Source organism: Schistocerca gregaria, chromosome 7 (assembly GCF_023897955.1).
Source record: "Schistocerca gregaria isolate iqSchGreg1 chromosome 7, iqSchGreg1.2, whole genome shotgun sequence".
Lineage (NCBI taxonomy): Eukaryota > Metazoa > Arthropoda > Insecta > Orthoptera > Acrididae > Schistocerca > Schistocerca gregaria.
Window position 1 is genome coordinate 543,298,289 of NC_064926.1, and position 1,018,569 is coordinate 544,316,857.

At 42.9% G+C, this 1,018,569-nt stretch overlaps 6 protein-coding genes and 1 non-coding gene across 11 annotated transcripts; 4 read left to right on the forward strand and 3 right to left on the reverse strand.

Moving 5' to 3' along the window:
* Positions 1-36,653: 36,653 nt before the first annotated feature.
* On the forward strand, positions 36,654-530,275 carry LOC126281351 (synaptic vesicle glycoprotein 2B). Of its 2 annotated transcripts, none has more exons than XM_049980258.1 (13): positions 36,654-36,956; positions 428,535-428,613; positions 453,105-453,158; positions 461,644-461,724; positions 479,479-479,640; positions 491,094-491,256; positions 497,728-497,849; positions 502,755-502,993; positions 505,183-505,370; positions 509,672-509,934; positions 522,905-523,064; positions 524,823-524,950; positions 525,965-530,275. In XM_049980258.1, exons 2-13 carry the CDS (start codon positions 428,580-428,582, stop codon positions 526,018-526,020), a joined length of 1,650 nt encoding a protein of 549 aa, XP_049836215.1. In that variant the 5' UTR covers positions 36,654-36,956; positions 428,535-428,579; the 3' UTR covers positions 526,021-530,275. The 2 variants fall into 2 exon arrangements, with proteins under 2 accessions (XP_049836215.1, XP_049836214.1); XM_049980257.1 differs by lacking the exon at positions 36,654-36,956 and adding an exon at positions 194,333-194,648.
* Positions 530,276-598,343: 68,068 nt separating this feature from the next.
* On the reverse strand, positions 598,344-608,085 carry LOC126281831 (60S ribosomal protein L17). Of its 2 annotated transcripts, none has more exons than XM_049981065.1 (5): positions 607,979-608,085; positions 607,701-607,789; positions 606,648-606,782; positions 599,882-600,077; positions 598,344-598,533 (listed from the first exon to the last, which is right to left on the reverse strand). In XM_049981065.1, exons 2-5 carry the CDS (start codon positions 607,779-607,781, stop codon positions 598,388-598,390), a joined length of 558 nt encoding a protein of 185 aa, XP_049837022.1. In that variant the 5' UTR covers positions 607,782-607,789; positions 607,979-608,085; the 3' UTR covers positions 598,344-598,387. The 2 variants fall into 2 exon arrangements, with proteins under 2 accessions (XP_049837022.1, XP_049837023.1); XM_049981066.1 differs by lacking the exon at positions 607,979-608,085 and adding an exon at positions 607,899-607,960.
* A 47,685-nt stretch (positions 608,086-655,770) lies between these two features.
* On the forward strand, positions 655,771-712,116 carry LOC126281445 (uncharacterized). 2 transcript variants are annotated; one of them, XM_049980415.1, is made up of 5 exons: positions 655,771-655,946; positions 656,052-656,233; positions 684,941-685,156; positions 709,158-709,369; positions 710,389-712,116. In XM_049980415.1, the coding sequence occupies exons 2-5, from the start codon at positions 656,072-656,074 to the stop codon at positions 710,483-710,485; spliced, it is 687 nt and encodes a 228-aa protein (XP_049836372.1). In that variant the 5' UTR covers positions 655,771-655,946; positions 656,052-656,071; the 3' UTR covers positions 710,486-712,116. The 2 variants fall into 2 exon arrangements, with proteins under 2 accessions (XP_049836372.1, XP_049836371.1); XM_049980414.1 differs by having other exon boundaries at positions 655,771-655,979; positions 710,389-711,895.
* Positions 712,117-741,279: 29,163 nt separating this feature from the next.
* LOC126281726 (uncharacterized) lies at positions 741,280-782,368 on the reverse strand. Of its 2 annotated transcripts, XM_049980906.1 has the most exons (6): positions 782,251-782,367; positions 757,053-757,137; positions 742,383-742,516; positions 742,058-742,303; positions 741,751-741,976; positions 741,280-741,625 (listed from the first exon to the last, which is right to left on the reverse strand). In XM_049980906.1, the coding sequence occupies exons 3-6, from the start codon at positions 742,451-742,453 to the stop codon at positions 741,491-741,493; spliced, it is 678 nt and encodes a 225-aa protein (XP_049836863.1). In that variant the 5' UTR covers positions 742,454-742,516; positions 757,053-757,137; positions 782,251-782,367; the 3' UTR covers positions 741,280-741,490. The 2 variants fall into 2 exon arrangements, with proteins under 2 accessions (XP_049836863.1, XP_049836862.1); XM_049980905.1 differs by lacking the exon at positions 757,053-757,137 and having other exon boundaries at positions 782,251-782,368.
* A 335-nt stretch (positions 782,369-782,703) lies between these two features.
* LOC126281727 (proteasome maturation protein) lies at positions 782,704-809,445 on the forward strand. The gene is made up of 4 exons (XM_049980907.1): positions 782,704-782,876; positions 783,049-783,146; positions 808,943-809,003; positions 809,095-809,445. The coding sequence occupies exons 1-4, from the start codon at positions 782,874-782,876 to the stop codon at positions 809,353-809,355; spliced, it is 423 nt and encodes a 140-aa protein (XP_049836864.1). The 5' UTR covers positions 782,704-782,873; the 3' UTR covers positions 809,356-809,445.
* Positions 809,446-829,412: 19,967 nt separating this feature from the next.
* On the reverse strand, positions 829,413-881,710 carry LOC126281325 (2-oxo-4-hydroxy-4-carboxy-5-ureidoimidazoline decarboxylase-like). The gene is made up of 4 exons (XM_049980181.1): positions 881,607-881,710; positions 855,764-856,000; positions 842,909-843,050; positions 829,413-829,696 (listed from the first exon to the last, which is right to left on the reverse strand). The coding sequence occupies exons 2-4, from the start codon at positions 855,981-855,983 to the stop codon at positions 829,519-829,521; spliced, it is 540 nt and encodes a 179-aa protein (XP_049836138.1). The 5' UTR covers positions 855,984-856,000; positions 881,607-881,710; the 3' UTR covers positions 829,413-829,518.
* Positions 881,711-936,929: 55,219 nt separating this feature from the next.
* Positions 936,930-937,004, forward strand: Trnat-ugu (transfer RNA threonine (anticodon UGU)). The gene has a single exon. It is a non-coding gene; the product is annotated as a tRNA-Thr (tRNA).
* Positions 937,005-1,018,569: the final 81,565 nt, after the last annotated feature.

The window sequence follows — 1,018,569 nt, forward strand, 5'->3', positions numbered from 1 at the left end:
GCCAGACAAACGTGTCGTTCCTGAAGAGGGGCAGCAGCCTTTTCAGTAGTTGCAGGGGCAACAGTTTGGATGATTGACTGATCTGGCCTTGCAACATTAACCAAAACGGCCTTGCTGTGCTGGTACTGCGAACGGCTGAAAGCAAGGGGAAACTACAGCCGTAATTTTTCCCGAGGACATGCAGCTTTACTGTATGATTAAAGATGATGGCATCCTCTTGGGTAAAATATTCCGGAGGTAAAATAGTCCCCCATTCGGATCTCCGGGCGGGGACTACTCAGGAGGATGTCGTTATCAGGAGGAAGAAAACTGGCGTTCTACGGATCGGAGCGTGGAATGTCAGATCCCTTAATCGGGCAGGTAGGTTAGAAAATTTAAAAAAGGAAATGGATAGGTTAAAGTTAGATATAGTGGGGATTAGTGAAGTTCGGTGGCAGGAGGAACAAGACTTCTGGTCAGGTGACTACAGGGTTATAAACACAAAATCAAATAGGGGTAATGCAGGAGTAGGTTTAATAATGAATAGGAAAATAGGAATGCGGGTAAGCTACTACAAACAGCATAGTGAACGCATTATTGTGGTCAAGATAGATACGAAGCCCACACCTACTACAGTAGTACAAGTTTATATGCCAACTAGCTCTGCAGATGATGAAGAAATTGAAGAAATGTACGATGAAATAAAAGAAATTGTTCAGATAGTGAAGGGAGACGAAAATTTAATAGTAATGGGTAACTGGAATTCGAGTGTAGGAAAAGGGAGAGAAGGAAACAAGTAGGTGAATATGGATTGGGGCTAAGAAATGAAAGAGGAAGCCGCCTAGTAGAATTTTGCACAGAGCACAATTTAATCATAGCTAACACTTGGTTTAAGAATCATGAAAGAAGGTTGTATACGTGGAAGAACCCTGGAGATACTAAAAGGTATCAAATAGATTATATAATGGTAAGACAGAGATTTAGGAACCAGGTTTTAAATTGTAAGACATTTCCAGGGGCAGATGTGGACTCGGACCACAATCTATTGGTTATGACCTGTAGATTAAAGCTGAAGAAACTGCAAAAATGTGGGAAATTAAGGATATGGGACCTGGATAAACTGAAAGAACCAGAGGTTGTACAGAGTTTCAGGGAGAGCATAAGGGGGCAATTGACAGGAATAGGGGAAAGAAATACAGTAGAAGAAGAATGGGTAGCTCTGAGGAATGAAGTAGTGAAGGCAGCAGAGGATAAAGTAGGTAAAAAGACGAGGGCTGCTAGAAATCCTTGGGTAACAGAAGAAATATTGAATTTAATTGATGAAAGGAGAAAATATAAAAATGCAGTAAATGAAGCAGGCAAAAAGGAATATAGACGTCTCAAAAATGAGATCGACAGGAAGTGCAAAATGGCTAAACAGGGATGGCTAGAGGACAAATGTAAGGATGTAGAGGCTTATCTCACTAGGGGTAAGATAGATACTGCCTACAGGAAAATTAAAGAGACCTTTGGAGAGAAGAGAACCACGTATATGAATAGCAAGAGCTCAGATGGCAACCCAGTTCTAAGCAAAGAAGGGAAGATAGAAAGGTGGAAGGAGTATATAGAAGGTTTATACAAGGGTGATGTCCTTGAGGACAATATTATGGAAATGGAAGAGGATGTAGATGAAGACGAAATGGGAGATACGATACTGCGTGAAGAGTTTGACAGAGCACTGAAAGACCTGTGTCGAAACAAGGCCCGCGGAGTAGACAACATTCCATTAGAACTACTGACGGCCTTGGGAGAGCCAGTCATGACAAAACTCTACCAGCTGATGAGCAAGATGTATGAGACAGGCGAAATACCCTCAGACTTCAAGAAGAATATAATAATTTCAATCCCAAAGAAAGCAGGTGCTGACAGATGTGAAAATTACCGAACTATCAGCTTAATAAGCCACGGCTGCAAAATACTAACGCGAATTCTTTACAGACGAATGGAAAAACTGGTAGATGCGGACCTCGGGGAAGATGAGTTTGGATTCCGTTCTTTTTCAAATTCTAAAGGTGGCAGGGGTAAAATACAGGGAGCGAAAGGCTATTTACAATTTGTACAGAAACCAGATGGCAGTCATAAGAGTCGAGGGGCATGAAAGGGAAGCAGTGGTTGGGAAAGGAGTGAGACAGGGTTGTAGCCTCTCCCCGATGCTATTCAATCTGTATATTGAGCAAGCAGTAAAGGAAACAAAAGAAAAATTTGGAGTAGGTATTAAAATTCATGGAGAAGAAGTAAAAAGTTTGAGGTTCGCCGATGACATTGTAATTCTGTCAGAGACGGCAAAGGACTTGGAAGAGCAGTTGAACGGAATGGACAGTGTTTTGAAAGGAGGATATAAGATGAACATCAACAAAAGCAAAACGAGGATAATGGAATGTAGTCAAATTAAATCGGGTGATGCTGAGGGAATTAGATTAGGAAATGAGACACTTCAAGTAGTAAAGGAGTTTTGCTATTTAGGAAGTAAAATAACTGATGATGGTCGAAGTAGAGAGGATATAAAATGTAGACTGGCAATGGCAAGGAAAGCGTTTCTGAAGAAGAGAAATTTGTTAACATCGAATATAGATTTATGTATCAGGAAGTCGTTTCTGAAAGTATTTGTTTGGAATGTAGCCATGTATGGAAGTGAAACATGGACGATAACTAGTTTGGACAAGAATAGAATAGAAGCTTTCGAAATGTGGTGCTACAGAAGAATACTGAAGATAAGGTGGATAGATCACGTAACTAATGAGGAGGTATTGAATAGGATTGGGGAGAAGAGAAGTTTGTGGCACAACTTGACTAGAAGAAGGGATCGGTTGGTAGGACATGTTTTGAGACATCAAGGGATCACAAATTTAGCGTTGGAGGGCAGCGTGGAGGGTAAAAATCGTAGAGGGAGACCGAGAGATGAGTACACTAAGCAGATTCAGAAGGATGTAGGTTGTAGTAGGTACTGGGAGATGAAGCAGCTTGCACAGGATAGAGTAGCATGGAGAACTGCATCAAACCAGTCTCAGGACTGAAGACAACAACAACAACATGAGATCTTAAAATAAAAAAAACAATTATAGTTTAAAATTAATGAATTTATTACATATCATTATATACAGTCATATCACCAACTGTTTTAAATACTATTATACACATTCGTATCACTAACTATTTTACATTTCATATCAACACCTCTACCCAACCCGGCCGGGAATCGAACGCCGGATCCTGTGATCCAGAGGCAGCAATGAGAGCCACTAGACCACGAGCTGCGGACTGAAACTTAAACATACCAACAAGATCATTCAGGGATAAGAAAGTAATTATCCCTTTCGCCACAACAGCGACATTACGCGCTTAAAGCATTTTTATGACACGCTTAAAAATAGGGACATGGAAATAATAAAGAGCACTAGTTTATTAATTTAGGATCCTCTGCCACCTCTATAACTCTGACCTTGAAGATTTTGGCCGCTTTGTGTGTAGGTATTCTAATTAGGTTGGTTAGTTATTTATAAGTTATTTTATCGAAATGAGGAGGAATGAGTCAGTTTATGGGATATATACAACTGATTAGTGTTAACATTTACGAGTACATTATATCTGGTCCTGCCCATTCAACTATGCTTAGGAACTAGATGCTAGTTTAAAAACTAACAGTTTCTAAATAAAAATTCGCCTATGGACTAGAACGAGTTGTCAAGGATGAATAATTTTAGGTTAGATTACCAACTTGCTTTGCTGCCTGTTAGTCATTTTATGTTATTGGGCAAATGATCAAAATTTTTTGTTGCTACATCATGGAAAGGGACGCGTCACAGCATTTTAGTATTTTCAGAGACACTCTGTAAGCACATGCGGAAACTACTGTTCGTTCTAGGGCGGCTCCCACCTTGGCCAGCGTATCTATTTAGAAACTGTGCAAGAAAGCGAATCACTGGAACCGGTCATGCGAGTGCCTTCTATTAACTAAGGTCAATTATATAAGCAACTACTTCCACATGTGTCCAGTAACAAGCACGGACGCGGTTATTGGTGGCGTACACACAAGGTATAGAGACACTACTGTCTGCGTCGTGGCTTCCTCGTCGACGCCTTGCTCGTGACTAGCTGCACTGGCAGCTGCCTTAATGTACGAGCTGTCACAGGGATGTAGGAAACGTCTTTAACCAGCCTAAAATATGCTGGAACAAGATACACATGTGTGAAATAGGATTTGTCCAGCAGTGATGGTTCGCTGCCTCCAACGCCATACTCGAACCTCAACCAGCATAAAGTTCGACGATAGCGACAACCGACTTCGTAAATGTGCACTTCGTTGGCCTAATCATGGTAGGGAAGAAAACTTCAGATATTCGACCGCCCGAATCTGTTACGATTGGACGTCAGACATAGCACGCCATCCATTAACGCTTAAAAGACCCGGGCAAAGATTCGCCAGCCACTTGCGTAATCATTCAGAATCCAATTTTGACCACGTTTGTCAGACCATCTTGGTAGTCGGTGGGGACAGAAGGAGTAGTAACGGCGGAAGGAAAATGCAGCTGACTACTAGCAGCGCAACGAATGCAAGGTCACAGGTTCCGTCTTTCCTCTGTTCTTATGCAAAAACTCGTTTTGTGTCTGGAACTAAAATGGAGAAAGATGGCTATGGCAAATTACGCATCACCTCAAATGCTCCATGCAAAAGACGTCTTTCAAGGGAATTTTAAACTACTATGTGTTCTAGCACAAGCAAGAGGTGTTGTCTCCAACTGTCACGATACTTTTAAATCTTATCAGTCATGATGAAAATATTTAATGCTGCTGTAATATCTTCATTTCTAATCATGTTTCTTCTTGTGCAACCCTTCGTCGTCCTTAAGAACGAAATTCTGCTTGTCTTTTCTTTTTGTGGTAACCCAGCTTTCGCACAGGAACCAGCATTTTATAGAATTTTACGATGCTCCCTTTTTTGTGTTTTTTGGTCGAATGTTCTGCTAATGGTACCAGAGACAGCTTGGAATTTGTGCATTTTATTTTCAATATCAGAGTCAAACTCAAAACTTATAGCACAGCTTAAATAAGAGATCTGAGAGATATGTTCTAAAACTCAATTATCTAAAACAAATTTTGATCTGAGTGAGTACTTTCCTCGGAACGTTATTATTTTCGTTTTTTTAATAGATACTGTTGAGTTGTGTTTATTGCCTACTTCGTTCAGTTGGAATACTGATTTTTGGAGTTCATATTCATTCTTTTGAATAATAACGACATCATCTTCAAACAGAAACACATTCAGATATTCTTCATTCGCTATCTTAACATCTTTGTTTACTTTAGATTTCTATTTACGAAGAACAAAACAAATGTAAAAATAAAAAAAAAAGGTAGGCCGTAGTCCACACTCTTGTCTTACAGCTTGCTTGGTAATTATTTCTTGTAACTGATGCCTTCCTGTGTTTATTAAAATGCGTGTATTTTTGTATAGACTTTTCACGACATGTATTAGGTGATCAGGATTGGACATTCAGACAAAACGTTCCGTAGGCTGTCACGATTCAGACGGTCGAAAGCCTTCGCAAGGTCGATAAAGGCCATATGGGTTTCTGTATTAAATTCCTTTGCTTTTCTACAATGTTCTTAGTGCGTGTGGGACCTTATCTAAATGCATTATGTTCCGCGTTATTGATTATCTTTAAGTGTAGTTTGTATCGAGTGTTAAAAAGCATGATACCGTGACAGTATTTACATTCGTTGCGTTTCCATCTCTCGAAGACAGAGATTACTTCCGCTGCATACCAAGGGTCTGGGGTCTTGCAATTTAACCAACAAACATTAGTAACGGTAGAAGTCTTTTGTCCAGTGATAAGCCTCCTTTTAGTTCAGCAATTATTCCATCTATTCTGCTTTCGTGTTTTACCTGCCTCTTGTAGCTCCTCCACAGTAACTGGCTCTACCTTTTTCCTTGTGTAGACTTTCCCCAGTGTAATCTTCGGCCTTCTGTGTACACCGTAGGTCTGTACAATGATCGATTCATTGTTCGTTGGGTATAATGTTCAGTGAGGCACTGACTGTCCTTTTCCTCCTTTTTCAGCGCTTTTATGGCTCTGTACGCGGATTGCTGTCTAATATGTACGTCGTATTATAAGACGCTTGTGAACGTGTCCCATGAGTCTTGGTTTCCCTAGCGCACTATTCGTTGCGCGGCGTTCCTCTTTAGTATTACTTGATAATCGGTTGCGTAAGGTTAATTTACGCACAGTGGATTGTAATGTCAAAATCTATTTATCATATCCTTTGTCGGAAAGTGTTACTGAATTACAGTAATAAAAATCAACGATGAAATTCGAGTAAACTTTGATGAATGCTTCGATCACGGAGGATTTTTCCAGACTTGCGAATTACTGTTCAATCTTCTTCCGACGCGGTCGCTACTCGTCTTTCTTTCGAACACTTCCCCCTCTACCGAATGCACGTGACCGACCACATCTGTATGCAGAATCTCCACGCGAACGACTTCTGCTCTTGCGCGCGCCCAAAAACGAGCGTCAGGGAAACTCGTCGTTGAGCCGTAACGCGTTGTCGCAATTCTCAGAGGTTGTACTCGTTCTCACAGGTGTCGAGATGCAGCGAGGTGACCTCACAAGTGTCAGTCCAAGCAGGAAAAATGTGGCGAGAGAATCGAAGGGACGAGGAGAGAGAGGGAGTCACTGTAAGAGTACTATTTATTAGTAGGAAACAAAAGGTATCTGCTAGTTACTGACACGGAGTTCCTGGGTTCGATTGTTGTCTGCCGCGACGGGTTTCGCTGCTGCGGGACGGTCTGGGGTCGACTCAGCCTCGTCACGCCAGATGAAAATCTGTGCAATGACAGACATAATGAAAGTGACACTCAACCCAGTCGCACAGCAATTACTTATCTGACGAAGTGCTTTAGTAGCCGTTCGCCTTTCGCCCCGGCGTTGTTTCTTCTCGAAAAGGACAGTCCATACCTCACCGAATTAAAGCAGGAACATTGTAGCTTAATTCTATATTTTCCTAAGTATTACATGAGCGAATATGACTGAAGCGTGAACTGAACTATCGTCTCACCTCTCTACAAATCTTCTATGAGTGGCCTCTGGTCAAACGACACACGTTCAACCGGTAGTCATGTTACTTCCCCTTACAAAAATTTATTCAAGACTGTGCTTAAACTGACACACAATATTTTTAGCGCAACGCAATCTGACTTCCAAAAATCCCTACGAAAGAATGGCCCTGACTATCATTAACCTATACGTTTCACAAATCACTTACCTCGCAAAAATCTTCGTTACTCAAGCTACTGCAATACAGCGAGCGCCACTACTGCCAGCTAAATAAAAGATTCAAACTACTGAAGGCACTAACTACTGATAGGCATAGTTAGCAAATGAAAGATTTTAATAGAGAACAAACAATGTATTTACCTCACTAGTCATAATATATATAGCAGTTCATGACACAAATTCTTACAAATTTCAAAACTCCGCCATCTCTCTCCCCACGTCCACCACTGCTGGCGGCTCACCTCCAACTGCGCAACGCTACGCGCTGTTAGCATCCAGCTGCCGCTGCCCGACACTACAATGGCGAGTATTACAACAATGCCAACCAGCCACAGACTGCACACGGCACAGCCAGTGATTTTCATACAGAGCGCTACGTGGCGGCGGCGTTACCAATAAAAAAACCTAAACAGCCTACTTACATAGCCCCCATGCTCCCCACAAAAAATTTTTACAAATTGTTTTGGGCAGTGGCCAATAATGATTTGATAAAATTTTTCATAATTACTATAACAAAGATATCAAATGCACACACTTATTGATACAATGTTGGTCAGAAGCTAAAATTCTCTCACAGTCCATAAAGACAGTCCTGATCGTTCATCATAGTAAAATTGCAGTGTTTTTTTTTTTCAAAGTCTGAGCAATAAAAGAAATTGCACTTGTAAGTAGTGGATTTCTAAGCAGTCTTGAAGAAGTAGTGTTGTCCTTCCAACGAAAGACAGTGCTGACTCTTGACATGCAGACAGGTAATGGGCCACAGCAGAGTCAGTCGACGTTGAAGACTATCGGTAGGTAGGTCATCACAGAGCAGACCCACTGTAGTCCTGGCAGAGATTACTATTGGTGGGCCACCAGAGGTGCAGACCCACTGCAGTCCTTGTAGAAATAATGGTACCGGTGGGTCGTCAAAGGTGTAGACCCACTGTAGTCCTTGTAGAGATGGCCAGCAGCCATCTGTTTGACTGTGCATGCGCACAATCACCATTGATGAGTCTTGCGGATAACATAGCAAGTCCATAACCCAGCACTTGTCCACTCACAAAGTTTTTGGAATTGTCCTTAGAACCAGCAATGCTGTTAACCAGTCCCTTACTGAACTATTAACACACGTGCAAACACTATCAGTCCCTACTTCTCACATATTGTCCATATACTATGACCAACAGAAACGTGTACAGTGAAATGTAATTTACAAGTTACTTAATTTGATGAACTGGTGTCAATTACAATTTTATAACATAAGAATGCAATAACAAAGGTACAAAATACATCTTTAAAGAACATAACAATACAGATAACATTTGCAGTAGTATAGGATTTACAAAAGAATCGAAATAGCAAATACATCAGTGTTACAAAAATTACGACATAAGTACATACATAAAAGATCAGAATAAGTTTTGAAACATCAACTTCACACATGAGCATTAAAACAGAACAGAATAAATAATGTGTCAACATCTTTACAAAGTAAATAACATGTTATTAATGCAAATTACATTTGAGGATAACAGTATTCCTCATCATAGTGAATGTAGCTTAGTATTAGAAAAATTCTGCAACATAAGTCTTATCAGATAAACATATAAAGACAGGAAGAACATAAATACACAAGGGTACACAAACACATAGTGGGATAACACAAGGAAAGGGCAGGGTTTGTTTTACTGCAGTATTTTGCAAACAAAACTTTCTTTACTTCTCGGAGATCTCACTTCGTTCTTCATTATTTCCAAAAAGTCCTATCTATACCTGCTTTCTGTACTTTTCTCATCCTCTTTCAAAAATAGTTTTTCTCCACTATACACTACTTTTTTTGGCCAAATCATTTTCATATAGCTTCTCAATGCTTCTCTTCCAATTCATCATAGTTAGTTTCTCATATAGTCTACCCCCTCTTAAGCTAACTTAAATCTACTGAGCTCATATACTAAACTAAGGGACGAGGCAATGCAGCAGCACAAAACAATTAACACAAACAGCAATGACAAAAAAATGCAAGTAAGCATAGCGAGCAGCAATAAATGTAATAATTTATATCTAAACATAACAAAGCTGAAGCAGAAAAAATATTACGCTAAAGACAACAATGCAGATAAGGACAATGTCTATTCACATCTTAATGTCTATGCAATTAAAGTGGTGCACCACAAAAACTTATTGTAAAAAAAATATTACCATGTACTTGAAAAGAAAATGTTGTATTCAGTTACTGTAATTAATCCCTTCTTATTGTTCTTTCTATTCAAAGTGCTCCTTTTTCGAAGAATATGGATCATAAAATTATTATTTAATAGATCTGTTGGCAGAAAGTGTTCACATTAGCAAATGCATTTAATTTTATTTTATAAAATCAATTATGCAACACAGCTGGAAAACAGATATTAAATGAAATAAGAAACCATGAAAAGCAAAGCACAAAAATATCATTCAATAGTCATGTGACATTTCATTCTCTCAACTCTCGTAGAAAGACGCTTGTCATAATCAAGTGTGGAGAGGTAAGTATCTTTCCAAGTAATGAGCGTGTCGTTTTTGCGATGCTTTCTACAAAGGAATGTCAATAGCGAGGACAAAGGCCTCCCTTTTTTTTTTTTTGTGCCTCTGAAAGGCACACACTAATGGCTTTCTTTTGTCAGGTGGTTGTCGCGCAGCTGGGTGCCCACGACGCATTACGTGCAGGTGGTCACTTAACTTTCTTAACGAAATATTTACGACAGCAGTTTCCGCTACAGTGGCAGTCTCATATAAATAATTTCACAGGTCAAGAATTTGCGTTATTCATCTGTAGAAACAAAATCCTATTGATATAACAGTGTCCAAAAAATGTTAGTCGGCATTGTAATACATTCAAGCATTTACATACATTTCATAACTCTTAAAGTACGATTCTTGGTTTCCAACATCCTTTTTCACAAACCAGAGTCCCTAACCACTACTCATTATTACTTGCTTTATTACACATATACATATTTGTCGACACTTCTTCAATATTTCATAATAAGAAATACGTAGCATAACCAAATAACTCATATAGCATCAGCTTAAGCATACTTCAGCAGCATAATTCACATCGTCGACGTAATAATAACATCATAACACCACAGTCAAATTCTCAAAATCTCCGTAGCTTCCTCCAATAATTTCAAAACCTAAAAAAAATTCTCTGCTCATGTCAAAAGTGTCATCTGCCTCAAACGTACTTTAAAAATCATGATCCCATACCAAATACGTCATTCAAAGCTCTCATAGTATCACAATGGTTCTGGAAAAATATGAACAGTTCACAAAGTACAGAAAAGAATACAATTTCGTAAGTGTGAAGTTATCCAACTGTGTAATTACGTAAACATCTGTCACTGTTGTAGTAAAAAAAAGTTTGTCTCTCAGTTAAATTATCAGATAGCTGTGTAATTTATGTGTTAGAGAAATATGGTACCGATGTGTAAAGTTGTATAAGTAAATACCATATTAGCTAGGGCTCCTTGTGCTTGCCAAACACATGGTACACAAAGTGAGCGTGTACCCCCCTGAGGATTAATGTAATTATATCCTCAGGTGTTACAGATTACAGCAATGGAATGAAATGTATAACGGAAAACTTTCTTTGTAATTCAAATATGTTGAAAAATAAATAGTTTAATGCGTGTCCTGTAGCGCTAAATGTGCGTCTTGCTGTAAGACAATCTCTGTGGAAGAGTCGTAGTTATTGTCCTCCGAAAGCTAAGTTCTGCAGAAGTCAATGTACTTACCTCATGATAAGCGAAATTGAAATGCTTTGCATATATATATCTTAGTTATTACTCTTATTGCCGTGATGAAGTAAGTACTGTACTGTACATATTGTTGGGCTACAGAAAAGGCTGTCTCATTGTAGCTATACCACAAACGTTACTACTAAAACATGTTTTACTTTCCAGAAAAATTCAGAAAAACTGTGCAGATATAAAACAGATAAACTGCAAAAGCAACATTGTAAATTGTCACTCATTAGTAGCGACGTGATAAAATCGTGTAGCTGTCACATAAACTAACCACTGTATCATCTAGTATCTCACAGAAAGTACTTTAAATCCAGAATGTATTTTCAAGTAAACCAAAATGTTGCATTAAAATCTCATTAGCAATACTGGTAAATGTTCTAAGTATGTGAGCCTTATAGTCGTTACGTAATCGTGCAACTAACAAACAAGAATGTACACACGAAATAACACAGTGATGTCTGTTCATTATAACAATGCACTCGTAAATACTGTCTAAATATGTTCCGTAGGTTCTAGACTGGATAGTGAACTTCAAACATTGTTGCATGTTAAGTTTCTCAGTGTGACAAAGTATACTAGAAATGTGAAGTGAAATGTTTTATGGCAAAGACAAAGTTAAAAAGCAGATTATCTTTCAATAAACGGTTTTACATGTGAAATGTGGTGCCATCATTTACCCTTTCTAGTTCGCAGAGTTTTAACTTCAAAGCAATTATCACGCGGTAAACGTCGGTAAAGAATACTGGAGTTTTTCTCAAGGTTAGCGCCTATGTTATTTTTCTCTGAGCCAGCCGGCGCACGCGGTGCGAGTCATTGTCTGTCTCTTTGTTGGCGCGCGCCGTTATTGGGATTAGGAGACCTAACTTCTACAAATTCATCTTGACGAGAAGGCCCTGCCCTGTTTGAAGCTCGCCAGTTCTGATGGAATTCCGGTCTGTCATGATTATATCGTCTGTCGTCATGTCGGTAGTTCCAGTAATTTATTGTTTGTCGGTCATGTGGTGGAGAATTTCTCCCTGAATTATCACTGCGCGGTGGACCCTTGCGTCTGAAGTTATTCTGTCTCCCGTGATAATAATAGTTCTGGTTGCCATATTGTCTGTTTCTATGATTGTCTCTGTCATGTTCATTACTACAGAAATACGATCTTTCTCTGTAACTATTACTCTGCCAGTGGTTGTCATACGGGTGGTGTCTGTTTTGGTCACGATTTGTGTTGTGAGAATAGCCTTGTCGTGTCCAGTAGTTATTTCTTTCATCGCGGAATTGCGACGGATATGACCTGTAATTGTTGTGGTTCTGTTTTTGCGTTCCGCGATTGTCAGTGTCAATTTCCAGTTCTTGTAAGAGTCGCTGAAAAGCTTCAGTGTCGTCTTTGCAACGTCCTACCAAAATAATATGCCGTAAATGTTCAGGCAATTTGATTAAGCAAATGCGGATGAGTTCTGACGGGCTGTATGGGTTTGACAGGTACTGATTCTTGTGCAACATGTCTTCAAAATATTTGACAAGACTGGAAAATTCAGATTGTTCAAAGTGTTTCATCATCATGATGCTATGTTTTACTCGGTCTTGCGTGGCTTGAGACCAATATGATGAGAGGAAGGCATGATAAAATTCTCCTTCACTGTGGCAGTCGTGAATGACCGATCGCATTCTTACAGCTGGTTCATTCTCTAAATAGCCACACATAAATTCTAATCTGTGCTCTAGTGACCAGTTGGGAGGAAAACAATGGAGAATTGATGGATCCACGCTTGTGGATGAATGTCGTTGCCAGAATTCTTAAATGTTTTGAATTTACGTGTAGTAATGAACAGCTTATAGTCAAAATCATCGTGTCAGCGGGTCGCATATCGGTCATTATTACGTCGTTTCGGCGGTTCCATCTCAAAATTCGGTGTACTTTGCCAATTACTTTCATGATTTCCGAAATGCCCTGTGTTATTATTTTGCGGTTGTTCTGTATTGCTATGTCCCTCTTCCCATACTGGGGCGCGAGTGTCCTCTGAAATATGTAATTCTTGTATTACTTGAGACAACTGATCTTGTACTTCCCGCATTTCTCTTTTGTACTATGTGTTGATTTGATTTTGATTCTGTTTGAATTTCCTAATTTGTTCATACTCTTCAGTGTCAGTGAAGGCTACAGGTTTTGTGTCATTCAGATCATCATCTACCTTCGTAGATAAGTTAGTGAACTGATCTGAAAGTTCGGCTACTTTCTCCGATAGTGAACACATTTCCTCAGTATGTTTTTCTGAACCAAGTTTCAGAGTGTCCATTTGTGTTGAAATCGAATCTACTGTGACCTTTAAGTTTTCCTGAGTTCTTGCAAGTTGCGTAACCGAATCGGTGGATGCAACTGAGTCAATTTTAGCTTGCAAGGTCTCATGATTTTCATGAACAATTGTTTGCAGTTCTTTTATGGCTGCTTCGTGATTCTGTAATGCATTTTCATGCCGCGAAAAAATAGGTTGGAAATGCTCACAAATTTGTGTTTTAAGTCATTACAGATTTTTTGACATTTCGATTCGATTTTATGTAATTCAGTAGTTAAATCTTCACGTGTTTGTTCAAGCATATGTTCCACTGTGTCTAACTTTTGAAGCTTTTGCTGTGTTTGTCTCTGATTTTGTTCCATTGTGTCCAACTTTTGCTGTATTTGTCTCTGATTTTGTTCCATTGTGTCTAACTTCCGAAGATTTTGTTCCATTGTGTCTAACTTTTGAAGATTATGTTCCATTGTGTCTAACTTTTGAAGCTTTTGCTGTGTTTGTCTCTGATTTTGTTCCATTGTGTCTAACTTTTGAAGCTTTTGTCCCATTTGTTGCATTAATTGTAATAACAATGCACTGGTGTCTGAAACATGTTCCTCAGTGCTTTTCGGCAGTGCATTTGAACCGGCAATATTCGCATTTTGAAAAACAGAAAATGTGTCTTGACTTATTTGAGAAAACGGTGAGGACGCAAAACCTGAATCTACAGTATTTGCAATATTGTGTCCTGTCATTTCGGAATCCTGAGGCGAACTGTTGCCGACCGATCGATCGATAACGCTTTCCTGTTCACTAATTGTTTCACTGCCTACACCATTGTTGGCAGCCCGCTCCATTTCCCTATGCACAATTACCAAATTACTACTTTGAACATTAGTTAATTCATTACTCGGTGGCGCTAACACACTGCTTTCGTCTTCACTGTCATTTCTCAGTTTACTTTGGAGCCTAGTATTACGTTTTTCACACGCCATTATTGTCACAATATTTCATACGACAACACAAAAACACACAATTTGAAGAACAAAAATAAGAGAACACATTAACATGACACTGAAAATAATATCTAGTTAATTGCAAGCGCAGCTGCGAAATACTTTGTGCAAAACTACATGCATGCCACAACTGTTTTACTGTACAACAATGAAAGACTGCAACTACAAAGGAAATTCTATGATTACGCGCTAGCAATAAACAAAAGCTACACTAATTACACAAACTACAAGAAAAAAATCAGAAGATTCCAGTGAGGTATCCTTGGCTAAGGGTCGACATATGAAACTTCCCCTTACAAAAATTTATTCAAGACTGTGCTTAAACTGACACACAATATTTTTAGCGCAACGCAATCTGACTTCCAAAAATCCCTACGAAAGAATGGCCCTGACTATCATTAACCTATACGTTTCACAAATCACTTACCTCGCAAAAATCTTCGTTACTCAAGCTACTGCAATACAGCGAGCGCCACTACTGCCAGCTAAATAAAAGATTCAAACTACTGAAGGCACTAACTACTGATAGGCATAGTTAGCAAATGAAAGATTTTAATAGAGAACAAACAATGTATTTACCTCACTAGTCATAATATATATAGCAGTTCATGACACAAATTCTTACAAATTTCAAAACTCCGCCATCTCTCTCCCCACGTCCACCACTGCTGGCGGCTCACCTCCAACTGCGCAACGCTACGCGCTGTTAGCATCCAGCTGCCGCTGCCCGACACTACAATGGCGAGTATTACAACAATGCCAACCAGCCACAGACTGCACACGGCACAGCCAGTGATTTTCATACAGAGCGCTACGTGGCGGCGGCGTTACCAATAAAAAAAACCTAAACAGCCTACTTACAACCTCTCTACAAATCTTCTATGAGTGGCCTCTGGTCAAACGACACACGTTCAACCGGTAGTCATGTTCATTCCATACTTACGTAGCAACATCCTGTCAATGGCCATCATAGTAGCATTGGTGCGTTCTCTGAGCTGTTCCAGTGTTCTTAGCAGTGGGGGTACGTAAACACGGTCCCTGCTGTGCCTCCAAATGAAAATGTCAGAAGGTGCTGGAGGGGGGGGGGGGGGAGGGGCAAGAGAACAGAGTCACATCATCTTCACCCCTAAGCGCAATGCAGCGATGCAGAAATTCGTTGTTTGGCTAGCTAGCGATGCTCCAATGAAGGGGTGCGCCGTCTTGTTGGAAGACCAAATTCTTGGTATGAGCAATAAGTAGCGTATAAAGCAACAACTGCAACGTACCCGTCACAGTTTTCTCACTGAAGAAAAACGTCCAGTACAGCATCGTCTGTCAAAACGCACAGAAAACATTAACCTTTGGCGAGCCTCGTTCATGAGATTTTTCAGAGTCCCACATTGGCACATTGTGGGGATTAAACCTTCTACACTACTGGCCATTAAAATTGCTACACCAAGATGAAATGCAGATGATAAAATGGAATTCATTACACAAATATATTATACTAGAACTAACATCTGATTAAATTTTCACGCAATTTGGGTGCATAGATTCTGAGAAATCAGTACCCAGAACAACCAACTCTGGCCGTAATAACGGCATTGATACGCCTGGGCATTGAGTCAAACAGAGCTTGGATGGCGTGTACAGGTACAGCTGCCCATGCAGCTTCAACACGATACCACAGTTCATCAAGAGTAGTGACTGGCGTATTGTGACAAGCCAGTTGGTCGGCCACCATTGACCAGACGTTTTCAGTTGGTGAGAGATGTGGAGAATGTGCTGGCCAGGGCAGCAGCCGAACATTTTCTGTATCCAGAAAGGACCGTACAGGACCTGCAACATGCGGTCGTGCATTATCCTGCTGAAATGTAGTGTCTCGCAGGGATCGAATGAAGAGTAGAGCCAGGAGTCGTAACACATCTGAAATGTAACGTCCATTGTTCAAAGTGCTGTCACTGCGAACAAGAGGTGACCGAGACATGTAACCAATGGCACCCTACACCATCACGCCGGGTGATACGACAGTATGGCGATGACGAATACACGTTTCCAATATGCGTTCACCGCGATGTCGCCAAACACGGATGCGACCATCTTGATGCTGTAAACGGAACGTGGATTCATCCGAAAAAATGACGTTTTGCCAACGTCCCCATCTGTTGAATCAGGGATCGAGACGTGGCTGCACGATCCGTTACAGCCATGCGGGTAAGATGCCTGTTATCTCGACTGCTAGTGATACGATGCCGTTGGGATCCAGCACGGCGTTCCGTATTACTCTCCTGAACCCACCGATTCCATATTCTGCAAACAGACATCGGATCTCAACCAAGACGAGCAGCAGTGTCGCGGTACGGTAAACCGCAATCGCGATAGGCTACAATCCGACTTTTATCTAAGTTGGAAACGTGATGGTACACATTTCTCCTCCTTACACGAGACATCACAACAACGTATCACCAAGCAACGCCGGTCAACTGCTGGTTGTGTATGAGAAATAGGTTGGAAAGTTTCCTCATGTCAGCAAGTTTTAGGTGTCACCACCGGCGCCAACCTTGTGTGAATGCTCTGAAAAGCTAATCATTTGCATATCACAGCAACTTCTTCCTGCCGGTTAAATTTCGCGTCTGTAGCACGTCATCTTCTTGGTGTAGCAATTTTAATGGCCAGTTGTGTACATGTGCGAATATGACTGAAGCGTGAATTGAACTATCAACTCATCAAGACCGCATTTTGCTCTCTACAAATGTTCTATGGGTGCCCTCTGGTCACACGACACACGTTCAATCGGTAACCAAGTTCATTCCATACTTATGTAGCAACATTCTGTCAACGGCCATCATAGTAGCACTGGTGTGTTCTCTGAGCTGTTCTAGTGCTCGTGGCAGCGGGGGTACGTAAACACGGCCCGTGCTGCGCCCTCAAATGAAAAACTTCTCGCTGCGACATAGGCGGCTGATGAAGGGTGGCTGCAGTCTTTGGCTTGAGGATCCGTTGGACTGGTTGGGGCACATGGTCGGTCAACCGCCGGAGGTTCCAAGCCGTTGTGAGATCGAACGGGCATGAAGAACTTTATGGAGGGGCCCCGCTGGAAGTGCTAGATACAGTCATTCCCTGAATTGTAGACTCTGAGCGACGTTAAACAGCCACTCGGATAAAAGGCGATGTTGGTCGAGACGGTCTTTTGCAGCCGTTAGCCTGTGTGGATTCGTGTGGCCGTTACAGCTTGTAAAGTCGCAACAACTGCTCACACGATGGTGCGCCTTGGCTGTAGCGAGGTACGTTACTGGTGCACATCGTGGTTATTGAATCCGCGTGGTTTTGGATGCGCGTGTTTGTCTTGTCAAGATCAATTTTTATTACATTATGTTAAGTACTATGTATCCTGTTTTCCGTCTGATTATTGCTGAAGAAAGTCTCGTTCAATTTTGGAAGGAGGGCTGTGTATGGGTAATGTTAACGTGTTAGCTATCAGTTCAAAGCACTAATGGACGTGTCTGTTGTGTAATGACTACCTTTTATCATTTTAATATCATTTATTCTGGATTGCAGGACGGTGAACTCAGTAGTTGCTGGTGACACCTGTGCGATTTCCGTCTCGCATGTTAGTTAATGAGATTTGTTTTTTCTGTAATTATTATCTGTGAAGGCTTTAACATTGTTTATTCTACATGCACGAAAATGAACCCAGTACATATTTTGAAAGTTGTTTTGGTTGATTTCAAATATGTTTGTCATGCAGGTTCATTAGCTGCTGTATTAGTATTAGTTGTGTCTTAAAGTTAAAAGGGGAATTAAAGTTTAAATTCAAATTTCCCAGTTCTCTGATCTTAAAAGTTTTATTTAAAGAAAAAACATTGTGCGATAAAATTGTTTTATCAATTTTCTTGTAAGGCTAACTGGGTGTTCACCTCTTGAGTTTTGTTTAAATATTTGTGTGTAATAAAAACTTGAAACTTTGTTGATTGGGATGTCATTGCGTATGCCTGTAAACCCCAGCACCACCACACCATTGCTACGTCAAAAATGTAATCATTGATGGAATTACTTACAAAGAAACGTGTGATGGACTCTGCTCTTAAGTTGGCCACATTTTTTAAGCTTGAACGGTATCTTCCTTCTGCGTTCAGTAGTTACTTTCCTATTTTGTGCGCGGATCAGCTTTTCCAAGTCTTAATTTTAGTTTTAATAATCCAAAGTCTCAGTTGTACCGTTTACCTAGAATTTATCTAGGTTTCAGTCGGGATAGCCCAAGAAGGTTAGGTAAATTGTACGTAAACGGTGCAACTGAGGCTGTTGATTATTGAAATTAAAGTTAATATTTATACAGTTGCTGACAGGGCTGCGAAATGCTGGAAATATTTATTTTCCAAGTCTCCCATCGTTCCGTATGCGCTACTAAAGTAAATAAATAAAAGAAACAGAATGTCCGGCAACACGCGGAACGATGACAACTTACAACTAAAGCACTGTCATCCTGTACCTGAATCGTCGCGAAAAATAGCTGTACAGCAGATGAGACCAGCGACTGTAACAGTCGACGTCTAACTGAACTCAACAATCAATCAATCGCTGCTGTAGCTACAATGCTGCTACCCATCCTTTTTTTTGCTTAAAATTTCCTTCCACACCAGGCAAACGGAAAATACAATAACCGTCAGAGGTCTCTCTCTAAGCTCGATCTACCTGTCCTTTACGTCATTCCGGCCACGTGTCATTGGCTGATACTCGTGACCCAGGGAGGCCTAGAAGGACGAGGACACCGCAAAGGGACGCTGCAATTCATCATGCAGACGACGACGACGACGACCCTAGTCTCAGTACAAGACAACTAGCTGCAACACTGAATGTTGAACACATGACTATCTGGAGAGTGTTACACAAGGACCAGCTGTATCCATACCATTTACAGCGTGTGCAGGCACTATCAGCAACTGACTTTGCTGCACGAGAACCCTTCTGGAAATTGTTTATTCAACAAAATGTTAACCCTAATTTTAGTGCGACTGTGCTGTCCACATATGAGGCGGCGTTTCAAAGAGATCAGATTGTGAATTTTCACAGTCGGTATGTGTGACCAGAAGTCAATTCTCAAGCAGCTGTTGAAACAAGCCATCGACGAATATTTTCTGTCACTGTTTGGGTCGCCATTGTTAGTAATTGTTTTCTAGGACCTCACTTCCTTCCACCACGGCTCGACGCACAAAGTTATCACAATTTCGTAGAGAATATTCTACCTGTTCTGTTGGGAATGCGACTTCAGCTGTGCGACAAAGCGTGTACGGAGGGGGACAAATAAAAGTGTTCAGACGAGTGGCAGCACTGACAGAGGAGGAAAATACCTGCAGTTACTCAAACAGGATGAAGCAACTGCCTATGCAGCCGGCCGAATCTTGGAGCACGTTCACACAGCGAAAAAAAAAAATCATTCAAATGTGTGTGAAATCTTATGGGACTTAACTGCTAAGGTCATCAGTCCCTAAGCTTACACACTGCTTAACCTAAATTATCCTAAGGACGAACACATATACCCATGCCCGAGGGAGGACTCGAAACTCCGCCGGGACCAGCCGCACAGTCCATGACTGCAGCGCCCCTAACCGTTCGGCTAATCCCGCGCAGCTTCACACAGTCTTCACCCCTGACAGAGTTGTTAGCAGAGGTCACTCTGGTCGCAGCCCTAGCTGGCCACCCAGGTCACCTGATCTGTCAGAGTGCGATTAATTTGAGTCGCGAGTCCTTAAGACTAAGGTGTATCGCAACCACCCTAAGAGTCTTGAACAACTGCAGCAGAACATTTCGGATAAGATGGCAGCAATTCCAGCAGTACATCTTCGATCCATCTTCAGCAACCTGCTGACCAAGATGAATGGTGGCCACTTTCAGCACCAACAATAATCAGGTCAGTAGAGTATTTCCTTTCCTCTGCTGTATTTCTTTTTACCCTGTAACTCTGTTCTACGTGAATCGGTGACAGGTGGATAGTTAGTGATGCCATTTGAAAGTTCTTGTGTAGTGAATCCTATTACAAGATGTTCAGAGTCTCCGTGCCCGTATTATGGATGATTGCAAAACAATAAGCAATTCTCCAAGGACACATCAGCGCATCCGAGATTCACCACGTAGGCGGGTTGATGCATGTACAATGCCCTTGGAGGGCATATTGAACATCTCCTCTGTGAAAGAGTTGCGCGTGGTACGCTAGTGCACTCTGTTCGTGTTCTTTTCCCATGATTAATGAGCTGGAGAAAAAGAATTGTCAACATGGAGACTCCAAAATTGGTTCAATTGGCTCTAAGCACTATGGGACTTAACATATGTCATCAGTCCCCTAGAACTTAGAACTACTTAAACCTAATTAACCGAAGGACGTCACACACATCCACGCCCGAGGCAGGATTCGAACCTGCGACCGTAGCACCCGCGTGGTTCCGGACTGAAGAAAACGTTTCCAGACGCATATTCACGTAACATAATTTCTTCGTCTACTTGTGAGGAATGTGTCCTGCAATTTGTGCCGTACATTTTTGTTACACCCTGTATACACAAAGTGTTCATTTTAACTGAAGACAATGAAATATCTCGAAAACTACACATCCTATTAAAAAAAGTTAAATTCCGGTTGGTTTGTCTCAGAGTGCGACATCCAATGATACCATATTCGACCCCCCGCCACACCCCATGCGTGGGTGGCGTGGGATAACATTGAAATCTTCAGTGGGAACCACCGTTTTTATTGCAGATTACGATTCTACGGCAAAATCTACATATGTTTTGTCTGAAGCATTTTCTTCGTGTCGCCAAAGATGACGCTATAATAGGAGAAATAGAAATGGGTACACAATGGTAATTTACGACAAGCTACTCAACGGCCCTTGAATACCCAATAGCACGTGGGACCCAACCTTGATGCTGCGAGGGTAGGGCAGGCCAGTATTTCATAACCTCTAATTGGAAACCCCATCCGCAATGCGTTGTATTCCTCCAGCGTATCGAACAGGGGTCTAGTGGACGCTCCACTGTGGCCGGGGCGAACGCTACTCTACTTTTCCGATTACAGTGAGTCTTTCTAACATTCTGCGTGGTGTCTGTTTCTTCTGTATCGTGTCTCCCCACCACTTTCGCGCAACGACGCTCTGAGCGTGTTTTTTAGGGAATTGACTAGTTTGAACCTGGGACCTGTTGCTGGTAAGGAGACGCCAGACCATACATGACATGTAGAATTAAGAAGAGTTCAGTGAGACTAGCGATGATATGACCAAATACTTAATGATTTCAGCGTCAGCTCCACTGCACTCCCTGTAAAACAATCTTAATACTAACTAAATTTAGTGGAAGGGGTTCAAGGCTTTCCTATTTTTAGTTAGCTGGTAAAATAACGTCGAAAAATCAGTTAAGTTTACCATTGGAAATTTTATTCTACTCACAAAACATTGTTTATAAATTGCACTACTGATAAAAGTAAATGTTTTAATACAGGATGGTAAAAACCAACTGTGTTCAACAAAAATGTGAACGAATATTCCCTGAATGGGTTTCCAAGTTCTACACTCGATCGAAGGATGACCTATGCCATACCACATCTATAATCTAGGTTTAAATTAAGTTTCACAAGAGAGAAAACTATGAAAATGATCTACAGTGACCCTCAATTATCTTTAATTACTTATCTAACTTGTCGTAAATTACAGTGGCTGATGTGGCTTCTCAATAACTATATAACAGAAAAATCATCGCGTTTCAGATTTTTACTTCAAGTGGAAATGTGAACACCATGAGCTTTAATTGACGATCGACACTAGTATTACGCAAAAAGGGGGTGTAACAGATGAGACTTCTGTAGTTCTGAGTGAAGCTTTATGCGTTGTTATGCGGCATCATTACCTTGTCGGTGTTCGTCAGCGGGCGGCGAGCAGCACAGCTCCGCTCACCTGGCTGTCTCGGAAGCAACTCTCTCCTAACTTCCCCTTACTACAATTTACCGAAGTTGGTTTTAAAAAACTATCTGGCTGTGTTTTCATCTGATCCAGCAGGATCACAATGTTAACCTTTAGCTCCGCCTACAAAAATTCTGTCTATCCAATGAGAAACGTTATACTTTTCGTGATGGGGCAATGTTTTTAAAGTTTGCAACGTAACAGAGACGCGAAAAAGTCTCACGCTAAAACCTGCAGCTGGTGTGGTCCTTTTAATGTTATCGTAAGATCTATACTGTTCTTCTGGAGGGATCTATCTTTTAACATGGGCTGGGGGGTGGTTCTGACGTAACAGAGACGCGAAAAAGTCTCACGCTAAGGCTCTAGCTTTTAACATGGGCTGGGGGGTAGTCCTCACGGTTAGCTGGCTACGTGGGTGTCCGTCCCTTATCGTAGGGCATTCTAACTGAACAAGGTTCTGCTCTCGGCTTCTGTTCTCGTTTCTCCCCTCGGAACTGCGTCTGTCTCACGGTGGGAAGGTATGACATGCATTTAGGCATTCTTGTGTTAGTCTGTGGTATTCCATTTGCTCACTCGTTACTCGCATTACTTTAGTTAATTTAATGTCACGATTTATTCGGAGCTATGTTACATACTACTGGATTTCCTTATCATATCAGGGTTTTCATGGAAGGTGTTGGATTTGCCGTACATGTTCAAACGTAGTATCGCCAACTTCAGTACTTTTAGTAATCCACTTTTCAAGTGACCGAACACAGGAAAGGAGCACAGGCGTTTCTGATGCGGTCGAGCGAGTCTTCACGGACTGTTGGCACTTGGTGGTACACCTTATCTTTTTAATATTCCCACAGAAGGAAACCCGGTGACGTCAAATTCGGCGACCTCTCTCTCTTCTCAGCGATCAGAGGCCCTGTAGACCACGCGCTGCATCAACGACCTGCTTCCACTGCCTTCTATCTCTCGCAGCATCTCTTCACCCTGCGGAAGTTCCTAATGCTGCAATGTCCTTCTCTATGTCATCTTTCCACCATGTACGATGTCGGCCCAATGGTGTTGTTGCCTGGCGAGTTCCTTCAAATGCTTTCTTGGTGATTCTGTTGTTTTCCATTCTGGCCACATGTCCAGCCCACTGCAGGCTCCTACTTTTTCATTTCTGGATGATAGTGGGTTGCTTCATTAACCGATAAATTTCATTGTTCTTTCGAATTCTCCACACGCCATTCTCCAACACAGGTCCCCAAATTTTTCTCATTACTTTTCTTTCAAAAACATTCAGTTTTTCTCTTTCATTCTTTGTAAGCGTTCATCTTTCTGAACCGAACAGTACTATGGGGCAGATAATAGTGTTGTATATCTTCACCTTTGTGGTGATTGACAAAGCTTTACTTTTGAGTGGGTTGATTAGTGAGTACAGACATCTTGACCCTAAGGCTATTCTTTCATTTATATCCATTGTTATGATATTTTTACTGTTGAAACGTGACCAAAGATTTTTAACTGGAGAACTTTTCTGAATTTAGAATGTTGGTCAATTTCAAAGTAAGGATTTGGGTTTATGACTCGACCTATTTCTATATATTCGGTTTTCCCTTGGTTAATCAAAAACCCGATTTTGCTGTCAGTGGGCCTGAGAGATGTGTATATGTCTTCCAGTTCTTCTTCAGTTCCACTCAGCAACACTATATCATCTGCATAAGCCAGGAGGTTTACTTCAATGTGTTCGAATCGGAGAACATTGTATAGATGTAAATTGCTCTCCCGAACCACTTTCTCTAATGCAAGGTCGAAGAGGACACATGAAAGAGCTTCTCCCTGCCGTAAGCCTGTTTTAATTGGAAAGGTGGGGGATATGGAACCTCTGAACTTTACTGCTGCCTGGGAGCCATCCATGCACAGTTGTATCATCCGAATGATTTTACTGGGTATACTTAATTCTCTTAAGGTGTTGTAGAGGCTACTTTGTGGATGCTGTCGTAGGCTCGCTGGAAGTTAATGAAGAGGCAGTGGATGTTTTTGTTAAATTCCCAGTTAAATTCCAGTTGGTTTGTCTCGGAGGTCGACATCTAATGATACCATACTCGACCCCCACCTTACCCCCTGTGTGGGTGGCGTGGTGTTACATTGAAATCTTTAATGGGAACCACTGTTTGGCGACCTAGCGAGACAATTAATAGAGCCACCTCTGCCGATTCACTGACCGTGCTTCACTTGCGTAATGTGCTGGCCAACCGTCATGCTGAAACCGCATACCTTGTTGAACGTCCAGGGCAACATCCGGGAGTAGTGCAAACAGTTCCTGTTCCAAAACCGCTCGACATCTGCGTTCATTCAGCGTGCCGTCGATGAAATACGGACCAGTGCGTTTGTTCATCATGACGTCACACCATACGTCAACCGACCAAGGCCGTTGGTGGTCAACTTGCCGTAACCAATACATGATATGACGGTTAACGCTAGCATGGTTTGTGAATGTAGACTCATCGTAAAATAATACGTCGGCAGAGAACGTGGATGTTCTTGATGCAGTGACACTTGGTACGGCGATACTTACGAAGTTGTAGTATTGTGACAATACTAGCTACGGACATAACGGAATCGCGGTGTTATATCCTGGCGCTTATTCGTGAATTGTGGTGCACTGCCGTTGGTACAGCTATTTCATTAGCTCCTACTGTAACACGTTTGCTTCGTTTCCCTTTGCCGGACTGTACGCTGCCATCAGACATAAAGGCGTTCACAACCTCGTGAAAAAACGAACGAGAGCGAGATTTCTCTGGAAAACGCTCGGCATACAGGGCAACAGCAGCTTCAACATTTCTAAGAACGAATACGTTGTTCTTGTCATTCAACCTTAAATATGGAAATGTTCTAATAAATAAAGGAGGAATTGATAAAGAAGCTTACCGTTTCTCCTACATTCTCCGTAAATCAGGATCATTTCCATTTTTCCTTCAGTGGTTGCAACATTCATCGTCCACTACCACGTCTGTTCAAACGATAGGTAGGTGTGCAGGCAGTAATATTGCGCAAGTACTGTAGTGTTTAGAGCCCCTTTCTGTTCAACGTCTGCACGATTCGTGAGCTGCGATCGCAGAGTTCTGCTGTTATGAAACGCCGTAGTTCGCCACACGACAACGGTGGCGCACCGAGTAATCCACTGTTTGATATGTCAGAGGAATACGACGTTGCGGATGGGGTTTCCAATTAGAAGTTGTGAAGTGCTGGCCTGTCCTATCCTCGCAGCATGAAGGTGGGGGCCCACATTGCATTGGATATTTAAGAACCACTGAGTAGTATGTCGTAAATTACGACTGTGTACCCATTTCTATATCTCCGAATACAGCGCCATCTGTGGCGAAACGAAGAAAATGCTTCAGACAAAACGTATGTAGATTTTGCCGTAGTATCGTAATTGCAATAAAAAAAACGGTGTTTCCCATTGAAGATTTCAAAGCCGCCCCCCGCCACCCATGCAAGGGCGGAGTGGCGGAGTGGTGGGTCCAGTACTGTATTGCTGGATGTCCGCCTCCGAGACAAGCAAATTGGAATTACGACTTTTTTATCCGATGTGTAGTGTTAGAGATATTTCATTGTCTTCAGTTAAAATGAAAGCATTGTATATGTAGGCCTATGCGTGGATGTTCCACATCTCCTCCTAAACCACTGGACAGATTTCAAACAAATTCGATTCCTACACGAGGTGCGACAATAAAGTAATGAGAATGATTTTCTTTGCAAGATATGGCAACCCTGCAGGCTTGTGTAGGCGCAATATCTTTGACCTTGGTCTATAAGCTGCTTCTAGTCCAAGCGGCACATCGATGCAACTGCTCAGTCGTGAGTTGTACTGTAATTAAGTTAACACGTGTTTGTGTCTCTCGTCACGGAAATGGAACCGCATAATGTTGTGCAATGGTATGCCATTTCATTTTGCGTTAAATTGAGTGAAAACGCGACGACAACTTACGGTAAGCTTCAGAAGGCTTTTGGAGAGGAGGTTATACCAAGAGCTCAAGTTTTTCGTTGGCTTAAAATGTTTAATAAAGGCCGAACGAGTGTTGAATATGAAGACCGCAGTGGACGACCATCAACCCTACGGATGGATGTCAACCTGGCCAGGGTACGTGAACTCGTACGATCTGATCGAAGATTATCCGTGAAAATGATTGCAGAAGAACTGAATATCAATCGAGAAACGGTTCGTCTAAAAATAACTGAAGATTCTGCATCACGATACTGCGCCATCCCATACTGATCTGTCAGTACAGCAATTTTTAACCTCAAAACAAATTTCAGTACTACCATAGTCTCCTTATTCACCAGGTGGCTTTTTTTCTATTTCCAAGAGACAAAACGGCGGTCAAGGGACATCATTTTCAAACAACATAAGACATCTACATCTACATTTATACTCCGCAAGCCATCCAACGGCGTGTGGCGGAGGGCACTTTACGTGCCACTGTCATTATCTCCCTTTCCTGTTCCACTCGTGTATGGTTTGCAAGAAGAACGGCTGCGGGAAAGCCTCCGTGCGCGCTCGAATCTCTCTAATTTTACATTTGTGATCTCCTCGGGAGGTATAAGTATGGGGAAGCAATATATTCGATACCTCATCCAGAAACGCGCCCTCTTGAAACATGGACAGCAAGCTACACCGCGATGCAGAGCGCCTGTCTTGAAGAGTCTGCCACTTGAGTTTGCTAAACATCCCCGTAACGCTATCACGCTTACCACATAACCCTGTGACGAAACGTGCCACTCTTCTTTGGATCTTCTCTATCTCCTCTGTCAACCCGACCTGGTACGGATACCACACTGATGAGCAATACTCAAGTATAGGTGGAACGAGTGTTTTGTAAGCCACCTCCTTTGTTGGTGGACTACATTTTCTAAGGACTCTCCCAATGAACCTCAACCTGGCACCCGCCTTACCAACAATTAATTTTATATGATCATTCCACTTCAAATCCTTCCGTACGCATACTCCCAGATATTTTACAGAAGTAACTGCTACCAGTGTTTGTTCTGCTGTCATATAATCATACAATAAAGGATCCTTCTGTCTATGTATTCGCAGTGCATGACATTTGTCTATGTTAAGGGTCTTCTCCCCATGAACCATGGACCTTGCCGTTGGTGGGGAGGCTTGCGTGCCTCAGCGATACAGATAGCCGTACCGTAGGTGCAACCACAACGGAGGGGTATCTGTTGAGAGGCCAGACAAACGCGTGGTTCCTGAAGAGGGGCAGTAGCCTTTTCAGTAGTTGCAGAGGCAACAATGATTGACTGATCTGGCCTTGTAGCACTGACCAAAACGGCCTTGCTGTTCTGGTACTGCTAACATCAAGCTCCGAGCAGCAACGTCCGAAAAGCTGTGACGAGGGTATTGGAGGATATTACAGAAGATGAGTTCCAGAAATGTTACCATCAGTGGAAGAAGCGCTGGAAAAAGTGTGCGCAATCAGAACGGAACTGTTTTGCAGGAGACAACACTAAACTTGACTAAAACGGCAAGCAACATTTTTTTCACATCAGTCTCATTACTTTATTGTCGCACATCGTATCACCCGCGTCTAGAAAGAATAGCTGTGGGGAAGAACAGCTTACCCATCTGGAAAAGCACTTTAGCGACGACGCGTGAATATGTACCTGTCTATTATTGAGAATGAGAGCAGTTACTGACAACGCCACACAAAACAATGAAAGGGAAAAGATCATCGGTTACTATATTTTCACTGTTCATGCAGTGAAACTGCCGCATAAAGCACGACGTTTTAATTTATTACTTACTTACCGCTTCACTGTACTCGCATCACATTTCGCTGAATGTATCGTTGTACGACAAACAGTTCAGGAGATATGACATCAAATACTGAGATGCCTAATAAACTGCCGCGTGATACATGACGTTTTAATTTATTACTTCTTTACTATTAACTCTATTCGCAACACACTGAGCAGTCACCTGTGCCACTAGATGTACCTGCAAAATTATATCACTGTACGACACATAGTTCAGAAAATACAACGTCATAAACATGAAGCTGCGTGCAATTGGAACTGTAGAGCAAAATCCCCTAGAGATACAGGGAAAACGGTGCAAAAATACGCTTGAAATATTTTAAATATACGTGAAATAGACTACTGGCCATTAAAATTGCTACAGCATTGCTATGGCGAGCCAGTTGCTCGGCCACCATTCCCCAGAAGTTTTCAATTGGTGAGAGATCTGGAGAATGTACTGGCCAGGGCAGCAGTAGAAAATTTTCTGAATCCAGAAAGACCCGTACAGGACATACAACATGTGGTCGTGCATTATCCTGCTGAAATGTAGGGTTTCGCAGGCATCGAATGGAAGGTAGAGCCAAGGGTCGTAACACATCTGAAATGTTCAAAGTGCCGTCCATGCGAACAAGAGGTGACCGAGACGTGTGACCAATGGCACCCCATACCATCACGCCCGGTGATAGGCCAGTATTGCGATGACTAATACACGCTTCCAATGTGCGTTCACCGCGATGTCGCCAAACACGGATGCGACCATCGTGATGCTGTAAACAGAACCTGGATTCTTCCGAAAAAATGACGTGTTGCCATTCGTGTACCCAGGTTCGTCGATGAGTACACCATCGCAGGCGCTTCTGTATCTGATGCAGCGTCGAGGGTAACCGCCGCCTTGGTCTCCGAGCTGATAGTCCGTGGTGCTGCAAACGTAGTCGAACTGTTCGTGCAGGTGGTTGTTGTCTTGCAAACGTCCCCATGTGTTGACTCAGGGATCGATACGTGGCTGCATGATCCGTTACAGCCATGTCGGTAAGATGCCTGTCATCTGGACAATAAACCGCAACCATCTTGATGCTGTAAACGGAACGTGGATTCATCCGAAAAAATGACGTGTTGCCATTCGTGTACCCAGGTTCGTCGTTGAGTACACCATCGCAGGCGCTCCTGTATCTGATGCAGCGTCGAGGGTAACCGCCGCCTTGGTCTCCGAGCTGATAGTCTGTGGTGCTGCAAACGTCGTCGAACTGTTCGTGCACATGGTTGTTGTCTTGCAAACGTCCCCATCTGTTGGCTCATTGATCGAGACGCGACTGCACGATCCGTTACAGCCATGCGGATAAGGAGCCTGTCATCTCGACTGCCAGTGATACGAGGCCGTTGGGATCCAGCACGACGTTCCGTATTACCCTCCTGAACTCACCGACTCCATATTTTGCTAACAGTCATTGGATCTCGACCAACGCGAGTAGCAATGTCGCGATACGATAAACCGCAATCGCGATAGGCTAGAATCCGACCTCTATCAACGTCGGAAACGTGATGGTACGCATTTCTTCTCCTTACACGAAGCATCACAACAACTTTCCACCAGGCAATGCTGTTTGTGTATGAGAAATCAGTTGGAAACTTTCCTCATTTCAGCACTTTGTAGGTGTCGCCATCGGCGCCAACCTTGTGTGAATGCTCTGAAAATCTAATAATTTGCATATCACAGCATCTCGGTTAAATTTCGCGTCTATAGCACGTCATCTTCTTGGTGTAGAATTTTAATGGCCAGCAGTGTATTTTTGAAATGTGCGTACGTGTGCTAAAGGGATGGTCGAAAAGCTCATTTTAAGCCCCTGGAACGCTTTCAGTCAAATGTATACACATATTGTGAGTTACGATCTGGAAAGAAAAACTGTGGATCTAAGAACCAAGAACCACCAGCCTCCTATTGGGGTGGGGGTGACAAGATCGAGAGAGAACTGGGAGGAGTAAATGGACAGACACAGAAGGGGAAGTAGGAGATGACCAGACAGGGAAGGGGAAGTAGGAGATGGCCAGACACAGAAGGGGGAAGTAGGAGATGGCCAGACAGGGAGGGGGAAGTAAAAGAGGGGCAGAGGTGGGGGGAGGAAGGAGGAAACGGGCAGAGAGAGGGGAGAGGAGGAGATGGAAAGAGAAAGGGAAGAGGAAGAGATGGACAGAAACAGAGGGAAGAGGGCGGCGGGGGGGGGGGGGGGGGGGGGGACAGGAGGTGACCGATTGGAATAAATATGTAACCAGGCAACACTGGGTTCTCAGCCAGCTCACTTATAATATGATGGTTTAACGGGCCAGTTGTGTAGCGATAGGATGACTGAGCACCTGTCAGAGGAGAAAGGTAGCGTGCCGTGCTCTGAACACGACTGTTGCTATGCTGGAAGACGGAACTGTGCGAAGGATAGCCACCGGGAAGGTGTAGGAGACAGGGAGACACCAGGTCACTTAAAATGAACGTCCTTGTTCATGGGTGAGGTCAGGTCGTGGCACGAGAAACCCTCAAAATATCACAGCGGTACCTGCGCCGCGGTCTGAATTACACCCTCCACTCACTGCAGGCTACGCACTCACTACATGGTCAGTGCGCTCCTCTGCTTTTAGGATCCTTCGAAAGAAAAGGCAAAATCGCCACTAGTAGGATCACACTGGAGCCAGCTAGTGACTATTCCGTGAGCTGTTTGGTCCGCTGAAGACGTGTATCTTTATGCGCTACTGTGATCGAAGGTCTTTCGCGAGGCCACCCAATTGCAAACGTCCGCTGCATGCTTTTCCCTCCACAATGTTCGCTCGGAAAGTTTTTGAGATGGACCTGTATTCACTGACAAGGAGACTACACGTCAGTCGGATTAGTGTTTTTTTTATATATATTTATTTATGGTGTCTGAAGTTCAGAACTCAAATACCACTCTCCCAAAGCATTCGATGCAACTCTGAAAAATACTCGAGAAAATCGACTTTGGAGTATTCCTAATGCCTTAAATACACTGAAGCAAAGTGCATTTGTATCAACTGTTTGCGTGGCTCTGCGGTACAATACTTGACTGCTACGTGCGAGGCCACGATTCAATTCCTGGCTGTGGTAAAATTTTAAATAAACTGCACGTTCTACGAGAATTTCTGTGAAGTGTAAAACACATAGTTATGAAAAGAAAATTAAATTGCAAAGTTTTTTTTCAGTTTAAAGAATGTGTATTAACTATATTTTATAAAAGATCGGCAACAAATAATTTATATTTACATTCAAAGCTGTGTTTTTGTGTGCAATGACCAATTAGAAATGAGAAGAAGTGCATTTTTTGTAAAAATGACAGATATGTGTTAATTAGCATATATTTGTTGATGTCCAATTTTAAATTATGTAGGTATTCGAACTGACGGAAAAAAAACAAAAAAATAATAATAACCGAAACTTGACTCGAATCCGGCTATTACCAGTCTCGAGGGCCATCATTTTTTTCATCTTTATGTATCTTACTCTTCACTTGAATGCTCGTAGAACATGCACCTATGTTCAAAAATTTGCATTGGGTGGTGTCTACCAGACAACCACACTGACTCGACAAATCTACCTTATTTTAGTGTATGTATGAGAGTTGTATAAAACTGCCTTGGCTGACTGATTTATGAATTCTGAACTTCACACAACATAAATAAACAAATTCAGAAAAATCCGGTTGACGTGTGGCCTCCTCGTGAGAGCGGGAAATCTGATCGGGTTTGAGACCGACCGTAGTTGATTAGGAGCGACGCTCGTCGATCTTTCATCAGCTGTTCTTGCGCTGTGCTAAATGGCACAACAGAAGTAATATCCGGCGTTCCCCAAGGAAGTGTTATAGGCCCTCTATTGTTCCTTCTCTATATTAACGACATAGGAGACAATCTGAGTAGCCGTCTTAGATTGTTTGCAGATGATGTTGTCATTTACCGTCTTGTAAAGTCATCAGGTGATCAGAACGACTTGCAAAATGGTTTAGATAAGACATCTGTATGGTGCTAAAAGTGGCAATTGACCCTGATAAAGAAAAGTGCGAAGTTATTCACACGAGTACTAAAAGAAATCAGCTAAATTTTGATTAAGCGGTAAGTGTCACAAATCGGAGGGCTGCAAATTCAACTAAATACTTAGGGATTGCAGTTACAAATAACCTAAATTGGAACGTTCACATAGATAATATTGTGGGTAGAGCAAACCAAAGACTGCGATTCATTGGGAGAACACTTAGAAAGTGCAACAGGTCTACCAAAGAGAATGCTTACACTACGCTTGTCCGCCCTATTCTGGAGTACTGCTGTGCAGTGTGGGATCCGCATCAGGTGGGACTTGTAATGGTTCTTAAATTACGTAACCATTATGGTACCTTACCTGAACCTCTCGATACCAGTAATATTCTACTGTTTTTCTGTAAAGTAGTTGACATATTTCTGAGACAACATTCAGATTTGATTTCATTTGTGATACATCGATATGTTTATATTGCAATGATATTATTCTTATATGTATTCTTACTTTTGTCACTATGATCTTTGACGTAATTGTAACTCTGATTTTTGGGCGCGTAAGAGATAATTAGTTAGTTGTTGGGTTGTTAGAGACCTTGAAAAGGTCAAGTCTTGGACGTCATGTTGAAAAGATGCATTTTGGAGTTGGCTTATAAAATGTGAGGAAGATGTTTTCAAGTATGTTTTGTATTGTGAAGTGATGTTTGTGTGTCACGTGATATTGCAATTAAAAGGAAGTGTAACTTAAATTCGGAGTGCTGATTATTTTTTTTTAAATCATCATTGTCCAGTAAAAGTGTATTCTTCAAGAATGGTTTGTGAAGAGCATCTACAAAACTTTTGAATATAGCAGAATAAAACCTAGGCCTCTTTGCATCCGAGCTTGGAATCGTAACCACCTAGATTTTCAACGATTGAGCCTTGATTTTACTACGAGGCCAGCGTGGGAAACACACAAAGATGAGTGCCTAGTTTTTTGATTATTACATTAAATGACTTTAGTAACTGTGCTCTAATAACACCTGACACATAATAACTTAGTTGTTGCCGAAAATGCAGTGTTTATCAGCGTGAGCAACACCACAATCGTTATTAAATTCTGACCTTTGTTGTGGTAGGATTGTTAGAGACTGACGGATGACATCGAAAAAGTACAAAGAAGGGCAGCTCGTTTTGTATTATCGCGTAATAGGGGAGATAATGTCACAGACATGATACGTGGATTGGAGTGCAATCATTAAAACAAAGGCGATTTTCGTTGCGACGGGATCTTCTAATGAAATTTCAATCACCAGTTTTCTCCTCCGATTGTGAAAACATTCTGTTGGCACCCACCTACATGGGGAGAAATAATCATCACGATAAAATAAGAGAAATCAGGGCTTGCACAGAAAAATTTAAGTGCTCGTTTTTTCCGGCGTGCCGTCCGAGATTGAAACAGCAGAGAGACAGCATGGTTCATATAGCCCTCTGCGAGGCACTTTATTGTGAATAGCAGAGTAATCATGTACATGTAGATGTGGTACAGGTAGCTACGGTGGCCGAGCGGTTCTAGGTGCTACAGTCTGGGACAGTGCGACCGGTACAGTCGCAGGTTCGAATTCTGCCTCGGGCATGGGTGTTGTGTGATGTCCTTAGGTTAGCTGGGTTTAAGTAGTTCTAAGTTCTAGGGGACTGATGACCCCGGAAGTTAAGTCCCATAGTGCTCATAGCCATTTGAACCATTAGATGTGGTACAGCGGGCAGTCCGCGTCGACAGTCGGACAAACCGGGCAGCTTCATTTGCGGTGTGGTCGCGAGGACTCCTAAACACAGTAGCTTGTTTCTGCCACTCTGCCGACTCTCCACTGCGCTGGTCCCGTACAGCTGAGTGGCGCGTTCACACCGCTTCCCTAGCGTGACGTCAGCGGTGGAGGACGAGGCGCAGGAGAAAGACGGGCCTGTGGCGCCCACGTCACGTGACAGTAGAGGTCTTAGGAGTGGCAGCAGCCTCTCCTCCGGGAAGCGTGTAACTGTTTAGGACGAGTTCAATGACCACAAACTGCACGTTTAAACGCGTCAGAGATGTCGATAGGACGGGGCAAATTATAAGACCTGTAGCGAGCCCTGCACGGAAGCGAGCGTTCGCTAAAGCCGTTGGCACACGGACCCTGCACCCGTACGTTGAGCGTTGGGCGTTGGGCGTACCGAGTTTCTGACGTCATGGCGTGGAGTAGCACGTTCGGGGGTCTTTCCCAACGTGCAGAGCAATATCTGGCATGTCAGATATTCAGAGCGTGCGTCTGAGTGTTGACTGATAAGATGGCACAACGCCACCTACGTCACACGCACGCCGTCTCCCTTCAGTATAGAGTTGTGAGGGGCCATTTTGGCATTCATTTCAAGCCTATATGTATATATGCCGTTTCTGAGCACCAGCAAATTGAGAATCACTGGAAAACACGTTGTTAACTGTGTGATTCGTTCCAATAAAATAATGAGAAACATCATATTCATGGCAAAAGAATTATTGTAACGAGCGTATTATGAGAGTAGGCTATTTGAAGGCAGCGACACACTGAATATCCACCCAAAACGCAATGTTCTTGGTACAATTTGTTATAATTACATTTCATCTTATCTACGATAAGGTTTTCTGCAAGTGGTAACATACTGTGATTAGTTACAAGACGTGTGTTGTTGGATTAACGTAATGAGTTGCGTGACTGTCTTGTATTGAGTTGTAGGTTGGGGTGGTGGTTCGTGTCTTGATAATCGTAATTTTTATTAGGTTTTTATACTTTATTATTAGTTTAATATAAGTATATACTATAATATTTGATGTTATATAAATATAAGTTAACCTTTTTTTGAGGGGTGACTTTGTTCGATTGGGTTAACCTACAGGACATTTCGCTCAACTTGTATAAAGATATTTTGCTCCTTCTTCTTATAAGCTTCGTAATTCACATGTTGCAGAGATTCTGCTACTGGGTAGGAACAGTGATCAAGTAAGACTGACCTTGGAGTTTTACTAGAATGTGGGAATGATGAAATAATGTTTATCTTATGCGGAGAAGTGTTCCTAATTTGTACCGCACTGTTTGTAATGGAACTTTATAAACCTGTGTCCTTATTGATTGGAGATTGTACTTTCGTTTTCGTGGACGATGGAAGAAATGTGCGTTTTAATAGGGCTAACGTGGGAATTTTACGCGTTGAGTAAACAGTGTGTTTTACGAACTAGAAACATCCCCCAACTGCCGCTGGAGTGCGTTGCGATCGCATGTACCATGTTCGGGCCCATGTACCGTATGCACAAGTCGCATCGTTCCTGACAAGGGAACCTCCCCATCGCACCCCCCCCCCCTCCCCTCAGATTTAGTTATAAGTTGGCACAGTGGATAGGCCTTGAAAAACTGAACACAGATTAATCGAGAAAACAGGAAGAAATTGCGTGAAACTATGAAAAAATAAGAAAAATATACAAACTGAGTAGTCTATGTGCAAGATAAGCAACAAGGTTAATTCAAGCATAGGTGCGTTGTGGTCTCGTGGTTAGCGTGAGTAGCTGAGGAACCAGAGGTCCTTGGTTCAAGCCTCCCCTTGAGTGATAAGTTTACTTTTTTTATTTTCGTAAAGTTATGATCTGTCCGTTCGTTCATTGACGTCTCTGTTCACTGTAATAAGTTTAGTGTCTGTGTTTTGCGACAGCACCGCAAAACCGTGCGATTAGTCGACGAAAGGACGTGCCTCTTCAATGGGAACGGAAAACATATGATCGTAGGGTTATAGGTCAACCGATTCTTCCACAGGAAAACATGTCTGATATATTCTATACGACACTGGTGACGGCATGTGCGTCACTTGACAGGAATATGTTGTCGACCCACCTAACTTTTACACTTGGCGAATGGGTAAAAAGATTCTTCTACCTATCCCGATTTAGGTTTTCTTGTGGATGTGATAATCACTCCAAAAAAGGGATGAAAACATAAGAGTTTGTGACATACACTGAAAACAAAAAATTAAAATTTCCATTTAAGAGAAGACTTGAACCAAGGGCCTCGCATTCCGGAACTGCTCACGCTAACCACAGGACCAGGGAGCTCCTGATCTCACCTTCTCCTTAATATTGCTTATGTTGCGCATGGACTACTCAGTTTGTATATTTTGTTTATTTTTTCATAGTTCCACTCAACTTCTTCCTGTTTTCTCAGCTGATCTGTGTTCAGTTCTTCAAGGCCTATCCACTGTTCCAACTTAGAATTAAATCTGAGGGGGGTGCGATGTGGAGGTTCCCGTGTAAGTGTTCGCCAGCACGTTCAGCTTGGCACGCACAACGTCGGCGTTCGACAGCACGGTCCGTGTGCCGACGGCTTTAGTGTGGCGGACAAGACGACTAGCGTGACGTCACGAGGTCGTTGCGGGGCCCGCATTTCTCGTGGACCCCGGCGGAGGATGACGCGCGCCACCTACATCGACGGAAAGCGAGCAGCGCGCTGTCTGGAGGCGGTCAGGGCAGCAGACGGCGCCGCCTCGGGTTGACGGCCCTGTGGGAACGGCGGCGCAGCTGATGAGGATGTGGGCCTGCCGCCTCTCCGCGGCACTGCCCTTGTGCCGCTCCTGCTGCTGCTCGCCTCCTCGGTGACGCGGCTGTCCGTCAGACGCCGGCTGCCGCACGGAGGGCGCGTGGGCGGCGCTGCGCGCTGGATGGGATGATTGCCGAATGAGCGCCAATTGCGGCGAGAGAGCAGGGCCGGGGCCGGCAGCGCCCTGGAGCGCTGGAGCGCTGGAGCCAGTGTGAGGACATGCCCGGCGCCGCGAGCACGCGACCGCCGCCGCCACTGCCGCCACCGCCGCCGACGCCGCCGCCGCCGCCCCCGCCGTCCGCCACTGCACCCCACAGCGCCCGGTGAGTCCGGCGCCGCCGACCGCTGCCCGGCGTCTCCTCCACCTGTAGCGTGGATCGGCGAGAGCTGCGTCGTAATGAATACACCTTACGGTGTGTGGCGGAGGGTACTTTGTGTACCAGAGTGACTCCCCTCTCTGTTCCAGTCGCTGGCAGGCCTCCGCATGGGCTCCAACCTTTCTAATTTTATCTTAACGCTCTTTTCGCGAGAGGACCTAAGAGGACCCAATATATTGGTTCGCTCTCCTGGGAAGGTACGCTCTCGGAACTAACAACCGTCGTCGTGCAGAACGCTTTCTTACAGTGTCTGCCACTGGAACTCGCTACACGAACCTGTAACGGAACGCGATGCTCTTCTCTGGATTGTAGCCTTCCCGCTTACTACTCGGTTAACGCTATAATATGACCGTGCTCGCGTACGCCTAATGAACTTGATTTTGGATGAGACTACCGTCTCCGAAGAAAATTTGGCCTGAAGAGGTTGAGAAAATCAGCCAACTGTTTGCAAAGCAAAGGATTATTAGCCCTTGACCTAGGTTTCGATATTTCTAAAAATATCAAATATGTTTCCTTTAATTTACGTCTATGCTCACAAACTTTTTCTTAACAGATTACCGGTTTCGGTCTATAATTACCATCATCAGATCTGCAGCAAAAATGGGAAAAAACATAAATACACTCGCAGATTGTCTACAGTTTAAAACTATCTGCTTTAGGAGGGGGCCTAGTTACACCATATCCTTCTGAAGAAAATATTTTTAGAATTATGGACACCCAGGTCAAGGTCAGATAAACCTTTGTTTTGCAACTGGTTCGCTGATTTTTCAACCTCTTCAGATTCACAGAGTTGCTGCTTCGCAGCCATTTTCAAGATTTTAAAATTTGACCTGTTAGCGGACTGGCGTGTACAACAAGTCTTTCTAAAAATACAACATATTTCACTCCTGCACATTCTACTGATTTGGATTAAAACAATGCCATCACTCACATAAGATAAGAAACGAAACGAGGTAGTCCATCACGAGTCTAATTGAAATAATACACAAATTAATTAATGCTGTCGCCAGCCCAATTGAGGACTGTCTGTCCACTATCTGATCAATAACGCTGGCAGCAACGAATACGTCATCGTTTGACTGCATGTCTGAAACGTTTCCGACAGCACAATACGTTTAGGAAATAATAATGTTTAAAGAAAGCAACTGTCTGAGTCATCTAAAACTCAACTATGTTAATTTGGAGAAAGGTATCTGAACGCGTTATTAGAAGGTAAATGACTGATTGGTAGTAGGTGTTTAGTTTCGACAACAATTTACGTAACGTCTTAACGTTTACTGACGTGCACTAGTTTCCTGGACATGCCAAGCTAAGTATTTTGAATAAATTATAATTACTACGAAAATTTACTGGATCAAATACGCAACAACTGGCTTTCAACAGCTTGACAACGCCGAAATACGAATCAACAACTGCATTATTACAATGGACACAGATACGAAATATCTTAACTTAATTTATTCTTTTATTTAATTTCAGATTTCCAGAATTATTTTAATTTTAGTTTCTGTACTTTACTTTGCCATCAATCAATTCAAAGGAACGACTTTGCCTCTAAATATTATTAAACAACAGTGATAACTTCTTGAGGCTTCTTTATTCATTACTTTCAGTTAACATTTTAAAAAACAAACAAAACTGGCAATATTTTTAACACTTCTACTTCAGCTGTGTGAGCAACGACACTCGATTATTCAGCAACTGGAAAGGAATGCGACCCTAATTAGGTGACAATGACTGAGGATAATGAAAAGATCAGGTACCTACGTAGAGCACTTATTACGGCAATAAATTTCACTAATAAACTCACTGGACAATGTATCCCAATGTTTAAAACGCCAACGAAAATGAAACAACTGTACAGTTCGTTGCGGATGTTAAGCCGTCGTCTTCGCTGTCGTCTACAATGCTCCCATTGATCCATGTAACATACCGGCAAACTCTGACTCGCTGTGACCAGTTACGGGGGCGGGATCGTGATGTCGCTGAAGCCCCTCGCACCTGCCCACATCCGCCGCTTCCGTAAGCTACCTCATTTCTTGATGGACTACATATCCACAGGATTCTTCCAATGAATCTCAGTCTGGAATCTGCCTTACCTGTAATTAGTTTTATATCCTCGTTCCACTTCAAACCGTTCCGAATGCATACTACTAGACACTTTCTGCATGTGACTGCTTCGAATCATCGTTTTGCAATCTTGAAAAATAAAACAACAAACGTCGACCTTTTGCGGCCTTCCTGCGATCCCTTACAATTTTCTAGTGTTGCGATTTATGTGTACACAACAGCATCATCCGCGAAAAGCCTTCTTGGACTTCCCATGTTACCTACTATGCCATTTCAGTACACTGCGAAAATTGTTGGGCCTATAACACTGCCTTGAGGTACGTCCGAAGCTGCTTTTACATTTGAAGATATCTCTCCGTTCAGAATGAGAATCTGTGTTCCGTTTGCTAGAAACTCTTCGATCCAGTCACACAGCTGGTCTCATGTTCCGCATTCTCGTATTTTGTTCACTAGGCGGCAATTCGGTATTGTACCGAACGCCTTACGGAAGTCGAGGAACGCGGCAATCGACCTGGACGCCAGTGATTACTGCTTTCTGAGTCTCGTGGACGAACAGGCCGAACTGGGTTTCAACACGATCGTTGCTTTCTTAACCGATGTTGACTCCAATGGGCGAGAGGTTCGGTCTCCAAAAATGTCATAATACACGTGCCTGAAACATGGTATAGAATCCTACAACAGGCATCCGTCAGGGTGGTGGTGGTGGTTAGTGTTTAACGTCCCGTCGACAACGAGGTCATTAGAGACGGAGCGCAAGCTCGGGTTGGGGAAGGATTGGGAAGGAAATCGGCCGTGCCCTTTCGAAGAAACCATCCCGGCATTTGCCTTAAACGATTTAGGGAGCCGACCGCGGTGGTCTCGCGGTTCTAGGCGCGCAGTCCGGAACCGTGCGACTGCTACGGTCGCAGGTTCGAATCCTGCCTCGGGCATGGATGTGTGTGATGTCCTTAGGTTAGTTAGGTTTAAGTAGTTCTAAGTTCTAGGGGACTCCCATAGTGCTCAGAGCCATTTGAACCATTTTCTTTCGATTTAGGGAAATAACGGAAAACCTAAATCAGGATGGCTGGAGACGGGATTGAACCGTCGTCCTCCCGAATGCGAGTCGAGTGTGCTAACCATTACGCCACCTCGCTCGGTATACGTCAGGGATAAAGGCCTATAGTTTTGTGCGTCTGTTGACGACCTTTCTTGAAAACAGGAATGGGCTGTGCGTTTTTCCAATCGCTCTGAACGCTTCGGTTCTGGAGAGATCTACGCTACAGTTCAACTGGAAGAGCAGCAGCTTCTCCACGTAGACTCGTACTGGGTTTCGCCAGGTCCAACGGCCTTTCCTCTGCTTCCAGATTGCGGTATCTGTCATTCCGAAGTTCGTCTGACGACTTACAGAATTTATTTCCAGGCAAGTAACTTCCCGCAAGGGAGCATCTTCAGGTCACTGATGAACACCACGAATACAACAAGTTTGTGGAAGGTTCCTTGGCGTTAAATACGTAACAGATCCTCACTTGAATGTCTGCATCGTTACCGACGGTGGCATCTGCGCATCACAAAGTATTTTCTTAAGTGGAAGGTTACAGCCTTCCTCAAGGTGAACTTTATCAACGTTCATTACTCCTATGGTATAAGGGAAACCAACCACATGTACAAAGTAATTCTGGGATGATGTCACAATCTTTCAGCGATGGTGAAAAGAGTAAATATATCAGTTCGAGGTAAGGGGCCCTAGTCTAGAAACGCTCGAGCTGAAATACACAAGCGAAAATCGTTCTGATACCTCTGATAGCGGAATACATGTAACGCACTATTTTTGTTAAGACTGTAGGATAGGCAACTTTCAGAGGTGATAGTACGGACCAAAACAGGAAAAAAAGTTGTCTAGTAAATAAGGGCTCAAAATGAATACTTTAAGCACTATACGTATTCCTTCATTTTCGGTACTGTGAAACACTTCACTTCTACTGCAGGCTCTATGGTTTCCAAATTTTTGGAGGAGGTAGTGTGGACCAATGAAAGAAAAAAATTCCAGCGAACTTGGGCTCCAAAATGCAAGCCTTCAGAGCTATTGGAACTTGCTCAGTAGAAGAGAAGTGTGTCACAGTAGCGAAGATAAACAAGTGCTCATCGCTCTTAGTGTATGCGTTTTAGAGGTCGTGTTTACTACGCATTTATTTTTTTGTTTTGATCCATACTATCACCTCTGAAAAGTTGGCTAACCTACAGTCTTAACAGAAACAGTGCCGTTACGTGTATTCCGCTATCAGAGGTATCAGAACGATTTCCGCTTGCAAATTTCAACTCGATCGTTTCTAGACTAGGGCCTCTTACCTCAGATTGATACATTTACCCTTCTCCATCATCCCTGAAAGTTCGTAACGCCATCACGGATCACCCTAGATATCGATTTAGTCAAGTACGTCCGAGGGTGGCAAACCGATAACCAGCGCTGTCCCACCATACTACTTTACCCCATCGCTAAAATCGCAGTTACGCGAAGACATTGTTTTGTTTTTTCAACTGTCGCGAAACTTGAAACGACGGTAGAGCATACCAACTGAAGCCGAGTCCCTGTGGCAGTCAGCCGGTGCACCAGGGGTGGCCGATCAGACCTCGTACCTCGCACGTTACCTTCCCTCTGGTGCACCGCGTGCGACACGCCCACCTTCCGGAGGTTGGTGCGCTCCATCGGCAGTTCAAGTTTCGTGGCAGTTGTAAAAAACAAAGCGAAGTAGATTTTTTGCGTAACTTCATGTGGTTTTAGCAACGTGGTAAAGTGGTATGGCAGGATACTGGTGGTTATCGGCCTGCCACGCCTGGACGTACTTCACTGAACCGATAGAGATATCATCTGTTTGACGTAAAAAAATTAATTTTTCAGTTGAGCATCCGTCACACACACGTAGGGGAACTCGGGGCGGAACGGGATACTTGATGTTTAACAACGTGTATAAAATAAGGGAACACAACGAAACACCTTGTAGTGTAACCTAATGTACCTAATTTTAAAGTCACTTCATAAATTTTGCATTTTTTACAACTTTTCGAAGAAAGTCTATCGTATTTCCCGTTCCGCCCGACCCACGGGGCAGAATGGGATTGCATAAACATTGAATTTGAATTACGAATATCGTATTAAAATATGACAAAATGTTGTATAAAAGGCAATTCAGGCTAAGGAATGTGTAATTTAAATAATTAAAAAGTCATTCTTCAAAATAAGGAAATATTTTAATGTCATTCTGACAAAAGCACAATGCTTAATAACCACCAAACCACTAACTACTAGTCCTTTCGACCATAGCCACAAATCAGTATTTCCTCTTCATCTTCACTGTCTATGCCAGCACATGAATTGTGTGCCCGCTTGAAACACCTCTGGCATGCGACCCAGTCTTCATTAGAAACGGAGTAGAAGTCCCCACAGTAGAGACACTCAGCAACGTCTCTCTCTCTCTCTCTCTCTCTCTCTCTCTCTCTCAATCTCTCTTCTCCATCATCTTCTTCCTTTTATTTTTCTTAAGGTCTTTGATGTCCTCTGTTTTCGTTTTTTTTTGGTGTACAGTTTGATATTTTGGCCTTAAGCTGCGTTGCACCAGACATTGTCCTGACATTGTTCATATTTGTGCACCCTCCTCCTTTCTGTAGGCCTACTTTACGTGCGACAGCATCTGCAGTTCCTTCTTATAAGGAGAATCTGTTAATGCGACGGTTTTTCCTTTTCGTCTTTTAGTCCGCCGAATATTTTGACAGGTTACTGGGATTGCAATGACAGCCTCGATCGATATCTGGAAAGCTGAGTTGTTCATCGAACATATCTGGTTGGGAGAGTTAAACTGTGAAACTGCTACTTTGCTGAATTCCATTGCTCTAGCACCAGAAGTTTTTTTTCTGGCTTGCTAATAGACAGTGTAGGATGCCTCGTAATAAATCCTTTAACCCAGTCTTGTCCAGCTAGACAAGTTAGTTTGTCAAATCTGTGTGGTAAGTCAATTCATTCGGCTAGTTGATGGGCTTGTGATCTGAGATATTTCATTGTTAGACCAAAAAGTCTTTTTTCCATTGACCTGAGATATGTTACCAACTCATGTTCTTGTTCTGCAGTGAACACCTTTTTAAATTTCCCATCTGATTTGTCATTTATGTAGTCAGGATTATCTGTGGCTTTAGGCACATACCTTTCCAATGTTGATTTCGTTACGTTGAATCTACTCACACTACTGGAAATTGAAATAAGAACACCGTGAATTCATTGTCCCAGGAAGGGGAAACTTTATTGACACATTCCTGGGGTCAGATACATCACATGATCACACTGACAGAACCACAGGCACGTAGACACAGGCAACAGAGCATGCACAATGTCGGCACTAGTACAGTGTATATCCACCTTTCGCAGCAATGCAGGCTGCTATTCTCCCATGGAGACGATCGTAGAGATGCTGGATGTAGTCCTGCGGAACGGCTTGCCATGCCATTTCCACCTGGCGCCTCAGTTGGACCAGCGTTCGTGGTGGACGTGCAGACCGCGTGAGACGACGCTTCATCCAGTCCCAAACATGCTCAATGGGGGACAGATCCGGAGATCTTGCTGGCCAGGGTAGTTGACTTACACCTTCTAGAGCAAGTTGGGTGGCACGGGATACATGCGGACGTGCATTGTACTGTTGGAGCACCAAGTTCCCTTGCCGGTCTACGAATGGTAGAACGATGGGTTCGATGACGGTTTGGATGTACCATGCACTATTGAGTGTCCCTTCGACGATCACCAGAGGTGTACGGCCAGTGTAGGAGATCGCTCCCCACACCATGATGCCGGGTGTTGGCCCTGTGTGCCTCGGTCGTATGCAGTCCTGATTGTGGCGCTCACCTGCACGGCGCCAAACACACATACGACCATCATTGGCACCAAGGCAGAAGCGACTCTCATCGCTGAAGACGACACGTCTCCATTCGTCCCTCCATTCACGCCTGTCGCGACACCACTGGAGGCGGGCTGCACGATGTTGGGGCGTGAGCGGAAGACGGCCTAACGGTGTGTGGGACCGTAGCCCAGCTTCATGGAGACGGTTGCGAATGGTCCTCGCCGATACCCCAGGAGCAACAGTGTCCCTAATTTGCTGGGAAGTGGCGGTGCGGTCCCCTACGGCACTGCGTAGGAACCTACGGTCTTGGCGTGCATCCGTGCGTCGCTGCGGTCCGGTCCCAGGTCGACGGGCACATGCACCTTCCGCCGACCACTGGCGACAACATCGATGTACTGTGGAGACCTCACGCCCCACGTGTTGAGCAATTCGGTGGTACGTCCACCCGGCCTCCCGCATGCCCACTATACGCCCTCGCTCAAAGTCCGTCAACTGCACATACGGTTCACGTCCACGCTGTCGCGGCATGCTACCAGTGTTAAAGACTGCGATGGAGCTCCGTATGCCACGGCAAACTGGCTGGCACTGACGGCGGCGGTGCACAAATGCTGCGCAGCTAGCGCCATTCGACGGCCAACACCGCGGTTCCTGGTGTGTCCGCTGTGCCGTGCGTGTGATCATTGCTTGTACAGCCCTCTCGCAGTGTCCGGAGCAAGTATGGTGGGTCTGACACACCGGTGTCAATGTGTTCTTTTTTCCATTTCCAGGAGTGTAGATGCTTTTAAAAATCTCATTTGGGAGGATGAAACGGCTGAAACTGCCATTTCCATCGCTTTTACGTCCCATTGCTGTCTATCAGTCTTTTTCATGGACGTTAGCACCATCTCTAACAGCAAGAGGGAAAGAAAAAAGAATACAGTTTGCTTTCTACTTGCATCAAGATATGACGGGTCAGAACGGGACACTATCCCATTCTGCCCCGTGCCGTCCCGCCCCAAGAGCACTTCTGAGGCTTACAACTTTTATGGAGTGTTATAACTGACGTATTTAAACGCATTAAATAACTAAAATATAACAAATTCCATGCACTTTCAGGGAATGTGTCATTTTAGGGTATACAATTAACAATTAACAGCTTACCTGGCGTTGAAATTCACCAGACGTTAGCGGTAACGTGACGGACAACAATTCACTTAGATCTCGCACTTCAAACTAAATAAAAATGACTGCCCTAACCTCCCATCCACGCCCATATAACAGGTTGCAGCACTGTGTAGTCTAGAAAAGAGCAATTTCCCATTGTGCCCAGCTATCCCGTTCTGCCCCGAGTTCCACTATAGCGTTAATTTGTGACTTGAAGGTGGTCCCTCGGCCGGTTAAGGGGCGTAGGACGTCATACTGGCCGACTTGGAGCAGGAGAGGCACCACAGGACATTTTAATTTCCACTGTCTATATCTTTACAAACAAATTCATAAAACTTTGTCAGCATGACCAGGATGAATTCAGGATTCACACTCACAGCAGTGGAAACTCAAAAATATAACAAAATAATTTTTTTACATGTGAAATTTCATCATTTTTTGTCTTACTATTGGCTGCATTTCTTGCTCTAGGTACACTTTTCTTCATAAGTAAGAGAGATTCCTCGATGAATTTTGCACGGCATACAAACCACACTTACACGTGTATGGAACTCTACATTTATGAAAAAAATGAATGAGCTGTTGCATTTTAAACTTCATGTTTAGAAAAACTCAAATTACGTACTTAATTATTTCAATTTTTACCACAGTTTTTAAAAGATTCGGAAAATTCTATACTTTTGCATTAAAGAGTTTGTGTTTAATAAGCATAGCAAGTTTGAAAGTAATAGGATATTTATTTTCGATGTTACATGTACGTAAGTACAGAAATTTGTGTTTTGCGGAAAATGGCCGTTAAAGTTTCCGCTTGTATTTAGCATTCTTTTAGAACTGTACAGCACCATAAGCAGGTTCTTTTTCATTTTCTAAATCAGTTTTCTTCCTTTCCACATTACTATGATTCACTTTTCTTGATTTCATAACCTCCAAAAATTATTTCATTACATGCTCTCTATCTATCGCATATAAAGATTTGATGCAGTTGACTCCGGACTTAATTCTCATTTTCTCTAAAACATATTTCCTGCTTTGCTCACCATCATTAAAGCATGAAACTACATCATAGATACCAACAGCAAGTGCATTTCTTCTCACAAAAATGGTTTTTGGCAATCTTTCCCATGCACATTGGTTAAAACTTTCATTTGGGTTTTGGGTACCGCCATGAAGACATTTCTTCAATAAGTTTTCATTTGAAAAGTCTGTGAATATAGGTTTGACGGCTTCCATTGCAGCAGTTGGTAGAGAATTCCTGTGATGATATTCTTCACCACCAGCAATTGACCTTTGGCTGCAGTCTTGAGCCACTGGTGTAACATTTGTTGTAGCACCCTTTCCTGTCTATCTGATGCTCTGCAGACGTTATTTACAGTTGAAGCAACCAGTTCCAGGCATCTTGTGCGATAATATGCCACAAAAGAACACAGCCAAATGAAATTCATTTGGAAATGCACAACACCGCACTGCAAGCCTTTCAAAACAGAGAACAAACAAAATCAGCGAACAAAACAATGCACGTCGGTAGCAACAGAGAAAGTATGGATATCAATAGTCCTTTGTTTCACGTATTACAATCTCTGGCGCAAATATAAACATTCGAATTCTACAGAGCGAAACACACTTACGCATTACAGAAGAATGCTGTGCAAAGGAGTGCGGTGCTGCATCTTGGTACACTTAAGACCAAATAACGTGCCTTACAATCTCTCAGATATATATATGTTTTGTACATCTAACTATTGTTTTAAATTTTTGACGTCCTACCTCCCTTAACTAAAAACAAGTATTCATCGCAACAGCTTCCCTCTGCTCCATGATGCCATTCTTTAAATACGGTCGAGCTCTGCAGCACCACCTATAGAAATTATTTTGTATCTGATAGCATTTACTTTCCAGCGTCCGCCCCCGGTAGCTGAGTGGTCAGCGGGACAAAATGTCAATTGTAAGGGCCCGGGTTCGATTCCCGGCTGGGTTGGAGATTTTCTCCGCTCAGGACCTGGGTGTTATGTTCTCCTAATCATCATCATTTCATCCCAATCGACGCACAAGTCGCCGAAGTGGTGTCAAATCGAAAGACTTGCACCCCGCGAAAGGTCTACCTGACGGGAGGCCCTAGTCACACGACTTTCTAGCAGTGGCTGCTGAAGTCTGCTTTTTCCGGGTCGTTCTCGCGTGCCCTCTGGACTGTGTTTCTTCAGATGGCAGTGTCGCCGTCTTGTGGTAGCATCGAGCAAGGCTGCTTGCCGTTTGTGACGGTTTCAGTCGCACAGGAGCTGCAGACGCTCCTCGAATGTTTACAGCCCCTGAGATTCCCCCCGTATACGGACAGCTGTACACAGGCAGAGTTGTCTACACAGTTTGTTTCCAAATTTCACTGTGCTGTCTGTCAGACATTATTTGACTTATTTCATGTGCTGCTGGAAGGTGAACGTACCATAAAGGATAATCCGAAGGCGGAAGTCCCCTCTAATTGTCCAGATTCGTCGAGGGCCTCTCGTGCAGACAGCTGTACGAAACCTGGGTTCACAGTTCCGTCCGTGAAGTGCCTACATGCTGTCCCTGGAACAGGGGGATCTCGAGCTGAGAGAAACGCACTCCCGGTAACTTCCCGTATCGGTGAATAGTGGGGATCTGTAGTTGCGGCGAGAGACGAACGCGGAAAAGGATCATCTTCTGCAACGTGACTGATTAACAGAGGTTATTTTGCAAGAGGCCGTTCCAGATGCAGGGCGTCACTTTCTGCCTCTGCTACTGGTTTGGCAGTAAAGGGTCAAACGGCTCTGTGCACTATGGGACTTAACATCTGAGGTCATCAGTCCCCTAGAACTTACAACTACTTAAACCTAACTAACCTAAGGACATCACACACGCCCATGCCCTAGGCAGGATTCGAACCTACGACCGTAGCGGTCTCGTCGTTCCAGACTGTAGCGCCTAGAACCGCTCGGCCACTATGACTGGCGGTTGGGCTGTAAAGCAGCCAGATCGTTCCCTGGTATTCAAGTACGTAGCTGCCTTGAAACTGCACAGCTTTATAGGCCCTCGTAGAACAATAGCTGGTACGCCTCTATTTGCAATCAGTTTTTTCTTTACACACAAGAAAGAAGACCACAATCAGTGATTTAATAAAACAGGGAGTCTAACTAATTTCCATTTATTTTGGCGCAGGTTACACATATTTAACTTATTCGCCTCATGGCAGTTCATCGATTTTAACCTAAAGACAGATATTCTCTGTGTGTCTATCTGTTTAGATATGGTTGTGGGACTCTACTGTTCGAGAGAGGATGTCAAATTAAGCACCTTTCAGCGTTTTACTACGTCGGCAGATGATGGTTGAAATGATCACTATAGCAAAAATCTACTAATATCAGTATTGCTGGCCCTTGTTTTGATCACAATCGAGGTAGATTCTTCCTACACGTCGGTCAGGAGCCTAAAGATGGCGTAATAAAAGGCTGAAACTTGTTGCCAAATAAAATAAGGTTCGAAACTTGACGGCTGAATGGCGTTTAATTTGACATCCTCTAAAGACAGATATGTATGAATCATTCACCTGTTGGTGTACGCAACATACAAAAAAAAACTGATCGTTGTATAGCTCGCTTATTCACGTAGTTCTACAGAAATAACTGCACTGATCATGCTGATAGAAGCGTATGATCAGGAAGGAGAAATTAGTAGCGTACTACTGGCAATGAAGTGAGTGGTAGCCCTCATCTGTACCTGTGAATTATCACACAAAGAATACACGATGATAAATGCATTGAATTCATCTGTAATTTGTTGCAAGCGAGCTCTTACGAAAGGAACTAAATTCGGAAATGAGCAAAAGTACAAGCTCGATGTCTATAATCCATACTACTCAGAAACCTGCTTTCCACCACATGTGCTAGTTTGGTGAAGGTATTCAGTATAATATAAAATGTGAAAACATCTCTGGGAAACACTTACTTCGAAATACGAGTAGAAACCTTTCCATACGGACAGCGAACCGAATGGGGATCTACAAGGAACGCTGAGTGACTTGACTCGCTATTTGATGCCACGTGCAACACAGTACAAAAGGAAACCACACTTACTTTTACGAATTTACGGACGAAACTCAGTCTGGAAAGATAGCGTGCACCACTGTAATGGTTTAAAATGAACAGGGGAGCTCAGTTGAGTCGTTAAACTGACTTGAAACTACGTGAAACTACGCAAGGCTCTTAAATAGCATACGTGCACTCATACCACGACAAACGCTGGGTTATGAAGCACAAACTAACAGAACGACAATGCAAATGTCAGTATAGTGAAAATACCGAGTGTCGGACTCTGCCAAATACCTGGTCACACGTGCCTACTACCACAAAGGCACATACAAAATTAATGAAAAATGGCGAAACACCGAACATTGACTACGAAAACACTGATTAAAAAAATTAGTACGGAAAGAACCTCTGGAATCTTAACTGAACCTCACCGAGTTCACATCCTGTCATCCTCATTTGGAATAAGCGTTCGCAGCGGACCAGATCTCGTCCACGTGGTCTGGCACCGACCAGATAGACAACTGTCCCCTTTCCTCCCGCCCATCTTCCTCCGCCACACTGAAAGAGTCCACGAAATTTTTTTAACGGTCAGTGGATCTTTCTACATAGAAGAAAGCCACATTATCTCTCTGCCCAGAGAAACTCTCTAACTGAATCAGAGATCTTATCTGTTCTTATAGTCGCTGATACGCGGCGAGACTTTCATATTGCTTACCGACTACAGATTCTTCACTCTAAACAGCAGGGCGAAGGGCGGAAATGAAGGTACAAGCTATAATCATATATGAGTTCTCTATTTTTTGCATTTTGCTGTCTTTAGTCAAGTTGTTATTTAATCATAAGAAAGAGCATAAGAAAAATGAAACTAATAAGTCGAAAATCGCAGTTCATTGACCATGTATTGCTAGATGCCGGATTTCATTTAGGGTGGCATAAGTTGAACTTTGCTTAAACGGACACGCACATACAGAATAGCTGGGTGCTGTGGGTCGATTTCATTCACTCGGCCAGTGGAATACCAATGCTGCCATCAAAAAAGAATGGAAGAGAAATTTTAGTTATTGTGCATATACAACATACACTGCTGTCCACAATTAAAGCAGCAAACCGCTGTCTCCACGTCCTGTGTCTAATTCACGATATAATTATAAAGTGTGTCAACCAGATTTCTGTACGATCGTGTTGACATTCCGGTCAACGGACAACCATGTCAACGATGATGTTAAGGGCACCTTTGCCGGGTAAGTCGCAAACCCACAATCGCTGTGTACACACTGATGCAGTATGGCACAGAGAAGATGCCTACCAGACTTTCTCCGTTGGAGGGCCATAGAAAGACAGGAGTAAGGACAGTCGCAAACTGATTTTCGCTCTGAGTACTATGGGACTTAACTACTGTGGTCATCAGTCCCCTAGAACTTAGAACTACTTAAACCTAACTAACCTAAGGACATCACACACATCCATGCCCGAGGCAGGATTCGAACCTACGACCGTAGCAGTCGCGCGGTTCCGGACTGCGCGCCTCGAACCGGTAGACCACCGCGGCCGGCAACTGATTTTGTCCCAATGGCTTAATGTGAATCGTTCTGTTGTTTTTCGTATGTGGCGACAGTTTATAGAGACCAAAACTGTATCCCGAAGAGCAGGTTAGGGCCCACCACGTGTGACTTCAGAAGAGAGGAACGTTATTTGACTGTAAGAACATGACATTACCACTGTATTACTGCACGACAACTGTCATGTATGCTTGCAGCATCCACTGAACGTGTTATATCGACGCAAACGGTGCGCAGAAGGATTCGGCAGAGTGGCTTTTATTGTCAGAGACATGCTGTGTGTCTACCTATGACGCGTCTCCACAGAAAGAGACGTCTAGAGTGGAGACATCAACTCGTCACCTGGGCGGACGAACAGTGGGCCAATGTTGTTTTCACAAATAAGTCCCGATGTGGTCTGGAGAGTGATTCTCGATGGATTCCAATCTGGACGATATGGGACCCAAACATTGTGGAAAGAGACCGAGATCGAGGTGGATCCCAAATGGTGTCGGCAGGAATTATGTTTACCACTGGAACCGCTCTTCATGATATTGTACGGGTGAATCGGCAAGGTTTAACAACTGCCAAGTGTCGTTACGAGATCTTGGGACCTCATTTGCTGTTGTTGCGAGGTGCTGTGGGCCCAGACTTCGTACTGCTGGACGATTTGCTCGACCTCGTAGAGCACGAGTGGTTGATGTTTTCTTGTAAACGGAAGATATTGCATACATGACGTGGCCTGCTCGCTCTCTCTATTTGAATCCCATAGAGCATATCTGGGATTCACTATGGAGACGGGTTGCATCACGTCTATTTCCACCAACCACTCTCCAAGGCTGCTGGGCAGCCCTGCAGGAAGAATGGGCGTTATTGCCTCCACACGAGACTGATGACATCATTCACAACATGCCCCTTCGTTGTCAGGCCTGTATTGCTGCCAGAGATGGTCACATCCCATGCTGAGCACTTTCAACAACTACTTTTGTAACGCCTGTTCATACTGTTTTGTGGCAACATAAACGCAACCTTTCAAAATTTCCGTTTGTTGCTTTAATTTTGAACACCAGTGTAGCAGGGAAAATGTCGGGGTGGTTGTGGAGTATACAGGGTGCGAGATTCAGCAGATTGAGCTGTCATATATGGAAGCAACGAAGGCTCTAACCTGGCTAGGGATCGGGTCGAACTGAGCTTGGATGACAGATGCGGGTACGTCAGAGCACGCTGTTTCGGTGCTGTGCCAAATTTCGAGTAACGGTGTGCCAGTCTGTCGGTAAACCGTGACCGGACGTCTTCAGTGTGTGAATCTGGAGGAATTGCTGACCGAAGCAAGAGTCGAGTATCCTTTGTACGACAGCACGGGGTCTTGCATTATCTTGCTGGAAGATAACGTCACAAGCAGGGCACAGTTTCCTGCGTCAGCGCGTCAGAAATGTAACAGCTGATGTCCGAATTACTGGCTACGCGCACCAGTTGTTATTAAGTTGTATACCTAATAGCGCCCGATACCATTTTGCCAAGAGTCCGGTACATATGACGATGACGAATTTAATCTGTCGACGATGGTCCGCCTTGGAGCCTCCACACACGGAAACACCTCTCATGCAGCAACAGTTGCATTGTCCGTGATGCTCCACAAGTAGTCGTTCTGTCTGCGTGTGTACTCGTCTCGCTGCAAGCAAGCCCACGTGCTAACCCAAGGCACGTGATGTGGCTTTAAGATGCTGCACGGCAGACCTAACGATGTGCGTGTCCTCTCGGGCGCTAATCGAATGGAATCGTCGAGTTCCTAAATAATGTTGTTCACGGCCCTCCTGAACCCACCACTTCCACCCTGGCGGGATCGTGACCAGCGCGGGCAGTGAACTGTCCTCCCGAGAGCGGGCCACGGCGCCGATTCGCTTTGACAGGCGTCGTTCCTCCCAGACGGTCTCTCCCACACAGACAACACGAAGGGCTGGCCAGACCGACGTAGAATAAAAATCGATATAACCGAGGATCCCATGATCGCAGTTAAAGCTTAGTCGCAATTGTCGCTGCTGTGTTAAATGTGTGTGAAATCTTATGGGACTTAACTGCTAAGGTCATCAGTCCCTAAGCTCACACACTACTTAACCTAAATTATCTTAAGTACATACACACACCCATGCCCGAGGGAGGACTCGAACCTCCGCCGGGACCAGCCGCTGCTCTGTACCAACGTTAAATGCCAGTTAGCAAGATGCGCTCAGCTAACCGGGAATTTGACCGTGGCTTACTCGGTGTGTTACAAAGGAAAGCGCGCATTACACAAGATAATGCACGAATCTCCTCGGTACTTAGGAGTGATTTTCAGTTTGTTATTGTGAAACGTCCCTATAGGAAAATTATAAATTACTGTGCTGGTAAACTTCTACGTTTTTTGATACAGAGACAGCTGAGTAAAACTGAACGTCCTCAGACATTTCTCTCTTTACTTATTCTGCTGATCACTAAACTGACACACACTATTTTTTTATCGCAATGCAATCTGACTTTCAGTAATCCCTACAAAAGAATGGCCCTGACTAACAATAACCTATACCTTTCATGAATCACTTACCTCACAAAAATCTTCGTTACTAGAACTACTGCAATACAGTGAGGACCAACACTGCCAGCTAAATAAAAGATTCTAACTACTGAAGGCACTAACTACTGATAGGCATAGAAAGCAAATGAATGATTTTGATAAAGAACAAACAATGTATTAACCTCAATAATGTTCAAAAGTCATCATATGTATATCAATTCATGTCATCGACCTTTAGAAATTTACTCTTTTAGATGGACACATGTCCAGATCGTCCGCTCTTAAAACTCTGCCATCTCCTTCCCCACATCCACCACTGCTGGCGGCTCACCTCCGACTGCGCAACGCTACGCGCTGCTAACATCCAACTGCCCAACACTACAATAGCGAATATTCCAACAATGCCAACCAGCCACAGACTGCGCACAGCACAGTCAGTGACTTTCATACACAGCGCTACGTGGCGTTGCCAACATAAAAACCTAAACAGTCTACTGACAGTTGGAACGTGGATATTGTTAATGCGCTACGGAGGGCGAGAAAAGGGCGCCGAATTTTAATCGACGTCGGTGTAGTTGGCTGTCATATGCGATTTCAGAATGAGAAAACGGCTGCGTAATTTTTCATTATGTGCGGAATGTAGATTGAGTTACTGCTACCTATTCTGTGGGGTTCGCATATCTGAGGATGTTACACAGCCGTGCCAGTCTGAGGTTTTATGCCTGTCACGTTCATGCTGTTGCAGTTTTAATGGGCAGCTGCGTATATTTCACAGTCAGTCATGCACGCGGTGTGTCTGTCTGTAATAGCTCCCGACGTTCATGAGGCGGGCACCGTTTTGGATGTAACTGATTTCCTATCCCCGTTGTTAGTCGAGTAAAGATTTCCCCTCTCACAGTATTTTTTTTTTTTTTTTTTTTGCTTATTACTGTTACGTTCCTCAGTCTGAAGACTGGTGAGACACGCCCCTCCTTGCCCTGCCAGTAACTACACTACTGGCCTTTAAAACTGCTACACCACGAAGATGATGTGCTACAGACGCGAAATTTAACCGACAGGAAGAAGATGTTGTGATATGCAAATTATCAGCTTTTCAGAGCATTCACACGAGGTTAACGCCGGTGGCGACACCTACAACGTGCTGACATTGCTACACGAATGGCAAAACGTCATTTTTTCGGATGAACCCAGGTTCTGTTTACAGCATCATGATGGTCGCATCCGTGTTTGGCGACATCGCGGTGAACGCGCATTGAAGCGTGTCTTCGTCATCGCCATACTGGCGTACCACCCGGCGTGATGGTATGGGGTGGCGCTGGTTTCACGTCTCTGTCACCTCTTGTTCGCATTGACGGCACTTTGAACAGTGGACGTTACATTTCAGATGTGTTACGACACGTTGCTCTACCCTTCATTCGATCCCTGCGAAACCCTAAATTTCAGCAGGATAATGCACGACCGCATGTTGTAGGTTCTGTACGGGCCTTTCTGGATACAGAAAATGTTCGACTGCTGCCCTGGCCAGCACATTCTCCACATCTCTCACCAATTGAAAACGTCTGGTCAATGGTGGCCGAGCAACTGGCCCGTCACAATACGATAGTCACTACTCTTGATGAACTGTGGTATCGTGTTGAAGCTGCATGGGCAGCTGTACCTGTACAAGCCATCCAAGCTCTGTTCAACTCAATGCCGAAGCGTGTCAAGGCCGTTATTACGGCGAGAGGTGGTTGTTCTGGGTAATGATTTCTCAGGATCTATGCTCCTAAATTGCGTGAATATGTAATCATATGTTAGTTCTAGTATAATATATTTGTCCATTGAATACCCGTTTGTCATCTGCATTTCTTCTTAGTGTATCAATTTTAATAGCCAGTAGTGTAAAATATGTTAAAGTATACTTTAACATACTGAACTTTTTTGACATTGAAAATTACTTACCACCCGATGTCCCTTGGCCATGATGGACCAAAAGAGACCAGAATGATGTTTCCAAGCCAGGGACCCTCTCCTCAAATTGATACATTTGTCCGTACCCATCACCCCTGAAAGTCAGGAACGAGATCACGAAATCAGCCTGTGTATGCATACTTTTACATGCACCAATGCCTAAAACTTTGTCGTTCACTAGCGTCGTTGGATGACGTTTCCGGACATGGGCTCCTACGTAAAACTTGATCTACTAAGACCCCTGTACAACCGCTAGAAGTGTTAAACATGAATTGTCACTCATAGATGACGACGTCCTCAGCAGTACTGTGGTTTCTCGGTCCAGATGAGGGACTGACGAGCGCGGTTATCCTTGTGTCGTCACCTGCTGCGCAACCGCTCTCCGTCGCCACGCCGCCGTCATTGATATACGGGGGTGGGGAAGGGGGCGGTGGCGAACCGTGACCCGGCGCCGGTCACAGCGCCTTAACTCACGCGACGCGCAAACACCGCTCTAAATCTGCTGCGCCGCCCCCGCCATTACCTGACACGCCGACAAACACCTCCAGTCTGACCGCGTGCGTCGAGAAATTTACCCGAGAACATCCGGCTGGAGGCCACAAAACACGGATTGCGAGGCGTCGCGCTTATCTCGAAGTAGCCGATTTGTTTTGCTGTAGGATGACAAAGTTAGGAAACGAGGATAGGTAGAAATTTATGTTTCGTTGACAATACGGCTGTAATCATCAGCTGAGGGGAAGACTCGAAAGCAGCAATAATAACGACACTCTCACAATACACGACAAGTCATTGCAATGACGTGGAGTTGCAATCTCCCGTCGGAGTAATAACGCTAATGAACACGTATTTTCAATACGGCGACAATATTGAAAGACATCTCGATCACCTGATCACAGTAACCACGGCAGTGCAGGGACGGGAAATGATCATTACAGGCGACATCAATGCTAAATCCTCTCTATGGTACAGCGGTACAAGGGACACAAACAGGGAATAGGTTGAAGATTTTATCATGGCCTCGCAACTAGTGGTGGCAAACAACCCCGGCAACCCTCCTACCTACACTTGGGGGGGGGGGGGGGGGAGGGGAGAAGCAGGCACAAACATTGATGTAACAATCATAATGAAACAATCTTCCCCCTCATCTCATAAAACTACACTCCTGAAAATGGAAAAAAGAACACATTGACACCGGTGTGTCAGACCCACACGCACGGCACAGCGGACACACCAGGAACCGCGGTGTTGGCCGTCGAATGGCGCTAGCTGCGCAGCATTTGTGCACCGCCGCCGTCAGTGTCAGCCAGTTTGCCGTGGCATACGGAGCTCCATCGCAGTCTTTAGCACTGGTAGCATGCCGCGACAGCATGGACGTGAACCGTATGTGCAGTTGACGGACTTTGAGCGAGGGCGTATAGTGGGCATGTTGGAGGCCGGGTGGACGTACCGCCGAATTGCTCAACACGTGCGGCGTGAGGTCTCCACAGTACATCGATGTTGTCGCCAGTGGTCGGCGGAAGGTGCACGTGCCCGTCGACCTGGGACCGGACCGCAGCGACGCACGGATGCACGCCAAGACCGTAGGATCCTACGCAGTGCCGTAGGGGACCGCACCGCCACTTCCCAGCAAATTAGGGACACTGTTGCTCCTGGGGTATCGGCGAGGACCATTCGCAACCGTCTCCATGAAGCTGGGCTACGGTCCCGCACACCGTTAGGCCGTCTTCCGCTCACGCCCCAACATCGTGCAGCCCGTCTCCAGTGGTGTCGCGACAGGCGTGAATGGAGGGACGAATGGAGACGTGTCGTCTTCAGCGATGAGAGTCGCTTCTGCCTTGGTGCCAATGATGGTCGTATGTGTGTTTGGCGCCGTGCAGGTGAGCGCCACAATCAGGACTGCATACGACCGAGGCACACAGGGCCAACACCCGGCATCATGGTGTGGGTAGCGATCTCCTACACTGGCCGTACACCTCTGGTGATCGTCGAGGAGACACTGAATAGTGCACGGTACATCCAAACCGTCATCGAACCCATCGTTCTACCATTCCTAGACCGGCAAGGGAACTTGCTGTTCCAGCAGGACAATGCACGTCCGCATGTATCCCGTGCCACCCAACGTGCTCTAGAAGGTGTAAGTCAACTACCCTGGCCAGAAAGATCTCCGGATCTGTCCCCCATTGAGCATGTTTGGGACTGGATGAAGCGTCGTCTCACGCGGTCTGCACGTCCAGCACGAACGCTGGTCCATATGCATGGCAAGCCGTTCCACAGGACTACATCCAGCATCTCTACGATCGTCTCCATGGGAGAATAGCAGCGTGCATTGCTGCGAAAGGTGGATATACACTGTACTAGTGCCGACATTGTGCATGCTCTGTTGCCTGTGTCTATGTGCCTGTGGTTCTGTCAGTGTGATCATGTGATGTATCTGACCCCAGGAATGTGTCAATAAAGTTTCCCCTTCCTGGGACAATGAATGCACAGTGTTCTTATTTCAATTTCTGGGAGTGTATATCATAATAGTATTGTAGCATCAATTGTGGGTTACGACTCGGGAGTCTGGGCACACAGACTCACCTGGGTTGTGCCCGCCATGACAGTAAGGAGGGTGCATAGATATATGATACTGAGATCCGTAGGGGCCTAAAGAACTTCTCCTGGGGGAGCCCTATTAGTCATAATGGGGCTCTGCCCCCTGGGCATCACAATTCGAGAACAGGTTGCGTGGTTCTGGGTTAGGAAAGGGAATACCGCGGAGACAGAACAGATGTAAGGCATTGGGGTTGAGGATAAGGGCGAGATAAGGCAAAGAGGTGAGCAATTGTGGCAAGAACTATGGGAAGGTGAAGAAATAGGGCGTAGAAGTTTTGAATTTCTTCCTAGCGTCAGGTAACGACTGGACATGAGACACTTTGAACCTACTCGAGGTCTGATCCATTTTCTCACTGGTCTTGGGCCATACCCGGTTCGGGAAAAGGGCGAATCAGAGGGTACCTCCGATCATGTGGACTACGAGTGACCCCTTATCAATGATGTAGCATCCACATTACGTGACCAGTTACCTGATCATGACACATACCACCTGCTAAGACAAGAAGACACTTTCAAACTCTTAACCAATTGGCAGGTGAGGTATCACGAAAGTGTTAAAGGAATTCCTGTGGGACATAAACTAATCTAACAATTTGACACACACGAAAAACTGAATTTTGCGCCCTATTCCCATACCGCCTGTGAGTGAACAGGTCGACTTTCCGTGTAGTCTGGAATCCGCCGCGTACAGGACTAGGGGAAGTGAGGCACAACATCACCGATACAGGACAAAGCACCGGACTTGACTTAGGTTAGAACTAGTTAGTAGGACTTAGATTAGGAAATTAGCTCTTTAGGAACTTGCACCGAATAACATCCTGGCCTGCCTAGTGTCAAGGATTAGCTCGATGGGCAAGGCTCTAAAAGTAGGTTTATAAACTGCTGACACAACTGTGACTCTCCAGGCAGTAGACTCTAGTTAAGCGTAGGTCATATACATTTAATATTAATAATTTTAGTTGCCCATTGTTATTTAGTTAAAGTTGTAGCTCACAAGTTAATCATATATGTATCTAGCTGCAATTAATGTATTGATAAAATTAGGACCCACTAATCATTTAAGGAAGTGGATTAAGTTTGTATAATTATTAATAAGAATTTTTAAAAAATACGGTTGCAATAATAGGTGGAACACAAGGTAATGATTAACAGTCTCAGAAGAAGAAGTTGTAAGGTTACATTTCATTTCAGAGGAGGGTGTCGTTCTTTTCACATCTGCCTAACTTTCATGTTCATTTATTGTGGCTAACCGATTTTATTTGATTAAGAACTTGTAATTCCAAATATTTGCTTTTTATTGATAGATCTGTATTGAATAAAGTGGCAAAAAGAACAAATATTGATGCAATCTGCAATTGTTATTTTCAAGCACAAGAAATAAGCAAAACTGAAAACGGAGCATTCTGTAAGTAGGCTGTTTAGGTTTTCTATATTGGTAATGCCACGTAGCGCTTTGTATGAAAATCACTGGCTGCGCTGTGTGCAGTCAGTGGCTGGTTGGCATTGTTGTAATACTCGCCATTGTAGTGTTGGGCAGCTGGATGTTAACAGCGCGTAGCGTTGCGCAGTTGGAGGTGAGCCGCCAGCAGTGCTGGATGTGGGGAGAGAGATGGCGGAGTTTTGAAATTTGTAAGACTGAATGTCATGAACTGCTATATACAGTACATTATGACTTTTGAACACTATTAAGGTAAATACATTGTTTGTTCTCTATCAAAATCTTTCATTTGCTAACTGTGCCTATCAGTAGTTAGTGCCTTCAGTAGTTTGAATCTTTTATTTAGCTGGCAGTAGTGGCGCTCGCTGTATTACAGTAGTTCGAGTAACGAAGATTTTTGTGAGGTAAGTGATTTGTGAAAGGTATAGGTTAATGTTAGTCAGGACCATTCTTTTGTAGGGATTACTGAAAGTCACACTGCGTTGCGCTAAAAATATTGCGTGACAGTTTATTGATGATCAGACTAAGTAAAGAGAAAACTGTTTGACTACGTTGAGTTTTATTCAGCTGTGTCTGTATCAAATAACATAAGAGTTTTTTCCAGAACTGTTATTCATAATTTTTCAAAGGTGACGTTTCAATTCTTATGGCACTTGGAAGAACTATTCAGTCAGATATAATTCATTTTTTTTCTTCCAGCGCAATACTACACAGGTGTCCACAATTAAAGCATCAAACCGCTATTTCCCAGTCCTGTACCTAATTCACTACATAATCACATAAAATGTTAACAGAGGTCCGAACGATCGTGTTGTGCACGGAAGATAGCATTCCGGTGAAGGGAAAACCATGCCAACGATGACGTCACGGCACCTGTCAAATGGAGTAGTGTTTGCCAGTGTCGCTGTGTACAGAGTCACAGAAGGTGCAGCGTGGCACACAGAAGACGCCTACCAGATTCTCTGCTGTGGAGGACTGTAGAAAGAAAGGGAATAGGAGAGCCACAAGCTGATTTGGCCCTGCGGCTTGGTGTGAACCGTTCTGTAGTGTCTTGGGTATGGTGCCAATTTATACAGTCCGATACAGTATGTCGAAGGATAGGGGCCGGCCGCGGTGGTCTCGCGGTTCTAGGCGCGCACTCCGTAACCGTGCGACTGCTACGGTCGCAGGTTCGAATCCTGCCTCGAGCATGGATGTGTGTGATGTCCTTAGGTTAGTTAGGTTGAAGGAGTTCTAAGTTATAGGGGACTAATGACCACAGCAGTTGAGTCCCATAGTGCTCAGAGCCATTTGAACCATTTTTTGAAGGCTGGGGCAGGGCCGACCATGGGTGACATCACAAAGAGTGGACCTTTATTTGGCTGTAAGGGCGTCGCGGTACAGTCTTAGTACTGCACTGCAACTGGCATCTTATCTCGCAGCATCCCCTGGACGTATTGTATCGAGCTAAACAGCGTACAGAAGGATTCGGCAGAGTGGCTTTTACCGTCGGAGACCTTTTGTATGTCTACCTCTGACGTGTTTTCACAGAGCGGAACGTATACGGTGGAGCCGTCATGCCACCTGGACGGTCGAACAATGGTCCAATGTTCTTTTCACAAATGAGTCCCGATTTAGGCTAGAGAGTGATTAACAACGGATTCGTATCTACATGGAACGTGGAACATGAGTTCCGGACCTAAAGATTGTGGAAAGAGACTGATATAGAGGATGATCCCTAATGTTATGGACAGGTATTATGTTGACCACTTGAACACCTATTCATGAAATTGAACAGCTGAATCGGCAAGGTTTAACTGCTTTCAGGTATCGTGACGAGATCTTGGGACCTCATGTGCGGGCTTTCGATGTGCGTTGTGGGCGCAGACTACATGATGATGAACGATAATGCCCGACCTCGTAGAGTACAGTTGATTGATGTTTTCTTGTAAACGGACGATGCTGTCCTGTGCTGTGCGACTGGATTCGTGATTTCCTGTCAGGAAGGTCGCAGTTCGTAGTAATAGACGGCAAATCATCGAGTAAAACTGAAGTGATATCAGGTGTTCCCCAGGGAAGCGTCCTGGGACCTCTACTGTTCCTGATCTATATAAATGACCTGGGTGACAATCTGAGCAGTTCTCTTAGACTGTTCGCAGATGATGCTGTAATTTACCGTCTAGTAAGGTCATCCGAGGACCAGTATCAGCTGCAAAGCGATTTAGAAAAGATTGCTGTATGGTGTGTCAGGTGGCAGTTGGCGCTAAATAACGAAAAGTGTGAGATGATCCACATGAGTTCCAAAAGAACTCCGTTGGAATTCGATTACTCGATAAATAGTACAATTCTCAAGGCTGTCAATTCAACTAAGTACCTGGGTGTTAAAATTACGAACAACTTCAGTTGGAAGGACCACATAGATAATATTGTCGGGAAGGCGAGCCAAAGGTTGCGTTTCATTGGCAGGACACTTAGAAGATGCAACAAGTCCACTAAAGAGACAGCTTACACTACACTCGTTCGTCCTCTGTTAGAATATTGCTGCGCGGTGTGGGATCCTTACCAGGTGGGATTGACGGAGGACATCGAGAGGGTGCAAAGAAGGGCAGCTCGTTTTGTATTATCGCGTTATAGGGGAGAGAGTGTGGCAGATATGATACACGAGTTGGGATGGAAGTCATTACAGCATAGACGTTTTTCGTCGCGGCGAGACCTTTTTACGAAATTTCAGTCACCAACTTTCTCTTCCGAATGCGAAAATATTTTGTTGAGCCCAACCTACATAGGTAGGAATGATCATCAAAATAAAATAAGAGAAATCAGAGCTCGAACAGAAAGGTTTAGGTGTTCGTTTTTCCCGCTCGCTGTTCGGGAGTGGAATAGTAGAGAGATAGTATGATTGTGGTTCGATGAACCCTCTGCCAAGCACTTAAATGTGAATTGCAGAGTAGTCATGTAGATGTAGATGGCGTGGTCTGCTCGTTCTTCCGATTTGAGTCCCATAGAGCATGTCTGGGATGCAGTAGGGAGACGGGCTGCATCACGTGAACTTCAACCAGCCACTCTCCAATAATTGTGAGCAGCTCTGCAGGAAGAACGGGCGTTATTGTCTCAATTGGTAACATCGTTAACAGCATGTCCGACTTTTTCGGGCCTGTATTGCCGCCGGAGGTGATCACACCCTATACTGAGCACATTAACCAGTCACTGGAATGTGTAGGGAAATCTGTTACGTTGGAAAAAAAGAAGAACATTTTTGTCTGTCGTTATGCATATTGTAGTTCCTTAAGTTCTGTATTCTTTAAATTGTTTGCAGTTTACTGTCGCCTGTTTGTTCGGATTTGTGGGAAAAGAAAAGCAACCTTTCAACGTTTCCGTTTGTTGCTTTAATTTTGGACACCAGTGTAATTGGGTACTGTAATTTTTTTTAAAAAAATGACAAATATAGAAAGATAAAATTTAACTTTTGTCGGACAATACATATAGAGGATACATTCGTAAATGCACCTTCAGAGTCTAATTGTGACACATCTTCAGTTACTTTACTACGTATAACTGACAGCAAACCATTTGTTTGTATGAAAACCGGTAATTCAGTTCTTTAAGTAAGATCAGTGGCCATCATTTCTGCTAGATTTTTATATCTTCTTCAGGTATAAACTTGGCTGTGGTATCATATGTACTTCCGGTTACATCTCAAAGGACTGGGATAGTACACAACGGTTGTATATAAAAACGAAGCATTAAATGAAAGGCAGAGACTACTGCGAGCCTGACGCAAGAGCTACAAATCGCTGGCAATATCGCCTGCAGCCGACCTCTCGGTTGACTCCGCCACATACGAACGGTCTAAGCAGTGGTATTCGACCAGTATTTCGAAGGCCACTGTGGCGAGGTCCGCTACGGAAAACGAACTGTTACTTTACGCAGTGGTGGTAGTTCACCTCCGTTTGTCCACTAATACCTGGAAAAACAATGAGAATTGCAAATTGTTAATATTGACTTGCACCGCTTTTCCTTGAGAACTGTAGAACATGCTACAGAATAAGTTACTTTTTTGGGTGACGTCAAGTATGTGGTCTACGTCTCTACTGCCCGTACATTGTAAATATTCTTGAGCACTTCAATTTCTTTTTCAATTATCAGTGATTTAGTTTACCTGCAAGTAGTTCCGAAATGTCGATTTCTCTGTCTAAATGTTTTAAAAAGCAGCACTGCTGATATCAACTCTTGTTGCACAATGTATGAGAGACAATTCGAATATAAGAAATAACAAAGGAATTAAGTACACCTGTAGGTTAGGAGTGTCCTAAACATTTAAATTAAAATCTCCACTTAATATTCCCTCATTCAGTTTATTTGTTGAAAATATTTATAATCTGGTTTCATAAATAATCCAAAATCGCTAGACGGGACGTGTTATAGAAGGGTGAGTCAAGTGAAAACCTTAAATTTGTAGTAACAAAATGAAATTTCGTGGCATTATCCTGTAAGTTGGTAAGCGTGCTGCAAACAGCTTGCAGAATGGCCTGTAGTTGGCAGAATAGTGCAGATGCACACATACCGTCGCAGTATCAGTATAAAGATGGCCGACCCACTTGCGACTTTCACCAGGGAAGCACAGCGTTCTGTTATTTGGTTTCTGGGTAGTAATGGTGTGAAGCCTATTGAAATTATTCGACGCATGAAGGTTCACTACGGTGATGCATGTTTGTCACAGCAGCAAGTCTACGAATGGAGTAGGAAGTTCGCAAATGGTGTGCCTTTAGAGGAAGATGCTCCTCGTCCAGGTCAGGCACAACGAGTTGTGACTCCACAGAACATTGCAGTAGTTGAAGCCATAATGAAGGAAAACCGGCGATTGACACTGAATGCCATTGCAGTATGCTTACAGATTAGTCATGGGTCAGCACACCACATTGTGCATGATGTGCTCCAATTCCAAAAGTGTCTGAAATTTGAGTGCCAAGGCAGCTGACTCGTGAAATGAAAGAACGACGTGTTGATGCTTGAGAAGAACTTCCTCGGCGCTTTGAACGAGAAGGTGATGCTTCCTTCCAAGAATATTTACTGGGGACGAAACCTGGGTTCACTTCTTCCAACTGGAAACGAAGAGAGCGAGCAAGGAATGGCGCCATTCCTCATCACCAAAACCAAAGAAGTTCCGAACAGAACCGTCAGCAGGGAAGGTTATTCTGACTCTCTTTTGGGATGAAAAAGGCGTTTGGAGCATTACATGCCCAGAGGGACCACTGTCACCAGTGCATCATACACAGATCTCATAAAAAAATCATCTGCGGCCTGCAATCAAATCAAAGTGACGTGGATTGCTGTCAGCAGGTGTCCTTCTGCAACATGACATGCAAGGCTCCACACTGCGCCTACAACAGTTGCAACAATCACAGACCTGCATTTTGATTGTCTTCCTTATCCAAAATACTCACCAGACCTTGCCCCAAGTGATTTCCACATGTTAGGACCACTCAGAGACGCAATGGGAGTAAAGAAGTTCCGTTCTGATGAAGAGGTACGCCACGCTTTGCATGAGTGGTTGCACGGACTACCAAAAGAATTTTTTTCTAAAGGAATTTATGCACTTTGTAAGCGCTGGAGAACTTGCATTGAGTGTGGGGGAGATTATGTTGAAAAGCGATACAGCTTCGGCCGGCCGGGGTGGCCGAGCGGTTCTAGGCGCTTCAGTCTGGAACAGTGCGACCGCTACGGTCGCAGGTTCGAATCCTGCCTTGGGCCTGGATGTGTGTGAGGCCCTTAGGTTAGTTAGGTTTAAGTAGTTCTAAGTTCTAGGGGACTAATGACCTCAAAAGTTAAGTCCCATAGTGCTCAGAGCCATTTGAACCATTTGATACAGCTTTGTAGCACTTCTGCACAATAAATAATATTTTAAAAATATTTAAGGTTTTCATTTGACTCACCATCGTACCTTAACTTTTGCTGTGAAGCTCCCACGAATTTCTGTTTCTACAGCACAACCTTCAAGATGCTATCCACTCCAAATTCAAAGGCTATCAATGTTTCTATATTTTCATTCTTTCCTAATTTAAGGGGTTAGTTCAGCTTCAACCTCACATTTCACAGAGGTTTGTGCACCCTCCCTAAATAACGATAAATCATAACATCAAGTTCTTACTCAACGTAAATATAGCGAAATGAAACACATGCACACAGCCGCGCTCAGTAAGTAGACAAACGAGGCGCAGTCCTGCTGCCGCACTGTCACACTTCGCATACAATTCATGAGACAGCATGGGAGTTAAAAAGAGCCACCAGCGGCCGGCCGCTGCGATCTGCAGTTTGCCGACACACGTGCGATCTGCTGCCAACTGGCGACGGGCTGCTCGTGTGTCGGGGGGAGACTCCTACTGACTGTACTCGCTGGTAAAAGCAATTGCGAGATGTTAAATAATTCATGCAGAAATTAGTAGTTAAGAGCTGACATTTTGTGAGATATTCGTCTTCTTTTGAGCTCCATGTCAGAGTAAGCTGGTAAATGGCTAGGGGATGATTTGCATTTTCCTTAACGCGTATCTATGAACTGGAATTTTCAACCTTACTGCTTTTGTGGTAAAGATTGATACATACTACATGAAAAATATTTGAAGCAGATATAGGTAACGTTGAATATTATGTGAATGAACTCTAAGCTCAGGACACCTGAATGTTGAAGGAAGGAAGATTAGCGTCGCGTCGACGACGAGATAACTGGAGACGGAGTAAAAACTCGGGTTAAGAAAGGATGGTGAATGAAATCGGCAGCGCTCTTTTCAAAGGAACCGCCTGTGGCTCCTCCTGCTTTTTGCAGTCTTTAGTGGGTGCTAAATTGTAGTTTATTAAGTTGGCGGGTGACGGTGACTTCGAATTTCAGGATCGGGTTCAGGTTATTTTTATTTAAAGCTGAGAGGACGGGCCATGAACTTAATTAAAATCTCTAGAAACAGTAATGGCGAACATAACGGAGCTTCACACTGTCGTAAGTTGTTTATTCACAAGTCCCGTTACTAAGCTAGTTCGGTCTATTTCGGTGAACAAACACTATTTGTTTTCCATTAGAATTAATTTCAAACACTCACAATTGAAAATAAATGTCTTTACACCTTATATTCGTCGTAATTAAGTTTCACGTCAGATTATATGCCGAAAGTCAGAGATGTTGTTGCAATGTAGTCGGTGAAATTCTTCAAATAAATGATAGCCGATCGCTCTGTGGTGCGATCGGAAGTTAACTTTTTCATGAAAATTGTTTAACTGCTATGGAATTGAGACTGATTTAAGAATTGTAGTAAGTGCAGTGTAGTATTTTTAAACTAATCAGCTTCAGATGTGAAATCGTAACACTTCAATAATTGCACGTATTAAAATCCATAAATAACGAAGCTGAACCAGACATCGTAAACCATTCCACACGGATCACCTCAGTAGAAATGATAGCTCCAGCAGTGCACTGCCCGTTAATACCTTGTGTACGCTATATTGTTTTATTCGTAATTCGCACGAGACGAAACTTTCACAAATAACACTTTTCAACAACAAACATAAATATAACCGAAGTTATAACTGAGAGAGAGCTAACAGAACAGAAGCTATCGCTACCGTCTACAATATATACTTGTACTACAAAACATTGAAATATGCAACACCTACTTGTTATTCTGAAGCCTTAAGGTTGCTCGACAAATCTAAATTATTTTATTATATCAATAAACTTACAAATTACAAACAAAAATTGATATAATAACTTATCTAAGTAACTCAGATTAAATAAAAATAAATATTTCAATTGCTATACTACGAAAGAGTGGCTTCACGTCCTGGCAATTGCCTTATGCGATTCAGGTAAATGCCGGAAAACCTAAATCTGGGTGGTCGGACGGGGATTTTAACCGTCGTCCTCCCGAATGTTGACCACTGCGCCACCTCGCTAGGCCTCAATCGTAAATTTTGAACTTAGTTCGTTACTTTAGGGACATATTTCTTGCTTGAAATAACGGATGTGTTTTTCATTACTTCTTAATTGTCATGTATATTTTTTTTAAATTTATTTCTTCGTTTTTAAATCAAACAACATATTTTGAGTTTTACACTCATCAAGACAAATTACTATTTGTTTACAAAAAGATGTGGTATGTGATATTTTTGCATATTTGTTCACTATACTACGAAAAGTGCTACCTATTCGATTAATAGCATATTTTTTGTTTTTCATGAAAGGAAATTCGTCATAGAAAATTTATATTTCATTATAAAATGTGGAAATGTTCTTTCAATGTTTGCTATCAGCTATATCGGACACAAAATTATTATCAGTTGTTTGCCTTTTAGCCTTCGATCAGTCAGACCAAAAATTCTTTGAAATCACTGATTATACAAAACGAGGCAATTACCGATAACTAATATTTTAATATCTACTGAGAGACGCAAAACTATTTTGACGACTTACTCATTAGGTGACAGAGGCTAGATAAATAACAGCGGTCACTGCAGACAGCATTTCAACCGGTTCTACGATATTTTTTGTTAAATATATTTTTTTTATTTTCGCTAGATAGGCCGTATGCATAGAACTGCTGCACGTGTGACGAAGACAAAGGGAGAGACAGTTACTTTTTTCTATCCTTATTTAGCACTCACCATTTAAGGTGATGCGAGAAATTCTGTGATTGAAACACAAATAAAATTTACTACCACTGGTCGTACATCTGCTGTGCAAAAGTCTCTCAAACTGTGTTCCAGTGCTACTTTATACCGAAATTGCGGCTGAGTTATGCCTCTTTTATCATGATACACAGAAAATCTCTGGAACAAAAAGCTGTGCCTAGTAGTTGGCAGGAAGATCTGGTAACTACAGTACAAGAAAGATAGCAGAAGTGATCCATAAAACTACTGCCAAATTGTTTGACACCCATATGTTATAGAATCTCAGAACATTTTCTGAGCTCAAATGTCAAAAACCGGGCATCCCGAGAACATCACGAAGAGACGCGGTGTCACGGCTGCGCCCTAGTACTACGAAGGCACATGTAAACAGATGCACCCCCCTCTGTTTAGTTCTCGTGGATGTGTAGTTCAAAAAATGGCTCTTAGCACTATGGGACTTAACATCTGAGGTCACCAGTCCCCTAGAACTTAGAACTACTTGAACCTGACTAATCTAAGGACATCACACACATCCATGCCCTAGGCAGGATTCGAACCTGTGATCGTAGCAGTCGCGCGGTTCGGGACTGAAGCGCCTAAAACCGCTCGGCCACAGAAGCTGGCCGGACGTGTAGTTGTGACAGCAACAAAAATGTCTAGCCTTCCCGCTGCGTTGGAAGAAACGTGTTTCTTCAGTGACAGAGAAGGATGTCCACAGCGCCTGGTGTGCCGCAAAACGTTTATTTGTGCACAGGCACACAATCTACAGCGTCATTGCAGTCGCTTTCACGTAGCGGATTACAACTGCATAGGAGCGGATGCTCAGAATGAACTGGTTTCCAATTTGAAGGCCAACAAACAGGAAGATGTAAGTTTAAAAAAATACTGTGACTGAGGACTTTTTAGAGCTGTAATAAACTTCTTGTTTTACTACAATATGTTTATTCATTTCAGCCGAATGCTACTGAAGATAACCGAAGTGAAGCCGTAATTCGTGCAGATTACAAAGTAGCTCACATCATACCACTGACTGGCAATCCACTGCCTTTGGAACCTCTCGTTAAGTCATGTCTGGCAGCAGTAGCAGAATGTATAGTTCCAAGGTAATTAGCAACTCTTGAAGACGTTTGTCTTACATAGCAAACGGTGTCACGTCGAATACCCGACATGGAGCTGATTTGGAGGCACAGTTCAATAATAAAGCCCAAAGTTTCACAGGTTGTTCTTTCGCATTAGATGAGAACGCAAATATCTCCGACTGTGCTCAACTCGCCATTTTCGTACGTGGTGTGGAGGTGAAAGTTCCTGAGGAGGCCCTAGATATGGCACCAGTGGATTACACGGCAACGGGGCTCGATATTTTTTAATCCGTCTGTGAGTGGACAGCATGAACTTACCGTGGGAAAAGCATTCATTCTGTGGCCACCGACGATGCGCCACGGGTAGTTCGACGTCGACAAGGTTGTGTCTCCCGCTTAAAAAATAGGTTGAAGAGTGACTTTGCAAAGGACACATGCTGTAATACTTACATTTATCTGCAGGCATTGCGTGCTGTAACTTTGGAACTTCGTCATGTAATGAACGTTGTGGTGAAATGTGAGTTTTTTACGAGGGCACTGTGCGAAACCCCTGTCAGTTCATTTCATCGAGATACAGAAACCGTGATACACCTTAGCATCACCCTGCTCTGTGGATAAGGGTCTTGACGCTTTTTTTTCCTTTGCTTCTAGACATGAAAGGGGAAGAAATTAGAAATTTCTTGTCTCAGAGAATCAAAATCGATATCATATCTTCCTTTTCTAGCCGATATAACGATGCACCTACATACACTGAATGTGTCATTACACGAGAAAGATTCCTTGCTAGTACACTGCATGAAAAACTCAGGGCGTTCAGAAATACGTTCCGTTTCTTTTAGATGCAGATGGGACACGACAATCTGCGGTTCTTCACTCGCCTTGGTTCTCTACATTTACCTGCCGACATCTTCTTTATAAACTATAAAGTATAATTAATCAGCTAATAAATAGTTTCGAGCTGTGGTTCCAAAAACTTTTCAGAGAGGGAATTGCAGTTTTTCAGTACTGCTTTTTCAGTGATGGTTGATGATGTGTCATCTACAAAGCAATTAGAACTACCTGACTTAAAAATTCTACGTTTTTAAAGGTCAGGTACTACAGTTGTTTCAGTTTGTCTCAGTAGTATTCAGATGTAAAGAGACACATTCCCTAGGTTACTTACGAATTCAGCTGGGTTTATGTAAATATTCCGGTCAACCTACTGTTGTAAACAGCTATTCCGTGCATGAAGAGGATAAAAGCAAAGGAAAGTCATTTTACAGGACCCTACAATGAAGAATACGCTGCGTATCTAATAAACACAGAGGTGACAAAAATCAAGGGACGGCTCCTCGTATAGAGTCTGACAACCTTCTGCCCAGCTCAGTCCAGCAGCTCGACGTGGCATGGACCCAAAAGTCGTTGGAAGCCCCTGCAGAAATACTGAACCATGCCGCTGTCTCTACAACCGTCCAACATTACGAAAGTGTTGCTTGCCAGAGTCTTGTGCACGAACTGATCTATCGATTACGTCCCACGCCGGGCGATATGGATGGCCAAATCATTCGCTCAAATTGTTCAGAACACAATTCAAACCAATCGCGAACAATTGTCGCCCAGTGATATGGCGTACTATCATCCATACAAATTCCTTCGTTGTTTGAGAACATGAAGTCCATGAATAGGAGCAGATGATGGATGGGATGTTTAAGGGGGACTAAACAGCTAAGGTCATCAGTCAGCAGATGATCTCCAAGTAGCCGAACATAATCATTTCCAGTCAATGATCGGTTCAGTTGGACCAGAGTATCCAGTTCATTCCCCGTAAACGCAGTCCGCAAAATTCTGGGGCCACCATCAGCTTCAACAGTACCTTGTTGACAACTTGGGTCCATGGCTTCGTGGGGTCTGCGCCACACTCTAACCTTACCATCACCTATTATCACCTGAAATCGGAACTCATCTGACCTGGCCACGGTTTTCCAGCCGTCTAGGATCCAACCGATATCGTCACAAGCCCCTGAGAGAGGCTGCAGGCGATGTCGTGATGTTAGCAAAAGCACTCGCGTCGGTCGTCTGCTGCCGTAGCCCATTAACGCCAAATTTCGCCTCACTGTTCTAACGGAGACGTTCGCCCTACGTACCACATCGGTATTTGCGGTTATTTCGCGTAGAGTTGCTTGTCTGTTAACACTGACAACTCTACGTAAACGTCGCTTCTCTCGTCGTTAAGTAAGCCTGCCACTGCGTTGTCCATGATGAGAGGTATTGCCTGGAATTTGGTATTCTCAGCACACAATTGACGCTGTGGATCTCGAAATATTGAATTCCCAAACGCTTTCCGAAATGAAATGTCCCATGCGTCCAGCTCCAACTACCATTCCGCATTCAAAGGCTGTTAATCCCCGTTGTGTGACCATAATAACATCGTAAACCATTCCACACGGATCACCTCAGTAGAAATGATAGCTCCAGCAGTGCACTGCCCGTTAATACCTTGTGTACGCTATATTACCGCAATCTGTATATGTGAAAAAAAGGTTATAATCGCTCTAAGCACCATGGGACATCCGAGGTCATCAGTCCCCTTGACTTAGAACTACTTAAACCTAACTAACCTAAGGACATCACACACTTCCATGCCAGAGGCAGGATTCGAACCTGCGACCGTAGCAGCAGCGCGGTTCCGGACTGAAGCGCCTAGAACCGCTCGGCCACAGCGGCCGGCTATATATATGTGCATATCGCAATCGCATGACTTTTGTCGTCTCAATATAACTGCACTGTCTCGCAATACAACCGGTAAAATCAAAAATCAATGTTTTGTCAGTTGTACAAAGGTTACTCGTTAATTTGTTCTGCTCGCCACTGCCGCACAGAAGACTCATCTCTTACCGATTGATACATTTTTATGACCTTCGATTTGTGAGCTGACTAGTTTCACGTAGATTGAATTAGAATTAGAGTGAGTTCACAAAGAGCCGTGCCCTAGTCAGGAGTTGGAGTACAACTGCAGTTGGTGGTGACGTCATACCACGGCCAGCCCCTTCAGTTGGTCACATGACCGCCAGAGCCGCGTGCAAATACAGGCGGCACCACCTGGACTACAGGCCTGCGCGCACACTTGTGACGTCACATACTGATGGCCAGGTCTGTATTGGAACGCTCCTGTTAGGCACTCTGCAGCTATACGAACTATGCGAGTTTTAGAGCTGAGACTGCATAGGGATTCTCGTGCTTTCCTCTTCTATTTGTCCTTGTAATGAAAGTATGGAAATTTATGTCATTGCTTGGAGTGACTGAACAAAACTGCCTTATGTTATTTCAAGATGTAAAATTATTTTGACGATTTGCCTTACATACGCGTTTCTAGGCTTCAATAGAAACTGTAATTTAAAATTTTGTCTTTTTCCTTATGAGCTACGTTTCCTTGCAGTACAAAATCGGCAATATGCAATAACAAGCAGACGTTTTCGGTTTTAAATAAAGCAGCTGGAGCTCCTACAGAATTTAAGAATTTGTTTCCCTGGTTATTTTCGTGATTTTTCCTCTCCACTTCAAAATTGGCTGACCTCACACGAAACTCAGGTCATTCGACGAAATGGAGCACCTCCTGACATAATGTTTAATAAATCAAAAAACCCGAAAAAATATTTCATTTCCCTGTTTCTCCATAACTTCAGAACCTTAAACACGAAAAGATTGTTTCTCCTATATCCTTGACTGAAATTCGTGTCACAGAGTACTGATAATTTAATCACAATGCACTTATATCGAAATCCTGCTTTCTATACTGCTTAATCTGTCGAATACTGAATTCATTAAAGCAATTTTCTATGGTAGTTTACTCAAATTGAAATGATTTCCGAATAGCTGTGTATGTAAAACTGAACAAAATCATTCTGTTGCTCTTCCAAATAAAAGTACTGGAAACTCAATAATCTGGTATGAATGATAAGGAATACTAAACATTTTCGAGCCACACTAATTAGTATAACTATTCTGTGTGACAATAGTTGCTTCGTATTAACCTCGCAGCAATGGTCCAGAATTAAGAAACAAAGTATTCTGGTACATGATACATAACTACTTTTAAAAACAATTGGCAAATGTGGTGCAATGGAAACAAATAACACGCTATAAATTTTTTGTCATTTACTTTCCCCTGAATGATGCATAGGCATAAATTCCTGTCTGGGAATAGCTGCAATCCAGCGATTTCTCAACTTCACACATTTGGAAAATCGAAAAATTTGCACTTTCATGCCTTTTTGGGATTTATAATTTCCCTGGCAAAAGCGAACGCAGCACTTGTATCCCATACTTCGAAGAACTGTAGGCGAATATTGTATGAAATATATATATCACTTTCACGTGGCACACACTTTCAGCACAACATACACGCCAACAGGACTGCCGACTACAGATAAGATGGCAGACAGTTTGTGACGTCACGTGCCAATATGGCCGCTGTGCGTAGGCCTTGTAGGCTTTGATACAAGGCGGTGCCCCGCAGGCAAGCGAGCGCTCCCCAGGTGACCGGCGAGCGCACGAGCTGGGACAGCCTGGCCTAGAGCACAGCCCCTAGACTCCAGCTAGATGATAGCCCCTATACCCTGCCAGCCCCTGGCCCGAAGACCGTCCGCGCCGCGCCTTCCTGCTTCGAGCACTTCCTTATTACTTTACTTGTTAACACCGCGAGGGGCACACCGTCTGCGAGGTAGGCTGCCCGCGTCACACGCACTCGCTCTGCCCGAGGCCCACTACCTAGCCAATTCCCGGAGCTCTCCGCTAACTTTCGCCAGACTCGGTTTCTTTAATCCTACGTTTTGCTCGTACGATTTTATTCACACGTTTCTACAGGACTTTCCATATTCGCGAAGCTGAACGCACAGGATTTCGGCAAGTGCTGTCACAGTCACCATGTGTAACGTACCCCCTTCAGCTGGATCCTGTGACTGTACGCCTCAATAGATTCAGGCCATCGCTACTGAAACAAGCCCTATCGAGGTGGAGAACGCTTAAAACTTACTGTCGCAAGTGACGCTTATCGCTAACCTCCAAACTGTAACTAATAATTAATACTAATTGTGCCGTTGTCGTTTTAGCTGCGGTTCCCGATACCATGATCCATTTATTTGCACAGTGACTCTCTCTTCTTCCTATGGATTATCCCCTCGTATCGGCACAGCCGTTTTCACGATTTCGCAAATTTCTTTATTTCGATTTTGTGGTCGAATGCCCTTCCGGCGTCCACAGTCGTTGCATAAGCAAAGGGAAGCCAGTTAGATGCCAGTCCTTTCTGCGAGCCGCGTTGTCGTATTTTAACTGTACGTGAGTCGTATTTTCTGAGGCAGGGACTGAGGGGACAGCCCAGCATTTGCCTAATCGAGCGTGGACGACCGCCTAAAACCGTGACTCAAGTTTGCCCCTTATACCAGACTGAAGCCAGTTAATACCTAGAGGGGATTTCATGCGAGACTGTCTCACCTCCGTGTTTCACAGTTCAGCGTGGTAAACGTTACGGTACACGAGCAAATTACTCTGTCATGTGAAAACTAACCAGGCCGCTAAGGACCGATAACACCCTCTCAGCGAGTAGGTTATCGAACAGTTGATTTAGATATTTCGACTGGCGCTTGGAATACGAATTGCATAATCCAATACACGAATTTAAAATAATAATAATAATAATAATAAAAGCGCTACTACTATAAAAATTCCAAAGTTGTAAGGAGTTACTTTTCAGCTATCAATTACTGAAAGAATTATATGGTGTATCAAAAAGAATCATCCGATTTGGCACGTCTATATTTTTGAAACGAATAAACATATACAATGAATTTTGTTTTTTTTATGAACGGAACACTAAAAACAAAAATTTCATACCTTTTCATAGATGTTCAATATGTTCCCTTGAGTTGGCGGCATATGTCAATGCGGTATTCAAATTGTCCCCATCTCAGCGAGCACGTCTTGAATTTCAGTTTCCAGCGCTGCTGTTATACGATGTCTCAGTTCATTCATTGTTGTTGGTAACACAGGCACATAAACAGAGTATTTTACAAACCCCCATAAGAAATAATCACATACGGTTAGGTCCGGTGACCTTGGAGGCCAATAATGTAAGGCTGAATCATTAGGACCAGTGCGACTGATCCATCGTTCAGTAATCCTCTGATTTAAAAACTCCCGCACTTCCAGTTACCAGTGTGGCAGCGCCCCATCCACCTGGTAAATGAAATCGTTCGAACCAGTCTTCAGCTGTCGGAAAAGAAAGTTCCCAAGCATATCGAGATATCTGCTTCCTGTAACAGTGTTCTCGGCGAAGAAAAAAGGACCATACACATTTTCCCCTGAAACCTAACAAATCACATTAAATTTTGGAGAGTCCCTCTCATTTTGTACAACTCCATGTGGTTGTTCCGTACCCCGTATTCTCACATTATGACGGTTCACCTCTGCATTTAAATGGAATGTTGCGTCGTCACTAAACACTAAGCATGGGAGAGAAGTGTCATTCATCATGTTGCCAAGATCGCAATTACAGAACTCCACAAGTTGTTGTTTGTCACCTTCACGAAGAGCTTGCAGTAGCTTAATTTTGTATGGTTTCATATGTAAACGTCGACGCAACACACGCCAGACTGACATCGGGGGCGTTGTTCAACTGTCGAGCTGCACGGCAACCGGATTTCTGCCGACTCGGGAACGGTCCGGCGATTTGCCTGTAAACAGACAACCTGATTCTCGGAATTATCATGACACCGTCTAAAGTTCTGTGCTGTAAAGGATCCACACCATACCTAGTAATGAAATGACGCTGAACAGTTATTGCTAAACCGCACTGCGTAATAAGTGGAACACAAAACGCCTACTGTTGTCCCAACACCATTTTTACTAGATCTGAAGGGGGCGGACAATCATTCTACGCCGACCGCGGTGGTCTCGCGGTTCTAGGCGCGCAGTCCGGAACCGTGCGACTGCTACGGTCGCAGGTTCGAATCCTGCCTCGGGCATGGATGTGTGTGATGTCCTTAGGTTAGTTAGGTTTAAGTAGTTCTAAGTTCTAGGGGACTAATGACCACAGCAGTTGAGTCCCATAGTGCTCAGAGCCATTTGAACCAATCGTGCTACCTAGCGGGAACCATGTGAAACTTGAGAGTTTGCTCTTTCCAACAGTGCGTTGTTCACGCACATGTGTCAAATAACACCATAGTTAGGTGTTTTAAAAAATCGGATGGTTGTAATTCTTCATGCCTTCCCGGCGATCTGTTGACATCTTGGATATTCGGGAATCCAGCGGGATGTTCGCGTCGTTCTCGCACGATATTTCAACAGCGTGCCTCGCTGTCTTCTTCAGGTGCTACCTGAGACTGGTCCCTGGGTCGATCGAGTCCAGTATTTATGCCTGGGAGGAGCTGGGCGTTCCCTGATCGGTCCGCGCCGAGTCGAGTGTTCCATCTCCGGTCCGCGCCCGCCAGACTCGGCTTCAACGGACCCCTCCAGTCGCGGATGTTCCGACTGCCGTCGACGCCCGTTTTGGCCGTCCTCAACGGTTGTGGTTGTCATCTGAGGCGTGTCAGACCCGATCCAGAGTACCCAACATCTCAGATATTGGCCTCCCAAGCATAAATACTGGACTCGATCGACCAAAGTACCAGTCTCAGGTAGCACCTGAAGAAGACAGCGAGGGCGCTGTTGAAATATCGTGTGAGAACGACGCGAACATCGGGCTGGATTCCCGAATATCCAAGATGTCAATCGGATGGTTGTTTTTCATACACCCTGTTTATTCTGACAAAGTTAACCGCTTCATACTGTGTATGAACACTAACTCCCAGCAATGGATGAAGTGTCTCTACACATCAACGCAAGTCGCGAGAAAATGCACAGAAATAAGTAACCCAACAAAAACTGTGGAGCCATCGAACAGCGCAGCGCGGAATGAGCCGAGCGGTCTAAGGCTCTGTAGTCATGGACTGTGCGGCTGGTCCAGGCGGAGGTTCGAGTCCTCCCGCGGGCATGGGTGTTTGACCTTAGGATAATTTAGTTTAAGTAGTGTATAATCTTAGGGACGGACGACCTTAGCAGTTAAGTCCTATAAGATTTCACACACGTTTGAACACCGAACAGCGAGTAAGACGCGTACAGTATTATTACATCGCCACAAACAGGAGGTTCAGCGACCAGGCGCAGCGGACCGAACCGCGCTCTCCCCGTGGCGACATCGGTTCGCGAGGGCAGTGAGTGGGTGTGGGTGGAGTCTGCGAGGACCCTGCCGACCGCCAGTTGGCTTCCCAGCCGCCGCTTCTCACCGGAACAACCTCTCAGTCAGCTTCGCTAGGCTCACTGCACTCCTGTCCTTCCAGCGAGAAAAACTCATTGGCCGTAACGGGTAATGAAGCTGAGTCCTCCGAGTGACAAACCCACGATCTGATCGCACAACCGAGTCCATTACAACCTAAGAACATGTTGTTGTGTTGTTGTGGTCTTCAGTCCTGAGACTGGTTTGATGCAGCTCTCCATGCTACTCTATCCTGTGCAAGGTTCTTCATCTCCCAGTACCTACTGCAGCCTACATCCTTCTGAATCTGCTTACTGTATTCATCTCTTAGTCTCCCTCTACGATTTATACCCTCCACGCTGCTTTCCAATACTACATTGGTGATCCTTTGATGCCTCAGTACATGTTCTACCAACCGATTCCTTCTTCTAATCAAGGTGTGCCACACATTCCTCTTCTCCCCAATTCTATTCAATACCTATTCATTAGTTATGTGATCTACCCATCTAATCTTCACAATTCTTCTGTAGCACCACATTTCGAAAGCTTCTATTCTCTTCTTGTCCAAACTATCTATCGTCCATGTTTCACTTCCATACATGGCTACACTCCATACAAATACTTTCAGAAACGACTTCCTGACACTTAAATCTATATTCGATGTTAACAAATTCCTCTTCTTCAGAAACGCTTTCCTTGCCACTGCCATTCTACATTTTATATCCTCTCCACTTCGACCATCATCAGTTATTTTGCTCACCAAATAGCAAAACTCCTTTACTACTTTAAGTGTCTCTTTTTCTAATCTAATTCCCTCAGCATCACCCGACTTAATTCGACGACATTCCATTATCCTCGTTTTGCTTTTGTCGATGTTAATCTTATATCCTCCTTTCAAGACACTATCCATTCCGTTCAACTGTTCTTCCAAGTCCTTTGCTGTCTCTGACAGAATTACAATGTCATCGGCGAACCTCAAAGTTTTTATTTCTTCTCCATGGATTTTAATACCTACTCCGAATTTTTCTTTTGTTTACTTTACTACTTTCTCAATATACAGATCATATATATTAAAAAAGTTATTTATGGCTTCATCTTTTTTTAATTTTTAATGTTACTCTTTTCAGAGTTAGAAGCAGTCGAGAAGTTAGTTACTCTGCCAGACAAAAATTTGTATCTTCGTAAGAAATTAAGAATAAAACTGAAATAAGTCAAATCTTATCAGGCATCTTCCATTTGGATTTACTTTCCTGATATTTACACTCGGTCTTTTGCGAAGGCTAATAGAAAAAATGCCATATCTATCCAAGGTAACAATAAGGAAAATGATGGTTTGCATCTAAACAAAAATTAGACATAAGCATCTGCTGAAATAAAAATAAACCGAAAAAAACTGTCGCTGGGAAACTTATACAGTCGAAGCCGTTCTTATTACGCAGATGATGCCAATGTAGTAGTGATGCCGATGCAGTGGTGACGACACGTTGAATAAAAGAGAAATACGTTCCACCAGCCTCCCTTTAATCAGGCGACTCAAAACAAGTATGCTGTGGCAGTTACTGGAATACATCCCACTGGACATAAGTCAATCTAGGAGAAGGTAGAATCACGGATGTGCCGCCCATTCAGCGTAAACAATAGTTTACAGACCTTCTTAACGAGACAATCGAAGGTCACTGGATCGGTCGTTCGGGAACCACAAAATGGCCTGAACGGCCACCACTAAAAACAAGTCTGGATTTCTAACTGCGGGAAAAATAAAAACAAGAGGAAACAACGAGGACTCCCGAAGACATTGGGCTGTCTAGCAACGGCCTCTGGTGAGATAGGTCCAGCTGAAATTCGACGTCCAGCACTTGTCTGTATGGAATAACTTTGTAGCATAGATGAGGTGCTCAAGACTTGTTGCGACAGTTATAGTAACAAAAACACGAATCGCGGCTGAGTTACGCTTATATTTGGTAGAGTTTGGTTCAAATGGCTCTGAGCACTTTGGGACTTAACATCTGAGGTCATCAGTCCCCTAGAACCACTTAAACATAACTAACCTAAGGACATCAAACACATCCATGCCCGGCGGTTCTAGGCGCGCAGTCCGGAACCGTGCGACTGCTACGGTCGCAGGTTCGAATCCTGCCTCGGGCATGGATGTGTGTGGTGTCCTTAGGTTAGTTAGGTTTAAGTAGTTCTAAGTTCTAGGGGACTAATGACCACAGCAGTTGAGTTCCATAGTGCTCAGAGCCATTTTTGAACATCCATGCCCGAGGCAGGATTCGATTCTGCTACCGTAGCAGTCACGCGGTTCCCGACTGAAGCGCCTAGAACCGCTCTGCTACAACGGCCGGCTGGTAGAGTTTCTTGGATCTCCTTTCCTGAGGGCGGGATAGTGATTTGCGGCGCTTTTATCTTGTTGCTGTATGATCAAGCTGTACCCATACTGTGTCGCTGACGTTTTCTTCGAAGGCTGTGTCCATTGCCACATGAAAGTATATAGTCCCATAAATGACAGGTCTGTGTCATAATTCGGCAGCTATAAACCACGAGTATGAAAGTTAAAAATCACCTTCATATCTCAAAAAATTTGTCACAAGAGCAAACCGCTCTGCGATATACCGGGGCTGGAGAAAAATTTGTAAACGTTGTATCCTCATCTAATGTAGGACGCCTAGGAAACCTGCTTTCTCGGATCGCTATACAGTTCAAGCAAATCGTATTAATAAAGTTTATTACAAAAGGAAATGATTCCGATACTTAATTTTGTGACATACAGAAGTGTCGCAAGTAATGGGCGACAGACAAATAAGAATGCCTCCTCAGTGTATTCAATTCGTAATAGGAGTGAAACAATACATTTCCCAAGTCACTGGTGTAGAGTTCGTAGATAGGCTGGATTTCAATAGGGCCGCGACGAGGAGGCGAGGCGCTTATGTCCTCTTCGTCTAGATGGCGCTACTGTCTCGTTGTCATCCTAGAGACGGGTTGGTCAGCGTGCTATTGGCTGACGTCGTCTCACATACCTCTCTGCTTCTCCTAAAACTGATTGCAGTTGTGGGTCATTGCGAGGGACTGCCAAATCACATATGGCTAAAAGATGTCAGTGAAGAGGATGTACACCTTGACTGTTGATGACATGACCAAGATGGTGCAACTCAGGTTTAAAAAATTCGCACTTCCCCAGACTACACTTGATTCCTGCATCAGATGACACACAAAACAAGGCACGCAAATTTGAAATGTGTTATTCAGGTGCACGATCTGCTACGACAGTATCGTCCAAATAGTTTGTACAGTGACACTGAATACGACCACGTCACCCAACATCACATCTGAGTATAAAGCAGACAAGCACATTTGAATTTGTAGCCGGCCGCGGTGGCCGAGCGGTTCTAGGCGCTTCAGTCCGGAACCGCGCGACTGCTACGGTCGGAGGTTCGAATCCTGCCTCGGGCATGGATGTGTGTGATGTCCTTGGGTTAGTTAGGTTTTAGTAGTTCTAAGTTCTAGGGGACTGATGACCTCAGATGTTGTCCCATGGTGCTCAAAGCAATTGAATTTGCATATTGAATTTGCAGATCTGTTACCCACTCGCGATAGGTTTATCCTGACCGTTTCTTGCAATCAAAAAATCGATACCTAGCTGCTACCACATTCACTTGTTGATCATAACAGTTAGTTGGCGAAGCTACTACCTGATCATAGGGAAGTTCACTCGGAGTGGCGTTAGGAAATAGTTTCCGGACGAGTCAAATACCTGCACTTCCTACTGTGGACAATAAATAAGGCATTTTAACAGTACCAGGTACATTGTGAGCGAGTACGTGGGTTTCAAACTGTTGCAACCACTCGAAACATTCCTCCTTTTGTTCACGAAACTGGCGAAAAGGCGGTATAACAGGAAATACCAAAAGCACAACACATTACCGCACCTATTATGGACGACGGTTCAATCCCGCCTCCGGCCATCCTGATTTAACTTTTCCGTGATTTCCCTAAATCGCTCCAGGCAAATGCCGGGGTGGTTCCTTTGAAAGGGCACGGCCGACTTCGTTCCCCGTCCTTCCCTAATCCAATGAGACCGATGACCTCGCTGTTTGGTCTCCTCCCCCAAAACAATCCAATCCACACCTATTATGGCGTAGAAAAACCGTTGGCAGTGAAAATAGCTTCCTCACGTTTCGGAAAGATAAGTACAGGTCTTGTACGGTTTTCGAGAGAATCCTGTACCATTCTTCCTGCAAAATAGTGGTAACTTCACGTAACGATGATGGAGGTGAATAGCAATGACACACGTCACTCGCCCTTCTTCCCAAAGTAATCCATAAAGGCTCAATAATACTGAGATCTGGTAACTACGGTGGCCAGAGCAGATGTGACAATTCATCCTCGTGCTCACAAAACCACTCTTGGTTGTTGTGAACTGCGTGGACTGTGGCTGTGTCGTCTCGGAACACAGCATCACCACTGAGGAACAAACATTGCACTACCTACATCTACATGACTACTCTGCAACTCACACTTAACTGTGTGGCTGTGTGTTCATCGAACGAGTTTCACTCTACTTCTTTACCCTTCAACTCTCGCACAACGTGCGCGAAAAGCGGACACTTAAATCTTTTCTTGCATCCTCTCATTTCTCTTATTTTATGACAATCATCATCTCTTCCTATGTAGGTGAGCGCAGAAAATTATTTTTGCATTCAGAGGAGATTTTTTTGGACTTTTTCGACATCCTCCTTCAATAGTATCTGGTAAGGGTACATAACATTATCTATGTGCTTGTACCAAAGTAAGTTGTTCGTAATTGTGATTCCTGAGTATTTAGTTGCATTGACTGCCTTTAGGCCTGTGTCATTTATCGTGTAACCGAAACTGTGGGATGGACCTGATCACTCAGGATGGTTACATAATCTTTCGCAATAATGCGATCTTGCTGAGTAACTATTAGAGCTACGGAATATCCGTGTCATGTTTCACTCTTGGGACTCCCTTCGTGTTGTTTTGGTGCTGACAGGGTTCGTATCTGCGGCGTACTGTCCTGGAGTGACTTTCGCAGCTGTAGTCCTCTTATTTTTTGTCACAGTATTCTTCAGAGACCGCCTGTCAGGAACACTCAACACACACACTTCCGTCCACGTTGTGACTTGGCGAATCACATTTTCTTTCTTTTCTGTAAGCGGTATAAATCTTCGACACGTAGTCTCTCGAAACACCGAAAACTTCGGCTACCTCGGATACAGAAGCATTCGCCATACGGGACCGACAGCTTGCCCACTTAGCTCCGACATAATGCAATCACAGCTCCACAGGGTCCGCAGCTCGTGGTCTAGTGGCTAGCGTTGCTGCCTCTGGATCACGGGGTCCCGGGTCCGATTCCCGGCCTGGTTGAGGATTTTCTCTGTCCGGGGACTGAGTGTCTGTGTTGTCCTCATCATTTCATCATCATCATTCGTGACAGTGGCACGATTGGACTGGGTAAAAAAAATTGGACAGTGAAAAAAGTGGGACACTGTACGGGCGCTGATGACCGCGCAGTTGACCGCCCCACAAACCAAACATCAGCATCACCACAGCTACACAGAACACTTATCTGATAACGACCGACACTTGCAGCATATTGGAGACACTGTACGGGCGCCGTTCGTCGTCAAATACGAGAGCGCGACCTGCAGGCTCGGCTGGCATCTGAATTTATGTTCGAGCGTGCATTCCTCCCGGTGTTTCCACATGTTTTTCCAACCATTGTATCGCCTCGCTCTGCATGTATTTTCGATAGCCTGTCTTAGCTGCCTCATCGTCTGTACCAAAAGTAATTGAGCGCTTTGGGTATAAGTCCTGCTCTGAGATGAAGTAATTGACACAAAAGAGGAACTCGTAGCGGAATGTATCAAACCTGTAAGAAGGCAACAAAATGAGGGCGGCCTACACACAGTGCGATCGAGATCGAAGTAAAAAGTACAAATTCTCCTGTCTGAGATGGTGCTAATGTCAAGTACTCATTGGAAGTTCGGGTACGAGGGTGTCGCAGTCGCGCGTGGATCCTAGTGGCGGCGCCAGCGTCGCGACGTCCTCAACCAACACCGACTCAAAGGAAGGCCTGGGCGCTTGTTGGTGACGTCACGTGAGCCAGGCACGGCCAACGCCAGGTCTGTTGCAGGCAGAAACGCCTCGGCGTGCTTATCACTATAAATCTCGTACTTTTGGACAAAATGTTTGGTATTGTTTTGGATTCTGCAGCTTTATCTAGATTAAAGATTTTCTTCTATCGTAAAGCTACAAATGAAGATCATAGTTCTGTATTACTGAATCCTGTCGAAACAAACGTAGATCTCTATGAGAAGATGCTTTGCCCAATCGCAAGCTTCGGAAATTTTACATTCAAGTAACTATATTTACTTGATCCATTTTACTATCGAAACTTGCCCCAACCCCTTTACAGTGAACTCGTTTCTTTTATTTATTTATTTATTTATTTTCGTTTGACATCGTCACTGGAAATGTGAACTAATTTACAAGTGTAAATGTCCAACGGTTGCCAGTCATTAGATTACAGTCGTTTTCAACGAATAGCATTCTAAACAGGCCGAAGTGGCCGAACGGTTCTAGGCGCTAAAGTTTGGAACCGCGCGTCCGCTACGGTCGCAGGTTCGAATCCTGCCTTGGGCATGGATGTGTGTGATGTCCTTAGGTTAGTTAGGTTTAAGAAGTTGTAAGTTCTAGGGGACTGATGACCTCAGAAGTTAAGTCCCATAGTGCTCACAGCCACTTTAGCCAAATTCTAAACAGGAAACAAAACAGCTTCACACATCGAAAATACTGCTGTACTTAAACTTTTTTAAACATGCACATTAGAAAAGATAAATATTCCCCTCTTAGAACTGGAAGGAGAAACTTTATAAGGCAAAAAAAATTTGATGAAACAAGTATCTCTCTTTTGCCTCTTCTTCTGTCGCCCACCCCCTCCCTCAACGTGTACAATCGTAAGATATTTCATTAACATTCAGTGCTCCTCACCCCATAGTCAAACAAGATACCTAAAGAAGAGCACCAATATGTTCACAGTTTCTTGTAAAAGCAACCCAGTACAAACGTAACTTCGTCAGATTTACAAATAAGGTAAAGAAGCACGAATTCTGTTGCTGCTGGACCATGAAGTTGTTTTTGTATGTCAGTCCTTAAAACAGGTGGAATTTTAAGTTCAGGAGTACATACACTATTTGTTAAGAAGTGTAATGAATTGCCCAATTAATTGATTGCAGAAGTCTCTCAGAACAATTTGTGTTGGTCAACTACCGCCACTAATTTCACATTTTCCTGTGTCAGAGAGGGAGACACCACCGTTGTGAGTATGCCTGCAACAGACCTGGCGTTCGCCGTGCCTAGCTGACGTGACGTCACCAACAAGCGCCGGGGCCTTCCTTTGAGTCGGTGTTGCCTCAACACGCTGGTGCGCAGATCTGCCGGCCGTGACGTCACAGGGTCGCGGGCCTACGTGCCGGGGGTCACGGCTGGCGCAGCAGGGCCAGTCGACGTCTGCGTCGCGCGGGGCCGTCCGGCCGCTGACGCCCGCTTAAAGCTAGCGTGCTCGGCGGTCCGAACGGTTTAAAGCCACGCGCTCCACATCCGAGAACTACGTACGACGCGGACAGCGAAAGTGCTATCGCGTCCCAAGTCTCTGGTTGTTTTGTTTCCACTTCCTCATCGGATTTCTTCTGTTTCAGATCTGTGATAAATTTAGTTGTTCTCACTTTACGTTTTTTATTTCTTCTCGGCTTCTGTACAGTTTACCCGATATTACTCAATCATCGAACGAATCATTGCGCACATAATTTACGGGATGCTCTGCAAAAATTAAAAAAAATAATCTTGAGTATCAAATAGAGACAATAAAATGCAGCGGCCGAGCTCTGTTAGCCGAGCGGTCTAAGGCGCTGCAGTCATGGACTGTACGGCTGGTCCCGGCGGAGGTTCGAGTCTCCCTCGGGCATGGGTGTGTGTGTGTTTGTTCTTAGGATAATTTAGGTGAAGTAATGTGTAAGCTTGGGAACTGATGACCTTAACAGTTAAGTCCCATAAGATTTCACACACATTTGAACATTTTGAAAGGCTGTAAGGTGATTTAACCACTCCTTTGAGAGAACAACCGAGCGAGGTAGCGCATTGTGATGGCTGGCAGTTCAAATCCCCACCGCCCGTCCAGCTGTAGACTGTCCGTTGTCTCACTGAGCAGCTTGCGGCAAATGACGGGATGATTCTTTTCTGAAGGGCACTTCAGTTCCCTCTCTTATCAATTCTCTGCCCGAGTTTGTGCTCCTTCTCTCATGGCCCCATTACCAATGGGTCGTTATTGTCTCACAGTTAAGCCTTTCAACTGAAATATCATAACCCACAGTTGATTTTCTCACAAAAATTGCATTGGAGCGCAGTCCTATTAAGAGCAAACAAAGGACAATATATGTAGTCAAACAAGTGAAAATTCTTTTTCTATCAAGTCTTCAAATGTTTTTTTTATTTTTTTATTCCAGTATTTGATCACAATATGAATTCTTTAGACGATGATCGGTTTCAGTCCGTAATGACCACCCTCAAATCTTTTTTACACCATGTCCTAAAGTGATAAGGCCATAATGCCATCGTGAAAATATATAAATATAATCATCGTCATATAGATCTAAAATAAGGTGTAGAATAGGCCGCATCGTCCAGACAGTCATTATTGCAACTGATCTATTTGACGATGCTATACTGGTTATATTTATATGTTTTGACAATGCCATTATGGCCTTATCACTTTAGGACATGGTGTATAAAATATCTGAGGATGGTCATTACGGACTGAAACCGGTCATCGTGTAAATAATTCATATTCTGATAAAAGACTGGAATAAAAAACTGTTGATAGTATTGGATCACTGTTTGTGTATGCGACCATGTCGCAGTTGATGTATCTAGTCTTCACCCAGTACCTGCATCATCCACATCAACATTAAAACTCCACAAGTCACCTCACAGTGAATGGCGGAGGGTACTTCTGCTACCATTAACTGATCGCCTCTTCCCTGCTCCACTGAGGAACGGCGCGTGGGAACAATGATTGTCGCTAATTCTGTGTATTAGCTCTAATTTCTCGAATTCTCTTGTCGCGGTCATTACGTGTGACGTATATGGAAGGAAGCAATATGTTGTTCGACTCTTCCTACAACGTCCTCTCTCGAAATGTCAGTAGTAAACCTCTCTGTGATACACAACGCCTCTCTTGTAACGTATGCCAGTGGAGTCTATGGGACGAAAATGATAATGTTTGGTTTGTGGGACGCTCAACTGCTTGGTCATCAGCGCCCTTACAAAGTCCCAATTTTTACACAGTCCCATCTAGCCACTGTCACGAATGATGATGACGATGATGAAATGATGAAGGTAACACAAACATCCAGTCCCCGTGCAGAGGAAATCTGGCAGTGAATCGAGCCCGGCATCCCTTGATGCAGAGGCAGCAACGCCAGCCACTAGACCAGTTTGTTGAGCATCTCTGTAACGCTCCCGCGCCGGCTAAACGACCCCGTAACGAAACCGTGTCGCTCTTCGTTGGATGTTCTGTGTCTCATATTAATGTTGAAGTTCTTTTGTCTGTGTTTGCTTTAACAATAACATATGTTTTTGAGTGGGGTTGGCCTTTAGCAAACCACAATTTTGTTCTTGTCCCAAACATGTTTCACTGCAGTTGCAGCAGCATCAGTGGGTTTATCATTATTATGGCTGTTAAACGTAAGGAATGTTATTTACTATTTAAATACATATAAATATTAGTTTCTAAATCGTAATTACAGGTTTTTAAGAGCACATAAAATTGAGTATTTATACCTTCTTACCACATGGTGTGGTTTTCCTGCTGTATTACGTTTTTATAGTGTCTGTTTTTCTTTACAGTTTGTCACCTGCACCTATATACAACTTAATGTACACACAACATTTACGCAAAAATTACGATTTCTAAACTGCTACGGCTATGCCTTAGATTAACAATTCATGTGAAAGGCTGTGTGTGTGTGTGTGTGTGTGTATGTGTGTATCTATTTACGTTATGTTTCACTTACAGTTTCTTTTTTCGTCATCTTCTCCATTGTCAGGTTCTATGTATTGAGTGGTCACCGTCACTGTTTATCAGCTGTAATAACAAGATGGCGGACAGTGGAACAGTAGAAGGTGTGAAAACAAGATGGCAGCAGTAGAACAGTTGAAGATGTCATTGGCAGTTGTTTTGAATTTCTCAGAGAGGTGTGTGTGTGTGTGTGTGTGAAAAGAAAGAGAGAGGGAGAGAGAGAGAAGGGGTGTGGGAGAGATTAGGTTTGAGGATTTATCATTATTATTATAATTATATTTATTTACTTTTTGTTTTATGTGTATGTATGTATGTATGTATGTGTCTGTGTGTACGTGTTGGGGGGGAGGAGTTCTATAGGTTAGTATTATCTAATAATTATTTGATGGCAGAGAACAGAGTTTCATTGCAGAGAGCTGTGTATTCGTTTATTACTTGCTTTCCTTCAACGGTGGCTTTTTGTATTTGATCATTTTCTTCAATTATTAGTTTTTGTGGGGGACTGTTGCTGCATTTGAGAATTTTCAAATCAGTGTTGATATCCGTTGGGCTATGTTTATTGTCCATAAGGTGTTCAGCAAATGTGGAATGACAGCTGTAACTTTTTAATGCTCTTCTGTGTTCTGTGTATCTGGTATTAAAGTTTCTGCTTGTCTGTCCTATATAAACTGAATTGCAGTCCTGACACGTTAGTTGGTAAGTATCAGATGTGTTGTGTTTGTGGTCACTGAGAGAGTGTATAGATGATTTCGAAGCGCTTACTGATGTGGCATAAGACCAAAACAGAGTTTCTACTCAGATCGGCTGACAAAATTTTACTGTCGAAGTTACTGAACGCTTGTTTCACTGTTCTCCTTACTCTCATTCTCGCTTCAGCTTTTGTTTGTCAGTTTGGTTTTGACTTATCTTGAATCTGTGATGAAACTTTCTTTGTTTAAATAGCGAATATTAAACCATGGTCAATCTGTCCCATACCCTAAGGCCTCGCCCTGAACGTATTTGTCTAAGTCTTATTGAACGATGCTTTGGAATTTTCTGTATTTCTACTACACCTCTTCGTCCTCAGCACTGAATCATTGCTGTTGGCTACTCAGATACTCTGCAATTTGTACCCTGTCACTGTTGCTAAGCAAAAATATTTTCCTACCTTTCTTAACAATTCTTGTAAAACCCACAGTCGTAATTGCTATCACAGACTTATGATCACTGATACCTTCCTCTACGCCGCGAGTAGTAGCCATCAGTCTAGGACGACTGCCCTCGTCGGATGTTCGAGTCCTCCCTCGGGCATAGGTGTGTGTGTGTGTGTGTGTGTGTGTGTGTGTGTGTGTGTGTAAGTTAGTTTAATTAGTGTGTAAGCCTAGGGACCGATTACCTCAGCAGTTAGGTCCCATAGAACCTTACCACAAATTTCCAGTTTCCTCTACATTAATTGATGCAGTAAGTTCAGGTCTGTTTTTTACTAGAAGCTTTAAGACGTTACCTTCGCGAGTTGGTTCTCTAATTATCTGCTCGAAGTAATTTTCCGACAAGATATTCAGGATAATATCACACGAATGCCTGTCTCTAGCACAAATTGTGATTATACAACTCTCCAGATCTATACCTGGCAAGTCAAAGTCATCCCCTATCACAATGGCAGGATCACAGAACTTTTCAATGATATTCTGCAAGTTTTCTTTGAAGTGCTCTACCACTACAGGTCCTCACCCAATCGGTCTAGAAAAACTTACGATTACCATTTTTGACTCACATTCGATGCATCTCCCAGAATAATTCACATTCGAAACCCGTGATAATCTCGCTGGATATTATAGAACTCTTTACTGCCATAAATAGGCAGCCACCATTGGCGAGTAACCTATCCTTACGGTAAATGTGAAATTAGGATTTCATTGCTATTCGCTTCCGGTTTCAACCAACTTTCAGTTCCTGATAGTATTTGAGTATTACAACCTTCATCAAGCGATACTGATTATGTGGTCATTCTTTGGGTGCTTCTGCAGAGTATTGATATCATATTAGCCTTTTCTGTATGCGATCTGTGGCGACGAGCATTCTCGGACAACAATGTGGCTGATGAATTTTCATTTTGGCAGCACTTCGTCTCCTATGCCAAGGGTGAGGTGGGGGGGGGGGGAGGCTTCTCTAACCTAAATAACCCTCATGTGCATGCCATATGTTCCCCGCTATCCTAGTAGCCGCTCCCTGGCCTATTAAGGGGAACCCCTACAACTCTCCACCCGTACAGTACAGTACTATACCGTGCTGAATCGTCAGTCAAATAACTAGTTTTATTCAAGCGGTAAACAATGGATTGAATTGTCGCAGAAAACATAACAAAGCCGAAGAAAGTTCGAAGGCACGCCGCAAACGGTATTGCGCCTTCTCACTCAGCTTTGTCACTTCATGAACTCTGCCCCACAAATCAGATGCTGCTCTCTCCCAGCCACCCAACTCTAGCACCTTGTTCGATGGGGCTTGCTGTTGTTTCCAATAGCAAGATCAGCGTTGAAAGGCTGTTGTTTCGACACCACTGACGAAAATAAGGAAAATTCCTGACGAACACAGGGGAACATTATAACAAAAAGTAGTGTTTATATTACAGAAGTAATCGACATTACTGAAGGAATTAGGTTTAATAGACAAAAATGCATAAAGATAATTTCTGTCGACTGTAGATGTACTTTGGAGCAACCAGAGCATCGGAGAGCAGATCTCATGTCACTAGACATATTTATCATGTGATGAAATTAACAAGGAAAGTCAACAATTTCAAATTTAATGTCATTAAAGGGGCATTCAGTTTATCAGAACAATGAAGTATTACGCTAGAATTTAAGCCATTTTGACTATTTTTCGACCGTGACTGTCTCAAAAATATGTAAAAGTTTTTAACTACAGCTACCAGTCACAAAATTTGTTAACTAATGAATTATTTATTTATTGTGCGACATGTTTCGAGGGTATAGCTCATCATCAGGCTCTATGGCATTACAAAAACAATTTAATAATAGGATCATGCAGATGTTAAACAGTCTTTTCATAAATGCTGCGGTAATCCTGTGAAAGAAGAGAAAACCTAGTAAGAGGCGATGTCACTTTGTAAGCTGGACCGATGTTTGCATGAAAATGTTTTGTAACAGTCACTCACTTTCTTCTTATCGCGTGGCAGTCTCGTTGTGATAAACTAAGGTGCTTCCATTTCTTGGCTCTCTTGGTCTTCTTGATCACTGTCCACAAATTTTCACAGACGTACCATTAACTTGGAAACACGATCATAAAAACAAATCTGTAGTGCATTGGACAAGATGGCGGTCAAAATACAGCTGGTTTCGATTTGATTATCGGTCTGTCGATCTATATGGTGTCAGATGTTTACAGTGTCTTCTGCATGTCTTGATATCGTATTACAGTTGTAAGTTGACGAAATACATTACAAATTGAGCACCTGTAACAATATTATTGTACAAATGATGATATAAAAAGTATTTAATTTACACATTTCTAAGCTATTGCTGGGACTAAAGGGAAATGACTGTGATGTTATGTATCTTTTATTCTAAGAGTACTGTAGTGAAATTGGAAAAGAAATGTGAATTTTTAAAGTCTGTCATTTCATCCAGTATCCCGTCATTCCCCATGTGGCCATGGATAAATATTTTCATTCCTTCAAGTTGTCCATTTTTCCAGCTCCTTTTAAATTATGTAGTACTTTGAGATCGTTGTCTATTGTAACATTATGTCCTGTTTCATTTATGTGTTTTGCTATAACTAATGTATTCGGTTTGCCAAGTCTCAAGCAGTGAATGTGTTCTTTAAAGCAGATTTTAAAATTTATTCCCGTTTGGCCAATATAATATTTATTGCAATGACTGCATGTACTTTTACAAATTCTCTATTTGTTCAGTTTATCTGGATGTGAGAGGTCATGTATCAGTTTGTTGTTGGTGGTGAACTTCATCCCGATGTCTGTCTTTTTAAACAGCTTGGATATTTTGTCTGATATGACACCTAAATGTGGTAACGTTATACAGGGTGTTACAAAAAGGTACGGCCAAACTTTCAGGAAACATTCCTCACACACAAAGAAAGAAAATATGTTATGTGGACATGTGTCCGGAAACCCTTACTTTCCATGTTAAAGCTCATTTTATTACCTCTCTTCAAATCACTGTAATCATGGAATGGAAACACCCACCAACAGAACGTACCAGCGTGAATTCAAACATTTTGTTACAAGAAATGTTCAAAATGTCCTCCGTTAGCGAGGATACATGCATCCACCCTCCATCGCATGGAAACCCTGATGCGCTGATGCAGCCCTGGAGAATGGCGTATTGTATCACAGCCGTCCACAATACGAGCACGAAGAGTCTCTACATTTGGTACCGGGGTTGCGTAGACAAGAGCTTTCAGATGCCCCTGTAAATGAAAGTCAAGAGGGTTGAGGTCAGGAGAACGTGGAGGCCATGGAATTGGTCCGCCTCTACCAATCCATCGGTCACCGAATCTGTTGTTGAGAAGCGTGCGAACATTTCGACTGAAATGTGCAGGAGCCCCATCGTGCATGAACCACATCTTGTGTCGTACTTGTGAAGGCACATGTTGTAGCAGCACAGGTAGAGTATCCCGTATGAAATCATGATAACGTGCTCCACTGAGCGTAGGTGGAAGAACATGGGGCCCAATCAAGACATCACCAACAATGCCTTCCCAAACGTTCACAGAAAATCTGTGTCGATGACGTGATTGCACAATTGCGTGCGGATTCTCGTCAGCCCACACATGTTGATTGTGAAAATTTACAGTTTGATCACGTTGGAATGAAGTCTCATCCGTAAAGAGAACATTTGTACGGAAATGAGGATTGACACATTGTTGGATGAACCATTCGCAGAAGTGTACCCGTGGAGGCCAATCAGCTGCTGATAGTGCCTGCACACGCTGTACATGGTACAGAAAAACTGGTTCGCCCGTAGCACTCTCCATACAGTGACGTGGTCAACGTTACCTTGTACAGCAGCAACTTCTCTGACGCTGACATTAGGGTTATCGTCAACTGCCCAAAGAATTGCCTCGTCCATTGCCGGTATCCTCGTCGTTCTAGGTCTTCCCCAGTCGCGAGCCATAGGCTGGAATGTTCCGTCCTTCCTAAGACGCCGATCAATTGCTTAGAACGTCTTCCTGTCGGGACACCTTCGTTCTGGAAATCTGTCTCGATACAAACGTACCGCGCCACGGCTATTGCCCCGTGCTAATCCATACATCAAATGGGCATCTGCCAACTTCGCATTTGTAAACAGTGCACTGAGTGCAAAACCACGTTCGTGATGAACACTAACCTGTTGATGCTACGTACTGATGTGCTTGATGCTAGTACTGTACAGCAATGAGTCGCATGTCAACACAAGCACCAAAGTCAACATTACCTTCCTTCAATTGGGCCAACTGGCGGTGAATCGAGGAAGTACAGTACATATTGACGAAACTAAAATGAGCTCTAACATGGAAATTAAGCGTTTCCGGACACATGTCCACATAACATCTTTTCTTTATTTGTGTGTGAGGAATGTTTCCTGAAAGTTTGGCCGTACCTTTTTGTAACACCCTGTATACATGGGTTTTTCGATGCCGTGTAGGAAGCTGTGTCACATTGTGTGTTGTCATTTTTAGTTGTGCGTTGTGAAAGTGCATCTATTTCATGTTCGTGATAGCCGTTATTATGTGCAATGTATTTGATAGTGTTCATTTCTGTCTCATAGTCGACAGCATTAAGTGGAAATTTCCGTGCTCTGTGTAAGAAGGATCTGAATGCAGCTTGTTTATGTGAGTTGGCATGTGTGGATGACTTATTAATGACTGTGTCTGTGTGTGCTGGTTATCTGTATGCATTGATATTTAGGGTTTGGTCTATGTTAGTTATTGTCATGTCTAGAAAATTAATTTTCTTATCTTTCTCATGTTCTATGGTGAATTGGATGTTATTGTATAAATTATGGAATCTGTTTAATAGAGTTTCTATTTCTTCATCAGTTCCACTGTATACAATGAATGTGTCATCAACATATCTGCAGTAGTGTACAATTTTCTGTGTTATTACATCTTTGTTGTTGAGAAGTTTATTTTAAAGGTGGTTAATGAAAATTTCTGCAATGATTCCACTTAGAGGACTTTCCATTGCTAGGCCTATATCTTGTTCGTACATTTTATCATTAAACGCGAAATAATTGTGTAAAAGGACAAGTTCTAGCAATTCTATTAATGCAGCTACTTCAGCTGTGGACATAGTCTGACACTTTAATAAATTATATTTGATTATACCTGTAGGTTCTTTGATAGGTATGCTGCGATATAAGTCTGTTATATCAAGGGAGATGAGCTTTGCACTGGATGAGATATGAAGATCTTTAATACTCTGAATTGCTTGGTAGCTCTTTTTCACTGAAAAAGAGATTTTAAATTTCTATTGCTTTTGTAAAATTGAATGCAGGTTACGCATAACTTTGTAACCAGGATGATTTATAGCATTGACAACTTTTCTGAGAGGGATGTTAGGCTTATGGATCTTTGGCTGGGCTCTTAACTTTGGGGCTGCTGGGTTTATAATTTTTAATCTCTGTAATTGTATTGTGCTTCCCAGACAGAATGTTAGTCATATTCGATAGTCTGCAATAACATTTGACTAACGGAAACACCACCCAAAACAGCGTTAAAAAATGAGTGTTCATTTCTTAGCGCTGTGCAAATGAAATTTGTATGAAAATAAGCTGAAGAACAGCTATGACATCGGAATCAGAAACTATTATGAAAGCAGTATCTACGATATTTATGACTAGAAATTTAAATTATTATAACGTCAGAAAAATCAGAAAATGGTAGAACCGTTTATGAACTCTATGATTGTCTAGAATGTAAAATAAAATGGTATATACAGATAGACGTGTACACTTCAGGCCACTGAAGCTGCCTTTCAGATAACAAAGAGGAAAGTCGTACGGCACAATGAATCGTTTCATTCAGTTCTAATCAAGCGGACCCAAAGTGATAACCATCAAGATAATAAAGGAACTTTAGTCACTAACAAGGGAACCTCCCCATCTCACCCCCCTCAGATTTAGTTATAAGTTGGCACAGTGGATAGACCTTTAAAAACTGAAGACAGATCAATCGAGAAAACAGGAAGAAGTAATAAGTAACTAAGAAAAAAAAAGCAAAATATACAAACTGAGCAGTCCATGGCCAAGATAAGCAACATCAAGGAGAAGGTGAGCTCAGGAACGCCGTGGTCCCGTGGTTAGCGTGAGCAGCTGCGGTACTAGACGTCCTTGGTTCAAGTCTTCCCTCGAATGAAAAGTTTAATTTTTTATTTCAGACAATTATCAAAGTTCAGGCACTCACACATAATCAACTTAGCTCTCCAGAATTCCAGGATATGTTCAGATAAGCTTGAACATAAGCAGGATTTGGCGGTGTACACACGGAAACATTTGAAAACGTTAAAAACATGTTTTGAAAGAGCACAGGGAAAACTGTGCGACTGTGAAACTGTTGCATTCATTTGCAGCAGTTTATGTCACAAACCCTTTATGTTTTCATCACTTTTTTGGGAGTGATTATCACATCCACAAGAAAACCTAAATCTGGCAATGTAGAAGAATCTTTTTGCCCATTCACCAAGTGCACAAGTTAGGTGGGTCGACAATATATTCCTGTCATGTGACGCACATGCCGTCACTAGTGTCGTACAGAATACATCAGACGTGGTTTCCTGTTGAGGAATCGGTTGACCTATGACCTTGCGATCAAATGTTTTCGGTTCCCATTGGAGACGCTCGTCCTTTCGTCTACTAATCGCACGGTTTTGCGTTGCGATCGCAAAACACAGACACTAAACTTATTACAATGAACAGAGACGCCAATGAACGAACGGACAGATCATAAATTTGCGAAAATAAAAAACTTGACTTTTCACTCGAGGGAATTCTTGAACCAAGGACCTCTCGTACTACAGCTGCTCACGCTAACCACGCGACCTCAGCGCTCCTTTCCTCAGACCATGCTTGATGTTGCCTATCTTGAGCATGGACTACTCAGTTTGTATATTTTGCTTATTTTTTTCATAGTTCCACACAACTTCTTCCTGTTTTCTCGATTGATCTGTGCTCAGTTTTTCAAGGCCTATCCACTGTGCCAACTTATAACTAAATCTGAGGGGGGTGCAATGGGGAGGTTCCCTTGTAAGAATAACAATGAAGTCGATACACTTTTGGCGCAGGCGTCGGTGGCGCAACCAGCGCCAGCCAGATGCGCCGCGACACGACACACCACGTACACAGCTCGCCGGTCCCGTTGTTTGCTCTGCGTCGGCGTGTTTCCTCATCGAATCACGGCCGCCACGCCGCCGCCGCTACACACGTCTGCTGCTGCTGCTGCCTGCTGCTGGTGGTATAGCGCTCCACGCTCCACGTTGTTTCACCTTTGTTCATCCTCTAGAAACGCTAAACCTAATCTATACAGTAAATCGCAGCAAACGACGTTTGACGTGTTGTTTGGCAATATCTGTATTACAAAACGGATAAACACACGCGGTTCAAAGTACGTGTTGTTTGGTAGTATCTGTATTACTAAGAGGATGAAAACATTCGGTTCCCAGTCGCATGTTGGCTATGTAACGGCTTCCAGAAGAAACAAAAGTTTCATTTTCGGTATGTCATATAATTACTGACCGAATTTAAAAATTCAACATTCTGTAAAAATTTAATATTCTCTCTGTCTCATTAACAAGTATTATCTTAAGTTAATGGTTTAACACGATAAGTCACGTACTACACTAATAAAAGTTGTAAATGTCTTTAGGCACGCTAACTCACAGTGCGCAGAAATATTCAGACTACACGCATCTACTCTTTGAGACTCAGATAACTAAGCGACTTCCAACAACTTCACACTGCTTTAAAACTTTTTCTCGCTGTCACCTCTCACAAAACGACGAACGAAAGAAAAAGAAAATTTATCGCTTACTACATTTTGGACGTACATACAGCATAACCTCCCCCCATGAACCATGGACTTTGCCGTTGGTGGGGAGGCTTGCGTGCCTCAGCGATACAGATAGCCATACCGTAGGTGCAACCACAACGGAGGGGTATCTGTTGAGAGGCCAGACAAACGTGTGGTTCCTGAAGAGGGGCAGCAGCCTTTTCAGTAGTTACAGGGGAAAGAGTCTGGATGATTGACTGATCTGGCCTTGTAACACTAACCAAAACGGCCTTGCTGTGCTGGTACTGCGAACGACTGAAAGCAAGGGGAAACTACAGCCGTAATCTTTCCCGAGGGCATGCAGCTTTACTGTATGATTAAATGATGATGGCGTCCTCTTGGGTAAAATATTCCGGAGGTAAAATAGTCCCCCATTCGGATATCCGGGCGGGGACTACTCAAGAGGATGTCGTTATCAGGAGAAACAAAAGTGGCGTTCTACGAATCGGAGCGTGGAATGTCAGATCCCTTAATCGGGCAGGTAGGTTAGAAAATTTAAAAAGGAAAATGGATAGGTTAAAGTTAGATATAGTAGGAATTAGTGACGTTCGGTGGCAGGAGGAACAAAACTTCTGGTCAGGTGACTACAAGGTTATAAACACAAAATCAAATAGGGGTAATGCAGGAGTAGGTTTAATAATGAATAGGAAAATAGAAATGCGGGTAAGCTACTACAAACAGCATAGTGAACGCATTATTGTGGCAAAGATAGATACGAAGCCCACACCTACTACAGTAGTACAAGTTTATATGCCAACTAGCTCTGCAGATGACGAAGAAATTGAAGAAATGTATGACCAAATAAAAGAAATTATTCAGATAGCGAAGGGAGATGAAAATTTAATAGTCATGGGTGACTGGAATTCGGTAGTAGGGAAAGGGAGAGAAGGAAACGTAGTAGGTGAATATGGACTGGGGCAAAGAAATGAAAGAGGAAGTCGCCTGGTAGAATTTTGCACAGAGCATAACTTAATCATAGGTAACACTTGGTTCAAGAATCATAAAAGAAGGCTGTATACATGGAAGAACCCTGGAGATACTAAAATGTATCAGATAGATTATATAATGGTAAGACAGAGATTTAGGAACCAGGTTTTAAATTGTAAGACATTTCCAGGGGCAGATGTGGACTCTGACCACAATCTATTGGTTATGAACTGTAGATTAAAACTGAAGAAACTGCAAAAACGTTGGAATTTAAGGAGATGGGACCCGGATAAGCTGAAAGAACCAGAGGTTGTACAGAGTTTCAGGGAGAGCATAAGGGAACAATTGACAGGAATGGGGGAAAGAAATACAATAGAAGAAGAATGGGTAGCTTTGAGGGATGAAGTAGTGAAGGCAGCAGAGGATCAAGTAGGTAAAAAGACGAGGGCTAGTAGAAATCCTTGGGTAACAGAAGAAATATTGAATTTAATTGATGAAAGGAGAAAATATAAAAATGCAGTAAATGAAGCAGGCAAAAAGGAATACAGACGTCTCAAAAATGAGATCGACAGGAAGTGCAAAATGGCTAAGCAGGGATGGCTAGAGGACAAATGTAAGGAAGTAGAGGCTTATCTCACTAGGGGTAAGATAGATACTGCCTACAGGAAAAATAAAGAGACCTTTGGAGATAGGAGAACCACTTGTATGAACATCAAGAGCTCGGACGGAAACCCAGATCTAAGCAAAGAAGATAAAGCAGAAAGTTGTAAGGAGTATATAGAGGGTCTATACAAGGGCGATATACTTGAGGACAATATTATGGAATTGGAAGAGGATGTAGATGAAGATGAAATGGGAGAAACGATACTGCGTGTAGAGTTTGACAGAGCACTGAAAGACCTGAGTCGAAACAAGGCCCCCGGAGTAGAAAACATTCCATTGGAACTACTGACGGCCTTGGCAGAGCCAGTCCTTACAAAACTCTACCATCTGGTGAGCAAGATGTATGAGACAGGCGAAATACCCTCAGACTTCAAGAAGAATATAATAATTCCAATCCCAAAGAAAGCAGGTGCTGACAGATGTGAGAATTACCGAACTATCAGTTTAATAAGTCACAGCTGCAAAATACTAACACGAATTGTTTACAGACGAATGGAAAAACTAGTAGAAGCTGACCTCGGGGAAGATCGCTTTGGCTTCCGTAGAAATGTTGGAACACGTGAGGCAATACTGACCCTACGACTTATCTTAGAAGAAAGATTAAGGAAAGGCAAACCTACGTTTCTAGCATTTGTAGACTTAGAGAAAGCTTTTGACAATGTTGACTGGAATACTCTCCTTCAAATTTTTGAAGGTAGCAGGGGTAAAATACAGGGAGCGAAAGGCTATTTACAATTTGTACAGAAACCAGATGGCAGTTATAAGAGTCGAGGGGCATGAAAGGGAAGCAGTGGTGGGGAAGGGAGTGAGACAGGGTTTTAGTCTCTCCCCGATGTTATTCAATCTGTATATTGAGCAAGCAGTAAAGGAAACAAAAGAAAAATTCGGAGTAGGTATTAAAATCCATGGAGAAGAAATAAAAATGTTGAGGTTCGCCGATGACATCGTAATTCTGTCAGAGGCAGCAAAGGACTTGGAAGAGCAGTTGAACGGAATGACCGTAGATGACAATCGCCCTACAACCAGCGATGTACAAGTATGACGGAACGTGTTTTCGAAGTTGTCTGACGCCATTGAGGACAGGATACGTTTGGGAACTCACCCATTTTTCAGCCACTTGGGATAGGCGCAGGGCGTGTGTCACCAGTTCTTCTGGCGCTTCGAATGGAAGCTCGAAGACGCGGATCGTTCGTAGGCCCATACTGGCGTGTTCAACTGTAACCGCTCCAACATTCGCGTCCGAATGACAGAAGCGAAGCCCTTGTCGGTGTCGGGGTAGTAGTTCGTCACGTGCAGCTGACATAGACCAGGCTGCTGACTACAGATAAGTGTATCCCAACTAGAACGTCAGGTTCGATTTTTACCTCGTCCCGTAAATAACGTTCGACCTCGTAAACCTTCGGTCGAGCACATTCGTTAACAAAACTAAATTTCAGAGTCGATTTGCGGAACGACAAGGCCATGATTCGTTCTATGTATTACCGCGACACACCGCTACACACTTAACGTAAACACTTCTCGCGCAGACGTGGGGCAGGGACGTAAACACCGCTGAAGTCTGACTGAGCCACCGAAGACACAGAAGATAGTGCGACTGCAGAGACTTATCTCTGGCACGCTCCCCATGAGACCCACACTTTCCTACTTTCTGTCCACACACTACATCTGTAGTGCCCCTGCCCAACAGACTCATTACTCGCGGCAGTCAATCTACCGATTCCCTAAGAGTTCGCGCAATGTGAGTGCATCCACACTGAAGACGATCACTGGCCCGGTAAGCCTTAGCTATATGAATGTCGCATGGACGTTTGTCGTCCATCCGGTGGTGGATGGTTCAAATGGCTCTGAGCACTATGGGACTTAACATCTGTGGTCATCAGCCCCTAGAACTTAGAACTACTTAAACCTAACTAACCTAAGGACATCACACACATCCATGCCCGAGGCAGGATTCGAACCTGCGGCAGTAGCAGTCGCGCGGCTCCGGACTGCGCGCCTAGAACCGCGAGACCACCGCGGCCGGCCCGGTGGTGGACACACTGAAGATTTGTCGAAGAGAAATGAAAACTTGGATCGTAAAAGTAAATGTAAAAACCGCCCCGAGATCGTGTGTGCATGCGTGTGTAAGATATACTCCTGTAAAATCGGACGGTTCTTTTGCCAGTAAAAATTTGGCAGTCCTATGCGTAACCTAAAATTCGCCCCAAGTTTCTAGCGGCACTCATATGTGTAGTCAAAAGTATCCGGACACCATATGTAATGAGAAAGCGACCACCACATGATACGAGAGAGCTTCATGCTTGTGCATAACGATGAGTAGAGTACTGTGTTTGTAGCGCCGCAGCTATTACGCGACTGCAGATTTTTGCAGTAAGTTTTGTTACGTTATGGAAAGCTGTTTTGGAAGCCTGCAGTGTAGTAGCATTCGGCGCCGGCCGACTTGTATGCGTCACAGCCACACCTGTCGCTAAAGCGGTCTGTGACAAGGCTCACTGTGGCATGTACTAAAATCACTTATTCACCTCACCTAAGAGACTATATAACTATGTTAAATATTATTTGTTCTATTCCAAATTTGGTACATGATCTTTCGTTATTCAGACGAAATTTGTGTCAAAATTTGATACCGCTACCTATAATAGTTTCGGAGATATAAAAAAAAAACATTAAAAAGTACACCACTGGCCATTAAAATTACTACACCACGAAGATGACGTGCTACAGACGCGAAATTTAACCGACTGGAAGAAGATGCTACGATATGCAAAAGATTAGCTTTTCAGAGCATTCACACAAGGTTGGCGCCGGTGGCGACACCTACAACTTGCTGACATGAGGAAGCTTTCCAACCGATTTATCATACACAAACAGCAGTTGATCGGCGTTGCCTGGTGAAACGTTGTTGTGATGCCTCGTGTAAGGAGGAGAAATGCGTACCATCACGTTTCCGACCTAGATAAAGGACCGATTGTAGCCTATCGCGATTTCAGTTTATCGTATCGCGACAAGACTGCCACCATTGGTCGAGATCCAATCACTGTTAGCAGAATATGGAATCGATGGGTTCAAGAGGGTAATACGGAACGCCGTGCTGGATCCCAACGGCCTCGTATCACTAGCAGTCGCATCTTATTCGCATGGCTGTAACGGATCGTGCAGCCACGTCGCGATACCTGAGTCAACAGATGGGGACGTTTGCAAGAAAACAACCATCTGCACGAACAGTTCGACGACGTTTGCAGCAGCATGGACCATCAGCTCGGAAACCATGGCTGCGGTTACCCTTGACGCTGCATCACAGACAAGAGCGCCTGCGATGGTGTAATCAACGACGAACCTGGGTGCACGACTGGCAAAACGTCATTTTTTCGGATGAATCCAGGTTCTGTTTACAGCATCATGATGGTCGCATCCGTGTTTGGAGACATCGCGGTGAACGCACATTAGAGGCGTGTATTCGTCATCGCCATACTGGCGTATCAGCCCGCGTGATGGTATGGGGTGCCATTGGTTACACATCCCTGTCGCCTCTTGTTCGCATTGACGGCACTTTGAACAGTGGACGTTACATTTCAGATGTGTTACGACCCGTGGCTCTACCCTTCATTCGCTCCTTGCGAACCCTACCTTTTAGCAGGATAATGTAGGATCGCATATTGCAGGTCCTGTACGGGCCTTTCTAGATACAGAAAATGTTCGACTGCAGCCCTGACCAGCACATTCTCCAGATCTCTCACCAATTGAATACGTCGGGTCAATGGTGGCCGAGCAACTGGCTCGTCACAATACGCCAGTCACTATCCTTGATGAACTGTGGTATCGTGTTGAAGCTCCATGGGCATCTGTACCTGTACACGCCATCCAAGCTCTTTTTGACTCAATGACCAGGCGTATCAAGGCCGTTATTACAGCCAGAGGTGGTTGTTCTGGGTACTGATTTCTCAGGATCTATGCACCCAAATTGCGTGAAAATGTAATCACATGTCACTTCTAGTATAATATATTTGTCCAATGAATACTCGTTTATCATCTGCATTTCTGCTTGGTGTAGCAATTTTAATGGCCAGAAGTGTTCTTAACCGACACTTAAGCAAGTAAATTCAGATAGCAACAATAACAGTTTATATTTCTTTTGTTATTTGAAAGCAGTATCAGCACTCTCATTGTACTGATTTATTTTATAACGATTTTCAATTCTAAACTTCCAATAATTTTTCTTTCGTAATGAAAATAACAGTTGAAAAGTTAATATTTATGTTTTGTGTTAGGGTGAGAGTAAATAGAGTGAATCTGAGTGTGTATGTGGGACATACGTCAAATTTTAATTCTATATTGTATCGCACTTCACGTAACTAGCAAGTGTTACGCCACCAGGGTGTCATGAAAACTGTAAATCCCCCTAAGTGGCGGATGACGTATGTCTATGAGTGTTTGCTTTTGTAATAAGGCAGACAGAAAGGAAATAAGAGGATAACCAGTTCTAAAGTATATTTCAAGCATAGTTTTCTCTTAGTTTTTGTTTGGTTTGGTTGGGTGGAACATTTCGTTTATATTTGTACGATGAAATGACGTAAATGCATCTGCGAATGTTGATTGGAGTAAAACAGTTTAAGCGCGAATATCATCTTGAAAGATTGATCTGATTGAGTGTTCGATTTGATCAACCAAGCAGAGTAAAGTCTTTCCCACGCTTTGGAATGAGTTATATGCCCTGAAAGGAACGGCATTCAGGGAGTCGTAGCTACCAAACGACGTCATGTCAGACGTGTCCGAAAAAGTTATTTGTAAAATGAAGAATTAAAGGTCTTTACATGGATAGTCAGGCAGCAGTTAGAGTTGACGGTAAATTGAGTTCATGGTTCAGAGTAGTTTCAGGGGTAAGACAAGGCTGCAACCTGTCTCCACTGTTGTTCATATTATTTATGGATCATATGTTGAAAACAATAGACTGGCTGGGTGAGATCAAGATATGTGAACACAAAATAAGCAGTCTTGCATATACGGATGACTTAGTTGTGATGGCAGATTCGATTGAAAGTTTGCAAAGTAATATTTCAGAGCTAGATCAGAAATGTAAGGACTATGGTATGAAGATTAGCATCTCCAAAGCGAAAGTAATGTCAGTGGGAAAGAGATATAAACTGATTGAGTGCCAAATAGGAGGAACAAAGTTAGAACAGGTGGACAGTTTCAAGTACTTAGGATGCATATTCTCACAGGATGGCAACATAGTGAAAGAACTGGAAGCGAGGTGTAGCAAAGCTAATGCAGTGAGCGCTCAGCTACGATCTACTCTCTTCTGCAAGAAGGAAGTCAGTACCAAGTTATCTGTGCACCGTTCAATCTTTCGACCAACTTTGTTGTATGGGAGCGAAAGCTGGGTGGATTCAGGTTACCTTATCAACAAGGTTGAGGTTACGGATATGAAAGTAGCTAGGATGATTGCAGGTGCTAGTAGATGGGAATAATGGCAGGAGGGTGTCCACAATGACGAAATCAAAGAAAAACTGGGAATGAACTCTATAGATGTAGCAGTCACGGCGAACAGGCTTAGATGGTGCAATCATGTTACACGCATGGGAGAAGCAAGGTTACCCAAGAGACTCATGGGTTCAGCAGTAGAGGGTAGGAGGAGTCGGGGCAGACCAAGGAGAAGGTACCTGGATGCGGTTAAGAATGATTTTGAAGTAATAGGTTTAACATCAGAAGAGGCACCAATGTTAGCACTGAATAGGGGATCATGGAGGAATTTTATAAGGGGGCTATGCTCCAGACTGAACGCTGAAAGGCATAATCAGTCTTAAATGATGATGATGATGATAAAATGAAGAAGTGACTGTTATTTCGCGTTCGGTTTATATCGCCATGCAAGCAGATGAATTTACGGACAGTTCTGTGATGTTTGGAAGAGTTTAGAATGCTTGTTGTAGAGAAAACCGCGTGTAACTATCGATCATTGTGAAGAATTCTGCGTGGCGTGTTCAGTTATGCATTTACAGAACATATTTTGGCGAGCAACTTCCTTTGAAGAATCCACTGAAAAGGACCGAGTGTGAAACTCATTTTGTAGTAGATTATTGACAGTATTAATCTCGTAATATTTCGGGTTGGACTCGGTACATTTCTGGCTGTCTTGCGTGTGATATGAGCTGTATGAACTAGTAGTATCTATGTTATCGACGTAAATGTGGACTTGTTGACACCATATCTAAAAGACAATAAAAAACATTGGTATCGGAAAGCGGACATTTTCAATGAAGGAAGGAAACATCCACTTCTGTCCGTTTTTCAGGTTTATTTTGTTACTTGAGTTACGCGGACTATGCGATCGTAAGTATGGACGATGGTTTTCTTCAATGCTGCTTTTAACATCGTCTACATAGTACCTACGGATGCAGAGCAACAGATGGTGAACGAACGCTGTACTGAAGTAGGTGTACATTAATTTGCAGCTTGCTTCACTCAGTGGTACAGCTCCGCCGCATGTTGTCAGAGACAGTAACAGGAGCGTGAGTCGGTCACCAGAGCTCGGTAGCTTTCGACGTGCACTAGACGTTGGATATCGCCTGAGCAGTGAACCCATCCGGGACATTTCGACCTTTCTGAAGGTGACCAAATCGACTGCTGGTGATGTGATTGTGAAGTGGAAAAGCGAACGAAACACCGCAGCTAAACCAGGATCTGGCAGACTCGAGGGCAGGACAGGTACAGTCTAACATTCCGGAGGGTGGTTGTGGAAAACCGCATGAGGTCAGTGGAAGGAATCACCTGTGGGTTCCAAAGAGCTACCCGCAGACCAGCTAGTACAATGACTGTGGGTAGGGATTTAAAACGGATGGGGTTCAGTGCTCCAGCTGGTCCCCATAGCCACACTTTTCTCTACTCAATGCTGAGAGTCACTGGAGGTGGTGTAAGGAGGGACGCCACTGGGCTGCGGAAGAGAGGGAGCGAGTGATTTGGAGTGATGAACCACGCTACACCCTGTGGCAGTCCAACGAGAAGGTTTGGATGTGGGGAATGCCTGTAGAAAGTTACCTGCCGCCATGTGTAGTCCCAACAATGGAGTACTGAAGAGGTGCTGTCACGGTATGTAGGTGTGTTTTCGTTGCTTGTGGACAATAGCGCCTCCGAAATGGACTGATCTGCCCACAGACCCGACTTGAACCCCATGGAACACCTTTCATCTACATCTACATCCATATGATTACTTTGCAATTCACAATAAAGTCCCTTGCAGAGGAAACACCTTCAAGCTATTGCTGTACCGTTCCACCCTCTAACAGCGCGCGGGAAAACGAACACTTAAATTTTTCTATGCGAGCTCCTATTTCTCTTATTTTGTTATGATGATGATTCCTCTCTATGTATGTGGGCGCCAACAAAATATTTTCACACTTTGAGGAGAAAGTTGGTGATCGGAATTTAATGCGTGCTGCAACAAAAATGCCTTTGTGTTAATGATTGCCGCCCTAATTCACGTATCATAGCCGTGGCCGCTCTCTCCCCTATTTCGCGATGGTCCAAACAAGCTGCCATTCTTTCAACTTTTTCGTTGTCTTGTGTGAATCCCAACTACCCTCCAGAATAAGACGTACAAGCGTAGTGTAGGCCACCTCATTAGTTACACTGTTGCGTTTTCTCAGTGCCCTGCAAAAAAATCGCCCTTTGGTTTTCTGCCGGCCTGGGTGGCCGAGCGGTTCTATGCGCTACAGTCTGGAACCGCGCGACCGCTACGGTCGCAGGTTCGAATCCTGCCTGGGGCTTGGACGTGTGTGATATCCTTAGGTTAGCTAGGTTTAAGCAGTTCTAAGTTCGAGGGGACTTCTGACCTCAGACGTAAAGTCCCATAGTGCTCAGAGCCATTTGAACCATTTTTTGGTTTGCTTTGCCCACAACACTGCTTACGGGATCGATCCAATTTAAGATATCCGTAACCGTGGTCCTTAAGTATTTAGTCGAATTTGCAGCCTTTACAACTGTGTGATTTATCGTGTAACTGAAATTTAGTAGATTCCTTTTGGTACTTCTGTGTATGACTTTGCAGTTTTCATTATTTACAATTTCCATTTTTCGCATCCTGCAGATATCTTGTCTAAATCGTTTTGCAAATCGTTTTGTTCACCCGATGACTTTATAAGACGGTAGATGACAGCATCTTATGCAAATAAAATAGGGTGCTAATTAGATTGTTTCCTAAATCGTTTATGTAGATCAGGAACAGCAGATATCACTTCCATTTTACTCAATGACTTTCCGTCAATTATTACGAACCGTGACATTTCTGACAGCAAATCACGAATCATGCCGCACAACTGAAACGATAGTCCATAGGCACGCAATTTGCTTAGAAGCCGCTTGTGAGGTACGGTATCAAAAGCCATCTCGAAATCAAAAGATTGAATTCAGTTTGACATCTCCTCATTACTTGGTGAGAATCAAGCGCTAATTGTGTTTCACAAGAACGATATTTTTTATTTTGAATCCGTGTTAGCTGTTTGTCAATAAATCGTTTTCTTCGAGATAACTCATAATGTTCGAACACAATATACGTTCCAAAATCCTACTGCAAATCGACATTAGCGATATGGGTCTATGGGTCTGTAATTTAAAGGATTACTCCTATTTCCTTTCTTGGGTGTGACTTGTGCAACTTTCCGGTCTTTAGGTACGCATCTTTCAACGAGCGATCGATTGTATATGATTGCTATACATGGAGCTATTGAAATAGCGTACTGTAAAAGGCACGTGACCGGTATACAATCAGGTCTGGAGGCCTTGCCTCTATTAAGTGATTTAGGCTGCTTTGCTACACCGAGGATATTTACTAAGTTATTCATATTGGCAGTTATTCTTGATTCGAATTCTGGAATATTTACTTCGTCTTCTTTGGTGAAGGAATTTCTAAAAGCAGTATTCAGTAGCTGTGCCGTCAATGGCAGTGCCATTGTTATCGCGCAGTGAAGATGTTGACTGTGTCTTTGTGCTGGTGTACTTCACATACGATCAGAATCTCTGTGGATTTTCTGCCAGTTTTCGAGACAAGAGTTTCCTTGAGGAAAATAATAAAAGCATCTCGTATTGTAGTTCTCGCTTAGTGCCATTGTTATCGCGCAGTGAAGGTGTTGACTGTGTCTTTCTGCTGGTGTACTTCACATACGATCAGAATCTCTGTGGATTTTCTGCCAGTTTTCGAGACAAGAGTTTCCTTGTGGAAAATAAAAGCATCTCGCATTGTAGTTCTCGCTACATTTCGAGCTTCCGCGAAACTTCGCCACATCTTGGGGGTTCTGCCTTCTTTTAAATTTGAGATGATTTTTCTTCTACAACAGTGTTCTGAACTGTTTAGTGTACCATGGAGGATCAGTACCATCTCTTATTACCTTGTTTGGTATATATATATATATATATATATATATATATATATATATATATATATATATATATCAATAGGCGTCGATACTATTTTTTTAATTTAAACCACATCTGGTCTACGCTTACATATTCAGGTCGGGAGGAGGGAGACTGTCTCTTAGGAAAGCCTGAATCAAATTTTTATCGTTTTCTTTTTAAACGGATGTATTTTGCGTTTATTTTTGGTGGGTTTGGATGTTATGGTATTCAGTCTGAGTACAACAACCTTGTGGTCACTAATGCTTGTGTCCCGATTTGTCTAGAATTGTTTGTTGCTAAGTGGTCAAGCATGTTTTTGCAGTGATTTACACTTCGAGTTAGCTCCTGCATTAGTTGTTGAAAATAATTTTCTAAGAAGGATTCAGAAAGGTTTCGGACGGCGGCTTATACCTACCACTGACTTTAAACATGCATTTTTGCCAAAATATGGGCGGTAAATTGAAGTCACCACCAACTATAATTGTATGAATGGTTCACCTATTTGAAATGACACTCAAGTTTTCTCTGAACTGTTCAGCAACTGTGTCATCTGAGTGGGGGGTCAGTAAAATGAATCAATTGTGAATTTATTCGGGTTCACCATTATAAAATCTACCCCTACTAGTTTATGGGAACTATCTACAAAGTAACTAACTATTTCACTACAAGGTAAACTACTTCTGACAGCAGAAAAACTCTACCATCAATTGTGATTAATCTGTACTTTTTCAACACGGTTAAAATTTCGACTGAACTTATTTGAGGCTTGGCCAGCTCTCTGTACCTATAACGATTTGAACTTCAGTGCTTCCTACAAGCGCTTTGAGCTCTGGTCCATTCCCAACACAACTACGAGAATTTACGACTACAGCACCGATTGTTTCTAGGTCTACTTTCCTGTGTTTGAACTGCACACTTTTAAACTGACGCCCTTTCTGTAGCTTCCTGACACCCTCTAACCTTGCGACCAATTAGAAAGTCCTCGTCGCACCAGACTCCAGAGTCCAGCACACTACCTTATCTGGCTTCGGCTCTTGGGGAGGAATCCGCTGCCATTCCTCGAGAGACGTTCAGACACCTCACTGAAACCGTCCCCAGCAGCGCTGAAGCCGTCGTACATGACTAGGGCCGGATACGCCACCCCCACAGGTGGCCACGTACTTCTGGTCAGGCAGTGCAGGAGATGGACTCTTGTGAAATCGGACGAATGTGTTTGAAACAGATTCTGTAACGGAATTTGGAGGTCATTTTCGGCGTTTCAGCATGTGTGTTTAGGCCAAGTATGTCCCAGCACTGCGAGAAACAATCAGCATCGAGTATTCTTCGCTCTGCACCACCACAGAGCCGGGCTCTGACTGTATTCACACACAGTGGGAGGCGGCATTCACTTTCGGGAGGCCCGCAGATCGTGGTCTAGTGGCTAGCGTTGCTGCTTCTGGCTCACAGGGTCCCGGGTTCGATTCACGGCCCGATTGGGGATTCTTCTCCGTCTGGGGACTGGGTATTTGTGTTGTCCTCATCACTTCATGATCATTCGTGACAGTGACTAGAGTGGACTGTGTAAAAAGAATTGGACTGTGTAAAAATTGGGACTTTGTACGGGCGCTGGTGACCGCGCGGATGAGCACCCCCACAAACGAAACATCATCATCATCATCATCGCTTTCGGAAAGAAAATGTTTGCTGTGTTCATCCGGCTACCACCGACTTAGGTTTCCGGGGCCCCCGTAAGTCGTTTAAGGCTAATGGAGGGACGGTTCCTCCTATCCTCTCCCCCACGCTTTCCCTGCCCGAGTCCGTGGTCAGTCTCTTAACAGCCCAGTCGCCTAAGGTACGTTAAATCCTAGACTTCCTTTGCATATGTGCGCCTTATGCGTGTAAATTAATGTGGTAGGACACGAAGGAAAAAAGAAAGAAAAAAGGGAAACCATAGCGACTTCACCAAATATCAAACACGGCAATTTGATTGTTATACATGTCATTAGGTACAATGTTACTACTTGCACTTACAGTCTTTGGTCTGCAAAATCCTTGGTCTGTTAATTTCCTACATCGTTACCCGTGATCTGCACAGCCAGTTTATCGCTTGTCAGATTGAGTCACACTGCCTTATTCCTGGAAGCTCATAATCATTGTTTAATGCATTTTGATTAAGTTGTTCCTCGTTTGTGACAATGCGGAAATTTGGAAAGTTCCTATGGGACCAAACTGCTGAGGTCATCAGTCCCTAGGCTTACACACTACTTAATCTAACTTACGCTACAGACAAGACCCACGCCCATGCCCGAGGGAGGACTCAAACCTCCAACGGCGGCAGCCGCGCCAACCGTGGCAAGGCGCCCTAGACCGCCCGGCTATCCCGTGAGGCTGTGACGATATGTATGATACGTGATGTTCTGAGTACAGCCTTTTGTAACTACTTCAAATCTGCCGTTTAATTTTATAGAACTTTGTATTCTATTCTGATGGTATATTCCTTTTTATCTTTTTTTTCCATATGCAGTTACAAGATGTAGATGTACTGAATTTAGAGGGACGTGTACAGAGAAAAATTATCAAATGAAGAGGGAATACGATATGATGAGATGGTGAAAGACTATTTTAAACGCTGTATAAACTAAGAAACGGCACACACTTAAATTGCGGCATGTCTCCTTGGGACACTACGGAACGAAAATAAAAATGAAAAAAAATAGTGTTTACAGTTCGACCCTTTCCATTCCGCATGTTCCGGACTGGGTGCTGTGACGGCACTTTCAGGAATTGAGAGTAACGGGAAGACGGCAAGAACGCACTACATTGTACAGATGGGCAACCTTGGGCTGGTTTTCTAGCACGTACGTGCGTCACTTTAAGCGCGACTGCTTGTACACGTTATCGCAGTCTAGTCAGAGCGTCAGTTACCGAAATTCAGAATTTATAGCCTCGTCTGGTAAGTTTCTACACTCTTTCCCTCACCTGATAACACACGATAACACTACTGGTACACGTGGTTTTCCTATCAACCGCCAGATTTCCTGAAGTTAGTGAGACACGTTCAGGCTTTGTCCGATTACGGCTCAAGGACACACGTCGGAATGTTTACTTTCTCATTAGCATTTTCCACTTAATCTTTTGGGTTTCCCTCTAATATCTGGGCTATCGGAATCACGTATAGAGCACTACAGTGTGCACATACCTAAAACCTATGGAATGTTAACGTACGAGGGGCATTCGACAGATAATGAAACAAATTTTTAACGGCCAGTTTCGGTTGAAAAAATGCTGAATTTTTTGTGGGACATCGTAGAATATTCTCGCTTCCGCCCCTATAGTTTCATGAGGTTTTGATAGATTGTAGCGCTTTATGTAGCCTTCAAAATGGCATCTCTAACGAAGATGCCTTCCAGACAGAGAGCTGTCATTGTGTTTCTTTTGGCGGATAACCAGACCATCGCAGATAGTTATAGGCGCTTCGATGAAATGAAATGATCGTACGGCATTGTCGGCCGGGAGACCCCATGCGGGGTGTTCGGCCGCCGAAATTGCAAGTGCTTTATAGCTGACGCCACTGAGGCGACGTGCGAGTCAATGATGATGAAAGACACACAACACCCAGTCATTTCACGGCAGAGAAAAATCCCTGACCCCACCGTGAATCGAACCCGGGACCCCGTGCGCGGGAAGCGAGAACGCTACCGCAAGACCACGAGTTGCGGACGGCTCTTCGACACCTGCCAGTGAACAAAAACACGGCGAGTCGTTGGGTGACGCGTCTACCATCATCGCAACAAAGTCGCGCAAACCAGTCCGAAATTCCGCGTGGCGGTCGGCCGCACACACCTGTGACTCCAACAAGGTTGTAACGTGCTGACACTGTCAGTCGAGGTGATAGACAGGTCACGGTCAAACACCTCGCTGCGTAACTGGAAGGGTTTGCGGACCCGAGAGCAGCGCACTAAACCTCACTGGACTTCCTCATCCAGCCCACAGCCCTGATCTTGCACCTTCCGACTTCATCTGTTTGGCCCAATGAAGGATGCACTCCATGGGATATAGTAGGCAGATGACGGGGAGGTTTCTGATGCAACGAAACGTTGGCTTCGAGGTCGACCACCAGAGGGGTACCATGCAAACATACACGCCCTCCCAGTATGGTCACGTAAGGTCGTCGCACTGAATCGAGATTGTGTTGAAGTGGGGAATAAGAATTGGAATCCCGAATAAAACCAACCTGCTCTTAGAAAAAAAAAATGTTGCATTACTTTTTGAAGGCCTGTCGTGGTTCTAATGTTTCATTGCATTTAATTATAGTGACGTTATTTCGTCACTGAGAATATATAGTATCGAACACTTTAGCTTTTGGCTTCGTAACTGAAAAAAAAAAAAATGTGTGTGAAATCTTATGGAACTTAACTGCTAAGGTCATCAGTCCCTAAGCTTACACACTACTTAACCTAAGTTATCCTAAGGACAAACACACACACCCATGCCTGAGGGAGGACTAGAACCTCTGCTGGGACCAGCGGCATAGTCCACGACTGCAGTGCCGCAGACCGCTTGGCTAATCCCGCGCGGCACTTCGTAACTGACCACATTTCTTTGACACTGATTGCTTCACAAGCTTTTATACTTCGGTGTTCTTACGCTTCTCCCTGTCTCGGAGAATACGAGAACAGCCCCATAAGCAGAGGCACTACTGGAATGACTGTGTAATGAGAACGGAACGTAAATTCGGAAATGGAGCTGTCTGCTTACTGTTTATATTGCCTAACACAATACAGCCACGGATTCTCGCCATTTGAAGTTTCAAAATGTTGCTTTAATTGTTGCTCATCTAATTTTTGAATGTTTTGGAAAGTGCAACCTGTGTATGATGCTTTATCGCTTCGAAGAACATGTTTTAACACGGAAATACTCTCGCTTATGAGCATGTCCGCCTTGAGTCATCACGGACTACCACTTGTCAGCGAGTATAATGATTTTGTTAATGACTGCCAATGAACTTGTAAGAAGCGACTGTAGATAAGAATCGGTGAAAGCCGAACTTGTTCACGACGATCCTCGACATGTTTTTACATTATTTCCTTTTCTGCACACCTCTGCTATGTCCGCTTTGTGTTTTATCCTTTGTCTTCTTTCGTAGGTACGATCAGGCGGTACTAATCGCTCACCAGCTTACCGGGTATTAGTGTGTAATTGATAATTCGTGATAAGAAGTGAACTCCAGAACATCGTGGTATTGCTTCCGTTAAAGTCCAGGCCAATGATTAAAAAGGATAAGAAATAACATGAAAGGTATTTCTTTTCTCACATGAAACTATGAAACGTCCCCTTAGAACAATTATATAAGACTGGTCTATGTGAAACGTCCTCTTTGAACAATTATACTCGACTGTGCTTAAACTGACACACAATATTTTTTAGCGCAACGCAATCTGACTTCCAAAAATCCCTACAAAAGAATGGCCTGGACTAACATTAATCTATACCTTTCACAAATCACTTACCTCAGAAAAATCTTCGTTACTCGAACTACTGCAATACAGCGAACGCCACTACTGCCAGCTAAATAAAAGATTCAAACTACTGAAGGCACTAACTACTGATAGGCATAGTTAGCAAATGAAAGATTTTAATAGAGAACAAACAATGTATTTACCTCACTAGTCATAATATATATAGCAGTTCATGACACCAATTCTTACAAATTTCAAAACTCCGCCATCTGTCTCCCCACGTCCACCACTGCTGGCGGCTCACCTCCAACTGCGCAACGCTACGCGCTGTTAGCATCCAGCTGCCGCTGCCCAACACTACAATGGCAGACAACAATGGAAACTAAACACAGACTGCGCACAGCACACCCAGTGATTTTTCATACCGAGCGCTAAGCGGCGTTACCAATAAGAGAACCTAAACAGCCTACTTACAACTATATATTTAAGCCCTTTACGTATTTTCCAACAAGCAGCGCTGTGCTACAGAGCTAAAAATAGCTACTTCTGTTCAGTAAGTAGTGACTGGCATTTCTTTACGTGGTTTTTAACGACATATCTCTAGAGTCATATGATCCACTTAGCACGACAATTACGAGCCCCCTCCACAGCCAGCGAGAGTCTGCCAGTAAGCTACTGTCTACGCCGCTGCCACAACTACGAATACTTTGGCAACTCTACTGCCATACAACGCTTCGTTAACAAAGAATAAATTCACTACTGTTAAATTGAATCTACATCTATACTCCGCAAGGCACCGTACAGTGTGCAAAGGAGGGTACTTAGTGCATCGCTGTGAGGTCCCCGTCTTTCCTGTTCCAACTGGAAGTGGTACGGTAGAAGAATAACTGCTGGGAAACCCTCGTTTGAGCTCGAATCTCAGCAGTTTCATCTTCACTGTCTTATTGTGAGATATGTTAAGAGGAAGCAACACAAAAGAGGCAATACTAGTCACCCCTTTGAAAGGACACAGTGGACAGTGTGGAGAGCTGAAGACCAAACGGTGTGCAACTGGTAGCAGGAGGTCACGTGACCGCCCACCGCTGACGTAAGCCACGACAGTTAACTAGTGTGTGTGTGTGTGTGTGTGTGTGTGTGTGTGTGTATGTGTGTCCGCCAGCCGGCTGTACGGAATCAGCACAGAAGGATGGGTCACGTGGAGGGGTGGCAGAGCGCCAGAAGGGAGCTGGGCGCGCCCGTGACCACACGGTGAACAAAGCTGCCCGATTTGTTGGAGTGTCGACGGCGACTCTGCGGCTCTGCTGCACCACTCGTAGCTCTTTCACGCAGCCTCAGGACGGCGGCTGCACAAACATCCTAACGGAGAAGTATCGGGCACGGCTGGCACGCCGTGTCGAAGACAATCCGCTTTGAGCGTGACTACTACGGTCACAGGTTCGAGTCCAACCTCGGGCATGGATGTGTGTGATGTCCTTAGGTTAGTTAGGTTTAAGTAGTTCTAGGGGACTGATGACAACAGATGTTAAGTCCCATGGTGCTCAGACAAATTTGAACCAATCCGCTTTGAAACTCGGCAGAAAGCGCTACTCCTCTGTGAAAGCAACACTACCTCAGTCAGTTCCCGAGGGAACATTGAGAGCAGAACGGCAAACAGTGGACATGGGTACCTTGCTGCGCCATACAAAGCTACCCGTCTTCAGAGAGCCTAATAACACATAAACCCGCCATGTCTCATCGTTTCAGATGACGGGAGGCGTCCAGTGCAGCAACACCCCAGTGACACGTTAAACCGACATCATGTGGAGGGTGTGCTAGAGGTCACAGGTCACTGTGCGATGTTTCTGGTATGTTTTTCGCCCCATCACTTGGGCCAAACAATTCAGTTTACCGAGAACGCCTACAAGAATGTTTGTTACATTATCGCTGAGTTAAGTGCAACCGTTTCTTCTATATGCTCACGAGCGACAAGCAGTGGACACTCCCTCCTTCCAAGCCGAGGACAGCCGTCTTCACGGATCTGCACAGGCACGTTCCCGGTTTGACGAACACACTGGTACCGGGCGAGCTGGCACAGTGGTTAGCACACTGGGAGGACGATGGTTCAATCCCGCGTCCGGCCATCCTGATTTAGGTTTGCAGTGATTTCCCTAAATCGCTCCAGGCAAATGCCAGGATGGTTCCTTTGAAAGGGCACGGCCGACTTCCTTCCCCATCCTTCCCCAATCCGATGAGACCGATGACCCCACTGTTTGGTCTCTTCCCCCAAAACAATCCCGGAGGACGACGGTTCAATCCCGCTTCCGGCCATCCTGATTTAGGTTTGCCGTGATTTCCCTAAATCGCTCCAGGCAAATGCCAGGATGGATCCTTTGAAAGGGCACGGCCGACTTCCTTCCCCATCCTTCCCCAATCCAATGAGACTGATGACTCCGCTGTTTGGTCTCTTCCCCCAAAACAATCCCGGAGGACGACGGTTCAGTCCCGCGTCCGGCCATCCTGATTTAGGTTTGCCGTGATTTCCCTAAATCGCTCCAGGCAAATGCCAGGATGGTTCCTTTGAAAGGGCACGGCCGACTTCCTTCCCCATCCTTCCCCAATCCAATGAGACCGATGACTCCGCTGTTTGGTCTCTTCCCCCAAAACAATCCCGGAGGACGACGGTTCAGTCCCGCGTCCGGCCATCCTGATTTAGGTTTGCCGTGATTTCCCTAAATCGCTCCAGGCAAATGCCAGGATGGTTCCTTTGAAAGGGCACGGCCGACTTCCTTCCCCATCCTTCCCCAATCCGATGAGACCGATGACCCCGCTGTTTGGTCTCTTCCCCCAAAACAATCCCGGAGGACGACGGTTCAATCCCGCGTCCGGCCATCCTGATTTAGGTTTGCCGTGATTTCCCTAAATCGCCCCAGGCAAATGCCAGGATAGTTCCTTTGAAAGGGCACGGCCGACTTCCTTCCCCATCCTTCCCCAATCCAATGAGACCGATGACTCCGCTGTTTGGTCTCTTCCCCCAAAACAATCCCGGAGGATGACGGTTCAGTCCCGCGTCCGGCCATCCTGATTTAGGTTTGCCGTGATTTCCCTAAATCGCTCCAGGCAAATGCCAGGATGGTTCCTTTGAAAGGGCACGGCCGACTTCCTTCCCCATCCTTCCCCAATCCGATGAGACCGATGACTCCGCTGTTTGGTCTCTTCCCCCAAAACAATCCCGGAGGACGACGGTTCAATCCCGCGTCCGGCCATCCTGATTTAGGTTTGCCGTGATTTCCCTAAATCGCCCCAGGCAAATGCCAGGATAGTTCCTTTGAAAGGGCACGGCCGACTTCCTTCCCCATCCTTCCCCAATCCAATGAGACCGATGACTCCGCTGTTTGGTCTCTTCCCCCAAAACAATCCCGGAGGACGACGGTTCAGTCCCGCGTCCGGCCATCCTGATTTAGGTTTGCCGTGATTTCCCTAAATCGCTCCAGGCAAATGCCAGGATGGTTCCTTTGAAAGGGCACGGCCGACTTCCTTCCCCATCCTTCCCCAATCCGATGAGACCGATGACCCCGCTGTTTGGTCTCTTCCCCCAAAACAATCCCGGAGGACGACGGTTCAATCCCGCGTCCGGCCATCCTGATTTAGGTTTGCCGTGATTTCCCTAAATCGCCCCAGGCAAATGCCAGGATAGTTCCTTTGAAAGGGCACGGCCGACTTCCTTCCCCATCCTTCCCCAATCCAATGAGACCGATGACTCCGCTGTTTGGTCTCTTCCCCCAAAACAATCCCGGAGGATGACGGTTCAGTCCCGCGTCCGGCCATCCTGATTTAGGTTTGCCGTGATTTCCCTAAATCGCTCCAGGCAAATGCCAGGATGGTTCCTTTGAAAGGGCACGGCCGACTTCCTTCCCCATCCTTCCCCAATCCGATGAGACCGATGACTCCGCTGTTTGGTCTCTTCCCCCAAAACAATCCCGGAGGACGACGGTTCAATCCCGCGTCCGGCCATCCTGATTTAGGTTTGCCGTGATTTCCCTAAATCGCCCCAGGCAAATGCCAGGATAGTTCCTTTGAAAGGGCACGGCCGACTTCCTTCCCCATCCTTCCCCAATCCAATGAGACCGATGACTCCGCTGTTTGGTCTCTTCCCCCAAAACAATCCCGGAGGATGACGGTTCAGTCCCGCGTCCGGCCATCCTGATTTAGGTTTGCCGTGATTTCCCTAAATCGCTCCAGGCAAATGCCAGGATGGTTCCTTTGAAAGGGCACGGCCGACTTCCTTCCCCATCCTTCCCCAATCCGATGAGACCGATGACTCCGCTGTTTGGTCTCTTCCCCCAAAACAATCCCGGAGGATGACGGTTCAGTCCCGCGTCCGGCCATCCTGATTTAGGTTTGCCGTGATTTCCCTAAATCGCTCCAGGCAAATGCCAGGATGGTTCCTTTGAAAGGGCACGGCCGACTTCCTTCCCCATCCTTCCCCAATCCGATGAGACCGATGACTCCGCGCTGTTTGGTCTCTTCCCCCAAAACAATCCCGGAGGACGACGGTTCAATCCCGCGTCCGGCCATCCTGATTTAGGTTTGCCGTGATTTCCCTAAATCGCCCCAGGCAAATGCCAGGATAGTTCCTTTGAAAGGGCACGGCCGACTTCCTTCCCCATCCTTCCCCAATCCAATGAGACCGATGACTCCGCTGTTTGGTCTCTTCCCCCAAAACAATCCCGGAGGATGACGGTTCAGTCCCGCGTCCGGCCATCCTGATTTAGGTTTGCCGTGATTTCCCTAAATCGCTCCAGGCAAATGCCAGGATGGTTCCTTTGAAAGGGCACGGCCGACTTCCTTCCCCATCCTTCCCCAATCCGATGAGACCGATGACTCCGCTGTTTGGTCTCTTCCCCCAAAACAATCCCGGAGGACGACGGTTCAATCCCGCGTCCGGCCATCCTGATTTAGGTTTGCCGTGATTTCCCTAAATCGCCCCAGGCAAATGCCAGGATAGTTCCTTTGAAAGGGCACGGCCGACTTCCTTCGCCATCCTTCCCCAATCCAATGAGACCGATGACTCCGCTGTTTGGTCTCTTCCCCCAAAACAATCCCGGAGGATGACGGTTCAGTCCCGCGTCCGGCCATCCTGATTTAGGTTTGCCGTGATTTCCCTAAATCGCTCCAGGCAAATGCCAGGATGGTTCCTTTGAAAGGGCACGGCCGACTTCCTTCCCCATCCTTCCCCAATCCGATGAGACCGATGACTCCGCTGTTTGGTCTCTTCCCCCAAAACAATCCCGGAGGACGACGGTTCAATCCCGCGTCCGGCCATCCTGATTTAGGTTTGCCGTGATTTCCCTAAATCGCCCCAGGCAAATGCCAGGATAGTTCCTTTGAAAGGGCACGGCCGACTTCCTTCCCCATCCTTCCCCAATCCAATGAGACCGATGACTCCGCTGTTTGGTCTCTTCCCCCAAAACAATCCCGGAGGATGACGGTTCAGTCCCGCGTCCGGCCATCCTGATTTAGGTTTGCCGTGATTTCCCTAAATCGCTCCAGGCAAATGCCAGGATGGTTCCTTTGAAAGGGCACGGCCGACTTCCTTCCCCATCCTTCCCCAATCCGATGAGACCGATGACTCCGCTGTTTGGTCTCTTCCCCCAAAACAATCCCGGAGGACGACGGTTCAATCCCGCGTCCGGCCATCCTGATTTAGGTTTGCCGTGATTTCCCTAAATCGCCCCAGGCAAATGCCAGGATAGTTCCTTTGAAAGGGCACGGCCGACTTCCTTCCCCATCCTTCCCCAATCCAATGAGACCGATGACTCCGCTGTTTGGTCTCTTCCCCCAAAACAATCCCGGAGGATGACGGTTCAGTCCCGCGTCCGTCCATCCTGATTTAGGTTTGCCGTGATTTCCCTAAATCGCTCCAGGCAAATGCCAGGATGGTTCCTTTGAAAGGGCACGGCCGACTTCCTTCCCCATCCTTCCCCAATCCGATGAGACCGATGACCCCGCTGTTTGGTCTCTTCCCCCAAAACAATCCCGGAGGACGACGGTTCAATCCCGCGTCCGGCCATCCTGATTTAGGTTTGCCGTGATTTCCCTAAATCGCCCCAGGCAAATGCCAGGATAGTTCCTTTGAAAGGGCACGGCCGACTTCCTTCCCCATCCTTCCCCAATCCAATGAGACCGATGACTCCGCTGTTTGGTCTCTTCCCCCAAAACAATCCCGGAGGACGACGGTTCAGTCCCGCGTCCGGCCATCCTGATTTAGGTTTGCCGTGATTTCCCTAAATCGCCCCAGGCAAATGCCAGGATAGTTCCTTTGAAAGGGCACGGCCGACTTCCTTCCCCATCCTTCCCCAATCCGATGAGACCGATGACTCCGCTGTTTGGTCTCTTCCCCCAAAACAATCCCGGAGGACGACGGTTCAGTCCCGCGTCCGGCCATCCTGATTTAGGTTTGCCGTGATTTCCCTAAATCGCTCCAGGCAAATGCCAGGATGGTTCCTTTGAAAGGGCACGGCCGACTTCCTTCCCCATCCTTCCCCAATCCGATGAGACCGATGACCCCGCTGTTTGGTCTCTTCCCCCAAAACAATCCCGGAGGACGACGGTTCAATCCCGCGTCCGGCCATCCTGACTTAGGTTTGCCGTGATTTCCCTAAATCGCCCCAGGCAAATGCCAGGATAGTTCCTTTGAAAGGGCACGGCCGACTTCCTTCCCCATCCTTCCCCAATCCGATGAGACCGATGACCCCGCTGTTTGGTCTCTTCCCCCAAAACAATCCCTGAGGACGACGGTTCAATCCCGCTTCCGGCCATCCTGATTTAGGTTTGCCGTGATTTCCCTAAATCGCTCCAGGCAAATGCCAGGATGGTTCCTTTGAAAGGGCACGGCCGACTTCCTTCCCCATCCTTCCCCAATCCGATGAGACCGATGACCCCGCTGTTTGGTCTCTTCCCCCAAAACAATCCCGGAGGACGACGGTTCAATCCCGCGTCCGGCCATCCTGATTTAGGTTTGCCGTGATTTCCCTAAATCGCCCCAGGCAAATGCCAGGATAGTTCCTTTGAAAGGGCACGGCCGACTTCCTTCCCCATCCTTCCCCAATCCGATGAGACCGATGACTCCGCTGTTTGGTCTCTTCCCCCAAAACAATCCCGGAGGACGACGGTTCAGTCCCGCGTCCGGCCATCCTGATTTAGGTTTGCCGTGATTTCCCTAAATCGCTCCAGGCAAATGCCAGGATGGTTCCTTTGAAAGGGCACGGCCGACTTCCTTCCCCATCCTTCCCCAATCCGATGAGACCGATGACCCCGCTGTTTGGTCTCTTCCCCCAAAACAATCCCGGAGGACGACGGTTCAATCCCGCGTCCGGCCATCCTGATTTAGGTTTGCCGTGATTTCCCTAAATCGCCCCAGGCAAATGCCAGGATAGTTCCTTTGAAAGGGCACGGCCGACTTCCTTCCCCATCCTTCCCCAATCCGATGAGACCGATGACCCCGCTGTTTGGTCTCTTCCCCCAAAACAATCCCGGAGGACGACGGTTCAATCCCGCGTCCGGCCATCCTGATTTAGGTTTGCCGTGATTTCCCTAAATCGCCCCAGGCAAATGCCAGGATAGTTCCTTTGAAAGGGCACGGCCGACTTCCTTCCCCATCCTTCCCCAATCCGATGAGACCGATGACCCCGCTGTTTGGTCTCTTCCCCCAAAACAATCCCGGAGGACGACGGTTCAGTCCCGCGTCCGGCCATCCTGATTTAGGTTTGCCGTGATTTCCCTAAATCGCTCCAGGCAAATGCCAGGATGGTTCCTTTGAAAGGGCACGGCCGACTTCCTTCCCCATCCTTCCCCAATCCGATGAGACCGATGACCCCGCTGTTTGGTCTCTTCCCCCAAAACAATCCCGGAGGACGACGGTTCAATCCCGCTTCCGGCCATCCTGATTTAGGTTTGCCGTGATTTCCCTAAATCGCCCCAGGCAAATGCCAGGATGGTTCCTTTGAAAGGGCACGGCCGACTTCCTTCCCCATCCTTCCCCAATCCGATGAGACCGATGACCCCGCTGTTTGGTCTCTTCCCCCAAAACAATCCCGGAGGACGACGGTTCAATCCCGCGTCCGGCCATCCTGATTTAGGTTTGCCGTGATTTCCCTAAATCGCTCCAGGCAAATGCCAGGATAGTTCCTTTGAAAGGGCACGGCCGACTTCCTTCCCCATCCTTCCCCAATCCGATGAGACCGATGACCCCGCTGTTTGGTCTCTTCCCCCAAAACAATCCCTGAGGACGACGGTTCAATCCCGCTTCCGGCCATCCTGATTTAGGTTTGCCGTGATTTCCCTAAATCGCTCCAGGCAAATGCCAGGATGGTTCCTTTGAAAGGGCACGGCCGACTTCCTTCCCCATCCTTCCCCAATCCGATGAGACCGATGACCCCGCTGTTTGGTCTCTTCCCCCAAAACAATCCCGGAGGACGACGGTTCAATCCCGCGTCCGGCCATCCTGATTTAGGTTTGCCGTGATTTCCCTAAATCGCCCCAGGCAAATGCCAGGATAGTTCCTTTGAAAGGGCACGGCCGACTTCCTTCCCCATCCTTCCCCAATCCGATGAGACCGATGACTCCGCTGTTTGGTCTCTTCCCCCAAAACAATCCCGGAGGACGACGGTTCAGTCCCGCGTCCGGCCATCCTGATTTAGGTTTGCCGTGATTTCCCTAAATCGCTCCAGGCAAATGCCAGGATGGTTCCTTTGAAAGGGCACGGCCGACTTCCTTCCCCATCCTTCCCCAATCCGATGAGACCGATGACTCCGCTGTTTGGTCTCTTCCCCCAAAACAATCCCGGAGGACGACGGTTCAATCCCGCGTCCGGCCATCCTGATTTAGGTTTGCCGTGATTTCCCTAAATCGCCCCAGGCAAATGCCAGGATAGTTCCTTTGAAAGGGCACGGCCGACTTCCTTCCCCATCCTTCCCCAATCCGATGAGACCGATGACTCCGCTGTTTGGTCTCTTCCCCCAAAACAATCCCGGAGGACGACGGTTCAGTCCCGCGTCCGGCCATCCTGATTTAGGTTTGCCGTGATTTCCCTAAATCGCTCCAGGCAAATGCCAGGATGGTTCCTTTGAAAGGGCACGGCCGACTTCCTTCCCCATCCTTCCCCAATCCGATGAGACCGATGACCCCGCTGTTTGGTCTCTTCCCCCAAAACAATCCCGGAGGACGACGGTTCAATCCCGCGTCCGGCCATCCTGATTTAGGTTTGCCGTGATTTCCCTAAATCGCCCCAGGCAAATGCCAGGATAGTTCCTTTGAAAGGGCACGGCCGACTTCCTTCCCCATCCTTCCCCAATCCGATGAGACCGATGACTCCGCTGTTTGGTCTCTTCCCCCAAAACAATCCCGGAGGACGACGGTTCAATCCCGCTTCCGGCCATCCTGATTTAGGTTTGCCGTGATTTCCCTAAATCGCCCCAGGCAAATGCCAGGATGGTTCCTTTGAAAGGGCACGGCCGACTTCCTTCCCCATCCTTCCCCAATCCGATGAGACCGATGACTCCGCTGTTTGGTCTCTTCCCCCAAAACAATCCCGGAGGACGACGGTTCAGTCCCGCGTCCGGCCATCCTGATTTAGGTTTGCCGTGATTTCCCTAAATCGCTCCAGGCAAATGCCAGGATGGTTCCTTTGAAAGGGCACGGCCGACTTCCTTCCCCATCCTTCCCCAATCCGATGAGACCGATGACCCCGCTGTTTGGTCTCTTCCCCCAAAACAATCCCGGAGGACGACGGTTCAATCCCGCTTCCGGCCATCCTGATTTAGGTTTGCCGTGATTTCCCTAAATCGCCCCAGGCAAATGCCAGGATAGTTCCTTTGAAAGGGCACGGCCGACTTCCTTCCCCATCCTTCCCCAATCCAATGAGACCGATGACTCCGCTGTTTGGTCTCTTCCCCCAAAACAATCCCGGAGGATGACGGTTCAGTCCCGCGTCCGGCCATCCTGATTTAGGTTTGCCGTGATTTCCCTAAATCGCTCCAGGCAAATGCCAGGATGGTTCCTTTGAAAGGGCACGGCCGACTTCCTTCCCCATCCTTCCCCAATCCGATGAGACCGATGACCCCGCTGTTTGGTCTCTTCCCCCAAAACAATCCCGGAGGACGACGGTTCAATCCCGCGTCCGGCCATCCTGATTTAGGTTTGCCGTGATTTCCCTAAATCGCCCCAGGCAAATGCCAGGATAGTTCCTTTGAAAGGGCACGGCCGACTTCCTTCCCCATCCTTCCCCAATCCAATGAGACCGATGACTCCGCTGTTTGGTCTCTTCCCCCAAAACAATCCCGGAGGACGACGGTTCAGTCCCGCGTCCGGCCATCCTGATTTAGGTTTGCCGTGATTTCCCTAAATCGCCCCAGGCAAATGCCAGGATAGTTCCTTTGAAAGGGCACGGCCGACTTCCTTCCCCATCCTTCCCCAATCCGATGAGACCGATGACTCCGCTGTTTGGTCTCTTCCCCCAAAACAATCCCGGAGGACGACGGTTCAGTCCCGCGTCCGGCCATCCTGATTTAGGTTTGCCGTGATTTCCCTAAATCGCTCCAGGCAAATGCCAGGATGGTTCCTTTGAAAGGGCACGGCCGACTTCCTTCCCCATCCTTCCCCAATCCGATGAGACCGATGACCCCGCTGTTTGGTCTCTTCCCCCAAAACAATCCCGGAGGACGACGGTTCAATCCCGCGTCCGGCCATCCTGACTTAGGTTTGCCGTGATTTCCCTAAATCGCCCCAGGCAAATGCCAGGATAGTTCCTTTGAAAGGGCACGGCCGACTTCCTTCCCCATCCTTCCCCAATCCGATGAGACCGATGACCCCGCTGTTTGGTCTCTTCCCCCAAAACAATCCCTGAGGACGACGGTTCAATCCCGCTTCCGGCCATCCTGATTTAGGTTTGCCGTGATTTCCCTAAATCGCTCCAGGCAAATGCCAGGATGGTTCCTTTGAAAGGGCACGGCCGACTTCCTTCCCCATCCTTCCCCAATCCGATGAGACCGATGACCCCGCTGTTTGGTCTCTTCCCCCAAAACAATCCCGGAGGACGACGGTTCAATCCCGCGTCCGGCCATCCTGATTTAGGTTTGCCGTGATTTCCCTAAATCGCCCCAGGCAAATGCCAGGATAGTTCCTTTGAAAGGGCACGGCCGACTTCCTTCCCCATCCTTCCCCAATCCGATGAGACCGATGACTCCGCTGTTTGGTCTCTTCCCCCAAAACAATCCCGGAGGACGACGGTTCAGTCCCGCGTCCGGCCATCCTGATTTAGGTTTGCCGTGATTTCCCTAAATCGCTCCAGGCAAATGCCAGGATGGTTCCTTTGAAAGGGCACGGCCGACTTCCTTCCCCATCCTTCCCCAATCCGATGAGACCGATGACCCCGCTGTTTGGTCTCTTCCCCCAAAACAATCCCGGAGGACGACGGTTCAATCCCGCGTCCGGCCATCCTGATTTAGGTTTGCCGTGATTTCCCTAAATCGCCCCAGGCAAATGCCAGGATAGTTCCTTTGAAAGGGCACGGCCGACTTCCTTCCCCATCCTTCCCCAATCCGATGAGACCGATGACCCCGCTGTTTGGTCTCTTCCCCCAAAACAATCCCGGAGGACGACGGTTCAATCCCGCGTCCGGCCATCCTGATTTAGGTTTGCCGTGATTTCCCTAAATCGCCCCAGGCAAATGCCAGGATAGTTCCTTTGAAAGGGCACGGCCGACTTCCTTCCCCATCCTTCCCCAATCCGATGAGACCGATGACCCCGCTGTTTGGTCTCTTCCCCCAAAACAATCCCGGAGGACGACGGTTCAGTCCCGCGTCCGGCCATCCTGATTTAGGTTTGCCGTGATTTCCCTAAATCGCTCCAGGCAAATGCCAGGATGGTTCCTTTGAAAGGGCACGGCCGACTTCCTTCCCCATCCTTCCCCAATCCGATGAGACCGATGACCCCGCTGTTTGGTCTCTTCCCCCAAAACAATCCCGGAGGACGACGGTTCAATCCCGCTTCCGGCCATCCTGATTTAGGTTTGCCGTGATTTCCCTAAATCGCCCCAGGCAAATGCCAGGATGGTTCCTTTGAAAGGGCACGGCCGACTTCCTTCCCCATCCTTCCCCAATCCGATGAGACCGATGACCCCGCTGTTTGGTCTCTTCCCCCAAAACAATCCCGGAGGACGACGGTTCAATCCCGCGTCCGGCCATCCTGATTTAGGTTTGCCGTGATTTCCCTAAATCGCTCCAGGCAAATGCCAGGATAGTTCCTTTGAAAGGGCACGGCCGACTTCCTTCCCCATCCTTCCCCAATCCGATGAGACCGATGACCCCGCTGTTTGGTCTCTTCCCCCAAAACAATCCCTGAGGACGACGGTTCAATCCCGCTTCCGGCCATCCTGATTTAGGTTTGCCGTGATTTCCCTAAATCGCTCCAGGCAAATGCCAGGATGGTTCCTTTGAAAGGGCACGGCCGACTTCCTTCCCCATCCTTCCCCAATCCGATGAGACCGATGACCCCGCTGTTTGGTCTCTTCCCCCAAAACAATCCCGGAGGACGACGGTTCAATCCCGCGTCCGGCCATCCTGATTTAGGTTTGCCGTGATTTCCCTAAATCGCCCCAGGCAAATGCCAGGATAGTTCCTTTGAAAGGGCACGGCCGACTTCCTTCCCCATCCTTCCCCAATCCGATGAGACCGATGACTCCGCTGTTTGGTCTCTTCCCCCAAAACAATCCCGGAGGACGACGGTTCAGTCCCGCGTCCGGCCATCCTGATTTAGGTTTGCCGTGATTTCCCTAAATCGCTCCAGGCAAATGCCAGGATGGTTCCTTTGAAAGGGCACGGCCGACTTCCTTCCCCATCCTTCCCCAATCCGATGAGACCGATGACTCCGCTGTTTGGTCTCTTCCCCCAAAACAATCCCGGAGGACGACGGTTCAATCCCGCGTCCGGCCATCCTGATTTAGGTTTGCCGTGATTTCCCTAAATCGCCCCAGGCAAATGCCAGGATAGTTCCTTTGAAAGGGCACGGCCGACTTCCTTCCCCATCCTTCCCCAATCCGATGAGACCGATGACTCCGCTGTTTGGTCTCTTCCCCCAAAACAATCCCGGAGGACGACGGTTCAGTCCCGCGTCCGGCCATCCTGATTTAGGTTTGCCGTGATTTCCCTAAATCGCTCCAGGCAAATGCCAGGATGGTTCCTTTGAAAGGGCACGGCCGACTTCCTTCCCCATCCTTCCCCAATCCGATGAGACCGATGACCCCGCTGTTTGGTCTCTTCCCCCAAAACAATCCCGGAGGACGACGGTTCAATCCCGCGTCCGGCCATCCTGATTTAGGTTTGCCGTGATTTCCCTAAATCGCCCCAGGCAAATGCCAGGATAGTTCCTTTGAAAGGGCACGGCCGACTTCCTTCCCCATCCTTCCCCAATCCGATGAGACCGATGACTCCGCTGTTTGGTCTCTTCCCCCAAAACAATCCCGGAGGACGACGGTTCAATCCCGCTTCCGGCCATCCTGATTTAGGTTTGCCGTGATTTCCCTAAATCGCCCCAGGCAAATGCCAGGATGGTTCCTTTGAAAGGGCACGGCCGACTTCCTTCCCCATCCTTCCCCAATCCGATGAGACCGATGACTCCGCTGTTTGGTCTCTTCCCCCAAAACAATCCCGGAGGACGACGGTTCAGTCCCGCGTCCGGCCATCCTGATTTAGGTTTGCCGTGATTTCCCTAAATCGCTCCAGGCAAATGCCAGGATGGTTCCTTTGAAAGGGCACGGCCGACTTCCTTCCCCATCCTTCCCCAATCCGATGAGACCGATGACCCCGCTGTTTGGTCTCTTCCCCCAAAACAATCCCGGAGGACGACGGTTCAATCCCGCGTCCGGCCATCCTGATTTAGGTTTGCCGTGATTTCCCTAAATCGCCCCAGGCAAATGCCAGGATAGTTCCTTTGAAAGGGCACGGCCGACTTCCTTCCCCATCCTTCCCCAATCCGATGAGACCGATGACTCCGCTGTTTGGTCTCTTCCCCCAAAACAATCCCGGAGGACGACGGTTCAATCCCGCTTCCGGCCATCCTGATTTAGGTTTGCCGTGATTTCCCTAAATCGCCCCAGGCAAATGCCAGGATGGTTCCTTTGAAAGGGCACGGCCGACTTCCTTCCCCATCCTTCCCCAATCCGATGAGACCGATGACCCCGCTGTTTGGTCTCTTCCCCCAAAACAATCCCGGAGGACGACGGTTCAATCCCGCTTCCGGCCATCCTGATTTAGGTTTGCCGTGATTTCCCTAAATCGCCCCAGGCAAATGCCAGGATGGTTCCTTTGAAAGGGCACGGCCGACTTCCTTCCCCATCCTTCCCCAATCCGATGAGACCGATGACCCCGCTGTTTGGTCTCTTCCCCCAAAACAATCCCGGAGGACGACGGTTCAATCCCGCTTCCGGCCATCCTGATTTAGGTTTGCCGTGATTTCCCTAAATCGCCCCAGGCAAATGCCAGGATGGTTCCTTTGAAAGGGCACGGCCGACTTCCTTCCCCATCCTTCCCCAATCCGATGAGACCGATGACCCCGCTGTTTGGTCTCTTCCCCCAAAACAATCCCGGAGGACGACGGTTCAATCCCGCTTCCGGCCATCCTGATTTAGGTTTGCCGTGATTTCCCTAAATCGCCCCAGGCAAATGCCAGGATGGTTCCTTTGAAAGGGCAATGCCGACTTCCTTCCCCATCCTTCCCCAATCCGATGAGACCGATGACTCCGCTGTTTGGTCTCTTCCCCCAAAACAATCCCGGAGGACGACGGTTCAATCCCGCTTCCGGCCATCCTGATTTAGGTTTGCCGTGATTTCCCTAAATCGCTCCAGGCAAATGCCAGGATGGTTCCTTTGAAAGGGCACGGCCGACTTCCTTCCCCATCCTTCCCCAATCCGATGAGACCGATGACCCCGCTGTTTGGTCTCTTCCCCCAAAACAATCCCGGAGGACGACGGTTCAATCCCGCTTCCGGCCATCCTGATTTAGGTTTGCCGTGATTTCCCTAAATCGCCCCAGGCAAATGCCAGGATGGTTCCTTTGAAAGGGCACGGCCGACTTCCTTCCTCATCCTTCCCCAATCCGATGAGACCGATGACCCCGCTGTTTGGTCTCTTCCCCCAAAACAATCCCGGAGGACGACGGTTCAATCCCGCTTCCGGCCATCCTGATTTAGGTTTGCCGTGATTTCCCTAAATCGCCCCAGGCAAATGCCAGGATGGTTCCTTTGAAAGGGCACGGCCGACTTCCTTCCCCATCCTTCCCCAATCCGATGAGACCGATGACCCCGCTGTTTGGTCTCTTCCCCCAAAACAATCCCGGAGGACGACGGTTCAATCCCGCTTCCGGCCATCCTGATTTAGGTTTGCCGTGATTTCCCTAAATCGCCCCAGGCAAATGCCAGGATGGTTCCTTTGAAAGGGCACGGCCGACTTCCTTCCCCATCCTTCCCCAATCCGATGAGACCGATGACCCCGCTGTTTGGTCTCTTCCCCCAAAACAATCCCGGAGGACGACGGTTCAATCCCGCTTCCGGCCATCCTGATTTAGGTTTGCCGTGATTTCCCTAAATCGCCCCAGGCAAATGCCAGGATGGTTCCTTTGAAAGGGCACGGCCGACTTCCTTCCCCATCCTTCCCCAATCCGATGAGACCGATGACCCCGCTGTTTGGTCTCTTCCCCCAAAACAATCCCGGAGGACGACGGTTCAATCCCGCTTCCGGCCATCCTGATTTAGGTTTGCCGTGATTTCCCTAAATCGCCCCAGGCAAATGCCAGGATGGTTCCTTTGAAAGGGCACGGCCGACTTCCTTCCCCATCCTTCCCCAATCCGATGAGACCGATGACCCCGCTGTTTGGTCTCTTCCCCCAAAACAATCCCGGAGGACGACGGTTCAATCCCGCTTCCGGCCATCCTGATTTAGGTTTGCCGTGATTTCCCTAAATCGCCCCAGGCAAATGCCAGGATGGTTCCTTTGAAAGGGCACGGCCGACTTCCTTCCCCATCCTTCCCCAATCCGATGAGACCGATGACCCCGCTGTTTGGTCTCTTCCCCCAAAACAATCCCGGAGGACGACGGTTCAATCCCGCTTCCGGCCATCCTGATTTAGGTTTGCCGTGATTTCCCTAAATCGCCCCAGGCAAATGCCAGGATGGTTCCTTTGAAAGGGCACGGCCGACTTCCTTCCCCATCCTTCCCCAATCCGATGAGACCGATGACCCCGCTGTTTGGTCTCTTCCCCCAAAACAATCCCGGAGGACGACGGTTCAATCCCGCTTCCGGCCATCCTGATTTAGGTTTGCCGTGATTTCCCTAAATCGCTCCAGGCAAATGCCAGGATGGTTCCTTTGAAAGGGCACGGCCGACTTCCTTCCCCATCCTTCCCCAATCCGATGAGACCGATGACCCCGCTGTTTGGTCTCTTCCCCCAAAACAATCCCGGAGGACGACGGTTCAATCCCGCTTCCGGCCATCCTGATTTAGGTTTGCCGTGATTTCCCTAAATCGCCCCAGGCAAATGCCAGGATGGTTCCTTTGAAAGGGCACGGCCGACTTCCTTCCCCATCCTTCCCCAATCCGATGAGACCGATGACCCCGCTGTTTGGTCTCTTCCCCCAAAACAATCCCTGAGGACGACGGTTCAATCCCGCTTCCGGCCATCCTGATTTAGGTTTGCCGTGATTTCCCTAAATCGCTCCAGGCAAATGCCAGGATGGTTCCTTTGAAAGGGCACGGCCGACTTCCTTCCCCATCCTTCCCCAATCCGATGAGACCGATGACTCCGCTGTTTGGTCTCTTCCCCCAAAACAATCCCGGAGGACGACGGTTCAGTCCCGCGTCCGGCCATCCTGATTTAGGTTTGCCGTGATTTCCCTAAATCGCTCCAGGCAAATGCCAGGATGGTTCCTTTGAAAGGGCACGGCCGACTTCCTTCCCCATCCTTCCCCAATCCAATGAGACCGATGACTCCGCTGTTTGGTCTCTTCCCCCAAAACAATCCCGGAGGACGACGGTTCAGTCCCGCGTCCGGCCATCCTGATTTAGGTTTGCCGTGATTTCCCTAAATCGCTCCAGGCAAATGCCAGGATGGTTCCTTTGAAAGGGCACGGCCGACTTCCTTCCCCATCCTTCCCCAATCCGATGAGACCGATGACCCCACTGTTTGGTCTCTTCCCCCAAAACAATCCCGGAGGACGACGGTTCAATCCCGCGTCCGGCCATCCTGATTTAGGTTTGCCGTGATTTCCCTAAATCGCCCCAGGCAAATGCCAGGATAGTTCCTTTGAAAGGGCACGGCCGACTTCCTTCCCCATCCTTCCCCAATCCGATGAGACCGATGACCCCGCTGTTTGGTCTCTTCCCCCAAAACAATCCCGGAGGACGACGGTTCAATCCCGCGTCCGGCCATCCTGATTTAGGTTTGCCGTGATTTCCCTAAATCGCCCCAGGCAAATGCCAGGATAGTTCCTTTGAAAGGGCACGGCCGACTTCCTTCCCCATCCTTCCCCAATCCGATGAGACCGATGACTCCGCTGTTTGGTCTCTTCCCCCAAAACAATCCCGGAGGACGACGGTTCAATCCCGCTTCCGGCCATCCTGATTTAGGTTTGCCGTGATTTCCCTAAATCGCCCCAGGCAAATGCCAGGATGGTTCCTTTGAAAGGGCACGGCCGACTTCCTTCCCCATCCTTCCCCAATCCGATGAGACCGATGACCCCGCTGTTTGGTCTCTTCCCCCAAAACAATGCCGGAGGACGACGGTTCAATCCCGCGTCCGGCCATCCTGATTTAGGTTTGCCGTGATTTCCCTAAATCGCCCCAGGCAAATGCCAGGATGGTTCCTTTGAAAGGGCACGGCCGACTTCCTTCCCCATCCTTCCCCAATCCGATGAGACCGATGACTCCGCTGTTTGGTCTCTTCCCCCAAAACAATCCCGGAGGACGACGGTTCAATCCCGCGTCCGGCCATCCTGATTTAGGTTTGCCGTGATTTCCCTAAATCGCCCCAGGCAAATGCCAGGATAGTTCCTTTGAAAGGGCACGGCCGACTTCCTTCCCCATCCTTCCCCAATCCAATGAGACCGATGACTCCGCTGTTTGGTCTCTTCCCCCAAAACAATCCCGGAGGACGACGGTTCAGTCCCGCGTCCGGCCATCCTGATTTAGGTTTGCCGTGATTTCCCTAAATCGCTCCAGGCAAATGCCAGGATAGTTCCTTTGAAAGGGCACGGCCGACTTCCTTCCCCATCCTTCCCCAATCCGATGAGACCGATGACTCCGCTGTTTGGTCTCTTCCCCCAAAACAATCCCGGAGGACGACGGTTCAATCCCGCTTCCGGCCATCCTGATTTAGGTTTGCCGTGATTTCCCTAAATCGCTCCAGGCAAATGCCAGGATGGATCCTTTGAAAGGGCACGGCCGACTTCCTTCCCCATCCTTCCCCAATCCAATGAGACTGATGACTCTGCTGTTTGGTCTCTTCCCCCAAAACAATCCCGGAGGACGACGGTTCAGTCCCGCGTCCGGCCATCCTGATTTAGGTTTGCCGTGATTTCCCTAAATCGCTCCAGGCAAATGCCAGGATGGTTCCTTTGAAAGGGCACGGCCGACTTCCTTCCCCATCCTTCCCCAATCCCATGAGACCGATGACTCCGCTGTTTGGTCTCTTCCCCCAAAACAATCCCGGAGGACGACGGTTCAGTCCCGCGTCCGGCCATCCTGATTTAGGTTTGCCGTGATTTCCCTAAATCGCTCCAGGCAAATGCCAGGATGGTTCCTTTGAAAGGGCACGGCCGACTTCCTTCCCCATCCTTCCCCAATCCGATGAGACCGATGACCCCGCTGTTTGGTCTCTTCCCCCAAAACAATCCCGGAGGACGACGGTTCAATCCCGCGTCCGGCCATCCTGATTTAGGTTTGCCGTGATTTCCCTAAATCGCCCCAGGCAAATGCCAGGATAGTTCCTTTGAAAGGGCACGGCCGACTTCCTTCCCCATCCTTCCCCAATCCGATGAGACCGATGACCCCGCTGTTTGGTCTCTTCCCCCAAAACAATCCCGGAGGACGACGGTTCAATCCCGCGTCCGGCCATCCTGATTTAGGTTTGCCGTGATTTCCCTAAATCGCCCCAGGCAAATGCCAGGATAGTTCCTTTGAAAGGGCACGGCCGACTTCCTTCCCCATCCTTCCCCAATCCAATGAGACCGATGACTCCGCTGTTTGGTCTCTTCCCCCAAAACAATCCCGGAGGACGACGCTTCAGTCCCGCGTCCGGCCATCCTGATTTAGGTTTGCCGTGATTTCCCTAAATCGCTCCAGGCAAATGCCAGGATGGTTCCTTTGAAAGGGCACGGCCGACTTCCTTCCCCATCCTTCCCCAATCCGATGAGACCGATGACCCCGCTGTTTGGTCTCTTCCCCCAAAACAATCCCGGAGGACGACGGTTCAATCCCGCGTCCGGCCATCCTGATTTAGGTTTGCCGTGATTTCCCTAAATCGCCCCAGGCAAATGCCAGGATAGTTCCTTTGAAAGGGCACGGCCGACTTCCTTCCCCATCCTTCCCCAATCCGATGAGACCGATGACTCCGCTGTTTGGTCTCTTCCCCCAAAACAATCCCGGAGGACGACGGTTCAATCCCGCTTCCGGCCATCCTGATTTAGGTTTGCCGTGATTTCCCTAAATCGCCCCAGGCAAATGCCAGGATGGTTCCTTTGAAAGGGCACGGCCGACTTCCTTCCCCATCCTTCCCCAATCCGATGAGACCGATGACCCCGCTGTTTGGTCTCTTCCCCCAAAACAATCCCGGAGGACGACGGTTCAATTCCGCGTCCGGCCATCCTGATTTAGGTTTGCCGTGATTTCCCTAAATCGCCCCAGGCAAATGCCAGGATAGTTCCTTTGAAAGGGCACGGCCGACTTCCTTCCCCATCCTTCCCCAATCCCATGAGACCGATGACTCCGCTGTTTGGTCTCTTCCCCCAAAACAATCCCGGAGGACGACGGTTCAGTCCCGCGTCCGGCCATCCTGATTTAGGTTTGCCGTGATTTCCCTAAATCGCTCCAGGCAAATGCCAGGATGGTTCCTTTGAAAGGGCACGGCCGACTTCCTTCCCCATCCTTCCCCAATCCGATGAGACCGATGACCCCGCTGTTTGGTCTCTTCCCCCAAAACAATCCCGGAGGACGACGGTTCAATCCCGCGTCCGGCCATCCTGATTTAGGTTTGCCGTGATTTCCCTAAATCGCCCCAGGCAAATGCCAGGATAGTTCCTTTGAAAGGGCACGGCCGACTTCCTTCCCCATCCTTCCCCAATCCGATGAGACCGATGACCCCGCTGTTTGGTCTCTTCCCCCAAAACAATCCCGGAGGACGACGGTTCAATCCCGCGTCCGGCCATCCTGATTTAGGTTTGCCGTGATTTCCCTAAATCGCCCCAGGCAAATGCCAGGATAGTTCCTTTGAAAGGGCACGGCCGACTTCCTTCCCCATCCTTCCCCAATCCAATGAGACCGATGACTCCGCTGTTTGGTCTCTTCCCCCAAAACAATCCCGGAGGACGACGCTTCAGTCCCGCGTCCGGCCATCCTGATTTAGGTTTGCCGTGATTTCCCTAAATCGCTCCAGGCAAATGCCAGGATGGTTCCTTTGAAAGGGCACGGCCGACTTCCTTCCCCATCCTTCCCCAATCCGATGAGACCGATGACCCCGCTGTTTGGTCTCTTCCCCCAAAACAATCCCGGAGGACGACGGTTCAATCCCGCGTCCGGCCATCCTGATTTAGGTTTGCCGTGATTTCCCTAAATCGCCCCAGGCAAATGCCAGGATAGTTCCTTTGAAAGGGCACGGCCGACTTCCTTCCCCATCCTTCCCCAATCCGATGAGACCGATGACTCCGCTGTTTGGTCTCTTCCCCCAAAACAATCCCGGAGGACGACGGTTCAATCCCGCTTCCGGCCATCCTGATTTAGGTTTGCCGTGATTTCCCTAAATCGCCCCAGGCAAATGCCAGGATGGTTCCTTTGAAAGGGCACGGCCGACTTCCTTCCCCATCCTTCCCCAATCCGATGAGACCGATGACCCCGCTGTTTGGTCTCTTCCCCCAAAACAATCCCGGAGGACGACGGTTCAATTCCGCGTCCGGCCATCCTGATTTTGGTTTGCTGTGATTTCCCTAAATCGCCCCAGGCAAATGCCAGGATAGTTCCTTTGAAAGGGCACGGCCGACTTCCTTCCCCATCCTTCCCCAATCCGATGAGACCGATGACCCCGCTGTTTGGTCTCTTCCCCCAAAACAATCCCGGAGGACGACGGTTCAGTCCCGCGTCCGGCCATCCTGATTTAGGTTTGCCGTGATTTCCCTAAATCGCTCCAGGCAAATGCCAGGATGGTTCCTTTGAAAGGGCACGGCCGACTTCCTTCCCCATCCTTCCCCAATCCGATGAGACCGATGACCCCGCTGTTTGGTCTCTTCCCCCAAAACAATCCCGGAGGACGACGGTTCAATCCCGCGTCCGGCCATCCTGATTTAGGTTTGCCGTGATTTCCCTAAATCGCCCCAGGCAAATGCCAGGATAGTTCCTTTGAAAGGGCACGGCCGACTTCCTTCCCCATCCTTCCCCAATCCGATGAGACCGATGACTCCGCTGTTTGGTCTCTTCCCCCAAAACAATCCCGGAGGACGACGGTTCAATCCCGCTTCCGGCCATCCTGATTTAGGTTTGCCGTGATTTCCCTAAATCGCCCCAGGCAAATGCCAGGATGGTTCCTTTGAAAGGGCACGGCCGACTTCCTTCCCCATCCTTCCCCAATCCGATGAGACCGATGACCCCGCTGTTTGGTCTCTTCCCCCAAAACAATCCCGGAGGACGACGGTTCAATCCCGCTTCCGGCCATCCTGATTTAGGTTTGCCGTGATTTCCCTAAATCGCCCCAGGCAAATGCCAGGATGGTTCCTTTGAAAGGGCACGGCCGACTTCCTTCCCCATCCTTCCCCAATCCGATGAGACCGATGACCCCGCTGTTTGGTCTCTTCCCCCAAAACAATCCCGGAGGACGACGGTTCAATCCCGCTTCCGGCCATCCTGATTTAGGTTTGCCGTGATTTCCCTAAATCGCCCCAGGCAAATGCCAGGATGGTTCCTTTGAAAGGGCACGGCCGACTTCCTTCCCCATCCTTCCCCAATCCGATGAGACCGATGACCCCGCTGTTTGGTCTCTTCCCCCAAAACAATCCCGGAGGACGACGGTTCAATCCCGCTTCCGGCCATCCTGATTTAGGTTTGCCGTGATTTCCCTAAATCGCCCCAGGCAAATGCCAGGATGGTTCCTTTGAAAGGGCACGGCCGACTTCCTTCCCCATCCTTCCCCAATCCGATGAGACCGATGACTCCGCTGTTTGGTCTCTTCCCCCAAAACAATCCCGGAGGACGACGGTTCAATCCCGCTTCCGGCCATCCTGATTTAGGTTTGCCGTGATTTCCCTAAATCGCTCCAGGCAAATGCCAGGATGGTTCCTTTGAAAGGGCACGGCCGACTTCCTTCCCCATCCTTCCCCAATCCGATGAGACCGATGACCCCGCTGTTTGGTCTCTTCCCCCAAAACAATCCCTGAGGACGACGGTTCAATCCCGCTTCCGGCCATCCTGATTTAGGTTTGCCGTGATTTCCCTAAATCGCTCCAGGCAAATGCCAGGATGGTTCCTTTGAAAGGGCACGGCCGACTTCCTTCCCCATCCTTCCCCAATCCGATGAGACCGATGACTCCGCTGTTTGGTCTCTTCCCCCAAAACAATCCCGGAGGACGACGGTTCAGTCCCGCGTCCGGCCATCCTGATTTAGGTTTGCCGTGATTTCCCTAAATCGCTCCAGGCAAATGCCAGGATGGTTCCTTTGAAAGGGCACGGCCGACTTCCTTCCCCATCCTTCCCCAATCCAATGAGACCGATGACTCCGCTGTTTGGTCTCTTCCCCCAAAACAATCCCGGAGGACGACGGTTCAGTCCCGCGTCCGGCCATCCTGATTTAGGTTTGCCGTGATTTCCCTAAATCGCTCCAGGCAAATGCCAGGATGGTTCCTTTGAAAGGGCACGGCCGACTTCCTTCCCCATCCTTCCCCAATCCGATGAGACCGATGACCCCGCTGTTTGGTCTCTTCCCCCAAAACAATCCCGGAGGACGACGGTTCAATCCCGCGTCCGGCCATCCTGATTTAGGTTTGCCGTGATTTCCCTAAATCGCCCCAGGCAAATGCCAGGATAGTTCTTTTGAAAGGGCACGGCCGACTTCCTTCCCCATCCTTCCCCAATCCGATGAGACCGATGACCCCGCTGTTTGGTCTCTTCCCCCAAAACAATCCCGGAGGACGACGGTTCAATCCCGCGTCCGGCCATCCTGATTTAGGTTTGCCGTGATTTCCCTAAATCGCCCCAGGCAAATGCCAGGATAGTTCCTTTGAAAGGGCACGGCCGACTTCCTTCCCCATCCTTCCCCAATCCGATGAGACCGATGACTCCGCTGTTTGGTCTCTTCCCCCAAAACAATCCCGGAGGACGACGGTTCAATCCCGCTTCCGGCCATCCTGATTTAGGTTTGCCGTGATTTCCCTAAATCGCCCCAGGCAAATGCCAGGATGGTTCCTTTGAAAGGGCACGGCCAACTTCCTTCCCCATCCTTCCCCAATCCGATGAGACCGATGACCCCGCTGTTTGGTCTCTTCCCCAAAAACAATGCCGGAGGACGACGGTTCAATCCCGCGTCCGGCCATCCTGATTTAGGTTTGCCGTGATTTCCCTAAATCGCCCCAGGCAAATGCCAGGATGGTTCCTTTGAAAGGGCACGGCCGACTTCCTTCCCCATCCTTCCCCAATCCGATGAGACCGATGACCCCGCTGTTTGGTCTCTTCCCCCAAAACAATCCCGGAGGACGACGGTTCAATCCCGCGTCCGGCCATCCTGATTTAGGTTTGCCGTGATTTCCCTAAATCGCCCCAGGCAAATGCCAGGATAGTTCCTTTGAAAGGGCACGGCCGACTTCCTTCCCCATCCTTCCCCAATCCAATGAGACCGATGACTCCGCTGTTTGGTCTCTTCCCCCAAAACAATCCCGGAGGTCGACGGTTCAGTCCCGCGTCCGGCCATCCTGATTTAGGTTTGCCGTGATTTCCCTAAATCGCTCCAGGCAAATGCCAGGATAGTTCCTTTGAAAGGGCACGGCCGACTTCCTTCCCCATCCTTCCCCAATCCGATGAGACCGATGACTCCGCTGTTTGGTCTCTTCCCCCAAAACAATCCCGGAGGACGACGGTTCAATCCCGCTTCCGGCCATCCTGATTTAGGTTTGCCGTGATTTCCCTAAATCGCTCCAGGCAAATGCCAGGATGGATCCTTTGAAAGGGCACGGCCGACTTCCTTCCCCATCCTTCCCCAATCCAATGAGACTGATGACTCCGCTGTTTGGTCTCTTCCCCCAAAACAATCCCGGAGGACGACGGTTCAGTCCCGCGTCCGGCCATCCTGATTTAGGTTTGCCGTGATTTCCCTAAATCGCTCCAGGCAAATGCCAGGATGGTTCCTTTGAAAGGGCACGGCCGACTTCCTTCCCCATCCTTCCCCAATCCAATGAGACCGATGACTCCGCTGTTTGGTCTCTTCCCCCAAAACAATCCCGGAGGACGACGGTTCAGTCCCGCGTCCGGCCATCCTGATTTAGGTTTGCCGTGATTTCCCTAAATCGCTCCAGGCAAATGCCAGGATGGTTCCTTTGAAAGGGCACGGCCGACTTCCTTCCCCATCCTTCCCCAATCCGATGAGACCGATGACCCCGCTGTTTGGTCTCTTCCCCCAAAACAATCCCGGAGGACGACGGTTCAATCCCGCGTCCGGCCATCCTGATTTAGGTTTGCCGTGATTTCCCTAAATCGCCCCAGGCAAATGCCAGGATAGTTCCTTTGAAAGGGCACGGCCGACTTCCTTCCCCATCCTTCCCCAATCCGATGAGACCGATGACCCCGCTGTTTGGTCTCTTCCCCCAAAACAATCCCGGAGGACGACGGTTCAATTCCGCGTCCGGCCATCCTGATTTAGGTTTGCCGTGATTTCCCTAAATCGCCCCAGGCAAATGCCAGGATAGTTCCTTTGAAAGGGCACGGCCGACTTCCTTCCCCATCCTTCCCCAATCCAATGAGACCGATGACTCCGCTGTTTGGTCTCTTCCCCCAAAACAATCCCGGAGGACGACGCTTCAGTCCCGCGTCCGGCCATCCTGATTTAGGTTTGCCGTGATTTCCCTAAATCGCTCCAGGCAAATGCCAGGATGGTTCCTTTGAAAGGGCACGGCCGACTTCCTTCCCCATCCTTCCCCAATCCGATGAGACCGATGACCCCGCTGTTTGGTCTCTTCCCCCAAAACAATCCCGGAGGACGACGGTTCAATCCCGCGTCCGGCCATCCTGATTTAGGTTTGCCGTGATTTCCCTAAATCGCCCCAGGCAAATGCCAGGATAGTTCCTTTGAAAGGGCACGGCCGACTTCCTTCCCCATCCTTCCCCAATCCGATGAGACCGATGACTCCGCTGTTTGGTCTCTTCCCCCAAAACAATCCCGGAGGACGACGGTTCAATCCCGCTTCCGGCCATCCTGATTTAGGTTTGCCGTGATTTCCCTAAATCGCCCCAGGCAAATGCCAGGATGGTTCCTTTGAAAGGGCACGGCCGACTTCCTTCCCCATCCTTCCCCAATCCGATGAGACCGATGACCCCGCTGTTTGGTCTCTTCCCCCAAAACAATCCCGGAGGACGACGGTTCAATTCCGCGTCCGGCCATCCTGATTTAGGTTTGCCGTGATTTCCCTAAATCGCCCCAGGCAAATGCCAGGATAGTTCCTTTGAAAGGGCACGGCCGACTTCCTTCCCCATCCTTCCCCAATCCGATGAGACCGATGACCCCGCTTGTTTGGTCTCTTCCCCCAAAACAATCCCGGAGGACGACGGTTCAATCCCGCGTCCGGCCATCCTGATTTAGGTTTGCCGTGATTTCCCTAAATCGCCCCAGGCAAATGCCAGGATAGTTCCTTTGAAAGGGCACGGCCGACTTCCTTCCCCATCCTTCCCCAATCCAATGAGACCGATGACTCCGCTGTTTGGTCTCTTCCCCCAAAACAATCCCGGAGGACGACGGTTCAGTCCCGCGTCCGGCCATCCTGATTTAGGTTTGCCGTGATTTCCCTAAATCGCTCCAGGCAAATGCCAGGATAGTTCCTTTGAAAGGGCACGGCCGACTTCCTTCCCCATCCTTCCCCAATCCGATGAGACCGATGACTCCGCTGTTTGGTCTCTTCCCCCAAAACAATCCCGGAGGACGACGGTTCAGTCCCGCGTCCGGCCATCCTGATTTAGGTTTGCCGTGATTTCCCTAAATCGCTCCAGGCAAATGCCAGGATGGTTCCTTTGAAACGGCACGGCCGACTTCCTTCCCCATCCTTCCCCAATCCAATGAGACCGATGACTCCGCTGTTTGGTCTCTTCCCCCAAAACAATCCCGGAGGACGACGGTTCAGTCCCGCGTCCGGCCATCCTGATTTAGGTTTGCCGTGATTTCCCTAAATCGCTCCAGGCAAATGCCAGGATGGTTCCTTTGAAAGGGCACGGCCGACTTCCTTCCCCATCCTTCCCCAATCCGATGAGACCGATGACCCCGCTGTTTGGTCTCTTCCCCCAAAACAATCCCTGAGGACGACGGTTCAATCCCGCTTCCGGCCATCCTGATTTAGGTTTGCCGTGATTTCCCTAAATCGCCCCAGGCAAATGCCAGGATGGTTCCTTTGAAAGGGCACGGCCGACTTCCTTCCCCATCCTTCCCCAATCCGATGAGACCGATGACCCCGCTGTTTGGTCTCTTCCCCCAAAACAATCCCGGAGGACGACGGTTCAATCCCGCTTCCGGCCATCCTGATTTAGGTTTGCCGTGATTTCCCTAAATCGCCCCAGGCAAATGCCAGGATGGTTCCTTTGAAAGGGCACGGCCGACTTCCTTCCCCATCCTTCCCCAATCCGATGAGACCGATGACCCCGCTGTTTGGTCTCTTCCCCCAAAACAATCCCGGAGGACGACGGTTCAATCCCGCTTCCGGCCATGCTGATTTAGGTTTGCCGTGATTTCCCTAAATCGCCCCAGGCAAATGCCAGGATGGTTCCTTTGAAAGGGCACGGCCGACTTCCTTCCCCATCCTTCCCCAATCCGATGAGACCGATGACTCCGCTGTTTGGTCTCTTCCCCCAAAACAATCCCGGAGGACGACGGTTCAATCCCGCTTCCGGCCATCCTGATTTAGGTTTGCCGTGATTTCCCTAAATCGCCCCAGGCAAATGCCAGGATGGTTCCTTTGAAAGGGCACGGCCGACTTCCTTCCCCATCCTTCCCCAATCCGATGAGACCGATGACCCCGCTGTTTGGTCTCTTCCCCCAAAACAATCCCGGAGGACGACGGTTCAATTCCGCGTCCGGCCATCCTGATTTAGGTTTGCCGTGATTTCCCTAAATCGCCCCAGGCAAATGCCAGGATAGTTCCTTTGAAAGGGCACGGCCGACTTCCTTCCCCATCCTTCCCCAATCCGATGAGACCGATGACCCCGCTGTTTGGTCTCTTCCCCCAAAACAATCCCGGAGGACGACGGTTCAATCCCGCGTCCGGCCATCCTGATTTAGGTTTGCCGTGATTTCCCTAAATCGCCCCAGGCAAATGCCAGGATAGTTCCTTTGAAAGGGCACGGCCGACTTCCTTCCCCATCCTTCCCCAATCCAATGAGACCGATGACTCCGCTGTTTGGTCTCTTCCCCCAAAACAATCCCGGAGGACGACGGTTCAGTCCCGCGTCCGGCCATCCTGATTTAGGTTTGCCGTGATTTCCCTAAATCGCTCCAGGCAAATGCCAGGATAGTTCCTTTGAAAGGGCACGGCCGACTTCCTTCCCCATCCTTCCCCAATCCGATGAGACCGATGACTCCGCTGTTTGGTCTCTTCCCCCAAAACAATCCCGGAGGACGACGGTTCAGTCCCGCGTCCGGCCATCCTGATTTAGGTTTGCCGTGATTTCCCTAAATCGCTCCAGGCAAATGCCAGGATGGTTCCTTTGAAACGGCACGGCCGACTTCCTTCCCCATCCTTCCCCAATCCAATGAGATCGATGACTCCGCTGTTTGGTCTCTTCCCCCAAAACAATCCCGGAGGACGACGGTTCAGTCCCGCGTCCGGCCATCCTGATTTAGGTTTGCCGTGATTTCCCTAAATCGCTCCAGGCAAATGCCAGGATGGTTCCTTTGAAAGGGCACGGCCGACTTCCTTCCCCATCCTTCCCCAATCCGATGAGACCGATGACCCCGCTGTTTGGTCTCTTCCCCCAAAACAATCCCTGAGGACGACGGTTCAATCCCGCTTCCGGCCATCCTGATTTAGGTTTGCCGTGATTTCCCTAAATCGCCCCAGGCAAATGCCAGGATGGTTCCTTTGAAAGGGCACGGCCGACTTCCTTCCCCATCCTTCCCCAATCCGATGAGACCGATGACCCCGCTGTTTGGTCTCTTCCCCCAAAACAATCCCGGAGGACGACGGTTCAATCCCGCTTCCGGCCATCCTGATTTAGGTTTGCCGTGATTTCCCTAAATCGCCCCAGGCAAATGCCAGGATGGTTCCTTTGAAAGGGCACGGCCGACTTCCTTCCCCATCCTTCCCCAATCCGATGAGACCGATGACTCCGCTGTTTGGTCTCTTCCCCCAAAACAATCCCGGAGGACGACGGTTCAATCCCGCTTCCGGCCATCCTGATTTAGGTTTGCCGTGATTTCCCTAAATCGCTCCAGGCAAATGCCAGGATGGTTCCTTTGAAAGGGCACGGCCGACATCCTTCCCCATCCTTCCCCAATCCGATGAGACCGATGACTCCGCTGTTTGGTCTCTTCCCCCAAAACAATCCCTGAGGACGACGGTTCAATCCCGCTTCCGGCCATCCTGATTTAGGTTTGCCGTGATTTCCCTAAATCGCTCCAGGCAATTGCCAGGATGGTTCCTTTGAAAGGGCACGGCCGACTTCCTTCCCCATCCTTCCCCAATCCGATGAGACCGATGACTCCGCTGTTTGGTCTCTTCCCCCAAAACAATCCCGGAGGACGACGGTTCAATCCCGCTTCCGGCCATCCTGATTTAGGTTTGCCGTGATTTCCCTAAATCGCTCCAGGCAAATGCCAGGATGGTTCCTTTGAAAGGGCACGGCCGACTTCCTTCCCCATCCTTCCCCAATCCGATGAGACCGATGACTCCGCTGTTTGGTCTCTTCCCCCAAAACAATCCCTGAGGACGACGGTTCAATCCCGCTTCCGGCCATCCTGATTTAGGTTTGCCGTGATTTCCCTAAATCGCTCCAGGCAAATGCCAGGATGGTTCCTTTGAAAGGGCACGGCCGACTTCCTTCCCCATCCTTCCCCAATCCGATGAGACCGATGACCCCGCTGTTTGGTCTCTTCCCCCAAAACAATCCCGGAGGACGACGGTTCAATCCCGCTTCCGGCCATCCTGATTTAGGTTTGCCGTGATTTCCCTAAATCGCTCCAGGCAAATGCCAGGATGGTTCCTTTGAAAGGGCACGGCCGACTTCCTTCCCCATCCTTCCCCAATCCGATGAGACCGATGACTCCGCTGTTTGGTCTCTTCCCCCAAAACAATCCCGGAGGACGACGGTTCAATCCCGCTTCCGGCCATCCTGATTTAGGTTTGCCGTGATTTCCCTAAATCGCTCCAGGCAAATGCCAGGATGGTTCCTTTGAAAGGGCACGGCCGACTTCCTTCCCCATCCTTCCCCAATCCGATGAGACCGATGACTCCGCTGTTTGGTCTCTTCCCCCAAAACAATCCCTGAGGACGACGGTTCAATCCCGCTTCCGGCCATCCTGATTTAGGTTTGCCGTGATTTCCCTAAATCGCCCCAGGCAAATGCCAGGATGGTTCCTTTGAAAGGGCACGGCCGACTTCCTTCCCCATCCTTCCCCAATCCGATGAGACCGATGACTCCGCTGTTAGGTCTCTTCCCCCAAAACAATCCCGGAGGACGACGGTTCAATCCCGCTTCCGGCCATCCTGATTTAGGTTTGCCGTGATTTCCCTAAATCGCTCCAGGCAAATGCCAGGATGGTTCCTTTGAAAGGGCACGGCCGACTTCCTTCCCCATCCTTCCCCAATCCGATGAGACCGATGACCCCGCTGTTTGGTCTCTTCCCCCAAAACAATCCCTGAGGACGACGGTTCAATCCCGCTTCCGGCCATCCTGATTTAGGTTTGCCGTGATTTCCCTAAATCGCTCCAGGCAAATGCCAGGATGGTTCCTTTGAAAGGGCACGGCCGACTTCCTTCCCCATCCTTCCCCAATCCGATGAGACCGATGACTCCGCTGTTTGGTCTCTTCCCCCAAAACAATCCCTGAGGACGACGGTTCAATCCCGCTTCCGGCCATCCTGATTTAGGTTTGCCGTGATTTCCCTAAATCGCCCCAGGCAAATGCCAGGATGGTTCCTTTGAAAGGGCACGGCCGACTTCCTTCCCCATCCTTCCCCAATCCGATGAGACCGATGACCCCGCTGTTTGGTCTCTTCCCCCAAAACAATCCCGGAGGACGACGGTTCAATCCCGCTTCCGGCCATCCTGATTTAGGTTTGCCGTGATTTCCCTAAATCGCCCCAGGCAAATGCCAGGATGGTTCCTTTGAAAGGGCACGGCCGACTTCCTTCCCCATCCTTCCCCAATCCGATGAGACCGATGACTCCGCTGTTTGGTCTCTTCCCCCAAAACAATCCCGGAGGACGACGGTTCAATCCCGCTTCCGGCCATCCTGATTTAGGTTTGCCGTGATTTCCCTAAATCGCTCCAGGCAAATGCCAGGATGGTTCCTTTGAAAGGGCACGGCCGACTTCCTTCCCCATCCTTCCCCAATCCGATGAGACCGATGACCCCGCTGTTTGGTCTCTTCCCCCAAAACAATCCCTGAGGACGACGGTTCAATCCCGCTTCCGGCCATCCTGATTTAGGTTTGCAGTGATTTCCCTAAATCGCTCCAGGCAAATGCCAGGATGGTTCCTTTGAAAGGGCACGGCCGACTTCCTTCCCCATCCTTCCCCAATCCGATGAGACCGATGACTCCGCTGTTTGGTCTCTTCCCCCAAAACAATCCCTGAGGACGACGGTTCAATCCCGCTTCCGGCCATCCTGATTTAGGTTTGCCGTGATTCCCCTAAATCGCCCCAGGCAAATGCCAGGATGGTTCCTTTGAAAGGGCACGGCCGACTTCCTTCCCCATCCTTCCCCAATCCGATGAGACCGATGACTCCGCTGTTTGGTCTCTTCCCCCAAAACAATCCCGGAGGACGACGGTTCAATCCCGCTTCCGGCCATCCTGATTTAGGTTTGCCGTGATTTCCCTAAATCGCCCCAGGCAAATGCCAGGATGGTTCCTTTGAAAGGGCACGGCCGACTTCCTTCTCCATCCTTCCCCAATCCGATGAGACCGATGACCCCGCTGTTTGGTCTCTTCCCCCAAAACAATCCCTGAGGACGACGGTTCAATCCCGCGTCCGGCCATCCTGATTTAGGTTTGCCATGATTTCCCTAAATCGCCCCAGGCAAATGCCAGGATAGTTCCTTTGAAAGGGCATGGCCGACTTCCTTCCCCATCCTTCCCCAATCCGATGAGACCGATGACTCCGCTGTTTGGTCTCTTCCCCCAAAACAATCCCTGAGGACGACGGTTCAATCCCGCTTCCGGCCATCCTGATTTAGGTTTGCCGTGATTCCCCTAAATCGCCCCAGGCAAATGCCAGGATGGTTCCTTTGAAAGGGCACGGCCGACTTCCTTCTCCATCCTTCCCCAATCCGATGAGACCGATGACTCCGCTGTTTGGTCTCTTCCCCCAAAACAATCCCGGAGGACGACGGTTCAATCCCGCGTCCGGCCATCCTGATTTATTTTTGCCATGATTTCCCTAAATCGCCCCAGGCAAATGCCAGGATAGTTCCTTTGAAAGGGCACGGCCGACTTCCTTCCCCATCCTTCCCCAATCCGATGAGACCGATGACTCCGCTGTTTGGTCTCTTCCCCCAAAACAATCCCTGAGGACGACGGTTCAATCCCGCTTCCGGCCATCCTGATTTAGGTTTGCCGTGATTCCCCTAAATCGCCCCAGGCAAATGCCAGGATGGTTCCTTTGAAAGGGCACGGTCGACTTCCTTCCCCATCCTTCCCCAATCCGATGAGACCGATGACCCCCTGTCTGGTCTCTTCCCCCAAAACAATCCCAACCAACCCAGGAACACACTAGTGCCTCGCCGCAATTCGGCCGCCCCGCAAAATCACTCGAGCTCACTCTCATACAAAGTGTTTGGGGCTATCTGGAACGGAGGATGACGCGAAAGAATAACGTTCCCGCAACCTGTTCGCTCTACAGGTCCTAATCATCAACAATGAGTAGCTTCAGTCGGATGTGATGTACCTGAAGGAACTTGTGGACTTCTTCCTCCGAGGAAATGAGGCCAATATCAAAGGAGAGAGACGCTGAACTCTGCTGGGGTCACTAAAGTTTTGCCTGGTGTGCTTACCGACTGACTCTTCTAGGAAAGTTGTGTCTCGGAAGTTTAACGGTAAACAACACGTCTCCGTCGTAGCATCTAGCACCAGAGCTGGCGGTGCGTGTTCGTGCTCACTTTACGGATTGCGCTGCTCCACAGTGCATCTTCTCGACTTCCTGTATCAGTGGTAACCAGTATAGCTCCTCCCAGACTGACGAGGCGCACTCAAGAATCGGTTGAGAGAGTGTTTATGGAAGCTGCTACTGACGTCGAGGCCGCGAGGTTAGAGGCCGCTCCCGCAAGAGATTCGGGTCCTCCCTACGGCGTGGGTGTGTGCGTTGTTCTTTGCATAAGTTAGTGTAAGTAGAGTGTAAGTCTAGGGACCGATGACCTCAACAGTTCTCTCTCTCTCTCTCTCTCTCTCTCTCTCTCTCTCTCTCTCTCTCTCTCTCACACACACACACACACACACACACACACACACACACACACACACACACACACACACACTTACGTCGAGTCTTTACATTTCAGCCTTGTGCCTGCTTTACCTACAACTAGTTTTACTCGGTAATTTCACTATAGGCCGCTCCACACGGTAATGCTAGGCATTTTACTGTCGTTACTGCTACCAGTGATACCGTCATCAGCGCTTAGGTGGATGTTTCAAGAGTGAGATTTTCATTCTGCATTCCCGCGAAAGGCAAAGGTCCCGAGTTCGAGTCTCGGTCCAGCACACAGTTTTAATCTGCCAGGAAGTTTCAATAGGCGGATGTGTTCCCCTACTTACAGGCAACACGTTCCATTTGTTTCCGTCGAAGGTCAGCTGACGATCCCTGCACCGACCTTCAGTCCTCTGCAGATCTTCCTGTACTCCTCCACTATTTTCTCAATTCTGGACTTCTCTATATACAACAGCATCATCTGCGAACAGTGTCGTGACTTCGAACGTTATCCGCTACGTCTGATTATGTATATTGTGAACAGTGAAGGTCCTGTAACGCTCGAAGATATCATTTCCCTCTGTTAAGAACGACATGCTGTATTCCACTCGCTAGGAACCCTTCATTTCAGCCACAATACTGCCCTTATATTCCGCCCGCTCATAGGGTACTCAGTATATGACAGTGTGGAACCGTGTCTGGACGGTGGTATCCACAGCCTTCCGGGTCCCGTGGACGAAGAGAACTACTTGGCGTTCACACGACTAATACTGTGTGCGTACGGTCAGAAGGTTCAGAGGCAGCCATCAACAAAAGTTCCCCACTCTCGACTGCCACAGTTCTACATCTCGGCGGAACGGGGGAAAGTCCGCCTCTACCCTACCCCAACTCCTCCTTCACCCCAGTTTCGCTGTAGTTTCTCTGGCGCCTCTCCACTGCCTGGACGACATGATCGTGGCAGTCCGCATTTAATTTCTTAATGAGTGACGTTCGTGACCAACGCCATCATTTAGCCTAACAGGCGAGGTTTTTCTCAGCTTTCGTCCTCGTCTATGCTTCATTTATTTGTGTCCTGCTTATCGAAATCAGACACAGTACCCAGAGAACACTGGTATCTGTTTTTCGTCTTTCAATATATCTCGGACTAGAGATGTTAACGCCTGCCTCTGTGTTTCAGCAACTTCTGCGTCAGCTGGACCGACAAATATAATGTGATGTAGCGTCCTTCCTACGAGGGTTGGAACTTTAATAGCGGCAACTATTTATTTACAGCTCGTACAAAATACACTCCTGGAAATGGAAAAAAGAACACATTGACACCGGTGTGTCAGACCCACCATACTTGCTCCGGACACTGCGAGAGGGCTGTACAAGCAATGATCACACGCACGGCACAGCGGACACACCAGGAACCGCGGTGTTGGCCGTCGAATGGCGCTAGCTGCGCAGCATTTGTGCACCGCCGCCGTCAGTGTCAGACAGTTTGCCGTGGCATACGGAGCTCCATCGCAGTCTTTAACACTGGTAGCATGCTGCGACAGCATGGACGTGAACCGTATGTGCAGTTGACGGACTTTGAGCGAGGGCATATAGTGGGCATGCGGGAGGCCAGGTGGACGTACCACCGAATTGCTCAACACGTGCGGCGTGAGGTCTCCACAGTACATCGATGTTGTCGTCAGTGGTCGGCGGAAGGTGCAAGTGCCCGTCGACCTGGGACCGGACTGCAGCGACGCACAGATCCACGCCAAGACCGTAGGATCCTACGCAGTGCCGTAGGGGACCGCACCGCCACTTCCCAGCAAATTAGGGACACTGTTGCTCCTGGGGTATCGGCGAGGACCATTCGCAACCGTCTCCATGAAGCTGGGCTACGGTCCCGCACACCGTTAGGCCGTCTTCCGCTCACGCCCCAACATCGTGCAGCCCGCCTCCAGTGGTGTTGCGACAGGCGTGAATGGAGGGACGAATGGAGACGTGTCGTCTTCAGCGATGAGAGTCGCTTCTGCCTTGGTGCCAATGAAGGTCGTATGCGTGTTTGGCGCCGTGCAGGTGAGCGCCACAATCAGGACTGCATACGACCGAGGCACACAGGGCCAACACCCGGCATCATGGTGTGGGGAGGGATCTCCTACACTGGCCGTACACCTCTGGTGATCGTCGAGGGGACACTGAATAGTGCACGGTACATCCAAACCGTCATCGAACCCATCGTTCTACCATTCCTAGACCGGCAAGGGAACTTGCTGTTCCAACAGGACAACGCACGTCCGCATGTATCCCGTGACACCCAACGTCCTCTAGAAGGTGTAAGTCAACTACCCTGGCCAGCAAGATCTCCGGATCTGTCCCCCATTGAGCATGTTTGGGACTGGATGAAGCGTCGTCTCACGCGGTCTGCACGTCCAGCACGAACGCTGGTCCAACTGAGGCGCCAGGTGGAAATGGCATGGCAAGCCATTCCACAGGACTACATCCAGCATCTCTACGATCGTCTCCATGGGAGAATAGCAGCCTGCATTGCTGTGAAAGGTGGATATACCCCGTACTAGTGCCGACATTGTGCATGCTCTGTTGCCTGTGCCTATGTGCCTGTGGATCTGTCAGTGTGATCATGTGATGTATCTGACCCCAGGAATGTGTCAATAAAGTTTCCCCTTCCTGGGACAATGAATTCACGGTGTTCTTATTTCAATTTCCAGGAGTGTAGATACGTGTTTCAAAGTTTTACTGACCTTCAAAGTAGCCACCAGCATTGTGTATAACCCGTTGCCAGCGATGTGGAAGTCGTAGGATTCTCTTTGCAGTGCCAGTTGTGTTGACAGTTCGAGCGGCGCGGTTAATTGCCCGACGAATTTGTAGCAGTTCTGAAGCGAATGCTGTGAAATGTTTCCTTCAGTTTAGAAATCGAGTTGAACTCACTAGGGCTTAAGTCAGGGGAGTGCAGTAGGCGGTATAGCACTTAGCAGCCCCATCAATCAAACAAATCAGTAACAGCTTGCACTGTACGTGCTTGAGCATTGTCCTGCAAAATGATGGTCAGGTCCTGCAGAAAGTGTCATCACTTCGGTCTCTACGCTGATCGTAGGTTGGGTTCCAAAAAGGAACAGTATAGAGACATGGTATGATCTACAGTCCTCTGTTATTCTATCACACAAATATTTAGAGCTAGTGACTTGCTTCACGTTCTCTCCAAGCAGACGGAGGTTAACTCGTCATGGAACTTAACATACAAGGACTTTGCCTTCCTTCTTATTTATTCTCATGTTGTATCCTTGTAAAAATATCGTGTTCATTTCTTATTTGGTCTTTTGAAGACTGTTTTCAGATTCGATTAACAGTGCTACATCATCTGCAAACGTAAGCATTTACATACTTTCTGAGAGTACAGTTATTCCTTCAACACATGTATCTTTACATTCGTTTATGGCGCCTCAACGTACACGTTGATGAGTAATGCGCAGAGGCTGCTTTCCTGCTGAACACGTTCATTTACTCTTGCAAATTGTCCGTCACTTTCTTTATTTTGACTATTGTTCTTTGATTGCAATAAAGTTGCTATAATATTTTTCTGTTACGACGGTCCGACTGAATGTGTGTTAAAATTTGTATCATTTTAGGCCCGTCCACATTGTCGAAGGTCTTTTCTACCTAAATCAATAAAGCTTACAAACAGTGGTTCATTAATTTTGGGGATTTTTCCATATACTATTCTTAAGCAAATTATTGTTTCTCTAGTTCCCTCTATCTTCCGTAAATCCAAATTTATGTGTAGTGAAATTTCGATTGATTTCGTTTGATATGCCGTTGCTTTTGATTAGTATCATGTATGGGTTAGCAAGTGTCATGTGCGACAGTGTTCACACTTGTTCGATGCCGTTTTCTAAGGTATTGGTACAAGGGATGATCTTCGGAAATCTTTAGGGATTTCTCCTTTTTTATGAGTCTCAGTGATGGGCAAATAAAGAAAACTTTTTGCTTTTCCACTAGTGCTTGGAGCACTTCTCAATTTATTGCACCACAACCAGGAGCGTTTTTAGGCTTTAGTTCTTTAACTACTTGATCGAATTCTTCTCTGAGTATTTTTTTATCCAACTTCATCCCGCAATATATGTACTGTCCCTTTCATTAACTCATACTTCACCCCGGGTCCATCATACAACTTCTCTAGATATTTCTTCCAGTGTCATGCTCAGTCCTTATTGTTTGTGATATACAAACTTCATCTTTGTTTTTGGTTACAGCTCCTCTTGCCTTCGCTCTCCGAATTATGGGCTGACTAATTGGTAGGCTTATCCTACACTGCTCATCTTCATACTACCCTCAGGTTTAGTACATGTATCCTCAATCTAAGATTCTTTAGCTCTCTTCGATTCCCTGTTCACTAAATTTTTTGAGTCTGTTATATCATTTGGTTGATCTTCTTCACACCTAGATTTTTTTTAAATTAGTTTGTTTCCTAAGTTAGCTTGCAAATAACAAAGTGACAAAATTATTAAGAAATGAAAAGGGCAGCACTGAACGGAGATTTTGTGTAGTGATCTGGCACAGCTTTTAGAAGAAGAACAAAAAAATGATTGTGGTAGGTTTAGGTTCGCAGAATGTGGAGGCCGGGGAACAGATCCACTTCTTCCCGCCCATCTCCCACAGGATCTGTTGTTTAGGATCCGAGGGGCATTAACTCTAAAATGCGCAAGAACTGCACAGTTCACGTTTCGTGGCACCGATAATAACAACTCGTCTTCCAGCAGATCAGTTAGGATATTCCCTAGGAAAGCGCTACACCTTTCCACTTAGTGAAAAGCGCCACATGTCGGTGAAAATATAAATATTTTGGACTTTCATCATCAGTTACAAATTTGAAGTGTGTTGCTACAGAAAAATGTCGACGATTAGGTTGGTAGATCTTATAATTAATGAATAGGGACGCAATCGATTTTGAGGGAAAAGATATGGTACAACCGGACTAAAGGAAAGGGATTGGTTGATAGAACACACCCTGAAACATCAAGCAATTTTCCCTGTGAGTAATGGCAGGCGGAGGGGGGAATGACTACAGTATAAATGGATGCTGGTTTCAGTAGTCACATAGTTATGGGGTGGTTTGCACAGGACAGGTGGGCGTGGACAGCTGAATTGCAACTATCTCCTGAAGTCCACTAGAGCGACAAAAACAGCAGCAGCAACAACAACAGTTAACACCGACGTATTTTTATGGGTATCTATCGAAAGTGCAGAACGTTTGATGACTGGTGTTGGTTTTCGTAATCATTGCTGACATACGTTTTGTGTTACTTTTGGATCGCCGGATAAATGAAAAGGAGTCCATTGAATACTATAAGACTAGAGAACTAAATCTAGCATTTCTGGCCTCTTAAGGTAGGGACTTCCGTAGGCGAAATAAAAATGCGCGAATTCCAAAGTAATACACATCCTTATTACCTCCAACCGTCTTCAGCCAGGATAAATTGCGCAATGCCTATTCGGAATTTGTACGTGATCGTCAGTCCACGTGGCCGCATCACTTTTCCACATTACAAAGAATGGCGTAATCACCACACAAAAAGTTTAAAAAATGAGTTAAATAGCAGTATCTTTCAGGAAAATCCGGCATCGCAGAGGTCGATCAACCGGACCGGGAGCGCTATCAAGAGACGAGAAAATTGTCAGACTGACAGTAGATACTCCCTTCAAGGCATTATCACCGAACTTTGTGGTTGCGAAACTGGACGGAAATTAAGCAAGAGACGTGTTGGAATTCCTCTACAGCCAATCTCTATTAGGGTTCCTCTCGGCAACTTACACCGAATTTTGCCGAGACTTTCCTTAAAGGATTCTCTGTCTCATCCTTGTCCAACTGAGCTAGACATTCGCCTTTAATAACGTCGATATCGACGGGACGTTTTCTTGTTTGTAAGGACACTGTTCGATCTCAAAATGGTTATCGAAAGGCGAGAGAAATTTCCCTGGAAACAAGATCATAACTATATCTTTATTTATTATTCTATCCACCTTCAGCAACTGTAGTTGTATTTATTGAAATAATCAGCAACCACTTCCACAAAAGAAATTTTATTCCCTCAACCTGTTTCAGGCACCTGGTGCCTGCGAGCTAACATTAAAAAGATTTCGGCTCACATTGAAACGTCCCCTTAGAAAAATTGTACACGACTGTGGTTAAACTGACACACAATATTTTTTAGCGCAACGCAATCTGACTTTCAATAATCCCTACAAGAGAATGGCTCTGACTAACATTAACATATACATTTCACATCACTTACCTCACAAAAATCTTCGTTACTCAAGCTACTGCAATACAGCAGCTAAATAAAAGATTCAAACTACAGAAGGCACTAACTACTGATAGGCATAGTTAGCGAATGAAAGATTTTAATAGAGAACAAACAATGTATTTACCTTAATAGTCATAATATATACATCAGTTCATGACATCCATTCTTACAAATTACAAAACTTCGCCATCTCTCTCCCCACGTCCACCACTGCTGGTGGCTCACCTCCAACTGCGCTACGTGGCGTTACCAATAAGAAAACCTAAACAGCCTACTTACATAGCCCCCATACTCCCCACAAAAAAATTTACAAATTGTTTTGGGCAGTGGCCAATACAGATTTGAAAATTTTTTTCATAATTATGATTACAATAGCAAAGAAATCAAATGCACACACTTATTGATACAATGTTGGTCAAAAGCTAAAATTTTCTCACAGTCCACAATAGACAGTCCTGATCATTCATCACAGTAAAATAGCAGTGTCTTTCTCAAAGACTGAGCAATAAAAGAAAATGCACACAGAAGTAGTGGATTTCCATGCAGTCTTGAAGAAGTAGGGTTGTCCTTCGAACGGAAAGACAGTGCTGACTCTTGACATGCAGACAGGTAATGGGCCACAACAGAGCAAACCCACGGCAGAGTCAGTCGAAGTTTTGAAGAATATTGGTAGGTAGGTCAACACAGAGTAGACCCATTGTAGTCCTGGTAGAGATTACGGTATTGGTGGGCCACCAGAGGTGCAGACCCACTGCAGTCCTTGCAGAAATAATGGTATTGGTGAGTCATCAAAGGTGTAGACCCACTTCAGTCCTTGTAGAGATAGACAGTAGCCATCTGTTTCGACTGTGCAGGTGCACAATCACCATCGAAGAGTCTTGCAGAGAATATAGCAAGTCCATCAACCACCACTTGTGCACGCACAAAGTTTTTGCAATTGTCCTTAGATCCAGCAATGCTGTTAACCAGTCCCTTGCTGAATTGTAAACACACATGCAAACACTATCAGTCCCTACTTCTCACATAATGTCCATATACTATGACCAACAGAAACGTGGGAAGTGAAATGGAACTTGCAAGTTACTTAATTTGATGAACTGGTGTCAATTACAATTTTATAACATAAGAATACAATTACACAGATACAGAACATCATGAAAAAATAATAATACAGATAACATTTGTAGTAATACAGGCTTTACAAAAGAATCGAAATAACAAATACATCAGAGTTACAAAAATTACGACATAAGTACATACATAAAAGATCAGAATAACTTTTGAAACATCAACTTCACATATGAGCATTAAAATAAAACAGAATAAATAATTTCTAAGCGTCTTTACAAGGTACATAATATATTATCAGAAAAATTCTACAACATAACTCTCATTGGCTAAACACATAAAGACAGGAAAAACACAAATATACAAGTGTACACAAACACATAGCTGAATAACAGAAAGGGAAAGGACAGGGTTTGTTTTACTGCAGTATCGTGCAAATAAAACTTTCTTTACTTCTTGGAGATTTCCCTTCGTTCTTCATTATTTCAAAAAGTGCTACCTATACCTGCTTTCTGTACTTTTTTCGTAAAACTTCTCAATGCATTTCTTCCAATTCAACGCAACTCATTCTCTTATATAGTCTACCCCCTCTTAAACTAACTTAAATCTACTGAGCTCAGATGCTAAACTAACAGACGAGGCAATGCAGCAGCACAAAACAATTAATACAAGCAATGACAAAAAAGTTCAAGTAACCAAAGCAAGCAGCAATAAATGTAATAACTTATACCTAAACATGACAAACCCACAAGCAGAAAAAATAGTACACTAAAGACAACAATGCAGATAAGGGAAAGTTATAATCACATCTTAATGACTATGTAATTAAAGTGGTGCACCACAACTTATTCTATGAAATAAATTACCAAGTACTTGAAAAGAAAATTATGTATGCAGTTCCTGTTACTAGTCCCTTCTTATTGTTCTTTCCTTTCCAAGTGCTCCTTTTTTTTTTTTTGAAGAATGTGGATCATAAAATTATTATTTAACAGATCTGTTGACAGAAAGTTTTCACATTAGCAAATGCATTTACTTTTATTTTATAAAACCAATGTTATAACACAGCTGGAAAAGAGATATCAACTGAAATAAGCAATTATGCAAAGTAAAGAATAAAAACATCATTCAGTAGCTATGTGGTATTTCATAAGTCAGAAGAAGTTCTCCCAACTCTCGTAGAAAGACACTTGTCACAATCAGGTGCGCAAATGTAAGAATGTTTCGAAGAAATGAGCATGTCGTATTTGCGGTGCTTTCTACAAAGGAATGTCAATAGCGAGGATAATGGCCTCCCCTTTTTTTTTCACCTGTGCCTCTGAAAGGCACACACTAATGGCTTGTTTCCCAGTGGCTGTCGCCCAGCTGGGTGCCCACAACGCATTATGTGCAGGTGGTCACTTAACTGTCTTACCGAAATATTTACGACACCAGTTTCCGCTACAGTGGCAGTCTCACATAAAAAATTTCACAGGTCAAGAACTTGCGTTACAAATCTGTAGAAACAAAATCCTATTGATATAACAGTGTCCAAAAAAGTTCCGTCGGCATTGTAATACATTCACGCATTTACATACATTTCATAACTCTTAAAGTACGATTCTTGGTTTCCAACCACCTTTTTCATAAACCAGAGTCCCTAACCACTACTCATTATTCCTTACATTATTCGTCGACACTTCTTCAATATTTCATCACAAAGATATGTAGCATAATCAAATAACTCATATAGCATCAGCTTAAACATACCTCAGCAGCATAATTCACATCGTAGTCGTAATAATATCATAACACTTCAGTCAAATCTCAAAAACGTCATAGCTTTCTGCAATAATTTCAAAACCTAAAAAAAATTCTCTACTCATGTCAAAAGTGTCATCTACCTCAAACGTACTTTAAAAATTATGATCCCATACCAAATATGTCATTCAAAGCTCTCATAGTATCACAATGGTTCCGAAAATATATGAACAGTTCAAAAAGTACAGACAAATACAATTTCGTAAGAGTGAAGTAATCCAACTGTGTAATTACGTAAACGTCTGTCACTGATGTAGTAAAATGAATGTTTGTCTCTCCCAGTTAAATGATCAGATAGCTGTGTAATTTATGTGTTAGAGAAATATGGTACCAATGTGTAAAGTTGTATAAGCAAATACCATATTAGCAAGGGCTCCTTGTGCTTGCCAAACACATGGTACACAAAGTAAGCGTGTACCCCCCTGAGGATTAATGTAATTAATGTAATGTAATAGAGAAATATGGTACCAATGTGTAAAGTTGTATAAGCAAATACCATATTAGCTAGGGCTCCTTGTGCTTGCCAAACACATGGTACACAAAGTAAGCGTGTACCCCCCTGAGAATTAATGTAATTATACCCTCAGGTGTTACAGATTACAGCAATGGAATGAAATGAATCACGGAAATCTTTGATTCATTCTACTTCAAATATCTTTAAAAATAAATGTTTTAAGTACAAAATTAATCACTCAAATACGTGTACTGTAGCGCTAAACTATATGTCTTGTTGTAAGATAATCTCTGTGGAAGTCTCGTAGTTATCGTCCTCCGAAAGCTAAGTTCTGCAGAAGTCAATGTACTCACCTCATGATAATCAAAAGTGAAATGCTTTGCGTATAGATATCGTAGTTACTACGCTTATTGCCGTGATGAAGTAAGTACTGTACTGTAATGTATTGTTGTGCTAGAGAAAAGGCTGTCTCATTGTAGCTATACCACAAAGTTACTACTAAAACATGTTTTCATTTCCGGAAGAATTCAGAAAAACTGTGCAGATATAAAACAGAAATATCGCAAAAGCAACATTGTAAATTGTCACTCATTAGTAGCTTCGTGATATAATTGTGTAGCTGTGAAATAAACTAACCACTGTGTCATCTGATATCTTGCAGAAAGTACGTTAAATCTGGAATGTATTTTCAAGTAAACCAAAATGTTGCATTAAAATCTCATTAACAGTATATGTTCTAAGTATGTAAGGCTTATAGTCGTTACGTAATCGTGCAACTAACAAGCAAGAATGTACAAATAACAACACTGTGTCGTCTGTTCACTATAAAAATGCATTCGTAATTTCTGTTTAAAAATGTTCCCTAGGTTCTAGATTGGATAGTTAACTTCAAAACATTGTTGCATGTTAACAGTTTCTCAGTGTGACAAAGCGTACTAGAAATGTGAAGTGAAATGTTTTATGGCAAAGACAAAGTTAAAAAGCAGATTATCTTTCAATAAACGGTTTTACATGTGAAATGTAGTACAATCCTTTACTCTTCCTAGTACGCAGTCAACTGAAAAGCAATTATCATGTTTTATACGTCGATATGGAATGCTAAATCTTTTCTCAAAGTTAGTGTCTCTGTTATTTTTCTCTGAGCCAGCAGGCGCAGGTGGCTGCCTGCGGTGCGAGTCATTGTTTCTCTGTTGGCGCGCACCGTTATTGGGATTAGGAGACCTAACTTCTACAAATTCACCTTGTCGAGAGGGCCCAGCTCTGTTTGAATAGCGCCAGTTCTGATGAAATTTCGGTGTGTCGTTACGATCATATCGTCTGTCGTCATGTCGGTAATTTCTGTAATTTCTTTCTTGTTGGTCACGTGGTGGAGAATTTCTCCCTGAATCGTAACTGCGTGCTGGACCGTTGCGTCTGAAGTTATTCTGTCTCCCTTGATAGTAATTATTTTGGTTCCCATATTGTTTGTTTCTCTGATTGTCTCTGTGATAGTCACTACCGCGGAGAGGTGATCTTTCCCTGTAATTATTACTACTCTGCCAACGGTTGTCATACGGGTGGTGTCTGTTTTGGTCGCGATTTGTATTGTGAGAATAGCCTTGTCGTGTCCAGTTATTATTTCTTTCATCGCGGAATTGCGACGGATGTGACCTGTAATTGTTGTGTTCCTGTTTTCGCGTTCCGCGATTGTCAGTGTCAATTTCTAATTCTTGTAATATCCTCTGAAAAGCTTCAATGTCGTCTTTGCAACGTCCTGCCAAAATAATATGCCGTAAATGTTCAGATAATTTGCTTAAGCAAATGCGGATGAGTTCTGAAGGGCTGTAAGGGTTTGAAAGATACTGATTCTTATGTAACATGTCTTCGAAATATTTCACAAGACTGGAAAATTCAGATTGTTCGAAATGTTTCATCATTATGATGCCATGTTTTACTCAGTCTTGTGTAGCTTGAGACCAATATGCTGAGAGGAAGGCATTATAAAATTCTCCTTCACTGTGGCAATCGTGAATGACCGATCGCATTCTTACAGCTGGTTCATCCTCCAAGTAGCCACACATAAATTCTAATCTGTGTTCTAATGACCAGTTGGGAGGAAAACAATGAGAGAATTGATGAAGCCACGCTTGTGGATGAATGTCGTTGCCAGAATTCTTAAATGTTTTGAATTTACGTGTAGTAATGAACAGCTTATAGTCAAAATCATCATGTCGGCGAGTCGCATGTCGGTCATTGTTACGTCGTTTCGGCGGTTCCATCTCAAAATTCGGTGTACTTTGCCAATTTCTTTCATAATTTCCGAAGTTTCCTGTGTTATTATTTTGTGGTTGTTCTGTATTTCTATGTCCCTCTTCCCGTACTGGTGCGCGAGTGTCCTCTGAAATATGTAATTCTTGTATTACTTGAGCCAACTGATCTTGCACTTCCCGCATTTCTCTTTTGTGCTGTGTGTTGATTTGATTTTGATTCTGTTTGAATTTTCTAATTTGTTCATGCTCTGCGCTTCAGTGTCAGTGAAGGCTACAGGTTTTGTGTCATTCAGATCATCATCTACCTTTGTAGATAAGTTTGTGAACTGATCTGAAAGTTCGGCTACTTTATCAGATAGTGAAACTCTTCTGTATCATTCAGATCTTCATCTACCTTTGTAGTGCGTTTTTCTGAACCAAATTCAGAGTGTCCAATTGTGTTGAAATCGTATCTACTGTGTCCTTTAAGTTTTCCTGAGTTTTTGCAAGTTGCGTAACCGATTCGGTTGATGCAACTGAGTCAATTTTAGCTTGCAAGGTATCATGATTTTTATTAACAACAGTTTGCAGTTCTTTTATGGCTGCTTCGTGATTCTGTAATGCATTTTCATGCCGCGAAAAAATAGGTTAAAAATGCTCACAAATTTGTGTTTTTACGTCATTAAAGACTTTTTGACATTTCGATTCAATGTTATGTAACTCATTAGTTAAATCTTCACGTGTTTGTCCAAGCGTGGTGTCTAATTTCCGAAGATTTATTTCCATTGTGTCTAACTTTTGAAGATTTTGTCCCATTTGTTTCTGATTTTGTTCAAGCGTTGTGTCTAACTTCTGAAGATTTTGTTCCATTGTGTCTAACTTTTGAAGCTTTTGCTATGTTTGTCTCTGATTTTGTTCCATTGTGTCTAACTTTTGAAGCTTTTGTCCCATTTGTTGCATTAATTGTAATAACAATGCACTGGTGTCTGAAACATGTTCTTTAGTGCTATTCGGCAATGCATTTGAAGCGGGAATATTCGCAGTTTGAAAAACAGAAAATGTGTCTTGACTTATTTGAGAAAACGGTGAGGACGCAAAATCTGAATCTACAGTATTTGCAAGATTGTGTTCTGTCATTTCGGAGTCCTGAGGCGAGCTGTTGCCGACCGATCGATCGATAATGCTTCCCTATTCACTAATTGTTTCACTGCCTACACCATTATTTGCAACCAGCTCCATTTCCCTATGCACAATTACCAAATTACTCCTTTGAACATTAGTTAATTCATTACATGGTGGCGCTAACACACTGCTTTCGTCTTCACTGTCATTTCTCAGTTTACTTTGGAGCCTAGTATTACGTTTTTCACACGCCATTATTGTCACAATATTTCAGATGATAACACAGAAAAACACAATTTGAAGAGCAAAAATAAGAGAACACATTAACATAGCACTGAAAATAATATCTAGTTAATTGCAAGCGCAGCTGCGAAATACTTGGTGCAAATCTACATGCATGCCACAACTGTTTTACTGTACAACAATGAAAGACTACAACTACAAAGGAAATTCTCTCTATAATTACGTGCTAGCAATAAACAAAAGCTACACTAATTACACAAACTACAAGAAAAAAATCAGAAGATTCCAGTGAGGTATCCTCGGCTAAGGGTCGACATATGAAACGTCCCCTTAGAAAAATTATACACGACTGTGCTTAAACTGACACACAATATTTTTTAGCGCAACGCAATCTGACCTTCAATAATCCCTACAAGAGAATGGCTCTGACTAACATTAACCTATACGTTTCACATCACTTACCTCACAAAAATCTTCGATACTCAAGCTACTGCAATACAGCGAGCGCCACTACTGCCAGCTAAATAAAAGATTCAAACTACGGAAGGCACTAACTACTGATAGGCATAGTTAGCGAATGAAAGATTTTAATAGAGAACAAACAATGTATTTACCTTAATAGTCATTATATATATATATCAGTTCATGACATCCATTCTTACAAATTTCAAAACTCCGCCATCTCTCTCCCCACGTCCACCACTGCTGGTGGCTCACCTCCAACTGCGCAACGCTACGCGCTGCCCAACACTACAATGACAGACAACAATGCAAACCAGCCACAGACTGCAGACGGCACAGCCAGTGATTTTTCATACAGAGCGCTACGTGGCGTTACCAATAAGAAAACCTAAACAGCCTACTTACAACATGCGGTTCCTCTTCGTCGAAATGTGTTGGCTCAAACTCGTCTAGGCTTTAAACCGCACGTGCCGCATTACATGCCCCAAAATTAGACAATTGTGACCCTTTGGTTAGCTGGCCGGGGTGGCCGTGCGGTTCTAGGCGCTACAGTCTGGAACCGCGCGATCGCTATGGTCGCAGTTTCGAATCCTGCCTCAGGCTTGGATGTGTGTGATGTCCTTAGGTTAGTTAGATTTAAGTAGTTCTAAGTTCTAGGGGACTGATGACCTCAGATGCAAAGTCCCATAGTGCTCAGAGCCAACCCTTTGGTTAAATTGTCTGGCTGATGGCAAGTTTGCGAAAATGTATGAAACAAAGTTAATGTAACATATAATAACAGTAATAACAATATCGGGAAGTAAATTGACGAACCATAAATGACATAGGCCACACAATTACGATTTGGTTAGAATAATTATTATTCAGGAAGGAAACTAATAGTGGAACTGGCCGTATTTAGGGTTAGTGTTATACTCGAGGGCACATTTCGATCACTCACAGTCCCATAGCGAAACATAAGTCCAACACTCCAACTCGTTAACTAAGCGAAAAGTTAGAGTTCACATCAGCGGCACTGCTGCTCACTGCTCAGACACTAAGTCCCGCGATACCACACAACGCGAAATTTTCTAAGTCGTTTCACTTCCTAGCAGCCTAAAGACCGTCTCCATCCGAACTGTACCCTTTGGTGTCTCCAGCCAGACTGTCTGCTTTCGCGACTGCACCACAACTCCCTCTGCCCGTCCCCAGGCGCGCTTCCCCCGCGCCCAACACACTCGCTCAACTGACTACTACAGTGCCCTTTCCTGAAGCCGTCCATCTGATTGGCTACAGCTTATTCTACATTATTTACATTTTTACATATTTAAATAATCAAAACTTGACCACTTTCACGTTCTAAATAAAGTAACAATGATATCCATTGTTAAATTCTTTTACATAAAACCAATACAATTTCCTTCTCAAATTTGAATGTCACTGCCAGTAGCTTCCACCATTTGGCTTTCTGATGAATAAATAAAGAACGAAATTAACTATTATGCACTAAACTTTACAACAACTATTCTATTACCTAATGGTTCAATAAGGAGTCATGCTGTCATCGTTCAATCTGTTTTGTGTGGAGGAAATGATGACCTGATGCTTAACTGAAAATACTGATAATTTAAATTTACTATATCTTTTAAACAAATAAAGTTACAGAGTTGATATTCACAATATTTGTCATTTAATGATGTGCTTCTGTATGAAATGTCGATCATTAAGAGCAACCAAAGTGTTCAGATTTTAGCATTCAGGTCTTTGTTACAAAACTTGTTAATTTCACTTTAACAGTAAATGCTAAACTATTATAGATATGATCAACATTCGAGTTTTATCGAGGTTAGCCTGAAAATTGATGACGGATGGTAGATTAAAATTACTGTGGCTTCATTCCCTGCATCACTACAGAATTAAATAGTTTTGATAAATGTTTCTCTTCATGGCTAATTTAGGTCCGCCATATTTAACACTGCTACGTCTCTCTAGCCACAGACAGCTTCCACGGGTTTCCCTATGGCGTAGGTTCTCGTCTGTCTCACTCGCCCACTACAGCACAATGTGAATTTCCCCATCTCGTGGCTAATCTGCACATGGTCCTGGACGAAAAGGTTCGTTTCACAGTTCCTGAAGGCTGACTCTTTCGGCCATATACTTAAATGAGAGTGAAATGCTCGTTAACTCACATGCCCGTATTCAGAAGGTTATACCTATCGCATTATTTGTGAGTGTCAAAAGAAAGATGCATGCAGCATATTGGACAAAAATAGGCACTATGTGCACATGGCCCAGAAATATGATGGATGCTTCTTATTTTTGACACTCGCAAATAATGCGATAGTTGTAACCGGCTGAAGACGGGCACCAGGTGCCTGAAACTGGTTAAGCGAACAAAATTTCTTGTGCGGAGCTGGTTGCTGTTTATTGTGAGTTCATTACATTGCTGTCCCACTCGGTGTGTATTTTCGGTAATATACGTGGCCATGGGCATCCGCAGGAGTTTAACCAAGAGGACACAAAATTCCAAAAGTTTCATTTTGGTACAAGTGATTTGGCAAGTTTGAGAATGTGTCGTGCCCTAAGAAAGAAATTCCCACTAAATGCACTAAGCTGATAGTATCTTATGTGTTTGATGTTTAGTCACTCCATTTTTTTAAGGTAGATTACCGCTGTATGTTAATAGTAAGCATATTTCATTAGTACAGTATATCCCAAGTGTACCTTTCTATATTATTAACACGAATATGGATGAAAGAGACTTTTGGAAATAACCATCAAACTGAACGTTCAGATGGTTCAAATGGCTCTGAGCACTATGGGACTTAACATCTGAGGTCATGTCCCCTAGAACTTACAACTACTTAAACCTAACTAACCAAAGGACATCGCACCCATCCATGACCGAGGCAGGATTCGAACCTGCGACCGTAGCGGTCGCGTGGTTTCAGACTGAAACGCCTAGAACCGCTCGGCCACTTCGGCCGGCCAAACTGGACGGTAGGAGCTTTTCTTGACTGCCTAGGACTGAACCAAAATGGTCGTCATCTGCCTGGTTTAGCACAGTCTTGTGTAGACATAGGAACTGGATTACAGAACTCATAATGCTATGGCTGTAAGTCGCGCAGGGTTGCAGCGATACATAGTTTAAGAGCCATATAGTTGAAGAAGATCCAAAACCTTCTTATTTCATATTCCACCAGTATTTCCTCTCGACGAGCATAAAAAGTTGTGTTTTTTCTGTGTCTGGAGCTGCAGACGAGGTATGATTTTATACACCAACAGTATCGATTGACCGTGTTCTTCGTACTCTATTATAATCGTCCCACCGTGTAAGACAGCATGAATTCTGAGCGAGGCTTGGTGGATCAAATGCCTAATGTTAAGATTGTGAGCGTACAAGCTGTGGGGGAGAGTAGAGCGGCAGTTTCCCGGTACAGAGCACGTGGCTGGCGGTTGCTACGGGACCGTGGCGAGCGTCAACCGTTTACGCGGCCTTGGAAAAACCCGAGCGGAAACTTAGCAGGGGAGCGTATGGCTGTGTTTTCGCGCTTGGAGGAATTTATATTCCAGAGAAAAATTGATAAAAACAAAACTAAGAGTGACATGGAGGTGGGAGTTGGCACTCATGGACAGAAAAATATGAAAAGCTAAATTATCTAAAAAGTGTTGAAATGTGTGTGAAATCTTATTGGACTTAACTGATAAGGTCATCAGTCCCTAAGGTTACACACTAGTTAACCTAAATTATCCTAAGGACAAACACACACACCCATGCCCGAGAAAGGACTCGATCCTCCGCCGGGTCCAGCCGCACAGTCCATGGCTGCAGCGCCCTAGACCGTTCGGCTAAAACCGCGCGGCTAAATTGCCTAGGCGCGGTACAAAAATATGTAATATTTTAAAAGTTATTGTTGTCTAAACAATTGTAAATCTATGAAAGTTCAAAAGCTAATATCTGCACAATGCTTCGGCCGATTTACATAAACAAAGTGTCTAAGGATGCGGCTAGTAGGGCTGCATCGAGCAATCGTACCCAATTTAGGAGAATCTGTACCACTTTTTAATGATAGGTCGGTATATGGGATTCGATAGAGAGAAACTGTGTTTTTGGTAATAAATAAATGTAAAGAGACGAAACTAATGACAGCATTCTAAAGAGGTAGATGAGTAATTAAGTATGTATTTTTATTTGTTTATTTATGTGAAGTATCAAACATCTGGGAAAAACAATATCACACCACAAGAACATTATTTGTGAAAAACGGTGGCAGATACAGAAAATCTGACCTTAAATTGTTATTGCTTGGAAATTTTCCGTATTTTTCAATGTATCATATATGTTTTGTGTTTAATTTTAGAATATTCACAATTTTTGTTAAACATTGTTTTGCGTTAGACAGTCGTTCCGAGTGTGGATAGGGGAGCCATCTTTGAGGGAGTTGGTTCTGAGCGGCCGGCCGCGATGGCCGAGCGGTTCTAGGCGCTTCCGCCCGGAACCGCGCGGGTGTCGGGTTCGAGTCCTGCCTCGGGCATGGATGTGTGATGTCCTTAGGTTAGTTAGGTTTAAGTAGTTCTAAGTTCTAGGGGACTGATGACCTAAGAAGTTAAGTCCCATAGTGCTCAGAGCCATTTGAACCATTTTTGGTTCTGAGCGACGCTAAGAGCCGGACGTGCCGTCCATCTGGGGGTAGCAGTGGGTTGGTTGCCACGTTCGGGGACAAGAACGAGTATGTATGCAGCGACGTTCGAAAGCGATCAAGTGGAGCGCAACATAGTGGTTCAGGGCAGCAGAAGTGTGAACAGACTGTGGAGTGCCGTGATCGCGACATATGAATTTTGTAGCGAACTGTCGTACATCAGTTATAAACGGCCGCCCTTACCTAACAGCATCTCAACTGCATTTTAAGTGTTCAGTGAATACACTGAAGAAAAATGAATTTCTTGTTCAAATTATAAATCAACGTGAGTGACTCAGTATTTTAAATTTCACCACAGTACCTGCCTGTGTTGTTTTGATATATTTTATTTCAGCTTAAAATTGTGTTTACGACAGGTGTGAGCTGGCACCCTATGACGAAACACACAGCCAAACGTTGAGACCAGCCACATCTCTGGGCCACTCAATTAAGCTGAGTGTAACAAATATACATATTTTCGCGCCACAGCACGTGGGGACTCGAGCCAAACTATTCAAACTTCAGTTTGTAGTGACCAGTAGAGTCTTAAGATTAAGATATGTGCAGGCTGTTCTCGTGGGGATTGGGGACAGGTGTCAGACAGGTACACTGCGTAATGCGCCATGTTTGTAATGTGGCAGGTATTGGAACTGTCTGCTTCTGTAGCTTATAATGGGCTGTAAAAGGGAGCGACAAAGGAAAGATCAGGTACTCCTTATTTTGGCAGTGTTCTATAAATAATCATACACTCCAAGATTGAAAAACAACGCCGAAACAGTTACCACCATAAGATAGTGGAATAACTTCCAGCAAACAACATGAGAACCAAACAATGTACAATTTTCTGAGGTCTCTGTGTTACGCCTTCATGTGGTTGACTAGAATCGACACAAACATTTATAGGAATACATGAGTATTGGGGCAAGGAGGTTCCGCTCATCTCTCTATTGTTGCCAGATGTATTCAAGATGGCGGCGATGACGTAATCTGAGATGGCGGTGTGTAGATTTGCCAACAGCGCATGACGTCATTCAAGATGGCGGCGATGATGTCATTCAAGATGGCAGATATTGACGGGAAGCTGGAATTATGGAGGGACGGTCGGTCAATTGGACTACTTCCACTAACCTACCCCCTCCCCCAGAAAATGGTGGGAAGCTCAAATTACATCAGAATAATGCAGCCTCTACTAACCTAAGAAAATAGCGGGAAAGACAGAGCAGTTGGGCTATCTCCCCTAACCCAAGTCATCTGACTGCCACCGCTTCTTAGGGACTGGCGCGAAGTTTGAATTTTGACGGTAAAGGAAAGTCTGTTGGGCTATCTCTACTAACCTAAGAAAATGACGGGAAAGAAAGAACTCTTGGACTACCTCCACTAACCTAAGTCACACGACCGCCATCTCTTCGTAGGGACTGGCAGGGAGAGGACTCGACCTATGCTAGACATAAGTCTTTATTATTTTGCATGCACTATTTTATTCAAACAATTAGAGGCACTACCGCCATCCAGTGTGGTCGCCAAGGGGTCCGAACTCCAACTGACCTTCTACACAGTCCCACCACAGGGTGCTGTCATCCCTCCTGGATGTAATCCAAGATGGTGAGGGGAAATGGAGGGAAACAGTGGAGTCGCCATGCGGTGTGGGCTCTAACTGATCTAGTAAACAGTACCACCGCCATAGGGCGCTCTCACATGATGTAATCCAAGATGGCTGCCATGTTGTCAGCTGATGATGCAAGTATCGTTATCCAAGATGGTGGGAAACAGCGAGCTCGCCACGAGGTCCAAGTGGTCTAGAACACAGTTACACCACCAGACAGCGTTGTCGTCCAGTCCATGACGTAACCCAAGATGTCGGGGAAAAGATTATGGGAAAAAGACTCTACCTGTGCTGGTCATTAGCCTTTTATTTTGCAGGCAGTGTCTCCACCATGGGACCTATAGCTTGTACACAGTACTGGCACCAGAGAGCGCTTTCATCTGTGACATAACCCAAGATGACAGTGTGGAGGGGAAAATGACTCAGCCTGCCCAGGGCTGCTGGAGAGAGTAAGGAAGGAGTGTACTTTCTCTATTTTGGAAAAATTTCTTTAGGGACGGATTTTGAGATATAATATTTTTATCACACTAACACAAAACACTCGCCCTGATGGGCTTAAGGTCACAATAAACAGTCTGGAGACCTGCAAACTACTTGTAAATAATGCAACAGACACACTTGCTAATTGTAAACTGTCAAAATAATGCATTCCACAGCCTACACACATGCAAACTACTACACCGAAATAATTTCAATACACAGCACAGAGAACTGCAAACTGCTCCTAAATAATGCAGTACACCAATGTGCAGACACAATATCATCTCGTAAACTATCCAAATGACCCATAGCATAGCCTACAGACCTACTAGCAAAATAATGCAACAGTCACACAATGTCCATTGGACTGCAAAGGAGCCTACCGGCAGGCCCAAGAAGTGACATGGCCGTCAACTGTCAAACCAAGCACAGGACCTGTAAGCATGAAGCATGAGATGGCGACATCCCTTTCATACTTGACACCTAATAAATTCCTCTCTAAATACGTGTTCACCTAGGCACCATTGCTGATGTGACCGGATGGGAGACAAGACCTATTTGCAGAGCACGCAGATGCTGCCATGAGGCACCGCCAGACACAAGCCAGAGTAAGCCACCGCTCTCATGCTGATGCTACCTGCAGTGAGCAGGTGAAAGTTGTTTCTGTTTTCGGGTATCAGTTAAGAGTTCTCCAAGTGCTATACTAACATCACAGAACTCCAACACGCACTGACGCCGCTACCATACGTGAGACACCTCTGGGCGGCACATGTGTTTTACCATTGCTGATGCAATATTGGGGGATACTGACGTCACCAAATAGCACAGGGTGCATTGTTCAAATGGCTCTGAACACTATGGGACTTAACTTCTGAGGTCATCAGTCCCGTAGAACTTAGAACTACTTAAACCTAACTAACCTAAGGGCATCACACACATCCATGCCCGAGGCAGGATTCGAACCTGCGACTGTAGCAGTCGCGCAGTTCCAGACTGAAGTGCCGAGAACCACTCGGCCACCCTGGCCGGTGGTGCATTGTTCCTTGTGCGACATGCGAGATGTGTCGAACTGTGCTTAACAGCCCAGCATGAGTGATGTAATGCCGCGAAGTCGGAAATTATACAGTGTCCCAGAAATAGTTAATGCTTGCTTTCTTGATGTCTCAGCTTGTATGCACGGAAATTCTTGCCCTAACAGAACCTGTTTACGAAAATAGCGCAGATGAACCTCAAAAGCATTCTTCCTCGGGGTCCTAATGTAGCACCCAATCCATCACATGTTAGTCTTCCTGCTTTCATCATACGCAAACATTCTCACCGCTATGTAGAGACCCCTATATCTGATCACGAGGGATGTTGTGTGAATGAATCGAGCATTATGATTGGCTCTTACCGAATTTATACTCCGAATTATTGATGCCGCTGGTGAGTAAGCAACGTCCGCCTTTTCTTTCTTTCTGCAGACAAGACTTGCAGTGGGAAAAAAAATTTTGCACATGTAGCCAAATTGTACTGACAATTAAACCCTGGAAAGTGCCCCTACATATCGTCAGATATGGAAAGACTCTTTCTTACTCACTTACACTACTCTCCCACTGAGGACAGGAGCTTGAATATTAAAGCATGAAACCGATCTCCAACCCAGCAACATATCAACGCATACCATGTCGATGTAGTAAACATACAATTCCTATCCTGCACCATACAAAATCATCCGTTTACATCATTCATACATATACTGCGAAGACATACAGCTTCAGATACATCCCTCATAGCACTAGATAGTCCCCTGCGAGGTCGGTGGTCATCCATTATCGACAGGTGACCAGAGTGCCCTCAGCGGATCGAAGTCACTCTCAGAACTATTCTACAAATTCGGTCTCGCTTCCCCTTGGCACAAACACATTACTGTTTCTGGTTCAGACCTGCTTGCTTGCTCTCTTTTCTACACCCATCCCCAGACTCGGGGATTACAAGAACACATGTAATTCCGCATGGTTTGCCACAATATTATACCATTTCCGCAGTACTTCTCGATATCAAGCACACGGCTGCATCCTACAATTGTTCTACGTCAGATCTGTCCATGTGATCATGACATAACATCTCGTTCTGAGTTATAAAACTGCTTGTAAATGTAGCACAGCTGCCAACACCTAGCCCAAATGCACTGATCAGGGGATGTATTATAATACTGTACTATCCGGTCACCTCCACATTTGAAGAGCGTATGCTCTGTTTTCTGTATGTCTGTGTATATGCATATGTCACTGATGGCTCCGAGGACCCAGTCCCCTCTGCTGGTGGACCAAACTTCAAACATAGAGTACATGTTCGATATAACACATCGTTGGTCCACCTGCAAACCCTATTGCAGCCATGACGTGGGGTGAAGGTCCCTATATATAGTAGATGGAAGATCCACACTCAAAAGTTACTCGGATTTGGTAAATTGTGGATTATGTCACAGGAGGGATGACGGCACCCTCTGGTGGTTGTACTATGTACTAGGTCATTTGGTAGTGTCTCTAATTGTTTAAATAAAATAGTGCATGCAAAATAATAAAGACTTATGTCCAGCACAGATCAAGTCCCCTCCCTGTCAATCCCTAGGATGAGGTAGCGGTTGAGTGACTTAGGTTAGTGGAGATAGTCCAAGTACCCTTTCTTTCCCACCATTCTCTTAGGTTAGTAGAGGTAGCCCAAGTGACCTTCTTTACTGACAAAATTCAAACTTCACGTTAGTCCCTAGGAAGAGGTGGCGGTCAGATGACTTGGGTTAGTGGAGGTAGCCCAACTGCCCTTTCTTTCCCACCAGTCTCTTAGGTTAGTAGAGGCTGCATTATCCTGATGGAATCAGAACTTCCCAGCAATCCCTAGGATGAGATGGCGATTGGATGACTTGGGTTAGTGGAGGTGGCCCAACTGCCATTTGTTTCCTGCCATTTTATTATGTTAGTAGAGGCTGCATTATCCTGATGGAATTTGACCTTCCCACCATTTTCTGGGCGACAGGGTTAGGTTAGTGGAGGTAGCCCAATTGACCGATCTTCCTCCCTAAATTCAAACTTCCTGCTAATATCCGGCACCTTGAATGACGTCATGGCCGCCATCTTGGATGACATGTGCTGTTGCCAAGTCTACACACCGCCATCTTGTATGACGTCATCGCCGCCATCTTGGATACGTCTGGCAATAGTGGAGAGTGGGGCAGAACCCTCCTTTCCCCAACACTTACTTGAGAATTTTGAAGCCAGTAAAAAGTCTACCACAGATTGGCATACGCACATGGCATGTCTGTGCCATCTTCATACAGCTGCAACTGGGAAGAATTTTATATCGTGTACGAGGGTGTGAAGATTAAAGTTTTATGTCCTGTCAACGCTGACATCGTTAGAGACAGAGCCCAAGTTCAGACTGGGGAAGAGTGGAGAAGAAAATCAGCCGTTCCCTTTCAAAGGAACCATCCCGGAATTCGCCTTAAGCGATTTAGAGGGGTCCCAGAAAATCTTAATCTGGATGTCCGAACGAGGATAAGACTTGCAGGCCAGTGTGCCGACCACTGCCCTGCCACCTCTTACAGTATCATTGCAGTGATGTATCTAAAATATCTAGATAACAGATAAAGTTGCACGAAACATCTACGAACACACCAGTACTGCATCAGCGTACTCTGACTGGCCAGATGTCACGGGAGTGCACTGACGTCGATGTTACACGTGTGCTGCTGGCAGAGACGGCTGTCCGCGATGGCGCTCGTCTGGCTCAGTTGCAGAGCGCCTGCCGCCCATACGGCTCAGAAGACCCATCTGACACAGCCCACTTGTGGCCGCCCTGTGCAGCGCTTCATGCGTGTGCGGCGGTGAACCTCCACCCTGATACTGATCAACTCGGTAACCCGAATTCCTGTGTAACCTTCGATACGCTGTGGCCGATGCGTCCTGCACCGATTGCCATTCCAGGTTCAAGCAGTTAACTAGCGACGCCCTGCCATACGATATAATCTGCGAACACTACTAAATTACAGACCAACAAACCCAAACATGTATTAAAATCCAGGCATATATAAAATTCAATGTAAAGTACGTGATAAATTCTATATTAGTCAGACTTGACGAAATTCGATACCGAGAATACATTAGAGAGACTGACAGCAACCCATCAACTTTCTTCCACCACTCGAAAACAGAACGACATACAGAAAAAATGGCTCTGAGCACTATGGGACTTAACATCTATGGTCATCAGTCCCCTAGAATTTAGAACTACTTAAACCTAACTAACCTAAGGACATCACACAACGCCCAGCCATCACGAGGCAGAGAAAATCCCCGACTCCGCCAGGAATCGAACCCGGGAACCCGGGCGTGGGAAGCGAGAACGCCAACGCACGAGAACGACATACATAGGATGACAAGCTCTCGAGGTTTTTACACACTTCACAAAAAGGACAGCTAATGACTGTTCTTGAAAAAAATCGACAATGAAGCTCCAACCTAGATACTGTTCAACTAGGAAACCCGAATTCCTGTGTAGCCTTCAATATGCTGTGACCGATGCGTCCTGCACCAGTTGCCATTCTAGGTTCAAGTAGTTAACTAGCGACGCCCTGCCATACGACATAATCTGGGAACACTACTAAATTACAGACAAACAAACCCAAACATGTATTAAAATCCAGGCATATATAAAATTCAATGTAAAGTACGTGATAAATTCTATATTAGTCAGACTTGACGAAATTCGATACTGAGAACACATTAGAGAGACTGACAGCAACCCATCAACTTTCTTCCACCACTCGAAAACAGAACGACATACAGAGGATGATATTAATCGAGCTCTCGAGGTTTTTACACACTTCACAAAAAGGACAGCTAATGACTATTCTTGAAAAAAATCGAAATTATTCACAAACAGAATACTACCCCCAAGAAATTCTAAATGAAGAGATCGATTGAAACACAAATATTACACAGAAAATTTTATTGAAATTGTCCTTACAAACACAAGATAAATAGAAAAAAAAAAATCTGCGAACGTGTCAGAGATTATGTTTCCACGAAATTAAAAATAACCACTGGAAACCACACATTTAAGAAAACAAGATCGGGGAGTTGCAACAAACCTCACATAACAATTCCATAAAAAATTGTTGGATTAAATTAAATATAAGCGTAGAACTAGATACGCACGAATTATACAGCCTATGTACTGTAGATGCTAAGAACAAAGATATGATCTACGCAATATCATAGAAGCAAACAGCCTGTAACGATACACATCGCTCACTCAACTGTGAATACAGCTGTCGCGAAACGTCATTATGGAATAAACTTCCATAATTCGACAACTACGCTTCCCAAGCATGCATACACTCAATATCGCCTGTACTCCTATCTGTTACGTGTCCACAAACTTGAGCAATACCTTACGATGGCATAGACGAGTGTTTTGCAAGCACTTCTTGTAGTTTCCCAGAATACTATGAGTCAACTGAAGCAGCCCACCTACTATACCTATGTTATACCTAGGTACACTCCTGGAAATTGAAATAAGAACACCGTGAATTCATTGTCCCAGGAAGGGGAAACTTTATTGACACATTCCTGGGGTCAGATACATCACATGATCACACTGACAGAACCACAGGCACATAGACATAGGCAACAGAGCATGCACAATGTCGGCACTAGTACAGTGTATATCCACCTTTCGCAGTAATGCAGGCTGCTATTCTCCCATGGAGACGATCGTAGAGATGCTGGATGTAGTCCTGTGGAACGGCTTGCCATGCCATTTCCACCTGGCGCCTCAGCTGGACCAGCGTTCGTGCTGGACGTGCAGACCGCGTGAGACGACGCTTCATCCAGTCCCAAACATGCTCAATGGGGGACAGATCCGGAGATCTTGCTGGCCAGGGTAGTTGACTTACACCTTCTAGAGCACGTTGGGTGGCACGGGATACATGCGGACGTGCATTGTCCTGTTGGAACTGCAAGTTACCTTGCCGGTCTAGGAATGGTAGAACGATGGGTTCGATGACGGTTTGGATGTACCGTGCACTATTCAGTGTCCCCTCGACGATCACTAGAGGTGTACGGCCAGTGTAGGAGATCGCTCCCCACACCATGATGCCGGGTGTTGGCCCTGTGTGCCTCGGTCGTATGCAGTCCTGATTGTGGCGCTCACCTGCACGCCGCCAAACACGCATACGACCATCATTGGCACCAAGGCAGAAGCGACTCTCATCGCTGAAGACGACACGTCTCCATTCATCCCTCCATTCACGCCTGTCGCGACACCACTGGAGGCGGGCTGCACGATGTTGGGGCGTGAGCGGAAGACGGCCTAATGGTGTGCGGGACCGTAGCCCAGCTTCATGGAGACGGTTGCGAATGGTCCTCGCCGATACCCCAGGAGCAACAGTGTCCCTAATTTGCTGGGAAGTGGCGGTGCGGTCCCCTACGGCACTGCGTAGGATCCTACGGTCTTGGCGTGCATCCGTGCGTCGCTGCGGTCCGGTCTCAGGTCGACGGGCACGTGCACCTTCCGCCGACCACTGGCGACAACATCGATGTACTGTGGAGACCTCACGCCCCACGTGTTGAGCAATTCGGCGGTACGTCCACCCGGCCTCCCGGATGCCCACTATACGCCCTCGCTCAAAGTCCGTCAACTGCACATACGGTTCACGTCCACGCTGTCGCGGCATGCTACCAGTGTTAAAGACTGCGATGGAGCTCCGTATGCCACGGCAAACTGTCTGACACTGACGGCGGCGGTGCACAAATGCTGCGCAGCTAGCGCCATTCGACGGCCAACACCGCGGTTCCTGGTGTGTTCGCTGTGCCGTGCCTGTGATCATTGCTTGTACAGCCCTCTCGCAGTGTCCGGAGCAAGTATGGTGGGTCTGACACACCGGTGTCAATGTGTTCTTTTTTCCATTTCCAGGAGTGTATTTGGAGACGGTCTTAATTTTAATAAACGTTGGTGAACTCGGTAAGTAAAACTGGCCACTTACCCCAGAGGCAGAGGGGTAAGCAGCTCTTCCAATCTGGGGTTGGAGTATGTCAAAAGGGGGATGTTCTATTGTTTGTCTTCCAATACTAACAACTGTGTGTGTGTGTGTGTGTGTGTGTGTGTGTGTGTGTGTGTGTGTGTGTGTGAAATCCTATGGGACTTATCTGCTAAGGCCATCAGTCCCTAAGCTTACACACTACTTAACCGAAATTATTCCAAGGACAAACACATACAGCCATGCCCGAGTGAGGACTCGAACCTCCGTCGGGACCAGCCACGCAGTCAATGACTGCAGCGCCTCAGACCGCTCGGCTAATCTCGCGCGGCGTCACGGAAGTAACGTGGAATTATTAATGCGTATTACAGCGACGGTCATCTTCAAATGCGGTGCCAATTTGGAGCAAGGAATATGAAATTAAATTAAGTCTATCGTAATACAACGCAATGGGAAGAAAAAATATTCAGGACATTTATTATCGTGTCTCATATTGCATAACCCATTTAAATACAAGTTCAATACTATCGTCATTATTGAACTAATCATCTGCTCGCACGGACAACACAACGCTTTAGTCAGCCAATTACAATGCCACAACTTCGTAGTCACTGAGAGTAGCAGCAATCTGAAACCGTGAACGAACAGTCAGCACTCGTAGGTGTTACGAAAGGTGACGCCTTTCAACGATCAGTACTTGGCGGGCCCACGGGAGACTTAACCTGTCTATTTGGCGCGCGCGGGAAGGGGTGGGGGGGGGGGGGAGGGTGCACAACGTACTAAATTTGTGATGGTTACCAACTGAAGGGTTGAAATGGAAAACTTCCTTAAATGCTATTACTTCACAAAACGCATGATGCAGGAGGGTAGATATATCAATTTGAAGTCTGGAAACGACTCGGTCGAAATTTATGAGCGAAAATCGTTGAAACACACCTGGCAGCGGAACTCATCTACTACGAGCTCTTAGCTTTCCATACTTTGGGAGGACGTAGTGCGGACCAAAACAAGGGAAAAAAGTCCATTAAACATGAGCCCTTGTTCATCTTTGCTACAGTGAAGCACATCTCTAGTGCTGAAGAGGTGCTCGTAGCTGTTGCAGTAGGCAGTAGGTTAGACACCATGTCCACTATACTATTTTAGCTTGTTTTGGCCCACACTACCTCCACCCAAAATAAGGAAAGCAAAGATCCTGTAGCAGCAGAGGTCCACTGTCCGAGGTATGAGAACGATTTGGAATTACAATTTTCCACTTGATCGTTTCCTGATCGTGGTCCATTAACTCGGCATTATACATTTACCCTTATCCGTCATCCATCAAAGCTTGTGACATCGCCAAATTGTTAAAATTTCTTACTCTGAAATGGAAAAATTAAAAAAGTCAGTGTATTCAAAACAGGAGAGACAATGCCGTACTTCATCTGAAACACCAGCTGCAAAACGGACAGAGCTGTTGGCGATGTTTCCATTTCTTCCTCATTACCACAGGCAGATTCACTGTAAACTTTTCAATATCTGATCGCAAGAATGAAGTTGTGTGAGAAACAGAAGTTGATAGAGAGAGATTTTTTTCTTGAATTTAATTATGTTATTCATTTTTTAAAAAAAGATTTTAAAAAATGTGAAATGGTTTTTGTTGACAACTGTTCTAGTTCAGATGTGGAGTCTCTGTATTAATGGCATCTAGTCCGCCCCCGGTAGCCGAATAGTCAGCGTGACGGATTGTAAATCCGCTGGGTCTGGGTTCGATTCCCGGCTGGGCGGGGGAATTTTCTTCGAGCAGGGACTGGGTCTGTGATGTCCTGATCATCATCCTATCATCGCCATCGACTGCAGGTCGCCGAAGTGGCGTCACATTCAAAGACCGGCACCCGGCGAAGGGCCTGCTGAACGGGGGGCCCTAGCCATACGATTAAATAAATAAATGGCACTTTAGGTAAAAAGTTTCTAATTGGAGCTTAGAACCACTCAGTTTCCTGGAACAGCACTAGAACGTTCTTAATAAATGATGCTCTCATTTGTCTCATTTTTTGCAATGACAGCAGTGGACAGCATAATTTTGTGATATCAGAATACCTTCTCAATTCTTTGGATACAAATAAGTTATGCACAAAAAGAGATACACTATTTTTTTATCCTCCTGACAAATGTGCGATTTGGGACTTGGAACATTTTCCGTTTCGACTCCTCATTTAACAATAAGACGGGTACACACGCAGCACGAGGCGCCGGCCCACAACGTCAGTCCTGGCTCTTAAGTAAAAACATTTGACAACAGACCGCTACGCTAGTGCTTCCTGCATTGTGTTGCAAAACTGAATGCTCCGGCCATAATCTTCCGGTTTCAATTCTTTTACATCCACATCTACATATATATTCCCCCATCTGTGTTCCACTCGCGGATCGCGCTACAGAAAAACGACTATCTGAACACCTGAGTAAGAACTCTTATTTCCCTTATCTTTGAATGGTAATCATTCCGCGATTTGAAAGTTGGTGGTAATAATATATGCTCTACATCCTCGGTGAAGATCGGATTTCGGAATTTAATGAGCAGTCCCTTCAAATGGCTCTGAGCACTATGGGACTTAACTACTTTGATCATCAGTCCCCTAGAAAGTAGAACCGCTTAAACCTAACTAACCTAAGAACACCACACATCCATGCCCGAGGTAGGATTCGAACCTGCGACCGTAGCGGTCGCGCAGTTCCAGACTGTAGCGCCTAGAACCGCTCAGCCACTCAAGCCGGCGAGCAGCCCCTTCTGTTTAGCGCGCCGTCTATCTGCAAGTGTGTCCCACTTCGAACTTTCTATGAGATTTGTAACGCTCTCGCGATGGCTAAATGTACCAGTCACAAATCTTGCCGCTCTTCTTTGGACCTTCTCAATCTCTTGAATCAGACCCAAGTGGTAAGGATCCCATACAGACGAAGAATACTCCAAGACTGGACGAACTAACGTTTTGCAAGCTATTTCCTTTGTTGAAGCACTGCATCGCTTCAGGATTGTACCAATAAACCGCAATCTAGAGTTCGCCTTACCCGTACTTCTGTAATCTGATATTCCATTTGAGATCGTTTCGAATAGTGACACCCAGATACTTTGAAACGTCCCCTTAGAAAAATTATACACGACTGTGCTTAAACTGATACACAATATTTTTAGCGAAACACAATCTGACTTTCAATAATCCCTACAAAAGAATGGCCCTGACTAAAATTAACCTATACGTTTCACAAATCACTTACCTCACAAAAATCTTCGTTACTCGAACTACTGCAATACAGCGAGCGCCACTACTGCCAGCTAACTAAAAGATTCAAACTACGGAAGTCACTAACTACTGATAGGCACAGTTAGCAAATGAAAGATTTTAATAGAGAACAAACAATGTATTTACCTTAATAGTCATTTTATATATATATATATATATATCAGTTCATGACACCAATTCTTACAAATTTCAAAACTCCGCCATCTCCCTCCCCATGTCCACCACTGCTGGCGGCTCACCTCCAACTGCGCAACGCTATGCGCTGTTAGCATCCAGCTGCCGCTGCCCAACACTACAATGGCAGACAACAATGCAATCCAGCCACAGACTGCACACGGCACAGCCAGTGATTTTCATACAGAGCGCTACGTGGCGACGGCGTTACCAATAAAAAAAACCTATACAGCCTACTTACATAGCCCCCATGCTCCCCACAAAAAAATGTACAAATTGTTTTGGGCAGTGGCCAATACAGATTTGAAATTTTTTTCATAATTACAATAACAAAGGAATGAAATGCACACACTTATAGATACAATGTTGGTCAAAAGCTAAAATTTTCTCACAGTCCATAAAGACAGTCCTGATCATTCATCAAAGTAAAATTGCAGTGTCTTTCTCAAAGTCTGAGTAGTAAATGAAAATGCACACGGAAGTAGCGGATTTCCATGCAGTCTTGAAGAAGTAGTGTTGTCCTTCCAATGGAAAGACAGTGCTGACTCTTGACATGCTGACAGGTAATGGGCCACAACAACAGAGCAAACCCACAGCAGAGTCAGTCGAAGTTGAAGACAATTTGTAGGTAGGTCATCACAGAGCAGACCCACTGCAGTCCTTGTAGAGATAATGGTATTGGTGGGTCATCAAAGGTGCAGACGCAGTGCAGTCCTTGTAGAAATAATGGTATTGGTGGGCCATCAAAGATGCAGACCCACTATAGTCCTTGTAGAGACGACCAGCAGCCATCTGTTGCGACTGCACAGGTGCACAATTACCATCAAAGAGTCTTGCGGAGAATATAGCAAGTCCATGAACCACCACTTGTGCACTCACAAAAAAATTTTTGAAATGTCCTTAGAACCAGCAATGCTGTTATCCAGTCCCTTTCTGAATTATTAACACATGTGCAAACACTGTCAGTCCCTACTTCTCACATATTGTCCATATACTATGACCAACAGAAATGTGTGCAGTGAAATGATACTTAATTTGAAGAACTGGTGTCTATACAATTATAAATTTAAAACATAAAAATACAATTACAAAGGCACAAAATACATCATTAAAGAACATAACAATACAGATAACATTTGTAGTAAAACAGGCTTTACAAAAGAATAGAAATAAACATGTACATCAGTGTTACAAGAATTATGACATAAGTACATATATAAAAGATCAGAATAACTTTTGAAACATCAACTTCACACATGAGCATTAGAACAAAACAGAATAAATAATGTGTAAACATCTTTACGAAGTAAATAACATGTTGTTAGTGCAAAACTGGCTTAACAGAGTAATACAAAGTGAAATTCAGTTCCACTATGCCTGGCACACAGCAGAAGCAAATGCAACAGCTTATAACTAAACATGACAAAGGTCAAGCAGAAAAGATATTACAGTAAAGACAACAGTGCAGAAAAGGGGGATGTCGATTCACATCTTAATGTCTATATAATTAAAGTGGTGCACCACAACTTATTCTACCATAAAAATTACCAAGTACTTGAAAAGAAAATTATGTATGCAGTTCCTGTGAAGGAAAGTCTTTTTATGCTCCTTCGTTTTTTTTAAGTACATCATAAAGTTATTATTTACTGGATCCGTAGGCATAAAATATCTATATTAGTACATCCATTAAATTTTATTGTAACCCATGCTGCAGTGCAGCTAGCAACTAGATATTAAACAAAATAGGCAAAGCAAGGCATGAAACGTCATTCGCTAGCCATATGGCGTTTCACAATGCAGTAAACAATCTTCCAACTAGCAAAACAATAGACATGAAACGTTGCTCATCATTTCATTTCAGTAAATATCATAAATTAAGAACTCTGCAGTGTAATCATGTTTTCAAGTTTGAGGGTGTCGTATTTACTATGCTTTCTACAAAGGAATGTCAATAGCGAGGATAATGGCTTCTTTCTTTTTTACCTGTGCCTCTGAAAGGCACACACTAATGGCTTTTCTCCCAGGCGACTGTCACACAGCTGGGTGCCCACGATGCATTACGTGCAGGTGGTCACTTACCTTTCTTACTGAAAAATTTACGACAGCAGTTTCCGCTACAGTGACAGTCTCATATAAAAATATTTTCACAGGTTGAGAATTTGCGTTACAAATCTGTAGAAACAAAATCCTTTAAATATAATAGTGTCAAAAAAATTTGACCAGCATTGTAATACATTCATGCATATACATACATTTCACAACTCTTAAAGTACGATTCTTGGTTTCCAACCACCTTTTTCACAAACCAGAGTCCCTAACCACTACTCATTATTCCTTACCTTATTCGTCGACACTTCTTCAATATTTCATCATAACAGATATGTAGCATAATCAAATAACTCATATAGCAACAGCTTATTGATCATAAACATACCGCAACAGCATGATACACAGTCATCGTAATAATAACGTCATAACACCTCAGTCAAATTCTCAAAATCGTCGTAGCTTCCTCCAATAATTTCAAAACCTAAAAAAATTCTCTGCTCGTGTCAAAAGTGTCATCTACCTCAAACGTACTTTAAAAATCATGATCCCATACCAAATACGCCATTCAAAGCTCTCATAGTACCACAATGGTTCCGAAAAAGTATGAACAGTCCACAAAGTACAGACAAAATACAATTTCATAAGTTTGAAGTTATCCACCTGCGTAATTGTGTAAACATGTGTCACTGACGTAGTAAAAAGATGTTGGTTTCTCTGTCAAATGATCAGATAGCTGTGTAATAAATGTGTTAGAGAAATATGGTACCAATGTGTAAAGTTGTATAAGCAAATACCATATTAGCTGGGGCTCCTTGTGCTTGCCATACACATGGTACACAAAGTAAGTGTGTACCCCCCTGAGGATTAATGCAATAATATCCTCAGGTGTTGCAGATTACAGCAATGGAATGAAATGTATCACGGAAAACCTTTGTATCATTGTACTTCAAATATCTTTAAAAATAAATGTTTTAAGTACAAAATTAATCACTCAAATACGTGTACTGTAGCGCTAAACTGTGTGTCTTGTTGTAAGATAATCTCTGTGGAAGTGTCGTAGTTATCGTCCTCCGAAAGCTAAGTTCTGCAGAAGTCAATGTACTCACCTCATGATAATCAAAAGTGAAATGCTTTGCGTATAGATATCGTAGTTACTACGCTTATTGCCATGATGAAGTAAGTACTGTACTGTAACGTATTGTTGTGCTACGATGAAGGCTGTCTCATTGTAGCTATACGCCAAAAGTTACTACTAAAACATCTTTTCCTTTGCAGAAGAATTCAGAAAAACTGTGCAGATATAAAACAGATACACTGCAAAAGCACAATGTAAATTGTGTCACACATTAGTTGCGTCATGATATAATCGTGTAGCTATCAAAGAAACCAAATGCTAAGTCATCTTCAATTTCACAGAAAGTACTTCAAATAAAGAATGTCTTTTCAACTAAACCAAAATGTTCAATTAAAATCTCATTTACAGTGTATGTTCTAAGTATGAAAGCCTTATAGTCGTTACGTAATCGTGCAACTAACAAGCAAGAATGTACAAATAACAACACTGTGTCGTCTGTTCACTATAAAAATGCATTCGTAATTTCTGTTTAAAAATGTTCCCTAGGTTCTAGACTGGATAGTTAACTTCAAAACATTGTTGCATGTTACCAGTTTCTCAGTGTGACAAAGAATACTAGAAATGTGAAGTGAAATGTTTTATGGCAAAGAAAAAGTTAAAAAGCAGATTATCTTTCAATAAACAGTTTTACATGTGAAATGTAGTGTAAACCTTTACTCTTCCTCAGTATGCAGCAAATCAACTTGAAGTCAATCATCATGTGGTATACGGCGGTAAAGAACACTGGAATTTTTCTCAAGGTTAGCCTATGTCATTTTTCTCTGAGCCAGCCGGCGCACGCGGCTTCCTGCGGTGCGAGTCATTGTCTGTCTCTTTGTTGACGCGCGTCGTTATTGGGATTAGGAGACCTAACTTCTACAAATTCACCTTGTCGAGAGGGCCCTGCTCTGTTTGAATCCCGCCAGTTCTGATGCAATTCAGGTCTGTCGTTACGATCATATCGTCTGTCGTCATGTCGGTAATTTCTGTAATTAATTTCTTGTCGGTCAGGTGGTGGAGAATTTCTCCCTGAATCGTAACTGCGCGCTGGACCGTTGCGTCTGAAGTTATTCCGTCTCCCGCGATGATAATAGTTCTGGTTGCCATATTGTCTGTTTCTATGATTGTCTCTGTCATATTCATTACTACGGAAATGCGATCTTTCTCTGTAATTATTACTAACCTGCCAACGGTTGTCATACGGGTGGTGTCTTTTTGGTCACGATTTGCGTTGTAAGAATAGCCTTGTCGTGTCCAGTTATTATTTCTTTCATCGCGGAATTGCGACGGATGTGACCTGTAGTGATTGTTTTCCTGTTTTCGCATCCCGCGACTGTCTGTGTCGATTTCTAATTCTTGTAAGAGTCCCTGGAAAGCTTCAATGTCGTCTTTGCATCGTCCTGCTAAAATAGTCTGTCGTAAATGTTCAGGTAATTTGATTAAGCAAATGCGGATGAGTTCTGAGGGGCTGTATGGGTTTGAAAGATACTGATTCTTATGTAACATGTCCTCAAAATATTTGACAAGACTGGAAAATTCAGATTGTTCAAAATGTTTCATCGTTATGATGCTATGTTTTACTCGGTCTTGAGTAGCTTGAGACCAATATGCTGAGAGGAAGGCATGGTAAAATTCTCCTTCACTATGACAATCGTGAATGACCGATCGCATTCTTACAGCTGGTTCATTCTCCAAGTAGCCACACATAAATTCTAATCTGTGCTCTAATGACCAGTTGGGAGGAAAACAATGAGAGAATTGATGAAGCAACGCTTGTGGATGAATGTCGTTGCCAGAATTCTTAAATGTTTTGAATTTACGTGCAGTAATGAACAGCTTATAGTCAAAATCATCGTGTCGGCGGGTAGCATATCGTTCATTGTTACGTCGTGTCGGCGGTTCCATCTAAAAATTCGGTGCACCTTTCCAATTTCTTTCACAATTTCCGAAATGCCCTGTGTTATTATTTTGTGGCTTTTCCGTATTTCTAAGTCCCTCTTCCCGTGTTGGAGCGCGAGTGTCCTCTGAAATACGTAATTCTTGTATTACCTTTGTCAGCTGATCTTGCACTTCCCGGATTTCTCTTTGGTGTTGTGTATAAATTTGATCCTGATTTTGTTTGTTTTTCCTAATTTGTTCGCACTCTTCTGTATCATTCAGATCATCACCTACCTTTGTAGATAAGTTAGTGAACTGATCTGAAAGTTCGGCTACTTTCTCCGATAGTGAACACATTTCCTCAGTGTGTTTTTCTGAACCAAGTTTCAGAGTGTCCATTTGTGTTGAAATCGAATCTGCTGTGTCCTTTAAGTTTTCCTGAGTTCTTGCAAGTTGCGTAACCGAATCGGGGGATGCAACTGAGTCCATTTTAGCTTGCAAGGTGTCGTGATTTTCATGAACAATAGTTTGCAGTTCTTTTATGGCTGCTTCATGATTCTGTAATGCATTTTCATACCGCGAAAAAATAGGTTGAAAATGCTCACAAATTTGTGTTTTTACCTCATTACAGATTTTTTGGCATTTCGATTCAATGTTATGCAACTCAGTAGTTAAATCTTCAAGTGTTTGTTCAAGTGTGGTGTCTAACTTTTGAAGCTTTTGCTGTGTTTGTCTCTGATTTTGTTCCATTGTGTCTAACTGTTGCTGTATTTGTCTCTGGTGTTGTTCCATAGTGTCCAACTTTTGAAGATTTTGTTCCATTGTGTCCAACTTTTGAAGATTTTGTTCCATTGTGTCTAACTTTTGAAGATTTTGTCCCATTTGTTTCTGATTTTGTTCAAGCGCTGTGTCTAACTTTTGTAGCCTTTGTCTCATTTGTTGCATTAACTGTAATAACAGTGCACTGCTGTCTGAAACATGTTCCTCAGTGCTTTTCGGCAGTGCATTTGAACCGGCAATATTCGCATTTTGAAAAGCAGAAAATGTGTCTTGACTTATTTGAGAAAACGGTGAGGACGCAAAATCTGAATCTACAGTATTTGTAAGATTGTGTCCTGTCGTTTCGGAATCCTGAGGCGAGCTGTTGCCGACCGATCGATCGATAATGCTTCCCTGTTCACTAATTGTTTCACTGCCTACACCATTATTTGCAACCCGCTCCATTTCCCTATGCACAATTACCAAATTACTACTTTGAACATTAGTTAATTCATTACATTGTGGCGCTAGCGTACTGCTTTCGTCTTCACTATCATTTCTCAGTTTACTTTGGAGTCTAGTATTACGTTTTTCACACGCCATTATTGTCACAATATTTCACACGACAACACAGAAAAACACTATTTGAAGAACAAAAATAAGAGAACACATTAACATAGCACTGAAAATAATATCTAGTTAATTGCAAGCGCAGCTGCGAAATACTTGGTGCAAACCTACATGCATGCCACAACTGTTTCACTGTACAACAATGAAAAACTACAACTACAGAGGAAATTCTCTCTACAATTGCGCGCTAGCAATAAACAAAGGTTACACTAACCAGACAAACTACAAGAAAAAATCAGAATATTCCGGTGAGGTATCCTCGGCTAAGGGTCGACATATGATACGTCCCCTTAGAACAATAGTACACGACTGTGCTTAAACTGATACACAATATTTTTAGCGCAACGCAATCTGACTTTCAATAATCCCTACAAAAGAATGGCCCTGTCTAACATTAACCTATACGTTTCACAAATCACTTACCTCACAAAAATCTTCGTTACTCGAACTACTGCAATACAGCAAGCGCCACTACTGCCAGCTAACTGAAGGTTCAAACTACGGAAGTCACTAACTACTGATAGGCACAGTTAGCAAATGAAAGATTTTAATAGAGAACAAACAATGTATTTACCTTAATAGTCATAATATATATATATATCAGTTTATGACACCAATTCTTACAAATTTCAAAACTCCGCCATCTCTCTCCCCACGTCCACCACTGCTGGCGGCTCACCTCCAACTGCGCAACGCTACGCGCTGTTAGCATCCAGCTGCCGCTGCCCAACACTACAATGGCGAGTATTACAACAATGCCAACCAGCCACAGACTGCACATGGCACAGCCAGTGATTTTCATACAGAGCGCTACGTGGCGGCGGCGTTACCAATAAAAAGACCTATACAGCCTACTTACAATTTCACGGATGTTACCGCTTCCAAAGACTGGGCATTTATTATGTACTCGTACATTAATGGGGATTTTCGCCTTCTTATACGCAGTAAGTTACACTTGCTAATATTGAGAGATAACTGCCAGTCATCACACCATGCATTTATTTTCAGCAAATCCTCATTTGTTCACAACTTTCGTGTGATACTACTTTCCTGTAGACTACAGCATCATCAGCAAACAGTCTAATGCCGCTGTCAATACCATCAACCAGATCGTTTATGTAAATCGTAAAAAGCAGCGAACCTATTATGCTGCCCTGGGTTACACCTAAAGTTACGCTTGTTTCTGTTGAAGTCACCCCATTCAGGACGACCTGTCTGTTAGAAAACTTTTTTTGTGGGGGGTCCTCAGTCTACTGACTGGTTTGATGCGGCCTGCCACGAGTTCCTCCCCTGTGCTAACCTCTTCATCTCAGAGTAGCACTTGCAACCTACGTCCTCAGTTATTTGCTTGACGTATTCCAATCTCTGTCTTCCTCTACAATTTTTGCCCTCTACAGCTCCCTCTAGTACCATGGAAGTCATTCCCTCATGTCTTAGCAGATGTCCTATCATCCTGTCCCTTCTCTTTATCAGTGTTTTCCACATTTTCCTTTCCTCTCCGATTCTGCGTAGAACCTCCTCATTCCTTACCTTATCAGTCCACCTAATTTTCAACATTCGTCTATAGCACAACATCTCAAATGCTTCGATTCTCTTCTGTTCCGGTTTTCCCACAGTCCATGTTTCACTACCATAGAATTCTGTACTCCAGACGTACATCCTCAGAAATTTCTTCCTCAAATTAAGGCCGGTATTTGATATTAGTAGACATCTCTTGGCCACAAATGCCTTTTTTGCCATATAGAGTCTGCTTTTTATGTCGTCCTTGCTCCGTCCGTCATTGGCTATTTTACTGCCTAGGTAGCAGAATTCCTTAACTTCATTGACTTCGTGACCATCAATCCTGATGTTAAGTGTCTCGCTGTTCTCATTTCTACTACTTCTCATTACCTTCGTCTTTCTCTGATTTACTCTCAAACCATACTGTGTACTCATTAGACTGTTCATTCCGTTCAGCAGATCATTTAATTCTTCTTCACTTTCACTCAGGATAGCAATGTCATCAGCGAATCGTATCATTGATATCCTTTCACCTTGTATTTTAATTCCACTCCTGAACCTTTCTTTTATTTCTATCATTGCTTCCTCGATGTACAGATTGAAGAGTAGGGGTGAAAGGCTACAGCCTTGTCTTACACCCTTCTTAATACGAGCACTTCGTTCTTGATCGTCCACTCTTATTATTCCCTCTTGATTGTTGTACATATTGTATATGACCCGTCTCTCCCTATAGCTTACCCCTACTTTTTTCAGAATCTCGAACAGCTTGCACCATTTGATATTGTCGAACGCTTTTTCCAGGTCGACAAATCCTATGAACGTGTCTTGATTTTTCTTCAGCCTTGCTTCCATTATTAGCCGTAACGTCAGAATTGCCTCTCTCATGCCTTTACTTTTCATAAAGCCAAACTGATCGTCACCTACTGCATTCTCAATTTTCTTTTCCATTCTTCTGTATATTATTCTTGTAAGCAGAATCGATGCATGAGCTGTTAAGCTGATTGTGCGATAATTCTCGCACTTGTCAGCTCTTGCCGTCTGCGGAATTGTGTGGATGATGCTTTTCCGAAAGTCAGATGGTATGTCACCAGACTCATATATTCTACACACCAACGTGAATAGTCGTTTTGTTGCCACTTCCCCTAATGATTTTAGAAATTCTGATGGAATGTTATCCATCCCTTCTGCCTTATTTGACGGTAAGTCCTCCAAAGCTCTTTTAAATTCCGATTCTAATACTGGATCCCCTATCTCTTCTAAATCGACTCCTGTTTCTTCTTCTATCACATCAGACAAATCTTCATCCTCATAGAGGATTCTTTCCAACTATCTGCTCTCTCTCCTCTGCATTTAACAGTGGAATTCCCGTTGCACTCTTAATGTTACCACCGTTGCTTTTAATGTCACCAAAGGTTGTTTTGATTTTCCTGTATGCTGAGTCTGTCCTTCCGACAATCATATCTTTTTCGATGTCTCCACATTTTTCCTGCAGCCATTTCGTCTTAGCTTCCCTGCACTTCCTATTTATTTCATTCCTCAGCGACTTGCATTTCTGTATTCCTGATTTTCTCGGAACATGTTTGTACTTCCTCCTTTCATCAATCAACTGAAGTATTTCTCCTGTTACCCATGGTTTCTTCGCAGCTACCTTCTTTGTACCTATGTTTTCCTTCCCAACTTCTGTGATGCCCCTTTTTAGAGATGTCCATTCCTCTTCAACTGTGCTGCCTACTGTGCTATTCCTTATTGCTGTATCTATAGCGTTAGAGAACTTCAAACGTATCTCGTCATTCCTTAGAACTTCCGTATCCCACTTCTTTGCGTATTGATTCTTCCTGACTAATGTCTTGAACTTCAGCCTACTCTTCATCACTACTATATTGTGATCTGAGTCTATATCTGCTCCTGGGTACGCCTTACAATTCAGTATCTGATTTCGGAATCTCTGTCTGACCATGATGTAATCTAATTGAAATCTTCCCGTATCTCCCAGCCTTTTCCAAGTATACCTCCTCCTCTTGTGATTCTTGAACAAGGTATTCGCTATTACAAGCTGAAATTTGTTACAGAACTCAATTAGTCTTTCTCTTTCATTCCTTGTCCCAAGCCCATATTCTCCTGTAACCTTTTCTTCTACTCCTTCCCCTACAACAGCATTCCAGTCGCCCATGACAAATAGATTTTCGTCCCCCTTTACATACTGCATTACCCTTTCAATATCCTCATACACTTTCTCTATCTGTTCATCTTCACCTTGCGACGTCGGCATGTATACCTGAACTATCGTTGTCGGTGTTGGTCTGCTGTCGATTCTGATTAGAACAACCCGGTCACTGAACTGTTCACAGTAATACACCCTCTGCCCTACCTTCCTATTCATAACGAATCCTACACCTGTTATACCATTTTCTGCTGTTGTTGATATTACCCGATACTCATATGACCAGAAATCCTTGTCTTCCTTCCACTTTACTTCACTGACCCCTACTGTATCTAGATGGAGCCTTTGCATTTCCCTTTTCAGATTTTCTATTTTCCCTACCACGTTCAAGCTTCTGACATTCCACGCCCCGACTCGTAGAACATTATCCTTTCGTTGATTATTCAATCTTTTTCTCATGGTAACCTCCCCCTTGACAGTCCCCTCCCGGAGATCCGAATGGGGGACTATTCTGGAATCTTTTGCCAATGGAGAGATCATCATGACACTTCTTCAACTACAGGCCACATGTCCTGTGGATACACGTTACATGTCTTTAATGCAGTGGTTTCCATTGCCTTCTGCATCCTCATGTCGTTGATCATTGCTGATTCTTCCGCCTTTAGGGAACCTCTATCCGCTCCTCCGCCCTCTTTGACAAGGCCGTTGACAGAATGAGGCTGACTTCTTATGCCGGAAGTCTTCGGCCGCCAATGCTGACTATTTATCAAAATTTAGGCAGTGGCGGGGATCGAACCCGGGACCGAAGACGCTTTGATTATGAATCAAAGACGCTACCCCTTGACCACGGTATATCGACGTTCTGTCCAACTTTCTATCCAACCACATATGTCATTGGAAAGACCGTAAGAGCGCACTTTTTGTAGCAAGCGATAGTGCGGAACTGAGTCGAACGCCTTTCGAAACTCGAGATATATGGCATCAACCTGGGAGCAGGTACCTAGAGCCTGTTGCATATCATGCACAACGAGGGCCAGCTGTGTCTCGCATGACCGCTGTTTCCTAAAACCGTGCTGGTTTCTGCAGATGAGCTTCTCAGCGTCTAGAAAGGTCATTATGTCTGAACACAAAATATGTTCCACGATTCTACAACAAATCGATGTCAGTGAAATTGGCTGGTAATTATGTGCATCCGAGTTTCTACCCTTTTTATAGATTGCTATGACCTGGGCCTTCTTCCAGTTGTTCCAATGATCTTTGATAGATGATGGATACGAATGGTGCTACATTTGTAACATAGTCAACGTAAAGTCTTACGGGGATACCGTCTGGGCCAGATGCTTTCCTGCCGTCTAAGGATCTTAACTATATTACAATCCCATGTACACTAAACACTATGTCACCCATCCTTTCGTTTGTTCGATAATTGAAAGGGAGAATGGTGCTGCAGTCTTCTACCGTAAACGAGTTTTAGAAAGCTAGGTTTAGAATTCGGCCTTCTGTTTATCATCATCAGTTACATTACCCGTACTGTCAGCAAGAAAAGGTATTGAATTATTTGTAGCGTTCGTAGATTTTACGTACGATCAAAATTGTTGGGAGTTATATTTAGAATCTCCAGATAAAATATTGCTTTCAAATTCGTTAAAAGAATCTCTCATTGCCTTTGTGACAGCTGCTTTCATTTCACATAATTTCTGTTTGTCAGAGGGGCAGTGACTACGTTTCAAACGACTGTGCAACATTTTCTGCTTCCTCCTAATATGTTTGTTATACCAAGGTGGATCCTTTCCCTCCCCTATACTTTTGCTGGGCACATACTTCTCTAGAACAGGGTGGACAATTCTTGCTCGAGCTTTACGAGTAGAAGGGTCGACTTGGTACGTAACCGCTGACGCAGAATGTGCCACACAGTTTGCTTCTCTTTTCCAAGCCCGTGGTTCACGCGGACCGTTGATCTTTTTGGACTGCGTATCGAGGCTTTCCTCAGCCTCTCCACAGTTGCAACGGACACGTTTGGTCGACAGCGACTTTTCTGTTTACAGAGACAAACACTGTCGACACCAACGCACAATACTCTTTTTGCATGGCGGTTCTTTTCCATAATTCTTTCCGAATGCACGCCGCACTTTTGTAACATATAAACATCTTGCATATCCCAAAACACAAATCGCATTACTTGCTTTGCCACCCTTTCGTCAAACCCGTAAAGCCAGCTGGTGGACACAATGGAAAGTCGGTCACTTCACGATTCTATTCATGTGTCAATCAGCTTTGTAAACGAAATACTTCAGAAAATACGGAGTTTCGAAAACGAACAACTCATTTGCAGTGTCTCTGTATGTTGAGCCCCTTCCGTACAAGATGTTTTCGTTCTTTTGTTCCGTACTACCGCCACTTCCAGCAGCGAAGGTGAAGAAGTGCTCATAGCTGTTGTGCTACGCATTTTAGAGGCCAATGTTTACTGGTTTCTCTGGTTTTGTTCCATATCACCCCTCTCAAAATTTTATTTATTTGACAAGATTAGCCGCGTGGGATTAGCCGAGCGGTCTAAGGAGCTGCAATCATGGACTGTGCAGCTGGTCCCGGCGGAGGTTCGAGTCCTCCCTCGGGCATGGGTGTGTATCTGTTTGTCTTTAGGATAATTTAGGTTAAGTAGTGTGTGAACTTAGGGACTGATAACCTCAGCAGTTAAGTCCCATAAGATTTCACACATATTTGAACATTTTTTGACAAGATTAACGTTTTCAGACCTTCTCTTAGGCAAAGAAGCATTGGTTATGTAGTTTTTGGAGAAGACTGGAGGGAAAAATAGATCGCTGACAAAAGAAAATAAGGAAACTGAAGGACTGATTTTTAGTGACATCACAATTAACGCCATCGAAGTCAGAATCAGCAAGAGACCAGCAACGTACACTTGGCAAAGAAACTGACGAAACAACTGACCATTTCTTGAACTGTTCGAAAAAGATCGCTGAGACTGATTGCAAGCTGACGAACAATGATCCACTGTAACTTACGCCAAATTTACCATCTGCCGGCGGCAAGGGAGTGGTGTGAGCATGCCAAATTACCGTGTTTACGGTGAACATAGCAAGAGAGAGCACTTTTCTGTGTTCCCCTTTTTGCCACCAGTCGGACACTTCGCAAGCTGGTAATACTGCGCGTTGTACCGGCGGATGATTCACGCAGATCCTGTTAAAGTGGCCAGTGGCTGTGGCAACGGTCAGCTCCCAGTGTGGGACCGCGTCCACTGCTCTAGTGACTGTTGTTCGATTTTCTTCTCGTATCTGATAACTTGTTTCTCGCAGGTTCTGCAGCATGTGTACAACATTTGCAGCAAGTCGACTAAACATATGTGTATACAGGGTGGTCCAATGATAGTGACCGGGCCAAATATCTCACGAAATAAGCGTCAAAAGAAAAGACTACAAAGAACATAACTTGTCTTACATCAAGGGGGAAATCAGATGGCGCTATGGTTGGCCCGCTAGATGGCACTGCCATAGATCAGACGGATATCAACTGCGATTTTTAAATGAAACAACAAAATAGGGACCCTCATTTTTATTACATATTCATGTGGCACGTAAAGAAATATGAATGTTTTAGTTGGACCACTTTTTTCGCTTTGTGATAGATGGCGCTGTAATAGTCACAAACGTTTAAGTACGTGGTATCACGTAACATCACGCCAAGGACGGTATTAGCTTCGTGATACATTACCCGTGTTAAAACGGACCGTTTACCAATTCCGGAAAAGGTCGATATCATGTTGATGTATGGCTATTGTGATCAAAATGCCCAAGGGGCGTGTGCTATGTGTGCTGCTCGGTATCCTAGACGACATTCTAAACATTCATGGTGGTGTCTGTTTGTTCTATATCGTGTCTCCCTGCCACTTTCGCGCAACGACGCTCTGAGCATGTTTTTTAGGGAATTGACTAGTTTGAACCTGGGACCTGTTGCTGGTAAGGAGACGCCAGACCACACGTGACATGTAGAATTCAGAAGAGTTCAATGAGACTAGCGATGATATAACCAAATACTAAATGATCTCAGCGTCAGCTCCACTGCACTCCCTGTAAAAGAATCTTAATGCTAACTAAATTTAGTGGAAAGGGTTCAAGACTTTCCTATTTTTAGTTAGCTGGTAAAATAACGTCGAAAAAACAGTTAAGTTTACCATTGGAAATTTTATTCTACTCACAAAACATCATTTATTAATTGCACTATTGTTAAAAGGAAATGTTTTAATACAGGATGGTAAAAACCAACTGCGTTCAACAAAAATGTGAACGAATATTCCCTGAATGGCTTTCCAAGTTCTACAATCGATCGAAGGATGACCTATCCCATATCACATCTATAATCTAGGTTGAAATTAAGTTTCACAAAAGAGAAAACTATCAAAATGGTGTACAGTGACCCTCAATGATCTTTAATTACTTATCTAACTTGTCGTAAATTACAGTGGCTGATGTGGCTTCTCAATAACTATATAACAGAAAAATTATCGCGTTTCAGATTTTTACTTCAAGTGGCAAATGTGAACACCATGAGTTTTAATTAACGATCGACACTAGTATTACGCAAAAAAGGGGTGTAACAGATGAGTCTTCTGTAGTTCTGAGTGAAGCCTTATGCGCTCAAAAATGCGGCATCGCGTGCGTTCATTACCTTGTCGGTGTTTAAGCAGCATCAGGGCGGCAGCGGCCGGCGCAGCAGCCATCCAGCTCGCCGTCTCGGATCCAACTCTCCTCTAACTTCTCCTTACTACAATTTACCGAAGTTAGTTTAAAAAAACTATCTGGCTATGTTTTCATCTGACCAATCAGGGCCTCAATGTTAACCTTAAGCTCCGCCTACAAAAATTCTGTCTATCCAATGAGAAACGTTATACTTTTCGTGGTGGGGCAATGTTTTTTAAAGTTTGCAACGTAACAGAGACGCCAAAAAGTCTCACGCTAAAACCTGCAGCTGGTGTGGTCCTTTTAGCGTTATCGTGAGATCTATACTGTTCTTCTGGAGGGCTCTAGCTTTTAACATGAGGTGGGGGGTGGTCCTCGACGTACCTGAGACGCGAAAAAGCCTCACGCTAAAACGTGCGGGTGGTAGACTTAGAGGAAGGCTGCCGACGTGGGTGTCCGTCCCTTATCATAGGGCCTTCTAGCTTAACACGATTCTGCTCTCGGCTTCTGTCCTCGTTTCTCCCCTCGGAACTGCGACTGCCTCACGGTGGGAAGGTACAACATGCATTTAGGTATTCTTGTGTTAGTCTGTGGTATTCCATTTGCTCACTCGTTACTTGTATTACTTTGGTTAATTTAATGTCACGATTTATTCGGAGCTATGTGACATACAAGTAGATTTGCTTATTATGTCAGGGTTTTCGTGGAAGGTGTTGGATTTGCCTGACACCTTACAACATCATCCAAGTGTCGGGCCGTTCGCCGGATAGTTACGTTATTTAAGGAAACATGAAGTGTTCAGCCACATGTGAAACGTCAACCGCGACCTGCAACAAATGATCATGCCCAAGTAGGTGCTTTAGCTGCTGTCGCTGCTACTCCTCACATCAGTAGCAGGCAAACTGCGCAAGAATCGGGAATCTCAAAAACGTCGGTATTGAGAATGCTAAATCAACATCGTTTGCACCCGTATCACATCTCTATGCACCAGGAATTGCATGGCGACGACTTTGAACGTCGTGTACATTTCTGCCACTGGGCACAAGAGAAATTACGGGACGATGACAGATTTTTTGCACGCGTTCTATTTAGCGACGAAGCGTCATTCACCATCAGCGGTAACGTAAACCGGCATAATATGGCACTATTGGGCAACGGGAAATCCGCGATGGCTGCGACAAGTGGAACATCAGCGAGATTGGCGGGTTAATGTATGGTGCTGCAATATGGGAGGAAGGATAATTGGTCCCCATTTTAGCAATGGCAATATAAATGGTTCAATGTATGCTGATTTCCTACTTAATGGTTCAATTGGCTCTGAGCACTATGGGACTTAACATCTGAGGTCATCAGTCTCCTAGAACTTAGAACTACTTAAACCTAACTAACCTAACGACATCACACACACCCATGCCCGAGGCAGCATTCGAACCTGCGACTGTAGAGGTCGCGCGGCTCCAGACTGTAGCGCCAAGAACTGCTCGGCCACACCAGCCGGCCCAACGTAATGTTCTACCGATGTTACTACAAGATGTTTCACTGCATAACAGAATGGCCATGTACTTCCAACATGATGGATGTCCGGTCGCGTGCGGTTGAAGCGGTATTGAATAGCATATTTCATGACAGGTGGATTGGTCGTCGAAGCACCATACCGTGGTCCGCACGTTCACCGGATCTGACGTCCCCGGATTTGTTTCTTGGGGAAAGTTGAAGGATATTTGCCATCGTGATCCACCGACAACGCCTGACAACATGCGTCAGCGCATTCTCAATGCATGTGCGAACATTACGGAAGGCGAACTACTCGCTTTTGAGAGGAATGTCGTTACGCGTATTGCCAAATGCATTGAGGTTCACGGACATCATTTTGAGCATTTATTGCATTAATGTGGTATTTACAGGTAATCACGCTGTAACAGCATGCGTTCTCAGAAATGAGAAGTTCACAAAGGTACATGTATCACATTGGAACAACCGAAATAAAATGATCAAACGTACCTACGTTCTGTATTTTAATTTAAAAAAACCTAATGTTACCGACTGTTCGTCTAAAATTGTGGGCCACATGTTTGTGACTATTACGGAGCCATCTATCACAAATCGAAAAAAGTGGTCCAACTAAAACATTCATATTTCTTTACGTAAGGCATGAATATGTAGTAAGAAATGGGGGTTCCTATTTTAAAAAACACAGTTGATATCCGTTAGACCCATGGCAGCGGCATCTAGCGGGCCAACCATAACGCCATCTGGTTTCCCCCTTGAAGCTAGACAAGTTTCGTTCTTTGTAGTTTTTTCGTCTGACGCTTATTTCGTGAGATATCAGATCCGGTCACGATCAATGGACCACTATGTATATCTGCCTTTTCGAACAGATTGGCTTTATTTCCGTAATTGCCGAGCTTTTATTAATAGATTTTTTGGTTTTTAAGGTTTTATGTGACTTAGTTTCTCAGAGTGCGTGCATCCAGTGAATCAAGCATACACTTGTTTAGAGGTTCACAGGTGATCCAGATCTTTTTAAGTAGCCTAAATGCAGTGTAATGTGCAAAATTAGAGGAAGGGATCCGATATTGCTTGGCTTCGAGTAAATGACAAGGCTGGAACGTCTAAAGAGGAGCGACGATGTAAGTGACACATCCAGCCGCTGGCAGGGGGGGGGGGGGGGGGGAGGCGGCAAGCGCCACCTGTTGAGTGTGGTATAACACACTCCCCCCACCCCCCTTCCCCCACCCACGACAGCCCTCTCCAGCAGACGACGACCGACAGGCGTGCAGCCCCTTTCGCCCTTTCGCCCCTCCGCTAGCAGCGCTAGTGCAGTGCAGGGCAGCGCAGCGCGGTGTTTGCAGAGTGGAGTGGGCCCCGTATATAAGCGGCGGTGGGGAGCGCGCCGGCTGCGGTTGCTCCGAACGCAGCGCCACAGCGGCGACGCGGCCACACTCAGTACTCAGTAGCGGGCCCGACAGCGCGCCGAACACACGCGACTCCACTCGACGCAGCGCGCAGCCAATCACCTGACGAGACCGCCCGACGCTCCGTCCGCCACCGCCACCGCCCCCGCGCGCACAGACGCCACCGCCCGACGCGACGCCGGCGGCGCACACACGAGCATCCGACAGACGCCCTAGCGGGACGACGCCAGATCCCGACGACAACAGTCACCTCTGTAAGTCCCGCGAGAAAAGTACTTAGCGTAACGCCGTGCCGGCTGTGCGACTTAACATCAGGGTGGATTCGAGATCGCGATGTTCTCCTTCTGCTTCGACTACTACTGTGCCGATCAACACCTTTCTTTTTTCAATTGTTGTTTTGACGGTTATAGTCTTATTTGTAGGGTACTTCGAGGTCTGGGCTAGGTTGACACGTCGTATTGGCGCGTCAGTGAAACATGAAAGTGTTTGTGCTACGCATATAAATGCGAAAAAAAAACCTACAAGCTCCAGAACATTAGGTAGCTGATAAAAACGTTGTATAGGCGAAGACAAATGTGTAAAACGGCAATTGGAGATCGATGAAAGTGCGAAACGCGACTTGAGATAAATAAAGTCCCTGGTTGCTGTAATTTTACAAGGAATTTAATTCGCTGACACGAAGCTCAACCACCGTTAACACGAATGAATTAACGAATAGCCATAGTTTCGTTGTGTGGTGACCAAACCGTCGAAAGCGTCTTGACAATCTATTCCTTTTTAGATATACAGGGTGTTACAAAAAGGTACGGCCAAACTTTCAGGAAACATTCGTCACAAACAAAGAAAGAAAATATGTTATGTGGACATGTGTCCGGAAACGCTTAATTTCCGTGTTAGAGCTCATTTTATTACCTCTCTTCAAATCACTTTAATCATGGAATGAAAACACACACCAACAGAACGTACCAGAGTGACTTCAAACATTTTGTTACAGGAAATGTTCAAAATGTCCTCCGTTAGCAAGGATACATGCATCCACCCTCCATTGCATGGAATCCCTGATGCGCTGATGCAGCCCTGGAGAATGGCGTATTGTATCACAGCCGTCCACAATACGAGCACGAAGAGTCTCTACATTTGGTACCGGGGTTGCGTAGACAGGAGCTTTCAAATGCCCCCATTAATGAAAGTCAAGAGGGTTGAGGTCAGGAGAGCGTGGAGGCCACGGAATTGGTCCGCCTCTACCAATCCATCGGTCACCGAATCTGTTGCTGAGAAGCGTACGAACACTTCGACTGAAATGTGCTGGAGTTCCATCGTGCATGAACCACATGTTGTGTCGTACTTGCAAAGGAACATGTTCTAGCGACACACGTAGAGTATCCCGTATGAAATCGTGATAACGTGCTCCATTGAGCGTAGGTGGAAGAACCAAACTAAAATGAGCTCTAACATGGAAATTAAGCGTTTCCGGACACATGTCCACACAACATCTTTTCTTTATTTGTGTGTGAGGAATGTTTCCTGAAAGTTTGGCCGTGCCTTTTTGTAACACCCTGTGTAAGTCGCGTATTTCGTACTTATATTTACTTCTTCGATATAAACTCAAATTTTACCACTGCGGAATGGTGCTTTCTAGTTGCTGATATGTGTCACGGCGTTAACAGGAAGAACCCCCCCCCCCCCCCCATCAGGAACCCCCCCTTATTCGATCGGGGATATCGACACTTTTATAATGAAAATATACATCATTGTGTGACGCCGTAGTTACCATACCAATTAGCAGCGTCACTGGTCAGAGCTGACGGGCTGTATCGTATTCTTCAATACGTCCCCATCTTGCCAGTTTGTGTCTTCGCACGGATACGACGTACGAGTTATTCCTCGCCGTGGTGGAAGCTCTTTTTCCTACAGTCTAGCCGGTTAGCTATTCCATTTTCCGGGCGCTGTACCTTTGCATGACGTGCCTCCGCGCTGGCGCACGAGCCGAAGGTCTCCGCTTCGAATCTTGGAGAAAAATTCACTTAGAAAAAGTCTTGTAGAAAAAGCACATAGAAAAAAATCTTTTAGAAAAAGTCATTACGGTATGCCAGGAGAGGAAAATTTGTAGCGTACAGGCTGCGCGCAGTTGAACTGGCTTCGCTTCCAAATTAGTGTATGGGGTCCGACGTATAGTGAGCGTGTAAGTCACTGTTAACGGTATCCTCCTCGTGGGAAGCGGACGTTAGGTTCGGTCAGTATTTCATTGTTTTCTGCGTACCTGCGGGCAGCGGGCTTAACCTTTCCCCTTGCCATTTGCGTCTGCGTGTTTTACCAGAGAGCCATCGTTCGCTGAGACGAATCACGTTTCTCTCCTCTTCTTACGCTGGCCAAAGATGAGGGGGGTGGGGGGCGGGGGGTGAGAACGATTGTTCTTTGTGACATCGAATTTCTCTTATTTTGTCCTCGATCGAAGCTGTGCAGTGACTGAGACACCGGACTCGCATTCTGGGAACCGCGGTTCGTTTCCCACCACCCTGATTTAGCTTTTCGTCGGTTTCCAAAAATCGATTTAGGTGAAGGCGGTGATAGATTTTTTCAAAAAGTCTCGGGTGACCTCTTCTCCCTTTGTTCTTCGTACAAGTTTCTGCCTTGCGTCTAATGACATTGCCTTTGATGCACGTTAGGCCATAAATTCAATTTTTCCTTTTAATTTTACAGCCTCGGTCATTACGCGATATGAATGATATAGAAAGTGATATGTTTACAGACTGAGTTCGGATTTTGGACTTGAGCATTTTAAGACTAAGGCTCTGCCCTATGCGCAACTATTTGTGGCGCGTCACACTGGACACTATTTTCCTGCGCCTCTCTCTCGAGACGACAAAATAGTCCTCTGCAGAATCTGTAGATCTTCTTTTAATCTTCTGTCCCTAACACTGATACAAGATCTCAGACCGACGAGCTATACCCAGGACTCGGTCTCACGAGGGTTCTCTAAGTGTCTTCCCTTCGTGGAGATATAACAATTTTCAATATGCCCCCGACAAATCGCACTCTCGCATTTTCCTGTTTCTAGACTGGTTTAGAAACTTGGGGATTGAGATTTTGCTCCGTGGACGTTCCAACTCCAGACAAATACTCCTGGCTACTTGGCAACGTGACTGAGTACAGGTGCTGGACGCGTTACCATACGATGCCGACGCTTATTGTCTCTTTAGACAGACATTTAGTATTTAAATTTTGTGACATCGGCCAAGTTTTAGATAAGACTCACATCATCTCTACTCTTCCTCCAATGCGTAACCACTTCCTAGAGACATAGTGATATTCAAGCGTTCACAACAATAGGACCACGCTACTAAGCATCAAAGCTATTCGCCACAGCCGCACTACAAAGGTAAACACTCTAAACTTCTTAACTGGTCGGAAGAACGCATCAGAAATCTACCCCGCCAGCCTCTGGGATTGCACAGAATCTCTGACTTAGCTTCCTGATTAGTGGTTGAAGTGTAGGAAGCGAGCTCGTCTTCGATCGTCGCTAGCAGAAACTGACGAGAACGAATATAGTAGTCACCAGAAAATCTGAACAGTTAACACCAGTACAAAATCAGGAATCTACGAGTATCTACTACATGTGTCGCAGATTAGTCCAGTTTCCTAACGTCAACAAGCAAAGAACCATTTTAAAATTTCTTCCTTCAATGATAAAGGAACACAGGACACGTTGATGTTCAAGGTAAACCCGTACTTGCATATCTGCGACAGTGACAGCATATTGTTTTTAGTAAATGAAAAAAATGATTTTGTTGTATCACCTCCATTTTGTGGAACATACATGGTCTGCAGTATGTATAGCATCATGGCGATTTCTGTGCCTTAAGGATGCATTTTCTGTTGACACATCTTCATCTTTATCAAAGGTAAGAGTAATTATACTGCTAATCGTGTGAATTTCGCTGTGTTTGTTTTAGTGTTTTAACTGTTTATGTCTTTTCTTTCTGTGGTAAGACTCAGTCTGGAATTTAGACGAGTGTGGAAACCGCCTAAAATCCACAGGTGTCCAGGGTGCCAGAGTACGTTTCTTTTGCTAGCACGTTTATCTTTCCCTTACTTCGTCTTACATCACGGCCCGGTTCCCAGAGAACAGATGCCAACAGTTATTTAAACACCATAACTGACAAGCCTGCAACATATAAACAGAACGAAAATTCATTGACATTATGAAAGAGAAATTAGCAGACTCCACGCATTGTCTAAAGGTTGAAACTCCCTTTCCGGATGGTCAGATAGAGTGATGGTCGTAGTTTCACCGCTTTGCGTAACATGAAGTCACTGTGTGTCTGTGACTAATATCTGTACGCCGTCGTAATTTACATCACGACCGGCATATCTAAAGTGATCAGCCACTGCATACTCGTTCGGCTGAAGTACATGTGTTTACTGCTGTTTGACACATTGTTCCTGACACTGCGTATGGTTTGTCTTCTTCAGCATTTACCATACTGACACAGAATTTTATAAATCCTCGCTTTCCCTAAGGTATGTCGTTCTTATCGCTTGATAACTTGAGCCGGTGGGAGGGAAATCACTTCCACTACAATAAGCGCGCTGTAACTTGACACTTCGCGCAGGGTACGCTGGGCGCAGAGGATAGGCAGAATGCATTACACACGTTCCCAGCAGGAACTGCACGAGGATACAATAGTACGACTTTTTTCTTTCTATTCATCTTCATGATTCCTTTAAGCCGTCACCATAGACCCGGCGGAGAAGCTTCTACAATAATTTTGGTTACATTTATTTTTACCATATGGATAACTGTCAACTTGGACCCCGCAAGAGTATTAAGTTACCGTGTCTCGCTCATTGTAAATATTCCACTGGCTAATCCTTGAAAAGTCTTCACTTAGACGAAATGAGTTCGTTATAATGAACAGTAATCATATTTACGTAAAGTATTAATACACATAAAGTTGCAGAGATTAGTTTGAGAAACTGGGAATGCTAACAACACCCTCATTGTACGTTTAATTATTGTAGTTGACAAAATTAGTGGTCAGTCTTCCATTCTAGCATGAGGCTAGTTGATATTCACACGTGCACCACTACGGATTTGCTGTTATTTACATCACACCTGCAATGAATCAAATGTTTGTCACAGAAAGTGGCGACCAACAGAGAGTTGAAAACCTTTACTAATCCGGCAGCAGAAATCAAATGATCGGTAGACACCAGATATAAGGTCGAGTGTCATTAAAAAAAAAATGCTATGTCCGCGTATCCTCTATGAAACACGTCGAAACAGGCGTGACAAACAAATTACTCCACCAATGGACTGATTTGTATGTCGCATGTCTTGCGACGTGTTGCATAGCTGTCATATGAATGTCGCTCGTTAATGACAAAAAAATCGCAACTGATCAACGGCAAATTAACTAAAAATGACGAAAAATCGCTTCTCTTGAAACATATGTCAAGGCTGTGGAGCCACGTGCAAGCAGAATTACCTCTCTAAAACTCCTTAGATATAATTCATTAATTTTCAAGCATTCGAATCATCAGTATACAGTCATATTTTAGTAAATATGTCTAACACGTTGCAGAAGAAAGAACCAAGGACTCGACCGTCCTTGTAGATGTCCTCTACACTGTGCACTAGTTGTAGATGTCCTCTACATTGTGCACTAGAGTGGCTGCGCGGTAACAAAGTCAGGGTTGCGACTATCCACTGGCAGAAGACGAAGAAGGAAACCAGGTTGACGAGGTTACTTGTGCACGGCTTTCCCGTGGTTAAGAAGCTTTCAACACGCTGAACTTAAAGCGAGGACTATGTAAGGCACGGAAAGGACAGTGAGAAGAAGCAAGAGCGGCGTTTACCCAATAACATAAACTGTTTGACAGGTAGCAACAAAAATTTCAAATCTCACCTATTATCATTTCTTCTGGATAACGACTTATTTTCCGCAGGAGAATTTTTATTTGAAAACTGGTAGCACATGCAGCTAAAAAACCTAACTTTAAGTGTATCATTCGTTTACATGTGTAACACCAAAAACCAAATTCATTAAATTACAACCCGTAAACCATTTAGTAACCAGCATGCAGCCACACTCACAATCGAATAATTTATACATAGGCTGTAAACGGATTCGTTTCACACCATTCTAATATAAATCGTACAAATTGTCTACGGAACTTGTAACGACTAACTGACCAACTGGAAACTGGCTATCAGCTAATCGAGCTAAGCCTAGGTATTGCCTACACCTACATAGATACTCCGCGAGCCACCGTATGGCGCATGCCGGTGGCTCACTCCTTTTCCTGTTCCACTCGCAAATAGAGCGAGGGAAAACGACTGTCTGTATGCCTCCGTATGAAGCCTATTTTATCGTATCGTATCTTAGTGGTCCTTACGCTTGACGTACGTTGGCCGGAGAAGAATGGTTTGCCATTCAGCTTCAAATGCCGGTTCCCTAAATTTTCTCAATAGTCTTTCTCGAAAAGAACGTCGCCTTCTCTCGAAAGATTTCCATTTGAGTTCCTGAAGCATATCAAATTGTTCAAATGGCTCTGAGCACTATGGGACTTAACATCTGACATCATCAGTCCGCTAGAACTTAGAACTACTTAAACCTAACTAACCTACGGACATCACACACATCCATGCCCGAGGAAGGATTCGAACCTGAAGCATCTCCGTAAGACTTGCGTGAAGTAACAAATCTTACAGCCTGCCTCTGAATTGCGTCAATGTCTTCCTTCAATCCGAGCTGGTACGAATCCCAAACACTCGAGTAGTACGCAAGAACAGGTCGCACCAGCATCCTATATATTGTCTCCTTTATACACTCCTGGAAATGGAAAAAAGAACACATTGACACCGGTGGCTCAGACCCACCATACTTGCTCCGGACACTGCGAGAGGGCTGTACAAGCAATGATCACACGCACGGCACAGCGGACACACCAGGAACCGCGGTGTTGGCCGTCGAATGGCGCTAGCTGCGCAGCATTTGGGCACCGCCGCCGTCAGTGTCAGCCAGTTTGCCGTGGCATACGGAGCTCCATCGCAGTCTTTAACACTCGTAGCATGCCGCGACAGCGTGGACGTGAACCCTATGTGCAGTTGACGGACTTTGAGCGAGGGCGTATAGTGGGCATGCGGGAGGCCGGGTGGACGTACCGCCGAATTGCTCAACACGTGGGGCGTGAGGTCTCCACAGTACATCGATGTTGTCGCCAGTGGTCGGCGGAAGGTGCACGTGCCCGTCGACCTGGGACCGTACCGCAGCGACGCACGGATGCACGCCAAGACCGTAGGATCCTACGCAGTGCCGTAGGGGACCGCACCGCCACTTCCCAGCAAATTAGGGACACTGTTGCTCCTGGGGTATCGGCGAGGACCATTCGCAACCGTCTCCATGAAGCTGGGCTACGGTCCCGCACACCGTTAGGCCGTCTTCCGCTCACGCCCCAACATCGTGCAGCCCGCCTCCAGTGGTGTCGCGACAGGCGTGAATGGAGGGACGAATGGAGACGTGTCGTCTTCAGCGATGAGAGTCGCTTCTGCCTTGGTGCCAATGATGGTCGTATGCGTGTTTGGCGCCGTGCAGGTGAGCGCCACAATCAGGACTGCATACGACCGAGGCACACAGGGCCAACACCCGGCATCATGGTGTGGGGAGCGATCTCCTACACTGGCCGTACACCTCTGGTGATCGTCGAGGGGACACTGAATAGTGCACTGTACATCCAAACCGTCATCGAACCCATCGTTCTACCATTCCTAGACCGGCAAGGGAACTTGCTGTTCCAACAGGACAATGCACGTCCGCATGTATCCCGTGCCACCCAACGTGCTCTAGAAGGTGTAAGTCAACTACCCTGGCCAGCAACATCTCCGGATCTGTCCCCCATTGAGCATGTTTGGGACTGGATGAAGCGTCGTCTCAAGCGGTCTGCACGTCCAGCACGAACGCTGGTCCAACTGAGGCGCCAGGTGGAAATGGCATGGCAAGCCGTTCCACAGGACTACATCCAGCATCTCTACGATCGTCTCCATGGGAGAATAGCAGCCTGCATTGCTGCGAAATGTGGATATACAATGTACTAGTGCCGACATTGTGCATGCTCTGTTGCCTGTGTCTATGTGCCTGTGGTTCTGTCAGTGTGATCAAGTGATGTATCTGACCCCAGGAATGTGTCAATAAAGTTTCCCCTTCCTGGGACAATGAATTCACGGTGTTCTTATTTCAATTTCCAGGAGTGTAGATGAACCACTCTTTCCTAAAATTCTCCCAATAAACCGAAGCCGACCAATCGCCTCCCCTACCATAGTTCGCACATGCTCCTTCCACCTCATATCGCTTTGCAACGTTATGCCCAGACATTTAAACTACTTTACTTTGTCAAGCAGGACTCTAGTAGTACTGTACCCGAACATTAGTAGTTTGATCTTACCGCTCATCAGCATTAACTTACATTTTTACACATTTAGGGCTAGCTGCCGTTCATCACACCAACTGGAAATTTTGTCTAAGTCCTCTTTTATCTTCATACAGTCACTCAACTTCGACACCTTACCACACCCACGGCATCATCAGCAAACAACGCTGTCCACCAGATCATTTATGTATATAGAGAACAACAACAACGGTCCTATCACATTTCCCCGGGGTATTCCAGACGATACTGTTGTCTCTGATGAACAGTCGCCGCCGGCCGGAGTGACCGAGCGGTTCTAGGCGCTACAGTCTGGAATCGCGCGACCTCTACGGTCGCAGGTTCGAATCCTGCCTCGGGCATGGTTGTGTGTGACGTTCTTAGGTTAGTTAGGTTTAAGAAGTTCTAAGTTCTAGGGGACTGATGACCTCATAAGTTAAGTCCCATAGCGCTCAGAGCCATTTGAACCAATTTTTGAACAGTCTGTGGACTTATTCCATATGCTCGTACGTTCGTTATTGGCCTACAATGGGGCACCATGCCAAATGCTTACCGGAAATCTGGAAATATGGATTCTGCCTCTTGTCCTTCATCCATAGTTCGCAGTGCATCATGTGGGAAAAGGGCAAGCCGAGTTTCGCAAGAACGATGCTTTCTAAAACCATTCTGATTCATGGACATAAGCTTCTTACTCTCAAGAAAATTCATTATATTCGTACTGAGAAAGTGTAAGGATTCTGCAGCAAACAGAATTTAGGGATATTGGCCAGTAATTTTGCGGGTCCGTTCTTTTGCGCTTCTTATACGTAGTTGTCACTTGCGCCGTTTTCCAGTTGCTTGGGACTTTGTTCTGGGCGAGAGATTCACGATAAATGCAAGCTAGGTAAGGGGCCAATGCTGTTTTTGTAAATTCGAACTGTGATTCCATCTGGACCTTGCCATTAATTTACTTTCAAATCTTTTAATTGTTTTGCTGCGCCAGGGATGCTTATTACTATATCGTCCATACGGGATTCTGTCCGATGGTCAAATGACGGTATGGTTGTACGATTCTCCTGTGCGAACGATTTCTTGTACTGAAATTTAAAACTTCGGCTTTCGTTTTGCTATTGCGGCACCAGGCTGATCAACGAAGGACTGACTGGAACTCTTAGACCCGCTTAGCGGTTTTACATAAGACCAGAATTTGCTCAGGTTCTCTGTCAGATCTTTTGCTGAAGTGTGATGGTGGTGGTAGTTGTATGCTTCGCGCGTAGATCTTTTCACAGATGCCCGAATATCTATTAACCTTCGTTTGTGGTCATTTGTGCGTCCCATTTTGAACCGAGAGTGCGACAGCCCCTCCTTCCTCAGCATCCTTCGAATTTCGTTATTAAGCCATGATGGGTGTTTTCCATTCTTTACTAACTTACTAGGCACATAACTCTCCAGATCACGATTTTCAACCTGCTTCCACTTTGACCATAATTCCTTTACATCCATCTTAGTGGAACTGAGTGATACCAATTCAATGTCTAAGTGAGATGGTAATAACTGCTTATCTGCTCTACCTAGCAGAAACACCTAGTCTTCTTGACTGATTTATTAACTTTGGTAATCACAGTTGCTATAATGACATCATGATCGCTAATCCCCGTTTCCTCACTGACACTGTCGATAAGATCCGGCCTATTTGCAGCTACAAAGTTTAAGATATTTCCATAGCGTGTGGGCTGCCAAGCTAGCTGGTCAAAACAATTCCCCGAAAACGTGTTCGAAAGCATTTCGCATGACTGTGTGTATCCCCCGCAATGAATCCATAGACATCCCAGTCTATAGCCGGCAGGTTAAATTCCCCTCCAACTAATAGTCTGGGTATTTCCACCCTACTAACAGTAGACTTTCTTTGAATGACTCTGGAACTGTCACAGTGGAGTCGGCTGGCCGGTAAAAACTGCCAACAATTACCTTGGTTTCACCTATACCTGTTATACGCGACCAGAAGACTTCACTGTCACACTCAACTTCGACCTCAGTAGAAGCAATGTAACCTGTATTTCCGAAATACGTTCCACGACTTCCTAAGTACCTCCAAGCTTTTCACTTAAGATTTCAGCCAGCGCTCGATCCCAAGAATAATCTGAGCGCGAGAACTTTCCTGGGCGGCAGTAAATTCGGGAACTTTATCACGAATGCTTCGACAGTTTACCGATAAAACTGTGACAGTTAAAGTCTCTTTACTCTGAACGCCGTCTGACTCCCATTCCTACCTTGTGGAAATTATCTCACAAACAGGAAATAACGTCGCAGAATAACTACTTACCCATATTTTTTTATGATCTCTTTTCACCTACTACTTGCTCTGTAGGTACAAACAAATTTTTTTTTCAATCATCAGGTTTATCACGTATGTAATCCGATGGTTACTTGTTATAAGTCCATCAACCGCTAATTAAAGAAGTAAATATAAAACCAGCACGCACCCACGACCAGTCGGGACGATAGAACTTCTGTTTCTTTTGCATAGAATAGATATAGAGGGAAGTCGAAGTAAAACTAGAAAAATGTTTCCTAAAAACAATTGCTGTGCGGTCTACGCATAATGGTGTAATGAATATCGGAGGCTGTACATCGGTTACGCTTGAAATGGCTACAAATTTACGGCTTACGCAGTAGTGCCGGTAGTTCGGGAAAGAAAGCTGCGCCCTAGCCGGTTATACCGCTGCGTAGCTGTGCTGTTGCCAGCGACAAACGATGATCCTGGGAGTGCTCAACGAAGCGATACAACTTCCCAGAAGTCAGTCAGTCGGCTTCGGAGCGCGCCGGTGACTCACCCACTGCCTGCAGTCTATTGGTCGCCTCTTGACTACGGGCCATCAGCTCTGACACAAACGTTCTCGCCAGCTAGCCCTGAAATTCTGCCTGGCGCATGAGAATGTCAAACACAGACGCGGGACACCGTAGCAACGTTATCTGGCGTGCATCTCACACGTCTTTTAGGTGATAACATACACTACTGTCCATTAAAATTACTATATCACGAAGATGACGTGCTACAGACGCGAAATTTAACCAACGGGAAGAAGATGCTGTGATATGCAAATGATTAGCGTTTCAGAGCATTCACACAATGTTGGCGCCGGTGGCGACACCTAAAACGTGCTGACATGAGGAAAGTTTCCAACCGATTTCTCATACACGAACAGCAGTTGACCGGCGTTGCCTGGAGAAACAATGTTGTGATGCCTCGTGTAAGGGGGAGAAATGCGTACCATACGTTTCCGACTTTGATAAAGGTCGGATTGTACGCTATCGTAACAGTGCTGCTCTCGTTGGTCGAGATCCAATGACTGTTAGCTGAATATGGAATCGGCGGGTTCAGGAGGGTAATACGGAACGCCGTGCTGGATCCCAACGGCCTCGTATCACTAGCAGTCGAGATCACAAGCATCTTATCCGCATGGCTGTAAGGATCGTGCAGCCGCATCTCGATCCCTGAGTCAACAGATGGGGACGTTTGCAAGACAACAACCATCTGCACGTACAGTTCGACGACGTTTGCAGCAGCATGGACTATCAGCTCGGCGCTCACGGCTCCGGTTATCCTTGACGCTGCATCGCAGACAGGAGCGCCTGCAATGGTGTACTGAACGACCAACCTGAGTTCACGAATGGCAAAATGTCATTTTTTCCGATGAATCTAGGTTCTGTTTACAGCATCATGATGGTCACATCCGTGTTTGATGACATCGCGGTGAACGCACATTGGAAGCGTGTATTCGTCATCGCCATACTGGCGTATCACCCGGCGTTATGGTATGGGGGTGCCATTGGTGACACGTCTCGGTCACCTCTTGTTCTCATTGACGACACTTTGAACAGGGGACGTTTCATTTCGGAAGTGTTACGACCCGTGGCTCTACCCTGCATTGGACCCTGCGAAACCCTTAATTTCAGCAGGATAATTCACGACCGCATGTTGCAGGGCCTGTAGGGGCCTTTCAGGATACAAAAAATGTTCGACTTCTGCCCTAGCCGGCACATTCTCCAGAAATCTCACCAATTGAAAACGTCTGGTCAATGGTGGCCGAGCAACTGGCTCGTCACTACTCTTGATGAACCGTGGTATCGTGTTGAAGCTGCATGGGCAGCTGTACCTGTACACTCCATCCAAGCTCTTTTTGACTGAATTCACAGGCGTATGCAGGCCGTTATTACGGCCAGAGGTGGTTGTTCTGGGTACTGATTTCTCAGGACCGATGCACCCAAATTGCGTGAAAATGTAATCACAAGTCAGTTGTAGTATAATATATTTGTCCAATGAATACCCGTTTACCATTTGCATTTCTTCCTCGTGTATCAATTTTAATGGCCAGTAGTGTACTTTCCTCACCTATTTACTTTCCGGAATTTCTGCTTTGTAGTCATTGACAAGTGATTCTGTAACATCGTGTGTTCGATAACCATTTGTAATTGTGATCGCGTAGAAAATAACAGTGACATGGAGAAAGATTTTTCACTTAGACAGCACAGAAAGATATTCGTTTCAAATGGTTAAAATGACTGAGCACTATGGGACTTAACATCTGAGGTCATCAGTCCCCTAGAACTAAGAACTACTTAAACCTAACTAACCTAAGGACATCACACACATTCATGACCGAGGAAGGATTCGAACCTGCAGTCTCGCGGCTCCGGACTGCAGCGTCTAGAAGCGCTCGGCCACCGCGGCCGGCATATTCGTTTCCTTTGCGCGTTGATAGTTTTCCAAAATCGCGTTTCGCTATTGCCTTGTATGATCCGGCAGTGGAGATTTAGAGAATAACTGCTGAAAGCAGGTGCCGGTGTGGAGACTGCGTCACCCCAGAAACCCTGGTGTTCCACCCTTAAATATTTTCAACCAGTCTGGTAGTACGTGAGGTTAACGGCTGCTACTGCGCCGGCGTTAGGTGCGGTGGGAGCTGCGCAGCCTCCAGCAGGAGCAGAGCGTGTCGGCTACTCGCCGTTCGGCCTGGAAGGGCGTGGGTGGAGGAGGCGGGGCGGCTCGGCAAGTGAGAGAGACGTCCAAAGTGGCCGCCGAGGCCGGGGGGTCGCGCCAGAGGCGAGGGAGCGCGCTGCGGGCAGCGGCCCACGCCGTTGACTCTGAGCACGGCCCCGACCATCTGCAAGGGCGTCAGATATACTTCAAGTGTCACTTTTGGGCAACACGTAATTTAAGGTGTCTTCGAACTTCTTCTCGTGTTCCCCGTATGGATTTGACTTTGTAAGTGACGAGATACAATGTCCCCCTGAAACTGGATGCACATAAAATGAACCTGCACGCAGCAGATATTCAGTTTTACGCCCATAACTTCTCATAGTTGTAACCTTAATTGTTTTAAAGAAATGTTTTTCATTCTCTGTGTGTGTGTGGGTACGGGGTGACATTACATAAAATATTCCCTCACATACATCTTCCGGTAGAACATACTGTATCTCTCTGTAGTACATAAGATCGAACCCCCGCCCGGTTGGCCGTGCGGTCTAACGCACGGCTTTCCGGGCGGGAAGGAGCGCCTGGTCCCCGGCAAGAATCCGCCCGGAGGATTTGTGTCGAGGTCCGGTGAGCCGGCAAGCCTGTGGATGGTTTTTAGGCGGTTTTCCATCTGCCACTGCGAATTCGGGCTGGTTCCCCTTATTCCGCTTCAGCTACACTATGTCGTCCTCTTTCACTGTGGTGTGGGGCAGGAATCCTTCGTTCGGTCAGCCGCCAGTTGTGTTAGTTCATTTAGCGTTACCCAGGGTGCACCACGTGGAGGCGAACTAACTTTACACACACACACACACACACACACACACACACACACACACACACACACACACACATGGTAGATAGCCAACTTAACGCAACAATGCGTATTATACCAGGCACAATCAGGCCAACTCCTACAGTGTGGCTGCCCGTTCTCAGTAACATAGCCCCTCCTAACCTGCGCCGTGAACACGCTCTGGTTAGAGAATTTTAAAAAATCATGACCAACCCTCAATGACAAATCCGTGAAGATACGACATCCGAGGAAACCGACTCCGGTCTAGGCATCCTCCACTAAAGACCGCACAGGCTCTGCACCAAACCAACTTTAAAATAAATGACCGATGGAAAGAGAAATGGGAGAGCGGAACAGCAGTAAACTGCCACAGTATGCCATGCATCTTTAGTGAACCAAAAGGATTTGATTGCCCTCGCAAAGTTGGGTCAACTCTTAATCGCATCAGAAGCTACTGTGGGAGATGCGCCGACTCCTTACACAGATGGGTAAACTTCCTTCGGCCGCTTGCGACTGTGGCGCTGAGAGACAGGCGGTCAAACACATCGTGCAGGAATGCCCACTAAGGGCATACGAGGGTGACCCATAGGATTTCCTAGTGGCGACCCAAGAGGCAATCGACTATGTATTATCTAAGATGGACGTCTGCTTGTGATTGCTCTTCTGTGAGCGTAAATTTACAATTGGTGGTGTCCTTATATACAAACTGTTACTTATTGCTCTGCTTATAAATATGTGATTTTTTTTAAATCGTGTTGTTACTGTAACTTTTACTGTGATGTCATGAGCCATACGCTGAATAATAATAATACACGTTGTCGGCGATTGCTGCGCAAACAAGTTCTCCATATACGCGTACAGCACAATTACTGTACCTCGCGAACATAGGGGTTACACTCGTCTGATGTGAGTGGGGCGGCGGAGGGGTGAAGTGGACTGCGGTAGTCGTCGTGGGGTTGTGGACCACTGCGGCTGCGGCGGGGAGGGAGCCTCTCCGTCGTTTCTAGGTCCCCGGTTAACATACAATACAATACAAGCGACGAGGATACGTACCAGTTCTACACGGAGACTGGCACAGGAGGCGAGATCGCGGTGCATCGCACCAGATAAGTCAGCAAGCTGACGACAGGCAGACGAGATGGAGATTAAAGTACATCTAGGGCACGGCTCCCGTGTTACTGATCCGTATCGGATGCGCCTGATGCCAGTAGCCGAAGCAACCCACAGACGCAATCAACAATTTTCTATCGATCGGTACGTGACTGGAACTAACACAAAGTGGAGTTGAAGTGTCGATTCAAATGGTTCAAATGGCTATGAGCACTATGGGACTTAACTTCTGAGATCATAAGCCGCTAGAACTTACAACTACTTAAACCTAACTAACCTAAGGACATCACACACATCCATGCCCGAGGCAGGATTCGAACCTGCGACCGTAGCGGTCGCGCGGTTCTAGACTGTAGCGCCTAGAACCGCTCGGCCACCCCGGAGGCACAAAGATTGCCATCAGCGACGTGAGAGTAAATGACAACGTTGACGCGACAGTTTCTGATAGTGCAGCGTGTGGGAGAATCGAGTTTTTGCGAGCTGTTTTGAAACACATTTGTTTGTCGCCTGACGCGGACGGCGGCGGCGAATCGTGGCACGTGTCTTGGGATCTCGCCCAGCTGAAGAGGCGTTCTTGCAGCAATTACATCGCGATGCTGGGCGAGCGTCTTACCCCGAGAAACTATCGAGCAGGGACTAACAGCAGACGGAGAGCACGTCACAGTTAAGGGGACCACACCCTGCCTATCTAACCCATGTTAATTTAGGCAAGTATTTGACCCATTTCGGAAAAAAAACTATTTGATGCAGGACCTTAATATTTTTACTGTATGTTACATGACACTAATAGAGTCAACTGTACTAAAATCTACTTTATCCATTTCATAGTTTTTAAGAAATATGAATGTAGCACCAGAGGCGGCTTTCTTTGTTATGCAGAGTCTCTGAAAATTTCATTCGTTTATCTATGATAGTTTCTGATATAATGGGGCATATGAACTGAAAATATTTTTTTTGTGGGAAATTGACTTTAAAGAAAAAGCTTTTGGAATTTGTTACTTACAGTTAATTAAAACTGTCCTGCTGCATATGATGGCCCTTCTTTGGCCTCTGTCAGGACTTCCAGCTTCTTTTTCGCCTTCCTGGATGTTTGTCTTGCTTTCTAGTCCATATTAGACGCCGACCTGTCCGCATCGGCTATCCTCATTTTAACGCAATGTTGCAGCCCAGTGATCATATTTTCACCAAGATTAATTCCCAGCTTTTCCAGTACCCAACACTTTCCAATATTACCACAAATGAATGTAATAACAGCATCATGAACTCCTAGTTTTACTGTATGCCTGCCTACAAATACAGTTTTAGGAAGGCGGCTCCAAATTATGCTGTTGAAACATTCATTTGTGTTCTGTGTCTGCCCATGCAAACATTTCCTTAGAAGGCCAGGATGAGCCAAGTCTCTGAAAATAGGTTTAATTGCTGTAATAACGGCAGCAGGAAGAGAATGCTGGTGAGAATGAGATTCTCCAGTTGCCTGAGCCATATTGTATTTGCACCACGATTTTTCTTCTGATGGACACAATCCATGACATGGTTTATCATCAGTAGAGGACTTATGGAAGAATATGGTCCAAACATCTCTCTTCATTGCCCCCACATTTTCTTTATTTCCCCTAATTGCCTCCCCATAGTATACCTACAAGTTTTCTGTTTCAGTTTTAGTTAACCGACCCTATCCGATCAACAATTTTCCATCTTCTAATTGAAAGCGTGTTGTTTACAAACAGGAGAAACAAAAGAATACAGACCGTTGCGTTCCAAGGATAGCCAACACACTCGGGAGTAAAAAAAAATCCTTAACGTGCAGTGTAGGGGATATAAAGCTCTAAAATATATGCACAGAAGTGGGTGACAAAACTGGGCCTACCACAAGTGGTAGGAAAATGCTCTTTAAATGCTCGAAAAAAATTTTTTTAGAAAAATCCTTTTCAGAGTACTTAAATAAAACATTAATCTATCGAAATATGATGACAACCGAAAATCTTTTTTTTTCGACCTGAAGCACGGTGTGGTCCCCTACTTAATGCTTCTTTTGTTTTCCTCCTAACGGCTGGAGATCCAGCTTGCCACAGACGGCACATCTGCTTAATTACTGACAGGCACAATAAAAATTATCGACAATGGTGTCCTTAAACGATCGTTCCGATATGCAGCCATCAAAGCGCTCTTTGCTTCTTCCACAATGCTCCACTGTCGCAGAAAAGTGCCGCGAGTAAGCACTAACTGCAAAGAGGTTGGCACTAGTCACAGTGCAGCTTTCTAGAGCTGCGACCTGAGCACAGTTGAGGTAACAGCAATTCAGTTGCTCACAGCGCTTTTCAACTCTTAAAAAAGATACGACATATGTTAACGGGTATGTGGTCGCCGTGAAGAATTTTTTATTAACGCAATGCGGGCGACATACCACACCAGCAAACGCCACTGACCTTATTTTGTTATTTAATCAACAAAGATCTAGATCACGTTTTATTAAACGTGATGTAGATCCGTCGTTCACTAGAGATAGCATTACGCTACAGAGAATAGTAAACCATCAAAAGCTATTAAATTGATGTCGCGCAAACTCCAACGAAATGTTGGGCCGATCATATAGTCTGAACAGATAAACAATTTATCAGACAGGGTCAGCAACACAAATCGTTAGCTCACTATGCTGTTTGTTTATGGGAAGGTGTCTTTTCTGGATGGTCATAATGAATTGCAAAGAGACTTTGCATTTCTTTGTGGATAAGGTACTGCGCATAACAACGACAAAGAAACCAATAGTATCAGATTGAAACGTAAACGGTGAACTTCTGCAGTGCGTTACATCGTTTGAGTAATTGGAAATAATGCTGCGAATATGGAAGGAAGGAAGAAGACTTAAAATCCGTATGATGCTTTTTGTGTGAGGATTCTGTGGAAATCCGATGCACTAAAGACGCTAGTGCGGCCTGTTTGAGACCAGAATGTCGTTATCTGAACTCTTTACGAAGTAAGCTTGACAGGGGCACATACCGAAACAAGAAAAGCGCTTCTAGGATAGTAACATATCGCTATAGCCCACAGAAACTGTGACAGAGATGCTCGGGAAACTTAAAAATTGGAATCTTTGGAAGAAGCTCTGTTGGTGAAAATCAGACAACACATACTCGGAACAAAATTTGCAGTAACTCTGTTGACACCTTTTTATATCTCACTTAGTGATCAGACGAGAATGAGACGAGAGAAATCAGGATGTTTCATGCTTGCTCCATGAGCGAATGGAACAGGTCAGAAAATCGCTTGCATTTGCAGGAAGTACCCTCCACCACGCATTGTACAGTGGATTGCGTAGTATGTATGCAGATGTACAAGATCATTATTATAACGAAAACATTTTATTTGTAGATCTGTAATAATTTATTTTCCTTGTCACCGTAAAGGTTACTCGTCAGTTTGGGCCTTCATAAGGAGAAAAGGGAGAGTCGCGATTTCAGGAGAAATGTGCGTAGGACAAGGGGGATACTAAACTGTTACAAGATTTGTAGAAATTCCTGGAGTTATAAAAAGAATGGAATTTCCTGCCACGTTGCGATAGTGCATCTGCGTAAGCTAATTCCGCAAGTTGATCGGTTCGTCACATTACGTGTGGAGCGTTGTGAGTGGTAACCTAACAGTTTGCACTGGTCTCGGAGGTTTGCTGGTTGTTGGAAGAGAGGGCTGCTTCCTTCACCTCTTCTAAAGATGTCTCGCTGTCCTCACTGGCATTCCTCTCGGTAGCTGGTCGGGATCGCCACTGTTGTGGCGCCAGTAACGTCCACAGACTTAATTTATGAAAATCGGGTGCCACCTTATCTCTTGGCCAAAACACTTATACTTGGCAATGTGGTAAAATCACTGACGCATGAGAACCATTAAAAACCTGTAAGTCAGTGTTACGATGAAGATGTCTATTAACGAAATTGCGAACAGTAACTGTAATATCTAATACCACCGTCGCTTCTTGAATGTCATTAAGACAAGCTGCTTCTCAGGAACTTCAGACTCGGAGAGTGATTCAACTTTATATGTGGAGAAAATCCATTTAGTTATAGACATGGGTCTGAAAAAGATAAAAATAATATAAGAAACTTTCATTGTTATTTTAATATCATTGTACTTTTGTTTAAAAATGTTTACGACAGTCAAAAGGAAAATCTGCCTCATTGTTATTTTCAAAACTTATGTGCATTTACGTATTTTTGTCAGTATTCAAGGTGCGTAAATAGGGTGACAATATTTAATGTTCTGAGATAATGTTTAGTTCCAGTTTACTTCCCTCAAACGCAACGACACGTGAATCCAAATCATGATACAAAACACATAAAATCACATCCTTATTCCTCCCGAGGACTACTTCCAACCAACAACCTCCCGTTTCCTCTCCTGCTCTGTCGATACTCCAATCTCCCTATCGACATCTCGATAGTAAAAAGCCTGTCGTGTTTTACATCGACATCCAGTACTGCTACCCAGCGACAAAATGCAAGAGAGTCCTCCGTGCGACGCACGGACGCCTTCTGTTCCAGTCTGCGAGCTCAACAAACGGCGTTGTTGGTGGGAAAAGGACGTCTGCGAGCTTTCGACGATATCGATATTACGTAATGAACTCGAAGCTGACATAGCTCCATGTTATAAAACACGTAACGTCAAATTTCCTCGACCTCACGTAATGATTCAAATAACGCAATAAGAATTAGTCGAGTTTGCTGAAAGAAAATGTCGTGTAAAACTTCGGTGATTCGTTTCGTAACAAAAATTGAAAGCCATCCTATATAAAATAAATATCTGGAGCATTTCTGTCACCAAAAATTGTTTTCGGACACATGAACTACTGGTCAAAAATAGTGGCGGTCCGAGAACAACGGAACAGATAATTTACTACACCAAGAATAAATGCAGATTGTATTCATTCGACAAATCTGACACCTGATTACATTTTCACGCAATTTTGGTGCATAGATCCTGAGAAATCAGTACCCAGAACAACCACCTCTGGCTGTAATTACGGCCTTGACACGCCTGGGCATTGAGTCAAACAGAGCTTGGATGCCGTGTACAGGTACAGCTGCCCATGCAGCTTCAACACGATACCACAGTTCATCAAGAGTAGTGACTGGCATATTGTGACGATCCAGTTGCTCGGCCATCATTAACCAGACGTTTTCATTTGGTGAGAGATCTGGAGAATGTGCTGGCCAGGGCAGCAGTCGAACATTTTCTGTATCCAGAAAGACCCGTACAGGACCTGCAACTTGCGGTTGTGCATTATCATGCTGAAATGTAGGGTTTCGCTGGGACTGAATGAAGGGTAGAGACACGGGTCGTAACACATCTGAAACGTCCACTGTTCAAAGTGCCGTCAATGCGAACAAGAGGTGACCGAGACGTGTAACCGATAGCACCCCATACCATCACGCCGGGTGATACGCTGGTATGGCGATGACGAATACACGCTTCTAATGTGCGTTCACCGCGATGTCGCCAAACACGGATGCGACCATCATGATGCTGTACACAGAACCTGGATTCATCCGAAGAAATGACGTTTTGCCATTCGTGCACCCAGGTTCGTCGTCGAGTACACCATCGCAGGCGCTCCTGTCTGTGATGCAGCGTCAAGGGTAACCGCAGCCACGGTCTCCGAGCTGATAGTCCATGCTGCTGCAAACGTCTTCGAACTCTTCGTGTAGATGGTTGTTGTCTTGCAAACGTCCCGATCTGTTGTCTCACGCATCAAGACGTGGCTGCACGATCCGTTACAGCCATGCAGATAAGATGCTTGTCTTCTCGAGTGCTAGTGATACGAGGCCGTTGGGATCCAGCACGGCGTTCCGTATTACCCTCCTGAACCCACCGATTCCATATCCTGCTAACAGTCATTAGATCTCTACCAACGTGAGCAGCAGTGTCGCGATACGATAAACCGCAATCGTGATAGGATACAATTCGACCTTTATTAATGTCGGAAACGTGATGGTGTAAACACCAGCCATCACAACAACGTTTCACCAGGGAACGCCGGACAACTGCTGTTTGTGCATGAGAAGTCGTTTGGAAACTTTACTCATGTCAGCACGTTGTAGGTGTCGCCACTGGCGCCAACCTTGTGTGAATGCTCTGAAACGCTAATCATTTGCATATCACAGCATCTTTTTCCTGTCGGTTAAATTTCGTGTCTGTAGAACGTCATCTTCGTGGTGTAGCAATTTTAATGGCCAGTTGTGTAGTCAAACACCCGTCACCGCAGGGAGGGAGACAGTGTTAGCAAGCTTGTGAATCCCCGCACTTCATGTTCGCCGGCCGGTGTGACCGAGCGGTTGTAGGCGCTACAGTTTGGAACCTCGCGACCGCTACGGTCGCGGGTTCGAATCCTGCCTCATGCATGGATGTGTGTGATGTCCTTAGGTTCAAGTAGTTCTAAGTTCTTGGGAACTGATGACCTCAGAAGTTAAGTCCCGTAGTGCTCAGAGCCATTTGAATTCATGTTCTTCGCATGGGTGCACAGCTGCAGCCAGTTGAATCCAGTGTTTCCAGATAGAGGTAGGTTTCTCGCGGCATCGAATCTATGACTATTATTAAGACTGGCGGGAACTTGAAATCAAACGCTGGACATTTTTATATTAATTTCGGGTATAAAACACGCCTGAATTTTGGAAGTAATTTTTCGCAGAATAAAGTGCGTGTTATAGTCCATAAAATACGCTAGCAAATATGGCGAGTATTTTCGAAATTTGCTTACTCATATCTGTCTGGTTTTCATTTGACTGCGCCTAGATTTTAGTACGCAGTCTATCAGGTCCTGTGCCAGAAGTCGCGATTTTTGCAAATAAAAATTTACTTTCCAAATAGATAATATGGCTCTTCCATGGATGGTTAATTTATCACCCCGACATTGTTAAAGATTGCTATGATGTTGGTCTGACCAATGACATTTCACTTCTAGTTATTTCATGCTGGTAATACAGACGCAAGTATATATTATTTTCTGTAAACGAATTGAAAACGGAGACATTGCTCTTGTTTCCATTACGAACTTGCCTCTAAAATGAATGATGACTGGGGCTGCCCGCGGTGCGTCGCAGACAGTTACACCTTCCGTAGTCCGTACTTCCGTTCAGCCTGCTCTGGCGTGTCTCCCCCTGTCCTGTGGTAACTGGACAACCGCGTCAGCAGACTAATGCTGTGTTTTCTGAGAGGGCATCTGACTAAGGAAATCGAAGTAAACCACTTTTCCGCGTAGGTTAATCGATGAATTTAAAATGCAGGGGCTATACTTGAGTGTACTTCATACTTTTTCTGAAAATTTAAATAAAATGCATTTAGCATGCACAAATAGGTAAAAAAAAGGAACGGTGAACGAGTAAAAGTGAACGGTTCCCAAAAAAGGACAGTAAACAGTGAACAAGTTCCCCAAGGTGAACGAAATTGCCCACCTCTAGTGACAACCGGTGTTGTTGTTGTTGTCTTCAGTCCTGAGACTGGTTTGATGCAGCTTTCCATGCTACTCTATCCCGTGCAAGTTTCTTCATCTCCCAGTACCTACTGCAACCTACATCCTTCTGAATCTGCTTAGTGTATTCATCTCTTGGTCTCCCTCTACGATTTCTACCCTCCACGCTGCCCTCCAATACTAAATTGGTGATCCCTTGATGCCTCAGAACATGGCCTTCCAACCGATCCCTTCTTCTGGTCTAAGTTGTGCCACAAACTTCTCTTCTCCCCAATCCCATTCAATACTTCCTCATTAGTTATGTGATCTACCCATCTAATCTTCAGCATTCTTCTGTAGCACCACATTTCGAAAGCTTCTATTCTCTTCTTGTCCAAACTATTTATCGTCCATGTTTCACACATGGCTACACTCCATACAAATACTTTCAGGAATGACCTCCTGACAAACCTATACTCGATGTTAACAAATTTCTCTTCTTCAGAAACGCTTTCCTTCCCATTGCCAGTCTACATTTTATATCCTCTCTACTTCCACCATCATCAGTTATTTTGCTTCCCAAATAGCAAAACTCCTTTACTACTTTAAGTGTCTCATTTCCTAATCTAATTCCCTCAACATCACCCGACTTAATTCGACTACATTCCATTATTCTCGTTTTGCTTTTGTTGATGTTCATCTTATATCCTCCTTTCAAGACACTCTCCATCCCGTTCAATTGCTCTTCCAAGTCCTTTGCTATCTCTGACAGAATTACAATGTCATCGGCGAACCTGAAAAAATTTTTATTTCTTCTCCATGGATTTTAATACCTACTCCGAATTTTTCTTTTGTTTCCTTTACTGCTTGCTCAATATACAGATTGAATAACATCGGGGAGAGGCTGCAACCCTGTCTTACTCCCTTCCCAACCACTGCTTCCCTTTCATGTCCCTCGACTCTTATAACTGCGATCTGGTTTCTGTACAAATTGTAAATAGCCTTTCGCTCCCTGTATTTTACCCCTGCCACTTTTAAAATTTGAAAGAGAGTATTCCAGTCAAAACTGTCAAAAGCTTTCTCTAAGTCTACGAATGCTAGAAATGTTGGTTTGCCTTTCCTTAATCTTTCTTCTAAGATAAGTAGTAGGGTCAGTATTGCCTCACGTGTTCCAACATTTCGACGGAATCCAAACTGATCTTCCCCGAGGTCGACTTCTACTAGTTTTTCCATTTGTCTGTAAAGAATTTGCGTTAGTATTTTGCAGTTGTGACTTATTAAACTGATAGTTCGGTAATTTTCACATCTGTCAACACCTGCTTTCTTTGGGATTGGAATTATTATATTCTTCTTGAAGTCTGAGGGTATTTCCCCTGTTTCATACATCTTGCTCACTAGATGGTACAGTTTTGTCAGGACTGGCTCTCCCAAGGCTGTCAGTAGTTCCAATGGAATGTTGTCTACTCCCGAGGCCTTGTTTCGACTCAGGTCTTTCAGTGCTCTGTCAAACTCTTCATGCAGTATCGTATCTCCCATTTCATCTTCATCTACATCCTCTTCCATTTCCATAATATTGTCCTGTGCGTGTGATTATTTAAAGGCTGTACATTCAGAAGGTTATAAATGCGTAGTGTCAGAATCACTGGCCAAACTTTCACGCGGTATCGACTGCTGGGGCTGACATCTTGCTCTTTTCTCCTTACATTATGAGGTCAGGTTGGCGACGTTTCCTTGTCAGTTGTGTTCAGTGACCGTCGGTCATTTCCCACTGGTCGTGTTTACCTCCGCACTCGGTCCTCTGGCTGTGAGGCAGTTGTCAGGCGTCACACAACTCTCTGTTACCGGCACGCACTGTTTTGAGATTCGGATAGTATCGGAACAAGGTTAGCGATTTAGTGAAATGTGAACAACATAAACAGTGGAATAGGGTCCTATTATCTCACGCAAGAAGTGGCAGACAAGGTATCCCACTACGGTTTAGTCAATGGTGTTAATCGTCAAGTATGTACCACGTATTCCGAGCGAACATCCTCGGCACACCAGTGGGTCTGAGAAGCTGCTGAGCAGGCTGTCCCTCCGGCTCGCGGACGCCGATGGTGGAGCTGACACGGTTCGCACCCGGCCTGGGGGAGCAAACGTCAGGACGAATAGGAGACGATCACCAGAATCAAGTGTGCAAAGAAGGCGAAAGCAGCGCTCTGATTAGGTCAGTACGAGCTTTTGTTCCTACTTTGCACATTTCACATACGGCGTAAGCAAGATTTCAGACCACAAGACCTTCGTGCAAGATTAACACTCCTGCCGCTACATTCTGTCTACTAGAAACGTCTGATGACCGATGGATTGGTCGAGCAGGCACAGTAGCATGGCCTCCGCGTTCCTCAGCAATGAGAACATTTTCAGGCACTGTTGTACTCCAGGCGGACTGGTAACGTACAGTGTGACTAAATCCAAAAATAGATAGGTATGTTCACACGAGTTCGTGATTCCCAGAGAAGGAGAACTGAACGACGCGTAACAATGTGTCGTAAACACCACACCCGTAACCACCTTATTCTATAGGGCAGAAATACATGTGGCTGTCTTAGGACAGACTGACCCACCTCTGAATACGTATTTACTTCCGCACTGTGTTCGTCAAATTTTGACTACTATCTCTTTAAAGAATATGGGTCACTTTTGTTAAAAACACTGTTTAACAAGCAGTGGATTTCAGACATGTTCACAGTAAATGAAAGCGAAGGTAATTCTCCGGGATATTGACAGTGGTAGTGATGTTCAGTCCCAATGGGGCACTGTTAAGTGGGGCGTTCCCCAAGGGTCGGTGCTGGGGCCACTGCTGTTTCTTATTTATATAGATGATATGCCTTCTAGTATTACAGGTGATTCAAAAATATTTCTGTCTGCTGATGACACCAGCTTGGTAGTGAAAGATCTTGTGTGTAGTATTGAAACATTATCAAATAATGTAGTTCATGAAATAAGTTCGTGGCTTGTGGAAAATAGTTTGATGCTAAATCACAGTAAGACTAAGTTTTTACAGTTTCTAACTCACAATTCAAAAAGAACTGATATTTTGATCAGACAGAATGGGCATATTATAAGCGAGACGGAACAGTTCAAGTTCCTAGGCGTTCGGATAGATAGTAAGCTGTTGTGGAAAGCCCATGTTCAGGATCTTGTTCAGAAACTAAATGCTGCTTTATTTACCTTTAGAACAGTATCTGAAATAAGTGACAGTTCAACACGAAAAGTAGTCTACTTCGCATATTTTCATACGCTTATGTCATATGGTATTATTTTTTGGGATAATTCTTCTGATGCAAAAAGGGTATTTCATTTTATCTGTTTCTACTATCGTGTTATAGTTTCATGTATTGACTCGTTCCATGACCATGGAGACTTCTCCTTAATTTGGTCCCACGGAACAATAAATAAAAATAAATCGATTACGCACATAACATGACTAGTGTCTATTCGATCAGCACCACATCCTTGCTGCATGTTCTATAAAAATTCTTGTGAGAAACCTTGTCGAAGCATTCTTAGAGCGGCATTTAATTCGTACCAGCAGAACACTGTTACCAGTGTGTCACATCTGAGACAACTTTCACTTTGTACCAGACAAACAACACTTCATTATCCAACATTTATTGGCAGTAGCTCTAACTGCTTCACTAAGCTGTCAGCTGCCTTTAGGGACACTGTGTTTTAATTCTGAGAACCAAAAGTCGCCCTTACTTTACTCCAGTAAATACGTTGGGCCGCCGACGGTTTTGGAGGCACACGTTCCTCCCTCACCCACACGCTTCAAAGACCGCGTCTCACAGCGTCGCGGCCAGCTTGACTCATTCCGGCAGTCACGGCTGAAAACGGCCTTCAAACGATTAACGCGGCCCGCAGCCTTAAACAGTACAATGAGCTGATTTCACGGAACAGAGAGCCAGTGGAGCGGGAATCAAGTTCGTTTTTACCGTAGCATCGACGCTGAAGTGTTAAGTAACGAGCAGCACTATAGCCGCTTTGGTTTCGTAAGCGCCTCGGAGGCGCGGGAAGAGCGAACATCTGTCGCCTAGGTCAACTTCTCGGCTCGTACCCTTCTGACCGTTACGTCAGATGAAAGTGAGAGAAAGTAACGCGTACTTTAACTTGTCCAAGAACGTTAAGTTCCTGTAATTTTAAGACTGACGCTCTACATAATGCACGTCACTTTTTTTGTAATTTGTCGATAGTTCTCTGTGACGCCCTAGCGCACACGCAACGAGCACGTCTTCTTTGAATTTCCTATATCTCTTAATGAAGTCAGCTCACTAATCATTCCGGAAAGGCGATCGGCCTCCAGTTACCGGAATTAGTGCAGCAGTCAGAGACCTTGTAGGAACTGTCCTGGATCCGCCACACAAATCAAACCGCGGCAAACGCACATGACAGGCAGATTCGCCGAAAAAATCGTAATGGCAAGTCTCTCGCGCGGAAGATGCCCTTGCGACAACTGCTTAGGTTCTTTTCGTCGGTGTGAGATAACGGAAGAGGAAGAGAATATTCCAAAAACAGCAACGCGCTTCCTCACGGATTTGCTGGATTAACGCGACAGCGTCAAAAAACACTCAACAAATCCCCGTGGGAGAAACTACAAGAAAGATATTATACACCTCTGAGAACTTTCATCTCAAAAAATTCTGGAAGTCCAGTTTCCAGAAAGCCCAAAAAGTATTCCTTCGTGCAGCTGCTATTCCCGTATCGACGCGAGGACTAGATTAGAGAAACTGGGGCGTCTAAAGAGGTATTGATACGATTCCGACGTAACATCGGTGAATGAAAGACGATTTTCTTCGTATATACTACAGTGACTCGTGAAGGAGACCTGTAAAAGTAGCATCTTCCACTACAGCTTGTTGGCCAGATGTCTGAAGCTTTTGCTCTTGCTAGACAAATACTCGATAAATTAAACAACTCTTCTCTGAATATTCCCGGTCTGTTTCATTCCTGTTCCACCCAAACGTCTGTTTAAATTCCTACGTACTGGTGACAGAGATACGAAAAATACTTAAGAATGGGTACTGAGTTATTCTGCAGGTAAACTTCTTGGTGCAGGAATGAGTTTCTTAGGCTCCTTCCAGTAAATTTTAGTCTGGTACCTCCCTACTGTGGAACTAGATTTGTGTTTTCGTTCCGCCTTAAGCACTCGAGACCGATCCACCCAAATATTTGCCGGCCGCAGCTGAGTCCGGACGCTGGTCTACGATCGAGAAATTAAACAATATCGGACATGTTCGCAGCTTCAAATTACCGAAACATTTTGTTCGTCAAATCATACCGCATAAGACAGCTACATTTTCGCTGTGTTGTTAGTACTAAATATTTTATTTTGTTATGGAAAGTAAAGGGCGATCTCACTACTTTTCTACCCCTCGTCCGTGTTTATCGTTCTGTAATTTATTTACAATCAAGCTTCGAAGCTATTAGGGCTTCATCTTCTGGCACTTTAGTACTTTGATAGATGTGATAGACTAGCGCATGTATATTATATACATAAAAGTGGCTAGCTGCCTGAACACCATCCAGTAGTCTCTTAAAAAGGGATACAAAATAAATTAAAAAACAATAAATACAGCTGAATGGAATAAATGTTATAAGAGAACAGGCTTTATCCTCCATAACGAAATATTTCACAGCTGAGGTCCTTGCCTTCCAGGGCTATGGAAACTACACAGAACTCTGTTCAAATGTTCAGATGTGTGTGAAATCTTATAGGACTTAAGTGCTAAGGTCATCAGTCCCTAAGCTTACACACTACTTAACCTAAATTATCCTAAGGACAAACACACACACCCATGCCCGAGGGAGGACTCGAACCTCCGCAAGGACCAGCCGCACAGTCCATGACTGCAGGGCCTAAGACCGCTCGGCTGATCCCGCGCGGCTACGGAACTCTGTTATTTACAGAGATATTAAAGAACATAGTGAATGGAACAAAGTTTTTTTGACATCATTAGCCCCCATTTGTGCTCAGGTGATTCGTGTGAAAAGGTTTGCGACCTAATTATAGCTGCGCGACGAGGATTGACAGACTTTGGACGCAGAATGATAGAACTGGACACATGGGACATTCCATTTCGGAAATCCTTAGGGAACTCAATATACCGCAATCTGCGGTGTCAAGAGTGTGCCGAGAATACCAAATTTCAGGCGTTACCTCTCACCACGGACAACTTCACGACCGAGAGCAGTGGCTTTTGTGTAGAGTTGTCAGTGCTAACAGAGGAGCAAAGCTACGTGAAATAATAGCAGAAATCAATGTGGCACATACGACGAAACTATCCCTTAGGACAGTGCGGCGAATTTGAAGTTAATGGGGTATGGCAGCAGACGACCGACGTGAGCGCCTTTACTGACAGCACGACATCGCATGCAGAGCCTCTCCTGGGTTCGTCACCGCAGGGGCTGAACCCTATACGACTGGAAAACCGTGGCCCGTCAGATGAGTCCCAATTTCAGTTGGTAAGAGCTGATGGTAGGATCCAAGTGTCGCGCAGACTCCACGAAGTTGTGCATCCAAGTTGTCAACAAGGCAATGTGCAATCTGGTAGCGGTTATGTAATGGTGTGGTCTGCGTTTACGTAGAATGAACTGGGTCCTCCGGTCCAACTGCAGCTATCAATGACTGCAGCCATTCATGGACTCCATGTTGCCAAACATCTCACTGGACCACAATTGTTCGTGAATGGTCTGAAGACATTTCTGGGCCATTCGATCGAATGATCTGACCACCCTGATAGCCCGACATGAATCCCATCGAAGATTTATGGCACATGATCGAGAGGTCAGTTCGTTCACAACATCCTGCACCTCCAACACTTCCGCAATTATAGACGGCTGTAGAGGGAGCTTGGCTCAACATTTCTGCGGGGGGCTTCCAAGTACTTGAGTCCATGCCACGGTGCACTACGCCAGGATAAACGAGGTCCGAAACGATATTAGGAGGTATCCCCTGATTTTTTTTGTCACTCAGTGTGGTTTATACCGAAACTACGAATAACGTCATAGTTAGTAGCAGTCGTATTGACCCTTGAATATGATAAAGAATACATCTTTGTGTTCGCACGAAATTGGTGGCTAACTCTGCTTCCATTCGTTTCAGCTCCCCGAACAATGAATCTCGACGTCTGTCGAGTACTCCTGGACAATGCTCTGCCATGCTATCCACGCTGCGAAAAGAATGGAACTCTTTTTCATTTGAGAATAGTCCGCTCCAGAAAGCGAAGGCCATAGCCTCGCGAAACTGGCAAAATAAGAGTGAGTGGCAGCAGGAAGGAAGGTAGTCCAACCTGTCACTTCACGACGAATCAGCGAATGGGGCAGGCAGGACGATCCTACGTAACTGCAGAAAGAGATGGGAAAATTTTCGTCTTTTTGTAATCAACGGCAGGTCTCTTTAAATGTGGATAAAAACAACGTAATGCCTGTAAGAGAGAGAACGCTACAGCATCTGATTCCAAGATTAGCTGTGAAGATCTTAATACACGATACTTGCTTACAAATGCTAAGAACACGAGGCGACCACGTGAAATAAGTATTATAGAAGGCCAGTGGAAGAATCAGATTTGTTGTAGTTTCTAGGGAAGTGTGATCTATATGAAGAGGAAATCGCTTACAAGGCAGAGAAGCTCGCAGAACTTAGCGGAAAGCCTCTGAAGAAATTTGACGTAGTTCTTGTGAAAACCTGTTGGCTGTATCTAGCGAGCCTGTATTCGAGGGAGCGTTCTCCAGCCACCGCCGTATCATGATAGTCGTGTATTATGGGACAAACGATAGGGAAGAGTAGAGGACAATGAAACAACCAAATAATCCTAATAAAGATGGGTCCGGATCAATACGACATTTGCACGAGAGCAGTCACGTCAGTGTTACAATAAGCCTACTGTTCATTGTGAAACAAAGCAGGAGACGCGCAAAATTACAAACTGGTGAAATGCCCTCATTTGATTTAATCATCATTCCGGATACGTAAGTACTATTAGAAAGCGTATCGGCAATAACTGTATCAATCGTCAATACCACTGCCTTGGGAGGCCGTGGTCCCCAACTTGGACCCATTGGATTTTTTTATGTGGTGATATGCTAAAGCTTTGGCGTGGTGCACCCATGTTGTTAGGGTCTACGAATTCTGGGAACACGATGTGGATGGTTGTCAATGCGTTTGAAACGCGCCTGGGATTTTGATCAATACTGATTGCTTATTAGTATTGCACATCTGCCTGAAAGTGTTTAATGGTGAAGAACTGTCAGAGTAAGTGGTAAAACTTTATAGAAATACATGGTATAACGGGTGTAAGTGGAGATGTTTTTCTGTGTGGTACCGTACATGTACACACATTGATGTGATGGTTGTTTTCTCTGCGTCGAACAGTCTGCCCACAGACACGTCACAAACTTTAGGACGTCATCTTCTTTTGGACAGCCGTGCTGAAACACTAAGTGGACTTCGCCTGCCAGTACAGTCTGACCGTTTTGCGCCCACGTGTCCACACTTCAACACCTGACCTGTTGCGTTAATGGCTTGCTCCTGCCACACGTACTTGGAGGTACTAAACAGCCTAAAACCATACGACTTATAATGGCTATCATTGTTAGTCTCCAAATGAAGTAAATGTTGATGTGACGTTGTTCAGTACACCTCCTCAATCACCAAGAACTATATCTGCTTTAAACTCTTTATAATACATTTACATGTTAAATCTTACAACTGTTTATAATGTCGTTTGTTAGGAACAAATAGCGCCATTATCGATTTCGAAGCGACAGGTTCATCATCAGACGGCTGTTCACATTTAGACTTCCATACAGCCTATGCTGTACTTTCATATAGCTTATGCTGTAGAAGTGCAGTGTGCTGATGTTCGTTAGATTGGGGGAGGGGGGAGAGGGGAGAGCCGGGCTGGGGAAGGGAATCCCTTGGTGTGCTGGTGCCTTATAGCAAAAAAGGATGTATAGAAAAAGACTATTTTAATGTAATTCGACCAAACAATTAATTATACCATCTTTCTGAGTTAAGAAGTGAATTGCTTTTCTGTTACTTAAGAGCGTAAGTACTGCGTCTTTTTCTACGGTATTGGCAGCGTTCGAAGAAAGGCACGCAAGACTTAACGCTTTCGTGAACTCTGAAAAGACAGATAGCGTAGAGCAAAAACACACACACACACACACTCCTAGATATTTTCACTGCGCGGATGTTTAAATACGAAGCTGTGATTTATAAAGACAAAACTATGTCAGAGGAAGTTACAATCTGTGCATATACACAGATGTGACGGCAGAAAATTCGCAGGTCATTAATGTTACAGTAAGTACACTGGTGTGGAAAACGAAAGGAAGAAAATAACATTCAGATGTGTTACTGCCAAGTAACATACTTCGATGAAATTTGGACCACACATAGAAAGAACTGCTAGAGTATGGCACAGACGGGAACTGAAATAGATACTAAACGACACGAATAGAACTGACGCTTTTATTCGAAGACAGTAATCACACTGAAGTCTCCGCAACTTATAATGGTCCACTCAGCATTACAAAAGGCAGTACACGGTTCTCGATTGGTGTGTCATCACGACGGACATTAATGCGTTCTCGGCAGTGCGCTCCCATCCTGGCCAAGGGGTTGACAAGGACTTTCTGTGGCAGAGGGTCCCACGCCTCCACCAGCGCGGCTCACAACTGGAGGATGGTCGCTGGAGCACGTGGGCGTACTGCAGTACGTCTGTCCAGCGCATCCCAGACGTTTCCGATTGTGCTGAAGTCGGCAGGACAGCCAGCCCAGTCGATTTGCCGAGTATCGCCTCGTCCTAAGAGTGCACCACGAGCGCTGTTCAATGCGGTCGCACACTGTCAGCCTTAAAAATGAAGGCAAAGCCGACTGCAGCTCTGGAGGAGCCAAATGGGGCAGTAACACAGTGTCACAATGATGCTGGCCCGTGAGGGCATCTTCTGCGAAGATCTGCAGCCCGGTACACCCGTGCAGCGTTATGCCTCCCCACACAATAACGCCTGGACCACCAAACCGATCGTGTTCGACAATGCTCTTGGGTGCATTACGTTTTCCAGCCCCTCGCCATATGAGCATTGTCGAACATGATCGTTTCTGTCGTCCAGGTATTACCGTCCGGGAAGGCATACTGTTGCGCGAGTAGGTTACAGTACGCTTGTTCGCCCACTGCTTGAATACTGCTCAGCAGTGTGGGATCCGCACCAGATAGGGTTGATAGAAGAGATAGAGAAGATCCAACGGAGAGTAGCGCGCTTCGTTACAGGATCATTTAGTAATCGCGAAAGCGTTACGGAGATGATAGATAAACTCCAGTGGAAGACTCTGCAGGAGAGACGCTCAGTAGCTCGGTACGGGCTTTTGTTAAAGTTCCGAGAACATACCTTCACCGAAGAGTCAAGCAGTATATTGCTCCCTCCTACGTATATCTCGCGAAGAGATCATGAGGATAAAATCAGAGAGATTAGAGCCCACACAGAAGCACACCGACAATCCTTATTTCCACGTACAATACGAGACTGGAATAGAAGGGAGAACCGATAGAGGTACTCAGGGCACCCTCCGCCACACACCGTCAGGTGGCTTGCGGAGTATGGATGTAGATGTAGATGTAGATGTAGATATACTGTCCGCAAATGCTCTTGACACCTGTACTCTCACAAGTCAACGCTCTATTAACAATGTACTCCTTCCCCACATGCTTCTATTAAGGAGTGCATTCGGCCTTGACTTTATTTTCATGGATACAATGGAAATTCCATTAGAGCTACTAATAGCCTTGGGAGAGCCTGCCCTGACAAATAAAGATGTATGAGACAGACGAAAAACCCTCAGACTTTAAGAAGAATGTAATAATTCCAATCCCAAAGAAATCAGGTGTTGACAGATGTGAAAATTACCGAACTATCAGTTTAATAAGCCACGGCTGCAAAATACTAACACGAATTCTTTACAGACGAATGGAAAAACTGGTAGAAGCCGACCTCGGAGAAGATCAGCTTGGATTCCGTAGAAAAGTTGGAACACGTGAATCGATACTGACCTTATGACTTATCTTAGAAAATAGATAAAGGAAAGGAAAAACTTACATTTCTAGCATTAGTAGACTTAGAGAAACCTTCTGAAAATGTTGGCTGGAATACTCTATTTGAAATTCTGAAGGTGGCAGGGGTAAAATACAGGGAGCGAAAGGCTATTTACAATTTATACAGAAACCAGATGGCAGTTATAAGAGTCGAGGGACATGAAAGGGAAGCAGTGGTTGGGAAGGGAGTGAGTCAGGGTTGTAGCCTCTCCCCGATATTATTCAATGGCTCTGAGCACTATGGGACTTAACAGCTGTGGTCATCAGTCCGCTAGAACTTAGAACTACTTAAACCTAACTAACCTAAGGACATCACACACATCCATGCCCGAGGCAGGATTCGAACCTGCGACCGTAGCAGTCGCACGGTTCCGGACTGCGCGCCTAGAACCGCGAGACCACCGCGGCCGGCGATGTTATTCAATCTGTATATTGAGCAAGCAGTAAAGGAAACAAAACAAATATTCGGAGTAGGAAATAAATCCACGGAGAAAAAATAAAAACTTTGAGGTTCGCCGATGACATTGTAATTCTGTCAGAGATAGCAAAGGACTTGGAAGAGCAGTTGAACGGAACGGACAGTGTATTGAAGGGAGGATATAAGATGAACGTCAACAAAAGCAGAACGAGGATAAAGGAATGTAGTCGAATTAAGTCAGGTGATGCTGAGGGAATTAGATTAGGAAATGAGACACTTAAAGTAGTAAAGGAGTTTTGCTATTTGGGGAGCAAAGTAACTGATTATGGTCAAGGTAGAGAGAATGTAAAATGTAGACTGGCAATGGCAAGGAAAGCGTTTCTATAGAAAAGAAATTTGTTAACATCGAGTATACATTTAAGTGTCAGGAAGTCGTTTCTGAAAGTATTTTTTATGGAGTGTAGCCATGAATTGAAGTGAAACATGGACTATAAATAGTTTAGACAAGAAGAGAATAGAAGCTTTCGAAATGTGGTGCTACAGAAGAATACTGAAGATTAGATGGGTAGATCACATAACTAATGAGGAGGTATTGAATAGAATTGGAGAGAAGAGAAATTTGTGGCACAACTTGACCAGAAGAAGGAATCGGTTGGTAGGACATGTTCTCAGGCATCAAGGGATCACAAATTTAGCATTGGAGGGCAGCGTGGAGGGTAAAAATCATAGAGGGAGACCAAGAGACGAATACACTAAGCAGATTCAGAAGGATGTAGGTTGCAGCAGGTACTGGGAGATGAAGCTTGCACAGGATAGAGTAGCATGGAGAGCTGTATCAAACCAGTCCCTGGACTGAAGACTACAACAACAACAACAACAAATGGAAATTTCGTGTGGCTAGAACCTACCGTCGAGTAGATCGTTCGACAGATGCAAGTCTTTCGAGTTGACGCCACTTCGACAACTTGCTTGTCGATGGGGATGAAGTGATGATGGTAAGGACAACACAAAACCCAGTTCCTGAGCGGAGAAAATCTCCGACCCAGCCGGGAAATCAACCCGGGCCGTTAGGTATGACATTCCGTCGCACTGACCACTCAGCTACCAGGGGCGGAAATTTTCATGGAAGCCAGTGGACGACAGAATCGAAAAGCGCAGTTGGAGAAGCTGGTGGAACGAGCGCGTGTTACGCGAACAGACAGGTCTGGACATTTCCCCGACTGAGACCCCATAGAGTACTTGTGGGATGCGGTGGGGATAGCGGTATCGCAGCACGTCCACAGGAGTCAACGACCATCCATCAATGTCAACCGCGCTGGTGGAGAATGGAGCGTCGTGCTGCAGGAACTCCCTATCGACCTCGTGGGCAGCATGGGGGCAGGTTGCAGGGCAAGCGTTTCTGTCGGTGGTGCTGACGCACCCCATTGGGAACCACGTGTCGCCTTTTGTAAAGTCCACGGTACCGTCATGAATCGGCCTGACTTTACTGTAATTATTGTCTTTGAAGATAAGGGGCTGTCAAATTAGACAGATGAAAAAAGTAAGTAAACCGTTTACTGTTTAAAAAGTAATTGCCATAACTGTCAACACATTTATCCCACTGTGATACAAGACAATGTCGGCAAGATGTGGGCGGAAATTTTGTTGTCTGGTTGTTTCGGCTACGCTCCAGAAGTTTCGCTGAGGAGCCCTTATAAATCTTCCATAAAGTCTCGTTCTCTTCTCGTGCGTTTCCCATACTTTTGGACGTCTAAAGAAAAACATTCGCGGCCGTCGATTTGCAATCCTAGGAAAAATCACGGTTCCGCAGGCAACCGCAAGTATTTTTCCACTGAGGCATTGACCGTTTTGTCTGGCAGTAGGATAAATGTATTAACGGTTATAGCGATTGCTTCTGAAACAATAAACAGTTAACTTACTTTTTCTCCATCTGTCTCATTTCCATGTGAGTGCCCTTTATATGGCCGAGCCGTTCTAGGCGTTCCAGTGTGGAACCGCGCTGCTGCTACGGTCGCAGGTTCGAATCCTGCCTCGGGCATGGATGTGTGTGATGTCCTTAGGTTAGTTAGGTTTAAGTAGTTCTAAGGCCAGGGGACTGATGACCTCAGATGTTAAGTCCCATAGTGCTTAGAGCCATTTGAACCATTTGCCCCTTATAAAAGTGTCATTTCTATTCGCCTCATCGCTTATTTGCTCGAGTTACTTTGTGTACTATGCTGTAGCAGTTCTTTCCATGTGTGGTCCAAGTGTCATCGAGCTACGTTACTTGGCTGTGACACATCACGCGAAAGTTACTTTCAGTGTTAAGTTTTGCAGGCCAGTGAAATTATTTTCGAACTGGTTTTCTTATTTTGTTTGCTTAACGCTCGTTCAGATGTGTGTTGCATTTGTCGTCGTTAAAACTGCCCACATTGGCACAGTTCTTGCTACCCTTCCCGCAGCTGTCCCCGTGTAAAGGCAACTGCGACTCGCACGGCCGCCACTGCGGAAGCTGGCTAGCTGCTGAAGCCAAGCGTGAGAGCTACCATCCGCACACACTCTGCAGTCTTTATGTGCCTGCTCCTGGAGGCGCAACTGGAAAAGCTGAGTGGTAATAGGTTCTTAGTCATCGTACATCGGATGTTGCTGATGAACTGTACTAGGACTCAGGTATTCAAAAAGATTTCGGGCTTGCAGCCGGTCGTCGTTAGCTTGCATCCACGATATTTCGACTGGACACCTGCCAGCCATCCTCAGGTGAGCCATCGAAGACTGACAAAGACGCCCTCCGTTCCGCAACATATACTGTGGTGTGCGTACTGTAAGACCTTCGGTACACACACCATCAGATTATTTGACTTGTCGCGCTAACGAAGTAGGCGAGTGTCAGCAATATGTCTCGTGGTCTTATCGTGACGTGTTTATCTTCTGCCGTTAGGTCAGACGATAGAAATGCCACTTGCACGCTTAGGGTAGCAGATTGACGGTGACCAACTTTAAACAGAACTTGATTAATTTTCACACACATTTATTAAAATAAGCCGACCGCGGTGGCCGAGCGATTCTAGGCGCGTCAGTCCGGAACCGCGCGACTGCTACGGGCGCAGGTTCGAATCCTGCCTGGGGTTTGGATGTGTGTGATGTCCTTAGGTTAGTTAGGTTTAAGTAGTTCTAAGTTCTAAGATACCATCCTGATATAGGTTTTCCGTGATTTCCCTGAATCGCTCTAGGCAAATGCCGGGATGGTTCCTCTGAAAGGGCACGGCCGACTTCCTTCCCCGTCCTTCCCTAATCCAATGAGACCGAAGACCTCGCTGTTTAGTCTCTTCCCCCAAACAACCAACCAACCAACGCAACTGTGCGTGCAGCACATCGGCGTGGCTGCTGGCGCAACACCCCAGCCCAGCTCAGCCACTGTTGCTCCGAGGTCACTCTGCTGGCTGGTACAGTGACAGCGCTCAGACACTCTGCAGTAAGGCCCGCATCTGCTCGCGAAATTTCGGAAATCTTCGGCTGCTAACGAATAATAAACTGATGTCATCATTTTAAGTGTTTATCTAGACTTTCTCTTCGGCGTTCATGGTTTGATATCGATTTTTTCTTGTAAATTATCATTAAAAATGAGCCGAGAGAATCGACTGTAACGTGACGCAGTCATTCTCGCAGAGTGTCTTTTTAAAGTCATGCTCCTCACGTGAGCTTCATTCTTACGTCCAAGGTCACAACCAGCCTGTCCTGGAAACTCTTACAACGTTGTCTTCACCATTTCGGTACTGCCTCTGTTTTCATTTTTGGTAATCAGTTCTCTGTAGGTAGGATGCGGCCCGCCAAGAATTTCCTCTCCTGTGACGACCTCTTCATCTCAGAGTAGCACTTTCTCTCAGCGTTCTGGATTATTAGTTTGATTTATAACAATGTCTGTCCTTCGTTATAGACTTTGAAAGTCGTGTACAGTTCTGCCACTGGGCACAAGAGAAATTACGGGACGATGACAGATTTTTTGCACGCGTCTGTTTAGCGACGAAGCGTCATTCACCAACAGCGGTAACGTAAGCCGGCATAATATGCACTATTGGGCAACGGAAAAACCACGATGGCTGCGACAAGTGGAACATCAGCGACCTTGGCTCGATAATGTATGGTGCGGCATTATGGGAGGAGGGATAATTGGCCGCCATTTTATCGATGGCAATATAAATGGTGCAATGTATGCTGATTTCCTACGTAATGTTCTACCGATGTTACTGCAAGATGTTTCACTGCATGACAGAATGGCGCTGTACTTCCAACATGGTGGATGTCCGGCAGATAGCTCGAGTGCGGTTGAAGCGGTATTGAATTGCATATTTCATGACAGGTGGATTGGTCGTCGAAGCACCATACCATGGCCCACACGTTAATCGGATCTGACGTCCCCGGATTTCTTGCTGTGGGGAAAGTCGAAGGAGATTTGCTAACGTGATCCACCGACACCGGCTGACAACACGCGTCAGCGCATTGTCAATGCATGTGCGAACATTACGGAAGGCGAACTACTTGCTGTTGGGAGGAATGTCGTTATACGTATTGCTAAATGCATTGAGGTTGATTGACATTATTCTGAGAATTTATTGCATTAATGTGGTATTTACAGGTAATCATGCTGTAACAGCATGCGTTCTCAGAAATAAATTCACAAAGGTACATGTATCACATTGCAACAACCGAAATAAAGTGTTCAAACGTATCTACGTTCTCTATTTTAATTTAAAAAACGTACCTGTTAACTAAAATTGTGTGCCATATGTTTGTGACTATTACAGTGCCAACTATCAGAAAGCGAAAAACGTGGTCCAACTAAAACATTCATATTTCTTTACGTACTACACGAATATGTAATAAAAAATGTTGGTTCCTATTTAGAAAAACGCAGTTGATATCCGTCTGACCTATGGCAGCGCCATCTAGCGGGTCAACCATAGCGCCATCTGGTTTCCCACTTGAAGCTAGACAAGTTTCGTTCTTTGTAGTTTTTTCGTTTTGACGCTTATTTCGTGAGTTATTTGGCCCGGTCACGACCAATGGACCACCCTGTATTCAGTGTCCTTTACAGGTGAACCACATTTTCCTACAATTCTGTCAATAAACCAAAGTCGGCCATTCGCCTTCCCTAGTACAATCCTTACACGCTCGTTCCATTCCCCACTGTTTTGGGACGTTACGCCTGGATACTTAGTGGATGTGGCTGCGTCAAGCAGCACACTGCTAACATTGTATCCAAACATTACTAGTTCCCCCTTACGGCAAAGAACAGAAGTGCCCAGAGAGGTCCCAGAGACACAGGGGTCGGTCGGCAGCCCATGCGCCACGAGTCGCGACCGCAGACTTTTCGCCACTGTAAGGAAGTGCGCTGCCGGCCAAGGCGAGGGCTGACCTGCTGGGCAGAGGTGGGGCCTTCGTGAGCCCCTTGCCCGGCCTCGGGCACTCCAGAGCAGCGCCAGCCAGCCGGCCGGCCAGCCGCGCGCGTCCGGCGCCCTTTGTGATCCAATCAGGCGGCCGCCACAGCACAGCAGAGTGCGGTACAGCACGGCGCAGCAGACGCCGAGCTGCCTACAGGCCTGCCAGCACGTGAGCCGCGCCGGCGCCCTTGTTAATACAGCCAGCGCGCCGCGAGTACACTGCTGGCCGCCGAAACTGCACCATCAGTCGGGGCAGCGCCTACTCTGCGTGCTGTCTAACGTACCATTAACCGGCCGCCTTCGTGTTCGCTACTGATCCCTCCTCAGCCAGTTTCTGGCCGTAGGTGCAAGGAGTTTTCTCTAGTCCTAGAAAATTTGTGGTGTTCGGAGCAGACTAAGTGGATCTCGAGGACGAGTACTTCTCTCCCTCGGCTATCATCGTCGGTCGGACATAAAACTATTAATGACCCGCCGACAAGCAGTACACTGTGGTAACAAATGTCATGGGATAGCAGTACACACATTTACCAAGGTGGCAGTATCCGTACAAAAGGTATGAAAGGGTAGAACATTGGTGGAGCTGTCAGGTGATCATTGTAGGCCAGACACCACACTTGCTAGGTGGTAGCCTTTAAATCGGCCGCGTTCCGTTAGTATACGTCGTACCTGCGTGTCGCCACTGTCAGTGATTGCAGACCGAGCGCCGCCACACGGCAGGTCTAGTCTAGAGATACTCCCTAGCACTCGCCCCAGTTGGACAGCCGATGGTTCACTGTCTACATACGCTGTCATTTGCAGAGACGACAGTTTAGTACAGCCTTCAGCTACATTTGCTACGACCTAGCAAGGCGTCATACTCCGTTACTACTCTGAACTGATAATATTGTGAATCACGTACCGTCAAGAGCGACGTTCATCATCAATGGATTAAAGCAAAGTATCAAACTATTTACGTCTGCTTTCTGAATTCTAATTCGTTGTCATGTTCCAGACCTCACGTCAGTTTAGTTCGTCCTTCCTCACGCCAGCCTCCGTGAGCTAAACCGCGTGCATTTCGGCCTCCTCTAGTAACACGGTGGTGGCTCTTCTGCCGACACAACACTATATCACCATCTACGGCCATCCTATGAACCTCACCCCTGCCCTCAAGTGCCTTAACGTCACTCTTGAGCGTCGCCTCTCCTGGACGCATCCCCCCTCCTCCCCCAATTTCCGGGCAATCCAAGCCAAGGCAAACTCCTGACTCCGCCTCCTCAAGCTCCTTTCCGGCCGCACATGGGGTCTGGACCCCTCCACCATCCTACTCACCTATAAATCCCTCATCCACCCTATCCTCTGCTACGCCCATCCCGCATGGATCTCCACCCCTCCGACCTTTTACAAATCCCTTGAAATTCTGGAACGCCATGCACTCTGCCTCGCCTATCACATGCGCCTCCCCTCCCCTCCCCCACGTGCGTCCTGTATGACCGAATTCCGCTCCCACACCTCCTCCTTTCCATCGAACAGATATAGATCCTCCCACAATCTTGATCCCCCCTCACCCGCTTGTCTCCCCCATCCTTTCCCACACCCGTCTGCTGCCGCGCCTCTTTTCCCACATCCCAGCCGCTCTCCATCTCTCCACCCTCCATACCCTTGCCCAAGGTGGCTTCTGCCATTTCCCCTTCCCTGGTGATGCCCTCATCCCCTCCACCTACCCCTCCTACCAACTTTGTTCCTCCCCTTGTGTCTTTCCCAAGGGCACCCTCTCTCCCGTCTCTCCCTTCCTCCCTCCCTCCTCTCCCCCCTGGCCTCCCCTACCCCCTACCTTCTCTCCTCCCCCTCCCCTCTCCTCTGCCACTGGAAGCTACACCTTCCCCCTCTCCCTTCTCCCCCACCTTTTCCCCTCTGGCAAGTCCCTCGATTCGTACATGAACAGTGAACATTCGTGCACCGGAGATCATCGCCATCGTATTTTTTGTTCTTTTTTTTCCTTCGTGTTAGTGCCTTAGTGTTTCACCGTCCCTGCTCAATCAGTCACATGTGTCATTTCTGTCATCTATGTTCGTGTACAAGTGCTCAACGTTTTTTCTTTCACTACGCCTGTGAATGGCTCCATGTATTTTACTTTGTGTATCTACTGTTTTTTTTTATCTTCATCTGTACTAACTGTAATGTCTGTGACCGAAGAGCGGCGTAGTTTTGCCGCTGCCAGTCTACCTGTATAAGGTTTAAAAATGACAATAAAGAAAAAAAAAGTGGAGCTGTCATTTGTACTCGGTCGCTCATGTGAAACCATTTCTAATGGAATGGCAATTTGAGCTAGACGCATGGGACATTCCATTTCGGAAATCGTTAGGGACTACAATATTTCGAGATCCAGTGTCAAGAGTGTGCCGAGAATAGCAAATTTCAGGCATTACATCTCACGACGGACAAAGCAGTGGCCGACGGGCAGAAACCGAAGCAACAGTAGGTGAAATAACTGCAGAAATTCAATGTGGGACGTACGACAAACGTATCTGTTAGGAAAGTGTGGCGAAATTTGGCGTTAATGGGCTATGGCGGCAGACGACCAAATGGTTCAAATGGATGTGAGCACTGTGGGACTTAACATCTGAGGTCTTCAGTCCCCTAGAACTTAGAACTACTTAAACCTAACTAACCTAAGGACATCACACAGATGCATGCCCGAGGCAGGATTCGAACGTGCGATCATAGCGGTAGCGCGCCTCCAGCCGGAAGCGCCTAGAGCCGCTCGGTCACAGCGGCCAGCCGGCAGACGACCGACACGAGTGCCTTTGCTAACTGCACGACATCGCCTGCAGCGCCTCTCCTGGGCTCGTGACCATAACGGTTGCACCCTAGACGACTGGAAAACCGTGACCTGATCGGACGCGTCCCCATTTCAGTTGGTAAGAGATGATGGTAGAGTTGGAGTGTGGCACAAACTCCACGGAGCCAGGGACCCAAATTGTCAGCAAGGCACTGTGCAAACTACACTCCTGGAAATTGAAATAAGAACACCGTGAATTCATTGTCCCAGGAAGGGGAAACTTTATTGACACATTCCTGGGGTCAGATACATCACATGATCACACTGACAGAACCACAGGCACATAGACACAGGCAACAGAGCATGCACAATGTCGGCACTAGTACAGTGTATATCCACCTTTCGCAGCAATGCAGGCTGCTATTCTCCCATGGAGACGATCGTAGAGATGCTGGATGTAGTCCTGTGGAACGGCTTGCCATGCCATTTCCACCTGGCGCCTCAGTTGGACCAGCGTTCGTGCTGGACATGCAGACCGCGTGAGACGACGCTTCATCCAGTCCCAAACATGCTCAATGGGGGACAGATCCGGAGGTCTTGCTGGCCAGGGTAGTTGACTTACACCTTCTAGAGCACGTTGGGTGGCACGGGATACATGCGGACGTGCATTGTCCTGTTGGAAAAGCAAGTTCCCTTGCCGGTCTAGGAATGGTAGAACGATGGGTTCGATGACCGTTTGGATGTACCGTGCACTATTCAGTGTCCCCTCGACGATCACCAGAGTACAGAGTACAGAGTACAGAGTACCAGAGTACAGTGTGCGGCCAGTGTAGGAGATCGCTCCCCACACCATGATGCCGGGTGTCGGCCCTGTGTGCCTCCGTCGTATGCAGTCCTCATTGTGGCGCTCACCTGCACGGCGCCAAACACGAATACGACCATCACTGGCACCAAGGCAGAAGCGACTCTCATCGCTGAAGACGACACGTCTCCATTCGTCCCTCCATTCACGTCTGTCGCGACACCACTGGAGGCGGGCTGCACGATGTTGGGGCGTGAGCGGAAGACGGCCTAACGGTGTGCGGGACCGTAGCCCAGCTTCATGGAGACGGTTGCGAATGGTCCTCGCCGATACCCCAGGAGCAACAGTGTCCCTAATTTGCTGGGAAGTGGCGGTGCGGTCCCCTACGGCACTGCGTAGGATCCTACGGTCTTGGCGTGCATCCGTGCGTCGCTGCGGTCCGGTCCCAGGTCGACGGGCACGTGCACCTTCCGCCGACCACTGGCGACAACATCGATGTACTGTGGAGACCTCACGCCCCACGTGTTGAGCAATTCGGCGGTACGTCCACCCGGCCTCCCGCATGCCCACTATACGCCCTCGCTCAAAGTCCGTCAACTGCACATACGGTTCACGTCCACGCTGTCGCGGCATGCTACCAGTGTTAAAGACTGCGATGGAGCTCCGTATGCCACGGCAAACTGGCTGACACTGACGGCGGCGGTGCACAAATGCTGCGCAGCTAGCGCCATTCGACGGCCAACACCGCAGTTCCTGGTGTGTCCGCTGTGCCGTGCGTGTGATCATTGCTTGTACAGCCCTCTCGCAGTGTCCGGAGCAAGTATGGTGGGTCTGACACACCGGTGTCAATGTGTTCTTTTTTCCATTTCCAGGAGGGTATTTGTAGTTCCATAATTGTGTACGCTTTGTTCACTGGAAACTGTTATCTCCGCCTACTTTTGAGACCATTTGCAGTCATTCGTGGACTTCAAGTTTTATGGATGAGAATGCGCTCTTTCACCGGACCACGATTGTTCACGATTGGTTTGAAGAGCATTGTAGACAATTCGAGCGAATGATTTGGCCATCCTGTTTGCCCGACATGTGGCCCATTGAACACTTACGCTCATGGCTCAACATTTCTGCAGGAGACTTCCACCGACTTGTTGAGTCCATGCAACGTCGAGTTGCTGCATTATGCCGGGGAAAAGGTGGTGCGTCACGATACTAGAAGGTATACAGTGAGTTTTGTCACCTACACGTACGTTACAGAAGCGCTGTAAGCAGGAGTAGCAAGTGACCAATGAGAATGAACATATTCTGCTCATGATGCTGACTGGCTGAACCGGCCCCTCGTGGACCCGCTGGCACCTAGAGAAATTAAACAGTTGGCCGGAAACCGGAACCCTCGTGCGGTGGGCAACGTCATGTGCCCTGTGGGACAGACGTGGCGTTTTACACTGTGTGCAACACGAGTCGGGAGTAGATCATCCTTCGCCATCGACCGAGTTACTTAGCGCAGTATGCTAAAGTGAGAGAACCCGAAGTGGGCTCCCAGGCGTAGGCATCTTCCGGTTTCTGTCGACGAGCGTTGCGGATTACTGAGCGCGCGCTCTGTCAGTACACAGAAAGACCTCACAGCACGACGTTGACTAATTACCTTCCTGGAGATAGTACGGTATTACACCAGACGGACCTGGCTACGGTTAATTCGTCTCGATAAATTTCATTTATTTCCGTGCAAAACTGAGAGTGATGTTTTGGTGTGGCTCTTACCCTATTGACTTTGAACTGTGTCGCTGGTTCTTCTTCTGAATGTCAGTCCCAGTTACTAATACCAAATTCACGTTGGCGTACGAAACTGCAAGCGGTAAACAAATTACAGTGTGGTGCTCGGACTTCGGTATCTTTCCTGAAAGTAGACAGTTACTGGCCATTTCACTTTCGATGTTTGAGTCTGAAGTTTGTCCCTACCTCGCGGGTTAAAGAGAGGGTAACGACTCATATTTAAATTCATTTCGTAACAGCAGGGCAGAGTATTATTGCAGATCAGCCAATAAGCGTTTCCGCGGAGCAGAGCGTCGCGTCATTTGGTTCGCGCGCCGTACGTCGGAAAGAGAACGAGCATTCAGGCCGCAGGCGCAACTGTAGCTTGACTGGTCGCTACAGCGGCGCCTAGGCACGAACGGAACGAGCATATCGGCGCCTATACGGTCAACTATGAAGGATACAGGGCCAAATTTGTAACTGACGGGCGGTATACATGCTGCGAGATTTAGCTGCCACCTCCGGCAGCAACGAACACTGGACATCCAGTCGAGCTGAGCTCGAGACGGGTACGTAACACGGCGTTGCTCAACTCTGCGTCAGAGTTCGTCAGTGGTGGTGGCTGGCGCCTGGTGGTGTGTAGGTGTGCCACCCGCCCCCCCCCCCCCCCGCCCCTCTCACCCCCTTCGGCCTCTGACAGAGTGTTTTCAGAAAGAGGTCTGAAGAATGTACTGGCCAGAGCAACAGTCGACCACCCACTTGTGTCGATATACGTCAGGACAGCAGGTGCTACAGGGTCTTGCGTTATCTTGTTGAAAGATAACGTCGCACAGACTTCAAACGTAGCGCACAGCCAGTGCTCTTAACTACTGGAAAATATCATGGCTGCTTTCCAAATTGTGCGAACCGGAAGTGATCACGTTGTGCGCCCAATGGCACCGCATACCGTGACACGAGGTGTTGGGCCCTGGTGACGAAGACGAGACCAGTCTCACAGCGTTCAGTCTCCTCCGAGACTCGACACATGGATGTGCCCAATCCTGATGATGTACGCTCAACTGCGAGCCGTCTGAGAAGACGACATGGTGTGTCGCCTGTGCATACAGTGTTGTCGCTGCGGCCACGACTGTTACTGCCTCCCCCGCCCCTCCCCCCCCCCCTCTCTCTCTCTCTCTCTCTCTCTCTCTCACTCTCTCTCTCTGTCTGGTGTGGTGAGGGAAGCCACATCGGTGGCCGCCGTGACGATAGTCTCCGGTGCCCTACACGCGGTCGAATTCCCCTCCTGGACACTCGTGTTCTTGAATGCGAGTCCATGTCCTGAATCGAGGTACGTCACGAGACTGACCGCCCTCTCGAGTGCTTGTCAGCTGGGGCCGTTAAGAAACCCTGGACGGTATTGAGAATGTACGGCCTTCCTGAACACATCGCCTCCGTATTCACACGACAGTCTTCAGTTTCCTACTAACGCGACCAGCAATATCGCGCAACGACACACCGTAGGTCTGTTAGGCGACCATCGCGCCGCTGTCGAATTCCGATACGTACTGGAAGACATTTCTCTTTTCCAAACGAGGCATAACACGACCTCCTCACAAACAAACGACACTCAAATACTAAGGAAATGCAATCCGAAAACAAAGGAAGTAGGTTACAGTACGCGTGTTCGCCCACTGCTTGAATACGGCTCAGCAGTGTGGGACCAGTACGAGATAGAATTGATAGAAGAGATAGAGAAGATCCAACGGAGAGCAGCGCGCTTCGTTACAGGATCATTTAGTAATGGCGAAAGCGTTACGGAGATGATAAACTCCAGTGGAAGACTCTGCAGCAGAGACGCTCAGTAGCTCTGTACGAGCTTTTGTTGAAGTTTCGAGATCATACCTTTACCGAGGAGACGAGTAGTATACAGCTCCCTCCTACGTATATCTCGCGAAGAGACCGTGAGGATAAAATCAGAGAGATTAGAGCCGACACAGAGACATACTGACAATCTTTCTTCCCACGAACACTACGAGACTGGAATAGAAGGGAGAACCGATAGAGGTACTCAAGGTACCCTCCGCCACACACCGTTAGGTGGCTTGCGGAGTATGGGTGTGGATGTAGAATGAGTAACCCACTAGGAATTCGCACAGAATGTACGTGGCGTTGCTCCTAGTCACTTTGCACCTTTTCGCTAAAATGCCAGTTACTGCATATCCAACATGTACAATATTTTACGCCTATTTGACGTTGGCTTCGTGTAATCTTTTTAAGGCCAGCAGTGTACGAGGCACAATCTGTCGCGCGTTGCTGCAAGGTTTCTTCACATTACTCCGATCTTGACTACTGAGGCGCAGACCATCTGGTGGCGTACCCCCTGCTAACTTAATACCTAGGAGGGGCCGATAAGTTATCGTTTTAACACATGGACACAGATGCTGTGTGCCATACAAATATTGTATCAATTTGAGTGGCATACAATACGAAATCTGACCGTCCCTATATCTGCGTCCACATGTGAACTATTTTATAGTTCAAAAAAAAATATCCACAAAAAATATCCTGTTAGCAATGATTGGAAAAGTTCATTTATCAAGAATTAATAGCACGTCTGCACCAACGTGCACTGAAACAAAACATAAGTCCATCGAAGGATAGCAACGCAGTTATCAGTCGCCCTCCTATTTCTATTTTTTTATTATTCTTGCTTATTTACACTTAGCTATACTTCTTGAAACAGAACAATAAAACTCTTACCTCTGCTGGCTAAAAACCGGTTAGATCGTCACTAAGTTCATTAACCAGATGCTTTATAAAAGTCATAGTCCCACAGGACGCCCAGAGTTAATGTACCAGCTGAATGAACAATGTTTAGGTCCAGAAGGAAGCAAAATTGTCCAACTCGGGCGTATATTCGCTTGAAAAACAGGAATAAATTTAAAAGTCCACAAGTCTGGCACTATGACAGTCTCCACTTTCTTTAGCGAGGAGGCCACGAACAATTCACAGTTGGCACACCCCCAAGTGTCGCTGAGTCACAAGTGAATGGCAGCGACCTCGTGTAGGCGGCTCTCGAGCGAGAATCCTGACGTATGGCACGATAGGCAGCTGCCTCAGGAAACTCACGTGGAGCGAACTGGTGTGGTGTGGCCCGGGCGCTACCTCAATACCACTCGGCGCTAGGACACAGCCGGGCCTATTTCCGATCACACGCCTTGCGGAAGAGGAAGGGTCCACGTGGCCCACGGCATCTAGTGTCACTTGGGTCGCCTCCTGGTGGACGGTAGGAGCGTGGCCAGCTGTCTTCTGGAGAAGTGTCGCCGGTGTGTCAGGCACCTTCGAAGCACTGATGTGATGTTGGCTTCTGACACCGCAGCCGTTAAGCCTCAGTACAGCACTGTTGGTATTTAATATTTCATACTCTGACAGACAAACCCAGTAACCATCATTCAAGTCTATAATACGCTACTGACAATTAAAACTGCTACACCACGAAGATGGCGTGCTACAGACGCGAAATTTAACCGACAGGAAGAAGATGCTGTGATACGCAAATCATTAGCGTTTCAAAGCAATCACACAAGGCTGGCGCCGATGGCGACACCTACAACGTGCTGACATGACGAAAGTTTCCAACCGATTTCTCATACACAAATAGCAATTGACCGGCGTTGCCTGGTGAAACGTTGTGATGCCCCGTGTAAGGAGGAGAAATGCCTACCATCACGTTTCCGACTTTGATAAAGGGCGGATTCTAGCCTATAGTGATTGCGGTTTATCGTTTCGCGACATTGCTGCACGCGTTGGTCGAGATCCATTGACTTTAAGCTGAACATGGAATCGGTGCGTTCAGGAGCATAATACAGAACGCCGTGCTGGATCCCAACCTCCTCGTATCACTAGCAGTCGACATGACAGGCATCTTATCCGCATGGCTATAACGGATAGTGCAGCCACGTCTCGATCCCTGAGTCAGCTGATGGGGACGTTTGCAAGGCAAAAACCATCTGCACGAACAGTTCGACGACGTTTGCAGCAGCATAGATTATCAGCTCGGAGACCGTGGCTGCGGTTACCCTTGACGCTGCATCACAGGCAGGAGCGCCTGCGACGGTGTACTCAACGACGAACCTAGGTGCACGAATGGCAAAACGTCATTCTTTTTCGGATGAATCCAGGTTGTTTACAGCATCGTGATGGTCACATCCGTATTTGGCGACATCGCGCTGAACGCACATTACAAGCGTGTATAGGTCGTCGCCGTACTGGTGTATCACCCGGCGTGATGGTATGGGGTGCCATTGGTTACACGTCTCGGTCACCTCTTGTTCGCACTGACATCACTTTGAACAGTGGACGTTACATTTCAGATGTATTACGACCCGTGGCTCTACCCTTCATTCGATCCCTGCGAAACCCTACATTTCAGCAGGATAATGCTCGGCCGCGTGTTGCAGGTCCTGTACGGGCGTTTCTGAATACAGAAAAAGTTCTACTGCTGACCTAGCCAGCACATTCTCCAGATCTCTCACCAACTGAAAACGTCTGGTCAATGGTGGCCGACCAACTGGCCCGTCACAGTACGCCAGTCACTACTCTTGATGAACTGTGGTATCGTGTTGAAGCTGCATGGGCAGCTGTACCTGTACACGCCATCCAAGCTCTGTTTGACTCAATGCCCAGGGGTATCAAGGCCGTTATTACGACCAGAGGTGGTTGTCCTCCGTACTGACTTCTCAGGATCTATGCACTCATTGCGTGAAAATTTAATCACATGTCAGTTCTTGTATAATATATTTGTCCAATGAATACTCGTTTATGATCTGCATTTCTTCTTGGTGTAGCAGTTTTAATGGGCAGTAGTGTATGATTCCGCGAAAACCGCGGGAATCCCCGTTTGAGTCTTGTCTAGCTCACATTTTTGATTCCCACAAAACAATCATTAAGCTGCAGCTTTGGCATATTTGAGCGGTTTGCACTAGCATCGTCTCATTTCGTCTCATTTTCATTGATATCATCCGGAACCAGCTAGTTCAAGGGTTCGACAACTGCTTCGGGACACAGGAAGTGTTCGTCAGAGACGAATAAAAGGTCCGCCAAGAGTAAACGCTGGACAAGACCAAGGCTAAAGACACGACGAAATCCAGCGAAGTCTGCAGAGCTTACAGCACCCTCAGGAATTTACCGAAAGCTCGCTGCGCTGTCGAGTGTAGCAGACGTCCAGTCTCGTGTGTGTATGTGTGTGTGTGTGTGTGTGTGTGTGTGTGTGCGTGTGCGAGTGCGTGCGTGTCTGTGCGGCCCAGTAACGAGGACCGCTTTTTGCAGTATCCAGCGAGACCGCACCCTGAATAACTTGACGAATGCGCTATCCGCAGGGTGAACTCGCTTCAGATTTCAGAAGTACACTCGTTCCACATTCATCTGTAAAGCAAAGAACTTAATCTTCTTGCTGCAGTTCGAAACACCTGTTGAATTGTACCGTGTTTGCAAGTTAAATATGGGTTTTTAAACTCCGCCATCTGCAAGACGCAATGTATTTGTTTTTCCATTCACCCAAACATGTTTCGACACCTATTTCTCATGTTTTGAGGGTCACGATTTATTGCTGAAGCTACATTACTTGTGAAAAATTGTTTTCTACAAGTCGGCTGGTGTTTGTGCCTTTTACCGTTGACAGCATGTCATGTTTTTCGTCCAGTTGTGTATCTTCGTCGTGTTTCCTTTTTCTGTTGAAATTATTTACCCTGTTTTCTACACCTTTTCATATTTCACCCTCACCTATTTTCACAGGATTTTTACACTAAAACGAGATCGGAAAAACACTTACGTCAGCCTACTCGCTTAATGTAGAGAGATTGGTTTGTTAAGATCTGAGATGTACGATTGTGAAACATATAAACAGTTCGTTTTGGTTTCTAAAGATTCATGTAGAAAAGTTATAGAGTAAAAATATTACCAACTATCAGAAACTTTAGCTGTAATATTTTGTACGAAAGTTAAAAACATTTGCTAAAATGTACTGCGAAAGAACTTTTTGCACAACCTGCATGTTTGTGAACAAATGTGGAATTACCTTCAGTGAGAGAAAAGATTTAAAGAAGTTTAATTAAACTAAAAAGAATACTTTACTGTGAAATAAAAACAAAACAATAACCAGAATCTAAAGTGTTCATCTGTGAAATTTGCTTCCTAGTAACACTGAATATCGTGTTGTTCCACCCAAAGCGTTGTAGTATGTTTTGTCAGCTTTTCACACGGTAGCCCCCTCCTCCCCACACACACACAATAATTTGGTTAATCCTATTTCCTACTGGACAGACTCAAAGTGTCCTCGAAAGCGACGAGATTCGTCCGAAATCATTCCCTGATGCTGTTCCGAAACGTGGACCTCCTTTCAAAACCCGCGAGACTGCATCATGCCAGAGACACGCACTGATACATACCCCCCCCCCCCCCACACCTCTCTTACGGTTATCAACAAGGCAGCAGACAACCGGTGAAGAAACTCGACGTCATGGATACAGGTTCCATTAAGGTGTTCTCTTGCCCACTTTTTACGCTGGTGACTGGGAAAGGATTCTGGTCCGATTATCACTTGGGGTGAATTCCTTCTCAGTGGTACATCGTTGGATGACCCATTTCCTCAAGCTATCACATGACGTATGTTGTGAACGTTCGTAAGCTCTCGCGTCCTTGTGACTGAAGATGGTGCCTTGTAGTACTGAAATAGATAACATTTCAATCGGAACACAATAAACACAACTGACTGGATAAATAGAAATAAGAGGAAATGACAAGTATTTTTTCTCTGTGAGGCTCTTGTCGTGCCTTTGTAAGTGTGGATATTTCAGCAGATATTTCACGAATTTTGAAACTCCAAGGCTCCTTAAGGTGCATTTAACGACACTAATTCCGTCTCGAAAAATAATAACCGACCTGCACAACGTCCAAAGCGACGCCTTGAGAATAGTTACACATTTTTCTCTGCTTCGTGTATCTGTGATCTGTTACGTATCACTGTGAGCCGGCAGGTGTGGCCGTGCGGTTCTAGACGCTACAGTCTGGAGCCGAGCGACCGCTCCGTTCGCAGGTTCGAATCCTGCGTCGGGCATGGATGTGTGTGATGTCCTTAGGTTAGTTAGGTTTAATTAGTTCTAAGTTCTAGGCGACTGATGACCTCAGAAGTTAAGTCGCATAGTGCTTAGAGCCATTTGAACCATTTTTTTGATCACTGTGTTCGACGCGTCACTGGAAGCAGCCACCGTTCTTGCCTGCTTTGCACTGGACACGGCCCCGCCAGAACTGTAAACAAACCGAATTCAGAGCGAGAAGCGGAGCCTCGATAGCGGCCAGCCGCAAATTTCCCACCGACAGCGAACAATGCAGCAGTAACGACGCGGCGCTTTACTGCCGTTTCATGGCGCTTTGTGCTCCGCACCTACGAGGCCGGACATCGTTCACGAAACGCGCCGGCCGCCGCCTCGTAACACGCATGTCATTCTGCCTGAGAGCGCCGCTACTGGCTTGAAACACTGTACGTGTGCAGAACAGCCGTGGAACGCAACCTCTGCCACAAGGACCTGTTCCTTTGTAGGGCTGTAAGGTTGTTGTTTTTCACGGCTTCGGATTAAATTCGGGATCTTAAAAATCCAATTTCCGTGAAACAGTGTTTTTTTTTTCATTCTTTATCCAGAAATGTCTCGAGTCCTACGTGTCATCTTTAGTGGGTCTCGTTTTATCTCTGCAACTGTAATTGTATGTTTTCAATTGAAGACATAAAGTCTGAAAATGAGTCCGTGATCATATTTTTGGCACTTTTTTTTATAGGTCCATCTTGATCACATAAATTTTTACATTTCACTGTGACCGGTTTTGGCTACTGCCGTCTTCAGATCTGTTAGAAAAACGAAAACAGTGTGTAACCATGAAACTTCCTGGCAGATTAAAACTTTGTTGCGGACCGAGACTCAAAATCAGGACCTTTGCCTTTCGCGGGCAAGTGCTCTACCGACTGAGCTACCCAAGCACGACTCACGCCCCGTCCTCACAGCTTTACTTCTGCCAATACCTCGTCTCCTACCTTCCAAACTTCACAGAAGCTCTCCTGCAAACCAGATAGAAGCAGCACTCCTGAAAGGAAGGCTATTGCGAAGACGTGGCTTAGCCACAGCCTGGGGGATGTTTCTAGAATGAAATTTTCACTCTATAGCGAAGTGTGCGTTGATATGAAATTTCCTGGCAGATTAAAACGGTGTGCAGGTACGAGACTCGACGTCAGGACCTTTGCCATTCGCGGGCAAGTGCTCTACAAGGTTCGCAGGAGAGCTTCTGTGAAGTTTGGAAGGTAGGAGATGAGGTAATGGCTGTGGGGACGGGTCGTGAGTCGCACTTGGGTAGCTCAGTCGGTAGAGCACTTACCCGCGAAAGGCAAAGGTCCTGAGTTCGAGTCTCGGTCTGGCACACTGTTTTAATCTGCCAGGAAGTTTCATATCAGCGCACACTCCGCTGTAGAGTGAAAATTTCACTGTAGAGTGTGTAATAAACTAAGCTAATTTGCTGACGCTAAATCTATAAAAGTCCTTGTGCTACGTAAGAAAGATAAAATGTTTAACAGCCATGTATACCAGCCGTACATACCATAAAATATTCTGATATAGTATCAACGTCAAACTAAAACATGTAGGTACATAGTAAGTGGGGGTGACGATCAGAATGCGTCTGGTATTTATACAAGGAAACTGAGATCAGCATATGGCACTATAGCTAGGCTACCTGATTGACCAGTATCGCAATTGTGATGGTTAAAAGGTGGTATGCGTAGTCATTTAGACAGAGAAAAACATTGGGTGGGAAAATAGATAATAATATGAAAGTGTTGCATAGGGCGCCAAAGGGACAATTACTGAACCTACTCCAAGAAATGGAGCTTTATGTGCACAGAAAATGGCAACCGGGATTACTGCTGAATGAACAAACTGCCTTTAACCTATATGCTGCTTATTTTGGTGTATTCAGAAACTTACTGGTTTGAGTAGCGTCGACCGCCCCAGCGGATTGGCGTGTGATCGTTGTGTACGCCGCCCGCCGGCGCCGAAAAGACCGGGCCTCCTCAAGTTCCACCGTAGGAAAACAAGAACGTCACGATGTGCCGCCATTGAGACCACAATCCGGATGTATTATCGACTATCGATTTCAGACGGACCTGTAAAATAAAGTGCGCCGGTTATTCAGGCAGCATTTTATTTCCTCTGTCACATCGTATATTCTTTGTGTCTTTTTCTTGTGGCTATTGTTATAAAGGTTGTGTATAATTAAATCCCATGCCTAGCAAATAACTGTGGAGTTTAAACCACCCTTTGGGTCGACGACAGCTTTACAATTTTTATTACCTACTGACGAAACAACACCAACCGGAACTGAAGATACGTTGTAATCGCTAGAAGTGTTTATCATTTAGTTGCTCATAACCAAGATAAATTATAATTAACTTACACTGTATTACGCTGTGTTGGGCGCATATTGGTGACACAATATTTCCCTCTGATTTCCTGTTGTACTTTTTTAACTTATAAATTTACGTGTAGTATTACACTAGATCAAAACTTCTATCCTACAACTTGTAATGTTCGCAACATGTCCAAGTTGAACTATTACGAGAATAAGGTTCTTTAAATTTTAGGCATACTGTCTTACAGGTGCCATTTCCCGTGTGATCTGACTGACATTTTTACTTTCCTTTGTAAAACGTACAATATATGACGACACTTCCACGTTAAATATGTTCAGCTACTGCCACTTTCCTTTAACATTATTTCAATGTACTTGTTACTACTTTGAAAAGAATGTTCCAACTCAGCTTTGTTTATAGAAAGTTTCCATCTTATCCTCATTTTTTGGATTATTTTTTTGATCAAAATTGCTAACAACGACGCAGCTCGAGTATAGCGGAATACTTGGAAGAGAACATGATAAAAATCGCGTATCACCGTTTTGCGTCACAGATTTCCCGACAACAGAACGGCTGACGAACGTAAGTTGGCGAGCTGTTGATTTTACACTCCTAAGTGCCTGTCGAGGAGTATGGAAGCGCTGACGTCCATTCTGCTAAAGAAAGGTTACACGTAGTTCTTTGCTCTTCACTGTTATATCCTGCATTATGTGCTGGGTTATGTATGTACAGGTTTCTGCACCTGTTGAAAACGATTAATTCTTAATTTTTAGCACAGGGCTTAGCGGAAATATGTTCTTACTGCCAAATTTCTTTATGTGTCATCCGCAGAGATACTTCATCGCAATAGTTAATTGACCAGCAGGATCGGGATGCAACGCTCGTAACGTGACCAGAGCGGACGTCATTTGCAGTCGCGAATGTAAAGTTTTGGGAAGAATAGTTTGTGTGCTTTCGTTTTATGCGGAATTCATATATTCTCAAGGACCCTGAATTATACATTTCCTTGAGGATGACAGCAGCTTTAACTTCAGTTATTATTTTAGCTTAATTTTATCCACAGTGACTGTTGTAGCAGCCGTATTGCTGCAGTCATAAACGATTTGCACTCTTGAAATAAAATGGAAGGACGATCAGCCTTCAGTCAAAAATATGTTTCTGCTTAGAGTACGACGGGGAAATTTTTTTGTGGAAATTTGTGGTAAGTTCCCAGAGGACTGAAGGTCATCGGTCCCTAGGCTTACACACTACTTAATCTAACCTTACACACTACTTAATCTAACTTAAACCAAGTTACGCTAAGGACAACAGACTCACCCACGTCCGAGGAAGGACTCGAACCTCCGACGGGGAAAGCCGCCCGAACCGTAGCAAGGCGCCCAAAACCACGCGGCTAATGTGATGGGTTTAGACTCCTGACGGTCCAATTTCAACTACTTGGCATGTTATTTCGTCGTTATTTTTACACCGCACTTCCCACTGGTGCTCTTATACATGTACGTTTTAGCTTGATGACGGAGAAAAGTGGTTAAGATAAACAATTTTCAAAACTTAATTACTCCTTCCGTTAGAAGGTGCGCAGATCTGACGTATATACACTCAAAAGTGTAAAATTTTTTCACATGTTTTTCTGAACAGCTATAAACGTTGCAGAAACGTAATCGAGAAAATCACTACGGCGTGTATAAAACTATATTGCATTTTTTTTCTATTTCACGACGTATTTATATATAAACTGACTGCTTCCTGTAAATTTCAGAGTTTACATGCGTGCTGTGTATCGACACATACTGAGCGCTGTCCGGGGTAGCATCACAGATCTTCCACGGAAAGGAAAAGTATGGAACTGGGGCTGTTAGAACAACTTGAAGCGCTTTTGCGCAAGAAAAATTTTCCAAGAAACAGCATAAATGAAAAATCCAGTTTTTCCACTAGTTCCGTTCCCGCGTTAACAGGCAACGACAAAATCCACCAAAACGAGAACATAGAAAATACTTGCTTGTACCTGAACGTTATCTCCGCCAGTTAAATACATTAGACCTAGTGCGTGGCTGTTATAAAGCAGCAACATTTGTGCGACTCGTGGCTAATAAACATAGTTTTTCCAGTTGTTTCGAGATTTGTTTTGTAAGAACGCACCTGTCGTGTTAATTCTCTACAAAAATTAGAGTTTTCAACAATATCCTCCATCGTCTACGTCGGGAAGCCAAATTACTGTTTAAGAAATAACGGAATTACCACGACACGGGTTTCGAGATTCTCTCGGTGTCAAGTGAGTATTTCTGAGGGTTACTTATTGCGAATCCCGTGTTTCTATTAATGTTGTCGACAAACATTCTAATTTCTACAGCCTCCTTGATGACTTATTTCCAATAGTTAAAAGTGTGGGCTACAATCCATGTCTACTCAAAGAGGATTTTGTACGTATTTGTAAGACTGTGTTCGGCAACAGCAGATACTCCGTATAGCGTTGAGAAAGGGCTGCAACAGACCGCCTCAAACAGTTGCTGCCACATTGACTATCAGGGTTTGACTACCCTTTACGTGGCGCAGCGTCCTCCAACTAAAGTAATGCCAGATGGCCGCTGCTCTAGTGCAGATCCTCGGTAGGCTCTCGTACAGAACAACAGTTACCTCTGAAATCTACGGGGAGCTATTGTCGTAACTCACATCTCAGAGTAGAAAATAAGCAATATAATTGTATATGGCTATTTTTTTATATTTATAATTATCTGTTTGAAACTTACTCTGGTATTGTAATGGAAAATCCAGTTTAATGTGCAAAACCTCTGTAATCTCAACACGAATTACCTTCACTTCAAGTCTACACAACTGCTAAAAGAAGTCATAAGTAATTTTCGACAATTATTTATTGCAGTCGCATTTCTTTTGTCATCAGATTCAAATGAGCTACTTTAATGGGAACGCCGCGCGGGATTAGCCGAACGGTCTGAGGCGGTGCAGTCATGGACTGTCCGGCTGGTCCCGTCGGAGGTTCGAGTCCTCCCTCGGTCAAGGATGTGTGTGTTTGTCCTTAGGATAATTTAGGTTAAGTAGTGTGTAAGCTTGGGAACTGATGACCTTAGCAGTCAAGTCCCATAAGATTTCACACACATTTGGACATTTTAATGGAATCTATGGAAATTGCTGTGTAAAAACAATGATGGAATAAATACGTTCAGCATCTTAAGATGGTCCTTCAGTGCTTCAAATGTATCAATTTAAATATATACAACAGTTGTGGTTGAAGATTAATGTTCAGTCTTTCTACTTGCAGACGCATTGTAAGGTAATGAACATTGATAGTTGAGTCAGTATAGTCGAATCATATATCATAAAGGACCCTAAACGATCAGTACTACTCTATGTTATTCCTGGTCGATCGACAAAATTGAAAATTTCAGCAATATTGTAGCATGGATCAAAATCTTCTGATACAAATTCTACAACATCCGAAATATAGTACCTGTTGTTTTTGTTGTTATTATTGCTATGCAGCCTATTATCTGTTCTCTTAACCCAGTTACAGAACTTAGTTTTTGTTTGTAAAATCTTCAGATCTCGCTAGCTCGTTTACATGTCTGCCATTATTAGTACGTCAAGGAGAAAGCAAAATGGAGGAAGAGTATTCATTACGGAATCCACAGCTTTGTACCACGGTGAAGATCTGTATGGAATACCAAGGTCAGTGAGTACGAAAAGAGCTATGAGAAAAAAGTGCAAAGAATATAACGAGAGATACCTCACCAGTACGAGAAACAGTCTAATAACCTAGATTAACTGCGAGCAGGCAGTGAAACAGCTCAAAGAAAAGAGCCTGACAGTGGTCAAATATCGAGTAATACATTGAATGTTGCACCATCAATGCGGGAAAATAAAGCCGGTCGCGGTGGCCGAGCGGTTATAGGCGCTTCAGTCCGGATCTTCGGACCGCTACGGTCACAGGTTCGAATCCTGCCTCGGGCATGGATGTGTGTGATGTCCTTAGGTTAGTCAGGTTTAAGTAGTTCTAAGTTCTAGGGGACCGATGATCTCCGATGTTAAGTCCCATAGTGCTCAGAGGCATTTGAACCAGTTTTTGAAAAAAAATCCTAATAATCGTTTGGTTCATTCAAACCCAGCTCTCTCGGCATGTTTCCGTGAGTCAAGTTTTAGATTACCCGAATCATTTGTTATAAGAGAGTCATTCAATAAGTAAATGACCGTTTCTAGTAGATCTGGCGCAGTTGTTTGGTTCTGCAAGTTGTGGAGGCTTGCCACGGACTGTGCCGCTATTAACTCTTGTGAGCGTAACGAGCCAAGACAATGAAAGTGGCGATAACGACTCCTAAATGCAGCGAGTGGTCGACTGTTTTCGCACGGCGGTAATGTTAGACTTCATGGCATTTGTTATAGCCTTGTCGCAAACGTTGTGAATTTGCGGAGGTGAAGCTTTACATTTAATAATCTGCTACTGCAGATGTTGATGACACTGAGATAGTGATGCAGTTCTGCGTTATCGAGAATGCATTAAAAGAAAGGTACCGAATATTTAGCGTTTACGTACTTATACATTTACATATCCTGGTAACATTATGTTACATACGATGACTTCTTTCTTAATTTTTTAGCGTAGGAAACCTTGATGTATCTCTAACCGTGGGGCGAAGGTGAGAAGAAACCCGAATTTTCAGTTCAGTTCAGTACAATGCTGTGCGTCTGCGGTCGTGAACAAGACGGTCTCTACAGCCTATGGGCTGCCTGCAGAGAGAGTGTGTAACCTCAGGTCGTGTGGGCCACCCATCTTTGCGACAAGACGGGCGATCAGTTGTCCGGCGAACCGCCGTACACCCCAGCGGCGTCGTGCGGACATTCGGCCGCTGTCTACTCAAACACCTGTTCGGCAGTGCTTGTTCGCTGTTAACACCAGCCTGCGACCGTTGTCTGCGGACCGTAGTCCTTAGGTAATGCAACAAAGTTGTGCGGCGTCCCCAGGCGCCTCACGCCGGCTACAAACAACAGCGCGAACCCGCACCACCGGACAGGGGAACACCGCGGAAAGACCAGAGTCACAGGCGCCGTGATCTCTTCACAGGCGACGGCAGGGTTCCTCTGACGCCAGAGGAGCGTCGCGGGAAAGAGCGCAGGGGGCGCACTGAGCGATGCACGTTGCAGGGTTGCCGTCGCGCTCGCGCATTGGATGCGCAGCTGGGCCAGCCGTGTTTTGGGCCTGTGTCAGACGTGCGTTTAGGACTCTCTCGATCGCTACCGATGGTAGTATGAGAGCTGTGCGGGATCGGGATAGCGCTCTCCAGTCTTACTCTGCAGTTCTGCGGTGAACACTTCCGCACCGGGGTCGTTTTTGACGACGTTTCTAGCATTTGTTTACTTAGAGAAGGCTTTTGACAATGTTGACCGGAATACTCTCTTTCAAATTCTAAAGGTGGCACGGGTAAAATACAGGAAGCGAAAGGCTATTTCCAATTTGTACAGAAACCAGATGGCAATTATAAGAGTCGAGGAACATGAAAGGGAAGCAGTGGTTGGGAAGGGAGTGAGACAGTGTTGAAGCCTGTCCCCGATGTAATTCAGTCTGTGTATTGAGCAAGCAGTAAAGGAAACAAAAGAAAAATTCGGAGTAGTAAATAAAATCCATGGAGAATAAATAAAAACTTTCATGTTCGCCGATGACATTGTAATTCTGTCAGCGACAGCAAAGGACTTGGAAGAGCAGTTGAACGGAATGGACAGTGTCTTGAAAGGAGGACACAGGATGAACATCAACAAAAGCAAAACGAGAATAATAGAATGTAGTCGAATTAAGTCGGGCGACCTCGTTGAAATTTTCCCCAGCAGAACTAAAGCCGTCATAAAGGTGGAGGGCGGACACATAGACCCCACATTAATGTCCACTAACAGGGAAATGAAATGATCGTGTGGCATTGTTGGCCGGGAGGCCCCATCTGGGGGAGTTCGGCAGCCTGCTGCAAGTTTTATATCTGGCGACGCCACATTGGGCGACTTGCGTAGCAGTGATGATGAAGGCAACACAGCACCCAATGTAATGGCGGAGAAAGTTTTCAACCCAGCCGGGAATTGAACCCAAGCCCGCTGCAAGGTAGACAAGCATGTTACCACTGAGCTAAGCAGGCGGGCACTAACAGGTGCCTGGAGACTTTTCATCAGACAGTGTCTGTTCGCGTGTGAAACTTTCTCCACCAGAATCCCTCTACAAAGTCCACATGTGAGTACCTGGGATTGTGAAACATCCTGCATCGTTTGGTCCGCTGATGGCTGTAGCGTATGCTTGTGCAGAGTGGTGTTGCGCTTGTAGCGTTATTGATGAGAATGTACATCTACATCTGCAACATACTCTGCAAGGCACCTAATGGTGTGTGGCGGAGGGTACTTTCGGTACCACTATCTGGTCCTTCCAACCGCATTTCACTCGCGAACAGTGGATGGAAAGTATGATGTCGGTAAGCCTCTGTATTGGCTCTAATTTCTCGAATTTTCTCCTTGTGGTTAATATACGAGATGTATGTGGGGTGAGGGGGGGGGGGGGGGGGAGTAATATGTTGTCCGACTCCTCTTGCTGTTCTGAAATTTCGATAGCAAATCTCTCCGTGATACACAATGCCTCTCTTGTAACGTCTGCCAGTGGAGTTTGTTTAGCATCTCCGTAATGCTCTCTCGCCAGCTAAACGATCCCGTGACGAAACGCGTCGCTCTTCGTTGGATCTTCTCTATCTCCTCTATCAGTCCTACCTGATAGGGATCCCATACAGATGCACAATACTCAAGAGTCGTGCGAACAAGTGCATTATAAGCCACTTCTTATTTCCTTAATGTGAGTCTGGTGTCTGCTGTCTGCTTTTTCCACTATCTGTTTTATGTGGTCATTCCACTTAAGGTCGCTCTGGATAGTTACGCCTGGATATTTTACGGCAGACGACGCTGTCTCCAGCTCTTTGTCATCAATAGTGTAGCTGTACAGTAATGGATTTCTTTTCCAACGTATGGGCAATATCTTACACTTATTTACTTTCAGGATCAACTGCCAGAGCCCGCACCATTCATCAAGTCTCTGCAGGTCGTTCTGCAAATTGTTACTATCTTCTGGCGTTGCTACTTTGGTAAATGTAAGATAGGGAGACTGTGGAATGCAAAGCGGATTGGGAATGAAATCTGGACGTAGCTGATGTGGGACTGTACGTCTGGAACTCGGTGTCCCCGTCCTTGCCAATACTGAGCATGAAAAGTTGTTCAGCACCAGGATTGCAGACAGCTTGCAGGGGCGCTTATGGCCGTCTCCACCGAGAAAGGTAACTCTTAGCGCAGACTAGGAACCGCGGCACAGAGTGCCGACAGCGGGGCAGCGACTGGGGACGGGCCTGCCGCCTCGTGGTGCCTGCGGCACTTATTTATAAGGGCTGCGTCATTAGTGTCAGCGAGGAGCTCGTACATCACAGGCGGCGGGGCCGCCTGCCGACTACCTCAACAGGCGGGGGGCTCTGCCTCCCCTGCAATCTAGTTAAACAATTGAGGTCCCCACTTGCCTCATCTGATTTATGGCGCCACTGATAACGACCGCAAACAGTTGATACCGCAAACATTCAACCCGTCGACCTGATTTATACAACAAAGACGTGCGAGCTGAGTGAACAGAGTACAAAAACGACGATAATCAGATTTAGGATGTTCGCCTTCGTTTTCTTTAATGCCGTAGAAGCGTGACAGTGTTGAGCTCCTGCAGGGGCACAGAACGCCGTGGTAAGGTATAGGCTGAATACTGCGCGAAAGGCTTAAAACTGCGTAATACTGCGTTAATATCTACAGAGAGTGAGAAGTGTAAAACTTCACGTAATTATCGAAATATAGGTAGCACGGAAATATAGCAGAAGGTCAGAAAACGATGACTACGACGGTGACGATGCTCTAGTATTCGTTTGTCTCGAAGGTGGACAATCCAAAATGGTTGCAGTGACCGTTGGGATAGTCCAGACTTTAGGTGGCCTCGCTGAAAAAGTCATAGAAATCTTAGTCGTAATCATGGACGTTTGACAGCGATTTCTATTTCCCGTTTTCATTCGGAATGTGTGACCTCTGCTGCGTCCACTTACTTCGAGGCAATTACTACAGCGCAGGCGAAACACAATTCCATGGTCAACATCCCACGCGCCTTAAGATAGGCAACCTGCCCCAGGTGTCGATGAAGTGGGTTGCGTTGCCAATCTTCGCATGTAAGAAGGTATTTTTTGGTCTAGTTTTATTTTCCACGCCGTTCATAAATCATTTTTCTTCCGTGACCATCTGTACTCCGCAAGCAGCTGTTCGGTGTGTGACAGAGGCTACAAAATATACCAGAATCGCCTCACCTGTGGCTCACCCTTCATCCTTTCAGAGAAATTTGAGCTCATATGGCGCAGATGGTGATTGTGATGGTGGTGGTGGTGATGACGATCATGATGATGATGATGATGATGATGATGATGATGATTGATGCCCCGTCATGGATAAACCACATTCTTTTTCTTTGTGCAACAGTAGTTTTTCGCAATAGGCCTGGTAAATTGTCGTTCAGGAACTGGTGATAAATGGCACATGTTAAGTTGTCCTGTGAAGTTCATGGCCTCTGTGTCTGTGGACCACCTTTGATGCCGACATGTTGACAGTGTACTGAAGGTGATGCTTTGTTTCTGTGATCACTCAAGAATTTCCATCTACTTACACATGATTCCTGTGATAATTTATTATCTGAACCTAAATGAATCTGGCATAAACAGTAAATGAAGTGTAAGCTGTGGACTGCAGGTCTTCAACACCCCATCTTAAAATCCACTGGCAGACTTGTAATTCCGTTCCTGACAGTCTTGTGGCCTGCGAGCCCACACACACTGACACAGGGTGATAGGAATAAAGTAATTGCTCGGACAGAACTGTCTGCATAAGAGTGTTGTTTATGCTCCCTGTAGCTCAAGTTCTTCCCTGACCTGTCTCGCGGTCACCCTTCTACTAGTCATAGCACTAGCTCGTGTATAGCTGGCGTGCGAACCTGGAGAGGCCTATTGTGATTTCTTGGAATGTAGCGAATAATCCCATGTCTCCAACTCGCTGGAACAAAACTGCTCAACTTTTCTTCCAGGTGGACTGTGGCGCTGAGCAGTCCGTCACACGTGCCTGTCGATTAACGTGATTTGTTGAATCGTAGCAGAATACTGGGTTTGCGGTTTCCCCCTGAAATAATCAGGCATTGTTTCACAGTTTACATCACACTCCACAACACTTACGTGACGACGATGCAGTCGACGATATGCACAGAATGGCCGATGTAGGAGACAGTCGTACAGTTCGATCTCTGACAAAATCGTCACAGTGACAGGACTAGCTGCAGGCACAAACACAGCAAATAAGAAACGAGCAATGAACGTAAACACAGACTGTCTTCACCAATGAGTGCTCACCATAAAGCGCCCAAGCATAACTAACAGGCCCGTTCAATAAGGACTGCAACACTTTTTTTTTCCTGGTCAATTTCGGTTGAAAAAATATAGAATTTGTTGTGGGACATCATGTAGTATTACTGCTTCAACCCCTGAAGTTTCATAAAGTTTGTAGCTTTGCTCCTGAATGTATGCTTGTCCCTTAATGAATGCAACCTGCACAAACAAAATTCATCAGGATTGGCTTTGCCCTACTACTGCTTTCGGCTTGCAGGGTCTCATGGATGAACAGCACTATGTCCAATAACATTATATACCTGCGAACGCTTCTGGCGTCATCGCTTCACGACTAAAGCTGTTGCTGCTTCTGTCTGCGAGCTGATGCAGTCGCCAGGGCACAGGGACCTTTTCTGGAGCTGCAGGGTGCAAATCCCCGTCTGGCCATCCCAACTTAGGTTTCCAAGGTCCCTCCAAGTCATTTAAGTCTCTCCGGTGGACAAATAGAACTTCAACACCAATGCTCATGTCATTTTAATTACAGTTTCTCCTCCATCACCTCGTCGTCGGCCTAGCTTACTTTATTGCTCTATCCATACAATCGCACACCTGTACCGGTTATGTGGAAGCAGGTTTGTTGTTTACAAGTAGACGGTGCTGCACTGTATTGATGGTTTTCTCAGGTCTACAAGTTGCTGCAGAGTAAGGAACCGCAAAGATGACGTTCACGATTCGTGATAAAAGTAAACATAGGTGTATTTCAAGTCGATTACTAGGATATCAGCGGCGGAACACGAGATTGTACGAGTACAGGATTTGGACAGGGAGGGAATCAGCTGCGTTCATTTTTCATTAGGGAAAACTAAATTTGGAAGACGGGCGGAGTTTTAGACTGGAGACTCCCCGTTTGCATGGCCTCCTCGCATGGATGTGTAAAAAGAATCGGAATTGAAATTCCAGGGAATTCTTAACACTTAACTAATAAGCCACGACTCGAACATTCCGAAAATTAGGATATCGGCTGTGTTTAAGGTAAACCTGGGGTGTCCTTAAAACTTTAATCCGCCGTGCCCATGCTATTTCTGACATCGACAGTCTTGAAGCGGAACTGAAACACCTGCAAAAAGTATTCCTGATGAATGGGTTTTCAGCTAAGCAAGTGAACAGAGCTATGCAGTCCTACAAACGACGCAACAAGGAAGAAGAAGAGGTTTTGAGGTCAACGGCTTATCTACCCTTTATTGGGAACATCTCGTCACAGATAGGTAGAATATTGAGGAAGCATCAAGTTAGAGTAATCTTTCGCCCTCCTCCTAAAATATCATCACTGGTGAGATCCGTTAAGGGTGACCTGGGCCTAAGTAAATCAGGTGTCTACAAGATTCCGTGTGATTGCGGCAAGTCATATATTGGGCAGACAACAAGAACGGTGCAGGAACGTATTGTGGAACACCGGCGGCGTACTCGCCTTCTCCAACCCACCAAGTCCGCAATCGCTGAGCATTGCATTTCTACTGGCCATTCTATGAATTACAATGATACAAAAATTGTGGCTCAAACATCAAATGTCTGGAGTTCAATTATAAATGAATCCATAGAAATAGAATTGTCAGACAGCGAGACTCTTATCAATCGAGATAGCGGTCACCAGTTAAATCCCGCTTGGAATCCCATTGTAGAGAAACTTCGTAGTAAACGTAGTTACTGGTATAAAGATGAAGATCGATCTGATATCGGAATGCCAAGTTTTCACCGCGGAGGGCGCCAGGCGCAGCGCACGGAGTTGTGAACGCGCGCGCTAAACAGTACATGCGCAGCGCAAGCGCAATGCAGCCCCTTTGGCTTTAAATAGCAGAGTTCAGCGCGTATTCGCCAGTACTTTTCCAGCTGTACTCACCTGAAGATGGCCAAAAGACTTTGTGCCGAAATATCGTGTCAAGATGTTACTGACTTAGGCAGTTCTCCCGTGTTTTTATGGAACAAACAGTACGCCGGGAAAATTTCAAACATCACATCAAACCTCGAAAAGGCTAATTATTAACCGAGACTAGCAAGTTATTTGTTCCTGCATCCGAGCTTCACATTTAACTGTCCTACAGGCGTCGGGTGTTCTTGTAATGCTAAGGTTTTTCTACTGTTTTCATCACTCGGCAGAAGTTGCCCATTCCTGTTGCCGTGCATTTTTTATCCTCGCGGCGTTGTGTGTCTGCTTCTGACTGTTCATGGCAGGGCAAAGAAGTAGGTTCTTTTTCCACGTTTCAAGATTGTTTCCCCGTTTATGAAGCGATTATCTGTGTACTTTCCGCTTAAAACGGTCACAACAACAAATTTACTTACGCCAAGGTGAGTTTCGGATTGTCACTCATCTTCAGTTGGCGCAATACGGCTATAAATTCGTCGTTATTATGCTTACGTTAACTGAATTTCAAATGCTAGAGTCCACATAACCGTAGTAATGATGCACATATAATTGTATTACGCCAACTCAAGTAACTGGAAATGTGAAACACGTCTTGGCATAAGTAAAATTATGAAAGAAGTACGTTGTGGTTGTTATGATTTTTTAAAGTAAACTGAGTTATACTGTCATTGCGAATGATAGGCAATATGTGGAAAATCTCCTGGAAGGAGATTTTCTCAATTTTGAGTAACAGACAGACCTCGGACAGTAATGTGATATAATTCAGAAGCGCTCCAGGTCGTTAAGCGTTCCAGTGGACGTCCCCTGTAATACATAGAAGAAAAAAGAGTGACGCACGATAGTAAAGTGGTTTGTTTTCAACGGCAGAAACTAAGTATATTGTTTCAGAAAGGTGAACGACGGTCACGTTTATGTAATTTTCAGTCAGGCACGGTGAAGACGTTTAGAAGTACAAGCTGCGTGAGGGCAGTAAATAAGAGAGAGAATGGCAATAAAAAGCAATACAGAGAACGGTGCAGAAAGGCACGTGCTAACGAGGGCGCTTACATCACGTGGCAAGGCTAGTCGCTCTCAACAGATGTTTCTTCAGGATTTTAACGACCGCAGAGTTTACCTCGTGGATTCAGTATTCCCCTGACGTAAGGTCGCTGACAAGCAGCACTAAACGTCTGTGCAAAAGAAGAGTTACCCTCGCGATTCACTCTCAGGTGTACTTGCTGTATCAGTTCAGGGCTAACCCTACAAGATACACTACTGGCCATTAAAATTGCTACACCACGAAGATGACGTGCTACAGACGCGAAATTTAACCGACAAGAAGAAGATGCTGTGATATGCAAATGATTAGCTTTTCAGAGCATTCACACAAGGATGGCGCCGGTGGTGACACCTACAACGTGCTGACATCAGGAAAGTTTGCAACCGATTTCTCATACACAAACAGCAGTTGATCGGCGTTACCTGGTGAAACATCGTTGCGATGCCTCGTGTAAGGTGGAGAAATGCGTACAATCACGTTTCCGACTTTGATAAAGGTCGGAATGTAGCCTATTGCGATTACGGTTTATCGTATCGCGACATTGCTGCTCGCGTTGGTCGAGATCCAATGACTGTTAGCAGAATGTGGAATCGGTGGGTTCAGAAGGGTAATACGGAACGCCGTGCTGGATCCCAACGGCCTCGTATGTCGAGATGACAGGCATCTTATCCGCATGGCTGTAACGGATCGTGCAGCCACGTCTCGATCCCTGAGTCAACAGATGGGGACATTTGCAAGACAACAACCATCTTCACGAACAGTTCGACGACGTTTGCAGCAGCATGGACTATCAGCTCGGAGACCGTGGCTGCGGTTACCCTTCATGCTGCGTCACAGACAGGAGCGCCTGTGATAATGTACTCAAATACGAATCTGGGTGCACGAATGGCAAAAAGTCATTTTTTCCGATGAATCCAGGTTCTGTTTACAGCATCATGATGGTCGCATCCGTGTTTGGCGACATTGCGGTTAACGCACATTGGAAGCGTGTATTCGTCATCGGCGTACTGGCGTATCACCCGGCGTGACGGTATGGGGTGCCATTGGTTACATGTCTCGGTCACCTCTTGTTCGCATTGACGGCACTTTGAACAGTGGACGTTACATTTCAGATGTGTTACGACCCGTGGTTCTACCCTTCATTCGATCCCTGCGACACCCTACATTTCAGCAGGATAATGCACGACCGCATGTCGCTGGTAATGTACGGGCGTTTGTGGTTACAGAAAATGTTCGACTGCTGCCCTGGCCAGCACATTCTCCAGATTTCTCACCAATTGAAAACGTCTGGTCAAAGGTGGCCGAGCAACTGGCTCGTCAGAATACGCCAGTCATTACTCCTGGTGAACTGTGGTATCGTGTTGAAGCTGCATGGGCAGCTGTACGTGTACACGCCATCCAAGCTCTGTTTGACTCAATGCGCAGGCGTATCAAGGCCGTTATTACGGCCAGAGGTAGTTGTTCTGGCCACTGATTTCTCACGATCTGTGCACCAAAATTGCGTGAAAATGTAATCACATGTCAGTTCTAGTATAATATATTTGTCCAATGAATATCCGTTTATCGCCTGCATTTCTTCTTGGTGTAGCAATTTTAACGGCCAGTAGTGTTTAACAGGTTCTGTCACCGGAGCCGCGCCGCTTTCAAACATTGCTCTGCGGTTGACACTGTCGACTGAGTGAGCACGAGGCTTTGCCATCGCAGAGGTAGCGATGATATCAAAACTTCGTTGTTTTGGGGTGGAGCCGGGATCAAACCCATGTCCGGCCGTTCTGATGTAAGAACTCCCCTAGTTTTCACTCAAATCATCTTAGGCGAATTCCGGAATGCTTCCTTCAAAAAGAGCATGGCCAAATTCCTCTGCGCCCAAGCTATATGGCATCAAGTGGCTGAATAGGTAGTATTTTTTTGTATTGGATACTTTTAATTACGTGTATGTTCTGTATGACTGTGGACAACTGCGTTCTATTGTATCCTAGAGTGCCTTATTTAGGCCGCGCGGGATTAGCCGAGCGGTCTGGGGCGCTGCAGTCATGGACTGTGCGGCTGGTTCCGGCGGAGGTTTGAGTCCTCCCTCGGGCATGGGTGTGTGTGTTTGTCCTTAGCATAATTTAAGTTGTGTGTAAGCTTAGGCACTGATGACCTTAGCAGTTAAGTTCAAAATGGTTCAAATGGCTCTGAGCACTATGGGACTCAACTGCTGTGGTCATCAGTCCCCTAGAACTTAGAACTAATTAAACCTAACTAACCTAAGGACATCACACACATCCATGCCCGAGGCAGGATTCGAACCTGCGACCGTAGCAGTCCCGCAGTTCCGGACTGAGCGCCTAGAACCGCTAGACCACCGCGGCCGTCAGCAGTTAAGTCCCATAAGATTTCACACACATTTGAACATTTTTAGTGCCCTATTTGCAGCTGTTTGCCTAACTACAATCACAGCTCCTTAGACGACACAAATAACCACTAATCCATGAACCATGGACCTTGCCGTTGGTGGGGAGGCTTGCGTGCCTCAGCGATACAGATGGCCGTACCGTAGGTGCAACCACAACGGAGGGGTATCTGTTGAGAGGCCAGACAAACGTGTGGTTCCTGAAGAGGGGCAGCAGCCTTTTCAGTAGTTGCAGGGGCAACAGTCTGGATGATTGACTGATCTGGCCTTGTAACATTAACCAAAACGGCCTTGCTGTGCTGGTACTGCGAACGGCTGAAAGCAAGGGGAAACTACAGCCGTAATTTTTCCCGAGGACATGCAGCTTTACTGTATGATTAAATGATGATGGCATCCTCTTGGGTAAAATATTCCGGAGGTAAAATAGTCCCCCATTCGGATCTCCGGGCGGGGACTACTCAGGAGGATGTCGTTATCAGGAGAAAGATAACTGGCGTTCTACGGATCGGAGCGTGGAATGTCAGATCCCTCAATCGGGCAGGTAGGTTAGAAAATTTAAAAAGGGAAATGGATAGGTTAAAGTTAGATATAGTGGGAATTAGTGAAGTTCGGTGGCAGGAGGAACAAGACTTCTGGTCAGGTGACTACAGGGTTATAAACACAAAATCAAATAGGGGTAATGCAGGAGTAGGTTTAATAATGAATAGGAAAATAGGAATGCGGGTAAGCTACTACAAACAGCATAGTGAACGCATTATTGTGGCCAAGATAGATACGAAGCCCACACCTACTACAGTAGTACAAGTTTATATGCCAACTAGCTCTGCAGATGATGAAGAAATTGAAGAAATGTATGATGAAATAAAAGAAATTATTCAGATAGTGAAGGGAGACGAAAATTTAATAGTAATGGGTGACTGGAATTCGAGTGTAGGAAAAGGGAGAGAAGGAAACATAGTAGGTGAATATGGATTGGGGCTAAGAAATGAAAGAGGAAGCCGCCTAGTAGAATTTTGCACAGAGCATAACTTAATCATAGCTAACACTTGGTTTAAGAATCATGAAAGAAGGTTGTATACGTGGAAGAACCCTGGAGATACTAAAAGGTATCAGATAGATTATATAATGGTAAGACAGAGATTTAGGAACCAGGTTTTAAGTTGTAAGACATTTCCAGGGGCAGATGTGGACTCTGACCACAATCTATTGGTTATGACCTGTAGATTAAAACTGAAGAAACTGCAAAAATGTGGGAAATTAAGGAGATGGGACCTGGATAAACTGAAAGAACCAGAGGTTGTACAGAGTTTCAGAGAGAGCATAAGGGAACAATTGACAGGAATAGGGGAAAGAAATACAGTAGAAGAAAAATGGGTAGCTCTGAGGGATATAGTAGTGAAGGCAGCAGAGGATAAAGTAGGTACAAAGACGAGAGCTGCTAGAAATCCTTGGGTAACAGAAGAAATATTGAATTTAATTGATGAAAGGAGAAAATATAAAAATGCAGTAAATGAAGCAGGCAAAAAGGAATACAAACGTCTGAAAAATGAGATCGACAGGAAGTGCAAAATGGCTAAACAGGGATGGTTAGAGGACAAATGTAAGGATGTAGAAGCTTATCTCACTAGGGGTAAGATAGATACTGCCTACAGGAAAATTAAAGAGACCTTTGGAGAGAAGAGAACCACGTGTATGAATATCAAGAGCTCAGATGGCAGCCCAGTTCTAAGCAAAGAAGGGAAGGCAGAAAGGTGGAAGGAGTATATAGAAGGTTTATACAAGGGCGATGTACTTGAGGACAATATTATGGAAATAGAAGAGGATGTAGATGAAGACGAAATGGGAGATACGATACTGCGTGAAGAGTTTGACAGAGCACTGAAAGACCTGAGTCGAAACAGGGCCCCCGGAGTAGACAACATTCCATTAGAACTACTGACGGCCTTGGGAGAGCCAGTCATGACAAAACTCTACCAGCTGGTGAGCAAGATGTATGAGACAGGCGAAATACTCTCAGACTTCAAGAAGAATATAATAATTCCAATCCCAAAGAAAGCAGGTGCTGACAGATGTGAAAATTACCGAACTATCAGTTTAATAAGCCACGGCTGCAAAATACTAACACGAATTCTTTATAGACGAATGGAAAAACTGGTAGATGCAGACCTCGGGGAGGATCAGTTTGGATTCCGTCGAAATGTTGGAACACGTGAGGCAATACTGACGTTACGACTTATCTTAGAAAAAAGATTAAGAAAAGGCAAACCTACGTTTCTAGCATTTGTAGACTTAGAGAAAGCTTTTGACAATGTTGACTGGAATACTCTTTTTCAAATTCTAAAGGTGGCAGGGGTAAAATACAGGGAGCGAAAGGCTATTTATAATTTGTACAGAAACCAGATGGCAGTAATAAGAGTCGAGGGGCATGAAAGGGAAGCAGTGGTTGGGAAAGGAGTGAGACAGGGTTGTAGCCTCTCCCCGATGTTGTTCAATCTGTATATTGAGCAAGCAGTAAAGGAAACAAAAGAAAAATTTGGAGTAGGTATTAAAATTCATGGAGACGAAGTAAAAACTTTGAGGTTCGCCGATGACATTGTAATTCTGTCAGAGACAGCAAAGGACTTGGAAGAGCAGTTGAACGGAATGGACAGTGTCTTGAAAGGAGGATATAAGATGAACATTAACAAAAGCAAAACGAGGATAATGGAATGTAGTCGAATTAAGTCGGGTGATGCTGAGGGAATTAGATTAGGAAATGAGACACTTAAAGTAGTAAAGGAGTTTTGCTATTTAGGAAGTAAAATAACTGATGATGGTCGAAGTAGAGAGGATATAAAATGTAGACTGGCAATGGCAAGGAAAGCGTTTCTGAAGAAGAGAAATTTGTTAACATCGAATATAGATTTATGTATCAGGAAGTCGTTTCTGAAAGTATTTGTTTGGAGTGTAGCCATGTATGGAAGTGAAACATGGACGATAACTAGTTTGGACAAGAAGAGAATAGAAGCTTTCGAAATGTGGTGCTACAGAAGAATACTGAAGATAAGGTGGATAGATCACGTAACTAATGAGGAGGTATTGAATAGGATTGGGGAGAAGAGAAGTTTGTGGCACAACTTGACTAGAAGAAGGGATCGGTTGGTAGGACATGTTTTGAGGCATCAAGGGATCACAAATTTAGCATTGGAGGGCAGCGTGGAGGGTAAAAATCGTAGAGGGAGACCGAGAGATGAGTACACTAAGCAGATTCAGAAGGATGTAGGTTGCAGTAGGTACTGGGAGATGAAGCAGCTTGCACAGAATAGAGTAGCATGGAGAGCTGCATCAAACCAGTCTCAGGACTGAAGACAACAACAACAACAACAACATCGTTGTCGACGGTATGTTAAACTGCGTGTACCATTTTGTTCAGTCGGCTGCATTCTTTTCTTCGCCTACAGCACACCTCTACTTTCAGCAAGATCTCTCCCTTATTTGGTTTGATACTTTCAGGATACAGAGACCGAACCTACGACCCGACAGTATGGTCTCTTAAGCCCATCAGTTCAATTCTATCGCCTCGCTTCCCAGTCGTGTCAGAGTGGCGTGAGGAATCCTCTGCCGACAGGGGATGCTTCTGTGGGCCATCATGTTTCCTCGTCCTTACTGGTCGCACCAGGGAGGCTGTAGAGCGATATGAGGTAGAGTCGGGAGCCTTCCCGAACGATCGCCGCCGTGTTGCGAGCGGTGGTGCGACGATATTCGATCAGGATGAGCGCCGAACTCTACCGGAGCATGGCGACAGCCGTGCTGCGACGAGTCATTGGCGAAACTCGATGCTACGCTCTTCCTGGTGGCTGCGTCTCAGTCATCTGCTCAGCGGTCTAAATCAGGATGCCGTGCGAGCCCTGATTTCTCCCATCTCGTCTTCGCAGTCGTTGGGCGAGATGTATGTTTTTCGTGGTACGATCGTTCTGCAATCTGTACAAAAGCTCGCTCTCCAAATTTTCTCGACACTGTTTTGGCTAAAGAACGTCGTCTTCTCTCGACGGATTCCTATTTCAGTTCACTGATTATCTCCGTAACAGTCGGACGTTGACCGAACCTACCGGTAGCGTCTAATAAATCCAGCTGCATGCCGCTGATTTTTCTTCGATGTCTTCTTTTAGTCCGATCTGGTGGGGGGGTCACAAACAGCCGAGAGTACTCTAAAATGTGTGGCACAATTCTATACGCCGCCTCCTTAACATAAAAGGTACACGTTCCTAGAATATCCCCAATAAGCCGAAGTGGATCATTAGCCTTCCCCACTACCGTCCTTATGTGCTGGTTCCATTTTTGACGTTTTGGAACATTGCGTCTAAGTAATTAACCGACGTGGATCAATCAAGCAGTACACCACTAATACTGTATTCTAACATTACAGGATTGTTTTTCCTACTCAACTGCGTTAATATTTTGTAATTTTGAGCGACATTACAACTACCACTCCGGAAAGGAGACCCTTTAATAGTATAAACTTCGAGACAGGAAACCATTAACGATACTGACATCGGCTAGGGAGCTTAATTTGTAGCAGAATATCTACACGTTGGGCGATAGTGAAGCGGAAGGAGATGGAAGGCTGGCAGGAGAACGGGAAAGACACAAGCGAGGCAGACACGCCTGAGAGCTGAAGACAACAGCGCCCGTAAGCTCCTGGAAGCCCGAGGCGGGTGGACCGCGGCTTAGCGGGAGCCACGTGGCAGAGGACAAGGAGAAGACACAGGGGCTCGTTCACAAAACGTGTGGCGGCGTGTAGGTGGTTTTCCCAACGGCCAGAGCAGATGCTTCTGGAACAGTCTGGAAGCTTCTAGAAGCTTTGGCCGGTTGCAAAAATGAGATTGGTCGGCTCTCGGAAACGAACGCCTTCCAGCAACATGATTGGCCACGCACATTAAAGGGGGGAAGAATAAAGGAATAGGAGCGACGAAAAAGCATAGCGACTGAACACTTGTTCCTGGGGCGTCGAGGAGGGAGGTTGGTCCTGGCGAGGACAGAGGACTTGTAGCGAGAGCTTGAGGATCGTTTGGTGTTCCACGGCCGTGAATATATCACAGGACATTGCCAAGCATAGCGATTACCAAATGTGAATAGGCAGAACTATTATGTTGCTCCTACTGTGTAATCCTGTATAGAGTAAATTGCAGAAGAGTAAAGAATTTAACACTACTGAGTGTTTCTAGTTTCACAGCTAGTACTTTCCTTTGTCATTTTATCATCTCCTTATTTGTGTATTTCATGTTTGCAACCACCTGGTGGAGACAGTGTTTGTAGGTCAGCACATCCTAACATTCTAGCATATACGGATGATATGGTTAGAAACCAACCAGATTTGCATACGACTAGTTGATGTCACGTATAGAGCAAAGGACAAGCTTACCCTTCTGGAGAGCGTATAAGTGTCATGGCGACAAATTAGCGTTATAAAATCCGTTGTGCAAAATTTTTCACTTATACTTTCGGCTCGCAGGCTTAACCATGAGCAGAAAAGAGCAAAACAGAAGCGGTAGCTTACAATTTTCCCACGTCAGTCACACCGAACAGGAATTGTGTCCACTTTAGCCTACATGCTCCTACAGTCACTCAACGAGCCTCCCACAGAGTGGCTGCTTCGTGCCGCAAAAGGCTTGCTGAGCTTACAGGGCAGCTTTCCAGTGTATAAACAACGACAACTCGGCGAGTTTTTTCCCGGGTCCCCAGCTCGCAGTCGGGCCGTCCTCGCTAGCACGTGCCTTGAGCGCCGACCTTCTGCTGATGAGAAGGCAGTTTCGCGGGCGCTCGGCTTCTGTGCTGTGCCTCACGGGAGTACCAGTCGGTGTCGAATGTAAGCACCGAATACGTTCCAGGTTTCTTACAGCAGCAGCCACATGTGTACACAAGAGGACGCTTTGAGTCAGCTTCCATTCGCTATTGTAATATTAAATACTGCGACAGTTTGCATCGTCATCTACACCCACACTGTGCACAACACTCGGAAGGGCAACTCACGGGACGCCTGCCACTGTGTCACGCGTTAGTGTACAAGAACGACCTTTTGATAGCGCTGTACTTCGCCTGGTCCCGCCCTCGCTGTTTCTAGGCGGCTCAGGAAGACCTGCGGGCTCTTCACTTGATACTCAGTCTCGTAACTTGGTACATAGGGTAACTCATGACTACTACCTTCAAGAGTATATCATATCCGTGAACTTCACCGTAGTACACTGTACAGTCTGTGGCGTCTTGTACCAATATCAACGAATTTCTACCACATCCCACTCGTGTACTGAAGAAGTGAAAACGACTGTCTGTGTACGTGTCTCTGTATTTTATATTGTTATTAATTTAGGTTTTAGTGTATGATCACCACGTACACAAGGCACCCCACGACCCCATCGGCATCCATACCATTTCAAGTAAATGCACTCCTGGAAATTGAAATAAGAACACCGTGAATTCATTGTCCCAGGAAGGGGAAACTTTATTGACACATTCCTGGGGTCAGATACATCACATGATCACACTGACAGAATCACAGGCACATAGACACAGGCAACAGAGCATGCACAATGTCGGCACTAGTACAGTGTATATCCACCTTTCGCAGCAATGCAGGCTGCTATTCTCCCATGGAGACGATCGTAGACATGCTGGATGTAGTCCTGTGGAACGGCTTCCCATGCCATTTCCACCTGGCGCCTCAGTTGGACCAGCGTTCGTGCTGGACGTGCAGACCGCGTGAGACGACGCTTCATCCAGTCCCAAACATGCTCAGTGGGGGACAGATCCGAAGATCTTGCTGGCCAGGGTAGTTGACTTACACCTTCTAGAGCACGTTGGGTGGCACGGGATACATGCGGACGTGCATTGTCCTGTTGGAACACCAAGTTCCCTTGCCGGTCTACGAATGGTAGAACGATGGGTTCGATGACGGTTTGGATGTACCGTGCACTATTCAGTGTCCCCTCGACGATCACCAGAGGTATACGGCCAGTGTAGGAGATCGCTCCCCACACCATGATGCCGGGTGTTGGCCCTGTGTGCCTCGGTCGTATGCAGTCCTGATTGTGGCGCTCACCTGCACGGCGCCAAACACGCATACGACCATCATTGGCACCAAGGCAGAAGCGACTCTCATCGCTGAAGACGACACGTCTCCATTCGTCCCTCCATTCACGCCTGTCGCGACACCACTGAAGGCGGGCTGCACGATGTTGGGGCGTGAGCGGAAGACGGCCTAACGGTGTGCGGGACCGTAGCCCAGCTTCATGGAGACGGTTGCGAATGGTCCTCGCCGATACCCCAGGAGCAACAGTGTCCCTAATTTGCTGGGAAGTGGCGGTGCGGTCACCTACGGCACTGTGTAGGATCCCACGGTCTTGGCGTGCATCCGTGCGTCGCTGCGGTCCGGTCCCAGGTCGACGGGCACGTGCACCTTCCGCCGACCACTGGCGACAACATCGATGTACTGTGGAGACCTCACGCCCCACGTGTTGAGCAATTCGGCGGTACGTCCACCCGGCCTCCCGCTTGCCCACTATACGCCCTCGCTCAAAGTCCGTCAGCTGCACATACGTTTCACGTCCACGTTGTCGCGGCATGCTACCAGTGTTAAAGACTGCGATGGAGCTCCGTATGCCACGGCAAACTGGCTGACACTGATGGCGGCGGTGCACAAATGCTGCGCAGCTAGCGCCATTCGACGGCCAACACCGCGGTTCCTGGTGTGTCCGCTGTGCCGTGCCTGTGATCATTGCTTGTACAGCCCTCTCGCAGTGTCCGGAGCAAGTATGGTGGGTCTGACACACCGGTGTTAATGTGTTCTTTTTTTCCATTTCCAGGAGTGTAGCTGCTGTGAGTTAGTATGAGTAACGTTTACTCGAAATCCAATATAAATTAACTACTGAATCATTTTATCGACCCCTTGCATCAGATCAAATAGTTGTGAAAGTAAACTTTAGTCTCTTCTCGTATAGGTACCCTACACGTACAGTTAACAGTTGATGGCGACTTCAGTCCATCTTCAAAAAATGGTTCAAATGGCTCTGAGCACTATGGGACTCAACTGCTGTGGTCATCAGTCCCCTAGAACTTACAACTACTTAAACCTAACTAACCTAAGGACATCACACACATCCATACCGGAGGCAGGATTCGAACCTGAAACTGTAGCAGTCGCACGGTTCCGGACTGCGCGCCTAGAACCGCGAGACGACCGCGGCCAGCTAATCCATCTTCAAAATGTTGCCAAAAACACATTTTTAAAGTCTGTGCTGGACATAAAAATCATCCGAAATTGTTCTAAAGCTTTCTCCGAAAATTATTTTCAGCCATTAGTCAGGAGCCCATTCTAAGTGTAAATTCTTGAGCTCTTACCAACAAATAATCTTGAGCAAATACAGAGAAACATGACCACAAGGTCGTTATAGCAAGACTCAATATCGTAACATCCAATCTACCAAAATAAACGCAGATGAAAATTTTACCCCTTCCTACATGGCAGCCATCATTCCTTCCAAACAAAGTAAGTGCAGACCAAATGTAGGTTAAATCGAAACGAATAGCATTGAGGCAATTGATTCATACCAAATAAATTAAAGGCAGATCGGAAAGATCGTCCACATTACACGAAGCAGGTCAGCACACTGTTGCAGAAGCAGCGAGAAATGCAGCCAGATTTAAAACAAGCGAATATCTCCAAGATTGCGGTTGTTTTACAGAATCTCGAAATTCAGTGCGAACTTCAATGCGTAATTTTTTTTCAGTAATTTCAACAGCGAATCCATGGGAGAAAATCCAAGTGATCCTGGTCGTATGCAAAGTATACGAGCGGCAAGGCGTAATCAGTACCTCCACTGTGCAATAGAAACTATAATTTTATAGGTCACAGCATCATTAAAGCGAAGTTCTAAACACAAGGTTTTCCGAAATTCCTTTACCAAATAACATGCAATAAATATTCCCGAATTCGAAACAAGAACATTGTGTTCGAACATTATGAATTATCTCCGAAGAAAAGATTTGTATTCAGCACGGATTCAGAAATATGGTTCATAGGAAACACAACTAGCTCTTTGCTCACACGGAATGTTGAGCGCTATTGACAAGCTATTTCACATTTATTCCGTATTCCTAGATTTGTAGAAGGCTTTTGACGCTATAACTCACAAGCAGCGTGTAATCAAATTGGCGCTCATGGGATATCGTCTCAGTTATGCAACTGGATTCGTGATTTCCTTTCAGAGTGATCACAGTTCGTAGTTACTGACGGAAAGCCATCGAGTAAAACAGATGTGTTTTCTGGCGTTCCCCAAGGAAGTGTTACAGGCCCTCTGCTGTTGCTAACCTTCATAAACGATTTAGGAGACAATCTGAATAGCCCTGTTAGATTGTTTGCAGATGATTCCGTAAGTTATCGTACATAAAAGTAATCAGATGATCAAAACTAATTGCAAAAATGACTTAGACAAGATACCTGAATGACGCGAAAAGTGTCAATTGACGCCAAAAATGAAATGTGTGAGAACATCAACATGAGTATTAAAAGTAATCCATTAAATTGCGGTTACAAGATAAATCAATCTAATCTAAAGGCCGTAAATTCAACTAGATAGGTAGGGATAACAACTATGGACGACTTACAGCTTTAACGATCACATAGATAAGGTTGAGACGAAGGTGAACAAAAGACTGTATTTTATTGGCAGAACACTTAGAAGATTCAGAAGGTCTACTAAAGAGACTGCCTTCACTACGCTTCTGGGGTATTGCTGCACGGTATGGGATTCCTACGAGATAGAGTTGACGGAGGACGTTGGAAAACTTCAAAGAAAGCTGTTTATTTTGTATTGTTCCGACGCAGGAGAAAGGGAGTTGCGGAAATGGTAAGTGATTTCGGACTGTGATCTTTAAAACAAAGGCATTTTTCTATGCGAGTAGATCTTCTCACGAAATTTCAATCACCAACTTTCACCTCAGAATGGCAACTGTCTTGTTGACGCCGACCTACATAGGGAGAAATGACCATAGTAATAAAATAAGAGAAATCAGAGCTGTCACGGAAAGATGCGAGTGTAGGTGTTCATGTTTGCCACGTGGTTCAAAAAAAATGTGTGTGAAATCTTATGGGACTCTAGTGCTAAGGACAAACACACACACACCCATGCCCGAGGGAGGAGTCGAACCTCCGCCGGGACCAGCCGCACAGTCCATGACTGCAGCGCCTCAGACCGCTCAGCTAATACCTCGCGGCTGCCACGTGGTACTCTGGAGTGGAACTCCCTGCCAAGCAGTTAAGTGTGAACTGTAGAGTGCTCGTGTAGCTGTAGTTACTGATGCCTAGACAATAGTGGCGAAGGAGATGTCCATATTGAGTCGAATAAGTTCTGAGAGGCCAAATCTGCTCCGAAACATTTTATACACTACAGTAGACGTTGTAATTGAACACAAGTTTAGCTGACGTTATGGATGTAATTAATTCCTGATTCATTACGCGAGACAGGAGGTACTCCTCACACTGCTGTATTTGCCGTCTCCATCGAGTCCAGTGTGTTAGCTAACCATTGCGTCAACTCGGTTACCATTTACGACGTTACGCACAGAGACGCTAAGGTGGTGGTTCATGTGCTTAGCCGTTTGCAAGAGCATCTGCTAAATAAAGCCAGTCTCTTAGAAATTGTCTACAGTTATATTTTTTAATTTGTAAAAATATTTAGCAACTATGATTACCACTACGCGAGAAGGCGAGGCACAGTCAAAAACGAATGCAAATTACGATCTGGCAGGAATCAAGGTGCCGATGTCAGTTTTTCTCTGTACGTGTGCCCTTCAACGCGACTGCGTGACCGCTACGGTCGCAGGTTCGAATCCTGCCTCGGGCATGGATGTGCGTGATGTCCTTAGGTTAGTTAGGTTTAAGTAGTTGTAAGTTCTAGGGCACTGATGACCTCAGATGTTAAGTCGTATAGTGCTCAGAGCCATTTGAAGAATTGCTTGGGTGCCGTGTCGGGAGAATACGAGTCAGGCGAGGCTCCCGCCGCTTTTCGCCTCCCTAAACATTGTCAGGATGTTTCGTCTGCGTGCTCCTCTGACGGTTTTCCCCTGACAGGCATACTCTGTTATCGCCACACCGTGGCAGCCCCAAATGTTCTTAGCATCGTCTTGCACGACGGTGAATGATTCTTCGTCATTTCTGGCGGTGGTGACTCCACACGTTTCCAGCGCTTGCCTTGTTCTTTTGTCTCAGGACCACGGTGATACACCCACTATTCGTCGACGGCGATGAGAGGGCTAAGCGAGTGAAGTACACTACTGGCCATTAAAGTTGCTACACCACGAAGAAATGGAGATGATAAACGGGTATTCATTGGACAAATATATTATACGAGAACTCACATGTGATTACATTTTCATGTAATTTGAGTGCATAGATCCTGAGAAATCAGTACCCAGAACAACCACCTCTGGCCGTAATAACGGCCTTGATACGCCTGGTCATTGAGTCAAACAGAGCTTGGATGGCGTGAACAGGTACAGCTGCCCATGCAGTTTCAACACGATACCACAGTTCATCGAGAGTAGTGACTGGCGTATTGTTACCAGCCAGTTGCTTGGCCACCATTGACCAGACGTTTTCAGTTGGACAATGTGCTGGCCAGGGCAGCAGTCGAACATTTTCTGTACCCAGAAAGGCCCGTACAGGACCTGCAACGTGCGGTCGTGCATTATCCTGCTGAAATGTAGGGTTTCGCAGGGATCGAATGAAGGGTAGAGGCACATGTCATAACACATCTGAAATGTAACGTCCACTATTCAAAGTGCCGTCAATGCGAACAAGAGGTGACCGAGACGTTTAACCAATGGCACACCATACCATCAAGCCGGGTGATATGCCAGTATCGCGATGACGAATTCACGCTTCCAATGTGCGTTCATCGCCATGTCGCCAAACACGGATGCGACCATCATGATGCTGTAAAGAGAACCTGGATTCATCCGAAAAAATGACGTTGTGTCATTAGTGCACCCAGGTTCGTCGTTGAGTACACCATTTCAGGCGCTCCTGTCTGTGATGCAGCGTCAAGGGTAACCGCACCCGTTGTATCCTAGCCGATAGTCCATGCTGCTCCAAACGTCGTCGAACTGACCGTGCAGATGGTTGTTGTCTTGCAAAAGTCGCCATCTATAGACTCAGGGATCGAGATGTGACTGTACGATCCGTTACAGCCATGCGGATAAGATGCCTGTCATCTCGACTGCTAGTGATACGAGGCCGTTGGGATCCAGCAAGGCGTTCCGTATTACCCTCCTGAACGCACCGTTTCCATATTCTGCTAACAGTCATTGGATCTCGACCAACGCGAGCAGTAATGTTGCGATACGATAAATCGCAATCGCGACAGGGTACAATCCGACCTTTATCAAAGTCGGAAACGTGATGGTACGCATTTCTCCTCCTCACACGAGGCATCAGAATAACGTTTCACCAGGCAACGCCGGTCAACTGCTGTTTGAGTGTGAGAAATCGGTTGGAGACTTTCGTCATGTCAGCACGTTGTAGGTGTTGCCATCGGCGCCATGCTTGTGTGAATGCTCTGAAAAGCTAATCATTTGCATATCACAGCATCTTGTTCCTGTCTGAGCACTATGGGACTTAACATGTGCGGTCATCAGTCCCCTAGAACGTAGAACTGCTTAAACCTATCTAACCTAAGGACATCACACAACACCCAGTCATCACGAGGCACAGAAAATCCCTGACCCCGCCGGGAATCGATCCCGGGAACCCGAGCGCGGGAAGCGAGAACGCTGCCGCACGACCACAAGCTGCGGACTTGTTGTTCCTGTCGATTAAATTTCGCGTCTGTAGCACGTCATCTTCGTGGTGTAGGAATTTTAATGTCCAGTAGTGTAGATTTGTCTGCTACTTCCTCTATACGGCGGGTTTCTCGAGAGGTCGCGAGCACTCGCGGAACGCCGTGGTTGGCGACCTCGGTTGTATTCTAAATGACGTACGAAATACCGAAAATCGAGCCGCGACTGATTTTCGCTTTTTTCCATTGCCGCGGCGTTTGCGACGGGCCGACCGGCCAGGCTGCTTCTCCCGCTGTTCCCGGTTCTCCTCAGAGAGTCGGTCTGCCGCTTAGTTCTCCGTCAGGAAACTCGTTCGTCGACAACGGAAGCGCCGCTGTGCTGCCGTACGATGCGGCACTGTTGGTCTACACTTGGGAGCAACTCGGCGCGGGTAGCTGCAGCGCCGATCCACTTCGAATGCAAGAAAACCCTGTCAGTGGGTAGCGCCGCTCTGTTTTGACGCCCCTAGCGGCGTGCCGCGGAACTGCTGCTCGGCGTTCTATGCGTATCAGGACTGCAACCAAACGGTAAAATAATTACGCAGCTTTACGTCTTCGGTGCGGTAGTTAACACAAACAGGAGAGGCGAGGAGCAGCGAGCGTCGGTCGCCGGCAGCTCCCCGCACACAGGCCACGCAGGAAGCGGCCAGCGGCCCGCGGCCCCGGCTGTCACTCACTCACTCAGTGTCAGGCGCTGCGCTGCGCTCACCGCCGCCGCCGCCGCTGCCTCTGGCCGGACAGCAGGCTGGCGGCGCGCAGTGTGGCCACAGCTGCCCGTGTCGAAGATCGCGAATGCGAGAGACACACACAAATGGACGTAATGGACTACGAACGGTACATGCGCACAAAAGGTCAAACACGTGAGAAAGGCGTAACGTCGACTTCATTATTAACCGCCGCTTCCGCAATTTACTCAATACGAGAACTGGAGACGTCGACGAGATAGAGAGCCTGTATAGGGAGAGAGTGGTCAACCGGACGATACGGCGGCCATTTTTCTGCCAAACTGCGGGCGCCACTTTTGAGTGGCCAGTAGTGGAGTAGTGGAGTACACACTCACCGAATCAAAAGCTCGAGAAAATATCGCGAAATCATTCGTTAAATGCCTTTGTTTATAAGAATAAAGTGTTATAACAATTTTCACACTGACAATTTACAGGTCTGTTTTCAAATTTAACTATGTATATTGCAAGTAGTTCTATATGTAGTAAAAAGCAAAAACGACTTACTTCGCATAGATAAGAGTAGTTGGTTAGTTTCCACAAGACCCCTGTTTGATTTATGTCAGCCCTGTTGACTGCGACTGCCCACTGCTTTCGTCTTTCTTCATTGCGTGGATATGCTAACATGCGACATCCACCTTCGCCTCTATTGGAACAACCAAATGCAGCACAACCTGGCATCGTTTGCGGACGTCTGCAGAACGAATTACAGATGCCAAAAACAATACTGTACAATTACTAACGTGTTCACACATGTAGACCTACCGTCTTCATTACAACAGGCTTCATCATTTCAACTCGTATTTAAGATCGCAAACGCTAATTACGTACTAAAAACGATATACAACTAAATCGAATATGTATTCACAACGCATAACAAGTCTCTCAATAATTCAAATACCTTTTAATCGTTTGCAAAAGTCCTCTGAACTTCAACTCAAAAGCACGGCGAACATAGGAAGCGCGAGAGACGTTTGTCGCCATTTTCGTGCCAAAGCTAATCAACCAATCACGTGCACCTTCACCTATGGCCGCTCTCTGTATACAGGCGCTCTACGAAGAGAGGATGTACAGCGCCAGATTTGCACCTGGTGGCTAAAATGTGAACTATTTTTTTCCAACGTAAATCGGTTCCGTATTAACGCGTTACCATATTGACAGAGTTTCTCTGAGGTATGATAATTACAGCCCACGTTCGAACCCCGTGAGTGCATGCACATTAATTACAGCTACCCCATACCGTCCGTAAAAAATGGTTCAGATGGCTCTAACTACTATGGGACTTAACATCTGAGGTCCTCAGTCCCCTAGGCTTAAAACTACTTAAACCTAAGGACATCACATACATCCATGCCCGAGGCAGGATTCGAACCTGCAACCGTAGTGGTCGCGCGGTTCCAGACTCAAGCGCGCAGAACCGCTCGGCTACAGCGGCCGGCGGTACCGTCTGAAAAGCTGCACAAATATACGCACAGACTGTCATAACATTTCAGACTGGTGGAAAGATTTTTAGCTTACTTCAAATAATTAGAAATGTAAAATAGTGCTCTCCACAAAATTCAAAAAATATTATCCTAAGACTACGAGGTCAACGAGTTTGCAGATAAAGTTATTCGGTTCATACAAATACCCGGGTGTAGCAGCTTGTGAGTATATGAAGTGGAGTGATCACGTCTCAAGTAAATCAGCTCGTAGACTTCTGTTCACTGGTGGGTTACTCGGAAAATTCAGTCTAGAAAGGAAGTTACATTACCCTCAGGGGCCCCAATCTACAATAAAGTGTTTTCGTCCCATACTAAATGCGACTTACATGCGATATTCGACGCATACAGAAAAGCGCAGCACGAATGGTCACAGATTTGTTTCGCTGACGGAAATTCTGGAAAACCTGGACTGGAGACGCCTGAGACAGATGCAGACCATCCAGCGAGAGCCGTCTTACTAAGTTCCAAGTACTACAACTGAGTCAGGAATACAGAAATATACTACAGCCCGCTACCCGTCGTCTACGTAGGGACCGAGGAGACAAGTTAAGTAAAGCTTGTCCAGAGGTGTTTAAGCAACGGCCCTTCCCCTGCTCCCTTCCCGGAACAAATCCTGATAATTGGAGCAGAGGTAAGTACCTTCTCCGATGCTCTTCACATTGGGTTTGTAGGGCACGGATGTGGACGTAGATGTAGACACCGGCCCGCCTCATTTTGACGACATTCCACGAGCTGGACGCTCGTCCGACCTCACTCCTTTGGATTACTATCACTGGGTCCAGTTAAAGCAACTGGTTTATGCGCGAGACATTCCTAATGCCGCGAAATGTCATTATTCCGGGAGGCTACGAATGTTCAAATGTGTGTGAAATCTTATGGGGCTTAACTGCTAAGGTCATCAGTCCCTAAGCTTACACACTACTTAACCTAAATTATCCTAAGGACACACACACACACACACACACACACACACACACACACACACACACAGGCCCGAGGGAGGGCTCGAATCTCCACCAGGACCAGCCTCACAGTCCATGACTGCAGCGCCTGGGACCGCTCGGCTAATCCCGGGCGACACGTAAACAATCGACACTGTCCGTGGCTATTTAGATAGATAAGACAGGCCATATTGCGAGGAGCAGCTCTGTGCGTCTAAAAAGCATAGGGGGGCATTTTGAACCGAGTTTCTAACTTCGGAACAAAAGCGCGCACGCACACACACACACACACACACACACACACACACACACACACACACAGAAAACAGCCTAGTCGTCTTACCGAACTTGGTGGCGCAGTCGATTCCCATTCGGAGGGACTCCGGTTGAAACCCCCATCGAGATTTGAGTTTTCCGAGCTCTTCCCACATCGCCTCAGGGGCAAAATCTGGAGTGTTTCCTTTCAAAAGCACTGTCCACACGCCATCCGAGGTTGCGCTGCCTCGTCGACGGCACCTTACACTGTATTTTTCCTATTAGGTCGTTATCTTCAGGTGCTATGAGCGGTGGCTTTCCCTTTCTGCGACACATGCTGTACTTTTAGCTGAAAAGAGAATCATTACTGAAACGTCCCCTTAGAAAAATTATTACACGACTGGTCTATGTGAAACGTCCTCTTTGAACAAGTATACAAGACTGTGCTTAAACTGACACACAATATTTTTAGCGCAACGCAATGTGACTTCCAAAAATCCCTACGAAAGAATGGCCCTGACTAACATTAACCAATACGTTTCACATATCACTTACCTCACAAAAATCTTCGTTACTCAAGCTACTGCAATACAGCGAGCGCCACTACTGCCAGCTAAATAAAAGATTCAAACTACTGAAGGCACTAACTACTGATAGGCATAGTTAGCAAATGAAAGATTTTAATACAGAACAAACAATGTATTTACCTTAATAGTCATAATATATATATCAGTTCGTGCCACCAATTCTTACAAATTTCAAAACTCCGCCATCTCTCTACCCACGTCCACCACTGCTGGCGGCTCACCTCCAACTGCGCAACGCTACGCGCTGTTAACAGCCAGCTGCCGCTGCTCAACACTACAATGGCAGACAACAATGCAAACTAAACACAGACTGCGCACAGCACAGCCAGTGATTTTTTCATACCGAGCGCTAAGCGGCGTTACCAATAAGAAAACCTAAACAGCCTACTTACATTATAAACTAATCATAAGTACAGGATGATGAGAGGCTGTAGTGACTAAACTAGCAAATAAAACTTGTTCGCGAGCATCTGTCAGTACATCACGTAAGCTAAAACTATATATTTTCACAAAAGCACTCGGCAGCGCTTGCTAGCGCTGGACACAAATTTATCAACTAGCTACCCAAAGGTGTGGCTTTGATGACCTAATGCATAAGTGTTAGAATACGAAACTAAAAGTCCGGGTTTGTAACGCACCTGGTCCTGGGATACTTTTCCTGTCATTTACAGTTTTTTTCACCTCTGGGAATGATCTGCTCTAGTGAAATAATGCCAAATTTCGCAGAAGATAGGAATTCGTAATCCTATAACTGGTTTAGTGCGTTAGTTCCAAAGTAGAAGGAAGGCGGTGGCGTACCACTTTCAATAGTTGCGTACCTACTGAAGAACTTCTCGTGATAATAGTGTTTTCCATTTATTGCCGAGTCAAAAGATCAAACTGTTGTATCGAACGACAGCGCCAGTCTTATCCTAAAAATGACTTTTTTGCTGCGAAAGGAGTTGGACTTGAACAGCAAGTAAAATAAACTATTGAGACTGTAGGAGGCGGAAAATCACCCCCAACGTCAGCGATGTAACCACTAGGCAAGTCTCTATTGCGAGCAAAGATGGGTGCGCGGTCGATAGCATAAAACGCAGTACACAGCGGACATTACTACTGCAAGTAACTCGAGCTCAAATCAGTATCTGTAAATAATGAAACAATCATCTTCAAGAGAAACACACAGTCACACACACAGGGTTTGAAGTCAAAGTCCTATCTCAGAGAGTGAGGTAACGATTCTGTTCTAACATCAGCGCACTGGGGCCTTGGTAAAGAGAAGCGAACTGCCGATTTTATCCGTGAGAGTGGCTTTTATACTTCTGTATAGGTTTTAGCGCATGTCCTTTGTCCCTCCGTGTTCTCCAACCTAGTGCTTTTAGGGTGGAGGTTTTAATGTGTTACAGAGTGGCTGGCTTTCCCTTTTTATTCTCGTGGTTGGCCACCTACTGTAATCTGCTTACATGTTTTGCTCCCTTCTGTTTCTAGCGTCTCTCTCTTGTTTTCTTGTCCTCTTTTGTTCCTTTTAGTATTCATTAGCTTCCCTTGGTTCTTGGGGCTTTTCCTATCTTTCCGTTTTGTGTTATATGCTTCGTCCCTTTTTTTCTCACTCTTGTGGCATTTTTATTAGGAACGAGGGACCGATGATCTCGTAGTTTGCTTCCTTCAATCTCTTTAAACCAACCAATCAACCAACCAACGAACTGCTGATCCACCCACAAGACCGGTGGTGAATGAAGCAGTAAATGGAACTGTTGACAATATGCCTAGTAAGCACACAAGGTGTTTCGCGAGTAATGTGTAATAGTGAATATTACAGGAAGTGCTACAATCGACTAACTCGAAAACAACATTGAGTATAATATGTGTACAACTGTGCTTCGTTACCAGAGATACAGCTGGTTTTCAAATCGCTTGTAGTCACCGCAGATTTTATGAGTTAACTTGCCGAATGTCATTTTTGTTGTGAAGATCAAGTTGTGAAGTTGTGCTCTAATTCAGACACATTTCTCAAGTGATTAGGGTTGTGATTTGCTGGCTAGTTCCACTGGATTGTACAAGCATGCCGAGCGTATTTGCAAATGCAGAGTATGCCCACACGGCTTTGCGTCTGCGTTTTGTAACGGAAACACTGCTTGTGGATAATACGACGAATGACTTCCTAACCGCAGGGCATCAGATTCACGCGCATTTTCTCGTGCCTCCACTAAATTGCGTGCGACTGGTGCAGTGCCCAGCAATCACATCTCATCTGCGCGTGCGAACGAACAGAGCGTGGACGAAGTAAAGGACATTATTCAGTTGGCAGAACATAGTACCTCAACAGGCATACGCAGAGTTTCTGCTCGCATTCACGCATGCAAGAATGCGACGGACATTACGGACGTACGGCCTCTATCCTTATCAAGCGCAGTGGATGCAAAACCTTTGAGAAAGAGATCAAGGCAGACGACTGGAATCTCTCGCTGGCTGGCTGCAAATCGCTGAGGCATCCCATTAACACGCTTTACTGCTGAAGCCACCTACACTCGTGGCGGCATCAACAACACTAGTAACTCACATCCGTGATGCGACGAAAACCCGCGTGCCTTTGTGGAGACACAGTTCCCAGAACGCTTCTCTGTAGGCGTGTAATGTGATGTGATAGACAGTGACTTGATTGGGTATGTTGTTTTACTGCCCCATTCCCGAGACGTCCTTGAAAACGACCTTCCAACATCGTTGCAAGAGGTTTCTTTGGTCACAAGAATGGGTATGTTCTTCCAGGATGTCGACGTCCCTGCACATTCTAGGTGACTCACCGCCTAAACCTAACATTCCCCGGAACGTGGATCGAAAGAAATGTTCACGTTTCTTGCCCACCAATGTCCCCAGAACTTACCCGTACAGATGTTTGTCTGTGGGGACGGTTGATAGGCAAAGTCTACAAAGAAAACAAAAGTACAAGAGATGATTTGATCCTTCGGATTACGATTAGTGCCCAAAAAGGAAAGCAACGGTGACCTCAGAAGACCTAGGAGTGGTGTTGGAAACACAATTCTATATTTCATTGAAGTCGGAGGTGTAATTTATAAAAACCAACTCAGAAACTGATGATTTGCAACGGACATCTAGAAATTTACAGTCAAATTAGTCTGTACTCTTACCTACTCTTGCATCTGTAGATAGTTGTGAAAAACTCTTCCACCAGAAAGTAACACAAAATAGCTCGGATAATGCTCTTATGTATTGAAAAATACCAAGGAGTAAATCTATCCCCCAACATCCTTCAAGAGGTTTCTGCAAGATGTCGCGTCGTCTATTTTCCACACATTAAGGCTGCTGGATCGCGTCTGCAAACTTGATTTTAACTTCATTAGACCGTAAATAACCGAACTGTAAATAACCGAACTGTACTGCCCGCCTTACCTACAGCGGAGACTAATCGATCACTCCAGTTGATATCCTAACAACTGTTTCATTCATATATTCTTGGAACTGACTAACACCAATTGTGACTCATTCATAATGTAGTCATACTTTCCTGTGTTTTGTGAAGGACACCATTTTAAACTTCTATACGTTAAAGCAAGTTGAGCTTTGCATCACTTTGAAATCTTATCTAGATCTGCCTGGAAATATACACTGATGAGCCAAAACATTTCGACAACCTGCTTAATAGCTCGTTTCTCCGTCTTTCGAATGAAATACATCGCTGGTTCTCCATATCAGGGATCCGACAGTTTGTTGGTAGGCTTGTGGAGGTATGTGGCATTAGATGTCTACCCACACGTCATGTATTTCTCATAAATAACAGGCCACTGATTTGCGTTAGCGGTAGTGGCACCCGATAGCGATCCAGATGTCTTCCATACTATTTAGATCAGGCGAATGTGGCTATAGGGACATCAACGTGAATTCACTACAATGCTCCTCAAACCATTTGAGCATGGTTCAGACAAGTACACAGCTCAAAGATGACATCACCGTCGAGGAAGACATCAAGCATGAAGGGATTCAAGTGGTTCGCGCAGCTGTCAGCGTGTCTTAGATTACTTCCCCAGATCCCATGCAAGCGCAGGAGAATGCCTCCCATAGCATAATACTCCCCTCACCAGCCTGCGTCCGTTTCGCACTGCACGGTTCGAGCTGCCGTTTACCTCGATGATGGCGTTTGTGGAGACGACCAGCGATCTAGTGAAGCGAAAATGTGATTCATCCGAAGAGCCGACACGTTTCCACTGATCGATGGTCGAATCCCGAGAGTTGCGTACCGAATGCTGTCGCAACTGTAGATGTTGGATCAACATGTGAACACGTAGAGGTTGTCGCCTGCGGAGCTCCATGTTTAACAAGGTATGATGAACGGTGTGCTCCAAAACACTTGTGCGTCCACCAGCACTGCACTCTTTCTGAAAGATACCATAGATCACTACCTATCCTACTTTACAGAACAGACAAGCCCCCGAACCCCACGTTCTGTGTACAGTCATGGATGTACAACCATTTAGCACCTAGTGGTAGTTTCACTGTCCTCCTACCTCTTTCCTTAGATGCTCACGACGGTTGGGTGTGAATATTTCACCAGCTTCGCCGTTTTAGAGATACTCGTTCACAAGTTCTGCGCAGCAATAATCTACCCTTCGTCAAAGTCGCTTATCTCAATGGATTTCCCCGCCTGCAGCCCATACATATTTCTGTTACCACATCACGGGCCCGCGGTGGGCAGTGGTGATAATGTTTTGGCTGAGCAATGTATGCATTATACGTAATTGCATCATCTCTCTCCTAACGCAAGATTTGACTCCTTCCACACCAGAAGACGCATCGCGCTATTCCTACATACTCTTCATATATACACAAGTACTGTGCCAGCCCCTGTGAAGTGCATGACAGAGGGTACTTGTCTCATACTGGTGGACGTCAGAACCAGTTTCCGGTACCTGAAGGACGGGGGTTCATTGTCCCGCCTGGTTTTCAAGTGTGCGTCGTATTCCCAGAACAGAGCGGAGTTCTCTGAGACTTCTCACAGGAAGCGGCATTTTGCAGAGTAATGCTTGTTCTGTGAGCGGCAAACGGCCAACTGAAACGCCTGTAATCGTCTCCTGATCCATAGAAAAGCCTGCAGGCAAAACAATTTTGTGGAGCGGTTTGGAACTTGCGATACCGGAGCAGGTTCGCTGGCACTCTCGCACGCTTAGTAGCTTCGTGTCCTCTGTGGTGTTCCTGTTTTAAAGTGTTTAATCTTCTGAACTGGGAGTTAGCGACCATTCGTGGACAAGAATGTTACTTTATAAATACGTGGTCTTCAGTTTAGTTCAAATGGCTCTGAGCACTATGGGACTTAACATCTGAGGTCATCAGTCCCCTAGAACTTAGAACTACTTAAACCTAACTAACCTAAGGATATCACACACATCCATGCCAGAGGCAGGATTCGAACCTGCGACCGTAGCGGTCGCGCGGTTCCAGACTGAAGGGCCTAGAACCGCTCGGCCACACCGGCCGGCTTCAGTTTAGTCCTCCTCTGATTTTTCTAGAAGAGTGCAGCGCTTTAGGCAACCTGCAGTACCTAGGAAGACGCACGCCTTATGTCAGTAGGTAACTGGAGATGAGGTCCAATTGACGAAGCGGATTTAGCTAGGTTTAACTGAGATCAATGTATTCGATTAGTTTCCGTGGAAAGCGGAGTATAGTATCTGTGTGACTCTTTCCTTATTGACTTTCAGCTGTATTTCTCTTGTCGTGGCGATCATCAGCGGAAGTTTATGGCAGCCAGTTGGAGGCGGCGTATGAACTGTTAACGGTCTATGTATTCCAGTCCAGCGGTCGCACCTCGGAACCTTTCTGAGGGTGGTTGAACAGCTACAGGGCTTCTAGACAATGACGCTGGATTAGTCGCCTTAACCCAGGCTTGCGGCTCAAGGCAATGGTGGCGAGTCTTATTCAGACTGATTCATGACGTCACCAGTGCAGAAGATTAGCACCAGTGAGCGCTCCGAGGAACAGTATACCACGGATCTGTCTCGCGCCCCGCACTCCGCTTTCTGACAGTGCACCTGGGCCACACTTTGATTTTGTCTCCTTATCGCTGGAGTAGCGGGATATCAGACTCTCTGGTCATTAATTTTAAATTTTCACCTCGAAAAAAATTGACGTGTGATCAAGAAACTTGCTGATGCTGTTCGTCCTTGATTACGTATTCGCCCTTAAGGCGACACATTCTTCCCGACGATGTGGTGGAGGCGTTGAGTGTGGAAGTCAGCATTTTGGGTGTTCAGAAGACGTTCCACATCCAAAAATCATCACATCGTAGTTCTGGAAGCACGCAGTGGTTCCTTCATCCGAGAAGAAGCGAAGAAGTCACTGGTTGTCATGTCGGGAGAATACGAAAGGCTGAGGCAATATCTGGCAGCCCAAGAAACGGCACTCGTGTGACTGTGTCATGTCCAGAATGAGCTGGAACCAAAACACCCCCCCCCCCCCCCCCACCCTCCTTGGACAGCTCCACTTGGTGCTTCGCCTTCGCAAACTGCCATACAATCGCCAGGAGAATTAGGTAGTAGGATCATGTGAGACGCTTTGCGCCTTAAGAGCATCACCTGTCAGCAGCACACCATCGCATTGCCAAAAGAGGCTCACCATCACTTTGCCTGATGATGGCTGGGTCTTTGCGTCTTTCGTCGGTGGTGAATCCACACCTGTATCTCAGGACCACAACGATTAGCTCAGCACTATTAACACGCGATTAGGCGCCCAAACAAGTCATCTGGATTGACCTGATACAGGTGCAACATTTCCGTTCGTAATTCTGTTCTGCGGCTTTTTGAACGGAAGCGAGTATAAGACCCAGCGGGTGGCGATGTTTGACATGTTACAAATGTCGGTGCAAGACATGAGAACCTCATCCGTGACTAATGTTCACTGTTTGCCAGCACCAGAGCCTCCTCCGCTTCGTCCTCCGGCACTCAGACTTGTCTGACCACGCTGGAAGCATCTGTGCCACCTGACCATTGTGTCACATGGTGGTTCACTGGATGTTTCAGCGCTGGTCCCTTTCAGATGCAAACAAAGAAAAACTTACATACGTAAAGTAATTTTTCGAAATAATAATTAAAACTTAGTGACTACCCTGGTACTGGTTATCACTTAAGATCGGAAACTGAGGAAGAACGAGTGTTGTGTCTAGGGCGGCAGAGGCGAGAATTCGAGGCGGCGCTGTTACGTCAGCGGTGCACTGCATGCCCTGCTTACCGCTACAGTTTCGCGGGCCGAGGAGTTGGTGAGCGGTGCGCTGCGACGTTTTCCCACTGGTCCCCTCGTTCCAGGCGTGTGAGGCTAGTAGTGACTTAATACGCAAGTCGAGTGTACCGTCTTGTTGCTGTTAAGTGCCACTGACGGGGCGAAAAATGACCGACTCTCGGGATCAGGTGGTTTCTACGGAAGATTTATGTCCTGAGGCTGTGAAGGGGCCAAAATGAATGTTAAGTGACGCTGTGTGTATAACTGCACATGAGATCCGTAGGAGGGAGACTGATGTCTGGAACAAGTGCGATGCTGTAATCCACGCGACAGGCGGGAAACATTCGAATTACGTTCATTGCAAAAGGAAAGGTCGTATTCTTGTTCATTCCACCTCCACCGTAAGGGAACATGTGCCGTGTCAAACGAAAGCAGGACGCAGAGCAATGTCACTCTGTTGTTCCCGTGATCAAAAAGAGCGCTTTATGTGTTTTTGTCATGGAAACTGGCTATTACGAGCTGAAACGAATTGTGTAGCTTGTCATTCAGTTCTGCAAGTTTTTGGAAAACGGCAAAAAAAATTATTTCAATAATTAATCGCCATTTAGAGAACACATATCAATGTTGCGTCCAGTTTTCTCGTACCTCCGTCATAGACCCGGAAACAATCGAAGATTACGTAGTCGTGTGTCAAACGTAAGTGTTAGACACTCTCTGAATAGAGATTAAAAATTAAAATAAATTTTCAGCAACCTGTGAAACCGTTTTATAGATACAGATATAAAACAAATTTTGTTTACATACATATACATAGAGTGAAGTGCCAAAGAAACTGGTATAGGCTTGTGTATTCAAGTACAGAGACACATAAATAGCCAGAATACGGCACTGCCGTCGTCAATGCCTATATAAGACAACAAGTGTCTGCTGCAGTTGTCAGGTTGGTTACTATTGCTGCTATGACAGGTTACCAAGGTTTAAGTCAGTCTGAACGTGGTGTTACTGTCGGTGCACGAGCGATGGGGCACAGCATCTCCGAGGTAGCGTTGAAGTGAGGATTTTCCAGTGCGACTATTTCACGAGCGTACCGTGAATACCAGGAATCCGGTGAAACATCACATCTCCGACAACGCTGCGGCCGGAAAAAGATCCTGCAAGAACAGGACCGTGGACAACTGAAGAGAATCGTTCAACGTGCCAGAAGTGTAACCTTTTCTCAAACTGCTGAAGATTTCAGTGCTGGGCTATCAACAAGTGTCAGCGTGAGAACCATTCAACGAAACATTATCGGTATGGACTTCCGGAGCTGAAGGCCCACTCGTGTACCCTTGACGACTGCACGACACAAAGCTTTAGTCCTCGCCTGGGCCCCTGAACACCGGCATTGGACTGTTGATGAATGGAAACATGTCGCCTGATCGGACGAGCCTCGTTTCAAATTGTATCGAGCGGATGGACGTGTACGGGTATTAAGACACACTCACGAATCCAAGAACTCTGCATGTCAGCAGGGGACTGTTCAAGTCGGGGGAGGCTCTGTAATGGTGTGGGGCATGAGCAGTTGGAGTGATAGGGACCCCTGATACGTCTAGATACGACTGACAGGTGACATTTACGTAAGCTTTCTGTTGATTACCTGCATCCGTTCATGTCCACTGTGCAATCCGCCGGATTTGGGCGATTCCAGCGGGACAATGCGACGCCCCACACGTCCATAATTGCTACAGATTGGCTACAGGAACACTCTCCTGAGTTTAAACACTTCCGCTGCCCACCAAACTCCCCAGACATGAACATTACTGAGAATATCTGGGATGCTTTGCAACGTGCTGTTCAGAAGAGGTCTCAACCCCCTCGTACCGTTACTGATTTATGGACAGCCCTGCAAGGTTCTTGGTGTCAGTTGTCTCCAGCACTACTTCAGACATCAGTCGAGTCCATGCCAGGTCATGTTGCAGCACTTCTGTGCACACTTCTGTGTGATGTCGAGTTACAGCATCCGCGTCTCACTGCTAGCGACCGAGCGTGGCGGGGTCCAGTTAGTTACGTATTCCGCGGACCTTCTTGCACGATAAATTGTTAATTGAAGCGGAACCAGTCATTCTAGATTCACATCGCAAATTAATTTGCACGTATCTTTACACGCTGAACATTTCTAAGGTCTTTTTTTCGTAAATTAAAAAAATATACAGATGTGAATTAGTAATTTTTACCCACCACCTTTTACACATTACAATAACAGAAATTCTTCTATGGAACAGAAGTAGTTGTCAAGGACAAACTTCCTTAGTATGTTTTGAAATTTTACTTTTCTCTCTGTCAGACAATTTACATCACTGGGTAAGCGAACAAATTTTTTTTGTTGCACCATTTTACACCCGTTTTTGTGCTACAGACAACCTTACTGTGGAGTAATGAACGTCATTTTTTTCTGGTATTGTAATTCTGTACATCATGGTTCCTTTTGAATTGCAGTGGATTATTTACAACGAACTTCACTAGGGAACAAATATACTGCGAAACAGTTGCCAGAATGCCCAACACCTTAAACAGATGTTTACAATATGATCGTGTGTGAGCACCGCATATTATTTATTCTTACAGCATGTTTTTGCGTGATGAAGGCTTTGTTTCTCAAAGACGAGTTACCCCAGAGCATTATTCCATTTGACATTATTGAATGAAAAAATGCAAATAATATCATTTTACTGATTTGTCTCTCCTCACGATTTGCAATAATTATAAGTGCAAATGTGGCTGAAATAAGTTCTTTTAGCAGTTTCAAAATGCGCTTTTTTCAGTTTAAATTCTCATCGATACGGACACCTAAGAACTTTGAAGTTCTCACCCTATTTGTCATTTCCTCACTATAAGTCACACTTATCCTTGGTGTAGTACCCCTACATGTGAAGAACCGAATATGTTGCGTCTTTTTGAAACTGAGCGAGCGACCATTCGCAGAAAACCGGTTTTAAGAACTTTGTTTACATGTCTTCTGTTTCTGTATGTATGCTTGTATTCTGAGGTGTGGGGTTGACCTGTTATTCTGTTATTCTGCGCAACGGATTAATCTGAGATGTACCCTTTACCCTGTGGTTCCTGCAAGATGCAATTTCCACCCCCACACTACTACACAAGTCAGACAGACGCTCCTAACGTACTAAAGAGAAATGCCTGAAAAACTTTCAGCAATAAATATCTTCGGGAGTCGTCCGCTGTAACGAAATGACACAAAAATTCACAAAATTTCTTACGTAACTTGTGGGATACTTGGGTACTGGAGTAGTGCTAGTTAGTGTAAGAAAAACATGAAACTAAGGAAAGTTATTATTTATTTTGCAAAAATTCTGAGAAATCACAATGGCACTTTTAGTTATGAATTGAACAAGTTATATCCTGGTTCTTTTCGGAATGTGAAGTTACCTCTCAAGGATAGGATTCGCTAATGAAATTTCTATACAAAGATTAAGATTGTTATTGACTTGGCAGAATGGCTGAGAGGCGCGCCTACTCAACTTAAATAATTATCATTTAGAATGTTGCTAGGTATGGTCGAGGCTGTCATGTGTGAAATACAGTGAAGTGTACTGTTGTGGAGAAAATATGGGGCTCGCGATAGCTGCAGCGCACAATACCTTAAGCTCCGATGACTGCTGTCTGCGCCGTTCGCTGCTGACAAATAAGATAACTCTCGTTCTATCTGGATTGACATTCTCCAATCAAACTTTCCCTATGCCTTGATGAAGTCAAGGATTCCTATTCGCGCCTCGTCTAAGTATTGGCGTGGTACACCAGTCAGATAACCAGTCCACTGCGATGCTACTCAAAATTCGCTCGCAGCGCGTTTAACTATAACTCTGTCTGTTCACACAGCACAATAAGTGTGCTGGCCAACACAGTGAACAACGCTTAATCGCAAGGACTCAATATGGAGTCGCCCTTTGATTCGCTCTCGACATAGGTTCTTTCCCAGTGAAGTACTGAGCAGAGACTTGTTCCTCGCACCAAGAGCGACAACGGAACGGTGCCTCCCATGCCAGACGTGAAGGGGTATATCTTTCTGTCTCTTCCATTACTCCTTCAGCTCAAGGCGTCAGAAATGTAGTCTGCCAATCAGCATTGCTCTTCTAAAACGGGAGAATGACGTTTCGTTTAAGGCGACCAATCCGGAAACCTGTAGTATTGGTGTTTGGCGTTTGCTGTCTCCCTGTGAAAATCTCTGAAACTGCGTGCTATGTCTAAACAACGCGTAGGCTGGCCGCTCCCACACAATGTGGCGGAATTTGCTTTTAAGCCGCACACGGGGTCGTTCCCCCCTTTCACTCGGGCCCACGCTGTCCGCTCCACGGGCGATCACCGGCCGACATAGGCTGTGCCGTCCTCTGAAGGGCCTGGCGCCACGTTGTGCGGTTTCTCTCCCGAAGTAAAAGCTTCTGTGACCGTCTTGTCTGGAATGTATGTGTGTACGCCAGCCTCGAGTATTTCAACCACGGTGCACTTACTTGTTAACTGCATATCGTTTACATGAATTCATACAACACTGACTTTATCTTAACGAGTTTGGGTTCGAACGAAGCGTCTTAATGTGCGGAATATGATTGTGAGGGCGCAATATGTAAGGAGTGAAGGTCAGGAGACCACGAAGTCTTACAGTGTCGACTGCAATATTAGTTTCATCTGCAAAAAGAATTAAAGCCGTTTGTTGTACAACGAACGGAAGATAGTTTGCACGTCTGAAAAACAGTAGTGGACCTAAGACTGAGCCTTGGGGAACACCATACGTGATTGCTCGCCAGCCAGTATTATGTTGCTGGACTATATCGGTTGAGTTGATAAGTGCAACTTTCTGCATTGTTTCGCTTAGATACGGCGCTATACGTCGACTGGCTATACCGACAGTCAGGTAAAACTGCTGCAGATGTGAGCGACAACTCCGCGGACACAGCAGCAGCGACCTCCGCTCCTCGGCTCGGGCCTGGCGCTCTGCTCGCCGGGTTGGCCGCGGTCAGGGCGGTGCCGGCTGCGTCTGACAACCGGTCGTCCGCGAGAGGGCGAGCCGATGCACCTTGACCCGCTTCTCCCGCATCTGAATACCTAATGAAGCGCACAGGCCGGCTGGAGAGAGAGATCGGAACGAAGAGGACGAGAGGCGGCAAAACAAGTCGAGGGGCGAAGAGAGTGAACCGGGGGGGGGGGGGGGGGGCAGGGCAGGGGGCGGCGGAAAGAGTGCACAGAGCCCCACGTGTGACGAGCGAATGAAGCGTAACGTCAGGGGGCAACCGCGAACGGCGGGGTGGAAAACAGCGGCGCTCGGAATCTGTTCAGCTGTTCCGTTAACGGCCAGAGTGTTACGTAACGAGCCGCCTGATCTGGGTCACCTCCGCCTGCTCTCGCTGTCCGTCGTCGCCTCGCCGACGCGTTCTGCAGGATATGTGTAGGGCACAAACACGATACGGACAGGGGGGTAGAGAGGGGCGAGTCCACATCAGACGGCTAGGCACTGGCCGCGCTATCTGTGACCCGGCACTCACGAGACTACAGGTTCCTACGTCGCCCTGCTATGGATGATACTAACACCATACCACATTCTGAATGGAGAAAAATGACGGTTCTTTTTCGGTTCAAAAATGGTTCAAATGGCTCTGAGCACTATGGGACTCAACTGCTCTGGTCATTAGTCCCCTAGAACTTAGAACTACTTAAACCTAACTAACCTAAGGACATCACACACATCCATGCCCGAGGCAGGATTGGAACCTGCGACCGTAGCGGTCACGCGGTTCCAGACTGTAGCGCCTAGAACCGCACGACCACTCCGGCCGGCAAAAGATGTTGATGGAGTATAAACATCTCCAGAAATTTCCCAACTAATAACTATTTTCATCTCCACTGATAATGCAGAGGTGAAACCTGCGAAATGTTCTTTGAAGGCATGTGGCGAAACAAACGACAAGTCTAAAACCTTTGATCAACTTCTAAAATATTGACGAATATCGTATTTAGTTGTCCAGCGACCTAGAGAGACACCAGGTCTCTGTTCGATCCCTGGCTGTACAGACAATTTCAGTATCTTACAGATATTCAGATTCCCTTGTTCTTCTTCAAATCTGTTGAACGATTTTTTTTTTTTTTTTTTTCAAGGAGAAGGCAGAATATTTTTAGAGCTCTCTGTCCAACATGTTAAGTTTCTTCACTGTACTGATAGCTCCACAAACACCTTCGGGATTTTCTCCGAATATTTTCTACGATCACTAATAAAGCTAACGTATCCGTTCCACTAGAGCTCATTCGCGAATGTAAGAGTAAGAGCTGTGTGGCTGATGCGCCATATCTGGCCGACACGGTCAAATACGGGTAACCTTTTCATCCTTTCCGGTAGCACAAAAAAAAAAAAATGGTTCAAATGGCTCTGAGCACTATGGGACTCAACTGTTGTGGTCATCAGTCCACTAGAACTTAGAACTACTTAAACCTAACTAACCTAAGGACATCACACACATCCATGCCCGAGGAAGGATTCGAACCTGCGACCGTAGCAGTCGCACGGTTCCGGACTGCGCGCCTAGAACCGCGAGACCACCGCGGCCGGCTCCGCTAGCACACTTGGCGTCTTAAAACACATGAATTTACCGGTCAATATATTCGATGTCGGAGGATTGTGCCCAATTCTAACGCTTCTTCTTAAAAGTTTACGACTCAGCAATCAGAATTTTCGGCCTGCCTCCACAACGGAGCAGTCTGCCTGCCGTGCTGAAGACACGGGCTCAATTACCGGTATTGTTGGGGAGTTTCCGCTGGTGGGAAGAGAGCCGTAATAGCGTACACTCGGTCTCGTGGAGTCATGTGGGTAGCTGCCTGATTGAGATGTGTGCGGGAAGCCGACAACGGCACACAGAGCAGTCTACCCTCTATACCGCATCCAAATGACGCAACATGTCAGAGGATGACACGGCGGGCGGCCGGTCGACACTGACTGGGTGGTGTGTCAGGAGTTGGAACAGTTTGCAACTCGAAATATATATCTGTCGCAGTTTTTATCTGTAATATTGCGCCTGTACATTCGGTTTATATTGCCTTTGACCTAGAGCCACACGAGGAATAAGTGCAAATTATATGTACGTAAGTTACCCTGGAAAAGGTGACATGTTCCACAACAAAGTACAGCACCACCTCAGGCGACGTAGCCTTGGAGTTCCCCTTGTTGTCACAGGTGTGGCAGCCGCCACTGTCGCAGCTGCTTCCCTTGGAGAGACACGTCTGGTGGCTCTGTTGCGAGCCCTTCCACACCTTCAAAACCAGTGTTCGAATCTCTCTGCATTTGCTTGCGATACCCGCAGTTTCCAGCACTGATGTCAGCATCGGTACGCCAAGTCCACTCACGGCAGGCTTTGGCCTCATCAGAGCACAACCAGTTCACAGACTGTGCTATCTGGAGCGGGAGTCACTTACGACTTGGCAGTACAATTGGTCAGCGGAACCGGCTAACCAGCAACTAACTCTGTGGTTCCAAATAGTGCGCTCCGAACGGGTGACAGTAAGTAATGGTATAAACGGTTGCGCTCATTTCACGTCACAGAGCGAACGGACTTCCACGCCGTGTGTTGTAAACTTTGCGTGCCAAATACAACGTACACTACTGGCCATTAAAGTTGCTACACCAAGAAGAAATGCAGATGATAAACGGGTATTCATTGGACAAATATATTACACTAGAACTGACGTGTAATTACATTTTCACGCAATTTCGGTGCATAGATCCTGAGAAATCAGTACCCAGAACAACCACCTCTGGCCGTAATAACGGCCTCGATACGCCTGGGCATTGAGTCAAACAGAGCTTGGGTGGCGTGTAAAGGTACAGCTGCACATGCAGCTTCAACACGATACCACAGTTCATCAAGTGTAGTACAGGCGTATTGTTACCAGCCAGTTGCTTGGCCACCATTGACCAGACGATTTCAGTTGGTGAGAGATCTGGAGAATGTGCTGGCCAGGGCAGCAGTCGAATATTTTCTGTATCCAGAAAGGTCCGTACAGGACCTGTAACATGCGGTCGTGCATTATCCTGCTGAAATTTAAGGTTTCGCAGGGATCGAATGAAGGTTAGAGCCACGGGTCGTAACACATCTGAAATGTAACGTCCACTGTTCAAAGTGCCGTCAATGCGAACAAGAGGTGACCGAGACTTATAACCAGTGGCACCCCTTACCATCACGCCGGGTGATACGCCAGTATGGCGATGACGAATACACGCTTCCAATGTGCGTTCATCGCCATGTCGCCAAACACGGATGCGACCATCATTATGCTGTAAACAGAACCTGGATTCATCCGAAAAAATGACGTTGTGTCATTAGTGCACCCAAGTTCGTCGTTGAGTACAACATCGTAGGCGCTCCTGTCTGTGATGCAGTGTCAAGGGTAACCGCAGCCATGGTCTCCGAGCTGATAGTCCATGCTGCTGCAAACATCGTCGAACTGTTCGTGCAGATGGTTGTTGTCTTGCAAACGTCCCCATCTGTTGACTCAGGGATCGAGAGGTGGCTGCACGATCCGTAACAACCATGTGGATAAGATGCCTGTCATCTCGACTGCTAGTGATACCAGGCCGTCGGGATCCAGCACGGCGTTCCGTATTACCTTCCTGAACCCACCGATTCAGCATTCGGCTGACAGTCATTGGATCTCGACCAACGCGAGCAGCAATGTCGTGATACGATAAATCGCAATCGCGATAACCTACAATCCGACCTTTATCAAAGTACGAAACGTGATGGTACGCATTTCTCCTCCTTACACGAGGCATCACAACAAGGTTTCACCAGACAACACCGGTCAACTGCCGTTTGTGTATGAGAAATCGGTTGGAAACTTTCCTCATGTCAGCACGTTGTAGGTGTCGCCATCGGCGCCAACCTTGTGTGACTGCTCTGAGAAGCTAATCTTTTGCACGTCACAGCATCTTCTTCCTGTCGGTTAAATTTCGCGTCCGCAGCACGTCATCTTCGTGGTGTAGCAATTTTAATGGCCAGTAGTGAATTTTCCGACGCTATCAATGCATTTGCGATCGCGAAGATTACGGACAATCGTGGCTCTGTGGTAAAGTGTCAAGCTTCATCTACAAAGGCCTAAGGTTAGATATTGAGATTTTTTCCTGTCACTCAGTTCCGTTCACCTGTGGTAACGTTTAAGTGAAAAGATACTAAGTTTTACCGAGGTTCTGAGCCTGCATTTGACTGTGTGAAACAGTTCTAAGGACAACAGGCTCATGCCCAGCAAAGCTGTGTTCACGTAGATCACATGTGCAGCAGCAGCTTTAGATAGCGGAGACGCAACAAGTGTTTTTTACCTTGTGGAAATGACGATTATTCACGAGTCGTTTCAAGGTAAAACAACGGTATTCCCGTTACTATAAATTTAATCGCGATCTCCAAGCCTTTCCGTATCCTTCTGTTCCACCATCTTATAAAACAAAATCTGCATCTGCACCCACATTCATACTCTGCAGTGAAGGTCCGCTGCTCGTTAGTCGGTGCATGCCTCAGGTCACAGCCCCATGCCAGACTGGAGTCGCTCGGCGCCGTTGCTTGCACACGTTCAAGGCAACTGGCTGCCGCCCCACCAGCTGTGTCAACACGCTGCGCTCCTGGAAGTGTGTACCTCACTGGTGAGTTGGCGGGTGGGCATTGATGAATTTCCCAGCACCTTCTTCTCAAATCCTACAGCGTGAACAATTCTTTGTCCGGGTTACAGGCCCTCTCTCAGTATCTTTAACTGCCTAGTTTCTTTCCTCCAACGCGATTATCTTTTTCTTATTACCAATCCATATTCGTCTTTTTTCTTTTGATTTCCAATACTATCCGGCGTCGTAACTCCTTTCCGCAGGGTTTACGCCAGCCCTGGTTATACGAGTGCACAGAACTGCATAATACTCGTACCGTTTGTACGCCGGATTTCCGCAACGTACGTGACAAGTGCGCTGTTTTGTTGTCGACACTGCGGATGTTCGGTTCAGGTGGCAGACAGCAGCACAATTCTCTAGTTACGTAGAGCGAGACCTGAACACACTGGCCAAACTGGAAGATAAATTAGTAATGTGTCACGTCAAACAACTGTTGCTTCAAAATTAATGCAAGCTTTCCAGTGACAGCAACCGGTTCCAAAGAAACGTCCTCACTTTTCAGATAAACCTGCCAAGGAAAGGGCTGGTGTGCCCCAGCATTCGGACAATCCCCTCTACGGATTCAGAGAAACCATGAGAGACCGATGACAGCGACAGCCGCTGAGAGACATCGCCCAGTGCTGTCTATACGGTAGACTTGCCTGTCAGAGAAACAGAATGCATCGCGTACCATTGTTGGTTGGACGCACGGAGAGCAGATGTTTCCTCCCCCCGCATAAAAAGTGGGTCGGGAGGAAAGGTACATGGTTTCAGGGGTGATAGTAGTTGTGATTCTGAACAAAAAACTTCATATGAAGACCTATTCTGAATTTTTTCAGAGACACACATTTAATATCACTTCGTTTTTCCAGAATAACACGAAAACCGCACCCTCCAGCGAACATAGTACATTACAAAATTGAACAACTTTAAATTTCCTACGAAAAAGGGCCTATTCATTTTTACTCTAGGACTAAAAGTTTGGCGCAGAGAGCGGAGAATATTGAAAACCTCTCTCGATGCGCATCGCTGTAGCTTAGGTAAGCTTTGCAGGCCAGTTTGAGACAGTTTCCCGACTTGACTTGACTTGACTTGACAGATCACAAGTGTCCGGCATCAAATTGTTCGTCCCAACCTCTCCACGCTACTGTGGTACGTCTTAAACATTGACAATGTTATTCATTTTCTGTTTTGTTCAAACAATGTACATTAAATTATATGTGTTCTGTCTCCGATACTATTCGGAATATGGCATGTATCCATACGAAGTTTTCTTGTTCAGTATCGCTAATACTACAATATCACCCGTCAGAGCATGCACCTTTATTCCTGGTCCATTATAGACAGTGTATCAGTGTTGGATTTTAAGTTAGACAGTTATCTACTTGTTCCTTACATCATTTGAACTATTTTTCTTATCAATGATGGGGAACAAGTCAGTCGACAGGATAAACATACCAAATTAGTTCAGACATCAACGAAAATAATATTTTTCAGTCCTACTCATGCATCTACATTCTCAACTAGAAGTCTTTCTTTAGAGGTTACCATTATTTAAATAAAAATTCGACTGTGAAAAAAGACTTCTTCAGAAGAAATGATTTGAGATTAGGCGTACAACTTGCTTTAGTATCTGCCGCATGTTTTATTCTATTGGAGAAAATCATCATAAATTTTTTGTTCAGGCGCAATGAACTCGTTTCTGAGCCACTGACACCTTTAATAATCGGTAACAAAGGTAATTTTTTTCCTCTAGCGTTTTCGGTGTAGACATCACTATTCGTTTCAGATTGTATCGGATTGTTTATGTCAAATTTCATTAGTGAATCTCTCTGTTCTCCTTACATATATAATAAAAGTGTATGTATGTTTTAACTACTGGTTTGATTTCAACCAAACGTAATACACAAATCACTTTTTATGTAGGGGTCACAACCAACTACATCTTAAAAGAGTGGGGGTGAAAAATAACCACCGCGCAGATACCCGAGATACTCATCTAGTATCTGAGAAGCGATTTTCATCAAACCTTCATTTTCAAGCCTTTACGAAACTTTTTCTCACTAACCCCCCCCCCCCCCCCTCCTCCCTAAACACTCACACAATATGATGAAACGGAAAAACAAAATATCGCAGTGAAACTGACTCATCAGGCATCGCGTTTAATTTATTACTTATTTACTGATAATTTGATTCGCAACAGAAAGGAAGGAAGGATTATTGGAATTTTTCGGTTTAACGTCCCGTCGACATCGAGTTCTTCAAAGACGGAACAAAAGATCTATTCACAACATATTCTGCAGATAGTATTCATATGCCGTAGAATGTTTCTGCAATGTCACATCATTGTACGAGACATTGTTCAGGAGATATGACGTAATACACTCTGAGATGCTTGAAAAATTGGGTTTTGTTACAACGGAACAAAAATTATCCCCAGACTAGACCCATGCACTGTTTGATACTGACAGCACTTAGTGACCTCCAACAAACTTTCAAAAGGGGTCGCCCTCTACCACAATGCCAAATCCGATAATTAATACGCCGACCCCGTGAAAATAAGGGATAAAGGCTTGTTTCTATCAAGAACAGAGCGTTCTTTGGACCATATTAGTGAGATGCACGACAAGGAGAAGGGCAACATCGTTCGTAAATTTTTAATTTCTTGTGTCTGATCAATTTCTGACATTAAAGATAACAAACATCATTTAAACTGATTATGGAGAGGAAGTACGCAAAACATGTAAGGGAGGCGATTCATTACTTTCCAAGACTAGAAATTATACTAAGAGCAAAAGTAGGTGAAGTTAACTGTTTCAGTGGCTCAGTAATATGCTCCTTGCAGTTCAAGTTTTCATCAACATGTATATCAAAAGATATGAAGCATACTGCCCTATTTAGCGACTCCATGTCATGTTCTACAGTAATTGTTGGTGTAACTCTGTTTCACTGTGTGTTTACTCAAACTTAATGGAGCACCACTTCTTTGAAAACCGTCAATAACAACTTCTTCTGTTACTTTCTCTCAACGGAAATAATTACAGTGTTAGTATCGACTGCGAAAAGTAGAAATTCTGTTTGATGAATGTTACGTGGATGGTCACTCATACACTACTGGCTATTAAAATTGCTACACCAAGAAGAAATGCAGATGATAAACGGGTATTCATTGGACAAATATATTATACTAGAACTGACATGTGATTACATTTGCACGCAATTTGATGTATAGATCTTGAGAAATCAGTTCCCAGAACGATCACCTCTGGCCGCAATAACGATCTTGATACGCCTGGGCATTGAGTCAAACAGAGCTTGGATGGCGTGTACAGGTACAAATGCCCATGCAGCTTCAACACGATACCACAGTTCATCAAGAGTAGTGACTGGCGTATTGTGACGAGCCAGTTGTTCGGCCACCATTGACCAGACTTTTCAATTGGTGACAGATCTGGAGAATGTGCTGGCCAAGGCAGCAGTCGAACATTTTCTGTATCCAGAAAGGCCTGTACAGGACCTGCAACATGCGGTCGTGCTTTATCCTGCTGAAATGTAGGGTTTCGCAGGGATCGAATGGAGGGTAGAGCCACGAGTCGTAACACATCTGAAATGTAACGTCCATTGTTCAAAGTGCCGTTAATGCGAACAAAAGGTGACCGAGACATGTAACCAATGGCACCCCATACCATCAAGCCGGGTGATACGCCAGTATGGCGGTGACGAATACACGCTTCCATGGTGCATTCACCGCGATGTCGCCAAACACGGATGCGAGCCTCATGAGGCTGTAAACAGAATCTGGATTCATCCGAAAAACGACGTTTTGCCATTCGTGCACCCAGATTTTCTTTCTTGTTGTTGTTTCATTTATCTTTTATTTTTTTGTTTTCTGTATTTTTTTATTTATTGGCCCCCTACCTCCCCCATAGTCCTACCTTTTCCTCTCCAAAAAAAAAAAAAAAAAAAAAAAGCCGCCATCCTCTAGTGTCGACACAGCACGTAAAGCAGGGTGCTGTTAGGAGCAAGAATTTTTGCCATAAACCGAAAATAAGAGCGGAGGCATACTCTGCGATGCCTCAAGGGTCGACGACACACTATTCGGAAACACACCTTCCTCTGCAGGTGTGAAGCAAGTGTTGATTTTAGGAACTAATAAGAAAGAAATAAATAAAGACAGAATTGAAGGTAAAATAAAAATCAGGAACGGCAGCTCACTCAAATGAAACGAAACTGGCGAGATAATCCCATCGCCCATAAGAATTAACTAAGTAATAAGCCTCTAAGATTGATTACGGGTTTTCAAATTTTCCAACAATTTTTCATACAAGGTTTCGTCGTTGAGTGCACGATCGCATGCGCTCCTGTCTGTGATGCAGCGGCAAGGGTAACCGCAGCCACTGTCTACGAGCTGATAGTTCATGCTGCTGCAAACGTTGTCGAACTGTTCGTGCAGATGGTTGTTGTCTTGCAAAAGTTCCCATCTGATGACTCAGGGATCGAGACGTGGCTGCACGATCCGTTAGAGCCATGCGGATAAGATGCCTGTCATCTCAACTGCTAGTGATACCAGGCCGTTGGGATCCAGCACGGCGTTCAGTATTACCCTCCTGAACCCACCGATTCCGTATTCTGCTAACAGTCATTAGATCTCGACCAACGCGACCAGCAGTGTCGCGATACGATAAACCACAATCGCGATAGGATAGAATCCGACGTTTATAAAAGTCGGAAACGTGATGGTACGCATTTCTCCTCCTTACACGAGGCATCACAAGAACGTTTCACCAGGCAACGCCAGTCAACTGCTGTTTGGTTATGAGAAATCGGTTGGAAACTTTCCTCATGTCAGCACGTTGTAGGTGTCGCCACCTGAGCTAACCTTGTGTGAATGCTCTGAAAAGCTAATCATTTGCGTATCACAGCATCTTTTTGCTGTCGGTTAAATTTCGCGTATGTAGCACGTCGTCTTCGTGATGTAGCAATTTTAATGGCTAGTAGTGTATATAATATATAAGGAATACGAATGGACTCAAAACTGGACTGTTTACTGCTGTTGGCAGCAGGTGTAGCGTGCTGTCGTGCTTGTGTTGTGTGAAGATGAGGGAAGGGAGAGGGCGGAACCCTGTGTGTCGGTGCCGGAGCAGGCGTACAGACCTGTAATTGCTGCAAGGAGGCCGTCGGGCTTAGCGTCCACCCGGAGCGGACTGCTCACCCTCGCCAGAGCATCGTGGCCTCAATCCACGGGAAACTGACGAAACACATAGGCGGCTGTCAGCGAAATCGCCTACGCAGGAGGACTCTCGAACAAATAATCTCACATGGGGAGTGTACGGTGTAGCAGTTCAGACGATCTAGTCCCCTCTCCCTGCTCTACAGTGAGGAAAAGGTAGAAAAACGGGAAGTCTATCGCAACAGAAGCTGAAGTGAAGATTAAAAAAACAAAAAATTAAGTGCTGGAGGCCAGTGCAAATGGAAACAGCGTCCCGATAAAGGGCAAGATTGAGGTTGACACAGTAGAGTAACGAAAACAGTCGTGGGCAGCGAAAGGAAGACTTCCTAAGAGGCGATGAAAAGGTTTTTTCATGTATAGAGTTGTGTTCCTATCAGCAAAGATGAGTGATCGATGACGTAATTCATGAATCTGTGTATCTTTACACACAGGCACGATTTGTAAAGTAGCTTGCTCTGGTGTATACTGAGGTCGTCATCTTGCATACAACGCTTCATATAACCACCTCACTCATATGGTTCAGTTACTGTTTTTAATAATCTGTCGTAATTGAAACAGTGTCAACTTCCTTGATATCAAAAAATGGTCCAAATGGCTGCGAGCACTATGGGACTCAACATCTGAGGTCATCAGTGCCCTAGAACTTAGAACTACTTAAACCTAACTAACTTAAGGACATCACACACATCCATGTCCGAGGCAGGTTTCGAACCTGAGACCGTACCGGTCGCGCGGTTCCAGACTGAAGCGCCTGGAACCGCACGGCCACACCAACCGGCCCTTGTTATCAGTTCGAGAATTGTGACTTATCATGCCTTTAGGGTCTGTAACGTAATGACGTTGAAAACACACAATATTCGTATCCCATTTCGTCCACCTTAGCGTATTGCCTCGTCCACTCAGCCAGGCGCCCTAGCTCCGGCCCCTGGAAAAACCCGCGCGCGGCTCTCAGCCACCGGCGTTCGCCGCCGTGATCTGTCCAAACACTCACCACTGCCGGCTTCTCGTGGCACCGCTAGATTTGCCCTTCTTTTCCTCGCTCCACTTTCCGATCGTTGCGTTGCAAGTTCTCTGATTCCTCTGATTTTCTCGTCGTAGTAATTCCGTTAGGTACGAGTGGGAAGAGCTATACATGAAAATCTAGTCAAATACATAAGATAACATTTTGGCAACACGCGTTCACTCTCCAGGATGACTTTGCACCTCCTCTGGCTTGGAGGGGACACTGGTTCTGTCGGGAAAGATGCCCCAAACCTCGGTATCGTCTCTTGAGGCAGGCTGGAAGCGACACCGAGGCAGAGTTCACGTCCGAGGTGGCCTCACACATGTTGTATCGGGGACAGATCAGGAGATCTTGCTGCTCACGGAATTACACTAATGGCCATTAAAATCGCTACATCACGAAGATGACGTGCTACAGACGCGAAATTTAACCGACCTGCTGTGATATGCGAATGATTAGCTCTTCAGAGCATTCACACAAGGTTGGCGCCGGTGGCGACACCTACAACGTGCCGACATGAGGAAAGTTTCCAACCGATTTCTCATACACAAACTGCAGTTGACTGGCGTTGCCTGGTGAAACGTTGTTGTGATGCCTCGTGTAAGGAGGAGAAATGCGTACCATCACGTTTCCGACTTCGATAAAGGTCGGATTGTATCCTATCGCGATCGCGGTTTATCGTATCACGACATTCCTAATCACGTTGGTCGAGATCCAATACTGTTAACAGAATATGGAATCGGTGGGTTCAGGAGGGTAATACGGAACGGCGTGCTGGGTCCCAACGACATCGTATCACTAGCAGTCGAGATGACTGGCATCTTATGAGCATGGCTGTAACGGATCGTACAGCCACGTCTCGATCCCTGAGTGAACAAATGGGGGCGTTTGCAAGACAACAACCATCTGCACGAACAGTTCGACGTTTGCAGCAGCATGCACTATCGGCTCGGAGACCGTGGCTGCGGTTACCCTTGACGCTGCGTCACTGTCGAGGAGCGCCTGCGATGGTGTACTCAACGACGAACCTGGGTGCACGAATGGCAAAACGTCATTTTTCGGATGAATCCAGGTTCTGTTTACACCATCACGATGGACGCATCCGTGTTTGGCGACATCGCGGTGAAAGCAGATTGGAAGCGTGTATTCGTCATCGCCATACTGGCGTATCACCAGGCGTGATGGTATAGGTTGGCATTGGTTACACGTCTCGTTCACCTCTTGTTCGCATTGACGGCACTTTGAACAGTGGACGTTACATTTCAGATGTGTTACGACCCGTGGCTCTACCCTTCATTCGATCCCTGCAAAACCCTACATTTCAGCAGGATAATGCACGACCGCATGTTGTAGATCCTGTACAGGCCTTTGTGGATACGGAATACGTTCGACTGCCGCCCTGGCCAGCACATTCACCAGATCTCTCACCAATTGAAAGCGTCTGATCAATGGTGGCCGTGAAACTGGCTGGTAAGAATACGCCAATCACTACTCTTGATGAACTGCGGTATCGTGTTGAAGCTGCATGGACAGCTGTATCTGTACAATCCATCCAAGCTCTGTTTGACTCAATGCGTATGCGTATCGAGGCCATTATTACGGCCAGAGGTGGTTGTTCTGGGTACTGATTTGTCAGGATCTACGCACCGAAATTGCGTGAAAATGTAATCACGCGTCAGTTCTAGTATAATAAATTTGTCCAATGAATACCCGTTTATCATCTGCATTTCTTCTTGGTGTATCAATTTTAATGGCCAGTAGTGTACCTCAGTATCACGCAGACGGTTGACATGTGTGGACGAGTGTTGTCCTGCTGGAAATTACCACTTAGATACGTGAGGGGTCAGGATGTCAGTCGCGTACCACTGTGCTGTCGTAGGCCCCTCAGTGACCTGCAGTCATAGCTGATGGCTCTCTACTTCAGTCACTATTCGACATACTGCGAGACTGGGTCCTCTCCCGAGGTCACAGTCGTACTAGCTGACGACGTTCATGGGGCCCTACAGTTCATCAGCAGTCCGTGCTTCCCGGAATCTCCCCCCCCCCCCCCAAGCACAGCCGTTTGTGTCGTGGCGCTATCGGCAGCCTACACGCGGAACGGTAATTTCCTGGCCCGGCTGCCGCAGTGCAGGACGACACACAACGCCGAAGGGAGCCCGTTGCTTGTTCTCGAATGACACGCACAGATATTGTTTAAACGTGCTCGGTGCGCAATGCGCGATCCGTCCTCGTGGTAGTCAGGCGTTGTCGACCGGAATCGTAACGACGAGTACGCCAGCCTTGACCTCCCCTCGGGACTCCAGTGTCACATCAGAATATCACACAAATCTGGATACTGCAGCAGACTGTCAACATGAAGCGCAGTATTTCCCCCCCCCCCCCCCCCTTTCAAACTCTGTCAGGCGCCGATAACGCTGTGCCATGCGGGCTCCCGTTATTTCCGTCTCCTTCGCAGTCTTCTCTCGCCATCTGACCCGGCTTCGGGAACTCGCGTACCCTACCGGTCCTCGCAACAACACCGAACACGACCGACAGTAAAGCATTCTAGAGGCCGTCCTACCCGTCACAGAGCACTGCAGCTCTATTGGCTTACACACTTCGGTGGTGTGTACGTGTTAGAAAGCTACACTGACACCCGACCGAGTCTTCTTTCGTTAGCAAAACCTGTGAACAAGTCAGAAAGTCTTCGGTTGGACAAGTAAGGTGAGAGCTTCGCTGCTGCGCTCTGATGTCGTTTTCGGTGCGGGGGAAGAGGTGAGGGGAGGGGGCGTCGCGCAACTTCCTAAACCGGGACGAGGCCAGAAGGGGAGCGACCGGGCGGCACGGACGGCTACTGGCCGCTGCGGGCCCGTCGCAGCCCAGGAAGCGAGTGGGCGCCCCGAGGCTGCAGCACCACACTGCGCGCCAGCGCGAGTCAACGGCCCGGCGAGGGCCTTCAAAGCGCCACTGCCACTCTCTTGACAGCGGGCAGGCTACCTGCTGCTCACGCTGACGCACGTCTTCAGCGGGGGAACGCCCCCCCCCCCCCCTCCCCGCACCCCTCCCAGACAAACACACCTGGCTGCACGGCGCACCTCTCAGCTACTGGCGGCTCTCTACCGGTGCAAACCCTCGTTCTGCGCTGGCCAGACGTGTTTCGACTTTGCAATACACAACGCACGATGCGGGTTGATTGTTAGAAGAAAAATATACAAAGAGGGGCAGCAAACACGGACGCAGGTTTGTGTGACTCACTGGGGCGTCGTGGAGATACTGGAGTACCTGACTGTCAGACTCTTGAACAGTACTGAGTGAGGGACACGCTACACTTCCCTGTGCATCGCTCCCTTAGGGACCACGAATACAAGACAAGGTTAATTACGGCGTGCACGGACATCTGCGTGCTCAACAAGTCTGTCGATTTTCCGCAGCAACTGTAAACACGAAAAAAAGTTTTGCATCACCCCAGTTTCCAGAACTCCTGAAGACTTGTACCAACTATAAACAAAATACAGTAAAATACATAAAAGAACTCAAGAGAGATTGGCGTACCATACACTGGAGATTAAAGTGCTAATGTATTCGCTGAGAGTACACAAGATTTCATAAATGCATTTTACTGTTTCGTATAAAATCAAAAGGGGCTTTGTATACACTCCTGGAAATTGAAATAAGAACACCGTGAATTCATTGTCCCAGGAAGGGGAAACTTTATTGACACATTCCTGGGGTCAGATACATCACATGATCACACTGACAGAACCACAGGCACATAGACACAGGCAACAGAGCATGCACAATGTCGGCACTAGTACAGTGTATATCCACCTTTCGCAGCAATGCAGGCTGCTATTCTCCCATGGAGACGATCGTAGAGATGCTGGATGTAGTCCTGTGGAACGGCTTGCCATGCCATTTCCACCTGGCGCCTCAGTTGGACCAGCGTTCGTGCTGGACGTGCAGACCGCGTGAGACGACGCTTCATCCAGTCCCAAACATGCTCAATGGGGGACAGATCCGGAGATCTTGCTGGCCAGGGTAGTTGACTTACACCTTCTAGAGCACGTTGGGTGGCACGGGATACATGCGGACGTGCATTGTCCTGTTGGAACAACAAGTTCCCTTGCCGGTCTAGGAATGGTAGAACGTTGGGTTCGATGACGGTTTGGATGTACCGTGCACTATTCAGTGTCCCCTCGACGATCACCAGAGGTGTACGGCCAGTGTAGGAGATCGCTCCCCACACCATGATGCCGGGTGTTGGCCCTGTGTGCCTCGGTCGTATGCAGTCCTGATTGTGGCGCTCACCTACACGGCGCCAAACCATCATTGGCACCAAGGCAGAAGCGACTCTCATCGCTGAAGACGACACGTCTCCATTCGTCCCTCCATTCACGCCTGTCGCGACACCACTGGAGGCGGGCTGCACGATGTTGGGGCGTGAGCGGAAGACGGCCTAACGGTGTGCGGGACCGTAGCCCAGCTTCATGGAGACGGTTGCGAATGGTCCTCGCCGATACCCCAGGAGCAACAGTGTCCCTAATTTGCTGGGAAGTGGCGGTGCAGTCCCCTACGACACTGCATAGGATCCTACGGTCTTGGCGTGCATCCGTGCGTCGCTGCGGTCCGGTCCCAGGTCGACGGGCACGTGCACCTTCCGCCGACCACTGGCGACAACATCGATGTACTGTGGAGACCTCACGCCACACGTGTTGAGCATTTCGGCGGTACGTCCACCCGGCCTCCCGCATGCCCACTATACGCCCTCGCCCAAAGTCCGTCAACTGCACATACGGTTCACGTCCACGCTGTCGCGGCATGCTACCAGTGTTAAAGACTGCGATGGAGCTCCGTATGCCACGCCAAACTGGCTGACACTGACGGCGGCGATGCACAAATGCTGCGCAGCTAGCGCCATTCGACGGCCAACACCGCGGTTCCTGGTGTGTCCGCTGTGCCGTGCGTGTGATCATTGCTTGTACAGCCCTCTCGCAGTGTCCGGAGCAAGTATGGTGGGTCTGACACACCGGTGTCAATGTATTCTTTTTTCCATTTCCAGGAGTGTATTTCACTGACTTCATGACACAGTAAAAACGGAGCACTTGCTGTAAGGGGCACCTTCGCTTTTGCGAACTTTTGCAGTATGTGGTTTTGCTGTGCTTCAGAGAAACATTCTGGAAAACAGCATGTGGTTTAGACTGTCTCCCCCTTTCTTTCGACTTTCACAGAAGGCCTTACCGTTGACGCGAATCAGATGTAAGAGCGAAACAGTTGAATCGTGCTTGGTACGCCTTCGCATAAGGGCTACTATCAGCTTCCTGCTCGTGTGGAGTTTTCGAAACCATGGGCAGTTTCTAATTACTAACTGGATCGCAGAGTAGAATAGACTTTCACAGCAAACTGGAAGTTACCACTCGTCTACGCATCTTTTCTCTGCCAATCGGCGCATCCACAACTTGAAATCTGAGCGATCTTTCACCGAAAAGTAAATGTACGGTCTACGCTGGTGCTCGTGTTTGTGGAGAAGTCTAAGTTCGTCCGATGCACGGCGGACAGTTGTCGAGTTTCATATCCGTTTATTAATCCTACAGCAGTTAGAGGATCAACGACGTTACGGATGTCGCGACATACATTCTGGTCTTTCCACATACCTAAGATTCTCCTTCAAGGTGGACCTACTGAGGTCGATGAATGACTGAAACAGTCAGTGATGAGGAGTCGTGTGCTACTTTTGTTCAAGTCTTTCGAAATATGACACCGCGAGCGGTAGCGCAGTGGTTAGCACACTGGACTCGCATTCGGGAGGACGACGGTTCAAACTCATGTCCGGTCACCCTGATTTAGGTTTTTCGTGATTCCCTCAAATCGCTTGAGGCAAATGCCTGTATGGTTTCTTTGAAAGGGCACGGCCGCTTTTCCTCTCCCTTCCCTAATCCGAGCACGTACTCCGTCCTCTTATGATCTCGATGTCGACGAGACATTAAACACTAGTCTCCACCTCCCCTTCGAAGTATGTCTTGAAGAAGTGAGTTACGTGACGACGTCGCTAAGGCGGTGTGTGTCTGTGACCTTTCACCAACGAGATGCCCAACATTGCCACAACAGGAACAGCATCGGTTTGTCTGCAGAGAGATGAGTCCTCGTAGGAAGTGAGTGTTGTCTCCTCGTTGGGATAAATGTGTTTGCACGATCCCTCGCGAAGCTGCAGCTCACCACCACGGCACTGTGTAGGTGTAAATGGAGAGGGGAGATAATTGTCGCAAGTTAAACACCGACGGCGAAACCCGGTTTCCTTAAACGCCACAGTCGCGCAGTAGCCGAACCAATGGTCGGCCCTGACACGCATAAATTCTGTACTTTCGTTAACGAGAAACGACTGTTCTCCATATTCGCTCAAACCTACTCTGTGTAGGATTTAGTTTCGCGAACGTCGTCTGCCAACCTGGGAAGTTAGCGTATACGCGCACTATACTTGCTTTGTTTTTGTGGCATTGCGAGGATCGCATGAGGACACAGATATTTCTCCTGTGAGTATTTTTTTTTCTTTCACAAAAGACATAAACTATCAGAAAGTGAAAACTGATTTCAGGTTTACGACATGTAGACAGAAAATGTCTATGAGCGTTGGGAACAGCAGCCCCGCAATTTGGTAGTTCTACGAGGTCTAATCGTCAGTGAGTGGGTTCAGCTGGGTATGGAAAGGATGAAGACACTTGTGCACCGTTATCAAATATGGAGGTCATCGAAAAAGTTCGAAGAACAGCAGCTCGTTTTCTACTGCCGTGAAGTAGGGGGGAGAGTGTCACGGATATGGTACGTGCGTTGGGGTGTCGGTCATTAAAACAAAGCCGTCTTCGTTGCGGAGAAATCTTTCCACGAAATTTCAATCACCAACTTTCTCCTCCGAATGCGAAAATATTTTATTGACTAACATCTACACGGAAAAGACAATCGTAATAAAATACGAGAAATCAGAGCTCCTACGGAAAGATGGTGTCCGTGTATGCCAGGTACTATTTGAGAGACTAAACGGCGGAGAAAATGGTTCTGTGGAGTCTCTAAATTAGCCACGTAGATGTACAGGTAGATGGAGAGGTGGTGTTAAGTCGGTATGAACATGATGTCTCCTGGAGGTTGCTACTTGTCGGGCAAATGGTCCCACATTGACGACCTCCACCCTAACTGAGGTCTTCCGTCCTCCGTCCAATACTGGCGGACGACTCACGTGCACTTGGGCTGGTTCTCCGTTTTCTTCCTTGGCAGTGGTTCTTATTTTACGATGCAAAGTTTTAAATTACTTTCTGGGGAGGGACGGAGTGAGGAGGTTGGGGTTCGGGCGTGTCCTAGCCTCGACTCCACCTCCTCTACCCTCTTAATTCCTTTTAGATGCAGTTTTCTCTATATTTCGTTTGAGGGGGAGCACCCCGACGGACAGTGGCTGCTGTTGCCATCTTGAACACCGTGACTGCAACGGACCGGGTATAGGAAAGTTGTGGCAGACGCGTACAGAGCCTCGGGAGGCGCTCCCCTGGCGCCACCCGATTGCTCACCGGATTATTCCTCTCGCCCAATTTTAAAATTAATGGGCCAGGCGATGTCGATTTACGTTTTTAGCCGTCCCACGTTCATTATTATAAATCTCCCGGCCAGAGGGTATTCTTTACTCCGTATCTTTATTCAGAATGTCTCTGCTCTGGCATCAATATTGCTTTCGCGGCCTCGTTTCATCACTCCTGAATACCTTCATATTTTGATCAAATTTTTGAGTGACGTCAGATAAACTGTCTCTCAACTGAAGAACTAATGATCTCGCTGTTTAGTCCCTTAGCCCCCGACCGATTGAAACTTCCTGTCAGATTAAAACGGTGTGCCGGACCGAGACTCGAAGTCGGGACCTTTGCCTTTCGTGAGCAAGTGCTCTACCATCTGAGCTACGTAAGCACGACTCACGCCCCGTTTGGAAGGTAGGAGACGAGGTACTGGCGGAATTAAAGCTGTGAGGAGGGGGCGTGAGTCGTGCTTGGGTAGCTCAGTTGGTAGAGCACTTGCCCGCGAAAGGCAAAGGTCCCGAGTTCGAGTCTCGGTCCGGCACACAGTTTTAATCGGCCAGGAAGTTTCATATCAGCGCACACTCCGCTTCAGAATGAAAATTTCATTCTTGTAACCTACCGATTACTTGTCCTGTGCAGCACACCCGTTCTGTAATGTGGTAAGCGAAGTGACGTTCTGCTTGACGGCGAAGTCGCCCTGCGTTCCGCTCACGTCCAGCGTGAGTCGACGCGTGGCTGGCAGTTGACAGGAACTGCTGACGAGCTGCGGCCTAGAGCGACCCGGAAGAGGCCGCGCCGGCAGGGCCAGGCTGGAGCTGTGGCCGGCTCCTCAAGTCGGTCACTGCCAGGCGCGACGCCACCGAGGGCGGCCGTCCGGCCAACACCGACTCAAAGGAAGGCCTCGGCGCTTGTTCGTGACGTCACGTCAGCTAGGCGCGGCGAACGCCAGGTCTGTTGCAGGCATACTCACAATGGTGGTGCCTCCCTCCCTGACACAGGAAAATGCGAAACTATTGGCGGTAGTTGACCAACGCACATTGTTCCGAGAGATTTCTGCAATCAATTAATTGTGCAATTCTTTACACATCTTAACAAATAGTCTACTTCTGAACTTAAATTTCCACCTGTCGTCAGGATTGACATACAAAAACAACTTCATGGTCCAACAGCAACAGAATTCGTGCTTCTTTACCTTATTTGTAAATCTGTGGAAGTTACGTTCGTACTGGGTTGCTTCTACAAGAAACTGTGAAAACATTGGTGCTCTTCTTTAGGTATCTCGGTTGACTATGGGGTGAGGACCACTGAATGTTAATGAAATATCTTGCGATTGTACACGTTGGGGGAGAAGAGGCAAAAGAGAGATGCTTGTTTTATCAAATAATTTTTTTTATCTTATAAAGTTTCTCCTTTCAGTTGCAAGAGGGGAATATTTATCTTTTCTAATGTGCATGTTTAAAAAAGTTTAAGCTCAGCAGTATTTTCGATGTATGAAGCTATTTTGTTTCCTGTTTAGAATTCCTTTCGTTGAAAAGGGCTGTAATCTAATGTCTGGCAACAGCTGGACATTTACACATGTAAATTAGTTCACATTTCCAGTGACGATGTCAAAAGAAAATAAATAAATTAATTAAAGAAACGAGTTCATTGTAAGGAGGTTGGGGTAAGTTTCGATAACAAAATGGATCAAGTAAATACAGTTACTTGAATGTAAAATTTCCTAAGCTTGAAATGGACCAAAGCGTCTTCTCATACTGATCTACGTTTGTTTCGACACGATTCGATAATACAGAACTATCATCTTCATTTGCAGCTTTACGATAGTAAGAAAATCTTTCATCTAAATAAAACTGCAGAATCCAAAAGAATACCAAACATTTTGTCCAAAAATAAGAGATTTATAGTGATAAGCACGCAGAGGCGTTCCTGCCTGCAACAGACCTGGCGTTGGCCGTGCCTAGCTGACGTGACGTCACCAACAAGCGCCGAGCCCTTCCTTGGAGTCGGTGTTGGTCCGGCGCGCTCAGCTCCTCCCCACCGCCCCGCCTACAAACGGCACACTGGCCTAAGCACGTGCAGTGCGGGCAGAGGCATTTCAGCAGTCATTCTGGCCGCACTCCGGACGTGAATGGAACGGGACGAAACCCCCATGTTATTCCACACTGACTGTCAAAGAAAAAGTTATTTGTTGTTGACTGTGACTGGCAGGTTCGGCATTTGTGCCATTTTCAACATACCGAGAGGTGCAGTACACTAGTGCACACTGGTCTGCGGACTGTGTACGTACATCTACACAGGGGGTCCAAAAAAAACGTATCCACTGTTTAAAAGTCCATAACTTGCGAACTAATTGATGCAGTTGTCCCCTTTTTGGTAAAAGTGTAGCTTAAAAATCCAACCTGCAGATATCACTGTAGGTGTTCGAAATGGTCACCATTGACATCCACACACTAACGATGCCGCCAAACTGCAGCACGAACTGCTTACTGACTGCAACGTGTTCAGTACAATTCTCGAGGCTGTCAATTCAACTAAGTACCTGGGTGTTAAAATTACGAACAACTTCAGTTGGAAAGACCACATAGTTAATATCGTGGGGAAGGCGAGCCAAAGGTTGCCTTTCATTGGCAGGACACTTAGAAGATGCAACAAGTCCACTAAAGAGACAGCTTACACTACACTCGTCCGTCCTCTGTTAGAATATTGCTGCGCGGTGTGGGATCCTTACCAGTTGCGATTGACGGAGGACATCGAAAGGGTGCAAAAAATGGCAGCTCGTTTTGTATTATCACGTAATAGGGGAGAGAGTGCGGCAGATATGATACGCGAGTTGGGATGGAAGTCATTAAAGCAAAGACGTTTTTTGTCGCGGCGAGATCTATTTACGAAATTTCAGTCACCAACTTTCTCTTTCGAATGCGAAAATATTTTGTTGAGCCCAACCTACATAGGTAGGAATGATCATCAAAATAAAATAAGAGAAATCAGAGCTAGAACAGAAAGGTTTAGATGTTCGTTTTTCCCGCGCGCTTTTCGGGAGTGGAATGGTAGAGAGATAGTATGATTGTGGTTCGATGAACCCTCTGCCAAGCACTTACATGTGAATTGCAGAGTAATCATGTAGATGTAGATGCACATGAATGTACGATGGATTCTCCAAGTTCATCCAACGTGTGCGACTTTTGTTGATAAACGACGTCCTTTAGTGTTCCCCATCGGTAAAAGTTCAGAAGAGTTAGGTCTGGGAAACGTGGTGGATACTCCACAGCACCTCTACGGACTATCCATCTTCCTGGTAGATTTTCGTCGAGATATTCCCTAACACGATTTTGGTAGTGGGCTGGGGCAACAAGATGGTTGAAAGTAAACTCTTCCGTATCCATACAAGTCTCGGATGGCAGGTAAAATGAATGTCTCAAACTTCTGAAGGTACACCTCACCGGTAACTCTGCCGTCAAAGAAGAATGGCCCAATCAAGCCCCGGTAAGACAACCCACACCACACATTTACTCCTGGCAAATTCACGGCTTTGTCAATATGGACGTTCGGATTTTCGGCGGCCCAGTAGATGCAATTGTGGTGATTTACTGTACCATTGAGTTTGAACTGTGCCTCATCAGACCACACAGTCATCTCTGCAAACTCTTCATCGTTGCCGGCCCCGGTGACCAAGCGGTTCTAGGCGCTTCTGTCCGGAACCGCGTGACTGCTACGGTCACAGGTTCGAATCCTGCCTCTGGCATGGATATGTGTGATGTCCTTAGGTTAGTTACGTTTAAGTAGTTCTAGGGGACGGATGACCACAGATGTTAAGTCCCATAGTTCTCAGAGCCATATTTTTCTTCATCGTTGCGCACCATGTTACTAAACCACTCGCAGTATTCCATTCTACGATCTGCGTCGTCCTCGTTCATTGCGTGTACCGATCGTGCAATGTAGACTTCCATTTTGCTGTCTTCAAAATTCGCCGAGCACTTGAGCGACTCACTCCAGTTTCATGGGCACACTGTCTCACACGACGGGAGTTAGCTGGACTTGTTGCTGTTACAGGACGTCCTGATCGTTGTTTGTGTACATCTTTAATCCATCCTTCTGCTTTTTGTCTCGAATGAGACGAATCAGTAAACATGTCGGTGGCTCTGTTTGATAATCTTTTGCCATTACCGTTGAACCTCATTAATGTTTCCGTACTTAAAATACCACTTCAAAACTGACATCCTTTCATCGAATGTAAGCCTTGCGCCAGCCATGCTTATTCGAGTAACTAGGTGCAACTAAGAACAAAACACTGACTATCTGGCGACTGTCATCTGACAAAACAAAACAACGCAATACAACGCTTGTGTGGCGATTACCGGAACTACAAACTATTACTCTACCAGAGATGAGACAACTCGGTCAATTAGTTTGCCGGTTATGGACTATTCTCTATCCAATTTTCTACAACGGATGTGGAAATGTACTATCGTAGTATATCAAAGCAAGATGCTTCGTAAGACCACCTCGATTGATACTACGTACATTCTTGTTAAGATGTGTCTTGTATACATTTATTCGTGTGTTTCGTACGCTACATTCTCGGTGACTACCCAAACTGGCACACGTATTCCTCTGATGCGCAACAGAGCAAATGCATAAGAAAAATAACGCATACTTCAGTTGCTTGATGAAAATGTATCGTTACAGTATACATCTCCAAGAGATTACTGCGCAGATGGGAAGAAGAATGGCTGGGAGTGATGGACAATAAGCTGCGTGTAGTCAAGTCCACAACGCAGCCTTTGCGTACCTGATCCCAGCCTCGCAGGCGGCGTGAGGTACTCCTTACTCAGCGTAGGCCACAGCCGTATGAGGTATGGCTTTTTGGTCCTTCGATGCGAGCCTACAGTGTGTGGTGCTTGTGGTGTGCAGATAACTGTGCCCCGTTTTTTACTAGCTTTTTATTTACAGACCAGAGGTCAGCGACAGAGTTACCGACAGGTCGGCCCTCTTTTTGAAGTGCCATTTAAGCGAATCTGGTTAGAGTTTTAAGGTTTCGTGATATGCAACTTATTTCCTAAAATTTTAGGGAGACGTTCGTAACATGTTATCACAGTGACCGTCTCACCCATGTTTTTGTAAGTGGTCGGCCAGTCTGCCGGCCGGTGTGGCCGAGCGGTTCTAGGCGCTACAATCTGTAACCGCGCTGCTGCAACGGTCGCAGGTTTGAATCCTGCCTCGGACATGGATGTGTGTGATGTCCTTAGGTTAGTTAGGTTTAAGTAGTTCTAAGTCCTAGGGGACTTATGACCTCAGAAGTTAAGTCCCATTGTGCTCAGAGCCATTTGAACCTTTTTTTTTCTTTTTTTTGTCGTCCAGTCCCAAATCTCTACGGTGCTATTTTAGCTCTTCTCTCATATATTTCGTTTTTCTTTCAGTTTTAGCAGAAGTAAGGTATTTTACAGATTGGGTCACCCTGGTTTTTTGAAACTCGTTAGTCACGCTTTCCTGTGCTGTTATTTTAGCTGTGGTTTTCTTTCTTTTAATCCCAGGTACAGCACCTTTCATCCTTTCTCCGTTCTCTTACGGCGTATGAATGGAGTGACAGTATGCGTCAGATCGAGTGAGGTGGGAGCAAGGGAGGGAGTGAGTGGGTGGGTGAGTGAGTGAGCGTCACTTTGTACGTTTACTCCTCACGGTGAGACAAAATTTTAGCCCTTTCCTCCACATTCGTCTGTTAATGTTTGCAAGGACGCTGCTAACCTGGCCTTTGAGCGCCCTTAACGCCCCCCCCCCCCCCCCCCCCCATACACACACACCGTGTCATTACGTGCACGTCTGCAGGTCTGGAACTGACTGAGGTACCATCAGTCCGAAGAATGGCGTATTTCTTAACATATACTGATTTCGCCACTCTTGTGTAACAATTTTCTCAAAGAGACGAGACCGTCTGCGTTTCGTAACAAACTGCTCATTTCGGCCTACATGTTTACGTATCAGCAGGTAAGCAGAGCGGTCGCCAGACGCTGCCGACACTACTGGCTGACCTGTGGCGCAGCAGGTCACTCGAGCTGGTAGAGGACCGAAGTTCTGGAACAGGCTGGACTCGCATTCGGAAGAGCGGCGTCCTAACCCTCGCCCAGCCATCCACACTCGGCTTTTCTCTGGTGTCCCTGAATCATTTTGGGCGGCTATCCCTGCAGTTCCTGCACATCCACGGCCACTCTTTCTCCAATGCCAATTAATCCTCCATCCCTAACCACCTCGGACTGAACGGGATGTGGCACCCTAGCGTTTTATTTCTTTTTTTTTTTTAAGTATTGGCTTTCGGCGCCTGCTAATACAGCCACCTCAACACTGGAAATATGAGAGTACACCTTAATTTAACTCGTACCACGGTACGAAGTTATATAGGCTTACAGGACGTATTCTCACGTAAAACACACTTTACGTCCTCACACTAGCATAATCTCGTTTGTTCCACACACATCAAACTGGGCAACACAAGCACTCGTTCGATATTCATAGCTGCGGAGAGACGTTCGAAGAATCCTTGGAAGGCATTCACTGACAGTGCTGGCCATTAAACTTGCAACACCATCAAGGAGACACCAGACAATCCTCAGATAAACACGCTGCCTACTACGTGCTTGCATATGCAAACGATTAGCCTTTCAGTGCAACAGAACAGAGTACAAAGGAGTGAACGCAATGTACGTCACGCAGCGGCTTTCTCATTCAGAGATACCATTTGAGTATTGTTTGTTTGCGAGATCATCAAACTACGCCTCGTCTACGAGCACGTATCGGTAGAGGTAGCACCGTGACCTACCGGGACTGCGATTCATCGTTCTGCGACGTTCCTGCTCGCGACTGCCGAACGGATGATGTGGACTCGTTGGGTCAAGGAAATGGTTCAAATGGCTCTGAGCACTATGGGACTTAACATCTGAGGTCATCAGTCCCCTAGAACTCAGAACTACTTAAACCTAAATAACCTAAGGACATCACACACACATCCATGCTCGAGGCAGGACTCGAACCTGCGACCGTAGAGGTCACGCGGTTCCAGACTGAAGCGCCTAGAACCGCTCGACGCCGCACGCCAGCCGATGGGTCAAGGAAGGCCACTCTCAGCTCAGTGTGCGATCTCAGCGGCCACACGCGACTAGCGCCTAAGAGGGTAGACATATTGTCGACTCCGCCGTGCAGCAACATTCAGAAAATGGGCTCGCATGCGGCGACACGAATATCCACGCGAACAAGGCGACCACTGCGGCGGCTGCCTGCGACGCGGCAGTGGTGACGGATGTGGGGCGCCGGGCGACGAGGCTGGACTCGGGAGCGGCAGGCACTGCGCCGTCCCCTCAGACGAACCCCAGTTGTGCGTACTGCATCACGACGTGGAGGTTCCGACGGTAAGGAGCGTCGTCATACTGCACCGGTCATTCGTACGGGCCCAGTCCCTGGTGTGATACGGGGCGCCATCGCGTACACAGCACAACCAGCTCTGCTTCCCGTACTCGATACTTTGGACAGCAGGTGTTACATTTCTGATGTGTTACCACCGGTGTCCGTGACGTTACTTCTCAACAACGTAACGCAAGGCCGCATGTCGCCCGTCATATTCTGACCTCCGTCCAGACAGGGGTTGTCGGACTGTCGCCAGCCACTGTGGTCGTGCGGTTCTAGGCGCTTCAGTCTGGAACCGCGCTGCTGCTACGGTCGCAGGTTCGAATCCTGCATCTGGCATGGATGTGCGTGATGTCCTTAGGTTAGTTAGGTTTAATTAGTTCTACGTTCTAGGGGACTGATGACCTCAGATATTAAGTCCCATACTGCTTGGAGCTACACTCCTGGAAATCGAAAAAAGAACACATTGACACCGGTGTGTCGGACTCACCATACTTGCTCCGGACACTGCGAGAGGGCTTTACAAGCAATGATCACACGCACGGCACAGCGGACACACCAGGAACCGCGGTGTTGGCCGTCGAATGGCGCTAGCTGCGCAGCATTTGTGCACCGCCGCCGTCAGTGTCAGCCAGTTTGCCGTGGCATACGGAGCTCCATCGCAGTCTTTAACACTGGTAGCATGCCGCGACAGCGTGGACGTGAACCGTATGTGTAGTTGACGGACTTTGAGCGAGGGCGTATAGTGGGCATGCGGGAGGCCGGGTGGACGTACCACCGAATTGCTCAACACGTGGGGCGTGAGGTCTCCACAGTACATCGATGTTGTCACCAGCGGTCGGCGGAAGGTGCACGTGCCCGTCGACCTGGGACCGGACCGCAGCGACGCACGGATGCACGCCAAGACCGTAGGATCCTACGCAGTGCCGTAGGGGACTGCACCGCCACTTCCCAGCAAATTAGGGACACTGTTGCTCCTGGGGTATCGGCGAGGACCATTCGCAACCGTCTCCATGAAGCTGGGCTACGGTCCCGCACACCGTTAGGCCGTCTTCCGCTCACGCCCCAACATCGTGCAGCCCGCCTCCAGTGGTGTCTCGACAGGCGTGAATGGAGGGACGAATGGAGACGTGTCGTCTTCAGCGATGAGAGTCGCTTCTGCCTTGGTGCCAATGATGGTCGTATGCGTGTTTGGCGCCGTGCAGGTGAGCGCCACAATCAGGACTGTATACGACCGAGGGACACAGGGCCAACACCCGGCATCATGGTGTGGGGAGCGATCTCCTACACTGGCCGTACACCTCTGGTGATCGTCGAGGGGACACTGAATAGTGCACGGTACATCCAAACCGTCATCGAAGCCATCGTTCTACCATTCCTAGACCGGCAAGGGAACTTGCTGTTCCAACAGGACAATGCACGTCCGCATGTATCCCGTGCCACCCAACGTGCTCTAGAAGGTGTAAGTCAACTACCCTGGCCAGCAAGATCTCCGGATCTGTCCCCCACTGAGCATGTTTGGGACTGGATGAAGCGTCGTCTCACGCGGTCTGCACGTCCAGCACGAATGCTGGTCCAACTGAGGCGCCAGGTGGAAATGGCATGGCTAGCCGTTCCACAGGACTACATCCAGCATCTCTACGATCGTCTCCATGGGAGAATAGCAGCCTGCATTGCTGCGAAAGGTGGATATACACTGTACTAGTGCCGACATTGTGCATGCTCTGTTGCCTGTGTCTATGTGCCTGTGGTTCTGTCAGTGTGATCATGTGATGTATCTGACCCCAGGAATGTGTCAATAAAGTTTCCCCTTCCTGGGACAATGAATTCACGGTGTTCTTATTTCAATTTCCAGGAGTGTATATCCGTTCATGATATCCAGTATTACAAATTTACTCTTTCTTATGGACACACGTCCAGATGGTAAGCTCTCAAAACTCTGCCATCTCTCCCCCCACATCCACCACTGCTGGCGGCTCACCTGCGTGCAACGATTCGCGCTGTTCACATCCAGCTGTCCAACACTACAATAGTGAATATTCCAACAATGCAAACCAGCCACAGACTGCACACAGCACAGTCAGTGATTATCATACAGAGGGCTACGTGACGTTATCAACATAAAAACCTAAGCAGCCTACTTACAACTGCTTTTAGCTCCTAAGAACGTAGTGGCGTGATTATCAACAGAATTAATCTCTCTCAAATGGCGATGAAATCAGTGGAGATACAATATCAAGAAACGATGTTGGTGGAAAATGTCGGCGAAAACTATTCAGAACTGCCAAACCTGCAAGTTAATGTATACATTCTGACAGATGAATATTTATACTGACTTCCGCGAGTAGCTTCCAGGACAGGCTCAAACTTTCGCTGTTCTTCATGCTTTCAGTTACGATTTTCGAACGGTACTACCAGAGGTAGTATGTGGTTGGGGGAGGAGGGGGAACTCCGCTCCTCATCTCGATGTGTTTCTGGCGATGTGTCAGTGCCATAATAATCGGCGCGCTTGTGTCTTGCCAAGAAATAAGTGGAGGCCATCACAATGGTTTGGCGAAGGACATCCACGCTCAGAAAAAGCGTCGCAGTATCGATACGATGTCAATCTGTGAAATTCCACACTCGGTGGAATAATACAAGAGTATTGATACTGTTTAACACTCCCGTTGTGGAATAATACAAGCATAATGACGCGGTTTAATATTGCCTTTAATGAAACTTCCTGGCAGATTAAAACTGTGTGCCCGACCGAGACTCGAACTCGGGACCTTTGCCTTTCGCGGGCAAGTGCTCTACCATCTGAGCTACCGAAGCACGACTCACGCCCGGTACTCACAGCTGTACTTCTGCCAGTATCTGCCGCTAGCTACAGAGTGAAAATCTCATTCTGGAAACATCCCCCAGGCTGTGGCTAAGCCATGTCTCCGCTATATCCTTTCTTTCGGGAATGCTAGTTCTGCAAGGTTCGCAGGAGAGCTTCTGTAAAGTTTGGAAGGTAGGAGACGAGATACTGGCAGAAGTAAAGCTGTGAGTACCGGGCGTGAGTCGTGCTTTGGTAGCACAGATGGTAGAGCACTTGCCGGCGAAAGACAAAGGTCCCGACTTCGAGTCTCGGTCGGGAACACAGTTTTAATCTGCCAGGAAGTTTCATATCAGCGCACACTCCGCCGCAGAGTGAAAATCTCATTCTGGAAACATTGCCTTTAATGTCTAGCCAGTTCATCCGTTGCCACACACTACAGCCAGGTTACGATCAGCTTTCACTAGCTGTCCCACAGGATGTCGCTGCCAGAGCTCATAACTGCACTGGAACTGATTCTCAAAAACATCGGGAATGAAGACGTCGGAGAAAATTTGTGCCCGTAAATAATGATAACGAAGTTTTGGTGAATACTGGCTATATACGAGGGGCGTTTGAAAAGTCCGTGCAAAAATAAAAACTACTTACAAGTTTGGGATAAATCGTTTTCATTTTTCCACGTAGTCTCCTTTTAGACTTACACATTTCATCCAACGCTGTTCTAATTTGTCGATCCCTTCCGAATAATGGTAATTGTTCAAGTCTGCGAAATAGCTATTAGTTGCTGCAATCACCTCCTCGTTTGAATAAAATCTTTGTTCCGCCATCCATTTCTTCAAATTGGGGAATAAATAGTAGTCAGAGGGAGGCAAGTCTGGAGAATAGGGAGGATGTGAAACGAGTTGGAAAGCTATTTCCATTAATTTTGCGACCAAAACTGCTGAGGTGTGTGCTGGTGCATTGTCGTGATGGAAAAGGACTGTCAAATTGCCGGCGTTTTTCTTGCAGCTCCATTTTCAAACGGCCCAATAACGATGAATAATATGCACCTGTAATAGTTTTACCTTTTCCAGATAGTCGATGAGGATTATCGCTAGCGAATCCCAAAAGACAGTTGCCATAACCTTTCCGGCCGAAGAAATGGTCTTCGCCTTTTTTGGTGAAGATTCTCCCTTGGTAACCCATTGTTTAGATTGTTGTTTGGTCTCTGGAGTATAGTAATGTATCCATGTTTCATCTACAGTGACGGAACGATACATACAAGTCCTGCGGATTCTTCCTGAACAGCTGCAAACCATTCCGTTTTTGGTCAAGTGTGAGCAATCGCGGAACCCATCTTGCGGATGGGTGTTTCAGGTCCAAATGTTCATGCAAAATGTTATGTACCCGTTCATTCGAGATGCCCACAGCACTAGCAATCTCACGCACCTTAACTCTTTTGTCATCCATCACCACATCATGGATTTTATCAATGATTTCTGGAGTCATAACCTCCACAGGACATCCAGAGCGTTCAGCATCACTTGTGCCCATATGGCCACTCAGAAAATTTTGAAACCACTTTTAAACTGCTCTAATCGAAGGTGCAGACTCATTATAATCTTTATCAACCTTCTCTTTAGCCTCCTGAGGCGTTTTGCCTTTCGTAAAGTAATATTTAATCACCACACGAAATTCTTATAGTCCAATTTTTTACAATTACTCGACGAATGGCAAACATAAAGAAATAGACTAATATGGCTGAAAGTAGGTGTGCGTTCTTTCCAGAGATGCTACTAAGTAAACATACCTCGATACACGCCGGTGGTGCCATCTCTCGGACTTTGCACGGACTTTTCAAACGCCTCTCGTACTGGTACCAAAAACCTAAATTTGTGCCGCACTGTTCAGAGTATGAAAAATCTTTAGTATGCAGCCAAATAATTCTTCTGATAACAAATCTGTCGCCGGAATAGTTATGTCTAGTGAAGTATTGTTATAGCGCTCTAATTGAAATTGCGAACACACGCCTCTCTCAAATAAACTCGAACCTCACAGCAGACAAATGCAATTGCTTTGTAGAAGTGCTGTTTTTTACGGTAGTTTTAACCACGGAGTTCACTGCCTCTGCTCACAACTCACTTAACGGTTACACAACGTCGTTCATTCTTCAAACACTTCTGCATGTGGACGCTATTTCTTTACAATTAAACTTTTCCGCATTGCATAGACGAGTAGAGTAACGAGGACTGACCCGAGGCATCGCTTCGCACGTTTCACGGACAACGCGCTCGTCCAACTTTTCCCTCTGCCTCGGTGTCTATCGACACAGTGTGTACAAGCTTGCAAAACATCGCTGTATTCAAAATTGCGATAACTGGTACCCCAACGCTGCGGTGTACGAACTGCTTGGAGACCGTTGTTAGTATACGAGCGTTTTGAAAAGGTGTTGTTGTAGTCGTGGTCTTCAGTCCTGAGACTGGTTTGGTGCAGCTCTCCATCCTATTCTACCCTGAGCAAGCTTCTTCATCTCCCAGTACTTACTGCAACCTACATCCTTCTGAATCTGCTTAGTGTATTCATCTCTTGGTCTGCCTCTACGATTTTTACCCTCCACGCTGCCCTCCAGTACTAAATTGGTGATCCCTTGACGCCTCAGAACATGTCCTACCAACCGATCTCTTCTTCTAGTCAAGTTGTGCCACAAACTCCTCTTCTCCCCAATTCTATTCAATACCTCCTCATTACTTATGTGATTTACCCATCTAATCTTCAGCATTCTTCTGTAGCACCTCATTTCGAAAGCTTCTATTCTCTTCTTGTCTAAACTATTTATCGTCCACGTTTCACTTCCATACATGGCTACACTCCATACAAATACTTTCAGAAACAACTTCCTGACACTTAAATTTATACTCTATGTTAACAAATTTGTCTTCTTCAGAAACGCTTTCTTTGCCATTGCCAGTCTACATTTTATATCCCCTCTACTTCGACCATCATCAGTTATTTTGCTCCCCAAATTGCAAAACTCCTTCACTACTTTAAGTGTCTCATTTCCTAATCTAATTCCATCAGCATCACCCGACTTAATTCGACTACATTCCATTATCCTCGTTTTGCTTTTGTTTATGTTCATCTTATACCCTCCTTTCAAGACACAGTCCATTCTGTTCAACTCCTCTTCCACGTCGTTTGCTCTCTCTGACAGAATTACACTGTCATCGGCAAAACCTCAAACTTTGTATTTATTCTCCGTGGATTTTAACACCTACACCGAACTTTTCTTTCGTTTCCTTTACTGCTTGAAAAGGCGGCACGAGAAAATTCTCAAAATCGATCTACACTTGCGGTAGGACAACTTCGGTTCAGCGTGACAACGCACTCGTCCTCTCAGCTTTGTGAATTAGGGAGTTTTCCGGGAAGAAATCAGACGACTGCCCTCCCACAGCGCCGACGCATGGCTCCATTAGGCTGCTCCTCGTTTCCAGAGAGCGTAGCGGTCCTTCCGCGGTGTCGCGCCAGCTCGTACCCACACTGTGGGCGGCCACCATTCCACGGCGGCGCGCGAGGCAAATTGTGTGGAAGTGAATCGTGGGCTATCGACAAACCGGAGAAGGGGAAAGGTGTGGCGATCGATATCTGATGATGCAGGGCGACGCCGAACATTAGACGCACAGGTGAGATAGGATTTGCGGAGAGGAACTCTAGAAGAACGCCGACGTGACAGCCGACAGGAGCCGTGTTAGTGTAGTGTAGCGGCGTGGGAGCGGCCCCCGTGCCGCCTCCGCCTGCGGCCTTCACGCCCGCCCCCGCAGCTTCCGGCTCTCCACGCGACGCGACGCCGCCGCTGCACCGGAAGCCGCGCCATTCACTGCTCTCTTTTCGAGCGGCCGGGCGCGGCCACCGCGTTCGGGTCTCTCTATTGTCGGCTCCGCATTATCTGCTTATTTAATTACTCGTTCCGCGTTAAGGCGCTTCCGCCTCGTCCACTGCACCTGTCGGACCTTTAGCGGTAAACAAATAGTGCTCTGGAGCGACACTGGCTTTCCAGCAGCCGTTGTGCGAGCGCTAAGAGCCGCTGTGTCGCTGTCAGTCACGGCGTGCACAGTCCACCGGACACCTACTCGCATACCACGCAAGCCGCCTCACAGTGCGACAGCGGAGGGTTTGGTGGCGCACCAACACCACCACCACCACCACCACCACCACCACCACTTCACGCCTTCCCTGTTCTGTGCCGCAAATGGTGCGCGGCACGGGCGACCGGTGATAAGCTTCCATAGGAGTTCACATCCCTCAGACTTCACTTTGTCTTTCCGCGACGTTTATAGGACGACTCTTCTCAAAGTGTACGCTTTCGGAATTTCGACAGTAGACGCCTTTCTTTGGACCGTCTGCCAATGGCTTCGGGGCTACTAAACGATCCTGTGACGCATTCTTCGTTGGGTCTTCCCTATCTATTCTACTAACTCCGCTTGGTGTAAGGATCCTAGATTTATGGATAATTCTCGACAACAGGTCGAACGAGTGTCCTGTTGGCCACTTCAGTCGCAGACGCATAATGTTTCCTTAAGATTCCCCCAATGGCTTTCAGCCTGACATCCGTATTCCTTACAACATTAGTTTAAGTGCTCTTTTCACTTTAGCCGGCCGGAGTGGCCGTGCGGTTCTAGGCGCTACAGTCTGGAACCGAGCTACGGTCGCAGGTTTGAATCCTGCCTCGGGCATGGATGTGTGTGATGTCCTTAGGTTAGTTAGGTTTAATTACTTCTAAGTTCTAGGCGATTGATGACCTCAGAAGCTAAGTCGCATAGTGCTCAGAGCCATTGGAACCATTTTTTTTCACTTTAGATAATTCCGAACCGCTGCTCCTAGGAACTTTACGGTACTCATTGTTCAAAGTTATTCTTCGCCAGTAGCGTAATCGAACAGTAGTGAGTATCTTTTCTTATCTATGCAGGAACCCTTGCATTTATGAGCGCCGATCTAAAAGTTTCCATCACAGGGCATCGCTGCAGCGTATATGTAATCCAGCGCGACTCCCATGACGACATATAAGCGACATGTAGTCAAGGGATTGGTTTGTTCTTCGAATACTCAGGTCCAGCACCTCTGCCGGTCCCTGCACCATTACTCGACCCTCTGTAAATCTTTCTGAGTTATACTACAGCAGTCTGACGTTGCAACTTTCCCGCTGCATCGTCTGCGAACCCCCCCCCCCCCCCCCCCAATGCTATCCACTTGATCATTTATATACACGGAGTTAGGGGCATGGGCACAGATATTGTGATCATTGTAACTGAATATGTATCAACTTCAGAGTGTAAGTTGTTTTCTCTGCATCTGATAGTTTTCCTGCTAAAATAACATTTAATTTACTGCAAGACGGCTTCTGCGCAGCCGTAACCGCACCGCGAAGTGGCCTAATCCTGTCACTACAGGCTAATCTTTTGCCTCCAAATGAGAAACATCTGCACTTATACCTACAACAGCCTGCGTATTGTTAATATCAATGCACATATTACTCTTCTATGGGGCACTCCAGTAATTGCTTTTACATCTCCTGGAGAGACCCGAATGGAGCTGCAGATCTGTTCCGATACTCGGTAACGCTTATTTTATTCACTAAACAAACAGTGCGAAACTGTACAGAATGCCATCGAAAGTCGATCAAAACGCCATAGCTGTGATGCGGTCTCTTCCGTGTCGGTTTAGAAGTCACACATGTACGCAGCCCCCACTGTTAAGTGGTCTCACCAGTGTAGTAAAAGTACAAGGGGACGCAACATTTAAAACCACGGACGTGTTTCTCGAACCCACGATCTCTGTCTTACGAAGCAGTCAGGCGGTCAAGTGCACTGCGTCCCGCAGGTGGAGTGGAAGTTTCCGCGAAGACGAACACTGACCGTCACCCATCAATCTTACTAGTTACACGTGGACGAAACTGGGTGCCTGCAGAGACGCGATGATGCAGGGCACTCAAAAAAGCGAAGTTTGCGATAGGCGTCTGGCTCGATAAGTCTCCGATGACAAACGCTTGCGAAACAAAAAATTCTCCCGTCAGTTTCCAGGAATTCTTCTATCGGTTTTCCGATAATACCATGTGAGTGGCTTCGCTAACCTTGCAGTTACGCTGGCGCCTTTCCATTTGCTGTAGTTTAGCGTTAGCAACGTTTGCTATCGTGATGGAATATCAATGAAGATTCTAGCAGCTTCTCAAGAGAACAGCGTGTGGATTATATTGTAAATGGAAACTACATGAACAACTAAAACGTTTTACTGACGTTACCCCACTAATTTCTCTGTGGATTCTTTGCGGCTAGTTCCAATGTATAAAGAATATGCCTATTTGAATAGATGAAATGCGCCGTGGAAAAAAAGAAAAAGAAGAAAAAAAAATTTTTTCCTTGACAGACTTCCTAATGCTAGAGTAGTTTATAAAGCGAAATTCATAGATGTTAATTATTTTTTTTTTCTTTTTGGTTGCCGGCCGGAGTGGCCGAGCTACAGTCTGGAGCCGAGTGACCGCTACGGTCGCAGGTTCGAATCCTGCCTCGGGCATGGTTGTGTGTGACGTGCTTAGGTTAGTTAGGTTTAATTAGTTCTAAGTTCTAGGCGACTGATGACCTCAGAAGTTAAGTCGCATAGTGCTCAGAGCCATTTAAACCATTTTTTTTTCTTTTTGGTTGTGTTGCTTTAGCAACTGTGACCGTGAAATTACTATGATCACTTAAGAATTGCTCTTTCTTATGTAGATGATGGCAGCTATTGCTAGTCTTGCACAAATGAAATTTTGTTTTCTTTCCTAACTAAAATATGTCACCAAATTATTTAATGTATTTTTAGTGGTATACACAGGCAATCATCGTTGTAATCATTATGTACGTGTATTAAATATTTTGTTTTCATGTGCACAGCAAACAAAGTGGCTCTGAGCACTATGGGACTTAACTGCTGTGGTCATCAGTCCCCTAGAACTTAGAACTACTTAAACCTAACTAACCTAAGGACATCACGCACATCCATGCCCGAGGCAGGATTCGAACCTGCGACCGTAGCAGTCCCACGGTTCCGGACTGAGCGCCTAGAACCGCGAGACCACCGTGGCCGGCAAACAAAGTGTTTACAGTCTGAAAATAACTATTCTGTTAATCACTGCCTTTATAGACCAGTGACGATACCTAAAATAATTGCCGGCCGCGGTGGTCTTGCGGTTCTCGGCGCGCAGTCCGGAACCGTGCGACTGCTACGGTCGCAAGTTCGAATCCTGCCTCGGGCATGGATGTGTGTGATGTCCTTAGATTAGTTAGGTTTAAGTAGTTCTAAGTTCTAGGGGACTAATGACCACAGCAGTTGAGTCCCATAGTGCTCAGAGCCATTTGAACCATTTGAACCTAAAATAATTAAGTGAAACATGTTTGGCTTGGCTACTAAATGTATCAAATAAAATTCATGGTTCCATATAGGTTATTGCTTAATTAACGAGAATTTACTTTATTACATTTTGCACGACTGGCCAACTTCGGCCTTACAGAACATTGTCAGGAGCTATGGGTCCCGAAAACATATATCATATCCGACTATAAGCAACGGACTCAGTAGTTCCGAAAGTGAGAACACACAGACACAAGCGCCAAGTTTAAAATGCAACATTTATGGAATACAGCAATGATCATCGTGGAATCTATTAGCAAGTTCGTACACGCTGTAAGTACACACTTCCGTGGATTGTCGCTGCTGATCGGGAAGCGTTCGCCATCAGTTGTCACCCCTCCTCCTTATCTGACGCTGGGGACGAAAGTCTTTCACCACTATAATTCGATCCCCTAGTCTCCGAATACAGAGCTGTCGCACAAGCGAGCCTCAGCTGATGGCGCGGATACCTCGGCGGTGTGCGACTATAAGAGTTTCTAGGAATGGATTCACACTCCTTCTCTGCCAGAATTTGTTTGCTATTCTTCGTAATCTATACATTATGGAACATAGCTTCATAGGTAGGTGTCATCTTGACGAAAATTCTTGTGATAAAACTTCATACAATTAGGTAAACTAGACAAAGAGACCTGCCTGTTGTTTCTATTTTCCTGCAGAGGTGGAATTGCTGTTAATCTATAGATTGTACCCTCATACCGACAAATGAACTATAATTTAGAGCAACCGTTCTGTGTCATTTTTTATTATGCAAATAATGAGGTCGGGTTTCACAAAGTGACTGAAATTTTTTAAACAAACAGGTACTGTGTTCGAAGTGGAGCATTTTGAATTCCACTGCATTCAAATATGTCCTACAACTCTTTCACATCAATCCACGCTAAAAATTTTGTTGTCATGTGGCTGTCTACATTAGAGTACTTTAGGTAAAGGGACAGCATTACGTATCAGAAATTATTTCGAGTAATTTTTTATCCGCATGCTTTGAAACACACGATTATTTTACATGTAAGTCATTTTCTGAAGGTAGTGTTCTACATTTTCAGTAAATGTCTCCTAGTAGCTACGAGAGGCATGTTTGGCAGCAGGAATCTACATAAACTACAAATAAAAACTGATGAACTAGGTTACATTTCTTAGGAGTATTATTAAAGTTTGGGACTAGTCTTACTCAGTCGTTTGTGCAACGGCAGTTATTTTGCAGATAAGAGGACAGAGCCTGTGCGACACCCGACCACTTGCAGAGCCTGAGTTTCGTCACACAAACAGTACGTCAGAAGAAGCTAGAAATCGGGAGTACCTGGCAGATGACTCGTGGTGCCTGAATTAGTCTTATAAACAAGACAAACCTTCGTAAAATGAGCTCCAGCAGGGGGATTGGAGCTATTTTTATTTTGTTCAGTCTGTCGCAGACAGAAATACGAAAGAGTGATATGTGATTAAGTATCTGTCTGCAAGGGTGGAGTCGACAACTCGCCGGACTTCGGTGAAAGCTTTTACTTCATAGTCGCAACTGGAGGGTGTGTACCAAGCCCCGAGAACAGACCAACGATCGTTAATTCTGCGCATCGCTCCTTCGCTAAATCCGAGGGCCGAGCAGCCAGGCGACGACAAGGACTGCTGATATTTTTTAAAATTTAGGAAATCCGACATACCGATATTTAAAAGAATATCACCGTCAGATCTCTATATATTGATAAAACGTATAGATAAGCTGGCGGAAAACATATCGACTACCTGCCTATAAAAATATTGGCTGCATACTGTAAATATACTGCCAGTTTTAAATCTGTATATTGAAGCATTCATTTATTATTAGACGTACTGCAAATTAACAAGCTAGCAGCCTGTCAACCCCCCCCCCCCTCCCCCCCTCAGAACAATAATTGAAAAGAAAACGATGCACGTTGACGCTTGGCGATAAGCACTTTGCGAGCAATGTTAACTGCATGTAAGTGGCTCTATAAAAGGTGTCTGGTACGCCTATCTTTCGGTTCCGTCACGTATCGGATTTGATCAGAACACCTCATGTCCACAAAAAGAAAACCTATGGAAGTTAAATAAAAATCTCCAAAATATTACTGTAAAAGAAAGACCACATTAAAATACATTACATGAGTGAACTTCCGTTAAACACAGAGCAATAATACGACCGTGAGCTTAAGGCCCATGGTTGGTGACCCGGCCAAGGCACAAACGCAAAGTTCTTACTGAAATTTGACTAAATTATTAAAATAAACTCTCTTATGGGGGGGATTGGTGGTAATCTCACACTTGATTTCAACATCTGGACTTTATTAATGAGCAGTTTTCAGACATTAATGAGCAGTTTTTAAACATTCTGATACAGGGTGTTTCAAAAATGACCGGTATATTTGAAACGGCAATACAAACTAAACGAGCAGCGATAGAAATACACCGTTGGTTGCAATATGCTTGGGACAACAGTACTTTTTCAGGCAGACAAACTTTCGAAATTACAGTAGTTACAATTGTCAACAACAGATGGCGCTGCGGTCTGGGAAACTCTATAGTACGATATTTTCCACATATCCACCATGCGTAGCAATAATATGGCGTAGTCTCTCAATGAAATTACCCGAAACCTTTGACAACGTGTCTGGCGGAATAGCTTCACGTGCAGATGAGATGTACTGCTTCAGCTGTTCAATTGTTTCTGGATTCTGGCGGTACACCTGGTCTTTCAAGTGTCCCCACAGAAAGAAGTCACAGGGGTTCATGTCTGGCGAATAGGGAGGCCAATCCACGCCGCCTCCTGTATGTTTCGGATAGCCCAAAGCAATCACACGATCATCGAAATATTCATTCAGGAAATTAAAGACGTCGGCCGTGCGATGTGGCCGGGCACCATCTTGCATAAACCACGAGGTGTTCGCAGTGTCGTCTAAGGCAGTTTGTACCGCCACAAATTCACGAAGAATGTCCAGATAGCGTGATGCAGTAACCGTTTCGGATCTGAAAAATGGGCCAATGATTCCTTTGGAAGAAATGGCGGCCCAGACCAGTACTTTTTGAGGATGCACGGACGATGGGACTGCAACATGGGGCTTTTCGGTTCCCCATATGCGCCAGTTCCGTTTATTGACGAAGCCGTCCAGCTTCGTCAGTAAACCAAATGCTGCCCACATGCATATCGCCGTCATCAATCCTGTGCCCTATATCGTTAGCGAATGTCTCTCGTGCAGCAATGGTAGCGGCGCTGAAGGGTTGCCGCATTTGAATTTTGTATGGATAGAGGTGTAAACTCTGGCGCATGAGACGATACGTGGACGTTGGCGTCATTTGGACCGCAGCTGCAACACGGCGAACGGAAACCCGATGCCGCTGTTGGATCACCTGCTGCACTAGCTGCGCGTTGCCCTCTGTGGTTGCCATACGCGGTCGCCCTACCTTTCCAGCACGTTCATCCGTCACGTTCCCAGTCCGTTGAAATTTTTCAAACAGATCCTTTATTGTATCGCTTTTCAGTCCTTTGGTTACATTAAACCTCCGTTGAAAACTTCGTCTTGTTGCAACAGCACTGTGTTCTAGGCGGTGGAATTCCAACACCAGAAAAATCCTCTGTTCTAAGGAATAAACCATGTTGTCCACAGCACACTTGCACGTTGTGAACAGCACACGCTTACAGCAGAAAGACGACGTACAGAATGGCGCACCCACAGACTGCGTTGTCTTCTATATCTTTCACATCACTTGCAGCGCCATCTGTTGTTGAAAATTGTAACTACTGTAATTTCGAAAGTTTGTCCGCCTGAAAATGTACTGTTGTCCCAAGCATATTGCAACAAACGGTGTATTTCTATCGCTGCCCGTTTAGTTTTTATTGCCGTTTCAAATATACCGGTCATTTTTGAAACACCCTGTACGTTTGTTAACATCACCAAAATCGAGAGTTGCGTCTCCACGTCTGTCCAGTGCTGCTACCCAGGATCAGGTGGACCTGCGGCCACCTCGCCTAAGCGTTGTCCGTTCAAAAGCTGGTGGAAGGGACGGTTTGCCAACCTAACAGACACAATACTCGTGCCTCCGCGACCTCTCTCGCCTGACTTGCACACTATCTTTGCCAAACATGTCCACGTTTGGGGGTTGGTGCCATCATACCACAGAACCACTCTATTTATGCAATGCTACCACCTTTGACCAAAGCTTTCTGCTACTTCACATATTCATACAGAACAGATCGCATAAGGGAAAGGATGTAGGGAAACAGCACACAGGAAATAAAAAGTTAATGAATAAATAAACACTGCTTGGTCCATTCTCTCCTGCTCGTTACCCACTGATTATTTTCTGCCGAGTAAAAACACTCTCGCTGTAATTCTCGGCTAAATATGGAACAGGACAAGAAGTTCAGTTTGAACTGAAGGCCGAGTCTCGCAGGAGTTCATTTTTATAAGGGTGATTTTTCTTCCTCGACATCGTCAAAATCGTGAGGAAAGCAGTTTCTGAGAGACAGAGAGAGACCAGCACGCTCTTCCCGACAGACGCCAGACAGACGCTTGGAACTGGCGAACCGCGCTCGTTAGTAGGCTGGGGACGAGGTGACGTCAGCTTGGGGCGGAACAGCGGAAACACCTGTTAGGGGGAACAATTCCGACGATTTTGGAAACGCTCTGCGACATATTGTCGGGGCAACAGGAGGTGACGAGACAACCTGCATTTTGGTCTTCCGGGTTTTTGTGTTACATCCAGAAGGCGATTATTAGCGGACGCACGAGGTGTGTCCAGAAAGGAAGTTCCTCTCACCGCAGACAGCTAGCAGGTTACAAACGCGAACAATCGAGCACGTATATGTGTGGGGTGTGGGACACTTTCCGATCACTCTCGGTGTTGCCCTTGTACCAACTGTGATTTTTTTTTCTCCAGCCAACTGCGAGGTTAAGTATTTAATAACCTTCTGAGTACACAAAAAGTAGCGTCGTTTCAGCTTTGCCGTCATCTCTGTCTACCCTGTGGGCCGTAAGCCATCGTCAGGCAGACACAGCTTATTCATACAGGACACGGTTGGAGAACTGATGCAACCTTTTACAAATATTTTTGCAGAGCAGCCATGTAATGGTCAACGGATTTGTTTTTGTGTTCACGAATATATTTTCCATTATGTATGTGTATTCCTTGACAAATGAGTACGTGAATCCGACACGTTCTTGTATTGATGCTTGTGTACTCGTAGCACAGGGCGTCAAACGATCATACTCATTTATTACATTTTTGCTCTATGAAATTCCAGTGCTGCTAGCAGTACTGCAACGAACTGCCGAAAACCGGTAGTCTGAACTGATTTGCCTCCTGCACATTAAACGAGTAACATTTGGCTGTCGGTGAACAAGAAAAGCCGGCCGCGGTGGTCTCGCGGTTCTAGGCGCGCAGTCCGGAACCGTGTGACTGCTACGGTCGCAGGTTCGAATCCTACCTCGGGCATGGATGTGTGTGATGTCCTTAGGTTAGTTAGGTTTAAGTAGTTCTAAGTTCTAGGGGACTAATGACCACAGCAGTTGAGTCCCATAGTGCTCAGAGCCAATTGAACCATTTGAACAAGAAAAGTAAGCTTATTTGGATTAGGCTTATTAATTTGTGCAGTTATTTGGTTTGCGGTAAGTTACTCCTACAATTAAATACTGATTTTCATTAAAAGATGTATCACGTAACGATTATTAATTTATTTGAGCCCTTTGTATTCTGAATGTCTCTATAGAAAGCAAAAGATCAGAAAATTACAGACGAAGATCGAAATTTACAAAGGGAGTGGAAGTTAGACTATTTTCATACAGAAAATTCAAAACAGATCTGCATTTCTACCGAAAAATATAAGCTTAAGGTATTTTTAGCGACAGGAGGTAAACATCAATCTTATCGGCGTTCTTGCCACTTTAAGTTTTGTGCTTTCAAAATAAACCTGCAACAAATGATGGCGGTTTTTATTTTCGCCCCGCACGAACTAACGCCTGGTTTATTTGGCCCAGGCTAGCGTTTTAGTTTGACATGGTTCGTGTAGAGAAAACCAGATTTTTTATGGAAGTCTATTTTATGAAGTCGCAAAATGTGTGTGTTGAGATATACACTGACATTAGCAGCCGTTGTAACAATATTAAGAGCACAAATGATTAAAAATGAATGTTATCGTACAAGTTAGTTAAATGGCGCTTTATAAAACTGTACTTTATCTTGAACTGAAAATTCAGTACCACGTGAAATCCCGCCCTCGCTGTTCCCATGCGTGTCCACAATGGATCAACGGTGGTTACTGGAAGACAATGGGGGAACAGTTTACGCTGTACCACACGCTACAACTGTTCATAGGTGAAATGTCATGTGAGCGTACATCATAGGGAAACAAAGGCACACTTCATACTTCAATAAAGGTTTGTACGTTCCTCACCACATGTGACCATTCGTCATCCTTCTCAAATATCGCACGTGGAGTTGTCTGAAAGATGGACAGTACCTCTGGCACTAAATGGTCCTTTAAAAAAAGTCTTTTACAATCCAGCATCTTTAACTTCGGTACAATTTTTTTTTTCATTTGACCTGTCTTCGAGAAAAAGGCGAAAACTACGATACAATCACATCCAAGTGAACAGTACGTACATTCCTTAGTAACTGGTGAAGTTTTTATTTTTTATTTCTCCTTTTAAATAGGTATGAAATACAAGAAAAAGTAGTGAACAGCAGGAAGTGAAACCAAAGGGTCGTGCCACCTCCCATACGTTCCAATGCTGCACGATGCACGTACACGTAGTTCCCGTAATCAACGACTCAACACACGCACCCAATAAAAGTGTCATCGGTTGGAAACATAGACCCCCGATGTAGTGGATGCTGTTCAGAATACTCGTGATCACGTGTTGCACGAAGGGTAGAGTTCGAGTTATAATTATCATCTATAAAAATAATCCTCGTAATTAATATACTGTTTGTTTGCACTAACATGTCAGCAATATTTTTAGACAGGGAAATGCCGGTGCCATGATAACGTGGCACGTCGCTAGATGCGCCAAGACGAAACGGCGCAGTTCGTTGAAAAAGTGGGGTACAATGAAGGAAATGAGTTTTATGCACTATAAAGGGCGCAACAGTGCAATATTCCGTACTGAGCTGCTGGGAGTGCGATGTGGCGGTGCGCAGTCACGCGGAAGAGCGGCTGAGTGGCACACCGGTGCACCACAGTCGAGGCGAAAATCAGTCACGGGTCAGTTTTCGGCACGTTGAACCACTTTTCGAACATGCCAAATGTCGCCGCCCGCTGCGTTTTGCCACTGCCCTTACCCATTCAGAAAGCCCACCCAACCCAGGTAGCATGGAAGTGCTGCAGCTGTCTCAGGTCAACCCAAACTATTTGTTTTAGCCGTCTCACGACCACGGCGCGTTGCTATGTCCATATGACCCCGTGACAGAGGAGCAAACCGAGCAGTGGAAACTTGTGGAGGCACCACAGTCAGCCGAGAGGGGTGGCCGAGCGGTTCTAGCCGCTACAGTCTGGACCCGCGCGCCCGCTACGGTCGCAGGTTCGAATCCTGCCTCGGGCATGGATGTGTGTGATATCCTTAGGTTAGTCAGGTTTAAGTAGTTCTTAGCTCTAGGGGACTGATGACTTCTCCCATGGTGCTCAGAGCCATTTTGAACCACCACCGTCGCCGGCACGGTGCCACGACAGTTGGGAATTTCGAGGATTGCGCGGTGTTCTCCACACACTCCTAATTTACGTAAAAGAGAGAACGCTCTTGCGATGGCCGCTAACAGAACCCGGAGCGACTGCTTGGGAAGCAACCTTGAAAGGGTCTCAGGCGCACACTACCGAATTCTTGTCACGGTACACTAGGGTGTCAGGACGGAGCGTCCGAGGGCTGCTTTTACTCCACGACACGACAACGGCCCAGTTGATTCTGCACAGAACTCAGTCACACGCACTGTTTCTCTGGGCTATCAGATTTTGTCTCCCCCCCTCCCCCCTCCCTTCCCTCCCACTTTTTCATGTTATGGCACCCAGTTACTTCGTCCTCCACTGACGGAAAAATGCCGCAACATCAAAAAATAGTTAATATAGAGAAATAAAATTTTGAGAATACATTTGTGTAGATAACATATTAAGTGATTAACATTGCAATATCACAGGTTAATGTAACCGTGAGATAATATAATAATAATGTCGTGTGACTAGGGCCTCCCATCAGGTAGACCGTTCGCCGTGTGCAAGTCTTTCGAGTTGACGCCACTTCGGTGACTTGCGCGTCGATGGGCGTGAAACGATGATGATCAGGACAACACAACACCCAGTACCTGAGGAGAGAAAATCTCCGCCCCAGCCGGGAATCGAACCCGGGCCCTTAGGATTGACATTCTCTCGCGCCGACCACTCAGCTACCAGAGTGGACACTGTGAGATAAGACAATAGATATGTGAAATGCTGGTATATTAATAACCAGTGTAACCGTCACAATATCGAATGCAAGCATTCAAAGGTGCATGCACAGTGTTGTACAGGTGCCTGATGTTAGTTCCACGCCTGTTGCACTTGGTCGGTCAACACAGGGACGTTTATTGCTATTTGTGGATGGCGCTGGAGTGGCCGTCCAATTGTGTCCCGTATGTGTTCGATGGGAGACAGGTCTGGCGATCGAGCAGACCAAGACAGCATGTCCACACTCTGCAGAGCGTGGTGCGTTACAACAGCGATAAGTGGGCGAGCGTTATCTTGTTGGAAAACACCTCCTGGATTGCTGCTCATTAATGGAAGCACGACATGTCGAATCACCAGACTGACGAACACATTTTCAATTAGTGTGCGTGAAACAACAACGACAGTGTTCCTGATGTCATACAAAATAGCGCCCCACCGCAGGTGTAGGTCCAGTGTGTGCAGCACGCAGACAGGTTGGTTGCAGGACCACAGCTGGACCACTCCTAACCAACACACGGCCATCACTGGCACGGAGGCACAACCAGCTCTCACCAGGAAACACAATAAATTACTCGCGTGCTGATACTGACTGCAGCCTATCGCGTGCACGACTCACTCAATTGTCTTCACGTTTCCATTTCCTTTGAGTGCCCTTTGCAGGCCGACGTAAAACTGATCCCGATCACACGGGATTGCGTTGCTTGGCCTAGTTGTGCGCCATATTTCTTTATCACGTACAGTTGCCACGCACTTCTACGCATCCTGTGATTTCGCGACTCTCTTGCGTCTTTCGTTGTTCCTACTTTTTTTTAAGTGATTATACTCTACAGATGCGATTCGTCGCACATAAACACCTCTCCACGTTAGTCTACGTTTGGCCCGAATACCGAATCACGAGTCTCAGACGTTAATGTATGCTCGAGATGATTTGGCAAGGCTAGCGCTGTCGATGCAGCAGCGTGCGGATGGCAGAGCCGGTTCTGGTTCGGCCGGGATGACGACTTGTCGAGAAGTCGCAGGCGGCTAATGACCACGGCTTTCGCCTCCCGCCCCGTTCTTCCAGAACGATTTGCACACAGAGCTCGTCCGCCATCCAGCCTCGGGAGTTCCCACAGCGAATGGGAGGCGCAGACACCTCCCCTCCAGAGTCAGAGGTAGCTCATTAATTATTATACGAGGCGTCCGTGCCAGATAGCTTATCGTGACGCTGACTGGCCAATGATTTCACGTTACAGAGCTGCCTTACAAGGAGATGACCTCAGTAGTGAGTGTTAGGCAAATGGAAGCTACTACGACAAACTCTAACCATTCGGGTCACCACTTTAACCACTTTAATTCTCTGAGACGGCAGGGAACTGGGAAAGTCAGTTGTACGAAGTGCACAGTGTCTTGGAAAGTTATACGGTGAATGTTAATGGTTCAAATGGCTCTGAGCACTTGGGACTTATCTTCTGAGGTCATCAGTCCCCTAGAACGTAGAACTACTCAAGCCTAACTAACCTAAGGACATCACACACATCCATGCCCGAGGCACGATTCGAACCTGCGACCGTAGCGGTCACGCAGTTCCAGACTGTAGCGCCTAGAACTGATCGGCCACCCCGGCCGGCATACGGTGAATGTAAATACGAGTAAACAGATGTTTATGGATTGAAGTCCTATTAAGACGGGCGATGTTGACGGAGTTGAGGACTCTGAAAATAGTAGACGAGTTAGAGGAAAAGCTTTCTCGAAAAATTGCACTTTGTTTACATGGAACGTAAATTTTAAGTGTTAGAAAGTCGTTCGTGAAAGTACGTCTTGGGAGTCAAGCTTTTTACGGAAGCGAAACGTGGGCCATAAACGGAGCGGACAACGCGTGAAGAGAAGCTTTGCAGATGTGGTACTACTGAAAAATAGAGAAGATTAGGTGGGTAGGTCGTACAATCAGTAAACATCTGCGGAATCGAATGGGGGAGAAAACAGTTTTATGGCACAAGTTGATCAAAACAAAGGATGTGTTGATAGGACTCATCCTTAAAGAACATTACATTTGGTAATGCGGGGAAGCCTGGGGATAAAAATCCGAGAGACCAGTTCGAGTGAATGTAGTGTGGAGCAGTTATGGACAGATGAAGTGACTGACAGACTAAGATCTTTGACCAGGAAGGCGTTGTTGCCATGGTAAGAATGGGCATGTTTTGGCAAAAAGCATCTACTTAGATGGGACCACAGTCCCTAGTTTATGGAGAGACCTAATTTTTCCAGCTGACCATTTCCAATTTCTGAAAGAAGGCTGTACCCATAAAGTATGTTTCTGCCGCTCGCTAAAAAACGTGGCTACTTCCTGGCGCGAAGGGGGGGTCACAGCCTTGCCCCCACTATACACATGCGCCAGCCTCTCTGTCCTCGTCGTCCCAGCTTCTAACATGACAATGCACAGCGTTTTAAGACCTTCCCACAATCTGCACAAAGGCTCAGTTTACATCAGTCTCTCTTAAATGGCTTCCTCCACCCACTTTCTGCCGACTGGTGGCCTTAGAAATGGACTGCCACTTGGCCCAGGTAAAGCGTTTTGCCAACTATCTGTCTGGTCTCCCACAGTAAACAGGACGAGGAGAGTGCTCCGGCCAGAAGCCCCTCTGCAGGTACAGCCCACAGAGCGCTGCCTCCCAGAATCACTCACACACTCTGGTCACTTCACTCAGCATTTATGGCCCCAACTCATCTCTGTCGCCTGCACTTTGGCCCTTCAGGTACAAGTTCTCTATAGGTTACATACAGGGTGTTCCAAAGAGGTACGGCCAAACTTTCAGGAAACATTCCTCAGACACAAAGAAAGAAAATATGTTATGTGGACATGTGTCCGGAAACGCTTGCTTCCCACGTTACAGCTCATTTTATTACTTCTCTTCAATTCGCATTAGTCATGGAATGGAAACACACAGCAACAGAACGTACCAGCGTGACTTCAAACACTTTGTTACAGGAAATGTTCGAAATGTCCTCCGTTAGCGAGGATACATGCACCCACCCTCCGTCGCATAGAATCCCTGTGTGCTGATGCAGCCCTGGAGAATGGCGTATTGTATCACAGCCGTCCACAATACGAGCACGAAGAGTCTTTACATTTGGTACCGGGATTGCGTAGACAAGAGCTTTCAAATGCCCCCATAAATGAAAGTCAAGAGGGTTGAGGTCAGGGAAGCGTGGAGGCCATGGAATTGGTCCGCCTCTACCAATCCATCGGTCACCGAATCTGTTGTTGAGAAGCGTACGAACACTTCGACTGAAATGTGCAGGAGCTCCATCGTGCATGAACCACATGTTGTGCCGTACTTGTAAAGGCACATGTTCTAGCAGCACAGGTAGAGTATCCCGTATGAAATCGTGATAACGTTCTCCATTGAGCGTATGTGGAAGAACATGGGGCCCAATCAAGACATCACCAACAATGCCTGCCCAAACGTTCACAGAAAATCTGTGTCGATGACGTGATTGCACAATTGCGTGCGGATTCTCGTCAGCCCACACATGTTGATTGTGAAAATTTACAGTTTGATCACGTTGGAATGAAGTCTCATCCGTAAAGAGAACATTTGCACGGAAATGAGGATTGACACATTGTTGGATGAACCATTCGCAGAAGTGTACCCGTGGAAGCCAATCAGCTGCTGATAGTGCCTGCACACGCTGTACATGGTACGGAAAAACTGGTTCTCCCGTAGCACTCTCCATACAGTGGCGTGCTCAACGTTACCTTGTACAGGAGCAACTTCTCTGACGCTGACATTAGGGTTATCGTCAACTGGACGAAGAATTGCCTCGTCCATTGCAGGTGTCCTCGTCGTTCTAGGTCTTCCCCAGTCGCGAGTCATAGGCTGGAATGTTTCGTGCTACCTAAGACGCCGATCAACTGCTTCGAACGTCTTCCTGCCGGGACACCTTCGTTCTGGAAATCTGTCTCGATGCAAACGTACCGCGCCACGGCTACTGCCCCCTGCTAATCCATACATCAAATGGGCATCTGCCAACTCCGCATTTGTAAACATTGCACTGACTGCGAAACCACGTTCGTGATGAACACTAACGTGTTGATGCTACGTACTGATATGCTTGATGCTAGTACTGTACAGCAATGAGTCGCATGTCAACACAAGCACCAAAGTCAACATTACCTTCCTACAATTGGGCCAACTGGCGGTGAATCGAGGAGGTACAGTACAGTACATACTGGTGAAACTAAAATGAGCACTAACATGGAAATTAAGCGTTTAGGGACACATGTCGACGTAACATCGTTTCTTTATTTGTGTGTGAGGAATGTTTCCTGAAAGTCTGGCCGCACCTTTTGTAACACCCTGTATACAGTTATATGAACATTCTGCCCGTACCGAAGCCTTGCTGCGCTCCCTGTGAGAGACTACTGGGGCTCTGAAATCGTGGCCAGAGCGCGTGTGTCGAACGCCGGCGACTCGCCGCAGGGTTACATAAGTGGGCGCCCGCATTCGGAGCAGATCAGATCAGAGCAGAGTGCGTAGCGTTTTCCCCTGACATTTAGCGCTGCAGACCCAGGCCGGTGCACGTTCCGCCCCCCCCCCCCCCCCCCCACCTCTTTCCAGGCAGTACGCGTACCTCTAGCCACACACACACACGTGGACCGCGCACGCTCCCCTACCTGCCGCTGCTACGCCGAGTTCTGAACCGGCGTGGCGGGCGGCGCAAGGCGGAGCTCACGGCCGCAGTTTACGGCTGTAAGCGAGCTGTCACTCCGTCAACTGGGCAACCTGCCGCACGGCAGCGGTCCTTCGGCTGGTCACGGCTGCGCGCTAACCACCACCCACGCGAGAGACGCGACACGCGACGTCTTCCTCCCGGCATCAGCTGGCAGACTCGCACCAGTTCTCTGCACTGCTGCACCAACAAAACAGTCTTCATAAGGATCGCCGAACACTCAGAGACCCAAGTCAGTACAAAGCGCCTACACCGCGGAGTTACTGAGATCCTTGGAAGAACACGATATTCCACCTAGCAGGCGATATATATGAGACGGGGCAAATATCTTCAGACTTCAAAACGAATGTTGTTGTTGTTGCTGTGGTCTTCAGTCCTGAGACTGCTTTGATAAAGCTCTCCATGCTACTCTATCCTGCCGGCCGCGGTGGTCTCGCGGTTCTAGGCGCGCAGTCCGGAACCGTGCGATTGCTACGGTCGCAGGTTCGAATCCTGCCTCGGGCATGGATGTGTGTGATGTCCTAAGGTTAGTTAGGTTTAAGTAGCTCTAAGTTCTAGGGGACTAATGACCACAGCACTTGAGTCCCATAGTGCTCAGAGCCATTTCAACCATACTCTATCCCGTGCAAGCTTCTTCATCTCCCAGTACTTACTGCAGCCTACATCCTTCTGAATCTGCTTAGTGTAGTCATCTCTTGGTCTCCCTCTACGGTTTTTACCCTCCACGCTGCCCTCCAGTACTAAATTGGTGATTCCTTGATGCCTCAGAACATGTCCTACCAACCGATCTCTTCTTCTAGTCCAGTTGTGCCACAAACTCCTCTTCTCCCCAATTCTATTCAATACCTCCTCATTAGTTACGTGATCTACCCATCTAATCTTCAGCATTCTTCTGTAGCACCACATTTCGAAAGCTTCTATTCTCTTCTTGTCCAAACTATTTATCGTCCATGTTTCACTTCCATACATGGCTACACTCTATACAAATACTTTCAGAAACGACTTCCTGACACTTAAATCTATACTCGATGTTAACAAATTTCTCTTCTTCAGAAACACTTTCCTTGCCATTGCCAGTCTACATTTTATATCCTCTCTACTTCGACCATCATCAGTTATTTTGCTCCCCAAATAGCAAAACTCCTTTACTACTTTAAGTATCTCATTTCCTAATCTAATTCCCTCAGCATCACCCGACTTAATTCGACTACATTCCATTATCCTCGTTTTGCTTTTGTTGATGTTCATCTTAAATCCTTGTTTCAACACACTGTCCATTCCGTTCAACTGCTCTTCCAAGTCCTTTGCTGTCTCTGACGGAATTACAATGTCGTCGGCGAAACTCAAAGTTTTTATTTCTTCTCCATGGATTTTAATACCTACTCCGAACTTGTCTTTTGTTTCCTTTACTGTTTGCTCAATAATTCCAAGCCGGCCGGTGTGGCTGCGCGGTTCCTTGGCGCTTCAGTCTGGAACCGCGTGAGCGCTACGGTCGCAGATTCGAATCCTGCCTCGGTAATGGATGTGTGTGATGTCCGTAGGTTAGTTAGGTTTAAGTAGTTCTAAGTTCTAGGGGACTGATGACCACAGATGTGAAGTCCCATAGTGCTCAGAGATATTTGAACCAATAATTCCCATTACAATGAACTCAGCTGCTGACAACTGTCAATACGAATATCAGCTTAATGGCTTTACGGCCGCACTGCCTTTTCATCTTATAAAATTATGACAATGAACCGGCTTTTCGGCCGACTTCTAGCAGCACTGCATGTCTTTCCTGAGGAAGGCCGCTGAAACTCTGCCAAAACACCGGTTCGTTTTAATAATTTAGTATTATAAATCTTTCATAAGATGAAGAGGATTTTGAACCCAGAAGGATTTTGATGAGACACACTGCCTGCGGAAGCTCACGTACCTACAACAGTTCAGTAAGCCCTGGTCGTAAAATACTGGCACAAAATACTTACACAAGAATGGAAAAACTATAGAAGTCGACCTTGGGGAACGCGAGGTAATACCGACTCTACGACTTATCCAAGGAAAGGCAAACCTACGTTTATAGCATTTGTAAATTCAGAGAAACTTTTTGACAGTGTTGACTGAAATACGCTCTCAGAAATTAGGAATGTAGTACACGTGAAATACAGAGAGCGAAAGGCATTTACAACGTTTACAGAACCCAGACGGCAGCTACAGGAGTCGAAGGATATGAAAGGGAAGCAGTGTTTCGAGTGGGAGAGGGACAGGATTACAGCCTATCCTCGATGTTATTGAGCCTGCAAAACGAGCAAGCAGTAAAATAATCCAAAGAGAAATGTGAAAAGTGAGTTAAAATTCAGGGAGAAGAAAGCAAAATTTTTGGTTTGGTGATGACACTGTTATTCCACCTGGGACAGCAAAGGTCCTGGATCGGCATTTAAACGGAATTGTCAGTGTAATGAAAAGTGGCTATAAAATGAAAATCAATAAAACCAAAACAAGGGTAACGGGGATGTAGTCGAATTAAATGGGACAAGGCTGCGCGAATTTGTTATTCGCAAAGGAAAATAATTGAAACAGCCCGTAGTAGAAACTATGTAAGACGCATATGGGCAATACCATGATAAGCGTTTTTCATCATCATCATCATCATTTAAGACTGATTATGCCTTTCAGCGTTCAGTCTGGAGCGTAGTTCCCCTTATAAAATTCCTCCATGTTCCCCTATACAGTGATAACATTGGTGCCTCTTCTGATGTTAAACCTATTACTTCAAAATCATTCTTAACCGAATCCAGGTACCTTCTCCTTGGTCTGCCCCGACTCCTCCTACCCACTACTGCTGAACCCATGACTCTCTTGGCTAACCTTGCTTCTCCCATGCGTGTAACATTACCCCACCATCTAAGACTGTTCGCCCTGACTGCTACATCTATAGAGTTCATTCCCAGTTTTTCTTTGATTTCCTCATTGTGGACACCCTCCTGCCATTGTTCCCGTCTACTAGTACCTGCAGTCATCCTAGCTACTTTCATATCCGTAACCTCAACCTTGTTGATAAGGTAACCTGAATCCACCCAGCTTTCGCTCCCATACAACAAAGTTGGTCGAAAGATTGAACGGTGCACAGATAACTTGGTCTTGGTACTGACTTCCTTCTTGCAGAAGAGAGTAGATTGTAGCTGAGCGCTCACTGCATTAGCTTTGCTACACCTCGCTTCCAGTTCTTTCACTACGTTGCCATCCTGTGAGAATATGCATCCTAATTACTTGACACCGTCCACCTGTTCTAACTTTGTTCCTCCTAATTGGCACTCAATCAGTTTATATCTCTTTCCCACTGACTTTACTTTCGTTTTAGAGATGCTAATCTTCATACCATAGTCCTTACATTTCTGATCTAGCTCTGAAATATTACTTTGCAAACTTTCAATAGAATCTGCCATTAGAACTAAGTCATCCGCATTTGCGAGACTGCTTATTTTGTGTTCACATATCTTGATCTCACCCAGCCAGTCTATTGTTTTCAACATATGATCCATAAATAATATGAACAACAGTGGAGACAGGTTGCAGCCTTGTCTTACCCCTGAAACTACCCTGAACCATGGACTCAATTTACCGTCAACTCTAACTGCTGCCTGACTATCTATGTAAAGACCTTTAAAAATGCTTGCAAAAGTTTGCCTCCTATTCCATAATCACGTGGAACAGACAATAAGTTCTTCCTAGGAACCCGGTCATATGCCTTATCTAGAACTATAAAACATAGATACAATTCCCTGTTCCACTCGTAACACTTCTCCATTATTTGCCGTAAGCTAAAGATCTGGCCCTGACAACCTCTAAGAGGCCTAAACCCACACTGATTTTCATCCAATTTGTCCTCAACTAATACTCGCACTTTCCTTTCAACAATACCTGAGAAGATTTTGCCCACAATGCTGATCAAAGAGATACCTCTGTAGTTGTTACAATCTTTTCTGTGTCCATGTTTAAAGATTGGTGTGATTACTGCTTTCGTCCAGTCTGATGGAACCTGTCCCGACTCCCAAGCCCTTTCAGTTATCCTGTGTAGCCATTTAAGACCTGACATTCCACTGTATTTGACGAGTTCCGACTTAATTTCATCCACCCCAGCCGCTTTATTCCACTGCAATCTGTTGCCCATTTTCTCCACTTCCTCAAATGTGATCCTATTTCCATCATCATTCCTGTCCCACTGTACATCGAAATCTGAAACATTACTGATCGTATTTTCACTTACATTGAGAAACTCTTCAAAATATTCTCTCCATCTGCCCGAGGCATCCACAGGATTTACCAGCAGTTTTCCTGACCTGTCCAAAATACTTGTCAATTCCTTCTTACCTCCCTTTCGAAGACTGATAATTACACTCCTGAATGGTTTTCCAGCAGCTTGACCGAAGGTCTCCAACCTGTTTCCAAAGTCTTCCCAAGATTTCTTCTTGGATGCTGTAATTATCTGTTTGGCTTTGTTTCTTTCTTCAACATAACTTTCTCTGTCTACATGAGTTCTAGTATGTAGAAATTTTTGATATGCCTTCTTTCTCCTTTTACAAGCTGCCTTGACTGTGTCATTCCACCAAGCTGTTCGCTTCATCCTACCTTTACACACTACTGTTACAAGACATTCTTTGGCCACTTCTAATACCTTGTCCATTCCTCTTCCAGTGACTGCAATTGATTACATTCAACTAACTGGTACCTTTCTGAGATCACTGTTATGTACTTGTGCCTGATTTCCTTATCCTGAAGTTTCTCCACTCTTATCCTCCTACACATGGACCTGACCTCCTGCACTTTCGGCCCTACAATATCAATTTCACTTCAGATTAAATAGAATCCCCTGAATACACGTGTGTCCTTCACAGCCTTCCTGAATTCCTGATCTGTTATTATATAGTCAATGACAGATCTGGTTCCCCTGCCTTCCCAAGTATACCGGTGAATGTTCTTATGTTGAAAAAAGGAGTTTGTAATTACTAAGCCCATGCTGGCACAAAAATCCAAGAGTTGTTTCCCGTTCCTGTTGGCCTCCATATCCTCTCCAAATTTACCCATAGCCTTTTCATACCCTTCTGTTCGATTTCCAATCCTGGCATTAAATCACCCACGAGCAGAACACTGTCCTTGCCCTTTACTCTAACAACTACATCACTGAGTGCGTCATAAAAACTATCCATCTCATCTTGATCTGTCCCTTCACAATGCGAATACACTGACACAATCCTAATTTTCTTGTTAGACACTGTCAAGTCTATCCACATCAGTCGTTCGTTTACATACCTTATTGCAACTACGCTGGGTTCCATTTCTTTCCTGATGTAAAGCCCTACACCCCATTGTGCTATTCCTGCTTTGACTCCTGACAGGTAGACCTTGTATTCTCCCACATCCTCTTCTTTCTCACCCCTTACCCGAATGTCACTAATAGCTAAAACGTCCAACCCCATCTTACTTGCAGCCTCTGCCAGCTCTACCTTCTTCCCAGAGTAGCCCCATTGATATTAATAGCTCCCCATCTCGTTACCATTCGTTTGCCAAGTCGTATCTTAGGAGTCCCTGGTTTGTCAATTAGACGTGGGACTCCGTCACCTCCAAAGGTCCGAGGCATTTTGCTCTGATTGTTGCCAGTATCATATTTATAGTACCAGGGAAGCAGGTTGCTAGCCTTACTTACCCTGGGTCCGATTGAGTTTTCCCCTAACGGTTGAGGGACAAACCGGTGGATTTGGTAGTCTTTGCCGTCTGAGCACAAAGGTGACCACGACTCAGAATATGTCCGAGATGCCCAGCCTTATTCCAAAGTAACTGGTATCCCGACTGTTGGGACCACTTACTTGGCCACTCATACGTTGCCCGTGGTTCATGAACTAGGACATGATACCAGGAACCCACACCATGAACCAGCGATAAATTTTCTAACACTGAGAATAAATGTAGGTTTTATGTAGTCTATTCCGTATGTATTTATCTCGGGTTTAACTCTGTACAGAGCACAGACTTTAAAAGTTCCACAAGGAGAGAACGGAAGCTTTTGAAGGCGCTGCTACAAAGAGGCGTATCGCCAGTCGCTCTTTCAACGTACCTTTCGCGAGTGGAATCGCGAAGGGAGGGAAGTGGCCCGGTGCAGGAAGTACCCTCTGCCACACTCCTTAATGCGCGTTGCGAGTACAGATGTTGGTGCAGAAGCAAAAGAAACGGCCTCGACTGCCACAAGTCGCGGTCGAGGATACCAAACGTTTTGCAAGTTACCGATGCCTACTTTGTTGGGCACCCCTAATGTTGCCATTACCTACTAGTTCGTGCAAGTGAAAAATGCTTTACAGAAAAAGTAAAACTCTCCGTATTTTCCATATGCCCTACAACCATAGAAAACGTTCAAATATTTAATCGTAATGTACTGAATTATTCAAGTCAAGTCAGCAACATTCTTGAACAGTACTGTACAAAGTCCGCCAGAAAAATGTATACACTCTTTGTGGGGAGTACCGGCAGGCACTGTTTCTCTAATAAAAGCCCTTTTTTTAACCTTTAAAATTATTCAACTTTATTGACTTGGTTTTAAAAAAACTAAGTGAACATTCGTTATCCTGAACAACAAGATCCTCAATATAGTTTGTTAATGAAAGTTCCTCAAGTATTACTTTAACAGATCAAAGAACAGCTCTCAGAATCAATTTACAATGCTTAAAACTCAAAATCCCTTTTTAAGCAAAGGAAAAAATACAAATTGCATAATGCAATGTTAAATAAATATTATAATGTCACATGGCAATACTAAAATTTTCGTACATACCACCTGTGATCTCTAAAGGCAATAAAATATTGATTACAAAATTTTTAACTAAAACAACTTAAATGATATAAAATCTCGTTACTATAAACGTACACTCAAACCCCGTAGCCTCTGCGATGCGCACCGTATCACAAAATATTCTCCTTCCTTTTAAACACTTTACACCATAAATCTCCCAAAGTGTGGTGAATACTACATAAACCGCCCTAAATGTGATCAATACTGCACCCAACGGATTATGACAAATAATTAAGCATAGATTTTATAATTAACCAGGTATGTAATCTTGACCACTTAAAATAAAAATAACATAAATCAACCCTTAATCTCAATGATTACATCCGTTCAAAAAATATTCAATACACAGCTTTTGATTTCGTCGTGGTCGTGCGATGTTGTGCACCGTGCTCTCCTTCAGGATCACATGTGGCACAGGAAAGATTTTCTACGATGTAAAAAAACGTTAACAGGGCGCAACCGACTTACACAAATTGCACACTGAGATTACATGTCGATGTCGATGCGACTCGTAAATCTTAAAACGGGCGAGGGAGTAGATGCGGTACTCTGAATACTTCGACTATACCACACCTTACGCCGGCCGCTGTGGCCGGGGGGTTGTAGGCGCTTCAGTCCGGAACCGTGCTGCTGCTACGGCCGTAGGCTATAAACCTGCCTCAGGGATGGTTGTGTGTGATGTCCTTAGGTTAGTTAGGTTTAAGTAGTTCTAAGTCTAGGGGACTGATGACTTCAGATGTTAAGTCCCATAGTGCTCAGAGCCATTTGAACAGCACCGCACCAAACAACAGTACGGTGGGGTACACAGGAGACAAATCAACAACTGTTGCAAGGCAACCTCAGCAAGGCAGTAAGAAAATATTTGAGACTTTAAACTCTTGGGAGGGCCACAGCAAACCACAGAATAACGTCCCAAGCTAAATTATAAAAATACTGTCGGCGATTACGCCAAGACAAGTAGAATCGTAAAATACCATAAAAAGTGAACTGCAATTAAGCCGATTCATGAGCGTCCAACTGAAAAGCTCCACAGCCAACGTTTCCCTTACTACAAACACTTAACAGGATCTCCAAAGTTCACTCGTAGACACTACCAGAGTGCCAATTACTCGTTATAATTGCAGATAACAAGTTTAATACATTGAGGGCCGACTTAGGTTTTTTAATAAGATAAGCAATGATTCGGTCCTTCACTTGGTTCCACCTTTGATCCAAAACAGTCATTTACTTTAAAGCAGCTAAATAGATTATAATACCGATATCAACTCTCTCCTCCCAAGCGCTCTAACTGGAGAATGTAGAACCGAAACAAACCTTACACCACTCACATGTCTGATGTACGCGCGACTAACGTGCACTTTTTTAGACTTCTTATGTTTACTCATACACCAAACTTGCCGTAATTCTTCGTCGGATCCAAGGACAGAACCAAGGAATCACTTTTCAGCCGTTGAGTGAACACAGGATGATCAGCAGCGGGACAACACCGGCCCTCCAAATTAGCATCTTAAGCCGACGATGTGCCGTCCCCAAGCGACTGCTCCTGCGAGGCCCGCCGGCCAAGCGGCCCTGCCCTCCGACACCGACGTCGCTCCTCCCGCACAGTCCAGAGCTACCTTCCAGCATCCCCCTTCTTCCTGGTTCTCTCCGCCTCGAGGCGCGCTGGAAGCCAACTCGCCAAAGATATTCGGCGGCCAGAGACTCCAATCCGATCTCGATATTGACATCGCGGCGAATACTGAGAAGGCGGGTGGTCTCAAAAAACAAAAAAATTTAAATAGCGAGCCGTTCCGGCTCAGTTGTTAAGTACGATGAGGGTGTACGCCAGTCCGACGATCACCACTTATTCTGTTAGCAAGATCTCTAATTACCCGTCTACAATGGGCGGCACACCCGTCATGCAGGTAGCAAAGGACTGACTTGTGTCCAGTGGGATCTCTTCCAACAAGTGTGGGAGCACATGTCGTAGGTAGGATTATTCAGAGTGCCAGAAAACAACAATGCGATTTGTTCAAAATGTTCAAATGTGTGTGAAATCTTATGGGATTTAACTGCTAAGGTCATCAGTCCCTAAGCTTACACACTACTTGACCTAAATTATCCTAAGGACAAACACACACACCCATGCCCGAGGGAGGACTCGAACCTCCGCCGGGACCAGCCACACAGTACACGACACAAAGCGATTTTGTTATGTGTCTGCACCACACACTCACAGACCGGTATTGTTGTTTATCTACTTCTCTCAGGCAGACAGAGTTATCAGCTAACCGGTAATGAATACCGTAAAGATAGATTTGCTTGCGGTCTGTAAAAGATGCTTCATCCGGCTACAAGATCTTCCTTTGGAATGCCGCATAAATTTCTAGTGTTCGTTGACACAATTCGGAGAACGTACGTGTTGTGTCGTTGAAGTCCTCCTCGAATGCACTTTCTAGTGCCACAGACAAAAATATCGATTTCTATTTATAAAAAAAAAGTCGATCTAAAAATTTGCCAGTTAATAACTTTAAAAATCAGTTTCACACGTTAGAATTTATTTCACGTTGTCTACTATAAACTCGCAAAAATTTCACCTCGATTTATTTATTCGTTCTAGATATATTGGGGGTTGTCTGTCTCAGCAGCTTCTCCCACTATAAGAAATAACACGTCCAAACCCGCAGCCGAATTTCTCGAGATGACCTCGACACGACAATTTCGCGTGCAGCATCAATCCTCCACATACAAACAACAAAGTATCACTTGCGATTCAGACCGGGAAAGCCACAAAGAAAACTGCACAAATTAGAGTAATGGCACGAATCCTCTGAGACGAAGTCGTCTGAGGATCGTAGAGGCCCCAGAGTGCACGTCTGAGCCGGTCGGTGTGGCCGAGCGGTTGTAGGCGCTTCACTCTGGAACCGCGTGACTGCTACAGTCGCAGGTTCGATCCTGCCTCGGGCATGGATGTGTGTGATGTCCTTAGGTTAGTTAGGTTTAAGTAGTTCTAAGTTCTAGGCGACTGGTGACCTCAGAAGTTAAGTCCCGTAGTGGTCAGAGCCATTTGAACCATTTTTGCACGCCGGAAGACGCGACGCCTGCGCAGACACGTCGCCACGGCGTGTGGACCGGCCACGGCGAATGTGACGGAGCGCGCGCCTGCCGGCCCCCGGCACGCGCCTTCGGCTTAAAGCCGCGCCGATTTCTCCGAGACGAGCGCCGAGCTGCCCCGAGCTGCAGCTGTGACGGCACGCGTCCGCAGTGAGTCAGCGCCGAGGAACGGGTTGCCTGCCGGAGTGGAACAGTTAGGCCGCGCAGAGCCGCTTTCCTGCCGGCCCGCAAAACACCCCGTGACGTCACACCTGCCGGCGCGCACACAGTCCGAGGTCGGCCGCAGGGAAGACGAGGACGCAGGAGCTACAGGCCGGAATGGACAATCTGTGGGCGCTCGATGGCAAACTCAGAAGCTGTCTGCAGTCACACGTACACGCGGCACGGAGCTGTGCGCCGCAAGCGGCCAAAATCTTTCAGATCACGGTGTGTAGCTTATAGACTTTCCCAGGACGATTAACGCTCACGTTGGCGAGGCCGAGGTAACTGTTACATCCAGCCAATAGGACGAAAGAGCCGTTTATAAAACCACAAGGTTTAGTTAAGGGAAAGCGGAACACTCAAAGAAAAATGCCGCCTTCACCTATGAATGGAAGTTATCTCGCGTTTACGCTGAAGGTGGAGTGTCCCCGCCAGACACCACACTTGCTAGGTGGTAGCCTTTAAATCGGCCGCGGTCCGCTAGTATAGGTCGGACCCGCGTGTCGCCACTATCAGTGATTGCAGACCGAGCGCCGCCACACGGCAGGTCTAGCCTAGAGAGACTCCCTAGCAATCGCCCCAGTTGTACAGCCGACTTTGCTAGCGATGGTTCACTGTCAACATACGCTCTCATTAGCCGAGACGACAGTTTAGCATAGCTACGTCATTTGCTACGACCTAGCAAGGCGCCATATTCTTAAAGAATGTATTCTGAACATATAATATTGTGAATCATGTACCGTCAAGAGCGACGTCGATCATTAATGGACTAAAGTTAAATATTAAACTAATAACGTCCGCTTTCTGAATTCTAATTCCTAGTCATGTTCCAGACCTCACGTCAGTATACTTCTTCCCTCCTCACGCCAGCCTGCGTGACCTGAAACGCGTGCATTTCGGCCTCCTCTAGTATCACGGTGTTGACACTCCTGCCAACACAACAGAAGGAGCGGTGTTAGTGGTTAAAATTCTTCCGGCTACTGTTGGTGAACCGTCATCATTAGATAGGTAGCAATTCAGACAAAGCAAGACAGGGAGACTGCTTATCAAATCATTTTGTTGTGCCGCATTGGTGACTTCCTGGTTGTTGTTTATATTCCTCAACCACCATAACTGCGTATTTACTTCCTTGATGGCGGGAAGCCACGAACCAGTCTTCTGTATTGAAGTTAGGTTCCATCTTGGAAATCTCAATCGCTTCTCGAATTTTCCTTCTATAAATGTTAGTTTCTTTGGTTAGCGCACGTAAATTGTTGAAATCGATATTGTGGTTGCTGTTCTCCTCATGTTCCGCAACAACAGATTTCATATGTCGTTTTGACAGCGTGTGGCGTTCGTACTGTCTAATATTGTATTTTACAGTTCTTCCCGTTTTACCTGTATGCACTCTGCCACATGTCACTTCAAAGACTCCCGCAGTGTGAAGATAACCAGGTGCATTTATTTTGCATCCTTCATTTTTTACTTACTGAAGAATGTGGTCTGTGTACCTTTTTGGGAGGAATGCTGCTGATATGGTCAGTAGCTCCAGAAACTAGCGGTAACATAATGGACTGAGAAGGCGGTTCCTTGTGCTGCTTGTTAGTGTAATTACACTACTGGCCATTAAAATTGCTACACCACGAGAAATTTAACCGACAGGAAGAAGACGCTGTGATATGCAAATGATTAACTTTTTAGAGCATTCACACGAGGTTGGCGCCGGTGGCGACACCTACAGCGTGCCCACACGAGGAAAGTTTCCAACCAATTTCTCATACACAAACAGCAGTTGACCAGCATTACCTGAGGAAACGTTGTTGTGATGCCTCGTGTAAGGAGGAGAAATGCGTACCATCACGTTTCCGAGTTTGATAAAGGTCGGATTGCAGCCTATCGCGATTGTGGTTTATCGTATCTTGACATTGCTGCTCGCGTTGGTCGAGATTCAATGACTGTTAGCAGAATATGGAATCGGTGGATTCAGGAGGGTAATATGGAACGCTGTGCTGGATCCCAACGGCCTCGTATCAGTACCAGTCGAGATGACAGGCATCTTATGGGCATGGCTGTAATGGATCGTGCAACCACGTCTCGATCCCTGAGTCAACAGATGGGGACGTTTGCAAGACAACAACCATCTGCACGAACAGTTCGACGACGTTTGCAGCAGCATGGACTATCAGCTCGGAGACCATGGCTGCGGTTACCCTTGACGCTGCGTCACTGTCAAGGAGCGCCTGCGATGGTGTACTCGACGACGAACCTGGGTGCACGAATGGCAAAACGTCATTTTTTCGGATGAATCTAGGTTCTTTTTAGAAGCATCATGATGGTCGGATCCGTGTTTGGCGACATCGCGGTGAATGCACATTGGAAGCGTGTATTCGTCATCGCCATACTGGTGTATCACCCGGTGTGATGGTTTGGGGTGCCATTGGCTACACGTCTCGGTCACCTCTTGTTCGCGTTGACTGCACTCTGAACGGTGGACGTTAGATTACAGATGTGTTATGACCCGTGGTTCTACCCTTCATTCGATCCCTGCGAAACCCTACGTTTCAGCAAGGTAATGGACGACCGCATGTTGCAGGTCCTGTACGGGCCTTTCTGGATACAGAAAATGTTCGACTGCTGCCTTGGCCAGCACATTCTCCAGATCTCTCACCAATTGGAAACGTCTGGTCAATGGTGGCCGAGCAACTGGCTCGTCACAATACGCCAGTCACTGCTCTTGACGGGTATCGTGCTGAAGCTGCACGGCCAGCTGTATCTGTAAACACCATCCAAGCTCTGTTTGACTCAATTCCCAAGCGTATCGAGGCCGTTATTAAGGCCAGAGGCGGTTGTTCTGGGTACTGATGTCTCAGGATCTATGCACCCAAATTGCGTGGAAATGTAATCACATGTCAGTTTTAGTATAATATATTTGTCCAATGAATACCCGTTTATCATCTGCATTTCTTCTTGGTGTAGCAACTTTAATGGCCAGTAATGTGTAAATCCGTTTTTATCGGCCGGAGACTTGAACCGCATTGCTCCGGTTAGGAATCCAATTGCAGTGAAAGTAATATTTTGATCGGTCGCCAGATGGTTTGTCGTGTGATCCTGAAGCAGTGTTAGTAGGCACGTTTCCTTAAGATCTGTCAGCGACGTCAGGGAGACGACGGAGTAACAACGTGGCGCACATGTGGCGGCCCAAAGGTTACGGTTCCGAGCTCAGGAACTGAGAGCGAGGCCGTCAGTTTCGGACTCGTCCGAAAAGACAAGGCGGAGACACTGTCAGAGTGAGGCTTTGCCCAAAGTAGACCTCACCGGAAATCTTAACAGAGAGAATGACTTCTGTCTTTCTCGCGGGATGAGCGTGTCTGCAGCACCAGCCGGGTTGACACCTAGGAAGGTGCCGGCGCAGCAGATAATCTGAAGCCGAGGGAAGGCCATAGCAATGGAGATACTATCGAAGAGAGTGCTGCCAAAGCAGATTTACTAAACACAGCCTTCCGAAACGCCTTCACAAAAGAAGACGAAGTAAATATTCCAGAACTCGAATCGAGAATAGCTGTCAAAATGAGTAACGTAAATATCCTCGGAGTAGTGAAGCAACTCAAATCACTTAATAAAATCAAGTCTTCTGGTCCAGACTGTATACCAATTAGGTTCCTTTCGGAGTATGCTGATGCATTAGCTCCATACTTAACAATCATATACAACCGTTCGCTGGATGAAATATCCGTACCCAAAGACTGGAAAGATGCGCAGCTCACACCAATATTCAAGAAAGGTAGTAGGAGTAATCCAGTAAATTACAGGCCCATATCGTTAACGTCTATATGCAGCACGACTTTACAACATATATTGTGTTCCAACATTATGAATTACCTCGAAGAAAACGGTCTATTGACACACAGTCAACATAGGTTTAGAAAACATCGCTCCTGTGAAACACAAGTAACTCTTTATTCACATGAACTGTTGAGTGCTATTGACAAGGGATTTCAGATCGATTCCGTATTTCTGGATTTCCGGAAGGCTTTTGACACTGTACCACGCAAGCGGCTCGTAGTGAAATTGCGTGCTTATGGAATATCGTCTCAGTTATGTGACTGGATTTGTGATTTCCTGTCAGAGAGGTCACAGTTCGTAGAAATTGATGGAAAGTCATCGAGTAAAACAGAAGTGATTTCTGGCTTTCCCCAAGGTAGTGTTATAGGTCCTTTGTTGTTCTTTACCTACATAAACGATTTGGGAGACAATCTGAGCAGCCGTCTTCGGTTGTTTGCAGATGACGCTGTCGTTTATCGACTAATAAAGTCATCAGAATACCAAAACAAACTGCAAAACGATTTAGAAAAGATATCTGAGTGGTGCGAAAAGTGACAGTTGACCCTGAATAACGAAGAGTGTGAGGTCATCCACATCAGTGCTAAAAGGAACTCGTTAAACTTCGGTTACACGATAAACCAGTCTAATCTAAAAGCCGTAAATTCAACTAAATACCTATGAATTGCAATTACGAATAACTTAAATTGGGAGGAACATGTAGAAAATGTTGTGGGTAAGGCTAACCAAAGACTGCGTTTTATTGGCAGGACATTTAGAAAATGTAACAGACCTACTAAGGAGCCTGCCTACACTACGCTTGTCCGTCCTCTTTTAGAATACTGCTGCGCGGTGTGGGATCCTTACCATATAGGACCGACAGAGTACATCGAAAAAGTTCAAAGAAAGGCAGCACGTTTTGTATTATCGCGAAATATGAGGGAGAGTGTCACAGAAATGATACAGGATTTGGGCTGGAAATCATTAAAAGAAAGGGGTTTTTCGTTGCGACGGAATCTCCTCGCGAAATTCCAATCACCAACTTTCTCCTCCGAATGTGAAAATATTTTGTTGACACCGACCTACATAGGAAGGAACGATCACCACGACAAAATAAGGGAAATCAGAGCTCTTACGGAAAGATATAGGTGGTCGTTCTTTCCGCGCGCTATACGAGATTGGAATAATAGAGAATTGTGAAGGTGGTTCGCTGAACCCTCTGGTAGGCAGTTAAATGTGAGTTGCAGAGTACCCACGTGGATGCAGACAGTATGGGAGGGGAGACGCGTGGCGCCGCCTCTGTTCCCTGCCGCCGGGCCCGCGCGCCGCTGCCGCAGCGGCAAAACACGTCGCGATGCTGACGAGCAGACCAGTTCTTAACGTCCCGCCCACAACGGTGTCACTAGAGACGAAGCACACGCGCGGACTGGGGAAGAACGCAGAAGGAAGTCGGTCGTGCCCTTTCAAAGGAGCCACCCCGGCATTTGCCCGAAGCGATCTAGGGAAATCACAGAAAACCTAAATCTCGATGACCGAACGGGAGTTTGAACCGTCGTCCTTCCGAATGCGACACTGTGGCATCTCTCTCGGTACATCGCACTGCTAGAATGGAGGTAAAACACTCCGAGCGTACCAGAAAGTAGAGCAATTCTTCCTGCCACGGTCGCCAGGTTTTTGTGCCTTTTTATAATTGCAGCCGGTGTGTTGAAGTGCATCAAGAGTATACGCACTTCTAAGCATTCATGGTGGTGTCTGATTGTTCTATATCGTGTCTCCCTACCATTTTCATGCAACGACGCTCTGAGCGTGTTTTTTTAGGGAATTGACTAATTTGAACCTGGGACCTGCTGCTGGTAAGGAGACGCCAAACCACACATGACATGTAGAATTCAGAAGAGTTCAGTGAGACTAGCGATGATATAACCAAATACTAAATGATCTCAGCGTCAGCTCCACTGCACTCCCTGTAAAACAATCTTAATACTAACTAAATTTAGTGGAAGGGGTTCAAGGCTTCCCTATTTTTAGTTAGCTGGTAAAATAACGTCGAAAAAGCAGTTATGTTTACCATTGGAAATTTTATTCTACTCAAAAAACATCGTTTATAAATTGCACTATTGATAAAAGGAAATGTTTTAATACAGGATGGTAAAAACCAACTGCGTTCAACAAAAATGTGAACGAATATTCCCTGAATGGGTTTCCAAGTTCTACAAACGATCGAAGGATGACCTATGCCATATCACATCTATAATCTAGGTTTAATTTAAGTTTCACAAAAGAGAAAACTACCAAAATGGTCTACAGTGACTCTCAATTATCTTTAATTACTTAACTAACTTGTCGTTAATTACAGTGACTGATCTGGCTTCTCAATAACTATAAAATAGAAAAATCATCGCGTTTCAGATTTTTACTTCAAGTGGCAAATGTGAACACCATTAGTTTTAATTAAAGATCGACACTAGTTCTACGCAAAAAGGGGGTGTAACAGATGAGACTTCTGCAGTTCTGAGTGAAGCCTTATGCGCTCAAAAATGCGGCATCGCGTGCGTTCATTACCTTGTCGGTGTTTAAGCAGCGTCAGGGCAGCGGCCGGGAGCACAGCTCCGCTCACCTCGCCATCTCGGAAGCAACTCTCCTGACTTCTCCTTACTACAATTTAACGAAGTTGGTTTAAAAAAAACTATCTGGCTGTATTTTCATCTGACCAATCAGGGTCTCAATGTTAACATTAAGCTCCGCCTACAAAGATTCTGTCTATCCAATGAGAAACGTTATACTTTTCGTGGTGGGGCAATGTTTTTAAAGTTTGCAACGTAACAGAGACGCTAAAAAGTCTCACGCTAAAACCTGCAGCTGGTGTGGTCCTTTTAGCGTTATTGTGAGATCTATACTGTTCTTCTGGAGGGCTCTATCTTTTAACATGGGCTGGGGGGTGGTCCTTGACGTACCTGAGACGCGAAAAAGTCTCACGCTAAAACGTGCGGGTGGTAGTCTTAGGGGAAGGCTGGCGACGTGGGTGTCCAGTCCGTCCCTTATCGTAGGGCCTTCTAGCGTAACACGGTTCTGCTCTCGGCTTCTGTCCTCGTTTCTCCCCTCGGAACTGCGTCGGTATCTCGATGGGAAGGTACGAAATGCATTTAGGTATTCTTATGTTAGTCTGTGGTATTCCATTTGCTCACTCATTACTCGTATTACTTTGGTTAATTTAATGTCACGATTTATTCGGAGCTATATGACATACTACTGGATTTGCTTATCATGTCAGGGTTTTCATGGAATGTGTTGGATTTGCCTGACACCTTACAACTTTTCACCGGGATTTCTGTGTTTGTAAATTCTTTGGCACACCCAGCGAAAAAATAGATTTTGTGTTGCCGCCCCCAACCACGCTGCTACACGTGAGGAGTCGATCCACGGTGACAACATTGATCTCCAACCCTGCAGCCGGCCGGAGTGGCCGTGCGATTCTAGGCGCGACAGTCTGGAGCCGAGCGACCGCTCCGGTCGCAGGTTCGAATCCTGCCTGTGCGTGGATGTGTGTGATGTCCTTGGGTTAGTTAGGTTTAATTAGTTCTAAGTTACAGGCGACTGATGACCTCAGAAGTTTAGTGGCATAGTGCTCAGAGCCATTTGAACCATTTTTCCAACCCTGCACGTGGGATCCAGCCATTGTCCTTTCATCTAGAGAAAATGGTTCAAATGGCTTTGAGCACTATGGGACTTAACATCTATGGTCATCAGTCCCCTAGAACTTAGGGCTACTTAAACCTAACTAACCTAAGGACATCACACAACACCCAGTCATCACGAGGCAGAGAAAATCCCTGACCCCGCCGGGAATCGAACCCGGGATCCCGGGCGTAGGAAGCGAGAACGCTACCGCACGACCACGAGCTGCGGACTTCCATCTAGAACATCTGAATTTCGATTAATGTGTGCAGTTACTCCTTCAGAGAAATCGTCGAGTTGCATTAATCTGGAGGACGCATTTCATTCGACTTCTTCAGGTAGCCGCATAGACAGAGTGAGTGGAAGTAGTCCGGATACCGAAAGGGTAGCTCTGATACGGTGCCTCTAACTCGCGCAGCGCGACGCGTCCCTCTGGCGGCGCCCAACGCCAGGGGCCTCGAACGTGTCAGTGGCCTGGGCCGCACAATTGCTGCCGACAGACAGCCAGTCATTTCTCACCGGTATGTCGGCCGCTTTCTTGCTCCCGCTCCTGGCTGTGCTGCGGTCAGACACCTCTCACCGGCCCACCTCGTAATAGCAGCCAGTGGCTTAGCGGTCAGTCCACCGTGTCCGGAGGACAGGGTAAGACGCCAGCGCCACCGTGTACGAGTAAGCACTTCGTTGGGTGGAATGAGATTTTCACTCTGCAGCGGAGTGTGTGCTGATATGAAACTTCCTGGCAGATTAAAACTGTGTGCCGATCCGAGACTCGAACTCGGGACCTTTGCCTTTCTTCTACATCTTCCTTGTGGACACTTCCCCTCCCAAGGTGACAACACCAGCGGCACTCACAAACACACCAAATCACTCGATCTTAATCCCATACAAAATGTCTGGGAGGATGAGACGTAGCAAAGAACTTCCCCACACTTTGGTAGCTGTCCAGCGTCTGATCATCAGGCAGGGACGCTTATGGAATATTCTTCCTCCATGAACTGGGGCCACCGCAAGACCAGAGTGTCGTAGAGTATTGGTGTAATGAGTCCTCGTGGTGAGTATTCTTTGGAGCAGCGAGTTTATTTAATAATGTGAAGATTCTATTCTTACCATCTGCTACGGAGATTTGGCCAACAACCTATCTCCACACCGACTAACGAGCGCTGTTGTACTTCAATTGAGTGAAGGCGGTCGGACTCTTCAGTTAGCTGTTTAATTCAGCGTTTCTTGTATTGTCGAATTATACCGTTCAACAATTTTGTGACGGCCACACAAACCTGTAATGAAGGCCGACGCTCCGTTTTCAATCTTCTCTATTTCACCCATTAATCCAACTTACCAAGGCCATCAGACAGAAAAACAGTGCCGAAGAACCGATCCAGAAAAGGGGTAGGTGGCTACCTCCTCTGTTAATTTTAACAACAACAACATCTACATGTACACTTTGCAAACCTGTGAAGAGCGTGGAAGAGGCAACTTCCCACTGCAGAACGTGTCACGGATTCTTCCTGCTCAATTCGCCTATGGAACACGGGAGAAATGATTAAAGACCTCTGCGGTCGGTGAAGCTAATCTAATCTTGTCTTCACGATGCCAATAGGGCGATACGTACTTCTGGTTCTCGTAACTTTGTATGTAGGCTTTCCCGGGGAATTGACGTGTAGCTACAACCGTCTGCCGCTTCAGGCTCTTAAACATTTTCGTAATACTCTCCCGCGTATCAAGCAAGTGTACGACCATTCGCGCTGTCTTCCTTTGCGTTGTTGTTGTTGTCATTGTTTTTGTAGTCTTCAGTCCAAAGACTGGCTTGATACAACTTTCCATGCTACTTTATCCTGTGCAAACCTCTTCATCTCCGAATAAATATTGCAACTTACTCTCTTTCCTTTCTTTGTATACTCCAGTATCCCATTTTACTCCCACTTGATACCCATCCCACACACATGAGCATTAGGAAGCATCGCAAGGGAGTTTTGTAAGGACTTTCCTTTGTAGACTGACTGCATTATCGCAGTCTCCTACTACTGAACCGAAGTCCGCCATCTCGTTTACCAAACGCACTCCACTCCGTTTCATTCGCTGATGGGTAGGTTAGGAGAAAGACTGTCGGTACTGTTTCGCATACGTACGATATTCCCTAATAATACCGCCATGGGCATTACTCTGCGTCTAATTTGGAGGAGGTAATTTTCTTCTTGGTTCGTGTTGGAACGTCTGTTTCCGTAATTTTGAGACTCAACTGTGCGCTGCGCAAAACGCCTTTCGTCGCACCATCTCTCACTGGGGTTTGTTGAGCAATACTGCGACTGTTTTGTGCCGACGAGACAAAACCGTGGTGAAGGTTGCAACTCCGCTTTGAATCTTCTTTACTTCTTTCGTCAATTGAAATTGACAAGGCTCTCATGTCGACAATGAATACTGAACAACTGACCCAAAAAAGATGGCGCTAGCATGAATTAACCTTCTTTACGATGCAGCGAGTACCAAAGACAAAACGCAGGGAGCGAAATGTTATGCTCCACTTGCACGCAAACCAGACTGCAGTTAAAACAGTCGAAGGATATGAAAGTGAAGCAGTAGTTGAGAAGGGAGCGAGATAGGGCTCTAGCATCTCTCCGACGTTATTCAATCTGCACATTGAGCAACAGTGAAGGGAAGCGAAGAGAAATTTAGAAACGGAACTAATTTCGGGTAGAAGATATAAAAACTTCACAGTCTGCCAGTAACATTGTACTTCCGTAAGGGGAATTCGAACAGCAGTTGAACGGAGTAGACAGTTCCTTGAAACGAGGTTATTAGATGCATATCAGCAAAAGTGGAATAAATGTAGTGGAATGCAGTCGAATTAAAACAGGTGATACTGATAGAAACGGGTTAGGAAATGAGGAATGTAGTAGATAAGTATTGCTGTTTGGGCAGCGAAATAACTGACGATGGCGAAAGTAGAGAGGACGTAATACGCGTACTGGCAATAGCATGACAATAGCATATGAGTTTAAGTGTTAGGACGTCCTTTCTGAAGATATTTGTCGGGAGTGTAGCCTTGCACGGAAGTGAAACGTGTACGTTAAACAGTTCAGACTAGATAAAACGGAAGCTATTGAAATGTCGTGCTACAGAGGAATGTTCGAAATTAGATGCGTAGATCGAATAACTAATGAGAAGCCACTGAATCGTACTGAGGGAGAATCATTTTATGTTAAAAACGACAAAAAGAACTGATCGGTTGATGGGGCACAGGACAGACTAGTCCGGAGCGTAGCGCCGAACCGATCTTCGCACTGAAGACGACGACAACACGATTTCACCGAAAAATTTCAGTCTCTCACCTGCCTTTCTCCAGGCTAGATTTATATGCTGATTCCAGACAAATAATACCACATAATTGACTACCGATTTCACTCTTTGGTCAAAGACAGTATAGTAAAATAATGTCCAGTCTTTCGAAACTTGGAAATTTGTGGTAAAATCTTCTGGGACCAAACTGCTGAGGTCATCGGTCCCTAAGCTTACGCACTATGTAATCTAACCTAAACTAACTTACGCAAAGGACAAAACACACACACACACACACACACACACACACACACGACGACTCGAACCTCCGACGGAGGCAGCCGCACGGCCCGTGACAAGACGCCGCAGATCGTGCGGCAATCCCGCGCGGCCAATCTCGGTGAATTTACAGTTCTACTCATCAGTCATGTAACACTTTTGCAAGATATAGAGCTCTGAAAACGAGTGAGATGTTTATGGTAGCTCCCTAAAGAGCTGACACACACACACAAACCCATGCCCGAGGGAGGACTCGAACTTCCGACTGGAGGAACCACGCGAACCGTGACAGGACGCTTAGACCACGCGGCTACCAGCGCAGCTGTCCACTCTTCATGTCTATTTATGCCGGTTGTATTTTACGTAAAGTGTCAGTTGCCAACATTTGGACCAAGCTCTAATAATGATTAGATCTTTGTGCAGCTGGTGACAGTTACCTATGTACATCTCGTGGTCGTGCGGTGGCCTTCTCGCTTCCCACGCCCGGGTTCCCGGGTTCGATTCCCGGCGGGGTCAGGGATTTTCTCTGCCTCGTGATGGCTGGGTGTTGTGTGATGTCCTTAGGTTAGTTAGGTTTAAGTAGTTCTAAGTTCTAGAGGACTGATGACCATAGATGTTAAGTCCCATAGTGCTCAGAGCCATTTTTGAACAGTTACCTAGCTGAAACAAACAATAGCCAAGCTGGCGATCTCTTTCAGAAATGCAATTCAGTTCTCCAAATTAAAAAAAAGAGAGAGAAAGAGAGAGTTTAAATAACGATGTGAATGGAAATGCATAAAGTTGTGAGTTGGCTCTCGATAAAATCCCAGATGTGTTCCTTAGAGGAGATATCCGTAAAACCTGACTATAGATCCTCAACTACAAATAGTCGTTCAGCTCTGCTAAGCAATGAATTGCGACATGACATTTTGGCATCGACGACATCAGCTCGAAAAAAATGCACTACCTGCTAAGAGACGTCACGAAGGGTTATAAACGGTTAAACAATAGGATTCTCTGGGCATTCTGTGGCAACAACCAGTCTCAGAGACGCGCAATTTACCGCCCCCTATAGCGACGGCATCTACACCCCGTAATACCAGAGCAGAGATGGCGTTCTGGTAGGAAATATCTTCTAGCTGGAGCATTGGCGTAGTATAAGAGAAACCGAGGGCCACCTCAAAAGTCGTTTAATTACCGGCCAGCAAACCCCGCTTCTTTAAAAGTCAAACTCACGTGTACAAAACGGCTCCAGACTTCTGATTACAGATGAGTAATTTGTTAGATATTCGACGTTGAGCATGGAAGAGAGAAAAAAGTTTAGAAAAATCTGAAACTATTTTTAGAGTATGTTCTATGTCGCTAAGTGCTCATAGTGTGGGTAATTCGCACTCGACTTTAGGCAAAAACTATGTTCTGATGGTTAAGCAGTCTGTCTCCAGAGCTGTGTGAGTCGCATAATTGTATAACTCTGCAGGTGCATTAAGCGGCGTGTGTGGCTACTGCGTGTGCACAGTGCGTTGCGCACAGCTCTAATAGTAAAGAAGTAATAGAGTGGAACGATATGGCTGAAGTTTTACTCAACAAATAGTGAGAATGTAGTAAGCGATATACTTTTTTCCTGTCATCATTTTGTGGAAGGTGCCAATGAGAAAAGATCTCAAAAATTTTTGTGTTATGAGTAATAAATCTGTTCGAAGTCAGTAAGTTCTCTCAATCTTAAATACTAGATGAATATAGTCTGCCTCAAGATATACACACAGTTTCGAACTGCACCTCTTGTCTTATTGAGTTAATCTTTTAATATATGCTTATACCTCTTAATAAGTAGATTACGAGAGAACTTTAAATTCTTAAATTCGGCCGATAAGCGTGCGAAAGATTCAAGATCAAATTTTTGTTGCGCTGGAAATCGTTAGATGCGCAAGCTTCTGGTGGAACAGAGAGCCACGAACCATGCAGCGGGATAGCCGTTTACACAATAATACAGACTCGTCGCCACAGAAACTGTAGCTGGCAACGTCGTTGGATCAACAGTATCTGTGGTAGGGTCGCCTCTCGACGAACTCCAACGACGCTCTGTAAAGACCGCGACCCGGAGTACCGAATTATAAACAGCTGTGTCACAGTTTCGTCATTATTCTTCTTTACACAACACGTAAGCTTCCATTCTTGAGTGAACCACAGATTTTCAAAGTACTGGCGTTTGGTGACGCGTCCAGCGTCCTTCGGCCACTTCCGGTAGCTACTAATGACTCCATCACGTCATCATCCAACGAAACTCGCAGTTTCGGTGAAATGGTCACCCAGTCGCTAGGCCGCTACAATCTGCCTTTGTCAGAGTTGCTCGTCTAAGGTGTTTCCTCTGTCCCCCCCCCAAAAAAAAATGAGTTAATTGATTAACTTACCCGTGTTGTTGGGAACCGTAGTGAACCATGTGTACCGTATCACATGCCATCCGCTCCGCATTTATTATTGCAGTAGAGGAGTTGCAGTGTTTTGATGGATTAGTGAATGTTAGTGAATGACGTTAGTACTCCTACGACAGCCTAAAAATTTATTTAAATTTGCACAAATCTGTTTATAGACAACAGGATATGGATCTGTTTTCTTCTGTCTTTGCTGAAATGGCGTATCGATCAGAATCCCTCCGACATATTTATAAGGGCGACAGCCTGAGACCCAGGATTATTCTTTCTCGTGCAGCATACGCTTTTACCAGCTCGTCGTTTAAGAGTCACCTGCTTGAGAAGGACGTACTGGTGATGGAGCAAAACGAACCGTAATTTGTTAGTATCCTGTACTGAACTCTTCGGTGCACTGTACTATACCACACTATAACTAAACCCCCGGCGAGTTAGATCATGAGAATGGTTGAATCGATAGTAATCAAATCATCTGATCGGTACTGAGCACCTACATCTACATCTACGTGATTACTCTGCTATTCATAATAAAGTGCTTGGCAGAGGGTTCAATGAACCACCTTCAAGCTTTCTCTCTACCGTTCCACTCTCGAACGGCGCGCGGCAAAAACGAGCACTTAAATTTTTCTGTGCGAGCCCTAATTTCTCCTATTTTATCGTGATGATCATTTCTCCTTATGTATCTGGGTTCCAGCACAATGTTTTCGCAATCAGAGGAGAAAATTGGTGAAAAACGCCTTTGTTTTAATGACAGCAACTACAATTCACGTATCATGTCTGTGGCACTGTCTCCCCTATTTCGTGATAATACGAAACGAAGTGCCCATCTTTGTACTTTTTCGATGTCATCCGTCAGTCCCATCTGATGTGGATCTCACACCGCACAACAATACTCCAGATTAGGGTTGACAAGCGTGGTGTAAGCAGTCTCTTTAGTGTTCTGCAATGAATCGCAATCTTTGGTTTGCTCTGCCTACAACATTATCTATCTGATCGTCCCAATTCAGAGTATTTGTAATTGTAATCCCTAATTATTTAGTTGAATTTACAGCCTTCAGATTTGTGTCACTTACCGCGTGATCGAAATTTAGCGAATTTTTTTAGTACTCATGTGAATAACTTCACGCTTTGGTCAATTGCCACTTTTCGCACCATACAGATATCTCAATCATTTTGCAATTCCTTCTGGTCATCTGATGACTTTACAAGACGGTAAATGACAGCATCATCTGCAAACAATCTAAGACGGCTACTGAGATTGTCTCCTATGTCGTTAATGTAGATCAGGGACGATAGAGGGCATACAACACTTCCTTGCAGAACGCCGGATATAATTACTGTTTTACTCGATGACTTTCAGTCTATTACTACGAACAGTGACCTTTCTGACAGGAAATCACGAATCCAGTTGCACAAGTGAGGCCACACTCCATAGGCAGGCAGTTGGATTAGAAGACGCTTGTGAGGAACGGTGTCGAAAGCCTTCTGGAAATCTAAAAATATGGAATCAATTTGACATCCCCTGTCGATAGCACACATTACTTCATGAGTATAAAGGGCTAGCTGTGTTTCGCAAGAACGATATTTTCTGAATCCGTGCTGACTACGTGTCAATAAATCGTTTTCCTCGAGGTACGTCATAATGTTGGAATACAGTATCGATGTTAGTGATATGGGCCTGTAATTCAACGGATTACTCCTACTTCCCTTTTTGGGTATTGGTGTGACTTGAGCAAGTTTCCAGTATTTAGGTACAGATCTTTCTGTGAGCGAGCTGTTGTATATAATTGCTAAATATGGAGCTATTGTATCCGCATACTCTGAGAGCAACCTGACTGGTATACATTATGGACCGGAAGCCTTGCTTTTATTAAGTGATATAAGCTGCTTTGCGACACCGAGCGTAACTATTTCTAGGTTTCTCATCTTGGCGGTTGTTCTTGATTGGAATTGAGGAATATTTACTTCGGCGCCTTTGGTAAAGGAGTTTCGGAAAATCGTGTTTAATAACTCTGCTTTAGTGGCACTGTCATCAGTGACTTCATCGTTGTTATCGCGCAGCGAAGGTATTGATTGCGTCTTGCCACTGGTGTGCTTTATATATGACCAGAATCTCTTTGAGTTTTCTGCCAGATTTCGAGACAGAATTTCGTTTTGGAAATTACTGAAAGTATGTCGCATTGGAGTACGCGCTATATTTAGAACTTCTGCAAAACTTTACCAGTCTTGGGGATTTTGCGTTCTTTTAAATTTGGCATGCTTTTTTCGCTGCTTCTGCAAACGCGATCTGACCCGTTTAGTGTACCATGGGGGGTCAGTACCATAAATTACTAATTTATGTGGTACATATCTCTCAGTTGCTGTCGATGCTACGTCTTTGAAATCATTCCACAACTTTTCTACACTTACATGATCAGATCTGAAAGAGTGCAGACTGTCTCTTAAAATGGTGTTAAGAGCATTTTTAACAGCTTTTTTTAAAAATAGATATACTATGCGTTTCTTTTTGATGGTTGTAGGAGTTACGGTATTCATCCTAGCAGCTACTGCCCTGTGGACGCTAATCCCTGTATTCGTCACGATACTCACTATTTGTCCAGGATTATTTGTTGCTAAGATGTCATGTACGCTTTCGCAACCATTTACGTTTCGAGTGGGTTCATGAAGTAATTGTTCAAAATAATTTTCTGCGAAGGCATTCAGTACAACAGTTTCGGATGACGTTTTATGCCTGCCGCCGGCTTCAAACGAATAATTTTTCCAGCATATCGAGGGTAGATTAAAGTCACCCTGACTATAATTTTATGAGTGAGGTACCTACATGAAATGAGACTCAAGTTTTCTTTGAACTGACAGCAACTGTACCTCCTGAAACGGGGGGGGGGGGGGGCGGGGGGGAGGGGGAGGGGGGTAGGTAAAATGACCCAATTAATAGTTTAGTCCGATTGTCAAGTATAACCTCTACCCATACTATTTCGCAAGAACTATGTACTTCAATTTCGCTACAAGGCAAACTACTTCCGACAGCAATAAATACTCTACTACCAACACTGTTAGATAGTTTGAAAAAAATTTTGCTGACCTTATTTCCGGCTTTAGCCAGCTTTCTGTACCAATAACTATTTGAGCTTCAGTGCTTTCTACTAGGGCTTGGAGCTCTGGTTGTTTCCGAACACAGCTACGACAATTTACAACTACAATACTAATCGTTTCTACAACTAACTTACTGTGTTTTGCCTGCCCACTTTCTGACTGACGCCCCTTCTGTAGTTGTCTGAGACCCTCTAACCTAAAAAAAACCGCCCAGTCCCTTCCACACAGCCCCCGCTACCCGTGTAGCCGCCTCCTGTGTGTTGTCGACTCCTGAGCTATTAAGCGGAACCCGGAAACCCACCACCCGATGGCGCAAGTCAAGGAATCTTCAGCCTACACCGTCACAGAACCGCCTGAGCCTCTGATTCACGCCCTCCTCTCGGCTCTGCACCAAAAGACCATAGTGGGGGTCTATCGACGATGCTGCAGATGGTGAGCTCCGCCTTAATCTCGCAATCAAGACTGTCAGTCTTTAGAATTTCCGCTAGCCGCCCAAAACCAGGGAGAATCTCCTGCAATGCAAAGCGACATACGTCATTGGTACCGAGCCACCACCTGCAGTTGGCGGCTACACCTTGTACTTTTCCTGGCATCCGGAAGCACCCTTTCCACATGGGGAATGACTCCCCCCCTCCCCCCCACCCCCAGGGTATGCAAACGGAGTGCACATTGGTTTCCTTCCCCTCCTTGGCAGCCATGTTCCTAAGGCGCCCGATTACGTGTCTAACGTTAGAGCTCCCAACTACCAGCAAACCCACCCTCTGTCAACGCCGAGACCTTGCGAGCCGAGAAGCTTCCTCTGGAACAGGGTGGACGACTGCGTCTGGCTCAGAGACATCGTCAGCCACAGATAACGCCCGAAACCTGTTCGTCAGACGAACAGGGGAGACCCTACAATCGGCCCTTCGGACAGTTTTGTTGCCTGCCAGGCTCTGGAATGATCTCCACTCGACCGCAGGTGAGGGGTGAACATCAGTGCTGGCAGTACCCGGGGCGGCCACAGCAGTGCACCGATCGGAGGACACGTGGGACGTGCCCGACGTCTCTCGGATCCCCGCGTCCGATCCCCCACAGTGGCGCCCTTGGCAGCAGCCTCAAGCTGTGTGACAGAAGCCAACGCAGCCTGGAGCTATGAACAAAGGGTCGCCAACTCATCTCACATCCTTACACAGCAACCAGAATTCCTATCCATTACTGCAGTCGCTCCCGTTTGAAGTTCGTAAAAACAGACAACAAACGACCGGTGTACTCGCCTTCTTAGCAGCAGGAACAGGAGTTGCACTGTCACTGACGCTCTGTCCGACACTGAGCTATATTAGCCGAAACAAAGAAACGCCTGACTTGTATGTTTCTTTTAGGACATTCCACTATCAATCATATCTCTTAATTCTGTAAACGGAGCATCTTAATTCTGTAGGACAATAGAAAAATGTATGAAACCCAAATAGGCGCGGAGGCGAAAGCAAAGGATGGGAGCAGACTAGTGGTCGGCCTCGGCGCGTGTACCCCGGGCGCTGGTTCCCGAGCCCAGCGCCGCCCCCCCCCCCCCCCCCCCCCCCCCCAGATGCGCCTCCTGGATGCGACTGACCGTATCCGGAACGGATCCGGCGGTCTCCGGTTACGGTAGACGGTGACGCGTCCGTCCCGCCGATCTCAATTGCCCGCTTAACACCGGCCCGCCGCGCTGCGACCCCTTCATTGTAGGAACATTGAAGAACACTTTGCTACCCGCACAGCTGTTGTTTGTCAGCCGTTCCCAAATGGGCCGCTGACGCTATGTACGCTGATATTACGTAAACGCCGAGGTCGGCCCAGAAATTCCTCATCACGGCACCGCGATGTGGAGGAAGAAGAAAACGATTTCCAGGGTGCGAGACAACGAGGTGTCCCAACAAAACAAAGTAGACGACTGACACTACATTTATCTGATGTCTTCGACACAACAGTCTTGCCATAAATTATGGCAATACTGATCGATGACAGGCTCTGTTTTAATAGCTTTAAAAATAGGTGACAGTAGCTCAACTACTATTTTAAATGCCTGTTTTAATTTAGACGCGTTTTCCCTGGTGTTTCGACTGATATTAGCCATTTCTTTTTTACAACGTGTAGTAGGACTCGGTTCAAAGAAATTATTCTCATCACGTTTTTCGTACCGCTCAAGGCGTCGGTTTGTTTCCAGTTACAAACAAAATTATTTATAAAAATGCAGTAAATGAAGCAGGCAAAAAGGAATACAAACGTCTCAAAAATGAAATCGACAGGAAGTGCAAAATGGCTAAACAGGGATGGTTAGAGAACAAATGTAACGATGTAGAGGCTTATCTCACTAGCGGTAAGATAGATACTGCTTATACGAAAATTAAATAGACCTTTGGAGAAAAGAGAACCACTTGCTTAAATCAGGAGCTCAGATGGAAACCCAGTTCTAAGCAAAGAAGGGAAAGCACGAAGGTGGAAGGAGTATATAAAGGGACTATACAAGGGCTATATACTTGAGGACAATATTATGGAAATGGAAGAGGATGTAGATGAAGATTAAATGGGAGATACGATACTGCGTGAGGAGTTTGACAGAGCACTGAAAGACCTAAGTCGAAACAAGGCCCCGGGAATGGACAACATTCCATTAGAACTACTGACAGCCTTGGAAGAGCCAGGCCTGACAAAACTCTACCATCTGGTGAGCAAAATGTATGAGACAGGCGAAATATCCTCAGACTTCAAGAAGAATATAATAATTCCAATCCCAAAGAAAGGCGGTGTTGACAAATGTGAAAATTACCGAGCTATCAGTTTAATAAGTCACGGCTGCAAAATACTAACGCGAATTTTTTACAGATGAATGGAAAAACTGGTAGAAGCCGACCTCGGGGAAGATCAGTTTGGATTCCGTAGAAATGTTGGGACACGTGAGGCAACACTGACTGTACGGCTTATCTTAGAACAAAGATTAAGGAAAGGCAAACCTACGCTTCTAGCATTTGTAGACTTAGAGAAAGCTTTTGACAATGTTGACTGGAATACTCTCTTTCAAATTCTGAAGGTGGCAGGGGTAAAATACAGGGAGCGAAAGGCTATTTAAAATTTGTACAGAAACCAGATGGCAATTATAAGAGTCGAGGGGCATGAAAGGGAAGCAGTGGTTGGGATGGGAGTGAGACAGTGTTGTAGCCTCTCCCCGATGTTATTCAATCTGTATATTGAGCAAGCAGTAAAGGAAACAAAAGGAAAATTGCGAGTAGGACTCAAAATCCATGGAGAAGAAATAAAAACTTTGACGTTCGCCGATGACATTGTAATTCTGTCGGAGACAGCAAAGGACTTGGAAGAGCAATTGAACGGAATGGAGAGTGTCTTGAAAGGAGGATATAAGATGAACATCAACAAAAGCAAAACGAGGATAATGGAATGTAGTAGAGTTAAATCGGGTGATGCTGAGGGAATTAGATTAGGAAATGAGACACTTAAAGTAGTAAAGGAGTTTTGCTATTTGGGGAGCAAAATAACTGATGATGGACGCAGTAGAGAGGATATAAAATGTAGACTGGCAATTGGAAGGAAAGCGTTTCTGAAGAAGAGAGATTTGTTAACATCGAGTATATATTTACGTTTCAGGAAGTCGTTTCTGAAAGTATTTGTGTGGAGTGTAGCCATGCATGGAAGTGAAACGTGGACGATTTTGTTTGTGACTGCAAACAAACCGACACTTTGCGTCGTATGAAAGGCGTGACGAGAATCATTTGTGTGGGCCGACTGCAACTACACGTTGCAGAAATGAAATTGCGAGTAATTGCTGAAACACCATGGAAAGTGGGCCTGACGACACGTAGGAGAAAATGGTTCAAATGGCTCTGAGCACTATAGGACTTAACATCTATGGTCATCAGTCCCCTAGAACTTAGAACTACTTAAACCTAACTAACCTAAGGACAACACACAACACCCAGCCATCACGAGGCAGAGAAAATCCCTGACCCCGCCGGGAATCGAACCCGGGAACCCGGGCATGGGAAGCGAGAACGCTACCGCACGACCACGGAATGCGGGCACGTAGGAGACATACCCGGTATGTGTGAAGGCGGCGGGCTGAAAATGGCAAACTGTCACATCCGGATATTAAAGTGTTCGCCACAGCGCTACACTCCTCTGCGCAGGAGGCGGGGGTACCGCCATCTAGATTCCGTATTCGAGGAAAGATTTCGCGACACGTTTCCGGTTGTCTGAGAGGAGGGCGTGTGGGTGCCTCAAATGCCAAGCGGCACGTGGGGCGATGCTGCAGCCGCAAGGTGGCCTGTGATCCCCCGACTGGCGTGCGAGTGTTGAACGGACGGCTTCAAAATGGTTCAAATGGCTCTAAGCACTATGGGACTTAACATCTGAGGTCATCAGTCCCCTAGAATTTAGAACTACTTAAACCTATCTAACCTAAGGACATCACACACAGTCATGCCCGAGGCAGGATTCAAACGTGCGACCGTAGCAGCAGCACGGTTCCGGCTGAAGCGCCTCGAACCGCTCGGCCACAGCGGCCTGCGGCCGGCTTCGAGGTGGCCGTATTGAGGCCCGTGCACAAACTCAACACTGCCACACGACTAGCGGCCAAAGAAACACACGCACCCTTCGCTCTGTCGTGCAGGGGCGTGCAGGCACGTCACGCATCTCGAGCTAGCAAACTACTAGGAAGACAGACGGGTGCGATGTGCACGGGCAGTGTGGCACACGTCTGGACCGAGCGAGGTGGCGCAGTCGTCAGCACTATAGACCCGCATTCGAGAGGACGACGACTGAAAGCCGATCCGACCATCGAGATTTTCTTTTCCTGTAATTCCCGTGAATCGCTATAGGCAAATGCGGGGACACTTCCTTTAAAAAGGGCACGCCCTATTTCCTTCCTCACCCTTAAACACTCAGTACCAGCTCGTGGTCCGTCTATTGGTTCGTTGGCTGATTTGCGGGAAGGGACCAAACAGCGAGGTAATCGGTCCGGTCGGATTAGGAAAGGATGGGGAAAGAAATTTGCAGTGTCCTTTCGAAGGACCCAACACGAAATTTGCCTGAAGTGATTTAGGGAAATCACGGAAAACCTAAATAAGGAAAACCCCGGACGCGGGTTTGAACGGTCGTCCTCCCGAATGGGAGTCCAGTGTCCTAACCAATGCACCACCTTGTACAGTGTGTCCTTCGGCAATCGGCCCCTCCCGCCGGAGGTTCGAGTCCTCCCTCGGGCATGGGTGTGTGTGCTGCCCTTAGTATAAGTTACACTACTGGCCATTAAGATTGCTACACCACGAAGATGACGTGCTACAGACGCGACATTTAACCGACAGGAAGAAGACGCTGTGGTATGCAAATGATTAGCTTTTCAGAGCATTCACACAAGGTTGGCGCCGGTGGCGACACCTGCAACGTGCTGACATGAGGAAACTTTCCAACCGATTTCTCATACACAAACAGTAGTTGACCGGCGTTGCCTGGTGAAACGTTGTTGCGACGCCTCGTGTAAGGAGATAAATGTGTACCATCGCGTTTCCGACTTTGATAAAGGTCGGAGTGTAGCCTATCGCGATTGCGGTTTATCGTATCGCGACATTGCTGCTCGCGTTGGTTGAGATCCAGTAACTGTTAGGAGAATATGGAATCGGTGGGTTCAGGAGGGCAATACGGAACGCCGTGCTGGATCCCAACGGCCTCGTATCACTAGCAGTCTAGATGATAGGCATCTTATCCGCATAGCTGTAACGGATCGCGCAGCCACGTCTCGATCCCTGAGTCAACAGATGGGGACGTTTGCAAGACAACAACCATCTGCACGAACAGTTCGACGACGTTTGCAGCAGCACGGACTATCAGCTCGGAGACGATGGCTGCGGTTACCTTTGACGCTGCATCACAGACAGGAGTGCCTTCGATGGTGTACTCAACGACGAATCTGGTTGCACGAATGGCAAAAAGTCATTTTTTCGGATGAATCCAGGTTCTGTTTAGAGCATCATGATGGTCGCATCCGTGTTTGGCGACATCGCGGTGAACGCACGTTGGAAGCGTGTGTTCGTCATCGCCATACCGGCGTATCACCCGGCGTGATGGTATGGGGTGCCATTGCTTACACGTCTCGGTCACCTCTTGTTCGCATTGACGTTACATTTCAGATGTGTTACGACCCGTGGCTCTATCCTTCATTCGATCCCTGTGAAACCCTACGTTTCAGCAGGATGATGCACGACCACATGTTGCAGGTCCTGTACAGGCTTTTCTGGATGCAGAAAATGTTCGACTGCTGCCCTGGCCAGCACATTCTCCAGATCTCTCACCAATTGGAAACGTCTGGTCAATGGTGGCCCAGCAACTGGCTCGTCACAACACACCAGTCACTACTCTTGATGAACTGTGGTATCGTGTTGAAGCTGCATGGGTAGCTGTACCTGTACACGCCATCCATGCTCTGTTTCACTAAATGCCCAGGCATATCACGGCCGTTATTACGACCAGAGGTGGTTGTTTTGGGTACTGATTTCTCAGGATCTACGCACCCAAATTGCGTGAAAATGTAATGACATGTTAGTTCTAGTTTAATACATTTGTCCAATCAATACCCATTTATCATCTGCGTTTCTTCTTGGCGTAGCAATTGTAATGGCCAGTTGTGTTGAAAGGTGTAAGTGTAGGGAGCGGTGAGCTCAGCAGTTTGGTACCTTAGGAACTCACGAACATTTGAACATTTTGCCTTCTGCAAAACTGTCGTCGCATCACCGCGACGTAAAACCCTAGCGTTCGTTCCTTGCGAAGCCTGCGGTGGGGCGACCGCTGCCGCGTCTACTCGTGTCGGAGCAGCAGCGAGTGCTGGGCGCTGCCAGCGCTGCGCCCAGCCGCCACAACCAGCGGGCACCAGAGACGCGGCCCGCTCCTGAGCACACAGCACCACGTCGGACGTGTCCGCGGGTGGCCGTTACGTGTCTGACGCGTTTAATTCGAAGTTCCCGTGGCGTAACCTCCGAGGATACGCCGCAAGACAGCGCGTCGCCTGTGCTGCCCTCGCTACACTCTGTGGCCATAGTATCGGACTGCTGCGCACCCTCCACCTGCACACGCCGACGCCGCTGCCGCAAGCGCCGTCTCCACCACCAGCTGCCCACACACCATCGCACTCCCTCCCCGCGGTTCTCGTCTCTTCAAATCCAGCAGCAAAACTTTTAGGTGTGTCAGGCTTCGCCTCGCACGGCTACGTCTGACCTGCACATCGAGTTCGTTTTCATTACGGCCATAGTTATGTCTTCCACTCTAGTCTGTCCCTACATCCATCTGTATCTTTTTCGGTTTCATATTTATATTAGATGTCGACAAATTCCTCTTCTTCAGAAATGTTGTTTATTGTTATTGCCGCGCTGGATTTTACACCGTATCTACTTTCGCCATCGTCAGTTATTTTGCTGCGAGACACTTTTAGTGTGTCGTTTCTTAATCTATTTCCCTGAACATCTCGTGATTTAATTCGACTACATTCCATTACCCTCGTTCTACTATTGTTGATGTTGACTACGAGCTGCGAGTATAAAATAAAGGGACCGATGCTGTCGCAGAGTAAGAACGCTTGCGCCAAAAATTTACGGTCAGTAGCTGTGAAGCCTTCTCAGTCCAATGCGGCATCTGTGGTGTCCGTAGAAAAATCAGTGTGGACTTGGCCGTCCTTTATGTAACGGCTGTTATTTTGTTTTGCCGTAAAAACGTGTAATAACAGCAAGGATCTGTCTTGAAGTTCAACATGAAACTGCAAAAAACTGCTGCTGAAACCTTTCTTTTAACGAAAGAAGTATGTGACGAAGATTGTCTATCTCGTATGTGATATTCGGAATGGTGCAAGCATTTCCAAGATGGCCGAGAAGACGTTGTAGATGACTCACGCCCGGGAAGACTATCAACATTAAAAGCAGATCAAAATATCGAAAAAGTAGGCAACCTGATTCCAACAGGCCGTCGGTCGAGTATTCGATCGATTGGTAAAACTGTAGGAATTGACAAAGAATGCGTAAGGCAAATTTTACACAATCAGTTTGACGTGAGAAAAGCGTGTGCGAAACTGGTGCCGAAAATTTTCACTATCTTACAAAACGAAGCTCGTGAAAATGGTTCTAGTGACACTTCGAATACTACTGAAGATGGAAAGGGTGATAACGAGTGAAAAAAATGTGTCGCTTATGATCCGGAAACTAATCGCCATGCCTGTATTGCAGAGCCGAATTTCACCACGAGCGAGAAGAGTTCGAATGAGCAAATCAAGATTCAAAGCGATGATGATTTTTTTCGATATTCATGGAACTGTGTAATTTCACTAGGTTCCTGAAGGACAGAATATTAATCAACACTACTATCTTGAGGTTCTCGTTCAACTGCATGAGAAAATAAGAAAAAAAGGACGCGAATTGTGGAAGAACAAGTCACGGATTCTGCATTAAGACACATCAGGTCATACCTCATTGTCTCCTAAGAGGTTTCGAGCAAAGTAGAGCATCGCAGCGTTAGACCACCCACCCACCTAGCCTAGCACCGTGACCTTTACCTATTCTCGGAGGTGAAATGTGCATTCAAAGGAACAAGATTTCAGTCCCTTCAAGCACTGAAAGAAAAAGCGGCATGCGTCAGAAAGGAGATGACAGACGGAGACCTCCAGTACTGTTCCCATCAAAGGAAAATTTGCACGCAGTGTTGTGGGGATATGGGATGTTAGTACTGTTTCGAGGGTGACACTAACTAAACATTTAGGTTTCTGAAATAAAATGTTTTACAACAGTAGTAGTGGTATTTTATAGTCGCACCTCAAATAAGACGCTAGGCATTCCGTTCAATTGCTCTTTCACGTGCGTTGCTGTTTCTGACGGAATTTCAGTGGAACTGGAAAATGTCAAAGTTTCCATTTCTTCTCCCTGAACTTCAATGCTTCTTTTTCCTGGAGTCATTCCACACCTACCGACACGTTAATCTGGATGTGACAGTGTTAGTGGTAGAGTAGGACAGGGTGCCCTCCCTGTCGTCATTCCTTAATTTTAACTGCCTTTCCAAATTTCTCCTCGGTTTCATTTACTGCTTGCTCAGTGTACAGATTGAATAATATCGGGGATAGGCTACAGCCCCGTCTTACTGGCTTCTCAACTCCTGCTTCCCTTTCATGTGTTGTTCGCCTGTTCTAACTGCGTTCTGGTTTCTGTAAAGTAATAAATGACTTTTTCCTTTCTGTATCTTTGGCATCTTCAGAATTTCCAAGAGTGTATTCTAGTCAACATTGTCAAAAGCTTTCTCTACATTTGCAAGTTCTCTAAAAGGTACGTCTGCCTTTCTTCAGTGTGTCTTGTTACAGAGGCTACAAAGTCGTAAAAGCAGAGGATTAAGAACAGTGTACGAGAACATCTACTGAGTATGTGCGTCGCATTTCAGTACACTTACGGACGACGTGCGGGCCTAATCCAACCGTGCTGTTGACGGCGGCCCGTCCATTTCGTGGGGACATCAAAGCGGAGCGAACTCCTCGGTGCTAATCGAGAGGACTGCTCTGTGTGCCGGCACCGCGTTTCAAGTCTGTCCCTTACGTACATGTGTCTTCGCCAACGACTGAAGGATTTGTCTAACGCCCGAAGACTGGAGAAGAGTGCATAAGCGCCCAGGTAGCAATGCACACCTAAGCACTGCTGTTGCTTGATTCGGGGAACAGGACCAAACAGCGAGGTCATCGGTCCCATCGGATTAGGGAAGGACGGGGAAGGAAGTCGACGGGCCCTTTCAAAGGAACCATCCCGGCATTTGCCTTGAGCGATTTAGGGAAATCACGGAAAACCTAAATCAGGAAGACCGGAAGTCGGTTTGAACCGTCGTTCTCCATAATAAGAGTGCAGTGTGCTAACCACTGCGCCACCTCGCTCGGTCTCTGAGCCATAGGTTGAGCAGGTTGGTTGTCCAGTCGTGGCTTGAGCCGGTATCGTGTACGTTCAAATGGCTCTGAGCACTATGGGACTTAACGTCTGAGGTCATCAGTCCCCTAGAACTTAGAACTACTTAAACCTAACTAACCTAAGGACATCACATACACCCATGCCCGAGGCACGATTCGAACCTGCGACCGTAGCGGTCGCGCGGTTCCAGACTGTAGCGCCTAGAACCGCTCGGCCACCGCGGCCGGCAATCGTGTACGTATCTTTGACGCCTCTTATTGCTATAGAGGGTAATTTGAGAGGTGAGCAGTTTCGTCTAGCCCACTTTTTAGCCCGGAGTCAGCATCTCGGGGATGGGCTCATCTTTCGAGACCAAAACGTACGACGAGCAACGCCACTCCCGTGCACATCGTAAACACGTTCTTCCGACAGAGTTTGTGTCACTTCTGCGGAGAGATACTTGTGCGGAGATGGAATGTCCCGACATTTCTACAGCGCCCGAGACACTTCGCGTAATTTTTTTGTCTCACATTTGTTGCCTTCGCCGACTGACAATCAAACCGTCACTTTCCAACCAACCTAGACAACGGGCGAAGTTAAAGATCTGTCTGTCATCGCAACCGCCTGCGAAAAGCCGCCTATCTACATCTACATTTATACTCCGCAAGTCGGCTAACGGTGCGTGGCGGAGGGCACTTTATGTGCCACTGTCATTACCTCCCTTTCCTGTTCCAGTCGCGTATGGCTCGCGGAAAGAACGACTGCCGGAAAGCCTCCGTGCGCGCTCGAACCTCTCTAATTTTACATTCGTGATATCGTCGGGAGGTATAAGTAGTAGTTGTTGTTGTTGTGGTCTTCAGTCCTGAGACTGGTTTGATGCAGCTCTCCATGCTACTCTATCGTGTGCAAGTTGCTTCATCTCCCAGTACCTACTGCAACCTACATCCTTCTGAATCTGCTTAGTGTATTCATCTCTTGGTTTCCCTCTACGATTTTTACCCTACATCCTTCTGAATCTGCTTAGTGTATTCATCTCTTGGTCTCCGTCTACGATTTTTACCCTCCACACTGCCCTCCAATATTAAATTGGTGATCCCTTGATGCCTCAGAACATGTCCTACCAACCGATCCCATCTTCTTGTCAAGTTGTGCCACAAACTTCTCTTCTGCCCAATCCTGTTCAATACTTCCTCATTGGTTATGTGATCTACCCATCTAATCTTCAGCATTCTTCTGTAGCACCACATTTCGAAAGCTTCTATTCTCTTCTTGTCCAAACTATTTATCGTCCATGTTTCACTTCCATACATGGCTACACTCCATACAAATACTTTCAGAAAAGACTTCCTGACATTTAAATCTATATTCGATGTTAAAAATTTATAGTATATAGTAGATTTATATATTTATATATTTATAAGTAGTGGGAAGCAATATATTCGATACCTCATCCAGAAACGCACACTCTCGAAACCTGGACAGCAAGCTACACCGCGATGCAGAGCGCCTCTCTTGCAGAGTCTGCCACTTGAGTTTGCTAAAATCTCCGTAACGCTATCACTCTTACCAAATTATCTTGCGACGAAACGCATCGCAATTCTTTGGATCTTCTCTATCTCCTTTGTCAACCCGACCTGGTACGGATCCCACACTGATGAACAATACTCAAGTGTAGGCCGTACGAGTGTTTTGTAACCCACCCCCTTTGTTGATGGACTACATCTTCTAAGGACTCTTCCAATGAGTCTTAACCTGGCACCGGCGTTACCAACACTTAATTTTATATGATCATTTCACTTCAAATAGTTGCGTTCGTATACTCCGACATATTTGACAGAAGTAACTGCTACCAGTGTTTTTTCCGCTGTCATATAATCTTACAATAAAGGATCCTTCTTTCTATGTATTCGCAATACGTTACATTTGTCTATGTTAAGGGTGAGTTGCCACTCCCTGCACCAAGTGCCTATCCGCTGCAGATCTTCCTGCATTTTGCTGCAATTTTCTAATGCAGCACCTTCTCTGTATACTACAGCATCATCGCGAAAAGCAGCATGGAACTTTCGACACTATATACTAGGTCATTTATACATACTGTGAAAAGCAATAGTCCCATAACACTCCCCTGCGGCGCGCCAGAGGTTACTTTAACGTGTGTAGACGTCTCTCCGTTGCGAACAACATGCTGGGTTCTGTTTGCTAAAAACTCTTCAAACCAGCCACACAGCTGGGCTGATATTCGGTAGGCTCTTACTTTATCAGGCGACAGTGCGGAACTGTTCGAACGCCTACCGGAAGTCAAGGAAAATGGCATCTACCTGGGAGCCTGTGTCTAATATTTTCTGGGTCTCATGAACAAATAAAGCGAATAGAGTCTCACACGATCGCTCTTTCCGGGATCCATGTTGATTCCTACAGAGTAGATTCTGAGTTTCCAGAAACGACATGATACGCGAGCAAAAAACATGGGAGTGGCCGTGCGGTTCTAGGCGCTACAGTCTGGAGCCGAGAGACCGGTACGGTCGCACGTTCGAATCCTGTCTCCGGCACGGATGTGTGTGATGTCCTTGGGTTAGTCAGGTTTAATTAGTTCTAAATTCTAGGCGACTGATGACCTCAGAAGTTAAGTCGCACAGTGCTCAGAGCCATTTGAACCGAAAAACATGTTCTAAAATTGTACAGCAGATCGACGTCAGAGGTGTGTGTGTCTCCCAGCAATAGCCCCGGGCTCCGCAGAAACGTCCGCCCGAAGGTCAGTGCCGAGGGGCGAGCTGGGGTATGTGCCGACGTGAATCGGACTGCGCTCGCTGCTCGCACTGCGCCGCAGACTGGATGTCGCCAGGACGGCCACCCTCGGGCAGTGGGAGGGGTTCGACCGGCACACAGCAATGGAACACAAGTGGTCCGTAGCGGCAGCGTCCACGGCGCCTGCCTTTTGCCGGCCGGGGCGGCGAGCGGGCGGGCCGTGGCCTTAATTGCACGCGGCTCGGCATCGGCAGGGCGGCAAAGTTTCGCAATGGCGCGCGGCCGGCGGATAATTGCCGCTAATGGTGGCGGCCGTGCTCGCCGGACACCTCGGCCGGCCATTAGCAGGCCCAGCGCGCGGCGGTAACAGGCGGCGCGCTGTGGGAAGCGGCGGCAAGTAGCCGCGTCCTGAAGGCGCCCGCTGCCCACGCCCGCGCCTGCGCCTGCCTGCGCCCGGCCGCTCCTCCACCCACCCTCTCCGGGCTCTCATCTGCCGCTTCCTGCCTGCGCCGGCGCCGGCGAGCCCGCAGGTCGTCATCAGGCGCCGCCTGTCCAGAGGGGCAGCAGGAAGCAGGCCGCGCGATGAGCGGTGTGCCGGACCTTCAGGGGCAGAGTTACGCCGACTGTAGACAAGTCGCACTCGACACCGCAGGAACTTACGCTACTGGCCATTAAAATTTCTAGACCAAGAACAAATGCAGATGATAAACGGGTATTCATTGGACAAATTTATTATACTAGAACTGACACGTGAATACACTTTCACCCAAATTGGGTACATAGATCCTGAGAAATCAGTACCAAGGACAACCACCTCTGGCCGTAATAACGGCCGTGATACGCCTGGGCATTGAGTCAAACAGAGATTGGATGTCGTGTACAGGTACAGCTGCCCATGCAGCATCAACACGATACCCGTCAAGAACAGTGACTGGCGTATTGTGACGAGCCAGTTGCTCGGCCACCATTGACCAGACGTTTTCAGTTCGTGAGAGATCTGGAGAATGTGCTGGCCAGGGCAGCAGTCGAACATTTTCTGTATCCAGAAAGGCCAGTACAGGACCTGCAACATGCGGTCGTGCATTATCCTGCTGAAATGTAGGGTTTCGCAGGGATCGAATGAAGGGTAGAGCCACGGGTCGTAACACATCTGAAATGTAACGTCCACTGTTCAGAGTGCCGTCAATGCTAACGAGAGGTGACCGAGACGTGTAACCGATAGCATCCCATAGCATCACGCCGGGTGATACGCTGGTATGGCAATGACGAATACACGCTTCCAATGTGCGTTCACCGCGATGTCGCCAAACACGGATGCGACCATCATGATGGTGTAAACAGAACCTGGATTCATTCAACAAACGAGTTTTGCCATTTGTGCACACAGGTTCGTCGTTGAGTACACCATCGCAGGAGCTCCTGCTTGTGATGCAGAGTCAAGTGTAACCGCAGCTGATAGGCCATGCTGCTGCAAACGTCGTCAAACTGTTCGTGCACATGTTTGCTGTCTTGCAAACGTCCCCATCTGATGACTCAGGGATCGAGATGTGGCTGCACGATCCGTTACAGCCATGAGGTTAAGATACCTCTCATCACGACTGCTTGTGATACGAGGCCGTTGGGATCCAACACGGCGTTCCGTATTACTTTCCAGAACCCACCGATTCCATATTCTGCTAACAGTCATTGGATCTCGACCAACGCGAGACGCAATGTCGCGATACGATAATGCGCAATCGCGATATGCTACAATCCGACCTTTATCAAAGTCGGAAACGTGACGGTACGCATTTCTCCTCCTTACACGAGGCATCACAACAACGTTTCAACAGGCAACGCCGGTCAACTGCCGTTTGTGTATGAGAAATCGGTTGGAAACTTTCCTCATGTCAGCACGTTGCAGGTATCGCCACCGCCGCCAACCTTGTGTGAATGCTCTGAAAAGCTAATCATTTGCATATCAGAACAACTTCTTCCTGTCGGTTAAATCTCGTGACTGTAGCACGTCATCCTCGTGGTGTAGCAAACTTAATAGCCAGTAGTGTAATTACGCGAGGTCCTCTTCAGACGGAACGCCATGGCATTCCTCCGACCGTTAGCTGAGTCGGCCAGTCAGTTAACAACCGATGTATTCACAGTTTAAAGAGGATCCTAAACCGAGGTGCGACTTAGCATTTCTCACACTATCGTATCATTGTCAGAGGCGAAACAAGCGATATGTGACAGGAAGAAACAAACTGTCACCTCGAACTTTCTCAGCTTGCCAATGGCTAGCTGTCCGGAAGGTACAGTTCTCTACAAAATATATTTCGATGGCGTATCTTGCCGTCGCCTCGAAGTGATAACAGCAGAGTAACCGTCTTGGCTAAATTTGGTCTCCCCACCGTCGCCCCTTCTTCCCAATACAGACACCGCCGTTTTGCCGGCCGCGGTGGTTTCGCGGTTCTAGGCGCGCAGTCCGGAACCGTGCGACTGCTACCGTCGCAGGTTCGAATCCTGCCTCGGGCATGGACGTGTGTGATGTCCTTAGGTTAGTAAGGTTTAAGTAGTTATAAATTCTAGGGGACTGATGACCATAGCTGTTAAGTCCCATAGTGCTGAGAGCCTTTTGAACCATTTTTGAACCGCCGTTTTGCAATTGTGTTCTAAGCGACGCTTTGGAGATGCGAGTGGCAGACGGCCCGGTCAGTTCTGTGGCTTCACCTTCAGTAAGAGGTGACGCCCAGCTGTCTGCCGTTTGACGTCACAACATCGACTTACAGCGACTTCCGCGCCGACGTGGGCTGCAGAAGCGGAGCGCTGAGGGACCGGAGTTGGCGGCCAGCATTCGGCTTCGGTTCCCCCCATACTTCACCCGACGCGGATTGCGGGCGGTTGGTGGGGGTTAGGGGTGGGTAGCGACGGTACTACAAAGGAGGCGCGATGTAGCGCAGACACTCATTCTACAGGTATCACCTGAAGAGGACGGCAAGACACGCCGTCGACAAATTGTATTTGGTAAACGACTCCTCCCGGCTGGACACCCGAGAACAATAAAAACAAAAGCTATAATTGCCCGTGGAGGACGTAATCAGCCACAGATACATTTACAAAACTATATGTTAATGCTAGCACTGGTTTCGGCCCGTCGTTCCCATGTCCAGATGGTTAAAGTTACTGAAACGTCCCCTAAGAAAAATTATACACGAATGTGCTTAAACTGACACACAATATTTTTTGCGCAACGCAATCTGACTTTCAAAAAATCCCTACAAAAGAATGGCCCTGACTAACATTAACCTATACGTTTCACATATCACGTACCTCACAAAAATCTTGGTTACTCGAACTACTGTAATACAGCGAGCGCCACTACTGACAGCTAAATAAAAGATTCAAACTACTGAAGGCACTAACTACTGATAGGCATAGTTAGCAAATGAAAGATTTTGATAGAGAAGAAACAATATATTTACCTTAATAGTCATAATATATATAGCAGTTCATGACATCCAGTCTTACAAATTTCAAAACTCCGCCATCTCTCTCCCCACGTCCACCACTGCTGGCGGCTCACCTCCAACTGCACAACGCTACGCGCTGTTAGCATCCAGCTGCCGCTGCCCAACACTACAATGGCAGACAACAATGCAAACCAGCCACAGACTGCACACAACACAGCCAGTGATTTTCTTACAGAGCGCTACGTGGCGGCGGCGTTACCAATAAAAAAACCTAAACAGCCTACTTACATTACTAACCACAGAAATGTATTCATCAACAGTAAACCGTCCGCTCCCCAACCGCGCAAGAATATTTGAATATTCAGCGCCATTAATATGTTGTGGAATAACGAAAACATGATAATGAGGGCTCATTTGATGAGGTACGAAGTGGGAGTCTTATAGACACTTACATACAGGGTGTCCCAGAACCAATGGTCAATATTCGGGGATATGGCAGGAACGAAGCAAAAAAGTCCAGTAAACATGGGCTCCAAAATGCACACTTGTTCATCTTCGCTACTGTGAAACACATCCCTCCTACTGATCAAGTGCTCATAGCTTTTAAGGTATGTATTTTAGGGCCCATGTTCACTAGACCTATTTTAATTTTTCCTTCGAATGATCGTTCCTGTCACATCCCTGAATACTGACCATTCCTGTTGGGAAACCCTTCATGTTCCAGTAGACAACGTTTCATCTTGCTGAGGTTCTTATACCTTCTCAGAACGATACACAAAACGCTTAACTGTAAACGCTAAACACACTCTCCAGTTGCAGCCTCACACATTTCGTTCCCATTCGACGTTTACTTTAAAATGCAAAGAACATCCACTAAGAAGAGATATCACTCCTTTCGCATTAAGCAGTGATCTCATCTACTTTACGTTAACCAAAATATGTATGTCTGCGAGGTGCAACGCTTTAATAGCAGAAAAGGCTTTCTCTATAAAAGTGAACTTATTATTTAAGAACTATATAACAAGTTCTTTCTAATAAGGTCTTTTTTCTCGGTAACTAACAGTGGAATTCTGACAAAACTTGATATAGCTATCAGATTGCATATTATAAATTATATATGAGACACAGACATGATGATAGCTCGAAACCAGTTACGAAATTTAAATTAAGCATTTCAAAAGTATTTGTGGTTGGCTGCGTTCTTTACGAGAAATCGTTATCAGGGGGCAGGACGTGAAACGGGCCGGCTTGGAACAGGAGAGCCACCACAAGACATTTTAATTTCCAGTGTCTATACTTTTACAAAAAATATAAAAAAAATCGTAAACCTTTTCCAGCATGACCGGCAAGGATTCCGGATTCACACTCACAGCTGATGAAGTTCTAAAACATAACAAAATAATTTTTTTACATGTGATATTTCATCAGTTTTTCACGTACTAATTGGCTGGCTTTGTTGTTATAGATACACTTTTCTTCATAAGTAAGAGAGATTCTTCGATGAATTTTGCACAGCATACAAACCATACTTGCAGGTGTATGAAACTCTAGAATTTTCCAACCCTATTAAAACCGTGGTAAAAACTGAGATAATTAACTATAAAAATTGAGTTTTTTTCTAAATATGAAGTTTAAAAGGTAACAGCTCATTCATTTTTTCATACATCAAATAAATTCTAGAGTTTGATGCACCTGTAAGTATGTTTGTATGCTGTGCAAAATTCATCAAAGAATCTCTCTTACTTATGAAGAAAAGTGTACCTATAACAACAAATCCAGGCAATAGTATATGAAAAATGATGAAATTTCACATGTAAAAAAAATATTTTGTTACGTTTTAGAACGCTCACTGCTATGAGTGTGAATTCTGAATCCTTCCTGGTCATGCTGACAATATTTTATGCATTTTTTTGTAAAAGTATAGACAGTGGAAATTAAAATGTCCTGTGACGCCTCTCCTGCTCCAAGTCGGCCCGTTTGACGTCCTACCCCCCTTAACGGCCGTGTAGTCCAGAACGATTCAGCAAGCATAAAATAACACCAAAAGCTGTGATACCTAAATTTGACTTTGTGGTGGACTGGCAGTTGACACACAACTTAAACAAATGTAGCCTATTGCGGACAAGTAGAAGAAGAGATCCATTACGATTGGTTATGCTTTTGGCAGCGACCCAAGGGACACAACAGCAACTGTAATGTGCGGCTTGGTATCTAGGAGTTGCCATCCGAAACGAACGAAGGCGGAGCGAGGACATGAAATCAGCTGCAGTAAGAGCAGACGGCAAATTGAGTCGAAGCGGGAGCGTTAAAAAAATGGTTCAAATGGCTCTGAGCAGTATGGGACTTAACAGCTATGGTCACCAGTCCCCTAGAACTTAGAACTATTTAAACCTAACGAACCTAAGGACATCACACAACACCCAGTCATCACGAGGAAGAGAAAATCCCTGACCCCGCCGGGAATCGAACCCGGGAACCCGGGCGCGGGAAGAGAGAACGCTACCGCGGTAGCGTTAGAGAGATGCCGACGGTGTCCAGTGGCAGAGGCTACAAGACACGTGTTGTGCATCACGCTGAGGTCTACTGTTGAAATTACGAAGCACGCGCCCAAAAAGGCTCGGGAAGTCAACTACTTCCTTCCACATATACCTCGTGATGTGAGACCACGCAAGGTTGTCGACGGAATGGTTAAGACTCTGGATTGTTTGTCGTGCTTTCAGTGGGATAGATCGCCTGAGGCTGATACTGGGCCGGTATCTTTGAATATGGCCTGCTCCTTCCGCATCCTTCTTCAGTCTAGGCTTACTCTGGGTTTTTAATGACCTCGGGGCGTTACACCTTCCTTCGCTCGTTCCTTCCGTAGCGAAATCGGAATGACGAGAAAATCAGAGTAATTCCATCTCATTCTGAAGCCTACCATTACTCGTTTATCCCGCCCAATATTCCGAACGCAAGAGGGAAGCGGGTCGGGGGATTCTCTGTGGTACCTCACGTCTACGTCTACATCTACGTGATTACTCTGTTATTCACAAAAAAGTGCCTGGCATAGGACTCAATGAACCACCCTCATGCTGTCTCTCTACCGTCCACTCTCGAACAGTATGCGGGAAAAACTAGCACTTACATTTTTCTGTGCGAGCCCTGATTTCTCTTAATTTATCGTGATGATCATTTCTCCCTATGTAGGTGGGTGCCAACAGAATGTTTTCACAATCGGAGGAGAAAATTGATGATTGAAATTTCATAAGAAGATCCCGTCGAAACGAAAACGCCTTTGTTTTAATGATTGCAACTCCAGTTCATGTATCATGTCTGTCACACTATCTCCCCTACTTCGCGGTAGTACGAAACGAGTTGCCCTTCTTTGTACTTTTTCGATGTCATCCGTCAGTCCCACCTGATGCGGATCCCACACTGCACAGCAGTACTCCAGAATAGGGCGGACAAGCGTGGTGTAAGCAGTCTCTTTGGTAGGCCTGTTGCGCCTTCTAAGTATTCTACCAATAAATCGCAGTCTATGGTTTGCTCTACCCACAATATTATCTACATGATCGTTCCAGTTTAGGTTATTTGGAATTGTAATCCCTAAGTATTTAGTTTAATTTAACAGCCCTCAGATTTGTGTGACTTATAGCGCAATCGAAATTTAGCTGATTTCCTTTAGTACTCATGTGAATAACTTCGCAGTTTTCTTTATTCAGGGTCAATTGCCACTTTTCGCACCATACAGATATCTTATCTAAATCATTTTGCAATTCGTTTTGATCATCTAATGACTTTGCAAGACGGTAAATGACAGCATCATCTGCAAACAATCTAAGACGGCTACTCAGATTGTCTCCTATGTCGTTAATATACGGTAGATCAGGAACAATAGAGGGCCTAGAACACTTCCTTGGAGAACGCCGGATATTACTTCTGTTTTACTCGATGATTTTCCGTCTATTACTAAGAACTGTGACCTTTCTGAGAGGAAATCACGGCCGGCCGAAGTGGCCGTGCAGTTCTAGGCGCTGCAGTCTGGAACCGAGCGACCGCTACGGTCGCAGGTTCGATTGCTGCCTCGGGCATGGATGTGTGTGATGTCCTTAGGTTAGTTAGGTTTAATTAGTTCTAAGTTCTAGGCGACTGATGACCTCAAAAGTTAAGTCGCATAGTGCTAAGAGCCAACCAGGAAATCACGAATCCAGTCGCACAACTGAGGCCATACTCCGTAGGCACGCAGTTTGATTAGAAGACGCTTGCGACGAACGGTGTCGAAAGCCTCCTGGAAATCTAAAAATATGGAATCAATTTGACATCCCCTGTCGATATCACTTATTACTTCATTAGTATAAAGAGCCAGTTGTGTTTCACAAGAACGACATTTTTCTGAATCCGTGCTGAGTATACGTCAATAAATCGTTTTCTTCGAGGTACTTCATAATGTTCGAATACAGGATATGTTCTAAAACCCTACTGGAAATCGATATTACTGATAAGGGGCCTGTAATTCAGTGGATTAGTCCTACTTTCCTTTTTGGGGATTGGTGGAACTTGAGCAATTTTCCAGTCTTTAGGTACGGATGTCTCTGTGAGCGAATGGCTGTATATACACTCCTGGAAATGGAAAAAAGAACACATTGACACCGGTGTGTCAGACCCACCATACTTGCTCCGGACACTGCAAGAGGGCTGTACAAGCAATGATCACACGCACGGCACAGCGGACACACCAGGAACCGCGGTGTTGGCCGTCGAATGGCGCTAGCTGCGCAGCATTTGTGCACCGCCGCCGTCAGTGTCAGCCAGTTTGCCGTGCCATACGGAGCTCCATCGCAGTCTTTAACACTGGTAGCATGCCGCGACAGCGTGGACGTGAACCGATGTGCAGTTGACGGACTTTGAGCGAGGGCGTATAGTGGGCATGCGGGAGGCCGGGTGGACGTACCGCCGAATTGCTCAACACGTGGGGCGTGAGGTCTCCACAGTACATCGATGTTGTCGCCAGTGGTCGGCGGAAGGTGCACGTGCCCTTCGACCTGGGACCGGACCGCAGCGACGCACTGATGCACGCCAAGACCGTAGGATCCTACGCAGTGCCGTAGGGGACTGCACCGCCACTTCCCAGCAAATTAGGGACACTGTTGCTCCTGGGGTATCGGCGAGGACCATTCGCAACCGTCTCCATGAAGCTGAGCTACGGTCCCGCACACCGTTAGGCCGTCTTCCGCTCACGCCCCAACATCGTGCAGCCCGCCTCCGGTGGTGTCGCGACAGGCGTGAATGGAGGGACGAATGGAGACGTGTCGTCTTCAGCGATGAGAGTCGCTTCTGCCTTGGTGCCAATGATGGTCGTATGCGTGTTTGGCACCGTGCAGGTGAGCGCCACAATCAGGACTGCATACGACCGAGGCTCACGGGGCCAACACCCGGCATCATGGTGTGGGGAGCGATCTCCTACACTGGCCGTACACCTCTGGTGATCGTCGAGGGGACACTGAATAGTGCACGGTACATCCAAACCGTCATCGAACCCATCGTTCTACCATTCCTAGACCGGCAAGGGTACTTGGTGTTCCAAGAGGACAATGCACGTCCGCATGTATCCCGTGCCACCCAACGTGCTCTAGAAGGTGTAAGTCAACTACCCTGGCCAGCAAGATCTCCGGATCTGTCCCCCATTGAGCATGTTTGGGACTGGATGAAGCGTCGTCTCACGCGGTCTGCACGTCCAGCACGAGCGCTGGTCCAACTGAGGCGCCAGGTGGAAATGGCATGGCAAGCCGTTCCACAGGACTACATCCAGCATCTCTACGATCGTCTCCATGGGAGAAAAGCAGCCTGCATTGCTGCGAAAGGTGGATATACACTGTATTAGTGCCGACATTGTGCATGCTCTGTTGCCTGTGTCTATGTGCCTGTGGTTCTGTCAGTGTGATCATGTGATGTATCTGACCCCAGGAATGTGTCAATAAAGTTTCCCCTTCCTGGGACAATGAATTCACGGTGTTCTTATTTCAATTTCCAGGAGTGTAATTGCTAAATATGGAGCTATTTTATCACCATACTCTGAGAGGAACCTGACTGGTATATAATCTGGACCGAAGGCCTTGCCTTTATTAAGTGATTTTAGCTGCTTTGTTACACCGAGGATATCTGCTTCTATGTTTCTCATCTTGCCAGTTGTTGTTGATTGGAATTCAGGAATATTTACTTCGTCTTCTTTGGTGAAGGAGTTTCGGAAAACCGTGTTCCTTTCTGCCACTAGCAATAAGTTGGATTGTAGAATATACAAGTTTTTTTTTTTTTTAAGGTGGGTTTGAATATTGCCGGAGACACTACTGCTCGAAAGTAGAAATAAAATTCTACGAACACATGCCTAAAAACAAGTACTTTCAGAGTTCGGCGTCAGTCACTACAGGAAGTACTCACTGTGGTTACCAGTCATTCTTGCACGACCATCAGGTGTCCTTCTAACAGAATCGCGAACTCGTGGGTGCACACACGGCTGCCCTCGGATTTGGTCACATGCGTGAACGCGCGTCATTGATACGTGTGCACGTTGTCGCTGGGTGCGGCGTACAGCAGGCCCTTAAATGTGCCCGCAGCCATAAATCTGAGGGGCCTGAGATCGGGTGAACGGGGAGGCAATGCTAATGGACGTGCTCGTCACCCGACGTTTGTATCACCTAACGTTGTGCGAGGCGTAGAGAACTGGGTGGTGCCACGTCGCGCATAAACCGCATTCGTTCTCTTTCTACGAGGGTAACGGTCGCCAATAGTGGAGGTAGTTTGTCGCACACGAGTTGCTGATAAACAGCTCCTGTTAATTCTCCCGGTACTGTGCATGTCCCTACGAGCCCGCCGCCCATAATTTCTGCCCACACACTGATACTAAAACGAGTCCATAATTGAGACCTTAACTTCTCCGGCGAATTGAATGTTCAAATAACTTACGGGTTTGCTGCCGGATGACGTCGTCGGCCACCGCCGATATTTCGACAGGAGCATAGCCTGCGATTCTCAAGGCACAAATGCAAGGAGGAAGCAATGTGCAAGGGAATTTAATACCTCGGTTCACAGAGGAGAATCAAGGAAGATACCACACACAGAACAAGTAACCGCAGAGAAGGCTTCTGTGCAACGGATGAGTGACGATACCAACGAACGGGCACCTAAGTCTACGGCCTTTCTGTCTTACGCAGGAAGCATTTCCAACAGGATTGGCCGTATATTGCGGAAATATGATGTGAAATGTGTTTTTCGACCACCTCCTAAGATTAAGGCCCTGTTGGCGTCCGTAAAAGATGATCTTGGTTTGCGTAAGGCTGGGGTCTATCGTATTACTTCCAGTTGTGGCATGTCATATATTGGTCAGACAATCAGGATTGTGGAAGACCGGTGTATTGAACATAAGCGTCACCAACGCTTACAACAGCAGAGCGAACCCGCTATTGCAGAACATTGCCTTGACACCGTCCATCCTATGGAATACAACACGGAGATTCTGGCTTGCACGTCCAGCTATTGGGATAGTGTTATTAAGGAAGCTGTTGAAATCAAAACTATCAAGCAACCTTATAAACAGAGATGGTGGATTTTGTTTAAATGCTGCTTGGAATCCGGCTCTGTCTCTCATCAAAAAACAGAGGGACAGAATTAGTGCTACCTCACCTATCGATTAATAGTCACTATCGATATTTCCGATGTTGGTTATCTTTGCTTGTGTGTTGACTCTGCGGGTACTTGTTCTGTGTGTGGTATCTTCCTTGTTTCTCCTCTGTGAACCGAGGTATTAAATTCCCTGCACATTGCTTCCTCCTTGCAGTTGTGCCTTGAGAATGGCAGGGTGTCCTTCTGTCGAAACATCGGCGGTCACCCGCCAACAAACCCGTAAGTTATTTGAGACCAAAATTGTTCGAAGGTCTGTATCTGCCCTCAGATGGCTACTGTGGTGGTTTATTATCCCACGGCCTGGAGAATAACGCCGTTGGCTGAAAAGCTGTAGAATACCGCGATTTCATTATTCCGCCAAGAGTAACAGCAATCCATTGCAGTATATGTGTGTTGCTCACAGTCCACGGAATCACTAATGTTGTTAAGATGCGGGTACAGCCTCAGAACGACGATGTAGGAGAAGGCGGTAAGTTCTGGTCTGACAACAGGACCACACTCTGAGGACTTCCAGCGAGGATAGCCGACACAACCGAGTACTCACCGCTCTCGGCACTACTGAAACGGCCCGTGCCTCGACGAGTACTTGTTTTCGAACGTATCGTCAAGTAAACTGAAAGTGTTACAGACCAACATTCACCAGATTTTTTGCAGGTATTCATCACGTAACGGGTAATAGCTGAAAATACACTCGTTTTCAGTTTGACAATCGCAGTTTTATTACTTAAAAATATCCACTTTCGCACGTTCACTATCTATCACTACAGGCTTCTTAATTCAATGAAATTTCTTTTAAGTTTTAATACAGAGCGGCAACATGCAAGTTCGACTTTAGTACATGACAATAAAATGTTGGTGTTTACGTAACACTGCTTACTCTGCAACTACGAAAATGATATGTGGTACAATGTTTGTATTGTAAATACATAGAAATTTCTGTAGTACTGTAACTACAGGATTAGAGCCCAGCTGGCCGGCTGTTGTGGCCGAGCAGTTCTAGGCGCTAAACAGTGCAGAATGTCACCAACTGGCACTGGCTTCACACTGTGCAAGTCTCTGTTCTCTGTCGTACGGTTTCAGCAGTAAACTCGTGTTCCGAACCGAGCTTCCAGTAATCCCTTCATCTGGAGGAATTGTTTTTTTCTGTACTAAAGAAAAGCGGGCTTAAGGTTGAAATTTGAATCAACAAGGGACACAGGCGTGGAAATACCGGAGTACCAGTTTGGCAGGACTCGGTCAAGGCGTCCACAGTACAACACTTTCCATTTCACTCGCTGTATGTTTATCGGATTTTTATTTCTCCTACCTCTGAGCGGCGCTGTCTCGTGAAACAATACGGCACACTTGTTTTCTTTATCAAACAAGGTGCAGATGTAGATGTGGGCGGGTGCCGGACGCACGCAGCCAGGCAGTCAGCTGGTCCGGAAGCGGGCCACAGCAGCGGTGGCGCCAGTCAGCGCAGCGCCGATTCCGGGAGAAATCGCGATCGCCAGCTGGAATGCTGCCTGGTCACGTGACCCCGCGCTGCTGCTGGGTGAAGGCCTACCAGCTACGGCCCACTGTGTGTGCGCACGTGTGTGTGTGTGTGTGTCAGAGCAGAGGCGTCGCGCGACCCTCAGTCACGTGACTTCCCGGCACACCAGCTGCGGGTCTCCGTGTCCTCTCCGAGATCACGAGCGATGCCGCTAAGGATGCAGAAAGAGCACTAAAATACTACAACAGTATAAAACATCGGAAGGCGCCCCAGCTTCACCGAGAGCCGAATGACAGAAATATGCAGTCCAGCACTCGCCTCTGCAACTACGTATTCAGTAGCCTACATCTCCATCCTCACAACCGACTTCTAATCAAGCTACGGGCCTATGGGGTATCGTCTCAGTTGTGCGACTGGATTCGTGATTTCCTGACAGGAAGGTCGCAGTTCGTAGTAATAGACGGCAAATCATCGAGTAAAACTGCAGTTATATCTGGTGTTCCCCAGGGAAGCGTCCTGGGACCTCTGCTGTTCCTGATCTATATAAATGACCTGGGTGACAATCTGAGCAGTTCTCTTATGTTGTTCTCAGATGCTGCTGTAATTTACGATCTAGTAAGGTCATCCGAAGTTCAGTAATAGTTGCAAAGCGATTTTAAAAAGATTGCTGTATGGTGTGACAGGTGGCAGTTGACGCTAAATAACGAAAATTGAGAGTTGATCCATATGAGTTCCAAAAGAAATTCGTTGGAATTCGATTACTCGATAAATAGTACAATTCTCAAGGCTGTCAATTCAACTAAGTACCTCGGTGTTAAAATTACGAACAACTTCAGTTGGAAGGACCACATAGATAATATTGTGGGGAAGGCGAGGCAAAGGTTGCCTTTCATTGGCAGGACACTTAGAAGATGCAACAAGTCCACTAAAGAGACAGCTTACACTACACTCGTTCGTCCTCTGTTAGAATATTGCTGCGCGGTGTGGGATCCTTACCAGGTGGGACTGACGGAGGACATCGAAAGGGTGCAAAAAAGGCAGCTCGTTTTGCATTATCACGTACTAGTGTGTGTGGCAGATATGATACGCGAGTTGGGATGGAAGTCATTAAAGCAAAGACGTTTTCCGTCGCGGCGAGATCTATTTACGAAATTTCAGTCACCAACTTTCTCTTCCGAATGCGAAAATATTTTGTTGAGCCCAACCTACATAGGTAGGAATGACCATCAAAATAAAATAAGAGAAATCAGAGCTCGAACAGAAAGGTTTAGATGTTCGTTTTTCCCGCGATCTGTTCGGGAGTGGAATGGTAGAGAGATAGTATGATTGTGGTTCGATGAACCCTCTGCCTAGCACTTAAATGTGAATTGCAGAGTAATCATGTAGATGTAGATGTAGTGGAGGGCATGAAAGAGAGGACTTCCCATTTTACAACAAACGACACTTAACAACTGATCGACAACACGTGTTGCTATCGACCTCGACCAATACGTGGATTAACCTTCGTTAGTATTTTTCTGATAATGTCTTTCACATTTCCGTCTGTTGTTAATATTTAACAACAAAATCTGCACCTATATTCGTATCATGGCAACCATTCTTAATTCCATGGCCGAGGTTACGTCGGACACTAACACATCCTACTGTTTCTTCCCGTTGCATTCACAGAACGAGCGCCGGAAGGCTGGATGCTTAAATTCCTTCGTGCGGGCTGTAATCAGTCTGATCTCCTTTTACAGTCCCTATGCAAGCTGTAGCATACTCTTAGATTACTAAATACTGATTATGCCCGCCCGGTTGGCCGTGCGGTCTAACGCACGGCTTTCCGGGCGGGAAGGAGCGCCTGGTCCCCGGCACGAATCCGCCCGGCGGATTTGTGTCGAGGTCCGGTGAACCGGCCAGTCTGTGGATGGTTTTTAGGCGGTTTTCCATCTACCTCGGCGAATGCGGGCTGGTTCCCCTTATTCCGCCTCAGCTACACTATGTCGGCGATTGCTGCGCAAACAAGTTCTTCACGTACGCGTACACCACCATTACTCTATCACGCAAACATAAGGGTTACACTCATCTGGTGTGAGACGTTCCCTGGGGAGGGTCCACTGGGAGCCGAACCGCACAATAACCCTGGGTTCGGTGAAGTGGACTGCGGTAGTCGTCGTGGGGTTGTGGACCACTGCGGCTGCGGCGAGGACGGAGCCTCTGTCGTTTCTAGGTCCCCGGTTAACATACAATACAATACATACAAAACTGATTATTGTAACCTTCCGTCAGAAGGTATTCGCAGAGTAGTGGATGCCTTTCTTCAGGCCTCTATCCATATTTAAGCTATTTCAGCATTTCATCGACGCTCTCGCGTGAGTCACACTGATCTCTAACTCCTACAGTAGCGTGTCCGCAGCTCGTGGTCGTGCGGTAGCGTTCCCGGGTTCGATTCCCGGCGGGGTCAGAGATTTTCTCTGCCTCGTGATGACTGCGTGTTGTGTGCTGTCCTTAGGTTAGTTAGGTTTAAGTAGTTCTAAGTTCTAGAGGACTGATGACCATAGATGTTAAGTCCCATAGTGCTCAGAGCCATTTGAACCATTTTGAACCTATAGTCGCACTACGCGGAACTACCCGTGTCATTAGCGGAGGCCACTAATGTTCGCTTGTGCGACAGCGCTGTATTGGGAGACTGAGAGATCGAATTCTAGTGGTGAAAGACTTTCGTCCCCAATGTCAGATAAGAAGGCGAACGCTTTCCGATCAGCAGCGACAATCTACGGAAGTGAGCACATACAGCGTCTAGAAACTTGCTAATAGATTCGACGATGATCATTACTGTATTCAGTATACGCTGTATTTTAAACTTGACGCTTGTGTCTGTGTGTTCTTACTTTCGGAACTGCCGAGGCCGTTGCTTGTAGTCCGATATCATATGACATGTTTTCGGTACCCATAGCTCTTGCCAATGTCCGGTAACGCCGAGGTTGCCCCGTCGCGGAGATAAAGTAAATTGTCGTTGATTAAGCAACAGCCGACATGGAGCCATGAGCTGTATTAAATATATTTTGTATCCGAGCTAAACATGTTTCACCTAAATATTTTAGGCACCGTCATTGGTCTATCAAGGCAGTGACTATAAGAATAATTATTTTCATGTTATAAACACTTTGTATGCTTAAATATGTAAATCAGCGATCCAAAATATTTAATGCAAGTAAATAATTATTATAAAAATAATTGTTTTTCTACAGCATTAAAAAAATTTTAAATAATTTGGTGGAATATTTTAGTTAGGAAACGAAACAAAATTCATTTGCACAAGACTAGCAATAGCTGCGATCATGAGAAAGAGCAATTCTTAAGTGATCATGGTAATTTCACGGTCACAGTTACTGAAGCAACACAACCAAAAGGGAACGACACTAATTAAAAGCTATGAATTTCGTTCTACAAACTACTCTAGTATTAGGAAGTCTTTCAAGGAAAACAGAAATGTTTCTTGCAGCGCAACTGATGTATTCAGATAGACATATTATATTAAACTGGAACTTGCCACCAAGAAAGCACCGAGAAATTAGTGGGATAACGTCAGTAAAACGTTTTATATGTTCATTTAATTTGCATTTAAAATATCATCGGATGCTAGTCTCTTGGGAACCTCCTGGAATCTTTGTTGGTATGCCATCACGATAGCAAACGTTACTAACGCAAGACGAAAGGAAAAGGAAACGCGTCAGCGTAACTGCAAGGTTAGCGAAGTCGCTCACACGGTATTCACGGAAAACCAGTAGGAGAATTCCTGGAAATTGACGGGAGAATTTTTTGTTTTGTAAGCGGTTGTCAGCGAAGACTAATCGAGCCAGACAACTAGTGCAAACTCCGCTTTTCGGCTGCTCTGCGTCATCGCGTGTCTGCAGGCATCCAACTTCGTCCAATTGTGACCAGTAAGAGTGAAGGGTGGCGGTCATCAGTTCTCGCCTGCCTCCCCATCTGCGCTACGCTGCGTGACGGCTTCGTAAAATAGCGATCGTAGGTTCGAGAATCACGTCCATTTACGTGTGTTGGTTTCAAATATGACGTCCCCTTGTACTTTTACTACAGTGATAAGATACAAGAGACTACATACATGAGTGATTTCTTAACTAATACGGAAGAGACTACAAAACAGCAATGGCGTGTTCCTCGACTTTCGACGGCATTCCGTATAGTTTGGGATTGTCATTTAGTGAATACAGTACGAGTCTACCGATTATCGGACCAGATCTGTGACTCCATTTAGGTCTTTCTAGGAGATATATATCTCTATAAATTGTTCTTGAAAGGGGGAAATCGATAGACGTAAAGGTAGTTACTAGAGTACCCAATAGCAGTGCTATACGGCCATTGATATTAACAAAATGCAGGGCGTTGGAGGTAAAGTGCAGATATTTCTAGTGATGTCTGAGAATGGTGTATTGAACGACATTACACCAGTATTTATTCCATGTATAGACTAATAATTGAGACTATTCCGAGTAGTACGATTTTAGTTTGGTTGGTACCCCTAAGGTGTGTGGCACAAGACACCAATTAAATTTTATTTATCCCTCAGCAGCAGGCCGACTATTGAAGTATCGATGCTCGCAGGCAAAGGATAAGCCTGTAGTGACATTCGTAGCCCACTTTGCGGTGCAGTTACTGCTGTGCGTAACCCGTCATGTAGTAAATTAAGTGATACATTATGTGATCAAAAGTATCCGGACACCTAGCTGAAAATGACTAACAAGTTCGTGGCGCCCTCCATCGGTAATGCTCGAATTCAGTTATGGTGTTGGCCCACCCTTAGCCTTGATGACAGCTTCCACTCTCGCAGGCACACATTCAATCAGGTGCTGGAAGGTTTCTTGGGGAATGGCAGCCCATTCTTCACGGAGTGTTGCACTGAGGAGAGGTATCGATGTCGGTCGGTGAGGCCTGGCACGAATTCAGTGTTCCAAAACACCCCATAGGTGCTCTATAAGATTCAGGACAGGACTCTGTGCAGGTCAGTCCATTAAAGGGATGTTATTGTCGTGTAACCACAGGCTGTGCATTATGAACAGGTGCTCGATCGTGTTGAAAGATGCAGTCGACATCCCCAAATTGCTCTTGAACAGTGGGAAACAAGAAGGTGCTCAAAATATCAGTGTAGGCCTGTGCTGTGATAGCGCCACGCAAAACAACAAGGGGTGCGAGCCCCCTCCACGAAAAACACGACCACACCATAACACCACCGTCTACGAATTTTACTATTGGCACTACACACGCTGGAAGATGACGTTCTCCGGGCATTCGCCATACTCAAACCCAGCCATCACATCGCCACATTGTGTACCGTGATTCGTCACTCCACACAACGTTTTCCACTGTTCAATCGTCCAATGTCTACGCTCCTCACACCAAGCGAGGCGTCGTTTGGAATTTACCGGCGTGATGTGTGGCTTATCAGCAGCCGCTCGACTATGAAATCCAAGTTTCCTCACCTCCCGCCTAACTGTCATAGTACCTGTGTGATGGTCTTGGTAGATGTCTGCCTATTGCACATTACGTCTCTCTTCAACTGTCGGCTGTCTCTGTCAATCAACAGACGAGGTGGCCTGTACGCTTTTGTGCTGTACGTGTCCCTTCAAGTTTCCACTTCACTGTCACATCAGAAACAGTGGATCTAGGGATGTTTAGGAGCATGGAAATCTTGCAAACAGACGTATGACACAAATGATACCCAATCACTTGACCTAATTCGAAGTCCGTGAGCTCCGCGGAGCGTCCCATTCTTCTTTTTCACTATGTCTAATGACTATTGAAGTGGAGTACCTGGCAGTAGGTGGCAGCACAATGCACCTAATATGAAAAACGTATATTTTTGGGGTTGTCTGGATACTTTTGATCACATAGTGTATGTAGTGAGTTATTGATATGATTTCAGAGTGCAGTAATGATAGTAAACTTCGACATAAAAGTGTTCTGGGTATAGTACCGGGTCATAATGTAAAAACTACTGCTGCTGGAGAAAAACCAGCGTTTCGGCCACGATTGCAGCGGACTTCTTCTGAGTCTGGGTCTGGGTCTGGGGCTTCTGGGTCTCAGATCCCGAAGAAGTACGCTGCAATCGTGGCCGAAACGCTGATTTTTCTCCAGCAGCAGTAGTTTTTACATTATGACGCGGTACTATGCCCAGAAAACTTTTATGTCGATTGACTCTGGCCGCGGAAGCCTACGCAATTATAGGTAGTAAACTTGTTTTAAAGGATCAAAAATGTAAAATTGTGCGCTTCACAAAACGAAAAAACGTAGTATCCTATCAGTATACGAGGGGGTACCCAAAAAAACGGAATTATTTTTCAAAAGCTATATATTTTTAAATTGTTTACAAAACAGCCTTATCCCCTTAAATAGACTCCATTACAACTAAATACATTCGTCCCACCGGCGCTTCCAGTGTCCGAAATATTTTTTGCACTCTTCTTTAGAAATGCCTGACAGCTCTTCCCTCGTTTTTTTCTTGACTTCTTCAGTGTTGTCAAATCGGTGTCCTTTCACGCTCCTTTTCATACGTGGAAATGAAAAGTCGCACGGAACCAGCTCAGGCGAGTAAGGTGCGTGGGGCAGCGGAAGCGTGCCAGTTTTAGCCAGAAATTGCCTAACAGAGATGGCTGTCTGTGCAGGTGCGTTGTCAGAGTGGAGGAGCCAGTCTCCTATATGCCACAAATTTGCTGAACCGAGCTCCAGGATAACGCACTAATCTCTGACAGTTGACCAATTGTCTGTCGAGGGCCTGTGAGCACAAGCTCTCGACTTTTTTCATTATTTTCGTCAATTCGGGCAGTTGGTGGACGTCGAGAGCGACATTTGACATCAGTCGACATGTCAGCATTTTTAAATCGCAAAAACTACTCGTAAACTTGAGTTTTTTCCATAGCGGTAAGCTGTTTTCAACATTAAAACAGTTTCAGCAGAAATTTTACAGAGTAGAAAACAAAATTTCACAGATACACGTTGTTCACTTAAACTTGCCATCATAAAAAATGAAACACGAACAAAAGAGCGTGAAACCTTGTTTGCAGGTACTCAGAGAGCTGGTTCAAATGGCTCTGAGCACTATGGGACTCAACTGTTGTGGTCATTAGTCCCCTAGAACTTAGAACTACTTAAACCTAACTAACCTAAGGACATCACACACATCCATGCCCGAGGCAGGATTCGAACCTGCGACGGTAGCAGTCGCACGGTTCCGGACTGCGCGCCTAGAACCGCGAGACCACTTCGGCCAGCACTCAGAGAGCGCGCAGGATAAGGTTACGATTGTGGATGGGGCCGTAAACAGTTACTGTGAGTTGCACTATAAAACACACGACTTTATTTTTCTAAGAACCACTTATTTACAAATTGCTTTAAAAAATCACAATTAGACAATACGCCTGAAGCCCTAGTTAAAGAAAACTTGTGATTCTTTCTGGACTGAAGGCCCAAAACCACACCAAAAACAAGAACGGTTGAAGGCCTGGTTTAGAAATCAACAGCAATTAAAAGTAGAAGGTTAATTTAAAAAAAAAACATGCAATTGAAAACAATTAGCGGCTGAAGGCCTACAGTACACGTCTGTAGGACAACTATAATTAAAACATTTTTTTCTAACCAAGAAATTTCTTTTTGAAACGACAACCGAAGAACCGAAAGCCTAAATAAAGAAATATTAACTTATTGCACGGCTGAAGACCACAAACAAATTGAAACAACGGCTGAAGGCCTGAACAACAAGTCAGACAAACAATTTAAAATAAACCAATTCCTTCTTATATAAAAAAAAATCCTTTAAAGAATACGCACGGCTGAAGGCCTTATTAAAAGGGGTTCACGTAAATCTTCAGCTGAAGGCCACACGTAACACATCGAACAACTAACGGCTTAGGGCCTGGATTACAAACAAGTTCAGACAGAACAATTTTAAGGATGAAATTCTTTTTTTTTAAATAAAATCAATCTTCAACATTTTAATTTAACACTGCTGAAGACCTTTATGTAAAATTTAAAAGGAACTGAATTAATACACGGACGAAGGCCTCGCACAATACTTCAAACTAAAATGAAAATCACAATCTAAAACAAACAGAACAAATGGTGCTCAGAAGTGTTCCAAGGGCCGGCCTGGGAAGGTAGCTCAAACGTAAGGTGAGGTGAGACAGGCAGCCAAGAGTTGAAGTTAAATAATCGGATGGCAACACAAACTAGGGACGGCCCCAGTAACGACCAACAATTTAACCAATTCCCTTCCGTCCGACCAATGACACAACCACGGAAAGTATCGGCCGAGGACGAGGATACGAACAGCACTACGTCTTCAGAAATTGGCCTCTAAAAAGAGCCATGGGAACAATAACCACTCTAAGCGAAACATAAACCCAACCACTTAAAAGCTGTCGAACTACACACCGTGCTGAACAGCATCAACACAACGAGGAAAGGCACACTGCCGGAAAATAATGCTATCTCCCAGGGGAGGTAACTGACGCGTTAATGGCCACAGGGCAGAAGATACTGCTCGTGCGATCACTGGCAAGTAACAGTCAATTTAATAATTAACCACAATACAGGAAGACGGCTGCAAGATTTCGCCGACTCCAACACACCATACGTCGCTGCTAGCCCGAATGGCCCAGGGAGCAACAACCTGAAAATAAACGAAGAGGTGTCACAATAGTTGAGGTTTCATAACAGGTTAACTGATCAATCAACTTGAGCGTCCAGGTTCGGTGGGCAACGAACTTGGTCGCTCTCGCAGCTAGCGCCTCACGATCCGACAGCGCGTGCACGCCGCCAGTGGTCCCGGCCAGGCCTTGCACCGCGGAGACTTCTTCGTTACCCCGAGCCAACCGACTGACTATGTTCGCAAACCCTCACCAAATCCAGTACGGCAACAGCATTAAAATAGCTGTTCATTCAAAACCACAAGATACACACGGATCCAGAAAAACAGTTCCACCAACAACTCACAATACTAAAGCCAGTCACTGTGAAACAACACGCACGAAATTACAGGTCGGCACAAACACAGAGAAGCCAGAAGCACGTCGCCCACTGAGGCGAACGACCGAACGACCAACCAACGGTCGTCCTGACTCAAGTCAGGCACGGGAAGGATCCCGTTATAAATCATCTACTGACAACTTATTGACATAAGGGCACCTCGACGGGCAGACACAAACACAACAGGTGAAAATTGCAGTACACGAATATCGCGGTCCATTCATCTAAAAGTCGCTGAAGCCGGCGTTCCTGGACGTGGTCGGGCACTCTCGCGACCACGTGCTTCCGTTGGACAGTGCATGTGTGTCGCCAGCGGTCGGGCGATTACTAGCTGTCTGGCCTTCACTGCCGCTCCGTCCCAACTCAACTCGCTCGACACACGACGACCCGGAAATACTAGAAGCCCCTCCAAAGATGGTACCACAGTACGCGCTGTCGATAAGCGCTGCTGCTGCCACTCACGGACAGACAAGGCGAGCAAACGTAGTGGCGCCAGTGAACACACTAAGAAAACGAGACGCCACTGTCTTCATTACAAGATGCCAAGCTATGAACGGCATCAACGCGAGCCGCACACGGCTCACAGTAACAGAAAAAAAAGAGAGAGAAAAAAAACACTGGAGATAAACAGAACAAACCGGTCGACAACACGGGCGGCACTGACCTGGCAATGAGTTGCGCTATACACGCCTAGCGGCATAAATACGTACTACACAAGCTCTACCCACGGTAGTGTTTTTTTTTTTTTTATACGGCCTCGTAATATCAATGAATCACACTTGGAACAAGTAAACTGATACAAATGCCTGGGTGTAAACTTTTTAGGTATATGAAATGGAATGATCACATAGGGCAGTCGTGAGTAAAGCAGGCAGCACACTTTAGTTTACTGGTAGAATGCTACGGAAATGTAATCACTTTATAAAGAATGTTACCCACGAGCTGCTCGTGCGAGTCATCCTAGAATGTTCCCAAGTGTGTGGAACCAGTAGCGTATAGATTAATGCGGGATACTTAACGTTTAGAGAGAAGGATAGCAGGAATGGTGACAAGTTTGTTTGACCCCAGGGACCGTGCCACAGAGACGCTGAAGAAACGGAACTAGCAGACGCTAGAAGATACGCGCAAACTATCCAGAGAAAGGCCACTGAAAAAGTTTCATGAACTGGCTTTAAGTGATGACTCTACGGATACGTGCACTACATTGTTACATCGCCAGACGCTGCCTAATGTTGAGGTAGAACGCAAGCACCTTGCCGGCCTTTCTGCAGTCGTCCAAGTCGGCTCTCTCTCCGTTCTGCGCTCTCCGCAGCTGGCAGCGGAGTAGCGCCTGCGTATGCATGCCGCCGGCCGCGCCGCGGTGTTGGGCAGGTTGCCTATCTGGCGCCGAACCGCCCCACACCGGTTAGCGAGAGCAGCGGCCACCCACCTACCCATACATACATACATACGGGAAAACGGCGAAAGTCGCGGCCCAGCTGATGCCAGCACCAGCGAGCAAAGGGCGGCCACACGGGAAGCGCCCGCCGCACCACGGCCTCTCCTCACCTTCCGTACGATTCTAGAGCGAGCCTAACTAAGAAACGTTGCTCCTATTACGGTCTCCGCGTTTTGGTAAGTGTCGTTGCTCCGCAACTGTATATCCTTCAATTTTATTGCCGCTCCAGTCGCTAATATGATCTTTACTTAAGACCACGACCCTTTTTCCGCCATTTTGAAGTGCATCTGAAGCGATTATTTTAAAAGCACGATATAAACGTTGCATAAATATTATACCTAACCGGACATGAAGCACAAAGTTTACACATGTAGAGTCACTTACGCAAAAAATATATGTATATCATATCGCACAGCGGTGAAGGACCGTCAAATGACTAAGAAAGGCTGCGTGGAATTAGCCGAGCGGTCTAAGGCGCTGCAGTCATGGACTGTGCGGTCCCGGCTGGTCCCGGCGGAGGTTCGAGTCCTCCCTCGGGCATGGGTGTGTGTGTGTGTTTGTCCTTAGGATAATTTAGATTAAGTAGTGTGTAAGCTTAGGGACTGATAACCTTAGCAGTTAAGTCCCATAAGATCTCACACCATTTTTTTTTACTAATAAAATAAGAGTTAGGGATATTCAAAAGTGACATTCCCACTGGTAGCGTAGGAAAATTGGGCTTGTCATGACTGTAAACACTGTACATTAAAATTATCGTAATGCTTTACCTTTAAAGGAAGTAATATATTGATATGTTAGAAAACTAACTGCCTGTTGGCTTCTGCCTCGCGTTCTTCGGCCGACGCTCATCTGATGATTTTTCTGACGTTTCGCCACCACGAGCGGATGGCATTGTCAAAGCTGCCGCAGACTGTATGTACCTGGGGCGCCAACGTCCGAGGGCTTCTCCTCGGTCATTTCCGATGTGGTTCTCCTCTTGCTACCTGCGACGGTCGTTCGCTGCAGCACAGCAAGCCAGGATCCTTTTACCTTGAGGTTCTCCTCTTTCTTCTTGAAGCTGTTCTCGTGTTTGTCCATTTCTACAGCTTCTCTGAACAAGCGGGTGTGATAGTTCTTCTCTACAGCCAGAACTTTCGTGTCGGCTAATTTTACCAGGTGCTCCGTTCACACAGCGACTGGTCTGCCGCAGCCGTTTTCTCCACCTGCCCCAACCTGCAATGTCGTTTATGTTGTGTAATCCTGGTGTTGATCGACCGCCCAGTCATTCCAACATAAACTTTTCCACTTGTGCATGGTATGCGGTATATTCCTGACATTGCAAGTCGGTCCCTTTTCTCCTTTGCCGATCTGAGACACTCTTTGATTTTCTTTGACGGTTCGTAAATAGTCTTTACGATGTGTTTGCGCAATATACGGCCGATTCTGTCCGTCCCTCTGCGAATGTATGACAGGAAGGCCGTGCCCGACATTTCTTTTTCTGATTTCTCACTTCGCCGAGTGTTTGGCTCTGTTATACTTCTTATATCACGTCTGGAGTACCCGTTGCTCCTAAGAACACTTTTCAAGTGTTGTATTTCGCGTCTGAGGCGTAGTGGCTCACGTATTAGTCTTGCCCGCGTCACGAGCAACTTAATCATGCCTCATTTCTGGTTCGTGTAGTGATATGATAGTTTGTGCAGGTATCGGTCCGTGTGTGTCAAAAATGGTTCAAATGGCCCTGAGCACTATGGGACTTAACACCTGAGGTCATCAGTCCCCTAGAACGTAGAACTACTTAAAGCTAACTAACCTAAGGACCTCACACACACCCATGCCCGAGGCAGGATTCGAACCTGTGACCGTAGCACCCGTGCGGTTCCGGACTGAAGTGTCTAGAGCCTCTCGGCCACCGCGGCTGGCCCGTGTGTGACGGTTTTCGATACACGTTGTGTCCCAGGTTTTCGCCATCGCTTGTGACCAGCTCATCTAGAAAAGGTACTTTGTTTGTCCTTCTCTACTTCCATAGTAAATTTTATGTTGGCATTGAGACTGTCAAGTGTCTTAGGAAGTCACCGAACTGTTCTTCATCATGGCTCCACACAACGAAGATATGATTGACGTATCTGTAGCACCCTTTAGGTTTAAAAGGTGCTAAGTGCAGTGCCTGTCCTTCGCAATGTTCCATGAAGAAGTTGGCCACCGCTGGACTAAGAGGACTACCCATGATGACGCCTTCCAGCTGTTCGTAGAAGTTGCCATTCCACGTGAAATAGCTCATGGTGAGACATTCATGAAAGAGCTTTCTGATGTATTGCGGGAAGATGGAAACGATGTGCTCCCGAGAGTCCCTGAGTGGCACTTTTGTAGACAAAGAAAGAACATCAAATCTGACCAGGATGTCGCTTGGCGCAAGTTTTAGTTTCTACAGTTTCACGATGAAATGTCCTGAGTCCTTAATGTATGTGTCAGTCTACCCCACCTGCGGCTGGAGCAGAGAGGCCAAGCGTTATGCCAGTTTATACGTCGGTGAGCCAGAGGCGCCAACAATCGGTCTTAGTGGAACGTTTTTCTTGTGGATCTTAGGTAACCCATACAGCCGAGATGGTAGGGCTTCTGTGTTGCACAGGTTCCTTTGTATGTCCGTCGGCAGAGAAGACGTCTTGATCAATCGATTCGTATTCCGTGTGATACGCTGCGTCGGATCTGCGCTTTGTTTTCGGTACGTCGTCGGTTCTAACAGGTCCCGGATGTTCTGCCCATAACCTTCGGTCTTCATTACGACGGTCGCATTCCCCTTATCGGCAGGCAGTACCAATATGCTCTTATCGGCGTTAAGGTTCTTAATGGCTTGTACCTCTACTTTCTTCAAGTTTTGCTCGGCGCAGCATCCTGGCTGTTTCAGTGTGTATTTCCTCTGCTCTTTCACAAGGAAGGGTTCGAATGGCCGTTCCGTATTAGCAATGATGTCCTCCATAGGCATAGTTCTCGGGATGATAGAGAAATTCCCTCCTTTTTGAAGGACCGACATTTCCTCTTCGTTCAGTTGTAGTTTAATGAGGTTGACCACTGTGCGTGACATGTCGGGAATCGCCTTGTCGCTCTGCTTCCGGCATCTTGCAAGCTTTTTCTTCTGCCGACCAGTGCAGCGCTCGAGTTCGTTCTGATGCTGCTGTGGACGATGCTGTCGATCTGGTCCCTGTCGTCTCGATGCATTCTGCTGCTCAGTTGACAGAAAATGTCCAAAAGTTCCTCATCCGTTCTTGCCAAGTCTCTCCGTGTTGTGTGAATTCGCTCACGAAGAAAAGCTCGTTCCATTCTGTCATAGATACGATGTGCTTGGGCGGTGCTGAATAGGCGCTTCCATTTCAAGAATTTCGGTGTAGCACCTTCATCCCGGCACCGCGACAGAAAGGCGAGAGAGGACATCAATCGCGCTTTCTAATTCCGTCGTCGGTCAAGGCGTCGGTACAATCTGCAAATCTCCTCCCCTTAGAGGTGTAATAGAAAATTGGTAAGGCTTTCGTGGCCACTTGTTGACAAACTGCCTATTGGCTTCTGTCTAAGGTTCATCGGCCAACAGGCAGTTTGTCAACAAGTGGCCAAGAAAGCCTTACCAATTTGTGATATGTTGGAACTTTCATTTTGCGTTCTTTACCAATGAGAAGTTAAAAGTAATCTTTTAGGTTTAATGAAATTCTAAAATAGTTGCAATAGAAATTGTGATCAGATTGAGCGTAAAGTTGCGCTCTCTGGCGTGAGCTTGTAGAAGATAGAACACGGGGAACTGTAGAGGGCGGCATTGTGCCTTGGACACAATGCGGACAGCTTGCAGCGACAACTTACTAACGTTAGATGAAATTATGAAGCTGCAGAGTAACTTTAAAGGAAGGTGTCAATAAACCAGCTACCAGTACACACCGTCCACTGCAGTTATGTTAAGATTTTATTTATCTAAAAATAATACCTTTAAATTTTCACTGGTAAAGCGTGCCATCAAATGGCTCGAACATGTCAAAACATAACTCCTTTCAACATATCAAAATGTACAGTTTTTCTTTATAATCATGACGTGCATATTTCTGCTACGATAACAATGAGCATTCTACTTTGAAATCTACCTATTTTTCCTTTCTAAACAATTTGACGTTGTTTCATACAACAACACAAGGTAAGAAATGTATATTCTCCTTACTTACAGTATATATTTGTGGACTTAGATTTTCGTGTCCTATTACGTAAAATATTTACATAACCACTACCTCTTGTACTTAAAACCACTATGACTCTCATTATTATTACTATTATCGTTCCTTTACGAAGAAACATGGTTCCTTGCACCGAAACAAGTGTTTGGTGGAAAATTATGAAATAATACGACGGGTGTAATTCAATAAGTTGTAGGAAAAAGAATTACATAAGCTACTGTCGCAGCACTGGCCGCTGACCGCCCCACATATGAGCTATCCTGACACCTATTTTGTGCTACGATTCACAGAGGTGATGATCTATATACCAGCCGCCATTTACATTTTGCGAGTTGCAGCAGATCTATTTAGCAGTGGATGTCAAATGGTTAACGACGATGACAGTAGGATCACATCATCCTACTGCGTACGACGGTGGAAACTGGCAGGAAAGCCCCGCTTTACGGTGTTTACTCACCGCCTTACAACTGAGTTTCAGCTCTTCTCAGATACTGCGATGAAATATTTCAACGCTATGACTAACGAGATTTATATTACCACACTCATCAGGGCTTTTGGAGTGCACTAAAAAATTCATACGTACTGTTGAAAAGAGTTAATCTGCATCTACATGACCACTCAGCAATTCACAATTAAGTGCCTGGTAGACGGTCCATCGAACCAACTTCAAACTATTTCTCTACCGTTCCACTCTCGAACAGCGCGCGGGAAACACGATCACTTAAATCTTTCAGTACGAGCTCTGATTTCTCTTATTATACTATACTGATCATTTCTCCGTATAGATGGGCGTCAACAAAATATTTCCGCATTCATAGGAGAAGTTTTGTGACTGAAATTTCGTCGAAAATTCTCGACGCACAGAGAAAAACCCTTTACTTTAAAATTGCTACCCGAACTTGCGTATCCGTAGCACTCTCTCCCCTATTTCGCGATAGTACACAACGAGCTGCCCTTCTTTGAACGTTTTCAATGTCCTGCTTCAGTCCGATGTGATGCGGAACCCACACCGCGCAGCAATACTCCGCAAGAGGGCGAACAAGCAAAGGGTAAGCAGTTTCTTTAGTAGACCTGTTGCATCTTCTAAGCGTTATGCCAATAAATCGCACTCTTTTGTTTGTCTTCCCCCCAACATTGTCTATGTTACAGTTCTACTATAATTTACTCGTAATTCTTATCCCAAAGTAGTTAGTTAAATTGACAAGAGTTCATATTTGCATGATTTATCGTGTAACTGAAAATTAGCGTATTTCTTTTAGTACTCATGTGGATGACCTCACACTTTTCATTATTTATTAGGATCATTTGCTACTTTTCGCGCCATACATATATCTTGTCAAAACAATTTTACAATTGGTTTTTATCACCTGATAGCTTTGCAAACCGATAAATGACAGAATCATCTGAAGACAATCTAACAGGACTCCTCAGATTGTTTCCTAAATAGTTTGTACAGACCAGGAACAACAGAAGGACTATAACACTTCCTTGGGGAGAGACAGATATTACCTCTGTTTTACTCGATGACTTTCGGTCAGTTATTACGAACTGTGACCTTTCTAACAGCTAAACACGATTACAATCACACAACTGAGACAATACTCCATAGACACACAATTTGATTGGAAACGGGTTCAAAAGGCTTGTGGAAATCTGAGAATACGGAATCAATTTGACATCTCTTGTCGATAGCACTCACTACTTCGTGTGAATAAAGAGCTAGTAGTGTTTCAGAAGAACGATATTTTCTGAATCCGTGTTGGCTGTTTCTCAATACTGCGGTTTCTTCGAGGTAATTCATGATGTTCGAACATACTATATGTACAAAAATCCTATTACAGATCGGCTTTAGGGATACGGAGTTTCGTTGTGGAAACCACTTAAAGCATGTCGCATTCAAGTCAGCACATAATTTCGAGCTTTAGCAAAACATCGTCAGTTTTGGAGATTCTGAGTTCTTTTAAATTTGGCTTGTTTTTTGCGTGGTTTCTGCTACAGTGTTCTGATCTGTTTTGTGTACTGTCGGGGATCAGTACCATCTCTTATTAAGTATTTGGTGTATATCATCGTTAGGATTGGTTGATATAAGAACTACGATTGAACGATGAAAGTAAAACTACATGCAGCTCTGCCTATTATCACGTCCTCGTTCCGACAATTTGAAAGATTCACGAAATAAACGGCTTGTTACGTCTTACGCCTTTATTTTGGTGTACAGTTACCAGGAAAAAATATTACGAGCGCACGCTTTATAGCGTTTCAGTCCAAATTTGGACCTCAGTACAGCAGTGATTCTGTGGAGCGCAGATTCGACTGATCCTTGGAAGGTTAGAAGAGGGACCAGATGTCTGTGCACAGCTCACGCCACTGCCGGAGCTACGTGGGCTTGGAGCAGGCGTCCCATAGCGTCCCAGATGTGTTCCACAGGGTGCAGACCACGCGAGTGTGATGACCAAGGAACAGACGCTCACTAAGAAGCTCCTCATCGAGCACGGCGTTGTCTGCAGTAATGTTTCCGTAGTACACATCCGTCAAGGAGCCTTCGATTACTGCCACGGCTGCCGCGGAACCTCATGTAAACGTAACATAATACTGCCCCCACCAGCTTGTTTCCGTGCTGCGTTGCACGTGCCCACCGCAACTGGAATTGTTAATGTTGTTGAAACATGTAGAGGTCCCGTCTTCAACAAAGTACGCCGAGCGGTGTGATGCGAACCACTTTGCCTGCGCCAGCACTGCACTCCGTCGTCAGGCCTGCCACAAGACAGCCGCCTGCCCCGCTTTACAGAGCGGGCGATACCTCGAACACGACGTCGTGTGCTGAGCCGTGGACGTCCGCCGCCTTGTCGCCTCCTCGTTATTTCATCGTCCCGAAATGCTCGTTCCCAGACGCGAGGTCATAACACTGCGTCCTTTGTCAGAGTTTCTCATTTCAGTAGTGGATTTCCGCGTTCGGGACCGCATCTTCGTTAGAATGATTCCCCCTTCGCCTCTGCTCTGCTTACACACTTTCCTCGCCGCGTTTCGCGGAGGGCAAGTTTTGGCTCTGTGTGTGTGTGTGTGTGTGTGTGTGTGTGTGTGTGTGTGTGTGTGTGTATCGGCGGAGGCCTATCGAGGACAAACGTGGTAAAAATTCACCGGCGTCAGTGTGTGATTGGATTGATTGATTGACTGATTTTAACAGGGGAGCTAAAACAGCTTATGTCTGACCCGCCACTGCCCGCGCCGAAACTAGGTTTATTGTGCGTGTAACGCTCCCTCTTTCTGTTTATTTAGGTTTGATTGTTTGATTGTTATTCTTTATTTCTATTATTCGGAATCTTTTTTTTTTAAATTGAGCCTGAAACTTACGTAATAAATACTTCGCGTGAAGTACGATTTGCAGCATAAACAAAAATTAATTTCGGAAATGTAATCCACTGAATATTAAAAGTAAAGCTTTTCAACAACGCGCGTGACTGACTAGATAAATTCAGAGGGTACGTACATTCGCGTGCGAGTGGTTGCGGTCTAATGAGAAATTTTCATTGTGTAATAATTTCGTCGTGACACACTCGGAGATTGCGAACGTACATTCAGAGTAGAGGCACGTACGTTCTATCATTCCCCGTGCCCTGGGTAAAAGAATGACAATTATTTAAATCTAAGAGTATTTCTTTTGCATCGGACTAGTATTTTTATAAGAAAAAGAAGATTGCAGGTTCTGACTGTCTCGGCAAAACGAATCGGAAGTAATTTTAGCGGCCACGAAAGGAAAGTAGAGAGCACAATCACGTACCTCTATTGTTGAGCAGCGCCGTTTTGAAGATCTTCGGTTCCATCTAAAACTCGCCTTCTCTGCTTAACATAAATACTCCATAGGCATGGGAATAAGGCTTGTTGTGCGATGAAAATAATATAAAACACATCTTGCGTCTTTTAACTCATTCATTTACCACACACACACACACACACACACACACACACACACACACACACACACACACACACTAGTAATTAGACAGTACGACATCCCACCAGCCCATCAGAACAAAAAGTAGTCGTTCATACAAGAAATAAAAAACGAAGGGCGAAATTGTTCCTATGTCTCTCAAAGATAAAAAGTTTATCAGATATTTCTCTGGTGTGTCACTGGCACAATTTTTCAGCACCTCTGCGATTAAATCACAATATTTTCAGTTCCTTTACATGCGGTATCGCTCCCTGTATATGTAGTAAAGCCAACCAGTGCCCTTAAATAGTGATAGGAGTCCCTCTACCAGTTTTTTGCTAAACACAATTTCTTCAGGTCTAGTTGTCCCGAAGATTCTGTATCTTTTGCTCTCCAATAAGATGCATTCAAAGATTATGTGCGATGCAGTTTCCTCACCCTCATCACAGATCCTACATTTAGGGTCCTCTTCCATTATACCCATTGTGTGTAGGTGTTTTTTGAAGTTCCCATGGCAGGTCATCAGTCCAGTCATGAGTTTGATCTCTTTCCTGTTCAATCCCAGGATTACAGAGCTTCTTTGAAAACATAGCTTGGGCATCATTGCCTTACCATATTTTTGTTTATGGACCTTGGTCCAATATCCTACGTGCTGTTTCCTAAGCCAGTTCCGTAGTTCTAATTTGATCATAGCCTTGGTGATTGTCAAGGCAGGTTCCGGTCCAATAAATGGAGTTGTTGCCCCCATCCTAGCCAATCTATCGGTTTGTTCACTGCCACAGATCCCTGAGTGGCCAGGGACCCACACTAGGTACACCCTATTGCTTCCCCCTAGCTCCAACAGGGCCCTGTGGTAATCTGCAACAACCCTGGATCTTGTTGCAGGAGCTGCCAATGATTTCAGGGCTGTCTGGCTGTCTGAATAGATGTGGATGCTACGGTCATTGTAGCACCTACTTATATTCTCCTCCATCCATGCCCTGTTTGCAGTAATTTCGGCTTGGAATACAGAGGCCAGTTTCCCTAGAGAGATGCTGCTCTCCAGTCTTGGCTGCCCCAACACCTTGATCTGTTTTTGACCCATCGGTGAACCAAACGATGTCCCCCGTACGGTGTCGAACTGTTTTCTCCCACTGCTCCCTACATGCAATTATTATGATGTAAGGGTTGTCGAAGCAATTGGGAGTTATTATATAGTCGGCGGGCATTTCCCCAGCCATACCTATATTTACCTCACTCACTATGTTAGTGTGTGATTCCGGATATCCGAATGAGACCCAGTTTTGGCCAGTTTTAAGTCTGTATGCCCCAGCTGCTGCCTCCATCTTAACCAAAAGGTGAAGTGGGGACATATCCAGCACGGCTTCCATTCCAGCGGTTGGTGAGCTGCTAATTCTGCCTGTTATGGCTAAGCAGGCCAATCTCTGCGCCTTACAAGGGAACCTCCACATCGCACCCCCCCTCAGACTTAGTTATAAGTTGGCACAGTGGATAGGCCTTGAAAAACTAAACACAGATCAATCGAGAAAACAGGAAGTAGTTATGTGGAACTATGAAAAAAGTAAGCAAAATATACAAGCTGAGTAGTGCATGCGCAAGATAGACAACATCGAGGATAGGGTGAGCTCAGGAGCGCCGTGGTCCTATGGTCAGCGTGAGCAGTTGCGGAACGAGAGGTCCTTGGTTCAAGCCTTCCTTCGAGTGGGAAGTTTAATTTTTTATTTTCAGACAATTATCAAAGTTCAGGCACTCACACATAATCAACTTAGCTCTCCAAAATTCCAGGACATGTTCAGATTTTCTTGGATACATGTAGGATTTGACGGTCTACACACGGAAAGATTTGAAAACATTAAAAACATATGTTTTGACAGAGCACAGGGAAAACTGTGCGACTGTGAAACTGTTGCATTCATTTGTTCCAGTTTATGTGACAAACTCTTACGTTTTCATCACTTTTTGGGGAGTGGTTATCACATCCACAAGAAAACCTAAACCGGGCAAAGTAGAAGAATCTTTTTACCCATTCGCCAAGTCTACAAGTTAGGTGGGACGACAACATATTCCCGTCATGTGACGCACATGCCGTCACCAGTGTCGTATAGAATATATCAGACGTGTTTTCCTGTGGAGGAATCGGTTGACCTATGACCTTGCGATCAAATGTTTTCGGTTCCCATTGGAGAGGCACGTCCTTTCGTCTACTAATCGCACGGTTTTGCGGTGCGGTCGCAAAACACAGACACTAAACTTATTATAGTGAACAGAGACGTCAATGAACGAGCGGGCATAACATAACTTTGCGAAAATAAAGAACGTAAACTTTTCACTCGAGGGAAGAATTGAACCAAGGACCTCTCGTTCCGCAGCTGCTCGCACTAACCACGGGACCACGGCGCTCCTGACCTCCCACTACCTTGATGTTGCCTATCTTGCGCATGGACTACTCAGTTTGTATATTTTGCTTATCTTTTTCATAGTTCCACACAACTTCTTCCTGTTTTCTCGGTTGATCTGTGTTCAGTTTTTCAAGGTCTATCCACTGTGCCAACTTATAACTAAATCTGAGGGGGGGGGGGGGGGTGCGATGGGGAGGTTTCCTTGTTAGCAAGCTCTTTAGCAGCAACCCGCTGTTCTACCTTCTTCCACCACACTACGGCCCCATAGGAAATCCTAGGTCTAACCACTGTGGTGTATATCGAGTGCATACCCCTGGGGCTTAGGCCCCAGTTTTTGCCACAAGCCCTCCTAGTACTCACTAAAGTGTTTTTTGCCTTGGAGTGCGACTGGAAGTGGTAATCTCACGTGCCGACGGACGCAACACCTTGAACTGTCTGCAGTGCTGTAGAGTGCAGCACCAGCTGACCGCCGTCCCGTCCCAGTGGCTCAGTTACCGGCAGCGCGGAGCTGCTTACTCATCCGCCGCGGGCTCTGAGGAGGTCAGCTCCTGGCGGCTTCCTCCCACAATTAGTGTGTCCGCGATGGGGGCCAAGAGAGAGCACAGCGCTCGCTAACCGACACGACCGGAACTGACGAACTGGCGAGGCAGGCACAGCGCACACCCTGAGGCCTCGAGGGCTGGTTGTGTCGATAGTGGAGGCAAGAGTGAGTGAGTGAGTGTGTGTGTGTGTGTGTGTGTGTGTGTATGCTCGCGCGCCGGCAGGGTTCAGGACTATAGAGGGAGACAGGGGCAGATCCAAACGGATGCAGTCTGCAGTAGTTAGGCGGGTATGAACAGCCTTGCGCAGTGCGATAAAATTCTGTTCAAATGCTCAAATGCGTGTGAAATATTATGGGACTTGACTGCTAAGGTCATCAGTCTCTAAGCTTACACACTACTTAACCTAAATTATCCTAAGGACTCGAACCTCCGCCGGGACCAGCCGCACAGTCCATGACTGCAGCGCCCTAGACCGCTCGGCTAATCTCTCGCGGCTAAAAATCTGTTGGACGCGCCTTCGTATTCTTGAGTCCGAGATCGATTGCGACCTCTCAGTCCACTCCAAATCGATTGCTTCAGGCGGAAACTGCTTTTAAATTCTGCGTAACAAAAGCTAGTTCTGATGTAACACAACACACTCTTTCTGCCACGACATGAAACTGCTCGAAATGATCCGCCCCTTTCCGTATTACTTCATCGGCTCGGCTACGTCTTCGCATTTGGTTTCTCTTTTACAAATTATCCCCAGCTTTGCTGGAAGTCAGAACCTCATGTTACTGAGAGTGAGGCTGTGGGTTTTTCGGGCGACGGCTGCCACCAACCAGTCCTGCAAACCCCGGAATGAGATACTGCTCATCTCAATTTAGAAACTCCTTTCGAAGTAACTGACGCATTTCAGTCGTATCATGAGGTGAACATACGTCGCTTATCATAACTGTCTTTACTCCAGACAACGTTTTAATTAATATTAATCAGTTAAAACACAGATAACTTCAGTAATCCTGTGACAACACAGAATACGATCAAAGTTTCTTTGTCCTCTGATAATACAGAATTGTTTAATGTAGTTCACAACAACATTATGCTTCAGTTTCACTTGTCATTTTTCTAGTAATTCTTGCGTTTTTAAGGGTTTTAGCCCTCCAATCAGCATATCAGCTCGGTTAAATAGGCATGTTACAAACACGATTTCCGTGAAATCAGGACAGGCAGTTTGTGACGCACTCCCAGTCTCATTTGAATGCACTGTACGTTCTATATACTTGGCCATCAGTATAGCTTAAAATTAAGGGAAGCTTACATTCATTCAGAAGAGAAGACGCTTGTATAACGCCTTGAAAATAACGTCACAAGCCACTAGACTACAAGCACGAGTCTCAGCTGAACGTGCACAGGTCGGCAATAGCTTGGTGACGCGATGCCGGCAGCCGCACTGGCAAGTACACATGACACCGTCCCAGCAGACTGCAAGGACAGCATCGTGAAGTCAGGACAACGCACGAGCACTCACCGCCTTGGAGGCATAGCTCTCCCGCTTGGACTCCATCGAACAACAGGGGCCCCTGTGTCCCTGTCATGCAACAGCAGCAGCAGGCACGTACACGAGTGCGCGTATCTCCAAGACGTTGGACCAGCGTCAAACCACTTATCCGACTGAAGACCACAATAACAGACAGGCACTGCGTCTGAAGTTTCTTTCATTGGCGCTCGGGAAACCAGCTGCTCATTACAGTGCGTGAATAATAATGCGTTCCCAAAACATATGTGCCAGAATGAGATTGTGAGCACTTCTCCTGGAGAATATGACTTCTTAGCATTCCTGTCATATTTGCCCCAGTCCCTACATCCAGTATTGTAAAATATTTTTGGCGCCATAAGCAGATGAGGCGGCGTAGCTGAGTCTTCGAGAACTGTTGTTAGACCAAACACGTCGCCCCTACACACGAAAGCAATAGAATTAGAGATGCGTGTAAGTGCAACGTAGTGTGAAACTATAACTTGGATCAGAATAGCTGCCACAGCTTTGTTCACCGTTTCCACACCAGTCTCGTACGTCAGGCGCCGGTTTGTACAGTCAGATGGAGAAGACGCTTGCGGACGGTACCATGTAACAAGCGTGCTTCATTTTCGCTGCCTGCATTGTTTTTGTTTTACGCGGAGGAATAACATAAAGTAGTTGCGAAAATGCGCAACCTGCTAAGCAAACCCAGAGATGCTACCGTGTAACACCGCAGCTAGCCTCCAGGATGGCCTCAGTTCGACGAAGAAGAGTGTCCACTACCCTCTTCACGTAGCTATGCCATATCCAGCTAAAGCCAATTGTTTCTTACAGCCACCAAATTGCAGGGATGCACTCTCGCAGATATTTACTGTGGGATAAGGATTAGGTGATTTAGCCGGTGAGTCTAGATGCAGTCCTTCCCTGTGAGCACGGCTGTTCTCATCCTGTCGACAGCGTACTCATCATGAATATTCACAAGAAAGGGCAACGTTCGATAACAGAGAGAGTTGGAATAAACATCTTGGCTCATGTTCGCGGTAACCTGAATGAGTAGACTCCAGTCATGGTACGAAAAACATTACCCAAAACGTCAGTGCACCACCTCCAGGCTCAACTAAACCCTCCATGCACTGCGGGTGAAAGGACGCACTGGCACTTCTGAGCATTCGACTTCCGCATTATTTGAGAGAAGGCAAAATATCGTCTCCTGAAACCAGACCTCGCGTCTCCAGCCACCTACACTACTGGCCATTAAAATTGCTACACAAAGAAGAAATGCAGACGATAAACGGGTATTCATTGGACAAATATATTATATTAGAACTGATGTGATTACATTTTCAAGCAATTTGGGTGCAAAGATCCTGAGAAATCAGTACCCAGAACAACCACCTCTGGCCGTAATAACGGCCTTGATACGCCTGAGCATTGAGTCAGACAGAGCTTGGATGGCGTGTACAGGTACAGCTGCCCATGCAGCTTCAACACGATACCACAGTTCATCAAGAGTAGTGACTGGCGTATTGTGACGAACCGGTTGCGCAGTCACCATTCAGCAAACGTTTTCAATTGGTGAGAGATCTGGAGAACGCGCTGGCCAGGGCAGCAGTCGAACATTTTCTGTATGCAGAAAGACCCGGACAGGACCTGCAACATGCGATTGTGCATTATCCTGCTGAAATGTAGGGTGTCGCAGGGATCGAATTAAGGGTAGAGCCACGGGTCGTGACACATCTGTCCACTGTTCAAAGTGCCGTCCGTACGAACAAGAGATGACCGAGACGTGTAACCAATGGCAGCCCAAACCATCACACCGGGTGATAGCTAGTAGGGCGATGACGAATACACGCTTCCAATGTGCGTTCACCGCGATGTCGCCAAACACGGATGCGACCATCATGATGCTGTGAGCAGAACCTGGATTCATCCGAAAAAATGACGTTTTGCCATTCGTGCACCCAGGTTCGTCGTCGAGTACACCATCACAGGCGCTCCTGTCTGTGATGCAGCGTCAAGGGTAACCGCAGCCATGGTCTCCGAGCTGATAGTCCATGCTGCTGAAAACGTCGTCGAACTGTTCGTGCAGATGGTTGTTGTCTTGCAAACGTCCCCATCTATTGACTCAGGGATCGAGACATGGCTGAACGATCCGTTACAGCCATGCGCATAAGATGCTTGTCAACTCGACTGCTAGTGGTACGAGGCCGTTGGGATCCAGCACGGTGTTCCGTATTACCCTCCTGAACCCACCGATTCCGTATTCTGCTAACAGTCATTGGATCTCGACCAACGTGAGCAGCAGTGTCGCGATACGATAAATCGCAATCGCGATATGCTACAATCCGACCTTTATCAAAGTCGGAAACGTGATGGTACGCATTTTTCTAGACAGTGCACGATGATACGCCAACAAACCGGGCAGCTTCGTCCGCAGTGTTGCCATGGGCGCGTCTAAACACGATAGTTGCCTTCTGTCCCGTGTCCACCGATCTCGCTGCTCTGATTCGATACAGCCGACTGGCACGAGCACTGCGTTTGTCTGCTATTCTGGAGAGGTGGGTCACGTGACCGCCTGGGGCAGTTCTACACCGTCTACAGCGGTCCAGAGCGGTCAGTGGGCCCTCTTTCAAAGGGTGACTAACATCTTGTTCTTTTAGGTTACACGTTATCTGTCATCGGCGTACACCAACGTCTAGCGAGACCCAACGATCTGGACGCGGTCAGCTGCGCTGATATCGCTCGTTTCGTCGGCGCTTCGTTCGACGGTTTATGCAAACCCTGACGGCAGCCCAGTCAAGTGACAGCCCAAGCTACTTTATTTGCATTTGCTACAGGGGCGTTATTTCTTCGACACAGCAATTCCATTGCTCGTAGTCGTACTTGACAAGTTGTGCATTCAAAAGAGTGCTTTCGAAGTGAAGAGACTTCTGGTACTGATGAAAATTGTCTTGGTGTGCTCTACTCTACATTTTATATCTTCCTTACTTCTGCCACACTGTGTAATCTTGCTTCCTAAACAGAAGAATTCTTTCGCTTCTTTTACTCTTCGTTGTATACTCAGCGGAAACTTGTCTTCGTTCCACCAACATTTGATAGCTGTGGACCTAGCTATTTTCCTTGTTGGCACTGTTCACAACTTTCGTTGTAATATTTTCAGCAGCTGATGTCGTCACACTTTGTAGACTATTATGGAAAATCGTCAGCTGTTATTGATAATTTGTTAGCGCTGCCAGTTAAAAACGATGTTGACACATTGAATCTTGCGAACAACGTTTAAATGTTATGTATTGAGTTCTTATGCCTAGTTCGTGTTTTTGATGATATGTAGAGTGGGATGGAACCTCATATATGTATCTGCACAGATACTGTAACTGAAACATTTTTGGTGCCTGAAGCTTTGTACCAACCGAAACTGCCGGCAATAATAAAGGTTTCCACAGCAGCTGGCGGTGTACCATTTCGACAAAGTTTCCATTGCAGTTTTAGTTGTTATTAAACTGTACTCTGTTGTAAACACGCCTCCCAGTAGGTAATACCACGTGATCTGGCTGCCACCTCGCTAGTGGCCGCCACGAAATTCCCAAAGCAGAAAAAAAAACAGTAGGATAAGAGTCGTGGAGGCGATAAGTCGACATAAAGGGGCTGTAATTTTTTTTTCGCTTTCGTCATGACCGCCGGTTCCCCAAGCTGAGGACTGTGGAAAGCCCCGTGGCCGGTTCTCCGGAAGGACAAGTCAGCGCCTTTCATACATTGGCTGTTATTCGCGAGCTGTTAGAAACCCAAAAGTCATCATTGCATAATGAAGAGGCCTGAGAGTCTTGCGTCACTTTGACGCAGTTGCTGCTACTGTACGATTCGCAAATATTGACCTCTGCTTATTTTTGAGAATTGGCGGCTTCCCCATAGAACTCCATCTGTGTACAGAGTCGCTAGTTGCAAAATTTAATTTCTGCGGTAGCAGAACTGCTCGTATAGGAGGCGTTGCACGGCCTCATACACAAACTTCGAGGAAGCGCAGCTCACACACAGAGGACATCTTTTGTTAAGGAACATATTATCCTCTCTGCACTCCCCGGTTTCTGAGGCGTGGATGTGAGTCGTCCGGCAGGCAGACAGATGTGCTGCATTGATCAACACAGTGGAAAAGGTCCGGGATTCCGATCCGCCGTGCAACCACACAGTTTTATGGTTTTCCCTAAACTGTTTGAGCAAATGCCTGGGTTGCTGGTTTAAAAAGGCCGCGGGCGATTTCTGTTCCCCAGTCGAGGCTTGTGCTCCGTCTCTAATGAGCGTTTAATCCTTCCTGCCTTCCTTACCTCGTGACTTGTGGAGGAGAGTACTCCTGGTGACATTATATCTGTATCATTTGCCTCCTTCATACGCTAATGGTGCGTGGGAGAAGCGACTTTTGGTAAGACTTTGTACGGGCCTTCTCCAGTTTTTGTCGTGGCAACCATTTCGTGGGATGTTGCAACGAACACTCTCTGGATTCTGATAGTTTCTCCGTGACATAACGCTTCTAATACAGCGTCTATATTTTTTTTATTTTTCCAGCCACACATTTCTCGGTGATGTTCAGCATCACCAGTGGATCCCATATGTTTTTTTCTGTCTAAGAAACGCTACGTGCGAATACAAATAACTTTGAAATTTTCCTCATTATTCCAAAACGTTTTAACAAAAATATGCAGGGTGAACCTTAACTCCAACGACAAACTCTCTAAACAAGGGCTCTAAATTCCTTACGTTGGGAACTATGAGCCCTTGTTCAGTAGAAAAGATGTGTCTACACAGTGAAGACGAGCAAGTGCTCATAGCTCTTGAAGCACGCACTTAGTAGTCCATGTCCGCTGGTCATTTTTTTTTCTTGTTTTCATCCATATTACCACCTCTGAAAGTTTGTCGGTGAATTTCTGTCTCACCTTGCATATCTCAACAGCTCACGCTGTTTTCCATGTCGCTGTCTGTCAGCTCCGATTACAGCTTATATTTCAGTATAGTTTGTCGTCTGCAAGTAATGAGATTTCTCTTAAGTACTTAGCTATACACGGAAAGAAAACACTTTTACATTAATGTAGTTCGCTTTACTTCTAATATTTATTTGATAATTTATGCTGCCAGCACTGCTATATTAAGTATGTTTATCGTTTGTTTACTGGAATTTTAAAATTGTTTTCGAAAAATGTGTGTATTCGTTGGTTACTAGGCCCTGTTACTCATGACGGCTTTTGCACGGGTGAAAAACGAATAACTTACGCTCTGTTCTGGGCGGAAACTTTTCAAAACATATTTGTTGTTGAAGCAAACACGGACACAAAAAGCGTGTTTTCACCGCCAGATAAAAAGCTTTTATATTTCGACGTATATCAAATTTCAAGTCTTTCAGTTAATTTTAGTAAAATGATGTAACACAAAAGTGTCTCAAAAATGACGAGCTGCGTTTAATACAGACCACTTTTGAGCTGCTTGCGTGACGACCAGCCCACGTGGATGAGTTTGCGAACTAACCGTCTGCAAGAAACCTTTCAGCCAGGCAAAAAGCCGCTCATTGCGATCACGGGCTGAGCTGCCAGCGACGAACACAGCGCGTTCCGAGAGTCCACAGGTAGGACCGGCAAACCACAGGACACTGAGTGTGGCAATACTCAAGGAGAAAGGGCCTCGAACTGGCCAAACATAGGGCTATAATACAGAGATGCTGAATGAGACACTTTTGACAGTCAAGAGAGAAAAATGTGTGAATCCCTTAATGACTACCATCGCATAATATTGTCAAATAGTACTTCACAAAACCCAAAGAAATTCAGATCATATGTAAAGGCTGTTAAAGGCCCCAAAGTTAATCTCGTGACACTCATGGACGAAACTGGAACTGAAGTAGAGAGAAGCAAAGCAAAAGTAGAAATGCTTAACTCTGCTTTTCAAACGTTCCCTTACAAATAAAAACTCAGGACTATTGTCCCAACTTAGTTCCCGTGCCACTGAAAAGACAAGTGAAATAGATATTGGCGTTTTGGAACAACTGAAATCGTTAAAATTGAACGAAGCTCCAGGCCCCGATGGAATCCCTATCAAATAATGGCCATTATCAGTACCTCACTTAGCACTGACCAGAGCACTTTAATTACTCACGTCTGCAGACTATGCTATGGCGGGCGCGCACTTCCATTTTGTATCGTCTACGTTGTGGTGTTGCCAAAGTTATGGGAATTTTGTTTTTTTAAATCAGGTGCATTATTCATGCACTTTTCTAATTTTCGGACAAGTGCTTTTCTAATTTTCCCTGAACTGCTGCGTCTTGGTATAAAAACTTCATCTCGAAACATTTTACGTATTTAGTGTTACTGTCACTGCAAATAATTAAACAGGGTCCACCTTCTTGCAAGAACACAACTTTTATTTTTCAGTATTCCCCAAAAACGTTTCAGCATAGTTGTGGCATCTTCAGAAGGATTTTTTCTTTTATTGTTTCTGGAATACATACACACAAATATTATGTAGTTTAGTAATATGTTGACATTAGATTTTGTTGTTGTTTGGATTCCGTATGTACTTCACATTTTTTAAATTAGCTGACCTGTGACTTCTAACATAAATCGGCTAGAGTCTATGGTAATACAAAATATCTGCAACATAGGGGTGTTAGGGCACCGTCTCCTGATATCCTTTAAACTACATATACCGGTAACACAGTTGTATATAACCCTTTTCTTTTGACGCCTATCACTGCTGCAGTTTACTTGCACTGAGCTGCGCCTGGTTTCTACTTGCTTACAAAACGGTAAGAAAGCAATTTTCTTTTTCTGCTCGCCATCGGTGGTCTTGTGAGTCTTGCAAGAAATCATTTACATTGATGGACGTTATAGCCGTTGTTCCTGAAGACTTGTGTACGTGGCTCAGGTCGTGGGGCAGGTTATCAGCGTTTGATATCATTCATGCACGATGCACCAACGTTTGTAAAACAGTGCGCTTCTGTGCCGGATGGTGATGGCTGATAGCGTGCAAGTACAGGCTCTGAGGCTCTGAGCACTATGAGACTTAACATCTGAGGTCATCAGTCCCCTAGAACTGGGAACTACTTAAACCTAACCAACCTAAGGACAGCACACACATCCATGCCGGAGGCAGGATTCGAGCCTGCGACCGTAGCGGTCGCGCGGTTCCGGACTGAAGTGCCTAGAACCGCTCGGCCACACTGGCCGGCTGCAAGTACAGATCGGTCAGGGTGGGTTTTCTATAGTCGCTGCGGCCAAGAGACTCATTTCGTTTGCGACGGACGAGAACGACGACGAAGGGCAATGGATTGTCTTTTTCTACCTCCACGGTAAACTGGATGATACTGTTAATGCCGTTGACGTCTTCCAAGAACTCAAGTTTCTCAGGTCTGGGGCCAAATGACGAACGTGTCTTTCGGGTGTTTAGGCAAATCTCCATCACTGAAAACATACTATACCAGCAGTTAATTACTGCACAGATAGAGATTACAGGATTCACTGACAGACACGCACACGACATCCCTTCCTTATGAGGAGCGTCAAGCCACAAAGGTAAAATAAGAACGAATTTGTCAAATCAAGAAGAACTGTAGGCCGTGTATGACAGGATAAACGCTTAGAAAGAGAGAGAGAGAGAGAGAGAGAGAGAGAGACTGTTATCATCATTAAAATCGTAGTCATCTTAAAACTGGGAGTCATGGCAAAGGCAAATGTGTGTGTGTGTGTGTGTGTGTGTGTGTGTGTGTGTGTGTGTGTGTGTGTGTGTGTGCGCGCGCGCGCATGAGGAGGCGGGTGGGACGGAGACTCTACAACGAAAGTAACCCACAACCATATCTTTGCGTCCTTAGTCGACTTAAAGTGTCAGTCAATATTCATGCCTAAAATGCTTGTCTTTGTCACACAGTGTGTGGAAGTATCACCAACATTATTATTTCACACAATTCTTTTCTGAAGTGAACAGGTTCTAGTCAATCTCGCCAATATGCACCAGCCCGAGGCAGCAGAGTTCCGGGGCTACACTGCATGAGTTCTCTGCACTTTACACTCAGGTGCTTGGCAGACGGTGTAGAAAACAACTTTCATATTATCTTTCGACCGTTCCACCCTCGAAAAGCACTTGGGAAATACGATCATTTCTTCTAGTGTAGGTCACAGGGAGAAAGTTAGCGACTGAAATTTCGTGAAAAGATCTCACTAAATCAGAAAACGCGACAGAGATTTAGGAACCAGGTCTTAAATTGTAAGACATTTCCAGGGGCAGATGTTGACTCTGACCACAATTTATTGGTTGTGACCTGTAGATTAAAACTGAAGAAACTACAAAAAGGTGCTAATTTAAGGAGATGGGACCTGGATAAACTGACTAAACCAGTGGTTGTAGAGAGTTTCAGAGAGAGCATAAGGGAACAATTGACAGGAATGGGGGAAAGAAATGCAGGAGAAGAAGAATGGGTAGCTTTGAGGGATGAAGTAGTGAAGGCAGCATACGATAAAGTAGGTAAAAAGAGGAGGGCTAATAGAAATCTTTGGGTAACAGAAGAAATATTGAATTTAATTGATGAAATGAGAAAATATAAAAATGCAGTAAATGAAGCAGGCAAAAAGGAATACAAACGTCTCAAAAATGAGATCAACAGTAAGTGAAAAATGGCTAAGCAGGGATGGCTAGAGGACAAATGTAAGGATGTAGAGGCTTATCTCACAAGGGGTAAAATAGATACTGCTTACAGGAAAATTAAAGAGACCTTTGGAGGGAAGAGAACCACTTGTATGTATATCAAGAGCTCAGATGGAAACCCAGTTCTAAGCAAAGAAGGGAAGGCAGAAAGGTGGAAGGAGTATATAGAGGGTCTATACAAGGGCGATGTACTTGACGACAATATTATGGAAATGGAAGAGGATGTAGATGAAGACGAAATGGGAGATAAGATACTGCGTGAAGAGTTTGACAGAGCACTGAAAGATCTGAGTCGAAACAAAGCCCCGGGAGTAGACAACATTCCTTTAGAATTACTGACAGCCTTGGGAGAGCCAGTCATGACAAAACTCTACCATCTGGTGAGCAAGATGTATGAAACAGGCGAAATACCCTCAGACTTCAAGAAGAATATAATAATTCCAATCCCAAAGAAAGCAGGTGTTGACAGATGTGAAAATTACCGAACTATCAGTTTAATAAGCCACAGCTGCAAAATACTAACACGAATTCTTTACAGACGAATGGTAAAACTGATAGAAGCGGACCTCGGGGAAGATAAGTTTGGCTTCCGTAGAAATGTTGGAACACGTGAGGCAATACTAACCTTACGACTTATCTTAGAAGAAAGATTAAGAAAAGGCAAACCTATGTTTCTAGCATTTGTAGACTTAGAGAAAGCTTTTGACAATGTTGATTGGAATACCCTCTTTCAAATTCTGAAGGTGGCAGGGGTAAAATACAGGGAGCTAAAGGCTATTTACAATTTGTACAGAAACCAGATGGCAGTAATAAGAGTCGAGGGACATGAAAGGGAAGCAGTGGTGGGGAAGGGAGTGAGACAGGGTCGTAGCCTCCCCCCGATGTTATTCAATCTGTATATTGAGCAAGCAGTTGAGGAAACAAAAGAAAAATTTGGAGTAGGTATTAAAATTCATGGATAAAAAATAAAAACTTTGAGGTTCGCCGATGACATTGTAATTGTGCCAGAGACAGCAAAGGACTTGGAAGAGCAGTTGAACGGAATGGACAGTGTCTTGAAAGGAGGATATAAGATGAACATCAACAAAAGAAAAACGAGGATAATGGAATGTAGTCGAATTAAGTTGGGTGATGCTGAGGGAATTAGATTAGGAAATGAGACACTTAAAGTAGCAAAGGAGTTTTGCTATTTGGGGAGTAAATTAACTGATGATGGTCGAAGTAGAGAGGATATAAAATGTAGACTGGCAATGGCAAGGAAAGCGTTTCTGAAGAAGAGAAATTTTTTAACATCGAGTATAGATTTAAGTGTCAGGAAGTCGTTTCTGAAAGTATTTGTATAGAGTGTAGCCATGTAGGGAAGTGAAACATGGACGATAAATAGTTTGGACAAGAAGAGAATAGAAGCTTTCGAAATGTGGTGCTACAGAAGAATGCTTAAGATTAGATGGGTAGATCACATACCTAATGAAGAGGTATTGAATAGAATTGGGGAGAAGAGGAGTTTGTAGCACAACTTGACCAGAAGAAGGGACCGGTTGGTAGGACATGTTCTGAGGCATCAAGGGATCATAAATTTAGCATTGGAGGGCAGCGTGGAGGGTAAAAATCGTAGAGGGAGACCAAGAGATGAATACACTAAGCAGATTCAGAAAGATGTAGGTTGTAGTAAGTACTGGGAGATGAAGAAGCTTGCACAGGATAGAGTAGCATGGAAAGCTGCATCAAACCAGTCTCAGGACTGAAGACCACAACAACAACATCTTCCCTATTTCACGATAATCAAAATGGGATTTAGTTTTTTTTATAATTTTTGCTATATCCTACGTCAATCCATCTGTTACGTTCCCACAATGCGCAGCAGTACTCCAGAACAGAACGGACAAGCGTAGTGTAGGCAGTATCTTCAGTACATCTTCTAAGATGTCTGCCAATTAAACGCAGTCTTTGGCTCACCTTCCGCTCAGTATTTTGTGTGTAATAGTTTGAATTTAAGTTGTTCGTAATTATAATTCCTAGGCTTACAATTCAATCTACAACCACTAAATTCTTGCGAATTATAGTGTAGCCGAGATTTAAGGGATGTTTTTCTTTGTTCTCATGGGAAGGACCTCACACTTTTTATTATTAAGGGTCCGTTTCCACTTTTCACACCACTGAGATGTCTTGTTTACATCACTTTGCAAGTGGTTTTGATCATCTGATTACCTTGCTAGTCGAAACGGCAGTATGATGTGCAATGTAAGGGGTCTCCTCAAATTGTCCCTTAAATCGTTTGTACAGAGTGTACCAGGAGGAATTGCCAGAGTCAGGGATATGAGAGGAACGACAAATTCAAAGCAAAAAAGTCTAGTAAACATGGGGTCTAAAATGCATATCTTAAGAGCTACAATCACTTGTGCGGTAGAAATGATGTGTTTCCCAGTGGACGACTGCTGATAGAATCTTGAGGTGTGTACTTTAGAGTCCATATTTACTAGACTTTTTTTTCTTGTTTTGATCCATACCACAACCTTTAAAAAATGGAAATCAAAGAGCTTTCAAAGGAAGAGATTCGTTTCACAGTATCGAAGATGAAGATGCGCTCGCAGCTTTTAATGTGTGCACATTGGAGCCCGCATTTACCAGAGTTTTTGCTTCACATGGTCCTCCCTGTCGTATTGCTGAGTACTGACCATTACTCTCGGCACACCTTGTATTTGTGTATCAGGAGGAGCAGAAGGCCTATAACGCTTCCTTGCGGAACCCTGGATATCATTTGGGTTTCACCAGACTACTTCCCGTGCTGTGACCCTTCTGACAGGATGTATCGAATCTAGTCGCACAAGTAAATCGATACTCTGGGCACACAATTTGCTTAGAACCTCTTTTTGAGAAACTGCGTCAAAAGCGTTGTGGACATCGAGGAATACAGAATAAGTTTGACATCCCCAGTCGATAGCACTCGCTACATCACGTGAATACAGAGCCAGTTGCGTTTCACACGAACTGTATTTTCTGAAACCACGTTTGTTAACGTGTCACTAGACGGTATTCTTCGAAGTAATTCATAGTGATGGGATAAGTATATGTCCCAAACCCCTGCTACAAAGCCATGTTAGTGACACGGGCCTGACCTGTTTGTTGTCTTCTTTTCTGTTGCAGGCTGAAAGGGAGCGCGCCGAGCACTGACCGCCAGCCCGGCCTAGAATGGTAGAGACTGACCCGCCAAAGGACCACTCCAGTAAGTACAGAGGCAGGCAGGCAGCGCGCGCAGCCAAAGGACAAGAGAGCACGGTGCATCATCAAGGGACTTACTGCACTCGCAGCAGTCACAGTACCCAGTTAGTTACGACGTTTGGAGACGACACCAACATCCAAAGTTGTATCGATACTAGCAGAACAAACGTATCGATAACAAAGACAGTTTTGCCAGGTGGCGATTGTTTCTTTTTTAGGCTTTTCCTTACGCAAAAACATTTATTTATAATACTCCGCAAAATATAGCAATAATGCCATGTTTATATAAACCAGGTTGATTGAAAAGTCAAATTAAAATGAGTAACGATGGATAAATATTCCTATCACACACTAAATACATTCCTGGAAATGGAAAAAAGAACACATTGACACCGGTGTGTCAGACCCACCATACTTGCTCCGGACACTGCGAGAGGGCTGTACAAGCAATGATCACACGCACGGCACAGCGGACACACCAGGAACCGCGGTGTTGGCCGTCGAATGGCGCTAGCTGCGCAGCATTTGTGCACCGCCGCCGTCAGTGTCAGCCAGTTTGCCGTGGCATACGGAGCTCCATCGCAGTCTTTAACACTGGTAGCATGCCGCGACAGCGTCGACGTGAACCGTATGTGCAGTTGACGGACTTTGAGCGAGGGCGTATAGTGGGCATGCGGGAGGCCGGGTGGACGTACCGCCGAATTGCTCAACACGTGGGGCGTGAGGTCTCCACAGTACATCGATGTTGTCGCCAGTGGTCGGCGGAAGGTGCACGTGCCCGTCGCCCTGGGACCGGACCGCAGCGACGCACGGATGCACGCCAAGACCGTAGGATCCTACTCAGTGCCGTAGGGGACCGCACCGCCACTTCCCAGCAAATTAGGGACACTGTAGCTCCTGGGGTATCGGCGAGGACCATTCGCAACCGTCTCCATGAAGCTGGGCTACGGTCCCGCACACCGTTAGGCCGTCTTCCGCTCACGTCCCAACATCGTGCAGCCCGCCTCCAGTGGTGTCGCGACAGGCGTGAATGGAGGGACGAATGGAGACGTGTCGTCTTCAGCGATGAGAGTCGCTTCTGCCTTGGTGCCAATGATGGTCGTATGCGTGTTTGGCGCCGTGCAGGTGAGCGCCACAATCAGGACTGCATACGACCGAGGCTCACAGGGCCAACACCCGGCATCATGGTGTGGGGAGCGATCTCCTACACTGGCCGTACACCTCTGGTGATCGTCGAGGGGACACTGAATAGTGCACGGTACATCCAAACCGTCATCGAACCCATCGTTCTACCATTCCTAGACCGGCAAGGGAACTTGCTGTTCCAACAGGACAATGGACGTCCGCATGTATCCCATGCCACCCAACGTGCTCTAGAAGGTGTAAGTCAACTACCCTGGCCAGCAAGATCTACGGATCTGTCCCCCACTGAGCATGTTTGGGACTGGATGAAGAGTCGTCTCACGCGGTCAGCACGTCCAGCACGAACGCAGGTCCAACTGAGGCGCCAGGTGGAAATGGCATGGCAAGCCGTTCCACAGGACTACATCCAGCATCTCCACAATCGTCTCCATGGGAGAATAGCAGCCTGCATTGCTGCGAAAGGTGGATATACACTGTACTAGTGCCGACATTGTGCATGCTCTGTTGCCTGTGTCTATGTGCCTGTGGTTCTGTCAGTGTGATCATGTGATGTATCTGACCCCAGGAATGTGTCAATAAAGTTTCCCCTTCCTGGGACAATGAATTCACGGTGTTCTTATTTCAATTTCCAGGAGTGCACATATAAACGTTATGCTAGTCATCCCTGCCATTATTGCAATGCATCACTACATGATTTTTCTTAAAGGGACATTGTACGTGAAATTCGTTGAAATTTGACGTTTTCTGTTTTCTACTCTATAATGTACTTTGGACTTTCCTGAACATTTTGGTGTATAATACCGGGTGATCAAAAAGTCAGTATAAATTTGAAAACTGAATGAATGACGGAATAATGTAGATAGAGAGGTACAAATTGACACACATGCTAGGAATGACATGAGGTTTTATTAGAACCAAAAAAATACAAAAGTTCAAAAAATGTCCGACAGATGGCGCTTAATCTGATCAGAATAGCAATAATTAGCAAAACAAAGTAAGACAAAGCAAAGATGATGTTCTTTGCAGGAAATGCTCAATATGTTCACCATCATTCCTCAACAATAGCTTTAGTCGAGGAATAATGTTGTGAACAGCACTGTAAAGCATGTCCGGAGTTACGGTGAGGCATTGGCGTCGGATGTTGTCTTTCAGCATCCCTAGAGATGTCGGTGGATCACGATATACTTGCGACTTCAGGTAACCCCAAAGCCAATAATCGCACGTACTGAGGTCTGGGGACCTGGGAGGCCAAGCATGACGAAAGTGCGGCTGAGCACACGATCATCACCAAACGACGTGCCCAAGAGATCTTTCACGCGTCTAGCAATACTTTTTTTTGTTCTAATAAAACTCCATGTCATTCGAAGCATGTAAAACCGCATGTTATTCCAAGCATGTGTGACAATTTTTACCTCTCTATCTACATTATTCCGTGGTTTATTAAGTTTTCAAATTTATGCTGACTTTTTGATCACCCAGTACGTAAAATCAGACAATTGTGAAACCTTCAAATAATATTTTGAATGTTGACATGTGACTGTCAAATTTCGCGGCTACGCATATACTGCCACAATTGAGCAGTCGTATCTTGGAAACTACACAGTCTAGAAGGTTATGAATTGCTTTATTTTGTGTCTACTGCTACGTCTCAGAAGTTGGCATTACGAATAAACAAATCAGTCCTTTGTTTCTGTTACTAGTTTTCGTTGAAAGTAGTGTCATTATAAGCTAATATCTATTGCTTTTTTATACGTAACTAAAATGACTAAGCGCAAAAGTAACTTCAAGAAACGCAAATCTGCGGGTAACAGATATGTGAGACCTGCATTTTCTTCTGAAATACTTGAAAACACCTAAGCTAGCAGTGAAGGAAACCACGAAAATGTTCATGAAGTGACCACGCCTCCTAGTGCATGGAAAAGGAAAGTAACTAGAGAAACAGGTGACAGTTGTAAAAGTAATGATGTTATAGACAACGTCATTCTTGATCTGCAAATACTTGCACAATTTCTTTCTGAAACTGTCTCTTGCTGTCTTTATGGTGGTGAAATTAAACTTTATGAGGGTATTGGAGCTGTAATAGGTTTTGTGTCTAAATTAATCATCAAATGTCAGAAGTGCAAAAACGAAAAAGCAATTCATTCTTCATCAAAGTGTTCAGGTAATGAATTGTATGAAAGTAATGTGAGGCTGTTCTATGGCTTTAGATGCATTGGTAAAGGTGCAAGGACTGGTAATGTTCTCTGCACTGTGTTGAATTTGCCAAAAACCACCTTCTGGGCATACGAAATATGTAACAGCAATTGGGGACTCTGTAAATACTGTGGCTGAAGGTTCAATGGTTGCTGCTACATCAGAAGCTGTTGAACAAAATGAAGGTGACACAGGCATCAGCATTTCTGTGGATGGATTCTGATAAAAGCGTGCGTTTAGTTCCAAAAATGGTTCTACATCTGCAATAAGTACTGACACTGGAAAAATTTTGGATTTTGAAGTTCCTATACAAAAAGTTGAGCGTGTAGGGCGTGTGAGGAAAACGATGGGAACACCTCTGTGTAACCTAAAAACCAAGCTGGGTAACACAAAACTGTCTGATGGAAAGACAATAAAATGTGCTGGAAGACTAATGGATAAAGTAATTGATGAATTACGGAAATATTATGGGAACGCCATTAGAGATAACTGAGACAATGGAAAGCAGCTGTGAGGAGCACTTTCTTTCATCGAATATCAAATGATGAAAAGCCATGTCATGCTTTGTGTCCACCTCCACCAAACACTTGGTGTAAACATAGGCAAGCTGAATTTTCTGGAAACATTTTTGGAAACTTGTGGTAAGGTCTCATGGGACCAAACCGATGAGGTCATCAGTCCATAAGTTTACACACTATTTTATCTAACTTAAACTAACTTACGCTAAGGATAACATACACACCCATACCTGAGGAAGGACTCGAACCTCCGACGGGGGGAGCCGCACGGACCGTGACAAGATGCCTCAGACCGTGCGGCGAATTTTCTGTCACCCTGCATGAATTTACACATAAACATTTAAACATTCTCTTCCATTGGTAGTAATGGAGGCAATCAAATCTATTTACAGAGATTTGGCAAATCCTGAGCTACTAAAGAAGTGTTTACATGGGAAGACCCAGAATGTCAAAGAGTCCTTCAATAATGTTATGTGGAGATGTGTGCTTAAAAATGCATTTGTTGGCCTCATGACTCTAAAGTTAGCGGTGTCTGATTAATGCTGTAATAACATTTAATGGTGGGAACTGTGAAAGACTTAAGATTCTGGAGAAACTAGGGTAAGATTTGGACAGAACACAGCTAATGGACTGTGGGAACTGGATGAGCTTCTTTTACGTGAATCAGAGTTGACTGCTCAGCAAATGACAAAAGAAGCAAGAAAGAAATGGAGGAGGGGGCAAGCACTGGGCTGATGTGACACTGAAGAAGACACAGACTATGGGTCAGGGCAATTCCAGTGCATAAAAGACGCAGAAATGTAAGTCTGTATAAGAATTTTCATTAAAAAAGTTTTAAACCTCAGTATCTCTGAACTACACTTTTTGCAATAAATGTCCTGTTTTCTAAAAAAAGTATTAATGGTGGAGACATGAAATTTTCACAGCATGCCAAGTGTGAGGTTCAACACATATTGAACTAGAACAATTAAAATATCCTGAGTTGTTTTACTTTTGTGTTCATTTATTTACAAAATTCCGTCAGAAAATGAAGTGTGAAAAAAAGATAACATGCCCTACAATACAATTTTAGTAATAATTCTAGTTCAGTACATTCAATAATTATGGAAAAATGTTAAGTTGGTGTCTTAAAAAGTTTCCAAGATAATGGGTCACAAAATTCGATAATTTAACATTGGCTGCATAGGACATACATTGTCCCCTTAACACAAAGATATTCATTCCGAATAAACTTTTTTTAAGATAAAAATACTCATTTTCAATACAAGACATAACATGGGAATTATGCAATGTTTGCATGAACCATCTCGATTCAAAAAATGGCTCTGAACACTATGGGGCTTAACTGCTCAGGTCATCAGTCCCCTAGAATTTAGAACTACTTAAACCTAACTAACCTACGGGCGTCACACACATCCATGCCCGGTTCCATGCGCGGTTCCGGACTGAGCGCCTAGAACCGCTCGGACACCACGGCAGGCGAACCATCTCGATTACGAAATAAATATATGAACCAGTTTTTCAAGGTACTTACTTAAAATTACCGGTGTATGTTGCTGAAATCAGACATAGACTTGCATTACTGCACTTCTATTTCTTACATGCACTGTACTAGTAGTACGAGGTTAACTTTTCCCATCATTATTGCGAAAGGCGAGAATGGAAACCACTTTCGGGCCAGTTCTTAGCCAGAAGCGAGACGTTCTATTTCAAAGGGTAAAATAGTACCTGGCGAGTAACATGCAAGGGTTCCGGTTTTTCTGGCTGAGAAAATACGCGAGGACACGCACGGATTACAAATTATACAGCATTCTTCTTCAAGCGCGTGCAAATGCCGACAGAGTTGATCCGTCTGTAGGAAAACTTATGGGACTGAGGAGTGTGAATTTGTAAGATACTCACGAGATTTAGCACCCCCCCCCCCCCCCCCCCCTGAATACCACGTGTCCACACGTGTGCGGCTGGCAAGGCTTTCGAATCCGGTGAGCAGGTAATTTTAGCCGTAGTTGTTTCTGCAGCCCTTCCAGAATGGAACTTCATGAGCGTGATAAAGTCACTGGGGAAAAAGAGGGTGAAATGCATTGACGTAAGAGGAAATTCTGTCAACGAATAAATGCGAAGGTTCTTTTTATTATTATTTTTACATAAGATGGGGAACGCGCGTGCCGGCGCTACAGTCTGGAACCGCGCGACCGCTATGACCGCAGGTTCGAATCCTGCCTCGGGCATGGATGTGTGTGATGTCCTTAGGTTAGTTTGCTGATGTTCAAAAAAATGTTCAAATGTGTGTGAAATCTTATGGGATTTAACTGCTAAGGTCATCAGTCCATAAGCTTACACACTACTTAACCTAAATTATCCTAAGGACCAACACACACACCCATGCCCGAGGGAGGACTCGAACCTCCGCCGGGACCAGCCACACAGTCCATGACTGCAGCGCCTGAGACCGCTCGGCTAATCCCACGCGGCTCTTTTGCTGATGACGCCGTGAGTTGGGAACTCGTGCTCGCAGCTCGAAAAAAAAAGTTCAAATGCTGTGACGGTGTCAGTCCGAACTCCATATTGACCCTTCAAAGCGACACCTATTTCTGCACGGTGAATCATTCGCCACAGGCCTTTTCTGTTGAAGTCTGCAATCTGGTTGTTCGGGGAATGTCTCACCTTCATTCTGGAAATGCCGGCCACGCAATAATTTCTGCATCTGAGGAACGAAGGAGAACTCACTGGCCACCATGTAACGAGCATTCGATAGGACAAAGAAGCTGCACGTGTGATAGCGACCACTGCAGTGTGAGCTGTCGGGAGACGACCAAGCCTCTTTGGAGAGCTTCCAGCGACACCTCGCCTTGACAGCCTCCCATTACACTGTCAGGAAATTTCGGGAGTGTGCGCCTGTGACGCTTGGTCCCTCGAGAATATAGTGCATCGGCACAACACTGCGACAACCCCAGAAAGCACCCAGCATCACCTCGTTGACGATGACTGGGCCTTCGACTTCTTCAGCTGTGGTGAGTCTACAAGTTCCCACTTCTCGCTTTTCTCCTTTGTCTATAGGTAACAGCGTAGGTCCCAGCACTCATCCGTGGTGATTAGGCGGCTAGATAGGTCATCCGGATTGGTCTATCACAGCTCCAACATTTCCTCTCGTCCCTCGATTCGGCGGGATTTTTCAATGGCAACGGACTTTCTTGGAACCTAACGACCTTTGTCTTGTCCGAAATGTTGCCTAAGATGTGGAAAACCGCTCCAAGTCTTATTTACAGTTCTTGTACTGTCATTCCGATAGTTTCGACCTCTAGCCCCCCCCCCCCCTTTTCTCTTGCTGTTCTCGCCCTGCCACTTGGTTACTCGTCATTCAGACTCGTGTGACCGCAAAGGGCAGCGCCTGCTCCACCTGCCCGCTGTGCTACAGGATGATGCACTGTTGCCCTACACTTCCACCAACTCATCATCGATTGTTTCATCGTTGTTCCCCTACAAATGAAACTAACGAATTACCACACGGGACTACACTTTATCAGTGGACTGTGCTACCTTGTTTGGGCTTCCGTAACGGCGTGAGACAGTACCGTGACACGGGGATTTCAGTGTGTACCACAACTGCAGACACGTACCTACAAACAGACAAAATATCAATCGAGTAACTTTCTAGGTGATAAGAAAAACTTTGAGTGCCCCTCGTATACGCACCAGCAAAGCTGATGCAATGAGATCATATTCATTTAAATTTTTTTGTATAGCGTAAACTGAAAGACTATTGACACAAATTACGAAGTACAGCTCCACACGTTAACCAAGGTTCGCGCTGACTACAAACGAGGCGCCACCAGCCAGCTTCTGTCACTTCACCTGCTCCCAGCATTCCCCACGACAAGTACCAAGTTACTGCGCGTATTCTGGGTGGCCCATTGATCGTGACCGGGCCACATATCTCTCGAAATAAGCGTCAAACGAAAAAACTAAAAAGAACGAAACTTGTCTAGCCTGAAGGGGCAAACCAGATGGCGCTATGGTTGGCCCGATAGATGGCGCTGTTATAGGTCAAAACTAGGAACCCCCATTTTTTATTACATATTCGTGTAGTGCATAAAGAAATATGAATGTTTTAGTTGGATCACTTTTTTCAATTTGTGATAGATGGCGCTGTAATAGCCACAGACATATGGCTCCCAATTTTAGACGAACAGTTGGTAACAGATAGGTTTTCTAAATTAAAAAATATAGAACGTAGGTACGTTTGAACATTTTATTTCGGTTGTTCCAATGTGATACATGTACCTTTGTGAACTTATCATTTCTGAGAACGCATGCTGTTACAGCGTGATACTAATGCGATAAATGCTTAAAATGATGTCCGTCAACCTCAATGCATTTGGCAATACGTGTAACGACATTCCTCTCAACAGCGAGTAGTTCGCCTTCAGTAATGTTCGCACATGCATTGACAATGCGCTGATGTATGTTTTCAGGCTTTGTCGGTCGATCACGAAAGCAAATATCCTTCAACTTTCCCCACAGAAAGAAATCCGGGGACGTCAGATCCGGTGAACGTGCGGGCCATGGTACGGTGCTTCCACGACCAATCCACCAGTCATGAAATATGCTATTCAATACCGCTTCAACCGCACACGAGCTATGTGCCGGACATCCATCATGTTGGAACTACATCGCCATTCTGTCTTGCAGTGAAACATCTTGTAGTAACATCGGTAGAACATTACGTAGGAAATCAACATACATTGCACCATTTAGATTGCCATCGATAAAATGGGGGCCAATTATCCTTCCTCCCATAATGCTGCACCATAAATTAACCCGCCAACGTCGCTGATGTTCCACTTGTCACAGCCATCATGGATTTTCCGTTGCCCAATAGTGCATATTATGCCGGTTTACGTTATCGCTGTTGCTGAATGACACTTCGTCGCCAAACAGAACGCGTGCAAAAAATCTGTCATCGTCCCGTAATTTCTCTTGTGCCCAGTAGCAGAACTGTACACGACGTTCCAAGTCGTCGCTGTGCAATTCCTGGTGTATAGAAATATGGTACGGGTGCAATCGATATTGATGCAGCATTCTCAACACCGACGTTTTTGAGATTCCCGATTCTCGCGCAATTTGTCTGCTACTGATGTGCACATTAGCAGCGATAGCAGCTAAAACACCTACTTGGGCATCATCATTTGTTGCAGGTCGTGGTTGACGTTTCGCATGTGGCTGAACACTTCCTGTTCCCTTAAATAACATAACTATCCGGCGAACGGTCCGGACACTTGGATGATGTCGTCCAGGATACCGAGCAGCATACATAGCACACGCCCGTTGGGCATTTTGACCACAATAGCCTTACATCAACACGATATCGACCTTTTCCGCAATTGGTAAATGGTCCATTTTAAAACTGGTAATGTATCACGAAGCAAATACCGTCCGCACTGGCAGAATGTTACGTGATACCACGTACTTACACGTTTGTGACTATTACAGCGCCATCTATGACAAAGCAAAAAAGTGGTCCAACTAAAACATTCATATTTCTTTACGTACTACACGAATATGTAATAAAAAATGGGGATTCCTATGTAAAAAAAAAAACGCAGTTGATATCCATTTGACCTATAGCAGCGCCATCAAGCGGGCCAACCGTAGCACCTCTGCTGTATATTCGTGTCCCTACGTCGCTGCAGGCAACTGCCGCGATGGTTCCCTTGAAAGGGCACGGCAGATTTCCTTCCTCGCCAAAACCTATTCCGAGCTTGTGCTCCGTCTGTAATGACCACGCCGTCGTCGGAAGTTTAAACTCGAACATAACCTTCCTTCCTTTCCTACTGTACAGCTACTCACCGTAACTGGTTCTGATTTGGACCATTCATCCTCATATGGCTGTAACAGGCGCTCTAAGTGGAGCTTCTTTCTGTAGTCTTTTGTAGTGTAATGCTCTTGGGTGAACTAGTGTTTGCTGGCCGGGGTGGCCGGGATGGCCGAGCGGTTCTAGGCTCTACAGTCTGGAACCGCGCGGTCGCAGGTTCGAATCCTGCCTCGGACATGGATGTGTGTGCTGTCCTTAGGTTAGTTAGGTGTAAGTAGTTCTGAGTTCTATGGGACTGATGACCTCAGAAGTTAAGTCCCATAGTGCTCAGAGTCATTTGAACTAGTGTTTTTGTGTTTTAAATTGAAAAAGTGGTTGTTAATTTTCCGATATAGCTCTTGTAGTTGTGCTGCTGGCACGTTTTCACGGCACGTCTGTTTTTGGCACGATACTGCGACTACAGTTTGATAATGGAACTTCTCTGAGTCAGTTTGCTGTTCTCCATCCCCCAAACCGGGAAGCCTCACGCTGTGATTTGAGAAAAAGTCATGACGACTATCTGGACGGACTCGTTCGAAACCTTGCACTGAACACCACTGACCGTCTTTGAAGAAAAAAAAGAAAAGAAACGCTACCTCGACATACACTTGATGGAACTACAGGAAACAGTCTGTCTTGGCATGGTTATTGCGCAACTGTTTTCCAGCCTTAAACTTACTTTCTGACAACCTTCCTCAGAGCGATGAATGAAGTGGCAGTGACGGCCATATTACCACCAAGATAGTTTCTGACTACAAGCACCTTTTTGCAATTTGCTAGAAGGCAGAAACACCCTCATGGAAAGTGATCTGGGGAATGTTTTGAGGATTTTAAGGAAAAAAAAAGCATTCGTAACCTAATTTGAAGGTATTAACCACTAACTGACCATTTTTGGTAAGTACGCAGTTGGGAGCAACAGTCTCGTTTCTCTTCTTCCGAGACAGTATGATCTGTAAGCAGGGGACTTGCATAGCTGATGACATAAATGTGAGCAGAAAAGTTAAATATTTGACTTTACAGAAAGTTGGTGACAGCCATAGCTTCCGCTTAGTGCAATTAATAGCAGCTCACCTTAAATGTGGATAAACTTGTCGTACGTAAATCATGTGCCAGACTCCGGTTCATTGGTAGGGTACTGGGAAAATGCAACAAGTCTAGGAGATCACTTAGAGAACACTAGTGAGATCCGACCCATAATATTGCTCACGTGTGTGGAACTCACACCAAATGCGACTAACAGGTGATATTGAACGTCTATAAAGGAGAGCAGCACGAATGGTCACAGATTTGTGTGACCCAGGAAGAGAGCTGCTGAGACGCCTGGACTGTGAAACACTCGGAGACAGATGCCAACTGCCCGCGGGTAGCTGGGGTGGTGTGTAGGGCACTGAGGGGTTTTTTTGGTTAGAGGGTCTCGGGGAAGTGCAGGAAAGCTCTTCAGCTTCAAATGGTGCAGGGCGAATACAGGCAGAGCATAGACATAGCAACAGCCTGTACTGTACTTGTAAGAGGGTGAATCAAATTAAAACCTTAAATTTGTAATAACAAATCGAAATTTCGCGCTGTTACCCTGTAAGTTGGTAAGCGTGTTACAAACAGCGTGCAGAATGGCCTGTAGATGGCAGCATAGTGCGGATGCACACATACCGTCGCAGATCAGTATAAAGATGGCCGCCCCACTTGTGACTTGCACCAGGAAAGAACAGCGTTCTGTTATTCGGTTTTTGCGTAGTGAAGGTGTGAACCCTATTGAAATTTTCGACGAATGAAAGTTCAATACAGTGATGCATGTTTGTCACAGCAGAAAGTCTACGAATGGAGTAGGAAGTTCGCAAATGGTGTGTCTTCAGTGGAAGATGCTCCTCGTCCAGATGAGGCACAACAAGTCGTGACTCCACAGAACATTGCAGCAGTTGGAGCCATAGTGAAGGACAACCACTGAGTGGCACTGAATGACATTGCAGCAAGTTTACAGATTAGTCATGGGTCAGCACACAACATTGTGCATGATGTGCTCCAGTTTCACAAAGTATCTGCAAGATGGGTGTTGTGAAGAACTTCTTCAGCGCTTTGAACGAGAAGGTGATGGCTTCCTTGCAAGAATCATTACTGGGGACAAAACCTGGGTTCACTTCCACCAACCGGAAACGAAGAGAGCGAGCAAGAAATGGCACCATTCCTCATCACCAAAACCAAAGTAGTTGCGAACAGAACCATCAGCAGGGAAGGCTATGCTGACTCTCTTTTGGGACGAAAAAGGCGACATTTTAGAGCATTACATGCCTAGAGGGACCACTGTCACCAGTGAATCATACACAGATCTCCTAAAACATCATCTGCGGCCTGCAGTCAAATCAAAGCGACGTGGATTGCTGTCAGCAGGTGTCCTTTTGCAACATGACAATGCAAGGCACCACACTGCCCGTACAACAGTTGCAACAATCACACACCTGCATTATGAGTGTCTTCCTCATCCACCATACTCACCAGACCTTGCCCCAAATGATTTCCATATGTTTGGACCACTCAAAGACGCAATGGGAGGAAAGAAGTTCCGTTCTGATTAAGAGGTACGCCACACGGTGCACGAGTGGTTGAGCAGACTACCAAAATAATTTTTTTCTAAAGGAATTTGTGCTCTTTGTAAGCGCTGGGGACTTGCATTGAGCGTGGGGGAGAATATGATGAAAAGTGATACAGCTTTCTACTACTTCTGCACAATAAATAATATTTTAAAAAATATTTAAGGTTTTCATTTGACTCACCCTCGTACATTGTCGCAGCAGAGTAGGGAAAGAACCAGAGCTCCAAGCGCTAATAGAAAACACCGAAACTCAAATCGTTATAGGTACTGAAAACTGGCAAAAGCCGGAGATAAGGTCCACCAAAGTTTTTACATCGGACCGAACGGTTCAGGAATGATAGATTGAATACAGTTGGTAGTAACGTCTTTGTTGCTGTTATCAGTAGTTTATCTTGTAGCGAAATTGAAGTAGACAATTCCTGTGAATTAGTAAGCATAGAAGCTATACTTGACAACCGGAATGAATTAATAATTGGTTCATTTTATCGACTCAGATGATCCAGCTACTGAACAATTCAAAGAAAGAGTGTCATTTGAACTAGGTAACCTACTCATACAATTATTATTGGTTGTGACTTCAATGTACCCTCTACACATCAGAGAAAATACGTGTCCAAAGCCTATGCTAGGCATAAAATATCCGAAATCATACTAATTGCTTTCTTATACAATTAATTCGAACAACTAGTTCAGGAGTTGACCGGTAGTGCATTTTGTTGTGACAGCATACTTGACCCCTTAGCAAATAAACAATCCCTAGTAAAATCACGACTGATGCAGGGATTACTGACCACAAGGACGTCGTGGCGAGACTGACCACCGCAACAGTCAAATCCGCCAGAAATAAACGCATGATAGATCTGTTTAAAAAAGCAGATAAAAATTGGCTAGATGCCATTTTAAGAGACAGTTTCCATTATTTAAGCGTAGATCAGATGTGGCTTAGATAATGTTGACGAACTCTGAGAGATTTACACCAAATAAATTACTAAGAGATGGAATTCACCCTGCGTGCCACACGAAGTATGTCAGAACACTATTGCAGGAGCAGCGTAAAAAGCATGCCAAATTTAAAAGAACGCTAAGTCTACAAGACTGACGATGTGATGTTTTTAATAGCTTGCACAACAAAACTGTCTCGAAATCTGGCACAAAATCCAGAGACGTTCTGCTCGTATGAAAAGCGAACGAGCAGCAACACACTATTAATGCGTTCACTGTGTGATACCGAATGTTAACGATAACAAGGCCGCTAAAGCGGCGTTACTAAAGACGTTTTTCTGAAATTATTTCAACAAAGAAGACGAAGTAAATGTTCCAGAATTCGAATCAAGAGCAGCTGTCAACAGAGTAGCTTAGAAGTAGATATCCTTGGTGTAGCGAAGCAGTTTAAATCTCTTAACAAACGGCAAATCTTCGGAACCAGATTGTGTAGCAACGAGGTTCCGTTCAGAGTGTGCTGATAGGATAGCTCAATAGTTTGCAGTCGTATACAACCGCTAGCTTGACGACAGATCCGTACCCGAAGACTGAGAAGTTGCACAGGTCACACCAATACACAAGCCGGCCTTTGTGGCCGTGCGGTTCAAGGCGCTTCGGTCTGGAACTACGTGGCCGCTACGGTCGCAGGTTCGAATCCTGCCTCGGGCATGGATGTGTGTGATGTCCTTAGGTTAGTTAGGTTTAAGTAATTCTACGTTCTAGGGGACTGATGACCACAGATGTTAAGTCCCATAGTGCTCAGAGCCATTTGAACCAATACACAAGAAAGTAAACGAAGTAATTCGCTGAATTACAGCCCCATTTGACTGACGACGATTTGCAGTAGAGTTATTTGGAACGTGTACTTTGTTCGAAGATAATGATTTACCTTAAAGAAAAGATCTACTGATATACAGTCAGCACAGAATCGGAAAATATTGTTCTTATGAAACACACTTAAATTTTTATTCACGTAAAGTAATGAATGCTAGTGACAGAGGATCTCATTGATTCCACATTTTCAGATTTCCTGAAGGCTTTTGATACCGTACCTCACAAGTGGCTTGTAATCAAATTGTGTGCTTACGGAGTATTGTCTCAGATGTGGTAATTGATTCGTGATTTCCTGCCAGAGAGGTCACAGTTCGTAGTAATTGACGTAAAGCCATCGAGTAAAACAGAAGTGATATCTGGCATTCCCCAAGGAAGTGTCATAGGCTTTCTGCTGTTCCTTATCTACGTAAACGATATAGGAGACAATCCAAGCAGTCTTCCTATATTGCTTGCAGATGATGCTGTCGTTTATCACATAGCGGAGTCATAATGAAGACGAGGATGTAAATAAACAGTGGATCACTGTGAGGAATAATATCAAAGAGGCAGCGAAGGTCACAATAGGTACAATTAAGAAGAACAGGAGGAAACCGTGGTTTGATGAGCAATGCAAGAAATTGGTAGAGGAAACGAGAAAAGCGCGGTTAGATTGGGATAGAATGAGAGACAGAAAACGAGAGGAGTTCTTGAACTTGAGAAGGGAAGTTGGTCATAGGCTACTGGCAAAGAAGAGGGATTATTTGAACAATCAAATTACAAAAATGGAAACAGTAAAACAAAAAACATTAGGGAACTTTACCTAGACATAAATGGGTATAGGAAGGGCTCCAAGGCTAGGACAAATGCACTTCAAGGGGATGCTGGGGAAATACTGACAGACCTCAGTGCTATATTAAGTAAATGGAGGGCGTATTTTGAGCATCTATTAAATGTACACCAGGAAGCAGGAAATGAGCAGGCGTATGAAATACATACAGCAGAACTCCAGATACCTGAGCCAACGTTAAAGGAAGTAAGAGATGCAATAAACAAATTGAAAAACCATAAAGCACCAGGATCAGATTGCATAACTGCAGAACTAGTTAAAAATGGGGGACAGATATTGGTGGAAGTAGTTCACAAAGTGATAACTAAAGTATGGAACTCAGAGATGATACCTGAAGAGTGGCAGGAGTCGATTCTGATCCCAATTCTTAAGAAAGGTGACATAATGGGTTAATTACAGAGGGATATCACTATGACCAGTATGTTCCAAAATTTTCTCGAATATTGTACTAAGCAGGCTTACACCATATGCAGATGAAATTGTGGGGGATTACCAAGCCGGCTTTCGGAGGAACAAATCAACTATAGACCAAATATTCACCCTGCGTTAAATTTTGGAAAAGAAATGGGAATACAATAAACCAGTTCATAATCTTTTAATAGATTTTACAAAAGCATATGATTCAGTATTGCAGTCAAAATTGTACAGAATTATTTTGGAACTTGGAATACCAAAGAAGTATGTTAGACTTATAGAAGCGAGTTTGAAAAACACAAAAGGTAGAGTACGAGTGGGGAAATTGGAATCAGAAGAATTTGTAATAAAGAACGGACTTAAGCAGGGAGATGCTCTGTCTCCGCTACTTTTTAATTTAGTCCTAGAATATATTATACGAATGGCAGCAGATAATTCAGAGGGTGTGGAGGTAAATGGAAATATTAAGATATTAGGGTATGCAGATGATCTAAACATCATTAGCGATAGGAAAGAATCTGTAACTGCAAATGCGAATGCGTTAATCAAGACTAGTGAAAATGTAGGTCTAAGGATAAGTGAAGACAAAACTAAATACCTGGTTACTACTAGAATGCCAACAGCAGTAGATCAGGAAATGTTAAGAGTTGGAGACATGCAGTTTGAAAAAGTGAACACATTTAAGTATCTAGGCGTGGACATCACTTCGAGAAATGAGATTGAATCCGAACTGAAGAAGAGATTATGGGCGGAACATGCGTGCTACTTCTCACTGAATAGATTACTTTCATCACGGATATTGTCTAGGAATTTAAAGATTAGAATATACAAAACTATTATTCTACCAGTTATGCTGTATGGGTGTGAGACTTGGTGTCTCACTGTGCAAAACGAAAAGCCGTTTCGAGTATCTGAAAACAAAATTTTGAGGAAAATTTTCGGAGCAAAAAGGGATGAATTAGCTGAGAGTGGCGAAAACTGCATAACGAAGAGGTTCACGAACTCTGTTCAACCTCTGACATAATCAATATTATTAAATCACGTAGGCTGCGATGGGCGGGTCACATAGCTCGAATGGATGAAGGCAGGTCAGCGTGCAAATTACTGGTAGGGCACCTAGAGGGAAAACGTCCTGTGGGGAGACCGAGGCGTCGATGGGAGGACAATGTGAAGGCTGATTTGAGGAGCCTAGGTATTGAAGGTGAATGGAAGGAAATAGCCCAAGACAGAGACAGATGGCGAAAATACGTTGCTGCGGTAATGGATTCTCGAGTCCGGTATGACCAGTGAGTAAGTAAGTAAGTATAATCAAAACCACTTGCAAACCGATTTAAGCGAGATATCTTTACGATGCGAAAAGTGGCAGTTCGTCCCAGACAAGGACGAGTGTGTGGTCATCCACGTGAGTACTAAAAGAAATCCTTTAGATTTCGGATACGCGACAAATCACACAAATCTAAAGGTCCTCATCTCCACTAGATACCTAAGAATTACAATTACGAACAACTTAAATTGGAACTATCAATAGACAATGTTGTGGGAAAGGCGAACCAAAGAGTGTTTTTATTGGCAGAACACTTAGAGTATACAATGGGTCTACTAAAGGGACTGCAGCTCCTCTTGAATTATCGCGAAACAGCGAAGAGAGAATCACAGATATGATACGCGAGTTGGGGTGGCTGGGGAAAACCATGACGTCATCCGGGGGTGAGAATAATTAATTGATCAGTTAATTAGTTTGATAACAATTTTACATCAAAATTGCGCCAGAAATGGCTCTGCCTTCCTAACTCACCACAAACCACGTATAAGCGCCAGGCAATTACGACGTGATTCCGGTATGTCCGTAAATAATGTTGTAACAATATTTCATCCTCATAAGTACCATATATACCACTTGTCACTGCATCAAAAACTTCATGGCGCCAACTTCCATAACCGGGTAGTGTTTTGTGAATGGACACATCAACAAATGCGCCGGCCGGGGTGGCCGAGCGGTTCTAGGCGCTACATTCTGGAACCGCGCGACTGCTGCGGTCACAGGTTCGAATCCTGACTGGGGCATGGATGTGTGTGATGTCCTTAGGTTAGTTAGGTTTAAGTAGTTCTATGCTCTAGGGGCTGATGACCTCAGACGTTAAGTCCCATAGTGCTCAGAGCCATTTGAACCTACAACAAATACTGGACTCGCATTCGGGAGGACGACGCTTCAATCCCGCGTCCAGCCATCCTGATTTAGGTTTTCTGTGATTTCCCTAAATCGCTCCAGGCAAATGCCAGGATGGTTCCTTTCAAAGGGCACGGCCGACTTTCTTCACCATCCTTAGCTAATCCGATGAGACCGATGACCTCACTGTCTGGTCTCCTTCCCCAAAACAACCCAACCCTTCAACAAATGTAAACTACCCTCACGTTCTTTGCCGAAGTACTATTTTCCAATGAGTCTACGTTCACAAACCATGGTAGCGTTAACTTGCATAACATTCATTAGTGGAATGTAGACAATACCCATACCCACTGGTTAGGGCAAGGTAACTATCAACGTCCTTGGTCGATTAACGTATGGTGTGACATCAAGGGAAACAAGTTCATTGGTCTGCATTTTATTGACGGCACATTGAGTGGATGCAAATATCGAGTGTTTTTAGGACAGGAACTACCAGTATTACTGGAGGATGTTCCCCTGGACGTTCGACAAGATATATGGTTTCAGCATGATGGTTGTCCAGCGCAATATGCAACCGAAACACGGGAGGTATTAGACCGTGTTTACACTAGTCAGTGCATTGGCAGAAGTGGCCCGCTAGGTCGCCGGATTTCTGTCTGTGGGGATATTTAAAAGATAAGGTGTACAACTGCCAACAGGCCGTGAAGACATGGCGATTGCATCAGAAACGGCTGTGCTGCCTTCCCACACATACTCTTCTGTCCTGTGCACGGTCATTTCAAAACAGGACCATTAAGTTTATTGAAATTAGTAGTGCTACATTTGAACACTTACTCTAATTAGAAAAGCAGAGTAGCGTTAACCACCACCACGGTGTTGCACCGAGTAGTCCCCAGCTCAATATCTCGGAGGAATACAACATTGCGAATGGGGTTTTCAATTAGAAGTTATGAAATACTGGCCTGTCATACCCTCGCAGCATGAAGGTGGGATCCCATGTGCCATTGGATACTCCAGGGCCATTGAGCAAGCAGCATTTCGTAAAATACGTTCCCATTGATGATTTCAATGTTGAACACCATACCCACGTACGGGTGGAGTGGTGGGTAGAGTGTGGTATAGTTGAATATCCCCCTCTGAGACAAACAAATTGGAATTATAACTTTTCTGTTCTGATGTGCAGTTTTCTAGTCTTCAGTTAAAATGAACACTCTTGGTGCCAATATATACAAACATACACCAAATGCTATATAAACCAATGGGTATGAATTGTTCAGCATAAGACATTTTGAAGAGGGTTAGTGTGTCGACCCTTTCAGTCTTTTAAAATATATTCAGTTTTCTTGCAATGTAGGAACAGAAACAGAAGACTTAACAAAAATCTCGGACCATTCTAAATACATTGGAGTTCTTCCCCAATTTTAATGTTTCTGCATTTCAGCGCCATCTGTCAGTGGTTTAAAAAATGTTTCAGATGAAACTTGATAACTTTTTTACAGAGAATCCAAACCTGCAATAAAAAATGAGGGTTTCCATTTCAGATTTAAAAGTTGCCCCCCCATCCCAACCAAGGGGGCGGGGGCTGGAGGTCATGTATCATTTGATGTCCCTCTTTGAGCTTATAAAATTGTCTTACCCACTATTTTTACCCGATGTATTGTTTTTGAGATAATCTGATCCGAAACTTCAGATGGACCGCCCTGTGTATATTTCAGCTGTCTTACCTAAGACTATAGATTTAAGTGTCAGGAAGTCATTTCTGAAAGTATTTGTATGGAGTGTAGCCATGTATGGAAGTGAAACATGGATGATAAATAGTTTGGACAAGAAGAGAATAGAAGCTTTCGAAATGTGGTGCTACAGAAGAATGCTGAAGATTAGTTGGGTGGATCACATAACTAATGAGGAAGTATTGAATAGGATTGGGGAGAAGAGAAGTTTGTGGCACAACTTGACCAGAAGAAGGGATCGATTGGTAGGACATGTTCTGAGGCATCAAGGGATCACCAATTTAGCATTGGAGGTCAGCGTGGAGGGTAAAAATCGCAGAGGGAGACCAAGAGATTAATACACTAAGCAGATTCAGAAGGATGTAAGTTGCAGTAGGTCCTGGGAGATGAAGAAGCTTGCACAGGATAGAGTAGCATGGAGAGCTGCATCAAACCAGTCTCAGGACTGAAGACCACAACAACATACCTATGACTGAGCCTTTGTGATTATTCCAGGTACTTATATGGTATGACTAATTCCAACTATGAGCCACCAATATTTTTATGAAAATAAAAGATTGCTATTCACCATATAGAGGATACAGTGAGTAGCAGACAGGCACAATGAAAAATACTGCTACACATTTAATTGTTTGGCCAGAATGCCTTCTTCTGAGTAGAAAACACACACACACACACACACACACACACACACACACACACACAGAATGGAATATTATCAGAGAAGGGCAGCAGAAAAAGAAATAGTTACAAAATGCAGCAATAGATGGTGCTGTAAGCTTCGTAATTTAATAGTGGTCGACTACAAATGACAAATGGATCATACAACAATGCCTAAGGTGTACGTTTGACATTAAACAAACTGTACTACTCATTGTGCATGTGTGTACAGGTGTGATGTTGTCAGTTAGGTTAGCCCATCCACCACGGCAAGGTCATATAACATCGAATGGGAAAAATCAGTTTTTAACTGTCCTGAGGCCATAAACAGCATGAATCAAAATAAAATAAGATTATTAATTTCTGTGTGACTGGCGCAAAACATGTTCAATATGCCATCCACCATTTTCTGCAACAAATTTAAATCAAGGAACAACATGTTTCACTACTGATTGAAGTGTTTCTGGGGTCACATTCACAATGTGTTGCACACTGGGTGTCTCCAATCCAGCTAAGTTTGCAGTTGGAATACTGAACACACCATCTTTCAGATAGCCCTACAGCCAGAAGTCACATGGATTAAGATCAGGTGATCTGGATACCAGGCTGTAGGGAAATGGCAGCTGACAATTCTAGCATTTCCGAAATGGCACTTCAGCAGCTGCATAACTGGATTTGCAATGTGCAGAGGCATGCCATCTTGAACAAAAGTGATCACAGCCACACTGTTGGAGAGCTGGAATGTTGTGGTTGTGCAAAAGTCACTGATAGCACTTACCAGTGATGATAGAGGTAACAAAACCGGAAGCATCTGTCTCTTCAAAAAAAATATGGCCCTATGATAAATGATGCCATCCACACCACACAGTGACCTTTCCAGGGTGAAATGGTACTGGTTGATTTGCATGTGGAATTTCCATTGCCCATATTTGACATATCCTGCCAGATAGAAGTGGACTTTGTCTGTCCACAAAATCTTCCACAGCCAATCATTATGCACTTCCATGCAGACAAGAAATTCTAAAGGAAAGGTCTATCTTGCTGACAGGGCAACAGGAAGCAACTTGTGCACATGAGTAATTTTGAATGGGTAGCAAAGAAGGATGTTTCATAGGATTTTACACATCGTGCTCATGGGTATGTCCAATGTTTGGGCAATTCTCTGTACACTACACATTTGCACACCACCACTCATCTCCTCCTGCATTGCTGTGGCCACTGCATCCACTGATGTTGAATCAGTTCATTTCCTCCCTCTACTAGCTTGCACACTGAAAGAACCCATCTTTTCAAATTTCCGAATCATATTCTCCAGACCCACAGCAGTCATCGCGCCAACACCTTTCTTCAAACCATTAAGTATCTGGAACTTCTGCAGAGCAATGTGTGCATTGTAATCATTGTTGTAATACATCTTTACAAGCAGAGCATGATTCTGCATTGAGACAGTCATGGCAAACGTCGCAGACACGAAAAGAGGAAAAGCCATGTACCCAATGTGTGCATACCTACTTCAGTGGGCCGTACACATGACAAGTGTTTTCGTTTATGTATTCTGACATAACAGCGTTATCTATTGATCAATTTTCACACTAGTTTTTTCTTCTGCCATAGGTTGCCCTCCTTCTCTGATTATATTCTGTTGCAATTTAACATCATTCTGACCCGTAGTGTTATTTCTATAGAGTTTTGAAAGTTTAACTTTAATTCTGTGTGTGTGTGTGTGTGTGTGTGTGTGTGTGTGTGTGTGTGTGTGTGTGTGTTTTCCACTTCAGAAGAAGGCATTTCGGCCAAACAATTAAATGTATAGCAGTCTTTTCATTGTGCCTGTCTGCTACTCACTGTATCCTCTATATGGTGAATAGCAATCTACCATTTTCATAAAATCAGGCTCAAAAATGCTAAAAATAGTATCCGTGACTAAAATATTAGTGACTCATAGTTGGAATCAGTCTTCTCATGCAAATACCTGGAATAATCACAAAGTCTCAGTAAGGCAGCTGACAGACTTCAGTTTTCTGGCAGAGTACTGAAGAAATGTAATTTACAAATGAAACTGCTTCCAAAATACTCACTAGATCCATCTTAGGATGTTACTTGTGTATATGGGAGCTGTACCAAATATACTAATGGAATATTTAACATAAACAGAGAAGAGCAGCATGTGTGGTCACAAATTTGTTTAAAACCCTAAATAGTCTGACACCTGAGAATTGAAACCATCTGTATCATAAAAGCTTACACACACAGTTCAATGAACTAGTATTAAGTGAGGAATCAAGGAGTGCACCACAATCCACTGCATATTGCACCTGTAGTGACCACAGAAACATGATTAGACTAATAACAGCTTGTACAGAGGAAGCTAAGCTGCAAGTCCTAATACACAATAAAATCTCAAGTACATTCTCTTTTACATTTCATAGTGGTCTGCAGGGTTTATAGGGTGAATCGCCTAAAACTTGTAATGCAAATATTGCAGAAATGGAAAGTGGTATTGATGTGTGGTTTTCACAGAATGGATTGGTAGCCAGGGGCTTGTATTGTTAGCCAATAAACAGGAAAGTGTATTTTTGTGCAAACATATACTTTTTTAAATGAAACACTGACTATTGACTTTAACAGACTAAAAATAAGGTAAATTGGAATGTCAGTGGTATTTGTTGCAGGATTGTAGTGTGAGTTGGTTACAAGATATCGTATTTTGATAAAATCCCATACCGATACTTGTTCGTGCCATTCAAACTGCATAATTGCAAAGTACGATGTTGATATGTTTGCTTACAGTGTGCTTGTATGTTCCTTGAGTGCACTGAAACACGCTGTGACATTCCAAGCAGTAGGTCATGAGTGGACTATGGGATTTACCAATGCAGAAAAAGCTGACATGCTCACTGTGTATGGAGAATGTAGGAAGAATGCAGTTCATTCTTGTACAGTGTATAAGGTGACATATCTCAGTTGAAGTCAACAATCTCGGAAGCTATTTATCAATTTCTTCAACTGATTATGTGAAAGTGATAGTGTAACACCTAGACAACATAACAGAAGGAAACAAGTGATGACAGAAGAAGGGGAAATCAGTGCTCTTGCTGCTGTTGCAGTATATCCACACTTAAGCTCTTGCACAATGAAGGTAGTGAAGTTAGTCAGGCAAGTGTCCTACATGTTCTCCATCGACATAACTTCTGATGATGGGCATTAAGACAGGATACTCCAGATGTATCTTGTTTAGAGATGAAGCCACATTTACCAATAATGACTAGGTAAACTGCCAAAACATGTACTACTGGTCTGTTGACAATAGTGATTGGCTTTGCCCTAGGGAATGTCAGCATCCATGGAGTGTAAACATGTGGAGTGGGATTGTGACCCAACAGCTCATAGGTGCACGTTTCTGAGACAGAACTCTGAAAGTGCAAAAGTATTCAGCCTCCTAACAGACCATCTTCCACAGCTGCTATAAGATGCTCCTCTGCAGACTAGGAGGAACCTATGGTACCAACATGATGGCTGCTCAGCCCATAGTGCACAAAGTACTACAGCATCTCTTCATGCATTGTTTCCATGTCATTGGATTGGATGCGGAGGCCACATACCTTGTCCGGCTTGTTCCCCAGATCTGTCTACCAGGGCATACTAATTATATCTGATGGTATATAATGACATATTACTGCAGCTTGATGTACATCTCTGTTGAAATGCTAGCGTGATGCAGCAGTTGTTTCATACCAGACTGGAAGTGTGAATTGCCACTGCCAATGGTCATTTTAAACACAGCCTGTGATAATCAGTTGTCCAGTTACTGGTGAGAATCCACATAACCAGTATACGCACTTTTGTTGTTCTTTAGTGTGTGCTACCACTGGTATTGTGCAAGTTTCAGTGTGGGAACTTTTCAAAATATGATATCTCTTAAATGGCTTGGTCTAGAATCTTGCAACAAACACCACTGTCATTCTAATTTGAACTACTTTTAATTTGTTAATGTCAATAGGCATTGTTACATTTAAAAATGTGTGTGTGTTTTTTTAAAAAAATATGCTTTCTAAGTATGATTATGATCTGTTTATTGGTTACAGTACAAACTCCTGATCAACAATACATTTTTTGAAAACCACCCATCAAAAACACTTTTCATTTCTGCAATATTTGCAGTGCAAGTTTTAGGTGCTCCCCTGTATATGTAGATATAGAACACAAGTCTCTTGCTAACACTACTCACCTGTGATGACGCAAGTCATTTGTAATCATTTCTCTTGAGAAATTGTTTGGTATGTGGAAAAACAGCAAGGGATACTCTCCTAAACAGTTACAGTTCAATGATCCTCTGCCAAACTCTGCTCCAAAAACTAGCACAAGTAATGGTATGGTAATTACAGTTTCCCATTTTCACCACCCTTCAGTCATTTAATGAAATGCCACTGCATCTTTTGCTTCTGATTATTGCTAGAACATATCATTGTTGATGGATTTTGAATTGGTCTTACCTTGTCTCTCCAAATGTCTATTTTAATTTACTGTTTGTGACCTTTTAATAGCCACTCACTTTCCTCCTGGAACTTAATTTTAATCAGTGGCATTATTTTTTCAGATGATGTGAAGGACGATCGTGCAAACGGCTGCTCAAAAGATATTGAACTTGGAGGTAAGTAAAGAAAAATAGAACCATTCAAAGTGTATGTAAAAGTTTGTTACTTGGGAGAGTACAGTTGGACTGATGAGAGTTCAAGATTATATTGACTTGATTCATTGATCAGAAAAATAAATTGGAAACACAACCAGTAGTTAAGTGTATAACTGGTTGGGAGGATTAACGACTGCTACAGGGTGGTGGGAGCCATCTTCATATTTGTCAGGATGGGCTTGCCCTCACCTGGGCCATCTTGGGTTCTTTTTGATAGCTTTGGAGACAGGAGGGACACTGTGGGAAACTGCGAACAAACAATCAGTGCACATAAGCAGTTTGTCATTAAATAATTAAACTCGGAAAGTCATTCGAGTGCGCCTCCATCTCTGGCACAGTTTAGTTCATTGCAGTGGGCGAGTGGTCAGCAGCATTAGACACAACTGGGAGATGAGCTGCCTACACAAAACTCAGCAGTGGTGTCCAGGGCAATGGACAGCAGCTGTGCTGGAGGTGTGGGGCAGCCAATGCCCTCTTCTCCCTTGTTGTGGTGGCACCCAGTGTCTGACTCTGGACTAAAGGCTGGAGAACAGCAGCGGGGTGCCGGCAGACTTTGGCAGCAGATATGGTGGCAAATGGCCCTGTAGAGCCAGTGGCAGAGTGGCAGCTGCCATTGGTCTGGACAGTCAGGCGGATATCCTCAGATTGTGGCCAAGCGACGGCCGTGGTGGTAGGGACACAGTTATGGCACAAACTCTGAAGTTGTGTCAGTAGATCTCGTAGTGATAATGACACATGGCAGGTGCTGTGCATGACCCTACAGTGCCATTGTGACCTACTTGGCAGGGCCATGGTTTAAATGCAGCTGCTCAGTGCTTACTTCATGGAAGGGACTGCATTTCTGTGTCACCATTGAAACGTCTTGAATGGGGTCAGTGAGCGATGTCCGTCTATTGGCATGTGTCAGTGTCAAACAGTCAAACAGTAGGCTACAACCCTGTCTCACTCCCTTCTCAATCACTGCTTCCCTTTCATGCCCCTCAACTCTTATAACTGCCATCTGGTTTCTAGAGGCAAGATGGTTATGAGAATTCAACTCATTTCTTAATTGTATTACAGGGGTAAAACTCCACACTGTGGTAGGAAAAGGTACACAGTTTTCAAGAGCAATAGGTTGGCTGGAAATTATAATACCAATTTAGGGCACAAAGCAATGCTATACATACTCCACTATGATAATAAAGCAAATGGCATTAGAGGATCTCAGTCTGTGACACAACAAAATGTTATACAACACTTCAACACTGCTTTGCTACTGAAATATTTAACTTTATTCTTTTTTACAAATTGTCTTTTAACTTCCTTGTTATGTACTAATAAACCTCCGACTCTTTAAAGAATCAAACTCTCATGTAAGAAAACAGCTGCAAACGTATCATTACTTTAAGAACGCATTATAAAATATTTGATTTTATAGATCTTAAGTGAGAAAAATTTAGAAAATGTATGAAAATATATTTAAAGATTGTTGGAAGTTACTAAATACTTTCATTACCAAACACTGGATGAGTATAGCCAGGGTGATTTGCATCCCATTCTAATCAAAAGCTAGTTACTCAGTTATCTCAATGTTTCTAATGTCATATCTCTTAAGGTATATATCGTATGAGAATATAATTTTGCAGATAAATTCAGCGGTATATTTGGATAGTGTCTGCAAATTGTGTTGCAAAGAGAGATCATAGTAAAGAAGTAATAAATTAAAACAGCATGCCTAATGCACTAGTTTTATTGCATGAAAAGCAAAAATGTAGTAAAGAATGCATTTTCTTGGGCTTTCGTCAGTTTGTATGGGGTGTCAGTGAGAAACAGTTTCATAAGGGTTTGAAATTATGTGTAAAGTTTGTTGCAAGTCAACAAGTGCTTTCATTCTAAAATAGTAGATGAATGTTCTCTGGGTGTTTGCATGCATCCATTTACTCTGCATCAAGACATATGCCACAGTTTCTAACTGTAATACTTGCTCTTACTGCATTAAATATTTAAGATAAGTTTATGCCTTTTCATGATTAGATAATGACAGCATTTTAATTTTTTTAAATTTGCTCAACATTCTGTGATATATTGAAAATCAAGTTTTTGTTGCCCCTGAAAGCTGTTAGATAATCAAAGAAATTCATTATAAACAAAATATTATCTGAAACTATTAAAACAAGTTCTGTAACGTCTATACAGTAAACACACTGGCAACATCAGGGGCTTTATATTATGTCGAAAAGTTTGTGTTGTAAAAGAAATGCCTTTGGAGTGTGAACAATCTCTGACAGTGAGCAGAAATGGTTCATAAGGAGTGAGAAAGGCCCCAAGTGTTCACGGCTCTGGTCCAGTGATACTTGTGCAGCAATTTCTTGTGGCTGCAAGAGCACTGAAAGTCCCAAGCTGAGTAGTACAGTACATAGGTTACTTACAATGATGCTTCAAGGGGAATATGGGAGAGAATTGTCTGGCCACAGCAAGTATAAGGGATATTTGCATCTGGAGGTGAGATACCATACCTGTAATCATTTCCATCAAGCTACTACTTTGCACCTACAGCATCTAAAAATATAAGATTTTAGGCTTATAGCTTTGTAAAAGGCATACTGATGTTTTGCGTGATTTGGACAATGTGACCTATGTGTGAATTTTAATAGTAATTTCATAGGCATCATTATACCTAGATAGTATTACTTGGAACAAAATACATATTCAATCATCCTATATTCTGAGTGTCACAGTATGAATGAAAAATTTTACTGGCCTAAAGAACAAACTCTGTGCCAGAAAGCAGAAGTAGCTGAGTGGTCACCATGTCTAATTCTCATGTGAAGGACCTGGGTTCAGTTCTTGGTACTGCCTGGGATTTTTCCTTGATGGATGTACTGCAATGGGATGCACTCAGCCTCGCGGAAACAAAGTGGGGAGCTACTTGCATGAATATCATTGGGGCTACAAGGTCTGGAAAGTCAATAATGGGCAGGAAAACAGTGTGCTAACCGAATCACCCTGCCATATTGCATTTGCATGATACCATATGGTACAGGGTCACACATCTGTCAGTTGACATTGTATAGTCTTCAGGTCCTGAGTTTAGTCTGTTAGAAGATTCATATCATTGCTAGTTAAATAATTTTTCAGCTAAAACAATAACACTAACATTTCAAATTAACATTTAAAAGACTGTTGAAATCTTTGAATCTGGACTATCACTGTAAATTTTACTTCTTACTTATATATATGAACTAACTTTACCTGTTTCTGGTAACCTTATGTACCAATGTCTTGGTGATAGTATTCCAGCTCTGTCATGGTATTTTACTGTTGCTTTGAAATCATTAACATTTATATATCTGTGTGAATGGTGTCTGCTCTTATGGACATGTCTGAAAATACACACACCACAAATTATATAGTGTGCGTTTGTTGGTCAGAGGAATGAACATGTAAGACAAGAGCTACCAAAATGTATAATTACAAATTAATTAAACAACTGATGCAGAAAGAGGAATGAAGGGAGACCACATAGAAGATGAACTGAAATGTTTGGCCTTAAAAAGGCTGCTGCCTAATCCCATGAAGTGAATGAGAAGAAGAAGAAGGAGAAGGAGGAGGAGGAGGAGGAGGAGGAGGAGGAGGAGGAGGAGGAGGAGGAGGAGGAATACATAACTAAAGATCTTGGCGAAGTTATTTCGTACACAACACAATTTCATTGGGGTAGTCCTACTGTAGGTGGTACCCATTCATCTTCCAATGACCAGGATAACCAGCTTGTCCACCAAGTAATGGGGAACCTACAATTTAACATGGAATCTAAACATATAAACTACCTTTTTATATAAAGTGTTTTGATGTAAGTTGACACTGAGTGCAGTGTTGAATGGTTACCTCTGGTTTCTCCCTCCAAATTCAGATAGTGTGAGAGTTATTTTCTTGGTGATTTTGTTGTAGGCCATTAGGTCACAGTCTAAGGATTGTTTCTGTGCCTAATGTTTGGTATACTAGGAAGGAAGAAAGAAAGATTGTTTTCAACATCCCTTTGAAAGATGAGCAAGATGGCGGCAGGTACAGGTGCACCCAACTTTAATGCTCAAATGAATTATAGTAATGCAGTAAAAAAAGAAGCGTGTGTAAAGAATAACAGTGAATTCTCGAAATTCAGTGAATGCATTTCAAGTTTACATTTTGTTATTGATGGTCTAAGAAGAGAAAACCACTGCCTGAAGCTCGAAAATGTACAACTAAGAACGAAGGTAAATGTGCTTTTACTCCAACATGATAAAATGGATAAATCGACAGAATGGAGGGAAGTCAACAACAAAGGCAGATCACCGGGTGCTAATACTTCACAAACAGTAAGTGACACAAACTTGGTGGACGTAAATAAATTTGCTCCTAGTAACAGTGTATCAGTGACTGGCACAGAATCAAAACTAAAATTGTGTGTTAAAGTCCCTAAAAGTGGAAGTTATCACAAGGAAGTTTCATTTGATAAGCCAAAGCCTATATCTTCACCAAATGAACGTACAAGTTCTGACAACTACAAACTGTCTGCTCCAAATAAATCTATCAAATGTGTACACATTTTTGCAAACAGTCATGGTAGAGGCTTAGCAGATATCGTAAAAAGCAATCTTAGCAATGCTGAAGTGTGTGGAATAGTGAAGCCTGGTGCAAAAATTGAGGAAGTATTATCGGTTTGCGATCCTGAGAACGTTAAAAACGACTATGTGATAATAATCGGTGGTGCAAACAATGTAGCCTGTAATGAAGGCCACAATGTGATACAAACGCTGGAAAAGAATTTCTCAGCGTTAAATCGCTCCAAGTTATTTGTTGTAAACATCCCAAAAAGACATGACTTGAAACCACATGTGTCAATGAAGCTATGTCGCAAACAAACTATAAATTGACAAAGACTTGCAATAGATTTAATAACAGTTGTGTTGTAGATGTAAGCAGTTTTAGAAGAGAGTTGTTTACAAAACATGGTGTGCACCTAAACCTGGCAGGAAAGGGAACATTAGGTATTCTCCTAAAAGCAGCAATGACAGAACAACTCAACTCTACAAGATGCACTTCATATAAACAAACTACAGTAGACAAATGGTTTTCAAAAAAACGGGACAAGAGTGCATTCGTGAACTCGACAGTTAAGAATAATATTTAAGCAAAACCCTGTAACAGCCTCTGTAACGGATCAACTTGCAATCTTCCACCAAAATATTAGAAGCCTGTTTAATAAGCTAAACGAACTCTCAGTCAATGTGCAAGACCATCACGCCTCCTCAGGGATGGAAAGGCTGGTAATACCTGACTACAACGTGACGTCTTCATCCTGCAGAAACCAAAGAAAAGGTGGTGGTGTTGCAATTTTTGTTAAGAACAGTATCAATTGCAAAGAAATGTATGTTCAAAATTTTTGTTTAGAGCAACATTTTGAATCACGTGCCATCGAAATTTATGTAAGTAATTCCACCCTATTAATTGTGGCAATTTATAGAGCACCTTCAGGAAATCTTGACCTCTTTTGAAGCAGCTTGATTTGCTTTTACTGCACTTATTCAACTATAAAAGAGATGTTGCACTACTTGGAGATTTCAACATCAACTTTCTTACACATAGTAGTGGGAAGACAGACCTAGAAAATCTGATGTACACCTACAACCTTCTGCCAGTGGTCAATTTTCCCACCACAGTAACTTCATACTCAAGCAGTCTAATTGACAACATTTTTGTAGACCAAGAGAAATTAGGCAGTATCAGCATTAGTAAAATAATAAATAATCTTTCTGACCATGATGGTCAAAGACTTACCATCAAAAATATAAATGTTTGTCAGAATAAAACTGAGCCAACGTGGAAGGTATTCAGGTCCATAAATGAACTGACAATCAAAACATTCAAACCATGCCTTCATAATGTAAACTGGAGTTACATATATTCCGAAACAGATGTAAATCCCAAGTATAACCTGTTTAGTAAAGAAATTGCATCAATATTTGAAACCTCCTTCCCAAAAAAAAGCTTATAGAAATGTACCAAAAGAAAAAACAAAAAACTGTGGATAACAAATGGGATTAGGACATCTTGCAAGCAAAAAAGAATTTTGTACATAACAGCAAAAGAATCAGGAAACTCCAGTCAAATAAATCATTATAAAAAGTATTGTAAAACTTTGAGTAAGGTAATCAAACTTTCAAAAAGCATATATTTTAGATCCAAAATCAACCAATCCAGTAATAAAATTAAAGCAACCTGGGACATAATAAGGAGCGAGACTGGTACGAACAGTGCCAATAAACCAGTAGACATTGTACTAAACATTGATGACAATACTGTAAGCAACCAAGAGACTATTGCGAATGCATTCAATGACTACTTCATAAGTGCTACTGAAGCATAGTTTTCCCATTCCTGTGAGCGAGATAAGGACATCCCCCATAACCAGATATGAGATTAAAAAAAACATTTCCTCATTAAAATGCAAGGGATCATCTGGTGCAGATAATATCTCCAGTAAACTGCTAAAAACCTGCTCTGACCAATTAAGCAAAGTATTAGCCCATATATTTAATGCCTCTATGTACCAGGGTGTTTTCCCATAGGGCATGAAACTTGCTATAGTGAAGGCTCTCCACAAAAAGGGAGACACAATGCAAGTCTCAAACTATTGTCCAATCTCCCTCCTGTCCACTTTCGCTAAAGTCCTTGAGAAACTACTGCACTCCATAATTGTAATGCACCTAGAAAACTTTGGCATCATAAGTGATAGACAGTTCAATGTCCACAACTGAGGCCATATTTCTTTCACAAATGATATACTAGAATCCCTAAATACTAAAACGAAGGCAGTTGGAATATTTTGTGATTTGTCCAAAGCCTTCAGCTGTGTGGACCACAAAATACTCCTCAACAAAGCACGCCACTATGGGATCACTGGGGCACCGGGAAGCTGTCTAAAATCCTACCTCCAAAACAGGAAGCAGAAGGTAATTCTCAATAAAGAGGGAGAGGTAGTAGAGTCAGACTGGAGCACTGTACTCCATGGAGAACCCCAGGGATCCGTCCTTGGTTCGTTGCTGTTTCTGATATACGTAAATGACCTACCTTTTTCATGCAATACATGCAAGTTCACCATGTTTGCTGTCGACACCAGCATTTTGTTTAGTAACAAACAGCTCACTGATATAGAGGTTGATGCCAACAAATTACTTACAGTACTATTAACCTGGTTCCAAGTGAACTCGCTCACAGTAAACCTGAGCAAAACAAATTATATCCATTTCAGCCTTGACCACAAACTCCCCCAGGAGATTACTGTTTTAAATAACAATAATCAGATAGAAAGGGTACACTGCACCAAATTCTTAGGCCTCCACACAGACAGTAGGCTCAACTGGGACCACCATGTCCCCGAGACTGTAAAAAGGCTGTCCTCAGCAATTTTTGCCATTAGGACACTTTCACAATTTGGAGGCATAAATGTCACGAAGTCCACATAATTTGCATACTTCCACTCCATTATGTGTTATGGCATCATCTTCTGGGGCAATTCACCCTCATCTAAAAAAATCTTCCTCATGCAGAAAAAGTAGTCGGTATAATGTGCAGAGTACTCACGAGAACCTCCTGCCGTACGCTCTTTAAAAAACTTGGAATACTTTCCACAACCTGCCAGTATATTTTTTCCCTAATGAGTTTCTTGGTTGACAATCCTGCCCACTACGAAACCAATGAAAGCTTCCATTATCACAATACAAGAAAGAAGGCTGACCTCCACTTTGAACTAAAAAGTTTAACTCGGGTACATAAAGGAATGCATTACTCCAGTGCCAAAATATTTAACTTATTACCGAGCTATATAAAAAAGTCTACGTAGTAACAGTGCATCATTCAAAAACAATCTAAAGGCATATTTAATCGAGAAAACATTTTACTCACTAGATGAATACTTCAACAGAGAAAAATAGTCTTTGTATGTATTTATATTTACTGCTGTTTGTTTACGTTATTCTTGTTCCCATTTGTAACCACATACTTACTGTGACAAATAGGCTTTTGCAATGTGATAAACTTTGCATAATGTATTATTCCTATGACTTTATTTTAGTTCATTATTATTTTTGCAAGTCTTATGTAATTTATGTCTAGTTCTGCTCTTGTAAACTAATTGATACCATGGTCTGTGAACATGTATTACTTGAGTTGTTCTACATCCTAGCATCATATGCATAACAGGATCTATGAAATTTGTAGATAAACAAATAAAATAAAAATAGTCCAAAACTGACCAATGTTGTGGTGGTGGTGGTTGATGCCACAGTCATCATGGTAGTAGTAAGGGGTAGCAGTGGTATCAAAGTTATATTTTTTTGGGCATAAAAATGGACAAAACATAGTTCCACATATTAACTTTGACATCTAGAAGAACAGAAATTATAGAAATTAATATCTTATTGTTTCACAGGCCTGGGAACTAAGGCTGACCAAGAAAAGACAAAGAGCAGCACAGAGAAGGCAGACTTTGAGACAGCAATAGAACTAACAGGTGAGATTATTCTCGATAACTTGATGCTTAATATTCACTATAAATGTTAGATATATTTGTCTACTGCAATGTAACTTTGTTGCTTCACTATGTTTCTTCACAGTATTGCAGTTTTAATATGTTAAAAATTTATGAACTCCCATTGTAGTTCCAATTAGTTGTCTAATCCACAGATTCCATTGTACACCATAAATCATTATTGTGGTGCAGCATGGGAAAAAAACCTGAGCCTCTGTACTTTTGCTGTTTATTTCATATCCTGTTTTCATTTCCCCATATTGCATTGTTCTATATAATTACGCAGTAGTTCCACATAAACTGTTCATTTCTTTCTCATTTGGTGTATCATATTCAGTTTACAAACACTTGTGCCTTTTGCAATTCTGAGTGTTGTCCAGTACAACCTCCAGTATCTGCTTAAAGACTCTTCCCAGAACCTCTCCCCTGAATCCATTTTCCTCTTCATCCCTCTGATACCCCAGCCATCCCCAATTCTACATGCTTCCCAAAATTCACAAATGTAACAATCCTGGATATCCCATTATAGCTGGTTATTGTGCCACCACTGAAGGGATTTTGGCTCTCAATGACCAACACCTCCAACCAATTACACATAATCTAGTCTCCCATGTCAAAGATACCAACCAATTTTTCCAACAACTCTCCACCATCCCCACCCATTTACCACATGATTTCCTACTATCACTGTTGGTACCGCTTCCTTATACACCGACATCCCTCATGCCCATGGTCTTGCTGCAATTGAACACCCTTTGCACTCCAAACCCATTACCTCATTCCTCATACACCTAAACTAAGTTTATCCCAACACATAACTGCTTCTCCTTTGAAATGGAGGTGTACAAACAAATCTGTGGCAGGGACACGGACACCCTCATGGCACCCTCCTATGCCAATTTGTTTATGGGCCACATAGAGGGAATCTTCTTATCCTCCCAAAGCCTCAAATCCTGGTCTCATTCAGATTCATTGATAATATGTTTATGGTTTGGACTCTAGACCAAGACACCCTCTGTCTTCATTCCTTCACAACCTAACATCTTTTCTCCCATCCACTTCACCAGGTTCTCCACCGAGGCCTTCATAGAGAGACACTATCCCCCAGACCTAATCTGCTGACAGATTTCTCGTGCTACTTCCTCTCACATCCCCAATCCTCCCACCACATCCAAGAGCCAACTACAAAGGAGTTCCCCATTCGTCACCTACTACCATCCCAGACTGGAACAACTGAATCACATCCTTTGTCAGGGTTTTGGTTACCTTTCATCATGCTCTGAAATGAGCGACATTCTTCCCACACTTCATAAAGAGGTGTTCTATTGTCCCCCCACCCTTTCCAACCTCCATAACATCCTAATCCCTCCCTGTGACCTCCCAATCCCAGCCCCTTCGCACAGGGGTCATATCCCTGTGGAAGACACATGTAAAAGACCTGCACTCAAAACTGTTTGCTCCTTTTCAAATTACTGTATATTAGATGGCTTCTGCCAGAACTTTATTTCTACACTTCCATTTGGGATTAAACCATTTCTGATTTGTTCCATGGTCCAAAATCTTGGTCCTATCATTTTTTATCCAGTTGTCAAGTCGTCTCTTTTCCTGGTTTTGGTTTGCATTTCATTGTAGCGTTGAATGGCAACTCCCTTAAAATGTAGATAAATGTGAGCTAATGCACAAACAAAGAGAAACAACCTGATAGTATGTTATTACAAGAAAAGCTGTTACCCCTAATGGCTTTTCAATTTGATTGTCTGTGTGTACCCACAGTATTATCATGTTCCGAAAATCAAGAACAATAATACCCCTGCCATGAAACAAGGTCACCACAAATTTCTAAGATGATCAGTAGCTTTTATTTGACCTTCAAGAAGAGCTGTGACGTTACTTTATGTAGTTATACTTTATTACCCAATGTTAAAGATATGACCATGTTTCATACTGCGTAATCAGTTGAGAAAAAATATGCAGCTGTTGTTTTGAAATGCTTTGAACAGACCTGCTTGACCTGAAATCTAAGCTTCCAACCACTTTCTGTATGGCATTGCACCACATTTTGGTTCTGCTGCTGCATCACATTTTGTTACATGTTTAGTATCTGACAGTAATTCAAATTCACCATAAATAACAAGTCAGGGATACTCGGACTTCATACTCTGGCTACAGCTTGCTCACCAAGGGGCACCACCACAGCCATAAGCATATTGTGGAGATGTCTGATGATGTGAGACTGTCAGTCAGTCTCTCAATAGTCACAGAAGCCCTCAGTAAGTGCCACTGACCAGTAGAATTATTTGATAAACTGTGTGACTACGGGCATTGTCATGATGAAGGATATGTGGAGTTTTCAGTTAAACCAAACAATGGAAAATCCAGCATGGAAAATGACAATATTATGAAAAGGGTAGACTACTACTCACCATATAGCAGAAATATTGAGTCACAGATAGGCACAACAGAACGATTATCAACCATGTAAGCCTTCGGCCAAAAAGACCTTCATTGGAATTAGACAACATATACGCACACACGCACACAAACGCAACTCACACACACAGCCACAGTCTCTGACTGCCAAGCCAGACTGGGAGCAGTAACACATGATGGGAGAAGCAATCGGGATGACAGGGATAAGGAGGAGGGGGGGGAGGGGGGGGTGGGGGGTAGGAGAGGGGGATGGTAAAGTGCTGCTTGTGGAAGCCTACAGTAAAACGTAACCAGGTCCAGGAGCCCAGCTCCAATGTCAAATCTAACATAACTTCTCATACCAACTCCATTCACCAAATGTAACATAGCAATCCCATCAATTCAAGTTTAATATACTACAGCTGATCATACCATGTTTTACATTTTTGGAGGCGATAACTTTGCTGCAGAAAGTCTTGGGTCATTACCAGACATACACCAATTAATATGATGACAACACTTGTTTTATTTGCACACATTTATACAACAGCTGACAGTCCCAACTTCACAGGCACCAAAACACACCAGATAGTACTCCAACTGCACACACCAAGGCTTTGGACAAGGTGTATTTATACATATTTTAACAATTATGTTCATTGACATTATTATGTTATTTCATGTTGATGTTACAATTGCAATAAGTTAATCCAGCAAAAACTTACATTACAGAGTTTTAGTAGAAATTAAAACAAGTGCAGTGATAATGGATATTTCTGAAATTAATGATCTTTTGCAAGTGCAATTCTGAAATATACATACAGTTAACAATTAAGTTCTTATTATTCATTCCAGAACATTCTTTAACATATTTACATAATTTAATTAGTTATGTGATTTTATGAAACAATTTTGAGCCGGTAATATTTCTACAACATCAAAATTACAATTCAAATGTGCAAAATGACTTTTTACGACATTTGAAGGCTAAAATGCGGAATAATTATGTGCCGGATGTAGACTGGGAGACTCAAACGTTTATAACGGGTGGCAGGGGCAAAGAATCCAGTGAAATTTTTTTAAGTGCATTATCTGAAAACTACCTTGTGCAGTTAAACAGAGAATCAACTCGTGGCAAAAACATATTACACCTTGTGGTGACAAACAGACCTGAACTATTTGAACCAGTTAACGCAGAACAGGGAGTCAGCTATCATAAAGTGGTTACTGCATCGATGATTTCAGCCGTAAATAGAAATATTAAAAAAGGTAGGAAGATTTTTTTCTGTTCAGCAAAAGTGACATAAAGCAGATTTCAGAGTACTTGATGGCTCAACACAAAAGTTTTGTCTCAAGTACAGATAGTGTTGAGGATCGGTGGACAAAGTTCAAAACCATCGTACAATATGCATTAGATGAATATGTGCCAAGCAAGATTGTAAGAGATGGAAAAGAGCCACCATAGTACAGCAACCGAGTTAGGAAACTGCTGCGGGAGCAAAGGGAACTTCACAGCAAACATAAACATAGCTAAAGCATTGAAGATAAACAAAAATTACGCGAAGCAAAATGTAGTGTGAGGAGGGCTATGGTAGAGGCATTCAATTAATTTGAAAGTAAACTTCTATGTACTGACTTGGCAGAAAATCCTAAGAAATTTTGGTCTTGTGTCAAAGCGGTAGGTGGATCAAAACAAAATGTCCAGACACTCTGTGACCAAAATGGTACTGAAATGGAGGATGACAAACTAAAGGAAAAAATACTAAATGTCTTTTTCCAAAGCTGTTTCACACAGGAAGACTGCCCTGTAGTTCCTTCTCTAGACTGTCGCACAAATGACAAAATGGAAGATATCGAAATAGATGACAGAGGGATAGAAAAACAATTAAAATCATTCAAAAAAGGAAAGGCCGCTGGACCTGATGGGATACCAGTTCGATTTTACACAGAGTATGCGAAGGAAATTGCCTCCCTTCTTGCAGCGGTGAACCGTTGGTCTCTAGAACAGCGTAGCATTCCAAAGGATTGGAAAAGGGCACAGGTCATCCCCGGTTTCAAGAAGGGGCATTGAACAGATGTGACCTATATCTCTAACATTGATCAGTTGTAGAATTTTGGAACACATATTATGTTCGAGTATAATGACTTTTCTGGAGACTAGAAATCTACTCTGTTGGAATCAACATGGGTTTCAAAAAAGACAATCGTGTGAAACCCAGCTCATGTTATTCATCCACGAGACTCAAGAGGGCCATAGGCATGGGTTCCCAGGTAGATGCCGTGTTTCTTGACTTCTGCAAGGCGTTCAATACAGTTCCTCACAGTCGTTTAAGGAGAAAATTAAGAGCATATAGACTATCAGACCAATTGTGTGATTGGATTGAAGAGTTCCTGGATAACCGAACACAGCATGTCATTCTCAATGGAGAGAAGTTTTCTGAAGAAAGAGCAATTTCAGGTGTGCCGCAGGGGAGTGTCATAGGACCGTTGCTATTCACAATATACATAAATGACCTGGTGGATGACATCGGAAGTTCACTGAGGCTTTTTGCAGATGATGCTGTGGTGTATCGAGAGGTTGCAACAATGGAAAATTGTACTGAAATGCAGGAGGATCTGCAATGAATTGACACATGGTGCAGGGAATGGCAAATGAATCTCAATGTAGACAAGTGTAATGTGCTGCGAATACATAGAAAGAAAGATCCCTTACCATTTAGCTACAATATAGCAGGTCAGCAACTAGAAGCAGCTAATTCTATTAATTATCTAGAAGTAGGCATTAGGAGTGATTTAAAATGGAGTGATCATATAAAGCTGGTTGTCAGTAAAGCAGATGCCAGACTGAGATTCATTGGAAGAATCCTAAGGAAATGCAGTCCAAAACCAAGGAAGTAGGTTACAGTACACTTTTTCGCCCAGTGCATGAATATTGCTCCCCATTGTGGGATCCGCACCAGATGGAAGAGATGGAGAAGATCCAACTGAGAGCAGCGCACTTCGTTACAGGATCATTTAGTCATTGCGAAAGTGTTACAGATATGATAGATAAACTCCAGTGGAAGACTCTACAGGAGAGACGCTCAGTAGCTCAGTATGGGCTTTTGTTGAAGTTTCGAGAAGATACCTTCACCGAGGAGTCAAGCAGTATATTTCTCCCTCCTATGTATATCTCACAAAGAGACCATGAGGATAAAATCTGGGAGATTAGAGCCCACACAGAGGTATACTGACACTCTTTCTTTCCACAAACAATACGAGACTGGAACAGAAGGAAGAACCGATAGAGATACTCAAAGCACCTTCTGCCACACACCGTCAGGTGGCTTGCGGAGTATGTATGTAGATGTAGATGTAGATGTACATCTCAAAATCTTTAAATTGTGTTACGAAAAGTAAATGAATTGTTCTTCTAACATAATTTATGATACAAATTGTCTTTCCGAATCAGGTTATGTCTCCATTTTAAATGAATATTTTCTAGTTTTCGTAATATGTGGATATTGCACTAAATTTCTCAATAGAGTGTTCCAGAAACATTAATTATGGGTTTAATTACAGATTTTAACTGGTGATTTCCATAAGAATATATTGTCCTGACTTGCAAAGATAAATAAATGTTAAACTTTTCCAAAATTAATGGTTTACATAGTTAATTTGCATTATGATGAATAGTGAATTTTACTAATTGAGTTATAATTAAAAACATGAATGAAGAAGGTTACTAACATTTATAACTATTAACAGTGATACCAGAACTTGTTCTTTCTCTTCAAAACATCCCGAAATTCATATCAAAGTGTTAATGACTTATCCAAACTATACATTACTTTACTTGATTAAGAACATACATTAATTGGTCTGTGATACAGTTTAACATTTTCGTTACAACTATTTCACACCGTTTTACTAAGTGATCTTATTCACTAAGTGTCCTTATACACTGCTCACATCTCTTTTAGCATGTATCGCATACTACGAAACCTACTGTATTGGGTACTCCACATGACCCAATATAGCCTGTTTTGTTACACAACTCCCCCCTCCATCATCACTGCCATGTGAAATGTGGAAGGAATGATATCCCTACTTTACACACACACACACATATATATGATGATGGCGTCCTCTTGGGTAAAATATTCCGGAGGTAAAATAGTCCCCCATTCGGATCTCCGGGCGGGGACTACTCAAGAGGATGTTGTTATCAGGAGAAAGAAAACTGGCATTCTACGGATCGGAGCGTGGAATGTCAGATCCCTTAATCGGGCAGGTAGGTTAGAAAATTTAAAAAGGGAAATGGATAGGTTAAAGTTAGATATAGTGGGAATTAGTGAAGTAAGGTGGCAGGAGGAACAAGACTTTTGGTCAAGTGACTACAGGGTTATAAACACAAAATTAAATAGGGGTAATGCAGGAGTAGGTTTAATAATGAATAGGAAAATAGGAATGCAGGTAAGCTACTACAAACAGCATAGTGAACGCATTATTGTGGCCAAGATAGATACGAAGCATACACCTACTACAGTAGTACAAGTTTATATGCCAACTAGCTCTGCAGATGATGAAGAAATTGAAGAAATGTATGATCAAATAAAAGAAATTATTCAGATAGTGAAGGGTGATGAAAATTTATTAGTCATGGGTGACTGGAATTTGGTAGTAGGAAAAGGGAGAGAAGGAAACGTAGTAGGTGAATATGGACTGGGACAAAGAAATGAAAGAGGAAGCCGTCTGGTAGAATTTTGCACAGAGCACAACTTAATCATAGGTAACACTTGGTTCAAGAATCATAAAAGAAGGCTGTATACATGGAAGAACCCTGGAGATACTAAAAGGTATCAGATAGATTATATAATGGTAAGACAGAGATTTAGGAACCAGGTTTTAAATTGTAAGGCATTTCCAGGGGCAGATGTGGACTCTGACCACAATCTATTGGTTATGACCTGTAGATTAAAACTAAAAAAACTGCAAAAAGGTGGGAATTTAAGGAGATGGGACCTGGATAAACTAAAAGAACCAGAGGTTGTACAGAGTTTCAGGGAGAGCATAAGAGAGCAATTGACAGGAATGGGGGAAAGAAATACGGTAGAAGAAGAATGGGTAGCTTTGAGGGATGAAGTAGTGAAGACAGCAGAGGATCAAATAGGTAAAAAGATGAAGGCTAGTAGAAATCCTTGGGTAACAGAAGAAATATTGAATTTAATTGATGAAAGGAGAAAATATAAAAATGCAGTAAATGAAGCAGGCAAAAAGGAATACAAACGTCTCAAAAATGTGATCAACAGGAACTGCAAAATGGCTAAGCAGGGATGGCTAGAGGACAAATGTAAGGGTGTAGAGGCTTATCTCACTAGGGGTAAGATAGATACTGAATACAGGAAAATTAAAGAGACCTTTGGAGATAAGAGAACCACTTGTATGAATATCAAGAGCTCAGATGGAAACCCAGTTCTAAGCAAAGGAGGGAAAGCAGAAAGGTGGAAGGAGTATATAGAGGGTCTATACAAGGGTAATGTACTTGAGGACAATATTATGGAAATGGAAGAGGATGGTGATGAAGATGAAATGGGAGATACGATACTGCATGAAGAGTTTGACAGAGCACTGAAAGACCTGAGTCGAAACAAGGCCCCCAGAGTAGACAACATTCCATTAGAACTACTGACGGCCTTAGGAGAGCCAGTCCTGACAAAACTCTACCATCTGGTGAGCAAGATGTAAGAGACAGGCGAAATACCCTCAGACTTCAAGAAGAATATAATAATTCCAATCCCAAAGAAAGCAGGTGTTGACAGATGTGAAAATTACCGAACTATCAGTTTAATAAGTCACAGCTGCAAAATACTAACGCGAATTCTTTACGGACGAATGGAAAAACTAGTAGAAGCCGACATCGGGGAAGATCAGTTTGGATTTCGTAGGAATATTGGAACACGTGAGGCAATACTGACCCTACGACTTATCTTAGAAGCTAGATTAAGGAAAGGCAAACCTACGTTTCTAGCATTTGTAGACTTAGAGAAAGCTTTTGACAATGTTGACTGGAATACTCTCCTTCAAATTCTGAAGGTGGCAGGGGTAAAATACAGGGAGCTAAAGGCTATTTACAATTTGTACAGAAACCAGATGGCAGTTATAAGAGTCGAGGGTCATGAAAGGGAAGCAGTGGTTGGGAAGGGAGTGAGACAGGGTTGCAGTCTCTACCCGATGTCATTCAATCTGTATATTGACCAAGCAGTGAAGGACACAAAAGAAAAGTTCGGAGTAGGTATTAAAATCCATGGAGAAGAAATAAAAATGTTGAGGTTCGCCGATGACATCGTAATTCTGTCAGAGAAAGCAAAGGACTTGGAAAAGCAGTTGAACGGAATGGATAGTGTCTTGAAAGGAGGATATAAGATGAATATCAACAAAAGCAAAACGAGGATAATGGAATGTAGTCGAATTAGGTCGGGTGATGCTGAGGGAATTAGGTTAGGAAATGAGACAATTAAAGTAGTAAAGGAGTTTTGCTATTTGGGGAGCAAAATAACTGATGATGGTCAAAGTAGAGAGGATATAAAATGTAGACTGGCAATGGCAAGGAAAGCGTTTCTGAAGAAGAGAAATTTGTTAACATCGAGTATAGATTTAAGTGTCAGGAAGTCATTTCTGAAAGTATTTGTATGGAGTGTAGCCATGTGTGGAAGTGAAACGTTTACGATAAATAGTTTGGACAAGAAGAGAATAGAAGCTTTCGAAATGTGGTGCTACAGAAGAATGCTGAAGATTAGATGGGTAGATCACATAACTAATGAGGAAGTATTGAATAGGATTGGAGAGAAGAGAAGTTTGTGGCACAACTTGACCACAAGAAGGGATCTGTTGGTAGGACATGTTCTGAGGCATGAAGGGATCACCAATTTAGTATTAGAGGGCAGCGTGGAGGGTAAAAATCATAGAGGGAGACCAAGAGATCAATACGCTAAGCAGATTCAGAAGGATGTAGGTTGCAGTAGGTACTGGGAGATGAAGAAGCTTGCACAAGATAGAGTAGCATGGAGAGCTGCATCAAACCAGTCTCAGGACTGAAGACCACAACAACAACATATGTGTGTGTGTGCCTGTGTGTGTGTGTGTGTGTGTGTGTGTGTTAAAAACAAAGATTCCAAGACTTACCAAGCAGGAAAGTGCCGGTAGACAGACACAATAAAATAACACACAAACACACACACAAAATTTCCAGCTTTCGCAACCAACGGTTGCTTCTTCAGGAAAGTGGGAAGGAGAGGGAAAGACGAAAGGATGTGGGTTTTAAGGGAGAGGATAAGGAGTCATTCTAATCCCGGGAGTGGAAAGACTTACCGTAGGGGGAAAAAAGGACAGGTGTACACTCGCACACACACACAAATCCATCTGCACATACAAAGACACAAGCAGACATTTGTAAAGGCAAAGAGTTCGGGCAGAGATGTCAGTCGAGGCGGAAGTAAAGAGGCAAAGAAGTTGTTGAAAGACAGGTGAGGTATGAGCGGCAGCAACTTGAAATTAGCGGAGGTTGAGGCCTGACGGATATCGAGAAGAGAGGATATACTGACCTGCCTACACTGTGACGCATTCTATGTGGGAATGACCAGCAACAAACTGTCCATTCACATGAATGGACACAGGCAGGCAGTGTTTGTTGGTAATGAGGATCACCCTGTGGCTAAACATGCCTTGGTGCATGGCCAGCACATCTTGGCACAATGTTACACCGTCCGAGTTATCTGGACACTTCCCACTAACACCAACCTGTGAGAACTCCGGAGATGGGAACTTGCCCTTCAGTATATCCTTAAAACCCACATCCTTTCATCTTTCCCTCTCCTTCCCACTTTCCTGAAGAAGCAACCGTTGGTTACAAAAGCTGGAAATTTTGTGTGTGTGTTTGTGTGTTATTTTATTGTGTCTGTCTACCGGCACTTTCACGCTTGGTAAGTCTTGGAATCTTTGTTTTTAACACACACACACACACACACACATATGTTGTTGTTGTGGTCTTGAGTCTTGAGACTGGTTTGATGCAGCTCTCCATGCTACTCTATCTTGTGCAAGCTTCTTCATCTCCCAGTACCTACTGCAACCTACATCCTTCTGAATCTGCTTAGCGTATTGATGTCTTGGTCTCCCTCTACGATTTTTACCCTCCACGCTGCCCTCTAACACTAAATTTGTGATCCCTTGATGCCTCAGAACATGTCCTACCAACCAATCCCTTCTTCTGGTCAAGTTGTGCCACAAACACACACAAAATTTCGAGCTTTTGCAACCGGCGGCTGCTTCGTCAGAAAAGAGACATTGTGTCTGTGTATGTATGGATGGATATGTGTGTGTGTGTGTGTGTGTGTGTGTGTGTGTGTGTGTGTGTGTGTGTGTGTTATTTTATTGTGCCTGTCTACCGGCGCTTTCCCGCTTGGTAAGTCTTGGAATCTTTGTTTTTAATATATTTTTCCCATGTGCAAGTTTCTTTCTATATATATAGGGAAACATTCCACGTGGGAAAAATATATCTAAAAACAAAGATAATATGACTTACCAAACAAAAGTGCTGGCAAGTCTATAGACACACAAACACAAACATACACACAAAATTCAAGCTTTCACAACCAACGGTTGCTTCTTCAGGAAAGGGGGAAGGAGAGGGAAAGACGAAAGGATGTGGATTTTAAGGGAGAGGGTAAGGAGTCATTACAATCCCAGGAGCAGAAAGACTTACCTTAGGGGGAAAAAAGGATGGGTATAAACTCGCACACACACACACACACACACACACACACACACACACACACACACACACACACACAAATAGCCATCCACACATATACAGACACAAGCAGACATATTTAAAGGCAAAGAGTTTGGGCAGAGATGTCAGTCGAGGCAGAAGTGCAGAGGCAAAGATGTTGTTGAATGACAGGTGAGGTATGAGTGGCGGCAACTTGAAATTAGTGGAGATTGAGGCCTGGTGGATAACGGGAAGAGAGGATATATTGAACTGCAAGTTCCCATTTCCGGAGTTCGGATACGTTGGTGTTAGTGGGAAGTATCCAGATAAACTGGACGGTGTAATACTGTGCCAAGATGTGCTGGCTGTGCACCAAGGCATGTTTAGCCACAGGGTGATACTCATTACCAGCCAACGCTGTCTGTCTGTGTCCATTCATGCAAATGGACAGTTTGTTGCTGGTCATTCCCACATAGAAAGCGTCACAGTGTAGGCAGGTCAGTTGGGAAACCACGTGGGTGCTTTCACACATTGCTCTGCCTTTGATCGTGTACACCTTCTGGGTTACAGGACTGGAGTAGGTGTTGGTGGGAGGGTTCATGGGACAGGTTTTACACTGGGGGTGGTTACAAGGGTAGGAGCCAGAGGGTAGGGAAGGTGGTTTTGGGATTTCATAGGGATGAACCAAGAGGTTATGAAAGTTAGGTGGATGGCAGAAAGACACTTTTGGTGGAGTGGTGAGGATTTCATGAAGGATGGATCTCATTTCGGGGCAGGATTTGAGGAAGTTGTATCCCTGCTGGAGAGCCACATTCAGAGTCTGATCCAGTCCCGGGAAGTATCATGTCACAAGTGGGGCACTTCCGGGGTTCTTCTGTGAGAGGTTCTGGGTTTGAGGGGATGAGGAAGTGGCTCTGGTAATTTGCTTCCGTACCAGGTCGGGAGGGTAGTTGACATGCCAAAGCTGTTTTCAGATTGTTGGTGTAATGGTTCAGGGATTCAGGACTGGAACAGATTCGTTTGCCATGAAGGCCTAGGTTGTAGGGAAGGGACCGTTTGATATGGAATGGGTGGCAGCTGTCATAATGGAGGTACGGTTGCTTGTTGGTGGGTTTGATGTGAACGGAAATAGAAAGAAACTTCCACATGGGAAAAATACATTAAAAACAAAGATTCCAAGACTTACCAGGCGGGAAAGTGCCGGTAGACAGACACAATAAAATAACACACAAACACACACACAAAATTTCCAGCTTTCGTAACCAACAGTTGCTTCTTCAGGAAAGAGGGAAGGAGAGGGAAAGACGAAATGATGTGGGTTTTAAGGGAGAGGGTAAGGAGTCATTCCAATCCCGGAAGTGGAAAGACTTACCGTAGGGGGAAAAAAAGGACAGGTGTACACTCGCACACACACACATATCCATCCACACATACACAGACACAAGCACACATTTGTAAAGGCAAAGAGTTCAGGCAGAGATGTCAGTCGAGGCGGAAGTACAGAGGCAAAGATGTGGTTGAAAGACAGGTGAGGTAGGAGCGGCAGCAACTTGAAATTAGCGGAGGTGGAGGCCTGGCGGATAACGAGAAGAGAGGATATACTGAAGGGCAAGTTCCCATCTCCGGAGTTCTCACAGGTTGGTGTTAGTGAGAAGTATCCAGATAACCCAGATGGTGTAACATTGTGCCAAGATGTGCTGGCCATGCACCAAGGCATGTTTAGCCACACGGTGATCCTCATTACCAACAAACACTGCCTTCCTGTGTCCATTCATGTGAATGGACAGTTTGTTGCTGGTCATTCCCACATAGAAAGCGTCACAGTGTAGGCAGGTCAGTTGGTAAATCACGTGGGTGCTTTCACAGGAAATTCCGTAGTAGTTCTTCACTGTGAGTCCAGTTCATGAAGATGTCATCAATAAATCTGTACCAAACTGTGGGTTGCCAGGCCTGGGTAACCAAGATGGCTTCCTCTAAGTGACCCATAAATGGATTGGCATACGAGGGGGCCATCCTGGTACCCATGGCTCTTCCCTTTAGTTGTCGGTATGTCTGCCCTTCGAAAGTGAAGAAGTTGTGAGTCAGGATGAAGCTGGCTAAGGTAATGAGGAAAGAGGTTTTAGGTATGGTGGCAGGTGATCAGCGTGAACGGAAGTGCTCCATTGCAGCGAGGCCCTGGATGTGCGGAATATTTGTGTATAAGGAAGTGGCATCAATGGTTACAAGGATGGTTTCCGGGGGTAACAGATTGGGTAAGGATTCCAGGCGTTCAAGAAAGTGGTTGGTGTCTCTGATGAAGGATGGGAGACTGCATGTAATGGGTTGAAGGTGTTGATCTACATAGGCAGAGATACATTCTGTGGGGCTAGTTGTTTGAAATTTCATTAGTTAAATATGTTTCAAAATCTCCAATTTTGTCCTCAACAGTAAAGTACTAAGTTCTTTATGACTTGACTCAAAATTAATTTACCACTTTTTGAAAGTTTGCGTAGTTTTTGTTATCTGCTACAAATTTGCATCAATTTTTGATTTTAAATCACTCACAGCCCTTGAAATCAAACTGTCAATCTGTTGGCTCAAATTTCGACTTACAGCTTGTAGTTTTGCCTGAGAACTGTCAGTTTGTTGGCTCAAATTTCAACTTAATTCTGCCTGAATACTTTCGATTCTTGAATTTCTTTCTGACTGAGAATATTCAATTCTTGAATTTATTTCTATCTGAGGGTTGTCAGTTTTTGATTTTAAGTCTGAAAACCTCTTTTCTAATGCTGTCAACATTCTTACACTGTCAGAAACACTTTCCCTAATATCTGATCATATTTACTGATAAACCACTGTCATTGACACCAGATTCTGAATCATTCTCCATAATAAAGTAGAAATTTTAGAATTTAAGTACAAAGGGCGTTCAAAAATTTTTGCACAGTCATCATTAATTTTTTTTTATTTTTTGCAGGAGGAGAATGAATTTTTCTGTAAACATACTTCGAACATTTATCTGTACATTGAGCCTGCTCAGTGTAGCCTCCATCAGTTGTGACACATCTGGCCCAACATTCTTTCCACGATGTGAATGCACTTTGGTGAAATTCTGGGGACTGACTTTTACACCATTGCTTGACACAGGAAATGAGGTCTTTCTCATTATCAAATGTTTTACTGCGCAAGTGGGCCTTCAGATGATCAAAGAGGTAAAAATCATACGGAGCCAAGTCCGGAGTGTAGGGAGAATGAGGTAGAATTTTCCAACCCATTTTCCTGATTTTCTCCTTCGTCATAAGGGCTTATGGGGTTTGGCATTGTCATCGTGTAGTCTGATGAGCTGACCGTGTATGGGGTTTGACATTGCCATGGTGAAGTCTGAAGAGCTGTCCCTGAAGTTGTGGTCTGTGGGTCTTGATAGCACATTGCACCTTGTCCAATGACAAACAGTAATGGTCCCAGTTAATTGTGGAGCCAGATTCTGAAAAGTTAATGAAAAGCCTTCACCGATCATTGTTGCAACCTGACATCAACTTCATAGTCCATTATGGCTCACCTGTAAATAAAAGAAAATACATTTATATACCAACTTATAGCTAAATGTCCCAAGTATGTTCACAAAAAATTATTTCATTCTCCTCCTTCAAAAAATAAAAAAATATAGATGACTGTGCAATACTTTTTGAATGCCCTTTGTATTTATCTCTGTGTCAGTCGTCGGTCGTTGGTGTCCATGTTTTTGAAATTCCTTCAGTTCCAGAATGTTTCATTAGGTAGTTTCACTCTTCTTGTGCTCCTAAAGTAAATGTATTTTCTTCTGAAAAATACACTGGTATGTCATAAATCCTCTGATCCTCCACTATTTAAAATGTAACCAGGTCCAGAAGCCCAGTTCCAACATCAAATCTATCGTGACTTCTCATACCAACTCTATTCACCAAATCTAATTTAGCAGTCCCATCAATTCAGGTTTAAGATAGTACAGCTGATCGTACCATGTTTTACATTTTGGAGGTGATAACTTTGCTGCAGAAAGTCTTGGGTTTCTACCAGACTTACACAAATTAATCTGTTGACAAGACTTGTTCGAAAGGCGTAAGATATACAAAAGAGATACTTTTTTTTTTTTACTTATCTTGATTTTCTCTTCTTGTTGTTGTTTTTGGCTCCAAGTCTTGTTGTGTCTAGGGATACATTCTTGAGACTGTAATTTTTATAACATTGCATGTTCTTGTTGAACTGAATAACTGAAGATGATTTGCTTGCTGCTATGAATATATTTTTATTTTATCCCATTCTTCCAAATCACACTGACTTTACAGTTTTCACTTCCATCACACCACAAATTACATTGTTGTTGAGGAACTTAGAAAAATGTCTACTTCCATCAGAGGCATGCTCACCACCACCTACTTTCTGTAGCACTAACTACATTGCAAGAGAGTTAACAAAGCAAAATAGTTTACAAACTTTCTTGAAAATTGAAGAATCTTTGCTAAAATCATCACTATTTTGTAAATAAAACCATAAATAAATTTAATGACTCACATTAGATTGTACAATTACTAATATGAATTTTAAGTATACCACAAATTTCATAATTTCAAATATTTTTAAAAGAAGAGTAATTTTAACTGTACATTCAGAGCACTAACAAATTAATTTCTTTTTATACATTTTAGCCCAAAACATAACACATCGTACACAAAACCATATGAATTTCATTCAGTTAGACAGCTGAATAATGTTCACCTATACAATAATTGAGAGTATACAAGGTATTAGCTATTTCTATAAAAAAGTTAATGTTAGAGGAGGGTGACCCATTATAAACCACAGTCCATCCCATAAATACTGATCTGGACCTAATAACCCTACCTGCTGACAAAGGCTCCACCACTGTCTTTTGAACCACAAGGATTGTCTCTCTACCTACCACCACCACCACCAATACCACCACCTACTCCTGTCCAGTCTTAAGCATCTCCTATCCCCCCAGTCATCTGATCTACAAGCTAAGCTGCAACAAGTGTCCTGCATTATACTTGGGCATGATAGCCAACAAGCTGCCTGTCCTCATGAATGGCCACTAACAAACTATTCCAAGAAGCAGGAGGACCATCCAGATGCTGAAGACACTGCCTAACACACTGTTCTTCATTTTAACAACTGCTTCACAATCTGTGCCATCTGAACTGCAGTATATCCTACGTTCACATAACCATCCTGGCCTCAACCTTCATTAGTCATTGTCCTTCACCAACCTGTCCCAATCTCTGTTCCCACTCCAGTACAACACAGCTCTCTATCCCTCCAATGCACTCACAGTCATCTTACTTCTCTCCTTTCCTGATGCCCCCACCCCACCCCTCTCCTGCCAAACTGCATGTAGCTGTGTGTGTGTGTGTGTGTGTGTGTGTGTGTGTGTGTGTGTGTGTGTGTGTAAGTACAATCTAGCTTCTGCGCCATTTCAGTACAGTAATGTGTTCATTGTAAATACCTATTGCAGTAGTTGTATTACACAATTATTACCTTATAAATAAATAAAAAACTTTTTTATTTTATATTCAGTGCATTAGTATTTGTAAAATGACTCTTTCATATAGGGTTCATTAAAAAATGATGATCATTCCACTTGGAACCTGTGGAATGGTACATTAACTTATTTGTTTTAGTTGTAAATATTTGTCATGTATTGTTGTTTTTCTGACATGTTCTACATCCTGGAGGACCTCCTTTATGGATCAATTGGAATGAAAGTAAATCTAATCTAATCTAATCTAAAAAAAAGTCATGTAACAATTCTTTCAGTCATGTTGCATACAGCATTGATGTTTCATGGATCAGCTTATTTGGTCATCCTTCTTGAAATTCACCGCTGGCAGTAAACACGACAAAAATTTGTAAACCAATTGTAGTTTCTGAAAGTGATTGATTATTGAAAGTTGAGTGAAGTGGTGTGAGCAATTATTTTGAGTTAGGCCTTTACAATATTTGTAAAAAAGCATCCTAAAAAAAAACTTCATGTGAATTGCCTCAGGTTTTTTTCTTCCCACAGCATTGCTCATCTAAACTCCTGCTATAAACAAACAAGTTACCCAGTTTCTGCACTGCCATTGCTTTAACAATAATAAATGACAGGTTTTAAAACAATATCAGTGTCATATCTCAATAGTGCCATATACTTGTCATATGAAAAGTTAAAAGGCAACCTTCTCAAGTGGACAAGACTCTCAGGTTTCCATCTTTTTACCTTAAGGAGAAACAATATAATATTGTGATAACATATTGTAATATTATCTGTTCACACCATGAGAAAATAGTATAAGTAGCAGTTTAGTTTGACAAAATAAAATCCAAATTTGGTCCTGCTTTTGCCTCATTGTGATATCTCTGTGGTGACACATCATTATTTTGTGTCATTTCAGCTGCTCTAAATTCAGTGAACACTGCTGAAGTAATACCTGTCTGGAAGAAATACAAACATGCCTCTGATCTCTAACTGGAGAGATACACTGATATATTAACTTTGCATGACATAATAAGTTTTTCTTGTGTAGGAAAAGATTATTGTCAGATGTGTTCATCTTCAGGTTACGGAAAGTTCCACTACCTCCTCCTGACAGTTTGCGGATTTGTGAGCACTAGTGAGGAAATGGATGTTATCTCCATGTCTTTCATTCTCCCATCGGCACAATGTGATCTCAATCTCAACACACAGACTAAAGGATGGCTCAACAGCATAATATTCATAGGTAAGTGAGAAAGCTTTCCTTGTGTTAAATTATTGTTTTCTCAATTATAAATGTAATGATTCTTTTAAAAAACTCAATATTGAATTGATATTTGTTGTATTATTTATGATACAATTGTACTTTTATTGAGTTTCAATATAACTATTATTGACTTTCATTGAGGTTTAATAGAAATTAGAGTGAAAACATTTTGTGGTAGAACACTAGAAATGTGACATAAACATTTCCTACAGACATTTGTAAATAATCTGTATGAGCATTGATTTCTCTCCACCAAATCTGTTTACAAGTAGATACAATTTAAATATTCATTTTACTTGTTAATGCACATGTAATATTTATGAACTGGTAACTTCTGTCTTGAAATTTTGATGCATGATGTTTGTTCATTGTAAGTGATTCAATGTGGAGACTTATTTGTTGTCTTTGTTCAAACACAGGTTTTTCTGCTTGGATGCTTCTCTTTACTCCTCCCATGCTTGATTTAAGCTCATCCTAAAGCTTAGTTTCCCTGCAAGTGTGCCATTTCAGATGCATGGTTTAGTTTCCTTTCCTATTTGCCATGACTACACAGTTTCTAGACAAATGGCCCTGAGCACCATGGGACTTACCATCTGAGGTCATCAGTACCTGTTTCTAGACATTGGTACTGTTTTGTGGTATTGTTGTTATACCCATCACCTCATTAACTACATCCGTTTGGGTTCATTCCTTCATTATTTGAACTATGTCTATAAGCATCATTTACTCTCTTGTCCACCTTTCCTCACAATAAAAAAATTGCTTTCAATCCCTAACACTCCAAATTTTCTATGTTTTATTGTTTTGTCGGCACTGCCGCAAATTGTTCTACCTCTGCTTTTGCTAAGTACATCTGTTCTTCTGCCTCATATTGCATCATAACTAAGAAAAAAAGCCGCAGAGCCCATCAACCTTTCAACAGGTCTAATATACTCCTCTATTCTTTTTTTGTTTTGTGGCAGTTTTTCATGTAAACATTCTGTTTTACATATTCTGTTCATTAGCTACCCCTGCCATTACCCTTTCTGCTTCCTTTCCCATTATCAAGTGATTTATTCCTGAAAGCTTTGCTTCAAATCCCACTGAACTCTCCTTTCTTCTGATGACAGCTTTTTATAAAGTACTCTCATCTTTTTGCTTACAAGTACAACTTAATGTCAGTAGCAAGAGATGATCATGCTAAGAGCTGAGAGAAGAGTCCTTAGTTACATTTTTCGTTAGTGTGAATTAAGGAAATCAAACAGGACTGATAAATCTCTCCAACTAAGCATTCACACAGTACTGTTGTCGGTACTTGTAAGGTAAAACTCTTGATGAATGACTTTATGGTGAACAAATATGGATTGGCTGAGCACAAAACAGCACTGCAGACAGCCTAGTACAGTTTCCTACCCTCTCTACTAAATTTTTACTGTGGTTCATACAATGACTGACCAGTAAATGATGCTATTGACAATAGGCCTCTGCTGGCACATGATTATCACTGAAGCTGGTTGTGATGATACCAGATTTGCAGAATTAGAAATATTCAAGTCTGGGTTGAGGCTGTTATGAGTATAGCCCTGCTGTGATTTAGCAATCTTCACTTGTTTCACGAAACTCTTTGTGCCGTGGCAGGTGAGAGTACTCTGAGAAGAGTTGTCTGAGTCCCTACTGCCATCTGCAGTCAGTGTTCCTGCCCAGGTGAAAGAGTGTTGGGAGCAGTGGACTGAGGGACCTCAGGTAATGCTTTCAGACTGTATGGCATACCTGGCTACTTCTATGTCAGCACTTCAGTACATACCATTTGGCTAAAGAGATAATAATGTGGGCCAAAAAATACCCAATTGCTTCGGTTACCTTTTATGTGCTGAAGGTTATGATTCTTTGATAGGTTCTGCAGTTGCAAGAAGAGTTCAGTAACATCAAAGGAGAAGAGCAAGTAGGAAACTCAGGTGCAGAGTTTATTGTAAACAATAAAATTAAATACTCATTTTAAGAATAAGCTAAAGATATCCCGTTGAAATCATTCAAGTCTAGAAAACAACAGGCTTACATTCTGACAAGACTGGAGAAGAACTCGACAATGAGTTGTGAAATCTGTGAAGTTGCAGCAAATACCACTACAAGATAATAATAGGGAATTTTAATGCAAAACTAGGATAAAAACTAAAGAATGATTCTTGCTCACATTGACTGTTGATAATAACCCTTCTCCTTGTCAATAATGGATTGTTTCATCACTAGCATTATTTAATAATCAGTTGGGTGAATTTTGTTGAGTACAGTGAATTGAGCTGCCACTATTAGTTCATTACATTCTTTGTCAAAAAATTTACATTCTTTGGCACGAACACATGATGGGATATTGTACTGTGCTGACACTGAAGGCACACACGAGCCCACTTGTAACTGTAGAATATGTGTGGCAGAAAAGGCAAGACCTTCCACTTGAATCTCCCTATAAAGCTTCACATCTGATCCAGGAACATCAACAAGCTGTAACTGAAGAGTGGACAATGCATCATTCAATAGTTTGTGGAGTTTGCGATCAGATACTTGTGCCTCTGCAAACAGGACAAAATCAATAACATTTGTTACAGTGTTAACTTGTAACAGTCAGTAAACAACTAAATTTTTAATACCTGAAATGTGGTGAATGTCTGTGCTGAAATGGATAATGATTTCCAGATGGTGAACCCATGTTCTTGTTCTACTCTCTGGCTTCCAGCTATGGTTGAAAGTATTTGATTGGTTTGTAGATAATAAGGAGCTCATGATCATAAGTGCTCCATTTCTGTTGCAAAGGGGAGAGCTTGTGTTGGATGTAGCAAAAGTATACAAAATGAATTTCTGTCTGGTCTTTAGATGAATAATGTAAAGGTTCTGAGATACCGTCCAGCAATAATGTGTGCCTGCATCTGACTGCTACTGGTGTTTGGGCTGTACAACGTAAAGTTTACTTGCATGTCTGATCTTCAAACTCTCATCCCCAGCATTGCTGGAGTTGTGATGAGACAACAGCTCACGTATTTGTTTAGCCCGAGTGTCAGCATTGTCTGACAGGCAATAATAATTTGCATGCATTGCTGCCAGTGATGAAGAACTATTGTACCACACTGCTAGTGCATTGATTGATGGCGGTAATATTGTGTCTTGAATCCTGTCAGCCAGATCTGCAACAGCATATAATGGCATTTACATCTGACGTGCTCATATAGCTTTAACCTGATCCAGAAGATGATTACTCTGAAGCATACATATCAAGGTATCGGGTACAGTTTACATATCGACTTTCACTTGTAGATGTCTCAGGTATTATGACAGCTTCTTGTTTCTGATGGCATCCTGTGTTAGGACTTCAGTCACATGCCCTTCTTGTTATATGGACACTAGGCAGATCAATTCTGTCTTGAGTTTCTCATAAGAATCTTGTGCAGGAGGTGTTGTAATATATCTTTGACTTAAGCTGTGTGATGGTGGTCCAGCCGACTGACCACTAGAGCAAATGTGGTGAATCGGTAGTTATTCCCACTTAGTGGAAACTTGCATCTACCTCAGCAAACTAGAGTGCTGGATTGTGAATCCAGAATGGTGGCATTAACATGGCGAGTTGCAACACTGATGGACCTTCTGTGCTCACTGAGTCATGCATTTTCACAGCTTGAAAAAAATTCTTTGGTTACTCTAAAGAGTTTGCTGCTCCTTCTGGCCTTTCTAAGCTGATCACATAGGGGTCACCATTGTCAGCACATCTAAGGTGATAACCATCTGAACAAGCTGTGTTTGCTTGTTCGAGCAAATAAGACAAAATAGCACAAGAAATATACACAATCATGTAACATTTGTTAATGAATATAGAATGCAGAAGAAGATATTCTGTAAGACCTTGTGGTTAGTTAAACACTAGGATAGTGCTATCAAATCTACTCTGTTCACGAGAATGCTCTCACACTGTCACTTTAATGGAACGTCACAAAGAAAGAAAAGAGAAAAATCAACCTACGATGCCAAACAAAAGTGCTTGTGGTAACTGGTGCATGAATTCTTTGATCGCTTTGAAATGTGAACACAGTATCCAATGATCTTGACTGTTGCAAGACTACTACATCGCAGAAAACTTTCTTCTCTGTCTCCATTTACTAAATGGCTGAATTATTTTGTGTCCTTGCCAGTTTTGATTTTTAGCAAGTCACTATTATTGTTCCTCTAGCTGCTCATCATTTTCATCATTCCTTTGTTTATTCTGTAGCTCTACAGTCCCCCCCCCCCCCCCCCCCCCTGTGCTTTAACCAGTAATTTAACTGAGAACACTTCTTTTGGAAAACCTAAGTTGATAATTTTTTACACCAAATCTAATACCTGTAGCTCCTACACCTCCCATTTTTGTTATTAATTCTGAATGCATCTCAACAACTTAATGGAAGCCTGTAGTTCCACTTCTCTTCTACTGAACTAAGCTAAAAATTTAGACTATTTGTCAGTGTTAGAAATAATTTCCAGTTCATCTCATTTTGTCCTTTATTTTTAGTAATGTGCATCACTCTGTACTTTCTTCCCTCATTATGTTGAACTTTGTGCTACTGTTCTTGACTTGTATATTATGTTATGATTGTATGTTTGCATCTGAGTGTGCTTTGCACTCCAAAAATCAGTTTATAAATCTTGACTCAGAACCACAGGACCATGATCTGTTCTGTGCCACTGTTAGATTTCTTGTAACGTGCTTCTTTTTTTCCTCCTCTTTTAAATTTTAGCCACTCATTCATCACTACCAGATTGTGAATCAAATTTGTATTTTCATCTGAATACACTTTGAAATCCAGTATTAGGTTTCTTATGTCTCATCTGACCCGATTTAAACACAATAGATATCTTTCCATATGTCCCATTGTTTCCATAGATACATTCCTCTCTAGTGATTCTGGAAGACAGTATTTGCTTCAATTGGTTGTAACCTATTGCAGAACTCTCTGGTTTTCAGTTAGCATCCCAATCTGCCAATACTATCTGAGTTTCACTCATTTTCACATATTTATCAGTCCAACATTGTCCTGATATTCTCACAGTTTTATCATCAGGATTTTATTGGTTACCCAAGCCTGCCAACCCAAAGTTTGGTACAGATTTATTGATGACATCTTCATGATCTGGACTCACAGTGAAGAACAACTCCAGAATTTCCTCTCCAACCTCAACTCCTTTGGTTCCATCAGATTCACCTGGTCCTACTCCAAATCCCATGCCACTTTCCTAGATGTTGACCTCCATCTGTCCAATGGCCAGCTGCACACATCCGTCCACATCAAACCCACCAACAAGCAACAGTACCTCCATTATGACAGCTGCCACCCATTCCATATCAAACGGTCCCTTCCCTACAGCCTAGGCCTTCGTGGCAAACGAATCTGCTCCAGTCCTGAATCCCTCGACCATTACACCAACAACCTGAAAACAGCTTTCGCATCCCGCAACTACCCTCCCAACCTGGTACAGAAGCAGATAACCAGAGCCACTTCCTCATCCCCTCAAACCCAGAACCTCTCACAGAAGAACCCCAAAAGTGCCCCACTTGTAACAGAATACTTCCCGGGACTGGATCAGACTCTGAATGTGGCTCTCCAGCAGGGATACGACTTCCTAAAATCCTGCCCCGAAATGAGATCCATCCTTCATGAAATCCTCCCCACTCCACCAAGAGTGTCTTTCCGCCGTCCACCTAACCTTCGTAACCTCTTGGTTCATCCCTATGAAATCCCCAAACCACCTCCCCTACCCTCTGGCTCCTACCCTTGCAACCGCCCCCTGTGTAAAACCTGTCCTATGCACCCTCCCACCACCACCTACTCCAGTCCTGTAACCCGGAAGGTGTACACAATCAAAGGGAGAGCCACATGTGAAAGCACCCACGTGATTTACCAACTGACCTGCCTGCACTGTGATGCTTTCTATGTGGGAATGACCAGCAACAAACTGTCCATTCGCATGAATGGACACAGGCAGACAGTGTTTGTTGGTAATGAGGATCACCCTGTGGCTAAACATGCCTTGATGCACGGCCAGCACATCTTGGCACAGTGTTACACCGTCCGAGTTATCTGGATACTTCCCACCAACACCAACCTATCTGAACTCCGGAGATGGGAACTCGCCCTTCAGTATATCCTCTCTTCTCGATATCCGCCAGGCCTCAACCTCCGCTAATTTCAAGTTGCCGCCGCTCATACCTCACCTGTCTTTCAACAACTTCTTTGCCTCTGTACTTCCACCTCGACTGACATCTCTGCCCTTAACTCTTTGCCTTTAAATATGTCTGCTTGTGTCTGTGTATGTGCGGATGGATATGTGTGTGTGTGTGCGAGTGTACACCTGTCCTTTTTTTCCCCTAAGGGAAGTCTTTCCGCTCCCGGGATTGGAATGACTCCTTACCCTCTCCCTTAAAACCCACACCCTTTCATTTTTCCTTCTCCTTCCTTCCTTCCTGACGAAGCAACTGCCAGTTGCGAAAGCTCGAATTCTGTGTGTGTGTTTGTGTGTTTTGTTCATGTGCCTGTCTGCCGGCGCTTTCCCGCTTGGTAAGTCTTGGAATCTTTGTTTTTAATATATTTTTCCCATGTGGAAGTTTCTTTCTGTTTTTTATATATATATATATATATATATATATATATATATATATATATATATATATATATATATATATATATATATATACCAAGCGGGAAAGCGCCGGCAGACAGGCACAATGAACAAAACACACAAACACACACACAGAATTACTAGCTTTCGCAACCGATGGTTGCTTCTTCAGGAAGGAGAGGGAAAGACGAAAGGAAGTGGGTTTTAAGGGAGAGGGTAAGGAGTCAAGGAGTCATTCCAATCCCGGGAGCGGAAAAACTTCCCTTAGGGGGAAAAAAGGACAGGTGTACACTTGCGCACACACACACACACACACACACACACACACACACACACACACACACACACACACACACACACACACATCCATCCGCACATACACAGGCGCAAGCAGACATATTTAAAGGCAAAGAGTAAGGGCAGAGATGTCAGTCGAGGCGGAAGTACAGAGGCAAAGAGGTTGTTGAAAGACCGGTGTGGTATGAGCGGCAGCAACTTGAAATTAGCAGAGGTTGAGGCCTGGCGGATATCGAGAAGAGAGGATATACTGAAGGGCGAGTTCCCATCTCCGGAGTTCGGATAGGTTGGTGTTGGTGGGAAGTATCCAGATAACTCGGACGGTGTAACACTGTGCCCAGATGTGCTGGCCGTGCACCAAGGCATGTTTAGCCACAGGGTGATAATCATTACCAGCCAACGCTGTCTGTCTGTGTCCATTCATGCGAATGGACAGTTTGTTGCTGGTCATTCCCACATAGAAAGCGTCACAGTGCAGGCAGGTCAGTTGGTAAATCACGTGGGTGCTTTCACACATGGCTCTCCCTTTGATCGTGTACACCATCCAGGTTACAGGACTGGAGTAGGTGGTGGTGGGAGGGTGCATAGGACAGGTTTTACACCGGGAGCGGTTGCGAATTTCCCCACCCTTTAACGTGATCTGGAGACAACATAACTACCCAACCTTTGCACCCATTGTTGTTCACCAACCTAAGTTTTGCACATGATCAACATAGCTCATCTCAAACCAACACTTTTTCGACTTTTTTCACACCTTTATCTCTCCCTATATAAATCTCTATTTATTTTCACTTTAACCTATTACCCTTTCCACCTACTAATACCATGTCAACCTCACAACATCCCTACAACGACCCCATTAAATTTTATTTACATTCCCTCCGCAAACATGCCTTCACCCTAGCCAGATTACGCTCCCATATTTTATTTACTCAGGCTTGTCTGACATTTGGCATTACTCCCAAAGGCCTCACACTTAAAGTTCCCATCTCTGGCTGCAATCCTTCTTTCCATCAGTCCTTATACCAGTTCCAAACAGCACAATCCATAGCCCTCACCCGCCTAATCCTTCACCTATACATCGACTTGGCCAATGAACACACCCGTCAACTCCTATCCCAAATCAAAGTCCTCAATCTTTCCTCTCCCACATCCACACCGGCTGTACATAGCATCCTCCTACAGGCCAACCGCAAATTAGAACAACATGCCACCCTCCACCTCAAAAAACTATCCAATCTCCTGGTTTCCCACCTCCGGAAAGGCAACTCACTCACCCTCCACAACCTTTCCAACAAACCTCAACCTCCTCTCATTGCACACAGACCCAGTCTCTCCCATCTACTCAATCTCCCACTTCCCTCCTCTCATTGCACACAGACCCAGTCTCTCCCATCTACTCAATCTCCCACTTCCAGCTCCACTCCCCCCAACACCTCAAAATTCTAGTCAACACAATCTGGAACCACAACACCCCAATTCAGTAGTTAACCTTTCCTCCAAACCCCTCTCCCAATCCGAAACCTCTGTCCTATCCAAAGGCCTCACCTTCAGCCCCACTCCCAGGTTCAACCAAACTGCCCTTGTCAAAGATTTACTGTCCTACACTCGTAGTCTCTGCTGGAAATATCACTTTGCCACGAAGAAAAACAATCCTGATCCCACTCCTAATGATCCAACTCCCCAAGACACTATCCAAATTGAACCCTGCCTGCAACAGTTCCGTCCTCCATCACAGCGGGACCCATCTCCTCTTCCTCAAAATCACCCTCTCCAAACCTTCCAGGAATTTCTCACTTCCAGCCTTGCCTCTCAATCATTCTTGAAAAACCTTAATCCTACTCCCAACATCACCACAGCCAAAGCCCAGGCTATCCGTGATCTGAAAGCTGACCGATCCATCATCATTCTTCCGGCTGACAAGGGTTCCACGACCGTGGTACTTGATCGTCGGGAGTATGTGGCTGAGGGACTGCGTCAGCTTTCAGACAACTCTACATACAAAGTTTGCCAAGGTAATCCCATTCCTGATGTCCAGGCGGAGCTTCAAGGAATCCTCAGAACCTTAGGCCCCCTACAAAACCTTTCACCTGACTCCATCAAACTCCTCACCCCACCGACACCTCGCGCTCCTACCTTCTACCTACTTCCTAAAATTCACAAACCCAAACATCCTGGCCGTCCCATTGTAGCTGGTTACCAAGTCCCCACAGAACGTATCTCTGCCTACGTAGATCAACACCTTCAACCCATTACATGCAGTCTCCCATCCTTCATCAAAGACACCAACCACTTTCTCGAACGCCTGGAATCCGTACCCAGTCTGTTACCCCCAGAAACCATCCTTGTAACCATTGATGCCACTTCCCTATACACGAATATCCCGCATATCCAGGGCCTCGCTGCAATGGAGCACTTCCTTTCACGCCGATCACCTGCCATCCTACCTAAAACCTCTTTCCTCGTCACCTTAACCAGCTTCATCCTGACCCACAACTTCTTCACTTTTGAAGGCCAGACATACCAACAATTAAAGGGAACAGCCATGGGTACCAGGATGGCCCCCTCGTATGCCAACCTATTTATGGGTCGCTTAGAGGAAGCCTTCTTGGTTACCCAAGCCTGCCAACCCAAAGTTTGGTACAGATTTATTGATGACATCTTCATGATCTGGACTCACAGTGAAGAACAACTCCAGAATTTCCTCTCCAACCTCAACTCCTTTGGTTCCATCAGATTCACCTGGTCCTACTCCAAATCCCATGCCACTTTCCTAGACGTTGACCTCCATCTGTCCAATGGCCAGCTGCACACATCCGTCCACATCAAACCCACCAACAAGCAACAGTACCTCCATTATGACAGCTGCCACCCATTCCATATCAAACGGTCCCTTCCCTACAGCCTAGGCCTTTGTGGCAAACGAATCTGCTCCAGTCCTGAATCCCTCGACCATTACACCAACAACCTGAAAACAGCTTTCGCATCCCGCAACTACCCTCCCAACCTGGTACAGAAGCAGATAACCAGAGCCACTTCCTCATCCCCTCAAACCCAGAACCTCTCACAGAAGAACCACAAAAGTGCCCCACTTGTGACAGAATACTTCCCGGGACTGGATCAGACCTTGAATGTGGCTCTCCAGCAGGGATATGACTTCCTAAAATCCTGCCCCGAAATGAGATCCATCCTTCATGAAATCCTCCCCACTCCACCAAGAGTGTCTTTCCGCCGTCCACCTAACCTTCGTAACCTCTTGGTTCATCCCTATGAAATCCCCAAACCACCTTCCCTACCCTCTGGCTCCTACCCTTGCAACAGCCCCCGGTGTAAAACCTGTCCTATGCACCCTCCCACCACCACCTACTCCAGTCCTGTAACCCGGAAGGTGTACACGATCAAAGGGAGAGCCACATGTGAAAGCACCCACGTGATTTACCAACTGACCTGCCTGCACTGTGACGCTTTCTATGTGGGAATGACCAGCAACAAACTGTCCATTCGCATCAATGGACACAGGCAGACAGTGTTTGTTGGTAATGAGGATCACCCTGTGGCTAAACATGCCTTGATGCACGGCCAGCACATCTTGGCACAGTGTTACACCGTCCGAGTTATCTGGATACTTCCCACCAACACCAACCTATCCGAACTCCGGAGATGGGAACTCGCCCTTCAGTATATCCTCTCTTCTCGATATCCGCCAGGCCTCAACCTCCGCTAATTTCAAGTTGCCGCCGCTCATACCTCACCTGTCTTTCAACAACTTCTTTGCCTCTGTACTTCCACCTCGACTGACATCTCTGCCCTTACTCTTTGCCTTTAAATATGTCTGCTTGTGTCTGTGTATGTGGGGATGGATATGTGTATGTGTGTGTGTGTGTGTGTGTGCGCGAGTGTACACCTGTCCTTTTTTTCCCCTAAGGGAAGTCTTTCCGCTCCCGGGATTGGAATGACTCCTTACCCTCTCCCTTAAAACCCACATCCTTTCGTCTTTCCCCTCCTTCCTGAAGAAGAAACCATCGGTTGTGAAAGCTAGTAATCCTGTGTGTGTGTTTGTGTGTTTTGTTCATGTGCCTGTCTGCCGGCGCTTTCCCGCTTGGTAAGTCTTGGAATCTTTGTTGCATATTGTCTTCACTCACAATGAAACAAATACCCATTCTAAACCTTAAGATATGGCAGTCTTTTTTTGTTTATTCTCTGTTATACCTATTATAGATACTCCAGTTTCTACCAACTGTGAGTAGACATAACGTTTTGGTCTTACATATCATTTTTCCACCGTAAACATTTTGAATTTTAATTTGTTTACTAGACATATTACAGTAGGAGTTACAGACAGTGCTAACTTAACAATGTCCTTAACATTAAAACAATAAAATGTCTTGAGTTTTGTTGTAGTTTTTTCAGTACTGTTTTGTGCTTAATACATGTAAAAAATATCACTTCAGATGAAATTTGACACTTCACAATTCACGAAAAGGTAGCTGTTGCAGACTTCATACTCACTTGTTTTTTAGGTATGATGGCTGGTGCTTATGTATGGGGATCAGCAGCTGACTCGCTGGGAAGGAAAAAAGTTCTCATTGTCATATCTGTGATGAATGCACTGTGTATAGTTGCATCAAGCTTCTGCCAAGACTATATATTTTTCATGCTGTTCCGGTTTCTCAATGGTGCTGCGTATGTATTAACATATTACACTTTGTTATAAATTACTTACAAATTTGCTATACTTAAAAAAATGCCCTAAATCAAAATTTCAGTACCTTTGTATGCTTATTGCCATTTGTTGTATCAGTATATATTATTTCTGGTCAAATTACCATTAAGCACATCATTTGCAACATTAATCTCTTTTTGATTCTGATCGACACCAAAAGTAATCACAAGAAGTTGTTGCAAATGTCTTGTTTACCTAGACACCAAGTCATGATGGAAGGTTCCTTGAGAGTAAAATGCTATGAATTGTCCAGTCCAAAGGAGAGCAGTTATTGCTGTCTGTTGTTAGTCAATACAGTAAACCCAAAAGATGATTAAATCCAACTGACTGCCAGCAGTTGGTGGAGGTAGATGTGCAGAATGCTTCCCAACTTGACCACCTTCCAGTGTGACAATCACTATAACTAGAGTTGTTCAGGAAGAATGAATATCTCTCATTAGCTACATTCTTATTGCAATGGTTCAACACTTTTTTTTTTTTTTTGCTGTAAACACACACAGGTATACCCCTCTTATTTGATAGAATGTTCTTTTAAGCTAAATAGCATTGTAGCTCATGCAACTAATAAAGACGGATAAATAAACAGTTAAAAAGAACATCAACTACTGTAGACATTTCTTATTTGGCAATGTTGTTAATTCAAGAAATCATTTAATACACTTATAAGACAATAGAGATGACTTGTTGAGTTGCAGATATGTACAATGAAAAGACAAACACATTACACCTTTCAGCTAAAGCCTTCTTCAGCAAAAGAAAACATACACACATTCACACAAGTGTGCACACCTCAGAGACGCATGACTGCTATCACCAGCATTTCTGAACAGACGGAGCTGCCAGTAGTAGCAGTTCTGTGTGCATGACGTGTGCCTGCTTGTATGAATGTTGTGTGTGTGTGTGTGTGTGTATTTCTTTGCTGAAGAATGCGCTTTAGCTAAAGCTATAATGTGTAACAGCCCTTTTATGATGCTTGTTTGCAACTCAATGTGTCATCTTTACAATGAGTAGCAATCTATCATTTCCCTAACATTGTTGCTATTCCAGCCTGGAGTTTCCATTGTTTGAAATAACTCAGATTTACTCCATAAAGCCACATCCACACTAAAGTTTGGAAAATAATTTCCAGCAGTGTTTGCAACCATGTTTCTAGCAAATACTCTGTGATCAATGTTTGCAACACATTTGAAGCACAGAAACAGTTATGCATGGCAGTATTGGTACAGACCGCACATCGCCACTGCGTGGCACTAGTATTTTTCTGCCACCACTGTAGAGGGCAGCAATAAACAGAATCCATCAAGTGATTTTTGAAGCAGAAATACAGTGCCTTCAGTGAGAGTGAAACTGGCAGCAGCAATTAAAAGTACAGGTTCTTCTGTTATTCACAACAAGTAACATTGAAGATATAGCAGCAGTGGTGTTTGATGATGGTGTGTACTGTAGTTGACAGCACTGAATCAAATACTTGCTACAGTTACATTACATTACAGTTATATTCAGTTACTATTATCTTTACACAAACCTTCAGTCTTCTAACCAGTGCTCCACAGACTTCAAATACTATCTGAGATTTGCCTTGCTTTGAAGTGTGAAACAAATATGCTATGCTCTTAAATGAATCACCAGTTGCTGAAGAACAATGAGTGCAAAAATCTGTGATTTACTGGAATTACTTTCCTGTCTTTCTTTGCAACAAATGGTAGTACCATATTTACCAGAATTTCAAAGTCAGAGGATGGCATCGTAGTGAAGTTACAGAATTTTGTGCCATATTTTGTATTCAGCTCTTGTAATGGGTTAAGGTTGCCACTTCTTTTACTGTATGTTTTAGTCCACCACAGATGACTATGCCTTTCTCTGCATTTGCACAAATTTTTTAACAATAACTGTGCAGTATCACATGTCAGTATGGTTTCCTTGTGGCTATAAATAGTGTAGCAAACAGTGGTACCACACCATGAGAAAAAAAGATGAAGGCAATGTGAACATGACTCAAGAAATGTTAACTGCCGGTGTGAACAGAATCCTTAACAAGAAATTATGTTGCAAACATGTTGTGAAATAGGGCAGGAAACATGCGTGCAACAAAAACATGTTTCCAGTGGCACTGTGTAGTCAGCTTAATGGCCTCAGTGATTAATAACAAGAGTGAATTTAGGATACTGTAAAATTCAGAGCTGCAGTAATAGAAGTGAACATAATTTCAGGTAGACTATGCATCCCCATCTGGGGCTCAGAATGGAGTTCTTTACTCTGGAAAAAAGTCTATAACAGACTGCCAGTAGACATCAAGCAGGAAACTGAAAACCCCCATGCTCCAGTATTCAAAAACAAAGCCACACCTTCTATGATTTATTTGGATATTTGGGCTCAGGGATGTAAATTCTGTGCACAGTAATGTTGACATGGAACAGATCTTGATTTGCCAGTATGTATACAGCTCATTATATCTGTGTGAAGTTACAAAAATTCCTTATTTGAAAAGATTCAGGAGAACCATAGTTTGTTCTATTTGCTTTCATAAATGTTATGCAGATGTTTCTCCACTAGCAGGGTGGTTCCCTTTATTTTTATTAATAGCATATGCTGTTGTTCATGTTTCCGTGTGTCATCTGCAGTACAGATGATTTTTCAGCGGAATTGGTCATGGCAGTTTTTATGATTTCCACATTGTGAAGACTGGTCTGTTAGTGTATGGAGAGCAGGAAGAATCATTGCTTAAATACCTCTGTAATTGGTCTAATTTTGTGTCGGGAGTCTCTACAGGAGTATTACATAGGGGGCTGTAGAATATTTGTAGATCACTCACTTACAAATGGTTTTTGAAACTTTGTAAGGTGGCTTTCACAGACTAGCTGAGAAGGTCTGCCAGTTTTGGTTGCTCTCTCTCTCTCTCTCTCTCTCTCTCTCTCTCTCTCTCTCTCACACACACACACACACACACACACACATACACACACACACTCTCTCTCTCTCATCCTGGGTTCTGATTGATGGGCCCTTTCCTTTCAAACTTTCAATCTATTCCTCTCTCCTTCCTGATGAAAGAATTATTAGTTTCTGAAAGCTAGGGTTGCTTGTATACTTTTACATATTTATTTCAGCAGTGTCAACATTTTGCCCCCTGGATTTAAAGTACTGGCCAGAAAGTCTGTCTCATAATTTTAGAACAGAATATTATTATTAGCCTATCAGTATTTTTCATACAATTGGCTTCATCAAAGTTTACAGAGGGTTTTACTTTCAGTACGATATTCAAATAGTTACAGAAAGGGGAGAAAAGGAACTAAAGACCTTTTCGTCAGCATTATGGAAAACAATGTTTTATACAGTAATTAAATACACACATAAGAAAAGAATCACAGTAAATAACTAACTTATATAATATCAAAATATTTTCTTCATAACTTAGGTAAAACATATATTTTGATGATTAGTTTCTAAGAATTCTTCAGTTGTATAGAATTCGTTGTTTTTTAGCCAGGTTTGCAATGTATTCTTATATTTATTTAGCGGTACTGTACGAGCTGAGCATGGTAACTTATTGAAAAATTTTATACTTAAGTACTTATAGTTATTATGGACTACAGCAAGTCTTGTGGAAGGCAAGTCCAGCAGGTGACTGTTTCTTGTACTGTGTGCATGCACATCACACCTCATGTTCAATTTTTTCAGATTTTCTCTGGCATATATTAGACAGTTATATATGTACATGCTTGGCACTGTCATTGCGCCAAGAGATTTAAAATAATTTCTGCAGGATTCTCTAGTTGCTAACCCCTCCATGCACCTGATTGCTTTCTTCTGCCATCTGAAAATACATTCAGCCCCTGGGGAGTTACCCCAAAGCAATATTCCATATTGCAGTTGGGAATGAAAAAAAGCATAGTACGAGTGGAGTAGCAATTGCTTGCTCACACTGTTTCTTAATTTATACACTAAGAAAAGTACTCATGCTAGTTTACTACATAGATAATTGGTGTGTCCTTCCCATGAGAGCTTTTGGTCTATGATTATCCTAAGTAATTTCACTGTTTTGTTTTTATTTTTAGTTACTTTGAGATTAAATATTATTTCTTCTTTTTTTTTTAATTTATCCACAGCTGGTTAGCCTGGCACCAGTAATTAGCCATTTGCATCATTTCTCTATTTTTGTCCAGTACACTCTTCAAAGTTTCCAGCATTTCCATGACACTCTCCTGTGGGTCAAACAAACCTGTGCCCATTCATGCTGCTCTCTTTGTATGCATTCAATGTCCCAATGTAGTCCTGTTTGGTATGGATCCCAGACACTTGAGCAGTGTTCTAAGATTGGCGACATGGTATTTTGTAGAATGATTGAATTTTCACAGTGTCCTATCAGTAAACCAAAGTCATCCACCTACTTTGTCTATGAGTGAGCATATATGATCATTCCATCTCATGTCCCCACAAATTGTTACACCTGGGTGTTTTTATGAGTTATCTGATTCCAATTGTTACTCGTTAATATTGTAGTTGTAGGGTACTATGATTTTCAGTTTTGTGAAGTGCACAATTTTCCATTTCTGAATGTTGAAAACCAAATTGCCAATCTTTGAACACTTTAAAATCTTATCAAGATCGGATTGAATATTTGTGTATCCTTCTCAGATATTACTTCATTTTAGAAAACTGTATGATCTACAATTGATGTGAGGCACTATTAATATTCGCTGTCAGGTCATAAATATACAGTATGGTCAGTAAGGGTCCCTACACTCAAATCCCTAAGCCATGCCTGATGTTACTTTTATATCTGTCAATGACCCTGCATCCAAGAATGACCCTCCCTACCAAGAATTCCTCAATCCAGTCACACATTTTGTTTGATACTCCAAATGATTGTACTTTGGTTAGTAAGTATTGGTGTGATATGAGTCAAATGCTTTTAGAAATTCAAAAATATTGCATCTACCTGACTGCCTTGACCCACGGTTTTCAGGATGTCATTGCAAGGAAACCATGAGTTGGGTTTCTCATGAACATTGTGTTCAGATCCTTGCTGGTTGTCACAAAAGAGACCATTTTATTTAAAATACCTCATTAATTTTGAGCTCAGAATTGTTCTAATCTTCAACAAATGAGTGGCACTTACATTGGGCAATGCGGTAGTAGATCACTCTTAATACCTTCTTGTAGAAAGGTGTGATTTGTGCTTTCTTTCAACCACAGGGTACAGTTTTCTTTTTGAGGGATCTGTAGTATATTGTTGTTGAAAGAGAGGCTAACTCAGCTCTAAATTCTATATTGATTCTGACAGGGATTCCATCAGGCTCTGGAACCTTACCACTTTTAGTGATTTAGTTGTTTGTAAATGCCATTGTAACTAACATCTCTATCATTTATCTTTGCAATGGTACAAGAATTGAACTGATCAAGTAATCCTGGTTTTTCCTTTGTAAAGGAACATTTGATTGCAAAGTTCAGCATTTCTCCTTTTGGTTTTCTATCTCAGTTTCAGTACTTGTATCATCCATGAGTGTCTGGATACCATCTTTGGTGCTGCTGACAGCCTTCACATATGAACATACTTTATTTAGATAATTTAGAAATCAAAGAAACCACTTACCAAATATCCAAAATGTTGAGTCATCAACAGGCACACCAAAGATTGCACACGTGCTTGCGCACGCCCACACACACACACACACACACACACACACACACACACACACACACACACCTCTTTGACCCTACATTGTGCCAGCTGCACACACTTTTTGTGGAATATATCATCATATCCACCACATACAGAGGTGCAATTATCCCAGTCAACTGCTGGACAATCAAAGTCTGTTCAAATGATGCTATTATGATTGGGGAACATACACACTAGCAAGCTAAGGTTTTCTTCAAGATTTTCAATTACATCAGGAGGTCAGTCTGGTAGTCAGTACAAGGAAATACCCTCAATACTGAGTCTTGCCCAGACAGTCTGGTATCTCTTGTCTACTGCAATGAATACAACTCCATTTCTGACTAACCTGACCTATCTTTTAAGTGTACAAGTAGATTAACCCCAAAAGTCTCACTGCTATCAGTTTAGGGTTTTAGCCAGTTTTCTGTGACCAGTATTATATGTGGTCCATTGCTTTTTAGGAGTGTTTCAATCTCTGGGGCTTTGCTGTGAATGTTGGAGTACTTTATCACTAGGATTTTAATAGCGTTCATCTCTCTCTCTCTCTCTGTGTGTGTGTGTGTGTGTGTGTGTGTGTGTGTGTGTGTGTGTGTGTGTGTGTGTGTTTGTCTGGGAGGGGGGGGGGGGAGGGGGGGAGTGATCTTACACTAATTACTTCAGCTTCTTCTAAAGCTATCATTTTATATAACCATCAGTGACATGTGCTATAGACCATAGTAAGCTGTTTCCTTGTTATCTCATCATTTTTATGTGATCTGTTTTCTTGCAGACTGGGCGGAAGTGGACCTGTCATTTGGTCTTACTTTGCAGAATTTCAGCCCAAGGCTAAAAGAGGTTCTATGCTTAGCTTCATGGCAGCTTTCTGGACATTGGGAAACTTGTTTGTTGCATGTGAGTATAAAAATGTTGTTGTTTGTGGACACCATATAATTCTAAACATATCTTTATATTTGAATATAACCCTTCTGAAAATTTTCTCCAATAGGAAGTTAGTATCAGAAACATATTCTGTGTGTTACATTTGAAAGGAGTGAGGCACCAACACACATAGCATATCCTGAAATATTTGTTCATCATTTCATAACATGACAGAAAAATTTTACTGGATCTGACCGAAACTGCAAAGCCTACAAATATACAGTGTTAAAAACCTTAAGAAGAGCATCCTTCTGTAGTTATGAGACATGTTCAGAAAGTAAGTGTACTGTGACTGTGACAGGCTTTGGTTTTTTTATTTTCTGAGGGTTGGCAGTACTGACTAGAGCAAGTGGTGGTGGTGGTTGTTGGGATGTTTAAGGGGGACTAAACAGCTAAGGTCATCAGTCCCCCATAGAGCAAGTATTGCAGGAACACGGTAGTATGTAAACTCACATTGTAGTCTCCAGTTTTGTGAAAAAAGTCAGTAACAAATCCTGCCAAGTGCAAGCCATGTACTGTAATCTGCTTCCTACACTTGAAAGGCATAACACCTAAAGAAATTTCTTCGTGCGTCAAATCAGTTTACAGCAATTGTGTTATGAATAGAAGGAGTGTTGTTTAAGTGGTGTAGAGAGTTTAGTGGAGGCAGAACAAAAGTTCACAATGAACGGAGGATTGGAAGACCTTCATTTTGACTGAAGAATTGGTGCAAAAAATCGAGGAAATTGTTCATGAAGACCACTAGTTGAAAGTGGATGAAATTTCTGCAATAGTTCTATGACTCTCCAGAATTCTCTTATGTGAGACACTCACAAAAACACCAAAATACTGGAAACTATGCAAAAGATAGGTCCCAAAACAGTTGACAGAGCAGCTAAAGAAAAATCAGCTCAGTAGCACTTGCAAGTTTCATGAATGACTTGAATTGGAAAGTGAGGATTTTATGAGTTCTGCTGTGACTTAAGATGGAATGCCTGAGACTCAATGGCATCACACCAATTCCCTGTCTGACAAAAAATACAAAACTACAATTTCAGAAAAAAATCATGGGCTGATTTTTATGGGACCAAGAAGGCATAATTTTGGTTAGATTTCTGCCTCAGGGGAAGACCATCAATGCACAACAGTATTTTGAGGCCCAAAAAATCTCAAAGGAGCATTCAAAATAAAAAGAGATCAATTCTGACTAGAGGAGTGCGCTTATTACATGACAACACCCGTTCTCACATTGCCTTAGCCAACAATATGCTCTTGGATTCATTGGGTTGACTCCTTCAGATTATCATCTTTTCAGCTCCCCAAAGGCACGCATGAGTGGAATTAAATTTTTAACCAACAAGCAGGTACAGAAAGAGGTTCTGACTTGGAGGAGGGAGCTGGCAAGAGAGCTCTTTGAGGGTATAAGGAAGCTTATGCCACTGCTCACCACATGCGTTGAATGGGATGGCAATTCTGTGGAAAAACAGTCAACAAGTTTATCAATAATATCCTGTAATTTTTTCAATACACTTTTTCTAAGAAAATACAAAAATGTAGCACACTTACTTTCTGAACATACCTTGTAGATAGCATTATGGTTTGGTGCAAGCCCACAGTTGCAGTAGGTGTTATACATCAACGGTTTTAATCAACTTGCAGATCTCAGAAAGTTGACAGACGATGTAAGAGACATTGTGGAAGGACTCTGCTAACAAAGATCAGTCACTGAAAGTGGGCAGGGCTGGCATCGGTCTTGATTGGGACAGGGCTTAGGACGTAGGCAACAATTGGGTCAGGGTTGTTGCTGATAGATACGACTAACATTCGCTCTTTATGGTCATCCTGGTATTACCATCAGCCACATCTTCACAGTGCTGTACAGAAAGCTAATATGGGACCTGAAAGTGTGTTGACTGCTAAGGTTTGCCTTTTTAATGGTGTCAGTACAGAGTATCCAAAGACTGGGAAATAGTACTATGATAAACTTATAAGTGATAGTGAAGTGGGTAGATCTGGACTCTCCCTCAACCCACTTACAGAGATAATGTGTAAGAGAGCAAGATTTTTTTAGGATGAAGTCAGTTAAGAGACATCACTGCTTGAGGAAGATTGTCTTACTGGTAGAAATTAATTCAGTAAATAGGAAATGCAAATCATAAGGCTTGCTGAGTTTGTTTTATCAAAATATGAATGGAATTATAGATGAGCTAGATGAATAGTTGGTAGATCTTGACATAATTTGTGTCTTAGAACATTATTTATATTGAGAAGGAATATTATATCTTTCTTGAAGGACAGTAACAGGTGAAAACATGTAACTATTTTGTATTGGTTGTGAATAAATAGTTGCCACTATTTAATTTCCAACCCTCATTTATGGTGTCCTTCAGAAGTGTTGACATGCCAGAACATTACACAGAACAACAATATGGACTTTCCATTATGCAGAACGTATATTCTGAGGCTGTGCAAGAGTATGTGAATAATCAAGGGAAATTCTTTTAACTGTAATCCTTTCTGGATGGGGTATATGAATTATCAAGGGAAATGCTTTTAACTGTAATCCTTTCTGGATATTGTAGTTCAAAATTGTCTCCTGGCTTGACACTACTTTATGCATAGGCCTTTATAAAGACATCATGTTAATTTTGAGTCAGAATTTCCCTATTACCTTTTTTTTAATTCTCTGAGAGAAAGAGTCTTACTGGATCACACAGTAAGTAAAATTACTGGTGGCCTCTCAGATCATGATACAGAGATATTAACATCAAAAGAATCAAGACAGAGTCATATGCCAGTGTAGAAATAAAAGATTTAGATATGTGGATCCACTTTCAATGCAGTCATTTAAAGCCAGTCTGAAAGCCCACACTTGTAAAGAAGTCTACAATACACACTACTTGAAAAAATCTCTAAAGTGTTGTGCTACTTGGATTCTTTTTTATTAAATGTACTTGCATAACTTAAGAACATGTGTATTTTAAATCTACAGTGCATGAATGCAAGAATATATATATATTAAAAACAAAGATTCCAAGACTTACCAAGCGGGAAAGCGCCGGCAGACAGGTACATGAACAAAACACACAAACACACACACAGAATTACGAGCTTTCGCAACTGGCAGTTGCTTCGTCAGGAAAGAGGGAAGGAGAGGGAAAAATGAAAGGATGTGGGTTTTAAGGGAGAGGGTAAGGAGTCATTCCAATCCCGGGAGCGGAAAGACTTCCCTTAGGGGAAAAAAAGGACAGGTGTACACTCGCACACACACACACATATCCATCCGCACATATATATATATATATATATAAATAAAACAGAAAGAAACTTCCACATGGGAAAAATATATTAAAAACAAAGATTCCAAGACTTACCAAGCGGGAAAGCGCCGGCAGACAGGCACATGAACAAAACACACAAACACACACACAGAATTACGAGCTTTCGCAACTGGCAGTTGCTTCGTCAGGAACCGCGCACACACACGCACACGCACACACACACATATCCATCCGCATATCCATGGATATGTGTGTGTGTGTGTGTGTGCGAGTGTACACCTGTCCTTTTTTTCCCCTAAGGGAAGTCTTTCCGCTCCCGGGATTGGAATGACTCCTTACCCTCTCCCTTAAAACCCACATCCTTTCATCTTTCCCTCTCCTTCCCTCTTTCCTGACGAAGCAACTGCCAGTTGCGAAAGCTCGTAATTCTGTGTGTGTGTTTGTGTGTTTTGTTCATGTGCCTGTCTGCCGGCGCTTTCCCGCTTGGTAAGTCTTGGAATCTTTGTTTTTAATATATATATATATATATATATATATATATATATATATATATATATATATATATATATATATATATATATAAAACAGAAAGAAACTTATATATATTAAGCTCAAACCTGTTTTGTCACATGCTGGAGGCAAATAACTAAATGCATAAAACAGTGGTAACTCCAGGTAGGAATATCAGCAATATTAGGATAGATTGCTACTCACCATAAAGATGACCCATTGCACCATAAAGATGACCCATTGGGTCACACATTATGGGTTTCAGCCAAAGCCTTCTTCAGCAAAGAAAACACATGCTCATTCATGCAAGCAAGTACACCTCATGCACATGTGACCTCTACCACCAGCAGCCCTTTGCTGAAGAAGGCTTTTGCCAAAAACTAGTAACGTGTAACATTATTTTTGTTTTGCTTGTCTGCAATTCAATGGGTCATCTTTATGGTGAGTAGCAATCTCTTTTCCTGACAGAGTATTAATGAATGAGTAAATATATTAAATTACAGCAAACAAAACTAGAAGACAAACAAGTAATCATTCTAGATAATTAATAGCATTAGAATAACAACTACTGGCAAATGATAACTGGATTGTAACACAAAGCATAGTACCAGCCAAGTTACAGAATTTCACTACAGGCAAGACTGCAAAGTAGTGAAGAATTAACAGACAAATCTAGTGCATTGCATCAAATGAATAGGAAGCTTGCAGAATAAAATTAAAACTAAAGAGTTAGTCCTGAAAGAAGTATCGGGACAGAAGGTGGGTACTCAATGTATTGGGTAATTTCTGTTAGTGATCTGCTGTAGTTATTCAAAAGATTTAATAACTACTTCCTGTCAATAGCTGGCAAGTTAAACTGAAATATCATTGGTACTAGAAGTATGCAGAACTTTAAAAGCTGCTGTTAAGAGACAGCTATATCACATGCAGCTACAACAAATGAATAAGGAGCAAGATTATTCAAGCAATTAAATATCTTAAGACAAAAAAGTGAATATGTTTATTATGTTGTTGATGTAATTTCTATTGAGTTGTAGTATTTATCAGCAATATGTAAGAAGTGTAACCAACTTCCAATGTTATGAACAACTCCTTATTTTCGTTACAGGTCTCGCCTGGCTCATTATACCATCCGGAATAGGTTATTACTCAACCTCATTTACATACAACTCATGGCGCATCTTTCTCCTCATGTGTGCACTACCAAGTTTCATTGTTGCTGTATTGCTTGTCTTTCTGCCAGAGAGCCCCAAGTTTCTCATAATGAGAGGCAAGAAAGATAAAGCACTCAACATTTTCCAGCGCATCTACCAAATCAACACAGGGAAACCAGCTGATACTTACCAGGTGGGAATTTGTTTTCCTTTTTTTCTTCTTTTTTTTAAGGCCAAAATTGTCAATGTCAAAGATTTTTCAGCAGCACAGCTTGTGTTACTCTTTGATTATGGTATTGCATTGTGTAGAATTGTACCCATGCACAAAAATAACCCACCTTTGAAACAATATACCAATACAACTGGGGGCTGGGCCAATTCACACATAGGTTGCACTTATATTAAATATTTATTTTCCAAGAACATCACAGTACCTTAAATTGTATGTTTCACACTAATAGTGTATAAAGAATTCTTTACTAAAGCCAAACTTATTTTGGATTCAATATCCTTAAAAACACTACAGCTTGGCCAACTGACACCTATTATCATTTTCAACCTTTTAAGAAAAATTCAAGCAATTTTATTAAAAGGGAGAATTACTAAGATTCCAAAATATTTTAAAACAAGGACAGATCTTAACATGCCTCTGCAGTTCAAATTTTAGGTCAAAATTAATCGATTTGAACAGATTCACAGCATTTCTCATAACATAGCTCTACTTAGTCCATCGCTTAACAAGACAAGACAGATTAAAGTTAGATGGAATATTATAATTCACTGCTGCTGAACACAATGTTTGCCACATTTCTTAAACCACTGCTATAATTCGTACTGTCCACTCCTGTAACCTCCCACATAGAACTTGTCAAAGCGGCAAACAGCTTTGAGCCCCACCATCCATTGGCATCAATTAGTGGCTTCCAAAACAGCTGTCTCTCCTACATAAGCTCTCCCCTGTGTGCCACTGCTAAACCCCACTCAAGTCAGTGCTCCTAGCCTGTGATCACAGCACCAAAATACAGACCCAGCATACTGACCATTCCTGTAGTAGGTGCATGGTATGGACTTCCTACAGACAGTTGGCCAAGTACCAGACTCAGAATGCATAAAAATGTATTTGCAGTTGCAAATATGGAAAACCATTAGCTGTGTAATGGAATGACAACACTGAAAATGTGTACGGACTGGGACTCGAACCCAGATTTCCCACTTGTCACAAGCAGTCGTCTTACCATTAGGTTGTCCAAGTATGACTCATGGCCAGACCACAACTTCCATATGTTATCAACCATGTGTCTACAACTTTCACTCTTACATTCATTAAGTATAATCCCGTATAAGAAAGACATTTTAATTGAAAGTCACTTGCATGGTGACGGTAGTTAAATTTGATATTCCAGTGCCTGCTTGCATGTCCGAAGCAACATTGCTGTGTACTTATGAACAACACAGGCACAGCTATGTTGTAGATTCAAAATATATGAGAACTGACACAAAAGTAAGAATTTGTATAGTAAGCTGAATCCATGGGTGATACAAGGATAGATTAATTTTTTACAAATAGTAACAGTCAATAAATTAGTGCCTAAATAACTGAAATTGGTGAAGTTACTATAGAAGGTATCTCACTGAATATTGAATTCAATAAACTGGATAGAAAAGTGCCCTTTAACTTCTATATATAATAATTATTGCTCTCTTAAACACAACTAGGTGAAATTAATCAGGATAAAATATAATTATTAGTATAAGATTATTGATCACTACTTGCCAAATAGTTGAAGTGTTGAATAGCAGATGGTCATATCAAGAGGAAAGATTACTGCCTAAACCTTTGAACAACTCTGTCTTTGTACTAAAGCTCTGCCAGTAATTGTTTTACTCCATGCCTGTGTACTGTGTAACACACATCTTATGGACAGTGATCCATCCTCCTATATTTACAGGACCAGGACAGTAGTAGTCCACAGCAGCAGCATAGTGACTTAACATAAGAAAGGGAATAAAGAAAAGTGACACTGCTGATAGGGTTAATACAGACCCGCTACAGAAATTCCCCGTCTTCTCACTTCTCAGCTTCCTTCTTGTGCACAAAAATTACATTTTTCGGTTTTTGTGACATCATACCAGCTTTTGTTTTTCTCTATTTGTCCCATATATCACACTGTATCTTCTTGCCTCCCTGCCCCCCCCCCTTTTCTTCACACACACACACACACACACACACACACACACACACACACACACACACACATACACATTCTAACTTTTACAAAGCTCTCTCTCTCTCTCTCTCTCTCTCTCTCTCTCTCTCTCTCTCTCTCTCTAGGCATATAACAGTGTTTTAGATTATAAATTATTATATGAATGCTTTTACAGGTTAAGGAACTAATTGTTGACCTTCCCAAATACGATCCAGAGAAGAGAAAGGAGAAAAAACTACTGGCATGTTGGAAAGTTAGAGAGATGCTTAGTGATATCATGAGCAACAGCAAACATTTGTTCATGCCACCTATATTAAAATTTACTCTCATTTCAATAACAATAAACTTCACATTCCATATAGGGTGAGTAAGATATGCTAAAAACTATTACTTACATACATTTATAGTACTAAGTACATACAGATACATAGTAATTCACTAATAGTTGTACAAAATAAATATCATAAAGTGAAAGCACAGTAGGACTGACATTCAGATATTAACTTCAAGTTCCAGGTCTTGTTAATTTTGATGAATCGGAGAAGTTCAATTTTAACTTTAATTATTGGTGTGGGCTACTATAAAATTGAAAGTCAAACACCTAGAGGTTCATCTGCATCCTGAAAAACAGAGATCATCATTGGTGGTTGTTAGAAATGCTACACAGGAGACAGGAATTGGGAAAATGAAAAAGGAATATGCAGAAAGTAACAATATTATGAAAATTAAAGTTGCTGCTCACCATATAGCGGAGATGCTGAGTCACAGATAGGCACAACAAAAAGACTGTCACAAAAAGGCCCATAAGGCCGTCGTCAAAAATAGTTCATGGACACACACACACACACACACACACACACACACACACACACACACACACACACACACACACACAGCTGCAGTCTCAGGCAACTGTAGCCACACTGCGAGCAGCAGCACCAATGCATGATGGGAGTGGCAACTGGGTGAGGTTTGCTGCTGGGGAGCGTGCAGGGACAAAGTGGAGAGGGTAGGGCAGCTAGGTGCAGCGGGGAGGTTAAGCAGAAGGTAGGGGAGAGGTGTGGACAGGGGGCACAGAAAAGGAAAGAAGTAAAAAGACTGGGTGTGATAGTGGAGTGAGGGCAGTGTAGTGCTGGAATGGAAACAGGAGGCTGGATGGGTGAGGACAATGACTAATGAAGATTGAGGCCAGGAGAGTTATGAGAATGCAGGATATATTGCAGGGACTGCACCTAGCGGTCAACCCCCTCCACCTTTTCCCTGCCCTCTCCCCAGCAGCACTGTATTGTTCACCATCCCTACCCTACTATCCCTTCCCCTCCCTGCCCCAGCCTCCTCCTTACTCCCTCCCAGTCGGGACTCCCATCATGCACTGGTGCTGCTGCACACAGTGTGGCTACAGTTGCCTGAGATGGCAGTCATGTGTGTGTGAGTTGCGTTTGCCTGAGAGAGTGGAGTGAGTGTGTGTGTGTGTGTGTGTGTGTGTGTGTGTGTGTGTGTGTGTGTGTGTGTGTGTGTGACCTATTTTTGATGAAGAGCTTTATTTGTGACAGTCTTTTTGTTGTCCCTATGTGTGAATCAGCATCTCCGCTATATGGTGATAGCAACTTAACTTTTCATAATATTGTTACATTTCATCCTGGATTTTCCATTGTTTGAATATGCAGAAAGAAAATTCTTGGTTGTTTTGATATAAAATGTGTAAGTGATGTACAAGACATGGAATACACTGAAAAGACACCCACAAGATCACTGAAAGAAGAAGAGGAAGACAAATTAGCAGTCTTAATAAGTAAGACTGCACTTGCAGCATGACAGCTAGTTCTGCCTGAGAAATTGTTAATTTGTAAGGAGTACATCTGAAATGTCAGATTTCAGTATTTGTTTGTAACCACTGTATTGGAAGGTGATAAATATACATTCCTGCCAATGCTGTGTCAGCATATTGCACAGTATGAGCATAATTACAATATGTTAACTTTCTTTTTACATGATTATATTTGTCACAGAGTTATCGAGCATTGGATTACAATGTATAGCTGACACTTCACAATGCTTGAATGAAGCACTTTCTCATCACCTGCATGTGGTGATCTTAACCATTGGTGAAATTTCCTAGAAGGCCACTAGTTATGACAAACTGTAGAACAGTCAGGTGACAAGCAACAAGCTTAGGTAACTGCATGATCTATTAAGTGAAAAATGGTGAAAGTAAGCAATCTGAGAGGGGGAGAGGGGGGGGGGACACTGAATCCAAATGCAAAAATAAGTATTTCTCTTGTTGTGTGGGTCTCTGTTGCTCTCAATCCCAAGGCTTACTGATGTTATATTCAATATATCTGTAATTATGTCATCAGTGCTGCGAATTTCAGTCTTGAGGAGCAGTAGCAAGGATTTAGTGTCTTATATTCTGACAAAGCTTGGTAACCTTTTTTTTCCAGTCAGCAATTGCCAAAGGGAAAAACATCACGAACTGAAAAACACCAAGTATCAGATTAAGGATTGAAAAAGGATGCTTAAAACTGCATTCACTAATGTGTGCTTACTATGCATATTTTATTGTGCATCTGAAATATGGCCTCACATTCTGGAGAAATTCCCCAGCAACTTCACAAGACATTTAAAATTCAAAAGAGAGCCAGTAGATTTATTACATGGAGCAGAGGTAGACAGTCATGTAAACCCTAGTTTGAAACATTGAAATGCAACAATTGCCATTCATGTATTTTTTTAAATGTAATTGACCATGATTGTAGTAACATGAGAGTGATGGTGCTAGTAAGAGAAAAACTTTGATGTACACAATTGCAATACAAAATGAAAATAAACAGACATGTAGTACAAGTTTGTGTCTGAAAAGTGCATGCTGTAAAGGAATTAAACTGTGCAGCAAGTTGCCAGATGATATAAAATATATGTTAAATATAAATACATTTGTAACATCTAAAGGAACTTTATGTACATATAGGCTTACTTACAAGCATGTTTTTTTTTTAAACAAGTACTAGGTTTACATAATGTTCTGTATCATCCAGTATATCATGCTGAATATGGTCAAATAAGCCACATTCATTTCTCAATGTCACCTAAGCACTTGCCTGAGTTCATTAAAGAGGTAATTTGGCAGGAAAGTGCTGGCAGAATGTAAATATTTTAGGAATAAATGAAACCACTTACCGAGAAGCAGAAGCATTGACTTATTGCCAGCCACACACAACAAAGAAAGAAAACTTGCATGTTTTTGAAAGGGGGGATGGAATTTGTGTGTGTGCGTGCGTGTGGGCCTGTCAACAACTCAATGATTCTGCTTTTCAGTAGGTGGCCTCCTTCATTCCTAAAGCATTCAACAAGGTAATTTGTTCCCTAAAGACATATTATGAGTTGCACCACTAAGAATCTTGGCAAAGAAAGAGAAAATTACACAACTATTTCGTTTATTATAATTTGGTTTTGTACATTATTTTATTAAAGACATAATTTTCTCTCTACATAATCCAATACAAAGTAAAACTCGGAAAAAAAAATTATATATGTAGCTCTAATTTGTTCTGAGCTTTTCAATTGGGACGCAATGATGAAAACAGTAAATATGAGAGAGGCCAGTAGTTAGATGCTATTCTTATTTTTGTAGATTCATATCACCAGTCCATGTTTTCATTAATAAGAGTATTTAAAATATATCTGATGGCAAAGTAGCTATTATCCTTCCCTCATCTTCATTCTGTCTTCCCTCAAAAGGTTAATCTGTAAGGTTTTGTACTGTACTCTCATTGGCCTTGTTGTCTACAAATGCATAAGACATTGGACAAGTCAGTTTAATATACATAAAAATGAAAGTGAATACTATGTATACTTATTTAAAATTACAGTAATACATTTAAACATTGGTCAACTGAGTAAAAGCAATGATGCTGTAAACAAACATTGAAGATGTTCCACAGGCTTTGGCCTCAGTATTTGCTTTTATGTTTTTCACAAAGTTTGTTATAAAGTTTAATTTCCATATGGAAACTATGATTTTGGAGCAGGAATGTGTTAGTTTCAGTCCTAAGTATGCAAGTGTGGTACAGTGGTCATGGACATCACAGGTTTTTTTTTCCACTGGTGGGTTACATAAGTGCTTTCAGTGATGTTTTAAAGCAGGCCAAGACTTCGCAAGTTGCCCAGTGTTTATATTTCCTTATTTTATATTTTAAGACAACAAACTGACTTTAAAAGTTTTCAGCTCTATGATGTTTAAGTTAGCTATAAATTTTCAGCTGTATCTCCTGGCTCTTGAAGTCATCAGCATGGTTTGATAATGACATTGTGTAGCACATTGATTGCTATAAGGTTCGTCACTTGTAACATTCTTTGTTTAGTGTGGTACTATGTACAAATATGACACAATACCAGGAAATTTTATAGCTGCTCCTTACCAAAGTCCAGGAAGTAAGGAGTCACATGAGTTGTTTACATTTTTCATTTACTGATCAGTATTAAAATTTTCTGGAGAGAGAAGTTGAATTTGAAAACAGAACATGGTAAAGAGTGTTATCTATTTTTAAATCACTTCAGTTCTGCAATTATCATAAAATTTCTACAAATATTACTGGGGGAGTGTTTGTGTGGTGTGTCACTGGATCACTGCTGGACATACAAACATATTGCTTTCTATTATGTAGGTACTATGGTCTCATGATGTGGTTTCCTGAACTCTTCAACCGCTTTGATGAATATGGGCGCATGCATCCTGGACAGTCAGCATCTGTGTGTGAAGTGACGGATTTTGTAGTGAAGTATGGTTCACATTCAGATGAGAATGTATGCAGTGATAAAATTGAGAGCCAAGTCTTCATGGAATCATTGATCACAGTTGCTTCTGCCATACCCAGTAATATCATCGCTGTTCTTGGCATGGATCATTTGGGCCGTAAATTCTTCCTAGGTAATATATATATTTTACAACATAAGGAATTTGATATTTGCTGTGCACAGTTGATTAACATATCATGTAACACCATAACTCCAGTCACAGCTTTTGTTAATGGTGATTATGACATTTTTAAATAACTAAATCCATACAAATATGGTATGGAAAGTTCTCCCACCAACATAAATCGCGCATAAGGACCATGAAGATAAGATATGAGAAATTAGTTCTCATACAGAGGTGTACAGACAGTCATTTTTCCCTCACTCTATTTTCTAGTGGAACAGGAGTGGGAAATAACAAGTAGTGGTACAGGGTACCCTTTGCCACGCACCTTAAGGTGGCTTGTGGAGTATCTATGTAGATGTAGATGTAAATGTAGATAGATGAAGAAACCCTATAAACCCCATGAGCTTTTGTTTTATAATTTTTACAATTGTATTAACTTCAGTGAAGGATGTTCATGCTACTTCTAGTTCCTTAAGATTTTGTGGAATTACATTTTTAATATATTATCTTGCTTCTTCAACTGAACCATTTAATCCTGTATTTGCTGTTACATTTACAAAGTGATTTTGAAAAGTACTTACAGCTTATGAATTATCAATTAAACATTGGCATTTAGTTTAATTGTTATGGAATCCTGTTCTCTGAATGGCTCCCCTGTCTTCCATTGTCAATGTCCCATATCTTATTATCTGCATTATTTATTTCTGTCAGGACATGCATACTTTTTGACAATTTAATGACTTGCCTTAGAGTACTACAGCATTTTTTATAGTATGTGAGTAATGTTGGATCTTGACTTACCCTGGCCATTACATAAATTTCCCTCTTCCTCTTACATTAGATTTTAATTCCCTTATGTATCCACAACTTACCTTTATTTATTACTTTTAAGGATCTTCAGGATAATTTTTTAGGAAAGCAACTTTCAAATATTGACACATCTATACTATGGAATAAATTGAATTTGAAGGGTTTGCTGTTAGTGATTCTTCTGAATGAATTGTGCCACAAGCGGTGTAAATTTACTTGGTGTCCTTGTCGAGAGGCTGCATTCTTAGCTCTTAAACAGGCAGTACAGTCTGCACCAGTGTTAGATGTACTGGATTTTAATGAAAAAATTATTTTACAAACTGACGCCTCAGGGCAAGGACTTGGATGGGTTCTGTTACAAGAAAAAGAAGGGGAGCGGAGGGCTGTTACTTATGCTTCAAGGAAGTTAAATGAATTGGGGAAGAAGTACTCCATATATGAGCTAGACACTGTCACTGTTTTGTTTGAGATGGGGAAATTTAACTACTACCTGGAGCACCAGAAATTTATGCTGGAAACAGACAAGAAAGTCCTGAGATGGGTACTCAATAGACCCCATAAGACAGAACGAATTGTGAGGTGGACTTAACAAGATTCTCAGACTTTGATTTGAGATCTGCAATGTCAAGGGCTCTCACAACATATTGGCCAATAATTTAAGTTGCATGCAAGAGGAACAGACAGGTCAAATTGGTTCCACCCTGACTCAGATTCCTTGTCTGTTCAGAGATATTAGAGAATTTCAAGATCAGAATGAACATTTGAGAGTCACCAAGCGGAGGATTGAGGGTGCTGAGTATGCCAATCCTTATTCAGGTGCTGTGTTGTTGCAAGGCATGTGGCTCGGACAACTGAAGGTTGTAGTACCTGAGGACCTGATCCCACTGCACTGTCATTAAAGTATTTCCATTAATCCCAAGATCCCAAGTGTGAGGGGGGGGGGGGGGGGGGGGGTTAGGAGGTACACAAAACATGGTGGGAAAAGATGAGGAACTTTTCTTGTGGCCAAAAATGGCTGCAGAGATTAACAACAGGGTAGCCAACTGTCTGGATGTGCTCTGAGTAAACTTGCTCAGATATCAGGGTCAGGTACTTGACATCAAAACCCAATGGTAAGGCATTTCATTGCATGTGTACTGATTTCGTCAGTCCCCTCCCAAGATATAGGGATAGGAACAAGTATATTTTGGTTTGTATTGATGCCTGTACCAAATTTGTATGGTTGCTACCTATCAGAGGGGCGACCACCCGAGGGTTATATATATATATAGAGGTGGAGCCCCTCCACGTCCACACCGGCATGATGGCCAACACAAAAGGTCTACTGCCATCTCTGCATAAGGGTTAGTATTCACTAAAGTGAGGTATTGCAGGATGTGGGTACTGTGATGTTTGCATACATCTGGTTAAGATTAACCATTAATACGTGCTCATCTGGAGATAGATTGGTCGAAATCTGACGAAGGGTAGCGGTTTTAGGGCAGAGGAAAAAAAGTGCCAAGGCAAGGGCCAAGGGAAAAAAACCTGTGTGATAGTTAGGTCGGGTGGTAAGAGCAGTAGCGGTTGTCTTGCTGCCTGCGATAGGTTGTGCAAGGATAGACTTTGTTAGTAGCGGGTATCATGCTTGTCGATATCTTGGTGTTGTGCATTGTGCTGCTCGGCGGCTGGCGCTGGGTGCTGGTACAGAGTCCTCGTTCAGCGTCAGCAACCTGCAACAGTTAGGTTTGTTATCAATCTTGTGTCCGATAGGTCATATACCGGAAGCACAGTGTGAGGGAATGTTGGCAGCTTGTTTCTGCGCCTGTGGGCGAGCTCGTCAGTTCCGTGCTGTGGCCTGTTGGTCGGCTCTAGTAGCAGCTGGTAGTTGCTGATATGCAGGGGCTTACCAACGTTTGTCACTGTTTGCATATGTTAGTTTACCATAGGTGGCTATGCCCTAGCTAGCAGTGTCTTTGGCCACTTGTGTTTCCACCTGTGGTTGTGATCGTAGTTTCCCAGAGTGAGGATGAAAGGATTGTTCGAGTGTCTCGAGTTCCTGTATAGTCGTGTGGTGTGTTTTTTGAATACTTCCTTGAGGGTATCAAGGTGGTATTCATGGTGAAGATCCATGGTGCATGTGTAGCGTGGAGCATTTCTAATGATTCGTTTCACCTTGTTCTGTATGATCTGCAGGCGACGCAGTCGTGTAGGAGCTGCATATCCCCAGACGGGAGATGCGTACGTCGTCAGAGGTCTAATCAGTGTCATGTATATGGACCTCGACACCCTCCTATTCAGTGTTTTTTCCCTGTTGAGCATTGGGTAGAGCTGTCTGAGCCTCGCGTGTGCTCGGTTGGCAACGTATTCAATATGGTCCCCACATGTAAGTTTCCGGTCCAGCCAGACACCAAGGTACCTGACTTTCGACCACCCGAGTGGTCACCCAGAATTTAAGTAGGAATTTTGGGACCTTCATATTGCTGAAATCCATTGTTACTATTCAAATCCCTCTTGTGCTGAGCACCCTAATTGCAATCTCAGACATGCCTTGATTGCCTACCATCATGAGTATTAAAGTAATTGGTACAGTTCCCTACTCTGTTTGACCATGGCATTTAATACCATGTGTCATGAGGCTCATGGATCAACACAACCCTACTTTTTTCTGGGGTATCAGGTTGCAACTCCACTGTGCAACTATTGGGTAATGAAGATCTATTGCCTGAAGGGAAGAACCCCGACAGGTTGCTGCGCAGTGGAGGCACACAGGAAGGAAGCTGTGTGTCACAATCAGCAGTGCCAGCCAAATTCTTATTGAGTAGGTGATGATGCCTGCATTAAGAATTTCTAGGGGTTCAGTAGAGGAACAGAAGGAATCTCTAAAAACCTGTTGCCCAGTATAGAGGACCATTGTGTATCAGATTATTTCTTACCCTGGTAATGCTGCTGTTAGGAGATCAGCACTCTGGGCTGGAGGTTACAGTCCACCTCACTCAGATCAAACCAGGTGCTAAGAATTAATGAAGGGAGTTTTTGGCCCCATCTGAGATTTGGGGGCAGGTGGAGGGGAGTATGTGCTGTGTTGGTAGTGGTGCCACCTATTTTCTATCTTTCTCCTTCTCCAAGGACGGAGTTCATAGTCTGTGCCATCCAGTGGCACAATGAGGTTGTGTGGCACTAGTGCATGCTAGAGGGTGCAGTGGCAGGTGGAGCATGAAGGGACATCCAGGACAGAGGCAGACAGCTATGAAGTGACTGAAAACTTGGACAGACTGTGGATTGTGTGATCTGTGTGTATTGCTGGTCTCTGGAGTTACATGCCCGAGCTGTCTGTCAGTCCTGGTGGTTTGGCAGAACAGTTCTGTGATCCACATGTGACGATTGTAGTGGGAGGCATGGATTACTCATGGCTGAATTGATAATGTTTATCTGGTGGGGCACTGTGTTGCCTTTCAGACTTATGAGTGATGCATGCATGTCATAGTGTAAAAGTAAGACATGTTAGAAGTTGTGTAACTTCCATGACATAAAACTGGTGTGGACATGTTGTGATAGTAAGAGGAACTTGGCCTCTTTTCACCATGCAGAGAACAAAGGAAGATATATTTTGTCTTTTAAACTATAGGACACTGTTTTAGTGTGTGGTTATTCTACAAAGCCTAATTCATGAAGTACTCAAGGTTACGAAGTATTTGACAGAATCATTTTAACGCACCCATGTTATTTGCCTGTCATGGATTCTTGAAGGTGGTGATATTCAAAGTGTAGGCCATAATGTACAATTATTTGGCTAAAACAAATACTAACAAAGAGATAGAGGGGCTGTCCAGTACTTACCTCAGCTCAGTACAGCCGATAGATACACAAAACAGAACAGAAAATTTACATTCCTAGCTTTCAGATCTTTGTTCCTTCATCAGGAAGGAGGGAGGGGGAAAAGGGAAGAAGGTAAAGTGGATTCAGTTACTCACAACCCAAGTTATGAAGCAACAGGGAAAGGTAAACAGGGAGGGTAGTAAGGGTGGGGGGGGGGGGGGGCAAGGGAGAGAGGGAAGGGTAGCTGAAAGGGAGAGAAGTAAAAAGACTGTTAGTGCATTGGTGAAATAGAGGGCTTTGAAGTGCTGGAATGGAAACAGGGAAGGAGCTAGATGGGTGGGACAATGACCAATGATTAACAAAAGTTGAGGCCAGGAGGGTTACGAGAATGTATAATATGTTGCAGAAAGAGTTCCCACCTGCACAGTTCAGAGAAGCTGGTGTTGGTGGGAGGGATCCAGATGGCACAGGCTGTGAAGCAGTCACTGAAATGAAGAATGTTGTGTTAGGTAGCATGCTCAGAAATGGGGTGGTCCGCTATTTCTTGGCCACAGTTTGTCAGTGGCCATTCAAGCAGACAGACAGCTTTTTAGTTGTCATGCCCAGATAGAATGCAGCACAGTGGTTGCAGCTTAGATTGTAGATCATATGACTGGTTTCATAGGTAGCCCTGCCTCTTATGGGATACATAGTGGAGTGGTTGGTGGATGTCATCAAATCAAACACTTTTTAGCCATCTAATTTCCAAACTGTTATTTTATTTGGCTACCAGTTTCAGCAATTTACCACACCATCTTCAGGCCCCCTGACCAAGGTGCAGGAAGATTCCAACCTGCATTCCAGTCAAAATAGGGGGCAGCATTCAAATACTGCTATTTGTAGATTTATGCTTGATACACTGATCACTTCATCCACCATCTGCCCAGGTTGGAATCTTCCTACACATTGGTCAATGGGCCTGAAGATGGCATAGTAAATCACTGAAACTGGTAGCCAAATAAAATAAAAGTTTGGAAATTAGACAGCTGAAAATGTTTGATTTGACATCCTGTACTGAACAGTCAAGTCCCACAACCATCTCTGAAAATATGGATGTACAGGGAGTAGGCGATGGTGAGAGATCTTGCATCTATCTCAATTACAGTGATATGAGCCATGAGGCAAGGGATTGGGAACAGGGGTTGGGTAGAGATGGGCAAGGATCTTGTTTGGTTTCAGTGGATGGCAGAATACCACTGTGGGAGTGGAGGGAAGAAGTTCATAGGACATCCCTCATTTCAGGGCACGATGAGAGGCAGTAAAATCTGGACAGAGAATGTGGTCCAGTTGCTCCAGTCTTGGGTGGTACTGAATCACAAGGGGAATGCTCTTCTGTGTCCAGTCAGTGGGACTTTGTGACATGAGGAGTAACTGGAAAGATAAGGCATGGGGGATCTGTTTTTGTATAAGGTTATGAGGGTAACTACACTCTGTGAAGGTCTCAGTGAGAGGCTTGTATTTCGAGAGGGACCACTTGTCACTACTTGTACAACTTCCACAGGTGCCTAGGCTGTCTGGAAGGGACTTCTTGATATGGGAAGGGTGGCAACTGTCAAGGTGGAGGTATTCCTGGTGGTTAGTAGGGTTGATATGGACAGTGGTAGTGATATAGCCATCTTTGAGTTGGAGGTCAACATCGAGAAAAGTGGCTTGTTTGGTTGAGTAGGACCAGGTGAAACAAATGGGGGAGGAAGTGTTGCAGTTCTGGAGGAATGTGGATAGGGTGTCCACGCCCCTGATCCAGATCATGAAGATTTCATCAATAAATCTATTAAAAACAAAGATTCCAAAACTTACCAAGTGGGAAAGCGCCAGTAGACAGGCACAATGAAGAAAACACACAAACACACACAGAATTACTAGCTTTCGCAACCGATGGTTGCTTCTTCAGGAAAGAGGGAAGGAGAGGGAAAGACGAAAGGATGTGGGTTTTAAGGGAGAGGGTAAGGAGTCACTCCAATCCCGGGAGCGGAAAGACTTCCCTTAGGGGGAAAAAAGGGCAGGTGTACACTCGCACACACACACATATCCATCCGCACATACACAGACACAAGCAGACATGTCTCCCAGGATTAGAATGACTCCTTACCCTCTCCCTTAAAACCCACATCCTTTCGTCTTTCCCTCTCCTTCCCTCTTTCCTGAAGAAGCAACCATCGGTTGCGAAAGCTAGTAATTCTGTGTGTGTGTTTGTGTGTTTTGTTCATTGTGCCTGTCTGCCGGCGCTTTCCCGCTTGGTAAGTTTTGGAATCTTTGTTTTTAATATATTTTTCCCATGTGGAAATTTCTTTCTATTTTATTTACATCATCAATAAATAGATGAGGTGTTTGGGATTTTTGGTGTTTAGGAAGGATTCCTCTAGATGGCCCATGAATAGGTTGACATAGGATGGTGCCATGCGAGTGTCCATAGTGTACTCTGGATTCGTTTGTACCATCCAGTTATCTTTCCCATCATGTGCAGCTGCTTGCAGTGTGTCCTCAGCAGCCAGAGACTGCAGATTCACTGTGGAGGGTACAGACAGACTGTTGTCTGGAATGCTTTTGAACAGTTTCTGAAAATTGGCTCGAGCACCCAGCTCAGCAGCCTACAGGCCAGACATTATCGACAATGTCAGTACAGACACAAGGCTTAGCGATCGTGAGTTGCATTTGCATGAGTGTGTGTGTGAATATGTTCTATCTCCGACAAAGGCCTTGTTGGCCAAAAGCTCACATTTTCTGACAGTTCTTTTGTTGTGTCTATCTGAAACTCAAAATCTCCAGTATATGATAAGTAGCAGCTATCCTTTTCATAATACTGCTACATTCCATCCTGGATTTTCCATTGTTGAACAACTATAAATTTAGTATAGATTACATTTAGTTTGAAAGTACATGCTTTTCCAGTGTAACTATGTTCTTTTTATATTACAAAAGAAAGCCATCAGATGCATTAGCAAGCTTACACAATGGTATTCTTCCATAAGTTAGTGAAAAGAGTTCAGAAGACTAATGATACCATATTACATAATTCAGATAATTGTTTTATTTATATAGAGTAACATTTATGTTGTAATTATACACAGTCATTAAATGGAGACTCTCATGAATACAACACATACGTGCAAAATAACTGTTTGGGAACTGTAAATGCAGGGTTCTTATTTTAAAATAGATTCCCAGCCACCGTTAAGAGTATAAAAGGTTGACAATTTTCTAAAGTAAGTAAAAATGCTATCTGATCTGTGGACACTGATACAGGGTGATGAAATAGTTGTAAAGCAAATTTGTAGACAAAACACAAATTTAAAATATGGTTAGTGGGCTGGGGGAGGATAATCATTCTTAGTTGTTTCTGCTCTGATGAGAGACATGGACAATGTGAGTTGTTATGTGAGAAGAACAAATCTACTGAAGTTCACACATAATTCTGCCAGTCACTGAATTACTTAAGAAAGGAGGAAGGGTATTATTCTAATGTAACTAATCAATATGTAAATAAAATAGAAAGAAACTTCCACATGGGAAAAATATATTAAAAACAAAGATTCCAAGACTTACCAAGCGGGAAAGCGACGGTAGACAGGCACAATAAAATAACACACAAACACACACACAACATTACAAGCTTTCGCAACCGGCGGTTGCTTCGTCAGTAAAGAGGGAAGGAGAAGGAAAGATGAAGGGATGTTGGTTTTAAGGGAGAGGGTAAGGAGCCATTCCAATCCCGGGAGCGGAAAGACTTACCTTAGGGGGAAAAAACGATAGGTATATACTCGCGCGCGCACACACACACACACACACACTATATATATATATATAAAGATTCCAAGACTTACCAAGCGGGAAAGCGCCGGCAGACAGGCACATGAACAAAACACACAAACACACACACAGAATTGCTAGTTTTCGCAACCGATGGTTGCTTCTTCAGGAAAGAGGGAAGGAGATGTACACTCGCACACACACACACACATATCCATCCGCACATACACAGACACAAGCAGACATATTTAAAGGCAAAGAGTAAGGGCAGAAATGTCAGTCGAGGCGGAAGTACAGAGGCAAAGAAGTTGTTGAAAGACAGGTGAGGTATGAGCGGCAGCAACTTGAAATTAGCGGAGGTTGAGGCCTGGCGGATATCGAGAAGAGAGGATATACTGAAGGGCGAGTTCCCATCTCTGGAGTTCAGATAGGTTGGTGTTGGTGGGAAGTATCCAGATAACTTGGACGGTGTAACACTGTGCCAAGATGTGCTGGCCGTGCATCAAGGCATGTTTAGCCACAGGGTGATCCTCATTACCAACAAACACTGTCTGCCTGTGTCCATTCATGCGAATGGACAGTTTGTTGCTGGTCATTCCCACATAGAAAGCGTCACAGTGTAGGCAGGTCAGTTGGTAAATCACGTGGGTGCTTTCACACGTGGCTCTCCCTTTGATCGTGTACACCTTCCGGGTTACAGGACTGGAGTAGGTGGTGGTGGGACTTCCTAAAATCCTGCCCCGAAATGAGATCAATCCTTCATGAAATCCTCCCCACTCCACCAAGAGTGTCTTTCCGCCGTCCACCTAACCTTCGTAACCTCTTGGTTCATCCCTATGAAATCCCCAAACCACCTTCCCTACCCTCTGGCTCCTACCCTTGCAACCGCCCCCGGCGTAAAACCTGTCCTATGCACCCTCCCACCACCACCTACTCCAGTCCTGTAACCCGGAAGGTGTACATGATCAAAGGGAGAGCCACGTGTGAAAGCACCCACGTGATTTACCAACTAACCTGCCTACACTGTGACGCTTTCTATGTGGGAATGACCAGCAACAAACTGTCCATTCGCATGAATGGACACAGGCAGACAGTGTTTGTTGGTAATGAGGATCACCCTGTGGCTAAACATACCTTGATGCACGGCCAGCACATCTTGGCACAGTGTTACACCGTCCGAGTTATCTGGATACTTCCCACCAACACCAACCTATCTGAACTCCGGAGATGGGAACTCGCCCTTCAGTATATCCTCTCTTCTCGATATCCGCCAGGCCTCAACCTCCGCTAATTTCAAGTTGCCGCCGCTCATACCTCACCTGTCTTTCAACAACTTCTTTGCCTCTGTACTTCCGCCTCGACTGACATCTCTGCCCTTACTCTTTGCCTTTAAATATGTCTGCTTGTGTCTGTGTATGTGCGGATGGATATGTGTGTTTCTGAAAATTGAATCAAAATCACTACATTAGTTCCTAAGATTAGCCTTCAGTTACAGACAGAAAAATGTAGCAAGGTACTTTAATTTATAATATGTATAGCATGCACTTTAACTGATGCCTACTTGCCAGTCAATGAGGATAATTGTAAAAAACATGAAGACGATAATGAAGCTTGGGAAATGTCAGAAAGCATCATCTCAAAAATTCCCTCAAACTGTGTTAACATTTTAATGGGTGATTTTAGTGCTCAATTAGGTAAAGAGAAAGAACTAAGAAAACGGTGGGTGGATTTCCAGTGCATAAACGAACAAACCAAAATGGCAAAAGACTTGTTGAAATGTGCAAACATTTTAGCCTTAACAGTATATCAACACATTTTAAAAAGAACCCATCTAAACAAACAACCTTGGCCTGCACCCAGTACATTTATTGGGGAATTTCAACTCAATCATGTAGCAATTTCATACCCTAGCTACAAAGAAATTACAAATACCCAACAGGGAAAGGAGCTAACATTGATTCTGACCAGTATTTAACATCCATAAAACTTCAATCGCAAAAACTCTTGAAAACAAAAAAAATGTTATCTCAAGATTTGACACTACTAAAATAACCCCAACTCTAACAAGCAAACTTGATGAAAAAACAACCCAACAATTGGCAAAGCCTAAAAGTAAAGTTCATCAAAACAGCACGAAATTTAGTTCCACTTCAAAAGAGACAAAACTACCCTTTGTGGAATGGGGATTGTGAAACAGCATTTAAATCTGGGCATGAGGCTTTCAAAATTTGTAATAGTAACAAAACTGAAAATACGTACAACACATTTCTAACTGTAAGAAAAGAAACATCTAAATTAAACTGTCTGACTAACAGAAACTACAGAAATGCCCAGCTTTTAGAAATCGAAAGAGACTTCCAAAAGAACAGTACAAGAAACTTTTATAAAACATTGAAAACAAAACTTACCAGTTAGCAACAAAGTCTGTGCTTCAAAAATGAAAATGGTACTTTGGCTCTTAACAACCAGGAAAATTGTAAGGTACTTGTTAATTATTTTGAAAAAACTATTAAACTATCCAGAAACAATGAATAAATTCCAACCACAGTAAACTAATAACACCAACCCTAACTTTAAAGAACCTGATGAAATCGAAATAAGCAAACAAATTAAGAGACTTAAAAACAATAAAGCATCCAGAGAAGACTGTATAATTGCAGAACTACTATAATCAGCTGGCCTGAAGACTATAAAAGAGATCACTCAACTAATTGGACATATCTGGCAAATTGAGAAAATACCTGAGGATTGGAAAACTGTTCTAATTCATCGATTGCATAAAAAAGGAGATAGAACTGATGTCAATAATTACCCAGTAATCTCTCTTCTTCCTGTCACATATAACATTCTCTAGCAGTGTTTAGTTGATCGAACCCAAGAACAGTTATTACAACTTAAAATTGGTGAATATCAAGCAGGCTTTAGACCAACAGATCCCGTCCAGAACAAATTTTGATTTAAAGCTAATCTTTAGGCACCAAAGATTTCTAGTAACAATATTTTATGTACATTTGTGAATTCTAAAAAGGCCTATGACTCAGTTGATTGTGAATCTCTTTTCCAAATTTTAAAAGAACAATGGCCAGATAATAGAAATCGAACACTGATTGAGGAAACATTAACTGACACTAGCTCTGAACCATTTATTATAAAGATGGTATTAGACAGGGAGATGGACTCTCCCCACTACTGTTTAACTGTGTTTTGAAAATGTAATTACAGAATGGTGAGAGCAACAGTTGAGTCAAAATATAGACCAGTCAATCAAGTTAGGCAGAAGTAATATTGGAGTAGATCTGGCAATTTTAACTAAGGGTATGACCACAACACAGAAACAAATTTAAATTCTTAAAGATGTTGTGGAAAAGGTAGGACTAGAAATATTCGAAAAAATGGAATATGTGACGTGCGACAAACAAGCACAAAAAAAAAAAGTTTTTGAACATGACACATGGAAAAATAAAAAAGGTTTCTTAATATAAATACTTGGGGGAAGTCATACAAGAAATTTGTGTAGAAAAAGCTGCAAATGAAGTTCACTATCAAAACATGGCAACTGGATTCAGATTAACACACAATATTCATAACAAAAAATCACTTTCTAAATTGAGTAAACATAGGCACTACAGCACTGTAATCAAACCTGAATGTCTTTATGGAGCAGATACTTTAATTTTAAATAAAAGAGGAATATTGAAGAAATTCGAAAGAAAGATCGATTATTGAGAATGTATTAGGCCCCAGAATTACTATGGAGAAACTTATAAGCTGAGAAGTAATAAGGAAATAGAAGAATACACAGACATACATGGTGACACGAGAAAACAAAGACTTAAATTTATTGGGCACATTAAAATAATGGCACCCATTAGGTTGACAAAACAAATAGTAGAATTCTACAAATACAGAAGTAAGTCCAAAATTTATCCAATTAAACGGATCCTTGCGATTAAGGAGAGTCTTAAAGTAGCTAGTATAACTCAAGCAGACATTGCAGATAAAAAAAAAAAAAAAACATTCAGATAAAAGATATTGATTGGAAAGTTGGTCAGAGGGAAATTAGAAAAGGGACTGGAACAGTGTGGCCTGATGAATGAAAGAGACTTCATTCTGAAAGGATTAAACAAATTTGGAAAGAAAGGAAGGCCAGCCATCAAAAGTGAGATTGATTGATTGTAACTCAAGTGGTTCTATTGGGCCTGTAAATGATTAATAATAATAATAAGTGTAGATTACGCATTTTCTATACCAAGTATCATTACCGACAGTGATCTTAAAATAAATACATGTGCATATTAATTCACATATCTATCTACTGTGTGTACTGAATTTAGATGTAATATACAGACTGTAAGATGTCACACTAATAATTTTGATGCATGTGGGAATAACAACATACCTAAAAGTAAGATCATTGTATGTGTAGAGTGTTTAAAATTTTGTAAAATAACAGCTTCTTGTACCTAGTAAGTATTTGTAAATAATAACAGGAGTTTAAAACAGAAAATTGGCTATTTTGATATAAGTAACAGCTCTTTTATATCATTTCACATCGTGATAGCTAAGAATCATCTTTATGTTACAGTCTTCAGTACATTCACATCAGGCTTATGTGCAGTTGGAATGTACTTTGTATACAATTCCAAGCAAAACTTAGCGGTGTCTGCTGTGTTTAGTGGTGTTATAAGCTGTGGAAATGCAGCCCTTGACTGTCTCATCACAGAAATTTTTCCGACACACCTCAGGTAACCGACATTTTAGTGTATATGACAATGTTTCCATTTATGAATTATTCTCATAATAATGGCAGATACTCTTGCATAGTTACAATAATTTATTTGTGTGTTCTTGGGGTTTCATGATTTTACCAAGTTACTTACTCATTCTGAAAAATAGTAAAGACTGCTTGAATGTTTTAAAGTCGGCTGACCATAAAAGCTGAATACTAAAATATAACCTTTTTTTATGCTTGTAACGTGTGATTACAAGTGCATGGACAATGTCAACAGTGTACAATTACAGCATTAGTTATGCTCAAATAAAAGTTTTTATAGTATTGTAGAATAATTTAATTCATAGAACTGTAATTCACTCCATGGTGCAACAACGGTTTCTGTGCACAATTTAGTTTTACATTTGTTGCTGGGACAGGACTGTGATATTACAAATAGATTGGCATAGATAAAGATAGCTTTCTTCAATTAAAAATAAAACTCTGGTGGCATCAGCTGTTGGTATGCAAACAAGGAATAAATTGCACAAAGAGTGACTCTAGAGATCAGTGCTGCACATAAGCAAAATGTGGGCGATTGGAAATCTTGAGAGGCAAAAATTGAGTGCCTTTGAGATAGGGCAATGTTAAAAAGGAAATGAAAAGATAAAGAAAGAAATGTAGAAGTACTAAAAAGAGAAGATGGGAAAGAAGTCTATGGAAGACCCTTATGAGAAGTTTGGGACAGCTGCTGTGTCATCTAAGAACACATAGTTAACTTGGTTCTAGAAGGAGTAGTAGGGGGAAAAATAGCAGAACTAGACCAAGACTAGAACATGCTCAACACTAGCAGATATTGGGTGTTGCAGTTATGTAGGAAGTGCAAAGTTTAGTGCAAGATAGGAAAGGATATAGAATGAGATGTAATTGGCCAAGAAGTGGAGAAAGTGGGAAAGGGGGAAGGGAGGGGGTTGGTAGCTGCAGCCTTGTTGAAGGAGGGACTTCCCTGTGATACACCTAAAGAGAGATGAGGAAACAACAGAGACCCCAATTTTTAAAAAAAAAAAAAAAAAAAACAGGTAGGTGGGATTTCGCATTCCTCAAGCTAAATGTGTGTCCAGTTTTTTAATCATTGTGTCCTCCCACTTGGCAAAATATTAATATAAAACATTAAAACTGGGAGTCAAGCAGGAGAGCAAGGAGAGAGAATGAACTGAATGCTTCAATCATCACATAACAGCTACCTGTGACGGGAGAGTGGGTGCAGAAATCTGTGTGTAGCAGCCTTTCAGTCGAATATTTAAGATCCCTGTATTATTTACAGGTACAACAGGATTCATAACAGGCAAACACTAATCTTACTTCTGTCTTTAAATTAGCAAGAAGTATGGAACATCTGTATTGTGTATTTTGAGCTCATACTAATCATACTAAATGAAAATGTTACCGACTTGTGGAAAAACTTTAGTCAACTTTTTGAAATGTCAGTCAGTCTTCTTAGTGCACAAATAGCACCCATCTTTTAATAATTTAAACTTACATTGTCACAGATATTCTATGTCCTCTTCATAAACTTTCGAGGGCAGGATTTTGAAAACTGAAAGCAATTCAGAATTTCTCTTTCTGTCTTAACATTAACCTGTGCATTTTAGCGAACATGTTTTCATGAAAATAAACAGCTTATCTTTCTTGGGTATTTAATATACTGTTATGCTTTACATTTCATATGCGTGTAAGAAGTACAAATTACAATTTGTACTCAATATTTCCTGACATATTATCATTGTTTCAGAGCCACAGGTGTTGCTGTATCTATGGTGGCAGCTAGGTTAGGTGGAATAATAGGAAACATTGTAATTGCACAGCTGCTGGACCTGTACTGTCCGGCACCAACCTTCATTGTTGCATGCCTTCTAATCGGTAAGTTTTAAAAAAAGCTAAAAATTAGCCACATACAAGTAAGCTTTAATAAATAAGCTAATAATAACAACACTAATAATAGTAATAATTTCACTTGGTACTTAAGGGTTTAATCAAAGAAAACATCACTTGGGCTAAACACTTGAAATACTTAGATGAAATTAACACTGGCAGTGACAGAGAGAGACCAATAAAATCCATGCATAAAAAACTGTGTAAAGCTTACACAGTTGTGTGGAACATCTACAATAAGTAGTATTTTTTTCACAAAAGCCAAGCTTCTCTACTATCAGATAGTCATTATCTTAGAAGCACACTATGCATTAGAGAAATCATCATCAACTATTAATGCCCATACCACTGACAGAGTAGAGTGACTTATATTGAGTAAAATGTTTTGACCTAAAATGGCAACTGGTTGCACAAATACCCAGAAGAACTGTATTCCCTAATGGGATGATTTAGTTACATTGCACACGCAATATGTCCGAATATTTATCAACATATAACATGAATACATGACATTGAAAATAAGATCTGAAAAACCAAAGCATGATCACTAACAATCACCCAAAAGAATCTCACAAACGTTGCTACTGATCAACTGGCAACTACATGGACTACAGTATAGACAGAGCTGCCTCTGTGAGTTCATGTCTGTGAATGTGGCCAAAAAGAGTTTTGAAACTCAAAAATACATGGACATAAAAAGAATAACAGACCCATAATGACAGAATGAAGAATTTTTGGAAAGAAGAAGAACAAACTAACTATTTTTTCTATGTGCTTTTCAAAAGGACAAGCAAAAAACATTAGCTTAAAGCAACATTCTAAAAAGCAAACTAGTTAGAGACATTCATATTGAAAGATGCTATGAAACTGTATTTTCTGTTTATTTCTCAAGGGTATGTTACCTTTTTTAAGCTGAATGTTATCTTGTTAATTTTTATTTGTTATGGTTTGTTGCTTCACCCACTGGCCCACATTTTGGAATGTATAACATGTGTGTTTCAGGAGGGGGGCTCCTGTGTCTACTTCTGCCAAACACAACAAGGGAACCTTTATCTTGACACTTGCCTGCGATGACAGAGCTTATCAACTACTGTGTGCATTTGCACAAACTTGCCATAAAACTGAGAGACCAATTTCAGCATTATTTGACTTGGATACGGCATTGCTTCTTTTACACCTTGAAGCATGCAGCCATTGTTATAGTTCTCTCTACTTAACCACTCATGCAGAGTTGACTGTTGGTAATGAAACTGTAAATACCAGATATTTCTCAAACAAATGTAAAATATGTAGATTTTAGATGTAATTTGTTATGTTAAAGGAAAAAATATGTGGCTTGGTTTAGCTTTAACATTATACATTTATTTGCCAAAAGATGGCAATTTTTGATTGACCAGGATTAAAGGATGAAAATTCAAAACACTGTTACAATAAAAAATAAAAAACACACACACACACACACTTCTTTCTGTTTACAATGCCTGTAAATTTATATCAGTCAGTCAGAAATAAGGTTCTGTGTCCAGTAGACAATAAGCATTAGATAATAAAAACAGAAATTCCAAATGCTCAGGGAAACAATAAATTTCTCTCTTATGACATTTTAACCAAACAGGAGGATACTACATTAGAATATTGAACACAAAAACAAATCATTATTGCTACTTTCTGTACACACTATGATTGTGGATTGTCTGTACAAAGACTTCTGTAGAATAAGTAGGAATAAATATTATTTATGATGACAAGTGCAAAATGTAAAATCATGCTGCTCTACAGTGTTGTTTGTAAATGTTTCACTGCACAGCTACAGTATTTCTTCCAGAACATTTTGCAATTCTGTTTCCCCTGTTAATAATTTCACAATATTAGACTATAAAATTTATAGAAAATATACCAAAATTGTTAAGTTTGTAAGTGAAAAGAAGTAACTATTTGTTATGCTGCTGTGTAAAATGTATATATTTATTGTTCAAAAGAAGTGCTGTAAATAAGTATATTACTTCCCAAAAGGTGCTTAGTCAACTGTGATAAGATAAATCTCCAACTTTTTGTATCTTTCTGTTGTATCATTTGTTTTCCAAGAGTATAATCTAGATTTTTGTTTGAATCAATGTCATGAATCAGATAGATATCCAGTTTTATCTATTTGAATACTTTGACTAATCAGTCCTGTTTTTAAGACTGTGCAAATTACTACATATTATCATTCAATGGCAGCTTTTTAATTTGAACACTGGTCTGTTAAAAAAAGAAATATTGCTAACAAAGTTCAACTCAATCATAAACTAGTCATTTTACATTAAGTAACTAATATCTATGGAGTGCATGTGTTATGAATTTCTGTGAATCATGTTTCCTGAAATAGTGTTATAAAAAGACTATGCACATTTTGAGTATTGTATATAGCTTGTAAACTGAATGTAGTAATATAAGAAAATGACTTGCAGTAACCACAATAGTCAATCAAATACAAAACAATAAAAGTTCAATTATAATACTATTTGATGAAATATATATATTTTTTTCTCAAAAGTTACTCATTCATGATCCTATCATGCACAATGTATGGTCAGTATCATACTCAACAACTTTTTTGGTAATTTTTTTTTTCATACACACCCAGCTTCACAGCTGGGATTGCTTATGCACCCTGGGGTATCTGGTTCCAGTCCTGATGACAGAAGAAATTTTCATCGCTAGTATTTTGTCGGCGAGGAGAAATGGTGGTGACCAGTTCTTCATTGCCAGACTTTGCGCTCGTGTCCTGGTTTAATTTTGCAGTACAAGCCTCTCAATAGTGTCTCATAAAGTCAGAGCATATGACACAGCTGATGGTGATTTGCCGATTGTATGTGGATTTTAAATCCTGACGGCCCCCTCAGTGCAGAACGATAGGTGTGCTAGCTCTGGGTTTCACCTTGTCCCTTCCATTCATCCACAACACTGCTTTACACTCATAGCACAAGATTACACGGTCAAAGCACTCATCTCTGTTGTCCACACAACACAGGTACACAATTTATACTTTATGACATACCAGAGGAAGGCAACAGCGAGCCACCTCCCCTAAGAATTTGCCTTGTGTGGCAATGCAGGATTCCCACATCTGCCCCAATGCTCATTTCCTGAGTATGGGACTAATTTAGATAGTGTCCATACATATTCATCATTACTGGCACTTCACTTTTTTACACCTCAAGAACTTACATAAAAAGAGGCATACTTATCAACAGTTTCTATTCATCATTGCACAAGGGCAAATATTTTCCCATGGTAAACATCAGTGTCTTGGCTATTGGTTCACAGAATTTAGAATAGCATTTACTTCTTCAAAGCAAGATTTGTTTTGTCATCCAAACAGATGGCAGTTTGATAGCTCGAGCTCTTTACTCTAATTTTTCCTGATTAGTGATACTCAGTGCCACTTCCACTGCACAGTAGTCAGTTGACACTGCTGATTAGTAATACAAATCATAACAGTCAATCCCATCAGACAATGAAGACAAGTAGAAAAACAACCACAAAATCATGCCCTCATTGCATCAGCACATGCATTCGCAGTCACATGTATAACAAGAAATTGCGTAATTAATCAGTATGTAGTGAGTCACAATAATATTCGTATTAAACAAATGAAGAGCCAACTTAAGAAACAAGAAAAAGCTTCATTTGAGTGCCAAATTGTTTGCAGTTCCTTTACAATACCTGATGGTATTTTTGTTCTGTTGTAACTAAAGGAAATGCATGTTTTTTGTTTTTGTTTGTTCACCAGAAACATTTTGCTTAATTGAGGTAAAGTATCAGCAGCAGTGTGTAATTAAATATATTTACAATTTGATTTGTTTTTAAGATCAAAAATCAATGTGTTAACAATATGTTGCTTTTTACTTATGGTGATTTCCACTTGGCTTTTCTCTCGCATCAGGAAATGCCATCTGCTAGCACATCTTTTGTGTTTTTCTTCACTAGACGCTGATACTTGTTGTCTATTTTTAGCTTCTCTGGAGAACTATGCATTTCTTATGAAAATGTGGGCTGTGTAAAACATAATAAATGCACAGTTCTGCAGAGGAACCAAAAAGTAGACAACAAGTATCAGTGTCTAATGAAGAAGAACACCAAAGATGTCCTGATGTAGGAGAGAAACTAAGTGGGAATCACCATAACTAAAAAACAATATATTTTTCATGAACTGGTTTTTGATCTTGGAAACATATCAAATTGTAAGTATCTTTAATTACAGATCACTGATGATGCTTTACCTCAATAAAGCAAAATGCATCTAGAGAAAAAAATACACATTTTCTCATAGTTGCAACAACAGAACAAAAATACTCTCTGGAATAGGAGAAGGTGCCTCTGAAGAATACAGCTATTTTAGTTGTTGAAAGGAAGTTAATTTTGTTTCCAAACTGCCAGTTACAAAAATAAATAAATAAAATGGAATGGCTTACTACATGTTACAGACAGGGATGGATACGAAACAGGTACCTTCTTTTGCGGACTGTAAGGCACACTATTTTCTTCAAAAAAAATTGCCTCCAAAATTCAGGTGCATCTTCTACTCAAATTAATATAAAAATGTCCAGTTTTTTATTTCATATTCCCACCAGTCTTAAAAATGGCCAAGTATTCAATGCTGCAGAAAACCAATCACTATCTGGCAACACTGGATTCAAGTGGCCACAACAGTGCACCGATTTGACTAACATCAGTTGTGGGGATTCACACACTTGCTAACACTACCTCCCTCCCACCCTGCCACAACAAACCCAGAACACTGTCTAGCCTATGATGCATCATTGCAGTCAATGGTGCCTTTTGTAATCCTTGCTACTATGTCTTTCTTCCACCTCCTGTCTCATGAGAAAAAATGCTGAAAATTAGGATCCAAAAGTAGGTTACTGAAGTTGGAAGAAGGGTTAAGCAAAACCCAAATGAGTATCAGAAGCACAGCAAAAAATGAAGACTAAGTGGAACTAAACTCAAGGCAACTGCTTTACTACAGAGAAAGACAACATGGAGAAAATGAAGATATAAGTTTTACTGTAACAAGGAAATTTAAAACAACACTACAGATATTAAAAGAACTCTAGACGTAATAGCAAAACATTTTTTGTTGATGTGTTCCTCAGGTATTAAGAAATTGTAGAAATGGTGTTATGTATCACCTACATATTGTGAATTGGGTGTTATTCATCTCATGACATACATTTGCAATCCATTTAGTTTGCTTACAGGAGACATGTCAAAAATTTATAATACAGTTACAATGATTTCATATTAATAAATAATAACACTATAAGAATATTTCCTGGAATATGTAACACATTGTATCCATCTCAAATTTCCAAGTTGTCCTGCATGAATTCATCCACTGAATAATAACACTTCAGTGTCAGTACCTCATATAAATTTCTTTTCAGTGAACCTAAATTTATTTGCATCAACTTTTCCCTCTTAATTCTTTGTAAATTTTCATTCCTATGTATTGAGGTCTCTGGACATACAGTCTGAGACAGTGGGTGGGGAGCATAAAATTATCTTTGTTTCTAGTATCGTGTGAATGGACAAAATGGTTTCCCTCAAATAATTCATGTCTAGTGTACAAAAATATAATAATCTCATATATAAGTAAGAATGGCAGAGTTAATATTTTAAGTTTTCTAAATAATGATGGACATGGTTCACTGTGAATTGCAGTGCACATATTTCAAATGATTTTTTTCTCTATTTTTAGTATCCGCACTACGTTTATAGAGTTACCCCAAAAATCAATACCATACCTAATAATAGATTTGAAGTAGCTTGTATGTGCTACTTTTTGTGTGTCCATGTCAGTTGCAGTTGATACTATTTGCACTGCAAATGCAAAGCTGCTCAGTTTGTTTGCTAGGTGTTCAATGTGTGCCTGCCAGCTCACATTTTTATCTACATTTAAACCTAAAAATTTGACTGAGTCACCTTCTTCTGTGTCTTGGTTGTTGTGTACAATCTTAATCTGCTCGCATTTTGACTGTCTGGTTTTGAACTGCATCATGCGAGTCTTAAATATGTTTACATTCAACCCATTTATCTGAAACCAAGTTTCTAAAGTACTGAGGGTTCTGATCACGGATTTGGGAATTTTCCACAACCCTAATCTTCAAACAAGACAGAAGTATCATCTGCAAACATAACTGATGGGGAGATGTTTTTTAATGGTAAGTCATTGACATAGAAGAGAATAGGACTGGGCCTAATATGGAGCCTTGTGGAACACCCTGAGAGATCTTTTTCCAGTCAGAAAAGTATATGCGCCATTTGAAGAAATGCTAACTCTTTGCTTTCTTTTGGGTAAGAAGGATTTAAGCCATTGTAGCACACTGCTGCTAATGCCATATTTTTCAAGTTTGTAAACAAGCAGTGCATGGTTTACAGAATCAAATGCCTTTATGAGGTCGCAGAAAATTCCTACCACCTATTTCTCTTGTCTAATGTTGTACTTATTTTCTCAATGAAGCTATTTACTGCATCTATGGTGTTTTTCCCCTGCTGAAAACCAAATTGATTGTTTAGAATAACAGAATATTTTGCAATGAAGTTTGGAATTCATGCAACAGCAAGTTTTTCAGATATTTTAGATAGGACTGGGAGAATCAAGATAGGATGATAATTTCCCATGATCTTTCTTGATCGCTTCGTGAAGAGTGGTATGACTCCAGCATATTTCAGTACCTCTGGGAAACAGCCCTCTTCAGAACATAGATTTATTATTTGAGCTAGTTGGTTTGCAATTCTATTGTGTACCACTTTAATAACTTTGATGCGTATTCCATCCCAACCTGCAGATTTTTTGTTTCTTAATGTTAGAATAGCATTTTCTACATCCTTCACAGAAACTTTTAAGAATTTTGTAAAGTTTTCACTTAGGCCAAAGGGATTTACATTGTTGTGATAATCTATTACATCTGCATCAAACTTTGCTATATATATAAAGAATTCATTAAAATACTCTGGTATTTGAGTTGGACTTAATAATAGTATTTCCTTCAATGTCAATTTTTGAAATTTCTTGGTTACAGGATTTAACACTTAACTCAGATTTAATGACTGACCACACAACCTTTGTTTTATTTTTATGCTTTAAAATTAGCCTGTTATTTGCCAGAAGTTTTGCTGCCCTGACAACTTTTGAATATGGGTTTAAAGAGTCTAACATATTTAATGAAATCAATGTCTTCATTATATTTTAGTTCTCTGTGTAGTTGCCTTTTGCTTACACCGGAAATTTTTATTCCACGGGTAATCCACTAATTTATTTGTTATTTTAATGCTGCAGAATCTAGGTGGAAATGTTTCATTCAAGACACCAAGATTTAGGAATTTCTCAAAATTTTCATCACATTTGTTACAATGATCAAAAGGCCATGTTTTCTCTTTTAACTTCTCACTAAATGTTAGCAAGCTTTTCTTCCGAAGGGTCCTGCTCATATGGGTTCTCATAAGTAAAATGTCCCTGCCTGTCTGTGGCAGCTCAATGGACAACACACAATGATCTGAAATACTTAGATCTAGACAAAATTTATACACATCTTCATGTGCATGATTAGTTAGAACATTGTCAATAAACATTGCTGATTGCTCATTGTCTCTGGTAGATTCAAAGACATTCAATTTGAAACCATATTTCTTTACTAAGTCAATGAATCTTGAAGTGTAGCTACTATCTCATGTGATATCAATATTGAAATCAGCAGTTATTACAATTTTTTCTGTTTTTCTCTACAAAGGTCTTCTAACACAATTTGAAGCTTAGATAAGAATAGTTCTGTTGTTGATGTCCCTGTAATTCTGTATATTGAGATTATTATAACATTTGCTAGTGAGTCTACTATTTCTACACAACAGCTCTCAAACACACATTCTCCATTTAAATAATTAAAACAGTTTCTGGTGTCATCATTTATATCACTATGTAGAGGTATATATGAGCCTCCACATGACTTATTTCTTCTGCAAGAGCTACTTGCTAATCTGAAGTTCCCTATTTTGTTTAGAATTTTAATCGTGTCATTAGTAAACCAGTGCTCATTTAAACAAACAATGGTAATATTTGCACATTCTGACAGAATGATTTCCAATTCATCTATTTTGGAGCTTTTATTGTTTGAAGCATCAGTGTTTAAACCATTCCAGTGGATAACATATCTTCTTTGACTATTAGTTATTGTCCTTAGCACATTTCTTGCCAGATAGTGATTTTGTTTTGTCTTTTTTAATGCTACACAAGTTTCTTTACCCCCATCACTACTTATCAGTTTCCCTTATTTTTTACGGCCTGGTAAAGTATCTGTGAACATCTTACTGAATATTTTTGAGCCCAACCTATTCAGATGTAGACCATCTTTGCCAAGATACTTTGCACTTAGAAATTTGTTGGGCTCAATGAAACCAACTCCTAATATATTGCACTGTTCTTTCATATTGCCATTTATTCTCTGCACATAGCTGTCACTCACCAATCTCCTGTACACAATGCCACCTATTATTCTCTGAAAGAGTCTTCTTGCCATTTGGATGAGGTTCCTTGTGTGGTTTACAATTTCTTCCTCTCTATTGTTTAGGGGCAAATTTGTTCCCACATGGATAAAAACACCTTTTGGATTTCTGTTATGCTTATCTGCTGCATTCTCTCTTGAGTTTAAGATGTTGTTTAGGCGTGTATGCAGTTGATTCGTCCTGATTGACTTGTACAATCAACAATCACATTTTAAAAATAAACAAGAGACAGTCCTTGGAAAACATCCAAGTCTATGCAGCAACAAGCTCACATTCTGTTGAACAAGTAGAAGACCCCTACAAATGGTTACAGAAATACAAATGGCAGCACATCCTACAAGATGATGATAATGGAGGGTTTTAATGCAAAAATAGTACAAAAATTAAAGAACAGTTTTTCAGTTAGATGCTTTGGATATGTATACATCTACACCCATACAAGAGTGATATACAGGGGTCATACTATATTCCTAGAGTCATCACTTAATGCTAGTTCTTGAACTGTATAAGCAAGTTTCCCTGGATACTTTGAGTCTCTCTTCAAGCGTCAGCCAATTCAGTTCTTTCAGCATCTCTGCAACACTCTCCCAGGGGTCAAACAAACCACTGTCTTTCTTTGTATAGGGTCAATATTTGTTGTTATTTCTATTTGGTCATGTCCCATAAGCTTGAGCAATGTTGTAGGATGGATCACAGAAGTGATTTGTAAGCAATTTCCTTTGCTGATTGACTGCATTTCCCCAGTATTTTACTAATAAATTGAGCAGTGCCACCTGCTTTACCTATGACCGAGCCTCCAGTCCCCAGCGAGTGAGACAGAAACTGAAACTGAGGTTAGCAAAGCAAAAGCTGAAATGCTTAACTCTGTTTTCAAATGTTCCTTTACAAAGGAAAACCCAGGAGAATTGTCCCAATGTAATCTGCGTACCACTGAAAAGACAAATGAAATAAGTATTAGCGTCAGTAGTGTTAAGAAACAGTTGAAATCATTAAAATTGAACAAAGCTCCAGGCCCCGTTGGAATCCCTGTCATATTCTATATTGAATTTTCAGCTTAGTTACTGAGGTATCCCCTCTTCTCACTATAATTCATCATAAATCTCTTGAACAAAAAACCTTGCCCAGTTCTTGGAAAAAGGCACAGGTACACCTGTCTACAAGAAGGTAGTAGAAGTGATCCACAAAACTGCCATCCAAAATCCTTGACATTGGTTTTTTGTGGAATCTTAGAACATATTCTGAGCACAAATCTAATGAGGTATCGTGAACAGAATGTCCTGCTCAATGCCAACCAGCATGATTTTCAAAAACATTAATCATGTGAAACCCAACATGCACTTTTCTCACATGACATACTGAAAACTTTGGATCAAAGTAATCAGATAGATGCAGTGCTTCTTGATTTCCAAAAAGCATTTAACTCAGTATGCACCTACACATATTGTCAAAAGTGCCATCATAGGAGGTATAATAAAGTTCTATATGAAAGAAGCTGCATGAATATTCAGTCAGATCTTTTTAAGATTTCAGTGTGGTTCATAGATTGACAATTTGCCTTAAATGTTCATAAATGTAATATTTTGCATTTCACAAGACAAAAAAACATAGTATCCTATGACTATAATATCAGAGAGGCATTGTCAGAATCAGCCAACTTACCTGGGTGTAATACTTTGCAGGGATATGAAGTGCAATGATCTCATAGACTAAGTCATGGGTAAACCAGGTGGTAGACTTCAGTTTATTGGTAGAATACACAGGAAGTGCAAACAGTCTACAAAGAGATTGCTTACAAATTGCTCATGCAACTGGTTTTGGAATATTGCTCAAGTGTGTAGGATTAACAGGGGGTATTGAACGTATACAGAGAAGAGCACCGTGAAGGGTCACAGGTTTGTTTAATTCATGGGAGAGTGTCACAGAGATACTGGAGGAGGAGGACTGGAAGACTATTGTAAGACAAACTTACACCATCCTGAGGAAGTCTATTAACAAAGTTTCAAGAACTGGCTTTAAATAATTACTCTAGGGATATACAACAACCCCTTATGTATCACTCACATAGGGATCGTGAGGATAAGATTAGAGTAAATACCGCATGCACAGAGACATTCAAACAATCATTCTTTCTACACTCCATACATGACTGGGACAGGAAGAAACTCCAATAACTGGTACATAGGGGCATACACTCTTCCATGCACCTCATGGTGGATTGCAGATTATAGATGTAGATGTAATCATTCCATTCCATATCTCTATGAAGTGACTTGTGAATACTGTAATCATAGGATACTACATTTTTTTCTTAAGGTTCACCTTCCATTTTTGTACATTTAAAGCAAGTTGCCAGTCATGCTCCACTTTGAAATCTTATCGAGGTCTGACTGAATTTTTGTACAACTTCTTTTCAAACAGGACTTCATTATACATAACAGCACCATCGATGAAAAGTCTGAGCATACTATTAATATTGTCTGCAAAGTCATTAATGTACAACATGAAAAGCAAGGGTCCCAACACACTTTCCTGGGGCACACCAAAATTTACTTCTACACCTGTTAATGACTCTCCATATATGCTGTGTCCTCTCTACCAAAAAATCCTTAATCGAGTCACAAATTTCACTTCATACCCAATAGAATCATACTTTTTATAACAAGCATAGACATGGTTCTGAGTCAAATTCTTTATGGAAATCATGAAATACTGCATGTACATAACTACCTTGATCCACGGCTTTAAAGATGTCATTTGAGAAATGCGCAAGTTGGGTTTTATGTTATTGGTGATTTCGGAATCCATGGTGCTTGGCATGGAGGAGATCAGAATATGTTCTCAGCTCCTATGAAAGATTAATGTCAAGGATGTTGGACAGTGGTTTTGTGGATTACTTCTACACTCATGTTCAGAAAGAAAAGAAAAATAGAAAAAACAGAACACCTTAAAAGACTAGAGCTAGGACATTAAAATTCCCTGGATATGTACATTAGTATCTTCTGCAGAAATGATTAGCAGTTGAACCATGTTGTTCCGTGGGTTCGAGGTCAATATTGATATTGTGGTGCAACACCACCTACTGATAAAACATGCCTGCGGCTCTCATTATCACTATAAACAAAAGGTAATGGATCAGTCTGACTGAGCAGACATGCAGAATGCCTCACAGATGTGTGCGCAAACCATACCATCAGATCAGTGAGTTTCAAAGAGGGCACATTACTGGCATGAGAGAATTTGATGCATCCATCCAGGAAATTGCTGCTTGTATGGGACGAAGAGTTTCAACAGAGCAACAGGAGTATGGAGACTGGTTCATGAAAGGTCATTGATCATGGCAAGATGAGTCAGGTCACACCATACCCCTTTCTCCCCCCACCCCTCCCCCCAAGAAGATCAACAACTCATGTAAATGGCATTGCAGACAGTTCTGCATCCTTTTCAGCTCTGGTGCAACAGTGGAACAGTGAAACACATCATACACTATTAGGGGTGACAGTCTGTCGCCTTTTATTATGACATGGGTTATGTGTGCATCCACTTCTCCAACTACCTTTTATCAACATGCAGAAACATTCTAGATGACAATGATGTATGAAATGTCATCACAGGGGTCAGAAATGGCATCAAATAGTGTTACTGGATGAATCCATGTTGTGTTTGATTGAAAACGGTGGCCGCATTTTGAGTTGCCACAGACAGGGAGAGCGGCATCGTGGTGACTGCATTCACACAAGACATACAGTGCTAACTCAATGCCTTATGGTGTTGGGTGCTATTGGATACAACCACAAATCAGTGTTGGTGCTTTGTCCAGGGCACTGTGAAGAGTGTGACATACATGAATGACATCCTAAGACCCGTAGTGCCATACCCTTTCTGCACAACACCCAGACACCATTCTTCAGCTAAACAGTGCATGACCACATGTTGCCGCATGAATACGTGCCATGTTGGTGTCACAGGATGTTAGCCTTTTGCCCTGGCCTGTCAGAATGCCAGACTTGTTGCCAATCAAAAATGTGTGGAATATGGTGAAACAACTGGTGCAGCACTGTGACACAATGCTAACCACCACAGGTGAACTTTGGAATCAGGATGTCATTCATGCCTCATAAGCTTCAATGGCATCATGTATGGAACAAGTTATCAGGGTCCATGGTGGCTCCTGTGCCCATTAGGCAATAGTACACATGCTGAACCGAGGTGACTAAAATGCAAATCATTTCTGCATAACATGTCTAGTGAATATGAACATCCAAACATTCTATTTCTAGTCATTCAAAATGTTCTGTTTTTTTCTGGACATGGGTGTATTATCCTTCTTGTAGATGGGTGTTAGCTGTACTTTCTTACAACTACTAGGCACAGGTTTTTTGTTTGAGAGCTCTGTGTTAGATTATAGTTAAAAGAGGGCCTAACTCAGCCAAAAATTTGCTATAAAATCTGATATGGATTCCACTGGACCATGGAATTTTGTTCAGTTTTTGAGATTTCAGCTTGTTCTCAACACCGGAAATACTAATATTTAAATCTCTCATCTTTCCAGTGGTGCAATATACCGGAATTTTCATTTGTAAAGGAACATTTGAAAATCAGGTTTAGCATTTCTGTTTTTTGCATTGCTACCTTCAATTTCAGTCCATGTCTTATTTATGAGTACCTGGACACTAACTTTGGTACCTTTAACTGCCTTTACATAAGATCAGAATTTCTTTAGGTTTTGTGGCAGATCCTTTGATAGTATTTTGTTGGTGCTGCACATTTTAGAAATTTTTACCAGGATAAACTCACACGTAGTGGTCATCTTCAGCCTGCCAGTGTGGAAGTGTATGCAGAAACAGCTGAGTGAAAAATCCAAACAATACACACATTTATTTATATCTTAAATCTGATATCAGAATTTTCCGCTTGTAGATTAGTTTTCTGATTTGAAGTTCTAGATTTGCATATTTTACTGTTTCTATCTCTTCTGCACAACCTTTGACTGATTGTATCAATACCTCTTGTATTGTGAAATTTTGAACATTCGTAAGTGCTGTGATATACTCGTACTGTCATTGTCAGTTGAAGGTATAAACTTAATTGGGCTCTTTTAAAATTTTTGAGAACAGTAGGGCCTATACTTATTTAAATCAATCGTTCTCTCATTTCATTGTATAATTCAAAGAGAAGTAGGTTATATTTGAGAATTTTTGGACACTTACAAAACTATATTTTTGTAACTTAGTAGGATAAGTGTTTTGGATACATAACTTATTTTGTAACAAATCAGTGTTTGTGGCTCACAGTTACTGTCAAAGAACACATCACCACCCAATTTTGTTGTATATCAATGCAAATAAACATGCAATTTTGAGAATTTTCAGAAGCTACCATTGTCTGTTGCATAATCTATGAGTAATTTGTAGTAAATCAGCATTTGTCATTTAGTTACTGTAGCATATTGTGTTACACCTAGTTTCACCTTAAAGAGGAATAGTGTTATATATTACCTACATTTATCATTGATTAATTCTGTTTTTGAGTTTGCTAACTACTGTAATTAACATCAAAACATTTTAAGAAACTGGTAATTTTTACCACTCATTTTTGTGTTGTCTTAAAAGAAATCTCATGTGCATTTGCTCCCATTCTTATAGTGAATTAGCAACTTTTTAACTCGACAGATTAAAAGATAATCAGTGGGATTAATTTAAAGTTATTTGTTCACTGCCTTGTAATATATTGCACCAGCCAAAAGGCAGCCGCACTGTGAGTGCCATCCTCGAACACGGGATGAGTTGGCTGGTGTTCACAAACAGCTGAAAATTGGCCTGACTACTGTCAAAGCATTGGCAGCTACTGTGAATCAGTGTTTTTGAAGAGCACTTTAGAATCATGTATCTCTGATACCGGTACCCAAGGTACCTCAAGTACTGTCCTCTCCAATGGATCCTTTCTCCTCTGCAGAAAGTACAGGATTTGTCATTATTCATCCACTTGACTGCAGTGGCATGTCTGTGGTAGATCTATGCATCCTGTACAGGTTGGATGGAATCCAGAGAAGCTTCAAGGTGTTGTACCAAGCCCCCTAACAATACATTTGAGGTGCTGTCTTTCACTGAAACTGAAACTGAACCAGTGGGACTCACTTCTCGTGTTTTGGGGAAACCCGTTTTGTCCAGTGTCAAGAGAAGGCAAACACGAAAGGCCTGGGATCATTAATTGTTGGCAGTTCAAACATAGGGTGAATGATGATACCCTGTAGAGAAATGGCAGCAAGGGACAGGAAAGAAAACCAGGTACATTCAGTGTGTGTATCTGGGGGACTCATTCAACATGTTGAAGAGGCTATTCCAGCAGCTATTAAGGGAACAGGGTGCAACCAACTGCAGATTGTGGCACACTTTGGAACAAATGATGCCTGTCGTCTGGACTCCAAGGTTTTATTTGGGTCATTCCAATGACGGGCAGAGAAGGTTGAGAAGACCAGCCTTGTGCATGGATTTTCAATGAAGCCCACAATTTGCAGTATTGTCTGCAGAACTGGTCATGGCTTTCTGATTCTGAGTTGAGTGGAAGCTTCTGAGACAAACTAGGATGCGACTTTGTGGACTTGTGCCATAGGGTTGAGAACAGTAGGGTCCCCCTAAATTGGTCAGGTGTGTGCCACACTTCAGCAGCTGCTATCAGGCAGCTGACTGTGTATGGGGTACACTGGAGGGCTTTATAGATTAGGAGACTCTCCATCCTATCCAGATAATGATAGCTGCAGGAAGCTCAGAAGTATCAGTGTAAGCTTGAAAGAAATGCCACCCACAGGTGAGGGTATCAAAATACTAATGGTTACCTGCCAAAGTATTCACAACAAAGAATCAGAGTGAAAAGTGCTCCTGAAAAGCAGTGTAGTTCACATAATATAGGTACAGAAAGCTGGCTGAAACATGAAATTGGTAGCAGTGAGAATTTTAGGGAACATTTAAGTGCATATCAAAAGGATAGGCAAATGAGAAATAGAGGTGGTGTATTCGTTGCAGTAGACAAGAAACTCAACTCCACCAAGATAGAAATTGAAGCTGCATGTGAGATTGTTTGGGTGAGACTCAGTAACAGAGGTGGGTGTAAAATGATAATTGGATCCTTCTATCACACACCAGACCCATCTCCTGATGTAACCAAAAACGTTAGAGAAAACCTTGGTTCACTCGTGCCTAACTTCCCTAGTTATACTGTAACCATCCAACAATTAATTGGAAAAATCATAGTTTTGTTAATGGTGGGTGTGGCAAGACATCCTGGGGAATATTACTAAATCCCTTGTCTGAAAACTACCTACAATAGATAGTTAGGAACCCCACTCACGATGAAAATATATTGGATCTAATGCCAGCAAATAGACATGACCCTTTTGAGAATGTCCACATTGAAACTAGTATTGATGACCATGACATGGTTGTGGCAAAAACGATTACCAAGATACAAAAGGACAACTAAAACAAGCAGAAAGATGTGTTTGTTCAGTAACCATATAGCGGAGATGCTGAGTTGCAGACAAGTACAACAAAAAGACTGTCACAAATAATGTAAGGTGACAAGAGACACACAGGAAAGAAGAGAAAGAGGGAAGGACATTGAGTATATTGATGCATTAGAAAACAGTAACAAAGGTAAACAGCACTGGGTTAGGATCAAAGTAAAGCCATCAGGCAAAAATCAAATCTTTTTGTTGTGCCTATCTGCAACTCAGTATTTCTGATATATGGTGAGTAGCAACTTTCCTTCTCATGATATTGTTACATTCCATCCTGGATTTTGCATTGTATGTTCAGTAAACTAGATAAAAAATCAGTAGTGTCACATCTCAGTGAGGAACCTAAAACTTTCAGCACTGGGCAACTGCATGTAGATGAACTTGTGACGTTCAGCTGCTTTATTTCTTCTTTGATAGTCCTTGGTGTCGATGTATTGTGTTGTTCTACTGACTGAAAATTTGGGCAGAAGATCAACACTGACTACTGTAAATGATGTAGCTGACAGTTGCACAGTTGTAATTCACAGTTTGTTACTTTCACTGTTCCCAATCCCCCTCAATAATAACACACAGTTATAAGGCCAGTTTGCTGTTGGTTAACTTTTTGATACGCCTCATTAATAGTTTGCAGGCAAACATCAGCATAGCCCTACAGTAGTTTATTGTTGAATATCTAAGAGCAGTAGAAACCTAACCGCACAGTTCTTGCACAATAATACTGTATGTGTGACACTATTGAACAGACATTGCCACTGTTTTAACACACAGTCTATTTCTGTTACACTTATTTCACAGTTAAGTAGATGCATTGTTGTTGTAACCAGCACAGGTTCCTTGTCTGAAAATCAGCCATGAACTGACTGTCTCGGGACCTAAAATCGGGCCTTTATATATCATCACAATAATAGGTACTGAAACTATACATTGTTTGATGTCTAATTTATAGAAATTACAATTAAAACATAACTCATTCAATTAACTGAATATATCAAAACATTCCTTCTTTATAACAGTTCTACTAAGAGGGTTAAGCTTACTTATTTGCTTAAATGATGAAATTAACAGATATAATTATACAAACAATTCTTTTAACAAAACTGGTCATTACTTTGGAATTAATTAAGGGCTGGCTTTGCTAACATGTTTTTGAATAGAGTCAAATAGATACTTTAAGAATACCAGTACTACTTCTTCCAAATGTTTATAATTATCACAGAATGTTTATTTGTTTATAAGTAAACAATAGAATCTAAGTCATGAAACAATTATTGATTTCACCCTATAACGAAATATGTTAACTATGAATAATCAAAATAAATCAGGAAATTGGTTACATACACAAAACTAAGCACAAAATTAGATCTGGTGCTATATTTTTTAAAACTGAGGCCCAACATTTCTCTTTTATGAAAATGCACATTACACTCACATTTGTTAATGGTAATTAGTTAAATTGAATTTAAGGAGGCAGATGGCAAAACAAGAGAGGAAGTAATAAGAGCCCAGCTTGCTTCATCACATTATCCCCTCATTGGATTGACCAGATAGATACTGCAAGTAGCTAACTGGGCAATGCAGTAACCCCAAGTGACCCCAGAAAGTGGGTTAAAAATCCACACAAACACACACACACACAAATATTACATGAAAAATAACTACTGTACAGATGTTTTTCAAATTTCTGCTTATATGAACTGGACATACAAAAATCCCCACACAAAATATTTACATACAGTGTATTGTACAATAGCACCAAATATCCCCAAGTTATACTTTTAATTAATATTAGGCATCTTCATCATAAGTTATGTCCTTTTTGGGTAAGGAAAGATTACATTTTAAGATACATATCACTTTGTACAAGTCCTGTCCTGCTAAAAAAATAAATCCTCATGGGTTGCAAAAAGTTAAATTACACTGCGCACTGCCATTCACTTTCAGGCAGAAAATTTCACTTGTTCAATGTTTAGTATTTCTCACAAGCACTTTCACTTTTTTAATGAGCTTTAACACACTTCCGTGACAAGTTGTCCATGCCTTCAACAGGTCCAAGTGGCAGTTAGTAAGGAAATGCACTGCTATCTGTTCCCTCAGTGGTGGTTCTCCTCTGCCACAATATGTGAAAAAATTAGACAAAATACCCTGCTTTACTACACCTACTTTTACTTCTAACTGAAGTCTAAGAAAATATGTTTCATACTACAAACGATAGTCATTACTTCATAAATAGATACATTTCACAGTTCTCTTAACATCACAATAATGAGCACTAAAATTGACTATAGCATGAAAGGTGGGGACTAGTAAAAATTTTAAAATTAAGTACACATTACACTACAAAACATTTCTCTATGTCATAACTCTGTCTGAAACTGGTTAAAGTTGAAAGATTTGGGTTTTCTTTCCCTTAGTAAAATCACTAAAATGCCAAGTCCTGGTTTGAAATTCTCACCACTCTAGCAAAAATTCATGATGTGCAGCAACATTGATTTACTAATCATTACATTGTAAAATAATTAGTCACTATCACATTAGTTAATATCTACTTAAATCAAAATTAAGGGACTTGAAGTTGTGCCAATCATTGCCCTATTTCTCCACTCAACTCTGAGCACTACTCTCATTCAACAAGAAAATTAAATCCTCACAAAATGCTACCAAATAGTTTACCTGCCAGAGTATTCACATCAGTCTAGCACCATATTTATCAATTAATCACCAAAATTATTTTTCTTCATCCCAATATTACCACTTTAAGCTCATAATTCCTCAGAACACAAACAGAAGTTTTTAGATAACCTGAAGATCTGATACTGCAGCATTATATGACTTGCACCTCACTAAAGTATTGCTCTTTCTGATAAGCTCTCATTCCCAGCTGCAGTGTCATGAATTGCGCAATATACACAGAACCCACTCATTTGCTAGTGGAGTACATTCTCAAAAAAAAATATCCCTACTGCAAAGACAGGCTCCCTAACCATTAAGACCCAACCATTATCCATTATTTTATTATTTCATTACTGCTTCATTATCTAATAAATAAACACCTGCTTTACTCATCCACTGCAAAATTGATTCTACTGAAAAACACTCCACAGTAACAGATCCTTATGCTATGGCAAATTTAACTCTCATTACTACTGATCAGACAAAATTATCACTCAGAAAAGATGTTATTTCACTGTATTCCACCAAATTGCTTAAGATGCTAGCCTGAAGGGCAAAATACATACATATCTTGCTTATCCTTTCCACACATTACTCCAGGCAACTATGTTTAAAGTTGTAACTCCTTAATATTAGAAAAGGCTGTGCCATGACACACTTCTATAGGTAGATAGTTATCTCCATATACTGACTCCACCGAACACAAACACTTCTATTATTTCACAATTAATGTTAATACCTAGTGTTCAAGATGGTTTTTACCACATATTACCTCTGCTGATACATCTATGAGCTGATTACTTCAGACGTACAGTGCTGACGAGCAAGTTGTTTCGTTCTCACTATACCCCAATGTCCTTGGTGGAGAAGCTGTAAGATAGAGGACTGTAATGAACATGGTACCACAACCCTGGACGGATCATTATCAGAACGCAACAGCAAAACACCACGTCGTACAAAAAGTCTCTCCTTGTGAGCAAAAAATCGGTGAACCAACGGGTCCCCGATCCATGACTTTGACAAGGGCCATTGTGTAGCAACAAAACACAGAACGGGAGCAAGGACAGGGTTGGCAGCTGTGGCTGTAGCTAAACGATGAAAATCAATTGGAAATGATTCGACCACGTCATTGGTTTCGCATCAATGAACATGCAAGCAAGTTCGGAGGAATTGAATGCCCTATCCTCAGCAACAGGCAAGCGGGACAACTCATCAGCATTTCCGTGCTTAGCAGTGGACCGATACAACATATCGTAGTGGTACTGCGAGAGGGAAATAGACCAGCGAATGAATTTCTGCGCTGTACGTGGAGGTACAGGCTTGGTCGGATGAAAAAGCGATGTCAAAAGTTTGTGGTCTGTGATTATGGTAAACTGAGGACCATACAAGAAATCATGAAACTTTGTAACACCAAATACGAGAGCCAATGCTTCTTTCTCGATCTGTGAATGATTTCTTTGCGCAGATGAGAGCAATTTGGATGCAAAGGCAATAGGGCAATCGTGCAATCAATCTTTGTGTGCAAGCACAGCACCGATCCCGAAGTCCGATGCATCCACCATCAACAAGAGGGGCTTCTGGGGATTGAATGGCGAAAGGCAAGTGTTGGAAAGCAATGCCGATTTCAACCGGCGAAAGGCGCATTCACATACTGTCGGCCAGATGAACGGAACGCCCTTACGGCGTAAACGATGAAGCGGAGCTGAAATGGAAGAGGCATGTGGCACATAGAGGTGGTAGTAATTTATTTTTCCCAGCGCGCTCTGCAGCTGCTTCAAATTCTGCGGTGAAGGAAAGTCTTGTATGGCACGAAGGTGCATGGGACTGGGATGTATGCCTTGGGCATTGAGTACATGTCCCAGGTATGGCAAATCACGAGCAAAACACATACATTTGTCCTTTCGCAAGCAAAGACCATTTTGTTGCAAGACCTAAAATAATGTTCTGAGATTGGCCAAATGTTCTTCTTCTGTCTTTCCAGAGATCACAATATTGTCCAGATAATTTGTTGCAGTCGGGACCGACGCACAAACAGTTTGTAGATATTGCTGAAACAGTGCAGGAGTGGATGCACACCCGAATGGCAGTCGTTTGAATTGATAAACCCAAGAAGCGTGTTAACCACCAAACCGCGCTGGGAATCTTTGTCCACCGGTATTTGCAAGTACGTATCTGCGAGGTCCAACTTCGAAAAATATTTACCCGAGCACAGTTTGTCAAAAAGATATTCTGGGTGGGGTAAGGGAAAAGTTGCAATCACTAGTTGTGGATTCACTGTTGCCTTGAAGTCCACACAAAGTCTCAACTTTCCGGAAGGTTTTGGCAATATTACTAAGGGTGATGCCCAGAGAGAAGCCTGCACATGTTCAATTACACCTTGTGATTCCAAATCGTGTAATGTTTTTGCGGCCTCATCACGCAATGCGTGGGGAACATTACGCGCTCTGAAAAATTTCGGTTGTGCGTTTACTTTGAGTTCCAAATGTGCTTTATAGTTCTTAGTGCAACTGAGGCCCGGTGCAAAAATGTCTGCAAATTCTTCACATAGACGAGAAACACTGTCTGAAGGCACAGTCTGGTTCACTGATAGGACCTGATTTACTATAGACAAGTTAAACAACTGAAATAAATCGAAACCAAACAAGTTCACTGCAGAAGAAGAACAAAGGACATAAAATGACGCAAGTTTTGTTTGTCCTTTGTATGTTGCAAGAAGACTGCACTGTCCTAACACAGGGATCTCTTGACCTGAATCGCTAGTTAACTTAACATTTGCGGCACGCAACGGAGGTGTGCCCAGCAGTTTGTAAGTGTCTTGATTTATCAGTGAAACTGCAGCCCTGGTATCGAGCTGGAATGGTATTACTTTACCGTTAATGTCCAAGTCTAGAAAAAGTTTATTGTCCTGCTGACAACAAGAGCGACTGTCTCGTGCAACGTGAACTGACACTGGTACATAATTACTTGCGCTTGACAGGAGTTCTGGCGATGTCAACACACACTATTTTTGGGATGAACACAGTCACTATTAGAGAGAGAGTGGCACTGCGTGGAGTGAAATGAACTACATGAATTTCCATGGGCAAAGTTTCGCGAGCCTGAGTATCCTTGGTTCGGTTACGATTCCGGCGCAAAGCAAAGGGCCTGGAACGGTTTTGAGCTTCTGATCTGAGCTTTTTCTGGCAAACACTCTGAACATGTCCTTTTTTATTACAATAAAAGCAAATAGCTTGGCGTGACGGGCAGTTCTCACGCGAATGTTTAGTAGCACACCGTGGGCATGATTTGATCACTGCATTTGCTTGCCGGCGCGGCACATGTGGCTGAGAGCCTGGCGGCAGTGGCGCGGCCAGGCGCGAGGGCTGTTTACTGCTCCATGCAGCTCGCCTGGCGGGCCGGTTAACCTGACACACTGCTGGCAAAGTTTCAAATGATTCCTGAGCAAAGTCAAGTGTGTCCTGCCGATCCAATATGTCCATCACTTGTTGAAGGGAGGGATTTACTAGTTTCACAATCTGTTCCCCTATATAAACATCAGAAACGTTCTGTGCAATTGCATCACGTACCATAGTATCTGAATAAGGGAGTCCACATTGACACTCAAAAGCACAATCCCATCCTCGTCGCCAATTTTGTGGTTGGCAGGAGAGCCAACACCATGTTGCTAGAGGAGGCCGAAAGGCACGCGTTTTAGCTCATCAGGCTGGCATGAGGTCTGGAACAGGACAAGGAAATTAGAATTTAGAAAAACGGACGTTGCTGGTGGAAAACTTAACTTTAATCCCTTAATGATGAACGTCGCTCTTGACAGTACATAGTTCACAATATCAATAGTAACTGATAATGGCGCCTTGCTAGGTCGTAGCAAATGATGTAGCTGAAGGCTATGCTAAACTATCTTCTCGGCAAACGAGAACGTAAGTAGGCAGTGAACCGTCGCTAGCAAAGTCGGCTGTACAACTGGGGCAAGTGCTAGGAGGTCTCTCTGGACCTGCCGTGTGGCGGCGCTCGGTCTACAATCACTCATAGTGGTGATACTCGGGTCTGACATATACTACTGGACCACGACTGATTTAAAGGCTACTACCTAGCAAGTGTGGTGTCTGGCAGTGACACCACACTTTGTTTGACAGAAATTCCTTTACCATAGAGAAACATTTTCTAAAATATTTCTATACTTAAGTATCCTGCTATACAAAATCATATAAAAGTCAAAGACACAGTGTTTCTGATTCATTTATAAACTACAGATAGGGTAGGATAGGAGAAGAGTTTGACTGTCTCAGAAAATGTAAAATGATACAGTCAGCTGGGATAAGCATTAGCGCCACATAATGAATCCCACACAGAATGTTGAACCCCTATTTGTTCGTAGGTCTTATGTCTGCTTCAATGCACAATCCATTCTCCTAACAAAATCAATACTAATCAAGCATAGAAATGTTTTAAACTGTTGTGGATCAAAATTCAAACACCTAATTGGTGATACATAGGGTTTCAGGTCAATAACATTCTTTAATCCAAAACTCTTGTTAGTCTTTGTGAAAGCCAATTCACAAGTGTTATCATGGGCAATATGTACTACTCTGAAAGGACAATGGTACACATGCAAAAATTTCTTTATCTCACCATTTACTTTGCTAGATTTTTCTTTGGTTTTGACGTGGACAAGGTAACCTATTCTGAAACTAGTCTGATTTACCCCTTTTTCATGCCTTCTCTTCCTTCCTGCTGCTTTCTCTTTCATCACCTCTTTAGCCAATCTGATCTTTCATCCTGTGCTACTTCATTTACCTGAGCCACATCCATTTCTTCTCTGATGATGTGGCTGGGTCTCTCGAACATAAGCTCAAATGGGGCATAACCTGTTGATTCCTTTCATAAGTTGTTGACAACATTTTCAAAATGTCAAATATGACCCGCCCAAGCACTGAGTTTCTTGCAACAATAAGTCCTGCATGTTCTATTAATCTCCTTCATAGCCCTTTCGCTCATGTTACCCTGTGGAAAATAAGTAGAAATCTTTGCGTGTTTTATCTTGTGTCTTGCCATACAGAGTTCAAACCTCTCTGAAACTAACTGTGGACCAATGTCACATTGCAAAAGTAATCAGATGTCAACTTCACAATTACAGTACTAGTATTTGCCTTCTTAAATGAATACAGTTTTACATATTTTGAGAATGTGTCCAAAACAACGAAAATATATTTACAAGCTCCTGCAGATGCAGGCAATGCTCGTAGAAGATCAGCTACTATAATCTCTTTAGGTTCACTAGAAAGGACAGAATGCATTAAGCCTTTTGATGGCGTACTAGTTGTCTTTACTCTCTGACATTTATCACACCTTTCTAGTCTCTGCTTAACCTTTCTCCAGAAGTTGTTAAATATTACTGTCTCCTGTACCTTACCTACTATTTTCCTGGTCCCATAATGTCCACAACTCCCATGCAAGTAGTCAATAAATTTATCAACATGTTGGTCATGAAAGCATAACTTCCAGTCCTTATCACTCAAATTTTTCCTCCTAAACAGCACCCCTTTATGTATTGTACAGTATAGTACTGTTTCACCTTTGGCATGTTGTCTGAATTCTGCTTATCCTCATTTAATTACAAATTTTCCTAAGAAACTTTTCATCCTTCATTCCCTGCAGATAAAACAACCTTACTTGTTCTTCGTGGTTCTCACTACTGTCAGTATTATTCTTCTCTGCTGGCATCCGGGATAATGAATCAGCCACAATATTGTCTTTTCCTTTTACATTCCTTACCTCCACATCAAATTGTTGCATATACAAAGCCCACCTAGTTATTGCTGTGTGTTTCAGCCTGCACTTCTGAAGGTAACTCAAAGCCTTATAATCCATATACACTATGGTCTTATGTGCACGTAAATAGTACTCAAACTTTTGAAATCCAAAAATGATTGCCAAAGCATCTAATTCTGAAATGTAACAGTTCTTTTCACGTGGCTGTAATGTTCTGCTAGCAAAAGCAAAAGTTTTCTATTCAACCCCCATCTCAGTAGGTACCAATTGGAAAATTTTTATCCCCAAACCACAAAACTTGCATCAGTACTTATACAGAAAGGCAGTGAAAAATTTGGATGTCCTAACATCTTACTATATACTAATTCTTTTTTAACTTTGGAATGCCTTTTCACACTCCTCTCTCTAATTCCACACCACATTCTTGTTCAACAAATTACCAAGGCAAGGATGGTTAAATGACTTATCTGATACCAAATTTTGGTGCAACAAGCCAAACATAGATTTAAGATCCTTCTTGGATATTTTGTATGTGTGTGTGTGGGGGGGGGGGGGGGGGGGGGGGGTTTGTGTGTGTGTGTGTGTGTGTGTGTGTGTGTGTGTGTGTGTGTGTGTGTGTGTGTGGGTGGGTGGGTGTGTGTGTGTGTGTGTGTAAGCAAGCTTTTATGGATTAGCTATATACCTTCCTTGTTAATCCTGTGCCCCAAAAATGAAATTTCCTTCTTCACAAATTCAGATGTACTTAATTTTAGTTTCATACCTCTTCTATACATAGCTCTCAGTACTTCATTCAGAATCTTACAGTGCTTATACCACTCTGCACTCGCTCCTATGATATCTACATAGACCATTATTTCATTGGTTAATATCTCACCTAGGACCTCGTCAATAGCTCTGATAAACACACACACAAACAAGTTCAAACCTTCATGTAAAAATGCTGTACATGGCCTAGATTCCTTGGCCAAACTGATATTACAATAGACACAAGTCACATCAAAAGAAGTCATAAATTTACATCCATGGAACTTTTGCAAAACTTCATCTGTGTTAGCTGGTCTGTCACTCTGCCCTATTATAAATTCATTTAACTTTCAGGTATCTAGAACCAACTTTAAACTTTAAACTTTAATTTGTACTCAAAATCTTGTACCAAACCTGGCCTGTCTGAAAATGCCTTACAGTTTCTCAGGAGATTAACTTTTAATTCCTCCCTCTGACTATTTGTAATACCTTTGTGGTGCCGATGAGGTCGACACCAGCATCGATCTGAGTATCGTCTTCAAACTAAACTAATATTATCTTTGGATGAAACCAACATGTTAGTTCTGTGAATAAATGAACTACTGAAAAATGGGAGTGTTGTTTGGTGTAACCAACCCAAACTTCCTCCTCACCGGTGACCCTGAGTTGTAACATCTTCTGTTTTCACCATTTTACTGTGTCTGTGGCCTCTGCATTGGTTATTTTCACGTGAATTACATCGCCACAACATTTGAGCAATGACTTCGGCCCTTCGCCTAACGCCGGATTTTGTGATCGACATGCATTGTGTTGCGGGCGATGTACAACCACCAGGAGTGCAACACGATGAATCTCACTTGACAGTTACGCCAATTTCGCCGGACATTTTCGAGCCTGCAACAATAAGTGAGGTTAGGAGTGTGCATGACTGGCTATCAAACGCCTTTGTTCCCTCCACATGTGCCTTCCCTCATCGACTGTGCAGTTACCTCTTACGGATCTCCGTGCAGTGCAGGACCAATGACGATTTCTGCAAATGCTTCGTTGGACAACCTACCACCACCAGGACAATGATTTGCTACACCGCAATCTGTGCCATACCACGAGGTTACCTGCCACGTGTCCAGAACTGCTTCTTCACAGGTCAGCCTCCTCAGCATCTGAACACACCCGCACCTGCCTCGGTTCAGCATCAGCACTTGCGTTCCTACTTCAACACCTCGGACTGCAACAGGAACAACAACTTGTTATCTGTGGCTGACCTCCACCTCTGTCCCACTGCTACACCTCAATGTTTTGTGTCATGACATTCACCTTATCCACACACCGTTTTTAGTGGAGTGACTATGAACAGTGAACTTTCACACATTCTGCCCCATGTTCAACATCATTTCCCATACTGTGCTTCTGGACAGCCTGCACCTCCGCAGCCTCCCTGCAACACAGGTGGCCCTGGCTCTGATCACATGTCGAGCTTTCCGTGGACTAAAACTTTGAACTTTTTCTCACCTGTCACCTGTGCACCAGCTCCAGTTGAGCTTCCGCTACCATTCTCGGCCTCATCCGTGTCAGTCTTCTGTGACGCGTCAATTTGAGCACACCAGCAACGTGTTGAGCTTCCAAAACCACAATCGACACATTGTGGTGTCTCACCTGCGTCAGCCTTCCGCTTCATGATGGATCGCACTCAACCACAATGTGTCACCCTCACGCTGCCACCCGAACAGCCGTCATTGCCACATCCCCTGGAGGCACACTCTTCTGGAAAACTACGGCACCAACAGTTTGATTCAGGCAGTGCCCCGACAAACTCAACTCAACCTGTTCTTCCGAACATTCTACAACGCTTAATGATGCTGCCGCTGTTTAATGCTGACGGAGCAACAACCCGGTTCAAAATTATGTATGAAGTGTTCGACCATTACAAACTTGATGAGTCAGCCAGGTTTCTGTGCCTCCTCACTCACCTGCACGACCAGGAGGACTTAATTGCTGGCCTGGTCGAAGCCCGGAACTCATCTACCCGGTACACTCTAGCCAAAGAGACAGCTCTACGTCGGCTGGCGTGCTCAACTGAGACAGTAATATGGCAAGTGCTCCACGTTGAGTAACTAGGCAACGACAAACCTTCCCGGCTCTGGAGATGGCTACGTGCCCTGGTCAGCGCTGATCTACTCTCTGACACAGTTCTCCTCACCCTTTGGTAAGATAAGCTATCTCCTCGCTTTGCTGTGGCTCAACGGCCTCCTGAACCCATCGAGCAAAGAATGACGATTGCTGACAAATACACGATGCATCACTGCTCCATTTTGCCAGCCACTGCCTACCTGACAAGTCTCAAGTTCAGCCTCATTGCCCTACGGCCAGACACGGCCGTGGCCGTACTGTGCCGACTGTTCCGCTCACCCCGGGAAGCAGTAAACAAGCAACTGGGATGTCACCGGCTCTTCCCGCAGTCACGCCCCCTCCTGCAACCGAACCTGCTGTGGCCACTGAACCTTGGCCACTGCCATTGGCAATGAACTTTCTGCAGGAAATGCAACTGCACTACCCGTACTGTTACATCCACACACGGTTTGGTGAGGCGGCACGGAACTGCAGACCATCCTGCTACTTCCCAAACACCAATCGCAGGTAGTTTCGGGTGCTACCTCCTCTGCACAACATGACAGGCACCCCCCAGTGCTCCATTCTGTCCGGGAACGACCGGATAATTGTGGACAACTTTACATTAAAGACATTTTGTCGGGATACCTTTTCCTAATGGACACAGACACCGATGTTTCACTGCTTCCCACGTCCTTAGCATCGTCAAACATCCGCCCTCATCATACTTCACTGCAAGCCATGAATTCCACAAAATTACAATGCTTGGGTTCAATCTCACACGTTGTCTCACTCTCCACAAACTGCAAACTCAAGTGGACTTTTTTAGTGTGCAAAATTGACAAACCTATACTAGGCATAGATTTCTTGTGACACCACAAACTTTCACCGGACCTAGTGCGAAACACCATGTTTCACCATCCGTCCAAGATTCACTTCCCCTGTGCTCCATCGAGCAACCCCCCCCCCACCCCCCCACCCCTTCCCCTGTAACACATCGGTCCGGGCTCATCTCATCCGTACACACTCATCTCTGTCGACGAGTTACAAGAAGCCACGCACAAGTGCCTTGTTGAGCTTGAACAGGTCGCTCGCCTACTCAAGGAAAACTTTGAGCTCTCCCTCTGGCTGCACAAAACACAGTTCCATCTCTCCACTGCAGCAAAACAGACACTGCAGCAAGGTCAGTAAGTGTGCCGAATTTGCTTGCAATCCCAGCAATCGAGCCTCTGTGTGTTTACCTCCCACTACCCCTCACAACTGTGCTATCAAGACTGCCATAACACGCACTGACAGTTCCACAGGGCCAAACCCTCCTAACACGGCAGTGTTTGACACTCGGCCAGACACAAGTGTGCATGCGTGACGAGTGTCACATGTTCCTGAACTGACAACTCCTACCCCACCCCTCGTGGACAGCACCTCAAACAATACAACTTTGGCTCCTGCGTGCCACTGTGCAACCGCCACTGACAACACAAAAAGTGCACTCTAGCCAAGTGTTTCACCCGCGACCGTGATGCCACAGGCCGCGCCCTCGGACAATGGATTCACTAACGCTTCACGAGCTCTAATGAGCTCACCTGACTACGGTGCCACTGCTTCGGGCCAGCGGCCATCTTGTCACGTTGACTCCTGGGACACTTCGCTGCCTCGTCTCCCGTCGGATCCGCCGAGTGGCTATGAACGCCACGACCATGCCTCGCCTGCCCCACCTGCCACATATTGTAAACAAACCGCCTCCCATGCTGCTGGCAACATTTCCATCATCACCAACGGCACGGTTCACAAGCTTCGCCTCACGCCAGTCCCCCAATCTCCAGTAAACCAGGCCGACTTTGTCTCGAGCGCCTCTCTGACCTTAAAAAGTAGATTTTTGAACTTCTAAGCTCCGGCGTCATTGAACCCTCTGACAGTAGCCGGACTACGCCCATTCATATGACACCCACGAAAGATGGGTCCTGGCACATGTGCGGAGACAACTGTTGACTAAACGCATGAACAATTGTGGACACCTACCCCATACCCAACATTGCTGAATTTACCAGTTCCCTCACAGGTGCAACCACATTCTCTGTCACTGATTGCAAATGGCACCTGAACACGTTGAGAAGACAGCAATCACCACCCCAATTGGTTTATTTCGGTTTCGATTCATGCCCTTCAGTCTGAAAAATGCAACCCAAACCTGGCAACACTTCATCAATGAAGTGCTATTAGAAATAAATTTCTGCTTGCATATCTTGATGACACTGTTGTGTTCAGCTCCTCCGTCGAGGACAACATTCGACATGTGCAAACTGTTATGAACACTCTTGTGGCAGCAGGCATCAAGACCAACCAGGACAAATTGGAGTTACATCAACCTGCTGTCACTTTTCTTGGTTTTCGGGTCTCTGCCGACGGCATTTCACCGCCACCTGAGAAAGTACAAACAATACTAAACCTACCCAGACCTTTGTCATTCAAAGAGCTCTGGTGCTTTCTGGAGATGGTTAATTATTATTGCCAACATCTACATCAAGCTGCAGAGATTCAGGCTCCACTGACAAACGCCTTGGCAGGCACCAACACTTCTGGATCTCGGCCCGTTCCATGGACCCCTGCTATGACTGCCTCCTTCACTGTCCTCAAAAATCTTCTTGCCAAGGCCTGCACCATCACGCATCCTCATCCCAATTTGCAGCTTTCCATCACCACAGACGTGAGCAATACTGCCATCGGCGCTTTCCTTAGCCAGAGAGTCAACGGCCAAACTTCGCCTCTGCAGTTCTTCTCGAGCAAGCTTACCAATGCGCAATGGAAATATTCCACATTTGACAGGGAGTTGCTCGCAGTCTATGAATCGATCAAGCATTTTAAGACTGATGTTAAGGAGCGCCCTATCTATGTTTTAACAGACCACAAAACCTTGGCTGCGACCATTACAAACCCACCAGCTGACCTGCCTCCTCACCGCTTCAGATACATGGACTTCAGATCTCAGTTCACCACCAATGTCAGACACATAAAGGGTGCTGACAATATAGTTTATCATTTCCTTTCACAAGTCGATGCCATTCATTCACTGTTAGACCTCTCTGAACTGCCTAATCTCCAACCCGCCAACGAGGACAAACAAAACCTGATTTCAGACTCTATCTCTTCACTACACTTTGTCCGCACCACCATCCCTGGCATATCTGGTGAGATCTGGTGCGACGACAGTACTGGCACGTTATGCCCCCTCATCCGAACCATGCTCAGTTGAGCTGTCTTCAACGCACTGCATAATTTAGCCAACCCCAGTGTTTGTGCCTCTGCCCGCCTCGTAGCAAAGGCTTTGTGTGCAGAAATGTCAACAAGGACTGCCAACAATGGGCACACTCCTGCATCGCGTGCCAACGCTGAAAAGTACACAAGCACACTTCACCCCCCCCCCCCCCCCTCGGCGCCTTCTCCATCCCTCCTGGGCGTCTCCATCATATTCATATTTACACTGTCAGCCCTCTCCCCCCCCCCCCCCCCCCCCCCCCCCTCTAACAGCTTTCATTATGTTCTCTCGTCTATTAACGGAACAACTCGCTGGGTCAGGGCTGTCCCCCTCCCCACGGCAGAAACTGTTGCTCAAGCTTTCGTCGAGTCATGGGTATCATGTTTCAGATGTCCAGCTATCATCACGACTGACCAGGGCAGACAATTTGAGTCGGCCCTGTTCAATGGTATTTGTAACATTTGCGGCATCATGCACATCCGTACCACAGCATATCACCTGCAAAGTAAAGGGCTAGTTGAGCACTGGCACCGCACTTTCAAGGCAGCTCTTCGATGCCACGACTCTCTATGGACAGAGGCCCTTCCCCTTGTGCTACTCGTCATTCATGCGATCTATAAGGAAGACCTCAAAGGCACAATAGCCGAGTTCGTATACAGCCTGAACATTGTTCTCCCTGCCGAACTCGTGAGCCCTTCCACTTCTCTCCCTCAGTCTGAATTACCTTCCTTCATGGACCACGTCAGACACCACTTCATCAACCTCCACATCCCTCTGCCCACCAGTCATTCCCACCTGAAGTTTCACGTCCCGAAATCGCTGGACTATTGCTAACACATCATGCTCCCAGATGACACTGTCCGTGCTTCCCTCCAACCTCCATATAGCAGCCCGTACCGAGTTCTCCAGCACTCAGCCAACACCTATGACATCCAGATAAAAGATTCAGCTATTACAGTCTCTCTCAACAGACTTAAGCCTGCTCATGTCGAGCCCACTTCTACTCCCCTTCAGGCCATGACCACATCACTCACTGTCGTGACTCATAACGCTCTGACCACTCCCTCCACATCGGACTTACACACTCGATCGAGTGACTTCCAGCTCCAGTCATCTAGCTCTTCTTCGACCTCGCCCTCTACTCCGGTCTCACGCACTCTGTCGAGTGATCACAAGCTCCCCACATTGAGCTTACCTACAATCACGCCCTCGCCACCGGGCCCTTCTCCAGTCCCTTCAACCTCTCCCCCATCACCTGCCTCACCCTTTCAAGGTTTCTCATGCCCCCCCATCTTGGACACAACCTCAGCCATTCCCTGCCACATGGTGAAATGTGTTCCCCTCTCGCCCGATGTCGACCTGGACATGCTTCGTGTGTTTGCCACGCCCACCGGAGACGTCATTGTCGTCTCTCCGTTCCACCCGCAACCCGCCGGCCTCCCTGTCGCTGCACGACCAGCATGCCCAGTGCAATGCCCGGCGCGCTGCAACAACATTCCTTCCTTCATGAATATACCGACACAGCTCCCGACAACACTGCACAGCTCCCCAACGACGCTGTACCCGCTCCCCGACGACGCTGTTGAGCTGACCATAGTCCGGCTCCCGCGATGCCATAGTCACGTGCCCCCCCCCCCCCCTCCTCCCGGTTCTCAAGAGTATTCCGTGCTGCAGGGGGGGGGGGGGGGGGATATGTGGCACCGATGAGGTTGACACCAGCATTGATCTGAGTATCATCTTCGAACTAACCTAAGATTATCTTTGGGTGAAACCACCATATTAGTTGCTTGTGCAAAGAGGTGAATAAATGATCTACTGCAAAATTGGAGTGTTTTTTTGTGTAACCGACCCAAACTTCCTCCTCACCTTCAATATCCTCAACTCTCTTTATTATTTCCAACCTTACTCTCTCCTCCTGTTCTTCCTCAGTAACCTGCTCAATGGCCAAAATTCTTAATGGCAAATCTAATTCAGTTTGCAAACACTTGTCCACATCTTCCAAAAATGATTCTTCGTACCTACTTCCGTTGTACTTAAAACTAAACTTACCACTAGCAAAATCAATGTTTACACACCATTTGCACAAGAAATTAGTTCCATGTATTATATCAATGCTGAGATTTTGAATCACCAGGAAACCGCACTCCAACAGCTGTCCTGACAATTTCACAGTTAATAGTACCTTGTAACCTCCCCCTCACTTATCGACCTTAATGACAGTAAAAAATTAAACCGTGTGCACCTAATGGAAATTTGGGAAAAGCAATCGTCACTGAAGTTAATTTGTTGGCAAAGAGGGACGAAAGGGTTACATCTAAATGAAAGGAAACATGCAAATGAAATTGGTGGAAATTAATTTTGAGAAAAGGGTAAAATAATAAAGAAAGTAAATGTGTGGTCGTTACATTAACAATTAATTGGCGTTAATTATATATTTGAGGTTTGGGGAAAATTACGGTCACCAGTCCTATGGATAACTACTATAATAACTGAAAATGAAATATTAATGCACATATAATTAGCACTAAAAGTGTGGCAACTGAAGGTTGACACATGTTGTGTGAAACTGAATGTTTGTCAGAAGTACTAAATTTCGCTACACTCTGACTTAATTTAGCAAAAGAATTAATAAAACCAAAAAACTGAAAGTTAATTTAGTGATTGAAATTAATAGTGAACCTAGTTTCTGAAGCACTATGAAATTCAATAAAATAAGGTTAGTACTGGGCTACCTGAACAATCATTTCAAAAGCTACTTGAATTTATGCAATTTAGAAATAAGAGATTTAACTTTGAACTTGCATTAAATGCTTCTGAACAATTAACAATAGAAAAATTTAGTATGTACCAAGCTGAGCTGCAGTCACAGGTAAGCAAAATATAGGAACAAAACTCGCACTCATAATTTCTGCTTGTGTAATCTAAATATTGTAGCCAGCTATGAATAATTTAGTTGAACTTTGAAATTAAAGCAGTGAAATGGAATGATATTACTTTAACGCTGGCATATGAATTTCAACAACACTCAGGGTTTATTCCAGAAAAGGAAGAAACCCTGCTTGGTAATGCAATTGGGACAATGAGCAACAAAGGTTCATGCTAAGTTGCTGTATTTATGTGATGCAACAGTTTGAAAAGCTGAGGTCTGCCATACAGTTCTAAAACTTTACGTGCTTTTAGTCTTTCTTGTTGGTTGATTGAAGGTTTGCAGTCGTCGATCGGGGAGGCGGCGACAGTCACTCATTGTTGGCCGTTGCTGTTACAGAAGCTGGATGTTGGCGTGCCTTCTTCTCGACACGGTCACCAGGCAAAATGGGCTCTTGATGTGCGTCAGCTAATGCTTCCCATCCGCGACACCATTTCAGAAAGTATCATAGCAAGTTGAGCGCAATTACATGCTGCCAAACCCCGAAAGCGTGGCAACTCGCAGGAGTGTCACACAACACACCTGCTCCAGCTGCTCCACCACGCTACTCCAGCCAGACTCTTGCTATGCCCAGACTCCACAAGGCAGAGTTAACACTACCAAAGATCCTAAACACTTTGGTTCTCTACACGAACTATCGATGTAATCGTTCGATAGTATAGTGCGAACCAAAACTGGAGCATTATCTAGTTTAAATGGTTTGATACAGAATTAAAATCATTTCCTCCATTTCTGTTACTTGAAATTCTCCTACCATTTCCGTTCCCATTCTGGCTATCCTCTACCCAACCATTCCTATAATTAGTCCTGTTCATCCTATTCACCTGAAATTCTCTCCCTAATTGATTATTGTCATCAAAATTCCTCCTATGATCTTCCACTGAGGGCTTCACCCTCTCCACTTAATCAACATAACTCAAAAAATCACTAATATTACCCCCAGGAGCAGGTACAAGCAATTCTCTAACTTTCTGAGACAACTTAGTTTCTAAACCCATAATTATTGATTCACTACCTGGCTCATTGTCCAAATATTTCAAATTTGTTTATCCAAAACAGATAGAAATCTCTCACAGTACCCTTCTAAGAGTCAACTCTCTCTCTCCTGTCAAAATTCACTCAGAATCCTCTGCTGCTTCTCTTTGGACCAATATTCATCTAAAAATGCTTTCTTAAAGCTTTACCATGAAGTACAACTATCAGCTACCTGAGCTGCTCGTCCATAAGCATCCCCTTTCAAAAAACTTCTCACAAATGACATTTACTCTTTGTCATTCCATGTTTCAGGCAAATCATTAAATTCCCTAATGAAATCCAGTGGATTAATTTCCCCATATGGTTCAAAATTATTAAATTTCTTACAACTAACAAATGAAGGATTGTTTGGGACACTACATTCTCTATGCTTTAGATTTTGTAACTCTTCCATCTTTTTCTCTATTTCAGCCAATTTTGAATCTATATTTTTATTTACTTTTACCTGTTTTTCCACTATCTCTTCACTTGGTTTCTACCTCCATTTCAAAATCATTTTTAATCTAATCGATTTGGTTCTCAAGCTTAACCCTATTTTCAGCACAAAATTTCCCGGCACCTTTGACTTCATTTTTACACTGCTTCTCGAAAGCCTCCACCTTCCTGCTACGTCATCACAAAACTTCTTTCTCTCTTCTACATATTTACCACTCATTAACGTTAATTTCTCATTAGTATTATGTACTTATCTTTTTATCACAATCTTTAACTATTGCTCTAACCTTCTTATTTAATTCTGAAAAATTAGAGTTGACTACCTTCTTTAATTTCTTTCTTCAGTTCATTATTTAAGCTATTCATATCAGTTCTAATACTACTAACATCTTCTTTCGTACACATACTACTCAAAGTACTCATAATTTGCCTTAATATTGCTTCCAGTTTTCCATCTGCCATAAACTTTTGCCCTTGCTGACTTTTGCTCCTAGGTTCCTCCCCCTTAGCCTTAATGATTTCATCCGATTCAGTACTGTTTTTGTCCATTTCGCTCACCTCACCATACACTGCAGATGACGCTTTTATCATTTCATCTACAATAGGGCTTTCATCCCCATCATTCAAAGATGTCTGATTTATAGCCACTATTATCTACAGAACCAGTCCCCCATTGACCCTTCTCTCCCATCACACTGTCTTGTTCATTAAGGACACTCACTATGTATCAATTAATATAAAACAGGTTTTGCTATGAAATTATCTTATTGTTATTCACTCGTCTCCTGCTGCTGCTGCTGCTGTGGTTGTCATCTCAATTTGTTGTCTGCATGGCTGCTGCAAGTTGTAATTTTCTCAGTGATGCATGTTGTGTATCCCGGTCAGCTGCATCCATCTGTGTCCTCAGTGGGTGCTTCCATAGAACCGACTTGCTGACTGGCTGGTGTCTCTGTGGCCATGAAACCCATGCACTGATTGGCTGTTCCACTTCCTTCATTAAAATCACTGTACTGTAAACTGTTCTTGAGTTCACTGTTCAAAGTTCATGAGTCCTAGTTTATTGTGCCCAAATACAATAGCCCTCACCCACAAGGGCACCATATGTGACTTTCGCCTGCTTTATTTCTTCATTGATAGTCCTTGGTGTCGATGTACTGTGTTGTTATACTGACTGAAAAATGGGGGGGTCGAAGTTCAACACTGACTACTGTAAATGACGTAGCCAACAGTTGCACAGTTTCTTTTCACAATTCCTTACTTTCACTGTTCACTGTCATTGTTTTAACACACAGTCTATTTGTGTTACACTTATTTCATGGTTAAGTTGATGCATTGTTGTTGTTCTAACCAGCACAGATCACTCATCTGAAAATCAGCCATGGACTGACTGTCTCAGGACCAAAAATTGGACCTTTATATATCATCACAATAATAAGTACTGAAACCTTACATTGTTTGATGTTTAATTTATAGAAATTACAATTAAAACATAACTCATTCAATTAACTGAATATATCAAAAAATTCCTTCTTTTTAACAGTTTCTTCTACTAAGAGGGTTAAGCTTAAATATTTGTTTAAATGGTGAAATTAACAGATATAGCTATACAAACAATAGTTTTGACAAAACTAGTCATTACTTTGAAATTAATTAAGGACTGGCTTCGCTAACATTTTTTTGAATAGAGCCAGATAGGTACCTTAAGAATACTAGTACTGCTTCTTCGAAATGTTTATAATTATTACAGAATGTATATTTGTTTATAAGTAAACAATAGAATCTAAGTCACAAAACCTTTATTGATTTCACCCTATAACAAAATATATTAACTATGAATAATCAAAATAAATCAGGAAACTGAGTACATACACAAAACTAAGCACAAAATTAGATCTGGTGCTATATTCTTTAAAACTGAGGGCCAGCCTTTCTCTTTTATGAAAATGCAGAGTATGTTAACAATAATTAGTTAAAATGAAAAAGTAAATTTAAGGAGGCAGATGGCAAATCAAGAGAGGAAGTAACAAGATCCCAGTTTGCTTCATCACAAATTCTGGCTCAAGTGTAAAAGAATAGTTGACCATGCACTGGATAGATATATACCAAGTAGAACAGTTCACAATGGGAGGGAACCTGCATGGTATACAGACACTGTAAAGAAATTCTAAGGAAACAGAGATTACTGCATAACAGATATAAAACAAAGCATAGGGCTATGCATAGAGAGATGCTGAATGAAACACATTTGACTGTCAGGAGCATAATGTGTGATGCCTTCAAGGACTACCGTAGCAGAAGATTAAAAAATGATATTTCACATAACCCAAGAAATTCTGGTCATATGTAAAGGCTGTTAGTGGTACCAGAGTTAGTTAGTGTCCAGTCCCTACTGAATGAGACAGGGTTGGGGTTAGCAAAACAAAAGCTGAAATACCTAATTCCATTTTCAAATGTCCCTTTACAAAGGAAATTACCCCATTTTAGCCATCGTACCACTGAAAAGATGAATGTAATAAGTATTAGTGTCAGTGGTGTTAAGAAACAGCTGAAATTGTTAAAACTGAACAAAGCTCCAGGCCCTGATGGAATGCCTGTCATATTCTACACTGAATTTTCAGCTGAGTTACTGAGTTAGCCCCTCTTCCCACTATAATCTATTGTAGATCCCTTGAACAAAAGACTGTATTCAGTTCTTGGAAAAAGGCACAGGTCATACCCATCTGCATGAACAATAGTAGAAATGATCCACAGAACTACCATCCAGTAACCTTGACATCAAATTGTTGTAGACTCTTGGAACATATTCTGTGCTCAAACATAATGAGGTAGTTTGAACAGAATGACCTCATCAGTGCCAACCAGGATGGATTCCAAAAACAATCGATTGTGTGAAATCCAACTCACACTTTTCTCACCTGACATTCTGAAAGCTTTGGATCAAGGCAGTCAGATAGATTCAGTACTGCTCGATTTCCAAAAAGCATATGACTCAGTACCATGCTTTGCTTATTGCCAAAAGTATGATAATGGGGTGTATCAAGTGAAATTTGTTATTGGATTGAGGACTTTTTGGAAGAGAGGACGCAGCATGTTATCTCAGACAAAAAGTCATCATTGGTTGTAGAAGTAACTTCAGGTGTTTCCCAGGGAAGTGTGTTAGGACCCTTGCTGTTCATATTTTATATTAATGACTGTGCAGACAACATTTATAGTAACCTCAAACTTTTTGAAGATGAAGCAATTATCTAGGATGAATTACTATTTTGGATAAGCTGAATAAATATTCAGACAGACCTTGATAACATTTCAATGTGGTGCAGAGATTGGCAACTTGCTCTAGATGTTCAGAAATGTAAAATTATGCACTGTATAAAATGAAAAAATGTCATATCCTATGACTATAATATCAATGAGTCACTGTTGGAATCTGCCAACTCATATGAATACCTGTGTGTAACACATTGTATGGATATGAAATGAAATGATCACATACACTCAGTTGTGGGTAAAGCAGGTGGTAGACTTTGGTTTATTAGTAGGATACGGGGGAAGTGCAATCAGTTTACAAAGGATGTTGCTTCTAATCACTTATTGTAGAATACTGTTCAAGTGTTTGGGACCTATACCAAATAGGACCAACAGTGGATATTGAATATATGCAGAGAAGGGCAGCACGAATTGTCACAGGTTTGTTAAATGCATGGGAGAGTGTCACAGAAATATTGAAGGAACAGAACTGGACAACTCTTGAATAGAGATATAAATTATCCCAACAAAGTGTATTTACAAAGTTTCAAGAAACAGCTTTAAATGATGGCTCTAGGAATAAACTACAAACCCCTATGTATCACTCACATAGGTATCAGGAGGATAAGATTAGAATAATGACTGCATGGACAGAGGCATTCCAAAAATCATTCTTCCCTCCACTCCATATGTGAAAGGAATGGAAGAAACTACCATAATATCTGGTACAATAGGACATACCCTCAGCCATGCACTTCATGGTGGTTTGCAGAGTACAAATGTAGATGTACATGTAGATGAAGGTAACATTTTGCAATGGTTGTTTCTGGAGCTTCACAATTGCCCTCTTGACAGCCATACACATTACATTCAGCACTTCCCTGCCTTTAGCCCTATGCTTTGTTTCACATCTTATACAGTAGTCCCTAGTTCTTTAGATGTTTCTTTACAGTGACTATATATTAGGGAGAGTCCATTCCCTCATGAACTGAGCTACTTGATCTACTAAGTATGTACCTGTCAAAGTGGATGGTCAACCATTCCTGTAAAACTAGGCCACAGGTCTCCAACCTGGTGCTCTTCACAACTAAATGTTTCAAGTTTATTTTTGTGAAATTACATTATTGACTCTTTACTATGTTTGCTGAAAATATGGATTCCTTTACAAATCTTAGTTGCTCTTTGTACTTTGGTAATCATTGTTGCCACATCTCCCTCATTTCCACAGACACCAGTTTCCATGTGGACATCCTCAAAAAGGACAAGTCTATTTATTGCTACTAGGTACAAAATATTTCCATCACAACTGGGCTTCCAAACAATCTGTTTCAGTAGTTCTCAGAGAATGCATTTAGTAACATTCCACAGGAGGTCTTGTCAGGCCCACCATTCACAAAATTGTAATTATCCCAACTGATTGCTGTATGATTAAAATCTCATCCACTTATGACAGTATTACAGGGAAATTTACATAATAGAGAACATAGGTTTTTCTACCAAGTTTTCACTTACATCTGGAGGTGAGTCTGGTGGTTGCTAGAAGGATCCAAATACAAATTTATGCATACCCTTGATACTGAGTTGAGCTCAGAAAATCTCACAAGCAACTTCAATTTCCATCTTGATGGATTTGAGTTTCTTATCAGCTGTGACAAATACACTATCTCCATTTACTATTAAGTATATATCGAAAAGGTCTGCCTCTTAACTGAGTAATCAGTGTAGACAGCTACCATGCAGAAGACCTGGGTTCAATTCCCAGTGCTGTCAAGGACTTTTTCCTTGGCGGTGGGACTAGCATGGGATGCACTCAGTCTTGTGAAGCCAACTGAGAAGCTACTTGACTGAGTAGTAGTGGCTCTGCAGTCTTCAAGTCTGTAAAAGGCCAGGAGGTTGGTGTTCTGAGCATATGCTCCTCCATACTGCATCCACATGACAACAGAAGGCAGAGGATGACACCCCTTGGGCCTTCACAGCCTGGAGTGGAGATTGTTTATATACTGAAAGGCTAGGGTAAATCTTCCTAAATATCTCACTTACATCACTTTCGGATTTTAACCAGCTTACTGTAGCTAGTATAATGTGAGCTCCACAGCTTTTTAGGAGCACTTCAAACTCTGGCACTTTATTGCAAATATTTCGGCAGTTAATCACTAGGATTTTAATACTCTACCTCTAGTGGGAATTTGTTTAGATCTTATCATGACAGTTCCATGTCCCCTATAGCTGTCATTATCTGGACTGAATGGGCTGCTGCCTAAAATAAAAAACCCTGTGTGCACCACACATACAGTTGGCTGGCTGGGTATCAGCCTCTGATTTGTATGCACACCTGTGCTATTCAGGAGAAATTACAGTTCTCAACTATATGCCACAAGTCTAGGAAGCTGCAGAGCCTTCTAGTTCTATCTTTCCACTCAGCTCAGAACCAGAAAAACATGATCAACTCTGGGGACAATGCTGCTTTGTTGAAATTCAGTGTGGAAGTCTGGTATTCTCAGCCTTCTGTGCCTTTTGCTGGAATGGCCCAAGTAGGACCACAATCTACAGTTGGTTGCACAGTGTTCCTCAGTGGCAGCTAGAATAGTCAATTCGACACAATGAATGAAGCCCAGATGCTCACACAGTGACTGCACTAGGTGTTCCTTCCTGTCACTTCTTGCCATTTCCCTCAGGGCAACTATTATTCACAGTGCATTTGAACTACTGACAATTAATAGGTCCATAATCTTTTGTATTTACTTCCTCTTGACACAGGACACAGCAGCCAAAAACGTGAAGGGACTCTCACTGCCTCAGTTTTGGATGCAGTGAAAGACAACAGCTCAAACTCGTTCTAAGGGGGTTGATGTAACATTCTGAGTTCCCTGGTCCCCACCTCTCCTGCCCAGGGCACCTGGCCCTACTCCTGATATGTCACTTGCAGTCAGAAGCTCTCCCAACACACAAATTAGCAACACCTTTCAATCATTTGACAGTATTCGGGGCAATTTGCAACTGCTTATGACCGTGAACTAACTCATCTCATGTCTGAGAACAGCATTCACAGTGGAGCTGCATTGTGACTGGCGCACTGTTTTACAGAACAAAAAAGAAGTGACTTTAAAATAAGCATGGTTAAGAAATGACAGTGGTAACATGTTAGTGTAATTTATTGAGAACAACAACATGTTTATTCTTAGCATGGTCTTCTAGAAAAAAGGCAGTAGAAACCTGACTTGGCAAAAACTAAATGAAAATAAAAATTAAAGTGACCATATTTTGTGAAAAAATAAAGAAATTGCACAGGGTATGATGGTCTTCATCCAGCTTCGAACTGAACTGATCATAGACTCATAAGATGCAGACCTCACAATTAAAAGTGGGCATAATACTAGAAAGTAACAGACTATTCAGGTGGGGAGTCAGAAATGAAGATTGGGGGAATATATTTAAGAAGAGGGAGAGTGATCATATTAAATTAAGCTACAAGTTGATCATTATAGAAAATACAAATTGTACAGGTAAAAGTTTCGGGGTGCACTCAGTCTCATGATGCCAATTGAGGAGTTACTCAACTGAATAGTAGTGGCTCCGGTCACAGAAAACCATCATAACGACCGGGAGAGCGGTGTGCTGACCAGGCGCCCCTCCTATCTGCATCCTCAGCTGAGGATGACACAGCGGTTGGATGGTCCCAATGGGCCACTTCTGGCCTGAAGATGGAGTGCTTACAGGTAAAGGTGAAAGGAACCAGCAATTAACAAAAAGAGACATGTAAACACAAAAGATGTTGCAGGTATACATATAATGAAAAGGAAACAATGTCTCAAATGGGACAAGGCATATATTATAGGGAAGTACAAAGAAAACCAAACTGAAACACTTATGTTCGGTAGACACCATATTTTGTCAATTAAAATTGCAAATGGCAGAGTAACTAACAACACAGAAAAACTGTACAAGCATTTAAAGATTGTTTTAATGGTGGTATACTTCAAGAGATGGATCAGAGACACAAAATAGCTACTAAAGAAAATAAGCCTTCTGGAAGTGAATGCCATTTGTGATATAAAGGAAAGAACAGCACCTGGAGGAGATGATGTTTCAATAGAATCAGTAAAAGCTGGTGAAAAATCATTACATAAAGAACTTGCAAAAACTTTTACTCTGTTTCTGTGGAGGAAGGCAAGTCCACAAAACAGTTATTCTACATCCTCTGGATAACATACATGATAATAACTGTGAATGGTAGTCATAAAGCTTGAATTATCATTTTAAAAAATAGAGTTACCTAATTACTTTTTTTGTTTCTTGTAGAAAGTCTATGTCCACCATCCTCATTCACATATAATTTCCTGTGCTACAGTACCGTAACATGTCACTTATGAGTCTGAAACAAATTGGCACAGCCATTTAATAACATGGGATATCATGCAGCAATTTATTTTCAGCGGCAGCAGAAATGCAGCTGCGCCAGGCCAATCCAGATGACATGTTTAGCAATCTGGATTGGCCAGACACAGCTGCATTTCCCCTGCTGTTAAGAATGAACTGCTGCACAACATTCTCTGTTATTAAAGGACTGTGCCATTTTGTTTGTGATTCTCCAGTGGCATGCTATGGTACTGCAGTGCAGAGGTAAAATGTGTATTGGGACAGCACCAAAGTGCCTGCAAACAAACAAACAAATGAACTATGTAAATTTATTTTTGCATGGTTATAATTAAAGCTTTATGACAACCCCTTGTAAAATGATCACCAATCCCATGCATTGTAATATTGGATTTTAATGAGGCTGAGCAATAAGTTGGCCTTAGACATGGGTATATTACAATTGACCATTTGGAAGTCTTAAACAAAACAAATGAGTATGAATTGCCCCTTGACTGTGATTCATAAATTTTGAAAGAGTTTGATTCAGTTTCAACCAAATCGGTACTAAAAGCCCTTGAGAAACAGATCACTGATTAGCATACCACACAATATATATCTGAATTTTTAAGATTCTTACTCTGGGCAAATGAGTAAAGAATATGCTTTACTGGTATATATCTGGACCACATGCATCATGCTGAAGGTGAAGGTGTTGAATTGCTTGCCTCTCAAGCATATAAACTTCTACATACAATTAGTGATCTTCAGAGAGGAACTTTGGAAGCAGACCTGAAAAACAGTTTAACAAGTCCAACATATGCGCAGCTACCCAGCTCATTAAGGCATCAGAATCCAATGGTGACACACCAGGAGAACAGCATATCTGGGCTTCTGTCAGCTTCTATAGTTTACTTCTTCAGTTAGTTTTGCTAGCATTGGTAGGATGTGTGCATGCTGTGTGTGGATCCAGGAGAAGCTGCCCATAGTTCACAGACAGCTGAATGCACTTTTGGCTACAGTCACCCGCCTTCAGGCAGCTGCCTTGGGGTATAGTATGGAGGAGGATCTGGCATGTTGCACAGGACACCCCAGGTCCCACTTGTTTTGGATGTGGGCTCTGCTGCTGAGGCGCATCCTAGTTTACCCGATGCAGTGGATCAGCCAACACAGCAGGGTAAGTGGCAGGCAGTAATTCATCTGCATCACTCAAGGCAGAGGGCCATTATCGAGGCTGGGTGTCTGGCCTCACCTATTCACCCTGTCAGTGAACAGGTGGCCATTCCTTTGGCAAGGTCCAAGCAGGCACACAAGGGCACGAGTTTGCTATTTATCGGGAGCTCCGACGTTAGACATGTTATTGAGTCCCTTAGGAAGATAGGTTTCAGGACTGGAAAGAAAGCCAGTAAACACTCAGCATGTCTGCCAGAGGGCCTCTTGTGAGATGTGAAAGCAGCCCTGCCAGTGTCTATCAAGCTTGCAGGGTGCAGTCACCTGCAAGTTGTGACTCAACTTCGGCACAAACGATGCCTGTCGCATTGGTTCTGAGGCCATCTTCAGTTCATACAGGCACCTGGCAGTGGTGATGAAGAGTGCTGGCTTATCATGTCGGCTGCAAGCCGACCTCACATTTTGCAACGTTATTCCCATATTTGATCACAGTCCTTTGGTTTGGGGTTGAATGAAGGGTCACAACCAAAGAATTTGTCAAGTCTGTGACAGTCTTGGCTGCAGATTTCTAGACCTGCGTTACAGGGTAGGAATTTGTAGGACTCTCCTTTATAGGTCAGGGCTGCATTAATCAGAGAAAGCAGCTACTCAGGTACCAGAATACATGTGAAGTGCACAAGGGGGATTTTTAGGCTAGGCAATAGTTTAAGGTACTCTGAATAGTCACCAGCTGACACACAGAAAGGGAAATCTGACCACATCCAGAGTAAACATGCTCTACCTTTCAAAATTTTATTAGTAAATTGTCAAAGTATTCATAACAAAGGTGGCAAATTTACTGCCCAAAACTGGCTGAAACATGAAGTAGAAAGCTCCAAGATATTTACCAAGTGACAGAGACCATATTTGAAAGACAAACTGATGCCATAGGAGGTGGAGTGCTCATTGCAATTGACAAACATATTGCCTCTGTTGAGATCAAAGCTGAGTGTGACAGTGAAGTTATCTGGTTGCATGTAACAGATCTAGGTGAAACTAAGTTAAAAGTCAATGGCTTTTACCAGCTACCTCATTCTGCTGTGACTGTTCTAGAGCCTTTCAAGGGAAGTCTAGGCAGTAGTGCACCTATACCCAGATAATGCAATACTTATTAAAGGTTATTTTGACCTACTGAGTATAAACTGGGACATCTATGGATTATGGATTCATTGTGGGGTCTTAAAAGTACTTTTGAACACATTTTCTACTGTCTTCGGCAGCTAATTCGGCAGCCCACACGCAATGGAAATATCTTACGCTTTTTAGCTACGAACAGGCCAGACCTTATTTACAGCATCAGTAGAGAGAGACAGGAATCAGTGATCATGATTTGATTATAGCAACTATGATTAAGAAAGTTAATACAGCAGTCAAGAAGGTTTTGAGAGAATTTCTGCAAGAAAGAGCAGATAAGCAGTTGTTAGCTACTCACTTAGTGAATTGACATCACTTAGTTCCAGTAACAATATTAGAGAAGGAAAGCTGCCACTCACCTTATAGTGGAGATGCTGAGTTGCAATAGGAACAACAAAAAGGTTCACACAATTACAGCTTTCGCCCATTAAGGTCTTTCTCAGCAACAGACACACATGCACACACACACTCACGCAAATGCCTCTTGCACACACGTCTGCAGTCTCAGATAACTGAAACCAGTGTGCAAGTTGTGTTTGCATGAATGAGAGAGAGAGAGAGAGAGAGAGAGAGGGAGAGAGAGAGAGAGAGAGAGAGAGAGAGCATGTGTGTCTATTGCTGACAAAGGCCTTAATGGCCAAAAGCTATAACTGTGTGAATCTTTTTGTTGTGCCTATCGCGATTCAGCATCTCTGCTATATGGTGAGTGGCAACTTTTCTTCTCTAATATTGATACATTCCATCCTGGATTTTCCATTGTTTAGTTCCAGTAAGATGGACATAGAGGAATCATGGGCTAAGTTTGAACAGATTGTAAATCGTGGTCTGGAGAACTATGTTCCTAGCAAGCGGATTAAGGGTGGAAAGGCCCACCATGGTTTAACAACAAAATTTGGAAAATGCTGAAGAAACAAGGGCTGTTGCATTCTTGGTTCAAAAGAGAAAGCAGTTCAAAAGAGAAAGCACACATGAAAATGTGTACAGATTAGTAGATACACGTGCATTTGTGAAAAGATCTATGCATGAAGTATACAACAACTACCACCATCATACATTAGCAAAAGATCTGGTCAAAAAAGTTCTGGTCCTGCGTAAAATCGCTTAGCAGATCTAAGGCTTCCATCCAATTGGTCACTGACCTGTCTGGTAAGGAAGTTGAAGATATCAAAATGAAAGCTGAAGTTTTAAATTTCACATTTAAGAAATCATTCACACAGAAGAATTGTGCAAACAGACCATCATTTGACCATTGAAGAGATTCCCATATCGTTGACATAATAACCACCATTCCTGGCACAGAGAAACAACTGAAAGAGTTCAAAACAAGTAAGTCACCAGGTCCAGATAGAATCCAAATTCTGTTTTACAAAGAGTAGTCTGTAACTTTGTCCCCTTACATAGCTTCCATTTATTGTAAGTCTCTCGTCCAGTGCAAAGTCCCAAGCAACTGAAAATAGCGCAGGTAACTCCTGTATATAAGGAGGGTAAAAGAACAGACCTGCAAAAATGCAGACCAATATCCCTAACATCAATTTGCTGCAGAATCTGTAGTGGTAGTACCTGCTTTTATTTCTTCGGTTGTTGATTGTACTTGGTGTCGACGTACTGCGTTGCTACACTGGCTGAAAAATTGGGTTTGTAATTTGGACACTGACAGCGGAAAATAATGTAGCCAACAGATGCACAGTTACATTTCACAGTCTTTTACTTTTGCTGTTCACAACGCCCCAATAATACACAGTGATATGGACAGTGCACTTTTGTTTAACATTCGATAAGCCTTATTAATATTTTGTAGGCGAAACTCTACATACTGATACAATAGTTTCTTGTTAAACATCTACAAGCAGTAAAAACCTAACCACAAAGTTCACAGCTCTTGAAGAACACTCAGACACATATGGAGCAGGCACTGTCATTGTTTTTACACACAGCCTAATTGTTTAACACTTATTACACTGTTAAGTTGAAGCATTGTTGTTGTTCAAACCAGCACAAGCTATTCACCTGGAAAACGGCCGTGGACTGCCTGTCTCATGACCAAAAATCAGGCCCTTATATATCATCACAATAATAGGTGCTGAAACTACACATTGTTCGAAGTTTAATTTACAGAACTAATAATTAAAACTTAACTCATTAAATTAACTGAATACATCGAAAAATTGTGTCTTTATAACAGTCTCTTCTACAACAAGGTTTTAGGCCGAATTATTTGTTTAAATCGTGAAATTAACACATATAGTTAGGCAACAATACTTTTGACAAAACTGTTCATTACTTTGGAATTAATTAAGGGCTGCCTTTGCTAACATGTTTTTGAATAAAACCAAATAAATACTTAAAGAAAGCTTGCATTTTGTATTCCAAATGTGTACAATTATTACAGAATTTATATTTGTTTATATGTCAACAGTAGAATTTAAGTTTTGAAACTATTACTGTTTTCACCCTATAACAAAAGATACTAACAAAGAATAGTTAAAATAAATTATAAAATCAATTACATACCTAAAACTAAGCACAAAATTATATTCTTTAAAACTGAAGGCCAACCTTTCCCCTTTATGAAAATTCAGATTATACTCACCTATATTAATGACAATTAATTAAAATTGAAAAAAAAATGAGTTTAAGGAGGCAGATGGCATAACAATAGGGGAATTAAAATCATCCCAGCTTGCTTCAACAAAAATCCTTGAACATATGCTCAGTTTGAACATAATAAATTCTCTTGAGACTGAGAAGGTTATTTCCATGAATAGCATATTTTTAGAAATAGTCACTCATGCGAACCTTGGCTTCCCTTTTTCTCACATGCTATACAGCAAACTATGGGTGAAGGGCAATAGGCAGACTCCACATTTCTAGATTTCCAGAAACCATCTGATATGGTGACCCACTGCAGACTGTTAACACAGTTGTGAGCACATGGAAAGCGTTCTCAGATATGCGAGTGTCTCAGAGACTTCTTAAGTAACAGAACCCAGTATGATGTCCTCGACGGCAAGTGTTCATCAGAGACAGTGGTATCAACAACAGTGCCGCAGGTAGGTGTGATAGGCCTGCTACCATTTCCTAAATACATAAAGGATCTCGTGGACAGGGTGGGCAGCAATCTGTGGGTGTTTGAAGATCATGCTGTGGTGTATGGGAAGGTGTCAAAGTTGAGTGACTGTAGGAGGATACAGTATGCCTTAGGCAAAATTTCTGGTGTGATGAGTGGCAGCTAGCTCTAAATGTAGAAAAATGTAAGTTAATGCAGATGAGCAGGAAAACAAACCTGTAATGTTTGGACACAGCATTATTAGTGTTCTTCTTGACACAGCCATATAGTTTGGATATCTGGTCGTAACACTGCAAAGCAATACGAAATGGAACAAGCATGTGAGGATTGAGGTAGGGAATGCGAATGGTTGACTTCAGTTTGTTGGCAGAATTTTAGGAAAATATGGTTCATCCGTAAAGGATACCACATATAGGATGCAAGTGGGACTTATTCGTGAGTACCGCTCAAGTATTTGGGATCCATACTAGGTCAGATTAAAGGACAACATCAGAGCAATTCAGAGGAGGGCTGCTAGATTTGTTACCGGTAGCTTCAAACAAAGTCCAAGTGTTACAGAGAAGATTCAGGAACTCAGATGGGAATCCCTGGAGTGAAGCAGTGTTCTTTATGAGGCACACTACTGCTGGCGTTCTGCAGATCGGAGTATGGAATGTCAGGTCCCTTAATCGGGCAGGTAGGTTAGAAAACTTAAAAAGGGAAATGGATAGGTTAAAGTTAGATATAGTGGGAATTAGTGAAGTTCGGTGGCAGGAGGAACAAGACTTTTGGTCAGTTGAATACAGGGTTATAAATACAAAATCAAGTAGGGGTAACGAAGGAGTAGGTTTAATAATGAATAAAAAAAAAATAGGAGTGCAGCTAAGCTACTACAAACAGCATAGTGAATGCATTATTGTGGCCAAGATGACACGAAGTCCACGCCTACTACAGTAGTACAAGTTTATATGCCAACTAGCTCTACAAATGATGAAGAACTTGATGAAATGTATGATGAGATAAAAGAAATTATTCAGGTAATTCAGGTAATTTGCCGGATATAGACTGGGAGACACAAACGTTCATAACGGGTGGCAGGGACAAAGAATCCAGTGAAATATTTTTAAGTGCTTTATCTGAAAACTACCTTGAGCAATTAAACAGAGAACCGACTCGTGGCGATAACATATTAGACCTTCTGGTGGCAAACAGACCCGAACTATTTGAATCAGTTAATGCAGAACAGGGAATCAGCGATCATAAAGCGGTTATTGCATCGATGATTTCAGCCGTAAATAGAAATATTAAAAAAGGTAGGAAGATTTTTCTGTTTAGCAAAAGTGACAAAAAGCAGATTTCAGAGTACTTGATGGCTCAACACACAAGTTTTGTCTCAAGTACAGATAGTGTTGAGCATCAGTGGACGAAGTTCAAAACCATGGTACAATATGCGTTAGATGAGTATGTGCCAAGCAAGATCGTAAGAGATGGAAAAGAGCCACCGTGGTACAACAACCGAGTTAGAAAACTGCTGCGGAAGCAAAGGGAACTTCACAGCAAACATAAACATAGCCAAAGCCTTGCAGACAAACAAAAATTACGCGAAGCGAAATGTAGTGTGAGGAGGGCTATGCGAGAGGCTTTCAATGAATTCGAATGTAAAGTTCTATGTACTGACTTGGCAGAAAATCCTAAGAAATTTTGGTCCTATGTCAAAGTGGTAGGTGGATCAAAACAAAATGTCCAGACACTCTGTGACCAAAATGGTACTGAAACAGAGGATGACAGACTAAAGGCCGAATTACTAAATGTCTTCTTCCAAAGCTGTTTCACAGAGGAAGACTGCACTGTGCTTCCTTCTCTAGATTGTCGCACAGTTGACAAAATGGTAGATATCGAAGTAGACGACAGAGGGATAGAGAAACAATTAAAATCGCTCAAAAGAGGAAGGGCCGCTGGTCCTGATGGGATACCAGTTCGATTTTACACAGAGTACGCGAAGGAACTTGCCCCCCTTCTTGCAGCGGTGTACCGTAGGTCTCTAGAAGAGCGAAGCGTTCCAAAGGATTGGAAAAGGGCACAGGTCATCCCCGTTCTCAAGAAGGGACGTCGAACAGATGTGCAGAACTATAGACCTATATCTCTAACGTCGATCAGTTGTAGAATTTTGGAACACGTATAATGTTCGAGTATAATGTCTTTTCTGGAGACTAGAAATCTACTCTGTAGGAATCAGCATGGGTTTCGAAAAAGACGATCGTGTGAAACCCAGCTCGCGCTATTCGTCCACGAGACTCAGAGGGCCTTAGACACGGGTTCACAGGTAGATGCCGTGTTTCTTGACTTCCGCAAGGCGTTTGACACAGTTCCCCACAGTCGTTTAATGAACAAAGTAAGAGCATACGGACTATCAGATCAATTGTGTGATTGGATTGAGGAGTTCCTAGATAACAGAACGCAGCACGTCATTCTCAATGGAGAGAAGTCTTCCGAAGTAAGAGTGATTTCAGGTGTGCCGCAGGGGAGTGTCATAGGACCGTTGCTATTCACAATATACATAAATGACCTGGTGGATGACATCGGAAGTTCACTGAGGCTTTTTGCAGATGATGCTGTGGTGTATCGAAAGGTTGCAACAATGGAAAATTGTACTGAAATGCAGGAGGATCTGCAGCGAATTGACGCATGGTGCACGGAATGGCAATTGAATCTCAATGTAGCGAAGTGTAATGTGATGCGAATACATAGAAAGATAGGTCCCTTATCATTTAGCTACAAAATAGCAGGTCAGCAACTGGAAGCAGTTAATTCCATAAATTATCTGGGAGTACGCATTAGGAGTGATTTAAAATGGAATGATCATATGAAGTTGATCGTCGGTAAAGCAGATGCCAGACTGAGATTCATTGGAAGAATCCTAAGGAAATGCAATCCGACAACAAAGGAAGTAGGTTACAGTACGCTTGTTCGCCCAATGCTTGAATACTGCTCAGCAGTGTGGGATCCGCACCAGGTAGGGTTGATAGAAGAGATAGAGAAGATCCAACGGAGAGCAGCGCGCTTCGTTACAGGATCATTTAGTAATTGCGAAAGCGTTACGGAGATGATAGATAAGCTCCAGTGGAAGACTCTGCAGGAGAGACGCTCAGTAGCTCGGTACGGGCTTTTGTTAAAGTTTCAAGAACATACCTTCACCGAAGAGTCAAGCAGTATATTGCTCCCTCCTACGTATATCTCGCGAAGAGACCATGAGGATAAAATCAGAGAGATTAGAGCCCACACAGAAGCATACCGACAATCCTTCTTTCCACGTACAATACGAGACTGGAATAGAAGGGAGAACCGATAGAGGTACTCAGGGTACCCTCCGCCACACACCGTCAGGTGGCTTGCGGAGTACGGATGTAGATGTAGATGTAGATGTAGTGAAGGGAGGCGAAAATTTAATAGTCGTGGTGACTAGAATTAGAGAGTAGGAAAAGGAAGAGAAGGTGAATATGGACTGGGGCTAAGAAATGAAAGAGGAAGCTGCCTGGTAGAATTTTGCACAGAGCATAACTTAATCATAGCTAAAACTTGGTTCAAGAACCATGAAAGAAGGTTGTATACATGGAATCAGATAGATTGTATAATGGTAAGACAGAGATTTAGGAACCAGGATTTAAACTGTAAGACATTTCCAGGGGCAGATGTGGACTCTGACCACAATCTATTGGTTATGAACTGTAGATTAAAACTGAAGAAACTGCAAAAAGGTGGGAATTTAAGGAGATGGGACCTGGATAAACTGAAAGAACCAGAGGTTGTACAGAGTTTCAGGGAGAGCATAAGGGAACAATTGACAGGAATGGGGGAAAGAAGTACAGTAGTAGAAGAATGGGTGGCTTTGAGAGATGAAGTAGTGAAGGCAGCAGAGGATCAAGTAGGTAAAAAGACGAGGGCTAGTAGAAATCCTTGGGTAACAGAGGAAATATTGAATTTAATTGATGAAAGAAGAAAATATAAAAATGCAGTAAATCGAGCAGGCAAAAAGGAATGCAAACGTCTCAATACTGAGATCGACAGTAATTGCAAAATGGCTCAGCAGGGATGGGTAAGAGGACAAATGTAAGGATGTAGAGGCTTATCTCACTAGGGGGAAGATAGATACTGCCTACAGGAAAATTAAAGAGACCTTTGGAGAAAAAAGAACCACTTGTACGAATATCAAGAGCTCAGATGGAAACCCAGTTCTAAGCAAAGAAGGGAAAGCAGAAAGGTGGAAGGAGTATATAAAGGGTCTATAAAAGGGCAATATACTTGAGGACAATATTATGGATATGGAAGAGGATGTGGATGAAGATGAAATGGGAGATACGATATTGCGTGAAGAGTTTGACAGAGCACTGAAAGACCTAAGTCGAAATAAGGCCCCGGGAGTAGACAACATTCCATTAGAACTACTGACGGCCTTGGGAGAGCAAGTCCTGACAAAACTCTACCATCTGGTGAGCAAGATGTATGAGACAGGTGAAATACCCTCAGACTTCAAGAAGAATATAATAATTACAATCTCAAAGACAGCAGGTGTTGACAGATGTGAAAATTACCGAATTATCAGTTTAATATGTCACAGCTGCAAAATACTAACACGAATTCTTTACAAACGAATGGAAAATCTGGTAGAAGCTGACCTCGGGGAAGATCAGTTTGGATTCCATAGAAATATTAGAACATGTGAGGCAATACTGACCGTACGACTTATCTTAGAAGAAAGATTATGGAAAGGCAAACCTACATTTGTAGCATTTGTAGAGTTAGAGAAAGCTTTTGACAATGTTGACTGGATTACTCCCTTTCAAATTCTAAAGGTGGCAGGAGTAAAATACAGGGAGCGAAAGGCTATTTACAATTTGTACAGAAACCAGATGACAGTTATAAGAGTCGAGGGACATGAAAAGGAATCAGTGGTTGGGAAGGGAGTGAGACAGGGTTGTAGCCTCTCCCCGATGTTGTTCAATCTGTATATTGAGCAAGCAGTAAAGGAAACAAAAGAAAAATTTGGAGTTGGTATTAAAATCTGTGGAGAAGAAATAAAAACTTTGAGGTTCGCCGAATACATTGTAATTCTGTCAGAGACAGCAAAGGACTTGGAAGAGCAGTTGAATGGAATGGACAGTGTCTTGAAAGGAGGATACAAGACGAACATCAACAAAAGCAAAACGAGGATAATGGAATGTAGTTGAATTAAGTCAGGTGATGCTGAGGGAATTAGATTAGGAAATGAGACACTTAAAGTAGTAAAAGAGTTTTGCTATTTGGGGAGCAAAATAACTGATGATTGTCGAAGAAAAGAGGATATAAAATATAGACTGGCAATGGCAAGGAAAGTGTATCTGAAGAAGAGAAATATGTTAACATCAAGTATAGATTTAAGTGTCAGGAAGTCGTTTTTGAAAGTATTTGTATGGAGTGTAGCCGTGTATGGAAGTGAAACATGGACGATAAATAGTTTGGACAAGAAGAGAATAGAAGCTTTCGAAATGTGGTCCAACAGAAGTATGCTGAAGATTAGCTGGATAGATCACATAACTAATGAAGAGGTATTGAATAGAATTGGGGAGAAGAGGAGTTTGTGGCACAAATTGACAAAAAGAAGGGACTGGTTAGTAAGACATATTCTGAGGCATCAAGGGATCACAAATTTAGCATTCGAGGGCAGCGTGGAGGGTAAAAATCATAGAGGGAGACCAAGAGATGAATACACTAAGCTGATTCAGAAGGATGTAGGTTGCAGTAAGTACTGGGAGATGAAGAAGCTTGCATAGGATAGGAAGCTGCATCAAACCAATCTCAGGACTGAAGACCACAACAACAACAACTGGGAACATTTAGAGAACCAGCATTTGAAGCAGAGTGCAGAACGATCCTACTGCTGCCAACATATATGTTGCATAAGGATCACAAAGAGAAGATACAAGAAATTTGGGCTCCTTTGGAAGCATACGGACAGTTGCTCTTCCCTCACTCTATTAGCGAGTGGAACAGGAAAGGTAATGAGTAGTAATTGTACAGTGTACCCTCCGACACAGTATGGTGGCTTACAGAGTATATGTGTAGATGTAGAAAATAATGTATACCCAACATACTGAAAAGAAAATAGTAGAAATTAGTAATGAAATCCAGAGCTAGTTGAATACTTTTTTATATTTATGATAATAGAAGACAATGTCTGCATCAGCAGGAAAAGGAATAATGAGAAATGTAAAAACAGCCTTGACTGTTTTTAGCAAATTAGAAATTGTGTCATTTCACTTGTATATAATACCTGCACCTGGGTTTCGGCCTGGATCCCCCATTTACAGTTGATGCTGAGGTACTATTCCAGAACATGGAGAGCCTCGGTGATTCTGTTCGTTTGTAAGGGGGAATTTAAAGTAGATTGAGGTGGCAGTGAGAATTTGGATCAAGGCGTGAGGTATGCCATAGTAATCCCTGCAGTTGTGTGAAACACTGTGCCAAGGTGGCTAATGCACCTGTCTAGTAAGCAGGAGACACTGGTTCGATTCCTGGACGTGGTACAAATTTTCACTAGCCACTTCAGGCTATATAAAAATAAAATAAAATAAAATAAAAAAGATAAAATTTTCGGAACAAAGTTTCTGATGTGTCTGAAGTAGAAGGATTACCATCAGTCCCTGTATTACCTTTTTTGAACTATCACAGTGAGGCTTGGATTTTTAACACAAAAAGCATCAAAAGAAACTATGGTTGCTCAGTGAGGAGTGGTGAGATGGATGTAGAGAATTATTGGGAGAGAGAGTGTACAAAGAGTATGTGGATCAGTGAAAAGAAAGATGGAGGATAAGGCATAATTACGACTATGGTAACAAATTAAATGGAGGTGGAAGGGACATGCAACCAGGCCAATAACTTGCAGATTGACTAAGTAATTTCTGTAATGGATCCAAGAGACAAGAAAAGAAAGAGATGAAGACCTAATGGAAGGGGGTAATAGAGACTAGTTTAGAAAACATGAAACATGCTGGAATAACACAGATGTGTGCAGCTGAAGGAGATAATGTATGGAAGAATCTGGATGAAGTTGTTATCCAGATGGAAGTAAAAAAAAAGTTGTTGAAAATGATGACCGTTAAAAAATGTTGTTTTGTGCTGGAAGTCATCAGCAATGGACCTTAGTTTGGTACCTGTCTGTCAGGAGGGTTTAAATAAAGTAATGGATCAGTCTAGCAATGGGCCTGTCAGCTATTCTACTCATATGCCATTGGTAATGACTTTCAGATATTTACCATCATGTGACAGATAGGAAACAGTATCAATGGGGCCACTTGAATTTCAAACACAGCATTTATAAAACAGCATGTGCAGCTAGTCATATGAGCTGCATGCTCTTCTTCCTGAGGAACCACAGCATTAACAGAGAAACAGCAAGAAGGCAACTTATTTACTTGCCATCATGTCATCTCCAGTAAAAAGTATCAGTGTATAATAATAATAATAATAATAATAATAATAATGAGAGTGAAGGTGTCTTCAGATATTGTCAATGAAATATTTGCTTTCCAGTGCCCTACAAGAGTGCAACTGAAATGGGTTTTTTTTTAGTATTTGGTACTCTTCTCCTGCTACGCTTGATCATTATTTGGTCCACAACTATGCTTGCAATGACAATCTTTGCCTGATGTGTCATTGCCCATAGATTATTCAGCAAGTCTTACTGTTGATGAATAGACATCAATATAAATCTTTTTCTGCAGTATTTTCAATTTCACATTATGCCTTGCTGTGCCATAAACTGCGAATCCATAATGTGGGATCTGAAAAATGTCTTGCAGAATTTCATCTGCTTTTCAACTTTTCTCTCTTTATGGAATTTATGTTGTACTTATTATGGGCCCTTTCTTGTACATCTGTATGGGGCATTGGCCAAGTCAATTTCTCATCAAATAAATGGCACGCAAGTCTCAGTGAATCTTGATATCTGAGAGGGGTATCCTCATGTAGATAAATAAGATCATGAAAAACATGCAAGCACCCAAATTATCAGTCAAACATTTAAAACCCATGTTCTGAAAGGGACAGGGCTAAAAAAAGGAGGGAGTTGAGAGTGTAAGCTTAAATAAAATGACTGAGAGAAGCAATTACAAAAATCAGATGCCAATCCAAGTACCATTAGTGCAGATGCTCAACATTCTTCTGAATTCATGTACTATTACATGCTTTTTCAAGTTCAAAAGTGGTCTCTAGTTGTTACAGTTGTGTGAGGTCGTTTTTACTGTGGCTTACACTACAATAACATTATGAAATCTCCAGAGCTGAAGGAGCTATCTTAATTGTAAAATTCAGGGCAGAGCAACTGTTTTTTTACAACAGTTTTCCCTACACAGAGCATAACATTACACTATGTACTTGGACAGGTACATTCCTATACAGTCAATGAGTGTTAATATATGTATAGTAGGCTGAAGACGGATTATTCACAATCCACTTTCCATTTCTGTTCCCCTTACTCCACCTTTGTCTGTCTTTCTGCCTTATCATCCCTGGAGTGAAGCTGACACAGTGCTGACAACTGGCCTTTACCTTAGCTGGACACTGAACTACAGTTATCTAAGCATGCTGACCAAAGCTCCTTGTACTTCAGTTTTTGGTTAATAACATGGTGACCACAAAGAATGTGAAACAAAATATTTTCTGATTCTCTGTCATAAATCTATTACATCAGATGTTTCATTTCTGTTTTTTTTTCCAATATTAGTGCAAAAAATGACAGTTCTGCTGTTTAATTTCAGAACTATAGTGTGATCTGGACATTGAAGGACTGATCAGAAAATTGATTCCACTTTATTTCACTTATGTTTTAATCATACATTCCATTATTGAGCAAAACTATGCCACAAGATGCAGGAGAAATTGAGTACTATATTAGCCAAATCCTTATTTACATGTGATTCTTAAAACTGAGTGTCCCAAACAACAGAGGCAACTTTTAAACAAAATTGACATCATTTGCTCAGACGTATCACTAATGAGGACAAAATCACGAATTAACTGTGCCAGTATGCCTTAAGTTGAAACTAACATTAACAGGTGCTAATGTACCTACTTTTTTAACTGAAGTGACACATAGCTTGTCAGAACATATTTAGCTGTTCTGTTGTAGACATACATGCCATAAATTTAACCATGTATTTCTCTCAACATGGCATGGACCCTTGAGTGGGCACACTGATTTTAATAACATGACAGGGTGTGCAACGTACACATATAGAGGATAGCTGCCTTTGTGTTACAAAGATAAACATGTATTGATAGAATGTTAGTTTAATTTAACAACAATAAAATTAACTTATATACCATGCACTAAATCACTGTTCAGTTAAACAATAATAAAGTAAACTGTCATTTCATCACCCTGTTACCACATTCGCATTACTACAGAGTAATGAACCACCCATAGTATTATAACAGCACAGTTGCTTCAGATCCCCACCGAACACTTATTCAATTTCTAATTACCTTGTAAGCAACTTCTTCATTAAGGACTTATGCTGCTAGTTCAAAATCTCTTGCATGGATTGTAGCTTTTTTTCTCACCTGCCTCACTGTTTGTTTTATATTACTAATGCTCACCTGGGCATATAACAACACGGCTTTCACTGTGTTAGCTGAAGCAGGCTCACAACTGTAAAACAACAATGGAATGGCACAAAACAATGTTATTTGTTGTTGGCTACTTTATACATAGGTGTGCCCATTTCAAGATATAGTTATCCAACTTTCAGAAAGGTAAGCTGCAGCTACGGGTATTCTGTGGGTGCATTTTAACAACAGAGACACATGTTCAATGTGACAGATAATGGATTTTGGGAACAATGTTGCAAATGATTATCAATTTCCTGCAGGATACAGATAGTGAATGCACACTCACAATTTTAATTTAACATGTTGGTCACAGTTGTTATCTGTTACTGTTTGCAGAAGAAAAAAGGGAAAAAAAGAAGCAACACACGCAGGAGAGAATACAAAAATTTTTATTTATATGAAAGGAAGGGATTATTTTGGTTATGTGCTGTCCTGAGAGGTGCTTGCTTGATACACTGTTACATTCAAAAGGATGGATGAAGTACATAACCAGAGGTGAGTAAATAATCCTAAATCTTTTTAGCCCAACTACAATAGGATGGCCAAAGCAAGTGATTGGAACCTGCAGGCAAACTGAATTTAAGAGAACTCAAGAGACCAGAGCTACACATAGAGATCCATGCTGCTAACTGGTGTCCTACCTTTGACCTCCCACTCATTGGTACCTATATCTGGTCTTCATCTCTCCCCCCCCCTCACCTTGTCTTCACAGCAGGTGGGCTTCTAAACATGGTAACTGACTGACCTGTTCCTCCTTTCCAATCTTTCCCTTCACTGCTGTTGTTCCATAGCTAGGTATAGGTTTTTTCCTACTTTTAATTGTCTCTTCCAGCACTGTCTGAAGTTTCACCTCCAGAAGGTAACTAATGTCTAGATATTATGTCCCACTATAATTTAACCAGTCATGTAATATCTCAACAATGACGAAGAGTGCACAAAGCCATCTTCTAAATACAAGTTTTTCTTCAAGCTTGTGTATGTCTTTGATACTATTAATGATGATGTAAATAAAATAGAAAGAAACTTCCACATGGGAAAAATATATTAAGAACAAAGATTCCAAGACTTACCAAGCGGGAAAGTGCCAACAGACAGGCACAATGAACAAAACACACAAAAACACACACACACACACACACATACAGAATTACTAGCTTTCGCAACCGATGGTTGCTTCTTCAGGAAGGAGAGGGAAAGACGAAAGGATGTGGGTTTTAAGGGAGAGGGTAAGGAGTCATTCCAATCCCGGGAGCGGAAAGACTTCCCTTAGGGGGAAAAAAGGACAGGTGTACACTCGCACACACACACATATCCATGTGCGGATGGATATGTGTGTGTGTGTGCGCGAGTGTACACCTGTCCTTTTTTCCCCCTAAGGGAAGTCTTTCCGCTCCCGGGATTGGAATGACTCCTTACCCTCTCCCTTAAAACCCACATCCTTTCGTCTTTCCCTCTCCTTCCCTCTTTCCTGAAGAAGCAACCATTGGTTGCGAAAGCTAGTAATTCTGTGTGTGTTTGTGTGTTTTGTTCATTGTGCCTGTCTGCCGGTGCTTTCCCGCTTGGTAAGTCTTGGCATCTTTGTTTTTAATATATCTTTGATACTACAGTTTGAAATGCAACACTGTATCTGACCAGGTTACTGGGAACTGTTTTTTCACAACGTGGCCAGTTCGGATGCAGTTGAGGGAGCTCCATAATTTTCTTGCTCAGTTTGCACACTACCCAAGTGAGGAATTGTCAGTGATGACTGATGAGACTGCAAACCAAACACTGGAGCACATTTGGAACAACTGCCCAAAAAGAAAATTTGTGGTCATCTGGAAAGACTTTGTAGACACAGCACCTTCAGCAATTAGCCAGCTAGAACCTTTGGATATCTAACTATGATGGAAATAAAATAGAAAGAAACTTCCACATGGGAAAAATATATTAAAACAAAGATTCCAAGACTTACATTTGTGATGTGTGTGTGTGTGTGTGTGTGTGTGTGTGTGTGTGTGTGTGTGTGTGTGTACGCCTGTCCTTTATTCCCCCTAGGGTAAGTCTTTCCACTCCCGGGATTGGAATGACTCCTTACTCTCTCCCTTAAAACCCACATCCTTTCATCTTTCCCTCTCCTTCCCTCCTTCCTGAAGAAGCAACCATGGGTTGCGAAAGCTAGAAATTTTGTGTGTGTGTTTGTGTGTTATTTTATTGTGCCTGTCTACTGGCGCTTTCCCGCTTGGTAAGTCTTGGAATCTTTGTTTTAATATAACTATGATCGAAAATAGATATCTCAACTTCTTTTAACAACTGGTGGTAATCCAGCTTTCATTATTACCCACATATATAAATACGTAGATGTACCAGCTTGTACTGATTCATATCATTTTATTTGATCTTGTATCAACTTGATTGCATGTACCTGTGAAATATAATTATGTAAGCCATATGCTAAATATATAAGATGTGCCTCTTTATGTTCAATGGGACATTTCATATTAAACAGTAGCATTGTCCAAGTGCTGCCTACAGTGAATTGCCATGCACTTCAATAAACCACAACATACTTCTAAACTGATGGTGATTTACTTAACAACAGTTGTACCAAATAATTCTGAAGAAAGGTACGCCCTGTGGCAACAGATTTGGGGACTTTTACTGGACACGATGATGCAATGTGATTCAATGAAATTATAAAATGGGATAGTGCCTTCTGCATGAACAATTTAATGCCACAAGACAGACAGAAATTCATATTGGTTAAAACACGACGATAAGCATAATCCTATTGAAGATGACTTGCCCTTACCTTCCCTGACACATAAATACATGCTCTTCAAACCACGGTGAAGAGAATGAAAGAATGACATCTACAATTTTATACAGAATCCGAATCATATGGTATTATGTATTGCACATACATATTTTATCTGAAGTTACATTAAATATGAGAAAATGTTATATAGATTTCAAATAGGGCCAATACTCCATCTCTCTACATCGCAGCATTGTCTCAAACTCTTTCACTGCCCCAAAGTGATAAAATCAGCAGGTTTTACTTCAGCCATGTCCATTGTTAACCATTTTCTTGTAGTTTTTAATTTGATTTAATCAAAAGGAAATAAACTTCAAAAAACTTTAATAATGCAGTACAATTCCTTGCCTGTACTTACCTTTTAGGAGGCAAAATTCTAGAATCATTTAACACACACATTAAAAGAAAAAGCAGACGGGTCCCTCTCCTACCTGTCTTTCCTCCACACTGAAGAAACTAACAAGTGGAAACATGCTCTGAAATTTTTTGCATATGGAGAATATAATTAAACAAAAGCAATGTCAAAATTGTAGCTGCTAAGATGCATGGTAACTTTTTTCTTTTTTTAAATTGTTGAAAATTGCCAATATTATTGTCAGCTTGTAGCTCAAAAAATGCAAACCCCTAGTGGAGCTTGAGCAGACTGTAGTGTGCAGCTTTCGCTGATGGTACCTCTGTGAGCGGATAACCTGACAAAACCAGATCATAAGTTGTGAAGTGAACTTTGTTTCAGTTCACACTTTCTGTGACGATCTTTGACAATTATGAAACTTCCTGGCAGACTAAAACTGCGTGCCAGACTGAGACTCGAACTTGGGACCTTTACCTTTCGCGGGCAAGTGCTTTACCAACTGAGCTACCCAAGCACAACTCATGATCTGTTCTCAGAGCTTCACTTCTGAAAGTATCTCATGTCTCCTACCTTCCAAAATCCACAGAAGCTCTCCTGTGAAACTTGCAGAACTAGCATTCCTGAAGGAAAGGCTATTGTGAGGTCCCAAGTTCAAGTCTTGGTCTGGCACACAGTTTTAGCTTGCCAGGAAGTTTCATATCAGTGCACACTCCGCTGCAGAGTGCAAATTTCATTCTGGAAATTGACAATTGTGATTCTTTCCAATTTCCAACTCATTTAATATTAAGAAACAACAAAACTTACAAATTACTGTTGCAATATGATGGGTAAGTGCAGATAAAAGAGAAATTTCAATGTTTATTTTTTTATTTATGTCTGCTAATAGAATCTGTTTCCTATTTCTCCAATTTCTCAGACAAGTATTCAAATAATGTTGACAATTTAATAAAAACTGTGAAAACAGTAGAAAAAAAATTGATGATTCTGGGAATTGTAGTTCAATTGATAATAGTTGTAAAAATTAACAGTCCTGAACAATGACACTCTCCTAGTACAATGAAACCATTAACTGTAATACCTTTAGTGAGAAAAGTCTGACTCTGGCTAAATGAAGAAGGGAAAAGATGCTTCATGTTAAGCAGTGTGCAATGCTGGTTCCATTTTATAAAAATTTGAATGTGAATTATACAAATGGAAGGAAGGAATACTCAGAAATGTATGGGAGAAAACTAATTGAAAGGTTCAGAACTGCAAGGGAGAGAGAATGTATAGATACTGATCAAGACCTACAAAGTTGGACACTTGAAATTGCTACTGAAACTGACAATTTATGATTTACATCATTCTTTCAGCTGGTTATGCAGATTCAAGAAATAACGCTGTATAAGGAGGAGGAGGAGGAGGAGGAGATTAGCAGTTAACATCCCGTCGACAATGAGGTCATTAGAGACGGAGCGCAAGATCGGTGGGGGAAGGATGGGGAAGGAATTCGGCCGTGCCCTTTCAAAGGAACCATCCCGGCATTTGCCTGAAGCGATTTAGGGAAATCACGGAAAACCTAAATCAGGATGGCCGGAGACGGGATTGAACCATCGTCCTCCCGAATGCGAGTCCAGTGTGCTAACCACTGCGACACCTCGCTTGGTAAACGCTGTATAAGGAGTCACAAAATTACTAAGCTCACTTAAAGGAAATGTGTAGATGTAATGCCATTAACTGGTAACACTACACAGAAATACACAGCTGATGAGAAGGCAAAGCTTGCTGTTACCCATATGACTGCTGTGTTTTATGGTGATCATTAAAGTTCGGTGAAAAAACTGTACAAACTTCATTTTTATAGTTTCATGGCGAAAAAATGGATTACTATTCCTATGTCACATCTGCCTTCAGAAACCTCAAGGCAAATTAGATCAGAAGTTTATAATTTTGATTATTTATTCACAGAAGTCTTTTAGTTAACATATCAACAATTTGAAAAAATGAAAGAATAATTTTCGATACTTTGTCAAAACTGCTTACCAGTTGCAGAAAATAATTCATTAATTTTGTTGAACTCTTGGCCCTAGCCTTCTGTCTTTCAGCATAACAACAAAGACTGTTCATATAATGCAGTATGCCTCCAGAGCAACTAATGTGATTCAACCTATAGTGAATTTAATGTGGAAAGCATTCTTCCGGAAATCAACACACAATTTCTTATATATCCTTGGTATTTCAGATTTATCAGAGGAATAGTATTCTTAAGCTTTAGTCATTTCTTTATTATCAATTTGCATCTTCAAGTACAGCAAACAAACTGGTTGGTACACAGCACAATATGCAAAGAAAGACCAGGACCATTCCTAACTCCATCCTTATTTTGTCTCAAAATAGTAATTACTGTGAATTAACTTTTTGCTAATTGTGACTGATGTAGGACAAATGTGTTTCCTTCACACAAAAGCCACATCATTTTTTTGTGGCGAGGAATAAGCAACTGTGCAACAATAGTTGATACAAAATGGTGTTTACTTACCAATCTTTTTCAGTACATCCACTTCCCGACTGAAGTGATATCAGTATCTGCTGTGATTTTTGTCTCTCTCTTGATCACCTTCGTAAGAATTACAGCAGTCACAGTGATGTCAAGTTATCAAAAAAATTAATGATATGCTTTGAGAGTTTGAAATTCCCAGTAGGTCTCTCCTCTATGCACTTGTTAGAGCTGCTCATACTATTTGCCAATCCACAGACTTTGCACAAAGGACTGCATTAAACACTTAAATGTGGCCCTGTATGCAACAGAAATGAGTAACTTCAACAAATTTTAAAACATACCTGCACTTCATCTTAGCTGCTAAAATCTTAACATTGTGTTTCTTTCGGTGTGTTATTAGAGCAAAAAAATTTCTGGGGAGGTTTCAAGACGTTGGATTGCACCATTTCATGTGTTTTCTCAATGATAAATACTAGTCTTTTCTTTTTAACGTGCATCAGCAGCAATGGAGTGTTATATTCTGAAGGTAAGTATTGAACAACCAGGGTGTGTCACAGTTTTAAAACATTCATTTAATTACTTTGAAAACTTTCAATTTTCAATAGCTACCTACATTTGATCTACTAATGTATAGTCAGTCATACGAATATTGAGGAAAAAAGCAGTGATTCCCAATAAACTTTAAAACAGCTATCTCAAGTAACTGCCACAAAAATACCCAAGAGCATGTGTAAAACAATTCTGCCTTGGTGTTATACTGGCAGTGAAAGCTAAATCACCGTGCTGTTTATATGGAACTACCTCTTCAGTGAACAGACTTGTCAAGTTAGTGCACTTTTCCACCTAGATTGTGTGTTGATGAAATCATGGGCTTCCATCCAAGTAGCTCCATTGAAATAATCTTCTCCTCTTCACAAAGACTTTGTCAGAAGATTGTGCGTGACTCACTGAAACCACATGGAATTTCAACGTGGCCACCCAGATAGAAGCCTCAAGATGATTTTATCAAAAGTATACTCTGGGGAACTCTACATTCACAGGTTGATATTGTTTTGTTTCACATGATATTTCCTATTGACAAAATCTACATGTGTGAAGTAATAAGAGCAGGGAAGAAAAACGTTACAGCCATGTTGTTGTTGTTGTTGCTGCTTTCAGTCCTGAGACTGGTTTGATGCAGCTCTCCATGCTACTATATCCTGTGCAAGCCTCTTCATCTCCCAGTACCTACTGCAGCCTACATCCTTCTGAACCTGCTTAGTGTATTCATCTCTTGGTCTCCCTCTATGATTTTTACCCTCCACGCTGCCCTCCAATACTAAATTGGTGATCCCTTGATGCCTCAGAACATGTCCTACCAACCGATCTCTTCTCCTAGTCAAGTTGTGCCACAAACTCCTTTTCTCCCCAGTTTTATTCAATACCTCCTCATTAGTTATGTTATCTACCCATCTAACCTTCAGGATTCTTCTGTAGTACCACATTTCGAAAGCTTGTATTCTCTTCTTGTCTAAACTATTTATCGTCCATCTTTCACTTCCACACATGGCTACACTCAATACAAATACTTTCAGAAACGACTTCCTGACACTTAAATCTATACTCGATGTTAACAAATTTCTCTTCTTCAGAAACACTTTCCTTGCCATTGCCAGTCTACATTTTATATCCTCTCTACTTCGATCATCCTCAGTTATTTTGCTCCCCAAATAGCAAAACTCCTTTACTACTTAAGTGTCTCATTTCCAAATCGAATTCCCGTAGCATCACATGACTTAATTCAACTACATTCCATTATCCTCATTTTACTTTTGTTGATCTTATACCCACCTTTCAAGACACTGTCCGTTCCGTTCAACTGCTCTTCCAAGTACTTTGCTGTCTCTGACAAAATTACAATGTCATCAGCTAACCTCAAAGTTGTTATTTCTTCTCCATGGATTTTAATACCTACTTCGAACTTTTCTTTCGTTTCCTTTACTGCTTGCTCAATATACAGATTGAATAACAGCGGGGAGAGGCTATAACCCTGTCTCACTCCCTTCCCAACCACTGCTTCCCTTTCATGCCCCTCAACTCTTTATAACTGCCATCTGGTTTCTGTACAGATTGTAAATAGCCTTTAGCTCCCTGTATTTTACCCCTGCCACCTACAGAATTTGAAAAAGAGTATTCTAGTCAACCTTGTCAAAAGCTTTCTCTAAGTCTACAAATGCTAAGAACCTTGGGTTTGTCTTTGCTTAATCTTTCTTCTAAGATAAGTCGTACGGTCAGTATTGCCTCACTTGTTCCAACATTTCTACGGAATCCAAACTGATCTTCCTCGAGGTCGGCTTCTACCAGATTTTCCATTCGTCTGTACAGAATTCGTGTTAGTATTATGCAGCCGTGACTTATTAAACTGATAGTTCGGTATTTTCACACCTATCAACACTTGCTTTCTTTGGGATTGGAATTATTATATTCTTCTTGAAGTCTGAGGGTATTTCACCTGTCTCATACATCTTGCTCACCAGATGGTAGAGTTTTGTCCGGACTGGCTCTCCCAAGGCCGTCAGTAGTTCTAATGGAATGTTGTCTACTCCCGGGGCCTTGTTTCGACTTAGGTCTTTCAGTGCTCTGTCAAACTCTTCACGCAATATCATATCTCCCATTTCATCTTCATCTACATCCTCTTCCATTTCCATAATATTGTCCTCAAGTACATCGCCCTTGTATAGACCCTTTATATACTCCTTCCACCTTTCTGCTTTCCCTTCTTTGCTTAGAACTGGGTTTGCATCTGAGCTCTTGATGCTCATGCAAGTGGTTCTCTTTTCTCCAAAGGTCTCTTTAATTTTCCTGTAGGCACTACCTATCTTACCCCTCATGAGATAAGCCTCTACATCCTTACATTTGTCCTCTAGCCATCCCTGCTTAGCCATTTTGCACTACCTGTCGATATCATTTTTGAGACGTTTGTATTCCTTTTTGCCTGCTTCATTTACTGTGTTTTTATATTTTCTCATTTCATCAATTAAATTCAGTATCTCTTCTGTTACCCAAGGATTTCTATTAGCCCTCGTCTTTTTACCTACTTGATCCTCTGCTGCTTTCACTACTTCATCCCTCAGAGCTACCCATTCTTCTTCTGCTGTATTTCTTCCCCTATTCCTGACAATTGTTCCCTTATGCTCTCTCTAAAACTCTGTACAACCACTGGTTCTTTCAGTTTATCCAGGTCCCATCTCCTTAAATTCCCACCTTTTTGCAGTTTTAATCTTAGTTCATAACCAATAGATTGTGGTCAGAGTCCACAACTGCCCCTGGTAATGTCTATACATTTTAGTATCTCCAGGGTTCTTCCATGTATACAACCTTCTTTTATGATTCTTAAACCAAGTATTAGCTATGATTAAGTTGTGCTCTGAGCAAAATTCTACCAGGTGGCTTCCTCTTTCATTTCTTACTCCCACTCCATATTCACCTACTACATTTCCTTCTCTCCCTTTTCCTACTGCCGATTTCCAGTACCCCATGACTTAAATGTCTCCCTTCACTACCTGAATAACTTCTTTTATCTCATCATACATTTCATCAATTTCTTCATCATCTACAGAGCTAGTTGCCATTTAAACGTGTACTACTGTGGTAGGTGTGGACTTCGTGTCTATCTTGGCCACAATAATGCATTCACTATGCTGTTTGTAGCAGCTTACCCAGACTCCTATTTTTTTATTCATTGTTAAACCTACTCCATTACCCCTATTTGATTTTGTGTTTATAGCCCTGTAGTCACCTGACCAGAAGTCTTGTTCCTCCTGACACTGAACTTCACTAATTCCCACTATATCTAACTAACATATCCATTTCCCTTTTTAAATTTTCTAACCTACCTGCCCGATTAAGGGATCTGACATTCCACACTCCAATCTGAAGAATGCCAGTTTCCTTTCTCCTGATAACGATGTCCTCTTGAGTAGTCCCCACACGGAGATGCGAATGGGGGACTACTTTACCTCCGGAATATTTTACACAAGAGGAGTGATCATCATTTAACCATACAGTAAAGCTACATGCCCTCAGGAAAAATTACGGCTGTAGTTTCCCCCTTGGTTTCAGCCGTTCGCAGTACCAAAACAGCAAGGCCGTTTTGGTTAGTGTTACAGTGCCAGATCGGTCAATCGTCCAGATTGTTGCCCCTGCAACTACTGAAAAGGCTGCTGCCCCTCCTCAGCCATACTGCACCATTATTGTCCGATTGTCAACTTTTTATTTAGTAGTAATTAACTGACAACAAACAAACAGTGGATGCATTACTATGGCACCTGTGCTCCTTTGCTTAAAATGGACAGGCCCATAAATAATTCAACCACAACATTACTTCAATTGAAAGTTCACCAGTAAAGACAAATCTCAAACTGGTGTACTGATTTTCCAGCTGTTAGGTGTGTATCAACAAATTTTGAACAAATTAATTTATTAACACAACTACTGAAGAAAGTTTTTTGGAACACAACAAATGAGCTATAAAAATGGCTCGCTTCCTTGGAGGGAAGCACATATTTATTGATACATTCACTCATGCTTTAAGGACATTAGAACAAATTTTATGCAATAGGTGCATAGGGATACTTTTTGTGCCAATAAAAACTGCACCATTTGTTTCACTGTGTACAGCAGCATGCTGCGTGTGCACTCTTTAACAGAACAGTCTCTATTCTTTGTGATCTGCCTGGGCCACCCAAACCATGCCAGCTGAAGAGTGCATTCAGAGTTAGGGTATCACAGAATAGACACATGAATGTTGTTTAAGTCCCTAACCAGAATTGTCAAGTTTTTCATAATGAGTACAGTCCAGTAAATATATATGTAACCAGTCCTATCTGCTATTCAAGGAGATTACACTAAGGATTTGTCTCCAATTTGTTATGTCGGGAAAGCCAATAGAAATATGAAACGCAAGATCATGTGGTCAATGCGCAGTGACAAATTTTCATCCAAAGTGCTTGTTGGCTTCATTAGTTTGTTCACAAGAGGAGGCTGACAGTTTTGCCACCTTTCAGATTGTCGACAATGACAAAATTCAGGTGCACGACCTGAAATCTCAGACAATTTCACAGAAACTATTGGGTAAAAAATTCCATTTTTACTTGATTTGTAGCTTTTTCGTCAGGTTCATTATGATGTGTGTATTATTTCGTTAATGGTCATATTATTGTATTTACATCTAAGACACTGCGCAGAATTCAAAATGGTTTGCAGTAATAAATGGGGTTGCCATGATTTTGCATTTGATGCATATTACATAATACATTGATGTGCATTAAATTTAGTTAACATACTGAATTTTTCTTTAGACTTAGGTTGAGGTCTATCAGTTGTCAATTTCGAGAAAATTGATCTGACGTAGCACCATTTGTGATTGCGCTGCACCAGTGATAATGTCAGAAATATCCACAACATTCCACACATTTCATGAACAGTTTGAGGTACAAAAATGAGATGATAGCACACAAAGAGGAAGGTATTTTGCCGTGGTTATTATGCAAAACATTATCTACCATGTTATTCCACTATATACAGACTTTTTCAGTGAAAGACTAATTTTTAAGAGCTGTCGATAGCTGGTGAAAAGAGAAATGCTATGCATTTTGGAACATAAATACAGACATTACACATTTACTTTGTACGGAGAATGTACTTTTTCATAAGACACTGACCTTAAATTCCCTCAGTTAATAAAACAGTTTCAGAATTCTCTTACAATTGCTTCTGCTCAATATGAAAGTGAGGTGACACTGCGTATAGGCAAAACAAGCAAATTTTAACATGGTGACAAGAAAAATGTTACTCACAGATCTTTTTGAATGGCGTCCATGCAAGTGAGGACCCACTTAATTTTGAAAATATGAATACGCTTCAGTTTAGAACAGCACTTCGCCTCCAGCACTTTGCATTTCCCCTACTGCACCTGCCCACAGCCTCCACCACTACTGCCCCCCTCATGTATGCCTACTGTCTGTGTATCTACCAGCCACAGAATTCTGCAAGGACTACCTTTTCAGTCTACAACTCCCCAGTGTAGCAGCTTTTCCATATGTAAGATTCTGCAAGGCAGCATCACCTACTTCTAGTTCATTTGTGTCATTCTCCATTCAAAATATCCCTATCATCACTTAATTATGCTTAACATCCTCCATTCATTTCAATCCCACATGATGGTCAAGTAATGAGTGTGCTTCAACACAGTCTGACAAGCGCAAAAAGAAAAATGAAGACACCATCAGCAGCTTTGGCATGAAAAACTTAAATAGATTACTAAATACAAATGTATTAACATTCTTTGAGCCCCTCTGTAATTTTAGGGACACTAGTGAAAGTGAAGCAAATACACAACAGAAATATGAACTTTTAAATGGCATACTAGTAATGTGCTGCAGGCATTCCAAACACCAGAAGTTGAAAAGTAGGAAGAAATTACTAGTCAACACGTCTCTTCAATTACTACTCCCATCTTATCTACACAACTTATCAAAAATTTTCTTACCAACCTTCATTTCAATCAAGGAAATATTTTACCCATAAGCTTAATAAACAGTTAAACACCATCAAATTTAACTGAATTTCTAATGACAGAGGTTGCATTGCAACCCCTTCTTTGAATGCTCATTAAATGAGGCACAGAGCACAAGCGGACTAACCCACACTTTTTGTGCACAAGAGGTATTGACAAGATGTGATAACAGTATATTATTATACAATGCCTGTTCTGTTTGTTTATCTGAAGGCTTGTCTCATTTAGCAACGTACCCATTGCTGTTGCACTTTACCGCAGATACTGTTGAGACCAGAAGTGGACTATGCGTCCATTTGTGCTCTGCAATCTCCGTCTACTGTCCCTGCACATGACGCCAGCAAACTAAGCATTCGATGTGTGCACAACAATGTTCTACAGCCCACTGAGTCATGTCTGCTGGAAGAATTGATAGGGTAATCAAAAATAAAGGACAAAAGCAACCCCTCCTTGTGATGGTAGAGGTACAGGTGAACCCATTAATAAAACACCTCCCCACAAAGCTGAAGATGTAAAAAGTTTCATAGAAAAATTTCCAGCCTATGAAAGCCATTATGCGTTTCATAAAAACAGTAGAAAATATTTAGGAGCAGATTTAAATTTATCAATCATGTATTCACTGTACAGTGCAGAGGAGCAAATGCCTGTTTCTCATTTAATTTTCCACAAAATTTTTTACAAAAACTGCAATTTGTCATTTCATCCACCAATGTCCGACTTGTCAAACGTGTGACACCTTGGAGGTAAATATAACTGCCGATAAGGAGAGATCGGAGTTAATTGCAGAACGTGAATTCCATCAGCAAAAAGCTGAGTATGCACAGGCGTGTTTACAGTGATACTTTGCTTAGCAAAACAGATGGTAACATTTGATTTGATGAAAACTTTGCCTACATCGATCATCTCAACTGGAGTTTGCTACTACATGTCAGTTGCGGACATATTGCTTTGGCATCCACAATATACACAATGATGATGCATAAATTTTTAGTTAGTGGACACTAGTACCTGCCCTGTGATAAGGATTTTGGCTTGGTTTACAAACGAAAAAAGTATTTTCCTAATTTTACCTTCCTGAACACTGGAATGATGTAGTGAATGGGGGGGGGGAAGCTGTTAAACATGGTAAATATGACTGCGGAATGTTTTTCAACAAAACAACTCAAAAGAAACATCACGAATCAAAAAATGTCTTCTGGCAGTTTTAAATTACAATGGCTGAACATACAGTGACTGCAGTTTGAAGCAGCCAGCATATTCAAAATATGGTATAAATGCTCAAACCAAAGCCGAGAGTCGTTTCAGGAAATTGATGTGGCCAAACGAACATCCACATACAACAGCAATCTCCAATTGCCTTATCTTAATGGACATTTAATTAGTGGCAAAAAAAAAGAAGGATCCTGCTTAGTTTTCTTCTCTATGTACCCACTCTTCATGATTTCCACAAAAATTAAAAAGTGTTCAAATGCTGTAGAAACATTGCCTGTGAATGTTTATGAAGTGCAACATAGTTATTAAAATTATAGAAAGCAATGTAAAATATTACATGTAATTTGTAACATGTATACTACTGTCACATGCAATCTATGATGGACTGTGCAATGAACAGCATGAACAACAAGCATATAAATGGAAATACGGAAGCATCCAATCCCGCCCGTCTGCTTTGCCCCATGACGTCACAAAAATGGCGGAAATGACCATAAACCACGATTCCAATATGGTGCATATAAAGTCAGTATGTACACATTATGAGGACGAAAATACATCGAAAAAAACAAAAAACACACACACACACACACACACACACACTTTCCACAAAAAGTCTAATGACACTAACGGGACAAGGGCGGGAAATGGGGTGTTTTTGGGCGGGCCAAACTAAATTTTATTATATTTAGACACCCACCCCCATACAAAACCACACAAAACGAAAAATCAACATCGCAAACTCCCCAAATACCACTAAACACAATATCATCTGGAATCTGACACTTCCCTTTGCCTATATAGCTCAACAGCAGCTCCCGATTCCATAAATTAGGATCAAACACTTCCCTTGGCCTATACATATCCCGATACCAATATCAACATACACAGCCGCACATTGGGATCTAACACTGCCCTTGACCTGCGCACTGTTAATTTTATCCGTTATATCCATACCTGAACGAAAACAGCAACCGATTAATTTTACTAAAATTACCACACAATGTACAGCGAACAACACTAAATTAACCTTCACACAAAATCGTTAACTCACTGAAACGAATTTCTCTACAAACACAGCCGACACTAACAATTCTGGATAATGAGAAAAAGCAAACTGAGCACATTACACCACACAAACGAAAATCCTGAACATACCACCAGAGAGCACAATAAACCACGACATCTACAAACACGCCACACTCACAAACCAAACTGCGCACCGTCACAACGTCACACACGACAACACCCATAAGTCACGGGTCAAAGCCGGCGCGTGGGAACGGACGCTTCTGTCGACCCATATAAATGTACCTGTCATTGAGAATGTTCAACTACTGAGTGAAAATGGACTAAGCCAGAACAAAACTGGTAATATTCTACTGTATAATTAATGTCTGTAATGTATCTATGTCAGAATATTGTTCAATAAAAACCAATTACATCGTACGCATGTTAAAAGGCTGCAATGTATCATGGAAAAACCATTCCCTGTGAGCCCTTATTATTAGGCCTGTTTCCTCCACATTGACTTCCCCAGGGTTAGTCCACTTCTGCTCTGAGTGCCTCGCATATGTTACAGACCTTAGGCTATGCCACAGAGCTGTTACCAAAACCTTTATTCAGAATTTGTATTCATGGCCTTAAACTCTCAAGCAAACTGTCACAACTGAAAATGGACGTCAGGTTACAAAATAGCCAAGTGTTTTTAACAGCCAACATTATCACACTCCAGCCTCTCATTACAGCGATGTTTGTATTTACTAGCTATGGTCCAGTCTGTGCTGAATGGACAAACTTGTGTGTATTAAAACACCTGTATTAATGAACAGAAGAGTATAGTTTTACATCCCATCAACAGCAAGCTCAGAGAGCAAAAGCTCACATTGAGGAAGGAAATTGCTCACGTTTTTTCCAAAAAAACTATCCTAACTTTTTCTTATGTGACTAGTGGAAAACAAATCTGGATGGATGTATGGAGCTTCAAACCACGCAAGTCCAGTGCCTTACCACTGCACCACCTAATTCAGTAAACATTTTAAGATAAGCTACCACTCCAACAGTAAATCAAGCAAGGAAAGTTCTCGCAGCATGTATGCTTTACAAGTAAAGGAGACCACTCACCAAATGGCAGAAATGCTGTGTCACTGACAGGCCTTTTGACAACTTGACAATTATTACTATGTGAAATAATTCTACCTCCACTGTATTGTCCTTTATTCAAAATATTCCTGCACATAATATAGGAAAATACAGCAGAAGTGGAACTGTTTACTTGTTTCGTGTATCAAGAATACACCTGTGGAATCACACAATGAACTGAATAAAAATGATGTATTAAAATTATTCACACAAAATTATACAGAACATTTTTATTGGTCAAGAACAATTTCACAACTTCTTAATCTCTCATCATCTTTTCTTTCTGCCTAGCCAATTTCTTCTTTGACACTTTCTTCTTTGTGGGCTCTTCCTCAGTTGCTTTCGCAACAACTTCCTCCTTTTCAGTGAGAACCACCTCAATGTGGCAGGGAGAGCTCATGTATGCTGCAAAGTAAAGAAAATTATTTTAGATGTGCAGAATATGAAGAAAATATTACTTTCTAGTAAATTACTACATTATGTAAAAATGATATTACACTAGACATGCAACAGTCACAAGTGACCAGTCCAAGGATGCTTTCAAAATGAATTATTTTTCTTTCTAGAAGCTTAACACAAATTTATGCTTTCCAGTGGGTGAGAAAGTAACACCCAGTACAGCAGTCAACATTAATCCAACCTTGGCAAGAGAAGGTATTTCTACTGAGGAGTGACAGTTAAAACTATGGTCTTGAAAACAGCCAAAATTCAAACTTTTGTATTTTTTTATTTTGCAGTTTTCGTCTTCAAATGACGATCAGAATATGCAGCTGAAAATGTTCAACGAATGACATCTAAACCTTCTCTGCAAACAGAAAGACTGCTTTGTGTTTTCCTGGAAAATCTGGTTAAATGTAGTACGGGCCATGTGTAAGCACTACAAAGTGAGCAATACACAAGGAAATACCGTAATAACTCCACAATCTTTGTTGCAGTGTCTGAAAATATCAAATATTTAAAAAATTATACTTTGCTAGTGCCACTCAATTTCCAAATATGTCACAACAGATGACTAGCTACTTGCAAATCTGAGCACATGATCACACTACGAGTCATGTACAATAAAACTATGTTGAGAGTTGAATAATGGATTCTTCGAATGAACCATATGTTTCCACATCACATTCCATGGCGAACAATGCTGGCAAAGAGACACCTAGTTAATGCAACCCATCATTTTAATTGCTAAAAACTGAACTCTGCCCGAACAGGCCAGGAAGGCCCAACAGTACCAACTGGACTCCGTGTCATTGAAAATCCACATGCATCACTGGATGCAGATATAGGGGGGGGGGGGGGGGGGGGGTCGGCATGTAGTCAGCAGTATGTCAGGTTATGAAAGCAGGGCTGCTCCATCAAGTAGCTCCTCAGTTTGCCCCACAAGGGCCAAGCGCACCCAAGAATAACTGCCTCTTACATCACTAATTACTAATAATCAAAACCACTTATTGAAAATAATATACAGCTGTAGAACTACACTATAAGTAGCTGCAGTAACATCAAAATCCAGTTTACAAACACACAACTGTGTCGGAACAAAAGGTTTCAAAACAATTTCAAAGATACTCTAAGGGTCTAAAGAATCTAACTGTCCCCATCAGAATAAACCTCAAAACAGAGCTGCTAGACAACAGACCACACTGTATGTAAACAACCTGTGCAAAATGAGTTGCAGAATTATCCTGATTTCAGAAAGCAGTTTTTAAACATTGATATTTCAAAAACGAATAACCTTAAGGAATAAAAAACTTACGATTTATTCTTCCGTGGGCACGGTAGGTTCTTCTCCTCAGGCATGGCGCACGGTTGACTTGAATATGTTCTATGACCAGGCGATCAACATCCAAGCCCTTGTAATCTGCATTTGACTCTGCATTTTTCAATAACTGAAGCAAGAACTCTGCAGATTTCTTAGGCCAGCGGCCCTGAGTTGTACCCCACTGCTTTGCCTGAGAATTTAAAAACCCATTAGTTCATTACACACAGCAAATCAAAACATGGCAAGGACAAAGATTTCAACATAAAAATTTTTGTATAATATAATTTACGTCTCAACCTTTCACAAGATCATCCTTATTGTCACTTCAACCGAAACAGATCTGCTGAATTATTTTACTTGGATAAAGTGGAATATGGAACATTCGGTACTACTTGTTGGCTTTTTATCAGTGAAATAGGAAACAAGTGACAAAAGTTGAAAACAAAATGGCTACTACAGAGTCATATCAGTAGTGATTTATTTCAAGGAGGCTAAGCTATCAGTCTGTCACCACAATCATGTTTCTTGCATTCACATACATTGCCTACACCAATTGACATTACATCACTGGTCAAGACCAACCAATAGAACAGAATATTCTTTGCCCTTTTCATGGAAGCAGACTAAGTATCACAAAAAGCCATTCTGGGACTGCTAGACTGTTGATATTTACACCTTTTAAACTTACTCGTGGCTTACTCTAGACTGATCAATGGAAACAACATTTCTGGCTTGCTAGGGCTAAATATCACTAGTGTTTGGTCATAATATAACCTACTCCATCTAGCATAGTACGACTGTCTTGCCTCAGTGTCTAAGTACATGTTGGCCTGCCAAGATAACTGATATTTAGTCGTAATGTTACCACACTACCAGGCAGGTGAGATCAATGTGATGTGCAACCTACAAAAATTGCAAGTTAAAACAGAACTCCCTCAAGATACTGTCATGCTCAAAAGCAGTAGCAGTGATGTAGACAAACTGAGGTCTTTACCAACACAGTACTGACAGATTTTATCTGACAGAACTGAATTTATATAGAAGAAAGCAACCTTCAGTGAGTGTGGCTAACAGGGAGAGAGTAACAGAATCCTTGCCACATATTAACTGGTACCAAATGCGTAAACTAGACAACAGGTATTTATGATGATTTTATACATGAATGTGCTACAAGTACTTTCATACACAGTGACTGGGTGCTGTGGTGTCACTATGGCAGTGTTTGTAGCTATTGTGTTGTATTTGATGGCATCAACTGGTGATGCTCAGTTTAGCATCTGGTATTTGGTTCATCTGAGTTATCACTGGTAATTGTGTGTATGTGGGTAGTCAGTGCTGTAATACTGATTTGGAAGTGTGTGCTTTGTTTTCAGCGAGTTATGGTTTTTTATTTTGTTTATGTGTTTGGCATTTTTATTGGATCTGGTGTGTGTGTGTGTGTGTGTGTGGGGGGGTGGCTTTTGTTCCCAAGTAATTTTTGTTTTGGCTTTATTCTATATTGTGCTGTTTTCTCTGCTTCATATTTATCGTATTTCAACTGTGTTTTAATTGACCCAGTGAATATGAAGGTTTTTGGCTTTTCGAGTCATTGTGTTTAGGATTCAGTGGTGTTTTGTTGAGTTATGAAGGTGTCCAAAGTTTTTGGTTGTGGCTTTCTATTTTTGTTTGCCAGTTGGTATTGAGAGCTGCATTTGAGCTATATAGCTCAGGGGAGTGTGGTTTTTGGTATCCACGGCTCCATTTACACAATATAAGTCAAGAAGTTCACAATTCCTGTTGGTTTTGAAGCAATAGCTTAACACCGTAAGCTGAATTTTATTTGGGTAATATTTGTTTTGGACTGATGCAGTGTTTTGTATTGTTATATATTTAGCTTGTTCCCACCCTAAACCTCTTATTTCCCTCAGTGGTCCGAACAGTTTTATTTTATTGAGTGAAAAGCACTTGTGTTCTATTTATGTTCACTTTTGTTGGCATGCGTATGTCATGAAATAGTTGTCATTTTGTATACATTGGAAGTATGTGTTTGTCATACCGATGACATTGCAGATCAAAGCTGACAGGTGGAATAGGGAGATTTCTTAATGCCTAGTGACGCACATACTTTAATGTCACTCATATAACTGAAATGTCTTCACAACCCTTCCACCAATGCTTCATGAACGGAAGGAACTAGTTGAGATTTAACTAAAGAAACGAAATAAATATATAAGATTTTGAAGGAAATTGTTACTGCCAAAAACCAGATACTAAAAGTATGCTTCACAGGAAGTATGCCATGTGTATCAAATTCATTAGGAATTTAAATCTGTTGGTGACTGCTTAGAAAAGTTAGGAAAAGCCGTATTCTTTCCTCACTCAACTTTGACACCACATCATTCCCACCACATTTTTTTGTCCAACATGACAACTAAACTTTTATCTTCATCTGCTTATATTGTCACTACTATTCATTCTCTTCACTGGTAACACCTTAGTATACAGTACCAACACACAACATGAAATTTGTGCTGACAGCTTCAGTGTTGTGGACCATGCCTGTTCACGGCTCTGCTCGTACAAGTTGGCAGCATGCTCACACATTGAGCAACCAGCTGGTTCACAATGTGTAACATAAGAGAGGGAGGGGACGTAGGGCAGATCCACACAAGAAACTTGCCACCAAGTCTATTCTACAGCAACTGTTGTTCTATGGATATGTATTGGTTCAAAGTGGCTAGTGCATTCCATGGTAAATTTATTTTTTAATATTGTTACATAAATGAGAAATGGCAATGAAATTATTCTTACATTTCTTTTAATAGATCGAGTGAATAACATTGATAACTAATTACGAAAAATGATATTTTTCACTACCGATGCTTTGAAGAATGTCACTTTCAGATGTTTAAAGTGATTACAATTTCTTTATTCACACATTAAACATGTCAACAAATTTAACTCATTTTTATTTTCACTAAAGCACCAATGTCATTTTCTGAGTACCACTAATGTGATGGTACACTTTTAAGCTGAAGTGTGTTGGCAAGCTTCTGTGGGTTGATTCTGTACTCTCCACTGCAGAAGAAAGTTACTGGCACACACATGTAGATCCAAACATCATAGGTACAAACTTACATTGTGGAAATTTTAGTTGAAAATTTTTGTCCACAAGGCATATTTTATTAAGAAACTGCATGTCACAAGGAATACCTGTAAGTTTTGACAGTAGCTATGTGTCACGCACTGGGAGCCACTGACTCCTTGTACTTTGAGCTGTGCCCGACTTCTTAACATGGTCACCACTCTTTTTTATGTATTTGAAAAGAGTTGATCTACACTTGCAACACTGGGCCATGAGTATCTACATTGTCATACATACTTCATAAGTCACCATATGGTACTTGGCAGAGGCACCCTACCCTGTTCCACTATTAGTCAATTCCTTCAGTTTCACTCACAAATAGTGAGGAAAAGCAACTGTATATGCTTCCACATGAGCCTGAATGTCTCCTGATCTTCATGGTCCTTATGCAAAATGTTGGTGACAATTGTTTTGCAGTCAGCTTCAAATACCAGTTTCTTAAATTTTCTCAATAGTGTTCCCTGAAAGGAACAATGCCTTCTCTCCAGTGAATCCCATTCGAGTTCCCAAAGCATCTCCACAATATTTGGGAGCTGTTAGAATCTATTAGAATCAAATCTAGTAACCTGTCTCTGAATTGCTTCACTGTCTTCCTTTAACCCAACCTGATACCAACTCCAAACATTAGCGACACTCAAAACCAGGTTGACTAGTGTTCCTTATGCAGCCTCCACTGCAGATGAACCACACTTTTCCAAAACTCTAACAATAAACCAAAGCTAAAAATTTGCCTTCACTACCACAATCCTCTCATGCCTTTTCCATTTCTTATTACTTTCCAGTACTATGCTCATATTTAAACTACATGACTCAAGCAGGGCACTACTAATACTGTAGTCAAGAACATTATGGATTTGTTTTTCTTACTTGCCCGCACTGACTTACATTTTTCTGCATTTAGAGGTTTGCTGCCATTCACCAAACAAACCAGAAATTTTGTCTAACTCAACTTGTATCCCACTACAATCACTTAACAATAACACCTTTCCATACAACATAGCATGATCTTCAAAGAACAGAAGATTGCTGGCCCATCCTGTCCACCAAATCATTTGCATGTATAAAAAACAGACACATACTTCCCTGGAGGGGCTCCTGACAATATCCTTGTCTGATGAACACTCGCCAACTGAGAAAATACTACGTCCTGATAATCAGAAAATCTGAACTATGCTTGAGTGTTAGGCTAAGGCAATGCTTACATGTGGCTGTTCCTCTGAAGGCACCACAATTTGCAGCTAGAGCACTCACAACCCACACAGCAAGTAGGTAGTGTCAACAGAGACACTAAGGAACTTAGCTGCAGACAATCAGTGTTGCATATAAACATGTTTTAAACCCAATGTAAATGCTGCCTGAGATTGCTGTCTCCTAGTGTAAATGGTTATGTTAAAACTGCTTGGCTTCAAGATGCATTTTAGTGTTACAATGTTTTGTTATTAGGTTCGTATGAGCAGTTGCCGGCAGGCTCGTGCGCAGAGCTGCATTCGCATATGAGCAGTGCCTTTCTCCCCTTCTGGCAACTTGGGAGTGTGGCTGTTTGGTGAATGAACAGTAGCAGAAAGTAGCCAGAAGCAACCCGGAAAAATTTTCCTGGCACGCCCAAGCTGCCAGATTCGCACATGCGCAGAGCAAGCTGAGTTTTAGTGTGTGGGGGGGTCCTTCCCCACGTGACCTGTGTATGCTTTGTGTCTTCGTTTACAACTCCCACGTCAAATGAAAACAAAACAGATTTCTGTAGCCAGGAGCCACTAAGTGAATTAATATACATTCTCATAACCATGAAAGACCAAAAAGTTAGAAGTTTCAATTTTCTGATTGTATATTATTTCAACGTTATTAGCAATCAACCATTAATGTCTTAATGAGGCCATTACTGCCTGTTTTATAGAGAAATTTGCTTCTGTTAGTTTTTTCTGCTGAGGCAGTTTATTTGAAACGAAATGTTTCATTTTGCACTATTGTCTACTTTCAACCTCGTTCAATTTAAAGTGCAAATTTTCATTTTCTGGGACGAATGACGTTATACCATAATAAAGAACCAAACATGAGAATACAGTACTGGACCTCCAAGAAAATTGGTTTCACAAGAACCACATAAAAAGCTGAATATCGGATACTTCAGAGTCCATCTGGACATAGAAATGTGCAATCGGAGCGGAATGAAGCAGTTTAGCATGGTTTATGAAATTCCGATGCTGCTGGAGTAGTCCGATTTCGTGTTCCTTTTATGACACTATAAGATCTCTTAATGCAATATACGTACGAACATATGTGAACATTGACTTTAAGCTAAGTAGGCAAATTTTGTCAGTAGTTTTGAACGAAATATTTTGTTTCAAATATAATGACAGCTGTAGCAGAATTTTATACACCTGCCGTCTGTGAAAGTGTTTTTCGATCACAAGGACTTGTCTAGTACTTCCTCTGGACCTGAAGTTATTTCTTAATTTGTGTTTACGTCAAATTTATAGAATGTCATTCTATGACAAATTTTAGACTGGCAGCACACCATGTTTTATCGTTTTAACTCCCCACATGGCCTCATATTTATTCCTAGAGTAGAATATAAACTGTCAGTTGTACAGTTTCTTTGCCTCACAGACAAGCAGGTTAATTTTCACATTTTAAAATAGTCATGAAATTTATTGTCCTTTATTCTGGTGTAAGCTACACAACAAACTGTATTTTTTGTTGCAAGCAATTTGCATTCCATCCTAGTAGCTTTTTGCAGTGCTTTGTAGATGTAATAAACCTGTTGGAAATGCTACATAATATTGCAGAGTACGAATCTAAAAAATAAATTAATCTGTCAATTTTATGGTACTTTGAGCTGTGGAGTAATTTTGAAATGATATTTTGCCAAGAACTACTTCCTTATTTCCATCATTTATCTGTGTGGGATGTGATAAAACAATTTCTGTAAGTACAACTCAGTATGTCCTCTCAACAACATGCCGCACGGCTACACTGTCACATGATGCCCCACCAGAAATATGACGAAAAGCGTATGAGCAGAGCAAGCACGGGCTGCCTAAGCCATTGTAGCTGCACATGCGCAGTACAGCCTGTTATCTGGCGCTTTCTGGTAACTGCTCAAATGAACCTATTTACATAATCTTTGTGTAAGAATGGAAGAAATTGCAACCCAGTTGAAGAATGTACGACCAATTGTTCTGATTTTTGCTGCAATACTTGGCTCTATTGGTGGAAACAGTAATCCCTTATTCTGGAACACAACTTTGTATTAACACTTTCTAAACAACTGTACTGTTCTATTTGCTTTAGATGACATTTCTTATACACATCCTAGTTATAGACAAATATTACAGAAACCAGCATGATATTGCCAGAACAGTGTTAGTCATTGTCTAATGACTTCTATAATCATTAGCAAGGAACCTACAATCAACCTCAATGATTAAGCACTACGTTGGTTGCTGCATGACACTAACAGGCACTGTTGGGAAGTAATACCACTTGCACGAAATAACTGGAATGAACGCACACACCCTCATTATAGCAAAGTCTTATTTTCCTAACTACATCCACATATTAAACAAATAGTTTTGAAAGTCACATCACTACTACAAAATGCAACTGACTGACTCATCTCAATGTTTTCATCAAACTTACCTGAGCACAACGACCAACTCCACCATTGAATCTGCGAAACGGAACACATTCTTTCTTCTCAACAACATTCTTCAAATATTTGACAGCTCTCCTCAGTGGCATTCGCCTCAGTGCCATTGCAGTCTCCCTTGTATTCTAGTATGCAACAAAGAAACACTTATACCAAATTTGTATCCATAAAACCTACCAACTTTGTATCCATAAAACCAATTATATTTGAAACATTTGCAGTTGTCATTTTTCATGCTGAGGCGTACTTAAAAAATGTAAGTTTTAACTTTTTAGAACTGAATTACATACAAAGTGATAAACTAGTCTGCCACTAATAACAAAGCACTTTCCTTCCAGGCTTTGCTATCAACTAGAGAAAAGTTGTTTTGAATTTTTAAAGAGCATTGCAAACTCTGACTGCTATTAAAACTGAAATTGACATTTCCACCAATGTTGTTCTTACCTAGAAAAATTAAAATCAAACTTGTCACGTACATGCATTCGGCAGTTAAGTGGTCGAGCGTAATAAAGTTCACAATACATTTTGCTTTAAGCTGTAATGTCATCAACAGTACTTTAATGGAGGTTACTAGACGTTTACAGAACAGCCCAAAGTCCATGCACACAATTGCATCCAGCCGGAAAGAACATTGTAGAAAGTTTACACTAAAACTGTACCCGACACTACGTATTAACAGTCAGTCAACTACATATGTCTAGATTCTAGGGACATATGTAGTCTCCACGGGCACGTTTAAATCCGTTAACTACATAGAAATAACGATAAGTTTTAAGTTTGTGTCTATAGTCTCACAACTGGAACACTTTAACCTAAATGGAGTACTTAAAACCTAACCTAGAAATCTACTGAGTATGTGGTTCTCATCACAAATTTCGGTTGGGTGCTCTTCCACTTAACGGCCCTTTATACCCTTAAGCCTTGTTCCTCGTTTTCGCCTAGTGCTGCAATGCACAATTCGAAATGCAAAATAACGCACATGAACACAAGTATCACCTGGCATAGATATGACCTATCTGCAAGATCAATTTGTAGCAACCAACCTTAAAATGGACACGAAGGTTAGAGCCTCGTGCTTTACACGACTTTGTAGCATTGTCAGGTTCGTGTGAATACCGCCCCATCTCCAACTCTGCAATAAAAACAAATTTAGGTTTAGAAGATGGTATGCAACCAACTTGAAAGAGATACAAGACCTTTTTCTTTTTGCTAAGAGAGTCTAACACACATTCAAAACATACATTGCAGCAATTAATTTACGGTGCAGTGAAATCAAATGAAATATATTTCAACGATGCATATAGATTACTTCAATACTCACATGCCTATTCTCCACGACGGAGCTCTGAAAACGGAAAGGAAGTTCGTGTTTTGTTAACAGTGATGCCAACATGGGCCAAACAGGCGATGCGTCGCAAGCGATATCGCAGCAATCGGTAGCTCGACTCGTCCGCACTACACACCAACAATTTGTCCAACAATTTCAAACAAGACGTAGAGCCGTGGATTGGTGACGCTCTGCAATGGAAATAGAGCTGCTGTATTTATTGGCGATCACAATTATTCTGTGTGAGTCTACTAGTACCCCTAAAAAGAAAACCAGGACCCAAAACGGCTTCTGAAGAGAAAAAGGTTCTTTCATACAAATTTGCCAACTGAATTACGATTTCACCAGGAAAACTTGTATAATTACAACGTTTGATGTATTGTACAAGAAATATGCCAAATTTTACACTAAGAACATTTTCTGGGAAATACAAAAGTTTACATTCTTTTGTGCAAATTTCTGAGGTACAGCTACACAAATCAGTAATACAGTTTTGAGTGCAAAAAATAAAATACGTAATTACCTTGTTCAAACTCACGAATATTTATTATAGTTTTCAGTAAACGAAAAATAATAAGTACCTCTTTCAAACTATGCAAATTCCTCAATCAATTCTTAAGAGAATAATAGCACTTTCCCACCAAAAGATTAAAGTACCAAGCTCAATATTAAATATATTACTATCTTTAACTTTACCTTTAAAATTATCAATGTCTCGTGTGCTGTAGTTGTCGTGGAAACCATAAGTGTCATGTATTTACAGGGTGAGTCACCCAACTTTACCTCTGGATATATTTCGTAAACCACATCAAATACTGATTCGATTCCACAGCCCGAACGTGAGGAGAGGGGCTAGTGTAATTGGTTAATACAAACCATAAAAAAATGCACGGAAGTATGTTTTTTAACACAAACCTACGTTTTTTTAAATGGAACCCCATTAGTTTTGTTAGCACATCTGAACATATAAACAAATACGTAATCAGTACCGTTTGCTGCATTGTAAAATATTAATTACACCCGGAGATATTGTGACCTTAAGTTGACGCTTGAGTACCACTCCTCCGCTGTTCGATCGTGTGCATCGGAGAGCACCGAATTACGTAGAGATCAAAACGGAACGGTGATGGACCTTAGGTACAGAAGAGACTGGAACAGTAAATTACGTCCACATGCTAACACCTTTTTATTGGTCTCTTTCACTGACGCACATGTACATTACCATGAGGGGTGAGGTACACGTACACACACATGGTTTCCGTTTTCAATTACGGAGTGGAATAGAGTGTGTCCCGACATGTCAGGCTAATAGATGTTCAATGTAGTGCCCATCATTTGCTGCACACAATTTCAATCTCTGGCGTAATGAATGTCGTACACGCCGCAGTACATCTGGTGTAATGTCTCCGCAGGCTGCCACAATACATTGTTTCATATCCTCTGGGGTTGTAGGCACATCATGGTACACATTCTCCTTTAACGTACCCCACAGAAAGAAGTCCAGAGGTGTAATATCAGGAGAACGGGCTGGCCAATTTATGCGTCCTCTACGTCCTATGAAACGCCTGTCGAACATCCTGTCAAGGGTCAGCCTATTGTTAATTGCGGAATGTGCAGGTGCACCATCATGCTGATACCACATATGTCGACGCGTTTCCAGTGGAACATTTTCGAGCACCGTTGGCAGATCATTCTGTAGAAAAGCGATGTGTGTTGCACCTGTCTGAGCCCCTGCACTGAAGTGAGGACCAATGAAGTGGTCGCCAATGATTCCGCACCATACATTTACAGTCCACAGTCGCTGTTGCTCTACCTGTCTGAGCCAGTGAGGATTGTCCACAGACCAGTAATGCATGCTCCGTAGATTCACTGCCCCGTGGTTTGTGAAACACGCTTCATCGGTAAACAGGTAGAACTGCAACGCATTCTCTGTTAAGTCCCATTGACAGAATTGCACTCGATGATTAAAGTCATCACCATGTAATTGCTGATGTAGCGACACATGAAACGGGTGAAAGCGGTGACGATGCAGTATGCGCATGACACTACTTTGACTCAGTCCACCGGCTCTCGCAATGTCCCGTGTACTCATGTGTGAGTTCATGGCAACAGCAGCTAACACACCAACTGCACTAGCTTCTAATGTGACGGGCCTGTTACGGACCCGTTTACTTGCTACGACCATACCTGTTGCATACAGTTGGCGGTAGATGTTTTGCAATGTGCGGCACATTGGATGCTCTCTGTCCGGGTACCGTTCTGCATACACACTGCAGGCTTCAGCTGCATTTCGTCGGCACTCGCCATAGATGAGTATCATCTCCGCTTTTTCAGAGTTCGAATACACCATGGTCACAGTTCCTACAAAACCACACTATCACAGATGTCTGGTAACACGGTGTACTACAAATGGTCTGCGTGCGGAGACGAACGCAGAATAACAGTAGCAGCAAGCGCTACATGCGGACATTGCGACAGCTAGACCAAACCACAACAGTGCACTACAGCCACACTCGTAAACACGGTCGTCATCGTAAACATCTCCCTGCAGATGCTGCTCGTCAACCGTGGCCCATGTTTGTTACAACACGCAACTGAACGTCGGAGGTTTCAAACGTCAACATTAGGTTACAATATCTTCGGATGCAATTAACATTTTACAATGCAACAAACGGCACTGATTACGTATTTGTTTATATGTTCAGATGTGCTAACAAAACTAACGTGGTTCCATTTAAAAAACGTAGGTTTGTTTTAAAAAACATACTTCCGTGTATTTTTGTATGGTTTGTATGAAACAAGTACACTAGCCCCTCTCCACACGTTCGGTCTGCGGAATCGGTTCGTCAGTATTTGATGTGGTTTACGAAATATATCCAGCGGTAATGTTACGTGATTCACACTATATATATGTGTGTATGTGTGTGTGTGTGTGTGTGTGTGTGTGTGTGTGTGTGTGTGTGTGTGTGAGAGAGAGAGAGAGAGAGAGAGAGAGAGAGAAAGAGAGAGAGAGAGTTAAGTTATTTAACAAAGGTCGAACATACTTTCTTTTGTAACACTAGAAGTGCTGAGGTATTAGTTGAAATTTTTGAATTCGTTTTACTGCAGTGTTTTCAAATACTTAATCATCATCATTATCATCATCAACAGAAGGAAAGAAAATGAGAGATAGGTGGGTAATTTGGAATGACATCTGTGGTTCCCTTTTTGATAATGGTTTCATTTTGTCATGTGTCATTTTATTTTGAAAACATTTCTGCTCAGAAGATTGGTTTATTATAATTAACAGTTGTAGCAAAATAATGTCATATACAACCTTGATTAGAAATGTGACAATTTCATCACAGCCAGCTGAAGTTTTGTTTTTCAAAGACAATATTTTACTTTCCACATCTCATCGTGTATTTTGCTCAATTTTTAAAAAAAATGTGTATTCATGTTGTGAGTGCAAGCTTATAAAACTTGCCTTGACTTGATAGGCTGCCACATCTAAGAAGAATTCATCGAAACAATTGGTCATCTGAACAGAGCTTTCTACAATATAATTTTCAAAAATAATTTTCGGTATCTCTTGACTTTTGTCCCTCATTCTGACTGAATAACTAACCAAACTGCTTTTGTGTTGTTACTGTGTTGAAGGTTAAATGTATTATTTGCTAGTTTCTATAGCAATCAGTACAACTTCCATGAATATAACTTTATAGCACATAATTTATATAACAAAATCAGGATTTCTCTTTGATTTTACCCCACTGTGGGGTTTTCTCTTTCTGGCAATAGACATTTTTATTACCAGTTACTTTCTTTTGACAGTTTTTGGAAGGAAAAGATTCAATGAACACATTTGAGAAAGATTTTAAGAAATTGTCATAGTTTCTGGTGCCTGAACTATAGTGGTCTACAGGCCATCTTACAATACATTGTTTGAGAGGTGGCAGAAGCCCCCTCTCATATTTCTATCTTACTCTGATTAATTCGATTTTCCTCTCTAATTGCATGCGGTGAAAAGTTGCTATTCCTTCACATGCAGACTTCCCACGCAGCGTCTCTCGTCACCCGCGTGGTCCGGTGACAGGCGGGCTCTGCTGATCTTGAAAGGGTTTAGCCGACGGCTGTGAGGGAGTCGAGTGAATGCTTTCCAGACGCCGACATATAATAGCGGCGGAGACACGCCCGCAGCGGCCTGAAGGAGTGGCTGGGCTAGAGATTCCGTTACTTCGCAGAAACTTAGCGAAAACACTTTCTGGCGGGCTACCAGCGAGGCGTGGGAATGACTTGTGTTCCCAAGCAGTCTTGGCGGGCAAATTCCCGCGTTTTCTGCAAAATCGTAACTGTGATTGGCTTGCTCAGGGCATAGCTCCGTGACGTAGCAAAATCGGCGCAGAAATTGGCGCCAAGAATATCCATTGGTGGAATGGTAGTGCTTCGGCAATAGAGTGGAATTTTCCGCCGGTTTTCGAGTTGTTGATTGGAACGTTTAACCACGGCTACTGTCGTGGGGGCGGGAATGTTCTGTGTTCGGCTTGTACGGGTGCTCTTGTGGGGGTCGGCTCTCACCTTTCGGTCCGAGTAGGTTACAAGACTGAGCTCTCGCTGCTCTGGACAGTCTGCCTTCTCTTGGCTGTCTAACATACTTTTATTTAATTGCAACTGTTTGACGAAGTTGCTGAAGTTTCGACTTCAACCTAACTGTCCGCGTACAGTTGGCAATTGAGCGTTCTGTGTACAAGCGCCCTATGTTGTCTGCCTTGAGCAATTTTGGCTAAAGTTGACTGTATCGGAGTTACTGTGTGACTTCGCTTGTTAAAATCAATCACTGTACCGTCAGTGATTGTGTGGTGAGCCTTCTTCGTCTCCCTCAGAGACGCATTTGTATTGCTAGGAAGTCTTTAGTCTGGAACAACCAGACCAGGATAATTTGTTTCGGGCTATACTCGCGACATTATCAAAACGACGGGACGTCGAAGCAACCAGCCATCGCCTCCGGTACGCCAGATCGTTTTCTTCCAGTTAAGAAGACAGTTTGGTAAAGTATGTCCGCAGCGCCGGCAGATAGGGATTTTCCTAGGTGATAATCAGAGCTCAGCAGAGCGCGCCTGTTCGTCTTTTTCTAACTTTGTTCTGTCTTGGGTGTTCATCGTCTGAGTTTTCACTACTGTAGCAGCAATTAATGTTGGGTTGGCTGTGAGTTTCTCTTAAGATTTGAGTTGCAACGAATTGGCTCCACATACCACTTAGTCATAAATGTCACAGTCTAGTTTAGGGACAACATCACCTTCACACATTCATTTGAGTATCCAATTTGAGCCAATTTGATGTATTGTAAATGTTTCATGTGTTTTGTTTATTATTTTGATTTTAGTCATAATAAATCATGTTGTTATTTCGGACAGAACTTTCATTCTGTTAATCGGTAGCGCAACCCTTTCATTTCTCACTATGTTACTGAAACTTTCATTTATTTAATTCATGTCTATCAAATTAAATTATTGCAGGTGCCAAACTCTACTCCACTTCCACTGTCGATTACAGTCAGTTCTCGTTTCTTCTTAATCCATGTGCAACAGCAAAACTCGGAGTTAGAATAGGGGGGGGGGGGGGGCTTAGAGCATATGAAAATTCTAGATGAATTTAGTGTTAAATACACTGCTAGCCCCGGAACCTCGCATAAAATGGCGATCCTTAGCCTCGGATCTTTCCTGTGAATCACTGATAAGCAAACAGTATTTTTAGTTTTTTTTTTTTTGGTCATCAGTCTACTGACTGGTTTGATGCGGCCCGCTACGAATTCCTTTCCTGTGCTAACCTCTTCATCTCAGAGTAGCACTCGCAACCTACGTCCTCAATTATTTCCTTGACGTATTCCAATCTCTGTCTTCCTCTACAATTTTTGCCCTCTACAGCTCCCTCTAGTACCATGGAAGTCATTCCCTCATGTCTTAGCAGATGTCCTATCATCCTGTCCCTTCTCCTTATCAGTGTTTTCCACATATTCCTTTCCTCTCCGATTCTGCGTAGAACCTCCTCATTCCTTACCTTATCAGTCCACCTAATTTTCAACATTAGTCTATAGCATTACATCTCAAATGCTTAGATTCTCTTCTGTTCCGGTTTTCCCACAGTCCATGTTTCACTATCATACAATGCTGTACTCCAGATGTACATCCTCAGAAATTTCTTCCTCAAATTAAGGCCGGTATTTGATATTAGTAGACTTTTTTTGGCCAGAAATGCCTTTTTTGCCATAGCGAGTCTGCTTTTGATGTCCTCCTTGCTCCGTCCGTCATTGGTTATTTTACTGCCTAGGTAGCAGAATTCCTTAACGTCATTGACTTCGTGACCATCAATCCTGATGTTAAGTTTCTCGTTGTTCTCATATCTATTACTTCTCATTACCTTCGTCTTTCTCTGATTTACTCTCAAACCATGCTGTGTACTCATTAGACTGTTCATTCCGTTCAGCAGATCATTTAATTCTTCGTCACGTTCACTCAGGATAGCAATGTCATCAGCAAATCGTATCATTGATATCCTTTCACCTTGTACTTTAATTCCACTCCTGAACCTTTCTTTTATTTCCATCATTGCTTCCTCGATGTACAGATTGAAGAGTAGGGGCGAAAGGCTACAGCCTTGTCTTAACACCCTTCTTAATACGAGCACTTCGTTCTTGATCGTCCACTCTTATTATTCCCTCTTGGTTGTTGTACATATTGTATATAACCCGTCTTTCCCTATAGTTTACGCCTACTTTTGTCAGAATCTTGAAGAGCTTGCACCATTTTATATTGTCGAACGCTTTTTCCAGGTCGACAAATCCTATGAACGTGTCTTGATTTTTCTTTAGCCTTGCTTCCATTATTAGCCGTAACGTCAGAATTGCCTCTCTCGTGCCTTTACTTTTCCTAAAGCCAAACTATTTTTTTAATGATTAATATCCAAGTTCTTTTTCTCGTAGTTCCGTGATTAGTTTCAAGTAGCGGTGCATGATTATTGTTTTTGTTTTTAGTGTATATATTTGTTTTCTTTGTTCATTGCTTTTTGTGTTTCCTTCATGTGGTGTCCGTATCACATCACACTTTGTCGGTTTTGCGTGCGGTTTCTGTACAACAAATCGTGCATGCAATTACAGCGTTGGAACGGCGTTGTCCAAATTTTATGTCTATGTGTAAAAATACAGGAAATAGATTATTTTTATTGTGCTTTTTAGATAAATTTGTTTTTAATGAATGATCACTAGAAGTAAGGCACGACTATTAGCGAGCGAAGATAAAACAAAAGAGGATAGCATAATGGATAAGGGGCAGGTTATTGCCGGGGATAGGTTTGGAGATGAGATGGGCACATTTTTAGCAGGACAGGGCGGCAGGTTCATTGATGAGGAAGGTGATTTGGACGCGATCTTAGAGCAACGTCGTGGCCGTGATTATGATAGTGAATTAGAGGATGAAACAAAGTCAGGCACACAGGTCGAGACGGTAGCAGAAGTTTATAGTCAAATGAATGAGAGCAGACAGAGGCCAACCGGTCACATCAGTGCTCTAGCGCTCAGGTGTCCAGAGTTACATCGCCCATGTATGACGAGGATAAAAAAGACGACATTAACCCAATAGTGAGCTTCCTTCCATCACTGAAAGAAGAAGCTGATGAACAACGTAAGAAGGAGAAGGAAGAAGCGGACGAACAGTGTAAGAAGGACACTCAGACTATAATTTCGCATATAGGAGAAATTCGTGGGGAATTACTAACAGTAAAGAAAGAATGTGGAGAAGTAAAACAAATGTCAGTGGCTGCACAAAAAGTAGCAGTCCTAACCAAAACGGCAGCAATAGGGGCAATGAAAGTCGCGGAAGCAACTTCTCAACTCGCAGGTCGCTTGCGACGTACAACACAATCCCACTCAAAATCCCTAGCGTTCTTAAAAACCCAAGGTAATATCGCCGTTGCGAACACCACGAAACGAATGGAAGAAGTAGAGAGTCGGATAGCAAAACTAGAGCAAAACAGGCACACGAGCACTGCGCGTTCGGATACCAATGACGGAGTACACAGAACTGTGTCTCCGAGGAAAAGCCCGCCGTGCTCTAGCCCAATGACCGAGTGCAGAACTAACAATGCACACGCAGAAACAGCGAGTAATAGCTCCAATAATTGTAGCCCACTTAGGAGAGTGAATTCTGAGTGCCATTTCTCCTGTGATACAGAGGTAGCACATCACAGTTATCAGCAAGATAGAACAGGACACTCAGCAGAAGTGCAAGTATCGGAAAGGAGTGCGAGGATCAGACAGGATTTTGATCACAATCACTTACTGTCGATACTAAAATTCCAAAAAAGTTCAAAGAAAATGGAGGGTCGATGCATCCGAAGAGCTGGGTGATGCAGTTTACAAATTCATTACCGGCATCACGGCCAACCCAGGCAAAATTAGAATTCATGTGTGGACACATCAAAGGCCAAGCCGCGGAAAAGATGCGAGGTGTGGCAGCGATGTGTCGGACTTATCAGGAATTTGTTGGTGCATTCCTGCGGACCTACTGGTCAAAGGAAACGCAAGACAGGATTAAAGAGGAAATAATATTTTGTCCTGAACTGGAAGTTCTTGATGATTTACTCAAGAAGAATCAATTTTTAGATAGTCCATATAGCAATGGAGAAATCATTCAATTTTGCTTTTCCAAATTGCCAGTTAGGTACCAACAGACACTTGTCGGGAAGTGTGGATCTGACATAGAAGCATTCAAGAGTCCATTGCGTGAACTCTAAGTAGTCTTTGATAAACAAGACGCAAAAGACAGGAACAAGGCGCAAATTAACAAATACCACAGGCCAGCAAGGGAAGAAGACAACAGATCACATAATCGCACTGGTCAGTTAGGAAACCAGGGTTACGGAAGTGAAGGTTATGGAAACCAGAGACACGGAAACCAGAATGTTGGGGAACAGGGTCAATCTAGACAAAGAATCTGGGATAGGAGGAATAACGAACGGCAAAGCGACAGTAATTGGAGAGAGTGAAACCAAGGACAACAGTAGAGCCAGGAGATTGAAACTAGACCCGCAAATCCTAATGCACGTCAGAGGAGGGAGAGCTTAACAAGGGATTGACGCCAGACTAGTGCGAACACAGGCCGCCGGAATTTCGCACGTAATCTCGGACCTGGCCAACTACGGTTGATAAATTATGAAGATTTATCAGAAATCCTGCTCGAAGAACATAAAACAACTCCTCGACAGGATCGGCAGCCTCTTATCACAGTAGCAATAGCTGAAAAGAGTATGAATGCGATAATAGATTGTGGAAGCTACATAACAGCAATATCTGAGCCAGCATACAAGAGGTGCTCTCACACAGAATACACTAAAATACAGAATAATGCAGTTTCCTCGAGATTTGTTTCTCGTTACATAAGCTACTAGCTACAACTAAATTAATAATACTACTTAAAACTTTTATACAACATTCTCTTAACCAGTAGTAGTTACATTTTAGTGTTATTACCAAACACAGCTGTGCTATACGATCAAAGATATGAATACTTAATCTAAGAAAGCGAAAGCAATGGCAGAAAAAACAGAAAAATATTATCAGTCACTAATATCTTTATCTTGACGCATCATGGTTAGCTTCTCGCATGTATAATCATCAATTTCTCCTTTAAAATCTTCAACACACCTTTGTGCATGACAGGATTGTCCTGCTATATTGTCTTATTCATATAGCTCTGAAATTATTTTCTCTAGTGAGTCCTTTTGGAATATAAAAGTTGGGGCAAAAAATCTCCCAAAGACGTTCCTGGGGGCTCCTGAATAAAACATAGCCAGGAGATCCTTTTCAAACTCGTTGTATCTGGTACATTTATTGGCAACACCAGTTGCCGCAAGGTCGATTCGCCCTGGACATATATACCAATAAACTGAAGTTTCTGTTTTTCATCCCAAGATCTAGGTAGGACAACTTTAGTGGCCTTTATGAAGACAATGGCGTATGCGAATTTATTTTCAGGCAAATATACTCGAAACTGGCCATACTTCAATAAGATTTCTTCTAAGAGTATCACCATTAAGGTAGGTGTTGTCTCCATTGATATATTCTGAATGGGGACTAATCAGTTCTGCTTCGTTGCAGTAAATTTGGTGATAAGTATCACTAGACTCATACATTTCAAGAGAGGAAGCTGTTGTTGGTGTGCTGCTGTGCTGCTGTGCTGCAGTGCCTCATTTGCTGTAATGTCTCAGTGCAATGGCTCAAGTCGACATGTGATCACTTAGGAATGTCATGAGTCAGTAATCGATTTTTATCTGTGAACTTATTTTGAATGGTATCATGCATAGGACACAAATGGAGTGTTGCCTGAGTATTAAGTCGTCCTCCATTCGGTATTTAAATTTTCTTTAACCTGTTTGTCCTTTTCTTCCAACCATTTGGTAAACTCGTTGGAAAGCCTTTGGCCTTGAGATTAGATTAGATTAGGTTAATTATTCATTCCATAGACCCATAAAAGAGGGAATCCTCCTGGGTGTGGAACATGACAGATAAACACATTACAAAAATGTAATTAGAAAAACTTGAGTTTCATTAATTTTAATGATCCTCAGTCAATAAACAGTAAAATTTCTACATTAATTAAATTTAAACTTCTGATATTTACAGGTTTAATACTTACATCTGCTTTCATTAAATCCATCATTCAGACATTTGCTTGTTTCTTGGCTATTACAACAAAATACTGTCAAAAATGAAAGTAAATTATTCATTTCAGTGATCCTCAGTTAAGAACAGTCAGATTATGTACAAGATTTAAAACAAAACTTCCACTATTTACAGACTTAAGACTGACATCTGCTTTCCCCACCTCCATCATTCACACAGTAGGTAGTTACTTGGCTGTTACAACCAAGTGTTGTCAAAAATTAAAGTATAATAAATTTTCATCAGAATGGTCTACTGCACTTTTTGAGAAACTCATGGATGGAATAGGAGTTGGCTATCAAAAATTCTTTTAAATTATGTTTTAATTGTGGCTTGTCTGAAACTAAACTCTTAATGGTTGCTGGTAACTTATGGAAAATATGCGTTGCTGAATACTGGACTCCTTTCTGGGCATGAGTAAGTGATTTTAAATCTTTATATATATTTTTCTTATTCCTAGTCTTGATACGGTGTACTAAGACGTTAGTTGGGGAAAAGAGATGTTTAATTTACAACAAACTTCATTAAGGAATAAATATACTGAGAAACTGTAGTTAATATGCCCAGTTCTTTGAATAGGTTTCAACATGATGTTCATGGATTTACACTACTCATTACTCTTATTATACGCTACTGTACTCTAAAAGATTTTTCTCTGTTAGTGGAGTTACCCCAAAATATGATACCATATGACATAATGCAGTGAAAATAAGCAAAATATGCCAGTTTTTTTTATATATTTATATCTCCTATGTCTAACATCATTCGCATTGCAAACACAGACAAGTTTAGACGCTTTAACAGTTCGTTAGTATGTTGCTCTGAACTGACTTTATTATCAAGTTGTAGTTCCAAGAATTTTACACTCTCAACTTCTCCTGTTTCCATGTCATCATATTTTGTACAAACCAGAATGAAATCTCTTGAAAGTTCTGAACTGCATTTGTCGGTCTTTTCAAAGTTTAATGGCAGTGTATTGGCTATGAACCACTTATTACTGTCAGTAAAAATTTGATTAGCTACCCTTTCTAAATTTATATTTGATTTACTATTTATTGCAATGTTTGTGTCATCTACAAATAAGACAAACTTGGTATCTGGTAATGTAACACATGGCAGGTCATTAATATACACAAGAAACAGTAGTGGACCTAGTATGGAACCTTGGGGAACACCTTTTGTAATTTCTTCCCAGTCAGATGGTGTCTGATTGCCTGCTGCTGCAGTGTTACGTAATGACATCTTATGTTTTTTATTAGTTAGATATGACTGGAACCACTTTGCAGCACTTCCAGTGACACCATAATATTTTAATTTACTTAAAAAAAGGCTGTGATTCACACAGTCAAACGACCTTGACAGGTCACAGAATATGTCAGTTGCCTCTAATTTATTGTCCAATGAATCAAGGACATTATCGCTGTAAGTGTAAATAGCTTTCTCAATATCAGAACCCTTAAGAAACCCAAACTGTGACTTTGACACTATGTTATTTTCACTAAGGTACTTAAGTAGATGCTTGGTCACAACCTTTTAAAAGATTTTTGAAAAAGCTGGCAAAAATGAGATCGGTTGGTAATTTGACAGCATTTCTTTGTCATCTTTCTTGTGGAGAGGTATAACTTCAGCATATTTAAGCCAGTCTGTGGATGTTCCTGTGACAAGTGTTTCATTACACAAATAACTTAAGATATGACTAAACTCACATGAACACTCTTTTATTAACTTTGTTGATATGTTATCATAACCACTAGAATCCTTTGATTTCAAGGATTTTATTATGGATCCTATTTCTTTGGGTGAAGTAAGTGTCAATTCCATTTTACGGAGATTGCTTGTATGCACTGGTCTCAGATATTCCATTGTATTATTCACTGAACCTGACAACCCCATGCTATCAGTAACAGAGATAAAATACTTGTTTAAATGGTTTCCAACACAACATGCGTTTGTTACTAGGGTTTCATTTATTTTTAGAGCTATTTGTTCCTCCTCATGTCTGGTCCTGCCTGTCTATGACCTAACTACATCCCATATTCCAGAACGAGATTTTCACTCTGCAGCGGAGTGAGAGCTGATATGAAACTTCCTGGAAGGTTAAAACTGTGTGCCCGACCGAGATTCGAACTCGGGACCTTTGACTTGGTGGGCAAGTGCTCTACCATCTAAGATACCGAAGCACAACTCACACCCAGTCCTCACAGCTTTACTTCTGCCAGTATGTCGTCTCCTACCTTCCACACTTTACAGAAGCTCTCATGCGAACCTTGCAGAAGTAGCACTCCTGAAATCTGCCAGGAAAGTTTCATATCAGCGCAGAATTTTTCTTCTACTGTTAGTATGTTATCTGTAAGGTACAATTGCTACTGTATTGGAGAGATTACATATAGGGATAGCATTTGTTCTGTTTCTTCTCTTGCTTAGCGATTAATTAGAGAGTATCTTGTGCATGGTGAAAATAAATATATATAAAAGTAAGTGCATTGTGTCATTTAACAACCCACACAAGCACCACTTCATAAAGCGTCAATTAAAAAAAGTTATTTAGCGTTTTTGAGTGGCTGCGAAGTGGGTGGCAGTGGTAACAACTGTCCACCATTATGTGGCATATTTAAAATTGCTATTTTGTGCAGATTACTTCAAAAGCCAACGTAGCAAAAATCATTCAAAGTCATTAAGTTATTTAAAGTGGAAAAGTTCAATAACGTTATTTTGGCAAAAACTAAATATTTTCTGAGATGCAATTATTTCTAGGTCAGTGGACTTGGCCAGAATTCCATTACGCTAAGAGCATTTGAAATAATTTGTAGGGAGCCTGGCGCTCAAGTAAATCACAACTTAACATTTATTTGGGACACCTACAAATCAATTTTCTTATTGCGGCATCTATTGTTTTTTACATAACAGTCAATACTAATAAATCAATATATCAAATAATAAATTACAGTAGAGGAACTCAATAAATGCCACCCAGTAACGATGGGGCCAGATGAAGTGATTGTAATTATATATATACATGTGTGTGTGTGTGTGTGTGTGTGTGTGTGTGTGTGTGTGTGTGTATTAATTAATATTGTATGTATGCTAATACCACACAACCAAACAAATTTCATTTCATGTGTAAACTTGACAAACTTTCTAGACCCTGAGAAGATGGAAATACAAATTAGATAAGTACAAAGGTAAGGACCACTATGCATCAGTTCTTGCTGCATAGCCTCGTATCATCAGAGAGTAGTATGGTAGATGCTACATGGTGAATAGTGAAGTAGATACCAGTCTGTATTTGTGAAAACAACTGTAAGTAAATGATGATTTTGTGATTTTGAAAGTAGTAACCATTCTTGTTGGAGAACTTAGTCTGCATTAGTAGTCTAGAACAAGTTTTGTAGTGAGTAAAGTGAATTTATTGTCATTATGGGCAAAGTTGGACGAGTTTTCGAAATACAACAGGATAATGAAACAAATATTCCGAATACTAATCAATTATTGCGTGAAATGAATGGAGATACTAGATGTTAACAGTGATCGAAGGGCTGATAATGTAGATACAATAGTTTCCAACGAAACGCCAGGAAGTAGCCAGCATACGCAAGTAATAGAACCGATAGCTGCTACTGGAAGGGCAAATGTCAGTATCCAAATGAGTAGAGTAACAACGACACCGGTATGTTCATCGATACCCGATCCATTTGTGGAATTTCTCAGAAAATTAGAAGAAAGAGATAGATTCGTGTAAGAAGAATGGAAGGAAATGGATAGATTATGGGAAGAACAAGCTAAAGAAAGAGATAAACCCTTAATAGAAAGTATATATCCAGTTTGCAAAGGTACAATTGGAAATAAATGAAATAAAGAAAACCTATTCCGAACTGCCAAACAAAGTCAGCAACATAGCACAAGATGTGCAGGTGCTGCAAATGGTACATTCAGTTATGAAAGACGAAGTCTAACAACTTATGTTTGGATTAGATTAGATTAGATTTACTTTCATTCCAATTGATGTGTAGTGATGAGGTCCTCCATGATGTGGAACATGTCAGAAAAACAACAATATATGACAAGTATTTAAAACTAAAACGAATAAGCTAATGTACCATTCCACAGGCCCCAAGTGGAATGATCGTCATTTTTTTTAATGAACACTATATGAAAGTCATTTTACAAATGCTAATGAACTGAATTTAAAATAAAAAAGTTTTTTATTTATTTATAAGGTAATACACATGTAATACAACTACTATAATACTTATTTACAATGAACACATTACTGCACTGAAATGGTGCAGAAGTTAGATTGTACTTACACACACACACACACACACACACACACACACACACACACACACACACACACACACACACACACTAAAAATTACACAGAAGTTATATTGTACTTATATATATATATATATATATATATATATATATATATATATATATATATATATATATATATATATATAATTTGTTGGTTTTACTGAGAAATTCATCAATGAAATAGAAGGAGTCGGCCACCATTAAATCCTTTAGGCTTCTCTTAAACTGAATTTCATTGGTTGTTAAGCTTTTTATGGCTGCTGGTACGTTACTGAATATGTGTGTTCCTGAATAATGCACACCTTTTTGTACAAGACTAAGTGACTTTAAATCCTTGTGAAGATTATTCTTATTTCTAGTATTGATTCCATGAATTGAGCTGTTGGTTTGAAAAAGTGATATATTTTTAATGACAAATTTCATTAAAGTAAAATATATTGGGAAGCAGTAGTTAGTATCCCTAGTTCCCTAAACAGGCTTCTGCAGGATGTTCTTGAGTACACACCACATATAACTCTTACAGCACATTTTTGTGCCCGGAAAACTTTAGCTTGACTTGATGAATTACCCCAAAAAATAATCCCATATGATATTATGGAATGAAAGTAAGCATAGTATGCCAGCTTTTTCATTTTTATATCCCCTATGTCTGACACAATTCGCATTGCAAATAGAGATTTGTTAAGACACTTCAGCAGTTCTGTGGTGTGCTCCTCCCAGTTGAATTTATTATCAAGCTGTAATCCCAATAATTTAACACTGTCCACTTCTTCCACCTTCTTGTCATGGTATGTTAGACATATACTCGTGGGACACCCCTTACAAATTCTGAACTGCATGTAGAGCGTTTTTACAAAGTTTAGTGACAAAGAATTGGCTAGGAACCAGTGATTAATGTCCACAACTATTTTATTAGCTGATATTTCAACATTACGCTTGATTTGCTATTTATTGCATTGTTTGTATCATCGGCAAACAAAACGAACTTGGCACCTGGCAATGTTACTGATAAAAGGTCATTGATATACACAAGAAAAAGTAAGGGCCCCAAAATGGAACCTTGTGGGACCCCACATGTAATAGTTCCCAGTTGGATGATGCCTGATAGCTTGATACATGTCTCCTTCCTAATAACACCCTTCGTTTCCTGCCAGAGATTTAAGATTTGAACCATTTTGCAGCATTTCCTGTTACACTATAATACTCTAATTTACTTAAAAGGATATTGTGATTTACACAGTCAAATGCATTTGACAGATCACAAAATATACCAGTTGCCGGCAATTTTTTGCCTAATGATTTAAGCACATTTTCACTATAAGTGTAGATAGCCTTCTCAATATCAGAACCTTTTAGAAATCCAAACTGTGGCGTTGACAGTATGTTATTTGAGATAAGATGGTTTATAAAGCCGACTGCACATTACTTTTTCGAAAATTGATGAGAATGCTGGCAACAGTGAAACTGGACAGAAATTTGATGCTATTTCTTTATCTCCCTTCTTAAACAGTGGCTTAACTTCATCATATTTCAGCCATTCAGGAAATATTCCACTGATAAATTACTGGTTACGCAGATAGCTTAATATGTTAGTTAGCTCAGAATCACATTCTTCAATTAACTTTGTTGATATTTCATCATACCCACTAGATGTTTTTGATTTTAAAGAATTTATGATGGACATTATTTCTGTTGGGGTAATGAGGCTCAAATTCATATTATGGAAGCTGCCCGAAATTTCTGGTCTGAGGTATTCCATAGCAGCATCTACCGAACCTGAAAATATAGAAATCGAACAGAAATAAACCATAGAACAGCATTTAGCCAAACAAGCCAGAAGGTAGAACAGGAATTACAAGATTGGCTAACTGAGAAAAAAGTCAGATCTTGGAAGAAGTAGAGAGTGAAGTACAGTCTGCAATGCAGCAAGTAACTAGCAGAGCAGCTGCCTATAAGCAAACCACAGTCGAAACGCAACAACTCGCAGATAAAAAACAAATTGGTAACAAATTATCACATATCGTATTTCGAATTTGAGTGTGTGCATTCGCAAACGCAAAAACACAACAACAGCGATACGAGCAGCAGGAATATGTACAGAAATACAAAGAGTATGTACGATTCCTATCAACAAGCAGTTAATTCAGAAAGAGCAGATATTCATGTACACGGAAGTATGCCTATTCCTAATCAAGTGGGGGCAGCTTCCTCTTAAACAGGTAGTACCATTGACGAAAACCTAATCAAACATCGGCAATTTCAAGTGTACAATGCAGAAAAGAAAACGGTACACTCAGTGATATTTATAAAAGGATTCAGAAATATTTTACCCAGTGCATGGAATAACCGTCAAAAGATCCACTTTATAATTGCCCATATCCAGGGTGATGCCGTCCTATGGGCAAACGAAATAATAGACAATTGTCATAATGTGGCTCAGTTCGAAAAGTCGTTCTTAGACAGATATTGGTCTAAAGCGGTCCAAGAATGCCTTAGGACAGAGGTTTACAGTCCACAGATGTACAACCCAAAGCTAGGTACCCTGAGTAAACACTTCAAGAAATATATCAACAAAACAAAATATTGGGATGAACCCATATAGGCACGTGTTATGATAAGAATATTAAAATTGCGATTGCCAGGTCATATTCGTGACAAACTAATATTTCAAATGGCACTGAGCACTATGGGACTTAACATCTGAGGCCATCAGTCCCCTAGAACTTAGAACTACTTAAACCTAACTAAGGACATCACACACAGCCATTCCCCAGGCAGAATTCGAAGCTGCGGCCGTAGCAGTCGCGCGGTTCCAGACTGAAGCGCCTATAACCGCTCGGACACCGTGGCTGGCTGACAAACTAATCAATGTGGCCGAAGATGACTTGGAAAGATATTTATCTGTGTTAGACGAAATTGATCTATTGTAAGAAGAAAACAGGACGAATCGTAACTGGGAAAACGAGAACTTTTCGCCACGCAAATATGGGAATCGAAATCATAATAATAATAATAATAATCCCAACTTTGGGAACAACAGCAATGGTAAAGAAGATTAACATGCAGATCATAATAGGAGAAACAAAAATGGTCAAATACCATACAATGAAAACCGTAGATGGGGAGAAAGATGCCATCGCGGATACAATAACAATAACAGTAATCAAAATAACAAACGCAGACGAAACGAAGGTCAATGGCCTAACCAACATAATAGCGCGGACAACCGGAACTATCCAATACAGTGGTTGCAAGCTTCAATGCCAAAACCAACGATAGTCAGCAGTAATCACTGTCAAGGTGACAACCGAAATTCCATGCCAAATGCAAGTGCCATACCACAGCCATGGACAGACAAAAACAGTGGTATAAGAATCGTTGAAATGACTGGTGATGGAAGCAATAACATTGAGCAAACGTCAAACGAGAAACGACCGCAATAAGCTCCCAATTGTTGACGGACAGGTTGGGGGCACATCTAGAAGTAATGCACAAGACAATGTATGACTGTTGAGATACTAGGACGGAAGTAGTATGCAACAGAACTTGTTAACCAAACCAAACAATTGTAATAACACAGAAGTAGACGTAGTGCAAACCATTGTAAAAGCAATGAAATTACTGTAGAAATATATATAGATACCGGTGCTACCACAAATGTCATGAGCTACGATCTTTTTAAAACCCTAAATCAGAACCGCAAATTGCCTACATACCCAGTGCAGAACTGTCGTATTACTGGAGCCATTAGTGCACTGGCGCACCAGGTGTGGGTAGAATTATGCCTCAGGAAGGTAAACATAAAATGTGCCTTTCTTGTGGCCTGCATCCTGGGGTGTGACTTTCTTTTAGCGAGAGAAAGCGGCAAATTGACCTCTCAAGCGGAAAAATTTGCCTATTGAATGAAAACAGACGGATTGTACTGGAATTGGTGCGAACAATATTACAAATAAGCAGCGACTTAAAGGGACAAGAAGAGTATTATTCAAACATCGTTCCTGACGAATAACTTAGCTGGGCTGAAATCATTGACAGCAAAGTACAAGAATCAGATTATTTAACCGAATCCCAGCGGCAACATCTTGCTGAGTTATTAAATCATTGCAGTGAAGTATTTTTATAAAAACCTGGAATTATTAAAGGGTACGTGTACAATATAGGTGTTTCCCCACGAAATACTACATAAACTCACAAAACAGGAATCATGTAACGCAATTTTATCAAAGTCATTCTCCAGGCAATACTAATAAGAACTGCAACAGCGTGTTGGTATTAGCGAATGAAGTGTGATCTTTGAAAAATTTATTGATGATGAACTTGGATGGTGAACACTTATATGCTGTGCAACGTTAGCCGTACGATACACAAACATTGGCCAAAACGTTTATACATACAGTGGAATAAAACACAACACGGTGGTCAGTGTGTGTTTGAACCTGTTCAGACAATATTTTTAGTTTGGTCCCTACCTTCAGTGCGCCAACAATGCGATGCAATGAACAGTGTAGTGTAACGACGACTACGGTGGGACAGCATCGAACAGCAAAAATATACGAGACATTAATATTCCATACGAATCAATTGTATCAAAGATTTGAAGGGCTTAATCAGGCATCACATCTCATGCAACGTTTAGCAACACGTTCATGTAAATAGACTGAAAAGGACAAGTGACAGAGCCTGCGCCTCGACGACGCAATATTTTCTACTAATCCATTCATACCCACAGCTGTAACATCTCATGAAACCAGTTACTATAAGATATGTATGTTTTTTGCATGCTTTGAACGAGACAACGTCCTCTCCCGCGCTGATTACGCAAGCGAATGGTGCATAACACGCAACAATGCTGACGCACCAGGAGGACAGAACAACGTCGGTCCGTACTTCGATTTCTGACCGCGGGTTCCAGCCGAGGATGCAAGCAAGAAGACATCGGTTTCCAGCCCATGCTCCATAGCAACGCGCACGAGTCATCGAGATGGCGCGATACGACGCCACCGAAGCTGATACGCGACGAGAAATCCGCCGATTACAACAGGCTTTATTGTTTTTTACGTAACAGTCAATACTAATAAATCCATATACCAAATAATAAATTACAGTAGAGGGACATAATACAATATGGATCAATACTTCTGAAGGGGCCTTCCATAACTTGTGGAGTCCATGCCACATTGAGTTGCTGCACTTTGTAGGGTAGAATGAGATCAGACACGATATTTGGAGGTATCACATGGTTTTTGTCCGGTTAGTGTATAAAAATCAACATGATTCTACAAACAGTGATCTTGTGAAACTCAGCTCACTGTTATATCCAGCTCGCTAAGATCCATAGTGCAGTAGACAATGGCACTCAGGATGGTGCCGTATATCTTGACTTCAGGAAGACATTTGACATTGGCCTGTGGAAAAAATACAACCTTATCGGGTAAAGAACCAGATCTGATGCCAGGTTTAAGACTTCATTGCAGATGCAACTCATTATGTCAGTCTTAATGGAACAAAATCGAAGCATGCAAAGGTAAATTATGTACTACCACGAAACTGTGATAGGACCGTCAGTGTACAATGTGTATGAATGATATAGTAGAAAGTGCGGAAAACAGTGTTAAACTGTTCACAAATGATGTGGTTGTCTGTAAGAAAGTAGTGACGCCAGAAGACAATATCGATTTGCAAATGACCTTTAAAGGGTGGATGAGTAGGCATATCACTTCCTCCCACACAAAGCTTACGAAATGACCACAATGAGAAAATTTGAGAAACTAGAGTTAATAGAGAGGCTTACCGACAATCACTCTCTGGCAGTTGATCCTGAATGTAAATAAATGTAACATATTGAACATATATGGGAAATGAAATCCACTTCTGTTCAACTACACTTTTGATGAGAAATTGCTGGAAACATTGCCTACCTATCTAGGTGTAACGATCTAGAGCGACCTTAAGTATAACGACCACATAAAATAAATACTAGGAAAAAGAATCCTACTCTGAGATTCATAGGAATAATCTTAAGCGAATGTAACACATCCACGAATGATGTGGCCTACAAGGCGCTTGTTCGACCGAATCATGAGTATCATTCATCAATCTGGGGCCTTTACCAGCTATGGGTGAGAGAAGGAAGATCCAACGAAGAGCGATGTGTTTCGTCATGGGTTCACCTTGTCAGTGTGAGAGCTTTACAGAGATGATCAATTACATCCAGTGGCAGATTTTAAAAGAGAGGTGTTTTGCATCAAGGATAGGTTTACTATTGAAATTTCGAGGAATCACATTCTGAGAAGGCATATCATTTCCTTCCTCACAAATATTACAAAATGACCACGATGAAAAAATACGATAAATTAGAGGTAATAGAGGGACTTACCGACAATCATTCTTCTCACACTCAATTTTCGACTGGAACAAGAAAGTGGGGATCAATAGTGATACCAGAAGTACCCCCGACCACACACCCTTCGCTGTCTTGTGGAGTAGGGCCGGCCGCGGTGGTCATGCGCTTCTAGGCGCTGCAGTCCGGAATCGCAGGACTGCTACGGTCGCAGGTTAGAATCCTGCCTTGGGCATGGATGTGTGTGATGTCCTTAGGTTAGTTAGGTTTAAGTAGTTCTAAGTTCTAGGGGACTGATGACCTAAGATGTTAAGTCCCATAGTGCTCAGAGCCATTTGAACCATTTTTTTCTTGTGGAGTAGATGTAAATGAAGAATACTCCTGGAAAAAAGGTGCAAGTCGTCTTGCATCATTTACGGTGTCCCATAAATACCAACCAGAAAACAAAAAAAGACATACAGGAACGAAATCGGTTACTCTAAAGTGAATAACTACAGGGAGAATAGCTTAACTTCCTATATTAGCAGATGACATCACTGTCAGATCATCAATGTTAACATCAAACCATTCTTTGCGTGAAACCTTGATATCGATATCCCATTGTGTCCCATTTTGACTCATTGTGTTGATGACTGTGTGAAAGCAAAGAGTGAAAATGCATTGTGATATGTTTTATGTTCTGTTCTGTGTCCTCACATGGAATTGACGTTTGTTGTTGACAATACTATCTTTCTAAATCTGACTGTCATTATCGTCATATATGCAACCATGAGTCCAAGTTTATGTGTAGTAATAATGCCTCAGAAATGAGTGACTGTTATTGTATTTTTTTATTTTGTAGGTTATATATTATAAATAAATATACCAGAATATTACACTGAAAAGGATGTTCACATAAAACACTATAGCTGACACATTATTACATACAATGTACATGGTTTAACAACACAAATTCACAGAATACAATCATTGTTCGACTTCACAAACTTGTTTTGGTCTTAGCTGTAGTGTGGGCACGCCATGCAGCAACGAGCCCATAGGGCACTGTGAGCTTTTCTCACAGTACAAAAGGGGTAGGTGATAGGAGATGACAGGGAGAATCCAGGCCTAGGAGAAACGACGTGTCTGTGGCCAAGTGGGTCTATGAGCTAATGAAAGAAATACTAAAATTGAATCAAACAATGTTTCAGAGAATAGAGCAGTAACAAATTGTGTATCTTGATATCACGAATTCATAGCAACATTGCAGTTTGTTGTGTACACTAGTTCATGTGTAATGCAGTTTCTTATAAACTACGATTTAAAAGATGTAAAATTAAACTACAGACAAACCAGTACAGCTACACTCTTCATCAATGTATCAAATATATTCTTATATGTACAGCAGACACACAATAACGTGGTTTAACTGGATGTTATATGATACTAGAGTAATGATGACTTTAATCAATACTTTCAATCAGGTGATCCAGAGCACAAAGTACTCTACAAAAACTTGTAGCATGACAATAGCATGTGTTCTCATATACCCTTTACCTTCCATATGTTTAGTATTAATTAAAAATAAGATTTCTATTTCAAAATATATATTACATTGGTAGATTGAAAAAGGTCATTATGTAAAACAGCCACAATCTAAATATGGTGTTTTTTTAACTATGAATTGAGTGTGTCATATGGAAGACAGTAATTATAGACGTTTGTGTATCTTTCTCATACAACAAAAAAAATTTCACACACATGCAAATGTGTGTGTGTGTGTGTGTGTGTGTGTGTGTGTGTGTGTGTGTGTGTGTGTGTGTGTGTGTGTGTGTGTGTATGTTTCTTTAGTTTCATTCTTCTTAACATGGCACTACTTAATGTTTTTATTGATAACTGCTACAATATTCATGTTAGAATGATTTGCAAGTGGGAGGTCAACCAGCTAGAGAAGACCATAATTTGATGTTTTGTGGGTAATGAAATGTGCGTATTTGTTGACGATGGTCTTTTAACGAGAATTCGGTAAGAAGTCATGAATTTGAATAATATTTTCTGGTTTCTAAGATTCGAAAAATGTGGCGCTGGAGTTCTTTGTCATCTTTTGCTGGTGGCTCTTGCTTGAGGGAGGGCCATATCGGTCGCTGGTTGGCAGTTGGTGGAGACAGAACATAGTTTTCTGAGTGGTAGTACAGCTGCACTGTTTCAACACTTAGAAAATTCATGAGTACACAATTTGGAACAGCCATGTGGACTGAACCGTTGTGTTATGTTTTCACTCATGATAGAAGGATATTTGTTTGGTGTGAATGATTCATATTGTAATTAACTTCTACAAATAATAGTCCAATATAAATGAGGAAATTTTAAGTACAATTTCGTTGGGATTTGAACTTTTTTTTACAGCCAGATGAGCTGAATGTATTGAGACTCTGCCATATAGTCCACTATTTTGGGTAATTTAACTGCACTTTCTACAGCTTTTCTTATTCTACTTGAGACAGAACAGACAAGCTTTTACTTAGATTTTGTATGGCTTTCATCACATTAAAGTGAGTTTTACTAACTATACAGTATCCCATTTATATATCAAATTCATCATTGTTTTCAGTACATTATTTGACCACTTGTTCCATTTATTTCCTCAAATCTATTTAGTGTGTTGTATCAGTTATTGATTTGTGTGCATTATGCCTGATATTCTTTTTATGTGATAGGTTCTCATCTCTAAAATCTTCCATTTAAACAGCATATGCTGCTACTATGAAGTATGGTGATATTCGCCCGCCACTCAGACTCGGAGGCAAACAAGTCAAGAAGGGGAACATCCACTTGTACGTGAATAATTTGCAGAGTGATCTGGATGGCAGAATGGATATGGCAGAGCAGCAACAAACTTCTTTGGAACAGCAGATGAAATTAGCCATTGAGACGATTCTCAAAGATATAAGAGACTGTATGCATGAGATTAAGCACTGCAAAAGTAGCTTCAGAATGAAAATCAGTAGCAAGACTATGCAATTCACACTGAAAATTTCAGATGTAAAGGTGGCACTTGATTTGGTTGTAGCAGGTCAAATCGCAAATTTTTTTGCTGTCGTGATGTATCTGTCAGTTAATGGCAAATATTTCACAGAAGAATGTAAGTACCATCACACTGATTTTCTATCGGGCGTAGTGATGTGGTCACGTGGTTCACAACATGGATGGAGCCACAAACCAAATGGATAACTGGCAGTCAGCATTTCCCATTACATGTGCAATAAAGCAGATGTGTTAGCTCAGATTTCTTTTGAATAATGAGAGAAATATCAGCGTTACAAAATTTCATTTAAGGCACAAAATGGTGCATATGCAAACAGTATTAAGTGCTGAAGTTTACATTTATTCGTATATAAGTTTTCAGTTCATATCCTGTATTCCTCATGTAGCTCACATGCTGATACACGCCACTACAATAATTATAAGCAAAAATACTCTGGGAGAAGGTATAATTAGATGCTTATGGAGTATTGTAGCAAAGGTTGATGTTAAATTCCTTTGCACTTACAGGTAAATGAAATCCAAATTTAGTGCATGTGTGTTTGCAAATTTGGTTTGTCTTAGCTGGAATGCAGGAAATCACATGTCAGTGATCTGCACTGCACAAATGATTGGGCGAGATGAAATGACAGGGCAACGTGTAGGGGAGATGGGCTTGTGACCAAGTGGTTGTTTGTACTACTGAAAATAACATGCAGGTGTATGAAAAATATTACAACTGAATCTAATGGCACATCACAGAATGTAAGGTTACTAAATTGTCAATCTTGATTTCACAAATTCGTACCAACAGTGCACATTGTTGTATGACCTCTAGTTAACAACCAATAAAGCTTTATTTAAACTACGATTTAACAAATATTTAAAATTAAACTTCTACTACACAAATATAGTTAAACACTTAATCAATACGTCAAATTTGACCTTATATATACAGGAAACATGTAATAAGTCACATTGTATTTAACATTGTCAATTGAAAGTTATGCAATCTGTTGTGTTAAAATATGTGAATAAAAGTTCCCAGGTCAAGATCACTAAAATGGTTCAAATGGCTCTGAGCACTATTGGACATAACTTCTAAGATCATCAGTCCCCTAGAACTTAAAAGAACACAAACCTAACTAACCTAAGGACATCACACATATCCATGCCCGAAGCAGGATTCGAACCTGCGACCATAGCGGTCAATGCGGTTCAAGACTAGCTCCTAGAGCCGCTCGGCCACTCAGGCTGGCCAAGATCACTAAAACTGCTTTATATGATAATTAGTTTGAGGTTACAGATAAGCCTTATTCAGATATAAAATACAGAAAATTGGATAACAGAAATGAACAATAGCTCAATTTATTTTATATTTAAACTTTCTATAAAATTTTTGGTATTAGTATTTGGGCACACCAACTACCAGGAATTACAAATTGTAATAATTTGTTCAGCTGAAACTCTCTTACTGTCCTGTAGAAACTGAAAAATTTTATATAAATCGTGACAAAATAATAACATACATAGTGCATTTTGTAAGTGGTATATAATTGAGATCTTGTCTAAAGTAGGTCGTCATGGTTACATACAAACTGTCACTAGCCATGTGTGCCACTCACAGTGCTACAGAGACAAAGAAGGAGCTGCACGACGATTGTCAGAGAACTAGCGTCATATGCAGTATTATTGCTACATGAAAGCTCTATCAGGTGGCGCTACTATCCAACAAAGTTCTACAAACTCATGCCTCTATAGTAATGTACAAAATGGCAATGTAACGAACTTTCTACTAGATTTACATTATTTAAATTGTAAGAAACTATGTTCTATTTTAACAATGTGCAGTAGTCATATATCAAACTTAGTATTTTCATTTGAATAATACTCTAACATGCAGTCGAGGTGCCAATTATAATCGGCATGGTAATTGGTTTCAATTACACCAGTAAATGGATGGATAACCTAAGCAGTACAAATGAACCATTAGATGATACAAATCAGTTGTTTACAAGGAATGATCTATGGTAATATAATCATGGTGGCTCATACCTAAATACTTGATATGGACAGATTTGTGAAACAACACCATATACAATAAATGTCAGTGTACAGATAACTGATGAACAAAGCATTTTTTTTCTGTTGACTTTGTCACTTATCTTCATGAGGCCAATCAAAATTCAACCATCACCCAAAGGACACAGGCATACACAAAATAAAATCAAAGCCCAAGGACTAGGAGTTAAATACACAGTACATATGTATCAAGTAAAATAACTCACTTCAGGTATTTGATATAAAAGAAGCAAAAAGCTGAAGTCATGTAATGGTGCAATAAGATAAATTCAGCTGAACAGATTATGACGATGTGTAATGCCTGGTGGCTGGTACACACAGAATGATCTAATTAAATTTTTATTAGTATTTATCATAGAATGGAAGTTTAAATATAATGTGTATTACGCTACTGTTAGTGTCTTTGGTGCATTTTTCTGTGTTTTAGATCAGAAGATGGCCTGTCAATGTGCTGAAACTAGTTATCAAACGAAGTAATTTTAGCGATCTTGAACTAGGATTTTTTATCTACATATTTTAACATAATGACCTGTTTTATCTGAAACTCAATGATATTAGAGTAACAACGACTTTAAGGGGCATATTTCAGTCAGGTGAACCAGTGCACAATGTAATCCACAGAACTTCACATCATGAGGTCAAAAGGTATTTCTACATACTGCTAACCTTTTCCTAAATACGAGGGTCATTCAGTAATTAAAGAGACAAATACGTCTGGGGAAAAACTGTTAGTAGAGCAAGTTTAGTACTTTTATAACTTTTGAGTTGACATCACTGGCAGGATCAGCTGATGTATAAACATTTCAAGATGACGAGTCCACTGAAACGTCTACATTAGTTGAACAATGCTCTGTTATTCGTTTTTTACTTGCTAAAGGCATGAAACCAGTGAATATACACTGTAGAATGTCTAAAATTTATGGTGAAGTTTGTATGAAACGCGCAAATTTTTTACAAGTGGGTAGAGCAGTTAAAAAATGGTCATGGATCAGTGACTGACGAACACCATTCTCGCCAACCCATTGCAGTTTCAACTCCCTCACTTGAAGGTCGAATTGATGACATTATTCATGCAGACTGCCGTGTGACTGTGTAAGTGATTGTTGATAAGGTTCAAGTTAGTACTGGTACAGTTAATAACATTATCTTAACAAGATGAAGTATCGCAAAACGTGTGCAAGATGGGACCCAAATGAACTGACACGGCTACACAAGGAAACAAGCTTGAGAGTGTGCACAGAGCTAAAGGAACGTTCTGAAAGACAAGGTGAGCACTTCCTCAAGAAAATTTTAACTTGTTATGAAACTTGGGTTCACTATTATCAGACAGAATCGAAAGAGTGAAAGCACACCCACTCATAAATAAAGCCAAAACGCAAGCATCAGCAGGAAAAGACATGTTGAAGGTGTTTTTGGATGGTGAAGGTCAATTTTTTGTGATTGTCTCTAAAGTCATCCTACAATGGACAGTCAATACTACTCGGATTTGGTTTTAAACAAGGATAAGCCAGCCATGAGAGAGATGTCGTGGATCTCTGAGAAGAGGTGTGATTCTCCAGCAAGACAACAGACCTCCTTATATTGCTCAATTTACCCATGAAACCATTGGCAAAATGGAATGGAAAGTACTGCCCCATCCGCCTTACTATCCTGATTTAGCACCTAGCGATTTCCGTTTGTTTGGTGCACTGAAGGAGGCATTAAGTGGTAAGAAGTTCCAGGACAAAGAGGATGTGAAAAATTTTGCGGGAAATTGGTTCCAACAACAAGATGAAGAGCTCTTTATAGCTGGAATAAAAAACTTTGTAGCCCATTGGAACAAATGTATAAATATTCAAGGGGATTATGTTGAAAAGTAGAAAAAGTAGTATTTTGTAAAAATAAGCGCTTTTTTCTCCAGTCCAATTTGTCTCTCTAATTATTGAATGACCCACATATTAGCTCTGAATATCACACATGTGCTCATTTATGTATTATGTCAGTACATTGGTTGGTTGGTCTGGGGGAGGGAACCAAACAGCGAGGTCATCAGTCCCATCGGATTAGGGAAGGAGGGGAAGGAAATCGCCTGTGCCTTTTCAAAGGAACTATCCTGCAATTTGCCTGAAGCAATTTAGGAAATTCATCATGTTGGTAGACTGAGACATATCATTATGTACCAAGTAGTGGATCTGAATTGCATGGAATGGTTTCCAGGGTTTGAAAAGGTAGTGCTGGAATGCGTCCTGGTCTTTTGCTGATAGCTCTTGCTTGAGGTAACGCTACTGGGCTGGGTGAAAACTGCAATACTTTGTAATTTAGCTTGCAGCCTCTTCAAAGTACCCACAGTTTTCCCTCAGAACAGTTGCACAAAGTCTTGGCATTCTGAGCCTAAGATTTTATAGTATTTTAGCAGATATTGCAGTCCAACACATCTGTAAATTATTCTATAGATCTTCAACTTTACATGACCTCCGTTTTCCAATCTCCTTGTCATGTCCATCCCATAGAAGGTCAATGGTGTGTAGGTCAGTTGAATGACTTGACCAAATCATATTCTTCCATTCCTCACATTTCTCTTTACTCTGCACAGTTTAGAAGAATGTTTGGTATTATTGTCCTGCTTCAGAGCAAACCAATGACCAATAAGTCTCTTGCCAGATGAAACTTCACTGTTGATCAGTATCATGTGATATGCTCCCTTCATTGTTTAATGTCACATCAGTTGTTACTAGATCACCGACTTCATCACTTTTTAAACATCCCCACACCATGCACCATGCTTCACTGTTGTTGTCACAAATTGTCCCTTCAAACGTACTCCACGAAGTCCATGAAAAAATGTTCAACGATTGCTTCCAAATACTTCAAACTCAAATTTATTTGTAAATAATACTTTGAACCATTGCTGCATATTCCATTTTTTATCAATATTTCGTCCATAAGAGACGGAACTGTGAGGGCTTTCAATGTTGATAAATACAAATAAAACAGTTTCTGTATCCGTCAGTTGCTTATTTTGCCACTACGCGTTTCGATTTCTCACGCCATCGTCATCAGATGAAGGATTGTTTATTTACATGAATGTTGTTGGTGAAGAGCGCAGAGATCTTTTTAAAATAGTCTACACTACCCTTGATCTGCAAGTGTGAATAGACGTCTGTACTCTTCACCAACGTCAGCCATGGTGTAAACCATCGAAACTAGTAGTGCAAAAAAAAAAAAACAAAAAACAAGTGACTGACGCAGAAACTATTTTCTTTGTATTCACTTTTGATGTTGCCATGCCATTTTCAGTTTTTTCGCCTTATTTTGTTTGAGTAACAAAGGTATTCTGGTCGCTACTCGCCCCTTTAAACCTTTTTCACGAAAATGGCGTTACGCTTTTGAAACAAATATTATCTACTTCCTCGCGAAATTCACGTGCAGTACGAGTCCTCTCATCACTACTCTGTACACATGTGAACTGAACTTTCCTGTATGGAATTACTCAGGGTCTTCCAGATCACGAAAGACGTGCTCTGTCACCAGTTAGTTTGAATTGCTGGAATGCATACATCACTATGGATTGGGCTACACCAACCTTTGTTGCTATTGTCCTACTAGAACAGCTTTCCTGATACAGAGCTACAATTAAATCAGGTTTTTCAGTTGAAATCTGCCCCTTCGTCATGTTATGAGATTATGTGCTTTGAACTTGATCAGGTATACAAACACACTGTTAGCTGCACACAAAGTGCTTTAAACTAATGTGAACTGGTTGCTACGCAGACAGTGAAGGAATGAGGCCTATATGAATAGAACAGTGGATTTTATGTGGTGTAGAACTGTGATAACACCCTTTTAGGATCTAAACGACATTATTTCCTAACTTAATACAGCGAAAATAGAAAGATGGCTGTCGAACATACTGTTAGAACACAAAGACAAGAAGACAAACCAAAGAGCATAGTTAAAGAATTGCCACTTCGAGTCAGAGACACCACGGAGCCGCCCACCCCTCCCCCCCCTGGCAGTGCGGAGCATGGCAGGGCAGAGCTAGCACACATCCACAAAAAAAATCTTAGTGCCAGCATGGCAGGCGGAGACGGCTCTCGGGCGCTCGAAGTGTGTGGCTTGGGCGTCTCGTCATTAGGGTCCCATGTGTCAGACAGCTGTGTGGGTGGTGGCGAGTCAAAGGGGCAGCAGCAGCGGCGGCAGTCAAGGCGTTAGCAGAGGCAGGTCAGGAGAGAGTGGCGAGAAGTTGCTCCGAGAGGGACCAGACAGGCTTTACTCATTGTACAGAAACCATACCTGCTCGTAGCAATTTGGAAGTGTTAAGACATCGAACTTTGTGATGTATGGATGGGCTGTCCGTGGTGCAGATTTGTTGACCAGGGCCGTTTCTGATTGCTGAGCCCCTCGAAGGGAGGCACATGTGGAGGGGTGAGAGAGGGGCACGAGCGGTGGCCATTGACTGACTTTGGTGTGCTGGGACGTCGTCTGTGGAGCGTCAGCAGCAGGTGACGACTGAGGATGTGACGCGGTAGCCACGAAATGCGAGGGTGGCAGACGACAAACGAAGGCATGAGACAGCGGCCACGAGATGCGAAGGGGCCAGCAAAGCGAGAACAGGAGTGTCCTGCCGGTTCAACTATGTCGGCCTGGAACCAGCAGCAGGGAAATTAGAGCTTGACACAGGAGCGAAGCAGAGTGAAAGCACAGCAGGAGAGGGAGGCAGCGTCGAAGGAAGCAGCTCTGCAGAGGCTGTAGCAAAGCGGGAACATAACTCTACGTTATGTGTGCGGAGCCTGTTGATCTGTTTACGGACATCCAGTAAATTGGAGATACTTGCTGTACTACCTTTGAGTAGAGATGCACACGTGGAAAGTATAGCCAAGGAGGTGGAGAGTGGAGATGTGCCGAGTTCATTCAAGGACAGAATGGCAGAACCAGTTGTGTGGCAGAGTGTAGTGAGCCTTAGGTCTGGCGAAAGTTCATAATGATGTACAAAGTCTAACACACTTACAGGTTCGTCCACTTCGGTGACATGGACGATGAGAAAGCGAGTGCCTGAGGGCAAGTCAGTGACATAGAGGCATCGTGCTGCTGGACCAAGTAGTGCTGCATCAGACGGTAGGCGCCGTGAAGAATTGTGGCGAGACGTGGTGCCTAAGTGCGCCTGCAGGCCTCGCTTGAGAAAGGTGCAAGGCACGTGACAGTTGCATGCAGTGTCCCCGTAAGTACCGTGGAACCAGAACAGCACAGCTGACTGTCAGGGCAGGAAGCCGATCGGGTTGCTGCTCAGGCGAGGTCAGCAGCTGTCGGGGGGCTGCAGGCATTACCTCCTGTAGGCTGCTGGGTGGCAGCTCTTGACAGGCAGCTAGGTGTTAAGGCGAGTGCACTGGTCTCTGTCGGCAGAGTGATGAACCAAAGTCACAGGCATGCCAACTGGTGGTGACGGGGATGTTGTGTGTGACAATCGGTGTTGGTGACGAATGATTGCATATACCTGATCGGCCATGTGTAGGCGAACCTCGAGAGGGACGGTGACGTGAGATCTCAGGTGGAATTGTAGGTCTGACAGTAGTTTGACGAACCACAAAGTCCAAAGCGTGGCATCTGGTAGTATTTGATCATCAATTAAGGCACGAAAGCGCCGCCAAAGCTGTGAAGGTCTGTGGTCTTCAAGGTGCTCTTCATGGATGCTATGGTGGACAGCCTCCACTGGAGGGCGAGAAAGGCGTTCGTTAAGTAAAGTTTTTACAGTCACATACTTGCTGAGGCAGGCAGCGAGAGTAGCAGATCACTGATTAGGTCAGGATGGGCGTGGAGGTGGCTCACCCGGCAGGCCAAAAGCGTATTATCGTCCAAGACCCTATGGATATCCAGTAGATGGTCCACCACTGCAAACCAAGTTTTAGGGTTGTCCTTTTGTAACGCAGGCAGCTTAGGAAATCTGTTGGGTAACAGATGTTGATGAAGCACAGGCAGGCGAAGATCTTTGTTGGTGGTTGAGGAAGCCCGAGGTCTCTGTAGGGGGGTGGCTGCACAGGATCTGGAATAAGCCGGTGCAACCAATGGCACGATGTGTCCCAACTGCAGGGCTGGAGGCAGGCGTGGCGTCGGTGTAATGGCCAGTGCCGATGCAACAGCGGGCGGAAGGTGGTCGCGATACAGCCAAGGGTGAACTGATTCCAAAACCGGCGCGAAAAAGAAATGGGCAGTGCCATTACGAGAGCGGGCAGTAGGTGAAGTTGATGCGACTACGGAGCGACGGTCGCGAAAACCGGAGCGGCCGAGGCGACTGGGTCCGCTGAGACGGCGTGAGAGAGAGAGGGGTTGGAATAACATCAGGCATGTAAGAATGTGCAACCCCATGAGCATGAATATTTGAAGTAAAGTTCTCCAACTTTGTTGGCACATCAACCCAACCTGAATGCAACTGCGTAGCTGACAGGTGAAACACAACTTTCTTCACACGATTATAGTTCACAGTGTCACTAAGTGGCGTGCACTGTCTGGGCAGCAGGCACTGCTGCATAGTAGTATTTGACAGTGGCCATGTTGGGCCGGTAATGGTTGAGTGGCCGCTGGCATGGCAGGGGCCAGGTAACTGTTCACTTTTAAACAAATGTACATTAGGAACATTTTGTATATATGTAAGTACAGTTAAAAGGGTGTGTGGCACACAAAACGGCACTGGTAGAACCGTTGTTCCGAAGACAATGTGGACCGGCACACGAAGTTCGCTAATGACGAAAATATGCACAAAAAATTCCCAAACGCACAACCTTGATGTCGGGGTTAACACTGTGGTTTTTATGTGGCATTGAACAGTAATAACACACTTTTAGGATGGAAATGACATTTATTTCGTCACCTAATAGAGTGAATACAGAAAGATGGCTGTCAAATATAGTGCTAGAACACAAACACAAGAAGACAGACCAAAGAGCATAGTCAAAGAACTGTCGCTTGGCGTCAGAGATCCCACAGAACCATCTTAGGTAAAATCATGTCAGTGTTGACATGGATTCTCACCAGCATCCCTCTCTGTGAACAACCCGTTAAATACACAACAGATGTGCTTAATCTTTATGTGCTTATACCTGTTTTATTATTAGAAGTGGATATGATAGAATATTCAAAACAAAATCCCTGTTTTAACTACAAATAAATAGTTGTGACCGGTGACCAAAAATTTCAGACTGATAGTGTAGAATACTGATGGACATAGAATTTGGAACAGATGTGTGGACTAAGCCAATGTCACACTTTCTCAATTGTGTTTTTACTCGCCAATGAAAGATATTAGATTGTCTTGAGTGATTGTATATCATGATAAACTTTGACAAATAGTAGTACAGTCTAACTGAGGAAATTTTACTATACCATTTCGTCAGAATTTGGACTCCGCTTTTACAATAAGGGAACTAATTGGGGATTCTGCGTTTTGTTCTCTGTTTTATGCTACTTAATTACACTTTCTACAGCTTTTATTATTCAACTTGAGGCAGAACAGACGTGCTTTTAACTACCTTTTGCAAGGCCATCATCGTACAAGTATTTGAGTGAGTTCTACGGGCATTAAGGTATTCTATTTTCAAATCAAATTCTTCGTGTTGTTGAGTACATTATTCGATCTTCTTTTCCACTTATTTTATTTGATGTGTTGTATCAGTTATTTATTTATGCTCATTATTGTCTGTTTTTATTTATGTGTGATCATTGCCCAGCTGTAAAACCTTTCAATTAAACAGCATGTGCTGTTACCAGGATAAAAAAGCATACTGGTGTTTTGTCACAGCTCACTCAGACTCAAATGACTCAACAAAGGGAGCATCCACTCACATTTGAGGCCTCTGGTCTGGGGTCAACTTATCCCAGGTAGCCGCACTGATTAAGAAAAGTTATTTAAGCAATATGATGAGCGTTCATGAGCAGTAGCAAACTGTGTAGCTGCATAGCGAAAGGCAGAAATAAGGAACTTGTAGACGGATGAAGAAGCAGCATGTTGGCTGCAGATTCAGCGAGTGGCGCTATTGCCCCTGGGCCAGAGACGGTCCCTAAGGCCGCCAATAAGTATGAAATTGCAGTGCATATGTTGTGAAAAACTGCGATGTAATGTTCTTTTGGACACAAATGTATATTTTGTTTCCAGAACACTTAGAAGATGCAAGAAACCTGCTAAACAGGTTGTATGCACAATGCTTGCCGCTAATCGAGAGCATCTGAGGATTTTAAATTTGCTTTTTATTTCTTGCATTTTTCAGGTAGATCAGCTGGCAGTTAATGTCTATAAATAGATTTTTATCATATTCTCTAATGTGGTAAACATCTTTGAACCCATCATTTTCTGGAAATATATCTGTGTACGATCCTCTCCGTTAATATTTACAGTAAAAGTGGATCTCTTGTAGTTCCATTTGTATCAAGATTTTTTCCTTATAATGAGTTGAAAGTAATTTATAAATCTTGTTTGCACATTGGCAATTACCAGCTCTTTTTTGAGCAGCAGTTTATAGATTTCCATTGTGACAACTATTTTCGCCAAATACGTCAGTTCTCGTTTTTTGACCTTGATGTCCTCTGTTTCCAGTTTTCGACATTAACTGCCCTTAAAGAAGTAATTTCTTTAATGGGAATCAGGTTAAGTCTATTCGAAACATTGCCTCTGTTTCTTGATATCTGTGGAGTAACAACACTCACAACGTCCAGCCCACCATATGTTGACAATATAACCATCCTTTTTTTAAGCAGATTCAGATAGGAAATCAAGTTTACTCTAATCTAGTAAACACCCTCAAAACTATCAATTTCCTCCAAGTTCACCATTGTGCAGATATTGTCCATTGCCCATTTGTATCCTATTTTTTCCATATTTTTGTATCTAAATGTATGTGGAATTATTAATAAGGATATTTCTGCAAGAATATATCCATTCTTATTGGTTATCCTACTAAGTCAACTTGGTTTCATTAGTATCCAGCAATTATTTAGGTTCCCCCAATCAACCAAAGTATATACAAACTGTTTGCAGGAGCATTTATTCTTCTACTTCGAAACGTCTAACCAGAAAAAAACTCCCATCAATGCAATGCTAACTGTAAATTCACCTCTTATGTACATTAAAAACAGGAGTTACAGTGAGACTGTAGTGCATTACAATTTTAGTTAGTGCACTGTATCTGAAAGTACATACATTAAATAGCTTAAATACATCTTTACACTTACTAATTCTTACAAAAATCTCGCTATATGACCACCTAACTAAGGTGATATCCATTTTTACTTTCTCATAGGTTGATAACACACAATACTGGTCAACTGCAGCTCTCAAAGTTTCTTATATACTCTATAGGTCCAAGATGTCTGGTATAAATGGAGCTGCCTTATCTGATCGTAAAATCATAGCCCAAGTTGCGCTGCTTGTGTGTGTGTGTGTGTGTGTGTGTGTGTGTGTGTGTGTGTGTGTGTGTGTGTTTGTGGGTATGTGTGTATATAAAGAACGTAATTGGGGTTTGAAACTGAATCTGTGGGCCCCAGATATAACAGGGAGATGACACCACTTATGCGACCTTTAATAAAAGAAAGGCAAAATATTCTAGAGACACATTGTGCAGGGATAACTACCATTTCTTCCACACAATGGCAACAATATGGCAGCGAGAGGCATACTGGAAAAAAATGTTGTTTTATTGAGATGCCATGACCAATACATATCTGTACAGCGGACGATCTTATCAACAGGGATGCAGATGTGCTAAATTAAACGCCTCCTAGACAGCTCAAGTGCGGAAGGCCTTAATATCTTCCTATGCATGTGTATTGCTTCCTTCTGACCTGGTAAATTTCGACGCAGCCGCGCGATTATCATCAGTCGTACCTTGCAGCAGTGATAGAAGCAAGTACCACCAGCTAAAGATGTCGAGCACTTGCATCGATGAAATATTTTGCGATTTACACAACACGATTCAGCAGCAAACATGAAAAATGTATTTGCAGCAGTTCGGTCAGGAAAGACTGAAACGTCCCATCTGGTACCTCTATGTGGAGCAGATGGTCAATAACGTAAGTGAGTTTGAGAAGCTACATAATCAGAGAGATAGACTGCTGTCCATTATGGCGTTTTTATTGAGATGCCGTGAGCCATACATGTCCTTATGGTGGAGAATCTTATCAACAGGGATGCTGGTTTTCAATTAAGCGCCGACTGGACAATGCACGCACAAAAGGCCCTAGCATCTCCCCATGCACGAGTGTTGCCTGCAGCTGGCCTGATAGATTTTGACAAAGTCGCGCTATTATCACAAGGCGCTCCTTGCAGCAGTGACAGCAGCACCAACTACCTGCAGATGTCGAGCAGTTGCATTGATGAAATATTGTGCGATTTACACAGTACGATGTGGCAGCAAACCCTGTAGGGTCTTGTACCATGGAAACAAGGGAGAGGATATTGTTATAGGTGGTCACTACCCTCTTTCTACAGCGCCAATGCACACGTGGGTTAATACAGTTCTTTATTTACATGAAGCTGCTACTTAAGTTGAGTAGTGTCCAGGTTCACGGTACAAGCTCATCAGTAATAGTCGCCTTGCAGACAGTATCGGTACTCTTGCTATAGTCACAAATCTGGTCTCACTATATACTGTCGTAGCCTGCAATGGACTACACCATCTCTGCAACTACCTGACAGACGTCAAACTGGAGTCTGAGTCAGTGAGACAGTGCGGCCCTCTGCTCAGCGCCGGCGATCTAAATACATGCCATCGAGAGGGCGTTGGCGGCATTTTGCTTGTCAGTGTATCTCTGATCTCTCTTGTGATAGGCGCGCTTGATCAAGTGCCTATTATCGATCTTCGCCCTTCATCTTTGCCGACCAGTGTGCTGGCGACAGCTTATGCCAGCACATCATAATGCCGCACCATTGTCATGTAGGCAAGATGTGAAGGACAACGGGAAGGGAGGCAGGATGCTTGATGTAGAGATGAGCTGGGAGCCCTGACTGTGGGGGATGGCATACTCTCAACAGTACCCCACCATCTGTCTTGTGAGGCAACAGGAACATCCTCCTGAAAACTGCTGCCAGAGCACATGTCCAGCCCTGAAGGTGTGTCCTAGGGAGATGTCGGCGACGGAGATGGCGATGGCGGGTCCAGGCCCATCAGGGCGGCGAGTGGGGATGACAAGGGCATCGTTCATACGCTCTTCCTGTGGTGCCCTAGTAGCAACAGCGGACGGCTGCAAAGGCCGTGTGGTCCTGTGAGCTTGTGAATCTGGGAGAAGAAAAGCAATAGAATCACAGGCCAAATGACACACACGATTTTGGTTCTGGTGGCGGCACTGCCAACCATCGGGACCTGCAGTCAAGTAAATAGAAGACCCAAAGTGTTCCTGGATCACGCCTCTTTCCTAGCGCCCACAGTTGTCATAAACCCTGAAAAGAGCGAGCGCAAAGTCATACTTGCAGAGCATTGGCAGTGCCAGATGCTATGATGGGTGTAGCAAGTGTAGCAGTGTCCGATGGCTGCGGCCGTGCAGAAGTTCCAATGCTGAAGTTCGTCTTGTGGGTGGAAGCGATAGGCGGCGAAAAGAGTTGCAGCACCTGTTCCCATGTGTGGTGCGAAGCTTGCCCATATGTTGTGTAAATGCGTGTATGAAGCGTTCTACTTCTCTGTTGGGGTAAAACGTAACACTTGTTAGGTGACGAAAGCCATTTCGTTCACAAAACTGTTCAAAATCACGTGAAGTGAACTGTGGTCTGTTGTTTGACACAGTTACCTCTGGCAAACTTTCTATGGAAAATATGGAGGACAATGCTTGATGGTGCTATGTGATGTGTTGCAGTATGGCGCCACAAATGGGAACTTGGTAAAAGAGTCTACCACTACAAGCCAGCCAGTGTTCCAAAAAGATCCTGCAAAGTCAATGTGTACTCTTTGCCATAGCGATTGAGTCTTAGGTCAAGCTGAGAACATCTGTGGCCGAGCAGACTGGTTTTCCGCGCATGCGTGGCACTGTGGCGCCATCTGTTCAGTGCACGCGTCCGTGCCCTGCCGAGTGTAGCGCCGTCGCCTTATCTGTTTAGTATGAACAATTCCCCAATATCCGTGGTGGAGCAATCGCAACACATTCTTTTGCAACACTTTGGAAAATAAGCACATGCGATTGTCCTCTGCCATTTTGAAGTAGAATCACATCATATTGAACAAAAAGGTTGTGGCGACACGAAAAAAAATATCGACGAACAACTGAGTTCTGGATACTGTTCAATGAACGAGGCCAAAACTTGCAAATGTATTGCAAGAAAATCTTGAGATCAGGATCTGCTTCTGTGGCCTGTGCAACTTTTCTGTAGTGCAAGGGAAAAGATTCAAGCAATTCAGAACTCTAAGCATCGATCTGTCAACGAGATGCGGAAGATGCATGAAAATCAGAGTCTGGGACAATCGGAAGGTGAGATAGCGCGTCTGCATTGCCGTGCTTTGCCGTAGGTCCGTGCACAAATTTCATACCGATACTGTGAAAGTAACAAAGCCCAATGTTGCAATTTTTGAGCAGTACATGTAGGAACTGGCTTTGACGGATGAAAGAAGGACTACAAAGGCTTGTGATCTGTCACTAAACAGAACTTGTGACCGTACAAATAGTAATGGAATTTTGTCACACCATACACAAAACCAAGGGCTTCTTTTTCAATTTGAGAATAATTGCATTGAGTTTGAGTTAGCATCCTTGAGGCAAAACTAATGGGTCTGTCTTGTGCACCAATTCTGTGTGAAAGCACAGCACTGATTCCGTAGGAAGAAGCGTCAATTTGCAAAACTACTGGCTTGGCAGGGTCAGAATGCACTAAACATCTGTCATTGAGCAAGGCGCTTTAGATTTTCTGAAATGCGTCTTGACAGTCTTTAGTCCACACAAAAGGTACATTTTTGCGGCGTCAGCGATTGAATGGAGCCGCGATCTGAGCTGCATTCAGTATGAACCGAATGAAGTACGTCATTTTGTCTAGTACTGACTGCAGCTCAGATACACTGCGAGGAACAGGTAGGACACGGATAGCAAGCAAATGAGATTGGAGAGGGTGCAATTCTCTTATCTTGCAATTCTTTCAGCTCACTGGCTACTTTGTCTCTTAAAGCAATTGGAATGGGGCAGACCCAGAAAATCTTGGGCTGTGCATTGTTTTTCAATGTAACATGCATTAAAAAGTTATTAGTTTTTCCCATTCCTTCTGAAAATAGTTCAGGAAAGTCTATAAGCAAGCTAGTAGTAAAACCAGTCTCTGGAAGTACATTGTCTTGGATGCTAAGTAAAAACAAATTAAAAGCATCTGTCTCTTGACTTCCACAGATTAAAATTCATTGTCCTGGTGTGAGATTTGTAAGTCTTAGGCAGACTACACTGTGCAAGCACTGGAATTTTCTGCTGTTGTAAGCAGTGAGGTGCTTGCTAGATTTAGCAAGGCGTGATGAGCCTAACTGTTGGTACGTGACACGATTAAGAAAAGGTACCTAGGCACCTGTATCTACCTGAAAGTTCATTTGACAGCCAGCAATTTGTAACGAGACTACTATAGAACGTCGTTGCACAGCAGTAGGATAAGGAGGAGGCACAACCTTAATCTTACTTTTGTCAGAAGCTGTTGTAGGTTCTGAAAACACAGCATTTACTACGTGTGCATGAGCCAGTATTCTCTAGGAGCGGGTAAAATTGGCGTTTTTGTGCTGTTGCAAACAAACTGCTCAGACATGGCCTCTTTCTCCACACATGTAACACGTTGCGCTAATGATGGGCATTCCTGTCATTTATGGCGAACAAAACATCTAGGGCAATACTTCACTAAATTCACAGGCCTGTTTTAATGTCTGTGTGTGGCTGTCCTCGTGGCTATGTACGCGCTCGTTGTTGGTGCTGCATGGAGCAGTCGGGAGCAAGGGGCGACTCGACCCAACAAATGGGTAATTGGTCAAACGTATCTGCCGCTGTGGCATCTGAAACATATTTTTTGCCCAAAGATTTCCAACAGTTGAGGAAGGGATGGATCAGAGTACTTCAAGATCTGCCCCCGTAATCTGCTATCTGGGACACTGAATATTGTTATATCATGGATCATAAAATCACTGTAAAAGTTGCCACAACTACACTTAAATTTACGCTTCCTAATCACCCCCGTTAATTCTATCTACCACTGGCGGTGAGTCTGTTCTGGCTTTTTCTTCAGGCGAAAGAACTGATATCTAAATGCTGCTCCTGGTGCTTCCTAGTCATAGTATTTAGTTAATGCAGAAATTACGTGGTCATAGCTGAGTACATTGGGAGATGCCATTGGGAATAGTTTTTGTATTATCCTGAAGACTGGGGACACTGCAGTCAAAAGGAAGTGATGTAACTCTACAATGCCTTGAACTCAATGAACTTGACAATGCGCTTGGAGCTGAGTCAGGTATTCAATCCATTCCTCTTCTGCATTCTCGAAGCGCCGGAACAGTGGTATACTGGTTAGCAGCACATGTTGAACTATTTGGTTGATCGGTTGTGGTTGTGGGACCGATGCAAAACATGTGCAGCAAGCAGTTGTTGTACTGTCGTGACTAGGGTAGCAATTTGTTGGTTTTGAAACTGAAAAAATTGTGTTAGATCCATAACACTGACCATCTGCAGCTGAGGCACAGGTGCAGTTGGGGAGGGGTGGCGTATTCATCATTTACACAAATACGTTAGATCAAATAGCAAGCAAAGGCACTGAAAAGAGAAATTGTATTAGTTCCGTGGACTCTTCCTGGAATACATACAAGAACACAACAATAAATTAGCAGTTCGAAACATTTGGCTACAAACACATCTGCAACCTAAAACATAAGATAAGCAAGCAAAATCCTTGGCCAAATGGATTAATTTCGGCCGCCACTGAATTATCCTTGTCTCCACTGTAGAATCTTCGTCGCCACTGTTGAGCCTTGTACCAAGGAAGCAAGGGAGAGGATGTTGTTATGGGTGGCCGGTACTCTTTCTACAACACAAACGTACACGTGGGTTAATACGGTTCTTTATTTACACGAGTCCAGGTTCATGGTACAAGCTCATCAGTAATAATCGCCTTGCAGACATTGTCGGTACTCTTGCTATAGTCACAAATCTCGTCTCGCTATATTCTGTCGTAGCCTGCAATGGACTTCACCATCTCTGCAACTACCTGACAGACTTCAAACTGGAGCGTAAGTCTGTGAGTCAGTGCGGCCCTCCGTTCAGCGCTGGCGATCTAAATACATGCCGTCGAGAGGGAGTTGGCGGCATTTTGCTTGTCAATGTGCCACTGTCCTCTCTCTTGATAGGCGTGCTTGATCCAGCGCCTATTTTCGATCTTCGCGCTTCATCTTTGCCGACCAGTGTGCTGGCGACAGCTTATGCCAGCACAAACTGCAGAAGTGTATCTGCAACAGATCCATTGGGATAGCCTGAAAAATCACGTATGTTCTGTCTGGCTGTTGTTTTAATTATTTGCTTGTAAACTTTGTGGAGACTGTTAGCACTGACTCCAACACAGACTCTCTGGGAAACGTATTTTTCCCTATCCAGGACATTATTCCCCACAATACTGGCAGTTACAGATATTAGCTAACTATGATCCCCGCTAGTTAAAATAGTATTCATAGTGAAAACAGACACCAAAGTGTAGGTATGAGTGCTGTTTCTGACAGTAACGAGTACAACATTTTTTCGATTCCACTTTTAAGCCCCATTTATTATAGAATTCGTCGTCTTCTATTTAAAAAATTAGATGCAAAGTTGCCTTTTTTACTAACAATAACGTGCAGAAAAATCTTATTCACAATATTAAGTCCATAGTTGCTCCTATACACAGTAGAAGAATTTATAAAATCACTTGTGAAATGTGTCCTGCTTATTACATACGACAAACTGTAAGGTGTTTCTGGCACAAGGAACAGTTATTGGGAACAACAGGCACTAGCATACTTAATTCCACTTTTGCTGATCATTTGTTAATTTCTGAGCACAAACTGAAAAGTGTTAAAGAAATTTCCATTTTGCATAAAGAAAAGAAAAGTCACAGGCTTTATGGACACAAAGAGCTGAAGATTTTCAAATATATTTCTAAGAATGATGACCGCATCCTCAACGAAAGATCACATTTATGTAACAATTTTTTTTTCAATGGCTTTAATCCACTACTCGCACTTTTCATTCCTTTATTTTTTTTCTATGTTTTCCTACCTCTGGTTCTGAAACATCTTTTCCTTCACATCAGTTATGGATAAGTACTACTAAAGTTTGCTTCATGTATTTTTTATAGACTGCACCTGTTCGTGTAAATATTCTACAATATTCTGTAGCTTGAGTAGTGGTAATTTCTATAAATCCTGATGGGTGGCTCTCAGTTGTATCTCATTTACTTGCTTTGATTTTAGTTTAAAAAATTCATTAAGGACTCATCCTCTGAATTTTTGTTTTTATAATTAACTATTATTTAATTTGATTATTTCTGTTGTAATGTCTCAAAATGGCATCTGTCAGTGCTTCCGCCTGATAGGCGGCGCAACTTGTGTCCTGTTTTTGTGGCACCAATGTAAGCGAATGGGCAGTCTGATGTTGTTCTTTACAATGTATTAATACCAAATGCTGGAACATTTTTAATTTTTGACCGCTCGTAATTTTGACTATTGCCTGCTCACGATGTAGCTTTACATACATGACATTTATGTTATGCCATTTTCATCTTATTTGATGTTTCTGTGAAACTTAGTTTTCTATTTATTTGATAGGGTTATTAAAATTTCATTCTGATGGAGACATCCTTAAAGGTGCTGAAACCTAGGTCAATGTATTAAAAATTATTTGCAACTGATTGTCTGTGGGACTTCTGTGTTACAAATTAGGATTGGTTCAAACAAAAAAATTTATTCCAAAGGTCTTAAGAAAAAGAACCAATGTGTGAAACAGACTCAAACCATTCCCTAGTAAAGAAATTACTTCTTTAACTGCAGTTAATGTGTATGTGTAAGGGAAAGGACTCTGGAGATGTAAAAGGTTTTAGCCAAAAAGAGAGAATTGTACTATATTCCAGATACCTGGAAGTCTCAGCTCTCATTATTTCTTTGCCACCGAAATTTATTTCAACGTTTTCCCCTTTCTTGTTTGTTATGTGAAACCTTACGAACTGAGTCTTGCTAGCATTAAGGGACAGACCATTTGAAGTGAACCAGTTTAGAGCTTCACTGAATTCATTGGGTACAGTGTTCTCTAGAAGCAGTTGGGTACTTTGTCAGTCATAATGGTTGTGTCATCTGCAAATAGGGTGAAGTTTGCTTTTTGGCTCAAACACCACAACATATCATTGTTAAAGATTTAAGGAGAGCACTGAGCCCTGTGGTACTCCACGTTTCACTTTGCCACAGTCAGAGTAAGCAAGGACCATCGCATAAGTCATTTAAGTCATTTAAGTCATAGTACTCTGTCTTCCAATATAATATTTTGTGATCTACACACTCGAACACGTTAGATACATAGAAATAGTTCCCAACTAGTGATGTTTCACTATTTATGGTTTTTAGGAGTTGGCTAACAAATACGAAAATACCCTGTTCATCTGAACCACCCTTTTGGAATCCAAACTGATTTTTGTTAAGGATACTGCATTTATTAAGATGATTCATAACCCTCTTGTACATAAGCTTCTCCAATATTTTTGAAAGACTTGTTAAAAATGAAACTGGCAAGTAACCACAGCTTTATCACCTTTTTTATATGTGGCTTGATGACTGGATATTTGAGTCTGTTCAGGACAGTCCTTGATTTACAGACTCATTAAATTTGTGATGGAGAACTTAACAATAAATTTGCTGTCATGATTCAGTACTTTGATTGTAATATTGTCCACAAAAGTTGCATTTCATATGGTTTATCACTTTTTCAACCTCTACTGTTGTGATACAGGGTACATGTATATGACTAATTTTGTTCTGCATTGAATTTTTAGAATGTGCGTGGCTTCAACCACAGTACTCTGTACTATAATTTATGTGGATCACCCATCTTACCAAAAGGTAATAGACAGGTAGTGACGAAACTCCTGACTACAAAGTGGCTTTGGAGGAGGCAGGGGTGGTGGTGGGATACCTGCTATCAGATGATGCAAACCACAGCTTACTCCCATGCCCAAAATATTGCAGCACCTTAGACCCTTGCCTCTGGAAGTTCTTTTCTAGACCAATAGATGATAAAATGACATTGATAGAAATTGCCCCATCAGGACACTCAAGGTACGACGAAATTTATTGCTTGCTTATATATCTGTTTTCTATTACTTTTACGTTTGCCTGCTTCCAGGTTTCCATAAACAAAAAAATGTGACGCCTCAGCAAGCTGATATGGCAGTGGCGCCATTTGCTGTCATTTGCACATGCTACATATTAACAATATGGTGCGAGTTGGGATTATTTGTACTGACACTGGTGTTTCCAGTCAGTTTATGGCATTAGAATTGAGCCAAGAATCCAATCACAGTTAGAAAAAATATAAATGTGCGATTTGGAAGGGAATTTAATGCTAAAATAACACAATGGGTTCAAACAAACTTGTAAGAGGCGTAGCACTTAAAAATGTCGACACATTTGTGAATTACATTAGAATAACAAAAACCAGGTTGGAGTATTCGTAGCACTATGATTTGAGATACATTAAAAATTCGACACGCACATTACAGATTCAGACCTGACTCAAGTGAAACTAGAAGTAACACTTCGATATTTGACATCTGGGAATTATCTGTCATTTTCCTGCATTTATACCATGTTCTCGAAAGTACAAGTTCTTGTGTGATGAGTTGGACAGTGTTTCCAATGCCCTAAAGACTCGTTTAAAAACTAATATTTTTATTCTTGCGCCTCATTTCCGTTAAATAACCCAAAATAGTAAAAATTATTCAAATGGTTCAAATGGCTCTGAGTACTATGGGACTTGACATCTGTAGTCATCAGTCCCCTAGAACTTAGAACTACTTAAACCTAACTAACCTAAGGACATCACACACATCCATGCCCGAGGCAGGATTCGAACCTGCGACCATAGCAGTCATGCGGCTCCGGACTGAGCGTCTTAACTACAAGACCACCGCGGCCGGCGTAAAAATTATTCTACACAGAATTTTGTAGTTATGCTTCAAGCAAGTGCATTAAAAGACATATACAGGTTGGTGCACGATAAGTCATCTGATTGAAATTCGATCCTACTAGTGTACTGGTAGAGTTGTAGATTCACCTCAGATGATGTTGCCCGCAGCTGGCAACGAAACGTCAAGGAGAAGTATTTCTACTATTGGACCACGGCCTCTTAGCCCGGAAGATTTAATTACTATTGGGACAACAGTTTTCAAATTGTGATCTCAACTTCGTGCAGTTCGTGGAAATTACGCCAGATGTCGCCGCCAGTAGTTAGTCCGCCTGATGGAACACGAAAGGTGCTTACACCTACGCTGTCCAGAAAAATCAGCCGTGGCAGAATACGCGTTAGAAAATGGACACCGAATTCTATTCGACGATACATCTGTCGTTATGAGTCGAAGGGATTTTGGGATAGCGTCTTAAAAGAGGCTATTGAAATGGTTCAAATGGCTCTGAGTACTATGGGACTCAACTGCTTTGGTCATCAGTCCCCTGCAACTTAGAACTACTTAAACCTAACTAACCTAAGGACAACACATACATCCATGCCCGAGGCAGGATTCGAACCTGCAACCGTAGCAATCACACGGTTCCGGACTGCGCGCCTAGAACCGCGAGACCACCGAGGCCGGCAGGCTATTGAAATAAAAACCTCTAAAAACACCATCAACAAGAACGGCGGTTTGCGGCTCAGCACAGCCTGGGACCCGGCCATCGCGAGATTAAGAAAACATTACCATATATGACGAGGAAGAGAGCACTAGTGACGTCACAGCCAGCAGTGCGGCTATATAACAACGCGGCCACGGCGACACAGCAGTCATTCTTACCACTTGACAATGACTGAGGAGAGCTCGGTCGAAAGCTCGTGGGATTTTGACCACCTGATGCGGCTGGAAGCCCAAGAAAATGTATTCATATCGCCTCAAAACCATGCATCCTTACATGGTTTCTTCCTATTCCATTTGTATGTGGAGTGCAGGAAGAATGATCGTCTGAATGCTTCTCTGCATGCAGTAATCATTCTAATCTTATCCTCATGATCCCTATGTGAGAACTATGTAGGGAGTTGTAGTATATTCATAGATTTGTCATTTAAAATCAGTTCTTGAAACTCTGTTAATAGATTTTCTCATGATAGTTTACGTCTGTCTTCAAGAGACTTCCAGTTCTGCTCCTTCAGTATCTCTGTGACTCTCTCCCATAGATCAAACAAATCTCTGACCATTCGAGCTGCCTTTCTCTGTGTATGTCCAATATTCTCTGTCAATCCTATTTGGTATGGATCCCATACACTTGAGCAGTTTTCTAAAACGGGTTTCATGGGTGATCTGCAAGCAATCTCCTTTTGTAAACTGATTGCATTTCCCCAGTGTTCTACCAATAAACCGAAATCCACCACCTGCGTTACCCACAACTGAGCCTATATGATCATTCCATTTCATATCCCCACAAAGTGTTAGACACAGGTATTTGTATGAGTTGGCCGACTCCATTCAGTGACTCATTGATATTACAGTCATAGGATACTAATTTTTTCGTTTTTTAAAGTGCACAGTTTTACGTTTTTGAGCATTTAAAGCAAGTTGAAATGCTTTGCACCACTTCGAAATCTTATTAAGATCTGCCTGAATATTTACGCAGCTTATCCGACAGTGTCTCATTGTAGATAACTGCATAATCTGCAAGATGTCTGAGGTTACTAATATTGTCTGCAAGCTCATTAATATACAACATGAACAGCAAGGGTCCAAACAGAATAGAGTACAATACAATAGACAGCAATGAACTACACAATTGTTGTTAACAGCAACATTTTGGACGTCTTTTTACACTGGAGATCACAAACACGGCAAATTCACCACCCGAGAATTTAAATATTGTGATGGTGCTTTGAAATTCAGCCACGATGTGGTAGCTGAACGACGCTAACCGGTGATAGGGGAACAAAAGTGGCTTCACAAAGCGATTTTAGCTTTTGTCGCATGGCTGAAGTGAAGGTGTTCGAGGAGCACCAGAGTTTTTCGACACACACCTTCGGTAACGTCATTAGAGTAGCGGCTAAGTGGTGTCACATTTGTTACAGGTGTTAACTTCCGGTACACAATAGAAATGTAAAACCAGTTTTAAAATATAGCTTCTAACTGAAACATCTTTAGTACATATTCTTTGTAATTTTCGAACTTCGTCAGCAAATGTCGAAACTCTTTGGTTCAGCTGGCTGTCACCGTAGTGGAAGTGGGTTGTTTTGGTTTAGTGTAAACCGGTTCTGTACTGTGTAGTAAAGACGGTGGCAGAATGTTCAGTGGTACATAAAACCAAATGAAATGTGTATAGAAGACGCGTAATTCTTTTAGGCCACCTGCCGTCGTATTCTTTTTGGTATATCATTAGTGTCGTAGATTTGTTTATTATGTAAGTGACAATGACATATGTTGACCTACTGCAAAGTGACAGTGTTTGTTGACACCATTTGTTATGATTCAGTGACTGCTCCTTTTGGAAAAATGTCGGAAACCAACCCAGGGAATCCGGTAGCGGAAGAAGATGTACAGGAGCTTAGAGCCAGAATGAAACTAATTGCTGATGCAGACCCATCTCAGTACCATAATTCCTTTTCACTGATGAGATATCTTCGAGCTTTCAAAACTGTTGACGCAGCCTTTCAGGTATAGAATTTTGAGTCGTTTTTTAACAGCTGTGATAACTGCCATTGCTTAATCAAAGTGTCACTTTGCTCTAAAATGATGATGGTTCCGCTTGCCGAGACTTTGTTGATAGACCTGTGTTACTTTTAAATGGTATTTTCTGTTTGTAGATGTAGTTACCAGTGAATTATAATATGTGTTACATCAAAACCAGAAACTTATGAAATTAGAATACACCTTGTGTGTTACTGATATGTTAGAAAGACCACAGGACTATTGACTTTTAAATGATGAAATCTTGTCATTTGGGATTTTCTGTGACTTATGCAAGGCTTTGATTGTGTCCGAATTCAGTTAGGCTGTTCGGGTAATGTTGTGTTGTTGTCTTTAGCCCAAAGATTGGTTGGATGCAGCCTTCCATGCTACTCCGAATTACTACTGTAACTTCCATCATTCTGAATATCCTTACTGTATTGGTCTCCAGCGACAATTTTTACCCCACACACTTCCCTCCAGTACTAAATTCTGTTACCTTGATGCCTCGGAGTGTTTTGTGTCAACTAATCCCTTCTAGTCAGGTGGTGCCACAAATCGGTTTTCTTCTCGGCTCTATTTGGTACATCTTCATTAGTTATGTGATCTACCCATCTATACTTCAGCATTTTTCTGCAGCACCACTTTCCAAAAGCTTCTAGTCTACTCTTGTCCAATCTGTTTATCGTCCATGTTTCACTTCCGTACATGGCTACACTCTATACAAATACTTTTTATTTTATATCCTCTCTACTTCAGTTATCATCAGTCATTTTACTGCCCTGAATAACAAAACTCATCTACTATTTCCGAATTTAATTCCCACAGCATCACGTGATTTAATTTAACTACATACTGTTCTCTTTGTTTTGCTTTTGGTGATTTTCATCTTATATCCTCCTTTCAAGACCCCATTTGGGTGCCCTCCTGAGTCCTTTGCTGTCTCTGATAGGATTGCAATGTCATTGACATTCCTCAAAGTTTTTATTGTTTCTCCATGAAATTTTCTTTGGTTTCCTTTACTGCTTGCTAAATGTGCGGATTGAATAACATCAGGGATAGGCTGTAATCCCTGTCTCATTCCCTTCTCAACCACTGCTTCCCTTTCATACACCTCAACTCATAACTGCCATCTATTTTTTGTGCAAGTGTAAATAGCCTTTTGCTCCTGTTATTTTACACCTGCTGCCTTCAGAATTTCAAAGAGAATATTCCAGTCAAATTGTCAAAAGCCTTCTCTAAGTATGCAGATTCTATGCACATAGGTTTGCCTTTCCTTCACCTATCTTCTAAGATAAGTCATAGGGTCGATGTTGCCTCTTGTGTTCCCACATTTCTCCAGAATCCAAACTGATGTTACCTGAGGTCAGCTGCTACCAGTTTTTGATTCTTCTGTGAAGCATTCGCGTAAGTATTTTGCAGCCAAGCCTTATTAAATTGATTCACACTTTTCAGTACCTGTTGTCTTTAGAATTGGAAATATTACATGTTTCTTAAAGTTGAAGGGTATTTCACCAGATGCAAGAGTTTTGTCATAAGTGGCTCTCCCAAGGCTATCAGAAGTTCTGATGGAATGTTGTCTGCTCCCTGAGCCTTGTTTTAACTTAGGACATTCAGTGCTCTGTCAGATCACAGTACTGTATCTCCCATCTTATCTTCGTCTATGTCTTCTTTTATGTATCTTTCCAAGATACATAAATCCAAGAATTTCTACTAGGCCTTGTTTTTTTATCTGTTTGACCCTCTGTTGCTTTCACTATTTTATGCCTTGAGTTCGAGTAATATGAATAGTCAAATAAGATCACATCATCCTCTCTATCAAGAAAAATGAATTGACAGTCTGCAGAGTTTGATCATGAACTATTTGCCTGTGATAATAATCTACCTTTTTATACCATTCAGCAACTAGGATTGGTTCTTCATACAGGTGATAGTCATTATTTTTAACCAAAGTGAAAAAACCTCTGTGGTCAAAGCAGTGAATGATGTTTTTGCTAGTTATTTAGTGGTCTGCATGAAAGAAATATCTGTCAACTTTAGAATAAAAAAACTAGCTCATTCAGTTTTGTGTTTTCATTGGAAATACGGAAGCATCCGATCCCACCCATCTGCTTTGACCCATGACGTCACAAATATGGCGGAAACGACCATAAACCACGATCCCAATATCGCGCATATAAAGTTGTTACGTACACATTGAGGGCGAAAATTCATTGAAAAACACACACACTTTCCACAAAAAACCTAATGACACTAACGGGGCAAGCGTGTGAAATGGAGTGTTTTTGGGTGGAGGGGGGGGGGGAAGTTAAATATAAACAAATTTAGACACCCACCCCCATACAAAACCTCACAAAAAGACGAAAAAAACAGACATCACAAACCTCCCCAAATACCACTAAACACAATATCATCTGGAATCGGACACTTCCCTTGACCTATATAGCTCAACAGCAGCTCCTGATCCCATAAATTAGGATCTAACACTTCCCTTGGCCTATATAGCGCAAAAACATCTCCCGATACCAATTCCAACATACACAGCCACACGTTGGGATCGAACACTTCCCTTGACCTGAGCACTGTTAATTTTATACGTCATGTCCATTCCTGAACAATAACAACAACCGATTAATTTTGCTAAAATTACTACATGACAAACAGCAAACAACACTAAATTTACCTTCACACAAAATCGTTAACTCACTGAAACGAATTCCACTACAAACACAGCCGACACTCTAACAATTCTGGATAATGAGAAAAAGCAAACTGAGCCCATTACACCACACAAACGAAAACCCTGAACATACTACCAGAGAGCACAACAAACCACAACACGACGACACGTAGAAACACGCCACACTCACAAACCAAACTCCATGCTGTCATGACGTCACACACAACACCCTTAAGTCACGGGTCAAAGCCGATGCGTGGGATCGGACGCTTCTGTCGACCCGTTTTATTAGTATCTCAGCTAATATTATCATAGTTTATCAACAATAAATAATACACAGCATGGTGGATATTTTGATGTAAACTTAAATTGAAAAAACGGTATGCCAGACTTGCTAACACATGTAAATACAGCTTCTTTTGCCATTGTAACAACAGGCAATTTTGGGAACACAGAATTAAGTAAGTTAACATTCAGGTGGTGTCACACAAGATATTATCCTGTGGTAACTGCTCACTTAGGCAAAAGTAATCACTGAATGAAGTAAATTAGTTTTTATTTATGGTGTACATGTTCCATAGATCTGTTTGTTCATGCTTGTTGCATGTGTCAGATGAGTCTGTAGCATTGCATCCTGTCCCCACAAATGCGAGTGTAAAATTGTATATAAACGTCCCATGTGCCTAGTGTTTGTTATTGTAGTTACTCTTTGACATGAGTGATAGACGATTCCACGCCGCTCTTAACAGTTAATAGTTAAGTCTTCCACGCTTGCAAGCTATCCTGTATAGATGTATTTTACGTGGAAATAAATGTTCAGTTCTACCAGATACCACATATTTGGTGACCCCGACAATAACACCGATAGCCACACCGTGCTCATTCTCGCATGAAAATGGGCAATGCGCCAGTCACCACGCCAGCTACAAGCAGCATAGATACAGGGTTACAATTAAACCCCTGCCGTTCTGGCAACATAACCTGGTGTTGTGGTTTGCGCAGGTTGAAAGCCAGTTCATCCTTGCACAGATATCAGTAGACGAAATGAGGTATAGCTACATAGTCACAGCACTAACGGAAGACTTGGCTGCTGAGGTACAAGATATCCTTGCCGTACCACCCAATGCCGAACGGTATTTGTCAATTAAGAACGTGCTAGTCTGGAGTGACAGAACATCCATTTGTGCCACAACAATGTCAAGCACAAGCAATTGCATCAGTACACAATCTATCACGTCCAGGGCTACACAGCATGTGGGAGCACTGCTAGACGCATTTCTGCTACTGAATCAATGTTTTGATCATGTGCATGTTGATGCTGTAGGCCTGCTCACAATCTCAGAGGGCTATAATTATTGTCTTAAAGTTGTAGACTGATTTATCAGATGGCCTGAATCATTCCCATGAAGGATATCACAGCCGAAACCATGTCACAGACAGTTTTGCATGGTTGGATTGCCCAATTCGGCATACCACTACAGAATGCCACAGACCAGGGACGACAGTTCGAAGCCTACATTTTCAAAGCATTAGCTACATTATTAGGCATGAAGCATATACAAACCACAGCCTATCATCCTGCATCAACTGATATAGTTAAACACCTACATCATCAGTTGAAAGCAGCTATGTGATGTCACTCGATGGATGCACTACCTATTGTACTCCTTGGGCTACGGGCATCATTCAAAAGTGGTCTAAGAGCTACTGTGGCAGAGCTAGTGTATGGCAAATGCTACGTCTGCCAGGAGAATTCTTGCACAGCATGGCAGACGATACAGTCGATGCATCAGACTTTGCTGCTAGATTACGAGAGCACATACGCCAGCTTAGACCAATGGTGCCCAGAAGTCAGGCTGGGAGACACTCGTTTGTGTCCACTTATCTTGAGAACTGCACTCACATTGTCTTCCACAGTGATGCAGTACGCACGCCGTTGCAGCCAGTGTACGACAGAATGTATCCGGAGATTATCAGAAGTGGCCACACATTCCAGATTAGACTAAACGGTATGCATACCAGTGCCACACTAGACCAACTCAAGCTCGTATTTTTTGACACATTGGACCCAGGAAGGACTGCAGGGAGTGAATGAGAAGATATTCATATAGCACCAGAAAATGTCCTAGTACCCGACAGCCAACACGAGGCACTACGGACGCCAGGTGCCAGGGAGAAGAAATCTCACATCCTGCTGGAACCACTGACACAATGCCAGTTTTCAAGAAACCAGTGGTAACGTGTGGAGGGCGACATGTAAAATTTAATCTCCGATATCGTTAACACTAGGGGGGGGGGGGGGGTGAGTCATGTAGCATCACATTCTGTCCCCACAAATTCGAGTGTACAGTGCAATATAAACACTACATGTGGCTAGTGTTTGTTATTGTGCTACTCTTTGATGTGAGTGATATAGATGATTCTGTGCCGCTTGTAACTGTTAATTGTTCATTCTTCCATGCTTGTGAGCTATCCTGTATAGATGTATTTTATGTGGAAATAAATGTCCAGTTCTACCAGATACCACAAGTCAAGATACAGAATATAAATGTCGTGCAACAACTCAGCAGTAATAACGAACTTTACAAACAATGGTGGGTTCTACAGTATTTTTGACTTTGTCATCTTAAATTAAAATACATACTGTAATGGACAGTTAACAGGAATTTCCAATATCATACAAAATGATTTTATTTATTATTGCAAAAGAATTCTTCCATAGTGTAAAATTGGATGTCAAGTAGGTACTTCTTTAAATTACAATCTGGAGTGACTGCTCGCACTCCTTGCACCATTCCACTATGCACAGGCTCAAAATGAAAAATTGTGACATACTTTTTCATTGATGCCTGACTATTATTGAAAAAACTATTTGTGACGAAACCCTCCCAGAACTCAAGCGACACCTTGCTGTTTCACCGATTAGGTTTCAGTAGGATACAGATAGCAATGTGAACAGATTACAAGATGGAATTTCTGACGAGTTCCTACCTTCAGGAGGCGAAATGTGTAGTACTGCCAGTAGACTCGTATAATGATAAAATGGACACTCTACAGTACCTCACACTTGGAACTATTAGTTCCTTCGTGGTGGAGGAGAGGGATGTGTTGAAAAGTAAGTGCAGGTCACTCAGTTGCCAGGATAATCAAAAATAAAGCAGCATGTTAAAGCTAAAAGAGAGTTGGATTGTCATGGGCATTCATACAAATCGTGTATGGAAAAAATATTTATCTGTGGATAAAGTACATTATTTCAAAAGTAATTACAAAAACTGTTAAACATTTATCCCACCGTGAGATAAGATGGATCAGTGCCTTCATCGAAAAATGTTTGTAGTTGCATACAGAACCAAGATCATACTCAGGCATGCACCTCTTCATCAGAAGCAAATTGATGGCCACAGGTGTCTAACTTCAGGGCTCCAAAAGTATGGAAATTGAATGGAGACAGATTGGGACAGTATGAAGAAAGTGTAAGGGCTTCAAAACTTCAGCAGTGTAGTTGAAACAACTTTAGTAGAATGATGCTGTCTGTAAACATTCATGGGCTGTTGTACTTGATGAAGTGTTTCAGTTTTTGCAAAGTGTCTATGTACTGCTGTTCTCTGATTGTGGTGCTGTGCTCCAGGAAGTGAATGAGCTATGGGCCCATGCCTTCAAATAAAAAGGTCGCCAATACTTTTCTGTAGTCAGTTTGCCTGTTGTTTTGACTATGATATGGTTCTTATTGCTCCTCGTGCGTGTTCTGTATTATTCGAGCCCGAAGAAAGACTTTCATGGGTGTCAATTTGCTTCAGATGAAGAGGTGCACACTTGGGTACAGTCGTGATTCCGTAACAACCACAAACATTTTTCTGTAGCTGCATAGATCATCTTTTCTTGCAGTGAGATAAATGTATTAACAGCTGTGGCAATTACTTTTCAAATTGTAAATGATTTACTGTCCGCCCTCGGTAGCTGAGTGGTCAGTGCAACAGAATGTCAGTCCTAAGGGCCTGGGTTTGACTCCCGGCTTGGTCGGAGATTTTCTGCACTCAGGGATTGGATATTGTGTTGTCCTAATCATCATCGTTTCATCCTCATTGACGTGAAAGTTGCCGAACTGTTTACCCGACGGGAGGCCCTAGTCACACGACATTCATTTTAATGATTTACTTACTCTTTTTCCATCTGTCTTGTTTTCATTGAACTGCTTTTATACATTTAGAATTATGTCAGATTGCACAAAACCATATATTTCCCCATTCCATTCCATAGAAACTCCAAAAAACCATCTAGTTTACCAACATTTTGTGTCTGGATTAATCAAAGTATTCAATGAAACATTCAAACAGTGCTTCAACTATCTGAAGGCGGTGTTTTCACAACAAAGACCATAACCCACTAAAATGAATTTTCACTTTGTAACATAGTGTGTACTGATCAGAAACTTCCTGGCATATTAAAACACTGGACTCGACTGCAACTCAAATTAGCAACAGGGTTTGGCTTCTGGTCCAGTGTACAGTTTTAATCTGCCAGGAAATTTCAGCTTGATCCATTGTCTTCCAAAGACAAGTACAGGAAGAAGCCCGATGTGTCAAGTTCTTAGTCATCCAGATCCATAGTTGCACTCAATACTGTTCTACAGTACAATTTTCTGTAACTCTAGCAGAGAGGAGGGAAGAATTCTGCACAAATGTTGCAGTAAGAATATTTGTCAAGTTCATTACCAGCCATCTTGCAGAAGCCTCTTTAGAGGCTCTGGTGTTCCAACACTTACATCCAAGTAGTATCGTATTAAACAGTGTCAATTTAGCACCATAAAATTCACAAGCATGATACCAGAGGTAAAAACAGTTACCATGTACAGCATACATTTTTATCTAGGTTTTGGAATGGAACTTTACATTCTGTTGTAAAAATTTAAACATCAGGCAAGAAATAGAAAATCTGTAGATATTCCCTAAGTTCACTCATCCTTGTATTTTGAAACAAGGATGTAAATTGCATCTCACTCTAATGTTTGTATTAAATAGGCTTTGACTTTGGTGACACATAGAGCGTCGAAAGTGCTCTTTGTAAAGTTACGTAAAAGCTTTGCTTGAAGTTTAGATAAAAGGAGCAGGAAGAAGAGTGACCTTTCAAACCAGCTCTCTCTCTCTCTCTCTCTCTCTCTCTCTCTCTCTCTCTCTCTCTCTCTCTCTCTCTCTCTCTCTGTCTTAGTCATGATGTAAGCATATCACGGTTCAATCCCGTCTCCGGCCATCCTGATTTAGGTTTTCCGTGATTTCCCTAAATCGTTTCAGGCAAATGCCGGGATGGTTCCTTTGAAAGGTCACGGCCGATTTCCTTCCCAATCCTTCCCTAACCCGAGCTTGCACTCCGTCTCTAATGACCTCGTTGTCGACGGGACTTTAAACACTAAGCACCACCACCACCATTTGCTGAGGCACTGGACTACTTTCATTTGGGAGCAGAGAGGCCGAAATCTATGATGAAAACCCCTGGAGTTAAATTTTTTGTGATTCTCCTAGTTCACTGAGAGGAAGAGCCAGGACATTTTCTTTGAAAAAAGAATGCAGCCAGTTTCCTGTTCATAGGTTGGTTGTTTACAAATCATTAACAGACATATTGCATATGTGTGCTTAACAGAACAATAAACTGTAATTAACAGTTAACAGAGAGATGAAAGAAGGTTAACAGTTTCCATCACAGCATTTGGCCACACAGTTTTCAAATAGCATGCATTGCAGTCTAAAAGTGTATTGTGGAAGGATACAGGACAGTCCTAACTGTGTTATTTAAATAGTCTGCTACTGTACAGTTTATATTATTTAAAAGGCGTGTTTTAACTGAAGTTTTAATTTGTGGATTGTAATTCTCTCTTTCATTTACTTGATGTAGTTTAGATTGATTCCCTGGTAGAAAAAAGTTTTTGAGTGTTTTTTTTGTTTCATTTTCCTCAATATGCGTAAGTTAAGTCTGGCTCTTGTTTCACGATCATGAACAGTGGTATTGATGTAATAATTACTAATTTTTCTTAATGTATGTAATGGATTGTTAGGTGTCCACAGATATACACAAATTTTTAAATAGATTTGTACTTTGAGCTCAATTATTTTTCTGCTTATTATGTTTGTTGGACTTTTGTGTATTATGAATATTGTGTACTTTATCATCAAAAAATTAACATACCAAAGGGCTGATTGTACATATAAATATTATGCAACTGTGAAGCACTGATTGTTACATAGTAATGGCAGGACTGTGGGGGCATAACATGTTGATAACATTCTCTTTGCTAGTATACTTCTGTACTAATATCACTTCAGATTCATTACATCTATATTCTGCAAAACACTGTGATGTGCCTGGCAGAGGGGACGTCCCATTGTACCAGTTAGGGTTCTTCCTGTTCCATTCAAGTGTTTGAATGCCTCTGTGCATGCAGTAATTATTCTAGTCTTGTCCTCATGATCCCTGTGTTAGTGATGTGTAAGGAGTTGTAGTATATCCATAGAGTAACTGTTTAAAGCCGGTTTCTGGAACTTTGTTAATAGACTTTCTTGAGATAATTTACACCTGACTTCAAGAATTGGCCAGTTCTGTTCCTTCAGTATCACTGTCACACTCTATCATGGATTAAACAAACCCGTGACCATCCGTGCTGCCTTTCTCTGTGTATGTTCAGTATTCCATTGGTCCTATCTGATATGAATCCCACACATGTAGGCAATATTCTATAACCTGTCACACAAGTGATTTGTAAGCAATCTCTTTTGTAGATTGATTCCATTTCCCTAATAATGTACCAATAAACTAAAGGCTACCACCTGCTCTACCCACAACTGAACCTATGTGCTCATTCCATTTCATATCCATACAAAGTATTACACGGAGGTATTTGTTTGAGTTGGCAGATTCCAGCAGTGGCTCATTGATACTATTGTCACAGGATATTATGTTTTATCATTTCGTGAAGTGTAAAATTTTACATTTCTGAACATTTACAGTAAGTGGCCAATCTCTGCACCACGTTGAAATCTTACCGAGATTTGTCTGAATATTTATGTAGCTTCTCTCAGATAGTACTTCATCATAGAGATAATTGCATCATCTGCAAAAGTCTGAGGTTACTATTAATATTGTCTGCAAGATCATGAACATACAAAATAATCAGTGAGGGATCCAACACACATCCCTAGAGCACGCCTGAAGTTACTTCTTCATCTGACAGTGACTCTCCATCCAAGATAACATGCTGTGTCCTCCCTACCAAAAAGTCTTCAATCCAGTCACAAATTTCACTTGATACCCCATATGATCGTACTTTGGACTATAAGTAAAGGTGCGGTACTGAGTCAAACGCTTTTCAAAAATCAAGAAACAGTGCATCTACGAGTGCCTGGTTGCCTTGATCCAAAGTTTTCAGTATGTCATGTGAGAAGAGGCAAGTAGTTCTTTGTTCAAGGGTTCTACGCTAGATTATAGTTAGAAGAGGGGCTAACTTGGTTGCAAATTTAGTATGGAATCTGACAGGGATTCCATTGGGGCATGGAGCTTTGTCCAATTTTAACGATTTCAGCTGTTTCTCAACACCACTGACATTAATGCTTCTCTCATTCATCTTTTTAGCAGTATGAGGATTATATTGAGGCAATTCTCTTGGGTTTTCCAATGTAAAGGAACATTTCAAAATGGATTTAAGCATTTCAGCTTTGTTGCGATCCTCAGTTTCAGTTCTTGTCCCATTCGCTAGGGACCGAACACTAACTTTGATTTTGACATACGACCAAAATTTATTTGGATTTTGTGAAATGTCATTTATCAGTATTCTGCTATGGTAGTCATTGAAGGCATCACACATTGCTCTCTTGAAAGCCAATCACATTTCATTGATCTCTCTCTCTGTAGCCCTACACTTTGTTTTACACCTATAATGCAGTAATCTCTGTTTCTTTAGAAGTTTCTTTACAGTGACTGAGTGCCATATAGGTTCCCTCCCTTTATGAACTGTTCTACTGGATACATATCTATCCAGTGCATGGTCAACTATTCTTTTACACTTGAGCCAGAGTTCTTGTACATGCTCCTGACCCGTGCTGAAAGTTTCAAGTTCCTCATGGATGAGATATGACATTAAATACACTTACCTAAAAATTTTACATTTGTTACACTCTTATGGAATTATCATGTACTTGTAACATGACAGTTTTACACTTACAAAGACTATCAAGCGAGGTGGCACAGTGGTTAGCACACTGGACTCGCATTCGGGAGGTCGATGATTCAAACCTGTGTTCAGCCATCCTGATTTTGGTTTTTTGTGATTTCCCTAAATTACTTCAGACAAATTCTGGGGTGGTTCCTTTAATAGGGCTCAGCCTACTTACTTTCCTATCCTTTCCTAATCTGATGGGACCGGTGACCTCACTGTTTGGTCCCCTGCCCCAAATCAGTCGTCCAACCAACTTCCAAAGGCTGGGGATCAATCGGCAACAGTGTTCGCATTGAAAACTATAAACAAAAATTAAGCAGGCCTGTCTTTAACAATGTAATCTTTTTGTGTAATTTGGTTAAGGAAAATGAACACTGTTATACAGAAGTTACTAAATGCTCCTCAGTAACTACTATTGTAACTCATTCCAAAGAACAACACAGTTTGTAGTACCATTAAGTTACTTCAGTCTCAGTGAAGAGGCTAACAATCCCAAATCTACAGTTAATGCCACCTGTTTGTTTATTGTGTGACGGTAAGACAAGGAGTCTTAAATTGGGCCTTCAATCAACAAATGGGATAAAGATTGTGGAGCCATTCCTTTTCCAAAGATTCATTGAACTCCTCAATATTTTAAGATGGACAAACATGGGACAAAGAAAACTTTGTCTCTCAGCTGCTCTCTTTGGCTGCCGTCAAGTGATTGAAACTCCCTGGGGGATTAAAACTGTGCTGGAACGTGATTGAGGCATGGTACTTTTGTCTTTCGCTGGTAAGTACTCTACTGACTGAGCTATAACTTAGTAGAGTTATTTGTGTACGAAAGGCAAATGTGCCAGCTTCAGGTCCTGGTGTGGAACACAGTTTTAATCTGCCAGGTAGATAAAATCAGTGCACACTCAGCTGCCAAGTGAAAATTCTCTCTGGAGTCAAGAGAATGTTTTGGAAAAGTTTCCATCATGTTCTAAACACAGTCACAGTAATGTGCATTAACAGGTGTAAACACTGTCTCAGCTGGCTTTCAGATACTAAACATCCGTGGGTAACACATGCAGCAACGAGTACACGCGTGCAATAATTGCCGTCTGGTGCAATGCCATCGTGTGATCTTCATAGGGGTGAATTTGTTTGGTACAGTGGTGGCTCATCAACTGACCAAACAGTATCATTTCTTGCAAAAGATAATGGAAGATGTTGAGCAAAACGGTTGTGTGCCTACCCCGACCTGTCTCAGGCTGTTGACTATGCGGTGTTGCTACCTTCAATTAAAACATTATTGACATCAAGGATTGAGCATTCTTGGTTTGTTTTACTCCTTCACATAACTAGAAACTAGTTCTGCTTCTTCTCCAGACTTACTGAAGTGTGTGTATGTCTCATCTTGGGAACTTCTGTGGTGTCACTTGAAGCCTTCCTCAAAGTTGCAATCAGAATTGGCACTCTCTGAGTGAAGTGCATCACACAGTACAAATTATGAGACATATTTATCTGAAGATTTACTGAGGAATGTGTATTGTTGGACCTGGTTAATCCTCAACCCTGCTACACTATTAAATCAATCTCGGTTTGACTTGTGAGACTGAGTAGAATTATCGCTACTCTTACACCAATCGTAAATGATCAGTAGCTATCCGATGTCTCAGATTTGATCAATATATAAAACAAACACTCTGAACAGTCGCTATATGGTCTCCGGCTGGTTGCTAATAACTCCTGTGGATGATTTCCTCCATAAAGAAAACAGGATAACAAGCTAAAAATGGAAGCACACACACACACACACACACACACACACACCATTTCAATCATTATAGTAATTACACATGCAACACACAACTGTACTGAATGACAGTAAAGATAACTTCACAATCTATACCTCCAATCAGTGGGAATGGTAATATCTGAACATTACACTTCATGTTTCCATTGGAATAAAGGGGTTAATTATCTTCTATTAGACCTGGCTATGTCTGCTTGGTCCATTAAATTGCACCTCCAACTAGCTATTGATCTATACCCTGCAATGTGTTCTCCTCCTATTCACTACTGCCATACACCACTAGAAAACAAGCAAAGGACAAAGCCAAATTCTACACTTTTACACACTATCACAATTGCAAACTCTTTCACAGCTTTCCGAACAGGCGGAACAACTTTATTGATCATGGTGGATCACTCACTTCCTCCTCGACACTCAACAGTCTTGAAACGTTACCTCCACCTTAGAGAGCCCATGACTCCTTTCCTGCATTCCTAAGGGCTGCTGGCGATCTTCAGAAGTACACTCTGTTACACCTCCTCTTTCCAGAGGGCACAAAACTTTCTTCCTACACCCTGCAGGGGCAGTCTAAAGCCTATCGGTTTTGCAAGCTCCTAAGCTTATGTGGAAAACTGTTGTAATGTCCAGGCATTTTTGCCAACCGGCCTGCTGATTACGATATATGCTCTTCAGTTGGCCAATTTCTGCTCCCACTATCAGAGCATCTCTAGAAGGTGCTGCTTCCTGCCAGTACTTTTCGAAGGTTTCCTTATGATGTGTCCTGGAGAACACCTCCCACCATGGAAACCTCACAGACCACCTGCTGGGCCCCAACCACAGACTGCTCAGAACTACAGAAATCCTGGCCCCCAGCTCTTGTCTGCGTGATGCCACCAACCCCCAGACACCAGAAACCAGTCATGAGATGTGGCTGGCAATATTTTGATACTTGCCTGGCAATATTATATGCTACTCACCTTTAACAGGTAAATTAAAACTGTTTTGTTTGCAGATGACACACATGTAATTGTTTCTGATCAGCTCAGGAACTGGACAATATGGCAAATTGTTGAAAGCATGTCATAACCTATGTATGACTGTTGAGGGTTTTATTTCGTTATCGCAGTTTTGACGTTTATGCCATTATTGGTGCTTCATTTGCAGGTGTCTTCAACCTGTTTGTGTGTAGTTTATAGCAAATTGAATTCTGTGGAGACATTAATAGACTGTCTGTTGACTGCAATACAAGACAGAGTCCCCAGTTTATGGCACTCTCTTGTATTATCACCAATGTACGGAATAATATTGTGGGGCAACATGGTCTGTTTTACACAGCTGACACACTGTATTAACTCGTGTAGGTCTCAGTTTAACAATGTGGTCATTGTTACACAGATGACATCTTCTTACTCTTGGCGTTTGTTCTTAAGGTTGATATTGTGTTTAGTGAACATGGGACAGAGGAATGCTGTTTACTTTCTGCCCACATTCTTAGCTGTTGTTAAAAAAGTGTTCTGCACTGTGCGATACATTTGTTTACAATCTTCTGCAAAAGTTGCAGGCCACTAATGATGTACTTCAAATGTGAGGCTATTCTTGTAACAAACTCTTTCTGTTTCCTCTGGAAGTACTGTATCTTTTGGGGAAATTATTTACTGAAAACCAATGAGTATTTCACACTTGCTTGAATGTCTTGTGAGCTACAAAATTTTTTTTGGAAGGGCACAGGTTACATTATCAATTCACTCCACAAATTTCAGGCGAATAAGCAACTCTTTCATCAATTGGATTTGCAGCTCCTTGTGTTTACCATGTTTGCACTTAAAATTGTAGAATGTAAGGTCTGTCAGTTATGCAAAACACTATTTTTTCCAAGTTCCCAAACATGTGTGAGCACCAATGTGCCATCATCAGTGGGTTTCTGTTTTATTTAATTCATAATGTGAAAATTTTTACTAAATGATTACAAAAATTATGTGGATATTTAGTTATTGTTGTTGTGGTCTTCAGTCCTGAGACTCGTTTGATGCAGCTCTCCATGCTACTCTATCCTGTGCAAGCTTCTTCATCTCCCAGTACCTACTGCAACCTACATCTTTCTGAATCTGTTTAGTGTATTTATTTCTTGGTCTCCCTCTACGATTTTTACCCTCCACGCTTCCCTCCAATGCTAAATTGGTGATCCCTTGATGCCTCAGAACATGTCCTACCAACCGATCCCTTCTCCTAGTCAATTTGTGCCACAAACTTCTCTTCTCCCCAATCCTAATCAATACCTCCTCATTAGTTATATGATCTACCGATATAATTTTCAGCATTCCTATGTAGCACCACATTTCGAAAGCTTCCATTCTCTTCTTGTCCAAACTATTTATCATCCATGTTTCACTTCCATTCATGGCTACGCTCCATACAAATACTTTCAGAAACGAATTCCTGACCCTTAAATCTATATTTAGTTAAAAACAATATTTTTTTGTTAATACCTTTATACTTGGTGTGTTTGATTTTTCAGGATCACTTGTGTATTATTTATTACAGGTAGCTTGTCATCTGCAACTAAACAATGTTGATGAGAAATTTTATTTGGAATTAACCTGTCATCTAAATGTTATTTAGTTTTTCACAATATTTCACACCTATATTTGTTTTTACTTACGTTTTCGTATGGCAAGCCATTTAATTCTCAACATCGTGGTGAGGTGTTGTGATGCACTTGTAAATATAACACGTATTTTCACAAATAAGTTCATAAAAGCACTTTGCACTTCACCAAAACACGGTGTAATTGTGGTTGTTGTGTGTTCCAGTCTAGTCACTGTTCATTTGTTCACCAGTGACTTCACTGCAAAATTTGATATTTGTCACATTTTTCTGTGTGTGTGTGTGTGTGTAGACATTATTTGTTTTTGTTGTCTTTTTTGTAATGTTCCTTTAATGTGTTAAATAGTGTGCCCTTGCAGAGTGGTAATGTATACATTTATGACCTGTTTTCCTTCTGCTGTTGCCTTCTGTATGTGGAAGTTTTTCTCAATGGTCAGTTTGCTGTATAAAATGTGGCTGAGTTTTAGTATTCTTATGTCTGTTTCTATTGTCGTTGGATCATAAAGTCAATTACACCCAGAGTGAAATAATAAACACTGAGTATATCAGAAAGAAAATAAAAAAAAATTTGCAATGAAGTCATAGAATTGAATGAGGAGTGTTTGTTTGGGACAGCTGAAGCCATTGGATGTATGGACAGGAAAGTAATACGTATAAAGTAAAAATCGCCCTGAGTGGTGTTTGTAAACTAAATAGTATTTTCTAAACAACCTCTAAGCTGCCCGACATAGAAAGTTTACAGTAAGTTTGTCTGATGAGTTTTGACTTACGGCATGGAGACATGGATTTCAATGCAAAAATTGAAGGTCACTCAGCAGGCAATGGAGAAATGAACATTGGGAGTTACTAGTAGATAAACATAGGGATAGTGAGGACAAGATTAATTATGGCAAGCATGGACACATTTAAATTGTCATTCCTACGCTCAATATGTGACAGGAACAGGAAGAAGCACAATGGTAAGTGCCCTCTGCCACGCACTTCACTGCTTTGCAGGGTGTGGACGTAGATGTAGGTGCGGAAGAATGGATCAGACGACAGTCTAGAGTGGAAGATGAAACTGTGACTGTAATAGAAATGGTTGGGACATGTAACCAAGTGAATGAGTGGTAGATGGACCGTGGAATTTCTTTGCTAGATTCCGGGAGATGAGAGTATACCAAGACGGAGATCTAATGGAATGCAGATAGTTCATATCAGAAAACATGCAGGAGTAATGTGGTTATGTATAGAATACCAAAGACTATGGAAAAGTATGGGGGAGTCTTCTTTCAGCAGTGGAATCATGAGTGTGGCAGTGATACACACTAGTTGAGGCATTTGTTGCTGCATTTAGACAGTGTACCAAGCTAAAAAAAATGGCACATCCTTATTGCCATTGTCGTAGGATTCCCCCCCCCCCCCCCCCTCCCCCCCCACCAAACTTTAGTTAGTCAAATTCATTAGGATCATGTCTGATAAACAGAAAGAGTACAGAAATTAAAAAGCTCTACAGATGGGAAAAGAACTGACTGCTGCTTACTTCCAAATGGCAGCAAGTAATAAAGGCTCAACTATGGACAAACTCCAACTGTTGCCAATGTTGGCTGTACCTGGAGTTTTGGTGCGGGACCGGAAGCACTACAAACTCAGAGGTCTGATGTTTGATCTCTGCCTCATCAAAGGTTTTATTTTATTTTCATCTGCTTACTGCTTCTTTCACCTGCTGGCATTGATTTGTGTAAGTGAAATTTCAGCTGTTTCACCATGTCTCAGGATCCCTATTAAAGTGTAGGACCACGTGTAACTGGCCACGTAAGCCGGTTCATACAATGGTGGAAGGCGATGGCTTACCACATCCAGTAATACACTGTCTACTAAAGCCTTGCAGTGTTCAAACCAACTTAAGCTTAAAGATGGCTTTACTCTTATAGCTTTGAAGAATTCATGACTGATGAGAATACTGAAAGAAAATGTTACCCATTAACACATGGGCAGTGTATGTATTATTACAGATGAATCTATATAAGCTGATATTAAGGGGAACTACAGTCACCAGAGACAGCAAAGGACATGGAAGAGCAGTTGAATGAATGGGCAGTGTATTGAAAGGAGGATATAAGATGAACGTCAACAAAAGCAAAATGAGGTTAATGGAATGTAGTCGAATTAAGACAGGTGATGCTGAGGGGAGGGAATTAGATTAGGAAATGAGACACTTAAAGTAGTAAATGAGTTTTGCTATTTGGGGAGCAAAATAACTGATAATGGTTGAAGTAGAGAGGATATAAAATGTAGACTGGCAATGGCAATGAAAGCGTTTCTGAAGAAGTGAAATTTGTTAACATTGATTATAGATTTAAGTGTCAGGAAGTCATTTCTGAAAGTATTTGGATGTAGTATAGCCATGTATGGAAGTGAAACATAGACGATAAATAGTTTGGACAAGAAGAGAATAGAAGCTTTCTAAATGTGGTGCTATAGAAGAATGCTGAACATTAGATGGGTAGATCACATAACTAGTGAGGAGGCATTGAATAGGATTGGGGAGAAGAGAAATTTGTGGCATAACTTGACTAGAAGAAGGGATCGGTTGGTAGGACAAGGTATCACCAATTTAATATTGGAGGGCAGCGTGGAGGGTAAAAATCGTAGAGGGAGACCAAGAGATGAATACACTTATCAGATTCAGAAGGATGTAGGTTGCAGTAGGTACTGGGAGATGAAGCAGCTTGCATAGGATAGAGTAGCATGGAGAGCTACATCAAACCAATCTCTGGACTGAAGACCACAACGACGACATCACCATTTTTCACGAGTTTATGAAAAGGCTGTAGAAGCATGCATAATTAGGGGAATGGTAGATGCTACCTGTAAGGGAATTAGATACCTTCAGAGAAAAGGTAGTATTTTGCGAAAGAGGAGAGGAAGTAAATGAAGATGAGATAGAAGATATGATATTGTGAGGAGAATTTCTCAAAGCACAGAAAGACTTAAGCTGAAACAGAACCTACTACAGTAGACAGCATTCTCTTAGAATGATTGAGATTCTTGTAAGGGTTGGCCATGTCAAAACTGTTCAGCAAAATATCTTCAGACTTCATGAACATTGCAATAATACCACTTGCAAAGAAGACAGATGCTGACAATTGTGAGTGCTACTGAACTATCTACTTAATAAGTCATGATTGCAAAATACTGATACAAATTACTTTTAGAAGAATGGAGATCCTGGTAGAAACAAACCTCACGAGTGAGCAGTTTGGCCTCTGGAGAAAAGTAAGAACACGTGAGGCTACAGTCACCCTATGAGTTCTCTTAGAAGATAAGTTGAATAAAGATAATCCTTTGTGTATAGCATTTGTAGATTTAGAGGAAGCTGTTGGTGATATTGACTGCAACAAATTCTTTTAAAACTCTGAAGGCATTAAGGATGGAATACAGGGTGTGAAATGTAATTTGCAACTTATATAGAAACTAAACAACATGCTTCTCTAACTAACATACCTTACAAGGAAAGCAATTTGCAACATTACGTGATGTTGCCTGCACCTTAGGTGACAGGGTCATGTACAGCTCTGTTTGAAAACGAACAGCTTGATAATGTTGTAGGATCGAGCTGCACATGTCTCCTTTCATAACCAGCAACTAACTTACTGCAATGATAATGGAATGCAGTTGAATTAAATGACACAATGCTGGTAGAATTAAATTAGGAAATGAGACATTGAAAGTAGTCTGTAGTGGTTCCACCTGCTTTGTTGTCCTTTGTGTCGACGTTCTGCATTGCTACACTGGCCAAAAAATGGGGTTTGTAATTTGGACACTGACTACAGTAAATAATGTAGCCGACAGAGGCACAGTTACGTTTCGCAGTCTTTTACTTTTGCTGTTCACAGCCCCACAATAATACACAGTGATATGGCCAATACACTATTGCTTAACCTTCGATAAGCCTCATTAATAGGTGGCAAGCGAATCTCCACATACCTCCAATACCTCGAAAAATTGCTTCTTTTTAACAGTTTCTTCTACTGTAAGAGGTAGGCCAAATTATTTGTTTAAATCATGAAATTAACAAATGTCATTACACAAAAAAATACTTTTGACAAAACTGTTAATTACTTTGGAATTAATTCAGGGCTGGTTTTTCTAACATGTTTCAAATAGATCCAAATAGATACTCTTAAGATTACTAGTATTTCATCTTCCAAATGTTTATGATTAGTGCAGAATTTCTATTTGTTTACACATCAACACTAGAATTTAAGTTAAGAAACAATTACTGATTTCACCCTGTAATGAAAGATACTAACTAGGAGTAGTCAAAATAAATTAGAAAATAAATTAATACATACAACTAAGCACAAAATTAGATCTGGTGCTATATTCTTTAAAACTGAGGGCCAACCTTTCTCTTTTATGGAAATGCAGATCATATTCATGTATGTTAATGGTGATTAATTAAAATTTAAAAAAATGAATTTTAAAGAGGCAGATGGCAAAACAAGAGGGGCAGAAAAATTATCCCAGCTTGCTTCGTCACATCACCCCCTCATTAGATTGACCAGATAGATATTGCAAATAGCTAAATGGGCAATTCATTGACCACAAGTGATGCCAGATATTGGGTATAAAATTTACACACCCAAAAAATTACATAAGAAATCTCATCAAAGATTATAGGACATCAGTTTTTTTCAGATTTGTACTTATGTGAACAGGCCATACAAAAATCCCCATACAAAATAATTACATACATATCACAAAATATCTACAGGTTATATTTTAACAAAATTTATGCATCTTCATCATACGAGATGTCCTTTTTGGACTAAACAAGCATTACATTTTAAAACTCATGCCGCTTTGTACAAGTCCTGTTTTGCTAAACAGAACAAATCCTCATGGGTTGAAAAAAGTCTCAGATGTACTTTCATACTTTTAATCTTTAACGCACTTTCTCACCAAGCTGTCCACACCTTCAACAGGTCCAAGTGGCAGCTAGTTAGGAAATGCACTGTGATCAGGTTCCTTGGAGGTGGTTCTCCTCTGCCACAGTACAAGAAAAAATTGGACAAAATATCCTAGTTTAGTACATTTACTTTTACTTCTAACTTAAATCTAAAAAAATATGTTTAATACCAATGGCAAATTATAGTCGTTACATCATAAATAAATACATTACATAGTTCTCATAATCTCACAATAATTAGCACTAAATTTGACTATAGTATGAAAGGCGTGGACTAGAATTTTTTTAAAAATCAAGTACAGTTTACTCAACAAAACATTACTGTAAGTCATAACTGTCTGAAACTGGTTAAACTTGGAAGACTTTTGTTTCTTTCCCACTTGCAAAATACCAAAAACTTGAGATGTGCATCACCTCTAGTAAAAAATCAAGATGTGCTGTAGCATAGATTTATTAATCATTACATTATGGGAAAAGAATAGTCACCATTACATAGCTTAATTACTATCCAAATCAAAGTTAAAGGGATGGAAGTTGTACTAAATCACTGCTCCACTTCTCTACTCCACTCTGAGCCCTACTCTCATGCAACCAGAACATTAAATCCTCACAAAATCACAAAATGTTACCAAATAGTTGACCTGTCAGAATATTCATATCAGTCTAGCACCACAGTTATTAGTTAATCAGCAAAATTATTTTTCTTCATTTCAGTATTACCACCTCAAGCTCATAATTCCTCAGAAGACAAATAGAAGTTTTCGGATGACCTATAGGTCCAGTGATGCAGCCCTACCAGCTGCAGTGTCATGAACTGCACATTATAAACAGTACCTAATGTTGCCTGGTTCACAAATAGATCATCAAGATAGTTGCAGCACATTTGTTTGTATACAGTTATCTTTTTCATTAATTGTGTCTGTCAGCAGCATTATTACACTTACATTTCTTAGCTTGTTAACCAGTAGATTGCATTCTCAAAAAATGTCCCTACTGCAGAGACAGGCTCCCTAACCTTTAAGACCCTAACATTATCTGTTATTTTATTATTTTATTATTTCATTATTGCTTCATTATCTAATAAATAAACACCTGCTCTGCTCATCCACTGCAAAATTGATTCTACTGAAAAACACTCCAAAGTAACAGATCCTTATGCTAAGGCAAACATAACTCTCATTACCGATTAGACAAAATTATCACTTAGAAAAGCTATTATTTCACTGTATTCCATAAATTTGCTTGATAATCTAGCCTGAAGGGCAATATACATATAAACCTTGCTTACTCTTTCCACGCACATTACTCCAGGGAACTATGTTTGAAGTTGTAATTCCTTAATGCTAAAAACGACTGTACCAAGACACACTTCTAAGGTAGATAGTTATCTCAATATACTGATTGCACTGAACAACAACATTCTACTATACCACAATTAATATTAAGATCTGGTATTTAAGATGATTTTTCCTGCATATTGCCTCTGCTGCTGCATCAATGAGCTAATTATTTCAGGTGTTAATTATCCTCCACATATGCTGACACCTTTTGTTTTCAATTCTCCTTCCATTTGTTTGACAGAAATTCTTTAATCATGTTACCACTTTATTTTCTTTCATCCTCTTATGATTGCATCACTTATCACTAACACAACATAATACACACACACACACACACACACACACACACACACACACACACACACACACACACACACACACACAGAGAGAGAGAGAGAGAGAGAGAGAGAGAGAGAGAGAGAGAGAGAGAGAGAGAGATAACACCGGAGAAACTTTTTCTAACGTATTTCTGTACCAAAGAATCCTACTGTACCAAATTAGGTGAAAGTCGAAAATAGAATGTCTGTGATTCACTTATAAACTACAGATAGGATAGTAGAAGAGTTTGACTGCCTCAGGAAACATGAAAAACAAGACACGCAGCTGGAGTAAGCATTATTGCCACATAATGAATCCAACACAGAATGTTGAACTCCCTACTTGCTAATTGCACAAGAAATTAGTCTCAAATATTACATCACTGCTGCGATTTTGAATCACCAACAAATTGCATCCCAACAGCTGTCCTGCCAATTCCACAGTTAATATTACCTCTTCTTTCACAGCTTACTAGTAGCGCCAATAATTTTTGTTCCAGAAACATACATCACTACTATACCCCCAGTGTTCTGAATAGATTCAAACAATGCTTGTGAAAAGACATTCAAATCACTATCACTGTCTAGGAAACACTTAACATGTTTACCTTGTACACTTGCCATTATTACTGTTTGACACACTTCCTTTTTACTTACGATGTGATGATTTTTATACAACAGATCCTTTCTTTACTTAATACATTGCCCTAATTACTAATTATAGATTCAAATACCCAATTTTCATAACTACTTTATTCACCATTACTCATTGTTGCTATCATCATTACAACTACAATCAGAATCAGACACACTCTCACTTAAGCTATGCTTTAGATTTGGTACCTCTTTCACTTTTTTTTCTCTATTTTAGCCAATTTTGAATCTTCTCTTTCATTTACTTTTTCCAGTTTTTCCTCTACCTCTACTGCACACTTGGTTTCTACCTCCGTTTCTAAATCATTTCTAATGTGATCGATTTATTTCTCAAGTTTAACTTTTATTTTCATTGTTTCTCGGCAACCTCCACCTTCCTGCTATTGTCATCACAAAGTTTCTCTCTCTCTTCTACACATTTACTACTCGATGTTAATTTTTCATCAGAGTTATGTACTACTCTCTTTATACTATTTTCCACCCTCCTGATGCCTTCTCTCAAACTATTTATGTCTTCTTCTGTACTTATATTATTCACAATATACCTTAACATCGCTTCCACTTCTCCATATGTCATAAACTTTGGCCCTTGCTGACTTTTGGTACTAGATTCCTCCTCCTTAACCTTAACGATCCCACCCACTTCAGTACTGTTTTTGTCCATTTCGCTCTTTACAATAGGACATTCGTCCCCATCCATGAAAGTTACATTCATGTCTGACTTATAATCGGCTACAGAACCAGTCACACTTAGGTGTTTCGGTTCACTTAAAAACTTAACCTCTACAGCTTTGTCCTCAGTCACACTGACTTGTTTGTTAAGGCCACTCATTATTTATCACTTAATATAACACAGCTTTTACAATGAATTACCTTGTTCTCGTTTACTCTTCTTCTGCTGCTCTAATGCTGCTGCTGTTGTGGTTGTCAACTTGGTCCATTGTCTGCGTGACTGTGGCAAGTTGTAATTCTCTTGGCAAGGTGTCTTGTCTACCTCCGGTCAGCTGTGTCCGCCTGCGTGCTGACTGGGTGCTCCTGTGCTCAGTGGCTGCTTCCACAGAACTCACTCACTCGCTGGCTGCTGCACCTTGCAATGCCACTACCCGAATTTACTGTATTATTTTTATTAGACCGTGCGGCATCGGACTTCCGGAAAGTGGCCCTTTCATGTAATAGGTTTGAATAGACACCGTATGGTGATCCAACTACTACATGGAATTTTTGGAATAAATAATGATAATGGCTCGTAACCAACTTATTTTTACGTCTATATTTGATCATTAGTAGCACTGATAATCTCTTTGAAGTGACTGAACAGGGAGCACTTAATTCTGTATGTTTGATATTGCCTAGCAGGGAGGACATTATTCATTTAGAACACTACTACAGCCTGAAATCGTTTCACAATACATAAACACACATGATAAACACTTGAACTTGTTTTAGGTTAATGTAAACTACACAAATTGTAATTACTGAATTTAATGTTATTGAGCTTGCATTGTGCTGAAGGCACAATGTGTACTGTGTTGGCAGCAATTTCCTTGAATGCATAATTAAAGAACATTGTAGATCTGCCCAATATAGTTACTGAAAATACTAATTGAGAATCATGTTGCTCGGATGGAACTGAGTAATTTTTGACTATGGCAATGTACTGAAGAGCCACCACATCGAGCTGGATAGTAATTAAGGTGGCACAGTACCTGGCATCTTCCATCCATTGCATGAAGCGGCGTCTGCTGGTAATTTCGGTGTTGATTCCAACTATTTTCCCTTGCAATATAGCTACATGGTACTGACGCACCATAACTTTTCAATGATGTTGCAGCACATAGAAATTACTGAATATGGTGTGATAATGAGCTATTTCCTTTATATAATTGATTACATTTGGGGAATGCAATTTAAACCACAAAATTATTATTGCCTCCAAACTTTACACACTGTAGAGAACTAGGTTTGACTATTACACAAACTGACTCACAGAATATAAATGTACTGGTAATGCCATCGGTATAACCACCCTTGTTCAATACAGTACTGCTGTAAGATAACTTCTCGTTTGTTGCTACCGAAGTGAGCTCACCAATGGACCTCATCAGTTATTGAGATCAAAATACGCCATTGGATGCGGCTACTGGTCCCTTCACACCTTGCAGTTGGCACAAGCACCTCGTCGCAATTAACGCGGCATTTCACCGTGCAGTGCCATGTACCCCAGAGTGGGAAACCGTACTAATTTGCCGCTCACAGCCCATCACCGTCGAAATACCGCGTCTTACAAGCCTTAGTGTCGATTTTGCTTGTAGCTATACGATAAACGAAGTCCATATCTGTCATCTCACTTCTAAATGCTCTGTTAGCAGCGTTACCGTAACACCCACTGGCAGTCACTTTTACGCCACTTAACACTTGTTCTGCCTCAGAGCTACGCCATCTTACTTCTACCGCCAATATTACACACCAACCTGTACACTGTTCTCATTCTCAGGGATTCCCTCCACACCTAAACATTATTTTACATTATGCCAAGTTCTCTATTTACAATTAAACATACCATACCATAACAATACTCAACTACAGTCATTTTCATATATTAAAGTAATATTACATTTATATTTTTACTCCACATAACAATATTATTTAGTTTAATTCTTTTGTTATTTCGATGTCAGAGTGCAGCACAAGCCAGACGCTGTCTCCCACATAGCGTTTTTTAATTTAGCCTCCAGGCGGAAGCACTTCCACTTTGCCTTCGATTCTGGTCACTTCCACTTTGCCTTCGATTCTGGTCCACAGATGGCATAAGCATCCACTTTCTCTACCATTGCGCCTTGACTATGCCTGGCCTTCACTAAATGGCATGTTGTCACATTACAACCTTCTTCACTATGAAACCCCAGCGCTGATTGGCTGTATCATCTCTTCCATTTAAAACCATTTGAGTTCACATTTCACTATCAAATTTTCATGAGTTCTAGTTTATTGTGCCCACATACAATATTCCTCACCCGCAAGGGCACCACATGTAGTGGTTTCACCTGCTTTGTTTCTTCGTTTGTTGTCCTCGGTGTCAGCGTACTGCATTGTTGCACTGGCTGAAAAATGGAGTTCTTAATTTGGACACTGACTATGGTAAATAATGTAGCCAACAGATGCACAGTTACGTTTCAGTCTTCTACTTTTGCTGTTCACAACCCCCCCAATAATACACAGTGATATCGCCAGTGCACTATTGTTTAACCATCGATAAGCCTCATGCATAGGTTGCAAGCAAATCTCCACATACTGCTACAATAGTTTACTGTTGAACATCTGTGAGCAGTAAAAACATAACTACATTATTCGTGCTTTGTTTCTTCGTTTGTTGTCCTCGGTGTCAGCGTACTGCATTGTTGCACTGGCTGAAAAATTATTTTCCCATGTGGAAGTTTCTTTCTATTTAACTACATTATTCACAGTTCTTAAAGAATAAACAGGCACAATCACTGTTTTTACCCACAGCCTATTGGAGTAACACTTAATTCACTGTTGTTCTAACCAACACAAGTTCCTAGTCAGAAACTCGGCTGTGGACTGACTGTCTCGTGACCAAAAGTTGGGCCCTTATATATCATCACAATAATAGGTATTGAAACTGCACATTGTTCAAAGTTTAATTTACAGAAATTACAAATAAAACTTAACTCATTAAATTACCTGGATACATCAAAAATTGCATCTTTTTAACAGTTTCTTCTACTGCAAGAGTTAGGCCAAATTATTTGTTTAAATCATGAAATTAACAAATATCATTATGCAAACAATGTCTTTGATAAATTAAGTCAGGGCTGATTTTATTAAAATGTTTTCGAATAGAGCCAAATAGATACTTTAAGATTATTAGTATTTTGTCTTCCAAATGTGTATAATTAGTACAGAATTTATGTTTGTTTATACATCAACAGCAGACTCTAAGTCACAAAACAATTACTGATTTCACCCTGTAATGAAAGATACTAACTAGGAATAGTCAAAATAAATTAGAAAATCAATTACATACGTAAAACTGAGCACAAAATTAATGCTGGTGCTATATTCTTTAAAACTGAGGGCCAACCTTTCTCTTTTATGGAAATGCAGATCATATTCATGTATGTTAATGGTGATTAATTAAAATTTAAAAAAATTAATTTTAAGGAGGCAGATGACAAAACAAGAGGGGCAGAAAAATTATCCCAGCTTGCTTCATCACATTTTGAGTTTTGATTTTTGGGCAGAAGAAAACTGGTATGGCTAAAGTAGAGAGTACATAAGATGCAGACTACCAATAGCAAAAATGTTTTTGAAAAGAGAAATATGATAACATTGAAGATAAATTTGGGAATGTAGCATTGTACATAAGCGAAATGTGGACAATAAACATTTAGACAAGAAGAGAAGAAAAGCTTTTGAAATGTAGTGTTACAGTAGGATGCTTAAGATTAGATGGGTAAGTCAGGCAACTAATGAGGAAGTACTGAATCAAACTGCAGAAGAAAAGAAATTTATGGCACAGTTTGATTAAAAGAAAGGATTGGTTGGCAGGACACATCCTGAGGCCTCAAGGAATAGTCTCTTTGGTAATAGATGGAAGTGTGATTGGGTAAAAACTGTAGCAGCAGACCGAGGCGTGAATACACCATGTGAACAAAATGTTCTGAGACTGATTTTATTCCTGGCATTGTAAGCAATGCCAGTGCAGTAACACTGTCAACATGAACTAACAACGGTAAACAACAGACATGCATTTGACCAGACAGCTGTGAGCAGGCAGTGTTAAGTACTGAACGTGCAGACTTAGTGTGTGAACATTTATCGTCTTACAAATAAAAGTGGAACATCATCTCTAAATCAAGTGTTAATGTCGTTCTCCAGAAAGTTTTGAAGAAGAGAAAAGTGTGCATTTGTTTGTCCTGTGGAGCTTGACTCCCAGACAATAATGACAATGCTTGGGCAGATGACGCAACCTGATTGAAATGCAAAACACAGACAATTAATTCCTAGAAAAAATCATCACATGTGATGAAATCTTACGTTATCAATTCAAGCGTACCACAAAATGCCAAAATGCAGAAATTTACATGGAGGGTCAATGCTTTGATGGCGAAACTGGCGTTCAAGCTACTGTGATGTGTGAGTTGAACAACTTGCTGCCAAAGGAGTTTTCTGACAGTTTCAATGGTTGTGTGAATGGTCTGTGCATTGTACTCAAATGGGGGGAGATTATGTAGAACACCTTAAGCATTGAAACCATCAGCATAACTATTCCCTGTTTTCTGTCAATCTAGTCTCAAAACTTTTTGAAATTGTGAGATACTGTAATAAGGTACATATGAATGTAGATTGCAGTAGGAGATAAAGAGGCTTGCACAGTATAGACTAACATGGAGAGCTGCATCAAATTGATCTTCAGACTGAACACCACAACAACAACGGCAGCAACAACAAGCTACCAAAAACATGTTTATCTTATATTATGTGTGTCATGTTGTATCAATGCAAACTCATCTAGTATATATTATGAAAAGTATAGATTGCAAACTATAGAGTGCTAGTCACCACATTGCTGAGATGTTGAGTCACAAACAAGCACAACAAAAAGACTGCTAGACAAGTAAGCTTTTGGCCAAAAGGCCTTTTTCTTAGTTAGACAACAAACACATTCACACAAATGCAACTCACACTGATGACCACTGTCTCTGTCATTATTCCATCTTGGACTTTCATTGTCTGATTCATCTGGTATATGGTAATATAAACAAAACACCTCTGACAAGTCACTGACATCTTGATCTCACCATTATATATGGTGTATCTATGATGGTAAAAATCACTTAATCAAGATGTATGAGTCTGCTAACAAGTGAAATAGGAGTGAGTCTTTACTTTTACTCATTCTCTATGTTTCAATCATATCTCCATAATGTTTTAGTCCCTTTTGTGTGTTTTCTGTGTCCCAAAATGAGAACGATCATATACAGAAAACTACTTATTTAAAACTTTCATGTTTTCTGCTTATTATCTATCACAAGGGCTCTCAGTGTAATAAAAGCATTCGTTGTGTGGGTATTACGACTTAAAATTTATGTCACATGAATCGTTTCTGTTAGCAATTTTTGCTCATCAGTCAAACATCACACAATAAAGAAAAGTTTTCTTTCAGGCAATTCTGAAAACTAACAAATGGCGTAAGGAATATGGTGTCGAATTGTTAAACGAAAAAAATCCAATTATCCAGAAGCATGTGGAAGGGAAGAAAGCAAGAGTGCTGCGTCACAGAGATGTCAGTGGGAGGCCGATTATTTATATTCCAGCAAAAAACCACAATGTTAATGACAGGGACATTGAAGAGCTGACAAAGTTTATCGTTTTCTGCCTGGTAAGTTGCATGGTGTTAAAGATAGCTATTTGATTGATGTATTGTTTGTACACTTGCTGATGTCACTGCACACTTGTTGATGTCACCATTTCACTTCTTTGCATCAGTGCATTACAGAAAACGTGATCCCAACTGCAGGTAAATTGCATGTCTTATGTGTCTGTAACAGTAGAGATATGGTATAGCTATTCTTTAGAGGTAAAGTGTTATGAGGTGCAGTGGAGAGACACCGATTACCCTCAGGTGCAGCTTTGTTAAAATGCTGCCTCTCCGTCTGGCCTTGGAGTCTGTTCAGTAAGTACTGAGTGAGTGAGAGGAGATTAATGTGCCACCTCCAGTTGCCTTTTGCCCTAGCAAAAAATTACAGTCAGATAGAAAGTAGGATGTGCTTTCCGGAGACTGTGTGACAGGTGTGTGTGTGGGGGGGGGGGGGGGGGGGGGGTGGAGCAGAAAAGGTGAGGAGCAGGTTGGGGAAAAAGATGGGCCGGTGCATTGTCAGAGAGCGACACAATGAGGATGAGGAGACATTAATAAAAAGGACATGATAGGACGTAGGGGGTGGAAACTGTTGAGTGGAGGGTGTGGGGATAGTAGGTTACTGTAGATCGAGGTCAGGATACTTTTGGGAGCAGAGAATGTCTCGTAAGGTTATTCCCATCGGGACAGTTCATAAAAGCTGGTGTCATTGGGGAGTATCCATATGGCCCATTCTGTGAAGCAGCCACCGAAATCAAATATGTTATATTCAGCTGTACAATGTGCCACAGGGTGGTCTGCTCCACTCTTGGCCACAGTTAAGCTGTGGCCGTCCATCATGGTGGACAGCTAATTAGCTGTGCAGTGGTTGCAGGTGAGCTGGTATATGACACGGCTGCTTTCACATGTGTTGGACGGCCACAGATGGAGTAGGATAAGTCTGTGAAGGGCTGGAATAGGAAGTGCTGAATGGGTGGATTGGGCATATCTATAGGGATACGATCCCTGTGACAAGGTATTAGGATTGGGCAGGGCATAGAGAGAGACTAGAATGTTGTGGAAGTTGGATAAGTGACAGAACACCATGTTTAGAGGGCTTGGAAGGATCCTAGGCAGGATATCCCTCATTTCATGGTGTGATGTTAGATAATCAAAGATGTGAAAAAGGATATGATTTAGTTGTTACAGTCCAGGATGGTACTGGGTGACAAAGGGAACAGCACTCCTGTGCAGTTTGTTCTTGGGGGTGTCCAAATATTCTTGTGGACTAGGTCTGGGGATGGGGAATAGTGTCTGCCTGTGCAGGCCTTGGTAGGACCTGCAGCATACTGTGCAATGGTGTTCTTGTTGCTGCAAATGTGCTGTCCCCAGGTGGCTAGGCTCTATGGGAGGAATTTTCTGGTGTGGAAGGAACGAAAACTGTTGGAAAGCATGTAGTGTTGGTAGTTGGTGGATTTAATGTGGAAAGAGCTATTGATGGAACCATCAGAGAGGAGACGATCAATGTCAAGGGAAATAGTCATCTATTTATTTATTTAGCCTTACCAGATTAGGGCCTTCAGATATTTCCTTACATTTGCACAGGGTTTCACACATGCTAATCACTGTGCATCGCACTTTAATTAATTAACAGCAGTACTGTGAACCAGGCAGTGTGTGTTGAAATCTTTATGCCAGTTAGCACGTAGTTGACATAATTGGGCTTAAGATGATCAAAATTACAAACATCTGGCCCGAGATGCCGGAGTTGGTGGTTGTGTATACGTGAGGTGTGTTTGCTTTTGTGTGTGTGTGTGTGTGTGTGTGTGTGTGTGTGTGTGTGTGTGTTTATGGATGAAGGCTGCGGCTGAAAGCTATCTGTGTGTGTCTGCAACTTGAAGTGTCTTTTTTGCAGTAAGTAACAATCTTTTCATACATTGTTGATATTCCTACCTGGAGTTTCCTTTGTTTGATTAAACATCAAAGATGGTTGAGACTGCCTGGAGCACTTTGAGCATTCCTGAGAAAGTATTTTCTGGAAAACGTAGCTGTAATCATCAGTCAAGAGCCCAGATGTTTGTATGAGCTCCTTTTCCAGTTCCGAATGAAAAATCCTTTTATGTTTTTGCAGAGCATGGAGAGATTCTGATGCAGTTTTGTAAGTTGTAGTTATGCATAGATGTGTACTGGACCTTGTAGCAAACCCAGGGTAGCACTTAATATTAACTGTCTCCATTGCAACTTTGTGCTCCCAGAGCCGGCCCACTGTTGGTGAAAGATTTTGTATTAGTGAAACCATCGTACTATGGAAATCAAAATGGAAGAGGAAATAGATGAAGATGAGATGGAAGATATGATAGTGTGTGAAGAATTTGACAGAGCACTGAAAGACCTAAGTCTCAAAAATGCTCCAGGAATAGACAAAATTCCATTAGAGCTACTGATAGCCTTGGGAGAACCAGCTGTGACAAAACTCTACCATCTGGTGAGCAAGATTTATGAGACATGCGAAATGCCCTCAGACTTCAAGAAGAATATAATAATTCCAATCCCAAAGAAAGCAAGTGTTGATAGGTGTGAAAATTACCGAACTATCAGTTTAACAAGTCATTGCTGCAAAATACTAACACGAGTTCTTTACAGATCAGTGGAAAAACAGGTAAAAGCCAAACTTGGGGAAGATCAGTTTGAATTCCATAGAAATGTTGGAACATGCAAGGCAATACTGATCCTACGACTTATCTTAGAAATAGCTTAAGGAAAAGCAAACCTATGTTTCTACCATTTGTAGACTTAGAGAAAGCTTTTGACAATTGTGACTGGAATACTCTCTTTCAAATTCTGAAGGTGGCAGAGGTAAAATACATGGATCTAAAGACTATTTACAATTTGTACAGAAATCATATGGCCGTTATGAGAGTGTAGGGGCACAAAAAGGAAGCAGTGATTGAGAAGGGAGTGAGACAGGCAGGGTTGTAGTCTATCCCCGATGTTATTCAATCTGTTTATTGAGCCAGCTGTGAAGGAAACAAAAGAAAACTTTCAATTAGGAATTAAAATCCATGGAGAAGAAATACAAACGTTGAGGTTTGCAGGTGACATTGTAATTCTGTCAGAGACAGCAAAGGGCATGGAAGAGCAGTTGAATAGAATGGACAGTGTCCTGAAAGGAGGATATAAGATGAACATCAATAAAAGCAAAATGAGGATAATGGAACGTAGTTGAATGAAGTCAGATGATGCTGAGGGTATTAGATTAGGAAATGAGACACTTAAAGTAGTAAATGAGTTTTTTTATGTTTAGGAAATAAAATAACTGATGATGGTCGAAGTAGAGAGGATATAAAATGGAGACTGGCTAGCAAGGACAGCGTTTCTGAAGAAGAGAAATTTTTTAGCATCGAGTATAGATTTAAGTGTCAGGAAGTTGTTTCTGAAAGTATTTGTACGAAGTGTAGCCATGTATGGAAGTGAAACATGGACGATAAATAGTTTAGATAAGAAGAGAATTGAAGCTTTCGAAATGTGGTGCTATGGAAGACTGATGAAGATTAGATGGCTGGATCACATAACAAATGAGGAGGTACTGAATAGAATTTGGGGATAAGAGGAAATTGTGGCACAATCTGACTAAAAGAAGGAACCGGTTAGTAGGACATGTTCTGAGACATCAAGGGACCACCAATTTAGTATTGGAGGGCAGCATGGAGGGTAAAAATCATAGAGGGAGACGAAGAGATGAATACACTAATCAGATTCAGAAGGATGTAGGTTACAGTAGGTATTGGGAGATGATGAAGCCTGTACAGGATAGAACAGCATGGAGAACTGCAGCAAACCAGTTTCTGGACTGAAGATCATGACAAAAAAAAAGAGAGAGAGATGCTGCTAAAAGACCGTGTTGCATTTTCTGTATTCAGAGCATGTCTGTTATCCAGTTCATTCTTAGTGCTATCAGTAGCTAATAGAGGTGTATCATCAGTATTGATGATGGTGCACTCATATCATTTATGTAAAGAATGAAAAGCAGTGGGCTTTTATTTTACAAAGGATTGTATAATGTCAGCAGTGTTCTCTCATGTCATATTGATCAAGTTTCTGCTACAGTGTAACATTGTGATGTTCGCCTGCTTTGTTTCTTCATTTGCTGTCCTTGGTGTTGACGTACTGTGTTGCTACACTGGCCTAAAAATATGATTTGGAAGTTTGACACTGACTACTTCAGTGATATAGTAGACAGGTGCACATTTGTGTTTCACAGTTCTTTACTTTCACTGTTCACAACCCCCTCCCCATAGTACACAGTTGTATGGCGAGTGCACTATTGTTTAAAACTTTCGATAAGCCTCATTAATAGGTTGCAGGCAAACATCCACATACTGCTACAATAGTTTACTGTTGAACATCTATGAGCAGTAAAAACCTAACCACACATTTCACAGTCTTTCAGATAAATTGGAACGGACACTGTCATTGCTTTTAACACATGGCCTATTGGTGTAATACTTATTTCACAGTTAAGTGGATGCATTGTTGTTGATCTAACCAAAATGGGTTCCATGTCTGAAAGTCGGCCATGGACTGACTGTGTCAGGACCAAAAATCTGGTCCTTATATTTCCTCACAATAATAGGCACTGAAACTACACATTGTTTGATGTTTAATTTACAGAAATAACAATTAAAACTTAACTCATTAAATTATCTGAATATATCCAAAAAAATCCTTCTTTTTAGCTGTTTCTTCTACTGAGGAGGTTAAGCTGAATTATCTGTTTAAATGATGAAATTAACAGCTATCGTTACGCAAACAATACTTTTGACAAAACTGTTAATTATTTCAGGATTAATTCAGGGCTGCCTTTGATAACATGGTTTCAAATAGAGCCAAATAGATCTTTTAAGAATACTATTAGTTGTTCCTCTAAATGTCTATAATTAGTACATAATTTATATTTGTTCATAAGCCAACAATAGAATTTAAGTTATGAAACAATTACTGATTTCACCCTATAACAAAAGATACTAACTGGGAATAGTCAAAATAAATTAGAGAATCAGTTACTTGCATAAAACTAAGCACACAATTAAACCTTGTGTTATATTCGTTAAACCAGGAACCATTCTTTCTCTTTTATGGAAATGCAGACTATACTCTCATATGTTAATGGTAATTAGTTAAAAGTGAAAAAATGGATTTTAAGGAGGCAGGTGGCAAAACAGGAGGGGAATTTAAAAAAATCTCAACTTGCTTCGTCACAACATGACACACACATAAAAAGCTTTGGTTAGATCTAGGAACAAACCCAAACATTCTTTTGGTCATTTAAAGCTGCCATTGTGTGTCTCATGAAATTTGCAGTTGCTGACTTGGTTGACCTATGACTATGGAAAAGAAATCGCTTTACGGGCTTTGAGGGACTCAGGACTTCCATAGACTGGTTTATTAAAAATGTCAGTGGTTCTAGGCACTGTGAGCAGTACTTAACTACTCTGGTAAATGCATCATCAAACTGTTCTTTATTTTTTCTTTTGTTTGTTAGTTACTTTCATGTTCCACAGATCATTCTGCACGATAAATCGTCATGATGTGGAATGAGTCACTTTACATTCATTTTAAAAATTAGTAAGTACATCTATTTGTACTCTAAACATAACCTTTTTTTATTTCCTTCCCCAAAATGAAAACAAGATATACAGATTGAGTTAGCAATTCCTACCCACCATCTTTTACACATTACAAACTTAGTAATCCTTCTAAGGAACAGAAGGAGTTGTCATTTTACCGTGCTGTGTGTTAGACACTTTATATCGCTGGGTAAGTGGTCAAAAATTTTTGTTGCAGCATTGTGTACCCCTTTCTGTGTTAAAGACATCCTTAATATTGAGTAATGAGTACCATTTTTTCTTCTAGTTTTGTAATTATGAACCTCACTGTTCCTTTTGAACTGTAGTGGGGGAATAAACATACTGTGAAGCAGCAGTCAGAATGCCCAACTCCTTAATGATAATTGCGGGTGAACACCATGTATTATTCTTATGGCACATTTGTAGGCAGTGGAGGCACAGAGACTGAAATTTTGTATGGATTGTATCAGTGTGGCCTTCTTGACAACCGTGAATGAGTATGTTAGACTGAAAAGCTGAAGAGAAATGAAATAAGGTACTCACATCATTAAGCACTAAAGAATTTAGTTATACAAAATTCCCCACGCAGCACCCTCAATTGTGTCGATATGACCGTGTATGCCCTCCTCCCTGGGCACAACTTCAGCTGTAACATTCTGAAGTAGAAAGAGACTGAGCACTCTGATGTGATAAATGTTGGTGCTATACACTGTAAGTGGATAGATGCACATTTTCACTCCACTCATTTTGGGACCTCACAAATCATTATTCTCACGGCAAAAATAAGAAAACAGATTGCACTACAGCACACAAAATGCTTGAAACATGGTGGTGCTTTCAGATTTTACACAGTGTCCAACACTTTATATCACAGCTGTCTTTATTTATTGCCAATTTATAAAAGCATAAATTTTATGACTATAATTATCTGATTCTCCACATTTTGGATAAGTAGCACAATGCTCACAACATAATACTTATTACCCTGTAATTGGTGTGTGTGTGTGTGTGTGTGTGTGTGTGTGTGTGCATGTGCGTGCGTGCGTGCGTGCATGCGCGTGTGTGTGTGTGTGTGCATGTGCACGTGCGTGCGTGTGTGTGCATGTGCACGTGCGTGCGTGTGTGTGCGCTTGCGCTTGCGCTTGTGTGTGTGTCATATCTGGGGATACTGGTAATGAGTCAAAAAACCTTGAGATTTAACTGCTGTCTGGTGCAGTTTGCATTCTGAGCAATTTATGTTATGTATTTTATCTGTTTTTGGCGTCTCCTAGCACAGATACATCTTCTCACTCAGTGTCACTGGGCGACCTTTTATGCTTGTGTGCTATTAGTGGCTCCATTCAAATGCCGTTGCTGTTGTCGTTGTCGCCGTTGTATTTATTGTTCCTATTGACCAGATCATGCATAAGACATTGGAGAAGCCAAGTTATACAGCTGAAAGTCATTTCTAGGCATATGTATTTAAGGTTACAATAATACACTTTATACATAAGTATTTATATAACACACTTCATAAATTAATGATATGAATATAATAGGGGGAAACATTCCACGTGGGAAAAATACATCTAAAAAGAAAGATGATGTGACTTACCAAATGAAAGCGATGGCAGGTTGTAGACACACAAACAAACGCAAACATACACACAAAATTCAATCTTTCGCAACCGGCAGTTGCTTCTTCAGGAAAGAGGGAAAGACAAAAGGGTGTGGGTTTTAAGGGAGAGGGTAAGGAGTCATTCCAATCTCAGGAGCGGAAAGACTTACTCTAGGGGGGAAAAAGGACAGGTATACACCCCCGCGCGCACGCACTCTCTCTCTCTCTCTCTCTCTCTCTCTCTCTCTCTCTCTCTCTCTCTCTCTCTCTCTCTCACACACACACACACACACACACACACACACACACAAGCAGACATTTGTAAAGGCAAAGAGTTTGGGCAGAGATGTCAGTCGAGGTGGAAGTACAGAGGCAAAGATGATGTTGAAAGACAGGTGAGGTATGAGCGGCAGCAAATTGAAATTAGCGGAGGTTGATGCCTGGCGGATAGCGAGAAGAGAGGATATACTGAAGGGCAAGTTCCCATCTCCTGAGTTCTGACAGGTTGGTGTTAGTGGGAAGTATCCAGATAACCCGGACAGTGTAACACTGTGCCAAGATGTGCTGGTCATTCCCACATAGAAAGCTTCACAGTGTAGGCAGGTCAGTTGGTAAATCTAGTGGATGCTTTCACACGTGGCTCTGCCTTTGATTGTGTACACCTTCCTGGTTACAGGACTGGAGTAGGTGGTGGTGGGAGGGTGCATGGGACAGGTTTTACACTGGGGGCGGTTACAAGGGTAGGAGCCAGAGGGTAAGGAAGGTGGTTTGGGGACTTCATAGGAATGAACTAAGAGGTTACAAAGGTTAGGTGGACGGCGGAAAGACACTCTTGGTGGAGTGGGGAGGATTTCATGAAGGATGGATCTCATATCAGGGCAGGATTTGAGGAAGTCGTATCCCTACTGGAGAACCACATTCAGAGTCTGATCCAGTCCCGGAAAGTATCCTGTCACAAGTGGGGCACTTTTGTGGTTCTTCTGTGGGAGGTTCTGGGTTTGGGGGGGATGAGGAAGTGGTTCTGGTTATTTGCTTCTGTACCAGGTCGGGAGGGTAGTTGCGGGATGTGAAAGCTGTTTTCAGGTTGTTGGTGTAATGGTTCAGGGACTCAGGACTGGAGCAGATTCGTTTTCCACGAAGGCCTAGGCTGTAGGAAAAGGACCGTTTGATATGGAATGGGTGGCAGCTGTCATAATGGAGGTACTGTTGCTTGTTGGTGGGTTTGATGTGGACGGACGTGTGAAGCTGGCCATTGGACAGGTGGAAGTCAGCGTCAAGGAAAGTGGCATGGGATTTGGAGTAGGACCAGGTGAATCTGATGGAACCAAAGGAGTTGAGGTTGGAGAGGAAATTCTGGAGTTCTTCTTCACTGTGAGTCCAGATCATGAAGATGTCATCAATAAATCTGTACCAAACTTTGGGTTGGCAGGCCTGGGTAACCAAGAAGGCTTCCTCTAAGCGACCAATGAATAAGTTGGCGTACGAGGGGGCCATCCTGGTACCCATGGCTGTTCCCTGTAATTGTTGGTATGTCTGGCCTTCGAAAGTGAAGAAGTTGTGGGTCTGGATGAAGCTGGCTAAGGCAATGAGGAAAGAGGTTTTAGGTAGGGTGGCAGGTGATCGGCGTGATAGGAAGTGCTCCATCACAGCGAGGCCCTGGACGTGCAGAATATTTGTGTATAAGGAAGTGGCATCAATGGTTACAAGGATGGTTTCCGGGGGTATCAGATTGGGTAAGGATTCCAGGCATTCGAGAAAGTGGTTGGTGTCTTTGATGAAGGATGGGAGACTGCATGTAATGGGTTGAAGGTGTTGATCTACGTAGGCAGAGATACGTTCTGTGGGGGCTTGGTAACCAGCTACAATGGGGCGGCCGGGATGATTGGGTTTGTGAATTTTAGGAAGAAGGTAGGGGTGCGGGGTGTTGGTGGGATCAGGAGGTTGGAGTCAGGTGAAAGGTTTTGTAGGGGGCCTAAGGTTCTGAGGATTTCTTGAAGCTCTACCTGGCATCAGGAATGGGATTACCTTGGCAAACTTTGTATGTAATGTTGTCTGAAAGCTGACACAGTCCCTTAGCCACATACTCCCAACGATCTTGTACCACGGTCGTGGAACCCTTGTCCACCGGAAGAATGACGATGGATTGGTCAGCCTTCAAATCATGGATAGCCTGGGCTTCAGCAGTGTTGTTGTTGGGAGTAGGATTAAGGTATTTTAAGAAGGGTTGAGAGGCAAGGCTGGAAGTCAGAAATTCCTGGAAGGTTTGGAGAGGGTGATTTTGAGGAAGAGGATGTGGGTCCTGCTGTGATGGAGGATGGAACTGTTCCAGGCAGGGTTCAATTTGGATCAAGTTGGATCATTAGGAGTAGGATTAGGATCATTTTTCTTCGTGGCAAAGTGATATTTCCAGCAGAGAATACGAGTGTAGGACAGTAAATCTTTGACGAGGGCTGTTTGGTTGAATCTGGGAGTGGGGCTGAAGGTGAGGCCTTTGGATAGGACAGAGGTTTCGGATTGGGAGAGAGGTTTGTAGGAAAGGTTAACTACTGAATTAGGGTATTGTGGTTTCAGATTGTGTTGATTGGAATTTTGAGGTTTTGGGGGGAGTGGAGCTGGAAGTGGGAGATTGAGTAGATGGGAGAGAGTGGGTCTGTGTGCAATGAGAGGAGGTTGAGGTTTTCTGCAAAGGTTGTGAAGGGTGAGTGAGTTGCCTTTCCGGAAGTGGGAAACCAGGAGATTGGATAGTTTTTTGAGGTGAAGGATGGCATGCTGTTCTAATTTGCAGTTGGCCTGTATGAGGATTCTCTGAACAGCCGGTGTGGATGTGGGAGAGGAGAGATTGAGGACTTTTATTAAGGATAGGAGTTAACGGGTGTATTCATTGGCTGAGTTGATGTGTAGGTGAAGGATTAGGTGGTTGAGGGTAATGGATTGTTCAGTTTGGAACTGGTATAGGGACTGATGGAAAGAAGGGTTGCAGCCAGAGATGGAAACTTTAAGTGTGGTGTGAGGCCTTTGGGGGTAATGCTAAATGTCAGACAAGCCTGAGAAAATAAAATATGGGAGCGTAATCTGGCATGTTTGCGGAGAGAATGTCAATAAAACTTAATGGGGTCGTTGTAGGGGTGTTGTGAGGGTGACATGGTATTAAGAGGTGGAAAGTGTAACATGAGGCTGAAATGAAAATGAAAATAAAAATATATGGGGAGAGAGAAATGTGAACTAGAAAGCAACTGGAGATCTGATGTGAAAAAAAGGCGAAAAAGTGTTGGTTAAAGCTGGGCTATATTGATCCTGTGGTGAACTTGGGTTGGTAAACAACGATGTGCACAAAGGTTAGGTGGTTGTGCTTATGTATTATATTTATTTTAAAAAATAATAGGGTTTCCATAATGTACACATTGGTAATGGAGGAATACCAGATTTCTTAAACAGTGGTTTACAAGAGTCTCTAGGCTTGCACCCAAACAAAATTCTAATGGCCCTTTCTTGTAGTTTAAAAGTCCTATTAGCTGTTTTAGAGTTTCCCCACAAGGTGCCTCAATATCTAAGACGAGAATCAAAGTAGGCATCATATGCATTAATTACTGTTTTCTCACTACAGCATGTGCTATTTATCTGAAGTAGCTCTTCTCTGCTCACCTTTTCATGTTATTTGATACTTGCTCTGCCCAAGTGTAGTGGTTAGGAACGAAGATGAGCTTTCCCATTGTGGCGTCGCAACTAGTGCGCAATTGCCCATTTGTCTATTAAAAGCTTTACTTCAGAATGTATGTGGGCTGCAATGTAAGCCGGTAGAGTATTTTACGGTCAGTAACGGATGAGTTGTGTCCTGCAGATGCACGTGTGAGAGCAGTGGAGTAGCGCTGACAGGCCACTTACATTATACGAAATTAAAAATATTAATAACTAATAAAGAAATAACCTGAGGAACGTCATATTTGATGTACCACCTCCTGTTGTGAAAACAAACAATATGCCAAAGTCTGAGATAAAAAATAGTTGTAGTTTGGAAGTTAATAAAATCCCATAAAAAAAAACGTAATTTTCCGACAGTCAAGAATTTAAATAAATACAGTGATGTAATAGTTCACCTTCAGTGACTATGTACAATGATCTGATAACACTTTCAGTGTTCATATATAAATTTGGAAAGTTTTTAGTTTCAGGAAACCTCTGTGACTTTTCTATAATAATAATTTCAAGAATTGTAAGTAAATATGTGTATTGTGTGTTAGGGTGTGTGTGAATGAGAATGCGTGCGTGAGAGTATGTGGGACGTTCGGCAGTATTAAAAATCATTCATGTAATTCTCTACAGGGACCGGCAAGTGTTCTAACTCTGTAACGTGGGAACGAATCCACTAGTGGTTCCCCTTCTAGTGAATGTCGGATGTCCAAGTATGTATGCTTATGTATAAGACAGCCAGAACATTCGTGACTACATAATAAATTTCCAGATATAGAGTAAAGTTTATAGTTCATTTTGTTTTGTTTATTTAATTAGAGAGTTTTGTGTTACTTAATTTGATGACGTTAATGAGCCTAGAGAAGTGGTTGGTGCTTGCTAGATTTTGGCGCAAGCCGTGCCATAGAAGTGAGTTCTCATGGTAGTAAGTGCTGACAGCCTATGAGAAGTGAGACGGTTGGCTGCCTAGTGTGGAGATATAGTTTTGAGTGTGGGAGAGTGAGAGAGGAGTCGCGAGCTAGCTTTGATTGGAGGTGGTTATGCTGGATGTGACTTTTCGCATTATGTGTAAGATGAAGTCTTGAATGACTTCCGAATTATGGTCCAGTGCTAATGGTATCTGGTAGTGGTCAGAAACTGTTTATGAAAACTTTAGAGTGTTATGATAATTCGTTCCAATAAAAATCATGAGTGAACTTTGAATTATATAGCATGGTGGTACTGAATATATTCTTACTGAGTATTTTATGGCGAGCATAAACTATAACTAAAGACAACCACTGAATATTGTGTGCAGAAGTAATTGGCCGATCATTGACTGTGTTACAAGTAATTGGTTTAGGAATTTGGGAAGGTAAAAGTTCTGGCTGTTTTAGGTATGGTGATAACTGTGAGCAGAAACTTTAGTAATTTTCGTAAATGTGGGCTGATGATATTGCTTAACGGCAATAAATATCTTTCAAGGTTTAAATTTGAACTTCATGTTTAAAGTACGAGTGACATCCTCTTTCCGAATCATTTCTTTGAAGTACATAGAAAATTTTCAGCAAATGTTACTTATAGCGGCCTCCGGCGTGTAGCTATGAGGTTACAGTTTCCTCAACACTGCTTTTCTGTGATCTCGTAAGTAGCTGCAGTCAGGAGTTTCATGTGTGAAGATCTACCGCTGTAAAGAGGTAGGTGAACAAAAATTATAAAAGAAATTGCATTGTAGCAGCAACGTATAATCTGTTGCAATTGGTGCACCTCACGCACGCACGTAAAAATCCCTCACACCATTGTAAAGGGACATCATCCTGTAGAATTACTTTTGCTCAACAGTAGTAGTCAATACCAGAAATATTTTTTGAATTTTGGACATGTCAGTATTATCTGAGATGCTTTTCTGAAAAGTTTCATATAGTTTTATACACAATAAGTTAGATTTCAGGCTAAAATTTATGAAAAGGAATTACTTTATTTTTGTTATTACAATCGATATGTACTAGCTCTGAATGTACAGTTAAAATTGTTTTTTTTAGGAACATTTGAAATTACAAAATATTTGGCACATTTCAAATTTCTGTTATTAATTATGCAATCTAGTACTGTTTGTTATATTTATTTCTGGATCCATTTATAAAATAATAATCTAAACTAAGAGAAATTAATTTAACAAGAAAAATTATTAGCCCTTTGGAATATTGTTATTACTGCAGAGTGAAGTAGTAGTGAGTATGCCTCTGATGTGATTGGACTTATTTTTGTATTTTGGATGAACAATGTAAATTCGGCTTTATTAATGTGAAAATTCAAAAGACAGTGTGATATAGCAAATGTGAGATAATAAATTATCACGAAAACAAAAATTCTGCAAAGACAGCCTTCAAAATTATTTAGATCAATTGAACCATGAGAACATAAAATGTGACCATTTCACCTCAAGAACTGGATCCCTAGACATGAAGAACTGGAGCCAACTGAGCAAGAAAAGATAAGTAAAAAAGTTTATTGTAAATCTTACTCCTCTCATATCTTCTGAAAAGATTCACCATTGTGGACAGTGACAACAACAAGAAAGGGAGGGGCAGAGTACAATGAGAGTTGTGAGTAGTCTCATCAGTCCTATATGGATGATTTAATTCATCTTTGTCATCAGGAGACTGAGGAGAAACTTCTAGTAAAGGAGCGCCAGAGTTCTGGCACTGACCAAGGCAGCAATAGTTCGGGAAAATCGAAGACAAAGCAGTTTACAACCACGGATACAGAGCAGTGTTAGGAAAATGTCAGGATGGAGGAACTACAATAGATTATTATTAGTGGTGCTAAATTACAAACTTTTTGGGAGCGTTCATATTTTTCTGTTTAGAAGCAGTTTTGTATTCCGTATATTCACTTCCCAATTGATTACATATTATGTAGAAGGAAAAATAGTGGGGAGGTGCGAAATACTAAGGTCATATACGGTGAAGGAATAGCAACACAACATAAGTTGATTGTAGCTGATTGTGAGATGAAAGTATGTAAAAGACAGAGGCACATAAATCAATGTGAAAGGAAAATTAAATGGTGGAGATAATGGATAAAAATTTGAGAGAGGAGTTTAGTGAAAAAGTACTGGGAAAAGTAAAATTGGCAGAGAGTATGCAAGAGTGGTGGAAAATAGATAGTGTTGTTATAAGGAAGACCGGGCAGGAAGTGATTGGGTTAACGCCTGGGAGAGGTGTGCCAAAAGATAAGGAAACATGGCGGTGGAATGAAGAGGTGCAGAAAGTTGTGAAGGAAAAGAAAGATGCTAAGAGGAAGTGGGATATGTCTGGAAGTGCTGCGGATGGCAAGCATACAAAAGTGCGAAGAAGAGGGCAAAACAAACAGTGGCTAAAGCTAAAGCTGAATCAGTAAGGGAGGCATATGAACAACTACTGGAAAATCAGGATATGAGACAAATGATACGGATAGGCAAATCAAGAGATAAAGCTTCTAAGGATCTAACAGCAATAAAACAAATGAAAGATGAAACAGGAACAATTCTGCATGACCATGGAAAAATAATCCAAAGGTGGTTGAATTATTTTGAGAAATTGCTGAATGAAGAAAATGTAAGAGTGAAAACTGAGGAAGGAGGGGCAAACGAAGGATTAACGATGGATATAAATAGAGATGAAGTTGAACGGGCAGTTGAAAAGAAGAAAAATGGGAAGGCGGTTGGCCCAGACCAGATCCCCATTGACGTATATAAGTGTCTCGGTAAAAAGGGAATTGAGCTCCTCTGGGATTTAATGAAGAAGATTTGGCGACAGGAGGATATGCCAGATGAGTGGAGAACTAGTGTACTGATCCCAGTATTTAAGGGGAAAGGTGATGTGCAGGACTGCAGTAACTATAGAGGTATTAAACTGATGGCACACACAATGAAAATTTGGGAAGGAGTTATAGAAGCAAGATTACGCAAGGAGACTGTGGTGTGTGAAGAACAGTTTGGGTTCATGCCTGGAAGAGGAACAACTGATGTAATACATGCTTTAAGGCGGATAGTGAAGAGACACGGGGAGCTACAAGCGGATCTACATATGGTTTTCATTGATTTGGAGAAAGCATATGACAGAGTCCCAAGGGACGAAATATGGAGAAGCATGAGAGAGCAGTGCGTGCCAGAGAAGTATGTGAGGTTAGTGAAGGAAATGTACAGAGGAGCAGTGACACAGGTGAGAAGTAGTGTGGGCATGACAAAGGAGTTTCCAGTAAAAGAAGGTTACCTCAAGGGTCTGCACTTAGTCCCTACCTCTTTCACCTGATTATGGATGTGCTAGTGAAAGAAGTGAAGAAGGAAGTGCCGTGGAACATGATGTTTGCAGATGATGTGGTTCTTTGTGAGCAGAGCATCGACAGACTTGAGCAAAAGCTGGAGGATTGTAGGAAGGCACTAGAAGAAAGAGGAATGAAAATTAGCTGGACAAAGTCAGAATATTTAGCACTGAAGGATGTGCAGACCAGGTCTTGCAAGATCCAGGATGATGAGCTGAAATAGGTCTGCAAATTTAAATACCTGGGGTCGTACATACAGAGGGAGGATTGGAAAGCGAGATACAACACCGAATAAATTGTGGTTGGAACAACTGGAGGAAAATGAATGGTGTGTTGTGTGACAAGAAGGTGAGCATTGGGTTGAAAGGGAAAGTGTACAAGTCGGTGGTAAGGCCTGCTATAATACAGGGGGCAGAGACATGGCCAATCACAGTAGTCCAGGAAAGGAAGATGGAAGTGGCGGAAATGAGGATGCTGAGGTGGATGTGTGGGGTAACAAGGAAGGACAAGATTAGAAATGAATTTTTTAGAGGAGCTGTGAAAGTGGAACCCATGGGGAAAAAGATACAAGAGAGCAGACTAAGGTGGCATGGACACTTACAGAGAAAAGGGGAAGAGTATATTGGAAACAGAGTTGGAGATGTAAAGGCTGAAGGAACGAGAAGGGGAGGAAAACCGAAGATGAGGTGGAAGGATAAGATAACTTCCTAAGAAATATTTATATTAGATATTTAATAATCAATACCAGCCCTACTTGATATATTTAATCAGTTTTGTATGTATGCTGCCAAGGTATTAGGTCTTCTCATAGATTCCTTAATGATGGAAGAGATGGGCACATCAACTACTAACATTTTCCTGACCAAAACTAAAAACTATTTATTCTTCTTTTAGTTTCTGTATCCACAAAGTTTTATTTATTGCTTTATACTTCAATTGCAATTAATTTCAAAGTCATGAGACACCAGAATTCGACACACATTGCAATGATCAAAGGACATCTGCAATATTATCCAACTGCAACTCATCCCTCTGTGTAGCTGCATGTGTGGATACATGACCAGCTGTAGTGTTTTTGCATTTGTCTGCATGTAGATGGATTAGCAGTTCCATTGTGCTTCTATCAAGTGATGTATGTCATTGATGTACAATACCAAAACAGAGAAAATCCCATTATTTACATGAAACTCATTCTGTATTCAGAAACACGTGAAAGGATGTGAAGGCTAGTTTGCAACTTATGTCATGGTTTTATTTTTCACCACGTGTTGTAGGTGATTTCTCTCTTTGTCAGGTTATTAGAGGGCAAGATTTTTTACTGTAGAAGAAGAAAACTGGTGTAAGAGACCTACGGGCAATCAGTTTATTTATGATGGCAATGCTGCTTGTTGCAAGTCTTTTCAAGTTTTCGTGCACTGTGTCAGAGTCTAAAATTTGAAAACATCGTTTGTTACCTTCCTGTGTTGTATTATAAAAAAACGTTGGTTATTTTTATGAAGAGGATTTGTTTAAGGGTGTAATTCAGTGAGAAGGATGTTTGTGATCTGATAAGATGATTGATGTGAGAAGTTAATATTTTCTTTAGTTTTATCAGCTGAATCACTTGCAGAACCTAACATAATGATATTTGGTGGTTTAGTTTAATGCAGTTCTTGTTTTGACCCAGTGTGACATTTATTACTTCTCAGTGATCGGCTTTTGGACTACTTTTAAGGATTGCTGTTTGTAATAAAATAGCTCGGAGTCTCCACATGCTATAGCACGAACTGAAAATTAAATGAATTTCACAAGATAACCATTTAAAAGGCATCAAATGCATGGATAGACTTTGCAAGTGGCTTCGTTACTGACCAGAGGTCAGTTGCAATGTTGCAGTTACCCTAGAATAAGTCACACAGAGAAATGCAGGCAGGAATTATTCCAGTGCAGAAATGCCAATTATTCACTTTGTACATTATCATCAAATCAGCTGGTACTTACAAAATCTCAACAACTGCTTAAGAGCAAGGTTATAATTAACCTGGCAGCTACCTTGCATAAAATCAGCAAACTTTTCCAGAAAATTCCTCAAAAATTAAGTTTTAAAACCAAAGTTCCAAGTGGAGAATTAATCTCAAAAGATGCAAGTCTAGATTGCTGCAACTAATCGTAACAATAAATTCAATGCTCACATGACTAAAATATGACAATGTCCACAGCCTGCGACATCTAATAATATGCAGTTAGGATGAATGGGCATAGGCAGAGGGTGTATACTGGCAACTCTCAATATCCTGTTGTGGAGCATGTTCTACAGCATGACAGTCGTGACCACAGTGCCTTATGCCACCACACATGGATCTGTAATCTTCCCCCAGTCACCAGTTTCTCAGAATTGTGCAGGTGGGAACTAGTTCTACAATATGTCTTTGGTTCTTGACAACCACCTGGCCTTAATTTATGTTAATTTCTTCCATCTCAGAATTTCTTCACAGTATCTACTTCTTTCTTCACTCCATTTTAGTTTTCTACATCTTTCATTTTCTTACCTATCTATTTATTCCTGTCCCCCTCCCACATCTGTTATGTGCAATACACTTAGCTTCTCACTTTTATTAGCTCATACACAATGTTTTAGCAGTAATCTCTGTCTTGCATATTACCCTGTCATGCACTTTTAAGCCCTCAGGTTTTCAAATCCCATCCGGTGCAGTTCCCAGCAATCAGTCTTCCCTTCTCATCCCGTTCGGTAAGCCTCTCTTGACCCGTGGTTCTGAGTGTCTTACCTAAAATCTACCCCTTTTCCTAGACCTCTACAGTCCTTTTCCTTCAACCCTCTTCCTTCCCCTTCCACCCTTCTACCTGAAGAAGGTGTCACTTGCCCCAAAATCATGCACAATTATAACCTTCTGTTATGTGTGTATTCTGTCACTGTTTGGTGAGTAGATCTTTTTATCTATCCAATTACATCACATTAACAATATTCTAAATATTTCACGATACTGGATGTGAAAAAAATACAAGTCCCAATCCTTACAACTGTTTGCAAACAATTTTAAAGTTGAAAATATTTCATGTTCCAGCCTCCAAGATTGGTTGAAAATGTTCTAAGTATTTCATGGTACTGGACATGAAAATAATAAATCCCAAAGATGACATGGTCAAAATCGTTTGCAGATCCCCCCCCCCCCAACCCCTCCCCCCCCCCCCTCTCTCTCTCTCTCTCTCTCTCTCTCTCTCTCTCTCTCTCTCTCTCTCTCTCTCTCTCTCTCACACACACACACACACACACACACACACACCACACGCGTGTGCACGCATTCAAGGCTGCCAGAAAATCCTCTGAATGCCACGATAAAGATGGCCCCCAAATGTGACCTTGCTTAGAAAGTAATCAAAGGGATGAACTTTCATTTCTTGGAATGTTTAAAACTATTCATTTCTTCTGTATGTACTTGTATTATACTTCAGTTTAGTCCAGAATTTTATCGGCTTTCCATTCCTGTATGCAGATTTCTAGTCAGGAAAATAGTTCTCTCAATATTAATGAATTTGTCCATTTTGAGACTACTTGGCCTAGTTTCATTACCAAAAATTAATAATAAAATAAAAAGAACATAATACTTATTATTTGCTGCCACTACTTTTGATGTTTAAATAATACTTTTGGCAAAATTCAGGTTTTTGTGGTTCAGAATGCATACCCTGACTTGTAGTTCAAGCTGTGTACCATTTATCAAAATCACTTTAATATGTTCTGACTGTGTGTTGTGCTCTATCCATAGACACTTTGTTTATTACAATACAGCTATAAGTTCTAAACGTATTAATTTTTCAAATATATTTTACATGCAACGTCTTTAAGTTGAATGCCTTTAAAACCACTACTCTGATTAAGGATAAAGGGTACTTAAAAATTGTGGAAAAATCGAAATTTTTTATTACTTTACTGTATTCTATAGTCTTTACTGATTACATTAATGTATACATTATAGGGTTTCAAATGAAAAATGACCTATATATACCAAATTTTAAAGTTACGGTCATGTGTGCGACCACACCTCCTTTATTTCTGTTACGGAAACCACTATTATTTCGAAAAGAACTGTGAACTTTCTGTTTCCAGCAATTATACTTTTGATTTTATACGTTGGTAACAGTGCAGGTTTCTAGTGTCTGTTAATGATTATCTTTGCTAGTATTTACTTTTGTTTCGCTGAAGCAGTTTGTTCATGTGTTACTGAATGTTTGTTGCCCATGTGCTACATATATTTGTGGAAGTACAGATCCTTTAATATGCAATGAATACGAACTATGCCAAACATCAAGAAATTCAATAAAATGAAATTCTGTGGTAACCAGTTCACAAACAAAGCAAGCCACACTGTTGAAAGTAATCTATGTATCAGTTCTTCAGGAAAGAAACTCCCACATGGCATGCGTCCTGGTGATTCAAATTTTTGTGTTACCAATGACACTGTTTGTAGTGGATTTGTTGCTGTTGATGTGGGCATCTTGTCTTCTTTGATAAAGGAAGTGATGAGATGTAAACAATGTGATGGTGTAGGCTGTCTGTAAATTACTGTACAACAAAGTAGCAGAAAGGGTTTTGTCAAAATTAGTTGTTCTGTGTAGATCCTGCAATAAATCTACCTAGAAAATGACTTCAAACATTGTGCATAATTTATATGATGTCAGTTTGAAGTTAGTGTATGCAATAGGAAAAGGAAAAAAGACTGCTCAAATGTTTTGTGGTTTGATGGCCCTTCCTCCTCCTTCCAGTAGGTTCAGCAGGTACATAAAAATACTTTTAGGTGCCATGACAGTGGTGTATAAAGCATCTATGATACATGCAGAAACTGTAAATATTAGTGGAACCAGGGACATTGCTGTTGCACTTGATGGGACATGGCAACGTCGAGGACATCGCTCCTTCAGTGGTGGTGTAAATGCTACTTCTCTGGAGAATGAAAAAGCTGTTGATGTTGAGTGCTTATCTAAGTACTGCCACACCAGCCATTGTAACACTGAAGGACATACTGGACATCAGTGTTCTAAGAATTATGATGGTTACAGTGGAGGTATGGAGTCTGATGCAGCTCTACAAATATTTCAGAGTTCAGTGCCTATTTATAATGTTAGATATACGAATTATCTAGGTGATGGGGACTCTAAAGCTTTCAGTGAAATTAATTAGTTCAATGTTTATGGTGGTACCTTGGTAACAAAACTAGAGTGTTGTGGACATGTGCAAAAGAGGATAGGTGCTAGATTGAGAAAGCTACAAAGAGAAATGTTAGGAAAGTAGCTGTCTGATGGAAAATCTCTGTCTGGCGGATGCAGATTGACAGAAACTGAAATAGACCTTCTTCAGAGTTGTTATGGACTGGCCATTAGATGAACTGCACCTCTGAATAACGTTTCAGCAATGAGAAAAACTGTATGGGCTACCTACTTTCATAGGTTGTCCACAGATGACCACCCTTTTCGCGGACTTTGCCCTAAAGGAAACAGATTCTTGATGTGGTTACCAAAAAGCAAAAGAAAGTGGTCAGATATACCATCAAAAGCATTCTGTTCCTTAGCCTATTATGAATGAAATAAAACCAATTTTTAGAGACCTGAGTGACCCTGTTTTCCTTAGTAAATGTCTTCATGGGGGTACTCTGAATACAGATGAAAGTTTCAACCATTTCACATTGAAAAGATTACCGATCGATTGGTTGCATGTGACAGATAATGGATGCATGAAGCTGGAAGATTTGGTCTTCAAGTTACCAAAGAAACAAGAAGTGCTAAAAGGAATGTCAAGAGGAAGCTTGAAGATGAAGAAATGCTGCAGGATGAAGACTATGCTTCAGGAATGTTCTGGGGCACAATTTAATTGGATTCATATCTTCATTCACAATTTCCTACAAGTTGTCTTTTTTCAGAATCCAGGTACAAATATTTCCTAGAGTTTATAAAACATTGCTCTATTTTTTTTCTAGAACTTGCAATAGTCCATACTTATGTAGTAGACCTAAGCTTTATTGCAGAATCAACTAAATTATTGAAACAAAAATTTTTATTAGGAAAAAAATTAAAGTGTAAAATGTGATATTTTTTTATCTTTGTAATATACATAATAGGTGGAATTAAATAGGTCCAGTACCTCAGCCATCATGTCGTGCATATCTGGTAAAAATTAGGTCTCCTTCGAATGTATAACATTGGATTAAAAGATACCTCAATTTGAGGAAGCATTTTGGAAAAAGAATTGCATCAGTTTCTTTGTAATTTTTTTTAATAACCATAAGCAGGTTCATAAATATTCAAAATACTTCTGATTTGTTTAGAAAATGTGCAGCATTACCTGGTATCAACAAAACACCTGTAAAACATATACTTAATAAAGAGTGCCTGAAAGAAGTAGGTGTTGATTTTTACATTATATTAAGCCGAAAAAGTACACTGTATCCTTAAAGGCAGATAACTATCAGTGAAATCATCTTAATTTTCTCTTTAAAATGATGCTATTGGTTTTTGTGTAGTTAGTCTGCATTCGTTTTTATATAGAATATTTTCATGTTTAAACTATGTTTTGAGACCTCTATGGATGCTGCCTTCTTAAAACGGCCAGAAGCTGCAGGTTTCCATCCAGCATGTGTTACCAGCACTAGGGCGAGGATACAGATGTTTCACATTCCAACTATGTCCCCCAATGACTTCGTTTCAGATGTGCCACTGTCTATTGGTGCTGTCTGTAGGTTCTTCAGCTCACAGCCCGACTAAAGCTCACCTCTCTTTAGTTGTCAGACAGCCGAGCTAGGTTGATAATGGCTGTGCCCACTCACAAATAAACACAGAACACATGTGTGACTGTCACGTCTGCATTTTATGTCTCCAACTTTTTGTAGTTGGCTGTATCCTTCAACAATACTTGTTGCATATTTACAAGTGAACAAATACAATAAAGAAAAAAATGTAATTTAACACTGTTAGATACATTATCCTCTTCCTCTGAATAAGCTATAGATTTATAAATAAAGATTTTTTACAGGATTTGATGTGAAACTTCCTGGCAGATTAAAGCTGTGTGCCCGACCGAGCCTCGAACTCGGGACCTTTGCCTTTCGCGGGCAAGTGCTCTACCAAATGAGCTACCGAGTACAACTCACGCCCAGTACTCACAGCTTTACTTCTGCCAGTATCTCGTCTCCTACCTTCCAAACTTTACATACAGAAGGTCTCCTACGAACCTTGCAAAACTAGCACTCCTGAAAGAAAGGATACTGTGGAGACATGGCTTAGCCACAGCCTGGGGGATGTTTCCAGAATGAGATTTTCACTCTGCAGCGGAGTGTGTGCTGATATGAAACTTCCTGGCAGATTAAAACTGTGTGCCCAACTGAGACTCGAACTCGGGACCTTTGCCTTTCGCGGGCAAGTGGCAGAGTGAAAATCTCATTCTGGAAACATCCCCCAGGCTGTGGCTAAGCCATGTCTCCACAGTATCCTTTCTTTCAGGAGTGCTAGTTCTGCAAGGTTCGCAGGAGAGCTTATGTAAAGTTTGGAAGGTAGGAGACAAGATACTGGCAGAAGTAAAGCTATGAGTACCGGGCGTGAGTTGTGCTCGGTAGCTCAGATGGTAGAGCACGTGCCCGCGAAAGGCAAAGGTCCCAAGTTCGAGGCTCGGTCGGGCACACAGTTTTAATCTGCCAGCTAGTTTCATATCAGCGCACACTCCGCTGCAGAGTGAAAACCTCATTCAGGATTTGATGTGTTTTTTAGTATATGTATCATAAGCTAGGTATTTAAACTAATTTTGGTATCTGCGAGGCTCAGTAAATCACTTGCAAAAACATTGAACATTTATTTCATCACCAAATGCAAACTAGCTTTTTTTGGTCATGGAACTATAATAATGAAAACATTCTTTGTCTTTTGAACCATGATGGGTTATTAAATTATTATGTATGCTATGTAACATGTAATAGTCTTAGAAACTTCTAACATTTCAACGGTACATCTGCAAGAAAATTGTGCATGAGGTATGCATGTGTGTTCTGTATGCAGACTTTCATTGTAATAGTTAACGTCCTCCAAAATGTTTTCCTGGAACACATTAGTAAATAATACTGACACAATATGTTAACTTACTGATTTATTTGTCCTGGAGACTTCCGATGACATGAAGTGCAAAGTTTAACATAAAAACTGTATGAATTAAACAACACTCCCAGTAAGTTTGCTTCCTTTTAAAGTTTTTTGCTGTTTTTCACGAGTTTTTTAATGTGTTTATTTGATATCATAGGCAGAGAGAAAATTTAGCAAGTTAAAAATGTAAAATGATTGGCAACTTTCCTTTTCATAATATTGCCTCTCACCATACAGCAGAGACACTGAGTCGCAGATAGGTACAACAATAAGACTATCACAAATAAAGCTTTTGGCCAGTAAGGCCTTCGTCAAAAATAGACAGCACACACACACACACACACACACACACACACACACACACACACACACACACACACACACACAGCTTGCACACATTTTGTGTGTGTGTGTGTGTGTCCGTCATCTGGTTTTGACAAAGGCCTTACTGGCTGAATGCTTTATTTGTAACAGTCTTGTTGCTGTACCTATCTGCAACTCAGCATCTCTGCTATATGGTGAATGGCAACTTTTCTTCTCATAATATTGTTACATTCCATCCTGGATTTTTCATTGTTTAAAACGATAGGCAGTGGTATGTGCAATCGACTACATAGCTAACTTGTGCTCCATTTGTCTCACCTGTATTATCTGTGCTGCACCTGTATTATCCCAACAGTTTCCAATGCTGTGGTCCAAAGAAATTAGACTCTGCTTACTGTTTGTGTTTTAGGAAGACGCATGCAAGAGATGCTTTGAGGAGGTGATAGACAACTTGTGCATAATATTTGACTTGAAGGACTTTGGAATAACGTGCATGGACTACCAGCTAATCAAGAACCTCATATGGCTTCTGAGCAAGCACTACCCTGAACGGCTGGGCATTTGCTTGATCCTGAATGCACCAGCAGTCTTCTCCACCTGCTGGCCAGTCATTAGGGGATGGTATGTGTCTCTGCCCTGCTGGCCTCTTAGGCACAACTGCCAAAAATGAATTGTGCTGTGCACTGTAATTTATGTTTAGTTGCCTCTTTATTTCTATTCACTTTCAAAGTATGTTTGCTTTTAGCTATCCACCTGCTGTGGTATGTAATTATTGCAAACTTTTCTTTTTGTGGTGTGTGTGTCTGTTTGTTTTACACTAATTTCATATTCTAAGAGTGCCCCTGTCTCATTATTGTAATAACTTCAAGTTGAACAAATATATTTCAAGGAAGACGCAATACATGAAAGTCACAGATCAAGTAAACACAGTAAAACGTTTGTACACTTTAACAGTCAAATCATAACCGAGTCCAAGTCTAGCAGCCGCTGGCTGGCTGGTCGCTTAGGTAGCGCTGCTGCTGCATAGCTGGCAGACAGCGCCGCATGTATAGGACGCAAGTAGCTGTGCGGCGGCACTTAGAAAGATCGGGGAGTCACAACAATTATTGATGCTTTTAATATGCCATTCGTATTTCCACTAAAGGTAATTCCATAAATTGTGACAGACTGGTAACCTCTCTTCCTCAACTCCATGTCCATTGACAGTAGTGTCATTGTGAATGTGAAGCTGTATAAAATATATTTGACGTGTGGTGTATACGTGGACATTGTGGTAGATTTTAATTGTTGGGTTTTGAGAAATTTAACAAAACCAGCTTCCATAATGTATTTTATTTCCTTTCTCCTGTTCTGTCACTCTGCTTTTGTTGTGTTGTTCTTCCATCATGTACAGTACATCTTTGAAAAGCAGCAGTTTTCTGTATGTTGACTTAGTCAGTAAGAAAGCTGATATTTTGTGTGTCTAGAAACATCACAACTGTTCACTAATATTCTTAAAATGCAGATAATAAAATAATTTATTTTTATAATAAATTCTGCTTCAATATTCACCTGTTAGATAAAATCGTGTGATAAATATAAAAGACTTGTTTGAAATCAGATCAGACTGATAAACGATTTTCCTCGTTTTCGTTTTGCAGGTTGGATGAGAACACTTCCAGAAAAGTTAAGTTTGTGGATGATATAAATGACTTAACAACATATCTTATACCTGATGTTATACCTGAAAATATGTAGAATGAGCAAGTATCACTTTCACATAAATATCGATTTCATTGTTATAGAAGTGCATGGCAGCACCAGCCATTCATAAAATTATTTGAGCTCTAATCAAAAACAGATCATTTCAAAATATTTAATGCTTACTCATGTGAATTTATTTAAAGTACTGACAGTTTGTCTCTCTTGCCCATATATTGTGTTACAGTCTTCATCACCAAACTGTGTAACAGTACAGCTAATTTTTGTGATGTGTAGATACCCAGGACTTCAGGACAAATAAGAACATTTATTAGTAAAACATGAATTCAGCATTTAAGCATTTCATCATTATTAGTATGCATTAATCCTATATATCTTCATGAGGAGCAAAATAAAAGAAGTGTAATAACTTTTATTGTTTTGTGTAAAAATTTCAGCTAACATTGGAGAGTTGGTGAAGGCTTCATCAGTGTAAATTAAATCAGTTGTGAAATGCAAATGAGTGCTTTTTTTAGTTCCTGTATTTTGCATTTTAATGGTGTAACTAACCTAAACATTTACTCGTATCAGTCGGTGTTGTAGTTATTTTTAGCATTTTTTCTGTAGTATCTTGTGTTTCTCACCCTCAGTGTTACAGTTATATTTGTCATTGTACATGCAGTTGCAAATGCTTTTATGGTGGTTTCAGTGTGGCCTTCAAAGTTTTGAATGTTGTTGTTTTCTCTTTTAATGAAGCATGCAATGTATAGATCATTCCTTTAGTTTTAATTTAGAGCCATCTGTCAAAAGAAGACAAAAAAATTCTGAATACCACAGTCAGCATCTCTTTCTGAAAATGTCATTTTTTAAATTAATGCTGAAGAGAATATGGTATGATGATGTACTTTTGTATCTAATCCATGAGATACCTATTTGTAGAAATAGAAGAAAAATGTTCATATATCTTGCACTAAAACTTTATTTACTGCTGTATTAATTTTTTAAGGATCACTATGTATCAGTGTTATGTAGGTATATGATTCTGTAAGCTGTCACATTACTAAGTAGTTGATGACATGTTTGCACATAACAGGTGTTTTAGATTTACTTAATTTTTGTGCAAGACATTCTCTAATTTTCCAGTTAAATTTGCAAGTACACCAAAATCCTAAATGGAGCAGCAAATATTGAGTTGATCGTACATCACTCAGACATTTCACTAGTTGCTGTGGAAGTAATGACTGTGAATTTCAGTGTATTGGCATGGTACTTTGACACACTAACTTGTTTCTTGCCTTCAAAAGTCTTTGGCAAAGACTGTACTTTTTATTTTGTTAAAACTTCTAACTTTGTTAACTAAAGATTTTTGTCATTGGTTAGGTTGATTTTATGTATGTGAAACTGAATTCAAATTCAGTGGTTCGGTTATCAAATGAAGTTGCTTGTTTATATTAAAAACAAAGATTCCAAGACTTACCAAGCGGGAAAGCGCCGGCAGACAGGCACATGAACAAAACACACAAACACACACACAGAATTACGAGCTTTCGCAACTGGCAGTTGCTTCGTCAGGAAGGAAGGAACGAGAGGGAAAAATGAAAGGGTGTGGGTTTTAAGGGAGAGGGTAAGGAGTCATTCCAATCCCGGGAGCGGAAAGACTTCCCTTAGGGGAAAAAAAGGACAGGTGTACACTCGCACACACACACACATATCCTCATATGTCTGCTTGTGTCTGTGTATGTGCGGATGGATATGTGTGTGTGTGTGCGAGTGTACACCTGTCCTTTTTTTCCCCTAAGGGAAGTCTTTCCGCTCCCGGGATTGGAATGACTCCTTACCCTCTCCCTAAAAACCCACACCCTTTCATTTTTCCCTCTCGTTCCTTCCTTCCTGACGAAGCAACTGCCAGTTGCGAAAGCTCGTAATTCTGTGTGTGTGTTTGTGTGTTTTGTTCATGTGCCTGTCTGCCGGCGCTTTCCTGCTTGGTAAGTCTTGGAATCTTTGTTTTTAATATATTTTTCCCATGTGGAAGTTTCTTTCTGTTTTATTTACATCGTCATTAATTTGAAGTTGCTTGTTTGATAGACTGGATTTAGTACTGTGTAAAATTTCCTATTTGCACATAAAAAAGACCTAAAATGTAAATAACTTTGTACAAAGGAATTATTTATTTTATTATAATTTATTAATGTTGTAAAGTAATGTAACAGCTATTGGTGAATTTCATGTAAACATTGGATGGCACTATGTTTATGATGAGAGTATAACACAGAAACCTGTGTGCTCCAGGTATCCATAATTCAGCTGTGAATTATTATAGTATATGATTTTAAATGGCGATATAGCTTGCAATTGACTTCCAATGCCTTAAACAATCTGTATTTTATAAGATTGAACTTCTGTCTTCTTGTGCAATTTGTTACAGCCATTTCCTGTGAGTATAATTTCCCGTCCACATATATAAAATGAATATAGGCTTGTGAATCTGTATTATTAAGAGCTTCTGTATGTTCTTGTTGTGTGGGGTCAGTGAAAGATTAACATCTGTGTTTTCAGAAAGTTTGGAGACTCTCCAATTCTCAGTAGATTTGCAACAAAATGATGATGAAAGCCAAATGTTCCATTTCAAGAAAGAAGGCTGAAATGAATGTGGCAGCCAATATCATCATTTCACATTATTATGAGAGACTTATTCTTTTCTATCTTTCTGGTTTATAGCTGAACACTTCAGCTATATATCAAAAAATGTAGGCATGAAAAATTTTGTGTCGTTCCCACTATGACAGTTTTTATGTAATATTACGATCATAAAAATTTTAATATTTTGCTATATCATGGGCCAGATACATGTAATTCTTCCATCAGTAGTTTACATACTACAAAAATGTGTAAATTGTTCTTTGAAATTGATGAAAACCATCGTACTGTCTATTGTTGGTGGGAGTAGTCATATTTAGTCTCTTCTGTGTGTTACATAGAAAATATATGCATTCTGGATCAGAAGTTTATTCCCTTGAACTTTATTGGTAAAATGGACACGTCTTCCAGGCAGGTATCTTTTGGGTCCATGAATTATGAGACAAACCTGATTTAATATAAATGATTTGCAATTTTTGTCTGTTAATAGTGCAGGGTAAATAATATTTTACATTTCTCTCGATCAACAAGCTGACTGGTGTGAGGTCACCGGAAGGCAGAATAGAGTTTTCATGCCTTATACCTTGTGCTTGCCAGCAGCCACGTGCCACACTATGTTTAGGACCATAGTGGTACAGTACTGTGCATTAGTTTGTGTCTCTTTGATCGAGTTTATGCCATTGTACAGGAAGTCAGGTACAACATCTTGTTCAGTGTTTTGATCTTTGTTTTTTACAACTTTAGGCACCATCCAAAGATTTACTGTACTAAACAGTGGAGTGTGTGGCTGGTGGCAGGCACTCTGTGTCAGATATGAACCTCTGCTGTGTCTGCTGGTGGTCCGGGGCAGTGAATATGTTAACTTAATAACAAAAGATTGGTTATATAAAAATTGTAATGAGTCAGCTTAGACTATAAATAAGCAACCTACTAATTAGGTCAGTTCCTAAGAAAAGGATTTCACAAAACTGGCATTGAACATAATGGTTCATTAAATCAACGTAAATTGACATTGAACATATGAGGCACTTTTTTAAAATAAGTGCCAATTTTAGAAAAATAAAAAAATTCAATAGTACAACCCCTCTATTTTTATGTGAAAGAGTGGACCTTTAATCTTTTTCAACATAATTTTCACCTGTATTAAAAGTGCTTATTGTAACTTATGACAAGTTTCTGGAATCCTTAGAAATCTCCCACCTGATATTTTTGTTTAAAGCATCCTGTACTAAAGTTTTAATGTCGTCTACTTCCTCGTAGCATGGACTGGCAATATTGTAGTCTTCCTCACACTGCTGACTGGGAAGGTGCTTCTTTTAAATACAAGAACAAATGATAGTCATTAGATGCTAGATCAGGGGTATACAGAGGGTAGTCAATTTATTCCCAACCAGACACGATCTTAATGCGCCACACGGGAGCAGACACTGATGTGGGGCTAAACAAGCCCTCTTTGACTATGCTATGCCTTTTGTTTTGGATTTCAAGGTGTAGTTTCTTTAAATTTCTCAGTAACTGCATTGACAATGCTATCCCAAGGCAAAAAAGTCAAGAAGCATAACATTCTGCCTTCTCCAAATTAGAGCACTTGATTTTTCAGACTGAAATTATTTGTTGGAACTGGTCCTTGGGTGATCTTAAATGTCTACATTCCAAGCACTTATGCTTCAATACTGATATATTGTGAGGAAGCCACGTTTTGTCACCAGTGACAGATTGGATTAAAAATTTATTCACTTCAGCATTAGCTCTGGAGGAAAGTCATTGCACTGGCTAAACGAGTGGTTTTGCGCAACTTGCTTAGTATTTTTGGAACCCGACATGTGTGTAAGCATTCCGTCACACAACACTCTTTGCAGTGTGATGTAAAGCGTGAGATAATGATGAAATAGTGTAACATTTGTCTCCTCGATTTTTTTTTTATTGAGTTTCTGCACCAGGTCATCAGTAATGACAGACGGTCACCCACTTCGCATGCCATCGTTCTCAATTGTACAGCCTTTAAATACACTGACTGCCACATGTGTAATGATGAATGTTTCACCATCAGGCCAGATATTAGTCATGAGACTCCTCTGTGGCCACCGGCGGACACATGATGTGAGACATTGCTGTGGCGGCCTAGTGGCAGTCAACATGTGAAATGCTCTTCACCATTTTCTAACCATTCCAAGTGTTTTCTCCATACTTCATTAATATGCTAATGAATTTTGGTAGCTTTCCCGCATTTAATAAATGAATAACAGCACTTATTTAACAGTTGACTGCATTTTTAATTACTTGAGATAAATCAGTGTTCACACAAATGAAAGCTACCATAATGGCATTTGTTGATAATCAACAGTTGGAAGTAGTTTGCAAGCATGCAGAGTACAGCTACCACAGAGCTCCGACGGCCCTGTTTCAGAGTGGTACTTATCTTAAAAATGTGTATTAGAATATTAGCAGTACTAGTTAGCTTCAAAAGAATGGTGAAAACGTGAATGCCCACAAAAAGGTCTATGTGTACAGAATACTTTTTCACAACTGCCCTTTTAACATGTAATGTAAGTATTGAATTTCACGTTAAGGCTGGGAAACGTGGAAATAAACTACCCAGGCATCGTATATAATGTATTTAAAAGTAGAGCTTCTTTTTTAGAAGAAAAGGTACAAGATGCGATTAAGAGACAGAAATATCTTTACAAACCCTGGATCGTCGGAAAAGTATCACATTAAAGCAATAACCAAGAAATATACATTAAATTTAGATTGTACTCCAATATGGAGTATCAGAGAACTATGATTTATAGGTGCGAAAATGTTGATTTATTTAATGATAAACAGGGTAAGAAGGAGGAGGAGGAGTGCTACGACATCCAAAATTGTTGCCTTGTCTAAACCAAAGCCAAAATTCAGTTATTACATCTTTTCCAGTTGTGTGCACTTCAGCATGATTCATATTTTTCTTCCTATTGTTATTTTGTAGCCAAGGGGTCCAATTTCATAGTAATTTGGCTTTTATTTATTTTAAATTTTGTTACCACTTACTCATTTTGCTGCCACAGTCACCAGGGAGGGAAATTGCTTGTGCCATCTATTCGCAAATCACGTTATTTTTGTTGTTCCATCATATTTTAAATCTGTGCACCACATTTTGTGAGGCAGAGAGTGTAATCAACACAGAATTTGCCTAAATGAGGTGGTGAAACCACCCAGTAACCACTTTTAAAGTTGATTGCTTTACTGGCCCAATAGCCAGTAGTCTTGCACATGGGTTGGATTGGAATCGGGCTCACACCTGCCTCATATGCCGGTGTGCTTCACTTTTTGTAAGCAGATCCTCTCAGTACTGTTCTCATCCATAATAATAATAATAATAATAATAATAATAATAATAACAAAATATTTCCATTGAGATCATTCTGAATAATTGCTTTACACGTCTTCCATTTCATTCGTCATATGGTGTTGTCTTTTCTCCAGCCCAGGCTCAGCAATATGTACAAACCAGACATCTTAAAACATTAGAGATAACATCATGAAATTTAATCTTCCATTTATCTTTAGTGACTCAGCTTTTCTACAGTTAACATCTTCCTTAATGATGCACAATTTATACACGTAAGTGCACGTGGAATCTACTGACATAGGTGCTGAGGAAACAGCTGTTGGCCTCGATACGAAACTGTATTGATGTTCGACATGAAACGTAACCAGTGACTTAAGACACAGTAGCTAGTTTTATGTTGAAACTTGTCATTTTTCTGTACAACTCTTTATAGATAATTTCATAAGCAGTGCAGCTGCTATTAGGCAACTTTTCTAACATGGGGATGTTTATCACACCTACCCATCTTCTCTTGAGGCACAGTGTATAATGTGTCAGCTAACAACAAACAGTGTGTGTCGTACTGGTGGTTATTTTCTTGCTTCCATGATGGATACAATTAAATTACTTCATGTTTTAAATTTGCATATATTTTCCCAGTTACACACGAATTTCATTTGCCCCACACACTATGTAGTATTAAACACTGATACAAAATCAAAAAACAAACTCAAAAGTGAACCGGCAAACAAATGGAAGAGACAAATGTGTTATAAGTTAAATAAAAAAACAAATTTTGAAAATGGAACTAGTAAAACTGCAAGGAAATGAAAGAAAAGGAAGTGTAGTAACTGACAGAAGATAGGGGAATTTTTATTTAACTGGCACTAAACTGAAAGCCAATTCACTTTTTCATGAAAAGGAGTCTGAGAAAGTTCAGTGTATATAGTAGCTGTTGCTGCTAGTTGAAGAAACAAACTGCTCTTTTTTCCGAATGCAATATAGTTATATGTTCACTTCTAACACTAAGATTTTTGTGATGTCTGTAAAGGAATGTAAGTGTAACAAAATGACAACAATGTTAGCAGTTTAAATGAAATGATAAGTACTATATTGACAGTCTTACCAATTAATTTTTAATTTCAGGCATTCCAATGTAATTCTCAATAACTGTGGAGAAATGATCATACTGAGAGACACACTGTTGCTACTGTTCAAGAAAATGAACAGCTGCCCATCTTTGTTAAAGTTGAATATAGATTAGATGCTGAGTACTTATTATGTGCACTCATTATTTTCAGTCCACAAAGAACTGAAAAAGCATATGGTTTTTCTCGTTTCAAGGCCTTGATGTTAACTGCATGATGGGCATCAGCATTTGTGCCCATCTAATGCAATGAACCATTGTAATGCCATCTTACCACGTTAATGGTGGCTTGCGTATATTCTGTTTTAGTGACTACATAGCATACTGGTATGTTATGTGACTTTAATGTTACCGATGAAGCCTATGAAAGAATGAAATATTATACCCTTGTGTACTGCAGGCATGGAAATTGGTGTTACGTTTCCACTTGTTGTAGACATATATGTTGTACTTACATATCTTGTAATGTTCCTAGTGATAATATGTGATGCTTAGAGGTATGAGTGAAGTGTGTGTGTCAAATAAACCTTCTTTTTGAACAAAGAATGATGATGCATTGTATGGGCTTCCATTGCTGTTCATTTTAACTGGTAATTAATTGCTATCTTCCGTGTTATTTTTCCAAAAATGGTCCCCTGTGAATTTATTAATGAGATATATACAGTGTTATTGCCTGTCTTCATTTCTTCTGTGATTTTTGTGAAGTTACATAAAGAATCATACATTATGCAAATAACACCAACTCTTCACAGAAAATTTTATTTTGCAAATTACACAGTTCTTGTTGATTGCTTCAGATTTGTAATAACTATATGCTGAGAAAATAGATAATTTTTTCAGGTATCACTTTCATGATAACTAATAATCATACACATCATATTTAGTAATTGTTTGTTACACCTGTACTACTGTTTCCATGATTCAATCAAACACAAAAATTTCAGGAAATCTAAAATGGACTTTTCTCATGTCAATTTTCACTTGTTTGTTCTAAGAATTAAATACTAACATACCACATTACCATGTATAAAGAGTAAACTCCATTTTGTGATTATAATAGATTTGTATATAGCCTGAAACTATTTTCAAATCAGTTATTTCAGCTTAAAATCATCATAAGAGAACAATTAGTTGCAGAATATGTGTAGCTAAAGGCTGAGTATAACGCTTTAGTCACTGTTAATATTTTCCTTACATAAGCTTTATTAAATTAATGTGTGTTTTAAGTGAAGGTGACATTGTACCTGTTTAGCAGATAACCATGACACTATATTGGTGGCCAGATTTGCTGGTTATTTACAGTGCAGCTGATTGTCGAATATGCAATTATGATATAAAATTGTGTACCTGTGAGTAAATACAGTCAATCTTTTATTTGAGGTGCAATATATATATATCTATACAGATACATATACTGTAGATAATTTAATGTTATTCATTTTAATTTATTTTTTGTATAAAAGCAAGCAGATATCAGATAATTATTTTATATTACAGAAATGTATTTTCTGTAGAATGACAAGTGTATTATATTGTCTGTCATAGAATGTGAACTATACAGATACTCAATAAATTTTCAGTGGATTAAATCTGATTTTATTGATATGATCATCTATGCACCTATTTAGAAGCTACTGGGAACCGCAAGACTCTACAGTGCCTTTCTATTTGCAGTTAGTGGTAAGTTGTACACAAACACAAAGCAGTGACAGATTATTACAGTCACAATGAAATCATTTAAAAATCTGTTGAATGCAGTGATCATCGTTGAGGATATTATATACAATTTGATATTGGCAACTTTGGTGTAGTGTCCCACACTTTCAGGTTAATCTTTCTGGCAAGTGTAAGATAACCATTCACCATATGAAGTGTTGAACCATCAACATGCACTTCCACGAGTTTGAAAATGTCATCGAGCTGTCGGACAAAGTTTTTCCTCAGAGCTGGTAAACACACTTCTGGCTGCATTATTCTGGCACTGCAGCTCGAGGGGTGAGAGGGGAAATAGTGGCTGAGTGAATGAGGTGCTGCAGACACTGGCCAGCTGAGACAATGTAGCCATCTGTGCACGACTGTGTGGTTTGTTAGCTCTGAGGAAGAACACTTGCATGAAAGGTTACTGACAATTTTGGCCTTACTCACAAGCCTGCTGAAAAGTCTAATCGAATTCAATAAAAACCTTTCAACTCAAATTATGTAGTTTCTTATTTGTGGTCCTTTGTACAGTTTCATTTTCTTAATCCAGTCCTTGTTATTAACTACAACACATTTTTGTATTTTATTGCATTTATCTTTTGTGCTACTAGTGCCAACAGTGTGGATGTTATAATACATTAAACAATGGAAAATCCCAAATAGAATAATGACAATATTATAAAAAAGGGTATATTGCTGCTCTCCCTATACAGATGTTGAGTCATAGACAAGCACGACGTATTAGCAGCTTTACAATATATTAGTTATATTATTTTGGTGCCAGTAACTTAATCAGGTAGAAAGTCAGAAATTTATATTATGAAGTTTTACTCAAGAGTAGGAAGGTACACCAAGCTAATTTAAACAATAAGTCATGTCTTAGAAAACTTCCATTGCACAGACATAGAATAAAGGGAGACAGTAGTTGAGGAGAGAGTGGGACAGGGCTGTAACCTATCTCTCATATTATTCAATATAAACATTGGGAAAGAAAGCTGTGGAAGAAACCAAGGAGAATTTTGGATAGAGAATTAAAATTCAAGGAGAACAAATTAAAATTCCCAATTTTTCCAGTGACATTGTAATTATGTCAGAGGTGGCAAAGATTTTGGAAGAGCAGAGTTGAACAGAATGAATAGCGTCTTGGAAAGAGGCCATAAGATGGATAGCAACGAAAGTAAAACATGGGTAATGCAATGTAGTCCCATTACATTGAGCAATGCTGAGCGATTGGGAAATGTGACACCAAAAGTTGTAAATGAGTTCTGCTATCACAAGAAAATCATTTCTGGAAAGAACAAATATGTTAACATTTGATATAAATTTAACTCTCAGGAAGTCTTTTCTCTAGGTGTTTGCAGTGTAGCATTGTATGGAAGTGAAAGGTAGACACTAACCAGTTCAGACAAGACGAGTATAGAAGCTTTTGAGATGTTGTGCTACAGAAGAAAGGCAGTGACTAGAAGGGTAGATTGGATTGCCATTGAGGAGGTACTGAATCGAACAGGGAAAAAAGTAATTATGATACAACTTGACTAGAACAAAGGATCAGTTGCTTTGACATATCCTGTAGTATCAAGGAATTGTCAATTTGTTAATGTTGGGAAGTTTGGAGGCTAAAATTTGCAGAGGGAGACCAGGGATTCACGGCACTAAGGGCACAGGATGCAGTAGTTATGCAAAGATCAATGGGACAGACTAGCATGGAGAACTGCGTGGAACATTCTTCAGACCGAAGGACTGTAACAGCACCAGTTGAAGAAGAAAGTGGCAATTATTTAATGAAGAAAGATGACGCAGTAAGTAACAGAGAGAAAGTTGTACAACCATTCCAATATTTCTTTAAATGTTTTTTTTATTTTTTTAAAGTACTTAGATATGAGTAGATTCAAGGATAGCTAATGTGACATGAGGGGTACAAAGCTATTCACGGCATGAAAAAAGGAAATGTGCCTGGAGAAATGATTACAGGTGGAGGCAAATTAATACAAAAGGAGTTTGCAAAATTGTTTAGAGAACATCTGGAGATGAAGACAATCCCTCAAAACTAATTATTCTGCTTCACAAAAAAGGGGACAGACAAGACGTTAAAATCACAGACCATCTCAGATTGTTATTTCTTTCCCATTTTCTTTTATTCTCCAGTACCTCATGAAGCTATTGTTTTTCAGCATAATTGAAACTGGGTTTTGGTTGTGAATACAATAGAAGTTTCATCACATCTGTCGCATCCTGTGCGATTGCTTTTATAGTGCTCTAGGTGCTGACATGAAACATGGTTGCTTATTAAGCACCAATATAGGGCTTTCCAAAACTTCTTGCTTGGCCAGTTACCTATTTTAAAGATGGATAAGCAAATGTGAGAAATAATGTAGAGCCCCAGGGTAGGTGGCCTCTACAGTGGTAGGGGTTCATTGAGGCCGCGAGTTGATGCCAAGGTGTTGTCCAGTGTTGACTCGATAAAACATCACTGACAGTCACACATTTTATTAGGAAACAAGCTATAGCAGTTGTAGTGTTGTCCTGTAGTAGCAACACCTCCTCAATGTGCGAATACCGTCAGGAACAGTGGTGCTGATTCGACAAGCGGCCGGCAGCTGGGCCGGAATGCTCACACGTGATGTCCGCGGCAGCATATGCACCATCCTGTTGTAACTCTGCAGCTCAGGGTAGAGCATAACTGCAGATGTGGAGGCCCCCCATGATTTTTGCAGAAGAAGATAGCCCCCAGCATTAATGTCTGCCTTTGCAAGCAGAGGCAAACAGTACAAGTGGTTGGGTGGATGAAGTGTTGTGGTCACAAATGGCTGCCCTCTGAGGCAGAAATCCAGCTGTAGCTAAGATTAGCTTGGGGTTGGTCCACCAACTTGAAGGCACCAAGTTCACAGGAGCAGATTTAGAACCAGAAGTCAGCTTTTCAGAGGTGGCAAGTTGCAAAATCATGTCATCCCATCACCTGGCTTGGAACTCCCCTTGTAGTAGGTGTTGCCCGAGTGTGATGTGTCTGGTTAAAAATGATTTATACTGGTCTGGTGCCCCCTTGTTGTGCCAAGGCACCGCTACCGACTATGTACACCAAAATAAGGTGGCGGAAGGGTGCGCCAGCTGGCCAACCTTTCTGATGTGTCATCAGTACTATGAGCACTGCCCCTCATCCACAATTTAGAAACCAGCTGTTGGTGTAGCTGTATCTAATGTAATGGTGTTTTGGTCTGCTCTACACATGCTGGCTTCTACGACCCTACAGAGTAAAACAACCTTGGCAGCTCCACTATTTTACTCTGTAGGGTTGAAAATACTGGTGATACTACAAAAGAATCTAAGATGGTGTACCTCCTATACAAGTGATGTAGTTCACAAAAAAAATTGCATAACCGTTCCAAAACACTGCTTACCTGTCTCTAAATTGCATTACAAAGTTGACTAATGAAACTGAAAAGTGAAAAAACAGAGCCTCATGTTTTGACCAGTGTAGTCAAGACATTAGACTAGTTTTTGGGAGGAGTGGAATTTAATGTCTGTCCAGCTATATTTATTTACATTCTGCTTACATAACTTGAGATCAGAAGTTCCCTAAACTATTTTCTTCGCCATTTTTCTCTATTTGTAGCTTCTAGTCGATCTCTAATGCCTTTGACACTGGTCAGATACTGGATTTTAACCTGCATTCCTTCGCAATTATTACACTTTTTAAACTCTTTTATGCACTATCTATGCCAACATTGTTGACGGGATATTAAATGCTAGCCTTCCTTTATAAACATTAATACGCCATAAACATTGTAAGTCCTGAGATGTCGAGTGTTCTGGTGAATATCAGCCTCATTCGTCCACAATATTTTAACAATGTGATTTGTTGTCTCGATCAGGTGCTACCTGATATACCTGATACTGTTGGTTGAATGGAATGGTCCCAATATTTATGTCCACTGCCTCCCCCTTCACGGTCCGTTATGGGTGTTCTGCTGCGGTCCGTTCTCACTACAAGTGTCCTGAGACATTTTGAAGGCAACAGGCATGATTGACAAGGTCAGCAAACAACTATGATCTAGAGCACCAATTTCAACTCCACTCTGGGTACTGCCAAAAGTACACAAAGATGTTGTGCCACTAAGTCCGAATATCAGCAGTGTTGGCACATCAGTGTACCCAGTACCTGAGTATTTGAAGAAACTGCTGTGTCCATATGTGGTGAAGTGTATTCATCACATCCACAACTTGGAGGACTTCTTGCAATGTGTCAAGCAACTATGTATCATGGAATCTGATATAATGGTCAATTTTTATGTGGTCCTCGTGTTTACCAAGGTACCACTGACAAACTCCTGCAACTGATTGCAGAGAAATTTGATGATCCTCTGGTGGACCTTCTCTGATGTCAACATATTCCCTGTACAGGGGGCAATATTATGAACAGACAGGAGTGGCCATGGGCAGTGCCGTCTCCAGTGACTGCTAATTTCTTCATGGATAACTTTGAAGAGGATACATTAGGGATGGCTAGATACAAAACCACATGCTTCTTCAGGTATGTGTGTGATATCTTTGTGATCCGCCCTCATGGTAGAGAGAGGCTCTATGAGTTTCTGGAACATCTAAACTCAAGTCACCCAAATATAAGGATCACTATCGAACTGGAGAAGGATGGTTAGCTGCCATTCCTGGGTGTAATTGTCAAAAGGAGAGCAGATGAGTCATTTTGCCACAGTGCATGTCAAACAACCAACACACAGTGATTCACACCTACAAGCTAGCAGCTGTCATCACTCAATGGGTACACACCTGGTCAGACGAAGATAGCTTGACATCATCAGAAACAAGCATCTACACTTTGTCTTCTGCAAAAATGGATTCACAGTAAGGAGATTCAGAAGGCCTTTCAACCAGCCCCTCTGCCACATGAAAGAGAAGGAAAGCACAATGAAGCAAAGACTGCACCATACCTGCCCTATGCGGGATATATTTCTGCCAGGATCAACAGGATTCTCATGAAGCTTAACATCACATTTGTGTTCTGTGTGCCTACCAAAATAAGAGGACTACTGGGAAAAGCGAAAGATGACCTGTGACTACAAAAGCCAGGAATTTATAATATACCTTGCCAATATGGCATGATGTGGCTGAACAACTAGCACATTGGACATCAGGTGGCAAGAACATTGGAGGCAAACCCGGCTGGGACAGGCAACTACATAAATCAGCCATCACTGTCTGAAACTTAATCTTTCCATGAACTTTGAAAAAATGACACTTCTGGCAGATACCCCCAGATACTGGGACAGTGTTATAAGAGAGTTAATAGATATAAAGGAGGCAGAAAAAATCATGATTATTCACACTGGTATCAACTCAGCAATGTCTGTGATCTGGCACCACAGTTGCAAATGATGCAATGGTGGCAGCAGCACAACTCAACAAAAAGAACTGAGAATGTGGACAACAAACCCAAGACACAGCACCAGGTGCACTGTATCAAGAACACAACACCAAACTGCTGTCAGATGCACTGGACTGCAAATGGAACACCAACTCATGGCCAGGTGCACAGACCAAATACGGAATATCTCAGGACGTTTCTAGTGAGAACAGACTGTACGTGGAACAACTAGAACTGACTGTGGAACTGCACTGGAGCAAAAATGGAACACCAGCTCATGGCCAGATGCACAGGACACTTCTAGTGGGAACAGACCACAGACAGAACACCCAGATCTGACCATAGAGGGAGCAGGCAGTAAGCATAAATATTTGACTGCTCTACTTGACAAGCAGTCTCAGGTAGCACCTGACGAAGACGACAAGTCATATTGTTGAAATACTGTGCCTGAATGAAGCTGATATTCGGCAGAACACCAAACTCCTCAAGTTGGAAAGCCTGAGGAATTCATTAAACATCAAGTTGAGGTTATCACAATATACAGAAAATTTTCAGACATTGTTCAAGGATGTTTTCTGAGAATATTGGTATAAGGTACCATTGATTTCTTGTGGCAAGTCACAGAGTCAGAAAGTAATTCAGTTTATTACTCCAATTCCTTTGTTTCTAGGAAAATTGTTTCAAAACAGTGAAGAAGGCTGTAATATGCCATCACCTAATTAAACAATACAAAAACAGAGCAACTTAACAGCTGAGCTAGTTGGGAGTTACACAGTATGTTGGTTCAGGGCAGGTGAGGTACACTGTGGACTGCCTCCTCTGGTGTGCACTGACTGAGATGAGACACAGCCACAGGCACTGGCGTGAGGTACAGTGACGGCATACGGCCGTCAGCTCTGCAAAGCCAGCACATTGTGTCGTCTGTGCAGCCCAAAATAGCTATATCAGCTTCAGAAGTGGACGACCAGGGCACAAATAATCACACTGTAGATTACACACACAGATTGCAGCCAAAAGAAGCAGAGTCTACTCTCAGGAGCAGGAGGTGGGCAGCTGAGCTGGATGCCTCCATGATGACAGTAGACCAGTTGCACGTTCCCACATGGGAACCAGACACCCTCGAGATAGAATGTGGCAGCAGGTGTAGTAGGGCCTTCAAGTGACCCACTGGTTGCAGATGCCTAAGTTCCTCTCATTGGACTCACCATAGATGGCAGTGCTGTCGTTGATGGCGTTGAAATCTCCCACAGGAACTTGCTGTTCCATAGAAGCAGGTGGCAGGCCGACATAGGTGCCTCCTCCAGGCTGGTTGGCTGCGGACTAGAATACTTCTGCTGGAAATGAGCAGTATTTATATGGGCCTGTCCCACGTTTGTTACGTTATTGTAAGGCAGCAATGGCATCACTTGGGCTACTTTTTCCCATCTGGTCAGCTTTCCTGAATGCCCTGTGATGTCCCAACTTTACACTTCAGGCTAGTTTATTTTGCAGCATCAGTGTAAGGAGTAGTTACTCTTGCATCTGATGTATGCTTTCTTACTTAAACATGAGTGGGCACTAGAATAACAGACCCTTTTCCCCTCTAACATTGTGCTGGTGCATTGGAATCTTAGACCACTCAGCTCATTGTGGTGTGTAGCTACTGGCTCAGTGGTGCGGCCATTATATCAGTGCTACCAGCAGGTTCGCCATGTTGAAGCTGCACCCAGCTTTAATGGCTTGACCTGTTTCTCGCACTTCTTGCACTGGCGGGGGAAGGTGTACGATTTTTTTTACTTGGGAGCACCAATGCATTATTTCACAGTGTGATACTCCTGTCTTGAAAAAGTCTGTCTTGTATTTTGTTCGAGGTATCTCTGGAGAAGTCTGAGCGTAACTACATAACTCAACTATTATAAACAATGTTCTTGGTTTCTTTCTTACTGCAACTCAACTTGACCCATATGGTTCACCAGTTATGCTCTTAAATCCTAAAAAAATTATTCCTCCATTTTGCCTACTGAAGTTGTATTCCTACAGAAACATATTTCTTCTAAGTCATCACTTACAAACTAGTAGAATAATTTTTCCCCATTGTAATGAATAAACATTCTACAATTTACAATTTCATTCATTTCTTACTTATCAGGTTGTTTATTATATTAATTCTCACTTAACTAACCCTTATTGCTATTGATTATCCAGTCAACTGGTACCTGATGTACCAGTACTTCTTTGGGAGGTCTGAGCTTTCATTTAAGATAGAAGTAGGTTGTACAAAACACAATCAGAAACAACGGAGCGTTAAAAACCAACATAGCTATAGCATAGTGGTATTGCTTATCATAATTGCACCATATATGCTGGAACATTTTCAGTGGTTATCTATCCCTCTTGTAATGCTATCAGTTGGGATGAGTTTGTCATTCAGAAAGGTTAGATTCTGTGTAGGCAACGGTCTAGCTGCTTCTTCAGACAGTACAACAAAGGCCGGCTGGTGTGGCCATGCGGTTCTAGGCACTTCAGTCTGGAACCGCGTGACCGCTACAGTCACACGTTCAAATCCTGCCTTGGGCATGGATGTGTGTGATGTCCTTAGGTTAGTTAGGTTTAAGTAGTTCTAAATTCTAGGGGACTGATGACCACAGATGTTAAGTACCATAGTGCTCAGAGCCATTTTTTTGAGTACAACAAAGGCTACATTCAAGTTCATCGTTGCTGTTCCAATGACATTAGCAGAAAGACAAAACGTTGCTCCCACTATGTCACCTGTTGTATTGTGGGTTAGCATCCTGCTAATCTGTAACTCCAACTCTCATTCCTCCGGTCTTCCTTGCTCATAGCAGTTCACTGTTATCACTTGTGGAGAATATACAGAGTAAACCCACTGCATGTCTACCTTTAGACAATATGGCTGTGGAATCTGTATGCCTCCTCACATGCAGCTGCTTCTGAATTTCCTAAGAAAAGTTGTACTTCACATGCCTGCACACTAGTCTGAACCATCCTAGTCACACACCTTTGCCCCAAGTGCTATTCCTCACTGGCATCAATACATAGGTTTCCTACTGTTCTGAGACTAGAAGCACTTCTTTTGTCCTTACATCTGCAAATTTAACCGTGGCTTTCTATTCCACTGAGTGGGAATGAATTGTGAAGCATTGGTACTGTGCATCCCTGCTTGCCACTGGGTATTGCACTGACACATGAAGTTGTGCTGTATATGTGTGAACCCCACTGTTGACATGTGGTATAACAATGGTAAACTTCAGTCCATTGGCCCCACTATGTGCTGCAACTCTTAACATCAATTCCTGCTGTACCTTACGTAGTCCACCTAAAAGCTGTTGTGGCCGTAATAATATAGGACTCAATTTTTTACAAACTGTAAGAGGAACTGCTTCCTGCAACATTGCCAGTACTATCCTTGCACAACTCAAGCTCTCCACCAGTGATCACTCAAGTTGTCCACTTGTGATCATAGTAACCTTGCCACAGGCACTCTCTCCTTCAACAGACTCAGTTGTGTTTGCACTTCATCGAGGTATTTATTAATTGTTCCAACAGCTGTACTCACATAGCTTGTCAGCTTCATGGTCAGTTATCGCACCATCTTGGTGTTATTTAGCACCTCAGTTCCTAAGTCCATTGCCTGACAAAACTGTTCTTTCAGTCTCTTGTACAACAGACCCCTCTGTTTCTGTTAACATTCCTCCTCCTTCTTCCTGAAGCAATTCCACAAATGTTTCCTGCAACTTTCTTATTTCATTTCTCACTTCCCATGTGTTATACATCAACAGTGATGTCCACAGATGACTTGCTAGTATGAAGTCTGCTCCATTAGCAAATAACGCTCCTGCTTCAAGTCGTTGGTTCTGTAATGTTTCCACTCCTCCTCCCCTGGAAAGCTATAGAATCATAACAATTTTCACACTCATTCTGGATGTTCTTGGTGGTACTGCCACTTAGGAGAAAGGAATTCACATAATTCTCCCTCCCCCTTAAAACAGAAATGTGCTTACATTTATATTGGCCCCACTACCGTATACTATAAAGCAAAACCCCCAAGAAACAGCACCCTAACATCAAATAAAATCATAATATAAGCCCAATATTTTACAACAGGTACAAACCCTATTTCATCGATTATTCATAAAATAAATTATACTCCACACATCACAATGTTATTCATTGACGTGATCTAAGTGCACAAGGCTTTCCGGGTACACTGTGCTCGTCCTTCCTTACTTCTTTCCTGGGTTTAATGCCTTCTGTTGGTAACGATGCTGGCTCTTGGAGTAGAGCATCCACAGCTGCCTTAAACAGCTTAACATGTCTGATATGTAAAATGGAAGTCTTTATTGCCAACTGCAACTTAACACCGAGTGTAGAATGTAGTTTATTTGTCTCATAATGTACAGTTACAAATCAAATGTTTTTGTACTGGAGACACGTCAAATTACTTTTATTAAAATAAGGTTACAATAAGTAATGTATTTGAGGAGGCATTTCTGAATTTTTAGACATGGAACATTTAACAAGAGTATATATAAGACTTATCATTATTTTGCAGCTTGCAATACAATTTATACACTATATTAACAATTTATTATACAGTACCTAATCTATATTGTTTCTTTTCTTTTCAAATTGCCAAACTGCTCTGCATGAACTCTTCAATTGATTAATATCACTTTTCCACTAGTGTATTAAATAACAATCTTTTTAGTGGGTCAAACTCCATATTTAACAGATTTGTGTTACAGCAATTTTCTATTTTTCCCAAGTGTAGACTTAATCACCTCAAAAGGAGAACTCCTCTTTCTGCTGCATGTTACTTTGTATTATGAAAGATCCACACCACTGTGTACTTTAGAATTGAATACTGACACTACATATGGAAGGTAAACACCTCGAAAATTGTGATGGCTGTTTATAAAATAACTCAGCCTCTTATCAACCATACACTTGGTGCATTCTGCTCTTCCATTTGACTGATGACTGGAAGGGCTAGTCCTGATCTTCTGAATGCATTGTTAATGCCATTACTGCTTAATCAGACCAGACATAAAATTAGTAACCTGATTTGTAATTATGATCTCAGGACTACCAAAGTTCAGTAAGCAGTTGTTCACCATGGCCTGTGCTACCAAACTTGCTTGTTGATCAGGTGTTTGCAATGATTGTGACATTATGTGAGCAACAGTCTATAATGGTTACCATATAAGGATTACCCACCAGTGTTTAGCTGAATGGTGCTAGGGTGTCCATTACCACCATTTCAAATGGTTTAGATGCCTCTGGTAAACTTCATAATGGTGCTTATTGTTCACTGAGGTTGCCACATGGTGCCTGTGGTACACAATTTCTGACACTATTTAAACTTTGCATTTCCTTGTCCTCCCCCAGAATTTCTTGGCTATGCAATGATCAGTTGTTCTTAACATCACATGACTTGCTGATCTAGGGTCATGTGCTTGCCATAACAGTTCATCTTCTAAAGTCGCAGGTACTGCCACGTGTGGTCCAGACTACTTCATCCTACACAACAGGCCCTTATACATTGTATACTGCAGCTGTGTCCTAAATACTTTGCACTCAGAATCAGCAGTCTGGGCATCTTGCCAATCAGCAAGGCTCCTAACCTGTACTCACATGACCAAAATCTTCCTACTCAAGCCGTCAGCATTGTACATGACCTCATAGTCAAATTCACTCAATTTCAGACCCCAACATGTTAACCAACTTGAGGATCCCTTCGGTCCTAAAAGCCACTTCAACACAACATGGTCTGTCATGTTATTACTTTGTATTTTTTTCCTATACAAATAATGATGGAAATATGTGATTCCACAAGTAATAGCCAACATTTCTGTATCTATGGTTCAGCTTTAGTTAGTTATATTACTTGTTCCATGGATCATGAACACGATTCTTTCGTAATGATGTGGAACGTGTCAAAGTACAAAAGATTCATTTATCCCAAATAATCTTTGTTAGTCTTGTATACGGTACAATTGTTAATACTTAGTGTATTTCTTTAGCCTATGTCTAAAAATTCATCTATGGAGTAGAAGGAGTTGTCATTCAGGAATTCCCTTAACTTACTTTTGAATGCCAATTGGTTGTCTGTCAGACTTTTGATATTGTTTGGCAAGTGACCAAAAATCTTTGTGGCAGTATAATTCACCCCCTTTTGTGCCAATGTCAAATTCAATGAACGGTAGTGAAGGTCACCCTGTCTCCTAGTATTGTAGCTGTGGACTGTGCTATTAATTCTGAAGTGATCTGGGTTACTAACAACAAATTTCATTAGGTTGTATATATATTGTGAAGCTACTGGCAATATCCCTAATTCTTTAAATAGTCGTCTACAAGATGATCTTGGATGAGCCCCAGATATTATTCTGATAACACGTTTTTGTGCAATAAATACGTTCTTTCTTAGTGATGAATTGCCCCAAAAGATGATACCGTAAGAAAGCAACGAATGAAAATATGCATGGTAAGCTAACTTACTGATGTGCTTGTCTCCAAAATTTGCAATGACACTAATAGCATAGGTAGCTGAGCTCAATCGTTTCAGTAGATTGTCAATGTGTGTCTTCCAGTTTAAATTCTGATCAATACAGACACCCAGAAATTTTGAACAATCTGCTTTAGCTAAAGATTTTCCCCCACACTCTATATTTATTTCCGGTGTTATGCCTTTCCCTGTACTGAACTGTATGTACAGTGTTTTTTCAAAGTTCAATGAAAGTCCATTTGCGGAAAACCACCTAATAACTCTTTGAAAAACATTATTTGCATTTTCCTCAGCTGATTCTTGCTTTTTAGGCTTGATTACAATACTTGTGTCATCTGCAAAGAGAACCAAGTTTGCATCTTCATGAATATAATTAGGCAAGTCATTAACATATATTAAAAACAATAAAGGCCCAAAGACAGGACCCTGTGGTACCCCATTCTTGATACATCCCCAGTCTGAATAATCTGATGCCCTTTGTGTACTATGTGGGTTTACTGTTTCAACCTTCTGCATTCTACCAGTTAAATATGAAGTGAATCATCTGTTTACTGAACCATTCATTCCATAGTACTTCAGCTTATCTAAGAGGATTTCATGATCCACACAATCAAAAGCCTTAGAGAGATCACAGAAAATCCCAAAAAATCACCAGTGTCGATGCGTATCACATCAGGTATTCCTTGCCACCTACATCCTGACTGAGAAAACATCCAATCACCCCATTTCTCAAGTCACAGAGGACTGTACATTGCATTCAGCATTCTTAGCCATGGCAACAGTAACTTCATCAACAATTTGTAGTGCAACTGGCCATTGGCCTCTCCCAGAAGCAATTCCCAAATCACCAGTTAATTCAAATTTCTGAATCATGTTTCTCAACACTTGTGTAGAAATAGGACCTCTCCTATTCCTTTCATGCATTGATAATCACAAAAATCAGCAGCACCATTGCTGTTGTTTTGATAAAACAGCTTTACGAGTCAAGTGCTGTTCACCTTGTCCAGACCCATGATGAGTGACTGCAACTATAATGCACACTGATATGTGTGTTTCAGCCCGAAGTTCGAGTACCAGTACCGGCGCTTATTGCCAAATCTCTACCAATAACACAAATCCTGCAGTGCAGTCTGAACATCATTTGTTTCAAGTTGGGTGCCCAGATGATAAATAGTTTCCTGTCTACACTGCCTCAAGTAGCAAAAGATTAATTATAAACTCTCTAAACAATTACATCATCGAGATAAAGCATACACTATCTTGATTTTAACCCCATAAGCATGCTATCCAGTAGCCTCCGAAAGGTAACTGGTGCATTTTTAAGGCCAAATGGTAATTGACGACATTGATAGTGATCCCAAGCAACAGTAAATGTGATCTTTGGCCAGTCTTCTGGTAATTCTTCCAAATGATGATAATCACTTCTTAAATCCATTGTAGAAAAGTATTTACACTGAGCCAAGTTGTCTGAGTCTCTGTTATATTTGGTATACAATATACATTAGTAGCAGTTCATGCATTTAGATATCCGTAGTTGCAGCAAAACCTATACTTTCTTGACCATCCAATGACGTTTTGGAAACAATTTCAAATGGCAGCACCCCATGGCCTATCACTGTGCTTGGTAATGCTATCAACCAACAACTGTTCAATAAATTCTCCCATTGTAGGCCGCATGTGCCTCAAGATTCTGTGCACAGGGGCACTATTACCTGTTGGTATCTTATGCTGAGTTACTGGTGTTGCCGATACAATCGACAAATCATATTAACAAAGTTACCACAGCTGACATATTTCCATTTTTCAAATGCTTCATCTTCTCTCATTGTGCAGGTGAATTGACGGTATGCTCGTGGCAGACGTCTTCACTCGACCTATCCACATCGTCAAAGTCCAGGATGTCTAAGTTTGCAATCGATAAACCTTTTAACAGGTTCACCTAGTGAGAGCTTGAATTACCCACACTTAACAGAACCATACAATCCCCACCTATTTCCTTCACATGTGTCACAAAAATATGCATCTCTTCATTGCATTCAAACAGCTCTACAACATACTTTTCAATCAGGGGGTACTACTCACACTTACCCAGACTATCTTTCCCATAACTCCTGGCACTGTCTTGTTTGAATTGAGCTGTAGTGCAAGTGTCTACATTTTATTTGGTACCATCTTCACGATAGGTGAGCCTTGCAACGATGTAACACTTTCAGTGGTCATTCCCAGCTGGAATAATGTCCCACAGAGTTTGATTGTATACTGTGGAAGGTCAATTTCTGTGTGATGCATATCCAGAAAATCTAGTCCCAGGGTTGCACAACACCTCTCACCAATATGTGGCAATATCTTCATATATTCCTGGAGGTTCTTTGCTCAGCAACATTGACTCCAATGATGCCATATTGCTGTCCCTACTCCATATAATCTGTAGCTTAGCAGCTTTAGTTTAATCACACCTAGGAGGTCTAGACTAGCTACCAGCACATGACCTGTGTCTCCACCAGAAACCTATGTTCCATTCTGTTTATTATGCCCACCAAGCAACACCCCATCTCTGCAGGCACTTTTGCAGTACTGCTTTTTATCAAGAATGCTGACCGGAAAATGAGGAATTCCCCTTGACGTTTAAGAAGTGCCTCTCATGATGTTGTCTAGTCTGCCTCTTATCCTGGGTTGGAATAACACCAATATAAGGAAAAGGATAGACTGCAGCTCAGTCCGAGCTGCCAGTCGCATGTGGGTGAGCTGTGTCCGCTTGTGTGAATGAATGTGTGTGCATTTTCTTTTCCGAAGAAGGCTTTGGCCAAAAGCTAAATATGTAAAAGACTATTTGTTGCTCCGGTCTGCAACTCAATCTTTACGGTGAGTTGGAATCTATCCTTTTCCTTATACTGCAGCCTTTTATTCTGGCAGTCTTGAACCCAGTGTCCCACAACCCTGCATTTATAACACTTAGGTTCACAGCAATGCTTTCTAACATGGCCCATAAAACCACCCATACATCATTTTACCTATGCGGCAATCACACTATGCTTATCTTGTCCTCGGGTCACAACGTCTGCCTCCTCCAGTTGTGTAGCAAATGTAAAAGAATTGATTAAATTCTTTGGTTTTTCATTCTTACTCTCTTTGACATGTCACATGGAAGTTCTCTAAAAACACATCTAGAGCCCTGATCTACACTTCTTGGCAAATAATTCTATCCACTGCCATGTTTTGTGTAAGCTCTCAGATGTGAGCATTAATTTTCTTTATTCTGCCACAATTACCTCTTCTGACTCGCTTTGTTTCTGAAACAAACCATTAAGCTGTCCTCTGAAAAAGCTTGTGCTATTTGGCTTGTGGTAATGTTGAAAGAGCCTCATCTTAACTGCTCAAATGTCTGCACTTTATTTAGTCCTTCATGGTACATGATGTACATTTTCACATCACCAACCAAATGTTACTTAGCCTTGTCCAAGTGTGTCTCCTCTGATATATACACAATCTAGCTGCAGCTTCCAGGTCATCAATAAACACTGACACATCCTCAGTTGACATACCCAACAAAGGAGCCACTTGATTAGCTGCTACAAGAGCCACAGAAGGGATACTTGCACTAACCAAAGCTTTTGCTTTCACTATTTCCACCTCTATAAGCCCATTCACAGTCTTTGAAATGACTACCTCTTTTCACAGTGCTTCATTTTTTGCCTTTACCTGAGCAAACTGCCTCATCAAAATTTTAACTGATTCCTACATCATCGTCCCACGTCTATACGGCATCTGTGCAACCTCTAACACACAATACAAATGAAAACATCAACTATAGCACACAGACATATATATAAGAACAAACTACGTTAATCCTAATAATGGATTGTAACTCCATGTGATTCAGAGCACTGATGTGCTTCACGGCCAAACCTTCTGCAAATGCTAAATATAGCTGACACTGGTTTCTCACACAATGCAACTCGTGCACAGCTAAATTACAGTATGGACACCTCACCAATCACAAATACTACTCCCTAAAATTATGCCTGAATTGAGAGAGATCTGCAGGTTCTTTCTGCTTCATAAGAGTCACTCTCAGGCTGTGATGGATGTCCTGCTTACTGCTCATGGCCGAAATATAGAAAATAAAAAGACGAAAACAAGAGAGTCACTCACCAATCTAGAGTGCACAATTGCAAGCTACAGTCGAAGTTGTGATGCTGCAACTAGCAACACTCCTGATGCCAGATATAACAACCAGGTTAGTCTGATGTAATGCTGGATGATGGTTGAGGGTGGGTGAGGTAGGTCACGATGCCTTGGACTACCTACTCAGCATGTGAGTGAATAGCCAATTGATGAGTGGGTGTCTGTGTGACACCTGGTAGCCATTAGTAAAACATAATTAAAGAATCAAACATTTATTCTTCAGCAGTACACAAATGATGCAAGGATGTTCTAGGCAGACACCGCTGGTGGATACCAGCAGCAGGCAGTATGCGCTGACCGAGGTGAGGCTTCCATCCACAGGTGGTAGCATCAGCTCCAGTGACAGCACAAGGCCACCACCCCTGCAAAGCTGGCAAGAGGTGCTGTAAGTGCTGCCCGAGACATTTATCAGCTTCGGAAGTGGATGACCGGGGCGCACATAGCCACACTTCAGACTACCCACAAGGAAGGTACCCACTGGCAGCTGAGTTTGCCCTCTGTAGTGGGAGATGGGCAGTTGAGACTGCGAAACCCCACAATGACAGCAGAGCAGTTGATGAATTCCCAGATGGGAACCAGAGACCTTCACAGTGAAAGGGAGCAGCAGTCATAGAGAGCCTCAAGAGGCCCACCAGTTGAACACATGTGAATCGTTCTTTTCAGACTCGGAACAGATGGCGGAACTGCAGCTGACAATGTCGAAGTCTTCGGGTTGTCACTTGCTGCTCCATAGAAGCTCGTAGACAGACGTGCTGGACTGTTGTTCAAATCACTCGCCAATATTTTGTAAGGTTTTGGACTTCAGATACTTATTTTAAAGATTATTGATGTTAATATTTGCTGTAAAAGTAATTTATTAGTGGATTTTCCTTCTTCTCAGTCTTTCTTTTTGTGTTATTGATTTGAGTGGTCTGTTGTATATGAGTAAGCTTATGTCATTCATCAAAGTCTAAGCAATGTGATTAAATTTTGCACCATGCAGTTGCAGCTGTAGCAGTTTAAAGTTAAGTATTTGCAGAGTTGTTTCTGCATTGTATTCAAATACTAAATTTAGTATTTTTCAATCATTCATCCAAATATTAGCAGTGTGTTTACATTTTGCAGCATGCAGTTGCAACTGTAGCAGTTTTTAAGCTAAGTGGTGACAAAGTTGTTTGTGCACTGTTATTCGGTTATTAAATTTCATTGGTGTCCTGTGCTGTTACTGGTGAAATAACAGTTCAGTTTAATAAACTTTCCCTCACTGTGTTTTAGAAAGTTGTTTGTGCATTGTATTCATTTATTAAATTTAGTAGGGTAGTTTTCAGCTGGCGTTTCTTACTGTTTTTAGAGAAATATTTCAGTAAAAACCTTCATTCACTGTGTTAAATTTTGTTGAGCGTTCCAGTGGACACTTGAATTTTTGTTTTTAGATAAGAAATTGTATGAAGCTCTTGTCATATTAGTATTAGTTGTGTTTAGTAGAGAGTGAAATTTGATATCACTATTGTCAGCTCTTTAAATCATTCTACTGTAGCGACTGAACTTGGGTAATGTAGATGTTTAGTTTTTTCAGTAATTGTTCACATTTTACCATGAGTGAGAAGTGTGGGGTTTGTCGTAGGTTTGTAAGTAGTGGGTTATAGTGTGAGATTTGTTTGAAGTATTTTCATTGGAGGGAATGTGGTGGAGTCAGAGGAAATACAGAATTTGTAGCAGAAATAAGTTGATAGAGGAACAAGAGTGTAAGATCTGTGCCCTTCAGGTGCAGTTACAAAATGCAAAGGAGGAACTAGACAGCATGAGGAGTGAGGATGCTGGGGAATGGGAACTGGCAGTTGGTAAAAAGGCAGCTAGGAGGAGGAGGTATTCAGACAGTCGTAATTTGCATATCACCAACAGATCTGACCAACTGTCTGAGTTTAGTGGAGAGGAGCCTCTTGTAGCTGTAAGTGTAGGAAACATGCAGCATACCTCAGCAGTTAGGGAGCCTAAGTCAGTTGCCAATTTGTAATATAAAGAAGAATGTTCTGCTGCTAGGTATTTGGTATGACAGAGGTGTAGGCCAATAGTCGCAGGAAGTGTTGGGGAGTGAGTATCAGATCACCAGCACTGTGAAGCCCAGTGCAGGGTTGGCTCATGTGACTGTTAACATAGAGTAGTTAGAAGGAATTTTATGAAACAGGATCAGGCAGTGACTGTTGGTGGAGCTAAAGGGACAGGGGGTATGATGTAAGTGGTGACCTGGAAAAGATAGCTACTCAAACTGGTGGCAGAAGTGTGCACTTTGTGCGATAGTTTCAGTGTCATGGTTGGCCTCATCTCAATGCTGCTGTTAGACGTGTTAACATGGGGCTTGAGAAGGCACTGATGGTGGAGGGCATGGCTCACATTGCAGTGGTGCCAGTCGAGTCTATCAATAGATTGGGTTTAACTTGGCATGGCCTGCACCTCAATAAGGTGTGGGAATGGGAGGTTGGCTCATAGGTGACAGTGTAGTGGCCAGTACTGGGATCACTAATGGGAAAATTCCTGTAGTAGTTGGCGTTTGAACTGCCCCTTTTTTAAATTGAAGTCAGTTGTTTGGTAACCCTGCTTAAAGGAAGATGGTCTAACAAAGGTATCACCTTCAAAGGAGGTCAGATATCCAAGTAGTGAAGGAATTAGGATATTCCATCAATGTATAAGTGGTATTAGAGATAAAGTTAGTGAACCACTTATAGATGTTGACTCTGACATTACTGGCATATTGGAGCATCATTTACATAACTTGACAGTTCAAAGGCTTCCTTTACCAGGATGCAGATTTAAAGTAGTTCTTTGCAGAATGGGAGACTGGCCATGTATATAATAAATATTGCATTTGAGTCCATTGACATATGAAAGCACTGCACTGAACAGGTATTTGAATGTTTTTGAGGGGCAGTTGAATTTAGTGAAACTAAACTTCTAAATGTTGTTATTTGTAGGGCCCCTAATTTTGACTTCAGAGCATTTCTGCTCTAGGTAGAGAGGGTTCTTGGTTCACTTTGTAGGAAGTACCAAAAATTTGTTGTACATGATGACTTCACTATTAATTTCGTATGTAATCATGTAAGAAAAAGTATGTTGGAAAATCTCCTAAACTCATATGATGTGATGCAGACTGTACTTTTTTCAATCAGGGTGCAGGGGAACAGTAGCACAGCCACAGACAATATTTTTATTCCTTCTTTATTACTAGATGCGGATTCTGTTAGTAAAAGGCTGAATGGCCTTTCAGACCATCATGCACAATTTAACACTAAAAGGTTTTTGTCCTCAAACAAATATAATATATAATTACAAACTATGTAGAAAAGCTAATCCAATGGCAATAGATTAAAAAAAAAAATCTCATTAAGGAACAAGCCTGGCACAATGTCTACAATGCCGGTAATATAGATGACAAGTATAATGCTTCCCTTGTCACATTTCTCATGCTCTTTTGAAAGCTGCTTTCCATTAGAACATTCTAAACTGGGTACTGGCAGTAAAAGGCAACCTGGGTGGCTGAATAGTGGGATAAGGATATCATATAGAACAAAGTGGGAATTATTTCAAAATTTTAGAAGCAGTCACAATCTAGCTACAGTACCCCAGTACTGTAAGATGCTTAAAAAATGTTATTAGGGAACCAAACAGTATGTGGTATGCAAATAGAATAGACAATTCAGAGGATAAAATTAAAACCACATGGTCAGTCGCGAAGGAAGTGTCTGGTCAGCAAGCACAAGTTCGACAATATGAAGTCAGTACGTAGTCAAATTGTTTCTGCTATTGATAAAATTCTCTTTGAAAATGCTTCCGAGACTGGTATCTGAAATACTCCTCTGTGATACTGACAAGGTGGAGATTGAGTCAGTAATTAAGTCACTGAAGACTACACGCTCTCATGGATGGAGTAGCTAGCAGAATATTAAAGTACTGTGCTGCATATGTTAGCCCTGTAATTAGCCATATTTTTAATTTGTCCTTTAGGAATGGTCAGTTGCCTGAATAATTAAAGAACTCAGTAATAAAGCCGCTTCATAAAAAGGCAGAAAAGGATAATGTAGACAATTTTAGATCTGCTTCTATGCCACCAGTGTTTGCTTAAGTTATTGAAAGGGCTGTATATGTAAGGATAATTTCACTTCATTTAATTTGCTATCAAATGTACAGTTTGATTTTAGAAGTGGTTTAACAACTAAAAATGCTATAGTCTCTCTTTTACTGCAAGGTACTGGATGGATTAAACAAACGGTTTCAAATGCTACACATCTTTATTTATTTAGCTAAGGCGTTTGATTGTGTTGATCACAAAATATTGGTCCAGTAGTTGGACCATTATGGAATACAGGCAGTAGCTCACAATTGGTTCACCTCTTTACTTTAATAACAAACAGTGAAATGTCACTGTCCACAGTGCTGAGAATGGCTATGATGCGGGGTCCATGTGGGGCTTGGTCAAATAGAGGGTTCCCCATGGATCAGTGCTGGGGCCACTCCTGTTCCTTATTTATAGCAATGATATGCCCTCTAGTATTACAAGTGATTCTCATATATTTCTGTTTGCTGACACTAGCTTGGTAGAAACGGATGTTGGGTGCAGTCTTGACACCGATCCAAATAGTGCAGTTCAAGACATACATTCACGGCTGTAGAAAATAAACTCATGCTAAATCACAGTAAGACTCAGCTTTTACAGTTTGTAACACACAATTAAACAAAAACTGACATTTTAATTTCACAGCAGATGCATACGATTAGTGAAACTGAACAGTTCAAATTTCTCGGTGTTCAGATAGACAGTAAATTGTCATACAAAGCCCATGTTCAGGATCTCATTCAAAGACTTAATGCTGCCATTTTTACTATTAGAATGGCATATGAAGTAAGTGAGAGTTCAACATGAAAAGTAGTTTACTTATGCTTATCTTCATTCACTTATGATATTTGCTATTATATTTTGGGGTAACTCTTTCCATTCTCAATGGGTATTTTCGGCTCAGAAACAGGCAGTCCGGGCAATAAGTGGTGTAAGTTGGCAAACCTCTTGTCATTCATTAGTCTGCATATTATTCTTTACTGTCATTTCTTATTAACAATATCAGCTTATTCCTAAGAATGAGAAACTTTCACTCTGTTAATACTAGGCGTAAATCCAATCTGCATTTGGATCACACTTCTTGATTCTTGTGCAGAAAGGTGTGCAGCACACTGCTGCATATATTTTCAACAAGCTATCACAAGAATTAAAAAGTCTTAGCAGTAATCCATGCACTTTAATACCTAAGTTCCTCATGGGTCACTCCTATTCTGATGAAGAGTTCATTGAAAAACTGAGCTGATTCCTGCGTTATATTGTTGACTGCATTTATATAAACTTACTGTTTGTCATGCTACAGTGAGGCAGCACTGACATTGTTTGGGCTGCTTTTCCCATCTAGTCAGTCAGTCAGTCAGTGGTAATAATCTGATCACTTTTCTGCATACTTTAGCAATTAGTTTAGGACATTCTGTCAAGTAAAATAAATATGCCACACACAGAAACAATGCAAACAATAAAAACGAATAACTGTTACATTACCAGCGGCACCTGCAACAGCAAAGTGGTACTGCAACAGCAGACACAAGAGGAGGCCTGACACCAGGCTCATTCTCTGAATGGCTCGTGCTCTGGCAGCTACCCTCTAAACAGATAGCTGTCAATCTCTTTGTCATTCTGACCTAGATATACTAAAATACAAACTCTGGTAGACCTCCTTTAATTTGTAAATTACAGCAACTAGCATTCTTGAAATATATAGTCGTTACTGAAGTTCATCTGTAAGCGCATAAAACAGAAAATATCATTTTTCCAATATCCATCCGGCGACTACATACATCGGGCTGTTCTCTTCCTACGTATTACTGAGGGCATGGTTTAGTATGCATTGAAGATGAATCTGTTTTACTTAAAAGGGAGAGGATAGTGGGTACACATGAGTGGCATTAAATAATTGAAACAACATAATTTGATGTGCTGTGCATTTTCTTCTTCTGGATTTGAGATCAATGGAAATGAAAACAATACACCGTTGTGTGTTGTAATGAAATTATCTGCAATTATGTCTGTATTATGGTAAGCCAGTAATAAATAATGTCTTATCTTACAACACAAATAATAATTTAAAGACATAAGCAGTCTTATGTTCTCAATGGGCATACTTTTCAAAAATGTTTCACACAATATGTGAGAATAAATGTTTTTTCATTTTCCAAAACGCTATCACTGCCACTGCTGTGGCAGGGACCAAAAGCCCCATGACTTTCCAGGAGAAATATTTCGCCCTCCGACTGTCGGACTGCTTTCTCATCTGGTAAAAAGAAATTGTACAGTGTATGAAAATCGAACGTGTCAAAACCATATACACAAATTTTCATAATAATAATAATAATAATAATAATAATAATACAACATATTTAATGATAGTCTTTTGACCTGTGACAATTCTCCAGGCAGTTTCTGAAGTTGGTTATGGAGACAATATGCTTGCTCCATCGCCAATTGCAATACCACAAGCAAGACGGCTTTAGAGGAGTACTGTTCATCCACAAAAGCATCATCATAATTTTGGGCGACTGCCTTTAACAGAGTGTCCAGTACCAAATCCAACTCTTCTAAATGTGTCGCAGTCAAAGATACGATTTGCTGTCCTTCTTGTACACTAAAAAAACAGCAGACTTGATAAAGTATAATAAATAAATGAAGGACAATTTATTCCACTGAGAAACAATCTTTTACGCACCTAATTTCGGAATTGGATTTCATATGTGCCTTATTTTCCTGAGGCTGTTGTTTTGACGAGAGATTTTGCATGTCTTCAATTAGCTTATGTCTTCGTTCTTCATCCTCAATTCCAATAATTTTTAAGTCAGTTTCTTTTAATGCTAGAAATGTCTCTATGTTGATATTGCGTTGTTTCACAAGTCTGATTTCATCCACAGTGAGTCCTAGGCCACAGAGAAGTACTGCAAATTCTCTGAATCCATCCCTAAAACCACATGCCATTAGCAATCTCATCAATTATTCTGCTTATAAAAAAAGGCATACTGAAAGAGCAAATTACATACTCCATTCCACCAGAAGACTCGGGGGATATATCTGTCAAAATATCATCAAAATTGTAGGTCTTCTGATGCATCTCACTTTCCTCTGGTACAGTGACATTATCTTCTCCTTCTGTCACTTTAATGATGGCATTATTCTACAAAAATGAAAACAACAGGGATTAGCAACGAATACAGCAGGAATAAATATGGTTACACATATTAGTTCTAGTGATAGAGCCTAATATTTAAAATACCACTGTATTTTATATCCTACTTTAGTAAATAGTAGCAGATTTGCTCTGTGATGAATGTGATGTAAAGATCACACTGTCCGCAACAAAATAAAAATGCTGTATCATATACTTCTCTTTTGATTACACGTAAAGAAGCACAAGCCCACATTACAAAACTTATTAGTTTTCCCAAAAACTACAAGACAACATTTTTCTCTCAGGATATATCAATTATATCAATTTTCAGACACATTCAGTGGGCCATTCTACTTGATGTCTTACATATGTATCAGAACCACTATCAATATCAGAATTAAATTTTATCCATATGCAGTTCATAGCCACATAACACAAGATAATTAAAATATTTGCATTTATACAAAACACAAACACACTTAAAACTTCACAGTTATGAGAGATAAGTATGTCAGCTCATGTTTATAATACTATGTTACAATGTCCTCTACCAACCATCACCATTATCCTCTTAAATACAGTGGTTAGGCATCTGTCATGATAATTTCATTTGTGATCACATCAATATTAAAAATGGGGACTGTTTATTTTCCGCCATTTGTTTTCAATAAAACATCCTTCATCAGAAGTAGATATGGAGTTCAGATACAGTAGCTAGTTGTTAAAAAAGCTACTTCTCTGTTAACGTATACCTTCACTCAGTCTCAAGACTTGTGCAAGTTGTCTACTTACAACACCCAAGCAATATATAACAATAGTGTAGCACAGTTTTTCTTCTTTCAGATGGTTTCTAAATTGGAAAGTGTTAAGGAAGCTGAGCAATAATGTGCCAGACAGGATATATTGAACCTGCTGATATGAGCTGCTCACTTTGACCTCACAATGTCATCAACAAGGTGAATATAAAACTTTCATAAATGCCCAAAATGCATGTAATACACACACAATTTTAAAAAAAAAATAGAAGCTGCACACCAACCTGTTGTCGCATGGCAAGTATACTTTCTTATCCATCCAATTATTTTAGTGCATGGCAAGTATATTTTCTTATCCAACCAATTATATTTTCAAAAAATAATTAGTTCTGTTGATAAATCTTAATGATGTGGAACGAGTCATTTTAAATTCACAATAACACTAGTATGTAAATATGGCTACATGCTGACCATTTTTTAAATATACATGTTTGAGTTAGTAATTCCTACCCATCACCTTTCCACATTAAAATAATAGAAATTCTTCTACAAAACAGAAGGAGTCGCCAAGGATAAACTTTTTCAGATTGATTCTAAATTTTACTTTGCTGCCTGTCAGACATTTTATATCACTGGGTAAGTGATCACAAATTTAGGTTGCGTACTGTGACCCCTTCTTATGCTTAAGGTGACCTGAATGTGGAATAATGAATGTCATTTTTCTTCTCATATTGAAATTATGTACATCATTGTTCCTTTTGAACTGTAGTGGAGTACTTACAATATGCATCATGGGGGATAAATATACTGTGAGACAGTAGTCAGAATGCCCAACTCCTTATATAGATGTCTACAAGAAGATCAAGGGTGAGCATCACATATTATTCTTACAGCACATTTTTGAGTTATATAGACTTTCTTTCTTAAAGATGAATTACCCCCAGAACATTATATCATATGGTATTATAGAATGAAAAAATGCAGAACACGTCAATTTACTCATTTCTCTCTCCCTAAGATTTGCAATAACTAAGTGCAAATGCGGACGAACTGTATTTCCTCACCATTATCTTACACTTATCATCGGTGCAATAGCTCTATGTATGCAGAACTGAATATGCTGTGTCTTTTTGAAATTGAGAGTGAGACCATCCAGAGAAAACCAGTCAATGATACTTTGAAGAAGACTGTTTATCATTTCTTCTGGTGGTGTATGTACGCTCAGACTGATTATAATGCTAATGTTATCTGCAAAGAGTACTTCTGCTTCTTCTATCTTGCACAGAAGGTTGTTTACATACATGGGGAACAAAAGTGGACGTACGATCGAGACTTGAGTAACACAGACATGATTTCTACCCAGTCCATAGAATCTGCCCTGATTACATTGGTTGAATTGCAGAGTACAATTTTCTGCATTACTATGGTTGGACATGATATTATCCACTGATTGGCTATACCATCAACCAAGGATGTAGCTGGGATTTTGTCAAAAAGGGGGTGGGGGGGGGGGGGGGTCCAATTTGCTAAAGAGGACATTCAGGTTTTTCATTTATTTTGAAGATTTAATAAAGAATGCAAAACCATTGAATTTGACAATTATCTTGGAGTTTATGACAAGCGTAGATATAATCTCATTGTTTAGGAGAGCTGTATTTTGACCAACTACTAAGAAGCAGTCATGCTCCAGTCTCCCTTTGCCCTTCATGGTCATTTTCCACTCTTCTCCTTTCAGCTTGGATTTGCACCAAGGAAATGATCAGAAACGGACAAGTGCTAATTTTTTGGGACATCGCTGTTATTAGCAACAGGGCTTTAGAAATAGAGATCTCTGTTTGACAGAAGCTAGAACGATTTCAGGTGGTGAAAATGCAAATGAGTATGCACCTGTTCCTTCTTGCAGTGTAAGAAAGATCATTTTCTGCATTAAAAAAATGTCCAGTCAGACAAATGTATAAGCTTAAATGAGGAATATTTGGATTATTGTTCATTTATCATACAGCTTTTAGTGCTGGGAGTCTCCAAAAAGATGCTCAGCTTGCCTTTGATGCAGCTCTTTTCATTTAAATAGGGGAGCCCCATCTTTAAAAGAACTGGAATCTGTCAGGAATGAAAGGTATTTGGAAGGAAATGACTGTGGAGTATAGTAAGGGGCCAACCCCAGCATTTGCCTAAATTGACAATGGGAGACCAGAGAAAACAATTTTCAAGATCACTGGTGGATGTTTTTTAAACCACTTCGTCTCTTGAATCCCGAGATTGCTGTCTCAGTGGCTCAACACGCAGAGCTACCACAAGTTGATAAAGAATTTGCGGGGGGGGGACAAAAACTGGTTGTTGTATATTGTTTTAAAATAAAATAAAATGCATTTCAGCAAAAGATTGATTTTTGACACTGCATGTTTTATCTCCAATAGTGTTTGTTTAGTCACCTGGAAGTGCATGAATGCATGCATATTTTAAGATTTAATTGAGCACAGACTTACTCGTTATTATAATATTACAAGAGCATAAATAGATTTCAGATAAAAGGGGAGGGAGGGATGCAGAGTGAAGCTGGCTCAGATGAATTCAAGCAGCCCACTGAACAAAATCTTTTAGAAATGAATGAACTATAGAATGTGCTGTCATCACATACCCCTCCATTCTCCACAAACTGCTCACCACCGTTCAGTTTGGAAACTGATTTTCATAACTAAGTACCACCCGCATGATCAGACTGGTCGATATTTTGTCATTTAGGCTACTAATCATAAAATATTCAGCAAATTTTTTTAAAGAAATGCAATCATCGCTATTTGGGTGATATTTTTGTTGATCAATGCAGTTTTTGGATGACAGACAAATTAAAGTGTTTATGCACTGCTTTTAACTTAATGTTATTTGTCATTATATTTACTGCTCCGCTGTCTTTTGTAGTACTAAAATACTGCAACACCAAAGTTCTACCAGCATCCAAATAACAACTCAAGTGCTAACATTATATAGACAGGTAATTAAACTATTATAGTAGTGCATACTTATTTTTAACTTTTCATAAAGCTAGCGGACAAACCAATTTTTTTTTTTCTTGCTACAAACTTATCCATAATTAGAAACTATCACAACACCACACAGAGCAAAAATGATAAACGGTAGCGCTTACATTAAATTCAACTGCAAATAAGAACTGAACTGACGAATGAAACAATTAAGCTCAAGTAAGGCCAATAATTGGTTTTGGCTAAATAGGGATGGGCGATAGCCAATAGTGTTATAGATAGCTTAAATCTATCATTCACCTTGCTGTCTAATGAAAGTGAATATTCCTTGTATGATTGAAAATCAAAATATCTTTCATACAACGTAAGCTTTCATGGCTGATACTGATGCTACTTATACTTCCATTTTTTTGAGTCTCACTACATGGCAACTAGGTCGTGTGTAACTTCATTTAGGTGATAGGGGGCTCCAGACCCCTGGAACTCCCCTTTGACTATGTCCCTGCATCAACTGCACAAAACCTTTATTTATCAGGGAGAATACTGTGATTCATAAAGTCAAATACCTTAAACAGTTCACAGAAAATAGGAATCAACACTATTTTGTTATTTACTGCTTATAAAATTTGACGAGGGAACGTGTAAATGGCATTCTAAGTTGAGCAACTCATTTGTGATCCAATCTGCGATTGTTGGTTAGGTGGAATACTATTCCACAATACATCACCTTCTTAAAATTTTTGGAAGATAATGGGTGAAACATGTCCGTAATTTTTGACATCTCCTTATCACATTTCTTATAGAAGGGTTTAACAACAGCAAATATCAATCTCTCTAGAAAAATACCTTGAGTTAGTGATGCATTATACATTTAAGATAATACAGGGCTTATTATGTCAGAACAAATCTGTAGTATTCTGTTGGAAATAGTATAAAATCCAGATTAGTTTTTATTTTTGAGAGAATTTTGTTGTTATTGTTGTTGATGATGTCGTCGTCATGGTTTCCAGTCCGAAGACTGGTTTGCTGCAGCTCTCATGCAACTCTATCCTGTGCAAGCCTCTTCAACACTGAGTAACTACTGCAACCTACAACCTTCTGAATCTGCTTTGCTGTATTCATCTCTTGCTCTCCCTCTGTGGTTTTTACTTCCACACTTGCCTCCAGTACTAAATTGGTATTCCCTGGATGTCTCAGAATATGCCCTACCAACCAATACTCCTTCTAGACAGGTTGTGCCACAAATTTCTTTGCTCCCCCATTCTATTTAGTACATCCTCATTAGTCATGTGATCCACCCTAATAATCTTCAGCATTCTTCTGTAGAACCACATTTCAAAAGCTTCTATTCTCTTCTAGTCTAAACTTTGTCAATAGCTTTCAGAAAATACTTCCTAACATTTAAATCTATACTTGATGTTACCAAATTTCTCTTATGGGGAAATACTTTTATTGCCATTGCCAGTCTATATTGTATATCCTTTAAGAGAATATATCTCTTAAAGTCAGAAGGAGATGTTGGGGAGACTTTAATATGGTTGTATTTCATGAGAGTTGCTTTTTCAACATACTGCAGTGGTTTTTCTCCTCAACTGTTTGTTGCTTTATTTTCGACTGCATTTAGGAAATGATCACTAAACATATCTGCAACTCTTCCATTTAATTTAACAGTGATGTTATCCTGTTCTGTGACCTGTTGCCCTCTCTCATTTCACTACATTCCATATAGCCTTAAGTCTATTGTTGGTTTTACTGATTTCTAAAATAATGGGCATGATCCCAGATTTTTTTTAAATAACTTTGCTTAGCAATGAGCAACTACCACAGGATCTCTGTTCTTGCCAGCAGATACATTTCCCCTTCCTTTCACTTGATACTTGAATCCTCATAGTGATGTATGATTTTTATATTGCTGTTCAAAGTCTTTTCTGATTAGCTTATAAGGAAAACTATTTTCTGTTACGTACAATGCTCATAGCTTTTCACTCTTATTAATTTGTGCACAATGTTTTAGCAGTAATCTCTCTCTTGCATCTTACCCTGTCTTCCACCTTTAAGCTCTCAGATTTTCAAAGCTTGTCCAGTGCAGCCCCCAACAATCAGGCTTTCCCTCTCATCCTGTCCAGTAAGTCTCTTCTGACCCATGACTCTGGGTGACTTTTCCAAAATCTACCCATTTTCCTAAACCTCTCCAGTCCTTTTTCTTCACCCCTCTTCTTTTCCCCTCTGCTGGAAGGAGACCACTGGCTCTGAATGCTTGCGTAAATATAACCTCCTCTTATGCGCATGTTCTGCCGTTGCTTGGTGAGATTTTTTTTATCTATTCAAATACACTATAGTGTCAAAACTATTTTCAAATAATGATATGAATTTATCATGAAATAGATTAAATTTTATGTCACTATTTGAACCATCATAAATTTCATCTAAAGTTATTTCTTGTAAACGGTTTTTAGAAACATTCTACATCTACATCTGTACTCTGTGAACCACAAGTACATGGCAGAGTGTACGCCCCACTCTACTAGTTATTAGGACTTTTCCCCATTCCATTCAAGTATGGAGCACAGGAACAAATGATTGTTTAAATGTGTCGGTGCATGCTGTAATTAATCCTTATCCTAACAATCCCCATGGAAGCTATATGTAGGGGGTTGTAAAATATTCTTATAATCATCATTTAAAGGCAGTTATTAAAACTTTGTTAGAAGACTTTCTTGAGATAGGTGTGCTGTTCAGTTCTTTCAACATCTCAGTGAGACCCTCCCACGTGTCAAACAAACCTGTGACCATTCGTGCTGTCCTCCTCTGGATACATTCAATATCTCCTGCTAGTCCTATTTAGTATGGGTTCCACACACTTAGCAGTATTCTAGGATGGGTCACATGAATGATTTGTAAGCAATCTCCTTTGCAGACTGATTGATTTCCCCCGTATTCTACAAATAAACCAAATGGTGCTATAGTTCGCACAGGATGCACAGTGCCCGATGCACAGTGGCCAATTTTTACTCGAAGTGCTGGGTGAGTTTATTCATTTGCTCAGATGGGGAGTGTTTGCCACGTTTTGGCCGGTCGGCGATAACAGAATCGAGGCGCATGCCCTGCAATCTTTCTCAAATGATTTTGCAGACACTATTTGGTAAAAAAAAAAAAAGATTTTTGTGTTTGTTACAGCTTTATGTGTCAGGTTCATGATGATGTGCCCATCATTTCATTAATGGTCATATTTATTGTGATATTTACATGGACATAACACGCTGTGCAGAAATAAAAAAAGCTTGCATTGAAAATTGGGGATCCGATAAGTGCAAATTACATAATATGCTGCTGCGTATAAAATTTACTAACATATTGAATTTTTATATAGATTTGGGTGGAGATCTCTATGTGTTACCAATCTCAAGAAAACTGATCTGAAGTAGCGCATTTATTTTCTATCTCACAGTGATGGTGATGAATTCAGAATAAAATACCCACATTACTCATATTTCAGAAACGGTTTGAGATCACACTGTCCGCAACAAAATAAAAATGCTGTATCATATACTTCTCTTTTGATTACACGTAAAGAAGCACAAGCCCACATTACAAAACTTATTAGTTTTCCCAAAAACTACAAGACAACATTTTTCTCTCAGGATATATCAATTATATCAATTTTCAGACACATTCAGTGGGCCATTCTACTTGATGTCTTACATATGTATCAGAACCACTATCAATATCAGAATTAAATTTTATCCATATGCAGTTCATAGCCACATAACACAAGATAATTAAAATATTTGCATTTATACAAAACACAAACACACTTAAAACTTCACAGTTATGAGAGATAAGTATGTCAGCTCATGTTTATAATACTATGTTACAATGTCCTCTACCAACCATCACCATTATCCTCTTAAATACAGTGGTTAGGCATCTGTCATGATAATTTCATTTGTGATCACATCAATATTAAAAATGGGGACTGTTTATTTTCCGCCATTTGTTTTCAATAAAACATCCTTCATCAGAAGTAGATATGGAGTTCAGATACAGTAGCTAGTTGTTAAAAAAGCTACTTCTCTGTTAACGTATACCTTCACTCAGTCTCAAGACTTGTGCAAGTTGTCTACTTACAACACCCAAGCAATATATAACAATAGTGTAGCACAGTTTTTCTTCTTTCAGATGGTTTCTAAATTGGAAAGTGTTAAGGAAGCTGAGCAATAATGTGCCAGACAGGATATATTGAACCTGCTGATATGAGCTGCTCACTTTGACCTCACAATGTCATCAACAAGGTGAATATAAAACTTTCATAAATGCCCAAAATGCATGTAATACACACACAATTTTAAAAAAAAAATAGAAGCTGCACACCAACCTGTTGTCGCATGGCAAGTATACTTTCTTATCCATCCAATTATTTTAGTGCATGGCAAGTATATTTTCTTATCCAACCAATTATATTTTCAAAAAATAATTAGTTCTGTTGATAAATCTTAATGATGTGGAACGAGTCATTTTAAATTCACAATAACACTAGTATGTAAATATGGCTACATGCTGACCATTTTTTAAATATACATGTTTGAGTTAGTAATTCCTACCCATCACCTTTCCACATTAAAATAATAGAAATTCTTCTACAAAACAGAAGGAGTCGCCAAGGATAAACTTTTTCAGATTGATTCTAAATTTTACTTTGCTGCCTGTCAGACATTTTATATCACTGGGTAAGTGATCACAAATTTAGGTTGCGTACTGTGACCCCTTCTTATGCTTAAGGTGACCTGAATGTGGAATAATGAATGTCATTTTTCTTCTCATATTGAAATTATGTACATCATTGTTCCTTTTGAACTGTAGTGGAGTACTTACAATATGCATCATGGGGGATAAATATACTGTGAGACAGTAGTCAGAATGCCCAACTCCTTATATAGATGTCTACAAGAAGATCAAGGGTGAGCATCACATATTATTCTTACAGCACATTTTTGAGTTATATAGACTTTCTTTCTTAAAGATGAATTACCCCCAGAACATTATATCATATGGTATTATAGAATGAAAAAATGCAGAACACGTCAATTTACTCATTTCTCTCTCCCTAAGATTTGCAATAACTAAGTGCAAATGCGGACGAACTGTATTTCCTCACCATTATCTTACACTTATCATCGGTGCAATAGCTCTATGTATGCAGAACTGAATATGCTGTGTCTTTTTGAAATTGAGAGTGAGACCATCCAGAGAAAACCAGTCAATGATACTTTGAAGAAGACTGTTTATCATTTCTTCTGGTGGTGTATGTACGCTCAGACTGATTATAATGCTAATGTTATCTGCAAAGAGTACTTCTGCTTCTTCTATCTTGCACAGAAGGTTGTTTACATACATGGGGAACAAAAGTGGACGTACGATCGAGACTTGAGTAACACAGACATGATTTCTACCCAGTCCATAGAATCTGCCCTGATTACATTGGTTGAATTGCAGAGTACAATTTTCTGCATTACTATGGTTGGACATGATATTATCCACTGATTGGCTATACCATCAACCAAGGATGTAGCTGGGATTTTGTCAAAAAGGGGGTGGGGGGGGGGGGGTCCAATTTGCTAAAGAGGACATTCAGGTTTTTCATTTATTTTGAAGATTTAATAAAGAATGCAAAACCATTGAATTTGACAATTATCTTGGAGTTTATGACAAGCGTAGATATAATCTCATTGTTTAGGAGAGCTGTATTTTGACCAACTACTAAGAAGCAGTCATGCTCCAGTCTCCCTTTGCCCTTCATGGTCATTTTCCACTCTTCTCCTTTCAGCTTGGATTTGCACCAAGGAAATGATCAGAAACGGACAAGTGCTAATTTTTTGGGACATCGCTGTTATTAGCAACAGGGCTTTAGAAATAGAGATCTCTGTTTGACAGAAGCTAGAACGATTTCAGGTGGTGAAAATGCAAATGAGTATGCACCTGTTCCTTCTTGCAGTGTAAGAAAGATCATTTTCTGCATTAAAAAAATGTCCAGTCAGACAAATGTATAAGCTTAAATGAGGAATATTTGGATTATTGTTCATTTATCATACAGCTTTTAGTGCTGGGAGTCTCCAAAAAGATGCTCAGCTTGCCTTTGATGCAGCTCTTTTCATTTAAATAGGGGAGCCCCATCTTTAAAAGAACTGGAATCTGTCAGGAATGAAAGGTATTTGGAAGGAAATGACTGTGGAGTATAGTAAGGGGCCAACCCCAGCATTTGCCTAAATTGACAATGGGAGACCAGAGAAAACAATTTTCAAGATCACTGGTGGATGTTTTTTAAACCACTTCGTCTCTTGAATCCCGAGATTGCTGTCTCAGTGGCTCAACACGCAGAGCTACCACAAGTTGATAAAGAATTTGCGGGGGGGGGACAAAAACTGGTTGTTGTATATTGTTTTAAAATAAAATAAAATGCATTTCAGCAAAAGATTGATTTTTGACACTGCATGTTTTATCTCCAATAGTGTTTGTTTAGTCACCTGGAAGTGCATGAATGCATGCATATTTTAAGATTTAATTGAGCACAGACTTACTCGTTATTATAATATTACAAGAGCATAAATAGATTTCAGATAAAAGGGGAGGGAGGGATGCAGAGTGAAGCTGGCTCAGATGAATTCAAGCAGCCCACTGAACAAAATCTTTTAGAAATGAATGAACTATAGAATGTGCTGTCATCACATACCCCTCCATTCTCCACAAACTGCTCACCACCGTTCAGTTTGGAAACTGATTTTCATAACTAAGTACCACCCGCATGATCAGACTGGTCGATATTTTGTCATTTAGGCTACTAATCATAAAATATTCAGCAAATTTTTTTAAAGAAATGCAATCATCGCTATTTGGGTGATATTTTTGTTGATCAATGCAGTTTTTGGATGACAGACAAATTAAAGTGTTTATGCACTGCTTTTAACTTAATGTTATTTGTCATTATATTTACTGCTCCGCTGTCTTTTGTAGTACTAAAATACTGCAACACCAAAGTTCTACCAGCATCCAAATAACAACTCAAGTGCTAACATTATATAGACAGGTAATTAAACTATTATAGTAGTGCATACTTATTTTTAACTTTTCATAAAGCTAGCGGACAAACCAATTTTTTTTTTTCTTGCTACAAACTTATCCATAATTAGAAACTATCACAACACCACACAGAGCAAAAATGATAAACGGTAGCGCTTACATTAAATTCAACTGCAAATAAGAACTGAACTGACGAATGAAACAATTAAGCTCAAGTAAGGCCAATAATTGGTTTTGGCTAAATAGGGATGGGCGATAGCCAATAGTGTTATAGATAGCTTAAATCTATCATTCACCTTGCTGTCTAATGAAAGTGAATATTCCTTGTATGATTGAAAATCAAAATATCTTTCATACAACGTAAGCTTTCATGGCTGATACTGATGCTACTTATACTTCCATTTTTTTGAGTCTCACTACATGGCAACTAGGTCGTGTGTAACTTCATTTAGGTGATAGGGGGCTCCAGACCCCTGGAACTCCCCTTTGACTATGTCCCTGCATCAACTGCACAAAACCTTTATTTATCAGGGAGAATACTGTGATTCATAAAGTCAAATACCTTAAACAGTTCACAGAAAATAGGAATCAACACTATTTTGTTATTTACTGCTTATAAAATTTGACGAGGGAACGTGTAAATGGCATTCTAAGTTGAGCAACTCATTTGTGATCCAATCTGCGATTGTTGGTTAGGTGGAATACTATTCCACAATACATCACCTTCTTAAAATTTTTGGAAGATAATGGGTGAAACATGTCCGTAATTTTTGACATCTCCTTATCACATTTCTTATAGAAGGGTTTAACAACAGCAAATATCAATCTCTCTAGAAAAATACCTTGAGTTAGTGATGCATTATACATTTAAGATAATACAGGGCTTATTATGTCAGAACAAATCTGTAGTATTCTGTTGGAAATAGTATAAAATCCAGATTAGTTTTTATTTTTGAGAGAATTTTGTTGTTATTGTTGTTGATGATGTCGTCGTCATGGTTTCCAGTCCGAAGACTGGTTTGCTGCAGCTCTCATGCAACTCTATCCTGTGCAAGCCTCTTCAACACTGAGTAACTACTGCAACCTACAACCTTCTGAATCTGCTTTGCTGTATTCATCTCTTGCTCTCCCTCTGTGGTTTTTACTTCCACACTTGCCTCCAGTACTAAATTGGTATTCCCTGGATGTCTCAGAATATGCCCTACCAACCAATACTCCTTCTAGACAGGTTGTGCCACAAATTTCTTTGCTCCCCCATTCTATTTAGTACATCCTCATTAGTCATGTGATCCACCCTAATAATCTTCAGCATTCTTCTGTAGAACCACATTTCAAAAGCTTCTATTCTCTTCTAGTCTAAACTTTGTCAATAGCTTTCAGAAAATACTTCCTAACATTTAAATCTATACTTGATGTTACCAAATTTCTCTTATGGGGAAATACTTTTATTGCCATTGCCAGTCTATATTGTATATCCTTTAAGAGAATATATCTCTTAAAGTCAGAAGGAGATGTTGGGGAGACTTTAATATGGTTGTATTTCATGAGAGTTGCTTTTTCAACATACTGCAGTGGTTTTTCTCCTCAACTGTTTGTTGCTTTATTTTCGACTGCATTTAGGAAATGATCACTAAACATATCTGCAACTCTTCCATTTAATTTAACAGTGATGTTATCCTGTTCTGTGACCTGTTGCCCTCTCTCATTTCACTACATTCCATATAGCCTTAAGTCTATTGTTGGTTTTACTGATTTCTAAAATAATGGGCATGATCCCAGATTTTTTTTAAATAACTTTGCTTAGCAATGAGCAACTACCACAGGATCTCTGTTCTTGCCAGCAGATACATTTCCCCTTCCTTTCACTTGATACTTGAATCCTCATAGTGATGTATGATTTTTATATTGCTGTTCAAAGTCTTTTCTGATTAGCTTATAAGGAAAACTATTTTCTGTTACGTACAATGCTCATAGCTTTTCACTCTTATTAATTTGTGCACAATGTTTTAGCAGTAATCTCTCTCTTGCATCTTACCCTGTCTTCCACCTTTAAGCTCTCAGATTTTCAAAGCTTGTCCAGTGCAGCCCCCAACAATCAGGCTTTCCCTCTCATCCTGTCCAGTAAGTCTCTTCTGACCCATGACTCTGGGTGACTTTTCCAAAATCTACCCATTTTCCTAAACCTCTCCAGTCCTTTTTCTTCACCCCTCTTCTTTTCCCCTCTGCTGGAAGGAGACCACTGGCTCTGAATGCTTGCGTAAATATAACCTCCTCTTATGCGCATGTTCTGCCGTTGCTTGGTGAGATTTTTTTTATCTATTCAAATACACTATAGTGTCAAAACTATTTTCAAATAATGATATGAATTTATCATGAAATAGATTAAATTTTATGTCACTATTTGAACCATCATAAATTTCATCTAAAGTTATTTCTTGTAAACGGTTTTTAGAAACATTCTACATCTACATCTGTACTCTGTGAACCACAAGTACATGGCAGAGTGTACGCCCCACTCTACTAGTTATTAGGACTTTTCCCCATTCCATTCAAGTATGGAGCACAGGAACAAATGATTGTTTAAATGTGTCGGTGCATGCTGTAATTAATCCTTATCCTAACAATCCCCATGGAAGCTATATGTAGGGGGTTGTAAAATATTCTTATAATCATCATTTAAAGGCAGTTATTAAAACTTTGTTAGAAGACTTTCTTGAGATAGGTGTGCTGTTCAGTTCTTTCAACATCTCAGTGAGACCCTCCCACGTGTCAAACAAACCTGTGACCATTCGTGCTGTCCTCCTCTGGATACATTCAATATCTCCTGCTAGTCCTATTTAGTATGGGTTCCACACACTTAGCAGTATTCTAGGATGGGTCACATGAATGATTTGTAAGCAATCTCCTTTGCAGACTGATTGATTTCCCCCGTATTCTACAAATAAACCAAATGGTGCTATAGTTCGCACAGGATGCACAGTGCCCGATGCACAGTGGCCAATTTTTACTCGAAGTGCTGGGTGAGTTTATTCATTTGCTCAGATGGGGAGTGTTTGCCACGTTTTGGCCGGTCGGCGATAACAGAATCGAGGCGCATGCCCTGCAATCTTTCTCAAATGATTTTGCAGACACTATTTGGTAAAAAAAAAAAAAGATTTTTGTGTTTGTTACAGCTTTATGTGTCAGGTTCATGATGATGTGCCCATCATTTCATTAATGGTCATATTTATTGTGATATTTACATGGACATAACACGCTGTGCAGAAATAAAAAAAGCTTGCATTGAAAATTGGGGATCCGATAAGTGCAAATTACATAATATGCTGCTGCGTATAAAATTTACTAACATATTGAATTTTTATATAGATTTGGGTGGAGATCTCTATGTGTTACCAATCTCAAGAAAACTGATCTGAAGTAGCGCATTTATTTTCTATCTCACAGTGATGGTGATGAATTCAGAATAAAATACCCACATTACTCATATTTCAGAAACGGTTTGAGATATCGAAATGAAATTTTGACAATTGATAGCACAAAAAAAGAGAGTATTTTACTACATGGTTCTTATGCAAAACTTCATTATCTAACATGTTAATCCGCTAACTACATAGTGGCCATCAATAGCTGGTGAAATGATAAATGTTATGGGTTTTGGAACAACATAAGAGAAGACAATATACATTTATTTTGTACCAAGGATATGCTTTTTTAATAAGCTACTGATCTTACTTTTCCTTAGGTCCTCACTTAATAAACCACAATTGTGTCTGCACAATAGGTTAGGGGAGGTGACACTGTTATACTCCACTGTGTTCTGTGAAAAGAAGCAAACATTAACATGGCAACCAGAGAAATGTGTTGGTTTTACTCAAAATTCATCACTCGTGACACTTCTTTGAATGTTACAAAAGATTAACAGCCAAGTGAAAATAAAACGCAGCATTTTCTGCAGAATTCTTTTTCGATATTAATCAAAGTAGAGGTGACAGATTTGTCCGAATGGTCACCATGCAAGTGTGTGCATGGAGGGACTCCACTTAATATCTACAAAAAGTGTGAGTGTAGGCTTCAGTTTAGAGCAGCATTTCCCCTAAAGCACATGCCCCGGCCCCCCTACTACTGTTCTCCCTATGCGTGCCCTGCCAATTGTTCGTCTACCGGCTACAGCATTTTTGTGGACTATACGTGTTTTACCCATGACTGAGCCTATGGTATTATTCCACTGCATTACCCTACTAAGTGTTACACCCAAGTATTTGTGTGAGTCTGCAGATCCCAACTGTGACTCACTAATAACATTCATAGGATACTTTTTTTCCCATTTTGTGAAGTACCCAATTTTTACATTTTTGTGCATTTAAAGCACGCTGCCAGTCATTGCAGGATTTGAGATCTTATCAAGGCCTGACTGAATTTTGTACAGCTTCTTTCAGACTGTACTTCATTGTAGCTAACTGCATCATCTGTGAAAATCTACTATTAATATTGTCCACAAGATCACTGGTATATAGAGCATGAATAGTAAGGGAACCAACATACTTCCCTGGCGTACACTCAAAGTTACTTCTACAACTTACTAATTGGTACACTGCATATAGCAGAACTGCTGGAGGATAGTGAGGTACTGGATGCAGCATGTAGTTCATTAAGACAAAGTATTGTACGTGTACAGGAAGGGGATCGAGTCAAGGTAATATCTGTGAATGTAGGATAATTTTGGCACTGGGGAGCTTAAGTTGTCGTAGGAAACATTAGAGGCAACATTAGAAGTTACAGACGAGGAAGACTGCTGCATGGAAAGTATAGGCTATAAAAGAGCACAGGATGCCACTAAGACTGCATTTTGGGAGAAGTTAAGCATAAGGGGAGCAGGGAGGACACAGATGGAAGACCTGTTCCTAGAATTTCAGGACTTGTTCTCACAAGAACCACTGCCTGCAATGCAACACAGGATTGCTATGGGGAATGAAGTGCCGGTGTACCAGAGGCTGTACAGAATACCACAATCTCTGCAGCCGATTTTGGAGGAGTTTACCAATCAACAGTTGGCCTGCAGCAAAATAGAAGATAGTAGTAGCCCTTGAGGTCACAAGAACTGTAATTATATTGAATAAGTTACAGGTGGTTAGGAGGAAATATCGATTCTGCCATGACTACCACCATTTGAAGAGTTAGACAACAACAGATGATTACCCCGTTCCAAATATCATGGGAACCATTGATAATATTGGGCAGTGCTGGTATTCCTCAAAGATTAAACTGAGGAGTTGGTAATGTCAATTAGAAATGGCTCCAGAGGATAGAGAGAAGACGGCATTTTCAGTACCATGGAGATATTACCAGTATAGATGGACACTGCTTCGTTTAAGGAATGCACCCGCAGAATTCCAGCATTTGATGGCCAAAGTGTTGAAAGAATTGAAGCATCATCAACGTTCTGTGTATCTAGATGCCTTCATCATTTTTTTTTCAAGAAATAGGTGGCAACATAGGCAATGGCAAAGGGATGTATTCTAGAGGTTACAGGCAGCTCACTTACTACTGAGTACTAAAGACTGTCACTCTGCAATGGAAGAAGTAAATTACTTATGTCATCTGATTAGTAAGGATAGTGTGACGACTAACCCAAGATTGATACAAGTGGTGTCAGATTTTCCAGTACCAGGAACAAGCAAGAGTTAAAGCTTTTCCTGGGCTTTGCAAATTATTATAGAAAATTCATGAGGGTGTTTGCAAATCATCCTATTGCTTTGGTGTTGAGATAACTGAATGGAGCCGGGAGAAATGATTCTACCACGACAAAGAGGTACTCAGCGTGGTGTACAAATTAACATGCTTCCAGTGTTACCAGTAGGGGAGGAAGTTTGAAGTAGTGACTCAATATGCTGCTTTGAAGTGGTTATTATGTTTGAACTACCCATCCAGTAGACTGGCCAGATGGGCCTTGAAACTCAATGAATTTGAGTAAGAACTACTTCACAAGTCAGTGAGGAAACATGGAAATGCAGACACACTAACCAGGAAGGTAGCAGTTATACAAGCACTTGATGAAGATTTTGCTGAGTGGCAAGTAGCACAGAGCACTGACAGAGAATGTAAGCAGTACAGAAAGCAGTAGGAGCTCAGCATGCAACACATTGTTATTTAGGGAGACAAGATGAGGACCATGAGTGGTTGTACTACTGAAGTTAAGGGAAGAGGTGCTGGGAGACAAATGCACGATCATGTTTTATCTGGCCATGGAGGGTGCAGAGCAACAAATTCAGAGGGTAGGGGAGAAGTAGTGGAGGAGAAGAAGGAAAAATGATGTTGATCAACACATCATGAATTGTGTACAGTGTGCACAGCATGCAGGTTTGTGTCACAAAGAAGTATTATAACAGAGATTGCAGGAAGTGACGGGACCGTTTTGATTAACTGGAGTGGATGTGTTACGGCAATTCAACCGAAACCCAGCAGGGAACTGTTTTGTGGCTATATTGGACCATTTTTCTCATTACACTGAGATGGTGCCGATGCCAGATCAGCAGTACGGATGGTGAAGTTTCGGGTGCCAGAGTCAGTAATTATGGACCAGGAGACAAACTTCATGTCAGACCTGATGAAGGAACTGTGTTGATTGCTGAAAGTGAAAACATTAAGAAATAGTCCACTTCATCTCAATCAAACGGAAAGAGGGAGCAAGTTCATCAGATGATTTGGAGGATGCTTAGTTATTATGTGAATTCCCACCACAGGGATGGTGGACACATATTTATCTTTTGTGGTGAGTGCATATAATTCAAAGATACACACCAGCACTGAGTTGTTGGCATAAAATGAGGTGGTGTATGATAAGAAGATGCTGTCACCATTTAATATGATCAAACAGAAAAGGAGCAGGAACAGAGAGTCAGTCCAAGAGCTTCTGAGAATAGCATGAGACATTTGAAAGAAGGTCCAGAAAGCAAACACCAAGGCACTAGAAAGGCAAGAGGCGGCAGTGAAGTGTATGGGAATTTTACCTCAATATAAGATAGGGCAACAGGTAGTGACATCAAGTCTTTGTACTCTAAAAAGGAATACAAAGAAGATCACGACGCAGCACCAGGACTTGTAACAAGTGGTTGAAACCACATCACCTGTGAATGTGAAGATACAGTTGCCAACGAGATTAACGATTGTACACAATAAACATTTATGACCCTACAAGAGCACATCGGAACCAATACCAGGGGGAACATTAGTTGAACCAAGGAAGAAAGAAAAAAGTAAGAATCTGAGGAAATTGCATCAGAATATACTGTGTATTAAAGTAATTTTGGGTAGGATTGTGTGTGCGTCTGTAGGGTAAGGATTACCTTTAGTTATTTGGTAAGAGGTGCTGTTTGGTGTCAGCAAATTTCTGGGGGGAGGAGGGGAGGGGGGAGGGAAGGTGGTGATAAGCCCTAACCTCAGGCTGCCATTCACAGATGGCGAGGAAAGAAGAATGCTAGTTTTAGCAGACCTGTACCTCTTTGCCTGAGGCTTTAAGATCATCGCCTGGTGGAGTTTTGTTATCCAGGCAGGAGGATGTGGTATTATCTAGTCACAAATAATCATTAAGTTTCGTATTCAGTACTGCAGTACAAGACAAGGAGACTAAAAAGGTATTTTCGTGTTTGCAACAATTAGCAAGTATTATTTTATTCATGGCTGCAATTTTTAGCAACTGTAACACCTATTTTTCAGAAAAAAAATTATATTTGCAACTGATAACTGAATTTTATTCTGAAAAATTAGAAAGTAGAAACAGAGTACTAACGCAGGTTTTGGAAGAACACAAGAAGTGGCTGGTGGCATATGCACTGTAGTGTTTCTACCTAGTGTTTGAGTAAAAATTATGTCTTTAGCAAAAGTGATAAGAAGTAGTGTGAAAGCCACCAAGAGGTGCCGGATTAATGGCCACGAGGCAGCAGCCACCAGAGTGGTGACATGGGGGTCCAGTAACAGACACACAAGTGAATTGTGAAGCCAGGATAGCTGAGCGCTGCTGTAAAATGTACCACACAGTGGCAATTGTGTAGCCAGCAGGGCAATATTGCCAAACCAGGGCTGGTCTCTTGTTATGGGTGGTACGACTAAGTGACATGTTTAATGAAATATTCATGGCAGAAGCATGTTAACGAATCTGGATTTTGAGGCATAGGATAACATGTCATCACCAGAAACCAGCAACACAACCACAATGCTATCGCTATACCAGACAGTAAGGCAACTGGGCACCGCCCAAAACAGCTGTGGGTTTGGGACTGGGCTGCACTTGGCGTCAGGACTAAGTCCATCATGGGACTTGGCGCCACAGCCCCACCGACCTGCTGTCCGAGCCTGTTGCTGCATCAGACACAGAGTTCCTAGAGGGACTTGGCTCCACAGCCCCAGCCGTCATCCTATTTCTTTCAGAGGGCAACAAGATACACCCCGCACACAGCCTCCTTCGTGAGGCATCGTGGTGACACAAGCAGACACAGGTCGTGCAAACTCCACGACCCTGAGGGAAATAGTGTGCCACTGACGTCAATGGGCATGGGACTCTAAAGGTTGCTGGCCTTCCACATTGCTGTAAATAGTGTCTCCAATGGAGCTTTGGCCCCACCACTCACCCCCCAAGCCTTCAGAGTGGTGCCAGGTGTGCTGACATTGCCATAATCATAAGTGGAGGGTGTGCCCTCCTCGCAGTGTGATGCCTGAGCCACAGCCTACACTTTCTTCATTTGGAGTGAGTTAGACATTTTTTGTTCTTGTGTGGTGGTAGTTATGGGATCGAACTTGAGGGGATGTGGTTATACGAAGGTAGATTTATGAAAATGGAGAAACCAGTGGACTTATAACAGTTTAAGGGGAATCCTAGGAATGAGTGGTTAGTAACTGTGTGTTGTAGGCAGTGCAATTTGCTTGGGCATTCCGTCCCTTGTGCTCAGTCTGTAGCAGCTGTTTGCCTTACGTGTAATCGTTTTGGTGACATGGCCAGTCAATGTAGAGTGTCCAGATCGCTCAAGATTAGGCAGAGAAAGTAGGTTGGTAGAGCGTTCTGTGACTACCAATTCTTTCTGGGTTATTAATAGATTAACTATGTAGGATAAGACAGATTGCTACTTACTGCAAAGAAGGCATGTTAAGTTATAGACAGGCACTTACATATGCTATCAGCCGGAGCCTTCATCAGTAAGTATGTAAGTGTCTTTAATTGTGCCTGTCTGGAACTTAAAGTGACTTCTTTATGATAAGCAGCAATCTGTCTTTTCCTACACTATCAATAATCCTACTTGGAGTTTCCATTGTTTTATTAGAAGATTATTTTTTGTGATGTTCTGAGGTATTACTTTTTAGTCATAGAGATGAGTAAGGAGGATGTAGTGGCAAAATCAGAACACAAGGTGTCATCAATGAGGAGGCTATACAGTTGTCTGTGAATCAGATGGCTCAATTAAGGGCAGATGAAGTGATCACAGACAATAAACTGGCAGAGAAAGATCAGAAAATAGAGATGTTCAGGTCACGGGCTCCAGTAGTGGATCCAGCAGTTGTTAATCTTGTTTCTCCCTTCTTTGGTGGGACATCTGAAGGCAAGCTGGCATTTGTGGAGGATCTTAAGTCATCAGATAACATAGGGGATTAATCTGACACACAGTTGTTACATATACTAAAGTTACATTTAACAGGGGAAGTGATGTCGCTTGTTCATTACACGGAGGCACTACACAGTGCACAAACTTTTGACCAACTCAGGCAGGGACCATAGCAATGGTATAGGAAGCAGAGCAGTGTACGGTTTTTTCATGAGAGGTTGAGTACAATTTCCACGAGGCATAAAAAAGTGGATGAGGAGTTTGCGGATAGGATTAGGAAACAAAATGTGCATACTTATGAGTTAACACAGAGTGAGAGGGCGAACAAAATATTGTTGCAAGAAGCCAATTCTCGTTTCCACGGAAGTAAGAGATTGGAGGACCATGCATGCATTGAACATACGATGTTTAATTGTGGCCTTCTGGGGCACTTGCGAAAATAATGCTACCAGCCAAAGAGGGTAAGATAGATGGCACGGATTCCTGATGGTTTAATGGAAACAATAGTGGGAATGATACAGACCAATGGTAGGGATACAGGGAGAATGGAAGAGCTTGTCTGGGTGGTAAGAAGTGTCCATTCATCTCAAGAGGGAACCACACAGCTATCAAAAAGAGTTCCCAGTAAAGACTAATGCAGAGGTGGAATGTACCATAAGGGGTGTGATAGATGGTAGGGAGTATAAAGTTTCATTGGACACTTGGGTGCATGTGTCAGTGGCCTCAAGAGAGTTAGTAGACAAGAGAAGGTGGAAGCCACAACATTTCAAATTGCGTGAGGTAGGGGATAGTGCTATGCAGCCATTGGGGTCAGTAGTGATGAAATTTTCATTCGAGGCAACCAAGTTTAAGCAATGTGGGGAGGCGGTGTCTTATGTTAGCGAGGACTACAGTAAGACTTTCTGCATCATGCCATAACTGCCCCTTGACGAACAACATACAATGGAACTTAGTGGCAAGATATTCTGGCTTGGGGAAACTGTTGGCAGTGTTCACCTGCTGCGGGGGAATGTCTAGTATATGAGACAATCTAGTTAAACTTAAGTAATGACATTAAAGCCTGATTCACATGACTGTGTGTTGGGAGGCACATGAAAGTCAATATGGGTAAATGTGGAGCCTGATTTCCAGTTGATATGTGCAGGAGAGCACTGGAAGGTAATGAGGTAGTGAATATAGTGTGTTATTTGGTGAAATGTAGCATTGTATTTGTACAAGAGAGGAACTGAGCCAAAGTAGTACCCGTCAATGTGGATAATTTTGGCTCCAAGGAGGTTAAGTTGTTGAAGGGAATGTCATTAGCTACACTACAGACTCCAGATGACAAGGATATGGTGTAGACTATGAAAGGGCACAGGCTGCTACCAGAACAGCATTTTGTAAGAAATTGAAGTATTTAAAGTGGACAGACTGGACATAGATGGAGGGGCTATGGCTAGAATTTTGGGATTATTGTTTCCTGCAAGAGCTGCTACCTGCTAGAAAGCCATACGGGAATACCACGATCTCTGCAGCCAGTTTTGGAGGACTTTATAAATCAACAGTTGGCTGATGAGGTATTGGAAGAGAGCAGTAGTGCCAGGAAGGGGAGTGGGGATGGTGATCACCCCCAACAAATCTATGGATGCTTTAAAGAAGTATTGCTGTTATTGTGATTACTGCCACTTGAATAGTAAGACTGCAGTGGATGTGTACTCAATTCTGAACATCACAGAGACAATGGATAATATAGGACAAAGCCAGTACTTCTCAGCAATGGACTTGAGGAGTGGGTACTGTTAGTTGAAAGTGGCTCTGGAAGACAGCCGAAAACAATGTTTTCTGCACGCTCGGGACACTACCAACATAGAATGATGCCTTCTGGGTTGAAGACAGCTCTAAAGATATTCCAACAGTTGCCACAGGAAGTGCTGAGAGGATTGAAACTGCATCAGTGTTTAGTGTATATTGATGACATAATTGTCTTTTCAAGGGATATGCAAGAGCACAGACATCATCTGAGGGTGGTATCCAAGCGATTACGAGCAGCCTGTTTGACACTCGGCACAGAAAATTGTCACTTTGTAGTGAAGGAAGTTAACTATTTGGGCCATATCATTAGTAAAGATGATGTGACCCCAGCTTAGTAAACACAGTGCAAGATTTTCCAGTACCAGGAATAATAAAAGCACTGCAGTTCTTTTTACGCCTCGCAAATTATTATAATGAAGATCATGTAGTTTGCAGATATAGCAAAGCCACTTACCCAATTGCTGAAAATGGGTGTTAAGTTGGTATGGCCAGAGGAATGTCAGGGAGTATTTGCTGAATTAAAAAAGGCGTTAATGTTGACCCAGTGTTGGTGTTTCCAGATTTTCAAAAGGAGTTCATATTATTGTTTGATGTGCCAAATCACACTCTTGGATGTGTTTTAAGTAAGGAAGTGGGGGATAAGGAACATCCTATTGCCTTTGCTCCAAGACAGTTGAATTCAGCAGAAAGGAATTGCTTCAAAATTGAGAGAGAGATGATTAGCATAGTAACGTACTTCTGGTGTATGGAGGAACATACTTCTGGTATTACTAGCATGGTAGAAAATTCAAGGTAGTGACTGACCACACTGTTTCGAAGTAGTTACTAGCTTCGAAGGATCCACACAGTAGATTGATGAGACAGATGTTGAATCTCAGTGAACTGTAGTACAAAGTAATCCACAAACCTGTGAAGAAACATGGAAATGCATACGGGTTGAACACCAAGACAGCAGTAGTACAAGCACTAGGTCAGGACTGTGGAGAATGGCAATCAGGACAGAGTGCCGACGAGGACTCTAGACAGTATGGCAAGCAACAGCAGTTCAGTATGTGTATGCAGAGAAACAAAATTAGGACACAAGTGGTGGTGCCAGCCAAGTTGAAGCTAGAAGTATTATGTGAAATGCATGACAGCATGTTATAGGGCCACGGGGTATGCAGGGTGACAAATCAGAGAGCGGCAGGAAAGAACTGGTGAAAGGGAAAGAAGAATGATGTTGATCAGTATGTCAGAAATTATGTGTACTGTGCACAATGGGCGGATCTAAATCTGAAGCAGGTACTGCTGCAGAGACTGCCAGAAGCAACAGAACTGTTCAGTTTCATTGGGGTGGACAGCTGGGCGCAATCAATCAAACACCAGCAGGTAATCGTTTTGTGCTGACCATAATAAATAATTTATTTCATCACATATTGTCATTATTCCATCCTGGATTTCCTACTGCTTAATTTTTCTTGTTACATGATGCCAGATAAGCAGGCAACCATAGATGCACAGATGTTGGTTAATAGGTGGCTATTGAAGTTCAAGGTGCCAGAGACAATAATTATAGACCAAGGGATGAACTTGATGTCAGATCTGATGAAAGCATTGTGTTGGTTCCTAAAAGTAAAAAAAAGCTGAGAACCAGTCCACTTTATCCACAAGCTAATGGAGTCATGCAACAAGTTCATCGTTCTATTGGGAATATGCTTAGTTATTATGTGAATCCTAACCATTCAGATTGGGACACATATCTATCCTTCACAGTGAGTACATATAACTCCAAAGTACACACTAGTATAGGATTGTCACCATAGTTGAAATAAGTGGTTCATCCAATGTTAAAACACCAGCTGATTCCTCAAACGGGGGCCCTATCAAGTACGGGGTCCCACAGGGCTCGGTCTTAGGTCTTTTACTGTTCTTGATATACATTAATGACTTACCATTCCACATTGATGAAGATGCAAAGTTAGTTCTTTTTGCTGATGATACAAGTATAGTAATAACATCCAAAAACCAAGAACTAAGTGATATAATTGTAAATGATGTTTTTCACAAAATTATTCATTGGTTCTCGGCAAACGGACTCTCTTTAAATTTTGATAAACACAGTATATACAGTTCCATACAGTAAATGGCACAACTCTAGTAATAAATATATACTTTGAACAGAAGTCTGTAGCTAAGGTAGAATTTTCAAAATTTTTAGGTGTGTCCATTGATGAGAGGTTAAACTGGAAGCAACACATTGATGGTCTGCTGAAACGTCTGAGTTCAGCTACGTATGCTATTAGGGTTATTGCAAATTTTGGTGATAAGAATCTCAGTAAATTAGCTTACTATGCCTACTTTCGTTCACTGCTTTCGTATGGCATCATATTCTGGGGTAATTCATCATTGAGTAGAAAAGTATTCATTGCTCAAAAACGTGTAATCAGAATAATTTCTGGAGCCCACCCACGGTCATTCTGCAGACATCTATTTAAGGATCTAGGGATCCTCACAGTAAACTCACAGTATATATATTCACTTATGAAATTTGTTGTTAATAATCCAGCCCAGTTCAAAAGTGATAGCAGTGTGCATAGCTATAACACCAGGAGAAAGGATGATCTTCACTATGCAGGGTTAAATCTGACTTTGGCACAGAGAGGGGTAAATTATGCTGCCACAAATGTCTTTGGTCACCTACCAAACAGCATCAAAAGCCTGACAGATAGCCAACTAACATTTAAAAATAAATTAAAAGAATTTCTAGATGACAACTCCTTCTACTCATTGGCTGAATTTTTAGTTATAAATTAAGGGGGAAAAAAAACCTTGAACATTTGTGTCATGCAATCTTTTGTGCAATGTAATATCTTGTACAGGCATCTTTTATTAACCTGACACGTTCCACATCATTACGAAGTGTCGTATTCATGATCTATGGAACAAGTATTAATATAATCTAATCGAGGTGCTGTACAGAGAAAAAGGTGCCCTTAGTATAACGTAGACCAGTGGGTGATTTTGTCTAGCCCTTAAGCTCCAAAGCGAAAGATAAGAAGTTTTTAAGAATGTACCAGGGCCCGTACCACATAACTGAAACTACATTGCTGTTAAATGTGAAGTTGCAGCTACTGACAAGGACAATGACAGTGCATGCCAGACATTTATGACCATTCGAAGGTGCAGCATACAACTCTTCAGGCTTTGCAAGAACCCAATCCAAGTTCCCGTAGACTGGACACCCTGAGTGAGGGGTCAGAGATTAATATAGTAATTTATGTAGTAATTATGAGTAACCAACTAAGTATTATGTATTTGTTTTACAAATTAAAAGATAGATAGAATCACAATAGAGAACTGGGCCAGAACAAGACTCGAGGGACCGGGTCACCTCTGTGGAGAGGGGCATTGTAGTACCGCTACTATTCTCCAAGTAAAAATTATAAGTCTTAGCAAAAGTAATGAGAAGTAATGTGGAACCCGCTTTGGAGTGTTGCATTAATGCTGCAAGCTGGTAGCCACAAGTATGGTGACATGAGGGTCACAGTAACATACACGGAAGTGGATTGTGAAGCCAGGATAACCAAGCACAGCAGTAAACTGCAGTGCATAGCAGTACCTGTGTATGTCATCAAACCAGAGCAGGTCTCTTGTTATGGGGGACATGAAGAGGTGCTGGGCTTTAGTGAAACAAATGCATGGCAGAGGCAGATAAATAAGTCTGGATTTTGAGGCAGAAGCTGAAATCTTGACACCAGAAACCAGCAGCATTACAGTACTGTAGCTAAGCCAAACAGTGAAGTGACTGTATACTGCCAGCAGCAGCCAAGGGTTCGAGACTGCCACCAGTACTGAGTCTGTCATTGGACTTGCTGCCACAATCCCACTGACCTGCTGTTCTGAGCTTGCTGCCACTTCTGACACTGAAATCCTAATGAGACATAGCACCACAGTGCCAGCTGACTCCCGCTGGACGCCAACAAGTTATAAACTGCACACAGCATCCTCATACGCCGTCGTGTTGGTGCAAGCAGAGTAAGCAGCCGTGTGGACTCCACAACACCAAGGGAAGTAGTGCGCTGCTGATGACAATGATTGTGGTCTCTAAAGGTTGCTGTTCTTCCACTGACCTATCATCAGCATCACTGGGTGCCAGCTCAGTTGCCAGAGTGGGAGCTGCTACCCGTAGGTCAGTGCCAGCTGGGGGTAACAGAGAGAGGCATTGTCACCTCATTATGTCATGTATTGAAGTCTATAAAAGTCATTCTTAACTGCCAACAATGTTTCCACTAGAGAATTGGGTCCCAACACTCAGCCCGCACCCTTCAGCAAACTGGAGGAGCAGAGGCAGGAAATGGTGGTTGGGCGGCAGTGGTGGTGGTGGTGAGGGTGGTGGTGGTAGTAGTAGTAGATCACTGAGCCACGAAAAGTAAAAATGAGGATTGATACAAGCTGGAGGGAAGATACTCAAAAACAGTATCTTGGACTGTGGATGCAAACAACGTGAATAAACTGAATATGACAGAAGAAGACACAATGGAATTGGTGGGAAGGAATAAGGCAATTGTAAAGTGGCATTCCATGAGAACTCCAAGTTCAGAGAATGGTGTGTCGAACAAAACATGCATGCTTCGACAGATAACTAGAGAACTAATGGATTATGCCGCAGCATTATTCAGCAGTCTAAACCAGGATCTAGAGGCAATTCAGGCGCAGATGCAAGACTATAGAAGTCACTGGGTTTAGTGTCTGGGACACACGAGTGGAGTTGATGAGCTTACAGGAAGCCTTTCATCAGGCACTACATTTGCCATTTAGTCCAATCTTATTGTCATTTATGCAATATCTGAAGGGGCTGATGAAGGTGTGGAGAGAATTACTGCCAGAGGTATGGTTAATGGCAGAGCTCTGTAGCCACAACCTGTCTTTCTACTAACATGGAGCAGTTGTAGATGTAAAAACAGACAGCACACAGCTGCATGTGTAAGTGAAGGTATCGGTGCCAGACAAGCATGCGATGTTTAAATTTTACACGGTGCACACCTGTCCAGTAAAGCTAGAACCAGTGGGGATGTTCATGCAAATAAAAGAGGATGATGTATTACTGGGATGGAAGTCAGTGAGCAGAATGTGATAATAACTCAACGTGAGCTACGACAGTGCCAAAATGGGACGGTCATCCATAGCCCTACATGCAAGGTCCAAATGGAAGGAAGCACGTGCAACATGCAACTGTCCAGAGGCAAGGCAGAGGGTCCCATACCAAAAGGAAATGATGGAACCAAAGCTGTACTTCCATTGTCCATTGAGTGGGTCTAGAATGACATAATAATGGTTACGAGTTGCTATGAGCAATGGAGGCTCATGGGAGCAAGACACAACTGCAAGCAGTGAGTTATTTGGCGGGACAAAGATTTTATTCAGATGAGGAGATGATTGCAGCAATTAATAGCTGTTTTGCAGACTTGGATAATTCCTATTATTCAGAAGGGATCAACAAATTAGAACAGCGCTGGACGAAGTGTTTAAGTCTAAAAGGAGATGATGTCAAAAAATAAAAAAGGTTTACCCCAAACATGTAAGTAGTTTTTATTTTTGCACGGACTTTTCAAACGCCTCTCGTAGCAGCCTCTAATGCACACCCGAGCCTTTTAAAGAGAGCCTACATTTCCCAACCTTATGGCACAAGTGGAGGAAGTTCCAGTCTAACTTGCCACTGAACCTTTGAAGTCTCTGGTTCATGCTTTCTACTCAAATTCAGAATCAGTGGTCCTTTATCAGTTTTGACAACAGTGGTGAAAATTGTGAGATTCACTGGAACTCCATGAGCGAGGCTGGTCTTCTCAACCTTCTCTGCCAGTCACTGGAATGCGCCAAATCTGACCTCAGAAGATGACATGCATTTGTTCCAACATGTACCACAATCTGCAGTTGGTTGCGCCCTGTTCCCTCAATGGCTGCCAGAATACCATTTAACATTCAGAAAGAATATCCCCAGGCATACACACTGAGTGAGCCTGGTGTTCCTTACCATCCTTTGCTGTCATTTCCCTACATTGTACCATTATTCGCAGTACATTTGAACTGTCGACTATTAATAGATCTCAACTCTTTTGCAAATTGTCTCTTCTTGACACAGTATGTTTCCCAACAGGTGAAGTGAATCTGTCTGGCTCAGTTTCTGTTTCAGTGGAAGACAGTGCCTTGAACTTGGGAGAATGAGTGCAACACTCCTAGCAGAGGGCAGTACTTGAAGCACTGTTGGTATCTCTGGTACACAACTCTCGGGAGCTCTCCCATCACACATTCATTCACAGCAGCTTCCAATCTCCTGCACTAATGAAGCATTTAATTATTATATTGTAGTAATTAACTGAAGTGTTGCACATTTAGAAATTTTCTGTTTTACTAAGGCATCCAGGTAAGAATTGTGGCAGAAGTGATCAGTAGTGCTGTTGCACTTGCATATCGTGTTATGTAAATCCCATCATGAAGGAGAGACTTCAAGAAGGTGGAACAAGCCAAGTTAATAAATTGATATGTAGATCAAGTAAATGCAGGCTAATTCTATAAAGTGTGCTAATAATCAATTCCAGCTTGTGCTAATATTGATAATTAAGGGAGTAAATTCTGGATTCCTTTCCATCCCTAATTAGCTAGGAAGGTTAGAGAAATTAAAAAGAGAAATGGATAAGTTAAAGTTAGAATTAGTGAAGAACAGGACTTCCAGTCAGTTGAGTGAAGTATAAGAACTCAGTTTCAAAAAGGGATAATGCAGGAGTAGGTCAGATAATGAATAAGCAAAAAGGAATGTGGGAGGAGGAGGTCATTAGAGACAGAGCACAAGCTCTGATTGGGGAAGGATGGGGAAGGAAATCGGCCATGCCCTTTCAAAGGAAACATCCCAGCATCTGCCTGAACACAAGTTTGAGCCGAATCATCCCAAATGCAAGTCCAGTGTGCTAGGAATGTGCATAAGCTACCATAAACAGCACAGCTAACACTTTGTGAAAGATAATATAGTCACAAAACAAACACCCACCACAGCAATGCCAAGTAGCTCAGCACATAATGAAGAGACTGAAAGAAAGCACAATAAGATAAAAGACGTTATTTAAATTTTTAAAGGAGATGACAATTTAATTGTGATCAGAAACTATTGCCAATTTAATTGTGATAAGAAACTAGAACTCAATGGCAGGAAAAGGATGAGAAGAAACAATAATAGGAAAGTAAGGACTGGGGGAAAGGAATGAAAGGGGTAGCTATCCAGTTGAATTTTGCAAAGAGCACAATTTAATCACTGCTAATGTTCGGTTCAAAAATGTGAAAGAAGACTGTACATGTGGAAGGGATCTGGACACACTAAAATGCTTCAGACTGATTATGTAATGAATGGTAAGACAGAAAATTCGAAACAAGATTTTAAACTGTAATGCATTTCCAGAACCAGATGTTGACTCTGACCATAATTTGTTTGTTATAAAGCAAAGAATAAAATTGAAACAAGAGCACAGTTTTAATCTGCCAGGAAGTTTCATATCAGCGCACACTCCGCTGCAGAGTGAAAATCTCATTCTGGAAACATCCCCCAGGCTGTGGCTAAGCCATGTCTCCGCAGTATCCTTTCTTTCAGGAGTGCTAGTTCTGCAAGGTTCACAGGAGAGCTTCTGTAAAGTTTGGAAGGTAGGAGACGAGATACTGGCAGAAGTAAAGCTGTGAGGACCGGGCGTGAGTCGTGCTTCGGTAGCTCAGATGGTAGAGCACTTGCCCGCGAAAGGCAAAGGTACCGAGTTCGAGTCTCGGTTGGGCACACAGTTTTAATCTGCCAGGAAGTTTCATATCAGCACACTCCGCTGCAGAGTGAAAATCTCATTCTGGAATAGCAGAAAGGTAGTAAATTAAGGAGCAGGGGCATGGATAAACTGTATGAACTAGATGTTGTTGAGTTTCAAAGGGAACATTAGGCAACAACTGACTGAAATAGGGGAAAGGAATACATTAAAGACAAATAAGTACCTCTGAAAGATGAAACCAGAGTATCAAATAGGCAAAAAGAGAAGGCCTAGTAGAAATCTTTGGATAACATGAGATGTTTAACTTAATTAGTGGGGGGAAAATCAGCAGCGAAGCATGTAGAAAGAGAATACAGCTGTCTAAAAAATGATATTAACAAAACTTGTAAAATAGTCAAGCAGGAATGGTTGGAGGACAAATGCAAGTTTGCAGAAGCACACATGACAATGGGAAAGGCGGAGGAGTGTATAGGAAAATTACGGAGACTTTTAGGGAAAAGACAAAAGGCTGTGTGAATATTAAAAGTTCAAATGGTGAGCCAATACTAAGCAAATAAGGAAAGGCTGAAAGTGAAATAAGTCTACAGAAGAATTATAAAAAAGCAAACAAACTTGAAAAGAATGTTATAGACAAGGAAGGGAACATAGGCAAAGATGCGATGGGAGATACGATACAGCAAGAAGAATTCCAAAGAGCACTATAAGACTTAAACTGAAACAATGCACTTTTTCCTGAGTGTGGCATTGCATCTTTTATATGGGAAATAATGGTTTTCTGATAATAATGTACTGCAGCTGTTGAGTGAATGAGATAGTCACTTATTGTGCACATTGTCGACCCTGACCCCGACCCTGATTTCAGTGATAAACTACAAAAGGATGCACTGTGGTCTCGGACTGCTGCCAATGAAATCCTTGTCCTGCATCTTTTGCAATAAATGAGTAATTCCCAGAAAAATCACCAATCACAATACACTCTGTTGGGCCAAGTGTTTCTTTCAGTGAAGCTAGATAATGTGATTGCTGTTTTGTTATAAAATGATGACTTTTCAGAAATTCCAGTTTGTTGCAAAAACTGTGTATGAAACCATCAACTGTTCCCACTGCTGATATCAACGTACACCAATCTGTTAGTTTCCACTGCATATACTGGACATCTTCAGTCAAACAGTGCTTCTGATTCTGCAAGAGATGAAATACAATGCACTCCAGTGCACTTATGACACTTATAAAACATACAGTACTTGCTTTCAGTAGAGCACACAATATTCTCAAGTAAGTCTGTAGTTGTCTTACTAAGCTTGGTGACACCTAACATTAGCTCCATATTCTGGTGATGAATACAAACACACACAGCATGGGTTCCATGAGCACCCATGAGTACACACCATTTGCGACGCAACTGTGAAAATTTTGAGAAACCAGTTTTATAAGTGGGGTAATGTCTCTTTGAAAGCTGCATACAGCTCCTTCAAATTCACTAAAACGAGACATTTCAGCTTGTGTTCTTTAACACCACATTCCGAACGGACAGATACAAAATCTTTCATCCCTGGACACAAATTACTGTGCTCATCATCTTCATAAAATGTACAAACAGCATGTTGTACATTATCACATAAAGACTTATGTCCACACTGTGTCACATCACACAAGGTTCCTTGCTTTTCCTTCAGTGCCCTGGCCTTCCGAACAAAATATTCTGACACCCCAAATTTCCTAGCACAATATGCAATTGCCCACTACGAAGGAAGGAGACTGATAATCTTGATTTTTATTTCATAGGTAACCGTTTTACATTTTTATTTTAGCTGTTCAATAAGACCAGCAAAGCCTGTCTCGATGGAAGTTGAAGGGATATTATCCTCATCATAAGGTATTGTAACTTTGAGGCTGTTTTCAAAGTGCTTATGAACAGCAGAACAGATTTTCTTGTACTTCTTTTTGCCATACGAGAGGACTACAGGCCGTATTCACTGCAGTTACAAATTCTTCAGTAGGTCGAAAACTGTCACTTGTATCTATTGAACATTCATTCTCTTGGTTGCCTCTTATAATGGCGTTAATCATCCAATAACACTTTGAGCACAGAGATTTGCCAGGTGTAAGACTGACATTACCAGAAATCTACCTACACAGTTCCGTGGAAAAAACTCTCAGAAACTTTTTTACCACAGTCTTGTGATGAGAGAAGAGGTCACAACATACATGACCAAAAATGTGTGTTTATTTATTTATATTTTATTTATTTATGTCTTGTTCTGGTGATCCTTGTTGTGACACTATCATAGGATATGGAATGTGTCAATTTTACAAGCTTTTGGCCAGAATTTAAGGTAAATAACTTAGGTCCCACTACAAAAAAAAAAAATACATTTTAGAGATTGATAGAGATTACAAAACAAAAAACAGTAAACAGTAACTTAGGTCCCACTACAAAAAATACATCTTAGAGATAGAAAAAGATTACAAAATAATAAGTGTTACAGAGAAATAAATATTGCAACATATACGTTTACAAAAAAATATTTAGTATTACAAACACAAATTTGGTAACACATTTGCAAATTTACAATACAAGAAATGTTAAACACTGTAGTTCAGGAACTCTTCTATTGTATAAAATGATCCTTGCAATAGGAACTGCCTTAAAGTTTTTTTTAAACAGGAGATCATCATCTACCAAACACTTAATTCTTGAAGGGAGGGCATTAAAAATCTTACAGCCACTGAAATGGACTCCTTTCTGCACCATACTTAGATTTGGCTTTTCATAGTGGATATCATGTTTCCTTCTAGTATTGTGACTGTGATATGCACTATTCAGCTTAAAGATGGTTTTTTCTTTCCTTATGAAGCACATCAATGAGAATATATATTGTGCAGTGGATGTAAGTATTTCAAGCCTCTTAAAAAGATTCTTGCATGTGGATCTAGGCTGGACTTCACACATGATCCTTATGTCTCTTTTTTTGTACACACAGTACATTTTTAGCCAGTGGCTGATTTCCCCAAAATATAATTCCAAATGCCATAATTGCATGAAACTAACCATAATACGCTGACTTCATGGTTTCCATATTTCTATAAGAAGAAACAATGCGCAATGAGTATGTTGCTGAACTTAGTCTTTTGGATAGATCCACGATGTGGTTTGACCAATTCAGTTTGCTATCAATATGCAAGGAATCTACCCTGGTTATTATCTGCTCACCTATTTTTATTACTATTTCCTCATCTTTGGATGTTTTGTGGAACTGAATGTAGTTTGTTTTACAGTAATTTAAAGAAAGACCATTAATGTTGAACCAGTTCACTGTTTCATTTAAAACCTTATTTGATGTTACCTCAAGTTTATCTACTGAACTATCAAAAAGTAGTGTCATCTGTGAAAATGGTGAATCTACAATATTCTGTAGATAGAGAGATCATTTATAAATATAATAAAAAGTTGGGGACCCAGAACTGAGCCCTGCGGCACCCCACATGCGATGGTACCCCATTCTGAAGATACCGGGACACCATCTTGACTATCTACTACTACATTTTGTTTCCTGTTTGACAGATATGAGTCAAGCCATTTCCCTGCTGCACCACTTATACCGAAATGTGCAGCTTTTTGTAAAAGAATTTGGTGATTTACACAGTCAAGTGTTTTTGTTAGGCCACTAAATATGTCAATCACTTTCAGTTTTTTGTTCATAGATTCCAAGAGTTTGCCATTAAATGCAGATATTGCATCTTCTGTTGACAAACCTTTCTGAAATCCAAACTGACTTTTGCTGAAGCTATTGTGTTCACTGAGATGCTCAACAATCCTGGCATGCATTAGTTTCTCTAAAACCTTTGAAAAGCTTGTCAGTAGTGATACTGGCCTATAGTTAGCAGTATCCGTCTTACCCCCCTTCTTATACAGCGGTTTTACAACTGCATACTTAAGCCTCTCAGGAACTATTCCTTGCTTAAGTGACACATCAAAAATGTGGCGAAGGACTTAACTTACATGGCTGGAGCATTATTTTAATAATTTTTTTAGAAATGTTGTCAATTCCAGCAGAGTTTTTACTTTTCAGGGATTTAATAACTCTTTCAATTTCCTGAACAGTGACTGTTTTTACCTTAATGTGTTGTACTGAAGCAGGTACTCTAGCTTTCAAAAGATCGATGGCTTGCTTCATGGACCCTTGTAAACCTATTTTTTCTGTTACTGTTAAAAAATTGTTGTTGAATGTGTCTGCAACTGATTTTGGATCGCTAACAAGAATACCCTCACTTTTGATTTGGATATTTTCACTACAAACTGCATTTTTCCCCGTTTCCTTCTTTACAAATTTCCAGATAGTTTTTACTTTATTGCTCGAGTTGTCAACTTCTGCCTTCAAGCACATGTTCTTTGTTGCCTGAATGGTCTTATTCAGAACTTTATTGTAGATTTTATAGTGTGTAATCCTACTGTTATCATTTGAACTACTGGCTGCAGCATATAGTTCTCTGTAAAATTGTCCAGGTATACCTTCTCATGATAGTGACACAAAGTTTCCTTATCATCAATTTGTAATCCTATAGGAACAGCAGAAAGGTGTTCTGTCTCATCACTATAATCACACATCTGTTTGAGTCCTGATCGTCTACAGTAAGAGTTTATGACACTCCTGTTCTAATGCTGTACCAAGAAAACATTTCTCTCTGTCATCCATACACTGACCATGCACTTCACGACTCACTTCCATATTGAATTGTAGTGTATGCACACTCCTCATAAGATGATTCAATACTGTGCACCATGACAGCTCAGCTGTGATTCGATGATTGTAGTGGACCAATTAGGATTCCTGGGCTGGCAGAACTGTATTACGTGTGGTATGTTAAGTTGCTGTCTGTATATAAAAACAATAAATTTTTGTTACATGTAAAGGGCTTTCTACAAGTGATAGTATATTTGGAGTTAAGAAAATTAATATAAAATGTTTAATTTAAATCCTTGATATCTTTAGCTGGAACTCAAATATTTATTATTTGATAGGCAAGATTAATGGGCAATTTCGGTAATTAACTATTATTTTTGTCTGCACTTTTGACTAATAATTCTTGATTAACACCATAAAAATTAAACAGAGTGAACATTTAAAAATTTAATGTTGAAATCAGCTTAATGCGCTTTGGAAACATCAGAAAACATCTCTGAAAGATAGCAGTGTCATGGTTTGATGCTTTAGGGGATAGGTTTTAACTTAATTATCTCATATAAATCGTCCCATCCATCATGAGTAGCATGTGCCATCCATCTCAGTGTTTATGTAGGAAAAATCAATTTGAATTAAAATATAACTAACAGAATTCAGTAGATCTTGAGCAAGACTCAATGAAATTAAAGTCTTTCTTTACTATCAAAAACCAATGCACGACTTTAGTGCCACATGGGAGAGCTATCATTGTGAAAAAGAAATCATTGCAAAAGAACTTGGTGGTGCCAACTACACTCACGCTCATAAATTAAGGATAATGCTGATACATGGTGAAACAACGCTCTGGTAGGCAGTTTGTGGCTTTAAATCGCCTCGGAGTATGACCATGTGGTGCATTTGACCTGTGGTCGTCGCACAGTGGCGCTGGCAGCAGTCCACATACGCAGAGGTGTGTTGGTGCATGTCAGAGTATGGTGCAATGAGTAAGTGTGCAGACGTTTTCAGACGTGCTAATGCTGACTGTGTGTTGAAAATGGCTCAAAGAACACATATTGATGATGTTATGAGGGGTAGAATACTAGGGCGACTGGAGGCTGGTCAAACACAGCAGGTCATACATAGCATGGACCCTCCGCATGCCACAAAGTGTGATCTCAAGATTATGGCAACGATTCCAGCAGACAGAAAACGTGTTCAGGCACTACAGTATAGGACGTCCACAGTGTACAACACCACAAGAAGACCAATATCTCACCATCAGTGCCCGCAGAAGTTGACGGAGTACTGCAGGTAGCCTTGTTTGGGACCATACCGCAGCCACTGGAACAGTTGTCTCCAGACACACAGTCTACATACAACTGAACAGACATGGTTTATTCGCCCGGAGACCTGCAAGGTGCATTCCACTGACCCCTGGTCACAGGAGAGCCCGTAAAGCCTGGTGTCAAGAACACAGTACGTGGTCATTGGAACAGTGGTCCTGATTATGTTCACGGAGGAGTCCAAGTATAGTCTGAACAGTGATTCTCGCCGGGTTTTCATCTGGCGTGAACCAGGAACCAGATACCGATCTCTTAATGTCCTTGAAAGGGACCTGTACAGAGGTTCTGGTTTGATCGTGTGGGGTGGGATTATGATTGGTGCACATACACCCCTGCATGTCTTTGACAGAGAAACTGTAACAGGTCAGGTGTATTGGGATGTCATTTTGCACCAGTATGTCCGCCTTTTCAGGGGTGCAGTGGGTCCCACCTTATTCCTGAAGGATGATAATGCATGACCCACCAAGTTGCCATCTTGGAGGAGTACCTTAGAACAGAAGATATCAGGCGACTGGAATGGACTGCCAGTTCTCCAGACCTAAACCTCATCGAGCACGTACGGAATGCTCTCGGTCGACATATTGCTGCAGGTCTTCAAACCCATACAACACTTCAGGAGCTCCGACAGGCACTGCTGCAAGAATGGGAGACTATACCCAAGCAGCTGCTCAACCACCTGATCCAGAGTATGCCAACCCATTGTGCAGCCTGTGTACATGTGTATGGGGATTGTATTCCATACTGATGTCGAGGTACATGCACAGGAAACAGTGGCATTTTGTAGCACTTGTATTAGGACGGTTTTCTCAACTTATCACCAATACTGTGGACTTGCAGACGTGTCGTGTGTGTTCCCTACGTGCCTTTGCTATTAGTGCCAGTTTTGTGTGGTGCCACATTGTGTGGCACCAGATTTTGCAATTATCCTTAATTTATGAGCATGAGTGTAATTTCCAGACTTTCTGGCTATGCTACTGAAAACAAGTTTAATAATGAACTGTTTGTCAATAATGGTGGGCAATCATTGCCAACATGACAACCTAATGTTTACAACTACCACTAATTTCTCTCTGGTGATAAATGAAAGGGGAGGGGGGGGAGGGAGTTGCTATTCTCTACATGTAATTTCAGTGCCTTAGGATTCCATTGAACCTATTCACTGTCATGACTTTTACATTTTTAACTTCCATCCATAGGTCAGTAACTCACTGAAGGCCTGGTATAATAAGTTCAGCAGTATTAGGACATTGTTAAATGACTTACAAGAAATGGGAGAAACACAAAGATTCTTTGGCTGTAATTAGACTTTGATACAAGCTACATAATGAAGCAATTTGCAGCACGCTGTGACCTTGCACACATTGCCTTTGGGGAGGTCCCTAATAATGATTTTTGACAATTTCAGGATTTTCCAAATCCAAAAACTCAATGTGTGCATGCAACTAACACAACCAAATTTGTTGCATGAATTCAGCCTTATCATCTCTCTATACACAACCAAATATTGTTTCAGTACCTACAGTTATTCACATGAGATAAAAAATATTGGAAACGTCCAAAAATGTGATAACTTGTGTAGCTGTTTGTCTATGTATTACTTCTGAACTATGAATCACTGCAACATATCCTTGCTTTCTTCTACAAGGGAGAGGTGTTACCTTTCAAATGAGACCAACCTTTTGGTTTTATCTGATTCAGTACAGGAGCTAGGTCACACACGGTGTCATGTTTTTTGAAGGAAAAAAAATTGTAACTTGGGGAGGGTCTAGCTCAGCCCCCAGGCTGAGATATGGACTTACTTTAGTGCTGTTATTAACTGTACCAAATTTCATTAAAATCTGTAACCATGATGCTACCCCCATCTGATGATTTCCAATGGAATTGCCCCAGTACAATTATTTGGGGTATCAAGGGAAATTTGTAATTGTGTTAATCTTTTCTAGATAGGGAGGATGTAGCAAGTTATCTTCAATGAAGATTCATCGACAGAAGTTTAAATAACTTCATGTGAGCCCAAGGGAAGTATGTTGCGACCCTTGCTGTTCACGTTTCACATTAATGATTTTGCGGACAATATTAATGGTAATCTCAGACTTTTTGCAGATGATGCAGTTATCTCTAATGAAGTATTGTCTGAAGAAGCTACTTAATTTCAAAGTAGTGCAAAGACTGGTAACTTGCTTTAAATGTTCAGAAATATAAAACTGTGTAAATCACAAAACAAAAAACGTAGTATCCTACAATATCAATCAGCCAACTCATACAAATATCTGGGTGTAATACTTTGTTGGGATATGAAATGCAATGGTCACATAAGTTCAGTCGTGGGTAAAGCAGGTGGCAGACTTTGGTTTGTTCAATGAGTTCTGGGGAAATGTGAGATTTCTTACAAATCGCTCATGCGACCCATTGTAGAACATTGCTTAAGTGTGTGGGACCTAAATAAATAGGATTAACACAGGATATCGGATGCGTACAGAGAGGAGAAGCATGAATGGTAACAGATTTATTTGACCAGTGGGAGAGTGTCACAGAGATGCTGAATTTGCCGACCTCTGGAGAAGTTGTAAAATACCCAAGAATGCCAACTTACAAAGTTTCAAGAAACGGCTTTACATGATGACCATAGGAATATACTACAATCCTCTAGCGCTGCCACGAGGATCTTGAGAACACGATTATATTAGAGTATGCATGGAAGTATTTAAACAATCATCCTTCCATACTCCATTTGTGAATAGAATGGTGGGAAAACCCTAACAACTGGTACAGTGGGATGTACCCCTGCCATGCACTTCACAATGGTTTGAGGAGTGTAGATGTTGAGCTGTTAATTCCACAACCAGAGTGCTTTCACAGGCACAGTACAACAACTGTTTTATGCAGACTATGTATCCCTATCTAACGTTCAGAATTTGAGTTTTTAAATTCTGCTGCAATGCCTGTAACAGGTTGTCGATACACGTTACACAGGAAACTCCTCCAATAAGAAAAAATGAGTAACTTTTTACCATCTCCTATCATAATTTACCTGATACCTGAACTCTGGGATATATACTCAACCGAAACACGACAACTCATATTAAACAAACTTTAACTTGCAGTTATAGGCATCTGATAATGTAAAGTCGTAGATGTAAACCTGTTTTTGTGAACCACATAAAAAAACAGAAAGAACAGCAGCGAGTTTTGTTTTTCAAGTACATATATATATATATATATATATATATATATATATATATATGCGATTTCATTGGCACTAGTTGTAATTGGTTGTTCGTACACGTTACGGAAGTATTTTATAGGATTTGTGGAACACGACAAGTGAAACAATGTATGTAACCAATTTCTGTTATTATTTAAAGCACCACGACCTCTACGTACAACCTACTGTGTTATATAAACATAATGCATTTGATTTTTTGGTTTAGGAAATTGAGCAATTATACTGGACTTGCATACCCGCATAGTTGCAGCATACACGACAAAAATCAATTGCTTTTTATCTTATTGTATACTATAACGAGAAAAGTAAACTCTTGAAGAAGGGTGGAGAGAGAGGGGTGGGGGGGATGTTAGGCCACACGATAGAAAACTCCTAGCGAGAAAAGTCAGCTATTGTCTTCATCATATCCCCATATGCTTTGCCCGTTTATTTTTTCGGTAAATGTCAAGGATCACTCCTTAAACTCCCTACTAGCTACAGTTAAATTGTTTTTTTAAAAAATCTGTGGTTAAATACAATTGCTATATGAAGCAATACATACTGACGAATCACTCTCCTGTACATAAGCTTGTTGAATTTCCCCCTTCCCGTTCGCCATTCCACAGCAATAGCATGATTTGGAACAACACACACGCGGGAAAATTGATAACACACATCGCTGGAAAGATAGATCAACAACAGAACGAATTGCTGACGAATGGGAAAAAAATCAGAAATTGCCTCAATAAATCAATCTCATAACTAAATGAGCCATAAATTCTAATTTATGTTATAATAAAGATATCTGTATTCATCTGCAGTATATGAACGGAGAATTCCTGTACAGATTATTTTATAAAGCTGTGCAAACTCGAATAGGTTATAGTTTATATTATTCATATAACTCAAAACTGGCTAATATTCATATACTTTTCAGGCATGTGGCGATTTCAAGGATATATGAGAAGTTTCGAACGTCCATGAACTTTTTAGATCACTAATAATCTTTGGGTAAAAGTGCTGACAAACTACATCGTGATCTTTGGCGCGTCAAGACGAAAGTGGATACTGTTGTAAATAATTAGTAAACAGTGAGATATTGTGGAAGTGCTCTTGGAAACTAGTAAATAAACTCCGGTTTATAAGTTTGCGTAAAGTACAGCCTGTGAATAAGCTAGTATCAGAATGGTAATTTTCTTGTCATGCCATATTACGTCGAATCATTTGTAATGTGAATAGTTTTGACATGACAGAGCAATTTTGAATTTGCAACATGGGTGTCTTGAGCGTTTAAATGCTCTTTAAATTCATAAATCGTTGATGATACTCATCTCTTTATTTATTTGTTTTCGTGTTGCAGAGTTTTGGCTTGCCATCTGTGAAACCTAAGCCTTCTGCAGCAGGGAAGTTCGAAATCCAGGAAGGCCATTATGGAGTTCCGGATCCAATGGTCTACGGGTGAGAAGACATGAAAAATTATTACTAATTCTACTACTGATCATTACCTTACGTGATCAAATTTATATTAACATTATAACTGGAGTATAACGTATATTTATTCATATTTTTTGCGCGTAGGCTGCGATGGCTTTTGCAAACATCATACATAAGTTGTTTAGATTAGTATAGACAACACTTACATAAAGTAGTGGTGCATACATTCATCTTAAGTCTAATTTATGTTACAAAAGGGGTCAAATAAATTAGAATTCACAGAGTCAATATAAACATTTATTTTTTAAGAAGCCTTTTAACTTCCTGTGGAACAGGTTTCAAAGCATGTGGCAGCTTGTTGAACCATCTATGCCCATTAATATAAAGATTGTTGTCTGTTATTTTAATTTTGCCCTCACCTGAAGTAGTTACTCTTACTTCTAGTATTGTGTATCACTGCACTTATTATTTACTTTGTTTGTACTATTAAGAAAAAATAAAAGTTTATACAAATACAAAGGGTTTACTATTAAATATTTATCTTGGACAAAAGTTTCTTGACAGGACACTCAGGACTTCAGTCCATACATTAACCTAATGGGTCTTTTCTGTTGTATTGATGTAATATGCAGGTGCAGGTATGCCACACAACCCCACGGTTCAATATCATAATTAAGAAATGGGTAAACTGTTCCATAGCAAAAAATTTTTAATGTTTGACTTTGGACTATGCATGCCAGTTGACTTTAACACATACAAGCTACTGCTGACTTTCACACATACAAAAGTAGGGTCAATTCTGGTATCTGATTCCACTTGTTGGCTTTGAGCAATGACATCATACCTAAGGCAGATAGGCTACATAGAGGCAATCTTTGAAAGCAACTGATCATATTCGCAAACAAGAATGTAGCATATGATAAAATTTGAATCACAGTTCACGTGATTAATATTTAGTCACAAATTATATTGACAAGAATTAAAAGTAATGAAAATAAATAAGAACAGAAAAAGAGAAGTATACATGTCTGAATTAATTGTTATCGTAATTTATGCAAGTAAGAAAAGCACAAAGAACCCCTGAATCCATTGCAGTGTAGCATGATGAAGTCATAATACTGTGAAATAGCATAAACTTTTAATAATTATTATTAAATCTAATGGGACTAGTACACAACTATCGAAAATTCACAAAAAGTAGGGCCTCACAAATAGTGGAATCGGTAACTGGACCTGACCTATACACGTTAATTCGAGCTATAGATTACTACCATTCCACAGTTCACCATATAGACCGTTTTAACAATAAGTGTGTGCACTAAGGTGTTACAGGATTTCTACATATCGTTGGTGAAGAAACAATACTGTGTAAGTAGCAAAATTTTACACGAGAGACAAAAAACTGACTAAAGTGCCTATTACATTTCACAGCAGCATTGCATCGTAGCACTACAAGGAAATATTGGATCAAATAAAAATGTGAAGGGGGGGGGGGGGAAATGCTTTCGTCAGCTAAATTACGGCACATACGCGGAATTGTCTTGGTATTAATGCCATGGTCTGCTACTTATGCGGTATTTGTTTGTCAGTCTTGCGGCAGGACTTGACACATTTACATTGGTATTTGGTGAAGGGAAAGCTAGTAAGAACACGTTTTGGAGCATTAATCATTTTTATTGAAAGATTTTATAGAAAAATTTTAAATAAATACACTGTTTACATAGTTGCGATAATGTCTGCACATTTCTTCAAGAAAAATCCTAAACATCACTCAAAGCAGCAACAGAGAATTACACTGCACTGATACTCGTCACACTGTTACCTCTGCGATAATTTTCATGTGTAAGGAATGTTGTCATAATAACTATGACAGTCTTTAGGAAGAACAGATGTAAGTTGTTGTAAATGATCCCATTTGAATTTCTTGATTTTTCCATCTTTCCTTTTGGGAAGCAAACATCTCCAAGATTTTCCTCGGACGACTCGATAATTCTTACCACATCTCGTTGAAAGAGCACTTGTAGTAAATAATACCAAGTGGGCGGTACTGTAGTGCCCTCAGATTGGTAACTGTAGGCTCATTTTTTACAGCTCTTCCAGGCCTAATTGAGTCATACAGGCACAAACTTTTATCTGCATAGTTGATGAAAAAAATTTAATCTAGGTAATGGACTTCGTATGGCTGAGGCTTTTTTTCTCGCTTATTTAGATATCGTAGCGTATTGGCTAGGAAGTGTAACTTCACGTCCTTTAAGCTTGCGTTCAATGGAGCTGTGAACTGAGTCAGATTCCACCTAAGTGTGGTCTTTCTCCAAAAACTTTTGTGTGATCAGTACTCCAGTATCAATTGCTAATCTTAAAAGAACATTTGATAATATCAAATTTCCGTTCTGATATGTGCAGCCATCCAAATGTGGAATGACTTGAACGGGATTTTCCTTAGTCATTCTGGATAGGGTGTCCACGATGCATGAGGCAAAACATGATGCAACCAAATCGCCTTGAGTTTCATCGAACCAGTAACATACTGCATCATGACTTTCTAAATTATACATGTAAAGCTATGAATAGCCAACTTAGTATTATTATAAACTGCACTTGCACTTAAAAATGGAGCTACTTTCACGGCCTGTGAGTCCATGGTGTGCACTGACTGGAGCTTCTACTGGGCTTCTTTCTTGTCGGCATCTTTTTGCATCCTTGCCTGCTCTTCCCGTTCTGTGTGTTGCTTCCACATGTCTTTACTACAACAAGAGTCGAATTGACCTTTCTTGGGGCAAAATAAGCTAATATTACCATTTTCTAAAATCAAGTTAAAGGTAGCCTGACTTAATGGTGAAACCTTCTCATCATGACTTTTTTCCTCATAGAGTCCACACAGCTGTTGTTTGGATTGTAGAATAGGCTCAAGGTACAACTTCGAGGAAGATTTCCTGCAGTAATGTGATGGAAGTTTCAGAAGAGAGTCCAGGAATTCTTTTATGAAGGTTCTCTCATCTTTCTTCTTTGTATGTTTGACTCGAGGTCGTGACAATTCTGTATCAGGACTCATCCCATGTGTGGAATTACCCAGCCAATATTGGACTGTCCATTCTTTAATCCCAAGAGTATTGTGAAACACCTTTTTGTATAATTTTTGTTTCTCCGGCTCATTTTTCAAATGATTAATGGGCATCCCTTTTCTCATGGATTTGCCAGTGTTCTTCCCTGGACGTTTGGTTGAAATTACATCCACAAGGTTGATAACGTAAACCTTTCTCTGAGCCCAGGACATCGTTTCCCTAAATGTGTTAAATACTGCCTGCCTATCATCAGCAGAAAACTGATGACATCTCCTTTGAACGTATTTCTGGCACATCTTCGAAGTGCATGTTGGACCTAATTTTCATGCTTCTCTTGGAGTATCGTGAGTGATTTTATCAGTTCGACTTCTTTTGTATCCAATATATGCCTGTTGATGCATTCTCAGAATTTTATTGGCATTTTTCTTCCGATCTTCATGATGTGGCTTAGACTTCCTTTTCCTGTCACTGCTTATGTCACCATAAAATTCTTGGCCTTCACTGTCAGCATTATTATTGCATCCGTAATCTTCTGACAATTTATCCAGATTGTTTGGCAAACAATGAGCACCATCGCATAGCAATGAGTGTGAAGCACTGTCGTCTCTAGTGGAAACAGTGACTGTGGTTTCATTTTGAGCATTGTTGGATACAGCCACTTAAGTTTCTAAATGGAAAAATATTTATATATTAATTAAGCAGACAAAGATGAAGCTCAAATTCATGTATTTATGAGAATGATGGCATCAGTAATACTATTAACAACAATACCAAGAAAATTTACCTGCGTCATTAGATGTTTCAGGAACAGTAGCCAAGAACCCCATATACGAAATTAATTCTTCTTCGGTAAATGTAATTTCAGCGTTACAACTTTTCTCACTAGTTGTTTGTTCTGCGTTTACGGGAGATCCTACGAGATATTGGACAGTCTAGAAATCTTTGGTAGAAATGAATAAAGCACAGAACAAGTGACGTGGAGTCATTCTGATTTATATCACAAAAAGACACTTGCGGTGCTACTAACGTTCAAAGGTGAATAATAAAAAAAAATTCTTACCGCTATCAGTCACTTTGAGGAACGATTCTCCGCCTTCATAAGCTGATTTCAGCTGAGAAACAATTTCTTCTTTGGTAAAAAGATCATCTATGTCGCTGTCCATTGTCACGAAGCATGGAACCACTTTTGAGCACTGTTAAATACGCAATACGGCACTAACAATGTGCTGTGGCTGCACACGCTTTTGTATTTATGCAATATTGTTTACAGTATCCATAAATTATAGATACGCCGTATTTAACTCTCTACAGTTACACGGTATTGTTTTAGATAATTTTTTCATGGTAAATAATTAAAAATTCATCATTATGGCGTTAAGAACAGATGTGCGTACGGTCAACGACATCATCTGACTGAAAAATGAAAAATTGGCAAATTGTCATGTACACGGTATTGTTTCTTCATCGATGATATGATATTACTCGCATCACTGCCATGAAAAAGAGAAAAATTTGGTGGTTGTACCTACAATACTTGTTACTTTCTCATGATAGCTGTGAGATGAATAAGAAATAGGCTATAGAAATCTGTCCAAAATTATGAACCATCGCATATTTGGAATTGATAATTAGACTTGACCACCTACATAGATCAATTTGAGTTACTGATTACAGCCATTTGAGCATTCATTAATTAGATTATTTTTTTCACCTGGTGTGTGCACTAAAATGTAGGCTAATATTGAAATTGGTAACTAGAATTGACCTATATAGAAGGTCAGTTGTATTTATCGATTCCAATTTTTGTTATAGTTCACACTAGTTCTAGAGAGCAATTACAAATGTAGAAATTCATAAAACACCTGCAAAATAATTTACATATGCATCATGGAACACTTGGTAACTAAACTTAATTCTAGTTAGCGATTCCAAAATTCGTTATTTTTTGTAGATGCTCACTAGTTGTGTAGGCTTACTGGCTTTTCGTTTAGAATTCTGCGTATCGGTTTCTCCCTGTTTCTTTGCATTTCAGTTCCTCCCTGCCCGAAACCTCCAACTTTTCTGCACTTCTCCAGTTACATTCAATAATTAATAGTAAAATTAACGCTATTTTCTAACATTACGACTTCTCCATGCACTTTGCTGTAATGCAATTTAAAGGTTCTCTGTGCTTTTCTACTCACATAAATTACAAAAATACTTCTTATTAGATATTAAAATTTGTTTTTAATTTTTGCTCTTGATTATTTTCATTATATTCAATTCGTTTAGATACAATTCACGACTAAGTAATAACTGAGTGAAATATGATGGTAATTTACCTTAAGGTAAGTCTTTCCGCTCCCGGGATTGGAATGACTCCTTACCCTCTCCCTTAAAACCCACATCCTTTCGTCTTTCCCTCTCCTTCCCTCTTTCCTGAAGAAGCAACCGTCGGTTGCGAAAGCTAGAAATTCTGTGTGTGTGTTTGTGTGTTTTATTTATTGTGCCTATCTACCGGCACTTTCCTGCTTGGTAAGTCTTGGAATCTTTGTTTTTAATATAATTTTATAGTATGCTACATTCTTTTTTCTTACGAGTATGAACCATTGCCTTCATAGATTGCCTGTATTTACCATCTTTGCTTTAGGTGTGACGTCATTGCTCATGGCTGATGAGTAGGATTAGACACTAGAATTTATCCCACAAGTATTTGGTTTACCCAACAGATTTTTGTTCATGTGGACACCAAGAAATTTAATGTTGCCTATCCCTGCTGATGTAGTGTCACAAATATTGTTTATTTCAGCCTCATAAATGTTAGTAGCTGGGATGTACTGATGTTTGTGTTTAGACCTTGGTGTAGAAAATACGTGGTTACTTTTTTCACACCGTAGGCTGCAGCTGAGTGTAAATTCTCGAAGTACTTTTCATAAAATAAGTGGGAAATGTCATCAACATAGGTTACTAGATGTGAGTGGAAGGGTTATAAGCCAAGAAGAGAAAGGGACCAAGCATTGGTCCCTGCAGTAACTCTAGAAGGCTTTAAATTATATTACCTTGTTATCTATTTTACATGAAAGCTTAGCACAATGTTTGCGATTTGTCAAGTATGTGATTAGTAATTGCATAGATGATTCCTTGATGTTGTAAGCCTTCAATTTATTAATGAGCAGCCTATGGTTGACTGAGTCAAAGGCTTTGAAAAGATCTGGGAATATGTGTGCTATCTTCATACCTTTCTCTAAGAGGTTGTACACGTTATGGAGAAATTCATCAACTCCAGTAGTTGTGCACCGATATTTCATAAAGCCATGTTGCGTTTCTGTTAACAATTCGTAATGTGTAAAGTAATCCGACAGCTAGGAAATGATAACCATTTCAAAAACCGTACTAAAGGTTGGGATCAGTGACTTTGGGCAGTAGATTGAAACCTCTTTTGTATTACCTTTCTTATGCACTGTTTAAAAATGCTTATTTTTTAGACTAGTAGGGTAAGTGCTTTTTTTAATATTAAAGTTTATAAGGAACATTAGTGGTGTAACTATTTTTATGCATGTTTTAACTACAAGACTTATACCATCCCCTCCAGATGAGTATTTGTTTTTTAATGTTAGGATTATCTTGTTCATATGATTTTCTTTAGTCTCACCAGATTGAAAACCCGCTACTTGAAGGGTATGATATGGTACCTCTCAGTACACTTTTAAGGTGTGTTGGATTTCCCGTTAGTGATATGAAATGTTGGGTCAATGGAAGCGTCCAGTTCCACCCGTCTGCTTTGACCCATGACATAAGGGTGTTGTGGTGTGTGACGTCATTACAGCGCGGAGTTTGAGTTAGTTATGTTTGAAGATGTTGTCTTGTTGTGTTTGATGGCGTCCTCTGTCTGTGAGTGTGTGTGTGTGTGGGCGTGCGCGCGCGCCTAGGGGGGGGGGGTATTTGTTGGTGGTAAGTAATTTTTTATTTTTATTTTTCTCGAGTTGTAATTTATTGTGTGTTGAATGTGTTTTAATTTACGTAGGGATGTTTGAGTTTTTAATTTTTGAGGTGTTGTGGTTTTGATTTTGTTTTTCGTAGTTGTAGGTGTTGGTTTTTTTCATATCAGTAGTTATAGTTGACATATACAGGTCAAGGGAAATGCCCAATTCCAATTTTCATATTTTTATACATAGGTATAGGAGTTTTGGTTAGTTACCATCAGCTGTGTGAAGGGAAATGTCTGATTCCAATTTCTGTAGTTTTTGCTGTAGGCATTGGTTTTTTGGTATTGTCGGCTGCCATTGATATATATAGGTCAAGAGAAGTGTCCGATTCCTGTAGATTTGATATTTATTTATTTATTTATTTTGTTCTTGTTCGCCATCTTGTGTATTTTAGGATTGTGATGTGTGGTTTTTCTACTGTTATATTTAGCTTTTCTCCTCACTAAAACCCCCAATTTCCCACAGTTGTCCCATTAGTTTGTTTGTATTTTTGGAGGGAGATATTATTGTCTTATTTATACGTATTTTAGTGTTTGTTGCCATGTGTATGTAGAGATATCATAGGCGCCATATTGGAGATGCTTAGAATAGCCATTTCCGTCATGTTGATGACTTCATAGGTCAAAGCAGAGGGGTGGAATCGTACACTTCCATATTCCCAAAATGTTTATTGAAAAGGTTACATAATGCTTTTGGTTCTTTTATTATATTACCATCCTGTAAACATAAGGGTTTGCTGTCCCTAGTTGTGGAGGTTTTTCCATACGTAATTGATCAGTTTCCAGGAGGCTTTGCTTACATTTGTAAATTATGAGATTTCATTACAGTGGACTTGTTTTCTAAGGTTTGAAAGTTTTGCTTTAATGGTTTTATTAGCTGCATTAAATCTTTGTGTGAAAATGTGCAATCTTGTTGATTTGTACAAGACATCTATGTCATGAATATTTTGCATGAGTTTAAAAAGGCTGGCTGGAAGTCTGAGTTTATTTTTTCCACTCCGAATGTGTCTTGGCCCTGTCTACACTTCTTTAATGGGACAACATGAATCAGTGTTTCAATAGTATGTTACAAACATGGTTGGATGTGTAAATGTTTATAAACTTCGTGCCTGTTGACTCAGTGGAAAGGTACTATTTTGTCATTTTGGTAGTGGAATGCTACTGCAGTGCAAAAATTGTAGTTAGAATTCAGTATTGGTACAAAATAATAGGGTAAAATATAGCATGGATTAACATGTCACCTGTAGTTAAGCCATGAGGTCCCATTGGCCATAATCTGCATTAATCTCATTTTGTAGAACAGAAGAGACACCTTGAGTTTTCTTGTCAGTTTCTCATACTCTTCGTCCAGCATCATATTACACTTCTTATTTTCATAAGAATATCGTTGTGGAATGAGATTGGTAACATACTTTTTATGCTTTCTACTGCCTACATCCAAAGAACTTTGGTGAAATAATACACACACACACACACACACACACACACACACACACACACACAAAACCAGTAGGACTGTTTATATATTCCCAAATAATTAAAAACTTTAACAAGTGAAAGTGCTGCATCTAATCAAGAGAGGAGTTGGAAGTCAGATGCTCCCCTGTCCATTATTTATTATGTTTCAGAAACCAGATTTTTTCCTTGGAATCCAAAACTTCTGAGTTTTGCATTTTTGTATGGAAAGATAATGTCATTGTTGGTAGCTACCTTTAAAAGAAAACATAATTCTAAGTAATTTTAGATGCATCTTGTGTGCATTATTGGGCCATAAAAATTATTTGAATATCCATAGTTATCCTTTATGGTTTGGTCATTGTTTGTAAAATGAAACTTTTTAAATTGCTGGGATCTGAAAAAGTAATTTGTTGTTTTTGTGTGGTTTTCTGGGAGCTTTTTTAAAATTATTGTTTTCTGTTCAGCAACTTTAATAGAACTCAACAAGTTAATTACATTTGCATACTAACTTCAGTTCCACCATTAGCATTGCAGGAGAGGAGATGCACCCTGTCATTTGTTTACATTCCAGAGAAGTATGTAAAATTTCCAAATTCTTTCCAACTGCTTCTTTTGACATTCTAAAAACAGCATTCCTTGAGTTGTCCTGTCAGTTTCTCATACACTTCACTGCAATTACCAAATTTAAATCAGTCTTCCAATACAGGACTCGTCCAACATCTGGCACTGCCCCCCAGAGGGCTCACGGTTCTTTCATGAGTTTGTGCGTGGTGAACATGGGGCCTTGAGTAATTGCAGCCCATTCTTCTTTCCCTGGGTGCATTTCCTTCACCCTGCCCTCCCTCCCTGTCCTCACTCCCTCCCTGTCCTCACTCCCTCCCTGTCCTCACTCCCTCCCTGTTGTCCTCTCCTTCCCCTCTCTCGGTGTTCTGATTTACATCAATCTGGTTATCCATAACCACCTGGTTCGCTGTATTGCTTGCAATTTTGTTGCTTCTGCCCCCTCTTTCATCCTGTTTGCACTTAGGTTTGAACTCAATTCATAATTTTTTTGTTTTTAGTGTGAGCCATTTGGGGAAGAACTCCCTCCCAGCACCTACGGTATGGATTCCTCTCCCTCCTTCCTTCCCCTCTCCCTTCCCATTGAGCCCCCTTTGACCGTGGTAAGTTACCAGCAAGTGCAGCCATTCTGTGTGGTGGGGCTGTTATGTACCCATCTGGCTGAGCCCCTGGACAACACAGGGATCACACTACTGATCCCTCCTTATGTGTGCCAAGGAGCAGTTGCTTGTCTTCTCGGAGCACCGGTATTCCTGGCAACAGCTGACATGCCAGGTTGCCCTTACTGTGGCTGGGCGGCATCCTTGGGGAGAGCCCCTGATTGGAGTGGTGGTATCGGGATTGATGCTTGGCGCATGAAGCTTATCAAACTGCAAAAATTTGGCCATTCTCAAATGGCCATATCTTTGAATGGCGAAGGATCATTGAATGGTGCTTCGTATGACCCAGTAGCCATCCCTTCCCTTCCCTGGTTACGCCACGGAAGGATGACCAGGCTCACTATCTTGGGATGAAACACCTTCCCCACTGCCTTACCTGTACTAGGACAGATGGGGACACATTCATGCCACAAAGCCATTGTTTTTTGTGGAGAATATTGAGGATAAGTTTGGTGAGGTGTAGTCTCGTAGTAAGATGCATTGGGCTCCCTGTTGATCAAAGCTTGTTCTGCCACCCCAGCTGCAGCTCTTTGTGCTTGTCATCGTCTTGGAAATGTTCCAGTGTCTATTACCCCTCACCAGTCTCTCAATATGGTCCAGGGAGTAATTTTTCATAGGGGCCTCATCCTGCAAAATGACGAGGAACTCTGGGCTTACCTGGACTGACACGGCGTTCATTTTGTTCGGCGTGTACAGAAGGGTCACAGAGACAACTGCATCGATACTGGCACGTTCATTCTGGCTTTCGAGGGGTATACCCTCCCAGAGAAGGTCAAGATTATGTGCTACGGATGTGATGTTAAGCCGTACGTCCCACCACCCATGAGATGCTTTCGATGCTTGCGTTTTGAGCATACGTTTTCCCACTGCATGACAGACGCTCTGTGTGGTGACTGGACACTCGCTCCATCAGGGATGCCCCTGTATTCTGCCACCTGTATGTGTCAATTGTCATGACCGCCACTCCCATCACTCACCTTACAAGGGAGAAAATAAGAACCAAGAGTACATGTCCCTGGATCACTTGTCTTATGCTGAGGCTCACCAAAAGTATGATAGACTCCATCCAATGTCACTATTTTCAAGTTTTGCATCTGTTACATCCTTTCCTCCTCTTACCTTTTCTGTACCCTAGCCCTCTCCCCCTCTCCGCTCCCCCTCCCCTGCAGTTCCCACGACCTTCCTTCTGGGAGCCACTCCCTCTCCCCGGTCGAAGAAGTGCCCCCGTTCTTCGGCACCTGCTGGTGATTGATCTCCCCGGTGCCCTCAGAGGTGCCATCTCCCCTCTCGCAACCTGAGTCTGACATCTTATTTGTGTATATCACCCCATCCTTGTTGGTGATGATCACTGACTGAGTGACATGACCACCTCTGAGCTTCTTTATGTCTAAACTGGTCCCTCGCCACATGATCATCCAATGGAATGGCAACAGATACTATTATCACCTACTGGAAATATGTCGTCTTGTCTCCTCCTATTCTGTGTTCTGTTTTGCTCTTGGTGAAACACCCTTCCACAATGACAACTCTCCAACATTTCATGGTTATCAGGCATTCTGTTGGAACCATGCCAGCCCCAGGGTAGCATCTGGTAGGGTCTGCACTTTGGTTTGATTCGATGTTATTGGTGACTGGAGGCCCCTAGATACCAACTGGGAAGCAATAGTTCCTAGAGTGCAAAAACTCTGCCAATCACCATTTGGAATGTCTCCATCCCTCCAGGTAGGCCACTTCCTTATGTTGAACAGTCTACCTTAATCCAGCGACTCCCACCCCGATTTCTCATCCTTGGGGACTTCAGTGCTCACCACCCACTGTGAGGGAGGGCCACTTCAATGGGTAGGGGTCTCCTAACTGATCAACTTACTATAGACCTCCATTTGTCTCTCCTCAGTAGTGGTTCCCGTACCCACTTCAGTGCCGCTCAATGCACCTTTACTGCTATCGATCTTATGATCACCTCCCCTGCTCTCCTGGCTCCCCTTCATTGGTCATCCGATGATGACCTTTGTTACAGTGACCACTTTCTGGTGATTATATTGTTCCCCTGCTGCCGCCAGGCAGACAGCCCCCCACATTGGGCGTTCTACAGGGCCAATTGGCCATTATATACGTCTGTTGTGCACTTCGACTCCTCAATCTCGAATTTGATTGATGCGGTTGTGCGAGGTGTTTCTGCCACTATTCTTCATGCTGCTGGTGCTGCTGTTCCCCTTTCCACAGGTCCCCCTAGTTGTCGATCGGTACCTTGGTGGATTGCTCGATACCGTGATGGATTGCTGATGGGCGCTGCAGCGATTCAAAAGCCATCCTTCAGAGACCAACCTCCTTGCCTGTAATCGTATCCATGCTAAGGCTCATTACTTTATTAAAAATAGTAAGCAGGAATGCTGGGGATGCTAAGTTTTCTCTCAGGGAACATATGCCTCTTCATCACAGGTTTTGCCCAAGCCCTGTAACCTTCTGGGCAGCCAGCAATATTCAACTGTCCAGGGTCTTAACCTCCAAAGTACTCTGTGCACTGATCTGATAGTCCTCCCAGAACACCTCGCAACACACTTTGTGAAGGCATCAGTGTCCTCTTCCTATCCTTCTATGCCGAGTTGAACAGTGCACCCTCTGTTTCACACCCTGCACCACACGGAACCCTATAATGAACCCTTCACTGAATGGAAATTCTTGCAGGCTCTTAAGTCTTCACGAGACATATATCTAGGCCCGTATTCCATCCACAACCAGATGATCCAACACCTCGACATTCCCCAGAGGCGGTATCTCCTCAGGGTATTCAACCGCATTTGGCTCAAGAGTGCGTTTCCGTCACAATGTTAAGACAGTATAGCTATCACCATCCTTAAGCCCGGGAAGAACCCAACATCTTGCAATAGGTACTGCCCGGTTAGCCTGATGAATGTATTTTGTAAACTGTTCAAGAGGATGCTTAGCTTCAGATCATGTTGGGTACTCGAATCTCAGTGTGTCTTCCGGGCAGAACGCCCCCCTGCAGTTTCGGGGGTTAGAATAGGCCTGAGGTATTCCTGCCTGTCATAAGAGGTGACTAAAAGGAGTTGCACGCTTTTGGCCCTATGAGTTCAGGTCCCATTCTATGGTTTGACCTTCCACATTCAAAATGCAGGCCATATGGGGAAGGATGTCTTACGTGGTGTAAGAGTTATCCATAGTACCCTTATATTCAATCTCCTGATCCTCTTGTCATGGATTTGCATCTCCACCTGTGATTCAACTATTTGAGCAAGGACACTTTCCGGGGCATGTTGTTATCTTCTTCCGTTGTGTCATGTCCTCTTTTGTCCCCATGACAATATTGTATTTCTCTACACCCAACATCAAGCACGGTAGCCAATCCATTGTGGTAGGGCCGTCATGTACCAATTTGGTGGTAGCCCCCTGGCAACACATGGATCACACTGCTGTGCTGGTGTCTGAGCTGTAAACTCCCCACGTATGCCAAGGAGTAGATGCCTGTCTTCCTAGGGCATCAGGACTCCCTGCAACAGCCATCATGCCACTTGGCCTTTGCTGTGGCCGGGTGGCGCCCGTGGGGAGAGCCCCTATCGAAGTGGGTGGCATCAGGGAGGATGACCCGCAGTGAAGCGGCCTAAGTCATCTCTTGCTGGTGACTGTATGGCACCAGCAGTCTCTAAGAAGGACAAGATAGAATACAATGCCAACAGTTATGACCGTAAATCATTTCCCTCCCTCGCTGCACCATGGGAGGAACGTAGGGCTACAGAACATAGATAGCCATATTCGCCTCGGTTTTTAGTCTGTAGCAGAACTGATGAGGACTCCTTTCTACCTACAAAGCCTCTATTTTTCATTGAACACCTTGAGGATAGGTTTGGAGAAGTGGCAGCACTGTCCAAGATGCGAAACAGCGCAGTCTTGATTCAGACAACACCCCCAGCCCAGTGCAGAGCGTTACTCGCCTGTGACAAGCTGGGTGATATTCCTGTTTCTGTCACTCCCATAAAAGCCTCAACATGGTCCAAGGGATCATTTTCCATCGCAGTCTCCTCTTGCAGTCTGATGACCAACTGTGTGTCAATTTAGAACGGCGGGGTGTTCATTTCATCCGGCGTGTTTACAGGGGACCCAAAGACAGCAGGGTTGCTACTGGTGCCTTCATCTTGGCCTTTGAGGGTGATTCATTGCCTGAAAAGGTCAAGGTGATTGTTTACTGCTGTGACGTTAAGCCATACATTCCTCCCCCTATGCGGTGCTTTAAGTGTTGGAAGTTTGGACACCTGTTCCCGCTGCATTTCCAGTGCCACATGTTGCAACTGCGGACATCCACTGCACCCAGATACTCTATGTGCACCTTCTCCCACTTGCATCAGCTGTGGAGAGCACCACTCCCCCTGCTCACCAGACTGCCCACTACTCCAAAAGGAGTGGAAAATCATGGAGTGCAAGACCCTGGACTGGTTGACTTACACAGAGGCTAAACGTAAATTTGAAAGATTGCACTCTTACGCTGCAGCTAAGTCACCATCTCTGTCCTAAGTGCCAGTGGTTCCTCACTTTGTACCACAAACAGTGGCCCCTCCGGGGCGCCAGAATACATTTGTCCCCTTGGTGGTAGGTTGCAAATCTTCCTTCGTTGCTCCCAAAGCACCTACTTCAGGGGCAAGGCCCACCCCAAACACAGGGGACATTGGTCCCCTCCCCCCCTGCTGGAGAAGCAACAGCCTCCTCCGGCTCCTCTCGTGCAGAAGGGGTCCCTTGGGGCCCTCTCTTCCAAGGTCTCCACTAATGCCAGTGGCTCAGGGAACCAAAAGCTGCTGTAAGAAGAGCTTCACAGTCTTCCTCCATGTCTGAAACTACTTCGGAGAAATCTTCCCAGCGAGCCCTTAAAGAGCAGGCAAACTAAGAAAAGTCTGTTAAAAAACAGAACTCTCTGGTGGCCCCAACACCACCACTCCGTATCAGTTCTGTATCTGAGGATGCGGTGGAGATCTTAGTGTCCCCTGTGGACCCGGATCTTACTGGTGCCTCATCCACCATAGCAATGGCTACTAATACTCAGTCGGTGGCAGTAGGTGACCCTGAGGCGTAACCTGCCTACTTTCATGTTTCACACCTTCCCAGCCTCACGATAACGTCACCCTCCGGTGGAATTTCTGCAGTTTTTTCCACCATCTGGCTGAGCTACAGCAACTGTTAAGCTTTACACCTGCTTTCTGTATTGTCCTTCCGGAAACCTGCTTCCCGCAAATGCGGATCCCTGCCCTCTGCAGCTACAGGCATATTACAAGAACCGTAGTGACTATAATAGTGTGTCAGGTGGAGTTTGTGTCTGTGTATGCATTGAACCTGTGCCCCTTCAAACCCCTCTTGAAGCTGTGGCTGTGGCTGTCTGCAATGTATATCTTGCTCCAGATGGTCCAGTACCCCTGAACTCATTGGCTGTGCTGATTTATCAACTCCCTAAACCTTTCCTACTTTTGGGAGATTTTAACACTCATTACTGCTTGTGAGGTGGCACCGTGCTTACTGGCCGAGGCAGAGATGTCGAAACCTTACTTTCTCAGTTCGAGCTCTGCCTCTTAAATACAGGTGCCCCCACACATTTCATTGTGGCTATGCCACGTACTTGACCATTGATCTCTCGGTTTGCAGTTTCTCCCATCTATCCATTGGAGAGCACATGATGACTTGTATGGTAGTGACCACCTCCCCATCTTCCTGTCACTGCCCAGATGGGCTTTAAGCAAGGCAGAATGGGACGCTTTCACCTCTGCTGTCACCGCTGAAGCTCCCCCACATGGTAACATCAATGTGGTGGTTGAGCAGGTAACTACAATGATGGTTTCTGTGGCAGAAAATGCGATCCCTCGTTCTTTAAGGTACCCCCGGCAAAAGACAATCCCTTTTTTTGCTGGAAGGCGCTGAGGCAATTACGGAGTGTTGGTGAGCTCTACAGTGGCATAAGAGGCAACCTTCCCTGGAGCACCTCATAGCCTTAAGTGGCTTTGTGCCATCGTTCACCAGATTATCAAAAGATGGAAACAGGAGTGTTTGGAGAGGTACGTCTTGACCATTGGGTGCCATACGTCACCTTCCCAAGACTGGGCAAAGATCAAACGAGTTTTTGGTACCAAATCCCAACAGATGTTCCCTGTGTTAACATAAATGGCGTGTTACGTACCGCCGCAAATGTGATTGCCGAGCACTGTGCTCACGCCTTTGCATCGGAGAATTACCCCCCCCCCCCCCCCCCAGCCCTTCGCACTCTCTAACGGTAAATGGAAGGGAAAGTCATCTCGTTCACTACATGCCACAGTGAACCCTGTAACACCCCATTTACAGAGTGGGAGCTCCTCAATGCCCTGACACAGCTCCTAGGCCAGATCAGATCCACAGTCAGATGATTAAACATCTCTCGTCTGACTACAAGCGACATCTCCTCGAGATCTTCAACCGTATCTGGAACGATGGCATCTTTCCATCGCACTGGCTGGAGAATACCATCAGACCAGTGCTCAAATCTGGCAAAAACCTGCTTGATGTGGATAGCCTCACCAACATTCTTTGTAAGCTGCTGGACTGTATGGTGTGTTGGCAGTGGCGTTGGGCCCTGGAATTACGTGGCCTACTGGCTCTGTGTCAGGGCAGTTTCTGCCTGGGTTGCTGTACCACTGATAATCATGTGTCAGCCATCCATCTCGCCCTCGGTGTATGCAGACGACTTCTGAATTTCATATGGCTCCACCAGTGCTGGTGTTGCTGAGTGGCGCCTACAGGGAGCCATCCACAAGGCGCTGTCATGGGCTGTAGCCCACAGCTTCCAGTTTTTGGCCACAGAGTTGTGTTATGCAGTTCTGTCAGTGTTGTACTGTTCATCCGGAACCAGAACTTTACCTTACTGACAATCCCCTCACTGTAGTGGAGACATATCAATTTTTTGGACTGGATTTCAACTCCCAGTTGACTTTGCTTCCTCATCTTCGTCAGCTTAAGCTTTGCTGCCTGACAGCACCAACTGAGGTGCAGATCGTTCTACACTGCTGCAGCTCTACAGAGCCTTGTTCAATCCCGCCTTGACTATGGGAATCTGGTTTATGATTCAGCAGCACCTTCAGTGTTGCGTTAACTCAACCAGTGCACCACTGTGGCATTCGACTAGCGATGGGAGCTTTTAGGATGAGTCCGGTGACCAGCGTGCTGTCGGAGGTTGGAGTCCCTCCATTGCAGGTCAGAGGTGCGCAAGTGCTCGCCAGTTACGTCACACATGTTCGTAATTCTCCTGCGCATCCGAATTACTGTGTCGTTTTCCCACCCACGGCGATTCATCTCCCAATCGGCGGCCCAGGTCAGTTCACGTCCGATCCCTTCTATTTGAACTGGAATCCTTGCCTTTACCACCTATATTCGTGGTCCATTCGCGTACACCTCCATGGTGTACACCTAGGCCGTGACTTCGCCTGGACCTTCCACATGGCCCAAAGGATTCAGTTCACCCCGCAGATCTCCACTGTCACTTCCTCTAGATTCTTGACATGTACTGAGGCCATGAAGAAGTTTACACCAATGGCTGATGGTCACGCCGGCTTCACGTATGTCCATGGGGTACATATTCAACAGCATTCCTTGCTCGATGGCTGCAGTGTTTTCAATGCAGAGCTGGTGGCTATATCTCGTGCTCTTGAGCACATCCGTTCATGCCCTGGGGAGTCGTTTCTTCTGCGTACTGACTCCTTGAGCAGCCTACAAGCTATCGACCAGTGCTACCCTCATCATCCTTTGGTAGTGATCATCCAGGAGTCCATCTGTGCCCTAGAATGGTCCGGTCGTTCAGTGGTGTTTGTGTGGACCCCAGGACACGTTGGAATCCCAGGCATGAACTTGCTGATAGGCTGGCTAAACAGACTACATGGAAACCGCTTATTTAGATCGGCATTCCAATAACTGACTGGCATTCATTTGTACACCATCAGGTTTTTTGGCTTTGTAGACAGAATGGCATAGTCTCATTAAGAACAACAAGCTGTGTGCCATTAAGGAGACTGTGAATGTGTGGCCGTCCTCCATGTTGGCCTCTCGCATGGACTCTGTGATTCTCTGCTGGCTCCACATTGGCCACACTTGGGCAACCCACGGCTACCTCCTGCACCGTGAAGACCTGCCTCAGTATCGATGTGGTGCCCGGTTGTCAGTGGCCCATATTCTGGTGTAGTGTCCCACTTTAACTGCTGTGCGACGAAATCTTGGTTGCTGTTAATTTTATCTGACAACGCCTCATCAGCTGATTTAATTTTACGCTTTATTCGTGAGGGTGGGTTTTATCATTTGATCTAAGTTTTTGTGCATGTCCTTTGTCGCTCTGCGTCCTGCACCCTAGTGCTTCTAGGATGGAGGTTTTAATGTGTTGTAGAGTGGCTGGCTTCTCTCTTTTTATTCTCACAGTCAGCCAGCCGTGGTAATCTGTTTTGTTGTTTTAATCTCTTCTATCTGTTTCTTGCATTTCTGTAGTTTTCTTGTCCCCTTTTATCCATTTAAGTGTTTGTTGCCCTTCCGTCATTCTTGTTGTTTTTATTTTCTCTCCATTTTGTGTTGTGTCTCACTTGTTTTATTCTCACCCTTGTGGCATTGTTTTATTCGGAACAAGGGACCGATGATCTGGCAGTTTGGTCCCTTCCTCCCCAACCGACCAATCCAGGCAGAATGATCTCCAACTGACCATTTATTCAGATTGGAAACAGCCATCTGACAGGCTTTTGCTTACTGCCAGCATGTTGTCGCAGTCTTCTTTGACCTACATAAGGCATACGAAATGGTTTGGTGCCATCACATTTTAGTTACCCTCCATGACGGGGGCTTCTGTGACTCCCTTCTGATTTTTATTTGTGAGTTTTCATCTCACCGGCTGTTCCAGGTTCACGTTGGCACTTCACTCAGCGCCCCTTGGATTCAGGTGAATGATATCGCACAGGGTTCTGTGCTAAGTGTCACACTCTTCCTCAAAGCTATCAGTGGGCTTGTTTGTAACCGCTTTTGGGCCTGTGATTACCCTGATGATGTATGTTGGCAATTTTTGCATTTGGTGCAGCTCCCACACAGTAGCATCTGCTGAGTGCCGGCTGCAAGGCACCATCTGATAGGTGTCTGCGTGGGCCACTTCCCATGACTTCCAGTTTTCTCCCTGCAAAATGCAGGTTATGTATTTTTGTCATGAACCACAGTGCGCTCCTGTCCAGAACTTTATTTAGATGACCTGTTCCTCGTTGTTGTAGCGTAGTCCCATTTTTTTTTGTCTAATTTTTGATAAAAAGCTGACATGGCTTCCCCATATTCACCACCTAAAGATTACATGCACGTGGAAGGTTAATGCTTTCTGCCTCCTGGCCCTCATATCTTGGGGTGCAGACAGTACCTCTTTTTTCCATGTGTAGTATGCTCTGGTCTTGTCCAGACTAGATTATGGTAGTCAGGTTTATGGCTCAGAGGCTCCTTCCACTTTGCAGCTACTTCACCCTGTTCACCATTGTGGAGTGCATCTGGCTATTGCACTTTTCCCTCTAACAGTCTCCTCACAGAAGCGGGGATTCTCCCTCTATGAATACGATGGAGCAATCGCCATTTGTCAATTCCCTGACCATCCCACATACTCTGTCCTCTTTGCAAACTAGGGATATCTCCCTCCTGACAACTGCCCATGGATGGGATTGCGAGTTGGTGTGCGTCTCACTTCCCCCGTCAGGATTTTCATCTCCACTCACAGGAATCCGCCCCATGTATTTCCTCCCATAATCCTTCTGTGATGGTGCCTAGACCACGGATTAGGACTGACCTATTCCAGAATCCTGAGGTCTCTGTTACCCCTATGGTTTTCCAGCATCATCTTCGTGCCATCCTAGCAGAGTTCCAGGGTGTCACCATCTTCTACATTCATGGTTCTAATACAATTGATAAGATAGGAAACACTTTGACATCTCCTCCTGGTTTAGAACACCATTTATTGCCACAGTCGTGTAGTGTGTGCACAGCAGCTCTTCTAACCATTCACAGAGTCCTTCATTTTGTTTCTCAGGCCTCCCTCCACAATGTTTTAATTTGTTCAGACTCAATGAGCAGCCTGAAGGCTATCGACTGATGTTACTCTCGTCACCCTTAGGTCTTTGTTATCCATGACCACCTCTCTGCCCTTGGCCATGCCGCCTGCTCAGCTGTCTTTCTGTGGGTCCTAAATCATGTGGTCATCCCAGGGAACTGGCTAGAGTACGTCAATGAAACGTTTGTTGTGTGGGGCTGTGCTAGGAAACATTTTGGTGATTTCACAAGACATCTTAACAGTATTCAAGGCAACATTAAATTTACTATGGAGGAGAAAAGGACCAAAAGCTACACTTTCTAAACGTGCTTATTACAAGGAATGATGAGAATGTAAACCACAAAGTGTATTGGTAAGCGGCATACACTTACCAATACCTGGCCAACTTTCAAATCATCTCTTGAGCCAGAAAAAAGAAATCATTAATACACATGTAGCAGGTGCAAGATGAATTGGTAACTGACCCACGAGACTAGGATCATCAAAGAGAAATCATACTGCAGACTGAGACAGGTGGAGAATCAGCTGTGGTGGAGCATTTGCTCTGAGAGACCAACACTATAATAAAATTCACTGCCATGCACCTCCTTGTGGGGAAGGCCTGCCAGACTTATTTGTTCAGGGAAGTCATTGAAATCAATGAGCATGATAAGTCTTAATATGAATAAATAAGGCCTCAAGATGAAAAGGGCCTCACACACTTCAATAAATAGATGGCAAGTTATGATTAAGCAGTTTTCATTTTTGCTCTCTGTGCAGCAGATAATAATGTACTCTGAAATTATTTAAATAAAAAACACACATTATCATTAATGTTTCTGAAAAGTGACATCTCAGAATACAACCTCACTGACATGACTGGCAAAAAATCTTTTTGCAGTTTACATGAATCAGTAATTAACAACTAATGTGTAGTAACATTTAGACACCTGATGATGGCACTATGCTTCCAAAATATGTTGTACCAATAAGTTTATGAAAATGAATGTAACTAAAGCTGAGAAAATGTTATTTACTGGAAATGATATACAGTTGGCTCTCACCATCTCTGCTCATGTAACTACAAAACAGTAATCAAATAAAACATCAAAATGAATGACTACAGTAAGATACATTCAGTTTGCTTAGCATGAATTTGAGGAGATAATGGGAAATGTTGTGTGGCTAGGGCCTCCTATTTGGTAGCCCTGTTGCCTGGTGCAAGTCTTTTGAGTTGACGCCACTTTGGTGACTTGCATGTCGATGGGAATGAGAGGATTTCTCTTGTACCACAACTACAGAAAAGTGACAAGAGTGGCTGCCATTTATACAGGGTGTTACAAAAAGGTATGGCCAAACTTTCAGGAAACATTCCTCACACACAAAGAAAGAAAATATGTTATGTGGACATGTGTCCGGAAACACTTATTTTCCATGTTAGAGCTCATTTTATTACTTCTCTTCAAATCACATTAATCATGGAATGGAAAGACACAGCAACAGAACGTACCAGCGTGACTTCAAACACTTTGTTACAGGAAATGTTCAAAATGTCCTCCGTTAACGAGGATACATGCATCCACCCTCCGTCGCATAGAATCCCTGATGCAGCCCTGGAGAATGGCGTTTTGTATCACAGCTGTCCACAATACGAGCACGAAGAGTCTCTACATTTGGTACCGGGGTTGCGTAGACAAGAGCTTTCAAATGCCCCCATAATGAAAGTCAAGAGGGTTGAGGTCAGGAGACCGTGGAGGCCATGGAATTGGTCCGCCTCTATCAATCCATCAGTCACTTAATCTGTTGTTGAGAAGCGTACAGACACTTTGACTGAAATGTGCAGGAGCTCCATTGCGCATGAACCACATGTTGTGTCGTACTTGTAAAGGCACATGTTCTAGCAGCACATGTAGAGTATCCCGTATGAAATCATAACGTGCTCCATTGAGCATAGATGGACAAAACTAAAATGAGCTCTAACATGGAAATTAAGCATTTCCGGACACATATCCACATAACATATTTTCTTTATTTGTGTGTGAGGAATGTTACCTGAAAGTTTGGCCATACCTTTTGTAACACCCTGTACATGGAGTCAATCAGAGAGAACAAGAAGCAAAGCAGAGATAAGTGATGGACACTAAAGAAGTTGCTTAGTAAATCTATGCAGCTTATATCTGCCACTATATTTCAAAACACTCATCCAAAAAGAACTTATTCAATAAGTTGTTTCATACTGGGTGCCATAACCATAAATATATTGAAAGATAATTCCATTTCTCACTTTGGCTGTTACACAATTGCTGTAATAAATATCACTATCAACAGATTTTGGTGCTATGCCATTTTCACATTGACTCACATCAACCGATATAGTGCAATGTTCTGTGTGATATGAGTATTATGTTTACATACATATGCCACTGCAGCAGTAATGTTATTCTAAACTTTATATAAATGAGGTCTGCTCTTTCAGACATGTCAAATAAACAGTTGCAACAAATGTATAATAGAGGCCATCTGGCCAATGATCTCTTCAGGGCAAATGCACACTAGGCCTAAACTCTTCTGGGAATCAGTGAAATGCCACGAATAATGAGCATAATGGTCAAGGGACACTCTCAGTAGTGTGTGGATAAGTAGAGAATTTGGGTCTGACAGGAGGCTTGCTAGGGAAGTTCTTACAGCTGTGATGACGACTGTGTCTGGCTGGCTTAGTGATCAGTGCATCTGCCTAATAAGAAGGAGCTCCAGGTTCGAATCCCGGTCCGGCACATATTTTTTGACTTTCCCTTTTGATTTAAATCAATGCCTGCTCACAGCCATTGTATGTAATTTCTTTATGTCTTTACTTTAAATTAGTTTTCATTTCATTTATTTTCAACAAGCTCCATCACAATATTTGTAATGCTACAATCTAAATTGTTGATGAGGGAAATACCTAAAGTCTGATACCTGCCATCAGTTTTGACCTGTGACATCATGAAGATGAGAGACACCACCATTTCTGCCTTGTGCAATATGGCAGCCATATCACACATTCAAGACATTGATAAAGGAAAACAAACCCACAATACAAAATATAAACAAAATAAATTGAGGAAGAACACGAAACTAACAAGACAACTGCAGTAATTACAGGGTTTGGGGAACAACGAACAAAATGGCATTCCAAATATAAATTATATACCCAAACAAAGACATGCACTAAATCCAACAAGCCTACATTAAACACAAAATCCATAAAATTAGCATTGACAATTTCAGTTAACCTAAATAGATAAATTAAGTCTATGATATAAACACACAAATTAAGGTACAAAACACCGTTAGGCTCTACCAAAAATTCCACTCGAACCATGCAGCTCGAACAGTGTTGTATACCACAAAAACTGTAAATCACTTGAAAAACTGGTATAGAAAACTCCACCACTTGACCTATATAGCGAGAATGAAATAAAACACCTCCCTGATCTATCAAAGAGCTAACTTGAGTGAAATATCTAGAAGCAACTCCATGATACCCATCACCCTCAATCATTTGTAACTTCAACTAGTAACAAATGCTAAAAATCCAATAAAACAGTCTTCATTAACATCAGTTTCTGTTTACAACAAAAATATGTACAAGTGATGTCACGGTCACCATAGCAAAGTTTTGACTAGGGAAATCTGCCATGTGACGTCACATATCCAAGCGGGCATATGGTGCCGCAATCTTCGGTATTCTTATTTGTTCATGACAGGTGGCCTTGTCCACGGACACAGCACATGTGTACAAATATTTTGTCAAAGTTCTGGATGTATGCAGTAGAAAGAATCAAATGTACATTACCAATCTCATTGCACAACGATATTCTTACAAAACAGTGTCAGATGATTGATTGATGGAGAGGGTTTATGGGACCAAACAGTGAGGTCATCAGTCCCGCAGTTCCGAAGTTACTCACAGAAGAAAGAGGGTCCGTTAAAAGTGGATGTATCCAGTCAGGGGAGTTAAATCATAAAATAATAAAGTTAAAACACACTCAGTAGAAAGCTTAAAAGGTGAGACCAAGTCTAAAAACTGGAAAAAAGGGGCAGTCTTTCTATGGGGGAGTGGTCATGGGACCCCCTACTGAGAATACATGGAGAGGTCCCATCCACAATCATCCTGCCCCTGCTCCAGGGGTAAAGCAAAATCTTATATCTGGAAATAAAAACCACTTTCACGGAAGAAACTGAGGACCAGTTCAACCATCCATGAATCGTCTGCTAATATTAATATTAAGGAATCAGGAAGACTATACTTTGCACAAACGGCCAAAAGACAGGGGACATTTCACCAATATATAGGATACCATCAGTTCTGGCTCCACAACCACGTTATGGGGGTGGTTAATAATGCAGGAGGAAGCAATGGGGTGAGCCTGGTATGACCAATGCATAGACAGCATAAAACAGTGGACTCCTTCCGAGAGAAGTAGAAGGAAGAGCAGCAAACTGCAGGAGACTCCTTGATTGTGCATAGTTTATTACTATGAGCAGTAGCACACCAGATGTCATTCCACTTTTGGACAAAGAGAGATTTGACATAGATCTGCAGCTGGAATGGTGAAAGGGAATGGGTGTAAGTATACAGGGTGATCGTAACTAAAGTACCAGTTTAAAAATGCTCAGAATGACATGAAATTTCAATGGAATATTATTAAATTATGGGGAAGCGTTATGGAGAAAAAAATTACCACTAGGTAGTTCTGTAAGAGCCATGGCATAAATAGGTTTAACTATAAATGACAGATGACTAGCAATATGATGGTTATGGTGAGAGTTGCACATTAAATCAGCCATATTGTGCCACGTGCATCGCAGCACAAGTTTGGCATTCAGCAGTTGGGGCACTGTTAATTATGTAAGCTCATGCACCTTGGCAAGGTCACATCGAATTGGATGGGAAAAATTGGTTTTGAATGTCCTGAGACCAAAAACTGCATAAAAAGAAACTGAAATCCATTTTTAATCATTGTGAAACTGGCGAGATGATGTGCTGTCCACTGTTGTATGCCACAAGTTGAAATTGAGAAGCAGTATATTCCACAGGAGATTGGAGTGCCTCTGAGCTCATTTTCAGAATGTATTATGCAGTGTGTGCCTTTAATTCAGCTACATTTGTAATTGGAGCACTGAACACGGCATCTTTCAGATAACTGCAGAGCTTGGAGTCACACGGGTTGAGATCAGGTAATCTGGATGGCCAGACTGAAGGAAAATTACGGCTGATAATTCTAGCTCTTGCAAAATGCCGGTGCAGTAGATGCTTTGCTGGCCTTATTGTCACATCAGTAAGAATCAGTTCCAGAACATGGATAATTATGGGTGGATAGCAGTGCAGTGTGTGTCGTAGAGATTTACACGCTGTGTTCACAGGCATATCCCAAGTTTGGGCAAATCCCTACGCACTGCATGTGTGCACACCACCACTCAACTGCTCCTGCAGTGTTGTGACCACATCTGTTACTGACATCGGATCAGTTGTTTTCACATTGCATTTCAAAAGAACCTGTCTTTTTTTAATTTTGTAACCATTTTCTCCAGACCTTTGGTAGACATTGGACCAGTGACGTTTTGCATACCATTGAATGTCTGGAACTTATGTAGAGCTACTGGCACACAATCACCATTCTTGTAAAAGAGCTTTACCAGTCGTGCGTGATCCCACATGAGAAAGTCATGCCAAGAGTCTTTGATACAAACTGAGGAACAGCTGTGGACCCTGCATCTTTTATTTGGCATATTCTGCCTCTTACAGTGCCATTTAATGGTAACTTTTTTTCTCTCTCTGTATAATGTTTCCCACTTATTTTGTTCAAATTAGACAAGCTGTCTGCTGTGTCTTTTTATTGTGTTTCCTGTCTTGGTTCATTTTTAATACCTCCATTAAGTTATTTCTGTTACATCTCTTCTTTTCTGTGGGATATGAGTATGGTGAAATATTATTCTCACAGGATTAAAGATAATTCCTCTGTTTAAAATAAACAGCTTGAGAGAGGATGAATCATAAATTTAATACTTGTCTTTTTCAGACTTGCTGCAACAAAAGAAAAATTAGTTCCTTCACATCCTTTGGAAGAATCTGAAAGTAATGTAAGTAAAAAGAAAAAAAATATTTTCATTGAAATGCGGTGAATTGCAAAATTTTTCAAATTGAGTTATATTTTTTGTTCTCCAACTGCAGTATGCTGCCAACGAGCTCCGCATGTCGATGCAGATGATGCAGAACTTGCAAGGCCTGCAGGGACCGCTGAAGTTTGCGATGGAGCTGCGTGCTGCACGAAGGGTGGGTCACTTGCCCTTCCTGCCCAGCTCAAATCTCATGTACGACACCCTGACGGGGCGTGACGACCGCATAGGTTTCGAAGACATACTGAACATCGAAGAGTTCCGTGAGGAGATGGCACAACCTCACCTTCTTTTGGAGAAGCTTTGGGACAAATAGTAATTGTGATGCTGTGTGTTCCCATTTTCCTGTATTTTTGGATCATAACTTGTAATTCAGACATTATAATAAAATGTTTTAAAAATCCAATGGTTGTACGCTTTTTGTTGGATGTTATAGTTACTGGCATTGTTTTAAAGCTACATAACATTTAGAGCAATTGTGTAAACTTCACTGACTGGAGATCAGTTTTGACAGAAAATACAGTTCATGAATTTGCTATGTTGTATAACACTGAACTTCACTCAACTTAACAAGGTTCAGTGCTAATCTAAATTAGCACAAGACATGCTTGGCAACACAGCTAAATCAGCTATCAACATGAATATTGGACTTTGATCACAGATATTTATTGCACATTGTAGATACAGAGTATTTATTATTAGTGTTTCCATGTTGTGAAGATGCAGAAAAATAAGCTGAAGAATCTTCTCAAATTTCAAGATATTTTTTACAAAGCTGAAAGAAACATAGTAAGATGTAAGTACAGTAAATGAAATAAACAATCTACTTCTCAGGACTTAAGTCTCTGGAACACAGTATGCTGCTGACCACAGTGGCACAGGATATTATGAAAACAGCAAGTGGCATATCCTGGCTGTATGTTTACAAAACAGTGTTGTCAGAGTTCCCAGTGTGACCAACACCATAGAAATAAGTCATCTGGAAGCTACCCACCCACAGCCCCACACTCACAGCCACCTGATATATGCTGTTGTTTGCCACAAACAATTTGACTTGGAACACAAACTGTTGCTGACTGTGGTGTAGCAATGAATTGGGCTTTCAGCTGCATTGTAGACTATCGGTCATGGTTGTGGGTGGTTTTCTATGAGGACAAAAGTTTGAGTAGCTTACAAGTTTTAAAGCCACTGTTATTCAGTGCTAAAAAGCTGTTGCCAGAGCAAGTGGCTTAAGTAGAGCAGTAAACAACTGGATGGTTGATTTGGGCACCAGTGTGATTTACTAGGCATGGCCATTTTGGAGGTGTTACCTCCTTACTTTCCTCTGGCCTTTAAACTGACTTACCCACACAGAAATATCGGTACCTACAGTTCAACGTGGACTGTGAACTATGACGTAACTTGGAATTTTTCAGCTTAACCAGCATCTGATGTAGGTGAAAAGTTATAATTGAGACAAATCTTGGCTGACCTACTAGTGAATCGTAAAGCTTAACATACAATCATTGACCCACTAAATTAATTATTGGCCAGTAAAGGTAACTACTGCTTGACCCTCATGTGTTTGCTATTCAACTCATGTGCAGTTGTTGTAACATTTTACTCATATGGGTCTGCAGTAGCTAAATTACTGCACTCCGGTCACCATTCACTTGCCTAGAATTTAATTTGAATTGTGTAATTTTGTTATTCAAGCCCAGAATGTGTTTTTGTTTAAATGTGCAGTCACTATTTTTGCTGTCGAAGTCGATAAATGTACTATTTATTGCAAATAGTTCAAATTATCCTTTCTTGCGCTGTTGCTAAGTGTGTATGAAATGTCCTTAAACTTTTTCTTGTTAATTAAAAGTCATCTTCAGAAATGCCTACGGGTGCAATTATTATTTTCATTCATTACTTACATCACTAATATTTTCCTTAATGTAACCATACAGATGAAACAGCAGAGTAGGAGTGTTAGCGATAACTTCTTTTGGGTAATCAGTCTTATTATCACTACTTTGATACGGCGCTCCACAATTTCCTCGCCTAGGTCTTTCTCATCATCCTTGAGTTGCATTTACACCTAATGTCACCAATTATGTGATTTATATATTCTAGTCTCTCTCTTCCTGTACCTTTCCTCTCTTCCTATAACCCCCCACCCCCCCCTCCCTTTCCACACACATTTTTGTTGGCAATTCTGCAGAGCACTTCCTGATTTCTTATCTTATTGACCCATTCAGGTTTCATCCATCTATAACACATCTCATTCACTTACATTCTCTTCTTGCATTTCCCCCTCGGTTCTAGATTCGTATTCATATAGTACTGTGCTCCAGAGCTACATTTTCAGAAATTTCTTTCTCATTTTAAGGCCTATGTTTGATACTAATTGAATGAATTTAGTGAGGACTGCTCTTTGCTTGTACTAGTGTCCTTCTTTTATCCTTTTCACTTAGTCTGTATGAATTATTTTCATTTGACATAGCAGAAATCCTTCTCGTCATCTACTACATGGTCATAAATTTTGATGTTAAGATTATCTCGGTTAGCATTTTGTAGTCATGTAAGCTGTTTTTATGTTATTTTTTTAAATGTGTTTCTGTGTTCAGAACATTTCTGTTTTAAGTATTTGGAGTACTGTATACCATTTGAAAACCAGTGGAGATTGAAGTGAACTGTGGCTAACATAAGAGTTTTGGTTCATGCCTAATGTTTGTTAATTGCGAACAACTGATCATCATATTGTGAGTGATTAAGTAGTAATGAAAATCTGGTACTACAACTGCTGTTGCGATTATATGCAGAACAAACCTAGCAACAGAGGAAACACAGAATAACCTCATTGTTTACGTTGGTAAGTATGATTTTAATATTGTGTCCCTTAAATAAAGTTTTCACCTTAGATTCACTATTCAAACTGTGTAAAATTAACGGAATACATAATGCGTAAGTGTAATTGGAAAAGGGAGACATGGAGCAGGAGGGAAGGTTGATTACCCATCCGTCCTCCTGCTCCATGTCTCTTCTTTTCTACACTCATCCACCTCACAACAGCCAACCTGTAGAACTCCATTCCTGTATGTGCCTGTCTAAGACTTAACTCTCCCACTAGTCGGTGACATATTTCCTTTATTCCTAGTTATATTCTTCCATAACTTTCCATAGCATACAAAAAAAGGGTTGGGGGGGGGGGGGGCGCAATGGAAAATGCAGGTTGGAATATCCTCAATTATGAAAAGGGTAGATCGCTACTCCCCACAAAGATGACATGTTGAGTTGTAAAGAGGCACATTGAAAAAGACACTGTGTAACAAACAGTCTACACAATTAAATGATTACACACAAAGTGATGGATATAAGCCATTCCCAACTGAAGATATATAGGGTATTTCAAAATGAATATATGGGTTTTAAGTAATAATACATCAAATGAAAGAGCAACTTAAACATTTTACAAGTGTTCGATGTGAGTGCCATTCATCACACATTGAACCGATAAGCGAGTTTTTCCTAAACCTTGATCAGTGTGTCTGGAATAATTGTTGCAACAATGCTGTTTCTTCAAAAGTTGAGTAGATCAGCTGGGAGCAGAAGCACATACAAATGATCCTTAATAAACCCCAAAGGTAAAAATCGCAAGGCGTCAGATAGTGTGTGAATGTGGATGACGCAGAACAAGGTCTGTCATCTGGCCATTTGTGGCCAATCCAGCCCAAAATCCAGTATCTTCATTGGAAATACTTTGTAACAAGATCTAATAAATAGATAGTCATCTGACACTACACTTTATTAAAATCAGAATCTGAAACTCATAATAAATACTTATGTCACTGTACACTCAGAGCTTGAAATTTACAGTATTTATGGATCTGTTCTGAATGAGCATATCTAGTTACTTAAACTGTTTAAATTTTACAAAACAAAAACAACTTTACTGTAGCGAAATTTTGAATTTCTGTGCTCTACCTCACTTGATCATTTTTTTATGTCCCCTCTTTCACATGGCATTTAGTAGTTGGTACCTGTTGTGGTCAGCTGCATTACATTGGAAGAAAAATATTTAAATAGACTTTTGGTAAACACAAAATATGAAACACAATCTTCCGCATCTCAGCATGAGCTTACTTGCTTATAAGCCAGCAAAGGCTATGTTTCATTTTGCTCTGTACCTTTTGTGTATGAATTTAATTCAGGCACATATCAAGTGGAAATACATCCCTTCACATGTACTATCCCTGTAAATATACACATCTTACAGCTTCCATCTTATAAATGGGAACTAATTTAAGTGCTACTTTAATGTTAGTGGACTGTCTGTAACTTGTTCTAGGTTTGGACTCTAGTATATTAATAACATTCTGTTTTTCAGTCACAATATTTTTATTTTCCAGTTACCGTCCAACATGTTTGGTAGCTACAACTTACATTTTCGAGGAATGTATAGACATCAGGGACATAATGTCTGTTTCAGTTGTTCACCTAGCAATAACAAACAACATATTATGAAAAGGATAGTTTGTTATCCACCATGTAGAGGAGATACTGAGTTGCGGACAGGCACAACAAGCACAAACTATACTTTTAAGACTTGTGCCAAAAGGCCTTCTAAAGCAGGCACACACACACACACACACACACACACACACACACACACACACACACACACACACACACCATTGTGTGTGATAACAGAGGCTGGATGGCTCGCAGCACAGCCTCTGTTACCACAGATGGTGTGTGTGTGTGTGTGTGTGTGTGTGTGTGTGTGTGTGTGTGTGTGTGTGTGTGTGTGTGTGTGTGCGCGCGCGCGCACGTTTTTATGCACACACTCTTTCACTTTAGAAGAAGACCCAAAAAGCTTAAATTTGTGCTTGTCAACTCAATATCTCCTGTATATAGTGAGAAGCAATCTATCCTTTTCATCGTGTAGTTTCCACTGTTTAATAAACAACATAATTATTAATTTTAATGAAAAAGTTGTCTCAGGTTTGATCAGTGAAACAAATGAAGTAATATATTACTTGTGCTTGACCACAGAATATTCATCTTCTGGATTGGGGGGAAAACTTTCACATTTGCAGTTTCATTTTGAATGATTTAGCATTTTTAGGACAGCTCTAAATCTACACCCATACTCTGCAAACCACCTTGAGGTGCATGGCAGAGGGCATGCCCCATTGTACCAGTTATTAGAGTTTCTTCCTATTCCATTCACATATGGAGTGCAGGAAGAATGATTGAATGCCTCTGTGCATGCAGTAATTATGCTAATCTTACCCTCATGATCCCTGAGTGAGTGATATGTAGCAAGTTGTTGTATATCCCTACAGTAATAATTTAAAGCCATGATCTGTAAGGAATCTCTTTTGTGGACTGATTGCACTTTCCCAGTATTCAACCTACCAATTAACCCAAATCTACCACCACCTACTTTACCCACTGCTGAGCCTGTGTGATCATTCCATTTCATATCACTACAAAGTGTTACACCCAGGTATTTGTATGAGTGGCCAATTCCAACAGAACTCATTGACATTATAATCATAGGATACAACATTTTTTTTTTCATTTTGTGAAGTACAAAATTTAACAGTTCTCAACATTTAGAGGAAGCTGTCAGTCTGCACCATGCCTGAAATCCTATGAAGATCTGACTGAATATTTATCCGGCTTCTCTCAGGCAGTGCTCCATTATAGATAACTGCATATCTGCAGAAAGCCTGATTTTACTATCAATATTATCTGGAAGATCATTAACATACAACATGAATCATGCGATGCTTATTTAATATTTTACAGTGATCTAATGGAGTATTGAATTCATTTATTTATTTATTTATTTATTTTTTACATATTTCACAATTAAAAATTTGTTTAGAGGAGTGTAAACAATAGAAACTCAGAGTTGGAATAACAACAGTATAAGGAAGAGAGTGGTTGGTACTCACCATGTGCCCCCCTCCCCCCCCCCCCCCCCCCCCACACACACACACGAGCGAGCGAGCACGCAGATATATATTCTTTCACACACCTCACGCACATGTGACCATCACCTGCCATTCCCGCACCAGGTGCTGGTGATGGTGGTCATATGCGTGAGGTGCCTGCTTGTGTGAATGTATGTGGGTGTGTGTTTTTCCAATAGGAAACTTACAAGAACATCATTTTTCGACATAGTCTTTTTGCATTTCAACACGCTTTGTCCATCGTTGTACAAGTTTCGTGATGCCCTCATAAAAGAAGGTTCTCGGTTGAGCTGCGAGCCAGGAATGCACCGCTTCTTTCACTTCTTCATCTGAGGCAAATTGACGACCTCTTAATGCCTGTTTGAGTGCATCAAACAAGTGATAGTCAGAAGGAGCAAAATTGGGACTATATGGACGATGGCCTAGGGTTTCTGTAGCATTTCAGCAGTGTGGGCACCAGTATGGGGACGGGCAACAACACTACACCTTTTGACAGCAATCCTTGGCGTTTTCTTAGAATTGCAGGCTTTAGTCTGGCAGTAAGCATCTCACTATAACGTATACTTTGTTGTTGTGCCCCTTTCTCCATAATGTTGCAGTAATGGACCTTGTGCATCCCAAAAAAAAACGTAAGCATCAGTTTTCCTGTGGACGAGTGCATCTTGAACTTTTTCTTGCATGGCCAATTTGACGTTTCCATTCCATACCCTGCTGTTTACTCTCCAGCTCGTAATGATGGATCCATGTTTTGTCACCAGTAATGAACCTGTCTAAGAAGTTGCCCAGTGCTGAGCCTGTGTGATCATTCCATTTCATATCACTACAAAGTGTTACACCCAGGTTTGTTGCCAAAGCTATCCAAATGTTTTTACAGATGTCCAAGCATGTTTGTTTATGTAACTGTTTGAGTTGTTGTGGGACCCATCTTGCACAAACTTTATGAAACCAAAGTCTGTTGTGGATGATTTCGTAGGCAGAACCTTGACTAATTTGCAGACAATGTGCCACTTCGTCAATAGTTAATTGTCTTAGTAAGAGAATCATTTTACGTGAACACTCAATGTTTTCTTCATTTGTGGCTGTAAACAGTTGTCAGACTCCTTCATCGTGCATTGCACTTGTGCGACCATTTCGAAATGTTTCAATCCATTCATAGACACTCCGTTGTGGCAAAACACTGTTCCTGTACTGTACCGAAAGTCTTCGATGAATTTCGAGCGCTGATACACCTTCCGAGCACAAAAAATGGATCACTGAATGTTGCTCTTCTTTGATGCAAATAGACAGCAGAGCAGCTATGATTAACAGTATGGCAGCAACAATGAAACTAACCTAGCAGCTTGAAAATTGCAAAGATATAACAAAAGATAAACAAAGCATGTGTCATCAACATAAAATGACAGTACTACCAAAATAAAAAAAAAAATATAACTAAACTGCGGATAATAATTGACTTGCCCTCATATATCCCACCTGCATTTAAAGCATCTCAACTTTGGCCATCATCAGTTACTTTGCTGCCCAAATAGCAAAACGCATGATCTTTTTGTCCCATTTCCTAATCTATTTTTCTCAACATCACCTGCCTTAATTTGACTGTATTCCTTATCTTTCTTTAAGTCTGATTGATGTTCATCTTGCAATCACTTTTCAAGACCTGCTCTTCCATGTTCTTTGCTGCCTTGCTAGAATTATGTCATCAACAAAACTCAGTTTTTATTTTCTCTCCTTGAACTTTAATTCTCTTTCAAGTTTCTCCGTAGAATGTGTCAAAGACTTTAGGACGAAGACTATGCAATACTTCATAACAAGTAACTAGTTTGTTTGAGAATGACGTCACAAATGTTTACGTTTCTAACGGGTTGTGGAAAAAAATTGGGAATGGTAGTTGAGAAGTGTTACTTTCAAAGTAATTTTCTTCTACACCAGATGAATTGTGCCATATGTGAGAATGTGTGATGAATTTCTCAAATTGTGGAGCATTTGATTGTCATTTGAAACTTAACTCTTAGAGGACCAGCCATTTAGAAAAATTTAGGGCCAGAATACCAGACATTTATGTTCCTATTTAAAATTTTACTTACATATTTGATATATCTTAAAGAGTAACACACGCAAATAGACCAATATTATATGTGAAAGCTTAGCTTTTCTTGTAGCTGTACTATACCTATATTAATTTAAATTATTAACTTTCCCTATTTGTGTGTTCACACTACTTAAGTGATGCTGTTGGCCAACTACATCATCTCTCTCCCCCCCCCCCCCCCCCCCCCCCCCCCTGCCACTCAGGAAAATGTTTGATTCCACCTGGAGAAAAATGTATTTTTAACTGGAAAATCCAGGAATGTTTTTCCTTGTCCGTGTATACTCCCTGTATATAGAACTTAATAGTCTGTGTACTGTATTTAGATCAGTTTAAGAGATAGTTTATAAATTCATATAAACTATGTTTCTACTACATTGTGGTGGTAAATTTGAGTAAAGTGAAATATATTTTGTAATAAATATTTGTTTACCATCATACCTTTGCCTAAAAAAAATCAGTATGGGTGAACTGCTTTGAACTCACTTCATAGCAATTCCTCTTGATACAGTTAGTGATATTACTATACCAACACCAGATTATAAGTGATTGTCACATGGCATTCAATTGTTAGCCGTGTGTCTCTTTGCCACCCTTCTAAAACACTTATATCAAAAGCAATCAGATTTGTGCTTATCTACCATGCTCCTTCACCACTCATAGTCATACCTACACAGTTCACATAAACTTGGAATTTTGTCGCTTTAGTGAATAATATGATATTCTGACACATTAGTAAATCCTGCAAACCATCAATTCTAACTGCACAAGAGCTATTACTATGTGTAATAAGTTAAGCTTGGAGATATTCATTCAACAGCATCCTTTTGTGTCAACTAGGACACAAAAAATTGAAATTGCTTTTCAAAAAAATAGTGATGGGGCCACATCCACCCTGTCCCCCATGCTGCCCCCTCCCTGCCGATGACAACCATGTTCACACCTATCAGCACTGTGTTCTTTGGCATTAGAATTCTAACATTGTTCTTGAAATCTGAAGGTATTTGCCCTGTTTCATATACTTTGCGCACCAGGTGGAATAGTTTTGTCATGGTTAGCATGCCCAATGATACCAGTAAGTCTACTTAGAGAGCTTGTTTGCATTTAGGTCTTTCAGCAGTCCATCAGATTCTTCCCTCAGTATCATTTCGCCCACCTACGTTATCCTCTCTTTCTATAACAGTGGCCTAACTTTTGTTTCTCCTTCATAGACTGTCTATATATTCCGTACACCTTTCAGCTTTCCCATCTTTGCTTAGTGCTGGCTTGCCTTCTGAGCTCTTGATATTCACACAGCTTGTGAGTTAACGAGCATTTTGTTCTCACTTAAGCCCTCGGGAACTCTGTCGTCCAGGACCGTGAGCAACAAAGAGTGCAGATTTGCGACAAGATGGGGAAATTCACAGGCATCTGTTGTGCTGAATGATACCTAAGTGCTGTAGTGTGTGAGTGAGATGGATGAAAACTTATGTCATAGGGAAACGCCGTAGAAGCTTTTTATGGCCAGGGAGACGTAGCAGTGTTAAATAGGGCGGACCTGAGATCAGCCATAAAGGGAAGCATTTATGAAAACTATTTAATTCTATATAATTCAGGGAATGAAGCCACAGTAATTTTAGTCTACCATCCTCCATAAATTTTCACGGTGATCCCAATAAAACTTTGAATATTGATCATATCTATAATAGTTCAGGATTTACTGTTAAAGTGAAACTAACAAGTTTTGTAACAAAGACCTGAAAGCTAAAATCTGAACGCTTTGGTCAATCTTAATGATCAATATTTCATATAGAAGTGCATCATTAAAATGCCAAAGGTTGTAAATATCAACACTCTAACTTTATTTGTTTATAATATATAGTAAATGTAAATTATCAGTATTTTCAGTTAACCATCAGATCATCATTTCCTCCACACAAAACACATTGAACGATGACAGCATGACACCTTATTAAATCATTAGGTAATAGAATATTTGTTGTAAAGCTTAGTGAATAATAGTTACTGTTGTTCTTTATTTATTCATCAGAAAGCACATTGTGCAAGGCTACAGGCCATGGCATTCAAAGCTAAGAAGGAAATTGTATTGGTTTTATGTAAAAGAATTTAATGTCTATTATGTAATGGATATTTAGAACATGAAAGTAGTCAAGCTTTGATTATTTAAATATGTTAAAATGTAAAATAATGTAGAATAAGCTGTAGCCAATCGGATGGACGGCTTCAGGAAATGGAACTGCCCTAGTCAGTTGAGTGACAATGTTCGACATGCAGAAGACATTGCCGGAGACAGGCAGAGGGAGAGTTCTGGTCTAGACACCAAAGGGAACAGTGATGGACGCGAAAGCGGATGTTCGGTCTCTAGGTAGTTAGGAAGTGAAGCAATGTAGAAAATTTCGCATTGTGTGGTATCGTGGGACTTAGTCTCTGAGCGGTGAGCAGCCTTGTGCCTGGTGTGAACTCAAACTTGTCGTGTAAATATCGAGGTCGAGTATTGGACTTGTGTTTCGTGATGAGATTGTGAGTGATCGAACTCTGTCAAATGGATATGCACTCGAGTCTAACAGTAATTCTAAATATGACAACTTTTCGTATTAGTTTGCTTTCTGAACAAACATTATTCTTACCAAATCGCAACTGTGTAGCCTAAATCATTAATGGGTCCTTAATTTAGTTCCAGATATTATTATTACAGTTATTATATGTTATATTAACTTTGCATTTTGCCATCAGCCAGACAATTAACCAAAGGGTCACAAGTGTCTAATTTACAGTGTGTAATGTGACACATGCAGTTCAACTCCTAGACGAGTTTGAGCCAAGACATATCAACGAAGAGGAACCGCGTGTCAGCCCGAATATCTATGGGATGTTAGCTCACATGCTCCTGCTCTTTTCTCCAGAGATCTCTTTAATTTCCCTGGAGATGGCAACTATCTTTCCCCCATGTTATACAGTTTTGCATTCCCCCTTTAGCTATTCCATTCCTGCTTAGCCATATTGAATTTCCTGTAAATCTAATTTTTTTAGGCACTTGTATTCGATTTCACCTTTTTCCTGTGCTCCATTTTTATATTTTCTCCTTTCGTCACTTAAATTTAGCATTTCGTGTGTTATCTGAGTATTTTTACCGGGGCTTGTTTTTTGCCTATGTTGTCCTCTGGTGCATTCACTACTTGTTCATCTTATGTTGTATTCCTTACCCCTGTTTCAGTTCCACGTTGCACAATGCACCTTTTGAAACTTTCAATGACTTCACGTTTGCTCAGTTGATCCAGGTCCTATTTCTCTAAATCCCTGCCTTTTTGCAGATTCTTCAATTTCTGTCTTCAGTTCATAACCAGTAAATTGTGATCAGACTCCACATCTGCCTCTAGTAATGTCTTATAGTTTAAAATCTGATTTCAAGATCTGTCTTAACATAATATAATCAGTCTGAAATATACTAGTTTCTTCAGGTCCTTTCCATGTATACAACCATCTCTCTCATTATTCTTAAACTAAGTGCTAGCAATGAATAAAATATGCTCTGTGCAAAGTTCTACCAAGTGCCCACCTCATTCATTCCTTTCCCCCAGTCCATGTTTACCTTCAAGTTTTCCTTCTCTTCCTTTTCCTACTACCACTGAATTGCAGTCACTTATCACAATTAAATTTAGTCCCCTAATCTGTGGGTCTAGTTGGCATGTCAAGTTGTAATACCATGGTGGGTGTCAACTACATGTCTATCTTGGCTGTGCTAATGAGTTTACTTTGGTGTTCATAGTAGCTTACGTGCATTCCTATTTTCTTATTCATTATTAAGTGGACTCCTGCATTACCTCATTTGATTTTGTGTTTTTAAAACTGTACTGACCTGATTAGAAATCTCCTTCCTGCCACTGCACTTCACTCATTCCCACTGTATCTAATTTCAATCTATCAGAAAAGGGAAGTTGCTACTCACCATATAGTGCAGATGCCGAGTCGCGATAGGCGCAACAGAAAGATTCACACAATTGTAGCTTTCAACGCAACTTGCACACACGTCTGCAGTCTCAGAGAGCTGAAACCACACTGTGAGCAGCAGCACCAGTGCATGATGGGGGTGGCAAGTGGGTGGGGTGAGGAGGAGGCTGGGGTGGGGAGGGGGAGGGATAGTATGGTGGGAGTAACGGACAGTGAAGTGTCGCAGTTTATACGGAGGGCAGCAGAGAAGTTGCGGAGGGGGGAAAGGGGTAAGTAGCAGAAAGGAGAGAATAAAAAGACATTAAAAGACTGAGTGTGTCGGTGAAATGACGGCTGTGTAGTGCTGGAATGGGAACAGGGAGGGGGCTGGATGGGTGAAGACAATGACTAACGAAAGTAGAGGCCAGGAGAATTATCGGAAAGTAGGATGTATTGCAGGGAAAGTTCCCACCTGTGCAATTCAGAAAAGCTAGTGTTGGTGGGAAGGATCCATATGGCACAAGCTGTGAAGCAGTCATCGAGATGAGGGATATCATGTTTGGCAGCATGTTCTGCAACAGGGTGGTCCACCTGTTTTTGGCCACAGTTTGTCCGTGGGCATTCATACGGACAGACAGTTTGTTGATTGTCATGCCTGCATAGAATGCAGCACAGTGGTTGCAGCTTAGCTTGTAAGTCACGTGACTGGTTTCACAGGTAGCCCTGCCTTTGATTGTATAGGTGATGTTAGTGACCTGACTGGAGTAGATGGTGTTAGGAGGATGTATGGGACAGGTCTTGCATCTAGGTCTATTGCAGGGGTATGAGCCATTAAATGAGGGGTTGGGAGCAGGGGTTGTGTAAGGATGGACAAGTATATTATGTAGGAGGGGTGGGAAGGGTTTTGATTACCTCTCGTCGTGCCCTGAAATGAGAAATGTCCTGCTCACTATCCTTCCCACTCCTCCTACATTATATACTTGTCCATCCTTACACAACCCATGCTCCCAACCCCTCATTTCATGGCTCATACCCCTGCAATAGACCTAGATGCAAGACCTGTCCCATACATCCTCCTACCACCATCTACTCCAGTCAGGTCACTAACATCACCTATGCAATCAAAGGCAGGGCTACCTGTGAAACCAGTCACGTGACTTACAAGCTAAGCTGCAACCACTGTGCTGCATTCTATGCAGGCATGACAACCAACAAGCTGTCTGTCCGTATGAATGGCCACCGACAAACTGTGGCCAAAAAACAGGTGGACCACCCTGTTGCAGAACACGCTGCCAATCATGATATCCCTCATCTCAATGACTGTTTCGCCACCTGTGCCATATGGATCCTTCCCACCAACACCAGCTTTTCTGAACTGCAATACATCCTACGTTCCCATAATCCTCCTGGCCTCAACTTTCATTAGTCACTGTCTTCACCCCTCCAGCCCCCTCCATGTTCCCATTCCAGCACTACACAGCCGTCATTTCACCTCCACTCCCAGTCTTTTAATTTCTTTTTATTTCTCTTTATTTCTCTCCTTTCTGCTACTTACCCCTCCCCCCTCTGTACAATACCAACGCAGGCATGTTGGCTGATGTTACAAGGCCAGATCAGTCAATCGTCCATACTATTGCCTGCACAACTGCTGATAGGTTGCTGTCCCTCTCTGTGAATATTGGGATAGTCTGGTCTCTCCACAGATATCTGTCCATTATGGTTGCACATACAGTAGGGCTATCTGTATCGTTGATGCAGGCAAGCCACCCTAACTCCCCAAGGTCCATGGTTTATGTTTTATTATCAAGAGCAAAAACCATCAGTTAGTAAATGTATTGGAAAATGAGTGTAACGTGTCAAAGATCCTATGATACCACCTAAAGATGATCGGTTATCTTCTGAATAAACACTTTATTTACAGGGTATCCATAATGAAAGTTCCATTTCAAAATGCTGTAGAAATGCTCAGGATGATACCAAATTTGAATGGCATGTTCTTGACACACGGGAAAATGTCATGCAACAAAAATAAATCAACAAAAATTTGATGGATACATGACACTTAGGAAAATGTCATGGAACAAAAATAAATTAACAAACATTTTATGGATACATGACACTTTAAGCGACTTAACATAAATGGGGTTGATTACAAATGGCAGATACATCGCAGTACGATGCCTACGGTTTGAGTTGCACATTACACCACCTGTACGGTTCAGTGTGCATGAATGCACAAGTTTGGCAGGCAACAGTTGTGGCGCTGTCAGTTAGGCAAGTCCACCCACCATGGCAAGGTTTTACCACATTGGACAGAAAAAATAGGTTTTTAATTGTCATGAGGGCAAAAACTGCATAAGAAACAAAATGTCATCGGTTTTTTTATTGTCCTTGGGCAAAAGCCATATAAAAGCAAACCAGCAGTTTATGATTGTTGTGAGACAGGTGCAAGACATGTTCTGTGTGCTGTCTACCACTGTACGTCACAAGTTGAAATTGAGAAACAGCACGTTCCACAACAGATCAGACTGTCCTAGAGATCACACTCAGAATGTGTTACACATTGCATGCCTTCAATTCAGCTATGCTTGTAATGTGTGCACAGACCACAGCATCTTTCAGATAATCCCAAAGACATAAGTCACATGGATTAAGATCAGGTTATCTGAACAGCCAGACTGTAGGGAAATAATCACTGATAATTCTAGAATTTCTAAAATGCCTCTGCAGCAGCCACTCAACTTGTTGTGCAATGTGCAGAGGACAAAAATCTTACATAAAAATGATTGCACCCATACATCCACACTGTTGAAGGGTTGGAATGTCGTTGGTGCATAAAAGACTCCCAAAAAAAAAAAAAGGCCCTATGTTAAATGATGCCCTCAACCCGCACCACACAGTCACCTTTGCAGAATGAAGTACATGGTGATGTCAGTGAATTTTCTGTTGCACATGTTGTGCAGTTCTGCTTATTGACATGTCCTTGGACTTACATGCAGCCAAGAAATTCCAGAGTGAATGCTTGTCATGCTGGCAGGAAGCAGCTTCTGAATGAAGACATTTTGTATGGTTGTTTCATAGGATCTTATGCACCATGCTCACAGGCATGTCCAGTTACGGCAATTCCCTGTGCACTGCTTGTTTGCTCACCACTGCTTGACCCCTCCGTCAAAGCTGTGGCCACATCTTCGACAGGACGGTGGACCAACTGCTTTCCTCCATTTGCCGCGTTGCACTTCAAAAGAACCTGTCTTTTCGAATTTAATAATGATTTTCTCCAGACCCTTAACAGATATTGGACTAACGTTCAGAACTTCTGTAGGACTACTGATGAACAGTCACTGTTATTGTAAAAGAGCTTGACCAGCGGTGCGTGAACCTTCATGGAGGCAGTCATGTTGGATGTCATGGATGCAACCTGAAGAGCAGTCGTGTGCTGTGTGGCTGTTGCTGTGCATATTCTGACGCTTACAGTGCCATCTATTTGTCAAATTTTTGTTATATATATTTATTCCAATATGTTTCCACTTGCATCAATAATATGTTGTTCAAATTTCTGTCATTCTGAACCATGGTTCTCTTTCTATGGCATTTTGTAACTGGAACTTTTAATTGTGGACACGATATAGTTTAGGTACAGTGCCCCAGAAGATGAATCCAGAAAACTATGGGGAGCGGAAATATGCAAAAGAAGCCAATTTTCTTATACTTCTGAACACAGAACATGCTGAACCGAGCATCCTGATTAATTTATCTATGTGTTGACTTGCAATCCAGTTATCGAGGGCGGGGGGGGGGGGGGGGGGGGGGGGGGGTGGCGGCACAGTGGTTAGCACACTGGACTCGCATTTTGGAGGATGATGCTTCGAACCCCTCTCCGGCCATCCTGATTTAGGTTTTCTATGATTTCCCTAAATCGTTTCAGGCAAATGCGGGGATGGTTCCTTTGAAACCATGGCCAATATCCTTCCCAAATCCGAATTGTGCTCTGTCTCTAATGACCTCACTGTCAAGGGGACATTACACACTAATCTCCTCCTCCCCTCCTTGTAACTCAGTTGACCCCGACGACTATTTCACATGGTGTTTCTTTTATATGAGGTTAATACTTAAACTATGAGCCACTTCTATCTGAAACACACTCCTGAAATGGAAAAAAGAACACATTGACACCGGTGTGTCAGACCCACCATACTTGCTCCGGACACTGCGAGAGGGCTGTACAAGCAATGATCACACGCACGGCACAGCGGACACACCAGGAACCGCGGTGTTGGCCGTCGAATGGCGCTAGCTGCGCAGCATTTGTGCACCGCCGCCGTCAGTGTCAGCCAGTTTGCCGTGGCATACGGAGCTCCATCGCAGTCTTTAACACTGGTAGCATGCCGCGACAGCGTGGACGTGAACCGTATGTGCAATTGATGGACTTTGAGCGAGGGCGTATAGTGGGCATGCGGGAGGCCGGGTCGACGTACCGCCGAATTGCTCAACACGTGGGGCGTGAGGTCTCCACAGTACATCGATGTTGTCGCCAGTGGTCGGCGGAAGGTGCACGTGCCCGTCGACCTGGGACCGGACCGCGTTGACGCACGGATGCACGCCAAGACCGTAGGATCCTACGCAGTGCCGTAGGAGACCGCACCGCCACTTCCCAGCAAATTAGGGACACTGTTGCTCTTGGGGTATCGGCGAACACCATTCGCAACCGTCTCCATGAAGCTGGGCTACGGTCCCGCACACCGTTAGTCCGTCTTCCGCTCACGCTCCAACATCGTGCAGCCTGCCTCCAGTGGTGTCGCGACAGGCGTGAATGGAGGGACGAATGGAGACGTGTCGTCTTCAGCGATGAGAGTCGCTTCTGCCTTGGTGCCAATGATGGTCGTATGCGTGTTTGGCGCCGTGCAGGTGAGCGCCACAATCAGGACTGCATACGACCGAGGCACACAGGGCCAACACCCGGCATCATGGTGTGGGGAGCGATCTCCTACACTGGCCGTACACCTCTGGTGATCGTCGAGGGGACACTGAATAGTGCACGGTACATCCAAACCGTCATCGAACCCATAGTTCTACCATTCCTAGACCGGCAAGGGAACTTGCTGTTCCAACAGGACAATGCACGTCCGCATGTATCCCGTGCCACCCAACGTTCTCTAGTAGGTGTAAGTCAACTACCCTGGCTAGCATGATCTCCGGATCTGTCCCCCATTGAGCATGTTTGGGACTGGATGAAGCGTCGTCTCAACGCGGTCTGCACGTCCAGCACGAACGCTGGTCCAACTGAGGCGCCAGGTGGAAATGGCATGGCAAGCCGTTCCACAGGACTACATCCAGCATCTCTACGATCGTCTCCATGGGAGAATAGCATCCTGCATTGCTGCGAAAGGTGGATATACACTGTACTAGTGCCGACATTGTGCATGCTCTGTTGCCTGTGTCTATGTGCCTGTGGTTCTGTCAGTGTGATCATGTGATGTATCTGACCCCAGGAATGTGTCAATAAAGTTTCCCCTTCCTGGGACAATGAATTCACAGTGTTCTTATTTCAATTTCCAGGCGTGTATTACTGGTCTCTGAAATAGTATATATTCAGACTATGAGCACTGTTAAACTTGAATCCTGAAGTGCTGCCTCTTTAAATACTGTTTAGACAAACCATATATTTTCTTCTGTGCTTGGACTTCTTCACTGTTGCAATTGTCCTGTGCTGGAATCTGGAGGCTTTTATCTATCTCCTCTTTTCTACTAAATAATAGCAAACTCTTCATCTGAAATACAGTTATAGTGCTTCTTCTGTTACACAATGTCGTAACTGTATAGAGTATGTATCTTTCTGATACGAGAATAAGAAAAAGTTACAATACGCCAACACTTCATAACATTCTTATGTTCATACATGTGCTATGATATTAAATGCATTCAGTATGACATTAATGACAGCTAATGAAAACTTTGTCTTCTGTGATGTTAGCACCATTGTCAACATGCCTCCTTCATTTGATGGTGTGGTGGGCCCTGCTTCTCTGTTCCGAGGTGTCATAGTGAGGAATAACTACCAAGCCAGCAGGTACCGCAATGTATAACAAAACTGCCATCATCACATCCCGCCTTGAAGACACTGGCATCCATCCATATCAATGTACATGTGCAGTCAGTAACAGACTTCCAAGCAGCTTGCTATTCTAAACTAATTGGGTAATAAAATACTTATACTGCGGTGATCATCATTCACCAACTAGGTAGACATTGGATAAAATGTTGCTGTACTAAAAGTGATGTGTTAAACCATGTATTGTATGAACTGTAGTGAGTTTGAGTTTGGAGAATTGATTAGTGTTGTTACATCATCAGCAAACATTACAGTTTCTGCTACATTTTTAAGCATGGACAACAGGGTGGCAAGTGGTTTTTACATATAACATACAGGGTGTTTCAAAAATGACCGGTATATTTGAAACGGCAATAAAAACTAAACGAGCAGCGATAGAAATACACCGTTTGTTGAAATATGCTTGGGACAACAGTACATTTTTAGGCGGACAAACTTTCGAAATTACAGTAGTTACAATTTTCAACAACAGATGGCGCTGCAAGTGATGTGAAAGATATAGAAGACAACATGGTCTGTGGGTGCACCATTCTATACATCGTCTTTCTGCTGTAAGCATGTGCTGTTCACAACGTGCAAGTGTGCTGTGACAACATGGTTTATTCCTTAGAACAGAGGATTTTTCTGGTGTTGGAATTCCACTGCCTAGAACACAGTGTTGTTGCAACAAGACGAAGTTTTCAACGGAGGTTTAATGTAACCAAAGGACCGAAAAGTGATACAATAAAGGATCTGTTTAGAAAATTTCAACGGACTGGGAACGTGACGGATGAACGTGCTGGAAAGGTAGGGCGACCGCGTACGGCAACCACAGAGGGCAACGCGGAGCTAGAGCAGCAGGTGATCCAACAGCAGCCTCGGGTTTCCGTTCGCCGTGTTGCAGCTGCGGTCCAAATGACGCCAACGTCCACGTATCGTCTCATGCACCAGAGTTTACACCTCTATCCATACAAAATTCAAACGTGGCAACCCCTCAGCGCCACTACCATTGCTGCACGAGAGACATTCGCTAACAATATAGTGCACAGGATTGATGACGGCGATATGCATGTGGGCAGCATTTGGTTTACTGACGAAGCTTATTTTTACCTGGACGGCTTCATCAATAAACAGAACTGGCGCATATGGGGAACCGAAAAGCCCCATGTTGCAGTCCCATCGTCCCTGCATCCTCAAAAAGTACTGGTCTGGGCCGCCATTTTTTCCAAAGGAATCATTGGCCCATTTTTCAGATCCGAAACGATTACTGCATCACGCTATCTGGACATTCTTCGTGAATTTGTGGCGGTACAAACTGCCTTAGACGACACTGCGAACACCTCGTGGTTTATGCAAGATGGTGCCCGGCCACATCGCATGGCCGACGTCTTTAATTTCCTGAATGAATATTTCGATGATGGTGTGATTGCTTTGGGCTATCCGAAACATATAGGAGGCGGCGTGGATTGGCCTCGCTATTCGCCAGACATGAACCCCTGTGACTTCTTTCTGTGGGGACACTTGAAAGACCACGTGTACAGCCAGAATCCAGAAACAATTGAACAGCTGAAGCAGTACATCTCATCTGCATGTGAAGCCATTCCCCCAGACACATTGTCAAAGGTTTAGGGTAATTTCATTCAGAGACTACGCCATATTATTGTTACGTATGGTGGATATGTAGAAAATATCTTACTGTAGTGTTTCCCAGACCGCAGCGCCATCTGTTGTTGACAATTGGAACTACTGTAATTTCGAAAGTTTATCTGCCTGAAAATGTACTGTTGTCCCAAGCATATTGCAACAAACTGTGTATTTCTATCGCTGCTCGTTTAGTTTGTATTGCCGTTTCAAATATACCGGTCATTTTTGAAACACCCTGTATATATTACATATAACGTTAGTGGTAATTAATTTTCAAGCCAGGAAGAAGCTGTTGACTGCCTCTCTCTGGTAATTCTTTTGTTATCGTTTGACTACCAGATTAATGAGTTCTAAATAGTGTGTCGTTTTGCACTAATATTAGAGAGCACCAATGCATCTATTTCAGAATGACTGCACAGACTCCATTATAAGAAAAACCAATGACAGGGCTTGATTAATTGGCAGCTTAGCGAGGAACTGCATTTTGTCTACAAGATACTGCATAGAAAACAGACGCCGTTTAGTTGTGTCCATTGCTTAATCTCATCTTCAACCGTTTTGAGTCCTCTGTCAGCTGTGCAATTTTGGAACACACAATGCATTCACTGTAAGTCCCGGAGAACTGTTTCTGATTCTGGAATCCATGAAACATGATAAATTAATAAATTAAGTCAGTGTAGTGGTGCTTCTAGCTGATACACCTTTATTTTTATTTGAAGGGAAATATTGGTTTTTATTTCATGTAAGTTGAATAACAAGTTATTATATACACGACACAAAAGTTCAGTCTTCGACTAAATCTTTTATTCTTAAATTGCATATCTTCTTTACTTCAGAAATACCTGTTTCCAGTTCATCTTGCTTAGAATTCTGTAACCTCCTCCTCAACCCTTCAAGAATTGTGTCTGCTTTATTTTCCCGTGCACAAATTACAAATGGGAATCCAAATTTTGATTTATAGCTGGAATAAAAAAAATACATGTAAATCAAATTTGTGTTCCAGTAGTTACAAAGTAAATATTTTATGAGTGTAGGTAACAACTCACCGAGTAGTAGAAGTTTGTTTGTTTGTGTGTGTGTGTGTGTGGGGGGGGGGGGGGGGGGGGGGGGGGCGGCGTGTGTACTCTAGTTTGGAAAAGGATTCAAAGTTAGCTGAGTTTTCGCTCTTTATTTGTGCATCTGTTGATGACTCACTGCTTCTACTATTTCGTGAGTTGTTACTATTATTCCTAAGCTACACTTGCCTGGTAAAAAAAGTGAAGGTCCCAGAAGGGGAGCAGAAAACGAAATGAAACATCATGAGTTGATAATCTGTGTGTGATGTTATTTCAGCAATTACAGTAAAAGACTCAAATTTACGAAGAACTTGGCAATGTCAGCGCACTGATGCAATTGGGAAGCCTGTCGTAAGGCTGTTGTATCCTCTTCTGAGGCAAGGTGGTCCGCTACTGTTGTAACTGGTCCTAGATATCCTGGATGCTGGCAATGGGGAACGAGGTTGCTATCTGAACTAGTCTCACACGTGTACTGTTTGGGACGATTCTGGTGATCCTGTTGGTTACGGCATAGAAGTGCCACATGTGGACAAGCATTGTCTTGCTGACTGATGGCACCGTGATTCTGTCACTTGAGGAGCAACACGTGAGGACACAAGCTGTCCGTGAGACACCATTTTGCCATCAGCCGTGACTTGAATTGTACCTGATGGCTCCCTGCACCAGTGGCACCAGGAGTAACATGGCTGTGCTCCTCCAAAACATTGCAAGACCACTACATCTCCTGAGGTCACCATCATATTCACTGACACAATTTGATGCCATTCATCAGCAGTCCATATTTCGTGGCCATGGCACCACTCCAAATGAAGCTGTTTGTGTTATGGTGTTAATGGCAGCCAATGCATGTCACACTATTCCCTAGTCCAGCTGTCACTAGTCTCCAATCAATGGTGCGGGATGACAAAGAATATTGCAAAGAGCCCATTAGTTGTAGAATTGCAGATGCAAATGTAAAGGGGTTACAATGTGCCCGGAGCACAGAAAGGCAATTCTCCCTTTTGGTGGTCAGATGTGGTTGTCCTGAACCTTGACAACGAGTATGCGTGCCCTCACGTTCACGTGCAGTACAACATTCGGCCACTGTCTCATCCAATTGCTGTGCAAATTTGACATATTATACGATTCGACCAGCCGGCCAAATGGAGATCCATAATGAGGATGCTTTCAAACTCCTCTGGATGCTGATAAAGCTATCTCACAGTAGTGTTTTGCATCTTCATGTGCTTCAGTGCTCACTCAACATCTGATCCTCTTTACATCCATTATATACCCTACCAGGCATGGTAACAATGTTAAACAGAAACAATACACTGTTTTGACTATTCAACCTGCAACAGAGAATTGCAACTATCACTACTTATGTGCCTGATGATGGTGTGTATGCATTCAAAGTTGTATTGAAATCTGACCGCATCTTCTGGGTTCTTCACATTTGTTTTGTGAGACATTGTATTTACATTCTGTCAGAACTTCACATAAAGTGCTTGAAATAAACAACAACGTAGAACAAAGTCATAATAAATCAACTTGCTGTGTAACTTCAGTCCCCTGAGATGAAAAGACAGCCCATTCCTATGTGCTAGATAAAAAATTATGTGCAGGTATGAAATGACATTGTGCTCGAGTTACTTCTGTAAATAACTTTGCTTTGACTATTTCATATACAACAAGGAATAAATACTCAAAAATGTGACAACTGGCATGGAATTATAGATAGAGTAGTATGACTGGAAAGCATTACTGTTCCCTTTAAATACCTACAGTATGAAAAAACTGTGGAGGGTGTTATAATATCACTTTCTTCTTGCAGTGAGTGAGTGTGGGAAGAAACAGGAAAAAAGTGTTGAAAGAATGTGGAAGCAAATAAATAAAAAAATGACCTTAAGAAAATAATAAGTGACTATGGATGAAAGAAAATTTCAGTTTGTGAGTATTAGGAGCATAGAATATGTTGATTTTACTTTGAAGTATTCCATCTAGTGTTGTAAAAGCTGAGTGATAATATCTCTATAGAAGATGACATTAACATTATCATTTGAGAGAACAGTATTGACTAGGAGTTAATTGCAGCGATAGGAGGCAAAACTAAATAAACTTTAAGGATTCATGTGGAGGGTAGATGAAGAGTTGAATGGGAAACATTTATTAATTTGGAATTGTCAGTGTGGGAGTTTCCTCTCACTCTCTGGGCAACAGGTAACAAAATGCAGAAAAAACCCTATTAGTTCATATAAAAGAAATGAAGACTGTAACTAAGCAGGAGTTTAAATGGGAAGATTGTGAAGATGATTTACTGAAAAGTAATGTGAGATATAGTGCTAATAGTGCTATTGGTTAGGAAGCAATTGTCATTAATACATCAGTGTCCAAAAAGTAAGCACTGTAGCTCAGTTTTGTGATGAATAACAGAACAGTTTCGAAATTTCATGCCAATTGGCACTGGGCACACTCTCTATTAGTAAATATGCATTACCTTTCCTGGCTTTCCTCAAACTAACACTGAATTTATATGCTTGTCCATCTGGCAATAATGCGAGTGGGGGGAGGGCGGCAGCTGCCCTTTCCTGCCCACCTCTTGTACATGCTTGTACTTGACACACAGATAAAATATTCAAGAAGCTCAGTTCACCTAAAAACCTTAAAAACCAGAGGTGGCGTATTTTACATCCCTGTGGTCAAGGGTAGATTACCTTCCGAGACAGTGCATCTCGTGTAAATAGTGTCCATTCAGTAAAAATCAGCATTAAGAGTATTGTGCAATGTAGATAACTGCACATCTTATAGAACCCTTTCCTTTTCCAATAAATGCAGAGGAGTCCAGAAAATGTAGACAACCTTTGATTGTAATTGTGACATATCTTTGCATGGTGGCATAGACTATTGTTTTCTCAACAGATCTTGGTGCATGTTTTCCAGCAAATGACAGTGCAGCAATGAATGAAGCAAGATTCTCATTTGAGCAACACAGGGTCCTATTGAATTGGTACTGGAAGTGCAAAACCATGATGGAGGTACAATGGCAATGCCGTAATGTGTATGGAACTCAGGCACCAACACATACAACAATTTATTGTATTCGGGATAAATTTGAAACTTGACAGTACCATTCAGGATGAGTATAAGGGAAGGTCTGGCCCATGAAAAAATCAAGTCCAGCTTCCAACACTGCTGTGTTGCAACAGTTTACTGGGCCACCTAAAAAATCTGTGGAGCAGGGTGCAAACGAAAGCAGGGTAAGGCAATCAAATATATGACAAATTCTGAAGGCTGTGAAGTGGAAAGTATACATTCAAAGATTGCTGCACACTATGAATAAGGACAACACGGATCGAGGGATGGAGTACTGCAAGGGTTTTGAAAGCATGCTTCATAAGGATGTATGGTTATCTCATCTGACAAGGTGCAGTTCAAACTGAACGGTACTGTAAAGCAGCGCAACTATATGTACTGAACTCCTGAAAATCTTCACGTTGACATGGACAAACACGTTAATCTACCAGGTGTTAATGTGTGGTGTGGTGTGGTGTGGTCTGTCATCAAGCACTTTGATTGGCCCATTCTTCTTTGAAGGTACCGTATCTGGTAATGTGCTGCATCTTCATATGCTGCAAACTTCCATTTTAACGGCCATCTGTGAGGTGTTTGGAAATGAAAGATTTTACATACAACAAGATGGCACTCCACGTCACTATCTCAGAGATGTCGTAGCCTACTGGGATGAAAATCTACCTGGATGATGGACAGGTCGAAGAGGAGCTGTTAAGCATCCACCACATTCTCCAGACCTTACACCTCTTGACTTCTATATGAAGGACCTTTAAATATGAAGTTTATCAACAGAAACGAGCTACACATAATGAGCTATGAGAAACCATCAAGACATCCTGTGCAACCATCCCACTAACAACGCTGACAGCTGCAGTTTAGTCAAATGAAATAACCTTCCTTCCATGTAAGAATTGTAGTGATATTTCATTATGTTCCATTAATACTGACTATCAAAGACAGTCTACATTTTTCTTGACCCCTCTCTATACTACTTCATGAATTTTGTTATGAATAATAAAAATCAGTTTCAGCTGAACTGTGATTTGCCCAGTCACAATATAAGACACAAAAACAATATTTATGTAGAGCTTACCTTCTCAACTATAATTCATGATGGAGTTAGGCATGCTGTTGCAAAGATATTCAACTAGCACCTGTCTAACATAAAACAAGAAATGAGATCCACAGCACTGTAGACAGTGGCACTCAATGTGATGCTGCATAAATGGGGTCATTCATGAGTGAATGGTTCACTGAAGTGGTTGAAAGACCTAGAAACAACGTAAAAGGAATGGTTCTTCACCATTCACTATGGTCGTGGTCAGTCCCTTCACAGGAAAGGTCATTTAAGGTCACTTCAGCTGGTGTTGTTCCTCAGTCTAGTTCCTCCATTCATCTTTCCCATCTGGGTCTCCTTTCATGTGTAATCACTCATTCCTCATTCGAGTTCAACTGTTTTATAATTATGGAACATATATAATAGTTAAGTCATATGTAATGAAATCATATTTTTCATCTTTTCTATCAACTGTGGAACACGTACTTATGAGAAGCTGTTGCTTTTTTTTATGTGTAGATTTTTAAAATTTTGACTGCTTGCATTGTAACGAATAATTTTTAAGATAATTTTAAAGTTTGGTTGTTTCCTTGTGGCACCACCTACTTGGTTTCTTTGCATAAAAGGGTGAGTCGTTCATGATTTTGCCTCAGTTGGCAAAGGGGAAGGGCTACCTCTCTATTTGAAAAATTGTGGAATGTGGTAAAATCGTATTTACATTTCACCTGAAAAAAATATTGTTCAGAAGTAGCTTTTTAATGAATGTTGTTTTTTACTTTCAACATGTTTACAAATGTGGTATTGCTGGATTAACTTTAATAATATTACTGATAAACCTACTGTTCACTAAGTGTGTGAGGCAAATATGAAGAAAAAATCACACTTTACATCACGCATGCTTGTTCTTTGATAATGTATTTTTTCCCCCCTCTAGAATGTTATGGGAATACTGAGACACAACCTAAAGCACATATAACTCCTGTTCCCCTTTTATATTATTATTATGTGTTCAGTGAGCTTGACACCTGTTTTAACAAGATAATTTACAAACTAATTTTACTATAGAAATTAGGTGTAAACTGTTAATGACCTCTTCATTTGTGCACCACTGTGAAGAATCTCGAAATAGTCACTCAAATCAAATCTGTTTACAGAGGCTTCTACTTTATTAGAAATGAACTGTTCAGTTCCATCATTCATAATTTTGGGATTTGACCGATTCTTGCTTGAATCCTTACAAATTTTTGTCTGTTGGTTCTGCTTCACGATTCAGTGTAGTGGCTGTTTTCATTTTTTTTATTTAGAGGACTGAGATGACAGAAAAGGAGTCAGGAGCCACAAATGACTTTCCCATTTTTGTTAAGCCACACGTGTAGTATAATTATCAACAATCTGATATATGTGTATGAAGTTTTGAAAGAATTTTGAAATCCAAATAAGGTGCTTTGGTTTCTGAGGTGTCACAGGATCATGCTTAGAAATACATACTGGTAAGGAAAATGCAAATAGGACAAATTGCAGCCTCATCATGGGGTTGAAATTCAACTTCATTTGGAATTAAACTTTTTGAATTCATTAAAGACTTTCACCTTCCATCCTGCATGATGAATCCAGTTGGAGTGCGGAAAGACACTCCACAATGTGGTTCTTTGAAAAGAAAATTCACAGTAAATTCAAATAACTATCAGTATAATCCTCTCATATATCTTACACCTGCAAGGTAAATACGAGAGATCTTTTTTCAAAACGCATTCAGGCAAAACACAAGCACCTTTAAAATAGGCTGTATATTATGTCATTGTGACAAATTAATGTTTTTACTAGAAAGTCATTCAGTGAGAGTTTCATTGATGACTTTTTCTTGCCCTTTCAAATGAACGAAATATGCAGAAAATTATCGGTATTGAACTTTTCTTTTCAAATGTGTTTGTGTGTGTGAAATTCTTATTTATGTAAAATAATGTGTATTTACATAATTCTTGAACTTTATATTGGTTTGACTCTCGTCTGTCAATGGTTGCCTTTGCTGGCATACAAGTTCTCTTTCTCAACTAAATGATACCATAGTGCTGAGAGCCATCAACCGATGATTGATTCTATGCATGTACATTACAGCCTCTTTCAACTGATAACTAATCAAAAACTGACTTATCTCAATTGTAAAGTTCTTCAAAACAATGATGTGTGCTACATTGTCAAGGCTTTGCATTAATGAGTCATGTTTCTTTTCATTTACAAAGTTCCGACATGCCCCCTCCCCCATTGCATTTATGTAGTAGCCCTGCTGCTGACACAAAGCATCTATTCAGTACACAATTTCTCAGTTCAAGTGTCGGAAGCTGTGACTTTTCAAATAAGTTTTCACATTCCACACAGTGTGCGGAACTTTGATGTGTAGTTGATTTGCACACACACATATTGTAAAAAGAAACTGTTAATGTTTGTTTTACAGATGACAGTCTACTTTCAGTTATTTCACAATAGCAGTGCCTATGCAATTATATATCATTTTCTGTAAATGAAATGAAAACAATCACACAGTCCCTGGTACAATTACGAGCTTCCCTCTACAGTGAATAACGATTAGCATAGTCCATGCTGGGTCAGAAATAGCTTCCTTAATTCGTACTTCCGAGCAGATCGACTAATGCAGAAAAGGAGGTATTCAGCTAGGGAAATTGAATAACACAAAGAGTTTACATAAGGCAATCAGTGAATTTGACAGGCAGAAATATGAGGATCATTCAATAAGTAATGCAACACATTTCTTTTTCTGAGAAAAGGTTGAATTCCATCCCACTCTTTTGGCTACAAAATCCTATTTTTCAATACAATCTCCAAGGCGATGGCATTATGCCACCTTACTGCAAATGCCTGTATGCCCACATGGCACCACTCTACTGGCTGATGTCAAACCCTACGTTTTGCTGCATCAGTAACCTCCCCATCATCTATGTACTGCTTCCTGTGGAGTGCGTCCTTTATTGGGCCAAACAGATGGAAGTCCAAAGGTGCAAGATTTGGAATGTAGGGAGCATGAGGAGGAATAGTCCAATGAACTTTTGTAACCTCCTTGCAGGTGAGCAAGGGTTGTGTTGTGTTAGAGGAGGAGAAGTTCATTTGCATTAATGTGGCAATGAACACATTAAAGTTGTTTCTCCAGTTTCCTGAGGGTAGCACAATAAACTTCAGAGTTCATCATTTCACCATAAAACAGAATAACACCTTCAGAGTCCCAATGCTGCTGTGCAGTGAGGTTTTTATTTGTAATCCATTGATAATCTCAAATGAGAATGTACGCATGTTCCAACACTTCAGGAATTACAGCTGTATGCAATTGGCTGGTACGCAGCATTGACTCACAGAGCTTTTGTTCACTTTCATGTGTGTGTACACACTGTGCAAGCACTTATGAATGAATATCTGTGATGGTCCGGTTTCCTCCAAAGGCAACTAACTCTCTGCTTGGAGCACACCTCCACCACAGACTCAATTTTGAAGGCTACTTATAGCGTCGCCACCTATATGAATTCCATGACACTATAGGACCTGAAGCGGGAATATTCCACGATGTTCCACAACAAATTCTGCATTTCTTCAATTGAAATTAGCCAAGAAAAAATTGTTTCAGTACTTATTGATTGTCCCTCGTACCACTTGTGCATACTTGATTTTTTTCTGGAAATTTATATAAAGCCATGTAGCCCACACAATGAGATGAAAAGAAATGGTAAATGGTAAATGGTTCCCAAAAAGAAGCAATCACCAGTGAATTAGTTCCCAATGAAGAACAAGTTTGCCCATCTCTGTTGCTGCATTCCTTTACTTCAAGAAGGCATTTAATACAGTCCTGCACTGTTGTTCATTAAAAAAAAGAGCTTATCGAGTATCGGACCTGATCTGTGAGTGGACTTAGTACTTACTTGCAGTTAGGGGTCAACACTTCACTTAATACACTCCTGGAAATTGAAATAAGAACACTGTGAATTCATTGTCCCAGGAAGGGGAACCTTTATTGACACATTCCTGGGGTCAGATACATCACATGATCACACTGACAGAACCACAGGCACATAGACACAGGCAACAGAGCATGCACAATGTCGGCACTAGTACAGTGTATATCCACCTTTCGCGGCAATGCAGGCTGCTGTTCTCCCATGGAGACGATTGTAGAGATGCTGGATGTAGTCCTGTGGAATGGCTTGCCATGCCATTTCCACCTGGCGCCTCAGTTGGACCAGCGTTCGTGCTGGACGTGCAGACCGCGTGAGACGACGCTTCATCCAGTCCCAAACATGCTCAACGGGGGACAGATCCAGAGATCTTGCTGGCCAGGGTAGTTGACTTACACCTTCTAGAGCACATTGGGTGGCACGGGATACATGCGGACGTGCATTGTCCTGTTGGAACAGCAAGTTCCCTTGCCGGTCTAGGAATGGTAGAACGATGGGTTCGATGACGGTTTGGATGTACTGTGCACTATTCAGTGTCCCCTCGACGATCACCAGAGGTGTACGGCCAGTGTAGGAGATCGCTCCCCACACCATGATGCCGGGTGTTGGCCCTGTGTGCCTCGGTCGTATGCAGTCCTGATTGTGGCACTCACCTGCACGGCACCAAACACGCATACGACCATCATTGGCACCAAGGCAGAAGCGACTCTCATCGCTGAAGACAACACGTCTCCATTTGTCCCTCCATTCACGCCTGTCGTGACACCACTGGAGGCGGGCTGCACGATGTTGGGGCGTGAGCGGAAGACGGCCTAACGGTGTGCGGGACCGTAGCCCAGCTTCATGGAGACGGTTGCAAATGGTCCTCGCCCATACCCCAGGAGCAACAGTGTCCCTAATTTGCTGGGAAGTGGCGGTGCGGTCCCCTACGGCACTGCGTAGGATCCTACGGTCTTGGCGTGCATCCGTGCGTCGCTGCGGTCCAGTCCCAGGTCGACGGGCACGTTCACCTTCCGCCGACCACTGGCGACAACATCGATGTACTGTGGAGACCTCATGCCCCACGTGTTGAGCAATTCGGCGGTACGTCCACCCGGCCTCCCGCATGCCCACTATATGCCCTCGCTCAAAGTCCGTCAACTGCACATACGGTTCACGTCCATGCTGTCGCAGCATGCTACCAGTGTTAAAGACTGCGATGTATCTCCGTATGCCACCGCAAACAGGCTGACACTGACGGCGGCGATGCACAAATGCTGCGCAGCTAGCGCCATTCGACGGCCAACACCGCGGTTCCTGGTGTGTCCGCTGTGCCATGCGTGTGATCATTGCTTGTACAGCCCTCTCGCAGTGTCCGGAGCAAGTATGGTGGGTCTGACACACCGGTGTCAATGTGTTCTTTTTTCCATTTCCAGGAGTGTAGAACAAAATTGACAGGTGTAAAGGTAATTTCAGGAGTACTCCAAGGAAGTGGGATAGGACCATTACTGTTTACAGTGTACATATATGATCTAGTGGGTAATGTTGGTAGCTCCATGAGGCGCTTGTGGATGACGTGCTTATCTACAAGACTGTAGCAATGTCAGAAGAGAAGTGAACTGCAGGAAGACAGGAAGATGTGCAAAAGATAGGTGAATGGTGCAGGCACTGGCAATCAGCCCTGAATGTAAATAAATGTAACATATTGAGCATACATAGGAGCAGAAATCCACTATTGTACACTTACTCTGTTGGTGACAAATTGCTGGAAACAGTAACTACTGTAAAATATCTAAGAGTAACCATCTGGAGCAACCTTAAGTTGAATGACTACATAAAACAGATAGTTGGAAAAGCAAATGCCAGAAGGAGATTCCCATGGAGAATCTTAAGGTAACTCATTCAAAAAAAGAAGAGGCTTGTTTTCATTCTTAGTGTATTCATCTCTTGGTCTCCCTCTACGATTTTACCCTCCACGCTGCCCTCCAGTGCTAAATTTGTGATCCCTTGATGCCTCAAAACTTGTCCTACCAACTGGTCCCTTCTTTTTGTCAAGTTGTGCTACAAACTCCTCTTCTCCCCAATTCTATTCAATACCTCCTCATTAGTTATGTGATATACCCATCTAATCTTCAACATTCTTCTGTAGCACCACATTTCAAAAACTTCTATTCTCTTCTTGTCCAAACTATTTATCGTCCATGTTTCACTTCCATACATGGCTACACTCCACACATATGCTTTCAGAAACACTTAAATCTATACTCGATGTTAACAAATTTCTCTTCTTCAGAAACGCTTTCCTTGCCATTGCCAGTCTACATTTTATATCTTCTCTACTTCGACCATCATCAGTTATTTTACTCCCTAAATAGCAAAACTCCTTTACTACTTTGAGTGTCTAATTTCCTAATCTAATTCCCTCAGCATCACCCGATTTAATTTGACTACATTCCATTATCCTTGTTTTGCTTTTGTTGACGTTCATCTTATATCCTCCTTTCAAGACACTATCCATTCTGTTCAACTGCTCTTCCAAGTCCTTTGCTGTCTCTGACAGAATTACAATGTCATCGGCAAACCTCAAAGTTTTTATTTCGTCTCTATGAATTTTAATACCTACTCCCAACTTTTCTTTCATTTCCTTTACTGCTTGCTCAATATACAGATTGAATAACATAGGGGAGAGGCTACAACCCTGTCTCACTCCCTTCCCAACCACTGCTTCCCTTTCATGCCCCTCAACTCTTATAATTGCCATCTGGTTTCTGTACAAATTGTAAATAGCCTTTCGCTCCCTGTATTTTACCCCTGTCACCTTCAGAATTTGAAAGAGAGTATTCCAGTTAACATTGTCAAAAGCTTTCTCTAAGTCTACAAATGCTAGAAACGTAGGTTTGCCTTTTCTTAATCTTTCTTCTAAGGTAAGTCGTAAGGTTAGTATTGCCTCACGTGTTCCAACATTTCTGCGGAATCCAAACTGATCTTCCCCAGGGCCTGCTTCTACCAGTTTTTCCATTCGTCGGTAAAGAATTCACATTAGTATTTTGCAGCTGTGACTTATTAAACTGATAGTTCGGTAATTTTCACATCTGTCAATGCTTGCTTTCATTGGGATTGGAATTATTATATTCTTCTTGAAGTCTGAGGGTATTTCACCTGTCTCATACATCTTGCTCACCAGATGGTAGAGTTTTGTCATGACTGGCTCTCCCAAGGCCGTCAGTAGTTCTAATGGAATGTTGTCTACTCCCGGGGCCTTGTTTCGACTCAGGTCTTTCAGTGCTCTGTCAAACTCTTCACACCGTATCTTATCTCCCATTTCGTCTTCATCTACATCCTCTTCCATTTCCATAATATTGTCCTCAAGTACATCGCCCTTGTATAAACCCTCTATATACTCCTTCCACCTTTCTGCCTTCCCTTCTTTGCTTAGAACTGTGTTTCCATCTGTGCTCTTGATATTCATACAAGTGGTTCTCTTCTCTCCAATGATCTCTTTAATTTTCCTGTAGGCAGTATCTATCTTACCCCTAGTGAGATAAACCTCTACATCCTTAATTTTTGTCCTCTAGCCATCCCTGCTTAGCCATTATGCACTTCCTGTCGATCTCATTTTTGAGACGTTTGTATTCCTTTTTGCCTTCTTCATTTACTGCATTTTTATATTTTCTCCTTTCATCAATTAAATTCAATATTTCTTCTGTTACCCAAGGATTTCTATTAGCCCTCGTCTTTTTACCTACTTGATCGTCTGCTGCCTTCACTACTTCATCCCTCAGAGCTACGCATTCTTCTTCTACTGTATTTATTTCCCCCATTCCTGTCAATTGTTGTTCCCTTATGCTCTCCCTGAAACTCTCTACAACCTCTGGTTCTTTCAGTTTATCCAGGTCCCATCTCCTTAAATTAGCATCTTTTTGTAGTTTCTTAAGTTTTAATCTACAGCTCATAACCAATAGACTGTGGCCAGAGTCCACATCTGCCCCTGGAAATGTCAATTTAAAACCTGGTTCCTAAAACTACTCATTAGCCACACTACCTCTAAATTATCTGGATATGTAGATTCAAGAATTGGAAAAGTTCTGTTAGCTACATGGCAAATAGCAAGGTTCCTTGCAAAACCACATGACAAGTAATCATATATTGTAAATAGGGCTTTGTATATACAGCTGCAGGTGACTTTTTTCATTGAAAAATACCAATCTGATCAAGTGAATATTGAACTTGAACATCAGTGATTTAATATCATACAGGAAGCAGCAGCTTTCTTTCAAGTATCAGCTGTAGCTTTCTTCCTAATTTACTCGGTTAGATTTAGCTGGGGTAAATGTGAGCAGCATGATAGTGGTAGTATAATTCTTAATACAGCATACAGACTAAAATTGTCTTTGTTAATGTATACTGTAACTCATTGTACATTCTGGAAGGATATACATGATAACATTTATCTCACATCATGATTGAATTAATAATTTTTAAAAACTGAGAAAGTTGTGGAATTCTATGAGACTTGCAGTAAAGATAGAATATAGGTGATAAAATGGATTGCATCAGTAGGCGAAGCCCTGACAGAGGTGTTTGTACAACATGGAAAAAAAATTTACACAAAAAAAACATAACTGAGTAGTAACTAGGACAGAAAAACTGAGGAAGACCAGAGCAGATTTTTCTGAGGATATGGAAAGACTCCACAGTCACAAAGAAAGTCTAACAGAAAATTCTGACTGTAGTATAGTGTATGGTTCTGAAAATCCAAACATGAATGACAGCGACACAGAAAATCACAATTAGACTGACAGAAAGCTTCAATATCTGAATGAGTTACATAATTTGAGAAGAATGTGTATTAGGAAGTGTAATTATTTCTTCCGTGCAAATATGAACTCTGGGAATTACCATTAAGTGAAACTGTCTGAGTCCAGTGTTATGTGATGTGGGAACTTCTGTGTTCTTGTGTACTGAAAATAAGTTGTTTTACCGACACAATAGTATTTCTCATTTCTTCTTTACAAAGACAATGAGTGCTTGAGATAATGCAGAGAGGTAAAAGAAAATAAACATGGAATGCCTACCTGAGGCTCAGCTCATGTATGCCACTGATGGTTGCCTTGGAGTTTGTCTGCAGGCCAGCCATGTGCTGCTCTCTGTTGGACTCCTCTGTCAGCTGCTCCTTGCTGCCCAGGTCTGGGTGGCTGCGCAGAACCTCCTCCTTGTCTACAGGGGAAATGTTCGTATAGTCTGTAAGTTTGTAGCACAAGAGAATCGGTGTAACATGAGGAAAGCAAAGTTTCACCCCCCCCCCCCCCTCTCAACATCAACAACTAGCCATATGCACAGTTTAAAAATGTTTATTTAAATCAGGTTTCCAGTTTTGGGTGTTTATTTACAAATCCAGCTTCAAATGGCTCTTAAAGTTTTTCTCACTGGTCCCTTATTTTGTGCATGTAATTGATTTTGTGCACCAAGAAAAACAAAGTTTTTTGTTCAAAATTCAGTTGACTTACAAGAGACATACATTTACCATTTTAAACAAAAAACTTCTTGTTTACCTTAGTGCACAAAACCAGTTAAGAGTACAAAATGAGGCCCCGGCATGAAGGTATAGTTAGTAATGGTTTGATTTAAATATTTTCTTAAAATAATACTTGTGAGCTGGATGCTGTTTAAATTATAAACCTTATAGTTATACAGCAGCTAAAGTTCTCAACATGATAGCGAGGAACTATTAGTTCTGGAAACTATGTAGTGTGTCACTTTTATTGCTGTATGTGTCTCAGTAGTACTATACATTGGTGCTTGAAGGTAAGTAATGACCAGTAATTCTGTCTCAGTTTTTTTAGAAGGGTGAAACAGGCCTACAACTAGTCCACAGCAAACAGCTTGGACCTTAATTTTAAAAAGACCCACATTATGAAATACCAAACAAATAAAAATGACTTGCAGGTACTAGAAGTAGAGTTCAACTGGCACTAGTTATATGAGGTATCATGTGTGAAGTTCTTAGGCATCCTCAAATAACAGAAAATCTGGGATGGAATAACAATAATATTGTTCATATAGTGTGGAGATGCTGAATCGCAAATAGGCACAACAGAAAGCCTGTCAGAAAGTGAGCTTTTGGACAGCATTTTGTCGTGCCTACCTGCGAGTCAGCATATCCACTATGTGGTGAGCAGCAATTATCTTTTTCGTAATGTTGTTACATTCCATCCTAGATTTTCCATTGTTTAATAATATTGCTCAGTTTTGCTTCTTTTTGCACTTAGAAATCTCTCACTGTGTGCAGGTCACTAGATGAGATTGCTAGCCTGTTTTCCCCTCAATACTGTTATATAATGTAATCATAATGTATAGTGAAGACTATTATGTAAAGGTGATAACCAAACATCTTGTTCTTCTAAGACATAGGGATCCTTACACTCTTCTGCCAGTACACATACTCCCTAGTGGCACTCATGGTTAGTAACAAGAACACATGTAGTATGAAGTGCACAATTCACCCTCACAGCAATAGAAATAAAAATAATTTCATATGTACGCAGCATCAGCCTCCTGTCTGTCTAGCAAAGATGTGTTTGGGTCCTTAATCAGTATCTTCATTCGCAATACAAAACTAAAGCAAAATCTTGTCACAGTCATCTGTGTTCAAAACATTGCTAGAAGAAAAGAGAGATTATACCTCAGTATTTCATCTACATCTATACTCTGCAAACCACCATGAGGTGAATGGCAGATGGTATATCCCATTATACCAGTTATTAGGGTTTCTTCCTGTTCCATTTACGTATGGAGTGTGGGAAGAATGATTATTTGAATGCCTCTTTGCATGAAGTAATTATTCTAATCTTATCTTCACGATCCCTGTGTGAGTGATGTATAGGGTGTTGCAATATATCCCTAGAGTAATCATTTAAAGCTAGTCCTTGGAACTTTGATAGACTTTCTCAATATAGTTTATGTCTGTCTTCAAGAGTCTTCCATTTCAGTTCCTTCACTATCTCCTTGACACTCTTCCACAGATTAAAAAAACCTGTGACCATTCTTGCTGGCCTTCTCTGTACACGTTCAAAATTCCCTGTTAGTCCGATCTGGTATTGGTCCTACACACCTGAGCAATATTCTAGGATGGGTTGCATTAGTGATTTGTAAGCAATCTCTTCCCCAATATTCTACCAATAAATTGAAGTCTACCACCTGCTTTACCCACGACTGAACCTATGTTATCATTCCATTTCATGTCATTACATTCCACTAAAATGAGTGACTTCGAACTAATCCCTCGTCACAAGATCGTCATGTCTGCATGGGGAACTGGGTTTCATAGCCTGGTCTTCTTTTGTATTACAACTTACACATTTTCATGTATGGCATTACAACACTTGGAACATTATACAGTGTCAAATAACACAAAATATTATATGCCTATAATCACCCTGACAGCAAAAAAATGAAAATTGCAATACCAAGACGGAGTTGTGTGACATAAACAAAAGTGCAGGGGTATGTGTCTACATCTTAAAGATGATATCTAGTCAAAATTTGCTAGTAGTGCCTCTATGGGGATGCAAGTCAGGTTTAATTTAAATACATGGCAGAACAGTCATGAGTATTAATTACCTTTGAGATTGGACATGAGGAGTTGATGTTAGCCAAGAAGCCTTTAAGGCTACAAATATGCCTTTATCAGCACCTCACTGAGTTTAAACATTGACACAATGAACTGTTACAAATCGGTTACTTCAGGGACAGCTGCGAGCCAGACACCCTATAGTGTGCATTCCACTGACTCAAACCATTTGTGATTTCAGTGGTGTCAGGTGAGAGCTTGTTGGAGGGCAGGGTGGATGTCTGTTTTGTTTTCTGATGAATGGTGGTGTTGCCTCTGTGACAGTGGTGGCAGTGTGTTGGTTGGAAGAAGAACAACTGAGGGCCTGCAGCCAACATATCTGCATGCTAGACATGCAGGACCTATATCTGGAATTATGGTCTGGGAAGTGATTTTGTACGACAGCAGGAGCACTCTAGGGGTTCTCCCATGCACTGCTAATTTGTATGTCAGTTTGGTGATTTGACCCGTTGTGCTGCCAATCATGAACAGCATTTCAGAAGATGTTTTCCAACAAAGAAAAGCTTGCTGACATGCTGCTGTTGTAGCCCAACATCCTCTACAGAGTATCAACATGTTGCCTTGGCCTGCTCAATCACCATATCTGCCTCCAGTTGAGCACATACTGGACATCATTGGATGGCAACTCGAGCATCATCCACACACAACATTAACCATCCCTATATTGACCGACCAAGTTCAACATGTGTGGAACTCTATCCCATAACTGACATCCGGCATCTGTACAACACAAGTCTGCATGCTTGCATTCAACATTCTGGCAGTTACACAGATTGTTAATGTACTGGTGTTTTCCATTTACAATGGCGTATTCCGCACTTGGATTAACCTGTGATCTTGACTGTTAATCACTTAAATATGTTACCTAGACAATTGTATTCTCAAAACGGCATTACACCACATTAATTATTTTTTTGTACTGTGATTTTTTCTGTTGGTGCATATTGATTTCCCAGCATCTAAATTGTTTGTTGTTCACATATTATTGTACTTAGAAGAAATCGTGTTCTAGAATATAGTGTTCTTTTACCAAAATTATTGTGAGGCAGGGGAAACACACAGTTATGTAATCAGCATCGACTTTTACTCTTTGCAAGCTACCATACAGTAGCTGCCAGGTACAACATGTTTTATCTAACAGGAGAAACATGTACAGATTGTCTCTAACCCTTTGAGTCAAGTAGAAATGGAAGATAGTGTGTCCACAACTGATTAGACTGGGACATACACAGCATACACTGCATAACAATAACATACCTCAAAGTGATTGTTCAAAGGGACAACCACCAGTCTCAGCGCATGCATGGCAACAGTACACACTCTCTCAAAGGTCCCTGGTGTCTGTTGTGCCCTGAGACAGGCAGCTTAGACCTTAGCGAGCAGATTTTTATCTGTCTCAATGAGGGTTTCGTTCACCATTGTCTTGACGTAACCCCAGATGAAAAGTCTAGAGGCGTGAGATCCAGCAATCAAGCTGGCCATGGGAGAGGACCTCACCTTCCAAACCATTGGTGGTCAGTGATGTCCACTGTTATTACATGCTTAACACCTGGGATCTTTGTGAGAGTGCAGCAGAACAGCATGCACCCTTCCAATACACACACTGAGACGGGTGATCATCACTTTGAACTACTAGTATGAGGTACATAATCATTATGTGGCATATGCCATGTATGTCCATAACACAATAAATGTGCTTATCTGACAGTTGGTTCCCCATCTCAATATAATTAGTTGTGGACCCACTATCATTTGTTTCAATTTGACCCAAAAGGTTTGAGACACCCTGTATACACTCAGTCACTTAAAGGAAGGTCACCCTTGCAGACACACACATGCCAACTATTTAGTATACCTGATAAAGCAGTATCTGTTTTGAAAGAAGCTGTTAAAATTGTTTTTGTAAGCATGTACATCATCTAGGGATAGTTTCTTTGGCTAGCAATCAAAACATAATGGGTGCTAACCACTGCTTAAAATTTGAATAAAAATCATCAGCGATTGCATCTGAAGACTTATGGTACAAGGTCTCATCTTTGTTCTACCAACAGCCTTGTTAAAGAGGGTGTAGGACTGGCGACAGTTTCAGGGCATCGTCTTGCCCTTGGTGCGGGAAACAGTTCCCAAAAGGTAGAAGAGTCACTAAAGATGAATGGCATGAGGATATGGAACAAAATGGAAATCACTGCATTAAAGACACATAATGTGTATCCAAAGGACATGGGGCTTGTAAATGAAAGAGTGTCAGTATGTTCTCTCCATTGGAAAAAGTTTCCAATTAGTCCCCCATTTGGATATCTTGGAGGGAAGGGGGTGGGGGGTGCAGGGAGAAGGCAGACTGCCAAGGGAGAGGTGATTATGAGAAGAAGATTGAATACTCTACAAGTCAGAGTATGTGATGTTAGAGTTAGAACGTGATAGGGAAGCTAGAAAATCTGAAAAGAGAAATGGAATGAATCATTGTAGATATAGGGGGGGAGGGGGTCAGTGAAGTGAAATGGAAAGAAGACCATGTGTCTTTGTCAGATAAATGTAGCGTAATATCAACAATAACAGAAAATAGTCTAACAGAAATAGGTGTTGTTAGGAACAGGAAGGTCCAGCGATATGTTGTTGTCTGAATCGACAACAAACCAATGCCAGCAATTATAGTTTAGGTATACATGCCAAAGTCACAAACAAAAGATGAAGAGAGACAGAAAGTGTATGAGGATACCGAACAGGTGATTCAGTATGCAGAGGAGATGATAATCTTATAACCACAGGGGACTGGAATGTGGTAGTTAGAGAAGGAATAGAAGAAAGAGATACTGGAGAATGTGAGCTTCACAGTAGGAACCAGAGAGGAGAAAGACTTATTGAGTTCTGCAACAAATTTCAGTTCATAATAGCGAAAATCATGAAAGAAGGAGGATACCTGGAAAAGGCATGGAGACATGGAGACATGGAAAGATTCCAGCTGGATTACATCATGATCAGACAGAGATTCTGAGATCAGATATTGGATTTTAAGGTACATCCAAAGGCAGATATGGTCTCGGATTGCAATTTAGTAATGATAATGATGAGTAAAGTGCAGAAGGATGAGATCTATTTGCAATTTGCTAAGTCTGTAGCTACCATGATGATAAATACTGCTGTAGGCAGTCCAGCTTAAACGAAATGGGTGACTAAAAAGGGCCTCATGGAAGTTGGTTTGACAAACATACATACAAGGAAGGTAACTATGAAGAAACCTTGGGTAACAGGAGAAATATTTCAATTGATTGATAAATGAAGTAAGTATAAAAATATTAGGGAAATTCAGTAATACAGCAATATAAGTCATACAGAAAGGAAATACATAGAAAGTGAAAGAAAACAAAGGAAAAATGGCTGCAGGAAAATGTGAATGAATTGACAAAGAAAAATAAGAAGTGGTCTTTGGAAGGACTAATTCAGCATATAAAAAATTGAAAATATTCTTTGGTGGAATTAGAAACAAGGGGATCAATATTAAGAGGGCAATGAGAACTGCACTTCTAAATGCAGAGGAGAGGGTGGTTTGGTGGGAAAAGTACATGAAGGCCATTACAATGGGATCAACTTGTCTGGTGAAGTGGTGGAAGAAGAAATGGAAGTTGATATGGATGACATAGAGGATCCAATATTGTAGTCAGAGTTTAACAGAGCTTTGGAAGTTTTAACATCAAATAAAGCAGAAGGAATACATAACATTCCTTCAGAATTTCTAAAATTAATGGGGGAAGTGGCAACAAAACGACTACTAAAGTTGGCGTGTAGATTCTGTGAGAACAGAGATATTCCATCAGACTTTTGGAAAAAGTATCCCCACAATCCCAAAGACAGCAAGGGTGATAAGTGAGAGAACTATCGGATAATTAGTTTTACATCTTGTATATCCCAGTTGGCTGATGAGAATACCATATAGAAGAATGGAAAAGAAAATGGAAGAGCTGTTAGATGATGATCAATTTGGCTTTAAGAATGGTGAAGCACCAGAGAGGCAATTCTGATGTTGTGGTTGATAAAGGAAGCAAGACTGGAGAAAAATGAAGAGACCTTCATAGGGTATGTCGACCTAGAAAAATTCTTCAGCAGTGTAAAGTTGTGCAAGAGGTGCAAAATTCTCAGGAAAATCTATATGTAAAGTCGGCTAATATACAGTATGTACAAGAACCAAGATGGAACAATAAGAATGGAAGACCAAGAAGAAAGTGCTCAGATTACATCTACTACATCTACATCTACATCCATACTCCGCAAGCCACCTGACGGTGTGTGGCGGAGGGTACCCAGAGTACCTCTATCGGTTCTCCCTTCTATTCCAGTCTCGTATTGTACATGGAAAGAAGGATTGTCGGTATGCTTCTGTGTGGGCTCTAATCTCTCTGATTTTATCCTCATGGTCTCTTCGCGAGATATATGTAGGAGGGAGCAATATACTGCTTGACTCTTCGGTGAAGGTATGTTCTCGAAACTTTAACAAAAGCCCGTACCAAGCTACTGAGCATCTCTCCTGCAGAGTCTTCCACTGGAGTTTATCTATCATCTCCGTAACGCTTTCGCAATTACTAAATGATCCTGTAACGAAGCGCGCTGCTCTCCGTTGGATCTTCTCTATCTCTTCTATCAACCCTACCTGGTGCGGATCCCACACTGGTGAGCAGTATTCAAGCATTGGGCGAACAAGCATACTGTAACCTACTTCCTTTGTTGTCGGATTGCATTTCCTTAGGATTCTTCCAATGAATCTCAGTCTGGCATCTGCTTTACCGACGATCAACTTTATATGATCATTCCATTTTAAATCACTCCTAATGCGTACTCCCAGATAATTTATGTAATTAACTGCTTCCAGTTGCTGACCTGCTATTTTGTAGCTAAATGATAAGGGACCTATCTTTCTATGTATTTGCATCACATTACACTTGTCTACATTGAGATTCAATTGCCATTCCGTGCACCATGCGTCAATTCGCTGCAGATCCTCCTGCATTTCAGTACAATTTTCCATTGTTGCAACCTCTCGATACACCACAGCATCATCTGCAAAAAGCCTCAGTGAACTTACGATGTCATCCACCAGGTCATTTATGTATATTGTGAATAGCAACGGTCCTATGACACTCCCCTGCGGCACACCTGAAATCACTCTTACTTCGGAAGACTTCTCTCCATTGAGAATGACATGCTGTGTTCTGTTATCTAGGAACTCCTCAATCCAATCACACAATTGATCTGATAGTCCGTATGCTCTTACTTTGTTCATTAAACGACTGTGGGGAACTGTGTCAAACGCCTTGCGGAAGTCAAGAAACACGGCATCTACCAGTGAACCCGTGTCTAAGGCCCTCTGAGTCTCGTGGACGAATAGAGCGAGCTGGGTTTCACACGACCGTCTTTTTCGAAACCCATGCTGATTCCTACAGAGTAGATTTCTAGTCTTCAGAAAAGACATTATACTCGAACATAATACGTGTTCCAAAATTCTACAACTGATCGACGTTAGAGATATAGGTCTACAGTTCTGCACATCTGTTCGACGTCCCTTCTTGAAAACGGGTATGACCTGTGCCCTTTTCCAATCCTTTGGAATGCTTCGCTCTTCTAGAGACCTACGGTACACCACTGCAAGAAGGGGGGCAAGTTCCTTCGCGTACTCTGTGTAAAATCGAACTGGTATCCCATCAGGACCAGTGGCCTTTCCTCTTTTGAGTGATTTTAATTGTTTCTCTATCCCTCTGTCATCTACTTCGATATCTACCATTTTGTCAACTGTGCGACAATCTAGAGAAGGAAGCACAGTGCAGTCTTCCTCTGTGAAACAGCTTTGGAAGAAGACATTTAGTATTTCGGCCTTTAGTCTGTCATCCTCTGTTTAAGTACCATTTTGTTCACAGAGTGTCTGGACATTTTGTTTTGATCCACCTACCGCTTTGACATAGGACCAAAAGTTCTTAGGATTTTCTGCCTAGTCAGTACATAAAACTTTACTTTCGAATTCATTGAAAGCCTCTTGCATAGCCCTCCTCACACTACATTTCGCTTCGCCTAATTTTTGTTTGTCTGCAAGGCTTTGGCTATGTTTGTTTGCTGTGAAGTTCCCTTTGCTTCCACAGCAGTTTTCTAACTCGGTTGTTGTACCATGATGGCTCTTTCCCATCTCTTACAATCTTGCTTGGCACATACTCATCTAACGCATATTGTACCATGGTTTTGAACTTTGTCCACTGATCCTCAACACTAACTGCACTTGAGACAAAACTTTTGTGTTGAGCCGTCAGGTACTCTGTAATCTGCTTTTTGTCACTTTTGCTAAACAGAAAAATCTTCCTACCTTTTTTAATATTTCTATTTATGGCTGAAATCATCGATGCAGTAACCGCTTTATGATCGCTGATTCCCTGTTCTGCATTAACTGATTCAAATAGTTCGGGTCTGTTTGTCACCAGAAGGTCTAATATGTTATCGCCACGAGTCGGTTTTCTGTTTAACTGCTCAAGGTAGTTTTCAGATAAAGCACTTAAAAATATTTCACTGGATTCTTTGTCCCTGCCACCCATTATGAATGTTTGAGTCTCCCAGTCTATATCCGGCAAATTAAAATCTCCACCCAGAACTATAACATGGTGGGGACATCTACTCGAATTATTTTCCAAATTATTCTTCAGGTGCTGAGCCACAACAGCTGCTGAGCCCGGGGGCCTATAGAGACATCCAATTACCATGTCTGAGCCTGCTTTAACCGTGACCTTCACCCAAATCATTTCACAATTAAAAAGTGTGTAAGACAGAAATACAGTATTTTGCCTCTACTGTTCCACCTATACACAGGAGAAGCAATTATGGAAACAGAAAGAAAGATTCAAGAGTGGAACTAGAATCAGTGTGAAAGGATATCAATATAAGATTCACATATGACACACTAACCTCAGTGAAAATGAAGAATTACAGAATCTGTTGAAAGGGATGAACGGTATAATCGGTACAAAATATGGATTGTGAGCAAACTGAAGATAGAAAAATGTATTGAGAAGTAGCAGAACTGCATTTAGTGATAAACTTAATGTCAAAGTTGGTGTCCACAAAGCAGACAAGGAATTCTGCTACCTTGGATGCAAAGTAACACATGCTGCTCAAAGCAACAAGGACATAAAAAGCATATTAGCACAGGCAAACTGGGCATTTCTGGTCAAAATAAATCTAATAGTATTGAACATAGGCCTTATTTGAGAAATAAATTTCTGAAACTGTTATTTGAAGCACAGGATCATATTATGGTAGGGAACCATGGACTGTAGGAACACTGGAAATGAAGAGAATGCTTGAGATGTAGTCTGTAGGACAACGACAAAAATTGAGTGGACTGATAACTGATGAGGAGGTGAGGAAATCTGAGAACAACTTGGATGATACCATAGGAAGAAGCAGAAGGTGAAAACTACAGGGGGAGACAGAGACTGGAATAATCCAACAAATAATTGAGAACATAGGCTGCAAGTGCTACTCTGAGAGGAAGTGGTTGACACAAGACAGGAATTCATGGCAGGTTACATTAAATGCTCTTAAGACTGATGAGAAAGAAGTCCCAACAGCAGGACAATGTAGCAGTTTCATGACAGTTAACCATTGGTGCACTAACTTTTCTTTTTTAATATGTACTTCAACTGATTCTACATCACAGAACACTCTTCTTTGTGTTAGAATTTATGGAACATGGATAAATAAATGAATGCTGTAACAGAAAGGAACAATAACAATTATGGACATTGGTAACCTAGCCATTGAGTACCCGTAAACACATAACAACAGTTGCATGCTGACAGGCTTGTAATATGTGGAATATACCGCCTGTCATAATGAAAGCAACTACACAGAAATATCTGTCTCACCTTTCCATGTTTGTAAATATATTTTCGCAACTTCTTGAACAGATGGCACCCTCTGAGTCCTGATGTTTTGTCCACAGGCACTGTGACTTTTGGATGCACATACAAAAGCAACTGCTAACTGGATGAGAGTGGGAGGCAGATGTCATCACCAAACTGAGAGATGTTTCTGGGACAACCTGGTCTCGCTCCTTTTACGTGTGCAGCTGGACCTCCATGTCAGGATTGTATTCTCACTGTGGGAATACACCACAAAAGTTTGAGGTGGACAAATTCATTTGACAGTGTGACATGTTACATGCAAATTTCACTGTCCTCCTCTTAAAAAATGTTTGCTCTCAAATTATTCAGTAATACTGTTATAAGAGTTGAAGACTGTCGAGCAAGCAAAGAAGAAAACATAAGAAAAGTTGAGAAATGGAACTGAAGTTCAGGCAGAAGAAATAAAAACTTCAAGGCTTGCCATTGACATTGGAATTTTGTCAGTGATGGCAATGGAGAAGAAAGTCAGTCTAATGGAATGGGCAGTTTCTGGAAAAGAGTTTACAAGAGGAATATCATTGAAAGTAAAACAAGTGTATTGGACTGCATTCGATATAAGTCAAGTGGTGAATTTGAATAGGAAAAGGGACACCAAAAGTATAAACAAAATTTTGTAGTTGGGCAGAAAAAATAACTGCAAACACCATCTGCAATGACTGAAGAGCAGAGAGAGAGGTCTTCGGCTGAGGTCGGTCCCCTCAGAAGTGGCTAAGTTGTTGCAGTCAGCAGTGTAAAGTATGCAGCTCATGCACTGAATTGACATATCCAGAGTGCAGTGGACAAGTGAGGATCACTGGTTGTCTCAGCACTCCCACCCACAAACACCTATGTGGGTGTGAGTTCGTAGGCATTCCCGGCATAATAAGTCTTGAAAATCTCTTCGGGTTTGCTGCCGGATCCTAAAATCAACTTGACTCGATATTTCGACGATCCAACTGGTCGCCATCTTCAGGAGAATGCTGCTTGCTGATGAGTCCCGCTGAGAACTAACGCCTGGCTGCAAAACGACGTCCTATATAGCCCACCGTGCAGTACACGGCGCGTGCGCCGCCCGTCACAGTTGCTGCCCTCCAAGACAGGGAAGGGGCGCCGCCCCTGGTAGAACTTTGCGGCAACGATATATCGCACTCATGGTCGCACCGAAGAACGTTCAACTCTACAAGTTGTCATCCACCCTACCAACGCAGTGGCGTCCTCAGGACTTTGGTACGGAGAGCATATGCCATTTCCGACGCGGACAGCTTAACCCAAGAACTTGCGCATTTGATGGCTGTTTTTAAGGATAATGGATACTCCGAGAAGCAGATTCGTCGGGCTATGGAGTTTGGACCATCTCTGGAGGTGCATGAAGCGGAACATGGATCGGTGGCCTTTCTTCCCTATGCAGGAGGTATATCGTTTAAGATTGAACGAATTTTAAGGAATTTTAACATCAAAAGTGTGTTCCGACCGCCTTCTAAGATTAGGGCACTACTTGGCTCTGTAAAAGATGATCTGGGGCTTAGGAAACCCGGTGTATACAAAATTCCGTGTCAGTGTGGGAAAACTTACATTGGTCGTTCGACTCGCACAGTTCATGACAGGTGTGTGGAACACCGACGCCATACGAGGCTACAACAGCCGGAAAAATCGGCAGTAGCAGAACACTGTTTAAATGAGGGACACGGCATGAAATATGACTAAACGGTGGTAGTTGCCAACATTTCCAGTTTTTGGGATAGTGTTTATAAAGAGGCAATTGAAATTAGGTTGGCGGATAATTTAATCAATAGAGACAATGGGTTTCCTCTTAGCAGGACGTGGAATCCGCTACTATCCCGCATCAAAATTGAACGTTCTTCGGTGCGACCATGAGTGCGATATATCGTTGCCGCAAAGCTCTACCAGGGGCGGCGCCCCTTCCCTGTCTTGGAGGGCAGCAACTGTGACGGGCGGCGCACCCGCCGTGTACTGCACGGTGGGCTATATAGGACATCGTTTTGCAGCCAGGCATTAGTTCTCAGCGGGACTCATCAGCAAGCAGCATTCTCCTGAAGATGGCGACCAGTTGGATCGCCGAAATATCGAGTCAAGTTGATTTTAGGATCCGGCAGCAAACCCGAAGAGATTTTCAAGACCTATGTGGGTGTGAGGTGAGGAACTGGTAGTTACCAGGGTACACACATCTACATACAAGGTTTGGAGCTACGTATCTATATTGCCAGAAAACATTTGTCTGTATACTACAAGCATACTACTGGTCCCAAAAGTGTGTATTCCTAGTCCTATTCCTCTTCCCTGTTCTGTAGAGAGAACTTATTACAGTTTGGAAAGTGGGTCTAGTGCTGTAATGGTGCTAAGAAATGGTGGTGGCCTAGAGCACTTGCCTGCTGTTGTCAAGCAGTCCAGGTAGTCACCAGCAGCAGCAGCCACATGGTCGGCACTTTGGTAGGGCCTGCCAGAGCAGACGGCCTCGGCAGCAGCAGGCCAGCGCTCCACCACGTTGAGCAGCAGTGCTGCGCACTCTCCATCAGTCATGGCATTCAAGTCACGCACACGTACTGTTGGCGTCTTCTTTGTGTGTGGGCACAGCCATGCCAATGCCATCTCCAACACCTGATAAACTAATCAAAATATCCATGGGTGTACTGACGGTCTACAGTGTCCAATGGGCACAATATTTCGGCGATCATACATGTCGCCATCATCAGGTGAACTGATGGACTGAGCTCTTGTGAACGTGCCAGCACGGAGATCCGTACGCTGTGGCTGCTCAGAGGGAACTGGATTTAAATACCCTCCGCCCGCGGCGCGCTCCCTCCACTATCCGTGCCCCACGCCACGGTCGCGTGGTGGAACAGATTGCGACAGCGTCTGAAATGACGTCGGTGTGATGGCTCTGTCTGCTGTGGTCATCACAACTATATGTTTGCTCGAAAGGCAAGAGTACTTAGCAAACGATATCTACGGTGGCGCAACTTTTCAAATTTCTTCATGCTGCGGTACATCTTCCCATAAAGGTGTATGATGTGATTCTTGAATTTCTCCTGGCGTATTTGATAATCAAAATATCCACAGGTGTACTGCCGGTCTACAGTGTCCAACGGGCACAATATTTCGGCGATCATACATGTCGCCATCATCAGGTGAACTGACGGACTGAGCTCCTCACCTAATCCAGTTCCCTCTGAGCAGCCATAACATACGGATCTCCGTGCCGGCACGTTCACAGGAGCTCAGTCCGTCAGTTCACCTGATGATGGCAACATGTATGATCTCCGAAATATTGTGCCCGTTGGACACTGTAGACTGGCAGTACACCCATGGATATTTTGACTATCAAATATGCCAGGAGAAACTCAAGAATCACCTGATAAACTGTTCTACACCTCCAGCAAATCCGTGCCTTGGCTAAAAATTGGAACATGTAACAGTATTAGCAGTAGTAGTAGTAGAAGAAGACAATGATAGGAAAGTTAGTTGCAGAAGCAGTTGCCAGAAGTAATTTATGGAAACTATGGGTCGTATAAATCATTGTGACAGGACAGAGTGTGGAACCTCCATCTTTCTAAACACTTGGCCAGTCTGTTTAAAACAGCCAATCTCATTTATCTTATCCCTACTGTACAATACTGTTTTATTTTTACATTCTACATCTACATTTACATCTACATGACTACTCTGAAATTCACATTTAAGTGCTCGGCAGAGGGTTCATCGAACCACAATCATACTATCTCTCTACTATTCCACTCCTGAACAGTGAGCGGGAAAAACGAACACCTAAACCTTTCTGTTCGAGCTCTGATTTCTCTTATTTTATTTTGATGATCATTCCTACCTATGTAGGTTGGGCTCAACAAAATATTTTCGCATTCGGAAGAGAAAGTTGGTGACTGAAATTTCGTAAAAAGGTCTCGCCGCGACGAAAAACGTCTATGCTGTAATGACTTCCATCCCAACTCGTGTATCATATCTGCCACACTCTCTCCCCTATAACGTGATAATACAAAACGAGCTGCCCTTTTTTGCACCCATTCGATGTCCTCCGTCAATCCCACCTGGTAAGGATCCCACACCGCGCAGCAATATTCTAACAAAGGACGAATGAGTGTAGTGTAAGCTGTCTCTTTAGTGGACTTGTTGCATCTTCTAAGTGTCCTGCCAATGAAACGCAACCTTTGGCTCGCCTTCCCGACAATATTATCTATGTGGTCCTACCAACTTAAGTTGTTCGTAATTTTAACACCCAGGTACTTAGTTGAATTGACAGTCTTGAGAATTGTACTATTTATCGAGTAATCGAATTCAAACGGATTTCTTTTGGAACTCATGTGGATCATCTCACACTTTTCATTATTTAGCGTCAACTGCCACCTGACACACCATACAGCAATCTTTTCTAAATCACTTTGCAACTGATACTGGTCTTCGGATGACCTTACTAGACGGTAAATCACAGCATCATCTGCGAACAATCTAAGAGAACTGCTCAGATTGTCACCCAGGTCATTTATATAGATCAGGAACAGCAGAGGTCCCAGGACGCTTCCCTGGGGAAAACCTGATATCACTTCAGTTTTACTCGATGATTTGTCGTCTATTACTACGAACTGCGACCTTCCTGACAGGAAATCACGAGTCCAGTCGCACAGCTGAAACGATACCCCACAGCTCCGCAGCTTGATTAGAAGTCGCTTGTGAGGAACGGTGTCAAAAGCCCACCGGAAATCCAGAAATACGGAATCAACTTGAGATCCCCTGTCGATGCGGCCATTACTTCGTGCGAATAAAGAGCTAGCTGCGCTGCACAAGAGCGATGATTTCTGAAGCCATGCTGATTACGTGTCAATAGATTGTTCCCTTCGAGGTGATTCATAATGTTTGAATACAGTATATGCTCCAAAACCCTACTGCAAACCAACGTCAATGATATAGGTCTGTAGTTAAATGGATTACTCCTACTACCCTTCTTAAACACTGGTGCGACCTGCGCAATTTTCCAATCTGTAGGTACAGATCTATCGGTGAGCAAGCGGTTGTATATGAGTGCTAAGTAGGGAGCTATAGTATCAGCGTAATCTGAAAGGAACCTAATCGGTATACAATCTGGACCTGAAGACTTGCCCGTATCAAGCGATTTGAGTTGTTTCGCAACCCCTAAGGTATCTACCTCTAAGAAACTCATGCTAGCAGATCTTCGTGTTTCAAATTCTGGAATATTCCATTCGTCTTCCCTGGTGAAGGAATTTCGGAAAACTGCGTTCAATAACTCCGCTTTAGCAGCACAGTCGTCGATAACAGTACCATCGGCACTGCGCAGCGAAGGTATTGACTGCGTCTTGCCGCTTGTGTACTTTACATACAACCAGAATTTCTTCGGATTTTCTACCAAATTCCGAGACAATGTTTCGTTGTAGAACCTATTAAAGGCATCTCACATCAAAGTACGTGCCAAATTTCGCGCGTCTGTATATTTTAGCCCATCTTCGGGATTTCGCGTTCTTCTGAACTTCGCATGCTTTTTCCGTTGCCTCTGCAACAGCGTTCGGACCTGTTTTGTGTACCACGGGGGATCCGTTCCATCTCTTACCAATTTATGAGGTATGAATATGTCAATTGCTGTTGCTACTATATCTTTGAATCTGAGCCACATCTCATCTACATTCGCATAGTCAGTTCAGAAGGAATGGAAATTGTCTTTTAGGAAGGCTTCTAGTGACACTTTATCTGCTTTTTTAAATAAAATTATTTTGCGTTTGTTTCTGATGGATTTGGCAGAAATGGTATTGAGCCTAGCTACAACGACCTTGTGATCACTAATCCCTGTATCAGTCATGATGCTCTCTATCAGCTCTGGATTGTTTGTGGCTAAGAAGTTATTTAATGCTGCTAATGTAAAATGCTAGTGCTATACTGTTCTTTCATTTATTAATACCAATCACTCCACATACTGTAAACTCAGTCTTTAATAAGGTAAGATACCACACACTATCAGGGGACATCAAGATTGTAACAAAGACATTTGGTTTCAATTTCTTGTAGCATAAACTCCCATTAGCTTACTGGATAAAAAAAATTATCCGCATCCTTCCATAATGAAAGAGATGTTGACCACATAAAGAGTATAAGATATTAGTATTAACCATTACAGAGCTTTGAAGTAAGGTTGTCCAGAGAGAAAAATAATATAATGTGAAAGCATGTTGTAAAATGACAGATTTTTTACTGTTATTTATTTGTGTTACACATTTTACCAGAACATCTACTATGTATTATCTAAGTAAGCTTTTACTGTTCAGAATAATACTTACTTTTAAACTAGTTTGTTGTCATTATATCCTGAGTCACCTTAAACAAGCTATTTTATATTTTTTTTCCTTGGTAGTAAATGCTGTGCTAAGTTTTAAATACAGTCTTTTTTGGCAAAAACCTAAATTCAGTCTAGGTCTCTTTCCATGATTATGGACAGCACTGTTTATGCTGTAAGCATCAAGGTTATATTTGATATGCATAACTGATTCTTAAATGTACTCACAAGATGTAGTTAAAATTCTAAATGTTATTAACAGATTCTTACCACAAACCTGATTTCTGTCTTTGGTTATTGTCGAAGTGCGGAAGTGCGGCAACAGATATCTATGAAAAGGCCATGAGCAGAATCATGGTTTGCAGGGGTCTGTGTTCACGGTTCCTCTTAGAGCATGGAACAAGAGGTAAAATGTTTTTGGTCTAGCCTGGACCAGCAGCATTCATATGCCCACTGGAACATTTGTCTTATTATGTTACAGTATATTCAGCATGATTTGAATGATGAATTGGAACTAACATGTGGCCAAATTGTGCAAATAGATTAATTCCTTTTGCAAAAGATTTTATTTGGGCAGAAATTAAAATACAGCTAATGACACCATTTGTATATGCACTGTTCAGGTTTTACCCTTAAATAACTCCAGACTGGAATGAGACTGGTGGTTTTAATTTGGCCCAATGATGTATTGGACGTTGGCCTAATGTAAGTTTTAACCGTTTGAAAAAAGAAAAAAATAAATAAATAAAGATCTTGTCACATTTGGATTTTACGTGCAAAAATACCCTCGCAGACACCAACCATATTGCACAATTCAAGCCCATTAGCGGCTTTTGTGCGATCATGGGATATTTCAGACAGAGGATCATGCAGGGAGGTGACAGACTGTGCATACAGAAAATTTGGAAGACTGAATTCTACAGGATATTGAGACGAACCTTAGTCCATGCTCCAGGCAAGTGGCCTGCCAACATGGGGGTAAGCCGAAGTACAGCTATGTGTATCCTGCATGACAACCACTACTGTCCCTATCATCTGCAACACTTAATGAACACATGGCACATGGTCAGCAGAACTGTCATTTGTCAGCACCATCTACCATGGCAATGATGCATTTCCAGAAATATGTTCTTAGGGCCTTTTGTCCTCCATCCCCAGTCGGGAATCCATACCTACAGTTTGTCAGTTTTATTAATGTTCACACTGCACATGCACATTTATAATAGAGGTACATAAGGTAATGGAAAAAAGGATACACACAAAAAATTCGTAATACAAATATACACATACATAATTTATCACTGCAACAATATAGCAAAGATGCTGAGTCACAGATAGCCACAACACAAAGACTGTCTAAAAATAGGCTTTCGGTCACATGACCACAGTCATTAATTACAAACTATAATGTTTTAAACACCGGAGAATCCAGCATGGAATGTAACAATATTATGTCACTTCAGCTGCCAGAGGCTGCAGTCATGTGTGCGAGCTGCGTTTGCGTGGTGGTCTTGTTGGCTGAAAGCATATTTGTGACAGTGTTTTTGTTGTGTGCTATCTGCAACTCAGCATCTCCACTATATGGTGAGTAGTAATTTTCACAATATTGTTACAAACTACAATGTATTATGTTACTACAAGCACATTCCATCCTCTTTGTCTACTTTGTAATTGGTCAGCCCACCTATTTATTTGTGATAATTTTATGTTGCAGGAACTCTTTAGGAATGAAAGCTATTTTTTCATAAATGTTCTTTAAGGTATGTTTTAAATTTTGTTTTTGATCTCTTTATTTTTCGTACGTTTGTTTGTACAGTTTCATGTGTGTATGCATAAAATGTATGGAACTACATAAAAAAGTTGCACAATTTTTAGAGGATTAAAAAATATGAAACAAAATAATAATAAAATGAAAACCTCCCACAGGCTTGTGACTTTGGCGTGGTTCAGTGGCTTGTGTGCTCTGAGTGCACAGCAGGCTGCACTTGACAGGTTCAACCATAATCGGGTAGGTAACCATAGTGGAGCCAAACTAACACTGCCCATTTGAACCAACAGGTTTTGAAAGACAATAATGAAACCTATACCAGATCAATCTTCACCTGAGTCAACAAAAATATGCATTGTTTGCCAAGCTATGGCAGTCCAATATGAAAACTATGGTAGAGTAAAAGCTGGGAACCAGAATGAAAAATGCTTGCATCCAAACACAAAAAAGGTGAATATGCACCGGGAAGACAGAGGGTTGTAAAAGAAGGGAACTACCTTTTTGACTTATCTAGCAGCCTCAAAGAAATTTAAATCAAAACATCTTGAAATATTCACACTTTTTTACATGTTAGCACTACTTCCCCAGTGTGACAAGTTTTCTTAGCTGCAAGGTGTTGGCCCACCTGTATCTTGCAATTTATAGACTAAAGTCCCTGACACTGCCCGAAATCCAGAAGGCATGTAAGAACAAAAACAGATACAGATTTGATTTGTATGCTTCTAGAGAGTAGGCTGCATCTACAACAGGAAGAATATTGCACAAAGTGATAAATGTCACATTGGATGACACTGTAGCATGTCTTTCAATATACGACAACATCATGTATCATGTTACTTTACTTGACATGATGCATTCCATTGCATGACATGAGTCCTACTACTAAGAAGTAAAAAAATTGGGAATATGGAATGTGTCATGATGTTTTGTCTTAACTGTGATTGAAGCTACCAGATAAGTCAAAAAGCTAGTTCCTTTCTTTTACCTCACTAACTCTTCCCAGGACATATTCGCCTTTTTTGTACTGTAATAAGAGCATTTTTCATTCTGGTCATTTTTATTGTCCTTTTCTGTATATTGAACACTGTTTTCAATTTTTTTTTTTTGCATTTATTCCCATATAAGTATTCCAAAACTAAGAATTGAGTATTGAGAATACAGATAGCATCTAATAAATGACTGGCTTTTACACACTGATGTCAGGTCTGTGAGGGTGTAACATGCTCATGATATACTGTGTGCAAGAATCTTTTTTATATTCACACCTTTTCAGCTGAGAATCAGTATGCATTCCTCTACCATGCCGATTGTACAGTTGTATGTAGTCTGCCATGCTCTGCATAGTGATTTTCAGATTATAGATGTCGATATAAATTTAGATTTAGTTTATAGAAGTCCACCTGCATTTAATTTAAAACCATAATTTTCCTTCTTCATACTGGAATTCACAGCATTTGTTTTCTTTGTGATTGATGTATAAGGGGTGTTCAAAAAGAAACGAGCCAGGGTATGGAATGTGCAAACCGGTGACAGGAGAGCAATATCGTGGCGTGTGTAATGGTTGGTTTGTGGGGGTTAAAGAGACCAGACTGCTACGGTCATCGGTCCCGGCGTGTGTAATGAGGCGTGTTTCCAAACAGAGCATGGATGTTCACAGCTCATTGCTAGGGGGCACATGTACACGTCACATGACTATACAGAGCTAGCAGCAGCATGCATCAATCATCCAACAGTGCCAGTTGCATTGCAAACAGTGACATAGAGGCATCAAATAAAGAGCAAAGTGGTGTTGTTCATTTTCTGACAGGGGAGAAATGGACATTCATTGACAAACGTCGTAAGTGTAAGGCAAACACTGCATGTCCCTTGCAAGGGCCAAGGTGTGGGACAAGCACTCCAGAGAAGGATGGGTGTCACTAGCTGATGATGCACAATCTGGAGCACCACACTGCATTACAGATGACATCATGCAGCTGGTGGATGCACTCATTACTCAGGACTGCCGAGTGATAGTGAAAGCCTTAGCTACCATGGTTGCATTGAGCATTGGAAGTGTTCTCACCATCACAAAAGAATGACTGCATGTGTGCAAAGTGAGGCCCAATGGGTGCCCCACAGTCTTCAACCACACCAGGAAGCATGTCAAATGTCCCACTGTCTTGCTCATCTGCAGCGCTATGCTCATGAAGGGAATGCATTCCTGGCACAAGTGGTGGCTGGAGATGAATTATGGTGTCATCACTTCGAACCACAATCAAAATGATAAAGTGTCCAGTGGAACCACCACCAAAAAAGCCAAGGCCATCCACACAAGTGCAGGATAGGTTATGCTGACGTTCTTCTTTGACCAAGACGGCCCCCTTCTGATTCACTTCCTGCGGCGCAGGACAACAGTGAATGCCCAGTGTTACTCATAAACCTTGACCACCCTTCACCTAGCGATCAAATCAAAATGACCAAGCAATCTCACCCATGGGTTCATTCTGCTACACGACAATTCGAAGACTCATATGCCCGACAAAGTCATGGCACTTCTGCAGAAATTCAAATGGGAGGTTCTCGGCCACCCTCCGTACAACCATTTGCAGTCCCCTTAAAAAGGCTATGAGTGGCAAATGATTCACCTCAGATGACAATGTCCAGCTGTACGTGTGGAACTGGTTAATATCGCAGCCCCGGAAATTTTATGAGACAGCCATTCACCACCTTGTTTCACAGTGGGACAAGTGTCTCAACAGCCACGGTCAATACTTCTAACATACAGGTACTGGTTTCTGTAATTATGCCTCTGGCTCATTTCTTTTTGAATGCTCCTTATAACTTTATTGCATATTTTTGACCAATTGTTAACTACACTGAAGATTTCAGTTGCTTTCTCTACAAGGATTTGTCTTGTTTTTCACTTAATATATTATTGCTGTCATCAGCAAGGAGAATTTTTTCCCCAATAGTAAAGCAGTTGGGAAAGTGCTTGATGTACATTATTAACAGTGTTGTTCATAGTCTGAGATCTTAAGGATTTCCTATATTAAAAGATTTTCATGTTGGTAAACATTTCACTAAATGTTTGATCTTATTTGAGGTTCATGTTATCAGTACTCTTTGTGATCAGAACCAATCATTAGTTGCACCTTTATTCCAAATGATTATAGCTAACTTAGCAGAATTTTGTGGCCAACAGTATCAGAAGCCTTTGACATATAATATGCTCATCCTTGTCAAAAGTGTCAAGTATCATTTTCGTAAATTCTGCTATGTTTGATTCCTTGCTTCTGTCACTATATAAACTGGACTGTGAAGCACTTCAAAGGTCATATTTAATCAAATATTTCATTAATCTGTGTTTGTAATTGATTCTGTTATTTTTGAGGGTGATGATAGCAGAGGAAAGGGCCAGTAGTCCTCTGCATCTTCAGTATTGCCTTTTTTTAAATACTCTGGAAAGTTTCCTGATTCATGAATGAAAACACACACAACACTGTTATAATATTCTAGAATATTTATTATTTATTTCAGAAACTGGTTTTTGGCTGTGTAGGGCATCATCAGGTACAAAGATAAGTATGTGATGCAGTGAAATTCTGTTGGATCAAATATTTTAAACTAGTGCATTTACAGAGTATCTCCATTTCCAGAGATGAAAATTGTTAACATCAGGTTTAGGAATAAAACAAAAATGTGATGTAAGATTATTTTACTAAGATAAAATATACAGGTTGGTCCATTGATAGTGATCAGGCCGAATATCTCATGAAACTAGCATCAAATGAAAAAATAAGAAGAATAAATCTGTTTGATTGTGACGAGGGAAACAGATGGTGCTATGGATGGCCCACTAGATGGTGCTTCCATAGGTCAAATTGATAGAAACTGCATATTTTAAATCTGCATCTAATTGGGCCTTATTTTATCGATGGCAATCTAAGTGGTGCAATGTATACCAATTTCTTAATTCATCTTTTGCCAGTTCTACTACAAGATGTTTCACTTCATGACAGAATGGCGAGGTACTTTCAACATGACAGATGTCCAGCACATAGCACATGTGCAGTTGAAGTGGTATTAAATAGAATATTTAATGACTGGTGGATTGGTCGTAGAAGCACCATACCATGGTGTGCACTTTCACCGGACCTTACATTTCTGGACTTCTTTCTTTGGGGAAAATTGAAAGATATTTGTTATCGTTATCTACCGACAATGCCTGAAAACATGCGTTAGTGCATTGTCAATGCATGTGCAGCAATTGCTGAAGGCGATCTACTTGCTGATGAGAGGAATTTCATTATGCGTATTGCCAAATGCACTGAAGCTAAGGGACATCTTTTTGAGCATTTATTACATTAATGAGGTTATTATGGTTGCTCACGCAGTAACAGCATGCATTCCCATAATTTTTGATAAAGTCACAAAAGTAAATGTATCACATTGGAACAATAGAAATAAAGTCCAAACATAACTACTTTTTGTGTTTTAATTTAAAAAACCACATTGTTAGCAACTGTTCATCTAAATTGGCACGGCATATTATAAGTGTTGGAATATTACAGCGCTATCCATCACAAAGCGAAACAAATGTTCAAACATTCCTATTTATTTATGTACTGTATGAATATGTAATAAAAATGGGGGTACCTATTTAAAAAAAAATACAGTTTCTAACAATTTGATCAATGGCAGCGCCATCTAGTGGGCCATCCATAGTGCCATCTGTTTTCCCCCATCAGGTTCGAACAGATTTATTGTTCTTATTTTTTCTTTTGATGTTAATTTTGTGAGATATTTGGCCGGATCGCTATCAATGGACCACACTGTTTACACAAATTACCACAGTTGTTCAAGGAAAAAAATAAATTGAACAATAAACTTTGGTGATATGTTCCAAAGTTGTGACTGAAGAAAATAATCTTGTCTTTAATAGGTCCTAAATTACAAACAGATAAGATACACTAGTGAGATTAAGCAGAGGAGTAAAACAGCTGTGATTACACAAAGTAATTTTTTCTTCTTTGACATAATGAAAAAAGTTATAGTAACTGAAATAAAGGAAAATGGGACATGTAAGTAAGAGGGGTAATTTACAACATGGCCTGGATGGGATTATGCATACCATCTGTAGTTGAAAATAACATGTGAGGGAACTGTGTCTGGTCATTCGATAATAAGCTTGGGTTGATGGACATTTGTTTATTAATTTCCATTATTTTTAGATAGTTCATCTTCCTTCCTCTGTTTTTGTGATGTTAAACTTCATGTTTCACCTTGTAATTATGGCCTTCCTTAAACAGCTGTCCTGCAAAAGTAGAGACTCCTTTCCTAAGTTTCCAACTTCTGTCGTGTTCCTTGCAGCGGGTGCATATTGCCCTTCCAGACTGACCTATATAGAATTTGCCTTGAATTGCAAGTGTTTTATATACTTCACTCTTTTAGTAAGCTGGAGTGCTATCTGTACCATTGCACTAAAAGTGTCCAAGTGTGTTGTGCACATAAAATGATGTTTTTAGATTCCTGGATTTAAGCTTTCTGGCTACATCCACTGAGATTTTTTCTAAATAAGGAACTCTACATCTACATCTATAATCTGCAAACCACCGTGAAGTGTGTACATCCCATTTTACCAGTTATTAAGGCTTCTTCCTGTGGGAAGAATAATGTTTGAATGCCTCTGTGTGTGCAGTAATTATTTTAATCTCGTCCCCATGGTCCTTGTGTGAGTAGCACATAGGGAGTTGTAGTATATCCCTAGAGTAATCATTTAAAGCCAGTTCTTGAAACTTTGCTAATAGACTTTCTCAGAATAGTTTATGTTTGTCTTCGAGAGTCTCCCAGTTTAGTTCCTTCAGAATCTCTGTGACACTCTCCTAAGGATTAAATGATCCTGTAACTGTTCGTGCTGCCCTTCTTTGTAAAGGTTCAATATCTCCTGTTAGTCCTATCTGATAGGTCCCATGCACTTGAGTTGTATTCTAGGATGGATCGTACGAGTGATTTGTTAGCAATCTCTTTTGTAAACTGATTGCACTTCCCAGTATTCAACCAATAAACTGACGTCTACCACCTGCTTTACCCATGACTGAACCTGTGTGATTATTCCATTTGATACCACTACAAAGTGTTACACTTAGGTATATGTATGAGTTGGCTGATTCCAACAGTGACTCACTGATATTATAGTCAAAGGGTACTACATTTTTGTTTTGTTTTGTGAACAGCAAAATTTTACATTTCTGAACATTTAGAGCAAGTCACCAATCTCCACACCATGTCGAAATCTTATAAAGTCTAACTTAATATATGTGCATCTTCTCTCAGATAGTACATCATTGTAGATAACATCATCATCTGCAAACAGCTATTAATATTGTCTGCAAGGTCATTAACATATAATGAATAGCTTGGGTCCCAACATACTTCCCTGGGGCACACTCGAAGTTACTTCTACATCTGATGATGACTCTCCATTCAAGATAACATGCTGTGTCCTCCCTACCACAAAGTCCTCAATCTAGTCACATATTTCACTAGATACCCTGTACTTTTGAAAATAAGTGTAGGTGCAGTACTGAATCAAATGCTTTTCAGAAATCAACAAACACTGCATCTACCTGGTTGCCTTGATCCAAAGCTTTCAGTATATCATGTGAGAAAAGTGCAAGTTGAGTTTCACATGGTAGATGTTTTTGAAATCTATCCTAGTTGCCATTGAGGAGGTTATTCTGTTCAAGATACATCATTATGTTTGAGCTCAGAATGTACTGTAAGATTCTACAACAAATCAATGTCAATGATATTAGACGGTAATTTTGTGAGTCACTTCTACTATCCTTCTTGCAGATGAGTGTGACCTGGGCCTTTTTACAATAACTGGGAACAGTTTTTTGTTTGAGGGATCTATGATAGATTATAGTTGGAAGAGGGGCTAACTCAGCCACAAATCCAGTATCGAATCTGGCAGGGATTCCATCCGGGCCTGGAGCTTAGTTTCGTTTTAACAATTTCAGCTGTTTCTTAACACTAGTGTCCCTACCACTTATTTCATTAATCTTTTCAGTGGTATGAGGATTAAATTGGGGGTGTAGACTTCGTTTTACTGGTAGAATATTGGGGAAGTGCAATCAGTCTACAAAGGAGATTGCTTACAAATCATTTGTTGCGACTGGTTCTAGGATATTGCTCAAGTGTTGGGACCCGTATCAGATAGGACTAACAGGAGGTATTGAACATATACATAGAAGGGCAGTAAGAATGGTCACAAATTTTTGTAATCCATAAGAGAGTGTCACAGAGATAGTGAAGAAACTAAACTGGGAGACTCTTGAAGATAGCCGTAAACTATCCCAAGAAGGTCTGTTAACAAAATTTCAAGTCCCATCTTTAAATGATTACACTAGGGATATACTACAACCCCATATGTAACGCTCACACAGGGATCATGAGGATGAGATTAGAATAATTACTGCATGCACAGAGACATTCAAACAATCATTCTTCTCACATTTCTAATGTGAATGGAACAGGAAGAAGCTCTAGTAACTCATACAATGGGATGTACTCTCTGCCACACACCTCATGGTGGACAGATTTAGTCCTTCCAGTTCAATAATCTCATAAGAATAATTGAATTTTTCCATTCAGGAGATGTTTGCAATTACATCTGTAAATTATATGAACACCACGCGGAATCTGTTGCTATGATACATGTTATTTGCTTGTTGATGCAGATTCCACATAAAGTCCTGATGTAGCTGATATCAATAGTTCCTTCCCCTTCCTTTACTTTCCTTTTCTCCTCCACTTCCAATTTACATAATATCATCACCAAATGTTTTGAAGTTTGTAGGTTACATGTATGAATGACAGCCAGACCCAGTGCTAAATTTTCTAACATTAAATTATTGGTGACACAATTTAGCCTTTATTGCTCATCAATAAGCATAAAGGTACACATACATTATAAATGCTGTTAAATGAATTTTCACGATTTCTCTAGTTACAGGGTCTGTTCTCGATCTGTGGCACTTCTCTACACTGTTTTAAGTTGTGTCTAACATAACACACGTTTTTAGCTTGAAGCTACACTGAAATACCAAAGAAACTTGTATAGGCACATGAATTCCAATACAGAGATATGTAAAGAGGCAGAATACAGCTCTGTGGTCGGCAGTGTCTATATAAGGCAACAAGTTTCTGGTGCAGTTGTTAGATAGGTTACTGCTGCTACAATAGCAGGTTATTAAGAATTAAGTGACTTTGAATGTGGTGCTACAGTCGGTGCATGGGCAATGGGGCACACCATCTCTGAGGTAGCGAAGAAGTGGGGATTTTCCCATAGGACCACTTCACGAGTGTACCGTGAATGTCAGGAAGCCTGTAAAACATCAAATCTTCAACGTCAATGCGTCCAGAAAAAGATCCTGCAAGAACAGGACCAACGATCACTGAAGAGAATTATTCAATGTGACAGAAGTGTAACCCTTCCACAAATTGCTGCAGATTTCAATGCTGCCCCATCAACAAGTGTCAGTATGTGAACCGTGCAATGAAGCATCATCAATATGGGCTTTTGGAGCCAAAGGCCCACTCATGTACTCTAGATGACTGCACAACACAAAGCTTTACATCTCGCCTGGACCTGTTAACATTGACACTGGACTGCTGATGACTGGAAACATGTTGCCCGGTTGGATGAATCTCATTTCAAATTGCATTGAGTGGATGGATGTGTACGGGTATGGAGACAACCTCATGAATCCATGGGCCCTGCATGTCAGCAGAGGACTGTTCAAGTTGGTGGAGGCTGTAAGGTGTGGGGCATGTGCAGTTGGAGTGATATGGAACCCATGTCACGTCTAGATATGATCCTGACAGGTGACATGTATGTGAGCATCCTGTACGATCACCTGCATCTGTACATTTCCATTGTGCATTCTGACAGACGAGAGCAATTTCAGCAGGACAATGCAACACTCTTCTGAGTTTAAACACTTCCACTGGCCACAAAACTCCTGAGACATGGACATTATTGAGCATATCAGGGATGCCTTGCAACGTGATATTCAGAAGAGATCTCCATCATCTTGTACTCTTATGGATATATGGACTTCAGACATTAGTCGAGTACGACCCATATCGTGTTGCAGCACTTCTGCATATTTGCAGGGGCCCTATGTGATATTAGGTAGGTGTACCAGTTTCTTTGGCTCTTCAGTGTATAAGGGACAACTTAAAAAAAATGGCAGCACTGCAGCTAACTTTGTATATGTTTTTTATGATCCAGAGCCTTTTCTCTTTTGTTCAAAAGAGCTTGTACACATTCTGCCTGCAAAAACTCATGAGACGTGATGATTTCATCTGTGATATGAATACTGTGATGAGCTTGCACAATTTTTATTTTAAAGTGGTTTATACTGTGAGTGATAAAAATTCCACAAACAGAAAATGTGTGACATATTTCTCAAAACCACCAAAAAAGTGTTGCTCATGCCTATTTTGCTTACCCTTGATTATCATTCTTTTTTTATGTCTGATAGTGTGCACATATCAAAAGCATTGTGAACAATTCGGTTAACCAGAAAAATTCACAGCAGGACTTCACATATCTTAATTTTGAAAACCCTGGAAAAGACGGGCACCAAATTTGACTTCATTGCTTACAGTGCAGAAGATCCATACTTTGGAAAGGGAATCCAGTGGTTTGTAGATGAAGTACCTCTGTACACCAAATTTTGAAATGCAAAATGTAAAATATACACTCCTGGAAATTGAAATAAGAACACCGTGAATTCATTGTCCCAGGAAGGGGAAACTTTATTGACACATTTCTGGGGTCAGATACATCACATGATCACACTGACAGAACCACAGGCACATAGACACAGGCAACAGAGCATGCACAATGTCGGCACTAGTACAGTGTATATCCTCCTTTCGCAGCAATGCAGGCTGCTATTCTCCCATGGAAACGATCATAGAGATGCTGGATGTAGTCCTGTGGAACGGCTTGCCATGCCATTTCCACCTGGCGCCTCAGTTGGACCAGCGTTCGTGCTGGATGTGCAGACCGCGTTGAGACGACGCTTCATCCAGTCCCAAACATGCACAATGGGGGACAGATCCGGAGATCATGCTGGCCAGGGTAGTTGACTTACACCTACTAGAGAACGTTGGGTGGCACGGGATACATGCGGACGTGCATTGTCCTGTTGGAACAGCAAGTTCCCTTGCCGGTCTAGGAATGGTAGAACGATGGGTTCGATGACGGTTTGGATGTACCGTGCACTATTCAGTGTCCCCTCGACGATCACCAGAGGTGTACGGCCAGTGTAGGAGATCGCTCCCCACAACATGATGCCGGGTGTTGGCCCTGTGTGCCTCGGTCGTATGCAGTCCTGATTGTGGCACTCACCTGCATGGAGCCAAACATGCATACGACCATCATTGGCACCAAGGCAGAAGCGACTCTCATCGCTGAAGACGACACATCTCCATTCGTCCCTCCATTCACGCCTGTCGTAACACCATTGGAGGTGGGCTGCACGATGTTGGGGCATGAGCGGAAGACGGCCTAACGGTGTGCATGACCGTAGCCCAGCTTCATGGAGACGGTTGCGAATGGTCCTCGCTGATACCCCAGGAGCAAGAGTGTCCCTAATTTGCTGGGAAGTGGCGGTGCGGTCCCCTACGGCACTGCGTAGGATCCTACGGTCTTGGCGTGCATCCGGTCCGGTCCCAGGTTGACGGGCACGTGCACCTTCCGCCGACCACTGGCGACATCATTGATGTACTGTGGAGACCTCATTCCCCACGTGTTGAGCAATTCGGCGGTACGTCCACCCGGCCTCCTGCATGCCCACTATATGCCCTCGCTCAAAGTCCGTCAACTGCACATACGGTTCATGTCCACGCGGTTGCGGCATGCTACCAGTGTTAAAGACTGCGATGGAGCTCCGTATGCCACGGCAAACTGGCTGACACTGACGGCGGCGGTGCACAAATGCTGCACAACTAGCGCCATTCGATGGCCAACACCGCGGTTCCTGGTGTGTCCGCTGTGCCGTGCGTGTGATCATTGCTTGTACAGCCCTCTCGCAGTATCCGGAGCAAGTATGGTGGGTCTGACACACCGGTGTCAATGTGTTCTTTTTTCCATTTGCAGGAGTGTAGTTTCAGTCCACATTCTGTGTAGGGTTTCTCACTTTAAGTAAGGAACAATGAGTACTGCACGTTTTGTTACTTTTAATTAAATAGGGTTGGTCATTGGTGAATATTAAAACAATATATAAAGATGAACATCTGAAAGATTTGACTGGAAGGAGACGATGATAATTTCTAAATAAGTGTTTGAAATGGTGATAAAGTATAAATGCCAGCCGTGAGAGACCTATTGGGCAACATGAAGTACATCTCGCAGGTAACTTTAAATGCCAATGTACTGTATTCATGAATTTGCCTTCAAGTATTTTTTGCCAAGTGAAATACAGACAGATGTTCTTGAGGCAAGGTTTGCAAATTAGACATTTGCAGACTCACAGTACTTAATTTATTTAATAAAAGTCTCTCAAATTGAATGTTAGACAAGATTTGATAACCTCTTTCCTTTTCTATCCAGTTTCATATTGGATTGTAACTGTTTCTGTGAGAGGTGAAGAGGTGATGATGAAAGCAATCTCACATTCTTTCTCCCTCTTACATATTTATATGGCTGTTGCACTTGGGTTACTCTGGAGAGACTGATGCATGAATTCTGTGCTTTAGTCAAAGCTCTGGATAAGGTTATACTACTAGTTTTAATGACAGATATGAATAGAGGACTGCCATACGGATACAGAGAATGTCATCATGAACAACCACATAACAGTACAGAAACTGATTGAAACTAGCAATAAGACTGAATTTTTGAGCTGAAATAACAAGAGAAAACTTGTAAAACAGACATCTTGCACAAACTGGGTTTCTTCCTGACACACAGCCGGCTGAAGTGGCCGAGCAGTTCTAGGCGCTACAGTCTGGAACCGTGCGACTGCTACAGTCGCAGGTTCGAATCCTGCCTTGGTCATGGATGTGTGTGATTCCCTTAGGTTAGTTAGGGTTAAGTAGTTCTAAGTTCTAGGGGACTGATGACCTCTGATGTTAAGTCCCATAGTGCTCAGAGCCATTTTCCTCCTGACACACTTCATTTGTAAAATGGGAATTTTAAAGATTGCACATTAAGTTAGCTCTCACTGCTTTCTCCAAATAAACTTCTTAGTGATTATGTGAACAAACTAATGACAATTGTGCTAATGTCGAAGAGAAGAGAATACTGAAAATGTATCCCATGGAATCTGTGTTTGACAGTGAGAGAGAGAGGGAGAGAGAGAGAGAGAGAGAGAGAGAGAGAGAGAGAGGGGGGGGACATTTTTTTAAATTACACCTTACACATTTGCCCAAATTTGTCTTTTGTACATATAGGTTGAATAACAATAGTTCATAGAAATAAGTCAAATGATAAGACCTATCTGTTTTGATGGCAAATTAATTCATCAATACAATAACAATTTTGTTTCCAATGGGACCGCAGCTCGGTATAAGTCATGTAAAGACATTATGAATGAAGTCCAAAAAGCTGCTTCTATTTTCAGATGTTTATTTAATTCCGACAGGCCTGTTTCAGCACTATTGTCTGATGATGGCAATAGTGCTGAAACAGGTATGCCGTGATTAAATAAACATCTGAAAATAGAAGCAGCTTTTTGGACTTAATTCATAATGTCAATACAGTAACAACTCTTACTTTACAATAGTTTCTTTAATTCATTTTTAAATTTATGTAAATTTTGTAGTTTTTGGATTTCTTTAGGCAAGGCATTGGCCATTATTTTTGGAACATACATCAAAATATTTTGGTATAGGGCATTTGAACAAATGTCTCTGTGGAAATCATGTTTGTTTCTGGTTTCAGAGGTGTGTACTTCAACATTTAGAGTAGAGAATTCTTGATGTGACTTAAGAAAACCTAAAGATTTATGAATGAATAAACCAGGTAGAGTCAATTTTTTTAAGTCGTTAAATGGTTCTTTCTTTACATGGCTCCCTGTGGGTAGTACCCCTGATGATTCAAATTGCTCTCTTTTGGAGCTTAAAACAGTTTTTATCCCTGAGAATATAACACAATAGCTTATAAGGCTATCTAGTAGTAGTAGTAGTAGTAGTAGTAGTAGTAGGAACATAATACTGTTTCAGAACTGCAGTATTCTTTAAGATTTCTTAATATATAACAGTATTTACTAAGATTTTTATTCAACAATTCAACTGTTTTTCACCATCTTAAATTGTTGCCCAACAATACACCTAAAATTTTGTGAAATATGTTTGTTCCATTATACTGTTCCCTATCTCTACTCATATGTTATTATTTCCTTTGTTCCTTATGTGCCTAAAATCCATTCATGTGTTTTTTTTGTCATTTATATCTAAATAGTTGTCTCTCAACCATTTTGCTGCCTCATTTGTTGCTGGGTTCACTGTGTCCTTTGATAGAGAGGGCTGTCTCATCTGTACTGATTCAGCTTTTGTTAGATGGTTTGGAAAGTCATTAATGAAAACCAAGAAGAGCAGGGAGTCTAAAACAGAACCTTGGAGTATACAACAGTTAACTTTCTTGTATGTTGAGTAATGTGTTCTTCCATTATGAGTTAGTTTAACACTTTGATACCTGTCAAAGAGATATGATTTAAACCAGTTGTATACCTTTCCAAAGACACCATAGCAAGACAGCTTCTCTAGGAACATGCCTTGGTTAATGAGGTTAAATGCCTTGGATAGATTTAAAAATATTCATAGTTTAATTCATCATTATCTGCTGAAATTGAAACCTGTTCTAAGAAGCGATACACAGCTGTATTAGCAGACGTGTTTTTCCTGAAACCATTCTGTGCATTGGTAAGAATTTTACATTTGTTCATAAAATTTAACAGTTTCTAATACATTATTCTCTCAATAACTTTGGCAAAACCTGATAGTTGTGGCAATGGTCTGTAATTTTGCACATTAGTTCAGTTATTATTTTGTCTGAACTATGTCTTATGACCCTCTCGGGAGCACTATCACATCCACAAGATATTTTATTTTTCAGCTTATTAATTGCATTTCTTACTACTGAATGTGTAACTGGGTACAAAAAGGCTGTTCTTTCATTTATAGGAACTTTTATGTATGTTACTTTTGAGTTCCACACGTTCTTGGTAAGATTTTGAGTAATGTTAATATAGTAGTCATTGAATATATTAGCAATATTTTGAGGATCTTCAACAACTTTCCTTCTTTTTTATAACCAGATGTTTATCACTTTGGAGTTACCTAAATTATAGTGTATGACTTCAAATCGACTGTTCATCTTCTTTGCTGCATGTATAACCTTTCTATATGCTGAGCTGTGCCTTTAATGCTGCATTACAGTTTGTAAGCCTGTTGAGATTTTTAAATGTGCCTGCAGATTTCTTAATTTCTGCAGTTAGTCATCAGTTAGATTTGGGGGTAATTTTTATTTTCTAAGGGAGAAGGCAACATCAACACAATATTTATGTTCTGTGAAAAATGAATCATATTTAGTATCTCCAGCTTTGTTTGGGTTTATGTCCCATTTAACCCTCTGCAACAGGTTATGAAAAATCATAAGTTTACTTTCTTTATAGTGGTACACAGTGAAACATATTTACTATTTTTGACTTGCTTTCTAACATTGAAAACATAGGTCCAGAAAGCAAACAAAAACTGTAAACATATTTCATTGCATATCACGAACAATTTTATGAGTCAATAGGTTAGACGAGACTGCTTATGCGTTGCTTCCTGGACTCAGGTAGGCATGCCGGCCCCAGATCGAATCCGCCCAGTGGATTAACGACAAGGGTCAGTGGGATGGCTAGCCTGGATGTGATTTTTAGGCAGTTTGCCACATCCCACTAGGGGAATAGCGGGCTGGTCCCCACGTCCCACCTCAGTAACAAGACCCACAGATATTTGATACATGTTTGCACTATTTCATGGTTTACATTAGATGCAGACAGCTGGGATACACTGATTCTGTCCTGGGGGGTGTGGGTGGCGGCAGGCAGGGCATCCGGTCACCCCTTCAGACTAACAATGCCCAGTCTGATTGTAACAATACTGACCCTGCAAAAATTGTGGGGCAAGGCACAAGCAAAAGATGAAGATGATGATGATGATGAAAACAAGATGTAATGTTAATATAAATGTGTATTTTCTGGTAGTGTAAAACAACTGTGGTCACTATGATCACAGTCATTGAAAAGTTAATGATGCCCTTTGTTAGAATTTTTTGACCTTATTTTCAGTTCTGATCAACTTATTTTCTGTTCTGCATGTACCACTGTTAAGCTCAGTTTAACCTATTTCTTAATTCTGGATAATTGATGGATTCAGTTTTGTCTTTCCTTTTACTGGAGTCTGAATCTGTGTTCCCCCACCCCACCTTAAGAGTAGAATATATGTGGATGTCAAACTCTTTTGTGAATGATAGTCCCAGAGAAAGTCCATTCATGTATATTTTTAACTGAGTATCCAAAAATTTCAGCTCAGAAATATTTTCACCCATTGCAGATGTTTTGTTGTCTGTTGCAGTAATTTTGGATGAAATTAAGCCTAATAATTGACAACATCTAGACATTTCCACATATAAATTGTGTGCTGGACTTTTCTTACAGTTATCAAGTGTATCTATGCATCATTGCAAGTTTGCAGTTTCTGGACTAGTGGTTAACATTGGTGCATCTAGACTGCAAGGGTTCTGTGTTCTATTCCTGGCTGAGTCAGAGATTTTCTTAGCTCAAGGACTGAGTGTTTGTATTGTCCTAACATTTCATCTCATTGCCATTGACATGTAAGTCACGAAGTGGCTTCAAATAGAAAGAACTGCACCAGGAGGCTGAACAACCCCAGGTCTCAAAGCCAATAATGCCATATGATTATACCATTCATTGCACATAGTGCATGCTATTAGTTAACCACAAAATTACCACAATTGTGTGGTACATTGCATAATCTCAAATTCATTTATATTTCCTATTACACAACACAGAAATGCAACACTGCAGCCTTCAGCTATAGGTTTATTGTGGCACTGAAATGTGTTTTTATGAAAGAAAACTAGCGAATGCAGAAAGTTTTTGCCCAGAATTAGGTTTGCATAGGCCAGTGACATGCACACCCAGGAATTTGCACATCTGACAGTATAGTCCCACAAGGTGTGATGTCACCGAAGAGCACACTGGACGACTGTCCTTGCCAAAACCCAGCACATTTTGGCTCGCTCCTTCCAAGGTGTGTGGCAAATTTGAACTTGTCTAAACAACCCGTGTCCCCCTTGCAGATAACACTATTCACCAATAATAAAATATAATCTGAGTTGTCCTTACTTTTCATAACTCAACTGTATGGCAGCACACAGAGGACACTGAAAACATGTCATCAGATGATAAATAAATTATCAATTATTAATACTGATGACCAGGCTGATGAATATGTAATGCTCACACACCAATTACCCAGAGTGAAGGGGTCAGCAGAACAAAGAGCTTACCCTCAATTTAGTAAGGGTTAGTTTAATTAAGCCAGCTGTTGTGTAGTCCAGTGCACCACACGCTGATAACCAGTAATTCTACTTGTAACACTAGAAAACACTGTCTTCTATATAAATTGTTGTGTCTTGTTGCTTTTATATTCTTGCCTTTAAGTTTAACAAAGCACAAAATATGTAGTAGCTAAAAACATGCTCTTGTGTTTTAGCACTTTCTTCCACTGGTCCCTCAGTTATAAATGTCATAGCAATTATACAACCTCATATCACACCTTGGCACACAAGGACAGTGTACAGTATATATGTATATGACAAAATAATATACTTGCACATCCAGATACAAAATCATATCCAATAAAAAGTCATATCCAATAAAAAGTCATATCCAATAAAAAGGCATTGTTCAAATAAATGGTATTATATTTGCCTGTGTTCTCACTGCAGTTAAACAGAAGAATGGTGCCTCAAAGAGGTGTCCAGCAGTCAAAACACAAGCTGATTACTGCTACCTACCAGTTATGACTTACAGGTAACCCAAGCAGAAAGCTTCAGGACTGAATGCTCCCTTTTTTTCAGGCAACTGGGGGCCTGGACTGACTGTCCTAATCCTAACAGTATGCAACTGTCTGCACATGATTGATTTGGCTTCTAGGTGTACATTACAAACAATTTTAGAAGCACACCCCCCACCCAGACTAATACCTTCCCACCATTAATGTGCACAAAGAAGAAAGGATGCAATGGAATATCTGGAAGAGAACCTCCATCAGTGGTGTAGGATGAAAGATTTATCTGATGGCTGGTAAGTTCTAGAAGAATGTTGAGGTGACAATGTAGCAATGCATGACTCAGATATGCAGTCCCACAGGTTCAGCAGGGAGAAAGGTCAGTTGTCTCTTGAGCCAGTGTTATGTAGAAGTGTCAGACATCTCTTGCCAGCATATTTGAGGGCTCAGCAGTATTGGGATGCTATCCTCCAACCCATTGTGTACCACATTTTGTCAATTCATTCTTTTTGAAGAAGATAAATCTGAGCACCCCCCTGAGGACACCTTACTCCAGGAGGCAGCAATCAACCAAGTGGGTTGCTCTGGGGCATCTGTTGGCATAAGCCTAACTGGGCACACTTGATGGCACTTGATACTAAATCATTGCAGCAATGTGCCTCACACACACTGGATGTATTCGAGAGATCCACTGTTGAAGAGAGCGACAGGCTCACGCAGTAATGCTGCAACCACTTTGACAAGAAAACAAGAGTGCATTGGAGCAATAAAGCACAGAATGTTACCTGGTGACTGATTCTGACTTCACAGGTATCAAAAGATGTGTACCTCTGAATGTACTGCAGTTTTTGGTTATAGGTTTGTTTTTTACTGTATTTAAATTATTTTTTCAGTTTCACATGTGTTATTCTGTGTTCCCCTGTTCCCCTTAAATCCAATTCCAAACTTGCCTGCAAATTTGTGAGTGGTGCACACTGCTTTTGTGCAGTTTATTTACAAGCTCTTGGGTGCCAAGTACATTAATGGAAACAACAATCAGCATCTCACTGTTATGGGACCTTCATTATGCACCATAACTGTCAGTTTGGATTACTTGCATAGCTCAGTGGGCATGTGTTAGCATTGCTAGTTGTTTGCTTCTTGGCTGCCTCTATGTATAATACATGCTTGGAGGAGGCTGTGGTGAGGGCACATGTAGCATAATGCCACATCCTCTTCTAGAAGGTCGATATAGATAAAGAAACATAACTTATTAACAACTTGGAGGAAATGAATGAAAGTTTGGGAATATGTCACCAGAGGTCTCCCATTTGTGCAGGGTAAGGTGGTTGACACATGGCATGAGGTCAATGTGATGGTACATTTCATTGCAACATGGCCTGGAGACAATGTTTGAATGACATTCCACGAGGAGACTCATCAGGAAAATAGAAGAAGTGTAGCCCAGGAGTTTGGTATTCCTCACATCATTGCTTCAGGCGCATGGGGAGCATTCCAAGACACAGGCAATGCAGCCCAAAGGAGAGCATGTGGTTGACCACAGTCTACTACAGCAGCAGATCACTTTTACATTATGCAAGAGGCAGAAGGGGTCCATGTCAAACAGTTGGTGCAATTGTGGCTGCTTTTAACAGGACTGCAAGGTACACAATACCACAGTATCACAGTAATTGCATTTGGGTGGTCTATTTGCCTGATGACTGGTACGTTGTGATCCATTGAGACCTGCATACGGTAACACTGTTTGTGATGGCACCCAGTGTCGAAGGACTGGACTGACAGGGAGTGGGGGCATGTCTTCTTCTAGAATGAGAGCAGATTTAGTCTACGTAATGATTCTGGACATGGCCTCATATGGAAATAGGTGGGAACATAAACGCACCCAGGAACATTGTCGAAAACGATCATTTTGTTGGTCTAAGGAACCATAAAGATTTTGGAGGCATCAAGTTGTGTGGATGTACTCACCTCCAAATCCTTTAAAATGGTACATGCACCAGTCAACAGTATTGTGACACTGTACACCTCTCCCCTGCGCATCTTTTCAGGGGTACCTTCTGTCCTTTCTACATTGTTACGGATGACAATATGTAACCCCATTCAACAGCACAGCTGAAAGAGCCCATGGAATGAGAGATTATTTTGTGAATGGGTTGGTCTGCCCATAGGCCTGACTAGAATCCCATCGAGCACTTGTGGGATACATTGAGGTCAGTCGGTCGGTCGGTCGACCGTTCGCGCGATTTGGGTGAGAGGACCAAACATCGAGGTCATTGGTCCCATTGGATTACAGAAGGATGGGGAAGGAAATCGGCTGTGCCCTTTCAAAGGAACCACCTCTGCATTTGCCTGAAGCGATTTAGGGAAATCACAGAAAACCTAAATCAGGATAACCGGACACAAGTTTGAACCGTTGTCCTCCCAAATGCGAGTCCAGAGTGCTAACCACTGCATTGCCTTGCTCGGTGGATGTGTTGAGAAGTAGTATTGTAGCATGTCCACATGCACCAATGACTATCCGGCAGTTGCCAGCTGACTGGTGGAGGGATGGAACATCTACCAAAAGAATTTGTTACCAAGATTGTGGCTAGCAAGGGGCATGTCCCAGAGCATGCATTGCTCTCTGTGGTGATCACACACTCTATTAGGAATCACTGCATTATACCCAATGCCGGAGTACCCTCAAACATTTTTTTTAGAAATAAAGGACTGGATGTAGATAAGTCCTTGCCATAATACTCAGTCTTTCACTCTCCCTGCCTAATACTATCGTTACGCGATGACCCCATTTCGTGTCGCTTCTTTGTATTACCCCTAATTATTTAAATACTGTGATGTGCCCAAGATGTTCACGAGGTGAGTCATAAACGGCCGAAGTAGGGCGACTTCCGATGGTCACAAGTTGCGGTAGTCGGTTGGTTAGTTTGGAGAGAAAGGGATCAAGCTGCAGGGACATCAGTCGGTAAGTTGCGGCAGTTTCTAAGGGTATTTCAGAGCAGGAGGGATCAGTGTCTGCCTGACTAGCTTTGGTACTGGAGTAGCAGCAGCAGCAGCAGCAGGCAGTACTCACCTCTGGGCGGTCTGGAGCCACGGGTTGGTGTGGCGCGGCTGCTGCGCTGCCCGCAGGCCGCCTTATCGTGTGGACAGCCGCCAAGCCGTGGGGTCAGTCGGCGGCAAGGACACACACACACACACACACGCGCGCGCGCGCACGCTTCGTTCTGCCCCCCTTATCTCTGTGCACCTCCTCAGGCCTTCCCACTCAGTCCTGGAACGACCTGCTACGTACATGACACAGCTAGCGCTATCAAAACGTTCCTTCCTCCCGGGCTCCGGAGCTTCGGTGGCGTCATGCGGACTCGCACTCACGGCTGTGGGCGGGTATCATTCATTTCACGCTAGGTGAGGCGACCCCTACGTCAACGTGACGTAGGCACGCGTCATCACGAGTTGTCCAATCGACTGCTGTGTGCGTCTTGAATCTGCACTGCTCATTGTTCTTAGTTGATTTACAACATGAAGGCAAAATTAAATCGACCTAGATGGTTTAATATTTCCAGCAACATTCGGAATTACTTCGAACTTCAGTTTCTCAGTTTAACGTTTCTGCCCACATGAATTATGTACAATTCATTGGCTTTTATAAAAAATATGAAACACTTTAACTTCTCCCTATTTCACGTTTTTGTCCACATGATTTATGCACGATTATTCGGACTAAAAATGCCTAGACACTTTCGTTATGGTTATGATTCCTTCATTCAGATATTCGTCTTGTACATGAAACACACAATAATATCCCACATTCTTTGGAGTGCAGCTTAATAATTGACTAAAAGTTTTTTTGTTACTTTCGTTATGGTTCCGTTGTTCAATCATTCATTATGTTCCTGAAACACATAATACCATCCCAAATTGTTGGGATTAAAGCGTAATAACTAATTCAACTGAGATGAGCGTAACACATTACTCCTGTCACTTCGTTTGTACACATGTACACTCCTGGAAATGGAAAAAAGAACACATTGACACCGGTGTGTCAGACCCACCATACTTGCTCCGGACACTGCGAGAGGGCTGTACAAGCAATGATCACACGCACGGCACAGCGGACACACCAGGAACCGCGGTGTTGGCCGTCGAATGGCGCTAGCTGCGCAGCATTTGTGCACCGCCGCCGTCAGTGTCAGCCAGTTTGCCGTGGCATACGGAGCTCCATCGCAGTCTTTAACACTGGTAACATGCCGCGACAGCGTGGACGTGAACGGTATGTGCAGTTGACGGACTTTGAGCGAGGGCGTATAGTGGGCATGCGGGAGGCCGGGTGGACGTACCGCCGAATTGCTCAACACGTGGTGCGTGAGGTCTCCACAGTGCATCGATGTTGTCGCCAGTGGTCGGCGGAAGGTGCACGTGCCCGTCGACCTGGGACCGGACCGCAGCGACGCGCGGATGCACGCCAAGACCGTAGGATCCTACGCAGTGCCGTAGGGGACCGCACCGCCACTTCCACTTAGGGACACTCTTGCTCCTGGGGTATCGGCGAGGACCATTCGCAACCGTCTCCATGAAGCTGGGCTACGGTCCCGCACACCGTTAGGCCGTCTTCCGCTCACGCCCCAACATCGTGCAGCCCGCCTCCAGTGGTGTCGCGACAGGCGTCTTCAGCGATGAGAGTCGCTTCTGCCTTGGTGCCAATGATGGTGGTATGCGTGTTTGGCGCCGTGCAGGTCAGCGCCACAATCAGGACTGCATACGACCGAGGCACACAGGGCCAACACCCGGCATCATGGTGTGGGGAGCGATCTCCTACACTGGCCGTACACCTCTGGTGATCGTCGAGGGGACACTGAATAGTGCACGGTACATCCAAACCGTCATCGAACCCATCGTTCTACCATTCCTAGACCGGCAAGGGAACTTGCTGTTCCAACAGGACAATGCACGTCCGCATGTATCCCGTGCCACCCAACGTGCTCTAGAAGGTGTAAGTCAACTACCCTGGCCAGCAAGATCTCCGGATCTGTCCCCCATTGAGCATGTTTGGGACTGGATGAAGCGTCGTCTCACGCGGTCTGCACGTCCAGCACGAACGCTGGTCCAACTGAGGCGCTAGGTGGAAATGGCATGGCAAGCCGTTCCACAGGACTACATCCAGCATCTCTACGATCGTCTCCATGGGAGAATAGCAGCCTGCATTGCTGCGAAAGGTGGATATACACTGTACTAGTGCCGACATTGTGCATGCTCTGCTGTGTCTATGTGCCTGTGGTTCTGTCAGTGTGATCATGTGATGTATCTGACCCCAGGAATGTGTCAATAAAGTTTCCCCTTCCTGGGACAATGAATTCACGGTGTTCTTATTTCAATTTCCAGGAGTGTATTTACATTTAGCTTTGACGTTATCGGTACAACCGCAAAGATAGATTTACGCACTCATGTAGTCGATTTAGGTTATTTACGTCTATTTGTTGCCTTCATCATATGATTACAGATTGTTGGTATACCATTGCACTCTTCCTCACGAGTCTGTGGGAGTAACTATAAGGTTTGGGAATAACGTTGTTCAGAATTATACACTTTGTGATGTCCGGAATTTAAAAAAAAAGGGGGGGGGGGTGGTAATTTTTTGTTTTTTTTATTTTATTGAAAGGAAAGAAAGAAAAAAGGGTGAATAAAGGTGAAGGGAAGTGGTTCTATTTTTACTGGAATGAACTTATTGATGGACATCACAAAAATTTATTTTACCTATATTTTTTTTACTCATCGAAGAAGACAACACAACACATATAAAAGAAATCATCGCACTAATATTATCCACAGAATGATCGTTTCACAAGACACTTTCTAGCTCGACTGACTCTTAAGACTGAACAAGACTCGACTGACTCTACTCTCTCTCTGGACCACCGCCTCTTCACGTCCCTCTGAACCAGAGATTTCAACTGTGATTAGCACGCCGATTATTTAATTAATCGTACAGCCGCTGGGCGCGCGCTTGGCGCGTCATTTAATGGGGTTAAACGCACACCGCGAGAGGCGTGGGCTAGCGGTGTCTTACATGTATCGCCACACGGCCCCCTCTACTGGTGCGTAAGTTTTTCAAACTTCGCGGCAGTACCAGATTTGAGTTGACGAACAAGGTTGTGCAGTGTTTGCACCAGCATTATACAACATTTTCAAACATATGACAAGTACATACATATATAAAGAATTATAGCCTAAAGTACAAAGTTTAAGTAAATATACATAAATTGTTGCACATTACAAAATAGCTACTTTGAAATTGATCAATGGATGATTAATTTTTTTTTAGAGAGATGCCTGCACCGTTGGCAGTCCTGTTATTAAAACAATAGCTGCTACCCTGTATTCACAGTTCTTATTGTGTCGACCAGTGAGCACTATGCTTTGCCTCAGTTCAGTGTGGTGCGTCGTGCGAAGCACAGTAAAAGTCACAGCACCACAACTTTGTTTACTTTACAGTTTGCACATCAGGACAATAGGTAATGAACCTGCTTACGACAAAAGAACACAAAAGGTCATACAATTTGGTTTTAAGTTGTCGATGACAACAAAGTTCATGTCAGTATTGTTGGTGTTTAAGAGTGACTGTGCGTGCACGAGTGCAGTAATTTTGATAAAGTGGTCCATCCACCACGCACCGCGGCACTGCGTACAGCCTCGCGCTCGGGTCCGCTGTTGAGGTATAATAGGCGGTGACACGTCTGGCGGCGCCACCCCTTACGACGGACGCGACAGTACTGGTAGCCGCATCCGAAGACCGTACAACGCAGACTTCCAAGCACTTTCCAAGGTAGGGATCACTGTGATACGCCTCATTGCACTTTATCGTAGAATTTGAGATTAAACTTATCACTTTGTACGGAAAACACTTTTCTATCATATTTTTACTCTTGACTGGTTGATTTCTCTTTATCAACACTATTTGATTTTTTTTTACACTGTTCAGAAGGGAGGTTCGACGTCCTGTTCCTTCTGAGAACACATTTTCACAGACACTTCACTTTTGAGCAAAATTATACTTTGCATCTTTTCTCCTTTTATATTAGGTGCACATAGTAAGACTGTTTTGTGTGTAGCCTTCACAAGAGGACATTTAAGTTTTGAATAGGCAAGTTCAAAATTACATAGAAAAAATGGACATGTACATATACATAAAATGATTACCTACTATAGACATGAAATTCAATATACATAATACAAATGAACTTCTTCGTAGCTAAGTTGCTACATAGCCATTGAAATACTTTGCTAGTCGTGACCTGTGAAACTCTCCCAAAATTCATATTTATATAGAGAATACTAGTTGTTTACATCTTCAAAAACTTACAATTAGACATGTTTTGCTAGTCGTGTCCTGTGAAACTTTACAAAATTCAGATTTATATTGAGATTGCTAGTTGTTTACATTTACAAAATTTTACAATTAGACATGACATGACATATTTATGTACACGAAATTCAGGTTGTGCCATCTATTTCTTGCTGTGCATGTGCACTAACGGAGTACTATCTCCTTCTTTACAGAATATTGAAATCTATGGCATCTGCCATCAAGAATTCTGCAAAACTCGACGAGAGACCCTAAGTGCTGCAAATTATGAATGGACAAAATATACAAAAGAATAGTGCAAAAACCTCACTACCCCACTATCCATCGTCCAGCAGTGGGCAAGGAGGTGGGAGTAGGATCAAGATAGAAGGATTGGGTTATATTCATATTTACAAAATCTTCATCAATACAGTAGTGTTTTCACACATGTGTGCGACGAATAGTGTATCTATTTGCGTAACGTATGCATCATAAACTTTGCCATTGCGCAAGTGTCACTGACTTTAAGCCAATTCATGTTGTATTCAGTTTCATCCTTTAAAGTTGATCCGAATTGCTGTTTAAGCAAAAAGAAATTCAATGATCATTGTCAATCACTTCCTGTAAATCAGTCAAAGATTTTTGCAAGAATCAATGTGAGTACCGTATATGGTTTAATTCACTCGTTGAATCAGTCATGTTTAGGTAAATACGCGCTTAATGACACGGTAGTTTATATTCCTGAAAAAAATTCGGTCAGTAAACGTACTAATAAATGACTATAGGATCCTTCCATAAGAGGTGTACTTTAGTGAGTATCACGTAGTAAAATAAATATATGAATTTCCTGTAGGTAAAGGAAAATGAATACGCTTTAGTTTCCATAAAGACAAGAAAATCGCTGTGTCCACGAAGACAGCTGCGTCGTACTGCTTCACACACAAATCTTCAAAAACTTATCCACTTTGCTGAAAGAGAAAGAAAAATCTCATACACTAAAGTATGTTTTCTTGTAATCGTGAATTGTGCGTCGTACCGGTAGTCGTGTAGTTTTTGTTTCCTGGTCGAGAACATGAGCAGAGAGCGGGAGACTTCGTATCCTAGCAATTGTTTTATGAGAGTCGCATTTTCTTAACTCTGGTCCAGACAGAACGACCTAAAATTGCATAACTTATATACTATCCCACTTACACAAATACATATGTCCATGTCCTCATAGTATCAAGTAATGAGTGCTAGATTTCACCTAAATTACTTCACAGGATAAAAACATTTTTTTAAATAGTGTTAATGTTAGTGAGTTCATAAGTTCGTAACCATTAAACACGACCTTCGTAAATGTAGAATACGAATCTTACGAAGGCAGCCTGCATGCATGGTACTACACAATTAGCCTGTGTAAAGAATGAGATTCTATAACGACAGCAATTTTTATTCGCTACGTAAGCAGATTATTTATTTCGCTGTGGCTGATAAACATTTTTCCTCCACAATGACCTATGTACAAAATTTACGTTTGTTACGATGGAGAGCACACAAATTCTTTATGCCAAGCGTGAGATAATGGTTTTTTAAATAGGGCACATACCAAATAAGTTTTTCTTTCTCCTTTTTTATTGCCTACACGGCGAATCATTTCTCATTAACATCTATCAGTATTCATACACACGTATCGTTTTCATTCATACAGCTTCATATAATTAATATTCACCTTTCTTCTCATAGAACAGCTTCAATATAAATCGCAAATCATCAAATAATACTACGTGGTGGCATCACTGGCTCACACACAACGAAATCCTCATCATCATCATAAAAACTACCTTATAAACTAAAATTCACATTCATTCTTTCACACTCATTTCAACACAATCATTCACTCATGCTGGCGTATAGTATAGCATTCTGGTGGCTCTCAAATTCATCACAGTTATTAACATAATAAAATCTTTTTTCTTGTACATAGTTTCCTGTTCTAGAAAATGCCTGTTGAAGGAGTAAGTTTGGTCGCTAACTTCGTTGTCCTTGGCTAGTAGTCGAATTATTCGTAGCATAGTAAATATAACGTAGATTAAATAGTTCTTGGATTGCATGTAATGTTTAACGTAGATTTGCTATAGTTTAATGCGTTATGATTCTTTGCATTGACTAACAATTAACACTAACCTTTTAGCTGTAACTAGCACATCCTTTCTCTTTCTCTTACTTTACATACTGCTTTAAGTGGTGGTGGGCGTAAAGTCCTTTAACTTTCTGTGTTGTAGGGTATGCTAATAAATAACATCCAGGGTGAGGAATATCGACGATTCGGTATGGACCTGAGTAAACTAATTGCCATTTCTTAAGCAAACGTTTTAGCCTCGTAGATTTGGGATGGGTTGTGAGCAATACCAAATCATCAATTTCGAACACACGTGTCGGTCTGACCCGTTTATCAAATTTTTTCTTCCGGAGCTCCGCAGTGTGTGCCAGGGTAATGGCAGCTTGCCTTACCTTTTCCTGCAAAGAAATATCGTCCGAAGACAACTTAGGCAGGGGACTTGACCATGAGTATTTTTCTGATTCGTCTGATAATAACTCGGCAGGTGAGAATCCGGTTGAACTATGTGGTAAATTGTTCACAATGTACTCGAACGGAGCGAGGTATTCTATCCATTTGGAATGTTTTGTAGAAGAATGGATGCGCATAAATTAATTAAATTCTTTAAAAATTCGCTCAACGGGGTTACCCTGTGGGTGAAATCGGGAAGTAAGAACATGTTTAATATCGGAATCTTGCAGAAATGATTTCCACTTTGCACTCGTAAAGTACGATGCATTGTCCGTTAGGACAGCGACAGGTTTTCCGACGCGGGCTAGGTAGTCGGCCGAAAAGCGTCGAATGATAGCCGCAACAGTGGCTGTGCGCAAGGCGTACAATTTCACATACTTAGTAAAAACGTCCAATATAGCCAAAATGTATTTAGCACCACCGCGGGATTGTGGATAGGGTCCGCCAATGTCTACGGAAATCAAATCAAGCGGTTGCTTTGGAAGAATGGGATGCAATTCAATTGATGCATGTTTGTTCAAATATTTTGCCTTCTGGCAAATGATACATTTGCGAATGACCTGCAGGACTCTACGTCGCATGTTAGGAAAATAGCAGAAGCGTAGGATCTTGGCGGCACATTTATTAATGCCATAATGTCCCCAGGTTTTGTGGGTGAACAAGATGAAGTCGTCAACATAAGCTTCCGGTAAACATACCAACCAACGCTCTGACACGAGATGGGAACGATGAAACAGTACACCATTGTTGATCTTGTAGTAATTTTGAAGATTAGAATTTGAATTCTGACATAATTTTGTTTTTACTGTAGACCACCTAGGATCGGCATCTTGTAACTGTGCAAAATCCCTGCAGATTCGGTGATAGTAGCGGTTGTAGGATTCGTCATACATTAACATGACCTGAAAGTCGGAAGTTTGCTCATGCAAATCGGAAAGATTTTTCGCATCGTGCGGAAGACGAGAAAGAGCGTCCGCAACAATATTGGTTTCGCCGGAGATGTAAATAATTTCGAAATCGTATTCAAACACCAACGAGTGAGCCGGGAATGAAGTAATTTGCAAGACAGTAAAAATGATAAAGCTTTGTGGTCTGTATAGATGCGTGTATGTTTTCCCCAGAGAAAAAATTGAAATTTTCGCATAGACCAAATAATTGCAAGGGTCTCGCGTTCCGTAACTGAATACGATCTCTCGCATTCAGTTAAGGTGCGACTGGCAAAACTGATAGGTTTTACTATTGTTCGATCATGTTCAACAGATAGTTGAAACAAAAAGGCCCCAAGTCCATAAGATGACGCATCGGTCGATAGGCAGAAGTCTTTTGACATGTCCGGATGACAGAGGAGTGGTGCGTGGATTAATGATTGTTTAATTTTTTCAAAATCGGCTTGACATTCTGTAGTCCATCGCCAAAGGGAATTTTTCTTTAGAAGATTTAGAAGATGTGGGCTGTTAAGAGCTTGCTGTGTCACGAACTTTCTGAAAAATGACGAAAGACCCAAAAATGCTTTAAGTTGTTTTTTGGTTCGGGGTGCAGGAAAGTTGCGAATTGCTTCAGTCTTTTTAGAGTCCGGCCTGATGCCTTCCGGCGTGATGATGTGGCCAAGGAACTTAATCTGTTGTCGGGCGAACCTTGATTTTTCCAAATTGATTGTCACGCCTGCATCGGCGAATTTAATCAAAATTTGTCTTAGAAGATCGACATGTTCTTCCCAGGTGGCAGTCGCCACAACTAAATCATCCACATAGGGAGTGATTTGTGAAAGTAAATCTGGCCCGAGGACGTCGTCAAGCGCCTCGATAAAGATTCCTGCACTTATTCGTAACCCGAATGGCAAAACACGGAATTGGTATGATCGTCCTTCGCACAAAAATGCGGTATATTTACGTGATTCAGGATGTAGAAGAACCTGGTAGTAGGACGATAGTAGGTCGATATTAGTCAGAAATTTGGCGTTGTGAAATTTCAGGAGTTGTTCGTCCAGATTTACAGGGCGAGTATTTACCGGTATAATAATTTTGTTGATTTCGCGTGCATCGAGAACAAGACGCACGCTTCCATCGGGTTTCGAAACTGACAACAAAGGGTTGCAATACGGCGAGTGCGAATTTTCTATGATTTTCCAACGTAGCATTCTGTTAATTTCCTGCATAACCGCTGGTTTTTTAGACCACGGTATATTGTAGTGTGTACGACAAAATGTTAGGTGGGGTTTGACATCCATCTTGTACACATACCCACGTATGATACCAGGTTTATCTTGAAAGACTACTGAAAATTGTTGAAGAAGGTGAAACAGATTCTGTTTTTGCAAATCAGTTAGATGGTAGGCTTCGGCACACTTTTCCCACAGAGTTTTACTATCAGCATTGTGAGAAGAATTGCAATTGTTTGTCATAGAAAAATTAGTGATGGGCACAGATTGTACTTTCAAGTGACGTACGTCCCGATAAGAATTGTTGTTATTAATTGTTTTAGATAAAGGTATCAAAATTCTTTGCTTTTCAACCGTCAATTGACAGATACCATTCCCTAAGTCAATCACTGCTCGATACTTATTTAAGAAATCGATGCCGAAAAGACATGGAACTATTAAATTATCCACAACAAGGAAATGATAACGAACATGCACGTTGGAAACAACAAAAGTTAGAAGAGCTTGTAATTTGACATTTTTTGATTTGTTTCCAGTGGCACCGATGATTCGGCAGTTCTGCACTGGAAACGTCGGAAGTTTAGAACCTTTATCTAGATCCAAGTACAGGGAACTAGAAATCACGCTTGCTGACGCTCCAGTGTCGAATAACACTTCTACGATAAAACAGCAGTTGCCTGAACCGTTACCTTTACTTTGTCGTTATTACTAGACTTATTATTCTCGGCAAGAAGGTCATGTTCCATAGTGTGTCCGTCTTGGAATCTCAAAAAACAATTTGCAAGATTATTTGCGCCCGTGGTCACGTTCTCGACCGGGGGTTGGGCGCTTACGCCGGTCTGCTCATGTTTTCCGCCGCGTTATTAGGCGACGCATTTTGGTCATCACTTACCTCAATAATATTTATCCTTTGTTCATGGACATGTTTGGTATTCGGTGGAGTTTGATTACCGCAGTCCTGATTATTAGCATTGTTTGTTGGTACAAAGTGTCGTGCATTCGGAAACATATAATTGTAGTTGTGTGGTGTATAGTGCGGGTTTCCCCACTGCGGGGGTGGATAACTGACTCTAGAATTTTGACAATTTGAATTATTCTGCTGATATGGCGAATTTCTCTCAAAATAACCAGGGTTGTATCTTCCATCCTGACGTCTGTTTTGATTGTTGTTGTTTCGGTTACGGTTGTTGTTGCCTCTGGAGTACTGATTGTTGTTGAAACTACCATTGCGTCTGTTGCCATTACTATTACTTTTTCGGTAAAATTGACCATTACCAAAACTGTTGTAATTGTTGGAATTTTGGAATCGGGGATCGCAAGATTGCTGCGAATATTGTGTGAAGTTGGGCTGTTGTGATTTTTGCCCCTGATTTTGAGGAAGCGGGTTTGCATTCCACATGTTACCGCTGTTGTTATTTTGATTGAAATTATGGCAATTGTTTTGGCGAGAGTTGGAATTAGCATTATAAATATGTGGAGTGTTCCCTGAATCTCCTCTAAACACAAGGTCTACTTCATTCAAATAATCTAGAAATTTCTTGATGTTAGTTTCCGGAACACCAATTAATTGTGTCCGGTAATGCAGGGGTAAATGACTTTTTAAGGTGTTAATCACATCGGCAAGATCGGCCGGTTTTGACCAATAAAGTATTTTGTCCAGGTATCTTTCAAAATATTGACGCAAAGTTTCTTTACGAGGGTTGTATGGTTCGGGATTGTGAACTTCACGTCGAAGTTGTTTTTGCTCATGTTCTGACCAGAATTCCTGCAGAAAAGCCTCTTCAAATTGCTTGAAAGTTATTTTTATTTCAGCTCCCCATCTGGATGCTCGCCCCCTCAACAGATTACTTACAAAAAAAATCTTTTCCGCATCTGACCAGTTGTGCGGAAACATTCCGTCAAAAGACCTAATAAAAACAATCGGGTGCACCGCTTGGGTATCATCGGAACTGAACGTTGGAAAATAGGCATGTTTAATCATGTTACCGTCAACAATACCGGCAGGCACTATAGGGCCTGAACTATTGTTCCCTGGTGAAACTTCATGGCACAAGGGTGGTTGAGAATTACTGTTTTGTGCGATCACTGAGAGCGGCTCTGTTTGATGTTTTTCGCTCGCAAGTGATTCGCTGTTAGACTGTGGAACAAACTGCACAGTGAAATTAGGCGGTGAACTCGTTGTGAGTGGGGTTGTAGGCGGAACAGTAACTACGTTAGAATCGGGAGTTAATAACTGAGAAATTTGGTTTTTTAAAGTGTTGGTCTCGGTTTGCACCTGCGACATGGCCTGGTGTAAAATCTCTTTTGTAGCGGTTTCTACCCTTTGCTCAATGAGCTTGTTGCAAATACCACATTCGTGCACTAATTTTTCTGCAATGTTTGCGTTACACTCTAAAGAAAGCGATTCTGTTTTTTCCTCCAAATGGGAAATTTTTTCTTTCATTTCTAATTGTTGTAAGCATACTACGCTAACTTGTTGAGTAATACCTTCGATATCCATCGAAATTTTATTTTGTGAGGTGGTTTGATTTTGCACGAAATTCTGAACTAGATCATTGACCTGAGCCTGAGCGTTCGTGACCTGATCCAACTTGGTTTTACATGACTGCATTTCGGAATTTGTCACTGTTTGATATTTAACAAAGGAATTTTCGTGAGTGTTTACACGACATGACAATTCGTTGAAACTTTCGGTCAATTGTGTCGTTTTTGAATTAAGTTCTGAGATTTGGTTAGCCTGTTTTTCCAGAGTAGATGTTACCTCAGAAGACAATTGATCGATTTTGCTGTTTAATTCTTTTGTACTCTGCTCCTGTTTATCAAATCTAGTGTCTAGTTTATCAAACCTTTCATTAGGAATGCTATCCATACTTCGCTTAAGAAGTTGTATTAAAATTCCGTACTGATTCGGATCAATGTTTGGATCATTGTTCCTTTCACTAGAGTTGTGCAAATTAGGATCGGAGTGGGAAATCCCTAGTTGGACACGTCTACTATCGTTTTCCATAGGGTCAGGATTATTGGGTGTGTCACCTGATGAATTACTTTCGTTACTTAGTATTATTTGATGTGATACACCTGCAGTAAATTCCATAGATTCTGGGCTGGAAAAGCCTAGGAAAGGGGATGCTGATGATACCGTAGCATCACCGTTATCAGTTTGCTGTTGCTGTTGTTCCATTTTTGCCAATAATTAACAAACGTGAAATATACAAATAGTACACCCAGAATGGCGATGGCTTGCAAAGTACAAAAGATAAATAAAATTTAAATAGTTAGACGGTAATAACTATTACTTGATAGAATTTCCAAAAATGTCTGAATTATTATTGTGGTTGTAACCGTATTCGCGTAGCTAATCTGAAAGTGGTGACATGACGTAACAAACAGGATTGACTCATAACAATGACTTCTGCATATCTTACTGTTGAATTTCAATGTTACAATAATAGAAATTCCATTGACAAAGGGTATGATTCTTGTTTAGGGAAAGGCATGGGAAATGGGAATAAAAGTTAGCATAGGCAGGAGGCGCACGCTGGACAATGGCATAGCAGAACAAATGCTTTTGCACTACTCACCGCGCTGCGTTGAAGCTTGCAGAAATCTTGTTAATCTTGAAACAACGTTAGCTCTCGTTTTCATATTGGGCATGAAAGAGAAAATTACAGTTTTTTAGCCAATGTACAAGACAATAAATATTACTACATGTATGATTTTACTTTAATTTGCCCTTTTTAAGTTCATTCCAGTAAAATCCGAAGATTGGCGTCCTGTCACGGTCGCCAGTGTGATGTCCGGAATTAAAAAAAGGGGGGGGGGGTGGTAATTTTTTGTTTTTTTATTTTATTGAAAGGAAAGAAAGAAAAAAGGGTGAATAAAGGTGAAGGGAAGTGGTTCTATTTTTACTGGAATGAACTTATTGATGGACATCACAAAAATTTATTTTACCTATATTTTTTTTACTCATCGAAGAAGACAACACAACACATATAAAAGAAATCATCGCACTAATATTATCCACAGAATGATCGTTTCACAAGACACTTTCTAGCTCGACTGACTCTTAAGACTGAACAAGACTCGACTGACTCTACTCTCTCTCTGGACCACCGCCTCTTCACGTCCCTCTGAACCAGAGATTTCAACTGTGATTAGCACGCCGATTATTTAATTAATCGTACAGCCGCTGGGCGCGCGCTTGGCGCGTCATTTAATGGGGTTAAACGCACACCGCGAGAGGCGTGGGCTAGCGGTGTCTTACAGGTATCGCCACAACTTTTTTCAATATATCTCAGAAAATCATTTGAGTGACATATCCCCTTTTTGATCTCAAAGCCTCAATTAACCCTTAGAGTACCACTGGTTTCTGCCTAAAACCACCATTTTATTATTTTTTTAAGTACCTGTGCTTTTAGCATGAAACCACCAATGTATTTGCAAGATACAAAGATGTAGTGATATACTGAGGTACTTGTACGAATGTAGTGCTTTGTTAACAGTCACAGCATTTAAAGCAACAGCCAGCGTCGGTACTCTGCTACGTGATTGTAGGAGATTGTGAGATTCGGTTATTTTTTTTATAGTGGCTGTGTCGAAGATATAATCGACAGAGAAAGTAGCCTGAGTGTATCTAAAGTTATTCTAGCGAAAATTTGAACTTGTAATAGTGCCTTCACGTGTGATTTCGAAATGAAACCACCGGACAGAATGTAGTTTTGGTACAAAATTTATTAAATTTTGGGCCCATTTTTGCTTGTTATTTAGAACTGTAATTTGTTTCAGGCATTATGAGTGCATAGAATTTTCCAGATGTGTGATTATGTATAAGACAGATCTGAATTTGCTTTCAAATGTATCACATGAAATGAAGAGGGGCTGGCAACATCATCTCCTAGTGGTTCCAAAATGAAGCCACCTCTTCAAGACAACAGATTAGTTTCTCCCTGTATTCGTTGCTTACTACGATAGTAAAGGTTCATTTCTGAAAAATTTTGAAAGTGTATTTGTTTTCATGTTTTTGGGATTCAAAGGTTTAAAGCCCTGTAGCAATTTAGAAACGTTTCGAAATCCAACCACCGGACTGAAATACGTATGTACAATGCCTACAGCTCTGTACAAACCTTCCAACTGGCTGCTAGCAAAATTCGTCGATTAGAAGGAACCAGGAATAGGGGTCAGCCACATGCGGCTGTTTGTCCGCTCTTTCACTAAATAGGCTACCACGTATGGAAGCGCGCGCACATTGCGATTGAAACTTCTGTCCTGTATGCAGAATTCGGTTTTGCGACCTAGGCGAGTCAATATTGAACAAGGGGCCTTAGAGGGGGATGTAAGTGAAATTGCCACCACTCTCTCTTGAGTCTTGGCTCACGTGCTGTCGCTGACATCCGCACCGCCTTGGTCTTCGAAAGTGGGAAGGAGGGGGGGGGGGGTGTCAGTGGATACTGTTCGAGAGAGAGAGTTTTTAACGTGCTGAAGCTTATGCAGAATGAAGCAGTGAAAGGAATACTTCTCTATTCCGTTGAGATGTGGAATTGTTTCTTGTGAAAGGCGGAAAGAGGCATTCGCTCCGGCAAAAGAACTCAGCGTCATTATTAAATCGCTTTCCAGATGATCTCTTGTTAGTTTATTAGTAGCACATATTTTTATTCTTCTTTCGCCAAGTCGTACGCCTCTTTCCGCATTTTTCAAGAAAGTGCGGGAAGAGGTGTACGATCGCGCAAAAAAAGAGAAAAAGTTATGCTACTTATAAACTAACAAGTGATAAACTGGAAAGCGATTTAATAATGATGCTAAGTTCTGAGTGAGAAATAACTGAAACAGATGATAATGACAAAGAAATATAAGCTTGTCCAATATCAAATAAAAATACTTTTCTGTATGACTAGTTCTCTTATGTCTATTATGAAAAGAAAAGTAGTTGGTGTTAATGTGTCTTCCCTTTAAGTGTGATCTCTGAATCGACCTATTGAGAGACCTTTTCCACAAAGATAGAACATCAACACGAAGTGTCAAGTTCTATCACTGCATCGTTTCTGTAATGTGCACCCACACCAAACTCTAAAACTGTAGTTAAACATTCACATGCCGCACCCACCTACAGGTGGCCAGCTGCCCGCCTCTGTGCGAAGCGCTTTTCCTCCCCTCAGGGTTCCCCCACTAGGGGACTTTCCTCTCCACTTGGGGGCCACGAACCTAAAATGAGTCTACACATTCATGCGAACTGTTGTGGTTGGCAGGAGAGCCAACACCGTGTTACTAAAGGAGGCCGAAATGCACGCGTTTTAGCTCACGCAGGCTGGCGTGAGGTCTGGAACATGACAAGGGAATTAGAATTGAGAAAAACGGACGTAGCTGGTGGAATACTTAACTTTAATCCATTAATGACGAACGTCGCTCTTGACGGTACATGATTTACAACATCAATAGAAACTAATCATGGCGCCTTGCTAGGTCGTAGCAAATAACGTAGCTGAAGGCTATGCTAACTATCGTCTCGGCAAATGAGAGAGTATTTAGTCAGTGAACCATCGCTAGCAAAGTCGGCTGTACAACTGGGCCGAGTGCTAGGAAGTCTCTCTAGACCTGCCGTGTGGCGGAGCTTGGTCTGCAATCACTGATAGTGGCGACCCGCGGGTCCGACGTATACTACCGAACCGCGGCCGATTTAAAGGCTAGCACCTAGCAAGTGTGGTGTCTGGCGGTGACACCACACGAACAATCAGTTTCAAGGATGAACCTTACCAAGAGTAAATTGAGAAACTGCATTATTGATGAGAACCTAGAATCATACCAAAATTAAAAATGACAACATACAAAGATGACTTACCTAAACTTTCCAAGGATCTAGTTCATTTTACACATTAGTGTTTGTCAATCACTGCCATGATTTAATTTTATGGATACATTACAATGTGATTTTATTAATAAATAGTATCATTATTAAGTATGATATCAAGATTTATTCTACATACCGATGTTTTAAATAAGAGTTAAAACTTTATGTAGAATTTATTAGATTAATTTTAGAAAGCATTTATGAGTGAAAGAAGATTTAGGGTCAAATATTGTTACGTCTGCCACAGATGGCCTCCTGCCAGGCAGACCACACTCAAGACATCCCTGCGTACCATATAACATACACAAGCACTTGCAGGCGCAACCAAGAGGAAAACAATTCTTCAAAATAAACAGAACTTGCTAGAGACTAATGCGAACCTTTTTCTGCAGAGGTCGCCTCACAGATACAGGTAAAGTTGGAGTACTCCGCCGGCTTTGCCGGCTTTATAAGGCCAACACAGTAGCAGTACATCCAGTTCCTCGCCGAGCTAGGACCACCTCCGACAGACCTCACCGACGCTTTTGATGAATGGTCGTCTACAAGTTATTTGTTTTCGTGTGTATATAGTGATTGCTCGAGAAGTGTAGTTCAGTTTGAATAAACGAGATTATACTGAGTGTTCTACAATACTGAGTATTCTCCAAATATTGAGAAAGTTATGTAGAGGTGGTCTAGACATACCGGGAGAATGAACAACAAGAGACAGACGAAACAACCATACAACACGAGTTTGGATGGGGAAGCTGGCAAGGAACAACCTCAGTGAACGTACCTCAGCCAGACTGAAGACACTTTAGCAAATGCCAGCTTAGGAGTATCCTACTTAAGTTAACAACTAGTACTTGTCTATATAGTTGATTCTGTTGACTAATGAGTTTGCTGACTGCTGGCCTAGAGGACTGTATACCGAGGAACAGACGCTAGTTTTTGTCAGGTGCTTCCGCCTGCTTACCGATTTTAGACTCATATGAAGTAATGCGCACTAGGGGCCGCCATAAACAGCTTCCGCCACTTTCTATAGTTTTTGTAGTTGTTAGACACAAGGTTGTTTTTTGCGCAGCATTTGTAAATATTTCTCGTTCTACAAATTTAAGTGCTGCATAATCTATTGAAAATGTCTGAAATACATGACCCAGCCACATTAGTGTGACCACCTGTCACGAGTCTGAACAACCACCTTCCACAGTGCGGATGTGCAGGAAATGTGTTAATAAGATTCTGGAAGGGACGGAGCCACGGCGACTCCAGTGCCGCGCCAGCTGCGCTACGTTTCTCGGTTGACTATCCGTGGCTCTAACAGCCAAATAGAGGTGGCCCCACAGATTCTCCATTGAGTTTAAATCCGGAGAGTCTGGTGGCCAGGAGAGTTCGTTAGACTCATCCTGGTGCTCTACGAACCACAGACGTATGATGTGAGCTGTGACATGTTGCATTGTCTTGCTGGTAGATGCCGTTGTGCCAAGGACAAAAACAAACTGCATATGGTATTGTAAATGGTCCCCGAGGATTGATGTATAATTATGTTGATCCATTGTGCATTCAGTAGTGACAAGATCACCAGGGAATGCTACGAAAACATTCCCCAGACCATAACGCTCCATCCTGGTCGCAGGGTGTTTGCTTCAGACGTTTCATGCCATACACGACAATGGCCATCTGCCCGATGGAACATAAAACGTGATTAATACGAGTAGGCCACCTGCTACCGCCTGTGGACGTCTGGTTGCGGTATTGGCGTGCAAATTCCAGCCTTCGTCGCCGATGAGTAGCAGTCAACATGGGTGCATGGACCAGGTGCCTGCCACACAGGAACGTTCGCTCAATGGTCGTTTAGGAGACACTGTCAGTAGCCTCTTTGTTCGTCTGGGCGGTCAGCTGCTGAAAAGTTCCACGTCTATTCGCCCGTACACATCTCTGCAGCTGTCATTCACCCTCTTTAATTGATGGCTCGTGCTGAACTAATGTGGTGGCCTTAGCGCCAGTTTTGGACAGTGCCATTTTGCCATGCACAGTATACTTTAACCACAGCGGTACACGAACAGTTTAAAAACGTAGCCTTTTCGGAAATGATTCCAGCTTGACATGAAAGACAATGATCATGCCCTTTTGGACGTCAGACAAATCACTCCGTTTCCGCATTGCGACAACGACTGCACTGTTTTCCGCGTCCCCCGACACGCTTTTATAAACCTTCCACTGCCAGTGCTGTCACCTTCCTTCTGTTAGTGGTCGTTGACGTCACATTAATGTGACCTGACAGTGTGTACTGTTGATTCTCCTGGTACAGAATTTCATGGTGATTAAAATGCTGCTATGTTTTTAGCGCTATTTATACTGTATCATATGTTCCCTGCTGACAGACCTTCTGTTACAACGCACTGGTGCACGACGGGCGAAGCGTGACTAAACTGACCACATGTTATACACTGAAGCGCCAAAGAAAGTAGTATAGACATGCGTATTCAAATACACAGATATGTAAACAGGCAGAATGTGGCGCTGCGGTCGGCAAGCCTACACAAGACAACAGGTGTTAGGCGCAGTTGTAAGATCGGTTACTGCTGCTACAATGGAAAGTTATCAAGATTTAAGTGACTGAACGTGGTGTTTGAGTCTGCGCACGAGCGATGGGACACAGCATTTCCGAGGTAGCGATGAAGTGGGGATTCTCCCGTACGACCATTTCACGAGTGTACCGTGCATATCAGGAATCCGAATCTCCTACATCGTTGCGCCTAGAAAAAGATCCAGCAAGAACGGGACCAACGAACACTGAAGAGAATCGTTCAGCGTGACAGAAGTGCAGCCCTTTCTACAGGTTTCAACGCTGGGCCATCAACAAGTGTCAGCGTTCGAACCATTCAACGAAACATCATCGATATGGGCTTTCGGATCCGAAGACCCACTCTTGTACCCTTGATGAGTGCACGACACAAAGCTTTACGTCTCGTCCGGGCCCGTCAACACCGACATTGGGCTGTTGATCACCGGAAACATGTTGCCTGGTCTGACGAGTCTCGTTTCAAATTGTATCGAGCGGATGGACGTCTACTGGTATGGAGACAACTTCATGAATCCATGGACCCTGCATGTCAGCAGAGAGGACTGTTCAAGCTGGTGGAGGCTGTGTAATGGTATGGGGCATGCGCAGTTGGTGTGATAAGGGACCCCTGATGCGCCTAGATACGTCTCTGACAGGTAACACATACGTAAGCGTCCTGTCTGATCGCCTGCATCCTTTCATGACCATTATGCATTCCAGTGAAGTTGGGCAATTCCAGCATGACAATGCGACACCTCACACGTGCAGAATTACTACAGAGTGGGTCCAGGAACACACTGAGCTTAAACACTTCCGCTGGCCGTCAAACTCCCCAGACATGAACATTATTGAGGATATCTGGGATGCCTTGTAGTGTGCTGTTCAGAAAAGATCCCCACTCCCTCGTACGGATTTATGGACAGCCGTGCAGAATTCCACCACTACTTTGGACATTAGTCGAGTCGATGCCACATCCTGTTCCGGCACTTCTGCATTCTCGCAGATGCTCTACACGATATTAGGCAGGTGTATCAGTTTCTTTGACTCTTCAGTGTATATGTTATTTGAGAAAAAGACTGCAACACATAAAGATATCCCATCTTTTAAAAATTAAATAAGAAAATATATTAAACTTCTGTATAGGCGAAGGTGAAAGTCTGAAAAGTATAACAAACTACAACGCTCTCCCCTACTTCTCCAATATACTGCAAAGTTTTTGCAAAAAATTAACAATAAATGAAAAGACGTACGGTTATTTCACACAGAAGAATGCAAAACACACTACGGAAATGGCGTTTTAGATAATAGGGACCATCCTCGTTAAGCTGTGAGCAACGACTATCTCAGACGTCTTCCCATGACTTCCCCTAGCTGCTCGTTTTGTTGAGAATCCTTACACCAACTTCTCCTAGACTCCATGCATCACCTGCCAAAGTGTGGTTGATGGACCGGAGCGTGTGGGCAGTGTTTCCCGGTAACTGGTTCGAGCGCAGAGCCGGTCATAACACTTGGCGTCGTGCGATGAACACGTGTTTTGTTGCCGTACCTACTTGTGACGGTGGATCTATTCGTGGCAGGTCAGAGCCCGATTCCTTAAAGAATCGGACTCCCATCTATAAAACGCACCTCAGTTTTTAAGATGTCGTAGCACATGTACTACGTGTTCTACGGTGATATAATTTTGTACGTACATTCAGGGCAAATATGTGGATACCACCCGCACAATGTGTTGCGCATACCTTTACTAAAGAGAAAGTAATAAATTGAAAGTCATCCCTGTAGCTGAGGTTTTACTGCATGAGCAGCAAAAATGTAGTAGGTATAAACTTTTTTCCTTTCATTATTTTATGAAGTGAGGGAGGGTTGCGTCAGCGAGAAAAACTTTCGAAAAGGTTTGAAATTATGTGTAAAATTTATCGAAAGTCGCCAAGTGTTCTCATTTTCGAATACTGGAACAACAGTGTTGGTGCTTTGCTCGCCGTGAGTCGTGTTGTGTTAAGACACATACACAGTGTCTAACACAACTTCAGGGAGTTTACTGATCTCATACGTATATGATTTTTATGTACGTAGACTAAAGTGGCGAGTGAAAATTTTTACCAAGGCCAGGAATCGAACCCGGGTCGCCTGCTTACTAGGCAGGTGTGCTAGCCACTTTTTTTAATTGTTCACATTTTTTTAAAAAAAATCTCATTTTGTTCGCTTTTGTTCGTTGCACCTGCTCGGGGCGGACGTCGTAAGACATCCATTGAAGTTCGTTGTTGATCGATGAGCTCAGTTTTTTTTATTACAGAAGGCACGTAATTCTCTGACCGAACACGCTGAGCTACAGTGTCGACTATCCACTAAGCCCTGTTGGCACAGTGGTTCAGCCAAACAGTAAAGTCTCTGAAATTGTGTCGTTTCATTTGTGTAAGTACCTGCACCTGGGTTTCAGGCTGGATCCCCCATTTACGTTCGATGCTGAGGTGCTGTTCCAGAACACGGATAGCCTCGGCAGTTCTGTTCGTGGGTAATGGAGAATTTAAAAACTAGACTGGGGCGGCAGTGAGAAAGTGGATCGAGGAGGGAGGCGCGTCAGGGTATTGCGTGTAGGTGTGTGAACCGCTGTGCTGAGGTGGATTAGTGGCTAACACGCCTGCCTAGTAAGCAGAAGTCCCAGGTTCGATTCCCGGCCTCGGTGTGGATTTTCACTCAGTCTATATACATAAAATTTAATACTTGACGTATTGTGTTAAACAATTAAAGCAACGTAACACTGTACTCCTTAATGAGTAGATTATGATTAAATTTGAAATTTTTAAATTCGTTCAATAATTACGTAAAGTACAGAATATTGAATTTTTGCCACTTCTGGAAGCCACTGTCTACCTGCATAGCTGAGTGGTCAGTGGAGATGGCTGCCATGCAGAGGAGCCGGGTTCTGTTCCCGGTGCTACCAGGAGTGTTTCCACGGTGCGAGGCAAGGTACGGGGTGCACTCACCTCGTGATGCCGACTGAGGCGATGCTCGAGTGAACAGCAGCGGCTCCAAGGCGACGCCATTGGCAGAGGAAGACACAGCGGCCGGTAGGTCCCGAACGGCGTTTCTCTGGCCAGAACGGGGAGCTTTGTTTGCTTGTTTCAAAGCCATTAGCTAGGAAACCTGCAAAAGGAAGTAGGTCTGTCGCTTTCAGCCAAGACCATCCCCAGACAGCTAATGGCTGGCTGCACGCTACGCTCTGGGGGCCTCTTTTAATGCTCACTGAGTCGTGGCGTGGCTGGCGCCAGTGTTCTCGCACTTGGAATGGCATCGCTGCCGTCGATTATAGGGTCACCATCTTTGCCTTCCGCGATTCAGGCCGGTGGTGGGGTGGTTAACGGGAGAGAGAAAAGAGACAGCGTGGTGGAGATTCGCAGGGGTTGGAGGTGGCTTGTTGACGTTTACCGTGACGCCTGTGGTACGACTCTTGTACGCTACGGGCAGAGTCAGCGAGAGATCCCGGCAGTGACTTGATGGGACCTCGGGTTTGGTATCGCGGTGGTGCACTGTTGTGTTTTGGGGCTTTTCTGCTGGGAGGGCATGTATAGGTTCTTGTTACTGGCCACTGAAATCGAGATGTGTCTATGGCGTGACGGAGGAAATGTGTGACGCTCGTCGCTGTTGCATGTGGAAACGCTTCGTCTGCCTTGTGTCTGTGCAGCAAATTATGTGAAGGAAATAGTTGATACCACGGCGACGTCTTGCTCTCACGCGTTGTTGAATATATTTCGGAATTACTGAATGGTGAAGATATCCCACGTATAAATCAAATGAAGCCATTTGCGCCATACTGAGGTACTGTTTTATTCTGATTAAATCTGTGTCAGTTATATGTTCATTTATATGCCCTTCTTCAGTTGCAGAATTTATAGAAGTGTGTAAACAGATAGCTATGTGCAAAGGGATGTAAAGCTGAAACCCTCCCAGTACACTTGAACTCTGTATTACTAAAGGTGCCTTTCGATACCTTGAGTAATAAGTGTTATTCGGAGGTTGTTATGGTACTGTAAGTAATTATTATACATAAAATTGTTTATTCTGATTATACTAAATTGGAGATGTAAGTTCGGTTGTGTGCCGCTGTAAATTACTATTGTCTCGTCTGTGTGGCAGCCTAGCATTGTCAGTGGCTTCAATCATTATTCCTGTCATATTTCGAGTTTTGTATTCGCGGGTTTGCTTAAGCTGACACTGTTAAGCTGAGTTGTAAGACCTACAAACAGGCAAGTCAAACTGAGTATTCTATGAGCTCAAGACGATATTCTATTACGTGGTACCTTAGTTTGTAATAGGTTAGAAGTATTTTACGCGTTATTAATAGTTTGCTGTTTGCCTTGTCTAGAGAGGAGCTAGTTCTGTGAATTAGTCGTTTATATTTTATTAGTGTGTCACGCGTTGTGCCTTTTCATGTTAATTGTTTTTAAGAAGCTACAAATGACTCTGTGTATGTTGCAGGTAGCTGAAACTGACGTGTTCACGGGGTAGCGTCCTGACGGGGTTGATGGTGGCCCTTTTTTTATCACGGCACATCCGGCTACCCTCATTTGTCTCGCTTATATCGTTACTACGTTTGTCAAGTGGAATTATGGCTTACTGTAATCACTTTACATGTTGGAGTTAAGTATCTCCCTTGCTAGGGGGCGAACCTTCGTGGATATAGTCGTATTCTCATCTGTAAAGATTGATAGTGTTATTGATTTGTTCTCGTCACAGGTATGATTATTTATCTTGTTATATTTAATATCAGTGAAATGTAATTGTTAGCGGGGTTCGAATTGGGACGTTGTACTCTCCTCTTGTGGAAACAAATATAAGTGATTTTATTCCTTTTTTAAGTAGGTTTTAGATGCGTACATTTTGCCTCCGTGTTTGGTGTTTTTATCGCTTCCACGTTAATTAAAATTACAATGAAGATAAATTTGGCGGCGGAGGGTTTCGTGTATTTATTAGTTGCTAAGTGGATCCTAAGTTAAGTGCAGGGACGTTACCACTCACTGTTCCGCAACACTCACCGAGAGAGAGACGCAGGAAACCGCCTGAGCGGGGTGCACTTGTAGGCTCTCTGAACTGGCGGGGTCTCCTCGCTGCCCACGAAGGATCGCCGACTACCGACTTGTGCAGTGGCGCTCAGACGTCGCGCCGTTCACCACCTCGACGCTACCGAGGTGGCAGGCCGGCTCTCCCGGTTCCCTGAGCTCCCAGCAGATCCACAAAATCACCTCAAATTCAGCCTTTCCAGCTAGTAAGAACCACAATGAGAATAGAGGCGTTTCCATCAGCCATTTCCTGCTCCCGTTTGCAACACTTCTGTGCAGTTGTGCTTCAGACCATGAAGTTCCACAGTTTTCTCTCCAGCGACTGTAGGAAAACACCGACCCTCCTGGGGAAATTACTCGCCCAGAAATCAGTCCAGTGTGCGCCGACCGCCACCTGTTTAGGAGAATTACGGAATGACTGGCACATCGTCTTCAGACCGAATAAAAAACCTCTTCCCGCTGTAAGTGGAAACTGGATCTCGCAGACACGATAGGCTACAGATGTGGACAGGATATCGTACGTTACACTACATGCATCTTCGCATTCCTACCACTCCAGGGTAATTCTGTAGGCTCGATATTAGATTTAAAATCGCTAACGAAACCGACCAAGTGCGCTGGGTGCTTGGCCCCACGTGAATCGCACAAACATTATTTTTAACGTTTCCAACAACACATACACTACCGGCCATTAAAATTGCTACACCAAGAAGATGACAAACGGGTATTCATTTAACAAATACATTATACTAGAACTGTCATGTGATTACATTTTCACGCAATTTGGGTGCATAAATCCTGAGAAATCAGTACCCAGAAGAACCACCTCTGGCCGTAATAACGGCCTTGATAGGCCTGGGTATTGAGTTAAACAGAGTTTCGATGGCGTGTACAGGTACAGCTGCCCATGCAGCTTCAACACGATACCACAGTTCATCAAGAGTAGTGACTGGCGAATTCTGACAAGCCAGTTGCTCGGCCACCATTGACCAGACTTTTTCAATTGGTGAGAGATCTGGAGAATGTGCTCGCCAGAGCAGCAGTCGAACATTTTCTGTATCCAGAAAGGCCTGTACAGGTCCTGCAACATGCGGTCGTGCATTATCCTGCTGAAATGTAGGGTTTCGCAGGGATCTAATGAAGGGTAGATCCACGAGGCGTAACACATCTCAAATGTAACGTCCACTGTTCAAAGTGCCGTCAATGCAAAAAAGAGGTGACCGAGACGTGTAACCAATGGCACCCTATACCATCACGCCAGGTGATCGCCAGTATGTCGCTAAACACGGATGCGACCATCACGATGCTGTAAACATAACCTGGATTCATCCGAAAAAATGACGTTTTGCCATTCGTGCACCCAGGTTCGTCGTTGAGTACACCATCGCAGGCGCTCCTGTCTGTGATGCAGCGTCAAGGGTAACCGCAGCCACAGTCTCCGAGCTGATAGTCCGTGCTGCTGAAAACGTCGTCGAACTGCTCGCGCAGATGGTTGTTGACTTGGTAACGTCCCCATCTGTTGACTCAGGGATCGAGACGTGGCTGCACGATCCGTTACAACCATGCAGATAAGATTCCTGTCATCTCGACTGCTAGTGATACGAAGCCGTTGGGATCCAGCACGGCGTTCCATATTACCCTCCTGAACCCACCGATTTCATATTCTGATAACAGTCATTGGATCTCGACCAATGCGAGCAGGAGTATCGCGATACGATAAACAGCAATCTGGATGGGCTACAATCCGACCTTTATCAAAGTCGGAAACGTGATGGTACGCATTTTTCCTCCTTACACGAGGCATCACAACAACGTTTCACCAGGCAAAGCCGTTCAACTGCTGTTTGTGTATGAGAAATCGGTTGGAAACTTTCCTCATGTCAGCACGTTGTAGGTGTCGCCACTGGCGCCAACCTTGAGTGAGTGCTCTGAAAAGCTAATCATTTGCATATCACAGAATCTTTTTCCTGTCACTTAAATTTCGCGTCTGTAGCACGGTATCTTCGTGGTGTAGCAATTTTAATGTCCTATAGTGTGTATCTTCAGTTGCCGTACCTCCGTTAAAGGATACCTAGGTAAGCACAACTGATGATCTACACCCCGAGATGTATACCAGACTGGCGAAAACCTGTAGCAGCTTTACATATCTTGCTGTTTTATACTTCAACAAACTACCTGAAAGATATACAGAGTACCAACAACTGAACGTAAAGCTAGTATCGGAAAGTGGAGGAATAGTAAAGGGGTCTTTTCTTTTCAAAACTTCCAATGATGTTGTTTGGTTTGTGGGGCGCTCAACTGCGCAGTCATCAGCGCTCGTACCTATTCCCAATCTTTACACAGTCCAGTCCGGCCACTTTCGCGAATGGTCATGAAAGGATGAGGACAACGCCAACACCCAGTCCCTTGGTAGAGAAAATCCCCAACCTAGCTGGGAATCCAACCCGGGCCCCTGTGATCCAGAGGCAGCAACACTAAGCCGCTAGACCACGAGCTGCAAGACAATTTGTGTTGTGCATCCGTACTGCAACATCATTAAAGATAGAAAATAATGATATTTTATTTACTGTGCTCATATAGTTTAGCAAAAAAATTTACACCATTTAAGTTGTAGGTGATTTGCGGTGTAAAGGCCGGCTGGTGTGGCCGAGCGGTTCTAGGCGCTTCAGTCTGGAACCGCGCAACCGCTACAGTCGCAGGTTCGAATCCTGCCTCGGACATGGATGTGTGTGATGTCCTTAGGTTGCGAGGTGCCGGGGCTAGCAGTGTATGTAACATAAATTCTTCTACAACCTTCATTAGGAAATGATGCTCTAAGCCCCCCGTTTTCTAACTACGACTTCTGCTGTTGCACACGGATTAAGAAGAAACGCAAACTGTCTCTAATCGACCCTCAAGTGGAGTAGAAAAGACTTCGGCACCTGCAATAGTTTAATTTGATAAATAAGTTTCATTAACGTGGTGGGAAATGAAAGGGTTGCTCTACCGATCTACAGAATGACAGTTCCGTCCAAAATAACAATTTGATTTATTGTGACTAAACTCAAAATAATAAACACAACACATAAAACATTTACAATACGTCATATTGGATACTCAAATAAATGCTGTGAAGGTGAAGTTGTCCGTAAACTAGCTTGTGACGTTTATGACCAAGTGGTATGTGGAGCCAATTCCTTGCAACTTAAATCTTAAGAGAAACACCCAGCCAGCCCAACATTAATTGCTGCTACAATAGTGAGAACTCAGACAATGAACACCGAAGACAGAACCACATAAGAAAAGACGGGAACAGGCGCGCTCTTCTGAGCTCTGATTATCACAGAGCAAAATTCCCTACTCTGCCGGTGCTGTGAACATACATTACCAACCTGTGTTCTTAACTGCAAGGACGCGATCTGGCGTACCGGAGGCGATGGCTGGTTGCTTCGACGTCCCGTCATGGTGATGATAATGTCGCGAGTATAGCCCGAAACAAATTATCCTTGGTCTGGTTGTTACAGACTAAAGACTTCATATCAATACAAATGCACCTCTGAGGGAGACGAAGAAGGCTCGCCACACAATCACTGACGGTACAGTGATTGATTTTAGCAAGCGAAGTCACACAGTAACTCCGATTCAGCCAACTTTAGCCAAAACTGCTCAAGATGGACAACATAGGCCGCTTGTAGCAGAACACGCAACTGCCAACTGTACTCGGAAAGTTATGTTGAAGTAGAAACTTCAGCAACTTCGTAAAACAGTTACAATTAAATGAAAGTATATTAGACAGCCAACAGAAGGCAGGCTGTCCAGAGCAGCGAGAGCTCAGTCTTGTAACCTACCCCGACCGAAAGGCGAGAGACGACCTCTCAAGAGCACCCATACAAACCGAACACAGAACATTCCCGCCCCCACGACAGTGGGCGTGGTTAAACGTTCCAATCAGCAACTCGAAGACCGGCGGAAAATTCCACTCTATTGCCGACGCACTACTATTCCACCAATGGAAATACTTGGCGCCAATTTCTGAGCCGATTTTGCTACGCCACAGAGCTGTCCCATGAGCAAGCCTATCACAGTAGTGATTTTGCAGAAAACGCGGAATTTGCCCACCAAGACTGCCTGGGAACACAAGTCATTCCCACGCCTCGCTGGTAGCCGGCCACAAAGTGTTTTCACTAAATTTCTGCAAAGTAACGGAATCTCTAGCCCAGCCGCTCCATCAGGCCCCTGTGGGCGTGCCGCCGCCGCTCTTATGACAGTGTCGGCATCTGGAAAGCATCCACTCGACTCCCTCACACCCATCGGCTTAACCCTCTCAAAATCAGCAAAACCCGCCTGTCACCGGACCACCCGGGTGTCCAGAGATGCTTCGTGGGAAGTCCGCGTGTGAAGGAATAGCAACTTTTCACTGCATGCAATTAGAGAGGGAAATCGAATTACTCAGAGTCATATAGACATATGAGAGGGGCCTTAAGCTACCTCTCAATGTTAGTTAGGTTTACGTAGTTCTAAGTTCTAGGGGACTGATGAAGTCAGATGTTAAGTCCCATAGTGCTCAGAGCCATTTGAACCATTTTTGTGGTGTAAAGGGTGTGCAATGTAACAGAGCTACCTGCAGTATTTGGCAGCAACAGCACCTCTAACCCAAATGAGTACCGAGTTGGACTTAGCTCTGACGGCTGATGTCCGCAGTTCAGCTTCACCTGTGCACCATAGGTCTTACGGGCTGTCTTGCCAGTCTCCTTACAGCCTGAGACCAGATCTTTTTCTGCCAGTGAGAGACTTGCAGAACATTGTGGCCAGGCACAAAAGTTCAGCACCTGACCTATCGAGTCAGGCCAGGACAGCGACGGCAACACACGGTTTTGTGTTATATTGTCTTGTTTTAAGAAACGTAGTGACTGTAGGCCAAATTAGCTGGTATGCGAACAAGGAGCGGTGGTGCGCTTTGTTGGACCCATATGACGAAGACGGGTGCCGCCTAATCTGGCAACGTTCGCTCTCGCCAGAGCTTGCACACCCGGGCACGGCTACCCTGACGCCGTACCCAGAAGGGCTTCTCGCCCGGGGAGGCGGCGCGGTGCCCGGCGCCCGTCGCTTCCGCGCCCTCTGCTGCCGCTGGCGGCGCCTCCGTCGGCGCTTCCTCGCCGCAGTCCGCGTCTTCCATGGTCGTCGCGCCGTCCGCCGCCTCGCTCCACACGAGGCCACTTCCTTCCTGACCAGAGGTACGCAACGGGGCTGCTCGAGCCTGCACAGCACAGCCGCACGAACCGTGTGTCTGTCCGCTCGCGTGGCGCTGTTGAGGTCCTGCGTGACACCCAGTACGGCACGGCTCGACACGTCGACTTCACACTCGCACGACAGTCTTCGCATCCCGGCCGACAGCGCCAGGAACGACGCAGAAGGGCAGAGCGCGGCCTCTGCGGGCCACCCACCGACCTGCTGTCCTGCCTCTGTCGAATACCACCACACGCTGGAAGACGTTTCTCCTCTCTATGCGAGGCTTCACAACACTATCTCCACACAGACAAACAACATTCATATGCGGTATCTGTATTATACCTGTGTAATCTTGCCGGCCGGAGTGGCCAAGCGGTTCAGCCGGCACGGTAGCTCAGCGTTTTCGGTCAGAGGGTTAACTGCCCTCTGTAATAAAAAAACTGAGTTAATCGATCAACAACGAACTTAAACGGATGTCTTACGACGTCCGCCCTGAGCAGATGCAACGAACAAAACCGAACAAAATGAGACATAAAAAAAGCGGTTCTAGGCGCTACTGTCTGGAACCGCGCGATCGCTACGGTCGCAGGTTCGAATCCTGCCTCGGACATAGATGTGTGTGATGTCCTTAGGTTAGTTTGGTTTAAGTAGTTCTAAGTTCTAGGGGACTGATGACCTCAGAAGTTAAGTCCCATAGTGTTCAGAGCCATTTTTTTGTGTAATCTTCCCTTACACGCAGAATGTAAATTAACTCGTAACAGCTTCAAGTGGCTATACTGAAATACAAATAACTTCATATCAATTTGATAATTTGTTGTCGCTACTCAAGGCGTAGCAGTTTTAATACTCGGCGTTGTATCCTGCAATATTTTCTTGTATATATCGCCATTTACATAATTATTTAATTATTAACTGATCGGAACCAGATTCGTGTGAAAAAGCTTTCGAGATGAATAAAGCATTTCATATTTGGCACTGAAAATGAGAGATCGGCCACAGCATGTACAAATACGCCACGCAGCAAAGTAACATCTCAACTGCCTCGTAGGACGTTTCCAGGAAACAAATAATGGTCCCACACTCTTCTACCCCTTAATGTACCCAAAATGGATTCGCGAGAATTACGCCGACTTTCTTCCAAAGTTTCCCATGTAAGTCTCGCGAGCAGTTGTTTCGTACGGGATACACGGATCTGTCAAGCTCCAGTTCGTTCGACGTCCGTTGTGGTGTCTACTTGACAAGGACTCCGAAGACTGGAACTATACAGTATGACTGGTCCCACTTGTATGCGATTTTACAAACTCATTTGAGACGTTCCATGCCCTCTTTTGCATGTCTCCTCTCATTTTCATCAATTTTATTAATGTTCTATCTCATTGCACGGTAGTAACAGACAGAATAAGGTTATTGTAATGAGAGTATTTGTACTGAAAGCTCAAAAAATACTTTTCACTTCATTCCGACGCGTGTTGGGTTACTTCCCTGGGTGGTCTGTGCGAGACAAGCATCGGAGAACGCGGCACACTGCGTTTCCGGTTGGGGGCTGCACTTCCCTGAATTCTGTGCCGTTCGTCCATCGAGTTTCGCCTATTGTATGCAGGGCGAAACGACCTGTGAGATGTCCGAGTGTCGCCACAGTTTATGTGTTTACCGTTCCGGCGCGTCTGGAACGAAGATTCCTGGCACCGTCTGACTGCATTGTCCTATTGATTCAGAGAAAGCTTGTGGACTGTGCCCTGATGGGTGCGACTGTCTGGCGCTGGATGGCCGGTGGTCTAGGCAGGTGGTTTTCGTCGCTGGTCAAACGACATGTTCAGTGCCCTCAGCTCAATAGCAGAGGCATGATTGATCAACTTAAACTGAGGTTAGTTGACGTCATAAAGCCCTGCTCGAAATTGGAGGAAACGGTCGCTATCGGCGCGAATGATGTTCTGAGACAGTGTGAGGTAATTTTGGAATCAGATCTGAATTCTGATTCGCGATTTTCTAGGAGAGTAGAGAGTACAGCAATGTTGGTTTCGCTCTTGTGGGCAAGGGATTCGGGATCTGATCTTCGTCGGAGTCGGATGGTCTTGCGACTTGGTCGCTCTTTTTCGGAAGAACTTTTAATTTTCGGACAGCCTCCGTGGCCAGGGGTTGACACAGAGTTGCTGCACGGCAGAAGCGGGCGTCTACATCGCCAGGACGCTGCCTACCGACGACGAGCTGCAGATTTCAGTACTGGTACAGTATTTTGCGGCTCCGGCATTGTAGGACCTTATCAGTTTTATACTGAATCCCTCAGCAGCACGCGCGCTCGCTTCACTACAAGTCCACCTTCCTTGTTTCTCCATGTGATCCCATTTGAGCTCTCAGTACTAATTGCGATAATGCTATGTAGTCGGAAGATTAATATTTGATTCATTAGGACCTCCAGTCATTATCGTCAGTCTATTGCATCACAAAGAGTAGGAGCCACTTGTTCTCGAGCCAACTCTTATTCTCATAATATTTCAGTATACCCTATCCTTTAACCTACTGTTTGTGTCTATAATCATGTGCATTTATGTTCTGATGTACAATAAATCTCATTGTAATATTTAATCCGCATATCATTCCGTAGATATATGCAGAATCCCATTTCCTGCTTTTTATTACGATAAAGTTCTCCTTTTTCTGAGTAGATTAGGATTTTGAAAGTTATTGTGAGTGTGCACTCCTTATTTTACCAACTAACAGGGGCCACCACCATTTTCTTCCGTTACCGTTGTGTGCATTATTAATTAGCTGGTAGGTAAGGAGGGGGTCGAGTGCACGTCTTGTTCTCATGCAAAATTCGTCTGAACTAAAGAGGTACAAACTCTTCTCCACTCCAGCACCTCGCACGTTTTCGAAGAATATTTCTAATAAATCCGAATCTTACAGTCACTTTCCTTAATACTGACTTACGTAATCGTCCATTTCATACAATTTTTCAGTGTTACCACTGTACACTTGTACGACGTGACGAATTCAAGATGTACACGATAAATCTTGTAATTGGATGCAATCAGGTTCCCTTTCTCCTTCTAATAGCTATCACTCTACGTTTATCCACATTTAACGAAATTAATTACACCAAAGTGAAATTTCGTACAAGTCGTACAGCACATCCAATGACGATACTTCGCTGTAGACAGCTGCGCTGTCAACCAACAGTCTGGCAGCGCTGTTTTGGCCTGTCTGGCAAAGAATTCGCGTGTGCGGGGGAGATCAGAGGTCGCGCTGAGCTTCTGCGTCGCACACTCTATCTTAGTTTCGTTTCAGTGTAACATCTACCGACTAACAGAACGTACTGAGTTCCGTTAGTTAAATACCGACACGTACAGCAAATAGAGTCATACCAGCAATCGATGTAACGCATAAACAGCAGTCACTAAATAGGGTAGACTGCTGCAAATTTTTTAGAACACAAAATTGATGAATTCTGTTGAACTGAAGGAACCACATTATGAGCTTCTCTAACAATTAGGTTCAGCTAATTTTGCTCTTTGAATAATTGTTAGTCTTGGAAAGAAAAGAATCAACCTCCTGACATATGTTGCGCATTTCCTCTCGGTAACGTCTTATGGAATAATTTTCTGGTGTGATTCACCTCTCAGAAAGGAAGTGTGGATTGCACAAACGGATCGATAAGGATAGTATGTGGTGGTCATTCGTGGTTGTCACCTGGGTACCTCTTCGAGGAGTTAGGCATTTTAACCTCACCTTGGAAATACATACATTCGCTAACGAAATTCGTAGTAAATAATCCGTCATAATTTGAAAAAAAAATACTCATATACATGCCTACAACACTAGATAAAATAATTACGTTTATTACCCATTAATAAAGCTGCCAGTCGCTCAGGAAGGAGTTCAATATGAAGCGGCAAAAACTCTTAATCATTTCCCCAATAGCGTAAAATGTGTGACAAGTAGCAAAGAAAGTATTAAATCCAAGCTAAAATCATGTCTCCTGGGAAACTTCTATTCCGCTATTTAAAAATGGTAGCTTGTAAAAATAAATAAATAAACTTGTTTCTAAGTGTAATTGTATGTGAAGGAGTCAAAATAATGTGTTCATTAATCTGTATATAACAGATTTGAACTTCCGATAACTTTACGAATGAGTTATTGTGTCAAATATTTGAGTTAAACATGTATGCGGTTAGTGCCGTTAAAATGTGTTACCAATACTGTTACTAGTAAAGAAGAAATTGACTAAAACGTCATACCTTATGCGCCGGTTTTACTATGTTGTTGTTGTGGTCTTCAGTCCTGAGACTGGTTTGAGGCAGCTCTCCATGCTACTCTATCCTGTGCAAGTTTCTTCATCTCCCAGTACCTACTGCGACCTACATCCTACTGAATCTGCTTAGTGTATTCATCTTGGTCTCCCTCTACGATTTTTACCCTTCCCGCTGCCCTCCAATACTAAATTGGAGATCCCTTGATGCCTTAGAACATGTCCTACCAACCGATCCCTTCTTCTAGTCAAGTTGTGCCACAAACTTCTCTTCTCCCCAATCCTATTCAATACTTCCTCATTAGTTATGTGATCTACCCATCTAATCTTCAAAATTCTTCTGTAGCACCACATTTCGAAAGCTTCTATTCTCTTCTTGTCTAAACTATTTATCGTCCATGTTTCACATCCATACATGGCTACACTCCATACAAATACTTTCAGTAATGACTTCCTGACACTTAAATCTTTACTCGATGTTAACAAATTTCTCTTCTTCAGAAACGCTTTCCTTGCCATTGCCAGTCTACATTTTATATCCTCTCTACTTCGACCATCATCAGTTATTTTGCTTCCCAAATAGCAAAACTCCTGTACTACTTTAAGTGTCTCATTTCCTAATCTAATTCCCTCAGCATCACCCGACTTAATTCGACTACATTCCATTATCCTCGTTTTGCTTTTGTTGATGTTCATCTTATATCCTCCTTTCAAGACACTGTCCATTCCGTTCAACTGCTCTTCCAAGTCCTTTGCTGTCTTGACAGAATTACAATGTCATCGGCGAACCTCAAAGTTTTTATTTCTTCTCCAAGGATTTTAATACCTACTCCGAATTTTTCTTTTGTTTCCTTTACTGCTTGCTCAATATACAGATTGATTAACATCGGGGAGAGGCTACAACCTTGTCTCACTCCTTTCCCAACCACTGCTTCCCTTTCATGCCCCTCGACTCTTATGACTGCCATCTGGTTTCTGTAAAAATTGTAAATAGCCTTTCGCTCCCTGTATTTTACCCCTGCCACCTTTAGAATTTGAAAGAGAGTATTCCAGTCAACATTGTCAAAAGCTTTCTCTAAGTCTACAAATGCTACAAACATAGATTTGCCTTTCCTTAATCTTTCTTCTAAGATACGTCGTAAGGTCAGTAATGGCTCACGTGTTCCAGTGTTTCTACGGAATCCAAACTGATCTTCCCTGAGGTCGGCTTCTACTAGTTTTTCCATTCGTCTGTAAAGAATTCGTGTTAGTATTTTGCAGCTGTGGCTTACTAAACTGATTGTTCGATAATTTTCACATCTGTCAACACCTGCTTTCTTTGGGATTGGAATTATCATATGCTTCTTGAAGTCTGAGGGTATTTCGCCTGTTTCATACATCTTGCTCACCAGATGGTAGAGTTTTGTCAGGATTGGCTCTCCCAAGGCCGTAAGTAGTTCCAATGGAATGTTGTCTACTCTGGGGGCCTTGTTTCGACTCAGGTCTTTCAGTGCTCTGTCAAACTTTTCACGCAGTATCGTATCTCCCATTTCATCTTCATCTACATCCTCTTCCATTTCTATAATATTGTTCTCATGTACATCACCCTTGTATAGACCCTCTATATACTCCTTCCACCTTTCTGCATTCCCTTCTTTGCTTAGAACTGTGTTTCCATCTGAGCTCTTGATATTCATACAAGTGGTTCTCTTTTCTCCAAAGGTCTCTTTAATTCAATATTTCTTCTGTTACCCAAGGATTTCTCTAGCCCTGGTCTTTTAACGTACTTGATCCTCTGCTGCCTTCACTACTTCATACCGCAAAGCTACCCATTCTTCTTCTACTGTATTTCTTTCCCCCATTCCTGTCAATTGTTCCCTTATGCTCTCCCTGAAACTCTGTACAACCTCTGGTTCTTTCAATTTATCCAGGTCCCATCTCCTTTAATTCCCACCTTTTTGCAGTTTCTTCAGTTTTAATCTACAGGTCACAACCAATAGATTGTGCTCAGAGTCCACATCTGCCCCTGGAAATGTCTTACAATTTAAAACCTGGTTCCTAAATCTCTTACTTACCATTATGTAATCTATCTGATACCTTTTAGTATCTCGAGGGTACCCTTACCAACCTTCTTTCATGATTCTTAAACCAAGTGTTAGCTATGATTAAGTTGTGCTCTGTGCAAAATTCTAACAGGCGGCTTCCGCTTTCATTTCTTAGCCCCAATCCATATTCATCTACTACGCTTCCTTCTCTCCCTTTTCCTACTACTGAATTCCAGACTCCCATGACTATTAAATTTTCGTCTCCCTTCACTATCTGAATAATTTCTTTTATTTCATCATACATTTCTTCAATTTCTTCGTCATCTGCAGAGCTAGTTGGCATATAAACTTGTACTACTGTAGTAGGTGTGGGCTTCGTATCTATCTTGGCCACAATAATGCGTTCACTATGCTGTTTGTAGTAGCTTACCCGCATTCCTATTTTCCTATTCATTATTAAGCCTACTCCTGCATTACCCTTATTTGATTTTGTGTTTATAACCCTGTAGTTACCTGACCCAAAGTCTTGTTCCTCCTGACACCGAACTTCACTAATTCCCACTATATCTAAGTTTAACCTATCCATTTCCCTTTTTAAATTTTCTAACCTACCTGCCCGATTAAGGGATCTGACATTCCACGCTCCGATCCGTAGAATGCCAGTTTTCTTTCTCCTGATAACAACATCCTCTTGAGTCGTCCCCGCCCGGAGATCCGAATGGGGGACTATTTTGCCTGCATGCCCCCGGGAAAAATTACGGCCGTAGTTTCCCCTTGCTTTCAGCCGTTCGCAGTACCAGCACAGCAAGGCCGTTTTGGTTAGTGTTACAAGGCCAGATCAGTCAGTCATCCAGACCGTTGCCCCTGCAACTACTGAAAAGGCTGCTGCCCCTCTTCAGGAACCACACGTTTGTCTGGCCTCTCAACAGATACCCCTCCGTTGTGGTTGTACCTACGGTACGGCTATCTGTATCGCTGAGGCACGCTAGCCTCCCCACCAACGGCAAGGTCCATGGTTCATGGGGGGATGGTTTTACTATATGAACAGCAAAAATGGGGTAAGCGATAAACCGCAAGTCACTCATGTGTTCTCTTTGTCAAATATTGGATTTGCGCGTGACGAATTACGCCGCCTCAGCGTCCAGTCTACACAAAGTTTATGACTATAGTACTTGCCTAGCTGTCTTGAACTTTGACATAAGGTCATTCCTCTGAAGGGGTAAATTGTGTCAGCATTTTAGATTTTGAATTGGGTCACTATTTATACGAAATATTGAAAATATTGTTTTTGTTGCCCCTGCAAGGCGTTAGACAACTACTGGGTCCGATTCCGTACCCCAGGCAATCGCTTAGTAGTGTAGATTGCCGGCCGGAGTGGCCGTGCGGTTCTAGGCGCTACAGTCTGGAGCCGAGCGACCGCTACGGTCGCAAGTTCGAATCCTGCCTCTGACATGGAGGTATGTGATGTCCTTAGGTTAGTTAGGTTTAATTAGTTCTAAGTTCTAGGCCACTGATGACCTCAGAAGTTGAGTCGAGTAGTGCTCAGAACCATTTGAACCATTCAGTAGTGTAGATTCCTCGAGTCAGTCATAGACTTGCCAACACAGCAGTGGTTAGCAGTCGACGAGGTGCTGCAGTGTCGAGCGCCTTTCGGAAATCCAGGAAGACGCTACCTACCTGTTCAGCTGCATCCACTGTTAGCGAGGTGTCGTCAAATCACGCTGCGACTGACAGGAACCGTTTTCCTGGATTCCTGCTGATTCTTCGAGAGAAGCTCCTCTTCTTCCAGGAATGTCACAACGTCTGTGCTCCAGAATATGTTCTAGGATCCACCAACACGCGGACGCCAGCCATACTGCTCGTTTACCCCTTTGGTAAGCAGGGATATCCTGCACTCTTTCGCAGTCACTAGCAACTATTCTCTGCGCAACAGATTCTTGATAAACGTGAACAAAAAAGAGGGCGGATCCAGTGGTGTCCTATGGTGTTCCATATGTGATCGACTGGAAACAGATCTGGTGATCGAGCAAGCCAAGGCAACATGTCGACACTCTGTAGAGCTTGTTGGGCTACAACAGTGGTATGTGGACAGGCGTTAAGCTGTCGGAAAACACCTATTCGAGTGCGGTTCATGAATGGTAGGGGAACACATCGACTCGCCAAAATGACGGACAAAATTGCAGTAAGGGTGCGTGGTGTAACCACGAGAGCGCTCCTGCTGCCATACGAAATCGCATCCCAGACCATAGCTCCAGGTGTAGGTCCAAAAATGGTTCTAATGGCTCTGAGCACTATGGGACTTACCTTCTGAGGTCATCAGTCCCCTAGACGTAGAACTACCTAAACCTAACTAACCTAAGGACATCACACACACCCATGCCCGAGGCAGGATTCGAACCTGCGACCGTAGTGGCCGCGCGGTTCCAGACTTTAGCTCCCACGCCCGGGTTCCCGGGTTCGATTCCCGGCGGGGTCGTGGATTTTCTCTGCCTCGTGATGACTGGGTGTTGTGTGCTGTCCTTGGTTAGTTAGGTTTAAGTAGTTCTAAGTTCTAGGGGACTGATGACCATAGATGTTGAGTCCCATAGTGCTCAGAGCCATTTGAACCATCTGAACCAGACTGTAGCTCCTAGAACCGCTCAGCCACTCCGGCCGGCGTGTAGGTCCAGTGTGGGGGACTTAACTGCTAAGGTCATCAGTCCCTAAGCTTACACACTACTTAACCTAAATTATCCTACGGACAAACACACACACCCATGCCCGAGAGAGGAGAACTCGAACCTCCGCCGGGACCAGTCGCACAGTCCACGACTGCAGCGCCTAAGAGCGCTCGGCAAATCCCGGCGGCTTATAGTTTTGCCTGCGGCGATGGTTGAAAGGAGAAGTCTACAAACAGGAAAAAGTGCACACAACAGATGAATTGATCTTTCGGGTTATGAATAGTTCTGCCATCACAAAAGGTGGCCAAAACGGCCTCAGAAGACCTATAACAGAATTCCGAAAGTGCATTGTAGTTGAAATTTATGAACATCTACTTAAAACATAATTATTTGCTTTCTGTGAGTATTTGTTTGGGTTGCATTCTAACAGCTATGTCTCTGCAGCCAATAAAAGCTGGATACATGTTATGTCCTATGTTTTAATCGAATTAGTCTATATTATCGGCTCCTAAAATATTTACTACTCCTCATCAAACACCCAAGATACAATTCGCCTGTTATTTATGCTGTGTCGAAAATTAGGCGTGCAATACTATTTTCGACAATGACGCTCTTGTATTTGTCTTTCTGTGTTGACAGTGTCACGTTACACATATACAGGGTGTTTCCAAAACAATATACGTATTTCGAATCCATATATATATTAAACTTTAAGACATACGAATATGAAACTTTACACACATATTTAGGAACCTCTCAAGTTCAGATTATAGATGTTCAAAAGTCTCTGTGTACTATGGGACTTAACATCTGAGGTCATCAGTCCCCTAGAACTTAGAACTACTTAAACCTAACTAACCTAAGGACATCACACACATCCATGCCCGAGGCAGTATTCGAACCTGCGACCATAGCGGTCGCGTGGTTCCATACTGAAGCGCCTAGAATTGCTCGGCCACACCGGCCGACACAGATGTTCAATATGCCCTCCATACATCGAACAATATCACATCGATGCTCAAATTCCTCCCATACTCGGTCAAGCACGTCCTTCGCCACTGGTGTTATGGCAGTACAAATACTGTTATTCCCTCTGCCAGGTTCTGTGGGAGTGGTGATACATTAAAGTTGTCTTTAACGGAACCCCACAGGAAGATGTCAGAGGGTGTCAAATCTGGTGACCGTGGAGCCCAGTTGAGACATCCTGAGTTGCCAGCTCCTTGACGACCAATCCAATGGTTCGGTAGAGTTACATTCAGATATTCACGCACTTGGCGACTCCAGTGAGGCGGTGCCCTGTCTTGTTGAAAAATGAAGTTGTCTTCGTGCAGCCTCGGAAACAACCTGTTTTGTAATGTAGTGGGATACTGCAGACCGTTAACAGTGTTTCCATCAAAGAAGAATGGGCAGTAAACAGATGACCGGGATATCGCACAAAACACAATGACTTTGAGCGAATCTCGCATATGCTCAATGGCTGCATGTGGGTTCTGTAGGCGCCAAATTCGAACATTGTGTTTGTTTACCTGACCACTACTAACATGGAAAGTCGATTCATCACTGAACACGATGCATTGTGCGAAAGTGTTATTGCCAACAGCATCAAGAATCTCATTACACGTTTGCGTTTGTCATCAGGACGCAGAGCATTGAACAGAAATAACTTGTACAGCTTCATAACCAACCGACGCCTCAAAACACGCCAAATTGTTGTTGAAGGCAGTTGCAACTCCCGACTCGCACTACGAGTTGATTTTGAAGGACTACAATGGAAAGCAGTTTGAATACGTACAACAGTTTCTTCAAGAACACGAGGGCGGCTATGACTCTTTACTTTAAATACACATCCTGTATCTAGAAACTGTCTATACCATCTGTGAATGTTCCACCCATTCAGAGCATCAATTTGGTACTCAACCTGAAACGTCTTTGCACTGTAATTACGAAACTGCACTTCGCAAACTCGAGAAGATAATATGATTTCTGCTGCGGAGCAGCCATCTCAAACACATGACAATTACCAAGCAAAACGACAAGTGACATCTAGCGGCTATTGATATGAACTAGACTATGTATTCGTTTCTCCAACAGCCAAGCCGAGACGCAGCGATCGAAAGTTTGGACAGAATGATACTTTGTAATACGTATGTTCTTTTTTAAACACCCTGTATTATGCACCTTTGCTCTTTGCTACCGACAGAACTGTTGTGGCCTTTCTCTTTTTCTTACATTTCCATTCGTGAGTCGCTACATCGTATCACGTTTGCAACATGTTAACTACCGTTTCCACGTGCCAACGATTATATTTCATTTTAACTCTCTTTTGTATTGGAAGTTTCAATAAGTCGTTATGGTAATACAATGACTTTGAAGCAGAATAATACAAAAAGCCAGAGGGTGGCACATAAAGTGCTGAAACGTGTGTGGGCAAAAGAAAAATATATGAATACAAACGGCAAAAGTTTTCTTTACTTGAGGAAGTTACAATGTTTGAAAGATGAATGAAACTTTCGCAAGTCTGTCACAGACTAACCTAAACCTACTCCCTTGAAGAAATTTACTTCGCAGCGCAAGCTGTTCCAGCAAACTTCAGAAAAAACGTCCATACTGATGGGGAATCAATGAGTAGTAGAGCAAAGAGAGCCCCACCCTCATTGCACTGTTGCCAAATTTATTCAAGACTGTGTATCCAAGATGGCGGCGATAGATATGGCAATGCCACAATGATGTCATGGAGAGAACTTCAAATTTTGCCTGGAAGATGGGTCAACTGGGTTGCCTCCACTAACCTAACCCCCTTCCCTCCCCCTCCTCTCCCCTCCCCCAGAAAATGGCAGTAAGTTCAAATTCCATCAGGAAAATGCAAGCCACCACAGCTACCTCCACTAACTTAAGAAAATGGCTGGCAAATAGGTCGCTTGGGCTACTTGCACTGACCTAAGTCACCTGGCTGTCACCTCTTCCTAGGAATTGGGGGGAAAAAGACCCAGCCTATTCTGGATATGATGGACATAAGTCTTCACTTAAACAGTCATTATTCCACCAGAGGGCACCCTTGTCCCTCCTGTGACGTAATCCAAGATGGCGGTCTGGAGGGGAAAAATGGTGGGAAAAGGACTCAGCCTACACTGGTCTGCTGGGAAGAGGAAGGAGTGTATTTTATTTATTTTGGAACAATTTACTTAGGGACGGATTTAACGTAGTTCATTTATTATACTGAAACAAAGCACTCGCTCTGACGTGCTTGAGGTCACAATACACAGTTCACAGACCTGCAAACAACTTGTAAATCGCCGAATAATACAGTACACTGATGTGCAGAGACGCAAACTGCTCCTAAATTGTCAAAATAGTGCTCTGTAAACACGCTTGCTAATCGTCAAATGTCGAAATCTTGCATTGCACAGTATGCACTTCTGTTCGCAAAATAATGCCACAGACACGAAAACAGCTCGTAAATTGTCAAAAAATAATGCATGTGTAACGCTATCCAAACACGCTCACAACACTTAAACATCCAAAAGTAATGTAGTGCTAAAACACTAAGGGCACATAAATAACACATCGTATCAGCAAACTGTGCAAATGCGCAACACACTTTGCAGGGCCAGCCAGAAGCAAGCCAGCGCTGGAGCACGAGCCATTGCTATAGCGCCATTGCCGATGGCAGGTGAATGTCGCATGTACAGTTAGGGTTCTTTGAGTGTTATACTGACGTCACATGTCTATATAGGTAAACGCTAAGTCACCCTCTGGACCCCCCTCTCTCTACCTGCAGTCCAGCAAAGACCTAATTGCCGAGTGACTCACCCTCGAAGACGCTGTAGAAATCTGTTCCAATGCTTCCCAGAATAGCACAGGGTGCATTGCTCCTAGTGACCCTAACGGGACAGTCCACTCGTCACTAATTTATCTGTCGAACTGCTGCTGCCGCTCAGTGTGGGAGCACAGTCCACCATTCTTTTCTGCAGATGAGACTTTCAGCGGAAAAACTATTTTGTACAGTTCGCCATATTGCACTGACAGTTAAACCCCGCAAAATCTGTCTACAGATCATCAATACATACAAGACTCTCAAGAATATTGGGAACCAGGAACATAATTACCAGTGTAACTACAATTAAATATTACAATTGCTTCTACAGTCTGACACAGATCGATGTACAGGTAATGTCTCCCCTTGACGGCTGTGGTTCTGGAACGAATCTCAGTTTCTATAGCAGACATAAATTTCCATGTAAAAATCTCACTCATACACTTGCATTTATTGATCACGATAGGAGACACACCCATTTTCTCTGCTCATGCCACAACATAAGCCACAGTAACATTACACTGCAAGATATAAATACATTTTACACAAACAGTGCAGTTATCTTTTATATCTGTACAGTGCCCAAAATAATTAAGCTATGACTACACTCGCATGGGCTATATGTCTCGATTCTCCTCAGTCCTAGGAAATTATCAGACAAAGTCTTCGAATCAGCGCTTCAGGAACATGCTGCAACCTGTCAAGACTCTCTCAAACAAGTGATATGAAGGACAGACGTCGAGCACTTTTTGACAATGAACACCGTACCTGCAGATATAATGCTTGGAAAGACATCATCGGAACGTAAGCTACGGTACCCTTAAGTTCAGGCAGCAGCATGACATTTCTATCAATTATAGGTGTATTAAAAAAATGATATGTCCACACTTTCACCAGCTGGGTGTCGTTTTCGTACTGCAAAAAAGCCTCCCGCAATTACGTATTTGTCAATGAATAAACGATGAAATGACAATTTAAAAAACCTTTACAGTCTGTTCAGTTTATCGATTTCACCGGTTCCACGAAACCTTTTGGTATTTTTGATAGTTGTAAATCCAGCCAACACACAGTGAAGTCTTTTGTATATTCGTTCGGAGTTAATTTTCATGGGCGGAGCAGGTGGGTGGAGAAACCACAAAATGTTGTCGTCTAAGCCCATTTTTATGTTCATGCTACTAAGCACCGTACCTGTTTAACACTTTGGAGCAGGAGTAGGATCACCATGAAATGGATCCGTTGTTTCAGGTGGCAAAATTGAGTTTATTACGAAAAGCAAAAGAGGCTGTTAGAGCGTCATGCCTAGAGAACAAGAAAACGTATCTTCCACCCGTCTTTTACCTGCTATATGCAGACACCACAATCGATGTTCTCTCAACTAAATGAAGACGCGAAATATGCAGAAGCCATCAACTGGACAATTTACATGGGAGGGAATAATGGTCCAGTGCAAACACATGTCCATCTTGAATCTTCTCAAATTTCCACGCGATCACGAAAGTTGTCCAACATATACACTCCTGGAAATGGAAAAAAGAACACATTGACACCGGTGTGTCAGACCCACCATACTTGCTCCGGACACTTTGAGAGGGCTGTACAAGCAATGATCACACGCACGGCACAGCGGACACACCAGGAACCGCGGTGTTGGCCGTCGAATGGCGCTAGCTGCGCAGCATTTGTGCACCGCCGCCGTCAGTGTCAGCCAGTTTGCCGTGGCATACGGAGCTCCATCGCAGTCTCTAACACTGGTAGCATGCCGCGACAGCGTGGACGTGAACCGTATGTGCAGTTGACGGACTTTGAGCGAGGGCGTATAGTAGGCATGCGGGAGGCCGGGTGGACGTACCGCCGAATTGCTCAACACGTGGGGCGTGAGGTGAGGTCTCCACAGTACATCGATGTTGTCGCCAGTGGTCGGCGGAAGGTGCACGTGCCCGTCGCCCTGGGACCGGACCGCAGCGACGCACGGATGCACGCCAAGACCGTAGGATCCTACGCAGTGCCGTAGGGGACCGCACCGCCACTTCCCAGCAAATTAGGGACACTGTTGCTCCTGGGGTATCGGCGAGGACCATTCGCAACCGTCTCCATGAAGCTGGGCTACGGTCCCGCACACCGTTAGGCCGTCTTCCGCTCACGCCCCAACATCGTGCAGCCCGCCTCCAGTGGTGTCGCGAAAGGCGTGAATGGAGGGACGAATGGAGACGTGTCGTCTTCAGCGATGAGAGTCGCTTCTGCCTTGGTGCCAATGATGGTCGATGCGCGTTTGGCGCCGTGCAGGTGAGCGCCACAATCAGGACTGCATATGACCAAGACACACAGGGCCAACACCCGGCGTCATGGTGTGGGGAGCGATCTCCTACACTGGCCGTACACCTCTGGTGATCGTCGAGGGGACACTGAATAGTGCACGGTACATCCAAACCGTCATCGCACCCATCGTTCTACCATTCCTAGAGCGGCAAGGGAACTTGCTGTTCCAACAGGACAATGCACGTCCGCATGTATCCCGTGCCACCCAACGTCCTCTAGAAGGTGTAAGTCAACTACCCTGGCCAGCAAGATCTCCGGATCCTTCCCCTCATTGAGCATGTTTGGGACTGGATGAAGCGTCGTCTCACGCGGTCTGCACGTCCAGCACGAACGCTGGTCCAACTGAGGCGCCAGGTGGAAATGGCATGGCAAGCCGTTCCACAGGACTACATCCAGCATCTCTACGATCGTCTCCATGGGAGAATAGCAGCCTGCATTGCTGCGAAAGGTGGATATACACTGTACTAGTGCCGACATAGTGCATGCTCTGTTGCCTGTGTCTATGTGCCTGTGGTTCTGTCAGTGTGATCATGTGATGTATCTGACCCCAGGAATGTGTCAATAAAGTTTCCCCTTCCTGGGACAATGAATTCACGGTGTTCTTATTTCAATTTCCAGGAGTGTACTAAGTATCAGTTCGCTATTCGGCCGTATAGAGGACGACACAATTAAGCCAGCTCCATTCCTGCATCCCGACAGGCCGGAAACGTGAATCATTCCGATCACAGGCTGCCGCCGCGCCAAGCATGCATAGACAGAATCGTCCTAGCAAACTGACCACACATATATACTTTATCACTGTACTTACAATTAAATACTGCGATAGCGGTCTCAGTTGGACGACATTCGACATTGAGCGAAGTATCAGAAATACGCCCTGCTGATGGCTGTAGCCCTGGAAATAGAACAAGTACGCGACAGCAAGAGGAATCCGAGAAAACGTCGACATGCAAGCATCGGGAACCACAGAGACCGTCATTTTTTTCGTCGAGGCAGCATTCCACTGTACGTCTTTGAGGTAATAGTGATACACACGAGTTGACTGCTGTCTTTGATGCTTTCCAGCAAAAACAGAGTACCCCTCTGCCTCTAAACTTACTTGCATCTGCATTAAAGGATAACAGAGAGTGGATGGAGTGGTCGGTTGAGATGGAGTTGCAACAAGCTACGATTTAATGGCAGACTGATTATGCATTCTAGAGAGAGGGAGGGAGATGTTTGCGTAGATCGTTTGATCATTTTTTTTCCGCTGTACTGTCAGTTGTGTGACATAGCCTGAGTTCGACTCAGCAGTAAACCTCTCGGTCGTCAATGGACTTCCATCTCATGTGCGATGAAACGTGACACACTCCTCGAAACGAATGAAGATTTATCGAATGTACTCCATTCCCTTGACGCATCTTGAGTAAAAATCGAGATTTCAGTTTCATAACCAAGATGATTCTAACTTAGCGATAGGTGTTTGTGGGACACTGCAATCTCCATGTATACATATTCTTGACAGATGTCCTGTTTACAGAGTTAGTGGCGGCATGACGTGTAATTTCATATGTCAAACGCCACTGCTATGCGTTTATCTGTTTCCTTGTAAGAGGTATTCTCCGTTACTAACGATCATTTTACATGGACTAATGCGGGCATAGTGTTGGTGAACCATGATTGGATGTGAACAGTGGACGCTATTCATATCTGGAAGGCTACATATTGCATGTATCACATAGAATCAATATTTTAAGGAAGTAGTTTTTTTCTTTTTACAGTTTGTTACCATAGTTTATCATAGAGAAACCTGCAGGAAGGGTGTATGCCATTCGCTGGAAATACATTTCTTACAATGGAATATAAAATCACTGCATTCCAAATGGTTGATGGGTCGGAAACTCAAGCGATCTAACATTATAGACGGTCTTAAATGCAGAACGGTGCACCCTTAGGAGTGCATGTGTTTATGCTCTCTCTTACCACCACCCTCCTAGTACTGATCCCAGACACTAGAACGATACTTTAAAATTGATAGCGGCGTTGATTTACGTAAAATGCTTCGGACTCCATTCGTCTGGAGGACCATCATGCATAAAAACCACCCGTTTCTTGTTCTGCGTAGCCGTCTGCTATTACATAACAATATTTTCAAATGTACTAATATACATCCTTCAGGGGTGCTAACCTTCTCGACGTGGGCGCATCTGGAGAAGTCTTGTGCACTTGGATGGGCGAGGACTCGGCAATCTCCATTCATTCACGAGACGCGGAATGTAGCGATCTACTGCTAGTCAGCTGCAGATTACAATGGTAACGGTGCTGTAGAGCGGGTTGGCCAGAGACAGTGCGACGGGGTATTTCAGTCTTTAATTTTATCCTAAGACTGTGAGAACGCTCTGTGACACCCATCTGCATAGAGATAGATCGCAAATTATGCACTTTACTCGAGGTACGAGAAATATGTTAAGTGCTTTCTGGTATACTTTTGATGATGTATATGTTCGAGAATTAAACGATGTATGGATGTACTGTACAGTCATCTATCTACATTCACAATGATACTCGCAAAGAATTTCTACATGGGTTGCAGAATGTGATAGATGTAGCTTTCTCTGACATCTGTTCAATTCCAACATAAACTGGAACGATCACATGCGCAAAGCTATGGGGATGGTAGCACAGAGTCTCAGGGGAATTGCAAGTTATGCAGGGACTACCTAAAACCACGCTGGAATGTAGCAGACAGGTTCGAGAAAGGTCACTCATATTAACGTAGGGGAGTACCAGAAATATGATTTACTAATGGCTGTAATCATTAAAGAAATTCTCAATACAATCAAATGCAGGTATGTGGTTGAATGGGAGGACTTAATTCCAAATCCTAGACAGCATTTCCAGCAGATAGCGTAAGACTAGAGATCTGAGAAGCCTGCGTACATATCTTAAGACCTCAATCAACACACCATTTACTGTTTCTGATCCTTCTCAATCTACCTTCGCCTAAAATCCAGTGTATAAATACCGGAACCTCTGACACGGCATTGAGACAGAATGCGTTACAAATACTGGAGAAAATCTAGCATCAGCATGAGGGAGTTGCAAATATCTGTTTCATACCACGTTCTTTAGCCGAATCACTTTCGAAATTCAGCGATTTTATCACGAGGTTGCATCGTGGACTATGTGTAACCACCCTGCTGGTCTGATAATACACTCGCCTACGGTCACTGTCTATATTCAGTGTCGCGGTATTGGTCTGGAAAAACCAAATCATTTGAATATGATACGTAGCTTTATAAAGCCAGTATAGCTTTCAAAACGAATACTTGTGTGCGTATGTAGAACCAAGACTGATTGTGGAAGTAATATGGTCGTTGCGATCGTGTTTTTTTTAACATATAGCAGTTTCTAAGACGATTACGCCTCTCTTTCTAAGACACAATGGTAGTACTCGTAGGAAAAACTTATGAGACAAGTCCACCCATCGCTGATTTTCTCTCAGTATTGTTTCATATCGCCAATAATCAGTTATTGGCGAAGCAGTATACTTAGTAGTAGGGGTTGAGTGATAGCTTCGCCTTGAGCATCAGGCTTATAAAGTATGTGTTTGTGGGTGTTCCGAATTGTGCAAAGGAAATGACAATGTCCAGTTGTAAGGAAGGTATAGATTTGACGTGGAATACTGTGACAGAAGCGTATGTCAAGTCACAAGAATCGTACAGATATTTCTATTTCTAGGCCTACTGCCGTCGGCAGGGTGTATTTCCGATACTTCACTCATTGTCGAATGTCGTCGAATTGAGACCGCGATCGCAATACTTAATTGTAAGTATAGTGATGAAATATATGTGTGGTCAGTTTACTAAGAAGAATCTGTCTATGCATGCTTGGCGCGGGGGCACCTGTGGCGGGAATGATTCATTTCTCCGGCTAACAGTAAGAGCTGTCCAAATGGAGAGGCCTGTCGGGATGCAGGAATGTAGCTGACTTAACCGTGTCGTCCTCTAGACGGCTGAATAGCGAACTGATACTTAGTATGTCTTGGACAGTTTTCGTGATCGCGTGGAAATTCGAGAAAATTCAAGATGGTCATGTGTTTGCGCTGGACCATTATTCCCTCCCATGTAAATTGTCCAGTTGACTCCGTCCGCACATTTCGCGCCTTCATTTAGTTGAGAGAACATCGATTGTGGTGTCTGCATATAGCAGGTGAAAGACGACTGGAAGACACATTTTCTTGTTCCCTAGACATGACACTCTAATAGCCTCTTTTGTTTTTTCGTAACAAACTCAATTTTGCCCCCTGAAACAACGGATCCACCTCATGGTGATCCTACTCCTGCTCCAAAGTGTTAAACAGGTACAGTGCTTAGCAGCATGAACACTTAGACTACAACATTATGCTGTTTCTCCACCCACCTTCGCCGCCCGTGAAAATTAACTCAGAATGAACGTACTCACAATGATTCCTTAGGCAGGGGAAAATTGTGTGGTCTGGGTGCTGGAAGCTATGCATGGAATTCACTGACACAAAAGCCTGACTTGGTGGTCTGAATATATATATATATATATATATATATATATATATATATATATATATATATATATATATATATATATATAAGACTTCACTGTGTATTAGCTGGATTTACAAGTATCGAAAATACCGTAAGGTTTCGTGGAATTGTTGAAATCGATAAACCAAGCAAACTCTAGGGCTTTTTAAAATTTTAATTACTTCCTTTATTTATTGACAAATATGTAATGGTGGGAGGCTTTTTTGCAATGCAAAACGACACCCAACTGTAAACTGTGTATTGTGACTCCAATCACGTCAGAGCGAGTGTTTTGTACCAGTGTAGTAATTGAACTATGTGAAATCTGTCCCTAAATAAATTATTCCAAAATAAATAATGTACACTCGTTCCTCACTCCCAGAGACGAGCCCAGGCTGAGTCCTTTTCCTGCCATTTTTTCCCATCCAGACCGCCATCTTGGATTACGTTCAGGAGGGTTTGAGCGCCCTGTGGTGGCAGTACTGTGTACTAGATCAGTTGGACTCCAAACCTAATGCTGAACACACTAGGTGGAGCTACTGCCTCAAATTGTTTAAATAAAGACTGTGTCAATAAAGTCTTACATCCATCCTATCCAGCACAGGCTGAGTCCTTTTCCCACTTATTCCTAGGAAGAGGTGACAGTCAGGTCACTTAGGTCAGTGGAGGTAGTCCAAGTGACCTATTTGCCAGCCATTTTCTTAGGTTAGTGGAGGTAGCTGTGGTGTCTTGCATTTTCCTGATGGAATTTGAACTTAACGCTATTTTCTGGGGGAGGGGAAAGGAGGAGGGAGGGGAGGGGGCTAGGTTAGTGGAGGTATCCCAGATGACCTATCTTCCCACCAAAATTTGAACTTCTCGCCATGACATGATTGCGACATTGCCATATCTATCGCCGGCATCTTGAATGCGCCATCTTGAATAAATGTGGCAACAGTGAAATGCGAGGTGGTGCACTCTTTGCTCTACTACTCATGAATTCCCCATCTGTATGGACGTTTCATCTGAAGTTTGCTGGAACAGCTCGCACTGCGAAGTAAAGTTCTTCAAGGGAGTGGGTTTAGGTTAGCCTGTGACAGCCTTGCAAAAGTTGGAATCTTCTTCCTCAAGTAAAGAAAATTGTATTTATATATTTTTCTTTTGCCACGCACGTTTCAGCACCTTATATGCCATCCTCCAGCTTTTTGTATTATTCTGCTTGAAAGGCATTGTACCACCATAAAGATTTATTGAAACTTCCAACGCAAAAAGTTAAAATTAAATATAACCTTTGGCACGCAAGTGTACTGATTAATAAAGCGATAGTTAACAAGACAGCTTTCTGTAATACGTTTAGCAGAGCACTGTGCAAGCTGATGGTGTCTCTATAATGGTGTGGGCTGTGTTTACGTGGAATGGACTGTGTCTTTTGGTCCAACTGAACGGATCAGCGAGTAAAAATGGTTACGTTCAGCTACGTGGAGACCATTTACGGACTTCATGTTCCCAAATGACGATTTCATATCACTAGGCCACAATTGTTCGCGATTGGTTGAAAGAATATGCCGAAGAATTCGAGGGAATGATTTGGCCACCCGTCTAACATTTACGGGACATAACTGAGAGGTCAGTTAGTCCACAAATCCTGCACCGGTAACACGTGCGTAATTACGAACGGTTATAGAGGCAACATGGCTCAATATTTCCTTAGGGGATTTCCCACAATTTGTTGAGTTGTTGCACTACGTCGGGTAAAAGACGTGCGACACGACATTGGGAGGTATCCCACTGTGAGCAGAACGTCGTAGTGGCGCTCACACGCCGGTGTCACCGTTTCGATCCGGCAGGAGCGACTTGGTCACGTTGCGGGCGAAAGCCAACCATGCGTCATCACATCACCGCCAACATCCCCTTTGTCAAATTGTTCAGCAACTCGTGAGTTCAGCAGTTTCCATCTGGCGTAACATTCACACACCTCCTCCCTAGCACAGTTGCAGTACTTTTAAGCAATGCTTGATTTGTGAATAAAGAAGTTCCGGTACTGTTACCTTCTGGGAAGTGTTATTTTTTTTTAGATTTAGACGTCTTAAGGCGTTATTTTAACGTTATTTTCGTCAGATGTACCGGTATGGCGCACTGGCGCGTACCATCATACGCAATGGTTTTAAGTAATTTTGTCACTGGTTATATCGTTGGTTAATGTGTCCATCAGTATATCCCGTGTCTCTTAGCACGGCTGAAAAGTCAGCGAAGGCTCCTCTCGCTTCATGTCTGTGACTTGCTACCATTAAAATATACGAGGGTGAGTCAAATGAAAACCTAAAAATTTGTAATAACAAATCTAAATTTCGCGCCGTTATCCTGTAAGTTGGTAAGCGTGCTACAAACAGCGTGCAGAATGGCCTGTAGGTGGTAGCATAGTGCAGATGCACACATACCGTCGCAGTATCAGTATAAAGATGGCCGCCCCATTTACGACTTGCACCAGGGAAGAACAGCGTTCTGTTATACGGTTTTTGCGTGGTGGAGGTGTGAAACATATTGAAATTCATCGACGAATGTAGGTTCAGTACGATGATGCATGTTTGTCACAGCAGCAAGTCTACGAATGGAGTAGGAAGTTCGCAAATGTTGTGACTTCAGGAGAAGATGCTCGTCGTCCAGGTCAGGTACAACGAGTTGTGACTCCATAGAACATTGCAGCAGTTGAAGCCATGGTGAAGGAAAACCGCCGAGTGACACTGAATGACATTGCAGCATGTTTACAGATTAGTCATGGGTCAGCACACCACATTGTGCATGATGTGCTCCAGTTTCACAAAGTGTCTGCAAGATGGGTGCCACCGCAGCTGATTCCTGAAATAAAAGAACGACGTGTTGATGCTTGTGAAGAACTTCTTTTGCGCTGGGTTCACTTCCACCAACTAGAAACGAAGAGAGCGAGCAAGGAATGGAGCCATTCCTCATCACAAAAACCAAAGAAGTTTCGAACAGAACCGTCAGCAGGGAAGGCTATGCTGACTCTCTTTTGGGACGAAAAAGACGTCATTTTGGAACATTACATACCTAGAGGGACCACTGTCACCAATGCATCATACACAGATCACCTAAAACATCATCTGCTGCCTGCAATCAAATCAAAGCGACGTGGATAGCTGTCAGCAGGTGTCCTTTTGCAACATGACAATGCAGGGCCCCACACTGCCCGTATACAACAGTTGCAACAATAACAGACCTGCATTTTCAGTGTCTTCCTCATCAACCATACTCACCAGACCTTGCCCCATGTGATTTCCATATGTTTGGACCACTCAAAGACGCAATGGGAGGAAAGAAGTTCCGTTCTGATGAAGAGGTACGTCACGCGGTGCGTGAGTGGTTGCGCGGACTACCAAAAGAATTTTTTTCTAAAGGAATTTATGCACTTTGTAAGCGCTGGAGGACTTGCATTGAGCGTGGGGGAGATTATGTTGAAAAGTGATACAGCTTTGTACCACATCTGCAGAATAAATAATATTTAAAAAGTTTTAAGGTTTTCATTTGACACGCCCTCGTGTCTCTTTGTTAATCTTTAAGTTGGTGACTTCAATTCGAGTTGAGCCCTCCATCCACCTTTCTAATTCTCCGTATTAATCAGGGACCGTTGCATGTAGTTTCAAAGGCGATACCTTCGACGGTCGGGACTGGATAGGAAGTTAATTCTAAATGCCAGCGCCTTGCTAATCCCGTCTCCCCTGTACGTTATGGCCAGCCCTTTTAAAATGGATGCTCGGGACGTGAATGCTGTCGACAACAGCAAGGAGAGGAGGCGCAACTCGCAGCACGAAAGGCAGTGGCGTCCCTGACGTATGCTCCTAGTGTCTCACCTGCACAGGAAGGTTTCGAAAAGACAGGGAACCTAAATCGTTAGAAGAGCTCAGGATACGGGCGCGTGAGAGCTAGGGAGCTACAGAGTCAGGAACGCACCTGCTGCCAGTCTAGCTGTGTATCTGATCTGCAGAACTTCACAGATCTCACCAGACTAGCCTCATGTTCTCCCACAGACCAGGAGTGTATGTGAAGCAAGCACAGCATATGGCTCGTGTTGCCAACACCGAACTGAAATTGTCACGCGACTTGTGTATGCAGCCATTTGTTTATATTCTGCACAAAAAACTGGTCGGTGTTTACACATCATCACCAACTTCATCCAAAATAACGACATATGCAGGACTTGGCCAGCAGTGACAGTGACACGAATGGGAGTTCAAGATGGCCGAAGGTTTAGAAGCAAACGGCGTTTTTGCCGTGAGCCACTTATACTAAGGTGAAAAAAGTCACGGCATACCTCCTAATATCGTGTCGGACCTCCTTTTGTCCGGCGTGGTACAGCAGTTCGACATGGCGTGGACTCAACTCCTTGCAACCCCCTGAAAAAATACTGGGCCACGTTCGATCTATAACCGTCCATAACAGCGAAAGTGTAGTCGTTGCAGGATTTTGTGCACGAAGTGACATCCCAATTGTCTCCCATTTGGGTCGCCGAATCGTTCGCTCCAGCTGTTCAGAATGTTCTTCAAAGCAATCGTGGATAATTGTGGCTCGGTGACGTGACATCATTGTTGAGGGAACGAAGTCCATGAGTGGCTGCAAATGGTCTCCAAGTAGCCGAACATGACCATTTGCAGTCAATGTCTTGTTGACAGCCTGGGCCCACGGCTTCGTGGGGTGTGCGACATACTCAAACCATACAATCAGCTCTTACCAACTGATATCGGGTCTCACCTGATCGGGCCACGGTTTTCCGGTCGTTTAGCGTTTAATCGATGAGGTTACGAGCTCAGAAGAGATTCTGCAGGCGATGTCGTGTTGTTAGCAAAGACGCATCGGTCGTCTGCTACCATGGACCATTAACGCCAAATCTACATCTGGATCTACATCCATACTCCGCAAGCCACCTTACGGTGTGTTGCGGAGGGTACCTTCAGTACCTCTATCGGTCTCCCTTCTATTCCAGTCTCGTATTGTTCGTGGAAAGAACAATTGTAAGTATGCCTCTGTGTGGGCTCTAATGTCTCTGATTTTGTCCTCATGGTCTCTTCGCGAGATATGCGTAGAAGGGAGCAATATACTGCTTGACTCCTCGGTGAAGGTATGTTCTCGAAACTTCAACAAAAGCCCGTACCGAGCTACTGAGCGTCTCTCCTGCAGAGTCCTCCACTGGAGTTTATCTATCATCTCCGTAACGCTTTCGCGATTACTAAATGATCCTGTAAGGAAGCGCGCAGCTCTCCGTTGGATCTTCTCTATCTCTTCTATCAACCCCATCTGGTGCGGATCCCACACTGGTGAGCAATATTCAAGCAGTGGGCGAACAAGCGTACTGTGAGTTACTTCCTTTGTTTTCGACACACTGTCCTGACGGATACGTTCGTCTCACGCTCTACATTGATTTATGCAGTTATCTCACGCAGGCTAGTGTACCTGTTAGCACTGGCAACTCTACGGAAACGCCGCTCCTCTCGGTCGTTAAGTGAAGCCCATCGGGTGCTGCGTTGTCCGTGGTCGGAGGTAATGCCTGAATTGTGGCATCCTCTCCGCGCTCTTGACACTGTAGATCTCGGAATACTGAATTCCCTAACGATTTCCGAAACGGAATGTTCTACGCGTCCAGTTCCAACTACCATTCAGTCTTTAAAATCTGTTAATTCCCGTCTTGCGGCCATAATCACTTCTGAAAACTTTCTATATGAATCAGCTGAGTACAAATGGCAGCTCCGCCAATGCACTGCCCTTTTCATAATTCGTTACGCAATACTATCGACATCTGTGCATGCACATATCGCTCTCCCACGTTAGCGGAGTTGCCGGACAGCGATTGGAGCAGCTGATAGAGTACAGAATGGTAATCATACGGTCGTGGGATCGAATTCTCATGCGGACTTTTTAACTTTATACGTTGCTTACAGTACAAATAAGCCGAAGTAGTGTTGAATATATTTTATTTATTAGTGTTCTCATGAAGGGCATGAAAAGAAAAGGCAAAGAAAAATTTTCGATTTTAAATAAATTTGCAGAAACGGAGTGTAAGTTCTTCAGGAGAACTTCATGTACAGAACAGAATATTTTTGCTACTTTGCAGTTAATGATTTACACGTGATAGTTTGATACTCTTCATAAAACAGAGGAAGCAGTAAGTGTCTCGGCATCTTACCCACGTTATAAACGCTGTTTTTTGTACCATTTTATAGTAGTTTTAAAGTTGCTGCACAAAAACAAATTTGACTCACACTCACAATAGGTTATCTCTCATCACGCGGTTTGCAAGCAAGTGTAACGCAGCATTTTGCCAAATACTGGCGACGATAGCTGGTCATGTACAGTGGAATGTACAGGTATTTCCATGCAGTCGTCTCAGAGTGAGATTTCTTTTTCTCTATCGATGGGTCAATTTCACCTGCACCAGGAAACTATTATACGTGCACTGTTGTGCCTGTACGACGTGGTACGAACTCGACTAATGTCTGAAACAGTGCTGGAGGGAATTGACGCCATGAATCCTGCAGCGCTGTCCATAAATCCGTAAGAGTACGAGAGGGTGGAGATCTCTTCTGGACAGCACGTTGAAAGGCATTCCTGGTATGCTCAAGAATATATATGAAGGTAGTATCTGTTCCCGAAAGAACAGATACCATTGATGACTGTGCAGCTTCTCTAGAATGAAATGATGATTAAATCGACACCCTAGCTGCAAACAGGCGTTGATTTACATAATTGTGGACAGGTTACAATGTTTGCCGTGACCAGGACTCGAACCCGGGATCTCCTGCTTACAGGGCAGAGGCTCTATCCATCTGAGCCACCGAGCGCACAAGGGATAGGGCGCCTGCAGGGATTATCCCTTGCACGTTCCCCTATTCTACCTTCATATATAGTTAAAATATGGCTACCTGGCCATTGACCATCTTGTGCGAACGCAAACGCTATATCCCAACCCGTACGGAACTTGGTATATTAATCAGCCACGAGTAATGAGTGTGATAGGCAAACATCTATTAGGCACACTACGAATGTAGTGGTGTGGACATGTTGGGAATGTGGGTCTCATGGGATAAGTCCCTGGAGGCGCACTATCCTCTGTGCCCTCGGTGGCTCAGATGGATAGAGCGTCTGCCATGTAAGCAGGCGATCCCGGGTTCGAGTCCCGGTTGGGGTACACATTTTCACATGTCTCCAATGATGTATATCAACGCCTGTCTGCAGCTAGGGTGACAATTTAATTATCATTTCTTGCTCAATTGCTCAATAATCTTCATGTCTGGGGACTTTGACGGCAAGCGGAAGTGTTTAAACTCAGAAGAGTATTCCTGGAGCCACCCTGCATCAGTTAAGGACGCGCAGGGTGTCGCCTTTCCTGTTGGGATTTCCCAAGTCTGTCGCAATGCACGATGGACATGAATGGATGCAGGTGATCAGAGATGATGCTTACATACGTGTCACCTGTCAGAGTCGTATCTAGACGTATCAGGGGTCCCATATTTCTCCAACTGCACACGCCCCACACCATTATACAGCCTGAACCAGCTTGAATAGTACCCTGCTGACATGCAGGGTCCGTGGATTCATGAGGTCGTCTCCATACCCGTACACGTCCATCCGCTCGAGTCAATTTGAAACGAGACCAGGCAACATGTTTCCAGTCATCGACAGTCCAATGTCTGTGTTGACGGGTCAAGGCGAGGCGTAAAGCTATGTGTAGCGCAGTCATAATGGGTACACGAGTGGGCCTTCGGCTCCGAAAGCCCATATCGATGACCTTTCGTTGAATGGTTTGCACGCTGACGCTTGTTGATGGGCCCGGATTGAAATTTGCATCGATTTGCAGAAGGGTCGCACTTCCGCCACGTTGAACGATTCTCTACACTTTTCGTTGGTTCCGTTCGTGCAGGACCTTTTCCCGGTAACAGTGATGTCGGTGATTTGATGTTTTACCGGATTCCTAATATTCACGATACACTCGTGACATGGTCGTATGGGAAAATCCCCACTTCATCGCTACCTCGGAGATGCTGTGTCCCATCTCTCGTGCGCCTACTGGAACACCACGTTCAAATTGACTAAAATCGTGATAACCTTCCATTGTAGTAGCAGTAATTAATGTAACGACTGCGCTAGACACTGTTTGTCTTATATAGGTGTTGCCCACAGCAACGCCGTATCCTGCCTATTTGCAAATCTCTGAATACGCATGTACCAGTGTATTTGGCACTTTAGTGTATAGCGTCTGTAGAACTATGAGGCGCACCTAACACGTGCCTTGGTTCCTTGTTTCCCTTCCTACTGCCGCCTCGCGCGTCAGCCCACGAGCTCTGCACAGGCGCTGCAGCGCCTGTCAAGCCGTGCGACGGCTGCTCTGCACAACAGACACGTAGGAAGGGAAGAAGCGGTCGAAGGCGCGTCTTGTGAAAAGCCCTTGGCGTCGGCGACGGACTGGCCTGCTAAGCTGGCAGCCTAGGGCTACAGCTAACGGCAGTCGGTGCAGCGGTAGACTCACAAACTGTTGTCACAAAACGCAAAACCATCTCTTTTCCCCCCAACTCCGCTGAGAGTTGATTGGGGTTCCGTGGAGTCAGCTGCACACCTTCTTCCAGATGGCGCCACATGGCAGACAATGACAAACACACTCGTCTCCCAACAAAAATAGGTATTGACTGACACTTTCTGGGACCTTTTGCTTTCGCGGGCAGGTGCTCTTCCGACTGATCTGTCGAAGCAGCACTCACGACCCGGCCTTATAACTTTGTTTCCGCCAGTATCTCATCTCATATTTTCAAATTTCACTGACATTGTTCTGCACAGCTTTCGGGACTAGCGCTCCTAAAAGAAAGAGTACTGCAGAGACGTGACCTAACCACAGCCTGAAGGATTGCTTCCAGAAAGAATTAGATAGCTCAGACAACCCATACACAATGGAAATATTTTGAACCTTGTAGCTACCCGGTTCTAAGCGCTTCAGTCTGGAACCGCGCGACCGCTACGGTCGCAGGTTCGAATCCCACCTCGGGCACGGATGTGTCTGATGTCCTTAGGTTACTTAGGTTTAAGTAGTTCTATTTTCTAGGGGACTGATGACCTCAGATGTTAAGTCCCATAGTGCTCAGAGCCATTTGAACCATTTTTCTCTTTGTTGATGTATGTAGAGGGCAGCAAAGTAAAGAAAAATTTTAAATGTAGATGGTGGTTATAATTAAACTTTCAGTACTTGGGAATGTGTAGATGAAAAACTATTTACCGCACGGATACTCAACTGGGTAGCAATGATGTCCAGACTGTGTTCTGCAAGACTTACGTTGTTAACGTTGTTGGTGTCATGACTTGTCGTTAGGCGTCGCTACTGGTACGGCGACGTAGGATCGAAACACAAGCGTCGGTGTGCGTTGCAGTTGCAGACGGCCAACATGCGTCCGGACAAGGTGAGCAGGGCTGTAGTCTTACTTATGTTTCGTCAGAACAACGACGGTAGTGCCGCTGCTATTTGCAAGCAACGATGCATTAATGGAACACCGGTAGATCCTGTTTACCATCCATATTTGTCGACAGTTTCTCTCACTGGCAGAGCAATACGCGGTGCAGCATTACCGTTGATTCCGCACCGGGGTTGAAGAATATGATAAGGAAGTTCGAATTAACTGGCGATTTGGGAACTGTTCCTGAGAGACGCCGACAGCCAATTGCCCCACAAGTTGGTGTAGAAGTTACTGTTGCCGCTGCTGAGATTGCCCAGACGAAATGTGCGATCTTGAAGCAGTGGGCGAGCTTTGTAACGACATCTGAACATTCCGTGGTCCACCGTTCGAAAGGTATCTACATCTACATTTACACTCCGCAAGCCACCCAACGGTGTGTGACAGAGGGCACTTTACGTGCCACTGTCATTACCTCCCTTTCCTGTTCCAGCCGCGTACGGTTCGCGGGAAGAACGACTGCCGGAAAGCCTCCGTGAGCGCTCGAATCTCTCTAATTTTACATTTGTGATCTCCTCGGGAGGTATAAGTAGGGGGAAGCAATATATTCGATACTCATCCAGAAACGCACTCTCTCGTAACCTGGACAGTAAACTACACCGCGATGCACGGCGCCTCTCTTGCAGGGTCTGCCACTCGAGTTTGCTAAACATCTCCGTAACGCTATCACGCTTACCAAATAACCCTGTGACGAAACGGGGCTCTCTTCTTTGGATCTTCCAGGATGTCGTGAATGCACACGGTTGTCACGTGACCAACGTTTGTAAAAATGGCTCTGAGCACTATGGGACTCAACTGCTGTGGTCCCCTAGAACTTAGAACTACTTAAACCTAACTAACCTAAGGACATCACACACATCCATGCCCGAGGCAGGATTCGAACCTGCGACCGTAGCAGTCGCACGGTTCCGGTCTGCGCGCCTAGAACCGCGAGACCACCGCGGCCGGCAACGTTTGTAACCTGGAACGAAAAGATGGTACGTGACTAAGAAATATTACCCTATCGCTCGGAAATTAAAATGTGGCTCTTGCTGCGATTTATTCCGTACTTCTTTTCTCCGTGTTCTTACAGACGTTTCCACAAAGCATCGTTCGGCACGGGGGCCTCTCTAGTGTGAGAGTTTGACCACGGCAGGCCTGTGAGTGCAGGCGGCGCTGGCGTCGGTGTGGGCGCGACGGCTGGCGCCTGGCCGCGGAGACGCCGGGCGTCGGCCGCGCCGGGATGCGTCCCCAGGGCGCGCTAGCGCCGTAATTAATATCGGCGGCGCGGCCGGCGACAGCTTTACAAGCGCGCGATTTATGCCGGCTGCACGCGCTGCAAAAACAAGGCGGCGGCCCACACAACCCGCGCCCCGCGCCCCGCCCCCACAGCGCTCGCTTCCGCCTCTCTGTGCGGCAGTCTGGCGACGCGTGCGGGGCGGGAGAGCCGCGACACCCGTCCCCCTCCCCTCCCACCCCCGCACCGACCATCTACCTCACCGCAGCTGACAACGGGGCGCACTGGGGTGTACTGACTTTTAGCAACCGGAAATCAACACCGCATGCTGTCCTCTCCTGAGGTTCGCGCCTGAGCTGTGGAATCTGCTCTATCGACAGCTCCTTAAATAGGTGCAAAATACACCACTGGCCATTGAAATTGCTACAACACGACGTGCTACAGACACGAAATTTAACCGCCAGGAAGAACGTGCCGTGATATGCAAATGATTAGCTTTTCAGAACATTCACACAAGGTTGGCGCCGATGGCGACACCTACAACGTGCTGACATGAGGAAAGTTTCCAACCGATTTCTCATACACAAACGGCAGTTAACCGGTTGCCTGGTGAAGTTGTTGTGATGCCTCGTGTAAGGAGGACAATTGCGTACCATCACGTTTCCATTTTGATAAAGGTCGGATTGTAGCCTAACGCGATTGCGGTTTATCGTATCTCGACATTGCTGCTCGCGTTGGTCGAGATCCAATGACTGTTAGCAGAATATGGAATCGGTGGGTTCATGAGGGTAATACGGAACGCCGTACTGGATCCCAACGGCCTCGTGTCACTAGCAGTTGAGATGACACGCATCTAATCCGCATGGCTCTAACGGATCGTGCAGCCACGTCTCGATCCCTGAGTCAACAGATGGGGATGTTTGCAAGACAACAACCATCTGCACGAACAGTTCGACGACGTTTGCAGGAGCAGGGACTATCACCTCGGAGACCGTGGCTGCGGTTACCCTTGACATTGTACCACAGACAGGAGCGCCTGCGATGGTGTGCTCAACGACGAACCTGGGTGCACGAATGGCAAAACGTCATTTTTTCGGGTGAATCCAGATTTTGTTTACAGCGTCGTGATGGTCGCATCCGTGTTTGGCGACATCGCGGCGAATGCACATTGGAAGCCTGTATTCGTCATCGCCATGCTGGCGTATCACCTGGCGTGATGGTATGGGATGCCATTGGTTACTCGTCTCGGTCACCTCTTGTTCGCATTGACGGCACTTAGAACAGTGGACGTTACATTTCGGATTTGTTACGACCCGTCGCTCTACCCTTCATTCGATCCCTGCGAAACCCTACATTTCAGTAGAATAATGCATCACCTCATGTTGCAGGTCCTGTACGGGCCTTTCTGGATACAGAAAATGTTCGACTACTGCCCTTTGCCAGCACATTCTCCTGATGTCTCACCAATTGAAAACGTCTGGTCAATGGTGGCCGAACATCTGGCTCGTCACAATACGCCAGTCACTACTCTCGATGAACTGTGGTATCGTCTTGAAGCTGCAAGAGTAGCTGTAGCTGTAAACGCCATCCAAGCTCCGTTCGACTCAATGCCGAGGCGTATCAAGGCCGTTATTACGGCCAGAGGTGTTTTTTCTGGGTACTGATTTCTCAGGATCTATGCACCCAAAATGCGTGAAAATGTAAACACATGTCAGTTCTAGTATAATATATTTGTCCAATCAATACCCGTTTATCATCTGCATTTCTTCTTGGTATAGAAATTTTAATGGCTAGTAGTGTAATTGTACGAGCTTGGTGCATAACTTCGTAGAGGTTTTGTTTTGCATGTTGGTATGTGTTTACTTACGGGCTGTCATTTTCTTATTTGTAGTTCACTGTTGGTATTTCATTTTACATATTCTCATTTTGTCATTTGGAGATAGTAAGTGGGGCTGTGGACGCTTGACAATGGAGTGCCATGTGGAGAAGTCAGAACACTTCCGACATATTCTTCTACTTGATAAATTTTTTTCATAATGAGGGGCCACAGTCATAATACCAGGTGATCAAAAAGTCAGTATAAATTTGAAAACTTAATAAACCACGGAGTAATGTAGATAGAGAGGTAAAAGTTGACAGACATGGGGTTTTATTAGAACAAAAAAAGTTCACAAAATGTCCGACAGATGGCGCTGGACAGCAAAACGTCAGTGACTGCGCATGACAATCGTGTATAAAAGGAGCTGAAATGAGAGAGAGAATCAGATGCGTCAGCAGTCGCATCATATTGACGTTACCTGAAAAGGCGCTTTTAATGAAGCTGTATTATCAGAATGGGGAATGCGCTAGTTCAGCGTTACGATCCTATCGCCGTAGGAAGGGAATTCCAACAGGCAAAGGTCCGCTGACAAATGCAGCCGTGGCGAAAATTATTTCGAAGTTCGAAGCCACGGGTTGTTTAGACGATAGGCTCCGTAGTGGCCGACAGAGCACAAGGCGTAATGCTGCTGAGACAGTTCAGGAAGAAATGGAGACTGTAGCGGGTTCGTCTATGCACGGGGAAGTCAGCGCTCGTGCAGTCGCACGTCGCACCGGCATTCCATACACTACTGTTTGTTTGGCACTTAGTCGTACCCTCCGATGCTATCCGTACAAAATCCATCGGCATCATGAACTGTTACCTCCCGATTTAGTGAAGCGGAGGGCATTTGCGGTGTGGGCGTTTCAAAAGACGGCGGAAGGTCACGATTGGTTGAGTAACGTGTTGTGGACCGACGAAGCTCATTTCACGCTCCGAGGACCTGTCAACGCCCACAACGGCAGAATTTGGCCTACCGAAAATCCTAGAACTATCGTGGAAACTCCATTGCACGACGAGAAAGTCACGGTATGGGTTGGATTTACCATATCTACCGTTATCGGGCCTCTTTTCTTCGAGGAAATGCCTGATTCTGGTTTCGTAATTGCTACCGTGACGGGTTAGAGGTACGCCGATATGTTACAGAATTGCATCATCCCCAGCCTGGCTGATAAACACCTGTTAGAACGTACGATGTTTATGCAGGATGGCGCTCCACCCCATATTTGCTAGACGCGTGAAAGATCTCTTGCGCGCGTCGTTTGGTGATGATCGTGTGCTCAGCCGTTACATTAGTCTTGCTTGGCCTCACAGGTCCCCAGACCTCAGTCCGTGCGATTATTGGCTTTTGGGTTACCTGAAGTCGCAAGTGTGTCGTGATCGACCGACATCTCTAGGGATGCTGAAAGACAACATCCGACGCCAATGCCTCACCATAACTCCGGACATGCTTTACAGTGCTGTTCACAACATTATTCCTCGACTACAGCTATTGTTGAGGAATGATGGTGGAAATATTGAGCATTTCTAGTAAAGAACATCATCTTTGCTTTGTCTTGCTTTGCAATCCTAATTATTGCTATTATGATCAGAAGAAGCGCCATCTGTCGGACTTTTTTGAACTTTTGTATTTTTCTATTTTTTTGGTTCTCATAAAACCCCATGTCATGCTAAGCATGTGTGTCAATTTGTACCTCTCTATCTACATTATTCCGTGATTTATTCAGTTTTCAAGTTTATACTGACTTTTTGATCACACTGTATATTTCTTTAAAGTCAGTACCGCCTTTAGACTGTTGTTTCTTTACAGTCTTATACCTTCACTTACACAATCATGATTTCGGCTTCAAAGTGACATTATCAAGTGTTTTAAGTGTTATACATTACCTAAGATGGCATACTGTCCTGTTAAAATACAATATTAGACACATTGTCTAAGAGTCGACATTTCTGGCAGAAATAATGACTTTTTTAAAAATGTGTGTGAAATCTTATGGGACTTAACTGCTAAGGTCATCAGTCCCTAAGCTTACACATTACTTAACCTAAATTATCCTAACGACAAACACACACACACACATGCCTGAGGGAGGATCAGCCGCACAGTTCATGACTGCAGCTCCCTAGACCGCTCGACTAATCCCTCGCGGCAGAAATCATGATTGTGTAGGTGTAAATGTAACACTGTAAATAAACAACAGTCTAATAGCGGTACTGTCTTCTACTTGAGTTCAATAGAGGCGTGACAACAGCGGAAGAGACCAGAAACATATGCGCCCTATATGGAAATAATGTCATTGGACAGAGCACAGCAAGAAAACGGTTTTCTTGTTTTATGAAGGATTGTTTTGTCATTATTGGCTCTCCGCGTGCAGGAAGGCCTTCGAGGTTTGATGAATATCGTTTAAACGCTTTAATCCCCAATGAGAACTGGTAAATGTGATGGACTATGATCATTCCACCATCGTGCATATCTGCATGAAATGGGAGAGGTTCAGAAATCGGGTGTATGGGAACAGCATAGTCTAAGCCAAAATCACATATGAGTGGCCGTATGTACATCTCTGCTTGCTCGTCATCAATTGGCTTCTGAACAACACCGGTCATTCCTATCGTATATCGTTGCCGGTGGTGAGAAATGGTGTCTTTATGCTAACATAACGGGAAAAAATGAATGACTGAGCGCAAACAAAACAGCAACTCCCACTACAAAGAACTGTGCGCATCCACAAGAAATAATGTTTAGCACCTGGTGGAACAGCGACGGTGTGGTATACCACGAATTGTATCCCCGAAGTGTAGCCAACACTGCTGACATTTATTGTCACGAACTGAGAGAGCAGCGACCAGGAAGACTGCGTGAAGTGACGCTACTGCGCTATAACGCCCGCCCGCCTTCCGCTAAACTGACAGAAACACTAAACGCTGGTTGGGTTGGGAAGCCATTCTGCACCCACCTTAACTCGCCTGATCTTGCACTCTCAGATTTTCACCTTCTCCGTTCTCTATCGCATAATCTTCAAGGCACTTCCTTTAGGGGTGAAAACGAGCACCAGACGTGCCTCGACGCGTTCTTCGCCTCAAAACCGCATGATTTCTGCAGCCGCGGAATCGACAAGTTATCCCAGAATTCTCAGAAGAAAGATTAAGGAAAGGCAACCCTACGTTTCTAGCATTTATAGACTCAGAGAAAGCTTTTGACAATTCTGACTGGAACTCTCTCTTGCAAATTCTAAAGGTGGCAGGGGTAAAATACAGTGACCGAAAGGCTATTTACAATTTGTATAGAAACCAGATGGCAGTTCTAAGAGTCGAGGGGCATGAAAGGGAAGCAGCGATTGAGAAGGGAGTGAGACAGGGTTTTAGCCTCTCCCCGATGTTATTCAATCCGTATATTGAGCAAGCAGTAAAGGAAACAAAAGAAAAATTCGGAGTAGGTATTAAAGTGCATGGAGAAGAAATAAGAACTTTAAGACATCTCGTAAAATCGGGTGTACTGCCGGTGGTCCGCGTCTTCCCAACACGATATTTCGACGTCGTAACTCGGCGTCTTCATCAGGTGTTCCCTGAGACTGGTTGGCGAGCTGACCTCGTCCCATATTTATGCCTGGGCGGTGTGTGGTGCTCCCTATGCCGTCCGCGCCCGCTGTGGCCATTTCTGTCGGTGGTATCAGTCTCTAGGCGCTTCCTCTTCGGTCCGCGCCCGTTGCGGCTCTCTTCTGAGGTATCGGACGTCCCAAGGCGTTCCCTATTGGGTCCGCGCCCGATAGGCGCGATCCTAGCACTATCATGGCTCTGCTCAAGCTCCTTATGCTGTCCGCGACCGCGGCGAGTTTCCCTCGTGGCCGAGCCATTGTCCTGGCCTTCTGAACTCTGCTGAAGCTCCTTATGCTGTCCGCGACCGCGGCGAGTTTCCCTCGTGGCCGAGCCATTGTCCTGGCCTTCTGAACCCAGTATGCGCCTGTGAGGTGCGCTTCCTGTGGCATCCGACTGTTGTTGGAGCTGCATATTATGATGGCCATCCTCCAAGGAGCTTGCTGCGCCTGGTGTCGCGTATGCCTTTCTGTTCCGTTACTTATACCCTTGGACGTCTATAGTTCATTCCTGGAGGATGGAACTTCCTTCCGTTGTTTCTGTAGTAGTTCCAAAGCAGGATTCCACGCAGTACTAAGCTGATATCCTGCTTCTCGGTTGATCAAGTTCTCTGTCATCTTGATTTCAATCGATTCATTAATGACACTAGCCCAGAATCGGGGGGTCTGAGCCAGGATCCTAGTTTTGTCATACTCCATGGTGTGCTCAAGGTCAAGGCAATGTTCTGCTATTGCAGATTTAGTTACCTGTCGTAACCTGGTGTGTCTCTGGTGTTCTTTACATCTTATTTCAACTGTTCTTGTAGTTTGACCGATGTAAGCCACCCCGCATTCACACGGTATATGGTAGACACCAGGTTTCCTTAACCCCAAATCATCCTTGACAGTTCCAAGGAGCGTCCGGATCTTGTTAGGTGGGCAGAACACACTCTTGATATTGTGTTTCTTCAGGATTCTGCTGATCTTGGCAGATATAGGCCCCGCATATGGTAGAAAGGCTACTTTCCTGTTCTCTTCTTCCTGCTCCTCTTCTGTTGCCTCAGGTCGTCTGGTGGGACGGAGCGCTTTGCGGATGTCCCTGGTGGAGTATCCATTGTCTGTGAACACTCTTTGTAGATGTTCTAATTCCGCTGTCAGGCTGTCTGTGTCAGAGTGTTTTGGCTCGGTGCACGAGTGTTCTCAGCACTCCATGCTTCTGTGCTGGGTGATGGCAGCTGTCAGCCTGTAGATATAAGTCAGTGTGTGTTGGTTTCCTGTACACACTGTGGCCTAAGGTGCCGTCTGCCTTCCCCTTTACCAGGACATCGAGGAACGGGAGCTGACCATCACTCTCTAGTTCCATGGTGAACTTGATGTTGGGGTGTCTTGTGTTCAGATGGTCCAGGAACTCATCCAGTCTTCTATTGCCATGTGGCCAGATGACGAATGTATCATCAACGTATCTGAAGAAACACGTCGGCTGGTAGGCAGCAGTTGTAAGTGCCTCATCCTCGAATTTCTCCATAAACAGATTCGCCACTACGGGAGATAAGGGGCTGCCCATGGCCACTCCCTCAGTCTGCTCATAGAATTGGCCTCCACAAAGGAAGTACGTCGATGTCAAAATATGCTTGAAGAGATCCAGCAAGGCTCCGTCAAATTTCTCACTAATAATATCGAGTGTGTCCTGAAGCGGTACCCTGGTGAACAGAGACACCACATCAAAACTGACCATGATGTCTGTGTCCGAGATCCGTAGGTTGTTGAGACGTTCCACAAAGTCCGAGGAGTTGCGGATGTGGTGGACACACTTTCCCACATATGGTGCCAACATCTTCTTAAGGTGGAAGGCTGTAGGGTAGGTGGCTGCGCCGATATTACTGACAATCGGGCGAAGTGGTACACCCTGTTTATGGATCTTAGGTAATCCATACAGTCTGGGTGGTACCGGTGCTTTAGCTTTTAATTGTTTGACCACCTTCTCAGGCCATTCTGTTTCCTTAAGAAGAGACCGGGTTTTTCTGTCCACTCTATCGGTGGGGTCATTCTCTAATACATTATAAGCAGGGTCCTCCAAAAGTTGACAGATCTTCTGGTCATAGTCAGTCTTCAGCAGTATGACAGTCGAGTTCCCCTTGTCCGCTGGTAACACCACCAAGTCTTCATCTTCTCGCAAACTCTTGAGCGCCATCCTCTCGTCTCTTGAGATGTTTGTTTTGGGCGGCATGGCTCTAGTTAGCGCCCTGCATGTCTCTCTCCGAATCTCTTCTGCAACACTTGATGGTAGAGTGCTGACCTCTTGCTCCACAGAGCTGATGAAGCTGGAAACTGGTAGTTCTCTGGGAGTGACAGCAAAGTTAAGGCCCTTACCGAGCACTTTCAAGGTGACTTCATCAAATGTGCGACCGCTCAGATTTACCACTGTGCGTGTGTCATATGTTGGTTGCACTCTATTATTCAGGCGCTCAAATTTCGCCATTTGTCGAGCTGTGGCATTGTGTTTGATGCATGCCGCCAGAGCCCACGATGTACCATCTATCCTGTCCCGGTCTTCAGGTGCCAAGTTGCTGGCTAGATCCAGATGTAGACGTAGTAGATCCCTGGAGGTGACGTCCAGTCTATGCCGCATGTCCCGGATCCTTTCCCTCACCATGGCTATACTGGCACGATGCTTGATCCTATTAGCCGTCCTGGATGTGATATGATGTTTAATCATGGCAAAAACAGGCACCACGTCTCCTTCTCTGCATCTGAGCAGTAAGTTGAGAGAGCTCAACATCCTCTCTTTGCGCTGTCGTAGCTTGTCCAATAACTTCATTTTCATGCACGTTTCCTCCCTGTAGAGTCTTGCAATGTAATTTCTAAGACTTTCCCGGCGATTTGCTGACATCTCGTAAAATCGGGTGTACTGCCGGTGGTTGAAATAAGATGTAAAGAACACCAGAGACACACCAGGTTACGACAGGTAACTAAATCTGCAATAGCAGAACATTGCCTTGACCTTGAGCACACCATGGAGTATGACAAAACTAGGATCCTGGCTCAGACCCCCCGATTCTGGGCTAGTGTCATTAATGAATCGATTGAAATCAAGATGACAGAGAACTTGATCAACCGAGAAGCAGGATATCAGCTTAGTACTGCGTGGAATCCTGCTTTGGAACTACTACAGAAACAACGGAAGGAAGTTCCATCCTCCAGGAATGAACTACAGACGTCCAAGGGTATAAGTAACGGAACAGAAAGGCATACGCGACACCAGGCGGCAGCAAGCTCCTTGGAGGATGGCCATCATAATATGCAGCTCCAACAACGGCCGGATGCCACAGGAAGCGCACCTCACAGGCGCACACCGGGTTCAGAAGGCCAGGACAATGGCTCGGCCACGAGGGAAACTCGCCGCGGTCGCGGACAGCATAAGGAGCTTGAGCAGAGTTCAGAAGGCCAGGACAATGGCTCGGCCACGAGGGAAACTCGCCGCGGTCGCGGACAGCATAAGGAGCTTGAGCAGAGCCATGATAGTGCTAGGATCGCGCCTATCGGGCGCGGACCCAATAGGGAACGCCTTGGGACGTCCGATACCTCAGAAGAGAGCCGCAACGGGCGCGGACCGAAGAGGAAGCACCTAGAGACTGATACCACCGACAGAAATGGCCACAGCGGGCGCGGACGGCATAGGGAGCACCACACACCGCCCAGGCATAAATATGGGACGAGGTCAGCTCGCCAACCAGTCTCAGGGAACACCTGATGAAGACGCCGAGCTACGACGTCGAAATATCGTGTTGGGAAGACGCGGACCACCGGCAGTACACCCGATTTTACGAGATGTCAGCAAATCGCTGGGAAAGTCTTAGAAATTACAAGAACTTTAAGGTTCGCCAATGACATTGTAATTCTGTCAGAGACAGCAAAGGACGTGGAAGAGCAGTTGAACGGAATGGACAGTGTCTTGAAAGGTGGATATAAGCTGGACATCAACAAAAGGAAAACGAGGATAATGGAATGTAGTCGAATTAAGTGGGGTGATGCTGAGGGAATTAGATTATGAAATGAGACGCTTAAACTAGTAAATGAGTTTTGCTATTTGGAGAGCAAAATAACTGAGGATGGTCGGAGTAGAGAGGATATAAATTGTAGACTGGCAATGGCAATGAAAGCATTTCTGAAGAAGAGAAATTTGTTAACATCGAGTTTAGATGTAAGTGTCAGAAAGTCTTTTCTGAAAGTATTTGTATGGAGTGTAGCCATGTATGGAAGTGAAACATGGACGATAAATAGTTTGGATAAGAAGAGAATAGAAGCTTTCGAAATGTGTTGCTACAGAAGAATGCTGAAAACTAGATGGGTAGATCACATAAGTAATGAGGAGGTATTGAATAGAATTGGGGAGAAGAGGAGTTCGTGGCACAACTTGACAAGAAGACATGTTCTGAGGCATCAAGGGATCACAAATTTAGCATTGGAGGGCTGGAGGGTAAAAATCTTAGAGGTAGACCAAGAGATGAATACACTAAGCAGATTCAGAAGTAAGGACTGGGAGATGAAGAAGCTAGCACAGGATAGAGTAGCATGGAGAGGTGCATCAGACCAGTCTCAGAACTGAAGATCACAACAACAACATAGTAAAACCGGCGCATAAGGCAGACTGTTCTGAATAGTGAAGGATAACACATTATTGATGACTGAAGTATCTGTCATGTGTATGTGTTGTGTTATTTAAACTTACGCTCTGAACTTAAGCACCGTCCTAATACGAGCGCCATTTTAAAAGTTCTGTACACTGTTAAATAGAATTGAAGAAAATAATTTATTTTAAAAAATACCTCTACATTTTGCAACTTGTGTATTCCAGATGGGCATCTTCAGTATGTTGCTGTCTGATAACTCGTGTCACCTCAGTGGAAGCTTCACCAGTTGTAACTAGACGTTTTCAACGAAGTTATTTCTTCAATTTGGGAAACAAATCCAACTCTTCTCAGCTGATGTCAGATATGTATGATGGGTGGGGAAGTATTCCCATTCATATTTGTCGACAGTTTCTCTCACTGGCAGTTCAATATGCGGTCCAGCATTATCGTTCAAAATTAGAACACCAGCTACACGAATTCTCGGGGGCAGAACACCCTGCAGAAATAGCTTGTAGTACGAGTCTGTTACACTTATTTGTAGTTATGGCCATTAGTGTAATATGCAAAGAGTATCATCTTTTTCACCTTCGATAGTTGGCGGAGGAATTGTTTCGGTAATGGATAGTCGGAACTTTTCCATTGTGACGACTGAGACATCAGGTCTGGCTCAAAATGTATCAGGTTTCAGCTAGGGCAGCAGTCCTTTTCAGAAAGTCTTCTCGTTCCATTCGACAACGTGGACCAATTCTTCTGCGATTCTTTTGCGATCTGCTTTCTGCTTTTCACTCAGATCATGCGGAATCGATCATTCTGGCCTCATGCAATTTCCTCGCGTGTTTTGCATCAATCCTCTCTCTAAATCTCATTAGCAATATCCTGGTGTAGTCCGATGCAATTGATGGTGTTCCACTTCTTGGGTTGTCCTCAGTACTTACCCGAGCAACACCGGAACGAGCAGACCACGGTGATACTGTGCTGCCATCCACTACATTATTCCCACATTCCTCTATCAAAATGTTGTAAATTACTGTTGTGTTCTTTCCTCGTAGGCATTTGATTTTGATGCAGGAATGTCGATGACTGAGTGTAATCCGTCATGAGTCGGTTTCAACCTCCAGTTTAAAGCTCAATTGCTCACGACACAGCCATGCGAACCAGCAAACACATATACGACCGACACATCGAAAGTCTCCTTCACAACTGACATTAATTTTTAAACTTGACCACGCTAATGTAACGGTCGCACATGCGCAGTGTGAAGGACTTTTGAAATGAACCACGAATATACACCGAAACACAAGGCAAACAGTTTTTCTTAATTCCGGCCTATATCTTAGAAGCGATGAGCTGTCGATAGACACACACAAAAGAAAACAAATATTCAAGATTTCAGAGTTATCCTGTCTGTCTAGCCGGCACCATGTAGGGGCTTAGGCGTGTGTATTTCTCTATTTTACTATGGCTTCCAATGTATAAATATGAAAGCTAGCATATTTTCTTTCTTTTGCGTATGACTATTCACAACTCAGTGCTTCTGCATTTCTGTGAGTCGTCTCCTTTATACTGTAAGGATGTTTCACTTCCATACATGGCTACACTCCACACAAATACTTTCAGAAATGACTTCCTGACACTTAAATCTATACTCCATGTTCACAAATTTCTCTTCTTCAGAAATGCTTTAATTGCCATTGCCAGTCTACAATTTATATCCTCTCTACTCCGACCATCATCAGTTATTTTGCTCCCCAAATAGCAAAACTCGTTTACTACATTAAGCGTCTCATTTCATAATCTAATTCCCTCAGCATCACCCCACTTAACTCGACTACATTCCATTATCCTCGTTTTGCTTTTGTTGATGTTCATCTTATATCCTCCTTTCAAGACACTGTCCATTCCATTCAAATGTTCATCCAAGTCCTTTGCTGTCTCTAACAGAATTACGATGTCATCGGCGAACCTCAAAGTTTTTATTTCTTCTCCATGGACTTTAATACTTACTCCGAATTTTTCTTTTGTTTCCTTCACTGCTTGCTCAATATACAGATTGAATAACATCGGGGAGAGGCTACAACCCTGTCTCAGTCCCTTCCCAACCGCTGCTTCCCTTTCATGCCCATCGACTCTTATAACTGCCATCCGGTTTCTGTACAAATTGTAAATAGACTTTCGGTCCCTGTATTTTACCCCTGCCACCTTTAGAATTTGCATAAGAGAGTTCCAGTCAATATTGTCAAAAGCTTTCTCTAAGTCTACAAATTTACGCCTTGTAAACCTTGTAAATAATTGTTAACGCTTATTGCGTGAAAGGTGACGGAGTGTCTTGATTATCATACTAGTAGAGGTTGGGACGACAGTGGAAATGAAACGGCCTAGGTGGAAGACTCACACAGGCGTGTGGGGCCTGCTTAAGCACAGGAAATAGCAAGACGGATGTCGTAGCACCTAAGCGCTGAAGCACAATAGAGTCGCAACCGGCCAGTTTGTAGCCGAACCGGAAGGATTATACTTCCGAAACTACGAAAATCTTGGGCGCAGGGGAGAGGAACTAAGAAGCGGCACCTGGGTTATTTCCAAGGATTTTTAGTCAGAAGCGTGCCATTGTACGAGAATAGGTTTTTCAAAGAAATGGTTCAAATGGCTCTGAACACTATGTGACTTAACATCTGAGATCATCAGTCCCCTAGAACTTAGAACTACTTAATCCTAACTAACCTAAGGACATCACACACATCCATGCCCGTGGCAGGATTCGAACCTGCGACCGTAGGAGTTGCACGGTTCCGGACTGAAGCGCCTAGAACCGCTCGGCTACCAGGGCCGGCTATAGGTCTTTCCTCTCGAACGTTCCGCGCTGGATGACAAAAGAGTAAGATATGGTTGGCCGGCGTTTGGAAGAATCTGCAGAGAGGGAGAATGTTTCGTGGTTTCGAGAATATGATTCGTTTTTGGAATTATGATGGTAGGGAGCTGAGCCTTGCTGGGAGGCCAGCGGTGGAGAGAAGAAGTCTTCCTTTGTGAGCGCCCGTATGTCACGGTCGCTCGATATCAGCTATGTTGGTACAGGCGGACTTGCTGTCTTTGCTCTCAGGTGAGTTTACAGTCAGAACAGTTAGGCACTGTACTGCTGCGAACGTATACGATTCTGGACTTCACCTCCGTGTTGGAAGTCGTTATTAAGTACGCAGCGTTCAGTAATTGAGAGCACTTACTCTGTCTATACTTACGATGAGACGTTACCTGAACTCCGTCCTTATGGCTGGGAGTTCACGTTTCTCGTCTGTAGAACACAGAGAGAAGAAGTATATTAGTCAGAGGACCTCCTTCTGCCGTCTTAGTGTTTGAAAGAGTTTATTTGTGGCTGGAGTTCTTCCACCGTCGCAGACGAGTACGAGAACCATCACTTTGACGCACCGGACACAGTACATACGGCGATATCGCAAATTGCTTCGGCTTATTAGGGCTACAAAAGCTAAAAGCTGTGATCACGTTAGTTTATTTCCACCGAGGTTCCACATCACTGTAGATCATCTTTGAAAGTAGTGTCTTCTAGTGTTTGGTATGTAGATGACGTCAGTCATTTAGCGTTGTTGCTATCAGACCGCGCAGTCATAATAAGGGGCAGAGTTGGGCAATCGATTAGTAATTTTACTTAGGGAATGAAAACTTTGTAATATAAAGTTTTTTTTATCTACAATAAGTATCGAAGCAGGAACAACGTTTATCATTTAGTAGGATTAGTTGCCTTCATCATTCTGTTCTGTTTAGATTGTAATTTATAGAGTTAAGAGATGCTAATATTTGCTTCAGGGCCAAATCTTCATTTTAGCGTTTATTATTTTCCGTTGCGCACGTTCATTTTACACCCGCTGGGAGTAGCATCTTGGATATGGCTTACCCAGCCAGGATCCTACATAGAGTCTTCTGATAGTAGTCACAAAGTGGTTTTAAACGTAGGAAATTTTCAAAAAAAATTTTACTATTTAACGTTTAGGTGATATTGATAGTGATCACCAGCTTACATGTATAGTTTGCAGTGGTAAAGTCACGCGATAACATCAAAAATAATATTTGTGCATTTTGATGTATTTATTTTCAGAGGCGTTGCCTATCAGCCTGCTGGCTGCAATTTTTTTTATATTTGGGTTATGTTGTGTGTTATTGTATTTGCTTGGATTGTAGCGACACTGCTCGTTCACGAAGTTGCCCTCAGTTTAGCTTCTTTGTTGTAGATATTTATCTTACGTGCCGTTACATAATAAATGTGGGTATTGTAAAATGAGTGTATGTTAAGAGAGAATTGCTATCTTGATCAGTCCCTGTTAACTAGGGCGAAAGCGCGCTTAGTAGCACAACAGAGCACGAGTTGTACCAATATAGAAATGGCCGATACACGAGGTAGTCAAGAGAGCCTATGGGATGAGAAAGAGTTAGCTATGTTAGCGGCACAAGGCACAAGTGAGGAGAATACCGACCCAAGGGAATTTTTTGAGTATGATAGACACAGTCAAGCCCGAGGTGGGCAATCTGATAGCGAAGATGAGGAACAGAGACACGCTGAGGTAATCGTAGATACGGGACTATAACGTAGGGAGTCGAAGTGAACGCAGAACAACTAAGAATTGTGGTAGACCGCCGTCAGTGACATCGTCATGAGGCAGAATATCAAGGGCATGCGGTAATGACTTTTTTGAATACCAAGAAATTGAAATGGAAAAGAGCAAAAGATCACCTACGAGTAGAGAAAGTGAAAGCCACAATAAGAGAGAAGATTTAGGTAACGCAGGTGTGTTGGAAATCCTTGCATACCTAAAAGAAATGGGAAATAAAATTCAAGGGGTCAGCTCTGAATTGGGAGAGAAAATAAAAAAAAAGGGAATGATGAAGTACGCGCTGAACAGGCAGATCAAATAAAAAGAGGGAATCACGAAATACGCTCTGAAATGGGAAGTAAAATTCAAAACGTTAGTGTCGAAATTCGGTCAATAAAACATGAAACGAGGGAAGTGAAAAAGGAGGTAGGGACGCTCCGAGCCAAGCTAGAAAGAGAGATTGCGGAGGTCAGAAGAACCGCGAACGAGGCACGATTACTAGTGAGGGGCGCAAACCGGATTATTATTGAAACATTAGAGGAAACAGAAAATACGAACGAAGTTGCAGAGGTGCGTGAAACAAGAAGAAATAACGCAGCTGCGAAAGACGGAAATTGCACCAAATAAGGCACTGACCGAGGAGCTCTCCCAATTAAAACAGGACATAGAGTGCGAAATTAAGCAATTATCTCAGGAAGTCACGTCGCAACCAAGGCAAAAATCACCTATCAGAAAAGAAGTAGTAGGGTATTTGGAAACAACAGAAACCGAAAGAGCCAGTTCAAACTCTACATGATCATGTCGGAGACCAGACGATATTAGAATGTGCACGAATGTAAGAGTTGCTCATCAACTACAGACTGAAAGTGTATCTGCAGAGCAACGAAATATCGCCAGAGATATGGTCCCCGTGTCTGAACAGGGCACGACTAGATCGCAGATTGCGAATACGGAGAACAGCAATGAAGTATTTCATAGGCTTAATTGTTATCCGACAGTGCGCACCACGGGACAGTTTTCTAGTGAGGAAAACGTGACAGGGAATAGAGGAGGGGATGCCCAAGGTAACGGTACACAGGGAACATTAGCGTCAAGTGAGAATGTGATAGGCCGGACGGGAAGAAACTCTAATGAAATTTTCGATTTTAAGCATTTTATCTCTGTACGAAAATTTCAGCATTACAAAGACGAGGGTGATGTTTTACACCCGAAAACCTTTATCGGTCAATTTGATTTGTCATTACCTCCTCACTGACCTCTGTTGTAAAAACTGGACTTCGTATGTTCACATGTCGAGGGAACGACGGACGAATGCGTGCAGAACATTGCAAAAACGGGCACGGCATACGAAGAGTTCCGTGACGCATTTGTAAACAAATACTGGTGCGAGGAGACCCAGGATAGGATCAAGCAAGAAATAATGATGAGCAGAGACTTGGAGAGTTCAGGGTTCCGTAGTCCAGTGAAGCTTTTCGAAAACTTGACCAAGAAGAGTCAGTATTTGAACGACCCATGGACTCCGGCTGAGATCATAAGATTGTGTTACACGAAGTTGCCAATATCCTACCAGCAAACGCTCTTCGGCCGTTGTGGAAGTGATGTAGAAGGATTCAAGGGTATCCTAAGAGAGTCAGAGTTCGCTTTCAACGAGCAACAGGCACGAGAAAAACGTAGGCAGAGAGACGTGCAAGGTGAAAGAAGGGAGTACAACGGAGTGAATAATAGAGGCAATAATTGGCAAAACACAACAAAATGACCGGAGATGGGAGCCACAAAATAATGGCGCACCATGGGGCGACAATAGAGAAACTAGTCAACGGTCTGATCAAGGGATGGAATGAATAGCAACAGGAAGCGGGAACAATCAATTGAAATTAGACCACCTAGCCCTGGGAGAGTACGCCAAAATAACAGAAAATGAACAATGACTAGGCCAGACGACGGGCGCTAGAGAAAATGCGCCCGTAAACCGTCTCGGAAGTAATAATATAAATATTATAAAATATGAGGACATGACTGAGATATTACTTGAAGAAAAGGACACGTTACCTAAACAGGACATCTATCCGGTTGTAAAAATGCAAATTGGAGGAATTAGGGGTGTTGCTGTAATAGATAGTGGGAGTGAACTCTTAGCTATTTCAGATAGTCTGTTCGCTAAATGCAAAGAGTCAGTCAATCCACCGGTGCTCACAGTACAACAAAGGTACGAGGTGCTTTAGTTGGTATGGAAGTATCGCAACAAACACATCTAGATTTTGAATGCTAAGGACACCAAATGACTGCAAATCTGTTCATAATACCGAAACTAACAGCTGATATAACAATCGGTGTAGATTTTCTTTCAGCGTAGAAAGCTATCATCGATGTAGGAAGAGGGGAGTTAACGTTAGGGAAAGAGAATAAAATAAAAATCAGATTTGATGAGAAGGCAATAAAAGCTCAAATCCCGGCGAGCTGTTTAAAACTACAATTCACGGGCCAACATGCAATTCAGAGGGAAGAATGTAAAAAAGTTAATGAGAACAGAGCCGAGTTCAAGTCAGAACGTGAACATATTAATGAAATTAACAGCACGAAGGATTCGAAACTTGAGAATCAGGATAACATAGATAATAAGGACAGAAAAGGGTTCGAGCTTGCACTCAAAAATAACGCAGAAATCTTCATCCCCATACCGGATGCATTAGGGGGTACCAACATAAGGTAAAGAAACATAGACCATTTCTGGCACCTCCTTATGATATCCCATGGTCATACCGTGAAAGGGTTCTTAGTGAACTTCGAAGAATGGAGGACGAAGGTGTAATTGAGGCCGCGAGATCTGGGAATAATAGTCCACTACGCATAATAGACAAAAAGGACGGTGGGATTCGACTGATGTTAGACTCACGCCAAATAAATACCATTATTGTGCCAGAGACGGATCACCCTGAAAGGCTTGAGGAGCTGCTTCAAAGATTTCAGGGGTTTCGGTGTTTCCCTCACTTGATTTGTGCGCTCGAGCTTTTCGCAGATAGAGTTTCGATCTTGAATGCCGAAAAAACACGGCCTTTATTGTCTTCGGAAGGTGTTTCCGATTCAAAAGGCTCCCTTTTGGATTGAATATATCTTCAGCGCATTTATCAGGGGTTTTAGCAAAATACCGAGTGAAGATTTAAAAGAAAAGCTCACGTGTTGCGTAGAGGATATACTGTTAGCAGAAAAGACCTGGGAGAGACATAAAAAACTCTTAGAGGAAGTGTAAAGCAGTTTGAAAAGATATGGGGTGACCGCAAACATTGAGAGGTCTTGTTTTGGGAGCAGTAGGGTCAGCTTTCTGATAACAGGAGAAGGGATTAGTCCAGACCCAGAGAAGATGGTAGCGATTGCAAAGTTTACCGCTCCTACAACTAGTAAACAACTGAGAGGGGGTCTAGAAACAATAAATTTCTATAAGAAGTTTATCTATGTGGAAACATTAGCAAGCCCCCACTCAGCCAAATAACAGGAAAAGGAACACCCTGGGTGTGGGATGAGTGTGTAGATAGTGAATTCAATAATTTGAAGGCGGCACTCGTCAATGCTCCTATTTCATCACATCCTGACTTATCACAGGATTTTTGTATGTCCACTGACAGCGCGAAAACCGGTCTGGGAGTCATGGTGTTTCAGGAGTTTGAACAAGATGGCAAATTAGTACACAGAACAGTCGGCTTTGGTAGGAGGGTACTATCAAAAAGTGAAAAAAATTACTCTGTTCCCGAACTTGAAGCCCTTTAAAAAGTTTAGATACTTTCTGTTTGGTAGAAAAACTAAAGTCTATACGGATCATAGACACCTAGAATTTCTCCTAACCGCCAAACTCCCGCATGGAAGACTAGCGAGATGCGTGGCTGTGCTTCAGGAATACCAGTTTTCAACGGTCTATGTACCTGGTCCGACAAACGTCATCGCTGAAGAGACGGCTGAAGCATTAGAGCAAGAGCACTTTTCGTTGTTCTGGAACGAAGCGGAATATCCAGAATGAGCAGCACAAGGACCCAGATTTATTCAAAATAAAAGAAAAATGGAATGATATGAGGTAGGCCCGCATAAGACAGCACTACCTTTTGAGAAAAGGGATTCTCTTTTATAGGGCAAACGTTAATGATTCGCTGTGGGTGGTGTGCATACCAATTGAGTTAATAAATAAGCTTATATGGTACACACAGGTAAGTTACGCACATTTCTGTCCACGAAACTGTTTTATGAAAATGGGAAGTGTCTGCTACTTTAAAATCATGGGGAAACGCGCACGGAACGTACTAGCCATCTGTAAAGACTGCCAAAAGGCGAAATCCATAACTGTAGGAGCCCAGACTCCTTTATACCCAATTATTCCTGAGAAGCTAAGGCATATGGCAGCGACAGATTTAATGGACCATTATCCAAGACACCGAGGGGCCATCAATGTATATCGGTAGTATTCGAGCTGACATCCAAATTTGTGAGTTGACACCACTGAAAACGGCGACTGATGAAACTGTTAGTAGAGCCTTGTGTAGAGACTTCATAAACCAAGTGGGAACTGTAGACTGTATTATCTCAGATAATGGGCTTCAATATAAATCTGACGCAACGGCCTTGCCGCAGTGGATACACCGGTTGCCGTGAGATCACCGAAGTTCAGCGCTGTCTGGCGTAGTCGGCACTTGGGTGGGTGACCATCCAGGCCGCCATGCGCTGTTGCCATTTTTCAGAGTGCACTCAACCTCGTGATGCCAATTGAGGAGCTACTCGACCGAACAGTACCGGCTTCGGTCCAGAATACCATCATAACGACTGCGAGTGTGGTGTGCTTACCCCACGCCCCTCCTATCCGCATCCTCCACTAAGGATGACACGGCGGTCGGATGGTCCCGGTAGGTCACTCGTGGCCTGGCGACGGAGTGCAATATAAATCTGAGGTATGGAAAAGAACACTAAGGAGGTATAAGATAAAGTCCACATTTATTAGTAGGTTTCAGCCGAGTTCGAACCCCACAGAGAGAACGATGGAAGATTTGGGCATTTATGTAGATTATACCGTGGAAAGAATCATGCTAGCTGGGATGTGTTTCTGAAAGATTTTCAGGATGTGATAAACGAGCTCCCCCACTGATGCCACCTACGATAGTTCTGAAGAATAGGGACCCTCTAGATAAAATTCGAGGACTGATCGATTTTCCACAAAGGATGCGCCGACAACATAGTCATAGTGGAGAAGGCTTTGCGCAATATTCGGGTCGCTGGTGAGAAGCGCAAGGTGCGAGCAGACCAATAGGCGCATGTAAGGGAATTTGCAGTTCGACAAAAGGTCTTAGTTAAGTCTGATAGGTTGTGCAACAAACAAATGAAGCTGTGTCAAAAGTTCTTCAAGAGATTCAGCGGTCATGTACGTATAAGAAGACTAGCGCATGCAAATGCGGTTGAAATGGAGTCTCTAAAAACAGGACAATCTTTGGGACTCCATTATGTGAGCCATCTCAAACCGTTAGAATAAGTAGGGAGAATTGAAGGGATCTTGTATGGCAAAAGTATAGTATTGCATATAGTTAGCAATTAAGTTAAGTATTACACTGAAGGGATCTGTAGATTTATCAAATTTTCTATAATTTTATCATGTTAAAAGAGGTACTACAGTACATAAAAGGGCAGGATGCCGTGGGTAAGAAAATTAGGGTGTGTTTCTTTGTAGGTTATAACTATGTGCACAGCAAGCTGAGCGTACAATTTTAGAAGGTGTATATAACAATAGTTATATCAAGAGAAAGAAGCGACATGAAGAATAGAAGAGTAGGAACACAAACGTAGTAAAAGAAGAAACACGAAGAACTAAAGACTAGGATCAATTACACTTCTCTTAGCCGACGCAGAAGAATTCTAGGTGACCTACAGCGATCTTACCTGACTGTACCTCCCTCATACTGTATGCAAATTCGACGAAAACTTCGCTGTTTCAAATCACACACCCACTTACCTGGCCGAATAATCCGAGGATTCTTCCACATTACCAATTCTGCGAGAGACTGGTAACCTGACAAGATCAACAATCGGCAGAGACTGACTTGTAAAGGCAACGTAACCCATCTCAAATAATCTTCGGATCCTAAACTTCACAAAAAAACTGTAGCTTCCATCCCCATACATAAATGAAGACGAAAGAGTGTTGTGAAATCCGAATAAGTGTGTGACTCTTGATAAAAAAAGGTGCAGAATCTCGTGAACACTGAACAGCTACACCCACTAACACTTTCCAATATCTATCATCGTGTAAATTCTTGTACTTATTTTTCAGGGTAGTCTTATGAAAATATTTGTGTATGTATTCATGTAAAAATATTGTTTGACATTATCTTTGATGATGATGTGATGTCCTCACTGTTTTTATATATTTGTGTATTTCCAGAATTCTATTTATGTAAAATTATTGTTTGTCATTTATTTGGTGATGATGCTATGGCTTTGTAATGTTTTTATGTATTACATTTAATACACTTTAGTTAAAATTGGTGGTCGATCCGAACTCTTGTTACAAATATTAATTGTCATAGTAAATGTAAATGCAGTTCGTCAAGGAAAGATTTAGAACATAAGATTTTGGAAATGTTTAAAGAGTATACACGTTAGGGTAACTCTACACTTGTTAATCAGTTTGTGAAATGATGTTTTTTTTGTGATGTAGGCCAAGAGCATAAAAATGACCAAGTAAAAATTACGTAGAATGTTTCACAGAATTTTATATATTTGTATAATGAACAATTGATTTAACTGCTTGGCTTGCGTGTTAATGGCTAAATGAAGCACTTGTAATTTATTGCACGACCACTTTGAAAAGATTAGGATACTTTACTTTAGTATTTTTTGCCTCAACCTATGCCTTAGGGATGTATGAATGACAGAGAGCTTGGGCCGTAAGTCTAAAGAAAGATGGGAACTGCCATTTTTGAAAGAGCATAAAAAAGTTTATAATGTTAGATAATTTCTTTTGATATTGTATATTCAAATTGTCACGTCTCGGAAAAGTATCCCAAACATAAAGGATAGACAGTTCATCAGTCTACTGACTGGTTTGATGCGGCCCGCCACGAATTCCTCCCCTGTGCTAACCTCTTCATCTCAGAGTAGCACTTGCAACCTACGTCCTCAATTATTTGCTTGACGTATTCCAATCTCTATCTTCCTCTACAGTTTTTGCCCTCTACAGCTCCCTCTAATACCATGGACGTCATTCCCTCATGTCTTAACAGATATCCTATCATCCTGTCCCTCCTCCTTATCAGTGTTTTCCACATATTCCTTTCCTCTCCGATTCTGCGTAGAACCTCCTCATTCCTTACCTTATCAGTCCACCTAATTTTCAACATTCGTCTACAGCACCACATCTCATATGCTTCGATTCTCTTCTGTTCCGGTTTTCCCACAGTCCATGTTTCACTACCATACAATGCTGTACTCCAGACGTACATCCTCAGAAATTTCTTCCTCAAATTAAGGCCGATATTTGATATTAGTAGACTTCTCTTGGCCAGAAATGCCTTTTTTGCCATAGCGAGTCTTCTTTTGATGTCCTCCTTGCTCCGTCCGTCATCGGTTATTTTACTGCCTTAATTTCATTGACTTCGTGACCATCAATCCTGATGTTAAGTTTCTCGCTGTTCTCATTTCTACTACTTCTCATTACCTTTTTATTTCTCCGATTTACTCTCAACCCATACTGTGTACTCATTAGACTGTTCATTCCGTTCAGCAGATCATTTAAGTCTTCTTCACTTTCACTCAGGATAGCAATGTAATCAGCGAATCGTATCATTGATATCCTTTCACCTTGTATTTTAATTCCACTCCTGATGCTTTTTTTATTTCCATCATTGCTTCCTCGATGTACAGATTGAAGAGTAGGGGCGAAAGGCTACAGTCTTGTCTTACACCCTTCTTAATACGAGCACTTCGTTCTTGATCGTCCACTCTTATTATTCCCTCTTGGTTGTTGTACATATTGTATATGACCCGTCTCTCCCTATAGCTTACCCCTACTTTTTTCAGAATCTCTAACAGCTTGCACCATTTTATATTGACGAATGTTTTTTCCAGATTGACAAATCCTATGAACGTGTCTTGATCTATCTTCAGCCTTGCTTCCATTATTAGCCGTAATGACAGAATTGCCTCTCTCGTGCCTTTACTTTTCCTAAAGCCAAACTGATCGTCACCTAGTGCATTCTCAATTTTCTTTTCCATTCTTCTGTATATTATTCTTGTAAGCAGCTTCGATGCATGAGCTGTTAAGCTGATTGTGCGATAATTCTTGCACTTGTCAGCTCTTGCCGTCTTCGGAATTGTGTGGATGATGCTTTTCCGAAAGTCAGATGGTATGTCGCCAGGCTCATATATTCTACACACCAACGTGAATAGTCTTTTTGTTGCCACTTCCACTAATGATTTTAGAAATTCTGATGGAATGTTATCTATCCCTTCTGCATTATTTGACCGTAAGTCCTCCAAAGCTCTTTTAAATTCCGATTCTAATACTGGATCCCCTATCTCTTCTAAATTGACTCCTGTTTCTTCTTCTATCACATCAGACAAATCTTCACCCTCATAGAGGCTTTCAATGTATTCTCTCCACCTATCTGCTCTCCTCTGCATTTAACAGTGGAATTCCCGTTGCACTCTTAATGCTACCACCGTTGCTTTTAATGGCACCAAAGGTTGTTTTGACTTTCCTGTATGCTGAGTCTGTCCTTCCGACAATCATATCTTTTTCGATGTCTTCACATTTTTCCTGCAGCCATTTCGTCTTAGCTTCCCTGCACTTCCTATTTATTTCATTCCTCAGCGACTTGTATTTCTGTATTCCTGATTTTCCCGGAACATGTTTGTACTTCCTCCTTTTATCAATCAACTGAAGTATTTCTTCTGTTACCCATGGTTTCTTCGTAGCTACCTTCTTGGTACCTATGTTTTCCTTCCCAGCTTCTGTGATGGCCCTTTTTAGAGATGTCCATTCCTCTTCAACTGTGCTGCCTACTGCGCTATTCCTTATTGCTGTATCTATAGCGTTAGAGAACTTCAAACGTATCTTGTCATTCCTTAGAACTTCCGTATCCCACTTCTTTGCGTATTGATTCTTCTTGACTAATGTCTTGAACTTCAGCCTACTCTTCATCACTACTATATTGTGATCTGAGTCTATATCTGCTCCTGGGTACGCCTTACAATCCATTATCTGATTTCGGAATCTCTGTCTGACCATGATGTAATCTAATTGAAATCTTCCCGTATCTCCCGGCCTTTTCCAAGTATACCTTCTCCTCTTGTAATTCTTGAACATGGTATTCGCTATTACTAGCTGAAACTTGTTACAGAACTCAATTAGTCGTTCTCCTCTTTCATTCCTTGTCCCAAGCCCATATTCTCCTGTAACGTTTTCTTCTACTCCTTCCCCTACAACTGAATTCCAGTCGCCCATGACTATTAGATTTTCGTCCCCCTTTACATACTGCATTACCCCTTCAATATCCTCATACACTTTCTCTATCTATTCATCTTCAGCTTGCGACGTCGGCATGTATACCTGAACTATCGTTGTCGGTGACGGTCTGCTGTCGATTCTGATTAGAACAACCCGGTTACTGAACTGTTCACAGTAACACACCCTCTGCCCTACCTTCCTATTCATAACGAATCCTACACCTGTTATACCATTTTCTGCTACTGTTGATATTACCCGATACTCATCTGACCAGAAATCCTTGTCTTCCTTCCACTTCACTTCACTGCCCCCTACTATGTCTAGATTGAGCCTTTGCATTTCCCTTTTCAGATTTTCTAGTTTACCCTATCACGTTCAAGCTTCTGACATACCACGCCCCGACTCGTAGAACATTATCCTTTCGTTGATTATTCAATATTTTTCTCATGGTAACCTCCCCCTTGGCAGTCCCCTCCCGGAGATCCGAATGGGGGACTATTCCGGAATCTTTTGCCAATGGAGAGATCATCATGACACTTCTTCAACTACAGGCCACATGTCCTGCGGATACACGTTACGTGTCTTTAATGCAGTGGTTTCCATTGCCTTCTGCATCCTCATGTCGTTGATCATTGCTGATTCTTCCGCCTTTAGGGGCAATTTCCCACCCCTAGGACAAGAGAGTGCCCTGAATCTCTATCCGCTCCTCCGCCCTCTTTGACAAGGCCGTTGGCAGAATGAGGCTGACTTCTTATGCCGGGAGTCTTCGGCCACCAATTCTGATTATTTATCAAAATTTAGGCAGTGGCGGGGATCGAACCCGGGACCGAAGACGTTTTGATTATGAATCAAAGACGCTACCCCCCCTTTTTTTAAAAATCTCTTTTTTATCGTTGTCGTTCGTTGTATTTGCTCGGTGCGGACGTCGCGAGACATCCGTTTATGTTCGTTGTTGCTCGATTAACTCAGTTTTTTTATTACAGAGGGCAGCTAACCCTCTGACCGAACACGCTGAGCTACCGTGCCGGCTGTCCTAGACCACGGGTCTAATAATCATGTAACAAGTAAATTAGTGGCAGCAAACCCATGAATGAATGCAGAATGACTGTAGAAGAATATATCATGATTCGAGTGTTCTTTTGCCTCGTATTCTTATTAGTTCGCTTGTACAGACAATTGATGGTCATATGATTTTGTACTGGGTGAGATAATACTATAAGAATTACCCCATCCCAGTGAGAACAGTCAGGCACTGTACTGTTGCGAACCTATACGATTCTGGAGTTCACCTCCGGGTTGGAAGTCGTCGTTGAGTACGCAGCGTTCAGTAACTGAGAGTTCTTCCTCTGTCTATACTTACGTTGAGACGTTACCTGAAGTCCGTTCTTGTGGCTGGGAGTTCGCGTTTCTCGTCTGTAGAACACAGAGAGAAGAAGTATATTAGTCAGAGGACCTCCTTCTGCCGTCTTAGTGTTTGAAAGAGTTTATTTGTGGTTGGAGTTCTTCCATCGTCGCAGACAAGTACGAGAACCATCACTTTGACGCACCGGACACAGTACATACGGTGATATCGCAAATTGCTTCGGCTTATTAGGGCTACAAAAGCTAAACAGCTGTCATCACGTTAGTTTATTTCCACCGAGGTTCCACATCACTGTAGATCATCTTTGAAAGTAGTGTCTTCTAGTGTTTGGTATGTAGATGACGTCAGTCATTTAGCGTTGTTGCTATCAGACCGCGCAGCCATAATAAGGAGCTGAGTTGGGCAATTGATTAGTAATTTTGCTTAGGGAATGAAAACTTTGTAATATAAAGTTTTTTTTAAATCTACAATAAATATTTAAGCAGGAACAACGTTTATCATTTAGTAGTATTAGTTGCCTCCATCATTCATTTATATTTAGATTGTAATTTATAGAATTAAGAGACCATAACATCTGCTTCAGCGGTAGTCATACAGGGCCAAATCTTCATTTTAGCGTTTATTATTTTCCGATGCGCACGTTCATTTTACACCCGCTGGGAGTAGCTTCTTGGAATACCTAAAGTATATACACCCCGAAGCGCAAAAGAAACAAGTGTAGCCATGTTCATTCAAATACAGAGATATGTAAACAGGCAGAATACGGCGCTGCGATGGGCAATACCTTTATAAGAAAAGAAGTGTCTGGCGCAGTAGTTAGATCGGTTGCTTCTGCTGCAATGGCAGGTTATCAAGCTTTAAATGAGTTTGAACGTGGTGTTAGAGTCGGCGCACGAGCGATGGGACACAGTATCTCCGACGTAGTGATGAAGTGGGGATTTTCCCGTACGACCATATGACGAGTGTACCATGCATATCAGGAATCCGGTAAAACGTCGAATCGCCGACATCACTGCGACCGGGAAATGATCCTGCAAGGACAGGACCAACGACAACTTAAGTGAATCGTTCAACGTGACAGAAGTGCAACCCTTCCGCAATTTTTGCAGATTTCGATGCTGGGCTATCAACAAGTGTTAGCGTGCAAACCATTCAACGAAACATCATCGATATGGGCTTTCGGATCCGAAGGCCCACTCGTGTACCCTTGATGATTGCATGACACAAAGCTTTACGTCTCCCATGGGACCGTCAACACCGACATTGGACTGTTGATCACCGGAAACGTATTACCTGGTCTGACGAGGCTCGTTTCAAATTGTATCGAGTGGATGGACGTGTACTGGTATGGAGACAGCCTCATGAACCCATGGACCCTGCATGTCAGTAGTAGACTGTTCAAGTTGGTGGAGGCTTTGTAATGGTGTGGGGCGTGTTCAGTTGCAATGGTATGGGAGCCCGATACGTCCAGATACGACTGTGACAGGTGATACGTACGTAAGGATCCTGTCTGATCACTTGCATCCATTCATGCCCATTGGGCATTCCGACGGACTTGGGAAATTCCAGCAGGACAGTGTGTCACTCCATACGTCCAGAATTGCTACAGAGTGGCTGCAGGAACACTATTCCGAGTTTAAACACTTCTGTTGGCCACCAAGCTTCCCAGACACGAACGTGATTGAGCGTATCTGGGGCGCCTTGCAGCGTGCTTTTGAGAATAGTTCTCTATCCCCTTGTACTCTTACGGACCTGTGGTCAGCCCTGCAGGATTCATTGTGTCAATTCCCTCCAGCACTACTGCAGACATTACTCGAGTCCATGCCACGTCCTGTGCGGCACTTCTGTGAGGTGTTGCGTATCTTCACAACGATGAGATACAGGTTTTACTCAAGTCAGGGATTATTTTCACCTCGCCTCCAGAAGCCCTTTCAGTAAGATTCTGGGAAAATACAATCAGTTGACAAACGATATCACACGTGTGACCCATTCTGGAATATTGCTCAAGTCTGAGTGTGACGAGTACCAGCTGGACTAAGACAAAATGTTGAATACCTACAGAGGAGAGCAACACGAATGGTCACAGGGCTGTTTTGTTTACAGGGGATCGTCACGGCGTGCTGGAGTGTGCCAACTGTAAGACGTTTTGTGACGGGTGCCAAATATCACGTGGGGACCTACTTATAAAAGTTTCAAGAATCTCATTAAAGTTATGAATGTAGGAATCTACTGCAGTGTATCTCTCCAATATGGACGAGAACAGCAAGATCGGACTGATTACAACGCGCACAGATGCGTTCTGGCAGACATTCGCGTGGAGTGAGAACATCTCCTGATGCGTGATTGAATCTGAAGTACCCACTGACATCTGCTTCAGCGGTTTGGCGATAATGGATATACAGGGTGAAAAGCATTTAAACCGACAAACACTGGGAGGTTGTAGGAGACATCAAAACAAATACTTTTCCCTAATGTCATTTTTTCCTACGAGGAGCATTTAAATCAGTAGAGGAAGATTTCTCTGGCGGCAAGTTAATTAAACCAACAAACATTTTTTTATGACCAAGGGACAACACATTAAGACAACCCAATTTCAGTTGCAGTAGATTTTCAAAAATGCCTCCATTGACACGTAAAGGATGGTTACACCATCGGATCTTGTTCTGTCTGACATGGGCAAAAACCCCAGGAGTATCCTGAATTGTTCCTGCTGCTTCTACTATCCGGGTAACCAGATCCTCTTCTGATGCAACAGGAGTTGCGGCCGGCCGCGGTGGTCTCGCGGTTCAAGGCGCGCAGTCCGGAACAGTGCGACTGCTACGGTCGCAGGTTCGAATCCTGCCTCGGGCATGGATGTTTGTGATGTCCTTAGGTTAGTTAGGTTTAAGTAGTTCTAAGTTCTAGGGGACTAATGACCACAGAAGTTGAGTCCCATAGTGCTCAGAGCCATTTGAACCAGGAGTTGCGTAAACAGGGTTGCGCATCACTTCTCACACAAAATGTCCAGAGGGGACATATCTGGGGATCTGTCAGGCCACGGTACAGGACCACCTCTGCCAATCCACGTTTCTGGGAACCGTCGGTCCAGGAATCTACGCACACGACGACTGAAATGTGCCGGCGCCCCGTCATGTTGGAACCATATGCGTTGTCTTGTAGAGAGCTGGTCGTCTTGAAGAAATTCTGGCAATGCTCTGGCGAGAAAATTGCAATATTGCCTGCTATTTAATGACCTAGGTGGCAGATACGGCCCAATTAAACAGTCCACAACAACACCGATCCACACATTAACGAAGAACAGCACTTTATGAGCGCTAGTAACTGTGACATGTGGGTTATCCTTACTCCAAACATGCGAATTGTGCATGTTGAAGACTCCATCACGCCCGAACGTTGCTTCATCGGTAAACAACACAAAGGATGGAAATGTAGGATGCATTTCACACTGTTCCAGGTACCACTGCGAAAAATGTGCTCTGGGTGCACGATCAACTGGTTCCAGGTTGTGGACGCCCTGTTACTGAAATGCTCTCGAAGGACTGTTATTACATTAGTCTGCAAATGCACGAATGCTGATTAAAGGATCCCGCTCCACATGCTGCAAGACAGCGTCCTCAAATTGCAGCGTTCTTACCGTGCGACGGCGTCCCTATGCAGGTAATCTGCTAAATGACTCGGTCTCACGCAGACGTTGGTCCACAGCAGCAGAGGTCGTATGATGCGGGGTACGGTGATTAGGATATTGTTGTTGATAAACCCGCTGTGCAGCTCGTCCGTTGTGATGCGCTACGTAGTACGTTCCAACCATATCAGTGTACTCGCTCAAGGTGTATCGCTCCATTAGTAAACAGAGACAATGCACTACTACACTGGTGGACAGCAGTTGCCTAGAACTGAAGAGCGTAATATGCCCTCTAAGAACTGAAGATCGTAATACGGCCTCTAACAATTGAAGAGCGTAATACGGTCTCCACCGGTTTAAATAATCCTCATAGGAAAAAATGACATTAGGGAAAAATATTTGTTTTCATGTCCCCTACGACCTCCCAGAGTTTGTCGGTTTAAATATTTTTCACCCTGTAGATGCAGAGAGAGACGGGAAATAAACGGGTGAGGAATGCGCTACGTCGTTATGAGTGGCACCCACATGCCTTGCTCCTACTGTGGCATCAAGCAGTCAGGCCTGCAAGATGAGTGGTCTGCCAATGGATTTATTCTTATTTTTTGAGCAACATCAATGATTGATTTTGAGTTATAGTACCCACAATTAAGCTACAAATTATTCTCCTGTTTGAATGTTACGCAACGGAAACGGATAATGCACATCTGACTATTAAAAATTTACACAACTCTGATTGTTCACTACGCACTGGCAATACCACATTTTCTTTCTCACCCAACGGCTTTGATCAACACGTGGGCATCGCACTGAATATGAATGGCGCACACGTTATAAATTCTGGATATCATGGCGACACATTATTCGAAGAACAAGGCCACCAATCTTTTCCTTCCCAGTATCTTTTTTATTCAGATAAATTCTTTTATGTTTCACAGATAACCTAAACACACCATTACATTTTATACTACTGTTACACATGAGAAACTTCGCCCAGTGGGCATGGCTTTACATTGGTGATTCTCTATCTTATAGCCTCGTAATGATCTAACGCTAAGTGCACTTTCTGGAGAGGGTGGTGGATCTTTTGCTGTATCTCACACTTCGGCTCTGCCACCCATCATCACGAAAATTTCCTCCAGACCGAGCGGTACAAATAGGAACAAGCATAACCCACTGCCTCTGAACCTATCTTGCTACTCTCCCACGCAAACCACACATACTTAAATTACATGAAATACATCACACTGGCAACATACATCGCAAAGAATAGTCACAACGTTATAATCACATCACTTTCAGCTTTCTCACTTCAATTAGTATTTATCCCAGTTTCACACGACACTGCACCAGTTCGTAATTTTTCTTTCCTACTATGAACTCTGGAGGATATATGCACGTCTTCCTCTGCAATGCAAGAAGCCAAGTGGCGTTGCTGGCTGGACGGCTGACTGACCTTGCTTCTCTCTCAGAGTATTAGAGTTTGAATCCAGCGCCACACAGAAACATTACACACAAAGTAATATTAAGAACATATTAGTCACACACGCGAGTCCTCAACTGATACCATGGATGAGTACTTCTCTTTATCCTTTGTCTCATGCACAGATTGAGACTCACACAGTACTCACCACGAGGAAGTACTCGTCTCTAATTTCAAGTCCTGCACACGCCATTTCTTAAATATTTCCAACTTATAGTACACACGTCAGTAATTCAGCTTCACTTTAGCACTCGGAAGTATTTCAATTTGTACTAGCGCTTGCAAGTATTCCAACTTAGTACTAGCACTCGCAAGTATTTCAACTTATTGCTACACGTGGTTTCACTGTGACCATTGGTCACTTCCGAAGATTACTACAATCTCCTTAATATTACCTGCCTGTCATTTAATTCTCCCCCCAAAAGTTCCTGAAATAGAGAAATAATTATTCCAAACTACTCTCAACTATTTCACATGCATACCATGTCTCCACTCTTTTGTCTTTACGGAGCACACCTAAGACAGGTCTTACCAACACAAGGTCCTGCGCCAGAGTGCTGAAACATTGCCGTTCTTCAGGTCATCTCGCACCTCTGCCTAGGTGGGGGAACACCATGCTACCGTATTGGCCAGCCACATTTCAGGAGCTCAAAGCTCAGGTAAATTTCATCTCTTTGGTTCCACCAAAGGACCGTCTCAAAGTTGAACATATATTGCACATTCACTATCTGCGGTTAGCAGACGACCATACATTCATTCATTTCACAGATCTCACCAAATTGGATGTAGAGATTTATTTTGTGGGAGTACACATGTGATCAATTAAATAAATAAATTGTCATTCTTTCCCACACTGGTATCTGGCTTCGCTGTATTAATTGAAATTAAGTTATTATTAGAAAAAATATTTTGTTCTGACAAGAATAACGAAGAATGTTGTACCTATTTTCAATGTCGGGCGGTACTGTACCCTTTCAGTCAGATTAGCGGAGATGCTGCTTTGCCGCCCTGTCGGAGACAGCGCCTGCCACAGGCCGAGAGTCGCTCTCGCAGGCTGCCCTTCCTCGTAGGAGTGGGGCAAAGCTGGGGGAGGTGGACTTGCGTGCAGCCGAGATTCTGGGGCATCAGTTGCGTGTTGGAGGACGACTTCCGTACATCTGCATCATACTCCGCCAGCCACCAAACGGTTTGTGGCGGAGGGCACTTCTGGTAACACTAACTGATCCATCCATTCCTGTTCCACTCGCGAAAGTCGCGGAGGAAAGAATGATCGACATGTGAAAAGGAAATATGTCCAGTCGTAAGGAAGGTACAGATTGACGCGGAATACTGTGACAGCAAAGGGAAGAGTATGTCAAGTCACAAGAATGGTGTAGGTATTTCTGTTTCCAGAGCCACAGCCGTCAGCTGGGTGTATTTCCGGTATTTCGCTCATTGTCGAATGTCATTCAATTGAGACCACGGTCGTAACATTTAATTGTAAGTGTAGCGATCAAATACATGTGTGGCCAGTTTCCTAGGAGGATTCTCATTCTGTCTATGTGTGCTTGGCCCACAGTGGCGGTGACCTTTGGGAGGATTAATTGACGTTTCCCGCTAACGGCAGGAGCTATCAGAATGAAGAGGCCTGCTGGGATGCAGAAATGTAGTTGACTTAATTGTGTCGTCCTCTAGACGGCGGAATAGCGAACTAATAGCTACACACCAACGTGAATAGTCGTTTTGTTGCCACTTCCCCTAATGATTTCAGAAATTCTGATGGAATGTTATCTATCCCTTCTGCCTTATTTGACCGAAAGAGCTTTGGAGGACTTACGGTCAAATAAGGCAGAAGGGATAGATAACATTCCATCAGAATTTCTAAAATCGTTAGGGGAAGTGGCAACAAAACGACTATTCACTTTGGTGTGTAGAATATATGAGTCTGGCGACATACCATCTGACTTTCGGAAAAGCATCATCCACACAATTCCGAAGACGGCAAGAGCTGACAAGTGCGAGAATTATCGCACAATCAGCTTAACAGCTCATGCATCGAAGCTGCTTACAAGAATAATATACAGAAGAATGGAAAAGAAAATTGAGAATGCGCTAGGTGACGATCAGTTTGGCTTTAGGAAAAGTAAAGGCACGAGAGAGGCAATTCTGACGTTACGGCTAATAATGGAAGCAAGGCTGAAGATAGATCAAGACACGTTCATAGGATTTGTCAATCTGGAAAAAGCGTTCGACAATATAAAATGGTGCAAGCTGTTCGAGATTCTGAAAAAAGTAGGGGTAAGCTATAGGGGGAGACTGGTCATATACAATATGTACAACAACCAAGAGGGAATAGAAGGGTGTAAGACAAGGCTGTAGCCTTTCGCCCCTACTCTTCAATCTGTACATCGAGGAAGCAATGATGGAAATAAAAGAAAGGTTCAGGAGTGGAATTAAAATACAAGGTGAAAGGATATAAATGATACGATTCGCTGATGACATTGCTATCCTGAGTGAAAGTGAAGAAGAATTAAATGATCTGCTGAACGGAATGAACAGTCTAATGAGTACACAGTATGGGTTGAGAGTAAATCGGAGAAAGACGAAGGTAATGAGTAGTAGTAGAAATGAGAACAGCGAGAAACCTAACATCAGGATTGATGGTCACGAAGTCAATGAAGTTAAGGCAGTAAAATAACCAATGACGGACGGAGCAAGGAGGACATCAAAAGCAGACTCGCTATGGCAAAAAAAGGCATTTCTGGCCAAGAGAAGTCTACTAATATCAAATACCGGCCTTAATTTGAGGAAGAATTTTCTGAGGATGTACGTCTGGAGTACAGCATTGTATGGTAGTGAAACATGGACTGTGGGAAAACCGGAACAGAAGAGAATCGAAGCATTTGAGATGTGGTGCTATAGACGAATGTTGAAAATTAGGTGGACTGATAAGGTAAGGAATGAGGAGGTTCTACGCAGAATCGGAGAGGAAAGGAATATGTGGAAAACACTGATAAGGAGAAGGGACAGGATGATAGGACATCTGCTAAGACATAAGGGAATGACTTCCATGGTATTAGAGGGAACTGTAGAGGGCAAAAACTGTAGAGGAAAACAGAGATTGGAATACGTCAAGCAAATAATGGAGGACGTAGGTTGCAAGTGCTACTCTGAGATGAAGAGGTTAGCACAGGAAAGGAATTCGTGGCGGGCCGCATCAAACCAGTCAGTAGACTGATGACCGAAAACAAAAGCTAGTATATGTTGGATAGCTTTCGTGATTGGGTGGAAATCTGAGAATATTCAATATGAACTTGTGTTTGCACTGGACCATTATCCACTCCCACGTAAATTGTCTGGTTGACTATTCTTCCCATTTGCTATCTTTATTTGGTTGAGAGAACATCGATTGTGGTGGGCGCATCTAGTGAGTTAAAGGTGGTTGGAAGACACATTTGCTGGTTCTCTAGACATGAGAAACACCTTAGTTGACTTTGCAAATTACAAGGATGATTTGGGATCTGTTATATCACCGACATTGGGCTTCGCAAGTGGAAATATCAGTTTCCTCTATTTTGTTTTAGAGACGATATCAATTTGTAGTTCCTGTGTGATTTACAACACTCTCCACCTCGCTAAAATTTCAGGTTCTAGGGAAATAATTTCCAGTCTATATCTTCCGAAATTTGTTGCACAAGCGATCGGTAGCGTACTGCCATGTGCTTGATATCGAGAAGTATTGCGAGAATGGTACGATATTCTGGCAAGCCATGTGAAGTTAGATATGTCCCAGAGTCTGGTGACTGGTGTAGGAAACAAGCAAGCAAGCAAATAGGTCAGGGCCAGAAACACTGACGCCTTTGTGCTGAGATGAACCGACCCAGCCTTTGTACAAAAGTCTTTGCGGTATATGTACGAGTGTCCGATGATCGCCACTGCGTGTCCTATCATGACAGAGGTATAGATTAAACACATTGATAGCCGTAAGGGAAACCAAAGACTATTTTTTTTTTTACGGAAATTTATGAGCATGCGCGGACCAGAGGCGTCTCACGTATGGGACCGGCGTGAGCGCGCCACCTGGCGTGCACGTCTTACAGTTCTTCAGGGGGCAGTTCTCTAATATGTCGCTGTTGACGACAGTACGAAAGAGTTTTTTACGTGTGCAATGAGTGTGTCGGGAGCGTGTTTGCATAGTGCTACACTTGCTTTATCTTTTGACAATTTACTAGTTGTTTTCGTGTCTGTTGCCTTATTTTGTGAGCAAGTGGTGGATCCAAGATGGTGGCCATATATATGACAATGTCACAATGACGTCAGGGCGGGAATTTCAAATTTGGTGGGAAAATAGTTCAATTGGGCTACCTTCCTTAACCCTCTCCACCTGTGCAATGCATGATTTCCATTATTTTGACAATTTACGAGTTGTTTACGTTTCGGTACATCAGTGTACTGCATTATTTTGGTGATTTACTAGTAGTTTATTTAGTGCGACCTCAAGCACGCTATGGTGAGTGTTTTTGTATCAGTGTAATAAATAAACTAAGTGAACTCCGCCCCTAAATAAATTGTTACAAAAATAATAAGGTACACTCCTTTCTCTCCCCAGCAGACCAGCGTAGGCTGAGTTCTTTTCCTACCATCACCCCCGCCCCCCCCCCCCCCGCAGACGCCATCTTGGTTACATCACAGGAGGGACGATAGTGCCCTCGGGTGACAGTACTGGACTGCATACCTTATAGTGAACACACTAGATGGAGCTACTGCCTCAAACAATTGAAATAAACACTCCATGCAAAATACTTACACCCATCCTATTCAGCACAGGCTGCGTCCTTTCCCTCCAATTCCTAGGAAGAGGTGGCGGTCGGGCGACTTAGGTCAGTGGGGGTGGCCGTGGTGTGTTGCATTGTCTTGCTGGAATTTGACTTCCCACCATTTTCTGGGGAATGGGAGGGGGGGGGGGGGGTTAGGGTGGAGAGCTATTTTCCCGCCAAATTTGAACTTCCCGTCATGATGTCATTGTGACATTTTCATACCTGTATATATGGCCGCCATCTTGGATCCGCCATCTTGAATACATTTGGCAACAATGTAGAGTGGGGTGATACATGGGTTGTTCCACTACTATTGATACTGTCTTCTATCGTGACCACTTCCTCATAGCCAACTGCATTATCTGCAAACAGTCTGAAAGAGATCACGATGCTTCCTACTTTCTCATTTATAAACATTGTAAACAGTAGCGGTTTTAATGCACTTCCCTTGGGTACTCTGGAAATAGCATTTACGTCTGTAGATCTGCAAGGAAGTCTTAAATACAGTCTCAAATCTGGTCTGGCACTCTGAAAATTCGTGTTTTTTTCCTACTAAACGCCAGTGGAGGATTGTTTTAAAAGCTATCCTGAAGTCAAGGAACTCTACAGCCCTATGCATCTTACGGAGGAACACAGCGAGCTGAGTTTCACAAGATCTTTGTTTGCGGAATCCATACGTACTGATATTAATAGACGAGATTTTCGCTCTTCTGAAATACTTCTGAGCATAAAACATGTTCCATAATTCTACAACAAACTGACGTCAACCTTACCCACATATGATTATGTGCATCTGTCCTACAACCCTTCTTGACAACGGGAATGGCCTACGTTTTTTATTTTCCTCTGCCTGGGTACCGGTTGTTGCTCCAGCGATCTACGATAAATTGCTGCTAGAGAGGGAGCAAGTTCTTTCGCATTAGCTTCGTAGACATATCTCATCTGATCCTGATGCTTTTTCGCTACTAGACGTTTGTAGTTGCTTTTCTATTTCGCGATTGATTATATCAATATCTGTCATTTCAGCTTTCGTACGATGACTGAAAGGAGGGACCATGTTACTATCTTCCGCGGTGAAACAATTTCGGCATTCAGTATTTCAGCCATGTCTCTGTTATCTTCCGTTTCGGTGACAGTATAGTCACTATGAATAGAGGATTTCGAAACTCTTACTGATTTTGCGTAACGCCAAAACGTCTTAGGGTTTTTACTCAGATCGGCTGACAAAATCTTACTTTAAAAGTCATTGGACGCTTCTATCATTGCTCTCCTTACTCTCATTTTCGCTTCGTCCAGCTTTTGTTTGTCAGCTGGGATTTGACTGCCCTTGAATCTGCGATGAAACTCTCTTTGTTTATGGAGTAGTTTTATAACACGGCTGTTAAAACCACGGTGCGTCTTTCCATCCCTTAAGACCGTGCTCCGAACATTGAACGATGCTTTTGAATTTTTACCATTTGTGCCGCACATCTTCATCCTCAGCATTGAATACTTGATTATGACTACTCAGACACTTTTCAGTTTGTATCCTTTTAGTCTTGCTAAGCAATTATATTTTCCTACATTTCTAAACACTCTTCATAAAACCCGAAGACATAATTACTGTCACGGTCTTATAATCACCCATACCCTCTTCTACATTAATTAATTCGAGATGTCAAGGTCCATTGTTGATAGGAGGTCTAAGACGTTACCTTCTCTACATAGTTTCCTAATTATCTGCTCGAAATAATTTTTGGACAAGACATTCAGGATAATGTCACACGATTCACTGTCTCTGGCACCAGTTTGGATGACATGACTCTTCCAGTCTATAACTGACAGGTTGAGGTCACCCACTTTTTACAAGGGCATGATCAGGAAAGTTATTAATGATATTCTGCAAGTTCCCTCTGTCACTAGCGCCCAGGTGGTGTGTAGGTGTCACCCATCTCTCTTCGTAATTCTGTGTTATATTTTGAACAGCGCGTGAACATTAAGTTGTCTTTCAAGTTGCAAAAAGTAGCAAAGAAACTCATGAAATTTTGCAATTGGTGTATGGCGATAACTCTGTAACTCTGAACACTGTTTACAAATTTTATGAGCGATTTAAAAGCGGAAATGAGTCGATAGAAGACGGGGAATCTTCGGGGCATCCATTAACCTAAAAAAAGAAGCAAACGAGCAAAAAGTGGCAAAAATTGTTCACTCAAACAGGCAAATAATTATTCCAGAGCTTACCGAAAAACTTAGCATTTTGTACGGGTCCATTTTAATTCATAATTTGCAAATGAGATGAGTGAGTGCAAAATTTATTGCCAGACTTTTGAGTGATTAACATAAGGAAAACTGTGTGTCTATTTGCACGGAGTTGTAGGATCATCTTCATTTAGATCCAGACTTCATATCAAGAATTGTAACTGGAGATAAACCTGGGTCTATGGGTATGACCCTGAGACGACAACTCAGAGTTCTCAATGGAAAACCAGTCTTTTCGCCCTAAGAATGCACGTCAGTCAAAATCGAATATCAGAGTCATGCTCATTGTTTTCATCGTTATTCAGGACAATGTGCTATCAGAGCTCGTTCCAAGGGGAACAACAGTAAACGCGAAATTTTACAAGGGCTTACTGCAATGTTTGCGAAACGGTATACAGAGAAAGAGGCCAGAAAAATTGGCCAATGGTGTCTTTCTTCATCGCGACAACGAGCTGTGCCACATCCCTCTTTTGATTCACGAGTTTCTGGCCCGAAAAAGTGTTCGTGTCTGTCTACATACTTTCTGACCACCAGATTTAGTACCATGCGAGTTCTGGCTCTTCCCAAAAATTAAAAACCATGCTTATAGGAAAATGTTTTCACACCATTCCTGGCATTGAGAGGGCGATGACACAGCAGCTATACGCCCTTCCAAAAGAAGCCTTCTAGAAACGGTTCCAGTCATGGATTCAGCATCAGGATACGTGCATTGTTAGCCAGGGAAAGCACTTTTAAGGAGATTAAATCAAAATCTTTGTAAGCTTATTACTTTGTTCTTGGAGGTATGTACCGTATATATGCAGCCAAGTGAAGGCAAGTTGTTTGTTGCCATACACGTTTCGCTTTATTTGTTTGAGAAGTATCATCAGTGGCCTGTAGTACATGTTTCCTTGTTTTACACACAATACACACTTGTCAAATCGCATATGTCACTTGCATTTTCCATTTTGAGATCAACGTATACGTGTTTTCGGTGTGTAGTGTTGCTAACTGTTGTTGTGTGTTTGTCTTTCTTTTGTTTGTGTTGTGGTTTGATAATTGTTTTCCTATTGTGTGTGTGTTTATTTCCTGTGTGTAATTGTGTAATTCTTTCCTGAGAGGGTGATTTTTTTTTAAATGTTTGTTTGTGTCTAAGCATGTGTACGCGCGCGCGTGTATGTGTGTGTGTGCAAATGTTTTTCATTTTATTTACTTTTGTATTTGTGTATTTATTTTTTAATATATATAAATATGCCTTCATGTGTGTGGGGGGGGGGGGGTTGGGGGAGGGGGGGGGGGGGAGAGAAGGAGGAAAAGGAGGTTCATTAATTATTTCTCCTGGTTACATTTCGATTTGTTATTGTTCTGATGGCTAGCATGATAAGAGTGTTATTACTTATATGGATTTGGTCGTTGAGTACCTTCTTTTCCATTGCAATGGCTCTTTGTATGTGAAAGTTTTTTTGCAATCTCAGGAGCTTCTTGTTGTGATTATTCACTCTGATAACTATCACGTCACATTCCATGTTGGATGGTTCATGTCCATGTGTTATTGAGTGTTTGGCGAAGGTAGAACGGCTATTTCCAACTTCTTATATGTTCTTTATATCTGGTTTTGGATTTCCCACATGTTATCCCCAGATATACTAATTTACATTCTTGGCACTCTAGCTGGTATCTACCTGCTCCTTGGTATTTACCTGGTTTGTCTGTTGTTTTTAAATGTGACTGGAGTGTGTTTCATGTTCTGTAAGCTATGTGTAGTCCCTGTTCCTTTAGCATATTTGCTATCTTGAGTGTTTCTTTGTGTTTGTATGTAAGAGTGTACCATCTTTTTCTGTTATTCATGTCATAAGTGTTATTGTTTTGTATTTCCGTATGTGCTGTAGTGTCTGTGGGTTCTTTGTTGTTTGTGTCCTCTGCTTTTTTTATTTTTCTTTAGTTGTGTTTTAATTTTTTGATTGAGTTTTTGTCCTATATGAGTGTTGGAACCATTGTTTGTGCCTATGACTTGAATTGTTTGTAATTCTTTTTCATAGCTTTCTTTGCTGCGTGGGATGTTATTTATTCTGTGTAACATGTGCTGTAGTTACTTTTGAATACATTATGGGAAAGGCACTGATCAATGTCTTACAAGTATTTACTATGAAAAACAGTCTTGATCACGATTTATTAATCAAGGTGACCGGTTTCGACCACTACTGTGATCATCTTCAGACTTACAAGTTGTATACAGAGCTTTCATTAGCGGGCTACATACATTAAAGAAAACACATAAAGTTATAAAGCTATAAAACGATGAATTACCAATGCGTAGGAACCTCTTTCTGTTGGAGAGTCACTACTGGAGAAACCAGTGCACGTCTTACTATATATAATGGAGGCTCCACCCACTTCTGATTGCATGATGTTATTACTAACCAATGAGTTATAAGTCGAAATACAATTTAAAATTTCTTAGTTAAAAGAACATTGTCAAGAATTAAAAATAAATACGCACTAAACTTAGCTTATTAAACAACCATTGTCAATTAAGAAGCGTTAAAATATTTAAATAAGTAGGAAAAATGAACTTAGGTTTGACAGTACATGGGCTGCCCTCTCAAGGCCTGTTAGTGAACAATTTGGAACGACTGGTTGTCATGGTGAAGTTGGACGCCGTTGCAAAGATGAGGCAGCAGGCTTCGTTCCAACGAAGTTGTTGCGAAAGTGGAATGGCGAAGACTGTCACGTCAGACGATGTATTATTGAGCAGCAACATGTCTTTATTGAATCGATTTTTAATGAGTAAGCTGCAATAATCTGTACCTGACATGTATACTACATGCTGCACAAATACAATATGAAGCAGTTGTCCGTATATATGAAATATTGTCTATGAAGTTGGTATGTAAATTACATGTGACAATTTTTAAAAGGCATTGCTATCCTTAAGTTATATTCCAGTCTTATAAGCAAATAAAAATAATGAAAATGGAAGGAATTTGAAATTATAATATTATGAGCCATAGTGTCAAAAATAAAAGGATGTCAATTTCAGATAAAATAAATAAACACAAGCGTGACAATAGCATTTAAAACCAATAACCCCCTACAAATGAAACTGAAATGAAAGCTTTGTATACAACTTGTAGGTCTGAAGATGATCACCTTGGTAAATAAATCGTGATCAAGACTGTTTTTAATAGTAAATATGTGCCAAGAAACTACAAAAAGGTGGGAATTTAAGGAGATGGGACCTGGATAAACTGAAACAACCAGAGGTTGTACAGAGTTTCGGAGAGAGCATAAGGGAACAATTGACAGGAATGGGGGAAAGAAATACAGTAGAAGAAGAATGGATAGCTTTGAGGGATGAAGTAGTGAAGGCAGCAGAGGATCAAGTAGGTAAAAAGACGAGGGCTAGTAGAAATCCTTGGGTAAGAGAAGAAATACTGAATTTAATTGATGAAAGGAGAAAATATAAAAATGCAGTAAATGAAGCAGGCTAAAAGGAATACAAACGTCTCAAAAATGAGATCGACAGGAAGTGCAAAATGGCTAAGCAGGGATTGCTAGAGGACAAATGTAAGGATGTAGAGGCTTATCTCACTAGGGGTAAGATAGATACTGCCTACAGGAAAATTAAAGAGTCCTTTGGAGATAAGAGAAGGTGGAAGGAGTATATAAAGGGTCTATACAAGGGCGATGTACTTGAGGACAATATTATGGAAATGGAAGAGGATGTAGATGAAGATGAAATGGGAGATACGATACTGCGTGAAGAGTTTGACAGAGCACTGAAAGACCTGAGTCTAAACAAGGCCCCGGGAGTAGACAACATTCCATTGGAACTACTGAAGGCCTTGGGAGAGCCAGTCCTGACAAAACTCTACCATCTGGCGAGCAAGCTGTATGAAACAGGCGAAATACCCTCAGACTTCAAGAAGAATATAATAATTCCAATCCCAAAGAAAGCAGGTGTTGACAGATGTGAAAATTACCGAACTATCAGTTTAATAAGCCACAGCTGCAAAATACTAACACGAATTCTTTACAGACGAATGGAAAAACTAGTAGAAGCCGACCTCGGGGAAGATCAGTTTGGATTCCGTAGAAATACTGGAACACGTGAGCCAATACTAACCTTACGACGTATCTTAGAAGAAAGATTAAGGAAAGGCAAACCTACGTTTCTAGCATTTGTAGACTTAGAGAAGGCTTTTGACAATATTAATTGGAATACTCTTTCAAATTCTAAACGTGGCAGGGGTAAAATACAGGGAGCGAAAGGCTATTTACATTTTGTACAGAAACCAGATGGCAGTTATAAGAGTCGAGGGGCATGAAAGGGAGGCAGTGGTTGGGAAGGGAGTAAGACAGGGTTGTATCCTGTCTCCGATGTAATTCAATCTGTATATTGAGCAAGCAGTAAAGGAAACAAAAGAAAAATTCGGAGTAGGTATTAAAATCCATGGAGAAGAAATAAAAACTTTGAGGTTCGCTGATGACATTGTAATTCTGTCAGAGACTGCAAAGGACTTGGAAGAGCAGTTGAATGGAATGGGGAGTGTCTTGAGAGGAGTATATAAGATGAACATCAACAAAAGCAAAACGAGGATAATGGAATGTAGTCGAATTAAGTCGGGTGATACTGAGGGAATTAGATTAGGAAATGAGACACTTAAAGTAGTAAAGGAGTTTTACTGTTTGGGGAGCAAAATAACTGATGATGTTCGAAGTAGAGAGGGTATAAAATGTAGACTGGCAATGGCAAGGAAAGCGTTTCTGAAGAAGAGAAATTTGTTAACATCGAGTTTAGATGTAAGTGTCAGAAAGTCTTTTCTGAAAGTATTTGTATGGAGTGTAGCCATGTATGGAAGTGAAACATGGACGATAAATAGTTTGGACAAGAAGAGAATAGAAGCTTTTGAAATGTGGTGCTACAGAAGAATGCTGAAGATTAGATGGGTAGATCACATAACTAATGAGGAAGTATTGAACAGGATTGGGGAGAAGAGAAGTTTGTGGCACAACTTGACCAGAAGAAGGGATCGGTTGGTAGGACATGTTCTGAAGCATCAAGAGATCACCAATTTAGTATTGGAGGAGAGGGTGGAGGGTTAAAGTCGTAGAGGGAGACCAAGAGATGAATACACCAAGCACATTCAGAAGGATGTAGGTTGCCGTAGGTACTGGGAGATGAAGAAGCTTGCACAGGATAGAGTAGCATGGAGAGCTGCATCAAACCAGTCTCAGGACTGAAGACCACAACAGCAACATGTGCCGTAGTGCTCGTAATTTTTGATTTCGCGGGTGGTTGGATGAAGCATGTGGCTGTTGGCTTTCTGAAGATGTCAAATGTGTGTGTTTATTGTTGTTTCTCTTAATTGTTATATCCAAGAAATGTATTTGCTTTTGTGTGTCTTTTTCCATAGTAAATAGAATATTTTTATGTATGTTGCTTATATCCGTACGAAGTTTATCAATTCTCTCTGTTGGTTCATCTACCATGCACATTATATCGTCCACATATCTGTACCAGTAAACAATTTTGTATCTGCGATGTGACAAATATGGGTGAAAAACACCAGAAATCGGTCATCTGGAGCATAGAAAGTAACTAATACATCTCCAGGACCACACAGAGGAGTTACCAGCGCTGGAAATCATAAGTAACACCGAAAGATAAGTTCACATTAAGAACTTTGTGCTACGAAAGTTGATTTTAACCTAAAAAAACAAGAGAAAGACACGACAAAATTAATACAGCAGTGTATTATAGCCGCCACATAATACGTTTATTGCATATAAAAAAAAGGAAACATGTATTACAGGCCACTGATGATGCTTCGCAAATAACTGAAGTGAAAGGAGTATGGCAACAAACAAACTGGCTTCGATTGGTTGCATAGACGGTACGTACCACCAAGAATTTAAAGCAACTAAGACAGAAAGCAGAAAAAACGACGATTATTACTTTGTTTCCTACAAAATCACCCATCGTATTTTTTGATCACACCTCGTGTTTCGATGTCCTACAATGACCTAGAGGGCTTGTAGAATTTCCCCAACAGTGCACACACTGTCGTTTGACATCACACCTCCTGGCACCAGCTACAGTGACCAGCAGAAAGACTCGATGCACAAGCGCCCTTGTTGGAGGAATCAGACAGGTGTTCAACGGAAAATGATTCAGAAACCCTTTGGAGGAATGTAAGCTTGCTAATAGAAATCCCTGTGCCACACAAATCGATTACGAGTATGTTTCACATATCACTCACATCTTCAGATTTCTCAACTGCCATCATTTAGAAACCCGCTGAAAATGCTAGATTTCTTATTTATAATGTAAAACACTTACAATATATATGGGTAACCTTCTAAAATCACTTAAAATGCAATTCTGGCGCTGAAATTAGATCACTTTCTGTTTACAGAAAGGGTTATTGGAGATTATGTTTCGTCTAGATCGATATCAAATTTCCATCATATCAAGGCATAGCCTTCCTACAGCGAAAATGAGTGTTTGTTAAGGAATAATGCTGTCATTAATCAACTACTGTGTGGTTGTTGTGGTACAGCTAGATGATAATCTTTGATATGAATCTTCTGCTGCAACCAGTTGGGAACCCTTTTCAGTAGGAATCTACTGCGACTGCCTTAGTGAATTCGCCATGGGACCTACTGCTTGAATCTATGGAATGAATGTAATAGCTAAAGCAACAAGACTAGTACTCTACCAGCTGAACCACATCGACCACATGCCTTTAAGAATTCCCTTATAATTGACTGTGGCATAAGACTCAAACGTGCTATCGTGGTTTGAGGAGCATTCGCGTTGATGTCTTAGCCATCAAAGTCGTCTACTGTGAATGCAATGGGACGCTATTGGATACTAGCTCTACGAGTACACCTCCAGTTTGTGGAAGTTGTGGGTAAACATACAATGTCAGATACCATCGGCAAAACCGGTCTAGAACTGATTCGTCTTCATGCCAGATCAGCCAACAATTGTAAGCCTGCATGTGGAATGTAGTGTAAATTGTAACAGCAGACCTCTCTACCATGTCTGTTTGCAACCAGGTTCAGCAAGACTTCCAACGCAAGTGTTTTGTTGAAGAAACCACACCCGCATTCGTCAGAAATAGTTTAAAAATCCTGTGGAGACATGCGATGTCTATGACTTACAGTTAACTAACTGCGATAGCTTCAAACGAGTGTAGTGTGCCACCATCTGCCTTCGGTACCTGTCACCGTTCATCTAGTATGTAGCAAGACGAGATTATCATCAATCGAGAAGGTTACTCTTTCAAATCTAGAGCTATTTGCAGCACTTGTGGCTACAAGATTTTGATGATACTTCTGTCAAACTGCAAATTGTGATCTTAGACAGTGCTCATCAGGAATAATTTAGAAATCCAATGGAAACGGTCGATGTCTACGTGTGTCGTTTAATTCTACTGAGACGCCGGACATTCGCAGCCAGTATAGCGAACTGTCTTCCAGCAGGATGAGTATCTGCGATACAAGGGGCAATTCGTGCTGCGTTGATTTGAGGGTGTACATATAGTTCAGTATTGTTGTAGTCTGCAACATGCAGTCATGGCAATCTGCTAACCGCTATGTTAAATGTTTGCTATTTGGTGTAGGGTATTTATAGATGAGCAGCAGGGAATGCTCTATTGTGAAAAGCTGTATCACATTCCCAAACAATGTTCTCTGTCACACCTGGCATACTTGCAGGGAGTTGAGATGTAAATCGAGCCGTTCAGTTCCATAGTAACAACAATTCTGAGTCGTGGACTGGGACTTGGTAAGATTCTGTCAGCACCGTTCGCACATTTCTCCACCTGTGTGCAATTCACTTGCAGGCCTCTGGTCCTGCGTTGATACATTTAAGTCTTGAGCACATAGTGCGAGAGGACGCACTGCCCTCTTCTTGTTTCCACTCACAATCATCAGACGGAAGACAAGCTTTTTGATATACACACACTTTATTCCATACTATTTTACAGGTGCTATTCAGCAATATCTGACAAGTGCACGAGGTGCCCGTGAGCTGTGGCCCTTGGCTGGACGATACATACAATACGTCTGCTCGCTGCAGAGTCTCCGGGCTATCTGATGGCGTTTACAACAGCCGACCAGCTTACCTGCTTGCACAAAGGACCTGAGAAGTCCACTTCCACATACACAGTTACAAAGTTTCCCTAAAGGGAGCAGATTATACCGGACAGACTGATCTGCCCAGTATGCAAACTGCCCTCTAGATGGCTCTTACAGTGCCACCTGAGTTATGGAACTCAACACCAACCATCATCGGCTGCATTCACTCATTGTCATGCTAGAACGGAGAGCTGAAATAATGATCTTGCGTGCTCGTCAAACAGACCTGGAAAGTTTTACCTGTGTATTTGCCACGAGAAATCGTCAGACATATACCTTGCCATCAAATAGAAGTTCCACATCCCGTCAAATGATTATGATCACTGACTGCTGAGTGCAACCCGTACCAGTCCTCCCACCTAGGAAGAGTTCCTGGCAGTACGGGGAATCGAACACAAGTCCTCTGTGTATGAGCTATCTGCGCTGGCCGCTCCGCTACACTGTAATGCATACCGACACAGTATTGAGCAGCCATTCCCATTTTCAAGAACTGGTAGTAAATGTGATATGTTTTCAGATTTAAGTACAACCGATAAAGTGCTTTGATTGATGGTGTCAGCCACTAAGTAACCACACTTTAGCGACGGGAGATGGAGTGTATATTACCCTTTGAAAACAAAGTTGACACTCGTCGCGGTGGCTGATGGGAGCGACTCTAAATGGGAAATGCCTTTACAGTCGCTCCCATCAGCCACCGCTCCGAGTGTCAACTTTGTTTGCGAAGGGTAATACATCTCTACACTGGGAGTTTGCTGTCAAGCAGCATCGTCTATGTTGTGAGGTAAAATCTGGAACCTACACAGAGCTTATTCACTGCTCAGCCAGGACATTATGGCTATATCGACCTACTATCGATATAAAGCCATCCAGGGGGCAGCTACCTCACCTGGCGAGGGATGACTGCTGCTCAGACACACGCATGGTGCATGTAGTCTCAGCGAGCGTGCTGTCCGTCTGTAGAAGGGAGAAGGTACGCGATCTACCTAAGTTTGACTGAGGGCAGATTGTGAGGGCCCAGAGGCTCCGCTCAAGCATTTCGGAAACTGCACGACTTGAAGGGTGTTCGAGGAGTGCTGTGGTGAGTGTCTTCAACGTGTGGCGAAACCAGGGTGAAACCACCCCCAGACATTGTGGGTTGGGTGGCCAACCCTCTTTACAGATATCGGACATAGTAGTCTGGGCAGGACAGGCGGTGAACTGTGGAGGAACCGACATCAGACTTAAATGCTGGGCACAGTACAAGTGTGTGAACGCACAGTACACGGAACACTGCAAACAATGAGCCTCTGCGGCCGACGACCTGTGCATATGCCAATGTTAACACCACGACATCTGGACATCGAAAAGGCTTTCGATCGTCTATGGCACAACGGCCTCATTCGCAAACTCAGCGTCGCGGGATTGCCCGACGGGCTGGTGCGCCTAATACACTCATACCTCACAGACAGGAGTTTCAACACTGACGTGCTGGTAAAACAATCAACACGACACGGTACACACGCGGGAGTGCACCAGGGAAGCATCCTAGAGCCCCTACTGTTTAACCTGTACATAAACGATCTCCCAACCACACACAACACAACGATGGCAATCTACGCGGATGACACCGCCATCCTCGCGCAAGATTGGAAACCATCAAACATTACGTCACGATTACAGACTGCGCTCGGAGTGGCTGAGCCTTGGTTGGAGAAATGGCGTGTCAGAGCAAACGTCGACAAGTGCGAAGCCGTTCTGTTCACTAGAAGACCGAAGCAACTGCGCAAACACCGATACTGCAGACCACTAACTCCACATGCACGCCCAATACATTTCCGCGGGAAAGTCAAATACCTCGGTGTCTGGCTGGACCGGAAGTTACTCTGGGGGGACCACATACAACACATGACCAACCGAGCTATCGCGAGGCTCAAACAGCTGTTTCCTATGCTCAACAGGCGCAGCACACTGAACAGAAGGGTGTCGAGGTCCGTGTACGTGACACTTATCCGACCCCTGATGACGTACACAGCCCCTGTCTGGGGATCCGCTGCGCCCACACGCCTGCGCCGTCTGCAGCTCATACAAAACAAAGCACTCAAAATCATAAGCAATGCTGCACGATACACACGCATCGCGGACCTTCACCGGAATTACCGACTTCAGACTCTCACGGAGGTAATCCACAAACTCACCACAAGACTATACAGGAACTCCAGACATTCGCAGAACCCGTTTGTTCTGAATCTGGGGAACTACGACCACAACCATAGATGGAAACATAAAGGACCAAAAGACATACTTGTAAGGACCTAACATCTATGGTCAAGCACATGCAAACACAACGGTACAGGTGAACCCCTGTTAATCACACGCCATTACTGGATATCCAGCTGGAATACACTGCGGAATAACTGGCACCACGCAGGGAAGCCGTACCGTACACTGCATCTAGACAAGCTGCACACATCCCCCACACAGTGAGATGATCTATGGCCGATCTCCCACTACTGTAAACGATCTCGATTGTTCCAGGAATGTAGCGGCTGCAGCAACTGGGATGCATCGCCAGCGCTTGCCACGGTAATGATGCACTATACCCATACTAACAAAACGAACCTTGCATGAACTATCGCAGGTAGTAAGCCACTACTGCTCTTACTACCCATCCCACTGTCGCAGAGGTTTTTTTCCCACGGCACGAGCCATGGCACTTTTTTCCCTCTGCTCTTCAAATCGCTACCCTCACTCGCGTTTCGTCCACTATGTATCACCTTATGTACCGTATTAATGCGTAGTCTTGCCCAGACGCACGGATAACATCACAGCCCAGCATCCTGTGATCCACTTACTAGATAACTAACATGTTTACGGAGGTGACAGTAGAACTTTTGGTTTGGTCACCACGTTGGTGCGGGCGTGGAGGGGCCCCATCTCTATTAAAAAAAAAAAAAAAAAAACTGCATTGGGAACTACAACGGAAATGGGCACGTGACCATCGGTCCTGGATGTTGGTGTGGTGGCAGAGCGTTGCACGATCTGATGAATCCCAATACCTTCTTCATCATGTAAATGGGAGGATGCGAATCTGTCATCTTCCAGGGCAACAGCTCCGTGACACCTGTACTGTGGGACGGAGACAAGCTGGCGGCGGCTCCATTATGCTCTGAGGAACATTCAAGTATGCATCCATGGGTCCAGTGGAACTCGTGCAAGGCACCATGACAGCCGAGGGGTATCGTACACTGGTTGCAGACCACGTACACTCCTTTATTACGATCACGTTTCCCGACGGGAGTGGCATTTTTCAACAAGATAATGTGCTGTGTCACAAGGCCATGAGTGTGATGGAGTGATTTGAACACAGTGACGAATTCCAATTGATGTGCTGGCCACCCAACTCGCCAGATCTGAACCCGATCGAACACATCTGGGATGTGATTGGAGGTGGTGCCAGAACTCACTGCCCTCCCCCGGAATTTGCGGGAATTAGGTCCCATCAAATAAAAGAAATTATTCAGATAGTGAAGGGAGATGAAAATTTAATAATCATGACTGACTGAAATTCGGTAGTAGGAAAAGGGAGAGAAGGAAACGTAGTAGGTGAATATGGACTGGGGCAAAGAAATGAAAGAGGAAGCCGCCTGGTAGAATTTTGCACAGAGCACAACTTAATCATAGCTAACACTTGGTTCAAGAATTATAAAAGAAGGCTGAATACATGGAAGAACCCTGGAGATACTAAAAGGTATCAGATAGATTATATAATGGTAAGACAGAGATTTGGGAACCAGATTTTAAATTGTAAGACTATTCCAGGGGCAGATGTGGACTCTGACCACAATCTATTGGTTATGACCTGTAGATTAAAACTGAAGAAACTGCAAAAAGGTGGGAATTTAAGGAGATGGGACATGGATAAACTAAAAGAACCAGAGGTTGTACAGAGTTTCAGGGAGAGCATAAGGGAGCAATTGACAGGAATGGGGGAAAGAAATACAGTAGAAGACGAATGGGTAGCTTTGAGGGATGAAGTAGTGAATGCAGCAGAGGATCAAGTAGGTAAAAAGACGAAGGCTAGTAGAAATCTTTGAGTGACAGAAGAAATATTGAATTCAATTGATGAAAGGAGAAAATATAAAAAGCAGGCAAAAAGGAATACAGACGTCTCAAAAATGAGATCGACAGGAAGTGCAAAATGGCTAAGCAGGGATGGCTAGAGGACAAATGTAAGGATGTAGAGGCTTATCTCACTAGGGGTAAGATAGATACTGCCTACAGGAAAATTAAAGAGACCTTTGGCGATAAGAGAACCACTTGTATGAATATCAAGAGCTCAGATGGAAACCCAGTTCTAAGCAAAGAAGGGAAAGCAGAAAGGTGGAAGGAGTATATAGAGGGTCTATACAAGGGCGATGTACTTGAGGACAGTATTATGTAAATGGAAGAGGATGTAGATGAAGATGAAATGGGAGATACAATACAGTGTGAAGAGTTTGACAGGGCACTGATAGACTTGAGTCGAAACAAGGCCCCGGGAGTGGATAACATTCCATTGGAACTACTGAAGGCCTTGGGAGAGCCAGTCCTGACAAAACTCTACCATCTGGTGAGCAAGATGTATGAGACAGGCGAAATACCCTCAGACTTCAAGAAGAATACAATAATTCCAATCCCAAAGAAAGCAGGTGTTGACAGTTGTGAAACTTACCGAACTATCAGTTTAATAAGTCACAGTTGCAAAATACTAACGCGAATTCATTACAGACGAATGGAAAAACTAGTAGAAGCCGACCTAGGGGAAGATCAGTTTGGATTCCGTAGAAATATTGGAACACGCGAAGCAATACTGACCCTGCGACTTATCTTAGAAGCTAGATTAAGGATAGGCAAACCTACGTTTCTAGCATTTGTAGACTTAGAGAAGGGTTTTGACAATGTTGACTGGAATACTCTCTTTCAAATTCTGAAGGTGGCAGGGATAAAATATTCGGAGCGAAAGGCTATTTACAATTTGTATAGAAACCAAATGGCAGTTATAAGGGTTGAGAGGCATGAAAGGGAAGTAGTGGTTGGGAAGGTTTGTAGCCTGCCCCCAATGTTATTCAATCTGTAAATTGAGTAAGCAGTAAAGGAAGCATTCTAGAAACATCCCCCAGGCTGTGGCTAAGCCATGTCTCCGCAATATCCTTTCTTTCAGGAGTGCTCGTTCTGCAAGGTTCGCAGGAGAGCTTCTGTAAAGTTTGGAAGGTAAGAGACGAGATACTGGCAGAAGTAAAGCTGTGAGGGCGGGGCGTGAGTCGTGCTTGGGTGGCTCAGTCGGTAGAGCACTTGCCCGCGAAAGGCAAATGTCCCGAGTTCGAGTCTCGGTCCGGCACACAGTTTTAATCTGCCAGGAAGTTTCAGAACTACTGCTCTCCGATTCATGCCAGACAGCTGAATGTGTCATGTAGTGTCTCTGTGTACTCACCTGTCACCGGATCCAGTGCTCTGGCCTCCAGCTCTGCAGTGGTGTGGGTGAGTTAACTGCACGCTCGCACCTCTGAGCTCCCTGCTGGGCTCGGGCCTCCGGTAACAACACATGTGAGTGGGGGTGGTGGCTTTACAGGAAAGGCCTTTCCCTGCAAGGTGTTTACTTAAATGTAGGCAGAACAGTTACTATTCTATCCCAGTAGTTGTTTAAGCATGACACAAATGGATGTAAACTTAGGGCATGTGAACTGTAACATCAGTGGGATGTGGAATGTGTAAATAATCCTGCAAGACCCTAAATGTGTATGTGAACAATAGTTTAGGATTCTGTACTTAGCACACATGATCTGGTAGCTGTACAGGCTGCGTCCATGTCCCCAGACCCACCACCTTGAACTCTGATGTCATAAGAGTGGCGAAATACGACAACCATTCAGACCACGCTAATACTGTACAAGTTACGTTTTCAATTCAGACATCATAGGGCTGCACTTGTGTTCCACAGGACTTCTATTCTGATTTTTTTTCATTTCACACCATGTTGGATTTCTTAATTTCCTGACAATATATATTTTGGACAAGAGCACTAATTCCTTGGTGACAAGACATGAACACTTGTTCATCAAAAGCCACCCATAGCATCTGAAGATGGCCTCTGAAGGCCAGACCGATTCTGATTGTATCATAAAAATTCTGTGTAGAAAGGTAGTAATAATAATAATAATAATACTTGCAATAAGTCTAACACCATCTCCACAAACGGAATGTCGTTTTTCCAAATGCCATAATTCAACACTGACATAATAGGAATATTTTTTGAATTTCCTGTCATTTTTTGAATTTCTCGATATTTTATTCATAGGGCGTTTGGCCCAATGTCAGAGGGCTTGCGAAATCTGCCAACAGTGCAGAGTGGGCTCGAACTCTGCTTGTTATACTACTGTTGTGTTAAGCATTACTAACTTACGGGACAGTAATTTTCTAGTTCAGCTGCAGTTAGGCTGTGTGGGATGGGAAAGAATGTTCCAGGGGATCCAGTACCTGTTCTGAGATGGCAAGAGGAGATGTAAAATGTTGATCTACGTCTACATCTATATGGATACACTGCAAATAACACTTAAGTACCTAGCAGAGGGTTCATCGAATCACCTTCACAATAATTCTCTGTTATTCCACTCTTAAACATCGTGTGGGAAAAACGATGCTCCGATTTGCCTTATTTTATTATGATGATAGTTTCTCCGTATGTAGATCGGCGTCAACAGTTTTCGCATTCGGAGGAGAAAGTTGTTGATTGAAATTTTGTGACAAGATTCCGCCACAACGCCTTTATTTTAATGACGTCCATTCCACATCCTGTACCATGCCAGTGACACACTCTCACCTATCTCTCCATAATACAAAACGTGCTGCCCTTCTTTGAACTTCCTCGATGTACTCCGTTAATCCTATCTGGTAAGGATCTCACACTGCGCAGTAGTACTCCAAAAGGAGACGGAAAAGCTAAGTGCTGGCAGTCTCTTTAGTAGATCTATTGCATCTTATAAGTGTTCAGCCAATAAGATACAGTCTTTGGTTCGCCTTCCCCGCAACATTTTCCTTGTGTTCTTTCCGACTTAAGTTGTTCGTACTTGTAATTTGTAAAGACATTGCTTTCCCCGAAAGTCGATAATATTTTATTTTTTTCCTTTTGTGCATCACCTTGTCATAGTACGTATGTATCATTTCTCTCAAGTATTCTTTATTTGTTAATACGTCACATTGTTTCTTCATTCATTTTGCTACTGTTTTATATTTTATATTGTACGAATATGAATGTTCTGGTTTTATATACTTTGTAAATCTTTGGTTAGGCTAGGAGAACTACTGTGTCAGAGAGACAGCGAACGACTATTGATACAGAGCGTCTTGTGAGTGGTATCGTGGCCGGTTCGCGTGTGGAGAAACGTGGCAAAGTTCGGCGTGAAAGACGGTGATGTACGGAGGAACAATTAATTACAGTGCGTCCGCTGCGTTAATAGGAGATCGTGCATTATTAAGTGGACAGTAAAACCTGGAAAATATATCGAATGGTTCCGAGGTGACGATTTTACATACTGTGTGAAGTTGTGACAATTAGCTGTGAACCAGACACCATTGTCGTGTGGAGACACTAACAGCTAGAATTGCGTGAAAGTGGAACAAAGCAAAATGTTAAGTAAAAGAACAGTGCCGTGATTTGATCAAAAAACATTTATTATATCATCCAAACTGTCTTAAATACGACGACGTAAACTGAACTGATGTTTAATGGACGGTTATAGTGATAAACACATGTGACTATTTTCCTGTGGCAACATAGTGAAAGAACTGTTTAAAGTATTGGCATTAATCGGCTATATATCGTAAATATTAAAGACATTGCATAATTCCGACCTACCCGCACCGCGTGATTAATAAACTTTTAATAATAAAACGTCGCGCGCGTAACGACAACGCACACACTGGAACTATTATTACCGCGCCAGTGCTACCAACTGATTCGACTACAACGGAGGCGTGGACCACCGCCTAACTGGAATATTAATGAAACAGGAGGATCCATCGTTATCTTCACACCACGAACCAGGATTAACTTCACACATCGTCCGCGCGGACCACCGCTGACGTCATCGCCCTGCCTGCAGCAACAGTTAAGACATTAAAAGAAAATTATTACGCTCTCTCTCATTTCAAAATTAAAGACAATTGCAGGTAAATTATCTATTTTAAAAATACTGTCACAATATCAAGGTTCAATTCTGTTTAGTTCCAATAAATGTTCTTACTATTATTTCGTCTTGTTGGCAGTGTTGAAAACCCACCAAATTAAAGTTCAATTAATAATTTTCTTTCAAAATTCTTCTCAGACATTTTGCTGCTCATCATAATTTTATTTTAATGTTAGTGTGGAACTTCTTTTGGAGGGAGTAAAGATTTTATTTTTTGTGCAGTAAAATTAGCTACCATAAAATTACATATATTACCAGCTGATGCTATCCGCCATTACTGCTTGAAAACTGACCAATAGTATTTTTAAAACTTATTTTCTTATTGGCTGTCAGCTTCAAAACAAAATTACGTCTTTCGTGGGCATCTAGCAGATGCGCGGTGTCTATGAAGGCCCTACAATTATTATTATTTTTTTTACTTTTAAAGGTTTACTGGAATTATATTGACTTTAAATGTTCATTTGGCCCCCTTAAAGTGATTTATCGCATATATATAATAATTGTACTGAACTACGTAACTTTTTATTTTATTACGTAAACATTGGCACACCATATTTAGATTAAAACAGACGTCTTGTTGGACCCACATAAGATTCTGCACGTTCTGACAAAGACTATGCTAATTTCTTTTTCTCATCCATGACTAACACTGGTAGTCAGATTCCTTGTATAAGTCATGTTTTATTATATAAAAGGTTTTTTTTTAGAAGTAGAGAACCAGTTTCTTTACAAATTCCTAGGTATTTAGTCGAGTTTGCGGCCTTGTGATGTGCTTGACGCACGATATGGCGGTCCTTTGGTATGGTGGGTAGACGCAGCCGACTGGGAACGTGACGACGAGCGTGTCCTCCGCCTGGTATCCACACAGTCCAGTGTCGGGCCAGCGTCACGTACGAAGGCCTCACAAATCTGAGTATTGCACCAGACCGGATCCCCATATTGCACCAGACCGGCCAAATGAGGACCCACAGTGAGTCTCCCTTGAGCCTCTGTCAGCTGCTGATAAACGCCGTGTCGCACGATTGCGTATTATCTCCGAGTGCTACACAGTGATCGAGCGACATATGTCCCTCCACATCTTTACATACACTACCACTAAATATCAGCAGTACTGACCCGTACTGGTGGCTGTCCTAGCTGGAACTAGCCCCCTGTAGCGTGTACGCTATGTTTACGATGTTACAATACCATCACACCATTTCTCTTTAGAGCTTCACATAATTTGTCCGGTAGTATAATCGTTTAATCCAGAAAATCGAACAGTTTGCAACAGCAGTGTAGACCTGCGTAGCGGGCTGATTAGTCTACTTCTATAGCTGCTCTCTGTTTCAGTGGGAAAGACTCTTTCATACATACAGTTGCTGGTGACAAAACGTTCGCCAATTCTCCACGCGGGAATAGGAACGATTTTCTCTCATTTATATGTTTCCTGGATACTCTTAAGTATCTATATTGTTGGAGTACAGTAATTTGCCGCCAGTGATCACTTCGCACTTTTTTCTACAACGCAGTGGACAATATTTTTAAACATATCGTCTTTCACAAACCTCCTCCTCGTCCTTCTTCTTCTTCTGCTGCTGCTGTCCGTGCGAGTTTACTAACATCCAGAAGGAAATAATGTTCTCTCATTATTAGAAACGTTACAGAGGTACTGATAACCTTCGTCACCGTGCCACCTAAATCGCAAGTGCTGATTTATATACATCCTTCGTGTAGAACAAGAAAACCTATTTGTGATCGGGCTAGAAAAATGGACTAAGACCTATAACGTATAAAAACGACACCACAGACGTCGGATTCCGAGTTCAATTTTCCGCAACTTGTGTCTCACATAAAGGTGGAGCGAATTGAAAAATTGAAATTAAGAACGCAGATAAGTGTAGCTACGTGTGTTTTACTATTTCTGTAACAGGCTTTAGGGATTGCAGACGGGAATTAGTAGGTAAGTTTTCGTAAGGAACACGTGTCTGGGAAAGTACGGTTTGGGTGTTAGATACGTTTGAAGCCTCCCGCTCCACGGTACGCGCACATCGGACACAAGGAGGTCAGACCCCGCGTGCCCTACACGGGTCGTTGCCTCCGGCACTTGTCGCGATCTCTTCTACGTGACGGAGGGTGTCCGCCCTTCTTCAGAGTCGTGAGTGCGACGCCAATGGGTCGTTCGCGAACTAACGGGTCTAAACGAACGGTTCGCCAAGATGAAAGGAAGGAGCGAGGAACGAATTCTAAGGAACGGGCTTTTATAATACATTTCGGTCGCGGCTTTCTACTTATAGTTCCCGGGAACGGGAAACGGTCAGTCTCGTTCCCGTAAAGGCACGTCGGCTCGTCTCGTTCCAGCCTCAGTCCCGTACCCATCTCTCTCTCTCTCGCTCTCCCTCGTCCTTCTTCGCGTGGCCACTCGTCGCAGTTCCACTGCCGACTGGTGCCAGTTCGTTCAGTATCCGAGTTGTTGTTCATTTCGTTCGCTGCGCACACAGTCTAACAAAACAGTCGCGATACTCACTGCTGTAAAAGTTGTTACCGTTTGACAGATGGAGCGACACTAGCGCTCCAAGCGGCGAGTAAGGTGAACGTCAGACGCGTCGTAAGCATAATGTTTGTTTTGCAGCGATTTCGTACGTAATTTACGAAATATTTGAGTTAGCCTCCAAGGGTTTGTGTAGTATCAAAAGGCATACATATTTCTAAAAATGAATCTAAAATAAGCGCAAGTATGGACAAAAACCATGAATGGAGTGGCTAGCTACAACATATTCGTGAAGAAACACTTGTTGGATAGAATTGCAGCTTACCTCGTTGATATCAAAAGAATATAAACACACAGATTCACACGTAAGAAGCAGAGACATGTACCTCTACATGCAAAAGCGACCGACAGCCCATTCATCGTACGGTAAGCATACTGTGTTTCTCATTGTCGCCTGTTGCCACACGTACGACCTTCATCTTTATATTATTCTGAGTGGGAAAAGCAACTGCCAAATAGTGGGTGAAATATGTTGAAAACATTCTAATGAGCTGATTACATTAAATTTCACGCAAAACCAGATATTTGAATAATTTTGTCATCACACGAAGGAAGCAAAGAAAATTAAGTGACTAACAACAGAAGTGAATGAAATACATAGCAAACATTACACTTTTGTAAGACACGAATAACTGCACTTAACCTAACAACTTCATCGTCAAAGAAGGTCTGTGTTCATTATTCACACGATGGTTCTGATACATGGAGAGCTGAACTGCCTGATTCTGTGTCACAGGACTGTTTCACAGCTTTAGATGGATTGTCGAATTTTGTGGCGGTTTCCTCTTCATCGTCAGTTGAGAGGGCTTATTTGGGATGTCAAACAGTGTGGGTACTGCATTCCACACGACTTTATTATTGTCTGCGTTCATGAACTGGTTTTGTTCGACATGTAGCGAACGAAACCTAATATTATTATACATGTAAGCTGGGTCTTTTTTCATAAGGTCTTCTCGTCTGCTATTAACTACCCTATTTCTGCTCCTAAAACGAAACACTAATCATTAATACACATGTAGTTTGCAAGTAAATCCTAGCGATACAGTTTAGTAACATGATGGTATATACCTCTCAGGATTCTAAGGAAACCTAAAAAAAGACAGCTGTGGAGTCTTCTTCCTGCTGTTGCTGCAATTTATTGTGCTACAAACTGTCCCGCCTGTAAAAACCATTGTAGAAATCAAAATAAACAACCACTATTTGCTTTCATGATCGCGCCAAACAAAGCCACAGTTCAAGTTACTGGCCACTTGGAGCGCTGCTGCGGCGGTAGGCAACAAAATCGAGGTGAAGTGTCGCGACTGTTATGTTAGACTGTGGCTCCGCACGCCCATTCTAGATCTGTTTCAAACCTTTCTTGAACTCTGGATGTCTGATTCTTTCCGTATTCTATTCAGCGTCCACGACTGGTAATTAAAATGTATTTTGTAATTACGTAAATTACATAAAAATTACGTTGTATGTAATACATGCATCTTTTCAGGTAACAAAAGGGCATATCAGCTTACTCCATTATTTCGATAAAGAGCAGAAGACATAGTTATAAAAAGGCAAGTTTTTCTCGTTATAACACATGTAAAGAAAGTCGGTACGCAACACACAGGTGGCCATTTTCCATCTGTTGTGGAAGGCAGACCGATTTACAACCGTCTCAAATTTTGTAAAGAGAATATGATAACTTCTACAGTATTATTTCAGTGGCACAGGGTGGCGCACGAAAAATCGGCCCGATTACTAGACTGCTCACTGCTGCATTAGCTTATTTGTTATTTGTTCACTGCCTAATTATTACATGTTTATCTATTCTGCTAGTAGCGGTCAACAAATCGTGCGTAATTGGCGACCAGTCTGGACTCGGAGCCGGTTTTCGTGCGCCACCTTGTATTATTTCACTGCGATCAGCCACATAACGCTGCAGTTGGCTAAACGAGAGGTTTTGCAGAATCACGGAAATTACTTCTACTCTAAGTAGGCTGTTTAGGCTTTTATGCTGGTAACGCCACGTACTGCTCTGTATGAAAATCGCCGACTGCGCTGTGTGCAGCCTGTGGCTGGTTGGACTCATTGTTGGAATATTCGCTGGTGTAGTGTTGGGCAGTTGGAGGTGAACAGCGTGTAGCGTTGGGCAGTGGTGGATGTGGAGAGAGAGATGCCAGAGTTTTGAGAGGTTACTATAAGCGGACGATCTGGACGTGTCTCCGGCAGAAAAAAGAAATCTGTAAAGATGGATTTCATGAATTGATATATATATATATATATATATATATATATATATATATATATATATATATGATAACTTTTGAACACTATGAAGGTAAATACATAGTTTGCTCTCTATCAAAATCTTTCATTTGTTAACTGTGCCTATCAGTAGTTAGTGCCTTCACTAGCTATAATCTTTTATTTAGATGGCAGTATTGGCACTCGCTGTATTGCTAGAGTTTTAGTAACGAAGATTTATGTGAGGTAAGTGATTCATGAAAGGTATAGGTTATTGTTAGTCAGAGCCATTTTGTAGGGATTATTGAAAGTCAGATTGCTTTGCGCTAAAAACATTGTGTGTAGTTCAGTGATTATCAGAAAAAGTAAAGAGAAAACTGTTTGAGTACGTTGAGTTTTGCTCATCTGTTTAAAAATCAATTAACGTAGAAGTTTACCAGCACAGTCACGCTTAATTTTTCAATCGGGACGTTTCACTACAAGTGTGTGAAAATTCTGTAATGAATAAAAACTCTGTACAGGTGGGAGGCAAGTGCCCTCTCTTGGCGTCTTCTACCCTCAAGTCACCTGTGCTACTAATTTTAATTTTTCATAAGAACCATATACCGTGCGCAAATGAACGGTGAACGGGCACAAATGTTCGGTTCCCAAAAACAGCGATCACCAGTGAACTAGTTCCCAAGGATGAATGGGTTTGCCCATCTCTGCTCCTAACTAGTTGCGATCGTGGCCAGTTTCTCGCAGCTGTCGTTGTAGGCAGGCGAAAAGGGTATGTGAGGTCATAATTACAACAGAAAGTGGCGGGAGGCGCTCTCCTTCCAGCCTGTGTGCGTGTCGTGAAGAGCGAGATCTGAAACTGATTCGACCTTCAAACTCGTTTTACACCCGGACGGTACATTCGCTGACGCGGATTCCTTATCAGATCTTTGTGTACTGAGTCCCCTATACAAGCTCCAGAAGCCTGTAATAGAAATTATGAAACGCCCTCTACCAATTAGTCAGACAAGTCGAACATATGACGTTTTGGGCTACCTGCAGCACGCAACATTTTTGAAAGGTAAAGATAAAGTTACGGGTGTGATGACATCGCTATCCACAATGCCAGTGAGGAACAATTGCAGGCTATCGTTGAATGGAACCGGCAGTCTCTAATGAGGACAGAATATGGACTCAGAGTAAAATGGAAAAAGTCGAATGTAACGAGGAGTAGCGGAAACGAGATTAGCGATAAACTTGTGTGACGTCGGGTGGCATTCGTTACGTCATATACAAAAGAAAATACATATATATTTTATATATTTGTATTTTTAATTTATCAGCATGACTCTTGCTCTCAGGGATATTGTGTTTTCTTATCACTTTTACTTACGTGCATAAGTAAATATGAAACGGGTTTTTGAAGGGCCTCAGTTATTCGTGTACCAACTTTAGATTTTGAACGTGATGACTAAAATATAGTTGCCGATAACTGAATTGAATGTAATTATGTTAATTTCTATTTATTGATTGCAAAGCAAGGCTCGAGAGAATTTCGATTGTTGCCGCGGAGCGGCCAAGATAAAACTTACTGAACTCATGGAATCTGTATAATTTAAAAAACATGAACTTAAACATAAATTAGTTATCTGTTGTAATTTAAAAAGGTTCTTATAACGAAATCTCTCGCATTTACAGTTAGTGTTAACACTTTGAAAAATAAATTAATACTTCGGCGCGTAATGGCCGACCAGAGGCTGCATCGGAAGATGAGCTTCTCGCAGCGCAAATTACTGAAAAAATGCTTATTATATATAGTTAGCCACTGCGAGCATTTGTGGTGACAACTATTACAAAGAAATTCATTTCGTGATAATAATAACAATTTTATTTTAGTAATAAATACGAATAACTTACATAAAATATGTGTAGCCGCTCAATGGCTGCCTTCCGCATAGCGAAACAAAACAGTGTGTCTACCACAAAATACGTCCTTCCTCCTCGGCCGTACAATCGCGTCTCTTTCGATCCTTTTTTATTTTCATAGGCATTAAATAAAGAAGCTACTCTTAAATTATCGATGCATATCAGTTGTTTCAAGAACATTAACTGTATCTTTTATATTAATTATATTCATAAAATACGTAAACTACGGTTTATAGCCGATAAAAATGTCAATATTTATGTGACGCACCGTCACACTTGACATAAAACTCTGGGAGAACAGTGTAGACGACAGAGGTCTGCTACGCTGGAAGCAAAATAACCTACCGGGGGCGAAGCAAGGAGGATATGGGAAGCAGACTGGTGCAGGCAAAAGAGGGCGTGCTTCGCTAAAATAAGGCTGTTAGTATCAAGCGTAGAACTCAATTTTAGGAAGACATATCTGACACTGTGCGTCTGTAACACGAAATTGTATCAAATAATCACAGACTGTGGGGAAATTGGAAAAAAAAGAGTCGAAGCGTTTCAGACGCGGTGTTACAGAAATAAGTTGAAAGTTACGTGGAGTTGTCAGGAAAGAAGTGAAGAGTTTCTCCATAAAATAGGCGGGGGAAGAAATGTGCGGAAAAGACTGAGTATTAAAGAAGGAACAGGATGCTGGGATACCAGGGAACAGCTTCCACGGTACCTGAGGGAGGTTAGAGGGCTAAAACTGTAGGGGTAGACAGAGACTGGAACACATCCGGCAAATAAACGAGGAGGGCGGGTTGCAAGCGCCGCTCGGGGGTGAAGAGGCAGTCGAGGCGGGTGTATCGAACCAGTCACCAGACTGATTTTACAGAAGCCACGCCGCAAGAACATCTGTGATTGACATCTCATCTCAAGTCGACGTACATTTAAGGAAATGAAGTAATACAGAATGCTGTGCTTGTAACGTACGTTACTGTTCTACATTGTTTAGCTCTGGTATTTATAGGGTCACAGAGAAAGAATCCTAGGTTTGGGAGGGAAAAGCCGTAATTGTAATGATATGCAGAACAGAAACAAGAAGCACAACTTAAGGAAAAATAATGTAATGTGTGTTCCAGCTCACAAGCGACGTTGAAGCAGATAGTTCCTGTGACTTAGTATGGGCAGAGGTTATATTCGACAACCGGAATAAATTAATAACTGGCTCTTTTTACAGACCCCCCCCCCCGTCTCAGATGAAACAGTTGCTGAACAGTTCAAAGAAAACTTGAGTTTCATCACAAATAGGTACCCTACTCATACAATTATTGTTGGCAGTGACTTCAATCTACCTTACGTATGTTGACAAAAAAATACTTTTTTAGACACTATTGCAGATAGAAAACAACTTCCGTAATTGTTCTAAATGATTTTTTTAAAGTTATTTTGAACAATTAGTTCACGTGGCCATTCAAATTGTAAATGGTTACGAAAACACACTTGACCTCTTAGCCACAAATAATCCTGAGCATAACGACGGATACAGGGATTAGTGAACACACAGTCGTAGCGAAGCTCAATTCCGTAACAAAGAAATTCACCAAAACTAAACGCGAAACATATCTGTTTATAAAAGTAGCTAAAAAATCGGTTGGCATCTTTCTAAGAGACAGTCTCCAATCCTTCCAAACTATGTAAGTCAAGACCATATGGGCTTAAGTTCAAAGAAATAGTATCACAGCACTCGAGAGATTCATACCAAATAAATTAATAAGATACGGAACTGATCCCCCATGGTACACAAAACACGGCAGAAAGCTTCTGCAGGAGCACCGAAAGAGGTACGTATAATTTAGACGAACGCAAAATCTCCAAGACTGGCGCAGTTTTACTGAGGCTCGATATTTGGTGCGGATTTCAGTGCAAGATGTATTTAATAGTTTCCACAACGGAATGTGGCGGATAATCCAAAGAGATTCTGATCCTATGTTAAGTAAACCAACGGAAAGGCTCAGTAAGTACCTTTACTGCGCGACAGCGACGGTAATGTTACTCATGACAGTGCCACGAAAGTGGAGTTACTAAATGCAGTTCCAGGGGTCGGGCGGTGGGTAAGAGGAGGAGGGGGAGACAAGGGACCCAACCCTACGGAGCAGGTAAAATCGTGGCAGATGTCCGGCGTGGCAGATGTCCGCACACCACTTAGCCAGCCGCTTACAGGAGTTACAGGACCTTGCGTTTAATGCGGAATCAAAGCCACGGTTCTGCTTCTCGGCAGTTTTCAGTTCAGTAAACTCTGACGGATTGGAAGGAAGAGGTAGGTGACAGATACACGGTAAAAAAATAAATAAATAAAGAGGCGATAATAACTGTGAACCCACCTTGCCTGTTCTAGGTTACAGACAGTGTGTGTCACGTGAATATGTCTCGAGAGGTACCGGTGCTCACTGAAGTCTGCCGGTGTTTATATTAGTGCTCAGCTTTGCAGTCAAAAAGGCAACGGCTTTGCCGCAGTGGATACACCGGTTCCCGTGATATCACCGAAGCCAAGCGCTGTCGGGTGTGGCTGGCACTTGGATGGGTGACCATCCAGGCCGCAATGCGCTGTTGCCATTTTCGGGGTGCACTCAGCCTCGTGATGCCAATTGAGGAGCTACTCGACCGAATAGTAGCGGCTCCGGTCACAGAAAACCATCATAACTGCCAGGAGAGCGGTGTGCTGACCACACACCCCCCTATCCTCAACTGAGGATGACACGGCGACCCCTCCTATCCGCATCCTCAACTGAGGATGACGCGGCGGTCGGATGGTCCCGATGGGCCACTTGTGACCTGAAGACGGAGTGCTTTTTGTAGCCGAAGCATCCGCACAACTTTGGGCTGTGAATTAAAATGCTTTCTCTTCTCTGCTAACAGGCACTGCCAAAAGTTGCCGGCCGCGGTGGTCTCGCGGTTCTAGGCGCGCAGTCCGGAACAGTGCGACTGCTACGGTCGCAGGTTCGAATCCTGCCTCGGGCATGGATGTGTGTGTTGTCCTTAGGTTAGTTAGGTTTAAGTAGTTCTAAGTTCTAGGGGACTGATGGCCACAGCAGTTGAGTCCCTTAGTGGTCAGAGCCATTTGAACAATTTTTGAACCAAAAGTTGTCCAGAAACCGACATATAGCTTCCTCCTTCTTACATCTTGCAAAAAGACCACAATGGTCGCAGTCATTAAAACAAAGGCGTTTCTCTTGCGGCGAGATATGTCAATCACCAACTTTCACTTTCAAATATGAAAATATTTCGTAAACTCCCACCTACACAGGGAAAAATGATAATCGTAATAAAATACGAGAAACCAGAGCACGCACGGAAAGATTTAAGTGCTCTTAATTTTAATTTTAATAATAACAGCCTCACTTGGGCGGTTTACCTAGAATTTACCTAGGTTTCAGTCGGGATGACACTACCTTCTTCAGAATAACAGTAACTACCGTTTGTCCATAGTGGACATCGTCAAGCTAAAACTACAAATCCATAAATTATCTTCAGACTGTAAAAACTTATCTGAAAGTGACTCGGCCCCACTTCGCGACGGCGATGCGGCAACCACGAGTGTGGTACTGGATTTGTAGTTTTAGCTTGACGATGTCCATCATGGACAAACGGTAGTTACTGTTATTCTGAAGAAGGTTGGGTTATCCCGACTGAAACCTAGGTAAATTCTAGATAAACGGTGCAACTGAGGCTGTTGATTATTAAAATTAAAATTAATATTTATACATTTGCTGATAGGGCCGCGAAATGTGGAAGGTATTTAAATTTAAGTGCTCGTTGTTGCCGCGTTCTCTTCGAGAGTGGAACGGCAGAGAAATAATGTTCTGATTTGCAGAGCAATGTAGATGTAGCTGGTAAGACTAGAGAGATGCGAGCTCAGCTGGAAACCCGCCAGCAGCCAGTCGTTCTTCCCGCGGCCTGTTCGCGACTGCCACAGGGGAGGGGAGCAACTGACAGTCGCGCGCGAAGTGCCCTCCGCCACGCAGTGCAAGGCGACTTGTGGGACACAGATGTAGGTGCGGATTTAAGCGAGGCCTCCCCGGGACAGTTCTCCGAAAGAGCAACTAAAGCAGTGTCTCCCAACCTTTCCTAGACCGTTACCCCTGCGTGCAGTCACACATTGACCAGTACCCCCCCCCCCCTCCCCTCTTCCTGCCGTCTGCTGCCGCTCCTTCCCCACATTGTCACCAATTTTAGCACCTAACTGTACTGTAGAACGAAAGACTTTTCTTGGAACACTTTAATTTTTAAAATGATGAAATATGAATGATATTTAGCTTGTGTGTGTGTGTGTGTGTGTGTGTGTGTGTGTGTGTGTGTGTGTTTGAATGTCAGAGGAATTTGCGGTGCATCACAAATGCTATCCACAACTTCTTCTCAGATAAGAAAGCTAACTATCCACAGTGAGGGTAGACACTCGTTACAAATCATACCTCCGCGGCATTACTCCTCTCCACTCCGGCAGTTGCTTGAGCTGCACGCTGCAACCCCGTTTAAAATCAACCAAATGCGAACATTTTTAGGTTAGGCTTTACCGTGACTGTTACTGACATTAAATGAAACAACAAGTTCACTGTTACCAGTCACCGTTTTATTTATTTCCACGACGCGTTTCGAAGGTTTAAACCTCCATCATCGGGTGGATTTACATTAGTAAGTATTACATGTGTATGTGTGTTGTGTAACGATTTTTGGAGGAACTTGTGTCACTGCCTAGTGGAGAAACAAGACACTATTTCAGAATATGGTTTAGGATTACATTTGGTGGTGGTGGTTGTTAGTGTTTAACGTCCCGTCGACAACGAGGTCATTAGAGGCGGAGCGCAAGCTCGGGTACTGCCACATTTGCAAACAAATATGGCGTAAGGAATCAGCTGGATGCAAGGTTCGTATAGCAGATGAGAAGACATAATCGCAAGGTGCAAAGAATATTATGTCTTCTCTTGTGCTATACGAACCTTGCATCCAGCTGATTCCAGAGGCCATATTTGTTTACAAATGTGGCAGTATACATGTGATGTGTTACGACAGCAAAAGGAGCCTGTGACCACTGAAGGTACTCTAGTTTACTTATTTAATGTTTACCATTAGATATCAGTTTAACTCTTTGCCAAATGTAATCCTAAACCATATTCTGAAATAGTGTCTTGTTTCTCCACTAGGCAGTGACACAAGTTCCTCCAAAAATCGTTACACATCACACACACACATGTAATACTTACTAATGTAAATCCACCCGATGATGGAGGTTTAAACCTTCGAAACGCGTCGTGGAAATAAATAAAACGGTGACTGGTAACAGTGAACTTGTTGTTTCATTTAAAATCAACCAAGTTAAAATGTGTGAGCTATATTTACTGTCCGTAAATAACTTCATTTCAGCACTTCTTACTTAGCAACTGGCATAAATCGGAAGATTTAATGCTTTTTGTCTGACCACAGCTTAGTACTACTAACAATAATAATAGTAATAATAATATGTCGTTCAATTTAGAAGAAATATGACGCGGCCTAATAACCCAGAAGCATTTTAACTTTAGAGTTACTTGTCTGTACTACCAAAATGTGCGTCACCTCTAGTCCGGAGGCGCAGTTGCACTTCATTTGTGGAAAATCAGCACATGCTGTCATCGAGGTCTTTCGAGTTCCTTTTTCTTTTTACAATTTGTCTTTCATTAGCTAAGTGATGCGCAATATTTGATTGCTGATGTGCGTACGTCAGGATTATGTAAGTAGGCTGTTTAGGTTTTTATATTGGTAACGCCACGTAGCGCTCTGTATGAAAATCACTGGCTGTGCTGTGTGCAGTCTGTGGCTGGTTTGCATTGTTGGAATATTTGCTATTGTAGTGTTGGGCAGTTGGATGTGAACAGCGCGTAGCGTTGCGCAGTTGGAGGTGAGCCGCCAAGTAAAGAGAGTAATGTCTGAGTACGTTCAGTTTTGCTCAGCTGTATGAAAAGCAAACAACGTAGAGTTTTATCAGCACAGTAATTCATTAATTTTTCAAAGGGGATGTTGCAATTATAGTACGAGGACTGGGAAGGTTTTTGTTGTGAGAGGAGTTCGTTTACTGGGCGCCTCTTGGCTTGTTGTGTACACAAGCGTGGCCGGGCTATCGTGTGATCCTTTATGTTGTTTACCTCTCTCCTCGTGCGTACGCCGTGGTGTGCTGTGAGAGAAACAGATTTCTCCTCCGAGGAAAGTCGTGGGGATGAAGCATGGGTGTGATAACGTGTTTATTATGGGGACGCTGACACCTCGCTAACGCATTGGGAGAGTTGGCTTATGGATACTGGCGGAAGAGGTTTACAAGAATACCGGTACTGATACAACAGCGGTTTAGGATGTCCACCACTGGATTTTTAGTTCAAAATGGTTCAAATGGCTCTAAGCGCTACGGAACTTAACAGCTGAGGTCATCAGTCCCCTAAACTTATAACTACTTATACCTAACTGACATCACACACATCCATGCCCGAGGCAGGATTCGAACCTGCGACCGTAGCAGCTGCTTGGTTTTTAGTTCAGAGGCGATTTGGAGAGAATCATGTGAGAGTGAGGGGAAAGGTTTGCGGGGCAGGATCTCGAACCATACGTAAAAATAAACATATAATATTCCAGAAAAAAATTCGGGATTCCATATATATAAGGCATAAAGCGACCGGAAATTAAATATTATTTTGCAGCAAGGATAGGCGTCTCATTTTATTAAACGGGCCTGTAAGTTACAAAGTCTGACTGTCATTGTTAGGCTTGGTTATACTGTCAAAGATTTTTGGCAAATCTCTTACAAAAGCTGGGACCACAAAATACATCGACAAAGAACGTCAGCTCAATGTAAAGTATTTTATAGAGCGTCTCTTGTAACATATTTTTGACCAAATTCGAGCCTTACGAAGATGAAACGAATACACGCACGTAATGGTAAGCAGTCTGTTTAGGTCAATCGTTCCCCTGAGGGATAAAATGAAATTCTCTGAGGGGTAAAAACTAAACGATTCAGTTCTGTTTCAGTCACGTAACTAAATTATTTTGGAAAGGTAATTACTATATTAAAATTTTGTGACAGTATTACTAATTGTAAAAGTTATCAATAATTACTTTTTCTCAGTTAGTAGCCATAATGCAATGAAAGTTGCAGGTACGTCTCATAGTTCACCCATTACACAAGTATTGTTCTTTGTCCGTACATCGCTGATGTTGAAAATGACTCATATAGCTAACAAATGCTAAATATCTCAAGAAAATGTCATCTCCAACTTGTTGATAGTACCTGCAATAATCCAGAAATCTAGCAGTAGTGGATACCAGAAGATCCTGAGGAAGGTCCCAGCAGAGGGGTCGAAACGTCGTTCAGTTTAGAAGAAATATGGCGCGGCCTAATAACCTAGAAGATTTTAACTTCGGTGATAACGGCCACGAAAGCCTGCAGACTTACATAAGTAACTCTAAGTTACATTTTATTTATATCTAATTTATGACGTGAATTGTTCGAATCTATAAGAATCACGCGTAAGAACAAAATTATAGTCTTCGACAAAGAAATCAACTCAAGATATGTTAATATTAAAGGTGCAACGCGTCTGTTCACGTCGGTGATTGCTCTGCAGTTTACACGTGTGTGCTTCCCGCTGTAATTCGCCTTCTCCGTTTTTTTAATCTTTCTGATTATTTCGCCAGCCGATGCAGTAATTTGCAAAACGGGTTTAATTATAAAGTCGCATAATAATTCTCGCCGTGAAGCAGCGTTGCGGCAGTAGCAATACACACAAGCGGAAACTATGCCACAGAGTATTAATAAAATGTAAGTAACATTTAACACCACAAAAAGTTCAAAGAAAGGCAGCACGTTTTGTATTATCGCGAAATATGGGAGAGTGTCTCACAGAAATGATACGGGTTTTGGGCTGGAAATCCTTAAAAGAAAGGCGTTTTTCGTTGCGACGGAATCTTCTCACGAAATTCCAGTCACCAACTTTCTCCTCCGAATGCGAAAATATTTTGTTGACACCGACCTACACAGGGAGGAACGATCACCACGATAAAATAAGGGAAATCAGAGCTCGTCCGGAAAGATATAGGTGTTCATTCTTTCCGCGCGTTATACGAGATTGGAATAATAGAGAATTGTGAAGGTGGTTCGAGGAACCCTCTGCCAGGCACTTAAATGTGTTTTGCAGAGTATCCATGTGGATGTAGATGTAGACTGTCTGCAACAACGAGAAAAGGCGCATACATTCGCGAGTTAAGGGTGGGTTATCAATATAACTGCTGAATTTGAGGATGATGGTAAGAAATTGTAATTATTGTTAAAGTCACTCACATATGAGGAATATACGGGAGAGGTAGACGCATGCATTTTGTTAGATTTACCTTTCCTTGTTGCCTGGTTGGAAAGAATATCTATCGGTTATGGTGGAAATAAGAATCAGACAAAAATTATAACAAAAGGAATCGGACTTCGTTGGAAAAAGAGCAATGATCAAGATTAGAGGTATTAGTGTCACACGAAATGACCAATCTAAAAAAATGAAAATGGCGGCCACAAAGGAAGAAAAGGGAATGTTCACGTACCTCCACTTTTGTACTGAAAATGACATTATCGTAAGGCGTTGTTGGCCGGGAGGTTCCACCCGGGTTCGGCCGCCACATTGGGCGACTTATGAGGACAACACAACGTCCAGTCCCCGAACGGAGAAAATTTCCACCGCGGCCGGGAATCGAACGCGGGCCCAGTGCATGGGAGGCATGCACGTGATCAACCAGCTAAGCAGGTGGACCACTTTCGTACTGCGCTGTTGCGAAGACCGCCGCTGCTATCTGTGTCCATCTCGTATAAATAATAACAATATTTCCAGAATGAGATTTTCACTCTGCAGCGGAGTGTGCGCTTATATGAAACTTCCTGGCAGAATAAAACTGTGTGCCGGTCCGAGACTCGAACTCGGGATTTTTGCCTTTCGCGGGCAAGTGCTCTGCCATCTGATCTACCCAAGCACGACTCTCGTCCCGTCCTCAGTAGAGCTTCTGTGAAGCCTGGAAGGTAGGAGACGAGGTACGGGCAGAAGTAAAGCTGTGAGGACGGGAGGTGAGTCGTGCTTGGGTAGCTCAGATGGCAGAGCACTGGCCCGCGAAAGGCAAAGGTCTCGGTCCGGCGTACAGTTTTAATCTGCCAGGAAGTTTAATAACAATATTTGTCCAGAAGAATGTGTTATTAGGCTTCCATAAATAATGATAAACGAGGAGGTTTCGTTTTGACTTAAACTGGTGATTATTCAGATAAACATTCATAAATATAGTACCAGGTTCACATACACGTCTACACTTTATGACGAACAAGAACAGAACAGAAGACTGCTACTAAAGTTGGTAACTGAAGAGCGTAATTATGTCATTGTCACTCAGAGCCTGTCAGTGCTCTTACTTACCTTTGATTGACCTATTGATATCTGGCAAATATTTTACATTTTGATTTACCAAGAAATATTGAAAAAGTATCTCCACCCCACTCTAAGACTATTTCTCCTCCGTCTCACTTTCAAATAGCACGTGAGAAAAATGAACACTAGAATGTTTCCTTCTGGCCTCCCATTTTATTGTGATAGTCATCTCTCCCTATGTAGGAAGGATCAACCACGTATTTTCGCATTCGGAAGAGAAAGTTGATGACTGTAATTTCGTAAAGAGATCTCGCCACAACGAAAAACGTGTTTCTAATAACTGCCACGCCAACTCGCACATCATATCCGCGACAGCCTCTACCCAGTTTTGTGATAACGCAAAACGAGCTGCCCTTCTTTGAAATTTTTCGGTGCCCTCAGTCAATTCAGTAGGGTAAGGATTCCATAACGCGCGGCAAAACACCAGAAGTGGACGTACAAGGGTAGTGCAGACAGTCTCTTCAGTTGACCTGTTGCATCTTCTACGTGTTCCCGTAGTGAAACGCACTCTTTGGTTCGCCTTCCCCTCAACATTTTCTGTGTGATGGTTTTGACTTTAAGGTACTTAGCTGAACAGCAAATTTTAAATTTGTGTGATTTATCGTGTAGCAGAAGTTTATCGCAACGGTTTGGTACTCATTTGGAGGACATCATACTTCCTATAAACAAAGCACTATCTGCGCAAAATCCAAGGGAGAAGCTCGGTTTGTCTGCTAAATCGTTTATAGAACAGAAGGCATCTAACGCTTCATTGAAAGGAATAAGGAGGAAAGATTAGGGTTTGATGTCCCGTCGACATAGTGGTTATTAGAGACGGAGCACAAGCTCGGATTAGGAAAGAATGAGGAAGGAAATAGGCCGGTATTTTCCTGAAGCGATTTGGGGAAATCGCGGGAAACATCAGTATGGACGCCTGGCGCACATTTGAATCGTCGTCCTCCAGAATGCGAATCTCGCGTGCTGACCGCTGCCTCAGTCATATCGCTCGCTGCTTCCTTGGAGTACTTCGGGATAGTTCTTGTTTCTGTAGATGACTAACTCGCAGTTACTACGATCTGTGACCTTCTTGTTAGGAAATCACGAATCCAGTCGCACAAATAATACGATTCTTCAGAGGCAAGCAATTTGATTAGAAGGTGCTTGCGAGGAACGATGTCACATTGCTCTTGGGAGTGTAGAAAGATGGAATGAACTTTATATTATAAGTATTGTATTGTTAATTAGTCACAAGTGTCATTCATTATTATAAGAATTTTTTGTCGAACTGATGTGGAACGAGTCAGTTTACAAGATATGTATAAATAATTAATTCGTACATTAATGAACTTGTACATATTTTTCAGTTGTACTCAAGCAGCTACACGTAAAAACTAGTTTCTTTTTACTGTCTACCAGGTTTTAAGTTAAAAATTCATCTTTGTAATAGAAGGAGTTGTCCGGGAAAAATGATTTTAGGTTCGAATTAAATTTTTTTTTGCTGTCTGTCAGCCATTTTACAGTATTGCGCAAATGATAAAAAAATATGTGTTGCTGCATTTTGAAGTTTTTCCTTCTTCTATGACAGCTCAAACAATGGTGTTGTGGGTATCAGCCCACCGACGTCGTTTTATTCAACCCGTAATGTTATGTCTGGTGTTCAAAAAACCACACGCGAGATTTTCTTGTTCTCTATACGCACAAACTATTGGTCCCACAGAAGAAATGAAGAGCACCTTTGTAAAGGAAATTTAATGCAGTTTCATTTTGTATTGGAATGCGTTTCCGCTGTATGCTGTAGTTTGCGAGTTATTCGAGACAAATGTACAAAAGTGACTAGAACGCACGCCCACCCCCACTCAGTCCCCACCGGTCAGGATGTCTGGTGTGTTGTTCGCCGGTCTCCCTCCTACCACTGTAGAAAAGTTTGCGTCTGGACGAATTATTTCCCACATTCCTTCTTTTTTGGTCTTCATTGATTGGCCTTATTACTCCACCGGCTTAGTCGAGTACTTGCAAATTGTAAAATTGGCGTCTGTGTAAAATGTACCAAAACAGTTTTTTTTAAATTTTAACAGAATAAAGTAAACAATTACGTCGTTGTATTAGTCAGACCTACTGACTCCGGAACTACCGTATTTGTAAGGATTTAGGTTCAATAGAATTTTCAACGTAATTAGTTGTAGGCGCAATATTTACAAAAGTCGAATTATCTTTCATTATTCTGATGTGCACGCTTACATTAATAATGTTAACGGATTAGAGGACAATGGTGGTGGCGTAATAGCCCGGTCGATGGAGACAAAGAGAGATCGAACACCGAGAATAGTTCGTGTAGTCGGAAGTTTTCCTGCAGTGGTAGGAGAAAGCGTCACGAACGACATACTGGAAACCCTGACTGGTGAGGGGTGAGTGTGGGGGATGGAGGTGCGTAACTTTTTTCTTGAGTAACTCGAAAACCGTGGCCTCCAGCGAAAACGTATCCCAAAAAAATGGTTCGAATGGCTCTGAGCTCTGTGGGACTTAACATCTGAGGTCGTCAGTCCCCTAGAACTTAGAACTACTTAAACCTAACTAACCTAAGCACATCACACACATCCATGCCCGAGGCAGGATTCGAACCTGCGACCGTAGCGGTCGCGCGGTTCCAGACTGAAGCGCCTAGCACCGCTCGGTCAGAGAGGCCGTCAAAAACGTATCCCAGTACGAAAATGAGCTACATTAAATTTCCTACTTAAAACTTCCAGTTCATTTTCCTGTAGCACTAATTGTTTTTGCGTAGCGAGCGAGTGAATATGAAACTCTCGTGCGTGGTGTTTGAATGCCAGATATAGCATTGCGGGTTGCACAAAACAACATCGGTAGGGGCAACTGTCACACTATGTAATGAAAAGATGCAGTTAAAATATCTAACTGCTTAAGGAGGTACTTCGACGACGACCACAGATCAACACAACATACCACATATTATTTTTACTCCCGCTTTGGTGTAATCAGTACTTTCTTTCTAAGTGGTGAGTGACATCAGAAAATTTTTCTGTAATATATTGTTGTGTGGGAACAGGCTATACAAAATGTACTAAGTGGTCGATCTCGTTTTTCCAAGACTAGCAATTACACGAAAGGTAGAACGATCTGTACTTGTTACAGCAGCTCAGTAATGTGCGTCTTCCAGTTCAAGTTTTCGTCAGAATTTATACCCAAAAATTTGGAGCGTTCTACACTGTTTGGCGACGCCTGTATAAGCGCTACATTATTTGTTGGTATGACGCTATTTGTCGTGCAGTGTGTTTTCTCAACATTTTGGGAGACTTTATTCTCAGAGAACTACTTCAAACTTCTTTGTTAAACACGATTAAGAATTCCTTTTGTTGCTCGACGAGTTTAGTATGACACTAGTACCGTCTGCCAAAAGTACCAATTCTGCCTGATGAGGTCATCCACATAGCGTATATGAGAAACCAGTAGGGACCCAACACTGAATCCTGCGGGACTCCCTCTGTGATTTTCCCCAAGTCACAGTAAAGGCGCTTGCATGTATAAAACGGATGTACTGCTGCGGCAAGTGGCGACAGAAACACTCGTTACTCAGAAGTGTTGGCATCGGAAGCAGAAGCGTGGAACGGGTGTCGTCAGTGCGGAGGGTCGCTGCGGGTCCGCGTCTGTCAGGAGAGGCTGGTACCACACTAGGCGGACGTCTCCGGCGAAGTCAGACGACACGTCGTGTCAGAGAGACGGCACGGGCCGCCCTGGAGTGGAAGTGCGGTTCTCGGCCGGAACTGCCGCCGGCTAGTGGCCCGGCACTTCTCGCCATTCCCGCAGCAATGGCATGTTTTCATCGCAAGTCAACCGGGAGGGTTGCTGAACTCTGTTTCGCCCACGTATCGTAATGTCTGACAACTGTGAAGTAGTTCTCATTTGAAGTATATTAGTAGTGATTAAACAATGAACATGAACGAGTGACATAAACTTGTTCCCCTGAAAGAAAGGAGTGCTGGTTCGCAGGAGAGCTTCTGTAAAGTTTGGAAGTTAGGAGACGAGGTTCTGGCAGAAGTAAAGCTGTGAGGACGGGGCGTGAGTCGTGCTTGGGTAGCTCAGTTGGAAACCATTTGTACGAATTTCTGGTAGCGCGGTTTGCCGGCACGGAAGCTCAGCGTGTGCGGTCAGAGAGCCGATTGGCATCTGTAATAAAGAAAAACTGAGTGGAAGGATCAATAAAATACCGGCGCGGCAACTCAGCGTGTTCGGTCAGGGGGATAGCTGCCCTCTGTAACAAAAAAAAAAGTGAGGTAATGGATCAACGACAAACTGAAACGGGTTTCATGCGACGTCGGCCTCGAGCAGATACAAAGAACGAAGACGAACAAAATGAGATTTAAAAAAAATTGGTTTTCAGAGCAATTGCCCGAGAAAGGCGAAGGTCCCGAGTTCGAGTCTTGGTCTGGCACACAGTTTTAATCTGCCAGGAAGTTTCATATCAGCGCACACTCCGCTGCAGAGTGAAAATCTCATTCCGGCTCTATAAACTTCTTAATTACAACCTAGTTAACTTTATGTTATGGAATTACTTACTTTATTTAATAACAAAACTTAGTGCAGTGTTGCTGTAAGTTTTACTTCTGCACCAACATAAATAAGGAACTTTTTTTCCTTTTGTAAGTTAGTTCAAATGTGTGTGAATTCCTAAGGAACCAAACTGCTGAAGTCATCGGTCCCTAGACTTACTACTTAAGCTAACATTTGCTAAGAACAATACACGCACACACATTCACGAGGGATGACTCGAACCTCCGGCGGGATGCAAGTTAGCCTTAATATTCGAAGATAGTTAATCAGAAAACTTGGAGAGAAATTACGGCTTATACAGGAAACATTTTGATTAGTTTAATTGTTATCTAGTGTGTATTACGCAACTGCTCTTCAGTTCTTCTCAGCAAGCACGAAAAAAAAGAAGAGCTGAAACAGCCGAAAGATGAATACTAACTCGAAAGAAGACACACATAATCGGAAATAATCAAATAATTTCAGCAGATGGTGCCTTACACGATTAAAAGTGTGTGGCAGACCGGGACTCAAACCTCGGGGCTTTGCATTCGTTGGGCGAGAGCGGCAGCGGTAAAGTCGAGCTTGGCATAGACCATATATAACGCAGACCGCGCATGTCACTCTCTCTGCCATATTAATGTGTGAAACCAACATCAAAGTCACTTGACTAAGGACAGGAAGCCGAGTTTCTTTCATTACGCGCTGTGTGAGGTGGAGCTGACACTTACAGTTTCTCTCTTTTATAGCTGAAATCAAGGACTGATTTTGGCAATCCAAAGAACTGTAATACTACGCTTACACATGCAGTAATGCAGTTAACCTGGTTTCTCCGACATTCCTCATAATAAAGCAGTTTTTTTCTTTCTTTTTCCACTGTGAATTCATGTATTTGATCGCTTCCACAGCAGTGGAAGAGAAAATAACAATATCGAACGTAGCATTAGTTTTCTAACGATTCCACTAGAATATGTGTGAAATGTTATAGTAAGCCTTCGTAAGTAAAGAAATTCGGTTATGTGCATAGTATCAGGTATCTACACAAAATACGTATGTTTTCTGACTTTTGCTTAATGAAGTACATATACCGAAACGATATCAAGATAGGAAGCGAACGTTGATTATACTGCTGTAGTGAGCCAGATATTAACGATATGTCGTCACAAAATGTTTGTGACTGACCAAGTTTTACTTCCAAGGACCAATATGCACACTATCAACTTATGGAAATACCTCTGTGAGTATTTTAAAGTAATTCACTTACGCAACTCAGATTTTCGTCACTTTACCTGATATGCAGGATACGAAACAACTATCTAATCTGAGCAAATGTGAAAGTTTTTACTTCTGCACCTAGTAAAAGGCTCAACGTTTGATCTTTAACAAAAATGTTATACATTGTGCACTATAACTGTATGATGACATGCTCGACTTCGTGCCCCGAGTCAAGTTCAAATGGTTCAAATGGCTCTGATCACTATGGGACTTAACTTTTGAGGTCATCAGTCCCCTAGAACTTAGAACTACTTAAACCTAACTAACCTAAGGACATCACACACATCCATGCCCGAGGCAGGATTCGAACCTGCGACCGTAGCGGTCGCGCGGTTCCAACTGTAGCGTCTACAACCGCTCGGCCACTCCGGCCAGCTCCGAGTCAAGTGGCAGAGATGTTAGTTAAAGTAAAATGACGTCATGCGCAGTCCATGTTATCCATGGTCCATCGTTTTTGGGTAGCTCGGTCGACTGAGGACTTGCCAGCGAAAGGAAAAGCTCACAGCTTCTAGTCGCCATGTAGCACACACTTTTAATACGTCATGAAATTTCAAACCTTTTTAAAAAAAAAATAACATGTTGCCAATTGGAAGTATGCGACCTTTGTAGATGTGTGTATAGTAATTTATCACACGATCACTTAGATGTATAAAATATATTAGTAGTGCCAGTTACCGCAAGCAATTGCCACTTCAGATGTGCTTAACTCGCTAAAAGATTCGAGCATGTGTATAAAGAAATATAATTGGCACTTTGAACATCATAAGAACTTAAATCTCTTTATACAGGGTTCTCACAAAAAACCGCTACGCCTCTTGCCCAAGATTCAAGTAACAATGAATTAATGAAAAAATAATAGATAATGGTAACGTAAACAACATGTAGTTATCCGTTTGTAAGAGCTGCTGTAAATGGTGGCCTTGGTCACCCATGCATCGCTGACTTTGTGTGATAACGCTACCTGGAACACACCGTTGTTATGCGTGCGTGGTGTTGTTAACTTCTCTAGCAATGTTCCGTTCAAGATCGTCTATTGTACGACGATTGTCAGCATACACTTTGCTCTTTAGGGTACCCCATAAATAAAAGTCACAAGACTGTAAGTCCGGGGACCTTAAAGGCGAGAGGCCTCTACTGACAAGGCTGTCTTCAGGGAAAACGTCGGTGATGTGGGCAGTACTTTCGATTGGGTTTGTGAGCGGTTGCTCCATCTTGCTCGAATACTGCACGCAGTTTCTCTGCATCAGCTGATTGTGCATAGAAAGAGTCAAAGCTCTCTGGATATATGGCACTATTTAAGGCGTAACTGAAAAATATGGGGCCAATTACCCGCATGCCGGTGAACGCACTTCAAGCACACACCTTCTCCGGGTGGAGAGGTTCTTCGTGCTGAATGAGCTTACGTCCTGCAACCTGGCAAATGAAGCCAGGCCTCGTCTGATATGAAATTAAACAAGGGATCCAAGTAAGCGTTAGCAAGAGACGTTAACAGCCAGTAACAGTAATGAACTCTTTTATCATGATCCTCCTCATCAACTCTTGCACCACACTCGCACGACAGCCTTTTACTTTCACGTCTTCTAGTCCACGATGCAGCGACGTAAGAGATGCACCTACCTCCTTTACGACGTGCGGGACTTGTCGTAATGTCCCTGTGAATACTGTCTGTTGTTTCAGGGATGCACACCGTCGGTCACCAGTTCCTCTGCACGTTCTGAACGGATCCTGCAGACCTCCATTTCTTTTACAGATCCTGAACAGTCCTGGTTTTGGGGAGTTTCCTACCAGGATAATTTGCTTGAAACATTTATTTACATTCCTTGATGGAGCCTGTCTTATGTAACACTCCAAAATATCAATTCGCTGTTCTAATGCAAAGTGCTTTTCTGTAACAACTCGAGAATACGAGCTTCTCGCACCAAGTGACGCACAAATACACAGCTATACTCAAGTTTCCGATGAAATGCAGTGTAGCCAACTTTCGAAACAGTGTTGCCACTTCACAAGCAATTCGACTTGAAATGATTATGTGAGACACTGTATATCTGAACGAGACTTTTCAGTGGGTTACACACATATCAAGACGCCAACTACTTGCAGAAACCGGTAAAGTGAACGTTCTTTATACGAGGGTAATCCCAAAAGTAAGGTGCAAATAGCATTGATCTGTTTATTTCTACAATGGTTTACGTCAG

Excerpts from the sequence above, each read along its gene's own strand:
- LOC126281351 (XM_049980258.1), top strand. The coding sequence starts at position 428,580 with ATGGTAGAGACTGACCCGCCAAAGGACCACTCCA. Across the intron at positions 453,159-461,643 it reads AAAAGATATTGAACTTGGAG|GCCTGGGAACTAAGGCTGAC; the intron begins GTAAGTAAAGAA and ends ATTGTTTCACAG. Across the intron at positions 523,065-524,822 it reads ATTTTTCCGACACACCTCAG|AGCCACAGGTGTTGCTGTAT; the intron begins GTAACCGACATT and ends TCATTGTTTCAG.
- LOC126281831 (XM_049981065.1), bottom strand. The coding sequence starts at position 607,781 with ATGGGGCGGTATTCACACGAACCTGACAATGCTACAAAGTCGTGTAAA. Across the intron at positions 606,783-607,700 it reads ACCTTCGTGTCCATTTTAAG|AATACAAGGGAGACTGCAAT; the intron begins GTTGGTTGCTAC and ends GTTGCATACTAG. Across the intron at positions 600,078-606,647 it reads GAGTTGGTCGTTGTGCTCAG|GCAAAGCAGTGGGGTACAAC; the intron begins GTAAGTTTGATG and ends TTAAATTCTCAG.
- LOC126281445 (XM_049980415.1), top strand. The coding sequence starts at position 656,072 with ATGTCGGAAACCAACCCAGGGAATCCGGTAGCGGAAGAAGATGTACAG. Across the intron at positions 656,234-684,940 it reads CTGTTGACGCAGCCTTTCAG|GCAATTCTGAAAACTAACAA; the intron begins GTATAGAATTTT and ends GTTTTCTTTCAG. Across the intron at positions 685,157-709,157 it reads AGTTTATCGTTTTCTGCCTG|GAAGACGCATGCAAGAGATG; the intron begins GTAAGTTGCATG and ends TTTGTGTTTTAG.
- LOC126281726 (XM_049980905.1), bottom strand. The coding sequence starts at position 782,307 with ATGGCGAACGGGAAGGGGGAAATTCAACAAGCTTATGTACAGGAGAGT. Across the intron at positions 742,517-782,250 it reads TACAGGAGAGTGATTCGTCA|AATAATGCCATCATTAAAGT; the intron begins GTATGTATTGCT and ends TCATTTTTGTAG. Across the intron at positions 741,626-741,750 it reads TGCCTGGAGAATTGTCACAG|ATGAGAAAGCAGTCCGACAG; the intron begins GTCAAAAGACTA and ends TCTTTTTACCAG.
- LOC126281727 (XM_049980907.1), top strand. Across the intron at positions 783,147-808,942 it reads CCGGATCCAATGGTCTACGG|ACTTGCTGCAACAAAAGAAA; the intron begins GTGAGAAGACAT and ends TGTCTTTTTCAG. Across the intron at positions 809,004-809,094 it reads TGGAAGAATCTGAAAGTAAT|TATGCTGCCAACGAGCTCCG; the intron begins GTAAGTAAAAAG and ends CTCCAACTGCAG.
- LOC126281325 (XM_049980181.1), bottom strand. The coding sequence starts at position 855,983 with ATGGCATTGGCATGGCTGTGCCCACACACAAAGAAGACGCCAACAGTA. Across the intron at positions 843,051-855,763 it reads GGACTGCTTGACAACAGCAG|ACAAGGAGGAGGTTCTGCGC; the intron begins GCAAGTGCTCTA and ends TTTCCCCTGTAG. Across the intron at positions 829,697-842,908 it reads ATACATGAGCTGAGCCTCAG|CTATAAATCAAAATTTGGAT; the intron begins GTAGGCATTCCA and ends TTTTTATTCCAG.